Here is an 895,973-nt window from a genome sequence, read left to right on the forward strand (position 1 = left end):
CTGTTACTGCACTAATTGGTAATGCAGAAATTATTGCTGCTGCTGTTGTCGTTTCTGATGAAGTGGTTACTGAAGCTGGTTGCGGTGTTGGTTGGGCTTCTGCTGTTGTTGCTAAGACTGTTGTGGTGGTTCCCGGATTACACATTGCTGACACTGTTGGTGGTGCTGTCGATGAAGCTGCTTGTAGTGTTGGTTGGGCTTCTGCTGTTTCTGGACTGGGTACTTCTGCTGATGTTGGATTACCCACTATGGCAATGGTCTCTTTATTCTTATTTTGTCTAGCAGTTGTACAGTTTTATGTCCAAGGAGTGACTTTCCATTTGCATGCAAATACAAATCTTGTTTAGTAAAGAAATCAACAGATACCAAATGTGTGTTGAGGAATGCTTTACATATTTTTTTGAACTGTCTGTTTGCCTTAGCAATTTCTACACCATAACTTTCTCTCAAGTCATGTCTGTGTGGAATTCCAATGACAACTACTGACACATTCTCAGAGTTTCTTTAAGGTTATTTGTGGCTTTCATTAATTCACTTTTATATATGTTATTGGCACCTCCAATCATTACAGCACATCTATTAGAATTATATGCTTTTGCATCCTGCTATGTTTCTTGTTACCTCAGCCATTGGTGCACCTGGCTTACAGAAGATGTAGCATTTATTCCATGTTCGATACGTAAAATTTCCGCTAGGCCACGTCCATGATTGTCTGAATGTATATTCACATTATGTTTGGTACTTTGCGCTTTTAGGCTTGTAGTTCATGTTTGTTTATATTGTTTACACTTATTTTTGTATGTATTCCGTCGTCAAGAACACTGAATCGATTATGTGTCTCTGTAGGCACTAATGTTTATTCACATTGTTTACGATGCACAACCTTCTTTGGCTTCTCAAACTCAAGACTGATTTCGTCAATAAACGTGTGTGAAATACCTGTGGAACTTTTCATGGCTTTTTAAGTACATGTAAATACTGCTCACATGTCTCCATATCACGTCGATGAGACGTCAACACGCTTTCATTCATTTCAGCGGCGTACATTTCCACTGCAGACTGACGGCCGTTACACGTACGTACTCCACATTCACAAAACGAGTTACGAAAATATGAAACACGTAAACACTCTGTGTGATACCATTTTTGAAAAGTGGAACATATCCTTATTCCATTTTCAACTATTTAGCTACATAATACACACTTTACCGACGCTACAAAACTAATTTTCACTGAGCTATTCATCAACGTGTCTATACTTGACGCCATCAGCCCGATCAGTAGAGTTCGTAGTATGCACAAAATTTTAGACACGTGAGCCTGTTTACTAGATGGAAGTGTGTTTGACATCATTGCACATTTCACAAATCAATATATTGATTCTGTAAAAGTTTATTATTCATGGGAAAGAGCCGTCAAACCCACTGATCAAACAGCATTGAAAGCATTTATCGGGCTTCTATATATTAGTGGAGTCTACGAAGCTGGAAACTAAAGCCCGTTTTAAACAGGACGTGCGACACGAACAAAAAAAGTCGCCGTCTATCGCAGTGCTCCACGGGACAGACGGTTCAACTGCAAAATAGCGTTTACAAGGTACATGCCTGTCTAGTCGTCTGCCCTACGTGTGTACTGTTTTTGGTGTCAACTGCCAGCAAGTGAATCGACGGCTTAAATTTACTTTTCGTGACTATCAAGTATTCTATGTCCTTTGGTAGTGATTATTATATTTAACTGTATTTCAGACGGACACTGTGACGCTGTATTTAGCTGTTTTCGTGCAGTTCATGTACAAGTAAGTCACTTACATGTGTAAACGACCTCACTATAGAAGATGGAAATCATGGATAAACCAACAGATATGTTGCTTTTCTGTTGCCAGTATTAATTTACTAGATAAACTCACGTTTTTCCTTTCATGAAAAGATACTTTATGGCTTGTGTGCGAGTGCATATGCGAGTGAACAAGAACATATTTCTTAAGAGCAATTTCAGATAGATCCGGATCACTGGTTTACATTCACTTCTTCATACAAGCATCTTATCGTTTAAATTCCACTGAATGCTTATAGCCGATGTTCGACCCATTACGAAGAACGAACTACAGCGTTTCGTTGAACAGGAGAGACAATTCACAAAGGACTTCGCTCGGTTTGTCAGTTGCGCTCACCACTTGGACGTTTGTGCATGCGCGAAGCACCTAGATACGCATGAGAATAGGATCAATCTTATTCTGCCTTCTAACGATCGTACGCGTGAATCTCGTGCAAGTAGTCCCCTTCTACACGGTAGGCGACGGCGGAAATGGTGCATCATGGGTAATCTTGCAAGTCCCGTGTAGCAAGGGCGTAAAGCTCTGGGATTTATGGGCCAACGCAGATTCGAGATTGAAATTTTGTGACTCATCATGATTCTGGTGCGGTTCCGTTTCCTACTACAGGTTCTGACGTTTGCCAACAGAGAAACAAGGCAAGAGCGGAAAGTTCTAGATCGTCTTGCCACCAACAGTGTTCTTGTCTAGGAGACGAAAAGTTAAGACGCCTTCAGAGGCAGGTGTAATTTCATCCAGTATATACTGTCCAAGCCCGCAAGATATGGGATAAAGATACTAGCTGCAGTAGACTCAGGTGTATACTAAACAACGAAAACGGAAATTTACACACGAAGGCAAATCGACTGTCCTTTCCAGGTCAGTAACAAACCTGTAGACGTGGTTGAACGTCTGGTTACTATTCTCCATAACTCCGGCCGAAATATCACCGCTGACACCTGGTTGAGACACACCAGTCTCCTTCACGATTTGGCCACGGAATACAGATTGTCGTATGTGGGGACACTCAGAAAGAACAAATGGCAAATCCCCAATGAATTGCAAGAGATAAAAAGAAGGGAACCCTTTTCTAGTATGTTTGCATTCGATTAAGTGACTGACAATAAGTTTGAACTCTCTTTGTGTTTATTTTTTAAATAATGTGCATCTACATACTCAGCAATCCACCGTACGGCGTGTGGCGGAGGGTACCCTGTACCACAACTAGTCATTTCCTTTGCTGTTACGCTCGTAAACAGAGTGAGGGAAAAACTACTATCTATATGCCTCCGTATGAACCCTAATTTCTTGTATCTTATCTTCGTGGTCCCTACGCGAAATGTTATGTTGGCGGCAGTAGAATCATTGTGCAGTCAGCTTCAAATCCCGCTTCTCTACACTTTCTCAGTAGTGTTATTAAAAATGAATGTCTTCTTCCCTCCAAAGATTCGCACTTGAGCTTCCGAGGCATACCCGTAACACTAGCATGCTGATCGAACCTACCGGTAACAATATCCCTATGAAACAAAAATTGCTTTAGGAGTGTGCTTTAATTTGCTAACGTTAATTAGAAAGGATCATTTTTCGAAATTTCCACAGACTGAAAAGTTAACATAACCAATCGTGGATTTTTTCTTTATGGAAGTTATTTTGTGCTGGTGCCCTTGTGAGATTTTCTTGCCCTTATTTCAAGTGTTCTGCCTGTGGTGATAGATTGCTTGGCAAGGAAACTACCGCTAAGAATAATTTATGTGAATGAAATATGATATTCATAGTTACACAATCTGCAGTAGAGGGAGTTTCTAAGATTTTGTCAATTTACAGGCAAAAATAAAAAATAATATTTTTTGCTCTATCAGTATTTTCCATAAATCGTCCTCATCAAAGTATGGAATGGAGTTGTTTTATACAACAACAACATATATTTGCAACAATCACATTAACTCCTTTTCGATTATTATGAAGTCGCTTTTGCATTTATCACACATCCCAAACATTTGTTAATATTATTGGTTTCAAAGAGTTCTTGATTTAATTAGAATTTCTAGTTCTCTTCTATATGTATTTAATGACACTGAACAAGCAGGGTGTGGCAACACGTTCAAAAATTATATACCCAGATAATTTTACTTGCAGCTCTTATAGCACAGGGATAGTCTTGATGAAGGTAAATCCAGTCAGCAGCTGTTTCCAGTACAGTGTGTGCACACATCACATCTCATGTTAAATATCAATGTATGTCCTCTAGCATGCATTAAACAATTATATTCCCAAACTAGGTGCTCTCATTATACTACATGAGCAGAGTTGTTTCTACAATAACCTCGTTGTCAATTGGAGGTTAAACACTAATCTCCATCTCCTTCATCTCATTTCTACAAGACAACAGGACTGTTAACCAATGATGAGTGTGTTTCACTTTCTCCTGTTGTTTTCTGTGATGGTCAAGTGTAATGTTCCATATGATTCACAGCCTTTTATTACCATAGCTATGTTCGCTGGTCAGGGGTGGATACAGGGCGTCATTGTTACAAGGTAAAGATTACACCATCATCATCATCATCATCATCATCATAATTTAAGTCTGATTATGCGTTTCAGCGTTCCGTCTGGAGCATAGCCCCCTTATAAAATTGCTCCATGATCCCCTATTCAGTGCTAACATTGGTGCCTCTTCTGATGTCAAGCCTATTGCTTCAAAATCATTCTTAACCGAATCCAGGTACTTTCTCCTTGGTCTACCCTGACTCCTCCTACCCTCTACTGCTGAACCCATGAGTCTCTTGGGTAACCTTGCTTCTCCCATGCATGTAACATGACCCCACCTCTAAGCCTGTTTGCCCTGACTGCTACATCTATAGAGTTCATTCCCAGTTTTTCTTTGATTTCCTCATTGTGGACACCCTCCTGCCATTGTTCCCATCAACTAGCACCTGCAATCATCCTAGCTACTTTCATATCCGTAACCTCAACCTTATTGATAAGGTAACCTGAATCCACCCAGCTTTCACTCCCATACAGCAAAGCTGGTCGAAAGATTGAACGGTGCACAGATAACTTGGTCTTGGTACTGACTTCCTTCTTGCAGAAGAGAGTAAATCGTAGCTGAGCGCTCACTGCATTAGCTTTGCTACACCTCGCTTCCAGTTCTTTCACTATGTTGCCATCCTGAGAGAATATGCATCCTAAGTACTTGAAACGGTCCACCTGTTCTAACTTTGTCCCTCCTATTTGGCACTCAGTCCGTTTATATCTCTTTCCCACTGACATTACTTTCGTTTTGGAGATGCTAATCTTCATACCATAGTCCTTACATTTCTGATCTAGCTCTGAAATATTACTTTGCAAACTTTCAAATGAATCTGCCATCACAACTAAGTCATCCGCATATGCAAGACTGCTTATTTTGTGTTCATATATCTTAATCTCACCCAGCCAGTCTATTGTTTTCAACATACGATCCATAAATAATATGAACAACAGTGGAGACAGGTTGCAGCCTTGTCTTACCCCTGAAACTACTCTGAACCATGAACTCAATTTACCGTCAACTCTAACTGCTGCCTGACTATCCATGTAAAGACCTTTAATTGCTTGCAAAAGTTTGCCTCCTATTCCATAATCTCGTAGAACAGATAATAACTTCCTCCTATGAATCCTGTCATATGCCTTTTCTAGATCCATAAAGCATAGATAGAATTCCCTGTTCCACTTGTAACACTTCTCCATTATTTGCCGTAAGCTAAAGATCTGGTCCTGACAACCTATAAGAGGCCTAAACCCACACTGATTTTCATCCAATTTGTCCTCAACTAATACTCGCACTTTCCTTTCAATAATACCTGAGAAGATAATAATAATAATAATAATAATATTTATTCAACATCAAATAATCAAATACAATCCCTAGAAATAATACAGTTTCAGGACATCATACAGATTATTCTTCTGAATACGTCAGTTTATAAATTACAGACTAAAGATTTGTTTGTATTAATAAATTTTACAATTTGATGGATTTTACATTTGGTAGTATACAATCACAATATTACAAATATTGTTTTTATCAACTTTATATTGGTTGTAGATTACTTAAAACTATGAGCTTGACATATTTATGAAGCACTTTTCATACAGATACAGTACTCGTCTAGGGAATAAAAAGGGTATTCAATTAGAATTCTTTTTAGCTGATCTTTTAATTTGTTAGTAGGAAGGGTTGTGAGACTTTTTGGTAGGGCATTGGCTAGCTTCAGCCCAGCATGAAGTGCATTTTTTCATATAATGCTGTTGTGTGGCTATTTACATGGTATCTGTACGTTTGCCTTGTATCGTACTGGTGCAGGTCACAGTTGAAATTTGGGTTTATTGTTTTCACAAGCAATATAACTTTCTATATGTATACACCTATAATGGTAAGCACACCTAATTTTGGGAACAGATTCCGACATGATTCTCGAGGTTTGTCACCACAAATAATTCGGATAACTTTTTTCTGTAGTACTAATAATGTACTTAGGTTGGCTTGAGTTGCTGCACCCCATATTTCTACAGCGTAGTTTAAGTTTGATGAGAATGGGACATGATAAGCAGTTTTTAGTACACACATGTCCTTACAATAGTTACTAATCATATTTATAGCAAACACATTCTTCGACAGCTTACGTGCTAAGGAATCAATATGCATCTCATTTGAGGCTGTCCTGGATTCTAATTCCCAAGAATTTTGTCCGTTTTTTCTTTTTTACAATGTCATTTCCTATGGATAATTTCATGTCAAATTATATTTGTTTCCTTGTGTTAAATTCCAGCATTGCAGTCTTTGAAGAACTTACATTTAGATGGCTTTCATTAAAATACTTGACTATTTCATTAGTTACACTGTTGCACAGTACCTCGAGACTCTCATACTCTTTGTGTTTACACACTATTGATGTGTCATCTGCTTACAAAATTTTTGTACAGTTAGGAGAACAATACTGTATATCATTAACATAAATCAAGAAAAGAAGAGGTCCCAAGACAGAACCTTGAGGCACTCCATATTTGATATCAGTAATTTTAGATTTGTAAGACCCACTGTTTGTTTTAAGCAAGTCAAATTGCTTTCTATTGCTCATATACGATTTTAATAGCTCATAGCCAGTTCCTCTGATACCCATGTTCCACAGCTTGTCAAGTAATATGGTGATGTTGACACAATCAAAAGCTTTTTATAGATCAAGGAACACTCCAGTTACATACTCCTTGTTCTCTATGGCCGTTATTATTTGGTCTATTAATTGTGCTGCTGCTACTGATGTTGAATTGTTTTTCATAAAGCCATTCTGATTTTCAAATATTAAATTGTGTTGACTCAGGAATGTCATTAGTCTAGTATAAATAACTTTCTCAACTACCTTAGGAAATGCAGGTAAGATTGAGATGGGGCGGTAGTTTTCAATTTTAGATTTATCACCTTTCTTGGAAATCGGGGTTACCTGTGCTACCTTTAGACTATCTGGGAAACAACCCGATGCAATTACATCATTTACTGCTGTGGCCATGGCATCAGATATGTTGTCTATGAATCTTTTCAGTGTACTGATAGACAATCCATCATAACCTGCTGATTTTGTATTTTTTGATGACATTACTATGTTTTTGACTTCCTTGTTATTGGTTGGGTCCAAGTATATGCTTTGTTTGATTGGAATGCCCCTATATCTATTATGAAGATTCTTAAAATGATCATTGACAGATTTTCCAACAGAAGAAAAGTACTCATTAAGAACATTTGCAATCTGACATTGACATTTCATGATATGCCCTTTATGGTTTATAGTAAAATCACTTGTTGATCTGTCCTTACAATCCCTAAAGCTATTTATTACTTTCCAAACAGCTAAACCCGTGTTAGTAGAATTTCTTAACATTATGGCTACGTATTTACATTTAGTTTCCAGCAGAAGATCTTTATGGTAATCCTGATAGTTCTTAAATTCTACCTTTAGTCTATTATTATTGTTATTATTTGTCATTGCATATTGGAAAAGTCTAAGTTTCTCTCTTGCTGTTTTTACTTCATGATTTACCCAGTTATTTTTTTGTATCTTTTTGCAGTCATTTACTGTAAAGGTCATTTCTGCACATGAGACATTGAAGCAATAATAAAAATCTGATGAAAAATCACTGAAAGTAATGCTGTTTTTTCACCCCATTGCAAATTTTCCAGCAAACTGTTGAAATCTTTAACATTGTCGTCATTGGTGATCTTTTTGTCACATATTATTTCTCTTTTCTATTGACATGAAGATTTTCAGCTTCTATCAATACCTGTACTGTGTGGTGGTCAGAAATGGCAAGCTTCAAAACTGATGCACTGCATGTAAAGTGGGAGATGTTAGTTATAATGTTGTCAATGCATGATTTTACACTACTGACCTCTCTAGTGGACTCGTTTATCAGAAATGTTAAGTTAAATTGAGCTAGTATTAGGATTAGTTTTTTAGATACAGAGTCATTGGACATCAAGTCAATGTTTATATCTCCAGTTAGTATTATGTTAACCCAGCCATTTTTATTGCAGTGTTTACTGTCAATGTCAACAAGCAGGCCATTAAGAACATCAAAGAAACAATCTATGCTACCAGAAGGAGGTCTGTGTAGGCCTATAATAATTAAGTTCTCTTTCCCCCACTTATAATTAATTGCTGCTAGTTCTATTACACCCTCAATGCTGAAAGCACTTCCATCTATTACACTATAATTACTACCACTGGCTGCAAAGATAGCTACCCTACCACCACGTTTCTCTTTTCTACTGAAGGCAGAGCAAAAGATCATGGAAAGTGGCTTACATACACTAATTAGCTCATCTGTGTACCAGTGTTCACTTATAACTAAAACATCAGGATTATCAATTGCTGCAATGGTATCCAACTCGTTGTGCTTATTGCCAAGACTTTGAAAGTTCTGCTGAATTAATTTGAAAGTGAGTTTGGATTGTTGAACGCTTGATGGACGTGTCACCCTACTAGAACCACTTATACACTTATCCCTAAAAAAGAAATATCAGTTGACAGAGTGGGTTTGGTATTTTTCACTATCCATTTATTCAAGTTGGTCTGTTTCCATGTACTGGGAGCCTGGGAAGAATCAGCTTTACCTGGTGTTTTCAGCAGCCATTTGTCCAATGTCGTCTGTCTATACCCATTCCTGCAGTCTTCTTGTGTTGTGGAGCACTCATTCTTCGAATGTGTGTGTTTTGAGTATACGTTGTTCCTAGCATTTACGACGATTTCACAAATAATGGACGCTAAGTGACTTTTTCCAGGCAGATTGAGGTGAAGGCCGTGAGTGGTGTAAAGATCTCTACTAAAAATGTTGCACGTTAACCATTTGTACATTTTTTTGTAACGGTTGCAAATTTCTGCATATTGACTGTTTGTATATGCTACTGCCTGTTAACACACGAGAATTGAGGCAAGTCATACCTGTGTGGAATATCGAGAACAATGACGTTTGAGTCATTTAGATGGTTTAGAGCAGATTTTGGGGCATTAACAGCATGCAAACCATCGTTGTGTGCGACGTCATTTGCACCACCACATATTACAATGAAGTCTTCCTTCGTTGTCCTTCGAGAGATATTGTTTACAGTTAAAAGCACTTGGTCAAGACGAGCGCCAGGTTTAATAAAACCTGAAGCATTTACTTCACTGCTTACGCTTTTTATTTCGTGTGCAAGGCCTCTAAGATTACTATCACCCATTAAACATACATTTATTCTTCTTGCTGCATTTGGGGTGTTTGATAAATTAACTGTCGTCTTGAATGTTGAATTTACCTTGCTTCTGTTTACGAGTGATGGTTTTGGCTGGCGAGGTTCCACATTTTGCTTAATAACAGGCTTTTCTTTCAGATGGTGCACGATTTGATCTTTTGTAGATAGGCCTACCGTTTTTTGGAGCACGGCAGGAGAATTTATTACTAAAGACGACGAAATGATTGCGCTATGGTTAGCGTTACCGGTACACCCAGAATGTGTTGGAAAACTTGAAATGGCGACGGAATCATCGGTCACTGTATACACTTTATTTCTGTCGAATTCCTTTACGCCCTGCTCGCGGTTCTTAGTTTTCTATGATCATTTTCAAGACATTTGAGTCTATCTGCTAACACTTTGTTTTCTGTCAAGGATCTGCGCACAATTTCTTGCAACGAATTAATAGTTTCAACTAAAGTGCGCGTCATTTATGTTGGCGGCCGAGTTTAGGTTCGTTCTGCGCATATGACGTCACAAAACACAGTCAGTCAATGAACAGAGAACGTCGTTGCCACATCTCGACTGCAGTGCAGAGCATGGACGAGTGTCTTCAGTTTTAGAAATGTTCAGTCATAAATAAAGTAATAGAACAAAAGCAATGTCTTGATAGCAGACATTCTTTTATAGAAAGTTTGGAAAAAGCATTCTTTATACCAATTGCTTCATATTCTATTAATTAATTAAATAAAACAAGCAATAGGACTCCTAATTCAGGCGATAGCAAGGAAAGGTGTTTGTATCACTCTCACGAACCGCTTTTTCGCAATAAAGAACAGCGGTAATTGTTTATTTCCTATTGTACTTCGATGAAGCGTGAGTAATTTATAGTCATACCAACAGTGTTTGTCAGTATTTTGCGTGACGTGTTATAGTCCTCATGGCGTTATGTAGTCAGACTAGTGGTGTACATGTCCCGCTTTTAACCCGCCCATGCTTGCCCGGTGGCCAGGTGGGCAGGCCACCGTGCGTTGTCAACAGAACGGGCAGGCTGCTTCACTCCCAGCCAAGCTAAGCAGAACCCAACCTGGGCAGGCTGTGGGAAACTTGATTGCCTGCCCATATTACTGCTGAGCTGCGCTACACTGCGCGAGTCATTGTCGTATTATGAACGTTAATTAAAAGTTTTTATTTTACCTGAGCACCAAAAGACAAACCCCGACATTATATAATTTCAGGTCAAAAAATATTGCGTTTTATTTGTACATTCTTCCTTTATGCATATATTTCGGGCTTATTATCTATATAAATAAAAATGAATTGCCAAATATATTGATAAGCATAAAACTCGAGAACGGCTGGACCAATTCGGCAATTTGTTTTGTTGTCTTCGTAGTTCTCAGGACAAGGTTTTTATGAAATCAAATTTTTGGAAAATCGACAGAAAAATTCGAAAATTTGAGAAAAACCGAAAATGCGTTTTCATTGTGTCCGTGTGTTTGTATTGCATACAATCTTGATAAAATTTTGCACACTATACCTTGAAACCAAGAGGAAGGTCACAGTCTACATAAAATTTTGTAGGGTGCATGGCAGAGGTTACTTTACCTAACGTAATTCGACAAATTGTACGTTTTTATTCCGATCTTGATGAAATTTGGCACACTTGATATTCAAAGCAGGATGAAGGGCGCTGTCTGCTTAAAATTCTCAATGGTGCATGGCGGAGGGCACTTTACTTACACACTTCTACACCAACCTACAGTTTTAGTCCGATCTTGAAGAAACTTTGCACACTTGACCAACAAGAGGAACATCACTGTCTACATAGTATTTCGGACAGTGCATGGAATAGAGTACCTTACAAAAGATTTTGACATCGTTTGTGGGTTACCATGAAAGTTGGCTCCATGTTTCCATGGAGAAGGTTTTTGAATATTTCCATGTGCATCTTATATATATATATATATATAATGTGTGTGTGTGTGTGTGTGTGTGTATATACGTGTGTGTATGTATGTATGTGTATATATACGTATATATACATATATATATATATATATATATATATATATATATATATATGTATGTGTGTGTGTGTGTGTGTGTGTGTGTATACGTATATATACATACATTTTTTAAACGAAATATCTATGATCTTTTTGAAATTTGAGAGATGTCTGACACATTCACTGTCATCGTGTTTGACAATTCGCGCACAGCAAATGTCGCTTAACAGTTGCAAACCAGTTTTGGTTGAGTGAATGTGTTATATTGGCTGCAAAAAACCTTGATGTTAACGAAATGAATTTTCAGGTTCAAAATATGATACCTGGCAAATTGATGACATACAAGTCGGTTCATTCCGTTACTAACCAAGATGATGTAGTCAACTATCCTACGGAATTTTTTAATTCTCTGGATTTGCCCAGATTACCGCCTCCCAATCTGCAATTAAGTCGGATCGTCAATCATTATGTTGCGAAAGGTAAACCAGCCACGTCTTTGTAATGGCACCCGACTTGCGGTGAAGAAATTAAAGAACAATGTAATCGAAGCCACAATTTTAAAAGGAAAGTAAAAAGGTTAAGACAGTTTGATTCCACGTATCACTATGATTCTGACCGACATGCCACTCGGCTTTAAACGGTTATAATTTCCAGTGCAGCTTGCATTTGCCATGTCGATAGATAAATTGCAAGGGCAGTTGTTATATGTTTGAGGCATCAATCTTGAGAATCATGTTTTTCACATGGCCAATTGTATGTCGCATATTCCCCTGTCAGGACACCTTCAACATCATTTGTTTACACACCAGAAAACAAAAATATCAATGCTGCGTATCAAAAGTATTACAATAAATGCTGCCTAGCAATAAACTTTGACACTGCTTCACTGACCACCACAAAAGTTGACAGATATATATGAGTTTTCATAGATAGGTGAAGAGGAGATGAACTGAAGTGGCAGAGCCCAACAGAGAGAGGACGAGGAGAAGGATAGAGCGTGGGGGGAGATGGGCCAAGGGATGGGGATGGAGGGGGGGAGGTGAACATAGAGATAGTGGGAGAGGAATAAATGGGTAGAGAGAAAATAGGGGAGGGAAGATGGACTACGAGAGTATGGAATAAATAAATGTCCAGGCAACGCCCGGTTTTCAGCTAGTTGTCAGATATAAAAGTATTTCTAAGAGACTTCACAATCTCTCAGTTTTGGATATTCTCAATTCAAACCACCATCAGATCACATCTCAAACAGGTTTGTGTAGCAAGCAGAACAATCTCAGAAAATGGAGCTCCTTTGTACACTAAAAGCTACAATTAACCACCAGGGGCGTAGATAACGGGGAGGGGGGGCAGAGGTACCCCCCCTGGCCCCCCGAGCCCATGAACATAGTGTTCTTTGTTCTAGTGGAACGCAATGCAGTCTGTGTTGCAGGTTTCAACTCTGAAATGGATGGATATTTGTACTAAAGAAGCGAACCTCCACCCCCCCCCCCCAAAAAAAAAAAAACAAAAAGAAGATTGGTCCCCTCCCCAGAAGAATAAATTATCTACGCCCTTGATAACCACTGTACTGCAATGAGAACCAAATTAAGATTTTGGAAGTCTAGATTCTTTAACTTTAGTATGTTTCAGCCAAGTATGACACCAGTTATACAAATATTTAACTACTTTTCCAGGATGTATTTTAATGGTTCTGTGAATTCATTCAAAGTTGTCAAAATTATTCTAAATTGCCAAAATGCATTTTAACAAAATCGAAGCACTTGTTACATATCCAGTTCGTCTAAAAACTATAGTACTGGGAATACAATGGCGACTCTGAGCCATTTTTCACGGTGTGTACGTTTGCGTCATGAGAGTCCACACTTGTAGTCTAGGTCTGCATCATAGGGAGCATAGTTCGGACCCTCATGATGCAGACTAATACGACGAGTGTTTACTTGCATGATGCGAACCTAAACGACGACTGTAGACCCTCATTACACAGACCTAAACGACGAGTCTGAATCCTCATGACGCAGACGTAGACGCTGTGGAGAGTGGCTCCGAGTTTCCATTATATTCCTACTACAAGACATTCGTGGAAAAAGACGCTCTTCATTTTAAAAGCATTTGTAGTGTCTAGGTCTTCAGCATCTTGACCCTGCTTGTGGGATTCCCCTTAATATAGAAATACAGGAATAAAATTACATTTCGCAATGTGTGTGGAACTCAACAAAATCAATTGTAATTTAAACTCATAATGTGTATTGCCTTAATCCACAAATGAATATTTTATTTTGCAGAACACTTTTCAACATAAAATATTTACAAATTTTCCTTCAATTCCCCTGAAAGTATTATTTAGGCCAAACCAGATACTCCTCAAAATATTTGCCTACTCTTGTAAACACAAGTAACAGAAAATGGCTTACAAACAATAATAAATGTCACTTGGGAGGATTGAAATAAAAAAGTTTAGTCTAAAATAAAAATGAACTCTATGCATTACAAAATGTCTATCTCAGAAATTGACGCCCAGAAAGCACAATTAGAAAAGTGCACTCTTAATTAGTAAATTTGCACTCAAACTCATAGTTTCCTGTTTGATGTTCTACTGTATTCTTAATGTGTATGCTGATTAGTGTTTGAATTAATTATGACGAGATCGTTAAGTCTGTCTGTATTAAGACGTGATCGTTTTTTGCTAATTACGTTTCCAGCACAACTAAAAATTCTCTCACTAGAGGCACTAGTGGCTAGTATATTTAATATTTTTCTTGCCACACACGCAAGTCGAGGAAGTCGTTGGGAGTTATTTTTCCACCACTGTAGAATATCTCCCTCGTTCACACAGTGTTCTTGCAAGTATCTGCTGACCTCATCATGTAGGAGAGGAGACTCTTCTGCCCAGTCCTCAAATTTCGCCATTTTGTACGGTCCTGGATTTGTTTCTTTGGTGCTGTGATTGGGCACTTGTACTGAAACTATACAGGTTCCAATTAATATTTGCAGAATAATGTGAAGATCGTACTACACATAGTTGAAATTATAATAATTTTTAAATGATGCTATCATTTATCGTCCAGTAAAGTCACCAGAAGATCAAAACTAACTACAGGACGATTTAAATAATATATATATTTTTGGTGTGAAAATTGTCAGTTGGCAATAAATAATGAAAAGAGCGAGGTTGTCCATGTGTGTACTAAACTAAGTCCGTTAAACTTCGTTTACAAGATCAACCAGTCAAATCTAAAGGCTGTAGATTCTACTTAATTCCTCTGATTACAACTACGACCTACTTAAATAGGAATGGACACACAGAAAATGTTGTAGGCGTTTTAATGACAAAACACTCTTTTGGAGCATAGCTACGCAGTTGGAGAGCCTTTTCTGGTACGATTGATGGAGGAGGTCGAAAGAGTCTAAAGAAGGGCAGCTCGTTTGGTATTATCGTGAAACAGGGGAAAGAGTGCTGCGGAAATTATACAGGAGTTGGGGTGGGAATCATTACAACAATGGCGTTTTTTGACGTGGCGCGATCTATATATGAAATTTCGATAACCAACTTACACCTCCGAATTCGAAGATATATTGTTGAGTCCCATCTACATTGGAAGAAATGATCATGAGAATAAAATACAAAAAAGCAGCGCTCAGACGGAGAGATGTAGGTGTTTTATCCCGCGCGAAATTCGAGAATAGGAGACAAATAAGTTGAAAGTGGTTCGATGAACCCTCAACCAAGCACTTGCGTGTGACTTGCAGAGTACCCATGTACATGTAGATGAAGAATATATGCATTATCTTAGGAGCTTACCTTCAGCACACATCTGTCGTGCTGCTTGGTAAACATCAATTTTTTCATCCTCGGTTAACTTTCTTAATGTGCGGTAGTTAGGCACCATAAACGTTGCAATTTTATGCACCATACTAACGCACATTTTCTGTTCTAGGAAGGCACCGGCGGCTCGTTTCAAAGGTTTCATGTCCTGAAAATACATTTTATCAACATACATATTTCACAAGTGGTTCTATAATATTCAGATGGAATAAAATTACAAACCTCTTCATCGTTATCCCGTACAGTACAGTGAGCTTTTAAGGTATAAAACCACGGTAGAACTAAATGTAGGGTTGGCTCCTTGTCACCCTCTAGATCAACTGTGGCTTCTTTGAACGGCTTAAGAAATGCTATAAGCTGGCCAGTTATATGGTGGTCATAACCCAGCATCTTATCAGAGCCACCTTCGTTATGTAAGACAGCCTTCACTGAATCAATCTGAGAATGGACTGAGCCGGCCGGAGTGGCCGTGCGGTTCTAGGCGCTACGGTCTGGAACCGAGCGACCGCTCCAGTCGCAGGTTCGAATCCTGGCTCGGGCATGGATGTGTATGATGTCCTTAGGTTAGTTAGGTTTAATTAGTTCTAAGTTCTAGGCGACTGATGACCTCAGAAGTTAAGTCGCATAGTGCTTAGAGCCATTTGAGAATGGACTGATACAAGCATGTCAAAATAACTATTCCAACGAGTTGAAACCCACTGCTTTAAAGATGAGTTCAGTCTCACGCACAGACCTCTTCTCTTGAAGTAGGAAACCGTAACCCGCACTATATTAAGAATGGCTAATATATTTGGAACATTTTCTTTCAAAAACTGTTCGCTCAGAACATGTTTCAAGACTGCGTTTATACTATGAGCCATGCATGGAAGACGCTGATATATTTCGAGAGCTTTGACAATGTTATGCCCTGGTCTGTGACAAATGTAATTTTGGCACTGTCTTCACGAGAAACATCCACAGTTTCTAAGCGATCTTCCAACTCGTTTCGAATATTCGAGCCAGTTTTTGGGCAATCAGGAAACGCAGAGCACATCAGTACATATTTATTCAAACGCCAGTCTGAATTTATGTAATGCATTGTCACGGACATGTAATGCACCCCTTTGTAATTGTCTGTCCATAGATCAATTGTACTGGCACATATACCAGAACGAATCGCATGCACTATATCTGGGAGCTTTTTGCTGTGCACTTTATCAGCTAAGGTTTGAACTTTCCTAGCTACTGTCACTCGGGAAGGCATAGTATTTTTAATATCAACTGAGCCATATTTTTTACCTATGTCGATCAGTGTCTGCCCTAAATTAAGAAATCCTTCTCCCTCTATACTGCTAAATGGTCTCAGGTCCTTCGCACACATTTCGACGCACTTTCCAGCCACTAAATCGTTGTCCTCTTTCAAGATATTTACGGAGTGAGGGAAGTGCTTGTCAAATTTGAACACATGTCGTAACATACTCGAGGTTCCCGAATAAGTACTTAAGAGCTTTTTACATAGTTTGCACTGAGACACACCTACAGATTTATTTGAAGCGGCATCATAAACACACGAAAACGTTTCCCATGCGGCACTTGTGCTCTGTTTCGTTACCAGCATGTATTCGCCAGTTGTCAATTTTTTCTCAATCTCACTAAAGTTCGACCTATTCATTGTGCCGCCCCCACCTTTGCGATAAATGGTTGGTTGGTTGGGGAAAGAGACCAGACAGCGTGGTCATCGGTCTCATCGAATTAGGGGAGGATGGGGAAGGAAGTCGGCCGTGCCCTTTCACAGGAACCATCCCGGCATTTGCCTGGAGCGATTTAGGGAAATCACGGAAAACCTAAATCAGGATGGCCGGACGCGGGATTGAACCGTCGTCCTCCCGAATGCGAGTCCAGTGTCTAACCACTGCGCCACCTCGCTCGGTTGCGATAAATGAACTACGGGCTAGCTACCTGGCTACTCTAGTCACGGTAGCTTGACAGCGCAACCTGTTGTCAGGCGCAGCAAGCTGAGCGGGTCCCGTGAAGCTTGGCAGGCCTGCGGGAACCCAGGTAGCCCGGGCTTGCGGAAGCCCAAGTCGACCGCATTACCAACGAGTTAAAATTTCATAGAGTGGCTGAGATACTAGTTACAGCGCTCCTAGCGGCAACCAACGCTAACTCGGCCGCCATGTTCTCCTTAGTCAAAACATTAGGAAAGCGTTACTGTTGTTTGTGTTGGAAGTGTGTCAGCTGTTGTGATATTACTGCAATATTTAACTTTTCTAGTTGACTTTTTTGTTACAAAATATAAAGTCAACATGCCTGAAGTGTGTTCAGCGTTCAACTGCACAAATCGCAGCGATAAAATAACAAATATTTCATATTATAAGTAAGTATATTAGTACCGAAATACGACACACGTTTTTTAATGTTTATTAAAGAGTCATTTGCATTGGAACTGTAATTATGCTTAAGACAAATGCAGGAAGTAATTTATTTATCGTTGATTACAGATTTCCTTTAAAAGATAAGGAAATTACAAAAAGATGGGTTATAAATGTGAAGCGAGAAAACTGGTTTCCTACTACAGCCAGTTACCTCTGTTCAGCTCATTTTGAAGAGAAATATATGTACCACACAAATGTCCAGAGGCGCCTTTTGTCAAAACCAGTACCTACTATCTTTAACTTTCCACCACATTTACAAAAGCAAGATAAAGTATTACGACCACAACCCAGAAAGCGATCTTTTGACAATTTGCAAGATAGTGCTATTACAGTGACATCATTAGCACAAAGTAAGTCAATAATTTAATTTTACTCCGTGTTCTTATTACTTTGAATTACATACTTTCTATTATAATCTTATGGTGTAACTCTGTTATAAACTTATGATGTAACTACATTCTTTCAGTTCCTGTCGGACCCACATCTGTTTCTGCTGACCACAATTACTGTCTACCAAGCCCTAAGAAGTTGAAAACACAATATAACAGAGTACAAGCAGAGAATGTGCGACTAAAGAAGCGGATAAAGCAAATGAAGCAACTTAGTGTACGACACAAAAGAAGAATAGTGCAGTTACAGACTTTAGTTGCTGGTTTGAGAAGAAGGCTATGTAGTTCAGTTTCTGATATGTTAAACCGTGAACATGTAGTTGGTTTGTTGAAGGAGCTACTGGAACTTCAGTGCAGTGCTAAAGTATGCCATTATTCTCAGCAAATAAGGAAATTTGCCCTGACCCTACACTTTTATTCTGCCAAGGCATACAGCTACTTACGAAAATTTGTGAAATTACCCCACCCAAGAACGCTTCGAATTTGTTATTGAATTACTATGCTTGTGTTAACTACTTGTAACACATATTTCAAATAAATTCTCGTTCACAGTGTACTGGTTTTTGAGGCTTTGACTGTTTACTTTGAAATAGCGACAAAAATATCGCATTTCTGCGCCTGTTACTGTTTCTAATAGTTAACCACAGCATGTTTAGAAGTTTCACCATAATATTCTGGTGGTACCTGCTCTAATTGCATTAATTTATGGGCAACAAGTAACGTTATAGTGGATGGACAGACTTATTTGAGTTGTCTTGTAGTGTTATCTACATCGAAAAGTTCAGCCATAGTTCGACAAAAACATCCCTTTTTGCTGTCAGTGTACACTGAAATCACTGCTGTCTATTGCTTGTTTTAGAAAAAATAAAGCTAGTATAGGCTATTTCAAGTAAGTAAAACGCAGTTACAAGGGGGCGGGACACAGCAGACGAATGCCTTGACTAAAGAAAACATGGCGGCCAGAACTTCAATTTGCTTCAAACATGGCGGACCTATAGCCACTCTATGAAATTTTAACTCGTTGCGCATTACCCACAATGCCTCAGTACACGCGCACTCTTGTGTTTACGTCGCGGCAGGCTGACCTGCATGAATGGTTGCAGAGGAGCTAGGGGCAAGCAGGCTGCAAGCGGAATTTGTACACCTCTCAGTCAGACGAGGTGCATTAGCGTAACGATTAAGGTGTTGGGTTGCTACTCGAAAGTTTATGAATTCAAACCTTATGCGGTGCGTAATATTTTCATTATTTAAAAACAATATCGAAGTGCCTTACTTCACGAATTATATTCGTTTGAATGCAATTTTTTGAAATATCTAGTGGTTTGTCTCTTCATTAACCCTTTTGCTGCTGCAGACACGTGCTCCCCGCATTCCGCGCTGTGCACGATTTTGTCATCACTGCACTGCTCGCCTGTGCAGACACATGGTGTTCTCACTGCTTTGACACACTTATCATTCGATTTCACAAAAACTATTTGGACCAAAAATTTGATTTTTACACGTCTTCTTGACTGATACCTTCCCCCCATAAATGACTTAATTTTGTTTTGATGTTCAACGCAGTTATTATGCAGCATTATATGTAGTGAACCATTGCACGAAATTTTGAAGATTTTGCAGAGGTAGAAGTCCATAGCGTATACTTTCCGTATGGTCGATTTTAGTTGCCACAATGTTGAGAATGAAATGTGGACAAGATACCTAAATTTCATATAAAATTTACTGTATAACAATATCTCATTTAATTTAAGTACGACATAGGTGTCGTATGTAATATTGAGAAATATTCCGTCTTTCGCGACTGTAATAAAAGTATTATCTACACCGGACGCGTTTGGCTTTATTTTAAAGCACTTCAATCAAGGAAGGTATGGCACATACATAATGGTATTCATGTTCTCTTTCTCGTGTTTGTTCCACAGTCGCAGTTTTACCAATGGTACTGAAATATATTCCAATTCTGCAACTGTAATAAGGGACTTATTTAGACCAGACGCGTTTCTCTCTTTTGAAGCATCTTTAGTGGACAGTATTTTGTCTCCTCCATTGCCAAGTCACCTTTCGTAGTTTTGTGCTGCGGTAACACAATATTCAACGTTTGTGTTGGCAGATCAGTGTTTTAGCAAATAAATGATGTTTGTGTGTGCCACACACAAAAATTATATTTGACATAGCTCAGAGCACTTCACTGATAGACGGTATATTCGAGTCCTAATGTTTTTGTAAGCCAACAGTTTTTTTATGTATTTTGTCTACTTCCTTTTGATTGATTGAAGTGCTTTAAAATAAAGCCAAACGTGCTCAGTGTAAATAAAACTTTTGTTACAGTCGCGAAAGACGGAATATTTCTCAATATTACATACGACACCTATGTGGTACTTAAATGAGCTATTGTTACACAGTAAATTTTATATGAAATTTAGGTATCTTGTCCACATTTCATTCTCAACATTGTGGCTACTAAAATCGACCATACGGAAAGTACACTCTATGGACTTTTACCTCTGCAAACTCTTCAAAATTTCGTGCAATGGTTTACTATATTTAATGCTGCATAATAACTGCGTTGAACACCGAAACAAAATTAAGTCATTTATGGGGGGAAGGTATCAGTCAAGAAGACGTGTAAAAGTCAAATTTTTGGGCCAAATAGTTTTTGTGAAATCGAATGATAAGTGTGTCAAAGCAGTGGGAACACGATGTGTCTGCACAGGCGAGCAGTGCAGTGACAAAATCGCTCACAGCGCGGAATGCAGGGAGCACGTCTTTGTAGCAGCGAAAGGGTTAATGCGGCCGTGGTGGCTTTACTTCATGAACTGCGCGCTCCCCCCTACACCTAAGCTTGCGAACTATACTATACTATGGCGCTGCTTCTATTGGCGCGTGCGTCGTGTGCAACAGGCAACGCAGCAATCTCCCGCGTCTGGGCGGGCATGCGCGAGCCGCCAAGATAAAAGAATTGAACTATAGTTTTGCTTTGTCAGGATGGACTTCACATGTTACACACTTACATTTTGATCTGGATGATTTTTCACTGCGGGTTTTTTGCGTGGCACTAGACTTGAAACTTTGCGAAGCACTTTTGTTGATCATCTTCTTGCTATTGATGCCGGATAACATTTGGAAATTCGAAATAACTAGAGGCACAAATTCACTAAACTTCTCAATCGCCGCCATCTTGATCTGAACCACAACGCTGATTAAAGAGATACCTCTGTAGTTGTTACCTCGCGGTTCTAGGCGCGCAGTCCGGAACCGCGTGACTGCTACGGTCGCAGGTTCGAATCCTGCCTCGGGCATGGATGTGTGTGATGTCCTTAGGTTAGTTACGTTTAAGTAGTTCTAAGTTCTAGGGGACTGATGACCACAGCTGTTAAGTCCCATAGTGCTCAGAGCCATTTGTAGTTGTTACAATCTTTCCTGTTTCCATGTTTAAAGATTGGTGTGATTACTGCTTTCGTCCAGTCTAATGGAACCTGTCGCAACTCCCACGCCATTTCAATTATCCTGTGTAGCCATTTAAGACCTGACATTCCACTGTATTTGATGAGTTCCGACTTAATTTCATCCACCCCAGCCCCTTTATTGCACTGCAATCTATTGACCATTTTCTCCACTTCCTCAAATGTGATCTTATTTCCATCATCATTCCTATCCCATTGTACATCGAAATCTGAAACATTACTGATCGTATTTTCACCTACATTGAGCAACTCTTCAAAATATTCCCTCCATCTGCCCAAGGCATCAACAGGATTCACCAGCAGTTTTCCTGACCTGTCCAAAATACTTGTCATTTCCTTCTTACCTCCCTTTCGAAGACTGCTAATTACACGCCAGAATGGTTTTCCAGCAGCTTGACCCATAGTCTCTAGCCTGTTTCCAAAGTCTTCCCAAGATTTATTCTTGGATGCTGCAATTATCTGTTTGGCTTTGTTTCTTTCTTCAACATAACTTTCTCTGTCTACCTGAGTTCTAGTATGCAGCCATTTTTGATACGCCTTCTTTTTCCTTTTACAGGCTGTCTTGACTGTGTCATTCCACCAAGCTGTTTCCTTCATCCTACTTTTACACACTACTGTTCCAAGACATTCTTTAGCCACTTCTAGTACTGTGTCCCCGTACCTTGTCCATTCCTTTTCCAATGACTGTAATTGACTACATTCAACTAACTGGTACCTTTCTGAGATCGCTGTTATGTACTTGTGCCAGATTTCCTTATCCTGAAGTTTCTCCACTCTTATCCTCCTACATATGGACCTGACCTCCTGCACTTTCGGCCTCACAATACCAATTTCACTGCAGATTAAATAGTGATCAGTGTCATCAAAGAATCCCCTGAATACACGTGTCCCCCTCACAGCCTTCCTGAATTCCTGATCTGATATTATATAGTCAATGACAGACCTGGTTCCCCTGCCTTCCCAAGTATATCGGTGAATGTTCTTATGTTTAAAAAAGGAGTTTGTTATTACTAAGCCCATACTGGCACAGAAATCCAAGAGGTGTTTCCCATTCCTGTTGGCCTCCATATCCTCTCCAAATTTACCCATAACCTTTTCATACCCTTCTGTTCGATTTCCAATCGTGGCATTAAAATCACCCATGAGCAGAACACTGCCCTTGTCCTTTACTCTAACAACTACATCACTGAATGCATCATAAAAACTATCCATCTTATCTTGATCTGTCCCTTCACAATGCGAATATACTGACACAATCCTAATTTTCTTGCTAGACACTGTCAAATCTATCCACATCAGTCGTTCGTTTACAAACCTTATTGTAACTACGCTGGGTTCCATTTCTTTCCTGATGTAAAGCCCTACACCCCATTGTGCTATTCCTGTTTTGACTCCTGACAGGTAGACCTTGTATTCTCCCACTTCCTCTTCTTTCTCACACCTTAGCCGAATGTCACTAACAGCTAAAACGTCCAACCCCATCTTACTTGCAGCCTCTGCCAGCTCTACCTTCTTTCCAGCGTAGCCCACATTGATATTAATAGCTCCCCATCTCGTTACCATTCATTTGCCAAGTCGTCTCTTAGGAGTCCATGGTTTGTTCAAAAATGGCTCTGAGCACTATGGGACTTAACATCTGAGGTCATCAGTCCCCTAGACTTAGAACTACTTAAACCTAACTAACCTAAAGACATCACACACATCCATGCCCGAGGCAGGATTCGAACCTGCTACTGTAGCAGTCGTGCAGTTCCAGACTGAAGCGCCTAGAGCCGCTCGGCCACACCGGCCAGCCCCTGGTTTGCCAATTAGAGGTGGGACTCCGTCACCTCCAAAGGTCCGAGGCATTTTGGTCCGATTGTTGCCAGCAGAGATTACACAAGCATTATAATACAAAAACAATTAGTGTAAGTCTGCATAATAATACAGAACAAATTTGCAAAGTATTGCATATCACTTTATGACATTTCCGGAAACCATGCTGTGGATCTTTGAAGAGTTCATTAATTTTAAAGTAATTTGGTCCTTCATTGCAGTCTCAATAAATTTAGCAAAGATTGGAATAATTGAGATTGCTCTGAAGCTTGCTACCACAGCTGGATCACTCTTTTTATAAACTGGTACTGTCCATGCCAGTTTCACGAAGTCTGCAAATACACCAGCAGTAAACCACTTACTAATTGTCATAGTTAATGATTCAGTAATTTCATAGATAATATTTTTCAGGTCATTAGTACACATCCTGTATATATCCTGTTTATCAGAAGGTGCATAAGATTTTACAGTCTTTATAATATTTTTCTTATAATTCCCTCCAGTTCATCTTAGTGCATCTTTTGTCATGTATTACAGCAACTGCCGGTTCTATATTGAGGTCTGGGATTGTACTTACAATGTTTTCCACAATGTCAATAAAATGACTATCAAAGTCATCTGGACTACACAAGTTTAAGCAAGAGATGGTTTTCTTCCTGTGTTCATTGATCAGGCCCCAGGCTGCCTAGCATGAGATATGAGCTCCTTAAATGAATCTATCATTGCTTTCTTTTTGGCTTCTTCTACAGCCTTTATGTAATGTCTTTTTCTGTAAATATCTGCTGTAGAACACTTCCTTTTCTCTGGGATCTGTTGCTGTTTTGTAGTGATCATGTAATAGCAGTATGAATGCATTTTAATTTTTTTCAATTCATCAGTAAATCATTTTTTTTCTTTGACACTGCGTCTGTGTTCTGACATGCTTGCAGGACTTTTTTAGTCTTCTGTCTATAGATGTAGTCAAATTTGCCTTTGATGATCTGGAAACCTCATTAGATGCCTCAGTCGCTGCCATTTCTTGCAATTTAGGCTGCTACTTTACTGCAGATACTGATGCCTGAAATACATTTAATGTTTCCCTATTTGTGAGCCTTTCTGTGAACACATAATTAGAATACCAGGTAACAGTTTCGTGATTTTTATCTGTTCCATAACTCAAGGTGAATGTCACCAAATCTCAAATCTCATTTAAAACAACAATATGAACAGGGTGTGTGTAATATCTCTGCAACAGAAAATGGTAACTGTAAATTCCTGGGCGTGTATGTTGATGAAAATTTGTGTTGGACATACCACATTAATTTTGTATGCAGAAAAGTCAGTAGTGCCATATATCTCCTCAGCCGGCTCGCAAAGATAGTTCCTCACCAAGCACTGAAATTAGTATATTATGGAACAATTTACACCTTTCTCAATTACAGAATTGAACTATGGGGCTGTGCAGCTCATGTACATTTTAAAAGAATACTACAATTACAGAAAAGAGCAATACAACATTTACATTGGATGGGACATAGAGATTCATGTTGTGAAGTGTTTGTGCAGCATAAATATCTGACAATATATTCTCTGTACATCTTCAAAATAGTTGTATTTTTTATTAGTCAAGAAGCTATCAAGGGCAGTGATGTACACTCTTTGACATAAAACTCGACCGGCGGCCGGCCGCTTCAGAGGCTAAGTCCGCGCCGATCGCGACATGGGACAATAAAACTGGGCAAGTCGCTAATTCTCTAAGTCCGGTTATCTGCACAATCTGGCAACACTGCAGACTTCGGCACTTCCTGGAGGAAAACTTGTCCCATGATAGAGAAACACTAGGCTGATTACGCCTGTGGTCTAGCGGTAGCGTGCGTTGATTCTGTTCGTAATGTCAGTGGATCGAGAGCAGCTGGCATAAAATATTTTTATAGCCTCTTCTGTCTGAATGCTGAAGACGTGAATGTAATGGTAGCGCAGATTCAATCTATTTCGCTTTCTGACACACCGATATCAAAATTTTATCCAGTAACGATTTTGCGGCAGATTTCCTGCAGACTGTCCTCCTTTGGACGCCGTATGCGGAAAAGTTCCGGGATCCATTTGCTGGCTACCGGCAGCGGCCGTGGCGACAGCAGCGGCGCTACACTCCCCCGTTCTTTATCGAAAGCGCCTGCTCCCGCTAATCGCTTTTGATGACTTAAAACGCTTTATTATTAAACGTGGCTCCACAGAAAATTTCTACGATTTCCATTCACGCTCAAAAGCAACGGAGACAGACGCCCTGATTAGTAGGCGGGTATTATATTACATTAATCGGCAAGAGCTGAGTATGGCCCGAAAATAATTTTATAGACTGGGACGAAATTAAACCACCTTGCTACATTCGATGAATTTATAAATGGTTCATACATCGTTTCTTTTCCTTTCAAACTCAATTATTTGTGCATCTTTTGGTCAATGTTCGGATGTTTTCGTCAAGCCGGGGTGAGCGTCTGTGGTGTAAAGTGTATTACAGTTCTTGTTTCATTCCTTATGGTAACTCTATGCGATAAACTGTGTGAATACCTTGCAATGCATGCTCTGTAGCAGTGCAGGAACACTGCACATTTGGAGTTCCATGTATGGGTTCATGAAGTATTTAATGTTGATCGGAAGTGATAGTTAAGGTCATCAGATTTAGACCAGAAAAATTTGTCGTTTTGGAGGTTTCAGAGAACGGAAAGGAATTGCTAACGCCGGTGTTAGAAAACGTCTACAGTTAAATGCTATTGCAAAAATTTGGAAGAGGGGAACTATATTAATCAACATGTGCACTTCATAAACAACCTTCTGACATGTTAGACCTATATGACGAACAAAACTCAAATTTATATCGTTGACAGTCGCTTTCAATCTTTTCAGGATCTATTTTACAGTGAAGCACCTTGGCATTTGCAAAGCAGACATCCATGATATTAACTTCATTTACTAAGTCGAATCGGACGAAGATTGATGTTTAAAGGCATTCTTCAGATTTTGTATAAAGAATTTTTACTAGCCGTTTGCAACTCCATTAATTAAAATGGAAAATAAAAGGTTGTAGTCAGCGGCTTCCACCGAGATTGGAACTGCTTTGTCATACAGTACGACCACCGCAACGCACAAGGGAACCTCTTTTTTTTTTAATTTTTCTTTTTTTCTTTTACTTTGTTTGACGATTACCCCTTTTTTTCTCTCTTATTTTAAAGCCCCTTAGGAAAATGGCAATAAAAAAAGAAACTAAGTGCCACCGCCACTTTTCATCCTATAACAAAAAAAAAAAAAAATCTGGTCCACTTTAGGTGTTGGCTTCTGACTAAACCTACCCCAAGAGCTGCCTATATACCAGGGGAAATATGGGAATTCAAGGTTAGGGCTATCATTACAAACAAAACAAAATCTTCCTTTTTCTGAATTTTATTTTTATTTTGATTTTTGTTTTGTTTATTTTTGTTGTGTAATTGATCAGACGCCTTCTGCGCCCCGCTGGTAATATGTTGAGTCACGTCTTCTCGAAATTGGTGTGTTCCGTTCAGTAGTTCAGAAATGTTCATTGGTTCAAACTGGAAACCTTCTTCACTCTTGGCTTAACACATTCCAGCTGCGAGGCGGGTCGTGGAAAGCACTCCCAAGGAAGTTCGAGAAAAATTGTCTGTATTTTGGGTGGCGGACAACGACATAATGACGGTCGTTGAGGTATGTCCAAAAATCGAGTACAGAGTCTATAGTTTGTCCAACTAGGTAGTGAATGGCATGTCCGCGAATCCAATTCACAGCATTGGTCTTTGTCCGAGGAAAATAGTCACATCCCGGAACTAATAATGGAAGGGGAGTAGTCCGATTCAGAATGTCCTGCGTTAGAAAAGCCACAATATGACGAATAACCTCTGAGCTATCGACACACTGGCGACCACAGACGGACTATAGTCATTGCGGTGTTGCCTGAGCCTCAAAACGCAACCTTAAAACACGCAAACAGGTGTTACTTATGTGAAGAACGCCGTTCTTGGAGTCCAGAAATTAATTATACTTTCTAAGTGTCTCATCTTACAGTGGATTCTATCGCACGAGTCTTCGATGTGGAAAACGAATGTCAAGTGAATTTAGCGAGGTAACGCCGGCCTACACCCGGAAGCAAATGCACTATCAGAGTGTTGACAAATACTTGCTACGACGCTGCCATTTCCCGGTTCTCTTACGAGGCAGCTCTTCAGCGAAATGCTTGCCGTGATTCTCCGATACGGTCCTTCAGAGTGGAGACGCGCGCGCACGTTTGGTTTTTATGCGGCGTTCTCCCCTGATGGTTTCTGACGTCCGCTTGTGGGCTATGTCTGCATTTGAGACATTCCATTATCATTAATCCAGCATGATACAAGTTTCAGCTTCCGGCGTGGAAGAAGGCTGTTGACGCCGACATTATATCATTTCAACGTAGGGAAAGCAAAACGGGTCATTCAATGTTTCTCATTCAACATAAAGCATGTGAGATAATTTTCCGTAACGTTCATAATCATCTAAAAATACAAACGAAGTAAAAATACATCTGAAGCTTATTCGAATTGAATATAATGTAAGATACCAAACGCTTTGCACCTCGATGTCGAATTTGTCCACGTGCAATCTTTTGCAGCATACAAAAAGAATGTCATGATTACCAGGAGAATGAAGAAATGTGTTGGTACGGATGGAAGCAAGGAGAGACGCAGTCAACAAACATTCGATTCCTCATGGCATTCATTTCATTTGAGACGTAAGAAGAGTTAAAGCGGGATATTACTTTCGTTAACACGAAAGATATGCCGCACATATTGATAACGAGGAAGTCTGCGTCTTCATACGTTTCCTCCTAGAAGTCTGTATGCTCTCTTACGTATATACTAAGTAGCCTGATCATTGTTTCAGTAATGTTGCCCTCTTGTTTGACCCCGTAACGATGAACAGATTCCAAATGCATGTCTCTGCATGAAAGTAGCTGTTCGAACCTTTCCTGGGTTGCTTTTTGTGTTTTATTGCTTGGAATTCCTGAAGCAGACCACTGTGCCTTCTCCCCTTGTGGGTTAGGTCTCAAAACTAAACCGCTTTTTATCCAATGGCATAATTTATTCAGACAGCATCAGCACAAGACTGTCAAACAAAGCCTTCCATTTACAGTTGCAACACTCTAACCAGCACTGACCGAAGTGTAATCCACGGTCATGGTCCGAAATTAGTAGCTGTCTGTTACTGTGGCAAAGTCCGAACTACACTTTCGATTCCACAACACCATTTTATCTGGTAACACTGTGTAGTTGCAGAGTTGTGCCAGCATGTCTGTCCTCACACTGTCAACTTTATGTATCTCACTTCTCCTGCAGCGTTGATCACGAGGAGCAGACGTAAATGAGTGGATTCTGCATGACGTAACATTCAGTATTCCCTTCTTTCATAGCCACTCTTCATGTGCATCGATGCCAAATAGGAATGTGAAAACTCTTGCGAGTGAGAGGATGACAATAACAATCGTAACAAGAACAATCAAATAATGAATGATGTTTATTCCAACGCAGAACGAGAATGGCTTTAAATATAAAAATCTGTATCTATATCCATATCTATTGATCTTTGAGTTGGCACAATGCAAATATATTCTTAGCAGTTAGTTACCGAATTTAGTTCGGGGTATTTGCAGAGAAAAGGAAAAGTCGGTTCTTCTCGCTAGTGTAATATAATGTGAACCAGCAACTACCCTTTCCTTAGAACACGACTCAAGCAGGTCCCCAAGTAGGTACCAAGGCACTGCTGCATTCTGTTCCCTGACATTGCTCTGATGACGGTTAATGCAGATAGTTCCGATTATGAAATACAAAACGTATTGCAGGTTAGTTCCTAGGATAGTAACATTAAATTTGCGTTGTAGACAGCACATGAACGTGACGACTATCCATATTACTCATCAATATAAAAAGACAATATTATGGGAATTTAGCAGGATTACTCAACAAGAATTCTGAAATTGGTTGACTGACCGCACAGGTGCTAAACGTCGTCAAGAGCATACGATGTCCTAATCGCACTAGGAATATGAAGATCGTCTTCGACAGCTCTCAACTTTCACATTGCTATCTCCACCCTACTCCAGACAGCCCTCGGTGGAGTTGCACTAAGTTGCCGATGCAATGTAAGGCCTTCAAACCGACAACAGACCACATATTGAAAATTACAAGCGAGTTCTCTTGCAGCGTAAGCTTATTGTAACTAATCTAAAAATTATTGGACAGGAACATTGTCCTATTCAGAAAAAGCTGTCCAGCAGGTCCTTTAATCGCTCCCTGGTACAGTCGTTTGACTATTGAAAATGGTTCCAACAAGTCACCACTAGAAAACACTGCTCTGTACCGCAATAACTCAAGATGTAAAGTAATACCACGGTACTACAAATATCAGGGAACACCTTATCACAGATAAGACTGTCCTTAAGGCTTGTAAGCTCACATTTATTACAATAAATGACATACCTGAAATGCTACCACTCTCATTATTACGTCAGATTGGTAATGCACGTAGTAATTTCGTCGTATTCATGATTTCCTCTTCAAAGTAACATACCGTACTTATTATTTAACACAAAATGACATTAAAAATTTAAGTTATTCACGAGCAGCTAGTTGAGAATATGTATGAACTTCAAATGACACGACGAACCGTCTTGTTCCGCATATGGATTCAAACCCAGCTCATGCAGACTAAGCAAAGATTTCGTTACTGACCGAAACTAACAGTCATTCCTGATTGAGCATACAGAGAGTGATATACGTCGATTTTAGACAGTATCAGTTAGCAAATATCAACCTTAAATTACATAACGCAAACATGTTTAACAGACGCGAATTCCTACCCATCATCTGTTGTCCCTGTTAACGAACTACGAGAGATGTTAAATATTGCTTCTTCACAAGTAACTTACTTGAAATGCCGTGACGTAAAGCTTTGTGTTGGACACGGATTCGAACCCAGAACCTAATCGGATTGCTATCGAAGCACAGTCAAATGTGACATATCGGATTTTCGCGGCAGTAGCTATATGTTTTAACTGAAATGACGAGACGAAACATTAATTTTTTCCTTCCCAGGCACCAACCCGGCACCTATCGCTGTTATATTCTAGAGAAAACGAACGTTAAATATGGGTTTGTTGCACCAGCAGTGACATGTGAGCATGTTTGAACTAGAAATAATATGACGAAGAGTTCAGCGCTCACTGGGAATAGAGCCCCACATATATCGTTGTTGACTACACACAAAGAGACGTCAGCTACCGAATTTTTCTCCACCAGCTGCTCAGAATAACATCTTGAACTTACAGTCATCTCACAAATAGTTCTGTGTCTCACTGGGAGTTAAAAACGTCAGATATCGTTAGTGTTGACAACGAATGAAAATACATTAAAAATCAAAATTCTTATCCACCAGCAGATAGGTGTTCTCATGCTAGAGCTTGATAATACATAATTAAATCTTTAGTGCCGGGCCAGGATTCGATCCCATTCACGCGTAATATGTGGAGATGTGGAGGAATCTGCAGTTATGAACAAACAACAAATTGTAGCCGAGCTGTATTGTCACGAAGGGATCAAATTCCGCTTTAAGGGCGGTCTGAGTTGCATTCCCAGTTCAGAACCAATCTTATCGACATACAGAAGCTCAGATAAAAGATGGAATAAGTGTCCTGTGACCATACATAGCGTTTGTTTCGTCACTTGAAATAAATAACTAGTATAAGAAAGGTTACTGGTGATAGAGTTTCTACATGTCGCCACTCCAGACTTTATTGTGGTTCAACCTACCGTCTACTTGGTAGAGATGGAAAATCATCTTTAATGTGAATTTTCAGACCACACTGCCATTACACCTTCTTCACATGGTGTAGCCAGGAGAGAATGGACTCTGTCTCTCCCTATCTAAAATCATTGACAGAAGTGGGAATCCAACCCAGACCATAGGTATAACAACCTACCATCCGTCCAAGAGACCACGAAATCCTCTTCTCTCATTGTTCTATCGTAACGCCGTTGCGCCACACTGGATGAGAATTCTGACACACAGGCGTCCTGTAGTAATTTGCACCATGTTCAGTAAATTCATTTACTTGGTTGACCGAATCACCATGAACTAGCTGCCTCGGCTACCCAGTGCATACATTCCACTCTATATTTTGTAATCACCGAAATAAAATCACGTAACTGCCACCTACACAGAACTGCCAACAGTGTAGGATGCAGAAGTTTAAATAGGAAGTGTTCCTTTCCACTTGAGCTATTCTATTGCGCTATCTGTTTGTAGAAAACGTCGTTCAGTAAAAAAAAAAAAAGAAAAGCTGTAACTGTTTGTCTCTCAGAAGTCAAGACCTGGCCATATGCCTAATCTCACAGTGCTGTGGAATCAAAAAGTTCTGGAGGAATAGTTGTCGAGCTCTGGAGCTGTTGTAGCTACGTGTCAGCTAGTAGCGTAGATAAGATGTCGCGAGCTCAAATACATTCAGTGCTACATTTTTTAAAACGCAATTCTGCTGTCTGCTGAAGTTGTCAGTCTAATGAAACTTTGAACATACTTCCCTTCACTTCTCAACCCAAAGTAGTCGCATGTGGAAAAAGGGCTAACTACTGTGACATTTTGCTCTGTTCAGGTTTAATAGACAGCAGGCAGCAGATGCATCTCGAAGATGTGTAGGGAGAGCGCATCGTGCCATAATATGTCAGAAAAGTATTTTGTACATTAGCTGTCGTGTGGTAGTGAGATTTTATTCTTCTTCAAACTTTGTTTGACAGGTTTAACTCAGAACAAGTTTTCTACATGCATGTAATCAATAAACTGCACGTGCATTGTCATACTGTCATAGATAACATCAGAGAATTCGCATATATCGTTGATGATTAATTTCTCTCTCATGTTTACTATTGTTTTAACAACACTAAAGGAAACCTTACGAAAATAATGCACTATATTATAAGAAATGAAATAAAACTAACCACGATAACCTTACGACGAAAGTATGTTTTAATAAAACCGAGTATCTGTACACAGATGTGCCTCTATCGACACGAATTAGTAAAATACTACTCACTTAGATTTTGATTGGGTCTGTGTTTCATTGGTATGCTGTGTCGTACTCAAGAGGTATGCAAATGTGGCATTTCATAAATATAGTTACGTATTCCTAGAAACCCAAAATTCGCTTGTCAGCAGCGGAAAGAGGCGTTGCCTGTTGTGCAGCATTGTAAGTTTTTCAACATTGCACTATGAGCCGAAAGTATTTTCTTGCGATTTCCTCATTGATGTTTGATCTGACTGCTTGTAGCTCTTTCACAGAAGCGATAAAAACGTTGCAGTCAGTGAGACTGGAACTGCAAACCATAACAGACGCTTTTCCACAGGTCAGCACGTTACCACAGAGCTGCCGAACAGGTATGGATCTGAACTTCCTCTTACGGAGGCAATAGTGCCTAGAACTCGTAAACCGCTATTTAAAGGTCGAGATTAGTTGCGATTTCCACCTGCAACGACTTTCCTGGGCTGAAAACCGTAAATTTACAATCTTTTGTTACCCTTCAAGCGATAATAACTCAGATTATTCAATGGAAATGACAGGTGAAATCAAGTGAACTTTGAGGCTTAATTCAGTGCACACCAGGAAGTAACTCGTCGATCACAGAGTTGCCAAACATACGTTGCCTTGTTGCCAAATCTCAGTTACAGTACCACCAGGAAGAAGACGAACCGATGTGATCCTACAGCGTGCTGGGAAGTGACCATAGCTGGTGTCTCCAAGTAGCGGCTGCTACGGCCTGGAATACGCAATGCGTCTGACTCGCTTACTGTAACTAGGTTTAGGGACTGGAGCGTAGTTACTAATAATACTCAGAACTGACTGCAAACGAAGCATCATAAATCAGTAACTCTCTTTGTTGTTTTTATATTTCTTTAGTAAGTGTACTCAAAACTAAGAAACTCATTCACAGGCGTTTTCGTGCCTCGCCGATAGTCGAGCACAACAAACATATAAAAATAAAAAAGAATGTTTATGTGTGTGTGTGTGTGTGTGTGTGTGTGTGTGAGAGAGAGAGAGAGAGAGAGAGAGAGAGAGAGAGAGAGAGAGAGATAACAAAGAATGAGAGTGTAAAAAATTGTTGTAAAGAAATTGAATCATGATATTTAAAGAAATCTTTCATTGTAATGACACGTTCCACATCATTACGAAATGTCGTATTCATGATCTATGGAACAAGAAGTAATCTAATGTAATGTAATCTAATCTAAATACATCATATTGATGACTAGCCATAAAGAGTCATGAATTACCGAAATTTTTGCCAATACCAGTAACTAAATATAACCTTGAAAATAAAAGACGACAAGTTTTGTAATAAACCGTGACTCCTATCAAGACCCTTTCGTCCCTGTTATCTAACCACGAAAGATGTCTGATATACCTCCATTCTGAAGTAACAAAGTGTGCATGCATTTAAAGATGAAGTGCATGATGTGAAGTTCTGTGATGGAGATACAAACCCAACACGTAATCGGATTGTTAACTACGAAAAATCAAATGTTAAGTATCGGTTTTTCTTACGAGCCGCTAGGTGTCTGAATCTAAAAGAAGGATACAAACTTTTGTGCCTAAGAGACAAAAGAACTGCACACCTACCGTGCATCCACGAATGTAGCTTAAGTATCAGTTTCTTACTCACGAACAGTAAGATGTGTGCGTGTTTCACCAGAAATAACGACACCTGTTGCGATTGTTGGCAACACATGAACAGACATTAAAAATGTGCGTTAATTTTCACTAGCAGGTGGGTGTGCACTTGATAGAGCTGGAAATGAAATTACGAATATTTTTGTACTGGATCAGGATTCGGATCCACATATTTACCTTTGGAGGAGACCTAGAGAAGACTGCAGTCTTGGTAAAAGGAACGAAATGGTTGAACTATACTGTTCCGAGAGATTCAGATCCTCGAAAGAGGAGATGCGAATGCGAATCACAGTCCAGCACCAAATTTTTCAACGTCTCTAGTTCAATCAAGTACAAGTAAATCTGACGTAATAATGAGAGTGGTAACATTTCAGGTATGTCATTTATTGTAATAAATGTGAGCTTACAAGCCTTAAGGACAGTCTTATCTGTGATAAGGTGTTCCCTGATATTTGTAGTACCGTGGTATTACTTTACATCTTGAATTATTGCGGTACAGAGCAGTGTTTTCTAGTGGTGATTTGTTGGAACCATTTTCAATAGTCAAACGACTGTACCAAAGAGCGATTAGAGGACCTGCTGGACAGCTTTTTTTGAATAGGACAATGTTCCTGTCCAATAATTTTTAGATTAGTTACAATAAGCTTACGCTGCAAGAGAACTCGCTTGTAATTTTCAATACGTGGTCTGTTGTCGGTTTGAAGGCCTTACATTGCATCGGCAACTTAGTGCAACTCCACCGAGGGCTGTCTGGAGTAGGGTGGAGATAGCAATGTGAAAGTTGAGAGCCGTCGAAGACGATCTTCATATTCCTAATGCGATTAGGACATCGTATACTCTTGACGACGTTTAGCACCTGTGCGGTCAGTCAACCAATTTCAGAATTCATGTTGAGTAATCCTGCTAAATTCCCATAATATTGTCTTTTTATATTGATGAGTAATATGGATAGTCGTCACGTTCATGTGCCGTCTACAACACAAATTTAATGTTACTATCCTAGGAGCTAACCTGCAATACGTTTTGCATTTCATAATCGGAACTATCTGCATTAACCGTCATCAGAGCAATGTCAGGGAACAGAATGCAGCAGTGCCTTGGTACCTACTTGGGGACCTGCTTGAGTCGTGTTCTAAGGAAAGGGTAGTTGCTGGTTCACATTATATTACACTAGCGAGAAGAACCGACTTTTCCTTTTCTCTGCAAACATCCCGAACTAAATTCGGTAACTAAATGCTAAGAATATATTTGCATTGTGCCAACTCAAAGATCAATAGATATGGATATAGATATAGATTTTTATATTTAAAGCCATTCTCGTTCTGCGTTGGAATAAACATCATTCATTATTTGATTGTTCTTGTTACGATTGTTATTGTCATCCTCTCACTCGCAAGAGTTTTCACATTCCTATTTGGTATCGATGCACATGAAGAGTGGATATGAAAGAAGGGAATACTGAATGTTACGTCATGCAGAATCCACTCATTTGCTTCTGCTCCTCGTGATCAACGTTGCAGGAGAAGTGAGATACATAAAGTTGACAGTGTGAAGACAGACATGCTGGCACAACTCTGCAACTACACAGTGTTACCAGATAAAATGGTGCTGCGGAATCGAAAGTGTAGTACGGACTTTGCCACAGTAGCAGACAGCTGCTAATTTCGGACCATGACCGTGGATTACACTTCGGCCAGTGCTGGTTAGAGTGTTGCAACTGTAAATGGAAGGCTTTGTTTGACAGTCTTGTGCTGATGCTGTCTGAATAAATTATGCCATTGGATAAAAAGCGGTTTAGTTTTGAGACCTAACCCACAAGGGGAGAAGGCACAGTGGTCTGCTTCAGGAATTCCAAGCAATAAAACACAAAAAGCAACCCAGGAAGGGTTCGAACAGCTACTTTCATGCAGAGACATGCATTTGGAATCTGTTCATCGTTACGGGGTCAAACAAGAGGGTAACATTACTGAAACAATGATCAGGCTACTTAGTATATACGTAAGAGAGCATACAGATTTCAAGGAGGAAACGTATGAAGACGCAGACTTCCTCGTTATCAATATGTGCGGCATATCTTTCGCGTTAACGAAAGTAATATCCCGCTTTAACTCTTCTTACGTCTCAAATGAAATGAATGCCATGAGGAATCGAATATTTGTTGACTGCGTCTCTCCTTGCTTCCATCCGTACCAACATATTTCTTCATTCTCCTGGTAATCATGACATTCTTTTTGTATGCTGCAAAAGATTGCACGAGGACAAATTCGACGTGGAGGTGCAAAGCGTTTGGTATCTTACATTATATTCAATTCGAATAAGCTTCAGATGTATTTTTACTTCGTTTGTATTTTTAGATGATTATGAACGTTACGGAAAATTATCTCACATGCTTTATGTTGAATGAGAAACATTGAATGACCCGTTTTGCTTTCCCTACGTTGAAATGATATAATGTCGGCGTCAACAGCCTTCTTCCACGCCGGAAGCTGAAACTTGTATCATGCTGGATTAATGATAATTGAATGTCTCAAATGTAGACATAGCCCACAAGGGGACGTCAGAAACCATCAGGGGAGAACGCCGCATAAAAACCAAACGTGCGCGCGCGTCTCCACTCTGAAGGACCGTATCGGAGAATCACGGCAAGCATTTCGCTGAAGAGCTGCCTCGTAAGAGAACCGGGAAATGGCAGCGTCGTAGCAAGTATTTGTCAACACTCTGATAGTGCATTTGCTTCCGGGTGTAGGCCGGCGTTACCTCGCTAAATTCACTTGACATTCGTTTTCCACATCGAAGACTCGTGCGATAGAATCCACTGTAAGATGAGACACTTAGAAAGTATAATTAATTTCTGGACCCCAAGAACGGCGTTCTTCACATAAGTAACACCTGTTTGTGTGTTTTAAGGTTGCGTTTTGAGGCTCAGGCAACACCGCAATGACTATAGTCCGTCTGTGGTCGCCAGTGTGTCGATAGCTCAGAGGTTATTCGTCATATTGTGGCTTTTCTAACGCAGGACATTCTGAATCGGACTACTCCCCTTCCATTATTAGTTCCGGGACGTGACTATTTTCCTCGGACAAAGACCAATGCTGTGAATTGGATTCGCGGACATGCCATTCACTACCTAGTTGGACAAACTGTAGACTCTGTACTCGATTTTTGGACATACCTCAACGACCGTCATTATGTCGTTGTCCGCCACCCAAAATACAGACAATTTTTCTCGAACTTCCTTGGGAGTGCTTTCCACGACCCGCCTCGCAGCTGGAATGTGTTAAGCCAAGAGTGAAGAAGGTTTCCAGTTTGAACCAATGAACATTTCTGAACTACTGAATGGAACACACCAATTTCGAGAAGACGTGACTCAACATATTACCAGCGGGGCGCAGAAGGCGTCTGATCAATTACACAACAAAAATAAACAAAACAAAAATCAAAATAAAAATAAAATTCAGAAAAAGGAAGATTTTGTTTTGTTTGTAATGATAGCCCTAACCTTGAATTCCCATATTTCCCCTGGTATATAGGCAGCTCTTGGGGTAGGTTTAGTCAGAAGCCAACACCTAAAGTGGACCAGATTTTTTTTTTTTTTTTTGTTATAGGATGAAAAGTGGCGGTGGCACTTAGTTTCTTTTTTTATTGCCATTTTCCTAAGGGGCTTTAAAATAAGAGAGAAAAAAAGGGGTAATCGTCAAACAAAGTAAAAGAAAAAAAGAAAAATTAAAAAAAAAGAGGTTCCCTTGTGCGTTGCGGTGGTCGTACTGTATGACAAAGCAGTTCCAATCTCGGTGGAAGCCGCTGACTACAACCTTTTATTTTCCATTTTAATTAATGGAGTTGCAAACGGCTAGTAAAAATTCTTTATACGAAATCTGAAGAATGCCTTTAAACATCAATCTTCGTCCGATTCGACTTAGTAAATGAAGTTAATATCATGGATGTCTGCTTTGCAAATGCCAAGGTGCTTCACTGTAAAATAGATCCTGAAAAGATTGAAAGCGACTGTCAACGATATAAATTTGAGTTTTGTTCGTCATATAGGTCTAACATGTCAGAAGGTTGTTTATGAAGTGCACATGTTGATTAATATAGTTCCCCTCTTCCAAATTTTTGCAATAGCATTTAACTGTAGACGTTTTCTAACACCGACGTTAGCAATTCCTTTCCGTTCTCTGAAACCTCCAAAACGACAAATTTTTCTGGTCTAAATCTGATGACCTTAACTATCACTTTCGATCAACATTAAATACTTCATGAACCCATACATGGAACTCCAAATGTGCAGTGTTCCTGCACTGCTACAGAGCATGCATTGCAAGGTATTCACACAGTTTATCGCATAGAGTTACCATAAGGAATGAAACAATAACTGTAATACACTTTACACCACAGACGCTCACCCCGGCTTGACGAAAACATCCGAACATTGACCAAAAGATGCACAATTAATTGAGTTTGAAAGGAAAAGAAACGAGGTATGAAGCATTTATAAATTCATCGAATGTAGCGAGGTGGTTTAATTTCGTCACAGTCTATAAAATTATTTTCGGGCCATACTCAGCTCTTGCCGATTAATGTAATATAATACCCGCCTACTAATCAGGGCGTCTGTCTCTGTTGCTTTTGAGCGTGAATGGAAATCGTAGAAATTTTCTGTGGAGCAACATTTAATAATAAAGCGATGAGCGGGAGCAGGCGCTTTCGATGAAGAACGGGGGAGTGCAGCGCCGCTGCTGTCGCCACGGCTGCTGCCGGTAGCCAGCAAATGGATCCCGGAGCTTTGCCGCATACGGCGTCCAGAGGAGGACAGTCTGCAGGAAATCTGCCGCAAAATCGTTACTGGATAAAATTTTGATATCGGTGTGTCAGAAAGCGAAATAGATTGAATCTGCGCTACCATTACATTCACGTCTTCAGCATTCAGACAGAAGAGGCTATAAAAATATTTTATGCCAGCTGCTCTCTATCCACTGACATTACGAACAGAATCAACGCACGCTACCGCTAGACCACAGGCGTAATCAGCCTAGTGTTTCTCTATCATGGGACAAGTTTTCCTCCAGGAAGTGCCGCAGTCTGCAGTGTTGCCAGATTGTGCAGATAACCGGACTTAGAGAATTAGCGAGTTGGCCTGTTTTATTGTCCCATGTCGCGATCGGCGCGGACTTAGCCTCTGAAGCGGCCGGCCGCCGGTCGAGTTTTATGTCAAAGAGTGTACATGATCACAACACTAGAACAAAGTGTAACTATTTCCATAACAGAACAACATTAAATATGACTGATAGAAGTCCATATATCAGTGGTTTGATTTGGTATAACAAGCTACCAAACTCTCTAAGAACATACATGGGAAATGTTTTTAAAACAAAATTAAAATCTTTTCTAATAGAAAAATGTTTATATTCTTTCAACGAATTTTAAGATAGTGATTGTAACATGAGGCATTAGCGTATCAGTTGTAATGTGATAAATGTAAAAAATAGACGTAAGAAGCAACAGCTACAGAATATAGTGTATTTTATAAGTGTAAATATAACCATAGTATTAAGTCTGACGTTTGCAAAAGCCATCATTACAATGGCTCCACGCAAAGAAAATGTAAATCAATTAAATAAATAAACACTGTGGTCAGAGATCATTGGGTCAATTATAGTCATCTCGTAGTCATCATCAGCAGCATTGGCACAAGTGATCAAATATTCATTGAGATTATAAGTCAAGAAGTACTGTTATTTTCTCGTCAGCAATTGGTCTCTGTTAGTGAGTTTCCAGGCTGCTTTCCACTTACTTTCAGAGTTTAAAAATTTGCTCATTTACTTAGCAGTTTTTAATTGCAGATCTATATAGTTTCCTCATATTTACATTGCTGTCCGTGTACTCATTTCTTTTGAGTCATCTCAGGATAATTAGCAGAAGGCCCACCAGTCGTTTGTTTAGTTGTTGCGTGTACCATTTGTTGGTAAAATGCCCTTTATGAGTAACATCAGTCAGACTTTTTAGAATGTCAGCTGGACACATCTTATCTTGCAGTTTGTTATACTATCAGCTAGGAAAATAGAGAAAATTGTTTTTATCAGTATGCAGTTTACAAAACAAATAACTTTTAACTGGTTTCTCATACTTTTTATGTTTGTCTCAGATATAATTCTACTCGTGTCTCATCTTTCCGTGGAACTTGAAACTGAGTCTCCTATTATAAACCATAATATTACATTCTCTGATACTTCTAAAGTTTTTCAGTGAGGTTTATGTGTACATTACTAATTACATTATTAAGATCTGAATCTGGCCTAATGGCCTTTTTGTTAATACAGTCATCTGTTTCCACAGCTGAGTGGTTAGCGTGTCTGATGGAGATACTGGGGACATGAATTCAATTCATGGCATTGCTAGAATTTTTTCTTGGTGGGAGGACTGGAAAAGGTTGCATTTAGCCTCACGAGGCCAGCTGAGTAACTACTTGCTTAAAATATTAACAAAATTGACACACAAGCTACCAAAGTGGCATCAAATTAAAAGGCTGCTAGCCACACGACATTTACATATACAGGGTGGGGCAAATAAAAGTGGCCCAGAGAACAGAGTTCCAAGGTACAAAAAAACACAGCAGAGGAAAGGGGGCCTTGGTCAGCAAGTTGCTGCAGTAGATCGAAGCTGGACTGCTGGAATTACTGCAGTCTCATACAAAATGTGCTGCTGCTGTTCTTGAAGACTATCAGGGTTGCGATACACCTTAGACCTGAGGGCTTCCCATGCACAGTAATCGACACTGCAGATCAGGTGCCCTGGGTGGCCAGCTGCGGCAGGGAACTGACTGATCTCTGCTAACAACTCTGTCAGGCGTGACGACTGTGTAAATGTGCTCCAGGGTTTGACCGGCTGTATGGGCAATTTCCCCATCCTGTTGGAAGTAACTGTAGGTCTTTCCTTCCTCTACTAGTGCTGCCAATCATACCCACTTGTCTGGGCCACTTTTATTTGCACCAACGTGTATATTTTGGAACAGTAGAAAACCAATGATACAATATTTATGCTGTTTGTAGTTAGACAACAACTACAGTAATGAAATTATTTCAATAAAAACTTAACTCGTAACTTGTTATTGTTTCAGTTTATCACACACTGGTTTTTGTTGCACCTTCAAGCTATATTTTGTTTAAATCTATGACAATACTGTAACTGTATGAGGGGTATTCATAATTAATGTGACATTTTTTCCTGGTTAATTTCAGTTGAGAAAATGTGGAATTTGTCATGGGACATTGTGGAATATTCCCACATCAGCCCGCATACTTTGATGAAGTTCCGACAGGTGGCAAAACTATGTGTAACCTTCAAAATGGTGTTTGTAACAGAGGTGCACTCCAAGCAGAGAGCTCTCATTGAGTTTCTCTTGGTGGAAACCCAGAGCATAATAGATATTCTGTGGAGACCTGGCAGTGAACAAAATAAGGTGGATGTCGGATGAAGTGTCTGTCATCATTGGAACAAGATTGTGCAAACCTGTCCCATCTCTTGCATCCTGGCCAGCCGCACACAGTTGAGACTCCTGCAATGTTGGCACATGCGGACACCTTCATTCAAGGTGATTGACGGATCACAATCAAAAACCTCACAGCTCAAATGGATGTTGGTAGTGCTGACACTCTCTTCTACCAGTTGGTAGTGCTGACACTCTCTTCTACCAACTGGGGTACTCAAAGGTGTCTGCCCGCTTGATTCCTTGTTGCCTAACAGAAGACCTTAAAGAACAATGCAGGATCATCTGTGTGGAACTGCTTGCACATTATGAGGCGATTGTGACAATTTTTTGTCAAACATTGTCACAGGGAATGAAACATGGGTTCATCACTTCAAATCAGTAACGAAATGGTAATCTATGGAGTAATGCCATACCAGCTCTTCTCAAAAAAAGTTCAAAGCCGCACCCTCAGCCGGTAAAGTCATGGCGGTGGTCTTCTCTGACTCTGGTTATACCACTTGATTTCCTTACCACTTGATTTACTTCCTCAGGAAATTGAAGAAATGACTTCAGTGTGTTTATTGCCACAAAAATGCAAATGAACTTCTCTTTCTCCATGGCAATGCAAGGTCTCACACAAGTCTGCAAAGCTGAGAAAGCTAACAAAACTTCACTGGATTTTTCTTCCTCATCCACCCTACAGCCCAGTTCTGACTTCCATCTGTTTGGCCCAATGAAGGATGCACTCCGTGGGAAGCAGTATGTGGATGATGGGGAGCTTATTGATGCAGCAAGACATTAGTTCCAACATTGACTAGTAGAGTGATACCATGTGGGCATACAGACTCTCCCAGTAAGGCGGCATAAACCTGTTGGACTGAATGGAGATTATGTAGAAAATATGGTTTTGTATCCAAAAGTGTGGGCAATAATATGGTATATTGGAATTCTGAATAAAACCAACCTGCTTTCAAACAAAGATGTGTCGTGTTACTTGTTACACAGCCCTTGTAGGTTGCTTTTTTATGTATGTTGATGCCCTAACAAGAGTGATGGTTATCCTGCAGTAGCTGGTGTGGAGCCAAGGAGAACACATTATTATAATCCTTGAAGTTTACTTTGAAGATCATAGTATGAAGTTACTTTGAAGAGATCATATACTGACATGGAGGAAAACCATACCATCACTGCTACAGAAATATACTTGGCGTTCAAAGGATCCAACACTGTCATTTATTTCTTGCTGGTTGAAAAGTTTCAAGCAGATTCATTAGAAAGTAGGTCTGGTTGTTATAGGCAAATGTGTGGTGCATATAATCATGTCAGTTTCATATGTCTCAGACTCTTAAAAGAAACAAACTCATGAGTGTGTTGAAGATGAGACCCATATTATTTGAGCAATTCTGTGTAAAAGACCTGCTGTTTAGTTCTATACATTCATGATGAACGTAAGTCCATTAGTCATTTAGAGGACAGCTTTGAATATGCAAGTAAAATAGAAATATCTAAGAATGATTAAAGTGTAATGATGTATGTACAATGTTACCTAGCTTTTGTTTTATTAATATACAGGGTACAACAAACATAAATCATTTCAGTGCTGAAGAATTCACAGCCAACAGGATAAACAGTGCCATTTATTTAATCAGTATGGAAGTGGTTTAAAGCAACATCTGATTTAATATTTCAAACTGTCATTGAAGGGAACACATTATTTAAAATTGGCAAGGGAGAATGACTCTTGCAAACACATACATACAAAGTTTTTAAAAATCATGCAGAACAATAGTTATCTAGCATCAGATGTAGGCCCAATTGAATCAGCAATCCAATGTTACAGTGTCAAGGTGCCATAGTTCAAGAAGAATGTTACTGTAAGTGTTCAGTAATGTGACAGTATAGAGAGAGAGAGAGAGAGAGAGAGAGAGAGAGAGAGAGAGAGAGAGAGAGAGAGGTGGGGAGAGCAGTTTTTGTAGGTTAACTGGGTAAAATCTAGAACAGGGGCAGTACTACCTAGGGCTATTTTCCAAAATGACACTAAGGTTGGCAATGCATAGCAAGGTATTTTGTGTGTCAAAATTGAAACCATTCCATATTCTTCACAGATTACTTGTGTTCCATTGGTTCATGAAAAGTTGGTAAAAGGGCCACCACCAGAGCTTCCAATTTTTTCCAACATTTTCTTTGGAATCAAGGCTGTAGTGATATTTTCGCCAACGTGAGAAAAGCCAACAAATTGGAGGTCCTGAGAGAAATCTCTTCTTCAGGCAATGAACAGTTTCATTACAGATTTTGCCTGCCTGTCACGTGACACATGGCTATGGTGAATATTTTGCCAACTTTTGAGATTACAGCCACAGTTTTTTTCTGAATACTTTGGACAACTTGTGGTTATATTTAACACAGTTGCTTAAACTCAGTACTGCTCTCTCACTGTGTGCTTAGAATCAGCTGTTGACATATCCCTTTCTGTTCCTGTGACATCTCACAAAACAGTGCTTACTCTGTTTTACACTCATACAGGATTGATTTACCTTAAAAATCTGTTGAGAAACACCATGTCCTAGTGAAGATAAATCTTTGGAGCTCTTGACTGATTATCAGGAGAAAATTGTATGTCAAGATGTTGTCCAGAACATGGTTGGGACCAGGTGTACAAAGCATAGAACAATGTTAAAATTTTTAAAATTTTAATTGCCTATGTTAGGCTAATATATAAAGATTAAAAATGATGACTAGACTAGTTTTAGTGCAACCTTCGGAAGATCATGCTCATATGAAATGCAGGTTGAATAAAAATTGGATGTACCCATAAAAAGCATATCGTGCAATAACTTGCACTTGTATAAGAGCCAAGTTCAGTGAAAAACTTTTTATTACAGCACAATAAAAATGAGACTGGTTCTACATCGAGGGAAACAAAATCATAGTGAAACAATAAATATAAAAAGGCCGTTATAACAACAACTAACTTGTCAACCACAAAATAAAATGTTTGTGTGTCCAATCAGACTAAATTGACTAATACCCATTCAAAGACATAACATAACTCAGTTTTAACAAATTATGTGAGACTGCTTTCTACTTCAATGAAAATGTAAGTCATATAAGAATTTATTATTTGGAAAATTGCACACTTGCACATAAATGTGAAGACTTGTATGAGTCACAGTTAATGATGTTTAAGACATCACCCTTCTCATGAAAAACAATGTTTTTACTAACAATTAAATTCACCCACAGTTCCCAACTAGGCAGTTCCAATGCATGTAAAGCCGATGTACAGCAGGAAAACCAATGCACACGAGAGTAAAATACAACTAATCACAAGGTCGATGGTAGACTTACAGTGACTAGATTCTGGGAAAACCAGAAAATTCTGTTAAAGCTGATATCTAAAACTATTGAACGAAGATTTGAGTTTGATGTCCCATTAACAATGAGATCATTACAAATGGAGCACAAGCTCGCATGATTTCAGGGATGGGGAAGGAAGTTGCCTGTGTCTTTTCAAAGAAACTATCCTGATATTTGCCAGGAGCAATTTAGGCAAATTATGGAAAACCTAAATATGGGTCATTGGATGTGGATTTGAACCATTGTCCTCCCAAATGCAAGTCCACTGTGGCACCTTGCTTAGTCTACAGCTTCTGGAGGGCGGCTCACTGACAATACGAAATGTGAAGAACCTAACAGTTATAGGCCTTCTTTACCAGTAGTTATTGACATAGGTTTCTAGTCTTCAAACTGTGCCACCAGTTAGAAACAAATTGAATGTAATACACATCTTAAATACAAACCTCTGTCATATCATCTGTGTAAATGATCACTGGCTCACACAAGCTTAATCTACCTTGTACATTCCTGAAGGATATGATCTAGTCAGTATTTTCTTAAGGACTAAAATTAGCCATGGAGGAGTAGTTGTTTTTGTAAATAAATTGCTTATCATTAGCTATGACACACAAAATGTTAAAATGTTTTCTCAAAAAGTTGTTTTCGAAACTGCAGCTATATCTTTTCCAAGTATTAAGCTAATACTTGTCTCTGTCTATTTTAATGCACAATCTGATATTACTATTTTTTCTGAACACGTTGAGAATCTCACAAATTATCTGGAGATTAAATATGAAAACTTTAGGCTGCTACAGCACTCAGTCACAATTCTACTTGAGAGCAGGTACATATCAGTGAATTTGTATACAGTCAAGAGTGTTAAGTGCAGTACAAGTTGATATGTTCTGTTCACATGGTTCTGCACAGTTCCATGATATATGTAACACAGTTAACAGACCAAAATTATGCAACATCCTATCCACTGGATAGACAGAATACAGGTTGTGTAGCTAAAACTCCCATAAACAATTGTGCAACTATCATAGTACTCAAAATTTTGCTTCTGTCATCAACTGAAACAAACATCTGGAAAGACCAGAGTAGAACTAAATATTACAGCTGTGAAAACTCATTTCAATACATTACACACAAGGCTGCCAACTGTACATTGTCAGAGCAAAGAACTTACTGTTAATTTTGGTGTTGGTTCAAAATGGATATATTAATGTATCCATCAAGTGAAAAGATCACCAAGAATGGTTGTAGACAGCAGTTCAAGGAGTGATCAACTGCTATGTAGTCATGTCACTAAAATGATTGAAGGTACAGTATTTTGTCATGACGTGTGGACTTGGAGGAGTACAAGAGCAGCAAAGTAGTGCCCTACAAATACCAAAAATGTGCGAAATTTATAGGTTCACTTCTTTCATAAAATATTCTTCACGTGTGTTGGCTTCACTTCATTCCATAACAAGGTAACCTGGTTAAGAAAAGGATTGCTTGAGTATTAATATGCTGTATTTATACTAACAAAAACCATTTACTAGGCAACAGGTTGATGTTCTCTGATGAACACTCACCAGACAACTTGCAGATAGCAAAATCAGACTGCATTCAGAGTAAAGACACTTTGACCGTCAAAATTTATCAGTAAATTCTCGAAGCATTGACAGCGAAGTTCCCAAATTTGCTGCCCTTCAAGAAACTTCTCACGTTCAAATTATTCTTGGGACTGACAGCTGGCTAAAACCCAAAATAGAAAGTTTCTAAATATTTAGCAATTCATAGAATGCATATCAAAAAGACAGGCAGGGCACCATATGAGGGTGTGTGTTTATTGCAGTTGACAAAAATATTGCCTCTACTGAGGTCAAATTGGAGTGTGACAGTCAAGTTAGTGGTTGGATGTTTTTACCAGCCACCTGATTCTACTGTGACAGTTTTAGAGTCATTGACAGGAAGTCTACAGTCAGCAGTGTAGAAATATCCAGATCATGTAATATTATTAGTTAAAAATTCCGGGCTGAGGGGCCATGGTTGATCTGCAAAAGTACTACTTCATGACATTTCATTGCCGACTGCGGGCAACATCTTCCAAGGTGAGTCAACGACTGGCTGCCAGGTCGCAGAGGTCTCGTTTATATAAAGCGCATAAAGGGCACCACTATGCCTCACATGGGGCCAACTGTAAGTCTATTTCTGACTAACATGATTTCCTCTCAGAGAGGTCATAGTTCGTAGTGATGGATGGTAAATCATCGAGTAGAACAGAAGTGATATCTGGTGTTCTGTAAGATAGTGTCATAGGTCCTCTGCTGTTTCTGATTTACATAAATGATCTAGGTGATAATCTGAGCAGCCCCCTTCGATTGTTTGCAGATGACACTGTAATTTACTGTCTAGTAAAATCATCAGACAATCAATTCCAATTACAAAATGATCTAGAGATAATTTCTGTATGGTGCAAAAAGTGGCAATTGGCACTAAACAAAGAAAAATGTGAGGTCATCCACATTGGTACTAAAAGAAATCCGATGAATTTTGGGTATATGATAAATCAAACAAATCTAAGGGCTGTTAATTCAACTAAATACCTAGGAATAACAATTACAAGCAACTTAAACTGGAAAGACCACATAGATAATATTGTGGGGAAGGCGAAACAAAGACTGCGCTTTGTTGGCAGAACACTTAGAAGATGCGACAAACCCACTAAAGAGACATGCTACATTACACTTGTCCGTCCTCTGCTGGAATATTGCTGCGTGGTATGGGATCCTTACCAGGTAGGATTGAAGGAGGACATCGAAAAAGTGCAAAGAAGGGCAGCTTGTTTCGTGTTATCACGCAATAGGGGTGAGAATGTCACTGATATGATATGCGAGTTGGGGTGGCAATCACTGAAACAAAGGCGAAAATAGTTTGTTGACACCCACCTACGTAAGGAGAAATGATCATCATAATAAAATAAGAGAAATCAGAGCTCGAACGGAAAGATTTAGGTGTTCCTCATGTTATCGCACAATAGGGGTGCGAGTGTCACTGATATGATACGCCAGTTGGGGTGGCAATCTGAAACAAAGGCGATTTTCTTTGTGGTGAGATCTATTTACAAAATTTCAATCACCAACTTTCTCTTCCGAATGTGAAAATATTTTGCTGACATCCACCTACATGAGGAGAAATGATCATCATAATAAAATAAATCAGAGCTCAAACGGAAAGTTTTAGGTGTTCCTTTTTCCCACGCACCATTTGAGAGTGGAATGGTAGAAAAGTAATATGAAAATGGTTCGATGAACCCTCTGCCAGGCACTTAAGTGTGAATTGCAGAGTAACCATGTAGATGTAGATGTAGAATGTCATTGTTCTCGATTGAAGGTAATCAATTGTCACATTGTTAGTGCAAAGTTGAGTACCATATCTTGTCTAATTTTATGCCTTCCTCTTTTCTATTAAAATTATTGTGGTGTTTCTGAATCTCTATAGCTTCCCTATACATACGTGCATAATAATGTGATGTCCTGGCAAGCACACTCATCTCACTAAATTTTATTTCACGATCACAGTCTTTAAAAACATGTCCCACTACAGCTGATTTGTCGGTTTGTCCTAGTCGACAGTTCCTTTTGTGTTTGGTTAAGCAGGTACTGATACTTCTTGTCGTTGTTCCAATATAAACTTTCCCACAGCTACACAGAATTTTATACACCACAGGAGTTGATAAGGGGTGTTGTGCATCTTTCACCAATTGTAAATACTCACTAACCTTCTTGGTGGGTCTAAAGATTGTTTCAACTTGAAACTTGGCCAGAACTTTTTCAATACGGTCCGTAATATTGCGAATAAATGGAAGAAAAACTCTTCCAGCTGACAGTTGTTGCTGCTGAATGTTGTCACACATTTTTCTTCTGGGATGAAGTGCTCAATCTATCTCATTGTCAGTGTAACCATTTTTCTTAAAAGCTGTTCACAAATGATTTAGTTCATCTTGCAAATAAACTGGCTCACAGATCTTGTTAGCTCTGTCCACCAATGTTCTGCCTGGGACGATGGTTTGAATCCTTATGGAGGTAACTGTCTGTGTGTGTATCTTTTTTATACATTTTATGCCCTAGGCTCCCATTTGCCCTTTTAATTACTGATACATTCAAAAAATTTACACTGCCGTTTGCGAAAAGTGCAACATCGAGAAGGAATTACCTGAATAGCGCCACACTTGGTGGAAGTGGTTACGGGTATCCAAGCAATAGGTGATACGTTTTGCTGTGAGATGGGGTACATGTACGCCGAGCAGAGCCCTCTGTGTCCTTCCGACAGGGTTGGTGTTGTGCCTAGTGTAGTCGGTACAGAACTGTCACACAAGGTGGAAACAATACAGTGAGTGCCAGTATGCCTCATTGACATCACAGGAAGCTATATTAGCACGTGAGCGAGTTCGAATGGGGCAGAATGCTTGGTCTCCAGGAAACGGGGTTGTCATACTGTGACATTTCGGCTCACACAGGGCATGCTGCTACAACAGTGATGCGTGTGTGGAAGCAGTGGATACAGGAAGGTCATACGCACTGACGAGCAGGAACTGGACCACGGAACATGACCACAGCATGGGATGACCATCATCTGGTCTGCATGGCCATTACGAATCGTACTGTGTCATGTACAGTGTTGGCTCACCGCTGGAGCACTGCAATAGGTGCGAACTTGTCTGCATCAACAGTTTGTCACTGTCCGCTGCAGGTTGGACTGTTTGCACACATGCCATTATGTTGGCTTCCATTGTCCAGAAACCACAAGCTCCTCCAACTGCAATGGGCATGTGAACACTGTCACTGTGGTGCTGAGTGGCAACACACAATCTTTTCGGATGGTCCCACTTCAACATGTCCTACAGTGATGGCCACATACGTGTCCAGTGGTACCGTGGTGAGTGCAACCTCGAGGGCTGCATTGTGGAGTGGCATAGCACACAAACACCAGGTGTGATGGTATGGGGCGCCATTGGTTACAACAGCCGATCTTGCCTCGTACATATTTCGGGCACTTTGAACAGCAACTGGTACCTAACGGAGGTTGTGGAGCCTGAGGTACTCGCCTGCTTCAGGCATCTTCACAGGCCACATTTCAACAGGACACTACTCGGCCACATATTGCGCGGAATGCACAGATCTTCTTCGAAGAGTGACAGGTACCATTGCTTCCCTGGCCTGCATGTTCGACAGACAAGGCGCCCATCAAACATGTCTAGGATACGGTTGGTCGGCTCCTGATGCGTCACAGTGCTCCAGTAACTGGTGTCATGGATTTGTGGGTTCGGATACAAACTGCATGGAGGGAAATCCCTCAGGAACATATTCAGAATCTTACTGATTCAATGCCATGGCATATAGCAGCTCTAATTGCAGTGCATGGTGGCCACATGACATACTGAATAGTAGAGCTCAAAGGACATGTACAGATTTGAAAAGATAATCATAACAGGGATACCACATCAAAACTAACAAGGATATCACCTGGGCTGACAATAATCTCCTTCAATTTTTCAATACAGTGCACAGAATTTTTAATGTGATAATCTGTTTTACCAATATACGGTTGTAGCAAGGAGGTGAGATGTTTAGCCAACTCTCCAGTAGGCTATTGGTCTCAATGGGACATTAGGCTTATGTATCTTCGGTAGCCCATATAATCTAGGAGGGTAAGCTTCCATTTTACAGAGATATTTTTTATCCTCTGTAGGAATGGAAGACCTTTTTATTAATCAATTGGTAGCTCCTAACACTTTCATTGTAGGATCCTTTTGAAGCTTTTTATAAGTGTTAGAATCCAAAAGGTCATTGACCTTTCTGTGGTAGTCCTCACTCTTCATCACAATGGTAGTATTACCCTTACCAGCAGTAAGTACAATAGTATTCCTGTCCTCATTACTCTCCCGTAATGCCTTCCTTTCTTCTTGAGACAAATTACTGCTAGGAGGCTTAGCTTTATGTGGTATCCTGGCTGTTTCCATCCTGATTTCTTCAGCAAAATGTGGTGATAACTGCCGAATCCCCACCTCTATATTAGCTGTAATATCCTCCGTAGGAACCTTTGATGGAGTAATTGCAAAATTTTCTCATCTTGAGGGGACAGAAATTTTTTCCTTAGATAATTCCCTTCCCGACAGATTAATAACCACACGGGAATAATCTGTAACTGGTGTTTCCTGACTGCCCTTCTGTAAATTCTTGAACTACTTCTTCTGCCTATTAGAAGACACTTCTGCACTTAGTTCCATAGATTTAAATGTTAGCCTGTCCACCTTATTCCAATCACAAAACTGCATTGCATTGCTAATAAATAAATGGAGATTTAACAGTTGACTGCTAGTTAGTGCCAGTCCTCGAACTGTTTGATGACTCCACTGTCGTAGCACCACCACTTCCACGCATGTGTAGTTGACTCACCTCGGAAGATGTTGCTCGCAGTTGGCAATGAAACGTCAGGAAGAACAAGTTTTATAGATCGACCACGGCCCCTCAGCCCGGAAGTTTTAACCAAGGAAGATGCTGACCATGAAAGCCTACACGTTATGACACGTAATATTAGTTGGAGGTGACCTTAACCTACCGAGTACAGATTGGGATATCTATGGATTCATTGCTGGGAGTTACAGACAGACAGTCTTGCAAAGTTCTTTGGCAAATGTTTTCTGAAAACTGTCTTGAGCAGCTATTTCAATATCCCACATGCAATGGAAATATTTTTGACCTTGTAGCTACAAACAGGCCTGACCTAATCAACAGCATGAGTAGAGAGACAGGGATTAGTGACCATGAGGTCATCATAGGGATTTTGGTTACTAAAGTTAATAAATCAATCAAGAAGACTAGGAGAGTGTTTCTGCTAGAAAGAACAGATAGACAGTTGTTAGCATCCCACTTAGACAATGACCTGACATCATTTAGTTCCAGGACGATTATCACAGAGAAATTATGGGTGAAATTTAAACAGATTTTAAATCATACTCGGGAGAAGTATATGAGGTCAGTTCAAAAAATTCTGGTATTTTGTCCAAAAAATTTTCTGCACTTACCTTTTATTTTTTGTGCATGGTCTCCTTCGAAATACTCTCCTCCACAACTGATACACCACTCCCAATGTCCTCTGGGAACAGGATTGGTACCCCTCTTGCTGGATCATGTGAAGCACCATCTGTGAATTTTCTTTCACCTTGTCTATCACTGCAAACCTTCATCCTTTCAATGGGGTTTTTTCAACTTCAGAAATAAAAAAAAAAGTCTGCAGGGGCCAGGTCTGGAGAGTACAGGGGATGAGGCAGCACAGTGAATTCATTTTTTGTGCAATAGTCACATACCAACAAGAATAAATGTGCAAGTGCATTATCATGATGCAAGAGCCATGTATTATCTTGCCGCATTGCAGGCCATTTCCTTCTCACATTTTCTCACAGGTGTCACAACACATCCTAATAGTACCATCGATTAACAGTCTGTCCCTGTGGCACGAATTCATGATAAACTTATCCTTCAAAGTCAAAGAAAACTATCAGCATAGCTTTGACATTGACCTGACCTGACCTGACCTGACCTGACCTGACCTGACCTGACAAGCTTTTTTGGTCTTGGAGAATCTTCCCTGACCCATTGTGAAGACTGAACCTCGGTCTTAACATCATAACAGTACACCCACATCTCATCACCAGTTATGATTAAGAAACATCTCGCTCTCATTTGAGTGATCCAAAATCTCTTCACAGATCGCAAGGCAAAGGTCTTTCTGGTCTTGACTCATGAGCCGTGGGATGAACTTGGTGGCAATACGATGCATTCCAAGATGCTATGCCAGGATTTCATGACATGATCCAACTGAAATGTTACATTATTCTGCAACCTCTCAGACAGTTGGTCTTCAATTGGTATGCACAATTTCATTGATGTTCCTGACATGAGCATCACCCAAAGATGTCAAAGGGCATCCTGAACAGGGGTCATCTTTAACTTCCGTCCAGCCATTATTAAATTGTGTGAACCATTTGTAACATTGAGTACAGCTTAAGTACTCATCACCATAGGCTTCCTGCATCATTTGGCGGGTCTCTGTAAAGGTTTTCTTGAGTTTCATGCAAAATGTAATGCAGACACATTGCTCCACTCTCTGCCATCTCAAAATTCACAAACTGTGCAACACAACCTTCTACTCAACATGTACTGAACAATAAATGATATACAACAATGAAACTTCCAGCAGTTACACATTAAATACATGCATGTGCAGGGATGCCAACCGCATCACACCACTGGGGCGAAATTATGAATGTTCCCAAATTTTTTGAACAGTCCTCGTATGCTGAGTAAGTGGATCAAGGATGGAAAAGACCCACTGTGGTTTAGCAACGAAATTTGAAAAATGCTAGGGAAGCAAAGGTTGTTGCATTGTTGGTTCCCAAGTGAACATGCAAATGATGATAGGCAAAAGTTAATAGAAATTCGTGCATCTGTAACGACTGATGCACGAGGCTTATAACAACTACCACAGTCATACCTTAGCAATAAATCTCACCAGAACCCGAGAAAATTCTGATCTCTGATCCTTCATAAAATTGCTAACTGGGCCTAAGACTTCTATCTAGTCACTCTGTGACAAGCCTGATGTGGCAGTAGAAGGTAGCAAAGTTTTAAATCTGGAATTTAAGAAATCATTCATGCAAGACAATGGTACAAATATACCACTGCCTGACAATCACACACACTTCCACATAGAGGACACAGTAATAACCATCCATGTGTAAAGCATCAACTGGAGGAGTTGAAAGGAAACAAGTCGCCTGATCATGATTGAATTCCAATTTGGTTTTACAAAGAGTTCTCTACAGCATTGCCCTCTTACTTAGTTTGCAAAAATCTCACCCAGCACAAAGTTCCAAGCAAGTGGAAAAAAGCAGAGGTGACTGCAGTATATACAAAGGGTAAAAAAAAAAAGGATCCACAAAATTACAGACCAATATAGTTAACATCGGATTGTTGCAGAATCCTTGAATATATTCTCAGTTTGAATATAATTAACTTCCTTGAGAGGGAAAGGCTCCTGTCCACAAATAAGCACAGTTTTAAAAAACATCACTCGTTTGAAACTCAGCTTGCCCTTTTCTCACACAAGATCCTGCAAAACATGGATGAAGGGATCAGGTGGATTCCATATTCCTATATTTCTGTAAGGCTTTTGACATGGTGCCACACTGCCAACTGTTAACAAGATACAAGCATACAGAATAGTTTTTCAGGTATGTGAGTGACTCGAAGACGTCTTAAGGAACAAAACCCAGTATGTTGTCCTCAGTGGTGAGTATTCATCAGAGACAATGGTATCATCAAGAGTGCCCCAGAGCACATACATAAATGATCTGGTCGACAGGGTAAGCAGGAAGGTGGAGGAAGAAGAAGAGGAGGAGGAGATTAGTGTTTAACATCCTGTCGACAACGAGGTCATTAGAGACAGAGCACAGGCTCAGATTAGGGAAGGATGGAGAAGGAAACTGGTTGTGCTCTTTCAAAGGAACCATCTTGGCATTTGCCTTAAGTGTTTTAGGGAAATCACAGAAAACCTAAATCAGGATGGCCAGACTTGGGTTTGAACAGGCATCCTCCCAAATGCAAGCCCAGGGTGCTAAACACTGCGCCACCTCACTCCGTTGTGTGGAAAGGAGTCATTATTGAGTGACTGTGGGAGGATACAGAGTGACCTGGATAAAATTTAGGAGAATTTTGCAAAAGTGTAGTTCATCCATAAAGGAGGTGCCATATAGAATATTAATGCAACCCTATCTTGAGTACTGTTTTAAGTGTTTGGTATCCCCACCAGGTCAGATTAAAGGAAAGCACTGAAGCAATCCAAAGGCATGTCACTAGATGTCTTACTGGTACATTTGATCAGCACCCAAGTATTACGGATATGCTTCGTGAACTGAAATGGGAATCCCTGGAGGGAAGATGACACTATTTTCGAAAGGCACTATTGCGGATATTTACAGAACTGGCATTTGAGGGTAACTGCAAAATGATTCTACTTCCACCAACATACATTTTGCTTAAGGACCATGAAGGTAAGATAAGAAAGATTGGGGGCACTATTTACAAGTGGAACTGAGAAGAAAATGACTAGTGGTGGTACAGGGTACCCTTCACCATGCACCATATGGAGGCTTCTAGAGTAAATATGTAGAGGTAGACATAGAATTAATGTTATTTATATGTTAAGTACTTCAAAGTTGCAAAACAATAAGAAGCTTTTCCTATAGTTTATTTAACAAGCACAGAAACTGTGCAATTTAATTTGCACAAAAAATTGTCATCATTTTATTTTTAAGATTCACAAACTATCCTTGGCAGTTTATAAATGGATGAACAATGTAGAAAGCATTTCATAGCTCCTTATGTACGACAAAAAAGTTGTTGTAATTAAATAAATTACACCAGAGAAAATTAAATTGCCTTCGTACAACAGAAAGTTCATATCAAAATATAGAACTATCTGCTTAAAAAATGATTATGAATTAACATCTGGGCTGAACAATTTGACAATGGCTTCAATGTTACCAACTGAGATTCACCTTAAGCAATTTAGGAAAACCTAGATCAGGATGACTGGAGAGGGATTAGAAACCTGATCCTCCCAAATTCTAATAAAGTGTCCTGAACATGTTTAAAATACGAGGCCTATCTAAAAAGTATCCGACCTCTGGCCAGAAAAAATATTTCGAATACCTGACGGGGTTGGGACCCTAATCCCCTTCAAAGTAGGCCCCTTGTGCTTGCACACACTTAGCCCACTGATCCTTCCACTGACGCAAACACCTCTGGAAGTCTTCTTTTGGAATGGTGTTCAGCTCTGTCGTCATGTTCCGCATTATCTCTTCTCTACTCTCAAACCGGGATCCTTTCAGTAGCGTCTTCAATTTTGGAAACAACCAGGAGTCGCCAGAAGCCATGTCTGGAGAGTAGGGAGGTTGGCGAATGGCTGTGATTCCATGTTTGGATAAAAAATTTTGGATCAAGTGGAATCAGGGTGTATACGTTGACAAGGAAAAAAATTACCAGATTTTTCCCGGATTTTCCATTAAAAACACACTTTCTCATGGGTGAAAATACACTTTTTCGATGTTAAGTGACAGTATACTTAACCTCAGAACTGTAAAATTTGTCAATCATTTGATTGGTTACGGTTTTATACAGCGGCTTATAATTTCCCGGCACTTTAGAAAACGAAACACAGGGGGAACAAAACGTTTTGGAATGTTCTTTGATGTGCAGCAACATGTACGCTACATATTTTCGTATTACGAAAGTATAAATTCGCATTCCACCGAACATTGCATGTTACTTTCCGAAACGCTGAAATCAAGATTGCAATGCACTTTTGTAAGCCAGTCATAGCTCACGTCAAGTGATCTTGCCAGCTGATAACAGCGGCATACAACAGAATATAATTCGCGAAGTACCAATATGAAATGCCTATTTAGCCTACTACAAGCAAAAAGGTTTATGTTAGGAAATAGTTTCACATTTCATTCATATGCTCCAGTTTCTCAAGCATGAGATCAAAAAGCAGTAGTACAAAATTATTGTATAAATTTGGAATCATTATATTCTTCCATAATTTGTGTGATGTGTCAGTTTCTTCTCCTTCCTCGTTCTAACAAACAAGGTTCTCATCACTAACTCTGTAACTATTCCTACCACTGACAAAAGTCGATTTCTCTGGTTAACTCTATTAACCCTGACAGAATCACCGATTTAGTTATCCAGTGATTATTCTCCAGTTACGCGTTATTACGTGTTTGTACAATGCGTTTTCCACACTATTCCCAGAATAGAACTTAAGTGGCTGCTAACTGGGGATTGTATAACTTGCCCTTTCTAGGTAGTGACCTGGCCAAAAATTTTCTGTCAAAATTTCATTTTCTTGCATACACCGACAAGATAATATGTAATCTTTCTTACCTGTTATTCCTGTTAGTCATTTATTTCCACTCTGGTAGTCTGAATCCATGGGCTTCGCTAGTAATTATAATAATGCTGATCATTTGCATACCCAATCAATCACATAAACAAACAGCAGTTGGCGTTCACCCGTTCAGCTTTATTCCGCTCAGCTTGTATAGCCCCCCCCCCCCCCCCCCCTTTTGTCTGCAGGAAAGTTTATTTCTAGATGGATTCCTCTGGCAGAGTCATCACGTACACTATGCACACATTCAAATATCAACTCATAATTCAGTCAGAAATCAACTTGGAATGTGTTTAAAAACCAGCAGGGATGCGTTTCGAAATCATCTAAATAATCGATAGACCAATGTGCACTAGATGCTAGGCACTTTGTGAAACAAGGTTCCCCCCTCCCCAGACATTGCCACCCGGTTCAGATATCCCCGTTTGCTGCTCACACAGCCAACAGTGACATTTCTGTAGCCAGAAGTGGGAGATGGTGCTACTCATATGCAACTCAACTGCGCATGTGCATGAGCCTGCTCGTAACTGCTTAAATGAATGTAGTGTAAACAGTTGTGACGTCACACTCATCAGAGGTAATTTGTTGTTAGGGTGCATTGCATAGTCTTCCTAAAGCCTTTCACACATTTTGCTGTTGGCAGATGCTTGTATGAGCTCTGTGTGTATTTATGTGGTGCACTTCCTTTGCAATTTAAGTTTTATTCTCTCATTCATGTTTTGTTGCTGCAATATTATTCTGCAGTACCAGGATACAGAAATAGACATCGTTAGAATATCAGTTCTTACCAGTCAAAATTACAAAAAATTAACTGAAAACTAAAACAATGAAAAATTCCTGGAATTCTAAAAAAATTCCTGAGGTTTTCGCGGTTTTCTCCCGGATGAAAAAATTCCTGGGTCTTTCCCGGATCTCCCGGGTCATATACACACTGTGGAATGAATATGCAGTTGCCAGTTTTTGCCATCCACATGTCTGGTCTTTTGAGCCAAACTGCATCACGGAGTCACCTGAGAACATCATGATAGTACTCCTTTGTCACTGTTTGTCCTTCCGGTGCGTATTCGTGATGCACAATTACACGGACATCAAAGAAGACAGTCAGCACCACCTTGATTTTGCTTTACACCAGCCCCACTTTCTTCAGCCTTGGAGACTTGCGATGCTTCCATTGTGACGATTGTCTCTCTGTTTCTGGGTCATACTCATACACCCATGACTCATCTCCAGTTATCACGGTGTTCAGAAACCCAGGATCAGTGTTGTTGGTATCCAGGTCATGTGCAACGTCAAAATGGAGGTCTTTTTGTTCCAGTGACAACAACTAGGGCACAAATTTCGCAGCCACTTGGTGAATGTTCAAATCGTCACACAAAATTGCATGCGCAATATCTTTACTCATTCCAACCTTTTGATCAATCTCCTGCACGGTCAAACGAGGATCTGCCTTCACTAAATTTTGCACCCTCTCAACAACAGCTGCACTTTAAGCAGTTTGGGGCCTGCCAGAATGCTGGTCACTCTCCGCTGATGTGCGGCCATTTCTGAATCGGTTGAACCACTCCTTAATTTGTGTTACACCCAACGCAGCATCTCCAAACACCTGCTGAATCTTACGAATTGTTTTGCTTTGGGAATTGCCAAGCTTTTGACAAAGTTTGATGCAGTATTTTTGCTCAACACTTTCAGTCACATTGAGAGAATCGGTAATCCGACAAACACGTTGTGTAGCACCACACTCAGCGACCGACAGGCAGTGACCGATGCGCTGGAAGGCGGGTACAAAATTCAAACATGCACATAAAGGTCTCTTCCTTTACTGTGTACAGTGGTGCTGCCCTATCGTCTCTATTTTGTGCAGGAAAATCAAAAGCCAGGTACTTTTTAGACAGACCTCATACACAGTAGTGCACATTGAATAAATTGTATTCACAACTACACTGAAACACTTGTTACACTTTCAATAACTACAAACACCACCTGCACTATACCTCGTTCACAACCATCACTTTTTCAGCTTACTTCAGGAAGATGCTGCATTTGTGATATATCTGAAACAAACAAAACAGAAAAACAACAGCATAAATACTCTCATGTAATGGCACACAGTAAGACAGGAGGCCTGCTACTTGTATATAATCAACAGATACTGTAAGGAATTGGAATTAGCATGAATCAACATATTTAATTAATGTGTGTAGACAGCCATGTAGAAATGTTGGTAAAATCGCCCGAATGCTGACAACGAATCTTCGTTGTTCAGTTGATCAAATTGCTTACACAACTTCAATTTGTCAGTTAGTCAAATGGTTGGTGAGTGTGTAGGGCCCTTTATTTTCCTGCACCTTGCACAGGAAGCCCAGCAGAAGCAACATGGATAAACAGTTTTTGATGCAGCATATGAATTAAACTGGTTCCGAAATGAGTGACAAACAGGAGCTGTAAAGGTGTGCAGTGTGACTTTCAGCTGAAATCAGAAATCAGTCACACGATAGCCCTCCTTTTGGCTGAACTCGGATATGGGTCACATGAGATCCCTCACCCGGCTAGGTGGAAATCTTATAGTTGACTATCAAACCCACGGAATACACAAAATCTGCACTGCAAGTGCATAGTGTACCTTCCCTAGCAAGAATTTACAAGATTGAATGAACAGGTTTGTTCATTCAACGTGTACTTTTTCTGGTACAAGACCATCAACAATATTGTACTTTTGTCTTTTGTTACAGACTTTTGAAGAAATATAGATTTGTCTAAGACATTGTGTGAAATATGTAGTATCAGTTTAACATTTGAGAGCATTCCATGATGTGAATGTAAATTTAAATGGGAGTAAGGAACATATGTGACAAAATCTTCGAGTGTAGCTGCCCTCGATCTTTACAAGTAAACTCACACACACCTCCTCAAAAAGAGAGTAAAATGTGACACTGTGCAGAGTAATGTGCCATATTTTCATTTGAAATATTAATAGGATCTTCTTAATATATTAGAGGAATATCCACATTCTATTTGTGTCAGTAAGATAGCAGGGGGGAGGGAATACGTTTAGTCTGGGTAAAGGTCTATTCCTGGAGAATGCTGGTGAAAAAGTGGTTGACAATGAGAAGTCATGTTTGTATTACATCTTCCACTGTTTGGGAAATCAAGTGAGTAGGAGTTCAGGCAAAAAATTGAGAATGCCATCAATCAGAATTGACCAAACATTGGGCTACACTACAGATCAATCTGTTGCCACAACCTTCATTTGGCATTCACAGAGCTGGCTTTGCCAACTCTCAATCTAACACAAACCTTGAGCTACACTACAGATCAGTCTGCCACCACAACCAAATTGACCGATTGCAGCCAAGTGCCAATTGCATCATACTCATTTTAGTGGCTCATCATTTTTGCTGCAAGGAGATACAACGTTTACACTGGACCTAGTTCGTTTTTTATTTTAGTGAGGTTTTAATACTATGTTCTGGTGCTCTTTTTTGCCAGTACCAGTATATCTCCAGCTTGGTCAGCCTTATACGCTTCCCTGATCTGGTTCTGAGGGTTGAAACATGTATTATGGCTTGCTAAAAAAAAAAAAAAAGGTTCAAATGGCTCTGAGCACTATGGGACTTAACATCTGAGGTCATCAGTCCCCTAGAACTTAGAACTACATAAACCTAACTAACCTAAGGACATCACACACATCCATGCCCCAGGCAGGATTTGAACCTGCGATCGTAGCAGTCACGCGGTTCTGGACTGAAGCGCCCAGAACTGCTTGGCTACTGTGGCCGGCGGGCTAGCTACAGCAGGCTAAGTTATTATTTACTGCATTAAGTATGGTAAACCCACTTAGGCTATGACCACATCTCGTACTGCATGAACTTTTGTAGTTACAATTTATTCAGGGACGGATGACAAAAATTAGTATGATCCTTAATATTTTATAAGTGTTATACTCTTAAACTGCTTGCACGCACACACACACACACACACACACACACACACACACACACACACACACGTGGGTGCATTGTCAAGCCTCACACAGTGAGAGTGAGAGACGAGGTGATGGGACAGAGGGGACAGAAATTGTTGGGTGGAGGATGTGGGGACAGTAGGTTACCAACATGATTTCAGCACCAAAGAATGTGCTGTAAGGGTTAATACCCATCTGTGGAAATCAGAAAAGCTGGTGGTGGAGACAAGGATCCAGATGGCCCAGGTTGTGACGAATCCCTTGCTCTCCAGCACTTGGAAAGGCATTCCAGACAGCTTTTCCATAAGTTATCCAACCTGATGACATCCTACTGTTGCTTTGGGGGTACTGCTGTCCAACCCCTATCCTACCCATAGTGTTCCTTCTCATCTACCCCTCATAGCACCCAGACCCTGTCTACTGGACCTTTCCTACTTACCACATCCCCCAAACCCCCTACCAATGCTCCAAATCCAGGTTCTAAACAATCATGGAACACAGTTGTTGACCTTTCCACCAAAACCCTCAGTCCCACAGAAGTTTCAGTCCTATCCAAATGCCTTGGATTTAGCTCCACACCCAAATTTAGCCATGACTTGTCGAAGACCTATTCTCTTTCTCCTGATCTCTGCAATTGAAACACCCCTTTGCCACAAATCCCTCCAAAAGCCAACCTAATTCCGATATTGAACCCTGCCTCTCTCAGTTTACATCGCCATTCAACCATGATCCTCCCCCCCCCCCTTTCCACCTAACCACCCCTGGTCACCTTCCACGTATTCCTAACCTCCAACTTGGCCTCACCATTCTTCCCCTGGTCCCTTCCTAAGAACACTAACCTTTCAGCAGAGGAAAGGACAGCCATACAGAGTCTCAAAACAGATCCTGATCTAATCATCTTCCCCGTGGACAAAGGCTCCCCCAGTGTTGCGATGGGCTGCAGTGACTACCTGATGGAGGGTCTCTGTCAACTGTCTGACTGTTCCACCTATGATCTCTGCCAGAGTGCTCTCATCCCAGAAGTTCAAAATAACCTTTAATCCTTGCTTAAAGCATTAGGCACTTCCCAGAACCTCTCCACTCAATCCATTTCTCTCACCTATATGACACTCCACACCCCCACCTTCTACATGCACCCCAAAATTCACAAGCTTGGCAATCCTGGACACTGTGGCTGGTTGTTGTGCCCCCTACTGAAAGGATTTCTGCCCTCACTGACCAACACCTCCAACCAATTGTCTATAATCTTGCCTCCAATGTCAAAGATAACAACTGCTTCCTTCACTGGCTCTCCACCATCCCCACCCCTTTACCTCCTGATTCCCTACTTGCCTCTGTTGACACTACTTCCCTATACACCAACATCCCTCATGCCCGTGGTCTTGTTAAGCTTGAACACTACCTTTGCCAACATCTTTCAGACTCCAAACTCACCACCTCATTCCTCATACACCTTATTTAATTTTATCTTAACAGATAACTACTACTCCTTTGTGGCTCAGGCATGGGCACCAGCACGGCACCCTCCTATACCAACCTGTTTATGGAACATCTAGAGGAAACTTTCCTAGCTTCACATAAATTGAATCCCCTGGTCTGGTTCAGGTTCACTGATGATATCTTCATGATTTGGATTCACGGCTAAGACACCCTATCCTCAATTCATGCATAGTTTTAATACCTTCTCTCCAATCTGTTCCACCTGGCACTCCTCAATCCAGTGTGCCACCTTCCTGGACACCGACCTCCTCCTCTCTGATAGCTCCATCCACACTACTGTCCACATTAAACACACCTACTATCAACGGTACTTGCATTCTGACAGCTGCTATCCCTTCCACAGCAAAAAATTTCTCCCATACAGCCTTGCCATGAGGAGAGAGCATATCTGCAGTGACAAGAACTTCCTTTCCCAATATACTGAAAGTCTCACCAATGCCTTCATAGACTGGTTCCCTGGACCTAGTCTGCAAACAGATTTCCTGTGTCATTTCCCTACACACCCCCACTTCGTCATCCAGTACCACTCCCCCACATTCTTCATCAGGGCTTTGATTATCTACCATCATGCCCTGAAATGAGGGGCATCATACCCAAGATCCTTCACAACTATCCCAAAGTTGTGTTCCATTGCCCAGCCAACCTCCACAATATCCTAGTCCATCCCTACATCACTCCCAATCCCGACTGCTTGCCACAAGGATCATATCCATATGAAAGACGCAGGTGCAATACCTGTCGTATACCAGTTCTGCTGCAACCATTGCACAGCTTTTATATTGGTATGATTACCAACCAGCTGTGCACCAGGATGAATGTCAGCAGCTGAACTGTGGCCAAGAGAAAACTAGACCACCCTGCGGCACAACATGCAGCTGAACACAACATTCTTGATTTCAATGGCTGCTTCACAATCCATGCCATTTGGCTCCTCCCCTCCACAGCCAACTGAACTGCGAAGATGCGAGTTATCCTTATAACATTCCCTGCTCCCAAAATCATCCCGGTCTCAACCTACAGTACCGTACTGTCACCACACACTGCATCCAACAGTTTCCATCCCCCGTCCTACCACCTTTTCACATCCCCTCATCCTCATCCTCACTGTGTGCCACCTTCTGCCAATACAACCACTCATCCTTCACCCCCCACCCCCTTGCTCCCCTCCTTTTCTGCTTCCCATCGCCTCCACTTCCCGACACTGTGCCTGGCAATGTTTGCTGAAGAAGACTTTAGCTGAAAGCCAGAATGTGTAACAATCATTTCATTATACCTGTCTGCAATCCAATGGGTCACCTATATGGTGAATAGCAAGCTATCCTTTTTCCTAATACTGTCGATATTCCAACCTGGAGTTTCCATTGTTCGAAATCATGGTGTGGAGGTATTTTTAGTATTATGACATTAGCATTTGTTAACTTGCCCGATGTTGTCTTCAGTGTTGATTTTGCTGCAGCAACATCCTTGGAGACACCTATGAGAACTGCAAAGTCATTGGTCAATAGATCTCTGCAGTTTGCAGTACTGGTGAGCATTTGGTTGAATTCCTGCACCGGGAATCACAATATGTTAAATCTGGATGTTTTTCTGTTGTTGACAAGGACTGACAATGGCACACTTAAAATAATACACCATTTTGCAGTTACAGAACAATACTCCTTTGATGGCACACTTTTCGGAGTAGCATCTGGAAGATATTACTCTTTTGCTGAAAATGTTCATTAAGTGATGTTGATGAAGTGCACATGATGTAACTTTTGTATTTTTGTGTACTTTTTTCTTTCAGCAGTCTTTTTAATAACATGTCAAACAACATTTTACAATAAGTGCTTAATATGTTTGCATATTAGACCCTTTTTGTCTACATGTTTCAAAAATTAACTTGTGATGCTAATACACAAACAGTCTTATTCGGCATCACAGAGGTAGACCAAGCGACTGTCGGGATAACAGTTCCCACAAACTTTCGTTTGGACATGGCTTCTAATGTGCTTCAGATAAGAAATCACCTCTGCACGCATACAAAATCCACAGGAAATTTAAATTGTGTGCTTTAAATGCAGTTTGTTTCATAGATACATGTTTTGTTACTATTTTAGTCTGTTCATCTAACTTTTGAATAGTCCATAAAAGGTTCTCCTGATTCAGCTCCGCTGCTTTCATTTATATGCTTCTCGTACTGTGTTAATGGTTTCTGTGAGTAATCATATGCATTTATATATTAAAGAAATTATTCTTTTTGTAGCATCTCACTGAATAGTGCGACTAAACTGATGAAAGTGTGCTTTACACTTCTTAGGTGAGCTTCAGTCAACTAATTCCACATTCCTTTACATCATTTGCACCATTTACACTATGGCAGTTCAGGCTATATATACAATTTTTTTTCCAAACTGTAGTTAATAAATAAAATTCCATTACCAACACTACTGTAAAATGCTCCACAGTTCAATATTGAGAAAGTTAAAGATATAAATGTAGATGATTTTACTCAGACACTGTTGGCACCAACACACCCAAGTTATATATATATAAAAAATACTTGGCCTTATGAATTGGCATTTGCTCTGGCTATGATGGTGATATTAAGAGTATTGGAACCCTGTGCTGACATCACAGCAGTAACAAAGTAGATGTTTCCTGACACACACAAATATGCAGTAGTAACAGCTAGCAACGTAAATGGAAATAAGATATTTATCTTTCTGAGTTAGTTGTCTACAACAGAGCACTAAATGATACTTTGCTAAGTATAAACTGCAAAATACTCCATAGTTTCAATTTTGTAGAGATTAAGTCTGGCAGAGCTTAACAAGAAAAAATGTGTGTGGCATTCAACAGAGGTTATTAAAATGCTTGCTAAAACAGTTTAAGGTGAACTGCTTGATATATGTAAAACTTAAAATGGCATACAGTACTGCCTTTATTAAAATCATAGATTTTCATTCATCGTCATCTTCTCGTGTAGTCCACAAGGCACTGTTGTGTGTGGGACACAGTACATTGTACATTCGTACAATAATATTTAACGATTACATTAGTGACATTACAAAATATATCATGACATAGCTTTCTGTAATGGAGACTCAAGCGGAACAAGTATAAATTGCATCATATCCAAGACAAAGTTTATTAGTGTTGCTTTTGGAGATAAAGTTGTGAAAGCAATTAGATGACTTAATACTTGCATTCTGCTGGTATTGATTTCATTCGTACGGTAATTTTGAAGCAGCGCGTGTAGAACATACTAACTCATTTAACACAGATAATTACTTCAAAGGAAATTATGTATAAGTAACTGATGTTATTTAAAGGTAAAATATATTAATTGATTTTTTGTACATTCCATAAATCAATTCAGTACACAATCACGTGCTTGTTCTGTCATACACTCAGTCACTTTATGAGACCCACTGCTACACAACAGATGTAAAACAAAGCATAGGGCTGTAGATAGATAAACACTGAATGAAACATGTTTGGCTGCCAAAGGAGAAAAATATGACACTTTCAACCACCACAGCAAAGGTCATCTGAAGACCTTGCACAAAAATCAAAGAAATTTTTGTGGTGTGGAAAGGCTGCAAGTAGCACCAAAGTTATTGTGCACGCACTCCTGGAAGACAGGAGGTGAAATAAAGGATAACGATTCAAAAACAGCAATGCTGAACCCTAGAAAATCCAGGATGGAATATGACAATATTATGAAAAGAATTGCTGCTACTCACCGTATAGTGGAGATGCTGAGCTGTTATGAAAAGCATAGTTGCTACTTGCCATATAGCGGAGATGCCAAGTTATGAAAATAATATTTGCTACTCACCATATGGCGCTGCTCACTGTCTGGTCTCAGCAGCCAGAGACGTGTGTGTGTGTGTGTGTGTGTGTGTGTGTGTGTGTGTGTGTGTTTTTTTCCCTATTTCCGATGAAGGCATTGTTGACTGAAAGCTTACTTTCCGACATTCTTTTGCTGTGCCCATCTGTGACTTAGCAATTCACTATATGGTGAGTAGCAACTGTTCTTTTCATAATATTGTCAATGCTGAACTCTTGTTTTGAAATTATCCTTTATAAAGAAAACTCCAAGATTATGGTCCAGTTTCAATACCTCTATCACTGCAATGCTGAGTGATATGGATATGGTTTACCAAAAGGAGAATTCAGTCCAGACAGTTAATAAATTATGAGGCAGAATTGCTGTCTGGTGATTACTTCTTATGAGGCAAAATGCGTAGTATTGCCTACAGACACACACGAAAGTATGCAAAACAATTACAACTTTTGGAATTATTAGTTCCTCCCTCGAGAAGGCGAGAGGATAGGTTGGATAAGGGCAGGTCACTCAGAGTCTATGATGAAATGGAGCCACCGGGGTGTGCTGGTGATGAGCTAGATGCTGTGTCAATACCAATGAGAAATTGGGAAAATTGAGGAAACCTCCAGTGCCCAATGGGATCTGAGAATCCTATCGGATTATATATAGGAATTATGACTGGTATAGCTCCTCTTCAAACCATAATACAGGGTGTACATAAAGTCCGGGAACACTTTCAATTATTTATTGCACAGTATACCACCACAGCATAGTCTGGTAATTTCGTTGGTACCTGAACATGGAACTGCCGCATCGATGGATCGACCATGCTATGGAAGGGGACAGCTGTTTCATGAAATGGCCTCCCCAGTCACTAGATCTCACTCCGTGTGGCTTTTTTCTGTGGGGACACATTAAAGATCTGGTGTATGTACTGCCTCTACCAAGTGATGTAGCAGAGCTCCGGGAGAGAATACGGGAAGCGACTGCCACAATCGACAATGCCATGCTGGGAAGGGTATGGCAAGAATTTGATTACCATATTGACATCTGCTGGGTCACTCATGGTTCGCATAATGAAGGTCACTCATGGTTCGCATAATGAATGTTTGTAAAAAAACTTTCAGGGTTTCTCTTCAAAATGCAATGTCATTTTTACAATGTTTAGTTTTTGTGCAATAAATAATTGAAAGTGTTCCTGGACTTTATGTACACCCTGTACTCTGTAACTCCCTCAAACAAGAAGCTGTGCTGAGTAGTTGGAATAAAGCACAACTCACATATGTCTACAGGAAGAATTCTGCAATACTTCCACAAAACTACTGCAAGAAATCTCTGATGCCACTCTATTATAGAATCTTGGAAAACATTCTGTGCTCAAACGTAATGAAGTACAATGATTTTCTCCATGCTGATCAGTATGGCGTTCAAAAATCGTGCTTTACTCACATGACATAGTGAAAGCCATGGATTGAGGCAGTTATATTTAAGATGAAATGGGCAACTATATTGCCATATCTGAACAAATTTTTGTACAATCTTGAATTAAAGTAACAGAAACTTATGTTGATGTATTCTATGTAGAGCTAAATGTATTCCTGAGATAAATGGAGCAGACAAGATATATACAGCTGCTATTTATTAATACTGAAACTTATAAAAGGTCTAACTTCCTATTTGTTAAGCATTTCTTGTTAACTTGTGAAGCTATAATGAAATTACGCTATGATTATAGAGAATTATGGACAATGTGTTCATTTTATGTCATGCTGGTACAAGTAAATTATTACCTGTGTTTACATGTTACAACATTTTAGACATGGACAATGCGGTTATCTATATAGCATTTGCCATGACAGTGTCCACCTTAGCCATTAGGAGATGGGCAGAACAACGATGTAATACCAGGTGCAGGAAACAGGTTTAAATCTGGTTGGGAAAAATGTGTGAAGGCAGGGCATATACCCCGTTAACCGAGGAGTTAAGGCCCGAAGACCCAGAGGAATTTAGGAATATCACCAGAATGGATGTTCCCTTTGATGGTACATGATAGAAACCGTGAAAATGAGAAGAGCAATTAGGGACAGATGGTTGGTTTGGGGAAGGGAACCAAACAGCGAGGTCATTGGTAGAATCGGATTAGGGAAGGTTGGCAAAGGAAGTTGACCATGCCCTTTCAAAGCAACTATATAGGTATTTGCCTGAAGCGATTTAGGGAAATCATTGAAAACCTAAATCAGGATGGCCAGACATGGGTTTGAACCATTGTCCTCCCACAAAAGGGACGCTATTTCATAACAGTGCGACCGGAAAGATGCAAAATGATGTTGACAATCATCACGGGTCGTGCGCAGCATAACTGCTCTGACTCTTGTGGGTATTCTCACAACACTACCCCTCCTGGCACACTGAAATATCACAAAAGAGGCAATAAAATAAAATAAATGCTGTACTTTCACATATTAAAGCTATGCATACACACCTGTAGTAAAATTAGAAGCATGTTTAGGTAAAACATGTAACCTCAGATTTAACATGTGTAGATGTACAGGATGATTATAATTAAAGTTAAACTTTCAAACTACTGTAGAAATAACACCACTGGACAGAAGGACATCAAATTGCAAAGGATTATTATTGGAGAAGGGGGGAAAACTTATGGCACAAGAAGAAGAGGGAAGGAAAAAAAAAATAATTGTAGGAATAGATGCCACTGTAATCATCATAATTTAATAGTGGTCGGCTCAAATGAATCATAGAACAATTCCTAAGGTGTACGTTTCACATTGAACAAATTGTACTACTCAGTATTTACGGGTGTATAGGTGTGATACTGTTAGTTATGTAAGCCCATCCACCATGGCAAGGTCATATCACATGGGATTGGAAAAATCGGTTCTTAATTGTCCTGACGCCAAAAACTGCATGAAAAGCATCAATCAAAATCAAATCGGATTATTAATTTCTGCATGACTGGCACAAAACATGTTCAATATGCTGGCCACTGTTTTCTGCAACAAGTTGAAATCGTGAAACGGTATGTTCCACAACTGATCAAAGTGTTTCTGAGGTCACTTTCAGAATGTGTTGCGCAATGTGTGCCTTCAATGTAGCTAAGTTTACAGTCAGAACACTGAACACAACATTTTTCAGATAACCCCACACCCACAAGTCACACAGATTAAGATCAGGTGATCGGAACGGCCAGGCTGTAGGGAAATGGCGCTTCAGCAGCTGCTTAACTGGATTTGCAATATGTGGAGGTGCCCCATCTTGCATAAAAATGATCCCGTGCACACATCCATGCTATTGGAGAGCTGGAATGATGTGGTTGTGCAAAAGACTCATTGCGCTTACCAGTGACGGTACAGGTAACAGAACCGGAAGCACGTGTCCCTTAGAAAAAATATGGCCCTATGATAAATGATGCTGTAAACTTGCACCACACAGTGACCTTTTCAGGATGAAGTGGTAATGGTTGACTTGGGTGTGGATTTTCCGTTGCCCATATCTGACAATTCTGTGTATTGACATACCCTGTCAGATGGAAGTAGGGTTCGTCTGTCCACAAAATCTTCCACAACCAATCACTGTCCACTTCAATGTGAGCAAGAAATTCTAAAGCAAAGGTCTCTCTTGCTGGCAGGTCAACAGGAAGCAACTCATGCACATAAGTAATTTTGAATGGACAGCAAAGAAGGTTTCACAGGATTTTACGCACCATGCTCACAGGTACGTCCAATGTTTGGGCAATTCTCTGTGTACCACATGTTTGCACACCACCACTCGTCTCATCCTGCATTGCTGTGGCCACTGCTTCCACTGACGTCAAATCAATTCGTTTCTTCCTCCTACCAGGTTGCACCCCAAAAGAACCCATCTTTTCAAATTTCCAAATCATATTCTCCAGACCCACAGCAGTCATTGGACCAATGCCTTTTTTCAAACCCTTCAGTGTCCGAAACTTCTGCAAAGTGACGTGTTCACAGTCATCATTCTTGTAATCCAGCTATACAAGCAGAATGCAATCCTGCATCGAGACAGTCAGGGCGAACATTGCAGATGCAAAAGGAGGAAAAGCCGTGTACACGGTGTGCTTATACCAACTTCAATGGGTCGTGCACATGAAAGGTGTTTTCATTTACGTATTCTGACACATACAGCACGATCTACTGATCAATTTTCACACTATTTTTTTCTTCTGCCATATATTTTCCCCCTTCTCCGATAACATTCCGTTGCAATTTGATGTCATTCTGACAAGTGGCATTATTTCTACAGCGTATTGAAAGTTTAACTTTAATTATAATAACCCTGTAGTTTATTGTGTTACAGCATATCTAGAGGATCACAAAGACACTTTTCCTTGCCATATGCCTCTATAAAGCACATGTATAATTTCTTTGTTTCATTCCATTTCTACGATAAGAAGCTATCATTGTAGGTACAGCTATTGTCAATTGAAATTAAAAAAAGAGTTCTCATTTGTTTCATTGCTCTGTCAATAAAAAAATGACTTGATGAAAAATGTGCAGAATATTTTGGGCAATAGCCAAAAAGAGTCCTCAAGAGCCCATGTATTTCTTGTCTGCTGACCATGTGTGAATGCAATAACAAGCAGAAAGCCTCCTGGAAATGCTGTGTTCTATGCATGCGCGGAAATCCTTCGTCCGCTGTGCATGCGGGAATACATGGCAGAATAGAACCACTTCTATTTCTATCTGGACACGAACTGTCTGCTCAAATTGTAGTTTCACCCATTCTGCTTCTAGGTGGCAGGCTGACTACACCTGAGTTGTAAACCTTAGGCGTGACACGTAAAAGGGCATTACACAGGAGAGCAGTACATTGTTACTCAACATTTTTGTAGGTAAACAATTAATTAGTAAAATATATTTTATCTGGTAGTGAATGGCCCCTCTGACCATTATGCGCAAGTAGTCATACTATCAACTTCTCCGATTACAATTAAGTGACGACATGGAAAGCACAGTAATAAATGAACAAGCAATATAAATATCAGTGTACCCTTACAGAAAACTGATTTGATGAATTTGTATAATATAACACATCTCAGTTCAATGTTAACTGTACTAGTAGACTGGTTTCTACCAATCTCTAACAGCTGCTTTTCCAATAAAACAACAAAGTATGGTACAAATAAGATATCAAAAAGCCCTGGACTACAAAACAAATCAAAATGTGTGTGAGGAGAAGGAAATGGTTTGAAATGATCAGAAAAAACAGAAGTAGGATTGATTTAATATTACAAGAAATACTGTACTGTATTCAGAGAAGTGATTAAAAAATAAAAAATTAAATCTATATGGTCAATAGTTAAACCAGTGAACAGTGTGAGGATTTTGTTATTAAAAAAAAAAAGGAGCCAAATATTAAATGATAACCAGGTAGCCAATATATTTAATAATCACTTCGTTAAACTAGCTCAGAAGATTTGCATGGGCAGTTCAAGGGATAAGGCAATACAAAATTTGCCTTATACGTATAGGCAAATTACAATTACTCCAGAGTGGAATTAACTCCATCAAAACAAAAAACTCGAACAATGGAAAATCCAGGATGGAATGTAACAATACCAGAGAAGGAAAGTTGCTACTCACCATCAGCAGTACACACACACACACACACACACACACACACACACACACACACACAACTTGCACACATGTCTGCAGTCTCAGAGAGCTGAAACTACACTGCGAGCAGCAGCACCAGTGCATGATGGGAGTGGCGACCGGGTGGGGGTACGGAGGAGGCTGGGGTGGGGAGGGGGAGGGATTGTATGGTGGGAGTGGCGGACAGTGAAGTGTTGCACTTTTGATGGAGGGCAGGAGAGAAGGTGCGGAGGGGGGAATGGGTAAGTAGCAGAAAGGAGAGAAATAAAAAGAAATTAAAAGACTGGGTGTGGCGGTGAAATGACGGCTGTGTAGTGCTGGAATGGGAACAGGAAGGGGACTGTATGGGTGAGGACAGTGACTAATGAAGGTTGAGGCCAGGAGGGTTACAGGAATGTAGGATGTATTGCAGGGAAACAGGAAAAAACAAAAAACTCGCATTACATGACAGAACCGCATCAGGCAACACAGGAAAAATTAAAGCTAGCAGTGAATTGTTTTTTTTTCTTTCAATTAATATCTTGCGTAACATACTGAAATTCTGCTCTTCATATATGTGCAAAATTTTCTGTCACACATGCGGCACATCACTATCACTACTACCGGGAATATTTCGAGACAAACACGCAATTGTCATACCCCTTTACAAGAAGTGTAGTAAAACTAACTCACTGGTTACTATACTGAAGTAGTGGAGATGTCTTAACAAAATAGAAGTACCTGTTACTTAGAAAGTGGCATTTTCTGCAGGGTACTGATATGCAGATGCAAAAATATCACTGCTGCTGTTGCTGAAGATGTTAACCAGGCATTAACTACAGTTCAAAGTAATGATCTAGTATCAGTTATACTTTGCGATCTCAGTGAAGCCATTGACTGTATACTGTTTAACACCCTACTTGCAAAACTGGGATTCTCAACTCATATTTAGCTGCAATCAAGTCATATTTAAGCAACAGGACACAGTGTGTATCAGTTAAAAGTAAATGCTCCTCATCTAAGGAAGTTTGGACTGTAGTGCCACAGGGCTCAATCCTAGGCCCCTTTTCTGCTCATCATTGCAATTAACCCTCTGCCTTGCGTTGTAGGAGCACATTTAATAGAGTGTTATCCACATACAAAGACACTTGTCAGTACACACCATGACATAACAGAACTGCATCAGGCAACACAGGAAAAATTAAAGCTAGCAGTGAATTGGTTTTTTTCTTTCAATGAGCTCCTATGTAATCCTGATAGAACACAGGAACTAATTCTGGGTTTAAATACAGCTGTGGAAATTACGCCAGTGAAACTGTTAGGCTTTGATTTTGATTCCAAATTAAACTGGGTGGTACATATTAGCTGTGTCTGCAAGAGAAGAGGAGTATGCTATCTCATGTATGAACTGACAGATGCAGTCACTGGTAAGTAACTGAAGGTGGTACATTTTGTTCGATTTCAATCAAAGATCCTATGGCATACTGCTTTGGGGACATTCCTGTCACGTCAGTAAAAGTCTTAAAATTAAAAATAAACAAACAACACCTTGTTGGTGATCAATTAGTCTCAGGTTGACTAAATAGTAAATGAACTCCCATGTAACTTCTAAGGATGGTTGTATTGAACTATAAAGCCAACTTTGAGATTATCACTTTATCAGTACCTCTGGAATATCTTCCTACCCTGCTCAATTTCCAGTAGAGGTGCAAAACTCTCCATCAATTATCTACAAAATATCCATTTTTAGCTGACAGCTCGGCGAAACCAAATCTGCTAAGAAAATTCTGAAGCCACTTGCAGAATTGCAGACATAAGTCATTAATACCGTTTAATCTTACTACAATGAAGCAACAATGTCTCATTAGCAACTGTTCCTATAAATCATCCGAGTATCTAGATTAAGGGACGTACATTTCTGTTAGCTACATGGCAAATAGCAGTCTATATCATAAAGCTGTACAACAACCAATAATGTACTACAAATAGGACTCCGTTTTTATTGCTGTTTAAAAATATTTCCTTTGAAAAATGTAATGGTAACAAAGTAGATATTAAGTTACTGTGGTAATAGCAAATAAACGGTAGCTATGTAATAAAACTAAAGGGATATCAGATTTTTTTCAAAGCAGCAGATTTCTTTATGGTTCACTCAGTTAATTTTAGACGGCATAAGCTTCAATTGCATTAAGCACATTATACACAACAGAGGTGAAGTCTCTATGATGTCTTTGTCTCACGTTAATGCATATCTTGACTCATCTTTGAGGGTTCTCCTCCTTGGTAGGATCTAAGGAACATGACGAATGAACGATTGAATGAATGAATTCGAATGTAGGCAAATTGTTGGTGCTCGTATGGTGGGTGCTTCCATAATCAAGGTAGCTGAAATGTTTGGCATTCAAAGAGGCACCATATCAAAGATTTAGACCTTATACAGAGGAAGCAGAAAAACACAATCTGCTAAGTCACAACATAAAAGAAATTGTGTGGTGTTTGACCGTGGCAGAAAGTCACTGAAGAGGCTTATGATGAAAAATAAGAATACAGCTGCAAAAGTCACTACAGAGCTGAATGTTGCACTTACCAAATACTGGTAGCAAAATTTTCAACCACCACCAGTATCCAAACCAGCTTACCTCCAAGACAAGTGTCATCACCTCTGGAGTTGGGGCCACACTAAGGCCCTGCATCTCCAACTCCGGCCAATGCAGTGTTATTGGAGTAAACCTACGCACAACCTTTAGCTAACAATGAGAATGTTTTAGTACAACAGCCTGCTATCCAGTATAAACCGTGCTTGTTATCTGCCAAATCACCTTGTCTGCACAGCATCGCAGATTATGTAAGCTGTGCAACGGAAGCAGCTATCTCAAGTGTTATTGAGGCTGCCCTTGCGAGCACACACTGAGAGCTGTGTGTGCCGCCCTCGCACTCACCTACGGCTACTAAGGTGATGACGTTTGGATTGTATAACAGGCGTTCAAAAAGAAACGATCCAGAGTCTGGAATGTGCAAACCGGTGACAGGAGGGTATTATTGTGGCACGTGTAACAAGGTGTGGTTCCGACCAGAGTGTGGATGTTCACAGCTCTTCGCTAGAGGGCATAAATGCACGTCACATGACTATACAGAGCTAGCAGCCGCATGCATCAGTCACTCAACACTGCCAGTCACATTGCAAACAGTGACATTCTTCTTTGACCAAGATGGTTTCCTTCTGATTCACTTCCTGCAGCACGGGCCAACAGTGAATGCCCAGCGTTACTCGTAAACCTTGACCACCCTTTACCAAGTGATCAAATCAAAACGACCAGACAATCTCACCCGTGAGGTCATTCTGCTACACGACAATGCAAAGCCTCCTACAGTTAACACAGTCGCGGCACTCCTGCAGAAATTCAAATGGGAGGTTCTTGGCCTCCCTCTGTACAGTCCCGACCTCTCTCCCTGTGATTACGCCATTTTTGGTCCCCTTAAAAAGGCTCTGAGGGGCGAACGATTCACCTTCGAGGAAGATGTCCAGCTGTACTTGCGGAACTGGTTAATATTGCAGCCCCAGGAATTTTACGAGACAGCCATTCACCTTCTTGTGGCACAGTGCAACAGGTGTCTCAACAGCCAGTGTCAATACTTCTAAGCTACAGGTACTGATTTCTGTAATTATGCCTCTGGCTCATTTCTTTTTGAACGCCCCTTATAATACTCAATGCCAATAGATCAATGTCTTGCTAATGCTCTTCAATTAGCGCACACAGCACCATCTGGTCCTCACCACATACTGCTCAGTCATACAAACTTAACATTAAGGGTCCAAACCACAGGCCCTGGAATACTGTGAACTGCAGGATAAAATCTCTTGAGAAGTTACAGGAAGATACCAGTTCACAATACTTTATTACAATTTTGAATAACTGGAAACCAGAATGCCCTATGCAGAGCCTTCTGAAATCCAAACTGAGCCTAAGTGTCTTTTTTTGAAAAGGGCATTTCTGGTTCTTGCATACACAGTTTTATCTATAACCTTTGAAGGTAGATAGGAAAACTGGGTTTAACATCCTGTCAACATTGAGGTCATTAGAGATTGAGCACATGCTTGGATGGTGTCAACAATGGGGAAGGAAATTGGCCATCTCATTTCAAAGGGATCATCCTGGTATTTGACTGGAGTGATTTAGGAAAATCAAGGAAAACCTAAGACTGGATGGCCGGATGTGAGTTTGAACCATTGTCCTCCAGAATGAGAGTAAAATGTGCTAACCACTGCACTTCCTCAATTGGTTCAGTACCTTTGAGAAATGAGACTGTTTTACTACAATCTTGTAAAGGGGTCTGATAATTGCATATTTCAGTCTGTCTCAAAATGTCCCCCACAGTAGTGATCGTGATGTGTTGCATGACTGAAAATGTTGCACATACATGAAGAGCAGGATTGTAGTACTTTACTCAAGATACTAATTCCAACTTGGAATTGAGATGTGTCACATCATACAAATCCTTCAAATCAGTTTTCTATAGGGGTATACTGATAATCCTGTTGCTTTTACATTTATTATTGTGTTTTCCATGTTACCACTTAATTGTTCTCTGATAAGTTGTTTATTATAAATAGTTGTGCATAATGGTTAGAGGGGCCATTCAATACTGGATTAAATGTATGTTACCAATTAAGTGTTTACCTACAATAATGTTCTACACTAGTGTACTGCTTTCCTGTGTAATTCTGATGGGGAAAGTAACTAACAAAACTAATGTTTTAAGTGTTAAACAACATTTCAAAACTGTTCCTTTTACCTGGATCTTTTAGAAAATTAATATCAGTATGGTGTGCAAGAAGAAAGATTTTTTTTTACACCTGTGTATGAGACTGTGGTTAGTGGGGCACTCAACTGTGCAGTCATCAGCACCCGTTGTGAAGTACTGAATTACCAGTGTGTGGTCAATGTTCTTATGTCGTAAAACTTTACATCTTCATCAGAGTAGGTACAGAAGTGACATTATGACTTAGCAGTGCAGCTACACAAGAATATTTCCATCAGCCACTTGACCATCAACAATTGCAAGGAAGTAATCAGATGAAAGCTCACTTAGTTTGAACAGCCCAGGGTGATAGGATGCTTCAGAGGATTATACTTCTGACTTAACAAAGTACTTCATTATATTACATAGTTTGACCCAAGGTCACAAACTATGAAAACTAAAGCAGCAGTTACAGCCTGATAACACACAATAAGCGAAAGAACATTAAATGCATTTATTATACCAAAGTCTCAATTGGAGTTTACTTTCTTGTTGTTGCCTCAAACTCAGTGGGAGTGAAGTGATACACTTGTCTTACAGAAATTACTGCACTATCCTAATTATTGTGTCCCTTCATGATATCAGATACATGTCCAAATTCGTACCATGTATTACAGCTGTGGATTGCCCAAAGTGTGAAAGGTATGTCACAAAATAATGGAATGTTAAAAGGAATAATAAGGTTATCAAAGAGCTATTATCTTTTTCCACTGAATCTCATGCAGGAAAAGTAAAGAGAAAAACCTGTTCAAGCAAGGGAGAACAAAGAGGATGGAACAAGGAATACTTCTGATATATAATCTTATATTATTTTCCCCTGTTCTATCTGTTCTGTATTTAAATGAAGGACAGATGATTAAAAATAAAGAAGACAGACACAATGTAATTTCCACAAATAAATTTTTTAACTACTAGATTTAACTACAAAACAATGTAAATAATAGTTAATGAAAAACAGCATACACAAATAAACTATTTTTTTTAAATCAGAACCATTATGGCTGACATACAGGTACAGTGCGCCAGAATTTGGTAATCAAGAAAAGTAAAGACCTTCAGCATAATTATTGTATGCTATTTCTCAAGACAAAATTTATTATTAAATTTTAAACAAATAACAAAAACAACTACAAACATTTTTATCTACAGCATCCTTCACACTATCATGATTTAACAGCTGCCTGGATCTCTGGTCTTTTGTGAGTTCCATCACAGAAAGGTCTCTTTGATGTCTGCTTGCAATTACACAACCAGTATTCTTTATCCTCTGTTACTTGGAATTTAACTGGTCGTAGCTTAGTATTCAGGTATGCACTTTTATGAGTCCCATCACATAGAGGCTGCAAAGAAATGTTCAAGATATGACTCACTCTGCTTTCTTATACTGAAATGGAAGTCATCTCCACATACAAAATTTACACAAAAGTAACTAGAGCTAGTGAACTGTTATTTGTTTACTGCTACAAAAATAATTAATAGAGGCATCGAAAAAGAAATCAGAGATGTTATTTACAGCATTCATCCTGCTTCTGGAGTTTTGCAAGTTGTTACACCTCAAACTGCACATGCTAACTACATAGATATCAAAATACACCATAGAAATAATTCTATTTTTCCTCCCAGCACCAATAATTCCCAAAAGCTGTAAGTTTTCCCAGTATTTACAACATCTTTGAACAAAATATGATTGGTATTTTTGTTCATGTAAAATTTGAGTAAAACTTATAACTTTTGACAACTACCAGCATACTCAAGTGAAACTGAATACCAATTATTGGAAGAAAGATATGACAAAAACAGTGCTGGTAGTCGTCTAAAATATTACCAACGGTGCTAGCAAGCTTGTTGCTTTGTCAGAAAATCTTCATAAAGAGTGACATCTATTCTCCTTTCATGAAATATTATGGCCAGTTTTGGAATTTAAACCAAGACACTGGTGAGCAGTCTGAAAAACTGTACATTACTAACTATTCTCCTCTTGGTAGCCAAGATGCAAATTTTTCCTCTACCTCATTCAACCAACTAAATCCAGGATGAATGCACTTTAAAGTAATGTGGCTGGGTGGACTCCAAACTGTGAAAAAAGTTGCTTTCATATACAGAAAACTGTGTGAGTTACTACAGAAATACAGTCTTGCACAAACAAAGCTGAATACCATAGCAACTTATCTATCAATCAGTAAAACACTGACCTCTACACAGAGCTTTAGGGGATGTCCATTAATTACATGAGCTCAAAATGAAGGTGGGCGGGGGAGGGTCCCTCAAAACCTCATTTAAAAGGATGGGAGACAACGAAAATCTCATGTTATTTTATAAATTCAGAGATTATATATTTATATATAAAAAAATAATCTCAAGCATAGTCAATATTAAAGTGCCCACCAGCCTTTATTGCCTCTCTGAACTGAACTCTTTACATGTGTGTATGCCTGAGATTCCCCAGTATAAAAGAAGTGTAGCACAAGTGTTAGATTTGATTCAGGGAGTTCTCTGCTGTGCCAGTTGACATCTCTGCAAGTCAGTTGGTGAGTCAATCATGATATTCTGCAATGCATATAAAGCCGATGTTACTGTGTTCAATGTGAATTTGTACCAAAACTTTTACAATGCATATGTTAAGCAGCATGCCGACAAGTATAAACATAAGTGTTAGCACAAGGTTAATCGTTTGTGAAAGTGAGCTAAGCTGAAGTTCACTAACAAGAATACTCTTAGTGAACACATAAATAAAGAGACTGAAAAGCTACATAATCATATCATTCAAAGGAAGGTACAAACAATGTTGCCTTTCAACAGCAAAGTAAGTAAAGGTTCAGTGACATTTAATGTATATACCAATAAAAGGTCAGTACTGCTTTCGTGAAGCCTTTTTGTCCCTCTGTCTATTACAATACTAGTCAGGGTTGCTTGTTTAAAATAAATCGTTTTTAATCATGTTAAATACACTGTTTGATAAAATTTATAAACAAACATGGTTTTATAAAAGTATTACAGTGTTTTAATCACTGTCTAAAACAAAAAAATCATTTTTACATATTTTTATCCAACTATCGCACATAAGCGGGAGGGGGGCAAATTGTTAAGAAATTCCTTCACGTAAATAATGGATATCCACTTAACATAACACAGAAATTGACATATTTGGTGCTGGTGCACTGTCTCAGTTGAAGAAGATGAATGGTAAAATAGCCAGCCATCCTTTGACTTGTGTGAAGTAAAAATAATTAATAATACAATAATAATAATAAAAAAATGAGGATGGTGAGTAACGAGTTGAACTACTCTCCTCCCTTACAAAAACTTTTTCAGTAATTTTTAAGCAGTGGATAACATCATTACTATGAGTATAGGATTGCTATATAAACTTTTATTCATGTCTACACATTAACTGCATGAAGTGCATGCATATTATTGCAAACACACCTGACTTTTACTCCTCCCACACAGACACCACATGTAGGTTTTTCCTTTCTCACATTTCATTTTGAATGGTTTCTTGTCATATATCTCACCATTCTGTTTTTGTAATGAGGCACCGTGTATTTCAGCTAGTGGGTTTTGTGGAACTACTGAGGGTTTGTCTGGACCACTTGAATAAAATTTTGATGTGTTCTGAAAAATCAAGAAAAAATAAATTGATTCAGATTAAATGTCAGAAATAATAAATTCTAGTAACAGAACACTTCCCAACAACTAAAAATATATCATTGGCTTAGTATGAAAACTATGTATACAAAAAATAAAACCTTAATATTTATATAGCTTTATTAGCTAGGAAACATAATATCTCAATTATTTGTAACCCAATGAGAGGTAATGAGCTACGTTCTGTGCTCTAGTGAGGAAATAAAAGAAATCCTGTATACTGATAGACGACCATATTACGGCAGAAAACTGTGCATAACTTTTCTGAGTTACGAAGTTTCATTTTAAGCCGGTGATATACCAAATGTAAAAAGAGGATGAATACCTACAAAGCGTAAAACAAAAATACAATCATGGTGATAATTTGTAAAAACACTACACCTACACACACACACACACACACACACACACACACACACACACACACACACACACACACACACAGAGAGAGAGAGAGAGAGAGAGAGAGAGAGAGAGAGAGAGAGAGAGAGAACAGCAGTTTTTTCCCCAGAAGACTAACAGTGATACTCTTCATGTTTAGTGGCTTAATACAGAGTGATTCAGATGGTTAGGTGATGTTCTCATGGCGATATTGTTCACAGCCTTTCCATGGTTGTTACCAGAGTGCCTTCCTACTTGCTACCTATGTGCTGCATTCTCTGTAGAACAGGATCACAACATCAACTTAGCCTTAGGGTTTCCTCTTTATTGTTGTAGTGGTTGTTATTCTTATACATCTTGATGCCTTCTCAGAACAAATGACATGATAACATCTTGATGCCTTCTCAGAACAAATGACATGATAACAGCTTGAAAAGTTCAGATTTTGCACTGGAAGCTGTTGTGGAACCTGTACAATATTTTAAGGGGCAGTTGCTTGTCACTTCAGGTATGACCTTGATAGGCTGTAGTGGGCTCACCAATTTATATGTTGGTTTGCTAGAAAACTGCAGATGCCAGGAGGATGGCAAGGTTTATAATGTAATTGTAGGACACATCAACTTCCACAGACTGCCACCGCCCCCCCCCCTCCCCCTTCCTTTTCCCTGAGAAACAAGCTGTGAATCCTTTGGATATGTGCGTGGGTAAGGTGTTGGTGTCTGGCCTAGATGTCCTGGTTTTCAGCACACTTTGGTGTGACCTTGCTGAATTTGTTTCTCTGTGACTGACACACCTTGCCAATGCAAACTGAAATTACGGCTTTCTGTTGATTAAATCATTTACTATATGTATTTCTTTCATGGCAGAATCCCTCTAGGTGGATGCAGATAAAAGAATCTTTGTCTCTATACAGTTCATGCTTTATACCATATCTACACAATGATCAGCGAAAGCATATTTTTATGACTGACCTAGTCTAGTCCAGAGTGATGTCTGTGTTCAATGCATGTCTTTAATAGAGCTAGAAGTCTGGGCACTGTACAGTTTCCAACATCAATACAGGATCTTATATATTCCTAGCCTCCTCAGACCAAGGCTGTCTTTTATGAAACATGTCATCAATTGCATTCATACTGGAAGTTTAGGGACATTGTTTATACGGTGTTTCTTGAAGAGTCTGCTATTCTTGAATGACACTACCAACATATGGCAGAAAAACCAACTGAGAAAAGTTTCCCAAAGATTCTAGTTGCTCATTATGTTTAATGCTTGCTGGTAGAAATGAGTGGTGTACCTGCTTCTCGGAGTATCAATTCTGGACAAATACAGAGCGGAGATGGCTAAGATCTGCTGTCAAGCTCGCAAGATGTGATGATGATTGATTGTAATATATCTCTGCATTGGGATGATGCACATAAACCCAGGTCAATGTTTGTTGGTTTCTGATGCATATTGTGACCCATGACATCCAGGAAAGGGACATCAAAAATTTTTTCCATTCCCGAAGTGAAAATTGGAGGAAGTTGTCATGTACATACCTCCGAAAAAGTTGGTTTTAGAAGTGCTGAGTGCTTCATCCTTGAAGTCTTCTAAAAAAATGTTAGGTACTCTGGGGGACAGAGGGCTACCCATAGCAACACTATCAGTGTTTTTCAAAAGTTGGTTGTTGAATAAAAAACAGATCAAGGTGAGCACGTTTGAAACCTGTATGACATCCTCTTCTAGAGTTACAATGAACACAACAAAAAATAGTTGTGTTGTGTAAACAGAATTTCTATACTGAAACTTACTAAAAAAGAGAAGTCAGAGTTTGTAGCACCGGGGGGAGAGGGAGGTGGGGAAGGAAGTGGGGGGGGGGGAGGTGCGAGGGGCGTGGGGGGGAGGTGCCGGGGGAGAGGGAGGTGGGTGCCGGGGCAGAGGGAGGTGGGTGCCGGGGGAGAGGGAGGTGGGTGCCGGGGGAGAGGGAGGTGGGAGCCGGGGGAGAGGGAGGTGGGAGCCGGGGGAGAGGGAGGTGGGAGCCGGGGGAGAGGGAGGTGGGAGCCGGGGGAGAGGGAGGTGGGAGCCGGGGGAGAGGGAGGTGGGAGCCGGGGGAGAGGGAGGTGGGTGCCGGGGGAGAGGGAGGTGGGTGCCGGGGGAGAGGGAGGTGGGTGCCGGGGGAGAGGGAGGTGGGTGCCGGGGGAGAGGGAGGTGGGTGCCGGGGGAGAGGGAGGTGGGTGCCGGGGGAGAGGGAGGTGGGTGCCGGGGGAGAGGGAGGTGGGTGCCGGGGGAGAGGGAGGTGGGTGGGTGCCGGGGGAGAGGGAGGTGGGTGGGTGCCGGGGGAGAGGGAGGTGGGTGGGTGCCGGGGGAGAGGGAGGTGGGTGGGTGCCGGGGGAGAGGGAGGTGGGTGGGTGCCGGGGGAGAGGGTGGTGGGGGGGGGGTGCCGGGAGAGAGGGAGGTGCCAAGAGAGAGTGAGGTGGGGGGGTGCCAGGAGAGAGGGAGGTGGGGGGGGGGTGCCAGGAGAGAGGGAGGTGGGGGGGGGGTGCCAGGAGAGAGGGAGGTGGGGGGGGGGGTGCCAGGAGAGAGGGAGGTGGGGGGTGCCAGGAGAGAGGGAGGTGGGGGGGTGCCAGGAGAGAGGGAGGTGGGGGGGTGCCAGGAGAGAGGGAGGTGGGGGGGTGCCAGGAGAGAGGGAGGTGGGGGGGGTGCCAGGAGAGAGGGAGGTGGGGGGGGTGCCAGGAGAGAGGGAGGTGGGGGGGGTGCCAGGAGAGAGGGAGGTGGGGGGGGTGCCAGGAGAGAGGGAGGTGGGGGGGGTGCCAGGAGAGAGGGAGGTGCGTACAAGTAAAAATTCAAACTGATTGAGCACTCACTAAAATCCCCAAAGATAAGTGATTCAAGTTTGGAAGAGAATCAGAAATTAGCCTTAGAAGAGTTGGTAGAAAAAGGACAATCTTGAATAGCAAAGTGTGATATACTGTGCTGATCACAGAAAATCATCTCAAATTAACACTGAGGTAAAGAAGTTTTAAGAAATTTTTAAGGTCCCACAGGTGGTGAGCAAAGTGTCCCATCCAAAAGAGGTCAAGTGTCATGTCCTGCGATCCAATCAGTGAAAGGTGTGTATAATATAGTGTTGTTGTTGTGGTCTTCAGTCCTGAGACTGGTTTGATGCAGCTCTCCATGCTACTCTATCCTGTGCAAGCTTTTTCATCTCCCAGTACCTACTGCAACCTACATCCTTCTGAATCTGCTTAGTGTATCCATCTCTTGGTCTCCCTCTACGATTTTTACCCTCCACGCTGCCCTCCAATACTAAATTGGTGATCCCTTGATGCCTCAGAACATGTCCTACCAACCGATCCCTTCTTCTGGTCAAGTTGTGCCACAAACTTCTCTTCTCCCCAATCCTATTCAATACTTCCTCATTAGTTATGTGATCTACCCATCTAATCTTCAGCATTCTACTGTAGCACCACATTTCGAAAGCTTCTATTCTCTTCTTGTCCAAACTACTTATCGTCCATGTTCCACTTCCATACATGGCTACACTCCATACAAATACTTTCAGAAATGACTTCCTGACACTTAACTCAATACTGGATGTTAACAAATTTCTCTTCTTCAGAAACGCTTTCCTTGCCATTGCCAGCCTACATTTCATATCCTCTCTACTTGGACCATCATCAGTTATTTTGCTCCCCAAATAGCAAAACTCCTTTACTACTTTAAGTGCCTCATTTCCTAATCTAATTCCCTCAGCATCACCCGACTTAATTAGACTACATTCCATTATCCTTGTTTTGCTTTTGTTGATGTTCATCTTATATCCTCCTTTCAAGACACTGTCCATTCCATTCAACTGCTCTTCCAAGTCCTTTGCTGTCTCTGACAGAATTACAATGTCATCGGCGAACCTCAAAGTTTTTATTTCTTCTCCATGAATTTTAATACCTACTCCGAATTTTTCTTTTGTTTCCTTTACTGCTTGCTCAATATACAGATTGAACAACATCGGGGAGAGGCTACAACCCTGTCTTACTCCCTTCCCAACCACTGATTCCCTTTCATGTCCCTCGACTCTTATAACTGCCATCTGGTTTCTGTACAAATTGTAAATAGCCTTTCGCTCCCTGTATTTTACCCCTGCCACCTTTAGAATTTGAAAGAGAGTATTCCAGTCAACATTGTCAAAAGCTTTCTCTAAGTCTACAAATGCTAGAAACGTAGGTTTGCCTTTCCTTAATCTTTCTTCTAAGATAAGTCGTAAGGTCAGTATTGCCTCACGTGTTCCAGTGTTTCTACGGAATCCAAACTGATCTTCCCCGAGGTTGGCTTCTACTAGTTTTTCCATTCGTCTGTAAATAATTCGTGTTAGTATTTTGCAGCTGTGACTTATTAAGCTGATAGTTCGGTAATTTTCACATCTGTCAACACCTGCTTTCTTTGGAATTGGAATTATTATATTCTTCTTGAAGTCTGAGGGTATTTCGCCTGTTTCATACATTTTGCTCACCAGATGGTAGAGTTTTGTCAGGACTGGCTCTCCCACGGCAGTCAGTAGTTCCAGTGGAATATTGTCTACTCCGAGGGCCTTGTTTCGACTCAGGTCTTTCAGTGCTCTGTCAAACTCTTCACGCAGTATGATATCTCCCATTTCATCTTCATCTACATCCTCTTCCATTTCCATAATATTGTCCTCAAGTACATCGCCCTTGTATAGACCCTCTATATACTCCTTCCACCTTTCTGCTTTCCCTTCTTTGCTTAGAACTGGGTTTCCATCTGAGCTCTTGATATTCATACAAGTCGTTCTCTTATCTCCAAAGGTCTCTTTAATTTTCCTGTAGGCGGTATCTATCTTACCACTAGTGAGATAGGCCTCTACATCCTTACATTTGTCCTCTAGCCATCCCTGCTTAGCCATTTTGCACTTCCTGTCGATCTCATTTTTGAGACGTTTGTATTCCTTTTTGCCTGTTTCACTTACTGCATTTTTATATTTTCTCCTTTCATCAATTAAATTCAATATTCCTTCTGTTACCCAAGGATTTCTACTAGCCCTCGTCTTTTTACCTACTTGATCCTCTGCTGCCTTCACTACTTCATCCCTCAAAGCTACCCATTCTTCTTCTACTGCTTTTATTTCCCCCATTCCTGTCAATTGTTCCCTTATGCTCTCCCTGAATCTCTGTACAACCTCTGGTTCTTTTAGTTTATCCAGGTCCCATCTCCTTAAATTCTCACCTTTTTGCAGTTTCTTCAGTTTTAATCTACAGGTCATAACCAATAGATTGTGGTCAGAGTCCACATCTGCCGCTGGAAAAGTCTTACAATTTAAAACCTGGTTCCTAAATCTCTGTCTTACCATTATATAATCTATCTGATACCTTTTAGTATCTCCAGGGTTCTTCCATGTATACAACCTTCTTTCATGATTCTTAAACCAAGTGTTAGTTATGATTATGTTGTGCTCTGTGCAAAATTCGACCAGGCGGCTTCCTCTTTCATTTCTGTCCCCCAATCCATATTCACCTACTGTTTCCTTCTCTCCCTTTTCCTACACTCGAATTCCAGTCACCCATGACTATTAAATTTTCGTCTCCCTTCACAATCTGAATAATTTCTTTTATTTCATCATACATTTCTTCAATTTCTTCGTCATCTGCAGAGCTAGTTGGCATATAAACTTGTACTACTGTAGTAGGCGTGGGCTTTGTATCTATCTTGGCCACAATAATGCGTTCACTATGCTGTTTGTAGTAGCTTACCTGCATTCCTATTTTCCTATTCATTATTAAACCTACTCCTGCATTACCCCTATTTGATTTCGTGTTTATAACCCTGTAGTCACCTGACCAGAAGTCTTGTTCCTCCTGCCACCGAACTTCACTAATTCCCACTATATCTAACTTCAACCTATCCATTTCCCTTTTTAAATTTTCTAACCTACCTGCCCGATTAAGGGATCGGACATTCCACACTCCGATCCGTAGAACGCCAGTTTTCTTTCTCCTGATAACGACATCCTCTTGAGTAGTCCCCGCCCGGAGACCCGAATGGGGGACTATTTTACCTCCGGAATATTTTACCCAAGAGGACGTTATCATCATGTAATCATACAGTAAAGCTGCATGCCCTCGGGAAAAATTATGGCTGTAGTTTCCCCTTGCTTTCAGCCGTTTGCAGTACCAGCACAGCAAGGCCGTTTTGGTTATTGTTACAAGGCCAGATCAGTCAATCATCCAGACTGTTGCCCTTGCAACTACTGAAAAGGCTGCTGCCCCTCTTCAGGAACCACACGTTTGTCTGGCCTCTCAACAGATACCCCTCCGTTGTGGTTGCACCTACGGTACGGCTATCTGTATTGCTGAGGCACGCAAGCCTCCCCACCAACGGCAAGGTCCATGGTTCATTGGGGGGGGGGGGGGGGGTATAATATAGTAGGTGCAACAAAGTATGACGGTAACCTTTGGTTATGACAAGTATGAATGCCAGACACTGGAGAAAGTGCCTCTTTTGTGAAAAACTAATGAATTACTGAAACGACAGGATATTTATAGAATTATACGCACATAGTAGAGTAATGAGATGTGATTAGCAGGAGACAAATAATGTTTACATATATGATGCAGCACAAGTTGCATAAGCTCATTGTGGATTATGAGTCAGGAGGAATGTGAAGTCAGCAAGGCATTTAAAGAGCCAAAGACATGTGCAGTTCAGTGTTAATGGCCTTCCAGGTGCTGCCAGCCAGCTGTTAAGACCAATATACAAAGGAATGTTATGGTGATGTATACACGTGAGGTGTTTTGCGAACATAACTTATCACTAACAATGTTGTCATGGGATGGACTGTTATTATTATGCAACTGATTAACTAATGAAAATTGTTTTGTATCTAAAGAAGTAAGCTTCTTAACTGATTATTTGGGAATTTGAAAAATACCTGTGTCCCACTTGGGCAGAGAAAATATATACAATTATGGAAAAGCAATAAAGGAAGATTACATGGCCATGTGAATACTTGTCAGCAGCTCATTGCTCACACAGAAATTTTAGTCTCCTGCCACTGGGTATGCAAGTGCACTGATGCGGAAAGTTCTTAAGCCAACACACATTGCAAGTAAGGACTACGAAGATAAGATATAAGAAATTATCGCCCATATAGACACACAGACATTGTTTTTCCCTCACTCTATTTGTGAGTGGAACAGGAGAGGTAATGACCAGTAGGGGTACAGGGTACCCTCCACCATGTGCCATACATTGGCACAGTGGCTTGCAGAGTATCTACGTAGGTGTAGATGTACGCATTTGCAGACTGAGCAAGCAAAGTCGGTCACAGCACAAATGGAGTGTTGATACTAAGCTCAGCAGCAAGCATTTTGGTGTCACTGAGGTTGCGTGGTGGATTGCTGGGCCCGTGTTGTCAAGTAGGCAGCAGTTCTGGAATGGGCTGACAGTGTGTCGCATTGTTTGGGAGTGAAGTGACAAGCTGCATCTGTGGACTTGTGAACTGCAAATCTTTCTGATTTCGGTGAGCCTATTTGTTCAATGTGTCGGCTGAGGCTCCTTGGGTTACTGACAGTTGGACTACACCTACATCGATACTTTGTAAATTACACAAGTGCCCATCAGAAACGTCATCAAACCACAATAATTCTCTGTTTTTTCCACTCTGAACAGCACATAGCTCTGATCTCACTTATTTTATGATGATGATCATTTATCCTGATGTAGGTTGGTTTGGCAAAATATTTTTGCATTTGGAGGAGGAACTTGGCGATTGAAATTTCATCAGAAGATCCCACCACCAACGATAAATGCTTTTGTTTTAATGATGTCCATCCCAAGTTCTGTATCGATGATACACTCACCCCTATTTCTTGACAATACAAAACATGCTGCCTTTCTTTGAACTTTCTCGATGTACTCTGTTAATCCTATCTGGTAAGGATCCCATACCGCACTGCATAGTGTAGGCAGTCTCTCTAGTAAATCTGTTACATTTTCCAAGTGTTCTTCTGCTAGAACACAGTCTTTGGACCGAGCGAGGTGGCGCAGTGGTTAGCACACTGGACTCGCATTCGGGAGGACGACGGTTCAATCACGTCTCCAGCCATCCTGATTTAGGTTTTCCGTGATTTCCCTAAATCGTTTCAGGCAAATGCCGGGATGGTTCCTTTGAAAGGGCACGGCCAATTTCCTTTCCAATCCTTCCATAACCCGAGCTTGCGCTCCGTCTCTAATGACCTCGTTGTCGACGGGACGTTAAACACTAACCACCACCACCACCACCATCTTTGGAATGCCTTTCTCATTACATTTTCGATGTGTTCTTTCCAATTTAAGTTGTTCATAATTGTAATTCCTAGGTATTTAGTTGAATTTACGGCCAGTAGATTTGACTGATTTATCATCATCATCATCATTTAAGACTGATTATGCCTTTCAGCGTTCAGTCTGGAGCATAGCCCCCTTATAAAATTCCTCCATGATCCCCTATTCAATGCTAACATTGGTGCCTCTTCTGACGTTAAACCTATTACTTCAAAATCATTCTTGACCAAATCCAGGTACCTTCTCCTTGGTCTGCCCCGATTCCTCCTACCCTCTACTGCTGAACCCATGAGTCTCTTGGGTAACCTTGCTTCTCCCATGTGTGTAACATGACCCCACCATCTAAGCCTGTTCGCCCTGACTGCTACATCTATAGAGTTCATTCCCAGTTTTTCTTTGATTTCCTCATTGTGGACACCCTCCTGCCATTGTTCCCATCTACTAGTACCTGCAATCATCCTAGCTACTTCCATATCCGTAACCTCAACCTTGTTGATAAGGTAACCTGAATCCACCCAGCTTTCACTCCCATACAACAAAGTTGGTCGAAAGATTGAACGGTGCACAGATAACTTAGTCTTGGTACTGACTTCCTTCTTGCAGAAGAGAGTAGATCGTAGCTGAGCGCTCACTGCATTAGCTTTGCTACACCTCGCTTCCAGTTCTTTCACTATGTTGCCATCCTGAGAGAATATGCATCCTAAGTACTTGAAACCGTCCACCTGTTCTAACTTTGTTCCTCCTATTTGGCACTCAGTCTGTTTATATCTCTTTCCCACTGACATTACTTTCATTTTGGAGATGTTAATCTTCATACCATAGTCCTTACATTTCTGATCTAGCTCTGAAATATTACTTTGCAAACTTTCAATCGAATCTGCCATCACAACTAAGTCATCGGCATATGCAAGACTGCTTATTTTGTGTTCACATATCTTGATCTCACCCAGCCAGTCTATTGTCTTCAACATATGATCCATAAATAATATGAACAACAGTGGAGACAGGTTGCAGCCTTGTCTTACCCCTGAAACTACTCTGAACCATGAACTCAATTTACCGTCAACTCTAACTGCTGCCTGACTATCCATGTAAAGACCTTTAATTGCTTGCAAAAGTTTGCCTCCTATTCCATAATCTCGTAGAACAGACAATAACTTCCTCCTAGGAACCCGGTCATATGCCTTTTCTAGATCTATAAAGCATAGATACAATTCCCTGTTCCACTCATAACACTTCTCCATTATTTGCCGTAAGCTAAAGATCTGGTCCTGACAACCTCTAAGAGGCCTAAACCCACACTGATTTTCATCCAATTGGTCCTCAACTAATACTCGCACTGATTTATCGTGTAAATGAAATTTAATGGATTGCTTTTAGCACACTCATGAATGATCTTACACTTTTCCCTATTTTGGGTCAACTGCCAATTTACGCACAATACAGATATGTCTAAATCTTTTTGCGATTTGTTTTGATCTTCTGATGGCTTTACTAGATGATAAAAGACAGCATCATCTGCAAACAACCTAAGATGGCTGCTCAGATTGTCTCCTAAATTGTTTATATAAATAAGAAACAGCAGGGGGCCTTTAACACTACCTTGGGGAATGCCATAAATTACTTCTGTTTTACTCATTGACTTTCTGTCAATTACTAAGAACTGTGACCGCTCTGACAGGAAGTCAAGAATCTAGTCGCATAACTGAGACAGTATTCCTTAAGCACACAATTTTGATTACATGCTGCTTGTGAGATATGGTGTCAAAAACATTCTTGAAATCTACAAATACAGAATCAATTTGGAATCCTTTGTCCATATCACTCAACACTTTGGGGGGGGGGGGGGGGCGGTGTAAAGAGATAGTTGTGTTTCACAAGAACAATGTTTTCTCAATTGTGTTGACTGTGTGTCAATAGACCGTTCTCTTCGAGGTAATTCATTGTCTTTGAACATAATATAGGCTCCAAAATCCTGCTGCATATCAATGTTAATGATATGGGGCTGTAATTTAGTGGATTACTTCTAACCTTTCTTGAATATTGATGTGACCTGTGCAACTTTCCAGTCTTTGGGTACGGATCTTTCATTGAGTGAGTGGTTGGATATGATAAGTATGGAGCTATTGCTTCAGCATACTCTGAAAGGAACCTAACTGGTGTACATTCTGGACCGTAAGACTTGCTGCTATTAAGAGATTCAAGTTTCTTCACTACTTTGAGGATATCTACTTCCAAGTTACTCTTGTTGATAGGTGTTCTTGATTTGTATTCTGGGATATTTATTTCATCTTCTTTGGTGCAGGAACTTTGGAATGCTTCTTTGTGTGTTCCCAGAGACCCTGTAACCTAAAAAAACCACCCAGTCCACGCCACACAGCCCCTTCTACCTGTGTACCGCCTTCCTGCATGTAATGGACTCCTGACCTATCTAGCAGAAACCGAAACCCCACCACCTTATGGCGCAAGTCACGGAATCTGCAGCCTACACAGTCACAGAACCATCTGAGCCTCTGATTCAGACCCTCCACTCAGTTTTGTACCAGAGTTCCCAATCAGTTCTGTCTACTATGCTGCAAATGGTGAGCTCCGCTTTCATCTCGCAAGTGAGACTGTCAGCCTTTACGACTTCTGTAGCAGCTCGAAACCGGAGAGGACTACTACTGATCCAAACCAACACACATCATTTGTACTGACGTGAGCCACTCACCTGCAGTTGGCTCCACCCTGTACTCTTCATGGCATCTGGAATGATTCCACAAGGTATGAACACTGAGTGCACATTGGCTTTCTTCCCCTTCTTGGCAGCCATGCTGCTAAGGGACCCCGTAATCCGGCACACTGCATTGGGAAGTCTTTTGCAGGCAAACTACCACTTGATCACAGGTGAGCAGTGACTGGGCTGGCCACTGGTATGGACCAATTGGCAGACTCCTGGGTCATGCTGGATGCCCGTTGGATCCCCTCAGCCAGCACACAACAGTGACACCCATCCACTGCAGCATCAATCTGTATAACCAAAGCCAACACAGCCTGGAGCTGAGCTTGAAGTATTGGAAACTCTGTTCACATCTGCACACAATGGTCACAGTTCCTATCCATATTAAAGACTGTGGTAAAGTAGACTACACAGACAAACAAAGGACTACTGACACTCACTGAGGAACTCTACTGCAGACACTGCCGAAAATGCAAGAAGTGCGTCTAAATAATTCGCTTCCGATTAGGCACTTGTAATATGTCGGAAAATCGGTTTACTTTCTGACACAAATGAAAACGCGACAACTGTGTCTATTAGATATTAAATTAACACACAGAAATTCCAAAACTGAACTACCAAAGCACACAGATGGCACTGTATAATTTGCTCCTGGTTAGGACCTCTTAAAATGTCACAAAAGCACTTACTTCCTTGTTGCTGCTCTGTCTTTGGCGGTGGCTGCTGCCCGACTGTGTTTACGTGGAGGTTCCTTGTGATTCTCCAAGACTGCATGCACTCACGTGTGTGGTTTTTAAAAGGGACATGAGTGCCATGAATGCATGGTGGAACTATTAGTGGCAATTATTTGAGGCAGCTGTCTTGAGGTGCACTCAGAGAATATTAAAATTGCATGATCTTTAAATCTGTCTTTCATGTTGTAGAATACTGTGCAAATTTAGTTTGTGTGAGAGAAAAGCATGGTTTAAGTCCTGCGGGCTTACATAGCGGTGAGGTCCTTGTAGCCTGTTGGTGCTACAGAAATTTACCTTCAGGATGCTTCAAGTCCTTGCCCAGCTCCAGGACAGCTATCAATGTATGTATGTACTCAGTGATGGGTTGGTAAAGACCATTCTGTACCATGTTTTGATTCCCTCCAGTTGCCAACCATTGTGCTTAATCCACCGTTTGTTAAATCTGTTTGGAAGCTGGCGCGTTCTCCCTAGGTGACACTAATTAAAATTCATTACTTGTTTAACCTAACTGATAGCAGCTTAATCTATTCGGTGCTTTCTACCTGTTGTGGTTATCCATTGTAAAATAGGACAGTGTCCAATGCCTAGCTTGATGTGGACTCTGGATTTTTTTAAAAAAAAAAAAAAAAGATAGAGCGACATCCCCTTAGTTGTTTATTAGATTGCCGATTTAGAAGTTTTAATGGTCAGTTGATTGTATGATTAAAAAAAACGGGCTAAGGTTTATTAATTCTGTGTGTTTCTTCATATTTTTACTGTAAAACAAATTCACTAGAAGGGACAAAGTCTGAGGTCTGGATTAAGTTGAAATGGGAGCTACACTCGCTCTGCGGACCAATTTCAAGGTTAATAGTATTTGCTCCAGTTTTAAATTTTAATGATGCTTGCTTTTCGTTTGTAATGATGTGAAATGTTTTTTGATTAGCTCAAGTTTAGTCAAAGATTTTGGTCTAAGTATTTAATTATTAGAGTTTGTTAAACATTGTGTTAATACAGTAAGTCCAAATTTTCCTGACTTTTCCTTTATTATATATTGAGAGTAATGTAAAAAGTGATGATTACTATCAAAACATTACTTTCCAAGAATATTTTAAATATTTGTTTAATGTACAATTTGAGAAGGTCTTTCTTACAAATAATTACATAGTTTCATACTGCAGGAGAGAAGCAGTTTATTTGGTAAGTGTTTATTGTTTTAAAAGATGGTTCTGAAATATGGAGTCTTCTATATTAACCTTTTGGTGTTTGTTGCTTTATAAAATACAAAATAGTAATGAATATTAATACTAAGAGCATGGTAAATATGATCTGAATATCATAGTAATCTGGGGGGGGGGGGGGGGGGGAGATGAAATTACTACCCTACCATGATATTATTGCACTTGGTCTCTCGTGCCCATTATCAGAAACATGTGACGACATTACGGTAAACAAAAAAAACTAAATCAGTTTTTCCCACTGTTATATCCCCCCCCCCCCCCCCCCCACACACACACACATGTGGAAATCTGAATAGCTTCAAGAGTAAGTTGTTCAGTCATCAAAACAACAGAGCACATTCTGATCGGCTTCAAGTGCACAGATAAACACATGAGCCGACAGAAGCACCCTCACTCCCAAGTGCAATAATATTGTGGTTGACTAATAATATGTCTTTGATGTATTTCTATAAATCTGTAATATTTGTTTATTAACGGCAAATCTCCCACGAGATCATTTAATGTAAAATATGTGTTTAGGACAGTTCACGATGAAATTCTATATTTGTTTTTGAAGCTTAGGATAGATGCTTGTTTCTTGCATAAAAAAAGAAGAATGAACAAGTTCCTCTTTTTTTGACAGCATTTTATTTTCTAAATTTTACATTACATTAGGATGCAACAGTTACAAGTATTAATTCACTCACTCAAGCAGCACTGCAGAATACATCAGTACCGAGTGAGAAACTATTTCCCAAGCAGGCATTGGTAGTGGATGTAGCATAGGCCAAAATAGAGTGTCAGTGAAGTGAGGAGACATAAGTGAGCCATGAGAAAGAATCTTGCCTGGCAATCTATACATCGGGGACTCACTAATACTCAGGCACGAAATCTAAGACTTATTTAATAAATAGTTAATAATTACAGTTCCCTTTGGGCAGAGTAAATACTGGGAGCAGCCTAATTGTCATTAAAGCTTTAGTACAACAACACCACTATGCAGTAAACCCATTAAATCTGGAGACGTGTGAAAATTATCCAACAACTAATCAGATATGAATAGCTATGAAGCTATACAAAGTATGCACAACATTTCTGTTGCACTCCACTCTCATCAGTTGGCAATAGGTTATAAACTGAGTATGTTCTCTGTATTCATCATCTTGACCACGTTCTGTCTTTGGTAACTTTTGTGAGGAAATGTTTCAATTATTTAATTGCACATGGTTTTAAAGTGTTCAGTAATAAAAGCACCACAATGGCATCCCGGGATTTATTTCAAATAGATTAGCAACCCACAGTCCCAAATTATAGCCATACAGAGCCTGCTTGCATCTCCAAACAAATCCAGTATGCTAAAAGAACTGCTTTAAGGAACTACATCAACGAGAGATCTACGGAGAACTGGTAGCAGGAAGTCCTGCAGACCGATTCATTAAGGTGATCCAGGAAAGGGTTAACTTTATTATGAGCAGGAAAGTTGCTACTCAGCATATAGTGGAGATGTTGAGCCCCAGACAGGCACACCAAAAAGACACTCACAATTATGGCTTTCAGCCATTAAGGGCTTCGTCAATGTCAACAACACCAACACCACACAAAGTGTGGTTTCATTGATACTGCAGTGTGCGTGTGCACGCGCATGCGTGTATGTCTGTCTATTGCTGATGAAGGCCTTAACGGCCAAAAGCTGCAATTGTGAGAGTCTTTTTATTGTGCCTATCTGTGACTCAGCATCTCTGCTATATGGTGAGTAGCAACTTTCCTTCTCATAATACTATTACATTCCATCCTGGATTTTCCATTGTTTGGTTAACTTTTGCAGTCTTGAGTGGGGAGGATGACCAGCTGTGCTGTAAGTCACCTACAACACTTTCTACAGACTCATGGCTACACTGAGAAACATTTACAGAGGTTTGGTACCAAGAATGGAACTTCTAACAAGGGAACCTCCCCATCGCACCCCCCTCAGATTTAGTTATAAGTTGGCACAGTGGATAGGCCTTGAAAAACTGAACACAGATCAATCGAGAAAACAGGAAGAAGTTGTGTGGAACTATGAAAAAAATATGCAAAATATACAAACTGAGTAGTCCATGGGCAAGATAGGCAACATTGAGGACAATATTAGCACAGGAGCATCGTGGTCCCGTGGTTAGAGTGAGCAGCTGCGGAACGACGGGTCCTTGGTTCAAGTCTTCCCTCAAGTGAAAATTTTAATTTTTTTATTTTCGCGAAGTTATGATCTGTCCATTCGTTCATTGACGTCTCTGTTCACTGTAATAAGTTTAGTGTCTGTGTTTTGCGACCGCACCGCAAAACCGTGCGATTAGTAGACGAAAGGACGTGCCTCTCCAATGGGAACCGAAAACATTTGATCGCAAGGTCATAGGTCAACCGATTCCTCCACAGGAAAACACGTCTGATATATTCTATACGACACGGGTGACGGCATGTGCATCACATGACAGGAATATGTTGTCGACCCACCTAGCTTGCACACTTGGCGAATGGGTAAAAAGGTTCTTCTACCTTGCCTGATTTAGGTTTTCTTGTGTATGTGATAATCACTCCCAAAAAATGATCAAAACATAAGAGTTTGTCAGATAATAATTGTCTGAAAATAAAAAAATTAAACTTTTCTCTCGAGGGAAGACTTGAACCAATGACCTCTCGCTTCGCAGCTGCTCACGCTAACCACGGGACCACGGCACTCCTGACCTCGTACTGTCGTTAAAGTTGCCTACCTTCCCATGGACTACTCAGTATGAATATTTTGCTTATTTTTTCATAGTTCCACACAACTTCTTCCTGTTTTCTTGATTGATCTGTGTTCCGTTTTTCAAGGCCTATCCACTGTGCCAACTTATAACCAAATCTGAGGGCGGTGCGATGGGGAGGTTCCCTTGTAAGTGTCAGCGCTTAGAGGAAAACTTTGAGAATTTTGTACATAAATTTCCTGATCATAGTGTGATGATAAGGAGAGGCTTAAACTTGACCAATTATAAAACGGGAGCCTCATGAAAAGAGAAGGTGCCATAAACATGAATTTATGAGATATTCTTCTCTAAAAATTACTTTGAACTGCTTGGAAACTTGACTGTCAAGGGCAATGCCTTAGATCTTCTGGCATCTAACAGATGTGAAATTTTCAATGCAGTTAACAAAGGGAGGACTGTGGTGAGGGGAGGAGGGGTCAGTGACTGTATGACTGTTGTAGCATTAATGACGTGTTACATAGAATGTTAAAAAACAGGAAGGAAAATATTTCTTCTTAATATGTGTGACAAGAAACACATTACATGAGCAGTTAACAGCAAACATCAAATCTTATCCTGAAAGTAGTACAGATAAGTGGAAAACTGCTGGTCATGCTCATTTTCAAGATGAGTTGTGAAACAGATGTCAATAACCACAGGACAATTTTGCTGATGTCAATATGATGTAGAATTACCGATGTCAGTATGTTGTAGAATTATGAAATTAGTTTTATGATACCATATTATGACCTTTAAATCCACAAGATTTGCGAATAGAGCAGGTAGGGGCGGGGAGAATGATAGGCACACGAAGTACACTCTGTTATACACTGTAAGTACAGATGAAGATGTGCAGCCATCTATGAGGCATGTCCGGAAAGTAAGTACAGTTTCGGAAAAAACTTATAAAAACATTTTTTCCAACCAAAATTTATTTTTGCAGCAAAGAAAATTTATTAACTATTTTACTACATAGTTGCCACCATTTTTCATACATTCGTCATAGCGGCAAACCAACTTTTCTATGTCCTCTTCATCGAAAGATGCAGCTAGTGAAGACAGCCATTGTTGAACACTGATTTCTGCGTCATTATCACTGTCAAAGCACCTTCCTCCACTGAGTGGGGTAGTGCACTGGTTAGCACACTGGACTCGCATTTGGAAGGACAATGGTTGAAACCTGTGACTAGCCACCATGATTTACATTTTTGGTTATTTGCCTAAATTGCTTCAGGCAAATGATGTGATGGTTCCTTTGAAAGGGCTCCGTCTCTAATGATCTCGTAGTTGACGGGACATTAAGACACTACATCTACATCGATACTCCATAATCCATCGAATGGCGGATGGCAAAGAGTAATCATACCACTATTTGTCATTTCCTTTCCTGCTCCACCTGCAAATAGAGTGAGGGAAAAACGACTGTCTATTTGTCTCTGTATGAGCTCTAAGTTCTCCTATCTTATCTTCATGGTCCTTATGTGCAATGTACGTTGGAGGCAATAGAATTGTTCTGCAGCCAGATTCAAATGCCATTTTTCTAAATTTTCTCAACAGTGTTCCTTGAACAGAATGTCGCCTTCCATTCAGGGATTCCCAGTTGGGTTCCTGAAGCATGTCCGTAACACTTGTGTGTTGTTCGAACGTACTGGTAACAAGTCTAGCAGATCAGCCTCTGAACTGCTTTCATGTCTTGCCTCTGAACTGCTTTCATGTCTTCCTTTAATTTGACGCTTGAGCAATACTCAGGAGTAGGTCACACTAGTGTCCTTTATGTGATCTCCTTTGCGTATGAACCACACTTTCCTAGAATTGTCCCAATAAACTGAAGTCGACCATTCGCCTTCACTTAATCTCCTCCCTTCTTCCGCTTTGCTACAAAATCACACTTCACATTCAACAGCAATTGACAGTCCACAGGTGCAAGATCGAGGTTGTATGGTGGGTGATCAAACTGCTCTCAATCAAATTTCTGAATAAGGTTTTGAGTGATACCAACAGAATTGGGGACTGTCATCAAGCAATATGATGCCTTGACTGACGGTCCAAAGCCTTTTGTTTTCAGCTGCCCTAATCTCTCACCTTCTGACCACCACTTCTTCTTGAACTTGAAACATGATTTTGGAGGAATGCAGTTTGAGAGTGAAAAACAATGCAAAAGAAGTGTTCAGCAGTGGCTGTCTCTGGCAGCATCTTTCTCTGTAGAGGGCATAGAAAAGTTGGCTCTCCACTATGACAAATGTTGGAAGAATAGTGGCAACCATGTAGAAAAATACTTTAAGAAATTTGTTTGAAAAAATGTTTTTATGAGGTTTTTTTCCACAATGGAACTTACTTTCCAGACACACATCATACATGGAATGTTTGCACAAAGATGCCTGGCTGTGACCATTTCTTTAGAGCAGTGAAAAATGAAACTGAGTAAGGAAGAAAAGAAGATTGGAGTTTAACATTCCATTCATGACAAGACCATTTAGGGATTAAACACAAGCTTGGTTAGGAGAAAAATGGAGAGAAAATCTGTACTTCCCCTTCTTTAAAAAAGGTGCCTCCTGTACTCACATTAATTAATTTTCAGTACCCCTGGAAACTTAAATCTGGATGGCTGCATGGGGATTTACATTATGATCCTCTGAAATGCGACTCCAATTCCTTTAAATCCTGAGCCAGCTCACTCTGTAAATGTCACTGAATTGTGTTTGAATTCATTCTCCTTGTGAAGTAACTGTCTTCTTACTTTCAGTTCATCAATATTTTGTTGTTATAAGTGCCCTGCATGTTGCTAAGATCACAATGGATGTATGCCTCGACAGGTGATGCAAGATAGATGTGATGTGGATGATGAGCATGGATCCCACATGTTGGTTTCACCTTGGTGACAAAATCTGTGCGCTCAAAGTTTTGACACTGAAAACAATGCATGAACTCAGCTTTTTATTTATTTAGTCAGTGTGGGTGAATCATGTCTAGTATCAAAGCAGTTGTTTTTTCCAAACAATTATTCACTCCACTTCATTATAGTCTTCTCCTTGGTTATTTCTTTGTTGTGCCATACACTTCTTGTAAAGTACTTTGTCAACAGTTCATGGTTAGCATTGCTAACTATCATGAGGCCCCAGGTTTGATTCCCAGCCTGCTGAACTCCCCAAAAGGGGAATCCTGTTCAAAAAATGTCACACACAAACATTTTTAAGAACTTTGGCATCTGTGTTCATAAGATCACAACATGACATGTCATCTCTATAATAACTGACTGTGTGTTTCATTTCAACTACAAATGGATATTTGCAAGAGAATTGCAATGGAGCTGTTTAGGTACTTGACTGGATTTCATCATCTCTATTAACCAAGTATCTATGTGCAGCCTTGTAACTGGGACACCAGCAATTCCTTCTATCCTCTTTTGTACATAAAACAGAGGCATTCTCTTAAATGCGTCCCCTTCTCTCTTACTGATAATGAACCCATTACTATGCATGGCCAGTGTTCTGTTACTATTTATTTGTGACGACTTTTCACAAGAAATATTTACTGGAGGTCTCTGGCGTAGGTGCTATGGGTCCTTCAATCTTCCTATACGACTGACATATGATTGGAATTGTTGTTAAGTTACAGAATCAGTGCCGAAGTCAAGTAGAGGCAATGCATATCTAAATGAGAACTATGATACGTTGATGCCCTGGAAAGAATAAAGCTTGAAGAGGCAAACAATGGCGGTGAAAGGTCTATACATCGGGATGGAAAGGGACAGCTGTGAATGCACTGTGCAGATTATGCAAATTATGCAAATATCTTGCGTGAGGCGAGGAAGCCAACATTGCTAGCAGTAGCACCTTCTGGCACAACATTGCCACACTCTGCATAGGTCATACGTTGCTCAGCCATGTGAGAGGCCTCCGCTGGACAACAGGGACAATATGTGTTGTCCGCGAGTGCCGAAGGCTGCACGTATGAAGTGACTGACAGGCATGGCATTGGGCAGCTGTGTGTGCGTCACATGCACCTGGTGGCACACCCACTAATTTGGCAGACTTCTGGGACGCCGCGCAAGGCGCCACTCTGTGTCGCCCTCGAGAAACTCACTGCTGCGGCAGGACGTGCTTTACGTCAAACGTGCACTGATTTCGACCGAAAACTGCTACTGTATTTGCTGAGAGACAAGCCGAATGTGCCTTCTGGGGTGCGGCTACAGTAAAATTGTGCTAACGGTCATACCATACACCGGTTCTCGTCCAATCACCAAAGTTAAACAACATCGAACCTGGTTAGTACTTGGACGGGTGACCACCTGAGAACACTGGGTGCTGTTGGCTCCATCCATTTTTTCCTTTTAGGTCACTACCCCTGCTAGCCCTCTTTTCATGCAACCATTCTGATGTGTCAGAGATGCTTCCATAAGCATTTTTAACTACTGTAATAAATGTAAGATATGTAATTATAGTAATGAACTCAGTTTGAGGAAGAATGGGCAAAGGAAGATTGGTAGGAAGTCTTTGAAAATACAAAACAGTATGAATCGGCAGATATGTTATGCCTCAGTCCAGTATATTAACTTTATAACATCTGATTTTTGAATTTTTCTTGTTGGGGTAAAAATGAAAGTTGTTACATCAAACTAGACAGTCGCCTGAGTGTTTTGTGTGTAGGTTTGTGGCAATGTACATGCTGTTCCTAGGTCACAGGCTAACTACCCTCATGGGCTGCAAAATCTGTTTGCCCCTGAATGAAATGATGTGACTGCCCTTACTGCATTGAAAATGGTTTCTGAAATATACAGTTAAAAATAATAAGTCTCATTCACTCTAACAAGCTTTGGGATCAATACGGGACTACATTTCTTTCTATATAACACATATTTTAGCTTTTCTCTAAACATGCAAATGATAAGTCAAATACAAACCTTCATCATGTGATTGGTTGTAATGGGTGCTTGTGAAATATTGGATCTTATTATGATACAGGTAAGCATATAAACAAAGGACTGAAGTTGGTGAAATGAGTCAGTATATAAACTACTCTACTCAAAAAGTAGTAAGAAGGCCACAAAGTTTCATATCCCAACCAAATTGACAAACTATTGTCAACAGTCTCTCTCATTCTTTGTAAAAAAACAAACTGTTGAGAAGAATAAAATTTCAACTACACAAACACACTCTTTGGTATTAAGAAACTGTGCACTGTCACACCTCCTTCCAGTTGTGCTGAAAACTGATGATAGGAATTTCATGTACCACCAGGTTACAAACCACTTACTTGTATGTATAACTGTAGCTTAGTGGTTTGAGACTTGGAGATGTAGGAGCAAGGTGCATCCTGACATAACAAGCCCACACAGCACCAATGTATTAAAATTAGCTTTGAAGTCAGCAGTCTTTGAAAGATCACTATTAACTTATTCTTCGGATCCATAGCTTTTATGATCTCTTCAGTTGCCAGTATACTTGACAATCTTTGCAACCCACAGGCAGAAAATAGGGGTATTTTAAAGCTCAATTATGATAGCACTCACTATGGTAATTTTTTCTGTGTTGCAAGAACACATGACTAAGGTTCACTTGTATAAGTAAACCAAGTTTGTCCATGTAAACCACCACCACCACCACTTGAATAGATGTGGAAGCTTTCTTCCAGTTTGGGAGACACACTGGTATTAGAAATGTCCTTCATGGTTCATTTACTGAGTTGGGTCTTCTGTTGCTTATTGCTGTGGCTTGGATGCTGCTAAGTGTCACATTACAATACCCAGAGACACTGTATTGAATTTGCTGCCAGTTGTAGAATTTATCCTATCACTAATTTCTGTAATAATGAGTTAGATCACCAGTAACTTTAATCTTATAGCAATTCAGCGCTCCTTTTACCCATATGCACACAGACTCTGATTCGCTTATTTTGCGATGGTTCCTTGTCCTAAGAACCAAAAGCATGGTGGACATATAATATGATCTTCCGATGTCTCTGTTGTACACCTCACATATTTGAAAGGTGCGATAGGCAATAATATCTCTATCATTGAAACTCTCAAGTTGTCCTACTTTAGACACAGTCTCCTGGATACTGTACTACAGTTACAGTAACCCATCCATTACCATGTGTATTAACATCATTATTATCCAAAGTAAAATTCAGAACACATCCACAAAAAACTGAAGGACCACGCAAAAACACTTGTCCATTTACACCATTTTCAGTGCTCATCTTGATGTTATCTACAGCTTTATATACTGTAAAGCATGAACTCCTTCTCCTCCTCCTCCTATAATAACGCGGCATCTCTATAAGTTGTCCAATGGACGTCAGTGAACTTTATTTGACAGATGAACATGAATGTGGTGGATATTAAGCTGAGAGATAGCAATCAGATGCCAACATCACTAACTCAATGTATACAAGCCAAGAAGTTTTCACCACATATGAAGAATGTAAGCTTTATGATAACATTATTAAAACTTAAAAATTTAACTACAAAATGAGTTACAAACTTTAATACCCACACAAGGCAATCCATTGGCCAAAAGCATCATTGTCAACATAGTTGTAAACTATAGTAGCCAAATGTGGCTCGACAACAAGCTGAGAGCTGAAACCAGAAGAAAGAAATGAGACTTGAAGTCAAAGTCAATCTACAGGGAGCAGACAGTCCAAATACTTTGTAGAGACAAAGCACAAAAACAAACACAGAGGGACTGGCCTGTAATAGCTGAAATCAATGTAAGAACTGCTGGTCCAGGTCTATTGCCACTGACAGGTAAACACCTGAGTGACTCTGCCCACGCTAAACATCGTATGTGTTGGTTGGTTGGATAATTAAAGGGACCAAACTATTGGGTTGGGTTGTTTCTGGGGGAGGAGACCAGACAGCGAGGTCATCGGTCTCATCGGATTAGGGAAGGACAGAGAAGGAAGACAGCCGTGCCCTTTCAAAGGAACCATCCCGGCATTTGCCTGGAGTGATTTAGGGAAATCACGGAAAACCTAAATCTGGATGGCCGGACGCGGGATTGAACCATCGTCCTCCCGAATGCGAGTCCAGTGTGCTAACCACTGCGCCACCTCGCACGGTGGACCAAACTATTCATTGTGTGCATCCCCCATGAGTTTCCTGTACTATTCTGCTTTGATAACCACACCAGCTCACCCGTATTAGTCTACGTTCACTGGTGGGGATACTAAACAAATATGACATGCATACCAGTATGCAAAAAGGCTGGTCTCAGACATGTATAGTAGTTAGGATGTAAATAAAGTAGCCGGAATCAACTGGGTCAAAGATTTCATGGATGTTGTCCCAAAAAATTGTCATATGACAACTTCACAGTCTATTCCCCTACCCCACTCGTAAATATGTGCATTTTCAACGTTTTACTGTTATGTAACATGAAATAAAATGTCATAAAAACAAACAGCCCACATTAAGGTGACCATATAACAGCTGTCAATTTGTTCTTCTAAATCCATGGACTAACGTTTCACAGATTTTAAAAGTGGCCAGCATTAACTATTTATGTACTGATTCAATCATTTACACCTAATTACAAAGGAAAATTTACTGCCAACGTTTCTTCATAAAAATGAAAGTCTCAGTTTTACTTGTAACCAGTTACTGCTACATTAAAAGCGTAGAACTAGTTCAGCTGAACCAATAAACTTTCTGCACACAACTGTCACAATTTAGGCCTACTCAAAATTTTTGTCACTTCATGAAACAGAGATATAGTCAGAATTTTCTCCCACTAATTCTTTGACTGCCATAAGAAGTGACTGACTTACTTACAACTGAATATAGGAATCAAGAAGGCTGAAAAATGCCTTTAATTATCTGTACTTCTCAGCCTTGGCAAATGAACTGCAGTTTAATTTACCAATAACAGAGTATTAAAGTAAACTAGAAATTTTCCCTTGCCTGTATTAGTTAACCTATTTCTGGCACTTAAAAAGATGCTAAAGAACTACTCAGAGATATAACAGTGCTTGGCGCTTAAGGATGTCACATACATTTATCATCCAATAACTTAAAAATTTTATGAATAGCACCACTACGGAAGTTTATTTCTTACCAATAACAACTGGCATAAATATATGTTCCATGAAACACTATGTTATGTACTTCAATGCAGTATACATTTAGGACTGCAGTGTTAGTAACTGTACCTGTCAGTACCATGAGTCAAATTAACACCTGACAGGCACCTACATGTACACTTATACTGTGACCTTTCAATTTACAGGAATTTGGTTCTGTTCAGCATAATTGAGCTGCAAATTCAAATTCACAGTATCATCTTCAGACCCATTACCATGAAGGTGGTAATTTTATGATCTACGCACTCAACAGTGGGCTTGCTAGTGAGTGTACCAAGGCAAACATCACTTACAGCTTTACTTGCCTGATGTAAAAGTGACTGTTTAAATTTGATACATTAATAGTTCAAATGTGCATGATTGCATAAGGCCGCAATCTACAGTGCCCATTTAATTTTTATTAAAAAAGGAGCACTTTAAAATTTTTACAAAAACCTGAGACAATTAAAGAAAAAACAGGACAAAAATTGTACTGACAAAATTTAATTGACATAGACTTTTCCTTTGCATTCATGCACTCAGATGAACCCAAATTATTTTTTAAAAATTATTTTGCTACACTGTCACTGCACTTTTCACTTTTATGTACGTTATCAGGAAGTACATTTTTGTTTGAATGCTCATGTGATGTTTCTTTATCTTAACATGATTCACAATGCCAGACCTTACATCTTGTCCAACAATGAAGTTTGATTTGTACAACATAAATTCTATAGTTTCTCCACCACCAGTGGTAAAAGTGAACTCACTTTCTATATTACATTTAAAATTACACTTTTGTTTTGGCCTCAGAGTATACAGTATATAGATATTTATACTCTATGATTTTGGCATTATGAAACAGTGAACATGAATCGGTGCTATAAAAAAGTGCAAAACATTAACAGTAAATTGATAAAGATTGCAGGGCAAGTTGTACAAGTGCTGCTTTCTAGCATATATACTTGCACAATGCTTAGCAAACTGCATATAAAAAATCTGACAGCGTAAAATACTTTAGCATGGCAGAATCACAAACAAGTGAGACATTTGAGCATCTTCAAAATTCACTTTTTAATACAGCTTTATCACAGTCATCAAAGCAGTTATGTAGTGCTAACAATTAGTTGACTTCTTGTTGTGTCATGGATCAAACCCGATGCGTGTTGTATCATATCCTTCATTACTTCCCTTTAGCAGTCTACAATGGAAGTCATGCAGTATGAGAACAATATAGCACCCATTTCTGTGATATTTTGCTTCTCTTCTTGCTTTTTTGCTGTAAGCTCTCATGGCAGAAAATGCTCCACATGTCTCTTAAGAATCAGCTCCATTTTTGACTAACAACTCATTTCATAACAATCTTCAAAACAAATGGGTTCAACAGTATAAAAATACAAATCTATTGGAAATACTCAGAATGAATTTTCACACTGCAACAGTGTGTGCACTAATATGACACTTCCTGGCAGATTAAAACTGTGTGCTGAACCAAGACTCTAACTTGGGACCCCTCCTGCGCAGAAGAGATTCTGTGAAGTCTGGAAGGTAGGAGATGAGGTACTGGCAGAAGTAAAGCTGTGAGGATGGATCGTGAGTCGTGTTTGGGTAGCTCATTGAGCACTTGTCTGCTAAAGGCAAAGGTCTCGATTTCGAATCTTGGTCCAGCACATAGTTTTAATCTGCCAGGAAGTTTCATTTCAAATTGCAAGTACTATAGCAGGCTATACCTTTGCTGCAGAAAATGCAGCCACTATTCTTTTCCTACAAGAAACAACTACTCACAATGTCTTAAAACCCCATGCAAATATGGTGAAGGATGTTAAAGACACGGCTTCAAAGTATGTTCCGCTGAACTGCATGTGGTTTCACAACAAGACAGTTACAACACGAAGTGAAAGTGCAACCAGTAATGATCTTGCTACTGAATAACGATTAAGTTGTTCTGAATCTAGTTTCCTTGGTCAAAATGTTTTCTCATAATAAAATTTAGTCTCAAAGAAAGTCTAACATGTAATGAAGTATGGTAGATTGATAATCCAGGTAATTTGTACGGATTATTGCATACTCAACTGCAAACATAGTTTACTGGAGAAAGGAACAACACAGACCCAGTGGTTGCCAAACTGAAGTGAGAAGAGTCTTTACAAAACCATATTTTAAATTTAACATGTATTCTACAGCCACTTCAAGCAATTTTAGACAAACAGTACATTAATGGTGTTGATATTTAATTTTTATTCATTATTAGTGTCTCCCGAAAATTTTTACATTTTGCAGCTATATGGTTCTTGCAACGGCTTCTTTAGTTACTCTAAGCTTCTGAAAATTCAGTTACTCCAGCACTCAATAATGATGTTAATGTAGTATGCAGCTATTACCTAGCTGCTGCCTTTTGTGAACTGCAAAGTGACCTCATTGTTTCCATTTAACTTATGAAATTTCATTCCACTAGTGGTCAAGAACAGAACTTTATATAATGTGTCCGTTCCAGTAAAGAGGAAACACATGTACATGACACTTCACTGCCGGATGGCTTGTGCCAATTCAGTGGCATCTGTACAAAAGCTAACCATTGGGCTGATCTGGAAAGCATGTTACTACTTTCATCCACTCACAATGAACAGCATCTAAGAATTCCGCGTATCATGGCCTTGTTTCATACACTTTATATCGATATTCAAGCAAAGATTGCACGAAAGGCTTTTGGAATGGACCAAGACTTACTTTCATTGTCAAAGAGATGTGGTTGCGGTATTTCAGATGTTTTAAACCCTGAGCACTCGTCTCCAGTTATCTCTGGCGTGGTAACAAAGTTAATTTATCACTAAAAACAAACTTGACTGATGTTTCAAAACTAGGAAAAATATACCTACTTCTCAAGTTCAGGTACATTAGAAACATAATGAATAGTCAAACACAAAAAAACTTCTGATAAGTTTGTTTGTGTGGCCATCCTCCTCAGCAAGCACATAAATACTTGTTTTGTAAATAAAATTGCCTTTTCTTGTTGCAACTTAATTTATTTTTTCCAGACATGTTTCGCCTTTTTCTTACTCGTAAGGCATCTTCAGTGGGATCTAGAATGATACAGTTTTGTTATTTTTAGATTATCAAACAGTTCGCCTTTTTTTTCTTTTTCTTCTTCTTCTACTGCCTTAGAGTAATAGAAAGGTGAAACGAGCCTGTAAAAATAAATTAAGTTGCAGCAAGAAAAGGCAGTTTTATTTACAAAACAAGTACTTCTGAAGACATTTTATTCAAGTGCTTGCTGTCCACCCCCTAGCACTGGCTGCAACTGCTGAGTCATTGTGAAAGAGCTGGACAAGGTACAAAAGTTTGCAAGATAATCAATTAACAAAGGACTCTTTACCACAAAGGTTCTGCAACTGATAACAGCAAGCATAATCACACACAAAACAGAGCCTTGACAGAATCCATTCTCTTACACCAGTGTGTTGGCAATATATAGTCGCAAACTAACAGAGAGAAGAAAAGAATTTTATAAAAATGAGATGGCCCCAAACTTCCAAATAATGTCATTACCTTAGTCCCACTTATTTAATGCAACACAAAATCTGTCATACAGGATACTCAAACTCTCTTCCTACGAGACTGGTACCTTTTCAAATATGCAGTGACTTATTCTAATTTTATTGCAAAGTGTGGTGGCACTACCGTCAAGGCACTGCAGGTGCCTTCATGAGCAGAGAAGGACAAATCTCTGCACCCACATCCACATTTTAAGTTTTGCCTGAATCAATGAAGATGAGTATTGGTATAATTTCTTTGAAATGGATAGGGTCACTTTCCTTCTACATCTCTATTCTATGCTTGAGCTAAATCTTTAATGATGTCATGAACTGGATGTTAAACTTTAAATCCTTTCCAATTTAATTTCTCATAAAAAAAAAAGAACCACTGAAGCCCTGATAAAATAAAAAGGCTACTGTGGACTAGTGACATGAATCATTAGCGTGTCTGTAAACGTATCAGATGAATACTCCTTAGCCTTCTGATGAAGTCACAAACATCCTGGAGGTACCACAATGAAATTTTCACTCTGCAGCAGTGTGTGTGCTAATCTGAAACTTCCCAGAAGATTAAAACTGTATGCCTGACGTGGACTCAAACATGAGACATTTGTCTTTTGCAGGCAAGTGCTCCATGGACTGAGCTACACAAGCACAACTCATTGCCCACCAAACAGCTTTACTTCCACCAGTACCTCATATGCTGGCTTCAAAACTTCACACAAGTTCTCATACATAACTTGTAGGACTAGCACTGCTGCAAGAAAGGATGTTGAGGAGACATGGCTTAGCCACAGCATGAGGGATTCTTTGCAGAATTCTGTGAAGTTCAGAAAGTAGAAGACTATGTACTGGTGGAAGTAACGCTGTTAGGACAGCTCATGAGTTGTACTCAGCTTCTTTGGTAGTGAACTTGCCCATGACAAGCAAAGGTCTTGGGTTGGAGCACCGGTCCAGCACACAGTTTTAATCTGCCAGGAAGTTTCACACTGAAGATAGATGAAAATAATGCTGCAGGAGACATTTATGGCATTGATGAGTGACAAAAAACCTGTGTGTGTACACTTTACTTCAAGTCTTGTCTATAAGTGAGAACATAGTAGAAGTGGTATCAATTGAGTGAGTATTTCACCAAATTCATCTTCCAAATAAGTAAACTTGAAAGTAAGAGCATCCCATTCACATAGGCTGCATTTTAGCTCTTGGACTTCCTTATAATTAGAAAACATTACTTACCTTGTGGTTTAGGGGGGTTTCATTAACAAAGTGATACCATGCCAACAGACTGATAACATTTTTATGGTAGAAATATGAGCCATATGAAATGACTAATGATTGACGTCACTAACAACACAGTTATATTAGAAAAATAAAACCTGGAAAACTAATGGCACCCCCATGAATATAAGGGTTCGAGGCTAGGAGTGCTCCTGTTATGCAGAATATATTAAAAACTCGGAAATATCAGACTGACGGAAAACAAGAGCTTGAATCAGGGATGTAAATTAAATTACAGAGTGCACGCTGTATTAAAAACACACACATTCACTGGCTTTCCTAATCCCAGCAAAACTGTCAACTTGCAAACTTATCTAGTCCTTGGGCAGTTCAGTCTATCACTACTACACCCCCCCCCCCCCTCTCTCTCTCTCTCTCTCTCTCTCTCTCTCTCTCTCTCTCTCTCTCTCTCTGTGTGTGTGTGTGTGTGTGTGTGTGTGTGTGTTCTGTATTCTGAACTTTTTTACCTGAGCTTCTTGGGCTTTACTGTATTGCCAACAGATTGATCTCCATCAAGAAGCACTTTGAGTGTAATTTATTTGTTTCTTTAATCATCGAGAGCGTGCAATGATATAGCATTTGTAAATATGAAACAGTAAAAATAAGTAGCTGAAATGTACACACACACACACACACACACACACACACACACACACACACACACACACACACACAGGCTATATGCAGATTTTTTTTTGTGAGGATAGAACAAGTGGCCAGGTGATAACGAGTTCCCTCACCCTGAAATCTTTGTGGTTATGACTAACTCAATTGAGCCATAACCCAAGGCATGGGAAAGACTGGAAGGTGTCAATCTGCTTTTGAGTTGGCTAAGCTTACAAATATACAATAATATAGGTAGGTAACAAGTAAATAATCTGTAGCACGGCCAAAGGTCTCATTCACTCCACATTTAACACACTCTTTGTTAAAAACAAATGGAAGTGCAAGTTAAATACAGGATCACTATTTTACATAATACACAAATGTCCAGTAGGCGTTTGGTGCATACTGTGTATCATACATCAATGAGGAAAAAATGCAATGAAGAGTCAAGCCAAATCATTTAACCAAGAGACTTCCACATCTGGCTTACACTCCCACTGTGCCAAGAGGATAGTTTTGGTAAAACAGTCTAAGAGGGAGATTATTAGCTACAATGAACCATGGACTTTGCTGATGCAGGGAAGCTTTCACGGGCCTCAGTAATACAGATAGCCGTATTGCAGGTATGACTGCAGCAGATGTAACACTGGAGGGGCCATATAAAAATGTGATTCTTGAAACGCAGCAACTACCTTTTCAGTAGTTGCATGGGCAGCAGTCTGGATGAGTGACTGATCTGGCCTTGTAACATTAGCCAAAATGGCCTTACTGTGTTGGTACTGTGAACAGCTTTAAGCAAGAGGGGAAACTACATTTTTCCTCAAGGGCGTGCAAGCTCCACTGTAAGGTTAAATGATAATGGCATACATTGGGTAAAATATTTCAGAATGTTCAGCTGTCATGATACAGGTTGGGAATTGCTTGCAGGATGCACATTGCATCCAGCATTCTCAGCCATGGCAACAGTAACTTATACAATTTGTGGAGCTATTGGCCATAGGCCTCTTCCAGGAACAACTTCCAAATCGCCAGTTAACTTGAACTTCCAAAAATGGCGTAATATAAAGCTGAAACTGGTAGCCAAATATAACTGCTAAGGTCCTGCAACCATCTCTGAAAAGATGGACATACAGAGAGCATAATTTAGTCACAACAAACACACAGTTTAAGAATCATGAAAGGCTGCATATGTAAGAAAGACCAGGGGCACTGGAGGATTTCTGAATTGATTACATAATAAGGCAGAGATTCTGAAACCAGTCTTTAAACTGTAAGACATTTCCAGGGAAGATCCGAGCTCTGATCACAATTCATTAGTTATGAAATGTAGATTAAAACTGAAGAAATTGCGAAACGGTAGGAAATTATGGACATTGGACCTGGATAAGTCCAAAGAAACAGATATACATAGTTTCAGAGGGAGCGTTAGGGAATAACTTAAACTGGTGAAGGTAATACAGTAGAAGCCAAATGGGTGGCTTTGAGAGATTGAATAGTCCAGCTGATGATCAAAATGATTAAAAACGCATATATTAGGAATACCTACTGACTTCACTCAAACGCAGTACATCTGACTGACTCCCACTGCACAAACTCTCACTTTGGTGTGATTAAGGTCGTGCTGATTGAAATAGGTTTACTTTAATCAGCTATGTCTGTTGTTATCCATCTGCCAGAAAACTTCTACATAAAACTTGTGCTCATTTGGTGGGGTATTCACAAATTACCACCCAATGGAACTATTTTTTTAAGCATAACACTAACGGAAACAGTCAGTCAATAACATAACTATAGAGCCCAAAATGACTTCATAAAAAACAATGGATGTTCCGAATGGTATACCCTTAATGTTAGGTACCGGAAGAAGCAGGCAACTACTAAAAGACAAGTTTCATCGATCAGAAAACTGTGGATACAGCTTCTAAGTGAGAAGACTGTGTGGCAGCATCAATATTTCAACGTACAATATTCATGTACCACAGAAGGAACTTTCAACTACAACTGCAATATAAAGTTCCTTGGCAAACTAACATATACCTACAGTTAAGTCCCATAGTGCTCAGAGCCATTTGAACCTACAGTTGTCAACAAAATCTGAAAATTCTCAGCACATATTTACAGCACTTACACAAAAAATAATCACATCTGAAATACTACTTATGTATTTATTTTAAGTTTATGCTTGTCGTATTACTAACAGACCATATACATTAACATGATTCTGCAGGAAACAGGGTTCTGTGTAGCATACGAATTTATTTTAGGTCATAGAATTATTCCATCAGAACACAATAACAAAAAGAATAGCATATTCCACTTACGAAATATATACGAAAACTTCTTGCTCTCAAATTTCCTCGACAAAGCATGATTTAAATCGCAAGCATAAACAAAGTTCAGTGTCATACGTGAAGATATGTTACTCACGAATCAAAGTCCACCCATTTCACAAATTGGGTATGTTATTATACATTATCGATGGTATAGTTTGGGATTTGAGGGTCCGATTTGATGTGTACAATACGTTTGGTATGGTCAGACAAGTTTAATATTATTGTTATTCCTTAACTGCTTTTATCCTAAACGTCACAATCAGAATTTTATCATCTCAATACACACACACATAAATAATTGATTTAATACTCAGAAGCCTAATCAATATTAGTAAAATAACCAAACACACAGAAATTACCTAAAAAACCTAAATTAATCTTAATTTAGAACCATCGATACAAGTATGATACATTACTTTACAAAGATAGCGTTATCACCCTTTAAAAATTCCGTGGTTGAATAATATAATTTTTACACAAGAGTGACATATAATTTTCTTTTCAGCAAGCATAATTCCTTTTGGTGAAAAGTGTTCGTTTTTAATATATTATAAATTTCTAGCCCATGTACTGAGAGTTGAGAAATGGATATAAAATGTGGTTATAATTAAACTTTCGCTGCTCGAGAGGACCCCATGAAAAAAGATGTGATCGAAGGAGAACAGAACTGTGTTGAAACATTTGTAGGAAAATATGGGAGAGAAATAACGAATAAATCATCGAAAGAAATACGTTTTAATTTCCACATGAGAGGGTAACATTCTTAATTACGTACCATGTTTACGTTCCAGGTTATAAATGTTGCTTCATGTGACGACCATCAACATCCACGACAGCCTGGAACCGCACTAGCAGCACTTTTCGAACGGTGGAGTATGGACTGTTTAGCAGTCATGACACAGCTTGTGCATTGCTTGCAGATCGCACATTTCGCCCAACACTTTCAGGTATGGCAACAGTAACTTCTTCCACAATTTGTGGCGCAATTGGCCGTCGGCCGTCGGCTTCTCCCAGGTAGTAGTAGTATGATATTCTGCCTCTTCCACTTTTGTCTGTCCATAGCCAGTATTTTCATTTCTGAATATAAGTCTCCTTTGATACTGCCCAGCATTTGATATCTTCTTTTTCCTCTTCCCTTTTTACCCTTCACCATTCCTTCTATTCCTTCTTTAATAAACAGTCCCTCCTCAAACAATGTCCAATCCATTTCCGTTTTCTCTTTCTGATGACTTTCAGCATGTTTCTTTCTTCTCCAACTCTTCTTGATACTTCTTCATTCCTTACTCAGTCTTCCCATTTCACCTTTTCCATTCTTCTCCATATGCACATCTCTAGTGCCTCCAATTTTCTTTCATCTTCCTTCCTCAATATCCAGGTCTCCGCACCATACAGTGCAATGCTCCAGATGTAACATGTGGGAAGTCTTTTCCTCAGATCTTTGTTTAGTGGTCCGCAGAGTAATTTCTGTTTCCTCTTGAATGCTTCTTTTGCCATTGCAGTTCTTTTCCTAATTTCTGTTGAGCAATACATATCATCCATTATCACACTTCCCAAGTAATTGAAGTTATTCACTTGCTCTATTTCCTCCCCCCCCCCCTATTTTCATACAGAATTTCTCCCCTTTCCTCCAATGACCATGCTTTTCGTTTTCTTCTTGTTAATCTCCATTCCATATTCTTCTAATTTTGTGTTTAGATCATCTAACATTTCTTCCATCTCTCTTGCACTCTCTGCCAGCACAACCATGTCGTTTGCATATCTTGTACACTCCACTCTTTGACCCCCCTATACAAACTTCTCTCCTTTCATCAAAACTTACATTAATGATTTCCTCCAGACAGATATTGAACAATGTGGCCGATAAATAACAACCTTGTCTTACACCTCTTTCCAGTTTCATTTCTTCACTCATCAGACCTCTTATTCTTACTCTTGCTCTCTGGTTCAAATGTAAATTTCTAATTACCCATCTATCCCTCCAGTCAACTCCATGTTTTCTTAGGATTTCCATCAGTTTGTCCCATCTGACACAGTCAAAAGCCTTCTCAAGGTTAATGAATACAACATACGCCTTCCTTTTCCTTTCCATGCACCTCTCCCCTATCACTCTCAGTAGCTTTTTTATTCCAGCTGCAAAGAATTTTTTATCTTGATGTTTGAACCAATTTCCCACAAACTTTTTTATGTCTTCATTGTCCTGGATCCTCTTCCAACATAATGCCTCCTTCAGTGTACCAAACAAATAGAAATCACAAGGTGCTAAATCAGGACTGTAAGAGTGATGAGGCAGTACTTCCCAGCCCATTCTGTTGATGGTTTCATGGATTAGTTGAGCAATATGAGGACGTGCGTTGTCTTGCTGGAGAATCACACCTCTTGTCTGAGATCCATGTCTCTCTCTCTCATGGCTGGCTGCATCTTGTTTAAAAGCAAATCCGAGTAGTATTGGCTGTTCATTGTATACTGAGGGTGGATGTGGTTATTTATTAGTCTAGCAGTCAAAGAAGATGTAGCAGTTACTGCAGGTCTCAGCAATCAGCAACGGCACCTGCCACCGAATAACACTACGAAATTGTTGTGAGTGAAAGAGATAGTTCGGGGTTTACTGGCTTCGTGTGTGCTCCGACAGGTCCCTCAATGCTGGAACTACTATAGACAACTATCCGATACCTCATATAGAGGATTTCACGCAGTTACTGCATGGCTTGAAGCTCTTTTCTGTATTGGACTGTGTGAAAGCATATCACCAAATTCTGATGCACGAGCCGGACATTCCGAAAACGGCAATCATTACGCCTTTCGGCCTTTGCGAATAATGCTTCATGACATATGATTTAAAAAAACACTGCACAGACTTGGCAACATTTCATTGATTCGATTTTGCTACCACTTCCTTTCGCTTTTGCCTATTTGGATGACATACTTATCTCTTCCTCATCTGCGGAGGAACACAAATTTCACCTTGATGCAGTTCGTGCGGCTCTTGCAGCCAACAGCGTAGTTATTAACGACGAAAAATCGCAGCTCTGTTCCACATCTGTTACTTTCCTTGGCCATACAGCCTCAGCCGACGGCCTCCGCCCTACTGACTCACGAATCGCGAACATCCTTGCTCTGCCTCTCCCCAAGGACTATGCACAACTATGCCGTTTCCTAGGGAAGGTGAACTTATATCGACGACATATACCTTGGGCTGCCTCCGTCTAGTCGTCTCTAACAGACGTCCTCTCCAGTAAAAATACAACCGGAAAGTGTAAACTGGACTGGACTAGGCCCATGCTGGACGTTTTTGACAGTTTGAAATCGGCTATTGCGCAGGCTATCACTCTCGCTCACGCCGACCCTGAGGCACGGATTTCTATCACTACCGACGCTAGCGAATCAGCACTAGGTGCTGTCCTCCAACAGCACACTGCCGACTCAACGCAGCCGCTGCGTTTCTTCTCAAAAAAACTTATGAGGAGTCAGTGTAAATGGTCGGCCTTCGACCACGAGCCCCTCACGGTTAATGAGGCAGTCAAACAATTCAAGAGTGACGTCGATGGACGCACTTTCAGCATCTATTCTGATCATAAGCCTCTTGTTGATGCTATCCGCAACCTGGCGAAAGATCTCCCACCGCGCTGCTTTCGGCACATGGATTTTATTTGCCAACATCCTTCAGATGCTTGTTACATCCACGGTGTGGAAAACGTAGATGCCGACTACCTCTCCTGGATTTCGATAATCTCTGCCCTGTTGAACTTAGAGGAACTGGCGCGGCTTCAGGAAGACACGGACACACAACGTCTGCTCTTGGACGGCACTGCTTCGCTCGTCATCAAACCTATTGCCTTGCACGAATCATCAATTCCTATCATCTGTGACGTTTCTACTGGTTCGCCTCGCCCCTTGGTGCCTTCCCGCTCTCGGTGCTGCGTAATCGCGTTACATAATCTTGCTCATCCCAGAACACGGCCAACGACATGCCTCATAGCCGAACGTTTCATCTGGCCAGGCGTGCGGCGCGATTGCCGCTCATGGTCACGCGCTTGCGTTCCTTGTGAACGGAGCAAAGTGAGCAGACATGCGCAACCTCCTTTAGGACAGTTCAATGTCCCCAGGGGCCGCCTGCGCCACGTGCACATTGACGTGGTTGGCCCTCTCCCCCATTCCGAGGGATACAAATACATCTTTCCATGATCGGCCGCCTCACCCATAGGGTTGAGGCGGTACCTATGGTCGACATTACAGCTGAGACAATCACTCGCGTTTTCATTTCGGCGTGGGTGGCTAGATTCGGTTGCCCCCTGTCACTTACCACGGACCGGGGCCACCAGCTCGAGTCGTCGATTTTCGCTCGCCTGTGTGAGTTGTGCGTGGCGGCGAAATTTCACACGACTGCATACCATCCCCAGGCCAATGGACAAGTCGAGCGATGGCACAGGATGTTAAAAGCTGCACTCATGTGCCACAGGAGGCTTTGATCTGAGGCTCTGCCATGGGTATTGCTGGGATTCGGCTCTGCGCACAAGGATTACCTCAGTGCTTCGTTGGCGGAGGTCCTGTATGGTGAACCGCCCGTCCTGCCTGCCGAATTCGTCGAGGACACATCTCCAACGAACGCTACCGACCCGCTGGCCCTCGTTGAATGAGTGCATGCTCACGTGGGCCACCGTCGACCGCCTCTACCTCGCGCACACACCACGCCACAGGTGTTTGTTAGGGACTGATGACCTTAGCAGTTAAGTCCCATAAGATTTCACACACATTTGAACATTTTGAACAGGTGTTTGTTCATAAGGACTTGAATTCTTGCGTTTTCGTCATGTTACAGGATGACTGTTAGCGTGGCTCTGCAACCTCCGTACTCTGGACCACACCGCGTATTACGCCACAGGGTCAATAACTCGTGATTCTGCTCATCAGCCTCCCGAATACAGTTTCGGTACAACGTTCAAAGCCTGTGTGGTCCCCTCTGGAGCCACTCCTTGCCACTCCCTGCCAACCTGCCTCGGCCAATGTGTCGCCTACCACCGCCGCCTCTGTGGCCCTTGTCGACTCGCCACTGCCTGCACAGCTGTCCGCCGCGCGAGACCATGAGAATGACATGCCCGAGCCACACACTTCGCTCGCTGGACGCCGCCTCCGCTCTGGTATGAAGATTTTTTTTTTTTTTTTGTGGACGTGCACTAGCTTCACCCAGCCATGCTCCGCACCCCTGGGGGGGGGGGAGGGCTCTGTGGCGTCTCTGACACGAAGTAACACTTCTTTGATTATTCTCTTTGGCTTTGTATTCTGTCTTTGTTCTCTCACGCCATGTTCGACGTCCACTTCTGTATTCGTTCTGTTCAGTGCTGAAATAAATGTTCATTTTAACTCTAAAAGTGTGTTATTACGATTCTATGCCACGTAATACCCACAGCTCCATGTACTCCTTGGAGCTAAACCCTATAGACCATTTCCAGAATGCTCTTGACAGATGTGTTTCTCAATGGCCACACCCTTCTCAACTCATGCAACAACTGAAAACCGCCTTGAGAGAGGAGTGGAACAATATCCCCTGAAAACTCCTCAACAATTCGGTACTCAGCATGAATAACAACAGTTGCAAATTGTGCATTAGTGTCTGAGGAGGGTATATTCCTTACTGAGAGTCCAATACCAACTTTTATGTTGGGAGTCTGACCTCTGTCAAACACGAAATTTATTAATGCCCGTTTTCCTGCTTTCCCATGAGGTGAAACCTGTACCATTTTTCGTTATTATTATATATCTCTCCTCCTCTACTGTGTATGTACTGTGTTTCATGTCATCCATCCACTTATTCTACATCTTCAGCTGTAATTCTTTAAACTTGGATAGAACTTTGCTATTATTCTGATTTAAGATTAAAGGACGGACATTAGATCTAATTTTGATACAATTATAAATAATTCATTGGAATAATCTGATATCGCTGAAAGATTTACAAAGGATTTTTCAACTAACACAATTTTGGAGACTTCTGAACAGCCAGCTATGACACCAAGTTCACATTTTACAAATGACTGATTAATTTGTACAGGTCAGAAATGGACTTTTTGTGTGCTGTTTCTTTTGCTGCTTTTACCATCTTCTAAACATATACTACTGGACAATGAAAAAAGAATTTTATTAATGGTTGTCAACCAGCAGCTGTGAAACACATTCTAAAAATACAAATAATCGGTTGTCAGATGCACAAACTTTTATTAAATTAACTTCTTGACAAGTTTTGGCAAATTAATTAGCCATCCTCAGAAGATCATACAATTAAGCTTACATCAGAAAGCAATTGTCAAGCGAACTCTGGACGATAGAGTCCTACAAAAACTTGTTATGGACAGCGTTAAGTGACATAGGTGTGGACAAGCCAAGATAAGGTGTAAATTTGACGATATCGTCACTAAAGTGATGAAGAACAGCAGCCAGGTTAAGAATAATTGCCTTGCTAGAGTTAAGCGTATTACTAAAAAGTTCGGTGATGACAATGCACTCATTATCAAGGTAGGTAAAGGGAACTCCTCTGTCATCTTGTATAGAGACAATTATGTTAAGAAAACGTTAGCTTTCTTCTCTGAGAATAGTATTAATTACTTCAGCATGAACCCCACAATTAATTTCCAGAAAGAATTCAAAGATGTATTTGACACTTATGATTCTTTTTTTTCCTCTAAGGACTGTATGAGATTGTTATGTATGAACCTGAGGACCCCAACCCTACGACCACAAGTTAAGATGCATGAAGGACGATGGCTGATTCGTCCGATTGTCAATGGAATTGGTAGTCCTGGCTACTTTCTATCTAAAACACTGTTGTTTCTTGTTTAAAATTTCACACACTTGACACAACCAGATTCCAGATTCCAGATGTCGTATTGGCATACAACCAACATTTCCACCATGGCAGAAGCGACTCTCATCTATGAAGACAGCAAGTCTCCATTCACCCTTCCATAAGTGCCTATCGCGACATCACTGGAGGAATACTGCACCACATTAGAGCGTGAGCAGAAGATGCCCTAATGGCACACACGATTGTAGCCCTGATTTATAGACAGTTGCGACTGATCCTCACTAATACCCCTGAGTAACAGTGTACCTAATTTTTTGTGAAATCGCATTGCAGTCAGATGTGGCACTTCGTAAGATACAATTGTCTTGGTCTACATTTGTACATTTCTGCTGTCCAGATCCAGACTGATGGACACTCACCCCATGTGTAGAGCTATTCTATGGTATGACCAAACAGCTTTCCACAGAACCACTATATGACGTCATTTAAACTCTGTCAGTTGCACTAAAGGTACATATGCGCACTGTCACAGCAATCCAACAATGCTACAAACAAACACGGAGCTCTGTATGCCACGGCAAACTGGTTACTACCACCTCTGGAGGTGAACATCGGCTGCAAAGCTTGCAACATTCCACAACTAGTAATGCAATTCCTTGTATGTCCGTAGTGCTGCGCATTTTATTATCACATTAACTGCCCTCTCAATCAAGTGTGACATGTCTTAGTCACTTATGCTAAGGTGTTCTTTCTTCATTGTCCAGCAATGTAGTTTTGGACCTTTTACATACACAGATGAGTCAAAACTTCATGACTACCTACTTAATAGCTAGGAATTGTTGCCAGGTTTCTTATGATGTCATCAATGACATCTCTCATTGTATAATACAATATTGCCAGATTCCTGCACATATCCACCATCCCTCTGATGTCACAGTGGGCAAAGGCCAATCGTCCTGTGTGTAAAATGGTGAAAAATTAAAAACTCGAAGATGACAGACCTAGTGGAATTTAAGGGTTATCATGCTGAAGGGGCTAAGCGCCAGTTTTGTGTAAGTTGTGTTTTCTACTTCGTCAGGTGCTATGCGAAGAGGGCTACCTGCAATGATGACTGATATGCGGGCTATGAAGGCCAGTATGTGGCCTCTAAAAGAAAGAGTGAGTATGATCTAAGAGTGAGTGGAAAATCATATCACACAAAGTGTGGAAAATAAATACACATGAAGATTAAATTGAACAGTGAGGTAGGATTTGAGGTTATCTTATTCTGTGTTCTGGTTCTATGTTTCTGCTACCATTTACATCTGGAAATTGTCATAATTATTTAAGACAGCTATGGTTAATATAAATTCTGCCTCATGGATTAAAATCACCACACCTGGAGTAAGTAATATAAAAAATACATTTGGTGAATTAGAGGAAAGAGAAGTTATAAGAGTGTTGAAAAAAGGATGGCAAAGAGAAGATTTCAAAATGAACACATTCAGGCACGTCACTGGTGCAAAAGGATTGTCTTCAGAGAAGAAAAGAGATATTAGAAGTATGATGAAATCACTACCTGTGGTGCACAAACAGTTTTATGGTGAATTGTGCCAAGACAATACAGTAAAATGATTACTAGAGGCAGAAATATTAAACATCTATTAGGTAGACTTAGCATATTTAGCATTTCAGTGCAAATTTATTTAGAAAAGTCAGTGTTTATTTATAATTTTTGGATCATGCCATGTGATAATTTGCTTTCCTTAAGTCAATGAGAAATTGTCATTGTGGAGTTGATGTATATTTATGTTCACATTATTTGAATGAAATTTACTATGAATAACGTTGCAATTATATTTTGTTACTTATCCCCTATAGCATTATAATCGTTCAATTGTCCTAAGTACGAATTTGTGGGAAATTCAAAAGATAGGAAGTTGTCCTATTGGTAGAAAATCGAAGATGGCCGATATATAGAATAAAAGATGATGGATATAGACCATTTGCCCTACTGGGTTTTTCCCAGACCTATGATGTCATAATCCAAGATGGTGGAAGATTAGCATCCAAGATGGCCACATATGCTAAGTAGTTTAGAATGCTGCCCTAAATTGAAAATGGTGGGAAATTCCAGATGGCACCAATTATGGGAGTGTCCTGAATATTGCACTGCCTCTGCCTATGCTGCAGGCATGGCCACTGAGTCTCAAATTAAAGGTCCAAAAGCTCACTTGTGCAAAGTTTAAAATCGTGGGAAATTAAAAAATCCAAGCTGACTAGTTGTTAATGTTGCCAATTTCAACATATGCTCCTGCCTCTCCATGCCATCCCACTTGTCTCCATGCCACTGTAGACTGCTGGTACAGAGTCCTAAGTCAAAGAGCCCACTTGTTCTAAGTTAAAAATTGCGGGAAATTCCGTAACCAACATAGCAGAACTAGTGCAATTGTCCTTCTCACACGTGCCACACACTGCACCACCTCAGCTGACCCCACACAACTGTAGACACCAAGTCCCACAACAGACTGGTACTACTATGTTTATTTATTAATTTAAAACAAGGGGATGTTTGCAAACCACAGTAGCTTACTGTGAGTGTCACAATGGGTCACAGAGATGCATGGGAGCCAAAACAGCTTTTAACAGCTGAGACCCCCTGGTGGTGTTAGTAAGTCATAATTTCAGATCTAACAGAATTTGAATGAGGACAAATAGGAGAAATCATCGCAGATACATATACTAGCGGCATATAATGATGCTACATCAAGTGTTACAACAACACACATGGTTCATGGGGAAACTTAATCTGCTACATACAACAGTACAGGAAGGATAAATGAATTTAGTTACAGAAGACGGCAGCAGCCATGCTAGAATACCAGCAGGACGAGGAGGAGGAGGAGGAAGAGGAGGAGGAGGAAGAGTAGGATGAGGAGGAGAAGGATGTAGAAAATGCTTAAGTTTGATTGTGTGAATGATTCCTAAGTCTGCTAATATTACTTCTATTAACAGAAATTCCATGCAAGTGGAGTTAACCGACTGGTATACCAGGGAATATGTCTTCCAGTTCGTTCGAATGCAGTACATGCAAAATTTCAAGCATATGGAAAACAGGAAAACAGTTATTTGAAAAATATTGTGGAGCGATGACTGTGTTGATGTAGAAAAAAAGAAAATGAGATTGTTTTGACAATAATGATTTAGTTTTCACAGTGAACAAAGTACAAATATCTATACTAACAATGTATAAAATTGTATCAAAGTATATATGGTGTCCTCCATCCTACAAGAACAACCTAAATAACGCAGAATTTGGTGTTATATTATGAACTGTATAGCTCATATGTTATTTATCTATAACAATATTCCTTGTCAAAAAATTAAAATAATGCTGTTAGACATTTGTATATGTCAAAACTGGGTACTGATACCGAATTTATTATGACAAAAGTCCTCTTACTATACTTAAATATGACTATGAAACACAGCACATGATAAAAGGGACTCAGTTAACACAAGCGGCAATGTGTCTGCATGGGAAGAACACCACACCCACTTCTTCATGGAAAGAAATCGTAGACATGCAAGTGTTGCTGATAACACTCACAGTCACCTGCATTTCAGATGATGAAGCACCTGCCACTTTCTGGCTAACAGCAGTTACAGCTCCATGAGGATTTCTAGGAAGTTTAATATTACTTTTATCCCTTGCTGTAACTAACATGTCTGTATTTGGACATATGGTACCTATAACATATTTACTCTTCACAAGAACCGCAAACAAACACTAAGAAAGTCACAGAGCATATTTAGCTCATGGAATGTGCATTCCATTCCTACCTATCAAGCCTCCAACACAATGGAAACACACAGTTTGACCTTCAACACAGTATAAAATAATCGAGTTTCCCTGAGTTTGTCCAGATGCTGTTTAATAGGAAATGACCGATCATCAATAAGTGTTGTATTTAAGCTGAGCCAACCCTATGTAAGTGTGAAGATCTTGTAAACCACACACTGAACTGTACAACAGTGTTGGCCCAGAGATGAATGCAGATGTATTTCCATCGTATGTGTAGATGTCTCACACTGTTGCGCACTGAACTGCACAACATTGTTGATTCAGAAGATGAATTAAGACCTATTTCTGTTCGTTACAGACTACAGGTATCAATGAAAAACAGTTCAAGGTGTAATATTTGATTACACACAAGCAGTCGATAGTCATCGCCTCACGCTACCGTTCCCAAGACCTATTTTCATGAGCTATCTTCATCCCTCTCTGGTGTTTTAGCCCAAAATAACCTGCTTCCGCTAAGTTTAAAATAATGGAAAATTCTAAATAATCCACATGCTCCCTAATGTCACAGCTCGCTCATGATAAAGCTGGTGCAGTTTTCATCAATACCTGATTTTGCATGGCGTACTTTCCTATGGTGTGTTGAGAGATTTCGCACCAAGCCAACTTGCAATAAGTTTGAAATGCCCACATGGCTCTGACATCCCAGCTGACTTGGTGCAGTTTCAATCCTATAAATTGTGCTTCTATGGCCATTTCACACTAGATCACTAGCGACGGTGACCGACAGAGATACATTTGTTTGAACTGGAGCATTCACACCGAACCACTGTGACGCAACAGTGTCTCACCCTCGCCACACGTGACGGACAAGGTCACTGTGATTACAGGAGTCCCCATTGGACAGCATTAGTTTGGATTGGAGTGTTTGCACTGGGGCACAGATCACAGACACAGTGCAGCAGACCTGCCAATAGACAGGAGGTCATTTCTGAGACTGTGACGCGAAACATTCATTGTACATTTTTTTACTGTACACATTGTAGCCATGAGTTTATATTTGATTAACACGGAATATTTTATAAGTGAAGTAGAAAGTTGTCCTACTATTTGAGATGTCAAAAGCGATGACTATAGCAAGAAAGTGGTGAAAACGAATGCCTGGCAAGAAATTATAACGAAATATGTGTTTCATTACAATGAGAAGAGCATGGATGAAAAAAACAAAATTGTTAAGTTGTATGTTCTTTTTTCAAATTTAATACCTCATTTTTCGGACCTCTGTATGAGGCTAGGAGGGCAGTAACCTTCAAGCACATTTGCATCCCTCACTGCTTTTCTTTTGTGTTTACCAGTATCAAGTGTGCCATCATACAGCCTTAATGCGATAAGAAGGGACAAAATGGATGAGTGTGGAAACCATGAACTCACCCCTACAGGGTGAATGAAGAGAAAATCTAAAAAAATACTTATATATCAAAAGTTTCTAATAACTGCACAATGTGGATCACAAGTACAATGCCAGGTGAACAATGAGGCGTAGTCGCATTAACGTTCACATGACATTTCCAGAAATTAGATTTTTGTAGCTGCCAAGGCACTTCGCCTTCAGAGCTAACGAAGTAGTTTGCAAAAGTTATCTCTGATACTGTTCGCAATATTTCCTCCACGGACTAAGCAAGGTGACATGTCCTGCAATCCCTGAATAATTAATGTATCCTCAAACTCTATTCCATTGTGATCATGCACAAAGTTATGGAGGAGACAACATGTATTTACAATAGGCACTGCTAAATCTAATTTAACATCGTGTTGTCTATGGAGAATGCTCCATTTGTTTGCAAGAATTCCAAAACTAGACTCGATGTAACTCCTTGTTCTGGACAGTCTATTGTTGAACACATGTTTTTTAACGTCTAAATACTTTCCTCCAAAGGGGAATAGAATAAATTTTGACATCCCAGAACCTTCATCAAATACTAACATGAATGGAAGAGGTCTTTCAAAAGTTAATGACAGTGGTTCAGGTGCAGGGAAATCTTGTCTCAGATCGACATAAAGAGTATATAACAATGCCTTCTCGTGCTGATCACGCAGCAGTGGATGTACATGTAATGAACGTTTTGTCCTCATTCTCCTCCTCTTCCTCCTGCTTAGGAGTACTAACATAAGTATCTCCTTGCTCGAATCCGTTTCACCAACTTATCATTTGGCAATACCTGCAGTGCTGGACACTGGTGACCCAGGAGTGTTCACTGCAATTACTTGTGACCGTCACTGGCGACTGTCACCAGTGTCCCAGTGTGAAACAGGCCTTAATCAACGAATTTTGTGTCAAAATCATAGCATTTTATTTCAAAATCAACGAATTTTCTCTTAATATCTGCTCCCCATCTGTCTCTCTGTCAAAAGTCTAAATGTAGAAGAAGCGTGACTTCTGTTAATCGAATAACTGGCATGCACTGGATACATATGTATCCAACACAACAGTACACAATGGAAGGGATCCTGCATGATGTACAGTCACTACAACAAAATTATAACATATTACCATCTATATTACACTAAAACTGTAACAAACTGCCAATGTTACAGTGAAATTGTAATGAACTGTTTGATGCTACAGTAAAATTGTAACCTGTATGACATCATGTCATAGGAAATTGGTAAAAATCGCACAATTACAGGAAAATTGTAACAAATTAGCCCAAATATTGTCATGTTACAGCAAAATTATAACGAATTGCTCCATACTTCACCATATTATAACAAAATGGTTACAAATTACCCGTACATTGTCAAGTTACAAAAATTGTCACAAAATTACTCTCTGTATATCCATTGTTTACCCCACATTATTTCTCACACCACCACAAAGATGCAGAAACTAGTGTCAGAGGTGTTGGGAAACAATCAAATTGATAATAAGTTACTACCCCACTTTTCACAAAATTAACAAATTCATAAAATTTCGATAAATTTTCAAAAGTAGTAAAAAATCTGCAAAATATCACAAAAATATGTTTTTACCAAAAAGCTAGAAAGTAATAAAAATGTCGAAATGATATGAAGAAAAAACAATCAGCATCTTCTGTACCCATTATAACTATTTTTCAAACTTTTCATCCTTTTTTAAGTAGTGTCTTATTTTTTGAGCATTGTTACCATTAATTTTGAACATTTGTTTCTTATGCCCAAACATTTTTCAAATATGTTCCAAAGATTTCAAGCAAAAAAAAAAAAAAAAAAAAAACAAAATTCCAAGCATAAAATAAAAATTGTAAAAAGACTTAAAATCTTGAAACTAAAAAACTCAATATCCTGAATTTAAATACTGAATTCTATATCATGACATTCATTATCACCACCATGTTATGTCTTGCTTTGTATCTCAGTTTAATATTTCAATCTTCAAAAAACTGAAAATCCCATCAACTTATTAGTTTCAAATATGTTTGGCAAAATTGTTGTCAATTATTATTGAGATTCGTGCATTTTTTTCCTCCATGTTTTGTATTTAGGTACCAATACCCAGTAATATTATAAAAAAGAGCTACTTTTATCTCATTAAATTTCTTCAACAATTCTGCTTTGTTTAAATTATTTAGCTTTTTAAGTAAAGACTCCATTTATACAGAAAAATATTAATTAGAAAAAATTAAATTTATTCATTACATAAATATAGATTAAAATATTTAATATAAAAAGGTAAATTTTTTCATTACAGAAAAATATTTTTTCTCTTAAAATTTTTTTGTTGTGAATGAACTCAAAAAGCAGAAATGAAAAATCAAAACTTGAAATTTTGTACAGTTGAAGAGACAGTAGAACTTTTTAATAATTTTGATATTGCTCAGTTTATAATACAAACTGATAAACATAAAAATTGCATTTTTTATGAAGAAGCTGAAGAATATAACAAAAAATTAAGAAAAGATGATATTTTAAGAAAGGAAAAAAATTAAGAAAAAATAGAAAATGCTCAGAAACTATTCTATGTTGAGTACCATATCTTAATTTTTTTTCCATACATAATTAATTCCACTAGAGCATCAACTGATATATTAGCATTAAAACTAGCACATAATTTCACTGTCATTTTTTGTGTCACCATAATATTTTTTCTATATGTCATGTTTAAGACATAAATATGATAATTCGTTATAAACTTATGTGGATTTATATCAACATCTTCATTTAACTGTGTAGCTCATATAAAATCATGAAATGAATCATAAGCTTACAAATTATTATCTGGTGTCTCTAAAAGTGTATGTAATTAACATGGTCATGTATGATGAAAAAATGAAATTATTATTTGTAAGTTTAGTTTAAAAAACAACAGAATTAAAGTAAGGCATATCAGACTCGATTGAGTTATGATAATTTGTGATATTTTCCTCACTACTTAATACTGCTGCTTTGTTTCAGCTGTAATAATTTTAAAGTTCGTATACAACTGAGCACACTTTGGATGTAGCCAGCCTTTAACCGATATGAACTTTAAATTACACACCTTAATTTGGAATATATACATTATTTCGGATTTTTTCATTCGCAGGACAAGAATACTACTGATAGCTCTCAATTTTGTTCTTTTACCAATATTAAAATTTATTAATTCATTTCTAAAATAACTGTTACAGTAGCACTGTTGACATAATTGAAATTATCATTTTACCAGTAATGATTATTTCTAAATCCTGAATATTATCATGTATTTGAATAAATAAAGGCCATTGTTGTTCTAATTTATTGGAGAACTAAATCATTATTCTTCATAAACATTCTGTCACCTAAATTAAAATTAACATGAATTAATTCAATTGTTATATTTTTTGGAATAATTTTTTCATGAGCCATAATATTTCGAATATAAAATCTGAACACACTTCTGATACTATATTTTATGTACATATACAGGGTGTTACAAAAAGGTACGGCCAAACTTCCAGGAAACATTCCTCACACACAAACAAAGAAAAGATGTTATGTGGGCATGTGTCCGGAAACGCTTAATTTCATTGTTAGAGCTCATTTTAGTTTCGTCCACCTACGGTCAGTGGAGCACGTTATCATGATTTCATACAGGATACTCTACCTGTGCTGCTAGAACATGTGCTTTAACAATTACGACACAACATGTGGTTCATGCACAATGGAGCTCCTGCACATTTCAGTCGAAGTGTTTGTACGCTTCTCAACAACAGATTTGGTGACCGATGGATTGGTAGAGACGGACCAATTCCTTGGCCTCCACGCTCTCCTGACCTCAACCGTCTTGACTTTCATTTATGGGGGCATTTGAAAGCTCTTGTCTACTCAACCCCGGTACCAAATGTAGAGACTCTTCATGCTCGTATTGTGGATGGCTGTGAAACAATACACCATTCTCCATGGCTGCATCAGTGCATCAGGAATTCCATGCGACGGAGGGTGGATGCATGTATCCTCGCTAACGGAGGACATTTTGAACATTTCCTGTAACAAAGTGTTTGAAGTCACGCTGGTACGTTCTGTTGCTGTGTGTTTCCATTCCATGATTAATGTGATTTGAAGAGAAGTAATAAAATGAGCTCTAACATGGAAAGTAAGCATTCCCGGACACATGTCCACATAACATCTTTTCTTTATTTGTGTGTGAAGAATGTTCCTGAAAGTTTGGCAGTACCTTTTTGTAATATCGCTCTGAATAGTAATTCTATTTAAATTTTAACTGCTTTAATGCATACATTATGTTTTTTGTAATAACAAATTTTTCTAAACATTTCAAACATTTTGACCAACAGTAATTTTTATTTCTTCTCCATCGCAGTATAGTTTATTATTTTTTGAGGTGATATTTCAAACAAAAAATGTTGTATAAGAACACCTATGCAAAGTTTTTATAACTATCTCTTACAGGTACAGATAATATTTTTTAGAGAACTGATGAAGTACCACATAATTGAAATAATCAATTCATATATTACTAAAGATTATTATTAATTAAATGAAAACAGATTGCTTTATAAAAATAAGAATTTGAAAGAAAAAATAAAAACAAACATGGAAAATATTTACCTTATCCAGTTTCATGTCAATTATTGGTGCAGTTGGATGTGGATGAACAAGATAATGATTGCTAATCATATTTTAGGTCCAGGATGGTTAAACTGGGGAAAATCAATCATTTATATGTTTATTGTAAAAGTTTACATCATCCAAATTTTAAGACTTCGTAAAAATGTGGAAAAAAGTTACAAAGATTATTGGTACTATATTGGAAATAATGATGAAATTACGCCTTTGGATGAATGTGAAGGTAATTGAGTTGTTTTGTTTCATGATTTCACAATATAGTTACAAAATACTTCACTGGAGGTAGACATAAAGAAATAGATTGATTTTTATTAGGTCAGATTTATTCAAAAATACTTAAAAACTTAGTAAGATATGATGTAAACTCTTTAAATACATTTAGACAAGATGATACAAATTTAAATCATATTTACAATGAATTTGTTCATGGAGATATCAATGTTAATGATCTTAAAGGATAATGTAGCACATGTTGGAATGAGAAAACAGTTCAGATTGTGTACAATAGACATAAGAAGAAAAATTAAAATGGAAAAATCGAAATAAGGTAAAAAATTTCTAAGAATAAAAATTTTAATTAAACAGACTTAAGACATCAAAAATCTGTTAATATAATTTAATTTCGAATTTTTAAAGTATGTATTGAGAATAAAAATTTCAAATAATTATTGCTTTCAAACTCAAAGATTGAGTTTTTGCTAAATATATATTACTGTAGATGATATAAATTCTTAATTTGTTTATGTCAATTTATCAAATTATGTAACCATATCATATGATTCAGGTGAACAATTTCTTACAAATCCAAATAAAACAAAATCAAGTAAAGATATCAAATACAATAATTTGAAAGGTGCAATTGTTGAAGTTTATTCTCCAAAATTAGCAGAGGATTCTTCAGATGCTGAGAAAACAGGTGAAAAATTAATAAAAGAAATATAGAGAAAAACCAATTGAATATGTTTGTGTGATTGATGTTACTTTAGCTGGAAATAAGAGATATCATTATAAATTGGTGGTATATCAAAAATGTTAACTATCAAGTTTAATGATTTTATTATCAATGGTCCATAAGGTAAACCTTATTTAATCCGACTTTTGAACAATTTAATGCTTAACTGTGAAGAAGATGGTAAAGGGTTAGTTAGCTCATTAAGTTGCTGCTTGAAATGCATCTATCTGGCTATAATTACTGTGTTCCAGGAACAAAAGTTGGAGAAAAATTTCTGCATTATTTAAGAAAGGAGTTTATCGTTAGAATTACATGGATATTTGAAAGAAACCGGAGGAAATAAATCTTCAACGAAATCATAACTCCTATGATAAATTAAACATGTTTGATTTTATTAATCAAGATTTGAATAATGTAAAGTAAGTATGTGAAAATGCTAACATAAGAATCTTAGTGTACATCATTATTTATATATCAAAAATGTTTTGTTGTTAGCTGATATTTTTGTAAATTTTAGAGAAACATGTACAAATCTTGTGAGTTAGATTAATCATGGTATTTTACAGTGCTGTAAAATACCTGGTTTAGTTTCTCACTTATGTTAAAAATGACTAAAGTTAAATTACAACTATTAGATGATTATGACATGATTCTAATGATTGAAAAAGGAGTTAGGGGCGATAAATTTCAGTTTCGTAAGAGATATGTCAAAACAGATAATAAATATTTAAAAGTTATGATTCCAATAAGAAATCAAATTATTTAATGTATTTGCATGCAACTAATTTATATGCCTGGACTATGAGTAAGTATTTTCCATATGATGGATTTGAAAGGGATAATACAAATAATTTGGATTCTAAGAAAAGAATTTTCAGTATGGATATATAGAGGAAGCAGATTCAGAATATCCAAAAAAATTTACATTATGAACATAAAGATTTAGCATTAGCTCCTGAAAATAAAACTGTGTTTGGGACAAAAGAAAAAAGTTATTAACAGCACCGAATGACAAAAAATTATGTAGTTCACTACAGATATCTTGCCTGTTGGAATGAAGATAAGAAAAATTCATAAAATTTTGAAATTAAAAAAATGATTGGTTGTAGAAATACATAGATTTAAATGCAGAAATGACTAAAGCAGATCACGATTTTGAAAAAAAATTCACTACTTAATGTATAACTCAGTAGTTGGAAAAACGATGGCAGATACTCGAAACAGAGTGGATGTAAAATTATTTTCAGGTGCCAAAAAGTGTGAAAAGGTATAGCACTTGCCACTTGTAGTCAAGCATCTTCTATATTGTCAGGTAGTGTTCACAAAATTTTTTATGCAGCTACTCTGGTGTTCAGCAGATCTAACAAGGTCTGTATAACATTCAAATTCCGATTCACCATGCTAATAGCTATCTTCACATAACCCATAAGTTTTGCTGTTAGCTTTCACAGCATCCAAGTGTTGTTCAGTTTGTTAGCTGCGTAGGGTACCACTCTGCTATGGCTTTCATCTACATCTACAGAAAAATCCACATGGTTAATTGAATCACCTTCACACGAACTCTCTATTATTCTATTCTCAAACAGTGTGAGGAGACGACGATCACCTCTATCATTCTGGATGTGCTCTGATTACCCTTATTTCATTATAACGATCGTTTCTCATATAATGAAGAATGTTGGTGACTGAAATTTCTTGAGAACATCCCACCACAACGAAAACGTCTTTGTTTTAGTGATTTACGCCCCAAATTCTGTATCAGGTCCGTGAAACTTTCTGCCCTATTTCTCGATAATACAAAACGTGCCGCCCTTCTTTGTACTTTCTCGACGTACTCCGTTATTCCTATCTGGTAAGGATCCGACACTACACAGTAGTACTCCAAAAGAGGCCAGACAAGTGTAGTGTAGCCAGTCTCGTTAGTAGATCCGTAGCATCTTCCTGGTGTACTGTCAATAAAACGCAGTATTTGGTTCGACGTCCCTACAACATTTTCTATGTAATTTAGTGGATTACTCCTACTGTATTCCTTGAACATTGTTGTGATTTGTGCACCTTTCAAGTCTTGGGGTACAGATCTTTCATCAAGTGAGCAGTTGTATGTGATTGTTAAGCATGGAGCTATTGCATCAGCATACTCTTAAAGGAACCTAATTGATATACAGTCTGGATCAGAAGATTTGTTTTTACTAAGTGATTTGAGTTACTTCACTACTCTGAGGATGTCTACTTCTAAGTCACTGATGTTGGCAGCTGTTCTTGATTCGAATACTGAAATGTTTACTTCATCTTCTTTGGTGGAGGAATTTCAGAGGGCTGTATTTAGTAACTCTGCTTTAGTATCACTGTTATCGATGGTGTTTCCATACCTACTGTAGAGAGAAGGCATTGATTGTGTCTTGCCACTAGCGTACTCTACATACGATCAGAATCTCTTTGGATTTTCTGCCAAGTTTCGAGACAAAGTTTCGTTGCGGAAGCATCTCGCATTGAAGTCCACACTAAATTTCGATTTGCTGTAAAAGACATTGGGGATTTGGCATTCATTTAAATTGGGAACGCTTTTTTCGTTGTTTCTGCAACAGTTTTCTGGCGTGTTTTGTGTGCCATGGGGTATCAGAACGTTTTTTTAGTTTGTTTGTGGATACTATTTCTTTGAATTCAAGTCACATCTGGTCCACACTTACATTGATAATTTGGAAGGAGTGAAGATTGTCCCTTACGAAGGCATCAAGCGAATTTTTATCTGCTTTTTGAATGGATATATTTTTCGTTTATTTTTGGTAGATTTGGGAGTTTGGATATTCACTCTCTCTACAACCCTGTGTTCACTAATTTCTGTACCCCTTTTGATGCTCATTATTAGCTCAGTATTATTTCTTGCTAAGTGGTCAAGTTTGTTTTCACAACTGTTTACTATTCAAGTGGGCTCATAAACTAATTTCTGGAAATAATTTCGAGAGAATGAGTTTAGCACAATTTTGGATGATGTTTTATCTGTACTTCCAAAATTAAACATGTATTTTCGCCAACATATTGAGGATTAATTGAAGTCACAACCAACTATAATTGTCTATAAGTGTATGAGTTGGGCACGTGTTTGAAATTATGCTCAAGTTTTCTTTCAGCACTTGTATAAACTGAGTTGGGAGGTTGGTAAAAGGATCCAATTATTATTTTATTCTGGTGGCCAAGAATGACCTTTTTTTTACCACTGTACGTATCTTGCCTGTATCAGAGTACCATTCATCCGCCATACATTTTCAGTATCTACAGCCTCAAACACTGTTTCCAACAATCTGCCTCTCACATCCAACCACCCTCCCTTATGTCGCTGCAACGTACATGGTACCAAATCCACTGTTTAGCGAAATTGTTCTCATAAACGTTTGTAGGCAGATGTTACCCATAGTGACCCCCATCTTCTCAGCCTCATAGTGCAGTGCTAAGAATGTCTTCTCCAGTCTCTATACTTCGTTTCTCACTTCCTATTCGTTGTATGTTTTAATGTCCAATGGTGACTGTTTCAGAATACATCTTCCTTTCAGGAGAATAATGCACCTCCCATCCAGTCTTTGATCTTGCAGTGTGCCTATACCTCACTCACTGAAAAGGCGCAGCACTGCCAGAACTATGATACACCTCATGGCCATTCTTGCTGGTGAAGCTACCTGAGGAGAGGAAGCTGCAATTACTCTCCTTCTGCTTATCTGAGCCATGCAGGGTAGCCATGCAATCTGAGGCGCCTTGCCACAGTTCGCGCAGCTCTGCCAGTCGGAGGTTCGAGTCCTCCATCAGGCGTGGGTATGTGTGTTAATCTTAGAGTAAGTTAGTTTATTTAGTGTGTAAGCCTAGGTACCGATAGCCTCAGCAGTTTGGTCCCATAGAAACTTATCACAAATTTCCAAATATTCTCCTTATCCAAAGATTCATTGTCAGTGGTCTATGTTCATAAATATATTGTCTGTTAAATACAACTCACAAGTTATGTCACCTGACTCCATTTGCTACTGCAATTCCACCAATACGCTTAAAAATAAAAGACCTTTTTGTGACCCCCCCCCCCACACACACACACATTCTTGTGGTTTTAATTCATATGGGATTTAGCTAGTGGTTCAGAAAAATGCCTCTGCTTTCATATTTTTCTTCTTAACCCGTCCCTCCTTCTTAGGAAGTGGTGCCATCGCTGGCAGAAACAAATCTGGTGCATCTTTAAAAGAACGGAGGCCTTCACATTCACAACAGTCAGATGATTAGACAACTGTAATTATAAATTTACCAGTGATGTCATTTCAACAACCTTGTACAGACTCCAGTATTGAATGACGAACTTCTGTGTTGTATCCTTTGGTGTGGTTATGTTCATCAGCATTGCACACTGACTTACATAATATTCTGGTGGTTTAACATGAAGCTGCCACATTCTTTCATGACATTCAGTGGCCTTGGTGTTGCGCATTTGTACCTGATTCCACACCTCCTTCAACATCCTTGCGAAATCCAATACAGGTTCCCCATTCTTCCCCACATATGGTTCGACCACTTCAAGTGGTAAAACAATTTTCCTGCCAGTCACAGCCTTGTATGGCGACAGATCCATGCTATCATGGATTTTAGAACTGTACACTCCTACCACATATGGTAAGAAAGCAACTCAGTCATTAAGATGGTTATTGATATAACAGCTCAGCATCATACTGATTGTCTGCTGTGTGCATTCTATTCCTCTGTTAGGCTGTAGATGTAATGGGCAAGTTTTGTGTTTGAAAAAGTGTAACAAATGGCATAACTGCTTCATCAGCTCTGACAGGAAGTTGGTACCCTAATATATGATCGCTGCCTTTGGGGCAGCAAACTTTAGCAACCAGTTATTACCATTGCATGTGCTTCTGTGTCCACCTGTTGGTTTGGAATAGTGATCATTCCCACTTATCGAGAAAAATGATCTATAATAGTCAAAACATAGCAGTTTACTGTTAGTGTCTGGCTAAAGCGTCCTAAAATACCCATTTCAGTCATTTCAAAAGGTTTACTTGTCTCTGACAACATCTTTAGTGACACTTGTTCATGACTTAAACCTGCATGCTGTGCACATGGCACATAGTTTTGCACATACTGATCTATTTTTTCCCACATTATCTATCAGTTCGCTACCCTCCAATATGTGGCCCTATGACCTCTGTGCCTAAATAACACATGATCATGTGCTTCCTTTAATAATTCTTCCTTCACTAGGGCAGGCACTACCACATATGGTTGAAGCCTCATTGTCCTACATAACAGACCATTGCAAGTAGTGAATTGTGGTTGTGTTGCAAATAACTTGCGATCTGTTTCAGCAGCTTGTGGTCTCTGCCACTACATAAGGCTATGACAGTATATGTATTATGCCAATATTTCTGCTAAACCCATCTGCATTACCATGCTTTCTACTGGGTTTGTGAACCACATTAGAGTCAAATTTGTTTAGTTTTAATGCACACTATGTTAAGTCTACTTGATGAATCTTTAAAATCTAATAAACGCTTCAATGCCATGTGATCTACAAATACCTTAAATTTCTTCCCATACAGATAACATTAAAGATATGTTACACCATATGTCAAGAAGTAATTCACTTCCCTTAGTGATGCCACTCTTGAATGGTTGGGATCAGGTGCAACAGAACATAATCTCTTACAAACCTCTTTCAACTGTCACACTTACACATCTTTTGCAAATGCAATAGCATCATCTATGTACATCATGCATTGTCTCTACTTCAGACCCATGAACAATAAGTCCAACAGATATAGAAAACTGGCTGCTGCCTTTTTCAAACCGAATGGCGTTCACTGATATTGGTCATGCCCCTAAGGGACTATAAAGGCAGTCTTTGGCATTATTTCCAACTGGTGGTGTTCAGGTCTATTGTGGAAAAGTACCTACATTGTCCCAAGTTATCCAAGATTTCCACAATTTTCGATATTTGATATGCATCTGTAATTGTTCTGCTATTCAGGTAATGGTAGGTGCAACAGAATCTGTATCTCTCTATACCATCCAATTATTTTTTTCGTTATTATAGTGACCAAGACAGCCCACAGACTATGCCATCTTACAACTTCTGACTAATGAATTCTTCCATTGTTGGCGGCATATAATGGGGTAATCTATATGGCTTATGGGAAACAGGTGATTTGTCTCCAGCTGAAATCCTGTGCTGTGTCACTGGGGTTGCTGGCTGTAGTGACGTAACAAGACTGTTACGCCACTTGAAGTAGCCGAAAGAAAGGCACACAGACACACACGCCGACTGGCGTCAAGTCTGGAACAGAATAACTATTGAATGGTAGCAAGAAAAGTACGTAGCTGCTTTATACTTAACTTTAATGATCCTTGTGATACATCTCTCTTGACTATACAAATGCGACTCGTAAGATACATGCACTGTTACAATTGGCGCCTTGCTAGGTCGTAGCCATGGACTTAGCAGAAGGCTATTCTAACTGTCTCTCGGCAAATGAGAGGAAGGCTTCGTCCGTATTGTCGCTAGCAATGTCGTCGTACAACTGGGACGAGTGCTTGTTCGTATCACGAGACCTGCCTTGTGGTGGCGCTAGGTCTGCGATCACACAGTGGCGACACGCGGGTCCGACCTGTACTAAATGGACCGCGGCCGATTTAATCTACCACCTAGCAAGTGTGGTGTCTGGCGGTGACACCACACTGGCAATGGGCCTTGAGGATTAAACAGATCCTCAAATTTTAACAATAGCGTTTTCATGATTACTGTCTCTGTTCCTTCCAAATGCTTCAATTTTTTACTAAACGCAGTTGTACTAGTGGTTTGCTTATGGCTAAGTTCTGAACTCGACCTGTCTAGGTCATCCATGTCTAGAAAATCTAAATTGGCAACTAGCAATCATTTCGACAAACTTACATTATCGGCTCCGAAATTATCCACACTGATGGGAACCTTTTGCTTACAGTTCACTTTCTGTATGAGTATAACACTCATGCATACAAAACATCACATTACATCTAATCTGTCATTCACCACCAGTGGTACTACAGCACACAAGAAGTCTACACTAATTGTACACATAAACAAGATAAGGTCTTATCTCTTTTGACATGCCTATATCGGTAAAAAAAATTAATTTTTTTAGTAAAGCTATTTAAAATTATATTCAAGACATACAATGATTGGAATGCCAGTAATTTTATTTGTTTTACTTCATTTAAATTTGAAACAGCAGTAATGTAAAAATGTGTAGGAGAAATCACTGTTGTAAACTACGCATAAAATCTCATGGTGAATAGGGTTAAAATTTATCTTTGGATGGGATGTACCAGTAATTTGGAACTGTGTGAAAACAGAGAGGAGAACATCACCGAAGAAGAAAGCAAGAAACTTGTGTTTTTGCCTTTCTGTGGTACAGTGTCTGGAAAGATTAGCCTGCTCCTGAAGAGGTTTAACGTTTCATCGCTGTTCAGGCCCCTAGCAAAACTTCGTCAGTTCATGAGGCCTGTGAAGGACGATCTAGGGCTTAGAACGCCTGGAGTGTACAAGATACCATGTTAGTGTGGCTGTTACTACGTCGGCCAAACAATACGCACTGTGGAGCAACGCCGGACGGAACATGAGAGGTGCTTACGCCTACGCTATCCAGATAAATCAGCCGTGGCAGAACACGCCTTAGAAAATGGACACCGAATTCTATTCGACGAAACATCTGTCGTTATGAAAACGTAGGGGTTTTGGGATAGCTTCAAGAAAAAGAAGCTATTGAAATAAAAACCTCTGAAAACACCATCAACGAGGACAGCGGTTTGCAGCTCAGCACAGCCTGGGACCCGGCTATCGCGATGTTAAAACGAGCGCGACGGACGCGGGATGAAAACATTACCATATATGGCGAGGAAGAGAGCACCAGTGACGTCACAGCCAGCAGTGCGGCTATATAAAGACGCGGCCACGGCGACACAGCAGTCAGTCTTACCATTTGACAATGACCGGGGAGAGCTCGGTCGAAAGCTCGTGGGATTTTAACCATCTGACGCGGCTGGAAGCCCGAGAAAATTTTATTAAGGGAAGATACAGTTTAACACTTGAAGTGATTACTATTTCTTACTTTTGTAAGAAAAGTGACGCCATAAAAATAAATGTAGAAGGCCACCACTAGTCTGTTTTAAGTTAATCAACTCTACTAATTACACAGTTATAACTGTGTAGGTAACCTGTATTATTGTTAATGTAAGCGAAAACTGTCATTAAGGAACTGTTAGTCAGAGAGAGAGAGAGAGAGAGAGAGAGATGTCATTGCACTCCATACTTAATGGCAATATTAGGTTCATACTCACTTAGATGACTCAAAGAACCTATAAAGAGATAGAGACAGAGCTGTTAGCCTTGGTCCTAGTAACAGGACTTACTAATTCATAGTTATTTTGAGTACAGCAGAGCACAATTAAGAACCAGAATTAAAAATTTGTGAAGTACGGGCTGGCTGAGTAAAAGACATAGGATACTTGGTACAGTCATAATGCTGGCTGTTATACGAGTAGCAAAACAGTAACATCACAGAGTACTGACATGTGAAAGTAAAGCAGGAACCAGAGTAGGCAGAATCTGATACACAGTGTGACGTGTTAGGCAAGATGCATCAGCTGACATGATCAGAGGGAGTGGGAACGGAATACTGGGGATTGTGTGTTAGAGCAGAGGAGGTAGCGTGCTCAGTATAAACCAGATAATATCAAAAACGAACCAGAACATGATGAAAAGAAAGAATTAGTCGAGACTCTGACTGTAATTAAATACTTGTCCTTTAGAAGTAACTAATATTGATGTGTTGATCGCGTTACTTAACGCTGTAAAACAAATGAGAAATGATCTTTCTGGTAAAAGAGACTCGCAGAGAAGTGACCTTCCTAGTAAAATGGATTTGCGGAAAAGTGAACTTTTGCACACGATGGATTTGCAGAAAAGTCAAACAGAGTTGCAGGAATATGACCTCTATACCAAAATAGATTTGCAAAATAAGATCATGACCGAACTAAGAGAAGACTGAACAAATAAGAAAACAAAACGAAGAAATTAAGGCACTTAACAATTAAGTAATATGAATCAAATGGTAATTAACTAAGATGCATAACCAAGTAGACGAAATTAAAAGAAGATTTGATTCCGAAATAAGTAGGGTCGAAAATAGTGTTGAACCAAGGAAAGAGACAAAAGTGCAAGAATGTGTTTTGACAATTAAAGACGATATGAATGGGCCAGAAGAGAGAAAAATCTAGGCATTAGAAAACGTTGTACTGAATGTTAACAACACTGTACAGACGCATGTTGAGAAATGCGAAAGGAAACAAAGCGAAATTGAAGGAATGTGCACAAAGAAGTAGAATCTTCTACTTCTTTGGAAAGCTATATTATGCACATATCATACAGAATCAATATTTTAAGGAAGTAGTTTTTTCATTTTACGGTTTGTTACCATAGTTATCGTAGATAAATCTGTAAGGAGGATGTATGTCATGCACTGGTAATATATTTCTTACATTGAAATACTAACAGCGTTACATTCCATACGACTAACAGGTTGGAAACTGGAGAGATCTAAAATTATAGCCTGTTTAAGTGTGGAACCTTGTAGCCTTAGGAGTGCATGTGTTTATGTTCTCTTTTACCGATACCTTCCAGGCACTGATCCCAGACTCTAGAACAATACGTTCGTGGTGCTGGTGGGGTTGATTTATGTAAAAATGCTTTGAACTCCATCCGTCTGGACCTCCAACATGCACAAAAACCAGCCGTTTCTTTTTCTTCTTAACCGTCTGCTATTACGTCACAAAACTTTCAAATCTGTCACTATACATCGATAAGGGGTGTTAACCTCTTCGACAGGCGCGCATCTGGAGAAATCTTGTGTACTTGGATGGGTGAGGACTTGGCTAGCGCCATTCATTCACGAGATGCGGAATGTAGCGGTCTACTTCTGGTCAGCTGCAGATTAAATCGGTAATGGTGCCGCAAGGTGTGTTGGTCAAAGACAGTGCAGGGGGGTCTTTCAGTCTCTAATTTTATCCTAAGACTGCGGGAATGCTCTGTGACTCCCATCGGCATAGAGATAGATCGTAAGTTATGCACTGTGCTCGAGGTGCTAGACGATCGTTTAAGTCGGAACTGAATAGAAATCGGAAAGAGCTGTATCTACCACCTTCTGCAACCTGTGTAGAAACAGGCTAAGCTGAGTTAGTGCGACAGGATTGTGTTTTGATCATTCGATGGAAATGGGAACAAGGTGTCGTAGCTCCACCAATGTATATAGCTCCGACAATGTATAAGGTCAGCGCCAAACGAAGCCTGCTCCTGCAACATGAGATTGTAGAAAAGACAGCGTGGGAACTAGGAGGACGAGAATTTTGCTACTGCATTGTGGTGCATCCCCAACCTATATACAAGTACTATAGTCTGAAGCAGATATGTGTCCCTCTGTATTTTACACTATCTCGTTTTGCAGGAGCAGGCTTCATTTGGCGCTGACCTTATACATCGTTCACTGTTGGTGGAGCTATGACAACTTGTTGCCGGCCGGAGTGGCCGAGCGGTTCTGGGCGCTACAGTCTGGAACCGCGCGACCGCTGCGGTCGCAGGTTCGAATCCTGCCTCGGGCATGGATGTTTGTGGTGTCCTTAGATTAGTTAGGTTTAAGTAGTTCTAAGTTCTAGGGGACTGACGACCTCCGATGTTAAGTCCCATAGTGCTCAGAGCCATTTGAACCATTTGAACAACTTGTTCCCATTTCCATCAAATGGTCAAAACACAGTCCTGTCACACTCTTAGCCTGTTTCTACACAGGGTCCGCAGCTCGTGGTCGTGCGGTAGCATTCTCGCTTCCCGCGCCCGGGTTCACGGGTTCGATTCCCGGCGGGGTCAGGGATTTTCTCTGCCTCGTGATGACTGGGTGTTGTGTGATGTCCTTAGGTTAGTTAGGTTTAAATAGTTCTAAGTTCTAGGGGACTGATGACCATAGATGTTAACTCCCATAGTGCTCAGAGCCATTTGAACCATTTTTTTTTTCTACACAGGTTGCAGAAGCTGCTAAATACAGCTCTCTCCGACGTCTACTCAGTTCCGAGTTAAATTCGAATGATCAGATGCACAAAGCTGCAAAAATGGCAGCAGTTGCAAGAGGCGTAGGGGCTATCTAAAATTTTACTGTAGCTGATAGGTCCGAAAAGGTGACTCGTTTGGAGATATGAGAGTGCCAGAAATATGGTTCACTAGAGGCAGTAACCAATAAAGGACTTCTCCATAGGATCCAACACAGGTATGTCATTGAATGGAAAGATTTGATTCAAAATCATGGACATCATTTCTACCAGAGAGCGTAACACTAGAGATCTGAAAAGTTAGTGTACATTCCTTACGATCTCAGTCAGCACACCATCTACTGTTTGTGATCGTTCTCAATCAACCTCCACCTATAACCCAGTGGATTCATTCGGAGGTAATGCCCTACTTCGATTTATAAAGCCGGTATAGCTTTTAACGTGGATGCTTGTGTGTACCTGAAGAACCAAGACTGCTTATGACAGTAACAAACAGTAGTTGGTGCGATCGTGTTTTTTAACATATGGCGGTTTGTAAGACGATCACGCCTCTCTTTCTAAGATGCAGTGGTACCACTTGCAGGAAAAACTTATGAGACATGCCCCTCCACCGCCGATTTTCGGTCAGTAGTGTGTGTGTGTGTGTGTGTGTGTGTGTGTGTGTGTGTGTGTGTGTGTGTGTGTATTCCGACATGTGCAAAGGAAATGACTATGTCTAGTCATAAGGAAGGTATGGATTTGATGTGGAATACTGTGATAGCAAAGGGGAAAGTATGTCAAGTCATAAGAATGGTACAGATATTTCTATTTCCAGTGCCACAGCCGTCAGCAGTGTGTATTTCCGATACTTCGCTCATTGTCGAATGTAGTCCAATTGAGACCGCGATCGTAATATTTAATTGTAAGTATAGCGATCAAATATGTATGTGGCCAGTTTCCTAGGATGATTGTGTTTGTGCCGGTGGGCTGTGGCGGGAATGATTCACGTTTCTGGCTAACGGTAGGAGCTGTCTGAATGGAAAGACCTGTTGGGATGCAGGAATGTAGCTGACTCAACCGCGTCGGGCTCAAGACGGCCGAATAGCGAACTAAGACTTTGTATGTGTTGGATAGCTTTTGTGATTGTGTGGAAATTTGAGGAGATTCAATATGGACGTGTGTTTGCACTGGACCATTATTCCCTCCCATGTAAATTGTCCGGTTGACTACTTCTACACATTTCGCTCCTTTATTTAGTTGAGGGGCATCGATTGTGGTGTGTGGATCTAACAGGTGAAAGACGAGTGTAAGACACGTTTGCTGGTTCTCTAGAGAGGAGAAACACCTTAGTTGATTTTGTAAATTATAAGAATGATTTGGAATCTGTTACATCACCGACGTCGGCATTTGCGAATGGAAATATCAGTTTTCTCTATTTTTTTCGAGTTTTGAGGTAAAGGTCTTTGCAGGCGGGATAAGTTTCTACAGTAGTTACTCAGTGGTTTACAGCACGCTCCACTTCGCTAAAGTTTCGAGTTTCTAGAGAAATAATTTCGAGTATATACCTTCGGAATTATACTGTTCGAGCATTACTGCTATGCAAGCGATATTGCTGTGTGCTTGATATCGAGAAGTATCGCGTAAATGATATAATATCCTGGCAAACCATGTGACTATACATGTGCTATTGTCATCCCAGAGTCTGGAAAGGGATGTAGCAAGCAAGCAAGCAGGTCGGGGCCAGAAACAGTAGCGGCTTTGTGCTGAGGGAAAATGATCCAGACTTTGTACATCAGTTCTGAGAGTGACTTTGGTCCGCCAAGGGCGCTCTGGTCATGCGTCGGGAGCAGATGACTTTTGACCATCAGCTGCAGTGGATGACTGCCCGACCTTGCAGGAAATATCTAGTGCTGCGAGGAGTATACCTACGGTGCATGTGCTTATGCTGTCTGTCTTCACGGTATATGTACGAGTGTCTTGTGGTCGATAGAATATGAATGATGCAAAAGGGGCGATTTTGTATGGCACAGGATACTAATTGTGCGTTTACTACATCGATATGGTATGTGGAGAACGGTTTCACGCTGAAATATTCAAGCTTCCATCCTCAGTGGCAGAGCAGCGTAATTGAGTAAGAGTATTTCCATATTTGACGATTTGTAGGCCACTTTTGCATGGTTTAACTGTCAGTGCAACATGGCGATCTCTACAACATAGTTTTGCCGCTGAAAGTCTCGTCTGCAGAAAGAAAAAGGCGGACAATGCTTCCACAACAGCAACATCAGTAATTTGGCAGGTAAATTCAGTAAGAGCCAATCATAATGCTCCATTCATTAACAAGACATCCATTGTGCCGGGATGTAGGAGCCTCTACATAGCGGTGAGAACGTTTGCGTTTCAGATATGCCTGTTGAAAGCAGAACTTTACGATTTCCAGGAAGGGTAACACGCAATGGACAGGCTGCCATGTTAGGACTATCAGGAGGAACTCATTCAGCGTTATTCTGGGCTTTTTTCATAAACAAGTTGTTTAGGACAAGAATTTCCATGTGGACAAGCTGAGACATCACGAAAGCTCCCACAAAAGCGATCGTTAACTATTTCTGCAACACTTTACTATTTCTGAGAGGTCGACTTGGCTCTTATTTACATAGCCATGCGACATCAGTATAACACTGAGAACCTTTTAGTTGCGTGTGCGATGGTGGGTCACTACACGAACATTTCACAGTTATGCATCAGCCATGCTGGGCAAGCAAACACATGAACATATGTCCCATTAGGATTGTTTGGGACAGTGCATGCTGTGCTGTTCTGGGAAGCATTGGAACAGATTTCTATAGCGCGACCTATGACGTCAGTATAACACTGAGAACCTTTTAGCTGCGACTGTGAAGGTGAGCTGCTATGAAAACATCTCTCTCGGCTCTGAAATGGCATGTATGCACATCGCTCTTGGCTCTGGACTGGCAGGTATGCCTCAGCCACGGTGATTAAGTGAACATATGCGCGTCCAGAGGGTGACTTGGCTCTTATTTACATAGACATGTGAGGTCAGTATAACAATCGAAGAATTCTAACTGTATACTCGAAAATAGACGAGACTTTCACCTACTGGCCGTAGGCAGCAACGGCCTGAGAGCAATAGCTGTCGTCCCTGCATTCGTCTCTCTGGCGGCGGCTCATGTCTGGAGTCAGTGGCCTTGCAAGCTTTGTAGGGGGCAGTTTGCTGATACGTTGTGGTTGACAATAGTTTGAAAGCGTTTTTTACATGCACTGAGTGTTTGTGCAGTGCATTATTTTTGGCTGTTTAAGCATTATGAGCGTGTCTGGAGTGCGTTTTACATGCGGTATTTTGATAATTTACGAGTTGTTTTCGTGTCTGCACATCAATCTACTGCATTATTTCGGTGATTTACGAGTAGTTTGCAGGTCTGCAGGCCATGTATTGAGGCCCCAAGCACATCAGAGCGAGTGTTTTGTATCAATGTAATAAATGAACTACATGAAATCCGTCATTAAATAAATTGTTCCAAAATAAATAAAGTACACTGCTTCCTCTCTCCAGCAGCCCAGAACACCAGACCTCATGGTGAACACAATGGATGGGGCTACTGCCTCAAATAGTTAAAATAAAGAGTGCTTGCAAAATAAAGACTCATGTCCATCCTATGAGGCAGCCTCGCACAGACTGAGTTCTCTCCCCGCCAATTCCTAGGATGATGTGGCGGTTGGAAGACTTAGATTAGTGGAGGCAGCCCAAATGATCTATTTTCCTGTCATTTTCTTAGGTTAGTGGAGGTAGCCCCAGTGACCTTTTCTCTGCCAAAATTCGAACTTCCCGCCATTTTCTGGGGGAGGGGAGGGGTGAGGGGAGAGGAGGGGGGGTTATGTTTGAAGGTAGTGGAAGTAGCCCAATTGACTTATTTTCTCGCCAAAACTTAACTTTCCACCATGACGTCATTGCGACGTTCCCATATCTATTGCTGCCTTCTTGGACCCGCCTTCTTGAATAAATTTGGCAACAATGCAGAGTGGGGTTACGCCAGGGTTGCCCGACTACTACTGTCAATCAAAGGAGAACAATATGTTTGTCACTGGTGCATACCTGCCCCTGATGTAGGCAAACCGCACTAACAAATTGCACTGATACGAAGTTTGGACTACTACTCATAAGGCGTGCTGCAAGGGACACCTCTGACGTCATTTGTTTCGCCCACAGGCTCTGCTGCGAGGGCACCGTGCAGTGTATCCATCACAGGGGATCCTCGATCAACCAGGGTGAGTTGTAGGTTGTCACGCTTTCGTGTCTCTTGAGGCAGAAAGTCAATGTCGAGGCTGGCCATCTGGCCCTGCCCATCCACTCTGTGAGTGGACAGGTGGCTACTAGTTCAGCAGCATCCAAGCAGGCACACGGGGGAGTGGTTTACTAGTTATCAGAAGCTTGAACGGTAGGCATGCGTTATGGAGCCCCATAGGGAAATAGCATCAAGGACTGGAAAGAGAGCCAATGTGTACTCAGTATATATGCTGGGGTTTCTCATCCGAAATGCTTAGGAGGTTCTCTCTACCTGCCGCTATCGAGCATGTGGGGTGCAGTAATCTGCAAATTGTGGCTCGTGTTGGCACTAATGACGTCTGTTGTTTGGGCTCTGAGGTTATCCTCGGTTCCTACAAGCAGCGGGTACAATTGGTGAAGACTACTGGCATCGGACGTGGAGTGCAAGCAGAACTCAGAATTTGCATCATCGTTCCTAGAATTGGTTGGAGTCTTTTGGTTTGGAGCCAAGTGGAGGGTCTCATCCAAAGGCTCTGTCGATTCTGCAGCAGTCTTTGTTGCAGATTTCCAGATTTGTATTACGGGGTAAAGAATTATAGGACTGTCCTTGATTAGTCAGGGGTGCACTACACAAAGGAGGTAGATATTTGGGTAGCAGAGTACGTGTGGTATGTACATTTTTTTTTAGGCTAGGCGATGGTTTGAGGGACTCTGATGAGCCCTCGCCAGTCGGTACACATAGAGTGAAATCAGATCAAGTTGTAGACACACCTCGACTGTCAAAATTTTAACAGTTAATTATCAAAGTATTCGTAATAAAGTTCCTGAGCTTACTGCCTCCAGGGAAGTTGTGCCGCTCAAATTATTCTCAGAAGCGAGAGCTGTCTGTAGCCCAAAGTAGAAAGCTCCAAAATATTTAACGAGGCATGGTACGTATATCGAAAAGATAGATTAGGCGCCAGAGGAGAGGGGTGTTTATTGCAGTTAAATAGCATATTGTATCTCTCGAGGTCGAAACTGAGTCTGACTGTGAAGTTATCAGGACATGAGTAGCAGCCAAAGGAGAACTGATGTTTTTCTTGCCGCCTGAATCCGCTGTAACAGTTATCGAGTCATTCAAGGAACGTCTACACTCAGTAGCGCAGAAATACCGAAATCATGCAGTATTATTAGAGGCGACTTTTATGTATCGAGTATAGACTGGACGTCTATGGATTCACTGCAGATGGCACGGACAGACACTCTTGTGAAGTACTTTTGTACATGTTTCCGAAAACTGCCTTGAACAACTAGTTCATCAGCCTGCACACAGTGGAAATATTTTAGATCAAATAGTCTCAGTATAGAGACAGGGATTAGTTGTTATAGTGATGATGGTAACTAAAGAAGGCCTTGAGACTATTTGTGCTAGAAAAAGCAAATTAGCGGTTGTTAGCATAGCACTTAGGCAATGAATGGATAACATTTAGTTCCGTTACGACAGAAACAGAGGAAGTGTGGGAAAAGTTTAATCTGATTATAAAGCGTACTGCCAAGTAAGTAGATTAAGGATGGACATGAGCCTCCGAGCTTTAGTAAACGAATTCGGAAAATGCTGAGGAAACGGAGATTGTTGCACTCTCGGTTAAAATCAAGAACGCGCAGATGTCTACTTGCAAAAGTTACTAGAAATTCGTTGCACTCTCGGTTAAAGCCAAGAACGCACAGATGTCTACAGGCAAAAGTTACTAGAAATTCGTGCTTCCGTAAGAACACCAATGCGCGAAGCATGTAACAACTTCCGACATCATACCTGAACGAAACACCTTGCCAAGAAACCGAGAAAATTCTAGTTACACGTAAAGTCACTGATGGAAGACTTATAGTCACGCATCGACCAGTATGGCGTGGCAACAGGAGGCAGCAAAAGGAAAGCTGAAGTTTTAAATTTCGCATTTAAGAAATCTTTCACGCAGGAAGAACTTTTCAACACACCATTGTTTGACTGTCGCACAGACTCCCACGTGGAAGGAATAGAAATAGGCACGCTTGGCGTACAGAAGCAGCTGAAAGAGCTGAAAACAAATAAGTAACTATGTCCAAATGGAATCACAATTCGGTTCTACAGAGAGTACTTTGCGGCATTGGCCCCTTACTTAGCTTGCATTTATCGCGAATGTCTCGTCATGGGCCAAGTCCCAAGGGTGTGGAAAAAGCGCAGATGACTCCTATGTATAAGAAAGGTAAAAGAATGAATCTGCATAATTAAACACCAATATCCTTAACATCAATGATGAAGACTTCTCGGGTTACCAGCTGAGTCAAGGCGCCGTTCTGTGGCAGCGTTTCTACAAGACGTTATCTCCAGTCGAAGTGGCGGGTTCACGTCCAGAAGGAGGTGTAATTAGATGAATGACGAACACTAACTTCACTTAACGAAGGTTTATTCAGCACTTGCACATACAAGAGCGCGGAGCGCATTGCCTCCGGCCAGAACACATACGGTATATATACAGTTATAGGACATTCTCGCACAGTGATTCTTGACATTTGTGGATACTTCTAGAATACACTCGAACCGGATATAGAAATTAAAATTTTACTCTTCCGGGGAATTTTGAACTCACGACCCTCCATGCAACAGTCTAGTATGACAACTCCTACACCACAGTGACTGTGCAACTCAGCTTATTCTGCGACATTGATCCCTCCTTAAGAGAACAGCGTCTCTGTGTTACGTCCTCCTAGTCCGGGAACGAGTCATCGGTCCTGCACACTCCGACTCCCGATGACTGATGTTCGCCCTGGCGGTGATCTTAGATCTTCCTTTGCCGCTAGGCTCATCATCACCTTTCCGCTTGTTGTCTGTCGCTGGAGCTTCGAACTTACCTGGGTTACAAGATCCTTATAGGGCTTCATTCGAAGGACGTGGATCGTATCTCTGATCTTTCGTCGTCTTGCGTCGGGATCGAAATCTTCAGCTTCATGTTACTACATCAGACAACTGTTTTACAACCTCATAAGGTCCAATGTTGCGCCTGAGGAGCTTCTCAGAGAGACCAACCTTCTGAACAGGAGTGAAGATACAGACGAGGTCACCATAACGGAAACACAGTGTCCATCGTCGGCGTCGCCTCACGCCCATGCACAAGGAAAAATGTCGTAAATCCTGTGGTGTCTAGTTTGGCGATGTTGTAGGCAAACGTCACGAAAGGTAGCACCTCATCCCCAGTTGCTCCGCTCAACATTGACGAACACTGATAGCATGTCGGCCTAGGTCTTATTAAGGCGTTCAGTAAGCCCGTTAGTTTGCGGATGGTAGGCAGTCGTCATGTGATGAGTAATGTTGCACCGACGGTTTCTCTCTGTCACAAGATTCGATTGTAAAACTTTCTCTCGATCCGTAATTAACGACCTTGGGGCACCGTGTTTTAATACAATGTCTTCTACGATAAATTTGGCTATCTCGAATGCTTCGATTGTTTTCGCGGCTTTTGTAATGACATAGCGTGTCAGATAATCAGTGGCTTTGATAAAAAAGTCTTTGATAAAACGACGGTAACAAGAACATAATTCCAGGAAGCTTCTCACGTCTATAATACTTTTAGGAATAGGAAATTCCGTTATAGATCTCACCTTTTCTGGGTCTGGCCGCACACCTCGTTTGACACAAGGTGTCCAAGTATTTTGGTTTCTTTTGGTCCAAAAAGACACTTTCTTGGATTAAGTTTCAGTCCGCCTTGTTGGAGACACTTAAGAAGGGCCCTCAGTCATTTGACGTGTTCATCAAATGTCTCTGAGAACACTATAATGTCATCTAAATAACAAAGACACATCGTCCACTTCACGTGCCTTAGAAGATTATCCATCATTCGTTCAAAAGTTGCTGGTGCATTACATAAACCAAACGGCATTACCTTAAACTCAAACAGGTCCTCAGGGGTGATGAATGCAGTTATCTCAGCCTCACCTCCTTCGATTTGCTAGTATCCCGAGTACATGGCCACGGTTGAGAAAAACTTAGCCCCCTTCAGACAATCTAGTGTATCTTCAATGCGTGGAAGGGGGTAAACGTCCTTTTTAGTTATCTTACTAAGCTTTCTGTAATCAACACAAAAGCGCGAACTGCTATCCTTCTTCCTGACAAGAACCACTGGTGACGACCATGGGCTCTGCGAAGGCTGAATGATGTCATTTTTCATCATTTTCTCTACCTCGTCGCGAATTATTCGACGTTCCGTTGCTGACATATGGTATACTCTCTGGCTTATAGGTTGATGGTCTCCATTGCTAATCCGGTGTTTCACCGTCGATTTGTCTAATTTGCTCTTCACCTGTGGATTGAAGCATTCAGAGAACTCTTGAAGAATGTCAGGTAGCTTCTTCTGTTGTTCCTTAGTGAGATCTAGTGATAGTCGAGCAAGAAGATCTTGTCTCCAATTTCATCCACAAACTCGGCATGGGAGGTTTCTGTGACGCTCAGCTGTTCTGCAATTAACGGCTCAGCATTTGCTAGACACATGCGAGTTGGAATGATCTGTGGTTCTCGGCGACAGTTAACTATCCACAATTCACCGAATCTGTTCTTAAACGAGACGACAGAGGCTGGGATGACCAAGTTATTCTTCAGTGGTATGCTTCTCTTGCATTCCACTACAAGATCCATGGGCTGATGCATGGCATGACACATGACAGTTACCTATCTAACGCTGACTGCAGGAATGATCACTTCATCCAGCACACATAGTCTCCACACATTCGGATGCGCATATTCCTTTACACAGTATCTCATCTCGTCTAGCATAATCTTCGAGCGACCACAATCTACAGGGTGTTACAAAAAGGTACGGCCAAACTTTCAGGAAACATTCCTCACACACAAATCAAGAAAAGATGTTTTGTGGACATGTGTCCGGAAACGCTTAATTTCCATGTTAGAGCTCATTTTAGTTTCGTTCTTCCACCTACGCTCAATGGAGCAAGTTATCATGATTTCATACGGGATACTCTATCTGTGCTGCTAGAACATGTGCTTTTACAATTACGAAACAACATTTTGTTGGTGCACATTTCAGTCGAAGTGTTCGTACGCTTCTCAACAACAGATCGGTGACCGATGGATTGGTAGAGGCGGACCAATTCCATGGCCTCCACGCTCTCCTGACCTCAACCCTCTTGACTTTCATTTATGGGGGCATTTGAAAGCTTTTGTCTACGCAACCCCGGTACCAAATGTAGAAACTCTTCGTGCTCGTATAGTGGACGGCTGTGATACAATACGCCATTCTCCAGGGCTGCATCAGCACATCAGAGATTCCATGCGACGGAGGGTGGATGCATGTATCCTCGCTAACGGAGGACATTTTGAACATTTCCTTTAACAAAGTGTTTGAAGTCACGCTGGTACGTTCTGTTGCTGTGTGTTTCCATTCCATGATTAACGTGATTTGAAGAGAAGTAATAAAATGAGCTCTAACATGGAAAGTAAGCGTTTCCGGACACACGTCCAGATAATATATTTTCTTTCTTTGTGTGTTAGGAATGTTTCCTGAAAGTTTGGCCGTACCTTTTTTTAACACCCTGTATAACTGCCTGAGAAGCTTTCAAAAAGTCCCGTCCGAGCTTGATGTCATGACTACAGACTTGTAAGACGATGGATTCTAAGGGCTGTGTATGGACACACCTTCCTGCAGCTTTTACGTGTTTCCCATTAGCCACCTTTTTTGCTGTCGACGTATATGATTTTCTGCGACTGGTGACGGTACTTCTCCGAAATGACTGAATATGATGCTCCAGGGTCCACAAGAGCTTGGGCGGGTCGGCCATCCATGAGGATATCGACGCAGTTTTCCAGGTTGCGGCGGCTAGGTGATCGGCTGGAGCTTCTAAACGGCGGTGGAGACCTTGATCGGTGTGTTGGGGAGCGTCCTCTCCAGCGGCTAGCTTGCGGCGATAGTGACCTACGTCGTCCTGCACCCACATCGTCTTGTTCATCTTCGTCATCCCGAAGTTGGCGTCGGCTAAGATCGGTCTGCTGTCTTATGGCGCGGGCGTCATAAAATATCCTCCGCCTTTCTCGACAATAGCGCACCACATGTCCCGGTCGTCCGCAGTGGAAACATACTGGTTGGTTATCCTGGGTCCTCCAGACATCAGTCTTCCTTGGTGCTCAAAAAGGTCCCTCATGCGGCATTGTGGGAACGTAACTTCACCTGGGTCTCGACTTCTTCGCCGTTTTAAAGGGAAATGAAAAACGAGAGATTGGGTTCAATGTCTGTTCCACCTCCTCCCATATGACCTCTTGAAGTGTCTCGGTTTTTTGCTCGCCGTGCAATCCAAGTGCCTTCTGAACTTCCTCTCTCACTATCTGAGGAAGAACACTTGTGAAATCAGTTCCTTACTCCATCACAGACATCGATGCGACATTTGGAAGCCGTTCAAACTTCTTGCGTGTAATTCTTTTTTGATGCCTTGCCTCGATATACTGGCACCATTTTATGAAGTCGTCTGCTGTCGAAACCTCCTTCAGGAGTAGGGCTTGATACATGTCCTCAGCAACACCCTTCATGAGATGTGCAACCTTGTCTTCCTCCTTCATTCTAGGACCCACTATTTTACTTAGCTCCAAAACTTCTTGAATGTAGGATGCTGTAGTTTCTCCTGGACGCTGTGTCCTGCACTTTAATTTATCTTCAGTCTTGCACTTCTGTCGTTGTGTGTTGCCGAAATACTTGCGCAGTTCTGTCTGGAATACTTCCCAGTTTGTGAACTTCTCCTCGTTGTTCTCGCACCATTGCTTGCCAGTGCCCTCCGAGTAGAAAAATACGTTAGCCAAAAGCACGGTGTCATCCCATCTGTTAAATTTGGCGATACGCTCATATACCTTCAGCTAGTTGTTAGGATCTTGGCCATCGTCACCAGAGAACCCAGAAGGATGTCTCATGTGGTGGCACACAGTTGCTATCATCGTAACGTCAGCTTCTTATCCTGTCTCCGATAGATTTCGATCTGTTGAATATGGCTCGAACTCGTGTTTCTCGTCACGTAAACGGCGGCACTGTCGTGGCCTGATGGGAGCAACTATGTCGTCGGTAATGTGCGCTATCACATGTTCCAATACCCGGCGCCTCCACCAGAACAATGTTACGTAGAAGAATGTGTAATTAGATGAATGACGAACACTAACTTCACTTAACAAAGGTTTATTCAGCACTTGCACATACAAGAGCGCGGAGCGAACTGCCTCCGGCCAGAACACGTACGGTATATATACAGTTACGGAACATTCCAGTACAATGATTCTTGACATTTTTGGATACTTCTAGAGTGTACTCGAACCGAATCTAGAAATTAAAATTTTACAGTTCCGGTGAGTTTTAAACTCACAACCCTCGATGCAAGAGCCTAGTAGGATACCCACTTCTTCTTTTTTTTATTTTTTTATTGCATTTTGTCCTATATGGTTTATTGAATTTGTTCGTGGCGGACGTCCGTTGACACCGAGGTTGTTCGTTGATCGGTTCACTGAGTTTTTTTATTACGTAGGGTGGCTAAACCATCTGACCGAACACGCTGAGCTACCGTGCCGGCATTAGACAACGGTGACACTGCACTGCACTGCACTGCAAATCACTGGTTTCATCTACCAGGAGGAGGGACAGGCTAAGCAGCTGTTCCTGTTTGGACCTCTAGAACTGTTGTGTGGCCTCACTGTTGGTTTGGCCTATGTGAGCGCCCGCATGAGGGCGGACGCTGCGTCAACTGCGTCATAGGGGCTGCGGGAGAAGCTACTCCCGCAGCAGATCAGGCCAACGCGTGGTTGGCCTGCGGTGGACTTGGTGTCCCAGTCCACGTATAAGATGACTGCCAGAGTGTTCTGCAGAGGCATAGAACACCCTGGCGGACTGCCTGATGCGATCCCGTAGCAACGGGACGCCAGCTTCCTCATGAAGCAGTCTCGTGGAGTACCGAGGCGGCTTGTGAAGAGCGAGTCGCAGCGCCCGATTCTGGACACGCTGGAGCATCGCAACGTGCGACGGAGCGGCATTCCCCCACACCACGGCGGCGTACTCGAGTACCGGCCGGACGAGGGCCAAGTACACGGTCAGGCCATGCCGAGGGGGGAGAGTGGACGAGGGGTTCAGCAGCGGGTAGAGCGCCCGGAGGCGCCCAATCGCCCGCCCCCTGATGTCGCGGATGTGCGGTAGCCAGGTGAGATGCCGGTCCAGCCGCACACCGAGGTATTGGCCTGTTGGTGACCACGGGATGGGGCCTCCCGAGATCGAGACAGGCGGCAGGGCAAGAGGCAGTCGTCTCCGAGTAAAGACGACCGCCTGGCTCTTGGCGGCGTTAAATTTGAGACGCCACTTGGTGGACCACGCCCCCAGGACGTCGCACGCAAGTTGGAGTCGGCGGCACATCGCGACCACGTTCATGCTGCGGGTGAACAGCGCAGTGTCGTCGGCGTAAAGAGCCAACTCCACGCGCGCCACCCGCGGTGCGTCGGCGGTGTACAAGGTGTACAGCAGGGGGCCGAGAACCGACCCCTGCGGTACCCCTGCACGAATCGGCCGGTCGGTGGATGTGCCGCCGGCGGCCCGGACGTGGAAGGTGCGGCCCTCGAGGTAGGACCGCAGTAGAAGTGCGTGGGACGTCGGGACCCCATGTACAAGGAGCTTGTACACGAGACCCTCGTGCCACACGCTGTCGAACGCCTTGGAGACGTCGAGGAGTACCGCCGCAAGGTACTCCCGCGACTCCAGCGCCCTCATCGCCTGTTCCACCAGGCGTAGGAGCTGGTGCGTGGTCGAGTGGCCCCGCCGGAATCCGAACTGCTCCGCTGGAAGGAGCCCTTCGGCAGGGACGTGGCGCCACAGCCGCTCCACGTACAATCTCTCAAAAATCTTGGAGAGGGACGGGAGCAGGCTGATCGTCCGGTAGTGCTCCACCTGACGCGGATCCTTGCCAGCCTTCGGGATAGCCACCACTTCCGCGTGTTTCCACGCGGAAGGGTAGATCCCGGAGCTGAGGACACAGTTGAAAGTGTCCGGTAGTGGCTGATAGAGTGCCGGCGGCAGTTGCCGCAGGAGGTGGTTTGTGACACCATCGGAGCCACCTGCCTTCCTCGGGTTGAGGCGGCGGAGCTGGAGTCCAACCTCTTCAGCTGTGATGGGTGTGATCACATCGTCAGCGGCCCTGGCGGCGAGGAAAACTGGTAGGTGGTCTTCCACGAGTTGGACGTGTTCGGCGTCGAAAACATCCACGACTGGGCGGAAGTTGTCGGCGAACACGTCTGCGAGGGCGTTGGCCTTGGCGTCCGGGGCACAGACAACCTCGCCGCCGACATGGAGCGGAGGAACAGGCTGATGGCGGCGGAGGAAGCGCTTGGCGGTCCGCCAGGCACTCCCATCAGTCGTGTTCAGGGTGGCCACAAGGCCAGCCCAGTCACGGTTTCGGTGTTGGTCGATGGCGGCCCGGATTTCGCGCCGTGCCCGATTGAGGCGACGCTTGGTCGCAGGCTGCCTAGTGAGCTGCCACTCACGGAAGAGACGGTTTTTGGCCGTTATAGCCTCCAGTATGTGCGGAGGAAGCTGCCGGGACATCTCTCGGGGCCGCCGCGGCTGTCGGGGAGATGCAGCGGCAGCAGCGCTGAGGGTGTGCCGCGTAAAGAAGGCCAGCGCAGCATCGGCCCCCTCCAGGGCAGGATCTGGAGTATCTTCAAAGCGGCCGAGCAGTTCGGCTTGGAATCGGGCCTCGTCAATTCCGCGGAAGGTGCGGCGGGCAGGCGGCAGGGAGGCGCCGACGGCGTCCATATCGTATACCACCGGAAGGTGGTCGGAGGACAGGGCGCAGCGGACAGTAGCCGACGTAAAGTGCCCGACGCCTTTCAGGACTGCGACGTCGTGCACGTCGGGCTGGCCTCTGTTGGGGAAGAATGTGTGGTCAAATGGACCCAGAACGAGAGCGCCGTGACGTTGAGTGACGCGGAGAAGGCGTCGCCCGCTGACGTTGGTGACTCGAGAATTCCATTGCGGGCTCTTGGCATTCAAGTCACCCGCAATGAACTGTTTCCCACGCAGCGTTAGGAGGGCATCAAGGTCGGCCTCCAGGAGGTGGCTCCTCGGTGGCCTGTAGACGGCGATGAAGGTGGTGACAGCCACCCCAGAGGCCTCCACCGCAGTTAGAGGCGGCAGCAGGACAGCATGGTGCTTCAGTGAGTTTTTCACATATATGGCGGTGCCTCCACCATGGGTGGGCCGGTCAGTGCGGTAGCAGCGATAGTTCGCCACACCGACGGCCACGCCAGGTTTCAGAAACGTCTCGCAGACGAGACAGATGTCTATCGCCTCATCTCGGAGGAATTGACGGAATTCCCCTTGTTGGGGAACTAAGCCGCGTGCGTTAAAGCCGCACACGGTGAGCCCATGTACATGCTCATTTTCCATGGCGGTCCGCAGGAACAACGCCGGCCTGGAGGGCGGACGTGACGGCGGTGACTAGCACCGGCAGCTGCTCGAGCAGCTGGCTCAACGAACGCAAAAGCGTGCGGAGCTCAGCTGCATCAGGAGCCGTGGGGGCCTCTGGGGCGGCCTCCAAGGCAGGAACAGCAGGCTGCGGTGGGACCGCAGGAGGCGGCGTTTGCAGCGGCACAGCCCGAGGGGCAGACCGCTGTCTCGGGGCAGCAGTGGCCGGACGTTCCGCCGCGGGGGCGGTACGCCGCGGCCGTCGGCGGCGCCGGCGGGGGGAAGCAGCCGGTGCGGAAGGCGCGGGTGTAGGGGCAGCAGCCACATCGGACGGGGCAGGCTGCTGCAGCGCAGCGCCATCAGAGGCAGCAGGCCGCTGAGTAGAGGGGGCGGGCGCCCCCCCCCCCCCCCCTTGGCGGCATCAGCGAAGCTGGTGCCAGGCTGCACCTTGCGGGAAGGGGCAGCCCGGCCACGGTGCTGCTGGCGGCCACGTTGGAAGGCCGGACATCCCCGGTAGCTCGCAACGTGCGCGCCACTGCAGTTGCAGCACGTCGGTTTATCCTCTCGCGGGAGCGGGCATTCCTTGCTCTGATGCTGGGCCCCGCACTTGACACAGCGGGGCGGCATCGAACAGTAGCGCGACACATGGTCGAGCCGTTGGCAGGAGAAACACTGGGCCCTCCTGCCCTTGGCCCTCAGTGGCTCTACTGCGACGTCGACCCGCCCAATCCGCCGCACCTGGAAGATCTTGCGATTTTCCAGGTTGTCAACAAGGACAACCAGGTACAGCGGCATTGGTCGGTGGGTGCGTGGGGAGTTCATGAGCCCCGTGTGTCGGATGCCGAAGCCCATGTCCTCCAGTTCTTCACGTAGATAATACGCCCCAAACTGGAGGGGGAGGCGGCGGAACACCACCTTCAGCAGTTTGAGTGGTTCCGACGGGTGCGTGTAGCAATGGAGGCCATCTTTGCAGATGACCTCCATGACTGCACGGTAGTCCTCAGCAGAAGTCGTGAGAAGCCGGTAAAGATTATTGCCAGCAGTCCTGACGCTGGCAGTGGGCGCCACCCTGGCGATCTTCTGCTCGAACAGCCGATAAGGGCCGTCCCATTGGACGACAATCGGCGGGGGGCGCGGCGCAGGAGGCCGGGGTGGCACCCCGGCGTCGTCCGAGACATCATCAGACGCGTCCTGGGAGGCGTTGGCGGTCGGCAGCGGCAGCGCAGGCTGTAGGACAGCCGCCCTTGCCGTGTGCCGCCTGGCAGGGGTGACAAAACCGTCCTCATCAAGGTGGCGCGCAGCAGCAGGCCCAGAGGAGGACCGCTGCTCCCTCGCGCACACCGTCGTCTCGACCGTCTGGGCAGCAGTGGCAGCGGCGGCGCGGGAGGCCTTAGGGGCCTTCTTCCGCGGCCGAGCAGTGTCGGAGGCTTGGGAGCGGACGTCAGAGTCGTCAGCCGCGTCAGCCCGGCGCTTCCGGAGCGCACGAGCATCGTCAGCGTCACGTCTGTCTGCGTCAGCAATGGCCTCCGCAAGATTTGCGTCTGGCAAGTCGTCGTCGTCGGTAATCATGGCGGCTTCTTGGGCTGGTTTTGCAACCGCCCGGACCGCGGTAGTGCCCTTCGCGCAGGGCGGGTCAGAAACTGGCGTGGCTACGGGTTCTTGATGTTGCAGGGCCGTAGGAGCAGCCACATGCGAACCGACCTCTTGCACGGCCGGCCCCTGTGGCGCACCCTGTGAGACCGCCGTCGCCAGGGACGCAGCCTGTGCGCCTGGCGAGGCCCCCACCGGCTCACCTGTCGCCTGTCGCCCCGTGCCCGGCAGTGCAGAAGCCTTCCATATCCTGCAGTACGCAAGCATGGCAGCTTCGTCGTCCTCACGACCGGGGTAGTCACCCCCATGTGCAAGCTTGTGCATGCGCACTTCCATGCGCTCCTGGGAGCGAGAAACATCAACAAGAGAAACGTCCAAGTCATTGTCAGGTAGTCGGCGCCGGTTCGTCATAAGTGGGGGGCCGGATGGGGCCGCCGACGGGAGCAACTCAGTCGCCTGAGCTGACCCCGCCGGACAGCGATCCGCCACACCCTTCGCTCGATCGTCAAACACGTCCTCTCGCCTCGACATCTCAGCTCGGAGTGCGCCGCGTGCGTCGCGTGCCGCGTGCGTGACGGTGACACTGACAGTGACAACATGCTTATAACCGCACGCTCCTCTACCTCGGCTGCAAATGCTCGGACCAATCGTGCTCCTCTGGAAGGGGATCGCGGACAGTGGTGGAGGAATAACGGACGGTGGTGGGGGGATTGCCAGCGTGTTTGAGGGTTCTGGCGTCACGTATTGGTGCTGTCTGTCTATTCCATGTGCCTTCACCGCTTTTTATATCAGAACACTCCTAACGCATTCTTGCTAACACTATACAGGGTGGTCCATTGATCGTGGTCGGACCAAATATCTCACGAAATAAGCATCAAACGAAAAAACTACAAAGAACGAAACTTGCCTAGCTTGAAGGGGGAAAACAGATGGCGCTATGGTTGGCCCACTAGATGGCGCTGCCATAAGTCAAACGGATATCAACTGCGTTTTTTTTAAAAATAGGAACCCCCATTTTTTATTACATATTCGAAGAACATAAAGAAATATGAATGTTTTAGTTCGACCACTGTATGCTGATTTCCTACGTAATGTTCTACCGATGTTACTACAGGATGTTTCACTGCATGACAGAATGGCGATGTACTTCCAACATGATGGATGTCCGGCACATAGCTCGCGTGCGGTTGAAGCGTTATTGAGTAGCATATTTCATGACAGATGGATTGGTCGTCGAAGCACCATACCATGGCTCGCACGTTCACCGGATCTGACGTTCCCGGATTTCTTTCTGTGGGGAATGTTGAAGGTATTTGCTATCGTGATTCACCGACAACGCCTTACGACATGCGTCAGCGCATTGTCAATGCATGTGCGTAACATTACGGAAGGCGAACTACTCGCTGTTGAGAGGAATGTCGTTACACGTATTGCTAAATGCACTGAGGTTGACGGACATCATTTTGAGCATTTATTGCATTAATGTGGTATTTACAGGTAATCACGCTGTAACAGCATGTGTTCTCAGAAATGATAAGTTCACAAAGGTACATGTATCACATTGGAACAACCGAAATAAAATGTTCAAACGTACCTACGTTCTGTATTTTAATTTAAAAAACCTTCCTGTTACCAACTGTTCATCTAAAATTGCGAGCCATATGTTTGTGACTATTACGCGCCATCTATCACAAAGCGAAAAAAGAGGTCCAACTAAAACATTCATATTTCTTTACGTGCTACACGAATATTTAATAAAAATGGGGGTTTCTATTTAAGAAACGCAGTTTATGCATTAGACCTATGGCAGCACCATATAGCGGGCCAACCATAGCGCCATCTGGTTTCCCCCTTCAAGCTAGACAACTTTCGTTTGTTGTAGTTTTTTCGTTTGGCGCTTATTTCGTGAGATATTTGGCCCGGCCACGATCAATGGACCCTTATATTGTGTAGAGCTCAGTTAGAAGCCGCTGTCCCAGTTGACAAGGTCATCGTGAACATCTATCTCCACTGCCTCTTTGTCGATCGAATCCCAGAATCTGTTCGTCCGGCACAATACCTCCGTCTGTCCAAAATCAATTACATTACCTTTGTTGAGGCTGTGCTCTGCCATTGCAAATTTGCCCGTTTGGCCGAGGCGTATGCTTCTCATGTGTTCTGAGCGGCGCTGCGAAATACACTGCTACGTCTGGCTAATATATTGCTTTCCACATTCGATAATGATTCTGTAGACTTCAGTTGTCTGTAATCCTAGTTTGCCTTTTATTGACCCAAATACATTTTTGAGTGTCGGCGATGAGCGGAATATGGTTTTAATGATGTTTTTCTCCAATATACTGGGAATCTTGGCCGTCGGTTGCCCAGTGTACAGAAAGAACACCGAACGCTTTTCGACTTCCTCCCCGGATCGTCTTCTTTTTTTTTCTAGCTCGACTGGAGGGCACGAATTACCTGTGTCTCCGAGTAGACGTTCTTGCGAAAGATTTCATTCAGATGCTGCAGCTCGGTAAGTAGACTGTTTTCGTCGCTTATGTCTCGTGATCTGTGTACCATGAGGATGATCACAGATTTGCGTTGTGCTGGGCGGTGGCAGCTATTGGCCTTTACGTACAAGTCAGTGTGGGTCCTTTTTACATAGGCAGAATGACCTAGCGTGTCATCAGTTTTCTTCCTTATTACGATATCGAAGAAAGGCAGATATCCCGTTTCTTTGTCTCTATGGTGAACATTACGGTATACTGTCGTGTAAGCTGCTAAGATGGTTAAGAAATGCCTGCCGATTTCGTTTGCCATGTGCCCACACCACGAATGCATCGTCCACGTATCGGTAAAACGCCTGAAAGATGGCTGGTTCTGATAGCCGTTTCCTCAAAGTGTTGCATGTATAGGTTGGTTGAGATCCAGGGTGGTCCCATAGTAACTCCGTCTAACTGCTGGTAGAACTTCCACTGCAGTGGAAGTAGGTGCTAGGGAGTGCGTGGCAGAACAGTTCTACAGTTCTGAAGCACTTCCACAAACTCAGTTGAGTTTTTGACAAGATGTGTTCAGTGACCCATGGGAGGCTTCAGCATTTATTTTTCATCCAACTTAAAAGTAATTTTACATTTTCATAAGCAGACACAGCAGCACCAATTCACACAACTTCTTCTTCTTCTTCTTCAGTTGATGGAGAGCTGGGTAACCATATTGTATCACATGGAAAAAAAATCTGTCTTTGAATTCTATCTCAGGAACCAATGAGTAGAAAGACCCAAATTGTATCATTGAACACTGACATGCATCTGTGTTTAAAAGAACCGAATTGTGTACCAAAGTGCAACTTTTTCGCAGTTCCAGGTCTTGAATGGCAGAAAACTTGATGATTCGACGCATTCATTTGATCTTCTCCTCGCCTATGATGTAGATGATTTTTCAGTGTGGTTGAATAATCGAAGTGACGTCATCATATCTTTATAGGTTTTACCAAGATCATCCCAGTGAATTCTATGGTAGAAATGTGGTAATCACTTTGCACTCCTCGAACGACCTCAGCTTTACAATATGTGCTAAGAGCATCTCCATTATATCAACACCACCTGTGTATGCTATGAATGCAACATCTTTAAATATGAACTGTCCATGCTCATTAACATGGAAGCCCTGAACGTCTGCAATGATGTTCACACCTTGTGATGCCATTGTGGATTGCTTTGGGTATGGCACCACATTTTTCATTCATACAGCTCGCTGCATGACACCAGAGTGTGCACAACAGTTAATCGCACAGTGATGTAGAACTAGAGCGTACACTGCTGTCTGTTCAGGGAAATTTGCAGAAGATTCAAATGCAGTTCGCATATCTATAGGTCCAGACTTAACTCTCTTTCTGTTTGGAGCAGTCTGTTGTGATGATCGGTGCCAGTTGCTTGAATTCCAGTGGACAGAGTAGACATCCTTCCTGTTTACAGTATGAAGCACGAGATCTTGCATGCATGTCAAATGCTAGACTGTACACAGTTTCATCCCAATTTAGGTGTAAATTATCATATGGGTCGGATTCTGAGTTCAGGTAGACCCTGGCAATAGTTAACCTGCAATTGTCAAATTCGGTGGAATCATTTGCTATGTTCCCTCTTCTTGTCTGAAACGCACATATCATGAATCTGGACGTCTCCAGCTGAACAGAAGTTTTAATAGCACATGTTGTCTCTTGCCGTTGGTAGGACTAGGTACACAAAAGCTCCCATGAACGGAAAGTTTATGGTAGAAATACACCTGCATTCGGAACTTCTAGAAGCTTCAAACGCTGGTCATCAGATACAGTGATGTGCGGCATTTTCCTATTATTTTACTGGCGGTGATCTCGTTCTCTTCATTAGCTCTTTGAATGTATGAGTTGTTATCCGGTGCACTCTGTACCAGGATAAGTTCTTCTTTAACTTTCATAATAATTCGCTGCATATTCTGAAAGTAACCCATAAACAGGTTTAGAGATATACATGCAGTCAATCTCCTGTATTCTTCAGCACTCCTATCTGCTGGTTCGTGTACAAAGCATCCTGCATTTTCTAAATTCTTCAAATCCGAGGGAGAAGCAGATGCATATGTTTTAAGACTTGATGTTATACCCACAGGACGTGTATGGTCAATCTCCACCACGTTACATTCACACCGTATCACATGAAACAGGAACGCTAAAGCACTACGTGAAAGCTTCGATCCCACTGCAGCAGTACCTTACTTTTTCTCGAATTCCACCCCCTGATATACACTACTGGCCATTAAAATTGCTACGCCAAGAAGAAATGCAGATGATAAACGGGTATTCATTGGACAAATACACTCCTGGAAATGGAAAAAAGAACACATTGACACCGGTGTGTCACACCCACCATACTTGCTCCGGACACTGCGAGAGGGCTGTACAAGCAATGATCACACGCACGGCACAGCGGACACACCAGGAACCGCGGTGTTGGCCGTCGAATGGCGCTAGCTGCGCAGCATTTGTGCACCGCCGCCGTCAGTGTCAGCCAGTTTGCGTGGCATACGGAGCTCCATCGCAGTCTTTAACACTGGTAGCATGCCGCGACAGCGTGGACGTGAACCGTATGTGCAGTTGACGGACTTTGACCGAGGGCGTATAGTGGGCATGCGGGAGGCCGCGTGGACGCACCGCCGAATTGCTCAACACGTGGGGCGTGAGGTCTCCACAGTACATCGATGTTGTCGCCAGTGGTCGGCGGAAGGTGCACGTGCCCGTCGACCTGGGATCAGACCGCAGCGACGCACGGATGCACGCCAAGACCGTAGGGTTCTACGCAGTGCCGTAGGGGACCGCACCGCCACTTCCCAGCAAATTAGGGACACTTTTGCTCCTGGGGTATCGGCGAGGAACATTCGCAACCGTCTCCATGAAGCTGGGCTACGGTCCCGCACACCGTTAGGCCGTCTTCCGCTCACGCCCCAACATCGTGCAGCCCGCCTCCAGTGCTGTCGCGACAGGCGTGAATGGAGGGACGAATGGAGACGTGTCGTCTTCAGCGATGAGAGTCGCTTCTGCCTTGGTGCCAATGATGGTCGTATGCGTGTTTGGCGCCGTGCAGGTGAGCGCCACAATCAGGACCGCATACGACCGAGGCACACAGGGCCAACACCCGGCATCATGGTGTGGGGAGCGATCTCCTACACTGGCCGTACACCACTGGTGATCGTCGAGGGGACACTGAATAGTGCACGGTACATCCAAACCGTCATCGAACCCATCGTTCTACCATTCCTAGACCGGCAAGGGAACTTGCTGTTCCAACAGGACAATGCACGTCCGCATGTATCCCGTGCCACCCAACGTGCTCTAGAAGGTGTAAGTCAACTACCCTGGCCAGCAAGATCTCCGGATCTGTCCCCCATTGAGCATGTTTGGGACTGGATGAAGCGTCGTCTCACGCGGTCTGCACGTCCAGCACGAACGCTGGTCCAACTGAGGCGCCAGGTGGAAATGGCATGGCAAGCCATTCCACAGGACCACATCCAGCATCTCTACGATCGTCTCCATGGGAGAATAGCAGCCTACATTGCTGCGAAAGGTGGATATACACTGTACTAGTGCCGACATTGTGCATGCTCTGTTGCCTGTGTCTATGTGCCTGTGGTTCTGTCAGTGTGATCATGTGATGTATCTGACCCCAGGAATGTGTCAATAAAGTTTCCCCTTCCTGGGACAATGAATATTATACTAGAACTGACATGTGATTACATTTTCACGCAATTTGGGTGCATAGGTCCTGAGAAATCAGTACCCAGAACAACCACCTCTGGCCGTAATAACGGCCTTGATACGTCTGGGCATTGCGTCAAACAGAGCTTGGATGGCGTGTACACGTACAGCTGCCCTTGCAGCTTCAACACGATACCACAGTTCATAAAGAGTAGAGACTGGCATATTGTGACGAGCCAGTTACTCGTCCACCATTGACCAGACGTTTTCAATTGGTGAGAGATCTGGAGAATGTGCTGGCCAGGGCAGCAGTCGAACATTTTCTGTATCCAGAAAGTCCCATACAGGACCTGCAACATGCGGTCGTGCATTATCCTGCTGAAATGTAGGGTTTCGCAGGGATCGAATGAAGGGTAGAGCCACGGGTCGTAACACATCTGAAATGTAACGTCCACTGTTCAAAGCGCCGTCAATGCGAACAAGAGGTGAGCGAGACGTGTAACCAATGGCACCCCATACCATCACGCCGGGTGATACGCCAGTATGGCGTTGACGAATACACGCTTCCATTGTGCGTTCAGTGCGATGTCGCCAAACACGGATGCGACCATCATGATGCTGTAGACAGAACCTGGATTCATCCGAAAAAATGACATTTTGCCATTCGTGCACCCAGGTTCGCCGTTGAGTACACCATGGCAGGTGCTCCTGTCTGTGATGCAGCGTCATGGGTAACCGCAGCCATGGTCTCCGAGCTGATAGTCCATGCCGCTGAAAATGTCGTCGAACTGTTCGTGCAGATGGTTGTTGTCTTGCAAACGTCCCCATCTGTTGAGTCAGGGATCGAGACGTGGCGGCACGATCCGTTACAGCCATGCGGGTAAGATGCCTGTCATCTCGACTGCTAGCGATACGAGGCCGTTGGGATCCAGCACGGCGTTCCGTATTACCTTCCTGAACCCACCGATTCCATATTCTGCTAACAGTCGTTGGATCTCGACTAATGCGAGCAGCAATGTCGCGATACGATAAACCGCAATCGAGATAGGCTACAATCCGACCTTTATCAAAGTCGGAAACGTGATGGTACGCATCTCTCCTCCTTACACGAGGCATCACAACAACGTTTCACCAGGCAACGCCGGTCAAGTGCTGTTTGTGTATGAGAAATCGGTTGGAAACTTTCCTCATGTCAGTAAGTTGCAGGTGTCGCCACCGTCGCCAACCTTGTGTGAATGCTCTGAAGAGCTAATCATTTGCATATCACAGCATCTCCTTCCTGTTGGTTAAATTTCGCGTCTGTCGCACGTCATCTTCGTGGTGTAGCAATTTTAACGGCCAGTAGTGTATGAAACTCTTGCAGGGGAGAGTTAAAGCGTCCTGGTGCTGGATGATTATACTAATTTCATCTTTCTTGTCAAATATCGTTGAAGTATACGATTTATGCGAGAAGTTTAGTTATGTCGAACGACGTCATTGCGAGGTTTCAGACCTATTGATTTAAGAAACTTGTAGTTAGCACGTGTTATCACCTTGGTTCCCCCCCCCATGAACCATGGACCTTGCCGTTGGTGGGGAGGCTTGCGTGCCTCAACGATACAGATGCCCGTACCGTAGGTGCAACCACGACGGAGGGGTATCTGTTGAGAGGCCAGACAAACATATGGTTCCTGAAGAGGGGCAGCAGCCTTTTCAGTAGTTGCAGGGGCAACAGTCTTGATGATTGACTGACCTGGCCTTGTAACATTAACCAAAACGGCCTTGCTGTGCTGGTACTGCGAACGGTTGAAAGCAAGGGGAAACTACAGCCGTAATTTTTCCCGAGGACATGCAGCTCTACTGTATGATTAAATGATGATGGCGTCCTATTGGGTAAAATATTCCGGAGGTAAAATAGTCTCCCATTTGGATCTCCGGGCGGGGACTACTCAGGAGGACGTCGTTATCAGGAGAAAGAAAACTGGCGTTCTACGGATCGGAGCGTGGAATGTCAGATCCCTTAATCGGGCAGGTAGGTTAGAAAATTTAAAAAGGGAAATGGATAGGTTAAAGATAGATATAGTGGGAATTAGTGAAGTTCGGTGGCAGGAGGAACAAGACTTTTGGTCAGGTGATTACAGGGTTATAAATACAAAATCAAATAGGGGTAATGCAGAAGTAGGTTTAATAATGAATAAAAAAATAGGAGTGCGGGTTAGCTACTACAAACAGCATAGTGAACGCATTATTGTGGCCAAGATAGACACAAAGCCCATGCCTACTACAGTAGTACAAGTTTATATGCCAACTAGCTCTGCAGATGATGAAGAAATAGATGAAATGTATGACGAGATAAAAGAAATTATTCAGGTAGTGAAGGGAGACGAAAATTTAATAGTCATGGGTGACTGGAATTCGTCAGTAGGAAAAGGGAGAGAAGGAAACATAGTGGGTAAATATGGATTGGGGGGAAGGAATGAAAGAGGAAGCCGCCTTGTAGAATTTTGCACAGAGCATAACTTAATCATAGCTAACACTTGGTTCAAGAATCATAAAAGAAGGTTGTATACCTGGAAGAATCCTGGAGATACTAAAAGGTATCAGATAGATTATATAATGGTAAGACAGAGATTTAGGAACCAGGTTTTAAATTGTAAGACATTTCCTGGAGCAGATGTGGATTCTGACCACAATCTATTGGTTATGAACTGCAGATTGAAACTGAAGAAACTGCAAAAAGGGGGGAATTTAAGGAGATGGGACCTGGATAAACTGAAAGAACCAGATGTTGTAGAGAGTTTCAGGGAGAGCATAAGGGAACAATTGACAGGAATGGGGGAAGGAAATACAGTAGAAGAAGAATGGGTAGCTCTGAGGGATGAAGTAGTGAAGGCAGCAGAGGATCAAGTAGGTAAAAAGACAAGGGCTAATAGAAATCCTTGGGTAACAGAAGAAATATTGAATTTAATTGATGAAAGGAGAAAATATAAAAATGCAGTAAATGAAGCAGGCAAAAAGGAATACAAACGTCTCAAAAATGAAATCGACAGGAAGTGCAAAATGGCTAAGCAGGGATGGCTAGAGGACAAATGTAAGGATGTAGAGGCTTATCTCACTAGGGGTAAGATAGATACTGCCTACAGGAAAATTAAAGAGACCTTTGGAGAGAAGAGAACCACTTGTATGAATATCAAGAGCTTAGATGGCAACCCAGCTCTAAGCAAAGAAGGGAAGGCAGAAAGGTGGAAGGAGTATATAGAGGGTTTATACAAGGGCGATGTACTTGAGGACAATATTATGGAAATGGAAGAGGATGTAGATGAAGACGAAATGGGAGATAAGATACTGCGTGAAGAGTTTGACAGAGCACTGAAAGACCTGAGTCGAAACAAGGCCCCGGGAGTAGACAACATTCCATTAGAACTACTGATGGCCTCGGGAGAGCCAGTCATAACAAAACTCTACCATCTGGTGAGCACGATGTATGAGACAGGCGAAATACCCTCAGACTTCAAGAAGAATATAATAATTCCAATCCCAAAGAAAGCAGGCGTTGACAGATGTGAAAATTACCAAACCATCAGTTTAATAAGTCACACCTGCAAAATACTAACACGAATTCTTTACAGACGAATGGAAAAACTGGTAGAAGCCTACCCTGGGGACGATCAGTTTGGATTCCGTAGAAATGTTGGAACACGTGAGGCATTACTGACCTTACGACTTATCTTAGAAGAAAGATAAAGAAAAGGCAAACCTACATTTCTAGCATTTGTAGACTTAGAGAAAGCTTTTGACAATGTTAACTGAAATACTCTCTTTCAAATTCTGAAGGTGGCAGAGGTAAAATACAGGGAGCGACAGGCTATTTACAATTTGTACAGAAACCAGATGGCAGTTGTAAGAGTCGAGGGGCATGAAAGGGAAGCAGTGGGTGCGAAAGGAGTGAGACAGGGTTAAAAGAAAAATTCGGAATAGGTATTAAAATTCATGGAGAAGAAGTAAAAACTTTGAGGTTCGCCGATGACATTGTAATTCTGTCAGAGACAGCAAAGGACTTGGAAGAGCAGTTGAACGGAATGGACAGTGTCTTGAAAGGAGGATATAAGATGAAGATCAACAAAAGCAAAACGAGGATAATGGAATGTAGTCTAATAAAGTCGGGTGATGCTGAGGGGATTAGATTAGGAAATGAGACACTTAAAGTAGTAAAGGAGTTTTGCTATTTAGGGAGTAAAATAACCGATGATGGTCGAAGTAGAGAGGATATAAAATGTAGACTGGCAATGGCAAGGAAAGCGTTTCTCAAGAAGAGAAATTTGTTAACATCGAGTATAGATTTAAGTGTCAGGAAGTCGTTTCTGAAAGTATTTGTTTGGAGTGTAGCCATGTATGGAAGTGAAACATGGACGATAACTAGTTTGGACAAGAGGAGAATAGAAGCTTTCGAAATGTGGTGCTACAGAAGAATGCTGAAGATAAGGTGGGTAGATCACGTAACTAATGAGGAGCTATTGAATAGGATTGGGGAGAAGAGAAGTTTGTGGCACAACTTGACTAGAAGAAGGGATCGGTCGGTAGGACATGTTTTGAGGCATCAAGGGATCACCAATTTAGCACTGGAGGGCAGCGTGGAGGGTAAAAATCGTAGAGGGAGACCAAGAGATGAATACACTAAGCAGATTCAGAAGGATGTAGGTTGCAGTAGGTACTGGGAGATGAAGAAGCTTGCACAGGATAGAGTAGCATGGAGAGCTGCATCAAACCAGTCTCAGGACTGAAGACCACAACAACAACAACAACATCACCTTGGTGTTCTGTAGCGAAGTGCCATACTGTGATTTGCGTGCGATGGTTTTATACCTTACACCATCACATTTTCACTGGAAATACTTGGATCCAGGGAATCTGCTGGCCGCTGCGAGTGCCGACTGATTGAACGTCACCGTCGCTTCCCGTCTTCAACAGATTCCAACAAGTTGAAGGTTGTTGCCGGCGACAGGTCGGTGCCCCCTCGAGGCCACTGCCGATCCCTCTATAGTTGATTATCCTCATCAGCAACACGCAGTTCCAAATAGTTCAATATCTGAACTGTTACTGGGAGGTATATAGCGTTGATAGGGGTAGCAACGATCTTATATCCAGTTCCAACTGATGGGAAGAGCCCGGAAATTGTGTGGACCAATCTGTTGTTGAGATAGGAGTTTGTTACAATGTTTCACTCGACACGGATTGCGCTGACAGGAAGTATATCCACTGCCTGATCTGATCTGTAAAATATATTAGGACCGTTCTTCAAAATCTGACTTTTGTGAAACCCAGTAGCTGTCCTAATGAACCTTTCTGGTTAAAGTCAATCGTTTTATTTGATGTCTTTATTTCAAATTTAATGTATTGATGTTTGCACGTAGTATCACCACTTTACCGGATTGTTTTGAAACATTATTTAAATCGTCAGTATCATATGCACTTTCTCAATTTCATTTCCACGGCCGGCCGGAGTGGCCGTGCGGTTCTGGGCGCTACAGTCTGGAGCCGAGCGACCGCTACGGTCGCAGGTTCGAATCCTGCCTCGGGCATGGATGTGTGTGATGTCCTTAGATTAGTTAGGTTTAATTAGTTCTAAGTTCTAGGCGACTGATGCCCTTTTCGGAATGCTGTTGCAAGTCTCCTGTGCAATCAACGCAATACTCCACTCCCCATTGCTTAAATCAATCGGCGCGACGTAATTCGCGCGTAATATTGACGAACGTTCTTTTTAAGTCAGAGTATACGACACTGCATCTGAACCTCAACTGTAGAGTGGATGCTTAATGCCCGTCGTTGTATACATGTTTCTTCGTAAGTATCAGGAGGAACATGATGTACAGATGTCCACACAGGTAAGTATTAAAGTCTTGGTAGCGATGAAAATTGTAGAACACATGTCTTCTGCCTGTGAAGTATCGCTGCAGCTCTTTTGGTGGTTGCAAGCCTCCGAATGAATCGAAACAGTAGACATTATTTGTTTTTTCTTAACATACGCTACCCAGGGGATCCTGGTCCCCCAGAAATATTTAAATTCACAATTCCACATTCTCTGAATTTCCACATAGTCTTCGGTAATGTATCCCGCGTAAATACGCTTCGGAATCTTGGAATACTGAATTCACCCCTAAGAAGCTAGAGCAAATCTGTATTTGTAAGTGGTCTATCCAGTAGGATGGATAAAGGGCTTTTTTAATTTATGAAGAGACCTAGTCCTCTGTTGTATAGTTCTTTTCCGATCACTGCTGATTCCATCATGCGGTTATGTCTTCTTGCTTCCCCTAGCTACTACTGAGAGCTCTGGGTGTTATTGGCTGTTCTTGCAACAGCTGCTATACCACCATCCAGAGAACCCATCGCTGAGAGACCTGTGAGAGCAGGAATGAGGAGGGGGATAATTTCATCTGATGACTTGGGTATCGGTGGAACCCGGGATGCTTTAATCAGTCCTTTATGTTTAAGAGAGCTTTTGGCCACATACATTGCTGTCAGGATACATTTTTTTTAAAGATCCCTGCCCTGGCTTCTTCTTCTTCTTCATCGTTGCCTTCTTCAGTGCACAATGTGCAGCGTTCATAACTTGCTTGAAATTCACACCCAAGCCCAACTTAATTTTGCCATGCTTGGTTTTATCAACAACAGATATCGTTTCTCGCGCATACTGACTTCGCTTTATCACCCAAAATTCGATTTGCTGCGTGGAGTCGTGGGAGATCTTTATGTTTTGTGTATGCAATATAGTGTTCCAAACACACCTTGTCAAGCAGGTTAATCCTCTTATCACCACAAGCCAATCGTTTTTGAAGATTTTTACCAAGCCCACAGTAGTTACACCCTAAACTGTGCAGTTCAGCTGGAAATTTATCGAGAATACCAGTACCTCCTATAACGTGCCTCCTATCATGCATGCCATACTACTGTGCCGGCTGTGCTATTTGCAGCCCATTATACAGCAAATCGTCAGCGTCAATCCAGCTGTTTTGTGTTGCAGGAAAACCGAGCCATTTAACCAATGCTCCACTCCCTCGACGTATTATGACCTTTTCTATGCGAAACATATGTGGTTCTGAGCTCCTCTGCAATTTCTCCATGTAAAAACATCCTGAAATTTCAGTGCCACCTGAAATTTCAGTGCCACTACTATCCTTTAAGATGTAAATTCTGGGATTTGTTCTCTGCATTTTGGAAACTGTGAATACCTCACTCGACCATTTGGGTAGATATTACTTCTCAAATGATGTTTTTGTGTTCAGACGTTCCATGATACTCGCCTTCAAGTGAGTGTATGTTGAGTAGTGATGTAGTCCATACCTCTGCATCCTGCTCTGGGATTTTTCTTGACACCCGTCTCCCTATGTTACTGAACGGGCGCTGAAGACCTTGCTGTCGTGCGCCCACAAAACCCCTCTACTACTACTACTACTACTGTCTTGAAATACCTATTGCAAAACTCTCCACTGTGATCAGTTTGAAGGTTGTCAGGACGTCTATTACTCTCTGTCTGCAACAAACACTCAAACACCTGGGAAACATCCCTCCCTGTTTTTGTTTTGAGAGATAATGCCCAGGCGAATTTAGAGTATGTATGAATGACCATTAAAATATATTTGAACCCATTATCTGCATGTGGATACTCCCTCATATCTACAAGATCACCCTGCCATAAGTCGTCTAAATCTTTAATTGTAATGTGTCTACGAAGATATGTTTTGCGTGTTGGTTTGTGCTGTTCTCGAGCTACTGTCTCCATCGTTATTCGATAATACCTTTCTCTCTAAGCTCTGGAATCACTCAGACAACCTTGCTCGAATGAGCGGTATTACCAGTAGCAGCTGATGCCATGACCAATCGTAATCTATCTATTAGCTAACTCGTATCGTCGTGGTATATATACTGCGGGGACCTACAGCTGACTCTTTTATGATGGATGCCAGTACTATCACTGGTGCTGTATCGAGCATCTAATATGGGTTTCATAATGGTTCTGTATTTCACATTGCGTCGGTTTCTCACTATCTTAATTATGTCAGTCTTTTGCGGTATTTCGCCATACATCTCCAGATCTTTGGGTGAATAATTTACAAATTTAGCAGGATTTAGCAAAATAAGATTATTAGACCGCCTGTTCTTTGAGATTCCCTATCACCTATCTGTATTGTCTTTATTTTAAACTTATAGGCTGCGTGCCCAACATTTATGACTTTTCACCACTGACACTGAATATTTTGTCTATTGTTGAGTGGTACTTAAGTAAATAAATTAGTGAAATCAAAGTGAACTAGAAATTAGAATATAAATGGAAAACTTGGTTTAGTTTAGAGACTTACATACTGGCATTCAGCGGGCAGAACAGAAGAGACAATGACCGTGAAGTCAGCTAGTTCCACATAAGCGGGCGCTGTCGATTCAGCCGTCAGGGCATCGCCCGACCGGCTCACGTGTTTCTCAGTTGTCGCATGTGAGCAAAGGCCCTCGCCTACATTCCAAGAGCCAATGACCGACGTTAAGAAGATTCTTCGAGAAGCTTTTCAACGTGACGGAAGAGGCAATGACCGGCTCACGTGTTTCTCAGTCGTCACATGCGATCAGAGGCCCCCACCTACATTCCAAGAGCCAATGACCCAGGTCAAGAAGATTCTTCGAGAAGCTTTTCAACGTGACAGAAGAGGCAATGGCCGTGAAGTCGTTCACCTCCAGTGAACTGAAGTGAATAAATACGCGAGACGCGGTGGCCCCGAGAGAGGAAGACAGTTGAAGAGAGATGAAGACAGATGAAGACGGGGACGAAGACGGAGACGGGGACGGAGACGAAGACGAGAGACGAAGGAAGAAAAGAAGAGTAGCAGTAGTTTTCAGTCAGTTTCGGTGCTGAAGACCGTCATGCAAGAAGAGACTGCATCATGCACAGACGCACCAAGTCCGCCGCTGTAATGGAATAGCAAGCAGCAGCCGCGGCGCCAGAAGACATAAGTTAAAAGGTATTGGAAGTCTGATTTTTTACATACCCGGGTGACTCGTGAGGATGGGAAGGAGACGGCCTCACATCAATAGTCACCTGTGAGCTGGGATGAAGAACTGACAGCTGAAGACTGGCAAGCGGAAGTCCGTGGTTCGAGTCCGCCACACTGGCCTTCTCCCGCCGCACGGCTCCGCTGGCCGAAGCAGAACACACGCGGCCGCTTAGAGAAGAGAAACACTGGGACGCCGCACCCAAGGTATCATCCGATGCACGATTTCGCTCGCAATAATTAAACGGGCCACCTCGCGCTGCGCGTCTCCAGTCAGCTGGGCGAGACGGCGACACGAGATTCACACCGCTACGCGTAATCAGACGCCGCCGCCGCCGCCGCCACCGCCGCCGCCACTGCCGCTGCCGCAGCGGAAGACTTCACAAACGACACAGCTGCCGTTCTCCGAACCAGAACATCCAGTAAGATACAGTTGTACGAAACTTTCAATAAAAGTTATCTTTGTAAAAATGATGTTTCATTCGACCTCATACCCGAGCCAAGGGAGAACCCACCCTGCCCACATGTTGTAAGAGAGAAAAGTTAATTTATTTAATATTTTCACCCTGACAGAATGCTTTAGAATGCTCATCCTGACAATTGACAGCATCAAAAGAGAAAACCCAGTTACACTGAGTGACAGAACTGTCACATTTAGTAACACAACTATTACATTTGATGTCAGAAGCCGTTATAGTTGTTACACTATCTTATTATCGCTGTGGTGAATAATGAAATCATTGTGTAATTTCGCTGTGAGTTCATTGAAAGATTCAGTAACTGGTTTAAAGGTTTCTCTTAGTGTTTGCCCTTGATCCAGATGCTTCAACTTTAACAGCCGTAGCTTTTCTCGAACAGCTTTCCGTGTCTCGATGACTTTATATATAGCCAATATCTTGTTACATACTAAGCGAACTCTTTCACAGGCTCCGCCTTATATACACCTCGTCTAATTCGATCAACTTTTACATGTAGGTTCTGTACTTTTTGTTCAGTTGCATCAACCTCTACAGTTAGTCTTTTACGTTCTTTTAAGTGGGATGACCATAGCGTCTTATACAGAGAAACTCCTGGAAGTTGCGTCCATACCTACCCTCACTCAGTTTTCTTGGTTTATGGATAACAAGGAACCTGTACTGAGTGTGATTCCAACGATCTCCACATATTTGTTTACAAATTTATTGAATGACATATCGGTCCATACATGAGCTTGGAAAATGTGCTTTAAATGCAAATTGTCTTGTTTGAAGGCTATAATGAGGTTTTCATTATCCCTCACCAACTGTTTTGGGATTCTGGAATATGTCTGACTCAAATAAAGTACATCAACACCCATATGAAGACCAAAACAGAAATAACGTAGAATTTGATTGTGCTTTCGCCACAGCAACATAATCAAATATGAACACATGCTTGTCTTTACTTTTTCTGCTGGAGGGATTTTGCTTTTTTTGACTGAATGTCGTGTATGTTACACCATCAGCACCTTGTGGTATCTTTTGCAGCAACTGATACTCGCGCTGAATTGCAGTTTTTGAGAACACACATACATGTTCAAATCAGACTCCGTCAGGGTGCGTTAACAGTGACATGAGCAGATTTGTCTTGCCACAACTGGATGGACCTACAAAAAATGGTTCAAATGGCTCTGAGCACTATGGGACTCAACTGCTGAGGTCATTAGTCCCCTAGAACTTAGAACTAGTTAAACCTAACTAACCTAAGGACATCACAAACATCCATGCCCGAGGCAGGATTCGAACCTGCGACCGTAGCGGTCTTGCGGTTCCAGACTGCAGCGCCTTTAACCGCACGGCCACTTCGGCCGGCTGATGGACCTACAGTTATCACTTGTATATTATCAGGGAAGAGTATCCTCTTCTTCTTCTGTTTCTTCTGGTCTTCTTCCACACAGGACCAGTCGCTTACAAGAACGTCCTGATGTGAAACTTCCTGGCAGATTAAACCTGTGTGCCGGGCCGAGTCTCGAAGTTGAGACCTTTGCCTTTTACAAGCAAGTGCTTTACCATCTGAGCTACCCAAGCACGACTCATGTCCTGTCCTCACAGTCTTAATTGCACCAGTATCTTGTCTCCTACCTTCCAAAGTTTCTCCTACCTTCCAGGAAGTTTCATATCAGCGCACACTCCGCTGCAGTGTGAAAATGTCATTTTGGAAAGGTCTGATGCTTCACACACCCTTCCATGATACCGACTATATCAGGTATTGGCGTGCAGTGGGCTTTTATAGAAAAAAAAAAACATTATGTCGTCAACTAAGCTATACACCTGAAAGTGTTGTCTATCATATAGTTTAACAATGACATCAGATGTTGATATGATTCCAGAGCTTGCTGCTAGTGCAATAGCATCGAAATTGCAGAGCACAGTTACATTATTATAATTATTATGAGGGGTACAGCAAAAATAAAATACAGTTTGTGGTAGTATACATACTCAAATGGTTCAAATGGCTCTGAGCACTATGGGACTTAATTTCTGAGGTCATCAGTCCCCTAGAACTTAGAACTACTTAAACCTAACTAACACACATCCATGTCCGAGGCAGGATTCGAACCTGCGGCCGTAACGATCGCACAGTTATAGACTGTAGTGCCTAGAACCGCTCGGTCACTCCGGCCGGCTGTACATACTCTTTATTATACAGTAATCATACACTGGATGCAATACACCTGAAAAAAAAATCAACAGGTTCTTTCTTCACCTTCACCATTGTACAGAAATTACCAAATGAAGTTTTCTTGTAGGCGTGGAATTCAGCTCGAATTTCTCTCAAACTTACTGATTTTCCCTTAGTTTTTTTCGGCACTATTGATATACTGTTGTAAATTGTCAGCATGCACACATCCACTCAGAGTTAGTCTACAATGTCTTTACATGCACTTTGAACGTAAGGCAGCCATCCACTCAGTCTTGCCAGCAAAATGGATAGCATCATCCATAGACCAAACAAATTTCTAACGATAGAGTACTGTAAACAAATGGACCGACCACCTGATCTCAGCATGACTGCAGTGCCATCGAACTGCGATGTTACTGACAATGTCAGGCCACCACAGCAAATCTCCAGGGGAGGGCGAGACGGATCATACACTGTGTTCTCTGCCTTACACAGTTCATCTCATTCTGACCCCATAAACCTCACTTTAACACCTCTCGGTACATTTTCAATCTCTAGCACAACACGCCAGTCATTGGTGGTGGTTCTGACCACTATGGGACTTAACATCTGAGGTCATCAGTCCCATAGAACTTAGAACTACTTAAACCTAACTAACCCAAGAACATCACGCACACCCATGCCCGAGGCAGGATTCGATCCTGCGACCGTAGCGGTCGCGCGGTTCCAGACTGAAGCGCCTAGGAACGCTCGGCCGCTCTGGCCGGCACGCCAGCCATTGTCCACTGATTCTTTTATACCAATATTTAAGCGTTCTGGGGCGCTGGCTGTTACATTATAACTTGAACTGAATAGCGTTAGAGCACCGAAAGGAAGTGACAGTTTCATATCCATCACATCTACACCCTGTCCTTGCAGTAGCACCGTAATGTTCTGGGATGGCGTATATGTTAGAGACCAGTACTGACCTGTGCCATGTGGAGGAGGACCATCAGCACACTTCTTTAGAGTTTTAGGGACTGGCTGGGTGTCTTCGTTACACAAATCGATGAGAGGTATCGGTAACAGCAACTCATTGTCCTGCTCCAACATGCTAACCAGGTGCAGATCTTTATAGGCCTGATGTCACTGCAGGTCCCAACAAGTTGCTAGATACCACTGCTGCTGGTCTGGACACAGCGGAGGGCGCTGCAGGTTCTGACAACCTGGTGGGTGCTGCTGCTGGTCCGACATGCCATAGTCCACTGAACAAAGAAGTAGAAGAAACAATAAGCATCTACAGCCAAAGACATGGAGTTGAACAGAGAACCGCTACTTGCAATAATAGTAGCAAAGACATGCAATGAGTACTTACTCTTCCGCTTCTCTGTGAGATGGAGGCAGATAAGGATCTTGGCTAGTACTACTCCACTGAGAGACTGGTGGACTGCCCCATTTGCCTTATATCACCCCCGCTGTCACAATAATGTGATCAGATGTAGCATTCCCGCATCCCTGTTGGCCCACTCCAATTTTCAGGTGAGATGGCGAGGGAATGCTACTTTCCTATTGGTTCCCGAGTAGGAGCAAATCCCACTTCAAGCACCCTCTGTGGCAGTTTTGTGAACTAGCTCAGTCAGTCTGGGATTTTTTATTAAGAACACACATTTGTCTCTTAGACGTATTGACAGGACATTTCAGAAAAAGTAGACAGTTCCAGCACATACAGCCATCTGCCCAGGTTGCAAAATGCATCTTCAACCCATCATGATGGATCACCATTACTTGCTGAAAAGTACTGTTCTTACACTCATCCATTATCTCTCCTTTCCAATTCTCATGTAGGGAACAATGGATGAAGTCCACAGCTGTGTGCTTGCATGTAGTACACCTATTAAAATCCTCCCTGGTCGTCACCAGCATCTCCTCAGTTGTACACATTCTGAACACATTCTGAACAAGATGACTAAACCAGAGGAAATGACCACCCTGCCTCTTGCTCTTTGGAAGACTGAATGGAATTTTCATGAAACGTTTACAGTTCCAGCACAAGCATCTATCAGCATGAGTTGCGAAATGTAGCTTCAATCCATCCTGGTGCATCCTCATTATTTGATGAAACATATTCTTATTAGTACACTCATCCAATATCTGCAATTTTGAAGCATTGTGCAGTGAACTATGGATGCAGTCCTCAACTACATGATTACAACTAATATAGCTGTTGAACTCTTCCCTGTCTGACATCAACATCTCTTCCACTGAACACGTCACACAAAGTAAAGACTTACATCTGCCGTATCCGGCAGCTCAGTGCAGACTCACTAGTGGAGGAGGAGAGGGAACACAAGGGAGGGGGAAATGGGGCAGGGGAGGGATGGTGGAGACGAACAGCGCCCTCTGGTGGATTTAATGCAAAGTAGCTCAATCGATCCAAACTCGTCGAAGTGAACACACACACATCTCTGAGTTAGGTTACTGGAGGTAGCCCAGTTGAACTATAAATAAATAAATTAATTAAATACCCTACTTTCCTCTCCAGCACAGAACTACCAAAAAATAAATAAAGCATACTAACCTAACCCAACGTAAGCTAACCTTCCTCTCTGGCAGCTGGACTAGGACTGACTGTTTCCCCAACATTTGCAGAGGATGTCATAGGAAGGGTGGTGGAGTTAGGTTAGTGGTGATAGCCCAATTGCCCTACGTCCTGCCAAAATTTCTCGCCATCTCCAGGGGGTGAAGGGGGTGTGACGTCCATTTTGAATAAATTATCTGTCCTAGAGACCCCCTAGCCCCACTGCTCCCATTTTGTTGGACTTCGTGGCAAACTATCCCAGGCTTACATATCAGCAAGATCATGCCCGCCTGCATACGGCGAGATTTTCTACTGCTTTTTTTCGTGCGTGCCAAACCCTACCTTTGCCAGTAAAGTCGCAAGATCTCTCTTTGGTTGAGAACGTTTGGAGCATTATAGGCAGAGCCCTCCAATCATCTCGAGATTTTGACGATCTAAAGCGCCAATTGGACAGAATTTGGCACGATATCCCTCAGGAGGACATCCAACAACTTTATCAATGAATGCCAAACTGAATAACTGCCTGCATAAGGGCCAGAGGCAGACCAGTGAGTTGTTGACTTCCTCAATTTGTGAAACTCCCTCTCTTGAATAAACCAGCCAGTTTTTCTAAAATTGTAATCGGCTGTTTTGTTAGTACATGGTCATCACATCTACCGATTTCCGCCCCATTCGGATAATTCCTTCGTGGCGAGTCATCTTTTAGTCTTCTAGGAAGCAATGACTGCTTCAAGGGATTAGCCGAGCGGTCTAAGGCGCTGCAGTCATGGACTGTGCGGCTGGTCCCGGCGGAGGTTCGAGTCCTCCCTCGGGCATGGGTGTGTGTGTGTGTGTTTGTCATTAGGATAATTTAGGTTAAGTAGTGTGTAAGCTTAGGGACTGATGACCTTAGCAGTTAAGACCCATAAGATTTCACACACATTAGAAGATTTTTTTGGACTGCTGCAAAACTCACGGCTATACGGCCAACTGTTTGCGACTTTGTTATCTATTCTGTTAAGAGTCCTGTTCATTCACAGAAACGATTTGCTACAGTAATTATTGCTTTTTAACTTTCGTTAAGAGAGGTACGATTTTTGTGCTGCAGTTCATTATACGCCGGGAATATTTTCTGTTTGGCGTTAAGCAATAAAAGTAGGCAGTGGGAACAGAAGCGTTATCACGTATGTGAGAATGTTCCTGACGCTGTGCAGCGGACTTCTGACAACAGCAGACGTAGATTATTCTCAGTGGCCGTTATCAGCTTATGTAAACATTCGTCCCGCCTGCTCTATGCTGCGCGTCTGCTGGGCAGTCGACACCGCACACGTGAGTGAGGTTTCATCATACACAAATCAGGGCAATGGTGAGTAGTGGACACATTTAATGAAATACGATGCTGTTGTTAAACACAATCAACTGTCAAGTAATACTACCGTTTGCCGGCCGGGGTGGCCGAGCGGTTCTAGGCGCTACAGTCTGGAACCGCGCGACCGCTACGGTCGCAGGTTCGAATCCTGCCTCGGGCATGGATGTGTGTGATGTCGTTAGGTTAGTTAGGTTTAAGTAGTTCTAAGTTCTAGGGGACTGATGACCTTAGAAGTTAAGTCCCATAGTGCTCAGAGCCATTTGAACCATTTTTGAATACTACCGTTTCAAGAATGTATGTGGAGCACCATGAGACATTTTGAATTCTATGGTATCTCAAAAGGTATATACATGACGTCTACACACACAAGGTGTTCGGAAACGCCCGTTACGGACTTTTAGGTCTTGTATCTTGTAGAGGGAAGTGAGTAGATAATATTTTTTTTAATAGGAACCCATGTCGGCAGACATTTGAAATCATGTTTAATAGGTAGGTATGCAACAGGGTAATCATGGTAGGGGGAAGGGGGGGGCTGGTGGTTACGTCGGACCAGGTGATGTCATTTGACGTCTGTCCTACCTCTCTCATCTGGTTCGAGCCTCATTCAGGTGTCTGTGAGTGTTGGAGCCACATGGTTGAGCATATGTTTGCAAAATACACCGACATGATTCTTCTGAATGGCGAAGCTCGCGGTAATCGAAGAGCTGCTCGTCGCCTTTACCAAGATCGTTCTCCACAACGTCCGACTCCATCGCATGCCCTTTTTGCAACGGCTTCGAGAAAGGGTACCTTCACCGTCAGCAGGCGTGACTGCGTTGCTCCAAGGAGACAACGCACACCCCAGTTGGAATAGGCTCTACTTCATCACATTGAAGATAACCCGTCAACGAGTATACGAGCTACTTTTTGCCTATTAATAAGTGAAGCCGTAAAACAAGTCATGTACTGGTCACGCCTAATAAATGGCTCTGAGCACTATGGGACTTAACTTCTGAGGTCATCAGTCCCCTAAAACTTAGAACTACTTAAACCTAACTAATCTAAGGACATCACACGTCTAATAAATTACTTGTAAAAGGGGTCGCGTTACCAACATGTTTTCAAATGGTTGTAGCACTGAAATACAGGGTGTATAAAAAAAAATCATCCGATTAAAAAAAAAAAAAACTATAATGTTATTTGAGATAAGTGCGTGCACAACGTACTGTTATAAGTTTTGCGCAGCGCGGGTCAGTAATAACTGTTCAGCAAACTTAAACTAACTTACGCTAAGGATAACACACACACACACACACACACACACACACACACACATGTGCCCGAGGGAGGACTCGAGCCGCCCGGTGTGGCCGTGCGGTTCTAGGCGCTTCAGTCTAGAACCGCGTGACCGCTACGGTCGCAGGTTCGAATCCTGCCTCGGGCATGGATGTGTGTGATGTCCTTAGGTTAGTTAGGTTTAAGTAGTTCTAAGTCTAGGGGACTGATGACCACAGATGTTAAGTCCCATAGTGCTCAGAGCCATTTGAACCATTTTTGGAGGACTCGAACCTTAGACGGGGGGTGCCCCGCGTGCCGTGGCAAGGCGCCCCCTAGACTGCGCTGCTACCCCGCGCGGCGTACTAGGTATGGTGTGGATCCTGCTGCATCACATAGCATTAAACGATGGGATGAACAATTTGGAGAAACAGGTTGTCTGTATAAAGGCAAATCGCCGGGCCGTCCCCAAGTGTCTGACACAGACGTCGAACGTATCCGTCATAGTTTCAGAAAAGTGTCCGCAGAAATCCGTTCGCTGTGCAGCTCGACAGCTCAACATGCCCCTGATGGCCGTATGGCGTGTGTTGCGTCGACGTTTACACATGAAGCTATCCAAAATTCAGCTACTGCAAGGTCTTCCTGAAGGTGACAAACAACGTATGGAGTTCTGTAATTTCGTTCTTGGCAAGATGGAGGATGACAGTTTTCTTCCACACTTAGTGTTTAGTGACGAGGCAACATTCCATTCAAATGGAAAGGTGAATCGTCATAATGTGAGAATATGGTGTACGAAACAACCACATGAAGTCGTAAAACGTGAGAAGGACTCTCCAAAGTCTTACGTGTTTTGTGCAGTTTCACGGCAAAAGGTGTACGGTACATTTTTCTTTGCCGAGAACACTGTTACAGTAAGCACGTATCTCGATATGCTTGAGAACTTTTTCACACAGTTGGAGACTTCATTTACCAAGTGAGTGAGGCACGGCCACACTGAAATCTGGAAGTGGGGAATTTTTAAATCAAAGGATTACTGAACGATGTATCGGTCGCACTGGACAAAATGATTCAGCCTTACTCGCCTCCAAGGTCACCGGACCTGACGGTATGTGATTATTTCTTGTGGGGGTTTATAAATGACTGTTTATGTGCCTCCGTTACCAACAACAATGAATGAACTGAGACATCGCATAACACTAGCTGTGGAAGCTGTAACTCAAGACATGCTCGTTGCACTGTGAGAGCAATTTGAATACCGCATTGACATATGTCATGCATCTCAAGGGAGCATGTTGAACACCTACGAAAAGGCATGAAAAACATTTTCGAGTTCATCAAAAAAACAAAATTCGTTGTATATGTTTATTTGTTTCAGAAATATAGACGTGCCAAATCGGATTATTATTACAGATACATCCTGTATTATCTACTCACTCGCCTCTACAAGTCCTAGAAGTTTGTAACGGGAATTTCCGAGCACCCTGTGTATCAAACGAAACACTGTACAGTGCGTGAGGTAGGGTATATAGCACTAGTATTATCGATTTTTCCCTATCTCATTCGCGTATTGAGTGAGGGAAATGACAGTCTATATGCCTCTGTATGCGCCCTAAAACTCGTCCCAGTTGCACACCTGTTACATCACAGCTTTCGGGACTTAAGGGACGCTGGCCCCGAATCGAATCTGCGTGGCGGATCAACGGATAGTGGTCCGTGTGCCGGTCAGCCTGGATGTAATATTCAGGTTGTTTCCCACATACCACTAGGTGAATACCGGGCTGGTAGCCACGTTCCACCTCAGATACAAGCTACGCAAACATTTAGAACACTTTCTCAATTTGCACACACAATTTCATCTATATGCCGACAGATTTGGTACACAGCTTCTGCCCTGGGGGGGGGGGGGGGGGGGGGGTGGAGGGAGGGGGGAGTTGAAAGGAGACAGATGACCTTAGCCGTATGGAATTATTTAAAAGCAGTCTTGATCGCAGTCGATGTTAACTTCTTAATTACGGGCCTTCCTCAGAGTTTGCATTGTAATAACAAAAGTAACAGTGCTATATTACATAGAGAAGCCAATGTTATAAAAGTTTACTCTAAACCGTTGTATCATTACCCATGTGGATGACGGCAATGGCGCCTGACCCGCTGTGGATGCCTCAGTCACTGTAACTGGTGCTGATAGCTAAGCAGCCATGAGTTATATAGGGTAGAGAGAGGGCGATCCAGAGCTTAAGGCATCGCTGTCAGCCAAGGGAGAACGACTTACATATCATTTGAGTCTTCATTATTAAATATTTATCTTTTAAATTTAATTAATCAAGAAACGAGTTTATATTCATTTATGGCTCATAATGTGTGTTACAACTAGCCTCATAAACTGCATGACAATGTAGTGTAATTCGTTAAGTGAGGTCCAGAGCGTCGTCTGGATGAAATAATTAGCACTATAAGATTGTTAGCTACTGCTATTTATTGGTAATGAAACCAAATGCATGACGTATTAATATGAAAATGATACATATTGACTTATTTGTATGAGTAGTCAGTTACTTAAAGTCTTCGAAAAGTCACTAGAAAGAACTAAATACATCGTTGTATATGTGTGCCATCTCTTGCTGCCCGTAATAATGTATTAGGACGCCGTTTCCATGGAGACGTCCAGGTTTATGTGTCTGTCAGTTATCAAAAATGTACTTGACACTTGTATAACACTGGAGGCCGGTATCACTCACCAAAGATAAAAGAGGTGTTGTTTACAGAAGTCGCGCCAGTTTAGCCACATTATGTTGTCGTAAAAAAAAAATGTCTGTGAAATCTTATGGGACTTAACTGCTAAGGTCATCAGTCCCTAAGCTTACACACTACTTAACCTAAATTATCTTAACGACAAACACAGACCCCCATGCCCGAGGGAGGACTCGAACCTCCGCCGGGACCAGCCGCACAGTCCATGACTGCAGCGCCTTAGACCGCTCAGCTAATCCCGCGCGGCTATGTTGTTGTAGATAATCTGAAATACATCACTGTTCACAAGAGGAAACGATTCGTTGCAAATAATTTAGAAACATCTGGAGATTAGAATAAAAATATATCTTAAGAAGAACAGTAAAATTGTGGAAATTATGTATAGGTGTCATTTGTAAAATCGTTAAAATATATCGTTAAAAATAGATCTTAAGAAGAACAGCAAAATTGTGGAAATTATGTATATGTATTAGCTATTCGGTTTCTTTGAAAACTTACTCAGCACAGCACAGCATCTCTCTTACTTTTTCCTCATGATCCCTGCACAAAATATATGGCGGTGTCAACAAAGTGTCGCTCCGTCTTCCTCGAATACAAGTTCTCTAAATTTACCCGTCAGACTTTCACGAAAACTACTCCGTCTTTATTTCTAGGATTCCCATTTCATCTCCTCGAGAATTTCTCTTACACTTTCGTGTTGGCTTTATGAAACCGTTACGATCCTGCTAGAGCGTCTCTGAATTCGTCTGATGTATGTTTTCATTACTTGATATGGGCTACAAACATTAGAACATTTCTCTAAAATTCGTTATACTAGCGTATTGTATATGATTTCCTTTATAGACCCCTTGGATTTCCCAGAATCCGTTGATCTAACCAGTCTTCCATTCGCCTTCCCTAACACCGGCGTTACGTGGTCATCCCTTTTATATCTCTTCTTATGTTACCCATAAATACTTATAAGACGTGACGTGCTCAAGATATTTACAACTAACCTTGTAATCAATACTATCACGTTCTATTTCTTCGCTATCATTTAACATTTACCATTCCCTTCTTTCACTGAATTTCGGGAACGCTCTATTCATGTGAGCCATTTACATTGCGTGAGACAGTGAAAAACAGAAACTAAATTGCGTGCAAATGTGGAAACTAACTTATTAAAAGTTGTCGTTTTAGTTGCTTGCTAATGAAAGTGATTTTTGAAATTATTTGAAGTATGGTTAGTTGCACTATGAGAAATTTTATTTAAAATCTTGCAGTCTTGTAACATGACGTACCTATGTAAACGCTAATAGTAGCTTGCGTTAGTATCATAGGTACTCAGTGCGAATCCCAGTATCAGCAAAAAGTATTTAATCGCCACTATCAGGTGTGGATGTGGGAGAGTGATGACGGTGTATTACAGCTACATCTACATGATTACTCTGTAATTTGCAATTAAGAGCCTGGCAGAGGGTTCTTCGAACCACCTTCAGACTACTTCCTTACCGTCCCATTCTCGAACAGCGCGGGGAATATGATCACTTAAATCATTCCATGCGAGATCTGATTTTCCTTATTTTAATATGATGATCATTTCTCCTTATGTAGGTGAAAAAAAAACATTACGAGAAGAAAGTTGGTGACAAAAATTTCAGAAGAAGGTCCTGCGGCAACGAGAAACGCCTTTGTTTTTAAGACAGCAACTTCGATTTGTGTATCATATCCATGGCATTCTCTCCCTTATTTCGCGATAATACAAAACGAGCTTCTCTTCTCTGAACTTTTTCGATGTCATCTGCCAGTCCTATCTGATGCGGATCCCACACCGCACAGAAATACTCCAGAAGAGAGCGGACAAGCGTAATGTAAGCAGTCCCTGTAGTAGACCTATTACGGTTTCTAAGTGTTCTGCCAATAAATTGCAGGTTTTGGTTTGCTTTCTCACAACATTATATATGTGATCGTTCCAATTTAAGTTAATCGTAATTGTAATCCCTAAGCATTTAATTGAGTTTACAGCCTTTAAATTTGTGTAATTTATCGTGTAATCGTAATTCATTTTAGTACTCATGTGGATGCCCTCACAATTTTCGTTACTCAGAGTCAATTTCCACATTTTCCACCATACACATATCTTTTCTAAATCATATTGCACTTTGTTCTGATAACTTGATGACTTTAAAAGACGGTAAATGACAGTATCATCTGCAAAAAACAACTAAGAGGGCTGTTCAGATTATTTCCTAGATCGTTTATGTAGATCAAGAACAGCAAAGGGCGTATAACGCTTCCTTGGTGAACACCAAAATTACTTCTGTTTCACTCGATGACTCTCCGTCATTTATTACTTTTCTGACTGGGAGTCACATTACATTTTATAAATACCAGAATCTAGAACAACGTACTGATTTAAGTTAAAAATGTCTGCGGCATATCGTAGGGTGATAGTTTTGACGGTGATCTGTCAGTCGGATGGAGACTTGGAGCTCCGTTGCCCTAATGCACTTATAGACAATTAGTCTGTGTCCTGACACTGGGCTTGGTCCTGAACCATTAGCACAGTGGAGTCGCATTCTGGAGATATGCGGTTCAAATCCCGCTCAGACATAGTGATTTAGTTTTTCTGTGCTTTCTCTTATGGCAAATATCGAGATTTTTTTTTAAAAAAAGAGTTCACTGTATATTTCATTCCCCGTTAGTATCAACCTCTGTCTCTGCCCCGTTTCTAATGACCCATATCGACAAGGGACCACAAATCACAATCTTCTTTCTTTTCGTCCACTGCTTTCCTTTAGAAAATAATATGTAACAACAAACAACAAATGATGTGAAAAATTTTGACAGTTACCTGCGCGACACGCGTTGGACACACTACCTTAGTATTTCTGTAATCTACGAACACCCACGAATATGGGACGCAACGTATTGGTTGTAACTAATGACCAATTAAACATTTTTATATGATAACGAATCGATTCTGAGTCTTCTCGCTGTTCCCGATTTCAAATATCTAAGGAAGAGCGAAGGTTATTTTTGATAGGAAGGAAATTTCGGATTAATAACGTCAGACTCACTGAGCGAAATGGCGCTGTGCGGTTCCAATTCCTGATGAACCAATTCGCTTTTGGGGAAAGGGTGGTTCCAGTTTATGATGAACCATTCCGATTTAGGTTCTCTGTGGTTTGCTAATTCGATCAAGTTGAATACCGAGATGGGTTCTTTGAAAAGGGTGCTGCCGATTTCCTTTCGCATCGTTACCCTATTTAATTTTCCTTGTGGCTTTCCTCAGACAGCGAGGCGTGGAACGGACCTCTATAGACATTCCTACACTGGAGTCGCCGCCAGAATGATTATCGCAAGACTTTGGACTACCGCAGCGGCTGACGTTGTGGCCACACCTCTCGAACGAGAAATAAAGGCACAACTGCCCGAAAAAAAAAATGGCTCTGAGCACTATGGGACTTAACATCTATGGTCATCAGTCCCCTAGATCTTAGAACTACTTAAACCTAGCTAACCCAAGGACATCACACAATACCCAGTCATCACGAGGCAGAGAGAATCCCTGACCCCCGCCGGGAATCGAACCCGGGCGCGGGAAGCGAGAACGCTACCGCACGACCACGAACTGCGGACACACAACTGCCCGACGCTCAGCTGTTATTGTGTACGTTCGATGAACGTTGTTGCCCTCACAATCCGAGGTCGCGCTCCGTCTCTAGAGACCTCGTCGTGGACGATACATTAAACCCTAATCTTCCTTCCTTCATACTACGAGAGCTCATGTGGTGTCTGTGCATTTCGAGATTAATCAGTACCTGAAAGTACCTGCTCATTTTTATATTTCCTGGGTAACTGATCTACAGGGATTGAGCTGATGATCTAAATTCAAGTCTGTAGATCAAGTATGTCAACAGCCCTATGCGAACTTATTAATTAGAGCCATATGAGTTCACTTACCATGACTGAAAGCTCGTCAGGAATTTCAATCGTTCCTAGGAATGGTCTGCATCTACATACATACACCGCAAGCCACCCCATGATGCGTCGCGGAGCGCAGCCTGTACCACTACTAGTCATTTCATTTTCTGTTCCACTCGCAAATACAGCGATGTAAAAACGACCCCAGTACAAACCCTAATCTCTCTAATCTCTCATTTATCTTCATGGTCCTTAGGTGAAATGTACATTGGCGGCAGTCAGCCTCAAATACCGGTTCTCTAAATTTTCACAATAGTGCTTCTCGAAAAGAACGTTGCCTTTCCTTCAATGATTCCCATTCAGTGATGTAGGTGGGAGATCCCGGGTTCGAGTCCCGGTCGGAGCACACATTTTCCCAACGATGTATATCAACGCTTGTTTGCAGCTAGGGTGTCGATTTAATTATCATCTCGGTAATACTTGCGTGTTGCTCGAACCTACTGGCAACAAATCTAGCAGCCCGTCTCTGAACTGCTTTGATGTCTTCCTTTAATCCGACCTGGTGATGATCTGAAACGGTACTTAACAATGGGTCGCACTAGTTTGCTATACCCCGTCTCCTTTACAGATGAACCACACCTTCCTAAAAGTCCTCCAATAAACCGAAGTCGACCATTCGCCTTTCCTACTAAAGTCCTTACATCCACATTCCGTTTCGTATGGATTTGCAACATTACGCCTAGATAGATAGCAGCGCATAACCAATACTGTATTCGAACATTATGGGTTTACTTTTCCTATTCATATACAGTAGCTTACATTTGCCTACATTTAGAGCTAGCTGCCATTTAGCACACCAACTAGACATTTTGTCTAAGTAGTCATGTACTCTCCTACAGTTACTGAACGACGTCACCTTCCCATACACAACAGCATCCTCAGCAAAAAGCCGTAGACAACTGCTTACTCTGTCTGACAGATCATTTAGATATATAGAAAATAACAGTGGTCCTGTCACATTTCCATGGGATACTCCTGATGATACCCTTGTCTCTGATGAACATTCGCCATTGAGGCAACTTACTGGGTTCTGTTACTTCAGAAGTCTTTGAGCACTCACGTACCTGGGAACCTATTCCGTATGCTTATACCCTCGTCGACAGTTACTATATCTCTTCTTCTTTTTTTTTCAACTATTGACGAAAATATCACGCCACATTATAGTATTACGAAACAAGGGGAGTACATAGATGCCGGCCGGAGTAGCCGAGCGGTTCTAGGCACTACAGTCTGGAACCGCGCGACCGCTGCGGTCGCAGGTTCGAATCCTGTCTCGGGCATGGATGTGTGTGATGTCCCTAGGTTAGTTAGGTTTAAGTAGTTCTAAGTCCTAGGGGACTGATGACCTCAGAAGTTAAGTCGCATGGTGCTCAGAGCCATTTGAACCATTTGAAGTACATAGAATTGGAGCCCTGCTTATGAATGAAATAAATAAAAAAACACGTAAAATTCTCACAGTGCCTGGCCATATACTCGCAGGACGAAACATTAATCTTAGCTGTCGACGAATTTCAGCATGGTTGCCTCATCGCTCAGAGAATGTGAGGGATCCGATCATGAAAGACACACCGACGCTGAGAAATTATGCACAAATAAAAAGAAAAGGTTGGCAAACGAATAAGTGGCGCGAGCATGTCATATCTTCTTACTGGTTAAAAATTTCATTTAGTGACGCATCATAAATTCGAAAGCATGGCTTCATGGCGTATACTGATAAAATTCTCTCGAACTTCCAGCCGCGTCAAGTGATTAAAAAGCTACGAGCTTTCCGCTGAATGCATAACGTCTCTTTACAGGGAGGGAGCGTTGCGCAGCATTAAACTCCTGCGAAAGCTGCGCGTTAAGAAGGCTAATTTGTTAAGCTTAGCGTCCTCCCTGCAAAGCCGTGAGCCATCGTATCGACACTGCTGTGGCCAGATGAATAGTTCGTGCTGTCAGCTTCACCCTGCTGCGAGAGAGGGTACATTACACTGGAAATTAGTTGAATACAAACGGCCGCGATCTTATGGCCACGCACATGCAGCTAACAGTCACATTCAGCTTTAGAGGGGGACTAAACTGATGCAGTGACAGTAGCTCAAAAGATGACATCGTCGAGGTAAACCACGGAAAGGCAGGAAGGGAAATTCAGTCAGTTTTTACAAGAACAGCAATATGAGGCAAAACAGAAAACAACAGGACGCATCTCTATCAACATGTCGGCGAGATACAGCGACGCAGGTACTGTTTCAGCTCTTAATAGGAGACATAACTTTGTACTTTCGCTACGGCGTATCCCCTTCGCTGATATACCAAGCGGTGTGGAGCAAACAGTTTGCAAGATTCGCAGTGAAATTGTAGAGAAAAGGGCTGCATTATTTCAAAAGCAAACCCGCCAACTCCTTAGCGAGCTCCGCAACGATCCTCTCATCGCAGTGTTGCTAGTTGTCAAGGGCAGTGGAGCAATCATAGTGGATCAAGCCGACTATGGCATGAAGATCCGGCCATTGTTAGAGGAGGAAACGTACCAAAAATTTTCACAGGACCCAATATCCAAAATAATGAGGAAGACGTCGAAGCTTCTCAAGCGGTCATCACTGCAAGATTGTCATTAAATGTCTTCTCCCTCAAACATCTCGGCCACCTACATTTTAAGACCAGCAAAAACTTCATATAAAGGATACATCCCTACCACCTATCGTATGCACCATTGGTTGACAGACTTACAGACTCGCAAAACATCTGGCCAGCCTCCTTACTCGGCACGTTAGTCACTGTGTACACAATAACAACAATAAACCGTCTTCATCACACGAATTAAACGTCTGCGCAGTGCAGAAGGAGATATGATGGTCGGTTTTTTTGTGATCTCATTATACATGCGCATTCTCATCAAAGACTACTGATCTGCCCTCTCAGATCTTTGATGAGACGGTTGTGGATTTATTCAAGCACACTCTGACTCATCACACTTTTTGTGTAGTGGATAATTTTTTAATCAGACTGTCGGCGTCGTGACGGGGAACCTATTAGCTACAGTTATAGGGCACTTTGAGGACGTCTCCCTGGATATGACTCCTGCAAAGCCTAGTTGCTTTTGACGTTACATCAACGACACAGCGTTGTATGGCCTCAGGGACGTGAAAATTTGGAAGACTTGTTGTACCAGATCAACAACATCCATGGGCACATCGATTTTACACTGGATGTAGGGATGGACTGTGCACGGATGAGTCATCGTATCTCTCCAACCCTCCGTCCTGCACGACTCCGATATAGGTCAATTGCCCTATATATAAAACAGCGGAAAATGAAAATTTTGGTGATAAATTCAAAAATAGTCTGTGCTTTGTCCCACACCTTTGATGTTACTGTGGATGTGGGCTGTTGTCCTAAGCATAAACTGTCGGGAAATCAAAAAATCCAAGATCGAACACTGTCATGCTGGTGGAAATAGGTCACTTGTGCTAAATATAGAAATCAAAATGGTAATCCAATATGGCTGACCTGGAATTCTGATGCAGCCCTTCTATAACGTCAGAATCCAAGATGGCGAACCAGCATGGCGGCAGGGCATACTGCCACAGCCCTATGACCTCAGAAACCGGGATGATGGACCAGGGATACTGGTGCAGCCTTACTAAGACGTCAGAATCCAAGTTGGCTGACCTGGAACACTGGCGCAGCTCTATGACGTCAGAATCCAAGATGCTAGGACAAAATGAAGTAAATTGCCTGCTGGACAGTCCTGTAGAGACATGTTTTGCTATTTCTGTCAGTCAGGTCAGTGGTTGTAGGTGTGGAATTCCATACTGCCTGTTCTAAGCTAAACAGTTCCGCTCTGTTGTCACCATGTAAACATTTGCAACCCTCAGTATTAGTCTGGTGGGAAATTCAAAATGAACAACACATGTACCATACAGCATAGTGTTATTTAAATTCAAAATCTGCAAGCCCACTTTTCCCTAAGTCCACATGTGCTATGCTTAAACAATTTCCCCACCCCTATGACGTTACAGCTTACGCAGTTTCCTTCCACACCCCTAACCATAAGTTTAAAATTTTGAGAAAAGTCACTTATCCCAAGTTTACAATGATAGGAAGTCTGCTGGTTGTCAGAAATAGAGCACTTGGCCTAACTTTAAAGCTGAATGGACGTGGATGGATACTATACGGTTATCACTAACATGTTTAATAGGAATAGGAAAGGAAAGGGGGAAGAGCCTTCCATCGCTCCCCCTCCCCCATTCTACTGCCGCTGAGAGCTGTCTGCGTGCTCTGGCTGCATCAGGAAGGCTGGGTATGGTAACGAACAGCTGCCACACCACACTGCGTGGAGAGGGATGTCTGTACGGTAGGCAACACACGTGTTAATCACATCACACTATGACTCCAAAGGCTGGGTAGTGTTGAACTGCAAGCTGCAAGCACCTGACATGATGTGCGCTGCATCTCCAGCTCTCTCTGGCACGAGCAAGGTCTGAAGCATCCTGTGTCGTGTCATACAGTTTGAATGCAAGTGGACATCCCTCGCCTTTTGTCCCATACAGGCTGTGTGCCCCACCATAACTGACGCACTTTATAAGGCGACACAGTTGACAGACACATTCCTAAGGCTACACGATTTTGCACTTAAACACACTCTAAATTTAGAACTGCTCGATTTCTAACCTCTTAGTCGTCTAGAATACGACGCTGTTAACATTTCATTGTAGGAAATCTATTTCCAGCGCCTGAAATACATTCAGCTAGGAAGTCCCATACACAGTGGTTGCAAATTTTGAGAAGGTGAGACTGCTACCTTTTACGCCAAATGGAACATCGTTTCCGTATGACACAAATCATTTATCGTTTTCCTCAGGCACAGATCGTCAACTGTTTACGAAATTCACATCCAATTACGGTACAGAAATTGTGGTATTTTACGTCATTCCCTTGGCGACTGTAAAGGTATGTGACGAAACACCAACATCTTACAAGAGTATGGCCCGTTCCCTTCTTACCCACGGCATTTCAACATGAAGAAACCGTCACCAGTGTCAGATGATAGACCACAGCGTATCCTGTCACCATGATCTGGCGACTGCAGGCGAATAGGGTTCCATAGCATCCGTCTAATGGGGTATGACTCTGTCATCTACATCTACATTTACATCTATATAGGTAGTCTGCAAATCACATTTAAGAGCCTGGCAGAGGGTTCATCAAACCATGCTCACAATAATTCTCCATTATCCCAATCTCGAACAGCGCGTGGAAAAAATGAACAGCTGGATCTTTAAGTCTGAGCTTTGATTTCCTTTATTTTTTATGATGATCGTTTCTCCCTATGTAGATCGGTGTCAACAAAATATTTTCACATTTGGAGGAGAATGTTGGTGATTGAAATTTCGTGAAAAGATTCCACCGCATCAAAAAACGCCTTTGTCCACCTCAAGCCCGTGTATCATGTCAGTGGCGGCACTCTCTCCTCTATTTCGCGATAATACAAAACGTGCTGTTATTCTTTGAACTTTCTCGGTATACTTATTTAATCCCATCTGGTAAGGATCCCACACCGCGCAGCAGTACTTTTACAGAGGACGGACATACGTAGTGTAGGCAGTCTCTTTAGTAGATCTGTTACGTTTTCTAAGTGTCCTGCCAATAAAACGCATTCTTTGGTTTGCCTTCCCCACAACATTTTCTATGTGTTCTTTCCAATTTAAGCTGTTCGTAATTGTAATTCCTAGGTATTTAGTTGAATTTACGGCCTTTAGATTTCACTTATTTATCATGTGACCGAAGTTTGACGGATTCCTATTAGCACTCATGTGGATAACCTCACACTTTTCGTTACTTAGGGTCAACTGTCAATTTTCGCACCATACAGATATCTTTTCCAAATCGTTTTGCAATTTGTTTCAGTCTTCTATGACTACTAGTCGATAAACGACAGCGTCATCTGCAAACAACTTCAGACGGCTACTCAGATTGCCTCCCAAATCGTTTATATAGATAAGGAACAGTAAAGGGTCTACAACACGATCTTGGGGGAACGCCAGAAATCTCTTCTCTTTTACTCGATGACTTTCCGTCAATTACTATGAACTGCGATCTCTCTGACAGGGCATCACAGAATCCAATCACATAACTGAGACTATTTTCCATAAGCACGTAATTTCACTACAAGCCGCTTGTATGGTACAGTTTCAAAAGCCTTTTGAGGATCGAGAAATAAAGAATCAATTTGAAATACCTTGCCAATAGCAATCAACACTTCGTGTGTGAAAAGAGCTAGTTGTGTTTCACAAGAACGATGTTTTCTAAAACTGTGTCAGAATAGTGAAGCAATGAATCACACAGTTTGGCCCAAAGTATTGGCGGCCAGCGCCCTCCACAACCATGCAGGCAAACAGCGGTAAGTGGTACGTCACTCCAGTGAGATGTACCACGTTTCCATTGTGAAACATTAATGCGAGGGCTTAAACAACATTCAGCTGTGACGGGAAGCATAATGAGTTACATCTCACGTAAAAAGCTCGAAGACAGAAGAAATCAGGATTTTTGCAGAAGCACACACTCGTTTTCCCGTCGCCAAAGTACCGTTATTTGATGGTTTGATATGTTTTCACACAAGTGTAACGACACAACGATGTTAGACAGTGAATGTACTAGGAGGAGGTATGAGAGCTAAGACCATCGGTCAGTTTGTTGTAGGATAGATTATGACAGGAACGTTTATTTATCAATGCAAGCACCGCATGGCGAGCTGTGTACGAAGATGGCTGCACAGTCCACGCTGACCGCCGCAAAGTCTCGCATCACAGCCACAACTGTTGCATCATGTGTGTAGTAAGGCAGAAATGTTTTTTCAATTTATTTGAATAACTGTAGGAGACGTCAGCAGATCCCAACATCCGTCGATGTGCTGACACGCGGCCTCCACGGTTGTGTACCAAGCGCATGTTGTAGCAGAGCAGACTTTGGAGGATGGACGCCGCAGTCTATACCTCCTTCGCTAGTGCACGCGATACCAGCAGGCCTCATTCAATGCATCAGGTACTTCTATCTATCCAACGCGCACCGTATTTATATTCCAATGCTGTGACTATCATTCTGCGAAAGCTACAAGGAAGGTTAATAAAACATTCTCGGGTTTCAAGTTGCGTCAAGTGGCTTACTGCCCACGAGCTTTCGGCAGACATCTCCTCTGCCATTGTCAAGTAGATAACTGTCGTGTGGTTGTCACTGCCGTGCTTATATAGCCGCGCCGTCGCTCGTGACGTCACTGGTGCACGGTCCCGCACCATATATGGTAATGTTTTGGGCGCGTGACTGCCGGGACCGCTTCAACTCCCTCAACACCGGATCTCACGCTCTACTCAGCTGCAATCCACCGTCTCTATTGAAGGTGTTGTCAGAAATTCTGATCTCTATGGCCTCGTTTATCACGCTATCCCAGGATCCATCAGTCCATTTGATAATAGACGTCTCATCGAATGCAATTTGGTGTCCGTTTTCCAGAGCATGTTCTGCTACAGCTGACTTTTCGGTATAGCGCAGACGGTAACACCCTTCATGTTCTATGCGGCGCTGTTCAATAGTGCGAACAGTCTGGCCGACATAAAACTGCCCACATCAACACGGTATCTTGTGAATTCCTGGCGTTCTGAGGCCTACATCGTCTTTCACAGATTTCATTAGTTGCCGGATCTTTGCCGGAGGCCTGAAGATTGTGTCTATTTCATGCCCTTCAACAACACGCTTGCATTGGACTTTTTTTGCTGGTCAAGGTCGCGAAGTGTATCAGATGTGACTTTTAAAAGTCTGATACAGCCTTTCACATTACGTCATTGCCTGCAATTAGTTTATACATAACTGTGCCACCCTGCAGACAACTGCACTTAGTTAATTTAGGAGAAGTAAAATGACTTTATGTATAATCTGACTGTTGAAGTGCACTCAAACGAAAGTAGCATAATTCAAACTTCCTATCACAGAATCTCATCCTACTGGAACACAGAATACAGTTCGTTATACTGAACTGCGAATATCCCACATCTCAATATACATAAACGACAGACAATTGTTTCAAGAGATTTCTAAATCATTTGTGGTGAACACCGGTGTTAGCTGGATTGATCCACAGTAACACGACTGAGTCTTATACCGTAGTCAGTTACAAATGTGTTTCTACAGAAAATTTTCTCCCGCGAATTTCTTACGGTACAGTGTTCTGGGATTTAACATCAGTTGCACCAGTTGAGCCTCTGAGCTCAATGTCAGCGTATTATAGCATTACGTAGGGACCTCTCAACACTGTTATCAGTATGTATATGCATAGTCATCAAATGAATGGTGTAAGGAAACAGACTTTCTTATACAGATTCCCACAGTTTCATAGAACAGATGGTTATAGCCAGGCTCCAGAGCGTAATTTCCGATTACATGGTAAGCACTGCATTTTAAGGTAATTGTTAAGTGATTCCACACATAAATTGTAAATATTCACACCCAGCATTTCCGGGGATTTCTAACGAATGATAGTTGAGGAAGTTGAAGATCTGAGTGATATGTGAAATATGTTTGTAATCGACTGGCGGGGTAGAGGTAAATCTACACTGACAGAAAAAAATCGCAGCACCAAGAAGAAGTTGTGCGACATGAACGAAAGCTGGTAGGAGTGTTTCTGCATCTGAAAGATGATGTCTATTCCAGTTTCGTGCCAGTCGAATAAGAATGGCGCCAGTAGCGTGACTATGACGATGCAGATCAAGTTTACTTTAAACACACGCTGTAACGCCGCGAGCGTGAGTTACCTTTGAGGCCGGACGTGGTGAGTTGATGTTAATTACGAATGCCTTTAAGGGGACAAATAGGCCATTGTCAGTCCCCAGGTAAGTATGAACTAGGTTGTGTTATAAGGCTAAGAGAAGGTGAACGTCCCTTCTGTGGTACTGTAGGAAGACTTGGCAGGAATGTAGCCACTGTATATGATCTCTGGCAGTGGCGGTCACGAGAAAGTACGGTCGCAAGAAGACCATCTCCGGACAGCCCGTGTCACTACCGAGGGAAAGACCATCATGTTTGGCGTATGGCTCTGGCTCATCATATTGCATCTGGAGCAGCAATTTCAGCAGTAGTTGGCACTACAGTTACACAGTGAACTGTTTCAAATATGTTACTTCAAGGACAGCTCCGAGCCAGACGCCCTGTAGCGTGCATTCCACTGACCCCAAACCACCACCACTTTCGACTCCAGTGGTGTCGAGGGAGAGGTCATTGGAGGGCAGGGTGGAGGTTTGTTGCATTTTCTGGTGAAAGCTGGTGCTGCCTCGGTGCCAGTGATGCCCATATGTTGGTTAGAAGGGGCCAGTTTAGGGCCTGCCACGCACTTTACGGTGGCTTGCGGAGTATGCATGTAGATGTAGATGAACCTGTCTGTGTGCTAGACACATTGGACCTACACCTGGAGTTATGATCTGGGGTGCGATTTCGTATGACAGCAGGAGCATTCTAGTGGTTATACTACGTACTCTGACTGCAAAGTTTGTACGTCAGTTTGGTGATTCGACCTGCTGAGCTGCCATTCATGAAAAGCATTCCAGAGGGTGTTTTCCAACCAGATACCGCTCCCCACATATCGCTGTTGCAACCCAACATGCTCTGCAGAGTACCGACATGTTGCTTTGGCCTGTTAGATCACCATACCTGTCTGAAATTGAGCACATATGGGACATCATCGGACGCAACTCCAGCGTCATCCACAAACAGCAATAACCATATTTGTACCGACCCACCAAGTGCAACCGGCATGGAACTCTATCTCACAAACTGACATCCGGCACCTGTACAACACAATGCATGCACGTTTTCGTTCTTACATTCAACATTCTATACACCGGTTATTAATGTACCAGCATTACACCTTTGAAATGATTTATCTCACGCTTCTATTAAACTGCGATCTTGTAATGTTGAACACTTAAACATGTTACCTAGGCAACTGGATTCCCAAAATTTCATTCCTCTACGTTAATTATTTTTTGGTGCTGTGATTTTTTTTCCGTCAGTGTATCTGCAAGCTTCCACTCTTCTACAGGATTTCTGAACCATTTTCTGAGGCATGCTGGTATGACTCCTTCAACAAGACGCTTTTGCGGGATGTTTTTTTGATGGCCACGATAGCGAGTGTCAGGAGATGTCTGTGAAATGATCGCGGGTGACTTGGAGAAATTCTTTCAATGTTGTGGAAGTATGCCAGATGCGGTAGAGAAACGGTATGGTTCACACCTCTCCCCCCCCCCCCCTCCCCCCCCCCCCCCAATTCTTTTCTTCATTTGGCATATTCTGATTGTAATAGAGAATGAAACTTGATTTTTCAATTTTGTGTTGAAAATAACGAAATTTAACGCTGAAAACGGTTTTACAGCTGTTTGTATCCCACCTAAAGCAAACAAAGTCCGTATAGCTTAGAAGAAGCGTGAAAGCCTCATCCGTAGGTGTTGTAAATAGTTCTGGACGTGACAGAGCAGCCTTTACTAATGGTGACATTCGTGCCTTGCTGCATACTAGATGAATAGAGAACTGTCATAGTTTTGCAATCGAAGAAAACATGCAGATCGGAGGCATACATCCATCGAGATGTATGTGTCTCTTGAGTGGACGTATTAGGAAGGTAACCCTAGTGGGGACTGTGTAAATGATTGATTGCGATTGCATAATTTTAGTGTTCTAACAACATTTATTTTTCTTTAAAACGAATATAAATTATGCTAAATAAGTGACTGATTGATTACCGTAAACAACTAACAGGTGACTCAGGACTAGACTGGACAAGGATCCTAGGTGGCAGAGGCAGTATAACTAGTGGAGTGAGTCATGTACTCTGCCCCTAAAAATGTCGATAACACAATCTGAATTGATCTGACGCTGAGCAGACTTTGATCAAATCAACTGTAGTTTCTCTGCATAGGTGCAGCTGAGAGAAAGTGGTGATTGAGATCTGTACGCCATGACAATGCCGGAGCTGCAGTACGTTACCCTGTTTGCTTCGTGCGGCGATGTAACTTACAGCTGGCGAGATGTCTGCAGCGGAGATGAGACGCGGAGGCGGCACCTATGAATCCATCGCGGCCACGAAATAAATGCAAACATCTCACGGTCTAGCGATCAGGCAGAATAATCGCAATTTACTCTCTACCAGAGCCCTGAAATCACGGTAGATTTCAGTGTGTGATACACCCGTTCGCTGGTCGTACCAAGGACCAGTTTGCCTCACTTATATGACAGAGCCTTGGAGCTTGTTAGTCCTAGCTATGAGGTGTACTAAAGATTCTATCTCTAAACGTTTCTCAGATGCCGGAGTTTTCTTATACAACCGAGGCGGCCAATGGAAGTGGTTCACTGGTCAACTTGCAGTATCGGCAAACACAAAAACAGGTGAATTTTTATTACGCATGGTTCTGCACACAACGCCCTGTTTACGACTCCACTGTGTAGACGTGTTTCTTCAGATCGTCACCCCCAGCCCAGGCTCCTGCTGGCGCCACAGCAGGTAGCACAGCATTGTTCTGCTAGAGACCTGTCTCGATAAGGGGCTGCCCTGTCTGCCCTATACAGCTGTGGACCTGTCTGGCAAGATTTACTGAGGGATGGGCTCGCCGCCAATTGCTTTCAACTCCCAACATGCCGTTTCTATGAGCTAAGAACCATAAAAATACCTCATGCTTTTAGCGACCTATGAGGCTACATCAATGTCTGCTCAGGCTGTTAACTTTCTAGAGTCTCGCTCAAGGTGCATCAAGTTGTAAACGAAATCTTTAATAGTTTTCCGTATATGAAAAATAGGTGAGAGAGTAACTTGTCCTCTCTCATATTCACTTTACAGACATGCGAACAGTTGTTATACAGGTCAGTAGAGCTGAATATTGAGTGGGTAAATCGTACATCTGATAGAGTTTTAGACCTTATAGACCACCATTTTCACAACATTCTGAGTCTTTAGTTGAGGAGCATTTAACTAATAGAAAACAGTGTGTTACAACAGTTGATTTTAATTGACCTCTTCTCTGGAGTGTAATTTCTTATCATTAGGTGCACACTTGACCTGAAACTGTCGGTACGTCTGTTGCAGTTAACAATCCGTAATAGCAGAACAGACAGACTAGAACTAGGCTAAAATACGTGCCAATCGTCACAAATCTGCTAGTAGCATACACTAAGGTGACAAAAGTCATGGGCTAGCGATATGCACATATACAGATGGCGGTAGTATAGCGTACACAAGGTAAAAAATGGAAGTGCATTGGCAGAGGCGTCATTTGTATTCAGGTGATTCATATGAAAAGGTTTCCGACGCGATCATGAACCCACGGTGGGAATTAACAGGATTTGAACGCAGAATGGTAGTTGGAGCTAGACAGATGGGACAATCCGTTTTGGAAATCATTTGGGAATTCAATATTTTGAGATCCACAGTGTCAAGAGTGTGCCGAGAATATCAAGTTTAAGGCATTGCATCTAACCACGGCCTTCAATTAACGACCGAGAGCAGTGGCGTTTAAGCAGAATCATGAGTGATAACAGACAAGCATCACTGCATGAAATAACAGCAGAAATCAATTTAGGACGCACGATGAACGGATCCGTTAGGACATTGCGGCCAAATTTGGCGCTAATGGGCTATGGCAGCAGACGACCGACGCAAGTGCCTTTGCTAACAGCACGATATCGCCTGCAGCGCCTTTCCTGAGCTCGTACCATAGCAACTGGACCCTAGACGACTGTAAAACTGTAGCCTGGTCAGATGAATCCCGATTTCAGTTGATAAGAGCTGATAGTATGGTTCGAGTGTGGCGCAGACCCCAGGGACCCATTGACCCATGCTGTCAACAAGGCACTGTACGAGCTGATGATGGCTCCATAATGGTGTGAACTGTGTTTACATGGAATGGACTGGGTCCCCTAGTCCAATTGAACAGATCATTGACTGGAAATGGTTATGTTCGGCTACTACCGCATACATCCATTGACAACGAGCCATGCCACCGCTCCACAATTGTTCTGATTGGTCTGAAGAACATTCTGGACAGTTGAAGCGAATGATTTAGCCACCCAAACCGCCTGACACGAATACCATACAACATTTATAATGTTAAACGTAATCGAGAAGTCAGTTCGTGCACAAAATCCTGCACCAGCAACACTTTCGCAGTTATTGACGGCTATAGAGGCAGCATAGCTCAATATTTGTGCAGGGGACTTCCAACAACTCGTTGAGTCCACGCCATGTCGAGTTGCTGCACTACGTCGGGCAAAAGGAGGTCCGACAGGATATTAGGAGATATCCCATGACTTTTGTCACCTCAGTGTATAGAGATGCTGTGTCTAGTGTTACTGCAACATACGTAGTTCAAAATGGTCCAAATGGCTCTGAGCACTATGGGACTTAACATCTGAGGTCATCAGTCCCCTAGAACTTAAAACTACTTAAACCCAACTAACCTAAGGACATCACACACATTCATGCCCGAGGCAGGATTCGAACCTGTGACCGTAGCGGTCGCGCGGTTCCAGACTGAAGCGCCTAGAACCGCTCGGTCATAGCGCCCGGCTATACGTAGTTCCTGGGGCTCATAATATGAGAAGAATAAATAAAAATCAGAAATCAACATAGCAGTTGCAGCATATGATACATTAGAGCGGCACACAGAACTGGTTTCAGACATGCTCGATGATACACTGGAGCAGGACACAAACAGAGTTTGCACTACCTCCATCATGTATGCCTCTAGCATTGCATGGTGGACAGATGAATGTGGTGTTACTCTCTTCAACGTTAAATGTGTTGTTATAGGACTGTCGTCAGATTAAGAGTTCAATGCAGTGTTAGTTTTTGAAAATCCCCGATTTTCTAGCATGAATATAGTTCTGTCAGATTAAATGGTTGATATCAATGACGGCAGAATTTGTCAGAAGTAACTGAAATGTGTGAGAACTACCTAAGAACAGTGAAATATGCATCGGCGAGTAGAATACCACGCAGTGCACTAACTTTCAGGAACCTGACACGTATAAAGAAAACCATCCAACTTGAGATACGCTTATGTGTACAGATTTTATGGAATTAAAAGTGAAGCTTTATAGAGCTCACCCTTTAAAAAAAGTTTTTGCTATGAATTTCTACCGTATTATTCACATGTGACATTCCAACAGAGTAAACTAGTTAGACGAAGCATGCTATTTCTAGTCTGCTTTCCCCTATATCGTACCCTACAGGTGGTATGCAACATTTGCATGTCTAAACCAGAAGCACATTCCACCAGCTGTTTATAGCTGTCCTACTTCCACCGCAATATTATTTCACGTCTACAAAAACATTATTCACTCACCTGGAATGTAACACCTAGTAGGATGACGGTATTTATATGACGTTACGCTTCAGGTACTCAACTGCACAGACTTGTTTCGTCGAATTGTCTTACACTTTCCACTGTAATGAGAGCATAAGTCAGTCACCGACAAGTGCACTTTATCCTGTAAATTAGCTCAGTAGTAACCCCATGTGCGCTTGATAATGTTATAGGACAAGCAGTAAAATATTTTGATAAATAAAGCCCGAAATCCCCACGGTATATGTATTGCCATGAAGTGAAAGGTCTAAGAGTTAGATGTTCTGGTACAGCTACTCGCAGTTTCTTCCAACTTATGACCACATTGTTGCTGTGGCAGGAAGAATCTATGACACATTCGACTGTCAAGAAGGTTGATTTTCGATAAGGCAGCGAAAATGAGATTGAAATTCTAAGAAAAAATAAGCATAGGCTATGGGGGAAGTACTGTAATGAACAAAATGTAGAAGAACCAATTAGAATGTAAGTTCAAGAGTGCCGGCCGTGGTGGCCGAGCGGTTCTAGGCGCTACAGTCTGGAACCGCGTTGCCGCTGCGGTCTCAGGTTCGAATCCTGCCTCGGGCATGGATGTGTGTGATGTCCTTAGGTTAGTTAGATTTAAGTAGATCTAAGTTCTAGGGGACTGATGACCACAACAGTTAAGTCCCATAGTTCTCAGAGCCATTTTTTTAAGTTCAAGAGTGAGTTGGTTGGATTCTCAAGGGGCAAGACAAAGCTACGGTCCTACTAACCTACAGTTAATCATGTACGTCGACAAAGAACCGAGAGCTACTGTGATATTCCAGAAAGCTGTTCCATCAGAAAATCAATTTTGCCAGCCAACGCCAATTTATATGGTATGATCGTAGGTCTTTTGGTACTTTAATTTAGTGTGCTCAAGACACTGATTTCGGAAAGAAAAGTAGCAGTTAAAGTTCGTAAAGGTCATTTATTACAGAAACAACACATGTAAAAAAGTTTTAAAAACACAAAATCAAGAATGGAATAAGGGAAAAAACAGCAAGTCAGTACGATGGTAAAATATGGCATGCATATGTTATGTACATAACAGCTAAAAACAATGTCAATCACTGAAACAATTTTTTTAGTTTTCTCAAAATGAGAAAAATGGTTCATGTGTTCTTTCTGAAATAATCGATCTGAAATAACCGATTGAAAAGCGGTGCCTTACACTTTTTTTAAGGAGAAATAAGATTTATAAATCGTAAACAGTGTGAAATTTAGGGTATATCGTTTTCATACTATCTATTATTGTAATTTAGGGTTTTTCAATACTAATTAACTGACAGCACATGTGTTTCAGTATACTCTTATTGTATATCAGACACTTCATTGCAGAAAGGGGATAAGTCAAGGTTCGATTAAAGAATATTTTGGAAGCATGTCAGGCTTCAAACATGAACAGTTAAGCATCTTGAGCACTAAACTAAGTCTCGGAAAAAGACAATAAATATCTCTTAATTATTGGAAGAGAAATCACGTTTTCCTTCACTATTTCAAAAGTTACATTCCTCGACATATCTCCTTTCTGTAGTGACCGAGTCTGTTTATATAGGCCTATGGCTCATTGTGATTCATCTTCTGTTTCAGTATTTACCCGTAGTATCTAGCTGACTGTCGAACGAATAAAGCTGTTTTTAACAATAAAATTCTGATTACTTCGAGAAAAATTTTGCAAAAGAAAAAAAAAAGATATAGAGTTGAAGCAGGATTCGCAAATTAGCTGCGCCTTGGGGCACCAGAGCAACTAGCAAAGTGACTATAACAATTGAGACTTTGAAACACAAGTAACACCTTTCTCAATTTTGTGGAAGGCTGTGTAGTACTGGGTTAAAAACTCGCCTCCGCGCGTCCCCTGGAATGTAGCCATTGTGCTCAGAGGAACAGAAACCTACACCTCACAGTATCGCAGCCAAATTGCCATATGACTATTTTCTTCCTCTCTTCAGTTAAAATCCGAAATATATGGATTTTTTAATAAAACACTTATCAGCCACTGCCAAAAGGAAAGACGACACCCAGAAAAATACTTCTCGGGCGGCCACCTGTTACATTTTACTTTGAGATCTTTGGGATATCAGGCACACGCACGATACCTTCGATGCACCGATCTGTGTTCTCAACTCCGGACGGGCGTTCGCTATAGCCAGCAGCTGCCACCGCAGCCCGAAAACAGCTGCGTACGCGAGTTGGGCGCCAGCAGCCTTATCCAGACCCGCTAGCCGAAACAGTAGCTTTTACCGAGATTCGTCACGGAATATCCGGAGCTGACATCGCCGTCGCCCCAGCCTTCATAAGCTCTCTGGCACCTTGGCAACATGGGTCGGCAGACGCAATCTCGGCCAACACCGATGCTCTTGGACGTGGACTCGCAACCGTCGTTTCTCACTGCCGCGGACGCCAACCATCCTCCCCCACTTTCCCTCCTCCCCCCCTCCCCACCCCCCTCCTCTCCGACACCGTCCAGCACCGCCAACGGAACTACACGGCGACGTTGAGGTTGGGATTTCTACGGCGCCAATTCTAGTAGATCAATCCCTCTCCGACCAAGACTCACCGAGTCAGCCTCCGGCCCCTCACAGAATCAGGCACATTCCTAGTGCGTTTCCGACCACATGCACGTTATTTGGCAGAGGTAATTGCTTTCCGTTTGCATTCGAACAACGAGGTATCGAACGGCTCGCCCTGCAGAGCGAGCTGCAGCCGGAAGTAATATTATAAGACTCAAGGATCATCACAGTGTCTCAACGGATGGACACAGTGAACTCAATACGAAACTAGAGCGACTACGTAAAGGCGTCTTTGGATGGAAACCCATGGCGATCTTAAGTAGATCTGTTATATTAACGAGGGGCAGTTCGATTTGTGCTTGTAACATTCGAGCGACACTTTCTCTTACTAAATCAAGGCGACATTTTCTCAAAAAATGGTTCAAATGGCTCTGAGCACTATGGGACTTAACTTCTGAGGTCATCAGTTCCCTAGAACTTAGAGCTACTTAAACCTAAGTAACCCGAGGACATCACACACATCCATGCCCGAGGCAGGATTCGAACCTGCGACCGTAGCGGTCGCGCGGTTCCAGACTGTAGCGCCTAGAACCGCTCGGCCACCACGGCCGGCGACATTTTCTCAATTAGGCGGAATTTATTTATATTTCTTCTTCGTTCTACAATTAGTTTCCGTTTTTTAAAACCATTATCGAGTGTTTAGCTGTATAAAAAGCACACCACATTACCGTCACGTAACTGAAGCACAGTGGTGGGATCCAAACTTAATGGGCAAACAGTTACCTAGATTAAGGTTCCAATCTTATGAAAATGACAGCGTATTCATAGGATGTGCTTCCATTCGTTTTTATTTGTAACTTTTAATATTCTTGATGATCTGACAGGCAGTCTGTGCATTTAGGGGACGGGAAATGTACAAGATACATCGCTGACCAGAGAGTAATGCTGAGGATGGACTAAGACTTCCTGAGACCTATGCACGTACACCGAAGTGACGAAAACTCGTGGGACAACGAGTACACAAGGTATAAAAGAGTAGTTCATTGGCGGAACTGTCCTTTGTATTCAGGTGATTCATGTGAGACGGTTTTCGACGCGCATGGTTATGACCGCACGACAGGAATTAACAGACTTCAGAACGCGGAATTGTAGTTGGAGCTTGACGCATAGGACATTCCATTTCGAAATCATTAGTGAGTTCCGATACTCCGAGATCCCAGTGTCAAGAGTGTGCCGATAATACCAAATTTCAGTCATTACCTCTCACCACGGACAACGTAGTGGCCGACGGTCTTCGCTTAATGAACGAGAGCAGCGGCGTTTCAGTAGATCTGTCAGTGCTAACAGACAAGCAACGCTACGTGCAACAATCGGTCTTCACTTAATGAACGAGAGCAGCGGCGTTTGAGTAGAGTTGCCAGTGTTAACAGACAAGCAACACTGCTTAAAACAATCGCAGAGATCAATGTTGGGCTTACGATAAAAATAAATGTCGTGTGACTAGGGCCTCCCGTCGGGTAGACTGTTCGCCAGGTGCAAGTCTTTCGATTTGACGCCACTTCGGCGACTTGTGCGTCGATGGGGATGAAATGATGATGATTAGGACAACACAACACCCAGTCCCTCAGCGGAGAAAATCTGGGACCCAGCCGGGAATCGAACCCGTGCTCTTAGGATTGACATTCTGTCGGGCTGACCACTCAGCTACCGGGGGCGGAGAGGGCGTATGATGAACGTATCTGTTACGACTGTACGGCGAAATTTGGCGTTCATCTACATCTACATCTACATTTATACTCCGCAAGCCACCCAACGGTGTGTGGCGGAGGGCACTTTACGTGCCACTGTCATTACCTCCCTTTCCTGTTCCAGTCGCGTATGGTTCGCGGGAAGAACAACTGTCTGAAAGCCTCCGTACGCGCTCGAATCTCTCTAATTTTACATTCGTGATCTCCTCGGGAGGTATAAGTAGGGGGAAGCAATATATTCGATACCTCATCCAGAAACGCACCCTCTCGAAACCTGGCGAGCAAGCTACACCGCGATGCAGAGCGCCTCTCTTGCAGAGTCTGCCACTTGAGTTTGCTAAACAACTCCGTAACGCTATCACGGTTACCAAATAACCCTGTGACGAAACGCGCCGCTCTTCTTTGGATCTTCTCTATCTCCTCCGTCATCCCGATCTGGTACGGATCCCACACTGATGAGCAATACTCAAGTATAGGTCGAACGAGTGTTTTGTAAGCCACCTCCTTTGTTGATGGACTACATTTTCTAAGGACTCTCCCAAGGAATCTCAACCTGGCACCCGCCTTACCAACAATTAATGGGCTATGGCAGCAGACGACTGATGCACGTGCCTTTGCTAAAAGCATGACATTGCCTGCAGCGCATCTCCTGGGCTCATGACCATACATGGGCCCTAGATGACTAGGAAACCGTGACCTGGTCAGATAAGTCCCAATTTCAATTGGTAAGAGTTGGAGGTACGGTCCGAGTGTAGCGCAGAACCCACGATGCCATGGATCCAAGATGTCAACAAGGCACTGTGTAAGCTGATAGAGGCTCCATAATTGTGTGGGCTGTGTTTACATGGAATGGACTGGGTTCTCTGGTATAGCTGAACTCATTAGTGACTGGAAATGGTTATGTTCGGATACTTGGAGGCCATTTGCAGCAATTCATGAACAGCATGTTCCCAAACAACGATGGAATTTTTGTGGATGACAATGCGCCATCTCGCGGGACCATAATTGTTCCCGTTTGGTTGGAAGAACCTTCTGGACAATTAGAGCGAATGATTTGGCCACTCAGACCGCCCGACATGGGACATGCGAGAGGTCCTGCACCGGTAACACTGTCGCAATTATGGGCGGCTATAGAGGCACTATGGCTCAATATTTCTGCAGGCGACGTGCTAGACTTGTTGAATCCATGCAAGATCGAGTTGCGTGACAAAATGAAAATATTAGAAAATTAAAAAAATTCACTTAGTGTACAGACAATATAAATAATCTTAATTATCGGCGTGCAGATTACGAATGGAATTACTAATTTGAATTCTGATTATCCGTAAGACTAATGTAACTAAAATTATTGAGAAGAATTTAGTTTTGTAGATCGGTTTGTTCATTAAACTGATTATTAAAATGACGAAGAATTTTGGTCTCTTCTAGAATATTGTAATATTAGTATCTGTTTCGATAGCTTAAATAAACTTACATTCGGTAATCTAACTATGCAGGCTCATAAAAGCCATATAATTTGTGTAAAAACTTCTTACAAGGGAACCTCCCCATCGCACCCCCCTCAGATTTAGTTATAAGTTGGCACAGTGGATAGGCCTTGAAAAACTGAACACAGATCAATCGAGAAAACAGGAAGAAGTTGTGTTGAACTATGAAAAAATAAGCAAAATATACAAACTGAGTAGTCCATGCGCAAGATATGCAACATCAAGGAGATCATGAACTCAGGAGCGCAGTAGTCCCGTGGTTAGAGTGAACAGCTGCGGAACCAGAGGACGTTGGTTCAAGTCTTCCTTGGGGTGTAACTACTATTTTTTATTTGCAGACAATTTTAGTATGGGACTAGACGTGATTACCATTCCTCCAGTTTATACACCTACTGTGCAACCGTTAGATGTGTTTGGTTTTCGGCAAATGAAATACTTTGTGAAAAGATTCTATGATTTTGCGAAGCTGCACAGGTACACAGAGCAGTATTGTTTACGTGATCGTGTGTCAATTATCAAAGTTCAGGCACTCACTCATAATCAACTTCGCTCTCCAAAATTCCAGGACATGTTCAGATTTGCTTGGACATATGCAGCATTTGACGGTCTACACACGGAAAAATTTGAAAACGTTAAAAACATATGTTTTGACAGAGCACAGGGAAAACTGTGCGATTGTGAAACTGTTGCATTCATTTGTTGCAGTTTATGTGACAAACTCTTGTGTTTTCATCACTTTTTTGGGAATGATTATCACATCCACAAGAAAACCTAAATCGGGCAACGTAGAAGAATCTTTTTACCCATTCGCCAAGTGTACAAGTTAGGTGGGTCGACAACATATCCCTGTCATGTGACGCACATCCCGTCACCAGTGTCGTATAGAATATATTAGACGTGTTTTCCTGTGGAGGAATCGGTTGACCTATGACCTTGCGATCAAATGTTTTCGGTTCCTATTGGAGAAGCACGTCCTTTCGTCTACTAATCGCACGGTTATGCGGTGCGGTCGCAAAACACAGACATTAAACTTATTACAGTGAACAGAGACGTCAGTGAACGAACGGACAGATCATAACTTTGCGAAGATAAAAAAGTAAACTTTTCAATCGAGGGGGGACGTGAACCAAGGACCTCTCGTTCCGCAGCCGCTCACGCTAACCACGGGACCACAGCGCTCCTTGCTTCACACCCTCGTTGATGTTGCCTATCTTGCCCATGGACTACTCAGTTTGTATATTTTGCATATTTTTTTCATAGTTCCACACAACTTCTTCCTGTTTTCTCGATTGATCTGTGTTCAGTTTTTCAAGGCCTATCCACTGTGCCAACTTATAACTAAATCTGAGGGGGGTGCGATGGGGAGATTCCCTTGTTAGATCGTCGCTGAGCAGCGACCACCTGATATTTCAAAGAATATCTTACGCGCCACGGCGCAGAATAAGCATTGTTCATAAATTGTATCGATAACGATATTTTGTGTTTCTTATTTTTTGACAGCTGAAGAATTGTAATCCTCTTCTGTTACCATAGTCCTGATATATTTTTTAAAGACGACGGACGCGTATGTGGCGTGGTCTGCAGTCACCAATTAGTTATTATAAAATATTACTATTGTTCAGTGCTATGTAAGAATTTATGTGTGCATCTAAGATGAAATATCGAAGATGTTAAGGGACTTTATTAAAAGGAACAGCCAGCAAGATAGAAAATTGAAATTGTACGGAGCCTATTGTTAGCAATACTGACAAAGGTAATTAAATTGGTTATTGTGCTCTCAAATGTTGTAGTGCCTGCTTATACTATCACATACAGTACCTAAGCTTTTGAAAAGTTTTTGCTGTTCCCACCAAGAAGTGGTGCAAAACTCACAACAGTATTCTGAATCTTCACAAGAGAATAATAATTTAATCAAAATATAAATTTATTTTTTTAAAACACCACAATATTCATTTCTTCCCTTTCTTTCCATGATAAATGATTTGGAGCTTATCGTTAATGATTCGGTACGTATGGTTCTTGTACTTTTTCCCGCCTTTATGTGGAACAGTCAGACAAAGAAGTACATGATGCGCATTCTCTTAAGTGTTCTCATACATATGGCACCTTATTCTAGGTAAATGTGTTCCCGGTTATTAGCTTTGTATACAGTTAAATACGCGATATTGGCTTAAGAAGCCGAACCTACTTGTACTTCTGAAACGAACAAGAGCTCTAAATAAATACAGCATTAATGGAGAAACGCCAGCTACGTATAGTAAATTTATGGTTGTGATTCCCACTACAAAGAAGACTTTCTCTTATTGTTGAAACCAAAATGCTTAGTAGTTGTGTTGCATGCGATGCAGTAATCGATGCGCACTACAGTTAAGTTACTTACGTCTTATGCAATCTGACTGAATGACAATGATGTTCCACAAACAGAAATGATGTCGGAAAGAAAAGTAAAATATTTTCAGGTTTCCTCACTCGCCTCAGAATTTCTAAGAAAACGTCTGCACGCTAGGAATACTGGCCACCATCGAAACAGTGTCATTCGTAGCGATCATTTTGCAAGTGACAGAAATGTGCTACGACTAGGAGCTGAAACAAAGCTGCTGGAAAGTGACAGTAAACTGAGTTTATTCAATCTTCCTGACCATTTAGAGCATAAAATCAATCCGGTGAGCTAATTACATTTTGCATAGTGTGGCACATTATGTACATATTTATGCACAGCACTCAAACAAAAAATAAATAGAAAAAAAGGAAAATGTGCTAGGTAAGATTACTGACTTTATAGCCTCCTTCCTTCCCGAAAATTCTTAACTGCAAGCTGTTAACATAACTTCACTTGTTAAGTTATTCATAAAAATGCTAATTTTTTGTTTGTAGCTAATTTTGTTTAATATCTTGAATGAGGAACAAAGTAAGCAATGGTTAAGCGGTTTTCGAGCTTACTAACCCCTACAGAACTGCCTTTCCCTTTATGCACAGACAGATATGTGGTATCATCAAAATGTGTCTAGTAGGTCCCAGAAGTGGTTACATTAAAATTATTTATTGTCTGAATGTTTACTATGTAATCATGTAAATAAAATTTAATGGAATGTTGCGTCTGTACTTGGAGACAGACAGACATATTAAAGACTGTGTGATCTTAAGCTTTCCCGACGAATCAACTGTTTGTATAGATCTGGGATGGCGCGCCGGGTGCATTCATTTACGTAACATGATATTTGGACAGCGTGCCTTGTCGTCATATTAAGGTGATACCTGCACATTGAGCGTCTTTGCTACATCGCGCCTCCTTTACAGTCTTTCCCATCGGTCGCCGAAGTCGATCCCGGCCGCCGTTTTGGCCTCAGTTGGCTGAGCGCTCGGTCCCACGCTTTACTGAGAGAGAAGCCACTGCCTCTGTTGATCAGGCCTTCGGCCACTCGTATTTCAGTAGTCTCCTTTAGAACAAAGACGCAAATATTTTGTCTGTTCTTGTTTCATTGAGTCCCTTGTAGTCGTGCACTCTTCTGCAACATCAGATTTTGTTGGATGCTCAATTTGTGTCTCCTGTGCTTCTTCCACCTTTCTTCTACTTTCCTCAGAGTCTGCCCAATGGATGGCTTATAGCATTTGCGTGGAATACGGTAGACACCCGGTGTCCGGAGCTCCAAGTCATCTTTCACAGTACCTCAGAGTAAACGCGTTTTCGTAGGTGGGCGGAAAACTCATTTAATGGTATGTCAAGCCACGATTCTGCCGACTTTGTTCGATACTTTTCCGGCGTACAGTTGATTTGTCATTGTCTTATCCTCCTAGTCGTGTTCTGTTTGTTTGGCCGGTACCTTCCGCCTCAAAGGATGTCGGATTTTTCTCTTGTCGTACACGTTCCTCTTGAATACGTGTTAAGGTGGCTGAGCTCCCTTTGGTAGGCGTAAAGGCGTGCTATGTCCATTGATCCATATCGGACGAAGAAAGCCTATCAAGAGCGGCTGAAGCACCGAGGGACAACAGTTGGAGCCCAACATTCGTCGATCGCGTTCCCCTACCACTCCGCCCGAAGCGACGTACGACCCGTGAGTGAGGAAAGGGATGGGGAGCGATAAAAGTATAAAGGAGGCCGTTATATTTTCTAAAATTATTTAATCTGGTTTTTGGTTTTCATGACCATACAACCAATCATTGTTTGAACAGATCAGTAAAAACTGTCGGTTTTGATTATTATCTACGTAAAAATTTCAGTGCAGTGTAGCAAAATAAGTATAAATTTTATAAAATTGGTACGCATACACGACACTTACCTAGATGCAAAATTTAATTTAATGTCAGTTACAACAAATATGTACACTACTGGTCATTAAAGTTGCTACACCAAGAAGAAATGCAAATGATAAACGGGTATTCATTGGACAAATATGTTATACTAGAACTGACATGTGATTACATTTTCACGCAGTTTGGGTACATAGATCCTGAGAAATCAGTACCCAGAACAATCACCTCTGGCCGTAATAACGGCCTTGATACGCCTCGGCATTGAGTCAAACAGAGCTTGGATGGCATATACAGGTAGAGCTCCCCATGCAGCTTCAACACGATACCACAGTTCATCAGGAGTAGTGACTGGCGTATTGTGACGAGCCAGTTGCTCGGCCACCATTGACCAGACGTTTTCAAGTGGTGAGAAATCTGGAGAATGTGCTGACCAGGACAGCAGTCGAACATTTTCTGTATCCAGAAAGGCCCATACAGGACCTGCAACATGCGGTCGTGCGTTACCCTGCTGAAATGTAGGGTTTCGCAGGGATCGAATGAAGGGTAGAGCCACGTGTCGTAACACATCTGAAATGTAACGTCCGCTGTTCAAAGTGCTGTCAGTGCGAACAAGAGTTGACCGAGACGTGTAACTAATGGCACCCCATACGATCACGCTGGGTGATACGCCAGTATGGCGATGACGAATACACGCTTCCAATGTGCGTTCACCGCGATGTCGCCAAACACGGATGCGACCATCATGATGCTGTAAACAGAACCTGGATTCATCCGAAAAAATGACGTTTTGCCATTCGTGCACCCAGGTTCGTCGTTGAGTACACTATCTCAGGCGCTCCTGTCTGTGATGCAGGGCCAAGGGTAACCGCAGCCATGGTCTCCGAACTGATAGTCCATGCTGCTGCAAACGTCGTCGAACTGTTCGTGCAGATGGTTGTTGTCTTGCAAACGTCCCCATCTGTTGACTCATGGATCGAGACGTGGTTGCACGATCCGTTACAGCCATGCGGATAATATGCCTGTCATCTCGACTGCTAGTGATATGAGGCCGTTGGGATCCAGCACGGCGTTCCATATTACCCTCCTGAACCCACCGATTCCATACTCTGCTAACAGTCATTGGATCTCGACCAACGCCAGCAGCAATGTCGCTATACGATAAACCGCAATCGCGATAGGCTACAATCCGACCTTTATCAAAGTCGGAAACGTGATGGTACGCATTTCTTCTCCTTACACGGGGCATCACAACAACGTTTCACCAGGCAACGCCGGTCAGCTGCTGTTTGTGTATGAGAAATCGGTTGGAAACTTTCCTCATGTCAGCACGTTGTGGGTGTCGCCACCGGCGCCAGCCTTGTGTGTGTGCCCTGAAAAGCTAATCATTTGCGTATCACAGCATCTTCTTCCTGTCGGTTAAATTTTGCGTCTGTAGCACGCCGTCTTCGTGGTGTAGCAATTTTAATGGCCAGTAGTGTATTATTTCCACTAATTAAATGTGTACAAACATACTTCAATTTATGTCCTCCAGGCAATGCAGTTCTTCGTTTCTGCTCTGCCCCCTCGGATTGGCCGCCCTCTCCTATGGTCTCGTGTTGCCGGTCTCCTCCCTGCCGTACTCGTAGGATCTAGGTTTAGACTTGGCTGATTTTATGGATACACCTCATTCCTTGAGGGCTGTATATATGAATTTATGCACCCTAATGTTTGTTGTTGCCAAAAGAGAGGTAACACAAATGATTCAAATGGCTCTGAGCACTATGGGACTTAACTGCTGAGGTCATCAGTCCCCTAGGACTTAGAACTACTTAAACCTAACTAACCTAAGGACATCACACACATCAATGCCCTAGGCAGGATTAGAACCTGCGACCGTAGCGGTCGCGCGGTTCCAGACTGTAGCGCCTAGAACCGCTTGGCCACTCAGGCCGGCGTGGTAACGCAGTTGGGTCCTATGTACCCCATAGTACTCAGCTGATTTAGTGTCCCGTTTATAATGTCGGTCCTTTCGGGACATCCCAATATTATAAGGTTCATGTCTTGCATCTCTCCACGAGTACAGAAATGGCTGTCGATCAGTCTTAGGTAACGGAAATGTTTTTTAAAACGACTGTGATTGACCTAGAATGAAATATTCACTCTGCTGTGGAGTGTGTGCTGATATGAAACTTCCTGATAGATTAATACTGTGTGCTGGATCGAGACTAGAACTCGTCACCTTCGCCTTTGGCAGGCAAGCGTGGATGTGGGGGGTAACGTCTCCCCAACGGCCTCTAAAGCTGGAGAAGTATTGACAGTAGATTGCGATGACACTAATTCAGATAATGTCAACGGGCGACGTTGGCGACAACTGGATCTGAGATGGCAACTTTCATTACAAAGGAAGCAGGTTCCTTCTTGCCCTGCATACATAACATTAATCCGGTAACCAAAAAATTTCAGACCTAAAGGAATATTATTTTGAACACACTCGTCTGCGGTTCGGATACTACTGTAACATTGCAAGCGATGTTGTCCCGATCAGCGTTCCCGCCGGATATGCCGAACGACTCCAAAAGGAAGTAACACCACCTTAAGAACTGGATAGTCCATTTCGGGTGGAAGATTATAAACTCTAAACAGAATATACTCTATCGCCGCATTTGCAAGAAGGACTGGACTGATCGAATGATCCCTATGTGTAAACATCATTTGAGAACCAATCGGAGAGAGAAGCCGGTCTACATGCTAGGAATCTTGAAATTTCACATGCGATGCATAGAAGTCAGAATCAAAATAAGCGTTATCTACATGATCATAAGGAATGCGAATCGTATCGACCACCTAGTCGTGAACTTCTAAAGAAGCTGATTGAACATGACACGTACTCACGTCAAAACTGAAACGAACGGTACCCCAACGAGGAATATTCTTGGGAGAGACGATAGACATCATGGCGAGGGCACAGAACACAGTAGCCAGGGAACAAACTAACAACAAACTCCACCAGGCAAGCATGATGCGACACCGGCCGATACACACAAAATTTGTGATTTCTTGGTGCTCGTTCACTTTGTGTATTTTCGTTTCTAGTTCCTAACTACATAAATGGTTAGAGACTCCACCATTTAATAAACGACGAAGCTTAACTGTTCTGATGCACTTGTTTTATAAACCAAAGTAGTTTACAATATGAGAAGTCATCAGCTACACTTGTTATTTTTGGGCTTTATTCTAATAACGGGACAATCACCTACCATCAAGAACTATAGCTGTATTTTTCGAGGAATGCTATATAATAATCACATCAGAAAACATCATGTTTTCGTTTTAAAAATGAAACCCAGCTGTCAAAATTCAAATTCCTTCCTTCTATTATTTCTTCATTTTCAGACGATATGTTTTAAGTAATATGGACTGAGGACCCCAAAAATTATAACCACCAGTTTATTAGCGTGTTGTTACACCTTTGAAACAGCGATTCTACGTGAATTCGACAAGTCGTTGGTAGATTCTGAAGGTATGTGGCTCCTGACGCCTAAGCACAAGTCAAGTAACTGCCGTAAATTACAAGTCGGTGGTTTGTTAGCGTCCCAGATTTGTTTCATCGGGTACAGATCAGGCGGGTTTGGTGGTTGAGAAATCAACATGAGTTCATTATCATGCTCCTCAAACTCCTTAAACTACTGTAAAACCATTCTGGTCTTGTGACACAGACAGTTATCTTGCTGGAAAATGTCATTGCCGTCTGGAACACATCAAGCACGAATGGATGCAGGCGGTCCGGAATAACATTCATCTAGCCAACAGCTCTCATAGTGCCTTCAATTACCACAACAGGCCCAGTGAAAGCCAACGTAAATGTCCGCCATAGCATAATACTGCCAATACCTGACTACGTCCTTGTCAGTTTGCATGTTTTGGACAGCCGTTCGATTGGATGATGCAGTATCCAGAAACAACCGTCGGCTTTGTATACCAAGAACCATTATTCATCCGATCAGGAGACACGTTTCCATTGATCCACAGACCAATCTCGATGATATCCTTCCCACATCAATGGTAACTGACGATGTCATTGGGTCAACATGGGAAAATATAGGTGTCGTCAGCGGCAGAGCCTATGTTCAACAATGTGCGGTCAACACTGTGATCCTAAAAACTTGTGCCTGCATCAGTATTGTACTCTGTCGTCAGATATGCCACAGATCACCATCTATCAAAGTGAGCAGCCTCCATCTTCGCTGTTTCCGAGATGTTCATTCACAGTTCCTGGATCACAACGATCTGCCTTTTGCCGTAGTCGCTTATGTTAGTGGATATCCCGATTTGTCGTCCATGACGTCACTAGGATGAATGATTCCCCAATAGTTTCTGCTCCGGTTGTATATAGGGGGTGTGCCCAACACATTACCATGTCTGATAAGGCGAAGGAAAACGTTAACATACAAAACAGCTCTCGGTCGTCTCGGAATGGGTAAATACAGATCCTGTATAGTTTTGAAGCGAATCTTATACCATTATTTCTGAAAAACAGTGGCAAATTCAGGTAACGATGATGAAGATGGATAGCGATAACGCACCCTTATCTCCAAAGTAGACCACAAAGACTCAATGATATTGACATCTAGTGACCAAGATGCCCAAGGGGAGATGCGACAGTTCATTCTCGTGCTCGCAAAACCAGTCCTGGACGATGCGAGTTTTGTGAACAGGGGACTTCTCGTCTTGGAACACAGCGTCAACATTGAGGAACTAACATCGTACCATGAGATGGAACTGATCAGCAAAAATGGTCACACAATCCTTGGTAGTAATGCGAGGTTACAGAGTACCCATGGGGCTCATGGAATACCACGTTATGGTTGGCCAAATCATCTCCGCACCCCCACCATATTTCACTCTTGGGACGTAAATTCGGCTAGGAGTTGGAAACAGTGCGAACCGAGACTCATCCGATCAAATGACATTCTTCCAATGCTCCATAGTCTAGTTTACGAGCGTTTGCATTGCTGATAAGTGGTTTTGGAATTCCAATTCGCCCTGCAATTCACTGCTTATGGAACTCCCATTGTGTTGTTTTGGTGCTGACAGGGTTCGCGAATGTGACATACAGTTTTGTAATGGCTTTTGTAGCTGTCGTCCTTTTATTTTGTGTTACAATACTCTCCTCTGCCACGATCACTCAACACACCCTTTCGTCCTCGTTGTGACTTAGGGGATAATGTTTTTCTGATTTCCTTCTCTGCAGTATAAATTTTCGATACGCTGCCTTTTGAAATACGAAACACTTCGGCTACCTTGGTTACGGAAGCATCCGCTATGCCAACACCAAAATTTTTCCACTTTCCACTTCCATTAGCTGTGACCTAATCCACCCACGACTACACAGAACGCTGTTCTGAGCAAGAATGACACTTGGAACGTATTGAGGACATCGCACAGTTGACGTTCGTGGTCAGATACGACAGCGTAACCTGGTGGCTTGGCAAGCATCTAAATTTACACTAAGTGATCAAAAGTATCCCGACACCTGCTTGAAAATGACGTACAAGTTCGTGGCACCCTCCATTGGTAATGATGGAATTCAATATGGTGTTGGCTCACCCTTAGCCTTGATGACAGCTTCCACTCTCGCAGGTATACGTTCAGTCAAGTGCTGGAAAGTTTCTTGGGGAATGACAGCCCATTCTTCACGGAGTGCTGCACCGAAGAGACGTATCGATGTCGGTCGGAGAGACCTGGCACGGAGTCGGCGTTCCAAAACATCCCAAAGGTGTTATATAGGATTCAGGTCAGGAGTCTGTGCAGGCCAGTCCATTACAGGGATGTTATTGTCGTGTGACCACTCCGCCACAGGCCGTGCATTATGAACAGGTGCTCGATCGTGTTGAAAGATGCAATCGCCGTCCCCAAATTGCTCTTCAACAGTGGGAAACAAGAAAGTGCTTAAAACATCAGTGTGGGCCTGTGCTGTGATAATACCATGCAAAACAACAAGGGGTGCAAGCCACCTCCATGAAAAACACGACCACACCATAAGACAACCGCCTCCGAATTTTGCTGTTGGCAGTACACACGCTGGCAGACGACGTTCACCGGGCATTCGCCATACCCACAGCCTGCAATCGGATCACCACTTTGTGTACCGTGATTCGTCACTCCACACAACGTTTTTCCACTGTTTAATCGTTCACTGTTTACGCTCCTTACACCAAGCGAGGCGTCGTTTGGCATTTACCGGCGTGATATGTGGCTTACGAGCAGCCGCTCGACCATGAAATCCAAGTTTTCTCACCTCCCGCCTAACTGTCATAGTACTTGCAGTGGATCCTGATGCAGATTGGAATTCCTGTGTGATGGTCTGGGTAGATGTCTGGCTATTACGCATTACAACCCTCTTCAACTGTAGGCGGTCTCTTGTCAGTCGACAGGCGAGGTCGGCCTGTACGCTTTTGTGCTGTACGTGTCCTTCACGTTTCCACTTCACTTTCACATCGGAAACAGTGGATCTAGGGATGTTTAGGAGTGTGGAAATCTCGCGTACAGACGTATGATACAAGTGAAACCCAATCACCTGACCACGTTCGAAGTTCGTTAGTTCCCGCAAAGCTCCTCATTCTGTCTGCTCTCTCACGAAGTCTAATGACTACTGAGGTCGCTGATATGGAGTACCTGGCAGTAGGTGGTAGCACAGTGCACCTAATATGAAAAAAAAAGTATGTTTCTGGTGGTGTCCGTATACTTTTGATCATGTAGTGTATGTCCAAGCATGCATTTCTCTTAGTGTTTACGTATTTTTTTTCAACCCCTGTACTTGTCCTACCCCGCCACACGCCTAAAACGACACTAGGCAGCATTGAATGTCACTGTGGGAAGTGGTCACAATGTTTTGGCTACCAGTGTGTAAGAATACCTTCACTGAGATGATCAATTAATTTTATTCTCATTGTAAGCTGTCGATTTATAACGGATTGAAATAATAACAATTATTGTTACAATTGATAGCGCAATGGTGTACTGACATGTCACACCACGGCAAGAATAGTGACACAACTCAAAAAAGCAATACTTGAGGAAAATCGACTTAAAGAATTCTATAAAGCTTATGTTGGAATAGTATAAGCTTCTTTAATGTTCAAGTAAATATTGTTGGCAGTAAATTCCATTATATTCTATGAAATAGTAATACGAAGCAGTAGTTCTGTTATCGTTGAATGTGAGGTCTTATCAGGTGATTCTTAATTAATTCTTTGATTTGTGTCACTTTTATTGCTTTTCTAAAAATTTTGTTTTTGATGTGACCTTTCACGTAATACTTTTGCCACTTTTTCGCCCAAATAATTTATATTTTTTTACTTATTGTAATGTAATTAGAACCTCAGTCATGGAAAATTAGTACTTAAGTTAGACCAAAAAATGAAAAACAAGTTGAAATTGTTTTATTAGAAAAATACAAAACGCAAAATTATAATGTATAAAAATTAATACAGTTTAATAAGATACATCAATTAGGTACAATTTAAGGAACAAATGCACGAAAATGTAGAAACTTAAATGGATTTCTCTAACGTACGATTACTTTTCTAGTAGAAAAGAGATACTATATGAACTTTCTTTATAGTAGAAATTGTCATTCCTTTCGCTGTAATCGTAAAAACAGTGTCTGTTCCTTCAGACATCTATGCATGAATGAAGGACGTTGTAATGTAAGATACAGATACTGTTTAAAAACACTGACGTTGTAACAATCAATGATCATAAAAATAGCGTTCGAATTACCTCGTAAATGAAAAGTGTCACAACTCAGAATGTGCCGCTCTTCTTGAGTGTTGCCAATAGCAAAGCCGAAGCGACACTATTCATTCTGTGGCGAATCATGAATTAGCCTAGAACAAAGCTTTCATAACTGCCCTGAAGTGGACAAATTACGAAACAGAGAAGTGGAGTTTTTCGTGCTCCATGGGACACTTCACACGTATTTTCAGTGACATAAAAGAAAAATTACCATTTTTTGACTTACCTCATTTTCTTGCCGGGGTGCGACACGTGTAAGATGAAACACAATACTAAAAATAACGCAGAAAAATAATGACTTAACTACCCACCACATAATATGAATACATATTTTTTATTGTGGAACTTATTTGGATTTTTCTTCTCAGAATCTATATGTAGTAACATGTAAACTCGTATGTCACGTAAAATTAATAACATATTTCATGTGAAAAGAGATAATATACAATAATATAAAAGTTAAAACATAAAAATGAACAGAAATACGTTCTAAATTAGCCAGTTCCAGCTCGAAGTCCTGATCGATAAGAAGGTTAGTAACTATGTACTTCAATTCTTTTGGACTAGTGTGTTGTCGCGCGTTCTTCACTGACATTATTTTCTCGCTATTTATTTATTTGCTATTTTCATTTAATACACTCCTGGAAATGGAAAAAAGAACACATTGACACCGGTGTGTCAGACCCACCATACTTGCTCCGGACACTGCGAGAGGGCTGTACAAGCAATGATCACACGCACGGCACAGCGGACACACCAGGAACCGCGGTGTTGGCCGTCGAATGGCGCTAGCTGCGCAGCATTTGTGTACCGCCGCCGTCAGTGTCAGCCAGTTTGCCGTGGCATACGGAGCTCCATCGCAGTCTTTAACACTGGTAGCATGCCGCGACAGCGTGGACGTGAACCGTATGTGCAGTTGACGGACTTTGAGCGAGGGCGTATAGTGGGCATGCGGGAGGCCGGGTGGACGTACCGCCGAATTGCTCAACACGTGGGGCGTGAGGTCTCCACAGTACATCGATGTTGTCGCCAGTGGTCGGCGGAAGGTGCACGTGCCCGTCGACCTGGGACCGGACCGCAGCGACGCACGGATGCACGCCAAGACCGTAGGATCCCACGCAATGCCGTAGGGGACCGCACCGCCACTTCCCAGCAAATTAGGGACACTGTTGCTCCTGGGGTATCGGCGAGGACCATTCGCAACCGTCTCCATGAAGCTGGGCTACGGTCCCGCACACCGTTAGGCCGTCTTCCGCTCACGCCCCAACATCGTGCAGCCCGCCTCCAGTGGTGTCGCGACAGGCGTGAATGGAGGGACGAATGGAGACGTGTCGTCTTCAGCAATGAGAGTCGCTTCTGCCTTGGTGCCAATGATGGTCGTATGCGTGTTTGGCGCCGTGCAGGTGAGCGCCACAATCAGGACTGCATACGACCGAGGCACACAGGGCCAACACCCGGCATCATGGTGTGGGGAGCGATCTCCTACACTGGCCGTACACCACTGGTGATCGTCGAGGGGACACTGAATAGTGGACGGTACATCCAAACCGTCATCGAACCCATCGTTCTACCATTCCTAGACCGGCAAGGGAACTTGCTGTTCCAACAGGACAATCCACGTCCGCATGTATCCCGTGCCACCCAACGTGCTCTAGAAGGTGTAAGTCAACTACCCTGGCCAGCAAGATCTCCGGATCTGTCCCCCATTGAGCATGTTTGGGACTGGATGAAGCGTCGTCTCACGCGGTCTGCACGTCCAGCACGAACGCTGGTCCAACTGAGGCGCCAGGTGGAAATGGCATGGCAAGCCGTTCCACAGGACTACATCCAGCATCTCTACGATCGTCTCCATGGGAGAATAGCAGCCTGCATTGCTGCGAAAGGTGGATATACACTGTACTAGTGCCGACATTGTGCATGCTCTGTTGCCTGTGTCTATGTGCCTGTGGTTCTGTCAGTGTGATCATGTGATGTATCTGACCCCAGGAATGTGTCAATAAAGTTTCCCCTTCCTGGGACAATGAATTCACGGTGTTCTTATTTCAATTTCCAGGAGTGTATGTTCAAAATGGTTCAAATGGCTTTGAGCACTATGGGACTTAACTGCTGAGGTCATCAGTCCCCTAGAACTTAGAACAACTTAAACCTAACTAACCTAAGGACATCACACACATCCATGCCCGAGGCAGGATTCGAACTTGCGACCGTACCGGTCGCGCTCTAATCTGTTATCGAGATACAAGAACAGAACATTGTTGGAAATGAATTGTCGTAAACATAGCTCGTAATGTTTTAACATAACATCAAATGTGTTAGTAAAAGTAAATAAATGAATTTTGTTCGTGTACAGCTTTGCTCGCTTTCGTGAATGATTTCTAACCAAGCGAGGCCATGCCATACAGCTATTGCTGGAATTAAACGGCTAATAGAACAGAGATATTACTTTAAATATGACATTCATATCTGTGGTCTTATATGTTCACGTCACCAAAAGGGAACACAGAAGACCACGAGACGAAGAGTGTTAGATTCAGATTCCCACATATCTCCATGGATATAGCAGGAATGCTAGTACCAACTATTTAGTTAGCCGCACCTACTCCAAGCGCGGACTGTCTACTTACGAATTTTAATACTATAGTATATAAAAAAGCACAGTAATTAGCGATGTACTACGTAAGGAAAAAATGTAAAAATTGCAGAATTATGCTCTAACTCCACGTATTATTTTATGGTCCGCAAGCGTCACTTTAAATAGGTGTTTGACATAAAAGTTATCCATCATTAGACCGGAACTCTATAGCGGAAAGCTGAAAATTGTTACTGGAATTTCTGTGCCCGCTGCGTTACCATAGCTGATTATATTCACGGTATAATGATCTCATTTCATTCATTTACGCAGCAGCGCAACTGTTCTCGCATTTCCGAGTCTTTGTACTAATACCAAATGCTCAAAATCAATATTTACACTCTCTGACCATTCTCAATTACAATCCAAAATGCCACAGCCAATAACCGTTCCAGAAAATATTACAGCTACAAATGTTTGTATTGACCTTCATTAGCAGGAGTACACCGTCTGTCACGTCATAAACCATTGTGACATATGATAGCTACGAATCCATGGGGAAGGGTTGGCCGATGTTCAGTAGGATCCAGCATCTTATATTTCTCGGTGTACAATGTGCCATTCAAGAGTGTTTATTTTAAGATCAAAGTCGCTTCCCAGGAGCAAATATTCAAATAACAGTCAAATCAGTAAAACGTTCGTCGCCGTTACACTTGTTCATTACCAAAACTAAAAATTCTGACACAATTATTATGGTATTCTTTATTTAGATCACGGAGAAACATTCGGAAGTAATAGTTCCTCTTCATCTTTAAATGCTTCGATCATTTCGTTTATGCACGTCTGATTTATCTGGAGCTTGCCATAGGGATTTAAATTATGCAGAGAAATATGTGAAAGACTGCAACATAGCCTGTCTTACTTAACCAATCCTTTCACACTTACCATGTTACGTTTTTAATGGCCGGCCGGTGTGTACGAGCGGTTCTAGGCGCTTCAGTCCGGAACCGCGCTGCTGCTACGGTCGCAGGTTCGAATCCTGCCACCGGCATGGATGTGTGTGATGTCCTTAGGTTTAAGTAGTTCTAAGTCTAGGGGACTGATGGCCTAAGATGTTAAGTCCAATAGTGCTCAGAGCCATTTGATCCATTTTGTTGTTAATGTTTCCCATTAAAGTTGCACCGTGTTCCTTGACTTCAGGGAGGCATTTGACACCGTCCCGCTCTATCGTTAAGTGAAAAAAACGGAAGCTAACCGAGTACCGGACCAGATTTGTGATTGGATTTAAGATTTCATTGCAGATGGAACTCATAGGACTGTTACTGTTTACAATGTATGTAAATTATCTGGTACAAAGGGTCGGAAGCTTTTTAAGACTGTCTGCAGATGATGCGGTTGTCTGTAAGAAAGTAGCAATACCAGAGAATACACTAATGGCCATTAAAATTGCTACACCACGAAGATGACGTGCTACAGACGCGAAATTTAACCGACAGGAAGAAGATGCTGTGATATGTCAATGATTAGCTTTTCAGAGCATTCACACAAGGTTGGCGCCGGTGGCGACACCTACAACGTGCTGATATGAGGAAAGTTTCCAACCGATTTCTCATACACAAACAGCAGCTGACCGGCGTTGCCTAGTGAAACGTTGTTGTGATGCCTCGTGTAAGAAAGAGAAATGCGTACCATCACGTTTCCGACTTTGATAAAGGTCGGATTGTAGCCTATCACGATTGCGGTTTATCGTATCGCGACATTGCTGCGCCCGTTGGTCGAGATCCAATGACTGTTAGCAGAATATGGAATCGGTGGGTTCAGCAGGGTAATAGGGGACGCCGTGCTGGATCCCAACGGCCTCGTATCACTAACAGTAGAGATGACAGGTATCTTATCCGCATGGTTGTAGCGGATCGTGTAGCCACGTCTCGATTCCTGAGTCAACAATGGGGACGTTTGCAAGGCAGCAACCATCTGCACGAACAGTTCGACAACGTTTGCAGCAGCATGGACTATAAGCTCGGAGACCATGGCTGCGGTTACCCTTGACGCTGCATCACAGACAGGAGCGCCTGCGATGGTGTACTCAGCGACGAAAATAGGTGCACGAATGGCAAACGTCATTTTTTCGGATGAATCCAGGTTCTGTTTACAGCATCATGATGGTCGCATCCGTGTTTGGCGACATCGCGGTGAACGCACATTGGAAGCGTGTATTCGTCATCGCCACACTGGCGTATCATCCGGGTTGATGGTATGGGGTGCCATTGGTTACACGTCTCGGTCACCTCTTGTTCGCATTGACGCCACTTTGAACAGTGGACGTTACATTTCAGATGTGTTACGACCCGTGGCTCTACCCTTCATTCGATCCCTGCGAAACCCTACATTTCAACAGGATAATGCACGACCGCATGTTGCATGTCCTGTACGGGCCTCAGAAAATGTTCGACTGCTGCCCTGGCCAGCACATTCTCCAGATCTCTCACCAATTGAAAACGTCTGGTCAATGGTGGCCGAGCACCGAGCAACTGGCTCGTCACAATTCGCCACTCACTATTCTTGATGAACTGTGGTATCGTGTTGATGCTGCATGGGCAGCTGTACCTGTACACGCCATCAAAGCTCTGTTTGGTCAGGCGTATTAAGGCCGTTATTACGGCCAGAGGTGGTTGTTCTGAATACTGATTACTCAGGATGTATGACCCAAATTGCGTGAAAATGTAATCACACGTCAGTTTTAATATAATATAATTGTCCAATGAATACCCGTTTATCATCTGCATTTCTTCTTGGTGTAGCAGTTTTAATGGCCATTAGTGTAATACTGATTTGCAAAATAACCTGCAGAGGTTTGATGAATGTTGCTGGCTGTGGCAGTTGACTGTGAACGTAAATAGCTGTAACATACTGCGCATAAATACGAAAAGGGATCCACTACGCTACAACTACACGAATGATGATAAATTACTGGCAACAGTATTTGCCTTGAAATATGTAGTAGTAACTATCCAGAGCGACCTTAAGTGGAATGAGCACATAAAGTAAGTACCAGTTATAGAAAAGTAGATGCCAGACTGAAGTTCGTAGGAAGAATCTTAAGGAAATGTAATACATGCTAGAAGGAAGGGGCTTACAGTAGGACTGATAGGAGAGAGAGAGAAGATCCGACGAAGAGCGTCACGTTTCGTCGCGGGATCGTTTAGTCGGCGCGAAACCGTTACAGAGATGCTCAACAAACTCAGTGGCAGGCGTTATAAGAGAGGCATTGTGCATCAAGGAGGGCTTTACTAGCGAAATTTCGAGACAGCACTCTCCGGAAAGAGTTGGACAACATATTACCTTATCCCATATAAATCTCGTGAAATGACCACGACGAGAAAATTCGAGAAATGAGAGCTATTACAGAGGCTTACCGACAATCATTCTTCCCACGCACCATTTGCAAGTGGAACAGGGAAGCGACGCACCGTCAGGTGGTATGCGATGTACTTATGTAGATGTAGATATAGAAAGTTATTCTCCTTAGCCAAACTGATAATATTTTAGTGTTGAACCCAGTGAGTTTTAAACTGAACTAAAAACGAGAGAAATACACCTACTTGCATACCATCATCGCTGAGGTCATAATGTCGTACGTTATTATTCTTATCAAAAAAATGGCTCTGAGCACTATGGGACTCAACTGCTGTGGTCATCAGTCCCCTAGAACTTAGAACTACTTAAACCTAACTAACCTAAGGACATCACACACATCCATGCCCGAGGCAGGATTCGAACCTGCGACCGTAGCAGTCGCACGGTTCCGGACTGCGCGCCTAGAACCGCGAGACCACCGCGGCCGGCATTATTCTTATCAGATTGCCGTTTCTATTGTTAGTGTTTTCGCCATTTAGAGAAGGTAAATAGTCATCTAGGACATCCTGAGGATACACGGCGGTGGTTAACATCCCTTGTTATTTTAGAAGTTTTAGATTCGCTAAAGTAGGATGACGAGTCTCTACAGAAAATTCTGGTGAAGGCTGTGGTTTGAATTATAATTCTGTTGCCTTACTTTTGTTCTCCGCGGTTGCTCTGAGTGATTCCAGCTAAATTACAGTCAGTTTTCCTTACTCATATCACGACTAATTTCTTCACACTCTTTGTCTGTCTCAGTAATGATTCTAACAACTTTGCCGTCAGCAACAACGGAAATTACAATTAATACTAGCTAGGTACTCCAGAATTCGAATTCTGCTTTGTAGTCTTTGAAGTTCCCCTCTCGCTCAAAATAGTTCTTAAGAAGCGTGTCGTATTCCTTTACAAAATGGACAGAAAATATTTAAAAAAGTTAAAACACAGGTGACAAAGTGTACACTGTAGAGGTCATTACGATATTTAGCCAAAATTACCTCTGAACATTTCCCCTTCAGTGACAACCAGCAAAAACAGAGAAACAGACCAATAGTGCACGTCTGATTTCATCTGCTGCAAATAAATGGTAGGTAAAATAACACTGGCTCTTATTTACAATAAGATGGGGATTTTCTTTTGCATAATGGCGCATGTTCTATGTGCTGAAATACTGTGATAGACTGAATAAGGCCTCAGCTGAAGAAATGAAAAACTGAGGATCCGAATGCCCAGATTCCACTTCGCTTGTAAATGAACAGCCGAACTCAGCAGGCGAAAGTTCGTCCGGAAGTTTTAACTCATATGCAGCAGGAAATTTGTAAGGATGCAGATGCAGGCCCTTTTTGATAATGTTTCGACACGACGACCACGTAATTCCCATTTGCACGGATAATGGCTTTGAGAGCCGGCCAGGGTGGCCGAGCGGTTCTAGGCGCTACAGTCTGGAACCGCGCGACCGCTCCGGTCGCAGATTCGAATCCTGCTTCGGTCATGGATGTGTGTTATGTCCTTAAGTTAGTTGGGTTTAGTTCAAAGTTCTAGGGGGCTGATGACCTTAGAAGTTAAGTCCCATAGTGTTCAGAGCCATTTGAACCATTTTTGAATGGCTTTGAGATTTCGTCGGACTTTGTTCCAGGCTTCCCTTCTCTTGAGCAATATTTTGTGATGTTCGAACTCCTTTACGGTTTTTATTCGCTACAGAATCCGTTTCGCATCATTTTGCCACTAAGTTTTGTGTTGCAGCCTTCGCTGGAGGTTTTGCCAAAACACTTCAAGTCAAACTCTTGAGCAAATAGTTCCGCACACGTTTCACGAATTGTGCTTTGCATTACACTCGAAAATGAACAACCGTTGTTCTATCGTGAGCACCGTTTTCTGTTACATTCAACTGGCCACTAAACACGTCTGCTCCTCTGACTCTCTAAGACACAACGACGCAGCGAAGTACTCGGGACAGAGCATGTGGGAGAGGAGCATAGGCAGACATGTGACAGCAACCGATTGCGGTATTGAAATCATGGTATCCAACATTTTCTGTGATGGACAGTTCTATTCATCGACAAGGGTCCATTCGGCATTAGTCTTATAAATAGTTTCCGGGGCAGTTTTACTTTGCCCGTCCTGGGTTATAATGGTTCCAATGATGGACACCGATTTTGGTTACGAAGTAATCAGCCCATAAAGAGTTTACCAATTTATCTTAAACTTGCCGGTGGGTGCATCTAATTGTCATCAACAAATAGCTCTCAGAATAATACCAACACTAGAAAGAAGGCGATTACAGCTTTAACCACCTGTAGTTTCTACTGTATTCTACAGAGGTCGTGTTGCCACACCAAATTTTGAAACGCTAATCAATAACATATACATTAGCAAGGGCTCGCTGCAATCTGTAACGACGTATGGGAGGCGCTCATGAAAACCACGCCTCTCCACTGAGCATAGCAGCGTCCTCACACTGAGGTCAATATAGTGTCGAGATAGCCAGAGTTCTCCCCAGATTCAGGCCTCAGCAGCAGCAGTTAACATCATAGTGTAGGACAGTGACAGTTCAGTTGAACTTGTAGTGTTTTTAATGTTGAACATTGTATCTGAAGAGAACAGATTGTTAACTAGAGCATCAAATGATTATTTGCTAGTCGATGACAGTCGTTAATTATCCAGTACTCCTATGGCAAACAAATGTGTCAAAGTTAAGAACATCTTTTATTAATTTATGTAATACAGTGAACTAATATTTCATGCGTTCTAGTTTGATGTGCCATCTCAACAACCAGTCCAAGAACCCAGAGTTGTGGCTGGACGAAAGTAGTTCGCCTGGTCACAACAATTTCTTGTACAAACTTGACGTTCTGTGCGAACAGTTTGACAGTTATTTACAGAGATATTCTGTGCCTTCCTTCATGCACCAATGAAGGGGAAGGAAGTAGTACCATTTATTTTCTATACTGCTGTTTTCATGTTAGTAGGCATAAAAGAGGAGGTGGTGAAGTGTATGTGACTGTCTGTCAAACTTTTAACACAGCTATTCGTATAAAATCAGGAACTGTCATGTTAGAAGAGGGCACACGAGCTACGGAACACCATCTACGTCATAGGCCGCACATAAACCATCTGCCCAAAAAGTTCCGGGACTAATTTTATTCCTGGCGCATAAGCAACGTCAGTGGTGTAACTACAGTGGCAGCTTGAGCTAACAACTGTAAACAACAGATGTGCATTCGACCCAGTGTTTTCACTTTAAGGGACTTCGCCCTGTTTTAGGGCGAAACATATTAGTGTGGTTTAGGGTTATTTTATTTTAACAGGGATTTAGGAAAATTGGGGTAAAATTGAATTTCAGGTGGTAACCTTGTTATAAATAGTAGGCACCACTCAGTTTATTACTTTACTCTATGGCCTCATGACTTATTTCAGGGGATTTCCTTAAACGCTTATTGAATGTAATCCGTCTAATTTTAGCTTCGTACATTAATTGTGCTATTACCGTTGTTCAGGGCGACAATCGGAGCATAGTCGTATTATACCACAGTAATCAGACGAAAAGTTGTCTGATTGCACCTGGGCTTGTGAAGTATATAGAAAAAGCAGATATTCCGCTGTTTGGTGTCGGGACGCGAGAAAGGAAACGTTTCCGTGATTGTCTTCCTGACTGACAACTTGCGGCTGTGCGTGCTCGTACCCATCAGCTGGTATGGGAAAAATAACGCTCGTAACTGAGACGTATTCGTGACTGTGTATTATGCAGACTCTCATCTTCAAATGTGGTACTTATTTGAAGGAAGGAATATCAAATTCAAATAAAGCTGTTGTAATACCACGCAATTATTAATGCCTCAACTTGTAGGTTGCTGACGTTGGCTGCCATGGGACAAGAGAGTAGTCGACTCGAAGTTTTTCCACAGGTAACACTCAATTTCTTGGCGATCACGACCAACTTCTCGTGTGGGTATTGTAGAAATTGTTTGTTTTTCATTCCGTTTCGGGGAACAATAGCGACAAAATATTTTATTTATTATTCGTTTGTTTGGTATTATAATTACAGCTGGAAGAAAATGATGACCAGGCACCTTCTTTGATTCAAAAGGAGACAAAAAGGGGGAAAAAACTTAAAACTTATTGGTTGGGGCATACCGCTTTTAAAGCTTGGCTGAAGAGATCTGGCAAAGGTGAGACAAAAGATTACTGTAACATCTGTGTTTCTGTGTGTGGAATGTCTGAACTATTGAGACACGAAAAAGTACCAAACATTCTCTAATATATGGCTGTTATATCAAAATGTAGAAACACATTAACATTATACTGTAAGGAACATCAGACTTATACCTCTAAGGAGTTAAAAACTGAATTAAAATGTGCGTTATTTCTTGTAAAACGTGACTTACCTATTTTATTAGTAGATGAATTTGTAGCACTAACACGAAACTTAATTCCAGAGTTGACATGTTTAGAAGAAGTGCGTCTAGGAAAGCAAAAAGCAACAAATATTTTATGTCCTCTCACAGGATCGACCTACAGACAAGAAGTTACTGATATCATGAAGAACAACTACGTATTTTAATATTATAATATATGAAACAGCAGATCTGTTTTTGCTTTAACAATGGAATGCAGATTTTTCGATATAATCGATATTTTCAACTAAATAATTTTGGGTATGGGACCGCGTCATTATAAAACACTCAAGCAGTCAAATTACCGTTTTTATAATACCGGGAACTAATACTCGAAACTATTTTATTACAAATGACACTGGCCGTGGAATACTAGGATCGTATGATCGATATCATTGATGGGACGTAAAAGGCATCTTCCAAAAGATAAAAGATGAATTTGCAAAAAAAGAAATACCACTCCTTCATGTCTCAAGATATACATGGGATTCAACGTACGTTATGAGGGGAAAGCAGTCCGCTTCGATAGCTGAGTGGTCAGCGCGACAGAATGCAATGCTAAGGGACCCGGGCTCGATTCGCAGCTGGGTCGGAGATTTTCTGGTCGTTATAGAGTGCTCCTGCCATTTGATTCACCTGGTGACATCACACGCCTCTCTCAAACTTCTAGAAATTTAGAATTTCATGTCGTAATATACCTGCATACTTTCCTATGACCCCGAAGTAAACAGAATCATTATAGCAGTTTCAAGATTTTCTGAAGACCGATCAACGTAAATTACTTCGTGCAGCCAGTACAAGATGACTATCAGTTCTGGCTTGTATCGACACGATACTAGAGCAGTACGATGCCTTGAAATTATTTTTCACGAAAGTTTCTGAGGAGCCATCTAATATTAATGATTCTCTCTTGAATAGTCTTAATAAGCTGTTAAATAATGCATTATTACACTTCAAGGGTTACTGCCTCTCTGTAACCAATGATTTTTAATACCTTCTTTCAGCGAAAATCACTACAGTTGTACACACTGCCTTAGATGGTTTGGAAGATATTGGAAACTTTTCTGTGCAGCTTTGTCAAAAGAAGAGCATTTAAACAGCCTCATGAAACTGGACGTCACTGAAACAGAAATTCACTCAAATAACGACCATATTTACGATGGACTGGAAGCACATGCAGTATCGGAAGATTTAAAGACAAAAGCCCCAATAGAATTGCTCATTTAACTTTTAATAGCAGTTCTGTCGACAAATACTGAGGTAGAAAGATTATTCAGTGCTCTCAAAAATGTAAAACCACAGAAAATAAATAGATTTAACAACGACTTCATACAGAACTGGGAATGCTAGCAAACAATTGCTGTATTTCAGAACACAAGAGTTCCATGCTAAATGCAGCGAAAAACCGTAGACGTAACGCTTCAGCTTTTGACCCTGTAAGTCTATGAGTGTTTTATGCAGTGTACTATAGCTATTTTATGTTATTAAATACGTGAAACACACATAATTTATTATAATTATAGGCCTAAATTTATAGATTTTTAATATTTCTTAGGATATTTAAAGGATAATTCCGAGAGAAACTAAGAAAAACCAAAGTCGTAAGCGGAAACACTAATGCAACTAATCAGTTGTGAGCAGGAGGTGTTAATTGATGTACGTGCGGCCGTAATGTGTCAACGTCAATTTGTAACAAATCGCAATGGAGCAACATTTCTAATGTGTTCAACACATTCTCCAGAATATTTTTAGCACAGAAAAGTATGTGTAAGGTTTACCCCGCACACCTAGAGTCCGGAACAAAAACAATGGCGTGTGCACCCCTGCCGCAACTTGACTGAAATGCAAAGTGCAGACAACGCATTCCTGGAAAAAATTATCATGGGTGACGAGAACTGATGTCATCAATGCGAACCTGCCACTAAGAGACAAACTGCTGAAATTCACATGAAGGGTCAACGCTCTGACGACGTAACCGACATTGAAGCCAATGTGACATGCAGGTCGAACAACATCTCAAAAAAGGACTTCTCTGTTAGTTTCACATGGTTGTATGAACGTTCTGTGCATTGCATTCATGTAGTATATGGAATATGTGAAGCATTAAAACCACTATCCTAACTGAATTCTATTTTTTTATTAACTCAGTCTCGGAACGTTTTGGACTAATAGGACAATCAGCTAAAACACCACATAAATCTTTGTTGTAATTATTCCTTTGAGAGCAACAGCAGCTCCAAAATAATGCCACGGAAGTTCCACCCACATCACTAGAGAACCACTCCAGAGATAACATCAGGAAGAAAACAGTCCGTGTACGTTTCTGTCCTCTATCAGTGCGACGTATTGTTGAGAATTAGGTGGAGAATAACTCATAGAAAAATGTTGCTCTGTTCCTAACAACGTCAGTACATGTTGCAGGATCTCGGCACATTTTTACCATACAGGTTTGTTCTTGGTGACGATAATAAGTTTGAGGATTTCCACCCGTCCGAAGATGTTCATCTTTTAGATATTTGCTCGAACTGTATTTGCGGTGGCGACGTGCTTTGGGATACTAATTGCGATCGTCGCCTGTTCATCACTTTCAGCTGCTGTCATCAGCTGCACCGTTGTGTACCATAGCCTTTGTAGCATATCATTCTATCAGCAACTCTAAGGTTGCTATGATGCAGCTCTCCATTCCTATCGCTTGCAGCTATTCTTTTCATTCTGTATCTCACATCACTGACGATGCGCCTTGCGTACTAATATTTAGGCCTGTCTCTGGGATTGTTTCCTTCTACTTTCGCTCCAACTGCAGTTTTCAGGAACGACTCATGTCGCAACATCTGTCTAACCATTACATTTCTTCGTTTCATTATTGTGGTGTCGACAGTTACGATGCCACGGCATAGGAGCAAGTTCATAGGTTGGCACTACGACACTGACGCCGACGACAGCGCCCTCTAGCCGGCGCTGTACAGCTCCGGATTATACCCATTTGATGCCAAGCAACCGACCAACATTGTTTCTATTTCATAGTGGGCGAGCCACTACAGATTTTGCCTTTGTGTCTTCTAGCCGATGTTTGATTGATGAACGGCTTCGCACCTAAGTGCTCATCTGTACGCAAAGTTAAGTAAAAGAGTTATAATCCATACGAAGTACCGAAGCATTTCACCTTTTGCTGCTCCTATTCACTTCCTACATTCGGCCTACCCTTCAGTTTACAGGAGCAGACCCACGCGCCGCCTTCCAGGCGGGATACAAACATTATATTCTTTGTTAGGTACTTTTTCTCGTTGGCTCGTTGCAGAGAATCTTCTTTCTTCGCTTGATCAATCCAAATGATCTTCAGTAATCTCTCGTTGTGTATCATTTCAAAGGCTTCTAATAGTTTCATTTCTGACTTTTCTAGTGTCCACGTTTCGCACCCGTACAGAGCTAGCCCAAACAGAGCTCTTCATGAGCCTTTTTCTAGTCTGAAGGTTGATATTTTCGGATGTTAGTGACTTTTTTGTTTTATAGGAAACGTTGCTGCCTTGTGCGATCTTTGCTACTCTGTCTTTCTTGCAACTTCCTTTTTTACCGGCCCATCGGTTCAAAAATCCCTTGTCCTAGTTTAATATGTAACCACTCAGGATCTCCAACTGCTGCGCATACCATTATCCGAGTTTTATTTTAGTTTATGTTCATATTATAGCTGTCATCCAGCACCGTTCCACTTCATTAAGCACCCGACTCAGTCGCTCATTTCGTCAATGGTAACTACTTCAGCCTTCTAATTAAAGAGACTGGATTACACTTCTATCCATGTAACTGATACCTCAGTGCCTAAGAATGGAAAACATATTGTTCCGTTCCGAATTACTTAAGGCCTACTCGGCCTTTTTAAGTGATAGAAACTTTAGGTATTGCTCATCATCATTAAGTGCGTAATAATGATATTATGAGGATTTCTGTCAGGAGACAGCATTGAACAGCGATGGGCCCTTAGCAGGAGAAATAAGATGACAAATATGAATGCCCGCATTAGAGTCAAACTCCAGTAATTGCGCACCTCAGACCTAACTGGCTGGAATGCTGTAGAGTTAAAAACAACTTCGGTGGGGTTGTTCGGGGCTCGCGAAATCTGGGAATCCGCCGGCAGAGCAGGGGACAAAGCATGGACCCTCAGGGGTGGAAGTGATGTTCCATACTGTTCACATATACCGGGTGATCAAAAGGTCAGTATAAATTTGAAAACTTAATAAACTACGGAATAATGTAGATAGAGAGGTAAAAATTGACACACATGCTTGGAATGACATGGGGTTTTATTAGAACGAAAAAAACCCCATATTGCTAGACGCGTGAAAGATCTCTTGCGCGCGTCGTTTGGTGATAATCGTGTGCTCAGCCGCCGCTTTTGTCATGCTTGGCCTCCCAGGTCCCCAGACCTCAGTCCGTGCGATTAATGACTTTGGGGTTACCTGAAGTCGCAAGTGTATCGTGATCGACCGACATCTCTAGGGATGCTGAAAGACAACATCCGACGCCAATGCCTCACCATAACTCCGGACATGCTTTACAGTGCTGTTTACAACATTATTCCTCGACTACAGCTATTGTTGAGGAATGATGATATTGAGCATTTCATGTAAAGAACATCATCTTTGCTTTGTCTTACTTTGTTATGCTAATTATTGCTATTCTGATCAGATGAAGCGCCCTCTGTCGGACATTTTTGGAACTTTTGTCTTTTTTTGGTTCTAATAAAACCCCATGTCATCCCAAGCATGTGTGTCAATTTGTACCTCTGTATCTACATTATTCCGTGATTTATTCAGTTTTCAACATTTATACTGACTTTTTGATCACCTGGTATTTCTGAAATCTGAAGTTAATCATCCTCAGTGACCGACAAATTTATTCTTTCGGTGCTGAAAGACGATAAAAACGGAATTTTGATCTGTTCGCCGCGTTTTCTAGGAGTGTGTTGAGGCTTATTGCGTGCGCACAGGATTGCTAGTCGGAGGCCTCGTATTAGATAGAGGAGGTATTAGCTGACTGGAAGTGGTGCTGACAGGAGAGACGGATTTCGTAAGGAATAATTAAAGTATATAAGTAGTATTAGTTTCCGTGCTGAGCAGTGCCAGCTAGCGAACTTTCTCCACAATTATTATTTTCCGTCTAAGAAAGGTAGCGTTCACGCTTTTCGTGCTATGGAGCTAGGTACGATTACTGGTGACAGCACCAGTTTAAACTGACACACCTCTCAATGAAGTGGCGTCAGATGCAAATATTTGCATCAAGTACTGAGCCACACAAGGTTTATTATTTTCTTTTAAGTATATGACCACTCAATGCTCCGGATTTTTCTGCATGGGGTCGTCTAATAATTGAAGTCTAGGGGACTCCCGTTGATAGGCCGAAGAAATGTAGCAGCGAATTGTACAGTCTTGTTATTATTTACGAGATGATAGGAGGACGTTTGACAAAATTCGCACCTCGCTGCAGAGATTGTTGCAGTAATTCATCTAAATGCGAGGACGACACGTGGAACAACTCCTTTAACAGTGGCTAGTATACCGTAATTTGCAATGTGTAACGTGCTGACATCGTGAAATTTGAAACCAATTAGATGGGGACTTGATACAAATGTTTACATTTCGAATACATCTATATTAACCAGGGCAGTCCTTCGTACTGAAGTCGGTGACAGTTCGTAACCACACATTCGCAAATACACTCCTGGAAATTGAAATAAGAACACCGTGAATTCATTGTCCCAGGAAGGAGAAACTTTATTGACACATTCCTGGGGTCAGATACATCACATGATCACACTGACAGAACCACAGGCACATAGACACAGGCAACAGAGCATGCACAATGTCGACACTAGTACAGTGTATATCCACCTTTCGCAGCAATGCAGGCTGCTATTCTCCCATGGAGACGATCGTAGAGATGCTGGATGCAGTCCTGTGGAACGGCTTGCCATGCCATTTCAACCTGGCGCCTCAGTTGGACCAGCGTTCGTGCTGGACGTGCAGACCGCGTGAGACGACGCTTCATCCAGTCCCAAACATGCTCAATGGGGGACAGATCCGGAGATCTTGCTGGCCAGGGTAGTTGACTTACACCTTCTAGAGCACGTTGGGTGGCACGGGATACATGTGGACGTGCATTGTCCTGTTGGAACAGCAAGTTCCCTTGCTGGTCTAGAAATGGTAGAACGATGGGTTCGATGACGGTTTGGATGTACCGTGCACTATTCAGTGTCCCCTCGACGATCACCAGTGGTGTACGGCCAGTGTAGGAGATCGCTCCCCACACCATGATGCCGGGTGTTGGCCCTGTGTGCCTCGGTCGTATGCAGTCCTGATTGTGGCGCTCACCTGCACGGCGCCAAACACGCATACGACCATCATTGGCACCAAGGCAGAAGCGACTCTCATCGCTGAAGACGACACGTCTCCATTCGTCCCTCCATTCACGCCTGTCGCGACACCATTGGAGGCGGGCTGCACGATGTTGGGGCGTGAGCGGAAGACGGCCTAACGGTGTGCGGGACCGTAGCCCAGCTTCATGGAGACGGTTGCGAATGGTCCTCGCCGATACCCCAGGAGCAACAGTGTCCCTAATTTGCTGGGAAGTGGCGGTGCGGTCCCCTACGGCACTGCGTAGGATCCTACGGTCTTGGCGTGCATCCGTGCGTCGCTGCGGTCCGGTCCCAGGTCGACGGGCACGTGCACCTTTCGCCGACCACTGGCGACAACATCGATGTGCTGTGGAGACCTCATGCCCCACGTGTTGAGCAATTCGGCGGTACGTCCACCCGGCCTCCCGCATGCCCACTATACGCCCTCGCTCAAAGTCCGTCAACTGCACATACGGTTCACGTCCACGCTGTCGCGGCATGCTACCAGTGTTAAAGACTGCGATGGAGCTCCGTATGCCACGGCAAACTGGCTGACACTGACGGCGGCGGTGCACAAATGCTGCGCAGCTAGCGCCATTTGACGGCCAACACCGCGGTTCCTGGTGTGTCCGCTGAGCCGTGCGTGTGATCATTGCTTGTACAGCCCTCTCGCAGTGTCCGGAGCAAGTATGGTGGGTCTGACACACCGGTGTCAATGTGTTCTTTTTTCCATTTCCAGGAGTGTATTTCGCAAACGGCTCATTTGTTGAGCTATGTTCACCTGAGCGTTCTTGCTTCTATTATCGTAAACTTTCACTAGTGTCAGCCCCAAGCGACCGCTTGCATCATTTGGGCCTTAAACTGGCTTTCCTGGCGGTTATGCGGTTTCCATGTTTTGTCTTTGATATTTTTGCGTAAATTGTTATAAATCATTTGGAGGTGGCGAGTTTGACTGTTAACAGTGTACTTTTTACACTCCAGTTGTCGGATCTTTGAATTATTTTAAGTGCGCCGGCCGGTGTGGCCGAGCGGTTCTAGGTGCTTCAGTCTGGAACCGCGCGACCGCTACGGTAGCAGGTTCGAATCCTGCCTCGGGCATGGATGTGTATGATTTCCTTAGGTTAGCTAGGTTTAAGTAGTTCTAAGTTCTAGGGGACTGATGACCTCCGATGTTAAGTCCCATAGTCCTCAGAGCCTTTTGAACCATTTTTTAAAAGTGCAGTTAGATAAATACAGGGCATTCATAGTAATATAGGAATATATGTCCTGATACATAATCTGACCCACTCTCTTTACAACACATGACCCAGATCATTGACCTCTCCATGATTCCACAAGCAAAATCCCCTTATCTATGATATCATCAAGCCCCACCTCCTTTACCCTCCCTCATATCGCACTCTCCTTCCCCTCAACATCTCCAGCCAATCTCAGCATAGTACTAAAATGGGACAGCCAATCAGAATGTAGTTTCAATAACTAGATAAATAAAATAAAGTTTCAAAATCAGTGGAACGAGTCCCATCATACTTTGTATTCTAAGGCCCCCTCCCCATTTTCACCTCTCCAGCCTGTCACAGTGAAGATTAAAATGAGGCAACCCATTCAGAATGTAGTTTCAGTAACTAAATAAAATAAATTAGAAAAGTAATCTTTACACATGATATCTCTCTTACAAAGTAATCGTGTGTAGTGACCCTCTCAAATAAATTATTTTCCACATCTAAGATGCTTGGCATGTATCACAATGTTATTTCCATATCTAAAAATCTGCAAAAATACGTCAACAACGCAAAACAGTGTAACGTTTACGTCAAATTACATGATTGCGACCTCTAAAGTTAGTAACCCAATGGTATTGTCATACCTATTCACATGTGGCCAGCTAAAGAGACAGGTAATCTTCTTATGGAATATGAGAATGAGTATAAAACGTTCTCTACATAAATAGATAAAAAGCCAGCATTTTATTATGCAATATAATTAAAGAATTAGTAATATGTAGTTGTCAAGGATGAGATTCACTTTAAATACTATTCAACAAAACTTCGTAAATGCGAACTAAAATCAATTGGTACTTTAAGCTCTAGATGGTGGAATTCATATACGTATGAAACGAGGGTTGCCACGCCTTTGCCTACCTAGTGTAGACTACTTTTCAAGGCCACCCAACTACCCACTTCTGGCTACTTTGGAAGATCACCATCCAAAGGTTAAAATATTTCTGTACAAAATATTTATTAATTTTAACATTTACACTCTTTCTTAATGTTTGTCATGGCATCCAGCTTAACTTTAACTTATAATTTAAATCTACACCTGAATCATCTAATTACGAGGGTTGTCCAGAAAGTAAGTTCCGATCAGTAGCTAAATGGAAACCACTGTGAAAATCAGAAACATTTTATTTGCAAGAGTTAGCTACACTTTCCAGATACTGCTCTAAATAGTCGCCGCTCCGGCTTAGACATTTGTCGGGGCGTTATACCAAATTTCCAACACCATCGGCATAGAAGGCAGCCGCCTATGCTTTCCAATAATTCTCTACGCTGGTCTATAGTGCGTAGCCTGTGCCCAAGTGTTGTCTTCGTATCCAGCGTTTCATGTGAACAGGGATGATAATCAGGACGAGCCAATTACGGCTGTGTTGTGGGTGATCGAACACTTCCCATCGAAAAGGCTGCAGGAGCGTCTTCACTGCCCCTGCAGAGAGTGGCTGATAATTGCCGTGAAGAAGAAAGTGCGTGGCAGTTGTGTCAGGTGGGCTGCATTCATTAAGGTGAAGCCTCTCAGTGGGTCCACCTACTTGGCAGGAGATATCGTTGTTCTAGACACTACCCAACATATCTGTGCGAAGCTTCATCGGGGTTTCACTGTGGTGTCCATTTCGCGACCGATCGGAACTTGCTTTCTGGACAACCCTCGTATTTTTCCAACCAGTAATTTGACAAATACAAAGAAGGTAAATTCTCTAATTCCTAAAGATATGTAACAGTTCTCCAAAAGTTATCTTTTTATGGTTTTAAAAATTAGCTCTGTCCCTTCTTGCAGTTGTTTCTAGCCCAGAGCAATCATGGATTTTAATTTTGCCTTTTATTTCATACATTATATTATTGTTATAGCTCTCCACATCTTCTTGGGTATACGTTATCAACTCTGCTCTACCACATTCTGCAGAATTTTCATATAAAACTCGAAAGTTACAATCTTTGTAGTGGAATGCTCATTAAATGTCGTTATCCCATCAGTTTTAAACCCCGCAAACAGCTTTTCTATTGCTAGGTTTATTCCACCACATTTAGATACAACGTAACCATCCTTCTAAGTAGATCCAAATTGAACTTGATGTTTATAAACAGATTTTTCGTCTTTCCTTTATTGCAGTAAGCTCCTTGAATGCATTGTTTTCTGTGAGTACTTCGACACTTGACCACTTTCCCATTGTATAGACAGTAAGTGCTGATATCTTGTATTCACAAGCAATAACCAGATTTTGTTCCTTACACTGTGTCTAAAGCAATAGGTAAGTCTTGCTTGCATGTCTGCAATGGCTTCTTCTTTTTCCCACTGCAGTTTATATTCGCTTGTTATGGCAATTGTTTTTGTCGTTTTTTCCTATTTCAGTTTTTTTTAATTCAACCTCTTCTGTTTCTAATTTTCTTTTACAATGCATAACACATAAATTGTGCATAAAGAAGTCATGTCTTTAGAAGGGAATAGTTGAAGTTTGTGCAGTATATTTACTCTTCTTCTTGAGATCTGTGGAATAACATTATTGGTTGAAACCAGTCCTAACCGGTAATATCTATATTTGGCAGTACTGGGGAGAAAGATTTCCAGGATTGAGAGAAAGACGTTTGTCCTGTATACTACTAATGTCACCTTTGTTGGAGTCTGTTAAAAACTCCATATACTTTACAGAGCAATGATTAAAACTACAGGTAGACAGAACATATTTCATAATCTTCCTCAGTCTTGACTGTCTGGAAGGTTTACTTGTATAACAGTCAACTTTTTTGTATTCTTACTGCTCCAGTAGACAAATTACAGAACACTGCTAAACGCAACACAGGTGTTCTACAAGCCATCCAATAATTTACACCATACAGAAGAAATTGGAGCAGACTAAAGAGGAACATAATGTAAATACAGTTTGATGGCATTTAATACACCTTCCACAGGTTCAAACAAACCATCCATTCTGTATCTGTATGTTGTAGTATCCAGTCTGGTAATACTATGTACTTTATCCAGGGAAGATGTAAAAGTTTATTCTACACATATATCAGGGTATTTTATAAAATGCACAAGACTGTTATCGATAGCTTTGTTCACCCTGGGCTTGTGATTTGACACACAAGTTTGCTATATACCTTTGCTTTACAATTGGAGGAAATCCATTTCAAACAGTCAACTTGGCTGTCTTGCCGTTGTTTACAATTACGTTGCTATTTTCTTGATAGTCTCCTTCCACACAAAAGTCGTGGTTTGATTTTATGAAGTTGTATACCTCCATTTTGTTAAAAATTCCAACAAAATCTTGCATTATATCCAGGTCCATAAGCTAATAGTCGCCTCTACAGAGCAGGTGCCCCGCAGAACAACCATTTTAACTCCAGATAGTTCCACTTTATGTGGTGTAGCCTCAGGAGTTTTACACACATAAAAAAAATATTACATCACCCGAGTTCCCAGAACTCCTGAAGACAGACGTTGAATGTGGATATTGTATCACAGACACAGTCCCTTTGACTGTTCAGAGATGTCACTAAACCTACCCAAAGATGTAAACAACTATGCGTGAGCAGCGCCTATTAGATGGAGGGAGTTCGACAGCCGATCAGTTTCAGTCATTCCACCAGGAAGGAGGTACACGGCAAGTGTTGTCTGTAGTTCAACCATGGCTAGACGGTCAATACCGTGGTTCGATCGCGTCGGCATTGTTACTTTGGCCAGGATGGGCTCGCAACAATGGAAGTGTCCAGGCGTCTCGGGGTGAACCAAAGCGATGTTGTTCGGACATAGAGGAGATACAGAGAGACAGGAACTGTCGATGACATGCCTCGCTCAGGCCACCCAAGGGCTACTACTGCAGTGGATGTCCGCTACCTACTGATTATGGCTCGGAGGAACCATGACAGCAACGCCACTGTGTTGAATAATGCGTTTCGTGCAGCCACAGGACGACGTGTTACGACTCAAACTGTGCGCAATAGGCTGCATAATGCGCAACTTTACTCCCGACGTGCATGGCGAGGTCCATCTTTGCAACCACGTCACCATGCAGCACGGTACAGATAGGCCCTACAACATGCCGAATGGACCGCTCAAGGTTGGCATTACGTTCTCTTCACCGATGAGTGTCGCATATGCCTTCAACCAGACAATCGTCGGAGACGTGTTTGGAGGCAACTCGGTCAGGCTGAACGCATTAGACACACTGTCCAGCGAGTGCAGCGAGGTGGAGGTGTCCTGCTGTTTTGGGGTGGCATTTCCTGGGTCCGACGTACGCCGCTGGTGGTCACGGAAGGCGCAGTAACGGCTGTACGATACGCGAATGCCATCCTCCGACCGACAGTGCAGCCATAACGGAAGCATATTGGCGAGGCGTTCGTCTTCCCGGACGACAATTCGCACCTCCATCGTGCACATCTTCTGAATGACTTCCATTAGGATAACGATATCACTCGACTAGAGTGACCAGCATGTTCTCCAGACATAAACCCTATCGAACATGCCTGAGATAGAGTGAAAAGGGCTGTTTATGGACGACGTGACCTACCAACCACTGTGAGGAATCTACGTCGCCGTTGAGGCGTGGGTCAACCTGGACCAAAAGTGCCTTGATGAACTTGTGGATGGTATGCCTCGAGGAATACAGGCATGCATCAATGGAAGGGGACGTGTTACTGGGTATTAAAGGTACTGGTGTGTACAGCAGTCTGGACCACCACCTGTGAAGGTTTCGCTGTATGATACAATATGCACTGGGCGGTTTTCATGAGCAATAAAAAGGGCGGAAATGATGTTTATGTTGATCTCTATTCCAATTTTCTGTACAGGTTCTGGAACTCTTGGAACGCAGGTGATGCAAAACTTTTTTGATGTGTGTATATTTCCTGGACATGGTTTCCAGTGCTCCCATGCGGATTTTTTTCAATATTCTCCTCGCTTTTACATTTTTGTACCTGTGTAGGAGCAATGGTAGTTTCGCCTTGACGTTGTGTCTTGCAGAGATCAACTTGGAGAGTTCACTACGTGGATAACTATTAAATGCAGGACGCATTTCTTTTTTTAGCATTACAGACCGTCCTTGCTCTGACTTTTCTTGAAAGTCCACTAGATCACAGATTTTAACCACAATAATATTGTCACAAGACGGTTCTGTAATAGGCGTAAGCAGATTTAAATTCTTCTTGCTAAGGTGCATATCATTTTCGATATGTTACCAATATCAGTAACAAGATTGTCCAAGCTCTCCAGTAGAAAATATAAGCCAGGATGTTCACCGGCTGGTCTTGTCTGGCTTCTTATATTGACAGAATTTTTGCTGGTGTATACCATCATCTCTCAATAACGATCCACCAGTTTTTTTCTGATGTAGGCTTAAGGGTAAGCTTATATTTATAGATTCTGTTGGAATCTGCTGGTCTGTAGGAGAGATAGTTCTCTTTATAAGGATTTATAGTCCTGAGAATTACATGAAAGTTTTGAGGATCTCATATTGTGTACCTCTAACTAGGGGGTCTAATTTTAAACAATAGCTTAAGAAATCCTAGTGTTCCTTGGTATCTCGCACCACGAATTATTAAATCATCTCGTTTGACAGTTACGTGTGAACCAGCAATCATAAGCACTCTTGCAGTCAGTTCAAATCCGATGTTGTACACATTATCCCAAATTCTCTCTGATGATTTACTAAAAAATGATGCTGCTAATTTACCCCCTGTCTCTGCTGTCACTTTCTTTCGTGATTCATCATCATCATCGTCATCATCATTGTTATTTCCATGTTCATCTTCTTCTTCTCCTCTTCATTCTGCTTTCTTGAAGATATTGTTTTATTTGTCTTCATCTTCTTTGTCTGTCTTCTCTTTTCCCTCCTTTCAGAATAATTGTCTCAAACTGTGTAGCGGTAGAGAAATGGATTTAAACAATTTTTTCAGTACAGAGTGGACTTCAGCTTGCCATTTTTGCAACAACTTTAGTTTCCTGCGGATTCTTCGCCGAGATTACAACACCTGACTTTTAAGAGTAATGTTTCGTCCAACAGTAGCGCTTCATAAGGCGGTATTACAACTTCTATAGTTGGTTGTCAAATGTCTCTCACTGCTGTTGGATGAAAGTTAGTCTTACGTTCTGACTGGGCTGCTTCATTTTAATGCTTGTGATAACCTGTGGCTTACCCGATTAATTCCGCTGTTTTTTTGAAAATTATTTTATTTATTTAATTATTGAAATTACGTTCCGATGGCTGCCTCATTTTAATAATATGCTAAGATTAGCGGAAGGGGGAGGATATGGGGATGGGTAGGGGAAGGGGGAGGGGAGAGGAAAGGGCCCTTCAGACCGGAACCGGCCGACCGCTACGGTCTCAGGTCGAATCTTGCTCGGGCGTGGATGTGTGTGCTGTCCTTAGGTTGGTTAGGTTTAAGTAGTTCTAAGTTCTAGGGGACTGATGACTTCAGATGTTAAGTCCCATAGTGCTCGGAGCCATTTGAACCATTTTTAGAGGAAAGAGGGCAGGGCTTGATGGTGTGGCTCATAACGTCACGGGGATGTCAGTAACATGGGCTACGTGATATCAACAAAGTGTGCCAGAACATACATACCGATACTCCTATTTACCATTAATGTTGGAATAGTAACTTTCCTAAAACTTTCCTCGCAATTCAAAGCGAGGCTGGCAACCCACATTAACACTGTTTTACAAGTGTAACAGTGTCGCGGATTAATTCGTTCCGGCCGATAAACATTTCTTTTTGTAACCAGTTGTGTAAAGCGTCGTGTAATTTGGCACATCACTACAAGCGCGTGCGTTACTGCTAGGAACGGGCGTGAAACTTCTCGCGACGGCACTGCATAACAGAGGACCAGTGAAGGAACTTTTTCAACTTAAGACACTGGCAGTCTTCGATACATTTGCTCCAGGTAACTTCGCTCCAGTAATATGCTTTCTTGGGGGAACAGAGTGCGCTCCCGTTTTATCTCCCTCAAGTCTAGCCAACTGCTCGAATGAAATCGAAGTACACCGTCTCGCTCATTGCAGAGGAATTGCAGTCCAGTAACTGGAAGTGCAGTCAGCAGAGGAGAGGTTCATACCCCGTCTGGCTATCCATATTTAAGAGGGCTATTCGCAAAGTAAGGAACTATAGGTCGCGAAATGGAAACCACAGTGAAAATCAAAACTGTTTCATTTGCAACACTTCGCTACAAACTTCCAGCTACTTATCTCCATAGTCACCCGATCCGACTTGGATGTTTGTCGTAGCGTGTACCAGCTTTCCAATACACTCGTTATAGAAGGCAGCCGCCAGTGCTTTCTGCCAATTCTCTACGATGGCCTACAGCTCGTTGTCTGTGCCAAAATGTTGTGAACTAAAAAGAACGACGTAACGCGGTCGACGGGCATACAAGAGACATTGCCCAACACACTTGTGCATAACTTCGTCGGATTTGCACTGTGGTTTCCATTTCGCGACCGATCTTTCCTTTGTTTCCGAATAACCCTCGTAGATTTACCTCGGGTTCCCGAAGTACCTGTGGCGGATGCTCAGATTATTCCTTTAACGAGTCTATTGGTGGGTTTCCTCCAATATCCTTGTTCAACAGAGCTAGTACTCCATCTGTATTTACTTCTGCATCGACGAAACGTTAACATCTTACTTTCCTTGCAATAACAAAGACAGGCATAGCACACGAATGATCAGTGTTACAACTTTACAAGCTGCAACCGTTTGTACCTTGGTGTTTCCAGTTTGTGATAATAAACAGTACGTTAACAATATAAGTTCGGCATAGCATTCGAAAAGCGTGACAGGAAGTATTTTGAATAATTTCAACACATTTAAACAACAACAGTCAACGTTTATACAACTGTTGATATCGAGTGATGTGTTTCAAACAGGTAACAGCTAGTCTTAAGCATGTAAGGATGTAGCTCCACTGGAGTACAGCTGTAACGGGTTTCCAGAAGGCTTAACAGTCAGAGACATGTTTTTATATTGCGCTGCTTACAACGAAACTGTTTTCAGTGAGTACCAAATCACACTCGAATAAGGAATAACGAATGAGTTGACCAGCTTTCCAAAAACATACGAGTCTCGCCCACTGTAATTTACATTCCGCGCTGTTATAACTTACTTGTTGTTAAGGCAAAAGATAGCTAAGATTTAACGTCCCGTCGATGACAAGATCATTGGAGAGGAAGTACAATGTCGTGAGAAGGAAGGTAGATCAGAATTTAACGTCCCGTTGGTGACGACTCTAGAGGCGGGTAATAAGCTACGGTTCGGAAAGGAAATCGGCCGTGTTCTTTTCAAAGAAACCATTCTGGCATTTATCTTAAGTGATTTTGGGAAGTTACGTAAAGCCTAAATCTGGATTGCCGGACGGGTACTTGAACCGTCGTCCTTCCAAACGCGAGTCACGGCACATCATATCACAAGTTCGCCTTAATCGATTTACGGAAAACACAGATAGCCAAAATCTGAGTATATGCTCTGGGATTTGAGCCCTGGTCCTACCGAATGCAACGAGCGAAAGAGGTACATATAGACGGAAGCGATATCAATAAGTTATTAACATTAGTACGATTATCAAATAACGGCAGCGGCAATAGGGCTGATGGGTTTCATGAGTTTCACTGACTCGGGAGCTGATCTCGCCTCCATTATCATTGCTGCTACGTACAATATATATATATATATATATATATATATATATATATATATATATATATATATATATATATATAAATAAAAAATTACCTCGAAATAATAATGATTATATTAATGAATGACAGCTCGCATTAATAAGGAAGTGTTTGTGGTGGTGCATTATTCCTATTCTGTTACATCTACATCTACATGATTACTCCGCAGTTCACATTTAAGTGCTTGGCAGAGGGTTCATCGAACCACAATCATACTATCTCTCTACCATTCCACTCCCGAACAGCGCGCGGGAAAAACGAACACCTAAACCTTTCTGTTGGAGCTCTGATTTATCTTATTTCATTTTGATGATCATTCCTACCTATGTAGGTTGGGCTCAACAAAATATTTTCGCATTCGGAAGAGAAAGTTGGTGACTGAAATTTCGTAAATAGAGCTCGCCGCGACGAAAAACGTCTTTGCTTTAATGACTTCCATCCCAACTCGTGTATCATATCTGCCACACTCTCTCACCTATTACGTGGTAATACAAAACGAGCTGCCCTTTTTTACACCCTTTCGATGTCCTCCGTCAATCCCACCTGGTAAGGATCCCACACCGCGCAGCAATTTTCTAACAGAGGACGAACGAGTGTAGTGTAAGCTGTCTCTTTAGTGGACTTGTTGAATCTACTAAGTGTCCTGCCAATGAAACGCAACCTTTGGCTCGCCTTCCTCACATTATTATCTATGTGGTCTTTCCAACTGAATTTGTTCGTAATTTTAACACCCAGGTACTTAGTTGAATTGACAGCCTTGAGAATTGTACTATTTATCGAGTAATCGAATTCCAACGGATTTCTTTCGGAACTCATGTGGATCACCTCACATTTTTCGTTATTTAACGTCAACTGCCACCTGCCACACCATACAGCAATCTTTTCTAAATCGCTTTGCAACTGATACTGGTCTTCGGATGACCTTACTAGACGGTAAATTACAGCATCATCTGCGAACAACCTAAGAGAACTGCTCAGATTGTCACCCAGGTCATTTATATAGATCAGGAACAGCAGAGGTCCCAGGACGCTTCCCTGGGGAACACCTGATATCACTTCAGTTATACTCGATGATTTGCCGTCTATTACTACGAACTGCGACCTTCCTGACAGGAAATCACGAATTCAGTCACACAACTGAGACGATACCCCATAGGCCCGCAGCTTGATTAGAAGTCGCTTGTGAGGAACGGTGTCAAAAGCTTTCCGGAAATCTAGAAATACGGAATCAACTTGAGATCCCGTGTCGATAGCAGCCATTACTTCGTGCGAATAAAGAGCTAGCTGCGATGTTTTCTGAAACCATGTTGATTACGTATCAATAGATCGCTCCCTTCGAGGTGATTCATAATGTTTGAATACAGTATATGCTCCAAAACCCTACTGCAAACCGACGTCAATGATATAGGTCTGTAGTTCGATGGATTACTCCTATTACCCTTCTTAAACACTGGTGCGACCTACGCAATTTTCCAATCTGTAGGTACAGATCTATCGGTGAGCGAGCGGTTATATATGATTGCTAAGTAGGGAGCTATTGAATCAGCGTAATCTGAAAGGATCCTAATCGGTATACAATCTGGACCTGAAGACTTGCCCGTATCAAGCGATTTGAGTTGCTTCGCAACCAATAAGTTATCTACTTCTAAGATACTCATGCTAGCAGCTGTTCGTGTTTAAAATTCTGGAATATTCCATTCGTCTTCCCTGGTGAAGGAATTTCGGAAAACTGCGTTCAATAACTCCGCTTTAGCGGCACAGTCGTCGGTAACAGTACCATCGGCACTGCGGAGCGAAGGTATTGACGGCGTCTTGCCGCTTGTGTACTTTACATACGACCAGAATTTCTTCGGATTTTCTACCAAATTTCGAGACAATGTTTCGTTGTGGAACCTATTAAAGACATCTCGCATTGAAGTCCGTGCCAAATTTCGCGCGTCTGTAAATTTTAGCCAATCTTCGGGAGTTCGCGTTCTTCTGAACTTCGCATGCTTTTTCCGTTGCCTCTGCAACAGCGTTCGGACCTGTTTTGTGTACCATGGGGGATCAGTTCCATCTCTTAACAATTTATGAGGTATGAATCTCTCAATTGCTGTTGCTGCTATATCTTTGAATTTGAGCCACTTCTCGTCTACATTTGCATAGTCAGTTCGGAAGGAATGGAGATTGTCTCTTTGGAAGGCTTCTAGTGACACTTTATCCGCTTTTTTAAATAAAATTATTTTGCGTTTGTTTCTGGTGGATTTGGAAGAAACGGTATTGAGCCTAGCTACAACGACCTTGTGATCACTAATCCCTGTATCAGTCATGATGCTCTCTATTAGCTCTGGATTGTTTGTGGCTAAGAGGTCAAGTGTGTTTTCGCAACCATTTACAATTCGCGTGGGTTCGTGGACTAACTGCTCGAAATAATTTTCGGAGAAAGCATTTAGGACAATCTCGGAAGATGTTTTCTGCCTACCACCGGTTTTGAACAAGTATTTTTGCCAACATATCGAGGGAAGGTTGAAGTCCCCACCAACTATAACCGTATGAGTAGGGTATTTATTTATTACGAGACTCAAATTTTCTCTGAACTGTTAATAGGCCTTAAGAAGTAACAAATGGTTCAAATGGCTCTTACCACTATGGCACTTAACATCTGAGGTCATCAGTCCCCTAGACTTAGAACTACTTAAACCTAACTAGCTTAAGGACATCATACACATCCATTCTCGAGGCAGGATAAGAACTGCGACCGTAGCAGCAGCGCGGTTCCGCACGAAAGTCCCTAGAACCACTCGGTCACAGCGGCCGGCTAAGACGTAACGTATTTCGTCTAGTTCAATCAGCTCAGTGTCAGTGAACGAGCGCTTTACTGCACAGAGGTAGTGTTTTTCATTTTCTGTATTTACATTTGATAATTGTAAAAAGATTAAAAAACGGTTATGCAGATATCAGTTACAAAGTCACACTATCAGTTGCTGGCAAACAGTGTTGATAAGGAACAACCTTCAGAATACGACACTACATGGAATACGGCAAGAAGTTACTTGCAGACGAGAGAAGAACGTAAAAAATGCACGTGACATCGAGAGTTCCTTTGGCAAGTACGTTATGGGATCGACTTAATTTGTAGCACAATGTCCATTCGACTACGACACAATTTCATAAGAATTATTCTGGTAGTCTTTTATGATGATGCGAAGGTACATTTAGAAGGATATGCATGAAATTAAAAAAGGAAGAGATGTTAGGGTTTAATATCCCGTCGACGACGAGGTCATTAGAGACCGAGCCCAAGTTTGTATTTGGGAAATACGGAGAAGAAAATCGCCGTGCCCTTTCAGAAGAACTATCCTGGCATTCCTCTGAGTAACTTTAGAAAATCACTGAAAACCTGAATCTAGAGTGCGAGGCGGGTGTTAGAAATGCCATCTTCCCAAATAGGAGTCCAGTGAAAGGCAGAGTTCGAGTCTCGGTCCGGCACACAGTTTTAACTTGCCAGGAAGTTTCATATCAGCACACACCCCGCTGCAGAGTGAAAATTTCATCCTGGGAGAGTCCGGTATTTTACCACTGTGGCATTTAGCTTGTTTAATGAAACTGACACTGGCTGTGTAAGCCTATGTACGTAACACGTAGTCCGCAGCTCGTGGTCGTGCGGTAGCGTTCTCGCTTCCCACGCCCAGGTTCCCGCATTCGATTCCCGGCGGGGTCAGGGATTTTCTCTGTCTCGTGATGACTGGGTGTTGTGTGCTGTCCTTAGGTTAGTTAGGTTTAAGTAGTTCTAAGTTCTAGGGCACTGATGACCATAGATGTTAAGTCCCATAGTGCTCAGAGCCATTTGAACCATTTGAACGTAACACGTAGCAGTTGCTTACCATCACGACCTGTGATCTGATAATTATTGCGGCGTCCATAAATAAACATCCTGACGGATTAAATCTCAGCAGTGGACAGAGACCGGAACTGCAGCGTTTCCTGTGTGCAGTGCTCTTAACAAACAGCTATTAATGCACGAGTCACAACACGGCGCGAGTTTCAATCTGCCAGTACCTCTCTCGTACAAGATCCAAAGCCGCTCTGCCGCAATCCTTAGCGGCCTTGTGTCGTGGAAGGTATGAGATTGCGGAAAATGGCTCAGCGAAAGCCAATTATGAGGAACTGCAGGCATTTTTGATAGCCTATATAACAGACAGCGCTGACTGGCTTTTAGATGCAGTGTATGATATGGAAGTTGAAGGAAATACTCGGCAAGCAGATTGTGATTGAGATTCGTTGTGGCAGTTTTATTCATATAATACAGCTCACACAGGAAGCCCACATATGTATCATTCTTGTCTACTGTTACGGGGCGCAGATTCCGTACCAGTTCCCAGTGACAGAAGTTCAACAGTTCGAACAGGAACAGTGTGAATTTACACCATTGTTTCATCAATTGGTGGCCGTTACACAAACGGTAAACGGATTCTCGTGGATGACACCGAAAAAAGGCGTTGTAATGTTGAGAAAAAATACATGTATGAAATTAGACGTTTTGGGAAAAGTACAAAAACTTCTAGATAATAGCATTTTCCGATGCAGATTAAAAGTTCGATGTTTCTTTGTAAATCAAACTGCATGACAATCAAAGATTGCTTCTAGTATATATTATAAGGTAATTTGTAAGTTAAGTGTGCGTCCTAATTTTTTAATTTTCCAATTGTAGGCGTTATGGTGAGCTTTGGCTGTGTGGGATAATATCTTTACATTTTTGACGTAATAATACTCACGCAGAGTGCACCTGTGATTAACATTGTCAAGTACAAGTGTCGGTGAGACGCTGGGAAATCCGGTACATGAAGTAGATGTTCCAGCAATAGGTACAGTGATTACAGTGAGAGTTTTTTTACACATGTTTATTAGGTTTCTTTCTCGTCTGCCTCTCTGCTGAGTAGAAATTTTACAGTTGATTTTAAACTAACTTCCCAGAGAGCTAAAGACCTGAAATTTTAAACATAGCCCAGAACTGAATGACAATAAAATATTAACTCAGTGTCTGATCTATGTCCCATGGGGGAGGGGGGGGGGGGGTGAAAAGGGTTGGTAATGCCTGACATCTTGGCTGCCTGCGGGACTGGCTTCTTGCGTGGGTGGTATTGCAATGCATTCTAGACGGTATGCATGGAATGCCATGACGGGCGCTAGACGGCACTTCTACATCTACAAGCGCTAGTATCGCCTTTATAGCCCTGGCGTTACGAGGCCGCAGAGTAACCTAACCTTACCAGCCAATTAGCTCTCCCAGTCACACTATAAATTTAGCTGCGCTGCGGCTCGGCCTTCGGTTGTGAATTCGCTGAGCTCTTGTACCATACTCATTACCACCACTGGTTTAGTCTCGGATTTCGTTGTGCCTTAGTTTTTCGCTCTTGGATTACTCTTTTTGAACTTTGTTATTCGCCTTGTCACATTCCGGTAAAAACGGTTTGCAAACAATGACACAAAACTAAAAAGCAGAAAACAAATTAATAAAATAAAATGAATTTTTAATACAACACATTTTAAAATCAAGATAAAAAGTGTAAAATAATTTCTCCAAGCACCATACAGATTCATAATCCCATGTAGATAGTTCTGAAAATATGTGACTGTAAATTTTTAATAGCCTACGAAAATACTTGTAAGATTTATAACGAAAAACGTGGGGCACAAGCAGTACAGTAGTTTTGATATAATCTGTCGTTTCATCAATTATGTACTGCATGCATTCCACGTTTTTCGTTGTAAATATTATAAGTATTTTCACAACTGTTGAAATCCTACAATCACAAATTTTGAGTAATATTCATATGGAGCCAGTAATCTGTATGGGCCTAGAAGAAATTACTTTATACTTTGTTGCCTGATTTTAAAATGAGCTATATTAAAAATTTATTTTTATTGAAATAATTATTTTATGATGATACGTGATATGCAATAACTTCTGTCAAGAGTCAACTTGACCTTCAGAAATGTTTTGCTTGTATGGAAATCAAGAGTCAACTTGATCTGCGGAAAGGTTTTGCTTGTATGGTACTTTAAAGTGGTTGTGCATGCGTGTTCAGTTCAAATGGATAAACTGGAATACTGGACAGCCCTAAAAATTGACCTGATGGTATTACATTTTCCTGGAGACGTATGAGTGTCAACTTTACCTTCCATAAGGATAGAAGGAGAAGCAATGCATTAAAATTTGTGTCATGGCAAGCAGGAGACCTGTGTTCGAGTCCCGGCCGTGACACAAATTTTAATTCATTACTTCAACTGCTATTCTTATCGAAGTCCTAAAATTATTCGAGCCGGCCGCGGTGGTCTAGCGGTTCAGGCGCTCAGTCCGGAACTGCTCGACTGCTACGGTCGCAGGTTCGAATCCTGCCTCGGGCATGGATGTGTGTGATGTCCTTAGGTTAGTTAGGTTTAAGTAGTTCTAAGTTCTAGGGGACTGATGACCACAGCCGTTAAGTCCCATAGTGCTCAGAGCCATTTGAACCATTTTTAAAATTATTCGAGAGTTGGCAATTTTTACGTCGTATAGAGAACCAAGACATCTGTGTCAATAACAGGGTTTTATTTTTCAGTCTGGTGTGGCAAAGTCTATGAAAATATTACAAACAACCCATCTTCAGATCTGAAACTTCCTGGCGGATTAAAACTGCGTGCCGGCTCGGGACTCGATACTGGGACCTCTGTTTTACGCGGGCAAGTGCTCTACCAACCGAGTTAGCCAAGCACGACTAATGACCCCCCCCCTCACAAATTTACTTCCGCCAGTACCTCATCATCTCCTACCTTCCTCTCTTCCATGAGTGCTAGTCCTTCAAGGTATGCCAGAGACCTCCTGTGAAGTATGAAAGATAGGAGATGAGGCACTGATGGAAGTAAAATTGTGAGGGCGGAATGTGAGTCGTGCTAGGATAGCGTAGTCTAATACTGGCCACTACGAGGAAAGGACGTGTGACTAAATGACGTCGTGTCGGAATAAATAACGCCAAAACTGAGTCAGCGCAGCTCGCAGGAGGACGACTTCCTCCTATTTATTTATTTATTTATTTATTTTATTTATTCACACGTCAAGTTCCGTAGGACCAAATTGAGGAGCAAATCTCCAAGGTCATGGAACGTGTCAGTACATGAACTTACAACATAAAAGTAATAACACATAAAAATAATGTTCATGAACCTGAAAAAAAGTCTGTCCATAAATTTAAGTAAACGCTATCAGCAATACAATAAGAATCAGCTTAATTTTTCAAGGAACTCCTCGACAGAATAGAAGGAGTGACCCATGAGGAAACTCTTCAGTTTCGATTTGAACGCTCGTGGATTACTGCTAAGATTTTTGAATTCGAGTGGCAGCTTATTGAAAATGGATGCAGCAGTATACTGCACACCTTTTTGCACAAGAGTTAAGGAAGTACGATCCAAATGGAGGTTTGATTTCTGCCGAGTAGTAACCGAGTGAAAGCTGCTTATTCTTGGGAATAAACTAATATTGGTAACAAGAAACGACAATAAGGAGTATACAGACTTAGAATAACGCCAACGACAATGTGCAGACATACACCAGAAAATTCATGGTTAGATTCGGATTCCCACATGGGCAAGAGCTTCCCTTGTTAGTACCGTATCGATACTGTTGACAGGTGGTTAGTGGAAACAATCGGTCTTCCTGAACACAAAATGTACAGCTCTCAGTTCGAGTTTCTTGCCAGCTCGATTTACGTGCAAGCAATTAACGGTGACGTATGTGCTCGAGTGGTAAGCCGCTTCGATAGCACCACTATTTGCCTACTTTCACAGGAGAGACGTTAGAAAGTACCTGTGACTTATACCAATATAGGTCTGCGCACATACAGGTGCACAACTTGCGCTTTGAGACATCCAGTGAGGCTGTCAAACAAACACTAGATGATTTCCTTAATTTAAGGAAGAAATTTCTGAGAACATACGTTTGGAGCACAGCATTGTATGCTAGTGAAACATGGAGTGTGACAAATCCGGAATAGAAGCATTTTAGATATGATGCTACAGACGAATGTTGAAACGTAGGTGGACTGATAAGGTAAGGAATGAGGAAGTGCTGTGCAGAATAGGAGAGGAAAGGAATATATGGAAAATACTGATAAAAAGAAGCGACATCTGTTAAGACATCAGGGAATACCTTCCATGGTGCTAGAGGGAGCTGCAATAGGTAAAACTGTAGAGGAAGAGAGAAACTGGGATGCATCCAGCAAATAACTGAGGGCTTTAGTACTGGAGAGGAATTCTTGGCGGGCCACACCGAACCAGTCAGAAGACTGATGACCCAAAGAAAGGGAGAGAGAGAGAAAGAGAGATCTTTTCGGAACTGCTCTACAAATTCAGCAGGAGAAAAGGTCCCCGAACAAACATTTTAATGTGTATAATGGTGTGCTGCGGGCGGTACAAATAGATTTGAAGAAGCATATACCCTCTTACTTGATGAAAAGCTCTGATGATGTACGAGGGATAGCCTTGCATCGGTGTGGCATGCAGTAGTTTAGACCATCTATGCGTCCAGTGCCCAACTACCACTGCTGCCAGACATGTTGTCAACTCTCGCGAGAACCAACGAAATTAAACTTCACAGGCAGAATCCTGCAAAGGTCGCTAGATTAAGGGGTGCCCTGTCATCGGAGGCGGTTGACTCGCAGAGGCAGAATGCACCTACGACATGAGGACTCGAACCCACTGCCGAGTCAAGAGGTGAGCTTACACAAGCTACAAGAACCGGTTCGTCCTCCAGTAGTTCGAAGTCAATCGCGAAGTCTCTAGATACATGCACCTTGCAGGAGAAGAGAGAGAGAGAGAGAGAGAGAGAGAGAAAGAGAAAGAGAGAGGGCCAAAATAGACATTCATCCGAAACATCGACCTCTTTAGAGGCGGCACGTGACTCAGCGCCAACCGAGAAGCCAAATTAGTCTCTCTCACAAACGTGACCCTCAGCACCAAGAAGGGCTCGTCCTCATTCCTTGTATCTCCCAAACGAGGCAGCTGATGTGGAAATACCCGAGCAAATCGGCCTGAACACCCGCAGGAGTTCTTGGATTCCACTGTTGGCCAACGCAACAGACGTGCAAGCAAAACTAGGAAAAATTCTAACAAAATGGTCACAGATGATGAGGAACGCATTGCAGTGGTTCCAATGATTCAAATGGCTCTGAGCACTATGCGACTTAGCTTCTGAGGTCATCAGTCACCTAGAACTCAGAAGTAATTAAACCTAACTAACCGTAGGACATCACACATCCATGCCCCAGGCAGGATTCGAACCTGCGACCGTAGCGGTCGTTCGGTTCCAGACTGTAGTGCCTAGAACCGCACGGCCACTCCGGCCGGCGCGCATTGCAGTGTCCCCAGGTCCGATGCAAGTGACACACGATAACGTCCGTCAGAAGCAGAGCACGGAATCGATCAAGATCAGACTCGAAGGTTAGGCCACAACATTTCTTTGGCTGAAGACATCGAGGGCTAACTGAATCTCCACATGCGTGCCTACAAATTTGCCACCTTAAATCTCAATCGGATAGCGTCTGATATCAACATATTGAATTACGAGGTTTAGTTCAATAAGTAATGCCCTACATTTTTTCTCAGAACATATTTATTGTTAAGAGTCTGAATTTGGTGACAATATACATCAAAATGTCTTGTTCATGTCCTATTTTTCTACGTAGTCTCCATGACGTTCTATGGCCGTACGCGAACGTTGCGGAAGAGAATGTACTCGCTGCTGGTAAAAGCTCTTGTCCTGTAGCCGGCCGCGGTGGTCTAGCGGTTCTAGGCGCTCAGTCCGGAACCGCGCGACTGCTACGGTCGCAGGTTCGAATCCTGCCTCGGGCATGGATGTGTGTGATGTCCTTAGGTTAGTTAGGTTTAAGTAGTTCTAAGTTCTAGGGGACTGATGACCACAGATGTTAAGTCCCACAGTGCTCAGAGCCATTTTCTTGTCCTGTAGATGTGACCATGTTTTCACTGCATGACTGACACTCTCGTCACCTTCAAAGTGTGTTCCAAAGGGATGGAAGTACGAGTGTGCCAGGTGTGGACTGTAGAGTAGATGAGGCTATGATGTCCAACCCAATTTGGCGATCTATTCCTGGGTACTCAGACTCTGAAGTGATGGTTGACCCTCTTGGCATCAAATCCACGAGCATGACACCATCACAATCCCGGAAGACTATCATCATGACATTTCCAGCAGAGGGGGTTGTCTTGAATTTCTTCTTTTGTGGTAAATGAGGATGATGATACTCCATGGACTGCCTTTTTGTTTCCGGCGAAAAGTGGTGGACCCATCTTTCGTCGCCCGTAATGATCCGTGAGAGAAAGGCCTCTGTGTCGGTCTCAAAATGCTCTAACAATTCAGATGCAATGGTCTTTCTTTGAATCTTGTGGTCCGTTGTGAGTATTAATGGAACCCATCGTGAGCACCTCTTTGAATATCCGAGAGTCTCGATCATTGCAGACGCCCTTCCAATGCTGACCGACGACTGTAGAGACAATTGTCGAGTTGTGATGCGCCGGTCGGCACGAATAATGGCATCAGCACAATTCAGCACGTCTGGAGCAGTGGCTGTCACAGGAAGTCCCGAGATTGGCTGATCATGGAGCTCTGCTTCTGCATTTCCTGAGGTTGTAACTTTCTTTACCCATCGCCTAGCTGTACTCCTATCAACTGCAGCATCACCATACATTCACTGCACACAAATGTTTATGGATGTTCACCACGGTTTCTTTTTCTGCACACAAGAATTCAATAACAACACGCTGCTTGTAACGTGAGTCGTATGTAGACGCCACTTTGACGCTGTACAACGGCTCTGGCATCTGGCAGAACGGTGCATAGAACAAACATCAAATGTGAAGCAGCAACAAGAACGTTTGGTTACGTATATTAATGGCTTTTTTTAAAAAATATATGGGGCATTACTTACTGAACGACCCTCGTACCATCAATATTTGTATGCTGCTGAAGTATATTTCACCTTTCTTCAAGCCCGCATCTCGTGGTCGTGCGGTAGCGTTCTCGCTTCCCACGCCCGGGTTCCCGGGTTCGATTCCCGGCGGGGTCAGGGATTTTCTCTGCCTCGTGATGGCTGGGTGTTGTGTGCTGTCCTTAGGTTAGTTAGGTTTAAGTAGTTCTAGGTTCTAGGGGACTGATGACCATAGATGTTAAGTCCCATAGTGCTCAGAGCCATTTGAACCATTTGAACCTTTCTTCAAGAACCGCCAATAACAAACTAGCAGTCACGACAGGCCACGACCAAAATTTTATCAATATTGGATCCGATGCAGGTACTATGATCATGTTCAGTCAAGGGATCCCATATGTATCCAGCAGACCCCATTCATTTCTGGGAGAGGCATAGCCTCTCGGCTCCTGTCAGTTTTTCAGCTCATACTGCTTTCCACATATCGGTACAACACCTGGCTCAGGAAGTGTATAGGGACTGAGGGCTCTGGCATCTCAATTGCAGTCTTCTAGCGCACACAGACATGGAAGCCTAAGTTGAGGAAACTTGGCGATCAGCCATGGCTGCACGACCAAAATTTCAGTCAGGCATACTTTGGTGGACCAAACACACTAAGGTGAAACTGAGAAACTGCTTACAAACCTACGCACTTAATCGAGGCAGATGGAATAAGACAACTAAAGAGTATTATTTTCTGGTGCTGCGGCAAGGGTATTTGGAACCCGTACATTCTATCCAAAATATAGCCTCAATCAAACGGATTAAGGCAAAGATCCAGTCTACAGTACGTCAGTCTTCCGCCGGTTTCAAGGTTAGCGCCCGGGACAATGCTGGACGCCTGTACACCACATCATCCATTCACCATGTGGTTCAAGAGTCGCGGCGGGCCCGCACTCATTTAATCGCCACTACACACGATAACATGGGCATCCAACACAGTAGGCAGGCTGATATAAAAGCTTTCATTGCAGAGCACTACATTGCTTTATATTATAAGGAAATCAGAGAACCCACTCACATCGAGTCCTGTCCAGATATACCTCATCAGTTCACAAATATCACCAACGAACAAAATAGATACGAATTAAATTTTCTAAATACGAATATCTTGGAATCAGCTGTGTTACGTACAAATGTACTATCTATTAGTGACATACGAACATTTTTTGCCGGACCGGGACTCGAACCCCGATTTCCACACACGCTTGTTGGACTGACGCAAACTTCCATATGTCACACTGTCTGCATCCCTACACCATCGTCCCTATAGTAATCACTTAATGCTCGCAGCTTTACTCTGTACTCCTGCACCAGTGAGAACGAGATTATGATGAATCCAGGTCCATGACATTATCGTCTTGTACTTGCCTTGGCATGTAATATTTATTGCCATGTCTGAATGAAAGATTGACAGCTGTCCGAAATTAATTCGAAACAAATTCGCTAAATGCGAGTATCTTGGAAATAGCACAATTTTTTATAAGTGGCTAATAGGTAGTGCATCTGTACCTAACACCGTTCATCCAGACTTGCAAGTAAGTATTACTTTTTGAGGGGGGCACAAAATAGTAATATCATGGGCCTCAATTCTCCATAGTTTCGTTATCACTACTGCGGGAATACGGAGTAACGCTGCGAGTATTAAGTGATGAATGTTGGGGACTATGGTACAGGGATGAAAATAACGTGACATGTGGATGTTTTGGTTGATCCGGGATGCATGCACGGATAGCTGCAGTGCGTGTCCAAAGGAACTTTCCATTGTAATCAAAATAAAATAGGCACTGCACTATCGTATAGTCTTAAATCATCTTGACAAAGGCTCCCGTCAACGCTGGTAGAAAGCTGTCCGTTGAGATGACGGATTTACCATTCAGCCACAGGTATGGAACAACAACGCAAGAAATAGGACTCGGCTTCGAGTTCCCATCAGGTACATAGTTTTAATCTATTAGGAAGTTTCAAATCAGCTCACACGCCGTTGCACAGTGAACATCCATTCTGCCATCTTCAGGTCTGTATATAAAAAGGCAATTAAGTTGACTTGATATACTACTTACAAAGTAATACAAACCTCTTCATGTCACACAAAAACTTGTCAATTTAGAAGCTAAACAGCCTACATATATCCAAGGAAATGATGGTAGCACCTAACTCAACGAGTTATATAGTGGTTTACTATAATTGAGTGAGGAACATCTACCTAAAATCGTTTAAAAATAGCAAGAAAGCTGTGGGATGGTCGAGAACGATTTCTCCTCTACACAGAGCATTACATCCTATGTTTACATCCAGTTACGCATAAAATAAAACTTTTTAAAAATTTTACGCAGGAGCTAGTTATAAAATTACATAAAAATCATTAGTAGGTCTTAGCTACTAAACTGAGAGCAAATAACATGTATTGACAACCGAAAAATGGTTCAAATGGCTCTGAGCACTATGGGACTCAAAATCTGAGGTCATCAGTCCTCTAGAACAGTGGTTCTCAACAGGTGGTCCGCGGAACCCCAGGGATCCGCGAGCTATGCCTGAGAGGTCCGCAAGATGCTATTAGAATAAAAAATACATTAAATATATTTCGTATGATAACATATTTTTTTGTTTTGGCCGCTTCCTGCATTAGCAGAACTTTAACGAACGCTAACTTCTGCTGCTAGCGTCTACCTAGAGCCAACTGACACTAGCACACTCTGGCGCAAAACTAGAATTAGATAGAGGCAAATAGTTAATAACAATGATGGCTAAATTGAAAAACTTTTAAGCTCAATATTTTTTCAATAATGAATATGTCAATGTTTTTGCTAAGTACCAAAAAGAGGAAAGGTATAAAAAGATTCTTCATTTGGTTTTTTTAGGTACTTGATACTGGGATATGACAAGGTACCAATCATACTCGATGAGGGGGTCCTCGAGAAAATTTTGTTGGGAACCCCTGCTCTAGAACTTAGAACTACTTAAACCTAACTTACCTAAGGACATCACACACATCCATGCCCGAGGCAGGATTCGACGCTGCGACCGTAGCGGTCGCGCGGTTCCAGATTGAAGCGCCTAGAACCGCTCGGCCCCACCGGCCGGCTGTTCATCACTATCAGTCGGTTTAACCATTAGGCTATCTGAGCCTTCAGACATCACTTAAACTTTTATTGCCATTGACGTTTCCACCTGAAGTTTCCCGAAAACCCTTACCAGAGATTCCTCCGCAGTGTGTGTGAGAATGGCGCCATTGGAGGAACGGGCCATGAATTATCCTGCCCCAAGGGGTAGATACAAAATGAATGAAATGACATGAGCAGATTCAGCATATCTAAACGATTTGCTCCGCTACGTCATTGCATCTTGGTGAATTTCATCCCCATTCATTTCATCTTAGTGCATTGAATTAACCTCTGAAACTGAGAGTCAGCATTCTTATGTTGCCCGCATAGAGGTCGCTGTGCCGACTTGCGCTGTGTCCAGTATTCTTTCTGCAGTTAACACGGCAAGAGCTGTCGGTATGCACCCAACTTCCCCTGTGTTTCGTCGTAAACACGCCGCATACCGCCCGCGTTTCCATGTGTGGCGATGTTCATATCAGGTAAATGCAACCACCATCACAGAACAGCCCTAAATATACCGGAGTATCTATTTTGCTGAAACTCACCTTATTTAATAACCTGTCCGGTTACTTTCGATGGGAAGTTTGTATTTCGAGCTGCTCCAAAACATTCTGACAGAGAGCTTTCGGGGAACTAGGCACTACCTACTTGTTTCCGCTAATTTCCTGTAATTCGTGCCCTTAGAAGTTGTAATGCGCATTGTACGCTGTGTTACTACTCTAATTTGCATTTATATTTGTCCTGTATAAAACTGGTCACAGCCTACACAATGAATCTTCTAAGCACCAGAATTTGCGCATTTTCTTCTTGTATTGCTTACTCTATATCTTAGCCGTTGCTTAATACGGCCTTCCGCCCTAAATGCAATTGCTTTAGTTGTTGGTAAGCACGTCGTAACTTTTTGGGAAACAGGTTCGACATACGATAATATAACTTTTTTCCGCGACACGCTAACCGCAATTAATTTTTTTCGTTATTTAACTAGTTTCATTTTGCACAGCTGTCGACCTCATTATTTCAGTGGCGTTTCTTTTCTGGCTCTAATTTGCAGCCACTACTCTCTTTCATTTTCAGTGAGCCTTATTTCTTTCTTCAGTTCATGTCTCAACAGTTTTCAACTTAGGGTTTTCTTGGAAACCCTGGGGTGTTCAAAGTTTCTTTCTGAGTAGGTTACGGAACTGGACATCTTAATTATGATCTTCATTTCTTGAAGATCCAGCTTGACCTCAGTGAATCAGTTCGTCTTGGTTTTCTCGCCCAGAGAACAGATAAAAACCAGCTCGATCAGTGTATTCGAGATCATTCGTGTTGCGCGTCCAGGGAAAGCAATCCACCTTTTTTCAAACGGTGTCTGCCACATTTTTAACATACGAGTACTATTAGTACTTATGCTTTCTCATCTACGCATATTACTAAATTTAAGCCCCCCACGACGTTTTTCTATCTGTATGTATGGCTAATTTCAGGTATACTGTAGGGATTTTGATACGTTTTTCACTAATAGATCGACTGATTCACTAGGAAACACTTTAGCGGAAAAATTGCTGGGCTTATCGATTATGAGGTAAATCGCTCCTTAAATCGCGAGTATTTGGCGCCTGTAAACTGCATGTTTTGCGACGGTCCACTTCAAATTCTTTCTTCTCGGCATAGTTACCCAAGAAATAATTTCTTTGAAGTGGACCGTCGCAAAACATGCAGTTTACAAGCGCCAAATAATCACGATTTAACGAGCGATTTACCTCATAATCGATAAGCCCCGCAATTTATATATATATAGGGTGGTCCATCTATATCATTATCACCACCTCACAGAGTTTGAACGAGGTCGTGTAATATAGCTAGAGATTCTGGATGTTCCATCTGTGATACTGCAGAAAGACTTGGCAGCAATGTTGCCACTATACGTGACTGCTGGCAGTGTTGGTCACGGGAATGTGCTTTGTAAGCATCAGTTAAATCATATTTTCAAAATAAATTATCAAAAGCGAAATCACCTATTGAAGACCTTAAAGAAAGTGGTAGAGATAAGTTAGAAATACAGGAAACTAGCTAGCTCTAGTTGCACTTCTTGTTCCCAGTCTGATGTGGTCGTTTCAGAACATAGGCAGAACTGTGTTAAAGCTTCTCCATTTCAAACAGCATCTGTAAAAAAATGACATTTCTTCGTTCATTGACGAAAGTAACTTAAGCAGTACTGTCAGATTTGAAATAATCTGAGATCATCTCGAAAGCTATACATCGGGTAAAAATAGTGGGTAAGAAAGTACGTGAGCTCAAAGGGAGACATCAAATGATACTACACGTGACCTCCAGCCCCCACCCCCCTTGGGTGGGGCAGGGTGCAACTTGTAAATCTTAAATGGAAACACCTATTTTTATTGCAGATTCTGATTCTCAATAAAAAAGTAATGAAGTTTTGTCTGAAACATTTTTAAACCATTGAGAGATGACGCTGAAAACGAGAAAAAAGTGAAATTGGGGAAGAACTCCGATTTATTTAGAATGATCCGAGAAAGACACAGACGCATCTGATCGATAAAAAAACGTGTACCAATTCTTTCGTTACGCCAAATTAAGCTATTTTTGTACAAAATGTATTGTATCCTACTTTTAGCGTTACCCAGGAACAATGATATGGGCGTAATAAGATGATGTTCCCATGGGGTGCTTCATTAGTTTGAGTCTCCTTGCCTCTCACAATTTGGGGTGCCTAATTAATGAAATTAGCCACGAAGAAATTGTTCAAAATTATCCCCATTTACTTCAATGCATAAAGTCAATCGTCTGCGAAAGTTGTCCACAGTTTTGAGCAGCACATCCCATGGTATGGCTGCACTCGCTCTTCGAATGCGTGATGTCCTTAGGTTAGTTAGGTTTAATTAGTTCTTAGTTCTAGGGGACTGATGACCTTAGATGTTAAGTGCCACAGTGCTCAGGGCCATTTGAACCATTTTTATGTGCCTTCAAAATCCTCAAAACAGTTTATTTCGGTATTCCCGTTTGTCTCTGAATCGCACGACTAATTATTTAGGGATCCAGTTTAACACAGGCGAGAACGGTAAGGGTATGAGCGTCATTTCCATTGTATTCGCGATGCGAGGTGAACGGTGCATGTATCCATTTCGAGCTTGTTGAGTGCAATTTCGAATAATGTTTTCTCTTGGATGTCGTCTGTTTGGGAAACGATCTGCATACAATTGCGCAGCTGCAGCGTAATTGTTATGGCATTCACCTAAAATCATATCAACAATCTCTGTAATAGGATAGTGAGCCATGTTCCGCTGAAGAATAATTTACTTTCGTCAGGTGATGTTTATGGTTCACAATCTGAAAGTGAAGTAACGTCTGATCGCATTGCACCGACCTTTATTCTGAGCCATAGTTCGCAGTTTGGCCACGGAAGCGCCACAGGTGGGTGAGTAATGCAATTGTGAAGAGTTCCCTAACAGATTTTAATACCATTCCGCCTCCATCCATCAAAAACTGTGGCGGGTAGGATACATTTTGTAAAAAAATTAGCTTGATTTGGCGTAATGAAAGAATTGGTGCACATTCTGTTTGGATTTGATGGGCCGTTCTCGGATCTTTCTAGATAAATCGGAGTCCTTCCGCAATTTTAATTTTTCTCGATTTCAGTGCCATCTGTCAATGGTTTAAAAAATGTTTCAGACAAAACTTCATTACTTTTTTTATTGAGAATCAGAATCTGCAATAAAAATAGGTGTTTCCATTTAAGATTTACAAGTTGCGCCCTGCCCCACCCAAGGGGGGTGGGGGCTGGAGGTCACGTGTAGTATCATTTGATGTCTCCCTTTGAGTTTACGTACTTTCTTACCCACTATTTTTACCCGATGTATAGCTTTCGAGATGATCTCATCAGAAATTTCAGATGGTCAGAGATATATATATATATATATCCGTCATAGTATTTCAAATCAAAGGTCCCGAGTTAGAGTCTCGGTCGGGCACACAGTTTTAATCTGCCAGGAAGTTTCACTGGGAACAAGAAGTGCAACTAGAGCTAGCTAGTTTCCTGTATTTCTAACTTATCTCTACCACTTTCTTTAAGGTCTTCAATAGATGATTTCACTTTTGATAATTTATTTTGAAAATATGATTTAACTGATGCTTGCAAAGCACATTCCCGTGACCAACACTGCCAGCAGTCACGTATAGTGGCAACATTGCTGCCAAGTCTTTCTGCAGTATCACAGATGGAACATCCAGAATCTCTAGCTATATTACACGACCTCGTTCAAACTCTGTGAGGTGGTGATAATGGCGTCTTTGTCGCCTTAAAGGCAGTCTTGACTAATATCAGCTCACTACGTCCAATTTCAAAGGTAACTAACGTTCACGACAGTTACAGTGTGTAATTAAAAAGCAAACCTGATTTGCATCCTTTTCTACTAGCGTCACTCTTACGCGAGTGACATGAAATTCGAGGAGACATCTTTTTGATGTAAAAACACGCCTACGAACTTTCGTTGACGTCGCACAACTCCTCCTTGGTGCTGCGATTTTTGCCGTCAGTGTATTTCATCTTTCTAGATCAAGTTTAGCTGTCGATTACAGTGCAATCATTTACTCAAAATGTTTCTTTGTTCTTCAGAGATCGTTATCAGCTAAGTATATAACTGTCAAAAATGAGCAACTAAGGCGTGCCTTACATGTTAGTAAACAAGAAAGCATCACAGAGATGACCAACCAATTCCAGTGGCAGACGCTGAAGAAAGCCGTTATGAATCACTGTGTGATCTGTTGCTAAAGTTCGAAGAGTGTACGTTGCTAGAAGAGTCAGCAAATTAACTACTTCGTCTCACACAAATATCGCTAAAAGACCATGAAGATAAGGTTAGGGAGATTCGAACCCTCACGGATGTTTGCCGGCAACCGTTCGCGTCTGGAACAGCAAAAGGAAAGGGGGGGGGGGGGAGGGGAGGGGAGAGGAGATGAGAGAAGTGACAGTGCTGCACAAAGTACCCTCCGTCACACAACGCAACTTTGTTTTCGGAGTATAGGAGTAGAAGTTCCTTATATTTGTACTGTGCCTGTCCCAAACATCCCTCTGCTCAGCTTTTGCTCTTCACACCTGGACAAACTGAGGCTGCGATCTGCATGGTCGATCATGGGTTTGAAGTGCTGCCCTACCGAATGCGAGTCTAAGATCTTAATCATTGCACCACTTTGATTGGAAGAAGATTAGGATTTCACGTTCCATCTGTGTCGAGCCTTTAGAGATGGAGTACGAGCTGTGGTTTTGTAAGGATAATACGGCGAATCCGTCAGGGCTCTTGAGGGAAGTATCCTAGGAGTAATTTCGAACGATTTAGGGTATTCACGTAAAACCGAAATTTCGATGGCTAACTGGTATTTTTTTAAATGGTACGTCCCCTGTGCGTAGATAAAAATTTAAAATCGATTGTAGACAATTATTAGTAATGCTACTTTAGCGTTTTTTGAATATTCTTTAAAATGGTTACTAAATTCTTCTTCAGATTTGTGTAAGAAAAGTTTATGCAGCTTTTATGTTGTTTACTTTAATTTTTGAAGCGATATATATCTGCGAAGGTTATAGATTAAGTTTGGATTGAATCACACTGAACACTGGGAATATTTGTCATGGTGGCATGGAGGATCAGCAAGTGGTCAGATTATAGAATTTTTAGTAGGCAGCGCAAAAACTGACTGATCTGCATACTGTACTCTGAACACAATTAGTGACTGCTTGGTTCACTTAAAGGTGTCTGGGTGGCTGCGCGGAGATTCTGTTTCCATGGCTCAGAGCCAGACCTCTTGACATTCGAAGCTATTTATTTGTACTCGAGTTGCCCTTGCGCACCAGAAGCAACCTGCCTGTAAGATACCTAATTCCTCAACACTGTACATCTGTTTACGATGATGCAATTATAACTCGAAGGAGCTGAGAGATTTCTCTGTAAAACTCTGTGATATCGGTGATTTGTAGTCCGAGTATTGTGCTGCATGAAGTGGAGTTGACAGATCCATGCTTCTGCAAAGTGCAGAACTGAACAAATATTTTTGAATTAAAAGAAAAAAAAACATGATATGAAATAATGAAACCTCTCATAAAAACTTCGCCTAAAGTAAAATTAACCGCTGACGTAATGACAATCGAACCGTCCGTTTAAAAATATCAGTGGTTTCTTTTGAAAGGCCAGTGTGTGGTTATACAGTAATTTTAGACAAAGTATAAACGAGTAAAAGAAATGCTTTTAAATTTCGCCTGGTGGAATCACACTGTTGTAATTACAGTTTGTCCATAGTGGATGGGTAGAATTCAGCAACTATACTGAAATACGGGCTGTACTGAAAATGCTACAAGCAATTACATTTGTTACACAGAATTTAATTATTTAAATTATTAGCCGTTTAGAATATTTTCTCGTCTTATTTGGATGGTTTGTATCGTAGTCGTAATTACCTCTGCAAGTAGTGTACAATTGGTATGTGATAGGCCTTACAACGATATAAGTATCATTACGACCGTAAACAGTAAACTTCCCCCCATATAAACTGTTTTGATAATAATATTGCATTGTAACAGCAGGCAGCGTTTAAAGGAAGATTGTACCTTATATACAACAATGTTAAATTTGTCAATTTTAGGTACATTTATCTCGTGAATGGTTCATGATAATGTTATAAAATTTTAATGGCTGGTGGAGGAAAAGTCTCCCTCCATTGACCTATTTTTCTAGCTAAGTCGCCTGCATAATTTATTTTTGAGGGAATTTTTTACAAGTTGTAAAATTTGTCCCACATATTTAAGATTTATTAATTCATAATTTCTAAAATATTAAACTGAACTTCTCTTAAAAATGCGTCATTGATTTTCAGCCCAGTTTATGTAAGTTGTGTAAGTTTCATGATGGTAAGATTCTGAAAAAAATGTACCTAATCATTAAAAAATAAAATCTCAGGAATCTGGCTTTAAGGCTGAAGATAGTTTGTTACTGACCTTAGAACACCCCTTCACCATATCCTGGATCATCTGCATTTTCTTCATCCTCCCTGGCTCTCTTAGCATTCCTTGAGTGCATTCTTGCCTTCTTAGCTATCACAGTCACTTCATAATCTGCTTTCTTCACACAGACAACATCCAGTTCGGAACATGCCATCACCATATTTTCCCCAGGTTATATGACTAATTTTGAAGCAGCCTAACTCTCCCCACATTGGCATCATTAAATAAAAGAACTGCATCATAAACACCTAAAATAAATGTATCTTTACCTACAAATACTATTTTAGGAATGTTAGACCATATGGCACTCTTAAATGATTAATTTGAGTTCTGGAATGACAAGGAACAAGTGAATGTAGCGCACGAACAGGGCAGCCAACTGTGAGCACGAAATATTTTCACAAATTAGCAAATTAGGTTTATGAAGTTCAAGAAGTTGACAGAAGGCAAAAAGGGGGTGGGGGGTGGGGGAGGAGTGTTAACTTGTGCTGCCTCTTAAAGTGAATTGTAAAGTTATGTATTTCTCATTGTACGGAGACGTAGCTTTAGTAGTAAAGAATATTCTGTAGGGAAATCCCCAGAGATGTATTGGCCCAGCTACTTCCCGCCTTTTTCAGTAACTGTAGCTCCAGAACAATGCAATAAAAAGACTCTTAGTTCAGACCTAGTTACATGGAGACGTAAGGTGTGTGTGGTGCTAGTACACTACTGGCCAGTAAAATTGCTATACCAAGAAGAAATGCAGATGATAAACGGGTATTCATTGGACAAATATATTATACTAGAACTGACATGTGATACATTTTCACGCAATTTGGGTGCATAGATCCTGAGAAATCAGTACCCAGAACAACCACCTCTGGTCGTAATAACGGCCTTGATACGCATAGGCATTGAGTCAAACAGAGCTTGGATAGCGTGTACAGGTTCAGCTGCCCATGCAGCTTCAACATGATACCACAGTTCATCAAGAGTAGTGACTGGCGAATTGTGACGAGCCAGTTGCTCGGCCACCATTGACCAGACGTTTCCAATTGGTGAGAGATCTGGAGAATGTGCTGGCCAGGGCAGCAGTCGAACATTTTCTGTATCCAGAAAGACCCACACAGGACCTGCAACATGCGGTCGTGCATTATCCTGCTGTACTGTAGGGTTTCGCAGGGATCGAATGAAGGGTAGAGTCACGGGTCGTAACACATCTGAAATGTAACGTCCACTGTTCAAAGTGCTGTCAATGCGAACAAGAGGTGACAGAGACGTGTAACCAATGGCACCCCATACCATCACGCCGCGATGTTGCCAAACACGGATGCGACCATCATGATGCTGTAAACAGAACCTGGATTCATCCGAAAAAATGACGTTTTGCCATTCGTGCACCCAGGTTCGTCGTCGAGTACATCATCGCAGGCGCTCCTGTCTGTGATGCAGCGTCATGGGTAACCGCAGCCATGGTCTCCGAGCTGATAGTCCATGCCGCTGAAGCCAGCCGTGGTGGCCAAGCGGTTAAAGGCGCTACAGTCTGGAACCGCGCGACCGCTACGGTCGCAGGTTCGAATCCTGCCTCGAGCATGGATGTGTGTGATGTCCTTAGGTTAGTTAGGTTTAAGTAGTTCTAAGTTCTAGGGGACTGATGACCTTAGAAGTTAGGTCCCATAGTGCTCAGAGCCATTTGAACCATTTGAACCATGCCGCTGAAAATGTCGTCGAACTGTTCGTGCAGATGGTTGTTGTCTTGCAAACGTCCCCATCTGTTGACTCAGGGATCGAGACGTGGCTGCACGATCCGTTACAGCCATGTGGGTAAGATGCCTGTCATCTCGACTGCTAGTGATACGAGGCCGTTGGGATCCAGCACGGCGTTCCGTATTACCCTCCTGAACCCACCGATTCCATATTCTGCTAACAGTCATTGGATCTCGACTAACGCGAGCAGCAATGTTGCGATACGATAAACGGCAATCGCGATAGGCTACAATCCGACCTTTATCAAAGTCTGTAACGTGATGGTACGCATTTCTCCTCCTTACACGAGGCATCACAACAACGTTTCACCAGGCAACGCCGGTCAACTGTTGTTTGTGTTTGAGAAATAGGTTGGAAACTTTGGTTCAAATGGCTCTGAGCACTATGGGACTTTACATCTGAGGTCATCAATCCCCTAGAACTTAGAACTACTTAAACCTAACTAACCTAAGGACATCACAGACATCCATGCCCGAGGCAGGATTCGGACCTGCGACCGTAGCGGTCGCACGGTTCCAGACTGTAGCGCCCAGAACCGCCTAGAACCGGGTTGGAAACTTTCCTCATGTCAGCACGTTGTAGGTGTCGCCACCGGCGCCCACCTTGTCTGAATGTTCTGAAAAGCTTATCATTTGCATATCACGGCATCTTCTTCCTGTCGGTTAAATTTCGCGTCTGTAGCACGTCATCTTCGTGATGTAGCAATTTTAATGGCCAGTAGTGTAATTCTCAGTGAAAGCCTTCTAAAACAATGGTAGAATGCTGCATTTCTACAAGAAGAGCAGGTAAACAAATATATAACGGGCTCTGATTTATTACAAAATCTATGCCAGGTTGGTTGTGGGGTCGTGGCTTCTGCGAAACTTGAAGATGCATGGTACTGGCTATTAGCACAAAGCACGAAGAAATATTATTCAGAAGTAGAAAAGTGTAAGCTGTGAAGTCCATTTTATAGCAGCATTTTAAAGAGGCTTAGACGTAGCTCACCCCACAGATGGAAGACTTCAGTTTATTTTCGTGTGTGCTTTTGTATAATTTCGACTTCATACAGGAAAGCTATATTTGAGTTGTGAAAGCCAAGCACTATTCTGATTCTCAGGTCACGTAATTATTATTTTAGTGAGTCTAAAAGCAATCGCTTTTACAATGTTACTATTTATGTAGATAGGAAATGATCCTTTTCTCCTTTGAGAGTGTGTGTTAAATTGATTACCTTTTGCGGTGGTAAAAGCTGGCAGAATCTGAGTATAAATATTTACCAAATACTTAAATTAAGCTAATATATAAATAACGAGCCAGCTAAATCCTCATGTCAGTGATATGTGTTGCTGATGCTGAACTTAAGAAGACTGCACTGCAAAACTTTTATTGTTCTTGTTAACCCTATCGCGGGCCGTAGGAGATATACTTCCCACTCATGTATTTCTGAACAGCGGTTAAAAGTAATGTGTGTTACCACTTCTGTACATTCCTGGCATCTAGTGGCAGTCGTCTGCAATAGCTGTATTTTCTGTTTGTTGTAAATTACAGCCTTCAGGACTGTGGGAAGTATATATCCCACCAACCAGTGGTGTTTTAGTGGTATAGGGAAGTATGGTTACAACGAAAGTAGTTTCTGGAAGGAGCTTGGGTAGTATACTTACCACAAAATTAATTTGCATTTGTGGTCTTTAGGAAGCATACTTACCACCAACTTAGGGTATCCTAAAGCTTTCGGGAATACGTTTTACCACCTTTGTCTATGCGTGGCAGGTGTCTGAAAATTGCTACAACAATCAGTTTCCGTTTGACGTGGGAGTACTACTGTTGTCGGAGCACGTTGCTTCGCTTCTGCAAGTCTGCAGCTCGTGGTCTCGCGGTCGCGTTCTCGCTTCCCGAGCACGGGGTCCCGGGTTAGATTCCCGGCGGGCTCAGGTATTTTCACCTGCCTCGAGATGACTGTGTGTGTGTGTGTGTGTGTGTGTGTGTGTTGTCCACATCATTTCATCATCATCATGAAAGTGGCGAGATTGGGCTAACAAAGGTTCGGAATTTGTAAGTGCGCTAATAACCTCGCAGTTGAGCGCCCCACGTACCAATCATCATCATCATCATCATCGCTTCTGCAATGTACATTGTTGTGACCTGAATCAGCTCATACATTTACTGTGTGGTAAGGTTTCAAAAATTTTTTCACATTGTGGTAACAAATATTTTTAAATAAAGTAAAAGATAACATAAAATAAAAACAGAAAACACTATTCATTATTTTTACGTGTAATGGCAACACACCACAGCTCACAAAAGGGGTCCTTCAACAAGGTTCCGATGACATTAAGTTTCCGCTCCCAATTGTTCGCGGCCATGCGCTTGGGATTCGCCCTTAACATCAAGCCGAGTTGGAATCTCTCTTCATTTACATCTAACCAGTGCGCACCTGTTGCAGTACTGTAAGAACCGAGATGCAGGTTCATTTGGCTACAAGAATGCTTATGTTCCTCCAGCATGACGGGGCTCCTGCACATTCTAGTCGTCAGGTGACACATTATCCACACCTAACATTTCCCGGAAGGTGGATCATTAGATATGGGCACTTTTCTTGGCCTTCAAGGTCCTCAGACCTTATCTCTTTGGATTTTTGCCTGCGGGGATGGTTAAAGGCGAAGTCTACAAATAAAAAGTAAACCCAAGAGCCGATTTGATCGTTCGGATTATGAATAGTGCAACCCTCATAAAAGAACGCAAAGACGACCTCAGTAGAGCTACACGTGGTGTTATCAAGAGAAGTCAAATGTGCATTGAAGTTGGTTCGTGAATTTTTGAAAATCAACTTTGAATGTCCTCATTTGCCTTTACTTTGAGTTTGTTAGCGTTACGTACTAACAGCTGTATCTCTGTACTCAATAAAAAGTGGACGCATTTATATGGAATTTTTTTCGTCTGTACTACCACCTGCTAAAATATCTACTATTCCTCCTGAAACACCCTGTATATGGGTATATGTGTGGTGTCTGTTCTTTCGGACATGTCCGAAAGAAAATGCTTCATGGCATTCTGCAACGACCTTCGATCTAGTTGCAGGGGCCGATAGAGATTTCAGATCTGCTTGGCTGCCTGAATAAAAGTAGATGCTACGATTTTTGTAGGATCTACTCTAATTCTCCTCCGTGCACATGCTGACAGAAAAAAAACATATAATACTGTGGCCATCTTCCCTAAAGAGATTCTAGGTAGTACACCACACCTGGTACTTTCATCTGTTTTCGACCTGTCAATAAACCACTATATTATGTCTCCTGCACGGTGTTGTGGTTCGTTTTCCCACTGCTCCCTGCTTCCAACTGTTACACGACAAAGTTTATTGAAACAGCTAGAAGTTATTGTGTAGTTAGTCAGCATTTCCCCAGCCATCGCCTTACTGATTTGAGATTCCGTATGTTCTAACTATATACAGTTATTTCCAATTTTTAGCCTTTATGTCCCTGCCGCTGCCTCCATTTTAAGCCAAACGTGTAAGGCGGGTCTGTCTAGCATAATATCCATTCCAAGAGTGGATGTCCTGCTAATTCCATCTGTTTGTGAAAGCAGGCCAGTCTCTGCACTTTGCCAGACTCCCTAGCAGCCACCTTCTGTTCGACTTTGTTCATATTATAGGCCAATAAATAATCGTTGGTCTTTTAGCAGGGATGTATATGCAGTATGTACTCGGTTTAGACCCCAGTTTACCCTACAGCAGCTTCTAGTGCTTATAAGATTATCTTTCGCAGTGGAAAATATTCTTTATGTGAGGTGTTCATAATAGTTTTCCATCCAGGGCTACCTCTAGATACACTACAACCCTCTCTAAAGTTTCATCGAGAAACGTAATTTTTCAGTATGTGTGCTGGACATGCTTCCCCATAAATAATACTACACCAATTTTCGTGGGGATCGTCCTTAAATACTTTTTCACAATGTTCAGTGCACATGGGTTTAACAGTACTAGCAAATTTTCTAAGTCTTACTGTGAATAGATCGTCTACTTATCCTTTTCAAGAGTAGTCTCCCGCATTCAGCTCATCTATGAGTTCATTTACCACTAGGTTCTTCATCTCTAACCATTTACTCGAAGGTCGTATTACTCGACATCCAGGAAGATACAGAGAGCATCCAGAAAGGATAGTGCTTTTTCCACGTTCCCAACAAGTTGGTGAAGTGTTACTTCACATGATTTGCTTCGCAAGTATTATGAGAATGTGGCAGTTCATAGATAAAATTATGCACTCACAGCAACAACAAATATGTCGGCAGAAAACAAAAACGTGGCATTATGAATTTGGCAGTACCTCAAGGATTTTCGCTTTGACACTAAGGGTTACTAAAAGAAGCAAGACGAATTTTGCTAGAGCGTTGTCTTACGATTCCCACATTGAATCTGTATCTTCCTGCTTGTAGCTCTGCTACAAAACAATTAAAATTCTGGCTTTCTGCGAGGCTCGACAGGCGGACAGAGGCAGCATGCACCTGACAGGCAAGCACGTTACCTAGGAGCTAGCAAATAGGCGCGGTGTATTCCACTTACTTATTGACCCAGTAAGCGCTATGGCAGATAAAACGCAACGTAAGAGGCGACAGTAGTTGTATTTCCCATGTGGAACGACTTTCGTGGACTCAAAAGGATTAACTGATATTCTTATGTCACATCTCAAGCGAAAATCACTCAGTATTAAATTGAATTGACACGATAATATCAAGTGAATTTAGCAGGATAGTTCTGTGCCATCAAGGAAGTAACTCGTAGGTCACAGAGTTGCCAAACATATTCTGCGCTGTTGCCAAGTTTCAGTTATACCGCCAGGAAGGCTCTGAGCACTATGGGACTCAACTGCTGTGGTCATCAGTCCCCTAGAACGTAGAACTAATTAAACCTAACTAACCTAAGGACATCACACACATCCATGCCCGAGGCAGGATTCGAACCTGCGACCGTAGCAGCAGCGCGGCTCCGGACTGGAGCGCCTAGAAGCGCACGACTACCGCGGCCGGCCCGCCAGGAAGGATACCAGCTGATGTGTTCTGTGAGTGACCTCAGAAGTGACTATAGCTTCGTTTCGAAGTTGCGGGTGGCAACGGTCACAAGATCCTCATTATATGTCAATGAGTCTTATTCGCATTTCTGTAACTAGGTTTAGGGGCTAGAGTGCAATTACTTGTAATACATCGATGCACTGAATGCAAACTAAATGTCATACATTAATAACTGCGGCAATTATTTGCGTTTTACTGACTTAATCGGACCGAAACCTTGAAAGCGTATTTACCAGACGCGATTCACAGTTTTGGAGTTTCTCCAGTGGTTGAGTTGGCAATCTATATTTGCTGTACAATATTGTTATTGAGATCACTGCCATTGGCACATCCACCAGAAGACAGGCATGGCCTGGCTTCTTGTTGTCAGCTTTCCTGACGGATATTCTGCCTTTATTCGAAACGTGAAGACTTAGGGTGAATTCGAACATTCCATATGGCGAAAATTTGATGTTTCTATTCTTCCAGCTCTAACATTCAAATAACAGTTACAATAAGCGGCAGAACAGCGCCTGTGAATCAACAGTTAATAATGCAATCATAATTAGTGGACAGAATGAGATATTCACTCTGCAGCGGAGTGTCCGCTGATATGAAACTTCCTGGCAGATTAAAACTGTGTGCCCGACCGAGACTCGAACTCGGGACCTTTGCCTTTCGCGGGCAAGTGCTCTACCATCTGAGCTACCGAAGCACGACTCACGCCCGGTCCTCACAGCTTTACTTCTGCCAGTATCTTGTCTCCTACCTTCCAAACTTTACAGAAGCGCACACTCCGCTGCAGAGTGAAAATCTCATTCTGGAAACATCACCCAGGCTGTGGCTAAGCCATGTCTCCGCAGTATCCTTTCTTTCAGGAATGCTAGTTCTGCAAGGTTCGCAGGAGAGCTTCTGTAAAGTTTGGAAGGTAGGAGACGAGATACTGGCAGAAGTAAAGCTGTGAGGACCGGGCGTGAGTCGTGCTTCGGTAGCTCAGATGGTTAGCCGGCACGGTAGCTCAGCGTGTTCGGTCAGAGAGCCGGTTGGCCTCTGTAGTAAAAAAACTTAGTAGAAGGATCAACCACCGAACTTGAACAGGATGTCTTGCGACGTCCGCAACGAACAAACATAACGACCAATAACGAACAAAAAAAAAAAAAAAAGATGGTAGAGCACTTGCCCGCGAAAGGCGAAGGTCCCGAGTTAGAGTCTCGGTCGGGCACACAGTTTTAATCTGCCAGGATAGTTTCATAAGTAGTGGAATCTGACAAATTCCATCTGTCATCTGATAATTGTGAAAAACTACTTTTTTCATCTTTACAGCACCGCAGTATGAACTCAAGCGTTTCATAAGCTACCTATACTTAATTTCGATGTGATCGTTTTCAATGACAGTAGGGGAGGAGCAAAACCATCTGACTTGAAACGTACTTTTCCGGCGGGATTTTAAGCTTTGGCTACAGTTGCAGTAGCACGTCCAGTGAGGTATCAAGAATGTGAGAAATCACTCATTGCTATAGTATAGGCTAGGGCAGAGAGAAGCAGGTTTCCGACATAGTAAACGATTAGAGACACTGTCGCTGTCACTTATTAAACAGGAATTGTTCAGAAAATTTTAATTATATCTAATGAAATGAGTAGGTTGATGCAACTCCAGTCCGGCACTATCACTGAGTTGCCAAACGTTTTCCGAATAGCACTTAAAATGAAAATATGTGTGTGTGTGTGTGTTCTTTCGGACATTTCCGAAAGAACAGACACTATCAATCCAAATAGACAGTCTTGTTAATCAATTAAAGATTGGAGGGCAGATGTTCAGGTTGTCATGCGCATTAAAATAGAACAACGGCGGCAGATGAAAATTTGTGCCTGACCAGGTTCGAACCCAGACTCGTAGTGTTTTTTCTTTCGGACATTCCCGAAAGAACAGACACCACACATATATCCATATACAGGGGGTTATATGGCATTTTTTCTGCAATTTTCTGTACCACCACCTCCTACAATATTTACTATTCCTCCTCAAACATCCTGTATAATTATTTGGGTATCGACGGATCATCGAAAGTTTTCAGTGCTAGACGCACAGCATCGTCCGAACCCTAGCGGGAATACAGTGTGGCCGCGAGCGAGTGGAATAATGGCAGCGGGTGGAGGGGGGGGGGGGGGGGTACCACGCATGTGGTATGCGGCAAAGATGGGAATTCGCGTCTGATGAGGAGCGTGTGTAGATAGGTGTGCTGCAGAGAGGCTGGCTGCTGTGTCCCGACAGTGCCAACCGTCGGAGGTTCGAGTCCTCCCTCCGGCATGGGTGTGTGTGTTATCCATAGCGTAAGTTAGTTTAAGTTAGAGTAAGCAGTGTGTAAGCTTAGGGAAGGAAGACCTAAGCAGCTTGGTCTCATGAGTTCTTACAACGAATTTACAAAATTTTAAATCCAAAATACTGCCTCTCGGTTCTTACAATAGTGCAATAGGTGCGCATTGGTTAGCTGTAACTGAAGAGAGACTCAAACTCGGATTGTGGTTAAGGGCATAATAACTTAAATTCTGAATATATTTCTGAATGAATGTTTGTTATGCATTTTTCCGTCACACTTTTCGCTGTTATAAGTTATATTCTACAAGGAACGCACGCCATTGAAGGCGGCAATCTGTAATTTATTTTACCTTAATTACTACTTCAATTTTGTTCCACAATTTAAAGGCATATATGGGTGCAAACATAGAATACATGGGAATAATGCAGCTGCTCAGTGACAGATATAGGGGAGGCACTGAGGCCAGGCCTCGGATCTTCGACCCCTGCCCTCCTTGCCTCCGCCTACCTGGTGCTGAAAGTCGTCTCAAACTTCTTTAAAAAAAATAATAGCGCAGTGATCAGCATGTCTGTCTAGTAAGCAGGAGGTCCAGTTTAGAAACCCAGTCGGTCACAAATATTCATCTGCCGTCTTAGCTATATTTCAACGCGCTGTAACAGTGTGGACGTCGGTCCTTCGATATTTAAGATGCTATTGTTTTTTGCGGCAATAGAGGTGATTTGCGAACATTTGTCTTGCCATCAGTATAACGGGACTTCAACGGCATCCAACCGTTAGTGATTTCTTTGTGCCGGCGCTAACCCATGTCGTATACATGCGAATCAGATTGTAGTTCATATTTAGTCAAATAACGAATGGTCAGTATACAAGTATGCCGGCCGGGGTGGCCGAGCGGTTCTAGGCGCTACAGTCTTGAACCGCGCGACCTCTACGGTCGCAGGTTCGAATCCTGTCTCGGGCATGGATGTGTCTGATGTCATTAGGTTAGTTAGGTTTAAGTAGTTCTAAGTTCTAGTGGACTGATGACCTCAGAAGTTAAGTCCCATAGTGCTCAGAGCCATTTGAACCATTTATGAAGCATATAAGTATTTAGGAACAGTAGAAGCAGGATTGCAGCGAACTGATCCCTTAACCAAGTGCAACATAGAGTACCTGTGTAATGAGTCATTCCAGCTGCATATCTGAGGGTGATATTTGTTAAGCAATTCATTGCACAATTAATGTAATACCCGCACGATGATCTCTGTAGTCATATTGTATCATTAGCAGCCCACGAATGGAGTACTATGTTCGTTAAATCGGATTACTCAAGCTGAGGCCAAATAAAGAGAAGCGACGACACCAAAACACTGTCATTACTTAAATAGGTAGTCAGCACTAAATTGTGTGTGCCACCATTTACGTTACTATAAGCAGTTTGAGAGCATAACACTACCACAACTACTGACAACCTGTGCCATATCATCGCGCAGTTGTAACTCGCAGTGATTACAAGTTGCTGATGTTTGTCAAGTATAACGGAAAGCGCCGCTGAAGTTCCATTTGCATTACGCCTAGGACGGAGAGAATCCTAAACAACAGTAATAGGTCACCCAGCGAAGAGAAGAGTCCACGTATTGTTTCAAGTTCTTGCAGTTTGATATTAATGCAGTTCCCGATAGTTTCACACTAACGGGTTCTTTTGGCTATCGGAACACTCATACGGGAATTACAAAAGTGTAGTTGCTAGAACACTGAACTGCCTTAATAACACCTCATTCTGGATTGAATACGACTCGGAAAGTGACAATAATTTGACGTTTCCATCCATCTCCTGAACTCTTACTGAATGAAGTCTGAAGTGCACGCACAGTTGTGTTGCCTGCCGCATGGATTCTGTGCAGTGTTCTGGCAGCTGGCAGTCATTGCTGCATACAGACATTTGCAAATATCCCCACTGCTGTAGGGGAAATCGTCTTTGTTGCATTTTTTTCCATACCGTAATTAGCACAATAACATAAGGCTTGTTCTGCTGAAGAACTTGATGCCACAAGTCCTTAAATAAGAATCTCCTAGCGGGAGTAATTCATGGAAGGAGACAGACTGTTGGACAAAAGAATGGACAGCTCCCTGCTTTCTGCGTTTCCAATAGCGCCTACGATAAGAATCTGGTGTCATATTATGCTTCACAACCTTAAACTGTTTATTTTTTTACTTCATACTAAAACAAGTTATGATACGAGAAGAGGAGATGACTGATATGCTTCTCAGGAACTTTAGATTTTTCGTGTTTATTTTCTCACTTCGTACTAAAACAAGGGCGTTAATAGGAGAAGAGGAAATGAAATATATGCTTCCAAGACATAATATTTCCTTGTGTGCTACTACTGCATACATGAAAGCCCTGCAGTTAATTTTTGGATGTTGGATAAATTTTGATATCACCTCACATTCCTTTGTGAGAAGGTTCCTATTTTCTTGGGATTCAAATAGAGTGGACATTTCATCACTGGTTAATATTCTGATGACTAATGACATGATACCCGTTGCAATTACTCCATGGCACATGTGAGTAGAGTCTCACTTTGGTTACTATAAGATCACGCAGGAAGTGATATCCGCTCACTGCAGTCAGAGCCAAGGTGATTTATTTCTGTTTATGGCGAAGCGTCTGCTGCAGTGTCCACGCTCAGCCAACATAAACAAATCGCGGCAGCATTGGCCACTGCTAATCGCTGCACTTGTCGCGAGCCTCGACAACAAGAGCGCACTGTCTCTGCTACCGATAATATGGAGTTAATACATCTTACTTAACGTAATATGCAGGTCGTGGGTTGGGTAAAAATTCAGTTTGTAACTTCCCATCGCATTAAAATACTTTACAGTCATATTTGAAGCAGTATATATTGCTGGTTGTCTCTCTAATGTTAATGGTATTGATTCAGATTGTGCGTGAATACGAAACACACACACACACACACACACACACACACACACACAAACACACACACAGTCATTGATTCCAGTGAGGGTGACAACTACTGTGTGTTGAACAACACATCCACCAGTCAATTCCTCAGTTGGCGTCGAGTGGATGAGATTTTTCAATTACCTTGCATTGCAAGAATGGTAAGGAGGAGACTGAAAGTAAATGGACTTGTCTCTAAAGAGCTGCGACAAAGCGAAGCTTGACCGACTATCAGATAATTGTCCACATGGGTTTTGTGGACGAGTATACTTTTAGTAACCAATCCACCCACGATCATTACGTAAGATTTCTCGAAGGCGTAGGGGCATTGATTTCATTAAGTCGTCGACAGTGTAGCGTGATGGTTTACTTCCCACCATACGTTTTCTATATTCGTCCAAAGGTCGCTTGCATTTGCAGGTCCACATGGCAATGACCTTGTTACCTCTGCCCACATATTCTCTATCTGGTTGATGTTCGGTGATCGTGGAACAAACGGCAACAGCTTTATCCTCTCTTGGCCCTGAAACCAATCTCGCACTGTTCTGCTATGATGGATGGGGCTCTGCTCCTGTAAATAAACTGTTATCTCATCGTTCATATATTTATATTTAAATAACATATTAGTAATAAGCACATTGTATTATTATTTTCCACAGAGATGAAGAATTCAGGCCCTGTCATAAATAAGTGATTTAGATTCAACCGTCCGATTAAGAATGTGGTTTACCCAGTCTATCAACAAAACATTCTCATCCTTGCTCTTCACGAACCACGACTAAGTGACAGTGAAACCTTGCATTACGGAAACCATTGCATCTTCAGGAGCAAAATATAACAAAAGGTAGCGAAAGGCGTACCAATCTTTGGCATTGCTTTTCTCGAACACAGATCTATCATCATCTCTGTCAAAGAAATCACACCCATCAACAATCGACTTATGACTGTGCTCATTCAGAGCCCCAGTAAAAAATTTACACTCATCAATGTACGTGCCCCCAACAACGCTTAGACCAACGGCACACGTCTGACTGACATTTGCCAATTCAACCACAAAAGGATGTCTTCCCACTTTAGGAAAAATCCAGTTCCTAGGTAACATGCTTGACTACCAGGTGCCAGCTGCTTTCGTTCGCCTTTCGAGACTCGCTGAAAGCCAGATTTTTAATTCTTTCGTAGTAGAGCTACAAGCAGGCAGATACAAGCTCAATAAGGGAATCGTAAGATAACGCTCGAGCAAAATTCGTCTTGCTACTTACAGTAACCCTTAGTGTCAGAGCGAAAACCTTACGGTTCTGCCAATTTCATAATGCCACTTTTGTTTTCTGCCGAGATATTTTTTGTTGTTGTGAATACATAATTTCATCTTTGAAATGCTACATTTTCATAATACTTGCGACTGATACAGGAAAGGAAGTAAATACAGATTTTTTCGAAGTCAAAAGTCGGTAATATCCTACTAATTCGTGTTAAATAGGGTCAATCGCCTTACAGACACTTAATGCTTTATTAAGATAGACTGCGGTCATGATGTTTCTGTAGTAAGCTGAATTTAATTTGTATTAGTACAGTGAATTTTTTAATTGCATTTTCCATTCGTTTACTAATCGCAACAGTAATCATCAAAGAGAAAATAATCAGCAGCTGAATTTTCTTTCACGGTATCTGAAATAATCTGACAATCCTAAAGTTGTTTACAAATTCTACCCCTGTAGAAACCCACTGGTTCTAACGATTTCATTAAACCAGTGTAGTTTTAAGAGTATTTTCGTCTAGAAATGAATTGCCTTGACGGTTGATCGATCAAGAACGGGAAAGGTAAAATTTTACGAATATATGACGAGAGGGACAAGTGCTTGAGAGAGGACTTCCCTATCGATACAAATGCCTGAGAGACGACTTTCCTATCAATCTCCTGGATAGTTTTGTTTCTCAAATCAACAGAGTGATTTATCATGCAATAGCATAGGTGATGAAGTTCTGTTGCTCGATTTTCTTACACTGCGACCGAAAGGTGTCTGTTGTGGACAACAAATTCCAGCTGTGTTGCACACACCCCTTGGGGCAGAATTCGTAGTCCAAAACACACTTTTGGAGCTATCAGATGTAAAACATTATGTTCACACTACTCTTTGCTCTAGTCTATGTCTTTTGGTGGGGCTCAGCCTTTCATTTCTTCTTAGGAAGTTAACGATAAAGGCATCACAACACGTCACCAGTAACAGTACTGCATAGGAATGCTCAATGAGCGACCTGATGACGTTCAATAATAGTCACTCCGTTGATTTTTATTGTTTAGAATTAGAGCATGCAGTACTCTTACACCAGACTTCTGAACATTGCCTGTTGAATGCAAATGTCGTGTGATGGTAAAATAGTAGTCACATATATCAGTAGTCGAGACTTCCTTAATGTGGAAAATCATTCATGCCAGAACGATCTTTGTTGAAACAAGAATATCTTTTTCTGGCGTATTTTTCCCAAAAGCACTCGCTCCACACACAGTTCAAATCTTTCTAGCTGCCTCCTCTACATTCACCGCTCTGTTATACCAAAAGTGAACGTTGTGTTGCAGGTGTTACACCTTTTTCCACTTGCGACTCAATTTTACAATGCTTAACTGTAGTTCATAATTTTCAAGTATGCAAAATCCAATGCTTAACTGCAAGATGATAACTAGAACTTCAAATTCGAAAATGGCATTGATACATACACTGACAGCGTGGCGCCGCCTTCACATGGGCGGCGTCGGATTTCAGGCGGCGGGTAGAGTCCGGCCGGTGGCCGGTAGCCGCTGCAGCGCGAGGAAACGCTCGAGCGTAAGCCGTTATGATCGCGATGCAGCCACGAGCCGTACTGCGGAATTGCTTCTGGAATACTTGTTATTGCGGGTGGGTAGAATGTTAAGAGAATTGTCTTCGATGTTCAATCAGACTCATAACTTTAGACCGAAATGTGGTAAAAAAATACAGTTGCACACGAACATGGGACTAAGTTTAGAATGTGCGACGATTACCACAAGACCACGGGCTCACTCCATCCATATCAGCTCGGAAGTAGACAACACTTCCTCCTAACACTTCCGCATCTTACAGTGTTGACAGATTGTGCAGATGGCCGGACTTACAGATGTCAGGGGCGGTCAGTTTTATTGGCCACCTTAAGTGAACGACTCGGACTTAGTCTCTGTGGCGGCCGGCCGGCGGTCAGTTTTTATGTCTAAGACTGTACCACCACAGTTTTGATCCAAAATCACAAAAAATGATCAGAAAATATATTCAGTTGACTGCAATGCTAATAGCCAGCAAAAGTTGCTACAAAAACATGCCCCGGCGAAAGGATTAAAAATGCTGTGGTGGATTGTATGTTACGGAAATTCGCAATTAGCGCGTGTATGACGAAAAAATACTCTGCTTATTCGAAGTTAAGCTAGGGTGATAGCTGAAACAAAGTGTAATTTCTTTTCAGATGGTGAGAAATGAGCTAAATAATTTCATCTTTGGTGTGAAACAAATGTTCATAACTATACAGTTACAAAATCTTCCACCACAGTCAGCTAAGCCTCTTCCATGCTTTGTGGGTTAGTTAATGTAATATTTCTATAATCAGTGTTCATAAAGTGTCTTACATTCAGAGTAGTTATTGTGTGTGTGTGTGTGTGTGTGTGTGTGTGTGTGTGTGTGTGTGTGTGTGTGTGTGTGTGTAGAAATGCCTGTTAGGCACTGATGCACACATATTGTTCATGTTAGATAACCATTTCCCTCCCTCGTCACCTTAAAGCCATTTCATATAAAGTTAGTCAGGTTTCCCTTCCTTTGAGTTAGGAATAACTATTTATTTGCGTATAATTGATGGTATGGTAGTGTGCAGTCTCTGTCTAAGGTGGAGAGCGATCAGTAGCTTTAATGCTGAGCAGCTACTGCTCTTAACTGTTTTCTGTTTCTTCGAGTCCGATAGCCAAACATCATCATTGGAGCAGTCATTTTTAATTAGGATTTAACTTAAATGCATAACGTACAGCGGATAAGGTGTGCACCATTGGTATAGAACATTATGAAAATACAAAATGTCTCAAGATGATGACTATGAAATATACCTTTAAAGCTAAGTACACCAAGCAATCTGCGGCATCCATCATTATAATTACTCACCTTCCAGCAGAGTGACTATTCCTAAACTGCTCACGAACCATAAAACCATTAGGGAACTGGGTGAAAGCACATGTCGTTCAAACACACCAGATATCAAGGTTCTGGAATAGTGTTCGAGAAAGTAGCTACCCAACTGGTAAAGAGGCCCTGGATAAATTTTGGATAATCATCTGCACATAAAGTCAATACCGCAAATTTTATCTGTTGGCGTACATTCCTTTTGTTGTGACTAGACGAAACTACAATCGTCTGGCCATAGCTGTGGATCCTATGATTGCTCTGTGAGATGATTCACTAGAAGTACAACATATGAAATCTTGGTTCACTTTATTACTTGCCTAAATAAAAAGACTTACTTAACTTGATACAATCGTTTGGCGAAGTGCTTGATAATTTAAAACTGCCATTGACTATTAAAGCATCACTTGATGCACTAATTAACAAACTGTTCTCTTGAAGTACAAGATTCAAATTTTACAAAAGCGCATTTCCTACTGAGACTTGAATAACTCTTTAGTCTTACTCTGCGAAGTTATCTGCTTCAGCTGAGGTCACAAACTAAGAAGAGCTCTTCCATGCTTGGCTCTTTACTAACCTCTGTGCGAGGGCACTGCAATGTTAAGAGAGAGGGTGTGTCTTCTGGAGCACCTCCCATTCCCCATTGCGGATTGCAGCGAGACATTGCTAATGTCTGTGGTAGCGATATGTGTTGCTGACAATGATGTAGTGCCACGATCTTTGGATGATACCAAACTTTTGTATTTTAAACTAGCACTGTAATGAAGCGGTGATTCACACAAGCTGTTCAAAGCAAAGAGACTCAACTGCCTGTTCCACCACTTTCCCTGACAATGTCTGAATGATTAACCTACCAACATACCTGAGCATCATTGACACCAAGTTACTCACGTGGGATTACAATGGCTGTCAAGCAAATGAAAACAGCTTCATTCTTCTGAAAGTACTGACTGGGTGCCCGTATGCGAACCTCCCAGGGGAAGTTTATTCCAAAGGCCAAAAATCTCTGTCACTCCCATCCTTTTCCACCAAAACTTATTCTTAGTTATGTAGGATTTCAAGGCGCTATAATAATTTATACTAATGGCTCTAATGATCTAGAAAAGTCGGATATTACTTCTGCACATTCTAAACGCCGTGAAAGATCAGCAGTAGGCATGACAACGCCACTACTCGACACAGTCGGCACAGGTCTACCTGGCAGACAGTGACTCAGGAACAACTTGGGAACAGAACCCCATGAGTGGAAAGAACTCATCATGCTAATTCAACTATGGCAGGAAGTGGAGCATCTGAACACACATAGATACATACACAATAATACACTCAGCACAGGGAGCTATCGAATGAGCAGATGACATCTCTCAATAAATGTGCGAAGCTACGTCCATGGTGTTTAAACATCGCAGGAGCACTGGTCTGCTCCACTCACTGTCGGCCGCAAGTAAACACCTCCATCTGCATTTCGGCTGAAATGACATGCTGCATGTGCCTCCCATGCCAGGTTTCTGAACTACCCCACTGTTCTACCAAAATGTTCAAATGTGTGTGAATACCTAAGGGACCAAACTGCTGAGGTCATCGGTCCCTAGACTTACACACAACTTAAACTAATTTATGCTAAAGACAACACACACACACATAGGTCCAAGGGAGGACTCGAACCTCTGGCGGGAGAGGCCGCGCAATCTGTGACATGCCCACTGTTCTACCCACATGAGGTCATCTGCCTCCATTGGGACACCCTCTGGTGGGATTTACTCCCCCCCCCCCCCCCCCCCACTAAAAAGCCCATGTAGGGCTGAAAATGGATAGGCTTGGGCCGCAACCTCCGGCGCAATACTGAAGAGAGCGCTGGTGAAACTGAGAACCGAAAGAGGCAACGCCAATGCCACTGGCTCCATCGGAAGGGTGGGACACAGAGGCAACAATGAATCGACTGGTGGCAGTGGGTGCGAGGCCACTTAAATCGACAATGGAGGAGAGGTGGCAGAATGGATGGAGGTAGGTCGAAAACCATGTGCTCCACCATGGCAGGCAGAGGGCGAGCCATACGGGGATCTAAGGCTGCTGGCGACAGGAGGATGGTGGAGGTCATTGAGGGAATGGCAACAGTGAGGCATGCTGCTGCCAGTGGGAGCGCACTCCAGGAACAACGCCGCTATCAACCCTGACGCGCAGCTGACTGGAAGGCGGCAGTGGCGACGCCCCAACAGGTCGTGGGTGCAACTGATGGACATGACGAGTCACCTCATACCACCAACATCCCCCATAAACAGCTGCAAACTTTTGTGGCCCGTCACGACACTAGGTAGCCACACCAGACGGTGGTCGAAGGACCAGGTCCAAACAGCGGCCTCAGGAGGAAATACGGCTGGCTACAGTTGTCCGTGGCATGCGATCCAGGGTGCAACAAATCCTGGACACTCCGCGGCTGGTGCCCACGCAAACATTTCCCCAGACTGTGCCTGTTGACTGGTGTTTCGTGGTATGTAGCCAGAAACCTTGACTATGCATCCAATGTACCTATATAGTTCTTTTCTTTTCACTGGTTGGTCATTTATTATTATGGGATTTCTCGTTCTTGATAATGTTCCTTTCAGTAGCATATAGACTGTTTTGTGCGCTGCTTCCATTAGTTTGTTTTCTACACACAAGTTAATTAGTCTTTCAATAACTACTCCGCTGTTTTCCTCCAATTTAGCCTTTGTGTTAGCAGATAATATAATGAACAGATCGTCTGTGTAGGCGATTCAGCCTCTAGTGTTTGTTATACTCTGGGGCTGGTTCGGTAATGGCTCTATGCAAACATCCCAGGACTCTGCACCACAAACAGAGCCCTGTGGACAGACTTTGGAGATATCTTTCACAATTCTCTTTCCAGGACATACCTGTGCGACAACTCTCTTTTAGTCTGTTAAAGAGACACCTTAGACAGTCCACCTGTTTCAATCTGAACAGGGCAGGCCACCAAAAATTATCAAACGCCACAGCGATATCGATCATTATGCCTAAAACCTACTTGTCTGAGATGTTTACAAATGTTCATTGCCTGATTTATCGCATCCTCGGTGGATTCCCCTTTCCTGAAACTGTACTGTAGGCGGCTCATGCCTACTAACTGTCTGTGGTCCCTCAGGCTGCGGCACAGAAGCTTTCCCTGTACTTTGGCTACAGCATTTACTAAGGAATTTTGGTTCTCGGGTCTTTGGCCTTTCCTTTTTTGAGTATAATGATATTCGAGATTTTCCGAATTATGGACAACCGGCCCTACAAAAAGACATTTGTTTAATAACATTGTTATATATCGCATAATTTGGTCCACTAGCTGGTGCAACACCTCTGCAAGTATTCTATCGTGTTCTGGTGTTGTCTTCTACTTTGAATTTCATTATTGCCAATCTCACTTCCTCCTGAGCAAATGGAATCATAACACTTATTCACATGTTGCTCTAGTAATTCAGAGCAAAGATGCTGTTGGATCTCTGTCTTCCATCGTTGTATTGTCCGCCAACAAAGTTGTGAGTAGGTACTGAATTGATATTTCCCAGTCTGTCGTCACCGCACTGTCGGATCTTTCAGGGCTGTAATACCGTGTGTGATCGAGCCTTATTTGTTGCAAGTTTGCGTGAAAAACCCGAAACGTCACTTACAATTTAAGCTAAACTAAAATCCGTCTGAACAGGCCTTGGAAGACCCAACGGTACCGATCGGCCGCCGTGTCATCCTCAGCCCACAGACGTCACTGGATGCGGATATGAAGGGGCATGTGGTCAGCAACCGCTCTCCTAGCCGTATGTCAGTTTACGAGGCCAGAGCCGCTACTTCTCACAAGGGCTGAGTGCACCCCGTTAGCCAACAGTGCTCGACAGACTGGATGCTCACCCATCCAAGTGCTCGCCCAGACCGACAGCGCTTAACTTCGGTGATTTGACGAGAACCAGTGTTACCACAGCGGCAAGGCCATTGGCCGGTTACCATTTAGTTTCTTGAAATCACTGGAACCAGTCGCCTTTTGTTTTGTTCTTCAATTTTTATTATCCCATTACCGGTTTCGGACCGCCTAGCGATTCATCATCAGATGGTATATATTTATTGATTGTTTGCAGCAGTGTGGGAGTCATGTAGAATTATTAGTATCTGTTAGTTGGTTGTTGGTGCAAACAGTATTCCGGAAAACGTAATGAATGTTTCCCAGTGACGTTAATTTTACTGCACCTCACACACTTAGCCTCCTTTTGTAAAGCATGTCGAACATGTTACCTGTGGCAAAGTGTGTGAAAATCAATAACGTTAACGTCACTGGAAAACATTCATTATGTTTTCCACAATACTGTGTGCACCAACAACCAATCAACGGATACTAACAACCTACACGACCCCCACACTGCTGCAGACCATCAATAAATATACGAGGGTAATCCCAAAAGTAAGGTTTCCTATTTTTTTTATAAGTACGTAGACCTGTTTATTTCTACAATGGTTTACATCAGTTTACAGCTTGAACAGTTAGCTATTTTTCGACATAAATCACCATTTCTGTCGATGCATTTTTGTAGACGCTGGGCCAGTTTTTGTATGCCCATGTCATACCAGCTCGCCGCCATGCTGTTCAGAAAGTTATGAACCTCTTCTTTCACCTCGTAGTCGGAGCTGAATCGCTTTCCGGTCAAATGTTCTTTTAACGTAGGGAATAGGTGATAGTCCATGGCGCCAAGTCAGGACTATAGGGTGGGTGGGTGATTATGTTCTACTGAAACTGTTGCAGGAGAACAACGGTTTGCCGAGCGATGTGTGGGCGAGCGTTGTCATGGAGAATGTATACGCCCTTGCTCAGCATTCCTCTTCTCCGGTTCTGAATTGCCCGTTGGAGTTTTTTCAGAGTCTCACAGTACCTGTCAACGTTAATTGTGGTCCCAGCGATTCAGCTCCGACGACGAGGTGAAAGAAGAGGTTCATAACTTTCTGAACAGCATGGCGGCGGGCTGGTATGACAAGGGCATACAAAAACTGCCCCAGCGTCTACAAAAATGCATCGACAGAAATGGTGATTATGTCGAAAAATAGCTAAATGTTCAAGCTGTAAACTGATGTAAACCATTGTAGAAATAAACAGGTCTATGCAGTTATTAAAAAAAATAGACCTTACTTTTGGGATTACTGTCGTATACTATCTGATGATGGATATCTAAGCGGTCTGAAACCAGTAATGGGATAATACAAATTGAAGAACAAAACGAAAGGCGACTGGTTGCAGTAATTTCAACAACCTTTATTCATCACAGTCGCAGTGATCCTCATAAATAAAAGATTTGTTACCATGTGGTCCTTAATGTACGTCTCCCATTTTTCTACTCTCATTTGGTATAGTAGTTCCTTATACTGTTTTTTGACTGGCCGACAGAAAATCAGCCCTCTTTGTCATACTGTTTCCCCTAAAGATCTTTGGTAGTATCTCCTCGCCTGCCTTGCTTTGTAGGGTGGGACTCTAGGAAATTTTAAACCCTTTTGACATCCTAACGCCAATAGCCTCGTTTCGCTTCGACTGGATTCTGGCAGATTAACCAGGGATTGCCTCTTACTACAATGAGCTGCAAGTGGTCTCCATGTGCCTCAGATCTACTCGCCAGCTGGATATCTAGCCTTTTTTGTCTTTTCTGAAATTACATTGAACTCTTAGCATTTTCAGTGTTCCCGTGTCATTTCCCATTTGCGCCTTCATCGTTTTAGAAAGGTGTTATTTGTTAGTTCGTTGATTTATGCACACCTCACGGTTTCTGGGTGTCAGGAGTGGGAATGAGTGCCTCTCGCTGCAGAAGAGTCCTGAGGGATCCACATCTGCCTCAGACCTACGTGCTGGTCCGATTTTAAGCCTCTTTATACTGTTACTGAAACGTCTTGTAATTGGAATAGCCACTATTCTGGACGTCTCTGATCTCCTATTTTCTATACATCACAGTAACACACCTAGATATCTTTTAGCACTGTTTAGCAACTTTGTTCTACATTTACGTGATTACTCTGCTATTCACAATGAAGTGCCTGGCAGAGGGTTCAATGAACCACCTTCAAGCTGTCTCTTGCTGTTCCAATCTCTAACGGCACGCGGGAAAAACAAGCACTTAAATTTTTCTGTGCGAGCCCTGATTTCTCTTATTTTATCTTGATGATAATTTCTCCCTATGTAGGTGGGTGGCAACAGAATGTTTTCGCAATCGGAGGAGAAAACTGGTGATTGCAATTACATGAGAAGATCCCGTCGCAACGAAAAACGCCTTTGTTTTAATGATTGCCCCTCCAATTCACGTAAGACGTCTGTGGCACTATCTCCCCTATTTCGCGATAATGCAAAACGAGCGGCCCTTCTTTGAACTTTTTCGATTTCAACCGTCAGTCCCACCTGATGCGGATTCCACACCGCACAGCAATACTCCAGAATAGGGCGGACAAGTACAAAAATGGTTCCAATGGCTCTGAGCACTATGGGACTTAACATCTGAGGTCATCAGTCCCCTAGAACTTAGAACTACTTAAACCTAACTAACCTAAGGACAACACACACATCCATGCCCGAGGTAGGATTCGAACCTGCGACCGTAGCGGTCGGCGGACAAGTGTGGTGCAAGCAGTCTCTTTAGTAGACCAGTTGCACCTTCTAAGTGTTCTGCCAATGTATCGCAGTCTTTGGTTTGCTCTACACACAATATTACACTACTGGCCATTAAAATTACTACACCACGAAGATGACGTGCTACAGACGCGAAATTTAGCCGACAGGAAGAAGATGCTGTGGTATGCAAATGATTAGCTTTTCAGAGCATTCACACAAGGTTGGCGCCGATGGCGACAGCTACGACGTGCTGACATGAGGAAAGTTTCCAACCAATTTCTCATACACAAACAGCAGTTGACCGGCGTTACCTGGTGAAACGTTGTTGTGATGCCTCGTGTAAGGAGGAGAAATGCGTACCATCACGTTTCCGACTTTGATAAAGGTCGGATTGTAGCCTATCGGGATTATGGTTTATCGTATCGCGACATTGCTGCTCGCGTTGATCGAGACCCATTGACTGTTAGCAGAATATGGAATTGGTGGGTTCAGGAGGGTAATGCGGAACGCCGTGTTGGATCCCAACGGCCTCGTATCACTAGCAGTCGAGATGACAGACATCTTATCCACATGGCTGTAACGGATCGTGCAGCCACGTATCATTCACTGAGTCAACAGATGGGGACGTTTGCAAGACAACCACCATCTGCACGAACAGTTCGACGACGTTTGCAGCAGCATGGACTATCAGCTCTGAGACCATGGCTGCGGTTACCCTTGACGCTGCATCACAGACAGTAGCGCCTGCGATAGTGTACTCAACGACGAACCTGGCTGCACGAATGGCAAAACGTCATTTTTTCGGATGAATCCAGGTTCTGTTTACAGCATCATGATGGTCGCATCCGTGTTTGGCGACATCGCGGTGAACGCCCATTCGATGCGTGTATTCGTCATCGCCATACTGGCGTATCACACGGTGTGATGGTATGGTGTGCCATTGGTTACACGTCACATCTTGTTTGCATTGATGGCACTTAACAGTGGACGTTACATTTCAGAAGTGTTACGACCCGTGGCTCTACCCTTCATTCGATTCCTTCGAAATCCTTCATTTCAGCAGGACAATGCGCGACCGCATGTTGCAGGTCCTGTACGGGCCTTCGTGGATACAGAAAATGTTCGCCTGCTGCCCTGGCCAGCACATTCTCCAGATCTCTCACCAACTGAAAACGTCTGGTCAATGGTGGCCGAGCAACTGGCTCGTCAGAATACGCCAGTCACTACTCTTGATGAACTGTGGTATCGTGTTTAAGCTGCATGGGAACCTGTACCTGTACACGCCATCCAAGCTCTGTTTGACTCAATGCCCAGGCGTATCAAGGCCGTTATTACGGCCAGAGGTGGTTGTTCTGGGTACTGATTTCTCAGGACCTATGCACCCAAATTGCGTGAAAATGTAATAACATGTCAGTTCTAGTATAATATATTTGTGCAATGAATACCCGTTTATCATCTGCATTTCTTCTTGGTGTAGCAATTTTAATGGCCAGTAGTGTATCTACGTGATCGTTCCAATTTAGATTATTTGTAATTGTAATCCTTAAGTATTTAGCTGAATTTACAGCCCTCAGATTTGTGTGACTTGTCGCGTAATCGAAATTTAGCTGATTTCTTTTAGTACTCATGTGAATGACTTCACACTTTTCTTTATTCAGGGTCAATTGCCATTTTTCGCACCATACAGATATCTTATCTAAATCATTTTGCAATTCGTTTTGATCATCTGATGACTTTACAAGACAGTAAATGACGACATCATCTGCAAACAATCTAAGACGGCTACTCAGATTGTCTCCTATGTCGTTAATATAGATCAGGAACAATACAGGGTCTATAACAGTAGTGTATCTATGTGATAGTTCCAATAAACCTAAGAAGATTGTTTAGTTGCAATTGCATGAACATTCTTCCATTACAACCTACACACCATACGGCGCACAGTCATACTCTTATAGACGTAATCGCAATGAAACAGACTGACAAAGTAAGAGATATTGGTCAAACATCGGCCCCTGGCCTCTCAGCACATGATGTAATATTCTTGGCCTACTCTGTGCAGCCCCCAAGGATCAAATCGCGTTACATAACTTGTAGAAACATGAAACGTATTGACCTTGACTCTCTAACAGCCGATTGCTCAGAAATCTCATGGGATCAAATAATCAGAGAACCTACAATCGACTGCAAAATTAATGAAATTGGCGATAAACTCACTGCCCTCTTGACAAACATGCACCTGTACGCACAATCCGTGTAAGAAAATCTGCTCCATGGCTGACAGCTGAATTACGTCAAATGATGACTAATAGGGATGCTGCCCATAGGCGTTTCAAGGCAGATTCTAAACCGAGCGTTTCGAAGAATAGAAAGCTACGGAACACAGTGAAACAATGCATTCGCAATGCTAAGATCAGGCACGCTCGCTCCCTTGTATGCAGCGATCTGACGCCCACGACTCTATGGAAGAATCTCCGTAGCTTGGGGGTCGGAAAGGCAAAATCGGAAACTACTTTCCATGTGTCAGCTAACGAATTAAATGAATTCTTCTCTGCACCTCTGAATACCCAATCGGCTGATAATTACCGTCCACAAGAATCCCCAAACAGGATAACTAACAACGATACCCTCCATCTAAAACATGTAACAATAAATACGTCAAGAAAAGCAATAATGAGAATCTCTTCTGATGCAATAGGCGATGACAGTATCGGTATAACCATGATTAAGAATGTTGCGATATCTTAGTACCTGTCTTAACTGACATATTTAATTTTTCCCTCGTGAACAGAATATACCCTACTGCATGGAAAAGAAGCATAATTCGACCCATCCCTAAGATCGAAAACCCGCAACTGCCTAGTGATTACCGACCAATTAGCATACTGCCTGCTGTTTCCAAAGCACTTGAATATATTGTTCATGATCAAATCACTGAACACCTGCATGAATTCAGCCTATATGACGAATTTCAATCCGGTTTCCCTAAACATCACAGCACAAACACTGCTCTAATTAAAGTAACTGTGACCTGAAATATGCCATCGACAACCGAAAGGCAACAATATTGACGCTACTGGACTTCAGCAAAGCTTTTGACAATGTTAACTTTGACATATTGCTCAGAAAAATGCAACAGCTCAATTTCTCAGATAGTGCAATGAGATGGTTTGAAAGCTACTTAAAAGACAGACAGCAATGTGTTGTCTGCGTAAATGAAAAATCTTCCTGGAAACATATTTCCTCGGGAGTGCCACAAGGATCAGTCTTAGGACCACTTTTGTTTTCTTAATATGTCAATGATATTTCGTCGGTTCTGTCCTCCTGTAAATATCATTTCTATGCCGACGACCTCCAGCTCTACCTAAGCGTCAGACTTGAAGATGTAAACACTGCAATCGCTCAGATGAATGATGATCTGTCTTCAGTAGTGACATGGGCGAAAAACCTGGGGCTTAAACTAAACGCAAAAAAGACGCAAGTAATCTTAATAGCCCATCAGAAATTAATAAGTTCAGATTTCCGCGAACGGCTACCTCCTATTCTGCTCGACGGTACTCCAATACCATATCAGAAAACAGTTAAGAACTTGGGTGTAACTTTGGATGAGCATCTCAACTGGGCGGAGAATACAGTCGCAGTGTGCCGGAAGACGTCTGCTTGTCTCTATGCTCTCAAAAAGTTTCGGAACATATTTCCACAGGACTTGAAACGCCAGCTCGTGCAAGCACTCGTTCTACCGAACCTCCACTATTGTGATGTAATTCAACAAGGCATGAGTGGTGAAAACAAAAGACGGCTAGAACTAACCATGAATGCCTGTTTGCGTTACACCTGCAACATTCGCCGATACGATCATGTTAGTGCTTCATACTCCGAGCTAGGGTGGTTGCGGCCGGACAAATTGCGTGACTACCACACTCTATGTCTACTTCACCGACTTCGTCGCGCAAGCACCCCAGTACCTTGCTTCAGAGATTAAAAACATGTCATGCCATCATAATCGAAACACGAGGTCACTCTTATTTGGTATCCTAACAGTGCCCACTCACAAAACAAAAACTTTTGCAAACTCCTTCTCAGTTGCCGCTGTCCGCCTCTGGAACAAACTGCCCATTACCTTGCGCAAAATTCAATCCCCTGCTGCTTTTAAGAAGAAGTTGAAGCATTTCCTACTATCATCCTCATAACGTTCTCCACAAAATTAATGTACAAGGCCAATCCTCTCATCTGTCAAATAGAAAAGCTAGCGTCTCCTATCTTGCTCCTGAGATGCCTTCCTCTTCATCTATCTCTATTAGCCACGCAATCTTCTTTTCCTTTATATTTCCTTAATTATATTTCATCACGTCTCTATTCTTCACCTCCATTCACCATCAGTTTCCCTCATACTCCCTGCTGCTAGCACTCCTGACTAAAATCTGTCTCTTCAATAATGTCTAATTATAACAGTACTTATGATCTACGAATATAAACTCTATATGTATGTATTTTTCCAGGTGTGCCTTTGTAATTGTTTATTTCACTTTTTGTACTAGATGTAATTTAACATGTCTACTAAAACATATGAATGTAAAATAAGTAGAGCCGGCCGCGGTGGTCTAGCGGTTCTAGGCGCTCAGTCCGGCACCGCGCGACTGCTACGGTCGCAGGTTCGAATCCTGCCTCGGGCATGGATGAGTGTGTTGTCCTTAGGTTAGTTAGGATTAAGTAGTTCTAAGTGTAGGGGACTGATGACCTCAGATGTTAAGTCCCATAGTGCTTAGATCCATTTGAACCATTCTGAACCCTAATCGGGATTGAGCCCAGGAGCTCCTCCATTGTCAGAATCTGGTGCTCTGTCCACTGGACAACCACAGCCACGCCTGGATTATTATACCATCTAAAAATACACACATCAAAAAAGTTTTGCATTACATCGGTTCCAAGAGTCCCGGAACCTATACAGAATTTTGCAATAGAGATCAAGAAACATTATTTCCGCCATTTTTGTTGCCCATGAAAACAACACTTTGCATGTTGTACCACCATAAAGTGAGACCTTCAGAGGTAGTGTCCAGATTGCTGTACACACTGGTACCTCTAATTTCCAGTAGCATGTCCTCTTGCATTGACGCATGCCTGTATTCGTCGTGGCATACTATCCACAAGTTCATCAAGGCACTGATGGTCCAGATTGCCCACTCCTCAACGGCGATTCGGCGTAAATCCCTCAGAGTGGTTGGTGGGTCACGTCGTCCATAAACAGCCCTTTTCAATCTATCCCAGGCATGTTCGATAGGGTTCATTTCTGGAGAACATGCTGGCCACTCTAGTCGAGCGGTGTCGTTATCCTGAAGGAAGTCATTCACAAGATGTGCACCCTGGGAAGCGAATTGTCATCCATGAAGACGAATGCCACGCCAATATGTTGCCGTTTTATGGCTGCACTATTGGTCGGTGGATGGCATTCGTGTATCTTGCACATGGCTGCACTATCGGTCGGTGGATGGCATTCGCGTATCTTACAGCCGTTACGGCTGCGTACGTCGGCCCCACGAAATGCCACCCCAACACATCAGGGAACCTCCACCTTGCTGCACTCACTGGACAGTGTGTCTAAGGCGTTCAGCCTGACCGGGCTGCCTCCTGACACGTCTCCGACGATTGGCTGGTTGAAGGGATATGCGACACTCATCGGGGAAGAGAACATGATGCCAATCCTGAGCGGTCCATTCGGCATGTCATTGCGCCCATCTGTACCGCGCTGCTTGGTGTCGTGGTTGCAAAGATGGACCTCGCCATGGACATGGGGAGTGAAGTTGCGCATCATGCAGCCTATTGCACACATTTTGAGTCGCAACACGACGTCCCGTGGCTGCGCGAAAAGCATTATTTAACATTATGGCGTTGCTGTCAGTGATTCTCAGAGCCATAATCCGTAGGTAGCTGTCATCCACTGCAATAGTAGCCCTAGGGCGGCCTGAGCGAGGCATGTCATCGACAGTTCCTGTCTCTCTGTATCCCCTCCATGTCTGAACAACATCGCTTTGGTTCACTCCGAAATGCCTGGATACTTCCCTTATTGAGAGCCCTTCCTGGATCAAAGTAACAATGCGGAAGCGATCGAACCGCGATATTGACCGTCTAGGCATGGTTGAACTACAGACAACACGAGCCATGTACCTCCTTCCTGGTGGAATGACTGGAAGTGATCAGCTGTCGGACCCCCTCCGTCTAATAGGCGCTGCTCATGCACGGTTCCCGCGTTCGGGCATCCCGATTTAGGTTTTCCGTGATTTCCCTAAATCGCTCCAGGCAAATGCCGGGATGGTTCCTTTGAAAGGGCACGGTCGACGTCCTTCCCCATCCTTCCCTGATCCGATGAGACCGATGACCTCGCTGTCTGGTCTCCTTCCCGAAACAACTCAACCCCATGCATGGTTATTTACATCTTTGGGCGGTTTCAGTGACATCACTGAACAGTCAAAGCGACTGTATCTGTGATACAGTATCTACAGTCAACGTCTATCTTCAGGAGTTCTGGGAACCGGGGTGATGCAAAACTTTTTTTGATGTGTGTAATTCCGTGAATTTGGAATAAAATGTGGCAAAGCGTTGCGAAAAGCATGGAGATTCGAGAAACTTGAATTAGATGTCACGTCATCTCTACCACGAATTTATATGTATTTTCACTTCTCTTTCTTTTCAGAAAGTTTTGAAGATGCGCTTGGCAGCAGTCTTCCTCCAGCACCTGCAGAAACCATCAAATAATCTCTCAAAGACAAGTCGCTTAGCGTTTGTCCCAAGACTTCATTTCCATAGTGGATCTGCATTACGCCAGCAGAGTGGCACGCATGTCAAAAAAGGTGAGTGGATTTGTTGCGTATTCACCAAAAAATCATATTACCAATTATAATAAACATACTAGCTAAAAACAAAGACAGAGAAATAAAAGTTTATTATACATACATCCAGCCATGTAGTTAGATACAGATCTAGTTTGAGAAGATTTTGCGTGTTTTGTATAATTCTCTTTTGTATATACATCTGGCTAAATTATCAGAGTTAACGTTACAGTATTTATTCATGTCTCAGCAAAGTTACAACGATACTGCTGCCTGTCTGTTACGTCATTTGCGCTTTCCCATTTGTTTGTAGTATAGTTCAATATAAATCCTAAGGGAATGAGATGTTGAGCTCTGAGAAATGGAAAGAGATCAATATTATCCATCATAAATCGTATGCAAATAATTTTCCAAAAATGAGTATGTTTTATGTGTAAGGTGCAGTCTCTATCCAAACACAGCAAATATCTAATTTCATTGTTCATTACCTAGCTAACATCGCCAAAAATAATCATTCATGTTGCTTAGCAAATGCAAACAAAATTTACATCTACATCTACATCTACATTTATACTCCGCAAGCCACCCAACGGTGTGTGGCGGAGGGCACTTTACGTGCCACTGTCATTACCTCCCTTTCCTGTTCCAGTCGCGTATGGTTCGCGGGAAGAACGACTGTCTGAAAGCCTCCGTGCGCGCTTTAATCTCTCTAATTTTACATTCGTGGTCTCCTCGGGAGGTATAAGTAGGGGGAACCAATATATTCGATACCTCATCCAGAAACGCACCCTCTCGAAACCTGGCGAGCAATCTACACCGCGATGCAGAGCGCCTCTCTTGCAGAGTCTGCCACTTGAGTTTATTAAACATCTCCGTAACGCTATCACGGTTACCAAATAACCCTGTGACGAAACGCGCCGCTCTTCTTTGGATCTTCTCTACCTCCTCCGTCAACCCGATCTGGTACGGATCCCACACTGATGAGCAATACTCAGGTATAGGTCGAACGAGTGTTTTGTAAGCCACCTCCTTTGTTGATGGACTACATTTTCTAAGCACTCTCCCAATGAATCTCAACCTGGTACCCGCCTTACCAACAATTAATTTTATATGATCATTCCACTTCAAATCGTTCCGCACGCATACTCCCAAATATTTTACAGAAGTAACTGCTACCAGTGTTTGTTCCGCTATCATATAATCATACAATAAAGGATCCTTCTTTCTATGTATTCGCAATACATTACATTTATATATAACTGGGTAAGACAGAGTAACCGTAAGAACTGGCTACACTTCAAGTTGCTGTAGTGAATTAATGGCACCCTCCCCCCCCCCCCTCCCCCACCTCTCACACACACACACACACACACACACACACACACACACACACACACACACAACTTGCTGAAAAAAAAGCACCACATTTTGACAGTATTGTTTCTTACCAAACTCTGGAGAACGACATTAAACTATTTGGTATTGAATCCTCCTCGATGTGTAAAGTATGTATTATGAGAAAACCGAATGGGTTGTCATACCTATTACGGATGACGTGTCGGTGGTTGTTGTTGGCAATGGTGGTAGTAGTGTAGTACAGTTGAGGTGCAATAACAGCAAACTCTCAGTTGCTGAAAAAAAAAATGGTGTGAACCGTAACTTAATCGATAAAATTTCGAAGGTAGCTCAGGTAAATTTTACAAGTATTTTGGTGTAATCCACTCATGGTCGCTGGTGACTGGTTACAGAGAAATTAGATTTCGTTTGATTTATTATGCCGCAATAACTTCCTATGTGTATTGCAGTGAAAATACTTCCGCAAATGAGCACATGTCCGTGGTATGCGCTGTCTAGTTTGGAAACAGTCTTATTACTTTAACTAACGGTACTTGCTGTTGATAACAGTAATGTCCAATTAACTCTTAACTCTCAAGCTTCGTTCAGTACTGCTCAGTTCTTCCTCGGGTTTATTTTTCTGGTAACGTTAGTTGTACGTTAACAGTGATTTACAACCGTACAGATAGGAATTAGTGCACGTCGTGTACGGGTTCAGCGAATGCAATGGAAGGGCGGCACTGTGCTGTTCCTACACTACAGTAACCACATCAAAGTACTTTTGCATTTGAGCACTGGCCGCCGGCATGCCCTCGAGCATGGGTGTGTGTGTTGTTCTTAGAGTAAGTTACTATAAGTTAGATTAAGCAGTGCGTAAGCTTAGGGACCGATGACCTCAGCAGTTTGGTCCCATAAGACCTTATCGCAAATTTCGAATTTCTTAGAGTGCAAACCAGAACTTGCACTAAAATTACGCAATTTTTCTTGGAATACGTGCTTGTATGCAAACAAAACGGACGAAACCATGTCTTGCAGTGTTCTCTCCGAGATATCTAGAAACCACAGTGCCGAGTGCTGTAATGATTTGAGTCATGGCCGAGCGGTCTAAGGCGCTGCAGTCATGGACTGTGCGGCTGGTCCCGGCGGATGTTCGAGTCCTCCCTCGGGCATGGGTGTGTGTGTTTTTCCTTAGGATGATTTAGGTTAAGTAGTGTGTAAGCTTAGGGACTAATGACCTTAGCAGTTAAGTCCCATAAGATTTCACACACATTTTTGATTTGCGTCATGCTACAGTCCGCTCAGAGAAGGGACGCAGCTGTTTGTGTTAGACCGTGCATGCTCTGGTGTGACGTCGTCCCTGCTAGCACTAACAGTGCTACACACCTCATGGCACCACCTGAGTAGACCACTATTGTGGAGTGCTGTTGGTTCGTCGACGAAGTGTGTTACAGTGTATTTTGTCTTTGAAAGTACGCGTTAAGTACTGTGCAAGCAACATGACGAGTTTCGTAGATGATATGCTTTTCCAGTAAATCTTTGGAGGAGAAAGTGAGAGTTAAACAGTAAGGTGGACCAACTCCAAATTTAAATCAATATCAAAAGGATATAGATAGTGGTGAAAAAGAGTGTGTATGAGGAAATTTAGTGTGAAAGTGTCTGGAAACAGTTGTATCTGCATGTGTGACGTTCACGATGCACTTTTTTACTTTCTTTGTTATTTGGGGACAGTAATGTGTGAGGTAGAGTGGGAGTGAAAAATCTAGGACGTATTAATGCATTAAAAACATAGCTGAAATCATAAACACGTAAGCAACATACTTGATCGTAGAACATTAGCTAAAGATAATAAAATGACGATATTAAGTCGCACCTATATGATGACATAGTGAAACACAATCAGCAGGTAGAAAAAAGCAGATATGTGCTCTCTAGAATCATTGATTGTATAAAATTCTGTGATATTTTCTAACTAGCTTTGAGAGACACGACGATACAGAAACACTGGAAAATCCAGGTGTCTTTTTGGATTTGATAGACTTAATTTCTGAGAGACAGTACAGCGAAAGAACATGTAGATGGTGATCAAGTTTCTAAGGGGCTTTCAAAATCCATCCAAAATCAGCTGCTGGACTGTATGTTGGAAAATGCCTTGAAGTTATCTGGAAAGAAATAAAGCAGATTGAGTATGCTGAAACAACGACAAATGAAACAATAGATGTTTCCGAAAAGACACAGTTACAACATTAGTGTTGCACTATGAAAAGAACAGTGTTGATGAAAGGTTCTGGGGATTTTTCAAGGGCGTAATGCTGGTGCTCTGACATGTATTTTGACTGCTATAGATCTTTTGTTCAAAGATATGCCACACAAAATTATCACACAAACAAACAATGGTGCAGCTGCAATGAGGGTTGCATAGGTGACGTGCAGACAAAAATTGAAATGGTGAATCCTAATGCTAATTGTGTGCATTGTAATGTGCGCAGTTAAATTTAACAATGGCACAAGCTGCTTCCCAAAAGCTGTCGACAACGATGTTCTTTTAAAATATGTCATGTTTTTCAGCGTTCTTTTCAAGATCGTCGGAGCGACTTTCCGCAGTAGAGGCATATACCGAAGGATTCCTAGTGGATTAGATAGAACTTCAAATCACGCACCACAAATGTGATTACGGGAATAAATCCTTGCTAATGGAATGTTCATCGTCGCTAGAAAAATCGCCATCCGATCAAACGGACTGTCAAGCTGTTTAACTCCGTTGCATTGTACAAGATGAATTTTTATTTTGGCTAGTATTCTTCCAAAAAGTAATGGAGACGAGGCGACACAACAGGAAGGGTTCATAAGGAAGTAACCATTGCCATTAACAATGAAATACAAAGAGAGCCACCATGTGTCAGTAAGTGATACAAACTCTGGAGTTCCAGTACAAGCTGACATCCTGAGACGAAAGCAACTGTGCTATCCAACAGTACTAACATGTACACTTTTATCAAAACAAAGTGTGATACGTAAAGAAAAGAAGAAAGATGTGTCTGCCTTCCTAAAGTATTTTGAAATTCCAGGTGATGTAAAGGAGTTTTACTAAGATGTCGTAGGAGTATAATGCATGGATGTAAGAGGGAAAACTTAACAAAAATGTGACTGACACGCAACACTTCTAGTATTATTCATTTCTTACTTGATGTAGTAGTGATGATAATGATGTAAGCTACACAATTATGTTATAATAATTATCACTGCTATTATTGTGTTACGCCACTGCATTTTTATTATTGTTTGTATTCTCTATAAAGTCAAAAACCATAAATTAAAAAAAAGATATATAAGATAAGTAAAAATATGCATTTTACAACAATGCAGGCATTTAATGAACACTACAGCGCATAAATAATTCTGTTGTGTGAAAAACTACACGGAATTAAAGAAGGCAGCATAACTGATATCAGCAATAATTGTAAGCATTTACCGACTTTAAAAAAACTGGAAAATCACACCTTAATATACTGTTATCAAAATTAAATATTAATATATTTCATTACAACGCTGGATTAATGTCATTGAGATGTAGAAGTCATGTAAAAATTCAAAGGGTCTAACATATCTATCTAGGTGAAAACACAAAAATTCATTTTATGAGAGACTCTATCTGTTGCATTTATCGAGTTTTGAAAAAAACGCTCCTGTGTTGGCACGAATCCTTGCACCCAGAATTAACATGTTAACTAGAAAGCATCAAAGCCACTCACAGCAATAAATGAGGTAACTTAAATCAAAGTCCACAAAGCTATCATTTATAAAAAGGTAAAAACACAATGTGTCTTAATTACAGAAAGTCAAAATTTTACGCTGGTATGATAAAAATTATTTCTACCAATTTTTATTATATTTTATTTATTTACCTATTTATTTATAATGAAATTGGTACAAACAATTTTTATTATACCAGGTAAAATTGTACAAACATGTACAGGCCTCTAGAACTCGCACTCAACGTAACCACTACCAGGTCGGTATATTCAGAGTTCTGATAGTCGTGAAGGCGAGTAAGGATCATAAGCAGACGGCGACAATAGAAAGGAACATTTTGCAAACCTCACACTGCCCCCAAATTCACTCAACAGAAGGAAGATACCTCACCATAGTTCTAAGATATACTTATATGGATATGGTATCTGTTCTTTTGGACATGTCCGAAAGAACAGACACTATATCCATATAAGTATATAGTTCTGGCAACACCGGCCATGACCTTCTTCTTCTGCGCAGATGCACACATATTCCCCGAACTCTTACGGGCCATGGTAAGCATGTCTTCCACGAGTATGAGTGTGTTGGGGTGGGACACTACGAATGTAGTATGTGGACATACAACGTGAGAATGTGAGTGTCGCGGGAGGCGTGCGCGAGATAGTCCCTGCAGTCGCGCTATCCTCTGTGCCCTCGCTGGCTCAGATGGATAGAGCGTCTGCCATGTAAGCAGGAGAGCCCGGGTTCGAGTCCCGGTCAGGGCACACATTTTCACCTGTCCCCGTTGATACATATGAACGCCCGTCAGCAGCTTAAGGTATTGATATAATTCTAATAGTTCTAAGACGTCAAGCTTCCCTCTTAATCAAGGCGACGCAGCCACAACCTTCCGCAGCAGGACTTAGCTTCGGCCGGCTCGTGTCATCCGTAGCCGCCAGGATGAAAATTTATTTTCGGATACGCGACTCCAAGCGGAATATTGAAGTCCAGTCGTCCGAATGAGAACTCGCACGGCTCAGGTCACAACACGCCGTTCGTGACGAGCACTTCCTGCTCCGCCGCCTGCCACCGCTCAACTCACTCCTCACACTGCCACTTGTTTACGTCAGAACGGCAAACCCTCCGCTAGAGGCAAAGATGGCATGCAGAAGACCTGTCGACACGGTACGGCTCAAATAATATAAGAGCCTCCATCGACGACACTGATACCACAGTCACAGCAACAGCCACTTCTCAGAGCCGGCCGCGGTGGTCTCGTGATTAAGGCGCTCTGTCCGGAACCGCGCGACTGCTACGGTCGCAGGTTCGAATCCTGCCTCGGGCATGGATGTGTGTGATGTCCTTAGGTTAGTTAGGTTTAAGTAGTTCAAAGTTCTAGGGGACTGATGACCACAGAAGTTAAGTCCCATAGTGCTCAGAGCCATTTGAACCATTTGAACCACTTCTCAGAGCAAGCGCCAGAAGACAAGTTTTTGTCGATGTTCTGATGAAAAAGAGTCTGCAGTAGGATTAACAGAGAAGCCCGTGACGTTTCCAAGTCCTATATCATGTAGACGCAGCAATGCTGCTGGATTCCTCAAAGTTGGACGAATACTCAAGACGTTTCCCAGAGACAGAACTTAATGTTGTTGTCCAGGCTTCCACCACGTTAGAGAAACCAAGACAGAGCTCTCGGTATTGTACCAACGACCAGACTTCGGGAATATTGTTGGAGTGGTATCTCCAATTCTGCAAGACAGCTTCTCTCAGGTAACAAAACTTCGGAAAACATTAGTGACAACACTGCTGAACCTGAAAGATGTTTTTCATCTGTGACGGGGACAAAGACCTTTCTTCAGAATACCATGTCAGAGGAACGACTTAATGCCCTCACAAGGCTCTCAACTGAGAAAAATATGGTAACCAACGTTGAGGGTTTCATCTTTAGAGTCAGATAAATTTTGCAGCAGAAAACAGCGACGAATGGACTTAATTTTTCGTCGCTGATTAAGTACATTAAACTATCAGTAATCCGGCCGTCATTAGTCCGGCCTCTCACTGCCAGTAATCTGGCCTCTAGTCGGTCAAGCAGAAATGACGTGCACAACAATTAATTATCGAGCGCAACAAATATATATATATATCTGAAACTGTGTCTTTCTTTGCAGCTTACTAGCTGGGCTTCTAAGAGGAAACGCGATATGATAGACTACAAAGAGAAACTCGACATTGTAAATAAGTTGAACCAAGGTTCTTTGCAGAAAGCCATTCCTGCTGAATACAACGTTGGACGAACAAGTGCTTATGAGATCAAGAAAAAGATGTTGTTATTCGACAGTACTCTACTCAAATGGAGAGCTAGGTGCAAAAACTGAAGGTTCTACGAATGAGTGCGAATGAAGAACTGGACGTAGCTGTTTGTAGATGGCTCATACAACAGCACAGTAAAGGAATTCCCGTCAGTGGCCCGATAAGAAAGGAAACAGCAGTTGCAGTTAACAGACAACTCGGCGGTAGTAACTTGTTTGCAGCAAGCTAAAGTTGATTATCAATCTGGAAAAATCGACATAGCGTTCGGCATCGTGATCAAAAGTATCCGGACACTCCCAGAAACATACGTTTTTCATATTAGGTGCACTGTGCTGCCACCTACTGCCAGGTACTCCATATCAGCGACCTCAGTAGTCATTAGACATCGTGAGAGAGCAGAACGGGGCGCTCCGCGGAACTCACGGGCTTCGAACGTGGTCAGGTGACTGGGTGTCACTTGCGTCATACGTATATACGTGGGATTTCCACACTCCTAAACATCCCTAGGTCCACTGTTTCCGATGTGATAGTGAAGTGGAAACGTGAAGGAACACGTACAGCACAGAAGAGTAAAGGCCGACCTCGTCTGTTGGCTGACAGAGACCGTCGACAGTTGAAGAGGGTCGTAATGTGGAAAAGGCAGACACCTATCCAGCCCATCACAAACGAATTCCAAACTGCACCAGGATCCACTGCAAGTACTATGACAGTTAGGTGGCAGGTGAGAAAACTTGGATTTCATGGTCGAGCGCCTGCTCATAAGCCACACATCACGCCGGCAAATCCCACACGACGCCTCGCTTAGCGTAAGGAGCGTAAACATTGGACGATTGAACAGTGGAAAAACGTTATGTGGAGTGACGAATCACGGTACACAATGTGGCGATCCGATGGCAGGGTGTGGGTAAGGCGAATATCCGGTGAACGTCATCTGCCAGCGTGTGTAGTGGCAACAGTAAAATTCGGAGGCCGTGGTGTTAGGGTGTGATAGTGTTTTTCATGGAGGGAGCTTGCGCCCTCTTGTTGTTTTGCGTGGCACTATCACAGCACAGGCCTACATTGATGTTTTAAGCACCTTCTTGCTTCTCACATCGATATCTCTCCTCAGTGCAGCACTCCGTGAAGAATGGACTTCCATTCCCCAAGAAACCTACCAGCACCTGACTGAACGTATGCCTGCGAGATTGGAAGCTGTCATCAAGGCTAAGGGTGGGCCAACACCATATTGAATTCCAGCATTACCGATGGAGGACGCCACGAACTTGTAAGTCATTTTCAGCCAGGTGTCCGGATACTTTTGATCACATAGTGTACCAGTCACCGGAGAAAGTCGCTCAGCTAACGACAAAAGACACAGACGAGTTTGCAAACAAGGTACGGAAGATAATAGAGGAAGATGATGTAACTGTTCATGCTTTGCACAATGCTGATGAAATGGGCCTGTTTTGTAAGATGCTTTGCTCTAAAATGTTAGATGCCAAGAACGAGAAGGAAGTTCCTGTAAACAAAAAACAGAAGAAGCGCGTACCATTAATGGCGTGTTGTGACGCAAATAGGACTCATAAATTGCCTGTCATGGTGACAGAAAATCCCAACATCTACCTTGACCCCCACAGAGGAACAGAACTACGCCAACAGCGTAATATTGTGTTCTGAAGAAAGCGTGGATGCAGGGAGAAATGTTTCTTTAATTTACGTCTATGGTCACAATTATTTTTTGTTTAACAGATTACCAGTTTTGGTCTTTAATGACCATTATCAGATCTGTTTCACAAAAACCGAAACCGGTAATCTGTTAAACAAAATAGACTGTGGCCATAGACGTAAATTAAAGAAACTTATTACATATACGGGTCACTGTGTTTTTTCGCGACGATGTCGCAGCTTGTGAAATTCAGGGAGAAATATTGTCTCGGCGATTCCCCGAAACATTTGTACCAGCTGCAACGAAAGAGCTGAAGAAGAAAAACAGCTTCCACTGAAAACTATGCTTATCACTGACAATGCTCACAGTCATCCTAATGTGACTCTAAAATCCGGTGGTATGCAAGCATTCTTTCTTCCACCCAATGTGACAACCCTGATTCAGTCCACGGACCAGGATTTTTGGACTCCATTAAATGTCACTTTTGGCATGCATTTCTTTTTCATGTTACCTTCCATTTGGGAAGTGTGTGAACTCAATGATTGTCATGTGACTTATAGAGTGCAGCAACCAGTCGTCCTTTCTTAGATATTATTACGCAAATCCAGATTTCGGCTAGTAGCTACCCATTTTCAATGCACTACTTTCTATTCTCAGTGAATGTAAGTGCCTGTTGTTCGGGCGTCAGTCACAGTTCTTTGAATACTTACATTCAGAAGCATTTCTTGTTTCTTAATGAACGACTGTAATAACGAGTCTGCCAAGGCCATGTTGAGGGTGTGGAAAGAAATCAACTTACATGATGTTGATTTCCAAATAGCAGACGCATGGGATAAAGTGATGGAACTACCTTAATGAAGAGCTGGAGAAAAGTCAACGCTTTTCCATCCGTTGAAGCAAAGTCGGAGGCAACGCTGAGCACAGCAATGAGTCGGTCAATTCGGAATCATCAGTTGATGACGCTTTGCAAATTGACATTTTCCATACGCTTCCAGGATGAGACGAAATTCTGAGGACCATGTTGCTAAGCGGCCGAATCAGGAGAACTTGGAGCTAGACCAAACTTTAACAAATGAAGAAATAATGAAAAGCTTGCAGGAAAGTAATGGTTCAAATGGCTCTGAGCACTATGGGACTTAACATCTATGGTCATCAGTCCCCTAGAACTTAGAACTACTTAAACCTAACTAACCTAAGGACACCACACAACACCCAGTCATCTCGAGGCAGAGAAAATCCCTGACCCCGCCGGGAATCGAACCCGGGAACCCAGGCGTGGGAACCGAGAACGCTATCGCACGACCACGAGCTGCGGGCGGAAAGTAATGATCAAAATGGTGATGAAGAGGACACAAGAGGAGCACAAAGATTTCTCACACTGCTGGTGATTAAGCAGCAGACATTTTCGTAGAGTACATTGTGCGAGAACCATGTACACGCAGCACCGATGTTAATGATTCTAAAGAGGTTGCGTGATAAAGCATGCCGCCGTCCCGGTATCATTATTACGGCAACTAAAAATTCTGGTCATGTTTCATTGTGAGTTATATTACTGTATATGTACACACTCAAGGATTAAGTTTTCCATGAAAATGAATGTTTCTTTGGATTTAATAAAGTATAGTCCCTATGTGTTAAATCTAAATTTCAGACGCTCTCAGAAATGCAGCACTTCCGCTAATCCGGCACAGATATGTGCAAGGAATGGCCTGATTAACAAGAGTCTAGTGTGCCACTTTTTATGTTAATATATTTTTTGTGAATTTATTTTCTTTTCATTTTTGTAATATTGTAGCACACTAATAAAATTTTGCACGAGCCGCCTCTGCATCTGAGGACTGTTGCGTTGCTTTGTGTTTGTGTTGTACAACTTGGTTATGGCATATTCCAGGCCGTTACAATGTTGAGATAGTATTATCCCAGATAAAAAGATAATTGAGTAGGAAATCGAATAAGTCGTATATACATTATTACCCTGTAACGAGCCACCGGTGGCCACGGATCCCTTATAACACAATGCATAACGTCGGAAGCTCTTTAAGACTGTTCGCAGGTGATGACACAATAATCAGCCAAAACATTATGATCACCTACCTAGTAGCTAGTATGTCCACATATGGCACGTATAACAGTGGCGGCGCGTCGTGGAATGGAACCAATGAGGCTTTGGTAGGTCACTGGAGGGAGTTGGCGCCACATCTGCACACACGCCACCTAATTCCCGTAAATTCTGCGGAGGGGGCCGATGAGCCATGACGATACGTTCAATCACATCCCAGATATGTTCGATCGGGTTCAGATCTGGTGAATTGTGGGTCCAGCACATGAATTGGAACTAGCCACTGTGTTCCTCGAACCACTCCACCACAATCCTGGCCTTGTGACATGGCGCGTTATCTTGCTGAAAGATGCCACTGCCGTCGGGGTACGTAATCATCATTGAAGGTGTGTGCGTGGTCTGCAGTCAGTGTACGACACTCCTTGGCCGTCATGGTGCCTTGAACGAGCTTCATTGGACCCATGGATGCCCACGTGAATGTTCCTCAGAGCATAATGGAGCCGCCACCAGCTTGTCTCTGTCCTGCAGTACAGGTATAAAGGAGCTGTTTCCCTGGGAGACGAGGATTCGCGCGCTCCCACCGCCATGATGAAGAAGGTGTAGGGATTCATCAGACAATGCAACGCTATGCCATTGCGCCAACGTCCAGTGCTGATGGACACATGTCCATTTCAGTCGCAGTTGTCGATGTCGTGGTTTTAACATTGGCACATGCGTGGGTCGTCAGCTGCGGAGGCCCATCGTTAGGAGTGTTCGGTGCACTGTGTGTTCACACACACTTGTATCTGCCCAGCATTTAAGTCTGATGTTAGTTCCGCCACAATTCGCCGCCTGTCCTGTTTTACTAGTCTGCCCAGACTACGACGTCCGTCATCTGTAATGAGGGGTGGTCACCGAACCCCACGACGTCAGGATGTGTTTTCACCTTTGTTTCGCCATGTGTTGAAGACACTCACCACAGCACTCCTCGAACACCCGACAAGTCGTGCAGTTTTAGAAATGCTCGTGCCGAGCCTCAAGAAAATCACAATCTGTCCTCGGTCAAACTCAGATAGATCACACACCTTCACCATTCTATCCATGGACAGCAAAGTCACTGATACTACATGCACTGTACATGTGTCTTAATAGCAGAAATTCCTCACCAGGTGACGCTGCTATCACATGGACGGGCTTATAACGATAGCAGGTCGGTGGTTATAATGTCCTCGCTGATCAATGTACATTCCATAACCGACGCAGATGTCTCTTATCTTGAAACTACAGCCAAGTTTCCTGCATTTTGAGGCATTCCTTGCCTCAACAAATTTTGGCAGTTGTCCAACATTATAAAACGTAACTTCTGAAACTGACTACAACACAGATCTTCTTGGCTTTTTATTCACATTTTCTGCAGCAGCTAAATCTTCACTGTCAGAGAAATTCACTGTACAAGGACATCCTCTTCTCCTAGCTACTGGCACGACATCTTAACGTTCTTATTGTTTACCAGTTAGTTTCATCAAACTCAGTAGGAGAATTTTCAGTCAAAAACGAGAATTCGCCATCTTCCCAATCAGATAATTTCGCACTGCTGTCATTAAAAAGAGATTCTGATTGTTTATCAGTTAATATTTTATGTATTGTTTATGATTGTAGAAATAAATTATTTCAGTATTCCATTATCGAAGACGAAACAGAATTTCATAAACATGCATATGATCTTAGGTTCACGTACGAGGACCTTCAGAAAACAGGTGATTTCATAGTAAGGACCAACATGTGGCAGACGTCCAGGGCAGTCATCGTCTTCAAGATCTTCTCGACCCTCTTTGAAACGTTTATACCACTCATAAACTCTTATCTTACACACAGTAGTTGCGCCAAAAGCCACAGTCAACATTTCGAATCCGCTGCTGCACTTTATTCCTTTTTTCAAGAAAGATTTAATGCAAATTCTTTAACTCCCTTTTTCGAAAGGAAAATTCGCCGATCACTCGAAAACCTATTAAACCTTTCCGACTGTCAACAGTAAACTAAATTTTCAAATCAGCCTAAAATGCAAACATACACCAGGAACATGTGTACCAACAAGACAAAAAAATTTGGAAATCAGATGTATAATAAAACAGTTTTTAAATAAATTTAAAAATTCGCCTGTACACAGCTTTCGATGTTGGAAGAGCTTTGTCATAAGACTTCCATATCTAGTGACAATTTGAAATCCTGCTGAGTTTTGTTTTATATGTCTTCTCTGTGCTGTATATTATATGAAGAAATTTCGTTCATTTTATGTGCGTAGTGTAAAAGACATATTTAAGCACTCCCTTACAGATTATAATTATTGAAACTATTTTCTATCATATTAATGAGTTAGTTATTATTTTCGATTAACAAAATACACATATGTGAAACTGTAAACTAAAAAAACAAAAAAAAACATGAATATAAAAGGTAAATGAACAATTTGGAACATGAATCAAATATAAAAAAATAAATAATTAGAATAGTAACGAATATTTAGATATTTTAATTAGGTATGTTGAAAATACCCAGACAGCACAATATGTACAGCATATTTTCCAAAAATGGTATTACAGAAACCAACTTTATTACACAGAGATGTACGTAGCTTGAAGGCTTCTATAACTTACGTTGTAACAAAAGTTTTCATTTTTCAAAATTAATTAACAATTGTATATATTGCAAAATTTCAAATTATTACAAGAGTTCATTATACAGTTTTCAATAACATTAATTACCTATCAGTTTTTATTTGAAAGACATCTTTTATATACCATTATTTCGAAGATATTCCCTCTAAATCTACAATGCCAAATTACCTTTTGGGGTGTGTTTTGCCCTGTAAAAGAGAAATAGGCCATAAACAAAACAATAGGCATTGCTTGTTTTGCCCCCTTTATACTGAAATATTGTCCTCGAAGGCAATTACTATTTATTGGTGGGTGTCAAATAATTTTTTGAAATTAATCTGATAGCAACCACATCGCCGGGCGAGAAAATACTGCGAGCAGCCGCCTCCGCCGCCGCTGCTGCTGCACAGCATAACCACAGCCGCGATCAAAGCAACCGCAGGCCTGCTGTTGTGTCCAATCCGACAACGCTGCCCTTGCTGGCGGTCTGGCAACAATTTATTGACACTGCTGTGTGATCCAAGCAACGTGATCGGACAATAATATGCTTGGGGACGACGAGTTCGATATGTTGTTTGAACTGAACGGAATCTGACGACCTTTAAGAATATCGGCTATCGGGAATACTGTTTTCGAACAAGACTATCAACAAGTGTTTAAACAACTACGAAAATAGTCGGTCACTTCTTCCCACTGATTTCATAAATGATATGCAGTGTGTTGTTTTAAAACGCTCAGTTATGTTTCATTATTTCTTATTTGCATGTTTCGACATGCCACAGGCTTATCACTAGATGATACTGAGCTATAGACCGCTGTTCCTCATGATATTGACGCACGCTTGTTCGATTTCTCTTTACTTGGGAGTGGCAGCTTCAAATACAGGGGCTGGAAGAAACATAATCGTTATAACTTGGGTGATACGTGAAGAAGATTTTGTAACATTAAGCTCCTATTCACCAAACGACATTTAAATGCTAAATAACATCACACACATCCATGTCCGGGGCAGGATTCGAACCTGCGACCGTAGCAGCCGCATGGTTCCGGACTGAAGAGCCTAGAACCGCTCGGCCACCACGGCCGACCAAGGGCAGTAGCTAAAAGTAAGTTAAACTACCGACCGTTCGGGAATCTTGCATGACTTGTTTGAAAAAAAAAAGTCTAAAATTTCTTTAAAGTTGGTTTATTGTCTCTAAAAGAAGGAAAATAGCTATCAAGTTCGTATTTAATATCCCGACACTAATTATGCAATGTTACTGACTGTCTCTGTACCTAGTTCACACCCAAAAGCAGCCAGAAGATATTTAGTTCGACCCGATATTGCAAACGTCCTGAACATTCACTGACCCACGACTACTTCCGAGTTAACACATTCAGTCGTTCAGTAGTCTTCCCATGAAGAAGTGCTCCCCATAATGTCTTGTAATTTGCACGAAGCACGCGACGTGGAGTTTATATGCGACTTAAAAGGTTCACACGCGAAATCTCCTAAAATAAATCACTCACATTGCTCAAACTTTCTCAAAATACTCAACACTGTACTTACTATTCATCATCTACATGAGAAAAGATCAAACGAGCAGATTTATTCGTTTTGGTACAAATTTCATCAGCGCGATTTACCGTTGGTATTTACCAGAAGACGGCTCCCGAGCGACTATATCGATTTATAGAGCTGAGGCACAAAGCCGTACTCAAACGCGCGGGAAATGCTGAATTCCTATTGGCTAGTACGTTAAGCAGCCAATCAGATAACTCGAGCACTTCTATACTCGCGGTATTTTTAACATCAGCCAATCAGATTACCACACGTAATTTCGGCTAGAAATTTCGTAATTCCGGAACTGAATAAAATTTAATGAAAACAAAATACGACTCCTTTCTACAAAATAAATTACTAATAAATTTAATATTCCATGCCCCTTCTGGCTGCCTTTTACAAAATCAAGCTTACTTGGGCACAAGTTCTCCTATTACACAACTACTTTCTCACACTTACATTTACATAGTTTTAATAAACTATTACATTCTCACTTTGCGTATATCCTCCATTCACGCTCTGTCTCTCACAAACAAAATGAAATAATTTTCCAATGTACTGTTAATTACGTCAGAAATCTGTGGCAACGGAACTAAAGAAAATTCCAGAAAATTAGATTATATGAACCTATACTCTTGGTTGTAGTTTCAGTTGATACTTTAGATGAATACGTTACAGTCCCTAACACTGTTTCACAATGCCAGCCTAGTTGTCATGTGTTTTAGGTAAAAATTTATATCTCCGAAAGTACTGAAGTTATTGATTTGAAATTTTAGCAGTATGGTCCTGTTATCAATAGAATTTTGTACACCAAGTATGAAAAAGATCGATTAATATTTAATAGTATTTGTTCAGATACATAGAGGGTATGTGTAACGTATTGCATGCAGCGTTAAGCAAATACACCGCCCACTGGGCCCAATAGCCAGCGTCAGCTGTGCCAGCGTGAGAACGAACATCCGCTAACCTCCCGGCTCCACAGCAAGCTACGCTTTCAATGCAAGGAGACAACTCGTACTAATTTGCTATGTTCCACGCTGCTCAAATGGATTACAAAATTACTTGTCTTCTTTGTAAGAAACGGAAACCTCCACAGAAAAGCAATCGAGATGCAGAAAGCCAAAATATTCTGGTCCAATGTGAAGGGCAGAATGAGAACAGACATAACGACACAAATCGAAAACGTAGCTGATAACATAGACAAGCACGAAAGCAAGATGGACAGTAAAAACGCCAATAGTAAGCATAATGGGAGAGAAAGTGTGGAGTTTCTGGAAGTGGTTCAGAAGAGAGGAAAACGAGTAGCATGCCTACCTCTAGACAAGGATGACGTAAATAACGGCGTAATATCAAATTCAGAAAAAGTTGAAAGTGCAGTAAATGCAAGGTGTGATAGCACGCAACTCGTACTAGCGGAGCGTGATAGCACGTAACAGCCAAGAGAAGATCATAGAACCTACAGATGGCGATGGGAACTATGAAAAGGATACAAACAGTGATGGACATGACATGAAAAATGGGAGTAGTTTATGGCCAGACCGGCGGCCTGTTTACGAAATGTGTGAAAATGCAATGAGACTGGCTAAATCAGAAGATATGAATGTGTTAACCATAGCAATAGAGCACCTGGTTAGGCCCAGTCATCCAAAAGACTGTACCATAAATTTTCCTGTCATGGAGGAAGTTGATCTTATTCAGTTCAGTGTCAACAGCTTGCTTACAAATACGAAGGAACTGCAGACTCTACTTGATGTCGTCTTTAACATGAGACAGAAGACAATTGATACTGAGCATCTGTACAGGCAATTAGTGATGACACATAGCTGAATTGGATATGATTCCAAATTACACAGGCCCCATAGCGATGTGCCCGTTGCGTTCACTTACAATCAAATAGCCCAACAATGGCAATGGAAGAGATACAAATGATTGAAATCAGCCAGATAGATAAATGCGATGCGCAGTGCCATTGTGGTGCAGGAACTCGGAAACGTATTGGAGGAGTTGGACGTACACATACTATGTATACACGAGCCATATACCAGAAACGGGGCACTACCCCACATGGCAATTACAATACAGATCATAACATCAAGTCAGCATCCAATGGCCGCGATTATGGTGCCAGGCAAAGACATAACAGTGACAAAGGTGCATCAACTCTGAGACAAACAGGGGGTGACAATAGAAATAATGACTGTCTTAGTAAAATTTTACATAATTAACCAATATTTTCAGTACGGTCAGTTGATACAGCAGCAATATTGAACCGACACGACAGACACATTTTCGTAATGGATGAAAACGCGAAATCAACATTGTGGCATAGTAGAGTAACAGAAGAAAGAGGAAAAATGGTTCAAATTGCTCTAAGCGTTATGGGACTTAACATCTGAGGTCATCAGTCCCCTAGACTTAGAACTACTGAAACCTAACTAACCTAAGGACATCACACACATCTGGCTGGCACACTGGACTCGAGTTCGGGAGGACGACGGTCCAATCCCGCGTCCGGCCATCCTGATTTAGGTTTTCCGTGATTTACCTAAATCGCTCCAGGCAATTGCCGGGATGGTTCCTTTGCAAGGGCACGGCCGACTTCCTTCCTCTTCCTTCCCTAATCCGATGAGACCGGTGGCCTCGCTGTCTGGTCTCCTCCCCAAAAAACAACGTAACAACCCACTACACACATCCATACCCGAGGCAGGACTCGAACCTGCGACAGTAGCAGCAGCGCTGCTCACAACTGAAGCGCCTAGAACCATTCGGCCACAGGGGCGGCGAAGAAAGAGGACTCTGCCTTCAGGACATTATACAAGAACTTGACCTTCATGTAATCAACACGCCACTCAGTCCACCTACTTTCCAAAACCGAAGAAACAACAATATAAACAACTTCTACACCAAACGGGAGTAGAAAAACGGGACCCGTACATTAAGAACCAAATGGTAAAGATGTTTGGGGTTTTCCATGCTAACTTCCAACAAATACGGTTAGATCATGCACTGTATTATCAACCCCGATGACGACAGACTGGGAAACATCAATGCAGTACCTACTCAGAACTTTGTTGTCGGATGATACAACGATGGAAGACAGAATTCCATCAACATCTTCACTCTGAATTACTAGAGCAGCATGTGAATAACTGTTGTAATTACATGTGCCAGGGTGAAAGTGAGATTGGCAATAACGAAGTTCAGGGAGAAGAAATAACCAGGACCTTATAGAATACGGGCAGCAATGTTTCATCAGCTAGTGGACGAAATTCTGCCATATATAATAGCGTTATTCAATTCATGTCTTTTGCAGGGTCGGGTGCCCAGAATATGGAAAATCTTGAATATCGTTATACTGAAAAAAGGGGAAGACAAAGACTCAAGAGAACCGAAATCTTCCAGACCAACATTCTTGGTACAGGAAATACTTCTGTGCCGCGGACTGAGGGACCAAAGACAGCTAGTAGGCATGAGCCCCATGCAGTAAGATTTCAGGAAAGGGAAATCCACCGAGGATGCGATAAATCACGCCATGAATATTGTGAACACCTCAGACAAGTACTGGGTGATCAGAAAGTCAGTATAAATTTGAAAACTGAATAAATCACGGAATAATGTAGATAGAGAAGTACAAATTGACACACATGCTTGGAATGACATGGGGGTTTTTTAGAGCCAAAAAAATACAAAAGTTCAAAAAATTTCCAACAGATGGCGCTTCATCTGATCAGAATAGCAATAATTAGCAGCATTACGCCTTGTGCTCGGTCGGCCACTACGCGGTCTATCGTCTAAACAACCCGTGGCTTCGAACTTCGAAATCATTCTCGCCACAGCTGCATTTGTCAACGGGCCTTTACCCGTTCGAATCCCCTTCCTATGGCGATAAGACCGTAACGCTGAACTAGCACATTCCCCATTCTGATAATACAGCTTCACTAAAAGCGCCTTTTCAGGTAACTTCAACATCCTGCGACTGCTGGCGCATCTGATACTCTCTCATTACAGCTCCTTTTATACATGATTGTCATGCGCAGTCACTGACGTTTTGCTGTCCAGCGTCATCTGTCGGACATTTTGTGAACTTTGCTTTTTTTTTGTTCTAATAAAACCCCATGTCATTCCAAGCATGTGTGTCAACTTTTACCTCTCTATCTACATTATTCCGTGGTTCATTAAGTTTTTAAATTTATACTGAATTTTTGATCACCCGGTACGTTTAGGCATAGTGATTGATATTGCTGGGGCGTTTGGTAATTTGTGGTGGCCTGTCCTGTTCAAAGGACTGAAACAGGTGGACTGTCCAACGCGTCTCTATATGAGATTATTGCACAGGCAGGAAAGTGTAATTACAATGTCCTAGAAAGAAAACTGTGAAAGACATCACCAAAGGCTACCCAAAGGCGCTGTTTGTGGTCCGGAGCGCTGTGATGTAGGCGTAGAGCCATTATTGAACCAGCTTCAGAGTATAACAAACAGTAGAGGCTGCATCGCCTTCGCAGAGGATCTGCTTATTGTAGTATCTGCTAACACAAGGGCTAGATTAGAGGAAAATAGTAGCGTAGTTTTCGAAAGACTAAGCAGGTGGCGTGCAGGGAAGACACTAAAGATAGCAGTGCGCAAAACAATCTATATGTTACTAAAAGGGATATTATCAAGAACGAGATGTTCCACAAGCAGAATGAATTACCAACTTGTGAAAATAAAAGGATTATATAGGTAACTTGGAATTAACATCGACGAAACCTTCATGCACATGTAGAAATCATCTGCCAGAGAGCCTTTAAAATACTAAATGAAATAGCAAGAATTGTCCAAAGACGATTTCAGATGCCACTAAGTGCAATAAGAACGTACCACAACGCTATCTTACTCGCTATTGTGGGCTACGAGTCGAGCGTTTGGGCTCATAGAGCCAGAGAGGTAAGAAAAAAAAGCGCAAATATGATAAGCTAAAGAAGATACTGGGCACAAGAGCCGTATCGAATAAGGAAATAAATGCATGCATTGATAGGGAATGACAAGAAATTTGAGGAAGGGCAGAAACGGAGGGGGGGGGGGGGGGGGGATAACCTATCAGTTCCTTCCTGACATAAAAGAAAGAACAAGAATGACATACTTTCTTCCGACCAAGGGAGCTATACGCTACCTGCCGGGACATGGTCCGTATCCCAACTACTTACCAAAAATACAACTCACCACAGGCACTTGTCAGTGTGGAGCAATTTGTAGCCCGGATCACATCGTCTGGGACAAGATATTACAGTGCAGGACAGTATCGTTTTTGGAAATGCAACAGTGTATACTACAACAAGGAATGAGGAACTGAGGCATAAGCTGAACTCACTCACAGTTAATTATGAACTGCAGGCCTACATGGCTGAGGGACAACCAGGAAGAGGCTGTCGTTCATAGCAACGAGAGGCACCACGGCAGAACACCCACCCTCAACAATCTTCTGCAAGCAGTGAGGCAATGGGCGTCAGGGAGTAAGGACTTAATGAGACCCTGACACCCCTCTCCCAATCTCTACACTTTGGATGGCACAGCAGCATAGCCACTGTGAATCCTGAATTGCGCCTCAGCGGGCCAAGGCCTAACCATCCAGACAAGTGAGAGATCCAGCTTGATTCTAGTACCAAGTACAGCAGTGTAATGTAGTGTTGTGTAGTGTAGTGCTGTGTAGTATAGTGTAGTAGTAGTAGTAGTAGTAGTAGTGTAGTCCAGAATCATAAATTACAAAATTTGTGATCTACCAATGCCACATAGTGTAATAGATAAGTAGTGTGTTCTTTCTGGATTCCGAATGAACAGATATCTGTGCGCCAAATGGCCAGATGGTCAAATGGTAGTATGAAAACTTCTTTTTTGTTATTATTATTGTTTTTTTTTGTTTTAATGTAGTTATTCTATGTAGATTTCTCCCCCTTAAACATCACAATGCTTGGTTATTACTAATACATATGTTAAAATATTATGTGCTTTATTCATGCCCATTCATGTGCAACATTCGGTCTGTTTTCATGTGGATAACAGACTAAAACAAAATAGCCAGTAAATGAATAAATAAATAAATAAATAAATAAATGTTACTCCAGCCTCTCCTCTCCTCACTTCTCTAGGGCAAGTGAGGTATAAACGACAAGAAGTTCAAAAGGCTGTTATGTTATTAGCAGAGGGAACTGCCACAGCCTTCATGCGTGCCAGATTTCTTGATTATCATAATTTATGACCCACTATCATAACACAGGTACCTTATCTTAATTGCAATAATTTATGACTCAAAATAGCCACCAACTGTCAAATGTATATTTAGCCTCATCTTAATGGTTATTATTAATTACCCACGATCACAACATGGCTGTGTCTACATATACATTTTTTTATCTTAATTACTATGAGTTGTGACCCAAAAATGATGTCACCGTCAAATAATGGCTGCTCATACATTTTGACAGGACTTTTCTATCTAATCGAAATGCTTTCTTGTGTTTCCCAGCATTCTGCTTGCCATCACATTGTCCTCGTCATGTATAAGAAATGGTATTTTTACCCTGACACCATGTTTTGTAGAGACCATTTTAGATATCCAACTCAGCTGCCCTAGTCAACCTACTGCACTGGACTTCAAGAACTGACGCTCCAATTACAGCAGATGGCTTTCCTCTTTAAGTTCCATAATGCTACCACTGCTGTAGCGATCTGAAAGAGTCGTCAGGTGCATTTTCTCTTCGTTTTGCTAGATATCTGCAGTTACGTTTTTGAAGTTCATATCTGGAGTCGTCCATAATAAATTGATTTTACGTACCCATTTGATAGAGCTGTCTCTGCTTAGTGAAATGTGATATTCTTTTAATCGAAATGTGTTAACAGGGACATTAAAACAGGAAGAAACTCAGTACTCCATCAGAGCAAAGCACAGCACACTCCATTACGATCGCCACGCAAGCGTAGATATTAACACCCTGTCGGAGGTTCGAGTCCTCCTTCGGGCATGGGTGTGTGTATTGTCCTTAGCGTATGTTAGTTTAAGTTAGATTAAGTAGTGCGTAAGTTTAGGGACCGATGGCCTCAGCAGTTTGGTCCCATAAGACCTTTCCACAAATTTTTCCATAGATATTAACACCCTACACCCACTGATGGATCCCTGTCAACTAATTACCAAATAAAATCGGATGTGTAATACAGCCGTCATCCTGTCCAATAAGAGTATATCCTCTACTCATTTGTGGTCCGTATGGAAACTATCATACATTTCTAAATGGTATATACAGGGTGATTTAGCTGACCCTACCTATGGATTCTATGCACACCACAACACCTTCAAAAACCGTGCATGAGATTTTAATATTCTCTAACACGTAAATTATTAGTCCCATACAAAAAACGAACAGGACGTTTTTGTAAGAAATTTAATTTAGTTAAATTTTGCACTGGGATACGTTTTCGCTGGAGGCCATGGTTTCCGGTTATTCATGAAAAACGCGTTTGAAGGTCACTTTTGTACATTTTTCTTGCATAATTCCTAAACTAAGGCCTCGAGAGAAAACGTATCTCAGTACAAAATTTAACCACATTAAATTTCTACAAAAATAGCGTTCTCATGTTTTCTGTATGACTAATAGTTTGCGTGTAGCGAGCGAGATAATATGAAAATCATGTGCACGGTATTTGACGGCGGTGTGGGTTGCATAAAACCCCTAGGTTGGGGCAGCTGAATCACCCCATATGTAGCCACAGATATAACGAAATACGGTTATCTTTCCGTACAACAGTACTTAGATTGCGTGGAAGAGTGAACCAAAGACTGCTAACCACATGGAAGAAGATATGGTAAATCTGTACTAAAAGAGATTGTCGACGCTACACCTGTCAATCTTTTTGTGGTATTGCTGTGTGGTATGGAATACCTAGCAGATAGGATTGATAATTCCTTAGTGAAGGACACGACCGAGTTACCTCCCTCTTTACTGTATTACAATAGACAACATTGTAAGCTTTTTTTTAAGGTGGAGCTATTGTCTATACTGAAAAATGAGATGCGTAACACCTTGTGATGTGTGACTGAGAGTACACTAGCCCATGCCCCTACCGTTTCTGTGGGAAGAATGATTGTTGGTAAACCTTCGCACTAGATCTAACTTCTCATGACGGCCGTTTCGTGAGACGTATGTGGCAGGAAGTAATAAACTGCCCAGAAACTACTCTCTCGATCTTTCAACAGAAGTCATGTCCAGATGTACAATGCATCCCTCTTACAGCATCTAGCACAAGAGTCACGCTAACTAAATCATCGTCTGCATGTCGCTTTTCGTTGGACCTTGTCTCTCCCTTCTGTTAATATGACCTGATAAGGGTTCCAGGCTGTCTAGCAATATTCAAAAGATCTGTTGGACAAGTGTTTTGTAGGCTCCTCCTTTCGTGGATGAATGACATACCTTCAGGATTCCTTCAATGAATTTGAATCAGGCATATGCTTCTATAACTATAAGCTCTATATAGTCATTCCACATTAGCTCCCTCAGGATGATTACTTCCAGAATTTTACAATTATAAATACGCATAACTCACAGCTCACTGGTACTGAGGAAGAATACTGTACCAATCAGCATTCAATTAAACCATATCTAAAGGAGCCAACTTGTACACACTGAAGCGCCAAAGAAACTGATATAGGCATGCATATTCAAATACAAAGATATGTAAACAGGAAGTCGGGAACGCCTATATAAGACAACAAGCGTCGGGAACAGTTTTTAGATCGGTTCCTGCTGCTACAATGGCAGGTTATAAAGATTTAAGTCAGTTTGAACGACCATTTCAAGAGTGTATCTTGAGTATCAGGAATCCGGTAAAACATCAAATCTCCAACCTCACTGCGCCCGGAAAAAGATCCTGCAAGAACAGGACCAATGACGACTGAAGAGAATCGTTCAAGTGCAACCCTTCAGCGAATTGCTGCAGATTTCAGTGCTGTGTCATCAGCAAGTGTCAGCATGTGAATCATTCAACAGAACATCATCGATATGGGCTTTTGGAGCCGAACGCCCATTCGTGTACCCTTGAGGACTGCAGGACACAAAGCTTTACGCATCACCTGGAACTGTCAACACCAACATTAGACTGTTGATGACTGGAAACATGTTGCCTGCGGCCCTATGCTGTATCTTTCCGCCATATTGCAGATCGATTCGGTACGCTAGCGCACCGAACGGTCTTGTTTTCGAAACAGAACCCCAACATTATTCATTACGTATTTCGAAAGTGATGCCGAACGGTCCTAGCGAACCGAAACGCTGTTGTCAGTTCTCCACGCGCCAGCCAATGAAAAGCAATCAGCCTCAGATCCGCCCATGCGCACTGCAGCGCCACAGCTGCACGAACTCGAAGAGGATAACAGCCGACACAGTACCGAAAAGTATTATTAGAGTATTTAATTCTGTTCGAATTTCGCTGACCATGGGCTTCCATGAATGCATGATAACGATAGAGTATTGATTGTGTTTTGGAAACTGTCGTAAATGTTACATTATGTCATTTTATTCTCATTCACATTGACATCTTGTTTTGGATTTTACATTTCGGAATATGAGTTAGGAATGGAGTGTAGTACCACAGTGTACAAATACATCTATAGAAACACCCGAAAAATTCATCATTTTTTTCTGTTTTCCGTCGTTCTTTAGTTGCTTTAAAATTCATGGAGATACATCCTGTCTATGCAACTAATTGAAGGCAGTTTGTTTATTGCCATTGGCGTTTCGCTTCCTTTATTCGTGATGATGCTTCGCAAATAAAAGAAGCGAAACCCGTATGGGATTAAACTGCCTTCTGTTAATTGCATACCCGGAACACATCTATAAGAGACCAAAAAATTGTTTAAGAGAGTGTCAAAGACTAAGAAGATGCATGGAATGTGGTTGTAGCTCGCTTCTAGAGATTCAGATGATGAAGTAGCCTACTTCCCTATATGATACATCAATGATTTGGCTCATAAAAATAAATTTTAAAAATTCTTTTCCAAGAGCATGTCGCGTGTGCAGTTTATAATATGCATCTGATGAATCAGAATGTTACGTATATGGTGGTGTAGTCTGAAAATATTGTGAGAGGAATCTTTCATCTCTGTCTACTGTTGTTAACGATGGTTGGTGACACTTCGCTCTCAGCTTCAGGCTGTGATGGCTTCGGTAACGCAGCTTGAGGCTGCAGTGGATGGGCATCACTGTTGTGGGCCGGCCGTGGGGATCCAACGGACGTTCAGCACGTCCGAGTCCTCCAATCGGTCCTCACCGGTGGCCAGCCCAGTTACTGCTAACACTGAGGTTGACCACTCACCTGTGGTCGAGTGAGGTAGCCCCAGGGCGTAGGAGGTGGCGAAAGACTTCCCAGGCGGCCTCACGTTAGGCCTCTGCAGTTTGTCCGACAAACAGGTTTCAGGTGCTGTCTGTGGCTGATGCTGTCGCCTGACCTGTTCCAGAGGAAACCTCTCACCCTGCAAGATATGGACAATCACAGAGGGTGGGACTGTTGATAGTTGGAAGCTCCAACGTTAGGCGCGTTATGGGGCCCCTTAGGGCCATGACTGCCAAGAAGGGAAAGAAAACCAATGTGCACTCTGTGTGCATACCGGGTGGAGTCATTCTAGATGTGTAACGGGTCCTCCCAGATGTTATGAAGATCACAGGGTGCAGCCAACTGCAGATGGTTGCTCACGTCGGTACCAATGATGTGTGTCACTTTGGATCAGAAGAGATTCTCTCTGGTTTCGAGCGGCTAACAGAAGTGGTAAAGGCTGCCAGTCTTGCTTGCAAGATCAAACCAGAGCTGGCCATTTGCAGCATACTCGACAGGACCGATTGCAGACCTCTGGTAAAGAGCCGAGTGGAGTGTCTGAATCAGAGGCTCAAACGGTTCTGCGACCGTGTAGGCTGCAGATTCCTCGACTTGCGCCAGAGGGTGCTTGGGTTTCGGGTTCCGCTGAACAGGTCACGTGTCCACTATACGCAGGAGGCGGCTACACGGGTAGCAGGGGCTGTGTGGTGTGGACTGGGCGGTTTTTTTTAGGTTAGAGGGTCTCGGGAAAACACAAGATGGGCTTCAGTCACAAAGGGTGCATGCTGAACACAGGAAGAACAAGGATACAGGAACCGCTGGTATAAAAGTTGTAAATTGTTGTAGCTGTGTTGGAAAAGTAACAGTGCTCCAACCCTAATAGAAAGCACTGATGCTTAAATCGTTGCAGGCACTGAAAGCTGGCTAAAGCGGGGTATAAGCTCAGCCGAAATTTTTGCGAAGAACCTATAGGTTTTCCGAAAGGATAAGCTAAACACGGTTGACGGTGGCGTGTTTGTTGCTGTTAGAAGTAGTTTATTTTGTCGCGAAATTGAAGTAGATACGACCTGTGAGTTAGGATGGGCAGAGGTCATTGTTGGCAACCGGAATAAAATAATAATTGGAAGCTTTTACCGACCTCCCAATTCAGATGATACACTTGCTGAAAGGTTCAAAGAAAACTTGAGTTTGATTTCAAACACGTACCCCGACTAATACGATTATAGTTGGTGTTGCCTTTAATTTACCCTCGATGTTGGCGAAAATAAATGTTTAATTCCGGAGGTACACATAAAATATCATCCGAAATTGTGCTAAACGCATGCTCTGAAAATTATTTCGAGCAGTTAGTTCATGAGCCCATGCTAATAATAAACTGTTGTGAAAACACACTTGACCTCTGAGCAACAAATAATCCTTAGTTAATAACGAACATCAAATCCGATGCGCCGGCCAGTGTGGCCTAGCGGTTCTAGGCGTTTCAGTCTGGAACCGCGCGACCGCTACGGTCGCAGGTTCAAATCCTGCCTCGGGTATGGATGTGTGTGGTGTCCTTAGGTTAGTTAGGTTTAAGTAGTTCTAAGTTCTAGTGGACTGATGACCTCAGAAGTTAAGTCCCATAGTGCTCAGAGCCATCTGAACCATTTGAACCAAAACCGATACAGGCATTAGTGAACAAAGGGTTGTCGTAGAGACTGAATATTGTAACCCCCAAATCCTCTAAAAATAAACGAAAAATACACGTATTCAAAAAAGCAGATAAAGATTCACTTGACGCCTTCCTGAGAGACAATCTCCACTCCTTCCAAATTAATAATATAAGTATAGACTAGATGTGGCTTGAACTCATAGAAATAGTATCGGCATCAATTATTGCCAAATAAATTAACAATCGACGGAGCTGATCCTCTTTGGTACACAAAACGGGTTAGAACACTGTTGCAGAAACAACGACACAAACATGCCAAATTTAAACAGACGGAAATCCCCAAGATTGGCGGTGTTTCACAGAAGCTCGAAATTTAAGGCGGACTTCAATGCGACATGATTATAACAGTTTCCACAACGAAACGTTATCTCGAAACCTGGCAGAAAATCCAAAGAGATTCTGGTCGTATGTGAAGTATGTTAGCGGCAAGAAACAATCAATGCCTTCTCTGCGCGACAGCAGTGAAGATACTATCGAAGACAGTGCTGACAAAGCAGAGTTACTGAACACAACCTTCCGAAATGCCTTCACAAAAGAAGACGAAGTAAATATTACAAAATTCGAATCAAGAACAGCTGCCAACATGAGTAATATAGAAGTAAATATCCTCGAAGTAGTGAAGCAACTTAAATCACTTAATAAAAGCAAGTATTCTGGTCCAAACTGTATACCAATTAGGTTCCTATAAGAGTATGCTGATGCATTAGCTCCATACTCAAGAATCATATACAACCGTTCGCTCGACGAAAGATCCGTAGCCAAAGACTGGAAAGTTGCACAGGTCACACCATTATTCAAGAAAGGTATTAGGAGTAATCCACTAAATTACAGCCCCATATCATTAACGTCGATATGTAGCAGGATTTTGGAGCATATATTGTGTTAAAAGATTATGAATTACCTCGAAGAGATCGGTCTATTGACACACAGTCAATATGAGTTTACAAAACATCGTTCTTATGAAACACAACTAGCTCTTTATTCGCGTGAAGTGTTGAGTGCTGTTAACAAGGGATTTCAGATCGATTACGTATTTCCGGACTTCCGGAAGGCTTTTGACACTGTACCTCACAAGCGGCTTGTAGTAAATTGGGTGCTTATGGAATATCGTTTCAGTTATGTGACTAGATTTGTGATTTCCTGTCAGAGAGGTCACAGTTCGTAGTAATTGACGGAAAGTCATCGAGTAAAATAAAAGTGGAAAAAATTGGAAATTTGTGGTAAGGTCTCATGGGACCAAACTGCTGAGGTCATCGGTCCCTAAGCTTACGCACTACTTAACCCAACTTAAACTAACAACACACACACCCATGCCCGAGGGGGGACTCCAACCTCCGACGGGGGGAGCCGCGCGGGCAGTGACAAGGCGCCTTAGACGGCACGGCTACCCCGCGCGGCAAACAGAAGTGATTTCTGGCGTTCCCCAAGGTAGTGTTGTAGGCCCTTTGCTGTTACTTATCGATATAAACGATTTGGGAGACAATCTGAGCAGACGTCTTTGGTTGTTTGCAGATGACGCTGTCGTTTATCGACTAATAAAGACATCAGAAGATCAAAACAAACTGCAAAGCGATTTAGAGAAGACATCTGAATGGTGCGAATATTGGCATTTGACCCTAAATAACGAAAGGTGTGAGGTCATCCACATGAGCGCTAAAAGGAATTCGTTAAACTTCGGTTACACGATAAATCAGTCTAATCCAGAGACTATAAATTCAACTAAATACCTAGGAATTACAGTTACGAACAACTTAAATTGGAAGGAACACACACAAAAGAAAGGCGTTTTTCGTTGCGACGGAATCTTCTCACGAAATTCAAGTCACTAGCTTTCCCCTCCGAATGCGAAAATATTTTGTTGACACCGACCTACATAGGGAGAAACGATCACCACGATAAAATAAGGGAAATCAGAGCTCGCACGGAAATATATAGGTATTCGTTCTTTCCGCGCGCTGTACGAGTTTGGAATAATAGAGTATTGTGAAGGTAGTTCGATAAACCCTCTGCCAGTCACTTAAATGTGATTATCAGAGTATCCATGTGGATGTACATGTAGATGTAGATAGACATGTAACCATGTTGTAGTCACTTGGTGGTGAATTAATATATGACCAGAAAGGTACTAAACTTCTCTCATCATTAACTGTGCTACTGAAAGACTGCAAAATATCAAGTGGGGATACTTACCACACATCCACAATATATCATGCAAGAGGGGTGTCAGTGTATCAAATGGAATACTGATTTTGTTTAAATCTAGAAGAGTAATTTGTTGTAATGCATTGCTTGACGTATCTTCAGATATTTCAATATCTGAAGTTCCATGATACCTAAGTGACCTACTTCTGTTACAGTGGGAGCAAATGTAAGCCTCTGGGCCTCTTCTGATATTTCGAGAACTGAGAATGGCCTGATGCATTTGATACCCTCAAACTACGAAAGGTATTACTGCCATTGATAGTGGAAACAATGAAATCCACACTGTCGAATACATATTGACAACATGTTAAACTTAAGACAGGCTCTTCAGTGTGGAAGACAGTTGACAGTTCCAGCAGTTAAGCGTTTTACGCAATGGATTATTTAACAACTGCAAATAAATACTCACTTAATAAACTGATGACATCTCCACTATATAAGCATGAGCTCAGCGAAGTTATTTTGTCTGCTCACATGAGAGATTTGCACAGGAAACGCTGGGGAGGTATAGTCTGTCTATAAATTGAAAAACTAGCAGCATTCGTGGGGGGCAAGGGGGGGGGGGGGGAATTGCGTTTCGTGGAAGAACGCTACAGTGTCGTAAAGGATGACCAAGAATAAATTTCGCTCTTGCATTGTAGAACTATGTGCAGAGATTTATGTAAATTCTGTCCATATGCGTTTCTTGCGTTTGTATTAGTACTAATTCATATCTATGTTCCCTTTATTTTGCAGACATATGAAGGAGGCAAGTGCGTGGCTAACCTCCGGCGACCTGTCTTCCCTCACGCTTCTAACCTTCACCCACGCCTTTCCACCCACTTACACCCCCAGAACAAAATTCTTACCATAATACAGTTCTACTGCACTTAGATATAGTATAAACATTTAATACACTACTGGCCATTAAAATTGCTGCACCACGAAGATGGCGTGCTACAGACGCGAAAATTAACCGACAGGAAGAAAATGCTATGATATACAAATGATAAGCTTTTCAGAGCATTCACACAAGGTTGGCGCCGGTGGCGACACCTACAACGTGCTGACATGAGGAAAGTTTCCAACCGATTTTTCATACACAAACAGCAGTTGACCGGCGTTGCCTTGTGAAACGTTGTGATGCCTCGTGTAACGAGGAGAAATGCGTACCATCACGTTTCTGACTTTGATAAAGGTCGGATTGTAGCCTATCGCAGTTGCGGTTTATCGTATCGCGTCATTGCTGCTCGCATTGGTCGAGATCCAATGACTGTTAGCAGAATATGGAATCGGTGGATTCAGGAGGGTAATACGGAACGCCGTGCTGGATCTCAACGGCCTCGTATCACTAACAGTCGAGATGACAGGCATATTATCCGCATATCTGTAACGGATCGTGCAGCCACGTCTCGATCCCTGAGTCAACAGATGGGGACGTTTGCAAGACAACAACGATCTGCACGAACAGTTCGACGACGTTTGCAACAGCATGGACTATCAGCTCGGAGACCATGGCTGCGGTTACCCTTGACGCTGCATCACAGACAGGAGCGCCTGCGATGGTGTACTCAACGACGAACCTGGGTGCATGAATGGCAAAACGTAATTTTTTTCGGATGAATCCAGGTTCTGTTTACAGCATCATGATGGTCGCATCCGTGTTTGGCGACATCGCGGTGAACGCACATTGGAAGCGTGTATTCGTCATCGCCATACTGGCGTATCACCCGGCGTGATGGTATGGGGTACCATTGGTTACACGTCTCGGTCACCTCTTATTCGCAGTGATGGCACTTTGAACAGTGGACGTTACATTTCAGATGTGTTACGACCCGTAGCTCTACCCTTTATTCGATCCCTGCGAAACCCTACATTTCAGCAGGATAATGCACGACCGCATGTTGCAGGTCCTGTACGGGCCTTTCTGGATACAGAAAATGTTCGACTGCTGCCCTGGACAGCACATTCTCCAGATCTCTCACCAATTGAAAACGTCTGGTCAATGGTGGCCGAGCAACTGGCTCTTCACAATACGGCAGTCACTACTCCTGATGAACTCTGGTACTGTGTTGAAGCTGCATGGACAGCTGTACCCGTACACGCCATCCAAGCTCTGTTTGACTCAATCCCTAGGCGTATCAAGGCCGTTATTACGGCTAGAGGTGGTTGTTCTGGGTATTGATTTCTCAGGATCTATGCACCCAAACTGCGTGAAAATGTAATCACATGTCAGTTCTAGTATAATATATTTGTCCAATGAATAACCGTTTATCATCTGCATTTCTTCTTGGTGTAGCACTTTTAACGGCCAGTAGTGTACTTGTTGGCAACCCTTGTAATTTAACAATATACATCAGTTTTAGATCACTAAAACACTATTTTTAATAATGTACAATTTTTCCATCCTCTGCAACGTGCGAACTATAATAGCCCTAAAGAAAAATGAATAGCACACGATTTGCAGGAAATTTAATATAGTTTAATTTTGGTTTGGGAAGTATTTTCGCTAGAAGCCGCGGTTTTCGATATAATCAAGAACAACACAAAAAAGTACTTTAACTGACCGCCCCTCCCCCCCCCCCCCCACTCCCGCTGTTTGTTACTCATTACTTTAGCCTCCACAACTGGTGTCCAGATTCATATAAAGTAACTTTGGATCTGTAAAATGAGTTTTGGCAATCTCGTAATGAAAATGGTACATGTGGGGCTTGGAAAGGTCAAATATACACATACGGACATAGACAGGTTTCGTAATCTCTATTAAATCCTTAGCCATCTCTAGAGTGACGGATTCTTTATTGAAGATTATAGACAGTTTAAAATTCAGCCTGCTGATGCAATCCCTTGCCATATAAAACCCCTCCAAAAGGGTAAATAAGTGAATTTCACGGTAGTCTATAACATTTTTCATAATTTTGCTGAAAATTACATTATTCATAGGTTCCTAAAAAATCATTCACAAACGAACACTGAAGCCCTCTTTTCGGTATTTAAATTAATCTATTCCTTCAACCAGGTATGCTGGTTGAGGGAATTAGTACAGGTGACTATCCAGTTTCAGCCCCAAACTTGAAAAATTACAGGAGATTACAATAACGTATTATATATATTCTTTTTCCCTCCAGCATTGTTGACAGCTTGGGGTGGAAACTGCTGTGCAGAACTAAGTGCTCTGAACATATTGGCAAATCACTTATCAGGATACGTTCATCGACCTCTAAAACATATCCAGAATCTGCCGCCACAGAATTTACCCAATCTGGCGATTTCCTTATTAGACAGTCATCAAACCATCCAATACTTCGAGATTATTCATGGCATGCCCCTAGAAGTTGTGAAGTTGTTTACATCTAAGTGCACGGTGTCACTTAAAATTTGCTGATGCTTTGTTGAACTTTTCACCCTTGCATGGCTTATTTTCTTCGGTTGTGCCTATGAACACATTAGCAAATCACCCCGCAAATCCCGCACTCGAAAAATAACATGCCATTATCAGTTCAAAAAATGGTTCAAATGGCTCTGAGCACTATGCGACTTAACTTCTGAGGTCATCAGTCGCCTAGAACTGAGAACTAATTAAACCTAAGTAACCTAAGGACATCGCACACATCCATGCCTGAGGCAGGATTCGAACCTGCGACCGTAGCGGTCGCTCGGCTCCAGACTGCAGCGCCTAGAACCGCACGGCCACTCCGGCCGGCTATCAGCCAAGAGTTCGATGTTGACGTGGGTAAGTTAGAGCATGGCATTCCACGAAAGCCCTGGAATGGTTTAGTAGAAGGCAGGATCCAGAGAGTACGTTTCCAGGCATATACTCAAGAACCATTCGAAAATTTCTGCAAGAAAGCGTACATCTGTGTCCATATAAAGCTTTCCATACTCTCCTAAATTAGAGATGTTGAACTCCTGACGTACAGTCACTATGCGTCCACATTCCACATCCAACATTGCAGTGCCAGTGAGTTTGCTCGAGAATGTGGTTATGTCGGACAATATAGTTTCATTGAGTTTCTCCCCTGAATCCAGACATTCGTATGAGGAAAACCCCTTTCTTTGTTATGAGGGCCGGCCGGAGTGGCCGAGCGCTTCTAGGCGCTACAGTCTGGAACCGCGCGACCGCTATGGTCGCAGGTTGGAATCCTGCCTCTGGCGTGGATGTGTGTGATGTCCTTAGGTTAGTTAGGTTTAAGTAGTTCTAAGTTCTACGGGACCAATGACCTCAGAAGTTAAGTACCATAGTGCTCAGAGCCATTTGAACCATTTTGTTATGAGCTGAAACTTAGGACAATCAGGACATGCTGCTCAAATGAGATATAAATCATCCTGCTGCATGGTTTCAGCAAGTTTCTGTAGTGATACATGTATAAATCGCTCCGAGTCAGGGAAGTGCAGCATAATATTGGGATGATTTGCTTGGAAAATGAGATTTTTTTCTGTGCTACCAGGCAGGACACTAATCTGATCTTTGCGCAGACTGAAATGAGCCAATGGCTCAACCACAAAGCGACATCATATCTTCTTAACTTGCGAATGACTATGGGTATGTGTTGCGGGAGTCGATAATTCAAGTTGCATGAAGTATGTTCAGGACTGCGGAATTTACCGGTTATATGACAATGATCGCCACGCTGTTTTTCAGCTTTTTTTTTATCTAATGGCTACCCTCAAAGATAACATTCAACTCCGTTCTTGTACAGTCATTTATCTTCCCAGATTTTGGTTGTAGGCAGGTTGGTGCTATAAATCACATCAATTGCCTGTACTTCAACTCAAAGGGTAACCATCTCACAGTGTAACCGCCAATGTATGGATCAAAATGATTAAGATGGGAATTATATGCGCATACAACTTGATGTGCTGTCACAAAAGGCATGTGACGTTCTGTGAGAGCAGTATGTGAGGCAATAAGATCACCCTCACAACCCAACACGGGAGCGAGAAGACATTCAAAATTGGGATAGACAGTAAAGGGAACACACTCTTGGTGGTGAAAATTCTGAAATTCTGAGAACTTGTTTGTCTTAGAGGGCACTTCTGCACAAATTGGGTCGTGGGTAGAACAATGCAGCAGATGGTGTTTGACTCACTCACTTTTAGTAAACGGATTCAAACAGTAAGGGTGCGCACGTTTATGTTTTGACAATTGTAAGGAAAGAAGGCGGGACATTTTTTTGATCCAGTAGTGGTGATGTTCCTCACCTTGGGAGATTTACAACGAATCTACATATGTTGCAAGATGACCAGCGAATCTGGAAAACAGGAGAGGTACAACGACTTTGTGTGTAACAACACCATCGTTTGACTTGCATTCCCTCAGCATGTGTATATGAACCGACGTATCGGAATTCTGCATCTTAAATTTTGTATGTCCTGCTGTTTCATGAAATCCCATCAAAGTTATAATGCCCACGAATGTTATCACCCACTCGGTATTTACTTGTATGTCTTGCATGTTTCTTATAACTTCTGTCGCAAGCCAGGAGTGACCACTCAAAGCAGTAGTCATCATCGCAGTCTTAGACATTAATAACACTCTGATTTCTAGCTATATCATCTGGAAAAGGGATATAGGAAGACACTCCAGATATTAAATCGAACAAAAGCATGTGAATGGCCAAAAAATGGTTCAAATGGCTCTGAGCACTATGGGACTTAACATCTGAGGTCATCAGTCCCCTTGAACTTAGAACTAGTTAAACCTAACTAACCTAAGGACATCACACACATCCATGCCCGAGGCAGGATTCGAACCTGAGGACGTAGCAGTCGCGCGATTCCGGACTAAAGCGTCTAGAACCGCTCGGCCACCGCGGCCGGCTGTGAATACCCAGATACTGGAGTCTAGTAAGATCCTTCCCCGAATCTCTTGCTTGGAATTGAGAGATCCGATCCTGTAATGGCTCCAGGGTGTAGGTCTCAAATCACTCAGAGATTTATGTGCCCCTGATACCATGCCATTATCACCTTTCTTATGTATAACTAGGTTTTTGGAGACGTCTTCCTCAGACAGAATAGCGAATTAGGTGCCTACTGTTGTGCTACACTTAATGATGGTATCTCATGGATCGTTTAAGACCTAGGAAAATTTCCTTTTCAGAATTGGTAGACATGTATTTAGGAAAAGTATCAGCTCTCGAAACGCTACCATATTATAGATGTGAGCAAGCAATATTATATCCCCAGGTGAACCTCTAATCACTGAGTGTGGTAATTCTGCATGGCATACCGGAAAACATTAATCTTCGCTATCACTATCAGAATGGGCTGAGAGTCTGCTGCTGGCTGACAGATGATTATCACAGAATCTAACGAAGTCCCTATCCAGATGCCGATGGTGCTGGTGCGTATCTTTAGGTTGAGGATCCAGATGTTGGTGAGGCAACTGATTGGAGTGGTCCTGTTGTAAACAAAAATGTTGGTGGAGGTGCAGCTGCCTGCGACAAATTCAGGTGTCGGTGACAACGCCAGTGGCAGTGCTACAGATTGGATGTGCATGTGGTGATGACTGCAGTGGTGTGGTAAGGATGGCAGGTCGAAATCAGATGACACTTCTGAAAAAACAACACAACAGTCTATAATTATCATTTGAAAAATACACACACACACACACACACACACACACACACACACACACACACACAAGGGACTTATACTTACCCAGACACTCCCATGCTTTAGGAGCGGTGATTTGATTAATTAAAGATGAATCAGTAGCCAGCTCCATCATTGGGGTGGTATGCTATCGTCACAGTCATCGAAACATATCCATCTGTGACCACTACAAACATTGACTGGTCTTCCAGTCTCGATATTGTGTGTGTGTGTGTGTGTGTGTGTGTGTGTGTGTGTGTGTTTGTTTGTGTTTATTCGTTCCAGCATGTGTGTGTTTGTGTGTGTGTGTGTGGGGGGGGGGGGGGTGGGGGGCGGCATGTACAAAACCTCAAGAAACTAAGCATTTGTGAGTGGAACATGTTCTCGGCTCCATTTTTAAGTGTTTCTGTGTGTTCTAAGGCCTGTCAAGAACTTCGGAAAGAACAGTCTTAACAGCAGTTTTCGAAGATATTTGTTCGCCTATGGTTAATGTGTCTTACTGAACCCCAAACACAAAGAATAGGAACAAAGAAAGTGCAAAGCATCATCTTTGATGTAACATGCACCCGCCGTAGTGCTGAAGAGTGCCAGCTGCCAGCATTCGTGATGCTACTGCTGTTTCAGTCTGTACTGCCCCGTCGTGCCGAATGCAACCTGATAAATGCAGATTTTGGCCTCCTGTTACCATCTGCCCATTTGCAGAAAGGATTCTTGTGAGAGGACAAGATCGGTTAAACAGAGATGTGTTGCAAGGGCTACTTTCACACGCATGCATAATTTTGTGCAAGTTGCATGTAGTACTAGCACTGAAAAACTGGAAGCAAGATTTAAATACATTGAGATGGATTCAGAATAATTTTGAGTCATCTCCAGGATGGCTACAAATTCAAGAAGGAACCGCGTATCATAGTAAAGACAGGGCGGAATTCGAGGATTCCTGGGACATCAATGATTCCACTATGAACCGTTTAATGAAGAGACATGTTCATATATCACAGCCTGTGGAAGCATGGAATTTGTCAGGAAATGTCAATACAGTGCAAGTATCCTCTATTATTTTGTCAAATTTTGAAGGGGCTACCTTACGTGATCGTTGTACGGGAATGCCTTCCTGAATCTAATCACGAATGATAATCCTAAAGTAATCGTAGCCAGGCATTGGACTTCCGTATAGTCGTTCATGGCATGGCTAGCGATTATACTCACTTAATCAGTGTCTGCAGTAATTTGAAGGCCTTAGAACTTCTTAAACCTAAAGTACCATTTCACGAAGCATTTCTTTCAGAAGCCATTTTGATTATCTTGCAACCCGCAGCATCAGTTGATTAACGTTTTGGAGAGAAAATGTCAGGCCTTTGAATTGATCAGAATCAGGGGCATCACCTCATAGGATCCACAAGGAGATGCCAGTAAGTTAAATCACACGAGACATGCGAGAAGAGCTCATCAGGCTAATGCTGATCTGAGGAGACATGAAAATTTTGTAAAGGACCCCATGCTGTCACGACATGTAACACTAGCTATTGACTATCGATGGCCATTTGTCACAAAAAAATATGCTGTGCTTTTTGTGCATCTGCGCTGGTAATTTTGCTGGCAAATTCAAGGTTTCTAATTGCAAGGCATGTAGCAAAAAGCACAATACATTAGTTCACAAATCGGCTGACAAGTTATAGTCAGTCAGATAACTGTAGAAGCTACTTCTTGTCCTCTCCATACCATAGGAAAATCGGATGACAGCTGTTGTTCACACTTAAGTCAGGAATATTGCAAATTGTTACTAGCGCAAGCCAGTTATCTTTTATATCTAATGGTATGGCCAAGAAACTGAATCTGAAGCCCAGCGAACCGTCAGTCCCAACAAATAAACTAAATAATAGCTTTGCAACCCCGGTGTCAAAAACTTGTAACGTTGATGAGTCTTTCAAGCTTCATGATTCTCAAAATAAAACCGCTTGTGCTATTGTTGTTAATGTGATCAGTGAGTTACCATTTAGGCATACAGATCCAAGAGGTTGGAACATTCCGTCTTGTCTGCCAGTTGCTGATCCCCACTTCTACAAGCCTACTAGAACGGATGTGGTTATGGTGGCAGACATTTTCTTAGAAATATTAGGCTAAGAAAGACGGGGAAAGTCAACTAGCTCCACAATAATTGACACAAAGTTTGGTTGGGTTTCGTCGGGTAGGATTCCTTGAATACCACGCAAGGCTGTGTGGAAGCTAGATAAATCGTCTGAGTCACACATTCAGCGACATACAGATCACGATGGAAACTGGAGATTTGTAGGTCGATTTGGAGATCACGGCAAGCCTTTTGCTGACAGAAACATAGGAGATTTAATGGGAAACCCTATTTGTGCTTATCCTAAACCCTCTGTCCATGCGATTCACGCCAACAGACTGCATAGGTGGCAACCTGTACAAAAACCGAGTTAGTCCTATTGTAAGAGGCGATCCACTGAGCACCTGCAATAGCTACAGCAATGCAGTAAATGGATATCGGAAGGAGCGTGTTAGCCTCAGTCGCCCTGTTATTGTGTGAAGGATGGGTCTTAATGAGTAGCTTTCTCCTGGTCGTTATGAACAAGTTGGTGTGGTAATTGAGAACACCGCCAGTGAGCGGATTAAGAAGTCTGTAGTAAAATTCTGTCCTCTCCCAAGCAGTGAAACAGTTATGTATTCTCTCCCATTTGTGTTATGGTACACAATGAAAGCCCATCGCCAAACTAGTGTTTATGACAAACAGTATCTTAGCTCACTACCTTAGTTTCAGAAGCAGTTAGCTGTTTTCTAGTGGACTAACTGTTGTTGTTGTGAATTTCTTAATTGTCTTATGTGTTTTAAATGTTAATGACCTTCACATTTTATACGTCTTTATATTGTACGTAATAATATCTATTTTTATTGTTTTAGATGATTTGGAATTTACATTTTTAGTTTTTTTTCCTTTGTTAAGTTTATGCTAAGTTCGTAAAATGGGAAGACTCATTTTAGAGTTGGGTTCTACCACTCACTTTTGCCATTCCTGGTGGCATTTATTGCTGCTTTTTGTAAAACTGAGCAGTCCAATCTGTTCAGTGTGATCTGTTCCCTGCCCAGAACTGTTGTAATTGGGCCGGCCGAATTGCCCGAGTGGTTCTAGGCGCTACAGTCTGGAACAGCGCGACCGCTACTGTCGCAGGTTCGACTCCTACCTTGGGCATGAATGTTTGTGATGTCCTTAGGTTAGTTAGGTTTAAGTAGTTCTAAGTTCTAGGGGACTGATGACCTCAGAAGTTAAGTCCCATAGTACTCAGAGCCATTTGAACCATATTTTTGTTGTAATTGCATTGGATACATGTACCAGAACCATCTGGCCCTTTCTCCAGGCCAAGAACATAGGTTGGAGATGCGGGCGGTAGGGGAGGTGTCTCTCAGCCAGCTTGGCGGTGCAGTGAGCAGGCTTGTTCAACTTGTAACCCACTTACGAGAATAAACACAATAATGACTTTTTATATCAGTTAATTTGTGTACCTGTAACTTATTTGAGTGGAGATATTGGCAGGGTAATGAATTCTCAAACTATACACTCAGAACGTTTGCGTATGAACCCAGGAGCCAAAGCCCGGTAAGTGATCAATTCCGTACGCTTCCTCTGTTTTGAAGATAGTATTCAGACAGCATTCTTAAGAAAAACCCTTTTTTAGTCTAGAATGATAGAAAAAGTCAACTACGACGAATGTTCACTCTGTTATCACTGCACATGCTCCAAACAAGTGAATCGCATCTATAAGATAAAAACAGTCTTGCTTGCAGTTTAGTCTTCTATTAACGAGTTTCGCCTTCCTGGGACGTCTTCAGATCACCATATTTAGATGCCCCACGAAGGCGAATGACATTATTCATAAAAGAATAAATATATATGATCCTGCAACCACTAAGAATCAGGACATAAGAGAATTAAAGACATTAGGCTCCAGTGGGCATTGACTTACATAAATGGGGAAAGGTGAAAATTTTTGCTGGACAGGGGTTCGAACCCGAGTCTCCTGCTTACTAGGCAAATGTGCTGACCACTGAGCCATCTTTTTTTTTAAATTATTAACCTCATTTTGTTAATTATAGTTCGTTGTAATTGTTCGTGGCGGACGTCCCCTGACACCTGTTAAAGTTCGTAATTGATCCATTCACTCAGTTTTTTTTTTTTTTTTATTACAGAGGGCGGCTAACCCTCTGACCGAACACGCTCAGCTACCGTGCCAGCCTGGACCCATCGGTGATCAGAAATGCACAGACTGCGCTACCATTCCTCCTGTCTGACACAAATTCTCAACTTGTCGACACACTAGCAATGTAAAGCCCTTGCTCATTATAGGAGATGAAGAGATAGAAAGATGGGAAGACTGAGAGAGTCAGATAGAGGTGGGAGAATGAGATAGCAACAGAGAAGGGGAGGAAAAGGTGGCAACAGAGAAGGGGAGGAAAAGGTGTGTTCAACATACATGTCAAATGCGTGTGGGGGTGATAGAGGGGAAAATGAGATGGACAGAGGAAGGCAGAGGAGGAGATGGACAGAGAAATGGGGACTAGGAGATTGACAGAGGGATGGAGCAGGTAGATTTGATTGGTAGAAGGCATGGAGAGGATGGACAAAGAGAGTGGGGAGGAGGAGATAGAGAGACAGAGTGTATGGGGAGGGGAGATCGACAGATAGAGGTGAGAGGATGAGGTGGACAGAGACAGAGGAGGACATGTGTGCAGCATATGTGTTGAACATGTATGAGGATGTATGTGTATTTATCTTTGTTAATGTCCAGCATCTCTTACTAAACACCTGGATCTATTTCAGTCAAATCTGGTGCACCTACTACTTGCTACTGGGGAATCAGCACTGTATAGTTAGAACCTCCTACCTCTCATGTAAGTGGAGATACAGGTGAAAAGGGTTTACAACCCTAACATCTATGTTGCCCTACATGACAGGAGAGCTGAGCAGTTAGTATTGGCATGCATTGTAGTGGCTACACTTGTGAATGGGCATGACTGAGCAGAGAGAACGGAGAGGAGGTGATCGATAGTGGGAGGAGGATGACAAGACTGAAAGAGAAATGGGGATGAAGAGATGGAATGACAGTTTGGAGAGGGGATCTGAAGATGGAGAAAGGTTGGAGGACGTGGAGAGACAGAGGGAGAATGGTAAAAGCTCTTGTCCTGTAGGCGTGGCCATGTTTTCACTGCATGACTGACACTCTCGTCATCTTCAAAGTGTGTTCCCCGCGGAGAATCTTTAAGCGGCCCAAAGGGATGGAAGTCCGAGTGTGCCCGGTGTCCAAGCGGTTCTAGGCGCTTCAGTCCGGAACCGCGCGACTGCTACGGTCGCAGGTTCGAATCCTGCCTCGGGCATGGATGTGTGTGATGTCCTTAGGTTTGTTAGGTTTAAATAGTTCTAAGTTCTAGGGGACAGATGACCTCAGATGTTAAGTCCCATAGTGCTCAGAGCCAGTTCGAGTGTGCCAGGTCTGGACTGTAGGGAGGATGAGGCAATGATGTCCAACCCAATTTGGCGATCTTTTCCCGGGTACTCAGACCCTGAATTGATGGTTGACCCTCTTGGCATCAAATCCACGATAATGACGCCATCACAATCCCAGAAGACTGTCACCACAACTTTTCCAGCAGAGGGAGTTGTCTTGAATTTCTTCTTTTGTGGTAAATGAGGATAATGCTACCTTTTTGTTTCCAGCGAAAAGTGGTGCACCCATCTTTCATCGCCCGTAATGATCCTTGACAGAAAGGGGGAGGGGGAGGTTGGAAGGAGAGGAACAGAAAGAGGCGGAGGAGGAGAAGATGATCAAAGAGGGGAAATGGGGAGATGGAAAGAGAGAGGGGGCATGACAGAATGGACTGTGAGAGGGGTAGGAAGAGATGGACAGAGACAGAGGAAGAAGGAGATGAGTGCAATATATGTGCCTCACACATTTGTGGGTAAAACTGTGGATAAAAGGATAGTATATATAGTGTCCTTATATAAGATGAATGAGGTCTGTTCAAAAATTTCCGGAACAATCGTAATTTTGCGCCAATAGGTCTGTTGGAGCGAAATGCAGCTGGCACCCCTGCACACGCCTGTGTTTAATTTGTAACTGCCGGAAGTTTCATTTTTGTATGTCTGTCAGTTATTGTTCAGTGCTGTATTGAGAAGAACGTTGTGTCGCTTTGCGAATTTCGAGGTGGCAGAATTAGAGGAGCAATGCGTCTGTATAAAATTATTTTACAGAGAAACGCCAAATTATGCAATAATCCTATGATGATGAGTGCATGAGCCATATGTTGTGTTAAGAATGGTTCAAACAGTTTAAAAATGGTCAAACGGAAGTTAAAGACGACCATCGTTCAGGACGACCTACGACCTCTACCGACAATGCTCATGCCAGGAACATCAACGAAATTGTGCTGGCAATCGAAGACTGATTGTCAGATTGCAGAAGAATGTAACATTTGAATTTGCTCGTGTCATGAAATCCTGATACAGCATCTTAGAATGCATCGTGTTGCCGTAGACTTCACCCCATGGCTCATGAGTCAAAACCAGAAAGACCTTCGCCCCGCAATCTGTGGAGAGCTTTTGGATTGTGTAAATGAGAACGAGATGTTCCTTCAGAGAATCATAACTGGTGATAAGACGTGAGTCTATGATTATGATGTTGATATCAAGGTTCAATCTTCACAAAGGGTCAAGAAAGATTCTAAGATTCTCCACGACCAAAAAAATCTCGTCAGGTCAGATCAAATGTCAAAGCCATGCTGATAATTTTCTTTGACTTTGAAGGATTAGTTCATCATGAATTCTTGCTACAGGGACAGACTGTTAAACGATGGTACTATCGGTACATTTTGCGACGCCTGTGAGAACATGTGAGAAGAAAATGGCCTGAAAATGGCGAAGTAATTCCTGGCTCTTGCATCACGATAATGCACCTGAATTTTCAGCGCGATTGGTGCGTGACTATTGCACTAAAAACGAAATCACTGTGCTGCCTCATCCTCCGTACTCTCCAGATCTTGCCTTTTTATTTCCAAAGTTGAAAACCATAGAAAGGACGAAGATTAGCACCGATAGACTAGGTAAAAAAAAATTGCAGACAGCATTTCACGCAAACCCAGCAAGAGGAATACAAAGACTGCTTCTGGGAGTGGAAACTGCATTGGGAGCGGTGTATAAATTGTGGAGGACAGAATTTCAGAGATCACCATGCACATTAAGTAAAAGGTAAGCGTAGAAAAGTTTTGTGGACAAAGTTCTGGAATTTTTTGAACAGGCCTTGTACATATGTATGCATTTATATGTGTATGTCAAGCATCTCCTTCTAAACCAATGGAACAATTTGAAACAAATTTGGTACACATATTTCTTGCTACATGAGAATAAGTACTGTGTGGGGCTAGAATCTCATAGTTAACATAGAAGCGAGGGTATAGACCAAAAAATAGTGTTCTCAACCCCTGACATGTAGACTGTTTTGCACAACAAGAGTGGCACAGGTAGAATTGGCATATGTTGCAGGGACTACGTGTGTGGATGTGTACAGCTGAGCAGAGAGAGGGGGAGAAGGAAATGGAGTGTGAAAGGGGGAGGATCAGATGGTCAGAGAAAGGGGTCCGCAGCTCGTGGTCTAGTGACTAGCATTGCTGCCTGTGGATCATGCTGTCCTGCGTTCGATTCTTGGCTGGGTTGGAGATTTACTCTGCTGGGGACTGGGCGTTTGTGTTGTCCACATCATTTCATCATCATCATTCGTGACAGTGGCAAGACTGGGCTGTGTAAAAATTGGGGCTTTGTACAGATGCTGAGGACCATGCAGTTGAACGCCTCACAAACCAATCATCATCATCATCATCATCATCATCATCAGAGAAATGGGGAAAGGAGATGGACAGAATGACAGGACAGGAAGACATGTTCAGAAAAAGGGGGCAGAGGGGATGGACAATGAGGATAGGGAGGATGGGATGAAGAGGCACAGAGAGTGGAAAAGAGGAAATAGACAGACAGAGGAGGGAGAATGAGGTGGACAAAGAGACAGAGGATCAGGAGATATGTGCAGTGTATGTGTTGAATGCATATGAAGCTGAATGTGTATGCATTTATGTCCAGAATTCTATTAAATCACTTAATCGATTCAACCAAACGTGGTACACATACCACTTGCCTCCTGGGACTCAGTATCATAGGGTCAGAACCTTCTAGCTCACATAGGAGCAAAGATCAGGTGAAAAAGTGTTTCAACCCCTAACATATAGGCTGCCACACGTGACAAGAGAGTTGTATGGGTAATATTGGCATGCATTTGGGGGGGTTACACATCAGAGAGCAAGGAATGGGGAAAAGGATGTCAGTTCAAAATAAAAGATTAAAAATCAAGAAAAGTAGATCTAAAAGAGGAGTAAGTAAGTAAGTTAGGGAAGAGAAAAAAGACTACAACGAAAGCATGTTAGGAGAACAAACAATAGGTAATGAAAGAGGTAATTTAAAATAGAGCCATTTGATAGGTTTAGGAGGAATGACAGAGGAGGAAAGTAAAAGAGTTTCTATGTTTGAGAGACAGAGGGAAATTAAAAGTAAATTTAAAGGAAATAAAATGACTTTTTTATTATTTTTGGAAGGGTGAAATAAAAAGAGAAAAAGAGGAGACAGTATACGAAAGAGAGAATGAGAGAGAGAGAAAGAGAGAGAGATGGAGATAGTACAAGCTTTTTTTTATTGTTAGAATCACACACTGAAAAAATCTTATAGTGGCTGGATACTTTGTCATAAGACACCATATGTTACTTTCTAAAGAACAATATTTGAATTGTAGTGCTGCTGATATGGATTTGGCTGGTTCAAATGGCTCTGTGCACTGTGAGACTCAACTGCTGAGGTCATCAGTCTCCTAGAACTTAGAACTAGTTAAACCTAACTAACCTAAGGACATCACACAAATCCATGCCCGAGGCAGGATTCGAACCTGCGACCGTAGCGGTCGCGTGGTTCCAGACTGTAGCGCCTGGAACCATTCGACCACTCCGGCCGGCCGATATGGATTTACTCTTTGTTACTCCCACAGTGAGTTTCACAGTTTGGGTATACATTCTCCTTAATTTTACAGTCGCTTTCTTTCTAGTGAATTCGTTCGTTTGAATGATACTATGCATTTTTACATTACCCCACTGCTCAAACCATTACTCCGGGGGAAAACAGACACGAGAGAGTTTTCTCATTACCGCAAGAGTCCATACACTCGTAGCAAGTAATTTTTTGGCATTAATCCACATTACGAAACGTGAAAAATTGTAATTATTTCAGTTTGCAAAAGACGAAGATTAGCGCTTTTAGCAAAGAACATGTAGGTATACTGAGACTGTTATTTTTAGTTATTTCCAGTTCATCAATAGAGCCTGAGTAGTAGATACTGATTCATTATAAAAAGATTCTTAAAAGTATTATAGCGTTCGTTCCTCATAATTATTGGTATTCGGTTTCTGTCCGCGCTATTCGAACATTTGCTCAGATCCATACTCTGCCACCAAGCGTTCTGAGTCGTCGTCTTCTAGATAGAGCAGTAAGCAATCCTTACACACGGGGCACAGGCAATTACAGAGTGAACTTTGGATATCTCACGTTTGCTGTAACGGTGACTCACTTTTCTATCTGACATCACGTCCTGTACCAGATTTTCTGCTGCTATTGCGAAATTGTCTAAATTTCTGTCATTTTGTCTATAGTGGCCCAGTTGTTTGGCACACCCCTCGCAATTGCATCCAAAACAACAGTGCACACTTGTGTTACAAAACAATGCTACGAAAGTGAAACGTCACGTATGTATTAATTGAAGTTTCCTGAGGGAACACACCAAGTTTCTGTTAGTTCCAACAGATAGCGTAGCTGCAGGACAGTTTCAAATAGCGTCTGTAGGTGATGTATGTTACAAGCAACGTACCGTCAGTGAATTTCTTGCTGCAGAGAAAAAAACTGTGGGGAATATACACAAACGCTTGTGCAAAGTCTATGGAGCATCTGCTGTCGATAGGAGTACAGTTAGTCACTGGGCACGGAGGCTGAGGTCATCAGAAGGCGGTTTGGCGGAGCTCTACGATTTGCAATGATCGGGGAGACCATCCACGGCTGTCACATCTGATATGTTGCAACGTGCTGATATCATTCGCGAGGACAGACAATCGTGGAGCATATTTGGAGGACGATGAGGAGGTGATTCACACAGTGAAGCACTGGCTCCGCCCTCAGGACAAATATTGGAACCGACAGGGCATACACGCCCTTGTTTCGCGCTTTAGAGAGGCCATAGAACGGGATGGAGATTACGTGGAAAAATAGGGTGTGTGGATGAAACACGAGATACTGGCAGATGTAAAGCTGTGAGTACCGGGCTTGAGTCGTGCTTCGGTAGCTCAGTTGGTAGAGCACTTGCCCGCGAAAGGCAAAGGTCCCGAGTTCGAGTCTCGGTCGGGCACACAGTTTTAATCTGCCAGGAAGTTTCACCATTCTTTCATGTTTGCGATTCTCATTATGTTCAATAAAGAATTGTTGAAAAAAAAAATGCGGTGCATTACTTTCTGGGCAACCCTCGTAAATGTCGTATGGCATTGTTGGTTGGTATGTCCCACAGGGGTGTTCTTCCCTCGCCCACTCAGGCCCCTCTCCTTGTTCGTATAGGAGAGTTGCGTCATAGTAATCTTTGTAGAGTAGTTATTGTGTTCTGCTTAAGTTATATGATGATGATGATGATGATGATGATGATGATGATATGGAGAGAAGGGAGACGGTGAACCTTGATTCCGGCACATAGCCTAATCCTCTCGAATTGCATCAAGGGCCCTGCCGTGTTTAACATCCCCATCTGACGGTCGTAAGACACTGCGGAGAGTTTGGCAATTAAACCGAGGACATTAGTGCAAAGACTGGGGATCAGAAAATTTATGGTGCCACTTCCCCTCCCCTTGCCGGCAAAATACTGGTAGTGAAAATTTCATTCATCCCGCGATTCGACCGACCCTATCTCCGAGTCAGCGCCAGCACAAAGGCGTGCTAAACCATCTCGCCTATCGAGGTTGTCTATGGATGCATGACGTCGCTGTGATGTTCGCCAATTCGATGAGCAACTTCTCTTTCTGACAACTCTTCTTGTTGTAGGGCGATAAAGTGCATACTTTTTAATCTTGAAATGGCTCTTAAGAGACACGGTGACAAAAATTGTTCAAATGGCTCTAAGCACTATGGGACTTAATTTCTGAGGTCATCAGTCCCCTAGACTTAGAACTACTTAAACCTAACTAACCTAAGGACACCACACACATCCATGCCCGAGGCAGGATTCGAGCCTGCGACCGTAGCGGTCGGGCAGTTCCAGACTCTTGCGCCTAGAACCGCTCGCCCACTTCAGCCGCACAAGGTGACAAGACTGAAGTTCTACATAAACCCGATTCACGCTTTCTCTATTGGAGGGAAAGAGTGTACTCCACTGGGGTGCACTGAGAATCAGGTTACCTTGTGACTCGATTACATAGGTGGTTGTACATAGCTATTCCCTGTCGTCAAAAGGGTGTTGAGAAAGAGGTTCCGAAAAAAAGGGAAAAAAAGAAAAATACGCACACGAACTATGCAAGTCATAACGGTGGTGTAACGTTTTTTTAACAGTTTATATCATTTCACATGTTTCTCGTAAGAAGCTACCAGTTGATTGTTTACAGGTTGTAACTGTGAACTCATGTTCCTTGTCGCTTGTCTCTGTGGTTGAATATATTAAGGTTGAGGTCAGTCTCTCGTGGGGAGCGGTAAGTTGTCGTACTTCTATTACAATAGTTGCTAACGCTGAACAGAGTTCACATTCATTTACACTTTTTCCAGCTCATATCATTCATGGACAAATTATAAGAATTAAATTCTTTGAATCTTGTTTTTGTATACGTACTTAGCTGAGTGGTCACTGTGTCTGACGCCCATGTGGAGAAACTAGTTTCGATTCCCGGTACAACCAGGAATTTTTCGTTCATAGGAAGAACGGCGTGCAGCCAGCCTCGTGAGGCTAAATGAGGCGCTGTTTGAATAAGAAGTATCGGCCTCAGCGTTCAAAGGGCTGACCACGTTTCCCACCAGATGCATTCTACTGAATCCATCGGCAAAGGATGTTTCGGCGGCCGTTAGTGTCATGCAATCGTCAGGATCTGATCTTGACGTGAGTTTAGTTAGTTTGAATAACCCCTTAAGACTATAGCGGATGGCCCTTCGCTTTCCTTTTCATCAATATTAATGCAAGCAATGAAGTCATCAGTATCGGTGCTTCGTCCACCGATTTTTCACAAAGACTGAATAGATACTCTGTTTTGAATGCCTACTTTTCAGCATTCTGCCGCTTGCTGATGACGTAAGTTAGTACTCCAAGGGAACGAGTGTTCTCAACTAGTACGATAAGCTAATTTCCTATTTGAGGAGGTCAGGATGTGATTTTGAATTAATAAAGTGAAAATAAAATTGAATACAATGCATAGCACGTTCTATGGCCTCAGTGACGCTCTACCAGAGATGATGACCGATCCTGTTCTAAGCTCAATGCAGTTTATTAGTATTTTACCAAAGAAAGAGTAATCTAAATAACCCACACAGATTGGAGACCCCCAAACCCACAAAATTACGGTTCATTATTTTCCAGATTTGTGTGCTCATTCTCCGTTACAGTATATAACAATTCGATATTATACTCTACGAAAATTCGAAGCAGTTCGAGTACGGTGGGTAGTACGACAGGCTATACGCCACAACTGCCCATCTCGCAGATCCAGCGAGAACATGGACCACGCCATTAGCATACAAGATGCCATGCTGCCGCCACATTGCATCTGAATCCTGGGACAGAAGGTGCATCGGCTGCAGACCACAGGCTGGTCTGACCTGTTGGCAGCTGCTCCGCCTGTCAACAAAGAGGAATAAAGAGGAAATGAGGAAAACGAAATGCCACTCCAAAATAAGGTCAACACCATCACCTTACCTAGACCTGGAAACTCATCTGCAAGGCTTGAATTCCACCTCAATACGAGAAACATAAGCCCGTAGAAGCAGCTTCACTCCATTCACAGTACTGACATTTGTTGTTGTCGAGGTATTTCTTGTTGGTTTCTCTCATGCAGACCATCCGTATACTAGGAGATTGCTGGGGTTGCGTTTGTACTGCTGCTGGGCTTTGGATGTTTCTTCAGACTCTTCAGTTCACGTATCAGGCAGTTTCAGCATTGTGCCATACTATTATGAGTGTCATAACCAGCCCTTGGTGAGATTTTTTTGTGAAACAATGTAATCACAGTTCTTGTGTCCAGCAAACCACTGCCTACTGCAGTCGGAAGAAAGATGTTACCCCTCTACTCTTGTACAGACTTTCGGGAAATTAATATTGCCCAGTACCAAACTTGAGTGAAAAGCAATACTAACAAGGGAACCTCCCTATCGCACCCCCCCCTGATTTAGTTATAAGTTGGCACAGTGGATAGGCCTTGAAAAACTGAACACAGATCAATCAAGAAAACAGGAAGAAGTTGTGTGGAACTATGAAAAAAATAAGCAAAATATACAAACTGAGTAGTCCATGCGAAAGATAGGCAACTCAAGGATAATGTGAGCTCGCCGGCACGGTAGCTCAGCGTGTTCGGTCAGAGGGTTAGCTGCCCTCTGTAATAAAAAAACTGAGTTAACGGATCAACAACGAACTTAAACGGATGTCTTACGACGTCCGCCCCGAGCAGATACAACGATCAAAAGGGAACGAAATGAAAAATAAAAGAAAAAAAGGAAGCGCCGTGGTCCCGTGGTTAGCGTGAGCAGCTGCGGAATGAGAGGTCCTTGGTTCAAGACTTTCCTCGAGTGAAAGGTTTGCTTTCTTTATTTTCGCAAAGTTATGATCTGTCCGTTCATTCATTGACGTCTCTGTTCACTGTAATAAGTTTATTGTCTGTGTTTATTGAACTCGCGAGCTATATTTGCTGGATTCGTATTGCCCACGAAATACATCTCACGTATTTGATGCACTGTCGTCCAAAGTAGCGATCAGTCAACTGCCAGCCAGGCAGCCTCGTTAGCAGAAATACTCTCTTTCCGTGCGCTGTAGTCGATTGACGTCGTGTGTTTCGATGTTTGTTTAGGTGTAGCGTCCCCATACTACGGCGCAGTTACCTCGCATCGGACGGACGGAAGGACAGATAATAATTCTCTGAAATTAAAAAAAAAATTAAACTTTTCACTCGAGGGAAGACTTGAACCAAGGGCCTTTTGTTCAGCAGCTGCTCGTGCTAAGAGCGGGACCACAGCGCTCCTAAGTTCAGATTATCCATGATGTTGCCTATCTTGCGCATTGAACTACTCAGTTTGTGTATTTTGCTTATTTTTTTCGTAGTTCCACACAACTTCTTCCTGTTTTCTCGATGGATCTGTTTGATCTGTGTTCAGTTTTTCAAGGCCTATCCACTGTGCCAACTTATAACTAACTCTGGGGCGGGGGGGGGGGGGGGGGGGGGCGATGGGGAGGTTCCCTTGTAAGGATATTCAACCATCTTTTCTCTACAATTGGTACTGTTTCTATCCTCTAAAAGTAACCATATACAATAAGCTCCCATTCACATGTTGCATTGCTAATAACGCACACAGATGAAAAGACTGATTGTGTTTCCCACATTTTCGAAAGGCATTCAACAAATATTATGCTATCGATTGATAAAAAAAGTCGTATAGCGTGGTTGGCTGGGAGAATCCGAGAGGTAGTTTCAGCCGCCTTCCTCACACTTTGTGAAGAAAAGGTTGTTGGTAACAGATGTTGAGATAGTGCACTGACCATGCCATTGTCTGTAGAAAAGCATCATAATACGGACAACAGTAAGAAGACAGTCTTTCTTGTGCAGGAATTCCACTTGGCGCAATAGACGATGGCTTGTATGAATAAGAGACGAGAAGCAATAACACATGGGACTGAAACCTTAATAATTCCGTGTGGCTCAACCCCCTGGTGCAGAAATTTCAATAGGAAACCACTTCTGCGACTTGAGTGTCGCTAATTTACCATATCCCAGTAATACTGCAGGGGAAGGGGCACCTAGGCTACAATTTAATGTGGATTCACAAGCACGTGCCGTTCCTGTCGATACTTCACATCATTGATAGGTGAAGGCCAGGACAAAGGCAGACTGAATTATTCCATGGTCAGATCGGAATTTGATCCCGTAAATTTTCAGTTTCCAGGCCCGCACTTTACCACTAATTGTACGACGTCAGGTATAACAAAGCCTTAATATTCGGTAACGGAGTAAACTGACTTTGATGAGTCAGTGTAACGTCAGGGAGTAACGCTATGAACCATTACGTATGGGAAAGAAATTGCGATATCATTTATTGGTAGGACAAAGGAAGGACTGAAAATGTTGCAACTGTTCTAGAGAAAAGTACAAATTTATTTGTGAAGGAGATCATATTAAGTCCCGCGTGAAATACGTTCGGGAGTCCTACTCGATTATTTGAGATCCTAATTAATTTTGCCTGAAGAAAAAAGACCAAAGCAATTCAGAGACGTATTGCTAAGAGATACACTATTACAGTGCCTGTGTTATTCCGAATTAGGTTTCATTATCGTATTTATCGCCGACACACGGCAAGCGACATTCAAAATAAAATGTCTCGCCTATACGGTAATATACACTATGTGATCAAAAGTGTCCAGGCACATGGCTGAAAATTACTTACAAGTTCGTGGCGCCCTCCATCACTAATGCTAAAATTCAGTATGTTGTTGGCCCACCCTTAGACGTGTTGACATCTTCCACTCTCGCAGGCATACGTTCAATCAGGTGCTGGAAGGTTTTTTGGGGAATGGCAGCCCATTCTTCACGAAGTACTGCACTGAGGAGAGGTATCGATGTCGGCCGGTGAGGCCTGGCACGAAGTCGCGGTCCAAAACATCGCAAAGGTGTTCTATAGGATTTAGGTCAGGACTCTGTGCAGGCCAGTCCATTGCATAACACCACCGCCTCCGAATTTTACTGTTGGCACTACACACGCTAGCAGATGACGTTCACCAGGCATTCGCCATACCCACACCCTACAATCGGACCGCCACATTGTGTGCCGTGATTCGTCACTCCACACAACGTTTTTCCACTGTTCAATCGTACAATGTTTACGCTCCTTACATCAAGCGAGGCGTCATTTGGCATTTACTGGCGTGATGTGTGGCTTATGAGCAGCAGCCCGACCATGAAATCCAAGTTTTCTCACCTCCTGCCTAACTGTCATAGAACTTGCAGTGGATCCTGATGCAGTCTGGAATTCCTGCGTGATGATCTGGATCGATGTCTGCCGGTTACACATTACGACCCTCTTCAACTGTCGGTGGTCTCTGTCAGTCAACAGACGAGTTCGGCCTGTACACTTTTGTGCTGTACGTGTCCCTTCACGTTTCCACTTCACTATCACATCGGAAATAGTGGACCTAGGGATGTTTAGGAGTGTGGAAATCTCGCATAGAAACGTATGACGCAAGTGACACCCAATCATCTGACCACATTCGAAGTCCATGAGTTCCGCAGAGCACCCCATTGTGCACTCTCACAATGTGTAAATACTACTGAGGTCGATGATACGGAGTATCTGGCAGTAGATGGCAGCACAATGCACCTAATATGAAAAACATATGTTTCTGGGGGTATCTAGCTGCTTTTGATCACGTAGTGTACATAATGGATGTATAAGTACAGGTTGTAGACTCATGTTTGACAACATGTGGAAATTTGAGTCAGGGCGTATATTGTGTTCGGATAGCCTAATGCAAAGGCAACATCTCTCGATGAGTGGGAAACCCGGGTTGAAGTTCTGGTCCGGCACAAATTTTCTCTGTTGTCATTCCAATATACAGGTGATGGTTGTCCATATCTTCAATTACGAATATGTCTCATGCTAAGAGACAGTCAATAATTTGCTGATCCATTCTATACAAGCATACACACTTGAATAGGAATCTTGAGAAAAAGAAGATTGTCTTTCCATGAATTGATGTCGTTTAAATTTAGAGAATAAATTTGTTGAAGGGACTATCAAATAGTTACATTGCGTGAATAGAACCTGTGTGTCATACATACGATACATAACAGTAATCGCCGGCCGGAGTGGCCTTGTGGTTCTAGGCGCTGCAATCTGGAACTGCGAGACCACTACAGTCGCAGGTTCGAATCCTGCCTCGGGCATGGATGTGTGTGATGTCCTTAGGTTAGTTAGGTTTAACTAGTTCTAAGTTCTAGGGGACTAATGACCTCAGAAGTTGAATCCCATAGTGCTCAGAGCCATTTGAACCATTTTGAACATAACAGTAATCATTGTGTGAACGGATGCACACCAGGAATGAGTCGTCCCTGGTGTCATACTCAACTGATCAAAACACATTTTGCGCCCCGTAAATACTTACAAATTTGTGTAGGCTTAAATTCTAGTAGAGCGCTGAATAATAAAATTATACTCATGAAACTAATAAAATATAAGTTTACTGTGAAATGAAAACAAAACAATAACCTAAACAAAACATCTTTGTTACATGAAATGTGTTTACTGAAATATGAAATGCACCACTAACTTAGGGCGTTTTTCCAAAGAGATTGAAATATGCCATTTTCAAACCCTTCTATAAGAAATATGACAGAAGAATATCAATAACTATTGACCTGTTTCACTACTGACACCATTTTACAAAATTTTCAATGTGGTCATATCCTACATATTATCCCACATGAGCAACAATAATATCTTCAGTAAATCACAATTGGATCTCACAAGAATTAATCAACTGAGAATTCCATTTAGACATTCATTCAGCGAATTTTACGAGCACTAACTAATAAAAATGTGCCATTTGTTATTTTCTGTGACATATCTAAGGACTTTGACTGTCTGTGTCACAGTATTCTCTTGGAGAAACTGAGATTTTATGGAACTGATGGTATCAGTATAGAAAATTAATGGATAATGTCATATCTAACTAAAAGAATGCAAAAAGTTATACTTAATAATTCAACCAATGTAAGCAGGGGAGATTCTTCTGACTGGTGAGAAGTCACTTATGGGGTATGACAAAGCTCAATCTTAGATGCACTATTGTTTCACATAAATGTAAAAAGCCTGCAGTGTTATATACAACAAGCAGAATTAGTTCTTTCTGCAGATGACTCCAGTATTCTAATTGATCCAAGTATACAAACAAGAATAGAATTTTTGTTCACTTGGTCAATGATACAAAATGTCTGACAGACAGTAAAGTTAAGTTTGAAAACAAAGTGAAAAAATTTTTTCTTAACAGCTCCTTCTATTCCACAGAATAATTTCTAATTTTGTAATGTGTAGAATGTGATGTGTAGGAATTATTGACTCAGAACAATAATTAAAAAATGTAGATCATCATCGTGTAACCATATTTACATGTGAATGTGTAATTTGAATGTAAAATGACTCATTCCACAGTATTACCATTAATCTCACAAATGATCCATGGAACATGAAACTAACTAACTAACTAACTATGAGAAATCAAAATCTGCCACTGGATAACATTCTACCATATGTGTTGTAACATGCTCTACTTCTCTTAAGCTTGCTTGTCCTCAAAATGTTTGTGATGTTATTACAGCTGGCCCACTTTTCAGAAGAAGTTCTCCAGAGATTATTCATTATGTAGGGATGGTTACTGTGACGCACTATCAGATTCAGGGTTGCACAGTAGGTTTGACAGTCATGTCCCAATGCTGCACAGTGCTCAAACTGTCCTCGATAATGGCTGAAACCATGACTTGACACTCCATACTGAACCTGCAGGATTGCGTGTATGAGACATTCATTGGTACCTGATCACCTCACAATCTTCTGAAACAATCGTCAGACATTTGACAAATCATGCACTGATCAGTGAAGTCATTCATATCCGTAAGTATGTTTTTGTCCCCTGCTTTCCTCAGGGTATGATCCATGCTAATTCTATGTGACAGGCAGCTGCTCATTTAATATGTATTTTTACCTCTATTTCAAATTCAAGTGACCTTGTTTTCCTCACAGAAACTGTATTTAATGGTTTTAATTTTTAATCTTAGTGAAACAGTTGTGTTTCAATTTGAATGGGGCAAGAGGCTCATAGACTTCCATTGCATCCTAATGGTAATTTTCTTAAAAATATAATGCCTGTGCCTGTTGATATAATATCAGCTTCCACAAACATTATTTCTCTGCCCTGTAAATTTTAACACCTTTATTGTTATTTGAGTGTGAAAATACTGATGCAACCTTCACATTGATGCAACCTTGAGTAAAGTTTTGATTTGATATAATATACTTTATAAATGAACTGCTTAATTTGAAAGCGCATTTCAGCATGCCTGCAAATCAGTATTTTCTATTTTCTAGTGTTGCACTCATAGTACCTTAGTGAACAAGAGAAGGTGATGCATAGTCTTTCATGCCATGATGGTTTCGTGATGATATTTCCAACTATTGATTTAACTTTACATTATTAGCAGTGTGCAACAGCTGATAATACTACGCTACATTTAATTATCTGCACTTCATTTGAATAACTGCAGTCAGATACCAGATTATGGTTTCATAAGAAGTTATCCTGAAGCAACTCATTTGCAACCAACAGAGAAACAAACCAGCAGGGAGCAGTCTCTACTGTTAATTTCCTGCTGCCTCCTTTGTACGGTACACAACATTTCTACCATCAGAGTCATTTCTTTGTCCAGTCCAGCACATACCCAACTGAACATTTATTTTCATTAACCTGAACTCATGAAATGGTTTCTGCTCTGTAACATATGTTATGTATTTTGTTCTTAAGTTACTTACAATGTACTTAGTTTTAAGGTGGTACACTCTTTGCTATAACTTACTTATACCCAAATTTATTCCCACAAGTAATTTGAGGTGTGTCAACCACTTATTGATTTTACTGAAAAATAAAAGGTAATGCTGTCACCAATCTAAGGATGGTTTGAACACCAAAGTACTTTACTAGGCAATGTTCTGTTAGAATTGGTGATGATGTCTCCTTCCTCCGACCTTTGAAGTGATTTACTTTTTTTAAGAGGACGTACACGGATTCTGAACCATGGCGTAACTCAGCATTTTGCACATAAACACTGCCAGAGGTGAAATAAATGAAAAGTTAAAAATCCTAGAAGTAATCAATGGAAATGTCGTGTGACTAGGGCCTCCCGTCGCGTAGACCATTCGCCGTGTGCAAGTCTTTCGATTTGACGCCACTTCGGCGACTTGCGCGTGGATGGGGATGAAATGAAATGATGATGATTAGGACAACACATCACCCACTCCCTGAGCCGAGAAAATCTCCGACCGGGCCCTTAGGATTGACATTCTGTCGCGTTGACCACTCAGCTACCGGGGGCGGACCCTGAAGGTAATAAAATGGCTTCACAGGAATCTTGATACTATCATGCTCTTCACGGAATTACAGTTAACATGTTCCTGATCGTAAGAGACATAAAGATATGGTGGGAAAACTTACATAAATATCAAGGATAACACATTCACAGAACGTGTTTGGTGTTTGTATTTATTTTTTTCTTCCTACTCCCCATGTTTTTTTTTGCTTATTTTAATATATATCAAGCACCAATGATAAGTTTACAGTAGCTGTGAAACGTACATCAGAAGCCAATAGTATTTAATTTACCCTATTAGGATTACTAAGTTCTCATTGTAAAACACAAGAGAACAAAGGAACTATCTGTGAACACAGTTTAGGAAATATTGTTTTGAGCTTGACTGCTGTAAGGAAAGCACTCGTGGGCTTGTTTTCTGATCTTAAGTTTTTTAACGTAATACTGATGAACAGGCACTACAGTGTCAATCATTAACTACAAAATATGACAGTTATGTATTAATTACAGGGCAGCTGAAATTACAAGAGAATCATCTGGAACTTAATGATTATTTCCCAGAGCCAGCTCAGTTTTGGTATATATGGTTGAGGGATCACTGTCAGTAAGTAAATCACTTCTTTTTACTACTTTCCTCGTAATGTAAGAATGCAGCAGTTGATAGTAATGCAATATTAATTCAACAAACGCTGTCACGTAGAAGAAGGTGTAATTAGATGAATGACGAACACTAACTTCAATTAACGAAGGTTTATTCAGCACTTGCACATACAAGAGCGTGGAGCGAACTGCCTCCGGCCAGAACACAAACAGTATATATATATATATATATATATATATACAGCTACAGAATATTCTAGTACAATGATTTGTTACATTTGTGGATACCTCTAGCATGTACTCTAACCGAATATAGAAATTAAAAGTTTTGAACACACGAGCCTCCATTCCACAGTCTAGTATCATATCCACTATACCACGATGCTACTCAACTTCTGCTGGGACATCCTTCCTTAAGCGAACAGCGTCTCTGTGTTACGTCGTCCTAGTCCGGGACCGAGTAATCGGTCCTGCATACTCCGGCTCCTGATAACTGATGCTCACCCTGGCGGTGATCTCCCTAGAACTTGTTTTGTCGCTACCCTCTTCGTCAGCTTTCCGCTTGTTGCCTGTCGCTGGAGCTTCGAATTTACCCTGGGTTGCAGCTGCAGAATCCATATAGGCTTTATTCGAAGGACGTGGACCGTATCTCTGATCTTTCGTCGTCTTGTGTCAGGGTCGAAATCTTCAACTTCATAAGTAATATCAGACAACTGTCTTACAACCTTATTAGGTCCAAAGTAGCGCCTGAGGAGCTTCTCAGAGAGACCAACCTTCTGTACAGGAGTGAAGGTCCAGACGAGGTCACCAGGTTGGTAGACAAAAGGGCGGTGGCTCCCGTCATACCTTCGGCGATCGTTTTCTTGAGCCTGCAGCGTGCGGAGTCGAGCAACTGTCGAGCTTCCTCAGCTCTGGTTAATACCTGGCCGATGCAGCCGTTGTCCACGTCATCAGGATGTAACGGAAACACAGAGTCCATCGCCGTAGTCACCTCACGCCCATGCACCAGGAAAAACTTCGTAAATCCTGTGGTTTCTTGTTTGGCGGTGTTGTAGGCAAACGTCACGAAAGGTAGCACCTCATCCCAGTTGCTCTGCTCAACATTGACGAACATGGATAGCATGTCGGCCAAGGTCTTATTAAGGCGTTCAGTAAGCCCGTTAGTTTGCGGATGGTAGGCAATCGTCATGTGATGAGTAATGCTGCACTAACAGTTTATCTCTTTCACAAGATTCGATTGAAAAACTTCCCCTCGAACCGTAATTAACGACCTTGTGACACCATGTTTTAATAAAATGTCTACCACGATGAATTTGGCTACCTTGGATGCTTCGGCTGTTGTCACGGCTTTTGTAATGGCATAGCGTGTCAGGTTATCAGTGCAAACAATAATCCATCCATTGCCACTAGCAGACGTTGGAAATCGTCCGAGGAGGTCAATCCCAACACGCTGGATAGGCGTTTCAGCTGGTGGAATTGGTATGAGTTGGCCAGGTCGTTTCTGAGGATCTGCCTTTCTCCTCTGGCACTCTCGACAGTGCGACACATAGTGATGGACGCTCCTAAATAAACCTGGCCAGAAAAATCTCTTGTGGATTCTATCATTTGTCTTAATAAATCCTAAATGTCCGGCCTCAGGTGTGTAAAGGAATTTCTGTAGAACATTTAATCGCATGTGTTTAGGAATCACTGGTAGCCACCTCTTTTCAAACGGATCAAAGTTTTTCTTTTAAAGTAATCCATTAACTACCTTAATTGTCCTTTCACATCCTCTGACCGATTAAAGGCAAGCATAATTTGAGATATCGTGGCGTCCTCCTTCTGCTCAGCAGAGAGATCCTGAAGTGCAGCGAGACGGTCACTACCTTCATCAAAAAATGGTTCAAATGGCTCTGAGCACTATGGGACTTAACTTCTGAGGTCATCAGTCCCCTAGAACTTAGAACTACTTAAACCTGACTAACCTAAGGACATCACACACATCCATGCCCGAGGCAGGATTCGAACCTGCGACCGTAGCGGTCGCGCGGTTCCAGACTGTAGCGCCTAGAACCGCTCGACCACACCGGCCGGCTTTCTTCATCAGTCTTGATGGTCTTGCACAGGGTCGGAATCTTGTTGTTTTGTTCCACTTTTGTACACTATGATAATGTCGTAGTCTTGAAAACGTAGTGCCCACCTGGCGAGTTGTAATGTTGGATCCTTAAGACCTGTCAACCAACAAAGTGAATGATAGTCTGTAACAACTGTGAATGGCCTTCCACAGAGATACTGTCGAAATTTGCACATGGCGCAGATCACGGCAAGACATTCTCTTTCTGTAGTTGAGTAGTTCCTTTCGGGTTTTGTAAGTGTCCTAGATGCATAGGCTATAACCTTATGTTTTCCATCCGAAATTTGCACCAGAACAGCATCGATCCCATACCCACTGGCATCTGCGTTAGTTCTGCAGGTGCTCTCTCATCATGCAGACCAAGTACAGGGTCAGTCGTCAGAGCTTTTTGCAGCACATCGAAAGAATCTTGTTCAGCACCACCCCAGATAAATTTAGCATCGGCTTTCAACAACTCTTGGAGTGGCCTGGCTTCGATACAAAAGTCTTTGATAAAACGAGGGCAATAAGAACACAATCCGAGGAAGCTTCTCACATCTCTAATACTTTCAGGAATAGGAAATTCTGTTATAGATCTCACCTTTTCTGGGTCTGGCCGCATACCTCGTTTGACACAAGGTGTCCAAGTATTTTGATTTCTTTTGCTCCAAAGAGACACTTTCTTGGATTAAGTTTCAGTCTGCCTTGTTGGAGACGCTTAAGAACAGCCCTCAGTCGTTTTACGTGTTCATAAATTGTTTCGGAGAACACTATAATGTCATCTAAATAACAAGGACACATCGTCCGCTTCAGGTGACTTAGAAGATTATCCATCATCCGTTCAAAAGTTGCTGGTGCTTTACACAAACCAAACGGCATTACCTTAAACTCATACAGGCCCTCTGGGGTATCGTGTGCAGTTTTCTCACTATCAGCCTCATCTGCTTCGATTTGCCAGTATCCGGAGTACATGTCCATGGTTGAGAAAAACTTATCCCCCTTCAGAAAATCTAGTGTATCGTCAATTCGTGGAAGAGGGTAAACGTCCTTTTTAGTTATCTTATTAAGCTTCCTGTAATCAACACAAAAGCGCCAACTGCCATCCTTCTTCCTGACGAGGACCACTGGTGACGATCATGGGCTCTGCGAAGGCTGAATGATGTCATTCTTCATAATTTTCTTTACCTCGTCGCTAATTATTCGACGTTCCGTTGCTGACACACGGTATGCTCTCTGGCTTATTGGTTGATGGTCTCCAGTGCTAATCCGGTGCTTCACTGTCGGTTTGTCTAATTTGCTTTTCACCTGTGGATTGAAGCATTCAGAGAACTCTTGAAGAATGGCAAGTAGCTGCTTCTGTTGTTCCCGGGATGTTTCTGTGACGCTCAGCTGTTCTACAATTAACGGCTCAGCGGTTGCTACGCACATGCATCTTGGAAGGATCTGCGGTTCTTGGCGACAGTTAACTATCCACAAGTCACCGAATCCGTTTTCAAACAAGCCGACAGAGGCTGGGATGACCAAGTTAGTCTTCAGTGATATGCTTCTCTTACGATCCACTACAAGATCCATGGGTTGATGCATGGCTTGACACATGACAGTTACCTTTCTAGCGCTGACTGCAGGAATGATCACTTCATCCAGCACACATAGTCCCCACACACTCGGATGCGCATCTTTCTGTCCACAGTATCTCATCTCGTCTAGCACAATCTTCGGGCGACCACAATCTATAATTGCCTGAGACGCTTTCAAAAAGTCCCATTCGAGAATGACGTCATGACTACACTCTTGTAAGACGATTAATTCTAAGGGCTGTGTATGGCCACTTATACCCACACGAATGACACGTCTTCCAGTAGCTTTTACATATTTTCCATTAGCCACCTTCAGCAGAGATGTTTTGTTGTCGACGAATGCGTTTTTCTGCAACTGGCGACGGTACTTCTCCGAAATGACTGAATATAATGCTCCAGAATCCACAAGAGCTTGAGCTGGTCGGCCATCCGTGAGAATATCGACATAGTTTCCTATCATTTTTGTAGTGATCGATGGCGGAGGATTTTTCTCTTCGGCGGCCTCACCTCCAAGGAAGGTCGCACTCTTTAGTTTTCCAAGTTGCGGCGGCTAGGTAAATCGGCTGGAGCTTCTAAACGGCGATAGAGACCTTGATCGGCGTGTTGGGGGGCGTCGTCTCCAGCGGCTAGCTCGCGACGATGGTGACCTACGTCGTCCTGCAGCCACATCTTCTTGTTCATCTTCGTCGTCTCGAAGTTGGCGTCAGCTAAGATCGGTCTGCTGTCTTCTGGCGCGGACGTCAGCAAATATCCGCAGCCTTTCTTGACAATAGTGCACCACTTGTCCCAGTCGCCCACAGTGGAAACATACTGGTTGGTTATCCTGGGTCCTCCAGACGTCAGTCTTTCTTGGTGCCCAAACAGGTTCCTCATGCGGCATTGTAGGAACATAACTCCACCTGGGTCTCGAATTTTTCACCATTTTGAAGGAATAAATAAATAATTAAATAAATGAAGGACGAGAGATTGGGTTCAATGTGTGTTCCACTCCCTCCCTTATGACCTCTTGAAGCGTTTCGGTTATTTTGCTCGCCGTGCAATCCAAGTGCCTTCTGTACTTCCTCTCTCACTATCTGACTAAGAACACTTGTGAAATCAGTTGCTTCCTCCATCACAGACATTAATACGACGTTTGGAAGCCGTTCAAACTTGTTGCGTGTAATTCTTTTTTGATGCATTGTCTCGATATACTGGCACCATTTTATGAAGTCGTCTGCTGTTGAAACCTCCTTCAGGAGTTAGGATCGATACATGTCCTCAGCAACACCCTTCATGAGATGTGCAACATTATCTTCCTCCTTCATTCTAGAATCCACTATTTTCCACAGCTCTTGAATGTTAGATGCTGTAGTTTCTTTTGGACGCTGTGTCCTGCACTTAATATTCAGCCTTGCACTTGTGTCATTGTGTGTCTCCGAAATACTTGTGCAGTTCCACCGAAAATACTTCCCAGCTTGTGAACTTCTCCTCATTGTTCTCATACCATTGCTTGGCAGTGCCCTCCAAGTAGAAAAATACGTTAGCCAAACGGACGGTGTCATCCCATTTATTAAATTTGGCTATACGCTCATATTACCTTAGCCACTTGTTTGGATCTTGGCCATCGTCACCAGAGAACCCGGAAGGATGTCTGATGTGGTGGCACACAGTTGCTGTCATCGTAATGTCCTCTTTTTCTTCTGTCCCTGATAGATTGCGATCTGTTGAATATGGCTCCAACTCGGGTTTCTTGCCACGTAAACAGCGGCTGTATCCTGGCCTAATGGGAGCCACTGTGTCGTCGATAATGTGCACTATCACAAGTTCCAATACCCGGCCACTCCACCAGAATAGTGTCACGTAGAAGAAGGTGTAATTAGATGAATGACGAACAATAACTTCACTTACCAAAAGTTTATTCAGCACTTGCACATACAAGGGTGCTTCCAGCCAGAAGACATACTGTATGTACAGGGTGCTACAAAAAGGTACGGCCAAACTTTCAGGAAACATTCCTCACACACAAAGAAAGAAAATACGTTATGTGGACATGTGTCCAGAAACGCTTACTTTCCATGTTAGAGCTCATTTTATTACTTCTCTTCAAATCACATTAATCATGGAATGGAAACACACAGCAACAGAACGTACCAGCGTGACTTCAAACACTTTGTTACAGGAAATGTTCAAAATGTCCTCCGTTAGCGAGGATACATGCATCCACCCTCCGTCGCATGGAATCCCTGATGCGCTGATGCAGCCCTGGAGAATGGCGTATTGTATCACAGCCGTCCACAATACGAACACGAAGAGCCTCAACGTTTGGTACCGGGGTTGCGTAGACAAGAGCTTTCAAATGCCCCCATAAATGAAAGTCAAGAGGGTTGAGGTCAGGAGAGCGTGGAGGCCATGGAATTGGTCCGCCTCTACCAACCCATCGGTCACCGCAATCTGTTGTTGAGAAGCGTACGAACACTTCGACTGAAATGTGCAGGAGCTCCATCGTGCATGAACCACATGTTGTGTCGTACTTGTAAAGGCACATGTTCTAGCAGCACAGGTAGAGTATCCTGTATGAAATCATGATAACGTGCTCCATTGAGCGTAGGTGGAAGAACATGGGGCCAAATCAAGACATCACCAACAATGCCTGCCCAAAAGTTCACAGAAAATCTGTGTTGATGACGCGATTGCACAATTGCGTGCGGAATCTCGTCAGCCCACACATGTTGATTGTGAAAATTTACAATTTGATCACGTTGGAATGAATCCTTATCCGTAAAGAGAACATTTGCACTGAAATGAGGACTGACACATTGTTGGATGAACCATTCGCAGAAGTGTACCCGTGGAGGCCAATCACCTGCAGATAGTGCCTGCACACGCTGTACATGGCACGGAAACAACTGGTTCTCCCGTAGCACTCTCCATACAGTGACGTGGTCAACGTTACCTTGTACAGCAGCAACTTCTCTGACGCTGACATTAGGGTTATCGTCAACTGCACGAAGAATTGCCTCGTCCATTGCAGGTGTCCTCGTCGTTCTAGGTCTTCCCCAGTCGCGAGTCACAGGCTGGAATGTTCCGAGCTCCAAGACGCCGATCAATTGCTTCGAACGTCTTCCTGTCGGGACACCTTCGTTCTGGAAATCTGTCTCGATACAAACGTACCGCGCCACGGCTATTGCCCTGTGCTAATCCATACATCAAATGGGCATCTGCCATCTCCGCATTTGTAAACATTGCACTGACTGCAAAACCACGTTTGTGATGAACACTAACCTGTTGATGCTACGTACTGATGTGCTTGATGCTAATACTGTAGAGCAATGAGTCGCATGTCAACACAAGCACCAAAGTCAACATTACCTTCCTTCAATTGGGCCAACTGGGGGTGAATCGAGGGAGTCCAGTACATACTGACGAAACTAAAATGAGCTCTAACATGGGAATTAAGCGTTTCCGGACACATGTCCACATAATATCTTTTCTTTATTTGTGTGTGAGGAATGTTTCCTGAAAGTTTGTCCGCACCTTTTTGTAACACCCTGTATACAGGGAACATTCCAGTACAATGATTCCTGACATTTGTGGATACGTTTAGAATGTACTCTAACCGCATATAAAAATTAAAATTTTTCACTTCTTGTGAGTTTTGAACTCAGAACCCTCCATGCAACAGTTTAGTATTATATCCACCATACCACCATGCTACTCAGCTTTGGCTGTGACAATACATTTACAATGTTCCATCTAAATTGAACTTTTGCCATATCTCACTTCTATGTGCTTAGATTCATCTGTTGTGCACACTTACCTTTTGTATAAAAATAAAATTCAATTCAGCAGAATATTCAAATCAAATGGAACATAAAGACTGATCTGTATTTACCTTCATAACTCACGAATCCCAGAGAGTATTAATCTGAACGTTATTGTGAGCTATTTGTATGTGTTTTTATCAGTTGTACTGTGTCTGTTGAAGATAAGTACTGACCAGGCTTTCAGTCTCTCTTAGTTGAATTTTCTCTTCCTGTCTAAGCTCCCCTAATAAATTGCAGTTTCTTCCCACAAGGTGGAATCTCTTGTCCTGAAAGTAATAAGTGTGGTAATATAATGTACTTCTATGTATTTCTGTCTGTAATAAACTTAATATTTGTAGATAAATAACAACAGCCTTCTCTTCTATGAATATTTCTCTTTTATTTGCAATTATTACAATTAACATTAACATAAATAATTTGCAAGGCAATAATCAATCTTTATTAATGAAGGATTATTGTGTTCACTAATACAATGCCATTTAAAACACAATGAATATTGTTGCATAGACTCAGTGCAGCTAACTTCTGGCAACAAGTATATAATTTACTCAATGGGGTGTGTAGTAGGACTGCCTAGTGCTAATCATAAGGAGGACACTGCAGGTGTAGGAAAGACACACGATAGGCTTTTAGAATGAGTGGGAGTCACTTAGTAGTCAACTTAAAAGAATGAGATGTACAACAACATATTATATTGCATGTCATTGTTGCATATTTTATTATAGTTGAAAAAATGTGACAATGATGTGCAACATAATATGTTGTTGTACATCTCATTCTTTTAAGTGGACTACTAAGTGACTCCCTCGCACTCTAAGAACCTATAGCATTTCTTTCCTACACTCACAAGGTCTATGTTATGATGAGCACTAGGCAGTCCTACACATCCCATTGAGTAAATTGGAGACTAGCTGCCAGAAACCAGCTTCAATGAGTCTATGCATAAATATTCATTCCTTTATAAGTGGCATTGTATCAGTAAACATAGTAATCCTTCATTAATGTAATATTGATTAGATCCTTGCATATTGTTTATGTTTCTGTTAATTATAATAGCTGTAATTAAAACTGGAATATTCACAAAACGGAATGTAGTTTTTATTTATGTACAAATATTAAGTACACTGGTGACAGGAACACATAAAAGTAGATTACCACACTCCTTACTTCCAGAACAAGAGATTCCACCTCCATGAAAGAAACTGTAGTTTACTGAAGGGAGGTAGGATAGAAAGAGAAAATTCAAATGAGGAAATTGTTAAACTCAGAGAGACTAGAACCCTGGCCAATAGTTATCTTCAACGGACACAGTACAGGCAACAAAAACACATACAAATAATTCACAGTACATAATTACAATATCAGGAGGAAAAATGATATTAATTAGTCCACATTAATGTTGTACTTAGCTCAAAAGGGGTGCACAATGCAGCAACAAAAATTTACTTATCCTGTCATATAAAATGTCTAACAGACAACAAAGTAAAATATGAAAACAAACTGATAATGTTACTGCTTGACAACACATTCTATGCCATAAAAGAAATTTTGTTATTGTGATCTATGAAATGTGGTGGGTAGGATCTTGCTGAAAACCCAAGGAAATTCTGGTCTTACGTAAAATCGGTAAGCGGGTCGAAGGCTTCCATCCAGTCACTCACTGATCAGTCTGGCCTGGCAACGGAAGACAGCAAAACAAAAGCTGAAATTTTAAATTTAGCATTTGAGAAATCTTTCACGCAGGAGGATCGTACAAACATACCGCTTTTTGAGTCTTGTACAGATTCCCGTATGGAGGATGTAGTGATAGACATCCCTGGGGCTGTGAAGCAGCTGAATGGGTTGAAAATAAATAAATAGCCAGGTCCTGATGGGATTCCAATTTGGTTTTACAGAGAATACTCTACTGCATTGGCTCCTTACTTAGCTTGCATTTATCGTGAATCTCTTGCCCAACGTAAAGTCCCGAGCGACTGGAAAAAAGTGCAGGTGATGCCTGTATATAAGAAGGGTAGAAGGATGGATCCTCAAAATTACAGACCAATATCCTAAACATTGGTTTGTTACAGGATTCTTGAACATATTCTCAGTTTGAATATAATGAATTTCCTTGAGACAGGGAAGTTGCTGTCATGCATCAGCACTGCTTTAGAAAGCATCGCTCTTGCGAAACGCAACTCGCCCTTTTTTTTCATGATATCTTGCGAACCATGGATGAAGGGTATCAGATGGATGCCATATTCCTTGACTTCCGGAAAGCGTTTGACTTGGTGCCCCACTGCAGACTCCTAACTAAGGTACGAGGATATGGGATTGGTTCCCAAGTATGTGAGTGGCTCGAAGACTTCTTAAGTAATAGAACCCAGTACGTTGTCCTCGATGGTGAGTGTTCATCGGAGGTGAGGGTATCATCTGGAGTGCCCCAGGGAAGTGTGGTAGGTCCGCTGTTGTTTTCTATCTACATAAATGGTCTTTTGGATAGGGTGGATAGCAATGTGCGGCTGTTTGCTGATGATGCTGTGGTGTACGGGAAGGTGTCGTCATTGAGTGACTGTAGGAGGATACAAGATGACTTGGACAGGATTTGTGATTGGTGTAAAGAATGGCAGCTAACTCTAAATATAGATAAATGTAAATTAATGCAGATGAATAGGAAAAAGAATCCTGTAATGTCTGAATACTCCATTAGTAGTGTAGCACTTGACACAGTCATGTAGATTAAATATTTGGGCGTAACATTGCAGAGCGATATGAAGTGAGACAACCATGTAATGGCAGTTGTGGGGAAGGCGGATAGTCGTCTTCAGTTCATTGGTAGAATTTTGGGAAGATGTGGTTCATCTGTAAAGGAGACCGCTTATAAAACACTAATATGACCTATTCTTGAGTACTGCTTGAGCGTTTGGGATCCCTATCAGTTTGGATTGAGGGAGGACATAGAAGCAAATTCAGAGGTGGGCTGCTAGATTTGTTACTGGTAGGTTTGATCATCATGCGAGTATTACGGAAATGCTTCAGGAACTCAGGTGGGAGTCCGTAGAGGAAAGGAGGCGTTCTTTTCGTGAATCGCTACTGAGGAAATTTAGAGAACCAGCATTTGAGGCTGACTGCAGTACAATTTCACTGCCACCAACTTACATTTCATGGAAAGACCACAAAGATAAGATAAGAGAGATTAGGGCTCGTACAGAGGCATATAGGCAGTCATTTTTCCCTCGTTCTGTTTGGGAGTAGAACAGGGAGAGAAGATGCTAGTTGTGGTATGAGGTACCCTCCGCCACGCACCGTATGGTGGATTGCAGAGTATGTATGTAGATGTAGATGTACATCTGCATATTAAATAAAATGTTCAGCGTGTAGCTGTATTTACAAATTAATTATTAATTTTTAATGTTAATGTATAATGGCACAACATACATGTTTTATATAGCATTTTAAAGCATTTGCAAAAGATGAAGTTTCTCATCTGGACAAAATAATTATTTATTAGTTTGCTTCAACTGGTTAATTATGATTTATCATGCATTATGATTTATCATGCATGATTTATCATGCAGAATTATCCATGGAAACTAATTAACTAGGTAACTCAACACTTTTATCTTACCAGGAGGCTATGTAGTCAAACTGTGTTCCACAGATATTTTCAGGACACTAATAGAATCAGAATTTGAGCCAGCTGTACATGTTATTGTTTCTTTTAGATGGTATAATGACATAAATATGAAATATATAGGTGGATTTTATTATTAGGAGAGACAATGGCTTCATCAGTATCTAAAGGTGTTTCAACTTCAGTATATGCCCTGAAGCAGAGAACTTATAGCCTATTACTTAGATTTTTGGTATAAAACAACTGATATTCTTGGATGTGGTACTGTTGTATGGATAAGCATATGTATATCCAGATATATGCAAGAATATATATCACATAATACTCCTATTGAAAGCAGACTGGATATCTTGTCTCATAGTGGGCCAATGACAGTCAAGCAAATTGCTTTTATGTAATAATTTTAGATGACTCATTTGATTTTGTCATGGTATGATATTATTTACCAGTTGAAGTAAACTAATAAATAATTATTTTGTCCAGATGAGAAACATCATCTTTTGCAAATGCTTTAAAATGCTATGTAAAACATGTATGTTGTTTTACATGCTTTTGGAAATTACATAAAAAATTGAATTTCAGATGTGACCTGTGCTATAACCATACTACTCACCAAAGAAACTTAAATATACTTACAGTTACCAGTGACATTAAACCTCAGAACTGCTGGATATCAAATGGCCAACTTCTTGTGGAATGTAAGTATTCAGTTAGTTTGTTTACCTATAATGCCCACAGTATCTCATGATGGCATTATTGTATGAAAAATCTGTATTGTATCTTTCAAACAAGCATTCTTAAGTAATTTTTGTATTTTGTTTCTCCTTATATTGAATGAAAATTAAGGAGGCCTTTGCAGAAAAGAGAAGCAGCTGTATGAATATCAACAGCTCAGATGGAAAACCAGAAGGAAAGCTGAAAGGTGGAAGGAGTACATAGAGGGTTTATACAAGGAAGATGAAGTTGAAGGCAGTATTATAGAAAGGGGAGAGGATGAAGATGAGATGAGAAATATCCTACTGCGAGAAGAATTCAACAGAGCATAGAAAGACCTAAGTCAAAACAAGTCAACTGCAGTAGAAGACATTGTGTCAGAATTTCTGATAGCCTTGAAAGAGCCAGCCATGTCAAAACTAGTGCATCTGGTGTGCAAGATGTTTGAGGCAAGATTCAAGAAGAATATTATAATTGCAATTCCAAAGAAAACAGGTACTGACATGTATGAGTGTTACTTAACTGTCAGTTGCAAAATATTAACATGAATTCCAACCTTGGGGAAAATGACTCTGGATTCCAGAGAAATGCAGGAACCCACAAGGCAGTACTGACTGAGGTCAAGGAAAGGCAAACCTACACTTCTAGCATTTGTAGATTTAGAGAAAGTTTTCGACAATGTTGACTCGAATACTCTCTTTGAAGTTCTGAATGTAGCAGGTGTAAAATACAGGAATCTATAGGCTATTTACAACTTCTAAAGAAACCAGATGGCAGTTGTAAGAATCAAGGAGCAAGAAAGGGAAGCAGTGGTTTAGAAGGGAGGGAGACAGGTTTGTATCCTATCCCCTTGTTATTCAATCAGTACATTGAGCAAGCAGTAAAGGAAACCAAAGAAAAATTTGGAGTTAGAATTAAAGTTCAAAGAGAAGAAATAAAAACTTTGAGGTTTGCCAGTGACATTGTAATTCTGTCAGGGAAAAATGGAAATGAGCGTATGGCATTGTTGCCCGGGAGGCCCCATCTGGGGAGGTTCAGCCACCAAATGCAAATCTGATTTCAGTCAGTGCCACATTAGGCAACTTGCATGCCGGTGATGGGGATATAATGATGATGAGGAAAACACAACACCCAGTCCCCAAGAGGAGAAAATCTCCAACCCAACTGAGAATTGAACCCAGGCCAGCTTGCATGGGAGGCGAGCACATTACCACCCAGGTAGGCAGGCAGACTCTGTCAGGGAGACAGCAAAGGACTTGGAAGAGCAGCTGAATGGATGGGCAGCATGTTGAAAGGAGGATATAAGATGGTCGTCAACAAAAGCAACAAAAGGATAATAGAATGTAGTCCAATTAAATCAGATGATGCTGAGGAAATTGGATTATGGAATGAAACAATTAAAGTAATAGAGGTTTTTTATTTAGATAGCATACCAACTGACGATGGCGGAAGTAGAGAGAACATAAAATGTAGACTGGCAATGATAAGAAAATAGTTTCTGAAGAAGAGAATTTTGTTAACACTGAATTTACATTTAAGCATTAGGAAGCGTTTTCTGAGGGCATTTGTCTGGAGGGTAACCATGGAAGTGAAATGTGAACAACAAACAGTTTAGGCAAGAAGAGGATAGAGACTTTTGAAATGTGGTGTTACACAAGAATGCTGAAGGTTAGATGTGTAGATCAAGTAACTAATGGGTAAGTACAGAATTGACTTGTGGAGACAGGAAATTTATGGCACAATTTGACTAAAAGAAGAAATCAGTTGACAGGAAAAATTCTGAGACACCAAGTGATCACCAATTTAGTGTTAGAGGAAAGTGTGGGTGGTTAAAATTGTAGAGGGAGACCAAGAGATGAATACAGTAAGTAGATTCACAAGGGTTTAAGTTAGAGTAGTTGCTCTGAGATGAAGAGGCTTGCACAGGATAGAACAGTATGAAGAGCTGCATCAAATCAGTCTTTGGATTGAAGACAACAACAACAACATATATTCAGTAATGTTTATTATATTGTGTTTTATTTTGCACTTAGAGCAAATTGTGAAAATTAATTAACCACATTTAAAAATCGTTGAGAATATTTCTCTTAATTGGATAGACTCTCTCTTCGTAAATTAAAGTTACTGTTTCTCATAAAAACAAAATTTTTCATAGATGAGAAAATACCAGAAAGATCTGTTAGAAAGCCACATAGATAACAATTGGCCAAATAATCAAGTAAATATGTTGGCAGGAGGAAGACATTACACCCATGGGAGCTTATGCACTTGCACTGACACATAATAAAGTATTTTCTGTAATTTTTTCTTTAAAAGTAATTAGTGCCACATTGCAGAAATATCTTATGAAATACCAAATAAGTTACCAGACACAATTTACTGGCAAAAGTGGTCTGTCCTTAAATGCACACTTTACTGAAATGTAAAGAAAAGGATTTATCTGCTCAATAACAGAAAACTGTTGATGTGTCTAAAAGGTAATCTAAAATTCTTAATGAGATCAATAACTAAAATGGTACAAAGAAAGGGAATACTGCATTTTCAAAAGAGCCTACATATGAGTTAATTTCATAGAATGTATAGCCCACATAGGAGTTAATTTCATAGACTGTATAGCAGCAGGTTAATAACATACAGTGAAAAATGCTTGCTGTCACAACTTTTGAATAAGAAATTTTAAATGAAGATAAGTGAATAAGTAATCAGTCATCTTCTGCTACATATGAATAATAACTGCAGTAAATAAGTACTGTTGTTTCTGTTACTCTGTGTGTATCTGTGAACAAAATCAACACTGTGACTGACCATGAGATGATGATTAAGAATATAAAAGTATCTCAACAATAATTTTGCAACAGTCTTGTTCTGAAGAAAAAGTCAAAGGGAAACTAATGTTATTTATGAATGCAATAAAGAGCATTTGTAATTTCTTACAGATAATAACATGTACAAAATTTAACAGTCAGCCAACTGGTTACACACAATCTTTTAAAAAAACACAATAACCAGGTTTCGATAGCTCTAAGACTGCCTTCACCAGAATAGTAAAAGTTTTACCATTCTGATGAAGATAGTCTTACAGCTATCAGAACCTGTTTTATGTATTTTTTAAAAAAATGGTGTGCAACTGGTCGGCTGACTGTTAAATTTTATATAATTGCATACATGGTTGCTGAGTGCATAAAATTTCATGTACATAAACAGAATTTTATGAAAATTTCTATATTTCCATAACCTATTGACTCAGTATTTAGGTCCAGAGTCTTCTGACGATTTTCAGATGTGTACTGGTGAAAGTTCTCTAAGTCCTCTTTTTACTGAAATATCAGTATCATGCAGTTTGGAGACTGATACTCAGAACAAGAAGGGATTTTGCTGGAGTTGAATATGTGCTGTAATACTGCCTTAATAATCTAAGGCAAAAGTAAATGGTTTATCTTACTGCACAATTTCTTCTTTAAATATGGCAACTGAAAGTCCTTGGTGTAAAATAAATAATGGAAGGAATGAAGGTAACAACTGATTATTTATGTGAGGCATTAAGTGATCAATAGGTACATCAACAAGATTAAAATCAATGCTAAGCTTTCAGATGATGTACTCCTTCATAGCTAGCTACAGAACAGACATAAAAACACATACATATGTACATACATATTTATGTGACATTGTTTTAGTCAACTATGTTAAGTCATTACTGGGGTGAGGGATTTTATTAGGTGAAATATGTGAGGGGGACAGGAAGCAGGAAGGGGAGGGAGGGCAGGAGGGAAGGGGAGTTGATAACAGGGAGGAAGAGGTAGCAAACACATAGGATAGTAATGTGCCACTGGTGAGCTCTCTCTGGTGCAGATGAGGGGTTGCGTGTAGGAGACCTTGACGTGGTAGAGAGGATTGGGAGGGGGAAATAGGGCACAGGGGTGGAGTCTGATGTGAGACAGGGGCAAGTGAAAATTGAAGTTAGAATGATTGTAGGCTAATAGGATGTGTTGTACAAACGATTCACATCTACATAGTTAAGTGATGCTGGTATGGATTGGGAGGATTCAGATGGCAGGGGTTGTGAAGCAGCTATTGTAATCAAGCATGTTGTGCACATGCCACATGGACACATGACCCTAAATTCTCCAATCAGCACTATGAACTAGCTGCATAGGGTCAACCCTGCCATTATCCAAATAACTCCATATCGGAACCACTTAATCATATTTCATGTGCTTCAACATGGTTTTGACTACTTGTCATGCCCAGATATGAGGAATATCCTACCCACATTCCTTCCCACCCATTCCAAAATGGTGTTCCACCATTAAATCAATCTATAACATACCCTGATCCAGCCTCACACCGCTGCTATTCTAAACTCCTTGTCACATGGGCTATATCTCTGTGGAAGACTAAAGAGCAGGAGTTGTTCTAAACACCAGCCTAGCACATTCTGTTTCACTCGAGTCATAGCCATATCCTATCCTGTCAGAAGCATAGGCACCTGTAATAGCAGCCATATCGTAAAGCAATTCTGCTGTAAATTTTGCACATCCTTTTATGTGGGCATGCATGCGAGTCATCTGTTTACTAATATCAACAGCCAACACTAAGTGGTCAGTGAGAGCAAAGTTGACTACCTTGTGGCAGAGAATTCTCCTGAGTGCACCATGCTTGTTTTCAGTGATTGCTACAGAGCCCACACAATCTTGAAACACCTGTCCTCTTCTAAATAACAACATCTTTGAATTACGTAATTGGGGGTTGTCCTTTGATCCATAAATTGTCCTGACGGCAATCTCCACTTGTCTCTGTCCCACACCCACTTCAATCGCTGTCACTGTGGCCACTACGTCACTCAGTCTGTACTCATATCATCCACTCTACAATCTCTCTCTCTTTACCTCTGTTCTATCTCTCCTTCTCGTTCTACTCCACACCACTGTGCACACACAGCTCCTCCTGCCTGTGACACATAAAGGCCACTGGTGTAACATTCTTATCCATCAATGTGCTTGCTACCTCTCCTTTGCACCTATCAACCACCCTACTCCCCAACCCTTTCTGTCCTTCCCCACCTCCCTTCTCCTGTGGCCTACACCATCGGATACAACCCCTCACCATAGTTGAGCTGCAGTGCTGGTGCAGTGTAGTTTACTCGGATAACATAACAGTGCAAGTGTATATGTCTGTAAGTTTGTGTGTGGATGAGTGTTATGTGATTACCTCAGTAGTAGAACATTGTTCAGAAAGCTTAGCAATATTTTGTGTCTTGTATGCATATCTTATTGACCATTCACACCTCAACTACCATTATTTTCAATTTCTTATTCTAAATTGAATGTTAGATAGATATTTTAATTACTTAATGCAACTGAAAATTATTGGACTACAATGTGCATTAAGGTGATAATAGTTTTATCTTTCAGAATTTTCACTTTTAGGCTTATTATTAGAGTATATCTATTGTCATATATTTCCTGTAGGAATGTTTAGTTTTGCATTTAACATTTATGTTTGTGCCATCATCACATAATTGAGATACATTTGAAAGGATTATTTGTTTTCTTTTAGTAATATTTATTGCAGAACTTTCACATGATCAATGATTTAATAGCATGTGCCACTGGATTTTAAGGAAAATATGAGACCTTAGTCAGTAGTTCATACAAATGACTCACACATATTCAAAAGATGACAGGTTTCAGTTTCAAGACAATGTAGCTGAATGTGTAGGTGTTATTAGCTCTGAAGAAGGCATTGTCAGACACCTTAACTACAAATTCAGTCATCTTTAAATAGATTTCTGCCACTCAGTGGCACAGTTATATAGCGAGTCATTATCTTTTTTGTGTGAATTGTTTGAATGCCAATACAGAACTTTGTGTTCACTTGCTTGCCAGAACATACATGGTACTGTAAAGCATAATAGTAAAGCAATCAATATTAAAATTGAAAATACACTGAAGAGCCAAAGAAACTGGTACACCTGCCTAATATTGTGTAGGGCCCCAGGAGCACTCAGAAGTGCCGCAACATGACATGGCATGGACTCAGACTAATATCTGAAGTAGTGCTGGAGAGAATAGACACCAAGAATCCTTCAGGGCTGTCCACAAATTCATAAGAGTACAGGAAAGGGGGGGGGGGGGGGTGGATAGCTCTTCTGAACAGCATGTTGCAAGGCATCCCAGATATGCTCAATAATGTTCATGTTTGGGGAGTTTCGTGGCCAGTGGAAGTGTTTAAACTCAGACGAGTGTTCCTGGAGCCACTCTGTAGCAATCCTGGACATGTGGGGTGTCACATTGTCCTGCTGGCATTGCCCAAGTCCATCGGAATGCGCAATGCACATGGATGCAGGTGATTAGACAAAATGCTTACGTATGTGTCACTTGTCAGAGTTGTATCGAAACATATCAGGGGTCCCATATCACTCCAACTGCACCTGCCCCACACCATTACAGAGCCTCCACCAGTTTGAAGAATCCACTGCTGACATGCAAGGTCCATGGACTCTCCATACCCATACATGTCCATCTACTTGATACAATTTCAAACAAGGCTCATCCGATCAGGCAACATGTTTCCAGTCATCAACAGTCCAATGTTGGTGTTGACAGGTCAAGGCAAAGTGTAAGGCATTGTGTTGTGCAGTCATAAATGGTACACGAGTGGGCCTTCAGCTCCAAAAGTGCATACCGATGATGTTTCATTGAATGATTTGCATGCTGACACTTGTTGATGGCCCAGCATTGAAATCTGCAGCAATTTGTGGAAGGGTTGCACTTCTGTCACATTGAATGACTCTCTTCAGTCATCATTGGTACTGCTCTTGCAGGATCTTTTTCTGGCTGCAGCAGCGCGGAGATCTGATGTTTTACCCGATTCCTGATAATCACGGTACACTTGTGAAATGGTCATAGGGAATCTCCCCACTTAATCACTACCTTATCGCTCATGTGCCAACTATAACACCATGTTCACACTCTCTTAAATCTTGATAACATGCCATTGTAGCAGCATTAACCGATCTAACAACTGTGCCAGACACTTGTCATCTTATACAGGTATTGCTGTTTGTAGCGTCTTATTCTGTTTGTTTACATATCTCTGTAATAGAATAACCATGCTTATACCAGTGTCTATGGTGGTTCATGTAGGAAGCATGGAATATTTTTCATAGAATTGATAACTTTTCTCAAATGTGATTAGAGTTGTGTAACATTTCACATAACTCACTGAATGACATGAGACTTAACCAGATGAAGAACAGCATAAAAGGTGATATAAAGACCAGTGGTACCTACATATGTGGTAAGAGCAAAAGAGTATCTCCATCTGAAGCCTTCATAAGGCTGAAAGTAAAATAGTCATAAAATGGATGGGCCCATAGTTGTTAAGATATTGATTCGTTAAATACTTTTGTACTGTCCACATAGACTGGCAAAGAGTAAAAGGAGAACAATCAAAAGAATCATATTGTTTATCATTTCAAGAATGCACCTGAAAATCACAAAAATCAGATATGAGTTTGTTAAAAATGATGAAAGTTGCGGTTTAAGGAGCTGCAGTCATGGACTGCGTGGCTGGTCCCGGCGGAGGTTCGAGTCCTCCCCCGGGCATGTGTGTTTGTCCTTAGGCTAATTTACGTTAATTAGTGTGTAAGCTTAGGGACTGATGACCTTAGCAGTTAAGTCCCATAAGATTTCACACACATTTGAACATTTGATTAAAGTTGAAAAATAAAAGAAAATTTAGATCAGGACTTAATATTGCATGAAGAACAAGGTCATTAAGAATGAAGCACCGACTTGAATTTTATAAAGTTTGGGGAGGATATCAGACATTTACTTTTCAAAGGAACCACTCTTCTGGCATTCATCTAATTGATTTAGGGGAACAGTAGAAAACCTAAGTCTGGATGAACAGACTGTGATGGAAATACCTCTCACCCTGAATGAATCGCCAGTGTACTCATCTGGCTGAGGAGTGGAGCTGGGCACATAGTTTAGTAAGTTAGTACATTTATATTCTGTAGATTGCAAAATACTGATATCAGTCATGCAATAGAAACACACAGTGAGGTACATGATCTGATATGTGGTTTGTGCTAATACCAACCAAAGTAAACAGTTTGAGATCCCATACAATATGAAATTATTGTTTCGCAAGGCACAGTACATACATCAGCGGCTAGATACTAGTTTGTAATGTTCACTCCTCACTCAGAAAGTAAACTGAAGCCACAGTTTTTCAGCAACACGGTCACTAAGAATTGCAAGCCCATGCAGCACAACAGTTGTGGTAGAAGAATCCATCCAGTGAGTACTGGAAGTGAACATCTTGTTAGAAGGTGTTGACCACAAGTGGCCATGAGCTCAGCTGTAGACACTTTTATTTGCAGTGTGCTGTTACTCGAGATGCCCATGTAACTGTATGTGGCCCATATGGACATGACCACACACCAACAATGTGAAGCACTGCCCTTGGTGGGTTAACAGTCCCACCTGCATAAACATATCTAAAGTTTCTCTATCAGCAGTGCTACTATCCATTAATTCCTTTCCTTAGTTATCCATGGATTATCTATTTTCTAATGGATTCTCTGGATAACTTTTCAGGAAAGCAACTTTCAAATGTTGATACAAATTTGCTAAGGAATAAATTGAATTTGATATTAGCATCTCTTTCTATATACACCTCATCCCATACCACCTCCTTTAACTTACTCTTAAACCAAGGATTCCTGTTCTCATTAACAAGCCTCACTGCTTTGCAGGAACCTGCCTCAGGGCTGTAAGTACTATATCATTTACTTCCAGTACTTGTTTATCATGATCAGACAGTCCATTAACAACTGGGTACACATCAGTTCTTTCGGCCTGAGAACTGTCGATAGAGATGTTATCAATCAGTTTCCTACTATCTTGCTGCACATGACGTGGATAACTGACAACTGAAATTAGATTGAAACATTAAAATAATGATGCTCTTTCTCCCTATCTGTCTCTCATAAGAAACTGTATTGAAATCTCGACAAACCACTAACTGTTTCTTCTTACCTGGCAAGTAAATCAACAGTGAATCTAGGTTTCTCATGAATATCTGAAAGTTTCATAGAGGGGATCTGTAGACTGTTGCAAAAACCAGAGAAGTATTCTGCAGTAACAGCTTATAAGTTCATGCTTGTATGATCCGATCTATACAAAAACTATTTGTTTCAATATTTTTGACTTTGTGTCCAGCTTTTACATTTGTTGCAGCTCCTTATTTTTTCCTTGTTAACTCTTCACAAAAATGATGCTATTCTATAATCTTTTGTATATAACTGCCCCATTACATGGTGTTCAGAGAAGCACAGGATACTTACCACTTCAGAATTTTCCTTATCTTTAAGCGTACCAGAAGCTTATCTGTCTTGTTTTTCAACTCCCTATTATTCTGGCAAAACAAATTAATTTTATTTTTCTGGAAACTATTACATATATTGTGGTCTTCTTCTGCTCTAATTTTTTCCCAATGCTGTCTGTTTGTAACCATCAAAAAATGTGCCTCTCTGACTCTAGTAATCACGTGGACTTTATCCTGTGTGCCCCCGTTCACTTTCTACAAGATGCTCAGCTAATTTGTCCTTCCCTCTCCCACACAGGTGAAGGCTATCATTTGTTCATCCCATCTCCCAACTGCAGTAACAGGAATGGCACAGATATGAGACTTCGTTTCAGTCAGAAACAATCCACTCGGCTCTTTGTTTAACTGTCAAACAATTAATAAATAACCTCACATATTTACAATAACAACAAACCACAGAGCACAAAACTTGTGAGACATTCTTATTACTCCCAGACAGGATAAGTGGTGCTGTTTTCTCATACCAGAAGACACAATCAAAGTTAACAAGAAACATTGAAGGTGTATGTTTCAATGAAAAATGTCTGTCCAATCAAGTTACTGAAATATGCACATGTGAATATAAAAAAAAACAAAGGTAGCCATGTGTATAAAACAAAAAAAGTGAAGTGATGTGGATAAAAGAAGAGGTCCGAGACAAATATCAAAACAGCAACTTATTATAAACAGAACTACAATAAGTACATCAGGCAATAGTGAAGCTACTACAGATTTCTGTGTTTGACATAATTAAGAAATTGATTAACAAATATGAAAAAAATGAAAATAAAAAATTAAGCTTATGCATTAGAAAAAAACATTAGGCATTAATCCATAATTGTAATTAAAATATAGCAGAAGTAGAATGTGACAAAAAATTTAAAGTTTTCAATAGAACAAAAAATTTGACAAACAGAATTTAATAATAATGAAACATATTTATTACAAAAAGGCCTAGCATGTAATTTATCAAATAGATCAGCTCAGTCTAATACAGCAAACATTATTCCATATATTAAAATAGCAATTGATACTGCTAAGCTTTGAGTTGCAGATCAAAACTACATTACTGAAAAGATATCCAAAGTGATTAGCAAACACAATTATAAAAGTAAAAATAACAAATTCTACAAAAAAAGAAAACAAAAATATATGTGCAGTTTGTGAATAAATAGAAACATACAATGCTATAGTTTTTGAAGCAGGCAAGAGAAATACAGTAGAGATCATGTTTTGGTCAGACTATATAAATAAAACCTTAGAATTTTTCAGCAAAAACAATATCAATGGTGTAGAAAAAGACCCAAACAAACGATTCTAAGCCCTAATTTAAAAAAAAAAAAAACGCAAATAAAGCTCAATTTTTGGTTGATAAAAGAGAAAAAGCATACTGCTCCTTGAAAAACCCATCTGATGCCAACCAACAGTTATTTGTATAAGCCGTCCAGCATACCAACTTAGAAAAAGTTAAATTTTATTCTGACTTAAGACTAGATTGCTTGACAATTGCTAAAGAACAACTAACAGTTGGAAAGGTACAACTGCCAGTTGCTACAGGCCAACTTACATTTGCTATGGAACACCCACCCAATGACAGTAAAAGAAAATACAGAGGGCAGGATGTGTTTACTCCAGCAAAGCCTGTTCATGAATGCTCTGTGTGCATTTGACAGTTCGTGCAGTACTGTATTTGATTAAGGTTGTTATGAAACTGATTAGTGCAACATTGCTTGTGGTATGGCAACATCTCTAAAAGACATCATTTTGAGTGCTTACAATCATGGATGAGCAGCTGGATGGCTTGAAGTTGGTCCAAGTGTCACTATTGTGCCTACAGTAATGGTTGTGTCCACAAGTGTCCTCTCATGATTAAAAAAGGCTGCTGAATGTGGAAATTTTATCTGAAAGCCTGCCGGTGGTCATAGATGGACTGCCATCCTGCAAGAGGATTGATACATAGCCCTAATGGTGAAAAGGAACAGACATCTCTCACTAGGCAGATCACTGCTGACCTTGCAACTGCTGTCACTATATGTGTCTATGCCAGTACCATTTCCTGACAATTAAATCAGGCTACCTTGTATTCTTGGAAACATGTTAAAATCATCCTACCTCAACCACACTATCACTGAAAGGAGTTTGTTGGTGTAGGGAGCATGTTGATTGGGGTCAGCAACAGTGGTACAGAGTGATGTCCTCTGACAAATCCTGTTTCACTGTGGCAAGTTATTCTGGCCACCAGTTAGTGTGGAGAGAGAGTGGAACATGTTATACACTATAGGATGGTCATGAACATCAGTATGGGCTGAGCACTAGGGGGTGGTCAGGCATTATGCACAATGGCCGAACACTACTGCATATCTTTGTGTGAGGTACCATAACAGCACAGCAGTATTGCAGGGAGATTATTCTGGATCATACTCATCTGTTTTGGGGTGAGGTAGGTTCCGACTTTCCATTTATGGTTGACGGTGCCCACCCAGACAGTACTGCTGAGGTATCTGACATGCTGAAAAGTGAAAATATTGAACATATGGAATGGCCTGCATACTCCCTGGACCTAAACCCTCTCGAGCATGCCTGGGATGCTCTTGGCAGATATGTTTCCCAATGAACACCCCTCCCCAAATTGCACAATAACTGGAAACTGCCTTGAGAGAGGCATGAGACAATATCACCCAAGAGCCGGCCTGTGTGGCCGTGCGGTTCTAGCCGCTTCAGTCTGGAACCGCGTGACCGCTCCGGTTGCAGGTTCGAATCCTGCCTGGGGCATGGATGTGTGTGCTGTCCTTAGGTTAGTTAGGTTTAAGTAGTTCTAAGTTCTAGGGGACTGATGACCACAGATGTTAAGTCCCATAGTGCTCAGAGCCATTTTTGAATATCACCCAAGGACTCCTCAACAGTTTGGTAGACAGTATGAATCACAAGCGCAAAATGTACATTAGTTCCCAAGGAGGCCATATTCCTTACTGAAAGTTCGATTGACCTTTTTATTGAGAGTCCGACCTGTGTCAAACATGAACGTTATTCATGTCTGTCATCCTGCTTTCCCATGTAGTGAAATTGGTACCATTTTTTGTTATAAATATACCACTCCACCTCTACTATGTAAGTATTATGTTTGATAACATTGCCTGTGATTATTCCTGTCCAATAATTTCACTGTTCCTTAGCAACTGACAAGCAGTGTATGTGTATGTTAATCAATATGTGGTAAAGAATTCAAGCAGCTGCATACAACAAATTAAAGATGTTCACATTGTAGAGAATGCAAAACTTATTTCCTTAGATATATCCAACATGTGTGCTAACATACCTGTTACTGAAACTATTGAAATTATTGACTGTGCTTTACACACATGTGGTAAAATGTGTGCAGTTGAAATAGAAGAATTTATTATTTTATTGAAATTGACACTGTCGCATAGCTATTTTAAGTTCAATGACCAGCTGTATATACAAGAACACAATTTAGCAATGGGACATTGCCTTGCTGGTGGACATGCTAATAGTTTCATCTCCATACTAAGAAGTTAAAAAAATTCCAGAATGGACTAATAAAATTCAGTACTACTGTAGATGATACATTAATGTTATTTAAAGGAACACAAATCCACACACAATGGAATACCCTACATAAAAATATCATGTTAACAATCAACTGTGAACAATATAATAAAATAAATTTCCTTGATCTTGAAATCACAAGAAATGGAACATTGAACAAATTCAAAATCTACTGAAAATGACAACCACAGGATGTATAATACATAATAGCTCATCATCCAAAAGCACACAAAGAAGCATATTTTGGAACTTGTCTAGGGATACTAATAAGTTATCCACTGACTAAACAAAAAATAACATCTGAATTAAAGACACAAAGAAATACAACCCCACCATAGTCAACAAAATTTATACCAGAAACTACACACAAATGAAAATAAAATAAAAGACAGAATTATCTTAACAGGGATAAATTACAGCAAACACACACAGTTCGTTGTCATACCATATTAGGGAAAAATTTCAGATAACATTAGATTTGCACTCAAGAGAAGCGACCTAAACCTAGGTTTGGCAACACAGGACACACAGTGATCACAAATTTGTCGTAACATAGAACAATCCCGTAAATCTGCATGTTCAGGTGTTCATAAGTTAAAATGTGATAACTGTGAGGAAATGGCAACTGCATATATTTTGTAAACAATTTCTTATGCTAATTATGTATATCTTATATAAATCATGTAATCACTATATTACACAAACATTCTGAAATATCATCATTGGGATATGCTAGAGAACATCATATATAAGAGAGTTTGGATTACAATGAACTGAAAAATCACATATACACAAAACACTACAATATGCGTTGCACTGTAAGTATTAACCTATTATAACAAATATGTGTATTTTGTCTAATAGATGCACCACTGATGATGGGCAATTCCTGAAACTAGTCCAGTGAAATAAAATACTGCCACAAAGCAGCTTTTGTTGAATAATTAATTAATAATATGACATATTTACAATTACAATATTTTATTTAATTTTTCCTTCTCATTTTAGGGGCAGATAAACATCTTTCTAAATTCTCCCTTGAATGGCTCTACAAAAATAATTACAACACCCACTATCAGAAACTAAAAGATCAGAAGCCAGTTTTGTGGAATAATACGGTGAATCTTGTAGATGATGCAGTTGATGCAACAGCTTACTTAGAAGACGAAAATTATGTGAAAAAGGTTCTTCAGTCTCTTGCAAGATTTGGTGTTGGATTTGTAAAAAATGTAAGTAATAATAATGTGAATAACGTCAGGCTATTTGTTTTCTGTTAAAGAAGTAATTCAACTTAATGTTTTTACTTTCATGAAATACTCAAATAGTGTATGTCTGGTGATTAGGGGACAGAACAAGAGACAACTAAATAAATATGCTGTATTTATTCTTTAATTAACTCCTATTAGGCAAAGATACAGCTAGTTTAAAATTTTAGAAATATGTTCAACAGTCTGCCGCTGTCTGTTGCTAGTGGGTTCCAAATTGTCCACATTTCACTTCCATACATGGCTACACTCCATACAAATACTTTCAGAAATGACTTCCTGACACTTAAATCTATACTCAATGTTAACAAATTTCTCTTCTTCAGAATGCTTTCCTTGCCATTGTCAGTCTACATATTATATCCTCTCTACTTTGACCATCATTAGTTATTTTGCACCCTAAATAGCAAAACTTGTTTACTACTTTAAGCTTCTCGTTTCCTAATCTAATTCCCTCAGCATCGCCCGATTTAATTCGACTACATTCCATTATCCTCGTTTTGCTTTTGTTGATGTTCATCTTATACCCTTGTTTCAAGACACTGTCCTTGTGTTCAGCTGCTCTTCCAGGTCCTGTGCTGTCTCTGACAGAATTGCAATGTCATCGGCGAACCTCAAAGATTTTTTTTTTCTCCATGGATTTTAATTCCTACTCCGAATTTTTCTTTTGTTTCCTTTACTACTTGCTCAATATACAGATTGAATAACATTGGGGAGAGGCTACAAACCTGTCTCACTCCCTTCCCAACCACTGCTTCCCTTTCATGCCCCTCAACTCTTATAACTGCTGTCTGGGTTCTGTACAAATTTGAAATAGCCTTTTGCTCCGTATATTTTAACCCTGCCACTTTCAGAATTTGAAAGATAGTAGTCCAGTCAACATTGTCAAAAGCTTTCTCTAAGTCTACAAATGCTAGAAACGTAGGTTTGCTTTTCCTTAATCTATTTTCTAAGATAAGTCGTAGGGTCAGTATCGCCTCACGTGTTCCAACATTTCTAAGGAAAGCAAACTGATCTTCCCCGAGGTCGACTTCTATGAGCTTTTCCATTTTTCTGTAAAGAATTCGAGTCAGTATTTTGTAGACGTGGCTTATTAAACTGATGGTTCGGTTATTTTCACATCTGCCAACACCTGCTTTCTTTGGGATTGGAATTATCATATTATTCTTGAAGTCTGAAGGTATTTCGCCTGTCTCATACATCTTGCTCACCAGATGGTAGACTTTTGTCAAGGCAGGCTCTCCCAATGCTATCAGTACTTCTAATGGCATGTTGTCTACTCCCGGAGCCTTGTTTCGACTTAGGTCTTTCAGTGCTCTGTCAAACTCTTCACGCAGTACCATATCTCCCATTTCATCTTCGTCTACATCCTCTTCCATTTCTATAACATTGTCCTCAAGAACATCACCCTTGTATAGACTCTCTATATACTCCTTCCACCTTTCTGCTTTCCCTTCTTTGTTTAGAACTGGGTTCCCATCTGAGCTCTTGATATTCATGCAAGTGGTTCTCTTTTCTTCAAAGGTCTCTTTAATTTTCCTATAGGCAGTATCTATTAGCCCTTTTGCACTTCCTGTCGATCTCATTTTTGAAACTTTTGTATTCCTTTTTGCCTGCTTCATTTACTGAATTTTTATATTTTCTCCTTTCATAAATTAAATTCAATATCTCTTCTGTTACCCAAGGATTTCTATTAGCCCTCGTCTTTTTACCTACTTGATCCTCTGCTACCTTCACTACTTCATCTCTCAAAGCTACCCATTCTTCTTCTACTGTATTTCTTTCCCCCATTCTTGTCAATCGTTTCCTAATGCTCTCCCTGAAGCTCTCTACAACCTCTGGTTCTTTTAGTTTATCCAGGTCCCACCTCCTCAAATTCCCACCATTTTGCAGTTTCTTCAGTTTTAATCTACAGTTCATAACCAATAGATTGTGGTCAGAGCCCACATGTGCCCCTGGAAATGTCTTACAATTTATAAGCTGGTTCCTAAATCTCTGTCTTACCATTATATAATCTATCTGATACCTTCCAGTATCTCCAGGCTTCTTCCATGTATACAATCTTCTTTCATTATTCTTGAACCAAGTGTTAGCTATGATTAAATTATGCTCTGTGCAAAATTCTACCAGGTGGCTTCCTCTTTCATTCCTTACCCCCATTCCGTATTCACCTACTACGTTTCCTTCTCTTCCTTTTCCTAGCACCGAATTCCAGTCACCCATGATATTAAATTTTCGTCTCCCTTCACTGTCTGAATAATTTCTTTTGTCTCATCATACATTTCATCAATCTCTTCGTCATCTGCGGAGCTACTTGGCATATAAACTTGTACTACTGTGATAGGCGTGGACTTCGTATCTGGCTACAATAACGCATTCACTATGCTGTTTGATGTAGCTTACCTGCATTCCTACTTTTTTATTCATTATTAAACCTACTCCTGCATTACCCCTATTTGATTTTGTATTTATAACCCTGACCAGAAGTCTTGTTCCTCCTGCCACCAAACTTCCCTAATTCTCACTATATCTAACTTTAACCTATCCACTTCCCTTTTTAAATTTTCTAACCTATCTGCCCGATTAAGGGCTCTGACATTCCACACTCCGATCCGTAGGACGCCAGTTTTCTTCCTCCTGATAACAACGTCCTCCTGAGTAGTCCCCGCCCGGAGATCCGAATGGGGGACTATTTTACCTCTGGAATATTTTACCCAAGAGGGCGCCATTATCATTTAACCATACAGAAGAGCTGCATGCCCTCGGAAAAAATTACGGCTGTAGTTTCCCCTTGCTTTCAGCCGTTCACAGTAACAGCACAGAAAGGCCGTTTTGGTTAGTGTTACAAGGCCAGATCAGTCAATCATCCAGACTGTTGCCCCTGAAACTACTGAAATGTTTGCTGCCCCTCTTCAGGAACCACACGTTTGTCTGGCCTCTCAACAGATACCCCTCCGTTGTGGTTGCACCTACGGTACGGCTATCTGTATCGCTGAGGCACGCAAGCTCCCCACCAACGGCAAGGTCCATCCCTCCACACCTATCCTCCAATAAATACTTCATGTCACACGTATCTGGCACATTTTCGATCCAGTAATTTACGAGTACTTTTTCTGCCTTTGCTGCAGCTTGTCTGCTTATAACTTAATGATCACGTACTGCTTTCTTTCTAGATTCACCCTAAGATGAACATGTACCGAGATCACTGCACACCATACAATTCAAGTGGCACAATCTCCACAATGACTATACTACATGTAGACTGTGCGTTACTTCCTCCCTCGTGTTCTTTCTGTATGTACCATCTGAAAATACTCGCAACTACTCTCCAGTACACGACAAAATAAGCACATCATCTCCCATCAAAACAGAAAAATCCTCCAAAACCGCTACACTAACAAGACAAATAATATTTCAAGCAAAAAATACACAAGAACTTCATCATTTGGATGCCATACACTCCACATATCCCGATGCTTCAAGAGTTGGTAGTCTCTGACGAAAAATACATATACACATAAGCAAAAAATGTAGCTACACAAAACCCTTCGTAAAAGAAACACACAAAACGAAACATCTAAAATTCGGAACATACTGTCCTTTTTATGTTGGCCTAACCCTCCGTCTTAGTGGGTCTGGAAAGGAGCTTCTAGTGCAGGTGCCTCTTGTTCTACCTTCTATGCTGCCTTCTTCTTACCACCTCCTGCCCTCCTCCTTTGGGACTGGTGGCGTCACTGGTGGCAAAGAGTCCGATGCACGCTGAAAGGGACAGACACAAATGACTGTCGTACACGTAGGCAATTGTTGCTTTAAATTCACAGGAAGGTCACTGCAATTTCTCGATATGGAAGCTGACACCACATGAAGAATTTGTTTGTCTTCCATTTTGGGGTGTATCACCTTCTGTCCTACTCAGCACACAGGTATCTTTGCATTCTGCTGCGGCATATGTTCCTGATGTTTGAGGGCCATTGAATTGACTTGCTATACCTGCGCCCTTCTGTAATGTTCTTGTAAAACTTTGCACTGGCCTTCATTCTGATATTAAATTTAATAAACTCGAGTGGTGATTGCATTTTCCAGCCAAATACTGCTCAGTATGGTAATACATCTGTGATTTGTGAACCTTAGAATTGTTGACAACATATAGTAACAATGTAAGCGAATTCTTCACATACTGCTCCACATCCTATTTCTGTGAACATCACCAGTACTATTCAGCTACACTCTGCTCTGGGACTCTATGGTTCTATGACCCCTCGTACACTGATAACTTGTAATATGTGCTTCTTTTAATATTTCCTCATGAATCATAGTAGGAACTACAGCACATAGTCTGAACTTTGTTTTATTGCATAACACACCTTCATGCACAATGAAATGAACCTACACTTCAGATAATTTGCTATGGTGTGAACTATTCTCCACAATGCACCTAGTTTGCCACTGAGGCTATCTGCATTCCTGTGATTCTTTCCCTGTTCAAGAGCCGGCCAGAGTGGCCGAGCGGTTCTAGGCGCTACAGTCTGGAACCGCGCGACCGCTACGGTTGCAGGTTCGACTCCTGCTTCGGGTATGGATGTGTGTGATGTCCTTAGGTTAGTTAGGTTTAATTAGTTCTAAGTTCTAGGGGACTGATGACCTCCGAAGTTAAGTCCCATAGTGCTCAGAGCCATTTGAACCTGTTCAAGAATTACTTCAAAAATGGCTCTGAGCACTATGGGACTTAACAGCTATGGTCATCAGTCCGAATTACTTCAAAATAGAATTCACTTAGCTTCATTGTCCAACGCATTAGTCTACTAAATGGAATCTTCAGTCACAATCACCATTTTAATGCCATGCGGTCTGTTATAGCTTTAAATTTCTTACCATACAAATTACATTGGAAGTATGCCACGCCATAAATAAGACTCAGAATTTCCTTCTCCATGTAGGGAAGTCGATGTTGGGCCCCATTTACTTCTTGACTTAACTCGCAGTCAAGAGCATGATTATTAGTGTTAGAAGACTGTATGAACTTTTTCTCATAATTTGGAAAAACCAGCACAGGTCCAATTGCCAAAAGTACTTCATCTTTCGAATGCGTCCTCTTGCATTGATGTAGACTGGAATTTTACACCTTTTTCGAAAAAAATGAGAGAAAGGTTTTGCTATTTCTGCAAATTTTGGGATGAACTTCCTACACCAGTTTGTTAGCTTTAAAAATGACTGTAACCTCTTTGTCTACTGAGGTGTTGGAAAATCTTGTGCAGCCTACACTAACGTAGAATGTGTCCATACTCCATGAGACTAATCACATGGGCTAAATATTGCACTTCTTGTAGTAGGAAGTGACACATCTCTATAATTTATAATGTGTGGAGTGCTCTAGTTTTTGTGTAATCTACCCCAGCACTTAGCGCACAAGCAGGGCGCTGAAAAAGAAAATATGAAGCCTGTGGACCCAGGCCCTGGCAGGTAGGGAGATAGCAGACAAACTCACTGTTAGACATCAGAAGAACACTTGTTGTCGATGTACCTAAAATATCTCATTGAGGAAGAGGGACCTCTACTTTAGGACAAACGAACAGATTATTCCCTGTAAATAGAAATTTTTTGTTACATAATTACCACAAACATTTGGGTTCAGAATGGTAACCTTAGGAAAATCCTATACTGTCTAGGAAGCTCCCGCGTCAAAAATGTAAGGCAAGAAAAGTGTATTCATGAAATTTAACAAAACTTAATCCGAAAGACTATGACAAAGGTACAAGCAGAAATCTCAACCGAAATTTCCGTCAGAAATATTCACTCTGGCAACATAAACTTAGCTACTGTAACAGGGCAATGTTCCCTATCACCTGTATGACTTATCCGAATTTAAACGTCACGATGACTTGGCTGTCACGAACACGAGGAAATTTTAGCTATTACTCCAAGCTTATGCAGTTCTGAAGTGAGACCACGCTAGTGACTTCCAGCATTTAGTGCCCCAGCAATGTGTCATTTACCTGTCGAAGTGTGTAGCGACAGTGGCGGCGGCGGTTGTCTGCTGCATACATCGTGTCTTGTACCTGTCAACTTAATAACGGTATACTGGCCTCTGACTGAATGTAACCAGTCGAAAACTTTCCAAGTTTGCATGACGTGGAAGACTGTGTGTGTCCCTAGGCTAAGACAAAACGGCTCTGTACATTCGCCAAGGTTGGACGATGTGCACAAAATTTCTCTCAAAGCTCTTGCAAGAAGGTTAACTGGAATGACTCGTCTCGTTTCCTCCGCTTTGGAGATCTACGAAGGATTCAGCACGAATATGGCTCAAACAGAACCTAGTGAACCAAAGATGTTCACAGAAAAACTTCTCTCTGTGTTACCACAGTGCGTTAAGCTCCCCATATACTCGCTGCCTCTTGAGACAAGAGAGCCTCAACTATCCATCTACAATTGACTGTATTGTGGTAATCTTCCCCCCACTGTACGGTGGCCTTGCTCTGCACCGACACTGATATCGGTCAATGGGAGCCTCCGTATTCTCCGTACTTGCTTATTCAAGACAATCAGAATTTTCCTAGTAAACTTCTGCATCACAATAGCGTCGCCTTCTCCCACCTTGTCTTCCTTTTTTTCAGTCAGTGTCCAATTTTTGGTTATTATATTTAAGTTTCGCCATGTTACATATGAAGACCATGTGCTCTTCATGACAGGATCATGTGATCCAAATGTTTACTAAAACTGCGACGCAGGGGATTTTTTTCATCTGCATTAGAAATGCAAGAGGCAAGGGCCCCGACCATAGTCGCCTTACAAGGGGGGGACCGCCAATTGTGAAATTCAGATTCGATTCATACTGCGCATAATAAAAGCTCATGGCCAGAGGTGTAATGTGGCAAAGCACCAAGATGCACTTCTCAGCCGTTGTCGAGAAAACCGACAGTTAAAAAGAAACCGTTGCGGTGAAATACTCTCTACGATTAATAATTTTCTACAGCGTTGTGGCGCAGCGGTAAACGCTCGGGTTTGTAATCCGAAAGTCGCCGGATCGAATCTCGCGCCATGCAACTCTTTTTTTTTTTTAGTATTTGTTTTTTGTAATTCAAATGTATATATATATATATATATATATATATATATATATATATATAATTCCCGGCAATCAGCTGCAACAATTATGCATATAATAAGTTGTTGAAAGTTGTTTGTCGTGGAAAAATTGGCGACTTCGAACATCATTATGTTTTCCGCAAACAAAGTTGTATTTCACAAATGTTATTAATTGTCGTCATAATGTTTACCACGTATAGTTAACGGAAGACGTAGAAACGATATTCCGAAACGAATACGTATAGCGTAAGTCAAACGTTCGAATTAGAATAGAGACCCCAAGAACACAAATTTGCTGTGGCAGGTATGAAATATAAACCCCGTTACTCGCTCGTTACACTTGATGGACAGATGTTGAATGGGCCGAAACGAGCCGCCGCATAACAGCGTAGTTGCCTGCTAACTTCGAAAGAAGGTAGATGCGGTCCGTAGCGCAACTTATAACATCGTTGAAAATCAGTGCGGGCGTGAGAGCTTTGGTACACCCTGTTAAACACGGAAAAATGGAGGCGGTACAATTGGAGATCGATCCGCCTTTACCAACATGCATAAGCAATTCATTAATAGTTATATATATATATATATTTGAATTACAAAAAACTAATAATAAAAAAAAGTTGCATTCCTCGGGATTCGATCCGCCGACCTTCCAATTACGAACCCGAGCGCTTACCGCTGCGCCACGACGCTGTAGAAAATTATTGACCGTAGAGAGTATTTCAGCGCAACGGTTTCTTTTAACTGTCGATTTTCTCGACAACGGCTGATAAGTGCATCTTGGTGCTTTGCCACATTACACCTCTGGCCATGAGCTTTTATTATGCGCAGTATGAATCGAATCTGAATTTCACAATTGGTGGTCTCCCCTTGTTAGACTGGCTCCCTTTGGTGAGGATCAGTTTGTTGTGCCTCGCTTATGTTTCCTAAAGTCTATTTCCATCCCGCACTTCTGTGTCCTAACGTGAGCAACTCGCCCCTTTCACTTCAGTTCTACTTTGCTACAATAAATACGCATTTATCTGCATGCAAATTAGGAAGGGACTAATAATACCATGCACACGAAAGCCACGCATATGCCCACTGTTCATTGCACTCCTTGTTATGAAAAGCAAGCTACGTCCAAAGTATGGCATATGCCTTATCAATCGAATCCGCGTGTCCTGGAGAATCACATGTGAGGTGGTAAAATACCCAGCCACCTTACGTGTCTTCCCCCTTCTGAGTTAATTTGGGACTGCGTAAGCCGGCCGAAGTGGCCGTGCGGTTAAAGGCGCTGCAGTCTGGAACCGCAAGACCGCTACGGTCGCAGGTTCGAATCCTGCCTCGGGCATGGATGTTTGTGATGTCCTTAGGTTAGTTAGGTTTAACTAGTTCTAAGTTCTAGGGGACTAATGACCTCAGCAGTTGAGTCCCATAGTGCTCAGAGCCATTTGAACCATTTTTTTGGGACTGCGTATAATTGATGGTTGAGGTATTGATTAACTCAGCGGAAAACTACAAAACTCAGTTTGGTAATTGAACTCTACCCTGTATTATCAGCCACTTCAAACTTAGACTTACGGTAATATCATAATGAAATTTTAACTCTCATCCAAATTATCTTTTTTGGTGCTACCTTGAAATAATTTCAGTGTTGATACTTGTATGTAGATTATATTACAATAAATTATAAAATCGAAAACTTTCCTTACCTCTTACAATTCTGAAAAACTGGGGAGGATCTAATTAGTTTCCTCGGCTGCATAGACAAAGTACAAGCACGAAATAATGGTGATGCACGATGTGGAAGATTAGTCATATCATACGGTTAGTTCCCCATAATTTATTTTCTTCATCTTATAATCTAAATCTACGAAAAGGTTACTACGGTCATGCCTAGTAATATCACTTTTTTACTGGTTGAACTTTCCCTCTGTAACAGCATTGTAATTTCCGGTCAGTATTCTATCTTTCCTGTTGGTCCCTGAAACATAGATCTTCGAAGCGTAGGTGTTTCATCCTATCAATTTGATTTTTTCTTTCACTCAATAAGTATCTCAGAATTATTATGTTATTATAATTCGAATACCTGTGGTTGATTAACTGAACCTTTGTTAACTCTTCCTTGCCTTTTTATCTTTTGTGTAGTAATTTTTTCTGGGCGATATATGTACCAGTGTCCAGCTAGTTACTCCACTTCTCCTTCATTATGTGTAAAACTGCAATACCCATTTTTTTTCACCTGCGGAACAAATACTTATTAATGCCACATGATAGTTACAACGTCACTGGCTTACTCCTCCTTAGTTAACCTCTCTCCATCATATAACAAGTTATCTGTCGCGAATTGTACGATGTGCGTTCCTAGACACCAATCCAAAAATACTGCTTATGGCCCTTCCTGTCAAACCTATTAATCGTAATGAAAGGTCCTCATATCTTTGCCGAATCCTACAAAAAATGACAGGATCTCACGCTCCTTTGCTATGAGCCCAAATATCTTTAATGATTCGATCGCATTCTGCGTATGGAACCTCATCTTACACCATCCTCAATTTAAACTTTGCAGATCTTAAGTCAACCAACCATCACAACAACACGTCCCGTCCTTCGATAGGAGAGATATCAGCTTCAGCTTCATAGTCTATCTTTGATGTTATGTTTACTCAACTTTTAATCAATTCACAATGCCATCATATAGCAACATCTTATTTCTACAGTTCACTCTAAGCCTTGATTTAAACATACATGTTTGTACTCACTTTCTTCACCATTCTTTGCATTACCTACTTCGTCCTTTGTTTCATATACAAAGGATAAAACAGTTGTTCAGTACAATCATGTTTAATGCTATGTTTAAGCAAATTAATATATCCTTGTTCTCTTTCTATGCAGCTCAGAGATCCATCCTAGTAAGAACTACTATATTTCTTTTATTTTTGTTCCATTCAGTTTTAAATCAAACCACCCCTTTTGTTTTGACCTTCTATAAGTAAATAACCAGCCTACATTGATTTTTGACCTCTTATTTATTCATTAACTTATTCCATGGATTTTATCTTATCCTTCGACTTTATCCTTCGTAAGCCTTCAAGTGGCTTGAGTGGTGCATACCTAGTCATTTCCATGTCTTTGAGTTTATCAATTCCACTGCATTTGCATGGAAAATTCTGCTGATTTCCATTGGTTCCCTAGGTGCCGCAAAAAATTTGTGGCATTGTTGCCTTTGTTTGTTAGACTAATAGTTTGTCCGAGAGGAGCTTTTGTCCTACGGTGAACACTCGATTGGTGGTATTTTCGTCAGCTCCGCTCTTTCTGACTGCGCAACGAATGCTATTTAGTGCTACTGAGACTATATGCCGGTGTTATCTTAGAACTGTAGGAAATTTTATGAGTTCCTTAATCTTATTTGGAGCTGGTTTCTTCTTTAACACTGTAATTGGTGGTAGTAAAGTAATACTGTGGGACATCTCGTTTATTACAGCTTGAAATTTTTGTAAATATACATCCCACATGTCATGTCTCTTGCTACAGTATAAACGACATAATGTCGTTAGATTTTTCATTGTACGTGCTGCTGGATGTGCACCTGATTTATATTTGGAAATGTATATAGGCTTCATCTTGTGTCTTTTAAGTGTGGCGTGCCATTGTTTTGATCTGAACTGAGTCCCGTTATCCGAGAGTATATTTTCGACCTGTCCAGTTTGAACCAAGAAATCTTGTTTGAGGGTATTACTGACACTGAACCATGTTGCCTTTTTCAGAGGTGTGAGGGTGATGTACTTAAAAGTTAGTTCTATCACCACAAAAATCAATACATGACCTTTCCTTGTATGTGGCAAAGGACCCATCAAATCAGTTGCTGTGATGAGTCTTAGTTTCTCTGGAACTATCCGGAACATGGGTGGTCTAGTCTGAATTGTCATATGTTGAGCCCGCTGACAATCTTTACGTTTGGGTAAAACTTTTCTAATTCGGCTTTCCGTGTTTGGAAAGTGACCTGACCGCTTCAACATTAAAAAGTAAATTCTTGTCCCAAAATTACCATTACTGAGGTGTGTATACCAAATGTATTTATTTATCAGTTCATCTAGAATGCACACCACGTATGAAGTGGTATTTACATTCCATCTATTAAATAAGATGTCGTCGCTCAGCAGATAATGCTGCCGAATTTCAGTGGAATCTTTATCCTTCCGCTTACGTTTGATCCTCAAAATTTCAGGATCCTTATTTTGCTCCTTCGCTGTTTGTTTAAATGCTGAGGTGATACAGTTCTCAAACGGAACCTTTTTCGTATTACCGTATAAATTACGAACTGCTCGTCCTCATTATTTATTCTACTGTTGTTAGCAGCACCTTGTGGAGATTTCGAGAGAGCATCAGCCAATATGTGTGGTGGTCCTGGTACATAAGTTATTGTGGAATCGTATTCCTGCAGGAGTAATATCCACCAAGCAAGTCTATCGTGGGTAAATTTAGCAGTTAATTGGAACTCCAAGGCCTTATCATCTGTAAATATTTTGGTCTTTCTCCCAAAATGAAAATACTGTAATCTCTGAAACCGCCATACAACAGCTAAAGCCTCCAACTATGTGATGGAGTATTTTTTTCCACTCTTAGTTAGGACCCAACTTGCAAACGCAATGATTTTTTGAGTCATTTGGCCTGCGTGTTCATACTGTTGAAACAACACCAGTCCCAGTCCAGTTTTGGCACTATCGGCTCCCATACAGAACTCCTGTGTCAGATCTAGGTGTGCTAATATGGGTGGTTCTAACAAGTTTTTTTTAATTAGCAGAATTCTTCTACTACTTGCTGGTCTCCCACCCATGGCATGTTTTTGCTGGTAAGAACAAATAAGTGTGGTGTTGCCAAGATGTCAATACAAATAAATTTTATGTAAAAATTTATAATTCCTCAAAACCCATTAAGTGCTTTCCTATTGTATGTCATTTCAAAATTCCTAATAGCTTCAGTTTTGTCTGGATTTGGCTCTATCCCCTTTCCCGAAATAATGTGGTCCAAAAATTGTACTTACTTTGTTCCCAATGTGGATTTTGCAATATTCACTGTGACGCCATAATCTTTTAGAGTTTGGAGGAGTTTATCTAAAACCTCGTTATGCTATTTTCGTGATGATTCAGCTATTAATATGTCATCCACATAGTATGTTAGCTTCTGTTGTAGCTCTTTATTTAATATAATCCCTAAACTCGTTATATATGCTGCTGATGATGAGTCTGAATGGTAAACTGATACCATCAGCCAAATGCTCTAAAGGCTGTGCAATTGCTGCATTCTGGCGCTAACTATATTTATCAAAAGCTGGACATCCGATCTAAAGATGAAAAAAATCTTTACACCATCAATTTTTTGAATCAATTCTTCCAACTTCTTTGGCCGATCCGTGTCTGTGACTATTATTGTGTTGATTTGCCTAGCATCTAACACAGGTTGAATGGTACCGTCTTTTTTGTCTACAACTTGCAAGGAACTATTTCTATGTTGATGACGTTGGCTCTACAATCCCACCTTTCATCAATTTGTGTAACTCAAGAAATACGTTTCACGTAAAGCAAAGCCGTATAGTGTGTGGTGGGACTCTGAACGAATTGTATTCCACCTGAAATTTATACTGGAAATACTTTATGGCCCCCGGTTTTGGTAGAAATACTTCCACATTACCATGTAGTATCCTTCCTCATTCCCCTTTCCCATGATCAAAAAAATGGTTCAAATGGCTCTGAGCACTATGGGACTTAACATCTGAGGTCATCAGTCCCCTAGAACTTAGAACTACTTAAACCTAACTAACCTAAGCACATCACACACATCCATGCCCGAGGCAGGATTCGAACCTGCGACCGTAGCGGTCTCGCGATTCCAGACTGAAGCGCCTAGAACCGCGTGGCCACAACGGCCGGCTTTCCCATGATCAGAGATGTCACTTAACTGCTTTAATTTTTTATCTCCTCATGACTCTCATGTATAAGTTCATCATCAAAGGGAACTGGTTTGTCTGTCCAAACATACCGCAGATGTTTTTCTGTGGCCGTTCATCGTCGATTTGCGCATGTAATTGTGTATACACCTCCAGAATCTCTTCATGTTTTAGTTTGTCCTCAAAGAGAAGGGTAATACTGCACAAAGTCACCCCTCCTTTGCCCATGTCTAGTATGGCCTGTCGTTGGTTTAGAAAGTCAGCTCCAATAATCTATCAACTGATAATTTTGGTATGATTAAAAAAGTTGTTTTTATTGTCTTCCCCTGACATGTAAATGCAATTCTCATCTGCTTGGTGACGTCAGTGGAATGACCAACAATGGGTCTCTTCACTTTCATTTTTCTGGTTTTTAACACTAGCAGTTCACTTTCAGTATTACGCCAATAGAACTATTGTTTGGAAATGGCCATAATTTCACTGCAACTATCAAGCACTACGTTAACGACAATTTTCCCGGTTTTAACTTTGATTATCGTATGCTACTGCTATGGCGTCTAATGCCCTGAATTATAAACATTTGTTTCTGTTTCCAAATGCACACAGGCTTGTGTGTCAGGTGGTCACGCGTTATCTTCCTGAATTTTGCTCTCATTAGCCTCTGTGTCAAACATTTGCAAACAATTGAACCCATAACTATCTTCAAGTTGTGTTACATTTAGTGGTGGGAATTCTCCCTCATCATCGGTTGAATCCCAATCAATAGTATCCCAACATGCTAATTGTGACTTTCGACCTATCTGTTCCACCTTTGGTACTGTTTCCTCGTTTCCTATATCATTAATGAGTCTATTAATCTGTTTACAGGCAACTTCGCAATTTTTAGTGGATCGTGCACTATCCTCCTGGTTTCCCACTTCCACCACTTGTCAGCCTTGCCGTTTTCCTGGGTTGGGTTGTCTAATCTCGACTTCAGGTTGTGGTTCGTTTCACCTCATGAGTTCGGATTCGGTTGCTCTCTTGCAACGCTCGTAGCGTTACTAGTGTTCAGATTATTCTGATTATACTGCTGGGAACTCCTTGGTCTATTGCCATTTCCTTCCAGTTGCCGTTTTTGCTATTATTATTATTTCTTCTGTACGAACCATTATTATACCCACTGGGTTACAATTTACTCCATTTCGAAAATAATTCAACCCTTTACTCTGTCTTTCAATACTATCATTGTTCCTGTTGTACCCGTTTCCATTTCTCGGACTGTCACTGTTACTCTCGCGTTGATTTCTACGTTTACGTGGATCATCTTCACTGAGTATGAAATCTAATTCACGAAGGATTCCTTTAAAGGATTGTACGTTATCTCCTCTTCCTATCAATGATTGTCGGTACCTTAATGGGAGCATCATGTTACAGAGACGGATCAATTCTCCATCACTTTACAAATTATCCAGACACTGATCTTCTTCGCCATGTTCTCTAAGAATTTTACTAGGCTTTTCTCTCCCGAATTTTCGTGTAATGTCTTGTGAAGCAGTTCATATTTCATTGTATTCTGTGCCTCAGTTGACCAGCAACGCGACAGAAAGATAGATCTAAACTCATTATATGACTTGGAGGTTAATGCTACTCTTTACATTGTTTCGGCAATTGCACACTCCATATGAGCACACATAAAGTCCAATTTATGAGCTAAGGTCGAATGTTCTGGTAAACCCATTTGACACAGTTATATAAATGTTCGGCGATGGAAGTGTTTCCATCCTGTTTGTAATGTTGAAATTTTCTAAGAGTGAGGGACTGTTAAATTTCGTCGTGGCACCAAAGGGTGTTTTATCTAATGCACCACTCCTCCTTTCTGCCATATCTACATTACTCTCGTCTGTACGTTGAACCGCCATAGGGTATTGCAGACTCCCACTGCCATCGAGACGTGTGTTACATCGCAGCAACTGTACGCAGTTACGTGCCTCAAATTGCGCCATACGTACTGGACTTTCTGTCACGGGTAATGCTTCGCGACCTTGGTACATACTGTTCATTGCACCGTCTGTGTCCTGACTCGCCAGTGGTACTGGACTATTGCACCTTATGTACTGTCGTGTATAGTGACCTGGTGCTACGTGATTCGACACTTATGAAGCTGCGTATTGATTTGTTTGACACCTGTGAGCATTCAGTTCCTTTTGGCGCCTGACATGTCGGACTATGGTGCGCTGCAAGTAGTTCTGTTCCTATCTGAGGAATAGTTTGTCCCTGCGCAAGTGGTGGTTACACGTACTGATTGTTAGTATTCATTTTCCCTTTGTAGATTCGTGCATCCAGACGTACTCCCACATTCGCGCCTGTTAATTGCTTCTCGATCATTACCACATGCGGGTGATTTTACTGCGTTCTTATCAGCGCTGTTGTTCGGACCTACTGTTAACTCTAACGTTACAATAGACTCTGAACACACGCTGCAACAGTTCCAATCTGAGCCGTTGGAATCGTTTTCCGATTCCATTTTTAGAATTCGGCTATCAAATCGCTTTGAAACTGCCATCGTAACCCTTCTCTGTACTGTTGTCTCCTCGATTACATATTGCGCTTTACAAGTTGCCCTCGTTGCAAGTACTTCGACCTGTTGGTTAACTTTTTTGACAGTCTGTTGAGTATCGTCACCGAACGTGTTCATGTCACTTAGTACCTTATCTACAGTCATTCGCATTTGTTTGTGACCAGCAATGAGCGTTTCAATCATGTGTCGTGATTCTTTCGCGTCCTTTCGAATTTGGTCTAATTACTTATTTAGATCTATTCGCGTGTGCTGGATTTCGTGACCGATATCCTTGCGCATTTTTTCTGCTCCTTCTCAAGGTTTCGTATCCCCATATTCGTTTGTTTCAGGGTTTCCTGCAGCTCCTTTTGAATTTGCACAGTCTGAGTCAAGTATTGAAACGTTGGAAACGTATTATATGGTACGCTCGTGCTTTTCCCTGTAGCCGTTTGATACAGCCTTTCTCAATTCTGTCTTTCCGGTGGCTATTCATTGAGCTCGGAACAGAGTGCTGGTGCACTAACACTCGTTCTTTCGGGCCTAAATTGTGCCGGTTGGTGCAGTACGACTATGTTCGATTCTATATTCTCTAACTAAACACCATCTGAATCCATATCTACCTCACTCAAAACCCCTTCCCCATGTTCGTCATCTGCAACCAGGTGCAATTGTCGTATAACTATGCCTGTCCCTTCACGTGACATTGACGCTAATTATTTTCCATGTGTTGAGCTCAATCCTACCCAGGTCGTTAATAACTCACTATTGCCCTGATTTACGTCTTTTCGCCGTTTCCGATCTTCCAAACAATCTCTAAGTTTCACGACGTTTGCGCTCTTGACTTCCCGCTAAAAAAGAAAGAAAAAGAAACACTTGCATTTAGTGTCAACTGCGAGTCCCCATTCATCATTCCTTTGCCGGTCTGCCTAGAGCCGTGCGGGATTAGCCGAACGGTCTTAGGCGCTGCAGTCATGGACTGTGAGGCTGGTTCCGGCGGAGGTTTGAGTCCTCCCTCGGGCATGTGTGTGTGTGTGTGTGTGTGTGTGTGTGTGTGTGTGTGTGTGTGTGTGTGTTTGTCCTTAGGATAATTTAGGTTAAGTAGTGTGTAAGCTTAGGGACTGATGACCTAAGCAGTTAAGTCCTATAAGATTTCACACACATTTGAACATTTTTTTCTGCCTAGAGTTCGCTTCAGTCTTTTGGAGTTGCTACGACATCATCTGCAAACAACCTCAGGGAGCTTCCGACGTTATCCACCATATTATTTGTAAACAAGGTGTCTATTGTATGGGTCGTCAGGAGCATTTTCTCTCCTGTTTCGACAGATATTTGCAATTTCGTTTTTACAGTGTGTAGCTGGAATCAGAGCGTCAGTTTATTTCCCGTTACGAGCAAAACTAACTTTAAAGCGGAAGTTTACGTGCTCATTCGATTGAGTGCGATACTGATTTTATCGATTAGTGCTATTCGCGACAGCAAATCACGAAGAATAGCCAGTAGTTCAGCAGCGACAGAACTGCCCCGGCCCCACTGACTGCTCTCACCATGCAGCAGCGCTGCCCAGTAACTGCTGCTGCAGTACCGGTTTTCCTTCCTGTTTTACTGGCCCTGTTAATGCATACCGATAAAACAAATATGGGACTAGACTAATTCGTGACCGCTCAAACGAATGGGAACGTAAAATTCTGTTTTAAAAATCGTTTTGCCTGTAATGGGCAACAAACCGGCACTCTTGGTCGGCGCTGGGCGTCGCATGAAAGGCTTGATGAGAAGTATTTGTTTGGGCTCGCTCGAGCTACACTCTGAAAAAAAAAAAAAAAAAGAAATTGCGAATATCTGCTGAAACACAAGAGAAAATGCGCATAACACCTCTTAGGAGTAACCTCCTGTACATTGGTATCAGTAACGGTTCTGTCACGCTTTCCGGGGTCACGCCAGAAATTACCTTTACGTGTGTCGATTTTGTTCCGTTAAGGGCGACGTACTGAATTCTGTCTGCAAGGAAGCCTTGAATCAAGTCAGAAATCTGATGAACAGATTATGCGTAATCTCTGCACACAGCTCTGCAATGCTAAATGGGAAATTGATTCTTAGTCAACCTGTGCAACAGTTATCCCGCTCTTCTGGGGAAGGCCACTTCCATCACCTCGAGCACTGATCGTTCTTCGGTTTGTACACAGACTATACACTATGTAGCATTTATTGTCTTGCTCTCTTTTGTGAGTACACAAAGTATCTTCATCATGTTCATGGTAACATAGGGGAGTTACTGTCACTTCATTGAGTACTTAATTCCAGTTAGTAAGAGAGCGCGTATGTGAAATAAGCTCCTATAAACAATGGTTTAGAGGTGTTTAATTTGTAAGTGTGATGTTTTCAATAATCTGTGTAGTACTGGTGGGGGAAGTGATACGTGAATTGGTATAGGTAAATTATTTGAGAAAAGAAGGGTTGGTTCAAATGGCTCTGAGCACTATGGTACTTAACTTCTGAGGTCATCAGTGCCGTAGAACTTAGAACTACTTAAACGTAACTAACCTAAGGACATCACACACACCCATGTCCGAGGCAGGGTTCGAAACTGCGACCGTAGCGGTCGCGCGGTTCCAGACTGTAACGCCTAGAACAGCTCGGCCACGCCGGCCGGCAGAAAAGAAGGGAAAGTTCTATGTTTCAGGAACGAACAACACAGTACTGTCCATGCATCTTGCAGAAAGTAATTCACCAGAGGCGACTTAGTTAAAAGATGCTTTAGAAAATGTATTGGTCTTTCAGAGATACAGCCTTCAACATAACATGGGGTCCAAAACTTGTGTTCAAGTGAACCGAAATTTAATTCTAAAACAGCGTGTTTTATGTGAATGTTGTTCACAACGAATTTCTTGATAACAGAAGCAAAAAACTCAACAAATTCGGTGAAAGGTTTACAATTTACGCTTCTTCAGTTGCGATAATATAAAGTTTAGATAGGAGATGAGGCGCTGGCGGAAGTAAAGCTTTGAGGGCGGGTCGTGAGTCGTGCCTGCGTAGCTCAGTCCGCAGAACAATTGCCTAGGAATGGCAAAGGTCACAGGCCCGAGGCCCGGTCCGACACACAGTTTTAATCTGAATTTTTAAATCGGCGCACACTACGCTGCAGAGGGAAAATGAATTCTGGAATACAATTACAGTTCGTGTATAGGAAAGGAAGGATGAATGGGCAGACACCATCCGAGGACGTACCTCCTCTGTTGCGGATCTTTACGTTGTAGAGGCAAGGTATCAAGTGGATTGATTTAAAAAAGATCTTTATAGACTCAGCACCTACATATAGAAAAAGAGGGCGCCCTGAAGGTGAAGGAATTTCTGTATCAATGGAGGAGATGTTCGGTTACATAGAGGGACACGACGACTGCCAGTTCACCTCAGATGAGTTGTTGGAGCGAGTTTCCTTCACATATAGCCAGTCAAAGCCAGACGAAAGAAAAGTATGTGGACAACATTGCTTTCAGCACAATTCGCGCCAGAAAAACCTTTGTGTACTTTGGTAGTTCAGGTGAAAAATTTTTGAAAGGTGTTTGATATTCTTCAAAGTGCAGATACGAACAAGCAGAATGGGAAATAGTCGTAAAAGCAGCTACAACAATGAGCTTATAAAATAATGAGCCAATTGTGTATGACAATTCTCTTTTTCCACCTTATGAGAAATTCTGCACTGGGGCTGAGGATTTTGCCGAAAAAGAGGCAACATAGAAAATTGAAAAGAGATTAATGTCTTTATCTGATGACCTCGTTGCTGCCATTCTCCCTCAATCATTCATATCACCTAATACTACATGCTGCTGTTCTTTTCATCCACAGGAAGTTTAGATCAAAAAATTCGATCAATCTACTTGCTGGCTCGGGATTCAGCGGAACATATTACGTGGCTCAACAGCCAGAGCTATCAACTGTGTGCGACACTGAAGAGCCTGCTCCAAGTGAAACGCTCTGTGAATGTGTATTTAACAATACTGAATTCAGTGTTTCCGCTACCGATCGCTGGAATACTTTTCACAGTATATGGGGGTATACAAAGCACCACCCAAGTCTCAGCTCTCCCTCCATCTCAAGAGGTCCAGTGACTTAAGTTGGTCCCTCCGCAACAGAAGTAGGCCACCTTGGTGACAGGGAACTTAAGATATTTGAACATGGGACAAGTTGAATTCCATCTGTCATATTGAAACTCCCTTTCAATACACATTGTGGTGTGTTATATGGGAATGCAGGCTTTCTCGGAGAATTTCAATGATGAAGTCTTCTCGGGATACAAGCAGAGTCTAGACGTCGTTCTGTGGCAACGTTTCGTCAAGTTTCCTACTCTTCATCTTCAGGCGAAATGTCGGGTTCAAGTTCAGTTTGCGCTTTACAGACACTCGACTGCAGGCTCTTCTGCACCTCTGCAACGCCTGGACCAATCTTGCATCTCCAGAAGGGGTTTCACGGACGGTGGTGGTGGTGGTGGTGGTGGTGGTGGTGGTGGAGGAATCGTGAACGGTGGTGTGAGGGCCTTCCTACGTATTGGAGGGTCCTGGCGTCGCGTCCTTGTGCTGCCTGTTTATTTGATCCACTGTGCTCGCCGATTTCACATCAGAACGCCTTTGACATGTTATTTCTGTCCCCACATACACAACTCAGTTGGAAATTGCTATCCTGGTTGACAAGATCATCATGGACTCATATCACCACTGCTTCTTTGATGATCGAGTACCGTAACCCCTTCTATTCAAAAATCAAACATACACTGACGGCAAAAAATCGCAGCACCAAAAAATTAGTGTGGAGTAATGAAGTTTCGGTAATACGTTTATCTAGGTGACATACACTCCTGGAAATTGAAATAAGAACACCGTGAATTCATTGTCCCAGGAAGGGGAAACTTTGACACATTCCTGGGGTCAGATACATCACATGATCACACTGACAGAACCACAGGCACATAGACACAGGCAACAGAGCATGCACAATGTCGGCACCACCTTTCGCAGCAATGCAGGCTGCTATTCTCCCATGGAGACGATCGTAGAGATGCTGGATGGAGTCCTGTGGAACGGCTTGCCATGCCATTTCCACCTGGCGCCTCAGTTGGACCAGCGTTCGTGCTGGACGTGCAGACCGCCTGAGACGACGCTTCATCCAGTCCCAAACATGCTTAATGGGGGACAGATCCGGAGATCTTGCTGGCCAGGGTAGTTGACTTACACCTTCTAGAGCACGTTGGGTGGCACGGGATACATGCGGACGTGCATTGTCCTGTTGGAACAGCAAGTTCCCTTGCCGGTCTTGGAATGGTAGAACGATGGGTTCGATGACGGTTTGGATGTACCGTGCACTATTCAGTGTCCCCTCGACGATCACCAGTGGTGTACGGCCAGTGTAGGAGATGGCTCCCCACACCATGATGCCGGGTGTTGGTCCTGTGTGCCTCGGTCGTATGCAGTCCTGATTGTGGCGCTCACCTGCACGGCGCCAAACACGCATACGACCATCATTGGCACCAAGGCAGAAGCGACTCTCATCGCTGAAGACGACACGTCTCCATTCGTCCCTCCATTCATGCCTTTCGCGACACCACTGGAGGGGGGCGCACGATGTTGGGGCGTGAGCGGAAGACGGCATAACGGTGTGCGGGACCGTAGCCCAGCTTCATGGAGACGGTTGCGAATGGTCCTCGCCGATACCCCAGGAGCAACTGTGTCCCTAATTTGCTGGGAAGTGGCGGTGCGGTCCCCTACGGCACTGCGTAGGATCCTACGGTCTTGGCGTGCATCCGTGCGTCGCTGCGGTCCGGTCCCAGGTCGACGGGCACGTGCACCTTCCGCCGACCACTGGCGACAACATCGATGTACTGTGGAGACCTCACTCCCCACGTGTTGAGCAATTCGGCGGTATGTCCACCCGGCCTCCCGCATGCCCACTATACGCCCTCGCTCAAAGTCCGTCAACTGCACATACGGTTCACGTCCACACTGTCGCGGCATTCTACCAGTGTTAAAGACTGCGATGGAGCTCCGTATGCCACGGCAAACTGGCTGACACTGACGGCGGCGGTGCACAAATGCTGCGCAGCTAGCGCCATTCGACGGCCAACACCGCGGTTTCTGGTGTGTCCGCTGTGCCGTGCGTGTGATCATTGCTTGTACAGCCCTCTCGCAGTGTCCGGAGCAAGTATGGTGGGTCTGACACACCGGTGTCAATGTGTTCTTTTTTCCATTTCCAGGAGTGTATTTAACACTGAAAGATCACAGGTTAATGTAAGTGCGAGATAAGCCATTGCAAATCTGAAATGTGCTACGTTAGTAACCAACGTAACCGCAAAATGTTGAATGTAAGCATGCATACGTGCATGAGTTGTGCTGCATATGTGACAGATGTCAGTTTGTCGGATGCAGTTCTTTGCCTGTTGCACCTGGTAGATCAATACAGGGACGGTTAATGCTGTTTATGTATAACGCTGGAGTTTTCATCCGATGACGTCCCTTATGTCGACACTCTGTAGAACATGGTGGGTTTCAACAGCGGTATGTGGGCCAGTGTTATCCTGTTTCAAAACCTCCCTAGACTCTTATTCATGAACGGCAGCAGAGCAGATCGAATCATCAGACTGACGTACACATTTGCAGTCAGGATGCGTGGGATAACCACCAGAGTGCTCCTGCTGTCATAGAGTGATTCAGGTGTGCCGCAGGGGAGTGTCGTAGGACCGTTGCTATTCACAATATACATAAACGACCTTGTGGATAACATCGGAAGTTCACTGAGGCTTTTTGCGGATGATGCTGTGGTATATCGAGAGGTTGTAACAATGGAAAATTGTACTGAAATGCAGGAGGATCTGCAACGAATTGACTCATGGTGCAGAGAATGGCAACTGAATCTAAATGTAGACAAGTGTAATGTGCTGCGATTAAATAGAAAGAAAGATCCTTTATCATGTAGCTACAATATAGCAGGTCAGCAACTGGAAGCAGTTAATTCCATAAATTATCTAGGAGTAGGCATTAGGAGTGATTTAAAATGGAATGATCATATAAAGTTGATCGTCGGTAAAGCAGATGGCAGACTGAGATTCATTGGAAGATTCCTAAGGAAATGCAATCCGAAAACAAAGGAAGTAGGTTACAGTACACTTGTTCGCCCACTGCTTGAATATTGCTCACCAGTGTGGGATCCGTACCAGATAGGGTTGATAGAAGAGATAGAGAAGATCCAACGGAGAGCAGCGCGCTTCGTTACAGGATCATTTAGTAATCGCGAAAGCGTTACGGAGATGATAAACTCCAGTGGAAGACTTTGCAGGACAGACGCTCAGTAGCTCGTTACGGACTTTTGTTGAAGTTTCGAGAACATACCTTCGGCGAGGAGACAAGCAGTATATTGTCCCCTCCTACGTATATCTCGCGAAGAGACCATGAGGATAAAATCGCCGACATTAGAGCCCACACAGAGGCATACCGACAAACTTTCTTTCCACGAACAATACGAGACTGGAACAGAAGGGAGAACCGATAGAGGCACTCAAAGTACCCTCCGCCGCTCACCGTCAGGTGGCTTGCGGAGTATGGATGTAGATGTAGATGTAGATAAGCGCAGCCCCGAATCCTCCCGCGGTCAGAAAAATTGTATCGAATCCTCCCAAGCCCGCAAGGGTCTGAAAAACGATGGGACCGAATCCTCCCGTTTGAAGCAGATAGCAGTTCTAAACGTTACTAATACTCCAAGCAGGCCAATGAAAGCGTATGAAGTTACAGTAGAAAATGTAACAAATTTTCGCGTGTATTGTATGTTTAAAAGTTTTATCTTTTATGTTATTGAGATAAAGTCCAGCCGGCATAGCGCCAGCGACTAAGTCCCGCTCAAGAACACGCGCAAAGCGTGCGTGAGTGAATCTATATTTTTTGTTTAAAACATGGGAGGGGCAGGGGAAGGAGATAAGGAACATGGCAGAGATAATTATATTATTGTCTATAATACAACATACAATGTGTCAGTTTGGGAGGATTCGGTCCTGTTACCTGCTTACCTACCCAGATTCGGGAGGATTAGGGGCTGCGTCCGTTGTCATACGAAATCGCTTCCCAGATCAGGACTGCAGTCGTGGCTCAAGTGTGTCTAGCACACAGACAGATTGGTTACAGAACCTGTACAGGCCACCTCCTAACCAACACACGGCCATAATTGGCAGAAACGGCTTCCATCAGTAAACACAACAGCTCTCCACCCTGCCCTCCTGTTTGCTCAGGCCGGCCGGAGTGGCCGAGCCGTTCTAGGCGCTACAGTCTGGAGCCGCGCGACCACTACGGTCGCAGGTTCGAATCCTACCTCGGGCATGGGTGTGTGTGGTGTCCTTAGGTTAGTTAGGTTTAAGTAGTTCTAAGTTCTAGGGGACTGATGACCTCAGAAGTTAAGTCCCATAGTGCTCAGAGCCATTTGAACCATTTGTTTGCTCTCGCTAGACACCACTGAATCCGCAAATGGCGGTGATTTGGAGTCCGTGGAAAGAACGCTACAGTGCGTCTGGCTTGGAGTTGCCCTTGAAGTAACCGATTTATTACAGTTCGTTGTGTCACTGTGGTGTCAACTGCTACTCAGCTTGCTGCTGCAGATGAAGTACGATGCGCCAGAGACATACGCGAAACACGATGGCCGTCCGGAGCCTAGTCTTCTGACGACCGTACATTCTCGTGGCAACTGCTGCCAGAAATCGCGTACAGTGGCTACATTCCTGCCACGTCTCCCTGCAGTATCGAGGAAGGAACATTCAGCTTCTCGTAACCCTATTACACGACCTCGCTCAAATTCAGTGAGGTGTTGATAACGGCTTCTTTGCCGTCTCAACGGCATTCTTGACTAATACCAACCCACAACGTCGAATCTCAAAGGTGACATGCGCTCGCGACCGTTACAGCGTTTGCCTTAAAGCAAAGCGAATTTACATCCTCATAGTGGCGCTACTGGCGCCACTCTTATGCGACTGGCGCTAAATCTAAATAGACATAATGTTTCATATGTACACTACTGGCCATTAAAATTGCTACACCACGAAGATGACGTGCTACAGACGCAAAATTTAACAGACAGGAAGAAGATGCTCTGATATGCAAATGATTTGGTTTTTAGAGCATGCACACAACTTTGGTGCTGGTGCCGACACCTACAACGTGCTGACATGAGGAAAGTTTCCAACCGATTTCTCATACACAAACATCAGTTGACCGGCGTTGCCTGGTGAAACGTTGTGGTGATGCCTCGTGTGCGGAGGAGAAATGCGTACCATCACGTTTCCGACTTTGATAAAGGTCGGATTGTAGCCTATCGCGATTGCGGTTTATCGTATCGCGACATGGCTGCTCGCTTTGGTCGAGATCCAATGACTGTTAGCATAATATGGAATCGGTGGGTTCAGGAGGGTAATACGGAACGCCGTGCTGGATCCCAACGGCCTCGTATCACGAGCAGTCGAGATGACAGGCATCATATCCGCATGGCTGTAACGGATCGTGCAGCCACGTCTCGATCCATGAGTCAACAGATGGGGACGTTGGCAAGACAACAACCATCTGCACGAACAGTTCGACGACGTTTGCAGAAGCATGGACTATCAGCTCGGAGACCATGGCTGCGGTTACCCTCAACGCTTCATCACAGACAGGAGCGCCTGTGATGGTGTACTCAACGACGAACCTGGCTGCACGAATGGCAAAACGTAAATTTTTCGGATGAATCCAGGTTCTGTTTACAGCATCATGATGGTCGCATCCGTGTTAGGCGACATCGCGGTGAACGCCCATTGTAAGCGTGTATTCTTCATCGCCATACTGGCGTATCATCCGGCGTGATTGTATGGGGTGTCATTGGTTACACGTCTCGGTCACCTCTTGTTTGCATTGACGGCACTTTGAACAGTGGACGTTACATTTCAGATGTGTTACGACCCGTAGCTCTACCCTTCATTCGATCCCTGCGAAACTCTACATTTCAGCTGGATAATGCACGACCGCATGGTGCAGGTCCCGTACGGGCCTTTGTGGATACAGAAAATGTTCGACTGCTGGCCTGGCCAGCACATTCCCAGATCTCTCCCCAATTGAAAACGTCTGGTCAATGATGGCAGAGCAACTGGCTCGTCACAATACGCCAGTCACTACTCTTGATGAACTGTGGTATCGTGCTGAAGCTGCATGGGCAGCTGTACCTGTACACGCCATCCAAGCTCTGTTTGACTCAATGCCCAGGCGTATCAAGGCCGTTATTACGGCCAGAGGTGGTAGTTCAGTCAGTGTATGACGGTTTAGGCTGTGTCCTGCCCCTGCAGATTTGTCCGTTTGGCCGGAGTGAAAGTTTCTCACATGCTCTGAGCGGCGCTGCTGAACACACAGTTGCGTCTGACCAATCTATTACTTGCAACATTCGCAGCTGATGCTGTAGATTCAAAGTGTTCCTTGTTCAAAATGGTTCAAATGGCTCTCAGCACTATGGGACTTAGCATCTGAGGTCATCAGTCCCCTAGAACTTAGAACTACTTAAACCTAACTAACCTAAGGATACAACACACATCCATGCCCGAGGCAGGATTCGAACCTGCGACCGTAGCAGCAGCGCGGTTCCGGACGAAAGCGCCTAGAACCGCTCGGCCACAGCGGCCGGCAAAATGTTCGTAGTCCTGGTTTGTTTTTCACTGAGCCAAGCGTATTTTTTATTTTAGCTGATGAGTGGAAAATATTTTTGATGTTGTTGTTCTCCAGTATCCTGGCAATCTTGGCTATGGGTGGCCTCGAATACGGAAGGAACACCAGACATTCTGTCTTCTTCCGGACCGCCTTCTTTCTTCTTGCTCGGCAGATGCTGCGACTCGGCCAGACGCAACGGTGTCTTTAGTAGCGCCGCTCAGAACATGTGAGAAGCGTGCACCCCGGCCAAACGGACAAATCTGCAGTGGCAGAGTACATACAGCCTCAACAAAGGTCATATGTTTGATGTTGAACAGACAGAGGTGTTGTGCCAGACGAACAGGTTCTGGTACTCGCTTATCTAAGAGGTACTAGTGATTTTGTCAACAGGGATGGTTTCAAGCTGAGCTCTGTATATGATGCAGCGCTAGCGAGAATAGGTGAAGAGCGCTCTGGTGTGAAATCGGTGAAGGCAGCGGATGGAATAGACAGGCAGCACCAGGTCCTTCCAACGCGCTGGGAGTTACCCATCTCCACCGTTCTCAACTGCTCAACGCCCCCCCCCCCCCTCCGCCTTCCCCCGCACCAACCATCGTCCATCGTCCATGACGCCCCTTCCGGAGGCGTGTGGTTGGCCCAGCCGTTGTAGACGAGGCGCGGGCCATAGTGGCCGAGCGGTTCTAGGCGCTACAGTCTGGAACCACGCACCCGCTTCGGTCACAGGTTCGAATCCTGCCTCGGGCATGGATGTGTGTGATGTCCTTAGATTAGTTAGGTTTAAGTAGTTCTAAGTTCTAGGGGACTGATGACCTCAGAAGTTAAGTCCCATAGTGCTCAGAGCCATTTGAACCATTTGTAGGCGAGGCAGAGGAGCCTACGGTACAGCGTCTATAAATATACCATCCATACTTGAACTCGACACTTTGCCAGAAGATGACGAGAAAGAAACCTGTCGAAACGTTGTCACAGAACGACAGCTTGACTTGGTTGATACCCCGAGAAAACTTCGTCACTGTGGTGTGTGTTAAGTGGCTCCATTCAGTCCATGCTAGGAATTCCGGCAAATTCCTTAACCGGAGGGATTTATGCAGGCTGCCAATAATACAATTAATGGTGAAAGGAAGGAAATAACTTCCCTGCAGTTCATCAATTCGCCCCCAAGTGATTACAATACATTGTACATGTGTTTACAATACGCTGCCAAGGTTAGCCAGCAGGAAGATGTAAACAATTTCTTCTATTACTTCCAACAACCGTTGTTCATAAAGGCTCGTGAAGTCCAGTTTGGGATAATTACCGTGAAATTGGAAGCATTTAATGCACTCATGTGCTTCATGGGGTGCATTGGTCATACGATAGAAAGGTCTGGGCTGAAAGAAGTGTTAAGCCTAGGTTATGCTGCAAATTCAGTTTACAGTTTGCCACTGGATATATTTTTACCAGAGATGTTCTAGGACACGTATTTCTTGTTAAGCGGTTGTACAGGATAACTGACAATTATTTTCCTGTCTACTAGTGCACAACAGTGTGCGGAGGTTTATGTAGGTTCCGTTCATATCTTAGTATTATTAATAATTAATATCAGTGTTCCATGTAATGTTAACACATTTTGTGAAGAATGCGCTCCCCGGCATGCCGGCACAGTGCGACATCACTGATTTACAATGCGCAGTGAGAAAAGACCAGCAAAACAGTGAAACAGCGTTCAGTTGTTTTCTGTGACGTAGCAGAGTAGAGAGAGTATGACTCCATCTCTAGCTCTTCAGTAAGCTGACGTTCAAAGGAGAGAAGTGCTCGACCACTTTCGAACTACCTACCTTGCCCCAAGATCCATCCTCCAGCATCCCCTTACCACCTGACACATCCCTAGGACACAGTTTATTATTTATTGCGGCTCTACTGCCCCTAGATGTGGTTCAGACATCTAATATTTGGTGTTAACCCACTTCATTTAACAATAAACATAATTTTATGCCATTAAAACAGCATTAATTTGGTACTGGTAGAGATCGCGGGTTTTGAGTCATTCAAGAATAATACACAAAAAATGCCGTCTGTACTTTCCCTACACCCACACTTACACGCCACCGGTCAGGATTTTTAGTATGTTCTTCATGGCACTCCATCCTATCACTGCACCGACATTTGCGACAGCACGAGCAATTTTTCCTCTTTTTCCTTCGATGACTGAGCTGTAAGACGTTAGGGGGCAGTTGCGTGGTCAGTTCCCACTTTTGCGTTCCAGCCAGACACGAGCGAAGCCGAAACTGCCCACCATTCATCCTCGATTTAAGACAGACTGGTAGGGTGGTGCGTATCGTAAGATGCAGTGACGCACGATTTGTTCCAGCCTTGGCGTGAAATACTGATATTTTTCACACCTATCTCTAGGATGTAGCCCTTAACACGAATCGCAAACGGCTTCTTTGCTCTCAGACAGTTTTCAAAACGTTGCTCCTTGGGTGGACGAGCTATGGTACGGAGTACAGATGATTGCGGTAGTGAATACATTTTATACTTTTGCTGCACCATGAGAAGTTACTTACTTCAATAGGACTGCACCAATTACCATTCTCGAAAGAGAGATTTCATAGCTACTAATTTTACATGATGTTGTTGTGAATTTCTGCAGCTAAGTGGTGTCATAGTCCTTCTCAAAGTCAAAAAAAATATGTATTTGGTGGGTCTACACAGGAAAGGAAAGTCTTTAATCTAGCCGCCTCCAGCAGAGTTTCGATAGGATTGGGCCAGTTGCCAGTCTGGAAAGAGAGGTTTCATGGTTACTGAAGTTGTGAATTCGTCACATAGATCATATATGATAATTTGATACTGAATGACTTCTTTCTTAAAGGATTCCTGAACTTGAAGCGGGCTACGCATACTGTCTTAATTGACACACTGACAGTTTTTTAATCGTATATATATATGTCTGATTGTGTCTGCTGCGGATGGATGTGTGTGTGTGTGTGTGTGTGTGTGTGTGTGTGTGTGTGTGAGTGTGTGTGTGTGTGCGCGGGCGCGCGCGCGCGCGAGTGTATACCTGTCCCTTTTTCCCCCTAAGGTAAGTCTTTCCGCTCCCGGGATTGGAATGACTCCTTACCCTCTCCCTTAAAACCCACATCCTTTCGTCCTTCCCTCTTTCCTGATGAAGCAACCGTGGGTCGCGAAAGCTTGAATTTTGTGTTTGTGTTTGTTGTTGTCTCTATCAACGTACCAAAGCTTTCGTTTGGTAAGTTACATCATCTTTGTTATATATATATTTGAAATTCGAGTCACAGAAATATTATTAATAGTTTCGACTTCTTAGCAAGTTATTATCAGATGATGTACGTACCAATAAACCACAATAAATTCCTGAGCTTAAAGTAAAGATTCAAGATGTAATTGCTAAAGTAGTAGTGTGGTTGTTTAAGATTTTACTGGAGGAGCGAGAATGTACCAATAGAGTTGAGTGTGCCAAGATTTGAGTAATATCGTTGTTCTCAGTTAATCACAAACTAGGCACAATGCCATGAAATATGTGTAAAAAATTCTTGGTTTTTCGAATTTTGGGAAATTGTCTTTTTTGTATAATCAATATCAACTAGCAAACGTTTGACAGGTACCGGCATCGGTGGATGCAACAGAGAAAATCGTGACGCGAATTTCGCATGTTCAGCGAACTATGTTTGGAGACATGTGGGTGCTTGATGACCGGATGGTCCACAGTGATACAGCCTACACAAAACAGTCACTGTGTGCTCATACCGATAATACCTACTTTACAGAACCAGCTGGGTAAGTAGCATAACCTTACTGAGTCGGTTGTATAACAAGCATTCACACCTTAAGAATTTGATGGTCATTTCCGTTAGTTTTTTTAGCATGTGAAACGTTTTCATGTAGACTAAAGTAGCACAATACTTGGTAGTAACATTAATAATAATCTTTGGACATCAAAATTGTCATTAACAAGTTCCACGTGTGTGATTAATATTTATACATGTTACCCATTAATACACAAGTGCCGGCCGGAGTGGCCGTGCGGTTCTAGGCGCTACAGTCTGGAGCCGAGCGACCGCTACGGTCCCAGGTTCGAATCCTGCCTCGGGCATGGGTGTGTGTGATGTCCTTAGGTTAGTTAGGTTTAATTAGTTCTAAGTTCTAGGCGACTGATGACCTCAGAAGTTAAGTCGCATAGTGCTCAGAGCCAATACACAAGTAAGGAAATAATGTGATCGTGTGGGGCGACAGGTGGATAAATCGTCGCCGCACTTACAAGAGCCTGAAAACTATTTTTGTGGTCAGCCAGAAAGCGATGGCGATCATACTGACCATAATTTCCAGTCTGCAAGTCGACATTATTTTTGTGCCCTCTGAAAGAAAGTGTTCCTACTTGCTGTTTACTCAGCGGGATCAGGAAGTATGATTATAAATTAAAAAGTATTGAGTTCTAGCTGAGTGATATGTTCATTAAAAGTTAACATTCACAAACTTAATAATATTCCTGACAATAATAATAATAATAATAATTCCCGTGGAGGCCCGTGAAAAGAATAGGCCTCCGGTATGTTCTGCCAGTCGTAAAAGGCGACGAAAAGAACAAACCACTAATAGGGCTAACCCCCCCCCCCCCTTTTAGTGTGATTAGTTGGTTTAGGACAGAACTAAAGAAGCCTCGGACAAGCGCCGTCATGGTTGGGAACGACGCTTGAACCCTATGCCCGCCCACAATGGTAACGACGCTGCTAGCCAACTGGAAAATGATTCAAATCCAAATAGAGGTGTTTTGCAGGATATGCTTCCTGCAACCACCCTAGAAGGAAAACAAAGACAAAGGATGAGATGGTCAGATGAAGTTAATCGACACCTCATGTTCTGTTATTACCAAGCAACAAACCTAGGAACCAACACAACTGGATACAGATCACAAGTATACACAACATTTATTACCAGATACCCAGAATTAAAATTTTTAACAGAACAACGACTAGCTGATCAGAACCGTGTAATAATCAAAAATAACAGGATACCACAATCAGAATTAGAAAACATCAAACAACCCACAAAACCAGCATGGCAACACAGGCGACAGATCAGAATAGAAAAACTGAGAAAAGACATCGGACAGCTAACACAATTTATAAGAAATGAAATGTCAGAAAAAAAACGAAAAAGGTTAGGTAAAATCTCACAACAAGAAGTGATAGAGCAATTAGATGAAAAGAAGCAGAAATTACAAGCATTGGCCAGACGACTTAGAAGATACAAAAAAAGTGAAAATAGAAGGAAACAAAACCAAACATTCAACACAAACCAAAAGAAATTTTACCAGACAATAGATAACACACACATTAAAATAGACAATCCACCAAACATAACAGACATGGAACACTTCTGGAGCAACATATGGTCAAACCCGGTACAACATAACAGGCATGCACGGTGGATACAAGCAGAAACAGATACGTACAAGATGATACCACAAATGCCTGAAGTGATAATTTTGCAACATGAAGTCACCCAAGCAATTAATTCTACTCACAATTGGAAAGCCCCTGGAAAAGATAAAATAGCTAATTTCTGGCTAAAGATATTCACCTCAACACATTCACATCTAACTAAATTATTTAACAGTTACATTGCAGACCCATACACATTCCCTGATACACTTACACATGGAATAACTTATCTGAAACATAAAGATCAAGCAGACACAGCAAACCCAGCTAAATATCGCCCCATAACATGCCTACCAACAATATACAAAATATTAACTTCCGTCATTACACAGAAATTAATGACACATACAACACAGAACAAAATTATAAATGAAGAACAAAAAGGCTGTTGCAAAGGAGCACGAGGATGTAAAGAGCAACTGATAATAGATGCAGAGGTGACATATCAAGCTAAAACTAAACAAAGGTCGCTACACTACGCATACATTGATTACCAAAAAGCTTTTGATAGTGTACCCCACTCATGGTTACTACAGATATTGGAAATATACAAAGTAGATCCTAAATTGATACAGTTCCTAAACATAGTAATGAAAAATTGGAAAACCACACTTAATATACAAACAAATTCAAATAATATCACATCACAGCCAATACAGATTAAGTGTGGAATATACCAAGGAGACTCATTAAGTCCTTTCTGGTTCTGCCTTGCCCTGAACCCACTATCCAACATGCTAAATAATACAAATTATGGATACAATATTACTGGAACATACCCACACAAAATCACACATCTGCTATACATGGATGATCTAAAACTACTGGCAGCAACAAATCAACAACTCAACCAATTACTAAAGATAACAGAAGTATTCAGCAATGATATAAATATGGCTTTTGGAACAGACAAAAGTAAGAAAAATAGCATAGTCAAGAGAAAACACACTAAACAAGAAGATTACATATTGGATAACCACAGCGACTGCACAGAAGCGATGGAAAAAACAGATGCCTATAAATATCTAGGATACAGACAAAAAATAGGAATAGATAATTCAAATATTAAAGAAGAACTAAAAGAAAAATATAGACAAAGACTACGGTAACAAAAATACTGAAAACAGAATTGACAGCAAGAAACAAGACAAAAACTATAAATACTTATGCTATACCAATATTGACCTACTCATTTGGAGTAGTGAAATGGAGTAACACAGACCTAGAAGCACTCAATACACTTACACGATCACAATGCCACAAATATAGAATACATCACATACATTCAGCAACAGAAAGATTCACATTAAGCAGAAAGGAAGGAGGAAGGGGATTTATCGACATAAAAAACCTACATTATGGACAGGTAGACAATTTAAGAAAATTCTTTATAGAACAGGCAGAAACTAGCAAAATACACAAAGCAATCATGCATATAAATACTTCGGCTACACCATTGCAATTTCATACCCACTTCTACAACCATTTAGATCACATAACATCAACAGATACGAAGAAAGTAAATTGGAAAAAGAAAACACTACATGGCAAGCACCCGTATCATCTATAACAGCCACACATCGATCAAGACGCATCCAACACATGGCTACGAAAAGGCAATATAATGAGACGGAAGGATTCATGATTGCAATACAGGATCAAACAATAAACACCAGATATTACAGCAATCATATTATTAAAGATCCCAATACCACTACAGATAAATGCAGACTTTGCAAACAACAAATGGAAACAGTAGATCACATAACAAGCAGATGTACAATACTAGCAGATACAGAATATCCCAGAAGACATGACAATGTAGCAAAAATAATACATCAAAAACTTGCCATACAACTTAAACTAATAAAACAACATGTTCCCACATACAAGTATGCACCACAAAATGTACTGGAGAATGATGAATACAAATTATACTGGAACAGAACCATTACAACAGATAAAACAACACCACATAACAAACCTGACATCATACTCACCAATAAAAAGAAGAAATCAACACAACTAATCGAAATATCCATACCCAATACAACAAATATACAGAAGAAAACAGGAGAAAAAATTGAAAAATACATCCAACTGGCTGAGGAAGTCAAGGACATGTGGCATCAGAATAAAGTTGACATCATACCAACTATACTATCAATTACAGGAGTCATACCACACAATATCCAGCAGTACATCAACGCAATACAGCTACATCCAAACTTATATATACAACTACAGGAATCTGTAATCATTGATACATGTTCAATTACCCGAAAGTTCCTAAATGCAATGTAACATATACCGTACAGTTAAAAGGAAGTCACGCTTGATCAAGGTCCGCGTCACTTTCCATTTTTAACCAGACCTAAGGTCTGAGGAAGGAAAGAAGAAAATAATAATAATAATAATAATAATAATAATAATAATAATAATAATAATAATGTTCCTTTCAGAAACAGCACCATTATCAGTTCAGGGGCGACCCCTGTAAAATGGTCTATTGCCCTGACTTCTAAGCATCAAAGTTAATTGCTCGCCACAAAAGTGGAAAATAATCTCACCACTTGCCACGCAGTTTTATCAATATTCTGGGCGCCACACGAAGAGAGACTGCCGTGAATTCTAAGCGATCCAGGGAGGTGTGCTGCCCTCGCGATATCACTTCCTACTTTTACCGAAACACTTTTGGTAGCTGCCTGGCTGTGACGTCATTCGAGGCACAGCGTATGCCGTCGTTTGACTGACGAGGAGAGACTGATAGCTGGGTGCGAAGTGTCTCTCTGACTACCTCTCTGGCGCAGCGGACAGTCGAACTGAACATCTGCTAGGCACAAGTAGCAGCATCTAAATGCGAAATTGTTAAGGCTTTCGTGGCCACTTGTTGACAGACTGTCTATTGGCTTCTGTCTCAGGTTCTTCGGCTGACGTTCATCTGATGTTTTTACTGACGTTTCGCCAGCACGAGTGGCTGGCATTGTCAAAGCTTCACCCTCCATTGCCGGTGGGGAACTGGAGCCGAGAACGCGGCCGCAGACTTCGGGTAAACGGATTCTGGCTTCCCGTATTGCAGTGAACGACCGTCGCAGGTAGCAAGAGGAGAACCGCACCGGAAATGACCGCGGCGAAGCCCTTGGACGTTGGCGCGCCAGGTACATATAGTCTGCGGCCGCGAGCTCGGCTCCACGCCACACGACCGTTCAAATCCTTACCAAGGTGCTGACGGCCGTCACTACACTCGTCACCCAGCTCATGAGCGCCGAACCCGGGCAATACTGGGGTGTCATACACACTGCCATCACAACACTCTTTCACACTCTTACATGAATAACATACCACACCCGGCCCGTAACGCAAGCCCACACACACTATCACAGATCCTGTTCTGGAATGCAGACTCGATTCACAACAAAAGGGCAGAATTTGACGTGTTCATGGAGGCAAAGGAATCCTTGTCGCGCTACTGAGCGAGACTAAGCTTAAACCGCACAAACAATTAAACTTTCCTGGCTACTGCGTCTATCGTACCGACCGACCGGGCGACGCCGTGGCAGGTGGAACTGCAATCGTTGTACACAAAGACATTGAGCACACAAACAGAGAGCTCCCTGAACTGGAAAAAATCGAGGCTACGGCCGTCAGAGTCAAGTTCAACGGAGCCTACACCACACTGATATCGGTATACAACAGTCCTGCAGGCATCTCAACACGCGATATCAGCACACTACTCAACATCTCACCGCGAGTAATAGTCGCTGGAGATCTGAACACAGAACACCCAGAATGGAATTCACGCATACGAAATCCCAACGGCAAAAAACTGTATGAACATTCATTAGGCAGAAACTACATTATACTAGCGCCGGCTGAACCGACGCACATTCCCTATTAGAGGGGACACAGGCCAGACGTGTTAGACATGGCCCTCATCAAGGGCATTACATCGACACTCAACGTTGCCGTTGAAAACGATCTACCCTCAGACCACCAAACTGTAATACTATACATTGAGGAAACACTGCAGTACATGGAACAACGCAGGATGTTGGACTACGGGCGTGCGAATTGGACATTGTTCAAGGAAACGCTCGATAGCCACATCCCACCCATACACGAAATTAACGAAACAGCACAAATTGACGAGGCAGTAGAAACTCTCACTAACGCCGTCCAGGACGCAATGGCGGGCACCATACCTGATCGTACATCACAACAACACAGTGCGACCCTGCCCTAGGAAATCCTGGGCCTAATCTCAATGAGGAATCGCCTCAGGAGACAATGGCACGGCATCAGGCGTCAGTACTTCAAACGACACATTAACATGCTACAGGGCATCATACACGACAAAATACAAAACACATAGAACACAACAGTGGAACCAAAAACTGGAAGGGCTGAACACCGCGCGACCTGGCGTGTGGCAACTAGCCCGACACTTCACCAGGGAGAAAATGTACACCCCAACGCTTCAAGGGCCTGATGGACCTGCATACTCAGAGGAAGAGAAAGCAGAACTAATGGCCCGCACACTCGCAGCGTCATCACACCGAACCTGGTACCGTCAGATCCAATGTTCACACTTGCTACTGACCAGGAGGTTACACGCATTTTAGCCCAACCATCGCGCGACGACATTCGACATGCTAGCACAGCCGGAGTCTCCTGGGCTATAATGCATTCCGCTGCTAGGAAAGCCCCTGGTCATGATGGCATTCAAAACCGTGCCCTCCAGGAGTTCACGGATAAAGCCACTGAATACCTAACACACATAACGAATGCCATACTAAAACACCAACACTTCCCCACCTTTTGGAAGACGGCCAAGGTCCGGATGTTCAGGAAGTCGGGGAAAGACCACAGCCACCCACAAAATTACCGACCCATCAGCCTTCTGAGTTCGTTCAGCAAGATTGTTGAGAAGGTGATTCTCAAAGGCATCACTAGGCACTGCATAGCAAATGACATCCTGAGATCGGAGCAATTCGGCTTCAGGAATCACCACTCCACAACACAACAATTCTTACGGGTCATTGAACATATAACACATGGCTTCAACACAAACAAAGCAACAGGGGCGGTGTTCCTGGACATCGAAAAGGCTTTCGACCGTCTATGGCACAACGGCCTCATTCGCAAACTCAGCGACGCAGGATTCCCCGACGGGGTGGTGCGTCTAATACATTCATTCCTCACAGACAGGAGTTTCAACACTGACGTGCAGGAAAAACATTCAACACGACACATTATACATGCGGGAGTACCTCAGGGAAGCATCCTAGGGCCCCTACTGTTTAACTTCTAGGTAAACGATCTCCCAACCACACACAACACAGCGATGGCAATCTACGCGGATGACACAGCCATCCTCGCGCAATATTGGAAACCATCAATCATTACGTCACGCTTACAGACTGCACTCAGCGGCTGAGCCTTGGTTGGAGAAATGGCGTGTTAGAGTAAACGTCGACAAGTGCGAAGCCGTTCTGTTCACTAGAAGACCGAAGCAACTGAGCAAACACCGATACTGCAGACCAATAACTCTACATGCACACCCAATACGTTTCCGTGAGAAAGTCAAATACCTCTGTGTCTGGCTGGACCGGAAACTACTCTGGGGGGACCACATAAAACACATGACCAACCGAGCAAGCGCGAGGCTCAAAGAGCTCTACCCTATGCTCAACAGGCGTATTACACTGAACAGAAGGGTGTCGAGGTCCATGTACATGACACTTATTCGACCCCTGATGACGTACGCAACTCCTGTATGGGGATACGCTGCGCCCACACACCTGCGCCGTCTGCAGCTCATACAAAACAAAGTACTCAAAATCATAAGCAATGCTCCACGATACACACGCATCGCGGACCTTCACCGGGAATACCGACTTGAGACTCTCACGGAGGTAATCCACAAACTCACCACAAGACTATACAGAAACTCCAGACATTCGCAGTACCCGTTTATTTTGAATCTGGGTAACTACGACCACAACTATAGATGGAAACATAAAAGACCAAAAGACATACTTGTAAGGACCTAACATCTATGGCCAAGCACACGCAAACACAACGGTACAGGTGAGTCCCTGTTAATCAAGACGCCATTACTGGATATCCAGCTGGAACACACTGCCGAATAACTGGCACCACGCAGGGAAGCCGTCCCGTACACTGCATGCAGACAAGCTCCACACCCCCCCCCCCACCCCCCCACACTGTGAGATGATCTGTGGCCGATCTCCCACTACTATATAACGATCTTGATTGTTCCAGGAATGTAGCGACTGCAGCAACTGGGATAAATAACCGTCGCTTGCCACGGTAATAATGCATGATACCCATACTAACAAATCCAACCTTGCATGAACTATCGCAGCTAGTAAGCCACTACTGCTCTTACTACCCATCCCACTGTCGCAGAAATTTTTGTCCCACGGCACGAGCCTTGGCACTTTTTTCCCTCTGCTCTTCAAATTGCTACCCTCATTCGCGTTTCGTCCACTATCTATCGCCTGATCGTGTTAATGCGTAGTCTTACCCAGACGCACGGATAACATCACAGCCCAGCATCCTGTGATCCACTTATTAGATAACTAACATTTTGACGGAGGTGACTGTAGAACTTTTGGTCTGGTCACCACGTTGGTGCGGGCGTGGAGGGGCCCCATCTCTATTTAAAAAAGCTCGGCTCCAGTTCACCACCGGAAATGGAGGGTGAAGCTTTGGCAATGCCAGCCACTCGTACTGGCGAAACGTCAGTAAAAATATTAGATTAACGTCGGCCGAAGAACCCGAGACAGAAGCCAATAGGCAGTTTGTCAGCATCTAAATGGTCGCATTCTCGGACACGTATTATTTAATAACTTTGTCGAGTAACAATTTACAATCCTCATAATTCTTATATGAATAAAGCTAAGTTAGCTTTAGATACTGAAAAAGGTTTTAGCTTGACTGCATGTAAACTTTGCCAGCTAGAATTTGTAGAACGGAACAGATAGTAGAACGTGGTATCTGAACTACCTCTTTAAAAACTTCCTGGCAGATTAAAACTGTGTGCCCGAACGAGACTCGAACTCGGGACCTTTGCCTTTCGCGGGCAAGTGCTCTACCATCTGAGCTACCGTAGCACGACTCACGCCCGGTACTCACAGCTTTACTTCTGCCAGTATCTCGTCTCCTACCTTCCAAACTTTACAGAAGCTCTCCTGCGCAGCTAGTAAGCCACTACTGCTCTTACTACCCATCCCACTGTCGCAGAGATTTTTGTCCCACGGCACGAGCCTTGGCACTTTTTTCCCCTCTGCTCTTCAAATTGCTACCCTCATTCGCGTTTCGTCCACTGCGCTCCTGCGCAGGAGAGCTCCTGTAAAGTTTGGAAGGTTGGAGACGAGATACTGGCAGAAGTAAAGCTGTGAGTACCGAGCGTGAGTCGTGCTTCGGTAGCTCAGATGGTAGAGCACTTGCCCGCGAAAGGCAAAGGTCCCGAGTTCGAGTCTCGGTCGGGCACACAGTTTTTGAAGTGTTGGCAGAAGAGCCAACACCGTGTTGCTAGAGGAGGCCGAAATGCACGCGTTAAGCTCACGCAGACTGGCGTGAGGTCTGGAACAGTTAAGGGAATTTATAATAGCAAATAAAGTACGTAGTTGATGTAATACTTAACTTTAATCCATAATTGGTGTACATCGCTCTTGACAGTACATAATTACAATCTCAATATAAACTGGTAATGGCGCCTTGCTAGGTCGCAGCAAATAACGTAGCTGAAGGCTATGCTAACTATCGTCTCGGCAAATGAGAGCGTAATTGTCAGTGTAGCATCGCTAGCAAAGTCGGCTGTACAACTGTGGCGAGTGCTAGGACGTCTCTCTAGACCTGCCGTGTGGCGGCGCGCGGTCTGCAATCACTGACAGTGGCGACACGCGGGTCCGACATATACTAACGGACCGCGGCCGATTTAAAGGCTACCACCCAGCAAGTGTGGTGTCTGGCGGTGAAACCACAGTTTTAATCTGCCAGGAAGTTTCATATCAGCGCACACTCCGCTGCAGAGTGAAAATCTCATTCTACCTCTTTAAGAGTCGTTATATTGACTGTTATTTACATTATGTCTTGAGACTTCGTACGTCTATATTATTGAATGTAATAAAGTGCTGTAATCAGAACCCTCTATAATTAATACAAACGATACTTAATCTATTATAAATAATGACGTTTGTGTTGCAAATTCAGTTTTTAGTAAATTACTTGAAAACTATTGAGGTATCTTAATTGAGTCACATAGTTTGTTTTTATGTCAAACTAGGCTACATACGAATTTTCATCTTTCTGAGTCTAATATTTAGCGCATTGAAGTTTTCGTAAAAACGCCGATTTTGTCCAAAATAGTACTCCGATTAAGTTGAGACTTGTAACTTTTTATTGTGACGCACATTTGCCGTTCTGAACATTTTTTTGGCTTTCTAGCTTCATTACTTAGCGCCTCTTAGTTTTTTCTTAAAATAATATATTTAGCAAAACGTATTCATCTGATCATTCTGAGATTGAACAATGTTAATATTAATGTGCTGAAGCGTACAGTGACAAAGTTTGGAAAAGTTATTTTAATTTTTAATTTCATTCTTAGATTACGGCACAATACTTTTTATGCTACGTATGATCAAGTGGCACTAGTAGTAGTGAACTTTAAGACCCAGCACACTTGCTCGCCTCTGTATGTCTCACAATGATACAGCGCTTGTTTCGCCATGCCACCTCCTACTTATTTTTGTGAAAAAAAATCACAAAATTAAGTTTTACACACACGTGATACTACTATAGCTGACTTCTTTATTATAGCGAATTTCTTACAAATCATGTACATAAGTAACATAGAAACATGATACAAAATTTTCGATTATAAGAAAATTATTTTTATTTTTTTTATTTTAAACGTGTAGTTCCATAGGACCAAATTGAGGAGCGAATCTCCATTGTCATGGAACGTGTCAGTACATGAAATTACAACGTAAAAATAATAACGGATAGAATAAAATGTTTATGGACTCAAAAAAATACAAGCCATAAGTTTATGAAAACGCATCAATAAAATAACACAGGACCCGGCTTAATTTTTCAAGGAACTCCGCGACAGAAAAGGAGTGACTCATGAGGAAACTCGTCAGTTTCGACTTGAAAGCACGTGAATTACTGTTAGGATTTTTGAATTCTTCTGGTAGCTTATTGAAAATGGATGCAGCAGTATACTGCCCACCTTGCGGCACCAGAGTCAGTCAGATGCGATGCAAATGCAGATTAGATTTCTGCCTGTTATTAACTGAGTGAAAGCTGCTAATTCTAGGGAATAAGCTGATATTGTTAACTAGAAAAGACAGTAGAGAATATATATATAGGGCGTCCCATTTATCTTGACCACGCTAAATAACTGTTTCAAATGTTCTAATGTGTGTGAAATCTTATGGGACTGCTAAGGTCATCAGTCCCTAAGCTTACATACTACTTAACCTAAATTATCCTAAGGACAAACACACACACCCATGCCCAAGGGAGGACTCGAACCTCCGCCGGGACCAGCCGCAAAATAACTGTTTGTCCAGATGCAAATTACAAAATGTTTCAAGCAAATGTTCTTTAGCCGTCAAGGCACATCAATCAGCATGATTGCCTTCGTTGTAGCTTTGTTTTTTACAAGGATATGAACAGCGGTATGACTTTTTTTAAATGGCACCCTGTATATTTTATTCGGTAATTCATTTCCTCACCCAAAGACCTACTCAAAAATGTATCATAGTGTACTTTTGACTGAAACACAACGTTATTAATTACATAACACAACGTTGACTTTGAGTCCGGGATCACAAAACTCGTCCATTTGCTGGAGTTGTCGGAAAACAAATGGAAACCAAGTAAAAATATAACACAAAATTGACTTTGACTCTCCTGTAACATTGCCCAGGAGTAGAACATTCAGAGGTGCTCGAAGGGGTGACCCTGGACACCGATACACTGGTGCACTCGTTGAATGAAAGAATTATTTACTGCTTTCAGTGTTGCCTGCTCAAGAGAATTACAAGCAAGCACGATCGTTCCTGCATGCCCTCTGGAGTTGTTGGAATATCGCTATAGACAATGTGTTTAATGCATCCCCAAAGAAAAAAGTTCATAGGATTTAAATCAGGAGACCTAGCAGGTCAACCAACTGTTCCTCCTCGACCAATCCATCTGGCAGGATACCTTCGGTTCAGAACACGACGTGCACGCAAGGCATTATGTGCTGGACATCCATCGTCTTGATACAACTTTAGCATTCTGGTTCTTAGCGGCACTTCATCCAGGAGAGGAGGAAGAATTCGTCTGAGGAAGTTGGCATACGCTGTGTCGTTTAGACTACCATTGATGAAATAAGGGCCAATAATTGTAGTACCAAGCATCCCACACTAGATGTTAACTCTCCACTGACGCTGATGTTCCATCTGTTAAAGCCATCGTGGGTTGTCGCTGGACCAATAATGCATGTCCCTTGTATTTACCTGTCCTTTGTTTGAGAAGCAGCATCCATCGGTAAATAGAACATTGGAGAAGAAGTTCGGGTTGGCGAGGATTTGTTGCTGTATCCACTGACATAACTGTACACGATACTGGAAATCATCCTCATACAATTCTTGATGTAGGTGTACATGGTAAGAACCGGTGATGTATAAGAATACGATGTACACTGGTTTTAGGAATGCCAGTATCGTGTTCAAGCTGTCATGTGCTCACGTGTGGATTCATAGCAACGGAAGCGAGAACAGTAACTTCGGCAGCTTTGTCTGTGCGAATGCTACGACGATTGCGTTGTCGTGGGTTGAAACTTCCCGTTTCCTGAAGCGTCGCAGCAAGACGAGAGAACATCAGTCGGGAATGTGGATTCTTGTCAGGATATCGCTCTCTATACAGTTCCACTGCCTGCGTAGCATTTCGCCTACCATCATCATCATCATCATCATCATCATCATCAATAAAAGAAACGTTATGTCGATGCAGTTTGTTGGAAGGACAGCCTTTACTGTATGCCTACTCTACACAACAGTATTTAAGAGGACTAAACTACTGTACTAAATGTACCCGCACATAAGAAAACACTAGTGCAATTATTGTTCTGCTAACTTACATTCCCTATAGATGAGTTTCTTCAACTGACTATGGTTGACGGAATGATGGGGGTGCATCCTACTTATGTTTACATTTGTCCTCTGTCAACGTCGGCACTGGATGTGTTCCATTACCAGTACCAAGCTCTGTGAGCGTCAACGTCAGTGTTGTGTTATATAATTAATAACGTTGTGTTTCAGTGAATGGTACACTGTGATACATTTTTGAATAGGCGTTTGGGAGAGGAAATGAATTACCGAATAAAAAATACAGGGTGCCATTTAAAAAAGTCATACCACTATTCATATCTTTGTACTTACTTCAGATACCGTTCGAATAGTAAAAATGGCAGCAATAAGTCTTTAAACAAGATACTGAACATGGGCTTTCCATGACAGTTTACTATCTATCTGAACACCTAGAAATTTGAACTATTCAGTTTCACTAATCATATGCTCATTCTGTGAAATTAAAACTTCAGGTTTTGTTGAATTGTGTATTAGAAACTGTAAGAGTCTTACTGTGATTTAGCATTAGTCTATTTTCTACAAGCAATGAACTGCACTATTTGAAACAGTGCTAATGTTACGTACAACATCCTTTACTCCAAGTTATTGTTATCAGCAAACAGAAATATTTTAGAATCACCTTTAATACTAGAGGGCATATCATTTATATAAATAAGGAACAGGAGTGCCCCCCCCCCCCCGGCCCATTTGACCTTGTCCACTCAGACCTCACATGATACCCATTCTCAGCACTGTGGGTAATGTCGTCTTGCTGTCTGTTGGTAAAGTAAAAGGTGAACCGATTGAGAAGTCAGCCTGCGTCTCTCTCGATTTGAATTATATGGAATAAAGCGCTGCAGGCAAGCGAGTTGTGGTAGTGCAGTGGGTAAGGCAACGAACCACAGTGTCAAAGGCAGTAGGATCGCCTACTGCTGCATACTAAAATACTTTTTTTCCTCTTCGTTTTTGTAATACATTCTGAGACTTCGTTAATCGTCAAAGTTAAGCATTTTTCTAATATGTCCGTTGTTATTTATGCGTAAGAGCCCGCTTTCTCAGTAATGAGTATCTTCGATTTCGTGACTTCCATATGTGTAAGAAATGAAAGATGAAATTGCTGTGTGAAACAACTCACAGCGACATTTATATTTTTTCTGTCACTAATAATTCACCATTTTTTCTGAATACGTAGCGATTTCCGAGTGTGTGGTCAGACAGGAACCTAAGAGCACAACTTAAATTATTTGCAAATGAAACTAGCAGCAATTGTTATTATATTTTACCTTGTCACAATTATTTATCTGCGATCGAATCCTTTACAACAGTAGACAGAGATGAAAGATTCCCACCCCAATATTTTTAAACTATACCATCACATATGAAACATTTTGATTCATCAGATGCATGTTACAAACTACAAGGAACTTCTATTGCTGCACACGCCACACACTCTCGAACAGGTGTATTTATTTTTCTAAATTTTGCTTTTATGAACCAAATCGTTAATTTATCATTTAAGGATGTAGGCTGCTTCATCATTTGGATCTCTAGGAGCAAGTACAACCACATTCTATGTATGTTCTTATTCTTTGACACTCTCTTAAACAATTTTTCAAGTTCGTGGAGATGTGTTCTATTTATAGATGGAATGCAACTAATTGAAACCAGTTTGTTTATTGCTGTTCGCGTTTCACTTCTTTTATTTGTGAAGCGTCTACACGAATAAAGAAAGCGAAACGTGTACGGCAATAAACAAACTGCTTTCAATTAGTTGCATAGACGGAACATACCACCATGAATTTTGAAGCAACTCAGTAACGACGAAAAACAGAAAAAAGACGAATTTTTCGCGTGTGTCTATACGCGTAATTGTACAATGTGCTACTACACTCCGTTCCTAACTCATATTCTGAAACGTAAAATACGAAACAAGACGTCGATGTGAACGAGAATAAAATGACATAATGTGAATTTTATGACAGTTTTCAGAACATAGTCAATATTCTATCGTTATGATGCATTCATGGAAACAAGTGGTCAGCGAAATTTGAACATTACTATGTACTCAAACCACGCTTTTCGGTACTGTGAAGAATAGCATGCCTGTGTTGGCTGCTAGCCGCTTTGGGTTCTGCCGCTGTGGCGCTGCAGTGTGCATGCGCCGGTATGAGGCAGATTGCTTTTGATTGGTTGGCGCGAGGAGAACTGACAACAGCGTTTCGGTTCTCTAGGACTGTTCGGTATCGCTTGCGAAATGCTTACAGAATAATGTTGGGGCGCTTCTTCGAAAACAAGACCGTTCAGTGCGGTCGCATACCGAACGGCGGAAAGATACAGAATAGGGCCTCAGGAAACATGTTTCCAGTCATCAACAGCCGAATGTCGGTGTTGACAGGCCCAGGTGAGGCTTAAAGCTTTGTGTCATGCAGTGATCAAGGATACAAGAGTGGGCCTTCAGCTCTGAAAGCCCATATTGATTATGTTTCGTTGAATGGTTCGCACACTGACAGTTGCTGATGGCCCAGCATTGAAATCTGCAGCAATTCGTGGAGGGGTTGCACTTCTGTAACATTGAATGATTCTCTTCAGTCATCATTGGTCCTGTTCTTGTAGGATTTTTTTTTCAGCCACAGCAATGTCAGAGATTTTATGTTTTACCGGATTCGGAATATTGACGGTACACTCGTGAAATGGTCGTAAGGGAAAATCCTCACTTCATCGCTACCTCGGCGATGCTGTGTCCCATCGCTCGTGTGCCAACTATAACATCAAGTTCAAACTCACTTAAATCTTGATAACCTGCCATTGTAGCAGAAGTAACCGATCGAACAACTGCGCCAGACCCTTGTTGTCTTATATTGGCGTTGCTGACTGCAGCACCGTATTCTGCCTGTTTACGTATCTCTGTGTTTGAATACGCATACCTGTACGAATTTCTTTGGCACTTCTATCTAATTCCGACTTTGTTCTACGTGATATCCTTATCTCATTAGTCAGCCACCCACGCTGCCTTATACTGCTAGTAGCCTGTTAGAATTTTTTGCTGGAAAGTAACTTTCAAAGAGCATGAGAATTGTGTTAAGGAAAGTATTATATTTGTGATCTATGTTATCACCACTATGAACATCCTGCCATTCTTGTTCCTTAACGATATTAAAAAAAACTGTATTGCCATTGGAATAGCTTTTCTACATAGTTTGTTGGAGTATATAACATTTTTTTGAGTACAAAAACCTTTTTGTGTTACCATTTGTGAATCATGGTCTGAAAGGCCATTCGTCCTTTTACTAACAGAATACACATCTAGTAATGGAGAATGAATAAAAATACTATCTATGGCTGTGCTACTGGTCCCATGCACCCTGGTTGGAAAAAATACAGTCTGCATCAGTTCATATGAATTTAGGAGATCTTCATTTTTATTGCACATTCGCATACAAAATTAATACTGAAGTCACCACATGTAACTATTTTTTGTTACGTCCTATAAGGTGAACCAAGAACCCTCTCTAGTTTGAGCAGGAATGGTCTGAAGTCAGAGTTATGAGATCTATAAACAACAACAATGAGAAATTTAGTTTCACGAAATTCAACTGCCCCTGCACAACATTCAGATACCTGTTCAGTGCAGCGCTGTGATATGTCTACGGACTCAAATGGGATACCATTTTTTTAGGTTCATGGTCACTCCACCACTCCGCAAATAACTCCTTGAAAAACAGCCAGCTAATCTGTATCCTAGTAAAGGAAGCCTCTGAAATGTCAAATTATTTAAGTGGTGCTCTGATATACCAATAATGTCAGATTCAACATCTGTAAGCAGTTCATTAACTTTATCTCTCATAGCTCTTACATTTTGGTAAAATAGGCTAATTCCTTCACTACTTGGCTACATGACTCCCCTTGAAGGTGATTACCTTTGTGGTTTAGATTTTTCAGTCTTTACCTGAAAGAGAAGCACACAAAAATATTTCGCTTTTCAGTATTCACTCAGTTAATCACAATTGTAGGCACCGATGTTTGTGTCTGTATGAACCACTTCCACTAAAACATTTAAGATAGAGAGAGGGAAGTCACTAAGTATGGCGTTCTTCACGATATTCTATTCCAAAAAGCAAAGGGGAAAAGTTGCTGTACTGTGCGTCCTTCTCGCTTACTTCTCCAATACAGGTTGTGGCTACCTTTCATGAAGCATCTATGTCCCTGAGAAACAGATAACATAGTCTAAGGTTTTGTTCTCAGCCTCTCGTCTGAGGGAGGACAAAACACGTTCTATATTCTGTTTTCCCTCTACAATTTAAATAAACAATTGAGAAATTACCAGAAAGAATTTTTTTTCTTAAAATTTATTAGTTGGAAAACTCATTAACTTTTTCAAAATGATTACTGGCAATACGTTACTTCAGAAAGTCGTGACATTTTACTTCATTATTAAGCTTGAATCACAAACTTTGCAATTACTTTCTAACCATAGCTATTATGCTCTGAAAGTCATCGTAGACTTTTGAAATAATTACGTCTTGGCCCAGTTTGCAAGTTTCTTCATTACCTTAGATGTTGCTTTACTTAGAAAATTGAGTAACCCTTGTATGTTCTATCTTTGTATAGCTCAATTATCGTACGGATTAGTATACTAAAGAAGTCATTTGTTCGACAGCAGTTACTTTGCTTTGTCACACACATAATCAAAAAGTTTTTTTAACTATAACGTACCAATACCCTACAGTCTACATTTTTTAACACATTCGTTTACCTGTGTTGTTGTCTGTATGTGTCAATATTTATCTCTTAACTGATCATCTGTCTTAAGCAAGATTACACGTTTCTCAACCTTTTTACGAGAGATGAGGGAATTACTCATCAATTTTCTACCATTTTACCATATGTGCCAGCCTACCAACTTCATTTCTCCTCTTTCTCCCTATTTTCATTTATCCATATTATCCACTTTTCTACATATTTCGAAGCTTGTTTCTCCCTTTTATGTTTGTCAGCCTACTGACCTCAATATTCACATATTTTTCGAGTGATCCTCACTCCACCTCCACACATCTCATTTAGTTAGTACCAAAACGCTTTGGCTTGGCTCTAGTGGTGCCATTTTTATTTCCCTTTTTTACCTACAGACAAACTTACTTCCAACTGAAAATTGTTGATTCATGCAGAGTCTATTCTTTTAGATTTTTAGAAATTTTCAGCTTCAATTACTTCTGTTACCGCAAAGTATCTGTCTTTTTCTGTTACTAATCCTTTTTGTGGATCTTATTAATTATTTGTTTACTTCAGCCATTATTTTTCCCTCATTGGTGCTCAAAAGTTACCCAGTGTAATTTTAATTACTGCTGCAAACTACCTCTCATATTGTCTTGTAAGTAGTCATTCAGGTGTAGTCATTTTTGGGAATTATTGTTATTCACTAGGAAGATTTTATAAATTAATAGCATATCTACAACATGAAGACATACACTCCTGGAAATGGAAAAAAGAACACATTGACACCGGTGTGTCAGACCCACCATACTTGCTCCGGACACTGCGAGAGGGCTGTACAAGCAATGATCACACGCACGGCACAGCGGACACACCAGGAACCGCGGTGTTGGCCGTCGAATGGCGCTAGCTGCGCAGCATTTGTGCACCGCCGCCGTCAGTGTCAGCCAGTTTGCCGTGGCATACGGAGCTCCATCGCAGTCTTTAACACTGGTAGCATGCCGCGACAGCGTGGACGTGAACCGTATGTGCAGTTGACGGACTTTGAGCGAGGGCGTATAGTGGGCATGCGGGAGACCGGGTGGACGTACCGCCGAATTGCTCAACACGTGGGGCGTGAGGTCTCCACAGTACATCGATGTTGTCGCCAGTGGTCGGCGGAAGGTGCACGTGCCCGTCGACCTGGGACCGGACCACAGCGACGCACGGATGCACGCCAAGACCGTAGGATCCTACGCAGTGCCGTAGGGGACCGCACCGCCACTTCCCAGCAAATTAGGGACACTGTTGCTCCTGGGGTATCGGCGAGGACCATTCGCAACCGTCTCCATGAAGCTGGGCTACGGTCCCGCACACCGTTAGGCCGTCTTCCGCTCACGCCCCAACATCGTGCAGCCCGCCTCCAGTGGTGTCGCGACAGGCGTGAATGGAGGGACGAATGGAGACGTGTCGTCTTCAGCGATGAGAGTCGCTTCTGCCTTGGTGTCAATGATGGTCGTATGCGTGTTTGGTGCCGTGCAGGTGAGCGCCACAATCAGGACTGCATACGACCGAGGCACACAGGGCCAACACTCGGCATCATGGTGTGGGGAGCGATCTCCTACACTGGCCGTACACCACTGGTGATCGTCGAGGGGACACTGAATAGTGCACGGTACATCCAAACCGTCATCGAACCCATCGTTCTACCATTCCTAGACCGGCAAGGGAACTTGCTGTTCCAACAGGACAATGCATGTCCGCATGTATCCCGTGCCACCCAACGTGCTCTAGAAGGTGTAAGTCAACTACCCTGGCCAGCAAGATCTCCGGATCTGTTCCCCATTGAGCATGTTTGGGACTGGATGAAGCGTCGTCTCACGCGGTCTGCACGTCCAGCACGAACGCTGGTCCAACTGAGGCGCCAGGTGGAAATGGCATGGCAAGCCGTTCCACAGGACTACATCCAGCATCTCTACGATCGTCTCCATGGGAGAATAGCAGCCTGCATTGCTGCGAAAGGTGGATATACACTGTACTAGTGCCGACATTGTGCATGCTCTGTTGCCTGTGTCTATGTGCCTGTGGTTCTGTCAGTGTGATCATGTGATGTATCTGACCCCAGGAATGTGTCAATAAAGTTTCCCCTTTCTGGGACAATGAATTCACGGTGTTCTTATTTCAATTTCCAGGAGTGTATATTCCTTACTTACTACAGACAGTAAAGAAGAAGAGAATGAAACGTGAAAGGAAGATAAACCTTCATCCAGCTGGGACTGCACAGTAAGCCAAACTGTGTATCCCCATTGGGTGCCAGACTCCCTAAAGAATTTAATTACTGAAAGATTTCAGGTATACATCGCTTCGTAGACCTAGTGCTTTGCGTTTGCATGAGGCTTACTTATTACCCTGAATGGTCCTTGATAAACATGGTTAAACTTCTTTGTTTTCGCTGCAATTTGCTCAGATTTCTCTTCAATTTTGACTAAAACTAATTCACCAATGTTAAAACTAGTGGGAGAAGCTTTTTCGTCATGCTTTCTTTTTCTGTCTAACGCTCTTTTACATATGTTTGCCCTAGCGTGTGCCTTCTTCTCAACCGTAGACTTCTAAAATAGGACTGAAAAATCAACCCTGTTTGAAAGGATGTTATGAAGTTTCTGATTAAACGTTAGTTGACAAGGAGCAAACCCTATTGCATCATGTTTAATATTATTGATGATTTCTTCGAAGTTTTTGATATGATCGGCCCAAGTCGAATGCTTTCTGGGATAGTAAGTATTACACAATGTGGTCAGCTCACACATAACCATATCGCTCATATTTACCAGTGGAAAATACGCCGAGATTCTTATATGGCGAATTCCGGCCATAATGTAGACAAGCTTTAAATATCCTAGATACAAATTGAGGACCATTATCCAACAAGACACTCTTAGGCTTAACAGTCCTTACAAAATAGTCCTTTTCTAGCCTCTCTACCAGCGTTTTAGCGTTAGCTCTCTTTATTGGATATAGTTTGACATACTTGTTAAAACCGTCAATCGGCACAAAAACATGGGTCCATCCTCCTTTAGATGTCGGGAGGTGTTCACTTGGTTTACATGGTGCATATCTCTCTGCACTATACTATTTAATGCACATACTTTCTGACAAACAGCACAGGATGCTAGCCTTCTAGCTACGATACGATGCTCATTGTCGATAACGACTTTCTCACTTAATTCAGAACACTTGGCCTCATAATGGCCATATCGTAGATTCACGTAATATACACGTAATATATAGCAGGTACACATGTTGTGATGGAAAACTTTTTTTCCATTCTGCTGAATCTAACTTCATTCTTCGGAATAAAATTCCGTTATATATGTAATAATACTGCGCTACTTTTTGATAATTATAGACCCCTAAATGGCTTTTGACCAACCCTAATTAATCAATATTATTTTCCTCCCTTCTTAAATTTTTACATACTTTCTTCCAGGTACTTTCCTCATCTAATTCATGTATAGCCAGCATGCTCACTTCATTCCTATGTACTAACGGAATTTCTGTTTATCTGCATAACGCAGTACCTCTTGATAGCCCATCTGCTACCAGATTGTTCTTCCCTTGTATGTGCTTAATCTCAAGGTCGAACTGCTGGAGGTACATGGCTCATCTGATTAGTCTTGGATGTCTCAGTCTGCAAGTTTTTAAAAACGTAAATAGCCTTGTGATCAACACAGATTATCACATTCTACCCTAACAAATAATGGTCAAATTTTTGCATACCAAACACGATAGCCAGTGCCTCTAATTACGAAAGTCCATAATTTCGCTCAGCAAGTTGTAGTGAACGACTCGCAAACGCGATTGGTTTGTGTATCTCTTGGTCGCCTTCTGTTTCCATCTGAAAAACCTGTACTGCAATCCCATAACCACTTGCGTAAAATAACATGCAAAAGGGATTCGAAAAATTTGGATGATGTAAACGCGGACTACTCATCAGACAGTTTTTTAATTCTTCAAAAGCCTACTGGAACTCTTCAGTCCAAACCCATGAAGTATTTTTCTTCAACAAGTGGAGTAGACAAGGTACATTAATCAAGCGACCTTCAGCAAAACGGCAGTAGAATCCGAACAAACTGAACATTGATCTGAGCTGCTTTTTATTTCTGGGCGCTTCGAATTTTACAATGACTGATATTTTGGAAGGATCAGGCAATATATCTTCCCCGCTAATTTCATGGCCCAAAAATTTTATTTTGTCTCTTACACACTGTGTTTACTAACTTTTATTTCGTACTTCCTTTTCTATATTTTCTAGCACCCTATCTACTAGACTGGTGTGTTCTTCCCATGTGGAAGTTGCCAACAGTATATCATCTACACAAATAGTTACCTGATCTAATAATTCCTGCCCAAACACATGAGCCATCACTCTTAAAAAGGCACACAGAGTAATATTTAATCCAAATGGTACTAGTTTACATTGGTAGCACACTCCTTTTTACAAAGAGCTGAATCTTTTACGTGATACTTTCGTCAGGGGCAAAATCCAGTATCCACAAGCTCTGTCCAATGATGTAAGATATATTCCCCCCCCCCTCCCTCTCTTATTACAATTTCATTTAGTTAGCGTGCGTCCAGTACTAACCTAACACTTCCGTCACGCTTAGGCGCAACAATAAGAGGATTATTATATTACTGAATTCAGCATCTTCCTGCAAGTATCACCTGTTCCTACTCTAATAGGCAGTTCCCATGCTTCATTATTACTGCCCATATAATTTCCTATGAAAAGCTCTGTAATCACTCGAGAATCTGGTAAAGTTAATAAGTGGCTCTGATAAAAGTCAGTCTTTCCTTAATATTTCGTTAAAATATCTGTGCCAATTAAGATCTCAGTGCTCAACACAACACGATTAAACAAGGTTGATCTATTATTATGTCACCTTGTAACGATGCTATATTCTTGAACGTCACTTAAATTAACTTAACTTGGCCTGGAGCTCATTTGATGAAAGAATATAAGAGTTTCCAACTTCACAAAATTTATTGACAACTGAACTGCATTCTCGTCACGTTAACAGAACACTGACTGACATACTTCACAGATCTCTTTGACTGACTGATAAAACAACAACTTAACAATTAACTTGCAGCCTCGCTGCATCGCTTTATATAGAATTGTAGCAATAAATTTCAAAATAACCCATTATCAATTTTCTACAATTCTGATGCTACAATTAAAATTTATGAAACGTAAAGAAACTAATGTTACAGCCAAATAAGGCATAAAATACAATATCATATTACATAAATTTTTATAGTATCGTCACTAGTTTTAAATATGAAAATCGATCTGAACTTTAATTACAACAATGTCTCTTCAATTACTTTAGTTACATAATTAACTACAGTTTGTATTTGGCTACTAACATTCAATGACAGTACAAATCTCGTGTTTTATCCGACTGCATACGAGAAAGTTACAAATAAGGCCTCAAATTCTGAAAATTGTAAGGTTTTGTGATGTAAACAATTGGAGAGTTAATTAGAAATGTAATTACAAAGGATATTAATTACAGAAGAGGACATAAAAATAGATAACAAATGAAAATATATCACTTGGTAATAACTTTTAAGCGGTTTCTCAAGATAATGAGGTTCTCTGTGTCAACCCACCAATTAACTGCAATTAAGGCAATTAGAGGCGCCAGCCACTCGTAACATTTGTTACTAAATATCTCTTACTTCAACTTCTCAACTAGGTTTCTAATTTGGAATCTGTACAAAATTTTGTTAATGAAAACAATCCATGGACAATTACGATCATATATGCCGTTCCAGAATAAAAAACTGTATTTTGACAAATTGAACTGAATAATGCGTCCAAAACACACACAAAAGTCTCCAGGAAGCACTAAATCGTCCGAAAACCCCCAGGATGCATAAAAAAAGGTGGTATCGTTGGTATCTAAGCTTCGTGCTCTACTGGCTAGAAACTTTTTCAGTAGCACCTATTATTCTCAAACCACTTACGTTCATGACCGTTAACACTTACTTATTACGAATAGAATCAAAGAATGCTTGGGACAAAGTACTTGGTTCAGTGCCACTATCAAAAAGACAACTCACTGTTACTCCTGAGATATTAGTTTTTGTAATAGGGTGAGTTATTCTAGTTTGAACAGGTTCCTCATAAAAGTCTTCTAATAAATCCTTTTCCATCTGTTTCCAGATGCAATAATTTTGATCAGTTGCAAGTATATTTACACTCAGCTTCACGGGGTCATCAATCTCTACATTCTCATCTACATTTTCCAACCTGTCCACCAATTTTAAATCACAGCACTTGACGACTTGCTCTACTTTCGTTTGCTGCACATCAGGTAAACTGCTCTCTATCCCCGAGTAACTGCGTCCCTGCGCAACATTGCTATCTATAATACTGTAGTCAGCTTTTACAGTTTGCAGCAAATCAATACAGGTAATACGTTTCTTGACCTCGTTATTATTGCTTTCCCTTTCATCCATCCCCCTACTCTTCTTCTTCAAAACCTTGCAGAACTGACTCTCCTTCCTCTATCGAAACTTCAGATTGCCATTATTGTTGAAGATGCAAGACTTTATCTTTCTGATTCAGACCCATTAATTTGTTCCTTCTTATTATCAGTAGCATTTTCCTTTTCCTTTTTCCTTTTCCTTCTTGACCTATTTTTGTTGTGTGTCCAAAATGTTGCCAACTATATAATGCGAGTAGCGCTGCACATCTGTGGTTCTCTCTGTTCCTATTTCATCATCCATGTTATCGGTCTACGCGTGCTGATTGACTATGGTTTGTGTTTTTGTTACTGGCTGTGTTATTCTTTCCGCCTGCTGGGAGCCACTTTTGTCATAGACGGGACTTAAGTTTCCACACACACGGCCTGTTGTGTTCATTCGATACAGAATGAGATAGGGTAGTATGATCTTTGTCTTGTCTCAACGGTACATTATTTACATTTCTGCCTTCGTCATAATAATTACTGCGAAAGCATGGTTATTGCCTACCTCCTCTTCCTCGACCACGATAAGTAGATCTTGTATTCTGAACCTCCGTATTTCTAACATTCACGTTCCCATTGTGATTACTTCGGTTGATTACATGGTTGTTAGAAGGCCTACTATTATGTTGTATCAGTACCTCAACGGCAGCTACTCTTTCTACTCGCTCCAGATACTCAGTGAACCTATCCACGTTATCTCTATGTGGGGAAGTGATTCTTTTTTGCCAATACCTAGGCAGCTTACCATCGAGTCCCATGATAATCATTTCCGGTTTCATCTTTTCTGTCAGACATGACAGCCATGAAACCCATTTTCTGTAGAACTCTTTCACTGATTCTTAACCTGGACTAAACTTTTTACGACTTGAGAACTCTCTCAAAACATCGTTTTGTTGGTTTTGTGACCAGTAGTCATTAAGAAATGCAGTTTTAAAATCAGAAGGAGTTTTGTATCTATTCATTACGTCAGCTGACCATCGCAAAGCATCTCCTGACAAATGACTTCTTATGAAAGAAATCTTCTCTCGTTCTGACCATGAGTTAGGCAAAATATCCTCAAAATTATTCTAGAACTCTTATGGGTGAATTTGTTTGTATCAAAACGTAAAAAAATGACAACATACGATGAAAGCGGCGTCAACTGAAGCAACATGCTATACAGTAGTATTACAAGAGCTACCAGAGAGTACTCTATTTTCTATGTTGGTAATACGTACTAGTATTTGTTCCTCTACTAGTAGTTCTACTCCTGCCACTCTGTCAGAAACGTTTTTATCAGCATCCGCATATAACACAGTCAGATTTTATTTTCTTAATATATTTTTGACAAGCATGTAGTGTAGTAGTTACTTCTTCAACTCGATTAAAGTTTGGATTCATTACCTATTCTTTCTGACAGCCTCCATTCCATAAGTTCATCTGCGTCTTTGAAATCTTTGCGAATTTCGCTAATTTCGGTTTAAAAATATTATTCAATTTATTGAGCTGTTGCCCTACTTTGATTTGCAGATCATGGTAGTTAAAATCAATCTTATAATTTAAACTATCTACTTTGAGGCCATTTCATCCTTTAGTATTTTGCTACTGTTCTTTAGTTCTTTATTAATAGATTTAATCTTATTGTTTAATTCTTTGTTAGTATCCTTTAGTTCTTTATTACTAGACTCAGTCTTACTGTTCAGTTCTTTATTACTATCCTCTTGTTCTTTATTACTATCCTCTTGTTCTTTATGATACGATTCAAGTTTAGAAAACAATAATTGTATCCAATTTGATGCCTCTAATTTGCAACTTGGCATTTCCACAGTTTTTAAAGGACTTTCTAGCAATCCTGGACTTAGCTGAATTTCAGAAGCATTGAAACCAGTTTAATTATCTGATAATTCAATTACATCGTCATCAGACACTGGTACTAACTTCGCAGTAGCCTAACATTGAAATTTACCTTCGATTCTACTTTTGACAAATTACCTTCAGATTCTGGATTTATTTGGTTGACGGAGCCATCCTTGTTAATTTCAATTTCAAATTCTGAGGATTCATCGCCAGAGACTACTTCCATCTTAAATTTCACATTATCCTTATCGTTAGATGCCATTCTCAGCAGCCTGTAGAATCAGTTAACAAATGCTTTAAATATTCTTGATTTAACCTAATTGCTTGACCTCGACGAACATGGTGTACTAGCAAACGTGATGCGACGCGTGGCGGCGTAATGCTGGCAGCAGCAGCAGCTGTGGCTGTGGAGATGGTGGCGGTTATCGCCAACTGCAGTGCCTCCAGGGCGAAGGGTACCGTCTTCTTCTAACCTGAGGCCGATATTAAACTGTCATACTTCTTTGTCAAAGTTGATATGTCAAATATACAGGGTGGTCGGAAATTCCAGTTACAAACTTCTAGGATATATAGAGGGTAGTGAGTAGATAACATTTTGAATAGAAACGCATGTCCGGAAACGTATCGTTTCCGTTCTACGACAGTTTCAATGCAGGTGATTATGTCATCCACACCCACGTGAGGAATGTACAATTGTTGCAATCGATTTGAAAAGAATACTGACTCGTTCCGTTATTACTTACACATTTGCATTACAACGTACACCTTATGGTTTACATTAGTCGACAACAACAAGAACCCAGCATCTAACGCACCAGCCGCAACGTAGCGATGCATTACAGCAGCGGCTCGATATGGCGACCACCAAAGTTGTTACACACATTGTACCTCCGAAGCATGTTCTGGTACACTCTCTTCATCCCATCTGGTGTCTCTTCAATGTCTTGTGCAGCGACCAGAACTGGTGCCAGCAAGTCTTCCTCTGTCTCTACAGGTGTCCCATAAATTAGGCTCTTCATACAACCCCACAAGAAGTAGTCCATAGGTGTCAAATCGGGCGATCGTGGTGTCCACGCGGTTGGACCACCACGGCCTATCCATCTTTCACCGTACCGTCTGTTGAGATGTCTCTGGACAGACAGTGAAAAGTGAGGTGGTGCTCCATCATGCTGAAACCACATTTCCTGACGGACATTCAGTGGCACAGCTTCTAAGAACGGGTCCATTATGTGTCGTAGGAAGACTAAGTATGTGAGACGCGTGAGTTTGGATGGAAGGAGGTACGGTCCAATCACATGACAGTCCAGAATACCTGCCCACACGTTAATTTCAAACCTGACTTGAAATCCCTGAAAATGCGTGGCACGAGGGTTTTCGTCCACCCAGACATGGCTATTTCGAGCATTCAGAACACAATCCCTTGTTAACCTACATTCATCTGTGCAGCGGTATACCGTAGGTCTCTAGAAGAGCGTAGCGTTCCAAAGGATTGGAAAACGGCACAGGTCATCCCCGTTTTCAAGAAGGGACGTCGAACAGATGTGCAGAACTATAGACCTATATCTCTGACGTCGATCAGTTGTAGAATTTTGGAACACGTTTTATGTTCGAGTATAATGACTTTTCTGGAGTCTAGAAATCTACTCTGTAGGAATCAGCACGGGTTTTGAAAAAGACGGTCGTGTGAAACCCAGCTCGCGCTATTCGTCCACGAGACTCAGAGGGCCATAGACACGGGTTCACAGGTAGATGCCGTGCTTCTTGACTTCCGCAAGGCGTTCGATTCAGTTCCCCACAGTTGTTTAATGAACAAAGTAAGAGCATTTGGACTATCAGACCAATTGTGTGATTGGATTGAAGAGTTCCTAGATAACAGAACGCAGCATGTCATTCTCAATGGAGAGAAGTCTTCCGAAGTAAGAGTGATTTCAGGTGTGCCGCAGGGAAGTGTCGTAGGACAGTTGCTTTTCACAATATACATAAATGACCTTGTGGATGACATCGGAGGTTCACTGAGGCTTTTTGCGGATGATGCTGTGGTGTATCGAGAGGTTGTAACAATGGAAAATTGTACTGAAATGCAGGAGGATCTGCAGCGAATTGACGGATGGTGCAGAAAATGGAATTGAATCTCAATGTAGACAAGTGTAATGTGCTGCGAATACATAGAAAGAAAGATCCTATATCATTTAGCTACAATATAGCAGGTCAGCAACTGGAAGCACTTAATTCCATAAATTATCTAGGAGTAGGCATTAGGAGTGATTTAAAATGGAATGATCATATAAAGTTGATCGTCGGTAAAGCAGATGCCAGACTGAGATTCATTGGAAGAGTCCTAAGCAAATGCAATCCGAAAACAAAGGAAGTAGGTTACAGTACACTTGTTCGCCCACTGCTTGAATATTGCTCACCAGTGTGGGATCCGTACCAGATAGGGTTGATAGAAGAGATAGAGAAGATCCAACGGAGAGCAGCGCGCTTCGTTACAGGATCATTTAGTAATCGCGAAAGCGTTACGGAGATGATAAACTCCAGTGGAAGACTCTGCAGGAGAGACGCTCAGTAGCTCGGTACGGGCTTTTGTTGAAGTTTCGAGAACATACCTTCACCGAAGAGTCAAGCAGTATATTGCTCCCTCCTACGTATATCTCGCGAAGAGACCATGACGATAAAATCAAAGAGATTAGAACCCACACAGAAGCCTACCGGCAATCCTTCTTTCCACGAACAATACAAGACTGGAATAGAGGGGCGAACCTATAGAGGTACTCAAGGTACCCTCCGCCACACACCGTCAGGTGGCTTGCGGAGTGGATGTAGATGTAGATGTAGAAGAGAACTCGACGTGGAAACAGGAGCGCGTTTATGCAACGGTGCAGGAACCATGTGCAGAAGGCGACGCGTTGTGGAAAGTCTGCTGGACCCTTAGTGTGTACCCTTTGCAAGTGGTACGGATGTAATTGTTGCTCATGCAGGACGTCCAAGATGGTACTGTGACTAGCAGCCATTGCACGCGCAATTGTTCGAGGACTCGTTGACGGGCTATCTTCAATGCGACGCAGTACACCTTCAAATTTGGGAGTGCGACGTCGCCGTGGAGAACCACAGTACTGCCTCCTCATGGTAAAGGTTCCCGTTTCTCGTAGCAAACAGTTTGTGCGATGGAGTGTGACGGTGTGGAAAACGCTCGTGATACAGCTGACTAGCAGCTCTTCCGTTACCTCCAGCTTCGCCATACACAAGGAGCATGTCTGTGTATTCCGCAAACGTGTACTGCACCATGTTTCCTCTATCGGCGATGCATAGGTATTGACTCGGTCTCACAGCAAAGCAGACAATAAGTGACGTCTGGAGATCGTTTGACGTAGCACACGTTTCTACCCTGTTGCATACCATAGCAGGGAACTCAGACGTTTCTCTTGCCTACGCAGACGTTGACGAGGTACACATCTGAACTGAAACTGTCGTAGAACGGAAGCGATAAGATTCCGGACATGAGTTCCTATTCAAAATGTTATGTACTCACTACCCTCTACATGTCCTAGAAGTTCGTAACTGGAATATTCGACCACCCTGTATATGTCAAAGAAATTTGATGGTGTAATAGGGAACTTTGTCAAATGTCGCCTGTCATCAAATAAATATTATCCAATCCAGGGCCTCGCCGTAGATTTGATCATAAAAGTCGTTCGTCTTCTGTTCACTGCAATGTGAAATGTAACCGCTTGGAGCGTTGGCGCTGCTTCAGCTATTTGACATCTCCGTAGTGTGTTTGTAAACATGGCTTCAAAGTTGATGTGTTTCTTCGACTCAAACGTGCTTCTACTAGGGTGAAGGGGGTGAGCAAGGGGCACAGTGCATGCTACTAACTGTGTATTGATGGGCATGTGGAATGTGCTACAGGCGACGTATGTCCACAATCACAGCTACAGCCATCCACCTCTACATCTGGAAACATGCAGTCAGCTTTTCAGAAAGCCGGAGGTTGTGGTCATACTAATAAAAAAAATTCTTTTGAACTCTGGAAGCTACAAGTTAAAAAGCGCTTCACCTATTTCGTACTTTTTATTAATTTTGTAGTTGTTGCAACACTAATCCTATTAATTAAATTATTCCAAAATAAAAATAGTTCTTATTGCCGATACAGTGTACTAAACATTTATTTACCTTTACACATTCCCCCTTCAGTGCTTTATAAATTGCTTCACACGTTTCTGGAATTATTTTGGTTAATGTGCAATGTGATACTCGAGTACGGTGTTGTAAACTAGAGTAGCTCTCTCCCGTATCAAGAAATTCCAGTGTCACAGTTGCCTGTCTTCTGCAGGTACAACGTTTCTGAAGAGCATATTCTGTTCTGTAATATGAGAAGCCAGTTTACTGAGCAAATACTGAAATACTTTCTCATCCATTCGTAAGCAATTTATATACAGGGTGGTCCATTGATAGTGACTGGGCCAAATATCTCACGAAATACGCATCAAACGAAAAAACTACGAAGAACGGAACTCGTCTAGCTTGAAGGGGGAAACCAGACGGCGCTATGGTTGGCCCGCTAGATGGCGCTGCCATAGGTCAAATGGATATCAACTGCGTTTTTTTTTTAATAGGAACCCGAATTTTTTATTACATATTCGTGTAGTACGTAAAGAAATATGAATGTTTTAGTTGGACCACTTTTTTCGCTTTGTGATAGATGGCGCTGTAATAGTCACATGGTAATAGTAATAGTCCATGTAATAGTCCATGGTATTACGTAACATTCTACCAGTGCGGACGGTATTTGCGTCGTGATACATTACCCGTGTTAAAATGGACCGTTTACCAATTGCGGAAAAGGTCGATATTGTATTGATGTATGGCTATTGTGATCAAAATGCCCAACGGGAGTGTGCTACGTATGCTGCTAGGTATCCTGGACGACATAATCCAAGTGTCCGGACCGTTCGCCGGATAGTTACGTTATTTAAGGAAGCAGCAAGTGTTCAGCCACATGTGAAACGTCAACCACGACCTGCAACAAATGATGATGCCCAAGTAGGTGTTTTGGCTGCTGTCGCGGCTAATCCGCACATAAACTGCGTGAGAATCGGGAATCTGAAAAACGTCGGTGTTGAGATTGTTACATCAACATCGATTGCACCCGTATCATATTTCTATGCACCAGGAATTGCATGGTGACGACTTTGAACGTCGTGTACAGTTCTGCCACTGGGCACAAGAGAAATTACGGGACGATGACAGATTTTTTGCACGCGTTCTATTTAGCGACGAAGCGTCATTCACCAACAGCGGTAACGTAAACCGGCATAATATGCACTATTGGGCAACGAAAAATCCACTATGGCTGCGACAAGTGGACCATCATAGACCTTGGCGGGTTAATGTGTGGTGCGGCAATATGGGAGGAAGGATAATTGGCTCCCATTTTATCGATGGCAATCTAAATGGTCCAATGTATGCTGATTTCGTACGTAATGTTCTACCCATGTTACTACAAGATATTTCGCTGCATGACAGAATGGCGATGTACTTCCAACATGATGGATGTCCGGCACATAGCTCGCGTGCGGTTGAAGCGGTACTGAATAGCATATTTCATGACAGGTGGATTGGTCATCGAAGCACCATACCATGGCCCGCACGTTCACCGGATCTGACGTCCCCGGATTTCTTTCTGTGGGGAAAGTTGAAGGATATTTGCTATCGTGATCCACCGACAACGCCTGACAACATGCGTCAGCGCATTGTCATTGCATGCACGAACATTACGGAAGGCGAAGTACTCGCTGTTGAGAGGAATGTCGTTACACGTATTGCCAAATGCATTGAGGTTGACGGACATAATTTTGAGCATTTATTGCATTAATGTGGTATTTACAGGTAATCACGCTGTAACAGCATGCGTTCTCAGAAATGATAAGTTCACAAAGGTACATGTATCACATTGGAACGTACGTTCTGTATTTTAATTTAAAAAACCTACCTGTTACCAACAGTTCGTCTAAAATTGTGAGCCATATGTTTGTGACTATTACAGCGCCATCTATCACAAAGCGAAAAAAGTGGTCCAACTAAAACATTCATATTTCTTTACATACTACACGAATGTGTAATAAAAATGGGGGTTCCTATTTAAAAAAACGCAGTTGATATCCGTTTGATCTATGGCAGCGCCAACTAGCGGGCCAACCATAGCGCCATCTGGTTTCCCCCTTCAAGCTAGACAAGTTTAGTTCTTCGTAGTCTTTTCGTTTGACGCTTATTTCATGAGATATTTGGCCCGGCCACGATCAATGGACCACCCTGTATAAAAGTTGACGTCCTCCATCTGCAGCTCGCGTATCAAATTTTGCTAAATGCTTTTATGATATCGACGTAATACTTATGGCTTCATCCAATTATGTTTCCTTTTTTTCCACCGCTTTTGTACAATACATACACAATGAAATTGTGGTACTAGAAACTTTGGCGCATAACAAGTTGTTATCCACCATCTTGAAATTTGGCGTAAAATATCACGACAGTGTAATACCCCTTTTTAGCGCCACGTCAAAGACCTTTGTCAAAGAAATTTGACAAATATTTGATCATAGTTCTTTGTCAAAGAAATATGATAGTGTAATGGTAGCCTCAGCGCCGTTGGTCGGCGCGATCTACTGTTGTCTTCTTCCACATTTCACTCCTGTCACGCCGGCCAGTGTGGCCGAGCGGTTCTAGGCGCTACACTCTGGAACCGCGCTACCGCTACGGTAGCAGGTTCGAATCCTGCCTCGGGCATTGATGTGTGTGATGTCTTTAGGTTAGTTAGGTTTAAGTAGTTCTAAGTTCTAGGGGACTAATGACCTCAGAAGTTAAGTCCCATAGTGCTCAGAGCCATTTGTACCATTTTTGAACTCCTGTCACAATCAGGGTTATTGTGGCTAACATTCAGAGTTTAATTTCAACACTCACGAGCAGATTTTAGCACCGTTCTCGCACTGGTTTCTGCATATTTCACTTCAGTATCCTGCCAGTGCCCACCAAGTTCACTTTTTTGTACCGATCACTTTCACTGTTCAATTTCCCGGCCGCTGCACCATATGTGGGCGGCGGGTGGATTAATCGTAGCCGTATTTGTAAGAGCTTGAAAACTACTTTCGCGGTCAGCCAGAAAACGATGGCGAACGTAGTGCCCATAATATCCACCCTGCATGTCCACATTATTCTTGTGCTCACTCCTACTTGCTATTTACACAGCGGGATCAGGAACTAAGATAATAAATAAAAGAATCGAGTTGTAACTGATTAACATATTCAGTAAAGGTTCACACGTACCAGCTTAATAATATTCCTGGTAATAATAATGTTCTTATCAGAAAGAGCACTATTAGCAGATCAGAGGCGACCTCTGCGGTAAGTTCCAAGTAAATGGTCTATCGCCCTGACTTCTAATCATCATAGTTAATGGCTCACCACGGAAGTGAAAAATAATCTCATCATTTGTCACGCAGTTTTGTTAACATTACGAGCGGCACACACAGTTACTTCGTAAGCGATCCAGGACGGTGTACAGACCTCGCGAGTTCACTCTCTGCTTTTACCAAAACACTTTTGGTAGTTGCCTAGCTGTGACGTCATCCGAAGCACAGCGTGTTCCGGCGATTACCTGACGTGGACGGATTGATAGCTGGGTGCGAAGCGTCTCTCTTATTGCCCGTCTGGCCGTATTTATATATGGGCGTAGCGGACCAACGAACGGAACATCTGCTATCAAGAGTCCTAGGCACAAGTAGCAGCATCTAAACGGCCGCATTTCTCGGACACATATTATTTAATAACTCTGCCGTGGAACAATTTACAGTCTTCATAATTTTTATATGAATGGAGATAAGTTAGTTTTAGTTAGTGAAAAAGTGTTAGCTCGACTGCATTTAAACTTTGCATGCTAGAATTTTAAAAACGGAATCGACAGTAGAACATGATTTCTGGACTACCTCTTCAAGAGTCCTTGTATTGATTGTTTTTAAATTATGTCTTGAAACTTGGTACAGCTATATTATTTATGAAGGTAATAAAGTGCTAAAATTAGAACGTTCTATCATAAATACAAACGGTAGTTAATCTATTATGAATAAAGACGTTTGTGTTCCATATTCAGTTTTTAGTAAATTACTTGAAAACTATTGAGGTATCTTAATAGGGTGAAATAGTAGATGTTATATCAAACAGAGGCTCCATACGAATTTTCATCTTTCTGAGTCTAATATTTAGTGCCTTCAAGGTTTCGTAAAAACACCGATTTTTGTCCAAAATATTGTTCCGATTAAGTTGAGACTTGTAACTTTCGGTTGCGACATACATTTGCACATTCTGAACATGTTTTGGTTTTCTAACTTCATTACTTAGCGCTACTTAGTTTTTTCTTAAAATAATGTGTTTAGCAATACTTACTTGATCATTCTGAGATATAACAATGTTAACGTTAATGTGCTAAAGCATACATTGACAAAGTTTAGAAAAGTTATTTTAATTTTTAAGTTCATTCTTAAGTTATAGAGCTTTATGATGATGTGGAGCCAACGCCCTTGACGCTGTGGTAACACCAGTTCCTGTCGGATCACCGAAGTTAAGTGCTGTCGGCTGGGCTAGCACTTGGATGGGTGACCATCCGGTCTGCCGAGCGCTGTTGGCAAGCGGGGTGCACTCAGCCCTTGTGAGGCAAACTGAGGAGCTAATTGATTGAGAAGTGGCGGCTCCGGTGTCGGAAACCGACATACGGCCGGCAGAGCAGTGTGCTGACCACTTGCCCATCCATATCCGCATCCAGTGACGCCTGTGGTTGAGGATGACACGGCGGCCGGTCGGTACCTTTCGGCTTTCATTGCCTGTGCAGGAGGAGTATATGATGATGTGGCGCTAGTAGTAGTGAACTGGGGTATGTCCCGGTACACTCGCCCGCCTCTGGATCTCTCTCAATGACAGAGCGCTTGTTTCGCCACAAACGTTATGTAGTCACTTTTCGCACTCATTCTGTCTTTCCACTAGCTTTGTCTTTAAATTAACTAGCGTGGGGGCCGCAGTTTACAACTTTTGTGAATTGGTGAATAACAAAAATTATTTAACTGTTGGCCGGCCGCGGTGGCCGAGCGGTTCTAAGCGCTTCAGTCCGGAACCGCGCGACTGCTAGGGTCGCAGGTTCGAATCCTGCCTCGGGCATGGATGTGTGTGATGTCCTTAGGTTGGTTAGGTTTAAGTAGTTCTAAGTCTAGTGGACTGATGACCTCAGATGTTAAGTCCCATAGTGCTCAGAGCCATTTTTGAACCAAAATCACAGTGTTTCAAATACAAGGACACGTGCCATTAGAGATGAGACAGTCCTTAACGCTTGGAAACTCAATTTTGTTACAGTAAGTGACATTTCAAAATCACGGCCGCACTCATCAGATTTTAAATAACTGTGTCACGTAAGTTATTCCAGCAACATTTAGGGAAAATTAAATATTTTAAGACAAATCTGGACTCCTAAAGTTCTCTAAAAATTCGAAGTATTTTTCCTATTTAAAAGGTAACGTTGATCATGTCATCTGGAGAGAATGATCATAACATTTTACAGAGCCTTGAGAAGGTGTTTGGCTCAAATGGCTCTGAGCACTATGGGACTTAACTTCTGAGGTCATCAGTCCCCTAGAACTTAGAACTACTTAAACCTAACTAACCTAAGGACATCACACACATCCATGCCCGAGGCAGGATTCGAACCTGCTACCGTAGCGGTAGCGCGGTTCCGGACTGAAGCGCCTAGAACCGCTTGGACACCGGGAACACTCGGACTTCCATCCCTTTGGGCCGCTTAAAGATTCTCCGCGGGGAACACACTTTGAAGATGACGAGAGTGTCAGTCGGCCGGCCAGAAGGTGTTTACTGCCAGTTTTAGCATTTTACAAGCGTCGTTGCTAAGTGAAAGTAAATGAAATAGTGCAACGCAATTTCCGTTTCGAATTAATGTCTTCATTAGTTAATTTAGCTTTAATGTAATCTACGAATGGCTGGAGAGGTCTGATATTACTTTTAAAAGTATTCCCCAGAAATATTACGGCCCACTTGCCATAGAATACTGCAACCATTTACTGTGAACAAAATATTTACCTATTTTTCGGCAATTACTTCTAAAAATGACCAAGAAGCATTACATACTTCCTTCAAGCACTCGTGTAGCAGCAGCAGAATGAGGACGTTAGTAGCAATAATTACAGTAATAATAGAAGTATTTCGTAACTTCATACTTTGTAATGGTATTTCTCGATATAAGAAATTTCTTGAAATAGTAAAATTTCAAAATGGCTTCTAATCGAGGCTATGACGGCTGAAAGCGTCTTTACATCCCGCTGACACGAGGCTAGTATAATTTCCGTGTGAGAAGCTTGCTTATAATTAACTAGTTAACAGAATAGTGAATTTTTGTCACTGTGTTTAAGTTAAGCGTATCATACGTTACTACACAGTCATGAACGTAGCAAATTTGTGCCTCAGTGGTCTCGTGGACTGATCCCAGTTGCAAGGTGTGGGCTCGATTCTCACTTTAGTCATGTATTTTAATCAAAGACGAACAGATCTCCTTCTCGTCTAGTAATGCCAAGTGAAGAACGTCAGGTTTCACCGTTGTTCAGAAATCGCATTACGAACATCATATCCCTTAGCTACCAACTGGGATAGAGCTGGTCTAGGTTGGACCATAGCAGAGACGGAAGTCGCGGCAAACAGAAACTCTGTCGCCAGTGGGTTTCCTTACACTAGAAAGTTTATTTAATGAGCCAGTGGTTACTTTAGGTCAGGGCTTCCCAACGTGTGGTCCGCTCTTTCTAGGGGGTCCGCGGCAACCATTCACCAAATCGTGTAAAATAATGAGTAAAATTATTGAATAAAAATGTGAAAATGAAATTCATCACTTTTTTTCGTGTGAAAAAAATGTGTAGTTTTACTTCAGGTCGTATTCCCAAGCAGCATTTGCGATTCCTTAGTGAGAACACATACACAGTTTAGTGCCGGTGAATGTGGCTTCTCTGATCGACTGTTTCGCAACAATACGGGGGTCGTTTGTGCGCCGGCTGACGGCGGTAGATGCGCTGAAACTTTTCACGCATGCGCGGAGCGAGCTTTGTCGACCAATCACATCACTCGCTGGCACGTATGCGGCCCCAGGCATCATTAAATTTTAAACTTGCTTTGTCAGTGCACTACCTATTTCATAAGTTGATTTTTGACCTTCAAGCTGTTTACATTCATCTCTAAACCAAAGACTATTGATACTTCGGGGGGGGGGGGGGGTCATTGGGAACAGACTAGGAGTCCGCCATGGATTTTCGACTAAAGAAGGGGTCCACCAGCTGAAAAGGTTAGGAAGCCCTGCTTTAGATAACAGGGCTCATATTTTATTTGAGTTTGAAAAGTTGAAAAATTTGATGCTGGACGAGGACTCTGATTCGAATTCGGATCTCCTCTTTCGTTGTATCTGACCCACACGGAACGATATAGTTCGATCATTTCGTTGAGTTCCTCAAGACTGCTAACTCTTATAGGTCTGCACGAAAGGCACGTATGTCGGTTCGAATCTTGGTTCAGCACAAAAGCATTCATGGTTTCATTTCAAGCCCCAGGATATGCACACCGAACTACTAGTGATAAATGACTTTCTTTTTTAATGTCTCTTCCTCTGTTGTCAACGACAGGTGCCACTATTTCTGTTTAAACATGCACGCAGCTCACTATTGGTGGGCAAACAATTCATGGATAGAAAACAATGGCGGTAGGCGCCAAGTTCGATTCTCGGTCAGGCAAAAAACTGATTTACCCACTTCAGATTCGAATATCTCGCTGCTGGTGACAAAATTCGATATCTAACATATGATTTTACTTACTTAACAGTTTCAATATGTGCTGGTTTCGATTTCCAGTCACAACACTTCACAACATGGTACTTCGTATTAAAGAAGTACAAACTTTGTTACTTGAAATTACATTAAACGTTTTTTGTGGTTAGTTAACAGGGAGATAAGTGTCTTGACAGGATTCCAGGCAGAGCACAAAAATTTGCAAGTTAAGATTTGCTACCTGATACTGGTGAAAACTTCGATATTTCACGATTCTTTATGCCTAATCGCCAGTGACGAATGTTGCTGTGATCGAGTATTAGTCAGGCATGAACACTTTGCTTAGTTACAATCGCTAAAAGTGCTTGGTTGCAATGTGGATCTAGAACAAAAAAGCTCATGATATAGTAGGACAAACAGAGAATCAGAACAATTTGTTAATGTGGGTTGCCCTCATTTGGGGACAAGTATGCATTCACTGGGAAACGTATTATTCTCTTTTGATTGACAACTCCTTGACCTAAGATTCTGCTAAGAGGATTATGACCTCTTACGGATAATCTTCCCATTTGATTGACAGGTCCTTAATGTACTGTTCTCCCACCCATCTCCCTCCCCTTCCTCCTCCCCAATCCCTCTGGGAACTCTCCTCATGGATACAAGCACACTTTTGATAACTCGATCAATTAATGAACCACCTCTGGGAAACCCCCCAGCCCCTCTCCTACCCTCTCCCACCTGGAAATTGGTGGGAAAAAGATTCAGTTGATTGATGATTTGGCGGGAAAGCGATTGCAGTGCATGAAACATTGTTTATTTAAATAGTTAATGGGATATGAGGCGGATTTGGAATATAGTTTATTCATTTAGTTAAGGAATTTGTTATGAAATTGGCTGTAGTGTATGGAGTACTGTTTATTGAAACAATTTATGGGATACAAGGTGGAGTATGGAATATAGTTTATTTCAAGAATTTGTCAGAAAATCGATTGCAGTATGGAATATTTAAACAATAGCGGCGCTTTTTTGTTCTGATCACTAATGGAAATGCTGGGTAGGGTTAGTTTATATTTGCTACCAGAGTCAGGTGTGTTAAGGCTCTTATTTTTTATTTTCCTCACTTTTCGAAGGATATTAGTGTCTAAGCACAGATGGGAAAATGAGTTCATGACATATTTCGGAACCCTCTGCTACTTTCTGCAGTTGGGCAAATTACTAGATTCTCAGTGGCAAACTATTTTGTAGAGATCGAGAAACAAATAGCAGTCATTTTGTACTGACAGTTAAACCCTGCCAAAGGCGTCTACAAATCACAAGTGGAACGAATGCGGTGTAGAGCCACTATTTGGGATCTTTCATGCGTGAATCTATCGTCAGGGCACCGCCCAAAAGCTGAAAACCGCCAAATGTCCTAATTACAGATCACATTACTAAAAACCCACCGGCCACGGACTTTGCTCTCGCTGCCGCCAAACAAAGCATCAAGTGGTGGCATTCTGTTGATAGGGAAATTCCAGACTAGCTTCCTGTCTCTGTCCTTCTCAAGAGGCCACTCCTTGTTTGTCTGTGTGAACCAACGTCCTGAAACATGCAGACAGAGGTTTTCATCTCTCCTCAAAATACAGTGTTACTATTGGATAATGCTGGATACAAAGTGAGAGCTGCTGCAATTTCGATATCAAAAATAGAGTGAAATAAACTATTTGCACTATCCTATCAAATTAATTGTTTCACAATTTACAGGAGTCAAATAGATCACTTAAAACACTCACCTCCACCTTATGATGATTCTTCTTCGTAATAAAACATATTTTCAACGTTTGAGTATCACACGCAGACATTATGCAAATCGAGTAATGAAATTTTCCCCACAAACACATCGTAGTGCTAAATATACAAGATATCTTGTATGCACCGATATTTGAAAGCATAAACACCTTCCTCCAGCGCAACGTTTCCACTAAACACATCTGGTGAAAAAAAAAAAATCGTACTGATCACACAAACTAGCAATCCCGATATGCATGCCAGCCACCGACTACAGGGCAGCTCCGTTTGCACCGGCTGGGGAGGGACCAGCACCCACACAGGCGATGCCTGCCTGTACCAAATGCATGAATGCTGTGAAGTATTCAAGAGCACTAAACACAACACACATCAACCACAACTCAATCTGTAGTAGTAGTTGTTGCCATGGCTACATACAGAGATTGCTATCAATCAGGAATCTGATGTCGCAAATGGATTTTTCAAGCACTATAAGGTTTCTAAATTGGTTCTCTCCGCTACATTTGGAAGGCATACGGCATGGCAGGATAGAGATGACAGCAAATACCACTACAAGACAGAGTCCACTGTGATGAATTGAAAAGCACTAAACACGATACGCTTAAAACATGATCCAGTCCGTAGTAGTAGTTGTCATGGCTATATGCCGGCGACTGATCAAAACACTCGCACATTCCGTGCATTCACCTACCAGATGTCCACGTGCAGCATGCCTGTCCCCTTGTACACCGCCGGCGCCAGCGGTCAGAGGTCGGTGAAATCTACCATTGTGACTGCAGCTGCAGTTGTGGACATGCATGTATGCCAGAGTCCACCACCCTCGGCCATAAAGGTCGTCCAGGGATGATTGGAGTGGTAGGCATTCGGATGTTATTAATACGTTCAGTGCAAACACCCATGATTTTTTATCTTCTCTCATGCAACACGCACACATCCGGTTCTGTCGCACTCACACAGCATACGGGTCACTTCGCCAGCCCTCGTTGTCGTGGCGAAGATCAGACACGTCGGCGCATTCTTTGTACCCCTCACAGGCTGAGCTAATCCGCAACTTCTGGTCGCCGAAGCCTTATGATTGCAATTGCAGCAAGCTGCGGTGCACTGTGAAACGAGCAGCTGCAGCTTGGACGTATACAGGTAGCTCTAAACAATTCCACCATGACATAGACCCACCAGTTTAAAAAATCCGCCTTACCAAATCTGAGGAGCGATTTTGTTGATCATACACCTCGAATTTCTGATGTGAAATGTAGATTTTCCCCCTTTACTCGCTTTTTCACATCGCTGAAGTAAGGTTACTTGTTGTGAAAATCCCGTAACCGTATGGCATAGGCTATATTTCCTCTAAGTATTTTCTCATCAGGTAGGAAAAAACCTTTTCTTATCTGTTACGTCAGGCATCACAGGACTAGAACATTAAACTCATTTTTGGCTCATGACAGAGTGCTACGATCGACCACTGTCATAGGGCGCCTCCTCACTTTCGCACTCTCTCTTAAGGTAACTAGATTTCTCATGACATGCAAAGTCTCTTAAGGTAAAAGCATAGAGTAGTAGTAAATATAAGGTTTACACTATGTTCACTTTATAAATTTGGTAATACGTCTGAGTTCATTACGACGGTCGTTTCTCCCTGTGCAGAGAGAAATATCGGTAAAAGATATCGCTGCATCGATAGAAACGCCCGATTACCATTCCAAGTCAAGAATCATTTCCATGTTGCCCCAGCCAATGCTTCCACTCACTAAGCGACATGTCATTGATGTCAGATTGATAGGCTAATTAATTAAATTGATCATGAGAATCACTTTGCATGGCCAATAGTGTTTCTTTTTCAGCGGTCAGATTACACTCACTAGGTAGTTCTAATGGGAATCTGAAGAGGGAAGACGATGTTCTTTTCGAGGAACACAATTGAAAACCTACATTAGAAGCTGACCACAGAATTTCGCATAAGGACCGCAATATTAAAAGCACGATCACAATGAGTATATTACCACCACCCAGCAAAATAGTGGCCTTGGTCGCACAGGCACGCACAAGAGTCTTAATAACATTATGCTTTCTGGTAGAAATGCTGTCTGAAATTTGGAATCATGTCTATCCATTCAACCACATGCTTGTTTTGGATCCTATGGAACATCATTTGATTACAGCCACTGGTGAATCGTATTTGTGCCACTTTCATATCTCAAATGAGACACCTTTTTCGAACCTATCTGCTACAGCAAAAACTCAAGCACGGTTTTTTTAGACAGTCCCTCTGCATTTTGTAAGTGTTTCTTAGCATCTGCCCCGCCCTCCCTGCACCTTCATCCATGTGATCATCCCAATTTAAGTCGGAACTGAACGGAAGTCGGAGAGCGCTATATCTAAGATCTTCTGCATCCCGTGGAGAGATAGGGTGAGCTGAGTTAATGCGACAGGACTGGGTTTTGACCGCTTGGTGGAAATGGGAACATGTTGTCGTAGCTCCAACAGCTGTGTACAATGTGTAAGGCCAGTACTAAACGAAGCTTTCTCTCTCCTGAAACATGAAGTTGTAGGAAAGACAGTACGAGCAGTCACGGGAAGTGGAAGAGGGATGAGGATTTTGCTACTGCATTGCGGTGTGGCCCCAAACTACATATAGGTAATGCAGTCCGAACGAGATCTGCGTCTCTCATGGTGCATTCTTGTCTGTCGCCCAAACATTCTCTCCCTTATTGTTATTTTGTACCATACAATAGAGAATACCTATGAGCTAGTATAAAAACTCCGCTTATGTCACCCAGTAGAGAATTCAGTAAGATATTACCATGCCCCATCTTCCGATATATCAAAAACAAATTCCGTCTACATGTCGGCATCGAGCATATGTGGCGATTCTATTAAATATACAGGTATTGGTTCTCTGGAGCACGTGGCTCATGATCGAAGTGGCTTCCATAGGCCAATGCAAAGTTTTGTGACCTGTGCTGTAGGATGCCTATGTCCCACAGACTATTAGTCGCAAGAGAGGGTCCATGCGTTGTTGTTTCATACATTGTTTTTTTCTGCTGTAATACATCCAAACAGTGTATGACTACAGCTACATACACCGCCATTCATTTTATTCTTTCCATCATGACTTCAAGGTCTGTGCCAGGTTCTAACGTAATACTAACACGTCTTGATTCATTGGCTCTTGCAGAAAACCGGACATTGCATATTGTAAATTATACTCCTGCTGCTTCCACAACACGTACAGGACGACTGAAATAAAAGACACAGGCAGTGTTTCTTATTGACAATAAAAATGCAGAAGACACCACGACATAAGGAAAGTGGAAGAGTTTTGTGGCATTGTGGAGCGTTTCCAAACAGCTGTCTGAGGGGGTTGATGACCTCTACCTTCATCTTTCGCAGTGATGTGGTAGCAGATGTTAGGTGTCCCGTTTTAATTGATCCCTCATACTGCAGTCATATACACGATCACTGTTTCTGCGCAGGTCATCCCCAGAGGATGTTGCTCCCACAAAGACTCTCTCTTCACCTCAAACAAGTGATGTCAGTCAATCATTATGTAGTAACAACAGCATACCAGTGGATGGATGGCATGGAAAATACACCATTGATGTCCTGTAATAAGCTTCAAAGTTGATAGTGCAATCAATGTTAGCCATTTTACCAGTTTTTCCGTAATTTCAACACTGACCAATGATGTGGCAGCAATCTTGCCAATTTCTGTATCATCACTAAATTACCCCTCCACTACTTTGTGAGTACCATATACTAAACTGCAAATGTAGAAAGATAACTGTGCAGTAGTCCATCCATTGTTAAATCTCAAACACACACACGCACACACACACACGCGCGCGCGCGCGCACACACACACACGCACACGCACACGCACACGCACACACACACACACACACCAAAGTATACCAGGCAGCATTCTATACCAATCTACGTATTTCTAGCACTTTGATCATAGCACGTAATTTACTATTACGATTGCCAATCTTTCCCTATGGATGGGAGTCACAGAGCTTTCTCGCATTCTTAGGATACAGTTAGAAATTGAAAGACCTCCTCACATTGTGCTTCGCCAACCTTCCCTGCAACACTGTCACAGATTTAATTCGCAACTGGCCAGAAGTAGACCACTACAGTCCACGTCTTATGAAGGAGCAGAGCGAACTGAGTCTGTAACTACTGTTCATCTCTCCAGATGTCCTTACGTCGATGAGGTTAGCGCCCCTTATCGGTGTATAGTACACTACTGGCCATTAAAATTGCTACACCACGAAGATGACGTGCTACAGACGCGAAATTTAACCGACAGGAAGAAGATGCTGTGATATGCAAATGATTAGCTTTTCAGAGCATTCACACAAAGTTGGCGCCGGTGGCGACACCTAAAACGTGCTGACACGAGGAAAGTTTCCAACCGATTTCTCTTATACAAACAGCAGTTAACCGGCGTTGCCTGGTTAAACGTTGTTGTGATGCCTCGTGAAAGGAGGAGAAATGTGTACCATCACGTCTCCGAGCTTGATAAAGATCGGATTGTAGCCTATCGCTATTGCGGTTTATCGTATCGCGACATTACTGGTCGCGTTGGCCGAGATCCAATGACTGTTAGTAGAATATGGAATCAGTGGTTTCAGAAGGGTAATACGGAACGCCGTGCTGGATCCCAACGGCCTCGTATCACTAGCAGTCGAGATGACAGGCATCTTATCCGCATGGCTGTAACGGATCGTGTAGCCACGTCTCGATCCCCGAGTCAACATATGGGGACGTTTGCAAGACAACAACCATCTGCACGAACAGTTCGACGACGTTTGCAGCAGCATGGACTATCAGCTCGGAGACCATGGCTGCAGTTACCCTTGACGCTACATCACAGACAGGAGCGCCTGCGATGGTGTACTCAACGACGAACCTGGGTGTACGAATGGCAAAACGTCATTTTTTCGGATGAATCCAGGTCCTGTTTACAGCATCATGATGGTCGAATCCGTGTTTGGCGACATCGTCGTGAACGCACATTGGAAGCGTGTGTTCGTCATCGCCATACTGGCGTATCACCCGGCGTGATGGTATGGGGTGCCATTGGTTACACGTCTCGGTCACCTCTTGTTCGCATTGACGGCACTTTGAACAGTGGACGTTACATTTAAGATGTGTTACGACCCGTGGCTCTACCCTTCATTCGATCCCTGCGATACCCTACATTTCAGCTGGATAATGCACGACCGCATGTTGCAGGTCCTGTACGGGCCATTCCGGATACAGAAAATGTTCGACTGCTGCCCTGGCCAGCACATTCTCCAGATCTCCCACCAATTGAAAACGTCTGGTCAATGGTGGCCGTGCAACTGGCTCGTCACAATACGCCAGTCACTACTTTTGATGAACTGTGGTATCGTGTTGAAGCTGCATGGGCATCTGTACCTGTACACGCAACCCAAGCTCTGTTTGAATCAATACCCAGGCGTATCAAGGCCGTTATTACGGCGAGAGGTGGTTGTTCTGGGTACTGATTTCTCAGGATCTGTGCACCCAAATTGCGTGAAAATGTAATGACATGTCAGTTCTAGTATAATATATTTGTCCAATGAATACCCGTTTATCATCTTCATTTCTTCGTGGTGTAGTAATTTTAATGGCCAGTAGTGTAGATATGAAAGTGTTGTGATGATATAAGAGACAGTTATGAAGAAGTAGCTTGTGGGGTGCTCCAGATGGACGTAGTTTGAAACATTTTTTGTAAATCAGCTTCACCATCAGTTGAGAAGTACCGTTCTAAGTATCTGGGGTCAGTACGAAGAATGTATTGTAAGAGAGATATGATCATGGAACATAAACACATGCATTCCTAAGGCTACACGGTTCTGCACGTAAAACACGCTATTGCTAGAGCAGTGCGGTTTACGACCTATTAGTCATGCAGAATGCAACGCTGTTAATATTCCAGTGTAAGAAATGTGTTCCCTGTGTATGACACACATTCTCCATGGAAGTTTCTCTAGGATGAACTATCATGACGAACTGTAAAGTAATAAAACTACTAGCTTGCACACCATAGGAAACATCGATTCTTTGTAACACAAACTCTACATAGGTTTCCAGACGTGTCTCACACCTGCTGTTATTAAGCGCAAGACCGTTTACAGTTCAGAAATTACAATGTGTTCACAACAGCCCTATAAAATGATCGTCGACAGTCGAAAATGCATATAAAGGAACAGTGACACCTTACAAGGAAATGCACTCCACGATCAATAGCCAGAGGAGATTTAACAGCCTTACCAGTTTACCACCACCCTTGGTAATCTTCTTTCCGCACATAGAAGTCATGGCCCGATGTTAGGCAGTATTGTTCATGTGCTGTTTTGCCTTGTCGTCATGTCTCTAGAATGCCTCCTCTCTCCACTATTAAGGTATGTATCAGTAGCATGTCTACTCTCCTTATCCAGAACACAAAGTTTTATTGATTTTCCACAGGACTCTTTTCATGGTATTTGTCTCTAATTTTATGTATTCTCAGTGAATTTGCGTAATTTTAAAATGTTTTCACTAATTTATATATTTTATAGTATATACGTCAATTTTTACGTATCTCTAATCAGTTGTCCTTGATGGTAATTTGTTCTCCTCAAATTTTACCGATTTTATGTCATCTTCCAAATTTTTCCCATAGTTCTCCATATGTATATGGTCACATTCCTGAAATACCCTTGTGCTGTTTGATTTTCTAAGAGGAAATATGCGCATCTTATACACCAGTCTACTAAAAAAATTCTAAGACTTACACCCACCCCAATAATCCACTTCCATGCATGCATTTAGGACAGCACGAACATGATAAGTATGTATATTAAACTGAAGACTCTATTTGCTCCCAAGATGTGGCAGAGAAATGGACTACTTCAAATAATTTCCATTCGTCTAGAGGATGGTACCAAAACAGGTTTTCCTTCGATGGACGGGTTTCATAATACATGAGTTAGAAGTCCTCTGATGACTGTGGTATGGAGAGGTTTACTGTTAATGGTCGAAGGTGGGTAGTGTTCCAAATCATCATACAATTGATTGGTTGTGTAACGGGAGAATTTTTTTCACCAGATAAGTTTAGTGGAAACGTTGTGGTGGAGGAATGTGTTTGTGCTCTCAAACATTGGTACGTACAAGGCCTCAGATATATTTAGTGCTACGATTTATTTGTGGTGGGAATTTCATTACCTGATGTGCATAATGTTTGCGTGTGATACTCAAACGTTGAAAATATGTTTTGTTATGAAGAAGGATCATCATAAGGTGGAGGTTAGTGTTTTAAGTGATCTATTTGGCTCCTGTAAAATGTAAAACAATTAATTTGATAGGGCAGTGCAAATAGCTTATTTCACTCTATTTTTGATATCAAAATTGCTTCAGCTCTCACTTTGTCTCCAGCATTAGCCAATAGGAACCATGTATTCTGAGGAGAGATGAAAGCCTCTGGCTGCATGTTTCAGGGCGTTGGTTCACACAGACAGACTCTTGAGAAGGACAGATACTGGGAGCTACTCTGGAATTTCCCTATCAACAGAATGTCACCAATTGATGTTTTGTTTGGCGGCCACGAGATCAAAGGAGGTGGATATGTGGTCTGTAGTCAGTGGTATTTAATAACATGATCCTTAATTAGGTTTTGAGCTTTTTGGCGGTGTCCTGATGATATACCCACGCACGGGAGACAACAAATAGTGGCCATTCTACTGCATTGAATTCCATTTGTGATTTGTCGACCCCTTTTGCAGGGTTTAACGTTTAACTGTCCGTGAAATATGACTGCTGTATGTTTCTCGATCTCTACAAAATAATTTGTAGCTGAGATTCTAGTAATTTGTCTGTCTGCAGAAAGTGGCATTCGGTTACGAAATACATGATAAGGTTTTAGGTATGTAGTTGTGTTTATTTTCCCATCTGTGTTTAGACACCAGTATGCTTCGAAAAGTGAGGAAAATAAATAGTATGAGCCCTAATATTTCTGACTCTGGCAGCAAATATAAACTAAGCCAACTAAGCGTTTCCATGACCCATCAGAATGAAAGAGCGCTGCAGTTGTTTAGATATACCATACTGCAATCGATTTCCTGACAATTTCTTAAACTAAATGAATAAACTATATCCCAAACACACCTTTTATCCCATTAACTATTTTAATAAACAATATATCATACACTGTAATCGGGTTCCCACCAAATCACCACTCGATTGAATCTTTTTCACTAATATCCAGGTGGGGAAGGGTAGGGGGAGGGTAGGGGGGGCTGGCGGTTTCCCAGATGGGGAGGGGTAAATTAATTGATCGATTTAATTAATTAGTCAATCAAATTGATGTCAAAAGTGAGCTTGTATCCATGATGGGAGTTCACAGAGAGATGGAGAAGGAGAAGGAGGAGGAGGAGGAGGAGGAGGAGGAGGAGGAGGAGGAGGAGGATGGGTCAGGGAACAATAAGTTAAGAACCTGTCAAGAAAAAGGAAGGATTACCCCCAGGGAGTCGTCATCCTCTTAGCAGAATAATAGGTTAAGGAGTTGTCAATCAAAAGAGGTTTGCCTCTGAATGTACACTATCCCCTGAATGTAGGCTACCTGGACTAACAAATTGCCCTGATTCTTTCTCTGTCCCACTACTCATCATGTTGTTTAAAGTCCAGAATGTGGACAAATAATTGCTCAATCATGAGTATAGAGAAATTACTGGTGATACAATGATAGTTTTGAGGTTTCCATAGAGCACTTGCCACTTTTAATCACGTTGCTTTTAACTGGTTAATTGAGCATCCAGTTTATGGCAGACCACCTGTTATAGAAATGACGTTTCACATGTGTGGGAAAACCTTTTAAAGAACAAAAATACTTGGAAATTTCATAGAACCTTAGGAGTACAGAAATTGTCTCAAAATATCTTGTTCACAAACGTATTTAATTACGCCTAAAGATTGCTGGAATGACTTACATGATAGAGGTAGTTAAATTCTGATGAGTGTAGTAGTGATCTTTGAATGTCATTTACTGTAATATAATTGCGTTAAATAGTGTTAAGGACTGTCTCATCTGTGATGATGCATTTCATAGTATTTGCAACATTGTGATATTGATTTACATCTTGACTGATTACGTTAAGGACAGTATTCTCTAGCGATCTCTTGGGGTACCCACTTTGTATAGTCAAATGACTGTACTGCAAAGAGGTTAGAGGACCTGCAAGACACTTACGTTGTGTGGGCTTCACACAAATAACGTGAAACGCAATTCAGGTCGTTTGGATACTTCTGAGTACGGTAGGACACGATGCTAAAATATTCAGAGTTGTGATTTCTGTTTCGTATGGAACATACAAATAGCAGTTACTGTGGTTTAAGATGTGAAAATTTTAGAAAAACCTCATTTTCGTGGTTTTATCAATACGTTTTATGCGTAAAGAAGTTGAAAAACTTGTTTATTTTCTCAAAAACTAATTCATTTTGTATCTCTTGACAAATCTGGCACCTTAAACCTCTCTAAATTCGTTTATCAATGAAAACTTGTGATACCACTAAGTGGCAAAAGTCGTAGAACACACTATGTATGGTTATATTCTGCAGAAAAATGAGAAGTATGCACAGTATGACAAAATACGCAAGTACAGAACATCTACAACTGTTACTCTATAAAACAACTGTACAAAACAATAACTTTTTTGTTCAAAGAAACATACATTATCCGACTACTTTGTAGGAGACATGCTGTGAAGCCATGAATTGCATAACACAGAGTCAAACAGTAAAACTCAACCTCTAAATTAATGCAGCTTCAGGTGAGCAATCACAACAGAATGGGCGCACATGTTAGAGTTTTAGGCTTATGATAGAAAAACCAACTAAAGGTGTGTGATATAATACAGAAATAAATTCGAGACCCACAGAAAATGACACGTAGTTTTCGAAACATTAATAATAAGGAAACGCAAAACGTTTTTGATTGTAGAACGAGTTTTCAAAAAATGCCGAATTTTGTTTGCAAATACGGAGAAATGTCAACAACAGCCTCTAAGCTTAGTAAGAAAGCTAGGCTGTGTTGTTCTGAGCTGATCATGACTGTAAGAATCGTCATCAAGCATTCTATACCTCCCTCTCAGCTGTTGTGGTGCACTTACAGGTAGAGGGAACGTTCTTTTCTTGTAGGAAGCTTTCAGTTATTGTGTGAATAATATCTTCACTGTTTGGGAGAAAATCTGAAATCTTTGTCTGAGGCTCAGCTGTTGGCAGGACATGTGACAGACAGTTTCCGAGTCTGGGCCCCCAGCTCTGTGTCGCTGGGTATTTGATGATGCCCTCTTCCGCTTGCTATTGACTTCACTGTGTCCACTGGGTGAACTAAGATACTAATGTGTATAAACAAAGCTAAAGACATGGCACAAAGACTGAACTCCAAGCTCGCCCAAAAATGACATTGTGTACCCATCTGAAGCCGACCTCAAAATATAATTCACTGCCCCCTGATCACTTTTTGATAAATATTCACTTCCAAACCTGATTTATTGCACGTGGGACTGCGATCTGCTGTAATGTATTGAACAGGTTTAAGCATATGGTTGTATGCAATGACTGCCAGCTACATCTCAAGTGGATCTTATGCCACAGAGAGCGCCACAAGGAAGAGTTCTAAGGATGGCCTTAAGATGTCTTCCGCTTGAGCATCTTAACATTGTTAACAGCTGAGATTTTGGTTAAACGATTAAAGGTTTTGTTACACAAAATTTTCATGTAAGTAACATGAGATGTCTTGTATCCCCTGAAAATGTAATATATTTCTTTTATTGTTTCAGACATTCAGCTGTATTACCACATTATTTATGTTATTTCTGTTTCGGCTTATACGGTCTTGGTTACGACTCAGTGTTAGGTATACACCATAGTGTAATTAGAATTGAGCCTTAAGAAGGAATTTGTGATATCATGATGTATTTCCTCTTGAGAGGGCTAAGCCTCTTTCTTAAACCATTTAACAGTAACATCAATAATACCTACTGTTAGTTTAGGTACTGGTCAGATAAAATAGTTATTTGGGATTACTTCTTATAATTACGAGGCCAAGCTAAAAAGTAATGCTTCCGAACTGTTTTTGTGAAATCTCTCATTGCCTTTTAAATAAAACAACCTTTATTAAAATTAAATCCTTATTTTTCATGTCTACATATTTGCAGCTCTGAGTCGCTAGGGGGCTCCGAATTGTAGCGCGTAACATGCAGGTGTGTAACATAACAATTTAAATCCATGAGAAACAGCGTGCTGTAATCGAGTTTTGAATTCAAAGAGTTCATACACACATGGAGCATCCTCTCCTTCAGCATCACAATGTCAGACCACACACGAGCGACATCTGCAACAATCCGACACCTTGCGTCACTGTCATCGATCACCCTCCATACAGTCCCGACTCGATTGTCATCTTTGGCCAAGACTTAAAGAACCCATTGGAGGACTTCACTTTGATAGTGATCAAGCAGTGCAAATAGGAGTGACATTGTGGCTCCACCAATGACGTCGGACATTCGGAAATTACGGTATCAACAAACTGGTCTCTCGTTGAGATATACAGGGTGTTACAAAAAGGTACGGCCAAACTTTCAGGAAACATTCCTCACACACAAAGAAAGACAATATGTTATGTGGACATGTGTCCGGAAACGCTTACTTTCCATGTTAGAGCTCATTTTAGTTTCGTCAGTATGTACTGGACTTCCTCGATTCACCGCCAGTTGGACCAATTGAAGGAAGGTAATGTTGACTTCGGTGCTTGTGTTGACATGCGACTCATAGCTCTACAGTACTAGCATCAAGCACATCAGTACGTAGCATCAACAGGTTAGTGTTCATCACGAACGTGGTTTTGCAGTCAGTGCAATGTTTACAAATGCGGAGTTGGCAAATGCCCATTTGATGTATGGATTAGTACGGGGCAATAGCCGTGGCGCGGTACGTTTGTATCGAGACAGATTTCCAGAACGAAGGTGTCCCGACAGGAAGACGTTCGAAGCAATTGATTGGCGTCTTAGGGAGCACGGAACATTCCAGCCTATGACTCGCGACTGTGGAAGACCTAGAACGACGAGGACACCTGCAATGGACGAGGCAATTCTTCGTGCAGTTGACGATAACCCTAATGACAGCGTCAGAGAAGTTGCTGCTGTACAAGGTACCGTTGACCACGTCAATGTATGGAGAGTGCTACGGGAGAACCAGTTGTTTCCGTACCATTTATAGCGTGTAAAGGCACTATCAGCAGCTGATTGGCCTCAACGGGTACACTTCTGCGAATGGTTCATCCAACGATGTGTCAATCCTGATTTCAGTGCAAATGTTCTCTTTACGGATGAGGTTTCATTCCAACGTGATCAAATTGTAAATTTTCACAATCAACATGTGTGGGCTGACGAGAATCCGCACGCAATTGTGCAATCACGTCATCAACACAGATTTTGTGTGAACGTTTGGTTAGGCATTGTTGATGATGATGTCTTGATTGGGCCCCATGTTCTTCCACCTACGCTCAATGGAGCATGTTATCATGATTTCATATGGGACACTCTACCTGTGCTGCTAGAACATGTGCCTTTACAAGTACGACACAACATGTGGTTCATGGAGCTCCTGCACATTTCAGTCGAAGTGTTCGTACGCTTCTCAACAACAGATCGGTGACCGATGGATTGGTAGAGGCGGACCAATTCCATGGCCTCCACGCTCTCCTGACCTCAACCCTCTTGACTTTCATTTATGGGGGCATTTGAAAGCTCTTGTCTATGCACCGCGGTACCAAATGTAGAGACTCTTCGTGCTCGTATTGTGGACGGCTGTGATACAGTACGTCATTCTTCAGGGGTGCATCAGCGCATCAGGGATTTCATGCGACGGAGGGTGGGTGCATGTATCCTCGCTAACGGAGGCCATTTTGAACATTTCCTGTAACAAAGTGTTTGAAGTCACGCTGGTACGTTCTGTTGCTGTGTGTTTCCATTCCATGATTATTGTGATTTGAACAGAAGTAATAAAATGAGCTCTAACATGGAAAGTAAGCGTTTCCGGACACATGTCCACATAACATATTGTCTTTCTTTGTGTGTGAGGAATGTTTCCTGAAAGTTTGGCCGTACCTTTTTGTAACACCCTGTATATGTTCGTCGCCAGGGTGACTATGTTGAGAAATAAGTATTTAGACGTGAAGAATAAAGATGCAGACTGTTAATAACGTTTGTTTTATTTAAAAAGTTTCAAGAGTTTTCACATAAGAGAATCGGAACCATTACTTTTCAGTGTGCCCATGTACGTATTACCATGTCAAATGGTACGACACTGTGTCTACCGTCAGTACTTGCTCACGATAACACTGAGATAATAATTTGTATCTGTCGATTATGCCATGTTAATGTGATATGAGTCTTTTGTGTATTATTATATCACGTCCCACGGATTTCATTCGTTATTGGTTTTTTTTCATTTCGTTTTAACACAGTCTGATTACAAATGCGTATCCACGATCTGAGCGTTGGGACGGTGGGACAGGTGGGAGGGGTAGGGCAGCTCATTAGTTTCACGGTCAGTCGTGAAATCGTTTTGTTTTGAGATTTCATTTCAAATAAATCTGGCTACATTTGCTACTGGACGGTATCATTTACACGACTTGCTTCACAATGATACTAAACTGATACATCCGTCTGCGCTGTGAGGCAAGAGTGGAGTTCGATTTGTGTAGACCATTCTTTTGCCAGTGGGAGGGGAGGAGAGAGGAAGGAGGCAGCTGCTAACCTTCCCCACTCCCCCCCCCCCTCCACCCTTCCTCCCACCACCTCTCTCACTGCTCTGAGTACGCCAATGTCTGAGTCTTGTACCGAAACGGATAACGTTGTGATGAGTATATGAAACAACTTCTGTTAAGATTGAAAATTTCTGAATACTTCAGAACGACATATACACTGATCGCTTTTCTTCATTTGATAACATAGTGGTGACCAAATATAGTTCTTGGAATTGTCGAGTCTACATTTGGCTTTGTCTAGTGACGTGTATTCAAAAAATTCGAAGAGTAACAGAGATTTCGTAATTTAGCGTATTGTATTAGTCCGATTCGCGCGATTTTTTCGTTGCTGTGTTGGTAGACCCGTCTGAAAAGTTTCTGTCCCGTGATATCCATATCACACATAGTCTGTTGTCAAACGTTATAAAGGTTGCAGGTATCTTAGTGAAATCAGTGTTTTTTTTTTTTTTTTTTTTTTTTTTTTTTTTTTATAAAAGTGCACAAGAGATTTTGTATTAAACTCCCCTACAAGAGCTGAATAAAGTGTATCGGGGATCTAGAAATGTTAAATACTGCTTTTGGTGAATCCGCTACGAGTAAAACAAGGGTTTACGAGTGGTATTAGCGTTTCGAAGCTGATCGTGGAGACGTTGAAAATGACGAGCGCCCTGGCTGCCCCAGCACATTTTCAGCCGATGAAATTGTGCTGAAAGTGAAAGAAATGGTTATCAAAGATCACCGGATCACAAAAAATGGTTCAAATGGCTCTCAGCACTATGGGACTTAACATCTGAGGTCATCAGTTCCCCAGAACTTAGAACTACTTAAACCGAACTAACCTAAGGACATCACACACATCCATGCCCGAGGCAGGGTTCGAACCTGCGACCGTAGCGGTCGCGCGGTTCCAGACTGAAGCGCCTAGAACCGCTCGGCCACACCGGCCGGCTCACCGAATCAAAATCAGAGAAGTTGCAAATAGTTTTGGTATGTCTCTTGTGTCATGTCCTGAATTTTTTCGGGTATTTTGGGTATCTACATCTACATGACTACTCTACGACTCGCACTTAAGTGCCTGGCAGAGGGTTCAACGAACCAACTTCAGCTTACTACTCTACCGTTCCACTCTCGAACAGCATGTGGGAAATATGAACAATTAAATCTTTCCGTGCGAGGTCTGCTTTGTCTTATTTTATTATTGTGGTCCTTTCTCCCTATGTAGGTTGGCATCAATAAAATATTTTCGCATTCAGAGGAGAAAGTTGGTGATTGAAATTTCATTAAAGGATTTCGCCAGAACGAAAAAGTCTTTGTTTTAATGATTGCCACCCAAACTCGCATATCGTATAGGTGACGCTCTCTCCCCTGTTTCGCAATACCCCTCTAATCAGACACCTTTGGGACCAGGACCATGGTCGGAACGAAAAAAAGGTCGGATTATCCGAAAAATGTAATATTTATTGCAAAAAATGTAAAAAGACATTTAGTACAAAAAATTAAACGATTTAAGAACTAAAAGACGTCTACAGTAATATAAAAAGATGTTTTTTACACAGTGTTAAACAATATATTAACTAAAAAACGTCTACACACACTATAATATGTATTGGTTTTAAAAGGAAAAACGACAAACAAATTACAGAACTGTACTGTACTTAATAACGTATAAACGACATATACTGTAAACTAAAAAATGTTATTGCACTGTATATAAAAAGAAATTTTTTACAAAGAAATAAACTGCTGTATGTATAAAATAAGAAATGGTTATACTGTATGCATTGTTTTTACAATAAAAACGAAAACTAATTACTTGGAAAAAAGGCAGAGAAAAATTTTTGTTTAGCAGATGTTATTCTAGATTTAGCTGCAGTGTCCCTCCATTTTTTTTATCTACAAAACGTTCATTGGAGCTGAAGTTGGATTCTGCTCGATGTATTGAAGGGCGATGTCAAAAGCGTTTTTTCCATCGTTGTGTGAAATCCGGGAGGGGGGTTCGTCTTTGCCGTTAGAGTCCTCATTCACAGTTTCCTGGCTAACAGCGGCAACAACCTGGTCTCATTGAGCTCTTCAAAAGTGTCACAGTCTTTGTCACATTCATTGATCCACTCTTCTACCTCATTGGCAGGGACGTTCGGCTCCAGAGTTCGTAGATCTTTAACGATTCCCAGTGCGTCGTTGTTTTTCTCATCTTCGGTATGCTCATTTTCAGTCATAGCTTGTGGCCAAAGTTTACGCCACGATTTCCGCAGTGTGTCAGATTTCAGTTCATCCCATGCTGCAGTGATTGTGTAGATAGGATCTTTGATGCTCAGGGATTTCATTGACTCAAATAAGTTATGACCTCCTTCAAATTTTTCCAAGATTGAGCTGATATACTTTCTGCGATATCGCCTTTTTAACCGTTCGATAACGCCCTGATCCATTGGTTGTATGAGTGAGGTGACATCTGAAGGCAGAAAAAGAGAGAGAGAGAGAGAGAGAGAGAGAGAGAGAGAGAGAGCTTTTATGTCCCCCTTCACCCAATCTTCCTCAGATGGATGTGATGGTGCGTTATCCAACAGCAGTAGAGCACGAACAGGCAGATTTTTTTGCTTCAAGTCTTTTTTGACCGATGGCACAAACTCGGCGAAAAAGCAGGATTTAAAAAGATAGCAGTCCATCCAAGCAGATTTTTGATTGTGGTAATAAACCGGCAAGGGAGATAAGTTTATATTTTTGAATGCCCTTGGCTCCTTAGATTTGCCAATAACGAACAAGGGGAACTTGTGGGTATCATCTGCGATGCTACAAGGAATGATTGTTATTCTATCTTTTATAAGTTTCGTTCCTACCACGGATTCATTTGAAGCTGCGAGCGTTTTTGTTGGCAACATTTTAAAGTTCAGCCCCGTCTCGTCGGTGTTATACACTTGGCAGGGTAACAGTTCATTTTCTTCTACAATTTCTTGAAACTTAGCAGAAAACTCCTTAGCAGCTGCGGCAGCGGGAGATAGTTTTTCACCGGAAATAGAAACAAATCGGACACCATGACGAGTTTTCCAACTGCGGCGGCGCGGTTCTTTCCGTCCCTTTACGACGAACCTGCACCTATCTGTGAACATTATCTCATCAGATCGTCAGTAGGAAAGCCGAGTAAAACCTACTGTACTTCGACGTGAACCAGGCTGCAATTAAAGCCACTAATCTACGTTTCAGGAGAAAGTTTTCATATGAAATGAAAGGAAATTTTGTCCTCAATTAATATATTCTGAAACTTAGGTGAACAAGTATCACTGCCAAGCCCGTGCTAGTCTTAACACAGTCACTCACAATCCCTTTCACTCGCGTTAGCAAGTTTATGGTGATGCATTTCCCGTAAACGTAATAGCTACAAAATACTGATTGTTTTAGATCGATAATGCTCACCAAATATTAAGTCTGTCGGTACCAAATTCAGTCACAGTTTTTACCCACTGACCTGCTCAATACGCCACGCGGAATATATGTCGTGTCTCGTCACAAAATTCGCTTAAAAATTCCGAAATTTCTACACACACATCGGAATAATTATGCCGTCACTTTCAAACACTTTTGATGTATGAAACACTGTTAGATCCGGCAACTTATCATTTCCATCGGAACTACTACTACACACGTCCGATCTTCTTCATGGCTAGGCTTCGACTCTTCTATTTTATACTCTAAGTCTTCTCTACCAGCAGAGAAAGGCGCGCGAAGAATATTGCTTTACCATTGGTCAGTTTACTCAACAGCCAATAGCAAAACAACATTCTCCCGCGTCAGTCCGCGCTTTTCCTCAATAACCAATCGCAAAATAGTAAACCTAACTACTGCACTTTTTACCGACGTAATTATCTAATATGCTGAAGTTTTGCTTATACATAAAGTTATTTACTAATGTTATTTATACATGAATTAACTTTCCCTTTACCATAAACTTGCTTTACAAATCTATTCTACTAAAATCCCCTTTGTTCATATCCATACTTCTTCGAAATGTTCCCACACTAAATCCTACTACATAACTCGTTAAACAATTATCTTCATATTAACATTAATCCATACTGACGCATCATTCATACTGATAAAACACATTTATAACATTTTACATTCACAAAAAGACATAACAATACTTTATGAAAATACTAGAACAGTTTATGAAAAACATTCTATTATTTTAGTGCACTCTACTGTGCACAATCGAAACTAAATCAGTCCCCTATCCAATACTGTCCTCTATCGGCTGATACATCAACTACGTGCGCATCCAGTCTCGCGTCATCATCTGTCACTCTCCAGCTCTGAGACACATCTCCCACTTAACCGCCTCCAAGGCAGGATCGTTATATGGCGCTAAGCCTCACAACGATCAATCCAGCCTTCACTGGCAGCAAATTTACTTTCGGCTTCCAGTTTTTTTTGCAATACTATCGCTTTTTCTTTGAGAATTGGCCCGAATATTGGAGTTCTTTTTTCTTATTTCTTGACAAAACCGCATCCACAATGCGTTATCAAGCAGTTCAGGTTTAGGCTCTTTTAATGTTTTGCGATTCTTCAGAGTGCTTTCACCATCAATCGTAACTGTACAGGATTCAATGTCTTTTCGAGTCTTCCTCCAATCCTTAATTGTCGTAACACCTACATTCAGTTCCTTTTCAATTTTTTGGAGCGATTCTCCTTCGTCCAGTCTTTGTAGGACTGCTGTTTTTCATTTAGTGAAAGAGTTACGTGTTTACGTTTGAATCCAGACACGTTGAAAAACAGACAAATGTACACACAATGAATCTACCGTAATAAGTACTGTAGAGAACACGGAATAAAGCAAACAACGGCGTTTTTTAATCCCAACAAAAGATAAAGCTGCACAATAACGTACAGTATAACAATATGCACAGCGATAGACACCTCAACAATGGCCCGACAGACGTCCAGTCAGTGACAAGTCGGCACAGGCTCGCGAGCCTGAGCATGGTCGGACTAACCTCAGTGACGGACCATCCAAGGTCGGATTAGGAGGGTTCTTGTGACATTATCCTGACTGCCTTGTCCGAGAATTACTTCGAGCAGATAGTTAGAGAACCAACTCGTGAAGCTAACGTTTTAGACCTCATAGCAACAAATAGACCGGAACTTTTCGACTCCGTGAATGTAGAAGAGGGTATCAGTGATCATAAGTCAGTGGTTGCATCAATGACTACAAGTGTAATAAGAAATGCCAAGAAAGGAAGGAAAATATATTTGCTTAACAAGAGTGATAGGGCACAAATCGCAGAATATCTGAGTGACCACCATCAAACGTTCATTTCTGAGGAAGAGGATGTGGAACAAAAATGGAAAAAATTCAGAAACATCGTCCAGTACGCCTTAGATAAGTTCGTACCGACTAAGGTCCAAAGCGAGGGGAAAGATCCAACGTGGTATAACAATCATGTACGAAAGGTACTACGGAAACAAAGAAAGCTTCATCATAGGTTTAAGAGTAGTCGAATCATAGCTGATAAGGAAAAGCTAAACGAAGCGAAAAAGAGCGTAAAGAGAGCAATGAGAGAAGCATTCAACGAATTCGAACATAAAACATTGGCAAACAATCTAAACAAGAACCCTAAAAAGTTTTGGTCATATGTAAAATCGGTAAGCGGATCTAAATCCCCTATTCAGTCACTCGTTGACCACGATGGCACCGAAACAGAGGACGACCGAAGAAAGGCAGAAATACTGAATTCAGTGTTCCGAAACTGTTTCACTGCGGAAAATCGTAACACGGTCCCTGACTTCAGCCGTCGCACGGACGCCAAAATGGAAAATATTGAAATAAACGATATCGGAATTGAAAAACAACTGCTATCACTTAGTAGCGGAAAAGCATCCGGACCAGACGAGATACCCTTAAGATTCTACAGTGATTATGCTAAAGAACTTGCCCCCTTTCTATCAGCAATTTATCGTAGATCGCTGGAAGAACGTAAAGTACCTAGCGACTGGAAGAAAGCGCAGGTCGTTCCCATTTTCAAGAAGGGTCATAAATCAGATGCGAATAATTATAGGCCTATTTCGCTTACGTCAATCTGTTGTAGAATAATGGAACATGTTTTGTGTTCTCGTATTATGACGTTCTTAGATAATACAAATCTCCTTCATCATAACCAACATGGATTCCGCAAACAGAGATCATGTGAAACTCACCTCGCCCTATTTGCCCAAGAAATTCACAGTGCCGTAGACACTGGCGAGCAGATTGACGCCGTATTCCTGGACTTCAGGAAGGCATTTGATACGGTTCCGCACTTACGTTTAGTGAAAAAAATACGAGCTTACGGAACATCGGACCAGGTTTGTGATTGGATTCAGGATTTCCTAGAAGAAAGAACACAACATGTCATTCTTAACGGTTCAAAATCTGCAGATGTAGAGGTAATTTCGGGAGTACCGCAGGGAAGCGTGATAGGACCTTTATTGTTTACAATATACATAAATGACTTAGTTGACAACATCGGTAGCTCCGTGAGGCTATTTGCAGATGACACGGTTGTCTACAAGAAAGTAGCAACATCAGAAGACTCGTACGTACTCCAGGAGGACCTGCAGAGGATTAATGCATGGTGAGACAGCTGGCAGCTTTCCCTAAACGTAGATAAATGTAATATAATGCGCATACATAGGGGCAGAAATCCATTCCAGTACGATTATGCCATAGGTGGTAAATCATTGGAAGCGGTAACGACCGTAAAATACTTAGGAGTTACTATCCGGAGCGATCTGAAGTGGAATGATCACATAAAACAAATAGTGGGAAAAGCAGGCGCCAGGTTGAGATTCATAGGAAGAATTCTAAGAAAATGTGACTCATCGACGAAAGAAGTAGCTTACAAAACGCTTGTTCGTCCGATTCTTGAGTATTGCTCATCAGTATGGGACCCTTACCAGGTTGGATTAATAGAAGAGATAGACATGATCCAGCGAAAAGCAGCGCGATTCGTCATGGGGACATTTAGTCAGCGCGAGAGCGTTACGGAGATGCTGAACAAGCTCCAGTGGCGGACACTTCAAGAAAGGCGTTACGCAATACGGAGAGGTTTATTATCGAAATTACGAGAGAGCACATTCCGGGAAGAGATGGGCAACATATTACTACCGCCCACATATATCTCGCGTAATGATCACAACGAAAAGATCCGAGAAATTAGAGCAAATACGGAGACTTACAAGCAGTCGTTCTTCCCACGCACAATTCGTGAATGGAACAGGGAAGGGGGGATCAGATAGTGGTACAATAAGTACCCTCCGCCACACACCGTAAGGTGGCTCGCGGAGTATAGATGTAGATGTAGATGTAATGCGAAACGAGCTGCCCTTCTCTGGACTTTTTCGATGTCTTCCATCAATCTTGTCTGGTTGTTGTTGTTGTTGTGGTCTTCAGTCCTGAGACTGGTTTGATGCAGCTCTCCATGCTACTCTATCCTGTGCAAGCTTCTTCATCTCCCAGAACGTACTGCAGCCTACATCCTTCTGAACCTGCTTAGTGTATTCATCTCTTGGTCTCCCTCTACGATTTTTACCCTCCACGCCGCCCTCAAATACTAAATTAGTGGTCCCTTGATGCCTCAGAACATGTCTTACCAACCGATCCCTTCTTCTAGCCAAGTTGTGCCACAAACTCCTCTTCTCCCCAATCCTATTCAGTACCTCTTCATTAGTTATGTGATCTACCCATCTAATCTTCAACATTCTTCTGTAGCATCACATTTCGAAACCTTCTATTCTCTTCTTGTCCAAACTATTTATCGTCCATGTTTCACTTCCATACATGGCCACACTCCATACAAATACTTTCAGAAACGACTTCCTGACACTTAAATCTATACCTGATGTTAACAAATTTCTCTTCTTCAGAAACGCTTTCCTTCCCATTGCCAGTCTACATTTGATATCCTCTCTACTTCGACCATCATCAGTTATTTTGCTCCCCAAATAGCAAAACTCCTTTACTATTTTAAGTGTCTCATTTCCTAATCTAATTCCCTCAGCATCACCCGACTTAATTCGACTACATTCCATTATCCTCGTTTTGCTTTTGTTGATGTTCATCTTATATCCTCCTTTCAAGACACCATCCATTCCGTTCAGCTGCTCTTCCAAGTACTTTGCTGTCTCTGATAAAATTACAATGCCATCGGCGAACTTTAAAGTTTTTATTTCTTCTCCATAGATTTTAATACCTACTCCGAATTTTTCTTTTGTTTCCTTTACTGATTGCAAAATATACAGATTGAACAACATCGGGGAGAGGCTACAACCCTGTCTCACTCCCTTCCCAACCACTGCTTCCCTTTCATGTCCCTCGACCCTTATAACTGCCATCTGGTTTCTGTACAGATTGTAAATAGCCTTTCGCTCCCTGCATTTTACCCCTGCCACCTTCAGAATTTGAAGAGAGAGTATTCCAGTCAACATTGTCAAAAGCTTTCTCTAAGTCTACAAATGCTAGAAACGTAGGTTTGCCTTTTCTTAATCTAGCTTTTAAAATACGTCGTAGGGTCAGTATTGCCTTACGTGTTCCCATATTTCGACGGAATCCAAACTGATCTTCCCCGAGGTCCGCTTCTACCAGTTTTTCCATTCGTCTGTAAAGAATTAGAGTTAGGACTTTGCAGCTGTGACTTATTAAACTGATAGGTCGGTAATTTTCACATCTGTCAACGCCTGCTTTCTTTGGGATTGGAATAATTATATTCTTCTTGAAGTCTGAGGGTATTTCGCCTGTCTCATACATTTTGCTCACGGGATGGTAGAGTTTTGTCAGGACTGGCTCTCCCAAGGCTGTCAGTAGTTCTAATGGAATGTTGTCTACTCCTGGGGCCTTGTTTCGACTTAGGTCTTTCAGTGCTCTATCAAACTCTTCGCGCAGTATCATATTTCCCATTTCATCTTCATCTACATCCTCTTCCATTTCTACAACATTGCCCTCAAGTACATCGCCCTTTTATAGACCTCCTCCTTCCACCTTTCTGCTTTCCCTTCTTTGCTTAGAACTGGGTTTCTATCTGAGCTCTTAATATTCATACAAGTGGTTCTCTTTTTCTCCTTGTCTGGTAATGATTCCATAACGCATGGCAATACTCTAGCAGAGGACGGACAAGGGGCATACTGTCTAGTGGATTTGTTTCATCTTGTAAGTGTTCTGCCAACGTAACGCCATCTTTGGTTTCCTTTCTCCACAACGTCATCTGTCTGATAGTTCCAATTTAATTTGTTCGTAAATGTTATTCTTAGATTATCAGTTGAACCGACAGCCTTTACATTTGTGTGATTTACCGTGTAACCGAAATTTAACGGACTTCTTTTCAATCATATGTCGATGACTTCACACTTTTTTATTATTTAGAGTCAACTTCCCCATTCAGCACCATAAAAACATCTTGTCTAACTCATTTTTCAGTTGCTTATAACCTAATAATGACTTTACTAGACGGTAAATGATAGCATCATCTGCAAACAATCTCAGAGGTCTGCTCAGTTTGTCTCCTAAACCATTTATATACAGGGTATTTCAAAAATGACCGGTATATTTGAAATGGCAATAAAAACTAAACGAGCAGCGATAGAAATACACCGTTTGTTGCAATATGCTTGGGACAACAGTACATTTTCAGGCAGACAAACTTTCGAAATTACAGTAGTTACAATTTTCAACAACAGATGGCGCTGCGGTCTGGGAAACTCTATAGTACGATATTTTCCACATATCCACCATGCGTAGCAATAATATGGCGTAGTGTCTGAATGAAATTACCCGAAACCTTTGACAACGCGTCTGGCGGAATGGCTTCACATGCAGATGAGATGTACTGCTTCAGCTGTTCAATTGTTTCTGGATTCTGGCGGTACTCCTGGTCTTTCAAGTGTCCCCACAGAAAGAAGTCACAGGGGTTCATGTCTGGCGAATAGGGAGGCCAATCCACGCCGCCTCCTGTATGTTTCGGATAGCCCAAAGCAATCACACGATCATCGAAATATTCATTCAGGAAATTAAAGACGTCGGCCGTGCGATGTGGCCGGGCACCATCTTGCATAAACCACGAGGTGTTCGCAGTGTCGTCTAAGGCAGTTTGTACCGCCACAAATTCACGAAGAATGTCCAGATAGCGTGATGCAGTAATCGTTTCGGATCTGAAAAATGGGCCAATGATTCCTTTGGATGAAATGGCGGCCCAGACCAGTACTTTTTGAGGATGCAGGGACGATGGGACTGCAACATGGGGCTTTTCGGTTCCCCATATGCGCCAGTTCTGTTTATTGACGAAGCCGTCCAGGTAAAAATAAGCTTCATCAGTAAACCAAATGCTGCCCACATGCATATCGCCGTCATCAATCCTGTGCACTATATGGTTAGCGAATGTCTCTCGTGCAGCAATGGTAGCGGCGCTGAGTGGTTGCCGCGTTTGAATTTTGTATGGATATAGGTGTAAACTCTGGCGCATGAGACGATACGTGGACGTTGGCGTCATTTGGACCGCAGCTGCAACACGGCGAACGGAAACCCGAGGCCGCTGTTGGATCACCTGCTACACTAGCTGCGCGTTGCTCTCTGTGGTTGCCGTACGCGGTCGCCCTACCTTTCCAGCACGTTCATCCGTCACGTTCCCAGTCCGTTGAAATTTTTCAAACAGATCCTTTATTGTATCGCTTTTCGGTCCTTTGGTTACATTAAACCTCCGTTGAAAACTTCGTCTTGTTGCAACAACACTGTGTTCTAGGCGGTGGAATTCCAACACCAGAAAAATCCTCTGTTCTAAGGAATAAACCATGTTGTCTACAGCACACTTGCACGTTGTGAACAGCACACGCTTACAGCAGAAAGACGACGTACAGAATGGCGCACCCACAGACTGCGTTGTCTTCTATATCGTTCACATCACTTGCAGCGCCATCTGTTGTTGAAAATTGTAACAACTGTAATTTCGAAAGTTTGCCTGCCTGAAAATGTACTGTTGTTCCAAGCATATTGCAACAAACGGTGTATTTCTATCGCTGCTCGTTTAGTTTTTATTGCCGTTTCAAATGTACCGGTCATTTTTGAAACACCCTGTAGATTCCTTGGGAACACCAAATATCATTTCCGGTTTAATCGATGAATTTCCGTCGATTACAACGTACTGTTACATTTTTGAGAGGAAATCACGAATCCATTTGTACAACCGAAACGAAACTTTATAGGTACCCAATGTGATTAGAGGTCTCTTGTTAGGAACGGTGTCTAAAGCCTTATGGAAATCTAGAAACATGGAGTCAATTTGAGATCCTCTGTCTATAGTTCGTAGACTGTTCCCTTAGATGTAATTAATAATGTTCGAACACAGTATCCAAAATAATACTGAAAATCGACGTCCGTGTTACGGGCCTGTAATTCACGGGAATACTCCCATTGCCATTTTTGAGTATTGGTGTGATCTGTGCAACTTCCCAGTGTTCACGTATCGATCTTACGTCGAGCGAGCTGTTGTATATAGTTGCTAAGTATGGAGCTATTGTATCAGCATTCTCTGAAAGGGACCTAACAGGTGCACTCTTTACCGGAATACTCGCCTTTATTAGATGATTTGAGGTACTTTACTACACTGGGGATATCTACTTCTAAGTTACTCACGTTGACAGCTGTAACTGGTTCGAATTCTCGAATATTTACTTCGTCTTTTTCGTGAAGGAATTTTGGAAAACCATGTTTAGTAACTCCGCTTTAGTGGCACTGTTATTGGTAATACACTGAAACGCCAAAGAAACTAGTATAGGCATCGTTTTCAAATACAGAGGCATGTAAACAGGCAGAATACAGCGTTGCGGCCGGAAAAAGAACCTGCAAGAACGAGACCAACGACGATTGAAGAGAATCGTTCAACGTGACAGAAGTGCAAACGTTCCGCAAATTGCTGCAGATTTCAATGCTGGGCCATCAACAAGTGTCAGCGTGGGAATCAGTCAACGAAACAACATATATATGGGCTTTCGGAGCCGAAGGCCCCCTCGTGTACACTTGACGGCTGCGCGACACAAATCTTTACGCCTCGCCTGGGCCCGTCAACACCGACATTGGGCTGTGGATGACTGGAAACATGTTGTCTGGTTGGACAAGTATCGTTTCAAATTGTTTCGAGATCTCCACCCTCTCGTACTCTTATGGATTTATGGACAGCCCTGCAGGATTCATGGTGTCAGTTCCCTCCAGCATTACTTCGAATCCATGGCACGTCGCTTTGCGGCACCTCTGCGTGCTTCCGGGGGCCCTACACGACGTTAAGCAGGTTTACCACTTTCTTTGGCTCTTCAGTGTATTACCATCGGTATCGCGCAGTGAAGATATTGATTGTGTCTTGCCGATGTTGTCGTTTACATATTACCAGAATCTCTTTGGATCTTCAGCTAGATAACAGAGTTTTATGTCCAACACAAGACACACCCGCTCGACTGAGATGTCTAATTGTTTATTCACAGGATTGTGATACTTGGACAAACAACTTAAATGTAGGTATACTAGAAGGGTCTTCCAGATTAAGCACCAAATAAACGAACACTTCTTCCGTAATTCTTAGACGGCATAAAAGGCTATTCTTGCTACTGCCAAGAATAAAGTCTCCAGAATGAGATTTTCACTCTGCAACGGAGTGTGCGCTGATATGAAACTTCCTGGCAGATTAAAACTGTGTGCCGGACCGAGACTCGAACTCGGGACCTTTGTCTTTCGCGGCAATCTGCCAGGAAGTTTCATATCAGCGCACACTCCGCTGCAGAGTGAAAAATCTCACTCTGGAAACATCCCCCACGCTGTGGCTAAGCCATGCCTCCGCAATATCCTTTCTTTCAGGAGTACTAGTTCTTCTGGGTTCTCAGGAGAGCTACTGTAAAGTTTGGAAGGTAGGAGACGAGATACTGACAGAAGTAAGGCTGTGAAGACGGGGCATGAGTCGTGCTTGGGTAGCTCAGTTGGTAGAGCACTTGCCCGCGAAAGGCAAAGGTCCCGAGTTCGAGTCTCGGTCCGGCACACAGTTTTAATCTGCCAGGAAGTTTCAAGAATAAAGTCATTTGCTAGGCTAGGTAGTGGATATAGAAGTTTAAGTTCCGAAACGCAACAAGTCCACTCGTCTTGAATGATAAGTTCTTTTACCACCTTACTTCAATGCCCGAAACGATGTCCTAATCCATACCCCCCTGGCTTGCAGTGTCCGGTCCCCGACAATCTGACGTCTTGATCAGAAGAGCGGCGGTGAACGGTGGACTGGAGACGACAGCTGGAGTGGCGGCGGCTCTGGTGATGATCGTCAGTTCCGGGCAGGCGATGTCACTCCTTCTTGCTGCTTCAGCGAGAGCTTATATCTTCGCTTCACGGAGGATTACTTCGCTTTGTGTGGCTGCAGAGCTGGGTCGCTGTAGCAAAACTTAGTGCCGATCTGCGCATGTAGATTCTAGCTGTGTGTGACGATTGCGGTATCGGCGCGACCGCCGGAATCGCCCTCTGCTGCCTTCCCTACTGACTTCCTCTCCCCTCCTCTGTACGAGCGGAGCCGTGGGCGTTTCAATATTGCGGCCAGCAGACATTCAGCCGCTGGCGTTCCGTGATAGGCGCGCCACAGCACAGAGATTCGTTGTGGAAGCTCTTAAAAGCATCTCGTACTGAAGTCAGCGCTACGTTTCGAACCTCAGTAAACATCACCACAAACAACATCGCCAATCTTGGCGATATTGAATTCTTTTTAATTTGGCATGTCTTATTCGTTGCCTCATGCAACAGTGATTTTGCCTGTTTCGTGTTCCCCGGGGGATTAGTACTATCTTTAATTACACTGACAAGCTAGATAAACTGGTACACACGCATAATGTAGTGTAGGGCCCCCGCGAGCACGCAGAAGTGCCGCAACACGACGTGGCAAGGACTCGACTAATGTCTGAAGTAGTGCTGGAGGGAACTGACACCATGAATCCTGCACAGCTGTCCATAAATCCGTACGAGTACGACGGGATGGAGATATCTTCTCACAGCACTTTGCAAGGCAGCCCATATATGCTCAATAATGTTCACGTCTAGGGAGTTTGGTGGCCAGCGGAAGTGTTTAAACACAGAAGAGTATTCTGGTCGTGTCCGGGTGGAATTGCCCAAGTCCGTCGGAATGCACAATGGACACGAATGGATGCAGCTGATCAGATAGGATGCTTACATATGTGTCACCTGCCAGAGTCATATCTAGAGGTATGAGGGTTCCCATATCACTCCAACTGCACACGCTCCACACTATTACAGAGCCTGCACCAGTCCTCTGCTAACATGCAAGGTCCATGGAATAATGAGGTTGTCTCCACACCCGCACACGTCCATCCACTCAACACAATTTGAAACGAGACTCGTCCGAACAGGCAACACGTTTCCAGTCGTCAACAGTCTAATGCTGACGGACCAGTAATCAAGGGTACGCGAGTGGGACTTCGGCTCTGAAAGCCCATATCGATGATGTTTAGTTGAATGGTTCACACGCTGGCACTTCTTGATGGCCCAGCATTTAAATCTGCAGCAATTTACGGAGGGGTTGCACTTCTGTCACGTTGAACGATTCTCAGTTGTCGTTGGTCCCGTTCTTGCAGGATCTTTTTCCGGCCCCAGCGATGTCGCAGATTTGGTGTTTTAGCGGATTCCTGATATTCACGGTATACTCGTGAAATAGACGTACAGGAAAATCCCCACTTCATCGCTATCTCGGAGATGCTGTTTCCCACCGCTCGTGCGCCGACTATAACACCACATTCAAACTCACTTGAATCTTGACAAACTGCCGTTGTAACAGCAGCAACCGGTCTAACAAATGCACCAGACACTTTTTGTCTTATACAGAGTGTTACAAAAAGGTACGGTCAAATTTTCAGGAAACGTTCCTAACACACAAATAAAGAAAAGATGTTATGTGGACATGTGTCCGGAAACGCTTAATTTCCATGTTAGAGCTCATTTTAGTTTCGTCAGTATGTACTGTACCTCCTCGATTCACCGCCAGTTGGCCCAATTGAAGGAAGGTAATGTTGACTTCGGTGCTTGTGTTGACATGCGACTCATTGCTCTACAGTACTAGCATCAAGCACATCAGTACGTAGCATCAACAGGTTAGTGTTCATCAAGAACGTGGTTTTGCAGTCAGTGCAATGTTTACAAATGCGGAGTTGGCAGATGCCCATTTGATGTATGGATTAGCACGGGGCAATAGCCGTGGCGCGGTACGTTTGTATCGAGACAGATTTCCAGAACGAAGGTGTCCCGACAGGATGACGTTCGAAGCAATTGATCGGCGTCTTAGGGAGCACGGAACATTCCAGCCTATGACTCGCGACTGGGGAAGACCTAGAACGACGAGGACACCTGCAATGGACAAGGCAATTCTTCGTGCAGTTGACGATAGCCCTAATGACAGCGTCAGAGAAGTTGCTGCTGTACAAGGTACCGTTGACCACGTCAATGTATGGAGAGTGCTACGGGAGAACCAGTTGTTTCCGTACCATTTATAGCGTGTGCAGGCACTATCAGCAGCTGATTGGCCTCCACGGGTACACTTCTGCGAATGGTTCATCCAACAATGTGTCAATCCTGATTTCAGTGCAAATGTTCTCTTTACGGATGGGGCTTCATTCCAACGTGATCAAATTGTAAATTTTCACAATCAACATGTGTGGGATGACGAGAATCCGCACGCAATTGTGCAATCACGTCATCAACACAGATTTTCTGTGAACGTTTGGGCAGGCATTGTTGATGATGTCTTGATTGGGCCCCATGTTCTTCCACCTACGCTCAATGGAGCATGTTATCATGATTTCATACGGGATACTCTACCTGTGCTGCAAGAACATGTGCCTTTACAAGTACGACACAACATGTGGTTCATGGAGCTCCTGCACATTTCAGTCGAAGTGTTCGTACGCTTCTCAACAACAGATTCGGTGACCGATGGGTTGGTAGAGGCGGACCAATTCCATGGCCTCCACGCTCTCCTGACCTCAACCCTCTTGACTTCCATTTAGCCGGCGGCGGTGGTCTAGCGGTTCTAGGCGCGCAGTCCGGAACCGCGCGACTGCTACGGTCGCAGGTTCGAATCCTGCCTCGGGCATGGATGTGTGTGATGTCCTTAGGCTAGTTAGGTTTAAGTAGTTCTAAGTTCTAGGGGACTGCTGACCACAGATGTTAAGTCCCATAGTGCTCAGAGCCATTTGAACCATATGAACTTCCATTTATGGGGGCATTTGGAAGCTCTTGTCTACGCAACCCCGGTACCAAATGTAGAGGCTCTTCGTGCTCGTATTGTGGGCGGCTGAGATACAATACGCCATTCTCCAGGGTTGCATCAGCGCATCAGGGATTCCACGCGACGGAGGGTGGATGCATGAATCCTTGCTAACGGACGACATTTCGAACATTTCCTGTAACAAAGTGTTTGAAGCCACGCTGGTACGTTATGTTGCTGTGTGTTTCCATTCCATGATTATGTGGTTTGAAGAGAAGTAATAAAATGAGCTCTAACAACGAAAGTAAGTGTTTCCGAACACATGTCCACATAACATATTTTCTTTCTTTGTGTGTGAGGAATGTTTCCTGAAAGTTTGGCCGTACCTTTTTGTAACACCCTGTATAGGCGTTGCCTACCGCAGCGCTGTATTGTGCCTGTTTACATATATCTGTATTTGAATACGCATGCCTATACCAGTTTCTTTGGCGCTTCACTGTAATTTATTTCGTTTAAATCTCTCAATTAGCGCTGATACGATTTCTTTGAATTTAACCCACATCTGGTCTATACTTACACAGTTAAATTCGAGGGAGTGGAGACAGTCTCTTAGGAAGGTGTCAGGCGAATTTTTATGAAACGTGTGACAAAATTTGTGCAAAAATTGGCGAACTGCGTAAAAACACAGCGACGTATGCAAGCTACTCAGCAGTCGATAGATAAAGTCGACGACGGTGGAGAACTGCTGAAACGTTTCGCAACAGATGATAAAACATGGGCTTACGACTATGTTATCAGAGATACAAGCAATGTAATACATGAATCTCTCATTCCGATATCAAAAAGCCTTACTTTCTACTAACATTTAAGTTGATGTGAAACAACCATATACACCACAGACGAAAGCTTCGCGGACACCGAGGTTTCTGGATCTTTATAGGAATTATAATAGTTTTTCCTGTTGAAAACGTAATCACCATGAACTGTAGAGGGGCCTGAAGATGGTGAATTGTAACACCGAACCCGGCACCCGCGGGATCAGGGATTTTCACCTGCCTCAAGATGACTTGGTGTTTGGTTGTCCTCATCATTTTTCATCATCATTCATGAATGTGGCGAGTTTGGACTGAGCAAAGGTTGAGAATTTGTACGGGCTCTGATAACCACGCAGTTGGGCGCCCCACGAACCGATGATGATGGTGATGATGATGATGATGATGATGATGATCATCATCATCATCGAAACCGGTCGCACATAAATAAAACTAATACATACAAGTGAAGGTATTATCATTATTGCACATAAATACAGCAGCTGCAGTTCAATTGCACGTTAGAAGATCGATACACAGTTACAAAAGCATAAAAAAATTACATGTTTTAAAGTATTTCAGAAAGAGTCCAGTTACTTAAAAGCAGCAAAACTTTTATTTGATGCCAACTTGATTGTGAGTGCAAAATTTATGGGTCACGAAGGTATATGTTCAGCGAATGACATTGTTAACCATGACGGATTTAGGCTTGCGACAGGCGCCTTTAAGACTACTCCTATAGTATCCAGCTTCTATGCTGAGGCTGGCGAGACGCAACTTGCCGTCTGGTGATAGCTGCACATCATGCACCTAGTCTACAACCCACAGACCATCTGTCACCAACCTCCTACACCATTTCTCGTCCTGTAGTGAGCAGATAGACCATTCGGGAATCGTACTATGCAATAAGTAGTGACATTCGGTGTGACTGAAATCACTGTCCTAAACTGAGGGCAGGGGCAGTAACGGTTTGATTTCGGAAGAGCCCTAGGGTAAGTTTAAAACTATTGACGTACAAGAAAAGCTCTGGCAAAAACAACATTTTTAAATAACACTTTAGCCAAGCACCGCTGTAACGTTGTACACATGGATGCGTCTAAAAAGGGAGATTCTATCGGTTGCTCTATTATATTTCATGAATATGTCCTCAAGGTTCGTTTACCAATTGAATTTAAAGTGTGTAGTGTTGATGTTCATATTATTTTCAGGATACTAGAGGTGATGAGACGTTATCGAACTATGAAATTCCTCGTCTGTTTTGACTGCATAGATGCTCTTGAACCTATACGGCGATTGTACTTGAAAAAAAAAGTATAGACTCCCCATGATTCCTTTCTCGTTTCTGCTGAACGTCAGGATCATGCGTCAATGGAAGAAGAGTAGGCTGGGTTGAGAGATGACAAGATGTTGCCATAAACCAAAATACAGCTATATTTTCCGACAAGCTTTGAACAGGACAGTCTCCTGTGGCACATTCGTTTCTTCATCTAACGATAAAGCAAATGTGTTATGGATTTAAAGTATTTGTATTGTGTCAAGTCTTCTACTTAGAAGGCCAGAAGGGAGATTTTAGTTCATTCCCAGCGTGGCAGGATAATCAACATAGTTTTTTTTATGTAAGTGATCATCCAGCAAAATATCCTGTACTACTGTTGCAGTCTCTTCTGTTTAAGTATTTGTATTTTAAAAATATGTTTTAAGATAATTACATATTCACAGTTTTGTGATTTGTTTAGAAGATGGTGGATGTAGGCGTAAATGTGAGACTGAATTGCAAGTACGTAATGAGTATGCTCTTAACGAAGGTTTTTTGATAGGATACTAATTTCTGTATTTAAAAATTTTCATCACATTTGTCTTCGAATTTTTAAGTAAGAGCAATAATAGCTATACTGATGGACACCGTAAATCCGCAACATTTTCATCATGACTGGTCTCTTGCGGCATGTCTCTGAGTCGGTTTTTATTTCACTCATTTCTTGTGGAAATTACAGGTACCCAGCGAACTGTCGTGATGGATCTTCAACCATTTTCTGTGATCTGACAGACGTGACTTTCAGTTTACAGGTATTCCACTGTCTACACCACGACGGTGAAGGAGGCAGAACGCTGTTAGTGGATGGGTTTAGAGCTGCAGAAGATGTGAAAAAGACGCACCCAGAGTCTTACAGGAGACTATGCACGACACCTGTGGAATTCCGTTATCTGGAGAAAGGAAGGCACTATTCATTTACCGGACCAATACTGAGCCTAAATGCAGTCACTAAGGATATCGAGCACATCAGGTGAGTTTCGTCAAAATATTTAAATACTTTCATCATAGAGAACACCGTACGTCAAAACCTGTTCTTGATAAAATGCGGATGATTCGCCCATCTTCCTCGTTAAGTTGGCAAATAACATTCGCAATCACAATATGTAAGTGTAAGACAATAAGACATCAGCTGATATCCTGTAAATATGTGCAGCATATAGTTACTAAGTATATTTTTGTGGTGATCTGTATAATCCTTTCGTTGAACAAAGGATCATTCTTTCAGAAGAAATACTCATAGACTTGCTCATAGGTAACAGGTTTGTTGCATAAAAACACTGTTATCTATTATTACTTAAGGTAAGGCTGTCAACAGTTAAAGCATAAATTATACTGTACTGATCTCAAACGTACACCATTCACTTTCTTCCATATCCTAGAGTCTCCTCTCCGCGAAATCCATAGTTAATGATTGATCTATTATAAATACTCTCTATAGCTGACGTGACGTTCCTATGGTCGCAGTTATTACCGGTTACATACACTAAATTTACTTGTTTCAACAAACTGAATACTGGTATTTATTTGTAATGAATGTCAAAAGTCATGGGATAGTTACCTAATGTTGTGCACGATATCATTTAGCCCGCTGATGTCTTTCAAAGCAAAGCTGATAGTTCCCAACAGATATTTTTGACCATGCTCATTCGATGGTTGCTCGTAACTGCGGATGTAAGAGTTTGATTACAACTGAGAACGTTGACAATGCCAGCAAAATTTTAGGCTCACTTTGTGCCGGGTGAAGTAGTACGTTGGCCAAAGCAAGGAATGAAATGGTTCAGAATGCTCTTCAAACCCAATTCAAACGATAATCGTCCTGTGACCTGGTAGACGCTACATTGGTGACATAGAAAATGTTTATAGGGAACATGAAGTATAGTAAGTGATGAATTAATCACCTAGTAACTGGAAATGGTGATTCTGAAGTCCTGACTGAGTCAACTTCACAAGAGCAATCAATGTCAATATCCGATACGCCATTACGTACCCGACCTGTTCTTCAGTACCTTGTTGAAACTGAAGTTAATGCTTTCCTGTTGGTGATGCCACACGAGAACCAGCTTCAGTTACTAGATAACTTCATTCACCATACCAAAATGCATTTTTCTCGTGATCTAAAGTCCAATTAACGTGTCTGCACGCGCGTAGTATCTCTAGTTCTTACATCTTTTGATGTCTTATATAAATGGCAGCTGTTGCTATCGCCACCTAGTCGACACATATCTCACTAAAAGAAGGGGAAATTATTTCATTCAGTGATGATTTACCATTAGAACAGTATCTGAAATAAGTGACATTTCAACACGAAAAGTAGTATACTTCGCATATTTTCATACACTTATGTCATATGGTATTATTTTTTGGGGTAATTCTTCTGATTCAAAAAGGGTATTTTTGGCTCAAAAACGGGCTGTTCGAGCTATGTATGGTGTAAGTTCGAAAACCTCTTGTCGACCCCTATTCAATAGTCTGGGAATTTTGACATTGCCCTCACAGTATGTATTTTCTTTAATGTCGTTTGTTGTTAGCAATATTAGCTTATTCCCAAGAGTTAGCAGCTTTCACTCAGTTAATACTAGGCAGAAATCAAATCTGCATGTGGAATGCACTTCCTTGACTCTTGTGCAGAAAGGAGTGCAGTATTCTGCTGCATCCATTTTCAATAAGCTACCACAAGAACTCAAAAATCTTAGCAGTAGCCCAAACACTTTTAAGTCTAAACTGAAGAGTTTCCTCATGGCTCACTCCTTCTATTCTGTCGAGGAGCTCCTGGAAGAGCTAAAAAATTAAGCAAATTCCAGTGTTACATTCTTGATTTTCTTTATTTAAACTAACGACTTGTCGCCTGAATATGTTTCTTATATTTCATTTTATCTGTTTCTACAATCGTGTTATAATTTCATGTATTGACTCGTTCCATGACCATGGAGACTTCTCCTAAATGTGGTCCCACGGAACAATAAATAAATAAATAAATAAATAAATGATTGTAAACCTGCCAGGATGATTCTGCTCAAATGACACTAAATGCGTTTTCTACGATTGTCTGATGCCTCCAGAAACCTACTTCCAGTTTACTACTTACAATGTGGGTAGAGAAATTTTCGAAATTGAACAGTTATCGAAATAGAATTTCCAGTTTGTCTTGTCGAAATTATCATTTCGAGTTCAAACTCCAGTAGCTCTCGCCGTGCAGTCTGAAACAGGCCTACGTTAGAATGACTTCTTTTGAATACTGTGAAAGAAGAAAGAATGATGCTCGTGTTCACCCTGTATAGATCTTAGAAGGGGGGGGGGGGGGCTTAGACACAGCCAACTCATTCGGCCCATATTTGGCAGGACAACCTAAAATGAAAACTTTAAGATATTTTGGCTCAACGGCCCTGTCGCTCCATTCCATCCCCGTTTATGAAAAAATCACCCCTATGTTCATGACGCGCAAACGGCCCAAAATTGACAAAACCAGTAGATAATTGAAAACTGAGTACTTTTCATCATAATATATGGGATATGCAAACACATTTTCCTAAAAGTCAAGGAAATAACCTTTACGACTACCGCTTATGTATACATCAGCTAGAAGCTGTTTTATGAAACCGTCGCTGACGCAGCAACCAAAAGCATTTGGCTTAGGGGCAGAGAACCTGCTTCCGATTCCCAAATATATTAATTTTTTTCATTTGTATTTTATCCGTTTCAAAAGAGGCAGGAATGGGAGGGTTAATAAGCTAAGTAAATAAATAAGAAATAATAGCGAAGTAAGCAAATAAATTTCTCAAGCCATTTGGATTAGTAAAGAATTAAAATTTTCAGATTTGTTACAAGAAAATAACTCCTAGTAAGAGTGCTTTGGAGACGGGTATTGGACTTTATTTATCGCATAAGGGAGGAAAATCATTGTTGCAGTTGGTAGTATATATAAAATAGCGCATTCTACATGGCGCAATATTCCATAACAGCGTCTGTTGCCTAATTTTCTTCTGCGTTTATAACGAATAAATGATTAATTTAGTCCTCGGGGTATAGATGAAGACAATCGTTTATCCGCCTCGCTAAAAATCTTTTTTCCATCACTCAGACCAAATGCAGTAAACCGACAAGTTAAATTTACAAAACGTATCTTGAGAATCTTTTAAATTACATTCATGTATGATAGCAGTTTATAGATAGCGAATGTCAACCGACTTGCGCGGTAGAAGTAATACCGCTAAACTGCCCACCTGATTGCCAACAGCGTGACTTTATTTTTATCGCCTATTTAAAAACTTTATTTCGAGGCTTCAAAATTGTCGACTAATAATAAAATCCGTTGTAAGTGCCACAACTGCTATTTTGAGGAAATCGCAAAAAACTTCCAGAAAGCATTCCTTTTTGATATACTTGTTTTTTTTATAGCCTAAAGAAATGAAGACAGTTAATCTACAAACATTTTTAGAGTAAAGTTACCGTAAAACACTTAACAACAACAACAAAATTGTTGATGGAACAAAACAAGAACAAGGCTAAGTGCCAACCTCTCTAACATAAAAACTGGGCTAAGTTTAACACTTATATCTGTAAATAAAGGGGTGTGGGAAGGATAATAAAATAACTTTATTATTATAAAAACCTGGAAACTACTCTTTACAATTTTTATATAATTATATTGTTATGAAAAGTCAGTTCAGTTAGGCCTGCAGGACTGCTGTGTTAGCAAACAAACTAGTTAAAGAACAAAGACAAAATCAAGCACGTTGCTGTGTTCTTACAAGTTTTATTTCAAAATAAATGCCTTTTAAAAAAGTTTTAAAAGTTACATTTTGTATTAATTTAACACTATTTTATAAACAAAATATTGCAGTGTTACAGTCTATAAACAGCTGCTGTGTTTACTCAGTCAGATTTTGGTAAAACAGTTTGTTTTCTTGTTTGAGATTAGGTATCATCTTTTTTAAGTCCTCCTGCTTCTCAGTTTTCAACCTGGCTGTTAGTTCAAGCTGGGGTAGATCTAAGTCTTTTATGGTTTCCATCTTCACACCTTTTTGAACATATTCGTTTGCATCCACGTTTCAACTTCATTGAATTTTTTTGTTGTAAACACTTTCCTGGGTAGGTTTTGGAAACTTTGAGCCAAACGGCCTTGGAAATTTCTAACGTTTTTGTGATGTGTTCTTTAGCTGCTTTGGAGAAATCATAAAAATCATCATCGTTCATCATAGTGGTTAGAAAAGGAGTTTTGCTATTGGCATTACACAAAACTCCCACAAGATCCAAAGAAAATTCACATTTTTCTACTCTTTTTCTTTTTTCAATTAGAGCAAAGTCTGTCACATGTTAAGTATGAGTGTCCAGAGACGACATACTTGGGGTGAACTTCGTCAAAGAAATCATTACAGACCAAGTATATCCATAGGAAAATACCATTTGGTTTTTGTTTTGGCCGCAGCTGTTGTCAGACCACACTATTAACTTTTTTCCTGGGTAATTTTACTTTTAATCTTCCTTAACACACAGCTCGCAATTTCTTTGCCTCCCCTGCCACTCATGCCGTCATGCCAAAGAAATATACAACCTTTATTATTATCTGCTATATGCAATCCCAAATTTTAACAAGGAAGTTGAGAAAATAATACATTTGGCAGTGTGACAGTGTTGGCAAACAGAAAACCTATTGTAAATCTATGGATACTGTGCATGTATCACTTGTAGGAGTGGTAGAATATACATGATCACGAAACTTCCTGGCAGATTAAAACTGTGTGCCGGACCGAGACTGGAACTCGGGACCTTTGCCTTTCGCGGGCAGAAGTAAAGCTGTGAGGACGGGGCATGAGTCGTGCTTGGGTAGCTCAGTTGGTAGAGCACTTGCCCGCGAAAGGCAAAGGTCTCGAGTTCGAGTCTCGGTCCGGCACACAGTTTTAATCTGCCAGGAGGATTCATATCAGCGCACACTCCGCTGCAGAGTGAAAATCTCATTCTATATACATGATCACGTTTCATCTCTACTCTAGCTTTTTCGGCACGTCTATGATGAAATTCTAGTTAAGTACAATGCACAGCTCTATTGGTTGAGTCATTCAGCATTTTACTTTTAAGCAGATCACATGTGTTACACGTATTTTTCCCTGGGCGGTGAAATCTCAGTTTTTTGTAGTACAAATATCTAATTTTTGTGTTTGGATAATGCATAACAAAAGCATCATACATTCTGCTGTAATTTAAATCTTAGTTTAAAAACAGAAGGGAGCTTTTAGCCCTTGTGCAATGGCTTTCATCCTTGGGAAGCTTTTGATGTGTTGAACAATGCGTTTCACATCAGCAGCTGTATATTTGTTTTGTTTTTTTTTTGTTTCTATTTCCCTTATGTTCAATGTAGGTAACATCGTCACTCTTTTTTGCTTTTACCAAGGTTTCCACTCTTCGCCTCGTAATTTTGTGTATTTCCAGAAAGGTTTTTTTTGCAGACTTCAAAATGTCCGCCTTTGTCATCAGGAACTGTATAAAAAACACTATCCTGTCCACGACTCTCTTCGGGTTCTTTGTAAGAACCATGACACCTTCTTCTAACACTGCATACACTTAACTTTCCCATCAAATAAGAGTTTTGTTTAACATTATCACCTAGTTCGCCTAGTTTGTAGAACTGATCGAATATGTTTGATTTGTATTCCAATGCAATGTCTCTACATTGATAGTGGCGCTGGCATGAAATTTACAATAAACAACTATGGGAATTAGAGGCATTAAGTAATTTGTGACTGCCACGAATAACTTGTTTGTTTGCCACTCTGCACAGTTAGTAGGTCTACTGTAGTCCAGGAACAAAGTCCAACATAACCTAACGTGGCCTGCATAATCTAAACGTAGGTTAGCTTAAAACGCCACAGAAAAATCATAATCAAGCGAAGTTCTTCAAAAAAGCCTTAGTCCTAAGGCGTTAAATTTATCATATACACTTACCTCATCAGGTGTAGGTCGCTTTTGAGGTACAGTAACTTTCTTATTGTTCTCATATAGTTTTCTCTCGGTTCTTAGCTTCTTATTTATTTGGGAAACACTATCTTCACCACTTTTCCGACATTTTCTTGTTTCATCCATCACATAAACCACAATAGTAAACACAAAGACAGGACTAATCACTGCAGCTTGAACACAATCGAATCTCAAACTAAAAACATCAACACAGGCACATAGCCTGGGTTTTGTTTCAGAACAGGTGGCACTTGGCACATGGCGCATTCTGGTGGCAATGTTTTAAACCATACTGATTAATAGAAAGCCCGGTTTTTACTGATGAAGGTTAGGCACATAGCCCATATTTTGACAATAAAACGAATTTTTTGTTTTTGGCACTTAGACCGGATCTTATAATTAGTCGACAATTGTAGCCTGCTTCTGGAAACGCAGCGGGAATTGCACAATCGCGCGGGTACAATAACGATTCACAGCATATTTCATGCTCAACTTTTAGCACCAAATTTTCAAGTTATATTAGCGTATTTCTGGTATGCATCAAAAATAATTCCCTAAAAATAAATATTTTAAAATGTAAACCACGTCTGTTTTCTGTTGAATCTTCGAAAGGAACGATGTAATTGCGCGAAGACTATACTCAATGGATGTTGTTGGTCTCACCAGTGTATTTGCTTCCAATATTCATATAACAAGTACCATCCATCTAGTCGTTCGAAAAAATGGAGGACATGTAACAGTGCGAGTGAAAGAGCCAGGATTAAATTTTTAATTTTTTTGCTAATCCAAGTCGTTTGAAAAATTTATTTATTTACCTTATTATTTCACATCGATTTACTTTCCATATTAACCCTACTATTCATATCAATTGCAAAACGGAAAAAAATAAAAAAAATGAATGTGCTTAGGAATCGAACACAAGTTCTCTGCTCGCCAGCGAAATGCTTTTCAATAAAATAAAATTATTTTTTCTAATTAAATAAAAGCAATCTTCTGTAGTTGATTATCATGAAATAATACAAAGTTCATTTTCCAAATGAGTGTGTCAATTGTATTTTTGAGGAAATTTATAAGCTTTATAATTATTTTTATATTTATTCTTTGTTTGGTGACTTCTAATGCTTTTCACACACCTCTCTCACTTACACGAAATAGCTATAGGAATTTAAGAGATTCTTCTGTGGTTCCTGCTTTCTCATTGTGTCGATTATCTACGAACTGTCATTATAGACAGTACTTGGGTGGATTCTTTGATCACGATATGCAGCATGTTGCCAAATGTTTTCTTGTGATTATCATCCCCATCCCGTGCAATACGAAAATATTCCCCTTCATCATTGGGCAAATATTCCGATAATGTAGCATCTCGTTTCGCAATAATGTAGGTGATCATTCATAGTGCTGCATTTTGTTTAGTAACGGTATCGCGTACTGTCAGGCCTCATCAGTTCTCGAACGTTCAGATAGCGCGAAGGCTACTCGGTGGCTAAGAAAATTCCACATGTCCTGCGCTGGTCCACAAACAAATCTATGCGCGAGCGAGTCAGTTTCCGCATTTGTGGCAGGTGGCTGTTGCGCTGAGGTGTTTTCTGTGCAGCTTGTAGTTTGTAGGGATTTTGTCATTGACATTTAGATACCGTCGTGAGCGAATACGTGAAGGCAGGAAAGTCTGGTGAATATTTCACCACAGTACTGTCTACTTCACATGTGATTCCCTTTCTTCAATGGAGTCTCCCCGTGCGGCCTTTGTCATGACTGTGTTTAAAGCCTTGTTAAGCAGCAATGACGTGATTGATATACTGGAGCGAACATGACTAAATTCAAGAAAATATTTCTGGGTGTCCTGATATTCGGGAGGAATCGGCGTGAGGTGTACCAGTGGCGATCGGTTCCTTTGCCTCATGTTGGTTAAGAGACTGTGAAGAAGGCATGCGCCCTATCGCTGTGTTTCTTTCTCATTTCGATTGACAAGGAGCGTTGCGCATTTGTCGGACGCTGATGAGCTCAAGGCCGTCCCGTGAGGGAGCCAGAATGACTGCCGTGAAATTTTAAAAATATTACCAAGGAGGAGAAACCAGTTGAATACTCGCTGCATATTCGCCACCAAAGCTTCAGGGAGCGGAAATACTTGGGACATGAAGTACATTTTTCTTGCGACGGATACACGAGTTGTTTGCACTTTTCACAGGAGGTTCGGGTAACTGTCGGACTGAGATTTGGACTCATGCGGTTCAGGAGGTCAGACCAGTTCTTAGTTATCACGTGACCTCGAGCAACCACCTAGCAGACGCCCAGAGAAGGGTGCGAGGTCTGTTGCTCAGCCCGTATCACTTCAGAAGTTTCAACAAAGCTCCTACTTAGGGGAAGTACGGTCGCCTTTGTGCTGTTGATCTGAGCGCCAGATGCCTTCATATAGATTTTAAGTATGTCTTCCAGGGAGGCCAAGTCTTGTTGGGAAGACACAACAACGGATACATCGTCTGCATGTACTGTGCAGCGGATCCCCATGTTGTGCACTACCAATCCTCTAATTCTGTTTTAAATGAGACGTTGTAGTGGTTCAATGGCAATAGCGTACAGACCTATGGACAGCGGAGATCCTTAGTAGACAGACCGACCATTGCGGAGAGGTTTTGTGAGGTGATCACTGAATGAAAGTCAAGAAGAAACATTTGATAACATTCCATGGAGGATTGTCGTAATACGATCGCCATATGCCATCCTCTTCAACGCTTCTATTACAGACTCGTAGTTCTCACGGTCAAAAGCTTTAAAAAAGTCTAAAAATACAACTGCTTTTCTCTTTCAGTTACGGCCGCTGCTGCTTAGCATATCACGTCCCTTAGCCCACAGCCCGCATCTCGTGGTCGTGCGGTAGCGTTCTCGCTTCCCACGCCCGGGTTCCCGGGTTCGATTCCCGGCGGGGTCAGGGATTTTCTCTCTGCCTCGTGATGGCTGGGTGTTGTGTGATGTCCTTAGGTTAGTTAGGTTTAACTAGTTCTAAGTTCTAGGGGACTGATGACCATAGATGTTAAGTCCCATAGTGCTCAGAGCCTTAGCCCACATGGTGCAGCAAGCATACTTCTACGAGGGACGGTACAATGTTGGTACCTGCCTAAAGTCTTTCCCAAGAATGATTCCAAACGAATCTTGATCATGTGCGTAATGATTCTGAAATCTGCATTAAGCAGTGTGAAAAGACGCTGGTTGCATATATGCGTGGTCCGGCCAGTTTTCGGGAGAAGTGGTAATATGCCCTCTTTCAGAGTGTTAGGTACACTGTTGCACCACACCACACGTCATTAGCAACAACTGGAAGAGTGTCTTCGAGGATGTCCCAATAGCACTGGTAGAATTCTGCGAATTCTGCTCCGAAGACATTAAGCCCTGGCGACTTTCCCTTAGCTGTGCAGAATGTTGCTTCCTCAGTCATCGATCGTGAGTGGTGCTTCCAGAGTGACCCTACGCGCCTCTTGCAGGTGTTCTTGGATGGTACTTAGCACTGCGTAACAAGCTGGTTCGCCGATATTTTGCCTTGTCTCAGTTGGCCGAAAGCTCTTTTGTATAGCCGTGCTGAAATGAGTGTCTCTGTTACGAACTAATGTGTACAAATTGTGTCGAGAGCTTAAAGTTGCCAGAATGAATGTTCATGCTGAACAAAGGAGTGGGCGTCCCTCAATCTTGATTGGTGAAGTAGTGAACCAGATGGAAGAAATTATTCGTGGCGATCGTCGACTGTCTTTCGACGAGCTGACCACAATCATCTGCAGGTATCTTCCGCAAGAAATCATTGCTGAAAACTTCGTTACCGAAAATTGTGTGTGAAATAGATAATAGGACAGCTCATAGATCAACAAAAAGTCAACAGAATCGCATCTACATGGGAATTTCTCGAGCACTTCGAACTGGAAGGTGAACAGTTAATTGACTCTTTTGTGACTGGCGGCGAAACGTGAGTGGCCCACGCCGCCCCTGAAAGGAAAAGACAGTCAACACAGTGGCGACATCCCTCAGCAACATCAGCGAAAAACTGAAACCGTCGCTTCAGCCCGAAAATCGTAGCCTGCCTTCTGCACATCCTCGCCCGAAAGGAATCTTCGGCTCTGGCGTACCTACTGCGTTACAGCATTTGCAATACAGGGACGTGCGGTATCATGAACTTGGTGCACAATTCCACAAAGGCGGTTTTCGACAGACATGCTTCCCCATATGTATTCTTTATTCTCCGATGGATGTCTACAGGTGTTTGTCCTTCGGTAGCCAACAAAAGAATAACAGCACGTTGGTTCTGTTTGGACGCTTTTGATAATAACGCTGCCATAATTCACGTTTGTGCATTTGCCGCACCCACATCGGTAAGAGACGAATGCGAAATTAATCCCTTGGCCACATGTTGGTGCATGTATATCCGCATCGAACTCGCGCTACGATGTATATACGCTGCAGCAAAGCTCTCAAACTGAAACTTTTTGATCGCCCCTTATAAGCAGCCTTACAAGGACTGACGAAGGAATATATGTGGAACTAATAAAGATTGATGACAAAGACTGAAAGGGTGCGAGTGAAAACGTCGAAAGACCTAACCGAAAAATCGAAGAATGCTCAAGTGCAAAAGTCTATAGTTCAGAAAAGTTTGATAAGGTACAATCGCAAGTTGAAGAAGAAGAAATCAGATTATCTGTAACAATATCTGCTACAGATTAGATTGGGGAGCGAGCCTTGCAAAAAATTCATATCGCATTGAAAGTTCCAATTTTTCACGAAACTAAGGAAGTAAATACTGAAGGCAACACGAATTGCTCAATTTCAATATTGATAGTACCGAGAGTAATGCTAAAATGTATCTCGAAATGTTGCGTGGAAGGAAATGTTTCAACAATGAATTGTTTATGTGGAAATGTGAAACAAATGATAACGTAGATGAATGTTGTCAGAGAAATTCTTATATAGGTGTTGTGATGGATGTAATTAATTGTGACGATGATATGCATAAGAATGTACTAAGGGATGATGATAAATGAGAGGCAACAAACACTATTTCATTGTCAAATCGCAAATATGTTGTTATATTTAAGTATTAACGCAAAGTACCAGGTATATGTTCGCAACAATCACATACAAGTAGTACTGAGCAAGGTAAACTTAAATAAAAGAAGTAAGTGTTCGATGTAATTAAATAATGTAGACAGACGACCGTGATTGTCTGAATCTGTCAAGTTTGTGTGAAGTGCTGTGCAGTAGGGAACATCGTCATTGTGTACTGCGAATGACGGCAACTATTTTAATAGCGTGAATGAAACACGTACCAGGATTGAAGCAAAGTACATTGTTATTAAAGTGGAGAAAGAAGCCGAGAGACAAAATTTATATAGAGTGTAGCTATTAAATCGGAGAGTCACGCTGGTGCATAGATAATGGATTGAATGATCTACTTTACAAGCATAATTTGTAAGAGTATTTAGCGTGTAATAATATTTTGTGAACAATTGCTCAAATGCAGAATGAGATTTTCACTCTGCAGCGGAGTGTGCGCTGATATGAAACTTCCTGGCAGATTAAAACTGTGTGCCGGACCGAGACACGAATTCGGGACCTTTGCATTTCGCGGGCAAGTGCTGTACCAACTTTTTTTTTTTTTTTTTTTAAAAAAATCTCCTTTTGTTCGCTTTTGTTCGTTGCGTCTGCTATGGGCGGACGTCGTAAGACATCCGTTTAAGTTCGTTGATGATCGATTAACGCAGTTTTTTTATTACAGAGGGCACGTAACCCTCTGACCGAACACGCTGAGCTACCGTGCCGGCGATTCACGACCCGTCCTCACAGCTTTACTTCTGCCAGTACCTCGTCTCCTACCTTCCAAACTTTAAACAAGCTCTCCTGCGAACCTTGCAGAAGTAGCACTCCTGAAAGAAAGGATATTGCGGAGACATGGCTTAGCCACAGCCTGGGGGATGTTTCCAGAATGAGATTTTCACTCTGCAGCGGAGTGTGCGCTGATATGAAACTTCGTGGCAGAGCACTTGCCCGCGAAAGGCGAAGGTCCCGAGTTCGAGTCTCGGTCCGGCACACAGTTTTAATCTGCCAGGAAGTTTAAATTGCTCAAATATTTCAAAAACGAGAATCTACGTCTATAGAGAAAATTCAGGAGCAACCTGACGGTGTGTGGTGGAGGGTACTTCTGGTAACACTAACTGATCCCTCTTCCCTGTTCCACACGTGAATAGCGCGTGGGAAGAATAACGTCGATAAGCCTCTGCATTAGCTCTAATTTCACGAATTTTCTCGTCGTAATTTATGTTAGCATAGCATTTAAGAGGAAATACCGAATAATTTCCGCTGCAGTTAATTTCATCGCCCTCTTAGTGTTTATTCGTATTAGTAAGAGTAATGTTTTCGCGTTAACTGACTGTTCCGTTGCTTCGTGGTTGAACGTGAATGAAAAACGCACAACGCTTGTGTAATATGTTGTGTATAATGTTTTTACTTACGTCAAAAACAGTGTGGAGGTAAGGAAGCCATGCTAAAAAAGTGAGAGGGCAGTTTCTGCGAACGTTGGCAGAAATGTGCTGTTACGTACAGTATATTTCAATTTCATTCTGATGGCGTGTACGCGTATGCGAACAAAGTACGTTATTGATGAAGGCGACGAACCAGGGCAAAACAATGAATACAAACTTAAGTGAATGGAGGTAGAAAGACCAGGCAAACGTTCACAGGGATAGCCAAAGCGTGGTTATGTGCCACGTGTGGCGACTCGCACTGCTGTTGGGAGATTGCCAGAAGGTCATTAGGCCGTTAGGTTGTTTTTATAAATACACTGCCGACCGCGAGACTGCTGATGAGCAGCAGCAAGTTAACTTTCCGGGTATCAAATAGTTTTTCACATGCTGCAGTGTTCATTTTCTGTAATCTAGTGTATAATACACTACTGGCCATTAAAATTACTACGCCACGAAGATGACGTGCTACAGACGCGAAATTTAACCGACAGGAAGAAGATGCTGTGATATGCAAATGATTAGCTTTTCAGAGCATTCACACAAGGTTTGCGCCGGTGGCGACACCTACAACGTGCTGACATGAGGAAAGTTTCCAACCGATTTCTCATACACAAACAGCAGTTGACCGGCGTTGCCTGATGAAACGTTGTTGTGATGCCTCGTGGAACGAGGAGAAATGCGTACCATCACGTTTCCGACTTTGATAAAGGTCGGATTGTAGCCTATCGCGATTGCGGTTTATCGTACATGCTGGATCCCAACGGCCTCGTATCACTAGCAGTCGAGATGACAGCCATCTTATCCGTATGGCTGTAGCGGATCGTGAAGCCACGTCTCGATCCCTGAATCAACAGATGGGGACGTTTGCAAGACAACAACCATCTGCACGAACAGTTCGACGACGTTTGCAGCGGCATGGACTATCAGCTCGGAGACCATGGCTGCGGTTACCCTCGACGCTGCATCACAGACAGGAGCGCCTGCGATGGTGTACTCAACGACGAACCTGGGTGCACGAATGGCAAAACGTCATTTTTTCAGATGAATCCGGGTTCTGTTTACGGATTATGATGGTCGAATCCGTATTTGGTGACATCGCGGAAACGCACATTGGAAGCGTGTATTCGTCATCGCCATACTAGTGTATCACCCGTCATGATGGTATGGGGTGGCATTGGTTACACGTCTCGGTCACCTCTTGTTCGCATTGACGGCACTCTGAACAGTGGACGTTACATTTAAGATGTGTTACGACCCGTAGCTCTACCCTTCATTCGATCCCTGCGAAACCCTACATTTCAGCGGGATAATGCACAACCGCATGATGCAGGTCCTGTACTGGCCTTTCTGGATACACAAAATGTTCAACTGCTGCCCTGGCCAGCACATTCTCCAGATCTCTCACCAGTTGAGAATGTCTGGTCAATGGTGGGAGAGCAATTGGCTCGTCACAATACGCCAGTCACTCCTCTTGATGAACTGTGGTATCGTGTTGAAGCTGTATGGGCAGCTGTACCTGTACACGCCATCCAAGCTCTATTTGACTCAATCCCCAGGCGTATCAAGGCCGTTATTACGACCAGAGGTGGTTGTTCTGGGTACTGATTTCTCAGGATCTATGAACCCAAATTGCGTGAAAATGTAATGACATGTCAGTTCTAGTATAATATATTCTTCCAATGAATACCCGTTTATCATCTGCATTTCTTCGTGGTGTAGTAATTTTAATGGGCAGTAGTGTAATTTACATAATGCTAGTACCCGATTAAAATTTTGCTATTTATCACTCTACCTTACTTAAGGACAGACAGACATTAGAACCTGAATATTTTGAATAGCATCAGTTACTTTAATTCATTTGTAAATACACGGTTCAGTCACATTAATGTGACCACCGCCTATGTTCGACGTTAACGTGCAGTTAACACACACAGGCGGCAGGTGGGAGCACTAGCAGCTGAGGGGGGGGGGGGGGGGGGGTAGCGGAAAATAGTGTAGTTGTCGTCATAATGTGGAAACGGAGCGATTTATCTGACGTCCAAAAGGGCATGAACATTGGCTTTTGGGCCATGGGTGGAAGCATATCCGGAACGGGTAAGTTTGTAAACTGTTCCTCTGCCGCCGTGGCTTATGTATACCGTGCATGACATTATGGTGCTGTCCCGGCGCCGAGGCAACTGTGGTACACTATGGGCCATATATGACAGGGGTGAGCGACAGCTGCAGAGTTGTGTACGGGCGAGCAGAATTGCAATGATGAGCAATTGACCGCCCAGATGAACCAATGGGCCATCAATACTGTCTCCTCAACGACCGTTCAGCGAACGTTGCTGCGTATGGGCCTCCGCATTAGGCGCCTGGTTCATGCACCGATGCTGACTGCTGTTTCTTCGGCAACGACGGCTGGACTTTACACAAAAATACTGCAACTGGACGCCGCTGGGTGGCGACAGGTGGTCTTTCCACATGAATCATGTCTTGTGCTCCATCGGAAAGATGGCCGTTGGCCTGTATGGCGTGAAACGTCTGAAAGCAAACACCCTGCTACCAGGAGGGAGCATTATCTACATGATTACTCTGCTATTCACAATAAAGTGCCTGGCAGAGGTATCGATGAACCACCTTCAAGCTGTCTCTCTACCGTTCCACTCTCGAACAGCACGCGGGAAAAACGAACACTTAAATTTTTCTGTGCGAGCCCTGATTTCTCTTATTTTATCGTGATGATCATTTCTCCCTATGTAGGTGGGTGCCAACAGAATGTTTTCGCAATCGGAGGAGAAAACTGGTGATTGAAATTTCATGAGAAGATCCCGTCGCAACGAGAAACCCCTTTGTTTTAATGATTGCCACTCCAATTCACGTATCATGTCTGTGGCACTATCTGCCGTATTTCCCGATAATACAAAACGAGCTGCCCTTCTTTGTACTTTTTCGATGTCATCCATCAGTCCCACCTGACGCGGATCCCACACCGCACAGCAATACTCCAGAATAGGGCGGACGAGCGTAGTGTAAACAGTCTCTTTGGTAGACCTGTTGCACCCTCTAAGTCTTCTGCCAATGAATCGCACTCTTTGGTATGCTCTACTCACAATACTATCTTTGTGATCGTTCCAATTTAGGTTATTTGTAATTGTAATCCCTAAGTATTTAGTTGAATTTACTGCCTTCAGATTTGTGTGACTTATCGCGTAATCGAAGTTTAGCTGTTTTTTTTTAGTACTCATGTGAATAACTCCGCACCTTTCTTTATTCAGGGTCAGTTGCCACTTTTCGCACCATACAGATATCTTATCTAAATCATTTTGCAAATCGCTTTGATCATCTGATGACTTTACAAGACGGTAAATGACAGTATCATCTGCAAACAATCTAAGACGGCTACTGAGATTGTCTCCTATGTCGTTAATAGAGATCAGGAACAATGGAGGGCCTGTAACACTTCCTTGGGGACAGCCGGATATTACTTCTGTTTTACTCGATGACTTTCCGTCTGTTACTACGAACTGTGATCTTTCTGACAGGAAATCACAAATCCAGTCGCGCGACTGAGGCGATACTCCGTAGGCACGCAGTTTGATTAGAAGACGCTTTTGAGGAACGGTGTCGAAAGCCTTCTAAAAATCTAAAAATATGGAATCAATTTGACATCCCCTGTCGATAGCACTTATTACTTCATGAGTATAAAGAGCTAGTTGTGTTTCACAAGAACGATATTTTCTGAATCCGTGCTGACCATATGTCAATAAATCGTGTTCTTCGAGGTACTTCATAATGTTCGAATACAGTATATGTTCTAAAACCCTACCGAAAATCGACGTTAGTGATATAGGCTTATAATTCAGCGGATTACTCCTACTTCCCTTTTTGGGTATTGGTGTGACTTGAGCAATTTTCCAGACTTAAGGTACGGATCTTTCTGTGAGCGAGTGGTTGTATATAACTGCTAAATATGGAGCTATTTTATCAGCATACTCTGAGAGGATCCTGAGTGGTATACAATCTGGACCGGAAGCCTTGCCTTTATTAAGTGATTTAAGCTGCTTTGTTACACCGAGGATATCTACCACTATGGTTCTGATCTTGGCAGTTGTTCTTGATAGGAATTCAGGAATATTTACTTCGTCTTCTTTGGTGAAGGAGTTTCGGAAAACCGTGTTCAATAACTCTGCTTTAGTGACACTGTCATCAGTGACTTCACCGTTGTTATCGCGCAGTGGAGGTATTGATTGCGCGAATGTTTTTGTGGCATTCCCTGCTTGATGATGTCATTCTGCAAGGCAAAGTGGATCAACACAGATGCGCATCTATCTTTGGGAACCAAGTCTACCGCTACATGCAGTTTGTTTTTTCTCGACACGATGGCATCCACCAGCAGGACAACGCAACATGTCACACACCTCGCACTGAACGAGCGTAGTTCTAAGTGCACCAGGATGAGTTTAGAGTACTCTCCTGGCCACCAAACTCCCCGGATTAAAACCCAGTCGAGAATCTGTGGGACCCCCTCTGTAAGCGTTATGTATTCACAACCGTGAAACCTAGCGCACCTGGCCACGGCGCTAGAGTCGGAATATGGCCACATCCCTGTCGGTACGTTTGAGAACCTCACTGAATCTCTCCCTGCACGTCTCGCAGAGGTCTGCGCAGCGAAAGATGGTTACTCATGCTGTTCACAGGTATTCACATTAATGTGTAGTAAACTTAAATACACTCCTGGAAATGGAAAAAAGAACACATTGACACCGGTGTGTCAGACCCACCATATTTGCTCCGGACACTGCGAGAGGGCTGTACAAGCAATGATCACACGCACGGCACAGCGGACACACCAGGAACCGCGGTGTTGGCCGTCGAATGGCGCTAGCTGCGCAGCATTTGTGCACCGCCGCCGTCAGTGCCAGCCAGTTTGCCGTGGCATACGGAGCTCCATCGCAGTCTTTAACACTGGTAGCATGCCGCGACAGCGTGGACGTGAACCGTATGTGCAGTTGACGGACTTTGAGCGAGGGCGTATAGTGGGCATGCGGGAGGCCGGGTGGACGTACCGCCGAATTGCTCAACACGTGGGGCGTGAGGTCTCCACAGTACATCGATGTTGTCGTCAGTGGTCGGCGGAAGGTGCACGTGCTCGTCGACCTGGGACCGGACCGCAGCGACGCACGGATGAACGCCAAGACCGTAGGATCCTACGCAGTGCCGTAGGGGACCGCACCGCCACTTCCCAGCAAATTAGGGGCACTGTTGCTCCTGGGGTATCGGCGAGGACCATTCGCAACTGTCTCCATGAAGCTGGGCTACAGTCCCGCACACCGTTAGGCCGTCTTCCGCTCACGCCCCAACATCGTGCAGCCCGCCTCCAGTGGTGTCGCGACAGGCGTGAATGGAGGGACGAATGGAGACGTGTCGTCTTCAGCGATGAGAGTCGCTTCTGCCTTGGTGCCAATGATGGTCGTATGCGTGTTTGGCGCCGTGCAGGTGAGCGCCACAATCAGGACTGCATACGACCGAGGCACACAGGGCCAACACCCGGCATCATGGTGTGGGGAGCGATCTCCTACACTGGCCGTACACCACTGGTGACCGTCGAGGGGACACTGAATAGTGCACGGTACATCCAAACCGTCATCGAACCCATCGTTCTACCATTCCTAGACCGGCAAGGCAACTTGCTGTTCCAACAGGACAATGCACGTCCGCATGTATCCCGTGCCACCCAACGTGCTCTAAAAGGTGTAAGTCAACTACCCTGGCCAGCAAGATCTCCGGATCTGTCCCCCATTGAGCATGTTTGGGACTGGATGAAGCGTCGTCTCACGCGGTCTGCACGTCCAGCACGAACGCTGGTCCAACTGAGGCGCCAGGTGGAAATGGCATGGCAAGCCGTTCCACAGGACTACATCCAGCATCTCTACGATCGTCTCCATGGGAGAATAGCAGCCTGCATTGCTGCGAAAGGTGGATATACACTGTACTAGTGCCGACATTGTGCATGCTCTGTTGCCTGTGTCTATGTGCCTGTGGTTCTGTCAGTGTGATCATGTGATGTATCTGACCCCAGGAATGTGTCAATAAAGTTTCCCCTGCCTGGGACAATGAATTCACGGTGTTCTTATTTCAATTTCCAGGAGTGTATTAACACTGGCCGTAGGTTCATGGTCTGAGACAGGTTAAAATTATGTGTAAGGTATAGCGATGAGTTAAAGACAAAGTGTGACATTGTTTTTGAACGTGTTGTGCAAAGCAGCTATTCTCGGTGCAGGAAACCAGCTTATACCGCGCTTAGATAAAGCCACCAGTTGAGGCTCAAATTACTATTCGCGCGCTCGGTGCTGTGACTGATGGGAGCGACTGTAAATGGGGAATTCCATCACGGTCGCTCACCTCAGTTACTGCGCCCAATGTCAGCTTGGAACGTGCTAATAACGCACGCACCCCGACGTCGGAGCACTATTACTAGCAACAATCAAAAGGGCTGCAGCTGTCACGTGTGAAGTGCGGTGCTGACTGTTGTGGTATTGATGCAGTATGAGAAAAAAATTTATGCTCACTGAACTAGAAGAATGCCTTGAGGCAGTGATCGATTCAGTTAACATCATCTGTTATCTATTACTGAACCAAAGTAGTCTCAATGTCTTTCTCTGTACCAGAGATGAAATGATTGTCTAAAGTGTTTTGTTTTATGATTTGCTTGTGTATGGTTTACGGGAACAATTTGTAAAATTATACCTTATGCTGATACAACATTACTGTTTCAAAAGGAATAATTTCATATTTTATTCGTTTGTAACATTTAATGTTGTTCTCATTTCTATACGACTAGGCAAGTCAGCTTATAATAAACGATGGATATCTGTATACTATAATTATACGAGCTGCGCCGGTCACTCGCGTATATTATTTTCCAAACTGATTTTCCTGCCTGGAAAACGCTAATTTGGAAAACTATCTCAATGGAGAACATGTCACGGGGTGTTGCTCTTTATTTTCTGCTTAGTTAGGCACGAATCTAACCATAAAATTAACACGTGGTCCTCCAACCGGAGCTAACACAGGTATATTACTGTGTGGAAATGTATAAGATAACAGGCAACAGTGTCGCGTAATGTGACAGAAATGACAGCGACGGTGCTGTGTCGTCTGCTGTTAAGCAAAAATAGTGATGGCAAAAGCGGGCTGAGCAGATGTTGCCGGAAATTTCCGACGAGGAGAGAACTGCGGAACAGCCTTGTTACATCACGCGAAAATGATGAGATTTTGGCTGGATTTGAAGGTAAAATACTCAGAAAAAGAGTAGAATATTAAAATCACAAGATACAGTATCTAGAAAAATCAACATGCTTGCATCATTTTATAGATTAAGCTATTAACAACTGTTTATAAGAAAATTTTCTAACAAATACAACGATATACATCAACACATTGCCTGTGCACACTATATAGCCACTGTTCGTGTGTGAAATCCTCTAACAAGTGAATGTTTCACATAAGGATAAGTAAAAGTACCGTTCGATTATAAACAAAAATCTTGGATTAAGATTGGTGTGTGCCCAAAGCAAAATTCTGCACAAATACACGAGACAGTTAGCCTCTACATGGACAAGTGAAATTGTTTATTTTTCCATGTTTATTTGCTTATAAATTTGCATATTAATATTTCTAAGAAAAAATTTGGGTAATGTATTGCTGAAACATCGAGAATGAATAAAGGAGCAGGGTTGACTAGGAATGGCTGTTCTAATTTGTGCAATTTTGAAAATGAAATAAAGTGAATTATAGGAAAATACTACTTTTAAATACATGTGAACAATATTATTTAAAGTATATATGCGTGAAATGTTTACAGCTTGCGAAATATTTGTATGGGAATGATGGTCAAGAAAATAGATGACGCTTACGTATGGGCATAATGCAATAGCGTAGAACCGAATCCCTGTGTAGACGAGCCATCTAACAGTATTCTTACGTTGTACACTTGCTCACTGTGGGCCCCCCCCCCCTCCCCCCTGGAACTTTGCAAGTACATAGCACACACGTGGTGCGACAGGTTTCCACTTTAGCATGGACACGCAGGAACGTAGCGTCTCGAGGTCTGCAACAGGTAAGACCTAGAATGAAGTGACTAAGTGACTTGAACGGAACGGGCACGTTGCTGGTTGTGTCAAAACGTGAGAGAGCAATAACATGTAAACTCCCAAAGGGTAAATATTTCCTAATTTTAGTTACAGTTACTTGGTACTTCATTAATCCCTTAATACAGCAGTAAATTTCTACTTGAAAGTCAAAGTAAACGGTCGCATTTTGTGACCAGTACTGAAGTGTTGCAGAGTACATAAGGTAAAATCTAAGATATGAGATACGAGTGAGAAATAACTGGGTAAGTTGCACATTTGCGGCAACAGGCATTGAGAAATTTAACACTTACAACTCATGTAGTAGAAGATTTTTTATTCAACGTTGTGACGATACGTTGATAGTGTTTAAGTGAATAAAAATGAAAAATACATTTTGGCATATATTTTAAATAATTAAATATGCTGTAATGCAATATAGCCTTATTCGTGAAACTCTCGGAAACAGTTTATTCTCTTGTTTAAACACAGATGAACATTGCATTCTATTCTGCCTGTCAATCACAAATTGATCTTTTACATCTTCACCTTGTTTGTACCCTGACGCCGATGACCCACTCACACTAGTTAGGGCAGATTTATCTGGAATAGGTTCTGCTGGGCCTGATGCTTCTTGCTTAGTTGTTCTGTATTTACACAGGCTGAAGGCCAATCTTCAATTTTATTTGTCTTGTCTTTTTCCCCTGCTTGCAAAGCGCCTACGCTCTTCTGGATTTGAATTCTAGTAGAACATTTTGTTTATTGCGGGAATTTTGAATCTATCATAGCCTGTTTCCGAGCTCCGAAATCTGTACTACTATTTTGTGGCGCATAAAACCTCGGGAATCTATCGTTAGTAGAATAAAAGATTGAGATTGTTGGCATTTCATTAAGATTTACATATTACAATAAAAATGATGTTAATAATAATTATTTGAGACGCGTGATAAATTAAAGTATATGTACGTAAATAATGAACACTATGGTTCGCTAAAGTATTCTGGTGCCACAAATCAACTGTAATATTCGGTTTAACTTCACTTAATTTCATCTCTTGCATGCGGAAGCACACGTCAGAGGCGTTGGTAGCTTCGTGTACATTCTACGCCTTCCGTCACTGCCACTCAGAAACAATCAATCTTGCGTTTATTAGCTTCTCTTTGGTATAAACGGATTCGCGACACTCCTCATAAATGGGTTAACATTCTTGTGATATCGCGTCATAATAAAAAAAACTTAAAATACTACTGTAACCAAAATTGCGATCGAATTACAACGCTGGAAACTATTTGCCAGCAAATTACGTTATGGTGTGTGTGTGTGTGTGTGTGTGTGTGTGTGTGTGTCATACGGTTGGTTCGTTGATTTGGGGGAGCGGACCAAACAGCGAGGTCATCGGTCCCAGCGGATTAGGGAACGATTGGGAAGGAATTCGGACGTGCCCTTTCAAAGGAACCATCCCGGCATCTGCCTGAAGCGATATAGGAGTATCTCGGGAAACCTAAATGTAGATGGCCGGACGCGGGTTTGAACCATCGTCCTCCCGACTCCAAGCCCAATGTGCTAACCTCTGCGCCACCTCGCTCGGTCTCTGTGTCATGATATCACGAATATCATTATTCTACACTTTTATTGGCCCTAAAACGTCATTGGTTTCTCGTGAGTAGAGGGAAAGGTATGTAGAAGGCTGTTCGCCGATTGCCAAACTTGCTGGCAATTGATAGTTCCTTGCGAATAGGCAAGTGGCGTGCGGAAACTGGTAGCCGCACAAATGCTATGACAATAAGATTATGTATTTTGCGGAAGGTCCCGTGATAACACTGGACAGCGATCATTCACGGTCCACCGTGCTGAGATCGCCGACCACCAGGACGTCGGGAGATCGTAGCCTTCCTCTATTAATTGCCGATTTGTTGTCCTGTCCTAATGACGTTCGTGTTCTGTTACATGCCTGTTAACTGGCTTGGCAGTTAGCTAGCAGTCATCAGCAAGCAAGGAAATCTACCAATAGGATCCAGTAGACTCCCTACCTCGGTTCATGATGATCAAGTGATTTCTTTCACGATCATTAACAAATTAGAATAATCACGTCGGTGGTCTTACGTCACCAGTGGGCAGCAATGTACAGTAGTACATCAAGCTCAAACCGTCTGTTCTCTCTAAGAACGCCTCCATAATAGTGCCAAAACGTCCGTTACTTTAGCACTTTAAGTGTTTTATGATGTGGCAGAAGTGTAATAAGGGTTTGAATGCAATTGATAGCGGCCATGGATTCTTTGAGGTCACTTAAATTATAAATTATAGCATATTGGTGACATTTAAAATAAAACAAGAGAAAGTTGTTAGGTAAGGACAGAATATGCCAAACTTCAGTCGAAGACTGCCATAATGTTTTTTGTTTGAGTAATGTATGTTAGCTATTCGGGGGTATCTAAGCGGTCGCTCACCATAATCAGGATTTGTTACGTATTAGGAGTCTTAACGTTTTGATACACATGTGCTTCAACTTACTGTGATACTTCTGCCACAAAAAATAAGCAACGTTAATTCTAACAAAAGTTCCAAAATTGAATCCGACACAAATCGTGACTTGGAAAATGAGCTTTGTTATGGGAAGTCGGTTACCAGTCCTGATAAACTGTCGAAACCGACTGATGGCACCTCAAACCGTGTCTTTCAGACATACATACAAGAGTATAAATGTGTTAGAGACAGCCCCATATAGTGTGACACCCAAAGAGGAGGAGATTTTACTATAATTGCATGGCTGAGATTTAAGAAGAATTATATAAATAGAAATGTGATATTTTGTTTGGTGAAAAAGTTAAATAAGTATTAATATTTGAATAACTATTATAAATATATATTGCCATCGTCACGTGGTCTGTAAATACATTAATATGTTATATATTCTTGATACGATAAACTATAACTATGATTGGAAATACATTATGCGTTCGATTGGTATTTTTAAGTTTCTAGTAACATCGATACTGCAATACGATGTCTTTGTTGGAATTTGTCGTTAGACGTTACTTGAATGTTTGTTGTTGGCGTAATGTTATATCTGCCATTTAGATATAGATTAGCCATTTTTTCTCCGCTTATCAATTTTAAGAGTGGATCAGCGATATTGCATGTTTACATTCGGTTGTTCTGATTATTTTCTCAGGTTTAGTTCTAATTACGTTTTCTACATTTAATTTCATTTGGTTTTCGGTGAGATTTGTATGCTTTATTTTTATTTCTTATTTTTTGTGTAATAATTTCGTCATGCCCTATGTTTTCTTGGCTTCATGTCTTTGTTGTACGCTGTTTATGCTGTTACTACGGATTCGTGTTACTTAGTATCTCTGATTTTTACTCGTTTTCCTGCTTTATGATATCATGAAAGTTTTCAATTAACTTTTTGTATTAGAGGTCGGTTTGTTCATTCAGTAGATTTAGAAAGTTACTTGTTTGGGTGCAAATATATCTCAATTTCTTCAAGGATGTTCATGTTTGCTCCCATGTGCGTAGTGTGAAGGATTTCCAGTGCTTCGTTTATGGGTTTTACGTCGTGTTTTTCTGTTTGTAGATGTTGAGAAAATGTGAGTGGGTTGTTTTCACTGTCCGTAGTGTGTTCTTTGTATTTGTTATTGAAGTTTCTGCCGGTTTGTGCTAGAATTTTTGGCATGTGTTACATGAAATTTTTTAACTGCCAGGGTTGTTATGTGTGGGAATTGTGGAATTACCTTTGTTAGATTTTGTGTTTGAGGCTGTGTTTCTTTCGACATGCAAAGGCAATGTTGGTTTTGTTCAATAATTTTTAAATTTTGTTTGAGATGTTTCCTAGATAAGTTGTGGTTACGTATGTTGCTTACTTGTTTTTCGTTGTGTGTGTATTTAGTGTTATTCCTTTATGTATACTGAGCTTTTTTGGTGGTATTTTACCGTACTATAGTTGTATAATTTTGAGGTAATAATAGTTCTGCTGGGTATCCACTCTAAGATTTTTATTTCCTTCTGAATTACTTTGTCTTCAAGTAGTATATTTATGAATCTGTTAAGTATTGTGTGGAAGAATGCGAATTTGCGGTCTTTGGGATGATATGAGTGATCACTGATAATACAGTCCGTTGTGGTAGGCTTTTTATAAATTTCGAAACAAAGTTTGTTGTTCGTGTTTTTGATAGTTAAGTCGAGAAAGTTAATTGTTTCGTTAATTTCGTATTCTGTGATGTTAATTTTGGGGTTTCAAATGGTTCAAATGGCTCTGAGCACTATGGGACTTAACATCTGTGGTTATCAGTCCCCTAGAACTTAGAACTACGTAAACCTAACTAACCTAAGGACATCACACACATCCATGCCCGAGGCAGGATTCGAACCTGCGACCGTAGCAGTCGCGCGGTTCCGGACTGGGCGCCTAGAACCGCTAGACAACCGCGGCCGGCTTTTGGGGTTTAATAGGTTCAATCAAGACTACAACCTATTAATGTATTTACAGAACACCTGACGATGACAATATACCGAAATGAGCTCATTGTGATTTACCCAATGAAAATCATATAGAGAGCCGTGTAACTGGTATATCTTTATCGCAATCATGTCACTACAAGGTATATTTTGCAACTTCAAGCCACAAAGGAATATATGCACACATAGCTTTTTCCTTAGTACAAAAACCTGTTTAACGGTCACCTCCATCTTGCTGAATATTCGTAATTGTAAACAGAAAGGCGTTATCCTTATACATAAAATTCTCGTGTCACAGTGTTAGTTGCCATACTCCTCCGAAACGGCTATATCGATTCTGATGAAATTTTACATGTATATTCGGTTGGTCTGAGAATCTGGCTCTGGCTCTGAGCACTATGGGACTTAACATCTATGGTCATCAGTCCGGTCTGAGAATCTGTCGTAATCTATTTTTCATACCCCTAAGTGATAAGGATGGTCCACCCCTAAAATTTTTTTCTTATTTTTTGGACAGAACTTTTTATTTTTGTTTCTTTTACGATGTGGCATTACAAAATACATGCAACCCTAAATTTTCGCCCTTCTACCACCAACCCCTACTTTTAATGGCGATTTTAGTAATTTAATAATTTTCAACCCCGATCGATAACTGATCAGTTATCACTTGATCAGTTATCCCCGCCAGGTATCTACCGGTGATAGTCTTTCACTATTCTATAGACAGGTAATTGAAGGAAACGTACCAAAAGCAACGACTCGAATATTCCTCTTTGAATCGACGTAACTAGACCGAGAAGTTTAACTAGGTAGAGCGCGTCATTCGCCAAACCGACATTTAGGCCTAGCGCACACGCATCGATTTTTATCGTACGGAAATATAACGTACGATCAAATTCTCTTAGTGTAACAAAGAAGTTCCTATGCTCTCCTTTGTTCCTCTAAAAGAATTTAATCGTACAATATTTTTACGTGCCATAAAGATCGATGCGTGTGCGCTTGGTTTTATTCATACTGCTAGCGAACATGTTTCGTCACGAAATTGCCGCTATGTTTGCATGCTCATTGACGAGCCGCGTGTCGGCTGCAATTGTTAAATCCGCGCGATCTGCCGTAGAAACGCTAGAACTAATAGTGGCCGATACTGCCGGACTTCCCCCTAAGCCTTTTCTCGCTCACTACACAGTTTTCGGCCATTATTATTGTTTGTGTCACGAGCTCCCGCCAACAATGGCTATTGTTACACGTATATATTGTATTACACGTACACATTATTTTTATAGACTAGAGATAATTTTATGGCAAAAGAATGTTTTCTGGGTCATCTATAACATATAAAGATTTTCAGGCGGCTGGTCCCGGGGGAGGTTCGAGTCCTCCCTCGGGCATGTGTGTGTGTGTGTGTGTGTGTGTGTGTGTGTGTGTGTCTCTTTGTCCTTAGTATAATTTAGGTTAAGTAGTGTGTAAGCTTAGGGACTGATGACCTTAGCAGTTAAGTCCCGTAAGATTTCACACACATTTGAACATTTGAAAGATTTTCAGAGGCGGAACGAAATTCGCCGGGTATAGCTAGAGATAATTTATATGGCAAAACAACGTTTGTTGGGCCAGCCATAACATATAAAGATTTTCAGAGGCGGAACGAAGTTCGCTGGGTATAGCTAGTACCCCATTAAAATCATCCAAGGATTGTTCTGAACCTAAAGATTTAATTCTCTCTCTCTCTCTCTCTCTCTCTCTCTCTCTCTCTCTCTCTCTGTGTGTGTGTGTGTGTGTGTGTGTGTGTGTGTGTGTGTGTGTGTGTGTGTGTGTTAGCACCCTAAGACCATCTGCTGGTGACTCATCCATGAACACGGAGGTACACCCCTTGCAATAACTCTAGTCTGTTCGGAAAACTGACACAAGATCCGCAAACATGTAACTATGCCCCACGCACGTCTTCATGCACTCCCCTCCGTCCACATGAAAAACTGACTGAGCATCCTCCATGATGAGTGAGATGTTGAACTCAGGAGAATGACAATACAGTACCGTCTTGCGATATAGATATTTGCACATAATTTACTTGTAATAAAAGCATTACATTGTGATCATGTATTGTAACGTGACAGGGTTATAGTTTCCGCTTTCATTATTAAACAGCATTCTGAATCTTCTAAGTAATCTTTAACTGTGTAGTGTGCATCGCTTATGAAGAATGCTTTAGCCGCCTTTTTAAACATGTGCAGGACTACTATAAACGACTCGTTCCTTTGCAGACCACCATATATTCAAGTGTTCTTGGCAGTGTAGATACGTAAACACGATCCTTAATGTATCCCAAAGGAAAAAAGTCATAAGAAGTTAGGTCAGGCCCCCTGGGGGCCAAGGAAACAGAGCCACATCATCTTCACCACTACGCCCAGTCCAGCTATACGACAGTTCATCATTAGTTAGGGACGAACATCGACGCTCTAATGAGAGGGTGTAGCGGTTTGTTTGAAGTTGCAATTCTCGAAATCGGTAGTCCAACAACAGCAACACATCAAGGTAAGAGATATCCGTCAAAGTCTTCTTAGAGTAGAAAAATGGCTCATACAGTTTCGTCTGGGACCTTGCACAGTAAACGTTAAACTCCCCCGAATCTCGTTAATGCGGCACAATTTCATGAGAATATTCAGTGGCCGCCCCCCCCCCCCCCCCACCCGTCCCTCTCACATTGTGGTGATTAAGCTTTCCAAGTAAATGGATGTTTGCTTCGTCACTGAATATCAGAGTAGAGGTGAAATGGTCATCCCCACGTGCTTCTGAATTGTGATGCAAAATTGAAGGCCACGGCCGTAATCTTCCGCTTCCTTCCAGAAGGTCACTCTGCTGTTTCTGGACTATCTCGAACTGTCTCTGAATTGGGTGTTGGTGTTCCAACATCAGCTGCTGCTGACGCATCCATAAACATTGGGCTCACGATACACTAAAAACACGCAAACGTTTGAGATTGAATTGTGTCATAGCTTGTCACTAACTTGGAGGTCACTGCCGCGAACCATGTAGCGTCTGGAAACGTAGACTGACGATAAGGGGACGGCCGAAAACGCAGTAGAGAGCGAACGTTACGACTGCAAGTAGCGTGAGCTCAAGTCAGTACCGATCAGTGAAAGCTAGAAGCGTCTTACCACCAAAATACACAACTGAATAGAGTTCCAAATCGAAGTCCAGTCCAGACAGGTAAGTAATAGCTCTGTTCGAGAGTCGGCGTAACTGTGACTTAAATTCGAACTGCCCACCGTGTCTGGTATAAGAGGATGTCAAATGAAAACAAGACAGATGGAGAAAAGTAAGCTATTTATTACAATGAGGCGCCAAAGAAACTAGTATAGGCATGCGTATTCAAATACAGAGATATATAAACAGGCAGAATACGGCGCTGCGGTCGGCAACGCTTTATACAGAGTAAGACAACATGTGGCTGGCGCAGTTATTAGATCTGTTACTGCTGCTGCAGTGGCATGTTATCAAGATTTAAGTGAGTTTAAACTAGGTGTTATAGTCGGCATACGGGCGATGTGACACAGAATCTCCGAGGTAGCGATGAAGTGGTGATTTTCCCGTACGACCATTTCACGAGTGACCGTGAATATCAGGAATCTGGTAAAACATCAAATCTCCGACATCGCTGCGGCTGGAAAAAGATCCTGCAAGAACTGGACTAACGATGACTGAAGAGAATCGTTCAACGTGACAGAAGTGCAACCCTTCCGCAAATTGGTGCAGATTTCAATGCTGGGTCACCAACAAGAGTCAACGTACGAACCATTCAACGCCGTGCGGGATTAGCCGAGCGGTCTCAGGCGCTGCAGTCATGGACTGTGCGGCTGGTCCCGGCGGAGGTTCGAGTCCTCCCTCGGGTATGGGTGTGTGTGTTTGTCCTTAGGATAATTTAGGTTAAGTAGTGTGTAAGCTTAGGGACTGATGGCCTTAGCAGTTAAGTCCCATAAGATTTCACACACATTTGAACATTTGATTTGAACCATTCAACGAAACATCGATATGGGCTTTCGGAGTCGAAGGCTCACTTGTGTACCCTTTATGGTTGCACGACACAAAGCTTTGTCTTGCCTGGGCCCGTCAACACCGACATTGGATTGTTGACGACTGGAAACATGTTGCCTCAACGGACGAGTCTCATTTCAAATTGTATCTAGGGGATGAACGTGTACGGGTATGGAGACATTCTCATGAATTCATGGACCCTGCATGTCAGCTGGAGACTATTCAAGCAAGTGGAGGCTCTGTAATGGTGTGGAACGTCTGTAGTTGGAGTGATATGGTACCCCTGATACGTCTAGATACGATTCTGACAGGTGACACGTATGTAACCGTCCTGTCTGATCACCTGCATCCATTCATGTCCACTGCGCATTCCGACGGACTTGGGCAATTCCAGCAGGACAATGCGACACCGCACACGTCCAGAATTACTACAGAGTGGCTCCAGGTACCCTCTTCTGAGTTCCGCTGGCCACCAAACTCCTCAGATATGAACATTATTGAGCATATATGGGATGTCTTGCAACATGCTGTTCGGAAGAGATCTACACCTCCTCGTAGTCCTACGGACTTATGACCAGCCCTTTAGGTTCATGAATTCAGTTCCCTCCAGCACAACTTCAGACATTAGTCCAGTCCATGCCACGTCGTGTTGCGGCACTTCTGCATCATCGCGGGGACCCTACACGATATTAGGCAGGTGTACCAGTTTCTTTGGCTCTTCAGTGCATTTTAAACGTAATCGCCGTAACTGTTAATACATTTATCTCGCTGTAAGACAAGACGGTCAATGCTTTCATGGAAAAATGTTTGCGATTACCTACGGAACCATGGTTGTACGCTGCCGAGCACATCCTCGTCCGAAGCTGATATACGGCTACGAATGTCTTTCTCCAGGACTCCAAAAATTTGGAAACTGTTTGGGGAGAGATCTGGACTGTACGGAGAATGTGTAAGGGCTTCCCACTGAAACTTCTGCAGCGTGATCGAAACGACCTTGGCAACATGCGGGTAGGCATTAACCTGCAACAGAGTGATGCCCTCCGTCAACTTGCCTGGGTATTTGGACCTGACGGCTCGATAAAAGTTTTGCAAAGTGTCCAGCTACCGCTGTGCGTTCATTGTGGCACGATGTTTCAGAAGGTCGATGTGCAGCGGGCCCTTGCAGTCAGAGGATAAGGTAATTATGACTCTCCCGCTGCAGAAACTTCGCTGAGAAACCCTTACACATCATCCATACATGTCGATACCTCCCTCTGCGATTTACATATTTCTGGAGCCATGGAGAAAGGCATTCGTGGCCGCCGATTTGCTTCGGACGTCTGAAACCGCGCGACCGCTACGGTCGCAGGTTCGAATCCTGCCTCGGGCATGGATGTGTATGATGTCCTTAGGTTAGTTAGGCTTAAGTAGTTCTAAGTTCTAGGGGACTGATGACCTCAGAAGTCAATTCCCATAGTGCTCACAGCCATTTGAACCATTTTTTTGCTTCGGACGAAGAGGTGCACTTCTGGGTACAGTCATGGTCCCATAGGCAACCGGAATCATTTTTCCATGAAGGCATTGACGGTGTTGCCTCACAGTGGGATAAGTGTATTAACAGTTATGGTGATTACTTTTTTCCATCTTTTTCGTTTTCATTTGACTGCCCCTTATATATATATATATATATATATATATATATATATATATATATATATATTCCCGTTAGCAGTGTAACGGCTGTCCCGTGACATATTTGTCGTATCCCAAGGCTAGTGGTTGCCGAAGGCGGTGCCATGAACAGAACAATGAATATTGTTTCCACTCTGAAATCGTCTCCATATTGTTGGAATGGTGGCATATTGGAATAAAAGAATGCGCACAACTGCAGCTTGTCGTTCCACAACATCGCTGTTCGCGTTGCCCGGAATCAAACGCCTAGCTTGCGTTCAGGAGAACCATACTCAGCGCTCTCATGCGACTAGCGTCCGAGAGGACATAATTTCCGCTCGTCCTTTGAAGGATCGTACAGCCACAGAACGTAGATAGTGTCAGGAAATGGGGCTTTAAGCAGCAAGGAAAGTATCTAGGTGGACAAGGCGACAACATTTGGAATACTACAAACTGTCAGGATGGTGGCCATTATTGAGGCTGGCTTTGATGTGGAGCAACAAGAGACGCCCACCGCCAACACTGGACACAGGAGTGGCACTTTGTCAGACCATTCCCTGTTTTGTGTACAGCGTACGAAGGATGTCTGAACTTGTGGCGGCGTATATGAAGGTCCTGAAGGGTAGCGTTAGAAGCCAGATGAGGTAGTTCACAGATGAGGAGTCTAAGTACCAGAAAACTGTAACGAAATACTGTGCAACGTGCAGAGGAACTGCGCTTGCAGTAAGCACTGCTGGTTGACCCATAAAAAAAAAAAACAAGAATACAATATTGCGCATAAACCGGCAACGGAATCAATTTTTGTTATAGTCTACGATTGTCATCCAATCACTAGAAACAGTTACAATTGTTAAACTTTTACGAGTACATACTTGGACCTTTTTAAAATGTACTGAACATATAAAACATAGTACGAAGGGTGGATATCAGGCTTGGATTCGTTGGACGATTTTTCAGGAAATGCGAATTATCCAAGAAGGAGCTAGCCTGTAAAACTCTGGTTCGACCGATTCTTGGGTTTCGTTCCTCAGTCTCCTTGAAGAAGAAGAAAAGCATACATCCACAAATTCTCATAGATTTACAAAGCATCGCTCTTGCAGAACTCAACTTGTCCATTTCTCACACCATGGATGAGCCACGGAACCACGGATGAAGGTCAACGGGTAGATTCCATATTCCTAGATTTCAGGAAAGCATTTGACACCGTGCCCCAATACAGACTATGAAATAAGCTCCGAGTATATGTAATAAATTGTCAGTTATGTGATTGGCTCGAAAACTTCTTGTTGTTGTGGTCTTCAGTTCTGAGACTGGTTTGATGTAGCTCTCCATGATACTCTATCCTGTGCAAGCTTCATCATCTCCCAGTACCTACTGCAACCTACATCCTTATGAATCTGCTAAGTGTATTCATCTCTTGGTCTCCCTCTACGATTTTTACCCTCCACGCTGCCCTCCAATACTAAACTGGTGATCCCTTGATGCCTTAGATCATGTCCTACCAACCGATCCCTTCTTTTAGTCAACTTGTGCCACAAACTCCTCCCCAATTCTGTTCAATACCTCCTAGTTAGTTATGTGATCTACTCATCTAATCTTCAGCATTCTTCTGTAGCACCACATTTCGAAAGCTTCTATTCTCTTCTTGTCTAAACTATTTATCGTCCATGTTTCACTTCCACACATGGCTACACTCCATACAAATACTTACAGAAACGACTTCCTGACGCTTAAATCTATACTCGATGTTAACAAATTTCTCTTATTCAGAAACGCTTTCCTTCCCATTGCCAGTCTAAATTTTATATCCCCTATACTTCGACCATTATCAGTTATTTTGCTCCTAATCTAATTCCCGCAGCATCACCCGACTTAATTCACTACATTCCATTGTCCTCGTTTTGGTCTTGTTGATGTTCATCTTATATCCTCCTTTCAAGACACTGTCCATTCCGTTCAACTGCTCTTCCAAGTCCTTTGCTGTCTCTGACAGTATTACAATATCGTCGACAAACCTCAAAGTTTTTATTTCTTCTCCATGGATTTTAATACCTACTCCGGATTTTTCTTTTGTTTCCTTTACTGCTTACTGAATATACAGATTGAATAACATCGGGGGGAGGCTACAACCCTGCGTCACTCCATTCGCAACCACTGCTTCCCTTTCATGTCCCTCGACTCTTAGAACTGCCATCTGCTTTCTGTACAAATTGTAAATAGCCTTTGGCTCCCTGTATTTTACCCTTGCCACCTTCAGAATTTGAAAGAGAGTATTCCAGCCAACATTGTCGGAAGCTTTCTCTAAGTCTAAAAATGCTAGAAACGTAGGTCTGTCTTTCCTTAATCTATTTTGTAAGATAAGTTGTAGGATCAGTATTGCCTCAAGTGTTCCAACATTTCTGCGGAATCCAAACTGATCTTCCCCGAGGTCGGCTTCTACCAGTCTTTCCATTCGTCTGTAAGGAATTCGTGTTAGTATTTTGCAGCCGTGACTTATTAAACTGCCAGTTCGGTAATTTTCACATCTGTCAACGCCTGCTTTCTTTGGGATTGGAATTATTATATTCTTCTTGAAATCTGAGGGTATTTCGCCTGTCTCATACATCTTGCTCACCAGATGGTAGAGTACTGTCAGGACTGGCTCTACCAAGGCTGTCAGTAGTTCTAATGGAATGTGGTCTACTCCCGGGGCCTTGTTTCGACTCAGGTCTTTCAGTGCTCTGTCAAACTCTTTACGCAGTATCATATCTCCCATTTCATCTTCATCTACATCCTCTTCCATTTCCATATTATTGTCGTCAAGTACATCGCTCTTGTATAGACCCTCTATATACTCCTACCTCTCTGCTTTCCCTTCTTTGCTTAGAATTTGGTTTCCATCTGAGCTCTTGATATTCATACAAGTGGTTCTCTTTTCTCCAAAGGTTTTTTAATTTTCATGTATGGAGTATCTATCATACCCCTAGTGAGATAAGTCTCTACATCCTTACTTTTGTCCTCTAGCAATCCCTGCTTAGCCATTTTGCACTTTCTGTCGATCTCATTTTTGAGACGTTTGTGTTCCTTTTTGCCTGCTTCATTTACTGCATTTTTATACTTTCTCCTTCCATTAAGTAAATTCAATATTTCTTCTGTTACCCAAGGATTTCTTCTAGCCCTCGTCTTTTTACCTTCTTGCTTCTCTGCTGCCTTCACTACTTCATTCCTCAAAGCTACCCATTCTTCTTCTACTGTATTTCTTTCCTCCATTCCTGTCAATTGTTCCCTTATGCTCTTCCTGAAACCCTGTACAACCTCTGGTTGAGTCAGTTTATCCAGGTTCCATCTCCTTAAATTCCCACCTTTTTGCAGTTTCTTCAGTTTTAATCTACAGTTCATAACCAATAGATTGTGGTCAGAGTCCACATCTGTCCCTGGAAATGTCTTACAATTTATAACCTGGTTCCTAAATCTCTGTCTTACCATTATATGTTCTATCTGATACCTTCTTCTTAAGTAATAGAATCTAGTACGGTGTCCTGGACGGCGATTGTTAATCAGAGACAAAGATATCATCAGGAGCGCCTAGGGAAGTTTGACAGAATTACTCTTGTTCTTCATATACGTGCACGATCTGATGAATGGGGCAGCAGCAATCGGTGACTCTGCTGATGACGCTGCAGTGTATAGGAAAGTGTCGCCGTTGAGTGACTGTAGAATAATACAGGATGATGGGAGCTGCACATGGCTCCACGAAATTACTGTCACTTCATCTGAAGATCTCTTCGAAACTCTCAACTGTATCCTGGAATTGGATAGAGAGCGCCACCTGCACGCTAGTTGACTGGTGAAAACAACCACCCAAGGTTCGCCAAATGTCAAAATATACTCGTCTCAAGACCCAGCCTCAAGAAGGGAATGCACCACGTCGACACAGCGTGGTTAGTCTAACGGACAGAATCCTGGACGACACAGCTGTTGCAGTGCTGGAGAAAGGTTTGCACTATCACCAACATCATAGACATCTCCAATCCGAGATGTCATAGCTGGCATAGAAAAAGCAAGTTTGAAGTTTCCCAGTGACATTACAGAAGAGATTAGGAGGTACACCTACAGAATTTTAACATGATCCCCATCAAGAAAGTTTAACATCAGCTCAGCAGAAAGAAAGGCTCTGCGAGACTTGAGAGCAGACAAAGACTTTGTTATCACCTGCCGACAAGGGGAACGCCACCTTCTTTCTCTTAAGAGTTGAATACAACAGAAAAATGGAGGCGCTGCTCGACAATCCTGCTTATCGCAGTCTAAGAGAGGACCCGAATGGCAAAATCCAGAGAAAAACATTAGATCTTCGCGAGAAGAGTTCTATTCCGTCTGAAGTGATTAAGAGCAGGCTGCAGTTACCCCAAGACTGTACGGCCTACCCAAGATACGTAAGGATGGGACTCCTCTTCTCCCAACAGAGAGCAACATTAGAGCTCTTACCTATTTTATGGCCAAACATCTTACTACACTGTTGGCACCTCTCATAGAGAAGTGTGATCATCATACCCGAAATTCAGAGGACTTCATAGGACGCCTGAAGACACTTAAGCTACAGCTGTCGGATGTTTTGGTTAGCTTTAACGTTGTACCTTTATTTACGAAAGTACCTCTGCAGGACTAGTTAGTGCTTACCAGCAGCCGGTCTTAGAAGGATATTGTGGCGTTGTTTAAATATGTGCTTATTTCTTATTCAACGAGCAAGATTTTGAACAAGTGGACGGTGTCGGCATGGGAAGTCCTCTGTCTCCCATGGTGGCCTACTATTTTATGGAAGACTTTGAGCGAAAAGCACTGCAGTCGTCAAGTCTCAAACCTTTTTGCTTCTGGCATTATGTAGACGATACATTTATGGTGTGGCCCCACGGAATAGAGACATTACCTGTGTTTCTCCGGCATCCGACTTCGCTCCATTGCAATACACAATTCACAATGGAAGTGGAATTTTACCATTCCTGGATGCCATAGTCAGAAGAAAAACTAATATTACACCGGGACATAGTGTCTATCGCATATCAACTCATACAGAGCTGTATTTGCAGGCCACAGGTTATCACCCTGCGCAACGCGGCAGTTTCTTACGCTCTTTGGTGCATAGAGCAGATGGCGACAGTCTACCTGGTGAGCTACAACACCTAAGAGCTGTATTCTAACAGAATATCTATTCCGATAGACGGATACGCCTTGCATTCTGTTCTTGCGAAATTCAAAACAGGGATGTAAATGTAGATGCAGAGGCACCCACTGCAACGGCGTTCTTGCTCTATTTTTGCGGCATGTCTTCGAGAACAGAAAGAGTCCTCAAAAGGCACGACATCGAGTGTGTTTTTCGGCCACTAGAAAAATTGAGGAATCTGTTGTGCTCTGCCTAAGACGACCTTGACCTTAGGAACCGTGGCGTATATAAGATCCCATGTCAATATGGAAAATCTTATATTGGGCAGACATGCTGAATTGTGCAAGAACGTTGCGTCGAACACCATCGTCATACACGCCTGGGGCAGCCTGATAAATCAGCAGTAGCGGGGCATCGTATGTTTTACGAAAAGACTGATATTTTATCCCCATTGTCATCTTTCTGGGACTGCGTTGTTAAGTTGGCCATACATATCCGTACGGCGGACACTCTTATCAACAGGCATACAGATTTCCAACTAAGCGCCGCCTGGAATCCAACACTGGCTACCATTAAATCAAAACAGGGAAAACAAGATTTTCCGATTCATGACGTGACGCAACCCGCGGTATTCCTGCCTTTCGTAAGAGGCGACTAAAAGGAGTCTCAACTGTTTCGGCCTTTAATGTGATGGTCCCCTGAGGGGTTTGACCACTCTATTTCCAAATTTTTCCGTTAGTGCGTACATTTGGGGAAGGACACCTTACGTGGTGCATCTTAAATCCATCTTGCCCTAAGATCTGGCACACCTGATATTTTCATGGAGTTGGACTTACATCGAGCTTCCGGCCACATCCACTGCTGTGTGTTCCGGATAGCATCCCTTCCCTCCATTGTGCACTTCCATCTTTGCCCTCGTGATGTACATGGATATTTCGACACCCAACATCCAGCACGGTAGCCAGTCCGTTGTGGTGGGGTCGTCATGTACCCTCTTGGTGGTAGCCCCCTGACTACACAGGGATCGCACTGCTGATGCCTGAGCTGCTACCTCCCCACGTATGCCGAGGAGTGGATGCCTATCTCTTTGGGGCATCGGGACTCCCAGCAAAGGCCATCCTGCCAGCTGGTTTTTGCTGCGGCTGGGTGGCGCCTGTGGGGAGAGCCCTTGGTTGGAGTGGGTGGCATCAGGGCGGATGACCCGCAATGAACCGTGGTACATCATCTCTCGCTGGTGGGCCTCCACCAGCAGTCTCTAAGCGATCGAGGTCAAACCTCAATGGAAAGAAATTTGATCAGAGATCATTTCCCTCCCTGGCCACTCCATGGGAGGAACGTTTGTCCAAAGAATGCAGTGGAGATTATTCACCCCAGTACCTCATGTGTACGCGAGTAGATGGGGAATCATTTATGTCGACCAAGCCCCAGTTCTTTGTGAAGCATTTAGAGGACAAGTTCGGGGAGGTGGAGGGCTTGTCCAAAATGCGCTCTGGGTCAGTTCTCACCAAAACAGCATCCTCTGTCCAGTCACGGAGGTTGCTCACTTGCGACAGGTTGGGGGATGTTTCCGTCACCATCGCTCCCCATAAGAGTTATAACATGGTCCAGGGTATTATATTCCACAGGGATCTTCTTCTGCAGTCAGACGATGAACTACGCGCCAATCTAGAACGGCGAGGTGTTCACTTCGTCCGGCGCGTCCATCGGAGTCCGAGGGATAATCAGGTAGCCACCGGTGCCTTCATCTTGGCCTTCGAAGGTGATGTTTTACCCGAAAAGGTCAAGGTGATGGTTTACCGCTGTGATGTGAAGCCATATATCCCTCCTCCGATGCGGTGTTTTAAATGCTGGAAGTTCGGGCACGTCACCTCGCTGTACTTCTGGCATCACATGTCGAGATTGTGGACGTCCTTCGCATCCCAATACTCCATGTGCTCCGCCTCCCATCCATGTTAACTGCGGAGAACACCATTCCCCCTGCTCGCCGGACTGTAGGATATTCCAGAAGGAACGAAAGATAATGGAATATAAGACCCTGGACCGCCTGACCTACACCGAGGCTAAACGGAAGTATGAGCGGCTCCATCCTGTGGCAATGACGTCGACCTATGCCGATGCTGCAACAACGGTTCTCCCATAGTCACTTATCGTTGGCTCTAAGATCTGTCAGAATCCACCGGCCCCCTTGGTTGTGGGGAGGGGGGCACTTCACTCCCTGTTGCTCCTGCTCCATCTTCTTCAGGAGCAACACCCCCCCCCCCCCCAACTATCGGGGACATCAGTTCCCCCTTCCCAGCCGGAGAAGAGTAAGACTTCTTCGGCTACTCTCGCCAGGAAGGGGTCCCTTGGGGACCTACCTTCGCAAGTTCCGACCAGTGGAAAAGCGGACACCCGCAAGTGGCTGAAACAACCACCAGTCCCTGGTCATAGGACCTCACGGTCGTCGTCCGTCCCTGACCCAGTGAAGCCCTCCAAGCCTGAACCACCGAAGAGGCACAGCGAGAGAAACAGAAGAAGAAGATAGTCCCCAAGGCTAACGACATTGCGGTGGCACCCATCCCACTGCTTCCTACAAGCACTGCGTCTGAGGATGAGGTGGAGATTCTGGCGTCCGCTGAGGACCTCGATCTCGCCGGTCCCACAGACGCCATGGAAAGCACTAGCACAGGTGCTCATTCGGAGGCAGCAGGTGACCCAGCGGCGTAATCTGCCTTCCCAGTCCCGTCACGCCTTTCTCAGACATGGACAATACCATCCTCCAGTGGAACTGCAGCGGTTTCTTCCACCATCTAGCTGAGCTCCGCCAACTTATCAGCCTTCACCCTTTCTTCTGCATTGCACTTCAGGAAAGTTGGTTTCCAGCAATCCGAACCCCCGCCCTCCGTGGCTATCGGGGTTATTTTAAGAACCGGGCAGCTTATGAAAGGGTGTCTGGTGGCGTATGCATGTATGTCCTCAACTCTCTTCACAGCGAGTCTGTCCCTCTACATACAGCTTTAGAGGCTGTCGCTGTTTGGGTGTGGACGCCACAGGCTGTTACTGTCTGCAGTCTTTACCTTCCACCAGATGGTGATGTCGCGCAGCATGTCCTGGCTGCGCTGATAGCCCAATTGCCGCCACCTTTCTTGTTACTGGGCGACTTTAACGCCCATAACCCTCTGTGAGGTGGGTCAGTGGCAACAGGTCGAGGCGCCACCGTTGAGCATTTATTGGCGCAGTTCGATCTCTCGATTTTAAATGATGGTGCCTCCACACACTTCAGTGTGGCGCATGGCACATACTCCGCCATTGACCTATCGATCTGTAGCCCTAGCCTCTTCCCGTCTGTCCAATGGAGTGTGCATGATGACCTGTGTGGTAGTGACCATTTTCCAGTCTTTCTGTCACTGCCACGGCGTCACTCTTCTGGGCGCCCCAGCAGATGGGCTATGAATAAGGCTGACTGGGGCTTGTTCTCCTCCATTGCCGCTATTGAGCCTCTCTCTAGTGACGACATTGATGCGGTGGTTCACTCAGTCATCACCAGCATCGTTACTGCCACAGAATCTGCCATTCCCAGTTCTTCTGGGTCCCCTCGGCGGCGGACTGTGCCTTGGTGGTCGCCTGAGATCGCTGAGGCGATTAAAGATCGCCGGCGGGCGCTACAGCGTCACAAGCGACATCCCTGCATTGAACACCTCATCACCTTCAAACGGCTGCGTGCGCGGGCCTGCCGCCTTATCCGCCAAAGCAAGCAGAAGTGCTAGGAGCGGTATGTGTCCACCATTGGCCTCCATGTCTCTCCATCGCAGGTCTGGGCCAAGATCCGACGCCTCTATGGCTATCGGACCCCTGTCAGCGTCCCTGCGCTCTCACTGAATGGAGCAGTTTGTACAGACTCCGAGGAAATTGCCAACAGCTTGGCAGAGCATTTTGCTCTTAGTTCCGCTTCTTCCAAGTACCCACTTGCCTTCCGCTCCATTAAAGAGCGGATGGAACGTCGGAGCCTTTCTTTTCGCACCCACCATTCTGAACCCTACAATGCTCCATTCAGTGAGTGGGAATTTCACAGCGCCCTTGCCGCTTGCCCTGATACAGCTCCTGGGCCAGATCGCATTCACTGTCAGATGCTGAAACACCTTTCAGTGGACTGCAAGCGACGCCTCCTCGACCTTTACAACCGTCTCTGGGTCGAGGGTGAGTTTCCGTCGCAATGGCGGGAAAGCATTGTCATCCCCGTTTTGAAACCGGCCAAGAGCCCTTTGGAAGTGGACAGCTACCGCCCCATTAGCCTCACCAACGTTCTTTGCAAGCTTCTCGAACGGATGGTGAGCTGGCGCTTGAATTGGGTACTGGAGACTCAGGGCCTTCTGGCTCCGTCTCAGGGTGGATTCCGTAAAGGCCGCTCCACCACCGACAATCTGGTGAGTCTGGACTCGGTCATCCATACTGCCTTTGCCCGCCGTCAGCACCTGGTCGCGGTCTTTTTCGACATGCGGAAAGTGTACGATACGACATGGCGTCATCACATACTTTCTACGCTTCATGGATGGGGCCTTCGGGGCCCTCTGCCGCTCTTTATCCGAAATTTTCTGTCGTATCGTACCTTCCGCGTGCAAGTCGCGGCCTCTCATAGTTCCTCCCGAGTCCAGGAGAACAGGGTACCACAGGGATCTGTCCGCAGTGTCTGCCTGTTTTTAATCGCAATAAACGGGCTCGCTGCAGCGGTGGGAAATTCTGTCTCCGCTTCCCTGTATGCTGACGACTTCTGCCTTTACTACAGCTCTACTGGCATTGCAGCTGTTGAACGTCAGCTACAGGGCGCTATCCGCAAGGCGCAGTCTTGGGCTGTAGCGCATGGTTTTCAGTTTTCAGCTGCCAAGACCCGCGTTATGCATTTCTGCCGGCGCCGAACGGTCCATCCTGAGCCGCGGCTTTATCTTGCCGACGAACTCCTTGCTGTGGTGGAGACCCACAGGTTTTTGGGTGTAGTTTTTGATGCCCGGCTGACTCGGCTGCCTCATATTCGGCAGCTTAAACAGGCGTGTTGGCGGCATCTAAATGCTCTGAGATGCTTGAGCCACACCCTCTGGCGCCCCGACCGATCTACCCTGTTACGGCTCTACCAGGCGTTAATCCAGTCCCGTCTGGATTATGGGAGCCTGGCTTATGGCTCAGCATCCCTATCTGCGTTGCAGGTGCTGGACCCAATCCTCCACAGCGGGATACGCCTTGCCACTGGTGCTTTCCGTACCAGCCCTGTGGACAGCATACTAGTGGAGGCAGGTGTCCCTCCACTGCGGTTACGGCGCCAACGTTAGCTGGCCGCTTATGCTGCCCATGTTTTCAGCTTGCCCGGGCATCCTGACTATCGGCTACTATTCTCAGAGTCGCACGTCCATCTTCCAGAACGTCGACCCAGTGCTGGCAGTACGATCGCGGACCGCGTCCGAGAGCTTCTCTCCAGGCTTGGGGCTTTACCTCTTCCGCCTCCTTTCAGGGCACCTCTGAGTACACCCCCGTGGTGTGTGCCCCGCCCTTGCCTTCATCTGGAATTGGCACAGGCCCGAACGACTCAGTCCCTCCGGAGGCCTTCCGCCACCGCTTTCTTTTCCTCCTTGCAACGTATCAGGGCTCTGGCATTGTGTACACTGACGGCTCGATGGTTGCTGGTCGTGCCGGTTATGCGCTTACTCTAGTGGACCATTGCGAAAAACGTTCATTGCCGGCTGGCTGCAGCGTTTACACTGCTGAGCTGGTCGCCATCTTTCGTGCCCTAGAGTATATCCGCTCCTGCTCAGGTGAGTCCTTCGTGATCTGTAGCGATACCCTGAGCGGTTTACGAACTCTCGACCAGTGTTTCCCTCGTTCTCGTCTGGTGATGGCTATCCAGGAGTCCCTGCATACTCTTGCCCGTTGCGGCCGCTCTGTGGTCTGTGTGTGGACCCCCGGTCATGTTGGTATCCCGGGCAATGAATATGTTGACCGCCTGGCGAAAGAGGCCATCAGTAAACCATCTATGGACATTGGCCCCCCAGAGACTGATTTGCGAGCAGTCCTCCGCCGAAAAGTTTTTGCGCTTTGGGACGCTGAATGGCGCGATCGGATCACGCCCAATAAACTCCGTGCCATTAAGGAGACGACGACTGTGTGGCGGTCATCCATGCGAGCCAACCGCAGGGACTCAGTCGTCCTTTGTCGGCTCCGCATTGGCCACTCTTGGCTGACACACAGTTACTTACTGCGTCGGGAGGACCCTCCTCTGCGTCGCTGCGGGGCGGCTTTGACAGTGGCCCACATTTAGTTGGCCTGCCCCCTTTTAGCTGTGGTCAGGCAGACATTTGCGCTGCCTGATACGCTCCCTGCCCTTTTAACTGATGACCCTGCTGTGGCTGGCTTAGTTTTACGTTTTATTCGGGCAGGGGTTTTTTATCATTTAATTTGAGTGTTTATGTTTTATTTTATTGCTTTGTGTTGATTCTGGCCTTTGGCCTACGGTTTTAAACTCAGTTTTTAATGTGTTCTCGGTGGTTGGCTTTTCCTTTTTTTATTCTATGGTCGGCCAACCACCGCCACACTCCGTGTGATTTTAATTTGTTATGTCTGTTCTTTGTCTGAGGTTTTCTTGTCCTGTGTTGTCTGTTGTCTCTATTATCCGTTTTTTTTACTCTGTGTGGTAGTTTTTACGTTTTGGAACAAGGGACCGATGACCGTTGCAGTCTGGCCCCTTTAATCCCACAAACCAACCAACCGGCAGCACAGTTATTGCCCACAGCGCACTCGCGGAAGGCCTTTTGCAGCTCCCAGCAGGGGGCACTAGAAGCGCCGCTTTCCTCCATCTGCGAGCGTCTTCCCGCGCACGCGAATGGCCTGTTCCCGGCTTGACAAATTTGGACGCCGCCGCGCGATTATCATCAGTCGCGCCTTGCAGCAGTGAGAGCAGCAATTACCACCACCTAAAAATGTCGAGCAGTTGCTCCGCGAAATATTGTGCGATTTACACAGTACAATCCGGTGGCAAACCCCAGAAATGTATTTGCAACAGTTCCGACGGGAAAGCCTGAAAAGTCACATCTGGTACAGGATGACAGACAGAATTTTTGTTTAGTGTGATGAATGGCAGCTTGCTCTAAATGTAGAAAAATGGAAGTTAATGCAGATGAGTACGAAAAACAGTCCTGTAATATTACAATATATTATTAGTAGTGTGCTGCCTGACACAGACGCTACGATTAAATATCTGGGCGTGACATCGTAAAGCAGTTTGAAGTGGAACGAGTACATAAGATCTCTAATAGTGAAGACGAATGGTCGACTTCGGTTTCTTAGAAGAATTCTTGGAAAGTGTAGCTCATCTATAGAGAAGACCATTTATAGCATGCTAACGCGCGGCCGGAGTGGCCGTGCGGTTCTAGGCGCTACAGTCTGGAGCCGAGCGACCGCTACTGTCGCAGGTTCGAATCCTGCCTCGGGCATGGATGTGTGTGATGTCCTTAGGTAAGTTAGGTTTAAGTAGTTCTAAGTTCTAGGGGACTGATGACCTCAGATGTTTGGTCCTATAGTGCTCAGAGCCATTTGAACCATTTAGAGGAAAGGAATAACAGTACTAACCTAACTACAGCAGATGTTGAAAGTGTCCACCATTCATCTCTTGGCACTTTTGGTGAAGGCGGATCGAAGCTGGACTGCTGGAATTGCTGCAGTCTCATCCGAAACGTTCTGCCGCAGTTCTTGAAGAGTATGAGAGCTGTTGCGATACACCTTAGGCCAGTAAGCTTCTCAGTAATCAACTGACTACGCTGTTTCCACGACTTGGTTGTTAAGTAACTTACCAACTTACCACAACGAACACCCGCTTCTCCACTGTGACTACCATCGTCCCCTTTGCATTGTTCCAACTCACACTGACAGAGCCCGCACTGCGCTCTGAACCAAAGTGGATCACGTGGTGGCCGTACACCTCGTGCGGGACACTTATTTGCCCCTGCATGTATTTGTTATCATTATGGTCTGTCAACACGCGAGTATCATTGAAGTACTCCGTGAACTCATATAGGTATCCCTAGAGGGAAGAAGACGTTCTTTTCAGGATACACTACTGAGGAAGTTTAGAGAACCTGCAGTTTCGACAAGCTGCAGGATGATTATCCTGCCACCAATCTATATCTTACGTAGGGAGCGCGAAGGCAAGACAAGAAAATCAAGGCTCCTACGGCAGCATATAGAAAATTGTTTTCCCGACGGTCCATCTGCGAGTGAAACATGAAAGGGAATGACTAACCGTAGTATGTAGGACGCAACACCGTGGCTTGCAGGTTATTTATGTAGCTGTAGATGTAGAGGACTGATGGAGAAGACAGAGAGGCTCCAAGGAAAAGGTTTGTCACAGGTTTTTTTTGGTAACCATCATATTTCACGGGGACGCTTATCAAACCCCAGTGGTAGATGAGACGAGAGATATGTGCTGCATTTCGAAGAGGTTTACTATTACTGTTTCCAAATTGTACGTTCCCATATTGCACCGAGCGAGGTGGCGCAGTGGCTAGCACAATGGACTCGCATTCGGGAGGGCGACGGTTCAATCCCGCTTCCAGCCATCCTGATTTAGGTTTTCCGTGATTTCCCTAAATCGCTCCGGGATGGTTCCTTTGTAAGGGCACTGGCGACTTCCTTCCCCGTCCTTCCCTAATCCGATGAGACCGATGATCTCTCTGTCTGGTCTCCTCCCCCAAACAACCCAACCCACCCCCCATATTGTACAGGGTGGCGCACGAAATGTGTTACCATTTTGTTTTTGAATATAAACTTTATTGTCAATACAATCTGAAAGGAACATATACTACAATGAAGAGCCGTCCATGGAGATTTGTTCTAACTCAGCACATGCTCAATATGTCCACCATTTCGTTTCCTAACTTGCTCCAAACGAACACTGAAGTTAGTGATTACCCTACGGCACATGTCTTCCGTAATTTCACTGCAAGCTTGAAGAATAATTCTTCTGATCTGCATTAAATCACGTGGACGTTTCGGGAAAATTTTTTCCTTTAGGTACCCCCAAAGAAAAAAGTCACATGGAGGTCTGGACTATTGGCGGGCCAATTTTGTCTGTCATTGAAGCGACCTGGAAACCTGAGTGAAATGATCCGCATGTCGAAATGCTCGTGTAAAAACTGTAACACAGTGTTTGCAGTATGTGGCCTTGCTCCATCTTGCATGAACCACTGCGTGTTGAAAGGTAAGGCAGTAGCAAGATGATGTGGAATGAAGCTATTGCGAAGCATGCTCAAATAACGCTCGCTGTGCAGTTTCTTCAAAGAAAAAGGGTCCAATAAGTCCTTGACTGGAAATTTCTGCCCACGCTGTAATCCTCGGAGCATAATGTTGTCGTTCACGAAGCACTTGTGGGTTTTCAGTGGCCCAAAAGCGTACATTTTGTTTGTTAACCACACCGTCTAGATGAAAATGCGCCTCGTCTGAAAACCGAACGTTGTTGAGAGTTTCTTCCCTACCCTCAGCCCACTGAGAAAACAGTAGTCTCTGCTGCTTGTGTTCTTCAGTGAGCTTCTGTGCACAGGTCATCTTGTATTGGTACATATGGAGGTCACTTTTAAGAATGCGTTGAACGAAGCGTCCGGATATTCCCAGTTGCACTGCTGCCTTTCTACACGATTTCCCGGGACTTCTCTGTACAGCAACTCGTACAGCTTCAATATTCTCCGGCGAACAAACAGGCTTAGGCCGAGGTCGCTTCGCTTCCAATACTGTTCCTTCCTGTACAAATTTATCGTACAACCTGTGGATGGTATTCTTGCAAGGGACCCATCGTGTGTTAAACTGTTGTCGAAAACGCCCCTGAGTCACAACAAGGCTTTTCGTTTCATGAAAAAGTAGCACAATTGCCGATCGTTGATGTGTCGTCAGTCATCCATTGTCAGCCATTGCTGCTTAATAGTCTCCTAGCGCCAGTATCGTGAATTACACGTCATTTCGTAACTCATTTGTTTTTATAATGTCTGCTGGTATGTGCTGTAGAGATCCCAGCGGGATATCTAATGTGCGTCGTAAATTGTGAAATAAACAATTGGTAATACATTTCGTGCGCCACCCTGTATGTGCAAATTGTACTTACTCTTACATATACCTCCAGAAATGATCATGACGTTAAAATTTACCGAACGAAGTGCCGCGCTGGTAGGACAATAAACTCACATTCGGGATGACGGCAGTTCAAGTCCCCGTCCAGACATCGATATTTAGGTTTACTGTATTTTCCCTAAATAGTTTAAGGCGAATGCAGGGACGGTTCCTTTGAAATGGTGAGGCTGATATTCTTCTCCATCCGCTCCTAGTGCAAGGTTGTTTATTGATTTTGGATCAGATTAAGTTTGACCCCGCAAGCCAAAGCTTCTTGGTTATGGAACGAGTCTGTATATACTTTACTACATACTGATTAGAAAATTTATAAACAAACAGAACCAAAGAATTAATGAAACTCAACAAATTGTTAGTGATTATACGGATAAGTAACACGTTACAGAGAAAAGTTCTCAACCACCGCGAGAAATCAGATGAGGAATGTGAGACAAGAAAACCTTCCAACTTAATGTAGAGGAATTAGGATTTATCACTCAGTTTTTTTTTATTTCTGCTGGAAACCTATGGAAAATAAAACCTTCTGAACAGTGCACACCTTTCTATACAATGGTGAAGCGGATAGGTCTCTTTGAACGTATGAAAAATAGGTGATTTTTCAAGTAAAAAAATACTGCTAAATATTATCATAGAGTTTTATTCCTTACACTTTTGTCTTTAAGAAATTATTTTTTGTGCCCACATCAGACGCTCCCTATAACCGCAGAACCAGGTGGAAGGACCCCCTGCAGTTGGAACGTTAGTTATCAGCGGGAATTCTCTAGCCGTCTTATTGAACCTGTAACGAAATAGAATTATTCAAGTTATTTTCAATACATTTTCTATCAGCATACAAAGAATAATTGACATATATTAAGTCCTAACAGAACGATGACGTGTTGAAACAAATGTCATTTTCTTTGCTCACAAAATCGAGGCAAAAGCGTACACTGAAAGTAAACTTTTGAAGATCTCGTAGAACGGCTAGATACGCTGATAGTGTGTTGAATTTAGTATGCTGGCATTAAAATTCCGACCAAATTTTTATTTATCTTTCTCAAATTATGTTTTCCATCGATTTGAAAAAAAAAATCGATTTTGAGAAAAACTCGTTCAAAGTTTTGTGTTTCATTCGTTGTTGTTACATTAAACATACCTCAAGTCAGCTATCCCTGGACCATACAGCAATATTTCTAGATCCAAAAGGAAGTCCTCCTCTATATTCCTCTGTAAAGGAGACTGCTTATAAAACACTAATACGACCTATTCTTGAGTACTGCTCGAGCATTTGGGATCCCTATCAGGTCGGATTGAGGGAGGACATAGAAGCAATTCAGAGGCGGGCTGCTAGATTTGTTACTGGTAGGTTTGATCATCACGCGAGTGTTACGGAAATGCTTCAGGAACTCGGGTGGGAGTCTCTAGAGGAAAGGAGGCGTTCTTTTCGTGAATCGCTACTGAGGAAATTTAGAGAACCGGCATTTGAGGCTGACTGCAGTACAGTTTTACTGCCGCCAACTTACATTTCGCGGAAAGACCACCAAGATAAGGTAAGAGAGATTAGCGCTCGTACAGAGGCATATAGGCGGTATTTTGCCCTCGTTGTGTTTGGGAGTGGAACAGGGAAAGAAGATGCTGGTTGTGGTACGAGGTACCCTCCGCCACGCACCGTATGGTGGATTGCGGAGTATGTATGTAGATGTAGATGTAGATGGTCATGGTGGTCCTGCAGGCCTCTATGGCAGCTTCTGTCAGGCGCTAATTTGTTCGTTCGATACCCTTGAAGTTCGCTTCGGTGCAGAAGTTGTAACAGGCTGGTCCGATTCAAGTTCGAGCACTTAACATAATTTTTATCATTACCGCCATTTTTTTGAGCCAATGCCATGCAAAACAAAAAATGTTCAAATGTGTGTGAAATCTTATGGGATTAAACTGCTAAGGTCATCAGTCCCTAAGCTTACACACTACTTAACCTAAATTATCCTAAGGGCAAACACACACACCCATGCCCGAGGGAGGACTCGAACCTCCGCCGGGACCAGCCGCACAGTCCATGACTGCAGCGCCTGAGACAGCTCGGCTAATCCCGCGCGGATGTTAGGTCGTCATTTTTGAATTTACTTGCTGGCACACTGGTCACGTTGTCGACTATTTTTTTCCCGTTGTGAACGGTTCTCGGAGACATCGACCAGATGCAAGAGTTAAAACTTTCTTTGACATCGTACCAGGACGTCATGCGATAAAATGTCGAACTAAACGAACTGCACTGCAGCAGAGGAACGCGACACAACGTGACGAAATATTGTTTGTATGAAATCGTATGAGACAGAACGCAGCGCAACTGCGCGGTTCAGCACTGAAAGGCAAAGTTGACGAATTAGCCAATTATGAAGCACCGTGCGGCATCGCGTACTTCCGTTGTCGGTTTTGCGGTATAGCGAGTGTCGCGAAGCTACGTCATTCAAATCATAGCGGTTCTGACGTGCCAAACGAAAGTTTGTTCACCAAAATGCTGTACGTACGTCAACTGTAAGTAAGCAACCGAATATCAAGAGTTATATGACCGTCAACATGAAGATTATATGAATAGTAACCGACAAAGCAACGTTTGGAAAGAACTTGCCAAGGACATAGTAAACATAACACATGAATTTACATATTTTTTATTTTGTGTGACGGATGATAAGGTTTTTATTTTTATGACCACTGCCTTATTAAATTTTTACTACATATTTTCTGTTCGACGACATCCGCTTTTACCTTTTCGTTTTGCGAAAGCATACTGCCTTACGAGGAACTGAAATAAGTTTTGAATCTATCCCGTATCTGGATAGTATTATTTACGAAATTGCCTCGTATATGAAGAAGGTCTCGTAATTGTACCTCTTCAGTCTCTTCATTGTCAAACAACAATGTTTCGTGTCTGAGAAAATTATGCAAGACGGAAGTATCAAGAATCGCGTTCTTTACATGTTATGGACTGAGACAGATATTGCGAAAATAAATCCTAAAATTTGGGCACTATATACCAAAAGCGTTTTCTTAAGCTCTTCAGGCTCTGTTATGTCTTAACCGTATACTATTTTTAATTGGTCATATAGTTGTGTACCAGGTCAAATAGTTTGTTAATGGGAACGCTTCGTCTCCAACAATCAGGTGAGGCAGTCAAACAACCGTGTCTAGTAATTCTTTTGGACCTGGTATATTCATCGTATTTGTTTCCAGTTCTGATGCTAAATCTGGCAGTGAAAATTTTCCTTCATCACTATTTTTTCAAAGTTCATTGACGTTCACACATACTACACCACGAAGATGACGTGCTACAGACGCGAAATATAACCGACAGGAAGAAGATGCTGTGATATGCAAATGATTAGCTTTTCAGAGCATTCACACAAGGTTGGCGCCGCTGGCGACACCTACAACGTGCTGACGCGAGGGAAGTTTCCAACCGATTTCTCATACACAAACAGCAGTTGACCGGCGTTGCCTGGTGAAACGTTGTTGTGATGCCTCGTGTAAGGAGGAGAAACGCGTACCATCACGTTTCCGACTTTGATAAAGGTCGGATTGTAGCCTATCGCGATTGCGGTTTATCGTATCGCGACATTGCTGCTCGCGTTGGTCGAGATATAGTGACTGTTAGCACAATATGGAATCGGTGGGTTCAGGAGGGTAATACGAAACGCCGTGCAGGATCCCAACGGTCTCGTATCACTAGCAGTCGAGATGACAGGCATCTTATCTGCATGGCTGTAACGGATCGTACAGCCACGTCTCGATCCCTGAGTCAACTGATGGGGACGTTTGCAAGACAACAACCATCTGCACGAACAGTTTGACGATGTTTGCAGCAGCATGGACTATCAGCTATGAGACCATGGCTGCGGTTACCCTTGACCCTGCATCACAGACAGGAACGCCTGCGATGGTGTACTCAACGACGAAGCTGGGTGCACGAATGGCAAAGCTCATTTTTTCGGATGAATCTAGGTTCTGTTTACAGCATCATGATGGTCGCATCCGTGTTTGGCGACATCGCGGTGAACGCACATTGGAAGCGTGTATTCGTCATCGCCATACTGGTGTATCACCCGGCGTGATGGTATGGGGTGCCATTGGTTACACGTCTCTGTCACCTCTTGGTCGTACTGACGGCACTTTGAACAGTGGACGTTACATTTCAGATGTGTTGCGACCCGTGGCTCTACCCTTTATTCGATCCCTGCGAAACCCTACATTTCAGCAGGATAATGCACGACCGCATGTTGCAGGTCCTGTACGGGCCTTTCTGGATACAGAAAATGTTCGACTGCTGCCCTGGTCAGCACATTCTCCAGATCTCTCACCAATTGTAAACGTCTGGTCAATGGTGGCCGAGCAACTGGCTCGTCACAATACGCCAGTCACTACTCTTGATGAACTGTGGCATCGTGTTGAAGCTGCATGGGCAGCTGTACCTGTACACGCCATCCATGCTCTGTTTGACTCAATGCCCAGGCGTATCAAGGCCGGTATTACGGCCAGAGGTGGTTGTTCTGGGTATTGATTTCTCAGGATCTATGTACCCAAATTGCGTGAAAATGTAATCACATGTCAGTTCTAGTATAATATATTTGTCCAATGAACACCCGTTTATCATCTGCATTTCTTCTTGGTGTAGCAATTTTAATGGCCAGTAGTGTATGTGATCTAAAGTATCCGGACACCTGACTGAAAATGACCGAAAAGTTCGTGGCACCCTCCATCGGTAATGCTGGAATTCAATTTGGTGTTGGCCCACCCTTAGCCTTGATGATAGCTTACATTCTCGCAGGCATATGTTCAGTCAGGTGCTGGAAGGTTCCTTGGGGAATGGCAGCCCATTCTGCATGGAGTACTGCACTGAGGAGAGGTATCGATGTCAGTCGGTGAGGCCTGGCACGAAGTCAGCGTTCCAAAACATCCCAAAGGTATTCTATAAGATTCAGGCCAGGACTCTGTTCTGGCCAGCCCATTAAAGGGGTATTATTGTCGTGTAACCACTCCGCCACAGGCCGTGCATTATGAACAGGTGCTCGATCGTGTTCAAAGATGCAATCGCCATCCCCGAATTGCTCTTCAACAGTGGGAAGCAAGAAAGTACTTAAATCATCAATGTAGGCATGTGCTGTGATAATGCCACGCAGCCGGCCGGAGTGGCCGAGTTGTTTTAGGCGCTACAGGCTGGAACCGCACAACCGCTACGGTCGCAGGTTCGAATCTTGCCTCGGTCATGGATGTATGTGATGTCCTTAGGTTAGTTAGGTTTAAGAAGTTCTAAGTTCTCTGGGACTGATGATCTCAGCAGTTAAGTCCCATAGTGCTCAGAGCCATTTTTTTTGAGCCAATGCCACGCAAAACAAAAAATGTTCAAATGTGTGTTAAATCTTATGGGACTTAACTGCTAAGGTTATCAGTCCCTAAGCTTACACACTACTTAACCCAAATTATCCTAAGGACAAACTCACACGCCCATGCCCGAGGGAGGACTCGAACCTCCACGCAAAACAACAAGAGGTGCAAGCCCCCTCTATAAGAAGCACGACCACACCCTAACACCACCGCCTCCGAATTTTACTGCTGGCACTACACACGCTGGCAGATGACGTTCACTGGGCATTCGCCATACCCACACCCCGACTGTTCAGTCGTCCAATGTTTACGCTCCTTACACCAAGCGAGGCGTTATTTGGCATTTAGAGGCGTGATGTGTGACTTATGAGCAGCCGCTCGACCATGAAATCCAAGTTTACTCACCTTCTGCCTAACTGTCATAGGACTTCAGTGGACCCTGATGCAGTTTGGAATTCTTGTGTGATGGTCTGGGCAGATGTCTGCCTATACACATAACGACCCTTGAAAGGGTAACCCTAGTGGGGACTGTTTAAATGATTGAGAAAGTTGACATAATTTTAGTGTTCTAATAACATTTATTTTTTAAAAAAACAGACATAAATTATGCTAAACAAGTTATTGATTGAATATTGTAAACAACTAAAGGGTGGTTTAAGACTACACTGGACAAGGATACTCGGTGGCAGAGACAGTTTTACTAGTGGAGTCGATCAAGTACTCTGGCCCTAAAAATGTGGATAACGCAATCTGAATTGATCTGACGCTGAGCAGCCTTTAATTGATCAAATATTCTGAAGTTTCTCTACATAGGTGCAGCTGAGAGCAAGTGGCGACTGAGATCTGGATGCAGTACGTTATCCTGTTTGCTTCGTGCGGCTGTGTAACTTGCAGCTGGCGAGGTGTGTGCAGCGGAGGTGAGAAATGGAGGTGGCACCTGTGAATCGATCGCGGTCACGAAAGAAATGTAAAAATCTCACAGTCTAGCGATCAGGCAGGCGGATCGCAATTTACTCTTTGCTAGAGCCCTGAAATCGCGGTAGATTTCAGTGTGTGACCCACCCCTTCGCTGGTCGTACCAGGGACCAATTTGGCTCACTTTATAATAGAGCGCACAAGGATACCAAACGTCAAGACTGGCAAACCAAAAGCGAATAAATGTGCCCTCGGCAAATGAGTAGTCCGAGACATTTGAAGTCACACTGTCGGTACAGTAAGAACTTCACCACAGGCTGCCCAGTCTAAACTACTCGCAAGTGAAGTCAGTCTCAGGACAGGTCCCAAGTACCAACCACACATTCCATAGCTACGACCGGAAGTCCTTACCAGACCGAGGTTCCTCACCCGAGTGCTTCGCACCTCTCAAGAAAAAAATCCACTTTTCTGCAAAGTGCACGAACGACACTGCCCTCATCCCATCTTGAGCCATTCACGCGGCTCTAGAGACGCTAAGTCTCCCATTCCACATGACAGCACAAACTCATGTCGAACCAGGGCAAGAGTTAAGAAACCTGCACCTCAGAAAAAAAAGGAAAACGCCAGTTACTGGCTTTTTTAAGTTTTCACAGAGGGTGAACAGAGGATTTTCTCCAAAGTTGTGTCGCTTCCCACGGCAACTGGCGAACGGATACAATCTTAACGATCTTTATCTGAATCGCCTGTGCCTTGGAGCTTGTTAGTCATAGCTATGAGGTCTATCTCTTAACGTTTCTCAGACGCCGGATTTTTCTTATACAACCGAGGCGGCCAGGGGAAGTGGTCCACTGGCCTATTTGCACTTTCAGCGAACTTCAAAACAGGTGAATTTTTACTATGTGTGGCTCTGCTCACAATGGCCAGTTTATGACTCCACTGCGTAGATGTGTTCCTTCAGACTATTGCCCCAGCCTAGGCTTCCGCTGGCGCCACAGCACGTATCGCGGCATTGTTCTGTTGGAGACCTGTCTCGATGAGGGGCTGCCCTGTCTGCCCTGTATGGCTGTGGACCTGCCCAGCAAGATTTATTAAGGGATGGGCTCTCTGCCAATTGCTTTCAGCTCCCAACATGCCGTTTCTACGAGCTAAGAATCATAAAAATACCCCATGCTTTTAGCTGCCTACCAGGGTCCATTGACGTCTGCTCAGGCTGTTAACTTTTTAGAGTCTTGCTCATGGTGCGTCATGTTGTAATGAAACCTTTACTAATTTTCTGTATGCGAAAAATAGGTGAGAGAGTAACTTGTCCTCTCTCACTCTCTTCAACGGTCAGCAGTCTCGGTCAGTCAACAGACAAGGTCGGCCTGTACACTTTTGTGCTTCATGTTTCCACTTCACTATCACATTGGGAACAGTGCACCTAGGGATGTTTAGGAGAGTGGAAATCTTGTGTATGGACGTATGACTCATGTGACACCCAATCACCTTACCATGTTCAAAGTCCATGAGTTCCGCAGAGCGTCCCATTCTGCTGTCTTACGATGTCTAATGACTTCTGAGGTCGCTGATACTGAGTACCTGGCAATAGGCGGCAGCAAAATGCACCTAATATGAAAAACGTATGTTTTTGAGGGTGTCCAAATGGCTATGAGCACTATGGGACTCAACTTCTGAGGTCGTTAGTCCCCTAGAACTTAGAACTAGTTAAACCTAACTAACCTAAGGACATCACACACATCCATGCCCGAGGCAGGATTCGAACCTGCGATCGTAGCGGTCGCGTGGTTCCAGACTGTAGCGCCTAGAACCGCTCGGCCACCCCGGCTGGCTGTCAACAATTCCTATTAGAGTATATGTGCAGCGATGACAGAGTTACAATTCTGAGATATCTGAACAACAAACGACACGTAGTTCGCGAACTGACACTGCAGATCTATCTCGCCGCCCTTTTCTGGTTTAATAATGCTCTTGTCGAAAGCACAGAGCTACCGCGAAGTATGACACCATTGGAGATAATAGAGCGAATGTAAGCAAAGTAAACAAGCCTTCATATTTCATCATCAGAGGGTGGAGATTACTCTTGCAGTGCAGACAGAAGCATTCGATTTCTGCACAAGATCCTGAACATCGTACTTCCAAGTTCTGATAGTATCTACTACCCAAAAAGATAGATCACTTAAACTGAGGAGGCAAAAGTCATGGGATACCTCCTAACATCGTGTTGAAACTCCTTTTGCCTGGTGTAGTGTAGCAACTCGACATGATATGGACTCAACGAGTTGTTTGAAATCCTCTGCGGAAATATTGAGCCATGTTGCCTCTATAGCCGTCCTCAGCTGCGAAAGTGTTGGCGGTGGAGCTCTCTGCGCACGATCTGACCTCTGGATTACGTCCCATAACTGTTCGATGTCATTCACGTCGTACGATGAGGGTGGCAAATCATTCGCTCGAATTTTCCAGAATGTTATTCAAACCAATCGCGAACAGTTGTGGCCCAGTGACAGTTCCAACGTTGTTTGGGAGCTTGAAATCCATGAATGACTGCAAATGGTCTCCAAGTAACCGAACATAACCATTTTCAGCAATGATTGGTTCATGTGGACCAGATGATCCAGTTCATTCCATGTAAACACAGCCCATACCATTATGGAGCCACTGCTAGCTTGCACAGGGTCTTGTTGACACCTTATGTTCGTGGCTTCGTGGGGTCTGCGCCACACTCAAACCCTACCATCGGCTCTTACCAAATGAACCGGGATTCATCTGACTAAACCACGGCTTTTCAGTCGTCTATAGTCCAACCGATATGGTCATAAGCCCTGGAGAGGCGCCACAAGCTGTTAACAAAGACACTCAAGTCGGTTGTCTGCTGCCATAGCCCATTAACGCAAAATTTCACCGCACTGTCCTAACGGATACGCTCTTCGTACGTCCCTTATCGATTCTTGCGGTTATTTTACGCAGTGTTGCTGGTCTGGCTTGTCTGTTAGCACTGATAACTCTACGCAGAAGCCACTGTTGTCGGTCGTTAAGTGAAAACCGTCGTCCACTGCGCCGTTCGTGGTAAGAGGTGATGCCTGAAATTTGGTAATCTCGGCACATTCTTGACATTGCCGATCTCGAAATATTGAATTCCCTAACGATTTTGGAAATGGAATGTCGCATGCGTCTAGCTCCAGCTACGTTTCTTCATTCAAAGTCTGTTAATTCCCGTCGTACGGACACAGTCAAGTCGGAAATCTCTTCACGTGAATAACCTGAGTACAAATGACAGTTCCGCAGTCAAATGCTATTTTATACCTTGTGTACGAGATACTACCGTCATATGTATATGTGCGTATCGCTTTTCCACAACTTTTGTCACCTCAGTGCAAATTACATTCCACGTCTTTTCATCTACAAGGAAGAAATATGGAATCATCTGACATATTTGGCGGCAGATCATTGATATGACTCAGCTACATTGTTCACCCCAGATCTTTCGTGAGGCCTTTTAGATAACGTAATTCTGTTTTCATCGAAATTAATAGTGAAACGTCCTCACTAGGTGCCGTATAGTTTCTTTTCGTCACTATATTATTTAGAGATTTCGAGATAAATTTCGTTTTTTCGTATGGAACGGTAGTAATTTTTGCTACTAGTACCGCAGTGTCCGCCCCGATAGCTGAGTGGTCAGCGCGGCGATCTGTCACGCCAAGGGGCCTGGTTCGATTCCTGGCTGGGTCGGAGATTTTCTGGGACTGGGTGTTGTGTTGTCCTCATTATCATTTCATCATCACGAGTGGAAGGCAACGGGAAGCCACCACTGGAATCAGTTCCCTAGTCGCTCATGCGGTGGACCTATCTGACGAGGCTTCCCCCATGACAAGACCTGTCGTAAGACGGAACACAAAGTACCGCAGTTCTAAAACAGACGAGTTCAACGGCTTTTCTCTCTAAAAAATCCTATTAGTAGTTCCAGATAAACTAAGAGATTTAGAACTTGTGATTTATCTGTTTTAAACATGAAACCGATTGATGTCTTTTACAGAAGTTGGTGTTGTTAGATGGAACCGTCGCGTCTGACTGATGGGGCGCTATAGTTTGAAGCCCCTGTTCACACAGTTCGCGTCGTTCAGGACTGGTTTTGGCTCTGAGCACTATGCGACTTAACTTCTGAGGTCATCAGTTGCCTAGAACTTAGAACTAATTAAACCTAACCAACCTAAGGACATCACACACATCCATGCCCGAGGCCGGATTCGAACCTGCGACCGTAGCGGTCGCTCGGTTCCAGAATGTAGCGCCTAGAACCGCACGGCCACCAAGGCCGGCAGGACTGGTTTTCTGAGCGCAAGGATGAATTTTCTCATCTCACGTGGTCATCACAGTCAATAGATCTCAGTATTATGAGCATTTGTGGTACAGATGGCCGTTATCACTGAAACAACCGTATTTGGGTTACGCCGGTTCTTCTCATTTCCAATTTTACCTGTTAGTTAAAACCGCTCAAAGAACCGTTTTCTGGAATGACCGATATTCGGTTTTTTATGCTGTTGCTTCTAGCCGGCCGGAGTGGCAGAACGGTTCTAGGCACTTCAGTCAGGAACCGCGTGACCGCTACGGTCGCAGGTTCGAATCATACCTCGCGCATGGATGTGTGTGATGTCCTTAGGTTAGTTAGGTTTAAATAGTTCTAAGTTCTAGGGGACTGATGACGTCAGATGTTAAAGCCCCATAGTGCTCAGAGCCATTTGAACCAAAGAACATTGTTGATGTTTTGATGTTTTCCCCGTATGTGATATCGCAAGATTGTTGTACCTGCTCCCGTCTTTAATCACTTAAAGTAAATTGAGCACTGTACTCCATGGCTCCCGCACTCCGTAAAATATTTCCAAACTAGGGATGGTACTATTCTGGAACACGAATGTCCAAGGACGACAGCGAGAAAGTACCATGTAGACCAGGCAAGGGCAGGTCTTGCACACTGCAAGTACACGCACACCATCTAAGTGGCCACGCTACACGATGATAAAGCATTGCCTCTGTAATGCTGTATCAGTTTTTATGTCAAGTGTTTGTTGCTAATGTCTAACTTTAGCCGTTGTTATTCAAATAAAGCGGGTGGCTTTTCCCAGTTCCTGTATTAATCCAATATTTCAGAGCAACGGAAATTTTACAAATAAAAACTACTAATTTAAAAAACGATACTTAAAAAAAAATTTTAGCACTGCTGCTATGGAAAATAAATATGCCGGTTTTTACCCGGTTGTTAGTAAAAAATGAAAAAAAACCTGTTATAACTGACACCATACAAATACCGAAAAATACCGGTTGTACAAAATTAAAATACTGGTATCGGTTTTAGAGCGTCGGTTTTTCCATACTTTGTGATCTACTTGGAGAGAAGGCTGCGTCATCTCTGTCCACCTGCATCATCGTTACTTGAACATGCCATTATTTTTCAGGAAAAATGGTATAAGATGAAAACCATACAGCAACTGTATTTATTCATTCCGAGACGACTGGAAACTGTTTTGAATGCCAACGGTTTTCTACCACAGTAATAGGCATGGTAATGTGTTTTTGGTCTTTTCATATCATCGAGGCCCCCCCTCCCCATCCTGTATTTTTTCTTGGTTTGTGAAAATTTATTTTTCAGACTAACCAGAACTCGACAACCTTGAACTACACAGGCAGAATGAATGCTGCGTTTCCTCCGTGCCCATTTTATAGTGGTCTCGCAGTGGTGCAACACACACTTTCCTTCTTATCTGACGTGACGTATTTACTTACTTAAGTACCAAATCATAAACGTCTGCATAAAAAGCTATCGTTTTCGTGTCCAGAACTGATAAATCCTAAGTTCTAAGCTCCGAAACTATTAACAGTATTTTTAAGAGTGAAACGCCGTTCAGTTCATCTCTTTTTAAAACTACGATACTTTCAGCAGAAATTACTACAGTGCCATTTGAAAAACTGAAGCTGAAACAGATATCTTTGTTGCTAATACAGCTGTGTAACGAGACTATACGTCGTTTAGTAACGACTTTCTCACAACTCATCTGAGTGAAAACAGCACTGTGATGTCTTAAACTGCTCCAGAGATGTTTGAGGTTAACAGCTTAGCTGAATCATCCTGCATATACATCTACTACATCTACATCTACATTTATACTCCACAAGCCACCCAACGGTGTGTGGCGGAGGGCACTTTACGTGCCACTATCATTACCTCCCTTTCCTGTTCCAGTCACGTATGGTTCGCGGGAAGAACGACTGCCGGAAAGCCTCCGTGCGCTTTCGAATCTCTCTAATTTTACATTCGTGATCTCCTCGGGAAGTATAAGTAGTGGAAAGCAATAGAGTTCGATACCACCTCCAGAAACGCACCCTCTCGAAACCTGGACAGCAAGCTACACCGCGATGCAGAGCGCCTCTCTTGCAGAGTCTGCCACTTGAGTTTGCTAAACATCTCCGTAACGCTATCATGCTTACCAAATAACCCTGTGACGAAACGCTCCGCTCTTCTTTGGATGTGTGTTTAAGACAAGGTGTTGTACTCTGTAACTTACAAGACAATAAGTGAAAGGAATATTCATTTAGATAAACGTTACTCTTTGTGCATAGTTATGAACATAGTTCATTCAGTTACTTTCGAGAGAGTTAAAGCGAAGAGTTATATTTTTTATAGAACAGTTTTATTCTAAAATGGAGCTTATGTACTTAAACCAACTGTGTTCAAATCAGAATTCTACCGGTTTCAGTTATGGAGCTAGAAACGTTCAAAATTTAGAGGTGAATGCAACATGCTGTAAATAATTGGCCGTGTTATGATGAATATTCTCGTGAAAGGGTAAGATGTTCAAAAGAGTGTCCGTTTTCCGAGTGGGCAGCTCAGTGCTCTTTCCAAACGAACTTCGAACGAGGTGTAAAGACTTCCTCCTATTGTGCGTCATCACAGGAATTTAGCCTCTAATGAGTGGGGGTTCGGTCGCTATATACTGGCACTTATAAGCTTATACAACTATTCCTTCCCAATCCTATTCAGATGAGTGACGTCCCTACTAAAATTCAATTTGTGTGTACTCTCAATTCGTATCACCGATACGTATGTCTTCTCAGTAGTCACCAGTGCCCTCGTAAGTTTTGTATTAACTCTCCTCACAGTACTGCCAAGATAGAGTTAACTCTATCACCGGAACAGCTGTTTCGTTCCCTATACTTCTACAATTCAAGCTATTACCCCCTCTCGAATGGTATCAACGTCGACGGACAAAAATTCTAATATCCTCCATTTTATGACGTTTAAATCAGCGAAATTTGAAGACTTGCCAACAGAAGCTCTTCCTGCGCCATTCGGGGACAGAGGGGAGAAGGGATTTTTTGATAATGGTACATCTAAAGTGCTAACTACCATATAACCTAAGGTGGTTTGCGGAATAGAGATGTGACCTTTTTCAAAGATTGGTTTTTGCGTGAGTAGCGCTCTTTCCAGGGGTATCTGTGTCGCATGCAGATTCTGTGTGGGTTGTCCTCGCCCGTTTACGTCAGGGAGCACTTTATGCAAATCCATTTCCCGGTCTGCAGCCGAATCCATTAGCCTCTCTCAGTAAGTGTTTGCAGCAGCAGCAGCAGCAGCAGCAGCAGCAGCGGATGTTCTTCATCCCTCCTACCACTGTGACCCGACGTACATTGTGCTTATAATGTATTTGGAGAAGACTGTACGCATGGTGCATTTTATGATAGTTAACGGCTAGGAAAAGACGGAGTCTGTGGTAAAATATCTTCTTGCCGGAGACTCCACAAGAGAGTGACCTGTACGTGGGTAAACAGGACTGGATTATTATTATTATTATTATTATTATTATTATTATTATTATTATTATTATTCGTATAGTTTACGTTGTTATTTTTCATTCTTATGCAAATGGTTAAATGTACATAAAATAAATATAAAACAAACAACCAAAAATTTTATAACTGAACAATGTAACGGAACCTATTAAAGGCTTTACTTTACCGAAGTATGCGATACCTTCCAAATTCAACCAGTTTAACGAGTATTTATGATTATAGAAAAGTTATTGTGTATGTTAACAATGATTGCATAACATGTCTTCATAGAACAGTCAACCCATTAAATTATGCTGAATAATCGACCCACACAAAAGTTAATATCACTTGATTACTGATACAGCAAATGTCATCATGTAAAAACACTAAGGTCATCCTAAATAATTAATATGAAGTACGAAAAATAGTGGCCAACTTACGTATGTTGGATCTCCTTAAATAAAAATCACCCAGTGAAACCTATTTGTTCACTAGGACCGTTTTCACTCAGTATTCACGTAAATACTCCTATTTTAGACGAAAACCAATGTAATTCTTAATAATTCATGTTGTTTACTTATTTATGCAAATTAGAGAAGCCAATTGACAAACCTGTTAAATTATATCACTCGATATAAATTAATAACTTTTCTGCACAAATTACGATAGCAGATGTACATGTGACTTATAAGCTATATCTCTTTTTAGTAGTTCTTTGATAAGGTTATAAATACAAGCAGCAAGAAGTGTCGGAGCGGAGTCTGAATCTCACTTTGGTAAAGTGTGTGTGTTATTGTTCGAGGTGGATAAACATTGCAAAGAACATGTAAAAGAAGTGCTACTTTGTGTTGACACTCTCTTCGGTGGACAGTGGAATTAAGATGGCCACCAGAGTAACAAATATTTGAAGTTTAAATATTTGTTGGTTTCGCTCATTATTTATCATAAAAAACACGGGACCTCATCTTTTTACCCCTAGACAACCAGATTTATAGCCAGCATTAGCATCGAGACACAGCAGCGATCCAGGAAGCAGCAGCGATTACCACAATGCATTTTAATGGCGCCAACCTAACATAAAGTGCTAACAAGCTCCGTAAATGGGAGTGAAATAGTGCGATTATAGCAATATCTACGACTAGGCGACCATTATAACATCTACCTGTCTCAACCAGACCACAGGTGTTAGTGTCGTCAAATTCAATTCTTTGAGTCCACCAAGGAATTTTCGTAATAAACATTCTTCAATTAGAGGCTGTGCAGTTTCCACTGCGACCCTACAGCCGCATGTCGCGGTATTCTTGAACCCCACTAATACAAACAGGCTTCAATACTTTTCGTGCCCTCTAAGAAATCGATTCATAGCTGTTCCTAGTTGTGAAGACCAAATCAGTTCACACGTTCGGTAGGCTCAGTAATAAGGTGAGAATCTGCTGGAGGAAACTTCCGGCAAACCTCTAGCCATTCTTGGCACACATCATATACAAGAAGCGCATCTTGTGTTGGCCACGGTTGTATTCTAAATGTAAGCCTGCTGACAGGTATATTCTGTAACTGGTTATATAGAAGTTAGTTCTGATGAGTGGTACACTTTCGGAACGCTCTTACACCTCTCGCTTCTCGTCTAATTGATGGTGGTGCATACGAAAAGTGTCTGAAATTGAATCCCATCCTGTCCCATCTGATTTCCTAGTAATATGAATTTTAATATTCACATTTTTTACATGTTTTCAAAGTGGGTCTTATTAAAGGTAAGGGCCTAGTCCAAAATGACTGCCAAGTGTTTAGGACACGGGTTACGTTTAAGAGGAAAATTGTCAAAGACCAAATTTAATTTGCGGTTCACCTCACGTTTATGAAGATATTAAGCACTTACCTCCTTCTCCAGTTATTGAAATAATCATCCACTGAGTGTAAATCTGTGGCCAAAGATCTTGCAAACTCTTTCAGATTTTCTGCTTGCTAAGCTAGCGCTAGGTCGACAGCAAGTTGGATCATTTTAACATTAGCGTTGTGCTTATTGCCAATATAAAAATTAAAAAGTATGGTGGTAGCCCATCATTCAGCCTTTTAAAAATTTGGTCATGTGACCTACTAGATTCCATGGAGCAATTTACAACTAGCCCACAATTCTTACGATTATACGTATTACAACTTTTACATGTTTCAGATATATACTGCACATTCTTTTAGTTAATTTTCAGTCTGATACTACATTATTGAATGCTAAACATTGCTGAATGATCAACTTTTATTTAAATTTTATACACCATAAATGCAACGGCGAGAAACTGATAGCGTTCAGCCGGCCGGAGTGGCCGTGCGGTTCTAGGCGCTACAGTCTGGAACCGAACGACCGCTACGGTCGCAGGTTCGAATCCTGCCTCGGGCATGGATGTGTGTGATGTCTTTGGGTTAGTTAAGTTTAATTAGTTCTAAGTTCTAGGCGACTGATGACCTCAGAAGTTAAGTCGCATAGTGCTCAGAGCCATTTGAACCATTTGATAACGTTCATATCTTTATTCAGCTTGCTGCTCCAGTACTACGTTGTTCATATGGTCATTTAAAGATAGTGAAGTACTAAATTCTCATTAAATAAACGTAACCATTAGTGACAGATGACGCATGTTACTAATCTTCAGTGTAAACGTGGAGAAATCTTGGTTTTGGCGCTATTTCAAAAATTAATAAGTAAATTATTTTTAACAATTCGTGTATTTGTTCAACAATAATAAAACCATGATCCTCTTTTAGCTGACATCAAACCCTATCCTTTTTGTGTGGTCTATACTCTGTTATTAATTTTATAAACAATTTTCAGTATAAATGTTAATAACTTTGTTAATTATTACTTTGTGCACATGCCAATAATTTTAGAGAGTTCGTCTCATTATTGCGATTTGAATACTGTCTTCAGATTTTCTGTAGCATGTTTGGAGCTGCTTCTTGGGTTTTTAGTGAATATTCTAAGCTTCAGTTTTAGCGCAGTCTGAACATGGCGATTTTACTTTGCGTCCATAAGCGTGTGGCGGCGAAGTTTACCCCAACCGCCGCGCGTAATTTCCAAGTGGCGAGCGCACTTTGGCCAACCAAACACCTACCTCACGTCCTTCCACAGCTCTCTGCAATGCCTCGGAATTCTGCTCAGTGCCCGCTCACCTATCTGACCCGGCCACTACACGGCAACTTGCCAGCCACGTGATGTCGCACAATAGAACATTCTGGTATTTGAATACAACTGCATAGTGGGTGCACTACTCGCAACATCATAACTTAGTCAATTCGCGTGTTTCAAGTAGGTTTCCAGATGGCAATTAAAAACAGTCTTGATCGCAAATTTCTTTTAATCGGAGTGACCGATTTCAATCCTTATGGATCATCTTCAGACTGTGAAATAACATACGTACAGATAGAGGGATCCTTACAGTATAGTATATACACTGAAATTCAATTACAAACTACATATACCCAGAACGGCAGGTGGACTTCCATGAAGCGACCTGTCTATGTTTTAGTTTACCTTCTTTTTATACAAATAATACTGACTCGTGATTTTATCATTAGTATTTTTATATGATTAATGACATTATAATGTCTTCATATTTAACATTGCTATGTTAGTAATCGTAATGTTTTGTTCCAACCCCCCCCCCCCCTTTTGTTCTTCACAAACTGTTTTTTCACTAACAGTCTCCTTTTAACGGATTTTGTATCCTTTAATGTTGCATGGGTTATTTCTCATCACCATTACTTTACATAATATTATCTATTATATGAATTTATAACCATTTCGTGTTTAACACGAGATGTAACGGAGCTCTGTATATCTAAAGCCTTATGCTGCCTTTTGTACCCATGTTTCCTTCCTACACATTACCCAAGATTGCTTGTTAACTAACGCCCTATGTTTCACTTTTTTGCCATTCATATTACTATGAATAATCTTTAACGACTATTATATTCACTACTATGTTTTATTTTTATTTTTGTCGTGTCACATTGATAGAGGACGCCGTCTTCACAACAACCCTTAACGTCTACATAGATCGTCTTTGTTGTCGTTACAGCACTCTGTGCCAGCTTTTCAGAATGTCGCATCGATAGAGGACGCCATTTCTACGGCAACCTTCAACGGCTATATAAATTATCTTTGCTAGTAGCTTCTCTCTAACGCTACAGCAACCTTTGACAGCTATTTCATATATCTTTGCCAACAGCACGTATTTTACGGAACGGATAACAGAGGGCAGCCTAGACTAGTTTATTTTAAGCTAATTATTTTCTGACGAATAGCTATTTCATAGCAGCTCTACGATGTATTTTAACTAAAACTCTTCTTCAGAGCTTAGTAATATAGAATATTGTAATACATTTTTGCTAACAGTACACACGCAGATGCCAGACAGATTCATTGGAAGAATTCTAAGGAAATGCAATTCGAAAACAAAGCAAGTAGGTTACAGTACGCTTGTTCGCCCACTGCTTGAATACTGCTCAGCAGTGTGGGATCCCTACCAGATAGGTTTGATAGAAGAGATAGAGAAGATCCAACGGAGAGCAACGCGGATCATTTAGTATTCGCTAAAGCGTTACGGAGATGATAGAAAAACTCCAGTGGAAGACTCTGCAGGAGAGACGCTCAGTAGCTCGGTAGGGCCTTTTGTTGAAGTTTCGAGAACATACCTTCACCGAGGAGTCAAGCATTATATTGCTCCCTCCTACGTATATCTCGCGAAGAGACCATGAGGATAAAATCCGAGAGATTAGAGCCCACACAGAGGCATACCGACAATCCTTCTTTCCACGAACAATACGAGACTGGAATAGAAGGGAGAACCGATAGAGGTACTCAAGGTATCCTCCGCCACACACCGTCAGGTGGCTTGCGGAGTATGGATGTAGATATACTTCTGATTGGTTAGCACTGATGTCATACACAGAAAGGTGAGCGGGACTATTGCTATTTAACGGCCGAGTGGTTCTAGGCGCTATAGTTTGGAACCGAGTGACCTCTACGGTCGCAGGTTCGAATCCTGCCTCGGGCACGGATGTATGTGATGTCCTTAGGTTAGTTAGGTTTAAGTAGTTCTAAGTTCTAGGGGACTGATGTCCTCAGAAGTTAAGTCCCATAGTGCTCAGAGCCATTTTTGAACCTCTATCTGTACGTATGTTTTTTCAGAGTCTGAAGATGATCCTTAAGGATTGAAACCGGTCACTCCGATTAAAATAAATGTGCGATCAAGGCTGTTCTTAATTATCATATAAGATTGCTGATAACGTTCTCAAAAATTTTAGGTTTACAGATGTTGGCTGATATATTAAATCACAGAGATATAGCAAATATTTGAAATTCATCAGGACGAACATAGATTATGACGTTCTAAGCACAGTACATATTTATGTAAGAAAGATGAAGATACGAGAACGTACGAAGAGCATGTCTCACTTCCCTCACTGTAGCAGGCATCCACCTAGATCAAATCTGGTGTCGCCACGGGCGTGAGAACGCAGAGGAATCGTCACTGTCTGTAGGACTGTTAACTAGGTTAGCGACACTACGGTGCCTCGACCACAAGCCGGGGAGCTGAACCCCGCAAGAGGGAACGAGCCTCGACATGCGAGTTAATCTGCGGTAGAGCGGAGAGTGCGGACGGCGTATAGAGATCCCTCACAGGGGAGAAAACACGCAACCAGTGCGAGAAACTGACAACGGAGCACACGGAATGGAGCACTGCGCGAGTTAGGGCTTGGTCTGGGAGCAATGAAGTTAGTGTTACAATTTCCGAGCCAAGCATATTGCCGTTGGCAGATAAAGACCTGGTCAGTGGCTCTGCTCATGCCACGCTTCGCACGCGTCCTCCGTGGTAGCGTTCTGTACTGTCAGCTGCGACACCTATGCCAGCTCTTCTGCATCTACCTCGATGTCCTTTGGCGTGGATACTAAAAAAAATATATTGCAGAGCAGATATGAGAAAAAAATCAGATAACAGAGAGAGAGAGAGAGAGAGAGAGAGAGAGAGAGAGAGAGGGGGGGGGGGGGTGAGCACAAGTAATTCCTAGAATTTTGGTTTGAAGACGACAAGAACGTTTGCAGAATGTTTGCTGCTGTCGGTGTACGTATTATCTTTCAGGTTATTTTGTTCTTCCCTTTATTGTTGCTTTCCGCGTGGGAGTTGGTACTGTTTTTCTTCGCTTATCTGTCCAACTGTCGCCGGCCGAAGTGGCCGTGCAGTTAAAGGCGCTGCAGTCTGGAACCGCAAGACCGCTACGGTCGCACGTTCGAATCCTGCCTCGGGCATGGATGTTTGTGATGTCCTTAGGTTAGTTAGGTTTAACTAGTTCTAAGTTCTAGGGGACTAATGACCTCAACAGTTGAGTCCCATAGTGCTCAGAACCATTTGAACCATTTTTTGTCCAACTGTTACAACATAATTATAGTGAAATAACCAAATATAAAAGTTTAAACATTTTAAAAACTCCCAAAAAAACTTTTAAAAATTTTCAGAAATTTCTATATATTGCCTCAATCGCAATTCACATTAATTTTTTATTTATTTTTTACTGAGTGATGGTAGTAGCTTCGGTAGGTTAACTACCATCTTCAGGTCATCTGAAGATGGTATTTAAGCTGTCGAAACATGTCACTTCTTTGTAAAAAAAAGAATAAAACAAAAAATATTGTTTATTGCAATTGAGACAATGAGTATAAAATTTGTGAAAGTAAAAGTTTAATAGAAAGTTTTTAAAATGTTTAAAATTTTATTTTGGTTATCTGCTTACAGTCTCTTTTTGCTATTCTGGCAGTGTCATATATATTCAGTAATTATAATGAACAGTGTGTTCTTAAAGCCATCAAAGTACTCAAAACTGCATTACCTTTTATACAAGTTTCGTATTTTATTCTATTTAGTTGTTTTATTCTATTTTGTTGTTTATTGGCAGAGCTATCTTACAATACGTAAGAATATAAGATTCTTTTTCAGGATTGTAAAATATAGAACAATGCAGACTACTGATTTTTATAGATTTCCTTGTTTTGCTGTAAGACTATATCAGTTTAGAAATTTTGCTGCTTAATATCTTTATAATTTTAAATACCCTGTTATAATACCTGTAATGGATGATACACGCGCAGTTTCAGCTTCGTATATATACTTACACACAATTAAGAAGTAGTGTGTGTGAACCTGGTGACACGTTATAAAACACTAAAATAATACTGGAAAAATCTGTGAAGTTGTTGTAGAAAGAGAATCCGATTGTCTTCTTCTCTTCCACTCATTGATACATACAATTAAAGCTCAAAAATGAGGAAAATATTAGTCATTTTAAAATGAGGGGAATATGTGCAAAATGATCAGAGTAGCTGGCACAGGAGAACAGCGGATGAAGGAGAGGATACACACTTGCAGTGGACATCAAATGTTTAGGATCGAAGTCATCAAGGGATAGTTCTAATATGATCTTGCAGTGCAACGAACCACTTCATGTGCAAAGGGAAAAGTATATATTGAGGAAATAAGATAATCTTTCGTACAATATAATTTTCCTGTATAAAGTATCGTAGATATTTCTGGAAGGACTGCTATGATAGACCTTATCTCCCATTTTCCAGAGTGTAGAGAGAGGTTTAACTTTACACTGGAACTGTCACAGAGGATGGAACTTCACCACTTGCTTGCACATATTGCCTAACATAGTATGTTACACTGAATTTACTTTTGTCACTTCAGCACAGCAATAATTGTTCACATAGCAATTTATAATCATAGTCTGTTACTATTTATCTTGTAGATAAGAATAAAAAGTACCGGGTTTTTGAAACTGAATTTTGTTTCGTATCTTAACTAATTCTTTCACTAATTGTTTTAGGCATTTTCTGTGGTCTACAAAGCAGATGGTACAAACGGAATTAAAAGTCCTAAGGTGCATGATTAATCGAACAACCAGCTAGAAACCACGACAGTAATATATTTATTATGTTCATAAAGTCCCGTTTCACAGGTGATAACAATTTCAAACCTAGTACGACCCTACCGCTCAGTGAACAAAATCGGTACATGATTTGTTATCAATGCAACCAGACGAAGTAACAATTTAAACAAGTGTAGCTATAATATGACCGGGTGTTTCAAAACTGACAGAACAGTAAAAATAACAAAGGCTTGGTAAACTCATGTTGAGCATTAAGAGATAGAAAATGTTTAATTGTAACCTTAAGATTTGAAAAATATAGGAAAAACAAAATGCATTACCAGGGAAGCTGTAGCGCGAGTTGTGCCAACAGTCCTCATAAGGCAAAATTAACACGTCATTAAAAACATAAAACAACCAAGGCCCATCTCGTACAAAGTTATGTGATCCTGATAGAAGAAATACAGGGTGCTTGGAGGCGTACATATATAAACAGGAAAGTAAAGTAAAACGAACACTTCAAATTGTCAAGACAAAATAGATAAGAAAATTGAAACCATCTTACGTAAAATCGGTCTGTGGAAACATGATACCAGGAATGTATTTTGTAAGAAAATTATTGCACTTAACTAAAATAGTATGGTTAAAAAGAAAACAGCAATATTGCTTAAAAAGGAAAATAACTAATCATGTGTAAACGATCAAAGTATAACGCCAGTATATAGACAGATTCAGCTCAAATTATTCCGGAAGCGATGAAGATATCGTAATTTTATTTTCTTCCAGATGTGTTGCGAAGAACTCGCACTAAACGACGCTTAATCTCTTTTCATCTCTATGTTAATTACAGACGTTCGGGTATCGACTTCATGTTTTCAAATGGAACTACAGAAATTTCTGCTGTTAATACTGGAGTTTTAAGAGAGACTAATTCAACGACGTTTCACTCTCAAAAATGCAATTACTAGCTCCGGACTAATTAAAATATTTAGAATTTAGGATTCATTTGTTTTGAACACGAAACCGGTTTCTGTCTTATGCGGAAGTTCGTGCTTTCATACCCAAATAGGGAAATACCTCATATCGGAACGGGGAAAGTGTGTTGCACCGCAGCGCTGCCTGTATGAAAGGGGTAGAGTAGCCTTCACTCTGTCTGCGTCGTGTTGCGAGTGCTGGTTAGTTAGAAAAATAAATGTCTTTCACAAACCAAGAGAAAAGAAATGTGTTACTTCTTCACACAGAATGCAGAAAGAAAGCGAAGCGAACTGTTAAATTGTAACCACAAAGTATAGAGGCTGGGCGGAGTCCAACTAAAATAACCATTCTTGCGTCTGTATATAGTAATCATACGCGGTCCAGTCACATTAATGCCGCCACCTGTCAAAAGCTTCAATAACGACGTCTTGCAGCGCGGACGTGCAGGAAAAAGAGTCAATGATGTCCTGAAAGGTACGACAGAGATGTGAAGCCCACGGATTTTAAAATGGGTTTTAATTCGGGGAGTTTGGTGGTCAGGAGAGTACGGCAAACTCATTCTAGTGCCCTTCGAACCACACACATACACTGAGAGTTATCGTGCCGAGGAAAAAGTAACTGCATGTAGAGATAGAAATGGTCCGCAAAGATAGATGGGTACTTGCGTTGATCCATTATGCCTTCCACAATGACGAGATCACCAAGGTAATGTCCTGAAAACAAACATTCCTGAGACCATAAAGCTCCCTCCTCCGGCCTGGATCTTTGAGAGGATTGTTGCAGGGCCGTACAAGCCAATGGCCAGCCTTCGTCGCCGATGAACAGGGGTCAGCTTGGTAGCTTCACCCAGGTACCTGTTGCGGAGGCCGATACGCTGCAACATTCGCTAAACGGTCGTTGAGAAAACACTGTTGATAGCCCACTGATCCTTTTGAACTGTCAGTTGCTGAACAGTTTCACGTCTATCCGCCTGCCCACGTCGCCGCAGCCGTCGTTCACCCTGTCACCTATGGCTCATGGCGCATCACAGTTACCTCGGCGGCGGTTTTGGATAGCGCAGTTTTTCCATGTATGGTATACTTTAACTGCGGCAGTTCGCGAATAGTTTACAGACTTAACCGTTTCGGAAATGCTTCCACCCTTGGTCCGAAAGCCAATGATCGTGTCCCCTTGGATGACAGGAAATTCGTTCCGTTTCCCCATTACAATGACTGCATTGATTTCCGCGTCCCCGCGAAACGTTTTACACACCCTGCATTGCTAGTGCTGCCACCTGTCCTCTGTAAGTAGTTATTGCAGATTGACGCCGAGCATACGCGTGAGACGCCTTGCTAAACCCGTAGGACAGAACGGGTAGTTGGAATTGTGGAAAGGGGCCAAAATGAACCGCTGTCAGTTACACTCGAACACATATAACTTTTTTTATTTGACCAAACATTACAGTACAAATTCTTGAACTTAGTTATCGGCTGAATACGCCACACTATCTTATGCCTTAAGGGCACAACCAGTTTAATTTTTAAAAAAGGCTAAAAGCCATTAACTCAAAATTCAGACGCTAAAGAGAATATTTAGAGGGCATAAGGCCTCACGTTAAGTAAGTTCTATAATTTGGCTGAAGACCCAAAATCTAACACTTGAAAAGCAACAACCTTAATTTAAAGACGGCTGAAGGCCAATGATTTAAGACTCAAGGTAAAATTAAATAAAAAACACAGGGCAGAAGGCCTTATCTTCAATTAGGCTGAAGGCCCCAAACAGTCTGATGCTCTAAAGACAAGGATCCTTAATTTAAAAACGGCTGAAGGCCCCATGACTTAAAACTCAAGGTAAAATAAATTTAAACAACAAAGACTTATTTTAAATTAGGCTGAAGGCCCCAAACAATCTAGTACTTGACAAGCAAGGAACTTTAATTTTAAAACGCCTGAAGGCCCATGGCTCAAAACACAACTAAAATAATTTTTAGTAGGCGGAAGACCAAAGGCTTTATCTTTAAACAATATATTAATCACGCTGAAGGCCCAAACAATCTAACACTTCACAAGCAAGGAATTTTAATTTTAAAGCAGCTGAAAGCCCATGACTTAAATGACCACTAAAAACAATTCAACTTTAATTCAAAATCATCGGCTATAAGCCATACAAATACACACAACAGAAAATAAGAAAAGGCAGGGCAGCTAACGGAGCTCAGAAGTTTCGGGGGTCGGCCAGCACTTGAAATACTAACGATCACTTAGGTGAGACAGGCAGTCGGCCCAACCATTCTCGATCCGACGACAACCCAATCAACAGACAGTCAACGGACCCACCGACAAGGTAACTTGCTCTCCACTCTACCAGCACATAAGCGGGAGTTCAATGCAAACGTAAAAGGCATGGACGCCCACAACCAAGCACACGTTCAGCTGTCTAACTACGCACCGTGCTGGACAGCGACAACACGGTGAGGAAAGGACACTGCCTAAATTTACGTCAACGGCCAGGACAGGTAACCGGAACGTTAACGGCTACAAGGCAGAAATTTCCGCTGGTGCACTTCAATTGCAAATAACCAAATACAGTTAGACTCCACCGGACGCTGGCTAAACCTTCACTAACTCGAACACACACGTTGTTGCTCGCGGGAATGTCCTAACAGCCAACAACGAGAACCAGACGGCACAATGTGAACAGTCTTGCCTTGCTGATAAATTAAATCCAAACTCAACTTTCATGTCCAGGGTCGGTGAGCCACAGACCTCGTAGCAATGGGAACAGCCGCACACACTCCAATACTGCGTAGAGACCGCCAGTGCCGGCCGGTGTGGCCGAGCGGTTCTAGGCGCTTCAGTCTGGACCCGCACGACCGCTACGGTCGCAGGTTCGAATCTTGCCTCGGGCATGGATGTGTGTGATGTCCTTAGGTTAATTAGGTTTAAGTAGTTCTAAGTCTATGGGACTGATGACCTCAGATGTTAAGTCTCATAGTGCTCAAGGCCATTTGAACCAGACCGCCAGCGGGCCGGGCCAAACTACGCCCCGCGGAGATTTCCTAGCTGCTCCACGCCAACCGACCGACTGCTCGCACACCAGCATGGAACCAGCTCTAAAATAACTGAGCAGTCGACATCACAAGCTACACAGAATTTCACAAACACTAGGACGAAGAACGCAACCAATGCTAAAATCGGTGAACCGGCGAGCAACTACACGTCGTCCAGTAAGACGACCAACCGCCGATCAACCAAGACTGTCCACAGTTCGAGTCATGTGTGCCGGCAACGGTCGGGCGAGTTATGGCTATCCAAGCCTCACTACTGCTCCAACCCGCCCGACTTCCTCCGCGTCCCAACTCTACGACTGCCAGGTACCGAACTGCACAACAGGCGCGTTCTCACTTCCTGGCAGATCCGAACTCTGCTCCGAATACACGACAACCGGAAAGTAATAGTAGTCAGCAAAGATAATACGCCAGGGCTTATAACGATAAGCGCCGCTGCTGTCGCTCACATGGAGGCAAAGCAGCAACTCAGTGACAACAGAACATCATAACGAGGTGGCAATATGGTAATAATAATAATAAAAAAGAAACAGGATGTAAAATAAGAGATAGCGCGAACACAAGCCATGTACGGCTCAAGGCGAAGGTCACATTGTGACTGGATCATATGTTTCAGTATTAGTTCCCACTTTTTTCTACAGTTTCAGCACAGGTTTCTGATAGCATTGTTCGCTGCCGAGAGGCTGAAGAACTTAGACACATTTGCAGCTGCAGTTTGGAACTGTGAGGAGTCTCGATCACGGGGTTTCTACAATAATTATTTTATTGCACTATGAAGTTAATAATTAGTTCTGTGGAACTTTAGTGCCCAGCTATTGTTAATATGAGTATGTAAAAAAGAATTAACGTGGCAAACGAAAGTGGAAAACCGCTGCCACTTACACTACTGGCCATTAAAATTGCTACACCACGAAGATGACGTGATACAGACGCGAAATTTAGCCGACAGGAGGAAGATGTTGTGATGTGCAAATGATTAGCTTTTCAAAGCATTCACACAAGGTTTGCGCCGGTGGCGACACCTACAACGTGTTGATATGAGGAAAGTTCCCAACCGATTTCTCATACACAAGCAGCAGTTGAACGGCGTTGCCTGGTGAAACGCTGTTGTGATGCCTCGTGTAAGGAGGAGAAATGCGTACCATCACGTTTCCGACTTTGATAAAGGTCGGATTGTAGCCTATCGCGATTGCGGATTATCGTATCGCGACATTGCTGCTCGCGTTGGTCGAGATCCAATGACTGTTAGCAGAATATGGAATCGGTGGGTTCAGGAGGGTAATAAGAAACGCCGTGATGGATCCCAACGGCCTCGTATCACTAGCAGTCCAGATGACAAGCATTTTATCCGGATGGCTATAACGGATCGTGCAGCCGCGTCTCGATCTCTGAGTCAACAGATGGGGACGTTTGCAAGACAACAACCATCTGCACGAACAGTTCGACGACGTTTTGCAGCAGCATGGACTATCAGCTCGGAGACCATGTCTGCGGTTACCTTTGACGCTGCTTCACAGACAGGAGCGCCTGCGATGGTGTACTCAACGACGAAGCTGGGTGCACGAATGGCAAAACGTCATTTTTTTTGAATGAATCCAGGTTCTGTTTACAGCACCATTATGGTCGCATCCGTGTTTGGCGACATCGTGGTGAATGCACATTGGAAGCGTGTATTCGTCATCGCCATACTGGCGCATCACCCGGCGTGATGGTATGGTGTGCCATTGGTTACACGTCTCGGTCATTTCATGTTCGCATTGACGGCGCTTTGAACAGTGAACGTTACATTTCAGATGTGTTACGACCCGTGGCTCTTCCCTTCATTCGATCCCTGCGAAACCCTACATTTCAGCAGGATAATGCACGACCTTATGTTGCAGGTCCTGTACGGGCCTTTCTGGATACAGAAAATGTTCGACTGCTGCCCTGGCCAGAACATTCTCCAGATCTCTCACAAATTGAAGACGTCTGGTCAATGGTGGCCGAGCAACTGGCTCGTCACAATACGCCAGTCACTACTCTTGATGAACTGTGGTATCGTGTTGAAGCTGCATGGGCAGCTGTACTTGTACACTCCATCCAAGCCCTGTTTGACTCAATGCCCAGGCGTATCAAGGCCGTTATTACAGCCAGAGGTGGTTGTTCCGGGTACTGATTTCTCAAAATCTATGCACCCAAACTGCATGAAAATGTAATCACATGTCAGTTCTAGTATAATATATTTGTCCAATGAATACCTGTTTATCTTCTGCATTTCTTCTTGGTGAAGCAATTTTAATGGCCAGTAGTGTACTTGTAGCGGATTGCTGGGTGATGATAGTTGTGTACGCTAAGTCCCGTGGATAGTCTTGTTCACGTTAACACGCCGTTTCCCGAAATCGGGGAGACGCGCCAGCCACGGATCGAAACCGCCCGGAGGATTAACGATGACAGAGCCGGTATGTCGGTCAGCCTGGATGTGGTCTTTAGACGGTTTCTTACATTCGATTATAAAGCATACCGGCCTGGTCCCCACGTCCCACCTCATTTAGAACACTCACAAATATTTCGAAAACGTTCTCACACTATCACATGGGATAGTGCTAGTCACAGACAGATGGGGTACTCATATTCTGTCTCGGGGGAAGACCGCGCGAGGTGGCCGCGCGGTTTAAGGCGCCATGTCACGGATTGCGCGACCCCTCCCGCCGGAGATCGAGTCGTCCTCTGTCATGGCTGTGTGTGTTGTTCTTAGGATAATTTAGTTTAAGTTAGTGTAATTAGTGTGTAAGTCTAGGGACCGATGTCCTCAGCAGTTTTGTCCCTTAGGAATTCACACACATTTGAACATTTTCCCAGGGAAAGGGGTGGCGACAGGAAAGGCATCCGATCACGGTTTACTACTATATAACATTGCCAAATTTGTGTGAACATGTCCACCCCATGCAGACACGAGTTAAGGCCAGGTAAAAGAAGTAGGTAGTATTTTGCGAAAGTGGTGAGCAGACGTGGTCTGACACTCGTGCGAAAAGCAGGCATCGTCGATCTGGGAAGCGCCTGACGAGAACGAGATAAGAGAGGAAAAAGGAAAAAATAAACGGCCCGTTTTGGAGCTGAAGCGGGAACCGTGCAGTCCAGAGTCAGTCAGTCTATTGCACTAGCAACTCCTATCCCTCCATGACATATAGTGTTAATAATATCTGTCAAAGAATTTGACAGATTTTCCTGCGCTTAATGTTTTGTTTGCTTGGCGTTAGTAATCTCCCTTACAGATGCTATTTACCACTGCATAATTGCATCTGTTTGCCGCGATATGGCGAGCACTTTACCGCAGCGCGAGTAATGCGATTAAAGGGGAAGCCGCCATTTCTCACGCTGTGAGTCTTATTAAACCGGCAGTTTCGCCACAAGAGGAACGCTGCAGAGTAGTGCCCTATCATTTTGGTGATGGCACATTGTTCGGAGCAAATGACTTTATTGTCTCTGTCGTAATGGCACAAAATGTAATGAACAACTGGCAGAACAGTCAAGTGATGTAGGGCAACCAGGAGAACGATCGTCATTGTTCTGATCGTCACGGTTAATGTTTCTACCTTCATTAGATAAAGCCGGTCGGATTGTAATGCGCCTATGTTATTCCATATCAATGTCAATGATGCTTTTATCGTACAGTCAGTCAGGCCGACCGAGACAGACGCAGCAACAGGGAAGTAACCCCTTTTGTGACATTTACGAGTTCCTAACCAGGAGCAAATTTTATTATATCATCTGTGTGCTTTAATAGTTTAGTTTCTTGATTTTCTGCGTGTAAATGTAATATCTAATAGCCACAGTTCTTGCGTTTTCGTTTACGTCGGAAAGTAAACCGATTTTGTGACATATTACAAGTTCCTAATCAGGGGCAAATTATTTAGTTTCACCTGAGTGCTTCGGTAGTTAGGTTTTTGAATATCTGCGTATTATTAGACACAGTTCTTGCGTTTTCGTCAGGGTCTACAGTAGAATTGCGCAGCACGTGCCGATAGTCCGTTTATCTGCATAGTTTAGTTTTCCACTGTCTTTAGTATGGACAGGGACTGCGACTGTTGTGTGCGGATGTGAGCCGAGTTGGTGACACTTCGCTCTCAGCTTCAGGCTGTGATGGCTTCGGTTACACAGCTTGAAGCTGCAGTGGATGGGCACCACTGTTGTAGGCCCGTCCGCAGCTCGTGGTCGTGCGGTAGCGTTCTCGCTTCCCACGACCGGGTTCCTGGGTTCGATTCCCGGCGGAGTCAGGGATTTTCTCTGCCTCGTGATGACTGGGTGTTGTGTGATGTCCTTAGGTTAGTTAGGTTTAAGTAGTTCTAAGTTCTAGGGGACTGATGACCATAGCTGTTAAGTCCCATAGTGCTCAGAGCCATTTGAACCATTTTTTTGTTGTGGGCCGGCCGTGGAGATCCAACGAACGTCCAGCACGTCCGAATCCTCCGATCGGCCCTCACCAGTGGCCAACCCAGTTACTGCTCGCACTGAGGTTGACCCCCTCACTTGTGGTCGAGTGAGAGATTATCCCGGAGCGAAGCAGCTGGCGAAAGACTCCCCAGGCGGACGCACGTAAGGCCTCCCCGATTTGTCTGACAAACAGGTTCCAGGAGCTGTCTGTGGCTGACACTCTCGCTGAGCCAGATACTGTCGCCTGTCATCTTTCACAGGAAACCTCTCGCCCTGCAAGATCCGGGTAATCACAGAGGGTGGGGTTATTGGCAGTGGGAAGCTCCAACATTAGGCGCGTTATGGGGCCCCTTAGGGACTTGGCTGACATGAAGGGAAAGAAAACCAATGTGCAGTCAGTGTAGAGTCATTCCAGATGTGGAAAGGGTCCTCCCGGATGCCATGAAGAGCACAAGGTGCAGCCAACTGCAGGTGGTTGCTCACGTCGGTGCCAATGATGTGAGTCACTTTAGATCAGAAGAGATTCTCTCTGCTGTCGAGCGGCTAACAGAAGTGGTAAAGGCTGCCCGTCTTGCTTGCAAGATGAAAGTAAAGTTGACCATTTGCAGCATAGTCGACAGGACCGATTGCAGACCTGTGGTAGAGAGCCGAGTGGAGGGTCCGAATCAGAGGCTCAGACGATTCTGCGACCGTGTAGGCTACAGACTCCTCGACTTGCGCCAAAGGGTGGTTGGGTTTCGGGTTCCGCTGAATAGGTCAGACGTCCACTATATGCAACAGGCGGCTACACGGGTAGCAGGGGCTGTGTGGCGTGGACTGGGTGGTTTTTTAGGTTACAGGGTCTCGGGAAAACACAAGAAGGGCTTCAGTCACAAAGGGTGCAGGCCGAACACAGCAAGAACGTATATACAGGAACCATCGGTATAACAGTTGTAAATTGTCGTAGCTGTGTTGGCAAAGTACCAGATCTCCAAGAGCTAATAGAAAGCACTGATGATCGAATCGTTATAGGCACTGAAAGCTGGCTAAAGCCGGATATAAGCTCAGCCGAAATTTTTGCGAAGAACCTAACGGTGTTCCGAAAGGATAGGCTAAACACGGTTGGCGGTGGCGTCTTTGTTGCTGTTAGAAATAGTTTAACTTGTCGCGAAATTGAAGTAGATACTTCCTGTGAGTTAGTATGGGCAGAGGTCATTGTTGACAACCGGAATAAAATAATAATTGGATCATTTTATCGACCTCCCAATTCAGATGATACAGTTGCTGAAAGGTTCAAAGAAAACTTGAGTTTGATTTCAAACACGTACCCGACTCGTACGATAATAGTTGGTGGTGACTTTAATTTATCCTCGCTATGTTGGTGAAAATACATGTTTAATTCCGGAAGTGCGCAAAAATATCATCCGAAATTGTGCTAAACGCCTTCTATGAAAATTATTTCGAGCAGTTAGTCCCTGAGCCCACGCGAATAGTAAACGGTTGTGAAAACACACTTGACTTCTTAGCAACAAATAATCCTGAGTTAATAACGAGCATCAAAACCGATGCAGGAATTAGTGAACATAGGGTTGTCGTAGCGAGACTGAATATTGTAATCCCCAAACCCTCCAAAAATAAGCGAAAAATATATCTATTCAAAGAAGTAGATAAAAATTCACTTGACGCCTTCCTGAGAGACAATATCCACTCATTCAAAATTAATAATATAAGTGTAGACCAGATGTGGCTCGAATTCAAAGTAATAGTATCGGCAGGCTTTTAAATGGCTCTGAGTACTATGGGACTTAACATCTGAGGTCATCAGTCACCTAGAACTTAGAACTACTTAAACCTAACTAACCTAAGGACGTCACACACATCCATGCCCGAGGCAGGATTCGAACCTGCGACCGTAGCAGTCGCGCGGTTCCGGACTACAGCGCCTAGAACCGCATGGCCACCGCGGCCGGCTATCGGCAGGAATTGAGAGATTTATACCAAATAAATTAACAAACGACACAGCTGTCCTTGGTACACAAAGCGGGTTATAACACTGTTGCAGAAACAACAAAAGCAAACATGCAAAATTCAAACAGACGCAAAATCCCGAAGATTGGCGATCTATTACAGAAGCTAGAAATATAGCGCGGAGTTCAATGCGAGATTCCTATAACAGCTTCCACAACGAAACTTTGTCTCGTAACCTGGCAGAAAATCCAAAGAGGTTCTGGTCGTATGTGAAACAATCAATGCCTTCTCTGCCCGATAGCAATGGAGATACTATCGAAGACAGTGCTGCCAAATCAGAGTTACTAAACAGAGCCTTCCGAAATGCCTTCACAAAAGAGGACGAAGTAATTATTCCAGAATTTGAATCGAGAACAGCTGCCAACATGTGTAACGTGAAGTAAATATCCTCGGAGTAGTGAAGCAACTTAAATCACTTAATAAAAGCAAGTCTTCTGGTCCAGACTGTTTACCAATCAGGTTCCTTTCGGTGTACGCTGATGCATTAGCTCCATACTTAACAACCATATACAACCGTTCGCTCGACGAAAGATCCGTGGACTGGAAAGTTTCACAGGTCACACCAATATTCAAGAGAGGTACTAGGAGTAATCCGCTTGATTATAGGCCCATTTCGTTAACATCGATATGAATCAAGGTTTTGGAACATATATTGCGTTCGAACATTATGAATTACGTCGAAGAAAACGGTCTATTGACACACAATCAACATGGGTTTAGAAAACACTGTTCTTGTGAAACATTACTAGCTCTTTATTCGCATGAAGTGTTGAGTGCTACTGAGAAGGGACTTCACATCGATTCCGTATTTCCGGAAGGCTTTTTACACTGTACCACATAAGCGGCTTGTAGTGAAATTGCGTGCTTGTGGGATATCGTTTCAGTTATGTAACAGGGTTTGCGATTTCCTGGCAGAGTGGTCACAGTTCGTAGTAACTGAGTAAAACAGAAGTGATTTCTGGCGTTCCCCAAGGTAGTGTTATAGGCCCTTTGCTGTTCCTTATCTATATAAGCGATTTGGGAGACAATCTGAGTAGCCGTCTTAGGTTGTCTGCAGATGACACTGTCGTGTACCGACTAATAAAGTCGTCAGAAGATAAAAAAAATTGCAAAACGATTTAGAAAAGATATCTGAATGGTGAGAAAATTGGCAGTTGAACCTAAATAACGAAAAGTGTGAGGTCATCCACATGTGTGCTAAAAGGAATTCGTTAAACTCGATTACACGATAAATCAGTCTAATCTAAAAGCCGTAAATTCAACTAAATACCTAGGTATTACAATTACGAACAACTTAAATTGGAAGGAACACACAGAAAATGTTGTGGGGAAGGCTAACCAAAGACTGCGTTTTATTGGCAGGACACAGAAAATGTAACAGATCTACTAAGGTGACTGCCTCTTTAGAATACTGCCGCGCGGTGTGGGATACTTACCAGACAAGACTGAACGAGTACATCTAAAAAGTTCAAAGAAGGGCAGTACGTTTTGTAGTATCGCGAAATAGGGGAGAGAATGTCACAAGAATGATACAGAATTTAGGCTGGACATCATTAAAAGAAAGGCGTTTTTCGTTGCGACGGAATCTTCTCACGAAATTCCAATCACCAACTTTCTCCTCCGAATGCGAAAATGTTATGTTGACACCGACATACATAGGGAGAAACGATCACTGCGATAAAATAAGGGAAATCGGGCTCTCACGGAAAGATATAGGTATTCGTTCTTTCCGCGCGCTATACGAGATTGGAATAATAGAGAATTGTGAAGGTGGTTCGATGAACCCTTTGCTAAGCACTTAAATGTGATTTGCAGAGTATCCATGTAGATGTAGATGCAGATTATGTTTACAAAAACGGCTTGATGATATTACATATATAATACTATTTTTAATGAAATTACAAAAAGTGGATATTGGACCATATTTACTAACTTTAGTAACTGATTTTCGCCGTAAAAAGTCACCATCACATTTATTTGACGTTAGAAATAGTTAATGATATTCCTCACAGTGATGAAATTCGAAGAAAGTGTGTGGAATGGTAGTGTGGTTTGCAAAAAGTCTAGTGATCGATAGATCAGTTATTTTATGTTTAATCAAACATTACGCAATAATAAGTTAAAAAGACTATCAAACACCCGTGAGCCCGATTTGAAACTGCCTGGCAAATTAGAACTGTTTTCCAGGCTGGGTCTCGAACTAGGGGCCTTGCCTTTTACGGCGATGCCTCATGTCGGCTGAGATGACTTTTTATTTTTTTGGTCTCTGTGCACTTCTTAGAACCCAGCCTTGCGCTTGTCATTAATACCATTTTTGATGAACTTCCATCGCTGTAATTTTCTTTTTAAAATATTTTTCTAAGTAAAATTAAATCCATTTAGGAAAAATGCTGCTTCGAAAAGCTCAGGGAGTCTCCTTGAAAGCTAAAACTCCAGTTGCAAACAAAAACGCATTGAATTACTCTAGAAAACAAAAAACCTTTTGTTGATATAACAATCTTATCAAAGATAAAAGCCATCTTGTAAACCGAAATTATTCTTGAAACCTAACAGCCTTCTTGAAATCTAATCGGTTATTATCCTTTTTCTGGCGTGTAAACTACGTGTACATATTTATTGAATTTGTTTCTGGATTATCTGCCATCTGATTCTTTAAAATACAACGCAACGGATGAATGTAACCTAGAAACTCTTGCTGGTTTGGACTCTGTCCGATTTGCGTCGTGTGCAAGGTGTCCAGAGATCTTATTGTAGCTATTATATGTTGAGTTAGGAAAAAGCTACCAGCCGGGCCGCAGGATATCCGTGATTCCAGTTACTTGAGACATCGTCTTGGTTATCAAGGATTGCTTGGATTCCAAGTAAGTATAGGTTCTTGGTATAGAGACACGTGGCCTAAAGTAGCTTCCAATTATAAGCACTACAGACTGAGCTGGGAATCAAATGAGCACTGTACTCATGGACCATGGTGAGAAACGTCTCTTTTATCGCCTCCTACCCCATGGCTCTGACATTTCAAATGGTTCAAATGGCTCTGAGCACTATGGGACTTAACATCTGTGGTCATCAGTCCCCTAGAACTTAGAAGTACTTAAACCTAACTAACCTAAGGACATCACACACATCCATGCCCGAGGCAGGATTCGAACCTGCGACCGTAGCGGTCACGCGGTTCCAGACTGAAGCGCCTAGAACCGCACGGCCACGCCGGCCGGCACTCTGACATTTGTGGGGAGGGACGGAGATTGAATATTGAATTGCCAAACGTGAAGCCAATCTTTTCGTGGGTACTTAATATGCACTGGGTGTCGCGGCGTACTCTGAATTAGGATTTAGTAAATCTGCGGCGATGTTAGCTTTGAAAGATTTCCTCTGAGGTAATACTCATCATAACCATCATCATTACCTAATGCTGAGCCTTGTATCTGCAACGAATCTCCTCTTAATTTATTTTTTTTTGATAATTTTGACACTGTTTCCTCCAATTGATCTTCTAGTATTTTCTTTAGTGGCCCCCCTTGCTTCTCGTTTCGAAAATTTTTCCTTCTTGTTTTTTTGTCAAAAACATATCATAACTAGCTATATGTCTGAAAAGCTTGGATTTACATTTTTGGCTAATTTGATATGAGGTTTCTCTGCTCACTGATGTCATTAAAAACATCTACAATATACACTATGTGGTGAAAAGTATCCGGATACCCCCAAAAACATACATTTTTCATATTAGGTGCAATGTGCTGCCACCTACTGATAGCTACTCCATATCAGCAACCACAGTAGTCATCAAACATAGTGAGAGAGCAGAATGGGGCGCTACACAGAACTCACGGACTTCGAATGTGGTCAAGTGATTGGGTGCCACTTGTGTCATACGTCTGTACGCGAGATTTCCACACTACTAAAGGTCCCTAGATCCACTGTTTCCGATGTGATAGCGAAGTGGAAACGTGAAGTGACACGTACAGCACAAAAGCGTACAGGCCGACCTCGTCTGTTGACTGACAGATCGCCGACAGTTGAAGAGGGTCGTTGTAGAACACCTTTGGGATGTTTTGGAACACCGACTTCGTGCCATGCCTCACACACCGACATCGATACCTCTCCTCAGTGCAGCACTGAACGTATGTCTGCGAGAGTGGAAGCTGTCATCAAGGCTGAGGGCGGGCCAGCACCAAACTGATTTCCAGTATTACCGACGGCGGGTTCCACGAATTTGTAAGTCATTTTCAGCCAGGTATCCGGTTACTTTTGATGACATAGTGTAAGTAGATTCTAAATAGAGTAGCTCGATGTAATTGGGTACTGCCCTCTACGGACTGACATTAGTAGCACTCAGGTATCTAACGCTGAGTGAAGTGGAAAAACTTCTTACTATTAATGTCCACGCCTGCTCCGAGGGCCCTGGTATTCTATTTTCAGGTATATTGCGACAATACGTTTGGGAGGTTTCCCCAGAGCTAGTATCTCCATCTAATAACAGTAGTTGTTACGTTAAAGGGCATATTGACGATATTAAGAATTCGCATGAACCATGCTACAGTTGCCAGATTCTGTTCAGCGATTTGTATGGACAACAGCAAGACGATTGTCTTCCGCAGGATGTATGTGTTGATACGATGGGTTCTCTGGAATCCGTCAAAATTCCACCTATGATGTGGCTTTATGAATTGCGCCTCTGCGTTCGAATTGTGGGGTGCCATTCCCTGAGGCTCCACCGTAATGGTAATCCCTTGTTGGTGACCTGAATCTTCTACTGCTAACCGATATTTACGTATGCTTTGGTCAACTTTGGTCTACCACCCAAAGGCAAATATAGCTGATTTATTTAAATTTAAATTCGTACCGCAATGATTGTGATTTATGTTGACGGTCTTCTGCGTGCAGGCCGCGACTCCCTCCAGATTTAAAATTTTGCTCATGTCATCAGCCTATTACGTTTTTAATACTGAACTGGCTGATACTTTGTAGTTGCTCATGAATTTATTTCAGGAACTATTACATTGCATTTTCATAGAGTGAATAATCTTGTTTTAGAGGTCGGTGCATTTTGATTTACCCTGCGATGTTGTTATTTACTTTTATTGTAGTTCACCGACCTTGGAGGCAGTTCCTTAAAACATTCGTGAAAGTGTTCTCATAATCCTGATGAGATATATGGGTACCAAACTATTATGTATGGCAAGACTATCTCAGTACGAGTACTCTTAGTGCTTGTTAATATCATAAATCCCTGCTGACCTGAGATACTAATCTCATGTTGTCGACGTAAATGATTTTAGTGCTCTTAGGAATAAGTGCAGTTATCGTCTTAAGGAATTCTGGCGGCAGTGGTACACCCTGAAGGATTTAATTGTACAGCCTGGTCAAAACAAAACAGGCCAAGGAAATATTTTTAAAGCTGATGCAGACATAACTCTTTTTAATGAACAGGAGAACTGCCCATCGCAGAAAATGCTGGAATCCGTCATTTGATGGACCAGTGGGTCGCTGTCACACGATTGTCCATGCACATCTCACGCATGCTCTATACCGAATACTTTGCTGTATGGTTAAGTCTAAGTGACAGAGGAATAGACGTGTTTACTGATCATTTGAATGCAATCCAAAATGGTGCTCACAATAGACAGCGTGCATTCATTTCGACAGCAAAACGTATGCAGAAATGTTTGCGGAAGCGGCTAAGACTGGAAATATTTTGGCAAAACCCCCAGAAAATTTTTCAATGCAAAAATTAGTGACAATGTGTCGCGAAAAGTTCTTTGCAGTGAATAGAAAATGTAACTATCTGAAAAGAGTGTGAACACCAGAAAACATTGCTCGAGTGAAGGAATGCAGGGAACAAAGTCCGGCGAAACCTCAGCACTATTTATCTGTGCAAGTGGAACTTAAGAGACCATCGCGTCGAAACATTATCAAAATGGAGCTGCATCAATATCTTTAAAAATTTACTCTTGTGCATGAGTTTAAGCATTCAGACGAGCTTCCACGCGTTTGGTTCTGCCGGTGGTTTCCGAGTGACGTGGAATCGGGACTTCAGGACCCTCAGTTTTTCATTTCTTCAGATGAGGCCTAGTTCAACCTGTCAGGATATATTAACTCATACCATGCGCCATTACACACGTTTTGTGCGCAGTGTCTTTTGTCTGCATAGTAACACGGTATTTTCACGAAATTGTCAATGCTTACCGGTAGGTCCAGAAACTGTTTAATCCATATATGCATCAACTTACATAATATAAACTACTGTATGGATATTTTCTGCTTGACTCAGCAATAGCACCCACCACCTTGACACTGGTGCGTGAGATTGTTGGCGAGGCGCAGACAATAAACCGAGGCCATGCAATCTCCTGGCCACGTCCTTCACATGATCTCTCTCCCTGTTGTCATTATCTGTGGGGCAAATCGAAGGGTCATGTGTACTCAAATAGTCCTCACGCACTGAAAGAGCTATAGCAGAACATTGAAAACGTAATTTCTGTTGTCCTTCAGGCACAGCTGCTACACGTGTATCAGTTCCTAAATCGAGCACAGCACTATATCGACGTCATCGCTTTCTTTTCTCTGCCTCGTGATGACTGGATGTTGTGTGCTGTCCTTAGGTTAGTTAGGTTTAAGTAATTCTAAGTTCTAGGGGGACTGATGACCATAGATGATAAGTCCCATAGTGCTCAGTGCCATTTGAACCATTTCGACATCATCGTTGGTCATTTCCAGAATCCTCTATTATGTTCATTAACAAGGGTTAATCCCGTGTCAGTCTTACCGCAGATATTTTCCGAGCTAGTTTTACTTCACCCATTCTGCAAGTCGTGATAAGGTGCTCATCTATTAAGTGTTCCGAATTCGGTTGGCAGTCCGTCAGGCCGCGGTGGTCTAGCGGTTCTAGGCGCTCAGTCCGGAACCGCGCGACTGCTACGGTCACAGGTTCGAATCCTGCCTCGGGCATGGATGTGTGTGATGTCCTTAGGTTAGTTGCCTTTAAGTAGTTCTAAGTTCTAGGGGACTGATGACCACAGATGTTACGTCCCATAGTGCTCAGAGCCATTTGAACCATTTTTGAGCAGTCTGTCAAGAGTGGATGCCTATTTCGCTGTGCGGATTTGAGTGTACCGCACAATTCTTCGTTAGTAAATAGGCAATTAATCTCGATTTTGTTGTCCTGAGATAATCTCATACCGTCCGTATTTTTTACGGTTTTGTCTTTATGTTTACCAGTGTATTATTATTCAAATATTCTTTTACAGCTTTCTTTATTTCGGCTTGGGGCGCGTACCGTCATTTGTCTGTAGAAGCTTTGTAAAGTGCTTACGCTCTGTGAGTAACTCCAGAAGTGAGAGTATGAAGATGGTGTTGTGATCTGATGCCTCATGCTTGCAAAATCCAGCGTACGTACGCTATGTCCTGCTGTGCGTCTTCTAGAAAGGCTTGAGATTTTTGTCTTCATGCCTCGTGGATGAAATGTCCACTGAGGACTGTCCATTGAGGCAACGCTCAAAAATAGATCCTAAAGAGTGTCTCATTACCAGCTCGCTCTTTCTTTAACATATGATTAGAGCCACGCTATGATCTTAGAGTTTGTACGTCTTGTCCAAAAAAAAAAAAAAAAAAAAAAACAACACACATAGCAAATTGTGTTTGCATCACTTGCAATCAGTTCTGTGCTTGTTCCATGTTGTCTTCCAAGAACTGGTGCTGTAACAGGGTTCTTGCTCGGACCCCCGAACACATTCTGCGGTGTATGGACAAAGAGTAAGTTCTAGTCTGAGAAGACAAATTTCTAGAATTACGCCGTCAAAATATTGTCAATAAGTGATTGCTGGTCATGTAATCGGTTGAACGGATTACTGTTGTAGCAATCGCGTATGAGTAAGCGACGGTAGCTAGCAGTTTGGGCAACTCGTTGTAGTAACTCATATTCGGTGTTTGATCCTGAGAGAGACCGCTAAAATCACTGGCTAGCAGAGCTGATATCTGTAGAGCCATGAGTAACACTTACATTGCTTTCGCATAACACTCCCTTCTCGCTTTCTTCATCTTACTTCCAGACGGCTCATATAGTCTCATAATTTGTATTCGTATAAACTTGAGGGCATTTCCACGCCCAGAAGAAAGTAGCACTGTAGCGCATTACAGGACGTCGCTGATAATGGCTACGTATTCAGATATATTGGCTACCTTAGGGCCGAGATGCCCTGGAACACAGCTGCATCGAGGTCGCCAGCGCGGACATAATTAACACTGGAAGTTAAGCACTTTGGTAGAGGCCGATATTTTGTTAACAACGACTATTGCAAGCATATGTAATTGTTACATGTCGGCATTAATTTGCGCCTCTGTGTCTGCTTAGTGAGTCCACTGTACAAATGAGACAAGTCTGTCTGCGTATTCATACTTGGGATTTCCTCAATGGAGCTACGCTGCGCGAGCTAGTTGATGGTGTTAATTTTCGTGGCATTCCATTCAGCTCCATGCTTACTGTTTCTCTGACTGGGCTTTCATCTGTGTAAGAACTTTCGTTCTCTATGGTCTAATGTAAGGCACACGTGCCCCATGGGTCTTGTCAAATAGCGAGCAGCTCGAGGAGCTTAGCCTTCGCTGGTTGGGGCTAGGCTTAACCAGCTTAAGGTTTCTGGTCTTGGGAATTCGTGAGCCCCGTCAGTTCTCTGTGCCCGTTTCAGCGATCCTTGTGAAGCGCTGCTGTGGGACATTTTGTGACACAGGAAGCGATGATATTGCTGTAACAACACGAATCGTTAGGATAATACAAAATTCTACATAAAAACTCTCAAATGAGACTCTGTAAAGGTGTATCACTCGTACGTAGCTAATCGTGTTGCCGGAATGGAACCACTGAACTTTTTATCTGCCGCTTCCAGCAGGCTGCTTTTAGTAAAAAGGTACCCAGGGGTCAGAGTGCCACGAGTTGGTTTCTGAGAAAACGGCGAGTGGCTAAAGCGACAGAGTGCTCGACGGCGAATGTCCTATACAAATCCGGAAGCTGAAATCGGGAGTAATCCAAAACTTGATTTGTCAGCAGCATAAAAACAAGGCCACAATACCAAACCGAGCGAAAAAACACGACGAATCAAGTAACCGTGTGTGAAACCAGCGTTGGCGACCGGAAAGCTTCGGAAATGTTAACGCAACTGGACGACGAAAGCGGGCACACTGTCCTCATAACTTACATCGTCAGAGGATCCCGTCAACTGCCACGAACTCCACTCCACCCAAGAGTACGGACACGAAACAAAACAGTTCTTGATGGTCAACGCTGGTGCGACCATCTGTATCTCGACGTTATATTTCGGCGAGGATGCTAAACTGATAGTGGATATCAACTTACTCACTTATGCTGGCCACACAAACCGCACCCGGCCCTTGCACTCACTCATTCCAGCCTTCCACATCCATCCCAATAAGAAGATCATGTATTATTGTACATGAGTTCAGGTGGGAGTAGCAGAACACACGTTGGTTGCCATAGTGTAATCATAATCGTAAAATAAGACAGAGTAGCTTTGAGGTGGTGCAGTGGTTAGAGACTGGACTCGTATTCGGGAGGACGACGGTACAAACCCCACCCGGCCATCCAGATTTACATTTTACGTAAGTTCCCTAAATCACTAAAGGCAAATGCCGGCATGGTTTCTTTCTAAATGACACGGCCACTTTCTTTCCCATTATTCACCAATGGTAGCTTGTGGTCCATTTATAGTTGGCGGGTGTGGCCGAGCGGTTCTAGGCGCTTCAGTCTGGAACCGCGCGACAGCTACGGTCGCAGGTTCCAATCCTGCTTCCGGCATGGATGTGTGTGATGTTCTTAGGTTAGTTAGGTTTACTTAGTTCTAAGTTCGAGGGGACTGATGATCTCAGATGTTAAGTCCCATAGTGCTCAGAGCCATTTGAACCATTTATAATTACATCGTCCTCGACGGAAATTAAACCCTAATCTTCTTTCCTCCTTTCTTACTGCAACCCGAGGCGGGCGTATTGCTTACTGAGAGTCCGATATCGACCTTTTTATTGGGAATCTAACCTTTTTCAAACATGAATGTTACTTATGTCTGTCATTGTAATTTTCCATGTGGTGAAATCTGTTCCATTTTTCGTTTTAAATATACCACTCTACCTCTGTTATGTATGTACTGTTTCATGTCGTCTATCATTACCTATGATTAGTCCTGTCCAACAGTGTTTCTGTTCTTTAGCAGTATCAAGCTGTGTAGATGGACTTTTGTCATCTCCACAAGAAATTTTGTAATTTTAGATTTTACCTTTCGACTCGGTCGCTTCGAGAACAGCGTTTGATTCTCAAATTAATGGATTTTCCATTCATCACTCACCCCGAAATCATCATAACATAAACACGCTGTACTGTAGACGCGGCGCACTAGCTCGGAATGGACAAGTGTGAGCCAGTAGGACGCTAGTCCCGTATTGTAACCGCTGAACCACTGTGCTAGGTCGTAACTAAAATAAATTATGTGGTCTACGTATTTATGTGTTTTTCATGATAATAATTGTAATATTATATAAATGAGTATCGCCACTAACACTGTCTGTTGGATATTGTGAGCTACATGTAAGAATCTACTGCCTGAGGAAAAAAATTGAAGGATCCGGAAGACATGGTTGGCTGTCAATGTAACTTCGTACACATTGTAAGGTGGCTATAATTTCGCACCTTACAAGCAATCATCCACATACTTTGCCGTGAACTACAACCACAATTAGGTATCATTTGATAGGTTGTACATCGTATATATGAATATTTAAAGGAGACTGACATTGTCACGTGGGCCTTGTAAATAATTGATAACGCTTATTGCATGAAAGGTGACAGAGTGTCTTTATTAACAGAACGACGTAATGAATAATTGGAACCCCAGTGGAGATGAAACGGCAAGCAGAACTCAAGTTCTGGGTGGAAGGCCCGCACAGGTGTTGGTCCTGCTTAAAAAGAGGAAGTAGCTAGATGGACGTCGTGGCACCTGAGCTCTGGAGCACAATAGGATGACGGCCGGCCGCTATTGTAGCAGGACCGGAAGGATAATCGGGATATCTGCAAATCTTGGACGCAGGTGAGAGGAACGAAGAAGCGGCACCTCGGAAACCACGTAGACTGGGTTATTTCCAAGGATTTTTACTCAGAAGCGTACCATTGTTCGAGTATAAGTTTTTCCTCGCAAACTTTCCGCACTGGACAACAAAAGACTAAAATATAGTTGGTCGGCGTTCGGTAGAAACAGTAGAGAGGGAGAATATTCCGTGGTTTCGGGAATATGATTCGTTTTCAGAATTACGAGGGTGGGGAGCCGAGCCTTGCTGGGAAGCCAGCGGTGGAGAGACGAGGTCTTCCGTTGTGAGCGCCCGTGTGTGACGGTCGCTCGGTATCGGCTTTGTTGGTACAGACGGACGTGCTGTCTTTGCTCTCACGAGAGTTTATAGTTAGAGCAGTTACGCACTGTACTGCTGTGTACCTATACGATTCTGGACTTCACCTCCGTGCTGGAAGTCGTCGTTGATTACGGAGCATTCAGTAATTGAGAGCACTTCTTCTGCCTATACTTACGTTGAGACGTTATCTTAACTCCATCCTTGTGGCTGGGATTTCGCATTTCTCGTCTGTAGAACACAGAGAGGAGAAGACAGTATTAGAGTATATTAGTCAGAAGACCGTTTTCTGCCGTCCTAGTGTTTGAAAGAGTTTATTTGTGGCTGGAGTTCTTCCAAGGTCGCAGACGAGTACGAGAACCATCAATTCGACATACCGGATGCAGTACATATGGTGATATCGCAAATTGCTTCAGCTTATTAGGGCTATGAAGCTAAAGAGCTGCGATCACGTTAGTTTATTTCCACTGAGGTTCCACACCACCGTAGATCATCTTTGATCTTCTAGCGTTTGGTACGTAGATGATGTCAGTCATTTCGCGTTGTGATATTAGACCGTACAGTCATAATAAGGGGCAGAGTTGGGCAGTTGATTAATAATTTTAGTTAGGAAATATAGACAATTGTACTTAAATGGTTGATTTTAATCTGTAATAAATATATATTGAACAACAACGTTTATCATTTAGTAGTATTAGTTGCCTTCATAATTCGTTTATGTTTAGATTGTAATTTATATGTTAAAAAGAGCATTAAGAGATCCTAAGATCTGCTTCAGGGGGTAGTCAGACGGGGCCAAATCATCATTTTAGCGTTTATTATTTTCCGTTGCGCACATTCATTTTACACCCGCCTGGAGTAGCGTGTTGGAACATATCGGCGTGTATGTATTTGACTAGAGTTGTGAATCTCAGTGACAGGTACAACTGCCTCAAGAGTCTGTTAGTGTTGTTTGTGTTCACTGTTGTTACCAGGTCTGGTAGGGTATATAAGAGGCATCAACAGTGTGATCACTGAAGGACAAGGAGATGCCACGTTTTCCTGTGAAACAGCGCAAGGAGCAGCTGATTGAGGTAGGAAGAATGCCTCGCTGTGGGTCTCCATTTTGACGGCTGATCGAATCGTGCAATATCCATGTTTGTGGAACATTCGTGTGTGGTAGTAACCTGAGTTGGAGCGCATGAGAACGCGAGGGCAGGCGTACTCTTCGTCAAGAATCCGGGCCAGCTCGTCTGACGACCGCAAGGTTGGATCGCTGTATTGTACACCACGCGAATGGTAACCCCTTCAAACTTGCGCCTGCCACCCGAGAACAAGTAGTGGACTCCTTGTAACATTCTACGTCATACAGCATCATTTCTACATCTACATCGACACTCTACAAATCACACTTAAGTCCTGGCAGTGTGTTCATCGAACTACCTTCACAATAATTCCGTATTATTACAATCTCGAACAGCGAACGGAAAAAAACGGACACCTATATCTTTCCATGCGAGCTCTGATTTCCCTTATTTTATTATGATGATCGTTTCTCCCTATGTAGGTCGGCGTCAGCAAATATTTTCGCATTCGGAGGAGAAAGTTGCAGACTGAAATTTCTTTAGAAGATTCCGCCGCAACGAAAAACGCCTTTGTTTTAATGATATCCAACTCAAATCTTGTATCATATCAGTGACACTCACTCCCCTATTTCGACTTAATACAAAACGTACTGCTCTTCTTTGAACTTTCTGGATGTACTCCGCTAATGCTATCTGGTAAGGATCGCAGACCGCGTAGCAGTACTCCAAGAGAGAACGGACATGCGCAGTGCAGGCAGTCTCTTCAGTAGATCTGCCAATAAACCGCAGCCTTTGGTTTGCCTTTCCCAAAAAATTTTCTATGTGTTCTTTCTAATTTAGGTTGTCCGCAATTGTAATTCCTAGGCATTTAGCTGATTTGATGACCTTTAGATTTGATTGATTTATCGTGTAGCCGAAGTTGTACAGATTCTTTTTGCACTCATGGGGATGACATCACACTTTCCATTACTTAGGGTCAACTACCAATCATCGCACCATGAGTCAGCATACGGGAGCGTTTGTAAGACAACAACCATCTGTACGAACAGTTTGAAGACTTTTGCAGCAGCATGGACTATCAGCTCGGGGACCATGGCTTTGGTTACCATTGACGCTGCATCACAGACAGGAGCGCCTGCGATGGTGTACTCAACGACGAACCTGGGTGGACGAATGGCAAGTCATTTTTTCTGATGAATCCAGGTTCTATTTACAACATCATGATGGTTGCATCCGTGTTTGGCGACATCGCGGTGAACGCACATTGGAAGCGTGTATTCGTCATCGCCATACTGGCGTATCACCCGGCGTGATGGTATGATATGCCATTGGTTACACGTCTCGGTCACCTCTTGTTCGCATTGACGGCACTTTGAACAGTGGACGTTACATTTCAGATGTGTTACGACCCTTGGCTCTACGCTTCATTCGATCCCTGCGAAACCCTACATTTCAGCAGGATAATGCACGACCGCATGTTGCAGGTTCTGTACGGGCTTTTCTGGATACAGAAAATGTTCGTCTGCTGCCCTGGCCAGAACATTCTCCAGATCTATCACCAATTGAAAACGTCTGGTCAATGGTGGCCAAGCAACTGGCTCGTCACAATACGCCAGTCACTACTCTTGATGAACTGTGGTATCGTGTTGAAGCTGCATGGGCAGCTGCACCTGTACACGCCATCCAATCTCTGTTTGACTCAGTGTCCAGGCCTATAAAGGCCGTTGTTACGGCCAGAGGTGGTTGTTCTGGGTACTGATTTCTCAGGATCTATGCACCCAAATTGCGTGAAAATGTACTCAAATGTCAGTTCTAGTATAATATATTTGTCCAATGAATACCCGTTTATCATCTGCATTTCTTCTTTGTGTAGCAATTTTAATGGCCAGTAGTGTAGTAACAATGAGCGTGCTGTCCGCGTGTAGAATGGGGAAGACGCGCGACCTATCTGAGTCTGCCCGAGGGCAGATTCTCATGGCACGGAGGATCGGCACGAGCATTTCGGAAAATGCAGAACTTGTCGGATGTTCGAGGAGTGCTGTGGTGAGTGTCTTCAGTACGTGGCGAAACGAAGGTGAAACCACGTTCAGACGTCGTGTGCTTGGGCGGCCACCCCTCGTAACATATGCCAGACATCGTTGGCTGGGCAGACTGCTAAGGCAGGACAGGTGACGAACTGTGGTGGAACTAACAACAAACTTTAATGCTGGGCAGAGTACATGTGTGTTTGAGCACAGTGCTCCGAACGCTCCTAACGATGGGCCTCCGCAGCCGATGACCCATGCATGTGCCAATGTCATCACCACGAAAAGTGGTTCAAATGGCTCGGAGCACTATGGGACTTAACATCTGAGGTCATCAGTTCCTTAGAACTTACAAATACTTAAACCTAACTAATCTAAGGACAACAGACACATCCATGCCCGAGGCAGGATTCGAACCTGCGACCGTAGCGGTCGCACGGTTCAAGACTGTAGCGCCTAGAACCGCTCGGCCTGTCAACACCACGACATCGGCAACTACGACTGAAGTGGGCAATTGAACATTGACTATGGACGTTGGCGCAGTTGCAGAGCGTTGCATGGTCTGATGAATCCTGATACCTTCTTTATTATGCCGATGGGAGGGCGCGAATTCGTCGTATTCTAGGGGAACAGCTTCTTGGCGCCTCTAGTGTGCGGTGGAGAGTTGCTCGCAGCGGCTCCATTATCCTCTGGGGAATGTTCACGTGGGCATCCATAGGTCCAGTGGAGTTCGTTCTAGGAGTATCGTACACTGGCTGCAGACTACATACACCTCTTCATGACGATCATGTTTTCCGATGGCAGTGGCATTTTTCAAGAAGATAATGCGCCATGTCACAAGTCCAGAAGTGTGATGCAGTGGTTAGAGGCACACAGTGGCGAGTTATAGTTATGCTGTCACCCTATCTTGCCAGATATTCACCCACTCCCGGAATTTACCGGAGTTAGGTGACTTGTATGTGCAAACGTTCTGACAACTCCCTCCTGGACCTACCGAGTCATCATTGCTACCACGCCACGTCGAAGCGCCGCTGTTATACGTGCCAAAGATGCACATACCGTTTATTAGACAGGGGGTCATAATGTTCTGATTGATCGGTGTATAAACTGTGGTGACAAATTTAATGGAATATCTTCTCATGCCTTGTCGGACCTCTTTCTGTCCGGCGTAGTGCAGTAACTCTACATGGCATGGACTCAACAAGTCGTTGGAAGTCCCTGTTGCCTCTCTACCCATCAATAATAGCGCTAGTGTTGCTGGTGCAGGATTTTGTGTACGAAGTGACCTCCCGAAAATGTCCCATAAGTGTTCGATTGCATTCATGTCGGGCGATCTGGGTGGCCAAATCATTCATTCGAACTGTCGAGAATATTCTTCAAACCAATTGCAAAAAATTGTGGCGCGGTTACATGGCGCTTTGTCATCCATAATGGTTCAATCGTTATTTGGGAACATGAAGTCCACGACTGGCTGCAAATGGTTCAAATGGCTCTGAGCACTATGGGACTTAACTTCTGAGGTCATCAGTCCCCTAGAACTTAGCACTACTTAAACCTATCTAACCTAAGGACATCACACACATCTATGCCCGAGGCAGGATTCGAACCTGCGACCGTAGCGGTCGCACGGTTTCAGACTGAAGCGCCTAGAACAGCTCGGCCACACTGGCCGGCCTGCAAATGGTCTCCAGGGATCCGAACATAACCATTTCCAGACAATGATCGGTTCATTTGGACCAGAGGACCCGGTATATTCCATGTAAACACAATCCACACCATTATGAAGCCTCGATCAGGTTGCACAGTGCCTTGTCGATAACTTGGGCCCACAGCTTCGTGGGGTATGCGCCACCCTCGGACTCTACCATCAGCTTTTACCAACTGAAATCGGGACTCAGCTGACGAGGCCATGGATATCCAGTCGTCTAGGGTCCAACCGATATGGTCACGAATCCAGTAGAGGCATTGCAGGCGATGTCGTGCTTTTAGTAAAGGCACTCGAGTCGGTCATCTGCTGCCATAATGGAATAGGACCTCGGTTCTATTTTGTTGGTTTTCGGAACCCGTAATCACTACAGAGGGACTCAAAGTACCCTCCGCCACACACCACCAGGTGGCTTGCGGAGTATGGATGTAGATGAACACATAATTAGAAATTTCTTATTGCTTGGGTCTTACTGCTGGGAAATTGGTTCTAATGGTCAGTGCTCTAAGCTACTGAACAACTCCCGTAGTGGAATCGGGGTTAACTCCTATACAGTGGACTTAATTCTTACGTCGAATCATATAATAAAATGGGGCTTTATTTTTCTTCACAAAATGGCCGAGTCTGCTTAAAATCTGCACTGACGTCTTAAAGTCCAATTCGATAGTACTCAACTCCATCTTTCACTTTAAAGTGTTCTGTACAATTCATTAAAACTTCCTAAACGATTAAAGCCACTGACCCGGTAGGGATTCGAACGAGTTCTTCACTTACATGGGCTATGTGCTTACCAAGTCGGCTGTTCAGGAACGCGTCATAGCCATCAGTCTGCCAATACCTCTCTTCTATTCTCAGACGCGTGGGAGGTTATCGTGCATACCTTGCGGGACCACTAAATATAAACTACATGGCAGAGAGAAAGATTTATTCTGAAAATGTACAATGCCCCGCGGCTAAACTACACTCTGCCACATAATTTCTCCTGTTCAGTAAGTCGCGCAGGAGAGCCCACGTGGAATTTGACAGCTGGACGCTAGCGCTAGAAGATTGCTGATTTTAAGCCATGCTGAGAGAAATATCTCGGGAAGACAGTCGGTAATAACACAGCCCCATGAAAGACAAGGGTCTGCAGTTGCGGTGCAGCACATTGTTTCAGTCAGCAACAACAATTTTACTCGGCTTTTGTATACAGTTACATCTATATTCCGATAGACACGTTACTGTGTGTGGCGGGGGGGAACATAACCGCTCCACCATAATTCACACGGTACCACACACCTTACTCCCTTCCTCATTCTGCCCATACTGTTCCAACTACGAATGGTGCGCGAGTAGAACAGCCTGCAGGTGAGTTGGAACGACGCTAAATTTTTTCCATTACGATCATTTCGTGAGAAATATCTAGGAGGAAATAATGTACACTGCCTGAGAACGAAAGTGAAGTGCCTAGAGGGGAGGAGGAAAGGAAATGAAACTTCACAAGTTGAGAGAATATGTGATGTTATTTCAGTGATTATAAAATCGAGTCAAATTGACAAAGAACATGGCAGAGTGACCCACTATCAATATCACGTTTCTCTGTGGCCAGGATACATACGTGCATTTATTCGGTTGGGATGTTGTTATAAAGCCGTTGTATCCTCTCCTGAGGCAAGCTGGCCCACAGTTGTTGTAACTGTTCCTTGATATCCTGAACACCGACACTGGGACACAGCTGACTTCAAAGCTTGTGCCACACATATTCTATCTAGGACAGATCTGGGGATCTTCCTGGCGATTGGAGTACCTAAACATCACGCAGACAGTTCATAGAGACACGTGCCATGTGTGAATGAGCATTGTCCTGTTGGAAAATGGCATCACTTTACTGTCGCATGAAGAGTAACACGCGAGGAGGCAGGATTTTCGCGATGCTCCGTTGTTCAGAGATCCTTAAATCACTACCAGCCGTTATCTGAATTCATACCCGCTCCTCACACCATGATGTCAGAAGGAAGATCACTATGCTTCTTCAAAACATAGGAAGAATAGGTAGCCACCATAATCGTCAACGATGATCATCCGGGATAGCGGAAAACCGCGATTCATCGCTGAACACACTGCGACGCCACTCATCAGCAGTTCATACTTCCCAATCACGGCACCACTCCAGACACAGTCGTATTTGTTGTGGTGTTAACGGCAGCCTACGGATATGAACTGATCGTGTGAGACCCAACTCGCTTTATTTGTTCATGAGACCCAGAAAATATTAGATACAGGTTCCCAGGTAGATGCCATTTTCCTTGACTTCCGGAAGGCGTTCGATACAGTTCCGCACTGTCGCCTGATAAACAAAGTAAGAGCCTACGGAATATCAGACCAGCTGTGTGGCTGGATTGAAGAGTTTTTAGCAAACAGAACATAGCATGTTGTTCTCAATGGAGAGACGTCAACAGACATTAAAGTAACCTCTGGCGTGCCACAGGGGAGTGTTACGGGACCATTGCTTTTCACAATATATATAAATGACCTAGTAGATAGTGTCGGAAGATCCATGTGGCTTTTCGCGGATGATGCTGTAGTATACAGAGAAGTTGCAGCATTGGAAAACTGCAGCGAAATGCAGGAATATCTGCAGCGGATAGGCACTTGGTGCAGGGAGTGGCAACTGACCCTTAACATAGACAAATGTAATGTATTGCGAATACATAGAAAGAAGGATCCTTTATTGTATGATTATATGATAGCGGAACAAACACTGGTAGCAGTTACTTCTGTAAAATATCTGGGAGTATGCGTACGGAACGATTTGAAGTGGAATGATGATATAAAATTAATTGTTGGTAAGGCGGCTGCCAGGTTGGGATTCATTGGGAGAGTCCTTAGAAAATGTAGTCCATCAACAAAGGAGGTGGCTTACAAAACACTCGTTCGACCTATGCTTGAGTATTGCTCATCAGTGTGGGATCCGTACCAGGTCGGGTTGACAGAGGAGATAGAGAAGATCCAAAGAAGAGCGACGCGTTTCGTCACAGGGTTATTTGGTAAGCGTGATAGCGTTACGGAGCTGTTTAGCAAACTCAAGTGGCAGACTCTGCAAGAGAGGCACTATGCATCGCAGTGTAGCTTGCTGTCCAGGTTTCGAGAGGGTGCGATTCTGCATGAGGTATCGAATATATTGCTTCCCCCTCCTTATACCTCCCGAGGAGATCACGAATGTAAAATTAGAGAGATTAGAGCGCGCACGGAGGCTTTCCGGCAGTTGTTCTTCCCGCGAACCATACGCGACTGGAACAGGAAAGGGAGGTAATGACAGTGGCACGTAAAGTGCCCTCCGCCACACACCGTTGGGTGGCTTGCGGAGTATAAATGTAGATGTAGATATGAAGGTAATTCCATAGACGCAGATGTGAGGGGGTTACGGTATGCTTGGTTCACAATATGGCGATCCTCCCTTGTTGTTGTCAGATGCTGTCGTCCGCAACTTTGACGATGTGTTTCCCTATTCTCACGTTCCCATGCAGTATAGCAACGGGACACAAATCCGGATATTGCACAATTCGACGAGCCGGTCAGATGAAGACCCACAATGAGGGCACTTTCAAACTCGGTAATGTACCGATGATTCTGTCTCACACGAGTATGCGACATCTCCGTGTCGTTCACAGTGATCACTCAACATCTGACGCTGTTCACGCTCCTTATATGTTATACTAGGCCTGGTAAAAACACTAAATACGAGCAATATTAGTGTGATCGGGTGGTCGTTTTATTATTCACAGAGATTCACAACTCTAAACATTTACATGCCCGCCAATGGTGTGTACAGCTACGAAGCTACATTGACATTTGGCCTTGTCTTCTGGGTACTTCTCATTTTTTGTCAGGTAGTGTATTTGGGAGACTATTCTCACAGCGTACATATTCGTAATTTCAACAGTAAACCAATCGGTGGCCGCGCGGGATTATCCGAGCGGTCTGAGGCGCTGCAGTCATGGACTCTGCGGCAGTTCCCGGCGGAGGTTCGAGTCCTCCCTCGGGCATGGGTGTGTGTGTTTGTCCTTAGGATAATTTAGGTTAATTAGTGTGTAAGCTTAGGGACTGATGACCTTCGCAGTTAAGTCCCATAAGATTTCACACACATTTGAACACATTTTTGAAACCACTCAGTGATGCACCATGCACTTCGTGTAGCGCCTGCCACCGGTTGTGGAAGAGCAAATCAGCGACACTTTCGCATTTTCTATACGAACCTATGACGAAATCTGCTGCTCTTCATGGGATGTCCTCTATTTTCTCTATTCATTCCACATGGTAGGAGTCCCAGACTGCCGAGCACTTCCAGGAATCGATCGGACGCGAGTTCTGTAAACTACCTCCTACGTCGGTGGGTCACACTGCCGTAGGATTCTTCCAGTGAATCTGTCCTCTGTATTTACTTCTGGATATCTAACACTTTTGACTTGGTTCTAGTGGTTGATCACCAATCGTGCACTCAAAGAATAACGAGGCTCTTCACCGATTTATGCTTAATAGTCAAATTTATGTACATTGGTAGCTAGCCGTCTAACTTTTGGACAAGTATCGAACTTCTGCAGGTTTCCTTGCATTAAGCTCCAATTTTACGGCTCTTCCGTGTCTGAACAGCATCGTCAACGAACAGCCCAATGGATCTTCCGACGTTATCGGCTGCCTCATTTATATTATCACTAAAGAGTCGGCCGTATAATAGAGTACACTCAGAGCTAGTTTCACATTGTCTTTGTTAGGATAGCCACACCCTTAGGGCAATATTCCGTAGCCTTGTATACTTTTGCTAGTCGACAGTGCGGACTTGTACACTACTGGCCATTAAAATTGCTACACCAAGAAGAAATGCAGATGATAAACGGGTATTCATTGGACAAATATATTATACTAGAACTGACATGTGATTACATTTTCATGCAGTTTGGGTGCATAGATCCTAAGAAATCAGTATCCAGAACAACTACCTCTGGCCGTAATAACGGCCTCGATACGCCTGGGCATTGAGTCGAACAGAGCCTTAATGGCGTGTACAGGTACAGTTGCCCATACATCTTCAACACGATACCACAGTTCATCAAGAGTAGTGGCTGGCGTATTGTGACGAGCCAGTTGCTCGGTCACCATTGACCAGAAATTTTCAGTTGTTGAGAGATCTGGAGAATGTGCTGGCCAGGGCAGCAGTCGAACATTTTCTGTATCCAGAAAGGCCCGTACAGGAACTGCAACATGCGGTCGTGCATGATCCTGCTGAAAAGTAGGGTTTCGCAGGGATCGAATGAAGGGTAGAGCCACGGGTCGTAACACATCTGAATTGTAACGTCCACCGTTCAAAGTACCGTCAGTGTGAAGAAGAGGTGACCGAGGCGTGTAACCAATGGCACCCCATACCATCACGCCGGGTGATACACCAGTATGGCGATGACGCTTCCATTGTGCGTTCACCGCGATGTCGCCAAACATGGATGCGACCATCATGATGCTGTAAACAGAACCTGGAATCATCGGAAAAAATGACGTTTTGCCATTCGTGCATCCAGGCTCGTCGTTGAGTACACCATCGCAGGCGCTCCTGTCTGTGATGCAGCGTCAATGGTAACCGCAGCCATGGTCTCCGAGCTGATAGTCCATGCTGCTGCAAACGTCCCAATCTGTTGACTCAGGGATCGACACGTGGCTGCACGATCCGCCATCTCGACTGCTAGTGATACGAGGCCGTTGGGATCCAGCACGGCGTTCCGTATTACCCTTCTGAACTCACCGATTCCATATTTTGCTAACAGTCATTGGATCTCGACCAACGCGAGCAGCAATGTCGCAATGCGATAAATCGCAATCGCGATAGGCTACAATCCGACCTTTATCAAAGTCGGAAACGTGATGGTACGCATTTCTCCTCCTTACACGAGGCATCACAACAACGTTTCACCAGGCAACGCAGGTCAGCTGCTGTTTGTGGGCCGTGCGGTTAAAGGCGCTGCAGTCTGGAACCGCAAGACCGCTATGGTCGCAGGTTCGAATCCTGCCTCGGGCATGGATGTTTGTGATGTCCTTAGGTAAGTTAGGTTTAACTAGTTCTAAGTTCTAGGGGACTAATGACCTCAGCAGTAAAGTCCCATAGTGCTCAGAGCCATTTTTTTGCTGTTTGTGTATGAGAACTCGGTTGGAAACTTTCCTCATGTCAGCACGTTGTAGGTGTCGCCACCGGCGCAACCTAGTGTGAATGCTCTGAAAAGCTAATCATTTGCATATCACAGCATCTTCTTCCTGTCGGTTAAATATCGCATCTGTATCACGTCATCTTCGTGGTGTAGCAATTTTAATGGCCATTAGTGTGTGAAACACTTCGCGTCTTACCGATATAAGTACCTAAATCTGTTTGAACCAATCCAGTAGGCTTCTCTTCGATCCGACACGTCACTTGTTAGACGTTACATGAGATATCGACGGCTCTGTCCTTCTCCAACACTTTCTTTCGCGAGCCGACATCCCAGATGCATGGGTACGGGAAGCAAAACTTCTGCGCCGCTTTGCCGGTCTCTGAAGACGCATTTACTACGAGCTTCTGGAAACTTGGACAACGCTCGAGGTCTCCATGGACCGATCATTCTCTGTTATGTTCTACGTTACGCTTCACTTCTAAAATTTATTGCCGAATCTAGCTTCGGTGGCACCAATTCATGTTTCTTAGGCCTGCGACGGGGTGAGGATGCTAGTTTCTATGTCTTTCAATGAAACTAAATGTCATAAACTTTTTTCTGATTGTGTGGAAAACCTCGTCGGATAAAGTGCTAAGTTACATGGCAATAATCTGTATCACAGCTTAGAATATCACTACACCAGCCTTCACTATGGAATAGTTTTTGAATATGTAATTTCTCCAAAAACATACTGGCTATATTCCATTTTTATTACTACAAAAACTAAACGTATTCAACTATAGGTCTTATTGTCACATATAACAAAGGTACTTGCAGTTATTAATATCCGAGAGCTTTTAGAAAGAAGCAAGAGCTGCAGTATACTTGCAGTGTTGTATTTAGCAAAATACTTCTACCTAAGCGACAACAATTTTTGATATTTCGGGTCACACTGTTACCCGTTGTACAGAAAAACGATCGTTGTTTGTCGTTGTTGTTGTTGTGGTCTTCAGTCCTGAGACTGGTTTGATGCAGCTCTCCATGCTACTCTATCCTGTGCAAGCTTCTTCATCTCCCAGTACCTACTGCAACCTACATCCTTCTGGATCTGCTTAGTGTATTCATCTCTTGGTCTCCCTCCACGATTTTTACCCTCCACGCTGCCCTCCAATACTAAACTGGTGATCCCTTGATGCCTTAGATCATGTCCTACCAACCGATCCCTTCTTTTAGTCAACTTGTGCCACAAACTCCTCCCCAATTCTGTTCAATACCTCCTAGTTAGTTATGTGATCTACTCATCTAATCTTCAGCATTCTTCTGTAGCACCACATTTCGAAAGCTTCTATTCTCTTCTTGTCCAAACTGGTTATCGTCCATGTTTCACTTCCATACATGGCTACACTCCATACAAATACTTTCAGAAACGACTTCCTGACACTTAAATCTATACTCGATGTTAACAAATTCCTTTTCTTCAGAAACGATTTCCTTGCCATTGCCAGTCTACATTTTATATCCTCTCTACTTCGACCATCATCAGTTATTTTACTCCCTAAATAGCAAAACTCCTTTACTACTTTAAGTGTCTCATTTCCTAATCTAATCCCCTCAGCATCACCCGATTTAATTTGACGACATTCCATTATCCTCGTTTTGCTTTTGTTGATGTTCATCTTATATCCTCCTTTCAAGACACTGTCCATTCCGTTCAACTGCTCTTCCAAGTCCTTTGCTGTGTCTGACAGAATTACAATGTCATCAGCGAACCTCAAAGTTTTTATTTCTTCTCCATGGACTTTAATACCTACTCCGAACTTTTCTTTTGTTTCCTTTACTGCTTGCTCAATATACAGATTGAATAACATCGGGGAGAGGCTACAACCCTGTCTTACTCCCTTCCCAACCACTGCTTCCCTTTCATGCCCCTCGACTCTTATAACTGCCATCTGGTTTCTGTACAAATTGTAAATAGCCTTTCGCTCCCTGTATTTCACCCCTGCCACCTTCAGAATTTGAAAGAGAGTATTCCAGTTAACGTTGTCAAAAGCTTTCTCTAAGTCTACAAATGCTAGAAACGTAGGTTTGCCTTTTCTTAATCTTTCTTCTAAGATAAGTCGTAAGGTTAGTATTGCCTCACGTGTTCCAACATTTCTGCGGAATCCAAACTGATCTTCCCCGAGGTCCGCTTCTACCAGTTTATCCATTCGTCTGTAAAGAATTCGCGTTAGTATTTTGCAGCTGTGACTTATTAAACTGATAGTTCGGTAATTTTCACATCTGTCAACACCTGCTTTCTTTGGGATTGGAATTATTATATTCTTCTTGAAGTCTGTGGGTATTTCGCCTGTCTCATACATCTTGCTCACCGGATGGTAGAGTTTTGTCATGACTGGCTCTCCCAAGGCCATCAGTAGTTCTAATGGAATGTTGTCTACTCCCGGGGCCTTGTTTCGACTCATGTCTTTCAGAGCTCTGTCAAACTCTTCACGCAGTATTGTATCTCCCATTTCATCTTCATCTACATCCTCTTCCATTTCCATAATATTGTCCTCAAGTACATCGCCCTCAAGTACATCACCCTCTATATACTCCTTCCACCTTTCTGCCTTCCCTTCTTTGCTTAGAACTGGGTTTCCATCCGAGCTCTTGATATTGATACAAGTGGTTCTCTTCTCTCCGAAGGTCTCTTTAATTTTCCTGTAGGCAGTATCTATCTTACCCCTAGTGAGACAAGCCTCTACATCCTTACATTTTTCCTCTAGCCATCCCTGCTTAGCCATTTTGCACTTCCTGTCGATCTCATTTTTGAGACGTTTGTATTCCTTTTTGCCTGCTTCATTTACTGCATTTTTATATTTTCTCCTCTCATCAATTAAATTCAGTATTTCTTCTGTTACCCAAGGGTTTCTATTAGCCCTCGTCTTTTTACCTACTTGATCCTCTGCTGCCTTCACTACTTCATCCCTCAGAGCTACCCATTCTTCTTCTACTGTATTTCTTTCCCCCATTCCTGTCAATTGTTCCCTTATGCTCTCCCTGAAACTCTCTACAACCTCTGGTTCTTTCAGTTTATCCAGGTCCCATCTCCTTAAATTCCCACCTTTTTGCAGTTTCTTCAGTTTCAATCTGCAGTTCATAACCAATAGATTGTGGTCAGAATCCACATCTGCCCCTGGAAATGTCTTACAATTTAAAACCTGGTTCCTAAATCTCTGTCTTACCATTATATAATCTATCTGATACCTTTTACTATCTCCAGGATTCTTCCAGGTATACAACCTTCTTTCATGATTCTTGAACCAAGTGTTAGCTATGATTAAGTTATGCTCTGTGCAAAATTCTACAAGGCGGCTTCCTCTTTCATTTCTTCCCCCCAATCCATATTCACCTACTATGTTTCCTTCTCTCCCTTTTCCTACTGACGAATTCCAGTCACCCATGACTATTAAATTTTCGTCTCCCTTCACTAGCTGAATCATTTCTTTTATTTCGTCATACATTTCATCAATTTCTTCATCATCTGCAGAGCTAGTTGGCATATAAACTTGTACTACTGTAGTAGGCATGGGCTTTGTGTCTATCTTGGCCACAATAATGCGTTCACTATGCTGTTTGTAGTAGCTAACCCGCACGCCTATTTTTTTATTCATTATTAAACCTACTCCTGCATTACCCCTATTTGATTTTGTATTTATAACCCTGTAATCACCTGACCAAAAGTCTTGTTCCTCCTGCCACCGAACTTCACTAATTCCCACTATATCTAACTTTAACCTATCCATTTCCCTTTTTAAATTTTCTAACCTACCTGCCCGATTAAGGGATCTGACATTCCACTCTCCGATCCGTAGAATGCCAGTTTTCTTTCTCCTGATAACGACGTCCTCTTGAGTAGTCCCCGCCCGGAGATCCGAATGGGGGACTATTTTACCTCCGGAATATTTTACCCAAGAGGACGCCATCATCATTTAATCATACAGTAAAGCTGCATGTCCTCGGGAAAAATTACGGCTGTAGTTTCCCCTTGCTTTCAGCCGTTGGCAGTACCAGCACAGCAAGGCCGTTTTGGTTAATGTTACAAGGCCAGATCAGTCAATCATCCAGACTGTTGCCCCTGCAACTACTGAGAAGGCTGCTGCCCCTCTTCAGGAACCACATGTTTGTCTGGCCTCTCAACAGATACCCCTCCGTTGTGGTTGCACCTACGGTACGGCCATCTGTATCGCTGAGGCACGCAAGCCTCCCCACCAACGGCAAGGTCCATGGTTCTGTCGTTACGATATGTATATTGCATGTTGACGCTTTTCCTGCAGCCTACAAATTTTTTTCTCAACACAAAAAAATCCATGCAGTTTTTAGAGGTCACAAAACCAATTAAAATAAGTTTAATGGCGATTTAACCTAGTCACAAAAGATCCCTCGTTTTCCTGAAGTGATTACAGTGGTGGTTCGTCTCTTAACAACTGCTGCTTTTGTGATAAGGACAACTACATTCACAAAGGAATGGGAGAAATAGGAGTAGAGTTTAGCTTCCCTTCGACAACGAAATCATCAGAGACGAAGCACAACTTCGGACGGGGACAGATTCGGGAAGAAAACCGGCCGTGCCCTTCCAAAGGAATCATCTTGGCATTCGCCTTAAGCGAATTAAGGAAATCAGCGAAAATCTAAATATCGCCGAAGTCTTGAATACTTACATGCAAATTAAAGGTGGAGTTGGGGAGAAAGGAAAGGAAAGGTATTACTGATATCAGCTGCATCGGGATTTTAAGCGGTATGAGCGGTGACGAGCGACAAAGTATTGTTTTTGTTGTTGTGGTTTTCAGTCCAAAGACTGATTTCATGCAGCTCTCCATGCTACACTTCCCTGTGCAAGCCTCTTCATCTACGAGTGACTGCTGCAACCTACATCCTTCTGAATCTGCATACTGTATTCATCTCTTGGTCTCCCTCTAAGATTTTTACCCCCAAGCTTCCCTCCAGTACTAAACTGGTGATCCTTGACGGCTCAGAATGTGTTCTACCAACCGATCCCTTCCTTTAGACAGGTTGTACCACAAATTTCTCGTCTCCCCAGTTCCGTTCAGTGCTTCCTCATTAGTTGCGTGATCTACCCATCTAATCTTCGGCATTCTTCTGTAGCACCACATTTCAAAAGCTTATCTCTTCTTGTCTAAAATGTTTATCGTCCATGTTTCACTTCCATAAATCGCTATACTCCATACAAATACTTTCAGAAATGACTTCCTGACACCTAAATCTATACTCGATGTTGACAATTTTTTCTTCTTCAGAAACGCTTTTCATGCCATTGCCAGTCTACATTTTATATTCTCCCTACTTCGACCATCATCAGTTATTTTGCTACCCAAGTAGTAAAACTCATTTACTGCTTCAAGTGTCATTTTATATATCAATCATTTTATATAATCAATCTGAAACCTTACGGTGTTTCTAGCTCCTTCTCTCACGATTCTTAGACCACGTGTTAGCTATGATTTAATTATGCTTTGTGCAAAATTCTACCAGGCGGCTTTCTCTTTCTTTCCTTTCCCCCAGTCCCAATTCGCCTACTACTTTTCCTTCTCTTCCTTTCTTTCATCCCATTCATACATAATTCTGAATACTTATCCAGTGTCGTGCCGCTACGCCACCTGGATTGATAGTTCACTTCGATGACATGATACGTGCGTCATTATTTAGTGAAGTAATATAATGATGGGTTAAAATTATTCAATTAATACAGTAAGGATTTCAGTGCAGTATGTAACGTATTTCGTATAAAGTCATAAATCTCATGTGAAGCTTCTAAATGAGTGGCCCGTTATCCTGCTACCGATATTTCAATGCTTACGCAGTTATCTGCAAGTGTTTCATCGCGAATCTATGTCTAGGAGAAGTCTGAGTCCTTTTAATACTGCTTTATTAGGTTTACTCATTTAAGGACGGTATTGAATTCATAGCTTTCGTCAGTTGATATTCACAGAAGTTACTTATGACCTCGTTATCATGTATATGGCCTCGGATTTTTCTCAGCAGCAACCAAGACGTCATTCCAGCGATACCAAGTCAGGCCACTACTACACTGTCCTGTCACATTAATGTGACTACCACCTACATTCGACGTCAACGTCCAATAACCACTCACAGACGGCAAACCGCAGCTCTAGCAGTGTAGGGTATATAAAACGTGTCGGGGAGCGCAGAAAAAAGTTCAGTCGTCGTAATGCGGAAACGTAGCGATTAATCTGACGTCGAAGATGGCACGATCCTTGGCTTTCGAGCCAAGGGTGGAATCATTTTAGGTTTGTAAACTGTTGACGTGCCGTCGTGGTTACAGTATACCGTGCATGGAAAAATGGTGCTATCCAAAACCGGCGTCGAGGCAACTGTGCTGCACCATGGGCCATAGTTGACAGAGTTGAACGACGGTTGCGGAGATGTGTACGGGCGAATATGAGCAGACGTGCAACTTTTGAGAAACTGACCGTCCAGATGAACCAATGGGCTATCAACAACGTTCACTCAACGACCGTTTAGCGAACGTTGCTGCCTATGGGCCTCTGCAACAGGAGACTGATTCATGTACCCTTGCTGACTGCTGTTCACCGGTGACGATGGCTGAAATTTGGACGCCAGAACAGCAACTGGATGTCCACCCAATGGCGACAGGTTGCCTTTTGAGAGGAACCACATCATACGCTCCATTGGACAGATGATCTTTGGCGTGTGCGGCATGAAACGTCTGAAAGCAAACAGCCTGCAACAGTCGCCGGAAGGGTCAGGCCGAAGGCGGAGCGCTATGGTCTGGTTATTCAGTGGATGATCTCGTCATTCCGAAAGGCACAACGGATAAACACAAGTTTTTATCTATCCTAGGGGACCATGTTCACCCCTACATGCAGTTTGTATCTCCTTAGCAGAATGGCATATACAAGTAGTAGAAAGCAACATGTCACACAGCCGGCCGAAGTGGCCGTGCGGTTAAAGGCGCTGCAGTCTGGAACCGCAAGACCGCTACGGTCGCAGGTCCGAATCCTGCCTCGGGCATGGATGTTTGTGATGTCCTTAGGTTAGTTAGGTTTAACTAGTTCTAAGTTCTAGGGGACTAATGACCTCAGCAGTTGAGTCCCATAGTGCTCAGAGCCATTTGAACCATTTTTGAACATGTCACACACCTCACAGTGTATGTGCATGGTTCGAAGAGCACCAGGATGAATTCGCCACAATCTTCTGGCCACCAGACTCTCCAGATTTAAACCCAACCGAGAGTCTCTGGGGCCACCTCTATCGGGCTGCTCGCGCCATGGATCCTCAACCGAGAGACATAGCGCAGCTGACCTCGGAACTGGGGTCTGCATGACTCCACATCCCTGTTGGTACCCTTGAGAACCTCACGGACATTCTTCCTGCATTTCTCGCAGCTGTCTGCGCTGCAAAAGGTTGTTGTTCAGGCGCACTTTGTGACCACCGAGGGAGGTGGCGCAGTTGGTAGCACACTGGACTCGTATTCGGGAGGACGACGGTTCAATCCCGCGTCTGGCCATCCTGATTTAGGTTTTCCGTGATTTCCCTAAATCGCTCCAGGCAAATGCCGGGATGGTTCCTTTGAAACAGCACGGCCGACTTCCTTCCCTGTCCTTCCCTAATCCGTTGAGACCGATGACCTCGCTGTCTAGTCTCCTCCCCCCCCAACAACCCAATCCAACTCCAACAAAGTGAATTGACAGCGTATGTAAGAGAAACGTATCGGCCTCAATAGTCTCTGGGCTCCAGATGATGAAAATGGTGAATATTACTGTACACCAAACGAATAAACGCCTTCACGATTACAGTATTTATTGGACATCAAAAATCTATACAACCTGAATCGCCGGTTCCTCGTATCTAACAAAAATTAACTTCAGAAGAAAATAAGTAACGTAGGAGGAAAAGTGAATTAGGAGGACCTGACACTTTAAATCCCAGTATTTCAGCTTATACTGAAAGACGCAGTCGGCAATATTTGGTACGAGACGAAGTTCAGAACTTTCCACGTGATGTAGGCCTCGCTAGTACAGATATCCCGAGGAAATATTTCTGAGTGTATCATCCGTTGTCGAGCATTGCTGACGGTGTCAGAATTCCGCTTTAGTACAGCGGGGCGGGACGACGAATTCGGTAGAGCCTAAAGGTCAAATTGCTGTCGTCAACAGCATCCAGCGCCAGTGACGTAGCGTAGCTGGCGACGACCTGCTTGAGGTGGTTACCCGAAGATAACTGACTTCCGCCTTCACTGTGGTCGGTTGTATTAAGATAAACGTAGTTCACCATGTAGCCAGCGGTAACGTGGCTTTCTTATCGGCGCAGCCGGCCGCGGTGGTCTCGCGGTTCTAGGCGCGCAGTCCGGAACCGTGCGACTGCTACGGTCGCAGGTTCGAATCCTGCCTCGGGCATGGATGTGTGTGATGTCCTTAGGTTAGTTAGGTTTAAGTAGTTCTAAGTTCTAGGGGACTAATGACCACAGCAGTTGAGTCCCATAGTGCTCAGAGCCATTTGAACCTTATCGGCGCTTTGGGCGGAGCCGCGAAATTTGGAACGTCCATGGTGTCTGTCATCGATACATCTACGTCTACCTTGTCCGCCCCCGGTAGCTGAATGGTCAGCGTGACGGATTTTCAATCCTCTGGGCCCGGGTTCGATTCCCGGATGGGTCGGGGAATTTTCTCCGCCCAGGGACTGTATGTTGTGCTGTCCTCATCATCATCCTATCATCTTCATAGACTGCAGGTCGCCGAAATGGCGTCAAATTGAAAGACCGGCACCCGGCGGACGGCCTGCCTGATGGGGGGCCCTAGCCATACGATTAAACTAAAAAAAGAAAAGTCTACGTCTACCGTCGGCAAAGATACAAGAAATAGCTTTTAAAGCATGAAATGTAACTCAGCAATAGCGCAGCTTGAACGCCGATTTTTTTAATTTTTTTTTTTTTTAATACGTTGCAAGGCGCCACTGGGACTGGCTATATTATAACACATATTCCTCTGATATGCACCGAGGATCTCCTCTCGAAATGCAAATCACCCCGCTATAAGCAAAGTACTCCGTCTTCAGGCCACAAGTGGCCCATCGGGACCATCGACCGCCGTGTCATCCTCAGCTAAGGATGCGGATAGGAGGGGCGTGTGGTCAGCACACCGCTCTCCCGGTCGTTACGATGGTGTTCTTTGACCGGAGCCGCTACTGTTCGGTCGAGTAGCTCCTCATTTGGCATCACGAGGTTGAGTGCACCCCGAAAAATCGAAACAGTGCATGGCGGCCCTGATGGTCACCCATCCAAGTGCCGGCCACGCCCGACAGCGCTTAATTTCGGTGATATGACGGGAACCGGTGTAGTCCGCAGCTCGTGGTCGTGCAGTAGCGTTCTCGCATCCCGCGCCCGGGTTCCCGGGTTCGATTCTCGGCTGGGTCAGGGATTTCCTCTGCCTCGTGATGACTGGTTGTTGTGTGACGTCCTTAGGTTAGTCAGGTTTAAGTAGTTCTAAGTACTAGGGGACTGATGACCGTAGATGTTAAGTCCCATAGTGCTCACAAGGGAACCTCCCCATCGCACCCCCCTCAGATTTAGTTATAAGTTGGCACAGTGGGTAGGCCTTGAAAAACTGAACACGGATCAATCGAGAAAACAGGAAGAAGTTGTGTGTGACTATGAAAAAAATAAGCAAAATATACAAACTGAGTAGTCCATGCGCAAGATAGGCAACATCAAGGATCGAGTTAGCTCAGGAGCGCCGTGGTCCCGTGGTTAGCGCGAGCAGTTGCAGAACGAGAGGTCCTTGGTTCAAGTCTTCCGTCGAGTGAAAAGTTTATTTCCTTTATTTTCGCATAGTTATGATCTGTCCATTCGTTCATTGACCTCTCTGTTCACTGTAATAAGTTTAGTGTCTGTGTTTTGCGACCGCACCGCAAAACCGTGCGATTAGTAGACGAAAGGACGTGCCTCTCCGATGGGAACCGAAAACACTTGATCGCAAGGTCATAGGTCAACCGATTCCTCCACAGGAAAACACGTCTGATATATTCTATACGACAATGGTGACGGCATGTGCGTCACATGACAGGAATGTGTTGTCGACCCACCTAACATGTGCACTTGGCGAATGGGTAAAAAGATTCTTCTACCTTGCCCGATTTAGGTTTTCTTGTGGATATGATAATCTCTCCCAAAAAAGTGATAAAAACGTAAGAATTTGTCACATAAACTAAAAATAAAAAATTAAACTTTTCACTCGAGGGAATACTTGAACCAAGGACCTCTCACTCCGCAGCTGCTCACGCTAACCACGGGACCACGGCGATCCTGACGTCACTCTATCCTTGATGTTGCCTAGCTTGTGCATGGACTGCTCAGTTTGTGTATTTTGCTTATTTTTTCATAGTTCCACACAACTTCTTGCTGTTTTCTCGATTGATCTGTGTTCAGTTTTTCAAGGCCAATCCACTGTGCCAACTTATAACTAAATCTGAGGGATGCGATGGGGAGGTTCCCTTTTCAGAGCCATTTGAACCATTTCTTTTGGAACCGGTGTATCCACTGCGGCAAGGCCGTTGCCAACCCGCTATGGTCTAAACTCCTCCCGAACAGGCCATGAAGGCCCAACGGTACCGACCGTCCGCCGTGTATCCTCAGCCCAAAGGCATCTCTGGATGCGGATATGGAGGGGCATGTGGTCAGCACACCGCTCTCCCGGCCGTATGTCACTTTCCGAGCGCTATGATCTAGATATATGAAAATGTTGTATGCGCAAGGAAACGGAAGGAAGAATGGCCCTGACATACGAACCGTCCCTATATGCCCTGATAAACATTAATCTGTCAGCGAGTAGTAAAGGGGTTTTTGACTACTGGAATGAGACAAGCATTCTGAATTGATCGGGATCGTGAATAATATCCAAGAATGAAGAATTAAATAAATATGTTAATTAGAAGAAATGAGTGCGGATACTAAAACTCTAAAAAAAATTGTAGAAGCTCATGAGAAAATGAACGAGCGCATTTTATCTAGAAGTATAATCATTGATTTGGTAATGAATGTGCCGATCTGTCTAATTGAATTTAAACGCAGTGTAAAGTTAATTGTGAAGATTGCATCGGTAAGTTAGTAGAAAATAGCAACGTCATGGCTAAGACGTCACCTCGAAAGATAATAATTAGCTATTCTGTAAAAACGCGTCTATCATCTTGAACGAGTTTCATTCGCCACATCACTGAGACACTTAAATGAAACTGGTGAGCCTAGTTGAGACTAAATTGCAGGTGCTGTTGGACTCTGGTGTGCTGCGTTGCATCTGCTCAGCTGCGTCAATCGGCTCACAAGGAGCCTCTAACCAGAATATACATCTGACTCGTATGAAGGTCTTGGCCCGAATGTTAGAGAGCATGTGCTCTCCACTCCTTCGTGGCTCAGGCGTGCCAAAAACTGCATTTTGAGCCACCCTGCGGCTGCCTCTCTAATCCTCTCAATAGGAAATGTTGTTACAAGATTACCGCTCTCATATTCCAGAATGTTCTGTGCAATTTCAAGTTAGAGAGATTGCTAGTGCCTAGCTGTATCAAGTCATCTTTCTCCAAGTTTGCGAATGAAGGCAAGCCAAATGCAGTCCCATATTTCCTTCCTAAATTTTCCGTAAGTAATGTTTTCATGGCGTCGCCGGCGAGGGGCTGGCACGCCACAAAACAGAGTCTAACGGATGATATTCATCCCACGCCACGATGCGATCTTATTTGTCCTAGGCGCTGGGAACGATAAACGCTCTCATCACGTTCACCGAACGTATCTACACACCACGCGGGTGCCAGGCGTTCTTATGGAAAACACTATATTCACATCCGCGACTACCACGAGATCAGGCGTCGGCAAACGTCCTCCCGGCCACCCGGGCACAATTTTCCCACATAGCTACTAAGCCGTTCAAAGGCCGGGCTCCAATCAGCAGAATGTCCACGGTGACTCCGTGCGTACGGGGCTAAAGACCGGCTGACCCCCCCCCCCCCCCCCCCCCCCCCCCGCCACCCCCTCGGCGCCCAGGGAGCTCACCTCAACTGTCTCGATGGCTAACAGGAACTTCTGGGTCACAACGACACTGCAATCCCAGCTAGCTGTTCAGGAATTAAAACTGCCGTATACTTTAAAACTGACGTGAAGAAAGGTTAAACTCAGCAATCATCACTCACTTCTATTCTCAATTTTGCATATACTCCTGCTTTTATAAATGTGAGCGCCCTATAGTACTATGAATTAAGCAACTGTGCACAATAAAAGCGAAATACGAGGCTGGGTACAGCCTAACGCATTTCAACTTCCAAGTATGTCAACGCGTACCTACAATAAGTAACTTCAGAGATTCTTTCAGAGCAACTATTTCCAGCGAACTTTTAAAACTGTACTTCTGGTGCATTAAGCAGGGAGCGGAAAACCTTCATATTTACATTTGGATGCATGTTCAAATGTTCATATGTGTGCGAACTCCTAAGGGACCAAACTACCGAAGTCATCGGTCCCTAGACTTACACACTACTTAAACTAACTTATGCTAAGAGCAACACACACACACACACACACACACACACACACACACACACACACACAGCCATGCCCGAGGGAGGACTCGAACCTCCGGCGGGAGGGGCAGCGCAATCCGTGACATGGCATCTCAAACCGCATGGCTGCTATTTGGATGCATCACTATTATAATTGACAAATGTACTTATATATCTGCCATGCCAGACGCACATAGTATAAAACACAAATATACGAAACGTAACGAAGAACAAAAAGCGCAAGACCATTTTTGTCAAGGTCTTAATGGAACACGAGGTTGCGTGTAATCAATATTAAGGTCTGCTCATCCCCCCAATCTCTCCACAGATCCCTTGCTGAAGTCTTGTGTCTTAAGATTATTCTTACTTCTGGTGACGCCTGAATAGAGCGTTTGAGTGATTTACAGGTGGACTATTTCTTCAATGCAGCAAGGGAAATCTTCGCTTGTTGTCATCCACATTTTAAGAGGTTGTACTCTAGTATCGTATTTGCTCTTGTTATGATGGTCATGTTAATGCCTCAGTTATTTTAACATCACTATATTTCTCAGCTGCAGTCGTGTGTACATTTGATAGCGTCCAAACAGAGCATGAGCGTAAGCGCTATTCCTTTAATCAATTATTTTCTGGCTGCTTCTCGGCGTTAAAGCTTCAGATAGATACAACAGCGAGTTAATATAACTTCTAAAGAAGGGTGACTCATAGACAATCTGCAATGATGCAGCGTGTCTGCTAGGTGCTTCTTGGCCTCTTGTTAAACTCTTTTCGATGTTCCCATTAATTTACGCAAAATATTGGTCGTAATAGCTACTGTTTCTTAAACATGGTCATTTCCGCTTACGCCTCACAAAAATAATTTTAATTTTTAGAATGAAATTTTTACTCTGCAGCGGAGTGTGCGCTGACATGAAACTTCGTGGCAGATTGAAACTGTGTGCCGGACCGAAACTCGAACCTTTGCCTTTCTCGGGCAAGTGCTCTACGTCTAAGCTACCGAAGCACAACTGAAGACCCGTCCTCACAGCCTTAATTCTGCCAGTACCTCGCCTCCTATCTTCCAAACTTCATAGAGGCTCTCCTGTGAATCTTGCAGACCAGCACTGCCGCGCAGGATTAGCCGAGCGGTCTGAGGCGCTGCAGTCATGGACTGTGCGGCTGGTCCCGGCGGAGGTTCGAGTCCTCCCTCGGGCATGGGTGTGTGTGTTTGTCCTTAAGATAATTTAGGTTAAGTAGTGTGTAAGCTTAGGGACTGATGACCTCAGCAGTTAAGTCCCATAAGATTTCACACACATTTGAACATTTTTGAACTAGCACTCCTCTAGGAGTTTGGAAGACAGGAGACGAGGTACTGACAGAATTAAAGCTGTGACGACAAGTCGTGAGTTGTGCTTCGGTAGCTCAATCGGTAACCGGCACGGTTGCTAAGCGTGTTCGGTCACAGGGTTAGCTGCTCTCAGTAAAAAAAAAAAAAAAAAGTGATTTGATCAACGCTGACTTGAATAGGTGTCATGGGACGTCCGCCCCGAAAAATACAACGAACAATAACGAATAAAATGAGATAAAAAGTAGGTACAACACTTGCCCTCGGAAGACAACGGTCCCTAGTTCGAGTCTCGGTCCACTACACAGTTTTAATCTGCCAAGAACTTTCAATTTTACTTTTTATTTCTTGCGATTTCAGTTACACGTATTCAGGCAATTGGAATCGTATCGCACTATCAGTAGTGTAAAGTTCTTCCAAAAAATAAGCATTTGTTCTATATACACTGCATGACAACAGAGTGAAGCACCAAGAAGTGGAGGAGGAAACCTACAGAAACTTCACGGGTTGAGAGGGTATGTGATTACAAAATCCTGTCAAATTTACAGGGAACTTGGCAGTATGAGCCCACCATCAGTATCACGTCGCTGCCTCTGTGAACTGGATGTATGTACTGATGCGGTTGGAAAGGGTGTTATAAACTCGTTCTACCATATCCCGAGACAAGTTGGCCCACAACTATTGTAACAGGTCCTTGACATTCTGGGTACTGGCACTGGGACAGAGTTGACTTCCGAGCTGGTCCGACATACACTGAAGAGCCAAAGAAACTGTTAAACCTGCCTTATATCGCGTAGGGCACCTGCGACCACGCAGAAGTGCCACAAGAAGACGTGGCAGGGGCTCTACTAATATCTAAAGTAGTGCTGGAGTGAACTAACATCATGAATCCTGCAGGGATGTCCATAAATCCATAAGAGTAAGAGGGGGTGTGGAGATCTCTTCTGAACATCATGTTACAAGGCATCCCAGATATGCTCCATAATGTTGTTTAAACTCTGAAGAGTGTTCCTGGAGCCACTCTGTAACAATTCTGGACGTGTGGGGTGTCACATTGTACTACTGGAATTTCCCATGTTCGCCAGAATGCACAACGGACATGAATGGGTGCAAGTGATCAGACAGGATGCTTACGTACGTGTCAACTTTTAGAGTCGTATCTAAACCTGTCAGGGGTCCCATATCACTCCAGTTGCACACACCCCATAACATTACAGAGCCTCCACCAGCTTGAACACTCTCCTGCTGACATGCAGGGTACATGGATTCATGAGGTTGTGTCCATACCCGTACACGTCCATTCGGTTGTTACAATTTGAAACGAGACTCGTCCGACCAGACATCATGTTTCCAATCATCAACAGTCAAATTTCGGTGTTGACGGGCCAAGGCGAGGCGTAAAGCTTTGTGGCGTGCAATCATCAAGAGTACACGAATGGGAATTCGGCTCCGAAGGCCCATATCGATGATATTTCGTTGAATGGTTCGCATGCTGACACTTGTTGATGGCCCAGCATTAAAATCTACGGCAATTTGTTGAAGGGTTGCACTTCTGTCACTTTGAACGATTCTCTTCAGTCGTCGTTGGTCCCGTTCTTGCAGGATCTTTTCCCAGCCTCAGCGATTTCAGAGATTTGATGTTTTACTGGACTCCTGATATTCACGGTACACTCATGAAATGATCGTACGGGAAAATCCCCACTTCATCGCTACCTCGGAGATGCTGTGTCCCATCGCTCGTTGCCGCCTTTAACACCACGTTCAAACTCACTTAAATCTTGATAACCTGCCATTGTAACAGCAGTAACTGAGCTAACAGTTGTGCCAGACACTTGTCTTATATAGACGTTGTCGACCGCAGTGCCGCGTTATGCCTGTTTACATATCTCTGTATTTGAATATGCATGCCTGTACCAGTTTCTGTGGCGCTTCATTTATGTGCTATCGGGGATGCGCCTGGTGACCTTTATAGCCATGGGAGTACCTACCTCATCACCATTCAGACGGATCATAGAGACAGTTGCTATGTTTGTACGAGCATTGTGACATCACGTTACTGTCACAGGATAGGTAACACCTGAGGAAGCAGGACATCCGGAAAGTCATCCCATGGCACCCCACACCATGTGTTACAGGGGTCTAAAATACTTCTTGTGGGACAAATACAATCGTACATGAAGGATTCTTTCCACTTTGTACAACTGATTAGGGAGCAGCAGATAGTCAACTGACATCATGGTTAGTTTTGGTATCAAATCTCTCTTGACCAATGTGCCTATAGAGGAGACCATTCGCATCCTACAGGAGCAGATCCCACCTGATATTTGTGAATTGATGCGCTTATGCAGGTCATCAATTTACTTCGCCCGGCAGAGAAAATTTTCCGAGCAATTAGATGGAGTGGCAGCTGCGGACGTCTTCATGGAAGCTTTCGAGCAAACGGTTGTAGCTTCTGTACAATTACGCTCCCGTTGCTGGCTACGGTATGTATCTGCCCACACGTGGAGGCGAGATTGGGACGCTTCCTTCAGCATTTAAACAGCCTGAGTAAAAATATACTGTTGACTCATGAAACCGAAAACTATGTAGCATTACCAGTTTTGAACATGCAGGTATGTAGAACTGCCGATGGGACACTGGGATACGAAGTGTACCGGAAGCTAAACGACACAAATTGGTGCCTGCACGCGGAGAGTCAACGTCACTCAGCTCAGAAATATTCAGTTCTGCACACGCTGACTGCCCGTGCCCAGTGGGTAAGTGACGCTAACAACATCAAAGAAGAATTGAAGGAACTACACCACGCGTTTCGCGCCAATAGTTGTGACAACAATATTATAACAAAGGTAGCCAAGGCTAACCGAAACAAAACAAGTGAAGAAGGCAAGGAAGATAAGCTTCCGCTAGTGCATTTATTGTATGAGAAAGGCGTCTATGTGCGGGTAGGTAAAGTACTCTACCAACGAGGAGTTTCCAAACAAATTTTCCACAGAAGCCATGGGATTTAGTTTTTGGACTGCATTCTTGGTGGAGTTGCCTATATAGCTGAGAGAGTGAGACCAGCAGTCAGCGCATGAGCAGCAGAACATGGACGATATGTACGTTTAAGGCAGCATAATAAATCGGCCATAGCGGAACTCCGCCGACGCTGTTCACGGCCTACCTTGTCCCAGGAAACCCGTGTGCTGGCAAACGAGTCGTGGACACACCACCGTAAAATTCAAGAAGCGTTTGAAATCATAAAGCAGCCTGACATCATCAATAGAGACGATGGCTACAATTTCCGCCGTATTGACTGCCAGCTATCCCTTTCCTACAGGCCCCCGAGCGCTCGCGGGGCAGAAGCCCCACAGAGCACGGACGCGACAGCCTAAAAAACAACTCTAGATTGATTGTTAGTGTACTTCCGCGCACATCGCAATACTGACCCTACGACGTATCTTGGAAGATAGGTTAAGGAAAGGCAATCCTACGTTCTAGCATTTGTAGACGTAGAGTAAGCTTTTGACAATGTTGACTGGAATACTGTCTTTCAAATTCTGAAGGTGGCAGGGATAAAATACAGAGAGAGAAAGGCTGCTTGCAATTTGTACAGAAACCAGATTGCAGTTATTAGAGTCGAGGGGCATGAAAGGGGAACAGTGGTTGGGAAGGGAGTGAGACAGGGTTGTAGCCTATCTCTGATGTTATTCAATCTGTATACTGAGCAAGCAGTAAAGGAAACAAAAGAAAAATTTGGAGTAGGAATTAAAATCCGTGGAGAAGAAAAAAAAAACTTTGAAGATTGCCGATGATATTGTAACACTCTCAGAGACAGCAAAGGACCTGGAAGAGCAGTTGAACGGAACGAACAGTGTCTTGAAAGGATGATATAAAATGAACATCAAAAAAAGCAAAACGAGGATAATGGAATGTAGTCGAATTAAATCAGGTGATACTGAAGGAATTAGATTAGGAAATGAGACACTTAAAGTAGTAAATGAGTTTTGCTATTTTTCAAGCAAAATAACTGATGATGGTCGAAGTAGATAGGATATGAAATTGTAGGGAAGCAGCATACTCACGCCTTATAAAATTCACATCAGTCTTTCCATTGTGTGCCAGCCTAGTCCGCTGTAAGTAGCTCTGACGTCATAAATATTGCGCAATACTTTAAAATGACGTAAATAACCTGAAACGTTTCTAGCATGTCAGGAGTAATACAAAATCAATATGTGTTGGCTATCAGTTCAATAACTTTAACCATTTTCGAAATTTGGATGTTTTTCTGTAAAAATCATTGGCGCAACAGAAAAGAGCTAGAAACTTAAAAATTTATATTTAGATTCCTTTTGCATAATAATTTAGTAGAAACAGTATTCTGGATCTCACAAATTAAAATTTTAGTTGAAATTCATGATTTTCTGGTTTTTGTCTTAGAAATTAAGGAAGCAAGATAGATTAAGTAGGCGAATAAATAAAGCTAGGATGTTTAAATTTAAGTAGAAGGGAGATCCGCTATAATAATAAAAATGTGAGAAGTTTCAACAGAATAACTATAAAACTATAGCTATAGCGTATCTCCAAAGAGCAAGTTCAGAGCTGGTCTACTGCATGTAGTGTAATTAAATTAATTCTCTCGCCCAAAATATTTGACTTAGCCACATTAGACTTTTATTATGATTACTTACTTGTGTGCTGATTGCACAATTAAATTGAAAGCTTCATCGGTCATCAGCAAAGGAAGCAATGATTTATTCGATAACTTAAAGTGGTGCATTACTAGCCCAGCGGCTAGTCGGGAGAGCAGATTTGATCAGGCGTTCCCTTAGCCGTCCGCACCGCGGCTTTATATGTAAGAACGCTGCGCGAGAAGGAAGAAGGCCCCAGTTCTCTCCAGATGCTGATTAGCGCACCACCTGTGCCGGGAGTCGCGTCGCGTCGGTATCGTTGATATAAACAGCCTCGGATGTAGTAATAAGTTACTCGGGATACGCGTAACCATGAAATCGTTTTCGAGTGAAGTGTTAATTTTGGGATGACGTTAATGATCTATCTTTAGTTTGCGTATGTCGTATTTTCACGTGCCGCCGCAGGACAGAAATTCTACCATTATTAGCGTGGCGTTTGATGAAGATTATCATCAAATTATGGCGAGCACTCACTTAAACATTTAATTTGAACAGTTATAGTGGCATCAGCGCATTAGACTCTGAACTGCTCTGGTAGTTGGATTGTGTGGATTCTTTTTGGTCTGTGCCTTTCAGAATATAGTGAACATTTTAGAGAGAATGGTTTTTGATTATGAATCCCAGACAATCTCCTAATTCTTCAGAGCTGTAAGCTGTAGCTATAAATATATTTCTCAGATGAAGTGGGCACTAGGAATTCTAATTACAGGCTTCAAGTTTTGCTAATCACTTCCTGGTTGCCAATGTTGTAGTTAGAGAGCCAGTGTTGACAACGGCAAACAGCATAAATACAAAACATTTATTCTATTATTCCACCTGCGCCCCAAAAAATGTAGAGAAAATGGTTCAAATGGCTCTAAGCACTATGGGACTTAACATCTGAGGTCATCAGTCTACTATAACTTAGAACTACTTAAACCTAACTAACCTAAGGACATCACAAACATCCATGTCCGAGGCAGGATTCGAACCTGCGACCGTAGCAGCAGCGCGGTTCCGGACGGAAGCGCCTAGAACCGCTCTGCCACAGCGGCCGGCTATAAAATGTAGAGAGGCAATGGCAAGGAAAGCGTTTCTGAAGTAGAGAAATTTGTTAACCTCGAGTATAGATTTAAGCGTTAGGAAGTCGTTTCTGAAAGTATTTGTATGGAGTGTGGCCATGTATGGAAGTAAAACGTGGACAATAAATAGTTTAGATAAGAAGAGAATAGAAGCTTTCTAAATGTGGTGCTACAGAAGTATGCTGAAGATTAGATGGGTAGATCACGTAACTAATGAGGAGATACTGAATAGAATTAGGCGAAGAGGAATTTGTGCCACAACTTGACTATAAGAAGGGATCGGTTGGTAGGATATGTTCTGAGGGGATCACCAGTTTAGTATAGAAGGGCAGCGTGGAGGGTAAAACTCGTAGAGGGAGACCAAGAGATGTTTACACTAAGCAGATTCAGAATGATGTAGGTTGCAGTAGGTACTTGGAGATGAAGAAACTTGCACAGGGTAGAGTAGCATGGAGAGCTGCATCAGACCACTCTCTAGACTGAAGACCACAACAACAACAAACCCAACACGCGGCATGGCGTACATTATCACGGACCACGGCCGGTATCCTGTGGATCTCCACAGGTTTCGCCTAGAACAGCTCACATTCGTTCCTGTGGTGAGAATGGCGCACCTGAACACATAGTGGTTATCTTCCATGCTTAGCTGTATTGCACTCAGGAGTGTTGTACAGGACGCAGATGGCGAGCGATTGGTACCCATCAGTGTTGATAATTTCGGTACCAATGACATACGTTTGTTAGAAGTGTTATAAGTTGCACATTAAAATTTGTCGAAGACTCTTTTTAATAACTTTCATTGTTTTCGATTCTCAGTCTTACTGAATCTTTGTTTAATGAAATAAATATGAAACAAACATTTTAGAAATCTGCCTTTGGGTGGACTACTTCCTTTATTCATTATTGCAAATTTGACATTTGCGCCATTTTCATTGATATTGAGGTTTATTGCCACATGTCAGAAATAAAGTATCTCGCAATCGTCATTGTTGTCATATAACCCATGAGTTGAGTTGGTTACACCCTGTATGCTCATTAGGCGCTGAGGAACCGTCTTCACTTCTGACAAGGGAATTGTCCAATCCGACGTGTCATCTACATCTGCATCTACATGGATACTCTGCAAATCACATTTAAGTGCCTGGCAGAGGGTTCATCGAACCACCTTCACAATTATCTATTATTCCAATCTCGTATAGCGCCGAGGAAGAATGAACACCTATATCTTTCCGTACGAGCTCTGATTTTCCTTATTTTATCATGGTGATCGTTCCTCCCTATGTAGGTCGGTGTCAACAAAATTTTTTCGCATTCGAAGGAGAAAGTTGGTGACTGGAATTTCGTGAGAAGAATCCGTCGCAACGAAAAACGCCTTTCTTTTAATGATTACCAACCCAAATCCTGTATCATTTCTGTGACACACTCTCCCATATTTCGCGATAATACAAAACGTGCTGCCTTTCTTTCAACTTTTTCGATGTACTCCGTCAGTCCTATCTGGTAAGAATCCGACACCGCGCAGCAGTATTTTAAAAGAGGACGGACACGGACAAGCGTAGTGTAGGCAGTCTCCTTAGTGGGTCTGTTACATTTTCTAAGTGTCCTGCCAATAAAAAGCAGCCTTTTGGTGGCATTCTCTACAACATTTTCTATGTGTTCTTTCCAATTTAAGTTGTTCGTAATTGTATACCTAGGTATTTTGTTGAATTTACGGGTTTTAGAATAGACTGATTTATCGTGTAACCGAAGTTTAATGAGTTCCTTTTAGCGCTCATGTGGATGACCACACACTTTTCGTTATTTAGAGTCAACTGCCAATTTTCGCACCATTCAGATATTTTTCTAAACCGTTTTGCAGTTAGTTTTGATCTTCTGATGACTTTATTAGTCGATAAACGACAGCGTCATCTGCAAACAACCGAAGACGGCTGCTCAGATTGTCTCCCAAATCGTTTATATAGATAAGGAACAGCAAAGGGCCTATAACACTACCTTGTAGAAGGCCTGAAATAACTTCTGTTTTACTCGATGACTTTCCGTCAATTACGACGAGCTCTGACCTCTGTGACAGGTAATCGCAAATCCAGTCACATAACTGAGACGTTATTCCGTAAGTACGCAATTTCACTACGAGCCGCTTGTATGGTACAGTGTCAAAAGCCTTCCGGAAATCCAGGAATACGGAATAGATGTGAAATCCCTTGTCAATAGCACTCAACACTTCATGTGAATAAAGATCTAGTTGTGTTTCACAGGAACGATTGTTTCTAAACCCATGTTGACCTAGTGTCAATAGACCGTTTCCATCAAGGTAATTCATAATGTTCGAACACAATATATTTTCTAAAATCCTGCTGCATATCTACGTTAACGATATGGGCCTGTAATTTAGTGGATTACTCCTACTACCTTTCTTGAATATTGGTGTGGCCTTATGCAACTTTCCAGTCTTTGGGTACGGATCTTCCGTCGAGCGAACGATTGTATATGATTGTTAAGTACGGAGCTAATGCATCAGCATACTCGGAAAGGAACCTAATTGGTAAACAGCCTGGACCAGAAGACTTGCTTTTATTAAGAGATTTGAGTTGCTTCACTTCTCCGAGGATATTTACTTCTACGTTACTCATGTTACGTATCGACTTCTGGAATATTTACTTCGTCTTCTTTTGTGAAGGCATTTCGGAAGGCTGTGGCAGCACTGTCTTCGATAGTATCTCGATTGTTATCGCGCAGAGAAGGTATTGATTGTTTCTTGCCGCTAACATACTTCACATACGATCAGAATCTCTTTGGATTTTCTGCCAGGTTTTGAGACAAAGTTTCGTTGTGGAAACCAATCTAGGCGTCTCACATTGAACTCCGCGCTAAATTTCGAGCTTCTGTAAAGGATCGCCAATCTTGGGGATTATGCGTCTGTTTCAATTTGGCATGTTTGTTTCGTTGTTTCTGCAACAGTGTTCTAACACAGGAAGAATACAACGAAAGAAATGTATTGTCAAAATTTTAGCTTCTACGGCGCACTACAAATATTTTTGTAAGAAACGTTAAAGTTACTCAATTTTGCCTCGCAAAGAACTACTTATAATAGAGGTTTGCGCAGCCCTTCCTGCCCAGCGCGCGAGTCGCCGAATAAGCAGACACTGTCGTGACAAGAGGACATAACCCGACACACACTTGAGTTTTAAACACTTGAACTAATCCAAAAATGTCTCCAACCATAATTATTTTGAATGACTTCCAGTTCATATCAACAGCTAAACTGTTGCAGATGTAGTTACATAATTAACTAGCAGGGGAAAGAAAACGAAGGTAGTTTTTCTTCTAATAATTTCCGGGTATGCAGCCGGAGCCCGTCGACATTCTGCCACGATATTTCGGCCCAGAGACGTCCGGCCATCATCAGGTGAATACACAACTACTGAAGAGCCCAGGTGCAGTCGCGGTATTTATGCCGAATAAATACCGCGACTGCACCTGGGCTCTTCAGTAGTTGTGTACTCACCTGATGATGGCCGGACGTCTCTGGGCCGAAATATCGTAGCAGAATGTCGACGGGATCCGGCTGCATACCCGGAAATTATTAGAAGAGGAAATACGCCGGGAGAATTTCAGAAGTCAAACCAAGGTAGTGTATGATGTTGCATTACAGACAGCTTCCATCAAGGGGACATTAATTTGTTGATATAGCACAGTTCTTATGACAATTTTTGGATAATGTGTACTTTGCTAACAATGAAACAGTTTCTTATTTATTCCCTATGGTCGTCATAACAATACGAAGTGTCTATCGGACAACGAAAACAAACATTTTTCTTTCACCAGGCACACTTGATAAAAGAAAAATTAATTCATTCAGGCACTTTACAGTAGTTACTAGTTTTATTTAGATAGAACTGCAACGAAGTAAGAAATAGTCGTGGTCATTCTTCTGCATATTGTGCTGCGTACTAGGCGTACTTTATCAAATGCGTAAAATATGGTGATGAAAACGGACACTGCAGAAATGACTGAATTTTAACAATACTGGTCCGCTGATAAACCTGAAATAACAAAGAGCTATCGGTAATTATATTGTCTGACAATTTTCTGAAAAATGCTTTTTTATCGACAGGCTCAATCACAATATTAGTTCTGGGTGTAATCCAAATAATACTCGTATTAACAGTCTTCTCCTCGTCCTTTTAAAGACAAAGGTGTCGTTATGTCCAGGCCAAGAGGCCATCAAAAGCAATGAATATTTTCTGCAGCTGGTAAGACGACTTTTCAGATGAAACACTGAAAATCATCCTCCTCCATTTATCCAGATTTTGCTATGTGATTACAGAACTTTTACAAGCAAACAGTCTTTTTATTTTACTTTTTGGTCTTAATTTGCCTTGAAGTTCTTTAAGACAAACACAAAGCTGCGGAAACTGTAGTCCATTGATACTTATCATTAGCATTGTTGTAAACGAATTGTCATAGCTTTCATCGCCTGCACTAGCGAATCTGTATTCTTTTCGCTCTAAATGATAAAGCGCGATTTCCACGAAACCTGACTGGTTGGCTTTATATGCAGCTTTTAGGGGATAACAAGAAGCTTTTCTTCGCCCATTGATAGAATCTCCTCTACAGGCTTACTTGAGAGAAGCTTCGAAATTTTGCGACTTCTTTCTCCGTATATTGTCCTGAATCTACTTAACCAGGTAGAAACAGCCTGGATAACAGTAATATTCATCTCAATTCCATTTGAGAGGGCCAAATCTCTTAGATCTCCCTCGATAACGGTGCACTGACTTTCACGAGCAGTCCTAAATCTTTAGAATAGTTTCTCTTTCACACATCTTTAATTTTCATTTGTGTGCATATTTGGTACTTCATGTAAATCTTCCTACCAGTTATACAATTCGTGTTTAGATTTTACGAAACGAAACCGCCGTTGCACACTACTTAATTTTAACTGTTTTCTCCCGCCTTCGTTTAAGCAATAGATTTACAGGCTTTTCTTTCTCACTGAAAGATATTGCTGTACGTGTTTTCTTTGGGCGTGGAAGGAACTCTATTCCTGTTGTGGTCTTTGTTTAGCACAATAATCATCGCGGAAATATTCGAGTTATTTCCTGTTTCTTCTGATGTAGCCACAATTTTCAACGAAATGTCGACATCACGGAATGAATATCAATCAGATTAACTAATAAATAACATATACGAGTAGGTAGGTCTTCAGGAGAAGTAGGGGATTTCGATCGCATACCACGTTCTTCATATTTCATCTTTGCAAGATTGAAAATATTAACTGGATTCCACATTTCTGCGAGTCTCTGGAACCTGCACAAATACAGATACTACTAGCGAGTTTATACAAAGACATTAAACAGAAAATCAGTTCTATTTCATCTCCATCGTTAACACTTAGCGATACCGCAATATATACTGCTAATTTTTGGAGATATTAAATGAGTAGCAAATTCGAGCGAATAGTAACTGTGAACAGTTGTGTCAGAGAAACTATCAATGAAAACTGGAGTTCGCTTTGCAAATTACGATCGCTTTGTGCCGCGTTATCTGTTTATCGATGTGCCATCAACCGACGGGCCAGCCGTGTGGCGCAGTCACTGTCTGCTGCAGCTACCGCAGGGGTACACATTTCTACAGTTGATGGCAAGCTACGAATTCGGCAAGCTTCAACTGTTTTAAAAAATGCTTGCGGTGTGTCTTAGCTGCTAAAGTTTTGACATCGTGTTTCTTTCGGTGTATTCTTCCTGTATAAAATAATTCGGGGCAGGTTTCGAGACGTCCGATTGAACAGCTTCCTTGTTAGACGAGAGGCCTGTCAAATGCATCGAGTACACATGGCCTGATTGCCTATAAACCTGAGGGACTATATTTCCCGCCTTCACTTGGAGCTCGAAGTGACTAGCATATATGCACGTATGTGGACCGTTCAGAATGCTGGATCCAACAGACGAGGCATATCTACCTGGTTCTGTAGCACATTCGGCAAGAGGCAATATGTCATGATGAATGTTGTGAAAGCGTATGTGGACAGTCGTATAGCCAGTACCTACGTTAACCATCCGCCCAGAGAAGGATGATTTCGGGACTATCCGCCATTAACGCTCGGGTGAGAAATTACCAGTTTAAGCATGCGAAAGAGCACCAAGAGAACACGTTACACAAAAGGCACTCAATATTAGCCTGTGAGATTTCTAGTTAACTGCGGACAGTGGCCATTTCCACCTACAACAAACACAGTCCTTGTCCTCCTTTCACTACATGCGCTTATGGAAGTACATGAAAGGAAGCCCTAAACGAAGCAAACGGAGATCTAGTGAAGAAATACAGTCAGTAAACTACAACAGTAACTCTAAAAGTTAACCCTACTACTTTCAAAATACGTCTGCCTCCAAAGCCGAATGGTCAGTGCGACAGACCCTCAAGCGACGGATCTGGATTCGATTCCTGCCAGGAATTTTTCCTTGGTGGAGAGACTGGACCGGAGTCCACTAAGCCACGTGATGCCACTTCAGGAGCTACCAGACATAGGTTACGGCCCCAGGGTCGAAACGCCGCCGACAGCCAGGAGCGCAGTGTGCTGATAGCATGCCACTCCATCCTGCATTCGATGATGAATGACTGAGGATGACAGGACGATACGGCCGTCGACCGACTGTCACGTGGTCTGTAGGGCTTGATCTCGGGGTTTCCTTTTATGTCCAAAATACGTTACTGCAGGCATATGCGTAGCGCAAAGTTACGTTGCTGAAATAGAAACAGCGAAATACGAAAACAGAAGAACTCAGAGTTTGCGCTCTTGACATGTTGCTTATCTACACTTACGACTTTGTTATTGACCAAGACAACAAATGTGAGACTGTACCGCTGAGGACAATTTTCGCTTTAGAAACCATCTCGACATACTACGAACGAAATCAACAGAACTTAATACAAACTTAAACCTGATTTTTACATCTGAGAAATAGAAAGGCTGAGAAAACATTAAACCTCTCTTGCGAAATAGCTCTGATACACTGCTAAACTACAGAATACATATGGAAATAGCTTTGCAGTATCCTCAGTTACAAACACCATTGTCATAACAACAAATGCAAAGTAGATTGTTGTGAAATGGCTCATAGCCTTCATGTAATTGTAAGACGTGATAGTTTCCGCTTACAATTGCCAAACATTAATTTTTATTTTATTTATTTCGATTACAGTTTCGATTATTACTCATCTTCAGGAAACTGGAAGCATGTCACATATCAGTTACATATATAAATTCACAAAAATAATCATGCGTTCCTTATAAAATCACAAATATGTCGCACGACACTGTTGGCGGGGTAGATTCAGTAGCCTGTTGGAAAGTGTGTTCTTCCCCAACGCACACTGACACCTTTCCTTGCACGTACGCGAGAGTTCTGTAGTATGTGTACTTGCAGATAGTAGGTGATTGTATTGGGTGCGTATATACATTGCTGGAAAAAAATTAGTACACCCTTTTAGAGGTTTCCAGTTCACTCAAGATTTATTGTTGCAGTAGTGTATGGGCCTGCCGGAGTGGCCGAGCGGTTCTAGGCGCTACAGTCTGGAACCGCGCGACCACTACGGTCGCAGGTTCGAATCCTGCCTCGGGCATGGATGTGTGTGATGTCCTTAGGTTAGTTAGGTTTAAGTAGTTCTACGTTCTAGGGGACTGATGACCTCAGAAGTTAAGTCCCATGGTGGTCAGAGCCATTTGAACCATTTTGAACCACTGCTGCCCTTACTATAGACGATCCTGGTAGACATCAGTGCTGGTGGACGTCTAGTAGCTCGTCTTCGGATGTGAGGATGTTCACGTGACCGCTGATAGCAGCATCGTTGCACAACTAATGCAGCACGATCAACTTGGGTGGCAATTCTCCTACCACTCGGAAGGGCACAATCTATCCCCTTTCAAACTTGCTCAGGTGACTGCAGGAAGCACAAATGCGTCTTCGTAGCATGGTTGCCTGCTTGCCTCGCACGTTTGCAATACACTGAGCCATCTGGCTGTGAGCTTTGCCTATTTAAGGGTAGACAGAGATGGCGCTGTGGTAGCTGTGCCACTTCACTACCTGTTGGCGGATGATGTTGAGACAATTATCTACATCTGCTACCCCCAGGTGGCACGTGCCGTCAATAAATCAAAATCGCTCTTGTCTTCACAGGTGTACTAATTATTTTGTGGCAGTGTGTGTGTCGTGTTAAAATTCTTCTGGATGTTATACTGCGTCATTGTATAAAATACTTTAATTGTAAGCTGTAATACCAACGTATTGACCATGTTGCAATGGCGTTCCTGAGGGCAAGACTGATTTTAGTGAATGGAAGGTGCCTCTACATATTGCACATGACCGGTATCAATATATCGTATTTGTGAAACTTTATTGGCTCTAGGATGTAATACAATAGTCATAACGAAAGGGAGAGGGTGGGAAAGAAGCTATTCATCACACATCCGGTTTGCCAGTGATTGGCGACAGTCTCGAAATCAGCACTTAGTCTCTTCAACCAGTTTTTCCATTCGTCTGTAAAGAATTCGTGTTATTACTTTGTAGCCGTGACTTATTACACTGATAGTTTGGTAATTTTTACATCTGTCAGCACCCGCTTCCTTTGGGATTGAAATTATTATATTTTTCTTGAAGTCTTTGGGTATTTAGCCTGTCTCATACACCTTGCTCACCAGATGGTAGAGTTTTGTCATAGCTGACTCTCCCAAGGCTATCAGTATTCCAGTGCAATGTTATCTACTCCCGGGGCTTCGTTGCGACTTAAGTCCTTCAGTGATCTGTCAAACTCTTCACGCACTATCATGTCTCCCATGTCATGACCATCTACGTCCTCTTTCATTTCCATAATATTGCCCTCAAGTACATCGCCCTTGTATAGACCCCTCTATGTACTCGTTCCACCTTCCTGCTTTCCCTTCTTCGTTTATAACTGTTTTTCCATCTGAGCTCTTGATATTCATACAAGTGTTTCTCTTCTCTCCAAAGGTCTCTTTAATTTTCCTGTAGGCAGTATCTATCTTACCCCTAGTGAGACAAGCCTCTACATCCTTACATTTGTCCTCTAGCCATCCCTGCTTAGCCGTTTTACACTTCCTGTCGATCTCATTTTTGAGACGTTTGTATTCCTTTTTGTCTGCTTCATTTACTGCATTTTTATATTTTCTCCTTTCATCAATTAAATTCAATATTTCTTCTGTTACCCAAGGATTTCTACTAGCCCTCGTCTTTTTACCTACTTGATCCTCTGCTGCCTTCACTACTTCATCCCTCAGAGCTACCCATTCTTCCTCTACTGTATTTCTTTCCCCCATTCCTGTCAATTGTTCCCTTATGCTCTCCATGAAAATCTGTACAACCTCTGGCTTAGTCAGTTTATCCAGGCCCCATCTTCTTAAATTCCAACCTTTTTGCAGTTTCTTCACTTTTAGTCTGCAGTTCATAACCAATAAATCGTGGTCAGAGTCCACATCTGCCCCTGGAAATATCTTACAATTTAAAACCTGGTTCCTAAATCTCTGTCTTACCATTATGTAATCTATCTGAAACCTTCCAGTGTCGCCAGACCTCTTCCAGGTATACAACCTTCTTTCATGATTCTTGAACCAAGTGTTTGCTATGATTAAGTTATGCTCTGTGTTAAATTCTACCAGGCGGCTTCCTCTTTCATTCTTTACCCCTATTCCATATTCACCTACTACTTTTCCTTCTCTTCCTTTTCCTACTATCGAATTCCAGTCATACATGACTATTAAATTTTCGTTTCCCTTCACTATCTGAATAATTTCTTTTATCTCATCATACATCAATCTCTTCGTCATCTGCGGAGCTAGTTTGTATATAAATTCGTACTACTATGGTAGGCGTGGGCTTCGTTTCTATCTTGGCTACAATAATGCGTTCACTATGCTGTTAGTAGTAGCTTCCCCGTGCTCCTATCTTTTTTATTTATTATTAAACCTACTCCTGCATTACCCCTATTTGATTTTGTATTTACAACCCTGTATTTACCTGACCGGAAGTCTTGTTTATCCTGTCACCAAACATCAGTAATTTCCACTATATCTAACTTTAACCTATCCATTTCCCTTTTTAAATTTTCTAACATACCTGCCCGATTAAGGGATCTGACATTCCACGCTCCAATCCGTAGAACACCAGTTTCTCCTGATAACGACGTCAAATGGCTCCGATCACTATGGGACTTGACATCTGAGGTCATCAGTCCCCTAGAACTCAGAACTACTTAAACCTAACTAACCTAAAGACATCACACACATCCATGCGCGAGGCAGGATTCGAACCTGCTACCGTAGAGGTCGCGCGGTTGCAGTCTGAAGCGCCTAGAATCACTCGGCCCCAACGGCCGGCGATAACGGCGTCCTCTTGAGTAGTCCCCACCGGGAGATCTGAATGGGGGACTATTTTACCTCTGGAATATTTTACCCAGGAGGACGCCTTCATTATTTAACCATAAAGTAAAGCTCAGGAAAAATTACGGCTGTAGTTTCGCCTTGCTTTCAGCCGTTAGCAGTACTAGCACAGCAAGGCCGTTTTGGTTAGTGTTACAAGGCCAGATCAGTCAATCATCCGGACTGTTGTCCCTCCAACTACTGAAAAGGCTGCTGCCCTCTTCAGGAACCACACGTTTGTCTGGCCTCTCAACAGGTACCCCTCCGTTGTGGTTGCACCTAATGTACGGCTACCTGTATCGCTGAGGCACGCAAGCCTTCCCACCAGCGGCAAAGTCCATTGGAGGGGGGGCGGGGGGTTGGGTTTATGTATCTGAAATTCATCCACTCTCGGATACTGGGAAAGAAAAGGTAACCTATATGGAGGAGTATATTAAATGCATTCGCAACTGCGATTATGGACAACCATCAGCTGTAGAATGGAATGATGGCAATGAAAATTCGTGCCGGATCGCGACTCGAACCCGGATTTCCCGCTTATCACGAGTGGTCGCCTTACCGTTTTCTCTTTCAAATCTATAGAAGCATAGTTTTGTGGAGGAGAACATTTCGGTGAACAGAGAATAACCGGTTCGAAGAGTGGTAATGGCGTAGATCAACTCACTGCAGCAAGAGCCCAACTCTTGATGTGTGTTAAAGACAATACAAAGGAAATTGGAGAAAAAATATCTGTATTTGGGATTGCGGACAACTGCACAATGGCCTTCTTTAAGGACGTGCCAAAAGCATCAGCATACAAGTAATGACTGCATGTCCACAAATCCACTTCATGGAGTTCGCCTTCGCTTGCGGGAAGTATCATGCGTCCGGAAAGAGGAGCAGGTGAGTAGGTATCTGATGAGTAGTCGTAAGAGTAATTTGGGTCAACATGTGTCGCACCAAGAACCAGACACATCCGCACACCAGGCGATGCTCCTCCGTGTCCATAAAAGTAACAGGCGACACACAACGAGGTGTCTGCGAATCCCGTGAAGGCGTGGCCGGCGTACTTGCTTCCCATTGACGGTAAGGTACCATGCAGATTGGACATCAGTGTCAAGGTAATGAGTGCACACTGACTGCTAAACGGCAACCCACTCGACATGTGGATGCTTCGTCACAACCATATTCGGAGACCTGTGCTGCTGCAGAAAGCCATAGATCGCCTTCTTACGTGTCAAGAGCGTTGGCAGTATCGCAGTGTGGACGTAGCTCAGTTCGAGGAAAAAGTGGCGGAACTAAAAGAATGGCGGTGGGACGTCCGAAAGCTGGATAGGTGGTGAGAGCGAGGCCTCAAGCAATAGGCTGTGCAGCTGGTCCCAACGGAGGTTCGACTCCTCCTCGGGCATGGGTGTGTGTGTTTGTCCTTAGGATAATTTAGGTTAAGCAGTGTGTAAGTTTAGGGACTGATGACCTTATCAGTTAAGTCCCATAAGATTTCACACACATTTGAACTTTTTTGCAATAGGCTGGTAAAGCGTGTGTTACTCTGAATTACGGTGCGAAGTTTCTTTGGACATGCAGGAGGAAGTCCTCTTAGAAACGCATCTAGCGCCCAATGTTCTGCTTCCTGCAAAATAACGTCGTTCGCTTCGCAATTCCTTATCAGTTCATAGGTAATGGCATTAATTTTTCGTATTCCATCCACAAAACTTTCTATTACTCATTGTGCCTTCGCGATACCCTATTTATCTGTTTGCGAAAGAATTTGGAGTTATTCTGCGTCTTATAATGCTGCACCAAACCCTCATTAAGTTGCTCGAATGACAGAGTATTTCTTAAATCTTCTAGATAAACAACATATACCTTTTCTTCCCCCATCCAGCGCAACTTGGTAATCTGAAACAACCGCTCATTTTTCCAGGAATCCAGCTTTGCAGCTGACAATAGGTCATCTACAAATGCTAACACACCGTCCGTTGCTCTGCCCCAAGAAGGACTAACCAAGCGGCAGCTGAATCTATTGAGTCAGCGGTCAAACTGGACAAGTCCCCGTCCTCCGTCACAGCATTCAGTTGTCTATGTAGTTCCCTATTATCAGTTCTGGGCTGAGTTATCTGTTCTAACAAAGATTGCTCTTTCTTTGCGTGTTAACCCCCCCTGTGTCCTTGATTCAGATAGGGAAAATAAAACAAAAACGATAGGAACATGGCAATACTGACATTACACACTACTTTTAATCTTTAAGTCCAATAATTGAGCCATCTAGACTAACCACAGTGCTTCGCGTAACGGCCAGACCTTCGGCAAGTGTAACTCCTGCTGACCGTATACATGGCACAAGGTGCCTTAAAGGTCTGCTCTCTGTGCACCTCACCAGACCGATGCCAGCGTAGACTTCGCTAGAACTACCCTGAATCTGTGAAAGGGGTACCGCTTCCTCATTCGTAACAAATTCCACCCTCACGTTTTTATGGCACTTTCGCCACAGCGTCATTACACTCGCACATGCAACACGAGAAGACCAGTTACTGCATTCACCACACTGCGTTCTCGATGCTGCAAGTTGCAGCTGCTAAACTCGTCCTCGATGCAACTGTCCATGGCCGGAACACTTCTGACGCCAAATGGAGGGGTCGGGGCTGAATGACCACTACGGCGGGTGGTGCAGCCATCCTTCTAGAGCAGAGGTCACCAAACTACGGCCTGCGGGACAGATCCAGCCCGCGATGTCAGCATATCTGGCCAGCCGACGGTACTTGCATTTGCCTCACACAAAGTATGGAACACGAGACGTTGTGATACAATTTAAATATTGTGTTTAGAATGCAAGGAGATCTTCACACTTGTGGAGACCACTTAGCTGCTATGTGCCTGGAATTTACTACGTTCAATTTTAAATTATGGTATCTAGATATTGTATCTAGGTACTGCACTTTATGATGATCCAGACTGCGGTCGTCACTTTGTCAGTTATAGCGCCCGCTGTGAAAAACGTTTGCTGACCTGCGTTCTAGAGGGCAGGAAGGTGTTCAACTCTCTACCCTGGGTGTGGTTGCAGCAATGCGGTGGATAAGCACCAAGTCGGTGCCTTCCGATAAATAAAGAGCGTAAGGTTGGCATAAATTTATTAGCAAGTTTTCAGCAATAATGAAGTCGTAGCCTGCGAGCACTATCGGGCATCAGCCCTGGTGAGCGTCGAGAATGCTGATCTTAGCGAGCAGATTCGAAGGCACGGACGGTGCCTGGTGTATGTAGCAGTGTGGAGTGAAGAACTGCCATGCCAGGGCTCAGGCGTCGCGGGCCTACAGCTGTGGCGGCCACGCTTGCTGGCGTAAGCTCACAAGTCAGTGCGGGGAGCGCCAAGGTGTGCAGAGTCGAACCGTGGACCACAGTGCGGGCAGCAACATCAGTACTGGCAGCCGAGAGATGTGCCTGCATAGGGCAATGAGCAGCAGCAGAGTTTTTCCGCACAGTGCGATGATGCTCGACAGATAGGTGGCCCAGGTGCGAACCGCGGACCTACAGCGGATGCAAGGCTGTTGGCAGTTGGCCCTCCAGCTGGAAAGGAATAAGTCAGAGGCATTTGGAATTAGGCGCGGCTGCTCGACTCGTAGCAAGCAAAGACCGCGTCTAGTGGCGACAGGACCTATTTCAGGCTGATGACTTCCTACTGTTGCTGGCTCCGAGCGATGAATAATGCTGTCCGTCTAATATGGGCAGCATTTATGCGAGCTCAGTTCGCCACTCTTTCTGAAACGGCAGTGCTCTCTCTCCTCTAAGTCACAAAGAAATTGAAGCTTGAGGCGTGGTCGTTGGGTAATCATTACATCACCGCCTCTGTGACCCAGCGATATCACAGCCCTTGCTGAACCGTGACGGAGAAGCAGCTTTACCTTTCAGGAGACCTGGGTAACGACTTCCGAGATGTCATAATAGTCTTAATATGGCTTCTTGCACAAGATCACCTAATTGGCCACCGCCACCGACGTTCTCTGCCTCGCCCTGCTGTGATATTTTCTGCCAAGTCGCCCACTACGTCACGCAGAGCTGTGACGCAACACAGCAGTTACAGGTCATTTGCAGGAGGCAAGCACATGGGCAGCGCAGTATGTGTGGAGTACACACGAGAGCTATTTAGATCGGAGACTACTCCATAGGCTGATGCTCAGCTATTTACTGAATCCGGGAAATAAACTATGTCACCTGGAGAGAGGAACGAAGAATTGTTAATATGGTGTTAGGTAATGGCCAGAGCATCAACGGTAAGGTCTCGGCATTCGTTTAAGACCAATTTATTGCCATAAATGACTCGGTAGTATCTAGTGAATTTATTACCGACTGCAAATAGGTGATAATTTCGGAGGAGATAAAAGTGAAAGTTGGTTGTAACGTTATAATTGGTTGCTTCTGTAGTCTCTTGCATCAACTACTGCAATGATGGATCGTTTTAGGGAAAATATGTAAAGTATCGTGCTTAAATATATCTATAATTCTACGTAATAGAGCGAGATTTCAACTTACCCACTTTTGATTCCGAGAGACATAAATGGTTCAAATGTCTCTGAGCACTATGGGACTTATCATCTGAGGTCATCAGTCCCATATAACTTAGAACTAGTTAAACCTACCTAACCTAAGGACATCACACACATCCATGCCCGAGGCAGTATTCGAACCTGTGACCGTAGCGGTCGCGCGGTTCCAGACTGAAGGGCCTAGAACCACCCGGCCACATCGGCCGGCTCCGAGAGACATAAAATTAGAATATCCGGCAGAGACAGTTGGTTATGGTATTCCATCCTTTCTTTCTGTTTGACATGAAAAGGTCTATTCGCTATTTACTTGTACTTTTTTGTGTGAAAGAACACCGTTGGATTTGAACCGCTAATAACAGTAAAAAGTAGTTGAGTCTGCAACGGATAGACCATGTCTGTACGTATATGTCGCTCAGTATTTATTTTAATTGTGACGTCATCGTGAACGTTAAGACTTAGCTTTGTGTGAAGTTATAAACTAGTGCAGTGTGGAAAGGCATTTAGCTAGGACACTGATTCGGCTGTCCTTGTGAAGAGCTTGAGGAGCACTACAAGACCCAGAGTGAGATGATAAAAATATTGGCCGGAATATTAGCGAAAATCAGTATTAATTTGAAAATTAAGAAGTTCAACAATAAAAAATGTCGCCTCGTATGGCATATTTATTACAGTCCAGTTTCTTCATTACATCAATGGACCGTTACACACACAATTACGTGTGCGTGAATTGTTATGATAATCTACTTATTATCCTACACTCTTTTCTGTTCACAGCAAGAGTTAAATTTACATTATGTATAATACTATTTTTATTATCTTTCATTTTTTCCACTACTATCACTCTAACATTTAGATGCCTACCTGTCGTTTTCATGTGGCGTCTCTGTCCACCTCTAGTCGGGTCTTCCTATGACAGAAAGAAAGCCTTAAGTTCGGGTTGTGTCAAACTGTCCTCATTAATTTCCAATTATCATTGTACGTACTGCTATTACTACTGTTACAATACCATATACTGCTGCTACAATAACGAACACCATAACTGAAACAATTTACACATGAAATAAGTCAATAACACCACTACCATCATCAAATTTTTTAAAAAAATTAGTTTGAATTATTTATTTCAGAAAATGCTGCTGCTATTGAAAATTATGTTACTACTGTCGTCGTTGTTGTGGTCTTCAGTCCAAAGACTGGTTTGATGCTTCCTGGCTCCATGCTACTCTAGCCTGTGCTACCTCTTCACCTCCGAGTTAACTGGTGCAATCCACATCCTTCTTAGTCCGCTTAATGTATTCATCTCTTGGTCTCATTCTAAGATTTTTACCCCTTCCGCCCCCCCCCCCACCCTCCCAATCCCCACGCTTCCCTCCAGTACTAAATTGATTGGTGATCCCTTGATGTTTCAGAATGTGGCCTACCAACCGATCACTTCTTCTAGTCAGATTGTGTCACAAATTTCTCTTCTCCCAAATTCTATTCAGTACCTCCTCATTAGTTACGTGATGTACCCATCTAATCTTCACCATTTTTCTCTAGCACCACATTTCCAAAGCTTCTATTCTCTTCTTGTCCAAACTATTTATCGTCCGTGTTTCACTTCCACAATACTTTCAGAAACGACTTCCTGACACTTAAATCTATACTCGATGTTAACAAATTTCTCTTTTTCATAAAAGCTTTTCTTACCATTGCCATTCTACATCTCCCCAAATAGCAAAACTCATCTACTACTGAAGTGTCTCATTTCCAAATCTAATCCCCACAGCATCACCTGATTTAATTCAGCTACATTCAATTATCCTCGTTTTGCTTTTGTTGATGTTCATCTTATACCCTCCTTTCAAGACACTTTCAATTCCGTTCAGCTACTCTTCCAAGTCCTTTGCTGTCTCTGACAGAATTACAACGTCATCGGCAATCTCTGAGTTTTTATTTCTTTTATTTCATTTACTGTTTGCTCACTTATTGCTAAACCTAATACTAATATTTCAATATTTCTGTTATGATTACATGTGATCATTATTTGTCTGAGATGGACACAGATACACACATAAAATTTAGCACTATCAAGTCATATCTAGTTTCAATCTACGTTGCGTACCAGATCGGACACCCTGAGGTTTCATCAGTATTTCGCTGTCGCCAGACCTCTAGACTGCATAGCGACGGATCAGAACATATCGCTTATACTGCACTGATTCTTCTCAGTCTTCTTGCGTACGCTTGTGACCAACTCCTTTCACTCATTCCGTTACAGGTCCATGTGATCGTAGAGCTGTCGGGCTTCGTTCACGTTCCGTAGAATCGTACACAGGCCTTGCTGAACGCTGCTATGATGTCTATTGGCTGTAGTTACGCCTTGATTTTTCTGAGACAGCATCAGGTACAATATGTTAGATATCAAAATCCTCTTTTACTCTAATTCAAATGGTCAAATGGCTCTGAGCACTATGGGACTTAACAGCTGTGGTCATCAGTCCCCTAGAACTTAGAACTACTTAAACCTAACTAACCTAAGGACATCACACACATCCATGCCCGAGGCAGGATTCGAACCTGCGACCGTAGCAGTCGCGCGGTTCCGGACTGCGCGCCTAGAACCGCGAGACCACCGCGGCCGGCTTACTCTAATTACGTCATAAACAGCTGTACCTCTTAAAGCCTACCCAGCCGTCCTTGCTTTGTCTTTAATTAGGGGATTACTGCTCTGGTATGCCGATTTCACCACGGTCACAGTTGATCATTGCCCTTATGCTAATTCTATTCAGATGTGTAAGATATGGCCCATGTCCGGAAAGGTAGTGGACCAGTCCCCTACTTGGCTCAAAATGGGTCTACGAAGACTTTCAATTACGACAGTAAGAAACTGAAATGTTCAGCTACCTGTGACTGACGACATCCATCTCTGCCGCCATGTTGCAAACATTAACTTCTTCATTGCTATTGGAAATGTTTGCCGGTCCTCCGAGAATTACGTGTATTTTGCATATTCTTTCTTCTTCTACCAATAGATGGCCACCTTTTTTATTATTTGTAGGTTCAACGGACATACGCGCTTTAATATACACTGAAACGTCAAAGAGACTGGTATAGGCATGCGCACTTAAGTACAGAGACATGTGATCAGGCAGAATACGGCGCTGCGGTCGGCAACGCCTATATGAAAAGACGTATCTGGCGCAGTTGTTAGATCGGTTACTGCTGCTACAATGGCAGGTTATCAAGATTCAGGTGAGTTTGAACGTGGTGTTATAGTCGGCGCATGAGCGATGGGACACAGCATCTTCGAGGTAGCAATGAAGTGGGGATTTTCCCGTGCGATCATTTCACGAGCGTACCGTGAATATCAGGAATCCAGTAAAAACATCATATCTCCGACATCGCTGCGGCCGGAAAAAAAATCCTGCTAGAACGGGACCAACGACGACTGAAGAGAATCGTTCAAAGTGACAGAAGTGCAACCCTACAACAAATTGCTGTAGATTTTAATGTTGGGCCATCAAAAAGTGTCAGCATGCGAACCATTCAACGAAACATCATCGATATGAGCTTCCGGAGTCGAAGGCCCACTCGTGTACCCTTGATGACTGCATGACACAAAGCTTTACGCCTCGTCTGTACCCGTCAACGCCGACATTGGACTTTTGATGACTGGAAACTTTGCCTGGTCGGACGAGACTTCTTTCAAATTGTATCAAGCTGATGGGCGTGTACGGGTATGGACACGACCTCATGAATCCATGGACCCTGCGAGTCAGCAGGGTTCTGTTTAAGCTGGTGGAGGCTATGTAATGGTGTGGGGCGTGTGCATTTTTAGTGATATGGGACCCCTGATACGTCTGCATACGACTCTGACAGGTGACACGTAAGTGAACACGTCCTGCATGATCACCTGTATCCATTCGTGTCCATTGTGCATCCCAACAGGCTTGGGCAATTCCAGCAGGACAATACGACACCCCACACGTCCAGAATTGCTACAGAGTGGCTCCAGGAACACTCTTCTGAGTTTAAACACTTCCGCTGGCCAGCAAACTCCCCAGACATGTCTGAGATGCCTTGCAACGTGCTGTTCAGAAGAGACCTCCAGCGCCTCGTACTCTTACAGATTTATGGACAGCCCTGCAGGATTCATGGTGTCAATGTCCTCCAGCTCTACTTCAGACATTGGTCGAGTCCATGTCACGTCGTGTTGTGGCACTTCTGCGTTCTCGGGGGGCCCTACACGATATTAGGCAGGTGAACCAGTTTATTTCGCTCTTCACCGTAGCTAGGACGTCTGTAAATGCGGTTCTGAATGCTCCGCGGCATCGAAACGGAATTCCTTGCTGTAGTATTCTTACTATAGCGGCAGGTTTGACCAGTCGTAATCTGTGCGCCCAAACACTGGGACCATAGCCCACAATCGCAGCTAATATAGATTTATCATTCAGTCTAATTATATTCAGTTGGATTGGAAACTTTCTTTGTCCTACATTAATATTTTTTTTCAATATCCTATTCCCTCGCCCTGCTACAATGTCTACGAATGTGGGCATTGAATGTTCATCGTTCGTTCAGATGTACGCCTAAATACCGGTTGACGGTATACCTTCGATTTATCTCTTTATTTATTTTAATCGATGGATCCCTAATAACACTTGATTTAAGTAACATGTTTGTCGATTTTTGTGAAGTTACCTTGAGTAGCACCTGCGAGCACCAGTCATGCAAGATTCCAAGGAGTCTGCCACATTTATTTTCTTGCGAATCTCGACTGTTGGCGTGCTCTAAAACTATCGAATCATCGTTATATGCAACAACTCCTAACAATTCCTGACTGTTTTGTAATCTGTCGAGAAGTGATTCTAAGTTAACGTCCCAGAATTTGGGACTGCAAACAGAGCCTAGAAGCATAATTTCGTAATGTGTTTCGTGACTGTTGAAATGGGACTTGATAGCATCACATATCGATCTTTGCAGTAATCCAGTAGGCAGTAGTATAACATGTTTGGGCAGCTTGCTTCCCTCATTCATTTAAAGAATGAGGGATATCATAAGTTATCATAGGCCCTAGATATGTCCATCAATATACCTATTACATATTTTTTGTCTGCCTCGTATACCAACTTTTTCGCCTCATTAATTGCATCCTCAGTACATTTACCCTTCTTGAAACCATGCAGAGCGTTATTTAACCCAGTTAGAATCCTGTGGTATTTTAATCTGTTGATAGCACTTTCCCCACAATCTTACCCAGTATATTTATTTGGCAAATGGATTAGTGTGATTTGGGAAGTTGAGGCCTTAATCTTCTCCCTTTATTTATAATAACTGCTTCTGCCATTTTCAAACATTCTGGAAAGCGCCCCTAGACAATACGTTCATTAATTAATCTGAGCCGCATGCGGTGACCGCGCGGTTAGAGGCGCCATACCATGGATTTCGCGACCCCTCTCGCCGGAGGTTCGAGTTATCCCTTGGGCATGGGTGTGTGTGTAGTTCTTAGCATAAGTTAGTGTAAGTTAGTTTAAGTAGTGTGTAAGTCTAGGGATCGATGACCTCAGCAGTTTGGTCCCTTAGGGTTTCAGACACAATTAATCTGATCATATAAGGGACTTGATTGTATTACCTCACCTGGTTTGCCATCGGGACCAGGTGTTGCTTTTACTCGACTGCTACGGTCGCAGGTTCGAATCCTGCCTCGGGCATGGATGTGTGTGATGTCCTTAGGTTAGTTAGGTTTAAGTAGTTCTAAGTTCTAGGGGACTGATGGCCACAGATGTTAAATCCCATAGTGCTCAGAGCCATTTGAACCATTTGTTGCTTTTACTTTCATATCGCACATGATTTCAGCAACCTCTGTATCAGTATACGGATATACAGCAGCTGTATTGTCATAAGGCTCATTGAAATTCTCTCTGTCTTTTGTGATATTCAGTGTCCACTTTTTCGTCGTCATCTGGAAAAAGAGCTTCAAGAAATTCCGCGGACTCCCTCCAGTTTGTTGTCACCCGTACTTCAGTCTGGACTGTGCATAGAACAGGAGGGATGGAAATATTATTTTCTCAGTTATAATTTTATAGGGCGTGCCCCAGGGATCTACTGACAGGTTTTCAAGAACGAACCTCTCCCAGCTAGCTCCCCTGACAGACCTTATCTCGGGTTAATACCTCTCTTTTACACTGCGGAACAGAATTACAGCATTACTCTTTCGAAACCCGGTAAATGCCTCCCATTGCGACGCAAGAGTTTCAAATTTGGCACAAAGGTGTCTACAACCTTCCTCCGTAAAGGTGCAAAATCGTGGCGCACTGCGACGTCACCTCGGGCTCGGCGAAGCTTCAGACAGCAAGGTGTTGACACATGACAACATAAAAAAAAAGCCACAATTCAGAAGTTAATGTGAACTGTAAGGTGGGCTAAGGACGTCACGTTAGCACCAAATTTCACCATAATTCTGCCTAATGTCACCGTGGACGTGCCACACGCTGAGAAGGTCATCACCAACCCTCCCATTCACATGTCACCTGTTCTTTTGACGTCTACATCTACATTTATACTCCACAAGCCACCCAACGGTGTGTGGCGGAGGGCACTTTATGTGCCACTGTCATTACCTCCCTTTCCTGTTCCAGTCGCGTATGGTTCGCGGGAAGAACAACTGCCGGCAAGCCTCCGTGCGCGCTCGAATCTCTCTAATTTTACATTCGTGATCTCCTCGGGAGGTATAAGTAGGGGAAGCAATATATTCGATACCTCATCCAGAATCGCACCCTCTCGGAACCTGGACAGCAAGCTACACTGCGATGCTGAGCACCTCTCTTGCAGGGTCTGCCACTTGAGTTTGCTAAACATCTCCGTAACGCTATCACGCTTACCAAATAACCCTGTGACGAAACGCGCCGCTCTTCTTTGGATCTTCTCTATCTCCTCCGTCAACCCGACCTGGTAGGGATCCCACACTGATGAGCAATACTCAAGTATAGGTCGAACGAGTGTTTTGTAAGCCACCTCCTTTGTTGATGGACTACATTTTGTAAGGACTCTCCCAATGAATCTCAACCTGTCACCCGCCTTACCAACAATTAATTTTATATGATCATTCCACTTCAAATCGTTCCGTACGCATACTCCCAGATATTTTACAGAAGTAACTGCTACCAGTGTTTGTTCCGCTATCATATAATCATACAATAAAGGATCCTTCTTTCTATGGATTCGCAATACATTACATTTGTCTATGTTAAGGGTCAGTTGCCACTCCCTGCAACAAGTGCCTATCCGCTGCAGATCTTCCTGCATTTCGCTGCAATTTTCCAGTGCTGCAACTTCTCTGTATACTACAGTATCATCCGCGAAAAGCCGCATGGAACTTCCGACACTATCTACTAGGTCATTTATATATATTGTGAAAAGCAATGGTCCCGTAACACTCCCCTGTGGCACGCCAGAGGTTACTTTAACGTCTGTTAACGTCTCTCCATTGAGAACAACATGCTGTGTTCTGTTTGCTAAAAACTCTTCAATCCAGCCACACAGCTGGTCTGATATTCCGTAGGCTCTTACTTTGTTTATCAGGCGACAGTGCGGAACTGTATCGAACGCCTTCCGGAAGTCAAGGAAAATGGCATCTACCTGGGAGCCTGTATCTAAAATTTTCTGGGTCTCATGAACAAATAAAGCGAGTTGAGTCTCACACGATCGCTGTTTCCGGAATCCATGTTGATTCCTACGGAGTAGATTCTGGGTTTCCAGAAACGACATGATACGCGAGCATAAAACATGTTCTAAAATTGTACAACAGATCGACGTCAGAGATATAGGTCTATAGTTTTGCGCATCTACTCGACAACCCTTCTTGAAGACTGGGACTACCTGTGCTCTTTTCCAATCATTTGGAACCTTTCGTTCCTCTGGAGACTTGCGGTACACGGCTGTTAGAAGGGGGGCTGATTTTATGTCGAATTTTCTCAAGGTGCTCAGCAAAGTTGCGTGGATGGCACCGAGGGTGTTTCTTAGTGGGAACCTTCGCCGTCTCTGCGATGGAAGTCAGTACCGCGACACCCAGCGTTGAAATCACACGGTTTCTTTGTCTATGGCCGAGGAAAACATTTCAGACACACCGCCGCTCTGAATCGACAGGAAAAGGCCCCAGGGGTTGGCGTAAGTGAAACCACCCCGTCCTTTGGGGCGTTGATTCCCACTCGTCTCGCGGTCGAAAACGACTGTTCACAGTGCGATGAGTAATATGTTCTTGACAACCTTTGATACTGCTGATACCCTCGGACACTGTTGGGCTCTGTCGCCATTGAAAGTGTCGCACCACTTGGGAGTGCAGAGCGACTGCAGTTTTTGTCTTGTGTACACGTTGGAACCACTACGGACCGTTCAAAACCATTCGACGAAATTTGAACGTGATCCAAAGCATTAAAAGTTTCTTCTGATTTTTCAACCGTCCTGTTCTCCGCCGTCCTGTAGCGTGATCACGCGGGATTGCAACATTCACATGTGCGTGAATGAAACGGCAAAGTTCCACTAAGACGCTCGAGTTCAGCAAAACCTTCTGTGCCACCCACGCAACTTGGCTGAGCTCATTGCATATGTACCTGTCAGGAAATTCGACGCCAAGTGAGCTAGGCGTCTGCCGTATGTCTGAAAGTAAGCAAACTGCACCAAAGGTGCCTCGAACGTGTTGCCTTCGACGATAGAGCAGACACCAGGCTGATTTTGTGTCGAACTTTCTCGAGGTGCTCAGCAAAGTTGCGTGGATGGCACCGAGGGTGTTGCCGAACTCGAGTTTCTTAGTGGGAACCTTCGCCGTCTCATTCGCGCACATGTTAATGTTGCGCTGCAGCGTGATCGCGCAATAGGAGGGTGTAAAAAGGGGAAATCTGAATAAGCAGAAGTGTCATTTGATGCTTTGGATCACGTTCAAATTTCGTCGAATGGTTTTGAACGGTCCCTAGTGGTTCCAAACTGTACACGAGTGCAAATATGGCAGTCGCGTTACACTCTAGAGTGGTGGAATCACTTTCAATGGGGATTCAGCCCCACCGTGCTCTAAGAGAAGGGCTGACACGTCCGAGGATGTCAAACGTGTCCAAAGTTGTCGAGAACATCTTCTTGTTACTCAAAAAATGGTTCAAATGGCTCTAAGCACTATTGGACTTAACATTTGAGGTCATCAGTCCCCTAGAACTTAGAACTACTTAAACCTGGCTAACCTAAGGACATCGCACACATCCATGTCCGAGGCAGGATTCGAACTTGCGACCGTAGCAGCAGCGCGGTTCGGGAGTTAAGCACCTAGAACCGCTCTGCCACAGCGGCCGGTTCTTGTTACTCGTCACACTGCGAACTCTCTTTTCCGACCGTGAAATGTGTGGGAATCAACGCCCCAAGGGAAGGGTGATTTCACTGCCGCTCTTATTGCCACCCGTGAGGCCTTTTCCTGTCGCTTCTGAGCTGCGGTGTGACTGATATCTTTTCCTCGGGCACCAGTAAGGAGACCATGTGATTTCAACGCTAGGTGTCAAGTTGTACTGACCTCCATCGCAGAGACGTCAAAGGAAAGGGTGAAATGTGGGTAAGAGGGGCTGTAACGACCTTCTCATCCTGTGACACGTCCACTGTGGCGTTGGCAGAATTGTGGTGAAATTTGGTGCCAATGTGACAACGTGAACTTCCGAGCTGGGGCCATTTTCTCGCATGTATCGATACATCCATACATTGCTGTCTGAAGCGTCGTCGAGCCAGAAGGTGACTTGGCAGGGCGCCACGCTTTTGCGCCATTGCAGAAGAAGGTTATAGGCACCTTTGAGCCAAATTTCAAATTTATCAATCGTAGTGGGAGGCAGTTACGGGGTTTCGAAAAATCGTTTAATTCTGATGCGCAGTGTAGTTGCATCAGATAAAATTCTGTCATACAGACTTCTTTGATAAATTCTTCTTGCCTTGCCAACTTGTCTTCTCCGTTCAGTAAGGTGATAGCTCCAAGATACCAAAAAAAATGGCTCTAAGCACTATGGGACTTAACATCTATGGTCATCAGTCCCCTAGAACTTAGTTCTAATTAAACCTAACTAACCTAAGGACATCACACACATCCATGCCCGAGGCAGGATTCGAACCTGCGACCGTAGCAGTCGCGCGGCTCCGGACTGAGCGCCTAGAACCGCTAGACCACCGCGGCCGGCTCCAAGATGCCATTTGTACTACATCGACATGTTTCTTCACTGGCACAGTCTTTGATATTGTGTTCTTTATAGTATCCAATAATTCAATGGCTTTTTCCTTGACAGTCTCCCGGCTTCGTGAAGGATAGGGAAACATCCTCTGCATGCAGAAACTCACAGTTTCTTTTTCTGATATTGCTTACCATCTTAACGAGAGAATTCTGTGTCGTTCCTGAAGCTCCCTAGTGAGGTAGTATTTAATCAGATTATGACCGCTAGTTCTCTCTGCTGATGTGACTTCCCAGTGTTGAGCGTACCTACAAGTTGACGCGCTTGTAAGCGTAACGGTTATAATGGAGCGTGGTCCCGCCCAGTTTTGGTAGGTACGAGGGTACCATTAAGATTATTAACATACAACTGCAGCACCAGAATCGTTTCTTCCAATTCATACCTCTATCATCTGGTGTTTCTATGTGACACACGACAGGTTTAACGTTTGCGTCGATACTAATTACAACAAGCTTATCATAAAGGGTCTGACAATGTGCTTTAACTTTTCCATGTGCATGGATATTTCGTCACTGTGCCGGAAGTTTATGCTGATAATAAACCAACTTCGACGACTATCACGTGATCACAGAACTGAGTGATTTTCGTTACTTTTAATCTCCTTTTGGGTACTGTTACTTCCGCCATTTGGCATGTCCCTTCCGATGCGACTTATGGTGTTTTAAGCGTGTTAACAGATTCCTTCTTATACTGAGTACGGTTCTTGCACACAGATTACATAGAATTTCTGTTCTTCCGAGAGCCTCTGTAATTCAAGTAGCACCGTCACACTATGCACTGTATTCAGCTGTGCTATGCATAAAGACTGAATGAAGGGTGACATGTATAAAAGCAACAATGCGGCCATAATTTTGTTTGATCAAACGCCAAACGTGCATGTGTGACTGCGAATCGCTTGTATAGTTGTAAATCAAATTCCTCTTCTTTTGCGTGCTTTTTAAGGGGAGCCGGAGGTGGTCAAATCCAAAAAATTACAACTTTTTTTTGCTACCGAAAATTAATTGGAACATTCCTCTTTAATGTAAACTTTGAATTATTGTTCTACTCGCCCTAGAAATGGAGTTATTACCATTTTCCCCCACGCCTGCAGAGGAAATGGGCGGCCGCTGAATGCATCTAACACCCTCTCGTGACTTCCTGGCGAACTGCTTGGGATTTTCTCGGCCTGTTACGCATACAGCGCCTTATGTTACGCATACAGCGAGTGTGCAAGGGTTGGGTACATTGTTTTCTGTGACAAATGAAGCGCTAAGAGCGCGGAACATCGTCTCTTTGCTGTTTACCGTTTCGAATTAGTTCAGTGTTGCGCCTGTTGTCGGTAGTATTATACTTATTGTGTAAAGCGTTGTTCTGGTTACGATGCCACGTTTTAGTAACTGTGTATATAAGAAGAGGAAGAACGTAGGGAAAAGAAAATTAACACTAATACCAAGTTGCGAAACAGTGGCCGGCCATAGCCCTGTGACATCTTCTAGCAAGAAGCTAACTGGTGGAAGTGACAGATTTCGTGAATATGTTAGTGACAGTGATGATATTAACGAAGTACTGAATATTGGATTATTATCTTCTGTGCTGAAAGAAAGTGTTCTGTGCAAAATGTGTTCAAGTGTAGGAGTGGGACTAGAGATAACAAAGCACTTTGGTTTAGCTTGTGAGATGAAGATAATCTGTGCATGTTGCAAGTATCAAGTGACTTTCTACAATTCACATGCCAGTCCATTTGCTGAAAATGGACGATCTAGAGTGTTTGATGTGAATGTTCGACTTGTGTATGGTCTTCGATCCATTGGAAAAGGGTCTGCTTCTGGTAAACAGTTTTGTGGTATTATGAAGTTGCCATCGCCTCCAAGCAAATTTGGGTACTACTGTGAACTGGTAGGATCCTCTGTTGAAGATGTGGCTTTGAAAACCATGAAGGAAGCAGTGGAGGAATCTGTAGAAATGAACAGTGGTTCTAGGTATTTGGTAGTGGCATTAGATGGTTCCTGGCAAAAGAGCCGTCATAAATCCCTGAATGGGGTTGTAACTGCTACTTGTGGTGATAGTGCAAAAGTGACAGATGTTGCAATATTATCAAATCATTGTAGGTGCAAAAATAAAATCAAAGGAGAGCACAGTGGAACCTGTGAGGCAAATTTTAGTGGATCAAGTGGAGCAATGGAAATGGATGGAGTGAAACAAATTTTTGAACATTCAGTTCCCAGATACAACGTTAGGTACAAATACTACCTTGGGGATGGTGACTCCAAAGGTTTCAAGACTATAGAGGAACTGAAACCATATGGAAATGAATTTGTAGTTGAAAAGTTGGAATGCATTGGGCATGTGCAAAAGCACATCGGTGCACGGCTTCAATGGCTCAAACAAACTTTGGGTTCGAGTAAGCTCAGTGATGGAAAGACAATAGGAGGGAGAGGCAGGCTTACTGATGAGGTGATTGAACGTCTACAGAGATACTATGGGTATGCTATAAGGCAAAATACTAGTAATGTTAGTGACATGCGAAAAGCAGTGTGGGCATTGTTCCTTCATACTGCCTCTTCCAATGAATACCCTCAACACAGCCTGTGCCCAAAAGATTCCTGGTGCAAATATAATGCAAAAAAGGACTATGATCACAAACATGGTTTGCCATCAGGTGTGATAAATGGAATAAAACCAATTTTTCATGACTTAGCACAGCCAGAATTGTTGCACAAATGTCTACACGGAAAGACGCAGAATCCTAATGAGAGCGTAAACAATTTGATTTGGAAAGTGATTCCTAAAAGGGTGTTTGAAAGCATAAAAACACTGCACTTTGGCATTTATGATGCAATAGCAACCTACAACCAAGGGAACAGTGTGAAGTGTGAAGTTCTGAAGGCATTAGGATTTACAGCTGGGGTGAACATTGTACGAGCACTAAGAAATATTGACAGAGAAAGGATAAGAGGAGCAGCAAGAAGAGAAAGGCATATGAAGTATGATGGAACAACAGGCCAGAAAAGAAGACAGAAGAGGAAGATTTTGGAGGATGAAGAAGAAGTCCCTGATAATCCATCCTATAGTGCAGGAATGTATTGAGAAACTTTGATAGCCATTTCCCGTAAATTAGAATTTTTCGAATATAAGGAACATTTTCTAAAAATCCACTCAAGCTAGAGAGATGAAATTTTTATACAGCACTCCTAGTGGTCAAACTTACATTGTAACACAGCCATTTGGCAATATGTTCAGTAGTTTCATTTGAGTTTAATTATAAAGCAATTATTTGTAAAAAAATTTGGGTCATTAATAAAAAAAATAATTGGAAGGAAACTAGAAAAGATACTCCAAAATCCCTCTGTTGTAACTGCAATACCAAACTACTCTATATGTAAAAAAAATTCAAATTTTTCTGTTTGGTAGTTTATTCATAAATGTTCCTCAAACTTAGTGATTTTAACATGGGCAGCATAGGCACCTCCGGCTCCCCTTAAATTATCATCTCGTATGACTCGTAAATATACTCGGAATTACAGAAAACGCAATTCAGACGAAAACTCGACTGGAAGGGAGTTCAAAAGAGTCTAAAAAATCCAGTGCCCAGCAAATGCGAGAACTACGGCAGCGTCGAAAAGGAAATGAAAAACGCCACAAAGCATCTACAAAGCGGGCCCGTCGGGCATACAGAGGCCAGCGACAGCCCATATTTTTGATGTATCTATTCTGTAACCAATATACTACTCCGTGAAACCACTGTATTTAAGAGATTGATAATCAAATTATTTACTAATAGGAAAAACTTGATATTATTTTATCCCGACGTTTTTACAAAAGATCTGCGGCGCGAACCTGAAATGCGCGTACAGGAATTTTTCTTTTGCTGCTTTATGAATTTCGTAGGAGCAGTTAGTAATGTTTTTCACTTTGTTTGCCCTATATAAATTACATGATGCACTGTGTCGCCTCTTATTTAGGACTTGGAATACCATTCACCATCTGTCAATATAGTTCTGTGAACATTAAATGTTTTGTATCAATAACATACATAAGACACAGGATAACTTTTGAGATTATCTTAGAGTTTGTTTTTGTTTGATTCGTAATATTTTGCAGCATTTAAATACACTCCTTCTTTTACAGTAGGGTTCAGTAAGTCGCCGCTTTCATATCCATTCTTGTTACTGCGGATATCTGATAATGGAGGACCAATTAACTAAAAATGACTTACTGCTTTCAGTGACGAACTAGATTGAACTTTTCTGGCATTGTCTCAGTCTTCGAAAAGAGAGAGACAATAGAATATACAAAAAATAATGTGAACCGTTGCCCTGTTTCATCGTAGGTGATAAAATCTATTTAATATTTAGTATCAATATGATTTATTGCTACGTCGGAGGCAATAAACTAGAGATACTACGTTGCCCCCAAAGAAGGTAGAATTTATATTGATACCTAAATATTAATTAGATTTTACTAGCTACAGTAAAGAAGAGAAAAGGTTCATATTATTATCTATGCATTCTTTTGTCTGCCGCTTTTCGAAGACGGAGACGTTGCCACAGAAGTTAGTTCTACTTTGCAATTGAAAGCAATAAGACCCTTTTTGCTACCTGGTCAGCTGTCATCAGATATCCGCAATCACAAGAATGCATATCAAAGCAGCGGGGTACTTAACATTACTATAGCAGGCCGTTGTGGCCGAGCGGTTCTAGGCGCTTCAGTCTGGAACCGCGTGACTGCTACGGTCGCAGGTTCGAATCTTGCCTCGGGCATCGATGTGTGTTGTCCATAGGTTAGTTAGGTTTAAGTACTTCTAAGTTCTAGGGGACTGATGACCTCAGATGTTGAGTCCCATAGCGCTCAGAGCCATTTGAACCATTTTTGAACATTACTATAAGAGAAGGAATGAAGAGTGAAAGTGCAAAACGTTCTAAGTGCCGAATTTCGCAGTGGCCAGGACAATAGAACAACACTGTCTCTCTTTTTGTACGTAACGTATTTTGAAAAAATTCAGAAGTTATTCTGATACCGAAGAATTATGCTGTCTATCTCGTCACTGAAAAAAAAAGAGACAAGTTAGAAAATAAACAATTTATAAAAGCGGTTGACCAGGATGACCTCGATTTTTGAGCTGATATTCATTATTTTTTCCAATACAATAAAAAATTACAAAAGTGACTTGAGTCCTTTATTGAACACCCTTAAGATTGTACTGCATATTTTTTTAGTGAAAGAGCATGTACTCGGAGGACACTACACGACATCGACAAAAGGCATTCGCTGATGCAACTGTTTTAAAAGTCGTTCTTAAAAAAATGGTGGCAGTCTGAAATGAAAGTAAAGTTTTTCGTCAAAAAAAGTCGTTACAAAAAGGTATACCAAAGATCGAAATTAAAATATATCGCAAAAATCGTAAGTACTACAGTAGGAAAAAAGGCCCACCCGCAACTTACAAAAAGGTATAATTTAATGGCATGTACATTTCACGAGTTATAGCTCCTGCCAATCTTATACATCTGTTTTTTTAAAAACGTTTTCTGCTTTCAAGTTAAATTTTTCAATACTGAAACTGTAAAAATGTTTACTTAGGAAAGCCAGCACCGTGCTGTTGGTAATTTTCGCCGAGGCCGAAACAGATTCATTTTGACGAAATTATATCGATCAACTGGCTTGCGTTTACCAATCGAAACATTTTTTACCCGACGGAGGTTACTTTTAGAACATTTCCTATCGGTATGATTATATTTGTTTTTCATTTTTAAGCACCCACGTTTTACTTCGTGTAAGAAACAAGCGAAGTGACAAGTTAAGTCGACGTGAGACAAGCACGTGCTTTCTGATTGTTTACCCTAACGAATAGTGTTTCGAACAGAAACCTGTTAGGAATAGTGTTTTAGTTGCTACTAATGCCTATCTGAAACTAATAGGACTCCTATTCCTTCGGTAATTATTATTGTATTACATATTTTAACATTGATAGCACACATTATACCAACGAATCTTACAAAACGGACTCTATAAGAAACAGTTTAAGCCCATAAAAAGTTGGGCTAAGACAATTTCTGCCCTGGTCTACACCCTTAGGAACCTTCTAACTGTCATTCCAGGAAACCGACTGGTTCTAAGAGCTAATAAAGTTTTTGCTCTCAGACCTATTAACACGGAGGCGCTACGTTTTATTTATGATAATACAAGTACAGGAACACAGCAAAAATATTTAAACTTGTTGAACAGTAATCAACAAAGGCTATTTCTCTTTTCTTTAAAACTTTCCTTGCAAGAGAATAACAAAATTGAAAAATATCTCTCAGTATTGACTCCTGTTTCTTACGCAACTCAATTCTTGGGACTCGATGTTGCAAAGTTTCCTTCAGAACTCCGACTACTGTTGACGAAGAAACAAATAACACTTATAAACTTTCCCATTTCCACTCTTCAAATTTATTTAATTCGAAGTGCATACTCAGAATAATGTTATGAACCAACGTAATTAAAACATTAAGGTAATTTGGAAAGTTATTCTGTGTCTCTTCTGTGTTATTGTCAAAAAAGAATTACATGTTCCCAGACCTATGTTCACAAAAGACGAAAGGAATCATATTATTGTTACAGTTAGCCAAGTCCCAAGTCAGAGGCGACACAGTAAAAAGCTATTTAATTTATATGTTACCTCAAGAGTACCGTAAAAACTTAATTATATTCACTCTGTGATAAAAAGTATCCGGACGTCTGGCTGAAAATGACATAGGTAATGCTGGAATTCAATATGGTGTTGGCCCACCCTTAGCCTTGATGACAGCTTCCACTCTCGTAGGCATACGTTCAATCAGGTGCTGGAAGGATTCTTGGGGAATGGCAGCCTATTCTTCACGGCGTGCTGCACTGAGGAGAGGTATCGATGTCGGTCGGTGAGGCTTGGCTCGAAGTCGGCTTTCCAAAACATCCCAAAGGTGTTCTATAGGATTCAGGTCAGGACTCTGTGCAGGCCAATCCATTATAGGGGTGTTATTGTCTTGTGAGCACTCCGTCAGAGGCCGTGCATTATGAACAGGTGTTCGATCGTGTTGAAAGATGTAATCGCCATCCCCGAATTGCTCTTCAGCAGTGGGAAGCAAGAAGGAGCTTAAAACATCAATGTAGGCCTGTGCTGTGATAGTGCCATGCAAAGCAACAAGGGGTGCAAGCCCCCTCCATGAAAAACACGGCCACACCATAACACCACCGCCTCCGAATTTTACTGTTGGCTCTACACACGCTGGCAGATTACGTTCACAGGGCGTTCACCATACCCACACTCTGCCATCGGATCGCCACATTGTGTGCCGTGATTCGTCGCACAAGGTTTTTCCACTGTTCATTCATCCATATTTACGCTCCTTACATCAAGCAAGCCGTCGTTTGGCATTTGCGGGCGTGATGTGTGGCTTATGAACAGCCGCTCGAGCATGAAATCCAAGTTTTCTCATCTCCCACTTAACTGTCATAGTACTTGCAGTGGATCCTGATGCAGTTTGGAATTCCTGTGTGACAGTCTGGACAGATGTCTGCCTATTAGACATTACAACCCTCTTTAACTGTCGGCGGTCTCTGTCAGTGAACAGAGGAGGTCGGCCTGTACGCTTTTGATTTGTACGTGTCCCTTTGCGTTTTCACTCCACTATAACATTGGAAACAGTGGACCTAGGGATGTTATGAGTGTGGAAATCTTGCGTACAGACGTATGACACAAGTGACACCCAATCACCTGACCACGTTCGAAGTCCGTGAGTTCCGCTGAGCGTCCCATTCTGCTCTCTCACGATGTCTAATGACTACTGAGGTCGCTGATATGGAGTACCTGGTAGTAGGTGGCGGCACAATGCACCTAATATGAAAAACATATATTATTGAGTGTGTCCGGGTACTTGTGATAACATAGTGTATATAGATCGTTCATCTATAGTTTCTGATGTGTAACTATGCGAGTATCAAACTGTGTGGGATACATGTCCGTACCTTTTGACTGCATTGACTTAGATGCTCAGATTTTGTACACCGCAAGGGACCGTAGACCTTAGTATTTGATGTAAATTTGAAACTGACATCCCTGCCCGTTTCTGAGGAAAAAGGGATCTTAACAGAGAGACAGACAAGGACAACGAAGTGCTCCTGTAAGGGATCCGGTTTTTTTTCAATTTTTTTGCCGGCTGAGGTACTGAACCCTAAAAATATACGAACTGTTCATAAGAAAGGCGTAAGGTAGCAAAATAAAAACAGAGAGAGGAAGGAATACCACATAGCTAATCGTGTGATGTTGTACTGTACGCTTTATCCGAAAATTACCTCAAGCAGTTAGATAAACTTTTGGTAAGGGTAACAGCTTAGATCTCATGCTGATCAACAACGACGAAGATTTCGACTCACTCTATAGGACAGTATCAGTGACGAGAAAGCTGCTTTAGTTTCAACGATTACAGATGTTGAAAGGTGTCTCATTGAATGTGGTGAAATATTTCTGCTTTGTATATGCATTAAAGAAAAGATTGCTGATTACCTGAGCACCCAACACCAAAAATTGATCTATGGGGCAGAAAATGTGGTGTATCAATGCCAGCAAAAAGCTCCTAAAACGCAAATGACGAGTACAGGAGTGTGGTATGGAAATGAATCACGACGGTTCAACGACTGTACTACAAAGTAACTGCGATATCAAGTAGAGATCATCTGAGATTTAAACGAAGCCAAAGCGTTTTTTTACAAACAGTAGATAAGAGAGAAGTGAGCTGGAAAGGAAATCTTCAGTAATGTTGGCGAAAAACAATGTGAGGTTATAGTTTTATCTAAGATCAATCAATAGATCAGTCACTCATCCATTCTCTCGTTAATCGTATTGGCAACTGAATGGAAAATGATAGAGAGAACGCTGAAATATTGGTTACTGTCTTTCCTCCATCCAATAGTCTCACGAAGATAAAATTACAAATGTGAAGCTTAGTGGCGAATTAGTTCAAATCTCTCAAGAGAGGGAACATCACTGGATCATGTGGAATATATGTTCGACTGTATACAGATTATACAAAAGAACTTGCATCACGTCTAGCAGATGTTCAGAGTAGGTAGCTGAAGTGCCGACACATTCAAGCGATTGAAAAAAAGGCGCAGGTCACTTCTGTTTTCAATAAAACTAGTTACACAGATGTAAGGCCGGCCGAAGTGGCCGTGCGGTTCTAGGCGCTGCAGCCTGGAACCGCGAGACCGCTACGGTCGCAGGTTCGAATCCTGCCTCGGGCATGGATGTGTGTGATGTCCTTAGGTTAGTTAGGTTTAACTAGTTCTAAGTTCTAGGGGACTAATGACCTCAGAAGTTGAGTCCCATAGTGCTCAGAGCCATTTGAACCATTTGAACAGATGTAAGTAAAAATAGGTCCATCACTGACGTAAATTCCTTCTGGAATAATGGAATACGTTTCGGAATAGATTATTATTGGTTTGTGTAGATCGAAAATTACCTTCGTGAAATTCAATGGATACTCAAATGTCGATTTATGAAAGCTAGCTTGGTAATTTAACCACAGAGTTTCAGAAGGCATTAGACAGTGGCGCCCAGTCTGATGTATGTTCCAAGACAAAAAAATGGCTCTAAGCACTATGGGACTTAACATCTGGGGTCATCAGTCCCCTAGAAGTTAGAACTACTTAAACCTAACTAACCTAAGGACATCACACACAGCCATGCCCGAGGCAGGATTCGAACCTGCGACCGTAGGGTCGCGCGGTTCCAGACTGAAGCGCCTAGAACCGCTCGGCTACACTAGCCGGCGTTCTAAGACATCTGGAAGGTATTATATTCGGTTGTGTACTGTTACTTAGTGAGCGGCGTATTACTAACCAATAAAACTCAGTATATCCTTTTTATCGAGGGGAGGATTCATGAGATGTGAAAGTATTCTGGGGAATACTACAAGGCTGTTAAAGGAAGATATATAGGTGGATAACGTCGGAAACTCCACGAGACTGTTCACAGGCGATGCTGCCGTGTGTAGTGAAGTCGTAACGCAAGAAAACAGCAAAACACGGTAAGACCTGCATAAGATTGATGCTTGATACAAGGACTGGCGATTTACCCGCACCATAAAACAACTGCAACAAATCCTGCATAAGCGCGAAAAGAGACATTGTCTGTTTACACTATTCGGGATCAGTTATAGAAAACAGTCACTACTGCGAAATAGTCACGAGTATGCGTCCAGACCGATCGCATAAACCTAGTAAAGGCCAGATGACAGGTTGTGATACATTGGAAGAGTTCTAGAGAAACCTAATTCGTGCCGAAAGGATGTAGTATAGGCACTAGTTAAAGCAATTTTTCAGAATTTTTCATCATTCTGGAACCATTTCTAGGCAAGATTAACACAGAGAAGATTTCAAGAACGCTTCTACGTCACGCGTTCACTTAGCGTGAGAGAGTCATGAAGATGTCCACAATACCCCAACACCAGACGCCGCAAGACAGAATTTCCGTTTTTTAAAGCAACAATGAAAGTTATTGACATTCTGGACACAAGGTACAAATGTGATCGCAATACCGGTACAGAGTCTAGCACATTATTTGCGAGTCCAAGAGACGCAGCCAACAAGACTCTAGGAATACCTCGAAATGCCACGTCCGTAGAATCCACAAGAGTTGCAGATTCTTAGTCTGTTCCGGTCTTTGTAGCGATCGAAACGAGCTGCTGAACTGTACCGAGCGTAGTTGAGACAAACTTTTTCTCTACAATGTTATTTTAGTTCCCAGTCACACGTTTTACGTCTTAAACGAAGAGTTTTAATTATTAAAACAGATGAAACAAACATTGATTTTAAGGTATACATTGCTGAAAAAGTTTGATTTTTGTTTTTTATTTTTTTTACAGAACAGTTAAAATGTAAGATACTACTGATACTGCTATGATATAAAGGTAGTGCTGGTGATGCATGAAAATAATTATGTTCATGATACAGATGAAATGATGAGTACTACGAGGAAATCTTGTGGAAGTGCGAGAAGCAGCTAATGGTTAGTGAGGGGGAGAATGGAAGAGGAAAGAAACGAATGAGTAGGACGAGGTCGAAAGTTGTTGACTAGTGCTTGAAGGAAGAGTATTATATCTCTGGACAGGTTTCACTGTTGAGAAGAGGGATAGGATGGATAAGACATAAATGTGTATGAAAGTTAGTGTATGGGTGTAGTGACACAGTAGGGTTCCTGGATTGACGATCAGTGGATAGGTTACTGAGTTCTGGGACTATGTCTTCGGACTGACTTCCCGCGTCTAAAGGTGCGCAAAGAAGGTAAAAAGTGTGGGAAATGGATGAGTTGGTGTAGAATGCGAGTTTGCAAAGTAGGTGAATGAGGCAGGGTGCATGTCTTTCTAGGATTTAAAGAGATTTTTAGAATTTAGCAGAGGCGTAAATCCAGTCAACATTGATATAAGTCAAGCTAGGGGAAATAAGAGATTTGTAGATAAGAATAGTGGTAGAATGATGCAGACATCATGTGCGAACTGTTACTAGTTGTGGTCAGTTTTTGGCTTAATGTTGAAGAGTAATTACGGGTATATTACATGTTAGTTTTCTGTAAAGAATTGATCCTAAATACTTCACTGTGTTAGTGAGACGAATGGGTTGCTTGTGGATGGAAAGATGGATATCAGGACGAGGGGATCATCGAGTTGTGCAGCCAAAGATGGTGACATGGCTTTTCTGTGGTTTTACTTCAGGTTTCCATGTAATTCACCACTCGACCATGCGATGAAAGTGACGTTGGAGGGAGGCACGAAAAAGTTGGAGGGTTTGGTGGAGAACTCATTAGACGATGACGTCAGCTTGTTGAGGGAGGTAAGTGTGGGGGGCTGGAGGTTTAGTCTGCAGAGTACAGGATGTAAAGGAGATGGAACAGAACAGAACATTGACGCACACCTACAGTTGGATGAATGATGTGGGAGCAGGTGTGGTTTATTGTGACGTATGTAGAATGGTGATTAAGGAAAGATGCTATCGACAAGGGATTTCAAATTTATTCCGTATTTCTAGGTATCCATAAAGCTTTTGACACTATACCTCACAATCAGCTAGTAATGAAATTGCATACTTACGGAATATTGTCTCAGTTATGCTGGATTCGTGATCAGAGAGGTCACAGTTCGTAATAACTGAAGGCAAGTCATTGCGTAAAACAGAAGTGATTTATTAGCCCCCCCCCCCCCAAGGTAGTGTTATAGGCCATCTGTTGTTTCGTATCTATATAAACGATTTAGCAGACAATCTGAGCAGCCATCTTAGGTTGTTTGCAGATGATACTGTCGTTTATAGTCTTGTAGTCATCATAAGATTGCAAAACGATTTAGAAAAGATATCTGTATGGTGCGGAAATAGGCAATTGACCCTAAATAATGAAAAGTGTGGGGACATCCACATGAGTGCTAAAAGGAAACCGTTAAACTTCTGTTACACGATAAATCAATCAAATCTTAAGGCCGCAAATTCAACTATATCTGTTGGAATTACAATTACAAACAACTTTAATTGGAAAAAAATGTTGTGGGAAAGGCGAACCAAGAACTGCAACATATTGCCAGAACCCTTAGAAGATACAACAGATCAACTAAAGAAACTGTTTACACTACGCTTGTCCGTCCTCTTTTGGAGTAACACTGTGTGGTGTGGGATCTTTACCAGATAGGATTAACGGAGACCATCGAGAAAGTTCAAAGAAGAGCAGCACGTTTTGTATTATCGAGAAATAGGGGAGAAAGTGTCACGGACATGATACAGGATTTGGGGTGCACATCAATAAGACAAAGGCGTTCCTCGTTCAGTGGGATCTTCTTACGAAATGTCAATCACTAACTTTCTCCTCCTAATGCGGAAATATTTCGTTAATGCCGATCTACAGGGAGAAACGATAACCATAATAGAATAAGGGAAATCAGAGCTCGCACGGTAGGATATAGGTGTTCGTTTTTTCCGCTCGCTGTTCGGGAGTGGAATGATAGACAAGTATTGTGAAGGTAGTTCGATGAAACCTCAACCAGGCTCTTAAGTGTGTTTTTCAGACTATTATGAAGATGAAGATGTAGATGTAGATATTTGCAACTGCTAATACATTTTATGTATGGAACTAAGTGCGCCTTGCTATTCAGCAGCTCCAGGGCGCCTTCGTATCTGGTGTCGAAGTTTGCTGGGACTAGCGGTGTGTTTACTGTTGCGCTTCTAGTAATGGCGGCGGATTGCCCTTGTCACAGCCATTAGCGGGCGACGAAAACAATCCTTGTTCATATCGCCGTCAGTATGCAGGAATGTGACTCACTCAGAGCCCCAGTGTTAAAATTATGAGAGCGCACGTTTTAAGAAGAATCAAATAATATGTACACTACCGGCCATTAAAATTGCTACACCACGAAGATGACGTGCTATAGACACGAAATTTAACCGACAGGAAGAAGATGCTGTGATATGCAAATGATTACCATTTAAGAGGATTCACATAAGGTTGGCGCCGATGGCGACACCTACAACGTGCTGACATGAGGAAAGTTTCCAACCGATTTCTCATACACAAACAGCAGTTGACCGGCGTCACCTGGTGAAACGTTGTTGTGATGCCTCGTGTAAGGAGGAGAAATGCGTGCCATCACGTTTCCGACTTTGATAAAGGTCGGATTGTAGCCTATCGCGATTGCGGTTTATCGTATCGCGACATTGTTACTCGCATTGGTCGAGATCCAATGACTGTTAGCAGAACATGGAATCGGTGGGTTCAGGAGGGTAACACGGAACGCCGTGCTGGATCCCAACGGCCTCGTATCACTAGCAGTCGAGATGACAGGCATCTTATCCGCATGGCTGTAACGGATCGTGCAGCCACGTCTCGATCCCTGAGTCAACAGATGGGGACGTTTAAAAGACAACCACCATCTGCACGAACAGTTCGACGACGTTTGCAGCAGCATGGACTATCAGCTCAGAAACCATGGCTTTGGTTACCACTGACGCTGCATCACAGACAGGAGCGCCTGCGATGGTGCACTCAACGACGGACCTGTGTGCACGAATGGCAAAACGTCATTTTTTCGGATCTTTCCAGGTTCCGTTTACAGAATCATGATGGTCGCATCCGTGATTGGCGACATCACGGTGAACGCACATTGGAAGCGTGTATTCGTCATCGCCATACTGTCGTAGCACCCGGGGTGATGGTATGGGGTGCCATTGGTTACACGTCTCGGTCACCTCTTGTTCGCATTGACTGCACTTTGAACAGTGGACGTTACATTTCAGATGTGTTACGACCCTTGGCTCTACGCTTCATTCGATCCCTGCGAAACCCTACATTTCTGCAGGATAATGCACGACCGCATGTTGCAGGTTCTGTACGGACTTTTCTGGATACAGAAAATGTTCGACTGCTGCCCTGGCCAGCACATTCTCCAGATCTCTCACCAATTGAAAACGTCCGGTCAATGGTGGCCGAACAACTGGCTCGTCACAATACGCCAGTCACTACTCTTCATGAACTGTGGTATCGTGTTGAAGCTGCATGGGCAGCTGTACCTGTACACGCCATCCAAGTTCTGCTAGTCTCAATGCCCAGGCGTATCAAGGCCGTTATTACGGCCACAGGTGATTCTTCTGGGTACTCATTTCTCAGGATCTATGCACCCAAATTGCGTGAAAATGTAATCATATATCAGTTCTAGTATAATATATTTGTCCAATGAACACCCGTTTATCATCTGCATTTCTTCCTGGTGTAGCAATTTTAATAGCCAGTAGTGTAAGTTTCTTCCCTGTGTATCTCAAAAGGTGACTATGACTGTTACGTCAGAGAAATTTAGGCTCATTTAAGGAATTCAGAAAATAAGCTACACCTCTCGTCCCACGCTAAGGTCACTACGCAACAAGAGTGGAGCATTGTCAGAAGTGAGTACGTGTTCCGGGCTTCCTTCGGACACAGCTCTGCAGTGAGGCTGATAAATGATACGGCACAGTTGTGCAGTTGAAATAGGGTGTCATCTGGAAACGTACTCCATAGATGGAGTACGTGGTAGTAAACCGTCTGCGTTTCACACATTGTCTTCGTCAAATTATGACGGTATGTGGACCAAGTCCAATGTGGAGTCCAGCCGTAGTGAAAAGCTGCCAACCATGGACGGGCGCCGGCCGGAGTGGCCGAGCGGTTAAAGGCGCTACAGTCTGGAACCGCACGACCACTACGGTCGCAGGTTCGAATCCTGCCTCGGGCATGGATGTGTGTGATGTCCTTAGATTAGTTAGGTTTAAGTAGTTCTAAGTTCTAGGGGACTTATGACAACAGCAGTTGAGTCCCATAGTGCTCAGAGCCATGGACGGGCAGACGCGCGTCATGCTGTTCGACAAGTCCAGATCTTGCATCATGCGGATTTATTCTTTTCGGAAAGCAGAGAGATCATGTGTGGGCAAAGAGGTTTTCCAACGATAAGAACGTTCACACAGAGGTTCTCGAATGGCACCGTAAACAATGAGTGGATTTCTACCGTCCAGTAACTGAACGACTGTTTGAACATTCCGATCGTTGTTTCCAAAGACTTGGTGAGTATGTTAAAAAACAGTGGCACGTATCTGTGACACAATGAAGTTTAATGCATCATTCAATAAAAGTTACTTGTCTTGCCATAATAACGTGTAACTTACTTTTTGAAGACCCTTCGTACACTACTGGCCATTAAAATTGCTACACCAAGAAGAAATGCAGATGATAAACGGGTATTCGTTGGACAAATATATTATACTAGAACTGACATATGATTACATTTTCACGCAACTTGCGGTCGTGCATTATCCTGCTGAAGTGTAGGGTTTCGCAGGGATCGAAAGAAGGGTAGAGCCACGGGTCGTAACATATCACGTCCACTGTTCAAAGTGCCGTCAATGCAAAAAAGTGGTGACCGAGACGTGTAACCAATGGCACCCCATACCATCACCCCGGGTGCTACGACAGTATGGCGATGACGAATACACGCTTCCAATGTGCGTTCACCGTGATGTCGCCAATCACGGATGCGACCATCATGATTCTGTAAACGGAACCTGGAAAGATCCGAAAAAATGACGTTTTGCCATTCATGCACCCAGGTTCGTCGCTGAGTACACCATCGCAGGCGCTCCTGTATGTGATGCAGCGTCAAGGGTAACCGCAGCCATGGTCTCCGAGCTGGTAGTCCATGCTGCTGCAAACGTCGTCGAAGTGTTCGTGCAGATGGTTCTTGTCTTGCAAACGTCCCCATCTGTTGACTCAGGGATCGAGACGTGGCTGCTCGATCCGTTACAGCCATGCGGATAAGATGCCTGTCATCTCGACTTCTAGTGATACGAGGCCGTTGGGATCCAACACGGCGTTTCGTATTACCCTTCTGAACCCACCGATTCCATATTCCGCTAACAGTCATTGGGTCTCGACCAACGCGAGCAGCAATGTCGCGATACGATAAACCACAATCGCGATAGGCTACAATCCGACCTTTATCAAAGTCGGAAACGTGATGGTACGCATTTCTCCTCCTTACACGAGGCATCACAACAACGTTTCACCAGGTGACGCCGGTCAACCGCTGTTTGTGTATAAGAATCAGTTGGAAACTTTCCTCATGTCAGCACGTTGTAGGTGTCGCCATCGGCGCCAACCTTGGGTGAATCCTCTTAAATGCTAATCATTTGCATGTCACAGCATCTTCTTCCTGTCGGTTAAATTTCGCGACTGTAGCACGTCATCTTCGTGGTGTAGTAATTTTAATGGCCAGTAGTGTATTTAACTGCTTGCCGACAGTCCTTCTTCCTAAGCGATATTCGTGAATGGAACAGGAGACGGTTAAAAAGCTAGCGCTACTCTGTGCACCCTCATCTACATAGTGCGAGGTAGCTTACTCAGGACAAAATATTTATAAAAGTGATTGCAACTTCTGGTTCCTTCCGGTAGCAGCTCATTATTTATATGGGTTCTAAACAAAGGTGGCCTTAATACAATCCTTTGAAGGGAAAAGTTTCTTTGCTCCAAATCCCTCTCAGATAACGCTACTACACATAGTACCTTCAGTTTTTAATTAGATTTATGGTAGTATGCTAGCTTTACCCTTTGATGATCACTAACATTGCACTTGTCTAATCATTTTACTCACACTTATAGCTCTTCCATTTCTTCTCAACGGACACCAGACTTACATAAGTTCTTTCTCCAAATTCTTTCTGCGTTCGCCTCCCTTTGGCACCGCTTTACGATTATCTTCGCTCTGCCACTGCCTTCTACAGCTACCACGCTCTAAAGTTTGACTGCTAACGAGACGCTCAGTTATCGCCCTTTTCTCCCTGTCCACCCCCAACGTTGGTTTGACATGTGCTCACAGAATCAACAGCGAGATGAGGTCAACATTTACTTCCGTATTCGTTGGCTGATAGCGGTAGGTGGTTACCGCCTGACACGCTTACAAAAGAAGCCAAACTGTGTTCTTATAGCCATCGTCTCATAGACGTGAAACTGCTAGAAGGCTACCAGTTTGTGCAAAACAGTATTCAAACGTTTTCCTGCCAATCAGTAAGTGAGAAAATTCCGTATTCAGCTACAGGCTAATGTCTGGTCTCTGTCAGCTTCTAAAAAAAAACCACGAAATCCAATAAGCTCTGGTACGATCAGCGCAATAGACCGCTTGCCCAATGCATCTAGAACAATGTGATCATCACTACTAAAAAAGGTGTAACGAAAAATTCGTCTGTTTTCGATGTTGGTCGTTTCTCAACACTTCTGAGCAACGTCAGTGCGTGGTGGAATGTCTCCTTGCTGGATGTAATAGTGAACACCTCGTGGCATACCATCGATGAGATCAAGTCAGCCCTGATCCATATGGTGCCACTCTTTAATGGCGATTCTACGCAAGCCGCTCAGAGTACGTCCAAAAACCTCTCGTTTCAATCGATCTCAGACATGTTCGATTGAATTCATGACCGGGATACAGACAGACTACTCCATTTGGGTGATACTGGCATGCTGAGCTCACGAGAACATCACGATGGACAAGCGAATTATCATCCATCATACAGTGTTGGAGGCGTTCGATATCATTACGTTGTCACCAAACACATCGCCTGCGATTATCTGGTGTTGTGGTGTACGAGGCGGTGGAGATCAGCATCATGCGTTCGTCTCATAACACTTTGATGCGATACATGACGTCCGCTAGCCTCTTCGAACACCGAATTCAGTTCTGGAGCACTCAGCCCAAGGATACTTTCCCTCTAAGGCCGTAGATATCGATCATACTCTGCATATGTCGAACACGGACGAGCCGTGCAGTGTAACTCCTCAACACTACCTGCAATTGGAACCGATTTCATGTCCGCACCATATCATTTTCACTGCGGTGCACACATCGAGCAACTTTCCTGCTTGACAAGCCTTTTGCGGGCAATGTGATGATGCGAACCCGATCAATGGTCGCAATTGTTCTTCATGACATCATGGATGTTCACTCTGCTGCTTCACAGACGTCTGTAATACATATGTATCAACCTGTGCTTTATTTTGAATGAAATTCTACAATCCATTCGAGTGCGGCGTTCCATTCGCAAGAAGCGCTCATTGTAACTGTGTGTATATTTACAAATAACATCAAGGGAGACCTTCCGATCAGCACAGGAACAGCAACAATGACACACCTGCACGAAACACGAAATATTAGGGTGATGCAAAACTTCTGTTGATGTGTATGTGTGTATGTATGCATGTATGTATGTTGACATAGATGAAGTGATGACTAGCCATTCATACCGTTATTCTGGCCTGAGTCAAACTGTGGTGTCACCGCCAGACACCACACTTGCTAGGTGGTAGCCTTTAAATCGGCCGCGGTCCGTTAGTATACGTCAGACCCGCGTGTCGCCACTATCAGTGATTGCAGACCGAGCGCCGCCACACGGCAGGTCTAGTCTAGAGAGACTCATTAGCACTCGCCCAGTTGTACAGCCGACTTTGCTAACGATGGTTCACTGACTACGTACGCTCTCATTTGCAGAGACGACAGTTTAGCGTAGCCTTCAGCTACGTCATTTGCTAGGACCTAGCAAGGTGCCATATTCAGTTACTATTGATATTGATATTGTGAATCACGTACCGTCAAGAGCGACGTTCATCATTAGTGGATTAAAGTTAAGTATCAAACTAATTTCGTCCGCTTTTTGAATTCTCATTCCTTGTCATGTTCCAGACCTCACGTCAGTATAGTTCTTCCCTCCTCACGCCAGCCTGTGTGAGCTAAACGCGTGCATTTCGGCCTCCATTCGTAACACGGTGTTGGCTCTTCTGCCAAAACAACACAAACAATTAAACAGTTATACTGATAACGTTGTCTACTGACCTTATAAGTGAAACAATTCTTTGCAGCCATAATACAGCTTTACATGAGACTATCTCTCTAAAAATACCTAATAGCGATAACTAAGCCTTCCAAAAACATATATAAATGCTAAAAAACCTTTCATATAATTGTAACACCCTTCTCTAAGTGGATTTATTAGAGAAAAACAAATACTGTAAATCAAAATGGTTCAAATGGCTGTGCCCACTATGGGACTTAACATCTGAGGTCATCAGTCCATAAACTTAGAACTACTTCAACCTAACTAACCTAAGAACATCACACACATCCATGCCCGAGGCAGGATTCGAAACTGCGACCGTAGCGGTCACGCGGATCCGGACTGAAGTGCCTAGAACCGCTCTGCCAAAACGCCCTGCCTACTGTAAATCAAACAAGAAAACTCTCAAGGCAATAGAACGAACATCAACTATAACCATCTTACATTTTATCAGCTCACAAAATCCTCCTAGAAAGGAACAACGGTAGCATATCATTCTGCACCACATTTCAAAATAGCCCAGTCAACGACGACAAAAAGAAATTAAATAAATAAATAAATAAATAAATAAATCGAATAGGGGAAAAGTCGTGTAGTCGCAGATTTTTACACAGTGCTAGGAGTGAGTGTCCTGAACAACACTCCAAAAATCCTGACTGGTGGGGTGTGAACGTTGCGATGTGGGAGGGATAAAATTCATTTTTTACTGTTTTTATCTAATATCTCAAAAACGCGGCTTCTAGCGAAAACGTTTCCCAGTACAAAATTAAACTATGTTAAATTTCCTACGAAAAAGGTCCTAGTAATTTTTTTCTCTTGAACTAATAACTTTCACGTTCAGAGAATGGAAAAAGCGCAAATCATCGAAAACACTGTTCTAACGGTACAAAATTAATGTTATCTTTAAATCAGGTGCGTTAAGAACAAATTTTAAATGTATGTATCAGATGTAAGTGCAGTATAGCCGTATTTGGGATTAAAGTGTGTTCTGGGGGTGTAAAAGGATGGAGGGGAGGGGAGGTGTGTGGTAGATGCGCAAAGAAAGGACGGTCGCTGGATTGTGTTCATGCCCTTCTCTCCTTCATAGGTCTCTAACTGAACGTCGAGCACGTGATTCGTGATTCGCCACTCTATCTGCCCCACTACGCCACAAGGAATAAGTACACGGTGTTACACCAAGTGATAAAGGCCCCCCATAGCGAACCTTACAAATCACTCGCGATGCTGTGTGCAGACATGCCCAGCAACTATTTATTTTGCGCAAAATGCTTTAACACTACATGTAATGCAGATATAAGGTACTGATAACACTAATAAAGGTAATGCACGTGGGCAGAATCTACGTAAATCTCCGCACACTGTACTACACTGCTTGAAGAGAAATTGATTCTTAGCCATCCTGCACAGCAGCTGTTGTGTTGTTCTGGGAAAGGCAATTTGTCCCACCGCTTCTCAGTTTACAGACGGCTATACATCCCCAGAATTTCCTGTCCAGTTCTCTTATGTGAGAAGACAAAATCACTGAGCTCCTGTTTATATACTAGAGTTACATTCAGTTTATTAAATGAGTAATTATTTGCAGTTGTTAAGTGAGCTATTATGAGAAAAAGCTCAGTAGGTGGACCTGTCAACTGTCTACCACAAAAGAGCCTTTTTCAAGTGTAACCGCCGGCCTGGGTGGCCGAGCGGTTCTAGGAGCTGCAGTCTGGGACCGCGCGACCGCTACGGTCGCAGGTTCGAATCCTGCATCGGGCATGGATGTATCTGATGTCCTTAGGTTAGTTAGGTTTAAGTAGTTCTAAGTTCTAGGGGACTGATGACCTCAGAAGTTAAGTCCCATAGTGCTTCGAGCCATTTGAACCATTTTTAACCATTTGTAACTTGCTGTCAATATGTATTCAAAAATATCGATTTCATTGTCCCCGCCATAACTTTCTGGGATACTTTGTACAGTACGAGGGTTATCAAGTGTATGAGCCCCGCTCCAGTTCTGCTAGCATCTTACGAGGCTCAGAGGCTCAAATGGTCTACTTCAATAGAAGTAGGTCGCCTAGGTGTTGTGGAACTTCAGATATTTCAGTACAAGTCAAGCAATGCACCACAGCAGATTACTGTTCGAGATTTGAAAATAATCAGTGGCTCCATTCAGTGCAGCCCGCTCGACAAGTGTTAGCAATATCTGAATGAAAAAGATATATACCCTACCAATAACACTACTGATGGTGAGAAAAGTGCAGAAACTTTTTGGTCATTCATGAAATCATCGCCAAGAGACTAAAAAACAATTACACGGCTCCTACAATATGCTGTCGACGATAGAAAGTAACAATGTGCCACATTTACCAATCCAATTCCTTTCCCAGCAACGCTACATAGGTCACTGACAACATCACACGAATTAAACATACAGGTACGTAGCTTACAGAGTCACTCACTTAACAACTGCAAATAAGTACTCAATAAACTGAAAATAACTCCAGCATATAAACATGTACTCAATTATTTTGTGTATTCACACAAGAGAACTGAGCAGGAAATTCTGGGGAAGTATAATCCGTCTGTAAACTGAAATGCGAGCAGAGTTCACAGTGGGGATATTTACCTTTCCTGGAAGAACATTATAAATGGTTGTACAGGATGGCTAAGAATTATTTTCTCTTCTAACGGTGTAGAACAATGTGCGGAGATTTATGAAGATTCTGTCCGTATACATTACCTGAATTAGTGTTATTAGTAACTCCTATCTGCATTCCATCTACTGTTAACGCATTTTGTGCAAAATAAACACTCCCCGGGCACATCTGCGCACTGCATCGTCAGTGATACATAAGACGTGCAGCGTCCGCATAACTTTGTGAGACAACTTGTAGTTGCTTTTTGTGACGTAGTGGGGTAGACAGAGTGGGGAATCAGCTACTCGTTCTTCAGCTTGAAGACCTATGAAGGAAGGAAGCGCTTGAACACCATCTAGTGACCTATCTTCCCTTGCGTTTCTGTCACATACATCTCCCCTCCACCTTGTTACACCCAGGGAACACAATTTACCCCTCAATAGGGCTATACTCCTCTTACATCACCGAGCGAGTTGGCGCAGTGGTTAGCACACTGGACTCGCATTCGAGATGACGACGGTTCAAACACGCGTCCGGCCATCCTGATTTAGGTATTACGTGATTTCCCTAAGTCGCTTCAGGCAAATGCCCAAATCAACCAACCAACCACTTAGAAGTGGTATACATATTTACAATTTGTTTTTAACGCATCTGATTTAAAGATAAGCACAAGTTTTATACCTTTAGAACAATGTTTTTAATGATCTGCGATTTTTCCATACTCTGAACGCGGAAGCTATTAGTCCTAGAAGAGAAAAAATGAATATTACCTCTTTCGTGGGAAATTTAATGTAAAATCTGCGGTTTTCGAGTTATTCAAGAAAAAGAGAAAAACGTGACATTCAGACCCAGCCACATCCCACCTGTCAGGATTTCTATTACGTTGATCAGGACAGCATGTGCGAAAATTTGTGACTACACAATTTTTGTCTCTAATTTTCCTTTGTTAAATGGACTGAAAGCTCCAAACACGAGAGAGAGGCAAAATAAAAGAAAAAAATTGGAAATTTGTGGCAAGGTCTTATGGGACCAAACTGCTGAGGTCATCGGTCCCTAAGTTTTCCCACAACTTCATCTACCTTAAATTAACTTACGGTAAGGATAACATACACATCCATGCCCGAGGGAGGACTCGAACCTCGGACGGGGGAAGCCGCTCGGACAGTGACAAGACGCCCCAGACAGCGCGACTACCCCGCGCGGCAAAATAAAAAAAAAATTAAATAAACAATGGAAAGAGTCAAGCAAACCATGACAGCGAAAAAAAATTCTTAATGATCACGGAAAAATAAGAGTACAGATACAATGAAACGAAACTTTGTGATAAATAATTTTATTAAAACCGAGCTAGGTGGCGCAGTGGTCAGCATAATGGATCTGTAACTAGGAGGACCGCGATTCAAATCTTCCATCGAAATTTAGATTTTTGTGATTTTCCTAAACCACTCGCGGCAAATACTGGGAATTTCGCGGCTGATCTTTCTCATCCTTTTCTAATCCGAGCTTGTGGTCCGACTTCAATGACCTCGTTGTCGACAGGACGTTTAGCTCTTAATCTTTCTTCTTTCTTTTGTTAAGCCTCATACTGGTTATTATATCTGTAGTGATGGATTTTGAACTGCACTTCAGTTAGTAAATTCCAATTAATTCAAGGGAAGATGAAAAAGTTTCCATTTGAAGGTGTTGCTCCAGCGTATATGCAACGTAGTGCGACCATGATACGGTAAGCACCGACATGTAGCCAAGGAATTAGTACGGCTATCCTGTCTTTCCGACATGCGTGAGGCAAATGCGGGAACGTGAACTATGGCGACATTATTTCCAAATGCGTCCAACATGACCAACGTGTTTTTATTCTTTTTTTGGATGCCGAAGGACAAACACCGGTATACATCCATCGGAGAATGAGGAATGTGTATATGACAGCATGTCTGTCGAAAATCACTGCTGTGGAAAACTGCAAGAGGTGCAGCTGCTTCATGATAACGCACGTCCCCCTATAGCAGAAGTTACGCCAACTCAAAAGGGAAACGCTCGAGCCCCCGCCCTATAGGTCTGATCTCTCCCCATGCGATTATTACTCGTTCGGTTCCTTAAACAAGTCATTGAAGGGTCGACGATTCCTGTCGGACGAGGATGTGCAGTAGGCAGTTACGGACTTCTTCACGCAGCACGATAGGGTGTTTTATCGAACGTGTATCTTCAACCTGTTGCGTAGGTGAGATAATTGCCTCAATGCTCACGACGGTTTTTCTTGATTGATTCATTCTGGACTTTACGGTCTTAGAACGAAAACTTTTGATCGATCATTATTCTACGTAAAAGGAATAGGTACGTAGTGTACAGAAAAATAAATTTTATTTTCACAGGATGTCCTGTTTTGGACTACAGCTAATTAATGTAAGTTACAAAATGGTTCAAATGGCTCTAAGAACTATGGGACTTAACATCTGAGGTCATCAGTCCCGTAGACTAAGAACTACTTAAACCTAACCAACCTAAGGACATCAGACACATCCATGCCCGAGCCAGGATTCGAACCTGCGACCGTAGCAGCAGCGCGGCTCCGGAATGAAGTGCCTAGAAACGCTCGGCCACAGCGGCCGGCAATGTAAATTACACTACTGGCCATTAAAATTACTACACCACGAAGATGACGTGCTACAGACGCGAAATTTAACCGACAGGAAGAACATGCTGTGATATGCAAATTTAGATTTTCAGAGTATTCACACAAGATTGACGCCGGTGGCAACACCTACAACGTGCTGACACGAGGAAAGTTTCCAACCGATTTCTCATACACAAATAGCAGTTGACCGGCGTTGCCTGGTGAAACGTTGTTGTGATGTCTAGGGTCTGACTATTGAAGCTGAAAATGTCGCATTTTAGGTCCTCACGGTTGAATTGATCTAAATAAATTTGAAGATTGTTGTTCCAGAATTTCTGTTTTTACATAAATATATTTAATCACATTTTAGTATATCATGCAAGCTTTTGATTTTTCACATTAACAAAGCAGAAATTACATTGTTCGCACAAAATACAAAAATACGTCCTATCACATCAGAGGCATGCTTACGACTCTCCCACTCTGCAGAAATAACCATATTCCAAAGGGTTTACACTTTTTCTTAACAAATGAATCTCTACTAGTTTCTATTACATTTTTCCTTTCGATTATTATTTCATAAATGAATCCAGAAATAAACATAGTAACCAGTACAGTATTGCGTAATTAATAATAGAAAATTTAAGTATGCCAGTAGTTTGTAATTTCAAAAGTTTCTAAAAAAGATTAACTGTACATTCAGAACTAGTATTTATCGATTATAGCATTGAGACTAAAACATTTTGTAAAGTAATTCATTTTCATAAATTTCAGCTTGAAGTATAACGTACTGTTTATAAAATTACATAAAAGTTTTCAGAAAAACAATTGAAATAATGCCGACCTGCCAGAAATTCGAAAAATAATACTGCTATGGACAACTACTGATGAGGAAAAGTAATGCTAGAGGAGGATGTCCCGTTCCAAGCTCTGTCGGTAGACGGAAGCAGCTTAATCCACTGTATATTGTTAGTGGCATACAGACAATTGCAAATGTCATAATAACCCAGTTCCTTCACCAAAAACACACAAGACGTAGGGAGACACTAGCTGCTAATACTTTATCAGAGAGTGGTAGGTTTTGTTGGCTCACTTGGCGCCAGATAATGCCGGTGCTTTCCTGCTGCTACCTGAGGGAGCGGCTTCTCAGTAATTGGACGGGCATGCCGACGGCTGTGAAAGACTGCAGCTAACAGAGAAGCCTTAGCTGTTCCTCAAGTAATTCTGAGGCCGTCCGATCACATAGAAGGAATGAGTCCATAATGACTATGCCCTTCACAAAGATTATTTCTACCATCGATAACTGCTTTGAACGACTTAGCTCGGCATTATCTCTCCCCTTTATAGACCACCTTCTCATTCTCTTTTGTACTTTTTCTTTATCGTTATTAGCTTTGTGTTTGCTCATTGGTCGCCCTTAATTTTCTTTTGTTATGCGTTGCTTTCTTCATGGTAACCAAGAGGAACTCGCATTCCTGGTAATCAAAGTTTCCTCAGTCGATCTCCACAGTATGGACGAGTTAACGAGTCATCCTCAACAATTTCTATGTCTGCGCGATAAATAATTTCGAAATGATATTCTCTGAAAATCAAGCCCTTGCACATATGCAATTTATATGCTTTCTTTTTTCTCATGTGATAATTACATCCCTTTCAGACCCTCAGGCTACAATTGTGTACATTAACTTTTACTGTGTCTTAGCTGAAATAGGAGGATTTTTCCCCACTGGAAACCTGAAGTACACATTTGTGAATATTTAACTTTTTCATCATGCTGCGAACTAACATCCCAAATTGTTCGGTCTCATATGCGGTTCCTCTTCGTCGAAATGTCTTGGCTCAAACTCGTCTAGGGATTGAACCGCCCGTGTCGCATTACACGCCCTAAATTAGACACTTGTGAGCCTTTGGCTAAATTGTCTGGCTTATGGCAAGTTTATAGAATACAAAATTAACGTAACATATAATAACAGTAATAATAATAATATCGGGAACTAAAGGAACTAAATTAACGACCCATAAATGATGTAGGCCACACAGTTACGATTTGGTTAGAGTAATGTTTATTCAGAAAGGAAACTAATAGCGAAAGTGGTCGTATTTAGAGTTGTTGCACACTCGAGCGCATATCCATTTGACACAGTTCGACCATTCACAATCTCGTAGCGAATTACAATTCCGATACTCCACCTTGTTGACTATGCGAAAAGTTAAAGTTCACACCAGGCGCCCGGCTGCTCACCGCTCAGAGACCAAGTCCCGCGATACCACATAATGCGAAATTTTCTAAGTGGTTTCACTTGCTAGCTGCCTAAAGACCGACTGTCCGCTTTGGCGTCTCCAGCCGAACTGTCCGCTTCCGCGTCTGTACCAGCACTGTCCGTCCCCGGCCGCGTTTCCCGCGCGCCGAATATCTTCGCTCATCTGACTAGTGCAGTTCCCTTTCCTGAAGCCGTCCATCTGATTGGCTATAGCTTATTCTACATTATTTTTCATTTTAACATATTTAAACAATCAAAGGTTGACCACTTTCACGTTCTAAATAAACTAACAATAATATCCATTACATAATAAGCGTTAAATTCTTTTACATAAAACCAATACAGTTTCCTTCTTAGCTTTGAATGCCATGGCCAGTAGCCTTCCATCAATGTGATTTCTGATAAACAAATAAAGAACGAAAGTAACTATTATGCACTTAACTTTACAACAAATAGTCTGTTACCTAATGATTCAAGAAGGTGTCATGCTGTCATCATTCATATGTTTTGAGTAGAGTAAATGATGATCTGATGCTTGACTGTAAATACCAATAATTTAAATATACTATATCTTTTAAACAAATAAAGTTACAGAGTTGATATTTACAAGGTCTGTCATTTAAATGATGCGCTTCTACATGAAATGTCGATCGTTAAGATCGACCAAAGCGTTCAGATTTTAGTATTCAGGTCTTTGTTACAAAACTTGTGCATTTCACTTTAACAGTAAATCCTAAACTATTACAGATACGATCAATATTCAAGTTTTTTTGGAATCACCATGAGAATTTATGAAGGATGGTAGATTGAAATTACTGTGGCTTCATTCTCTGCATTACTACGGAATTAAATAGTTTCCATAAATGTTCCTCCTTATGGCCGATCTTAGGTCAGCCATATTTAACACTGCTATGTCTCCTTGCCCACAAACGGCTTCTACTGGGTTTCCATATGACGTAAGTTCTCGTCTGTCTCACTCGCACACCACAGCGCTTAGGCCTCAATAGACAATAGACGCCTGTGAGTTTCCCCATCTCGTGGCGAATCTGCGCCCTCTGTGGTACGCAGTCCTGGACGATAGGGTTCGTTTCACATTTCGTGTAGGCTGACTCTTTCGACCATATATTTAAATGAGAGCGCAGTGCTGGTTAACTCACAATGCGCAAGTCTTGCCAACTGTTGGGCGTCACTGTGAAAATATCAGCAAGTCAGTGTTGCAGTGCGCAGCAGCTCCTGACACCTGACTATACGGATGTGATTCGTTCGCTGTATTCCACTGTATAATTGAATATTGTTGTTGTTTAGCAAAATAGTTATCCAATGATCATTTCACTGTTTATTATATTAGAGATTATTTCGTCATTAGTTATTTCAGTTCATAAAATGAAGCCAAGTGTACAAAGCACGTTTTGAAAATAGGTACATATTTTTGTATAAATCTTGCACCTAAAATCATTAAAAAATCACCTAAGAGCATTAACCACATAAAGAAAAATTTTCCTTCCTCCAGAAAAAAATCTGGCCTGAAACTGATATTATTGTTTACGTGTTTTATCTCCAGATCTACGAAAGTACCGTTCGATGTTCGAAGTGGCTTCTTCATAATACTTACTTTTGCATACACATGTCTGAAAACTGTTGTTCGACAATCATATCTTCCACTTTCCTCTTTTGTATATTTTCTGCATTTATTTTCGCATCTATCCCTCCAGCAGATCTATTTTGCGATTTTACTTCACCATTGATTTTAAATGTTTATCATTTCCGTTCATTCTTTTTCACTCTTTACATCAACGAATAATTTACTTTCTCTCCTGTCTAAAGTTTCTCTATCACTAATCATAATTTATTTTCTCTTATTTCTGAAGCTGGCAAACCAGAATCATCCAGTCTTCCTCTCCCTTCTTCTTGTTCTCCATTTTTTCTTCCGTTACCATGTTCTTATGTCATTTTCGTCTGTACGTTCTACCTCGTCATTTGTGGAATACTTTTCATCATTTATCTTCTGTTATATCTGGTGTCTGTACGTTCTACCTCGTCACTTGTGGAATACTTTTCATCATTAATCTTCTGTTATATCTGGTGTGCTTCAACTGCAGCTTTTCTCCTTCTTTCTCTCTCTTCTGTTCCCAGCAACTTTTCTTCCTTTTACTTTTTTATTCACCCTTTTCTCTTCATCTCTGCTCTCCATTTTAATAATTACTTTCCTTTACACTACTTTCATCATACCGAATAGCTTCTGAAATGTTTGAACCTAAGAGTTTTTGTCCTCATCTCACTTTCCTCTTTTCTTCGCTGCTCATCTACCCGTGTATCTTCTCTGTTCCAGATACTCGGATGCCATTTTCTCTTCTTGTTTCTTCTCCCTTTCTATGTCTTTCTGTCCGCAGCTCGTGGTATAGTGGCTAGCATTGCTGTCTCTGGATCATGGGGTCCTGGGTTCGATTTCCGGCCGGGTCGGGGATTTTCTCCTCTCGGGACTTGGTGTTTGTGTTGTCCGCATCATTTACTCATCAATCGTGAAAGGGGTAAATCTGGACTCTGTAAAGATTAGGAATTTGTGCGGGGGCTGATAACCGCACAGTTAAGCACTCCATAAATCAAATATCATCATCTATGTCTTTCTTTTCCACATTTATTTTCCAATTGTCTTAAGTATAGTAATAACGTTAAATCCGCCCCTCATTTTCTGAATACCTTCCTGGGATCACAGATCCTTTTTTGCATCTGTACGCCATTCTTTAAATGTAGACAGCAATTGCTAGTGGCTCACCATTTATTAAGAAAAAAATGCGCTATGGGCTTGTTTCAAAAGTTATCTCGTTCGGAAGCAGGCAGTTGTCATGTGCTTTATAGATTTACATTGCGAATTACGAAAACCACTTTATAAGTAAAGGCCCTAGTCAGCATAATTTTGGTGGTTTTCATTCTCTGCTCTTTCGATAAGATGGGCAGTTTTCCTACTGAATAAGACCGACTACTAACAATTCTCCTGAACTCTGTAAGAAAGCATGCCGCGTTGCTTCCCATCATGTAATGGAATATGAATAACCTAATCAAATATGTTATTTTCGTTATGGTGGGGTCTATTCGGTTTCAGAACGCTTGTAATCGCTCATTGTCATTTTACGGCAAGGCGGCTTGTCAACCAGGGAAGGTTTGTACAACAACGTCTCAATCACATTGTACTGTATTAATTCTTTAGTTTCATATGACTTATTCTTTAATTCCCTATTCCTCTCGAATCTAAGCTCACACATGTTTGCACATATACAACTGGTGCTAAATGTTTTTGAGCAGATTGTTGTCGTTTACTTTGCCCATCCACTTTAATACACATACTTAAACTTATCGACCGTACGTTTGAGACTGATTACATTGCATAACATCATTTTCAAATCCACATACGAGTATGCCCTCGAAGGTTCCTTTGGTATACTGTATACGTAAGTACGATACTGTAGTGTCTGTGTTGTTATGAAAAATGATGCATGTCAGAAGGCTACAGCGGTTATGAAATACATGAAATGTATTCGCAGTTGCGAATATGGACAATCATCAGCTGTATAATGGAATGACGGAAATTAAAATTAGTGTCGGACCGGAACTTGAATTTCCCGCTTATCGTTAGCGGTAGCCTTACTATTAGGCAATCTTTTTTTTTATCGTCCAGCTTCTAAGCTATACTTGCAAATAAATCATTACATTCTATTTGAAAAAAGAAATCGGAAAAGGATGGAATTCCATTGATGAGGAAGGAAAAATAAACATTATCTCCAATTTGTGATGTGAGTAGAATTAACACAAGTATGTGTTATTTGCAGCCCTTCGTTGTGCAATATATGAAATGAAATTTCTTCTTGATATTTCTTCTTTCCTAAGTGGTAAACAGAGAAACTTATATGACACGAATGACTATCACTTCATTGTTGAAGGCAATTTGCTCTCGGTTCTAGGCGCTCAGTCCGGAACCGCGTGACTGCTACGGTCGCAGGTTCGAATCCTGCCTCGGGCATGGATGTGTGTGATGTCCTTACGTTAGTTAGGTTTAAGTAGTTCTAAGTTCTAGGGGACTGATGACCACAGATGTTAAGTCCTATAGTGCTCAGAGCCATTTGAACCATTTGAACCAATTTGCTCTCCTGTTCTGCGAGAGACAGGAAATGTAAGAACATTAGATGGGAAATAAAACTGCCTTCTGCAATGGTAAGCACCTAGAATAATATCCTAAAATTTCAACAATACCTAAAGTCTCAGGAAGCAACTAGGATTCTTATATATAGAACAGTGTCAACCTCTATTATCCGAAATACTGAATTTGAAGTATTTAACCGTTGATTATGATGTGCAACAAATTTCCAAATAATCTCCTATAGTCACGATGTTGGTGTATATTAAGGTGTTCAATTTCGATGTAAGAGTAATAACCTAGGAAAGTAGCTTGCCTATTCTGCGTAACAAACGATGCTGTGCGCCCCATGATCCACGTTGCAGCGTTGTTTTTTGCTCGTGGATACCTCAGTTTGTGTGGCTGAACGATCTCTAAAAGGTCTACACTATTGGGCGTCGTGCGGTCTATCACCGACATTCTTTGAAGAAGAAACGTTGTAATTTCTTCTGCATGTCTGCACGTGAGCCTATGAATTAGTGTATCGACTCTCCCGCATGCGTCACAGTTGGGCGTCGGATGAAGGCCTATCTTATGTAGCTTGTCATTCGTTGCTACTTTATCGTTGACTGTGAAATACCAGTCGGCTATGACGCGTGACGGTAACATGTCGCTATGCAAATTCCACCATACTGCCATACTCGTATACTCCATGTTACAGGGTGTTTCAAAAATGACCGGTGTATTTGAAACGGCAATAAAAACTAAACGAGCAGCGATAGAAATACACCGTTTGTTGCAATATGCTTGGGACAACAGTACATTTTCAGGCGGACAAACTTTCGAAATTACAGTAGTTACAATTTTCAACAACAGATGGCGCTGCAAGTGATGTGAAAGATATAGAAGACAACGCAGTCTGTGGGTGCGCCATTCTGTACGTCGTCTTTCTGCTGTAAGCGTGTGCTGTTCACAACGTGCAAGTGTGCTGTGGACAACATGGTTTATTCCTTAGAACAGAGGATTTTTCTGGTGTTGGAATTCCACCGCCTAGAACACAGTGTTGTTGCAACAAGACGAAGTTTTCAACGGAGGTTTAATGTAACCAAAGGACCGAAAAGCGATACAATAAAGGATCTGTTTGAAAAATTTCAACGGACTGGGAACGTGACGGATGAACGTGCTGGAAAGGTAGGGCGACCGCGTACGGCAACCACAGAGGGCAACGCGCAGCTAGTGCAGCAGGTGATCCAACAGCGGCCTCGGGTTTCCGTTCGCCGTGTTGCAGCTGCGGTCCAAATGACGCCAACGTCCACGTATCGTCTCATGCGCCAGAGTTTACATCTCTATCCATAAAAAATTCAAACGTGGCAACCCCTCAGCGCCGCTACCATTGCTGCACGAGAGACATTCGCTAACGATATAGTGCACAGGATTGATGACGGCGATATGCATGTGGGCAGCATTTGGTTTACTGACGAAGCTTATTTTTACCTGGACTGCTTCGTCAATAAACAGAACTATCGCATATGGGGAACCGAAAAGCCCCATGTTGCAGTCCCATCGTCCCTGCATCCTCAAAAAGTGCTGGTCTGGGCTGCCATTTCTTCCAAAGGAATCATTGGCTCATTTTTCAGATCCGAAACGATTACTGCATCACGCTATCTGGACATTCTTCGTGAATTTGTGGCGGTACAAACTGCCTTAGACGACACTGCGAACACCTCGTGGTTTATGCAAGATGGTGCCCGGCCACATCGCACGGCCGACGTCTTTAATTTCCTGAATGAATATTTCGATGATCGTGTGATTGCTTTGGCCTATCCGAAACATACAGGAGGCGGCGTGGATTGGCCTCCCTATTCGCCAGACATGAACCCCTGTGACATCTTTCTGTGGGGACACTTGAAAGACCAGGTGTACCGCCAGAATCCAGAAACAATTGAACAGCTGAAGCAGTACATCTCATCTGCATGTGAAGCCATTCCGCCAGACACGTTGTCAAAGGTTTCGGGTAATTTCATTCAGAGACTACGCCATATTATTGCTACGCATGGTGGATATGTGGAAAATATCGTACTATAGAGTTTCCCAGACCGCAGCGCCATATGTTGTTGACAATTGTAACTACTGTGATTTCGAAAGTTTGTCTGCCTGAAAATGTACTGTTGTCCCAAGCATATTGCAACAAACGGTGTATTTCTATCGCTGCTCGTTTAGTTTGTATTGCCATTTCAAATATACCGGTCATTTTTGAAACACCTTGTATATGTTGATAGCCGGCCGGTGTGGCCGTGCGGTTCTAGACGCTTCAGTCTAGACCGCTACGGTCGCCAGTTCGAATCCTGCCTCGGGCATGGATGTGTGTGCTGTCCTTAGGTTAGATAGGTTTAATTAGTTCTAAGTTCTAGGGGACTGATGACCACAGATGTTAAGTCCCATAGTGCTCAGAGCCATTTGAACCATTTTTTTATGTTGATATTTGTCTTCGAGACGATTCCTGTGGTTTGTTGTCATGGGAAGGTTATAAAGTTTTCTTTTGGTCAGACTGCCGGTATCGACGATGTTGCGTCGGAGGTGACTCAGTTCCAAGTAGTACAGTCGCACATGTAAGTAATAAAACGGAATGCCGGTGATATCAGCGGGTGGGTCAAGGCTATGAGGCTTCCACCGCTGGATGAGGTTTGTGATGATACTGATCCTCCGGGTACGAACTTTCTTCCTGATGCGATTTACGGGCAGGGTGACACATTTTTGGTGTACCTTAAAGTGTTTAAGGCCAACTTTGAACGTAGTTAAAGTTAATGTATCAAATTGAACTTTGAAAATGTGCTTCTAAAAAGAAACAAGCATAGCGCTTGTTGTATACTCTTTGCTAGATGGTCGGATATAGGGATAATTTGCGCCAAATACAGGGTTGTTACAAATGATTGAAGCGATTCACAGCTCTACAATAACTTTATTATTTTAGATATTTTCACAATGCTTTGCACACACATACAAAGACTCAAAAAGTTTTTCTAGGCATTCACAAATGTTCGATATGTGCCCCTTTAGTGATTCGGCAGACATCAAGCCGATAATCAAGTTCCTCCCACACTCGGCGCAGCATGTCCCCATCAATGAGTTCGAAAGCATCGTTGATGCGAGCTCGCAGTTCTGGCACGTTTCTTGGTAGAGGAGGTTTAAACACTGAATCTTTCACATAACCCCACAGAAAGAAATCGCATGGGGTTAAGTCGGGAGAGCGTGGAGGCCATGACATGAATTGCTGATCATGATCTCCACCACGACCGATCCATCGGTTTTCCAATCTCCTGTTTGAGAAATGCCGAACATCATGATGGAAGTGCGGTGGAGCACCATCCTGTTGAAAGATGAAGTCGGCACTGTCGGTCTCCAGTTGTGGCATGAGCCAATTTTCCAGCATGTCCAGATACACGTGTCCTGTAACGTTTTTTTTCGCAGACGAAAAGGGGCCGTAAACTTTAAACCGTGAGATTGCACAAAACACGTTAACTTTTGGTGAATTACGAATTTGCTGCACGAATGCGTGAGGATTCTCTACCGCCCAGATTCGCACATTGTGTCTGTTCACTTCATCATTAATAAAAAATGTTGCTTCATCACTGAAAACAAGTTTCGCACTGAACGCATCCTCTTCCATGAGCTGTTGCAACCGCGCCGAAAATTCAAAGCGTTTGACGTTGTCATCGGGTGTCAGGGCTTGTAGCAATTGTAAACGGTAAGGCTTCTGCTTTAACCTTTTCCGTAAGATTTTCCAAACCGTCGGCTGTGGTACGTTTAGCTCCCTGCTTGCTTTATTCGTCGACTTCCGCGGGGTACGCGTGAAACTTGCCCGCACACGTTCAACCGTTTCTTCGCTCACTGCAGGCCGACCCGTTGATTTCCCCTTACAGAGGCATCCAGAAGCTTTAAACTGCGCATACCATCGCCGAATTGAGTTAGCAGTTGGTGGATCTTCGTTGAACTTCGTCCTGAAGTGTCGTTGCACTGTTATAACTGACTGATATGAGTGCATTTCAAGCACGACATACGCTTTCTCGGCTCCTGTCGCCATTTTGTTTCACTGCGCTCTCGAGCGCTCTGGCGGCAGAAATCTGAAGTGCAGCTTCAGCCGAACAAAACTTCATGAGTTTTTCTACGTATCTGTAGTGTGTCGTGACCATATGTCAATGAATGGAGCTACAGTGAATTTATGAAATCGCTTCAATCATTTGTAATAGCCCTGTAATTCATCTTGCTTGTAATGGCGAATCATATGGTCTTAACTTTCTGTAGTATGTTAAAATCACGGTCGGAGTGGAGTATCAAAGCAGTAGGTAATTTATTAAGCATTTGTGGCCAGTTCTTCGTCAGGAGTTGCCTGGGATGGCCTCAAAGGTTACACCGGAAGTTTTGTGACAATCTTTCACATTACACCAGGTAACACGGGATATATCTCCGATACCGCCTCTGATGGGCAAAACTGCGGTTTTATTTCTATTCAATATTGCTCCTGAAAGAAACGTGAATGCTTGTAGAAGAGCTTCTGCCGACATAAGTTGTTGTGTGTCGGTATCCAGCGGTAACTGTCCCGGCGTGGATGGCGGGGCCGAAGTGCCGTCCATCCCATCGGGAATGCCTTTGTCACTGCTTTCCACCTGTACTGGCATTGCCGCTTCGTTAACATGTTCCGGCTGCCAGGGTTGTGGTACAGTCCCCGCGATTACCTCACTCAATAATGGAACAAGACTTTCACTACCGTCTGCAAGACGTTCCCGCGGAAGGTGAACCGGACGTCGACGTGTGCAGTTCATCTGCAGATGTTCTGTTGAATGGCAGATCGAACAGGTAGGAGGTTGACCCATGTAAGTTAGCTGCACGCGACAGCCACGAATAACAACATACGAAGGTATATGCTTTTTTTTAAAGTCTTTACGTATACTTCTCACACCGGTGTTAACTTGGTAACGATATGCACCTGACCATTTTTCATTGGTAACAGACAAAACAGCGCCGTACAGAGACAGAGAACGTGCAGTGAGCTCATTAGGACACTCAGGTGGCACAGTAAATACCCTGTCGGTTCTCACTCCGTATCCCGAAGGCACGATCTGGACATTACTAATACTACAGTCTGTTTGACGAAACGCCAAGAGACCCGGGTTCGATTACCGGCTGGGTCGGAGATTTTCTCCGCTCAGGGGCTGGGTGTTGTGTTGTCCTCATTATCATTTCACCATAATCAGTGGAAGGCAACGGGAAACCACCACTGGAATCATTTCCCTAGACGCTTATGCGGTGGACCTCTGTGACGAGGCTTCCCCCACGACAAGACCTGCCGTAAAGCAGAGCACAAAGTTAAGTTTAACGAAATTGTCTCATGCCAGTATGCTCCTCAACGAATTTCTCGTAAGCGTCACTCGAAATAAATTTGACAAATAACGAGTATTGCAGAAAGTCCAACTGACACGTGTCGACTATATCTTCAGGCAATTTCAAATCTACAAAAATCCACTCCTAAATTTCAAACGCCATCGACCGCAGTGCATCGCTGTCGAAAACACACTGAACGCTGTTGGCTCTGGTAATTGTTGAAACGTACTTACAACAGTTATAGACAAAACAGACGTCCCGGTGGAGGTTCGAGTCCTCCTTCGGGCATGGGTGCGTGTGTTTGTCCTTAGGATAATTTAGGTTAAGTAGTGTGTAAATTTAGGGACTGATGACATTAGCAGTTAAGTCCCATAAGGTTTCACACACATTTGATTTGAAAACAGACGTAAGCAGCGTTCCCACACGCTGCTCGGCTCCCCACCTCGGCACCGCTCACGATGTAAACATTGGCCCGCGCAACGGCCCCGTCACCGCGCGATGTGCACTGGCCGAGTGCCCGACCACGACTGGCTATCCGAGCACAACCTACGGCTGGACGCAAACTTATATATGTGATCAACCATGTGTCTACAACCTGTACTCATACATTCATTACATATATTTCCGTACGGGGCAGATATTTCAATTGGAAGTTGCTTGCCCGGTGTCGGCGGGTAAATACGATTTTGCAGTGGCTGTGTTATTCAGAAGTACGATGCAAAGTTAATGGGTCTGGCTGCGAGTAGTGCTCGGATAGCTTAATTGTAAGGCGACCGCTCGCGATAAGCGGAAAATCCGGGTTCGACTGTGGTCCGGCACAAATTTCCATTGCCGTCAATCCATTATACACTACTGGCCATTAAAATTGCTACGCCAAGAAGAAATGCAGATGATAAACGGGTATTCATTGGACAAATATATTACAGTAGAACTGACATATGATTACATTTTCACGCAATTTGGGTGCATAGATCCTGAGAAATCAGTACCCAGAACAACCATCTCTGGCCGTAATAACGGCCTTGATACGCCTGGGCATTGAGTCAAACAGAGCTTGGATGACATGTACAGGTACAGCTGCCCATGCAGCTTCAACGCGATACTACAGGTCATCAAGAGTAGTGACTGGTGTATTATGACGAGCCAGTTGCTCGGCCACCATTGACCAGACGTTTGCAATTGGTGAGAGATCTGGAGAATGTGCTGGTCAGGGCAACAGTCGAGCATTTTCTGTATCCAGAAAGGCCCGTACAGGACCTGCAACTTGCGGTCGTGCATTATCCTGCTGAAAGGTAGAGTTTCGCAGGGATCGAATGAAGGGTAGAGCCACGGGTCGTAACACATCTGAAACGTAACGTCCACTGTTCGAAGTGCCGTCAATGCGAAAAATTGTTCAAATGGCTCTGAGCACTGTGGGACTAAACTTCTAAGGTCATCAGTCCCCTAGAACTTAGAACTACTTAAACCTAACTAACCTAAGGACATCACACACATCCACGCCCGAGGCAGCATTCGAACCAGCGACCGTAGCGGTCACGCGGTTCCAGACTGTAGCGCCTAGAACCACTCCGCCACCCCGGCCGGCGCCGTCAATGCGAACAAGAGGTGACCGATAAGTGTAACCAATGCCACCCCATACCATCACGCCGGGTTATACGCCAGTATGGCGATGACGAATACACGCTTCCAATTTGCGTTCATCGCGATGTCGCCAAACACGGATGCAACCATCATGATGCTGTAAACAGATCCTGGATTCACCCGAAAAAATGACATTTTGCCATTCGTGCACCCAGGTTCGTCGTTGGTACACCATCGCAGGCGCTCCTGTCTGCGATGCAGCGTCAAGGGTAACCGCAGCCATGGTCTCCGAGCTGATAGACCATGCTGCTGCAGACGTCGTCGATCTGTTCGTGCAGATGGTTGTTGTCTTGCAAACGTCCCCATCTGTTGACTCAGGGATCGGGACGTGGCTGCACGATCCGTTACAGCCATGCGGATAAGATGCCTATCATCTCGACTACTAGTGATACGAGGCCGTTGGGATCCAGCACGGCGTTCCGTATTACCCTCCTGAACCCACCGATTCCATATTCTGCTAACAGTCATTGGATCTCGACCAATGCGAGCAGCAATGTCGCGATACGATAAACAGCAATCGCGATAGGCTACAGTCCGACCTTTACCAAAGTCGGAAACGTGATGGTACGCATTTCTCCTCCTTACGCGAAGCATCACAACGTTTCACCAGGCAACGCCGGTCAACTGCTGTTTGTGTATGAGAAATCGGTTGGAAACTTTCCTCATGTCAGCACGTTGTAGGTGTCGCAACCAGCGCCAACCTTGTGTGAATGCTCTGAAAAGCTAATCATTTGCATATCACAGCATCTTCTTCCTGTCGCGTCTGTAGCACGTCATCTTCGTTGTGTAGCAATTTTAATGGCCAGTAGTGTACAACTGATGGTTGTCCATATTCACACCTGCAAATCCATTTCGTGTATACATAAGTTTTTTACTCGATATTACGGAGTATCCATGAACAGTTTAATTTCAGATGGTTGTACCAGACCCTCGACCTATAAAAATGTGATAGCTGAAAATTTGTAAACATATGTTGTGAAGATCTCTACCTTTCTCAAAAAACATAGGCCCTGTAGTTGGGATCGAAGTGGTTTTAAAAGTGTTGTTGCTGAATCTCCCATCGCGGACGCTTATAATGTTTTGATAGATTGACAACAGTTCAATGAAACATTTCTGTACGCAAAAGACTTTTTTAACCTATCATTTGAGCTAAATGTAAATTTTATTTTTAAAATCACTGCACTTTTTTCATTTCAGATTCAATCTTTTGGATCGTGCACCTTTCAGCAGTGTTCCGACAGCAGAAGTGAAACAGTTCTACGAAGATATTCGTATACTGGCATCGGAAATAAGCAAGCCTGAAGGCGAAATGTGGATCAAGCTGTCTCCTGGACTGGTACTGTTCATAGACAACTGGAGGGTTCTTCACGGAAGAGAGGCCTTCTCCGGTTACAGGAAGCTGACTGGCTGCTACATCGGTCGGTCAGATTTTCTCAGCAAGGCAAGAGTTCTCGGAGTACTCTGAAGAAGACTCGACGGTGTGAACATTCAGCACTTTCCTAAATGTGTGCCAAGCCAATCTCAAAACAGAGAAATAAATGAAACAAGAACAAGAAGACTTTTCTGATGTATACAACTCTTGAATATATGCGCTGAAACAATTTCGGAGCTCTTTCCAGGTTCAAAATACACAATTGCTTGACGATGTAAGATTCTTGTTCATACAGTGATTTCAGAGATTGTCGCTGCCTAATGATTCACGGTATTCTTGTCGGGTCACCGTCAGATTTTAAAGCCAAAGTGACGTAATAATCTGTATTACTAAACCACTATCGCAGTACACGGTTCCAGTTGCGAGTTACCTATCTAACGGGCTTCAGGGGTGGCAAAAACTTAATTTTCAATATTTCACGTAATTATTGACCGATGATAATTAATTGGAACCCTCAGCTGCCGACAGGTGTTGTTGGTAGACCTCGATGAAAACAGTTGAAAATGTGTGCCCCGACCGGGACTCGAACCCGGGATCTCCTGCTTACATGGCAGACGCTCTATCCATCCTTTTTTTATCTCATTTTGTTCTATATTGTTCGTTGAATTTTTTTCGTGGTGGACGTCCGATGACACTCGTTAATGTTTTTCGTTGATCCGATTACTCAGTTTTTTTATTACAAAGGCTAGCTAAACCCTCTGACCGAACACGCTGAGCTACTATGCTGGCATCCATCTGAGCCACCGAGGACACAGATGAATAGTCCGACTGCAGGGACTTACCCCTTGCACGCTCCCCGTGAGACCCACATTCCCAGCTGTCCACAATCTACATACGTAATGTACCTAATAGATAGATTATGGACAGTTGGAAAGTGCCACGCGGGATTAGCCGAGCGGTCAGGGGCGCTGCAGTCATGGACTGTGCGGCTGTTCCCGGCGGAGGTTCAAGTCCTCCCTCGGGCATGGTTGTATGTGGTAGTCCTTAGGATAATTTAGGTTAAGTAGTGTGTAAGCTTAGGGACTGATCACCTTAGCAGTTAAGTCTCATAACATTTCACACATTTGAACATTTTTAGTTGGGAAGGTGGGTCTCAGAGGGAGCGTGCAAGGGATAGGTTCCTGCAATCGCGCTATTCATCTGCGTCCTCGGTGGCTCAGATGGACGTCCACCTCGATACCTGAGTGGCGCTGGCACGGTAGCTCAGCGTGTTCGGTTAGACGGCTGCGTGCTCTTTGTGAAAAAACTGAGTCAAGGAATCAAAGAGCAACTTCAACGGATGTCTTGTGACGTCCACCCAGACCAAACGCAACAAACTATATCGAACAAAATGAAAAAAAAAGATGGATAGAGCGTCTGCCATGTAAACAGGTGATCCCGGGTTCGAGTCCCGGTCGGGGCACACATTTTCAACTGTCCCCATCGAGGTATATCAACAACACCTGTCGGCAGCTGAGGGTTTCAAATAATTATCATTTATTCTAGAGAAGCTGCACGGTCATCAATGGTATTTGTTCTTTCGAGAACAGTTACTATCTTCATATATTATTGACCAAATTTAAAAAATTAAAACGCTTTCATAATCTATTTATTAAGAGGTATAACCATATGGTAAAAGTTTAGCACAATAACACAAGTATTTCGCTTATAAACTGTGTGTTTGCCTTGAGGCAATGTAAGTGACGGCGCGCAAATACCCAGATTATATGGATCCAGTATTTGAGAATGAGAGCGCTTAGCGACTTCTCATCAAACATTATACATAATTTCAATATTTGTGAACTTTTCTGTCACTGACACCCAGCACCAAACGATGAAAGAAAAATAGTATATCGCGTACTAGAATTTCGCTGTTCATCAAGTAAGACTTCAGCATCAGATATTGCATTTTAATTTATTACTTCTTTAGCACAGCCTCTATTTGCCACACAGCTTGCAGGCAGTATCCGCACCTACCATTGTATTTACCTGCAAAATTGTATCATAACATGACAGATAGTTCAGGAAATATGACGTCATAGACATTTATATGCGTAATAACTAGCTTCTGCTTAAACTAGCTCACACCACAACTTCACTATCAGGCATGACGTTTTAATTTATTACTTCTTTACTTCTAACTCTATTTGCAACATACTTTGGAGACAGTATCAACATACGTCACTGAATTTACCTGCAAAATGGTATCAATGTACAACACATAGTTCAGAAAGATATGACGTTATAAACATTGAGATGCGTGGAGAACTAGCTTTTGTTTAAAATGGAGTGCAAATCACACAGAATATATTCATCCAGTGCTTCATAATGAGAACATTTAGCGATTTCCAACAAATTTTAAGCATAATTTCTAAACTTTTGCTTGCTTAAACACGGAAAGTCACGTACGTAACACATTATCTCATATTTAAAGCAATAAGACGTTTGAAGTTGTTTTATACATGGCAGTACCATTCTTTAAAGGATCGTGGGTTTACGGTTAGATCATAATAGAGTAAGTAGTTATCAAAAGGTATTTTAATAAAATCGATAACCTATTTCGGTTTTACAGCTATCACCAGATCTGAAAAATGAGAAAATGTAAATAAATACATATCAACAGATTTATAAAACAAGGAAATGTACGTTAAACGTGCTAATGAAATGAACACATTGCCTAAAACTTACAGCAGCGACACTTGGGAATGTAGTCTGCACATAAAAGAACAAGAGCATCGAGCGCATGTTTATAGATCAAGTAAAATTTACAATCATCGCCGATAATGGAGCTAGTAAAATATTAGTTACTGATGATTGAAAGTACATGAATATAATACAGAACATAAAGAAACGTAGTGTATATTATAAAATGTAGAATTGAATAGGGTAAGTGGGAGTAAAAGAACACATTTTTGGATTTACTAAATATTTTTAAAAAACTTCCAAGAAATACTGTATCAATTATGCGTGAGCCGGTCAGTTTGGCCGAGCGGTTCTAGGCGCTTCAGTCTGGAACCGCGCGACCGCTACGGTCGCAGGTTCGAATCCTGCCTCGGGCATGGATGTGTGTGATGTCCTTAGGTTAGTTAGGTTTTAAGTAGTTCTAAGTTCTAGGGGACTGATGACGGCAGATGTTAAGTCCCATAGTGCTCAGAGCCAATTACGTGTGAAACATCTGTTTCGACATCTTGGTAACATTATGTTAAGCTTTGAAGGTCATCCGATTATTATTATTATCCCTATGCCTGGTGATGTCTATTCTTTCGGGCAACCATATGGAACTTTTGGTAGGACGCGGGACGTGCTCGGATTGCCAAGGTTGTTAAGCTGACCGTTCGCCTAAAGTAGGAAATTCGGGTTCGATTCCCAGTCCGGAACAAATTTTCATCTGTCGTCGTTGATTTAGCTCAATGTCCCACTGCAGCTAAATGGCGGATATTTCTTTTATCATCTTTATTTTTCGGCGAAATGTAAAAGTAAATGTCGTAATGACCTGAGAGTAAAGCCGAAAAAACCTTTACCGAGGAAAATGCAGCGCTGCAGTATTGCTTGCTCTTCCTCTAATGAAAAAGTGACTCGGTTGAGGCGCGCACTACTTTTGCCGGTTTTAAGACGTTTTCTTAAAGCAGCCTCTGAAAACACGGTAGCTTTGGATGCTTGCCATACTGAGCTCCTACTTTTAATAAGGCCAAGAGCTTGGTGGTAGAGCGACTGTATTAATGGCCGTCAAGTTGATGTTTTCGGTCACAAAAATTCCATGAAAGACGTGATTATATTCGAAGTGTGTTTGAGAGGTAGGTATGTATGAAAAAACCACTATTCAACGAAAGAAAACTATAGGAGGGAAAAATTAATACAATTTCTCTAAGGTGAATAATGAGGCTATAAGATAAATAAACACCAAAAAAGATGCTTGAATAAGCTAGAAGAGACTATACAACTCAGAGCACAGGTTATAGGACAAAAGTTTGCAAATGGTTTCCTAATGGGGTAAAGATACGCCCTGCAAACTTCTACCCCATGAAACTATTTTGCTATTTTTATTTTTTTCCAATCTACAAGAAACACACACAACTTACTAAAGTCGTGGAGTTGGGGGAGGATATTGGAAAATTTTAGCCGCCAGTTCCGGTATCGAGTCTATCTAATTTTCTAAATAGATTTAGGTTCACCTAATTCTCAGTCAATACTATACAAATTTTACATTGAAAACGTACAAAAGTGACTTACCACATTTTTTCCAGCTGAAAGCGTCTGACTGGCGCAAAGTTCCATAGTAGACCAGAGGAGATGATGACGTGTGCGCCACTTGGTGGGAAAATGGTAAATTTCTGCTTGAGGGACCTCAGAACTGAGGTGTACTCTTGCCCCGCTCGTACTTTTACCTCCATTTATCCAACCTTTTGATGTTTGTAAAAAGTGGCATCATCGGTACAGAAACAGTTACTAAATTTACCGTGTGTAATAGCTATCGATCAGCTCGTTACATGCGTGATGAAAGACAGTAATAAATTATATGAGATAAAAGTTATAAATATGAAGATAATTTAAAATGCTTTTGAAGGCTCTACCGATGCAGTCGGATTACAAAGGTATAGCGTAAAATGCGGTACACCGCACCGCAGATGCCACAGAACTTTATACATGATACCACATAGTGTAGGGCATTTTACGGGAAGTTATGACGGTTAAAATAAGCTTGAGCATGAGATATGAATGTAGGGTGACCTGAATAAGAATGCAAGAAAGTAACTACTGGTACGCAGATATTATTAAAAATCGACTGCACTAAATGTATGGGTAGGCGGAGCAGTCTACGTGCCATCATTATGTGAATGAGCTGAGGCTATCGGCGAAAGTAGCGGGCAGTCTGTCCGCTGTGTTGACATCAGTGGGCCTCTAGTTTTTCGGCGTGATGCACAAAAAATGCTTCAAATGGCTCTGAGCACTATGATACTTAACTTCTGAGGTCATCAGTCCCCTAGAACTTAGAACTACTGAAACCTAACTAACCTAAGTACATCATACACATCCATGCCCGAGGCAGGATTCGAACCTGTGACTGTAGCGGTCGTGCGGTTGCAGACTGTAGCTCCTAGAGCCACTCGGCCACCCCGGCCGGCCATGATGCACAGTTCTCATAATAAACGTGGCAGCAATAACACTGAAGTGCCAACGAAACTGATATAAGCATGCGCATTCAAAAAATGTTCAAATGTGTGTGGAATCTTATGGGACTCAACTGCTAAGGTCATCAGTCCCTAAGCTTACACACTACTTAACCTAAATTATCGTAAGGACAAACACACACACCCATGCCCGAGGGAGGACTCGAACCTCCGCCGGGACCAGCCGCACAGTCCATGACGCGCATTCAAATACAGAGATACGTAAACAGGCAGAACATAACGCTGCGATCGGCAACGTCGATATAAGACAACAAGTGTTTGGTAGAGTTGTTAGATCGGTTACTGCTGCTACAATGACAGGTTATCAAGATTTAAGTGAGTCTGGACGTGGTGTTATAGTCGGCGCACGAGCGATGGGACACAGCATCTCGGAGGTAGCGATGAAGTGGGAATTTTCCGGTACGACCATTTCACGAGTGTACCGTGATTATAAGGAATCCGGCATAACATCAGACCTCCGACATCGCTGCGGCCGGTCAAAGAGCCTACAAGAGCAGGACCAACGACAACTGAAGAGAATCGTTCAACGTGACAGAAGTGCAACCCTTCAAGAAATCGTTGCAGATTTCAATGCTGGGCCATCAACAAGTGTCAGCGTGAGAACCATTCAAGGTAACATCATCTATATGGACTTTAGGAGCCGAAGGCCCACTCGTGTACCCTTGATGACTGCACGACACAAAGCTTTACGCCTCACCTGGGCGCGTCAACACCGACACTGGATTGCTGATGACTGGCAGTATGTTACCTGGTCGGACAGGTCTCGTTTCAAATTGCATCGAGCGAATGGAGGTGTACGGGTATGGAGACAACCTCATGAATCCATGGACTCTGTATTTCAGCAGGGGATTGTTCAAGCTGGTGGAGGTTCTGTAATGGTATGGGGCGTGTGCAGTTGGAATGATATGGGACCCCTGATATGGCTAGGTACGACCCTGACAGGTGACACGTACGTAAGCATCTTGTCTGTTCACCTGCATCCATTCGTGTCCATTGTGTATTCCGACGGACTTGGGCGATTCCAGCAGAACAATGCGACACCCGCTACAGAGTGGCTCCATGAACACTTTTCTGAGATTAAACCCTTCCGCTAGCCACCAAACTCCACAGACATGAACATTGTTGAGCATATCTGCGATGCCTTGCAACATGCTTTTCAGAAGAGATCTCCACCACCTCGTACTCTTACGGAATTACGTACAGCCCTGCAGGATTCATGGTGTCAATTGCCTCCAGCACTACTTCAGACATTAATCGAATCCATGCCGCGTCGTGTTGCGGCACTTTTGTGTGCTCACGGGGCCCTATATGATATTAGGCAGGTGCAGGTGTACGATTTTCTTTGGCTCTTCATTGTATAATGTGCTCTCAAGCGCCTAGACGTTATCCGGAAATACTCTGTCGCCGCAAATCTAACGATGGCGAAATGGATGCTGTGGCGAACTCGCACTGTTCGTTTAGGGAGTTCGTGTGGCTATTTTTTTCAGTTGGCACATATTTCAATTCATACAACACGTTGAGTAGACCAGTGTTTTGTTCTTGATGCAGAACTTTTTAACCAGCTTGGATACCGTTCGTAGTGTGACCAGTAAAGCACTAGAAGTTCTAAATCAAGTCGCGATTAATAACAATAATCCTGATAATATAGATGAATCACCATACAAGAAAGTTAAAAAAAGGCATCATGCGGAAAAATCTACGAAATACTGTCACCTCTAGGAACAACAATGGCTAGAAAGCAAGACATGCTGCGTTGACTTTTTTAGAAGTGCTAGTTCTTTGTTGGCCACGCTATGAACGACATCCAATTCGATTTAAAGGTTCTGCATCGAGAACGAAAACGTGTTCTCCTTAACATATTGGAAGAAATCGAAATATATACCAACTGAAAAAATATCTATGCGAATTTCCGAAACGAATAATACGAGTTCCGCCACAGCATTCTGTTCGACGTCCGCCTTCTTAGTTGTAGGAGTCGGCTCTCAGCTGTGGTGGCATGCGGAACTGCCCAGCGCGCCGGCCAGTGCTCCACTCTCGTTGTTTACTTCCGCGTCGCGATACTCGTGTTTATAGTCCACTACTACCGTACCTCATGGCGCGCACTTGCCGCCGTGCTACGATCAAAGTAACGTTTCAGGCCGAGCATCCACGACCAAGAGCTTTTGAAGCTGAACGGTTCATACGAGAGGACCTACGTTTGAACACTCTGGACGTGATTGGAATACATTTTCCCATCACAAAAAGTGTTGTATACATCAAGACGTCGACATAGACGCTATGCGCTGAAGTTGCCCACCGACGCGCAGCCGGAATCAAATTTAAACACTCTGATGGACACGGAGGTGCAGTGACAGTGGACCATGAGGGATTCGGTCACCGAACTTTGCGGGTGTTTGAGCTCCCTTTCGAGGTGCCTCGAGAAGTGGTCTTTGCCGTTTTCCAGCCATTTGAAAACGTCTTGGGCTACGTCGTGGAGAAGTGGCAAACATTTACGACCTACCCAATGTTAAATGGCGCCCGGCAGGTCAAAATTGAGCTGACGAAACACGTGCCATCGTACCTGATGATTGGTGGTATGCGGGCCGTCGTCATGGACGATGGGCAGCTACGAACGTGCTCGGGATGTGGCCACGAAGGACATGTCCGGTCCCAATGTTTACTCCGACGTTTGATACAGACAGCGTTGGGTGAAGTGACCCCGGTATCGACGTTCACGTCCCTACCTGACCCCTACGCGACGGTAGCACGGAACCCTGCCAGTTAGGATACGCCTGAAGCCTCGTGAACGCCATCCACCACACCACAACACGACCGTGCGACCACATTCTGATTCGGAACAACACATTAGGAAACAGCGGTCGACCAGGAAACGCAAGAAACGCCGACGAACACCCTCCGATGACGATCTCCTTCAAATGGCCTCGCGAGATGACGATCAGATGTCTGATAGTGACCTTGCATACTGCGTCCAGTCACATGATACCACCACTTTTGACGCCACTTCTGTGAAGAATCTTCTCTCAATCCAGAACACGAACTCAGTGTTGCTAGTACATGAAGACGACAGGTCCCCTGCAGCTATTGTCGCAGTTCCTGCTTCCCCCACTCCGACAGCAAACGACTGTTACATGTCTTCGACGTCTGCGTCCTGGACCGATGATGTTGAAGAAGGAGTGGATCAGATCACCAGCGTATCGGAGTGAGAGCATTCGAGGGAGGCGCCGGAGCCGGCGCCCTGCTAATATTCATGACCAGTGCGGCAGACCCGGTGGGTCTACAACCGCAGGATGCTTCCATCACGCATTCTGCATCGACTGCGAGGGATCGTACACGGCAATATCGTGTAGCCACAATGAATCTTACCACCATCCGAGCCCCTCATAAACTGGGCATGTTCCGAGGCACCATCTACTCTGCGGATGCTGATATTGCGCTTCTAAAGGAGGTGTTCGTCGCTGACTTAAGTGCCGACCAGGTACACCGCCTACGTTTCTCACTCTTACGACGCTGGTAGTTCCGTCGCTACCCTCCTACGCGACACTCTCCCTGCAGAGGCTGTCGCATAACTCCCCACCGCACAGGGCATGGCCCTCGCTCTATTTGGCCAGCGTATCATTAACGTCTACGCACCGTCTGGCTCTAGTCGCCGTCATGGCCGACATACATTCTGCGCCGAGGAGGTCACAGGCTCACAAGACGATTTGGTGATCGGTGGGGGCTTCAGATCGACACAAGATCACTCTGAACAATTCCCACGGCATTCACCCTGTGCGGCTCTCTCTATGGTCATCGATCATCTGCGACTCATTGACACCTGGGCAATTCTCCACGGAACCCAACCGGGTTACACATTTTACACCTATCACTCATCAAGCTGCACAGACTGCATCTACCTCACTCGACCGCTTGCTGATGGCACCTGCCAAGCAGAAGTCTGACCTATGGCCTTCTCAGATCATGAAGCATACATCTGCGACGTCACTCTCGCCTGACAGCGTTGTTGGCATAGTTTTGATAAATGGAAATTCAGTGTCACCTATCTGACCTCCCCAGACTGTCGAGGAAGCATGGGTACGATGCTGGCGTCGTCGTGACGCCAATGGGTCTACCTTACGCTGGTGGCTCTCCTGTGCAATGCCGACCATCCGTAAAACATTGATGAGCTATGATAAGGAAGCCAAGGCGTGTCGTACTAATACCTTGCTCTTTTATTATTCAATTCTTTGGGACTGTGCAACGATGCCTTTTTCGCCAGCCAGGCAGACGGCGGTACACCGAACAAAGGCGCAGATCTTCTTGATCATGCGCCGTCACCTGGAAGGCAATGTAGTCCGATCTCGGACCTCTAATCGTATACCTCAAGAACATCCGCCGATGTACCACCTCCTCCACGAAAGACAACGACGACGCAGGGCTCTGATCCACGTCCTCACTGATGGAGAAGGCCACTGGCATGAGACCCAACAAACCATCGGCCATGCACTCCACAATCACTTCGCCAGATTGTGTGCAACTGTACCGCACTCCATGGAACTGATCACAGAGGTCGCACGGCTGACTACGAGCCCTCTCCCGGTGGAGGTGGCACATGAACTCCAATAAGACGGGACCACAGATGAAGTACTCGAGGCTATCAAGGCGGGATCTGATAACATATCCCCAGGGCCCAGTGGTATCCCCATCAAATTTTACAAAATTTTTAACTCTTTGTTGGCTTCCACATGGCCGACCATCGTGCAAGAGCTGATGTTCCCAGTGACAGTGGTCCTTAACACCTTTCTCGAGGGCATCATTATACCCATTCACAAACCGCATGGGCGATCAAGCGTCCATGATTATCGATCACGTTGCTAAACAGCGATATGAAAATATTTACACGACTGCTGGCATCGCGACTCAAGAAGTTCGCACGTTACGTCCTCTCCAGGGACTAGACTTCCCTAGCAGGTGACAACAATATCCGTACGGCCCTTTGCCGTTACCGTGACATGAAAGAATTCGCTCGTCACCAACGTCTCCCTGGTGCCTTGGCATCGCTGGACTTTAGCCAGGCTTTCAACCACGTAGATCACTCTTATTTGCGGGCAGTTCAACATATGGGTTTCCCTGGCGTTTTTATCACGGTAATTTTGTGCCTTTTGAGCAGCGCAAATTCCAGAATCATGTACAACAGCCGTCTCACGCCCCCCCTGGTCATAACACGATCTGTCCGGCAAGGCTGCTCCCTTTCCACGATTTTATATGCTTTCGCTTTTGGCACCTCTGCTCCAGGGACTGCGCCAATGTTTAGAAGGTAGGACGTTGCATGGGGCACCGTTTCTGTTGCATGGGCTATACAGATGATCTCGTTCTTTGTCTGCGCAGTGAGGATGAAGTTCGAGCAGCCCTGACATGGGTGGCGACTTACGGCGAAGTATCGGGCAGCTCCCTCAACGTGTCCAAATCCATGGTCTTGCCGGTCGGAGTGGCCGAGCGGTTAAAGGCGCTACAGTCTGGAACCGCAAGACCGCTACGGTCGCAGGTTCGAATCCTGCCTCGGGCATGGATGTGTGTGATGTCCTTAGGTTAGTTAGGTTTAAGTAGTTCTAAGTTCTAGGGGACTTATGACCACAGCAGTTGAGTCCCATAGTGCTCCGAGCCATTTGAACCATTTTGAATCCATGGTCTTGCTCATTGGTGAGGGCCTACCGGAGAGAAGCATGCCGCCATGGTTCGATGTCTTGGTACTGAGTTCACAGCCGATCTCCGTCGATCAGCGGCTATTAACGGTAGGCGTTTGCTACCGACCATCAGAGCTAGCCTTGCAGATCACTGGGTATGAGCCCTCGACATTATACAATGCGCCCAACATGTGAACATCTATCATGCCTCCCGTATGCCACATGTGGCTCAGATACTACCGGTCCCAACTCTCCTGGCCCGACGTCTGTTGATGGCATTGGGCTCCTTCGTTAGCTCAGGGATGTTATTCAAAGTGCAGTATGCTTTCTTGTACTCGCACGGGACAGTGGTGGGGTGGAACTAATACATGTGCCGACCAGAGTCACGGCGCTGTACATCAGATCTCATCTCAACTCTGGCACCATTGCCCACAGAGCCTCACTGGACCCCTATTCCAAGACTTTGCGCCGGTATCTTTGTCCGCCACAGTTTTGGTCTCGACCGTCCCATCGCCCTTTTATCATATCCAGCACTTTTTCCTGGACTTCAGTTATGTCTGCAGGTCTTCACCACTTACACGGCTGCTTCAGACGAAAACAGTTTACCACGTTTTACTACTGTACCGCCCGCCCAACCCCATCGGAATTAAGTGTCCCCAGTATGTGTGGCGGCGCGTACGGAAAGCGGTCCACGCCTGCTTTGTCGAATCCGACGTCCAATCAGCGTGGTATATCACGGTGAATGGCAAACAGTTTAACCGATATCGACTGCGTCGCATGCATCTAGCCGACTTGCCCCTCTGCACCCACTGTCGAGTGGACGACACAGGCGACCACTGGTTCCACTGTGGTCCAGCGTCCGATGTCTGGACACTTGTGCGGCGTATTTTGGCGTTTCTTACACGCCAAACACCCGCTTAGATCGACATCCACACACTTTTATTCCCGGAGGGGACTTCTTACACCATCACCAAAGCTCACTCTGTGAATTAGATCTGTGGCCACACGATCCGTTAGCTTTTTAATTCTGGCCAGAAGTCAGTGCTAGGATATTGGAATTATCTCAACGAACTACAAAATGGTTGAAATGGCTCTGAGCACTATGGGACTTAGCATCTGACGTCATCAGTCCCCTAGAACTTAGAACTACTTAAACCTAACTAACCTAAGGACATCACACACATCCATGCCCGAGGCAGGATTCGAACTTGCGACCGTAGCGGTCGCGGGGTTCCGGATTGAAGTGCTTAGAACTGCTCGGCCACAGCGGCCGGCCTCAACGAACGGTACTGCGTCCTAACATGCAACCCACGCTATCAGCAATACTCCTCCAATTTCTTAGGAAGCACCTTTAATTACGTGCCTCGCAGCTGGAACGTCCAATACATGAGAGGCTGAAAACTGATCTGAACTGATCTGAACCAACCAGAACCGAACAGAACCGATTCAACGAGAAGACACGTTTGGACTTGCTGGCTGACGCGGGACCCGCTACTCAAGACGCTCATAGATAATGGAAAAAATAAATAAATTAATAAAGATAAAAACTATTTGTTAAAGTTTCATGGCTCCCCTGTGGTTTCCTTTCCTTTATCCTTTTTCGCCTCCCTCATAGCTCTAGGTTAGTCGTGCTGGGAGTAGGATTAGGTAGGGGCCAAATCCTGAAGTGGTGGTTTGTTTAGGTTTGTTTATAAATAAATCTTCTGCTACCAGTCACGATTTTTCTTTATTTACTTTTCACACGACGCGTTTCATGAAATGATTCCCATTTTCAAGTACGTTTTTTGTGTGTGTTACGCCATTTCTATTGACGTTGTCAATGTGTGAGAGTCTGTTTCATTTAATTGACTTTTACTCCAATATATAACAAAACACGCTATTTTTTAGTTGGTTATTATTACTTTTGGTGAAGTTAGTGGCGAAATTTAGAAGAATTTGTACTTACAGTTTTCTAATGGGCCATTTATGCAGAGTATCACACACACTAAACGTCACACACAACTTGTTGTACACTTTACACATCGAAAATATTTTATATAAACAAAACAGTTACAAAGACCTTCTTACAAGTAGTCCACAGAGATAACACTATAAGTCTTCCACAGATTATGATATGCTTTTGTACAGAGGTTATTTATCTTCACAATTTGGCTCATAAATTAATTATAACGATTTTACAATTGTGCTTATTTCTATGTTTTACTATTTCTATTTAAGTATACTAGCGAAACATCTGAAGAAATTCACTGATCCACTTTCAAGCATTTCGTTTAATATTTTATCTTCATATTTTCTGTAATGTGAATATATCTCCAGTTCTTCTAGCAAGTCCATTTTATGTCCTTTATTTAATCGGTCGAATGCTTTGACATTCTGCTCTATTTTTCCAAATGGGTGTCCTGTATTATGTATGTGTGTTGCTATTGCTGACGGAGTGTGTTTGTTGTAGATGTAGGCTTTAATGTGCTCTGAGTACCTGGTGTTGAAATTTCGGCCTGTTTGTGCTAGGTTGAACATGGAACATTCCTGGCATATTACTTTGTATATTCCGGAGTCTGAATATGGATCATGATTACACTTTATATTATGTATTAGTTTTTGTTGTAGTTTATTAGATGTAGAAAGCCCGATTTTTACTTTGTGATTTTTGAAAATATTTGCAATCTTCTGTGATATATTGCCTATGCATTGGATACTAGATATACATTTGTTTTTCTCTTTTTCTTTCGTGGTGCAGTTTGCACCTCGGTCTTTCTTCACTTTGTCTAGGATTGTGTCAACCATGGAAACATTGTAACCATTGGCAACTGCAATCTTTTTCACTGTGTTTATTTCTTGTTGCATGTTTTCTTGGTTCAATGGTATTTTTGTTGACCTATCTAGCATTGACCTGTATGCTGCCTGTTTATGGATATTTGGGTGACATGAGGTTGCAGGGATTGTGGTTTCAAATGGCTCTGAGCCCTATGGGACTTAACATCTGTGGTCATCAGTCCCCTAGAACTTTGAACTACTTAAACCTAACTAACCTAAGGACATCACACACATCCATGCTCGAGGTAGGATTCGAACCTGCGACCGTAGCGGTCGCGCGGTTCCAGACTGAAGTACGTAGAACCCCTGGGCCACTACGGCCGGCGATTGTGGTTTCAGTCATTGTGTTTTTCCTATAAATTTTTAATGTGCATGAGTTGTTGTGTCTTGTAATATTTAGGTCCAGAAAGTTGATGCTTTTATTTTGTTCATGTTCCACTGTAAATTTGATTTTCTCATGTAGATTACTAAAATAATTTAGAATGCCTGTGATGTCTTTTAGAAGACATTTATAAGAAAAATACAATGACTGACACCACAATTCCTGCAATTTCAACACCAGGTACACAGAGCACATTAAAGCCCACACACATAACAAGTACACTACGTCAGCATAGATAATACAGGGCACCCATTTGGAAAAACAGAGCAGTATGTCAAAGTATTCCACCGACTAAATAAAGGAAATAAAATGGATTCGCTAGAAGAACTGGAGATACATTCACATTACAGAAAATATGAAGATAAAATATTGAACGAAAAACTTGAAAGTGAATCAGTGAATTTCCTCAGATGTTTCGATAGTATACTTAATTAAAAATAGTTTCATGGAAATATGCACAATTGTAAAATCGTTATAATTAATTTATGAGCCAAATTGTGAAGATAAATAACCTCTGTAGAAATGCATATCATAATCTGTGGAAGACTTATAGTGTTATCTCTGTGGACTACTTGTAAGAAGATCTTTGTAACTGTTTTGTTTATTTAAGATTTTTCGATGTGTAAAGTGTACAACAAGTTGTGTGTGACGTTTAGTGTGTGTGAGACTCTGCATAAATGGCCCATTAGAAAACTGTAAGTACAAATTCTTCTAAATTTCGCCACTAACTTCACCAAAAGAAATGATAACCAACTAAAAATTAGCGTGTTTCCTATATATTGCAGTAAAAGTCAACTAAATGAAGCAGACTGTCACACTTTGACAAAATAAATAGAAATGGCTTAATACACACAAAAAAACGCACTTGAAAATGGGAATCAAATCTCGAAACGCGTCGTGCAAAAAGCAAACAAAGAAAAATCGTGACTGGTAGCAGATGATTTATTTATAAAAAAACTTGTTGTTTTCACAGTCGCAGGCTTTCAAAAACCATTTATAATGGATCAAATCAATTAGTGTTTTTTTATTTAGGGCAAAAGTGGTGGCGGAAATTTTCCTTCCTTATTTTTGAATCCCTTTTATACTCCCTAGGCGAAAATAATTTTTTGCGGTTAGAAAAAAAAAAAAACGCTGAGTGGTAACGTTTTTGTCTACCATGCAGCAGGCTCGGGTTAGATTCCCGGCCGGGTTGCAGATTTTCTCTGCTAGTGGATTGGGTGTTGTGTCCTGACGCGTAAGTCGATCTGTGTGGCGTCACCTGAAATAAGACCTGCAACCCGGCGGCCGAACTTCCCCAAATGGGGCCTCCCGGCCATCAGTGCCACACGATCAACATCGTTAGAGATCTTCTGTAACAAAGCACTTCTGGATGTCTTCTAGGCGCACGATAGCTCATCGTAATTGGCTCTACGTTTATTGTGAGAACTGCGCTTTTTGCCGATAGCAAACTCGCCGCTCGCTGTTTGTCAACGTAGCCGACACACTGCCTGTGCCGCCGCTACTCTTGCCTGTGGCCAGCCTGAGAGCAATCGAGTACTGGCGTCACATCGACTGCTTCGCCGACTCCTACATTGAGAGCCATCGATCGTTAATTCTATCTTTATGCCAATATTTACTTTCTTATATTCTTATTCAAGCTACCTTACATTCCTATCTCATGGTCAAGCTTATTTTAAACCTTATTCGCTTTGCACATACACTGCCTGACTGTTCCTAAGGAACAGCTGACACTAGCTAAGGAACAACTGCCAGCTGCTACGGAATAACCGAAACTACTTCGGAACACTCAATCAGTGATAGTAAAAGGAAATATACAGATTGTTTCAAACTTTTTGGGTCAAACTGAAACATGACATAGTGGCTCCACAACCGATTATAATGAGGTCGGGAACCAGTGATCGGAAACGCATATTTACTGTGTTATGGAGATACACAGCGTACACCGCATAACAACAACGTAGCTCTTAGTAACTATTCAAAGCGACGACAGCCAGTCTCAGAGCATGAATTGCAACGATACATGCAGTTCCGCCCCACACTTGCAAAGATCCTGGGTGTCTGTTGTACACTGGAATGGGTAGCGCCGGCCGAAGTGGCCGAGCGGTTCTAGGCGCTACAGTCTGGAACCGCGCGACCGCTACGGTTGCAGGTTCGAATCCTGCCTCGGGCATGGATGTGTGTGATGTCCTTAGGTTAGTTAGGTTTAATTAGTTCTAAGTTCTAGAGGACTGATGACCTCAGCAGTTAAGTCCCATAGTGCTCAGAGCCATTTGAACCATTTTGTACAGATAACGCTTTCCCAACCGGCGTCATTCTAATTGGAAGAAGTTTGCCTTTCGAGAGACGGGGTCGTTCACGCCACAGAGAGCCGCCCAAGGTTCCCGCCAAAAACATGTCCGAACACCATACTTTGAGAAGATGGTGTTGGATCGTGTGACCGACCACCCAGCGATAGGCAGCCTTCTTCAACTTGCCCTTGAAACGCACACTTTGAAGGCTGCAATGTGGAGGGTACTGGTGGGTCAGGTATTTCACCCTTATCATTAAGAACGTGTACAAGCATTGTACCAACGGATTTTGAGCCCCACGTTCACTTCTATCAAAGGATTATCCACTGCATTGCTGTATTGCCGAACTTCATACAGCTCGTATTGTTCATGGTTGAGGCCTCGTTCAAATGGTTCAAATGGCTTTACGCACTATGGGACTTAAGGGGAGCTGGACGTCAAACGGGCCGACTTGGAGCAGGAGAAGCACCACAGGAGATTTTAATTTCCACTGCCGATACTTTTACAAATAAATTCATAAAACTTTGTCAGCATGACCAGAAAGGATTCAGAATTCACACTCATAGGAGTGGAAGTTCGAAAACATAACGAAATGATTTTTTTACACGTGAAATTCTATCATTTTTTTCACTTACTATTGGCAGTATTTGTTGCAATAGGTACACTTTTCTTCATAAATTTTGCACAGCATACAAATCATACTTAAAGGTGTATGAAACTCTAGAATTTTCCAAATCTATTAAAAACTGTGGTAAAAATTGAGGTAATTAACTATAAAATTTGTGTTTTTTCTAAACATGAAGTTGAAAATATAACAGTTCATTTGTTTTTTCATAAATTAAATAAATTCTAGAGTTTCATACACCTGTGAGTAGGGTATGTATGCTGTGCAAAATTCATCGAAGAATCTCTCTAATTTATGAAGAAAAGTGTACCTATAGCAACAAATGCAGCCATTAGTAAGTGAAAATATGATGAAATTTGGCACGTAAAAAAATTTATTTTGTTATGTTTTCGAACTTCCACGGCAATGAGTGTGAATCCTGAATCCTTCCTGGTGTTTCTGACAAAGTTTTATGAATTTATTTGTAAAATTATAGACACTGGAAATTAAAATGTCCTGTGATGCCTCTCCTGCTCCAAGTTGGCCCGTTTGATGTTTGACGTCCTACCCCCCTTAACGTCTGAGGTCATCGGTTCCCTAGACTTTGAACTACTTAAACCTAACTAACCTAAGGACATCACAGACATCCATGCCAGAGGCAGGATTCGGACCTGCGACCGTAGCAACAGCGCTGTTCCGAACTGAAGCGCCTAGAACAGCCCGGTCACAGCAGCCGGCGAGGCTTCGTTCACCCATGACAGTGTTATAAAAAATGGTTCAAATGGCTCTGAGCACTATGGGACTTAACCTCTGAGGTCATCAGTCCCCTAGAACTTAGAACCACTTAAACCTAACTAACCTAAGTACGTCACACACATCCATGCCCGAGGCAGGATTCGAACCTGCGACCGTAGCGGTCACGCGGCTCCAGACTGTAGCGCCTAGAACCACTCGTCCACTCCGGCCGGCACAGTGTTATCAACAGACGCAACAGCCATTTATGAAGTGAAGACAATCCCGACATCCCCCACGTCAGTGGCCACCAGCAACAGTTGTCTGTCAATGTATGGACGAGCATTGTCCAAGAATACGTAATAGGACCTTATCTGTTGCCTCATCGTTTGAGAGATCCACGTTATCTGGTGTTATTGCGACATTTCCTGCCACAGTTTTTGGAGGTTGTACTCCTTGTTGTCTGTGAAAAGACATGGTTTCAACAAGATAGTGCACCAGCATACTTTGACGTTAATTTCTGTGAGCACCTGAACAACTCGTACACTCATCGTTGGATTAGAAGGGGAGGTCCTGTCCCATGGCCAGCGCGATCGCCAGATCTCACATCTCTGGACTTTTCATTTGGATTACGTCAAGACATTTGCGTACGAAACACCGTAGAAACGAATGAAGACCTGCTTGCTATGGTCCAAGCTGCCTGTCTCCTGGTACGACAGACACCACAGATCATTGAGAAAGTGCGGCAGAACTTAATGTGCCGTTGCCACACATGCAGTGAAACTGGCGGTCGTCACTTTGACCGATTACTATGAGCTACATTGTTGTTGTGCGTTGTACGCTGTATATGCCCGTAACACAATAGATAAGCATTTCCAACCATTGGTTCCTTATCTCAATGCAATCGGTTGCTAACCCACTTTCACCTGTTTCAGTTAGGCTCAAAAGGTTTGAGAGCTCCTGTAGAGGGCGCGACGTGTTTACTGCATCGAAACCTATGCACCAACACACTCTATGTATTCGACATTTCATTCAGTACGGTGTGCGACGGAGGTTGTTGTTGAAGCGATTAGTGCGACCCTCCGTGTGGTACGGAATTATGTCTGCGAGACATCATTCAAATGCTGACGATGGTGGCGAGCAGTTGCACTGCTCGAAGCCTGTCAGTGTGTCACTACTGAGGCAACAGTAATGGAAATGCGCAAAACTGCCATCTCGTGATGAAACAAGGTGGCTCAAAGCGGAAACATTACGCGAAAGGATGTCGGTGGTCCTAGATGGACCAACACACGTCAAGAGGATCCGCACATAATCATAGCGGCGAAAAGAAAGAGACATCTCACTCCAGTCGCTGCAGACCTTGCATGCGCTTCCAATACAAGTGTCTCGGGCAGAACCATTTGGCTGCGGTTAAATGAGGCTAGTTTGTATGCTCGGAAGCCTGTTAAATGCATCTGACTTCAGCCACGCCATCGCCGAGAAATAATTCGTTGGTGGAAGGAGCATGTTGGTTGCGGTCAGCAACTGTGGTCCAGAGTGATGTTCTCCGACGCATCTCGCTTTGCTGTGGAAAGTGATTCTGGCCACCAGCTAGTGTGGAGAAAGACAGGAGCACGTTATACACCACATAATGTTCACGAACGTCATCGATAGGGCTAGATGTTATGGTGTGGACAGGAATTATGTAGAGTGGCCTAATACTGCAGCATATCTTTGCACGAGGTACCGTTACAACACAGCGGTACTGCAGGGAGATTTTTCTGGATCATGTCCGTTTATTAAGGGGTGCGGTAGGTCTGAACTTTCTGTTTATGGACGATAATGCTAGCCCACACTGGAAAGCTGAGGTGTCCAACACACTGGAAAGTGAAGATACTAAACATGTGGAATGGCCTGCCTACTCCCAAGATGCTCTCGGCAGAAGTTTATGGCTACGAATATCGCCCCCCCCCCCCCCCCCCGAACCGTGCAAGAGCTGGAAACCACCTTGAGCGAGGAGTGGGACAATATCTCCCAGGGAATCCCCAATAGTTTGGTAGCCAGCAAGAATAACAGGTGCAAAATGTGGATTAGTGCCCAAGGAGCGCAAATTCCTTACTGAGAGTCCGACATCGACCTTTATGTTGGGAGTCTGTCCTGTGTCAAACATGAACATTATTTATATCTTTTATCCTGATTTTCCATGTGGTGAAATCTGTACCATTTTTCGCTATAAATATGCCACTCCACGCCTATTATGTATGTACTATATTTCATGTCGTCCATCACTACCTGTCATTATTACTGTGCAATAATGTCTCTGTTCCTTAGTAACTGTCCAGCAGTTCAATGTCCTACACTATGTTGCATCATGTATAAAGTTCCGTGGCAGCTATGGTACGATGTTCCGCATTTCACGTAATGCCTTTGCAATCTAACTGTATCGAAACAGTCTTCAATTACATTTTAAATTGTTTTTATATTTTAGTCTTACATAATATAGTACAGTCTTTCATCACGCATGAAGCGAGCCCATCAATAGCTGTTAGATATGGAAAATTTACTTCCTTTTTAAATACACTGATTATGCCACATTTTATAACTGTGTAAAAATTATTCCATTCTACATCTTCTAATATAAACTATATATTTTTATTTTCTACTAGGTTCACAATTACTAAATATGTATGGGAACTGTATATACGTCATAATATTCTCTTCCTCCCTATCTCTGCCCATCAACTCGTCCCTCCTCTCCCGGTCCCCTCCTCCCCACGCTCTCTCTCCATCTTGTCGTCCACCTTCTCTCTGTTCATCTCCCTCTTCCCTCTCTCTGTGTTCATTTCCTCTCTCCCCTCTCCGTCCACCTACTCTTCTCCCTTTCTCTGACCTTGACTCTTGTTCATTGTTATTGAAAACAAAATTTTGAGTGGGAATTGAAGTCGCTTAGAATGAACGAGTAAATCGTTGGGATATTTGATTACAGGATATGAGAGAGAGACCTCTCCGGCTGCTGGTTGTGTGAGGATAGTGGTTTCAGCGACAGTATTTCGCGTAGTTTTAATGTGCGAACGCGTAGCATTACAAACTTTCGGACGATTCAGATTCCGCGGTAGTATTCTAATGAAATACCGATAACCTACAGATACAAATTTCCTGTATTCTGTTAAAATTGACAGCGGGGAAGAAGAAAAAAAACAGTAAAGTGGTGTGTATACACTTTAAAAAATATATATATAGAAGGAAAACGATTATACGTGGGAGAATCAATTTGTCTAATGGTTTAAATTCCATGATCTCGTAGTTAAAAGTGACTGGGGGGAAGAAAACGAAACCGTAAGTTTTCACAGCGCAGAATTTTCTTTGGTTTTGATAGAAAACCAGTACATTGTTGCTTAAAAATATACTATAGTGCAAAATTTGAAGTGAATCTGTCAAGAACTATTCGAGATGAAGTAAATCGGTCAAGAGCTTTTCAAGATTTTTGCTAACAATATTTTCCTATTATATATGTTAAACAGATGGCGCTCCATTACGTGCATAAAATACGCGCGTTTTCGAAAGCAAGGTTGTGTCAAAATTTCAAAGCAGTTGGTGAAGAACTTCCAGAGACTTAAGACTTTGAACAAACGAACATTTACATGTTGAATGTGCTGACAGCAGCTCCAAATGGAATCCTGTCAAAACGTTTGAAAATTATTGATTTTCTAATTAGCATGAGAATATCCCACTTCTTAAAGATATTAGCAAATCTGATAATAATACATTGAGCTAATCTTACAAATTATGGGATAATACCTTGAATACTGAATTTTAGCCTAAAAACACTTACACGCAGGACCGCTTTTTTTGTCGAAGACCAAGTGCTGGCCTCAAACTTATTACTTTTTAAGAACAAGTATCTGGATACGTACGGAGTGGTTATGGGAGGATAGTATTAGCCACAAGGGAAACTCCCCATCGCACGCAGCTCCTCAGATTTAGCGGTAAGATTGCCTACTGGATATCCCGTCAAAAACTGAACACAAATAGAGCATGAAAACAGGAAGAAGATGCACTGAATTGTGGAAAAAGAAGCAAAATAGAAACACTGAACATTTCAAGATCAACATGTACAACGTCGAGTGGCTTTGAAGGACAGTGGCGTCAGGATCATCTGGTTATGGTGTTGGGCTGCGAACACCGACATCGTGTTCAAACCTCCCTCCTGTCCCACACTCCTTCTTTTCACAAAATCATGAAATGTCCGTCCGGTCATTGACGTGTCTGTTCGCTGTATTCAAATTTGTGTCAGTATCGTGGTGTAACGTCCGTTTGCAACAGCGACGTGTAACGAAGGGTTATCCAGACTTACGTACTTCCAATCTACTACAAGCATCACATGTTATGCCTCTTGCGTTCCATTTTGGAAGTTTTGACTCCTGAATTCCTACGTTGTAACATAGTTCACACCCATTTGTTTGTTGTTTTCATTTCTGTGAGAGGTGCATGAGGCATTTCGCCTCGTCTCACTATTCATAAAATTTACTTGCAATCGTAATATATCCCTACCACATTACTCGTATTCTGTAACCAATGCACAGTATGGCACATTCCAAGACTAAAGAAGAAGAGCAGACACATCAATGACCGGACTGACAGTTCATAAATTTGTGAAAAAAAAGCGCACCAGAGAGGCTCGAACACGGATCTCCAGCTTTGCAGTACAACACTATGACCATACAACCGAGACGCCGTGGTTATTGCAGCTCGCTCGATGGGCAGATCTTCAGCTTGGACCGTTAACTGTTTCTATTTTACTTCTCTTTTTCACAATTCAGTACACCTTCTTCTTGTTTTCGTGCTTGATCTGTGTTCAGTTTTTCAAGGACAGTCCACTGGGCCATTTTACTACATTTTACTACTAAAAATGAGGGGCGGGGGGTGCTACAGGTAGTTTCCCTTGCCAGTAACGTATTCAATGGTGAGATATTGATGTAAGGGCTTGCGAAGGCTTTTTCAAAGCCAACTTTTTTAGAGATACGTTTGTTATCTGGTCACATTGATTAGCTGCTCTTAAGCTTTTGTTGTATATTTTGATTATTTAATGAATATTTTCTTGAATGTTTTCGCCTTGCCAGCATTACGTTTATGAGGAAATTTTTATGTATTGGTTTGCAAAGGAATGATGGAACTCTGACACATGGCATTTATCGAAAATTTACTCGTAACGACAATTATATGCAACAACCTGCCGTACAGCTCACTGGGGTCCTGCGGACGTTACAACGAAGTTTCTTACGCTGAAAAGTTAACACGTAAAGTTTCTGTTTAAACAGAACGGCCATTCATAGAAGCAACTGTGTCGAGTCTGTGAGTTTGTACACAAACGAAGACGAATGTAACTTATTGCGTTCTTACCTTATGCTAAAAAGATTTTCCGAAAACTGGGAGGGTTAAAGAAAGGTTTCAAATCAACAGCGTGTTTTCTGTACCAGTATTCCTTTTACATACGTTAAAGATCTTCTGGGATAAGGAACAGGAATGTATTCAAAAGTTCCTGTCGCCGTGGCAAACCTCACCTCATAAGAGTATTCGCACTGTTCGGGACAAGTGCGTTGACGACGGTGCCACACAATGTTACTAACAGACCGAGAAATCCACGCTGGCGGAGCACTGCGTAACCGAGTAACATGGAATGAAATATGACGAGACAAAGATAATTGCTGCCGCCTCCCGTTATTGGGACTGCGGCCTCGACGGATCGATTGAAATTCGGTTGGCGGGTAATTTCATTAATAGAGACAAGAGCATTCCATTAAGCAGGACGGGGATGCCCGTTTTAACCGGTATCCGAAGGGAGCACTCCTTAACTTACCCGGCAGAAGCTCTGAGGCCTCCCTAAACTGAACATCTAACTGCAGCAGTCTGAAAGTGTCGGCCATACATAATCGTTATTCATTTCGTGTCTATCCATGAACTGACGTTCTCGCCCACATCAGTCTATTAAACTGAGATGTCTATATTTCATAGAGAGGAGAAAAAAGAACACTATGACCAGTGCAAAAACGGAGACAGTTCTGTTGTATCCTTTCAAAACTCAAGTGTCATCCACTCCTTGACAGTATTTTTAGGAACTGATCCTGACTTCTTTTACGCTCTACTCATTCACTCCAAAATAGTGCAAAAGTCATGAGATGCAATTGATAAATTAGATACTGTATTAGCCAAATCTTTCAGTATATGTATGAAGTGTCCCAGAAAACGCAGACGCCTCTCGAACAAAGCTGATATGGTTCTCTCCGACATGCCATTTCGTATGGTGAAAATAACGAAAATTACAAATGATATATGCTCGTTATTTTTAAGTAGAAACTGCTATAAACATACAAAAGAGAATCTACTTCTTTACCTCTACGTACCTGGTATCTGAAGTGATGCATTGTGTAAAAGCATTTATGTTACTTCTGAGGAGACGCATTCTGCAAACGTGACAAATACTCCTCTTGGCAGTACATTCGATATCGAGTTTTCGGAAGATATTCTGCATGTTTGGGTACTACATGTATCTACTTTGACAACAGTGCGAGGTGAGTAACGTGGTAGACAAATGATGTTGGGAATAGTGTTGCAAATGATTATCAAATTCCAGCAGAATTTACGCGGAATATGTGCCTTCTCAGTTTTAATTTACTAAATCATTCATAATTTTCTGTTGCCATTTACAGCAACAAAATCACAGCATAAATTACAATATCATCAGCTTATGGAAAGGAAGGAACTATTTTTGTTATATGGGTGTCATCTCATAGTTCCCTGCCTCAGACATCGTTACAGTAAATGAAGTAAGGGTTATAACTAGAAATAAGTAAATAATCCTTAAACACAGTCAAACCGATGGAAAGATTTTGTCTAACTGCAGCATGGCAGATGGTACACGATTCTTCAGGCACGCTGAAATGCGGGGGACAAGTGTTACGATGGCAATGTTTGATAGCGACATATCACTCCTGCCTAGAGACTCCATACCCGGCTTCCGATATAGGTGGTGTACAGATGAGCTGCTAAAATACTACCGTGTCGGTATTAGAATTCGCTGCCGCGCGGGATTAGCAGAGCGGTCTGAGGCGCTGCAGTCATGGACTGTGCGGCTGGTCCCGGCGGAGGTTCGAGTCCTCCCTCAGGCATGGGTGTGTGTATTTGTCCTTAGGATAATTTAGGTTAAGTAGTGTGTAAACTTAGGGACTGATGACCTTAGCACTTAAGTTCCATAAGATTTCACACACATTTGAACATTTTTTTTTAGAATTCGCTGACAGACATACTAAGGTCGTGACTGCTTATGTGTTTCTCAGCTTTCTCGTTCTGTTCATTTGTTGCAGACTAAAAATAAGACATGGAACTAGGTAAGTAGAAGATTCGCATTTTGGGTCCAGATATGGTCTTAACTCAAGGTCACGATCGCTTTTACATGTCAGTGTCAAGATCATCCCCTCCAAGGTCGCCCATCCACTGCGCCAGTTCTGCCCCTAAACTCACGTTCAGCCCCCCGCCCCCCTCCCCCATTGATTTAGGCCAATAGGACGACTGAAAAATGGCGGGAAATCAAGTTTCCCCTTCTCCTACCTCCTTTTCCCTATAATCCAACTGTGTGAGTTTCGTCGTTCGAGGTCTGTACGGAGCGGTGAAGGGGTCATTGGAGATCTCATCTGCAGAGTTACCCTACTTAAAAATGGCACTAAATATTATACTTATTTATGATGTAACACACTTTGACAGTACAGTGTTTGACTGAGAAATTGGAACGGGTATGTTGGTCTGTTGGCTAAATTCTACAATTTAACGACATCATGACATTTTCTGTAAGCACTCCAACATATGATCACCACCTATTGCTATTTACAGTTTCAGGATAATTTGTTACGTTTTTTTATTCATTTTCAGCCCACTTTTCAAGATCATCAGCCAAAGACACACGTAAATATGTGACTCTAAACGTTAAACACTAGTAGCACTGTGCAGTATTTTAACAAATACATTGATATTTCAGGTTAAACAATTAGCACATTGTGATATTTTAAGAATTACACTGATATCCCAAGTTAAACAATGATAACACGTAAAATGGAACTGTATGTACCATTTCATGTATTTGATTCCATTTGATGCGAGTTGCATACCTTACCTGACTTTGTTCGTGTGATTTTCTGGTCGATCAGCGATCCAACAACCTGTGGACAACGAATGGGCACTGTGTTTCATTTATTTATTGCACACGTCCTACCTATTCCTCGTTTTTTCCTTTGGTCTGCATATGTATGTGTTAGTGAGTGAGTTACGCGTTTGATTGTTTCCGGGCGCCAACTGTAGTTGCATGTGTAGGGTGGAATCGTTACCAGCTTAATTTCTTGGACAAGTTTAGCAGAAGGCAGAGACTAATAGGCGAGTCAAAGATACACGATAGGCTCGAGTTTTGGCGTGTTGTAGTTTCTCTGGAACCTTTCGAAGAACAGCCCATGCAATACTGCAACTACGTTTATACTCTGAAAACAGTGAAGTTCATGGCAGAGAGCACATTGTACTGCATGTTTCAGTTTCCATTCGAGTATGGAGCGCAGGAAAAATTTCTTAAATGCTTGTTTGGTCTCGCGTTCGGTAGAGTAGTGATACTAGCTGCCTCAAGTATATTTCTTGATTCCTCACTCAGTACTGGTTCTTGAAACTTTATAAACTACTTTCGTGGAACAGCTAGCTTCTTTCTCCAACAATCGGCCAGTTTATGTTTTTCATTTGCGTGATGATATCCATGAGTCAAACCTGTTATAACTCAAGGTACCTTTCTTTGTATTGATTAAATATGCCCTATTGGTCGTCTTTGGTACGGGTCTCACACGCTTGAGCAGTACAGTGGGGTGGGTCGCACGGGTGTTTTGTAAGCAGTCTTCTTTGTAGACAATTTGCATTTTCCCAGTATCCTATCAGTGCGCCAAAGTCTGTCATCAGCTTTACTTTCGACTAAGCCGAAAAATAGTTACATACAGGTATTTGTATAACTTTACTGATTCTGGTAGTGACTCATTGATATTGTATTTATTTGTTGTGGAGTGCATAATTTTACATTTCTCAACATTTAAAACAATTTGCCTGTCTTTATACCAATTTGAAATCTTATCAAAATATAATAGGATATTTTTGCATTTTTTGAGATCTGTATCCTCTGCAAACATCGGCGTTTACTATTAATACTGAGTGTTAGGTAACTGTTATACAGTTCGCCTGATTTGAACGGGCTTCAGAGAGTATGCATTTTCAGTAAGCTGCAAACTGCTTTGCTCCTGTCTTCCAGCAGCAACTTGTATGAAGTGGTTCAAAAGTTACAATCACTCTCTAACACTAGTGATCTGTCTTTCGATGAAGTATATGCTCAGTTAACTAAATACTACGGTCATCAGAGGCATCTTGTTGCTTCTAGGCACCAATTTAATCAATGTCATAAACAAATTCGGACAGCTTTACGACATGCAGGGTGTCGCACGCAAGTTCAGTTTCACTTCTCTGACTGTACAATGGGAAGCACAAAGATTTAAAAAAATGGCTCTGAGCACTATGGGACTTAACCACTGTGGTCATCAGTCCCCTAGAACTTAGAACTACTGAAACCTAACTAACCTAAGGACATCACACACATCCATGCCCGAGGCAGGATTCGAACCTGCGACCGTAGCAATCGTGCTGTTCCGGACTGCGCGCCTAGAACCGCTAGACCACCGCGGCCGGCAGCACAAAGATTTCCCGGCAAGAAAAATTTAGAGTCCAAGAACAGAGAATTGCATACGCCCAAGTTCAGAACTGCCAGTCTTCACAACTTCAGCTGTCTGTGGAGCTTCAGCTTGGTGTTTACATTGACAAATAGAAGCAATATAATAGTTAGGATGTAGTATATGTCGAGATTAATTGCAGTTTAACTCATCGTATCATTTCTTTTGAAAATCGTTATTCGAGAACGTAGAAAAGGTTGAAATACGAGACCTCCACGTCGGTAGAATTACTAAGACGACGAGAGTTTCACGTTTGTTTCAATGGCAGTCTGCTTTCGGCAGGTGAGCGGCGAGTACGTCTTGTTTGTGTCCTGTCCGCAGAGTAGCGAGCGCGTGTGGTTTGCTTCCTTCCTCGCCGTAACTAGTACTCGCGTTCGTTGACGCTGAGTAGCTGTGGCTCATTCCTACAGAGAAGCTACCATCAAGGTCAGTTTCCAGCCTGACCACGCAAGACCTCGAACCTTTGAAATCGAACGCTTCATCCGTGACGAAGTTCAAGCAGCACCGCAGCACATCGTCGGTATCCACCTATCCATCACAAGTAGCGTCGTCCACGTCAAGATGGTCGATGACGCGTTATGTCCCGCTGTTGTGAGCAGTGTGCAAACACTCACAAGTTCAAACACTCGGATGGTCACATCCGAGCGGTTGCTATTGACCATGCAGTAACAGGATTATGCACACTCGAGTCTTAGACTTCCGTATGAAGTGCCGCCGGCCGAAGTCACCACGGCTTCCCGACCGTATGGGACGGTAAGTAGCCACGTGGCCGAGAAAGGGAACATCTTCGAGACGTACTCTGTCCTCGGCGTGTGGCAAGTTAAAATTGAATTAACAAAACACGTACCGTCCTACCTAGGTGGATGTCAAGCAGTCGTGATGTACGATGGACAGCCTCGTACTTGTTCTGGTTGCGACCAAGAGGGTCATGTATGTTCAGCTTGTATATAACGTACAAATCCCATTAGGTGACACGGCGCCACCCTCTACGATAACGGACCTGCCCCTCAATTACACAGGGGTGACACAGTCGATCGTCATGGCAGACGAAGGACTACATGGGAGACAGGCAATTTTGGATTGTACACCCGTAGCACGTCAAGGATTGGCCGACACCATTACAGAATCGACAGAAATTGAAAGAGGTCGCCCATCGACTTCACAGGTAGATTCGAAAGAGAGAATGGAACTCGACACTAGTGTTGTACCAACGTCTGCGTTTCTTCCTGAGGGGCATGCAGTTCGGGAGCCACGCACTCTTTCGGACACGGAAAATCACGTCCAAAACACAAGTCACCGAAGAAACATAAAAAGCGACGTCGTACATCCTCAGAGTATTCTCTCCTGCGGACGTCTCCGGTTGACGACATGACGGCTGACGAGACGGGAAACGTGTATGACACAGGGTCGCCATCATCTGTTGCTTTTCCTGACTTCGACAAAGCCGTTTCCGCTCTCTCGGGCAAACAAATCACAAGAACAGTACCCCAGAAACAACTGCTTGGTCACCCAGCTCCCAAGTGTCCTACCGCATCCACGGTTAACTTATGGATCTTGGGCGGACGACACTGAAGAAGAGTCTACGCCTGCCGTGGTGGATGAGGAGAGGGGTGTCACCGCACACACCTTGCCCCCTCCCGAATTGCAGCAGATGACGGCGAGGACGCGGCCTGCTGATCACAGGCTCCAACATTTACGGCGACGCCGACGGCTGCTCCCTTTGCAGGAGACGATTTACAGAGCTTTTGCTTAGTGACCATCAACGTTAACACTATTCAGACACGTAAGACGTTTTTGCTGCTCCAAGACATGCTCAATGCAGCAGATATTGACAATGTCATTCTCCAAGAGGTCTTCATCGGCAATTTCCCGGGTGTATATGGTTAAACGGCTCATGTGTCCCACGTCTCGCCAACTAACAGCGGTGTCACAGTCCTCCTCAGGAGGTGGATGAAGCATTGTATCTCCCCAAAGCCAGAGGATTGACCGTAATGGTACTAGGTGCCCCGTTTACATTACATCTACATCTACATGGATACTCTGCAAATCACATTCAAGTGCCTGGCAGAGGGTTCATCGAACCACCTTCACAATTCTCTATTATTTCAATCTCGTATAGCGCGTGGAAAGAATGAACACCTATATCTTTCCGTTCGAGCTCAGATTTCCCTTATTTTATCGTGGTGATCGTTCCTCCCTATGTAGGTCGGTGTCAACAAAATATTTTCGCGTTCGGAGGAGAAAGTTGGTGTTTGGAATTTCGTGAGAAGATTCCGTCGCAACGAAAAACGCCTTTCTTTTAATGATTTCCAGCCCAGATCCTGTGTCATTTCTGTGTCACTCTCTCCAATATTTCGCGATAATACAAAATGTGCTGCCGTCCTTTGAACTTTTTCGATGTACTCCGTCAGTTCTATCTGGTAAGGATCCCACACCTCACAGCAGTATTCTAAGAGGACGGACAAGTGTAGTGTAGGCAGTCTCCTTAGTAGGTCTGTTACATTTTCTAAGTGTCCTGTCAATAAAACGCAGTCTTTGGTTAGCCTTCCCCACAACATTTTCTGTGTGTTCCTTCCAATTTAAGTTGTTCGTAATTGTAATACCCAGGTATTTAGTTAACTTTACGGCATTTAGATTAGACTGATTTATCGTGTAACCGAAGTTTAACGAGTTCCTTTTAGCACACATTTATCAATGTGTACGCCCTTTTCGGAAAGAATCGCCGTCGTGGCCGATCGTTCTTCTACACAGAAGATGTAGCACCGCTTTTTCAGGGTACGCACGACGACTTAAGAGTCAAGGAGCGACTTAAATAGCATCCAGGCACTTAAAGATCAGCTGCCACGCCATTCACCGTCCCCTGAACTTGGGACACTCATCAGCCATCTTCAGTTGGTAGATACAAGGGAACATGACCAAGAAAATCGACAGGGATTCACTCATTTCACGTACCACTTGTCTAGTCGCATTTATGGGATTTACGTCTCCCATTCTCTCGCGGCAACAGAGAGTGAGGAGGAGGTGTGGCCAGTAGGCTTTTCTGATCACGAGACTATATTTATATGCCGTGACCCTTCGTCGCCAACGGTTGACCCAGCAGACATCCGTGGATGTCAAATCTCGCTCATCTCCCTTCTCTGGACTGTCGACGAGCCATCAAGGACACATGGAGTTCGTGCGTTCACCGTCTCCCAACGTATCGTACATCGATCAATTGGTGGTTAAACTGCGCAGAGCCGGTCCTGCCGAGAATGGTCGTGAGACCGCTGCCTGGAGGCGGCGTAAGCTCGATTTTTATTTTACTGTCCGCCGCGAATTTGCCTCCCTACCACTCACACCTCAACGGCAGATGACAGCACAGATAGAAGCCGATATGCGCCAACAGCTCGAAGGGACGAGCGTCCGAGAGCGAACACATGACGGACTAGTAACGGAAGAACTATTCGGTCCTGGTGGGATACCGGTTCGGTTTTACACAGAGTACGCGAAGGAGCTTGCCCCCTTCTTGCAGCGGTGTACCGTAGGTCTCTAGAAGAGCGTAGCATTCCAAAAGATTGGAAAAGGGCACAGATCATCGTCGTTTCCAAGAAGGGACGTCGAACAGATGTGCAGAACTATAGACCTATATCTCTAACGTCGATCAGCTGTATAATTTTGGAACACATATTATGTTCGAGTATAATGACTTTTCTGGAGACTAGAAACCTACTCTGTAGGAATCAGCATGGGTTTCTAAAAAGACGATCGTGTGAAACCCAGCTCGCGCTATTCGTCCACGAGACTCATAGAGCCATAGGCACGGGTTACCAGGTAGATGCCGTGTTTCTTGACTTCCGCAAGACGTTCGATACAGTTCCCCACAGTCGTTTAATGAACAAAGTAAGAGCATATGGACTATCAGACCAATTGTGTGATTGGATTGAAGATAATAGAACGCAGCATGTCATTCTGAATGGAGAGAAGTCTTCCGAAGTAAGAGTGATTTCAGGTGTGCCGCAGGGGAATGTCGTAGGACCGTTGCTGTTCACAGTATACATAAATGACCTTGTGTATAACATCGGAAGTTCACTGAGGCTTTTTGCGGATGATGCTGTAGTATAACAATAGAAAATTGTACTGAAATGCAGGAGGATCTGCAGCGAATTGACGAATGGTGCAGGGAATGGCAATTGAATCTCAATGTAGACAAGTGTAATGTGTTGCGAATACACAGAAAGAAAGATCCTTTATCATTTAGCTAAAATGTAGCAGGTCAGAAACTGGAAGCAGCTAATTCCATAAATTATCTGGGAGTAGGCATTAGGAGTGATTTAAAATGCAATGACCATATACTGGTAAAATTAATCGTCAGTAAAGCAGATGCCAGAATGAGATTCATTGGAAGAATCCTAAGGAAATGCAGTCCGAAAACAAAGGAAGTAGGTTACAGTACACTTGTTTGCCCATTGCTTGAATACTGCTCACCGGTGTGGGATCCGCACCAGATAGGGTTAATAGAAGAGATAGAGAAGATCCAACGGAGAGCAGCGCGCTTCGTTACAGGATCATTTAGTAATCGTGAAAGTGTTACGGAGATGCTAGATAATTTCAGTGGAAGACTCTGCAAGAGAGACGCTCAGTAGCTCGGTACGGGATTTTGTTGAAGTTTCGAGAATATAGCTTCACCGAGGAGTCAAGCAGTATATTGCTCCCTCCTACGTATATCACGCGAAGAGACCATAAGGATAAAATAAGAGAGATTAGAGCCCACACAGAGGCATACCGACTATCTTCCTTTCCACGAACAATACGAGACTGGAATAGAAGGGAGAACCGATAGAGGTACTCAAGGTACCCTCTGCCACACACCTTCAGGTGGCTTGCGGGGTATGGATGTAGATGTAGATGTAGACCCACCATGTTCCACGTCATTCGAGAACGTAAACTGCGAAGGTGGGCGCTGATACAGGCGATGTAGGTCATCACCACTGTGGACGACTGTTGCCTCGCCACACAACGCCGCCTTGGTGCAACCTTCTTCGACCATTACAGACGACTTTATTTTGCTCAATGTTCCGACCCGACGACGGTGATAGGAGCCTCAGTATTGGTTTATGGCACTGATCCACAAGATATACAAACTGAATTATTGAACGAAATTACTGAAGGCGAAGTTATCGACGCCATAGGTAAAGCAGCGTCGAACAAGTCTCCTGGTCTCTACGAGCCCCCTGTGGAGTTTTATACAACTTTTCGGTATTTACGGCCCCAAAGTTGACGGACATCTGTTCTAATCTTATGTTCCTCGCGGTGTCGCTCCCCGCAGCTTTCGTCGATGGAATGATTATACCGGTTCACAAACTGACAGATTGCACTCGAATACATGATTAGTACCCGCTGACACTTGTCAACTGCGACATGAAGATGCCCACCAGACTTTTAGGAAACCGTATACGACCGACCCTGCCTCACTTCATCTCACTAGGTCAGGTTTTCCTAGGAGGTGTCAGCAACATCCACACAGCACTCTATCGATACCGTGACATAATAGCTGCAGTGAGAGCACGCCCCATCCCCGGAGCATTGACATCACTAAATTTTAGCCAAGCTTTCGATCGAAAGAATCACGTGTACCTGATGTCCGTTCTCCTACACATGCAGCACCTACAGCAATTCATAGACGTCGTGGTGCGCCACCTCCGAGGTGCTCGTTAACGGGCGTCTCACGTAGTCCCTCCCGATTTCCAGATCGGTGCGACAACACTACCCCCTGTCGATCTTATTCTACGATTTGGCACTGGAACCGCTCCTCTGTGGACTCCGTCGGCGCCTCCTTCGATGTACAGCATATGCAGACGACGTGGTTCTCGTGCTCTGCAACCGTGACGATGAAACCAGAGCACGAGAATGGGTTGCCAAATACGGTGTGGCTTCAGGCAGCCGTCTCAACATCTCCAAATGGAAATGGGTCACCATGAACACAGGAGACGGATCGACCCCAGCGTGTATCGACCCCCTACATCTTATTGGTACTATCAAATGTCTCGGAGTAAAGTTCCACGACGACATACTACACACTGAGACCATTAATTACCGCCGCTTATTACAACAAATTCAGGTCCAGACCCCCAACCTTCATCAGCGCACCATCGACGTTCTTCAAATGAGACACTTCGTCAGTTTTTACCTAGCATCACGCCTTCCACACATATCACATGTACTTCCAATACTGTTACTGATGACTCGTCGTACATTAGCGGCATTCGGAGCCTACGTCATTACAGGCATGCTCTTGAAAGTCGGTTATGAATCACTGACCCTTCCTCCAGACAGCGTAAATCTTGGCCTAGTCCATGTCCACGACAGGGCGATGGTCCTGTTTGTTAGCTCGCACATCAAGCTGTGGCGCCACCGCCCTCAAAAATTTGATGAGTTCGCTGCTTGAGTCCTTAGCTCCACCCTCCCTTACGCCCCCACTGACAAGACATACCCGTACCTTTCTTCGGGCAGTCATACATTGAGCACAGTTATGTCCGCATTGTAGTACCACCGACGAAACAGGCGACAGGCGGGAGATATATCGCGTCCTACAACAGAGGCGTCCACCAAACGTCGTGGAAGCCAAGAACCTTCATGTCAGTTGGAAGGTGGTGTAGCGGACGATAAACGCGGTTACACTGGATACAGACGTCCGATCAACATGGTACATCACAGCCAACGGTAGACATATCGCCCGATCACGCCTCCACAAAACAAATATGGCGGACTCATCTCTATGGGCGGAATGCCGAGTACCGGACACGGACGACCACCTTCTGAGATGTGGCACGGCAGAAGACGTATGTAACGCCGGAACATATCGCACCTCGGCTTCTACTTTTTCAGGATGAACTATATTTCTCGAGCACAGAAACCAACGCAGTCACGTGGGTCCGTGGGCACGCGGTGAATTATTTATTTCACAATGGACCTAAAGGTGTAGTGAATTTTTGGAATTACCTACAAGAAAGTAGTTGTAAGATTGTACGGAACATAAAATACAGGCAATATTTTTCTACTTACTCGAGATTAGATTAGATTACATTAGATTAGTACTTGTTCCATAGATCATATATACACCATTTCGTAATGATGTGGAACGGGTCAGGTTAATATAGGTGTCTATACAAGATATTACATTACACAAAATATTACACGACTCTTAATATTTTTAATTTTTTCTTTTTTGTTGGGGATTGGGGAAATTACCCACTTACTATATCCAAAAATTCATCTAATGAGTAGAAGGAGTTGCCATTTAGAAATTCTTTTAATTTACTTTTAAATGCCATATGGCTATCTGTCAGACTTTTGATGCTATTAGGTAAGTGACCAAAGACTTTTGTGGCAGCATAATTTACCCCCTTCTGAGCCAAAGTTAGATTTAATCTTGAGTAGTGAAGATCATCCTTTCTCCTAGTGTTGTAGCCATGTACACTGCTATTACTTTTGAAGTCGTTCCGATTGCTAGTAACAAATGTCATAAGTGAATATATATATTGTGAGGCTACAGTGAAGATCTCTAGCTCTTTAAATAAGTGTTTGCAGGAATATCTTGGATGAGCTCCAGTAATTATTCTGATTACACGCTTTTGTGCAATGAACACTCGTTTACTCAATGATGAGTTACCCCAGAATATGATGCCATACGAAAGCAGAGAATGAAAATAAGCGTGGTAAGCTAATTTACTGAGATGTATATCGCCAAAATTTGCAATGACCCAATAGCATAAGTAGCTGAACTCAAACGTTTCAGCAGATCTTCAGTGTGTTTTTTTCCAGTTCAAGCCCTCATCAATGCATACACCTAGACATTTTGAATATTCTACCTCAGCCACCGATTTCTGATCGAAGTCTATATTTATTAATGGTGTCATTCCATTTACTGTGTGGAACTGCATGTACTGTGTTTGTCAAAGTTTAATGAGAGCTCATTTGCAGAGAACCACTTAATGATTTTCTGAAAAAACACCGTTTACAATTTCATCAGTTAATTCTTGTCTGTTGGGTGTGATAGCTGTACTTGTATCATCGGCAAAAAGTACCAGGTTTGCATCTTTCTTGAAGAGTGCCCTACGCGACAATCCACGCAGCTGGATCATCAGCAGGTAAGAGAAGATACCTATTGACTTAGATGACAAGAACACAACCGATTACTGTGGAATAACACACGACATACGCGAAGACGTAACTGGATGATGAAGAGTAAGAAGAGTAGCGGCGCACCCTTCTGCATCGTGTACGAAGCACATTTTCTCTTTCCCCATATGTATTACCTCGATGTAGGAAAGTCCTAAGATTATTTTTTTTTGTTTACTTAGTGCACAATGCGGCGCTAGTTACACGTATTTTAGGTGTGGTATAAAGGAAATACAAATGATAAAAGTTACAAAGAATTTATCACTATCGATTTCCTCTCACCATTCCTAATACCCTGACGTCAAGGGGAAACTGTGACCAGGCCTCGGGTTACTACCCCTGCCAACTCTGCCCTCCCGCACCTCCTTGCCCTCCTTCCTTTAAAAAAATAGCTAACTGGGTAGGCGGATGGTTTACGAAAGTAGAGGACGAAAGCTTGAATTAACTGGAGTCAATTATCATTTTTAGATCTTTTTAGATAACATTTTAAATCTTAATGCGCTACAAACTAAATGTGCAGTTGTAGACTTTTCTAGGTTCCATATCTTTTTAAAAGATTCCATTTTATAATATCTTAATTTTTAAAAATGGTTCAAATGCCTCTGAGCACTATGGGACGTAACTTCTGAGGTCATCAGTCCCCTAGAACATAGAGCTACTTAAACCTAACTAACGTAAGGACATCACACACATCCATGCCCGGGGCAGGATTCGAACCTGCGACCGTAGCTGTCGCGCGGTTCCAGACTGTAGCGCCTAGAACCGCTCGGCCGCACTGGCCGGCTAATTTTTAAACAAACAGACAAATGGTCTTAGTAAAAATATTGAAACTGGAGGTATTTATTTGTAATTACTTCGACCACCACCTGCTGTCTTTGTAATTTTCAGCTAAGAGAAACGTATCAGCTGATTGTCATATTTCTCTAAGTCATTACACGCGGTGTACACGAGCGAGTGGATGTGCCTTCCAGTATTTCTTGTTTCCAGTTTAATGTACGTTCTTCATCTACATCTACATTTATACTCCGCAAGCCACCCAACGGTGTGTGGCGGAGGGCACTTTACGTGCCACTGTCATTACCTCCATTTCCTGTTCCAGTCGCGTATGGTTCGCGGGAAGAATGACTGTCTGAAAGCCTCCGTGCGCGCTCTAATCTCTCTAATTTTACATTCGTGATCTCCTCGGGAGGTATAAGTAGGGGGAAGCAAAATATTCGATACCTCATCCAGAAACGCACCCTCTCGAAACCTGGCGAGCAAGCTACACCGCGATGCAGAGCGCCTCTCTTGCAGAGTCTGCCACTTGAGTTTGTTAAACATCTCCGTAACGCTATCACGGTTACCAAATAACCCTGTGACGAAACGCGCCGCTCTTCTTTGGATCTTCTGTATCTCCTCCGTCAACCCGATCTGGTACGGATCCCACTCTGATGAGCAATACTCAAGTATAGGTCGAACGAGTGTTTTGTAAGCCACCTCCTTTGCTGATGGACTACATTTTCTAAGGACTCTCCCAATGAATCTCAACCTGGTACCCGCCTTACCAACAATTAATTTTATATCATCATTCCACTTCAAATCGCTCTGCACGCATACTCCCAGATATTTTACAGAAGTAACTGCTACCAGTGTTTGTTCCGCTATCATATAATCATACAATAAAGGATCCTTCTTTCTATGTATTCGCAATACATTACATTTGTCTATGTTAAGGGTCAGTTGCCACTCCCTGCACCAAGTGCCTATCCGCTGCAGATCTTCCTGCATTTCAATACAATTTTCTAATGCTGCAACTTCTCTGAATACTACAGCATCGTCCGCGAAAAGCCGCATGGAACTTCCGACACTATCTACTAGGTCATTTATATATATTGTGAAAAGCAATCGTCCCAGAACACTCCCCTGTGGCACGCAAGAGGTTACTTTAACGTCTGTAGACGTCTCTCCATTGATAACAACATGCTGTGTTCTGTTTGCTAAAAACTCTTCAATCCAGCCACACAGCTGGTCTGATATTCCGTAGGCTCTTACTTTGTTTATCAGGCGACAGTGCGGAACTGTATCGAACGCCTTCCGGAAGTCAAGAAAAATAGCATCTACCTGGGAGCCTGAATCTAATATTTTCTGGGTCACATGAAAAAATAAAGCGAGTTGGGTCTCACACGATTGCTGTTTCCGGAATCCATGTTGATTCCTACATAGTAGATTCTGGGTTTCCAGAAACGACATGATACTCGAGCAAAAAACATGTTCTAAAATTGTACAACAGATCGACGTCAGAGATATAGATCTATAGTTTTGCGCATCTGCTCGACGACCCTTCTTGAAGACTGGGACTATCTGTGCTCTTTTTCCAATCATTTGGAACCTTCCGTTCCTCTAGAGACTTGCGGTGCACGGCTGTTAGAAGGGGGGCAAGTTCTTTCGCGTACTCTGTGTAGAATCGAATTGGTATCCCGTCAGGTCCAGTGGACTTTCCTCTGTTGAGTGATTCCAGTCTTCAGTTAAGGTAGGCCTATTCGACCGTTCTGCTAAAAGCAAGACATCGTTAGCTCCTTGATAGCGTGTCAGCTTACTGTACTCCTACCTGTAGTATGTTTCGGATCGAGGCTCACGCCAGTCTTTTTTTTTTAATCGCATCGCAAATGTTTCGTGGTTTGTTTACTTTTTGTTATTAAGTTATATTTTCTTTTTTTATTCTCTTCAGTAAGTAACTGATAATGGTTTGTCAATTTGATGTATAAAAATAATATTCCTTGGAAGGTAATATTTATCTGACCTCTCATAAAAATAAAAATAATGGCCCTTGGAGTGCGATATTCATCTGACCTCTCATAAAAATACAAGTAATCTTCCTTGGAGGGTGATATTCATCTGACTTCCCATAAAAATATCTATAATATGGTAGTAAGTAGATATTTATTTTGAAACTAATATTGTTGGCGTAATAAATATGTAGGCCTTTTACAGAAAAATGAAATAAAGTAAAATGAAGATTAGGTTACGTATAGCTTGTAACGTCACCGGTTTTTCTAGTTGGTAGTTGATAGATTAGTATTGATTGGCTCTGGCTAAAACTCGGCGAAGTCGGTAGAGCGATGATACTGTTATCAGGTAAAGACGACGCTACAAAAAACAGTGCTGAACTGAACTCTCGACGTGTGCGTGATATTTACTTCACCAATTGTGACCAGTATTACGCTACTCGTCGTAATTAACGCGTTTATATTCGACTGTTTAACAGTTGCAATAAAAATATTAATGATAAATTCAATTTAGTTCCACCGACGCCAACCTCCCCATAGTTTGGTTGTAATTTAAAATCTCTAATAAGTCGTAACATTGCGATTGCTTCCTAACGTCAAAGATTTTCTACATATGCTCCGAGCGCTTCAGTCAAATATTATCGCAGCACGCAAAAGATCACAGTTATGTCTATAAACAATTTTATAATTTGAAATCACAGGTGCGTAAATTGGCACGAAAGGGTGGTTTATTTCACAATAACAATCACTTGAAGCTTTCCCAGGTGGTGGCGGGGGGGGGGGGGGGGGGGGGAGAGCGCTCGGAGCATATGTAGAGAATCTTTGACGTTAGGAAGCAATCGCAATGTTACGACTTATTAGAGATTTTAAATTACAACCAAACTATGGGGAGGTTGGTGTCGGTGGAACTAAATTGAACTTATCATTAATATTTTTATTGCAACTGTTAAACAGTCGAATATAAACGCGTTAATTACGACGAGTAGCGTAATATTGGTCACAATTGGTGAAGTAAATATCACGCACACGTCGAGAGTTCAGTTCAGCACTGTTTTTTGTAACGTCGTCTTTACCTGATAACAGTATCATCGCTGTACCGACTTCGCCGAGTTTTAGCCAGAGCCAATCAATACTAATCTATCAAATACCAACTAGAAAAACCGGCGACGTTACAAGCTATACGTAACCTAATCTTCATTTTACTTTATTTCATTTTTCCGTAAAAGGCCTACATATTTATTACGCCAACAATATTAGTTTCAAAATAAATATCTACTTACTACCATATTATAGATATTTTTATGGGAAGTCAGATGAATATCACCCTCCAAGGAAGATTATTTGTATTTTTATGAGAGGTCAGATGAATATCACACTTCAAGGGCCATTATTTTTATTTTTATGAGAGGTCAGATAAATATTACCTTCCAAGGAATATTATTTTTATACATCAAATTGACAAACCATTATCAGTTACTTACTGAAGAGAATAAAAAAAGAAAATATAACTTAATAACAAAAAGTAAATAAACCACGAAACATTTGCGATGCGATTAAAAAAAAAGACTGGTGTGAGCCTAGATCCAAAACATACTACAGGTAGAAGTACAGTAAGCTGACACGCTATCAAGGAGCTAACGATGTCTTGCTTTTAGCAGAACTATTGCCAAGTTACAGAGTCCATTTGCAATTACGAATGAAGTTAATTGTCTATTACTGTTCAATGCCTAACTAGAGTTCGAGTTATATAATTAAAAAGTTCACTTCAGTCTAATATAAGGTAGTCCTCTATCTGAATTCTAAACGATGTTATAGTTGAAGTCAATGTTTCGTTTCACTGCGTCATAGTAGATCGCAATTATCAATCCTCGAAAAACTATCTAACCGCGCCTACGTGTACGAGTATTCAAACAAGTCAGATCAGCTTCGGCTGACTCTCGTAACGTAGTGACAATGCATCAAATTTTCCTTAGCCATTATTCACGATTCTCAAATGGTACTCAGACGAAGTATTCTTTGAGATCGTTGGTTCTACTTTTCTAATTTTAATTATAATGATTTTGCGATTTACTATGATTTTGAGTTTGAGTTTACTAATATTCTATCTTTCTTTTGTAAGTTGATAAATTACTGTGTATAAGGTTCTTGTTTCAATTACTGGTTATTATCCAAATAATAGTGTTAAATGGAACTAAGGCTACTTGTTCACTTTTCATGGAATTTGGAACTGGTTTTGGGGAAATTTTTGGGTTATTGGTTGCTATTTATTCATTTTTCGTCGAAGGAAGTGGCACTACATCCGCCCCCAGGATGATTATCAGTGCATTCCCCTTTTGAATACACAAGAGGGTGCTATGATTATCGGACAAGTATTGGTACTGGTTGCTTCCTAATGGCTCAATACATTCTATGCCATAACAGAAAAATATTTGAATTTTTTAAAAAAAATATGGTCCTAACAATATTGCCCTCAAAAAATTTCACCAATTCTAAACTAATAATTTAAATATTTCACCACTAATATTACAAAGGCCTAAGGAATTCGCCTGTTAAAAAATTTCACACTTAAGTATTTAAAGCATAAAATAATTTAGAACTATTATTAAATATTTTCATCATGCACGATCAAATAATTTAAAATTGGTCTCATTTCATTGTCATATCCATGAATTGCATCCGAAAATTAACCTCATTACATCATAATCATTACAAAATATTCAATTTTATAATTCCAGTTTTTTCTTCGTTGCGACGCCCGGAAAGTGTGCAGACACGGCGCCTGGAACGATGGTCTGCAACTGGTGGTCAGCTCCCCATCGGGACGTTTAGCACGAAAAGAGTTGGACCAGACTATGCGGGCAGGGATCACAGCCAGATCATCTGCTACCTCTGCTGCGTCCCAGTTGTCTAGACAGCAGGAACCCTGGCGACGTATCATTTCAGTATATGCTACCTCTTAATTGGCGGGTAGAAGACGTAGATCTTCTCGTCTGCTGCCTCTTGATTGGCTAACAACAGACATATATCTTATTGTCGGCTGCCTCTTGAATGGCTAGCAGTCGACACAGTTCTTCCAGTCGGCTGCCTCTTGAATGGCTATCAACCGACATATTTTTTTCTTGTTGGTTGCCTCTTGAATGATTAGCAACCAACATTACTCTTCGTATCTGCTTCTTCTTGTCGGTTGCCTCTTGAATGGCTAGCAACCGACATTACTCTTCGTATCCATAAGACTATGAATGTGTGTTGAATGAACAGGCGAGCCTCCTCTGCTCACGGTGTCTTCTTTCAAATGAGCAATGGTCGTTCGACAGCGGCTCAAAGTCTCGGATGCGCAGCAGGAAACAGCTGTTTTCCTTCTCGAAGGTTGTCCGCATACTTGAGCGCCCCCCAGCAGTTTTACCTCCATTACCGGCAGGGTTGGCGCGACGTGAAGGCACCAGCGGTCATCTGACGGCTGCTACTGGCCTCCCATACTCGAACAGTTGATATGGAACAAAAATCTCATTAATATACCCGATCACATTTAGTGCACAACAGTCATGATATTTTCGGGCGTTCCATCTGTATGGGATTCGATCACACAAGCTTATTAAAGGATACATTGTCTTCAGTCCTTGATTTAATTTCATGAGTGTATAAATTTGTCTGGGCATAGAACTTTGACTCGCCTACCATCGAGTTCTAGTTCAAGGAGATGACGTCTATCAGCGACTTGTACTTACAGTTCGCCTACCTCAGTACGTCACACGAATTAACACACGACACTTTTCACTTACACGTGTTAGTCAGCATTATTCAACTCTTTTTCTCTGTGTACATAGATGAACTACTTACATACTGTTCTGTAATTAAATTTCTTAATAATCTGGTAACTGACACTTTTATATATCTATCTATATTCCAAGTCACATCTACGACCAAACGCGTTTTAAATCTTGATGGCTGAACATTCCTCTGGTCACACCTTTTGTATTAGACAGAATATAACTCCCAGGATGAGGTATTTGCTTCAACTTAGTCAGATTATCGCAATGAAAACACACCTAGTCCTAGCATTCCTTAGTGGCCAATTGTAACACGGAAATCGTTGTACCATTAAATGTTCACAAGTAGGGTTACATACAATCTCCGGTTACTAATATTTACTTAAGTCATAAATAAGATATACACATATGAGTGTCTCTTTCTTACACAGGAAATTACCCTTGAGTTCATAAAGCAAGTGATTAGTCAGATAGCTCTATGAGATCATTGTATACTCTGAAACTTGTGCAACAGATAGAAACATCTAATAATAAACCAACATCTCGTGCACTTGATAATCCTTTTCTGACTTAACACGGAAACGCTATCATCATTCTTACTTACATAAATCATAGCTTACAACTATATATATTATTATTAACTGTATAAATAAATTTCATTTCAACAAACACAAAACACTGTAATAATTATTTCTCCAGCAGCCTGGATCATGTTCCGAATATCTTTTCTTCCTTATGCTATTTCTCTCATCATTGCAAACAAACAGGCATGTAAAAGTAGAACTACTAACTAATATAGATGTATTTTCTGGCATATTTCATAAAATTACCGAATAACAAAGCTTGAGTCTCTTGCTATTCTTCTTTTTTAAGGATAATGGATCCAAATCTCACATCAAATGTACATATATATAACTACTGGCAACTCATAATGCCGTCCAGGAGACGATTTTTTAGTCCATTGTTAACATTTTCATATCTCCCCTTTCTAAAAACTGCCAACACAATATACATGAACCGCTAACATTATTTTCACGCATTCCTTCACCCACAAGTACATAGATGAAGTACTTACATACTGTTCTGTAATTCAGTTTCTAAATAATGTGGTAATTGACACTTATATATATATCTATTTATATTCCAAGTCACATCTACGACTAAAAGTGTTTTAAATCTTGATGGCTGAACATTCCTCTGGTCACACCTTTTGTATTCGACAGAATATAACTCCCAGGATGAGGTATTTTTGTTGTCCTGAAAGGACCCTCATATTTTAGTTACCACTTCTTATTTAGTCGTTTTATAGCAGGTGACTTTGGATAAGATCTTAGAGATCTTAGAATAATGTTATCTCCTACTCGGTATTTAATAGATTTTATTATGTACTTATCATAATATGCTTTTCTCAAATGAGCGTGGTGCTGCATAGCAACACGTACTTGATTATGGAGTGTAGTTTTGTCTACTGGTATAGTTTCATTTAATTTAGGTAAATCCTCATTCCACTCAAAGAAAACATCATAAGGAGGAAACCCCGTGGATGAGTGTGGTAAATGATTGTATACGTTTTCAAATGTATGCAAATATTCAATTCAACGACAGTGTTGGTGAGAAATATACGTCCTCATAAACCGATTTAACTCAGGAAACACTCGTTCAGTAGGGCTACTCTTTGGGTTAAACCTGGCAATCTGGATGTGGCCATACCTTCCCCGGATAGACACTTCTTCCAAGCCCTACACGAGAAATAATAGGTATTGTCTGTTAGTAAGGTTTTCGTTTTCCAACTTTGACAACGTACTTTTCTTTCAAGATTCTCACCACGGGTTTCACTCTTACAGGTCTCAGTGGGTATACCTACACTAGCTTAGCAAATAGATCATAAAATGCTAGCACGTATTTGAAGTTGTCTTTGGAGGACCCATTACATTACATGACACTAGGTTAAGAACATCATGTACTTCTACGGGTCGAAGCTCGGTTTTAGTAGAATAATTGATTGGCTTCGATTTATGGCAAATCATACAAGTTCTCAATACTTTCTGCGCAATACGTTTCAGGTTAGGATAATAGGCATAAGCTGCTATTAACCTAACACATTTACCAGCACTGGCGTGACCCCATGATAAATGTGTGTGCCAAAGAAAGTTTATCACACAGCCAGAAGGAATACAAAATTTCCATTGACGAAATAAATCCCTATTTTTATAAAATATGAAGGCAAAATTTGTTATATTTACGACTCTCCTTATCGTCACAAAGTGATCGTCTAATTAATTTCCATTTAAAATCTTGTTCTTGTAAATAAAAAATATTCTTACACATGAATTTTACATCCTTTTCATACAAAGTATGTTGAATCAACATGACACGAAAGTTATCGGTTCTTTTCGCGACTGCAACCGTTCCTGCGACGCTACGCGGTAGTCTAGACAGTGCGTCTGCTATTACGTCGTCTCTGCCACGAATGTCCCTAATCTCTAATAAATATTCCTGCAATAGCAAGGCCCACGAACTTAATCTGACGTGCCATAACCTACAAGTCACTACTGCTTGGTGGTCACAATATGCAATGATTGGTTTACCATATATAAAACACCTAATTTTTTTCAGTGGCCACACTAAGGCTTCCAGCTTTGTAGTGGTATACATTCTTTCACAACTGGTGAGCGTGCGACTTGCGAAGCTTATAATTTTAATGGTATTAATATCTTCAGGAATATCCATTTGAAACAATGTTGCCCCTAGACCCGTGTCTGAAGCGTCAGTGGCTATATAAAATTGCTTATCCATCTGAGGATGTACAGTATTTGGCCATTTAATAACGCGTGTCGTATTTTTTCAAATGCTTCGCAACACTCAGGTGTCCAATGCCACGAAGTGTTTTTCCGTAACAAATTTAACAAACAGTCCTGGTTCAGTACCTGATCTGGCAGAAATTTTCTAAAAAAGGATACTAGTCCAAGAAATGTTTTTAATTGCTTACGATTACCAGCGTATGGGCACTCACTTATTACTTTTAATTTCTTAGGATTTGGTGTTATGCTGAAAGGAGAGACAATATGGCCAAGAAATTTGACCCTCTCTTTCCCGAACTGAGATTTGAAAGGTTCACCGTTACTCCATAATTTTGAAACCTACAAAACAACTCCATGTGACGCTCCCATATATCAGTAGCCACTAGGAGATCATCAACCTACAATGTCACTCCATTCACCAAGTCCGGGGTCAACACGGTATCGAGTGCGGAAATAAAAACTCCACCATTCATATTTAAACCAAATGGCATAACTACAAAGTGATAACTCTTACCCACAAATATAAAAGCTGTATACTTCCTAGATTCTTCATCTAAGGGGACCTGCCAATAGGAACTACGGAGGTCGACGGAGAATAGGTACTCTACATCATAGAAACGCTGTAACAATTCCTCTAGATTTTCTGGCCTGGTTTGGACAGGTATTAAGATTTTATTAATATTCCTGGCGTCAAGTACCAATCTTAGGTCTCCATTAGGTTTTACTACTGCTAAGAGTGGACTACTGTATTCCGAGTTGGATGGTTCAATGATACCCCATTCCAACATCCGTTGAATTTCTAGCCTCACAGCTTCACGTTTTGACCAGGGTATAGAATATGTTGTCTTACAATAGGTGTCATGAGGTCTCACACGCATTCTATATTTAAATCCTCTAATCACACCAGGGTAAATATCAAAAACTGGAGCATAATCATGTAAGTGGCATTACAAGCTTCTATATTTTGTCCACATGCCATTGGCATCAAGAGGAGCTTCGATCCTTCGAGGTATAGAATTGACAAGACTATGGAAAAAGTCCTCATCCATGTCAATTCTCTCCCATGAAGAATGAACCAAATCTCATAGGGCATTCACAGTTTCGGGAGGAGGGTCTGGTCAGTTGTCCCTCAGAGTCTTCTTAAGTTGACCCATTCGTGCTCAATGGGATGGAGATCAGGTCACTTTGAAGAGCACGGAGGGCGCTGAATATTCTTCGTCCTTTGAAACCAGCTCTGAATAGTAATGCTAATGTATGGTGGATGATTATCACGTTAGTAAGTGAGACGTCTTTCGGGCTACCGAAGTCGAGCACCAGGGATGATTACATTTTCAAGGAAATGTTCATGGCATGCTGAATTGAAATTGTCTTGGAAACGTTTTAAAGTTCCTGCATGCGTGTAAGACATACAGATCCCAAAATATCACGCTTATGTGTCAGCTTCTAGCGCGTGTGGCCACGAAGCGTGTGTCATATTGTTGTCCATCTGTGCGGTAAACAAGAGCAGTACCTCTGCTCGTGCACTCAATTGTGCATTCGTCGAAGAAAATGACTTTGATCCAGTCGACATCTTCCCACGAACTCACAATTGCTATTTTATCCACGCCTTGTTTTTCAGACAACGGTTCTTTGATAAGAGCACGACGGCACCTGATTCCATGGTCCTTAATCTTCTCAGAGCAGTTCTCGACGAGACCGGGAAATGTGAAGCTCTCCTTAATTCGGGGATGAGTGACAAAGGAGCATTCTGGGTTGCCCTGACCAATTCTTCATATTGTCTTCATGTAGAGACTTGTGGTCTTCCAGGTATTGGACGTCTCTCTACCTCAACATTATCTATAAGTCGTGAAATCCATGTCATTGCTGTGGAAGCATCAGCACCATAACGACGTACTGCCTCAGATGCATAACATCGTTTTTAAAGAGAGCCATTATTCGCTCGAGAGCATTCACACCATCCATTTTGAAGCAGACCTTTGACTATGCCAATCAGCTGATACGTTTCTCCAAGCTGAAAACTATAGACACACCAGGTGGCAATCGAAGTAATTATAAATAAATACATCCATTTTCAATATTTTTACTGTGACCATTTGTCTGTTTAAAGATTAGACTATTATGAAATGAGATCTTTTGAAAGAACATGGAACCTTGAGAAGCCTACAATTGCACAGTTTGTAGCGAATTAAGGTTTAACATATTACCTTCACAGGTCAAAATAAAAAAATGACAGCTGACTCCAGTTAGATTCGAACACTCGTCCTTTACTATCCGTTGTATTTGTTCAGTGCGGAAGGCCCATGGCACCCGTTCAGTTTTTTTTTTTTTTTTTTTTTTTTTTTTTTTTTTTTTTTTTTTTTTTTTTTTTTTTACGGAGAAAAGCTAACCCTCTGACCGAACACGCTGAGCAACAGTGCCGGCTGTCTACTCAGCCACTGAAACAGAAGTGAAAAGCTCGTCGTTGTAGTAGTCCTACTGAAGTGGAGTTCTTGTATTTCAACCATTTCTAAGTGCTCGAATAATGAGAAAAAGAAATGATACGATGAGTTAAACTGAAATGGGTCTTGACGTATACTGTATCCTATCTATTATATTGCTTCTATTTGACGGTGTAAACGCCAAGCTGAAGCTCCACAGATCGGTAACGTTGTGAACACAGACACTTCTGATCTTAGGCATGGACAGTTCTCTGTTCTTGGATTCTTATATTATTCGGGCCGGCAATCTTTTTGGCGAAAGTCAAGGAATAGCGATATGCACATATACAGATGGCGGTAGTATTGCTCACACGAGGTAAAAAAGTGCAGTGGGTTGGCGGAGCTGTAATTTGTACACAAGTGTTTCATGTGAAAAGGTTTCTGACGTGACTTTGGCCACAGGATGGGAGTTAACAGAATCTGAATACGGAGTGGTAGTTGGAGCTAGACGCACGGGATATTCAATTTCGAAAATCGTTAAGGAATTCAGTATTCCGAGATCCAAAGTGTCAAGAGTGTGAGGAGAAAACCCAATTTCAGGCATTATCTCTCACCATGGATAACGCAGTGACCAACGGTCTTTACTTAACGACCGTGAGCAGCGGAATTTGCGTAGTCAGTGCTAACAAACAAGCAACACTGCGTGAAATAACCATACAGATCAATGTGGGACGTGCGACGAACGTATCCTTTAAGACAGTGCGGCGAAATTTGGCGTTAAAGGGCCATGACAGAAGACGACCGACGCGAGTGCTTTTGCTAACAGCACGACATCCTCTCCAGTGCCATATAAGTTGAACACTAGACGACTGGAAAACCATGGCCTGGTCAGTTGATACCTGATCTCAGTTGGTAAGAGCTGGTGGCAGTGTTCGAGTGTGGTCCAGACTCCACGAAGCCATGGACAGACGCCACGCAGGCATGAACTCAAGTTGTCAACAAGGCACTGTGTAAGCTGGTGGTGACCCCATAATGATGAGGGCTGTGTTTACATAGAATGGACTGGATCCTCCCCCAAACTGAACTGATCATTGAGTGGAAATGGTTACGTTCTGCTACTTGGAAACCATTTGCTGCCATTCACATATCTCATTTTCTCGAACAACGATGGAATTTTTATGGATTACAATGCGCCAAGTCGCCGGGCCAGAATTGTTCGCGATTAGTCTGAAGAACATTCCGGACATTTCGAGAAAATGATTTGGCCAATCATCGAACATTTATGGGACATAATCGAGAGGTCAGTTCGTGCACAAAATTCTGCACCTGCAACACTTCCCCAATTATGGACAGCTGTAGAGGCAGCATGGCTCAGTGTATCTGCAGGGGACTTCCAACGACTCGCTAAGTCCATGTCACGTCCAGTTGCTGCACTACGCCAGGAAGAAGGAGGTCCAACTCGATATTGGGAGGTATCCCATGACTTTTGTCAACTCTGTGTAATGTGTGCTACGCAGAATCATTGATTCGGGATGTGGTTGTGCACCTAGACTCCAGCAAAAAGGTCATGGCTGAAGCATTGGTCACATACGATCCTAGTCTTCGTGTAGTTTAGATCGCTAAGGCTTTTGAGGCTGCTTCTGAAGTTAAGCATTGTATTGTATTGAACTGGGGATCTAGAAACGACGGAGAGGCTTCGTCCCCGCCTTGGCCCTCAGTGGTTCACAACCCCACAACAGGCTACAGCAGACCACACACTCCACCACCGCCACACACCGAACCCACAGTTATTGTGCGGTTCGGCCTCCAGGGGACCCCCTCGCCCCTCGGGAACGTCTCACACCAGACGAGTGTAACCCCAACGTTTGCGTGCTAGAGTAATAATGGTGTACGCGTACGTGGAGAAAGTGTTTGCGCAGAAATCGCCGACATAGTGTAACTGAGGCTGAGTAAAGGGAACCAGTCCGCATTCGCCGAGGCAGATGGAAAACCGCGTTAAAAACCATCTACAGGCTGGTCGGCACACCGGACCTCGACACTAATGCGCCGGGCGGATTCGTGCCGGTGACCGGCACGCCTTCCCGCTCGGGAAGCAGTGCGTAGCCCATACGGCTAGCCGTGCGGGTTTGTATTAACCTTAGTTGCACGCTCCCCTACTGCTGCTAATATTTGCAGCCTTTACGAGATTTTACTTCAACGTAGTGGACCGAGTCAATTTAGCGACCGTCATGGTTCCTTTTTCTGGCCTTGACATTCTGTGCAATTCATGCGAGCAACTTTCTGAATCATCATTTTGGTGTGCACGTAATTTTATTGCTCTAGTCTCTATGAACCTTCACGAGTGTTAAAATTTTGTAGAGCTCACCCGCTACCATTTATGGTTAGAGAGGTTGTTCGAGCAGAACGCGCACGGCTTCACGACCTAGGTAATATTTGACCAGTCAACGGGTGACACCTATGGCAGTCCTTAAAAACCTAAAGGGTCTTTACGCATTTGTGGTGTTTTTAAGTCCACTATAAATGGTCAGTACATCATTGATCTCTGTCCTATGTCTTGCCCAGAGGATTTGTTAGCTAAACTGGCCTGTTCCACTATTTTTCACAGACAATTCTAAAGGAAGCTATCCACAAATGCCAGTCGCTCATGCATGTGAGCTGCTAGTTTTAAATGCGCCATTCGGCTTGTACAGGTACAACCACTTCCCATTTCTTATACAGAAACAATCACTATTTGAGGTTGCTAATGCAATCGCCATTTCCCAAATATATGTAGAACAGTTGGTTCGAGGTGTTCTGCATTGTGTTAATTATTTGGACGATATCAATGTTACGGGGTCGACACATGCTTAACCCCACAGGAACCTTGATACCCACTTCAAACAGCTCCAGGAAAATGGCTTATGCTTTCAGTTGGAGAAGTGCAGTTTCTTCGCCCCTAGTACCAAATACCTAGGCACATTCTCAGTCGCAAGAGTATCACCATCACCTGCAACCACATAAATTCTATCATGAATATAATCTTGGAGTCATTCCTTTGTAAAATCATATATTAAGCCAAGTGTATTCACCAATTAGCGCAAATCGAGCACCGCTCTTTTCAGCTGAGCTGGAAAGGCGTCAAATTTGTGTGGTTAGCCACCTGTCAACAGGTTTCTCAGCGCCTTAAGGACGGTCTCATGGTGGCGCCATGAGTGGTGACATATAAATCGGGATATTCGTTGATACTCGTGACAGGCATCTCCCAATGCGGAACTGTCACGATTTTGGCTCATAAGTTGTCTTACGACCAATCACCTTCAGCACAAAACCTCGAAGGTAGCTTAGGTCCATTGTTACCCATTTAGAAGGAGCATTCAGCGACCATTGATGAGGTCAAGAAATTTCATGTGTATTTATATGACAGCAAATAACACCTCTTAGCAGACCACAGAACCTTACTTTCGTTTTTCGGGCATCATCCTAAGCTTTCAGAAAAGATAGCAAAGCGTCAGTCTGTAGTGCTATACGATGTTTTAATGTGGGTACCACTATGAGATGTTCTTTAGCGTCACCGTTGAATACGTCAATGCAGACGCCCTGTCTCAGCCCCCAATGTGGAATTTGATTAACAGGAAACAGTTTGTTTAGCCCTGGACTAACGTCTATAGCAAGCCCTGCATGAATTCCAACTGAATGTGCACGAGGTAGCCATGGCGCCATCCTGTGACGTGGTCCTGCCGACCTCCCACCGGAGGTTAGAGTCCTCTCTCGGGGATGGGTGTGTGTGTTGTTCTTGGCATAAGTTAGTTTAAGTAGTGTGTAAGTCTAGGGCAGTTTGGTCCCTTAGTAAGTCACATACATTTGAACATTTGAACATTTGGTGCTGCCGAAAGTATTGTCTGCAGTTCAGAAGGAATGGTCAGAGCATATTTCCAGCCAGGCCGATCCGACCTTTCACAATATTATATCGCGTTGCACCAACAGCGCAACGCCATGAAGTGCTTCTTAACGTTGGCCACAGCGAACTCTGATTGCTGGATAGTTATACTGCTCCTGCTGTAGCCTCCATCCTCTAGCTCCTTAATACACTACTGGCCATTAAAATTGCTACAGACGCGAAATTTAACCAACAGGAAGAAGATGCTGTGATATGCAAATGATTAGCTTTTCAGAGCATTCACACAAGGTTGGCGCCGGAGGAAAGTTTCCAACCGATTTCTCATACACAAACAGCAGTTGACCGGCGTTGCCTGGTGAAACGTTGTTGTGATGCCTCGTTTAAGGAGGAGAAATGGGTGCCATCACGTTTCCGACTTTGATAAAGGTCGGATTGTAGCCCGTCGCGATTGCAGTTTATCGTATCGGGACATTGCTGCTAGCGGTGGTCGGGATCCAATGACTGTTAGCAGAGTATGGAATCGGTGGGTTCAGGAGGGTAATACGGAACGCTGTGTTGGATCCCAACGGTCTCGTATCACTAGCAGTCGAGATGACAGGCATTTTATCCGCATGGCTGTAACGGATCGTGCAGCCACTTCTCGATCCCTGAGTCAACAGATGATGACGTTTGCAAGACAACAACGATCTGCACGAACAGTTCTACGACGTTTGCAGCAGCATGGACTATCAGCTCGGAAACTATGGCTGTGTTTACCCTTGACGCTGCATCACAGACAGGAGCGCCTGCGATGGCGTACTCAACGACGAACCTGGGTGCACGAATGGCAAAACGTCATTTTTCCGGATGAATCCAGGTTCTGTTTACAGCATCATGATGGTCGCATCCGTGTTTGGCGACATCGCGGTGAACGCACATTGGAAGCGTGTATTTGTCATCACCATACTGGCGTATCACCCGGCGTGATGGTATGGGGTGCCATTGGTTACACGTCTCGGTCACCTCTTGTTCACATTGACGACATTTTGAACAGTGGACGTTACATTTCAGATGTGTTACGACCCGTGGCTCTACCCTTCATTCGATCCCTGAGAAACCCTACATTGCAGCAGGATAATGCATGACCGCATGTTGCAGGTCCTGTACGGGCCTTTCTGGATACAGAAAATGTTCGACCGCTGCCCTGGCCAGCACATTCTCCAGATCTCGCACAATTGAAAACGTCTGGTCAATGGTGGAAGAGCAATTGGCTCGTCACAATACGCCAGTCACTACTATTGATGAACTGTGTTATCGTGTTGAAGCTGCATGGGCAGCTGTACCTGTACACGCCATCCAAGCTCCGTTTGACTCAATGCCCAGGCGTATCAAGGCCGTTATTACGGGCAGAGGTGGTTGTTCTGGGTACTGATTTCTCAGGATCTATGCACCCAAACTGCGTGAAAATGTAATCACATGTCAGTTCTAGTATAATATATTTGTCCAATGAATACCCGTTTATCATCTGCATTTCTTCTTGGTGTAGCAATTTTAATGGCCAGTAGTGTACTTCACATTGGCGGATGAGGCGCATAAAGGCGTTGTCCCTATCACATATCTACTGACCTGCCTTTGATGATGACATTTAACACACTTGCCACTACCATCTGTGTCTTCTTGATGATACTCACCATGGAGCACCATGCTCCCTGGTGTTAGACAAGTCCCCAGTTCACGTGCTCACAGTTCTGTGCCTTCTTTCATTATAATGACACCAGCCATTTGTCCGCCTCCACATTTCATCCCACATCCAGCGCAGAGGCCGAGCGGATGGTCTGCATTTTTAAAACACAGATGCAAAAAACTTTTCTGACATCATCTACGTGCCGATTTCAGGGGGGAGGGATTCGGTACCCCTGCCAACGACGTATATCGATCGCAGCTCAGAGGCAGCGTACCTAGTGATGGACGATAGCTGCTAGGAGCATACGCAGCGTGTCGCGTGGGCAGTTCGCTCTTGTGGGACCGAGGCCACGCAGACGACCATTAGCTCAGTCTTATATAGTACGCTGCATGAGTTATTGCCCATTACGCTTCACTGCTGTTCGGATAATGACCCTACTCCGGACATTCGCTTTCTTGTTCCAGTTATTGGTTTCTGTTCAGGGCCAAGCTCACGACAATTTTGGCTTTGTTTACGGATTATGCATTCGAATCTGAAACTGACAGAAAACCCTTCTTGCAGGGATATGTGACCTGTTCCTTACAAGTATTGGGTTCAGTGTTTTAGGTTCGAGAGATCTAGGGTATATTATGGGTTAAGACGTGGATTAACGCAGCTGCCAATTCCGTATAGAATCTGACAAAGTCTGTCGTACCCTGGGTGCCTTTTTAACTTATTGCGATTATTACTGTTTCTCAACATCCTTGACACTAATATCTATATCATTTACCTTTGCAGTGACACGAGAATTTAACTGGGGTAGTACCCTCGGATTTATGTGCAATACTGTGCCTGTAGACCGAGTTTAACGCAATGCTTTCATTAGTCACAAGCATTAGCACCTGCAGTAGTTGTGATGGTTTCTCAAATCGAAAGACTACAATCCTGGAAGGTAAGATACTTGCTGTAGCAGTAAAAGAATTATTGAAACCACAGTCGTCGTAAAGTTGTTTCACAACGATATCTGACAGCAGTATTCCTCGCTGTAAATGGAGGATAGGACAAAGTGGAGATAATGTTAATGCAAAAACTCCGATTTGTAGGGCCACACCGTGGTATCTATGAAATGCTGTCCGAACGGATATTTTGTGTACTGCAGCACGGTAACGCATTCTTTGACCCACGCAGCATTATTAAAGGATTACCTCAAAAGGCCTATCTGAGCCTTACATTGTAAATGTTGTACACAATCGATCTCGAAAATATATTTCCTCCTAGTATCAAAGTCCTCCAGTAGGTAGATATTAGGTCCATTACCTTAACTTTTTATCCTAATGGACTAATCAGTTGGGCCTTAATGATGTAAAGACAGCAGTCCATGAACGGTCACTGGACGCAGGACTCGTACTATCAGCAGATAAATCACAGGTACTTACATACATAAGAAAGAAGCTGATGTCGACAACAGATATTATACGAGGTCCGTATACCTTCTCTAACAAATTACCTGTCAAATTCCTAGGGTTGTATCTAGATAGAAGATTATCATGGTGCCGAAACGTCGAATATATAACGTTAAGAGTCGATCAAGGAATGAATATTCTCCGTTCGACCACACGCACATTTTGAGGAGCTGAGCCAGAGTCTCTTCGGGTCCTTTGCAGGCCATTAATACTCTGTGTACTAGAATATAGGTATATATCCTACGGTAACACTTCAAACAACGTATTTGAAAAATTACAAAGGCTACAAGACACTGAGGTGACAAAAGTCACAGGATGCTTCCTAAAATCGTGTCGGATCTCCTTTCGCCCGGCGTAATACAGCAACTCGAAGTGACATGAGATCAACTAGTCGTTGGAAGTACCCTGTAGAAATATTGAGACTTGCTGTCTCTATAGCCGTCCATAATTGTGAAAGCGTGGCTGGTACAGGATTTGATCTCTCGCTTATGTCCCTTAAATATTCGATGGGATTAACGTCGGGCTATCTGGGTGGGCAAATCATTCGCTCAAATTATCCAGAACATTCTTCAAACCAGTCGCGAACAGTTGTGGCCTGGATACAAGGCGCATTGTCATCCATAAAAATTCCATCGTTGTTTGAGAACGTGAAGTCCATATATGGTTGCAAATGGTCCCCAAGTAGCAGAAGATAAACATTTCCAGTCAATGATGGGTTTAGTTGGAGCAGAGGATCCAATCCATTCCATGAGAACATAGCCCACAGCGTTATGGAGTCACCACGAACCTGCACAGTGCTCGTTGACGACTTGAGTCCAGGGCGTCGTGAGGTCTGCGCCACGCTCGAATCCTACCGGCAGATCGGGACTCGTCTGACCAGGCCACGGTTTTCCAGTCGTCTAGGGTAAAAACCAACGTGGTCACGAACCCAAGAGAGGCGCTGCAGGAGATGCCGTGCTGTTGGCAAAGCCACTCGCGTTAGTCGTCTGCTGCCGTAGCCCATTAACGCTAAATTTCGCCGCACTGTCCAAACAGATACGGTCGTTCTATGTTATACATTGCTCTGGGTATTATTACCATTAGACCTACGATGGGAATTTTCTGGGTTTCCTGCACACAATTCTGCTGCGATATGGATATCAAGTGCATCACAACGTGGGAGTGAAACGGCGCGAGAACTAGTGATGCTTGTCTGTTAGCACTAACAACTCTATCCAAACGCCGCTGCTCTCGGTCGTTAAGTGAAGACCGATGGCCACTGCGTTGTCCATCGTGAGAGCTATTGCCTTAAATTTAGTATTTTCGGCACACTGTTGACACTGTGGATCTCGCGATATTGAATTCGCTAACGATTTCCAAATCAGAATGTCCCAAAAATGGTTAAAATGGCTCTGAGCACTATGGGACTTAACATCGGAGGTCATCAGTCCCCTAGAACTTAGAACTACTTAAACCTAACTAACCTAAGGACATCACACACATCCATGCCCGAGGCAGGATTCGAACCTGCGACCGTAGCAGTCACGCGGTTCCGGACTGAAGCGCCTAGAACCGCTCAGCCACCGCAGCCGGCTAGAATGTCCCATTCTGTGTTCAAAGTCTGTTGATTTCCATTTCCGTCGTGTGGCTACAAGCATGTCGGAGACCTTTTCACATGGATCACCCGACTACAAATGATAGCTCCGCCAATGAACTGCCCTTTTATACTTTGTGCATGCTACACTACCGCCATCTGTATGTGTGTAGATCGATACCCCATGAATTTTGTCAGCTCAGTGTACAGAACAATAAGAATACGTTTGGGTGGCATATCGATATCGCCGGCGAATACACTCCTTGAAAATGCAAAGAATCACCATTCCTCATTCGACAACAGTTAATAGCAAAGGATATCTTAGTAAAACGACACACGGATCAGTAACGATCAGGAAAATTCAACAGTTACACTCCTGGAAATGGAAAAAAGAACACATTGACACCGGTGTGTCAGACCCACCATACTTGCTCCGGACACTGCGAGAGGGCTGTACAAGCAATGATCACACGCACGGCACAGTGGACACACCAGGAACCGCGGTGTTGGCCGTCGAATGGCGCTAGTCCTCCAGCCTCGGACAGCTTCTTGTTGTGTCCCTTCGTCCGATTTTAGCAGGGTCATTTGTCGGCGCGTTGTGTCGCTGTGGCATGCCGATTGGGCTGCACTTACCGACAACAAGCTTCGGGCCTTAAAACCTCTTCCCGTGGCTTGGACGTCCTCCTCACGCCCTTCTCGGCGGGAGGAGGTCGTTTTAGCAAGGTTAAGAATTGGACACTGCCGGTTCAGCCATCGCCATCTGCTGACGGCTGCGCCGGCGCCGTTCTGCCCATGTGGGCACTTGCTGACGGTTAGACACATTTTAATGTCCTGTCCAGATCTTAACACACTGCGCCTCGATCTTAACCTGCCTAATACTTTAGATGCCATTTTAGCGGATGACCCACGAGCAGCTGCTCGTGTTCTTTGTTTTATCAATTTGACAAACCTCGCTAAGGACATTTGATGATGTTTTTTAATCCTATGCCTGTCAGTCTGTCTTTTATTGTGTTTTCCCTTTTAGTTGTTGTTGTCAACTTGTGCCTCGCGGTGCATTCTTAGAGTAGTCAGGGCGCTAATGACCATTGAAGTTGTGCGCCCGAAAACCACAAAAAAAAAAAAAAAAAAAAAGGAATGGCGCTAGCTGCGCAGCATTTGTGCACCGCCGCCGTCAGTGTCAGCCAGTTTGCCGTGGCATACGGAGCTCCATCGCAGTCTTTAACACTGGTAGCATGCCGCGACAGCGTGGACGTGAACCGTACGTGCAGTTGACGGACTTTGAGCGAGGGCGTATAGTGGCCATGCGGGAGGCCGGGTGGACGTACCGCCGAATTGCTCAACACGTGGGGCGTGAGGTCTCCACAGTACATCGATGTTGTCGCCAGTGGTCGTCGGAAGGTGCACGTGCCCGTCGACCTGGGACCGGACCGCAGCGACGTACGGATGCACGCCAAGAGCGTAGGATCCTACGCAGTGCCGTAGGGGACCGCACCGCCACTTCCCAGCAAATTAGGGACACTGTTGCTCCTGGGGTATCGGCGAGGACCATTCGCAACCGTCTCCATGAAGCTGGGCTACGGTCCCGCACACCGTTAGGCCGTCTTCCGCTCACGCCCCAACATCGTGCAGCCCGCCTCCAGTGGTGTCGCGACAGGCGTGAATGGAGGGACGAATGGAGACGTGTCGTCTTCAGCGATGAGAGTCGCTTCTGACTTGGTGCCAATGATGGTCGTATGCGTGTTTGGCGCCGTGCAGGTGAGCGCCACAATCAGGACTGCATACGACTGAAGCACACAGGGCCAACACCCGGCATCATGGTGTGGGGAGCGATCTCCTACACTGGCCGTACACCACTGGTGATCGTCGAGGGGACACTGAATAGTGCACGGTACATCCAAACCGTCATCGAACCCATCGTTCTACCATTCCTAGACCGGCAAGGGAACTTGCTGTTCCAACAGGACAATGCACGTCCGCATGTGTCCCGTGCCACCCAACGTGCTCTAGAAGGTGTAAGTCAACTACCCTGGCCAGCAAGATCTCCGGATCTGTCCCCCATTGAGCATGTTTGGGACTGGATGAAGCGTCGTCTCACGCGGTCTGCACGTCCAGCACGAACGCTGGTCCAACTGAGGCGCCAGGTGGTAATGGCATGGCAAACCGTTCCACAGGACTACATCCAGCATCTCTACGATCGTCTCCATGAGAGAATAGCAGCCTGCATTGTTGCGAAAGGTGGATATACACTGTACTAGTGCCGACATTGTGCATGCTCTGTTGCCTCTGTCTATGTGCCTGTGGTTCTGTCAGTGTGATCATGTGATGTATCTGACCCCAGGAATGTGTCAATAAAGTTTCCCCTTCCTGGGACAATGAATTCACGGTGTTCTTATTTCAATTTCCAGGAGTGTATATCAGATTCTAATGATACGCAAGTACTCTTATTCTTATCAACAGCTCTGAGCTTTATTACCCTTAGTCTTACTTTCCTGGTTTTCCTGCACACATTTCTGCTGTGATACGGATATCAAGTACATCACAATGTGGGAGTGCAACGGCGCGATAACTATAAACATACTTTAAAGTACGTGAGACAGTACAAATATTGTGGGCAAAACGTCTAGATTGAATATAGATTCACCGAGAAATTGTGCCATATTTTCGGCCAGCTGAAGAACAGCTGCGGGGAGAGAGAATTTACAAAGATGAGGATGTTCACACGGCGGTTCTCGAATGCCTCTGTGACCAGAGAAATAAAACGATCGGTAGAACGTTACAACCGTAGTTTACAGAAACGTAATGACTGTTAGAAAATAATGACATGTATCTGCGTCGCTTTGAAGTGTAGTGCAGCATTCCGTCGAAGTTACCTGGCCTGCCTTAATTATGAGTAACTTACTTTTTGAAATCCCCTCGCACAGGACAACGGTACCAGAATACAGCTGTACGTACGAGCTAGTTTTCATGGAAAACATTTACGAGGCGTGTTTTTAAAGTAAGTACCGTTTCGAAATTAAAAAAAGACGTACTAAGATATCACAATAATTTTATTTTTACATGAAAGCCTGTACCTTAATCTACTTTCCTACGTAATTTCCGTCAATATTGAGGCACTTGTCATAGCGGTGTATCAGTTTTTGAATACCCTCCTCATAGAAGTCTGCAGCCTGACTTGTTAACCACTACATCACCACTGTTTTGACTTCGTAATCGTCTTGAAGGAGCTGACGGCCCAGGTGTTTCTTCAAGTGCAGGAACAGATGATAGTCACTGGGAGCAAGATTGGGGCTGTACGGAGGATAATCTAGAGTTCCCCATCGAAAAGATGTGATGAGATTTTTGGTCTGATTCGCCACATGCGGACGGGCATTGTCTTTCGGCAAAACGATGCCCTTGCTCAACTTCCATGGACTGTTGCTTTGATTCTGGTATGACGTAGTCCACCCATGTTTCATCGCCCGTAAAAGTTTGGCTTAAGAAATTATCACCGTCGTTGTGGTACCGCTCAAGGAAAGTCAATGCACTGTCTAAACGTTTTGTCTGTCTAAACTGGTTTTGTGCACATCCATCAACATTTTCGGTACCCAACGTGCGCACAATTTTCGGTAATTCAAGTGCTCGGTCACAGTGCCATACAAAACACTGCGAGAAACATTAGGAAAAACATCCCGCAAGGAGGAAATCGTAGAGCGTCTGTTTTCTCTCACCTTATTGTCCACTTCCTGCGCCAGACTTTCATTAACGACCGAAGGACGCCCACTCCGTTGTTCATCATGCACATTTGTGCGGCCATCTTTAAATGCTCTCACCCACTTTCTTACCATTCCATCACTCACAATGTTTTCTCCGTAAACTGCACAGATCTCGCGTTGAATATAGATCGCTGTTAGGCCTTTAGCACTAAGAAATCTTATAACAGCCCGTACTTCACAGTCGGCGGGACTCACGATTATCGGAGGCATCTTAAACACTCAGTACACAACGTAAACAAGGAAGAATCAGACTGTAATGGCGTCAGTACGTAGATTAAGGTACAAGCTTTCATGTAAAAATGAAATTATTGAGATATCTTAGCACGTCCTTTTTTAATTTCAAAACGGTACTTACTTAAAAAACACGCCTCGTATTTTATAGATCCCCTTTAACAAACAGTACGTAAGACGACGAGGCAACAATGTCTGTCATAGAAAACGGTTTGCTCAATTACGTCCAGATCTATTTTGATGGGTCCAAGACACCAGAAGGTGCGGGAGGTATGGTATACCTAATGTAGCGTCCAATTACACTACTGAAATACTGGCAGTTCAAGAAATGGTTACTTGTGGAATAAGAAAGGAATTCCAAAGAATCGTGTCTTAACAGACTCATACACAGCATAGAAACATAATATCAGAATGGGGTCACCCTGACTATTTACAGATCTACTGAGATTGATTGATACTTCAAGAATGTTGACATTGACGTGTGGATCAGAGTATACTCAGTTATGATTGGAAACGAAATAGGTAACATATGTGCTAAATAAAGTATTACTCAAGGCAAATTACAAGGAGTTAGACTTTGCACGGAAATGCAAGAGTGAATAGTAACTCAAATAACCTGGGAAAGTTTTAATACCCGTATTCAGCCGAAACCGCTGAAGAAACTGTGGGCTAATGGAGTCGGAATGGGTAAAGATGTAGACTCCCCGATGTGCAGTCATGACTGCGAAGAATATACAGGTTTAAACCACGTAATATTAGCATGCACCAAATACTGAAAACAGGAAACAAAATTATTCCGCCAGCTGAACCTGCTCGGGGTTCCATTATCTACATCCATTACTGTACTATTAAGCACGAATGACGGAAGGATCTATAAAATCACAGGAATGTACCTAAACCCTAAGATATCTATATCAATGTATAAAGACAAGTTGTTATTTAATGTTGTTACCAAAATTCTCGAATAGTGTTTGACCAATTTATTTCAGATTTTTATACAATACTCTTAGAAACATTCGGACGAACGCAGGCCACATATTTTTTCATATATTGATCAGCCAGAACATTACGACCACCCACCTATTATCAATATAAGCCCGTCCAGGCGATAGCAGCGTCACCTGGCGAAGAATGACACACGGTGCATGTAGTATCAGTGAGCGCGCTGTGCGTGTGTAGAACGGAGAAGGCGTTTGACCGAGGGCACATTGTGATGGCCCAAAGGCGCGGCACGTGCGTTTCGGAAACTGCGCTACTTGTCAGGTGATCGAGGAATGCTGTGCTGAGAGTCTTCATCACGTGATGAAAACATGTCCAGACGTCGTGCTGTTGGGCGGCCACCCCTCATTACAGGTGTCGGACGTCGTGGGTTGGTTAGGGATGGGTTGTTTGGGGGAGGAGACCAAACAGCGAGGTCATCGGTCTCATCGGATTGGAGAAGGACGAGGAAGGAAATTGGGCGTGCCCTTTCAAAGGAACCATCCCGGCATTTGCTCAAAAATGGTTCAAATGGCTCTGAGCACTATGCGACTTAACTGCTGAGGCCATCAGTCGCCTAGAACTTAGAACTAATTAAACCTAACTAACTTAAGGACATCACACACATCCATGCCCGAGGCAGGATTCGAACCTGCGACCGGAGCGGTCACGCGGTTCCAGACTGAAGCGCCTTTTAACCGCACGGCCACACCGGCCGGCCCGGCATTTGCCTGGAGCGATTTAGGGAAATCACGGAAAACCTAAATCAGGATGGCTGGACGCGGGATTGAACCGTCGTCCTCCCGAATGCGAGTCCAATGTGCTAAACGTCGTAGGCTTGGCAGAATAGTAAAACAGGACAAGCGGCAAACTGTGGTGGTACTATCATCAGACTTTTATGCTGGGCAGAGTGCAAGTGTGTCTGAACACACAGCGCACCGAACACTCCTAACGACCGAAACCTTCTTCATCATGCCGCTGAGAGGGCGCGAATCCGTCGTTTTCCAGGGGAACAGCTCCTTGACACCTGTACTGAGGGGCCGAGACAAGCTGGCGGCGGCTCCATTATGCTCTGGGGAATATTCACATGGACATCCATGGCCCAAGTGGAGCTCGTGCTATTCACCATGACGGCCAAGGTGAATCGTGCACTTTTAACAGACCACTCTTCATCATGTTTCCCGATAGCAGTGGCACTTTTCAGCAAGATAATGGGCCATATTACAAGGTCAGGAGTGTGGTGAAGTGGTTCGAGGAACACAGTGGCGACTGCCGACTTCCAATTTATTTGCTGGTCCCCAACTCACCAGATCTGAACCCGATCGAACATATATGGGACGTGATTCAACATGACGTCAGAGCTCATCGCCTCCCCCCCCCCCCCCTCACACACACACACTTTTCCAGACTTTACGGAAATTTTGTGACATGTATGTGCCATCTCCCTCCAGCGAACTTCCTGGTCCACATTGCTTCCATACCACGATACGTTGCCGCTGTTACCCGTGCCAAAAGTGGAAATACCGGCTTAACACGATACCCCAATAAACATTTGTGCGGACATAGGACTCGACCAATGTCTGAAGTAGTACTGGAGGGAATGACAACATGAATCCTGCGGGCTGTCCTTAAATCCGTAAGAGTACGAGGGGGCGGAGGTCGCTTCTGAACAGCACATTGCAAGGCATCACAGATATGTTCAATAAGGTTCATGTCTGGGGAGTTTGGTGGCCACCGGAAGTGTTTCATCTCAGAAGTGTGTTCTTGGAGCAATTATGGACATGTGGTGTATCTCATTGTCCTGCTGGAATTGCCCAACTCAGTCGGAAAGCACAATGGACATGAATGGATGCAGGTGATCAGCTAGGATCCTTCCGTACGTGTCACCTCTCAGAGTCGTATCTAGACGTATTAGGAGTCCCATATCACTCCAACTGCACACGCCCCACACCATTACAGAGCCTACACCAGCTTGAACTCCCCTGTTGAAATGCAAGGTCCATGGATTCATGAGGCTGTCTCCATATCTGTACACACCCATCCGCTCAATAGAATTTTAAACGAGATTTGACCGACCAGGCAACAGGTTTCGAGTCATCAACAGTCCAACGTCGGTGCTGACGGGTCCAGGCGAGGCGTAAAGCTTTGTGTCGTGCAATCATCAAGGGTTCACGAGTGGGTCTTTGGCTGCGAAAGCCCATATCGATGATGTTTCGTTGAATGGTTCACACGCTGACACTTGCTGATGGCCCGGCATTGAAATCTGCTGCAATTTTCGGAAGGGTTGCATTTCTGTCACGCTGAACAATTCTCTTCAGTCGACGTTGGTCCCGTGCTCGCAGGATCTTTTTCCGGCCGTAGCGATGTCGGAGATTTGATGTTTCACCGGATTCTTGATATTCGCGGTACAATCTTGAAATGGTCCTACCAGAAAATCCTCACTTCATCGCTACCTAGGAGATGCTGTGTCCTATCGCTCGTGCGCCGTGTATACCACCACGTTCAGACTCACTTACATCTTGATAACCTGCCATTGCAGCATCAGTGATCGATCTAACAATTGCGCCAGACGCTTGCATAGGCGTTGCCAACTGCAGCGCCGAATCTACGTGCTTACATATCTCTGTATTTGAATACGAATGACTAAAGCAGTTTCTTCGGCGCTTCAGTGTATAGTTTCATTTTGTTTTGAATGTTTATCCCTGTATATGTAAGCATCTATACATGCGTATGTTACATTTAAATTGTAAAAAGTACATCATACGCTGATTTACAAACAAAACGTTGCTGGTGATTTGGTGGATATCACCAAAAATCAAATAAATAAATGACTATAATGCTCTTTCCTTAGATTATCTGACCATAAAATGCGTCGGCACACTACAATGACGACAACCGGTACCACATCTGCATAGATACCTAGTTTGTTTTCCATTTTGTTTCAGAGGAATAGATAAATCGATCTTTTTAATACAGTCTAATTGGATTTTCAGCAGTGACAATGAATGTACTAATCACTGAATTGCTAAACAAATGATAGGTCTGAGAGTTGTAAGTTCAGGGATTACTATCAAATTTCATCTCATGGAGAACAATTTTATGCCCGAGCCTTACCACGTCCATGTGATGATCAATAGTTTATTAAGATAACGTCACGAGTTTCCAGGCATATTTGTTATCTCTTGTTTATAATGATTTTAAAGAACAGAAATGAGTTGTACTTTAGCAGTAAATGAATCCGCTGTGTGCAACTTAGCCCACTCGACTCGCTCGGGCGTACGTGTCAAATGCTGTGATGGCTCCTTGAACAAGATCAAAGCCGATTTTTTGCTCCACTTGTAATGATGTCGTTTTTGACGGGACATTAATCCTTAACTTTCTCATCTTGACGTCCTTTCCTGTCCTTGTACACCGGTGCTACAATCTGTAATGAACTTACTCTCTGTGGCTAGTTAAAGCAGACTGAAAGAGCGACTGAATTTGGTGATAGTGGAATCAGAGAACGCTCTGCTGGATCTGATGGTAGTGGTTTCACTTGAGATAAAGTGTAGAGTAGGCTCTGAAAGTATCTAAAACTCTGATTCTGACTGTACTTACAACTTGTGTGCCGTATTTTCGGTGTGCCTCCTTGGCTGGTGAAGATTTTAGAACTGGACGCCATTGGGCTGCTTGTGTGTGTGTCGTGTTAGATATCTAGTGTTGATGATTTTAATGAGTGCATTGAGAGTGTAGACTTGTGTTTATGTTCATAATGTAGATTTTTCTTGTATGCCTCAGGTTGTCAGTTGATGAAAATTCGTTTATGCTCTAATTTGTTAAACTTGTTTATGAAAATAGCCTTAGATAGAGATGGAGCCTAACGCAGCTGGAGTAGCTCAGTGTCTCTTCTAGGTTGTTTCAGGTTAATACATTGTTTTACCAGTTACGCTGAACCGGAAAATTGTGCTCAGATATGTAATATTTGATCAGAAAATCGTACTTTAATAACGAGTATGTGCAGAAATAAAAACGAGTATGTGCAGAAATAATATTAAATTTACAAATGGGATGCAAGAAATAAACTAGGTTATGAGATAAGTTTAATGTTGTAGAAGGGAACAAAAGAAAAATTTGGAGTAGGAATTAAAATCCAGGGAGAAGAAATAAAAACTTTGAGGTTTGCCGATGTCATTGTAATTCAGTTAGACACAGCAAAGGACTTGGAAGAGCAGTTGAACAGAATATATAGGGTCTTGAAAGGAGGATATAAGATGAACGTCAACATAAACGATCTGGTTGATGGTACTGACAGGGGCCTTAGACTGTCTGCCGATGATGCTGTAGTCTACAGGAAGGTAGCATCACGCGAAAGTTGTGAACAAATCAATGAGGATTTGCAGAAAATAAATGCGTGGTGTAATGACTGGCAGTTATCTCTCAATATTAGTAAGTGTAACCTACTGCATATATCAAGGCGAAAATCCCCATTAATGTACGAGTACAAAATAAATGCCCAGTCTTTGGAAGCGCTAACGTCCGTCAAGTATCTAGGTATGACTATTCGAAATGATCTCAAATGGAATGATCAGATTACACAAGTAACAGGTAAGGCGAACTCTAAATTGCGGTTTATCGGTAGAATCCCGAAGCGATGCAGTCCTACAGCAAAGGAAATAGCTTACAATACGTTAGTTCGTCCAATCTTGGAGTATTGTTCGTATGTATGGGACCCTTACCAGTTGGGTCTGATTCAAGAGATTGAGAAGGTCCAAAGAAGAGCGGCAAGATTATTGACTGGTTCATTTAGCCATCGCGAGAGCGCTACAAATCTCACAGAAAGTTTGAAGTGGGACACACTTGCAGATAGACGGCGCGCTAAACAGAAAGGGCTGCTCACTAAATTCCGAAATTCGATCTACACCGAGGATGTAGAGCATATATTATCACCACCAACTTTCAAATCGCGTAATGATCACCATTCAAAGATAAGGGAAATAAGAGCTTGTACTGAGGCGTTCAGACAGTCGTTTTTCCCTCGCGCGATCCGCGCGAGTGGAATAGTGGGGGGGGGGATATGACTTCGGCGCGAATTGTGCCCTCCGCTTGGTGGCTAGCGGAGTATATATGTAGATGTAGAAACAAAAGCAAAACGAGGATAATGGAATGTAATCGAATTAAATAAGGTGATGCTGAGGAAATTAGACTAGGAAATGAGAAACTTAAAGTAGTAGATGAGTTTTGCTGTTTATGCAACAATATCACTCATGATGGTCGAAGTAGGGAGAATATATAATTGACACTGTCAATGGCGAGAAAAGCGTTTCTGAAGAAGAGAGATTTGTTAACATCGAGTATAGATTCAAATGTCAGGAAAACCTTTTTGAAAGTATTTGTATGGATTGTAGCCATGTACGGAAGTGGAACATGGACGAAAAAGAGTTTAGGCAAGAAAAGAATAGAAGAATTTGAAATGTGGTGTTACAAGAGAATGCTGAAGATTAGATGGATAGACCACGTAACTAATGAGGAGGTACTGAATAGAATTGAGGAAAAGAGGAGTTTCTGGCACAGCTTGACTAGAAGTAGTGATCGTTTAGTAGGACATGTTATGAGGCATCAAGGGACCACCAATTTAGTATTGGAGGGTAGCGTGGAGGGTAAAAATCGTTGACGGAGACCAAGAGATAAATACACTAATCAGATTCAGAAGGATGTAAGTTGCAGCAGTTACTCGGAAATGACGTGGCTTGCACAGGATAGAGCAGCATGTAGAGCTGCATCAAACAAATCTTTGGACTGAAGATCACAACAAAAGCAACAACAGCAGAACTCCATTATATGGATTACCCGATAAATGTACTTCAGGTACATACGCATGTCAGGGAACCAGTGACAGACTATGCGGTTAAACCTACTAATTGAGCTGTGGTTGCTTTGGATGTAACAGCATCGGCTAGTACGAGAACTCTTTAGAGGTAGAAGCTGTATCTTTAAACAGTTTTTTATTACGAAAACATCGTTCTTGTGAAACACAACTACCTCTTTATTAAAATGAAGTGCTGAGTGTTATTGACAAGGGATTTCAGGTCGATTCCGCATTTCTGGATTTCCGGAAGGCTTTTGACACTGTGCCACACAAGCGACTCGTGGTGAAATTGCGTGCTTATGGAATATCGTCTCAGCTATGTGACTGGAACTGTGATTTCCTGTCAGAGAGGTCACAGGTCGTTGTAACTGACGGAAAGTCATTGAGTAAAACAGAAGTGATTTCTGGCGTTCCCCAAGGTAGTGTTATAGGCCCTTTGCTGTTCCTTATCTATATAAACGATTTGGGAGACAATCGAGCAGCCGTCTTCGGTTGTTTGCAGATGACGCTGTTGTTTATCGACTAATAAAGTCATCATAAGATCAAAACAAGCTGCAAAACGGTTTAGAAGAAATAACGGAATGGTGCGAAACATGGCAGTTGACCTTAAATAACGAAAAGTGTGAGGTCATCCACATGAGTGCTAAAAGGAACGCGTTAAACTTCGGTTACACGATAAATCAGTCTAATCTAAATGCCGTAAATTCAACTAAATACCTAGCTATTACAGTCACGAACAATTTAAATTGGAAAGAACACACAGAAAATGTTGTGGAAGGCAAACCAAAGACTGCGTTTTATTGGTAGGACACTTAGAAAATGTAACAGACCTTCTAAGGAGACTGCCTACACTACGCTTGTCCGTCCTCTTTTAGAATACTGTTGCGCGGTGTTGGATCCTTACCAGATAGGACTGCCTGAGTACATCGAAAAAGTTCAAAGAAAGGCAGCACGTTTTGTATTAGCGCGAAATATGGGAGAGAGTGTCACAGAAATGATACAGGATTTGGGATGGACATCATTAAAAGAAAGGCGTTTTTCGTTGCGACGGAATCTTCTCACGAAATTCCAATCACCAACTTTCTCCTCCGAATGCGAAAATATTTTGTTGACACCGACTTACATAGGGAGTAACGATCACCAAGATAAAATAAGGGAAATTAGAGCTCGTACGGAAAGATATAGGCGATCATTCTTCCCGCGCGCTATACGAGATTGAAATAATAGAGAATTGTGAGGGTGGTTCGATGAACCCTCCACCAGGCACTTAAATGTGATTTGCAGAGTATCCATGTAGATGTAGATGTAGATTATCGTTACTGTAGAATGCATTTTAAAGATGAATATGCATCTTGAAGTACGTCGACAATACATTGCGCTAGAAATCGACCAACAGCTGGGATTTTATAATAAAACTATAGCTAACCTTTGTTTGTCTGTAGTAGCCAGCATGGTTTTCCATTGTCAGAAGAGGGTAAACATCACATATGACGGTGATAAACAAATTATGAGTACACAAATGCTGATGTTCTAGCAATGCGCCCTAGCGTATGCGTTTCCTGACCCGGGCTGTGGCGACAAATCATGAAAAACAATTCCAAATCATAATACGGCGTGAAATCAGACCTTTCGTTACTATTAATTTCAGCGAAGATTTGCAGCTCCTAATGTAACAAGGCGAAGTAAACGTACTGATTACTGCTCCTGACATTCTTGCTCTTCCGTTCCAGTGTCCATATGTATTTAGTGCTTGCTCGTTGGAGGTCTGGCACTCATACGTAGCAGTGTATGAAAACTGTAGCCTGTCTCGTAGCGTAGCAGACAACTTGTCACGTGACCGTTGCTCGTATTCGATCTGTATCCATCTCTACTTGATTTGTTCCAAGCTTCACGATTCTACCAATAAAAGCCGGTAATACGATTTCCTCTGTGTTTGTGGAAGGCCAAATTGCCAATACAAACAAGAGCGCAGATAATTGCCTGCTGAGTGCAAACGGTAGAAGGACGTGGCAATTAGAAAAAGCTGTGCGACGAGCAGCACATACTCAGAGAAATAACAGGAATCTGATTCGCGATTAACTCTGTGTGCCCCATTAAGCCAGTAACGAACAGTGAGGTGAACAAATTTCGTTTTTGTTTTACACGCGTATTTATTGCTTAGCGGTCTCATTTTATACGAAACGCTATAGCGTTTTTACAGCCTTTCTTTAGTTTTTACATACCATGTTGGAGACTGGGAGCTAGAAATATATTTTTAAATCATCTTTCTAAGCTGTCAGGTAGATTTTATGCTTGATCTATCGTAAAAGCTACTTCATTCTAAGCACTACTGTTTCCAACTAAGCGATGTTTTCTATTTGATTCTTAGAAAAAACCAACACGCGCTCTCCATGATGGCGGTTCCTTACTATCAAAATGAATACAGACAGGCAGAAGAAAATATTATAGTATATCGTCTTCGTTTTTATGATTATTGTGTAGATGATCGTCAGCGATAAATCTGTGTACGCAGATCACGAAGTTTCCCTTCACCGTTTCCTTATATTATTTAAAGGCTCGCATTTTTTACTATTGTCTAACGAAATAAAGAAGTAAAATGAAAATAATGGAAAAAAACGGGGAAAAGGGCAGCGAAAACAGGAAAACATCAACAAATATACATAGGTTATATTAAATTGACGGTGTTCCGACCGCTGCAGTGCAGGCTATATACATCGCAAGACGTTGAAACATCGTAACTGTATCCATTAATCGGTGTGCTTGTGGAGTATGCTGAAAAAAAATGATAGTTTGACTTTATGCTACCAGGCGAAAACGTCGTGCTGTAAGTACTCAAAATGTGGTGTGGTTGTCGGAAAAGGGAAGGACCGATCAAACTCATGATAACGGTCGTTCCGTCACGATTATTGGGTTATGGTCGCAAGTTACAACATGTGTTCAGTATGTTTTCGCGATTCAACAGCATGTTGCACCAGTGACACTACGTGTTCGACTGTTGCTTACAGCATATTCAGTGTAATCAGAGCGATATGTTATCATATGCTACCCTTCAGGTCAGGACAGACACGATCTTTCAGGTATTCTCTCAACCAGAAGTCACATGGATTTAGGTCTGGAAATCTGGAAGGCCACACATCTTTAAATTGCCTAGAGATGATACGTTGGTTACCGAAGATTTCTCGAAGCAAAATTTTCACTTGACAAGCGATATGTGGTGCCGCCCATCTTGCATGAAAATAGTGGTGTGAACATAGTTGTGTTCTTGCAAAGCTGGAATCACGAGTTGCTCAAGGGGGATCTTATAACGTGCAGATCAGGTCCGCAAGTTGTCATCTTCTCCGAGAAAAACGGACCGAGAATGAAAGAGTCACATAAATTGAGTGCAGTGGATATTCCTGCACAACATGTAACGGAGTAGAACCTCATATGCGACAGGTCTGTACATTCACGGCACGGTGCTTCGTCCGTCCAAAGAATGTTCTTGGGCTGTATGTCATCCGTTTCCACGAGTGTCAAGAAACGAATGGCAATGTCACGGCGTTGCATGGTGCATGTTCTGAATCTTGTAGGGATACCAGTGTGAAGGCGCCGCAAAGTCTTTTCAGCTGTTGGCCAGAGGGCTATAGCTACAACTACTTCACCAACAACTGACATGGGAGTGGGCCGCCTCCCTCCTTCCGCTGCACCAGCTACTTCACCTGTTTCTTAAAATTTCTCATCATATCCTTTAACCCATTTATTGACTTGGGTCCTCTTAACAGCTGTTTCTGTATGCGATATTTCCTTACTGCAGCGCTTTTATTGCTACCCTTCTAATAAAACAACTTTACCAGCAGTGCAAGGTCTTTTTTTCTTAATAACTATGGCATTTCGCACTGAAAACTTCAACAGTCTTAATCCTTTACACCAACATCCACTTCACAAAAAAATCAACACACGCCGCCAAACAACAAACAGCATACAGGCGCCAAAACAAGAAACATTTCAATTTCTGAATGCTTACAGCACCGCAGAAAGTGGAACTACTATTTTTTCAGCATCCTCGGAGAGCTCACCGGTTAATGAACATATCTACGAGCGCTCTGTAATGTATACAGCCCGCTCTGAAGCACTCGAAACACCGTCAGTTTAATTATAGCCACCCACTATATACGAAGTAATAGCACCGCAATTTTCTTGTACAATTTCTATTTTTACTTCACTTTTCACGTCCTTGCCCACCTACTTAAGAGGTGAATTTCGAAACAAGACCGAGAAATTCTAATGAGACTGTTGGGAACTAAACTGTAAACAACAGTAAAGTATCAGCAACGGTAGTGAAAAATTGTGTAAAAACCAGTTGAGATGAATACCTATTGCGATTCCCCTAATAATATTACAGAGCACAAACACAACCTCGCATTCGGGAGGACGACGGTTCAATCCCGCGTCCGGCCATCCTGATTTAGGATTTCCGTGATTTCCCTAAATCACTCCAGGCAAATGCCGGGATGGTTCCTTTCAAAGGGCACGGCCGACTTCCTTCCCCGTCCTTCCCTAATCCGATGAGACCGATGACCACGCTGTCGGGTCTCCTTCCCCAAACAACCCAACCCAACCAACCCACAAACACAACCAAACAACCAGAATCATCGACGGCGAAAGTGCCCTATGAAAGTCACGCCACTGGGCAACGGAGCAAGAGGCAGCAAAGAAAATTTAGATAAATACTAAGTTTATTGTTTTGTTTGTGTTATTACAGAAACGTTTTGAAGTGTAATAAGAGTTAAAGGGTGATTGACATATTCCTGCCGGTAAACGCCAACAAATTTACCGCGTTTACACGACTCTACAAAGACGGATCACCATTAAGTATCCTCCACACTCATTTCGTAATTTACAGCTCTGGTATTTAAAAGAGGACATTTATGAAAAAGCTAATTTAGGAACAGCACACCACCACTTCTGGTAACATGCTGGTCAAAGCCGGCCGCGGTGGTCTCGCGGTTAAGGCGCTCAGTCCGGAACCGCGCGACTGCCACGGTCGCAGGTTCGAATCCTGCCTGGGGCATGGATGTGTGTGATGTCCTTAGGTTAGTTAGGTTTAAGTAGTTCTAAGTTCTAGGGGACTGATGACCACAGATGTTAAGTCCCATAGTGCTCAGAGCCATTTGAACCATTTTTTGCTGGTCAAATATCCATACTGAAAATTCTGAACACCACCATTGACTAATCAAATGCCAGTGCTTCACTGCAAATCAGATTTCAATAGTTTTAGGAATGTCTTATACATTTGATGCTCTGTAGCTTGTAGAAATTGCAAATATGTCATTCTAATAATTAATTATTAATACATCACATTTGCAATCCATAATTTTAGATATAATGTTCATGGAACTACAGCGATTATTATACCTTTACTATAAAAAACTGTCGTATTTGTGTTTTTGTGTTAATTTTGTTAGCACTTTCGGTCGGTAGAATATTATCAGGTATCTAAGACTATGGTGACGCGCTCTTCGTACTAATACCGATTGGTATCAGCCTCATATAGGTCGATTAGCATTCGGTATTACTTTGAAGCCCTCGTCGTCGCTACCTTAAATGCCTGATAATGGTCCACTGAATGAAAGTGCTAACAACATTAACATGTAAACTCACCTAAAACTAATTTTTTAATGAAGAATACCAAAAGCCCGAACGCTATTTCAGGATGTCTGAAAAACCTGCGCGACGCAGAAATATTACAACGGACTTTAAATCAATACCGGTCGGGGCAATTTATAAATTTCATCGCTTGATGGGGCTTTCATGAAGTTGTGGTTGAGCGGACAGTATATCAGATAGCAATCTGCATCATTTAATAACACTTTTTTACTATATTGGAAGATAAATTTCGGCGACTGTCATGAAAAATCGTGGTTTTTGTATGACCGCACACTCACATACGTTCAAAATGAGAAAGCAGCCATTACTCACAACATGTTTACTATTTCCACCTCCCCTTTTCTCCGCCCCCCCTCCCCCACCCCCTACCCTCATGAACCACGGTCCTTGTCGTTGGTGGGGTGGCTTGCGTGCCTAAGCGGCACAGACAGCCGTACCATGTCGGAGGGGTATTTGTTGAGAAGCCAGACAAACGTGTGGTTCTTGCAGAGGAGCAGCAGCTTCTACAGTAGTTGCAGGGGAAACTGTCTGGATAATTGACAGATCTAACCTTGTAACATCAACAAAAGCGGACTTGCCGTGCTGGTTCTGCGAAAGGCTGAAAGCAAGGAAAACTACAGCCGTAATTTTTCCCGAGGGCATGCCGCTCTACTGTATGGTTAAATGATGGTGGCATCCTCTTGCGTAGAACATACCGCAGGTAAAATAGTCCCCCATTCGGTTATCCGGGCGGGGGTTATTCATCAGGATGTCGTCATCAGGAGAAACAAAACTGGCGTTCTACGCAACGGTGCGTGGAATGTTAGATCCCTTAAGAGGACAGGTAGACTAGAAAATTTATAAAGCGAAATGGACAAGTTAAATACAGTGGGAATTAATGAAGTTCTGTGGCAGGAGGAATAGAACTTCTCTTCAGGTGAATACAGGGATATAAACAGGGACTACAATTGGAGTAGGTTTAATAATGAATAAGAAAATAAGAAAGCGGGTAAGATCTCATGAACAGCATAGTGAACGCATTATCGTAGCCAAGATAGACACTAACCTTACACCCACCGGAGTACTACAAGTTTATATGCCAACTAGTGCTGCAGATGAAGAGATTGAAGAAATGTATGATGAAATAAAAGATACTACTCATAAGTTAAGGGAAACGAAAACTGCATTGTGATGGGTTACTGGAATTCGATAGTAGGAAAAGACAGATAAGGAAAAATTGTAGGTGGATATGGACTTGGAGAAAGGAACGAAAGAGGAAGGCGCCAAGTAGAACTTTGCACAGGGAATGAAATAATCATCCCTTACATTTGGTTTAAGAATCATGAAAGAAGGTCTTATACGTGGAAGGGACCTGGAGACACTGGAAGGTTTCAGACTGATTATATAATGATGGGACTGAGATTTCGGAACCAGATTTTAATAAGAAAGTCATTTGCAGGGGTAGGTGTGGATTCTGACCACAATTTATTCGTTATAAACTGTAGATTGAAAATAATGACACTGCAAAAAGGTAAGAAATTAAGGAGATGGGACCTGGATAATTTGTAAGAACCAGAGGTTTTCGCGAGTTCTAGAGGGACTATTGGACAACAATTGACCAGAGCAGGGTAGGTAGAAGACGAGCGGATAGCTCTGAGAGATGAAATAGTGAAGGCCGATGAGGATCAAATAGGTATAAAGACAAGGCCTAGTAGAAATCCTTGGATAACGCAGGATACACTGAATTTAACTGATGAAAGGAGAAAATACAAAATTACAGCAAATGGAACAGGCGAACGGGAATACAAACATCTAAAGACTGAGATTGACAGGAAGTGCAATATGGCTAAGCAGGAATGGCTAGAGGACAGATGTAAGAATTTAGATGCATATGTTACTAGCGGAAAGATAGATAATGCCTACAAGAAAATTATAGAGGTCTATGCAGAAAAGAGAAACAGCTGTATGAATATCAAGAGTTCAAATGGAAAACCTGTCCTAAGCAAAGAAGGGAAAGTTGAAAGGTGGAAGGGGTATATAGGGGGTCTATACAAGGGAGATGAATATTGACACAATGTTATAGAACTGGAAGAAGACGTAGTTGAAGAGAAGAGGGGAGAAATGATACTGCTAGAAGAATTTCACGAAGCGCTGACAGCCTTGGGAGATATGACAAAACTCTTCCATCTGATGTGTAAGATACATAAGACAGGCAAAAAGCCTTCAGACTTCAAGAATAACGTAATAACTCAAATTCCAAAGAAAGCAGGTGCTGACAATTGAAAAATACTAACACGAGTTCTCTACAGAAGGATGGAAAAACTGGTAAAAGCTGCCCGCAGGGAAGACCAGTTTGGATTCCGAAGAAATGTAGACACAAGCGAGGCAATACTGCCCGGCTTATCTTAGAATATACGTTAAGGAAAGGCAAACCTACGTTTATAGCATTTGTAAACTCAGAGAAAGCGTTTGACAATGTTAACTGAAATACTGTCTTTGAAATTTTGGATGTAGCAAGGGTAAAATACAGGTAGTGAAATGCTATTTATTTACTTCTATAAAAAGCAGATGACAGTTGTAAGAGCCGAGGGGCATGAAAAGAAAGCAGTGACTGAGAAGGGAGTGAGGAAGTGTTGTAGCCTATCCCTAATATTATTCAGTCTGTATATTGAGAAAGCAGTAGAGGAAACCAAAGAAAAATTTAGAGAAGGAATTAAGGTACAGGGAGAACTGAAAACTTCAAGGTTTTCCCGTGACATTGTAATTCTGTGAGAGACTGCAAAGGACTTGGAAGAGCAGTTGTACGGAATGGACAGTGCCCTGAGAGGTGAAAATAAAACGATCATCAGCAAAAGCAAAACAAAAAAAATGGAATGTAGTCGAATTAAATAACGTGATGCTCAGAGAATTAGATTAGGAAACGAGACATTTAAAGTGGTAAATGAGCTTTGCTATTTGGCTAGGAAAATTACTGATTATAGGTGAAGGAGGGAGGATATAAGATACAGACTGGCAATGACAAGAAAAGCGTTTCTGAAGTAGAGAAATTTGTTAATATTGAGAATAGATTTATGTGTCAGGAGGTATTTTCTGAAAGTATTTGTATGGAGTGCAGCTATGTATAGAAGTGAAACAAGGACAATAAACAGTTTAGACACGCACAGAATAGAAGATTTTGAAATGTTGTGATACGGAAGAATGCTGAAGTTTAGATGGGTAGATCACATAACTAATGAAGAGGTAATGAATAAAATTGAGGAGAAAAGGAATTTGTGGCACAACCTGACTAGAAGAAGAGATCGGTTGATAGGACTCTTTCTGGGACATCAAGGGATCACAATTTAGTATTGAAGGGAAAGTGGGTGGTAAAAATCGTAGGTGACCCAGCGATGACCACAATAAGCCGATTCAGAAAGATACAAGTCTCAGTAATTGTACGGAGATGAAGAGGCTTGCACAGGAGAGAGTAGCATGGAGAAGTATATGAAACCAGGCTTTGGACTGGAGACAGCAACAACATAATTTAAAATGAATTCCTAGAAGGGAAATATGTTTCCCATGTTATTTAAAAGTGGAGTGCTTGATCAACTGTAAACTTATTATATTTTTTAACACAGAGGATAAAATACGGGGAATGATAAGCTTGTCTTACATTAAATGAACTGAAAACCTGCCGGCAAACATACCATTCCATATGGGCATATCAAGATCGAAAATTCACATCCTTTTGCGTTTGTCACTTGTATACTTGTGAAAAGACCAATAGTTCTCACTGCCTTGTATCACGATGCAAAAATTCTGCAAACTTCAAACGCAATTTTAGTGACCCCTTTCCATTTTTACGATCATTACGACTCCAAAGGCTAACAGGTAATTAGTTTTAACAGAGATGATAAAAAATACATATTTATAAGTGTCGTTAGAACTGCACTGCTTTCCTGTTGAAAGATAAACCCTACCTTGGAAACGAAAGGTTTGTGTGTAAACTAGCTTCTTCGGAAATTTGTCGTCGCTGATTTACGTCTTATCGCAAACTACAACAAGGAAGTAGCCTTAGTTCATACCATTCCGTGACCATTACTTTACCTCTTTCTAAGAAATGATCGCAATACTTCCAAGAAGTTGTAGTATACTGATAAGGTAAGTATGGGAAAAGACATTGAAAAGAGGAAAACGTAAACAAATGTAATTGTCTTGTACAACCACTATTTTTACTTGATTTTTCGCGTCCTTCGCCACATACTTCAAGAGGTGGAACAAGATATTTGCTAGCACAATTCAGAAAGTTGAGCCGTGAGCGAATCATCTTTCCGGTTTGTTCCAACTGAATGCTCTGCGAACAAATGTATCATTGTACCAATGTAAATTAAACTTAATTTCTACAACCATGAGCCCACATTAGAAGGGATTTAAAGTCGCACATGACTGCTGTAGCCTCACAAAAGTAATAGAAACACTTTCAGAGTGGAAAATAACATTTTATTCACTTCAAAAAAGTCAAAGACGAACTAGGTGTCCTCTTTAAACAGAAGCAAACACAAGAACAACAATCGATAAAGCAGCTTTCTGCCACGAGAAACCAAGCGAGGTATATTACTGTGAAATACAAAGACAGTGATGATATAATCAGGCAAATGGCTAATTTTGAGAGTGATAACGCCGGCCGCTGTGACCGAGCGGTTCTAGGATCTTCAGTCCGGAACCATGCTGCTGCTTCGGTCGCAGGTTCGAATCCTGCCTCGGGCATGGATGTGTGTGATTTCCTTAGGTTTAAGTAATTCTAAGTATAGGGGACTGATGACCTCAGATGTTAAGTCCCATGGTGCTCAGAGCCATTTGAGAGTGCTAACAGTTGTGGCAGACGTGTTGTAGTGAACAACAAATCACTATCCAAACGTGAAAACTTCGAACACTGGCGGGGAGCATAGAGATGGCGACCTTTCGAAAAGTGTTGATGCTGGAAACATTTCGCGTATAGATACCGTGTTCTCTCTGGTAACCCGGATGTGACCGTTATACACAGAATTTACGGTTATGAAGTAGTGAGGGTTGAGACGTACTCGCAACCGGAAGTATTAACGGCCAACTCGTCATGAGCAAGAGACTCGCTGTGCAGATCGTCGCAATCATGCTAAACGACGATGTATTGAGGCACCAGATGACTGAAGGTGACATGGAAACAAGAACATGTCCACTAAATGTAGTTTTTCCCAATCAACTTAAAACTAATTTCAGGCATGCATACGAACGAAAATAACATACTGCAATGCAAATGCCTTTACAGACAGAATACGATGATGTAAAAATGGCATTACCTATTATTATTAGAAAGATTCTTTGAGGTAACTTTCACTCTTAAACACATAAATCAGAATAATCTTCTAAACAATCGCAAACAATTTTCTCTACGTCTATATTGAAGAACACGAGTACTAAAAGAAATCAGCAAAATTTCGATTACGCGATAAGTCACACAAATCTGAAGACTGTAAACTCAACTAAATATTTAGGGATTACAATTACAAATAACCTAAATTGGATCGATCACATAGATAATATTGTGAGCAGAGCAAAACAAAGACTGCGATTCATTGCCAGAACACTTAGAAGGTGCAACATGTCGACTAAAGAGACTGCTTACACCACGCTCGTCCGCCCTATTCTGGAGTGTTGCTGTGCGATGTGGGATCCGAATCAGGTGGGACTGGCAAATGACAGAAAAAATACAAAGAGGGGCAGCTCGTTTTGTGTTAGCGCGAAATAGGGGAGATAGTGTCACAGACATGATACGTAAATTGGAGTGGCAATCATTAAAACAAAGGCGTTTTTCGTTGCGACGGGATCTTCTCATGAAATTTCAATCACCAGTTTTCTCCTCCGATTGCGAGAACATTCTGTTGGCACCCACCTACATAGGAAGAAATGATCATCACGATAAAAGAAGAGAAATCAGAGACAAAATGTAAGTGCTCGTTTTCCCGCGTGTCGTTCGAGAGTGTTCCACTCCGTTCCGGTAGAGAGACAGCTTGAAGGTGGTTCATTGAACCCTCTGCCAGGCACTTTATTGTGAATAGCAGAGTAATCACGTAGATGTAGATCGGTGTATCGTCAATGACTTATGTATATCAACTTAAGTACTCTTGACTCCGCCAGTCTTCTCCGAAAATAGTTTTCAGTAAACCATCAACATCTTGACATCTTGGGTTGTCGGGTGTTCTGCCGGATATCAGCGTCGTACTTGCACGATATTTCAGTCACGTAGCTCGTAACCTTCATCAGGTGCGACCTGAGACTGCTCCTCGAGTGTTTTTTTTTTTTTTTTTTTTTTTTTTTAGCACTTTTCATTCCTTCTCCTAAGGGGAGAAGGCGGGCTGTTTTAGGGCTTGTCTGCTTGCCCTTTATCAGCCATAGGGTACATTTTTATTTTATTTATTTCCATTTTTCTTATATATCTGATTACATGCTATTATCTTATATTGGGTATCTTTAATTTTACGTTATTTTTTGGTGTGTATAATGTGAGAGAATATTGATTGATTTTGTTATGTATTAACTGAACATGTTTAACAATATAACTAACTCATTAAAACTAATTGTTTACTTAATTGAATTTAGTTTATAACTGGAAGTGACACATTATTCTAATGGGGGATTTTTCTTCTTTTTTTTTTTTGACAGCGCTTACACTTATTTTTCCCTCTGTAATACTTCTATGTGATGGAGTATGTTGTTTTGGATGATATATTCTAGCTTAAACTAATCTTAATACTAATGTTTACAGTTTCTCCTTTCCTCAAAAATGGCTCTGAGCACTATGGGACTCAACTGCTGAGGTCATTAGTCCCCTAGAACTTAGAACTAGTTAAACCTAACTAACCTAAGGACATCACAAACATCCATGCCCGAGGCAGGATTCGAACCTGCGACCGTAGCGGTCTTGCGGTTCCAGACTGCAGCGCCTTTAACCGCACGGCCACTTCGGCCGGCTCTCCTTTCCTGTTTTGTAGTACTTGGAGCTGGTTGCTACAATGTTTTTTGCCTTATTCTAGTTTTACATATGCTCCTTTCCCTTTGGTGGTACTTGGAGCTGGTTGTTTTTTTGTTAACAATAGTTCTTATCTTGTCTATGATTTCCTTAATGTTATTGTGTTTTGTTCTGTGGGGTGTGTTGTGTGTTGAGTGTGAGGGGCTGTCGTGGTGCACTAGGTCATTTGTTGCTGTGCTATTGTCTTTTGTCTAGATGGGGTGGGGTGGTTTCGCCTCGAGTGGACCTGGTCCAGTATTTATGCCTATGGCCTTCCCCCTCCACCAACGGCTGCAGGCGCTTCCTCTGTGGTCCGCGCCCATTCCCTGCGACCTGCTGGAGCGTTGCTGCTCCGTTTTCCGTCCGTTGCGGTTCTAGGTGTTCCCTCTGCGGTCCGCGCCCACCAAACCCGCTCCTGGGGGTTTCATCTACGGTCTGGGGTACCAAGCGTTCCCCCTGCGGTCCGCGCCCGCTCACCACGACCTGTTGTAGCTAAACAAAGGATGGGGCCCCTCCACGCCCGCACCAGCGTGGTGACCAACACAAAAGTTCTACTGTCACCTCCGTATGCATGTTAGTTTTGAATCAAGGCGTCACAGGATGCAGGCTGTGATGTTATCCATGCGTCTGGGTAAGACTACTCATTAACATGGTCCATCAGGAGATAGAAGTGGTCGAAAGCGATCGAAGGGTAGCGGTTGTAAGAGCAGAGGAAAAAAAAGTGCCAAGGCCAGCGCCAAGGGAAAAAAACCTCTGCGACAGTAGGACGGGTAGTAAGAGCAGTAGCGGTTTGCTAGCTGTGACAGAGCACGCAAGGTGAGGGGGGTTAGCGTGAGGTATCGTGCAACGTTACCTATGTACTGCGTGGTCGTTCGCTGGGTCAGTCCGGTGCCGCGGCTGGGCTCCCTCGTTGTCTCCTGGGCCGGCCGCAGTGGCTTACTCCCTGTAACATAAAATTTCGGCGCGGCAGCGCGGCGACGCTTGCGCGATGAAGACTGCCCTGGCGGTTTTCTTCTTTGCACCTTTCACCTGCGGTGCTGCTAGGGCAACCGCTGGGACAGGCGCGCGAACATCCTTCTGCGAGGTCGCAGGAGTGTTCGCAGGTACGACTGCACTGAGGCCTTGGGCGAAGACTGCTCGCAGTTGCCTCAAGGCCTCTTCCTTCTCTGCAGCCACGGCGGCTGCGAAGGCAGCCCTCTCCGCCGCCATGACGGCTTTGAGGGCTGCTGTGGCCTCCTTCACGGCGATGCCGAGCTCGAGGTCACATCTCTTCGCGGGAGGGCGAGCTGCGTCCTGGCTGCCCGTTTCCGAGCGGCCGTCCCCGCCCCTGGCAGGTGGATCTGCTGCTGCGCCGTCCCTCAGCTGCGCCGGGCTGATCTCCGCCCTACGCCGTTTCCGTTTCCGACGTCGTCTTCTCTTCTGCTGCTGCGTCGGTGCGGCCGCGGCCGCTTCGCCGCCCCCGGCACGGTTGCGGCTAGAGAAAGCCGCGCAACCGCGCCAACTGGCGACGTGCGGGCCGCCACACCGGACACAAGTCGGCAGAGCGTTGCTGCCGCGGTCGCAGGCGCGGCTGTCGTGCTCACCTGAGCACTTGACGCACCGCGCCGCGTTGCGGCAGTACTTCGCAACATGGCCCTCGCCCTGGCACCTGAAGCACTGGGGCTGAGGATCCATGGCGGTCGGGAGAGCTTCCGTCGTAACCGGGAAGCCCAGCAACTTCCGCAAGTCGAAGATGTCGCTCCCGCCGTCGACCGTTTGCACGGTCACGGCATAGAGCGGCGCCCTCTTCCTGTTGGTCCGGTTGTGCAACCTTGCGGCTGCATTACCAAACCCGGCTCGCAGCAGCCCTTCCCGGACCGCTGCCTCGTCACAGCACCAAGGCAACCCCCTGAGGAATGCCTTAGTCGTCTTCATCCTTCCTACGGAAGGTGCCTTCTCACGCGCCGGCGGCGCGTCGACGATGTGGTCGGCCACTGCGACCTTGATCGCCCTGTGGTCGGCCACGTTTGCGGCTCGAACGCAGATCAGCGAGTCTGTATCGACAGACTCGTAGACCACCTCGTTCCGAGCGCAATTCGTCATGGTGTCGAACAGCGCTGTCCACCCGCCTTTGCACCTGACGTACAAAGGGGGGACAGGCCGCGACTCGTCTTCACGGGAGTTCCTTGCACGGTCGGCAGACTCAGAGAGTCGCACAACCGAAGGACCCTTCGTAGCGGCAGGTTTCCTCTGCGAACCCTTCTTTCCCATGCTGCGAGGCGCGGAACACGACAATTTGCACGCGTTGTTGTAGCGTCGCTGCTCCGTTTTTCGTCCGCTGCGGCTCTGGATGTTCCCTCTGCGGTCCGCGCCCACCAGTCCCACTTCTGGGTGTTCCATCTTCGGTCTGGTGCGCCTGGCAGTCCGTCAGGGGCTCGTTTTCCATCTCCATGTCTCTGGTTTTTCTGTTTGTGTAGTGTTGCAGCTGGCCCCGTTGCTCCTTTAACAATTCCAGAGCCGGATCCCAGACTCTGCTTAGCTGGTACCCTGTGTCACGGTTCATAAGATCGTCAGCCATTTTAATCTCTATCGATTCTCTTATAACACTGTCCCAAAATCTGGGTGTTTGTGCTAGAATCTTGGTATCCTCATACTTCATGGCATGATCTAGTTCTAGACAGTGTTCAGCAATGGCTGACTTAGTCACCTGTCTTAATCTAGTGTGCGTCTGATGTTCTTTGCACCTGATCTCCACAGTTCTTGTCGTCTGGCCAATGTAGGACATGCCACATTGACAAGGTATATTGTAAATCCCTGGTTTTCGTAACCCCAGGTCGTCTTTGACACTCCCCAGCAGTCCACCGATCTTGTTGGATGGACAGAAAACACACTTGATATTGTGTTTACGGAGGATCCTACTGATTCTGGCAGAAATAGAGCCAGCATAGGGCAGATATGCCACCTTCTTTGCTTCATCTTGGTCTTCTTCAGGAACCTGTGGTATACCACGTCGTGGAGACTGCATTCATTTACATCACGATATTCAGGTGCACGCTCGAGAACACGAACTTCGCGTTACGCAACTACTGTGAACTCTGTATGTCGGAACGAAAATATTTATTATTTCCAAAATATTATCTGTCAACAATCAGATTTAAAGCAAAAGGTGGCTACAGACTGTGAAAAGTGGCGCCCACATTTATGTGTATTTTTCTGATGTCAATGAACGTGCAGTTTTACAAGGTTTTCCTGTGGGTGATTTTTAAACAAGTGAGCTGCGTGACTTCTAAAGCTCAGAACTGCACGAAAATGTGCTTGTAACATAAATCGCCCATTCCAAAAGCAGTGTCATGAGCCACTCGCAAGCAAAATGACGCGTCTTACCATGGGAGATGTATGAATGATCACCTATTCAAAATCTCTTAGAGAGGAATTTCAGTAACGGGAAGAAACAAAATAGCGACACAATAAGACCAAAAATACATACATTTCAATATCGTGACTTATTGCTATATTTCCATTTCCCACACCTGCACTTTGAAGACTGAATAGGTGTGCAATATTATAAGGTCAGTAGGAAAAGTTTTATATTCAGATAGCGTAATTATTTCAGGCAGAGGGAAATGTAGCAATAAGTCATGACATTGAAATATGTGTGTTTTTGGTCCTATTATAACAATATTTTGTTTCTTCTAGTTCAAATGGTTCAAATGGCTCTGAGCACTATGGGACTTAACATCTGTGGTCATCAGTCCCCTAGAACTTAGAACTACTTAAACCTTACTAACCTAAGGACATCACACACATCCATGCCCGAGGCAGGATTCGAACCTGCGACCGTAGCGGTCACGCGGTTCCAGACTGAAGCACCTAGAACCGCACGGCCACACCGACCGCCTTTCTTCTAGTTACCGTAGTTCCTGTCTTAGACCTTGAACAGGTGATCATTCAAATGACTCCCGTGGATAGACGCGTAGTTTTCCTTTGCCTGCAGAACCATATTTTAAACGATTCAGAGTGTCATTTGTAACCAAGTAAAATGAAATTTTACTATATTCTAAGATATATTCATAAATGGTACATCCTTGGTCCACTTAAAATACACACTTAAGAGCTTAGTCAGGACACTGCACATGAAGAACTGGAGTTGAAGATGACGAGAGGTGAACCCGCCAAAATGAGTCATTGAGACTGTAAGCGGTAAGCGTGAGCAAAGGAAGGGTTAAGTTGTACGATAATAAACACTCCTTTTCGTTTACTCGTATAAATCAGGCGGCAAAATACCAAACATAGCCAGGCACCTTACCAAAATACCTGACGTGTAAAAGACACGTATTATTTAATAATTGCCAATCAGCTGAACTGAACATTGAAATACAACAACGTTCAAATGTTGGTACTGATATGCCATGGGACTTAAATTGAGAATCAGTGCAATTAAATGTTGTTTCACAGGTACCCTTAAATTGTGTGAATTTGCAGAAGGGAATAAATTAGATAAGTTTACTACTCATTGACTGCCACGTGAGTTAAATATAACTCACAGGAAGTGTTCTCTTCGGAACACGTGAAGTAAATACAACTCACGGACATCTTTCCATTTAAAGCTCCGTGGTGCAGCTGTAACTCACAGGAGCGTGCTGTGACTCGGTGTTATAGTGGGTTATGGCCCCAGTAACAAATCATGTTCGTGGCCTACGTTTTTCAAGAGCTCAAGAGTAGTTATTGACATTTGAATTCGTGAGTTAAATACAACTCATATGGTTCAGTCGTATTGGACTTTTCTTCTTTTTATTATTTATTTATTATTTAGTTTGACATATTACTTACACAGTAGATTGAAAATGACATACAGTTTTATTTACATTCTTCAACTCTAATTGCAACAACAATGAAACTGAAAAATTTGGGTCAATCCACTATGTTTCTCTAACACCTGTATGAACTGTACTTTATGAAGGAAAAAAAAAAACACTCTACGCAAAAATATGAGTCACAAGTTTTACATTTCCATGTAGTTTGTTTGCATTTCTTGACAGCTTGTTCTCGTCCAAAATAAAGTTTTCATTTTTTCATAGCACACTGTACACCTACGTCTGGTTACTCCCATGTTCACAAGTGCAAAATCTGCAGATAACGTGGTGGCTTTGGTGAGAGATGTCTCAGGATCATCGGCAGCTACTGTATGGAGTAGTCTCAAAGTCACTTCCTTTTTGAATTCTGTGATTGAGATCTTCTTGTTGTTGATGTATCGGTAAATCGCACGAGCATTTGCCAGTGCTGACCCTGTCAACAATTCAATTGCAAGCTTCCTGTACCATTTTACACCCTGCCTTAGACAATGCCAGTATGACTTCATTTGGTCAGAAAGATCTATAAATGACTTTGACTGATTATAGTCAATTATCTTTGCTGTTTTTTTCTTTGTGCCCTTCATGGTTTGAACTTCTCCTTCTTCTTCTCCTCCATAAACAGTACTCAACATCAGAACATCCCTCTTATCTTTCCATTCCAGTAGTACTACACCTGTGATACTTTCCTTTGCTTTGTGTTCCCCCTTCTTCAGTTTTGACTGTGCAACATCTTGAGGATTCAGTTTTCTGTTTGATCTTAGTGTACCAATTAAATGTGTTGATTATTCAAGAAGCTGATATGCTAGATGAACACTCGTGTAAAACTTTTGTCTGTATATAAGATTCTGCCCTCATTTAGAATCCACTGATAAGGCTCATAACAACAGAAATGGGAAGAGGAACACCAGGATTCGCATTCTTCCCACAGTAAACTTTCATTTTCTAGGTGTAGCCACTCTTTAGACAAAGTTTGAACAATTTAATTCTGGATTCATGGCGCTTATCCTTTATATACTGAATGAAACTTAGTCTTACTTGAAATGGCACAAGTGTTTCGGCAATGCAAACTTCTTTCTCCGGCACAACTGCACTTTGAAATCTCTGCAGTAATTTATCAATACGATGTTGAATTTTGCATAAGCGGTTTCCCAGTGGGCACTGGCTGTTATCGGAAAAATGCTACATACGCAAAAGCAGTTAAAAGCGATTGCGTTACATAACATTTTTTACATTGTTGTGATAGAGCATATTTCTTGACCAATAATTTGGAATCGTCGGTTTTACATTTAATGACATCCATAACAAAAATCCTAAAAATTGTTCAATTTCATTTTTACTGACATCAGTCCACTTTTTCACTCGTGAATTAACAGTTAATGAATCACTTTCTAAGACTTGTTTTGCGTACAAATTAGTTTGTTGAGTCACATATTCTAAAATCCCATCAGTTACAAAATATTTGATGAAATCGTATGGTGTCTTGCCTTTGAGAGTTAGTGCAACAGAAGCATTTACACCAGAACTGGAATGAATAAATGTAAAGTTTTTCATATTTTTACCCGCAACTGGCCCCCAAACAATCTCATTAGAATTTGTTCTAAGTGTGTCATCTTCATCTTCAGAATTTTCTGATTCTGATTCTGATATTACACTTACTTCAACTGAAACTGAATCAACTGCAGTAGTTATGGCACTAACACAGTTAGAGGTGCTTTGTTGCCTGCTTTTTACAGCTCTGAAGTCTGGTTCTTTGACTGAGTGTGGACATAAAACTCTTCTTCCTACCTTCACGGATGTGATTAAATCATCAGAACTTCCAGTTTCGCTTCCGGCCTCCTCTGGTAAAAATTCACTTGAGCTATCACCAAATAAAGACACAGAATCTTCATCAGTTATGTCCATAACTTCATCTAAAAGCTGCTTTACATGCCTTTACTCATCTTCATAACTTCTACGAGACATTTTCTACTGCCACAATATCACTTTGTTACGGAGCAAACAACACTGAATAAAGACTATAGCAACAATGCAGGAAAGCAATAATAGAATTGTACACAAATAATGCTGTGGAATTAAAAACTGACAGGAGTACAAATCTAAAATTATTAGCGACATAGTAAAAGACACAACTGGTACCTTTACTCTGGGGCCATGTGAATCATATGTAAGTCACACAAAAAATTTAAAAAAAGGTACTAAAATGTCATATTTTCACTTTATTTGCACTTAACAAGTTTACTTGGAGCAAACTAAAGCAGGATATTGAAAAAAAGTAAATGGCCCCAAGGGTCGGTAACCCAACTATACCACGGCAGTCACTGTGTTAAATGCTGTTTCACAGGTAACCTTAAATTGTGTGAATTTGCATAAGGGAATAAATCAGATAAGTTTACTACTCATGTGCTCACAAGAAATACATGACACGTTACCTAAGAGCTTATCAGCTGCTATACTCCTAGAACAGAAATGTTCTACTTTTGAACCTGGTAACAATATTGGAGCACAAATGTTTATTGTATGACAGTTTTTACGATATTGTAAGACTGCTAGACGTAAATACCTATATCGAGTACACGATGCTGTTAAGATACACAAGAAATTAAATTACATACGTATTTGTATGTACTGGTCGTTATCGAAGTACCGACGTAATACTTCTACAGTGAGTTGGCATAAGTCTTGGGATAGTGACATACACATGTACAGAATGTGGTAGTAGTGCGTACACAAGGTATTACAAGGCCGTGCTTTGGCGGAACTGTCATTTCTACTCAGGTGATTCATGTGAAAAGGTGATTATGGCCACACGGCGGAAATTAACAGACCTTGAACGTGGAACTGTAGTTGGAGCTAGACGCATGGAACATTCCATTTTGGATATCGTTAGGGAATTCAATATTTCGAAATCTGCAGTGTCAAGAGTGTGCCGAGGACACCAAATTCCAGGTATTACTTCTCACCACAGACAACGCGGTGGCCGACGGCCTTCACCTAACGACCGAGAGCAGCGGCGTTTACGTAGAATTGTCAGTGCCAACAGGCAAGCAAAACTGCTTGAAATAACCGTACAAATCAATGTGGGATGTACGAAGAATGTATACGTTAGGACAGTGCTGCGAAATTTAGCGTTAATGGGCTATGGCAGCAGGCGATTCATCTGACCATGGCCTGGTCAGTTGAGTCCCTATGGCATTTGGTAAGGGCTGATTGTAGGCCCCACGAAGACATGGATCCAAGTTGTCAACAAGGCACTGAGCTAGCTGGTGATGGCTCCATAATGGTCTGGGCTGAGTTTGCTTAGAATAGGCTGGGTCCTTTGGACCAATTTAACCGATCATTGACTGGAAATAGTAATGTTCAGCTACTTGGAGACCATTTCCAGCCGCACATGAACTTCATGTTCCCAAACAACGATGGAATTTTTATGGATGACAAGGCGCTATGTCAGAACATTGTGGACAATTCGAGCAAATGATTTGGCCATCCAGACCGCCCGACATGTGTCCCATCGAACGGTTATGGGACGGAATCGAAAGGTCAGTTCGTGTAGAATATCCCACTCCGGCAACATTTCAGCAGTTATGGATGACTGTAGAGGCAGCATGGCTCAATATTTCTGCAGGGGACTTTCAACGGTTGGTTGAGTCCATATCACGTCTAGTTGCTGCACTAAACCGGGCAAAAGGTGGTCCGACATGATATTAGGAGGTATACTATGACTTTTGTCGACGCACTGTAGAACAAACTTTCAGTCTGGTATTAACGTATCATAAAATTTTTAAGGGAAGATATTTGTCATTTTTTCTGTTTTATTTGCAAAAAATCAATTACTTGGCTGTGAGACTGAAATTCAAGTGCTTGTAGGTGTAACAGGTAGCTTGAGCATCTTTGGTACCATTATAGATCTATATGGACTTCGCCATATTGTAGTCCGTATGAGGATAATAAATATGGAATTTCATGAAAATAAAATTATTAATTTTTCAGTATTGTAGAGTTGATCGGAACCACAGTGGCAAATATTCTAACGGGAATAAACGGTTTGATCAAACTCACGCACATAAACAAAGTTATTTTAAGTAAGTGTGTGGCCTGTCTCTAGTTTAACAGTTATTCTCCTCACAGTGTAGTTCCTCTTGATATATTTGTAATTAATGAAGTGACATCCTCTTGTGTATAAATCTTCTGTACTAGCTACGGCGTATTTAATCCAAATCACGATATATTCTGGCATGACTGATGAACGACAAATTAAACTTTTGCAGCCAGTAGAAAATAAAGTAATTATTACCCCAGTTCTCTTACAAATGAAATGTATAAAATGCATGAATAAACAAATCATGGAGTACAAAATAAATGAACAACAATTTCACCACAAAACATTCTGCAAAGGAACTCATTAGTGAATCACTCGGTTCCAAATAAATGAATAACCGTGGTACGGTATTGTTATTTCACATGTCCATCTGTGAGGTTAGCGTACTGGCTTTGTTAAATTCCCATTGATTTAATATCGTTTAAAGTATTCTGGTGTGTGGTTGGGGTTTTCTTTTGTTCTGGTTTTCATACATAAATTCATTGTTTGTCATTTGTCATTGATTTGCTTATTAACAATCAAGAATTTCATTAAAACATCTTTGATTTATTTTTTCCCTACTCATTTATGAAATCAGCACAATATTTAGGTGGCACACGTTATTTTTTATTCTTCCTTGCGAGTGTAATTGCGTTGATCACGAACCTTACACTGAATTATGCCTGTAGTGTAGCTATTAGTTAAGCAATAGCAACTGCTTTTAGCAGGAATGATTCAAATTCTTTTCATACATTTTCAGTATTGCAGAGACTACGGGCCTATACTATCCAAGATTGCGTTCGACGTACCTGTAATATATTTCATGGTGTTTTTGGATGGACGTTAGGCTTGCAGTGTAAGGTTGTAAATCCGCATTGCACATTATCTGCTTGTATTCACACTTATCAGTCATGCTACGTCAGTACTTTGCATAATCGCTATCTTACTCATGAAGACACTCGTTCACACCCCCGTTTCTTCCCCACTGCTCATTGAAACAATCCCCTACGCTTGAGTATTTCCATTAAACCGTATTCCGATTGCGTTAGTAATTATTTTCGGTCAATATTTTGTATTAGACTGCATACTTTCAGGGCATCTTACTGAAGTCAAATGTTTAATGCACTCAGTCCGGTTGAAAGATAGTGAGGAGCCTTTCAGTTTTTTGGACAGGAAGATATGATTTTTGTATATACTTGCGGAACGTAAATGATCCCAGGTGGCATGCTTGCATAAAACGCGTTTCCAGACAGAACTGTTATTACTGTCTATCGCCAAGTTGTTGACACAGTATTCTCAGAACCGTATACGATGGAGTGAGGCGACGCTTACATTCGTCTTCAGACCAGGTAGAAGGTCGAAGAGGGTCTCTGTGTCAGCATGCGACACAGTGCCATAGTTTGGGAACCTCATGGATATTTCGTGTGACTGAGGTAGTTAGCTAGTAAGTTACGTGTTGCATATGGCGTTCGAACATTTCTTGTATCGAAATGATGTGGTACGAGTCAGTTTACAGGGTATGTACACATGATTAGTGTTAACTGTAATGAACGAATTATTTTTTTCTACTCACGCAACTGTTTAAAAACAAACTTTTTGATATTTTTACGGGCTACCACTTTTTAACTAGAAATTCGTCCATGAGCTAGGAATAATTCCCCGAGAGAAATGATTTTAGACTAGATTTAAAATTTACTTTGCTATCTATCAGACATTTTACGTTAATAGGCAAATTATCCAAAATTTTTCTTGCTGCATATTGAACCCCTTTCTCAGCCGATGACAGCTTTAATAATTGATAATAAGAGCCATAGATGGGTAGATCACGTAACTAATTAGGACGTACTGAATAAAATTGGGGGGAAAAGCAATTTGTGGCAGAACCTGAATAGAAGAAGGGATCAGTGATAGGACACATTCAGAGACATCAAGAAATCACCAATTTAGTACTGCAGGGAAGCGTAGGGGGTAAAAATCGTAGAGGGAGACTAAGAGATGATCACAGTAAGCAGATTGAGAAGGATGTGGGTTGCAGTAGTTACTCGGAGATGAAGAGGTTTGTTTGCACAGGATAGAACAGCATGGAGGGTTGCATCAAACCAGTCTACAGAATGGAGACCACAACAACAACCGAGGCCATTTATACCCCTAGTGTTGTAGGTATGGATATCACTGTTGTTCTCAGTTGTGATGGATTATTTATGATGAATTTCATCAGCGAATATATGTATTGTAAACGGGAAGTTAAAATGCCTAGATCGTTGGAAAGGTACCTTCATTACCTTCGAGAGTGAATACCACATATTATTCTCATTGCTCACTTTTGTGTAACCAATGCTTTCTTTCTATGTTGTTAGTTACCCCAGACAATAATCTTCACTACATACTGTCTAATGTACATCTTCTCTTGGACACCGAACTTCTGCATATGGTTTGTGACACAAAATGCGATGCCATTGTTCGAATGTGCGACTATGTTTACAGGTGAGACAACATTTGGATGATGCGAATAGAAAATTTTCATAACTGACATTTGTGAGCGGGTGAAGATTACCGTGATAAAATTCGTTCTGGCCGCTAACAGTATTTTAATGCGTGGACAGTAATATTAGGTGACTGTAAGGTAGACCATACATTATTGCAACTGTAAGGTAGGCCCATACATTATTATCCCAGTGTGTCTTACATATGCTGTCAACTAGGAATATATTCAGAACTCCCTTTCAGGCTAGGTACGGTTTGTGAGTTTGAAAATAAGAGCAATCATCCGATTTATGCGTAGTAGGGCTACAATGCATTTCCGTTAAACTATTCTAGATGCAATGGATTATATCTGCCATGACTGATAGGTAAGTAAAGGAGAATAAATGTCCTGGGCAACATTTCTCTGATACTAATCATTTATACTTTGCATCACAATTTGTGGAGTTACCTCAAAAAATTGATTTATGTTATAGACATTCATGATGTATAGACACTTCATTGATGTGTTATGGAAGCCTGTGAGTCATTCTATTCAGTTCAGGGTGTTCGATGGGCCATGATTCGTCTAGGACGTGAGTATGTATATGAGTTGATAATTTTCTAAAATTTTCGTTAATAACTTAAAAAAAGGACATTCGAAAATATATTTACATGTACATCTTCGCTTATTTTACTGTGTGAAACCTACTCCCAAAGTCTGTAAGAATATTTCCTACAGACCTGTTATGTTAATGTACAGTGTTTTCAGCTCATTCACATCGCATACCTAACTTATCAGCTCCAAGAATGATAGTAAATCGATTACAAGCAGCTAGCTTGTAAGATGGCAAGAACTATGCCCCTTACATGAAATCATTAAAGATCACCTAACTTACGTTGAGCGAACAGTAGGGCTGAACAAAAATGACTGACAAGGCACAATGCATCTTGTACAGGGTATAGTATGGACGTAGTGGAATAATTAATGTCGGGTGATGGTTATAAAGTAATTCACACGACATGAAAACTTTGTGGAAACGCGTCAATTTACTGGAGGCTACTTTATCCCAGGGAAGTATTCAGAATTTGACTGTGGCCAGCGGGGGAGCGGTGAAGGGAAGCGACAATAGGCAGCTTAAGGCAGCTCTAGCTCTGAGAAAGCGGTAACGGGGCATGGCCTCCAGCTCCCTTAAGATGAGTGACAGTGAGTGGGTGGTTCACCCCATGCTGGTGTACCGGGAAGCAGATGGAGAACTTGTATGCCTGTTGATAAATGTCCGTCATTCGGTTTTCAGTGAAACATGCGAGAAAGCTGTGCAAAGCTACAGTGGAGCAGTCAACAGAGGTCAAAATACGCATGTTCGTGACTATAGCAACTTCATGCTGAATTCACGGTCCGCCAAGTCTGAAGTAAATCAGGTGAAGAGCGACAGAATGAAATACGCCGGCCTCCGATGGGAACGTAGGACCAAGGAATTTGAAGTACTCTCCTCGGAGTCAGAATTCCGGAAAAATTGGTGTTTTGTGCAGACGCTAACCTTGATGGGTGGCCTGGGAGGAACTAAATAGCAGAAGTTGAGAGGAAGGGAAATTTTGTCGACATTTGTTCACTTCCCAGAGCAGGCATTGGTCGGCGCAGGGAAGTGACGCATAATTAATGTGACTTGCGCTGCAATTGGCGTAAGTGATTTTGCTGGAGGGAAAACCGAGGTGAAGAGCAGACTGGGAGAAGTCCCCGTAGTGGTCTTCCGTTCCCAGCTTGCCTAGAGTGCGGACGTGGTGTTCTTTACTCAGCTTACCTGAGAAAGAGTGAGCATCTCTGCAGTTTAGGACTTAGCAAATGGAATGATAGAGCTTGGAGATATGAAGTTTTGGTCCAGCTATGTGCTGAGCAAGATAGCTAGGAGTGAATGGACGAGCGTAGCCTTGCAGCACCATGAGGTCAGCCGACATCCGCACAACAACGCCGCTCCACCACGCTGTATTCAGTGATATTGCGCCCGCTCTGGCCACTGATTAATTTGTTGGCTTCTCGCTCTTCGCAATACGCCTGGGTCAGTCGATAGGAATTACTTTTGAGTTATCGTGCTTTACTCCACGCAAACGTAATTTATTACCACTGCCTGATAGGAGAGTCTTGTAATGTGATGATTGAAGGTCGGGAGTTAAAATAAATTAGTGCTAATCGACTGCATCTGTTTTCAATCAAGTAGTTGAAATCCCAAGTCATTTTCTTAATTAATTGTATGTTCAACATTTGCATCTGGTGTTCAATAGCTGAATATAACATCAATGTGCACCCCTTTTTAATTAAAAGTGATCAATTCTGAATCAATTAATGTCAACACTGCCACCGCAGTTCAATCAGGAATCACAGGGCCTTATTACTTACTTTGCGTTATACGATATTGTGGCAGTTTTGCACTCTCTGTTGATCTGTTAGTCAATTAGCTGGCGTGAACACACGCCAAAACCAGAGAAGTAGGGTGTTACAAGCTGTGTGGGCCAAATTACACTCCTGGAAATGGAAAAAAGAACACATTGACACCGGTGTGTCAGACCCACCATACTTGCTCCGGACACTGCGAGAGGGCTGTACAAGCAATGATCACACGCACGGCATAGCGGACACACCAGGAACCGCGGTGTTGGCCGTCGAATGGCGCTAGCTGCGCAGCATTTGTGCACCGCCGCCGTCAGTGTCAGCCAGTTTGCCGTGGCATACGGAGCTCCATCGCAGTCTTTAACACTGGTAGCATGCCACGACAGCGTGGACGTGAACCGTATGTGCAGTTGACGGACTTTGAGCGAGGGCGTATAGTGGGCATGCGGGAGGCCGGGTGGACGTACCGCCGAATTGCTCAACATGTGGGGCGTGAGGTCTCCACAGTACATCGATGTTGTCGCCAGTGGTCGGCGGAAGGTGCACGTGCCCGTCGACCTGGGACCGGACCGCAGCGACGCACGGATGCACGCCAAGACCGTAGGATCCCACGCAGTGCCGTAGGGGACCGCACCGCCACTTCCCAGCAAATTAGGGACACTGTTGCTCCTGGGGTATCGGGGAGGACCATTCGCAACCGTCTCCATGAAGCTGGGCTACGGTCCCGCACACACGTAGGCCATCTTCCGCTCACGCCCCAACATCGTGCAGCCCGCTTCCAGTGGTGTCGCGACAGGCGTGAATGGAGGGACGAATGGAGACGTGTCGTCTTCAGCGATGAGAGTCGCTTCTGCCTTGGTGCCAATGATGGTCGTATGCGTGTTTGGCGCCGTGCAGGTGAGCGTCACAATCAGGACTGCATACGACCGAGGCACACAGGGCCAGCACCCGGCATCATGGTGTGGGGAGCGATCTCCTACACTGGCCGTACACCACTGGTGATCGTCGAGGGGACACTGAATAGTGCACGGTACATCCAAACCGTCATCGAACCCATCGTTCTACCATTCCTAGACCGGCAAGGGAACTTGCTGTTCCAACAGGACAATGCACGTCCGCATGTATCCCGTGCCACCCAACGTGCTCTAGAAGGTGTAAGTCAACTACCCTGGCCAGCAAGATCTCCGGATCTGTCCCCCATTGAGCATGTTTGGAACTGGATGAAGCGTCGTCTCACGCGGTCTGCACGTCCAGCACGAACGCTGGTCCAACTGAGGCGCCAGGTGGAAATGGCATGGCAAGCCGTTCCACAGGACTACATCCAGCATCTCTACGATCGTCTCCATGGGAGAATAGCAGCCTGCATTGCTGCGAAAGGTGGATATACACTGTACTAGTGCCGACATTGTGCATGCTCTGTTGCCTGTGTCTATGTGCCTGTGGTTCTGTCAGTGTGATCATGTGATGTATCTGACCACAGGAATGTGTCAATAAAGTTTCCCCTTCCTGGGACAATGAATTCACGGTGTTCTTATTTCAATTTCCAGGAGTGTATTAATTTATGTTCCATTTGAATACATTTGCCGGCCCGAGTGGCCGAGCGGTTCTAGGCGCTTCAGTCTGGAACTGCGCGACTGCTACGGTCGCAGGTTCGCATCCTGCCTTGGGCATGGATGTGTGTGATGTCCTTAGGTTAGTTAGGTTTAAGTAGTTCTAAGTTCTAGGGGACTGATGGCCTCAGCAGGTAAGTCCCATACTGCTCAGAGCCATTTGAACCATTTTGAATACATTTGATTTGTATGGTACCGTGAGAGAGAGCTAAGTTACAATCTCCAGTAATAACCCAGTAATTTAGCCTTTTGTCGTTTCGATGTGTGCTATGTTCCTTTCCACATACAGCAAAAGGAATAACACATATAGTCTAATTTATCATGTTACTTTAATGCACCTGGGTTTCAGCCACTCTTTTACTATATTTACATATAACTGACTTTCTTTTCCTGTACTTCTGGTTTGAAATAATATTCGGAATTCTATTGGTACTGTTACTCATCTCATGCTGTATACACTGGTGTCCAAAATTAGGGCAACAAACGGAAATTTTACAAAGTTGCGTATATTTTTCCACAAAACAGTATTTTGGTGATGGTAAAGTAGAAACAATGTGAGGAATACATAACGTAAACAACTGCAACATGCATAACGGTAGACAATAATGTTCTTCGTTTTAGCCAACTCGATGGATTTGCACAGACATTCCGACAACTGGTTAATGTGTACAGTATGGGGTGTGACCACCTCTGGCAGCAATACAGCTAATAAAACCACAGTGCATGATGTGACTGATGTCATCAGTCTCTTGTTGAGGCAATAACGCCCCTTCTTCCTGCAGACCTGCTTGAAAGTCTGGGAGAGCGGTTGGTTCAAAAATGGTTCAAACGGCTCTGAGCACAATGGGACTTAACATCTGAGGTCATGAGTCCCCTAGAACTTAGAACTACTTAAGCCTAACTAACCGAAGAACATCACACACATCCATGCCCGAGGCAGGATTCGAACCTGCGACCGTAGCGGTCGCGCGGTTCCAAACTGAAGCTCTTAGAACCGCTCGGCCACACGGGCCGGCAGAGTGGTTGGTGGATGCTGACGTGATGCAACTCCTCTCCGTAGTGGATCTCGGACAAGCTCTATGGGATTCAAATCGGGAGTGCGTGCAGCCTATGCCATGTGAGTAATATCTCCCGTTTCGAAAAAACATCAACCACCTGTGCTCTGTGAGGTCGAGCATATCGTCCATCAGTAACAAGTCTGGGTCCACAGCATCTCGCAACAACCTCACATGAGGTCCCAAGATCTCATCACGACAGCAATTAAATCTTGCCGATTCACCCGTACAATTTCATGAAGAGGTATTCGAGTGGTCAACATAATAGCTGCCCGCACCATTAGAAATGCTCTTGGATATCGGTCTCTTTCTTCAACGTTAGTGTCCCGAAATCGTGTTCCGCTTTCCCTCCAGTTGCGAATCCGTCGAGATTCATGCTCCAGACTAAATCAGGACTCATCTGTGTAAAGAATATTGGCCCACTGTTCGACCGTCCCTGTGGCATGTTGACTACTTCACTCGAGGCGTCCGTTTCGTGAAGATGCGTCACAGGTACAGCAGGTGTCCGACAATAAAAGTCACTCTTCCGAAGCCTTCGGTATACAGTTTGCCTCGTTCCAACTCGTCCAGTGGATGCTGCGAGGTCAGATGCCAGATGCTGTGCAATACTAAGGTGGTACCGTAGTGCCCTTACAGCGAAATGACGGTCCTCTCTTTCTGATGTCGCACGTGGGTGGCCCTGCCCTTGTCTTCAGGATACAGTTTCGATCTCTATAAATTGTCGCCTCATCCGAGAGACAACAGAACGATTTACATTAAGCCATAGAGCCATATCAGTTGTAACACCCCACCCGTTGCTTGTCCAATTTTTGCGTGTGTTCGCCCCTGACAAACAACTTACAGAGAAATAGGGAGTGGAACTGTACGCAGAAATGGATAACGCTAGATTTAAATGTGGCCCTGTCACTCCTAATTACTCTGTGGTGGTAGTGTTGACGATAAATCACACCTATTTTTACTTCGAAACATGAACGATCACGAACACTTAGAGTGTTCAATGACATCAAACACATACACAAAATATAAAATAAAGCAAAAGGGTGAATTCAGGATCAACTACTGAAAATAAAGGCTCTACTAAATCACAATAATTTTATTATAACCTTCAGATCAATGCTGAATAAAACACAATGAACAATTTACAAATTATCCTCCTAACTGGCATTGACGGTGAACTGTGTTAAAATCGGTCCAAAACGCGATCTCTTATAACTTGGCTGACCGACTGACATCGAGACAAAACGTAAAATACGAAGAACCACTACACCCCAAATTACCGTGAAACCTCTGTGGAAACAGCAATTGCACGTCATTGCACGTCATCCAACTATTTAACGTTACTCCTAACACAGGTCAAAGCGGGAGCGATCTCACCGTAATATTCCTGTTGCAGCGGCGGTCTCTGACGGCGACGGCGCGGCTGTGCGGTTAGCGTGTCGTGTCTCGGAAAGTACATTCCTACAATACTCGGACAACAGACCACTGTCTGTAAACTTCTCTATTTGCAACAATCCTCCCGGCACCAAAGAGCTGGCGCAGCTAATGTCCTCTCAGAGTGAAAGACCAGGACGGGAGACGACTTGGCTAACGTCCTTCCAGTACCAGAACCCAGAACGGAAGAATTCCCCTACAGAGAGTCGAGCAAGATCGCTCTTCACCTCTGTTTTCCCACTTCAATTTTTACCGAGCGAATCACATCACTAGAAGCTCTCAAAATACCCAGTTCGCCAGTGCGGACCAATGTACTATCTGGGAGTAGAACTACAAAATTTCACAAGTAAACTCCGCCCACGCCGGCTGGGAAGAACCACAGCTGTGGGCAATAACACGTTTACTGCAATTTTTCTCCTAAGAGACCACTCGAGATTTTCCCGGCAAGATTCCCTGTCGTAGCGAACACAGACTCCTGCATTGAGAGTTTTTGTTATTCGGAACTCCTGGCCTGCCCCAATTAAGGTACTCGCAGGCGTAAAATTAGTGGGACATAGGCGAGAGCACGCACAGGAAAGCCCGTCCAGCTATCCACTGCTCTGTTTTGGTAAACACCTGCAGCCGCGCGTCCCTCAGAGGCTGGCGGCCGCTGTGGCGTCTCTAAACGGATTACAGAACTTCCCCAGTTCACCATTCATGCCGTTAGGCTGTGGCCTTCGGCGGCTAGCAGGGGAGGAAGCCGAGCTCTGTCTCGAATACTGCAGCCCCGCAAAATCTTATAATTGCAAAATCGCATAATTCTCACTATATTACCTAGCCAGCGTGCCGATGCGTTTCCACATAGATTTCCTACACTGTAATTTAGAGTATTACTCCAACAAACCACAACTACTTATCTACAAAGCGATTGCACCACTTTCAGACGTTTTTATTGACCTAAAGTGCTTGCAAAGTGACTACAGTCACGTTAAATGGACTCATGGAAGGTGCAAGACCGTTGTCACCTCACACAGTTTGTGATTGTCCTGCTTCCAGTATTCTTATGGCCCTCCAGCGCAGAGAGTTTGGTAAGTGTCTTCTCTGTGCCACACTGCACCGTCTGACGCTGTGTACACCACAATTGTGGACGTGAGACTACCCAGCAAACCCTACTCCACTTGATATGTGCCCTGACGTCACCATTGGCATGGTTGTCTGTGGACCGGAATGCCATCTTCCGGGCAGAACTCGATCGTACGGACATCCGATGACAGTTTGTATGATTATACCGTGAATTAGACACAGGACGGGGAAATAACGGTTTGTTGCTTTAATTTCAGACACCAGTGTATTTCAAGGGTGCTAAATTTAAAATGTATGGCTTTCTAGCACAATTACTGGAAGGAGGGAAAACTTCGCTCCAAATCTATGGAAATATGAAAAATAAACTACATACGTAGTACTAAATTTGAGTGTGAGAATTTATGAATCCAATTTTGAGAAGTTAAGTGGAGTGAAATTTTGAAATGTACGCAGCACCTGTTAAGAAATTCTTATTCCATACTCATCAGGATTCTTACGACAGTATTTCGTCGCGAATCAAAAGGGAATCACATGGCCAGCAGATGAAACAGTAAAAGAGGAAGATGATTCGCTCAAGAAAATGTAACCCTCACAGCCTCGAAGTGTAAGGTGACTATATGAGTTCGAAAACAGTCTTATGTCAGGGAATCCCTACAAAGAGGGGACATTCGACATCGCAGGAATTAATTCCGTGATGTGTGCACACGTGCAACTATAGTTTAATTGATGTTGTTCCGATGTAGTTTTGTCATTTGTAGTTTGAGCCGTTAGTAGAATGCTATAGCATGAATGATTCATGCTCCTAAGCATTTATCGTGAACTTTAATTTCTTGATCAGTCGAATTTGATTTTGCCATGGAATAGCGATTATTAAAGTGAGCACCATTTGCCGACAGTTGTAATTAAGTAATTGAAAATGTGTTTGGGGGGAAACTAAAAATGATGTCAAATGAGTAACAACCAATTCACCACACTGTTGCTTGTATATTAATGAGGAACAGTAACTCTGAAGATCAGTTTTCTATAAATTGGAGCTTAAAAGTTGCAGGAACGTTTGCAGAAAAGCCATAGTGTCTATGATTTTATATATTTTCATGTTTATGTTACATTTTTAGTGTCAGTGCGTGTGGACGTAAGAAACGATCATTTACTTCCAGGTGCACACAGCATCGGCGACTTGAATAAACCCACTTTTAGCGTAATTTAGATCTATCTTTACATCTGTTTGCATTGTTACCGTATGTTACGATCAGAGACTTGCGAGTACACACAAATACCTTTGCAATAAGAACGAGGGGCAAGTATTTCATTTGTAACTGTTCATCTAGGGAACATTTATTTTGTTATACGCAAGGGTTGCCGTTTGTACCGCTGGCTCATTCACTTTTTTTTTCTTTTTTAAAGTTCGTGCAAGCAGACAGAAAACTGTTGTTGATGTGGTCTTTAGTCCGAAGACTCGTTTGATGCAGCTCTCCATCCTGCTCTGTCCTGTGCAAGCGTCTTCATCTCCGAGTAACTACTGCCTACTGCAACGTACATCCTTCTGAATCTGCTTACTGTATTCATCTCTTGGAATCCCTTAAGATTTTTACTCTCCCCGCTTCTTTCCAGTACTAAATTGGTGATCCCTTAATGTCTCAGAATGTGTCCTATCAACCGATCCCGTATTCTACTCAACTTGCGTCACGACATTCTTTTCTCCCTAGTTCTATTCAGTACCTTCTCTGTAGTTATGCGGTATACCCATCTAACTTCAGCGTTCTTCTATTCTCTTCTTGTCTCAACTGTTTATCATACATGTTTCAGTTCCATATATGGCTACACTCCATACAAATATTTTCAGAAAATTCTTCCTGACACTTGAATCTATACTCGATGTTAACAAATTTCTCTTCTTCAGAAAAGCTTTTCTTGCCATTGCCAGTCTACATTTTGTATCCTCTCTACTTCGACCATCATCAGTTGTTTTGCTGCCCAAATAGCAAAACTCATCTACTACTTTCAGTCTCTCATTTCTTAATCTAATTCTCTCAGCATCACCTTATTTAACTAGAGTACATTCCATTATCATCGGTTTGCTTTTGTTGATGTTCATCTTACATCCTCCTTTCATGACACTGTCCATTGTAATGATTATAAAGAATCCGCCTCGATTGCAAATAGGAACCGCATGTTGACATAGGTTTCGGTGCGGATAACCACCCCTTCTTCGGAACACACAAAACTACAAACTGCCTAAACAGGCATGGTCCAACATTAATATAAAACGCCCAAAAGGGCAAAAGACTCGCATAAAATGTAAAATAAACGGTACGTGTGGACCATGTCTATAGCTGTACTTAGCTCAAACGTCAGAAGGGTGCTTACTCGCCCCAGCCAACGTTCGGTGGGCAGCGGGCTCTCAGGTAAACTGCGGTGGGGCCGGGAGCTAGGCTGTGAGAATGTCAGAAAGGAACGCGCATGCAAAAATTGAGAAATCGTCTTTTTCCATGTGATTGGCATAAAATGTGTTACGAAAGTGATCCGATGACCGGGTCAAAGGCGCAGGAAGTTAATGCGTGTGTATGTATAATGTCCTAGCTCGAGGACGATTTCATAGAACTATAGAACGCGGATAGGCTGAAACTATATATGTGGGATAGCAAATTCCACGGATGGTCAAAATGCATGTACGCAGGACAGACAAAATACCATCAGCTAGAAGAAGACTAAAAATATGGGGGATGAATAACCCATTTTTCAATTACTTGGGGTCGGTGATAGTTCAAATGGTTCAAATGGCTCTGAGCACTGTGGGACTTAACTTCTGAGGTCATCGGTCTCCTAGAACTCAGAACTACTTAAACCTAACTAACCTAAGGACATCCCACACATCCATGCCCGAGGCAGGATTCGAACCTGCGACCGTAGCGGTAGCGCGGTTCCAGACCGTAGCCCCAAGAACCGCTCGACCACCCCGGCCGGCCTCGGTGATAGTATTTGATGACTACGCTTGGATAAACGTGTAAAGTTACTATGTTAAATTCTAAGCACTAAGGGTTAAATTAGTATGACAGGCTTAATGTAATTTCGTGAAAGGACGCACAACGTCGCCTTCATCAACCTTAATTTCTAGTGACCGACAGAGGTCATTTTAATTGTGTTGTCGGATATGTACCAAAATAGTGTAGAAAGAACCCAAAGCTAAACTAGTTTCTTAAAATCAGGTACTTGAGGTACTGAACCATGAAGCTTAATCAAGTGAGGTCTGTGAGCGCATGTCCTCGAGCTAGGACATTATACATACACACGCATTAACTTCCTGCGCCTTTGACCCGGTCATCGGATCACTTTCGTAACACATTTTATGCCAGTCACATGGAAGAAGACGATTTCTCAATTTGCGTGTGCTCGTTCCTTTCTGACATTCTCACAGCCTAGCTGCCGGCTCCACCTCAGTTTACATGAGAGCCTGCTGCCCACCGAACGTTGACTGGGGCGAGTAAGCACCCTTCTGACGTTTGAGCTAAGTACAGCTATTGACATGGTACACACATACCGTTTATTTTACATTTTATGCCAGCCTTTTGCCCTTTTGGGAGTTCTGTATTAATGTTGGAATATGCCTGTTTAGGCAGTTTGTAATTTTAGTGTGTTCCGAAGAAGGCGTGGTTATCCGCACCGAAATCTATGTCAACATGCGGTTTCTATTCGCAATCGAGGCGGATTCTTTATAATCATTAAATTATTCACGATTGCCGACGCGCTGCAATGTTAAAAGTCCTCACTGTCCATTCTGTTCAACTGTTCTTCCAAGTCCTTTGCTGTCTCTGACAGAATTACAGTATTATCGGCAAACCTCAGAATTTTTATTTCATCTTCCCGGAATTTAATTCCTACTCCAAATTTTTCTTTGCTATCCTTTACTACTAGCTGAAAATATATTTGAATAACATCGGGGATAGGCTAGAACCCTGTCTCACTCCCTCCTCAATCACTGCTTCCTTTTCATGTCCCTCGACTCTTACAACTGCCGTCTGGTTTTTATAGAAGTTGTAAATAGCCTTTTTCTACCTATACTTTACTCCTGCTAATTCAAGAATTCCGAAGACAGTGTCCGCGGCTCGTGGTCGTGCGGTAGCGTTCTCTCTTCCACGCCCGGGTTCCCGGGTTCGATTCCCGGCGGGGTCAGGGATTTTCTCTGCCTCGTGATGACTGGGTGTTGTGTGATGTCCTTAGGTTAGTTAGGTTTAAGCAGTTCTAAGTTCTAGGGGACTGATGACCATAGATGTTAAGTCCCATAGTGCTCAGAGCCATTTGAACCGTTTGAACCGAAGACAGTATTCGAGTCAACATTATCAAAAGATTTCTCTAAGTCTACAAATGCTATAAACGTAGGTTTGCTTTTCCTTAATCTACACAACTTGCATTAAAATCGCTACACCATGAAGATGACGTGCTTCAGACGCGAAATTTAACCGACAGGAAGAAGATGCTGTGATATGCAAATGATTAGCTTTTCAGAGCATTCAAACAAGGTTGGCGCCGGTGGCGACATGTACAACGTGCTGACATGAGGAAAGTTTCCAACCGATTTCTCAAACACAAACAGCAGTTGACCGGCGTTGCCTGGTGAAACGTTGTTGTGATGCCTCGTGTATGGAGAAGAAATGCGTACCATAACGTTTCCGACTTTGATAAAGGTCGGATTGTAGCCTACGGCTATTTCGGTTTCGCTACAGTCGCAGGTTCGAATCCTGCATCGGGCATGGGTGTGTGTGATGTCCTAAGGTTAGTTAGGTTTAAGTAGTTCTAAGTTCTAGGCGACTGATGACCTCAGAAGTTAAGTCGCATAGTGCTCAGAGCCATTTGAACTATTGCGGTTTATCGTATCGCGACATTGCTGCTCGCGTTGGTCGAGGTTCAAATCCTGCCTCGGGCATGGATGTGCGTGAGGTCCTTAGGTTATTTAGGTTTAAGTAGTTCTAAGTTCTAGGGGACTGACGACCTCAGAAGTTAAGTCCCATAGTGCTCAGAGCCATTTTTTAAAACACTAATCACCATTAATATAGTCTTACACATGATTGAAAACGGTCTGACGAATTTCGGATAGTTTTTCAATATCACGCCTGTGTATAGTATGCTGGTAGCACTTCGTCGCCTTGCGTGTTATGCTGTGTAGCAGACTTTAAAGCAGTGCGGATCAGCACAACGAAAAGGCGAGGGGTCTCGCTCGTTTTGTCCACGACTGTACATCACATGTGCCAATTTGCGCTCCATTCAGATAATTCCTTCGTTGTGCGTCATGTTCTTTTTTTTCTTAGAGTGTACTTTAAAAAGAGACATGGATATGGGATGAATGCTGTACCCACGCTTGATTATGGTGAATGCTGTCATGTAGAACTACATGACAGGACAGAAGCTGATTAAAAGCAGTAGGGAGACTGAATTGCTGAGGCATAACAGTCAGAGGAAACATGTAAGTCAGATGACATCAGAGTGAAAAGATAAGGTTTCTTCCTATCACACTTCATTTGTAAAAATGGACAATCAAAAGACAGAATGCTACGTCAGTTGCTATTTGTTTCTACAGTTATGCCTCTTAGTTTGTTTTGCAAGTAAAAAACGCCTTCTCTTGCTGCACTGTATTTTATTCTCCCAGACGTCCTTCTTCACTTTAAGGCCTCATCAGTGGGATCTATAACGATACAGTTATGATAAACTTTTGTTTTGATATATATTATTCGTAGATTATGGTGTTAAAGTTAAAAAGAAGAGGAAGCCTCAGATTTTAAATTAAGAAATGCTGTGAATGTAATTGTAATTGCATTATCAATAAAATTGACACTGAATGTCTTAAATTAAAAATATTATATTATAAGTCATTTGCTTAAACGCTAGGATAGTGGAGAATGGTTTTTCCCCCTCTTCTTAAATGCCTCTGCTGAGAGAAATGTGTGAATGAAACCACGTTTCGAATTTAATTCTCTAACTGTGGATTCCTTGACATAAGATTTATTACCTATAGATCTTCTACCTAATGGTCGCATATGAAAATTTGTGCCAGACCGGAACTCGAATGCGGATTTCCCCCTTATCGCGACCAGTCGCCTTAACCCTTTGTTGCCTGACGGTACTTAAAAGTACCAGTAAGTTTTGACTCTCATTATTTTCTCGTGGTGCAGTTTCGTGATCTGAGAGCCTGTCGGTACGTAACAGTAACTTTGCTCTACTGTTTCATAGATGTTATTGTGCAATACATACATCTCTCTGGCAGTCAGAGCTTGAAGCTGTTTTTCGCGCGCTGCTGTGAAAACAGAAGGTTGTATGTGCTTGTTTCCATGGTATTGCCTGAATTTGGGGGAATTTATTGAAACTCCCGTTGAGTTTTCCATTGTATGTACTTACCTTCTTTGTTGTTTTATAATAGTTTGAAGCATTACGTCACAAGTGAATGTGATAAAGTGGAAAATATAAGGCGGACTTATTAGTACCGTCAGGTTGTGCGAACACTTTATTGTAGCAACAGTGCGTTACCTCTCACTAGTTGTTCTGTCCACTTTTTCTCACACAAAAATCCGTAAATACATTTGCTTGTGGAACAATTAGAACAAACAGGAAAGGTTTGCCGGGGAATTTACCTAAAGAAAAATGTGTAAATCAAATCACAGAGATTCATCTTTAGACCTAACAGTATTTCAATGGAAGGAAAATAAAGTAGTGTATTTTGCGTCAAACTTTCATGGCACTGAGCAGAGAGTAGTGACAAGAAAACAGAAAGATGGAACTAGTATGACTATACCATATCCAGTTATTGTATGTGATTACAATAAAAACATGGGTGGTGTGGATCATGCAGACAGATTACGTTCAACTTATGGACTTGGCAAGCGATCAAAGAAATGTTGGCACCGTCTCTTCTGGGGAGCAATGGAAATTGCTGTTGTCAATGCTTACGTCATTTTCAGTGATCTACATGGGGCACTGCCACTGCTGTAATTCAGGCGTGCTGTGGCACTAGGGCTAATGAATGAACAGCAAGTGCCAAATCTCAAAAAGAGAAACTCTGGTAAAGATGAAATAACTCTCCCAAAGAGAAGGAAGGATAACTTTTCTGTTCCGGATGATGTACGTCTTGGCAACTGAGGAAACCATTTTGTAGTGTTCAGTTGTAAAAGAGGACGATGCGAAATGTGTGCGAAAAATAAAATTCAGTCGAGACCACATTCCCAATGTAGTATATGTATTGTGCTGCAATGAGAAAAAGAAGTTTCCTACAATTTCATGAAGTATCACTAAATATGTGATATGTATATACTGTCAAAAATGTATAGCTAAGTTACTATGTATTGTGAAGTTGCTCTAGAATAAATTTATGCGAAATTAAAAAAAAATAATTCTGAAATATCATATTTCTGTTAATTAATATTCTAATGTAAAAATATTTAATATTTATGTGGAATAAAGTACAATTTATAAAAATTGGAGCATTTTTCTGCGCATGTTGTGATTCTGTCCATGGAGTCTGACGGTACTTCTGAGTACCAGGAGGAAAAAAAAATGTGAAAAATAAAATAAAATTTTACAAAAAATCCTACCGTCATTTGAGGCCACAATAGCATAAATTCTGCAAAGAAATTGTTAAAATGAAAATTTTTTCTTACGTCAGGAAACAAAGGGTTAACCAAATCGCCTATCCGCGCACGCTCCCCATACCAGCGTAAACTTCCCTATATCACACTGTCTACATACTTATATCGTATCCACTACATTCATCACCTAATGCTCACAATATTACTTGGAGTCCCGCAAGAGGGAAAATGAGACAACGAGGAATCGAGACCAATGTTGTTAACGTCATGTCCCAGCGAGGCTTCTAATATTTAGATGCAAGTCTGAATAAACAGACACTGTTGAGGATCCAAAGCTGTACGAAATATTTCTAAATTAATTTCCTGGCTGAGAATTCCTTGACAGAATCCATGTTAGGTATAGATCTATTACGCAGTAGTGCCATGTGAATATCTGCGTCAGGCTGGGACTCGAACCTGGATTTATAATATATTTATATAAGGATGTAGAGATTGTGACACATTGGGGTTCGGAGTGGTCTAGTGAGCGAGCATGGAAAGCTGAAATGGTCAAGGTGACTGCTCCTTATGAATGGGAAATTCGTGTTCGAGTTCCGGTCTGGCACAAATTTTTGTATATCGCTATTGGGTATTACACTTGTGGATCACCAACAGTGATTATTCTTTGAAACATGAATGTAAGAAACGAAATCTGTTATGAAATTTTGTTGTTCAACTAGTTACTAAAAACAAGTGTGGTTTTTGGTTGGTTTTGTGTGTGTGTGTGTGTGTGTGTGTGTGTGTGTGTGTGTGTGTGGTTGCTGCTTTAATATGATGTAAGTACTTTGCCAGAAAATGTTTTCCACAGCAAATGACTTAGCTGAAGGCTATGCTAACTATCGTCTCGGCAAATGAGACCGTATTTTGTCAGTGAACCATCGCTAGCAAAGTCGGCTGTACAACTGGGGCGAGTGCTAGGAAGTCTCTAGACCTGCCGTGTGGCGGCGCTCGGTCTGCAATCACTGATAGTGGCGACACGCGGGTCCGACGTATACTACCGGACCGCGGCCGATTTAAAGGCTACCACCTATCAAGTGTGGTGTCTGGCGATGACACCACATAATTCATTACAGTTCTTAGCAAAGCATAAACCGCTTAACTTAAATTTCGTAGCCCAATACCAACAGACTTTGTGCTCTTCTTCAGGTATCTTGTTTGATCCATGAAATGAGGAGGTTTGGATGTTAATGAAATGAGATTTCTTGTGACTGTACAGGTTTGTAAGGGAGGGGGGGGAGAAGAAGGAAACAGAGAGAGAGGGAGGGAGAGAGAGAGAGAGAGAGAGAGAGAGAGAGAGAGAGAGACAGAGAGGGGGGGGGGGAGAAAGATTTTATGTCATAAAATCGTGTTAGCTCATAAAGTTTGTCCTTTGAGCTGTAAGATGCGAATATTTAATTTTTATTGTGTGCATTTTCTTTATAGGCTTCTGTGGTGTTGCCTTTTTCAAAACAGATGACTACTGCTTGAGTGCTACTATTCTTTCAGTTCTGTTTTAGTATTTGTTCACCTTATTCTCAGTTATGTTCTATTCTCTGCAGTCACCATTCCAAAGATCAATTTAAACTGTTACTGAGATCTTGCTTAGAAATGGGTTCAGTTTTGCTTTCGCTACTATTTAAAATTTAAGTATATGTTGTTTTTTTTCTGTGGCATGTAAATGAATCATAAACTATTCCATAAGTTATAGCACTAAATAAAGTTTTCACACTTGTCTATTTGACAGAGTTTCAAGAAGTTTCAGTTCGGAAGCTATTTCGATGTATGAAGCTGTTTTATTTCGTGTTTGCAATCGTTTTCAACGACAAGAAGTCTAATGACTGATAACATTCACACATGTAAATTAGGTATTCGCCTTTTCAGTAACGACGTCAAACGAAAGAAAACTGTATTGTGAATGGGAATTTGTTTCCATAACGTACTGGATGTAGTGTATACTACACAATGACTGTAAATTTTCCGAAACTATCAGTGCTGTAATGCATCTTCCCGTACTGATCTGCATCACTTTCAACAGGACGTGGAAATACTATGCTATGGCTTTCAGCTATAGCTTTATCATAGTAATAAAATCTGTTTCACAAAGGAGAACTACTAAATTCAGATAAATACCAAAGCAATTGTCAAGAAATAAGACGTTTACGTGAGCTAGTGGTCTTCACACCTAGGCCTGACCTACCCGACGTGGCATCACAAACGAGCGCCGAGGCCGTCTATGGAGTCTGCGTTACCAGGAGCAGAAGGCTGTGATGCGTTCTCCGCAATTGTAGCTCCCACTACGGGGGCCGTGACGTCACATCTTTCGACAAAGACCGTGTCTTCAGCAGGCACAGGCAGCTCTGAATCGTTACTTCTTTCATTATTACGCCAGGCACTAGAACTATATGTCGCGTATTTTGTAAGCTGTGCTGTGGGACGGTCGGTTTGGATGAAAATGAACACATTTCATACTCCACACGATTGCAGTGTAGACATTTTTATTGCTCTTGGAATAAAAAACATGTCTACACTGCGATCGTAGCTTATGAAATGTGTTCATTTTTAGTCAGGTGTTTGTATTTGTATTATAAATGTTTGTAAAATAATTTTTGTAAACTAAATTATACATACAGGGTGTAATGGGTACAAGTGCAGATATTTCTTTTAGTGACTGAGTACGGTGTACTGAACAACATCACAATAGTATTTAAGTCATTTTTAGACTTGAACAGAGTGGGAATTAAATAAAAATGTTAGAAATAATCACAATCTGCCAGGAAGTTTCATATCAGCGCACACTCCGCTGCAGAGTGAAAATCTCATTCTGGAAACATCCCCCAGGCTGTGGCTAAGCCATGTCTCTGCAATATCCTTTCTTTCAGGACTGCTAGTTCTGCAAGGTTCGCAGGAGAGCTTCTGTAAAGTTTGGAAGGTAGGAGACGAGATACTGGCAGAAGTAAAGCTGTGAGTACCGGCCGTGAGTCGTGCTTCGGTAGCTCAGATGGTAGAGCACTTGCCCGCGAAAGGCAAAGGTCCCGAGTTCGAGTCTCGGTCGGGCACACAGTTTTAATCTGCCAGGAAGTTTCATGTCAGCGCACACTCCGCTGCAGAGTGAAAATCTCATTCTAAAAATGTTTCTGTTACTGATTTGTCAGATATAAGTACAGTATTTAACAATCACCTTCTGAACATAACTGGTGAATAAAATAGAACTTAGTTTCTACAGGGAATCGCACACTGAAGAGCCATAGATACTGGTACACCTGCCTAATATGGTGTAGGTCCCTACGCAGAAGTGACGCAACACGATGTGCCATGGACCCAACTAATGTCTGAAGTAGTGCTGGAGGGAACTGACACCATGAAGCCTGGAGGGATGTACATACACCCGTAAGAGTACGAGGTGGCGGAGATCTCTTCTGAACAGCGTATTGCAAGGTATCTCAGATATGTTCAATAATGTTCATGTGTGGGGAGTTTTATGGCTAGCAGAAGTGTTTAAACTCAGAAGAGTGTTCCTGGAGCCACTCTGTAGCAATTCTGGACGTGTGGGATGTCGCATTGTCCTGCTGGAATTGCCCAAGTCCGTCTGAATGCGCAATGGACATGACTGGAAACAGATGATCACAAAGGATGCTTACGAATGTGTAACCTGTCACAGTTGTATCTAGACGTGTCAGGAGTCCCATATCGCTCCAGCTGCTTACGCCCTGCACTATTAGATAGCCTCCACCAGCTTCAACAGCCCCTTGTTGACATGCAACGTCCATGGATTCATGAGGTTGTCTCCATACCCGTACGCGCCTATCCGCTCGATACAATTTGAAACTAGACTCGTCCGACTAGGCAACATGTTCCCAGTCTTCAACAGTCCAACGTCGGTGTCGACGGGCCCAGGCAGGCGTAAAGCTTTGTGTCTTGCTGTCATCAATGGTACATGAGTGGGCCTTCGGCTCCGAAAGCCCATATCGATGACGTTTCGTTGGATGGTTCGCGAGCTGACACTTGTCGATGGCCCAGCACTGAAATCTGCAGCAATTTGGGAAAGGGTTGCACTTCCGTCACGTTGAACGATTCTCTTCAGTCGTCGTTGGTCCCGTTCTTGCAGAATATTTTTTCGGCGACAGTGATATCGGAGATCTGATGTTTTACCAGAGTATTGATATTCACGGTACACTTGTGAAATGGTCGTACGGGAAAATTCCCAATTCATCGCTACCTTGGAGATGCTGTGTCGCATCGCTCGCGCGCCGACTATAACGCCACGTTAAAGTCACTTAAATCTTGATAACCTGCCATTATATATAGCAGCAGTAATCGATCTAACATCTTTGCCAGACACTTGTCGTCTTATATAGGCGTTGCCGACCGCGTCGCCGTATTCTGCCCGTTTAAATATCTATCCGTTTGAATATGCATGCCTATATCAGTTCCTTGGTGCTTCAGTGTATATATGCTTTTCTTCGTTTCTTGTTAACAATATCAGTTAATAGTAGTCAGAAACGCAATCTGCATTTGGATCGCACATTCTTGACTCTTGTGCAGAAAGACGTGCACTATTCTGCTGCATCCATTTTGAATAAACTAACACAAGAATTCAAAGTCTTAGTAGTAATCCAAACGCTTTGAAATCTAAACTGAAGAGTTTTCACGTGGGTCATCCCTATTCTGGCGAGGAGTTCCTTTAAAAATTAAGCCGATTCCAATGTTATATCGTCGATTGAGTTTTATGAACTCATAGCTTGTTGTCTTTTTAAGATTCATAAACATTTTATTTTACCTATTATTACTTTTCTGTTGTAGTTTCATTTAATGGCACTTCCCATGGCCATGGAGGTTTGCTCCTCAATTTGGTCCTATAGAAGTAGACATGTAAAATAAAAAACTAATAATTATTGCTATCACAAGTTATATGTTTTTGGGTTCGGTGGTACCACCATTTATACGTGACAAGGGTAAGCCATTAATGCTGATTTTCTCCTGGGCAACCGAGCGAGGTGGCGCAGTGGTTAGCACACTGGACTCGCATTCGGGAGGACGACGGTTCAATCCCGCGTCCGGCCATCCTGATTTAGGTTTTCCGTGATTTCCCTATATCGCTCCAGGCAAATGCCGGGATGGTTCCTCTGAAAGGGCGCGGCCGACTTCCTTCCCTGTCCTTCCCTAATCCGATGAGACCGATGACCTCGCTGTTTGGTCTCTTTCCCTAAAACCAACCAACCAACCAATCTCCTGGGCAGCTAATCAGGTGTTGAAGTGTTGACACGTGGACGAAAAATGGACAGTCTATACTGCCAGACGTCGTTCACTTCGCAGCCCAGCTACTGTCATGCAAAAAAATCAGGTCGTAAAGTTTGTGATATGTTTATGAGAAGAATGTTCGACTCAGAGAAATCAACCAACTCACTGATATGCGTACGTATTAAGGTACCACATATAAAAATATCATCACTTATAACCGTTACACACTGTGTGCATAGTCCTCATTACGTCGAGTTAAAGAGCGCGTTCGAACCTGGTAGCTTGGTCTTACAGCTTCTTTTTCTTCTTAAAATCTCTTCCTGAATTCGCTGTGTATGTAAACTGAAGAGGATCATTGCTGTCAGCTGACCGAGCGAGGTGGCGCTCGTGGTTAGCACACTGGACTCGCATTCGGGAGGACGACGGTTCAATCCCGTCTCCAGCCATCCTGATTTAGGTTTTCCGTAATTTCCCTAAATCGTTTCAGGCAAATGCCGGGATGGTTCCTTTGAAAGGGCACGGCCGATTTCCTTCCCCATCCTTCCCTAACCCGAGCTTGCGCTCCGTCTCTAATGACCTCGTTGTCGACGGGACGTTAAACAACAAAAAAAAAAAGAAAATTGCTGTCAGTTGCAGCGGGACGCTACGCGAAATCAACGGCGACGAAATGAATTCGCTGTGTTGCTTCTTGCGTTCCTCTATCCACTGTTTTCCAACGTTTTTCTTTTTATCTTTCTCTGTGAATGTGTGAATTGCAACTAGGATTCCAGTGGCTTCGAATACTCTGATGGTATCTTCTGTGGCATTCATTTCTCTCTACTCTTCTAAGGAAGTAAACTTCACTTTTTTTGAATCTATTATATTAAGTAGTTTTTTCGATAATCAAGTGTTGTTCATTCTGTAGATGTCACCATAGAACTTCATGTGTTCCAGTGAGATTGTTGAGATAGATTCTTGCTTGTAAGTTTTTCTAATGGGTGAAACTTTTGTGAAGTGTTTAATTTCGGTTGGAGTGTTGCTCTTTTAGATTTAGTAATAGTAGATTTGTGAATCCTTCTGTAGGAGTTCGATTCTCCTCCTAATTTTGAAGGAATAGTTGGTGAGGTACAGGTCACAAAGAAGTAAGGTTGTGATTTAATGTCTGGACTATGTTGTGAATGGCGGAATCCTACATTAAATGCACGTGCATTCCACAGTGAGGATGGGTGGCACTCTGTTTTTTACTCGGAAGAAGCAGGGTTTTAGTATTTTTAGTAACTAGTAACGCATGTTTTCTCGTCTTGCACTGATTGTAAGGGAAAATCAGAAATAAGGAGATGTAGGACCGAACCTAAGAGTAATGCAGCCTACGGTCTATGGCGAAAGTGAGGTAATGAGACGAACTGTCGTGATGATAATGCTTTCCGATTTTTACCTTTTCGAATAGCTTAGTAGGAGTATCCATCACGCCGATATGGATGAGGCCACCAGAGAGGAAAGATATAATAAGGAAATACCAAGGAACGAGCCACATAAAAAGGAAGATATCTAAAAAAGGAACCATGAATCGAATCTGAGGTAACACCACATGAAAATATGTATACACGAGCGAGTAAGGAAATTCATTCATTTGGCATTTCACGTTGTTCTATATGTATTTTGTTCAGTGAACTAAGTTTGATGTTTGTAATAAAAAACTGATTTGCAGATGTAGTATTTATCAAGTTGGACTTGTTTCTTTCGAGAAGTATGTTACAGTCGATCTACCATCGAAGAGAAAGCCGAGACGATGGGTAAGAGGATATTCCTAGGGAGAAAAGGAAGAAATCGAGGGTGATACGAAATCGAGACTGACACATGTTACTCGGGCGCAGACGACTGGGAGGACGAAGAGTATAATTCCGTATTTATTAGTAGTACTTAGAAAAATACGTTAGGCAGGATGCTGTGAAGTTGAATGTAGCTAGTCACGTAGATAGAAGACTAAACTATCATACTAACAACGAACAATGATGGTATTAGAAACGTTTTTCTGACGTACTTAAGACGAGGAGAAGTTTTGGTGAATAAGTGGTAAATTCACTAGATAATTAGGAAGATTATGAAGCAACCTGCAAACTTCTCTCTTGTTTGAAAAGAATATGGAATATGATGATGCCATTGACACTAAAATTAAATTATTTTTTTTATTTTTCCGATGGTTGTTCATTAAACATATTTGTTTTGCCTGGATTCCACTATTTGTTGTATAAGAAAAAGGATCGATCAAAATCATTTCCACCGTTTCTTTTTTTTTTTTTAATGTGAAGACATGGATAGTTACTGTTAATTTTAACTCCTGTACTTACGAATAACTGTTTCTTTTGTGTTAATGTGTAAATAATGATTTAAAAAACGAAGTTGTAATAGCCATGTTGAGGCCTGTGGATGTACAGCACTGGTGGGAGGCAGATATTGGCTCAGCGGACGCAACCTGACAGCGCGCCACGGAAACCTCCCTAGAGACAGGAAAGCTGTTGGCTAAAGGCAGGGACGAGACAGCGAAAGCCGGCGAACCTGTCGGAGAGCGCAGACGGCGACCTGTCCTTTCACTTTAAAGGAAGGGATTAAGAAAGATGGGGTCACGCAGAGGTGGCAACGAGGTTGGAGCCGCCTGTACGCTCCGTTCAAAAGCACAACCACAATAAACCATCACCCAGGACAGGCGTACCGGTGGACAAGGGAAGGGCTTGCCCCTGGCGAGCCAATCCTTGGACAGACATTGCGGTATTCTTAGCTGTTTAGGATGGACATTGATAATATCTTTACAAGAATGGTTGAGATAAGCAGTTGGAGTGCCAGCCACTATTTTAACACGATAACTTCTGAAAATAACAAACTTGGACATTCTGTTTAAGTTGACAGTGTTCTATTGAAAACAACATTCTCTTTTTCTCCTCTCTCTCTCTCTATCTCTATCTCTATCAATCTTTATTTCTTTATGGAAGACACCTGAGTCCACAGCCATGAACCAATGGCCCGAGAAGCAAATCCTGATTTACCAAGACTCGTGAACGGCATACTGTGTTTGGTAATGCAGTCCCCCAAAACAAGTCTTTTCCTATGTTCTCTAAGAGTAAACCAGGTTCTCACTGATGTTAACAATTCGTGACGCAGCTTCTTACCTATAAATATCTGTATGCAGCCTACCAGACCAAACAGAGAGACTGATGACAGAAAGCGAGAAGCGAGATCAAGAGAAACGATAAAAGCATCCGAAGAAGAGGCTTTCATATTGGTTCGGTCATGACAGTAGTCATCCTACCGCAACATCGAGAGGAAGGAACGAGTTGTCTGGCCCAGAATATTCTGCGAGAAGAGCCCTGCTCAAAAGAAATGGACTTATCGACTGCCATTTCCTGAGACAACGGAAGCAGCCACCAGTGGACGTCGACGACAGTCAGCCACGATAACTAAACTTATCTACGTCCTCTCCACGTCTCATATGCCAGTGCCTGTAGATGCCACGCGTATGCCAACTTGAGACGTGTCACGTAAACCATTGGTTCCGTACATATCACACGAAACTGATCTTATGAAATTTTAGGTTATTCTCATTTATAGCTCCACCTATAGTCACATGAACAAAAGTAATGTAGTGATGTACATCAGTTAGGGATGTTCGAAATATTTGACATTATGTTTTAACTTACTATCCAGAATATTTGCATTACAATTAGTTAAGCTGATAGGCAGTTACACCCTCGTTTCACGTAACCGTGACTGAATGTTGCAAATTCTTGTGTATTTCTTTTTCTTGAGGGTACTATGTTGCTTTCGCTGCAAGTATTAAGTGACCTCAATGCAGTTCATAAAGCTCAAAGACATTTTTGTTACGTCTCTTACTTATATATTGTTCGCTGTATATGTATAAATGCGTTTCAGTAGTCTTTGTTTCAATTTAGATTAATAATTGCCGATGAATTTTTTTATGATGTTTGGTAGTGATTAAGTGTTGACCAAATATGAAACTGTACAGTTAAAGGATGAACGTAAATCATTGTAATGATAATATAATGGGGAGTCACTGGGTTATAATCAATAAGCTGTCACTAGGATTAGTGGGTGAGTGTCTGTGATGCATGGGGGGTGCACATTTATTAAACTCACACTGGAATGAGAGAGATAATCAAAAATACCATCCTTTGTAAAAGAGTTGGATGTGAGGTCCGCCAGTTATGCAAAACACCGTTCTATCTCAGTACACTAACGTATTTCGGCACCACTGTCCCATCGTCAGTGGGTTTTCGTTTTTATTTATTCTGTAATATGAACATTTTTGGTGAATTATTATAAAATTATGTGCATCTTTAGTTCAAACAATAGATCGTTTCTTTTTGTAAATACCTCTACATTTGGTGAGCATAAATTTTCTGGATCACTTGTGTGTTAATTTCTACAGGTAGCTTGTCATCTGCAACCAAACGATGTTGATGAGAAAGTTTTTTGCTGGGAGTTAACCTATCTTCTAGAATGTAATGTAGTTTGTCGCGATGTTTTCGCCCCTATATTCGTTTTTACTTACGTTTTCGTGTGGCAAGCACTTAAATTCTCCACATCGTGCTGAGGTGTTGTGTGATGCACACGTAACTATAACAAGTGTTTTCCACAAATAACGTAGTAAAACACTTTTCACTTCACCAAAACATAGTGTGATTGTGGTTTGTTGTGTGTCCCAGCCCAGTCAGTGTTCCATTGTTCACCAAAGCGTTCGGCGCCAAATTTGAATTTTGTTTGCATTTTATCTTTGTGTGTGTGTGTGTGCGTGTGTGTGTGTGTGTTTGTGTGTGTGTGTAGACTTTATCTGTTTTTATTTGTAAAGTTCCTTTAATGTGTTAAATAGTGTGCCCTTGCAGACTGTAGTGTATTCGTTTAAGACCTGTTTTCCTTCTGCTAGTGCCTTCTGTATATGGAAGTTTTCCTTAATGGTCAGTTTGCTGTATAGACTGTGGCTGGGTTTTAGTATTCCTTACTCTATTTCTACTGTGGTTGGGTGGTGATTGTGGGCTATAAGGTGGCCAGAAGATGTGCTATGGGATCTGTTGTTTTTTACAGCTCTGAGATGTTCTGAATATCTCGTTTTGAGGTTTCTGTATGTTTGTCCTATGTACACTGACTGGCAAGTGTTGCATGTGAGTTCATATATTCCTGATCTGTTAAGTTTATCCATGGGTGTTTCTTGTGTTCTGATCTTTTTCTGCGATGTGTTCTCCGTCCTGCATCCTATTTGGAGCCCCTGTTTCTTTATTATGTTCCCTATTCTGTGAACAATCTTGTTATTGTAGGTGAGTATATGCCATTTCGTTTTGTGTGTGTGTTGTTGCTCTGTTGTGTCTTGTGCGTGGTCATTGTTTGTGTTTTATGTTGTTCTGTGATGGGTGAGGATTTGTGTGTGTGTGTGTGTGTGTGTGTGTGGTATATTCATTTTTGTACTGTTTGCATATTTTTTGATTTAACTTGTCTACCATATGGGTAGTATAACCATTTTCTACTGCTATTTGTTTTATTGTGTTTAGTTCTTGTGTGTAGTTTTGTTTGTTCATGGGTGCTCTGTTTAATCTGTGGAGCATGAATCTGAAGTTTGCTTGCTTATGTGTCAATGGGTGGTTCGATAGGTTGTGAATGGTGGTGTTCGTGGTTGTCGGTTTCCTGAATGTTCTGAAGTCGCGTGTGTTGTTTGTCTTATGTATGGTGAGATCTAGGAAATGTAGTGTGTTGTTAGTTTCTGTGACTAATGTGAACTTAATTTTTGGTGTAATTTGTTTATTTCATTGCGTAGCTGTTCTATGTGTGTGTGTGTGTGCGGTTCATCAATCAGGTATATTATGTAATCAACATAATGGTACCAGTATATAACTTTGTAGTTTTTTGGTTTTGTTATGTGTCTGAAATCATGTTATCCAGGTTTTTCATGAATATATTAGCTAGGAGACAACTGATTGGTGATCCCATTGGCAGTCCTTCATATTGAGAATAAAATTCTTTGTTGAATACAAAATAATTTTGTGATGTTATGGTCTTGAGTATGGTTGTTATTTCATTGATGTGTATGGTGTGTTTCCTTGTTGTTTTAATCTTTGTGTGATGATGTTGAACAACCTGGAGAACATGATCTTAGACATTGCAGAGGCATGGGGTACTGAAAACTCTAGTATATAGGACGAGTATCATTTCAGTCGCAGAGATTCTACCCCAGGAGTTAGAACACGTAAGAACTATTTTCCGAATAAACGGGTATCCAGAGTGGCAGATTAGGCGCATTATCCACCCCACCACAACAGTACAATCTGTGGAGATAGAAGAAGTCATGATGGAAGAGGCAGCCACGACTTTTATACCGTGCACTGGCTCACTATCGGAAAAATTGGACCAATATTGAAGAAGCTCCGAGTACGAACTGTCTGTTTCCCGCCCTATAAAACACGAGCATTACTGGGAAACGTCGAAGATTACTTCGGTTTGCGGAACGCCGGCGAATGCCAGATTCCATGCCAGTGTGGAAAGACATATATTGGAGAGAAAGTGCGCAGAATCGAAAATCGTTGCCGGGAACACCAGATGCATACACGACTGATGTATCCCATCAAGTCAGTGGTCGTCCGAGAATTACGCGAAGGAGTGCGAACTTGCCAGAATCTAAGCACAGACTTCCAAATACAGGGCAGCGTCATTAGAGAGGCCACAGAAATTCGCACCAGGGACGATCTCATCAACCGAGAATGCGGCTATAATCTTAGCAATGCTCGGGACCCAGCACAGAGTTTAATTGAAAAGCCTTTGAGCAAACAAAACGATCCGGTGACCAGGGCGGACAGAGCACCTACATCAATGCCAGTACAGACGCCATAACTAGCATCTTAGCGACAGCCGACGCTCGCCCCCGAGCGCGGACCGCGGACGGTTCAAATGGTTGAAATGGCTCTGAGCACTATGCGACTTAACTTCTGAGGTCATCAGTCGCCTAGAACTTAGAACTACTTAAACCTAACTAGCCTACGGACATCACACACATCCATGCCCGAGGAAGGATTCGAACCTGGGACCTCAGCGGTCGCTCGGTTCCAGACTGTAGCGCCTAGAACCGCACGGCCACTCCCCACTCCGGCCGGCACCGCGGACGGAGTGGCTCTCGGGGGCAAGGGATATTAGTCGGTTGCGCGCAATCAGGAGCTCAGTTCGTCATGTGCGCTGACATGTCTGATCGCCAAAATATTGTGCCCGTTTGAAACTATGAACGGGCAGTACATCTGTGAACTATTAGATCAACAAATCTGCAGGGAGAAACTGAAGAATCGCATCATATACCCTTACGGGGAGGAGATGTATCGCAGCACGAAGAAATTCGACAACCTGAACCACCGATGATACCGTTTGCTGAGTGCTCTTGTATTTCTGAAGAGATGTCGAGCCCAGCATGTTGTGTCGAACTTTACTAAGGTCACGCATCATATCGATTCTGCAGCAGCCAGGAGGATTAAGAATCGGGCCAGCCTTGCTTTGGTTCGTGAGAGAGTGCGCTTTATCCGCCGCAGCCTTGAGTACAATTCCCTGCAACTTTCAGCCTACATTTACAACTGGCCAATCATGTTAATTCCTGCATCTGGGATTGGACTGATGGTGTTATCTGGGTGGCAGCCGATTTTACCCGTAAGAAGGCCAACGCTCTCAGGAGCTCAGTTCGTTAGCGCACCAGACGACGGCGACATGTCACATCGCCGAAATATTGTGTCCGTACACTCGTGGACTGTTCGATGAAAAAATGCACCGGGAGAAACTGAAGAATCATAAATGGTTCAAATGGCTCTGAGCACTATGGGACTTAACTGCTGTGGTCATCAGTCCCCTAGAACGTAGAATTACTTAAACCTAATAGCCTAAGGACATCACACACATCCATGCCCGAAGCAGGATTCGAACCTGCGAACGTAGCGCTCGCGCGGCTACAGACTGTAGCGCCTAGAACCGCTCGGCCACTTCGGCCGGCGAAGAATCATACCCAATGTTTTTCTACATGAGATTGTTGTAAAAAGGATATATTTTACATCTACATCTACATGGTTACCTTGCAATTGCAAGTGCCTGGCAGAGGGTTCATCGAACCATTTCCGTACTACTTTCCTGCCATTTCACTCTCGAATGGCGCGTGGGAAAAAGGAACACCTAAATCTTTCCATTCGAACTCTGATTTCTCTTATTTTATTATGATGATAATTTCTCCCTATGTAGGTGGCTGTCAACAAAATATTTTCGCATTCGGAAAAGGAAGTTGGTGATTGAAATTTCATAAATAGATTTCGCCGCAAAGAAAACCGCCTTTGCTTCAGTGACTGTCTCGCGTATCATATCAGTGACACTCTCACCCCTTTTGGGCGATAACACGAAACGAGCTGCCCTTCTTTGCACTTTTTCGATATCCTACGTCAATCCTACCTGGTAAGGATCCCACACCGCGCAGCAATATTGCAAAAAAAAGGTTCAAATGGCTCTGAGCACTATGGGACTTAACTTATGAGGTCATCAGTCCCCTAGAACTTAGAACTACTTAAACCTAACTAACCTAAGGAGACCACACACATCCATGCCCGGGGCAGGATTCGAACCTGCCTCCGCAGCGGTCTCGCAGTTCCAGACTGTAGCGCCTAGAAAGGCACGGCCACTCCGGCCGGCAGCAATATTCCAGCAGAGTGCGGCGGGGCGGGCTTGGCGGGCTGCGTTGCGATTTAGTTATTGATGTTCACCTGCCTCAGTATAGCGGCCATTCACCACCCAATGCTCTGCATTCGTAGGTACTTTGTAGACGATGAGAAAAGCATCGTTGAAGAAAACCACCGTCCATACTTACAAAGTGCGCGTAACTCAAGTAACAAGATAAACCTGTAAATCTCTATTAATAACGGGCAAAGTGGGTGATTCCTCCCTTCACTGAAAATGTTTGTTTGTAGATACTGATGTTTTATTACGGTCCTGTTCATTTATGGTGTCACCAAGCCCACATCTACGTTCGTAGTATATCTACTACTAGTTCGTGCAACATACATCACACGTAAAACAGCCAGAAATGTGCTAAGTCCAACCCGAAATATTACGAGATTCACACGAGCAATACTCTGTTACAAAACGAGTTCACATTCGGTCCTTATCAGTGGATTCTTCGAAAGAAGATGCTCGCCAAAATGTTCTGTGCATGCATACAGAACGCGCCACGCAGAATACTCACAAAGGCCAATAGTTTCATACGCGGTTTATTCTGCAACCAACATTCCAAAACCTTATCTTACACATAATTTTTTGGGACAGCGACTCCACGCCTGTCCGAATGCCGCCGCTCACAGGGCATATAACTCATTCAATTACGCGGGAAAGACTTTTCTCTCATTGGTTGATCAAAACGATCATACAATCAGATTAACCTTTCATGACCAATTTCGAGCGCAGACCGCTTTACTCCAATCAGCAATCGCAGATGCATGTACGTCATTTCATATTGCAAAAATTCACAAAATGTTCCACAAAACCAAACCAAACGAAAATTAATAGAAAACTATGCTTCAAATATACTTTAGAACTAAGTATCCTCTTACTATCTTCCTGGCTGCCTTCTTACAAAAGCAAACGCTCCTAGACATATGTCATCCACCAGTTAGGGGGATTCACCGTTTTCAGAACATCCTCGTTACGTAACACTTAGTAATTACGGATGGTGTAATACATTATAAAATTGAAATTTGCCGTGTGTCCCCACATACACACTCACATTCACTCTCATCTACTCACACGCTAACACAATATATATATATCAATTTTTATCGTCTATTATTTTCCTTTAGAAAGCAAAATAATTAAAAGTTTAGAATTAAAATTCTAAAAAAAATAACTTGTGCACACTGAGAGTTCTGTTAGTATTTTCAAATGAGAAAGAAACTTAAACTGTCGTGATTCCTATCTTAATTAACTTTACTAAGTGTCGGTTAAGTACTTTTTAATAGGTTTTTTATATTTTCAAAACTATTAAAGTTATCCGCATGAAAATTTTACACACTGTTCTTCTAAATTATAAAAGTTCCTTTACCAAATTTGGAAACAAACAGATCATATTTATCATAGTTATTTAGTTTCTTAGGTGCGATGAATAAGTAATCTTAGCACGCTCCACACAGAGCAGTTCTCATGGTCCGCACACCGCGACAGATGGCATTATGGCGCCAGCAGCCGACTACACAACGGCCGCGGCTGGAGGCTTCATTGCCAGCCAGATTGACGTAACGGAATAAAACTTACTCCAAAACTCTGCAGCCGTGTAAATAGCTGCGACGTTACAAGAGGACCATCAAGTGTAATGTAGGCTGTCTCTAAGTGTTCTGCCAACAAAGCGCTGTCTTTGTTTCGCCTTCCCCACAATATTATCTATGTGGTCTTTCCAATTTAAGTTGTTTGTAATTGTAATTCCTAGGTATTTGCTATTATACTGTTTCTACATTTGACCTTCTTGCACATTAATGCTGATTGAGCTTTTATTATTTTAGATTAACATTTCTATTTTATACGTCATCTGAAGTGCTGCCCTCTAGCGATACAAGCTTACGTTATGGCTCTGTTAGCGGTGCCTTGGCGGTGTAACTGTAGTCAGCTACTGGTTAACTCTGTTGTATGTGGCAGCACATGGTTTGCTTGACATTTGTACAGACATTATTCAACGTCCTTGTCAGTACATATAATGATCTTAGACACATCAGGCGGCGGCATCAACGTTGACAGAGGCCATCACCTCCAAGGGACCTATTCGCGTCCGCACAACACGTGATAAGAAAATAGTATCATGAGTATTCTATCGCCGGCAGCTATAAAGACCGGCACATGTACTACAGGAGGTTGCTCCCTCCCCGCGGTTTTTACTCTTCGTCGTGCGTACTCTGTGGAGATGTGGTATTGGTGGGTGTATGGCTGTGAGGGCGATTGTGGAGTCGTATTTGGAGAACCCAAACTCTAGAGAATTTGCTCGTTATTGGTAAAAGTCCCAAGTTCGAGTCCTGGTCCGGCACACAGTTTTAATCTGCCGAAAAGTCTCAAATCTTTTACCTCCACCTTCGAGTGGGTGTACCTCCCTCGGAGCGCAATTCTGGTCATATATCCATATGATCTTTTTTGTTCCATATCCTGTAGAGTATAGTTACCTGCAGTTGGTTCCCATTTAGCAAAATCACTCTGTATATACAAGCTAGAGGCCAAACTGGAAAGGCCTCATGTTGCTCATAAAAACTGATAATAACTGCGCCAGTATCAATCCAAACTTTCTGATGAATATATTAAAAGGCAAGGCCAGTCAGTTATTCTTCTTCCACGGTTCTTTTCGAGGGCGATGTAAACGTGAATGAGAGTTGGTGCAAAACCACTAAAAAAACATATATACAGGGTGATTCCAATGATGGTATTACAAACTTTCAGGGCTGATGGAGAAGGGAGAAAGTATCAATTTGATAGAAAATTTAAACATTATGGATTATAGACTAGTATCATTTTCGTTTGGAATTAAAGTAGAAATACGAGGAGTTGCAACATACGTAGAAGTTGGACACAAAGTCAAAACAAAAATATCGACACAATTTTTTTAAGTCAGAACCTAGAAGCATGTATTTGTGGCCTGATGCTGCAGAACACTTCTCTGGTAATTGTAACAGTCTACACATTCCCTCCAGAAAACTTTCAGCTATGAGTGAGATATCAAGACGCATTATTGGAATTCCTGTCACACAAAAAGAACCAGTAGTTTGTGGATATTTTAATGTAGATTTCGTTAAAGATACAGAAAAAATGAACTAGAATCAATTTTTGAGTGATTCAATCTAATTTCAGTTGTCAATTTTCCTACTCGTGTGCAGCAAGACCGTAAGACTCTGACTGATAATATTTTTATAGACACTGCTCAGGCTCACACAATTAATGTGTACCCAGTTGTTAATGGACTATCTGACCCTGATATACAATTACTGGAAATAAAAAATATGGCACCTTACAGCCCTGAGGCATGCTCATACAGAGCAGTGAAGCTTATAACTGAGAACAGCAAGAGTAAGTTGAAAGTTGTGGTATGGTATGTGGTATGTACAGAAAGAGTTGCTAATGACAGATGTAATGCATCCGGATTTTATGGACCTTACATGAGCTTGATCCGTAACGACAGGACGATACAGTATGAGATCCACAGAAAATAATAATTATATTATGTCAACAGAAGGCAATTGCAGTTAATCTCATGTACCAAAAAATAAAAATAAAAAAATAGACAGTCTCTACCAATGTGGACAGTGGCATGGAACAAACAAGTTAAAGAAAACGCATTTTGGGGACGAACCGAGCAGGTGGTTAATGATGTCGTAAAACTCCCATTTTGCAAGAGAACGGCGAACTTCAGCGCAGAAAGGGATAAGGCCAGAACAAAACTTTATTCCTTTTAATGTAAATAAGACCAGGACCGACGGTAAGTGGCTGCATGTCACTATCAGGGCTAGGCTGCGACTCAGCAAGAAAAATACAAATGTTTATTCACCTCTAGCGCCTCGGTGATTGGCTGAAGCCATACTTGGCGATGCAGATGTGACACAGTGGGGAGATCCCAATTATATAAAAGCATTTTGAGACTTAAAATATTTCTCTTTCTCTCATCCCACAGTGGACTGCATAAGTGTGCGGAAATAAGCGAGGGGACTGAGAGCTTTGCTTTCTGCAAAGTGAGGACAATATGCTTCACGTATCGTGGTGACAGATAGCAAAGCGGTAGTTAATTATTCCTGTGGGAATTTTTGCGGGCAAAGAAATTGTGCACATCGCTTCAACCCATAGTGAGTGTGCAATAGCCACTATTTCGACTAGGGAAAGATAAACGCTCTACAGAACGCAGGAAAGTTGCGACTGAGTGAATTCAGTCAAGCCGAGTAGGGAATTAGCGTTTCAGTTCCAGTATGGAGACAACACCGTTGCAGATGCTGCTTGGTAAAGTACCATCACGCATTAGGCCACAGTAAATGTTGAGTCTAGATTTTGCTCACTCCAACTTGCGTGCTCTTTGACCATTGAATATCAAAAGCTAGAATACCCTCACATTGAGTACATGAGAGTTTTTTTCAATGGTTCAAAAGGTAAATTTATTCTCCACCAACTCAGTGCACTGACCAGCTATGACAATGTAGATTTAAATGAGCTGATGAGGAGTTTTAATAATCATTCTTTCCTGTGATAAATAATTTTCATGTGTAGAGAAAACGATTTTAATATTCATCATTTCAAAATGTCCAAGAATTCAATAATTTTGTTACTGAGTGTCAAAATAATTGAACATGATTGTTGTTTATCACTTGTCCACCGAAAGCAACAGTTGATAAATTATATTGTAACACCTATATCGATTGTAAGTAGGTTTATACTATCTAAATGTGTCTGTGATTATGAAATGTTTGTTCTTTGTTAATTAAGGTCATTGATTTGTAACAAGAAATTTAAAGTTTGCAATGTATGTATGGTAAAAAGATAGATGATATTTAAAGTAATTAAATTTTATAATATATGTATGTTCATAAAGAAAAAAATTGTATATTGGAAGCTGGTTCATGCTTAGGGAACTTGTATTGTGAAATGTAAAAGCTGTAGGGAAGCTCCTCCGCAACGGAAGTTTCTTGGCACTAGGTAAAAGGAGGCTTTGGCGGTCGATCTGGGCGGCTCCTTGGTGGGAATGGTACGCAGTTAGTGGCTAGCCGTTGTACAGTACACATCGGGGGTGCCTAGGGAGTCATTTGGAAGCCTTTTGTATGGAATTTTGCCTCAGATGTGGATTTGGCTATTCCATGGTGTTCTTGGCAATAAGGAATGGCTCTAATACGATACAAATCCGTCGCCAAGAAGAAATTATGAAGAGCATTCAACATCAAGGGCCATTAGTACAGTTAGCCACCACGTCGCTTGGCACCACTATTTCACCACTGCTCCACCAACTTCAGGCACACAGATATGTATTATAGCTTGGACCACATAATTTGTGTGAGTGTTTCCAATAATAATCCAAGTGCCATAAGCCTGTGTTTTGAACCCTAACATTATCCCAATCATGAACCGATGCAGGATCCCCTCCTAAGTGTGCAGAAAACTGAGTATCCTGTTTCTAACAAAATAGTGATTTATTTCTGTGTATTAAATGTGCAAAAATTCTGTGCCAGACTGTGTATATTTTACTGTCTAAAATACCTGTTTCACCGGTGATGAAAAGGACACATAAATTAAACTTATTTGTAATTTAGCCTTGATTGCTATCATAAACAATTAATTTTTGAGGTTAATCGAGCTCAGTGTTGAGTAGTTTGCTTTAATGGATGGATAAGCATTGTTGAATTTTGATTCTGAAATAAGCGTAGAGTTAGACTAGTGAGACAGGGTCAGTGTATGGGTGCCCACTATATTCTTCTCTTATTAGAAAGATAAATGGAATTTGTCGCTACTACAGAAATCTGATGCATTTCCATAAATGAGAATGTAAACAGTGTAAATGTAGATTAATATTTAATTTTATTTGTGGTATTTGTATGTCAGTTAAGTCAGTAATGTTTGCATGCTCAACTTTATTTCTGTGTTTCCTGCAGTAACACCTCAGTATTGAATCACGTAATGATAGTGATTATAACTGTTATTATTATGAATGGGATACAATCTTGCTTTCTATAATTACTGATTTGTGCATTAATGGTAACTACTGCAACCCACAACTTAGATCGCCCTGTATTCCTGTGCTAGTCAAAGGGAGTCTTAATGAAAGTCACTACGACAAATAATACTCAATTCCCTCAAATATAATGTTTCAAATTAATATGCCTAATTAGGCTGGCGACCGTTTATTGTTTCATTCGTATGAACTTTTCTACTTTCATTATCCCCAAACTAAAGCCTGGTTTAGTTTTTATATTGATTGCATTATATTTTAAATTACTCTCCGATACGCTTTTTTCTACTAGAAAAACACACGGTCAAAACCAAAAGTTCTCCCAGAGGATGAAACTAGTTTTGTATCACGACAGGCAAGTTAGTGTCGTATAACGAAGTTTGACTAGTGTTATAATATGTAGAATAATAAAGGGAATAGCTGTGTTGTTACTCTAGGATAGACCCAAAACATTCACTTTTATTGTCCGCCCCATTAGCTGAATGGTAGCCGGCACAGTAACTCAGCGTGTTCGGTCAGAGAACCGGTTGGCTTCTGTAATAAAAAAACTCAGTGGATGGATCAACAAACGAACTTGGCCGGGTGTCATGTGACGTCCGTAACGACCAAACACAACGATAAAAAAAAAAAAAGATCAGCGCATTGGATTTTCATGCACTGGGGCCCGGCTTCGATTCCCGGCTGGGGAAGGAGATATCCCCCCTCAGGGACTGGGTCCTCATCACCATTTCATCCCCATTGTGGTCGCACAGGTCGCCCAATGTAGCGTCACAATCAATAAGACCTACGCTTGGCGGCCGAACTTCCCGAATGGGAACTCCCGGCCACTGACGCTATACGCTCATTCCCATTCACTTTTATTAATTCATGCATTCTATGTACGTGAATCAGCATTTCTAATGATTTTTGTTACGATCCGCACCTGATACTAGCTGCCTTACAGGGCCTGGGTCATATTTATTTAGAATGTCTGTTTGACATCCTGGGCTTGAGAAGACAGTTCAGATGTCTTGTCCATTTGCGCGCTAAGTAAGCTAAATTTGCACACATTAATACACTCACTGTGCAGATACAAAGGTTGGATGTACGACACAGATTCTATTTATTTTATATTAAATTTGTGTAATTTTTGGAAAGGATACCATCGCAGCTAAACTAAATGACAACTTTGTGACTGATAATTCACTAGTTGCGAGAACTTTTAACGATCACTTTCAAAATGTAGCAGCAAAAATATGGTAAAGTGGTTCAGTTGAATAAGCAACAGAATATATAAAAATATCATTACACAAAGCAACTAGAAGTAGACAAGCATTCTTCACTGAAATTAACAGAATTCTAAAAATTCTATAAAGCAAAAGCTCATGTGGTGTTTCTGGAATATCAATCAGAATTCTGAAAAGTTGTACCAACTTGATAAGCAATGTCTTGAGTGATAAATGTAATTCATCATTGGCACAAGGAATTTTTCCAGACAGATTAAAATATGAAATCGTAAACCTCTTCGTAAGAAAGGTGACACGGAAGAATTGAAAAATTATCCTCAAGTTTCCTTACTGACACCTTTTTGCAAAATATTCGAAAAAGTAATGTACTCTAGAGTAGTCTCACACTTCTGTAGAAACTATTTAATAAGCATCTCACAGTTTTGGTCCCAAAAGGGTTGCTCAGCTGATAGTGCAGTTTCTGCGTTCGATCCCAAGACACTACGAGCCTTAAATAATAAACTATCTCCAGTTGGTATTTTTGTGATTTTTCAAAATCGTTTGATTGTGTAGACCATGTTATTCTCTTAGGAAAACTCAGGTTTTATGGAATTAACAGCTTTACACAAATCTGGTTTGAACAATACTTGACAAACAGAATGCAAAAAGCCGTGGTGATTAACTCTAACAGCGTTGGAAGGACAGAAAATTTTAGCGACTGGGGATAAATCACAAAGGAAAACCGAGAAAGCTGGCGCACTGGTTATCACACTAGACTCGAATTCAGGAGGACGATAGTTCAAACCCGTGTCCTGCCATCCTGGTTTAGGTTTTCCGTCATTTCCCTAAATCGCTTCAGGCTAGCGCCGTGACGGTTCCTTTGAAAGGGCACGCCGACTTCCTTCCCCATCCTCCCCTAATCTTTCCACCAAGGATAACTCCGAAACTATGATAGGAGCTGAAAAGTTTGTGGGACAAAACTTGCATTGGACAACGGTGGCCATAATACGACGTTGGTTTTTTTCTTGCTAGTTGGAGTCACGTCAAAGGTATGAAGTGCAACTTTGTTTTATTTTAAATGGGATTCTACAGTTTGGTATTTATTTTCTGATAGCGGTTATCGAGACGAATCGTCTTATCATGGATTGAGTGCTATTCCTAATCACATCAGCATTTATCGAAGCACATGCTCTGCCAATTCTCTCTCGCATATCTACAGGTGTAGGTGGAACGTCTTTGTAAACAATGTCTTTTACGAATACCTACAACAAAAAATCCAGAGGCGTCAAGTCTGGCGAACGAGCCGGCCACGACACATCTTCTCCGCGTCCAATCCAACGATTTGGGAATTGTCTCTGCAACTAATTTCTAGCCATCATCAAAAAATGTGCCGGACACCCATCGTGTTCATACCACATTCTGTTCCCTGTTCTTAAAGGTATTTCTTCCAATAACAGACCAAATTTTTCTTGCAGGAATGTGGTGTACTTCCCACCATTAAGATTTCCTTCAATGAAATAGGGGCCTATAATTCTGTCCTCCAGAATCCCACGCCATACATTCACTGACCACGGTTTTTGGTGTGCAACTTGCCGCAGCCAACATGAATTTTCAGTTGCCCAATATGTGATATGCAAATTAACATTTCCATGATTCTTGAATGTAGCCTCTTCAGTAAATAAAAATCAAATTAATAAATGTGTCATCTCTATGAATTTGAAGTTGACCCCATCGGCAGAATTCCATGCGATGCATACAATCCGTACCAGTTAATTCTTGGTGGAGATTGATATGGTGAGAATGATATTTATGGCGATGCAGAACAGGAACAACACTACTCTGGCTCATGCCAGATTCCCTTGTGATTTGGCGCGAACTAACACAAGGATCTCGATCCACAGTGGCAAGAGTACCAATTTCCGTTTTCTCGTTAGTAACTTACCTTTGCCGGATATGTTTCCGAGTTAAAGATCCATTCACGTCGAAAATTACTTGGTCGGCGTTCCGGAAATGCCTACCACGCAGTGGATTCTAAATCCAAGGAAAGAGGAGAGGGTCACTAGGTGCCAAATAATAAGAATACGGTGGACCAGGGTGAAGGGAGTTGGGGCTGGGATGGATTGCAAAAAGTGCCGCAAGTGGGACTGCGTCAGATGCAGAACGGGCTGGGTCGTTATCGTGGAGTAATCACACTGATCTACATCTACATCTACGTGATTACTCTGCTGTTCACAATAAATTGCCTAGCAGAGGGTTCAATGAACCACCTTTATACTGTATCTCTACCGTTCCACTCTCGAAAGGCGCGCGGGAAAAACGAGCACTTAAATTTTTCTGTGCGAGCCCTGATTTCTCTTATTTTCTCGTGATGATCATTTCTCCCTATGTAGGTGGGTGCCAACAGAATGATTTTGCAATTGGAGGAGAAAACTGGTGATTGAAATTTCGTGAGAAGATCCCGTCGCAACGAAAATCGCCTTTGTTTTAATGATGGCCACTCCAATTCACGTATCATGTCTGTGACACTATCTACCCTATTTCGCGATAATACAAAACGAGCTGCCCTTCTTTGTACTTTTTCGATGCCATCCGCCAGTCCCACATGACGCGGATCCCACACCGCACAGCAATACTCCAGAATAGGGCGGAGAAGCGAGATGTAAGCAGTCTCTTTAGTAGACCTGTTGCAACTTCTAAGTGTTCTGCCAATGAATCGCAGTCTTTGGTTTGCTCTACACACAATATTATCTATGAGATCGTTCCAATTTAGGTTATTTATAATTGTAATCCCCAAGTATTTAGTTGAATTTACAGCCTTCAGATTTGTATGACTTATCTCGTAATCGAAATTCAGCTGATTTCTTTTAGTGCTCAGGTGAATAACTTCACACTTTTCCTTATTCAGGGTTAATTGCCACTTTTCGAACCATACAAGTATCTTACCTAAATCATTTTGCCAGTCGTTTTGACCATCTGATAACTTCACAAGACGGTAAATGACAGCATCATCTGCAAACAATCTAAGACGGCTACTCAGATTGTCTCCTATGTCGTCAATACAGATCAGGAACATTAGAGGGCCTATAACACTTCCTTGGAGAACGCCGGATATTATTTCTGTTTTACTCGATGACTTTCCGTCTATTACTACGAACTGTGACCTTTCTGACAGGAAATCACGAATCCAGTCGACAACTGAGGCAATACTCCGTAGGCACGCAGTTTGGTTAGAAAACGCTTGTGAGGAACGGTGTCGAAAGCCTTCTGGAAATCTAACAATATGGAATCAATTTGACACCCCCTGTCAATAGCACTTATTACTTCATGAGTGTAAAGAGCTAGTTGTGTTTCACAAGAACGATATTTTCTGAAACCGTCACGACTATGTGTCAATAAATCGTTTTCTTCGAGGTACTTCATAATGTTCGAATACAGTATATGTTCCAAAACCCTACCGCAAATCGACGTTAGTGATATAGGCCTGTAATTCAGCGGATTACTCCTACTTTCCTTTTTGGGTATTGGTGTGACTTGAGCAGTTTTCCAGTCTTTCGGTACGGATCTTTCTGTGAGCGAGCGGTTGTATGTAATTGCTAAATATGGAACTATTTTATCAGCATACTCTGAGCGGAACCTGACTGATATACAATCTGGACCGGAGACCTTGCTTTTATTAAGTGATTTAAGCTGCTTTGTTACACCGAGGATATCTACTTCTGTGTTTCTCATCTTGGCAGTTGTTCTTGACTGGAATTAAGGAAAATTTACTTCGTCGCTGGAAGGAGCCGTACTGCATCACGTTGAACAGTGTTTGTGAAACTGATTAAGATTCCTTTTTTTCTTTGGTTATTAATGAGTGGAATTGCAAAGCAAGTGATGTACTGGGACATACCTAATAAATTACTTGCAAAAGTGGTGACGTTACTAACATATTTTCAAACAATTGTAGCATGGAAACGGTACGTTTCCGGACATGGGTTCCTGTTCAAAATAGTATGTACTCACTCCCCTCTACAAGTGCTAGAAGTTTGTAACATAAATTTCTGAACACCCTGTGTATGCAAAATAATGAAGGTCTGTCTTCAGTAACCCGAACGGAAACATGACAGCACTCATGGGACTATGAAGGAAAATTACGGAGAACTACAGATTTAATGGACTCGTGGTACATCATTCCAACAAGCGAGCTCAGTTTTCCTGAGATGCCGTCGACGCATCGTCTTCACAGACTTACCTGTTTTTTTTCCTGTATTCCTTACTGGTGCTACGGATATTTCATTTAGCATACTATTTGTATTTGACAAACCATAATGGAACTGTTATATTATAAGTGGAACATGTTCTCAGTATGTCCACAGGACTGATGTATAGTTATATTTCTGAAGATCTGAGAATCTGAGGATGACAGCTAGTTACTGTCAAAACTGGTCATGAAATGAACTATTTCATAGCAAGGGATCTTGGCTTCTGATGTTGTATATTAGATTAAGTTATCCTTTTCAGGAACATCACCACATCGCCGCTAGAGAGACTACTATTCAGCTTTGGTCGAACTAACACGCTGTTTGATGTTGAACAGATATTCAGTTATTTCAGTGAGAAGTTCATTGTAAGTTTCTACGAAGAGTGGAATATAAACGCTGTCGTAAAAAATCGTAGTTTTTATGTGTCTTCCGAAGAAATAATCTGTGCTTGACCTTGACACTGTGTGTTTCTTCTGGTAGAAATTGGTTAGCCTTGGAACTTACGCATGTACCTGAGGTTAAACCTGAACCCTCACAATCGGCAGTCAGTCATTTCTATTGCTGCAGATATTTAGCATTTCGAATGAAGGTACGACGCAGAAAGAAAGGATGATATTGCGATGAATGTGAAGGTTTTGAACCATTTTCTTTAAAAATAGTATTTAAGAATATTGCTGTCTCTTTTTTACCAGTTGTTTTCCAACATTAATATTTTATTATACGCTTATTATGGCGTTAGCATAACTCATCGCCAATTTTACATCAGTTGTTTATGTGTGGAACAATTTCAGTTCTCTTTAATAAGCAGAATAATAAACTGTTTTCCCATCTCAGGCAGTGAAGGAATAAAGTATTGTCTTTTACGTATTTTGAAAATCGGATGTAGTAATTATTTTATGGCCACTAAACAAAAATGTTTAATATACATAAAGTTTAACTCTGTGCTGCAACTAAAGAAACTGATTTTTTACCTGAGTTGCGATTGTTTTATGAGTCTTGTAAGCCTGTGTTACTAAAGTGATACACATATGATGATCGATATGAAATGTAGAATATTCGTATCTCGTTGTAGGTCGCGTTTTCAATATAATCGTAAAATATTTAAGTTCTTTCTCTAATTAATCAAGAAATGTTGGAACGTTGCTCTGTAGGTGAACTTCTAACATTTAGTTGTAACTTCACATAAATTCACATAAATCTTATTCTACGACAAGACCAATAACACATCAAAACATAGCATTTCAAACTCTGTGTGAAATACGAGCATCCACGTCGTCCAATAAACACTCAGCCTAATAAAATTTTATACCTCATAGTAACGTTAATACGCCTTGTAATTGCGTTTTTAATCGACAAAACATTTTATTTCACACGACCTGCATTTCATGTTGGCGCTTTATTGCGTCGTTTTGAAGGACGGGCCGTTTTATCAATATCGATAATAATCTGACCGACATCAACTGGCGGACATTTATTAGTGTCATTATCTGCTCCGTATATTGTAACGTTGCTTCCTGTTTGAGAGTAACATCAACTAAATGTATTCAAACGTACGATAATAGCCGCTAGCGACTTAGATGGATATGTGAAACGGTGAAGCATACAAAGTGTCTTCGTGTCTTAAGCACATTTAATATTGGATTTGAATTTCTAACCAGTAAAATTACAATAGCCATATATATTATTTTTGTTTTGCTTCAGTTAACACTTTACGATTACACTGTTTATGAGTGTTCCTTCATGCTCAATTTCTTATCATTTTTACCTCCAACTGACGTATGCACCTGATGTATTTTACTTAATGTTGTAACACAAGATATTTATTTTTCTTTTTGGAGTGACTACGTATGTGCAGTGTTTCGGGAATTAACATTATAACATCAAAAGAAAACGGTGTACTTACTTGATTTATGATTCAGGAAGCAGTTCATCTCTCCTACGAGTCGTCGGACGTATTTTCTCTGGTGTTTCAGCAGATATGTATGATCTGCAGTTTCAGTCAGAGTTTATGACGTCTCCCATGCGACGCCATTTTGTTTCCCGTTACAATGAAAATGCTTTTGAAAGCGTAATTTTACGTGTCCATTCTGTAGAACGGGTCCAGATTAGTCTAGTGCGATATTTGTATAATCGGTCTGTGGTGTGCGTACTGTAAGACCTTCAGTACACACACCATCAGATTATTTGACTTGTCGCTCTAACGGAAGTAGGCGAGTGTCAGCAATATGTCTCGTGGTCTTATCGTGGCGTGTTTATCTTCTGCCGTTAGGTCAGACGATAGAAATGCCACTTGCACGCTTAGAGTAGCAGCCTGACGGTGACCAACTTTAAACAGAACTTGCACTCGCAAACGCAATGAACTCAGTCTCCGAATCGCCTTGAAGATGGCTGGGAGGTTTCTAGCCGAAATATCGCAAGAAGAATTGTCGCTGTCCCGAGTGCACGCCCGAAAGATGATGGAACAGAACTTGATTAATTTTCACACACATTTATTAAAATAATAACAAGCATAAAAATTACTTAGCTTGGTTCTGGATGCTATTTACAATTGACAAACTGAAGTTCCTTTGGTACTGGTACGTTAATCTTATTCTCACATATAGGGTGTTACAAAAAGGCACGGCCAAACTTCCAGGAAACATTCCTCACACACAAATAAAGAAAAGATGTTATGTGGACATGTGTCCGGAAACGCTTAATTTCCATGTTAGAGCTCATTTTAGTTTCGTCAGTATGTACTGTACTTCCTCGTTTCACCGCCAGTTGACCCAATTGACGAGAATCCAAACGCAGTTGTGAAATCACGTCATCAACACAGATTTTCTGTGAACGCTTGGGCAGGAATTGTTGGTGATGTCTTGATTGGGTCCCATGTTCTTCCACCTACGCTCAATGGAGCACGTTATCATGATTTCATACGGTATACTCTACCTGTGCTGCTAGAACATGTGCCTTTACAAGTACGACACAACATGTCGTTCATCCACGATGGAGCTCTTGCACGTTTCAGTCGAAGTGTTCGTACGCTTCTAAACTAGAGATTCGGTGACCGATGGATTGGTAGAGGCGGACCAATTCCATGGCCTCCACGCTCTCCTGACCTCAACCACCTTGACTTTCATTTATGGGGGCATTTGAAAGCTCTTGTCTACACAACCCCGGTACCAAATGTAGAGACTCTTCGTGCTCGTATTGTGGACGGCTGTGATACAATACACCATTCTCCAGGGCTGCATCAGCGCATCAGGGATTCCATGCGATGGAGGGTGGATGCATGTATCCTCGTTAACGGAAGACATTTTGAACATTTCCTCTAACAAAGTGTTTGAAGTCACGCTGGTACGTTCTGTTGCTGTGTGTTTCCATTCCATGATTAATGTGATTTGAAGAGAAGTAATAAAATGAACTCTAACATGGAAAGTAAGCGTTTCCGGACACATGTCCACATAACATATTTTCTTTCTTTGTGTGTGAGGAATGTTTCCTGAAAGTTTGGCCGTACGTTTTTGTAACACCCTGTATATCTCTGATACTTGACAAAAGTGTCTATACATTTATCTTCATGGCTATGTACAGGAATATGGTAATCATATTAGGCGCAGACTGAAACTTGACTCGAACAGACTGGTACAGACTAATGCTGACTGGTACAGGCTGGTGCAGACAAATGCAGACTGACTAATCGGAGGTCTGTACACTCGTTATAATACCTCGCGCGTTCATGTATCACTGCGCGAGTGTGATCCGTGAGGAGAAAAGGTTCTACGTTAGCAGCAATCTCATTGGCTGCGTTACATATTAATACGCGGATCGGCGGAAGCAGAATTTGGTCTGTCTCTATGGCAGCGCCATCTCGTAGTGCGGAGACGGACGAGCGCTGCGCCTGCGCTGTTGTGCTTAGCAAGGCGCGCTCTAGTGGGAAAGTTGTGTACGCGCTGACTACGCGGAACTATGTACACAACACGGTCTCTGTTAATAGGGACACTCAAACACGAAGAATAACCAACACTCCAGTAGTGAGAGCACCGTCATTGCCTGCGCTGTCTGCTACCGCTAATCATGCAGCGCTGCTGAGTAGATGTTGGATTGCTGTTTATTCTTCGTGTTAATGCATATCGGCGAACCGAATATCTCACTACATTAATTTGGGAGCGCTTTGTCGAATGGATATGGAAAATTTCAGTTTAAAAATCTTTTTCCTTTTTCTTTTTTTTCTTTTTGCAACCGGAAAGAAACCGACGCTTTCCGTTGACACTAGGCGTCGCATGAAACATGTTATAAGCAGCATTTGTTTCGACCAATTTCATCCATACACTGCAAAAACCAAATTGCAGATATCTGCAGGAACAACAGAGAAAGCGAGCCTGACGGCTCTTAGGAGATACACCCTAGAAGTTTGCCGAAATTCTCGTTACAAACTTCTAGGACTTGTAGAGGAGAGTGAATAGACAATATTTTGAATTGCAACCCACATTCGAAACGTACCGTTTCCTTGCTATAATCACTTGAAAACATGCTGGCAACGCGACCACTTTTACAAGTAACTGATTAGGTGTGACCCAGTACATCACTTGTTTTACACACACACACATACACACACATGGCTCTAAGCACTATGGGACTGAACATCTAAGGTCATCAGTCCCCTAGACTTTGAACAACTTAAACCTAATTAACCTAAGGACATCACACACATCCATGCCCGAGGCAGGATTGGAACCTGCGACCGTAGTAGCCGCGTGGTTCCGGTCTGAAGCGCCTAGAACCGCTCGGCCACAGCACTTGTTTTACAATTCCACTCATTAATAGCCAAAGAAATTGCTCGCGTACTTATTGCCGAGTTCTCTTCAACGTGATGCAGTACGGCCTGTTCCAGTTCGGTAGTGCGGCTTCTCCTTTGAGCACGGCAGTCGCGCCTGCTGACGGTGAAGGTACTGTTTCTCGAAGCCGTTCCGTAATTGTGGCGAGAACTGTATGCGATGCTGTCAGCCGTTGTGGAAGACGATCTTGATAAAGGCGACCAACAGCGCTTCCACTACCGTGAGCTTCGTCATTCAGAACTATCATGTCGGTGTATTCCCAAACGAGCACTCAACCATCTTGCTTTAACAATCATAGACACGTGGATGAGGGCCGAACCAGGTCAGAAAGGTAGGACAGACGTTGAATGACATCACCGCCACCACAACTACCCTATTGCAACCATGGATCTTGCCGTCGGTGGGGGGCTTGCGAGCATCAGCGATACGGATAGCCGTACTGTAGGTAAAACCGCAACGGAGGGGTATCTGTTGAAAGGCCAGACAAACGTGTGGTTCCTGAAGAGGGGCAAAAATATGGATGACTGACAGATCTGGCATTGTAACATCAACCAAAACGGCATTGCTTTGCTAGTACTGCGAACGGCTGAAAGCAAGGGAAAACTGCAGCCGTAATTTTTCCCGAGGGCATGCAGCTCTACTGTATGGTTAAATGATGATGGCGTCCTCTTGGGTAAAATAATCCGGAGGTAAAATAGTCCCCCATTCGGATCTCCGGGCGGGGACTGCTCAGGAAGATGCCATCAGGGGAAACAAAACTGGCATTCTGCGGACCGGAGCGTGGATTGTTATGTACCTTAATCGGGCAGGTAGGTTAGAAAATTTAAAAAGGGGAATGGATAGGTTGAAGTTAGATATAGTGGAAATTAGTGAAGTTCAGTGGCAGGAGGAACAGGACTTCTGGTCAGATGAATACAGCGTTATAAATACAAAATCAAATAGGGGTAAGGGAGGAGTAGGCTTCATAATGAATAAGTAAATAATAATGAAGGTAAGCTACTATGAACATAATAGTGAACGCATTATCGTAGTGAAGACAGACACGAAGCCCACGCCTACCACAGTAATACAAGTTTACATGTCAATAGCTCCGCAGATAGTGAGGACATTAAAGAAATATATGGAGAGATAAAAGAAATTATTCACGTAGTTGAAGGAGATAAAAATTTAATTGTGATTGCGGACTGGAATTCTATAGCACGAACAGGAAGAGAGAGAAAAGTAGTAGGTGTATATGAACCGGGGGAGAGGAATGAAAGAGGAAGCCGCCTGGTAGAATTTTGCACAGAGCATAACTTAATCATCGATAACACTTGGTTTAAGAATCATAAAAGAAGGTTATATACGTGGAAGAGTCCTGGAGACCCTGGAAGGTTTCAAATTGATTGTATAATGGTTATACAGACATTTAGGAACCAGATTTTAAATCGTAAGAGTTTTCTAACCACAATTTGGTGGCTATGAATTGTAGATTAAAGTTGAAGCAATTGGAAAAAGGTAGGAAATTAACGAGATGGGACCTGGATAAGTTGAAAGAACCAGAGGTAGTAGAGAGCTTCAGGGGGAGCATTATACAACCGTTGACTAAAACAGGTGAAAGGAATACAGTAGAAGGCGAATGGGTAGCTGTAAGAGATGAAATAGTGAAGGCAGAACATTATCAAATAGTCAAAAAGACAAGGCCTAGTAGGAATTCTTGGATAATAGAAGAGATATTGAATTTAGCTGATGCAAGGAGAAAATTTAAAAATGCAGCAAGTGAGGCAGGCGAAAGGGAATACAAACGTTTAAAAACGAGGCTGACAGGAAGTGCAAAACTGATAAGCAGGAATGGCTAGAGGACAAATGTAAGGATTTAGAAAAATGTTTCACTAGGGGAAAGATAGGTAATGCCAACAGGAAAATTAAAGGGGTCTTTGGGGAAAAGACGAGCAGCTGCACGAATATCAAGCGCCCAGATGATGCACCAGTCCTAAGCAAAAATGGGAAAGCTGAAAGAAGGGAGCAATATATAGAGGATCTATGCAGGGGAGATGAGATTGAAAGCCATTCATAGGAAGGAAAGTGGACATAGATGAAGATGAGATGTGAGATAAGATACTGAGAGAAGAATTTGACAAAGCTCTGAAAGATCTAAGTCGAAACAAGGCCCCGGGAGTAGACGATATTCCGTTAGAACTACTTATAGCCTTTGGAGAGCCGGCCATGACAAAACTCTTCCATCTGATGTGCAAGATGTGTGAGACAGGCGAAATATACTGTGACTTTAAAAAGAATTTAATAATTCCAATTACACAGAAAGCAGTTGCTTACAGGTGGGAAAACTACCGAACAATCAGTTTAATAAATCATGGGCGCAGAATACTAAGACGAATTCTCTACAGAGCAATAAAAAACTGGTAGAATCAGGCCTCGGGGGAAGATCTGTTTGGATTCCGGCGAAGTGGACTTACAGAAACCGTTTCACAGTGTCGACTGGATACTTTCTTTGAAATTCTGAAGGTAGCAGGAGTAAAATACAGTAAGAGAAAGGCTATTTACAATTTGTACAGAAATCAGGTGGGAGTTATAAGAGTCGTGGGACACGAAAGGGAAGCAGTGATTGAGAAGGGGGTGAGACAGGGTTGTAGCCTATCCTCGATGTTATTCAATCTGTATATTGAGCAAGCAGTAAAGGAATCAAAAGAAAAGTTTGGAGTAGGATATAAAATCCATGGAGAAGACTAAAATCTTTGAAGTTTGCCGAAGACATTGTAACTCCGTCAGACAGGAAAGCACCTGGAAGAGCAGTTGAACGGAATGGACAGTGTCTTGAAAGTAGGATGTAAGATGAACATCAACAAAAGCAAAACGAGTACAATCGAATGTGTGTGATGTCCTTATGTTAGTTAGGTTTAAGTAGTTCTAAGTTCTAGGGGACTTATGACCTAAGATGTTGAGTCCCATAGTGCTCAGAGCCATTTGAACAATCGAATGTAGTCGAGTTAAATCTGATGATGCTGAGGGAATTAGATTAAGAAGTGCGAGACTGAAAGTTGTAGATGAGTTCTGTTATTTGGGCTGCAAGATAACTGAAGGTCGCCGAAGTAGAGAGGATATAAAATGTAGACTGGCAATGGTAAGAAAAGCATTTCTGAAGAAGAGAAATTTATTAACATCGAACATAGATTTAAGTGTTAGGACGTCTTTTCTGAAGGTATTTGCATGGAGTGTAGCCATGTATGCAAGAGAAAAGTGTACAATAAACGCTTAGACAAAAACAGAATAGGAGCTGTCGAAATGTGGTGCTACAGAGGAATGCTGAAGATTAGATGGGTAGATCACGTAGCTAATGGTGAGGTATTGAACAGAATTGGGGATACAAAGAATCTGTGGCACAACCGGACCAAAAGAAGGGATTGGTTGGTAGGACACATTCTGAGCTATCAAGGGATCACCAGTTTAGTATTGCAGTGAAGTGTGGGTGGTCAAAACAAATACAGTAAACAGATTCAGAAAGATGTAGGTTGCAGTCGTTATTCGGAGACGAAAAGTCTCGCATAAGATAGAGTAGCTTGGAGAACTGCATCAAACTAGACTTCGGGCTGAAGACCACATAAAGAACTTAAATATACATGAAACAGAAACTAAGTTAAGATAGCCGTCCCCCTCTGGCTCACATTCCACCATGCAATGACATTCTGTCGCTCAGAGTATAGAAGTCTGAACTTAGCTTTTGTAGTAAAACGATGTTAAAATAGTGACAGAATAACGCAGTCAAGATTATATAACAACTCAGTTACGTGTGGCTTGTTGACCACTTACAAAATCTAGGGTAAGCTACTACTCTGGTAACACATTAAAACCTACTCGTTAGTGTTTTAGAGCTCAGGGTGGGCAGTTCGCTAAATCATAAAGATCTTTCACCAATTGTACCTTCTTCTGCTGAAATAGAGGGTAACTTAGCCGGTTGAATTGTATCTACGTATAATCTCCAAATAACTACAATGTGTGTGGGGTAGAGCACCTGCTAACCATATCAGTAAATTTCTGTCCATGTCCATTCACGCGTGGAGAGTTGAAAAAATAACTATCTATAGTCTTCGATAAATCCTAAAATCTCTCATATCTTGTTCTCAATCTTACTTACGCGAGTAATACTATGGATATAGTGGGCTTGTTGCACAGTATGCTTTGAAAACTCATATTGGAATATCTGGAGGATAGGGGACATACTTTTCGAGGGACACTGTTGAGAATATTTAGAGAACTGGCAGGCATTTGAAGCTGACTGCAGAACGATTCTACTGCCTGCAGCCTACATTTCGCGTAAGGACCACAGGGATTGCAGAAGCTGGGGCTCGTACGGAGGTGTATAGACTGTCGTTTCTCCCTTGTTCTGTTTGTGAGTGGAAGAACAAAGGAAATGACTTGTAGTGGTACAAGGTACCCGCACCACGCACCATACCGTGGCTTGAGGAATGTGTACGTAGATGTAGGTGAAGTATTCCTCGAATACCAAAAACGTTCAAATGTGTGTGGATTCCTAAGAGACCAAACTGCTTAGGTCATCGGTCCCTAGACTTACACACTACTTAAACTAACTTATGCTAAGAACAATACACACACACCCATGCCTGAGGGAGGACTCGAGCCTCCGGCGAGAGGGGCCGCGCATTCCGTAACATGGCGCCTTAAACCGTGTGGCCACTCAGAGCGGCTCCTCGAATACCAATACCCTTAACCCCCAAAGCATAGTTTCGAGAGAAGAAGGTCGCCTTTCTTCCAATGGTCCCATTCAGATTTCCCGAGAAATAGCCTGGAGTAGTGCTTACCTCGCCCGCCTTGTCTTCTTGAACCCCGTTATCTGTGAAGATACCTCGTACTTTCTCAGAATATTACCAACAAACCCAGGCCTTCCATTCGCTGACTGCACGAATTTATTTCCGTTCATATTGCTTCCTAGTATTAAGTATCATTATCATCGTCATAATCAGACGCTGACGTCCTCTGTGGGACATTGGTTTCCTCTAGACTTATCCATGAACTACGAACTTCGAAAGCACAGCCATGCTGCTCCTGCACGTTTTATAATGTCATCTATCTTGAATCTACCATCCGTTATGTCATCTCTTTTGTATTTTCTTATCCATTTGTTCGTTTTCCTTTGTCTCCCAGAAATTCCCAATGCCTGTCTCTTTATTGCTCACTGTTAAGCAACAGATTTTGAAATGTTTTCGCATTAAGCCCATGATTCTTTACCACATGTCAGAACTGCTAATATACACCTTAAATTTTTCATTTTAAGCTCTTCGCAATCTTTAATATGAGAACTGTTTAATTTATCGAAAGCTCTCCAGGACAGAATCACAAGTAGACTAGAAGAAGATGATAGAAATACGGCACAGCTTCAGGACAATAGGTGTGAAGAACCAAAGAAGTTCAGACCCCTGCTGGCAGTGCACCATGCCTCAACATATTTAGTTGGCCTGGAATCTTAGAAGAGCTCTACGAAATAATCCCGAGTGAACACATTACTAAAGACGAGGTCGATAGCGAGGTTAAAATAAAATTTCAAACAGGACCAAAGGGCAACAAGACAGTAAATAATACACACATCAAAAAAAGTTTCGCATCACCTCGGTTCCGAGAGCTTCGGGACATTTACAGAAATTTGGAATGGAGATCAACATAAACATCATTTCCGCCCTTTTTATTGCTCATTGAAACCACACATTACATGTTGTACCACCATAGAGCGAGACCTTCAGAGATGATGGTCCAGATTGCTGTACACACGGGTACCTGTAATACCCAGTAGCACGTTCTCTTTCATTTGTGCATGCTTGTATTCGTCGTGACATACTATCCACAAATTCATCAGGCCACTGTTGGTCCAGATGGTCCCACTCCTCAACGGCGATTTGGCGTAGAGCCCTCAGAGTTGTTGGTGGGTCACGTCGTCCATAAACAGCCCTTTGCAAACTATTCCAGGCATGTTCGATAGGGTTTATGTCTGGAGAACATGCTGGACACTGTAGCTGAGCGATGTCGTTATCCGGAAGGAAGTCTTCATAAGATGTGCACGATGAAGGCACGAATCGTCGTCATGAAGACGGATGGTGATATGATTGCACTATCGGTCGGAGGATGGCATTCACGTATCGTACAGCCGTTACGGTGCCTTCCATGACCACCAGCGGCGTATTTCAGCCACACATTATGTCACCCCAAAACAGCAGGTAACCTCCACCTTGCTGCACTCGCTGGACAGTGTGTTAAGGCGTTCAGCCTCACCGGGTTGCCTCCAAACACGTCTCCGACGATTGTCTGGTTGAAGGCATATGCGACACTCATCGGTGAAGAGAACGTGATGTCAATCCTGCGCGTTCCATTTGGCATGTTGTTGGGGCCATCTGTACCGCGCTGCATGGAGTCGTGGTTGCAAAGATGGACCTCGCTATGGACGTCGGGAATGGAGTTGCGCATCATGCAGCCTATTGCGCACAGTTGGAGTCGTAACACGACGACCTGTGGCTGCACGAAAAGCATTATTCAATATGGTGCTGTTGCTGTCAGGGTTCCTCCGAGCCATAATCCGTAGGTAGCGGTCATCCACTGCAGTAATAGTCCTTGGGCGGCCTGGCCAAGGCATGTCATCGACAGTTCCTGTCTCTCTGTATCTCCTCCATGCCCTGATAACATCGCTTTGGTTCACTTCCCTTGTTGAGAGGCCTTCCTTGCACAAAGTAACATTGCGGACGTGATCGAACCGCGGTGTTGACCGTCTAGGCATGGTTGAACTACAGACAACACGAATAGTGTACCTCCTTCCTGGTGGAATGACTGGTACTGATCGGCTGTCGGACCTCCTCCTAATAGGCGCTGCTCATGTATGGTTGTTTACAACTTTGGGCGGGTTTAGTGACATCTCTGAACAGTGAAAGGGACTGTGTCTGTGATACAATACCCACAGTCAAGGCATGGGAGTGTGTGTTGTCCTTAGCGTAAGTTAGTTTAAGTTAGATTAAGTAGTGTGTAAGCTTAGGGACCGATGACCTCAGCAGTATGGTCCCATAAGAACTTACCACAAATTTCCAATTTTCCACAGTCAACGTCTATCTTCAGGAGTTATGGGAACTGGGGTGATGCAAAATTTTTGATGTGTGTATTTTATAAGTGTCGCCAAGAGTACGGTTACTGCTGCTTCAAAAACAAAGGTTTTTTATCCTATTTGAATCTTTGTATATCAACGACTCCGTTGCTGTACAATATTGTTTTAACTGTTGGGGCTTCGGCCACCCATCGAAGCGATGCGACAAGGGCCCAGTATGCGGGAGATGTGCAAAACCGGGGCAGAAAATGTCACAATGCAGGCAGGAGAATCCTGTAGGCTGTATACCATGCAAACACAGAAATAGAACATGTGATAAGGGAGGGTGGCCAGACTGTCCTACATACAAACAGCTCCACGAAAGACAAATAGAGCGCACCGAGTACCATGTTCTGGGAAACGTCTATTAATAAAGAGTGCTACCATAACTGTGTTGTATACATGGAAGAATCCTGGAGATACTAGAATGTATCAGATAGATTATATAATGGTAAGACAGAGATTTAGGAACCAGGTTTTAAATTGAAAGACATTTCCAGGGGCAGATGTGGACTCTGACCACAATCTATTGGTTATGAACTGTAGATTAAAACTGAAGAAACTACAAAAAGGTGGGAATTTAAGGAGATGGGATCTCGACGAACTGAATAAGCCAGAGGTTGTACAGAGTTTCAGAGAGAGCATAAGGCACAATTGACAGAAATGGGGGATATAAGTACAGTAGAAGAAGCATGGGTAGCTCTGAGGGATGAAGTAGTGAAGGCAGCAGAGGATCAAGTAGGTAAAAAGAGGAGGGCTAGTAGAAATCCTTGGGTAACAGAAGAAATATTGAATTTAATTGGTGAAAAGAGAAAATATAATAATACAGTAAATGAAGCAGGCAAAAAGGAATACAAACGTCTCAAAAATGAGATCGACAGGAGGTGCAAAATGGCTAAGCAGGGATGGCTAGAGGACAAATGTAAGGATGTAGAGGCTTATCTCACTAGGGGTAAGATAGATACTGCCTATAGGAAAATTAAAGAGACCTTTGGAGAGAAGAGAACCACTTGTATGAATATCAAGAGCTCAGATGGCAACCCAGTTCTAAGCAAAGAAGGGAAGGCAGAAAGTTGGAAGGAGTATATAGAGGGTCTATACAAGGGCGATGTACTTGAGGACAATATTATGGAAATGGAAGAGGATGTAGATGAAGATGAAATGGGAGATACGATACTGCGTGAAGAGTTTGACAGAGCACTGAAAGACCTGAGTCGAAACAAGGCCCCCGGAGTAGACAACATTCCATTGGAACTACTGACGGCCTTTGGAGAGCCAGTCCCGACAAAACTCTACCATCTGGTGAGCAAGATGTATGAAACAGGCGAAATACCCTCAGACTTCAAGAAGAATATAATAATTCCAATCGCAAAGAAAGCAGGTGTTGACAGATGTAAAAATTACCAAACTATCAGTTTAACAAGTCACAGCTGCAGAATAATAACACGAATTCTTTACGGACGAATGGGAAAACTGCCGGCCGGAGTGGCCGAGCGGTTCTAGGCGATACAGTCTGGAACCGCGCGACCTCTACGGTCGCTGGTTCGAATCCTGCCTCGAGTATGGATGTGTGTGATGTCCTTAGGTTAGTTAGGTATAAGTAGTTCTAAGTTCTAGGGGACTGATGACCTCATAGCCATTTGAACCATTTTTTGAATGGAAAAACTGGTAGAAACCGACCTCGGGGAAGATCACTTTCGATTCCGTAGAAATATTGGAACATGTGAGGCAAGACTAACCTTACGACTTGTCTTAGAAGAAAGATCAAGAAAAGGCAAACCTACGTTTCTAGCTTTTGTAGACTTAGAGATAGCTTTTGACAATGTTGACTGGAATACTCTCTTTCAAATTCTAAAGGTAGCAGGGATAAAATACAGGGAGCGAAAGGCTATTTACAATTTGTACAGAAACCAGATGGCAGTTATAAGATTCGAGGGACATGAAAGGGAAGCAGTGGTTGGAAAGGGAGTGAGACAGGGCTGTAGCCTCTCCCCGGTGTTATTCAATCTGTATATTCAGCAAGCAGTAAAAGAAACAAAAGAAAAATTCGGAGTAGGTATTAAAATCCATGGAGAAGAAATAAAAACCTTGAGGTTCGCCGACGACATTGTAATTCTGTCAGAGACAGCAAAGGACTGGGAAGAGCAGTTGAACGGAATGGACAGTGTCTTGAAAGGAGGACATAAGATGAACATCAACAAAAGCAAAACGAGGATAATGGAATGCAGTAGAATTAAGTCGGGTGATGCTGAGGGAATTAGATTTGGAAATGAGACACTTAAAGTAGTAAAGTAGTATTGCTATTTGGGGAGCAAAATAAGTGATGATGGTCAAAGTAGAGAGAGATAAAATGTAGACTGGCAATGGCAAGGAAAGCGTTTGAGAAGCAGAGAAATTTGTTAACATCGAGTATAGATTTAAGTGTCAGGAAGTCGTTTCTGAAAGTATTTGTATGGAGTGTAGCCATGTATGGAAGTGAAACATGGACGATCAATAGTCTGGACAAGAAGAGACTAGAAGCTTTCGAAATGTGGTGCTTCAGAAGAATGCTGATGATTAGATGGGTAGATCATATAACTAATGAGGAGGTATTGAATAGAATTGAGGAGAAGAGGAGCTTGTGGCACAACTTGACAAGAAGAAGGGACCTGTTGGTAGGACATGTTCTGAAGCATCAAGGGATCACAAATTTAGCATTGGATTGCAGGGTGGAGGGTAAAAATCATAGAGGGAGATTAAGAGATGAATACACTAAGCAGATTCAGAAGGATGAAGGTTGCAGAAGTACTGGGAGATGAAGAAGCTTGCACAGGATATGGTAGCATGGAGAGCTGCATCAAACCAGTCTCAGGAGTGAAGACCACAACAACCACAACCACAACTGTCAGAAATCCACCCCCCTAACACACGCAGGAACAGACGTAACTAATAGCACAAACTGGCAAAGATACAAATAGCCGTCGACTAGGACGAGAAGCTCGCGGCGAGCCGTTGCCTGGCGGCAACACATGGGGTTATTACATGCGCCAAATGCAGATGCTAATACTAATTCAGTGCCTCAGTTGTGGGAGACAATACAATATAGGTGCTTCAGCATTACCGACTACATAGACGATATGTGCATGCAGAGAGCAATTGAATATGATGTGGCCAGGCACCTGAAACATCACATTTTTGATTGGGCCTTCTTCCAGGTATGTCTCCTTTTACGAGTTGACAAACTGAAAGACAAAATACTACGAGATAGTACAGAGAGATGTAACGACGTCGTTAAATGAAGATGTCACGGAATTCACAAGAAATCCAACACCACAGGCAAACACAGCCAAAGACAACTGCACACTTCCCGCGAAACAAGTAGAATATGATACAACCAAATGTAGACCCTATATTACACCAGTTCGTTTTGCCTACAGGGGTAGAACACGCTATCACTACGAACAACAAAACAGTAAGGTAGCTGAACAGAAAGACACATCCTGCACCGGCACAACACCAGAAACAACCACCCCAGAAACGGACATACAAAAGTCACCTTTCACGAACAAGTCCGCGGAAGAAGTCAAAAACAACAAGTCACTACCAGCACAAATGCCCAGTGAAAACACATCAAACTCCACACTACCAGAAACTATAAACCAGGAAAAACATACTACACTACAATATTACTCGAAATCGGAGCAACAAACAAACAGTCAAGAACACCAACCAGACACAACCAAGCACTCCCAGCTGAATACCGTTACTCACATAAAAAAATGGTTCAATTGGCTCTGAGCACTATGGGACTTAACTTCTGAGGTCATCAGTCCCCTAGAACTTAGAACTACCTAAACCTAACTAACCTAAGGACATCACACACATCCATGCCCGAGGCAGGATTCGAAGCTGCGATCGTAGCGGTCGCGCGGTTCCAGACTGTAGCGCCTAGAACCGCTAGGCCACCCCGGCCGGCACTCACATAAACTACGAAAACTTAGAAGCTAACCTACGGATTAGAAAACAAGAATATATTTCAAACAGCTCTTCGCTATGTAATACGAACCAAGCATTAAAACGGGGATAAAATCTGCTTCCTAACTACAGAACAAACTGACAGGGTGTTCCTAAGAGTTGAAAATCTGCCAACGAACCCCAAAGAACTATGTAAGCTTTCAGGGGAGGCATGTGCGCGAAGGGGAGAGGGCCTGAACCTAGAAAAAGTGTACAAGGACTTCGTGAGAGCACATAGACGTGTGTTTCTGGATTTTAAAGAAACCACACCCAAGTGTCTTTCCGTCACTAGACATTCCTTCTGAAGGTAATACAACTAAATGGCCAGGGCAGTACCCCAGCAAACATGGAGCTAGGTAGGTTCGTAGAAGAAACAAAAGCAGACATCGCCTGCGTTCATGAACCTTTTCTGCGAGACGGGAAGATTTCAGGGCTCCCCTTACATTACATCACAATAGCAGGAGCACCAAACGCGAAAGCCACGAAAACAGTAGTTAATAAAAACCTCATAGTAACACAGATCACCCAGTTTTGTATGGCTAGTGTCGTCTATTTACGCTGGGTACTCGTATGATATAGAACCTTTCTTAGAGAAAATAAAAGACATTGCACGTCACTCAGAAAGGTAAAGGCTGCTCATTCTAACCGATATCAACGCAAAGTCCCCCTTGTGGAACTCAGATGGAACTGACGTCAGAGGACAACTGGTGACTGACGTGGTAAATGAATGCAACCTCTTCATATTGAATAGGGACGGTCAGCCACCTACCTACCGCGGAGGTGCCAGTGACGCAAGTAACATACACCTTTCTCTAGGGAACGCAAAATCTCTTCCACTAGTCAACACATGGAGGGTATTGGACAGAGCCACACACAGCGACCACAACTCAATCGTCATAGCCACTCTATGTCAGTACACATAACATGGACCATGAACAGCAGCATTTACTCATAGCAACAGCCGACTGGCAAAAAGTTCGAGATATTCTTCAGGATACTGTTCAAGGCAATATACACTCCTGGAAATTGAAATAAGAACACCGTGAATTCATTGTCCCAGGAAGGGGAAACTTTATTGACACATTCCTGGGGTCAGATACATCACATGATCACACTGACAGAACCACAGGCACATAGACACAGGCAACAGAGCATGCACAATGTCGGCACTAGTACAGTGTATATCCACCTTTCGCAGCAATGCAGGCTGCTATTCTCCCATGGAGGCGATTGTAGAGATGCTGGATGTAGTCCTGTGGAACGGCTTGCCATGCCATTTCCACCTGGCGCCTCAGTTGGACCAGCGTTCGTGCTGGACGTGCAGACCGCGTGAGACGACGCTTCATCCAGTCCCAAACATGCTCAATGGGGGACAGATCCAGAGATCTTGCTGGCCAGGGTAGTTGACTTACACCTTCTAGAGCACGTTGGGTGGCACGGGATAGATGTGGACGTGCATTGTCCTGTTGGAACAGCAAGTTCCCTTGCCGGTCTAGGAATGGTAGAACGATGGGTTCGATGACGGTTTGGATGTACCGTGCACTATTCAGTGTCCCCTCGACGATCACCAGTGGTGTACGGCCAGTGTAGGAGATCGCTCCCCACACCATGATGCCGGGTGTTGGCCCTGTGTGCCTCGGTCGTATGCAGTCCTGATTGTGGCGCTCACCTGCACGGCGCCAAACACGCATACGACCATCATTGGCACCAAGGCAGAAGCGACTCTCATCGCTGAAGACGACACGTCTCCATTCGTCCCTCCATTCACGCCTGTCGCGACACCACTGGAGGCGGGCTGCACGATGTTGGGGCGTGAGCGGAAGACGGCCTAACGGTGTGCGGGACCGTAGCCCAGCTTCATGGAGACGGTTGCGAATGGTCCTCGCCGATACCCCAGGAGCAACAGTGTCCCTAATTTGCTGGGAAGTGGCGGTGCGGTCCTCTACGGCACTGCGTAGGATCCTACGGTCTTGGCGTGCATCCGTGCGTCGCTGCGGTCCGGTCCCAGGTCGACGGGCACGTGCACCTTCCGCCGACCACTGGCGACAACATCGATGTACTGTGGAGACCTCACGCCCCACGTGTTGAGCAATTCGGCGGTACGTCCACCCGGCCTCCCGCATGCCCACTATACGCCCTCGCTCAAAGTCCGTCAACTGCACATACGGTTCACGTCCCCGCTGTCGCGGCATGCTACCAGTGTTAAAGACTGCGATGGAGCTCCGTATGCCACGGCAAACTGGCTGACACTGACGGCGGCGGTGCACAAATGCTGCGCAGCTAGCGCCATTCGACGGCCAACACCGCGGTTCCTGGTGTGTCCGCTGTGCCGTGCGTGTGATCATTGCTTGTACAGCCCTCTCGCAGTGTCCGGAGCAAGTATGGTGGGTCTGACACACCGGTGTCAATGTGTTCTTTTTTCCATTTCCAGGAGTGTAGGTTACAAAACACACGTACTGACACTACAAAGAGCACAGGTAGCAGCTATACCACGGCCAACAACTGGGTGGGGACAGAAACAACCGTGGTCGACAGAACTGGCAAGATTAAGCAATGATTTACGGGGCAAAAGAAAGTACTACCAACAAGCAAATACAGCTCCTGAAAGAGAGATAAAACTTGACCTGTATCGTGATGCTAAACAGAAACACCAAAAACAACTAAAGACAACAGGGCTAGACTACTGAACCAATTTCGTCAAAAGCCAGCTACAGAACGACATCTGGGGACAGCCTTTCAAGATAGAGTCAGAACGAGTTAAGACACTGACAGTTCTGTCAACACTAAAACAAGCTGACGGCACAGCAGAAGATCTTCTGAACAGGCTACTTCCAGATCACGACCCCACACAAGACGAGCGCCACCACGCTGACCTAAGAGAGAGCATGAGGCAACCACACGTCAGTGACAGTGTAACCATACCATTCTCACAAGAAGAAGTCGCGACGGCAATCAGCAAGCTTAAAAACCGAAAAGAACCCTGCCGAGACAAAATACTTTCAGAAACATGAAAACAAACAGTAACACAAATCACGCCTTTTCTTACTAACATGTTCAACGAGGCACTACTAACAGGCAGAATTCCAAACCTCTGGAAAACTACTAATGTAGTAATAATCAGGAAATCACAAGACAAAGAGCCAACAGACGCCAAAACGTATCGACCGATCTGGCTCTTAGAAACTCTCGCCAAGGCACAGGAAAGGCGCTTGTGTGACCACTTACAGACGCCTCCTCGGGCTAACCCCCCATCAACTCGGCATCAGGCAAGGTAGATCAATAGAAGACGCCGTCAACCAAGCACTGACAGTTATAAATAGCATCAGTGACAAATACGTGACCGCCATAATGACCGACATAGTCGGGGCTATTGACAACCTGTGGTGGCCGTCCCTCTTCGCCAGAGTAAGGGAATTGAGGGTATCAGCTTCCGTCTGCAATAGTCTCCTCGAGTACTGCAGAGGCGGAGTGGCGGAATAGAGGGCTGGTACACGCAAAGTTGTCAACAGAATAACGAAGGGATGTCCACAAGGCTCGATCTATGGACCAATATTCTGGGATATCGCAATCGAGTCCTTGCTGAACACGTTGGACGGTGACGATAGGGTAATAGGCGTAAGGAGATGACCTGCTCGTAGTGGTGTCAGCCAACTCGAGAGCAGCTCTAGAGATAAAAGGCAGGCAACTGCTTCAGAAAATTAACAATTGGTGCAAAGAAAATAAATTAAAAATCGCTCACAACAAAAAAGTATATTTACTGCTCAGAGAGACACTACAGAGGAATCCAATTCTAAAATTAGACAATACTAGCATACAGAGGAAGCAAGCCACACGTTATCTAGGACTGCATCTTGACTAAAAACAGTCTTTTAACTATCATATCAAACTGACAATTGACAAAGCCTCCAAAATGATGCACAAACTAGCAAGGCTCAACACAACTCAGTACAAATTACCTATTAAGACGAAAAGGACCGATCACATTGTGATATTTAAATCCATCGCTTGCTTTGCCACAAGTGCTTGGGCTCACAGACTGAACATATAGACTAACAAGACAATCGCAAGACGAGGTCAGCGTAGTGTACTCCTGAGAATGAGCGGAGCCTTCAACACCACATCACTAGAGGCACTTTGCGTTGTGATGGGGACCTGTCTTACAGGCATGACAATACGTTATAGAGCTGCTCTTTAATGGTTTAAGAGGGACAGGCTCGATAAAGTAACCAAAATTACAAGAACCAATATTTTAAACAAAACACATATGAAACAATGGCGGATTCAGTCATGGCAGAGAGAGTGGGACGCATCCTACAAGGGTCGCCGACTACTCTCTTTGTTTCCTGACGTACGCGAAAGATTACAACTGAAAAATTTCGACCCAAGCCGGGGGATGGTCGATTTTCTGACAGGTCACCGGCCGTATCCGGTACACTTAAACTGCATGGGACTAACTAACAATGAAATATGCGTTAGCGGAGAAACTGGGACACCAGAACATGTCACACCGCTATGCAACACGCTGGTACGAGTGAGGCCTATACAGAACGATAGTGACATCGCCAGAATAATACATAATCCTAATGATTGGAACACAATATAAATAGCGTAGCCGATATTGTATCGAACACACTGCATGAAGAATACAAGCGCCAAAAACCATATGGTAGGAGGTGTAGACAAGCACAAACAACAAAACAAGCGACAAGGGAAGACACAAGCATGACCACAGATTCCGAAACCGAGGAAGGAACCACCACACTAAGTGAACATAACTCAGAAGGGATCAGCACGTAAGGGACCCGAACCAACAACTCATGACACTGCATGCCACAACACAGTCACAAACAACACAACAGGCAGCAGCAATCATAAAACAAACAAACACTGACACCACATACTAAGACTCTAGTAATAACGTAACGTCGCTTGGGAGGAGAAGGCTCGAAGAACTTTTATGCCGAGGCTTCTACTCCCCAACGACATACTGCGTAGTGTTTAGAGTTTACTGCACACAAGCAGTAATGTATTGTTCGTCTTATTGCGTGTAGACAGAAGGGTATTCTCTTTTCTATTTAAAGCTACAATGAATAAATTATATATATCAAATGTATTTTCTGTATAAAGTATGTATAGAACTAGAAAAGTAATGTATTAAGTTATTTAAGGAATAATGCATTCAAGTAGCAATGAACTACATTCTATTTCTACTGACAAATTTAGAAACATAAGTGTATTTCTCATGTAAAGCTAAAATTCATGTATTCTATGTATCAAATGCTCAGTCAATATTTAATGTGTCTAATACCTGGTGTATGTATGTAAAGTATCACATAGAATACAACGTAGCTACCAACGATAGGACATACAAACAACTGCTGAATATCATGTAGTGTCCTGACTTGCAACACTCCCAGTGATATATCAATACACACAAACACAGTAAACATACATAAGCACAAACAATTTCAGATGAGAATAGCTTGAGGTTCTACCGAGACCTTCTCACCTGAAATAGGTAGAAATAGGCCATTACCACCAACATTCTACATGGGCTGTTTTACATATCCAGGTACATTATATCACTTCCCTCTATACACTGCAAATTATTTTCACCACACTTATTGTATTACCTATAGCTTTTTATTTTTCTTTGACATTTGCATTATATACATTATATTCTCATCAACTAGGCAGAAACAAATTATATAGTACCCTTTTAACAGTTGTTAAGCACTCAATTCGCTGTAACCTTACAGAAATTTTTATATATTATGTTCTTTATATTATTTAAAAAAGCATTAACAACTGTATACCAATAAGATTGTAATAATGAGAGGTATTTTCTGTTGAATTTAGAAGCATCCGGCCAACCTTACATTTCAAGGCGATGGGTTACTCTGTACTGTTAATGAAATAAATAAATAAATATACATAACAGTCCTTTTTTGAAACATTACTTCACACTACAGTAATTGTGCTGCTTCGTACATAACTGGTATGTCGTGGGACGTATATGCCCCATAAAATTTCATAGACTGTAGAAAACATTGTTGCGTGGTGTCTCGAAGCCATCTTAAAATGTTATCTTGAAAACTAGTGTGCGATATTTCATGTGTTTCACTGCCAGGAGAATAAATCTATTTTGGTACTAATTTATTATATTTTTCCATAACTACCATCCTGATAAAGTAATTCATAAGTTAAAAAATTTACTCAAAAATTCATATGTTCACACGAAGTCATAGATGTAGTTAGGCTCATGGGACGCATGTGTCCCACTTCACCGATTTTCAAAATTCGATCATCTCAAAAGTTTTTGGTATCGAAAGCGTATTATTTTTCACAAAGTAAGACAGTTTTCGACCTTTAACAAATAAATTTAAAATAAATTTTTCCCATGGAAGGGTTAATTCAAACTCATTGTTCCGTTCTATAAATTTGTGCCGCCTTGGAAGTGGCCCATTATGCCATACACACTTCTAAAGACAGATTTCCGTTATTTTAATTAAATTCCAACGTTTTTCTTTCAAATAAGTTGATGATAAATGTCGTGAATGTCGTGTACTTCACGGAGACGAGGTTGATAAGTCCAAATTTCGCAATGTCTTGTCTGTCTCCTTTCTTGTAAAGTAGATCAGTTACAACATTGTACAAATTTCTCCGCAAACATTATGTAAATAATTTTAAATGTCACTTTTTACAAATCACAGCTTGTTGTACATCGCTCCCATCCTCTTGGCTTCACACTAACACAAGAATCTATTCAAAAGCAAGATAAAGCATAAAAGGTGCCAGAGGATTAAACAACATTTGCTGTACGCGTTTGCCTGATTACCTCTTCTGCTATCTCGTTTCCCTGAATTCTCACACGTAATAGTAACCAACAGAACAATACATCCTTCGCCTGCTTTGGTAGATGGGGTTGCCTATTAAATGTTGCCTTTGTTGTCAGGGAAAACCGGCAAGGTCAGGTTCCTAATGGCGGATCGATATTCCCTGAACAAGCACTGAATGTAGTTAAGTTGCTTCCTGGTTGGTTCAAATGGATCTGAGCACTATGGGACTCAACTGCTGAGGTCATCAGTCCCCTAGAACTTAGAACTAGTTAAACCTAACTAACCTAAGGACATCACAAACATCCATGCCCGAGGCAGGGTTCGAATCTGCGACCGCAGCGGTCTTGCAGTTCCAGACTGCAGCGCCTTTAACCGCACGGCCACTTCGGCCGGCTGCTTCCTGGTCTCATGGATTCTGACACATCTTGTTAAAGTGGCGTTTGAAAACCTAGTGGGCACATTTTGTTCTTCCTTTTTCCTTTTCAAGAGAGGAACAAAAATACATCCTTCTACGAGCTGGGAAGCTGAGGAATCTGCAATATTTTATTAAAAAGTTCTGGAAGGATCCTTTCTGGTTTGTTGCCAATATGCAGTAATATATTGTATTTAATTCAGTCATGACCAGGCACAGTTTCGCGAGATACAGAAAGAGCTTAATTCAGGGCTCAGATGAAATAGGGACAGTTAAAGGATTAACGAATGCTGGATGTGAAGCTCAACCCATCGCTATCCATTATCTAATGCTGGTGACAGGGTATAATACCCCGACTCAGAGTGGCAGCGACTGGTGATGTCTCCAGGTATTGCTTCTTCCGTACACTTGTTACAGCCGGCCCATTGTGTCGCCTTAAAATAATTTTGATGACTGCTTTATTTCCAGTGAACTAGGGGAACGAGTGACTGAATCCTGTAAATCTTGTCACTACTATGTTTGGCAGTACTTGAAAGTTCACAGGAGACTGGCCTTCAAGCACAGACGTTCTCTGGGGTCGGTCGGTATTCGAAACGTCGAAGAGCCACACGCCTGCCACTGATTTCTGAGTGGCACACCTTACTTCACCTTGAAACACGCTGTCTTCGAAGCTGGCCTAAGGATTGTATAGTACAAGCATCAAGGGTAAGGTGGATCAAACTAGTAATGTGAACCATCCATTCCTGGAAACCGCAGTAATGTAAAAATGCAGCCATTTGTTTGTAAAATGTGTAGTTACTGCAGTAGACCATTCATTTTGGCAGCTTTATTATGGGTACTCTTCGATCAACTCTCTGTATCATGGGTCAGTGGCGAGCAAATCGTCTATCATTTCCTCATGTATACTTTGTAAGTGCTGGAGAACATAGTGATATACCTGTGAAAGAGAAGAAACAGTAAATAATGTTGGTAAGGTGAGCAATATGCCTTATGTGCAAAAGGCATAGGATTTCTGAAGTCATTATTTTCAACAGCTAAACCCTTGGGACTGGCGTAGACAAAACCTCGTAGCGCATCACTGCAATAAAGTCCCAACATCAGAGAAGTGGGTGGGAGAACTGTATAATGCTTAGAAATCAGATACAGGGAACATTTAATTACCGTGTAGTGAACGTGCTCTTATAAAGTAACTGCATGAAAGTTGGTGATAATTTGGAGAGGTGAGGTGTGATGAATTACAGTAACAAAGATATCTGTACCACCCCTAGCCCTCTTCCTACAAAGAGCATCCTTTCAGAGGAGGCTGTAGCCTCTTAATACAGAAGCGTCACTAGTTTTAAATGTGTCTCTTGGAGAAATAGACACAATGGTTTTCTTTGTGTCAGTAGTTACATCGCCTCCACATGCGTTATGAACCTATTTATGTTCAAGTGCAGTATGGGAGACACTTCTTAGTTTTGGTTTGTGTGTGTTAGCCTTATTTCTTCCTACTGAGAGTGTAATCACGTAGTAGCTAAGAATTCCGACGAGGAACCTAACGGTTTCCTCCCACCGTGGGCAGGTTCTCCATGAACTCGTGATGTAGTGCGGGCTTGGGATGGTCTGATATATTTTCAGCAGTTTTTTCAGGCTTCAGTTCATTTTCTGGTGTTTTTCTTTCAGTGACGATACTGAGGGTGGGGGTGTCTGTGCGCACTGCTTGTTAGAATTTGTACTGCTTCTTTTTATGGTATAGAATGAGGCCAAATCGGTAGTCAGACCGACTGACCTTTTAACTATTGGGGTGGAAGTAGAGGTTGCCTTACAACTTTAGGTCAGCTTGTGATCAGTTTCTGGATTTCACTGACAGACTTCACAATTATTGAAGAGAAGGATGTAGTGAATTTGTGCAACTGTAACGATATGCAGAGTGACCCAAAAGTCCGTTAACATTTGAAACTGAAAAAAAAGGTTCAAATTTCTCTTAGCACAATGGGACTTAACATCTGAGGTCATCAGCCTCTAGAACTTAGAACTACTTCAACCTAACTAACTTAATGACTTCACACGCGTCCATGCCCTAGGCAGGATTCGAACCTGCGACCGTAGCGGGTGTGCGGTTCCAGACTAAAGCGCCTAGAACCACTCGGCCACACCGGCCGGCTTGAAAATGCACCAGTTCACAGAATAATAGAAGGAGAAAGGTAAAAATTTACACACATGCCTGTATTGACATGGGGTTTTATTGAAGCCGAAAAGAGTGCAAAAACTTGTAAACAGGTACCGCTGGTCAGCAAAGTTACGTCGCATGAGCATCGCTTGTAGAATGAACTGCAGTGACATAGGGAGTCCGATGCGCCAGCAGTCGCGCCATGTTGACTTTACCAGAAAAGGCACTGTTACTGTAACTTAACTATCAGAATGGAGAATCCACTGCAGCAGCTTTTCGATGCTATTGCCATAATAAGGGTATTTGAATGCGTAAAGGTCCTGTGACAAGTGTCACTGTGAAGAAGATGATCACGAAGCTCAAAGTCACGGGTTGTTTAAACGATCGGCCAAGTTGTGGGCGACCAGACACAAGTCCTACTGCTGTTCGGACAGTTCAGAAACAAATGGCTAATTTAGCGGGTTCATTTTCGCATGGTGAAGTCAGCATGGTGAAGCACCGGCATTCCACACACTGATGTTTCAAGAACGCTAAGGGGTACTCTCCAATGATATCCGTACAAAATACAGAGTCATCATCAACTGCTAGCCACCGATTTTGTGGTGCAGAGAGCATCTGCTGAGTGAGCACTTCAAAAATGGGGGAAAATGGGGGTTCAAAAATGGTTCAAATGGCTCTGAGCACTATGCGACTTAACTTCTGAGGTCATCAGTCGCCTAGAACTCAGATCTAATTAAACCTAACTAACCTAAAGACATCACACACACCCATGCCCGAGGCAGGATTCGAACCTGCGACCGTAGCGGTCGCCTGGCTCCAGACTGTAGCGCCTAGAAAATGGGGGAAATTGGTTGCCTAACGTATCGTGGACAGACGATGCCCATTTCAATATCCCGAGGGTCCGTCAACACCCACAACTGCAGATTTTGGGCTACGAAAATCCTATAACTGCCATGGAAACCCCATGGCATGGCGACAAAGGCACGCTATGGTGTAAATTTACGACATCAATCGTGATCGGACTCTTTTTCTTCGTGGAAATGCGGGGTGCTGCTTCTCAAACTGTCAGCGTGACGGGTGCGAGGTATACCAGTATGTAACAGAATCATATCATCCCTAGCCTGGTTGGTGAACACCTGGGGGAAGGAATGACTTTCACGCAGAGAGGCACTCCACCACATATTGCCACACATGTGAAAGATCTCTTGCGCACATTGTATGGTAACGATCGTGTGCTGAGCTGCCACTTCCACCATGCTTGGCCTCCCAGGTCCCCAGATCGCAGTCCGTGTGATTATTGGTTCTGGTGTTAACTGATCTATCGCGATGGTTCGACTTGTTCAGGCAACAACATCCGACGTCATTTTCTCATATTACCCATTGAAATGTTGTACAGTGCTGCTCACAAAATTTTCCCTAGACTACAGGTATTGTTAATGAATGACAGCAGACATTTTCAGCATTTATTATAAAGAAAATCGTCTGTGCTGAAAATCAATTTTTATGCTAATTGTTGCTTTGGTATCATATGAAGCGCCATTTATTGGTCATTTTGTGCATATTTTTGGTTTCAATAAAACCCCATGTCGTTCCAAGCTTGTGAGTCAACTTTAACCTTTCTACCTACGTTATACCGTGTAGTATTGTATTTTCAAGACTTAACGGACTTTTGGATCATCCTATATATAAATTCTTGTCCTCGGCTTAAGGCACTGGATGGTGGTTTTTATTTCCTTTATTCCTCTCTGTCTGCAGTTTCGTTTTCATACTGCGTGATCATCTAGGGTGACTGCTGCCACAGTTGTTGTAAACTATAATCCTCACTTACCACGTGGAAATGCGACTTCTGTTGCGATGACGCACCATCCCACTACTACTGGGCGGTAATAGCAAAGTGATTATTTTACAATGAGGTGCAATTATGTGGTGGCTCTCGCGATGTGTCGGCGATTTTTAGTTACTGCTGTACACCTGACTGCTGAAGGTAAACGACAATTAATTGTGTACTATTGGCCAGAGGAAACCATATACAATAAATCAGATAAATGTACTGTTAATTTCTATTGTACCCGAGACGACGAAATGAACAGTTCTCTGTTACATTTCAAGGTAGTTTATCCTGTATGTAAGATAAACTGTATATTAATTATTCCGTGTCAGCCTCTCAATAGAGGTACATTATACTTTACAAATGCTCGTTAAGCAGCCAAGCGAAGTGTTCAGTCCAGTAAGAAGCGAGAGTTCTATACCGGCCACTCTGTGTTCAGTTGGTCTAGGTGAGGAGTCAGGGAGGCGTTCATCACCTAGTGTGGCAAGAGGCCATGTCCGTGAGAAGACCGTCGTAAAGGTTACCATTTACCTGTGTATACTTTCAGACGTAGGATTCGAGCCTCCATCAGTAATTTCTCAAATACACAACTCCCGCAGTTATACTTGTTTTATCTTTCGTCGCTCATGGTTTCAAGACGACGGCTCCTTATGATGTCTGTGGTGGTGCTAAAGGCTTGATAACAAACAGAAAATTTATTAATGTTTGTTCATTATTGTTGTTATTGTTATTATTCAGCACAAAATTTAAAAAAAAGCATTTTCTGAATTCCAACATGCCCGCCATAAGTGTTGGCAGGATATCAATACTCAGAATCGAATATACAGAGTGTCATTTAAAACATGTTGAGAATAATTTATAAAAGGAAACTAAGTGCCAAAACATGAATCACTGGATGAGAGCTGATAGAGTAAATAAAATTCAAGAGACTTTTCTGAAAGCAGACAGGTAGTCTTAATCAAATTTCAGATGTAGTCAAAATTGTATGCTATGTTACACCAGATACAAATTTTTATTACGTGAACATTTTCGTTATAATGAACAAAGAGTATTCCGTTCGAAGTAACACGTTAGGTATGGATCGAGTGTTAGCAATCGATCTTATGTGGACAAAAAAAGCGGAGAGTTCAACAAAATTGTACCATAAGGTATCAGCCAGACTATATTCGCTCTTCGCTAATCGTAACAGGAAGCTAGCAGGCGAATGAGGCAATGGAAATCCAGAAAATTAACAATGAGCAACATGAGACATATCACAATATTACTTCCGGTATGTGCAGCCTTTCTTAATTTCTCGCTAATACTTTTCTGTATCTTCCGAGACAGCCGATTTCCTACGCTTTCGAGCTATTGTTTAGGAGTAACAAATTATTCTGCCGGTGAGGGAAGATCTTACCGTTCTATCTAACTTTGTAATTCCTTTTCTGCTCCTGACATTCGTTATACACACATCAAAAAATGTTTTGCATCGGTTCCCGGGCGACCCATCGGTGAAAAGCAACGTGCAGATTCCACGCGCCTAGAGTTCCGGAAGGGACTACACACAGTGACATCCTGCTGTATCTCAACAAAGGTCAGACTGTGCGAGAGAGGTTCTTAGAAATATGAGTCCTGAAAAAGTTTTTAATAATATAACCATGTACTTTGAGCTGAAAAGGGAATATTCATTAGACAAAGATATCGTCAGGAGCGTCCCAGGAAGTGTGAGATGGCCGCACTCTTCTCTATATACATAAAGGATCTGACGGATAGGGGATAGGTTGGGCAGTAATTGACGACTATTTGCTGATGGCATTGTAGTGTAAGGCGAAGTGTTGTCGTTGTGTGAGGAGGATACAAGATGACTTACAAGCCAAAACTGGCAACTGACCCTAAATAATGAAAACTGTGTGGTCATCCACATGAGTGCTAAAAGGAATCCGTTAAACTTCGGTTATACGATAAATCAATCAAATCTAAGGGCCGTAAATTCAACTAAATACCTGGGAATTGCTATTAGGAACAACTTAAATTGCAAAGAACACGTAGAAAATGTTTTGAGGAAAGCGAAACCAAGACCGCGTTTTAGTGACAGAACACTTAGAATATGCAACATATCTACTAATGAGACTACCTACACTTCGCTTTTCCGTCCTGTTTTGGAGTACTACTGCGTGGTGTGGTATCTTTACCAGATGTGATTGATGGACTGAATCGAGAGGATCTGAGGCGGAAACTTCTCACGAAATTTCAATCACCAACGTTCTCCCCTGAATGCGAAAATATTTTATGGACGCCGACCCCTTTTCCGTGCACTGGAATAACACAGAATTATTTGAAGGTGGTTCGATGAACCCTCTGCCAGGCACTGAAGTATGATTTGCCGAGTATCCATGTAAATGTAGATGTAGATGCATCCCTTGGGTGCGAGGTTGCAAGTTGAATCTTTGTTAAGGCCCATTTGAAAGTGTTGTGTTAACAATTATGTCAGGAAAAGTATTAACTGCTAATGACTCACCACGTGCATTGGGAGGGCTAAAAGCTGGCCTCACACGCCTGGCATGCAATCTCAAGAACATACACTGAGGTGAAAAAATCTTGGGATAGCGATATGCAGGCAACGGTCTTGCCGCAGTGGATATACCGGTTCCCGTCAGATTACCGAAGTTAAGCGCTCTCGGGCGTGGTCGGCACTTGGCTGGGTGACCATCCGGGCCGCCATGCGCTGTTGCCATTTTTCTGGGTGCACTCAGCCTCGTGATGGCAATTGAGGAGCTACTCGACCGAATAGTAGCGGCTCCGGTCAAAGAAAATCATCATAACGACCGGGAGAGCGGTGTGCTGACCACACGCCTCCTAAGGATGACACAGCGGTCGGATGCTCCCGGTGGGTCACTTGTGGCCTGAAGATGGAGTGTTTTTTTTTTTTTTTTTTTTTTTTTTTATAGCGATATGCACATATACGGATAACAGTTTATCGTGTACACAAGGTATCAAAGGGATGAGTATTGGCGGAGCTGTCATTTGTAGTCAGGTGATTCATGTGAAATGGTTTCCAACGGGACCGCACGACGGGAACTGACAGGCTTGGAACGCGGAATGGTAGATGGAGCTAGGAAATTCAATATTCCAAGATCCACTGTGTGAAGAGTGTACCAAGAATGCCACATTTCAGGCATTGCCTCTCATCACGGCCTTCACTTGACGATCGAGAGAAATGGCGTTTGCGTACAGTTGTCATTGCTAACAGACAAGCAACACTGTGTGAAATAACCGCAGAAATTAATGTGGGACGTACGACGAACGTTCCGTTAGGACAGTGCAGCGAAACCTGGCGTTAATGGGCTGTGGCAGCAGGCGACCAACGCGAGTGCCTTTGCTAACAGCACATCTCCTGCAGCGCCTCTCCTAGGCTCGTGACCATTTGGGTTGGACCCTAGACAACTGGAAAACCGAGGATTGATCAGAGCAGTCCCGATTTCAGTTGTTAAGAGCTGATGTTAGTGTTCGAGTGTGGCGCAGACCCTCCGAAGACATGGATCCAAGTTGTCAACAAGGCACTGTGATAGCTGGTGATGGCTCCACAGTGGTGTGGCTCGTGTTTACATGGAATTACCTGGGTCCTCTGGTCTAGCTGAACCGATCATTGAATGAGACTGGTTATGTTTGGGTGCTTGGAGCCCATTTGCAACCATTCATGGACTCCATGTTCCCACACAGTAGTTGGTGATTGGTTTGAAGAACATTCTGGACAATTCGAGACAATTCATTATTTCTCCAGGAGACTTCCAACGACTTGTCGAGTCCATACGACGTCGGCTCCTGCAGTACGTCGGGAAAAGGAGGTCCGACAAGATATTAGGAGGTATCCCATGACCTGTGCCATATCAGTGTATGTCCTCACTAACACGGTGCCCCATTGGAGACTGTTGATGAAGGTCCGAGCATACGGTTTAGGTTCCCCGATATGTGAGTGGCTCGAAGACTTTTTAAGTAATAGAATCCAGTACATTGTCCTCGACAGCGAGTATTCATGAGAGATAAGGTTATCTTCTAGAGTGCTCCAGGGAAATGTGTTAGGATTCCTCTTATTCTCTATATACATAAATGAACTCAGAGTCAAGGTGAGCAACGATTTACGGCCGTTTTCTGATGACGCTGCGGTGTACAGGAAGGTGTCGTCGTTTGAGTGACTGTAGGAATATACAAGATGACTTAGACAAAATTTCTAGATGCCTTGTTGAACGGCAGCTTGCCCTAAATGTAGAAAAATGAGGAAGAGTAGGAAAAATAGTGTCGTAATGTTCGAATGCAGCATTAGTGGAGTGCAACTTAACACAGTCACTTCGATAAGATATCTAGGCGTAACGTTGCAAAGCGATATGAAATGGAATGAGCACGTGACGTTGGTAACGTGGAAGGCGAATGGTCGACTTCGGTTTATTGGGTGAATTTTGGTAAAGTATAGCTCATTCATGAAGGAGACGGCGTATAGAACACTAGTACGATCCAGTTTTGAGTACTGTTCGAGCGTTTGGAATCGCCAACAGGTGCGATTAAAGGAAGAGATCTAAACAATTCAGAGGTGTTACCGATAGTTTCGATCAGCACGCATGTATTACGGAGATGCTTTTTGAACTCATATGGGTATCCCTGGAGTAATAAAGATGCTCTTTCTGCGTAGCACTATTGCGCAAATTTAGAGAACCGGCATTTGAGGCCAAATGCAGAACGATTCTACTGCCACCAGCGTACATTTCGTGAAAGGACCATGAGGGTAAGATACGAGAAATTACGGCTCGTATGAAAGCTTTTAGACGGTTGTTTTTCCATCATTCTACTTGCGAGTGGAACAGGAGAGAAAGTGACTGGTATGGTACAATGTACTCTCCGCTATGCACCGAGTGGTGGTTTGCGGACTATATACGTAGATGTAGATTTGATTGCCATGGTAGGCCGTGTTCCATGATTACTGTGAACACTGAATCTCACTCTACTTGAAGTTTTGATAAACATTGATGTATGAAGCACCAGTAGAAATTGAAGAAGGACTGTTTAGTAGTCTCCTAGCTCGGTTTGTTGTCGTACAACATACTGAGGGATGGGAGGAGGATTAGGGTAGCGTACTGTCTACGGCGTGATCGTTAAAGACTAGGGAAGGTAATTGGGCCGACCCTTTTAATGGAATCATCCTAACATTCACCTTATGCGATTTAGGGAAACAATGAAGAACCTAAACCTGGATACCCTGATGGTGATTTGGACCGTTGTCTTCCGAGTACGACTTTTACCACTCCTACACATCTTGATCGGTAACAGATAATATGGATGACTGAGAGAGTGTGGCACAATGTAATGAGCTATCGTAGCGCATGCGAGTTGGAGTCGTCACTCTGAATAGTTTCTGTGAGCGTAGGTTGCAGCTGTAAGGTGTAGGTTTCTTCTGTCCATAAAAAATTGAATATTCATTTCCGATCACTTGCCCCTTACCTCTGTGTGCTTGGTTTAGGGTCATTTACCGTCTGTATATTTTTGACATAAGGCATTCGGACATGATATCAGTTACAGTTACAGTTTTGAGTGGGAATAGGAAGACGGGATTCCATCTTTTACGAAGCGCCGTGTTCTTACGGTCTAGATACTATAGCAGATTACTTATCAAGGGTTGAAGTTAGTCATAGGCAGATTAGAAGACTGCATGAAAAAGAGGCTGAAGATACTGGATAAGTGCTATTTTGAGAAGAAAATTATAGCTGTCCTACATGCTTGTGGAACACAGGCGGAGAGGGAGGGGGGAACGGGGGAAATAAGAAAGAGGAATCACTCATGGTGTCCACTATGGGTCATTCCATGTTACGAAACTGTGTCGCGTATATTACGTAACTGCATTGTGGGTAACTGTGGTCAGCGGAAATGTTGGCTGACTTGACAATTTCAATACCGCACATCTAGTTTAAAGGTATTTCTTTCAACCGCTGCAACAGCTGGATCGATGCCCGTCGATCGCTCTTAAGTGGCTGCCACGCGGAATATACATCAACTTTACTAGATATTCTTTTCATTACAGTGGGATGTGGAACTCTTGCAAGACACTGTTACGTGGACGTGAACGTACAACATTTATTTCATGTGTCACATACCAATTTTCAGAGCGATAGTAGTTAAATTTACATTGTGCTGCCGTTTCTTTCTCTGTCTGTGACAGCAAAATAAAATTGATGAAAAATGTACAACCACAGCATGTGTGGAAACCGGACAGTCGTTATATCTCACAATGCGAAAGACTGAAAATACGGCTGAAATTCGCCCTGAACTCATATATGAATCGTACATTTATATCTACAACTATATGATTACTTTGCGATTCACACTTAAGTATCTGGCAGACGTTTCATCGAACCACCTTCACACTGTACAGTATCTCTACAGTTCCACTGTACAACAGCTCGCGGGAAAAACGAACACTGAAATTTTTCCCTATGAACTCTGATTTTCTCTTATTTTATCACCATGATAATTTCTCCCTATATAGGTGGCTGTCAAAAAACGCCTTTGTTTGAATTATTGCTACCCCAATTCGCTTATCAAATCCGTGACACACTCTCCTGTATTCCGCGATAATACAGAACGAGTTTTTTCCCTTTGAAGTTTTTCCATATCCTCCATCAGTTCTATCTGATAAGGATTTCATATACACCGGAATACTCCAGAAGAGGACGGACAAGCGTAGTGTAGGCAGTCTCTGTAGTAGACCTGTTGCGCCTCCTAAGTGTTCTGTCAACAAAACGCAGCTCTTGTTCTGCCTTCCCCACAGCTTTATCTATGTGATCGTTCAAAGTTAAGCTGTTCGTAATTGTAACCTGTAGATATTCAGTTGAATTTACAGCCTTTAGATTCATGTGGCTTAACGTGTATCCGCAATTTAGCGGATTCCTTTTAGCATTCATTTGTATGACCTCACGCCTTTTGTTATTTAGAGAAAATTGCTACTTTTCGTACCACATATATAGCTTGTCTAAAATATTTTTTAGTTGGTTTTGATCTTCTGATGACTCTACTAGACAGTAAATCACAGCATCGTCTGCAAAGAATATAAGAGGGCTGCTCACATTACCTACTAATTCGTTTATGTAGGTTACAAACAGTAGACGGTCTGTAACACATCCTTGGGCAACGTCACATATCTCTGTCATTTACTATGAACTGTGACCTTTCTATCAGGAAATCACGAATCCAGCCGCACAACTGAGACGATGCTCCATAGTCACGCAATTTGATTAGAAGCCTCTTGTGAGGAACGGTGTCAAAATTCTTCTGGAACTAAGGAGACACAAGTGGAGTGGCATCTTACTTTTGGGAAAAAGTAAGGAGAGCAGTAGGAAAAAGTCAACGACCGTAGTTCTGGAGGTGGTAGGGAAGATTAGAAACTAGGAGAGAGGTACAGGAGGAACTGAAGCTTTGACAAGTTCGTGATTCATGCCTGAACAACTCAGTGAGAATTTGTAGGTTACATCGAATTGTCACGCAGCAGTCTGTATTCTTAAGAACTGGATGCTCGACCACGCACTGGCACCTGCACTTGCCAGAAGATTCGAAATTTCGGCTACAAACTTCTTAATTCTCCCTCCACTTACACCCCTCCCCTCCCACCTCAAAATTTCAGTTTTGCAGTGTCTGAATCTTATTTGTTCCAATTCTGTCCCAAAGGTCTAAGAAAGATAATTATGTGACATCAAATGTGCCTGGAGAATATTGGTAATCACAAAGAAATAGGTCAGAAATGGTAAATATGCGAGCATTAAAATAAAATATTTGATCTGTATTTTTGTGATTTCTTCTAGCCAATAACATTGTAAGTTTCAGGCTCTTGTCGGATATAGCTGGTAGAAAAAAGAAGTCAGTATAAGTTTGGAAACTTAATAAACCACGGAATAGTGTAGATAGAGAGGTAAAAATTGGCACACATGCTTGGAATGACATGGGGTTTTATTAGAACCACCCCATATTGCTAGACGCGTGAAAGATCTCTTGCGCGCGTCGTTTGGTGATGATCGTGTGCTCAGCCGCCACTTTCGTCATGCTTGGCCTCCCAGGTCCCCAGACCTCAGTCCGTGCGATTATTGGCTTTGGGGTTACCTGAAGTCGCAAGTGTATCGTGATCGACCGACATCTCTACGGATGCTGTAAGACAACATCCGACGCCAATGCCTCACCATAACTCCGGACATGCTTTACAGTGCTGATCACAACATTATTCCTCGACTACGGCTATGTTGAGGAATGATGGTGGACATATTGAGCATTTCCTGTAAAGAACATCATCTTTGCTTTGTCTTGCTTTGTTATGCTGATTATTACTATTCTGATCAAATGAAGCGCCATCTGTCGGACATTTTCTGAACGTTTGTATTTTTTGGTTCTAATAAAACCCCGTGTCATTCCAAGCACGTGTGTCAATTTGTACCTCTCTATCTACATTATTCCGTGATTTATTCAGTTTTCAAATTTATACTGACTTTTTGATCACCCGGTATTTTGAAACACTATGTTGAACGTCATAGCTTACCGAAAACAATTTCAGGAGTACATCAGAGTCGATTTGCGATAGTTTATGTCAGGCTCGATTATCTTCTTTGCTGAACCAAGGCGAGGTGGTGTTTTCGAGATGACTGTGGTTCCAACCCTTCCGGTCACCGAGGTTAAGGTTTTCTAGATCTCTGAAGGCGAACGTCGGGATGGGTCCTTTGAAAAGATTTCGTCGAACATTCCTCTTCGGCCCGAGTTTAAGTTAATATTCCTCCCTTTCCTTCTCGTCGTCAATCAGACGCGGTAGATGCCCCAGAAGTATTGTGAAACGACCGTGCGCAGCTTTCTCCCGCGGAGGCAGAGCCTGCGGTCCACCCCCAACCGTGGAAGTTGTGTGTGCACCATTCTCCGGCGCCTGGAGCGTCGGACTGCGCCTCTCGACAAAGGCGGTAGTCGGTAGGCTGTCGGGCGGCGGGCTGGCAGGATCGATACCAAGAGCGGGCAGCGAGCCCGCCGCAGCCGCCTGCGCCCGCATTTCCCGCTCGCTGCAAGCCTGCCCTTTTTAATTATTACCCATATCGCAGCTCGTTGCATCCTAATTGCGGAGGACGCTAAAGCGCTAAAACTCTTGCTACTCTTTTCTTTCCTTAATTAACGCCGCAACGAAGAACCAGTCGGTGATATATTAGTCACAGTAGCTGTAATAGTCTCACTACTGTGAGGATCTTGAAAATATTATTCCGGGCTTCGCTCTGCATCGACGAAGTACCGCACCGCCCGATAAGTTGTTTGAATTATCTAACAAGGGGACTGCTCCTAATCGTCATAATAGACTTCGTCCAAATTTGTGTTGTATCCAGAGCTTAACCAGAAATGAAAGTGAAAGAAGTGGGAGCTCCGGATGACCGAGCGCGTAGAAAAAAATAGCGTTTCCGGCACGGGCCAGGCGAGGCATCAGCCACTTACGTTACCCTAGGTCGCAGGCAGCGGAAGGCGCCGCGGAAAGAGAGCACAACTGTAATCCGAGAATCTTGGGTCGAATCCCTGTGTGACAACATAATTTTTTTTTCATTTTCAATTGTAACATTTCTTATACTACAAATTAACCGAAATAATGCTTAATATATTGTATTTATTAACATTTTCGTAGAAGGGAAGAAAAATGGAAAGGCAAAGGAAAGTTTGGGATTGAAAATACTTTTCAAGGAGGAAAAAGAAGGAGAGAAGATTGGATTTAACCTCCGGTCGACATCGAGTTCATTCGAGACGGAGCACAAACTCGGATTATGTCAAGGATGGGGAAGGAAATCAGCCGTTCCCTTTCGAAGGAACCATCGCGGCATTTGCCTTGAACGATTTAGGGAAATCGCGGAAAACCTAAATCTGGATGGCCGGACGCGGGTTTGAATCGTCGTCCTCCCGACTGCGAGTCCGGTGTTTCCAAGAAGGAATTGCAATTCAAGGGTAAAGGACTTTGTTACGAGTGGTTTGCCTTATAAAAGTAAACCACGTTTCTTTTTGCATAAAAACTTTGAAACAACCACATAATTATAAGAAAGGGGACGTTTATAACGCCTTCAAGATGCCAAGAATATTACCGCGTCTCCTGATTTCGCGATGAATATCACCCCAGCAACTGTAAATCATCAACTGTGAAACAATAAAACTATCTGATTTTAAATACGAAGTGCTCGTGTTCGATCGATAACCCCTTCCTGGAAATTTATTTGCAATGTTAAATTTTCCTTTGCCTTTCATTTTCATGCCTTTTATGAAACTCGTAGGACATAGGTTTATTCAGTATTATTTCGGTTTATTTGCAGTGTAAATAATGTAAAAATTGAGAATAAAAAGTTTCCACGTTGAGAGTCGACCACGCGACACTCGCTTTATCGGTCTCTACCCTTACTGCTTAGTCCAACCACTGTAAGCGAATTGTGCAAACATAAATGACTCATAACGCTCCTGATACGAACCAAGAACGCTTTCATTTTCATTTCTGATCAAGCCTTGCACATACCATCAATCAGGACGAAATCGACGAGGACGGGTAGCCGAGGTCCCCTTGTAAGCTCTTAACCACAAACAATTACGGAATCGTTGACGTTATCGAAACGTAGTTTTCGATGGTGATCTTATGCAAAGCAGTTAATATTTTGCTGTATAGTTAAGCATATCTCACTTTCGAAATGTTAAATTAATACTGAAGTATAACTATGTACTATTTTATCAACTTTTAGGAACCCTTGGATGAATCAGTGTGCTAATTAACGCTTGTCGTGGTTTGCAATGGGAAGCTTCTGAAAAAGAGGTTGCGGATGTATTATACAGGGTGAGTCACTAACTATTGCCACCTAGAATATCTCTGGAAGTATGATAGGAGCTGAAAAGTTTGTGGGACAAAAGTTGCATGGGACAACGGGGGCCAGAATATGACGTTGGCCTTTTGTTGCTAGGTGGGGTCGCGTCAGAGATATGAAGGTCAACTTCGTTTTTTTTAATGGTATAGTACAGTTTGGTACTTATTTTCTGATAGCGGCTATTGAGACGAATCCAATGATGTGTAACAGTAGGGTCTTTGAGGGTAGACGAAGATCACAAAGTTGCCATGAACGTCCATTTACAGAAGGTGTTCGAAGTGATGACCATTCGTATCGATGCAGTGCTGCAATCGTCTTATCATGGACTGAGTGGTATTCCTTATCACATCGGCATTTGTCGAAGCATATGCTCTGACAGTCCTCTCTTGGAACGTCTTTATAAACAATGTCTTTTACGAACACCCACAAGAAAAAATCCAGATGCGTCAAGTCCGGCAAACGAGCCGGCCGCGACACATCTCCTCCACGTCCAATCTAACGATTGGGGAATTGTCTCTGCAACTCATTTCTAGCCATCAGCAAAAAATGTGCCGGACACCCATCGTGTTCATACCACGTTCTGTTCCCAGTTCTTAAAGGTATTTCTTCCAATAACAGACCTAATGTTTCTTGCAGGAATGTGGTGTACTTCCTACCATTAAGATTTCCTCCAATGAAATAGGGGCTTATAATTCTATCCTCCCGAATCCCACACCATACATTCACCGACAACGGTTTTTGGTGTGCAACTTGCCGCAGCTAACACGGATTTTCAGTTGCCCAATACAACAATGCGTGTTATGCATATTAACATTTTCCTGGTTCGTGAATGTAGCCTCTTCAGTAAATAAAATCAAATTAATAAATGTGTCATCCCTCTGAATCTGAAGTTGAGCCTATCGGCAGACTTCAATGCGACGCATACAATCGGTACCAGTTAATTCTTGGTGGAGACTGATATGATAAGGATGATATCTATGGCGATGCAGAACACGAGAAACACTACTCTGGCTCATGTCAGATTCCATTGCAATTTGACGCGAACTTACACAAGGCACTCGAACCACAGTGGCAAGAGTACCAATTTCAGTTTCCTCGTTAGTACCTTTCCTTTGCCGGATATGTTTCCGATGCGTTAAAGATCCAGTTGTTCTCAATTTATCATACACATATTTGAGTGTACGACGTGTGGGGGAATTCGTTGAGGGTATGTTTCAGCGTAAAAGTCTCTTGCTGTCACTGAATTTCTTTGGCATTCTTTGTAAATGAGAAGCATATCGACTTGTTCTTCGAGGGAATACATCATTCACATTTTCTTGTTTCGACGATACTAGTCTTACAGTTCCTATAAGTGTTGTGTTGCGAAACCGTTGAATGGAGTTTACATGTCAATGGCAAGGTAGATGAATACGGCGTGTTCGGCGAATATTTACTATCTGCACGATATACGAGAGAGAATTTTCAGAGCATATGCTTCGATAAGTGCCGAAGAGACAAAGAATATCACTCAATCCATGATAAGAAGATTGCAGCACTGCATTGATACCAATGGTCATCACTTCGAACACCTTCTGTAAATGGATGTTCATGCCACCTTTTTGATCTACGCTGAATTTGAAAGTTCTTACTGTTACACATCAATGGATTAGTCTCAATAGCCGCTATCAGAAAATAAGTACCAAACTGTAGCATCCCATTTCAAAAAACGAAGTTGACCTTCGTATCTCTTTCGCGACCCCACCAAGCAACAAAAAGCCAACGTCATGTTATGGCCCCCGTTGTCGCATGCAACATTTTCCCACAAACGTTTCAGCTACTATCATACTTTCGGAGCTATAATAGGTGGCAATAGTTAGTGACTCGGCCTGTATACAGGGTGTCCGAAAAATCTAAATAATATTTTGAATGGGAACCCGTATCGAGAAACATTAAGTTTCAGTTTTACGGCAGTTTCAGTTCGGACGTGTATCGCGTCCATGTCTCCTGAGGGAAAGAGAAAAGTCTCAGGGTTGCTTGTCCTGGTATGCAATAGGGCAGACAGGGTTACGTGTACTACGTCAAACGGTCACCTGGCGCCACTTAACGTCCTATGCAAAGTTTAACTTACGAGACTCCTGTAGAGACAGAAGAAGATCTGCTGGCACGAGTTCTTGCCGCCGCACTAGAAACTGAAGAGACACCAGGTGACTTGGAAAGTGTGTACCAGGACGTGTTTCGTAGGTACAATGTCTGTAAAAACGTTGGTGGTCGACACATCGGGCCACTGTTGTAATGCATCAGTAGTTTTCTGTTAATTTTTGTTCTGGAATAATGTGAACACGTAGTGTGGTAATACAAACAAATGTGCTTAAATGATAAATTGTGTTTCGTTACGTTTTCTTTCGAATTGTTACCTGATAATTGTACCGCGTCACGCATAGAATCATCAAGCAGAACTGGATGAGTGAAACATGTGAATTTGAAATCGTCGCAGAAGAGAAACGATACGTTTTCCGATATTCGTTCCTATTCAAAATATTATGTGCCTACTCCCCTCTCCAAGTCCTAGACGTTTGTGACGGGAAGTTCCAAACACCCTGTGTATGGTCCAATACTTGTGACGCAGTGGTAAGACACTGAACACGTATTTGAATGGGTGGCAGTTCAAATCATCGTCCGGCCATACAGATTTGTGTATTTGGTGACTTCAGTAAATCGCTTAAGAAAAATGCAGAGACGGTTCCTTTCATAAAGACATGACCGATGTTTCTTCTCATCTTTCCCCATTCCGAGTTTGTGCTCTGACTACTGATCTAGTCATCGGCGGGACGCTGAGTTCTAATCTTCCTACTTTCCTTAACACCGCCCATTAGAACGCAAATTCACCTCATTAGCCAGGGCAACACTGAATGAGACGTCGGAACACGGACACTGCCAGTAGCCGATTAAAACTATTCTCTCATCTTTAGGCGTAAAATTTCATTGCATATTCCAGCAAGCGTCGTGTCGTATGTGCTGTCGCACATGACGAGGACAAGGCACTTCGAAAACGGCTTTAGAGATGGCTTGAATATGTCAGTGTTATGTAGCGTTAAGTGTTGTTCTGAAGCAAACGAGAATGTGAAACCCAAAGGCGAAATATATGGCACTCATCATCAACAGCGCGCTATACGAGATTGGAATAATAGAGAATAGTGAAGGTGGTTTGATGAACCCTCTGCCAGGCACTTAAATATGAATTGCAGAGTATCCATGTAGATGTAGATGTAGGACAGCGACACGTGCTCTGACTCTCTGAGACGCTGAAGAGAGGTTTGGAATTTAGTCTTTCTAGCCAGAAGCCTTCGTACTCCCATCTTTACATCCAGCAAAATACTTTAAATAAAATTTATTCCATCACCAATGTTTGAAATTGGCATCATCGGCGTTAGGTGTCATAGAACAAAGGTGCCTTAGCACTGTCTGGTGGAGATGCCAGTGCAGATAATAAAATCAGCCTGCGTAAAATTATTAAGGCATAAGCTGAAGCTCTACTGCCTGACAAAGAAAGTGAATCACCCACAAGACATGATCGACTGTCAATGTAACATTGTACACCATCGGTGGATATGTAAATCATAATACTTGCTATTCTCTATGACAGGTACAACGGCCACCAGGGTGCGTTAGTGTTATTGGTGTTTAGTGCTGGCACAGGCCCAGTAGCGTATAGAAGGTGTAAATTTTAAGTTGAAAAACCAGAATAACTCGAAAAATAAGCTTCACACGAAAAAATGTGTAGAATCCAAATTGATTATTTTCGAGGGGGACATCTGCTGGTGCTAAAATTAGCCCGCCACCACAGCCCCCTGGAGGTGGGGCGGGAGGCAACTTTAAAATTTCAAGTTGAAACCCCCATTTTTTATTGCGGGATCAGATTCTACATAAGAAAACTACGTACATTTTGTCTTAAATATTTGTTATGATTCTTGGTGGTTGGCGCAGTAATTAAAGACAATCCATGTTTTCATTTTTGCGTGGAACACGGTTATGAATAAATAAAAAATATTTATTTACTTCGTAAATTTTGATTCGCTAAAACTATCACTCTCCCTCTCTCCCCATAATGTAGGGTTTGAGACAGAGGAATTAGAGTTTTACAAATGTTGACACAACATTTGTAAAACGCTAATTCCTCTCTCTCAAACTCCACCCTATGGGGAGAGTTTTAGTTTTAGCGAATCAAAATTTACGAACTAATTAAGTATTTTTTATTTATCCGTAACTATTTTCCACGCAAAAACGAGAAGATGGATTTTCTTGAACTACAGCGCCAACTACCAAGAATCAAAACAAATGTTTAAGACAAAATGTACGTAGTTTTTTTATGTAGAATCTGATTCTGCAATAAAAATGGGGGTTCCCACTTGAAATTTTAAAGCTGCCTTCCACCCCACCCCCAGGGGGCTGGGGTGGCGGGCTAATTTTAGCACCAGCATATGTCCCCCTCGAAAATAATCAACTTTGCATTCTACACAGTTTTTCGTGTGAAGCTTATTTTTCGAGTTATTCTGGTTTGTCATCTTAAAATTTACACCCTGTATAAGGGACAAGAATAACATCAGATACTGAGTGATCATGTGAAGGACAATGAGATGCCGGGAACTTGTGTGGGACAGAATCATTAGCAGCTGACAGAATTTGAAGGGGGTGTCATTGTGGGACTCCTGTTGATCGGCTGGTCGAATCGTGCAACACTCAGATTTGTGGTACAACCGGATGTGGCAGTGGTCCGATGGTGGACTGCATTGGAACATGTGGGCAGGCGTCCTCGTCGTTACAGTTCCAATCGACCACCCTTGGCGTCCACAAGGGATGATCTCTGTATGGTGCACTAAGCACATCGTAGCCCCTTCACATTTGTGCTTGCCATCCAAGAACATTCTGTACTATCCCGCACCACTGTGCACAGACTATAGTCCGCATCATGTACGAGGACGGCCCAATTTTCAGCCGTTCTGCGCACCCCCCTCCATTAATCGTTGGCAGCTAATAATATTCATTCTCTTTCCGAGCGGCTAGCAGAAAGTTACTGCTAGACGGCGAGAATCTCGCTCGTGCATGAGACAACCGAATTATTCATTCAACTGCCAGTTTTTTTTTGTTTTCTGTTTTTTTTTCCTGTAGTAATATAGCTGTGAATGTATATCTGTAAATGTTTTGGTGTGATTTAAGAAAAGTCAGATGACAGCAATAAACTTGAAATGCTTCACAAGCAGGTGAGGGGACTATTTACCGCATTTACAATTTTTTCAAACGTGAATTTGAAGACAGGTCTCCTACTGTTGACGTTTGAAGATACAGGAACGGACTGCAGAAGCGTGTGGTGTCGGCAACAGAACTATAAAGATAATTGTAAGCGAAAGTGTCAGAGCTGTAGGAACCGTAGAAAATGTTGGTTTCGGGTCTCACGGGAAGCATCGAAATCTCAAGAAGCATGTAACACAAATGGATGGCTTTAACAACGATGTTTTAAAGTACTCCATATGAATGGTGAATGCACAACTTCATAAAATGCTGTAACAGTTATGCAAGAGAAAATTGGCTTCAAAGATAAGGGCTTCGTTAACCCTCGCATTACCAAACGGGGTATTCTGACTACCCCAGGTTGATTTTTTCCCTATAATACTGTTATCTGAAGGGCGACATGCCTGTGGTTTCATGACTTTGTACAAAATGATTGACGTTGAATTCACACTCACGACTGTCTAATTTTTTTGGCTTTATCATTGTTATTCAAGTCATTCATTGGTGGGATTGTGTGACTACCCCGCTTGGTATGAAACGTATTATTTTCTTAGTTGTAGAAAAATAAGATTTTGGGAAATATATCTATCATTCATCTTCTTTGTTGAGTTTTGTCATAGATCCAATGTTTATTATTGTTGCTGGTTACTATTGTTGAATTGAATTTGACGTTCACTGTTGAGCTGACATTACACGAGTCAGTATTTCATCTGCAGGTAAGGGTGTCCAAAAGGACTTTCTAGCGAAGAGATCATGGAAATTCTATACAATTCTGATGTCAGTGACGAAGAAAATGAATGGAACATTGATAATGAACTGAATGAATATATGGAACCTCTTGACAAAGACCATATCATAGCATCAGATGAAGCTGATGATGAAACAAGTAGAAGAAGAAGTGGATGAAGAAGAAGAAGACGAAGACGAAGACACTGCAGATTTGTTTGTTTCTAGAAGTGGTCTATAATTTTCTAGTGAACCAACAAAAGGTGGGCGGCGTCGACGTCGCAACATTTTGAACGTAACATCTGGCCCAGTGAATGATGGAAAAACAATCAAAACAATAACAGAGTCATATTTATTATTTATCTCCCCGGAAATCGTGAGCATCATTGTACAAGAAACGAACAGGGAAGTCAAACGAGTAATTTCTTTGTGGAATGCAGCTCATTCTTAGAACAAAACGACATGGAGAGATATAAATGCAACTGAAGTGTACGCTGTATTAACAATTCTAATAGGAGCTGGTCGAACTCATGGACATCGCACAAGTGCTTCCGATCTGTGGGGAGGTAATGTTGCCTTTCGGCAACCATTCTTTTCTGCTGCCACGTCAAGAAACCGATTATTGTCTTCACTGAAATTCTTGCGATTTGACAACAGAGACACAAGAGCACAGAGAATTGAAGAAACCAAGGACAAGCTACAAGCCATCAGGGTAGTGTTCGACAAATTTCAATCTAACTAGTGCAAGAATTTCTATCCTTATGGATACATGACTATTGATGAACGATTAGCAACGTACCGAGGAAACTGCCCTTTTAGGGTTTATATGAAGAACAAGCCTGGCAAGTATGGCATTAAAATTTGGGTTTGTGCTGATGTGAAGACATCTTACTTACTACGGATCCAAATTTACACAGGAATGGTGGACAATACTCGGGAAGTGAATCAAGAGCAGAGAGTTGTTTTGGATCTGATGGAACGATTTCTGAATAACGGTCATGTTGTAACAACTGATAATTTTTTCACCAGTTTTCCAATGGCTGCTGAACTACTAAAACGAAACACGACATTGGTAGGTACCTTGCGTTCCAATAAGAAAGAGATTCCGAAGGAAATTTTGCCAAACAGAAAGAGAGCAGTTCACTCTTCAATGTTTGGTTTCACAAATGACTTTATCCTAGTTTCCTACGTTCCAAAAACGGGAAAGTCAGTAATACTACTCTCTACTCAGCATAATGAGAGACAAGTGAGTGGTGAAGATAGTGAACACAAACCCGAAATCATACTGCACTACAACTAAACCAAAGGTGCTGCAGATAATGGGGACAAAATGACAAGAGAACACAGTTGTGTTAGAGGAACGAGGCGGTGGCCACTAAGAATCTTCATGGAAATGATAGATATTGCAGCACTGAATGCATATATTATGTACACTCAAAGATTTCCTGAATGGCAGAAGAATAACCAAAGCCGACGTAAACTCTTGACGACTGAACTGGCATTTCGACTCAGCAAAGGCAACATGGAAGAAAGCGCCAAAAATGTCAACGGTCTTCATAAAGATTTACAAGATGCACTGAAAGCTTGTGGTGTTGCAATTGCCACAGCAGTGATCCAGACCCAGTGTTCCAAGTTACCAACGCCACAACGATGTCAAGATTGCAAGAGAAACGAAGATCGGAAAACAAGATTCTGTTGTGTAACGTCCAAGAAACCTGTTAGTAATCTACATGGAGAAGAAACTGATACTGTGAAGTGCACACAGTGCAAAAATGTACTTGACTGAAAAGTTGAAAAAAGTCTTGTGTTATTTTACTGCAGTTACTGTTAAGGTACATAGATTATTAATTTTATGTTCGTTGAGTACTGAATTTAGTGAAAGATATAAAAATTTTTTGTACTTTGTATCTGTGATCTGATTAATTACTTATAATAACCTGAAAAGCGGTTTTTCAATACTAAATAAAACAATTCAATGGAAATAACGAAATCTGAGAACAGATGTTACAATAAAATACAAAACTCTTTCGGGGTAGTCCAAATAACCCGCTTGGTAAAACAGAGGTGTCAAAAAGCTTGATAACGCGAGGGTTAATGTAAAACGTTTTAAAAGACAAGATGTGTTAAGAAGAGAGTTTTTAGTTCAAAGAAGTGACGTAGGTGCAGCACAAACTACACCCCACATAAAGATTCAAGGTACAAGAGAACGGGGTAGTTCAAAAATGTATTACCTTGATGAAACATAGGTCAATCAGAACCATTCCAGGAAGGCCTGTTGGAAAATGAGTGATGGTCCTGGCGGTTTTAAAGTTCTCATAGGAATAGGTTCTCAGATAATTATTCTGCGTGCTGGCTCTTCTTCTGGTTTCGCTCCAGATAGTAAACTTGTATTTGGCTGTAATAAAAACAGCAGTGACTACCATTTGGAGATGAACGTTATGAGTTACGTGACGTCGTTCCCAATTCTTGTCATATCTTGGTTCGAAATCGATCATTGCCAGTATTCAACTTCTACAGAGAAAACACCAAGTATAAACATCAGAAAAGCGGATATTTTTCCCTGGCTTAAAAATAAAAAAAAAAATATTTCGCACAGTATGAACTAGTCTCGTGCCGATCTCCTGCAACTAGTTAATTTATACAAGTCACGTGAATGAACTCACTCAGTTTTGCACGTCGTTAAGGGACTCTCTAGGAGTGAGCAAAATTAGTGCAGCAGCTGAACTACAGACTTACCGTCCCACTCCTAGGTTGCCGTTAACATCGCAACACAAACAGCTGCATTGTACCGTAACCGGGAAGCAAGGGCTTCTGATGAATGACTTCGCGTTGTGTTCATCGACGAATTGCGTTTCTGCGCTACCCCATAAGAAAATCGTCAAAGAGTATGTTCGCATTCCTCCAGTGTTCAGGAGAGGTACAGCAGTATAACACCTGGCGTCATGGAGTGGGGAGCCATCGGGTATGTTTTCGGGTCACAGCTGGTAGTGATTGAGGGAACTCTGACGGCACAACGGTACGTCACGAATTTCCTGCGTCCTCATGTGTTACTTACCGTGCGACGGTATCGTGGTGCCATTTTTCAACAGGACAGTGTTCATTTACAGATGACACGTGTCTCTATGGACTGTCTGCATGATTTTGAGGCCAACAACATACCTAGATCTATAGAAAATGTGTGGGACCATCTCAGACGTTAACTCCGTCCAATAACCAACCTCCGGGAAATGAAGCACCACTTTTCCTCAGGAGAGGAAACATCGGCTTTATGATGCCATTCCCAATCTAATCAGTGTATATATCCAGACCAAATGGGGTGCCACGACATAGTGATAAGGGGGCTCATACAACCAAATTAGTTGAAAATCTGACATCACATTCACTCTCATCAACACGTGAAGTTTTACTTCGTTTCTTCCTCCCCTACTGGATGCTTCACCTTTTGTTGTCAGGTAGTATATCTGATCCTCATCAATCAACCTTAAAACGTTGTCTTACCACCATCTCTAAAAGGGGAACACGAAGTTTCCACACTGACCTTACGTTCAGACCGCATGAGCGCAGTGGAATCATTGAATTCGCATTCGAGACTAGTGGCGTTCAAATCCCCGACCAGCCACCCAGATTTAAAGTCTCCTCGATTTCCATAAATCGCTTAAGACTGAAGTTGGAATGGTTCCTTTAGCCTTTTATTATCTAATTTTGTGCTCCGTCTTCAGTGACTTCGCCTTCTATATCACATTGAATCCTTTTTTCGCCCCAAGCATCAAACATTGTAAGTCAGGTAGCAAGATGTGATTTACCAGTTGGTACAATACTGAGGGTTAGGTGGAGAGATGACTATTTTATCCTTTACTAAACTCCACAGGAAGGAAGCACACATTAAGAGAACCGACGTTTGGTCTGGCCTTGCGCGGATGGCACATTATGCGACAAATACACGAAAATTTCCACGACATGGCAATTCCGATGAAATTCATATGCGAATGAAGGAAGATCCCGTCTTCATGGAGAACGAATTCTTATTTCTTCCTCTTCACCGTGGTAGTATTCTAACATTACCAGGAACACATGTTGTGTTCAGATACTGTAATAAAGAGTTTGTTTCCGTGCTTTTACATTAAAATTCAATACAGTGGCTTTGTATCGAATCCACCTGTCTGGACAGGTTTTTTCAAAATAAATTAATCCATAATTATTAATGATTTATTATTTTCAATATTTTAAAACGTTCATTGTCTTCAAAGGATAACTGTACCACAGTTTGTTTACCAACTGCAGGATGTACGTACGTAATTCTCTGCAATTGCTTCTTCCACTCAGTTGATATGTGTAGCTACCACTATTGAGTAATTCTTTGCATTAATCATTCTCAGTCCTAGAGAGCCCTTTTAACGACGGATTCACTGTCTGTTACGAAATTGTTCTTACCGCGGAATAACGCATAACGAATAGCCCACGTTATTTATGATAGGGCTGTAACTGCTGCTCCATAAGAACGTCCCACTCGGTATTCTTCGGAGAGTGTGTTTTATGGGCAACCTGACGGGTGCTTATTGATGAAAGTTCTCCCACAGGATCCAACACCAGCTCTTCAAATTCAGCTATGTAGGAAATTCTTTGTCGAGAACTTTGCCGGTTCTTTATGACTAGAACGACATAAGTTTCTAGAGAGTGTGATTAATTTCTTCCAATTAGGATTCCGTCTCTTGCGAAAATTTTCGCTGCGTATTCGTTCAGCTTTCCCGGAACTGCAGGCTGTTGCTTGACTACAAAATTCTGTAATGAATAGTGAGTCATTGTCCACATACACTTATGAACTGTACACATTGGTAAATTCCACTACAGACGCTGAACAGACGATTGTGCATTTTTTCAAGATAGGGCTACTGACGCCACTGCAGCAGTCAGTTGTTTTTCTGAGATTTAACAGTTTACAAACAGGTGCCTCACGCACATTTCTCTTTCAAGAACTCGTATAACTCTCACTCACTTCCAACCTTTGGTACATTTTCTCAAAGTATTCTTATTGGGACCGACCAGCGTAAATATAATTCAGGTTCTCAAGGTCTGGGACACTTTTACTCAATTTTGCTGAAAGTGTTCGGGATATGACCATGAAATATCAACATTACGCTGCGTGTTTGTGTTGTCAGGCTATCATCGGGAAATATACATAAAATCCCCAATATGCTGCTTAGAGTCCGACTGTAATCCATGACGTTTACGGTAAGTATTATCTGGGCCTACTACTTTGAATGTGAATGTAATATGGTGTTCGGTCCATGTGCCGATCTGTGACACACGTTTTTGTATTGTGGTTTCATTCAACATACTCTCAACTTCGTCGCGTATGTAGTGTACTAGTAATTTTCATTGCTGATATATGGCCCGTAGAAGCGGAGGTTTAGTGGTCCACAGTTATAATTTACTACCAGAATTAGTGATAGTATTCTCAGATACGCTGCAAACACTAGTAGCCATGTTTTTTTTAATTCTCCGCGCACATAATCTAGTACATTATACAGGGTGGCAAAAAGATAAATCGACAATCCTTACTATGTTGGGCTGGTAGACACACTGATCGGTTTTCAAGGAGGAATTCATATCCGAAAACGCACGGCTTGTCGCTGGAGAGCGTCGAAATATAAGATGGGTTTAATGATGTAAATAAACCCAATATGAGTAGCATGTCGCCCTCCATATCACAAACGGGCTTCGAACTGCGTACTTTGTTAACGATCTGTGAAGGATGAGAAGAGCCCAGGTCCACAGAATGCATGTAAGTTGATCGAAGGATCATTAGCACTCGATAAAGTTTTATGTTACGTGTTGGCAATGGTGGATACAATGATAATCTGCTGTCTATGTATAATTTTAGAAGTTTGACTGAGGAGTTCTAGCAAATGTGTAAGGACACATACGTAATAGTATATGCTGCTGTAGTAAACTTTTTTCTCGATACGAAATTACCTACCATGAGAATGGAAAATGCCGTTGAGGCTATCCAAATGCGAAACAGCTAGCAAATAAACGAAACGCTGGCCGCAGTCGAACGAACAATCTGCCCGCGGGTGGCCGAAGGTGCAGCCAAATTACAGAGCCAGATATGTGGACCCAATAAAAAGATACGAATGCCCACGCAAAAACCGTTTTTAGTGCAGAGGACCACAACAAAAACTAAAATAGCTCTACGAAAAAGAGATGATTACTAGAGTCAGTTCAGACCATGCTGTATATGAGAGTTACCAAACAATTTGCGCACCACATCACTTTAGGTCGCCCTAAGTATGGGAAGTCACTTACTTCGAGAGCGTGTTACGCCTACATCTACTTCTGTATTCCGTGAAATACTAAGAAGAGCTTGGAAGACGCTACTTTTAATTGCACCGCGTATTATGGGTTTTTGCCTTTCAATTCACGGTGTTACGCGGGAAAAATGACTGCTTGTACGTCTCTGTGCGAGCTGGTATTAGCCTAATCTTGTTTTCAAAATCTCTACGGAATATATGGTTCAAATGGCTCTGAGCACTATGGGACTTAACTTCTAAGGCCATCAGTCCCCTAGAACTTAGAACTACTTAAACCTAACTAACCTAACGACATCACACACATCCATGCCGGAGGCAGGATTCGAACCTGCGACCGTAGCGGTCGCGCGGTTCCAGACTGTAGCGCCTAGAACCGCTCGGCCGCCCCTACCGGCACGGAATAGATACACAGGGCACTCGAGAGTATTAGAAGTTTCTACCTTGAAAGATGGATGTTGACACTCTCTAAGCAGGTTGTCGTGAAACTTACAGCTCACGTTCTTCGAGTATTTTAACATTATTCGAGTAAGGACTATATGTTTTTTATGCAATTTCGTTTGCAGGCAAGCAGCAATTCCCCAGTGTCCTACCAGTGAATCATAGCTTGGCATTTGACTTATCTACAACTGTGCCTCTAACGGACATATTTCAGCGTCGTCATTGAATACGCAACAGCCTCCGCACCAAATTAGTTTTTCGTAGGAATGATCGTATGGTGTCAGTGGCCGGGAGTTCCCAGGCGGGAAGTTCGACCGCCAAGTGCAAGGCTTATTGAGTGCGACGCCACATTTGGCGACTTGCACGTCGACAATGGGGATGAAATGATGATGAGGACAGCACAACACCCAGTCCCAGAGGGGAGAAAAATCTTCACTCTAGCCGGGAACAGAACCCGGGCCCCCGTGCGTGGCATTCCAACGCGCTGACCATTCAGCTAATGGGGCGGACAGGAATATATTGTAAAACGTATATGTACTTTTTCTTTAATTATTCCGCAACTTCGTGTAATATTAGTTTTCATTATAATTATATGGCGCCTCTGTGTATTGGTTCAAATGGCTCTGAGCACTATGGGACTTAACATCTGTGGTCATCAGTCCCCTAGAACTTAGAACTACTTAAACCTAACTAACCTAAGGACATCACACACATCCATGCCCGAGGCAGGATTCGAACCTGCGACCGCAGCAGTCGCGCGGTTCCGGACTGCGCGCCTAGAACCGCTAGACCTCCGCGGCCGGCACCTCTGTGTATTCTTGGAAGTCTTGGACCGGTAGGAAACATGTCATCTATGTAAAAAATTGTGAATGCGGAATTGACAGTTGATAAGCGGACAGATCACAGCGGGACACGAAGGTGCTTGGATGGTCGGGCGCGAGCAGAGATTAAATTTATGGAAAATTAATTAGTTTATTATGACAAAACACGTTTTAGTAATAGTGGGAGAAAGAGAACATTGGAAGATCTCATAAACAGTGTATTGAGACGAAGAATGCGGTAATTCAGAAGGAGAGACGAGTGGAACTCAGGATCTTCTGGAAAACGATTGATTCACTGTTACTGTAATAATTTACTATTATTCAGAGAAGAAGATTTCATTCTGAAGACCGATGCGGAAGAGGAAAGCGGAAGAGGGGAAGCCCAAAGAAGAACCAAGAATCTAAAAGAGATATTTTTTGAAGATTCAGCGCATAAACTGAAAATAAATCGAACAGTCTAGAACCAGAAGCTATCACGTTAAGGGAAAGCAATTACTCAATGATTTATGCGGGTGGCAAACCAAATTATTTTTTGTTAGTTGGCACAGAAAAAAGACTGTGAATTTTACTGTTCCATGGACTGTTTTACGAGTGGTGACCAAGCGACCTTGTTTTGTGCGTTGAAATGAGGGTCTAAACTTTCAGACGTTTTAAAGTGAAATTAATAAACCGTCGACATGCCAAAGGAATACATCGTTACGCAGTCGTCACTGTTGAAAGTGCAGATCTGTGGCTACGAATTATAATCCGTCATAATCCAGTCTCGCATACTGGTCCAAAACAGTTTAAAGTTCCACAGTGGGTTTTTTAGGGGGAAGAGACCGTGGAGCGATTTAGGGAAATCACGGATAACATAAATCAGGATGGCCGGACGCGGGATTGAACCGTCGTCCTCCCGAATGCGAGTCCAGTCTGTTAACCACTACGCCACCTCGCTCGGTAAAGTTCCATACTCAATGTTCTACAACAGAGTTACGCACTGCAGTAACCGCGGACATTTTATTGTAATTTTGCTAACTAATTTTTTAATTGACAAGATAGCAAACTCCATTTTGCTGTGGTTCAGTGATCATCTAGCTTCGCGACGATAGCAAAGTCATTCCTCAATTGCACCGCATCTCAAGGTGAGCGATTCAGCGATTATCATTCATGCGCCATCTTCGTTGTTATACTGTGCGAAAAACAGAATTTTGACAAATCGTTAAAAAGAGATGAAGAATTTGAAAAAATTATTACGTTAAACTGAACAAAGAGAGGGTAGCGTTGTTAGCATTTCTTTAAGAAAATGATTAACAATATTTCATGGCATATCGATTATATTAACAGTAATGATGTAGTTATCTATGAGGAAATTCTATCCGATGAAATTGCTCGAATATCGAATTAAGTTTCAAGAAAGTAACAGCCTGGTGCACAGATTGGCAACTAGCTCTTAATGTATAGAAATGCAAAACTGCACAAAAGTTAAAACCGTGTTACGTTTTGACTACACCTGTGTAAGTGTGCGAGTTTGTGATTAAAATAAAATAGGAATCATTACTGAAATAATTCGCTGAAATATTTTTGAGAGAGTTGTATATGAGATCGAAAACAATAATAGTGTTTTTTGTTTGACAAAACGAGATTAAAGATAGGAGGGTGAAACATAGCAAAAGATTACATTCAAGTGACAACAACGTTGATTTTAGATTTCATACAGGCGTGTGATTGTGGTTCACTCCACTAAAAGACTTTCTGTACCACGATAACTTCAGTCAGGCTTCGCACAATCATACGCGATCGATATTTATAATAGGCAACAGCATGCTGTTACGTTCGATCTGATTATCTTCTGCAGCACATAACAGCCAATACACTTCAGTAGAATGTTCCCGTTCATTAGTCCACTGCATAACAATTGTAACAAACTTAACTGAGATATTTGTCCATGTATCCACTTACAATAGCAGACGGTTAACTTCTTAGTAATCAACATCACAATACATCTTCTGATACATGTATACTCATATCTACGTACGTATATATTTATGTCTACTGGTTTTTAAGAGTGATTGCGAGTGTGTGAGTGGGTTGCCTTACTTAACTCAATCAGGGAAGAAAGGAACGCTTGCAATAAGACTATTTAAGCGATTTATTTAGCTACATTTGAAGCATTGAGTGTGAAGGCAAGTCTGTGAAATGAGCGTTATACTTCAAGTTAAATTTGGTCAGGAGGGTGTTGTTGCGACCACGTTGTGTACTAAGTTACTAAAAATATGTGACAGCATAGTGAAGTCTTCCTATCGGATCGGAGCGGGGGGGGGGGGGGAGAGTAATGGGTTCACTCATACTTACCATTTACTGTAAGAGGTCCTCTGGTTTACGTCAGCGAATTAATACTGAATCAAAATTTCGCAAAACTTTCTTCACTATCCCTAGAATGGAAGTAGTCGTGATAGTCACAGTCGGAAGAGGAGCAGAAGAAAGTAAGGACCGTTTTGAGGCTATTGTGGTCGTTTTATTTTATATCTCTCCAGATTGTTACGCACAGATTTATACCACTAGTTGTGACTTGTTAATCCTTTAGTCAAAACGTAACACGGTTTTAACTTTTGTGCAATTTTGTATTTCTATACCTTAAGAGCTAGCTGCCAATCTTTGCACCAGGATGTTACTTTCTTGAAACTTAATTCGATATTTGAGCAACTCTCATCGGATAGAACTTCCTGATAGATAACTACGTCATCTGCAATATACCTGGTATTATAATTGCGAAGTCGTGCTGGAAGGTAATGGCTCCGAGTTTCTTTCTCAAAACTTTGTAAATAAAATAGATGTTATTAACATTTTGCATCTTTATTGTTCATGTCTACGTATTATTTCTCGACGTAGTGATTTGGGGACGAACACATTCCTCCCCACGAGGGACCAGTACGTTGATACTATCATTGTAGAATGTCTGCTTCCACCACTTCATCAATATCAAACAGAGGTCCTCGGAACTGTTTTTTAAGTTTTAGAAACAGATGAAAATCGGATAGGGTCAAGTCGGGACTTTATGAAGCACTATCGCTGAGAGTGAATCCAAGGCATCTGATTGTTGCAGATGTCGCAGCGCTCATGCGTGGTCGGGCATTGTCATGCTGAAGGAGACGGAGTTCCACGTGTGGACGCGCTCTTCGAATTCGAAACTGGATCACAGAACGCTGTTTCTCAAGCACCAACATAGATACGTTACATACCGCCATGTTACACGTTACAATTCCGAGCCCTCTATCTGCAGAGGACTGCAGATACGTAGACATGAAAAATCTACATTTACATCTACATGATGACTCTGCTATTCACAATAAAGTGCCTGGCAGATGGTTCAATGAACCACCTTCATGCTGTCTCTCTACCGTTCCACTCTCGAACGACGCTCGGGAAAAACCAGCACTTGAATTTTTCTGTGCGAGCCATGATTTCTCTTATTTCATCGTGATGATCATTTCTCCTATGTAGGTGGGTGCCAACAGAATGTTTTGTCAATCAGAGGAGGAAACTGGTGGCTGAAATTTCATGAGAAGATCCCGTCGCAACGAAAATCGCGTTTACTGTAATGATTGCCACTCCAATTCAAGTATCATGTATGTGGCACTATCTCCCTTATTTCGCGATAGTACAAAACGAGCTGCCCTTCTTTGTACTCCTTCGATGTCATCCGTCAGTCCCACCTGATGCGGATCCCACGCCGCACAGCGATAATGATTTATAATGTTAATAACGACTGTTTTATTCAAAAAGCTTGAAGAGTTTTCACATAAAAATTTCGGAGGCATTACTTTCCAGCATGTCCTCTTAATAGTACCCCTACGTCATTAATTTATAACATAAACGGCAAGGGTCCTTTTATAGACCCCTGGGGCGTGCTCGATATTGTTTTAGCGTCTGTAGATGACTCTCCATTCAGGATAGCATGCCTGTGAGAAAAATGTTTGCTTGTGGCAAATCTGGTTACATATCTCACAGGTACTTATTTCATTTACAAGGCATCGATACGGAAATAAATCAGAGCCATTTCGAAAGTCTAGGAATATAAAATCATCTTGGCTTCCTCTACCCATGACACTGAGGATATTGTGTATGAAAAGACCAGCTATGTTTTGCATGATCTGTGTTTTTGAACTAGGATGAACTAAAGCAAACTAGCTATGTAATAAGTAACATCCACGAAGATTTATTAGCGTGGGGTTGCAAATGGCTACATTCTATAGAATACATCACGAATTTATGTAGAAATTTCTTGATAAATTTTACTGAAGCATCTCAGAGGGCTCTGCGGGTAAAGAACTTCGTGATGTGCTACATCCCAAACGTGAAACTTTTTTATCTGTTATTGGGACCTGAAACTGTACCTGACAGAACTTTTCAAGCCAGACGATATCGCGAGAGTAAAAGTCATGATTATGCTAAAAGAACGACAGGAGAGGCGATTTCTTGGTCGGACGTTGGCGGAGTAATTAGTGCGTTAGAACGGCTTGATCCTCTTAGGAAGATTAAAGGAAGGAAGATTAAAAGGCAGAAGATTAGGGTTTAGCGTCCCGCCGGCGACGCAGTCATTAGAGAAGGAGCTCAAGCTCGGACCCAAGAAGGACCCTCCAAGAGGTCGGCCATGGTCTTTCTACAGTAACAGTTCTTCTTAATCGACACTGGAAAATCACAGAAAATCTAAATCTGGGTACCCAGAAGGTCGATCATCTAGAAAGCGAATCCAGTGTGGTAAGTCCTTGACCCTCTTGACGTGAAGAACGAAGTGTAGTTAAGACTAGAGCGAAATGATTCGGGATGAAGCGGTATCGAGCTGTAATTTTCTGTGATAGGTGAAATGGCCACCAGAGTGCACTAGTGTTGTTCGTGTTTAGTGTTGATATGGTATATAAGTGCAAGAACAGCCTCAGATTTTGAGTGATCACTATGAAGGGTAGGAAGGTGCTACGTACTCCTGTGAGACAGCGCTATCATCATCTGACACAGTATGAAGAGGGCTTCATTGTGGTTCGCCATTATTCCTAGCTGGTCAATTTGTGCAATGTCCAGATTTGTGAGGCATTCAGATGTTACATTGGTTCGATGCTGTATTGCATGGAAATGTGAAGCCAGGCGTACCGATCGTCAAGGTTCCGGTCCACCAGTTCTGACCTCCACAAGACAGAAGTGCCAAGCATATTGTGCCACTTTACATCTGCACCTGTCATCCCAGAGCAGATAAGGCACTCCCCGCAGTATTTTGTGTCACCCCGCACCATTGATCGGAGACTACAGCAGCCGGACAGGGGAATTACCGTCTGATGCGTAGGTTGCCATTAGCACGAAAATACAAACGGGTGAGATTGGAATGGTGCCGTGACCAGGAATCGTGGACTGTTGATGAAACGCGTAGCACTATGTTCAGCGATGAATCGCACCGCATGAACATCGTTGACGAGTATGGCGGCGACTTGGGGAGAGGTCTCGTTCTTCCAATGATTCTGAGAGGCACAGCGGTGTTATTCATGGCGTCATGGTGTGGGGACCAATATGGTATGACTTGAGGTCACTGCTGGTAGGTATTGACGGAACTCTGATGGCACAACGGTACGTCACAAATATCCTGCGTAGACATGTGTTACATCGTATGCGAAAGTGTCGTGGTGCCATTTTTCAACATGACATTTATCTTTCCCGCATGTTATGTATCACTATGAACTGCCTGCTTGATGTTGAGGTACTCCCGTGGCCAGCAAGCTCCTTGATCTGTCCCCGACAGAACTTGTGTGGGACCAGCTTGGGCGTCAACTCCGTCCGAGTGCCAATCTCTGAGATATCAGGAACTGTTTTGCCTCAGGAGAGGGTACAACGGCTTTATGATACACTTCGCAACCAAATCAGTCCATATATCCAGACCAGAGGCGGTGCAACGTCATCCTGATAAGTGGCCTCACATCTCCAAGTTATTTGTAAACTTGATTCGATATTGTAATCACCGAAATAACACCACATATGCTCTCAAACCGTGACGTTTCCTTTCCTTCTCCCTCCTGAATGCTTCACTTTTTTTGTCAGGCTGTGTGTGAGCAAAGAAACAGAATACAGATGATTGGAGTTGGAATATTTAACATATAAACTCATATGGAGGGAGAGCCTTGCTGTCAGTAAAAAGAATCTAGTATACTTCTTTCCGACAGATACTGTCCGAAAAATAACAAACCGAATATCAATAAGAATAGAGCCCAAATAATAAAGAGGGAACTACTACCTTCTAAAGCCAGGGTTTAAATCTGATTGACAACTCATGGGGACAAATGGTTCAAATGGCTCTGAGCACTATGGGACTTAACCTCTGAGGTCATCAGTCCCCTAGACTTAGAACTACTTAAACGTAACTAACCTAAGGACATCACACACATCCATGCCCGAGGAAGGATTCGAACCTGTGGTCGCGCGGTTCCAGACTGTAGCGCCTAGAACCGCTCGGCTACCCCAGAGGAAAAGGTGGTAATTCTTCTCAATCAATTGAGGTCTGGAGGCTGAAAGGTAGTGTGAATTAAAAATCTGCAAAAACTGAGAAAAAAATCCAGCCTAGAGGGAAAATACTACCATACGGTAATAGGTGCTGAAGGGCGTGTGAAACGAAGACAGATATTTAAGAATGCTAAACAGAAATACAAAGCAATACTGAAGCATACTAAAAGCGAAAGATTGGAATACCTCGTAACGAATACCTTGACAGGAATGTCTGTGGAGCTCCGCATAAGCTGGTGACAGAAAAGATAAGGTTTCTAACGACCTTGTCTACTATGTGTAAAAGAGACGGTAGCATGACAAGAGAATGGTAAGATTCAGCAGAATATTTTATGGAAATGTTCCTTCCACATGAAAGCTACATCACAGAGTAAGAAAGGAAAGTTAAATACAAAACGAGGGTCAAAACTCTAAAGTTGCTCTTGCCTACGAAATTTGAGATTTGATAGCAAAAATGATATAAGATGGACGCAGTCGGAGTTATCTAAAATATGGTTCAAATGGCGCTGAGCGCTATGCGACTTAACTTCTGAGGTCATCAGTCGCCTAGAACTTAGAACTAATTAAACCTAACTAACCTAAGGATATCACACACATCCATGCCCGAGGCAGGATTCGAACCTGCGACCGTAGCGGTCACACGGTTCCAGACTGAAGCGCCTTTAACCGCACGGCCAGACCGGCCGGCGGAGTTATCTGAGAATAACATAATTACGTCGTGGTCTTCATACTGAAGGCTAGTTTCATACACCTCTCCACACTACTCTAGCCTACGCAAGCCGTTTTTACTTGTATATAAATGGTGCAATCTGCCTCTATCATATGCTGCTTACTGTAGTGAAGTCTTAGTGTCCCTTTACAATTTTTACCCTGCAGTCTACATGTACACTGAGGTGACAAAACTTATGGAATACCTCCTAACATCGTGTCGGACCTCCGTTTGCCAGCATAGTGCAGCAGCACGGCTTGGCATGGACTCAAGTCGTTGGAAGTGCCCTGCAGAAGTATTAACCCATGTTGCCTCTCTAGCCGACCGTAATTGCGAAATTGTTGACGATGCAGAATGTTGTGCACGAACTGAACTCTCGATTATGCCCCATAAGTGTTCGATAGGATCCACGTCGTGTGATCTGGGTGGCCAAATCATTTGCTCGAACTGTCCAGAATGTTTTTCAAACCAATCGTGAACAACTTTGGTCCGGTGACATAGTTGTTTGGGAACATGAAGTACATGAGTGGCTGAAAATGGTCTCCAAGTAGCTGAACATAACAATTTCTAGATAATGATCGGTTCAGTTGGACCAGAGGACCCAGTCCATTCCATGCAAAGACAGCCCATACCATTATGGAACCACAACAAACTTGCACAGCGCCTTGACAACATGGGTCCATGGCTTCGTGGAATCTGCACCACACTCAGACGCTATTATTGGCTCTTACCAATTGAAATCGGGACTCATCCGACCAGGCTATAGTTTTCCATTCGTTTGGGTCTAACCGTTACGGTCACAAGCCCAGGAGAGACGCTGCAGACGATTTCGTGCTGTTAGCAAATCACTCGTACCAGTATTCTGCTGCCATAGCCCACTACTCTCGTCGTACGTCCCACATTGATTTCTGCGGTTATTTCACGCAGTGTTTGTTGTCCCTTAGCACGGACAACTCTATGCAAACGCCGCTGCTCTCGGTCGTTAAATGGGGGCCGTCGGCCAATGCATTGTCCGTGGGGAGAGATAATGTCTGAAATTTGGTATTCTGGGCACACTTTTGACACTGTGAATCTCGGAATATTGAATCCGCTAACGATTTCCCAAATGGAATGTCCCATGCGTCTATCTCCAAGTACCATTCCGCGTTCAAAGTCTTAATTCCCATCTTGCAGCTATAATCACGTCGGAAATTTTTTTCCCATAAATCGCCTGAGTACAAATGACAGCTTCGCCAATGCACTGCCCTTTTATACCGAGTGTGCACGGTATTACCGCCATTTGCACATGTTCATATCGCTATCTCTTGACTTTTTGTCATCTCATTGTCTTTGAAGCCACTTGTTCTAGTCAGGCCTTGGAGTCTCTCTGCAACTTTTACCCCACACCCTTCCATCCATTTCCAAATTGACGATTCTTTGATACCAAGGATATCTCGTGTGAAGTGATCCATTCTTGTAATCAAGTTCTGACATAAATTTCTTTTTTTCCCCATTCCATTCAGTATCACCTCATTAGCTATCCGATCTATCCATCTTCTTCTGCATTCTGCTGTAGCACCGAATTTCGCACTACAGTGGTGGAAATTTGTATAAAAGCACGCAGTTATTTGAGGAAAAACATGTTTATTTACGTATTTGGTACTGCACCCATTTTTCCCGTACAGTTTACAACAAAATAAAACAAAATGCATTCTTATTTTTTACCATTAGCATTTTTACTTCAGAAATTTAAAGAAATGAGACAACATTATGGGTAGAAATTGATGTCAAGGCACTTACGAATTATCAGAATAACCTAACGTATACAGTAAATAGATCACAATTAGGACCTAGTATTTAATCGAACCTCTATTGTTCTTAATAAGTGCGAAAATACTCTTACGCATTGATTACATAAGGGCAGTGATCTCTTGTTCCGAGATTGAGGTCCACTCCATTCGAATTGCAGTTTTCGGCTGGCCACAGTCTCAGGCTGTCGTCCATTGCGATAAACACGCCATACTAGGATTCCCCACAGATTCTCCATGGGAATTAAATCCGGACTTCTCCATGGGCAGCTCAGAAACGGAATTACTTTATCCTGAAACCACGACTTTTTCTTGGCACATCTGTGAATACCAACGTTATTGTTTGGAATAGTCATTTATTATCGTCAAATTCCTCATTCATACAAACCAATTAAATTTACAGCATTTCTGTATAACCATAGGACTTAATTTTGGGATGCAACCATGCTATGTTGTTATGTTTGACGTGCCTTTAGTACAAAATGCTGCCACCGCCAGTTTCTGCTTAGCCGAACGTGTTCTTCTGTACGGAGATCACACCAGTCATACTGAAAATCATCTGGTCCATTCAAATTAAACTTCTTCTCTTAACTGAAAATTACTCTGATGCATTCTACTGCCCACGACATATGTTCTTCCTCACACTTCAGTCGAACCTTCTTATGTAAATTACCTAAAGGTAGCTTATGGAGCCGTTTCTGGAATGCCAGGATTTATTTAATGCCTCTGGAAGTAACTGATAACCTCAAATTAGCCACGATTTGACTTTCGTTTTACACAGAATCAAACGAAGATCTGATGCTGACAGTTTTCGTGTTTTGCCATTTGTGCCCTACTGTGCGCATAATCCGACAATATTATCAATAACACAATTGGAATGCCATAATTTATTAGTAATTTGGCTATTAGACAGGATCATTTCTTTGTACGCGTTACTATTCGCTTGCTCTTCACGCCATAGAGGATTTCCACTCAGCATTATCACAATAGCTGCCATATGACGTTAGAAGACACACCTCAAGACTCTAACTGTAACGAACTGTTGACATTCTCCACTGTGCGCGTTATCTAGCGGACCGGTCTATATACCAACTTCCGCCCCATCCTAAACGGAAGACTGCCTTTTTTCAATTTTTAAGTACTCATCCTAATTTTAATGGTGGAATGAGAATATATTTTGTTTTGTTTGATTGCTAACTGCACGGGAAAAATACGTGCATTACCAAATACGTAAATAAACATGTTTTTTTCAAAAATAACTACGTTTCTTTACACTAATTTCCTCCAATGTATTCTATCCTCTTGTCGCCTGAACAGTTTATCGTCCACATGTCACTTCCAAACAAGCCTACCCTCTAGAAAAACATCAAACTTCAATTAGTAATCGATGTTAACAGATTTCTCATTTTCAGGAATTCTTTTCTTGTTATTGCCAGTCTGCATTTTATATCTTCTACTTCAGCCATCGTCAGTCAATTCTCTGCTCGAGTAAATGAGCTTGTCCACTATTTTTCGTCTCTCATTTTCTAATCTAGTCTCTTCTGTATCGCCTGTTTTAATTCTATTACATTCCATTAATCTGTTTTTAGTTTTGTTGATTATCATCTTAAAACCTCGTTTCAAGACACTCTCCAATTCTTTCAATTGATCTTCCAAGTTGTTTGGTGCCTATGACAGAATTAAAATGTCATAGGCGAACCTCAAAGATTTCATTTTCTCTCTCTGGACCTTATTCCCCTGTTCAAATTTTTCCCTGGTTTCCTTCACAAGTTTCTCATTGCACGGATTTAATAACTTCGGAGATACTCTACAACCCTTTCTCTCTCCCTTCTCAAAAATTGCTTCTGTTTAAAAACATACATCGTATGTGTGTTCTTGAATAAAAAGCCAAATAAAAAAATGTTAGTTGAATAAAATGAACGGTAATCAAAATGAGACGGACTAAGGAAGCACTCTGCTTAATTCCTCTTCTTAAGGAACAGTCTATTTGTAAGGTGGCATTTGGAAGCAGGTGGCACGTATCAAGATACGTGTGACTAAACATGGAAGTAAGTTGCGAAGTCTGAAAAAGATCTTTAGTCAACATTCTATGAAAAATATATGATGACAACGTTCATGTTGGTGTTTACACAGTTTGTAGCGAAGAGTACACCTGCGACATTTAAAATTTTTCAAGTGTGACGATTTTCCAATGAAGCTTTCGGAAAACTGACAGATGTCCTGAAATATTGTTGCTTCAACTTTTGGACATCCAACAATTTTCCTGAAATGTTGTGAGACAAGTAATAAATAGAAAATGGTGTGCACTAATGTTTTGATTTTATTGCATAAATTAATTTGTTTAATTTGCAAAATGTGGGTGACACGTACAGCTAGGTACTTACGACGCTCATGTTAGTAATTAATTAAGCAGCAATGCACTTATCTGTATCTTTTCTTCTTAGTACACCTGGATATCCATTTCTTGTCGATTGAGAAAACTGTGCGTCCCTGAACAGGGTACAGAATCGTATTTGCCGCCAGTCTGCACTTTTCTATGTACCTACCGAGATAAATGAATGTGGGCAAGGTAGCAGTGAGTGGCAGTAGTATCTCAAGGCGCAGCAAATGTTGTTGCGATAAACTGACGAAAGTGAAGTTGCATCAAATTTCTTATCAGAAGTAAATTGATGGTGTTGCATTTTTTTTTCTATATGGCTGGGACATGCGAAGGAGGTGTTCTTGGCCAGACAGTACTGTGCCAATCAGCAGTTCTTGCTCCTCTTCCATTTTCCGTACCTCAGATTGTGAGGCAGCGCAGTGATACCAGACAGTACAATGAACGCGTTAGTGCGTTGTGGGAGACAAATCTACGTGAACCAACCTCAAATGGCCTCATAACGGATACCGAAATGGTGCCGTGTAAAAAAAGTACGAAAGTTTGCAGAGGAAGGGCCAAGAGTGGTTTCCGAAAGAGGCCTGTATACCAGCGTATACCGAGTGAAATAAAGAAGTTTGATTAATATACGTGTATTATAACGTCGTTCGAGGAGTACTTTTATAAAAAAGAAACACACTGTTACATGTGTTGGTTTCTTTAACTTATTCCGGATAAGGAAGGAGCAATTTTGATTTAAGAAGTTCTTTACAATTAAAATTAAAATTATTTCACTGAAAATTGAATGCATATTCCATAAATGACTAATGATCATCTACTTAACGACTTAACAGCTCATGAGGCGTACTCCTCGTGTATCCCTGTTGTTAGCGAGTTACCAGTGAAAATCAGATGTCCAAATTGCAGCACATAGATTTCATCTGTGAAATATCGAATGCCTACGGATATCTCTCTATGAAAAATTGTATCTTCTCCTCTTATGGCGACCTACGTAAGACCGACACAGGCGTAAATTTGTGTGAAGACAAGAAGGTAAAGAACTCTGAGATTCTGATATTTCCATTTTGCAGGAATAGCTTCAACTGTCGCAGGCTTCCGCGAGACAAAGACAACACGATGGGTTGTTTGATTTTCATGTATGTCGTCCCAAGTCCAGTTTGTTTTTTTCCGGGAACAAACTGCAGCTAAGGTTTTACTCGTAGCGTTTCTCATATGGTTCGGATAATGAATCGTACGATAGTTTCCTGTTCCTCGTAGCAGCGAGGTGCTATTGTGCTTGGAAGAACATTATGTCGTAGCATGCTTTCATTTTAAGCCATAGAAACATTAACATCAATAAATAGGAGACGAACACGGTTTGTGAGGATTGAGTGTCTTTTAAAAAACAGCAACGAACAGATTCAGTTTGTGAACAAACGTAAAACCTTGTAGCATTTTCCAAGCTAACCACTTTTTAAACCTGTGTGTGATGAATTAGTTCTATGAAATGTGGCCTCACGGAAACCGAAAGGCTAACTGCAAAAACAAATACTGAATTTGGCGGCGGCGTTGTCAACATTTCGCCTCCGCACCGTATCGACGCCGCGGTGTACGGCAGCATTCAAAGCGACAGAGCGACGCCGGATCCGATGTCCAATTGTTTTCTCAGCTGACGCTGGCGACAAAGGGCTCTGTATTGCGATATCGCACACAAAAGTGGAGGGAGATCAGGATATCTGGTGCGGCAACGCCAAAAGTCATTTCGTGGGGAGCAGTCGTGCAAACAATTTTTTCCCGGCGTTCGGAAGGCTGTGCGTGCGTTAAAGGTAAGAAAAGCCCCATTTCGCTATATTCAGTTCGTAGCTCTTGTTGTTATCTGGAAATAATTTAGTCACAACAGCAGAACACAGATTTTCGAATTAGTGATTTCTCGGTATCTATTTATTTCGTAGGATATGATTTACAAAGATGTAATGTGTGAAAAAGGTCAAGTGATTAATTAAAGTTAACTTAGGAGAATTGTTAGCAGAAAACCACTTACAATGTTACAGAAAACTTCGACTTACCAAAACACTGAAGTTCGCATTTGTAGGTATACCAAAAAGTTGTGCGAGTAGTAAATAAATTTTCTTGGAATGTAATAAGTCCTTTTAGCTAAGAGAAATTGCCGGTTCAGGCCCTAGGAGGAGAAAATCACGTTCAGCAGCGTGAGTGGAAAAGCGAAAGCGTCGTCCGAGGATTACAAAGGAACGAGAAGCTGTCGCCATCAGGGGGCCCTGATTCCGTGCAGACAGACGTAACGGCTGGCTACACCGCCTCCTTGCTTGCTGCTAAAAATACGGTGTCAACCGTCGGACCATAAAATGGAAAAATGGCAAGCCGACACTTGAATTGCGAATGTTCTCTTTACTATAAAAAGGGTATTTAGCTTCGTTACTCGGAGGCTAATGAGGGCTGTGTTCCAGCATGTTGCCTGGCGAAATTTTTTTTTGTCTCGTACAGAAGCATGTTGATATGAGTATGAATACTAAAGGCTTGAGTAAGACGAAGGGATGTGCCGGCTCCTTATTGGCTAACGCTACCACTGATTATGTAAGGCTGTCTGAAGAGGAGGATTTCGAAAGGACACTGTTGCTGGGATCTTGACAAATGCAGATGTGCAGAGAGAACGTCAGGTTTAAATAATCTTCTACACTGGTTGAGATGCCACATAACCAGTAACTTACTTCTTCAGCATTCTGTATTCCTCTTAACTATCGACTCGTGGCTTATTTAGTGTTAAAGGAAGAGATTAGTAATGGATGGAACATGCTAGTCCTGACAGCGCATGAATGGTTTAGACTACTGGCCATTAAAATTGCTACACCAAGAAGAAATGCAGATGATAAACGTGTATTCATTGGACATATCTATTATACTATAACTGACGTGTGATTACATTTTCACGCAGTTTGGGTGCATAGATCCTGAGAAATCAGTACCCAGAACAACCACCTCTGGCCGTAATAACGGCCTTGATACGCCTGGGCATTGAGTCAAACAGAGCTTGGATGGCGTGTACAGGTACAGCTTCCCATGCAGCTTGAACACGATACCACAGTTCATCAAGAGTAGTGACTGGCGTATTGTGACGAGCCAGTTGCTCGGCCACCACTGACCAGACGTTTTCAATTGGTGGGAGATCTGGAGAATGTGCTGGCCAGGGCAGCAGTCGAACATTTTCTGTATCCAGAACGGCCCGTACAGGACCTGCAACATACGGTCGCGCATTATCCTACTGAAATGTAGGGTTCCGCAGGGATCGAATGAACGGTAGTGCCACGGGCCGTAACACATCTGAAATGTAACATCCACTGTTCAAAGTGCCGTCAATACGAACAAGAGGTGACAGAGACGTGTAACCAATGGTACCCCATACCATCACCCCGGGTGATACGCCAGTATGACGATGACGAATACACGCTTCCAATGTGCGTTCACCGCGATGTGGCCAAACACGGATGCGACCATCATGATGCTTTAAACAGAACCTGGATTCATCCGAAAAAATGACGTTTTGCCATTCGTGCACCCAGGTTCGTCGTTGAGTACACCATCGCAGGCGCTCCTGTCTGTGATGCAGCGTCAAGGGTAACCGCAGCCATGGTCTTCGAGCTGATATAATCCATGCTGCTGCAAACGTCGTCGAACTGTTCGTTCAGATGGTTGTTGTCTTGCAAACGTCCCCATCTGTTGACTCAGGGGTCGAGACGTGGTTGCACGATCCGTTACAGCCATGTGGATAAGATGCCTGTCATCTCGACTGCTAGTGATACGAGGCCGTTGTGATCCAGCACGGCGTTCCGTATTACCTTCCTGAACCCACCGATTCCATATTTTGCTAACAGTCATTGGATCTCGACCAACGCGAGCAGCAATGTCGCGATACGATAAGACGCAATCGCGATAGGTTACAATCCGACCTTTATTAAAGTCGGAAACGTGATGGTACGCATTTCTCCTCCTTACACGAGGCATCACAACAACGTTTCACCAGGCAACGCCGGTCAACTGCTGTTTGTGTATGAGAAATCAGTTGGAAACTTTCCTCATGACAGCACGTTGTACGTGTCGCCACCGGCGCCAACCTTGTGTGAATGCTCTGAAAAGCTAAATCATTTGCATATCACAGCATCTTCTTTCTGTCGGTTAAATTTCGCGTCTATAGCACGTCATCTTCGTGGTGTAGCAATTTTAATCGCCAGTAGTGTAACTATCTTAAGCAATTAGTGTTGTAGAAAACGTATGCGTCTTGTATGATTAGAATGAGATTTGTGGTTCCCTAAAGCAATTTTAAATGGGGCACGCTTAAACCAATGAAAAGCTAATTAACATGGCTCTGATGAGTGCATTTCCGGATTGTTATCCCTGTGGTTATATTGGCGTTTAAGCAATTCCTGCTGACGTTGTTCACCTACTATATGCATAGCGTTCAGTGCGTCTGTTACGATACAGTCTGCCAGAAGCTCCCAGCCATTTTTCGAAGTCCCCATACCACAGTGTCTCTGTAGAATCTGCAGAGACTGTGCGGAAATGCTTTTGCATACATAGGGGCAGGGCTAAGAAGCGATATGGAACAAGGCGGACACGCAAAATCTGTTGGAGGGAAGGCGAATGGTTAGCTTGGTTTTTTTGAAGGGTTATGGGAAAATGCAGTGCATTGGCAAGGAAATTCGATACGAGAGGCTAGTGCGACCAATTCTAGAACACTGCTCCATCATTTTGAGTCCTTATGAAATAGGCATGACAGCAGACAGCGAACAGCGAACCAATTCAGATATGCGCCGCTAGGATCTTACGGGATCTTACTCACAAGAAAGTTTAGCAGAAATGCTCAGGAAACTTAAAAGGAATATTTCGCATTGAGATTATTATTATACATGGCGAGCATAAATTCTTTCCCTGATCACAGAAATTGGTTTCTTAGGAACTATGAGAGATATAGCTAAGCTGTTTGTTGAAAATGGTAGCTTAACTCATGAAGTCTGTTACCGATACACTTTCACAAGTCCTTACGTTTATCTTGCAAATATTAGTTTTACTCCTGAAGTTTTATGGACACACTTCTACACGCTTTGCGTTCAATCCCAGTTACAGGAATTTCAACTATGGGCAGAGTTTCAACAAGGTGATGCACCTACTGATCCATGTACTTGGAAAAGTTTCACCTAAGTAGTGGCGAACGAACAACCACCAGTGTGGACTGGAGGTTGTTTGTTCGCCACTTCTTAGGTGAAACTTTCTCAAGTAGATGGATCGATGGGGACGGTCCATCACAACTTCCGCTTTCAACAGACGTAATCTCGCTTGACTTTTTTGTGGGGTTACTTTAAGGATAAAATGTTTATTTCGCCATTTCCTGATGTGCAAACTCTTAGAACATCTAAGATGTTGTAGAGGCAATGACAACAGAGATCAGGACGAGGATATGGAGAGAAACTGAGCGAAATTTCAGAAGTTGTTCAGGGATATTCTCTGATTTTTTTAGTGCTAGGGACCCGTGGTCTTCGGTGGCTCGTTACAGCGTAATGACGTAAATACGATTGTTTGGGTTTGTTGTCTCATTACCTTTGTTTCTACGAAAATACCGTCACAGCAGTGATAAATCCAGTAATATGCAATCATCCAAACATACAACAAAGACATACAGTAATACAACAAGCCTCGTCTGCGAACGAGGTATGACGTGGTTGCTGTCGTTGTGGGAACAGCTCGGTATGACACCTCTGTGTCGCTGTCCATTGAATTTAATACTCAATGTGCATATCGGCCAACTGTTCCTCTTTAAACCAATTCGCTTTCCGGTATATCACTTTTAACGCACAAATAACATTTTCAGACACACAAAGCAGAGACAGAACCTAGCAGTACTAAAAGTAAGATAGAGGGCGAAAGGGAAAGTGTGCGTTATGTTGTCAAGGGCAAGTACAATGAGCGAACAGCACAAGTTTGTTTCCAAACAAGACAAAAAGTGAATATCGTAGACATCCTTAATATTGTACTGATATTTTCAGTGCAACACATATACAATGATACAATTATTGAAATATATGAAAAAAAATTAGTTACAAACTACAGCGTTTACACACTTTATTCAACAGGTAAACGTCACTACAGATATTCGGATTTAGGGTATGACATGTTCGATGCAGTAAATGAAGCAGGCAAAAAGGAAAACAAACGTCTCAAAAATGAGATCGACAGGAAGTGCAAAATGGCTAAGCAGGGATGGCTAGAGGACAAATGTAAGGATGTAGAGGCTTATCTCACTAGGGGTAAGATAGATCCTGCCTACAGGAAAATTAAAGAGACCTTTGGAGATAAGAGAACGACTTGTATGAATATCAAGAGCTCAGATGGAAACCCAGTTCTAAGCATAGAAGGGAAAGCAGAAAGGTGGAAGGAGTATATAGAGGGTCTATACAAGGGCGATGTACTTGAGGACAATATTATGGAAATGAAAGAGGATGTAGATGAAGATGAAATGGGAGATACGATACTGCGTGAAGAGTTTGACAGAGCACTGAAAGACCTGAGTCGAAACAAGGCCGCCGGAGTAGACAAAATTCCATTGGAACTACTGACGGCCTTGGGAGAGCCAGTCCTGACAAAACTCTACCATCTGGTGAGCAAGATGTATGAAACAGGCGAAATACCCTCAGACTTCAAGAAGAATATAATAATTCCAATCCCAGAGAAAGCAGGTGTTGACAGATGTGAAAATTACCGAAGTATCAGTTTAATAAGTCACAGCTGCAAAATACTAACACGAATTCTTTACAGACGAATGGAAAAACTAGTAGAAGCCAACCTCGGGGAAGATCAGTTTGGATTCCGTAGAAACGCTGGAACACGTGAGGCAATACTGACCTTACGACTTATCTTAGAAGAAAGATTAAGGAAAGGCAAACCTACGTTTCTAGCATTTGTAGACTTAGAGATAGCTTTTGACAGTGTTGACTGGAATACTCTCTTTCAAATTCTAAAGGTGGCAGGGGTAAAATACAGGGAGCGAAAGGCTATTTACAATTTGTACAGAAACCAGATGGTAGTTATAAGAGTCGAGGGACATAAAAGGGAAGCAGCGGTTGGGAAGGGAGCAAGACAGGGTTGTAGCCTCTCCCCGATGTTGTTCAATCTGTATATTGAGCAAGCAGTAAAGGAAACAAAAGAAAAGTTCGGAGTAGGTATTAAAATCCATGGAGAAGAAATAAAAACTTTGAGGTTCGCCGATGACATTGTAATTCTGTCAGAGACAGCAAAGGACTTGGAAAAGCAGTTGAATGGAATGGACAGTGTCTTGAAAGGAGAATATAAGATGAACATCAACAAAAGCAAAACGAGGATAATGGAATGTAGTCGAATTAAGTCGGGTGATGCTGAGGGAATTAGATTAGGAAATGAGACACTTAAAGTGGTAAAGGAGTTTTGCTATTTGGGGAGCAAAATAACTGATGATGGTCGAAGTAGAGAGGATATAAAATGTAGACTGGCAATGGCAAGGAAAGCGTTTCTGAAGAAGAGAAATTTGTTAACATCGAGTATAGTTTTAAGTGTCAGGAAGTCATTTCTGAAAGTATTTGTATGGAGTGTAGCCATGTATGGAAGTGAAACATGGACGATAAATAGTTTGGACAAGAGGAGAATAGAAGCTTTCGAAATGTGGTGCTACAGAAGAATGCTGTAGATTAGATGGGTAGATCACATAACTAATGAGGAAGTATTGAATAAGATTGGGGAGAAGAGAAGTTTGTGGCATAACTTGACCAGAAGAAGGGATCGGTTGGTAGGACATGTTCTGAGGCATCAAGGGATCACCAATTTAGTATTGGAGGGCAGCGTGGAGGGTAAAAATCGTAGAGGGAGACCAAGAGATGAATACACTAAGCAGATTCAGAAGGATGTAGGAACAGTAGGTACTGGGAGATGAAGAAGCTTGCACAGGATAGAGTAGCATGGAGAGCTGCATGAAACCAGTCTCAGGTCTGAGGACCACAACAACAAACAATGTTCGATATACCTGCGATCCTTGGCGATGTTGTGGCGCAGACGAATAGCGAAATTCTCCATAACCCGCTCATGTGTCGGAACATCGATGCTGTCGATGATCTCCTGAAAGGCTATTTTCAGCTCAGCAGTGGTTTTGAGGTTATTGCTGTATACCTTGTCTTTAACTTATCCCACAAAAAGGAGTCGCATGTGTTCAGGTCCGGAGAATATGGCGGTCAATCAAGGCCCACACCAGTAGCCTCTGGGTACCCTAGCGCCAGGATGCGGTCCCCAGAATGCTCCTCAAGGACGTCAAACACTCTCCTACTTCGATGGAGTCGAGCTCTGTCTTGCATGAACCACATCTTGTCGAAATCAGGGTCACCTTAGATAAAGGGGATGAAATCATCTTCCCAAACCTTCACGTACCATCAAGGAATATTGCACCGATTTTCCCTTGACTGGACATTACACACCACCCAGTCACCCATTGAGGGTGAAGAGACTTCTCGATGGCGAAATGCGGATTCTCAGTCCCCCAAATGCGCCAATTTTGCTTATTGACGAACCCATCCAAATGGAAGTGGGCTTCGTTGCTAAACCAAACCTTATCCATATCAAAGTCCTGTTCGTTAATTCTGTGGACAATAGCGTTGGCGAAACACAGACGCTGTTCCATGGCCCTGGGGCTTAATGGCTGACAGGTTTGTATTTTGTGTGGGAAGAGATGTAGGTCTTGAACAAAAATTTGTCGCAGTGTCTCCCACTTGATTCCCACCTTTTGTGCAGCTCGTCTGATCGATTTCTTGGGGCTTGTTTGAAACTCAGCGCGTGTCTTATCGATGTTTTCAGGTCTTTTTGGAAGACCGACATTGCCAAAATTGTCATCACGAACACTACCCGTTCACTCAGACTTGCGAATCAAATTCTTTACTGTTAACACACTTGGACTGGTTGTCTTTAGCTTGAACTCGGTTACTTCCTTTGGGCCGTAGTTGGGCTGTTATTGCTCGCATAGTTGGCCTTCACGAGCGCTATGCGCTCATGCGCGCTGTACTGTGACATTTTCACGTACAAATGGCCGACAACAACAATGCGCTTGCGCATGCGCATACTAATTCCCATCGTGCCCCGCGACCAATCGTGCAAACCGTTCAGAAGTTATGACGATCTCCTTTCATATAGTTCAACAATTGTCACCTTGTACATTGAGTGTATAGAAAGAGTTTGTTTCCAAACAAGACACAACACAAGTGCATGTGGTAGACATCCTTAATATTGTACAGATATTTTCAGTACAACGCAGATACAAAGGTAAATGGCGATAAGAAACCAACCGAAATACAATTACTCTGTAACGAATCACCAGAGACCACCGATCCCTTATACCAAAATACTAAGAAAATATCTATGAACAACTTCCGAAACTTTGTCTGAGGAGTTTTGGTTCAATCTCTATATGTATATGATGTTAAATAGCAGTCTTATCTTCAGAATTTCCAAGAAGGTATATTCAGTTAAAGTTCAGAGAGAAGAAATAGAAAACTCGCGGTTCGCCGAATACATAGTAATTCTTTCAGGGACGGCAAAGGATTTAGAAGAGCGATTGAACTGAATGGATAGTGTCTTGAAGAGGGATTATAAGACTAATATCAACAAAAGTAAAACAGGGGTACTGGAATGCAGTCGAATTAAAAACTGCGATGCTGAGGGAATTAGATTATGAAATGAGACTCTGCAGGCTGTAGATGAGTTTTACTATTTGGGAGGAATAATTATTGACGATGGCTCAAGTAGGGAGGGCATAAACTGCAGATTGGCAACAGAAAAAAAAGCTTTTCTGCAGAAGAGAAATATCTTAACATCGAATATAAATTTAAATGTTAAAAAGTATTTTCTGAAGTTATTTGTAGGGAGTGTAGCCTTGTACAAAACTGAAACGTGGAAGATAAACAGAACAAAACAGAAGCTTTTCGGATGAGATGCCATAGAAAAATGCTGGAGATTGGATGGATTGATCGGATAAGTAATGAGGAGTTACTGAATCAAAGTAGGGAAAAACAAATTTATCGCACAGCTTAACTTAAAAGAGGCATCGGTTCATAGAACACATGCTGAGGCATCAAGGAATCGAGAATTTTATAATGGAAGCAAGTGTGGACGGTAAAAATTCTAGAGAGACAAAAAGTCTTCAAAACAGTAAGCTAGCCCAAACAGAGGTGGGTTGTTGTATCTGCTCAGAGGTGAAGAGGCTTCCGCAGGGTATTCTAGTGCCGAGAGCTTCTTCGGACTGAAGACTACAACAACAAAAATGGCCCTGAGCACTATGGGACTTAACATCTGAGGTCATCAGTTCCCTACAACTTAGAACTACTTAAACCGAACTAACCTAAGGACATCACACACATCCATGCCCGAGGCAGCATTCGAACCTGCGGCCGTAGCGGTCGCACGGTTCCAGACTGTAGCGCCTAGAACTGCTCGGCCACCCCGGCCGGCACTACAACAACAATAGATACTGATGCATACGTTGCGGAGTAAAATGGTTTGGAAAATACCTCTGAACTGTAGTTAAGCTATGCCTTTATCTCTACGTAGGAACTGTAACAAGGTATGCAGGAGAGCATTATGTGGAATTTGGGTAGAAAGAGAGAAGTACTATAATGTATGCATAGGTCAGATGGTAAGATCTATGGCTACAAAAGCAAGAGCCTCCTTCCCGAAAGGAGCATTCATTATGACGCACATGGCGGTACTGCGTGAGAGATTCACAAGAGCACTGAGGCAAGCTATTGCGTCATAGTAATGTCGCTACTTGTAGAGTAAAATCGACATCGATGTCCGTTTTTAAATGTGCCGTTACTGTATGTTTCCTCTAAAGGACATTATTTAATTCAGAAATTGCTTTGGAATCAAATTTAAAGAGAAATAAAACTAATGAGGCACCGCGTTATTGGAGGTCTTGAGGATCTAGTCTTACAAGCCTTGTCTCCGACCTCGTAATTTACTTTTTACCCGGTGTAACAGGACGTACGAATTTATATGAATTTTGTACGTTGACAGCTCATAGGGACGAACTGATTCATGAGTACTAAGTAACATGGTTGGGAGGAGTACTGATCGTTTTGAGACTATGATAATTGAAAATTAGTTTATTATAAAATATGAAGTAACGTTAATGAAATATCGAGTGGGAAGCACCCTGGGGGCACTGGCGTCTACATCGAAAGTTTTCCTTTATTCGCACGCTCTGGATACTTGTCTTTATCAACTGCGTGTGCCGTCTCTTGATGTTCTCGTGTAGATATCCGTGACATTGGCTCATGGAATGTGTTGTCGAGTATATTTTGTTGATAATAATGAGTGGAAGAAGGAAGAGGTTGAAATGTGGTGGCGGCACATAGCCCATTCTTTTAGATTAGAACGAAGGGTCTCTCCCAGATTAACGTACAAATCCGATACACTCGACACCACGAACAGTGTCACATGCTCTTAGTGGATGAGACACTGCGGAGAAAAATGTGATTTAACTCAGAATATTTCACACAGTTTGATGATAGCATATTACCATAGCAGCTCTCTTGAAACTCCCTGGTGCAAGTAATGCTGTGAGTCGCTCTTGGGTAGCACAGGTGGTAGTGCTGTATCCCGAGATAGGCAAAGAGTCCAGGTTCAAATCAGTGCACACTCCACTGCGAGTGAAAATTCCTTCTGAAAACACTTGTTTCGCTGGCCAAATATTTTTAATAAAGACTCCTTCCACCACGGACGACGCACTTCCAGGAAGGCAACGCTTGTTCTGAGGTCTTGTCTCAACATTGCATGTAAGTAAGGAAGGTCATAGGGATGATTCCAACAAAGATACACGAACAATGGATTGTGTAATATTTATTGTTTAAACAAAATTCAATAGTTAAAGTTACATAAATATCAAGCAAATTATTTATTTCTAGGCGCATATTATGAGTAATAAGGATTTTCCTTCAAGATCTGTACAGCATTAGGTATATTCCATCATCTGCATCGAATTGTCATTTATATTACCGACATCTCTTTCCATGTAAAATGCGACATGCGAACGTAATACTTGACAGTTATATAATCTCACAAAGCAGAAGCTTTATTCGTACAATGTCGTTATATAGTATTACCATTAATTTCAAAGACACCTAGTACTTTCCATGCTAAAAGTTACACAGATTATACCTAACCTGTCAACAAGCTCAGTTTTCCACAGTTCCAGTAACACTCTTTCCTCTAAACAGTAGTTTGTTGACAACATTGTGTATAACCGCTATGGATTTTTTAAAAAAGAAGGTGACAGACATTAATTCGTATATACTTCAGTATAATAAATGCTCATTCATGGCGACAACAGAGTCCATTTGTTTCTTACAAAGGAAAATTTGGTTTAGTTTTACGAAAGACAGTACAGAAGTAATAACAGAACAGTTTAAGACTCACAGTTAACAACGTCATGAGAATTTGTACAACCTTGAGAACAGTTTAAAACATGTTTGACAACACCCATCATAAGTTTAATCGAAATTTCCATTAAAATTGTTTTATTTATTAAATTCTAACAATAAATGCTCATTCATGGCGACAACAGAGTCCATTTGTTTCTTACAAAGGAAAATTTGGTTTAGTTTTACGAAAGACAGTACAGAAGTAATAACAGAACAGTTTAAGACTCACAGTTAACAACGTCATGAGAATTTGTACAACCTTGAGAACAGTTTAAAACATGTTTGACAACACCCATCATAAGTTTAATCGAAATTTCCATTAAAATTGTTTTATTTATTAAATTCTAACATCTTATTTTCTAACAATGTGGTACAATGTGTGGCGCAGAATACATTTTTTACTATTTTTCAAAAAATATTAGAATTCGGTATTATCCTGGTCAAGTATGTCAGATAGGTAACGAAGTAGAATATACCACAACTGGAAACCAGCAAATAAGTATTCACTCATTTTTCACAGAAATATTACAAACGCATGCTATTTCTAAGGAAGACATCGACTAAGGCTATGTCAGTGGTTTTCGGAAGTGTAAGAGCTATCAAAACTGAGTTACTCTTCGTTTAAGTGATTTAGGTTTGGTAATGTGTGTAGAGTAGGGTACGAGGATATAGACAATCGGCAGCCTCAGCTATAGGTAATCTTTTAGAGAATAAAGGCGTATAGAAAAATTTATTTGGTCATGCACCTGCCTAATATCAGCGGCAAATGTTTGTAGGAAATGAGACTCGAGTGTATACAGCAGTAGTTCTGGTTCTGCAACTATCAATAAACTTCTCTAAATAAATTCATTCTTTGGTTGTTATTCGTGAATTCAGTTTTAAAAAATATTTCTCTGTGTGAACAAAGTTTAAGACAGCACTAATTTACGTGTCTCATTATCCTTATGGTTAAAGCAGATGTTTAATTCATTTAGTGCACTATACTTCCAATAAAAAGCGTATGAATAACTTTCTCAAGCGAAATTGGTCGACGTTTTACATAAGGCTTTTTATCAAATTACGAAATGTCAATTTCCATCGAAAACTATTGTATAGTGTCTAGCTAAGCAATGTAGACGACATAATACCTCTAACTGGGTTGCACCGTGTACGTGCTGGTTTCCTGCATATAATTTATTCCTGTTAACAGTAAGAACCCTCCTACGTCTGTAAAGATCGATTTCCCTTCCCGTAGATTCTGTACTTTTGTAGCGACAGATGGCAATACGGGGAAGTGTAAGTCTGACACTCCCTTCGAAACTATCGTGGAATGCCTACAGCACTATATGGAATGTGGATCATTTAGATGAAAGCTACAGGAAACATTTCAATACTTTAAACAAAAGGTGCGTATTCCATAGATGAGACCTTCTGAACGGTGTATGGAAAATCATGACGGACATCAGACGCCTAACAATTAGTAGATACGGCAGTTTAATAGAGAAGTATTTTTTTATGCTTGACACATAAAATTTTCTGATTTTGGAGTCAGAACACTGATGTGACTGTGTAGTTGCTAAAACGTTTGGTGTTACGCCTCTAAGGTTCATTTTCATATTCACGTCAACATTTAGGCATTCGACTGCACAAAGCATAAATGAGTCTGTCAGGAACATCATAATCTGAATTACTTTCCACAAACTCTATCTACAAGAACGTAAACTTTTTCACTAAGAAATCACTGCTGTATTTATCTCAGGAAAATGAGCAGAACAACAGTTCCGAAACAACGTTTCAGAGTTGGTTGATATGCTCTGAGATATTATGTTTGGACTAAACATGGGGGAAAAGTGAGACATCTAAAAGCTTTTAGTTCTTTCTTTTCTTCTTAAGGGCCGGCAGCATAATATGTGTCTGATAACGACGTGATTATTAGAACATATCCACCATAATAGCTGCTTATAATATCTAATCTTTATTCACGACTAACTGTTTCAGCATTTATCGCCATTGTCAAGTATGTCTAGACTGATGTGACGTCGTTAGTCAACTGTCCTCTAAGGGTTATTGTTTTAATAAGACATAGAAAATATAGTGGAACTGTCAAACTGTTGTTACACCGTAATTAACATTTTATTTTCAATACATTTACATTATTTACGATTTTACTGAACAAGTGACCGTTATAAGAGAGTTCACTAACGACGTAGTATTGACGTCACATCAGTCTAGACGTACTTGATAATGGCGATAAATGCCGAAAGACTTGACAACGGCGATAAATGCCGAAACAGTCTGTTGTGAATGAAGATTAGTTATTATAAGCAGCTATTTTGTGCATCTATTCTAACAATTTTGCTTCGTTAGTCCCTATAAGGTAAACGGTCTTACCAAGCGTTTTCTACTGTTGTTTTTTAGAAGTAACTAGGAATGTAAATGTTATGTTATACATCGATATATCACGCTGATAAAGCCCTCAGAAGATGATAAGATGAATGATAATAATGTTGAGAATTGTATGCGTTCTCCGTGGTGTCGTGGCTAGGGATGCGAAATTACGGAGTTGCGTCCTGCTATTTGTTAATATTTTGTTTGTGACTTCAGTCTGATTAAAAAAATATAGATTTAATTCCCGAGAGAGATATTACCAGAAATGGCATTTGCATTCTTGCTTGTTATAAATATTTGGCCGTTTTCTCCGAAGGAGCTGTCTATTCAAGCAATGGAGTATAAAACAGAAAATACATATGAACTTGATGCATCCATGACTAAGAGCAGGAGAAGGTTTAAAAAGAATAATCAACTACACGACGAAAGTCATATATATAATAGTAATGGATGTTTTCATAGTATTAGTACATTGCACTTGAGTATTCAACTATTATCATTAAATTCTGGAGTAGTTAAGGGTGACTTCTTCAGCGAATGCCAGAAACACGAAAAGTGGGAATACTTGCTGTATTGGAGAAAAAGAGACTACAGGGAGTAAAGTTCTGCTTACCAACAGATATCTTTAAAAAAAATGAAATGGAGAAGGGAAAACAGATCGAGTGATTTAACATGAGAAACGTTAAAATAACAATGCTGATAGTAGGAACCGTTGTATTCAAAACTGCAGAATTTCTCTCTGATCGTAATGATGTTGGTGAAGCATCCTTGTGCCTTTTAGAGTCTGATTTACCTGTAAATCTTTCTTATTTCACATATATATACATATATACTTGATACAGAAAAGTGGTTTAAGGTTTCATACTAAGCACACGCGTAGCGTTTTCAGCACATGGTCTCCAATGAAAAGAAAGTTATGGACACAAGTATAGGGAGGGAGAGAGAGAGAGAGAGAGAGAGAGATTTTTAATCACAAGAATGGTGAAAAAGTACTTTTTATTGACTTTGACAGTCTCCACTACCAGAGCAGTATGCAGAATTCCTCTGACATTGGCGTTGTGCAGATTTTGTCTAGGCAGTCACTGAGAATATTTGTCAGATATATTAAATCAGAGAACAGAGCTTCGTGAGAGTCAGTACATCTGAGTGAGCCAAATGAAAGCCGTAAACGACTAATAAGTAACTGATAAATATCTTTAGTATCCTATATTTTAGCAAGTTTTTTCCTTACACTATGACAGGGTGGCAACGTTGTACAGAAGCACAAATACCGACACACAAAACAGCGTGAATACGGACACTTCAGCAACCTGCACAAATAGCATGGAGCTTCTATGTGCTGAAGATATGAAAGCGAATAGCATTTATCGCAGAATGAAGATTCATTATGGTGATGCATGTTTGCCATAGTTGCAAGTCTGCGATTTGAAACAGGTGTCGGTGGCTGATGTAACCCCAGAAAACTGTGCAGCCACTAAATCCATTCTGATGGGAAACTGGCGAGTGACAATGTATGGTATTGCAGCAACTGTATACGTTGGTGACGGTTTAGCAGGCCACGCTGTGCATGATTTTTCCAATTCTACAAGATATCGAAGGCGGATGTCCCTATGTTGAACTCTGAAACGAAATAGCGATCTTTTGATACGTGTGGGTACCTTCTGCAATTTGTCTAACAGGTAGGTGATGCCTTCATCGCAAGAATCGACACGGGTACGAAACGAGACTGCGCTATCACTAACTAGAAACAGAGAGAGCGCGTGAATAATGATGTCATTTCTAATCACCAAACAAAATAAGTTCCGAACACAGCTAGCAGTACGGAAGGTTATGCCGCTCATGTTTTGGAACGAGAAAGGTATCGTCTTCGAGCGTTACCTCTAGTGATCGTATTCAGGCCTCCTATTATATTCTCTTTCACTGGCAATCAAATCGAAATGGCGTGGATTCATGTCTCTGTGGGTTCTGATAATGCTTCAACCCTCCGTGAAACAGTTTCGACAGACGTTAGCTCTGAGAGTCTTCTGTATCCAGTATACTCCTTTCCCTCTGGGATTTCCGTAGAAGCGGATCACTAACAGATGCACTGCGCAACAACTGTAAGAAGTTCCGTTCTAATCAAGTGAAACGCCATGCGGTGCATTAGGTTGCGCAGACTCCTAAACGTGTTGTTTTCCACCGGAATTAAGGCAATTTGTTAGTGTTGGCGAACTTGCACTGAACAGGGGGAGGTTACGATGAAACGTAGCACAGGGTGGCTTGCTGCGTGTGTGCACAACACACAGCACCGGTAGCGAAAAATATTTATCGTTTTCATTATGATCACCCTTTTTCCTGGGCTACATTCGGTTACCACACTCGTTACCACACTCATTTCACTTTGCGGAACGAAAATATGCATTCTGCGCGCAAAAAACTACAATAATTTTATATTATACTTGCCACTCCAGTAAATACTACATTAATTTAATAAAATAACGCATTATTGCTTGACAACGAGACTAACAATCCCATGCCTAAAGTAATCGATATTTGGGTCTTTCTTTAACTGTCACAAAGTAATGAACATAATGAACGATTACAGGAATGAAAATGTTTGGCTTGTCTGCGAAAGACTGGAGTTATTTTCTCTGATTTTTAAAGGCGATAGCTATTGGCAGGTTAGTTACAGTCTAAATTTAGCGGAGGTACTAAACAGAACACTTCACGAGCATTCAAAAAAATTCTCGTTTAAAAATAGCTGGCCCCTCTGTATGAAGTAGCTAAATTCAGAGGTCTCACACAAAAAGAAACCGAGACTGACCGTTAATCATCAATGATGCTGCAAGAGGTTGCGATGGCTTTGGAGAAAATGAAGTGAGTAATGTTGAAGATTCGTATTTACGGTTGTTTTTGCCGCTTTAAATTTCGCATCGTCTTTCTCAGAGTTTCATTCGCATATTAAATGACTGGTAGAATGTTGCGTCTTTATTGTGCTATAGAGGCTTTCGATTCTAATTGTTGAGAACTGTGGCTGATAACGTTATTCAACTATCCAACACGTTCCCCAACTACCGTGGTTCTTTATTTTCTACCGAGGGCAACCGTTAGTAGCAGTGTTTGTAATACAACCCAGCGGAAACTCATTTCTGCAGCAGTTGCACACAGTGACTAATAAAATATCTCAATTTAGTTTGTGAGATTATTGTCGTGATATCAAAACAGGTTAAGCGTACTGTACACGAAGACCAACTAATCGACGATCTGCATCAGAGTACAGAACAAGCGAATAATATTTTCTGTACAGTGTTTTGTTTATATATCTGCAAGAAGTTTCAGAACGAGATAAAAATCGTCACTATATAAATGTAATAAGTGACGAATTGCATGCCTAACGATTTTCCTTACTTAAATTTTAAATCTGATCGCAGATGTGAGTTTACCACATCTGTGAGACGCCAAGACTGAAAGAGTGAGTACTTAACAGTGGGTGTATTTTGCCCCATGGGTGAAATTTATTAAATGCTGTCCAAAATTCCGATTGCTTTCTGTTGAAATTCAGTTTCAAGTAATTTGAGAATTTAGTATACAGAAAAATAATGAGCGAAAAATTCAAAACTGAGATCTAAAAAGCAAAAAGAATAGAAATCAGAGGCAGTATTATACAGAGATTAGTATTTTGTAATACCTGCAGTTAGAATTAAGTAATTATCATTTCGAAAGAAACGCACACTGGCGAAAAGATACGTAGGGCAGTTTCATGTATGATTTAATTTGGAGACACAGAAAGTAAGATAGACCTGATAGAAGGTTTTAAGAGCCAATTAAATTATATGAAACAATGAAAAGGTTTCACACCAAAGTTAGCTATCGAAAACTGAAACAATTCGAGGGCGACCGATTTTGTCTGTCGCACAAGTAAGGTCACGAACGTTTCTGATAGTAGAGATGAAACTTGTTTATTGAAACAAAAAACAAAATAATGACTATGTCTGGAGAACTGCTTTTCGTGCATCTGAAAAATGGTAGAAAAGAGAGGCAGAGGAAAAGTGACAGCTGCGGTTCAGAAGTGCTTGCAAAAATGTGGATTGCGAAGAGCGAAACGGAAAGAAGAGTAGGAGAAAACAGGAGAAAAAGGAGCATTAAAAGCAGAAGGGCGATATTAGCAGACACATAATAGTGCATGAGAGTTCACAAAGAACGTTACTGCTGGTAGTACTTCACGGGAATAGATCCTGAGGATCACAATAGGCGTTGCAGACAGAGTCCGTTGCAAAGGATAGGGTCTCATATACACTATTATTCAGTAATCTGTGGTAGGAAGCGTAGAACATTTACTTTCTAATTGTATGAAACATGGAAACTGATGAAGTCTACAATTTCAATGTAAAAAAGTCGTTTTCAGGGTTTCGGCACTACGTCTTCATGAAGCTTCTAACAAAATGTTTCTGTTATTTGGTGCCAGACCCATTACCAAACTCTTTATACTGATTAAATCGAGAAAATACGGTAGAAGGTGGATATAATTTCGTTAAGCCCGACTTCTCTCTTTCTCTCTCTCTCTCTCTCTCTCTCTCTCTCTCTCTCTCTCTCTCGGCCAATATCTTTAAGGTATATACTCTCACTTTACACAGTGTTTACAAACAGAACACACAGATGTTTTGCGTGAAATACGTTGCGCAAACGAGACAGTATGCTGTGATAGACTGGTTGGAAATAACAGCACTATTTGTATCATTCCATACAGTTAAACTTATGTCAGGTGTGTTAACCTGTGTCACCAGAGGTGACTGAACCGAACGATACACATTGATACTTACGTCAAATGTTTTCATATGTTATCACTACTATTATTATTATTATTATTTCTCTTAAACAATTTGCCCACTGAATTTTTCAAGGGTGAGACTGACTTTCATTCTACCTTTTCAGCAACATACTCATTTGCAATATTATTGATAGTGAAAACTGTTTAGCTGCATCAGATGCCGTCTAATTTGGAGACTGAAACTCGAGCTCTAACCAATCTAAGACTAATTACAGCACCTACTGCTTAAAAACTTTAATTTACATTCATTCGAAGATGTTTGTCTTTCCATGAAGTGGTGAATAACACTAATAACATAATGACTTGAATTTTACGGTTTTTAAAGTTTTCAAAAATAATAACACGAAACCCTGCATTTCATGATCGATAATTGGTCCCAAATAGTGTGTACCATATCACCGTCAGCGTGTCTGTGCGCTCCAATTACTTCGACGTTTCTTAAGCGTTTCACGTCTGGGCTAAATAACTCACATGTCAAGAGCTGGGCAAATATTCATTCTTGACCCTGTTGACGAACTAAAGTAAAGAAAGAACCAGAGTTAACATTCCCCCGGCGACGTTATAGGTGGAGGGCTAACACTGGCAGACATCGTTTGAACAGGAAATTTGGAAATCATCCCAGACTTTTCCCAAAATTCTCTCTCGTCATTCATTTTAATCAACTCAGGAAAAGCTACGAAAAATTAAATGGGAATGGGCAGGATCAGAATAGAATCACACGACTCCCTAATTCAAGTCCAGTATGTATACATATATTTCACCTAACTTGGTTTCCTGAAAGTTCTAATTAGACACATCCACACAACAAATTGAGAATACAACCGGCATCAGAATTACGTTTCAAGATGGGGATTTGAAACCAGAGCCTTGTAATGAATGGCCTCCGTTTGACTGCTGCACTTTTCTCTCAGTTCACTGAAAGCTATTCCCGTTAATTAATCGATTATTACAGTAACGTTCCATTTAAAGAAAAAGCTTATGTTATTTATAATAATAAATATACAATGCGTTATCAACTGAAACATTAAGTCTGGAAGTTGTAATAAGAAATATACAGATTTTGTAGGAATATATCACTAACTATGCAGTTTCAGAGGAAACAAATTCTAAGGAAAGACTTTTAGAGGGTCTTAAGATTTACACCTGCTGTTTCTAGTGACACATAAGTAGGCTTGCAGTTCATTATGCACTGCTAACTTGTCAGCAACATATATTTGTTGTTTCAGTAATACGATTTTGTACTATCTGTAATCATTTCCTTTTTCTCATAAGAAAGATTTTGAAAAACATGAGTAAGTGCAATGCCTTGCATCAACTGCCCGGTGTAGCAGAGGTCTCCAATAGACACTCTTCGTAGTATACGTCTTTCACACTTCTTTGGTAGATGAATGTAAAATATTTAATTCTTAGGGAAGTAGTTACATATTTTCAGAAGTTAGAAAGATGACGTTGTGGAAGAGCAGACAGCGTAACACTGGAAGAATCTATAGCTGCTCGGACGAGTACTATTGCATGTGAAGTAAGCCCCTACTCGTACGTACCCCTATGCAGAAAAATTAAAAGAAATCTGTTATTTGGATGTCATTATTTATTTTTCCACTTATTAAAAGTGGGATAGAACAGCTTGCATAAAAATATCCCGCAGAACAGTGACTTTCTCGGAAACCAGGACCAATAAATAGATTCACACTGTAGTTCTGCGTGGAACGAATGTACTCAAATTCCTGTCCTCTCAGCTAAAATCATGTTCCATATGGGAAACATAAAGCTGTTTTAAAACACTCTGGAGCTGTAAATCATGTAATGTCCTTCAGTAGGATAGAAACTGAACTCGTCGCCCTTGTACATCAAACACCCTGGCAACAAACGTGCCTTATAATCATAAAAATTTATTTACTGGTATCAACTAGTGGTTTCTTAACTTCTGCGCGTCAACAAATAGTATTCATGAAACAAAGTCGAACAATTCCATTGTGGCATCATGGAATACCAGGGACCAGCAAATGAATTTCGTAGGCGAATATCCTATTGAAAATACTCGGAAAGGTAAAGATCGAAAATGAAAGATTATAAATCGATTACTACTGCTCACAGTTTCACGCAAATTCTTTATGGATGCACGAGTTGCGTAAAGGACTATTTGAAATATAAATACAACCAAAAATGAACATCCGCGTGTCTTTGTGTTAATGCAGATAAAAGCATCCTACGTTGTTGACATTCAGTGAAAATGGCTGATGGTAAAATCTGAACCAACGTCGGGGGCTAAATAAATGAAATCATCATTCGATATCTATTGATATTCGACAACTTCAGGGTAAAAAGTCTGGTGTTTATTTGCACACACGGATAATCAAATCCTGAAACCATCAAGGCGAAACAAATATAAAGGTCAGCTGTCTCATATGCGTTGCTTATGGCAATTTATTTTTACGTAATTTCACGGGATTTAGAGTGTTGCTTTGGATTTAGGTAACGTTTTGACGTCTGGACGTACCTTCCGTTCTTGGTAATAAATGTTGTACTGGCTCGGAGCAACAGCGAGTGGTTAGAATGTAGTATGTAGTATACAGTCTTACTTGCAAGTTACAATTTAGCAATTTAGTCGTTTACAAATTGTAACGCTGAATTGAGACTGTACACTACGTTCTGTACCTCTCTGTCGCCTGGGTGTTGCTGCATATCTGGTTTTGGGACTGCGTTAAGCATATTAAATGCTGTTCCGCAGTACGCGGAATAAGCCTGCAGTATTATACACATGTGAGGTAGACAAAGACGACGACGATCAGGATGTAAGTGGAACCTGTGTCTCGCTCCAACACAGAACGAACGTTATGAGCCAAACTGTGTGAGATTCTGTGATCGACTGTGCCTGATGTTTCAGGCGTTTGAAGCAGGGGTGGAATTTTATTTACTAAATTTAATAATTCTTATTGATAACTTTAAAAAATTGTAGAAATCTTTTTTTCTCTCCACGTATGATCAAAGACCCGAAGGATGTTGATTTTAAATTCACCAGGTAATACGTCAGTACTAAAAGTTTCGTTTGAATTAGTTAATTTTAAACAATGGACGGTGTACTTTCAGAGCTCTGACTGATAGTAGCGGTCTTGCACGTGGATCCAGCAAAGGGTTGTAAATAGCCACACTCGCCTGAAAGCGTCGGTGGTGGGAAACTGCGAGCTCTGTTGTATAAACGTTCGCGTGCCCCTCCGATATTTGACTTTGTACATTGATAATATGCCAGCAATATCAAATTCAGAAGACTCGTGACAGTGAGAGAGCGTTTTAATTTCGCAGCTGTGGCCACACTGCTCGGCAGGTATTAATAGCCGCGATGTGATACGATGCGCACTGAATTTTTCGCTTGTCGCCGCGGGCTACGAGCGCCGTTGATGGCGAATAGCGCGCCGCCAACTGTTCAAACACGGGCTGCTGCGGGCTCGCTCTCCATAATACACGAGTGGGCGCGCCCTGTGTACCCACGCCATACTTACAGCCTCGTGCCACATTCTGTAACCCAGGCGCACCACCATGCGCACCACCCGCTCAAGTATTTTTCGTGGCACAGTCTAGCGGCATGTTTTGTGAGGATCAATTAAAGTAACCTAGTAACGGAATTAGAGCAAGTCAGTTCACGTGATATAGCTGTAAGGTCGTATACGCATGCAAAACGATTCAAACTTCCCGACAGAGGTTAAGCTTCGAGGAAGAGCCGAGTATCGTGTGCAGATAACTCAGTTGGTAGAGTACTTGCCAGTGAAACGCAAAGCTTCCATGTTAGTATATTGGTCCGGGAGATAGTTTTAATGTGTCAGGAAATTTCAAATTAACACGCACTCTGTAGCAGAGAAGACATGTTTCTGGATCCGATATTGTCTGACTGCGTGGTCAGTGATTAGTGTCTAGCAATTCCTGTCTGGAATGATTTAAAGTGGAATAACCATAAGAATCTAATTGGGGTCCAGTCTGATATTTATTGGAAGGATCCTAAGAAGGTGTAATTCACGCACTACATCGGTCGCTGGAAAGGCTCTCTTTTGGCAAGTTCTAGTGATCGACGGTCTTCGACCCATACAAACCTGCTATCAACGGAAAAAAATAGGCAAGACGAATAAAAGCTGCATAGTTTGTCACGGGTTCGTTCAAACAGCGTGAGAGTGTCATGGAATGTTGAAAAATTGCAATGAGAGACGTTTAAAGATCCCAGATGTCAAAAGGAGACAAGAAACATACCTTTCTTCTAACATATATTTCGCGTAATAGCAATGACGGCAGACTGAGGTAAGTTCGGACTCAGGCGGAAGGATGCCAATGGCCGCGGTGGTCAAACGGGTACAGCACTACCAGACTCCAACCCTGAAGGTCCGGGTACAAGCAGGTATTTTTCCTCGTTCCAATTCCTCCAGGACTGCCTCAGGTTCACTCAGTCTGCTATCGGATGAATAAGTGGGATCTTTCCAGCACTTAAAAGTTGGCCGAGCCAATGCACTCGTCAACTTCCCCCTCCCAGTGCGGCGGCAACGAAAGGCTACATTCTACCTATAGTCAGGCCACTAGCCCGCTTGCGGGTTCTGCGCCACATACTTTATTTTTACTTTACCTTTTTCACTGGCCATCCAGGCCCCCATGCGCTGTTGCCATTTTTCGGGGTGCACTCAGCCTTGTGATGCTAATTGAGGAGCTACTCGACCGAATAGTAACGGCTCCGGTCACAGAAAACCATCATAACGACCAGGAGAGTGGTGTGCTGACCACACGCCCCTCCTATCTGCATCCTCAACTGAGGATGACACGGCGGTCGGATGGTCCCGATGGGCCACTTGTAGCCCGAAGACGGAGTGCTTTTTTACTAGAGGTCTTCCTTCCAGAATACTGTTCGCAAATAGAATAGCAGAGGTACAGCAGCCTCCCTTCACTACACATCAATTGGTGGCTTGCCGGAGCGCAGATGTAGAGAAAGATGTAAATCCTGAATGGCTGATGACTTTATTTGTTATGTGGCTACCTGAGACAAAAACATCTTTCAGGCGAGAAAATTTAAATTGGCTGCTGTTTAACAAATATACCTATTGTTCCTTCCGTGAAACAGCAGTATGTACTTCTTGATGTCTTTTACCACCTGAATGAGAGCTCCGTGCGAAGCTGCTTTTACCATGATCTTAAACATACAAAGAAACTTAACGTCACACTGCACCTTCGTCCTAACGTTTTCTTATTGGCCTTGACGTAGGGAAAGCATAGACGAAGTCGCGCTAAAGATCATGTCAGACAGAATTTCCAGTGGTTCGCATTATAGATATGAGTCACAATTATTCACTATCCCTCTAGACTATGTGGTAATGTGGTGGTAGCCCTCTTACCACGTAAATTAATACAATTTTCACAGAGTAGCCAAATCGATAGTGCGGCACTCTGGGACTTTTAGTTCAGCCGAGAGTTCACAGAATTGTTGTGCTATAATTATGTGGCCGAAATTTTGTTTTCGTTAGTACGTCATAATTAGCTTTTACCATGTAAAGGTATCTGTGGCTTAACAGGGCATGGGGAATTTTCGAATTTCAAGATGTTTATTATTGATTGAAAAAGAATGCGCTCTCCAAATTTTCGAGATTTTTCGCAATTCAGATTGAATTGTATGGCTAGAAACTGACACATGTTGCTTCCCATTTGGATTTGCTTTTCTCAAAGAATGTTGAATTTCATGACCAGGATGGAGAGGAGGGGGCGAGGTAACATAGCAGCATGCTCGTAACTAAGAAATGTACACGTAATGTATTGTGAAGAGTAATTTGTTTTCTAAACTTGCATTTCATTTCTGAGTTTCTTTTTAATGTGCATTTATCTATAAAGAGGATGTACGTTCATGAAGCCTGAATGTATGCTCGACTGTATTTCTGGAAAAAATTTATCCATCCAGATTCATGGCATCAATCTGAGTCGTATCTAAAGCGAGCTCCTCGTATATATTAAATTCATGACAGCTTTGCAACATTTCGCAGCAGCTCTGAATTGTCTCTTGGTGTTATAATTTTAGCCAAAGGTTTTCTGTTTCAAAGTAGGACACTTCTTAACTAATAACGACTTACGTTGGACGACTGACGACTGACTAGTGTTGGGTATTTCGTGCTTCCCTGTCAATTTTATTAATAACAGCTGCGTCACAGCTGTTCATCTCAACACAAATGGTAATGTGTAACAGAAATTATCTGGTAAACTCGGTGGGACTATATTTCAATAGTAAATCAACATTCGATGGTTCACAGTCTGCTTGAGCTGTAACTGTTCTGCTTTACTGGACGTAAGGGTGTTCAACAGAGCTCACTGTCAGCTGCTAAAGCATGCATTTGAAACCGGGGTCACTAGTTCTATTTTTAACACCTTCTTCAGTTACCTACATGAGGCGAAATGCATCCCATTCCAGGCTAACCACCAATGTAAATTCTTTGACGGTGCAGAGTCTTATCTACAAATGCAGTCATTAGGTATCCACAACGGAATTCCGTTCACGAATTCTGCCGTTCTTCACTGGGCATAAGAATTAGAATTTACGAAGGGGAATCCACATACCAGGTTTTTTTGGACTTAAGTTAGGCATTTAATAACTGTTGATCAAACGACAGGATAAAATGACTTAACTCAATAATTTTGCAGAACCTCTGGACCCAGTTTGAAGAAATTACTAAAAGCAATGAAAATGACACCCAGCCTGTGTCACAATGTCCTCTTGGATCCGTTTCAACATTGTACAACAGAACTCATCGTGTATACATCAAAATCTGTTTACTGTGACTCTAGCAATGGTTTTTCTACTGGTAAAGGTAGTATAATAAAGAAGTCGATCTAGCCTAACGCATTCATAACTATTTTATCTTAGTTACCAAGGGTCTCTTTACATCACGTCCAATATTTATAGAGAAGGAGGATATTCTATCTCAACGAATATTATTTTTGTTACAATCGAAAAAATTTTTGCCTCACATAGATTCTACAAATTTTAAATGATGTAGTCATGAATTTTTCATCATCATCTCGAAAAAATGAAATTAGGTTATTATTTTTTTGTTTTGATGTACATATCTGCATTCCTGGTACACACTGAAACCCCAAGGTCACAGTGCCGTAGTACACCCTACATGAACCAAGACGTGGCGTAGCACCTTGATAAAGTGGGAATGGGTTGGTCCATTTGGTTTGTCACATCTAGACGCGTGCTACAGAATCGTGGCGTGGGTATTTCGGTTGGCAGTAGCACTGCAGACATATACCTACAAACAAAAACGATTAATAACGTAACTTTATTTTGTGGTATGATAATTAGAACTTTATAACTAACTACCCCTTGTACTTAGAATAAACACGAAGTAGTAAATTCTTTTACTTATTTGATGGTCTGATAGATAGCGAGCAGTCTCAGCATATAGTATGATTTTTTTAATTTAACTGAAGTGAAAAAGAGCACAGCTCAATGTAATCCTTCGTGCAATACATGCAACAGTGCCACATTTCAATAGGGCCAGCGAAATTAATGGTTATCGTTAACGACAAATGACGTCCGTCCAAAACAGGGCGGCGCAGAAGATTTTTTTTCACTGTCTACCACAGTTCAAATATGAGAAATGAGTGTCGCGCTTTAAATCAGCAAAGTATATCGAACAAATAACGTCACACACTATTGAACTGAAGCCTGTGAAGTTTGTAAACGTATATGGGATCTCTCGAGGCTACCAAGGAACGCGTGACTAAAAATACGCGTGCCTTGTCAGTGTTTCTGATGGATGGCTACATCAGACATTTCTGCCTCGATGAAATCCTGTTGCTGCCAGTTCTATTGTCCTAGAAAATATTGTCCCGCAGCTCTGGCAACAGAAGAAAGGAGTCACTCGCGCTGCTGGTTCTCTTGTTCTGATAAATATAAAACAGGGTTCTAATTTTCCAACTGAGGTGTTATGCCGTTCTACTTGCTACCTATTCAGAGGTGAAACTTTCCCTGTGGCAACACGTCAATGTCTCAGTGACGGTTACTTTCTACTGTGTGAAGGAATCAGTGTTAATTAGAACACGAGGAGATTTTTAATGATGCCATGTGGAGAAAGACCGGCATCTGTAATCTCAGGGTAGCGTAGGTGACTCACAAAATGAAGGTCTTGGGTTAGAGTTCTGTCCGATGGATGACTGAAACTTCCAGAAATAATTATTATCTGTGGAAAATAATGGAGAAGATATGAAAAATAACAAGTTGGCATTATGGATAATCCGCCAAATACTAATAAACTGTGGCAGAACTCGAACCCCTACTTTACGGGACAGCTAAATTATCCTGTGACTTCGTTGACCATTCATTTCTCACATGGCATCAATAAAAATGAGCTTACTGAAATAATACAGTGCGGGTATATATGAGAATACATATATAATTTCTTCAAGTAGGAATCATTTATAACGACGAAATGTGCAAGAAAATAATGTTACGCTCTACTGACAATATTCATTTCGATAGATCTTATAATATTTGACTGAACTAACGTAAATTGTTCTAGTAATCGGCAAAGCTTTTCCGCAAAACTTTGTGTCACACATATATCTTACATTTTGCGTAAGATACAGTCTCTGACATTAGTAGAAACTGCAACGTGCCAACTATTTTGTTATAAAACTTTAACTCACACACTAAGAGTACAACAAAAGATATTGTAGAAAAGTTAAATTCCAAGAATTCCGTGACTGTAGGCGAACCTGTCAATAATCCCTCACAGCAGTACAATAACACAAAACTTCTGATCATTACTTCAAGCACCATTTGCCATGTCCTATTTGTAAAAACTGCTTGGGTTAATGAATATGTTTGGATAAATAAAATAAAAACAGAAGTGGCTGGTCGAGGCTAATTAGTTTGTGCTAAATTAATTACTTTCCTCACTGAAATGCAATTAAGTGTGGTTCATGCCCAGATGCAAGGATTATACTTTGTGGATTGCGTTTCTAGAGCAGTAAATGTAACTGTTTAGTGTAGGCGATTCTGTTGAGCGAATGCAGAGTACAGCGTGTTTTTCGTATTGTTGATGACGGCGAAAGAGAGAGAGAGAGAGAGAGAGAGAAAGAGTAAGAGTAAGAGAGGGGGGAATGGAGGAAGGAAGGGTGAAACCCAATGTTTCCCCATTCTCTAGACGCCAGAGGACCGTTGAGCTTTATCCGGCGAGCGAATCTCTACGTGCTATCACTCCATTAGACACTACGGATAAGTTTTGGACTTAACTTTTGATAAAGGTGCGCAGAAAATAACTGTACTTCACCACCTTTCCTTCCCCTTCTAGCCAAACGCAGTAGCAATGTGAACATATGATTGGGTGGGAGGTGGAGAAATATGCTGTAGCAAAACGCATCCTACCGTATGAGGTAACAGCGACATTCTGCTGCATCTATCTGTAGTGTGATTTAATAACTGCTTTCGTGTTAGTGTGTTTCTATAACCGTCATAAAACAACCTCGATAAATATTTGGCAAGAAGCTATAAAAACGATGTTCTGTGCAAATTTTGTCATGAGTATAAATGGTAAGTGCCAGTGGTGCATATTACAGGATTTGCAATTGCCAAGGACGTTAACAGCTGGAAGACCCAATGTGCAATGTGAGACACTTTGAATTCTAATGAGGTTGTCTTCTGCCGTTAGCGTTACTATTAGGTATCTTAGGATAGTGTTACAGCTGACAATTGTCTATTATCAATCTTGCCTGTGGAGAAAGATAATCCTGTTACTATAAAGGTAATCTGAAGTGAGCTCATTATTTGGTGGTTGAATATAGCAAAGTGGTATGAACATCCAAAGGTATTTATTCTAACGTATAGTGAACATGATTTGTCATGTACTTCTGCTATGACTATGACGTAGTTGATGCGATGTCGTAAAATTGTTTTGATTAAAGTGAATGGTTGTTAAAGATATTGTTGTGTTTTTCGTTGTTATAGTCAAACATAAAACTAAAAGTAGAAGTAAAAATGAGACTACAAAATGCTAATAAAGCCTACTACTTAGGATAAAAGCATCTAAGGTCTAAACTGCTGACAGGGAAGCTAAAATGAAGCTAATAACACAATCATCAGACCAATCTTAACCCATGGAGCAGAAACATGGAATCCAAATAAAATGGAAGAACACCAATTATGAGTATTTGAAAACAAAGCTTATAGGAAAATCTTCACCCCATAATGTGATAATTAATCGCAAATCTGGAAGGGAAGACACAACAACAAGCAACAATAAAAGCATAATAAATTCCAGGCCATCTTATGAGAATGAAAGAGGGTTAAGTGGTTTCAAGTATATTCATCGAGAAGTCATTTGGTAAGAGACCACATGGGAGACTACATGGGCAAATGGAATTTATACAACATGTGACAGGAAGGGCGTAAATAATTGGCTGAAAGCAGCACAAGATAGAAGCATTCGGGGGTTATATGTTAGATCGGCACGCGAGCTTCGAGTCCCTTAGAAGACAAGAAGAAGAAACATGTTGATAGTAACTAAATTATTTCTCTCTAAAAGCAACGATGGGGCCTTCAAGCTTAACGTTCCCATCTGGAGGCCGAAGCACCAACGTGTCTTGCTCCTCCCTATAATGCACTACCATAACGTCTGATATTTATTGGGGCGCTGATAAACTATCTGATGATCTATGTTTCGGATCTAATACAACCGGATACAGAAGCTGCGCGCCGCCGCAGCAGTGCGACCTCGGCCAAGGAGTCGTGTAGAAAGGGACTGTGATGTGCAGATAGCTAGTTGATTCTAAGTATGTCTAATAAGTAGCTTATTATTTCGTTCGCGCATTGGAGATGCTTAAGGGTTGTAAAAGTGGCATTTAGGAAAATACAGAAATAACTGTAAAAGTCCTAAGTGCTCGGTTCTTTTTCAAGGAGAATCAAAACTTGTTTACTGAAGACATTTTATAGATTTTGATATACAATTGTAGCTTAATATACTACAATGTTGAACTAATGCTGTAGTGGTGGACAAATAATTTCTGCGCCATGAATGGATCACTTGGGTAGCATGAAACTAATCTCATACATATCTAATGGTAATAAAAGGAAACAATTGCCATTTCAGACCAATAATAAAAATTTATCCCACAGGACTCCATGTATTTTAGTCATCTGATACATCAACCTTTATCGTTGTCATTACCAAAGAACAAGGGCTCTGGATGAGGCAAGGAGCACGAATATCAGCCGCCTCTTTTATTCGAAATCACGAGACAGAGTATCGCTTACAGCGTCTTGCAGTGGATTTAGAAGAAACGGCATTTGATCTTCTTATGAAGATATATTACTCTTACACGTAAAGATATGATTTTCATTCAGTGACACAAAATTTTTACGTCCTTAATACTTTCTTAATGTTATCGAAATTGTTGTCTGTGCCAGAAAAGCAATCTTTTATTTTAGAGGTTATTATTTCAGGTGTAGAGTGACAGTATTATGTAAGGTACGATTCTGTGTTAGGTAACAAAACATATTTTTGTTAGTAAGACATTAAAGTAACTACCGTGTTACAGATCGCATCACGTGAAAATAAAATTATGCGTATTACCTGCAAACAAACACAGAAAGATATGCTGAACTTATCTCGCAAAGCATCTAGTCCTTGTGCGATACCTTTACCTGCAAATCAAGCACATTAATGCCTTTAGTAACGACGATAGCGGATGCCACATAGGACTCGACCGATATCGCCGAGGGAAAGATAGGTAGTCCTTGTTCTCTAGGGCAATCTTGCGACACGTATCAGCCCTCGTCGACGATCAGCCGATGGGGAATTAGTGTGTAACCTAATAACGGGAAGGTGATTACTTTCCGGAGCAGGAGATGAGGCAGTTCAATAGGGCTTTCGGGTCAGAGTCAATCGGTATCTGCTGGACGTACTGACCAATGTCTCACTCGCGTGAAATTTTTTTTATAACTGTTGATAAAGCTTCCCAGTTTGGTACAAATTTTATGTGGATACATGAAGGATACTCAGTGACGTATCGTAGCTGTTCCTCCGTGACGCCTCATGTGATAGTGCTATAAATCGAATTAACATTCGCTACATCATATATGCTCGGAAAAAAATGATGAAATTATGAGACAATTGTTTCGACCGGTATCTGCAGAAATAAGTAAGTACTCGCATCTTATATTTGTCACCATACTCGTTACAAAGGCATCTGCAGGTATACGTTCGATACAAATCTTTTACACACTTAGTGCTCTGGAGCTAGTATGAAACTCGGGAATTTGGTTTTTTGATCGCTAAAATGTCGACATCTACCACATAGAAATCATTTAAAGTTTGTTATGCGGCTATAGCGCCTCATAGTAAACATAATTGTATCCTATGAAAATTCTTGAAGACGCGTGCTGCAAATGTTCGTATGTAACTGTCCGGCAGCACGTGTTTCACGTTGTTAAAAACAAACGGTGGCCAACTACACGAACGTTGTTCTCAACAGCATGAAGCACTTGCTACTACACATGTACACACTGACGCTTACAGTATATGTGTTAAATACCGTTTACGTAACATAATGATACTCTTACAGTGAACCGCTGAAGATGAGCGCGTGGCCTAATACCGGACAGCACAATAAATTTAAAGCAAATCCTACGCAGCCGATGACGACTGTTTATTTATCAAAATCTGAAGTTCCTAAGTACGATATAAAATGTGGATGGGATAGCTATGTTAAATACTTAATTGTGCTCGTGATTTTCATAAGTAATTGTCAAGGTATTTAACGACAAAAAGCATGTGCAAGACCATTGTCTTTGATTGGGTACCCCTAAGCCGATGTAGATGTTTAAGTTCCAATCTCCAATGGACGATTAGAAACGAAATTAGTGATGAGGAAGTAGCAGAATATTGCATGTACTGTGAGGATAAAAAATAACTGACGTATAAAGGGTGGATGTAGACGAGAGTTTTATGCAGCAACGCACTTGAACGAAATTTAAAAAGAGACAGACAGAGATATAAGAGAACGCAATAAATCACGTTCACAAACAAACTGTGAAAAATTTCTCAGTAGTCAGTGGGACTATCTGATTACTGGAAACGTTTCAAATTAAAAGTAATTATAATGTTACAGCGTTATTTATAACTAAGCATAGTTGTATTACATCTCTTCTTTCCTGATAAATAGGTTTGTTTACCTAACGAACAGCGAATTACCCAATATTACGGTATTACGCATAAATGGAAACTATTCTAACAATTTTCGAACTTCACTATAATTTCCTTTGAAATTCCTTAGTCAGATAACACAGTACGCCACGATAAGTGATTAAATTTCATATTTGAGTGAATAGGTGTATCAACGCAGATACATTTGCACATTTTCAAAAACGGAGTAAAAACAAATGTGATTTGCAAGTAATAGCTTCTTGAGGTTCTCAAGGAAAATTTTCTAGTTATTTTATTGGATTTTTATCTGTGATTAAATATTCCGTAATGTATTACCCAAAAACTTCTGACATATTATTCTGACGGTAAATGATACACAATAAACAAAATGTGACCTATAGAGGAGAGTATGACATGAGGGCCTACTGCATGGGAGTTGTTGCACGGAAGGATGTGTGGGGCAAGGTAGCAGTGCTTTGCACACATTTTTATTCCCATTTGTTCTCGTCCTCCAGAAAAAAACAAAGGTTCTAAAGCCCTTGTGAGAAGAGCTGCAAAAAGCTTGTCTAATTAACGTGTCCAGGTGCAAACGAACTTGTGGGACACATTCATGAGAGGCTGAAACTTCAGAGTGCAACTTTCAGCACTGGAAATGTCGTCCATCTCAGAAGACAGATATACAGAAGCATATAAACAAAGAATAAAAAGATATGGTAATAGGAGATTTATAGCATCTGTGAGAGTTTTTGCTGTTTTATAAGCTGGAAACAACTTTTAATGGCTGATGTTCTGCAGCTGACCTCTGAGACAGCAAACCAATCCATCATCATACTGCTCAGTTTGCGATATTTAATTTACTGCTGGATTCTGGAACTTCACACTGGGTTCACGCTACGTAGACTTCAGTGAACACTGACAAGGAGAAAGACTAGTTTTGAATGGGGGGCTCCATATGGTTCCCAAGTTGTGCAGCGACAGTAGACTCCATGTTTGACTTCTGTTTAAGACAGTGTTATTACTCCATGTTTGACTTCTGTTTAAGACAGTGTTATTACTCATGGAACACACACGTTGAAAGTACCGATGATGGCTGTTAATCAGTCGAAATCGATATGCAAAATTAAATAAAGAAAACATGATCTTGCGACTGGTTGCTGCTTATTTGGTAATTTTAAGACTAGTTTTGTTCAATATGGTTACTGACATCACGGTTATAATTACTTCTCGTGGATCTGAGACAGATTTTAGCACACAATGTTAATGTTAATATGAGGTCATCTAAGTGTTCTGTATGTAAAAGAGCGAAGGAACGGAAAGAAATGTAGCAACGCCTCAAATGTTAGTAGCGTGGGTAATCAGTAGTCACAAAAAAATTGATAAATACGAAACTATTTTAAAATATCGGAGGAATGGCCCTCATCAAATACATACTGTTTGGGCTTTTTCGTGCTATTTTCCTTGGCTGGTGACACAGCGTGTGGATTGAGTGTTGGAACAGCTTTTCCAGAAGAAGGAAATAGAGACTGCAGCTCTCTGCTGGTGTGGGAAGCGGAAAAAGCGTGTGCCCTTTAAGTGGGCCTGGA

At 42.4% G+C, this 895,973-nt stretch overlaps 3 protein-coding genes and 1 non-coding gene across 4 annotated transcripts; 2 read left to right on the plus strand and 2 right to left on the minus strand.

Annotated features, from left to right (window-relative positions):
- Positions 1 to 77,577: 77,577 nt before the first annotated feature.
- On the minus strand, positions 77,578 to 112,371 carry LOC124722100 (CDGSH iron-sulfur domain-containing protein 3, mitochondrial). The gene is made up of 3 exons (XM_047247297.1): positions 112,247 to 112,371; positions 80,121 to 80,309; positions 77,578 to 78,034 (listed from the first exon to the last, which is right to left on the minus strand). The coding sequence occupies exons 1-3, from the start codon at positions 112,292 to 112,294 to the stop codon at positions 77,858 to 77,860; spliced, it is 414 nt and encodes a 137-aa protein (XP_047103253.1). The 5' UTR covers positions 112,295 to 112,371; the 3' UTR covers positions 77,578 to 77,857.
- A 43,398-nt stretch (positions 112,372 to 155,769) lies between these two features.
- On the minus strand, positions 155,770 to 157,672 carry LOC124722230. Its single transcript, XM_047247422.1, has 2 exons — positions 156,949 to 157,672; positions 155,770 to 156,011 (listed from the first exon to the last, which is right to left on the minus strand). Exons 1-2 carry the CDS (start codon positions 157,670 to 157,672, stop codon positions 155,770 to 155,772), a joined length of 966 nt encoding a protein of 321 aa, XP_047103378.1.
- A 21,243-nt stretch (positions 157,673 to 178,915) lies between these two features.
- LOC124722899 (trimethyllysine dioxygenase, mitochondrial) lies at positions 178,916 to 667,505 on the plus strand. The gene is made up of 9 exons (XM_047248039.1): positions 178,916 to 179,013; positions 296,405 to 296,561; positions 353,568 to 353,661; positions 365,325 to 365,440; positions 379,410 to 379,630; positions 409,501 to 409,676; positions 482,112 to 482,336; positions 667,102 to 667,374; positions 667,418 to 667,505. The coding sequence occupies exons 1-8, from the start codon at positions 179,011 to 179,013 to the stop codon at positions 667,367 to 667,369; spliced, it is 1,260 nt and encodes a 419-aa protein (XP_047103995.1). The 5' UTR covers positions 178,916 to 179,010; the 3' UTR covers positions 667,370 to 667,374; positions 667,418 to 667,505.
- Trnat-ugu lies at positions 302,315 to 302,389 on the plus strand. The gene has a single exon. It is a non-coding gene; the product is annotated as a tRNA-Thr (tRNA).
- Positions 667,506 to 895,973: the final 228,468 nt, after the last annotated feature.

Source organism: Schistocerca piceifrons, chromosome X (genome assembly GCF_021461385.2).
Source record: "Schistocerca piceifrons isolate TAMUIC-IGC-003096 chromosome X, iqSchPice1.1, whole genome shotgun sequence".
Classification (NCBI taxonomy): Eukaryota; Metazoa; Arthropoda; class Insecta; order Orthoptera; family Acrididae; genus Schistocerca; species Schistocerca piceifrons.

What these genes read in the sequence shown, in the direction of transcription:
- LOC124722100 (XM_047247297.1), bottom strand. Translation starts at nt 112,294, where the DNA reads ATGCTTTGTCGAGGAAATTTGAGAGCAAGAAGTTTTCGTATATATTTC. An exon ending in GAAGTTTTCGTATATATTTC is followed by an intron (nt 80,310 to 112,246) that starts GTAAGTGGAATA and finishes TTGATTTTTCAG; the next exon opens with AACACATCAAAATTTTATTC. An exon ending in GTGGGAGGAGTAAAAGTCAG is followed by an intron (nt 78,035 to 80,120) that starts GTGTGTTTGCAA and finishes ATTTCTTTGCAG; the next exon opens with CCTCTATGTGATGGGACTCA.
- LOC124722899 (XM_047248039.1), top strand. An exon ending in TGGTTGAGGGATCACTGTCA is followed by an intron (nt 353,662 to 365,324) that starts GTAAGTAAATCA and finishes ATTGAATTTCAG; the next exon opens with ATGTGACCTGTGCTATAACC. An exon ending in TGGCCAACTTCTTGTGGAAT is followed by an intron (nt 365,441 to 379,409) that starts GTAAGTATTCAG and finishes TTCTCATTTTAG; the next exon opens with GGGCAGATAAACATCTTTCT.
- LOC124722230 (XM_047247422.1), bottom strand. Translation starts at nt 157,672, where the DNA reads ATGACGAACCGGCGCCGACTACCTGACAATGACTTGGACGTTTCTCTT. An exon ending in GCGCCACCTTGATGAGGACG is followed by an intron (nt 156,012 to 156,948) that starts GTTTTGTCACCC and finishes GCGCTGCAGCAG; the next exon opens with CCTGCCCCGTCCGATGTGGC.